Here is an 864345-nt window from a genome sequence, read left to right as displayed (position 1 = left end):
TCGTGGCACTCACCCAAGGCACGCGTATGGTGTGTTCCTCTCTGCCGATTAGATTATGCAAAATCGCCAGAGAGATCGTTACGATCCCTGTATCGATTTGAGTTACCTCTCTGCCGATTCATGTTTACTGGGTAAAAGCCTATACATCAATAGGAGTCAACAACAGGCCCTCCACAGTCGGAATTAGGCCACATAAAACCGAAAATATTCCATTCAAAGTCATAAATAAATCACTCAAAGTCAAGAGAAGACCATTGAAAGCCAACACCAGGAACAGGGCACTCTGAACTAAAAATACGCCTCTTCAAATGAGGGATAATTTACTCAAAGTATCATCACTTATAATCAGACAGAGTAAAGAAAAAGTCACTCAAAACTAAAAATCTACCACTCATAGCCAAAAATAGATTGCTGAAAGTCTGGAGTATGTTATTCAAAGCCAGGATTAGATCACTAAGAGTCAATAATAGTTCCCTCAGAGTAAGAAATAGGTTACTTTGGACCGAAAATAGGTCATTAAAATCCAAAAAAGAACGCCACTCAGAATCAGAAATAAAGCACTCAAAGTCTAGAAGTGATCGCTCAGAGTCAAAACCGGGAATAGGGCACTCAAAGAACCAAATATACGTGACTCATAAACAGGGATAAATCATTTGAAATCAAGAATAAGCCACTCAGAGTGAAGAAAATATCACTCAGAACCAAAAATTGAACACTCAGATAGCATAGAACCGAGAATACACGCTAGTTCTTTAAATCTATTTTTAAGTTTTTTTTTAACATTTTATGTTTTTTTTCGGAATAAGTAAAACGATCTGAAACAAGTTCCGGAACTAAACCCTTTGCAAATGGTGGATTGAAATCTAATTTTAATATTTTTCGAATCCCGGTTTGACTGCGATAGCTCAAGAAGCATGTTTATATTACAAAGTCGAGCATGTTACAGTAGCCCTTCAAGAGAACTGAATTGGAAATTATTCCTGCCAAATAATAGGATCCCCCTGACGAGAGAGTATACAGCATCATGCAATACCTTAACTGCAGTTGTAAACCAGCAATGGATAGAAAAAATAATATTCTGCACAAAAATGTAACTTGTTAATTTGTAACTTGATAATGTTATAGAATCATTTTAATAAAATAAAACAGCAATAAAAAATTAATAATTTTATGCATTTCAGAATATTAAACTTATTTCATAAATCTTCCTTAAATTCTCAAAAGAAAGAATTTCGGTCTATTTTTCCAAAAACGGTTGGTGTTTAACCATAATTCAGATTTGGAAAATGTTTGCAAAATAAGCATAATAAAAGTTCTCTTAAAAATCTAATTTTTAAAGATTTCTCGGAAAAACTCATAGAATGACTTAACCTTTAAACCTCGATTATGATTATTTTCAAAGCATTATTGGTTTAACATGGCCGAGCGTGTAGGTCATTAAAGGCCGAAATACACCACTTTGAACCGGGAATATGACACTCAAAATCAAAAATAGACCACTCATAAAGTGTAATTTTTACCCTGGTGGCAACCCAGTTGTGCACTGAGTGCTGTAAAAGCTTTTTTTGATATGAAGATGACAGCAGTTAGTGAGGTCTAGAGAAGCCACTAAGATGTGTGTTCGGAAAAAATGCCACATTTTTTCTTGTAAATAACTTTTGAATGCATGGATGCAAAATTGATAAAATTTTCAGTGAAGCTACCTAGTAATGTAAAGAATAGGTGTGCTACATTTGGTAACAATCTGTCAAGTGTTTTTTTTTTGCCGAAATTTATCCACACAAATTATTAGGCAAGATCGAAAAAAATCAAGAAAAACAGCAAGTTTACATGGTGAATTGTTTAATGAGAACTCTACTCTCTATGAAGCCTCTAACATTCCTGAACTTCAATCAATCATCTTAAAAATTAAGCTCACTGTTAGATTCGCTCTGTTAGATCGATCTTAAGCTTTCCACTGGTTCGTTCAGCTGATTAGCAAACAGGCCTGATTTTTATTCTAAAAGGTAGAAAAGATGCCTACCGAATAAATAAACAAAATACGGGGGTCAAACCGTGCGCAAAACATTGGGACCGCTAATTGAGAGATACTAAAAAAAATAGTAATGGACAGCCAAACGAACTCTTTAGCGGGCATTTGGCAGGTTTTCAGCAAGAAACTTCTCGTAGACATGTCTCGCCTATATGTTCCGAAGTAAAACAAGGATATAAAAATTATCTCTAGTACTCAAAGAGGCTGACGATCTATGGAAGCTGCCAATCAGTCAATGTTTCATAACGATTCACAAGATGAATGGCTACATTTCCAAAGAAGGATGCCACTTATATTCAAAAAATTAAGAAAATGAACCTACGATATTTAACGCCCTTCTGAAGAAAACACTTCGAAAAGTATCGTTGAGGGTAGGAGGCTTAAAATAACATGAAACTTTAAAGAATTGGCTTTCTTGCCTCCTACATTATAATAAAATTGGATTTTTCTGTAACTGTCGCCAAATTATCAGAATTATGGATGAATCACAAAACATAAAGTGGAAGGTTAACCAAAGTTTATCCCCATCTGAGAAGGGAATTGACACAAGGTTGTGTTTTTTTAATTAGGAACATTTTCATTTTGGAGGACCGTGTTTTTTATTATTATTTGGTTAGATTTTGACTTCTTCAAGTCATTCATCTCTAGCGTGGCGATTGTAACCGCATGGAAAACCATTGGGGAATCTCCCCAAGCAACCAAAAGTCCCATAAAACAGGTACAAAAGCTTACTCAGCCCCATCATTGATATGTAATCCCTTCTATGCAGCTAAAAATTAAAGTTCTTATGGATAATTTCAAGTTTCAAAACAAGTCTTAATGAACTTCTATTCAGCTTCCAGCGGCCTTTTTATTCAGCTTCCTAAAAAATCGTAAAATGAGCAAAAAATCTCTCTCTAACTCAACTGCACCCTTAGCATCGGTTCATATCACCTTCTCTTGATTCCTTACTATGTTCTGCACATGGTGCCGCCATAATGCCACGCACCGGATTTTAAACTCAACTAATTGCTCAATTGCCTACATTTCCTACATATACCGCATCAGAATGGTCACTCAATTGCCAAATTACTTATTGAAAAAAAACTTGCCCAGCTTGGGAATCGAACCCCGACTTCATGGTGACAATCGAATACGCTAGCACTAGACCACGCCTAGATGTTGTTGAAACTGAAACTAAAACTCGATGTGGTGATTTGATTTTGAAAGCACCTCAATGCACTTTTTGTGACTTAGTAAATCCCATTTTGAGCACTTTTGTGTCCTTTAAGTGACTTAAGTCCCATACAACGTATATATAAATCACTTTTGCAGCTTTCAAGTTCATTATTGAGTACATAAAGTTCACTTAAGGGAATTGGGCAGTTGATTATCTTTGTCAGCCAATATGTAACTTTCAAAGCTTTCATTCAATTAAATATGTGGCTTTTGGTTGCTTGGGTCAGCCTTGCTTATTGGTTTTTTAGCACTAACATCAGTTAGACAGTGCTTCCTGTCAGAATTTAAAACGGAAATGTCAATTGAAAAATCGCAAAAAACATTTTAAATTATGAAACGGCTTTCAAATTGATAGTTTTCTAAAGCTGTAGTCTCTTCCAAATCGGAATCGGAACAAGTGTTTTTAATCTCAAAGTCTCATGAAGATTTAAAATTCATAATCATACATAAAAAATCTAGAAAAAAATACAAATTATCTGTACCAAAAACTCATTTCATTCACTTTGAAGATACCAAATCAAAACTCGTGTTTTGAAAGAGGATTCGCGTTCATTGACGAAATCTCTTTCTTGTATAGGTGGCAAGATTCGTCTATCAATGTTTTTCCATGTGAGGAACTGATTTTTGCTATGAATTGAAAAGTTGTTCTATCAAATGTTAAAATTATGGAAATTTTAATTTTTTGGTTTATCGAACTCAAAAGTTTTCCAACCCCGGGTCTGTACGTTTGCGAAATTCAAATTTCTTCCAGCTCCTCTGAAAACAGGTTCAAACTTTTAGATCGATATCTAGCAGCAGCCAACAGCCAGACCGGTGTCTTTAGGGTTTAGGAAGCTTGAGTTGCTTCTCAACGCCGTGGCCGGGCCTCAAGTGCCCTCCCAAGTGGCGGGTAAGTCCCCGTGAACGCAAACGCAAACGCAAGCCAACCCAAGTCAACGAGACGACGTAATAAACCACCTTAGAACGCGAAGATTCACGCTCCGGCGAGCTGAGTTGTAGGCTTAGCTAAGATGAATGAACAGACACAACTCTTGCGTCTGTGTATCCACGTCAAGAAGCTTCTCCGCTGCTCTCCTCAACAAAGTCGTAGAAACTTTCAGGTGCCCGCGCACAGGGCACCTGGTTAAAAATAGACATCTTACATCAACGCGCGCTTCATTCGCATCGGAGGAGGATTGGCAGAACAGATGAAGGAACTGATCGCTCGTAGGTTCGGACGTCATCGATTTTTTTCTCGTTGTCGTTCACCATTTCAATTACGGAATTGTTCCAAGTATGATGCCTCTTAGCTAGCCTAGCGTAAACCTGCGCCAATTGAGTTTAGCGCATTCGATCGACGTTCGACGGCGAAGTCGTGAGAATTCTGAGAAGCTGCTGATCAAATAAGCGCCACCACAACTCAGGGGGACGCTAATCACGACCAAAACGCCACCCGGGCCCCGTACCTGGTACATTTCGGCTCGGAAATTTTTCCACTTCTACTTAAACGGAAACTAAACGTAGGTATAGTAATTTCAAACTGTTGGGTTAACAACTCGGAAGCGAACACTTCTAAACTGGACCTCAGTCAACTTTCGGAAGTTACCTTTATACCTCCTACCTTCTTCGCAGCATTCGCTTCTGAGAAAATGTTTGATGATTGAGGTACATGGACACTTACTTTTAGCAGTTTTACATTCTGATAAGATTGCAACCAATGGAAAAAAATAAACGAAAAAACTTAGGAAAATGTACAATTCTGGCACCACAGACAGAAGGTGCTACATTGTATGAGATAAAAATAAATTCTTGGAAAGGCATCAGAAATCTTGTAGGCTTGATGTTGAAAGCTTGATAAGGTTCCAATCAACTTAACTGAATATCTAACAGGGATTGTATGGTACATTTTTCTCCTTTTTCCACCGTGTTACCAACTGAGTTTTATGTGCAATGACTGATAAAAATCAGTAAAAAGCTCGAAGGATTGTATTAAATAAAAACTGATGAAAAGGTAATTTCGATTGAAGACGATGGATTTCAGATCCAATCCAGATTCTAAACCTACTTCTGATTTTTATCCGAAACTACATCAATATTCTGTCTTATTAACCTTGATATCTTAGATTTGAGATTCTGTTTGTGAAGTTTTATCTTGACCCAAAATCCCGGACCATGATTTCGAATCTTGGCTGTTTCTGAACTAGAGATTCTGATTCAGGTTCAGATCCTGATTTTGGACTTTGCTATTGCAATCCTATCTCTATTCTTATTTCGTATGTTAAAGACTTTATCCTGTTCCTGAATCCTGGGTCCTAAACGTGATTCAGATCTTCAACCTTAATCCTGGATCTAGTTCTCGAATCTGACCCTGATTCGGAATCCCAGATTCTCGATTCTGATCCTAATCCCAGAATCTGAATTCTTCAACCTGCCCTTAAACCTGCCTTTATCTGATCCTGAATCCTTGATCTTGATCCTGGATTTAGATCCAAATCCATGATTCAGGATTCTACTATCGAATGCATGCTGATCCTAATTCGGGATGCTGATCCTGCTCAGCAAAAAAAAAATCTAAAAGTATACAAAAAGTAAAACACGAGTGATCTATTTTTTCACAAGTGTAAAGTATAAAAGATCTAATTTTCCACTACTTTTGATTTTATTTTAGTCTTTTTTTCAAAAAGCTATGAGAAATAAATTTTTTTGCTGTAATTTTACATTCCGTGATGCTAAAATCAAGCGACCCATGAAATTTATATCACAAACAGTGTAAGATTATCCTATTTGTTTGATTTAAAATTGAATGAAACTGTTTGACTTGTGCCATTTATCGTCAGTCGAGTAATTGTTCTAAAACTGAGTATCATCGTTCCAAGACGCAGCTCCAGCATCTTTATAATTTTCTAAAGTGACAAGCAAACAAATTAAATATATTATTGAAATTAATTGGTTTTTTCCACGAGTAAAAACGGTTTAAAAATAGTAACTATAGTGTGTTCTTTTCTTTTTAAAAGGCTAAAATATCTGAATCCTGAATATTCCATAAAAACTGCTAATACTCCGATAAAAAGTCTAAAATTTTACATCGCTGTATATTTTACACGACAATAAGCTGTTATCAATACTGATGTTATGAAATCGCTTGGTACATCTTTGTACCTGAAAATGATCACATTTTCATATGTGATGAAAGAAATTAGAGAAACATGAACTATCAAAGAACGAAAGAACATAAGCCGTAAATATCATGAAAATTTCGAAAAAGATACAACGGCTCACCGACAGGACTTGAACCTGCAATCTCCGCTTCGGTACAACGGCGCGTTAGCCAATTCCACCACGGTGAACGTGATGGAACCGGCGAACACGAGCAATCGAGCTCTGCCGATCAACTGCTGGACCTTCTATCGAACCACCATGTATATCCCGCATGTGATCTTTCTTCTATTGATCTCTCTTGTTTCTCTAACCCCACCCATCGACTCGGGATTTTAGCCGAGCGAGCACATGGTCGATTGCTTCGGGTTTGCCGCAACTTACGGTCAGATGAAGAAGCAATCAGTGCCGCTCAAGGTTCCGAGCAGACCAGTTACACAGGGAGGTGTTGCTCTGTTGAAATCAATACTGATGTTATGAAATCGCTTGGTACATCTTTGTACCTGAAAATGATCACATTTTCATATGTGATGAAAGAAATTAGAGAAACATGAACTATCAAAGAACGAAAGAACATAAGCCGTAAATATCATAAAAATTTCGAAAAAGATACAACGGCTCACCGACAGGACTTGAACCTGCAATCTCCGCTTCGGTACAACGGCGCGTTAGCCAATTCCAACCACGGTGAACGTGATGGAACCGGCGAACACGAGCAATCGAGCTCTGCCGATCAACTGCTGGACCTTCTATCGAACCACCATGTATATCCCGCATGTGATCTTTCTTCTATTGATCTCTCTTGTTTCTCTAACCCCACCCATCGACTCGGGATTTTAGCCGAGCGAGCACATGGTCGATTGCTTCGGGTTTGCCGCAACTTACGGTCAGATGAAGAAGCAATCAGTGCCGCTCAAGGTTCCGAGCAGACCAGTTACACAGGGAGGTGTTGCTCTGTTGAAATCAATACTGATGTTATGAAATCGCTTGGTACATCTTTGTACCTGAAAATGATCACATTTTCATATGTGATGAAAGAAATTAGAGAAACATGAACTATCAAAGAACGAAAGAACATAAGCCGTAAATATCATGAAAATTTCGAAAAAGATACAACGGCTCACCGACAGGACTTGAACCTGCAATCTCCGCTTCGGTACAACGGCGCGTTAGCCAATTCCACCACGGTGAACGTGATGGAACCGGCGAACACGAGCAATCGAGCTCTGCCGATCAACTGCTGGACCTTCTATCGAACCACCATGTATATCCCGCATGTGATCTTTCTTCTATTGATCTCTCTTGTTTCTCTAACCCCACCCATCGACTCGGGATTTTAGCCGAGCGAGCACATGGTCGATTGCTTCGGGTTTGCCGCAACTTACGGTCAGATGAAGAAGCAATCAGTGCCGCTCAAGGTTCCGAGCAGACCAGTTACACAGGGAGGTGTTGCTCTGTTGAAATCAATACTGATGTTATGAAATCGCTTGGTACATCTTTGTACCTGAAAATGATCACATTTTCATATGTGATGAAAGAAATTAGAGAAACATGAACTATCAAAGAACGAAAGAACATAAGCCGTAAATATCATGAAAATTTCGAAAAAGATACAACGGCTCACCGACAGGACTTGAACCTGCAATCTCCGCTTCGGTACAACGGCGCGTTAGCCAATTCCACCACGGTGAACGTGATGGAACCGGCGAACACGAGCAATCGAGCTCTGCCGATCAACTGCTGGACCTTCTATCGAACCACCATGTATATCCCGCATGTGATCTTTCTTCTATTGATCTCTCTTGTTTCTCTAACCCCACCCATCGACTCGGGATTTTAGCCGAGCGAGCACATGGTCGATTGCTTCGGGTCTGACCGTAAGTTGCGGCAAACCCGAAGCAATCGACCATGTGCTCGCTCGGCTAAAATCCCGAGTCGATGGGTGGGGTTAGAGAAACAAGAGAGATCAATAGAAGAAAGATCACATGCGGGATATACATGGTGGTTCGATAGAAGGTCCAGCAGTTGATCGGCAGAGCTCGATTGCTCGTGTTCGCCGGTTCCATCACGTTCACCGTGGTGGAATTGGCTAACGCGCCGTTGTACCGAAGCGGAGATTGCAGGTTCAAGTCCTGTCGGTGAGCCGTTGTATCTTTTTCGAAATTTTCATGATATTTACGGCTTATGTTCTTTCGTTCTTTGATAGTTCATGTTTCTCTAATTTCTTTCATCACATATGAAAATGTGATCATTTTCAGGTACAAAGATGTACCAAGCGATTTCATAACATCAGTATTGATTTCAACAGAGCAACACCTCCCTGTGTAACTGGTCTGCTCGGAACCTTGAGCGGCACTGATTGCTTCTTCATCTGACCGTAAGTTGCGGCAAACCCGAAGCAATCGACCATGTGCTCGCTCGGCTAAAATCCCGAGTCGATGGGTGGGGTTAGAGAAACAAGAGAGATCAATAGAAGAAAGATCACATGCGGGATATACATGGTGGTTCGATAGAAGGTCCAGCAGTTGATCGGCAGAGCTCGATTGCTCGTGTTCGCCGGTTCCATCACGTTCACCGTGGTGGAATTGGCTAACGCGCCGTTGTACCGAAGCGGAGATTGCAGGTTCAAGTCCTGTCGGTGAGCCGTTGTATCTTTTTCGAAATTTTCATGATATTTACGGCTTATGTTCTTTCGTTCTTTGATAGTTCATGTTTCTCTAATTTCTTTCATCACATATGAAAATGTGATCATTTTCAGGTACAAAGATGTACCAAGCGATTTCATAACATCAGTATTGATTTCAACAGAGCAACACCTCCCTGTGTAACTGGTCTGCTCGGAACCTTGAGCGGCACTGATTGCTTCTTCATCTGACCGTAAGTTGCGGCAAACCCGAAGCAATCGACCATGTGCTCGCTCGGCTAAAATCCCGAGTCGATGGGTGGGGTTAGAGAAACAAGAGAGATCAATAGAAGAAAGATCACATGCGGGATATACATGGTGGTTCGATAGAAGGTCCAGCAGTTGATCGGCAGAGCTCGATTGCTCGTGTTCGCCGGTTCCATCACGTTCACCGTGGTGGAATTGGCTAACGCGCCGTTGTACCGAAGCGGAGATTGCAGGTTCAAGTCCTGTCGGTGAGCCGTTGTATCTTTTTCGAAATTTTCATGATATTTACGGCTTATGTTCTTTCGTTCTTTGATAGTTCATGTTTCTCTAATTTCTTTCATCACATATGAAAATAAGCTGTTCCCATTTCGTGCATCGTTTTTGGTCTAAATTTACACGTTTCAATGTAACGGTGATGTAAATTTAGATCAAAAATGTTCCGTTTTCGTGAATCGTTTTCAATCTAAAATTAAACGAACTTTGCTTGCTGTGTGGTTCCTGCTTTTTATCTGGGGCTTGAGTCCATGCTCTTGAATGCTTACCTGGATCCTGATGCCGATCCTTTCTCGGATATGGAAACTGAATCCTAAATTCCGATCCCGAAACCTGTTCCCGGAAACTGATTTTTTCATTTTTTTTGTTTACGTAACAGAAATCTGCAAGAATGATCATCAAAGCACGGAGAAAAAGGCCTACTAGCTATTTCAAAAATATTGACTAGTCATTTCGCTCATCACTGTGTAATTTAATTATTTGCATTCATTTAACTATACCCAGCAAACATTTTTGTAGGTATAATTTTCAACAACTTTTTGTATGTTTCATATACATTATGGAATGATCGTTTAAAACTCGAAAAAATAGCATTTAGCAACCAAAGTGGAGGCAATATACTTACATATTTTTAACTTCAAACTTAAGCGATAAAAATCATACAAATTGTTCGATATTCGATGTTTTATTCGTACACACTGAAAGACCTTTCTCAATGCTGGCTATTAGCCTCTCTCAGAGCTGGCGTTTCTGCCTGTTTCGAAGCTGGCGTTTCCGCCTGTTTCTAAGCCGGCGTTTCCGCCTCTCTCAGCGCTGAGGTTTCCGCCTATCTCAATGCTGGCGTTCCCACCTTTTTCAATGCAGGCGTTTCCGCCTTCCTCAGTGTGCTGGCGTTTCCACCTGTTTTTGGCGGAATTGTAGGCTTAAAAAGTATCGTTAAACAAAACTTGAGCTGGCAGTTTTTCGCCAGATAAAAATAACTTTGGTGCGTTTGTGTCCCACTTTAACTTGACCGTCTGTCTGTCTGCTGGCGCCTCTGCCTAATTCTGTCAATTACACAATCACGCCTATCCGGTCTGAACAAAACCGACTGAACCCCATGAAAAAAGAAAATCCAGCTGTCGACCCAAGCCACACACTGGGTTCTTGTCCAGTTCAAAGGGTCAGCCCGTTCTATCAGGCCCAAAATCGAGCTGGCGTTTCTCACCTAATACTTTTTTTTGGATCACTTCAACAGAATCGACGCCATTTTCTTTGCACTTGATGCAACCCTAGTTCCTTCCCCATCAAAATTTTCAGGGCTCCCGGCAGGATCGCCAATGCAAAATACGGGATCGTCCGCATCGGGAAAATCTACTGATCTATATTTTCCACAACCTTACACTCGAATATCAAACTACCGCTAAACGAAATGCGACGAGTGAACCGAAATGGCCGACACCGACTGAGCGTGTAACTGACAAGCTATGGGAGCGTGAGAAAGATGGAGAACGAGAGCGAACGAGATCAATTCTTTCGTGAATCCGAATGCTTATGAGCAGCTTATAAGTCATAAGCAGGGTTGCCAACATTTTTTTTTCAAAATTCAGGGAACTGGCGAAACAGAAAGCAAGCAAAATCAGGCTACGTTAAAGTAACGGAAATTTAGCTCAAAATGATGACGTTTTTTTGGTCATCACTCCACATTTTCACTCTAATATATGCTGTCAGCCTACTTGGTTGGATAATTCTATTGAATCAAAGCAATCGTACCTAATCCAGTTCCCTACTACCCATTGTTCATCACATTCGCAAAAATCAGGCAAAATCAGGCATATTTTAAAAAATCAGGGTTATTCAATGGCTTACCAGGTTGTCAGGCAGATCCTCGAAAAATCAGGCAAATCCAGAAAAATCAGTCACATTGACATCTCTGGTCATAAGTAATGACAGATTTACGAGGTGTAATCCGATGTAGAAGTCTTATTGCAATATATAATTTATGAGGTGCGAATCCTAACAGAAAGAATAAGGAAGAACGCAAATTTTTGCTCTCTGCGCATTCAAACCGTTGCCAGCGACAATATATTTGCTGCTTCTCTCATTGGTTAATTTGTGCAAATACATCATCTAATTTTTAGTAATCTCGTTGCACTGTTGGTCGCAGAGAGAACAACAAGGCTCGTTTCTCACTTGGCGACTTCGCGGCAGAACAAATTGAGCGAAATCGTCATCAAAATTAGGAAATATGGTGGATGTTTTAACATATCCGATTTAAATCGACTTCAAGTCACCATTTTACGATCTTTTTCTAATTTGGTAGGAAATGCGATTGGCAATAATGTTGTTAACGGCTTGTGCTGTCGTATTATTTTACTGGAAAAATATAATAGATTTTCATATGTGTTGCGAGCCTACTTGGTTGAATGATTCAACAGAATCAAAGCTATCGAAAGATTTCTTTTCACTAAACCACGCTACCGTGGTTGAATTAAAGGGAATCTTTCGATTGCTTTGGTTAAGAATAATGGACTCAATTACAAATTCCTGAAGTCTGTTGGCCAGAGGGAAACGAAAGTTTTGGTAAAAGTTGGGCGTCGATCAAGTCAGAGATAAAATTTCAATTGGCTTTTGTTTAGTTGGTTGGAATAAATAATCAAAAACAATAATTCCTGAAACGGCATGGAACTCATTAAATTTATCAAAAGAACATAATTGAATCTATCATCATTACTTATCATTGAATCTACTATACTTATTGTTGAATGCATTACATCAAACGTGTAATTATAGTTGAATCTACTACATGTATTGATGATTGGACAAAATCAATCAGATAATCTATGCTCAAATTCAAATTTGTCCGAGAATCAATCCGAAATATGATAAAATACAGTAAAACCCATAAAAAATTCGAATATTTTTAAGAAGTCTGTTTTGGGTTGTTTTTGACCATTTTTGAGGATATTTTTTGTGAGTGTATTAGTTCTATCTCTGCTATAACGGCATGATGTACACAAAGTAAATGGTGTCCAGTTTGCTTCTCGCCCACAAATCTCCAAAATAATATAGGCGGCTGTAGCATGCCATCTCTTCTTGATGGACCATGTTCACGAAAGCTCGGTTGTGGAAGGCCACGGTCTGGACGTTCTGTAAAAGTGGTAAAATTAGTCAATACGTAAATAAAGCATAATTCGTATGAGCAATCCAGAGACTGGCTAAGGAAGCGAATATCTCCGATTCTTGCAATCCATGCAACGGTTGAACAAAGATGACTTAAATGCGTCATCAAAGGCAATAGCAAAGTTTCACTTGATAGCAGAAAGAATTAAAGCACTGCAACTTGAGTGCTCGATGCGACTTTGTCTCAGTTAAAGAAGCAGCTGATCGTCGTGTTCTCAAACGAGAAACTTTTTTAAGATTGATCCGGTGTCAAAATCTAGTACGGAACGGTTTAATTCTCCCTGAAGGCTAAAGATGTTCCAAAGAATGTGAAATTCAAGTGTATTTCCAAGTATCCAACCGGAGTCATGGTATTTGAAGCGGTTGCTTCGAATGGCCTGATGATGCCTCCTGTTTCCATTAAAGTTGGTGTAAAAGTTAATATTAAAGGCAACATGGACATTTTGAAGAATCCCATACTTTAGTGAACCCGAGAAAGTTGGTTTTTCTACAAGACTGGACAAAACCTGCCTTGAGGAGAATTTGAAATATTGGTAGAAAGATCTTAGGCCTCCGAGCATTCCGGATTTGAACCCTCTCGACTAGTTGGCGAGAGGGTTCGCGGCGTATGTTCAAGCGAAGGCTTGTGGAACCTCTCACACAAGTCTCGATTCTCTGAAGGCTTGAAATGTGGGCTTCAATGTCAGAGGCTTATAATGCGAAGGTATACTTCCTATTCAGATCTCGCTTGGAGTTTAGTTTTTCGGAAAACTGACAAAGTAACACCAGATCTCGCAGTTTCATGCATTTTCAAGTGATTTGTCTAAAAATATAATTTTGATTTTCCCGATTTCCTTCGGTCCCCCCTTTGGTGATATTTAAAATCCTTAAGTCGTACTAATTCTTCCTGGACCGATAAAAGATTGGATCTTACTCGCCTTTAGACCGTGGATATCCATCCAATCAATCCAATTTCTTTACTCCTAATGGAAGTAAATTTAGACAACGTTCTGTAATAAACCTGCCAATTTATTGCCACCAACCACAGTTGTACACGCACTATCGGCGCTATCATCCCGATAAAGATTCAAGATTTCAAGGGAATTCAACGATTTATCGGTAGCAAATGGATTCCGGGAAAAGCATTGACCCATTTATTTACATCTGGGGCTGACAGCTGCCTGTGAATTCTCTGAAAAGTGGGAAGCGCTTTCTTGTACTAGCTGCTAACTTAAGTGGGCCTACAAGCTGATGCACCGGGCTAAAACAATTCACAAGTACTCGTTACACAACAATGTAATTTTACGCTTTCATTCAAAAATTTCAACTCATTCATAAAATTCACACTGGGCGTGTGCTGTTCTCGTAGCTTCGGGGCCGATTGTTGTTAAAGTTAACAACAAACAAAAATCAATCAAATCGAAGATAAAATCTTCGCTAAAAGCATCCCTCGGTGAATGAGAACGTTCGGTAGCTACATATAATAGAGGTGATGACGTCAATCGAATAATTAGCAGTACATTTACGGGTAATTGTACGGAATTGCTTTGAGCTAAAGTAGTGACGACTGTTACTAGTGAATTGTGACGCTATCTTCGAATTATCGACAGTGACGAACAACTCGAAATATGAACGATTTAATGAACACTTTAATTTGTTTTGACTGTTTTACTGTTATTAGGCTCTCCGTCTTCTGGACCTGCCGATGCTCGGGAGAACTTCTAAAGTAAAGTTGAATCGAAAGGGAACGGCTCAAAGTTGTCCACCTTGAACAACTTCAAGCAGTCGTCGCAAAATCGCAAGACGTGAGCTGCCGATGCTGATCGGAGAGTCCCGATCCCGATGATCGTTTGCTTGCTTGCTTGCTTGCTTGCTTGCTTGCTTGCTTGTTTGCTCGTGTGTGATCTTAATTTATTATTCAAATTCACAAATCGATAGCTCGCGCGGAGCCACAGCAAAATGACTCGGCCAAGAACTTTCGTAGAATTGCTGATGTCTACGACATGGTGATCTGCAGAAATGCTGAAAGCAATGATCTAGATAGAACTGGCAGGAGTTTCTGCTAACATCAATCCCGACTTGAGTGAAGGGAGCTAATTGCGTCGTACTTTAAATGCTGAAGATTGGATTCGCTTCCTCTCTCTCTCATGGAGCTACTCAAGCAATTTGTTTTTGGAGGTGTGCCATCATGAGAAAACATGACTTACAAATAATTTTACTCTTTAAAAAAAATAGCTCTCATCAATACCTAGATTTCAGGATTTAAAGTCCAGCAATACAATTTTGTAGAGTCAAATTTTGATGTTTATTTAAAAATTGAATTCAATAAATAAATTGGAAATAGAGAAATTTTTTCTTCAGAATCATGTGTGATTTACGACATCTGGATGTCAAAATAAATCTTGTTGACCGATAACTGACTGCTTTTCATCTCCAAAAAAGCTATCTCTGTTGATTTTGTCTAATTGTTTTGACATTTAGCCAACTCTTGTGGACGATGATCTCTGCAGCAGAGCTCAACGGGGTACCAGATTGCTTGAACTCTACTGTTTAGCATATTCAAGATGGAATTTTGCAAACAGGTTTATGTTTACAGACTTTTTTAAAATTTGTTATTTTCTACATTACATTTTTGGCTCGGAGAAGTCCCTTGTGCTTTGAGCATAGTTAGCTTAGGCGATTGAAGTTTTCTTTATAAAGGCTTTTGCACAATTCTAAGCATAACATTTCCCTAGTTTTGGGTTACGTTTGGTTTAGTACTCTGCTTAGTACTTTTCTCACTACTTGGTCTAGTCTAGAATTTACCCGGCATATTATTGGTCTAATTTAACCTGGTCCTGCTCTTAGCTGTCCTGACATTTGGCCTCGGTTTGGCCGTATATTGGCCTAGTACTTGGTGTAGTACTTGGAGTAGTACTTGGCGTAGTACTTGGCGTAGTACTTGGCCTAGTACTTGGCCTAGTACTTGGCCTAGTACTTGGCTTAGTACTTGGCCAAGTACTTGGCCTAGTACTTGGTCCTAGTACTTGGTCTAGTACTTGGCCTGGTATTTGGTCTAGTACTTGGCCTAGTACTTGGCCTAGTACTTGGCCTAGTACTTGGCCTAGTACTTGGCCTAGTACTTGGCCTATTACTTGGCTTAGTACTTGGCCTAGTACTTGGCCTAGTACTTGGCCTAGTACTTGGCCAAGTACTTGGCCTAGTACTTGGCCTAGTACTTGGCCTAGTACTTGGCCTAGTACTTGGCCTAGTACTTGGCCTATTACTTGGCCTAGTACTTGGCCTAGTACTTGGCCTATTACTTGGCCTAGTACCTGGCGTCCGACCCCGCGGTTTGAAGTTACAAAGATAAGACAATACCTTCTGCGTAGCGGATGCCGTGGGTGCGCCGCGTTCTTGCGTAGGATGCTCCACCTTCGGGGAGTATCCGAGTAGAGCGGTTCTAAACGACAGAAGCTGCGGGGATAAGACATGGCCTTCTTCGCAGTGGAATTCGTTGGGAAAGGGTTATTCCACGTTCGGGGAATACCCACGGGTAGAGTGGCTCTCGACGCCGGGTGAGCCATTCGAGTCGGAGTAGGATGACGTCTTCGTCGGGAATCATCCGAGTCGTTGCGTTAAGTCCCGCGCGTGTGCCGTGACAGGCGCGAGTCTAGGATAAGCTGCTCTCGATCAGGCACACGACAGGCAAGGTGGCAAACTTCGAACCCTGAAGATAAGAGGTCGGGCCTCGAGTCGTTAGAGGAGAGGTCAGGTTTCAAACCTTCAGGCGGAGAGGTTTGTGTGGTCAACCCCGAGTCTTTATGACAAGGGGTCGGGTCTCGAGTCGTAAGAGGAGAGATCAGGCCCCTTACCAACAAGAGGAGGGGTACAAGTGGTCACCTCGAGTCATTACGAGGAGAGGTCCGATTTCAAGTCGTTAGAGGAGAGAAAGGGCCTTGAATCGTGCAGAGGAGAGGTAAACCTCGAGTCGATGCGAGGAGGGGTCGGATCTCAAGTCGTTAGAGGAGAGATCAGGCCTCAATTCGCGAATAGGAGAGGTTTGTGTGGGAATCTCGAGTCATTGCGAGGAGATGTCGGTTCTCAAGTCGTTAGAGGAGAGTTCAGGCGTCGAGTCGTAAGGATGAGAGGTTTTGCTGAAAGTGGTCTCATTAATGAGTATTACCTTGGAGCGCATTAGCGACCTTCTACTATTGAAGCATAGTGTACTAAACATTTCGAGGTGGGAACCAGGTTTGCGGCCCCAGGTGGAGTTTAGGGGGTAGGGGGTATACACGTAGTATATCATGAGTCTTCCCATTGTACCCATGGACCCAGAGTAGCAAACTGTGGGGACGCGGTGGCTCGCCGTGCATTGGAATACAATCCGTAAACCGGGATTTACCACCTGTGGTTACCAACTAAAAAAAAAAAAGTACTTGGCCTAGTACTTGGCCTAGTACTTGGCCTAGTACTTGGCCTAGTACTTGGCCTAGTACTTGGCCTAGTACTTGGCCTAGTACTTGGCCTAGTACTTGGCCTAGTACTTGGCCTAGTACTTGGCCTAGTACTTGGCCTAGTACTTGGCCTAGTACTTGGCCTAGTACTTGGCCTAGTACTTGGCCTAGTACTTAGCCTAGTACTTGGCCTAGTACTTGGCCTAGTACTTGGCCTAGTACTTAGCCAAGTACTTGGCCTAGTACTTGGCCTAGTACTTGGCCTAGTACATAGCCTAGTACATTGCCTAGTACTAGGTCTAGTACTTGGCACAGTGCTTTTTCTAGTACTTGGCCTGAAACTTGGCCTTGTTCTTGGCACAGTACTTGACCTAGTTCTTGGCCAAGTACTTGGCTTAGTACTTGGCCTAGTATTTTGGCTATAACTTGGCCTAGTACTTGGACGAGTATATGGCCTAGTACTTGGCCTAGTACTTGGCCTAGTACTTGGCCTAGTACTTGGCCTTGTACTTGGCCTAGTACTTGGCCTTGTACTTGGCCTAGTACTTGGCCTAGAATGGGCCTTGTACTTGGCCTAGTACATGGCCTAGTATGTCATAGTATGTCCTAGTACTTGGCCTATTCTTGGACTAGTTTTGGTCTTGTTTTAACCTCTCCTAGTACTTGGCATAGGTTTGGCCTAAAGTTGTCTAGGAACTTATCATAGTACTTAGCTTAGTACTTTACCTAGTATTTGGCCTAGTTTTGATCCAGTACCTTGCCTTTTTCTTGGCTAAAACTGGGCCTAATACTTGGCTTAGTACTTGCGGCAGAACTTGCCCCAGTACTGGGCCTAGTACTCGTTCTAGTACTTGGCCTAGTTTTGGACTAATCTTGGTCTGGTGTTCACCAAATTTTGGCCTGGTCTGTCCTTGTACTTGGTAGAGTATTTGTCCTAATCTTGGGCTAGTGTTGGACTAGTCTTGGGGTATTTTAACATGGGCCACTACTTTGCCCAGAACTTGGCCTAGTTCTCAGCTTAGTACTTGACCTTATACTTGGCATAGTCTTGGTCTAGTCTTGGACAAGTCGTGGTCTGGTTTTAACCAAACCTAATAAGTCCTAGAACTTGGCATAGGTTTTTGCTTCTACTTAGCCAAGTACTTTGCCTAGTTTTTGGCCAAGTTTTGAACCTCTACTATGCCTAATACATGACTTAGTAGTTGACTTGTCTTAAACTAGTTCAAACCAAGTCTGAGGCTTATCTGTTCTAGTACCTAGCCTAGGTTTGGCCTAGTTTTTTTTTTTTTTTGGTTTAGCCTAGACCTTTTTTTGGGTTGGCCTAGATTTGGTTTATTACCCTGTACAAAACCTAGTTCTTGAACTAGTCTTTAGTTAAGTACTTGACCTATCGCTCAGCCTAGAAATTAATCTGATCTTAGTTTTGTACTTTACATAGTTTTTGACCTACGTCTTTTCTCAATTTTGTTCTAGCTTTCAACGTAAATTTTGGCAGAGTCATTTTCAACCTCCAAATCCATTCCAAATGCAATCCATTTTGTCCAAATAGTTTTTTATAGCCTTCGGAATAGTCTTGAACTCAGCTACGGAATTTAGGAATTTGCTTAGCCTTTGAACTAGTATGTGTTATAGTTTATTGCCTTTTTCTGGAGAAATTGATGACCTTGTTCTGATCCTAGTTTTCGGCCTTGTACTTGATCTAGTCCTTGGATTTTTTACCTAGATTTTGTTCACAATTTTGGGCCTTGTCTTAAGCCTAGTTTTCGACATAGTCCTAGGTAAAGTCTTTGCTCTAGTTTTGTCAAAGTCTTCGGATTAATTGATCTACTAATTGCCCTAATCATTGGCTTAGTCTTGGTCAAGTAACTAGGCATACCATTTAGTGCAGTCGTGACATAGATTTGCACCTAAAATCTTGTTTTAATTTTTTAAGACCTAACTTTTCATGCTGGCCTAGAGATTATCAGATTCTGACCTTATCTTTGGCTTTTTCTCGGCCACGTAATAATCTATTCCGTAGCTTAGTTTTCAGCGTAGTCCTTGGCCTAGCTATTATTCTAATTTTTATTCATATCTTTGGCCTTTTCTTGGGCTCAGTCTCTGAACTAGTCTATGGTCTACTGTTTAGTTTCTTGTTTTTTTTTTTTATCACGAGCCTAATTATTAGTACTTATTCTAGGCATTTTTTGTGTCCGATGCTACCCTTCTGATGGAACATTTTCTAGTTTGTGCTCTTATCCTATTTTTTCTGACGATTGAGAATCACAAATGTCGTAAAAAATCTTGTCGTAAAAAACCTCAACAAAAATGCGACCTAAATGTTTACAAAATAGTTGTCACCTCAAACTATTTCACCTCCATCCATTAGAAGCCGATGCCTTCCCAATTGAGAAAACACTTTCATTCATTCATTCATTCACAGCTGACAAAAAAGGTTTTGTTGAGAAATTTTATCAATTGGGAAAATCGATCCCTCTAGCTGCCGCAGACCATCTTTGGGGAAGGGAAAAAGATCCATTCATGAGCATAGATTTCTAAACTGTCTTCCTCAAGGTAACTTTTCCCTGCTGCAAAGCCGCATCTCCAAAGTCAGGCCCAACTTCGGAATTCCGATCGAGATCGAAAGTTAGCATCATCTCATCTCACGGTAAGGTACAGTACCGGCTAGCATAGTTTTCCACCTTTGGCGAAAACCACCTTTCAATTTCTTCCGCACCAATCCTGAAAACGGCTCTCAACTCTCAAGGCTGCTTTTTTAATAAAGGAAAAACTAGTCCACTAATTGACCAATCGACGAAGCCAAGTCTCAAGTCCCCTAGACTTGTTGTCGTTCATAAAACTCTTTGTCGCGCAGCCCTCCCAATCGATCATCGGGACAAGTGTTGAATAAATCTGTCTGGACGTGATCTACGACTTTTTTTTAGAAAACATCAGCCGATGGAGAAAGAAATTTATTCTGAACACGCATCTTTGGGATTGGTTCCATAATTTTTGAGAGACTACAGTTTGAGTATAAGGCACAGAAGAGTTGGTTTTCTAGGAAATTTCACCCAAAGGGATCCCATTAAAATTGTCAGTCATAGCTCTTGTTTCTCTACCTTCATTCAACTCGGTGACAGCTAGACTGTGCCAATTGGACGCAAAGAAATATGGCAACAGCAGACGTAATTCAGGTGTTTCGCAATCGTTTATTAGGGACACGTTCTAGGTAATTCCATCGATAAATTAGGCTTGGAATAGGTCCTCCCTTCTTCATTGTTTGTTGGTTTTTTTTATAAAATAAAACCAACATCGTTTCTTAAATCCTTATGAAAAATTACACACGACAGCGTAACTGTTTATCAAGGGATAATAGTTGTGTACTTTTCCGGCTGGATTTGGAAAAATGTTAAACTGATTACAGTTGTTGATATACTTAGATAACAAGATGTGAGACAGTCTGTTATCTTCATTTCCATGACAATTCATTATCTTTTAATGTAAACCGTTCTATATTCATTTTTGGTTTGAAGACAAAAATGCTTCTCATTCTTTGAGGTTTGTAAACGCTTCTTCAGATTTTTTTCAATAGAGTAAAAACAGATGAAATTTAATCCCAAAAACCGGTAAAACTGCTGCCAACTTCCAAAACCAGTTTCCTCCAAGAAAATTCTTTTGCCAAAAGCTCGTTAACGATCAGAAAGAAACTAAATACTAGTCAAACCCGAAATCCTGAGTCAAAGATGTCAGAACAGTTTCAAATCAAAACTCTCAAATTTGACAAAAAAAGAGAGTTTTTGGGGTGTTTCGAGCTTGTCTCACAGCTGCTGCCGTTGCTTTGCATAATGTCGCCAGATTCCTGCATATGAATAATTCTACGCACGAACGTCGATTCGCCATACGCGCAGCCGAAGACACGCAACGCAACGGCAGATTTTGCCAATCGAAACCCGTCGTTATCGTCCCACGCTAGTTTTGTGGTTTTTTTTTTTCGTTTAAGCGTTGCCAACTTGTGGGAGAAAATCTAAAGTAGGTATAGGAATTTTCTTTTTGCTTGAAAAAATCAAATCACGCACCTTTGTGGCACTTACTTAGGTTGTTTTATGATAAATCGAAATGAAAAGTTTTGCGTGTGATTCAGATGAAACACGTTACTGTTTACTATTCCGTTTGGAGCACTTCTTCGTCAAATTAAATTGTGTAGAAACATTTCTACATGAAGCTGCAGTTAATAAGTTCCAGCTACATGAAAAACATTATGGTAATGTAAGACTGATGAGTTGCGCATCAGCTAAGTAAATTGGACCAATTCGCACCTTGCAAATTTCAAACCAAGTACTTAGTTTTTCCAGCAACGAAAACATTAATGTCATTGGTCCCAATTCAAAAAAAATTTACAAATGTTTGTTAACAAAAACCTAAAAAAATTTTCAAAATTGTCAAAATTGTCAAAATTGTCAAAATTGTCAAAATTGTCAAAATTGTCAAAATTGTCAAAATTCTCAAAATTGTCAAAATTGTCAAAACTGTCAAAATTGTCAAAATTGTCAAAATTGTCAAAATTGTCAAAATTGTCAAAATTGTCAAAATTGTCAAAATTGTCAAAATTGTCAAAATTGTCAAAATTGTCAAAATTGTCAAAATTGTCAAAATTGTCAAAATTGTCAAAATTGTCAAAATTGTCAAAATTGTCAAAATTGTCAAAATTGTCAAAATTGTCAAAATTGTCAAAATTGTCAAAATTGTCAAAATTGTCAAAATTGTCAAAATTGTCAAAATTGTCAAAATTGTCAAAATTGTCAAAATTGTCAAAATTGTCAAAATTGTCAAAATTGTCAAAATTGTCAAAATTGTCAAAATTGTCAAAATTGTCAAAATTGTCAAAATTGTCAAAATTGTCAAAATTGTCAAAATTGTCAAAATTGTCAAAATTGTCAAAATTGTCAAAATTGTCAAAATTGTCAAAATTGTCAAAATTGTCAAAATTGTCAAAATTGTCAAAATTGTCAAAATTGTCAAAATTGTCAAAATTGTCAAAATTGTCAAAATTGTCAAAATTGTCAAAATTGTCAAAATTGTCAAAATTATCAAAATTGTCAAAATTGTCAAAATTGTCAAAATTGTAAAAATTGTCAAAATTGTCAAAATTGTCAAGATTGTCAAAATTGTAAAAATTGTCAAAATTGTCAAAATTGTCAAAATCGTAAAAATTGTCAAAATTGTCAAAATTGTCAAAATTGTCAAAATTGTAAAAATTGTCAAAATTGTCAAAATTGTCAAAATTGTAAAAATTGTCAAAATTGTCAAAATTGTCAAGATTGTCAAAATTGTCAAAATTGTCAAAATTGTCAAAATTGTCAAAATCGTAAAAATTGTCAAAATTGTCAAAATTGTCAAAATTGTCAAAATTGTCAAAATTGTCGAAATTGTCAAAATTGTCAAAATTGTCAAAATTGACAAAATTGTCAAAATTGTCAAAATTGTCAAAATTGTCAAAATTGACCAAATTGACCAAATTGTCAAAATTGTCAAAATTGTGAAAGTGAACATTGTAAAAAACTTGTTTAAAATTGCAAAAAAATTTCAAGAAGGCCAAATTGTCAAAATTGTAGAAAAAAAATTGTTAAAAATAGCCAAAAATGGCCAAAAATTGTCAAAAATTGTCAAAATAGTCAAGAAGGTCAAAATGTATGAAAAAATTAGCAGAGCAGTGATGAGTTGTTGGTTATCCTAAGAGAATATCTGAAATGTGATAAATTAGAACTTAATATCGACATATCGATGAATCAGAATCAGCGTAAAAATACAGTGTTTTAATTGAAAAAAAAAGAACTTTTAAGGTTTGTAACGCCAGTTTCAACAGAACATAACCTCAGTTAGAGCAATCATGATTTGGGTTTTCCCCAGATGCATGAGTAAGTAAACCGAGCATTTATGTCGAAGTCCTTGAGGATTTCATTCAAGCTCAGCGGCTTTCGGTTCAGATCTTCGACGTGCATCGTTCGGCATCTCTCAGCTTAGCTTAATGATAGATTGCTGCTTGAAGCCAGTCCGCTAACCACGTTACATAAGTCTCCTTCCATGCAAAACTTCGAAGCGCGTGGTGCCCAACAGAGAGCGAAAAATATGAACGTGAGCAGAGGAGGTTCGTCGCTTGGCGTTGAAGTCTTTTGTAAACTTATAGCATGAAGATAGAGCGATTGAGCTCACGAAGACTTGGAAAAAGTTTAGCTGGTGTTGTGCAGGTTGGTTTTTTCTTCGCTTTTGGATCAGCCAAGCGTTTGTTGATGTTTTTGTTTTTATATTTCTGAAGTTTACAGACTTCTGCACTTGTATGGTTGCACTATAGTGCTACTGTTAAGCCAAGAAACAGTTTCTGATTCTATGAATCATACTTTTGATTTAGCAATCTTGGGTAAATCCATTTTCGGTGCTTCTACCGGCAGAGTTTGTGGAATGCAGCAGCGGTTTTAGTTAGACGACACGCGCAGACCTTCGTTCCGATGACTGATCTTTATCCTTGGGGGGAGTTAGCAACTATTCGTTTGACGTCACATGCATCCAGTAGCAGTCTGTTGACCCAAGCAATTGACTTTTTCTGATTTCGGAACAAGTTTAGCTGGACCTGACTGACTTACTGTTAAGTATCTCAGAATCACTTTCCCCCGAACGAAGGTCCTTGAGCAGCACAGTTCGATGAGCCAGACGTCGAACATTCTGGTTTCGAATCCGCAAAACGAGGTCAACTATTTGACTCATCTGGATCTCGCATTAGTTAAGAGCTTTAGACTTCAAGCTTCTGGGAACTTGGCAGTTTAGCTCACACAAACATCTTAAATCGTAGCCGTTGTTGTTGTTTATGTAGATTGCGTTCGCTTTCATAATTTGTCGTCTTCGTCGTCGTTCGGCGACTTGGCTTGCTGTCGAATGGCCGTGCGCGATATATTTATTACTTTCTTACGCAACCACCCACTAGTCATTGATGGGGAAAAAGGGAGGGAATGGCTTAACGTCGCTGCACACATCCATATGCTGTAAATGGGGAGCAAGTCAAAAGCAGGTCGCCTGGTTTCACTTTCGTTTAACTGCGCGGCAACCAAATGTATCTTTGAGTTAAGTTTTTTTTTTCCGTTGCTTCTATGTCAATTGACTATGTCATAGCTTAGTACAAGTTGAGCGCAACGAGTTTTGACGTCATCATAACATTTGCAAACTTGAATTGATACCGAACCCAGAGACATGACATCGGAATCCACCAGGAAGTGGAGCAGTTTCTTTGTTCGATTGTTTAGAACAAACTTCGTCGTAGATGTCGGGAGCAAAAAGTGACTGGATGTCATTGAAAAAGACCAGATCCAGATCCAGAGATTTGTATGAAGTTGTCTTAGATTGGCTCAAGCAAGTCGAGCTACATGAGCTAATGTCTGCTACGGGGCTAGATTATGATCTGGGGTTGTTGAACAGATTACGAAGATTAAAAAAAAATGATCCATCAGAAGTTCCCGAACTTTAGCTGAGATGAACGTATAGAAGAACTCCAACTATCCGGGAGCTCCTGACAGATGAAGGATTAATCTTTCAGATCTTCAACGTCAGGATCATGTTGCGCAGCTAATTGGATGTACAGATAAGGAATAAAGTAATCCAAATTCCTTGTGCGGACCTTTTTTGGAGGCATGTTTTGACAAATGAGATCTTCAAGCGATAACAGCTTTGTTGTCTAGGATAGAATTTTAATTTCCAAATTTTTGTTGTGATTAACTGTAAAATCCTGTTTCTAATTCCAAGACGAAGTTTGATTATGAATTCAAACTAATTTAAATGAATTTTAACAAACGTTGTAAATGTTTAAAATTCTGACAATTTTCACAATTTTGACAATTTTAAATTTTTTGACCATTTTTAACAATTTTAACAATGTTGACAATTTTGTCAATTTTGTCAATTTTGACAATTTTGACATTTTTGATAATTTTGACAATTTGGACAATTTTGACAATTTTGAAAATTTTGAAAATTTTGACAATTTTGATAATTTTGACAATTTTGACAATTTTGACAATTTTGACAATTTTGACAATTTTGACAATTTTGACAATTTTGACAATTTTGAAAATTTTAAAAATTTCGAAAATTTTGAAAATTTCAAAAATTTTGAAAATTTTGACAATTTTGACAATTTTGACAATTTTGACAATTTTGACAATTTTGACAATTTTGACAATTTTGATAATTTTGACAATTTTGACAATTTTGACAATTTTGACAATTTTGACAATTTTGAACATATGGACAATTTTCACAATTTCTCAAAAACTTTCCAAGTTTTGTGTCTTATTTTGTCATATCTAGTTTTTTTTTTTCCTTCAAGGCTTACGCTTGAAGCAACATCTCAAAAACCGCTTTTTCAGCAAAAACAGGTGTCTCCTCGCGTCATGGTAATTGACTTTCAACAAACGTCCATCAGCTCAACCGCAGATATTTGAGTTACACCCTCACTCTCTGGGTGAAGAAAGTCACCTCATCAATCGCACGAAATGTGATGCCGTCTTCTGTTGCTGTTTTTTTAGTCTTTTTGTCTTTTTGTCTTTTGCTTTGCTAATTCCAAGAAATCTAACCCATCAAGGAGGTTGCCTTTCCTAAGCTGCGATTTCTTTTTTTTAAGTATTTAAATCTTCATCGGAGACATGCCACTCCCGTGCCTCGAGACAGACGGTGATGAATATTGATTGAGTCTCCTGAGCTTGGTTCGGGTTTGTGGCTTTTCAATATTTATTTGTTTTTTTTTCTCTTGATTGTAGTTTTTTTTCTGTTTTAGTAATTATGTCAACCGTTATGCTGTCAACTCAAGAAAAAACATAGATTTTGGGTCATGACAAGACTTCGTATTGATATTTGAATAATTTTGATAGTTTGATAACTTGCTTGAATTTTTTTTTTAAAAATTGAAAATTTGTTGCAAATTAAAAAAAAAAAGGTTCTCTGGTTATTCCGATTTTAGAAGAAATTTTTCAGCCAAATAAGGCCATAATAAGTATAAAATTCAAATAAATGTATTTAAATTTGTTCTAAGAGTTGACAATTGTTTTTTTTTTTTTTTTTGTTGACAACAAATCATAGCTTTTGGAAAAATTTATAAAAAAAATATTGAAAGATTAAAGAAAAAAAAATAAATAAAAAGTTGTCTGAAAACCTAAAGTTTTTCCTCGATTTTTTTAAGAAGCCGGTAGGTTGCAAATAAGCTTAGAAGCTCTTTGAAACTTCCAAACAGAACCTTTCTGAATGACATTTACAATAGTTTGGAAACTTTGAAAAATGTAAATGTAATTATGAGAAATTCAGAAACCGATAAATTAACTTATCAAGATTGAATCAAAATTTCAATGAATGAAGCTGATTCTTGAATCATTTCAGAAAAAAGTGGCAACTTGAGTATATCACTAAATTCACTCCAAAAACTCGGGCTTGTGATATAGCTCAGTTGGCAAGTCTGTTGTCTCCTGAGCCGATGTCCACGAGTTCGAGCCCAAGAGTAAATATCGAACACAGTTGTACCGGATAGTTTTTCAATAACGATCCGCCAACTGCAACGTTGATAAAGTCGCGAATGCCATAAAGGTGGTAAAACGACTATAATCGAAACAAAAAAAAAAAAAAAAAAAAAAAAAAAAAAAAAAAAAAAAAAAAAAAAAAAAAAAAAAAAAAAAAAAAAACTCAACATGTTTTGCAACGTGTCTCAATTATTTTAGTATTATTCTGCTGTTTTTGATTACAAAATTCTCAAAGAAAACACTGTTAAAAATCAAAAAATTGTAATAAGGTTTTCGAATTAAGGTCAAATGAACAATAGATTTTCAAAAGTTTGATAAATATCACAATTTTAAGAATTTTTTTTAATAATTTATTTTTTTTTCGTTTTGGCATTTTTGTCAATTTAGTCAAGTTTGCAAATTTGTAATTTTTGCAAATTAAGTAATCATAGAAAATTTTATCAATTTAATATTTTTTGTGAAAATTTGACAGATTTGTAAAAATTCAAAACAAAAAAAACAAAAATTTTAAAAAAAATTAAAACAAGCAGAAATTGTAAAAATTTACATAATTGACGAATAAGATAAAAAATTACAAAATAAACATGATTGACAAAATTTAACCAATGCAAAAAATTGACATGAATGACAAAACTGACGAAATTAGCAAAAAAAAACAACATTGACTGTAATTTAAAAAAAATGATAAAATTGACAAGCTTGACAACAATGAGAAAGGGTCAAAATTGACAAAAGGTAAAAAAAATTACCGAAATGACAAAATTTGGATAAAAAATTCACAAAAGGGACAAAATTGACCACATCAATAAAATTAATAAATTTTACAAAACCAAACAAAATTAACGAAATTGCTAAACTTGTTAAAACAGACAAAATAAACAAAGATTGCTGGAGTGACCAAAGGGAATTTTGTCATTTTTGTGATATCTTTGTGTCATTTTTGTGTCTTTTTTGTGTCATTTTTGCGTCATTTTTGTGTCATTTTTGTGTCATTTTTGTGTCATTTTTGTGTCATTTTTGTGTCATTTTTGTGTCATTTTTGTGTCATTTTTGTGTCATTTTTGTGTCATTTTTGTGTCATTTTTGTGTCATTTTTGTGTCATTTTTGTGTCATTTTTGTGTCATTTTTGTGTCATTTTTGTGTCATTTTTGTGTCATTTTTGTGTCATTTTTGTGTCATTTTTGTGTCATTTTTGTGTCATTTTTGTGTCATTTTTGTGTCATTTTTGTGTCATTTTTGTGTCATTTTTGTGTCATTTTTGTGTCATTTTTGTGTCAGTTTTTGTATCATTTTTGTGTCATTTTTGTGTCATTTTTGTGTCATTTTTGTGTCATTTTTGAGTCATTTTTGAGTCATTTTTGAGTCATTTTTGTGTCATTTTTGTGTCATTTTTGTGTCATTTTTGTGTCATTTTTGTGTCATTTTTGTGTCATTTTTGTGTCATTTTTGTGTCATTTTTGTGTCATTTTTGTTTCATTTTTGTGTCATTTTTGTGTCATTTTTGTGTCATTTTTGTGTCATTTTTGTGTAATTTTTGTGTCATTTTTGTGTCATTTTTGTGTCATTTTTGTCATTTTTGTCATTTTTGTCATTTTTGTCATTTTTGTCATTTTTGTCATTTTTGTCATTTTTGTCATTTTTGTCATTTTTGTCATTTTTGTCATTTTTGTCATTTTTGTCATTTTTGTCATTTTTGTCATTTTTGTCATTTTTGTCATTTTTGTCATTTTTGTCATTTTTGTCATTTTTGTCATTTTTGTCATTTTTGTCATTTTTGTCATTTTTGTCATTTTTGTCATTTTTGTCATTTTTGTCATTTTTGTCATTTTTGTCATTTTTGTCATTTTTGTCATTTTTGTCATTTTTGTCATTTTTGTCATTTTTGTCATTTTTGTCATTTTTGTCATTTTTGTCATTTTTGTCATTTTTGTCATTTTTGTCATTTTTGTCATGTTTGTCATTTTTGTCATTTTTGTCATTTTTGTCATTTTTGTCATTTTTGTCATTTTTGTCATTTTTGTCATTTTTGTCATTTTTGTCATTTTTGTCATTTTTGTCATTTTTGTCATTTTTGTCATTTTTGTCATTTTTGTCATTTTTGTCATTTTTGTCATTTTTGTCATTTTTGTCATTTTTGTCATTTTTGTCATTTTTGTCATTTTTGTCATTTTTGTCATTTTTGTCATTTTTGTCATTTTTGTCATTTTTGTCATTTTTGTCATTTTTGTCATTTTTGTCATTTTTGTCATTTTTGTCATTTTTGTCATTTTTGTCATTTTTGTCATTTTTGTCATTTTTGTCATTTTTGTCATTTTTGTCATTTTTGTCATTTTTGTCATTTTTGTCATTTTTGTCATTTTTGTCATTTTTGTCATTTTTGTCATTTTTGTCATTTTTGTCATTTTTGTCATTTTTGTCATTTTTGTCATTTTTGTCATTTTTGTCATTTTTGTCATTTTTGTCATTTTTGTCATTTTTGTCATTTTTGTCATTTTTGTCATTTTTGTCATTTTTGTCATTTTTGTCATTTTTGTCATTTTTGTCATTTTTGTCATTTTTGTCATTTTTGTCATTTTTGTCATTTTTGTCATTTTTGTCATTTTTGTCATTTTTGTCATTTTTGTAATTTTTGTCATTTTTTGTCCTGATAATCTTAGTACAGGAGGTAAAACTTTGATTTCAGTTCTATCGAATGGATTTTGTTATACCTATTTACAAAAATGAAGTTGATGTTAAAAATTTCCAATCGATTAAGACAAAACTAACTCGAAGCACCTCAATTTCAAAGTTATCACATCCAACAGAAGAAGACGATTGTGTGTGCGTGTGAGCAAATGCGCATCAATGATGATGTCATGCGGTTTTGTTAGCGAGTTGTCCATCTGTGCAAAGCTCTTCGCTTGCGAGTGAATAAAACAATATTTGCTAACCTCAAGGTATGATTTATGACTTCGTCTTTTAATGGAGTCGATCCTCGGTTTTGTTTAAGAGCAGCGCCATTTTAGTTTTCTTCGATTCACAACACCTTAGCTATACCAAGTGTCGCCTGCGCGTTTGGTTAACTTGAATAGACGCTTGTAGGTTTTTAAAAAAAAAGTCGGACAATACAATACTTTTCTTCAAATAGTTTTATTTTCCTTGTATTACTGCTAAGCTTTGCTTACAGCTGCAATTTCCTCTATTTCGTTGTGATTGGTCGTGGGGGTGGTCTGAGTGGGATTTTTCATCTAATGGACATTCCGCAAAAACTTTCAAGGGATTAAACTTAAACTTGCAAAATGCCCTACCATTCATACATCTTGGTACCAGCATTTGTCTTTTGACAGACTCCAATGGGGTCTCCAAGAATGACTTGTTCGTCTGGTACATTTTATTTTATTGCTTTACTCCATGTGTCTGGACAAAAACAAGAGCTTACTCGTAAAAGCGGCTCAAATGTTCACCTCTTGTCGTGTAATAACTGGGAATTTTACTTGTCTTAGGAAAAATGTAAAATACCTCAAAACGCTTATGTCATTTGATCGTACGAGCTGTTTACTTCAATGAACAAAGTATGGACCCCCTGAATTATTCCTCAGCCCCAGTCTAGTTAAGTAGTGTGGTTTGAGTCATATTTTGATCGTCAAAGGCACCCCTCCAAGATTGTTCCAAGTTGATGATCAAAGCAGAAATGGCTTTCACTTTCGCTGCTGGTCAGTGAGTTCGGTATCTACCACCTAGTTTGTTGGGCAGGTTGGAGTCCGAGTGAGCAACTAGCTACGGTGTATACATAGCTACAGGACACTACATGAAGTGACTTGTTTTGTGTGGTTGCGGTTTAGCCATTATTTTTATTATTTTTCATTGCTCTCGTTCAATTTCCCTGCCTGGCTGAAGCACTAGAGCTGTCCATTGATTGGAATGCGATCAATGTGAGTGGGCGGTACGTTGTAGTGAGCTCTTGGTCAGATCCGATAATGATTGGCGGTCTGAAGCCTATGCAAAATCGCGAGCATTATCTATTCGGTGAATAAGTTGTGATCTTTTATTACAGATAGATAGTTTAAAATTTTCTTATATCAAAACCTACCTTACAGTAGAGCTAGTTTTTGTATTTTTTGAGAAACAAGATTGTTTTACAATTATTTAAAATCATCTAGTCCTTGATTGAAACCTTTTGCTCAGTTCATAATTAGAACATTTGAAAAAGCTTCTGAAGCATTTAACGTATTACACGTAAAAACCGACAAGCAAATCTCCACTTCTTATGTCAAAAAATTAAAGTGCTTACTGATTAAAATCTATATACTTCTCATGTTTCCCGAGCGATTTATAAAAAAATATATCTTTATGGAAACCTCGTCATGCAACTCGAATATGTTTTTCAGACAATATCTACACACAATACTTCAGTTTTCTGTTATCCAAAGTCGGAAAAAAGACTGTCGACAGCTACGAAATGCTCAAAAAATTCACTTAGTGTCCTAGACAGCTGAAGTTAGAAGCTTCCACCGTGACGTGAAAACGCTTTTCCGGACTTTTTTGAACTGTTATCATTCGAGAAATCAACCAATTTACTTGAAAATGAAAAAAAAAGTAGTGAACGGTCTTCCTTTAAAATGAATATTTTTTGGTCATTAAAAAGTTAAGTTGTTTGTGATTACTTTTGTGACGTGAAATCACGCTAGAATTGATCATTTCTGACTTCAGTACATACCAGTTCAAGAGGATCAAAACAGCTTTCAGAGCATATAAGGTTATAAAATTTTACAATAATAAAACTTTGTGACGTGAATTCACTCATTCGCGCTGTTGTAACTCAGCTGGATTCCAACCGATTTCTATGAAATTTATTGTTTCAGAATCATCTCATCATATGCAAAGATGATAATTTTTTTTTTATGTTCAACAATGTTAAAGTTTTCTCAAAAAATTTAAAAATTTCCTTTTTTGTGACGTTAATTCACTCATTTGCGATTGTTTTCGATCGCTTTTTTAAACAACCCCATTGGAAATTTATTTATATTTTTCGAAATTTTTCCAGATTCCACAAAAATTGTAAAAAAGTTGTGTAAAAACCGTATTTTTCAATAAAATATAAAAAAACCATCAAAAGATTTCCGTAATAAATTTGTATTCATCAGAAAGCCAATTTCGTACTGATTTTAGAGGTGTAATTACATACGCGTCACTTTACATATTTTACATACATAAATATGAAGAATGTGACATCGCAACGCTAATGTAATTACACCACCAGAATCAGTATAAAATTTGCTTTCAAGAGAATATAAATTAATTGCGAAAATATTGCAAAATCCAATGCAAAGTTGACTTGAGGTGCAAAACAGTTTGAGAAATTGCAAATAGACATAAAGTTCGAAAAACTGGTACTTTTGAAAATGCGTTGAAATTTCTGTGTATTGTATTTTGAAAATTCAAAAAGTTGAACATGAGGCAAATAACGTCAATTTCCCAAACCAATTTTCAAAATTTATGTGGAGTGACTTAAACAATTTTGAAGGTTAAGTGATTGAAAGTCAAATTGACACCCCAGGGATAAAATCCGCATAAAAAACTTCTGTGTATGCTGAAAAATTTATCGGATTACATTGTAATAGTAAATAAACCAAATTTGCCTTGAACTTTTGTGTAAAGTATTCTTTTTTATGAAGGACTAGCTTATCCCATACGGACTTCGTTTCGCTTTCAACCTGGAATATATCATGAACAGTTTTTATAAATGTCAATTGCCAAGCATTTTTCAGATGCATTTCCAAATGCGTTGTTTAGCAATAAATGCAAAAATTTTGGACGATCACTTTTTCTGTCGTCTGCTATTAATTTGAAATCAGGAATTAATCAGGAATCCAAAAACCCCGTGCATGAATTTTTGTCTCGATGCGATACAAACACACGATATTATTGGAAAAATAAATTTGACAGACAATATGGATGACCCCTTTTTTGTCGTTTGGTACAAATATTTAAATCAATAATCAATTGACCGTCTCAACCCTCGTGTATAAATTAAGACTCGATCGTTGCAAAACAACGCAATCATTGCCAACACATTAAACCCCTTTCGGTAGCCTCTTTTACAATCTTTGGAATCTGAAATCGATTGCCCTTTCCTCAACTCTCCTGTGTGTAAATTCCAAACACTCCACAGCATAATAACGTCAATATCGCAAAAGCAGTGGAAAATTAATACGGCCGACTCCTTTTGCTGCCCCGATCAAAACTTGAATCCTTAAATAAATAACTCGTCCCTCAAATTTTCCATGTACAATGTATCTTCTCAATCTGATGCACAATCATGACAATATCAAAAAAACAGTGACAAATTATATCGACGACCCCTATTGTCGACCCCTGGCTAACAATTTGACACCTGAAATCTATTGCCCGTCCCTGGAAACTCCTATGTGCAAATTTTCATTCCAATCCGATGTATAATAAAGTAAATATCGCGAACACAGTGAATATTTAATCTAGACGATCCCTTTGGCCAACCCCTGACTCAGATTTGGAGAATTGGAATCATCAGGGCCGTAAGAAGAACTGCCTCGTAGGGGGGGTTTTGGTGACAAAATGTTTCCTAGAACATTGTTGCTTGAAAAATGCATACATGAAGAATAGTGAAAAAAAAGTGATACTTAAAGTATCTCATAATTCGGGTTTAAGATCTTTTATATTAATAGTTGTTCATTTCAAATCATTACTTTCGTAAATAAGTCCTAAAAGTGAAAAGTTTTTTTTTTTAATTTAAAAAAAAATGAATGAGGGATCTTAAAGGCTTTATTTGAAAAAGTAACTTATTAGGGGTTCAAAACAGATTTATTTTTAACTCTTGTGAACTCGATACATTCAGATTTTAGTTCAAATTTGTTTTAGGTATCTACAATATAAATAATGTTGAACAACAAACAAATAAAATATATCTCCTGAACCCTAAGATGAAGTACAAGTTATTTAATCAACATTAAATTTTCATTAAATTTGATTCATTATTGAAATCCTGTGAAAAATTGTAACTTAGATTTTTCAAGGAACGCAATTTCGAAAATGAGTTTAGATCTTATTTTATAAAAGTGGTTTTTACCTGTTTTGTGTTTTGTTTTAGGGAATTTTGAGCTTTAATTCGGAATCTGAATTCTGCATTTTGAACTTGAATACAAATTTTGAAATGCTATCCTGACTGAAAATTCCAAATGATGAAATATTATTCCATTTCTGGATCACCATTATGGAATTTTGAAAGTTTCAATTCGGCAAAAGAATAAAAAGTAAAAATTTCAAATCCAAATTTAAAAATTCGGATTCGGATCATGATTTTGTCCCAATGATGAACCGAACTGAAAAACAAGAACTATAAACTGGATTCAGATTCCACAATCCAATCACGGGCAACACATTTAGATTTATGAAAAAAAAAAATGGTACCGGAGAAGTGAAAATGATTCAAACCTTAGCTCACCAGATATTTTTTCACACTTATCCTGGCAGGGGAAATCTGGGCTATTTTATCTAAAAACCTTGCAAAATTCAGGCACACGATTTCAAAGTTCGATTATATTATTTTAATGGCATTGCGGCGAGATGTACTTCTAAGGTAGAAATGTTTAAGTTATTAGGAAGAATATAGCTGGATAGATGAAGCGGGTGCGCTTCGTAGAGGAAGTGAAAAGGTGGTGAAGAATGTAAGCGGAGGGCAATTTGTGTAGAAAGCTCAAAACTGATCGGGTAAACTTTTGCTAGGCTCACTGACTGACTATGTAGAGGAGGCGAAGCAATCGCAGATCCTCTTCACAGTCAGCCTAGAGTGGCTTAGGTGTATTCTATACACACCTAAGCGAGCAAAAGAATACCCGACAGCCGCTTACAAGAGCAATCTGAAATGCGTGCAGAATCTAGCGATGTATGATTTTTCGGGCTCTCGCTTAGGTAGTTTGCTACTTTTGTTTTTCGCATCTTATCTACCTAGCGTGCCTTACTTTCTGGAAGTGTCGCAAGACATTTTTACTAACCCCATTTTTCCCCCCCTTTTTTGCCAATGAAATCTATGATTAAGATTTTTATCGCCGATATAATTATTGATTATATTATTTTAATGGCATTGCGGCGAGATGTACTTCTAAGGTAGAAATGTTTGCTATTCTTTTGCTCGCTTAGGTGTGTATAGAATACACCTAAGCCACTCTAGGCTGACTGTGAAGAGGATCTGCGATTGCTTCGCCTCCTCTACATAGTCAGTCAGTGAGCCTAGCAAAAGTTTACCCGATCAGTTTTGAGCTTTCTACACAAATTGCCCTCCGCTTACATTCTTCACCACCTTTTCACTTCCTCTACGAAGCGCACCCGCTTCATCTATCCAGCTATATTCTTCCTAATAACTTAAACATTTCTACCTTAGAAGTACATCTCGCCGCAATGCCATTAAAATAATATAATCAATAATTATATCGGCGATAAAAATCTTAATCATAGATTTCAAAGTTCACAACCCAAAATCTGGGCAGTATCTGAACAAATTAAGGAATTCTTCAATTAAAAATAAGAAGAAAAAACTCGAAAAGTAGCTTTTTTCATCGAAACACATCAGCCAGTTTATTTGGATGAACTTTTTTTAAAAAAAATGTTTTGGACGCAAAATACAACATTGATATCACGCAATTTAAATTTTTCTTTGTATTTGCAAATAAGTAAAAACTTTCGGGCAAAATCCGGGCAATCAGGCAATTTTAGGGAGTCTAACCTTATTAAAAATTCGATATTGGAGACTAAGGGCTGTACCCGAAATTCATGCACCAACTTATTATGTGAATAAATTTGGATAGCGGTTTTCGAATACAGTCTTTAAGATTCTATCAACAAGTGAGAAAAGATTTCAAAATCTATAGTAGAATTGTGGACCTGGAATAAGATTTCGAAGATTTGGTCTTAGTTCTGAGTCGAGATTGTTACTCTTGATTAACTTGAGTCGTTCATCGTAATTTTATTATGAATTTAAAATTTCGAGTTTAGAGAAGAACATTTTGCTTGACATTTTTGGACCCTCATGGGGGGGGGGGGGGTTTAATTGTTCATCCTTAATAAATCTTATGTGCAAATTTTCATTTCAATCCGACGTATAATAACGTCGATGTGACAAAAATATTGAAAAAATAATATGGACGACCCCTTTTGCCGGCCCCTTCCCTTAGTAATCAAATGTTCCATAAAACAGGCTCTTAGAAACTTATTCAGCTTTGTTTAAGGAATGAATAGCATTCTATTCAGCTTAAAATTTATGTTCTTAGTGATACTTCCGAGGTCCATATTTCAAGCTGAGAATTCAGCCTCCACATGATACTTCGAATAAAGAAGATTTATAAAAAAGAAACATACTTTTCTCCTCCTTGCCTTTGGATTTATTTACCGTGAAAGCACCGATGGCCGCGCACTTTCAATTTTAACCTACTTATTTTCTCCAAAATTCAGCGACGAAAATTTCTATGTTTCGCATTTTCTGATACATACGACATTTCTTCTGTTGTCCTTAGCAAGTGAGCTAAGCGGGTCTCTTTTTGTAATTCAGTTTTTTGTGTTGAACTTCGAGCACTTCGGTCAAAATTTTCGAGCTTAAGTTATTTGAAGGTTTATAATGAATGATTGTGAAGAAAAGTGAATAGTTCGGAGGTTCTGTTGCGGAAAAAATGACAATATTGGTGTGAGCGGCCATTGGTACACTTGATTTTTGAATGTTTCTATCGCCGAGCACGGAAAGTCTTCTAGTTTTTACCAGCAGTTAAATGTAGATTAGTTTTCCGAGAAGTTCAAAAAGGTTACATAAGATTAACAAGCAGCCTTTCTAATCAATATTTTCCATCATATAACCGACTGAAAAAAAACACCTTTATTAAAAACAATATCACAAGAAACGATTATCTAATGAAAATTGTTACAAAGTTTTGGAAATTTTAGGTAAGATATCAACTCGGATCTGTTTAGTTTTAGTTGGTCAATTTTCTCGTGTATTTTCAGACATCTCGCCGAATGTGTGATGATTTATCGAAATCGGCACCGAAAACATTGTTTCAAAATATCTTCTGGCAAAATAATGCTTTGTAAAAATGGCGTCTGATACTAATTCAGCACCAGACTAGTTACACAAACAATGGAGACAAATCGGTGTTTGATGTGTGAATCATAAAAATCCGTACCTGAGAATATTAACAATGAGCCTGAGAGAAACATTTTAAACTGTTTGGATACCTTATTTACTGTTGAAATCCTTATTATGTTGTGCGCGGCCATTGGTACACCGACACTTTTTACAAATTCGCGTTTTATGTGACGCTGCAATGAAAAATTTCTCGCTTTTAATTTTTTCTCCTAAATTACGTAAGCTTTACTACGTGTCAGTGCTTTTCTTTTCAGAATCGCACTAAAAATGATTTTTGTACGGCGCAGTGAGCATTTATAAGCTTAAAAGCGCGGCCATTGATGCATTTACCCTATTCATTTCAATTCAATGTTTTTTACACTAGTTCAATATCAAACTTTGTCAACTTTTGTCGCAAACAAAGAAAAACGAAAGATTGCTTCAAGGGAAATTCCTCACTAATTTACCTCCCATTCAGAATGAGTGTCAATGAAGGTCCATAAAATTCAACAATGTCAACGCACTTGACTTGCGATTGACAATGATTGATATCAGTTCATAAAAGTTTTCAAATTTTGAATTGAACTTACAGGATTTTCCCTGCCAAACTACACACTTGGCCTGTGAAATTACAGACTTAACGTGTAAAATTAAATAATTTTTCTTTAATGTAGCACACGTAGAGCGTAGAGTGCCAAACAAAACTACATGCATGTTCATTACTATATAAGACTGAGTCGATTTGGGATCATTTATCTATTACTTTAAACCCTGGGATCGTAATTGCTTTGTTTTGGTTCAAAACTCATCCATGATTTTTTGCAATTTTTTTAAGTAACGTTTAAATGAGTAAATGTGAACTTTGAAGTTAGTATGGGAAAATTGAATATTTTGTACTAAAAAATCAACATATTTTTCGATTCATTTGTGCAACCGAAAATGTCAATGTTGTATAAATTCTCTAAAGTAAATTTTCCGCTGAACAACTTTATTGAAGTCCGTAACTTCGTTACTTATTAGATAGAAAAATTATGAGTTGTTGAATGAAGGCATGTCTTTTGGCATTGAAAGACAATAAATTAAATTGATATCACTGTTGCGTGGTATTGTATGACTACTTTTCATGCAAAACTTCGCGAGGCATCAGCAGTGATGTCAATTGAATTTACTGTTTTTTAATGCCTGAAGACAAACCCCTGTTAAACAACAAATAACTTATATGTCTAATAAAATACGATGTTACGGTCTTCGACAAAGTTGTTCAGCGGAAAATTTTCTTAAGATAATTTATAATTGGCGCAAACACCATCATCAGGCTCGGTTGCGTGGAAGAATCAAAATGATGTTGACTTTTTGGAACAAAATATTCAATTTTCCTATACAAATCTAAAAATAAAAATGTACCCATGTAAACGTTACTCAAAAGTTCTGCAAAAAATCCAAGGATGAGTTTTAAACGAAAACGAAGCTTTTTCGATTTCCAGGGTCTGAGAAATTTAAGAATGACCCTAAATCGACTCTGTCTGAATACTACATGCTTTTTCAATAACTTGTTTTGCTCATTTTTACAAAAGAAAAAGTGCCCCGGAATCATCAACTTCAGCACGTTTGGCAAAAGTTCTAATCATTTGATTTAGAAAGAGAGAGAGAGAAACACAGGATTGATAACTACCCGTAAGCTTTCCACCATATCTAATTTCAAATCCCGATTGCAGTCACAGATTTACAATTATCCAAGATTGGGACTGATTTGAAATTTTAATCAGCTACTCGCCATTCTGGCTCAACCAAACAGCAGAACTTAGTAGAGTAGGTGTACATTGATCAGCCATAGAGAGGTATAGAACAAGTTCAAACGGCTGTGAGACCCCAAGTCGTGTGTCGCCAACAAAAACAACAACAACAACAACAAGCTCGGGAACCTACTACCAAATGTAAATTAGTCGATGATATTATCATATAATGGTCAAGCTCCAGCCCAAGCTGACCGTATACTTATACTCAACTGGCCAGATCGCCTGGACTTAACACGGATCGTTTGGTTTGCTAACTTTGATTTTTTCCCCCTGTTTCTCCTGAGAATCGACGAATGGACGATACAAAGTCCTAACTAGTGTTGCTGCTCCATGTGAGAGAGGAGAGGTTGGTTTGGTATAATAATTAGAAATCACATTTTTTTGCCCTTGCTTTCGGGTTTTGTGCGAAACCTGTTTTCTGGAAGTTGTTGTTTGATTACGCCTCGCGAACTTTTTTTTTCGAGCGATTTGTGGGATTTGTGTGTTTTATTATCGTCTATCTAGCTCTTGTCGGGGGGTTCGAAATTGCGTCATAAGAAATATTTGAGATTTCATACGAAAATTTGTTGGACTTTTGAGAAATTGGCTTTTCGGGTTACTTACCGTTTCCTTGGGGTAGAACATCATTTCTTGGGCCATTGTGATTTTTGAGTTTATTTTTACTATCGACTGATCGATAGTTTCCACTTAGTTGGATAAAGTTGACTCGCACTTTCGGAGTCAATAAATTAAGCTAGATGAATAACTAAGTTAGTCCGTTTTTTTTTCGACTTAATTGCGCACTTTCGCTTGCACGCGCACTTAAATTTTTGTATGCACTACTAGCTTGCTTGCTACCGAACTGCCGCTACTGGATTTTTTTTAAAAACACCTCACACTTCTTAACTAGAGGTACGTCCGCAGACAGTAATCAGTTCAAGTCAGTGCTCGAACAGTACAATTTAATATGTTTCTCTTTCCTGCGTTTGCTTAAGTCATTCGCAACTTTGTTTATTTTATCCTCAAAGTCTATCGGGGCGATATTATTCGTGATTTTTAATTCGTCTACCGCTCTGTCTCGAGGTGTAATTTCACTGATTTTGCACACACACACTTTGTGTGTGTACTTTTTTTTTTGCTATTTTTTCTTTTAACGGTCGGAGCGTCCGATTGGATTCATTAGTGTAATTTGCCTGCTAGCTTGCTCGCAACAGATAACTCTTATCAGCGGCCTTAAGTCATCTGTTGTAAACATTCACACTTTTGTTAGACTTTTCTCCCTCGTTTTGCGAGTATCACCTTTGGTAGTAATTAAACACTTTTCACTAGAATCTTCAATAACTTTTACAATCTGTTCTTTTCAACACTTCGCCAAACTAAACTATCTGTTATCGGATTGTGTTCTCCTCTTCAGGTAATAAATAAATAAATTAATTAATCTTCTTGTGAACAGTGGCAGCAGCAATAAATAAAAAAAAAACGAGATAACTTTGCGCGAAAGTGGCAACAATCAGTCCGCTTCGTTCAGCTTGCGACTCGTGAATGAGAATGCCGAAGTCGATCGCGCAAGCCAGCAATCCATACGCCTGAGCGAGCTGGGAGGGAGCTTGCTTACTTGCGATTCAACTCGTCCACCATACGCCAGCCAGCTAGTTGATGTTGGGTGATGGGAGCGGCTCGCAAAAAATGAGAAGTGGTTTATTGGCAAAGCAAAATCTCTCGATCGGGAGCGTACTCCCCGCGGTGTCCAACCTTCCTTCCGTCCGGCGACTTTCCGGCCATCCGCGCCGGGCCGTTCTGTTCCGTCGTAACTACTTGATTGTCGTGGAGCTGTGGTATGGGTTTCGCATTTTACGACTTCTCCCCACGAAGCCGCAAACTGAGCTGGAGCTGGAAAGACTTTTGCCTCACTGAGAAGTATTGAAAAGATTTAAAACCTACACAAAACCTTAATATATATAATAGGCCTCACAGAACTATGGTAAAGTTCAAAAGACGAAAATTTCATCATAACCTTTCACCATGTTTAATATAAATTTAGAACTTTTAGAAAGCAGAATTTGAATTTACGATGGATAATTTAAGTTAAGACGAATAAAGATATGACGGTCATTTTTGACGGTCGCCATTGAAATGGAAGAAAAAATCCTATTTTACTACAATGGCGACCGTCAAAAATAAAGAAAAATGACAAAAATGACAAAAATGACAAAAATGACAAAAATGACAAAAATGACAAAAATGACAAAAATGACAAAAATGACAAAAATGACAAAAATGACAAAAATGACAAAAATGACAAAAATGACAAAAATGACAAAAATGACAAAAATGACAAAAATGACAAAAATGACAAAAATGACAAAAATGACAAAAATGACAAAAATGACAAAAATGACAAAAATGACAAAAATGACAAAAATGACAAAAATGACAAAAATGACAAAAATGACAAAAATGACAAAAATGACAAAAATGACAAAAATGACAAAAATGACAAAAATGACAAAAATGACAAAAATGACAAAAATGACAAAAATGACAAAAATGACAAAAATGACAAAAATGACAAAAATGACAAAAATGACAAAAATGACAAAAATGACAAAAATGACAAAAATGACAAAAATGACAAAAATGACAAAAATGACAAAAATGACAAAAATGACAAAAATGACAAAAATGACAAAAATGACAAAAATGACAAAAATGACAAAAATGACAAAAATGACAAAAATGACAAAAATGACAAAAATGACAAAAATGACAAAAATGACAAAAATGACAAAAATGACAAAAATGACAAAAATGACAAAAATGACAAAAATGACAAAAATGACAAAAATGACAAAAATGACAAAAATGACAAAAATGACAAAAATGACAAAAATGACAAAAATGACAAAAATGACAAAAATGACAAAAATGACAAAAATGACAAAAATGACAAAAATGACAAAAATGACAAAAATGACAAAAATGACAAAAATGACAAAAATGACAAAAATGACAAAAATGACAAAAATGACAAAAATGACAAAAATGACAAAAATGACAAAAATGACAAAAATGACAAAAATGACAAAAATGACAAAAATGACAAAAATGACAAAAATGACAAAAATGACAAAAATGACAAAAATGACAAAAATGACAAAAATGACAAAAATGACAAAAATGACAAAAATGACAAAAATGACAAAAATGACAAAAATGACAAAAATGACAAAAATGACAAAAATGACAAAAATGACAAAAATGACAAAAATGACAAAAATGACAAAAATGACAAAAATGACAAAAATGACAAAAATGACAAAAATGACAAAAATGACAAAAATGACAAAAATGACAAAAATGACAAAAATGACAAAAATGACAAAAATGACAAAAATGACAAAAATGACAAAAATGACAAAAATGACAAAAATGACAAAAATGACAAAAATGACAAAAATGACAAAAATGACAAAAATGACAAAAATGACAAAAATGACAAAAATGACAAAAATGACAAAAATGACAAAAATGACAAAAATGACAAAAATGACAAAAATGACAAAAATGACAAAAATGACAAAAATGACAAAAATGACAAAAATGACAAAAATGACAAAAATGACAAAAATGACAAAAATGACAAAAATGACAAAAATGACAAAAATGACAAAAATGACAAAAATGACAAAAATGACAAAAATGACAAAAATGACAAAAATGACAAAAATGACAAAAATGACAAAAATGACAAAAATGACAAAAATGACAAAAATGACAAAAATGACAAAAATGACAAAAATGACAAAAATGACAAAAATGACAAAAATGACAAAAATGACAAAAATGACAAAAATGACAAAAATGACAAAAATGACAAAAATGACAAAAATGACAAAAATGACAAAAATGACAAAAATGACAAAAATGACAAAAATGACAAAAATGACAAAAATGACAAAAATGACAAAAATGACAAAAATGACAAAAATGACAAAAATGACAAAAATGACAAAAATGACAAAAATGACAAAAATGACAAAAATGACAAAAATGACAAAAATGACAAAAATGACAAAAATGACAAAAATGACAAAAATGACAAAAATGACAAAAATGACAAAAATGACAAAAATGACAAAAATGACAAAAATGACAAAAATGACAAAAATGACAAAAATGACAAAAATGACAAAAATGACAAAAATGACAAAAATGACAAAAATGACAAATATGACAAAAATGACAAAAATGACAAAAATGACAAAAATGACAAAAATGACAAAAATGACAAAAATGACAAAAATGACAAAAATGACAAAAATGACAAAAATGACAAAAATGACAAAAATGACAAAAATGACAAAAATGACAAAAATGACAAAAATGACAAAAATGACAAAAATGACAAAAATGACAAAAATGACAAAAATGACAAAAATGACAAAAATGACAAAAATGACAAAAATGACAAAAATGACAAAAATGACAAAAATGACAAAAATGACAAAAATGACAAAAATGACAAAAATGACAAAAATGACAAAAATGACAAAAATGACAAAAATGACAAAAATGACAAAAATGACAAAAATGACAAAAATGACAAAAATGACAAAAATGACAAAAATGACAAAAATGACAAAAATGACAAAAATGACAAAAATGACAAAAATGACAAAAATGACAAAAATGACAAAAATGACAAAAATGACAAAAATGACAAAAATGACAAAAATGACAAAAATGACAAAAATGACAAAAATGACAAAAATGACAAAAATGACAAAAATGACAAAAATGACAAAAATGACAAAAATGACAAAAATGACAAAAATGACAAAAATGACAAAAATGACAAAATGACAAAATGACAAAAATGACAAAAATGACAAAAATGACAAAAATGACAAAAATGACAAAAATGACAAAAATGACAAAAATGACAAAAATGACAAAAATGACAAAAATGACAAAAATGACAAAAATGACAAAAATGACAAAAATGACAAAAACGACAAAAATGACAAAAATGACAAAAATGACAAAAATGACAAAAATGACAAAAATGACAAAAATGACAAAAATGACAAAAATGACAAAAATGACAAAAATGACAAAAATGACAAAAATGACAAAATTGACAAAAATGACAAAAATGACAAAAATGACAAAAATGACAAAAATGACAAAAATGACAAAAATGACAAAAATGACAAAAATGACAAAAATGACAAAATGACAAAAATGACAAAAATGACAAAAATGACAAAAATGACAAAAATGACAAAAATGACAAAAAATGACAAAAATGACAAAAATGACAAAAATGACAAAAATGACAAAAATGACAAAAAATGACAAAAATGACAAAAATGACAAAAAATGACAAAAATGACAAAAATGACAAAAATGACAAAAATGACAAAAATGACAAAAATGACAAAAATTACAAAAATTACAAAAATTACAAAAATTACAAAAATTACAACATTTACAAAAATGACAAAAATACAAAAATTACAACATTTACAAAAATGACAAAAATTACAAAAATTACATAAATTACATAACGTACAAAAATTACAAAAATTACAAAAATTACAAAACATACAAAAATTACAAAAATTACAAAAATTACAAAAATGACAAAAATTACAAAAATTACAAAAATGACAAAAATTACAAAAATTACAAAAATTACAAAAATTACAAAAATTACAAAAATTACAAAAATTACAAAAATTACAAAAATTACAAAAATTACAAAAATTACAAAAATTACAAAAATTACAAAAATTACAAAAATAAAAAAAAAATTAAAACAATAACAAAAATTACAAAAATTAAAAAAAAATACAAAAATTACAAAAATTACAAATATTATAAAAATGACAAAAATTACAAAAATTACAAAAACTACAAAAAATAAATGACAAAATGACAAAATGACAAAAATGACAAAAAATGACAAAAATGACAAAAACGACAAAAATGACAATCATGGCAAAAATGATAAATATGACAAAAATGACAAAAATTAAGTTTAAAAAATGAGAAAAATAAAAAAAATTTACCAAAATTAAAAATATCACAAAATGACATAAATTAACAATAATGACTCAAATTGTTGAAAATTATGTTTTTGCTGCTTAATCACAAAATTTTGAGTGACTTTTTTATTTGTATTGATCATTATTTAGGATTTTCTTAAAATAGAATTTCCACGAGAACTGTATTTTTCTACTTGAAAAAATATTTAATCGATAATAGAGATGTACCAAATATTCGATTGGCCGAATATTCGGCGCCAAATATCGCCAAAAAACCGTTAAGCCGAATATTCGGCTCACCGAATAGTTGAGCCAAGTATTCGGCCGAATAGGCCGAATACTTATTTTTCAAATTTTAATCACTAACAGACTTGTCTAACTTTTCAACTGATGTTGGATAATTTCTAAATATCCAAAAGTCATGTTGGAAAAGCTACAAAATCATCAAAAACTTATAGTTTTAGTAAAAGATCTAAGGTGTATCCACTGTAGATAGCTTTATACTTTGATTGTCGGCTATTCCATATTTTTTTCATATATACAGGCTTGTCCAATAAAAAAATCGAGACAAGTCAAATCTGACCGGGATGGCCAGATTTTATTTGAAATTTTCCGGATTCTACCCGGGTTTATTCAGATTATTTGCTAAATCTAATAAATACTCAGATTTCTCTATGAAAATTTTTGATTTTGCGTTCCAAAACGATTTGTTAGAGTAAATTTGAATATAAACATCAATTTTTCTTTAACCCTTAAATATGATTTTAACACTGCTGCTGTGATTCGATGAAAACTTTAAATTTTAATTGATTGACTTCCTTTTTTCTTCTTGTATGTTTGAGAATTATGACTAGATTCTGACTAGATATGCTTTTTTTAACAAATTTTTCAAAAAATCGCCCGGACCCGGCCGTGTGGATTCGTTTGGTAGAAAATATGTTATTCTAAAAGTTAAAGATCATCGTTTTTTTTTTGGCAAATATTTTGAAGACAGCTAGCTTAAATTCGACATTCATCTGATTCAATATAAAATAAGCATGTTTTGTCTCAGATTTCACTGAAACCCAATCTCTTTGGGGATAAACGTCCTAGAAGTGACAATCCATCTGATGTTATAACAATTGGTGACATTTTGATTATCAAAGAGACCTCTCATTAAAGAAATAACTGATGCTTTATACATCTGGTTGAAAATAATCGATTAAAAACATAAGGAGTTTTAAGATGGAAGGAGTAGAAGAAACATGAAATTGTAGCTTTTTAATTTCTATGAAAAACTCAACTGAATGTTCGACCAAGTATTCGACCGAATATTCGGCCGAATATTCGTTTGGCCGAATAGTTGAAAAGGTCAATATTCGGTATTCGGCCGTTCGCCGAATACCACTATTCGGTACATCTCTAATCGATAATATTAGTCGTAATTGAATAATTTTGTAATTTTTTGTATTCTTTTTTAAAAAAATTCAACATTTTTTCTTTATTCATCCCGAGATACCATAACTGGCTGTTTGGCGGAGTCAATAATTCGTTCACCGACAAAAATTTATTAGTAGACTTTCGATGAGGTTTGTTTACAAAAAAAAATAACTGAAAATGAGTTTAGCTATTTTGGTTCAAATTTACAGAAGTTGAAAATGAAATCAATAATATCGAATTTTAAATGATAAAATGTATTCTTACAGCTTCGTCGCTAATCTACTGTCATCCAATATGTCAGTAGGGGTGAGTCCCTTTTGTTTGCTCCATAATTTCTTTATTATAAAGATAAAATGAAAAAGCTAAATGGTACGGTTTTTTAACATTTATAACGTATCATTATGCAATTTTTTAAATTTTAAATAAATTAATTTTCCTGAGTTCCGAATGATTCAAAAATAGTTTTTTTTTTGGATTTTGAAGAATGGGGAGAAATTCTGGGCCACCAAATCTAAATTGACCAAATATCGTGCAAAGTTTCTGAGTTGATCCAAAACTGTGATAAAATAATTCATTTTGTTATTTACAAACAATTTCAGGGATGGAAATAAAATATAGGTTAGCAATTTTTTCTACGATATTTTTGCTCAAACAATGGATAGATTAAAAAATTTATTGGATAATATTTCTTAAATTATTTGAATATTATTTTTTGTGTTCGTACGTTTAAAGTTTTTTTTTATAGAATAGAAACTTTTGATAAAAAAAAAATTATCTTTAAAACTAATATTTCTAAGGAATTATTTAGTCTTTAGTTATAAAATAGGATAGTTTCCTTTCATCGGTTAGTTTTTAGGATAGGATACAAGGCCGGATTAAAGGGGGGGCAAAAGGGGCAATTGCCCCGGGCCCCCCGGCTCAAGGGGGCCCCCCGAGGGAAAAACATGACTTTAATCATACTACCTAAATTTCTACAAATAAATGAAAAGTTATCCAATCTAGAAAATCGAAATGAAAACTAGAAATTTAACAACAAAAGGGGACCGTGAATTAATATCTAGAATAGTTTTCCTCTAACATAAATTAAGGGGGTCCTTAGAGTAAGCAATTATGAAGTTCTTTCGCATTTTTCGGGATGAGAACATCAAAATCTTGGTGATGCAATTCAAAATTTTCAACCAAAAATCTGAGAAAAAAATGTAAACCGAATTCGAAAAAAAAAATTAAGAAAAATATGAGGAAAAATACCTCAAATTTTCATTTTTTTACCGAAATCTGTCAGTCAGGATATTTCATTCCATACAAACGTCTTGCACAATTATAATGTTTATTTTTACGTTAACTTTCCAAGTAATGGTTACTGCTCTAGAATAGCAGCTAATTTCATCAAAACTGGCTCACAGTGCTAAGAGAGAACAGAGAAGCTTTATGATAAACATCTCAGAATTTTGCGCGGGCAGTATCCGGGTTTATACCGGGTATTATTAAAACTTATAACTTTTCAATCATTTTTATTGGAATAACCGTTGGTTGATAAATTCTAATTTCCTCCCTATTTTTGTAAAAAATATCTATTAAAAAAACTGTAGTTGAGTAAATTGCACCAATCGACAGTACTGAGTTTCTTTGTTGAATTTCCAATCCAGTTTCAGTCTTGTGATATAGCTCAGTTGGCAAGTCTGTTGTCTCCTGAGCCGATGTCCGTGAGTTCGAGCCCAAGAGTAAATATCGAACACAGTTGTACCGGATAAGTTTTTCAATAACGATCCGTCAACTGTGTAACGTTGATAAAGTCGCGAATGCCATAAATATGGTAAAAACGACTATAATCGAAACAAAAAAAAATTCTGTCTTAGGTTCAAAATTCGTATTGAAACATTTTCAACAGATTTAACCAATATTTTCCCATCCACTGAAGTAAGTATCCTGAATTTAAATGATAAAATTTAATTTTTAAATGATCATTCTCAAATTATCATTAAAACGATCTCATACTTGAGTTGCTAATATCATTGAGTGATTCTTTTAACAAGAATATTTCTATGTTTTTTCCATCTGATATTTTTCCAGATTCAAGTCTTGTGTTGTTTCTTCAGTTATTGGGGTTCAGTTTCATGTTTTTTTCTAAATTTTGAGAACTAAGAATCTTTGTTTAAGGTTCTTAACTCATTTGGATTTCTTATCTGATTTTTTCAATGAGAACTGATTCTGTATTTTAAACATTTAATCTCTATTCTGATACATTTTTCAAACGGTTTTTTTTTCACTTCTAACCTTTTGGCTTTGGAGGCATCGAATGAAACTTTTGTCACATTTAGAATAACAGTTTGATAACATTTTTTTTTTTTTTGAAATACACGTTTGGTGCAATTTCTGCTCAAATTTGATTTGAAATTATGATTTAGATATGAGACACTTATATCTATATCTCTAAAGAGTTTCATTTTAATTATTTTGTTTATTTTTTTTAAATTTTGTGTTCTATGTTTCAAATCTTCATAATACTTTCCATTTGTCAAAAGGTGAAAATTCCTCGACGATCAATGATGAAACGAAAAACATTTAAAATATCTATCCGGTCATTATTCTAAATCAGAGAATTCTAGTTGGTGATAAGAGTATAAAAAAAATGAGAATAAAATTTTGCATTTGGAAGCTCCAATCAGAGCTTTCATTTTTGAGAAATTTCTAAACTCTTCCGCAATGTTCGTACTTGGTAAATTAACAATTTTTATTTAAAGATACCAGAAACAAATTTCTAAAACGAAAGAGAGTATATTGAACTCATCTCCAGTTCTTTTACACATCTAAAATGTTTTGTATTCTCTGGGATAGCATTTGAAAAAAAAAACGAATCATAGGGGCCCCCCGAGAAAAGTTGCCCCGGGCCCCCCGATGGTTTAATCCGGCCCTGATAGGATAGTAACTTTCATCGGTAGTTGTAACTTCACAATTTACTTAACTTTACTTTTCTATTGCTAATAAAACTAATTCAATACTCGAATCGAATAAACTATGTCGATTAAACTTGAAGATTAAAATCACCAATCAAAAAAAAAGTAAAAGTAAAAGTAATAAATTAAAGTTTCGAGGTTTAAATCTGATTCTTGCAAACTCGATCGATATTTTAAATTCAAAATAAAAATACGAAACTCCTTGTCATTTTTCTACGGTAAGATAACATTTTTCTTTATCCGCAAATATTTTCATTAAAAAATCAAAAACCATTTCTATAATTTTAAATCCTGTGTAAGATGAAAAAAATTAAAACCAGTTTTTCCCACTAAACAAAATTTGCAAAATAAACACAATTTCTACTTTACATTTCAACATTTTACAGTGATTTTTAACTGAATTGTGTATAAAAACTGTATTTGATTAAATATTTTAAATCTTGAAATTTAATTCCTTAAAGTCAAAACTAAAAGTCTGAGATTTCATGCAATTTGAAGTTTTCAACGAAATAGTTATCTTGATTATTTTATGTTGATCTTATTTACGAGCTGAATCTGAATCTGATTTTCGAATATCAGTTCTAAATTTGAATTCTGAACCTGAATTTAGAATTTAATTCCCCAAGTTTCAATGAAATGTACATAAAATAATTTCTAGATTTTAGATTTCAGATCGGAATTTAAAATATGAGACAAGAATTGAAATTAGATTCAGAACTCTCAATCAGGAATCTCTTACTGTTATTCTGATGTTCTGGGTTTTCTGAATTATTTTTTTAAAATTATTTATTTTTATCCGATATGCCAAAATGAGTTAAACTTTGAATTTCCAATGATGAATCTGATGAGTTCTAATCCTGGATCGCCATTTTGAAATTTTGTTATGTTTGTATTCCGCATTAGAATAAGTTTTAGAACTTCGAATCTGAATGTAAAACAAAAACTCAAGATGGTTTCTAATATCTTTATCATAATCAAAATAAATTTTTTTATATTGATTTTGATAATAAGGAAACAGAACTTCTAAAATGAGTTTTATTTCGTTTAAAATTTGATACTCAGTACTGAATTTCAATGTTTATCTCATCTATATGCGCCGAACCCTTAGGTTATGTAAGCTATGAATTTTAATCAAAAAGTGAGAAAATTTTGAAAAAAACCATAGCAGAACTCTGAACCTGGGATTAGTTTTCGAGATTTTAGTATCAGATCTGAGTCAAGATTGTTACTCTTGACTCGATTTTCAAAATTTGATGAAGAATTTAAAATTTTGAGTGTAGAGAAGAATACCTCGTTTGCATTCCCTGGACTTCCATGGAGGGGGTTCAAACACTCCCCCCCCCCCCTCCTCTCCGTTCCTACGGTCATGATCCAATCAACCAAATAAACGTATAGGTTCAGTGTAAGAAATTCGATTATGAAATTTTAACTACCGTACTGCCGTGTTCATTGAAAAATGCCCGGATTTTGCACGGATTTAGTCACTTTTTTGGCAAAGTTTGGCTGAGTTTTGGATGAACACGGATGTACCATAAAATCCCAACGATTTCTTTGTAGGGCCTATGTGTTTGATTCTTCAAATTTTGAATCCAGTACGAAGACTTTGAAAATGAAAAAGAGAGCAATCTGTGTTGCTGCAATTGGCCCAGCTCACATGAGCTCGTAACAGAAATGATAAACCAAATCGAATATGAAGACATTTTCAATAATCATCGTAAACACGTTGGTATTGAGTGATTTTCTATTGTTCATTTCCGATAAGCTTTGCCCAAAAAAGGTGAATCTGATAGCAGCTGGGTCAGTTCGTAAACGATTTGAGTTATCTAAAGTGAACTGATTTACGATCAATTGGCGGTCCATCAATTGTCACTCTAACTTGCCTCTGCCTTTCTTCCCTTTACCGGCTCGTAAAAATTTCACCTACAGAGCTATAGCGTGGCACATATCAACTGATGAGTTGGAATTGTGGAAAGGTGTTGGACAGCGAACTCGGAGACTGGAGTTCAGTTCTCGGTCGGTGATTTTTTTTACTCAAATTTCTTATAATTGTTTATTTTGCTTTTTGTGAGGAAATCAAATCGTTGGAATCTTGTCTTTATAGATATATCGCCTCCACTTTTGTAATTTTGTAGAACATCAAAGCTCTGAAGAAGATTCTGAAGTGAAGCAACCCAAATACACTTTAACGGGGTTTGTTCACTGCTAAAATACTCAATTCATCGTTGTATGCTCGCCAAATAATAATGAATCGCAAAAGTTTTATAGGTACCTAGCTAAATGCCGGACCGATACCTAAAGCATCTGAGTGGTTGGCGAGTTAAGTCACAATCTCGCCCAGTCAGAAAACGTCAAAACAAAACTCGTTTCTTAATCCTAGGATGGGTAGGTGTGTGCGAGCGAAGCTCAAACCGGCTGCTGTTTACTCTAGCGATTGCCATTTGGGAGGAGAAAAAATATATATCTGCGGACAGACAGACAGACAGACAAAAAAACAACGAATCACATACCTCCTTACTTATTAAACGAGAAGGTGTAATAATTTAAGTTTGTGGTGAGAAAACTAATAATTACAAATCAAAACCAGTCAAACTTAACAAAGTTACTTATACAATGGTCCTTTCTTGAATAATCAATTCAAATTTTGCCGTCAAAGGTTTTTGAAATAACAATGCTTAACAGAATCCCATTTGCAAAAATTAATTAAAAATTCGAACCTCTCAATTGACGATAACAATTCATCTTCGAAACGAAAAAAATTAATAAATCTTGCTATAGAAAAGTTTTTGTTGGGTGTTTGTTATGACAATATCTTTCGAACAAACCAAACAATCCTTTGAAGGTTAAGTGATTTTTCGATTAAGATCAACACGAATTCAGCATCTCAACAGGGTGACTCTCTCGATTGTGACGCACATAACGATTGCACTATTGATCCAACTCATCGACTCATGGATGGGGGGATTTTTAGAATAAGAATATATTGTATCAGTGACGACATTATTTGACAGTGGAACTGAGAAAGCATCAACAATAATGGGTATCTTTTCAATCGATCATGACAAACTGGATAATCCAATAACGTTGAACAATCTCCGAAAAATTTTAATCATGAATTCATAGTCCTGATTCTATATTTTATTTTTTATTTCTGCATTCTGGTTGTAAAGTTCAGAATCAGAATTTCGAATTCAGAATTCTGAATTCTGAATTCTGAATTCAGAATTCTGAATTCTGAATTCTGAATTCTGAATTCTGAATTCTGAATTCTGAATTCTGAATTCTGAATTCTGAATTCTGAATTCTGAATTCTGAATTCTGAATTCTGAATTCTGAATTCTGAATTCTGAATTCTGAATTCTGAATTCTGAATTCTGAATTCTGAATTCTGAATTCTGAATTCTGAATTCTGAATTCTGAATTCTGAATTCTGAATTCTGAATTCTGAATTCTGAATTCTGAATTCTGAATTCTGAATTCTGAATTCTGAATTCTGAATTCTGAATTCTGAATTCTGAATTCTGAATTCTGAATTCTGAATTCTGAATTCTGAATTCTGAATTCTGAATTCTGAATTCAGATTTTAGAATTCAGAATTCAGAATTAAGAATTCAGAATTCAGGATTCAGAATTCAGAATTCAGAATTCAGAATTCAGAATTCAGAATTCAGAATTCAGAATTCAGAATTCAGAATTCAGAATTCAGAATTCAGAATTCTGAATTTTGAATTTTGAATTTTGAATTCTGAATTCTGAATTCTGAATTCTGAATTCTGAATTCTGAATTCTGAATTCTGAATTCAGAATTCAGAATCCAGAATTCAGAATCCAGAATCCAGAATCCAGAATTCAGAATTCAGAATTCAGAATTCAGAATTCAGAATTCAGAATTCAGAATTCAGAATTCTGAATTCAGAATTCAGAATTCAGAATTCAGAATTCAGAATTCAGAATTCAGAATTCAGAATTCAGAATTCAGAATTCAAAATTCAGAATTCAGAATTCAGATTTCAGATTTCAGATTTCAGAACTCAAAATCCAGAATGCTGGATTCTCAATTTAACATTCAAATGTCAAAACAAAGAGTTTAGATTTTAGAATTCTGAATTCAGACTCCAGAGTTCAGTATTCAGACTTCAAAATTCAGAACTCAGCATCTTGTAAACTTGCCTTAATGCCCCTCTTCTTTTACGAGTCCTAGCAGATCTTTGCAACTTCCCTAAACAGGCAAAATGCACAAATTTTTCACTTTTCTAAGCACTTCATCAAGGTTCTCTTCAGCTGTCTAGCTTGGATCAATCCTCAACTTCTAATGGCCAATTGATAAGAATTTTTTTCTATTTATACGGCAGTGAAATTTTCGGTTCCTAATCGATTGTGTGCTATTAAACAATACTGATTCAAAACCGAGCTTGAAATTTGCGACTATAAATAGCAAAAAATGGTATAAAATTTTCATAGGATCGTATACAACAATTATTTTTGAGCTCGATACAGGCGACTTTTGAAGAACTAACGTTCTATTGAAAACTCATGGCCAGATTTGACGCACGGTCTGTTATCCGTGATGCGTCGACTTCTCCCCGAGGAAACTTTTGATAAGAGTCGTGCTAAATTTTTCTCTTCTCGATTGAACACTTCGGTCCGTTATCTTAGCCGGGAAATGGTTCAGGTAATAAACCTCTTGTTTTAGGCTTTATGATAGTGTTGAAAACGCAGGTTTCAGTGGTGGAATAGAGTTATCTTTATTCATGTTTCGTCTATGAGGTCACTACATTACAACTATATTAATTAGCGATAGCTAATTGTCACTTCCACATCTTATATTCCCTAACCGGGAAAGTACTCATTTCTCAATGAGTACTTTGATATTCTTACCCAGAATATCTGGCAACACTGTTGTGTTACCACGAACCCAATTTGTGTTGTCTCGCTTGACCGTGTGATGATGTAAACATTTATACCGTGTTTACCATCATCAGCTGTCATCTTCAATCATCACCGCTATTGTTTCAATTGCGAATTGACTCAAAGCATGCGGAACCAAAACAAACTGTTTTGGTTTCGCCGACGGAGCGGCAGATTTCCTCTGCCGAAACTGTAAGTATCAACACCTCCCCTCAATTCGCAGATTGAGTATGCTGAACAGCTTCGCGTGCCTCGCCCTTGGTAACGCCTTCGTGAACGCATCAGCTGGCTGATCCTCAGTAGAGATGTGTCGCAAAGATAGCTGACCGCTTCTTATGATGTCTCTGATGAAAGCATACTTCACGTCCAGATGCTTCATCCGCTGATGAGTCCGCGCCTCTTCCAGATACTGGATGCAAGGGATGTTGTCCTCCATTAACTTGAAAGGAGTGCTAACCACACCCAATTCACCAAGGAAGTTTGTTAACCACAAACCTTCCTTGACCGCATGGCAAAGAGCTCCTATCTCAGCTTCGGTCGATGACAGACTGACCGTCTGCTGACGTTTCGTTGACCACGAAATAAGATTTCCGAAGATCATGTAAGCGTAGCCTGATACAGATCTTCGATCATCGGAGTCGTTGGCAAAATCTGCATCAGCATATCCGATGAGTGGTTCCGATTTCGCGTTTCTGCGGAATACCAACGCCGTATCGGTCGTACCTCGAAGGTACCGCAGAATACGCTTCAGGCCTTGCCAGTGCCTATCCGCCGGGCTGGCCTGGTACTTGCTCAGTGCGCTAACCGCAGCACAGATATCTGGTCTCGAAGATGTCGCCAGATATTGTAGACAACCGATCAATTCTTTGAACGGTTGTTCGGTGATAACCTCACCATCGTTCAGCTTCGTCCAGCGAACGTTTGTGTCAAGCGGTGTGCTTACGGGTTTACAATCGGCCATACCGAATCGTTGCAGAACCTTCTCGACGTATCCTGATTGCGATATCTCGATTACGCTATTCGGAAAGTCTCGCTTGATGGTCATTCCCAAGAAAGTCTTGACTTCCAGGAGATCCTTCATCTGGAATAGCCTTCCAAGCTCGGTCTTGATCCAGATAACCTCTGAAACGTCTTTTCCGGCAATCAGGATGTCATCCACGTACAGGATGAGGGTGAGTCCTCGCTTGCAGGATCGGTAAACGCAGCAGTCACTCTTCAACGGATAGAAACCAAGCTTTCTTATCTCGTCGTCGAATCGCTGGTTCCAAGCACGACCCGCTTGCTTCAAGCCGTACAGGCTTTTCTGCAATCGAACGACCTTCGATTTTCCCACGTCATCGTTTGGCAACTGCATGAAGATAACCTCTTCTAAATTTCCATTAAGGAATGCAGTTTTGACGTCCATTTGATGAACGACCATGTCGTATTCGTTCGCCAACGCCAAGACGGTCCGAACGCTCTCCATCTTGGCTACCGGTGCATAGGTTTCCCAGTAGTCCAATCCTGGTCTTTGGGAACACCCTTTCGCGACCAATCGAGCCTTGTAGCGACCATCGTCCTTCACGGTAAACACCCACTTGGACAGGATAGGTTTCCTATGACCCGGGGGCAAACTAACGGCTTCCCAAGTCTTGTTCTCCTTCAGGGCTGTCATCTCCTCGTCGATGGCGACCTTCCAGGAATCCCAATCGTCCCGGCGCTTCAGCTCAGTGATGTTCTGAGGTAGCTCCTCATCAACAACAGCGGCTACGTTAGCCACGTAGCGCTGTGTAGTTCCTCTTGTTCGCTGGCTTCGTCTCAGGGCCGGTTCAGGGGTGACGGAATCTTGGTCATCATCGTCATCGTCCGGAAATTCCTTGCTGCTCTCGTAGTCGCTCTCGCCGTGATCGTCAACAACCACACTGTTAACCACAGTGTGATCGGGATCAGCAGGCACATCGGCTAACCGCTCAGATGTGTTTTCTGTTGTTGGCACATCGGCTGACCGCTCGAATGTGTTTTCAGGTGCACGCACTTCGATGGGCTGCTCGGATGTAGGCTGTTGTTGAGGCTCATACACATCAGCTAACCGCTCAAATGTGATGGTCTCTGGTGGTTCTTCGACAGGCTTCTCAATGTCCTTTTCTGGCGCAGCACCGCCACGCACTGGCTCCAAAACGGTGATTTCGTCGAAGACCACGTTCCGGTGAATCTCGATGGATCGGCTCGAACCATTCCAAAGCCGATATCCGTTATTCGCGTAACCCACGAATACCAGACGTTTCGATTTCGGATCAAGCTTCTGCCGCTTTTCCTTGGGAACCTGTGCGTACGCTGGACAACCGAAAATGCGCAGGTTGCTCAGGTTTGGCCTCCGACCGTACCACATCTCGAAAGGAGTCTTGTTGACCACAAGACCTCTTGTTGGTGATCTGTTTGTGAGGTACGCAGCGCACAAAACAGCTTCGCCCCACATCGTCTTCGACAATCCGCTACCATGGATCATCGCTCTGGCCTTCTCCATCAGTGTACGATTCGCTCGCTCGCTGACTCCGTTCTGCTGCGGAGTATACGGGACCGTGAATATCATCTGAACTCCTTTCTCAGAACAATGTCTTTGAAACTCGTTACTAACGTATTCACGCCCGTTGTCGCATCGCAGCTTGCACAGCTTCTGACCGAAGTGTGCAGTTGCCATAGCCTCGAACTGCTTGAAGCGCTCGAACACCTCGCTCTTGTGCTTGAGCAGATAGACGGTCATGAAGTGGGTGTAGTCGTCAATGAACGTGACGAAATAACGGAATCCGTCAAACGTCGGCACCTCCATATACCCACACACATCCGAGTGCACAAGCTCTAATGGTCTACCCGACCTAGGCAGCTCGACGGTTTGAAATCTGTTGGCTGCTTGTCTACCTGCCATACAGCTTTCGCAGACAGCTTGTTTCTCCACCTTGGCTGGAATATGGCAGATACCCTCTACCATATTGTCACGGACCATTCGCTGCAACGCTCCAACGCCAAGATGTCCGAGTCGCATATGCCATTGTTCGACTGCTGGCTGACTTCCAAGCAGGGCTTTCCGCCTGGTTTTAGGGCTCCAAAACAAATCCAAGCAGTATAAGTCATTCAGGAGTTTTCCTTGGGCGAAAACCTCCCCTGAATACTCAAACTGGACTTGCTTTCCGAGAAAAGTAACCCTTTTCCCGTTCTCGGTGCACTTTCTGACCGAAAGTAGGTTTTCGTCGAGTTCTGGAATCACAAGTACATTGTACAGTATAATTGGAACAATGGACTTTCCAATTACACTGCTCAGATGCATTGTTCCTGTTCGCTTGGCTCTCAAACACTCGCCAGTCTTAGCTGTGTTGATGACATATGGCTCTTCCAGAGTCTTGACATCAACCAACAGGCTCTGATCTCGCACCATGTGTTGAGTGGCACCAGAATCTATGACAAATCGAACTTTACGTTGATTCTGGTGGCTGATAACCTCAGCTTGCGAGCGGTGGGACCTTCTAGCAGGCTGTTTTCTGGTAACCCCAGAAGAACAACCTCTCTTGGCCATCAACGCCGCTTCTCGATGATTTCGAGAAGCCTTAAGATTCAGCAGCATGGGGTGGTTAAAGTCGCTGGCAACTAACCATAGCCCAAACCACCTCCTCCAGGAGTCCAGAAATTGCTTCCAGCTGTGCTCGAGCATGCTAACAGCAGTGCAAAGCCAGAGCACGAGAGTAACCCTCTCGGCTAGCAGCTCCAACCAACTCCTCCAGGGTGTTCCTCCAGGTGGACCTTCGGACTTTCGCGCTGCCCGGTTGCGGATCCAGAGACTCCTCCCGGCCGTCGGACGTGAGCTCACGCATGCTAACCGCAGCGTGGCTCGTGACGGCATCGAGAGTAACCCTCTCGATCCGCGAACCTTCCCGGGCTCGACCGCTGGCGGCTCCTCCTGGCTGGCCTGGGACATCTCGCTGCCTGGTAGTTTTTCCGGCTGGTCCCTCTGGGCTGGGTCGTCTCGGCGCAGGCTGGTCCTTCTGGCTGGTGGCCCTCTTCTTGGTGGTCTTCTGGCTGCTGGCTGCTCCACTTGCTAACCGCAAGTTAAATACTTGAGAGTACCCCTCTCTAACTAACTCGAAAATTTCCAATCCAGACGTATCTGGGCCCATAACCTGTTGAAAACGCAGGTTTCAGTGGTGGAATAGAGTTATCTTTATTCATGTTTCGTCTATGAGGTCACTACATTACAACTATATTAATTAGCGATAGCTAATTGTCACTTCCACATCTTATATTCCCTAACCGGGAAAGTACTCATTTCTCAATGAGTACTTTGATATTCTTACCCAGAATATCTGGCAACACTGTTGTGTTACCACGAACCCAATTTGTGTTGTCTCGCTTGACCGTGTGATGATGTAAACATTTATACCGTGTTTACCATCATCAGCTGTCATCTTCAATCATCACCGCTATTGTTTCAATTGCGAATTGACTCAAAGCATGCGGAACCAAAACAAACTGTTTTGGTTTCGCCGACGGAGCGGCAGATTTCCTCTGCCGAAACTGTAAGTATCAACAGATAGCATTTCCTCCTTCTGGAATTCTGAGAATGATCATAACCTGTATCTTATGATAGCCTTTTGGTTTGTCTGATTATGAACTTACGTCTATGATGAATCAATTGCTTGATTGCTCAAAAATCCGGTGAATTTTTATTTCTTCATTAAACTGTTATAACCACTCAATAGTGTGTTTTTAGGAGAATCCTTTTATCATTTTATCATTATATCACATTACTAAATTTTCATATGATTATATAATCGAACATTTTCGATCGTATAAGTATTGTAGATATTTTTTTTTCGTCAACCCCAATACTTCAACGTGGTCTACGTGCTAAATGCATCCTGTTTTACGTAGACATTTCTTGCCTCAAGTGTGCCACCGATAAGGACAAATTTTATCTTATCGCAGAGACGAGCCCATCGATGGGCTAAAAACCGAATGAAACCAAAAATATGAATGAACGCACTCGGCATTCGATTCGAACCAGTAGCAATGCAATACTTTTATGGTAGCGTAGCCAGATTTGACAGTGTTTGCTTCTTATGTTATCGAATGTAAGAACAATCCATGGCGAATTTGAATTTTGAATCTTTCACTAATAAATATGTGATGTAACTTAGTTATGAAAAAAATGCAATAGAAATTTAACGATCCATGTACCATTTGAATTATTTAAAAAAAAACCCCATTCAATTGATAGATGGTATCGATGATTTATAAATATCATTTGTCTGACGTTTGATCGAACCTAGTATGGCAATGCACGTGATATCGTCTATTTCATCCAGTGAATTCATTCATTCATTCATTCTTTCATTCATTTCGCAAATATGAATGGGCGCACAAAAGTGTCCCATTTGTACACTGGTTCTTGAATGGTTGCAATTTCAAACTTATCTCGTCCGGCGTTGTAGTACCGAGATGCCTCCAGGTATCTTCTGCTGGTGAAGCGTTCCGTTTATTTTTATTTGATTTTATTGACAAGTGTTCTTTATTGTGTACAAACAATGAGATGGGTGCAATTGGCTCTATCCGTTTCAGAATTGTAATCTATTTATACAGTGAGCGAAATAAGAATAGCACCACTATGTGTTTTGCTTGTTAAAATATGAATGTTTGAAAAACACCAAAACTTTGTTCTATGAATTGTTTTGAATTGTTTAACAGATAAATCAAGCATAAGTTTACTTTTTTTGGACGTTGCAATTGGCGTTGAGGACCAAAACTATGGAAAAAGGGTGCGAAATAAGAATAGGACCACTTGTGTTTTTTCAACAAAAACAAGATTTTTTCTAAAAATTTACTGTGTAAAAGTGAATAATAATGCATCTACGAATTATCTGTAATACGAAATACAGTTATCTAGTATTTCAAGGAGTTTTATAGAATTTCAAAGATTTTCAAAGGTTTTAAAAAGGGGTTTTAAGAGATGCTCCTCTAGCGTTTAGGAATTTGATACTTGAGCTATAATACTTTATCAAACGGCTTTATTTCTTCATTATCATTCATAAGTATGATGCAAATTGACGAAACATAGAATTGATGCTGAATTTGAATTAAAAAACAGGCTTCAAATTCAAAAATACTTATGTTTTAAATAGTCAAACGCTATTTCTCTAATTTCAAGTCATAGATGGCAGCACTATATTGCAATTATACCGAATTGATGCCCATTTTCGAATATCTGGGATTAATTTAGGTGTGCTGGATGATTTTGGTCAAGAAATAAGTACTTGGTACCGTGTGACCACCTTAGAAATTCTAAGATCACAATATCAAAAAATAAGAATTTCATCAAGGACCCATAAAAGTGAATTTCTTGGACCAATAAACAGAATAATTTTGTACTTTCCGATGGAGCTTGATGAACCAGATAAGTAGCAGTATTATTGGTATGATTTGAAATTGAATCGGAAGTTAGATGAGCCGGAATTTTGGCGATGTTACATGCTTGTGCTGGTGTTTTTTTTTTGCAAATCCTGAAAAGATTTCTGCAGCGTGAACTCCAACAAAACTGTGTTGGAAAACTACCTCGAAATGATGAATATTGGCCTAAATAAACCTGAAAAATCAATATTGAGACTTAATTTGGTTTTAACGACAAGATAGTGCTGCCATCTATGACTTGAAACTGGAAAAAGTGAAGTTTATTGAAAAAAGTCTAAGTTTATGAATTCCAACCTGTTTTTTTCTGATTTAAAATAAACCGAAAATGTTTGATTTATTATTTCACGTCATTTTAATGAAGAAAGTGAGTAGTTTGGTAAAGAATTACAGCTCAAATATCAAATTCCTTAGTTCTAGAAGAGCATCTATTAAAACACCATTTTGAAACCTTTGAAAATCTTTGGAATTCTAGAAAACTCCTTAAAATGCAGTAAACTATTCAAATAATTCGTAGAAGCATTATTATTCACTTTAACACAGTAAATTTTTAGAAATAATCTTGTTTTTGTTGATAAACACAAGTGGTGCTATTCTTATTTCGCACCCTTTTTTCATAGTTTTGGTCCTCAACGCCAATTGCAACGTCCAAAAAAAGTAAACTTATGCTTGATTTATCCGTTAAACAATTCAAAACAATTTGTAGAAGAAAATTTTGGTGATTTTCAAACATTCATATTTTAACAAGCAAAACACATAGTGGTGCTATTCTTATTTCGCTCACTGTATGTGATAGGAGTGCTTGAAATACGACAAACTTTTTAGAGTTTTGAAGATAACATCCAAACCACTCATACCCTTTATCTTAAATAGTGTTCTGTTGTATTCGGGTTTTGTCGGAATTGAAATCTAGGCTTTTAGATTTAGATTTACAGACGAAACGTTAAAAGAGTATGAACAGTAATGAACCGTATAAACACCATTTAGGAGCAAATTTTGTTTTTCACTTTTATTTTCTCAATAGTTTTTTTTTTCAGATTCCAGTCAATCGTAGGGCAGTGATCGTTTTTTTTTTTATCTTTGTTATCTTTGTTTTACCACTTTGTTTCAGTCTTTTGCGAAATTTTCGTAAGGATCTACAGAATTAAAATGTTATCTCAAATACGATTTGGTAAGGGCCCGAATAGTTCCAATCGGTCTCGCTTAAGGACAATTTGGCGGATTCATCTCTTCTGGTACAATCTGGACTGTGTTGGATTTCCATCGTGTCTTTTATTAGTGAACTGATTCCAAATCCGGAAAAAACATTAGGGTGATCATGCTGGTCACCCGGAAGCGTTTTGTAATCAAACTTGCAATAGGTTTCGTCCTCGCTGATAACGCTTATCGATTTTCTATACAGCAGTTGACCATTTACGAGCTCTTGGCTTGACGGAAGCAGCTTGTTTTCGACTTGGTTTCGGCTTCTTCTGCTTCTTATATTTCTTTAGCCCCAATCTTACCTTGGCACTATGGACGGTGAGAGGATCCCCCTTTTTGGGCCACATCCCAAACTAAGGCAGTCTTCCTACTTGCTAAAGTACGCATGACTTTCCGGTCCAAAGTTTTGTCCACCGGACTCGGTTTCTGCCCAGATTTTTTTTGTCTACGAAGCTCCTTCCTCCATACTTTCGAATCGCATATCGGACCGTTCCGACGCGTACTTGTCCCATTTCCACTAACTGTAATAGTACACCATTTGTGCACGATATTTTTGTGCTTTTCCGGGAAGATGCTTCTCAATCTTATGAAAAGTGGGGCACACCTTATAGAACTTTGACAAAGGGAACTACCAGACCTAATCCAGCCTGATGATTTGATAAGCTTAGCATTCTATACTCTCGAATGGTTCGAATTTTAATCGAAACATCTGGCTTCCAAACATCGAAAACAGTGAATACGGAAAAAGTTTTGCTCCAAAAAAAAATCATTATATTTTTTCAGATGATTCAGCTTTCCTCTCTTCAGAAACCAAAATTCAAACTTCATTTAAGGTCTTGGCCTCAATTTCATTCGCAAAATACAAGAATGAAATTTAGTACATATGAAATTTTAGTACATAATTAACACACAACGTATTAAGGGGAAAGTTCGTGTTATCTGTAACATTTTAAGCTTAAAAAATACTACCAATTTGTTTTTAATGCTATGTTTGTCATGACAAGTATAAATTTTCCTAAAAATGCCCCTGATTTGCAAAAAATCACAATTTAGTACTTTCTTCACATCGATGTATGGTTTAAGACACTTTCAATAAAGTGTCATCTGTTGGTTTTTTCATTTTCAGTCTTTTGTTTGAATTTGTTTCTAAACTTTTTTTATTTTTCATCTTTTTGTCATTTTGAGTACTTTATAATTTTCAAATAAATATTTGTTTTTATTGTTGCAGTTTGTCACTATTTCAGAACATAAAAACGTATTTATGGTGTTTGTCTAAATAAATTTGGTTATATCGGTCCTGTTATATCGAAAACTTAAAGGTAATGTTGTTTCTAAAAACCGTTCGATTTTGGCCAAGTGCCAAGTGGTCTGTATTTTATGATCAGAAAAGGGGTAGGCTTAATAGCGGCACGTTATCCAAACAACCTATGGTTCTAAACCGGGAAAAAACAATTTTGATAAGGTTTTTGAAAATTAAGATTTGAAGCAGTGAAGTGATTTTAAATGAATTCGTCATAGTATTCGTCGAAGGATGGTTCGGAAAAGCGGCGACATAATTGGTGGGTCATATACATAACAAATTCTTAAATGTATTTAAAAAATATAAATGTATGTATACAATAATCAGTAGGAGAGAATGGGGATACTTGATCCCCTTTTCTTATTTTTATCATATCTTTTTAAAAAAATTAGCAACTCGTCGTCTTTTACATTTTCTGACAGCATGTAATTTCAAGTTTACATGTTTCAAAACTTGGAACGATAGATGAACCCGTAGATGAACTAGAAGCATTTTCGTGGAAGTAAAAAAATAGCAATTTTTTGATTTAAGGGAGACTTGATCGATTATTGAAGGAGACTTGATCGTTCATTCCGCGAGCCCTATAGTCCTTGGAAAAAATCAAACAAACTTTCAACAAAGAATGTCAGTTGACTATTTTGGTCATGTTTGTCAATGTCAATAGAAGAAAATTCCAAAACTATGACTCAACCCTAGTGTCATTGCATACTTTAAGGCGCTATTATCTGAATTTAAGAGATAATCAACTTGCTTAGCCCTTCTTCCTAGACTATTATTGTATAAATATCAGTTATTAGATAAATAATCGTTACCTTGTAATCAGCAATGGTCACGATCTATTTAGAAGCAAAATACCTTTTTGAACTCTAGGGATCAATTGAACCCATAATGAACATTTTAGAAAACTTTATCTGAAAAAAGCTGAGAATTTACCATTGATTTGAAAATATGGCATTATGAAGTTCATATTACACTCGAACGATTTATTTATTGGAATATATATTTTTGTTATCATTTTTTCATGTAAGGAAGATCTTCAAGTCGCATTTTGTGATTTTTTTCAAACAAAGTTCAATAACTAAAAAAATTATTTTGTTAAAAATTTTTTAGCTTAAAGCATACATATTTTGCTCCATTTAGCACATTTTTCTAGAACATTTGATCCATGTAAGTCATTCCTGTTTCGAGATATAGCTAAGGAATCAAGTATCCCCAGGGATCAAGTATCCTCATTCTTCCCTACCGTTTACAATTGTATAGAAACGGGAAGAACGCGCACTGTCACTTCGACTTTGTACTTCCATAACTTTTAACTCTGATGATACAAAAAATAGGCTCTCAATAGAATCGGCCGGTTTTCTGAAAAACGTCCTAGAAAATAATTTTTACACAAAAACATAAAAATTCGAGATAACAACGGGTTTTGACGTTTTATGCATACCTAAGTCATTTGGCATTTTTTCGATTTCCTTTGGGTTCCCCCTAAGGCGATTTTCGAAGGTAAAAACTCAAAACTTTGAGCGCTTTTAGGCACCCCTAAATCAAGTCCGATCGAACTGAAATTTAGCACCCTGCAGTTTTTTTTTGCCAATCGGATTTCAAAATTCGATCAGGAATTTTTCCCATACATTCATTGCCACCCTATTAACGTACATTATTACATTCCAAAAAAATGACCTGTGCAAAATTACCGTTCAATCGGACTTGATTTAGGAGTGCCTCAAAGCGCTCGAAGTTTCGGTTTTGGGCCGGAATCGGAAAAATCAATCTGGAGTTGAATAAAAAAAAATGTTGTAGAAAATCGCCTTAAGAATTTAAAATATAACGTAAGGGGGAGACCGAAAGAAATCCGGAAAATCGAAACTTCAATTTTTATGCAATATGATCTCTTCGAGGCCAGATGTTATCTCGAGAAAAAATTGTCAAAATCGACTGTGACTTAGCCAATTTTTGGAAATCCGGCGTTTTATATTTCAGAAAAATGAACTTCCTCAAGTTCTAGAAAGTAAATTTTTGACCAAATTTTTTTTAGATAACAACTGATTTCGACGTTTCATGCATTTCTGAATCATTTGGAGTCCAAATTAAAATTAAGATTTTCCTGATTTCCTAAGGTCCCAACTAACGTGATTTCTGAAATTCTTAAGTCGATTTAAAGAAAAAAATATCTGTGGGTTGAAACTACATTTTGAGCATTTTTAAATCTTTTGGCATCAAAATTAATATCTAGATTTTCCCGATTTCCTTTAGTTCACCCTTTGGAGAGGCTACATAATATAAATATGGACGGTTTGCGAAATTCGACAAGACTCATTAAGTTAAACTGTAACATAAAGAACGGAAATTAAAATTCAGAATATGGGAGTGGAAGAACCACAACTGTCGGAAATTGCAGAGCATCGTCAAAGCACCAAAGATGAGGACCAAAGATAAGAACTTCGAAACAATATCTTGTATCTCGAATTGGAATCTTTTCAAAATTAAGAAAGACAACTTTAATCCAGATTTTTTTTTAATTCCATGCTAACCATGATACTTAAATGTTCTCTTAAATGTTCAAACAATTAAAATAAGTGCAAAAATCAAACAATTAAACCGACCCAAAAAAATACATATTTTCGCTCTAGATTTTACTCCTTGAAAAACAATCGCTTTGAAGTTCTGAATCCCTTGACAAAATTTAACTTTTGAAATTAATTCTTATAACAGTTGAAAATATGAACCAAGAAAGTCAAAACTTAGCACACTTTATAGATATTTACAATTTAAAAAATGATAAAGAATTCACAACGATCCAAATATCCAAATCGATACAACGATAAAGAAATATGTCAATTTTATCATTTTTTGTCCTTTTTCTTAAATTTATCTTTATTTAATTTAAGTAAAAAGAGAGTTTTTTGTAATTTTTGTCATTTTTGTCATTTTTGTCATTTTTGTCATTTTTTCATTTTTGTCATTTTTGTCATTTTTGTCATTTTTGTCATTTTTGTCATTTTTGTCATTTTTGACATTTTTATCATTTTTGTCATTTTTGTCATTTTTGTCATTTTTGTCATTTTTGTCATTTTTGTCATTTTTGTCATTTTTGTCATTTTTGTCATTTTTGTCATTTTTGTCATTTTTGTCATTTTTGTCATTTTTGTCATTTTTGTCATTTTTGTCATTTTTGTCATTTTTGTCATTTTTGTCATTTTTGTCATTTTTGTCATTTTTGTCATTTTTGTCATTTTTGTCATTTCTGTCATTTTTGTCATTTTTGTCATGTTTGTCATTTTTGTCATTTTTGTCATTTTTGTCATTTTTGTCATTTTTGTCATTTTTGTCATTTTTGTCATTTTTGTCATTTTTGTCATTTTTGTCATTTTTGTCATTTTTGTCATTTTTGTCATTTTTGTCATTTTTGTCATTTTTGTCATTTTTGTCATTTTTGTCATTTTTGTCATTTTTGTCATTTTTGTCATTTTTGTCATTTTTGTCATTTTTGTCATTTTTGTCATTTTTGTCATTTTTGTCATTTTTGTCATTTTTGTCATTTTTGTCATTTTTGTCATTTTTGTCATTTTTGTCATTTTTGTCATTTTTGTCATTTTTGTCATTTTTGTCATTTTTGTCATTTTTGTCATTTTTGTCATTTTGGTCATTTTTGTCATTTTTGTCATTTTTGTCATTTTTGTCATTTTTGTCATTTTTGTCATTTTTGTCATTTTTTTCATTTTTGTAATTTTTGTCATTTTTGTCATTTTTGTCATTTTTGTCATTTTTGTCATTTTTGTCATTTTTGTCATTTTTGTCATTTTTGTCATTTTTGTCATTTTTGTCATTTTTGTCATTTTTGTCATTTTTGTCATTTTTGTCATTTTTGTCATTTTTGTCATTTTTGTCATTTTTGTCATTTTTGTCATTTTTGTCATTTTTGTCATTTTTGTCATTTTTGTCATTTTTGTCATTTTTGTCATTTTTGCCATTTTTGTCATTTTCGTCATTTTTGTCATTTTTGTCATTTTTGTCATTTTTGTCATTTTTGTCATTTTTGTCATTTTTGTCATTTTTGTCATTTTTGTCATTTTTGTCATTTTTGTCATTTTTGTCATTTTTGTCATTTTTGTCATTTTTGACATTTTTGTCAATCCTCAGAGCAGCGTTTATAGTATAGCAGCTTGAAGCTAAAGGATTATATTTTAGTTAGTTTTAAACTTTAGACATCATTTAATCAATTCTTACATTTAGTTTTCTTCTGCTCGGGCACTCACTCTAGCTTATGTGGATCGAGAAGGCTTTCTGCACTTTTTTAGTGTTGATTCCTTTAGTTAACAAATTTAGTATGTAGTTAGGCTAATAAATTGACAATTCAAATAGTGATTACTTACGGTACAATAGTTTTCTTTATGAATTTCTAGTTATTTGCTTCGATCAACGGACTTGCAATTACTGTTGCAGGTTAGCTTCAGTCGGGGTGACCTAGTTGGTATTAAATACAATTTTAGGAAACACTTCAGACACAAATCAGCCCCTCACTTACTATTTGCACTGTGCAACCAACTTTTTTATTAAATAAATCACTCCGGTACTACTAATCGGATAAAAAAATACTTTCGGAACTTAACAGTGATCAATATTTCTTCACTACGCAGGCTACGATGATAAACGTTTTTTGCCGGGCTTTTCTGTTTGTTTTTGTTTATGTTTTTTTCCCTCGTTCGTGATGGCCTATCTCGCGCACACTTTCTAACAAGGGCTGCCGAGTCGCGCAGTTTTTACACGCTCAACAGTCCCCCACCCGTAAACCTGGTCCGGATTCACTCTCTGGAGCCACCGGATCAGCGTTACCACCAGTATCAGAAGTTGCATGATGAGCGGCACTCTCTGGACCCACCGTCTGGACTCTGTCAGCAATCTCTAGTACCGCCAGATTCGCCGTTCCACGTCGGAAAACACCACCAGTTGTGCGTACCAAAGCTTGACGGACTCTTCCGTCACCAGAAACGATCGGCTCCTCGATGACTCCTCGAACCCATGCTTTGCGTCGACTGCCTTCGACCACGTATACGAGATCCCCTTTCTTTAGAGGATTTGTTTCGGAGAACCACTTGGACCGTTGGTTGACTGTCGGCACGTACTCTCTAATCCACCGCTTCCATAACTCGTCGGACAGCTGCTGCGATCTCTTGTAAGCATCCCGAAGTGCTTCCGCAGGATGCGTAGGTTGAATGACTTCATGCGGCTCGTTGGGATCTGAACCTCGCAGGATGACATTTGGACAAAGTGCAGCCATCACTGAGTCCGTGGTTACAAGAGTTAGGGGCCGGCTGTTGATCATGTCCTCAGTTTCAGCAAGCGTAGTAAGGAGGATTTCGTCGTTCAATCGACGCCCGTCGTCCAAAGCGGCCATGACTTGCTTCACCGAGCGCACCATCCTTTCCCACGCCCCTCCCATGTGGGGTGTTCCAGGAGGGATGAAGTGCCAACTCGTGATAGCAGTCGTAAATTCATCGGCACAAACAGAATCAATTTCTCGTACCCGTTGGATTATCTCCTTACTCGCACCTCGAAAGTTCGTCCCGTTGTCTGTAAAGTATTCGGAGGCTGGACCTCGGCGACTGATGAAACGGCGGATCGCCATGATGCATGATTGCGCGGTAAGACTGTGGACAACTTCCAAATGCACCGCTCTAACAACCATGCACGTGAACACCGCAACCCAGCGTTTTTCTCTGCGGCGGCCGACGACGACTTCAACAGGACCCAGGTAATCAATGCCCACGAAGTTAAATGGACGTTTAAATGGAGTTAATCTTTGTACAGGAAGTGCAGCCATTCGTGGATTCTTCGGCAGACATTTCCGGACCTTACACCACACGCAGCTTCGTTCGGTTCGTCTTATCAAATTGGTAAGACCGCTAATCAGAAAACGTTGCTTGATTTCATTCTTCACCGTCTCTCGAAATCCATGCCCAAACCTTTCATGGTATTGTTGAATTAAAAGATCCGTAACGTAGTGAGATCTTGGTAGAATTATTGGAAAGCGAAGATCGAAAGGGAGGAACTCTGCCTTTTCAGAACGACCTTCCATCCTCAACACACCATCGGTGTCGATCAAGGGCACAAGCTTGTAGAGAGGGCTGGACTTTTCTAGTGGAAACCAATTTTGAAAAGGTAATTCTGCATTCTTCTTCAATATCTTGATTTCGTCGCTGTACGACTCGCTCTGAGCCAACCTGAAGAGAGTATTTTCGGCACATCGATGCACGTCTTGCCGCAACGGAACCACTACAAAGGGAATTTCAACCTTGATGAGCTTTTTAAGCTTTGGAGTCGAAAGGACTGCTTCGATGGATTTGCCAGCGGCTCGGCGCCGGCAGTTGGAGATGAATCGGAAAATGCACGCCACGGTGCGAACTGCAACATTCCACTTCGAAAATCTAGTCACGTCGATAAAGCAACTTGGAAGCTCAACACCGTGAAAAAGGTGTATTGCCTTGATTTCCGTTCGTGTATTTGCAGCGGGAAGATTCTGTTGAGGCCATTCCGACGGCTGCTGGTACAGGAACTCCGGGCCACGAAACCATGAACCTTCGCTCGAAAGATCCGGAAGACGACCCCATTTGGTGAGCGAATCTGCTACATTTAGCTTGGTCGGAACGTAGCGCCAGTCTGTCAGCTTGGAGAGACTCAGAATTTCTCCGATACGGAAGCCGACGAACGGTTGATAACGACGTTGGTCGGATTGAATCCAGGAGAGAACGGTTCGAGAATCACTCCAGTAGAAGATTTGATGAATAGGAAGGGAATGGTTGCTCTTAACGGTGTGACTCAGGTGTGCTCCCAAGACTGCTGCTTTCAGTTCAAGCCGTGGAATGGAAAGAAGTTTTATCGGTGCTACTTTCGATCGAGCCATCACCAACGAACATTTTACAGTATTTTCAACACAAATCCGTAGATACGCGACGCTTCCGTACGCATTCTCCCCGGCATCACTGAAGATATGTAGCTGTATTTGGCCAAATCGGTCAGAAGGTGTCGATCCAAAGTTGCATCTTGGAATCCGAACACCCTCGACCAGAGAAAACATTGCGACCCACTGTCGCCACTTATCCAGGCACTCTCCGTCGATACGCTGGTCCCAGTCACAACCCGCTCGCTACAGGTCTTGCATGAGCATCTTTCCTAACACCGTAAATGGAGCCAACAGGCCAATTGGATCGAACAGCGACATGACCGTACTCAGGACTCCCCTTTTCTTTGGTGGTTCTGCCTCTGTAGCTGCGTTTGTGGGCACCGCAAAGGAGAACACGTCGTTCTGTGTGTCCCACATGATGCCGAGAACTCGTTCGTAATCCGTCACCTTGTCTTGGTTCAAATGGATTGACTCTCTGGAGCCACCACCCACTCCCAAACTTCGAAGAACAGCTGTAGAGTTAGACGTCCAATTGGTGATCTCGAATCCACCTTTCGAGTGGATCCAACGTACCTCTCTGGTTCGCTCGATGGCTTCCTCTTCGGTGTCGAAGCTGTCGTAGTAGTCATCGACATAATGGCGGTGAACGATGGCCTGTGCTGCTGCTGGATAACGAGTGGAAAACTGCTGGGCATTCAGGTTCTTGACGTATTGCGCCGAGCATGGAGAACTGGCAGCGCCGAAGATGGCCACGTCCATGACGAAAACGGTAGGATGATCGTCTTCCGGGAACCGGAAAAGAAACCTTTGCGCCTGCTTGTCTGCTTCTCTAATCCTGAGCTGATGGTACATCTCTTTGATGTCACCTCCCACTGCAACTCGTCGCTCTCGAAACTTGCTGATGACCGCCGGAAGTGATGCCAATAGATCGGGGCCTTTGAGCAGGTAAGAATTGAGAGAAACACCCTGCGATTTGGCCGCCGCGTCCCACACCAAACGTACCTTATGCGGTTTCTTAGGATTCAGCACGACATTAAGAGGAAGATACCACACGGAAGAAGGATTGGTACTCTTCAGCTCTTCTGCCGTGGCCTTATGACAGTAGCCTTTGGTCAGGTAGTATTCAATCTGCTGGTTCACGTTCTGCTTCATATGCGGCTCTCGTTGAAAACGTCGTTCCAGGCTCTTCAGTCGGTTCAGCGCCATCGGATAACTATCTGGAAAAACAGGCTCCTGCTTCCAAAGTAGCCCCGTTTCGAAGCGGTCTCCTACTCGGATAGTTGTCGATTCAAGCGTGTCACGGGCTCTCTGGATTTCCTCCGATTCTATGGGTTTGCCTTGTGCTACATGAAGCTCCTCCTGAGCGTACTGCTCCGCCATCAGATCGTGAAGCTGGCGATTGTTCAAGCTTTGAACAAGATGATGGTTCAAATAGTGATGCTGCTGCTGCTCAAGTCTCGAATCAGGACCGTAGATTGCCCAACCCAGCGCTGAACGTACGGCTATCGGTTCTCCCGGGGCACCAACCTTGGACTCCAGAGGGGCGAATAGATGTAGGTTGTCGAGGCCTATAAGAACTCTGGGAACTTCCATTTTGGTACTCGACAAAGGAACTCCGTCTAAGTGATGATATTTATCTACGATGCTTCTGTAACAGGTCCTATGTAGAGGCAGCTTCAATTCTCCGACAGTGTGGGCAGACGACATCATAAACTTTCTACGAGAATCCACGGCAGATACCAGCAGGTCGATTTTTCTCGAACTATCTTCATTTCGCTTAACATTTCCTGTCCACACGATGACCAGGGGTTCCGGAGTTCCCTCGACGCCCAACGAATCTGCTAGAGAACTCTCAACAAGTGTTGTTGAAGCTCCCTCGTCCAGGAACGCCAAAGTTTGAACTGCCTTCCCTCCATGATGCAAAGTAATCGGTATCATTCGGAAGATTACTGACCGATCTACACTATGATGTGGGTTGCACTCCGCCACGGTAACGTTAACTGCTTCCTCGTTCCTGTGCAGCAGCGTATGGTGATTTCCTTTGCAGCTCCGTATCTCGCACCGTACTTTGAAGGTGCACTTCATCTTCCCATGGTCACACAGACAAATGTTGCACAGCTTGAGTCTATCGACCAACCTTTGACGCTCCGGTAATGAAATCGACGAAAAATCGTCACAGAACCTTAGTTTGTGGTCTGTGCGATTGCACATCGGGCAGGGTTTTCTCGTTCTCGCCGGCATCGTATTCTGCACGACCGGAAACACTTTAGTGTCGTGGGTATTCACGCGCTCCTTCCTTTTGTACATTCGCCGTCCTTCCGCAACCGCAGTGTTCTGCTCCCCGTTGAAGTTAGCCACCTCAGAAACTTCCGACATGATTCCCTTCATGAAATCGGCAAACATACGAAGAGGAAGATCAGTCCTACCTCTCTTGAAGCGTACCCAATCCAATTGATAATCGGATGGCAGCTTATCGACGAGTTCCGCTACCAGCATGGGGTTGCTCAAGTGGTCGTGTAGCTTGGCCGCAACAAGGTGATCACACAACTGCTTTACCGTGATCCCGAAGTACAGGAACGACTCTAATTTGTCCACTCGAGGGGCTTGTACCTTCCGCACTTTCGCCATCAGTGGCTTCAATAGCTTTTCCGGATTACCGAACAGTTGACGCAGATCTTCGATGACCTCAGGCACCGACTCAGGCATGAGCAATCGGCTTTGAACTGCTTCCTTGGCTAGTCCTTGAAGGCTGTCTTGAAGTCTCTTCAAATTGTCGGTATTTGTGTACCCACACGCCTCCGTGGTGTATTCGAAGCAGCTGATGAATTGGGGCCACACCTCTGGCTCGCCTCGAAAAGTAGGAAGATGTTTGGACGCAGCTTGTCGTGCAGCCAACTGTTCTTTAGTCGGCCCTGAACTTACACTACAAGCTCGTCGTAACGTGTTACGTTCTAACAACTTCCTTATCAAAGCCTGTTCAAGCTTTTCTAGCTCAGACTCTTCTGGTTCGGATGCTTCCGGCTCCTGTTGCGATCCATTTGCCCTCAAATAATGCTCCAACAGCTCTTTGAAACGATGGTCGGTGTCCGCGTTCTTCTTCTTCTCCGCTTGAGCCTCGCCTTTCGATGACGTCGCCAATGGTTCGTGTTTGCGTTGGCGTCCAATCCCGTGTTGTTCCGAATCTGTCTCGGCCTGCCGTTCCTCCAACGCGTTACGCACAGCGAGAGGGAAACTCCTTGGCGCTGCTGCCGGCTTCTTGGGGTAAGCTCCGCGGGGATCTTCTTGCGTCTCTACCCACGCCTTCGTCTTCGCGGAACCAACATCCGGATCGCTGTCCTCTTCGTCGCTCTCAAACTCCTGACTCAGATCGGCTTTCATTTTCCGGAACTGCTCGCGCATCTGCTTCTGCCGGTTCAAGAAGTCCTTGTGGTCCGCCAACTGCTGTTCCAGTTGCAGCTTCTCCTGGCGAAGTTTCTCCTCCTGCATCTTTTGTTGTAGTGCACGCCTTTTCTCGTTCACCGATCTCTCCAATTCCAAGCGTCTGTCGTGCAGCATTTTTTCCTCCTGCAGTTGCTGCTCGATCGCAGCCGATTCTTGTTCGAGAAGACTCAGAGATGTGGATCGAGAAGGCTTTCTGCACTTTTTTAGTGTTGATTCCTTTAGTTAACAAATTTAGTATGTAGTTAGGCTAATAAATTGACAATTCAAATAGTGATTACTTACGGTACAATAGTTTTCTTTATGTGGATCGAGAAGGCTTTCTGCACTTTTTTAGTGTTGATTCCTTTAGTTAACAAATTTAGTATGTAGTTAGGCTAATAAATTGACAATTCAAATAGTGATTATTTACGGTACAATAGTTTTCTTTATGAATTTCTAGTTATTTGCATCGATCAACGGACTTGCAATTACTGTTGCAGGTTAGCTTCAGTCGGGGTGACCTAGTTGGTATTAAATACAATTTTAGGAAACACTTCAGACACAAATCAGCCCCTCACTTACTATTTGCACTGTGCAACTAACTATTTTATTAAATAAATCACTCCGGTACTACTAATCGGATAAAAAAAATACTTTCGGAACTTAACAGTGATCAATATTTCTTCACTACGCAGGCTACGATGATAAACGTTTTTTGCCGGGTTTTTCTGTTTGTTTTTGTTTATGTTTTTTTCACTCGTTCGTGATGGCCTATCTCGCGCACACTTTCTAACAAGGGCTGCCGAGTCGCGCAGTTTTTACACGCTCAACAGTCATTTTTGTCATTTTTGTCATTTTTGTCATTGTTGTCATTTTTGTCATTTTTGTCATTTTTGTCATTTTTGTCATTTTTGTCATTTTTGTCATTTTTGTCATTTTTGTCATTTTTGTCATTTTTGTCATTTTTGTCATTTTTGTCATTTTTGTCATTTTTGTCATTTTTGTCTTTTTTGTCATTTTTGTCATTTTTGTCATTTTTGTCATTTTTGTCATTTTTGTCATTTTTGTCATTTTTGTCATTTTTGTCATTTTTGTCATTTTTGTCATTTTTGTCATTTTTGTCATTTTTGTCATTTTTGTCATTTTTGTCATTTTTGTCATTGTTGTCATTTTTGTCATTTTTGTCATTTTTGTCATTTTTGTCATTTTTGTCATTTTTGTCATTTTTGTCATTTTTGTCATTTTTGTCATTTTTGTCATTTTTGTCATTTTTGTCATTTTTGTCATTTTTGTCATTTTTGTCATTTTTGTCATTTTTGTCATTTTTGTCTTTTTTGTCTTTTTTGTCATTTTTGTCATTTTTGTCATTTTTGTCATTTTTGTCATTTTTGTCATTTTTGTCATTTTTGTCATTTTTGTCATTTTTGTCATTTTTGTCATTTTTGTCATTTTTGTCATTTTTGTCATTTTTGTCATTTTTGTCATTTTTGTCATTTTTGTCATTTTTGTCATTTTTGTCATTTTTGTCATTTTTGTCATTTTTGTCATTTTTGTCATTTTTGTCATTTTTGTCATTTTTGTCATTTTTGTCATTTTTGTCATTTTTGTCATTTTTGTCATTTTTGTCATTTTTGTCATTTTTGTCATTTTTGTCATTTTTGTCATTTTTGTCATTTTTGTCATTTTTGTCATTTTTGTCATTTTTGTCATTTTTGTCTTTTTTGTCATTTTTGTCATTTTTGTCATTTTTGTCATTTTTGTCATTTTTGTCATTTTTGTCATTTTTGTCATTTTTGTCATTTTTGTCATTTTTGTCATTTTTGTCATTTTTGTCATTTTTGTCATTTTTGTCATTTTTGTCATTTTTGTCATTTTTGTCATTTTTGTCATTTTTGTCATTTTTGTCATTTTTGTCATTTTTGTCATTTTTGTCATTTTTGTCATTTTTGTCATTTTTGTCATTTTTGTCATTTTTGTCATTTTTGTCATTTTTGTCATTTTTGTCATTTTTGTCATTTTTGTCATTTTTGTCATTTTTGTCATTTTTGTCATTTTTGTCATTTTTGTCATTTTTGTCATTTTTGTCATTTTTGTCATTTTTGTCATTTTTGTCATTTTTGTCATTTTTGTCATTTTTGTCATTTTTGTCATTTTTGTCATGCACTTTTTATTTCACACGTACTATGCCTGAAACTACACGAGCCGAAAATTATTGCCTTTGTATCGTAATTCTGTTTAAATTATCCAACACGTTTATTCCTAGGTTACATGTGTAATTGATGAGAAAGAATAATACAGCAAACAATGCGGCCCATTAGGCTTTCAGTTTAAGTGCATTTATAAAAATATATTTTTCAATTTACTAGAAAATGGACAAAACAATTTTCCATTAATGCAGAATACAATAACACAAGGCAAATTTGTTCGTTCAGCTCCTTTGAAGTGCGAGGACATGTGTCTATTCTAATGCACCGTCAATGACCTGTGACAATGCGTTCTTGAACATCGCGTCGTCGTTTTTCCCACACTATTCCCAATGCATTGAATCAAAAGATTCGCATCATTACGAATTTTGCTCATACGGAAAAATTGTGAGCACATAAATAAGCAGCCGTTTTCCACAAATCGACTGCAACGTTTGCACATGTTTTCGCACTTTTTCGCCCAACTTGCTCGGATTCGCGTTCGCTCGAAACGAGTTAATTAATCATATTTTTTTTTATTCCAGTTCAGAGCCTGACAAAATCGTCATCTTGTTAGCTATCAAGAAACCGTTCTTAGAACAGTGATGCTGATGCTTTTTTCGAGGCAGGGAAAACTTCAGAGAAATGCGAAGGGTTTCCAAAGAAAATGCAGCTGAATTTTCCCACGCAGTTTAAGAGCAAATGTAAATGTTGCTCAAACATGGTTGTAATAATTTCAACAAGATCACATGAAGAAAAAATACTGCCATCATATCTCTCAAAAACATGTCTCTAATCATCTCTCTAAATACATTATTTCATAATTCCACGGTAGCTACCCACATTTTTTTATTGCAATTACTTTTACAATGATTGCCTTCCAATCATTGTTTTGAAATCATTGCAAAAACCTTAACATAATTCAATTCAATGTTTGAGGTTTGTCAATGATTTCGATCACTTTAAAATCTAATAATCCATTCAAAATTCTCATATTTAATCAGAGTATGATTCGTTTCTTCTGCTCTCTTTTTGCAGAATCACTTTCCTATTTCACTATATTCACTATTTATCCTTCCCTTTTGCAAACATGCTACAAAAAATCTGGTTGAAAATCAGAAATTATTAAAATCTATTTTTCCCAATAACCAAAGAAAATAACACATATCAAAATCAACCATCCAAAAAAATTGAACCCAACGGAAATGTATTCCCCTGCAAAAAATGAACCAACTTTAGTGATGACCTCATGCGCTTGACGTAGGAAAGCTGCGAGCAAAGCTGTGATCAAGCGCTAATATGCCATAAAGCTTGTTTACTGGAACCCAAACATACAAAGCTTTATAGAAAACGACTGGAAAGCTGAACGAACTGAAAACTGCTGTGCCGAAAAATGAAATTAGAATTTCAAAAATAGTGCCTGGTAATGAATTTAAATTATTGTGACAAAGGGTTTTATATTGAATATTGGGTGATCAAACCCTCCCCCCTCCGCCAAGCGGCATAAAACTGTTAGAAAATACACAAGAATGCTCGAACTTCTACAAAAAAACTAACTTTTAATAGTTGGTAAAACTATAAATTTTCTAAATTTTCTCTCCGTAAAAATTTTTATCGAACAAAACAGGTTACATAACTTGCCGTTAAAGCTAGAAATTTAAATTGCAGTCAAATTTTCTATTAGGGTAATCAATTTTCAAATGGCTGCTTCAGAAGCGTAGGTAGGCTAACTTTTTCCTTTTTCTTTTTACTTTAAAACCATTTTTTAATGTAAACCCAAATTGTTGTTCGCTGAAAAATTCACAGAAATTTAGTTTTATATGTGCATACAATTTTAATTGTACGAAACAGTTTATCGCTCAAAAAATTTGTTCTTTAAATTTTTGTCAAAAATTGCATAACGACATGAGCTAAAGAACTCAATTTCAGCACTTCTTTATCGGGTTTCCTTCAAATGTGATCTATATTTCCTCTTTTCTGGTAAATTTTGGACTTACTTTGTTTCTTTGGACCGAAAATGACGTGCACAATAAATATTTCTGACATCAACCAAATTATCTGAAAAATACAGGTCCATTTCTAGAATTCTGCTGAATGAAAACTGCTTGTCAAATAGTTGCAATCAGCATAAATTGTTAATTGTTAAATATGTTATATTTTGAATTATTCTGTGCACAAAGTTATTTATAATAATGATTGGTTTTGATTTTATGCTGATACTAGAAAACCACTTCTTAAGGCGAAGTTGTTTTTGAAGGGCTAACATAAAAAATAGAATGTTGATTTAAAAAACAACAAACACATTTTTTTCGAAGTGCAAAGCTAAGTATGACTAAAAATTTGTGTGCTTCCTAAGCAAAATTGTAGAATATCATAAACGTTCTGAATATGAAGGCTTTAATTCAATGATCAACTTTCTCGAAGATCGTGAGTCATCTTGACTTCTGAGAAAAATATTATAGAAGCTTTCATTTTTTCAAATTCTGCAAAATACGGAAAATATGATGAAATTTTAAGAATATTTTAAATTTAATTGAATCTTAGATTTCATTTAAAACGTAAGTCATCGTTATACAGTCTGCAAAAAAATTGAAACTTTAATGAAATAAAATATTATAAAACCAAAAATCCAAAACTATTGTTTAATGATATTAGTTATAGGTTATTGAAATATTATGTAACCTATGAACTAAATAAGAGATTTTAATATTGTTAAAGCGTTTTATCTCTCTAACTACAAAATCTAGACCACTTCTGAATCCTTCATTAAATGAAATATAATCGATAGATTCAAAATCAGGTTTAATTTATTTAGGTTTGTGATAGCACGATAAGGTATTGATTTTCTAACGACAGCAAAATAAGACATCATAAAGGTTTCATTCAAATTATTATTAGCTTATTTATCATTACTGAGATTTTCTAAAATCAATGAAAAACATCTTTAATTGCTTACATTTTCCGATCGGCCATACAGAAATTCATCATTGAATTTTAATTCCAATTTCTATCTTAAATTAGAAATTCAAATTGAAACATTTTCAACTGAAGTTTTCTACCATTGATTCTGATGTACTTTTATTTTAAAATTTTTCTTACTGATTTATAAACATATTGAATTCAGTTTTTCCGATTGATAATTGTTTTCAAAACAAACAGAGACTCAATTAATTGACTTTTTCAAGTCTTGCGTTGTTTTTGTAAGTTTCATGGTTTTCTAAATTTTGGGAACCCGAGATCTTTATGAAACTTTTAAACTCATCTGATTTTTTAATGATTAAATTCTAATTATGTGTGTTAAACATCTAATCTACTTTCTGAATTAGTGTTTGCAAATTTAGGTTTTGTCACATTATGAATAACTGTTTGGCATTTTTTTTTCTGTTTCTAATATTTTATGTGAAATTTAAGATCCGCATCACATTTTTAAAATAACAACACATTACTTAAAAACAAATTTGTTTGTGTTTATGAATATGAAATTGAAATGAAATTTATATTTTGAATAAAGAATTTAGTAATTCCTTCTTAAGCTTTGATTGTAGCTTTTTTTTCTCAAGTTTGTATATGAATTTCATTTATAATTTGTTTCCCAAATATTGATTTGAGATATTATTTTAATTTGAAACACTGAATTGTGGTTCTGAATAAAATCTGATTGACATTTAGGGTTTGAAATGTATACACTTGAACTCTTAAATCCGTATCTCCATAAAATTTCAATTTACCTACTACTTTTGTTTTTTATTTTAAATTTTGTAAGTCTGAAATCTTCTTAATTGTTATAAGAAGATTATTTATCCTGCTTTCGATGAAGCACATACCAAGCTATCAGCGCACAGTGGTCCGAAAGGGCTAAAAGTGGAACTTTTTTCCTAGCGCCTCTGTCGTCCATATTATCTCTTAAGTGTCTTGAGAACATTTGCACCTTCAAATATGCTCAAATATTCATAACTTGAAACCATCAAGAATTAATCAAATTCTACTATTAAAAATTTGAAAATTCATTTTTTTTTATTTCAATAGATAGAGCTTTGTTTTATACTACAAAGTTGTAGAAAACGTGATAATATGAAACTTTGTTGAAAGCATTAAATCTCTATCTCTTTTCAGAGCAGAGTTATAAAGGTTGTAAAGTTATTTAAAAGTTAGTTTTTTAAACATTATTATAGTTAAATGAGGATTTACATGAATGAAATGTTATAAAAATTTGTAGGGACATTCAAATCACACTTTTTACTGAAAAATAAAGCTCTATCTATTGAAACAAAAAAGTTGGAATTTTCATTTTTTTTATAGTGAACTTGTCTAATTTTTTATACGTTTTGATAGTTATGATATTTAAATTATATTTAAAGGTGCAAATGTTCTGAAGATACTTAAGAGATAAGATGAACGACAGAGGTGCTAGGAAAAAGTTCCAATTTAAGTCCTTTCGGACCACTGTGCAGCGGTGAAATAAAAATAATGTTATATCTATCTTTTACTTTGTCTTGACTAGAAAATGTAAGGTGCTGATAGAGCAATTCGAATCAAATTTCGAAATTACCAGCTCGAACCATTCGTGTGATCGGAACACTTCATATGAAAAAAAATTGAAAAAAATATTTATTGTTTTTCATAAGGAAAAAATTCATTAATTATTGGTATCTCCCATCGGTCGGCGCACACTTTATTCAGCCAAGATATTGATCAGTTTTTCCTACTAATACTTCGCGTTATCTTTATTTTAGGTGGCTGGATCCTCCTCCTTCAATTTTTACTACTTTTCGGTCCAATACCTCTTTCTATGAATCTTAAGGCAATTTAGTGGACAAAGTTGTTTAGAAATTAACAAAACAATTTTAAGCCACTTAACAGCGTTTTTAATGGAATGTCTGCTGGCAAAATTTGACAATAACCAAGTTAAACCATGATGATATTGAGAAGTATTATCGGTTATTGTGGATCGTAGGTTGCGAAAAATAGACACAAGATTTCTCTTTCTAGGCTTTTAAAAACAGCGGAATCCAAAGTTTTCGTATTGAAAATTGTTGTTTTTTTCCCACAGGAGCAAAATATTGGTAAATCATTGATTTTTTTCAAAACAAACTAGCAAATACATACCGTAAACTGGGGGAACTTTGATCAGTGGGGTAATTTTGATCAACATGAAATTTTTGCAGATAATCATCATTAACTAAGTATAAAGTTAAAATATCTGAAAACTGTTAATTACGTTTGAAAGCCTATAAATTGAGTTACAAAAATAATCCAAATTTGGTTTTTATTGGATGGTCTTTTATATAACTTAAAATGTAGTTTTTAAATCTTCAAATATCTGTTTTTTAAGGATTACAAACAAACATCTTTCCTGAACAAATTCAAGCATTTAGAAGCGAATGGGTTGTTTGATGTGAAAGTTAAACTTTTTTCTTAGATTAGGTTTAGTTTAAGGGGGGGGGGGGGGGGGGGTTGGGGGTGTAGTGTCTAACGGGTAAAAAAAACACCATTTTCACGATTTTTTTTCTAGAGCTATTTATACAAAGCATTGTTAAAAGAACAAAAATATTGAAAAATGAGCCGGTGACGAAGCACTTTCGAGGATGCCTTTTAGAAAACAGGATTTGCGGTGGACACTGTATCTCAGCACAGAATCATCTGAAGTCAAAAAATCAGAGCAAAATATTTTTAATAGATGTTTTTCTGGATCCCAACGTTTTTGTTTAACTTTAAAAAAATTTTATGAAATTTTTGTGGCTGTTTGAAGTAAAAACTACGATTTTTCACGAAAAAATCCGTAATTTTTTTTTCTGTAAAATCTCCCCAAAGTAAAAAAAAAGAAAAACGTTGGGGTCTGGTATTTTATCTGTAGAAAATTTGTTCCAAATTTGAAAAGAATCGGATAAGTAGTTTTCAAATGACGATGTCCACGGACTTTAAAAATGTGCTTTCGAGAAAAACGCGTTTGAAGTTTCTGCTCTTGCTTTCTTGCAGTATTAGGTAGGAGGATATAAAGTCCTATAATTTCTACAGTTTTACTTCTATTGACTTGAAAATTTGACACAACATTCTTGAAGTGTTTTACAATAAGAAAATAAAAAAAATAAAAAAAATAATAAATATAATTTGATGATAATTTTTGGATTTTGAAAAAAACGGGCATTCTCCATGAAAAAGCCCGTATAGAAAAAATGGCTAAAAAATTGTCAACATTGTCCATCTTTTAAATATATTTGTTTTTGAAAAAACGTTAAAAAATTCAATCAAGTCTAAACAAAAAATACTGTTATCGATGTTTTGATGCTTCTGTGCAAAACGTCACCATAACAGATGTTTTGAAGATGTTGAGGTACGTAAAAACCATAATGATAAAAGTTTCCCCGAAACTCGAAATCTGGTTGTGTAACAAACATTTAATTATAACCATTGTTTTGGGGCCGGAACACAATTTCGGAACTTGAATTAGAACTCGCGACGTTTGATTTAGTAAAAACTTAAAAACGACAACTCTTTATTTTTCGGTTTGATTGGGGGTTTATTACAGCGATCTTAATAGCACGGCGGATTGGTTTGGACTGTTGTCTCAACTTTGTTGTGTAAAAAGTGGCTTATGGTGGAACAGAATACAAATCAATAAGATTTCACACATCTACATTTTGTGAATATGAAATGAGAAAAGAGCATAATTTTTACTCTGTGTGCATATTTCTCCCTGTACTGAACAGAGCATAAGCTCTTTTAGATTGCTTTCGGGTTGGTCTATATTCCCGTCAAAAGATGTCAATATCTTTCCCTACCACTACTATTGAGCGCACGGTGAGTTTACACTCAAACAACCATCAATGTCGTTTGAACTAACTGCAATCAATTAACATGTTTAATACTCCTCACCTCAGTATGTGTTTTAAAGCTTTGGGCATTACGATAATGCAACCCCTTCCAAAATTTTCAAAAATTAATGAAAAAAGTTATCAAAGTTCCACCAGTTTACGGTACTTTAAAATGCTAGAGACCTTGTCACGAGCAGGCATATTATAGGAGTCAAACGCTGGAAATCGTTTGAAATAGGATTTTTCATAAGTTTTGTCGTCCATCAGAAATCATCTGTCTCATAGCCTCGGTATCGGCTGTCGAAACCGACCATTATAATCGCCATTTTCTTTCGCAATAATTTCAGCTTATCGGAAAAAAAATTGTTTGTCATTTAAGCGATTTACACTTAGTTTTTTTTTGTTTTTCTGCACGTATCCGGGCAGTTTTATATAAAAATATGGCAAAATCTTGAATTCCAAAATTGATGACTGAAAATCCGGGCAAATCTAATCAAAACTCAGAAATTACTCAACAAAATTCAAGAATTTTTTTTTAAATATTTTTTCATCACAACTCTTCGAAATACGATCGTCTTTTAGGGTTTCAAAAAAAGTATCATGATTATTTTAAAAAAAAAACAAGTTCAAAAAATTGTTTGGAGGCAGAAATATAAAAAAAAATACAGTACAATTTGTCTTTTTTTTTGTTGTTTGATTTGCCAAAAAAAAGTGAAAAAATCCGGGCAACCAGGCCGGGCCGGACTGTTCATAAATTTTGTATTGAATATCTGGGCAAACCCGGATAAAACCGGGCAATCTGGCAACCATACCTTAGTTCACAGTAGTTTTTTGAATAATCAACGGTTTTGTCAGCTATCAATTTGATAATGATAGATTATGTAGGAAACGGTTCAAAATTATTATTTTTCCTTTTCTCTTGCATTGCAAATAACTTAAAAACGAGTAAATTTTAAATTTTGAAAAAAATAAGTCGAATAATACTTTTCACAGGCAGCAAAATGCTATCAAAATTTTGAATGTCCAATTACTAGTAAATGAGCTGTCAGCAAAAGAAAGTGTCCCATTTCTAAAAGAACTAAACTTTATAAGAGTTTTCATTGTTGATTATTTGGCAAATTTTAAAAATAATCGTAGGAGGCCTCCGAGAAAAATTGCCCCGGGCTCCTCGATCGCTTTATCCGCCTCTGCTTCCAGCAAAAATATTATATCACGGAAAATAAAAAAAAGGTAAAATTTACCTTTTTGCGAGGTGATTTTTACCGTTTTTCCATTCACTGATTTAAAATGTAAATGCCAGTTTGTTTGATTGATTTCCTCAAAAAAAATAAAACAAAATTCATTCAAAATTTGATATTTATTTTAAATAAATTGGTACCTTCGCCTTATATATATAATATTTGGAACGTATCTTCGTTTTCGTATTCTACGTTTTAAAAAAATTGTTGAGGCAAGTTCTTTCTTTGCCAGGCTCGTGACAATTCGGCTTTCGCGTTCTCCCGAGCCACCATGGCCGCTGAATCCTTCTGCATGCCGTTATCACATTTATGTCCTTCTTCGCTCTGTGAGCCGGTCTGAAACAAAAGCAAAGTTTTCAACGAGAACCATCACAACGAAATGATATCTAAGAAAACACTTACCATTTTGTTTCGATTTTCACATATTTGGCACGAAGCAAAACTTCCTTCCTGAACGACAAAACAGCTTAACCTCAATAAACGGGTTTGGCAAATAGTTACTTTTTTTCGAGATGAATTGTTTTGTTGTGAATTCTTTTTTAACTCAATCCAGGTCAACTTCACCTCGCTACGAGGTAAAATTTATCTTTTTTGGATTCACATTTTTTCTTGGTGAATTGTACCTTTTTCCAACCTCGATTCAGGTAAATTTTACCGCGCTGTGAGGTGAGTTTTACCTCGAAGAGGTATAAGTTACCTTTTTGGCTTTCACGAGCGTTCACCTTGCTATCTCGGTAAATTTTACCTTTTTATTATTTTCCGTGTATTGATTCTTTATTTCTCAAAAACCTAATACCTTCGAATAACTTTGTACAATCAAAACCTGATCATCTAGCTGATAACTCCATTTGTCTACACCGGAAGCATTCGCCCTTTTCAAAATTCATGATCGGGTTAAATTAACCCTCCAAAGCCGTTCGGGTCAATATGACCCGAAGCGCACATTTCAAACATCTTAATCATCATTCCAATATACTGATGAACTGGTAGTTTTGACAGACCAAGTATGTTCTATGGAAATAATGACCAAATTAACGCCAAAAAACTAAAATTTGAGTTTTTAAAATCGGTTCATTGAGAAATGAAATACAGCTAAGCAAAGCAAAAATTGGATGTCGTTTTTTTAAAGTAAGACTTTTTTCTACCGGAAGATCTGTCATAGCGGCAAAAACTTTCATTGGACCCCAACATATTTATACATTGTCGGATAGATGGATTCTTGACAATTTCAAACATCAATGAAATAATTAAGTACAGAAAAGCTGTCAGAAGTTATGAGTATTTTAAAAATAAAATTGATTTTTCGGACTTTTAACTTTTTGAACCAGTTTCTGAAATCCTGGTAATACATATCGACTTTATTTTGAAATGTTGAGTAATTAGAATAAACAATGAATATAATATCATCAAAATCGGTTAACATTTACAGCCAGGAGAACGAAATCAAATTACAACGCATATTTCCAGGAAACGGATATTTAGCGAACGGCTTTGGAAGGTTAATCGTTTTTGTGATTCACTTTGAAACGAAAGTTGCAGCTTTCATTTGAAAAAGGTTGCATCTTAATCAGTTTAAGATTGAATACAAAATAGTGTACACTTAAATGAAAATTTAAATAATAATCATCATTTTCAGCAATTTTAAGAAGGCGTGGCAAAGAACAACAGACCAGCAAGTATGTAATGAAAACCGAGAATCATATTCAAAGTTCAGATGAGAATGTCAACAACAAAATACGAACACCTTAAAAACCTTGACTTTGAAAAGCCCCTCGTTCAAAGTCTCATGTAACCATAGCACGTGTGCTGCCCAAACACACTAGAAGATCTCTCAACGGCGGAATGAGCTCCGGTCTGACTCACCGGTCATCACCAGTTAGCAACGCTCTGTATCTGGAATGTTGTGGCACACCATTCGTTGGTTGGTATCCATCGAAACAACGAAACCGCTTACCGGCAAACGAATGAGTGCGCACCCCAACTTTTTTCGTTTCTCGTTTCTGTATTGCCCCCCTAGCGACTTTTGTGCAACCGCGTCGACGAGAACTCACCGGACGCTTCAGTCGATCGCGAGCTGTGCCAGTGGGTGGAAGCGTTTTTTTCCCCGAACCCGATCTTCGCGTGTGTACGCGCCTTCTGTTTTTAACGACTGCTGGTGTTGTTGTTGTTGTTGAGTTAGTGTGTTCAGTTTTTCCACCTTGTGAAGGTAACCAATCTCTTTCAGTATGTCTAGGCTAGGGGTTGTTATGTTTTGAGTAGCCACCCTGTAACCTACACCCTGCTGGTGCTATTAACGCGTGCACATTCGATGTCACCACACTTCTCGTGACATTCTTTGGGTAATAGACAACAAAAAGTGCACACCTTCTGATGCACCTGGATGGGCGTGTGTGTGAGTGTTTGTTTTTTTTTTTTTTTTGGAGTCTTAAGATGCTACCGAACTTTGGGGATCTGGCTAATGCAGGTGGATGTAACTACCTGATCATTTGATGTAGTTTTTTGGGCTTCCAGCCAATAGTGATGCGAGGGGTGGAAGTGTGTGTTTGTGTATTGCAAAATTTGGCTTCGTCAGTTTTGGTGAGCCCAAGCCAGCAGCCCCCCGAATTGGTCCAAAATAAGAGCCCTGGCATCGAACAACACAACGACGGCCTTCGAGAGATGTAACTTCGAAGATAGGAAACAACAAAGGCACTCCAGAACACGGTGTGGAGTTCAAAAGTTTCGTTACTGTACCCAAAACGAGCTTCGCGGAGTCATTGGAGATGACGCCATGTTTGGCCGTTGTGTTTTGAAGGGTCGGCTCGGTGAAGTGTCATAAACCTAATTAATGCTGCTGTACCGTGTTGATCGATGAGTTATCTCAACTACCTAGTTGATGTATAGCAAAATAACTCAAACCAACGGATGTGAGCTTCATGGGAATGATGTGATCTTGATCAACAACAATTGAGGTCCAATGTATGGCTTCTAGCCACGATCAGTTGAAGGTCGCAGTTTGTTTTGTGATATTCGTTCATTAGAGGTTTTATCTAGAACCAAAACAAGACCATGGGATCGTAAAAAAAATGTTTTAGAGTATGTTAAATTTATTCCTAGAAACTACTTATACAAGATCAATAATTGCTAAACCAACCCAAAATCCGTATCATTCCTGAGGCTGAACCTGAACAGGACTTCAGTAGTAACTCCAGATTGCAAAAAAAAACCATCTCAACTAAGCTGAGATAAATATTAGAAAGGATTTCAAGCATCAACCACGCCCACACAAACTCCTTTTGAAGGATCCGGTTCTACAGAGGGAAAAAAAACTCTCTGAGGAATGTTGTTGTAAAACTTCAAAGTGATTCAACGGCAATAACACTTGCAGAGAGCTAGAGTACCTAGAGCTAGAACAAAATGCTTACAGATATTCGCGAAGGCTAACTCTGTTTGTTGTTATTGTTGTTGCTGTATTCCTCTCCAAAGATGATGATGATGAGCGCGGTAGTTTAATTAATTCCGTTTTTTTTTTCTTACTCCAACCCCCCAACCCTCTTTTGCAGTGATAAAATAGTGTTTGTGTCCCGAAGTGCCTGGTCATTGCAAAAGCTAAGTGATTCGATACCGAGTGACTGACTTGTTGTGGTCGGTTTTTTTTTGTTTTGGCAGTGTTATTGTTGCTGAAAGAGAGCGGAATCGTCGAAGAACTCATACCCGTGAACAGGTTAGTGACGAATATGTTTTAAAAGTATTTTTTCAATCATTCTCAGAAAATGATTGAATTATCAAACAACAAACTTAATTTAAAAACAAAAATAAAAACTTATTTAAGAGGATTAACAAAATTTAATTTACATACATACATACATACATTAAATGGACCCAATTCAAAATGAGCAAATGTCGGAAGTTCTAAATTTAATATCATGTCATGAAAAAAATTTCAAAAATTTCGAAGAATGTTACACCAAAACCTTGTTGTAATAAATTTATAGATAATAATGGTCATGAATTTGATAAAATCCCAAAAGCAGCTTTAAAATTGAACAATTTGAAACTCGATACAAACAGTGGATTGTTGGCTTTTTTACTGTCTGTTAATTATATGTGGATACATACTATACATAATCGTAAACAAATGATAGTTTTCTTAATTCTGAATCATCAATTTATGATAGCAGAATTTTCTAACGTAGAAAATCAAAATTGTATATAGGATAAAGAATATTAGAAAATTATCATTATTTTGATATAAATAAATGGATTTGCATTGGAGATTTTTAAATTACTGCCCAAGTAACATTTAAAGTTTTACAGCAGGATACTGGGCCAAGTTTAGGTTTCATAAGAGATTGAAAGAGGATCTTGGAATTTCCTTGTGATCCCGTTTGTATGCAATTTTATTTTGAATTAGTATAATCTCAAAGAAACTCTTTCTGGAGGTACAGCATATGGTAAAAATTATAATTAAAAAAAAAATGAAAAGGGATACCCAACCATGTATTTCAAATAGTTTAATGTTTGTCCGGATTGACCTCTGAAGTGAAGAGTATGTGAATATTGAAAACGTAATTGTAACGTAACGTAACGTAACGTAACGTAGGGTCCAATGATCGGTCGAACTAACTATTGATTTTTAAAATTTTGATAAGGCCGGAACAAATTTCAAATTCTTCTTTTGTCACTCGGAGTTAGAACATTGCGAGGGGGGGACAATAAAAAATAATGCGAAAAACAAATAAATTGGTATAATTTGCACGGAAGTTTGTATGCAACCAAATTGCATACTATATCGTTGCACACAACTTATAAATCAAGTAATTTTTTTATCAAAAAATTCAATCAAACCAAGAGTACAAAAGCTGAAATAACTTCCATCTTCTTAATTTTGTTTTTTTATCTTGTAATCTTTCAGATATTGGAATTTTTTATCGAAATTTACGTAAATTACTTCAAACTTTATTTATGTCCCCCTTCGGGTTTTTTGGAAATTTCGAAGGGGGGGAGGGGGGGGGGTGTAGGATGACAAAAGAAGAAATTGATATTTGTTCCAGCCTAATTAGGACACATTTGAAAAATTTGTCATGTTGAATCGCCGTTTTGGCATTTTTGTCAGTTTAGTTCAGTTATCAATTTAGTAATTTTTGCCAATTCAGATATTATTGACAATTTTGTCAATTTAAATTTTTTTTTTTCAATTTTATCTTTCATGTAAACTGCATGAAATTTTATTAAAATTGACAGATTTGAGAAAATTTAAAACAAAACAACAAAAGTTAACAAAATAAGCAAAACTGATAAAATTCGAAAACTTTACAAAATTGACAAAAATGATAAAAGCTACAAATTTTACAGAAATGGTAAAATTAATCAAATTGAAAAATTTAACATCAATGACAAAACTGGCGAAATTGACGACATTGACAGAATTAAGCAAATGGACAAAATTGACAACAATAAAAAAAAGCACAAAATTGACAGAATGCAAAAAAATGTTTAACAATTATCCGATTGAAAAAATAACATAATTTTAAAAATAATAATAAAACTGACAAAAATAACGAAAAAGATAAAAATTAGATAATAAATTACAAATTTTAGAAATATGATAAAATTGATCGAAATGAACAAATTGACAAAAAGGAAAAAAAAATAAAAATAACGAATTTTACAGAAATGATAAAATTTAACAAATTGAAAAATTAAACATCAACGGCAAAAATGACGACATTGACAGAATAGAACAAACTGAAAAAAAATTGACAAAATGAAAAATGGACAAATTGACAAAATGCGAAAAAAATATTTAAAATTATCAAATTGAAAAAAATGAAAGTGACTAAAATGACAAAAATGACAAAAAGGATAAAAATAAGATAAAAAATGACAAATTTCACAGAACTGATGAAATTACCAAATTGAAAAAATTAACATCAAAGACAAAAATTACGAAATTGACAAAAAAGACTACATTGACAGAATTGAACAAATTAACAAATTTGACAAAAATGAAAAAGGACCAATAAACAAAATGCAAAACAATGTGTATAGTTGGCAAATTGAAAAAAAATTACAAAATTTGAATAAAAATAATAAAAGTGACAAAAATAACTAAAATGACATAAATGCTAAAAAGAAGATGAAAAATGACAAATTTCACAGAACTGATAACATTTAACAAATTGAAAAATTTAAAATCAATGACAAAAATTACTAAATTGACGTAGAAGACTAAAATGACAGAATTGAACAAATTGAAAAATTGACAAAAAAAAAGACAAATTGACGAAATGCAAAAAAAAAATGTTTAAAACTATCAAACAGAAAACATTAACAATATTAAAAAAAAAGAAGGGACAAAACTGACAAAATTGACAACATTGCTTAAATTAACTAATTTGAAAAAAAAAAAACAACAAAAACAAAAATAGAATTGGCAAAATTGATAAAATAAACATAATAAACATAATTGCAATGACATAAAGTGAATTTTGTCATTTTTGAAATTTTTGTTATTTTTGTAATTTTTGTAATTTTTGTCATTTTTGTAATTTTTGTAATTTTTGTAATTTTTGTAATTTTTGTAATTTTTGTAATTTTTGTAATTTTTGTAATTTTTGTAATTTTTGTAATTTTTGTAATTTTTGTAATTTTTGTAAATTTTGTAATTTTTGTCATTTTTGTCATTTTTGTCATTTTTGTCATTTTTGTCATTTTTGTCATTTTTGTCATTTTTGTCATTTTTGTCATTTTTGTCATTTTAGTCATTTTAGTCATTTTTGTCATTTTTGTCATTTTTGTCATTTTTGTCATTTTTGTCATTTTTGTCATTTTTGTCATTTTTGTCATTTTTGTCATTTTTGTCATTTTTGTAATTTTTGTAATTTTTGTCATTTTTGTAATTTTTGTAATTTTTGTAATTTTTGTAATTTTTGTAATTTTTGTAATTTTTGTAATTTTTGTAATTTTTGTAATTTTTGTAATTTTTGTAATTTTTGTAATTTTTGTAATTTTTGTAAATTTTGTAATTTTTGTCATTTTTGTCATTTTTGTCATTTTTGTCATTTTTGTCATTTTTGTCATTTTTGTCATTTTTGTCATTTTAGTCATTTTTGTCATTTTTGTCATTTTTGTCATTTTTGTCATTTTTGTCATTTTTGTCATTTTTGTCATTTTTGTCATTTTTGTCATTTTTGTCATTTTTGTCATTTTTGTCATTTTTGTCATTTTTGTCATTTTTGTCATTTTTGTCATTTTTGTCATTTTTGTCATTTTTGTCATTTTTGTCATTTTTGTCATTTTTGTCATTTTTGTCATTTTTGTCATTTTTGTCATTTTTGTCATTTTTGTCATTTTTGTCATTTTTGTCATTTTTGTCATTTTTGTCATTTTTGTCATTTTTGTCATTTTTGTCATTTTTGTCATTTTTGTCATTTTTGTCATTTTTGTCATTTTTGTCATTTTTGTCATTTTTGTCATTTTTGTCATTTTTGTCATTTTTGTCATTTTTGTCATTTTTGTCATTTTTGTCATTTTTGTCATTTTTGACATTTTTGTCATTTTTGTCATTTTTGTCATTTTTGTCATTTTTGTCATTTTTGTCATTTTTGTCATTTTTGACCTTTTTGTCATTTTTGTCATTTTTGTCATTTTTGTCATTTTTGTCATTTTTGTCATTTTTGTAATTTTTGTAATTTTTGTTATTTTTGTAATTTTTGTTATTTTTGTAATTTTTGTAATTTTTGTAATTTTTGTAATTTTTGTAATTTTTGTAATTTTTGTAATTTTTGTAATTTTTGTAATTTTTGTAATTTTTGTAATTTTTGTAATTTTTGTAATTTTTGTAATTTTTGTAATTTTTGTAATTTTTGTAATTTTTGTAATTTTTGTAATTTTTGTAATTTTTGTAATTTTTGTAATTTTTGTAATTTTTGTAATTAATGTAATTTTTGTAATTTTTGCAATTTTTGTAATTTTTGTAATTTTTGTAATTTTTGTAATTTTTGTAATTTTTGTAATTTTTGTAATTTTTGTAATTTTTGTAATTTTTGTAATTTTTGTAATTTTTGGTAAATTTTGTAATTTTTAATTTTTGTAATTTTTGTAATTTTTGTAATTTTTGTAATTTTTGTAATTTTTGTAATTTTTTTAATTTTTGTTATTTTTGTAATTTTTGTAATTTTTGTAATTTTTGTAATTTTTGTAATTTTTGTAATTTTTGTATTTTTTGTCATTTTAGTAATTTTTGTAATTTGTGTCGTTTTAGTAAATTTTTGTCATTTTAGTAAATTTTTGTAATTTTTGTAATTTTTGTCATTTTTCTAATTTTTTGTAATTTTTGACATTTTTGCAATTTTTGTAATTTTTGACATTTTGACATTTGACATCAATTTTGTCAATTTTGTGAATTTCGTCAATTATGTCAATTTTGTTTTTTTTTTTAAATTTTCGTGATGTTTGTTATTTTTGACATTCTAATCAAGTTTGTCAATTGTTTCAATTTTGTCAATTTTGTTAATTTTGTCAATTTTGCCAATTTTGTCAATTTTGTCAATTTTGCTTTTTTTTTTTCATTTATGTGATGTTTGTTGTTTTTTATATTTTTATCAAGTTTGTCAAATTTTCATATTGGTATTTTAGTCAATTTTGTCATTATGTCAATTCTGTCAATTCTGTCTATTTTGTCAATTTTGTCAATTTAGTCAATTGTGTCAATTTTGTCAATTTTGTCATTTTTTTTTTATTACATTTTTCTGGTGTTTGTTATTTTTGACATTTTTATCAAGTTTGTCAAATTAGCCATTTTGGTATTTTAGTCAATTTTGTCATTTTGTCAATTTTGTCATTTTGTCAATTTTGTCATTTTGTCAATATTGTCATTTTTATCATTTTTGTCATTTTTGTCATTTTTGTCATTTTTGTCATTTTTGTCATTATTGTCATTTTTGTCAATTTTGCCCAGTTTGAAATATTTATCATTTTTGTAATTTTTATCATTTTTGTGATTTATGACATTTTTATCAAATTTGACAAATTTCTCGTTTTGTCAATTTTGTCGGTTTTGTCATTTTTTTATATTTATGACAATTTTTTAGTCCATTTTGAAATTATTTTTGTTAACACATTGCGGAAGTACGAGATATCTCATGTTTTCGCTTGCCGCCAGAGTGCTTCTCCACGAAGCTTAACTCCAATGTTACGAATCAAATATTTATTTATTTTACAACTGAATTAAACACAATTTTTCAGTAACTCAAAGATACTAAATTTTTGAGATTCGGTCCATTGATCTCTGAGATATAGAATACTGAATATGGGTGTTTCGTGGCTTAGATTTCTTCACGGTCTCTAATGTGTTAATTTCGCCAATTTTGTCCAATTTTACGATTATGTAAATTAGATATGTTTTAACAGTTTTGTCATTTTCGTCAATTGTGTCGTTTAAATTAATGTGAAATCTGTCGATTTTTTTAAAAATATCATTGAATTTTCTAGACTGAGAATTAATTGAATGTTTTGCAATTGAAAGAATTATGCTTGAGCCTAAACATTATCAAATAGGTATTGCTCGATTAGAGATGCCAGAAGAATCTTTAACGTTTTCTTGTAAGAAAAAAAAATGTAAACAAAAAGGTGAAAATTATTGATAAAATCAGAAATCTCTTAAAATGCAACTAGAATCAATTTTCAGGTCTTCCAGTAGAATTTTTAACATTTTTTGATAATAGATTCTATATAACTGGTTAGCGCTGCATTGAGTTCCAAAAACCAGTGTTATTCTTGCCATTGAAAACACGTCTGTTTTCTGTTTACCAAATCAACAAATTTGAAGGTTTAGTATGGAATCAACGGAATGTTTGAGCTGTTTATTGTACTGGAATAAAAATTATAGTTAGTTATATTATTAAAGATTTATTCAATTGCGGTATCCCATTAATGAAAATGCACTTTTTTGTGCTTTTTGTGAACTGCTTTTGTGAGCACTGTTTAAACATTTTTGTAAATATTTGGTCTTGTAATCTTTCGAACATTTGATTTTTTTTTAAATTTACATAAAATACTTCCAATTTTATTTATTCGTCCCTTCGGGTTTTTTGGAAATTTCGAAGGGTGGGGTGACAACGGAAGACAAATTGAATAACTTCGGAGAAGTCAAAAATTTTGTTGTGTAAAAGGTTGTTCCTTAAAAGAAAATGGACAGTCATCAAACTCACTGATAAAAGGATACCTGTCAAAGTTAAAGTCCCACCACTGTTCACTATTTTACTCTAATTTTTGATTTTTTGTAAAGCCAGAATTTCTTTAAGTTTCAAACTCAGGATTAATACGTTAAAAAATCAAGTTTTGGGCTTTCGAATACATACGAATAGTACAGCATTAAAAATAGAAGCGATCTTGTTATAAACGGTAAGACACATCTAGTGTTGTTTAGTAGTAATTGACAATAATTGGCCTCAATTACAGGCACACGCTGCCCATTAATCGGCCAGTCACATGGTAGGTATTTTTCAAGTATCGATAGAGTTCAGAAACCGGCATCGGGGTAGTAGGTATCTAAACAGAAAAGCTCTGGGAACTCTCTAAATGTGAGTACCTCAGGTACATTCTATGAGGTAGCGCAACGTTCTACGCAAACCCGATTCACTCTACGCAGCGCAAGACTGATTGGCCGGATAGACCGGGTCTGTGCAGTAGACACAAGTAGATATTTAGGAAGGTGGAGACGAAGTTGGTAGCGAAGTGGCGTGAATGAGAAGGCAATTGTGTGCGCGTTGAACTTGATAATGACCTTGCAATTGTTAAATGCAGTTACCCGGTCACACAGCGCAGTCTGCCGACAACCGCGACAGTAGCAAATGGTCAACTATTTCCGGGCTGTTGCACCTCTGAACGGGGAACACGATCACCTTTTTTCTGCTCGTTTATTTAATTAAATCCCTTCGCCCGTTTTCGATCAACCAGTCCGGGCGAGCGAGTGATTGTGTCAATGTATGAATATCATTCATAATTAAGTTACTATTTTTCCCTTCAGAACTGTCGAGATAATAATGGTCATGGAAGGCGTTCATGCGAGCAAAATGATCACGTGAGAACGATCTGAAACTTTTTTTTTGCACTTTGCACTATATGTATGTTAACCTGAAATCCAATTCATATTTGATAATGTCATTGTTTTTTTACGATTTGTTATTTTCTTATTAAAGATTCTAGTAAAGGGTGATACGGTCAAAATTTGGTCAAAATCAACTTGACGTATTTCTTTAAATTTTGCACTTAAAAAACTTGAACACCCTCATTTTGAATGTGTGTGTGTGTAGAATGTTGCTCCTATTTTGATTTTGGAATTCACTCTTCAGTTGTCAAAATGCCGTCCAAGGAAGAAGAGCAGCGTATCAGAATTTCGCTCGCGCATCGCGAAAATTCGAGCTACTCGCACGCAAAGCTGGCAAAATCGCTAAAAGTTGCCAAATCAACCGTTACAAATGTAATTAAAGTGTTTGGGGAACGTATGTCGACAGCCAGGAAGTCTGGATCGGGGGGAAATCGAAAACTGGAAGCCGCTGAGACGACAAAGTGAGTTGCCGGTAGTTTCAAGCGAAACCCTAACCTCTTTCCGAGATGCTGCAAACAAGCTGGGTGTATCGTCTACAACCGTGCATCGAGCCAAAAAACGAGCCGGACTATCGACTTACAAGAAGGCAGTGACTCCAAATTGCGATGATAAACTAAATACGACGGCCAAAGCGCGATCCCGGAGGCTGTTTGACTGCGTGGTATTGGACGACGAAACCTACTTCAAAGCCTACAAGCAGCTTCCGGGACAAGAGTTTTATACGGCAAAAGGAAGGGGAAAGGTAGTAGATACTTTCAAGCACATGAAACTGTCAAAGTTCGCGAAGAAATATCTGGTTTGGCAAGCCATCTGTACCTGTGGCTTGAAAAGCAGTATTTTCATAGCTTCCGGGACTGTCAACCAAGAAATTTACGTGAAAGAGTGTTTGAATAATCGTCTGCTGCCTTTCCTGAAGAAACACGGTTGTTCCGTACTGTTTTGGCCGGATTTGGTATCTTTCCATTACGGTAAAAAGGCCATGGAGTGGTACGCCGCCAACAACGTGCAGGTGGTTCACAAGAACAAGAACCCTCCCAACACGCCAGAGCTCCGCCCGATTGAGAAATACTGGGCTATTGTCAAGCGGAGCCTAAAGAAGACCAAAAAAACTGCTGAGGACTACCAGCAGTTCAAGGCAAACTGGCTTTCTACGGCAAAGAAGGTGGACAGAGTGGCTGTACAAAATCTGATGGCAGGGGTTAAGTGTGAGGCCCGGCAATTCGGATTTGGAAAAGCGGAAGCCTAACTGAATATTTTTCCTGAATTTTATACTAATTAAACTTGAAAAAGAAATTTAATTTGATTTTTTAAATAAACGATTTCACCGATTTACACGCGTTTTCCATTGACCAAATTTTGACCGTACTATCGATCATGATAAAAAAAAATCTGTGCGAAAATTCAGCTCAATCTGAATAAAACAGTGAGGAACGCGAAGAAATGTAAGCCTAGAAACATCAAAATTCGGCATTCGATATCTTAAAACTCACTGAACCAAATTTCACAAATTTGTATCATTAAGCTTCCGAAAGCATTGTGTTCATTTTTTCAGAATAGAGTTTTATTATCAAATTTTTAACATTTGAACTGGTTTTTAGAGACGCACATTCGCGAAAAGCTTAAAAACGAGAATTCTCGTATTTAGTCCCCAATTTGTTTCATTAAGGAATGAAAATATGACAAAAATAAAAAAAAAAATCACAAAAATAACGTAAATGAAAGAAAAACTACTAAAATTACAAAAAATAAAATAACAAAGCGAACAAAAATTAGAAAAAAATTTATATAACGCAAATTGCTAAAATTACTGATATGATGAAAATTACAAAATAACAAACATTACAAAATAACAAAATTGCAAAATTAACATATAAGTATTACAAAATGACGAAAATTGCAAAAACTACAAAAATGATGAAAGTAACAAAAATGACTTATAACATGACTTTCCCCATGGATTACTTACAAAATTCGACAAAAACTTGAAGAAAACGGTCCATAAAAAAGTTTGGGCAAACATAAAATGTTCCTATTGAGTTTACAAATTTTTTCAACTAAAAATAAATTTCAATTCGAATTTACCATTTGGAAGAAAAATATCACATCAAAGTATTCAGTAAAAGCAGTTAGATTACAAATGTTTAGTGCTTCTAACGACGACGAAATACATGACTGATGGAATGAATGTGTTCATCCTTTTTTCACAATGCCGTTTCTTCTTTTTTTATAAGAACTCCGTATAAGAATTAGAAGAATTTCATAAGACTCTTATGAAAAACAATTTTAACTCTAAATAGCGGTTCATAAGAAGCATCTTATGAAAATTGTAATAAAAATTTGCCTGAGTGTGTGAGCAATGAGCATGAACATACTTGCTTTGATGATTTTGGTGCTCGCTTCATTTTCTTTCGAAGGGATTTGATTTCCTTCCTACCAAGATTTTGAATAACCGTAAGAGAGTACAAGAAAACGATCACAAGTAAAAAAATCTTCATTTGCAGCCTTGCCCCATATGAGGAAAGATGAATGACCAACATGAATAAACGCTATCGGTAAGGCCTAAGTGACCTCAGAGAAAAATTTTATCTTCAAAAGCTTCTGGCGTCAACTCTTAAGCTCGTTTTCACCGAAGCTTTGTGTTCCGATCTGACACCTTGGGATACCTGGGACTTTTTTTTATTCGGCAGAAAACAACTTAAATTGAAAAAACATAGCAACATACTTTACTTCATAGAGACAAGTTGAAGTAGGGTAGACATCCAGCTTTAAACAGAATTTGATGGTCCTCCTGATACAGATGATGATTTCTACACATTTCAATGCATAAAAAATCCAAAGTTTGCGTGCTTGTGATGGGTCGATTCACGATGACGTATTTCCCTTTTGTGGTAACAGTTCGCAGGTCCTATTAACAAAATTTTACAAACGAGAAATGGGGTGCGGCGACTGACATTGCATATTCTAGAGCAGTTCTTCGACTTGAAATAAAAAATTCAGACGAATGTCCAAATGTAGAAGCTTCTAAAGCAGTTGTTTTCATTTTTTTTTTCATTCCTTGCCTCCTTTGCTGTGTTTCGGAGCTCATCGCCCCGCAAATTTTGTGAGTATTAAAACACCATCGGTTCTTATTTTCGAAAAACAAATGAAAATCCGAAGATTACATTTGTGTTTGTGCAACCAGGCTAAAAATTCACTCAAATTTTATAAACCACCATTCTTCCGATCCAATGAAAATTCCCAAACTGAACCTTCGAAACATTTTTCTTGTTGGTTCTCCTGATTCAACGAAAATACATTAAGTCAACCTTCAGAACACTCTTCATGGTAGTCCTCCCGATCCAACAAAAATTCCTAAAGTGAATCTTTAGAACACTTTTCTTATTGGTTCTCCCGATCCAACGAAAATTCATAAAGTAGACCTCCACAACACTTTTCTTATTGGTTCTCCCGATCCAACAATTTCTTATTGGTCCTCTTGATCCTATGAAAATTCCTAAAGTTAACCGTCGAAACATTTTTCTTGTTGGTTCTTCCAATCCGACGAAAATTCTTCAAGTGAACCTTCAGAACACTTTCTTGTTGGTCCTCCCGATCCAACGAAAATTCCGGAAGTGAACCTTCGAAATATTTTTCTTGTTGGTTCTTCCGATCCACCGAATAACATTAAGTGAACCTTGAGAACACTCTTCATGTTGGTCGTCCCGATCCAACAAAATTCATAAAATGAACCTTCAGAACACTTTTCATGTTGGTCCTCCCGATCCAACAAAATTCATGCAGTGAATTTTCAGAAAACTCTTCTTGTTGGTCTTTCCGATCCAACGAAAATACCTAAAGTGAACCTTCGAAACATTTTTCTTATTGGTTCTTCCGCTCCAAAGAAAATACATTAAGTGAACCTTCAGAACATTTTCTTGTTGGTCCTCCCGATCCAACGAAAATTCCGGAAATGAACCTTCGAAATATTTTTCTTGTTGGTTCTTCCGATTCACCGAAAATACATTAAGTGAAGCTTCAGAACACTCTTGATGTTGGTCCTCCCGATCCAACAAAATTCATAAAATGAACCTTCAAAACACTTTTCATGTTGGTCCTCCCGATCCAACAAAATTCATACAGTGAACTTTCAGAAAACTCTTCTTGTTGGTCTTTCCGATCCAACGAAAATACCTAAAGTGAACCTTCGAAACATTTTTTTTGTTGGTTCTTCCGATCCAACGAAAATACATAAAGTAAACCTTCAGAACACTTTTCTTGTTGGTTCTCCCGATCCAATGAAAATTCATGAAGACATTGTGAAAAGCTTATTTCCGTTCCTATCGACTGAAGGAGAGACATGCACCCACTAGCGCTGAAGATCGTAAGTTGACTGACGACCAGCGTTGTCAGATCTACGGCTTTTGAGCACTTCTATTGATCTATGGATTGATGTTCGAAATGTACGGATTTTTAGCATTTCCTACGGATTTTTTATGGATTATCGAAAATATACGTATAAACGAAAGTACTACCTAACGAACAAAAAAAAAAGTTATCAGTACATTTTTCGTTTTTCGTCAACCTGCTCATTAAAAAAAAAAAGTCAACTTAGACGTCGTGTGTTTGCGTGAAAAGAGGAAAATGGAGGGAGATTACCGATTCTAAAGGGCCTATCGGCCGACAGAAAGTCACAATCTTAATTATCGTAAGCAACTGACTATGGGTCAATTTTCATATGACCATAGCTTTTTCAAAAATCAATGTTTTTTCAACAATACTTTGCACACTTACACTCTTACTATCTGCGAACATTTCTGCATTTTCACTTTTCTTATGTAAGACACGAATGCCGCAAAGATGGTAAAGTGTTTCAAATAAACAAAAAAAAACTTTTCTTATGTGAGTTGAATAACGGGAGTTATTGGAAAAATAATTCAAAAACACCATTATTTGACACATTATCACCCCCATGGCGGTACTATGAACTACAAAAATTTCAATTAAGATAAACATCAAATTTAAAATTACAAATTCTGAAAAAGGACCAGAACGATAATAATCGCAAAAATCACTAAAATAACAAAATAACAAAATGACAAAAGTGATAGAATGTCAGAATAGCAAAATGACAAAAAAAATATAAATGTCAGGATGGCAAAATGACAAATATTTCAAAAAAAAATTAAATAACGAAAATGACAAAAATCGATGTGAGCACCACAATCCGACGACGTTCTCGGATTCCTGCGCAAAACTACAAAATTCTTTATGTTGGCTCTGCTAAATAAATTGTGTGGACCCGGTTTCTGATTTTAATAATTCAAAGATTTTCAAAAGATAATAGGAATGTACTCTTCCCTAACCATTGCATAAAGCAATTTGCCACCGGTAAGCGAATCAAGCCATAAATCGAAAATTGCACTCCCATGTCTTCGGTGGAAATAAAAACTCTCCATAAGAAACGGACTTCAACCCACGATTAACCAACTTGGAGGACCTGAAGGCAAAAGCCGTATAGCTAGTAGAGAGATCCCCATCAAGTGGGTTGTCTATCGGAGAGTGGGTACTGGACGAATAATTTTTATCGACTTCTTTAACACTTTTAGCAACTGCTGCCTGCTGCGTGTAGCTTTTTGTCGCTATTCAGGACTTTAAGTATGCGCAATCCCTCCTCTAGGAATACTTAGCTGAATGTTGCGGTTATTTGTGGCATTGCTGTCTGCCTGCATTGGGCTATTTGTGAGGTTAGGAAAGGTGTGGTCGTCACCAGGTTTTTCTCCGGCATCACGATTATTTATCGCAATTTTGCGCTAGGGTGGTCGGATTTACCGGTTTTTTTCAAATCCGGTATTTCGGTATTTGGAATTTTCAAAACCGATAAAACCGGTAAAACCGGTATTTTTCAAAGTATATCGAATTCATGAAAAGTTTCGTCTAATTTCAGTAGTAATGGCATAAAATACGTAGAATTTATAACGCAATAGATTTTGCAACATTTTCAATTGAAAAGTATTTGCATCACTTTGTAATAAATCTATCATTATCCTCATGATAATCATGATATTTATCATCGTCATTTTATTATTTTAATTTCACATTGAGGATGCAGAAATAATAGGAGTTTCATATAGTTTGCGAAGATTTTTTATCCTAAACTCAGTAGAACAGTATTGAAGAATACATTTTACAGATTTAGTAAAAGTTTTTATAGTCTTTCATGAAAATGATACGAAATTTGATATACAAAAAGATTTTCCGTTGAAAAATGACTTAATCAATTACCAAACAAAACTCAAATACTGTCACAAAGTTTTTGGTTGACTCACAAAATTACAGATTATTGTTGTCTTAAATACGGATGTTTTCCTCGCAACCTAGGTCGTGATAGCATTATGTTTGCCTTTCCAAAATTAAAACAAACAAAACAAAGAAAATAAAATCTTTTAAAAAACCAGTCAAAGTTCAGCAATAAATATATAGTTGTTTGAATCTGATCCATACGCTCTTTGTTGCTATAATACTGTTGCAAATTTAGAACGATTTTGAAAAACTTGGCCTGTTTATAGATAAAACATGTTCGCATCTTTTGACCAAATTCCAGTTTTTCAATGAAAACTACTGTGATATAATATAATCAAGCAATCTTAAATTTCTTGTAGCTGTTTCTTTTTTCAGTCATTGTTCAGTTGTACAGTCTTGAAATGTTGTGAAGCGTTAGTTCAATAGCTGAACTGAAATGTGTAAAGTTTCTTGAAAATATTTCATCTGAGTGAGAGATGGCAGCTTGTCAATGCTTTTTTAAACGCCACTCTAGCTTTAATTCAAAAAGTACATCGGCAAGTTTTAGCAACAATCATATCTCACATACTTAAACCTTGTAGCAAGGTTTATTGAGCTTAGAGTTTGAAACTGATTGAACACAATATAAGTATTTGTACTCATACATATTTGGTAAAAAAAAAAATTTAGCTGTGTCAATTTTGTTACAGTGCCGTTGATGAAAAGATGATGAAAAGTTGATGAAAAATTTACCGGAAATCCCGGTTTTTTACCGTCCCAAAAGTTGGTATTTCCGGTATTGGAAAATGGACGGTTTTACCGGTTTTACCGGTTTCGGTAAAACCGGTTAGACCACCCTATTTTGCGCACATTCGGTCGGGGTTGACTTGTTGAGCACGCGCTCTTCAATCAAGGGGATGACTTCTTTAGGGTTGCAGAAAGAAAAAAAAGGAAAATAAAAAACGAAGCCAAACGTTATGCAATGTGGGGTCTGGCATGTGTTTTTTGCGTTAAAATGTTTCAAATCGTTTCTTGCGCCACACATAAGCGAGATGCGGTGACTTTTGACAAAATAGCGTCCATACGAAGTTAAATGAAGTGGTAATTTAGTTTAACCTTTAACCGGCAGCAAGAGATCGATCGGTGATACGGTTCTGACAAGAGTAATGGGATGTCGTAGTTTAACCTCTGAAGTCGTAAAAACCTAGGATTAGTTTTTTTCCTTAGCACAAGTTTTAACTTTTAAACCACATGTTCAAAACCTACACACAGAGTCCAGCAAAAAAAAAAACCGTCCACAGGCAACCAGCCAAATCTTGAGGTATGGATGAAATTTGCGTCTAGGCGTATATTATCGGTGGCAAATGGGTTACGTGTGAGAAATTGCATAATAATTCACAGCCAGCACCACAATCGTGATTCTGGACGGCGGCGATACGGTCGATTTCGTTGTAGATTCCAGCCGTCTGGAAAGTTTTGAAGCCGGGTCATGACTAATTTGATAGAGTTTGTCACCAGATAAATATTACTTTTCAATAACCTTTCGCTAAAAATGTTTGCAACCAATAGTATTGATTGTAGACAAAATGGACTCAAATGGTCTACTGAACTTAGAATTTACAAATCAAATAAGAGGAAAATAGGCTTTTATTGTCCAACCGGTTTATTAGGAAAGCAAACTTTGCCGTATGAAATATTACCCAATGACCAACGTTCTAGAGCAGGGATGAGCAACGCGCGGCCCGCGGGCCGCATGCGGCCCTCGAGACATATTTGTGCGGCCCGCGAAGCTTATCTCAAATTAAATTGATTTCACGATTTTTTTCTACGATAGTTTGTTAATTATCATAAAATAGAAGTCCCTACTAAAGCAAAAAATTGATTTACAAATAACTTGATATGCACGTCACTTCTTTGCATTTGCATTTATCCCATATTCATAGAGATTGTTGACTTTTTAATAAGATTCAAGCTTTTTATTGAATTCTTTCAAAGGCATAGATGCAATATTATTTGTTGAAAAGGTGTAATATTCAGTTACTTTAGTCATTATTTTTCATTTTAAGCAAAGTTAAAATTGTATGATGAAGTTAAATGTTTGTGTTCTTGATTAATCCCGTAAATAAGAAAAGTTTTATAATAAAGACTGGGTGCACGATTAAAGATTTGTAATCGACATGACTTAGCGAAATTTAATTCCTCAACAAAAACAATACCTATAATTCTTTAATCCACCCCTAAAAGTTTATAACGGGCCTCATTTTTGGTGCCTATGTTTCAATACCTTATTTTACAAGCGCCGATGTGGTCTAGTGGATAGGCTGGCGCGAGTCTGGTATTGGTACGCCAGGCGTACTGGGTTCGATTCCCGGTATCGGCAAGAAAAACTTTTGGGTTCGAATCCCATAAGCGGGCCGACAGGTAAGATGTGTTTCATTATATAACTGACTATATAATTGGAATGTTCAATCAGTTGCCAGCTGGCCAGGTATATATATACACGGATGCCGGAATACCTGTAAGTAAACTAGCCCATCTGATTGATTCGTTCTTCCAAAATATACCTACATCAACACACGCACATTCACCACATAACAGTTCATACGAAGCCATGGGGTCCGGGTATGGTGGCGCGCTGCATTGGAGATTTGTCGAACCTAATAATCTAAGGAATGCATGTGAACCCATACTTTGGCAGAAACTGCGGTGAATCCGTGCACCCATGGTGGATTACCAACATACATACTATGTTTCAATACCTTATTTTACGGTCTTAAATTCAGAACATTTCACAAATTTTGTCTATCACTTCTAGTTTTGATTGATTGGATTGATAAATAAAGTTGCCAGAATTTTTTCAGCACGTACCCGGGCCGGACAAATCCGGGCTATTTTATCTAAAAACTAATTTTAAAATATCGACCAATAATCCGGGCTATATATTCGGGAAAATTTTGTCAAAATCCAGGAATTACTCGACACAAATCAAGAAAAAAAACTTTAAAACAATCTTTTTTTTCAACAGCAGTTTTTAAATCGTATTTAAGTCTTTCAAAAAATTTCTCATTATTATTTTTAAGTTTTATATGTCGTTTTGGATGCAAAAAATAAAAAAAAATTACAACACATTTCTTTTTTTTTGTTTTGGAAAATAAAGTGGATAAATCCGGGTAAGATCCGGGATTTTTTTAATGAAATCCGGGCAAACGCCGGGCCGGACTTTTGTCAAATTTTGTGTTAAATATCCGGGCAAACCTGGATAAAACCGGGCAATCTGGCAACCTTATGATAAATATAAAAACTTACTTAAAAACCAAAAGCTGATTTTGAATCAATTTACTACCCTTCATTCAATCAAGCAAGTCGCGAATTTCATAAAAATGGTAAAACGACTATAATCGAAACAAAAAAAAATCAATCAAGCACACAGATATTGCCAAAGTATTCTAGTATCAGGGATACATCGCTTTCAAAAATTGAATTCTACAATATATAGAATTACTAAAAATAAGATTACAACTTCTTCTGACATCATTAAAGAAAGTTATTGAATATTGAATATTTAATATTTTAACTCATTCAACAACTTTGTTGAAGACTGCGAAATGATTTGACTTTCGGGTTTAAAAATATCCAAAGATTCAATTTAGATTAATTTAGCTTTGAAATCTCATCAAAAATGCCGTTTTTTGCAGGATTGGAAAAAAACAAACAGAAAACTTCCATTACTTTTTTCTCAGAATTAAAATTTACTTGCAGTCTTTGGGAAAGTAGATCATTAACGGCGCGTTCGTAAATTGATTTTTTTTTTGGTGATGCATCAGTCGATCGATTTGTTTGGTAGATGTCAAATCACTTTCCAAATGCTTTTGCATACGTTTGTTTGTAATTTACGAACGCCAGCATCGATAAAAAAATCACTTCGATAGAAAAAATCAATTTACGAACACGCCGTAAGTCAATAAGTATTTGTATTTTAAATTAGTGTTCAAAAAGTACACAAATTGACGACAAATTTTAAATAAATTGTAAAAAAAACATTTCGAAAATGTGCACAGAAAAAACAGCCATGGTTAAGCTTCATGAAACTTTTAAATGGAAGTGATGACAAAAAATACCACCGCATCGTTTCGAACAAAAAAGGGATTTTCTTAGAAAACTGTTCAAGTCTTTTTACGAACCATAGAAAGACTTTCAAAATAATTCGTTATTAATAAGTAAAACGGAAGCAATTGTTTTTTTGTTAAAAAATCATATTCTGTATACTTTTCAAATCAATAAAACAATTAAATCATTGAAGAATAATCAAATTGAGTGATGAACCTATTCAATTTCGATTAGCTTAATCATCTAAAATTTAAAAAAAAATTTATGCAAGTACATGAAATCGTTTTATTTATCCTTTTCCAGTTTTGTTTTTGTCAAAAATTTGTAGTTATAAAAAATTGCGTAAAGCTCTGTAAACTATTATTACCTAATTTTATTATAATGCGGCCCGCGGAAAGAATTTCAAATTCAAAGTGGCCCGTTGCTTCAAAAGGTTGCTCACCCCTGTTCTAGAGCAAATATGCAAAAAGTGCATTCACCCACGTGGCCGCGCTAAGGCATAATAATGCCTCCTAACTTCCAAACCGGAACCCATTCCAAAAACGCTCATCGTACTCCAACACGCAAATGAACCATTAGAACGGTCAACATTTTTCCGGGCCGTTAGGATTCCACTGCACTTTTCCAATTTGACCAATATACAAGTTTGAGCCATATGAATTAGTGATTACTCGAAAGAACCAATAGGGAGGGGCAAAATAATTATGAAAAAAAACTAAATGTAAAGACATCAAAAACTTCCTCATTCATAGTTGTCACTACTGGCTGGCCAGAACGGGAGCCCACCTAGAAGTGTTGGACAGCACAGACAACAATGGGCTGTACCTACAAGTTCAATGAACGCTGAACGATTCATTACTTGATGATACGACGATGGTGCATTTGCATGTTGTACTACAAATGCTACCTGAAGTGTCATTTGAAGTATCACCTGTAGAAAAGTTTAACGACCGTGTCACGTGTGTGTTTTATACAAATCATCAATGAATTTACACAAATCTCAATGTTAAAACTACACAAACAACCAAAAGTTCTACGGAATGAATTTTAAGAGCTAAATATGCGCTGGGTTAAATTCTATGAAAATTTTTGTTAACTAGTAGGTTACAATGCAATGTATAAATAGAATTCACAATCAGAAAAGTTTTAAATGAACGAAAATTTATATTTTATAAACAATAGTTGAAGTCTTCAAATGATAATTTTACAGAGGCATATACACATGTATAGTAATGAGCTACATAGCTTAGCTTAGCTTGGTTGACTACTCATATCCACCTTAAATCATTGAACTCGAAATGCTTCATTTACAATATTTTTTTTAAATTGATTCTAAAGGAACTTCGTGTTTTTTACATTTGTTTTCAAACTATACATTTCGAATTTCATGATCGCTGGCGTGGCTAAGTAGAACAAGTTCCACATCGCCAATGGTTGCTACTCCGTGATTAATCAAGGCCATCAGTTTTGCACAAAGTCCAAAAGAATAGTGCTTGGGATTAGCAGCTGTTCTCATTGTACAAAACTGATGCTCTCCCTTTTTTATATGATTTAAATGATTAATAACGGCGCCGGCCATGTCCTAGTAGTCAATGAGAAAAATGGAAGGATTGTTAGTAAGATACTCTTTAAGTTCAACTAGCAACCTCTCGCTCCTGCATACTCAAAAAAAAAAATTTTTTGAAATAGTCAGAATCAGAGAAAAGTTAGTATTACAAACTATGGAAACCGTCTATACGTCTGCGAATTCATATTCAAGTACCCAAGGAAGGGGTTGTGTTAGTTGGTGAAAGGTAGAGATCAGGATCCGTTTTGGTAAATGGTGCGATCATGATTTTCCTACACCTTCTATGCTCCTAGACATTTCCTAAGGAAACTCCTATTTCTATGAGGCTTTTGATAAAAATCCAATAAAAATGGATCGAGTAGAATATTGAAGGCAAATCAAAACCATCCAAATTTCTTTCTTGATAGCTCTTTTCTCTAACACTGGTCCCTGTTGAAGCCAAGAGTTTTTAAAAAGACTTTAATGGTTGAAGACGGAAAGCAACTTATAATGAATATGAATTATATTGTAATAATTAGACACAAATTTTTCCAAATTGTTTTTCTATCATTATTGTCTTTTTGAAAACTCTTGGATTCTTTTCTTTTTCCTTTGCCTCACATTTGAAAGTCTAATTTTTTTTCAAATCCATAATGAGTTGATAAACTGATTTCAAATATATCAAGGATTTTCAACCATATTGTGTAGCATGAAACAAAACAATTTCGTAATTGTAATTTAATTCAATTCAATACAAGGATCCAACAAAAAAACATATAACAAAATTATTACAATTCACCATCCATACTGAGCGACTATCCCCATTCCTTCAGTTTTATTTTTTGATAATTTAAAAAAAACACACAATTCGTGTATTATTTTCAAAGCTAACTTTTAATCATAAGTATTGTCATTACGTTGTTAAAGTATTGAGAGGTACGAACTTAACCATCAATTTCGCAAACACACTTCCATCGAGAAAAAAAAAATTGAAAACTAAGCGCTCAAAAAAGATAGTCTTAAAGACAATTTATTTAGGAACGCTTTTTGGAAGGAAGATTTTAAAAATTCTGTTCACTTATTTTCCTGGATCGAACCAAAAATAGTTAGAACAAACGATACTTTTAATAAAATTGAAACAAAAACAATCTTAAAAGAAATATTCATGTTAAGACTCGTAAACTCATTTAGAATTTATTTTCAATCATCAAACTGTAAGTTAGTTATGAGTGTCTAGCCATCATCTAAGTTTTATGATCAGAGCTCCAAATTTTTATGTTTTTTTTTTGTATTTTTAACTTTGATCAAAACAAAAAAAAACATTTCAACATTTCATTGAATTTGAAACTTGATGGTTATCACTCGAACATGATCAAAGCAATAAATTGGTGAAAACTAAAATTTTAAAACAATTTTCTATTTGCAAGGTTTAAACTTTTGAATTTTGATCTGTGTTGCAAATGTATTTTTTGCTATTTTTGTTTATTTTTTTTTTTTCCAACTGTAAGCTACATTGTTTAAAAATAAAAATTAAGATGAATAGCAACTGTTTTAAAACAATTTTTTAAAAAGCATGGAAATTCGCTGTCTTTTTAATACTGATTTAAGACTTCCTGGACAACTAAAGCTTTTCAGTATATCAAAAATTAATAAATCAACTTTCCTTGATTCCTCTTCTCAATGGTAAATTTATATCTGAATGTTAATATTGACTAGAAAAAAGTATTAAAACTGATGCTATAGGAAATGGTTGGAATATATTTTTCCAGTGCTGAAATTAAGAAAAAAATCGTTAAAAATGCAACTTGCTGTTTCATCATTAAAAAATAAATTAACTGAAATTGAAATGCAAACTTTATCCTCATTTGACTATCAATCAACTTTTTTTATCTTTAGAATAAAAAGTCCAAATCATTTCAAATCTGTGAAAAAAATTATAAAAAGTTGCTCTGTTAAACACTAAGAATTAAAAATTTCTTAATATTTTCTACCAACCGCCTAGTGAAATAACTAGTCCAATCTCTGGTTATATTCACGATAACCTCTCTTCACTAATCTTTTTTCGAGAAAATATTTAAGTAGCATATTTTTCGAGCAGCATCTTAGAAAGAAAGTCATGTGCCCGAAAAGTAACGCGGAAACGTATGGACTATCCCACCAACCGATAAATATCAAAGTTTTAAGATAAAAAAAAATACTTAGCTCCAGATAAAATAGTTTTTATAGTCGGAAGACTATAGACTCGACGTTTATAGACTCATAAACTACTGAACCAGTTTGAGTAAAACTTGTCAGATGTTGCTCCGAAAGGACAATTCCATCCAAAATAAATATGTTTGCATTACTCGTGGACTGATCAAGCAAATGGCACCAAATTTGGCATGGAGGGGTAGACTAAGTCGCTTTGAAGTCATTTTTGAATTTGTCAATCCCTGGGGTCTAACAAGCTTCGTTTTGGTTTAAAACTCATTCTTGATTTTTTGCAGAGTTTTTAAGCAAAGTTTACATGAGTAAATATGAACTTTTAGGATTGAATGGAAAAATTTAATATTTTGTACTGGAAAATCAACATATTTTTTTTTCTTTTGTGGAACCGAGCCTGCTAATGGTTTTTGTAGAAAGAAGAACCTTTAAAAAATTGTTTCTAAATTCATTTTAGAAATATTTACAAATTGATCTAAATTTTGATAACTTTCACAAATTTCATTGACTTTTGGAAGGTGCAGCAAAGTACACTGGGTCAGCTAGAACTAGATTTTTTAATATAGAGCTGATCTAGTGAAGCAGTAATAGGGTATGCATGTGAAACTTATGTATAACCAAATCAAACAGGGCATATTTCGAAAAGGTGTGATATAACATGAACATTTTCAATTACATATTCATGAAAATTGTAAGAAACGCCTACTTTAATAACCGAATTTATGCTTTGAAATCCATCGTTGTTTCGTAAATATTGTCTCAAGTGACAATGTTTTGCTTTGCCACAATCTATCGATTTGTTCAATTTCTGTCATTTCGTTCGCAAAATTGCATTACTGCTTCAATTGATAGTTCTCCAGTTCCACATTTAAATCTTTATCATTGATCCACAGCTTGCACGATGGAAAAAATTGGACCAAAACTTCAAAGCCGCAGATCTAAGGCCCTGTTTTCTCTTGAGCTCGCGGACATCGACTCAGTAGACAAATGAGCTGCCAACTAAGCTATATCACAAGCCCATTTCATAAAACGAATTTCATAAAACGAACTGACTGAAATGTAAAACACATAAAATCGTTTAAAAGAAACCATTTACAGACGAAAAAATCTCAAAACCCGGTCGGTTTTGCTCCACCTTTACCCCTTTGAAGAATATTCTTATTTTAAAATAATTGCTTTATATCGTACTTGAATATTAATAGCGTTTCACAAAATCTCCTTAGAATGTTGTGCTGAAATTTCTACTGCTTAAATTCCGTTTTGAGAGAAGTTTTGATTGTTTTTTTTTCTAGGTAATAAGGATCGAACAATGCAACAATCATATCTGACAGCAGATTGAAATACCTGGAAAATTTTCACGTACGATTAGTATTATGTCAGTTCCTCAAACATGTGGATTTGGATTTTTTAAGGATTTTGTGACAAATTGTTAAGAGTTGTTGGAGTGTTCGACACTCCAGTTTTAATTGCTGCCTCGTATTTTTGAGCTGATTAAGCCAATGGATTTTTTATATTTGTATGTTATCAAATGTTTGATGCTTTTTTCCTTTATTGACAGCGTATTTTCCGGAGCTTATTTTTCAGGAGTTCAACGCTCTGTGGAATTTTTCCCTTAAAGAAACAAAAATAGCTTTTATTTACTTACTATCTGACCAGCTGCTTTGCTACACCTTTCAAAATGAAATGAAATTTTCAAAAACTATTCAATTTTTTATTGTTTTATTGGCATTATTTTAATTCAAATAACAACATAATTCCCCATCCTATGCCTTTTTCAATGCGGGAAGCGCTTGCTCGCGCTTAAAACAGAGTTTAAGGCAAAAAATACATGCATAGGAAGACCCTGTATGGCTGCTCATTAGTTCGAACCCTCCCCCCCCCCCCTGTATTCAAATACCTTCCCAAGCCATATTTTATTCCGTTTTCCAGTGGAGCAAAAAAATTGAAGCACCCCTCCTTCTTCCCTGTACACCCACTAAACATGAAATCGTATCAGAAATGATAACTTAAGTCGTTTATAATGGTGTTGAAAATCGCAATTCCAACTGCATAGTGAAAAGATCGCATAAAATGTCGTCTGAAGTCAGTTTACATCGGATTTGATAGCCGCCATGTTTGAAAATTTTAAAATGTTTTTTTCCCCCGCACGGGCTTCAAGTGAGAAAATCATCGTCATGTTCTCTTTGCAACCAGCAGTGCATTCAGATGGCTAAAAATCAGTTGGGAGTTGAGTAATATTGACCAATAAGAGAACTGGGAAATATGGTCGATGGCAACGCTATGAGAGCAAAATCTTACTCTCTCTTGCATTCTTCCGATAGGTAATCTAATCTCACCAATAAAGGAGGGTGGAGAACAAAATATCCATAGGAACATTTATCGTACTCAAGTACCCTCCTATGCCAAGTTTGATTTTATTTGGTCGATAAGTTCTCGAGTTCAGCAAAAAAAAAATATAGAAGCTTCCTCCTCCCTTCCTGTCTCTTCTTTGGTTGAAGGGAGCGGTCTCAAATAATCAGAGAAACATTGGTGATATACAAATACTCTCTCATGCCAAATTTGATTTCATTTTCTTGATTAGTTTAAGAGTTATCTCTTAAAATGTAAAAGAGATTCCTCTCCCCTTTTTTCCCTCCACTGGAAGGAGGGAGGGGTATCTAATATTCATAGAAACTTTCCTCGTACCCAAATATCCTCCCATGCCGAATTTTGTACCATTTTCTTGATCGGTTCTTGAGTTGTGCAAACATTGATCTTTTGTTTGGGGAACCCCCCTTCCAGTGAGAGGGAGGGATCTCAAACCATAATAGAAACCTTCCCCGGACATTCAGACAGGCAGACAGACAGGCAGAAATCAATTTTTATATAAGGTACACCGGAGTAAGTGTAGTTCAAATTCAAAAAAAAATCATTTAAAAAATCAGCAGTTGATCAATTTTGATAAAATTACGTTCAATGTAATGCAGAGCATGTTGTTTACAAACGCTGAAGAGATGAGCTTGAAAGAAACAATGCGAGAAAAGTTATCACGTAAATTGTTATGGATTGCTGGTGTCTTCACTTACTCCGCTTAATTAGGTAAATGTGGACGTTAAATTTGCCCTTTGATTTTTCAGAAAATTATCAACAAATTTGTGATTTTTTTTGGTTAAATACGTTACTTTATTGCTCAAACCATCGAAAATTTTAAGAAACGCTCATGGTACTACAAGGCATCTTTCAATGATTATTGTGTGTAATTTATGTTGCAACACACGAGATCCAATTTTATCGAAAATTTATACTTATTCCAGAAAAATAAGTACTTTAGTATTTAATACAGTGGGTAAAATTTGTTTAAACGCATGCTAATTATTCGCCAGAACGAAAAGCAAACCTTTCCTCATAAAAATCTCTTTTTGTCTCTATTTTTGTCACATAAGAACTTAAATTTGAAAGCAATACAGTTATCGACTATTCTTTAGAGTACTCAACATTTGGTACTGCTTTGGTTCAATTATTGTAGGCTGGCTTACCCAAATGCTAAAATATAGCTGTGCGTTTAAACGAATTTTCCTCACTGTATAGCTAAATTGTATTGGATGGAGAAGAGAATATTGAAAAAAAAGTGTAAACATCAAGTCTGTATAAAACGATCAGGCATGGTAGGGTTTGAAGACAAAATTTTAGTCTATAGTAAATAAACACTTTTTTTGGCCGTTTCTTTTCCTAATTGGTTGTTTCGAATGTAAGGATTGTTTCAATGTAGAGTTTTTTTCGTCAAGAGCCAGCTAGTTTACGAGAAATTTGCAATTGAAAAAGATGCACATCAACTCGACATCGTAGTTGAAAATAGAAAATAAACAAAAATTTGCTGTTAACATCCGCTATTGTCGGAACTGTATCTCTTTTACAGTTATTGGATTCAATGTAATGCAGAGCATGTAAATTTATCATTCTGCATTAAAAGTTGGGAAAAATAGTTCACAGTATTTTTGTAATACCCATCGTCCACACTTACCCCGGTGTACCTTATATAGATACTCCTTTGACTCTATGAAGGGTCTAAGTTAGATTTCAAATTTCCTCAAAAATATCCATTTACTTTTATGAAAAATTAAATTACCGTTAGTTATGTTTGTTAATGAATTTATCGGCCTTATCGGTGAAAGTGAATCCTTACTCTTACTCCAATTCTTCTTTTCAAATTACAAATTCATTAGAAAATACTGAAAAAAGGCAATCAGGCTAAACATTTAATTATGAGATGGCTTGTGGTACAGCTAGTTTTGCAAATCAGTTGCTTCCTGAGCTGATGTACGTGAGTTCGAGACCAAGAGAAAACAACGCGTCGAACACAGCTGTTTCGGAAAAGTTTTTAAATAGCTATCCACCAACTGCAACGTTGATTCGAAATCTGGAGTTCCACAAAGATGGTAAAACGATTATTATAGGAAAAAAAATAATGAGGCTCAAATATGAAATTCCAGTTTAAAATAAGGATTTTAACACATCAGTGCATCTTTTTTTGGGTTTTCATTTTCTTCCCGAACAAAATATTTCAAAATCCCATACAAACTTCAGGTTCGTTGGGCGACCCCTTCCCGTGATCAGGCCCAAATTTGGCATGAGATCTTGTACTAGGCCTGGGATCAATTTTAGCCTACAGCGTATAACATTTTACAAGTTTGAAATTTCCTATACAAATTTGGGGCAGTCTAGTGTTTATTGTAAATTGGAATTCTAAATCAATTTTATAAAGCTGTTTCTTGATTTCAAATGAAATACTGTGTCTTGCTCAAAGCATAAAACTAGAATTCCTTGAGTGAATTTTTTACACATTTGCAACACTGAAAATAAGAATCTTTTTATAGTATGCGAGTAGAAAAATATAATTCTTGAATCTAAAATTGAGATATCCACGAACCTCAATAATGTTTTCTTTATTTCAAGGTTCCAGTTTTCATAAGCCCACAGAGAACAGACGTCCAAGCTCGCCAAAAAAATCATCAAAAAAGTGTGTTAAAAATTCAAAAGCTATCATCAGAAAAATACGTTTAAAATTGGCTGGAAGCAGTGCTATCTGGTGCGCCGTTGAAAAGTTACAAAGCAACTTTGAAATCGCTCATTTTTCAAAACGGCGTAATCGTAATGAACTCATGAATAAATTGACCAATATCTCAGTAAAACGAACGGCTTCAATTTATTGCTTGATAGATGCAATTAAATTTTCTTTTAACTTGGCAAAATTATACTTTTTTATTTTAGTACAACTGCGGCAGAGAATATCTGACAACTTTTGGACTAAGCTTTCGCGTTTCTTGAACGGTTATCGAAGTCAGAGGGAGTATCGGCTTTGTCCAGTCAAATATGAACATTCTTGACGATCATTCTCACCCATTCTAGACATCTCAATTGTATCTAATTGCATCTCATTGCTCAAAATTTAGTACATCTTGCAAGTTTGATGAACATAGCGGATAAATTTTTGGATAAAATTTATGTCCAACATGACGAATGTGTTACGAACCTCCGACAGCGATTTTCTTGAAACATATCTAGTAGCTCATACGACCTATTCAAAACTGACTAAAATTTTGTTTTCTTTCTCAGTTTTGTTTTGATAGTTCTCTTTGGTGTGTTTGGAGACATATGATGTACCATCCAAAACAACAAAAATTGGTTCAATAAGAGTTGGAATTTTCACACAAGTTTCGTGGGCTAGCTTGTACGTCTGTTCTCTGTGATAAGCCTTATTTCGTTAAATATTTGCAAAGTTAGTATTAGAATTTTGAACAGAATTGAAATTTTCAAAATTTTAAATCTTGAACGTCATCAACTTCTCTAAAAGATATAAGGAATTCTTTAAGGCTTCCTCTTCAACTAACTTAACCCATACCTCAAACCTTCATAATTTTGGTGTTTTGATGCATTAGCAAATGTCACATTACAAAAAGCTCACAAAAATCAAATCTGTAGAAATACTCATATTTCTAATTATCTCCAGTAAGGTTAAACTTAGGGTGAGATTTAAACCATAAATCTAGATTTAAATTTATATGCAAGCAATCAGCAATGACATTAAACAATACAGATGTCCTTTTTTTCTGAACATGGTAGCAAAAAATCCAGCAATTTTAAAAGGTTGTAAGAAAGCTATTTGCAGGTAAGCTAAGAAAACCAAATGATTTCACAATATTAGGAAACGTTACGTTTTCGTAGTATGTTGGTTGTGTAGAACAAGATGGTTCTCACATTTAGCACAACAGCTCTCTGGAATGCGAACACAAGTTCTGACTAAATGTGATGATATCCTACGTTTTGACTTTAAATTGGATATTTGAATATTTTTCTACCAGGTTGCCAAATTTATGTTTTCTATTTAGTGCTTCGCTCATTTTCGAATTCTAAATTCCCACAGCCGAGAATCAATATCATCAGTAGGCATAATTCATCAGACAAAATAAGTCTCCTTACTACATTAGAGAACGACGTTTATGGGCACGTCTGAAGCAGTTGAAGAGCTTTGCCATAGCATAAAATTAGTTCAACGTCGTCATTCGATCGGACGCGTCGTCGCGTCGAATTACTAACGTCCCGCGACGCATGCATATTTTATTTTATCACCCAATTTTATTCATTCGCGTTGACCCGGGCGAGTTCAGGGCCAGTACCGTTGAGCGACTTCACAGCTTGAGTGGTTCGGAAGACTTAACCCATATTTAACAGGGCGAGCGAGACGTAGTAAAAAAACAAGTTCCGGAGGAACCGCTTCTATTCAAATTAGCATATAGGTATGTTTACAGTGAGGGGCAAAATAAAGTGTCCAAATTATTTTTTTTCAATTTCTTTTATTTTTCTGGTTAAAATTCAACGAAAACACATCGTAATCATTTTTAAAATATTGTTTATTATGTTCTTTTCAATTTTTGTTAATGTTGCGCTGGAAAAAAAAGAAAGTTTTTCTGATAGATAAAAAACAGTTAATATTCCACAAAAAAACAGGGGCAAAATAAAGTGTCCAGATCAGTACAGCTTCAAATAATTCAAACTGAAGGCAAACAAGAACGATTTAATAATGGGTATGGCCTCCTTCAGCCTTCAACACCTCCTGCAAGCGCTTCGGCACACTTTCAACAAGGTTGTGCAAGTGTTGTGGGTCGAGTTCCTCCCACGCATGCTCCATGGCATCAAAATAAGTATTTTTAATTTGTCACACCAGTCTTATCAATCAGAGCATCGAGGATGGCCCACAGATTTTCGATGGGGTTCAGATCAGGACTTTGTGAAGGCCATTCAAGGGGTTTGATGTGGCAGGAACGGGAAAATGACCTCATCAGATTGGCCGTATGCTTCGGATCGTTATTCTGCTGTAAAACGAAGCGCTCTCCGAGGCCCGTCTTGATGAGGGATACCTCGAGGTTTTCCGGCAGGATATTGCAATATGACTCAGCTGTCATGATTCCGTCAATTTTTACCAAATTGCTCACCCCACCCCAAGAAAAGCACCCCCACACCATCACGTTACTTCCTCCGTTGCTCCGTGCTCGATACCAATCGAAAACGCTTACTGAAGAAGATAGTAAGTTGATATCGAAATACCGGTATCTGAACTTTTCATCTACCGTGGTTGAATTTAAAGGAATCTTTCGATTGCTTTGATTCAGAGGAAAACATTGTTGTGGGCCGACGAATCCAAATTTGAGCTATTCAACCGGAAGAAGCGGGATCATATGTGGCGCAAGTCGGGTGAGGAGCTCCAAGACCGCCATATCCAAGGAACAGTCAAGCACGGAGGAAGTAACGTGATGGTGTGGGGGTGCTTTTCTTGGGGTGGGGTGGTAAAAATTTGGTAAAAATTGATGGAATCATGACAGCTGAGTCATATTACAATGTCCTGCCGGAAAACCTCGAGGTATCCCTCATCAAGACGGGCCTCAGAGAGCGCTTCGTTTTACAGCAGAATAACGATCCGAAGCATACGGCCAATCTGATGACGTCATTTTCCCGTTCCTGCCACATCAAACCCCTTGAATGGCCTTCACAAAGTCCTGATCTGAACCCCATCGAAAATCTGTGGGCCATCCTCGATGCTCTGATTGATAAGACTGGTGTGACAAATAAAAGTACTTATTTTGATGCCCTGGAGCATGCGTGGGAGGAACTCGACCAACAACACTTGCACAACCTTGTTGAAAGTGTGCCGAAGCGCTTGCAGGAGGTGTTGAAGGCTGAAGGAGGCCATACCCATTATTAAATCGTTCTTGTTTGCCTTCAGTTTGAATTATTTGAAGCTGTACTGATCTGGACACTTTATTTTGCCCCTGTTTTTTTTGGAATATTAACTGTTTTTTATCTATCAGAAAAACTTTCTTTTTTTTCCAGCGCAACATTAACAAAAATTGAAAAGAACATAATAAACAATATTTTAAAAATGATTACGACGTGTTTTCGTTGAATTTTAACCAGAAAAATAAAAGAAATTGAAAAAAAATAATTTGGACACTTTATTTTGCCCCTCACTGTATGTATGGAGATGGATGCAGGTGTTGAATGATTTCCAGTATAGCGAAGCGGCGCTGATCGTCTAGCGATTGGAGCGCAGTGATCATGCACTTCGGGTTTCGAAACTGGAAGCGAAACGATAGTGAATCATACTGATTTAGGTTTTGAAATCGACAAAAAAGGCTTCGAGAAACAAGTTTAAGTAGAAATTTGAAATTGGGTCTAATAAATTTAAAACACCGAAAAAAATATGACACATCGATCAAAGTTTTATGAGCGCAGTAAATTAGTCGATCGGTCGCTAATAGTGATAACATGACTTTTATCGGTTACAAATCGGATGAATTTGAGTTTCTCTTTAATTTTGAAAGGAATCGATGATCTTCGAAGCTATGCTATGGCAACGACAGGGCCGTATTAAAGGGGTTTAAAGAATAAATCTGTGTTCTCAATTTGACTCTTATGAATACAATTTCGAGTTCTGTACAACACATGACGAATAAAAATTTGCGTTCCAATTTAGTAGTTGGTTTTTTATTTGAAATTGGAATTCTGAATTTAAATTCCATGTTTGAAATTTGTTATCTACACACCTAATCTTTTCATCTGTGGTTGGGATAACTACAGCTGTTGAAAATATATGTTGTTGAAATGTTGAAATTTCAGGACAGGAAAACAGCTTGGGAAAACAATTGCAAATTCACCTGCAGGTTCGAAACGGGTTTTCCCTGTTATTTGCGGGGGATTTTGCAGTAGGCCTATAGGTTTAAATTGGCTTATATCTGAGATTTTCATGGAATTCAGAAATTTGTTACATAGATAATTACAAAAATAGTCTTCTCCAAATTGCAAACATTTATTTATTCTTCATTTCTCTATGCTATACTGCACCAAACATTTAATTAAACTTAAATCGATGACTGATCAGATATTTTAAAACTTGCCATCCATCAGAACGACAACACTCACAATTTCCTAGTGTTGTTCCAATTTGTCCGGTTCCTAAAAAAAGCGGCGAAATGTAAATATTTCACACAATTAAAAATCTATTTCGACGAAACTAACCTGCTCCAGCATGCTGCTATTAAATTAAAATTTATTTCCGATATTTCGCTTGCTTGTTGCCGGTTCATAATAATAAGAGTCACAAACTGAGTCATTAATAACGATGTTCAAAAGCGGCGGTTGATCCGTCTCCGAGTTTCTTCGGAAGCTGCTCCAGAACAAACTACCGCGCGATTTACAGGAAGTTAGGCTGTTTCAGGAGACTGACTACAGTTGCCAGAGGGAAGAACGATTCTGTGGTTCAATTTTCAAAAACAAACTCATGACAGTTACGTCTTAAAGGAGATAGTTGTCCTCAATTTGATTCGATTCCTGAGCATTCAAAAACAAGTTCTTCCGAATTTCAGGTGCAATGAAGTGCTACAAGATTCGGATTGCTATTTCCCTGTACCTCAGAAAAACTTGTTGTTTTTTTTTACATTTCAAGTGTCATTTGAGCTGTTTTCCTGTGGTTCGGAGGATAAAGGTCCCAAGCAGAATAATTGCAATCTTAGTGTGTACACTCTTAATCTTTTCTCCTGTGGTCAGGAAGATTTCGTCCTGTATTTTCAACAGCTGAAATTACAGGAGAATCTCGGGGCAGAAAAAAAAACAATTGTCAAATTCACCTTCAGGTTCCAAATGGGGGTTTCCTGTGTTTCCTTGGAATTTTTCAATGCTCCTGTGAGCTCAAGACTAGTTCTTTCCGAAATTGGTAGAAAAATTTTGATTCTGATAAGGATACCGGAGCCTTTCGATTTTTAGGAATTCTCTAAATTTTAGATAAGACAGCGCTGGCATTGCTGAACGTATGGAGGCGTAGAAACACGGTGAACATTATCAGTACCTTCTTCAAACTTTCACAACTGAGTGTCGAAAATTATCGTTGCAGTATACTCAACACACGATAGAAAAAGACTGTCCCGAGTTTGGAACGATAGTTCGTGCTTCTGAGCTCTAGTAGGAATTTCATTCCGTTATTCAGGAATTGTGATAATTCGTTTAAAATGAGTCACTAACCCGAGTGGAATAAATGCAGTCTTAGTGTGTTTAACTCACATCCAAAAGCGAATTACATATACTGACGAAGCTTCTTTTTTGTATCATGCTTTAGTACATTTGATATTTTATTAATAAGTTCATGATTCCTGAAATATCCTGAATCCTGAATTATGATATACTTTAAACTGCAAGTCTTGTTTTTGACAAAATACTCTTATTTTAAATTAAAATTTGAAAAAATAGTGTATTGCATGAAAAGTAGTCATGCAATACCTCGCTAGGCAGCAGTAATGTCAATTGAATATTTTTTTTAACAATGTCAAAAGACATACCCCCTGTTAAACAGCTAATATCTTTTTTGCCTAATAAAATACCAAATAACGGTCTTCGACAAAGATGTTCAGCGGAAAGTTTACTTAAAAGAATTAATTAATTGGCACAAAAACCATTAGAAGACCAAAAATGATGTTGATTTTTCAGTATAAAATATTCATACAAACCTAAAAGTTCAAATTTACTCATGTAAACGTTACTTAAAAATTCTGCTAAAAATCATTTTGATCTGATTTAGATCAAAATGAAGTTTTTTAGACCCCATGGTTTGAGAAATTAAAAAATGACCTCAAATCACCTCAGTCTAATGAGACAGGTGGCAGTGATAATTGCCAAAAGAATTAGCAAAAAAAAATCTAAAACTTAGTATCGATTACTTTATTGCTAATATTTTTGATTATAAAAAACAATGTGTTTTTCATTGCAAAATTTATGCTACCATGAAATATTCTCCAAGAAAACAATTTCAGTTTCAATCAAGAAACTTTTCTTGTTCTTTTAAATGCTCAACTCCACATTCAGAAGGGTTCCAAAAGTTACACAATGCCACAAAATTCAATTTTTTTCAAGGTGCAAAAAATGATAGAACTTATTATGATTCATTTGGGCGCCCTTAATACAAATAGCAATAAGTATTTTTTTTATCAACCTTTATTTTTAAAATAATATTCAAAAATAAGAAGAAATCATTTGAAAAATTTCTGCATTTTTTCTTATAAACCTTAAAATTCAAAATAAATTTTTCAAACCAATTACCTATCCACTTTCCTCAAGACCGCTAATACTTCCATCTGCGAAAAAAAAGTTATATAAGATTTCAATCTGTAACTTAACCCTATACTGAAAAAAATACGGAAATTTGATTGATACTTAGAAAAAAAAATTACCAAACTGAGTTTTAGTTATTTTACAGCAAACATCAAATCTTTTTTTTGTTTCGATTATAGTCGTTTTACCATCTTTATGGCATTCGCGACTTTATCAACGTTGCAGTTGACGGATCGTTATTGAAAAACTATCCGGTACAACTGTGTTCGATGTTTACTTTTGGGCTCGAACTCGCGGACATCGGCTCAGGAGACAAGACTTGCCAACTGAGCTACATATATCACAAGCCCTAAAAACATCAAATCGCTTTGCAGGTTAACAAAACCTTTTTTCAAACTCTTCATCAATGCCAGCAATACTTATAATGATATGTTTTCAAATTTTTAATAATTGGAATCCAAAATTTTTACATCATTTATCTTTATCTTCATCAAAATATTGTTCTTAAATTTAATGAAGAATTATAAACAAATTCAGAATCAGTTTTTTTTTAAATGTAGCTTTGTAAGTTTATCAGTTATCAATGTTTGATTTCACTCAAAGCTCAACTTAACTTATTTTAAAACTTATAAATATCGTATACCCAAAACTAGAAATAATATACAAAATCTGACCTGATCTGAAGTTTTTAAAACTTAAGCTTCAAAATTATGTTGCCTTGAGTAACCAATTAATTTTTTTTAATAAGTTTTTGATGTGGTAGGATATTTTTATTGAAAAAAAATTGTTTTTATAATGTTCAAAAAAAATTTTAATCTTTATTTTTTTTAATTTTCAAACAAATTTTGGAATATCCTTGGATAATTTTTTTGAGGTGCACCAAATTTTTAAGTCAAACTTTGGAATTTTTTGTAATATTTTTAATAATTTTGTCTTTGTTCTTCAATCCTGAATCTTTTGTTTTGAAAAAATATTTTCTGAAGTAGAAGACTATAAATCCAATTTTTTTTATTAGAAAAACATAGTTCTCTATTTTGTTCTTTCCAGGACCCAATATTCCAGTAGACGGTGACAATATATACAGACATTGAAAAATCAATCTAGAAAACCTGCGCTCGAAAATAAAAAATGTTTCACTTATTTTTATTATATTAAATCATCTCTCTTGAATCGATTATCATTTTTAATTTGATCTATGAAAAGTTCGAAAAATGATTCGAATTAGCAGCTACATGGATCTATTTTAATCGCAATCTATCAATTACTTATCGGAAGTTGCGCTCTCGAGCATGTGTGATGGTCATCATACATGAGTAAGAAAATGGTTTTAGAAATCAATTTGCTTATTTGTTGTGTATATTTTTGGTATTGTTAGGGTAAAATACCTAGAATTCAACAGTTTTTGCTTGTTTTCTCAGAAAAACCATCTAAATAAATTAATTGCTAAAGTTTTTCATTTCAAATATGATTGGTTATACGAATCAGAGTTTTTTCTTCATTCTCTACCTTTTTAATTGATCAAAAGTCCTAAAACAAAGTTTTTATTATATTTTTACTAAAAACTCTCGAGGGTCTAGATTTCGACATTCAGTTTTAGTTTTCGACACAAAAAGTTTAAGTTTTCGACAAGCATATTTCCACCTCCTTTGTTAGCTCAGGAATATGAATATTTGCTTGTCTACTTCACGGCGTTTTTTACACCATGGAAACAGTATAAACATACCCAAGAAGATGGGTGTCGAAAAATAGATTATTAGGTCAGTTTTCAGCGCTAGTTTTCGACAGCTCAAAAAACAGTTGAAATTTCATTAAATGTAAGTAAAAATATAAAATAAATTGCCGAAAAGATTGATTTCAGAACCTTATCCATCCATTGATTCCTTTTACGTTGCATTTAATCGAATAAAATGGGAGTTTTATCGTTATTCAAAATCATTCTTATTTGATCGATGGCATTGAACTTGAACGGTGATTTAGAATGTTACTTTTAAGTTATTAATTTACTACTATTCAACAACTTATTCAGAAGAATTTTTATATTTAACGTATACTAAAGTGGGAGAGCAAAAATAGAAAAATATGAACAAAGATAGCTTGAGCCACCAAATAGAAAGATAAGCCTTTCCTTAAAAAATTGTCGAAAACTAGCTCCTGTCAAAATCTAGAGTATCTACCCTATTGTTTCTAGCCAAATTTAAATCTTGAAAACATATTAAATCGAGTCCTTCGTTATTTTATTTATATGGAGTCTTTGACTACTGCCATACAGACTTAATATTAAAACTAACTTATGAATAAGATTACAATACTATTAAAAATTAGTTAAAAATTAGTTTACATCACGGATTGCACTTTTAAACGTAGATTTAGATAAATGGACCTTCGAAGTAGTCCGAACTCGGTGAATATATCCACTTGAGAATGACTATTAATGTTTAGCATTTTCAAGATATCTCGTTCGAACTTCAAAATTTCTCTACAGTATATTCAACAAACTGCAAATTTACTGTTTCTCAAATTTGCAAGAAAGTTATGGATGAAAAAAAAATTTTTTCAATAGAATATTTTTTTGAATCAAAATCAAATTTGTTTTGGTTCAAATACCAAGTTTTGTCTTAGTGATGATGTATTCCAGGACATTATTTGCTGGATTTAGGTGATTAATTTTTCCGTCCAGGGTCCACGGTAAAAAAAAGTCTTTGGACCGCCATGAGTGCCTAATTCGGCCCTGAAACTATGACAACCCCGTGAAAGCAGGTGTTGAATTTCTTTAGCGCTGTAGTTGATGATAACAGATTAATGGTGGGGAATCCATTTTAGAAACATTTCCATTGTTCCTAATTTGGTTTTGTGGTGACAACCTAGCTCGATAACTAACAATATCGAAACGTGTGTGGGTTTCAATTCTTTGCCCCAAAAAGGTGGCTGGTTTGAAAGCTTTCTTTCAATATTCGACAATCGACCGACTAAAAATCCGGCTGATGCGATGGTGTTGCGGTCCACAAATTGCTTCAATCTGAGCACTTTTTTTTTGGGAACGGGCGAATGGGAACCGGTTTAAGGAATTTCGATCCAGACGACTCCTAAATTATGCGCGGATGTTTGCCATTCGCTTCGCCCGGCCACTCTTGGAAGGGAACTACTTCTCGTAACGGATCCGAGAGGGTTCAGTGAACGAGATCGTTTGGAAAAGATTTTCGGTTTAATTTTCTTTGTCTTTCCAAAGCAAAAGGCGAAACGACTCAGAGAATGTCGCAGCCGAAAATAAATTTAAATCAGTCCATCATCTCGTCGTAAAATCTGCGATACATAAAGACAATCGAATTGATCCAAATACCGAAGGCACTTTGGTACGCATAGTTGAAATCTTTCAAGAGCTAGTTGATCTTCGCGCAACAGGGGCTCCGAAAATTCCTTTCAAAACTCTTCATTTCCATTTGGATAAAAACAAGTTCACGTTATGGTGCGAGATAACCAAACCATGAACCCCTTCGATTCAGCTGAAAAGAACTCCTTATTTTTGGATTACTACACTTCCCCATAAAAGCACTCGAATTTAAAACACAGAAAAAAACAATCGAAGGGGAGCGATCTTTGCCATCTGCCACCCAGCAGCAGCAGCAGCGACTCATTCATAAATATTAATTTTCGATCCACCTTTCGGTGGCTTGTTTCCCATTCATCAGAATCCGATAAACTTCCAGAATATGAGCGCGCGTGGGCCTGAATTACTCCATTAGTGAACCCCAAACGAACGAACGAACGAACGAATGGCTTGAAACATGTAGGCCCGTCAACATCAATAGGTCGTTCTTTTACATATAAATTGGGAAAGCAACTCTTCAACAGTGGGAGGAAAACAACCAAATTTCGTTTTCACGCGCCACTCAAACAGCATAGGAGGATAGTTGTCTCCGTCATCATCGGACAATAATGAAACAAAAAAGTGGCATATTTCACCTGGTGCGGAAAATACCTCCCAAAACCAAAAACAAACAATAAACATGGTTGATGGGGAAATTAGTATTCCGAAGGCCGGCCGGATTCTCCCGACGAAATTAGAATTATTTTTATTGTGAGACAGGAAGAACGACATCAAGTCGTCGACAGACAGCCAGACAAACCAACGGCAACAATCGGTCTAGAGTTGATTAAATAGTAGCTATACTAATTCAGCATGATTAATTACTGGCAATTGTTTAACCCTTCGTTTCATAAAGTTACAAATATGCAACAATTAATTAAAACTGTTCTAAACTTCACATTTAGCTAAAAAGTAAATTTTTTTTTCGATGGGAATAATATTTATAATTTCAAGATCACGTTCAATTAAAAAAAAATATTTTTAGTGTTTATAGGAACCAAAAAAACCCACTTGAATCTGAAAAATATGGAATGTGGAAAAAGCCTAATTTTTCAAATTTTTGGCCTAGTGTAATTCATATTGAGAATTTTTTTTCGACTCAAAAAAAATATTTTCGTATTCCCACTAAAGTAATTTACATAATAAACAAAATTTGAGATTTTGTTTTTGTTTTTTCTCTGATATAATGGGTTTTCAATAACTGTTGCAAATATGCAACACCATGCAACGGTAGTACCCTAGGTAGTTATATGGGTTCCATAGTGTGTTTTCGAAACTTGCATCGTTAAACAGTGTATTTGTTTCCCGATGACAATGTTTTCGTTATAAATGATTTATTATCATGTTCAGGCCGTATTAAGAGGGGGGGGATGAGAAAAATTGCCCCCCCCCCCCCTGAATAAAGAGGGCCCCCGAGGTGAAAAAAATAAAAGTTTTGCTCTAAACCGTTATCAAAACTAGAAAAATATCATAAGAAGTTCAAAATTTATCAAACTTTAAACTAGGACGGGTCCGAATAATTAACTTATTTGGGATTTGTAATTCAGCGTATGTAAAACACATTATTTTGATTTTTTTTCCGCGGCCCATTGGTATAACAAATACATATTTTGAATAAAAAAAAAATGTCGGATGCCTTCACAACTTGCAAAATAAGCATACACCAATTTTCAAAAGTTCTATATTATTCAACGTGATTCAAACTCAAGTACGGGGCTTTATCCAGAGAGTTTAAAAATCTAAAAACAAACAACGAATACGCTTTTTTATTTTTCCACTTGAAAATTCAGTACTATCTGCCAACATTCGATAACCGAGGTTTGAAGTATTGTTTTGCTTTTTTTTTTCTTAGAGATGAAGGAATGATTTGATTGAAATTACAATGCTCATTATTTTTTACTAAAGTATGAGCCGTTCCTTATTATCAATCGACGAAAAATGCTCTTTATTTATACTATTTAACCTTTTCCTGGAAGCTCTGGAAGTTGATTTTAAATTGAAACTTTTTGTTCTCGAATTTAGTTTTATTTTTATTTCTTTTTTATTCTTAAACTGATTTCAAGTTTGAATTCTAATTTTAGAATCATGTTCCAAATTCTAATGCTCATTCCGAAGAAATCTTTATTGTTCTTTTAATTTTGCCAACAAATGATATTTAATAGTTTAATGTAATTTGTAATTGGATCATTCCTTCAAAACTAAATTGAGACTTTGCTCTTCAATATCAAGTTTGTTTATTAAAACTGGCATATAGTTATGGTATGATTTAAGATTAAGAATCTTTATCAGAACCAATTTAAATACGTTTTCGGAATTGATATGTGTTGATTTGTTCAAGGTTATGTTCAGAAAAGTTGTATAGGTAAGAAGCTTTCCATTTTGCCGCCGGTCGTGGCCTAGAGGATAGCGTTCCAGCCATCTAAGCCAGAGTCCATGAGATCGAATCCCGATCACGACACATATAGTGCTCTTTCCGTGGTCTGGTGGTAAGATGCTAGCCATAAAATCCTTGAAAGATGTACGCCTTAGAGTTAAGTAAATTAGATCTCTTCAAAGAAACATGAAGTTTCACTGAGATCCTATATGTGTGTGTTCGTTTTTTTAGCACCTTCAAGCAAACGTAAGAAATAATTTCCTCAGTAGGTGGTATATTATCGCATAACTACTCCTAGCTAATTTCTCGAGAGTATTTGTAGTCTAGTGGATAAGCTGCTGCGAGTCTGGTTCCGATGTGCCAGGCTGGGTTCGATTCCCGTTATCGGCGAGACAACTTTTGGGTTCGAATCCCATAAGAAGCCGACAGGTAAGATGTGTTTCCTCTTATAACTGATTATATGAATGTTTAACCAGCTGCCAGCTGGCCAGGTATTTGCACGGATGCCGGAATACCTCTAAGTAACCTGATTGACTCGTTCTTCCAAAATATACCTACATACGAAGCCATGGGGTCGGTTCCAGAATGCATGAGAGCACATACTTAGGCAGAAACTGCGGTGAATCCGTGCACCCATGGTGGAAAACCAACATACATAACTACTCCCAGATAAATTCTTAACTTTCCGGTGTCCAGAAATCTAGATTTGCGAAGTTCCTGTGCGAAAACTATGATTAGTGCAAAAGAAATTAGGAATAAGCATTTATTTCCAGTTGTCAAGTGTGAAGAAAAAAAGGTGTAACCGTTTCATGTTGTTGCAAATATGCAACAATTAATATTTTTGCTAAATAACCGAATTATGTGAAAATAATATTTTTTCCTTATTTTTCCCTTCATGTATTCATCATTGCGCACTATTGAGAATTTTTTCGAGAAAAAATAAAAAATCATGAAATGAAGGGTTAAAGTTAATCAATGCTCGCACCCATATGAGTATTGTTTTCCCGTGGGCGACCGACAGCTGCTGCTGTTTAATCATAAGGAAATAAAATATGTCGACGTCGTTGTCTATCAAACTCGAGAGGTTAAGAGGGGATTAGGCAGCCAAACTTAGAAGATTGATGGTCGATCGTTGGTTGAACATTTTAATCTCTGACCTCGAATCAAAATCATGGGAAACGATCCGAAGTCATGTCTAAACTTCAGAGGAAACATTACGGTACTTTTGGTTTCTTTGCTGTTATAAACAAATTTGCATACACACCAAAATTCGTTAACATGTTAACATCGCACCTACGCGTGTTCGAAAATCGTTAAGCAAGTTTTGGTAAATCTCGTAGTTTAATTTGTGACGGTCGCCATGGAAGGAGCCCTCCTTCAAGGAGAGGTTCGATATGACCCGAACTGTACCTTCTCAATGCGATATCTCATTAATGGTTACAGCTAAACATGATTTTCTTTATATTTTATTTATGACACAGCATTTAAACATGAAATGATTTGACTTTTCCTGAAATGAGAAGCGAAATTTTTACTCAGAAGGACAGTTAACCCTCCGTTTCATTAAGTAACAAATTTACAACAATTAATGTACGAAAAAATAAAAAAAAGTCGTATTTTATTTTAATTTTTTTTTCGTTGATGTACACATCATTTCCAACTGTTTAAAATAATTTTTAAGAAAAAAATCAAATCATGAAACGAAGGGTTAAGATGGATTATTTACTTAGAAACTGATTATGAGATAGATTATTTACTTCCTAAAGTTGGTATGCTAAAAAAGGTGGTTTTCTTAACACAAAGATAGAACTTTTAGGAACTTTTTTTTAACGGTCGCCATAGAAGAACCCCCAAACATAGTTATTGTGATATTTCAGAAAAACAATTCACCATTTTTACAATAAAACAAGATATATTTCAAGTCTAAAAATGAAGTTTTGAATGTGAACTGATAAAATGAAAAAAACTAAAACTAACATTGAAACGCAATTTACTAATCTAACGGTTTCAGATTTCGACCTGAAAGACGTGAAAAGTGAAAATAAAAAATCTTATTTTGCCGATAACTTAGAAAAAAGCGGTGGAATCGATGAGGAATAGTTAAAAGATTAATTTTGTTTTTTTTTTTTTTTGAAATTTCGGTCTCAGTGTTCAAAACCTCCTAAAAATGATTTAATTTCGATTCCCCCGATTTTCACCGCGGAAATTTGGGGCATATTGAGGGAATCGATATTAAAACTTTTTTTAAACAGTTTGAAACACTAAGACCGGTTGAATATTAAGCTTTGAAATATTCCACCATGTTACAAAGCCAATATGTGTCGCTTTTTTGAGTTATTGACCATTTTTCATTTCAACAAAAATTTTCATTTTCTCCTGTGGTGTACCGCGACCTTTAGTTGAAGCGATTGGTTTGGGATTGTTAAGATCAAATTTGCTGCCAGTAGCCTGTATAATTCTTGATAAACTTGAAACAAATTTATCCCAAAAAATCGAGTTCAATGTTTCATTTTAATGATTTTCTGATGAATTTAATGGAAACTAATAATTTTGACTATCTTTTCCAAACAACATCATAGAATTCTTCCCAGCCAGAAGTATTTATCTAGTAACTAGTGACAGATTAAAACCGTCCATTTTACTGAGTTCAATTACTCACGATTTCAAATATCCTAACGCTTTTTCGAAAACTAAGCATTGATTGATTTCTAACTTTTGAACGGTGCAAATTGATGGCACAAGTCAATTTGAAGCATCTTATTTTGCATTTGCTTTCTGCAATTTGTGGTATGAATATGGATATAAATGTTTTGATGGAACGTTGCATATCTATAAGAGTTTTAAGGTTGCTATAAGTGTCTGAATTATGTCTACATGAAATTTTCCTCATGTCTACAAGATATCAGTTTGTCCATGAAAAAGATGAATCGAACTTTTGTATTCTTTGAAAACAGAACAAAAAATACAAAAACACAAACTTCCACGAACGAAAACTTTTAATTTCTCCCATGTATTTAATTAAAGATATTAAAAAAAAAAGTTTTAACAAATTGCTGTGATAAAACACTAAAATTTTGAATACCAAAGTATCAAAGAAGGAAAATAAATGCAGCTAAATGACTACTAAAATTATCAAATGATCTTTAATTGAATCCGATGGCATGGCCGAGGTTGCTGGAACGAGTTTCCTTTTGAGGGCCAGCGAGGCATTTTACTCTACTTTCAAAGTTTTAAAATCTATATTAAATTTTGATGTTAGAGTAAGGTTGTTCAAGAGTAACAATCTAGACTCAAAATTAATGCAAAAACCTCGAAAATCCATCCCAAGTTCAGAATACTGCTACTGCTATAGTTTGTCTAAATTTTCTCACTATAGTATAGAAATTGTATAGAAATTCAGTATAGAAATTCAGTTCTGAATAACAATGTTTAAACAATTTTCAAATAAACTCATTTCGGAGGTTCTTTCTCATATTCCTGTTACCAAAGTTGTATTTCTATTTTCGTATTTTGGATTCTGTCTCCACTTAATTCATATTGAAACCCAGCACTAAAGAATTCATACTGTGGATTCATGAATGAGGGCTCTAAAACTTGGCTAATGAAATTCTGATCTGGAATAACGATTCAGAAATCGTATTTTTGGCACATTTCCGAAATCGTATTGAAATTCGGAAACAGATTCAAAGTTCAATTTTTCAATTAGGAGTCAGAATTCAAGAGAATAATATCAAAAAGATAATTGCGTTGAGGAATTCAAGAGATCACAAACTTATAAATCTTCATGTCGATTCAATTAAATCAAAGTTAGTTTGTACTGTTAGTTTGTACTGTTAGTTTGTGGCTGAAAATCATAAATATAAAGTAGAATTAGATCTAATTTTTTAAGTTTTGATTTATGAAAAAGACGAAATTTTTGATTAAAAAACTATAGGCTTTTCATTATCGAACCGTATCTTAAGGCATATCCACTCTTGAGTGTCAGTATGACACTTTGCAAGTTTGTAACTTGTTTCGGGTGCATCCAATTAAAAAAAAAATTAAGGATCCTCAATGAATTCTTAAAATCTTTAATTCTGCATCATTACTTTTTTGTGGACGCACCCTGAAAGTCCAGAAAAAAACAAACTCCTCTACTAACTTAGATATGTTTCCAGACCGGTATAAAATTGCCTTTCTGGTAAATATAAATTCGTCAAAAAATCTGTGTTTCGTATTTTGAAAATCTAAAGATGCGAAAATGTGGCAAATTACTTCAACTTTCGAATCCTATTTTCGAAATTTATCTGGTGTGACTTCAACAAAATTGACGGTTTAACAACGGTTTTTACAAGACTTTATTACAAATTTTTGTGGTCATGATCTTGAGGAAATTAAAAAAAAATATCCTTATGCACAACGTAAAGCTTCTAACTTCAGCTTTCTTGGACACTAAATGAATATTTTTTGATCATCCCATCGATGATCTACTGTCTTTTTTCCGAAGCATGGTTTTACAGATTTTTTTCTTGGACTTTGAATAATGGAAAACTGTTGTAGCTGGATATTGTCTGAGAAATATCTGAGTAACATTACGTGGTTTCCAAAACTCTAAATGTTGTCAAATCTGTTGAGAAGCAAGAGAGATACAGACCCCGTTCGATTTTGGCAACACGCTCGAACATTTCGCGTTGCCAAAATCGAACGGTTTTTTTTATCAATTTTTTTTTTCACTTAATGCTTTTGTTGCAATGTAGCAAATGTTATTATCATCATTAACGTAATTTTTACTGCATTTGGCACTTTTCTTGTTTCATTTTTAACGTTTGTTTTTTTGGTTATATTTGCTATTTTGGCATTAGTCATCATTTTATTGTTGTTTTTGTGGTTTTTATTGTTTTGTTTGTAATTTTTTTTTGATTGTATGAAATTTTCATCCTCTTTGTCATTTTTAAGTACTTAATTTATTTAAAAAAAATTGTTGTTGCATTCTATCTCTATTAAAGAACGTAAAAACGTATTAAACGTGTTTGTCAAATTATATTTGTCCGATTATAACAAAAACTATAAGGCAATGTCGTTCCAAAAAACGGTTTGATTTTGACACATGTCAAAAAATCAGTGTCAAATTGACACTCCAGAAACTTCAACGGGTACATATTTCTAGGACGGATGAGTGTGAATACATTTACCTGATCTTCAGTTTGATTATTATTTAGTTTTCAATCGAGTTAAAATTAGTAAATTTTCCAATTTTAAATTCTATCCTAAGTACTATTTTCTTAAATTTCAAGTTTAAATTTGTATTTGAAAAAATTACCACACAACCTAACAAACATTTTGGCTGATTAAAAACGACAACTCGCTGAACGAAAGCTGAGTTAAAGCATGATTGGTTTAATGGCTGAGCAAAATCAAACTGGAGCGCTATTTCAGCTTTTAAAAAAGTTTAAGAGCAGCCAATGGTAGAAGTTGAAGAGTTGTTTTTGTAACACTGTTTCAGCTTTTGTTCAACCATTCCTTCTACAATGTCATGTCAATTTTCTTATAATGTTTAAAATCAAACCAAAATTTAAGGGTAGTTTTAAACAAACATTTGCTTTAAAAATAAAAAAAAACTAGTCGGTGGAGCCTTGAGTGCAAAATTGAACGCATTTTTGCTCGATGTTCTCCATCAAAGTCTTTACAGTACCATCCAGTTATTCAGTTTTTTTTTTTAATTTTGCACAGAATTGGACTCATAACACTCCAGGACAATTTTAGAATAGTGGCATGATGCCAAATCTGGCCAAAATAGCGGAGCTTCGTTGTGCTGCTACAAGAACGGCACTCAAGGCACTCAGATTTGTAGATCTTGCCATTTACTGTGCCCTTTGTCACGAAAGGCTCACTCCTCAGTCCGCAAGAGCAGCTGGCCTGGCAAACGAGATATTTGGAGGCAAACTTCGACATTTTCTTCTTCTTAAATTTGTCGTCCACATCGAACTTGCTCTTGCCGGTGAAAAACTCCAACCCCGGAATTTGCTTAGAATCGGCTTTTATGTACGTTTCGTCGTCCATCACACAGTATCCGTATTTTGTCAGCGTCTTCTCGTAGAGCTTTCGTGCCCGAGATCGCGATTTGGAAAGTTCTCTACCTTGTATGTATGTAGTCATGCTCTCTTTTTTGCATTCTGGACGTAGCTCTGCGACATGCCGATCTTTTTATCCAAATCACTTCGGCTTGAGACGTTGGGATTTGCTTTTATCATCCACTTCACCTTTGCCTCCTTCTTTTTGTTCTCCGGTCCCAGTTTTCTTCCAGCTTCTTTGTCGTGATCCAACGTCAACCGCTCCTGGAACCGCTTCAACACTCTGGAGACAGTTGAATGGTGAATGTTCAACATTTTTCCCAACTGCCAGTGCGACAGGTCAGAAAATTCCAGGTGTTTTTAAAGAATTTTTTTTCTCGACTTGCGTTGGTTCGCCTCCATTATCGTTGAATCGAAAAGCACGACTTCGAGTTTGACAGCATGTAAACAATACACATCAATGATTTATTTATTTACATAGTACACATCAATGAGAAAGTGTGCAAAATTTGGTTGATTTTTACCCAATCGTAAAAAGTTATGCCCTGTTGAATATGTCTCAATAATTTCGAGTTCGCTCTTTACTCCGGTGAACTCTAAATTTATTATAAATTGTTTTTTTTTTTTTTTTCATTTCATTCTGAACTCAAATTTAGAATATGAGTTTGAAATTTGTACTCTGAATCTGAATTCAAAATCTGAGTTTAGAAAAAATGAACATCTCAATTGTCTCTTCGGTTCTTCTATGAGACGTCCTACACCGGAATTCAGATAGTAGAATGATAAGCTTAACCTTTTATGAAGAATTGTGGTTTTCAAGTTCTGATTTTTATATTTTAAATTTCTAAAAATTCAACCCAGTTCCAGTTTCGAAGTTTTTTGTCATTTTTACCCAACTTTTTGTTATATTTTTAACTTTTAATTTCATCATTTTTGTCAGTTTTGTCAATTTTTTGTCTTGAGTAGCAGTTATTTTAATGTATAGATTTAGAGCAACATCAGTGAATTAAATTGTTAATTAATGTCGTTAGAAAAATATATGAAAACAATTTTTCAAGCTTTCGCTAGTAAATTTTCCCTAGAATTTCAAATTTTACATTATTATCAATACATCTAATGAAATTCCTTATAAAATAAAAATTTTGATAAAAATGATTTTAATCAAAAATTTTGAAGAAAATTAGAAAATTAACAATAAAAATTATCTAGAATCCACGTCTTAAAATTAACTGGAAATACTGTTGCAAAAAAGAGCACTTCAGAAAAGGTGTATTATCTATGATCATTTCTGTTGAAGACAGAATGTAGTTTCGAGTTGAGTGATTTGATAATGCATTTTTCCCATACGTTCGTATTTAATCATATTTAACATAGGTAGGGGAGAGTGGGGTATCGTGGGCCATGGGGAAACGTGGGCCACTTTTAATATCTCAGATGTGTGTTGAGATAAAAATCTCAAACCAACTGTCATCGTCGTCGCTTTGCGTGAGCATATATTTCTATATGTTGTTGACTGAAATACGCATCATATGCTTCTTTTATTTATCAAACTAAAAAAAGTTAGAAAAATTTACTTACATAATTAAAAAAACACCCGCTAATTTCATCGATGGGGAACCTGAAGTGCATAACAAAAATATGCTCATACGCTTATGACCTTAGTTTTGTCATGATCTTTCACGTGGAAAAGGAATTTTTGATGAAACATCAATAAGTCACACAAACGCAACCAATTTGCAAATCATAGCTTGTGGGGAATCGTGGGCCACACATCTTGAACTACCTATATTTTTATGTTTTTATACACATTCTGAACTTAAAACACGTTCTTCCTATTTGTAAAGTTTTCTTATGCCAAATGAAGAGTTATGAAAAATATTTTGTCCATCTATATAAGAAGTTTTGCCAAAACGTTCGCGGGCCAGGTTTTGGAATCTATGCGATCATACACAGCTCTCTTTTTTATTTCATCATCTGAAATTGCTTTGAAATAACGAAATGAATTAGGAAATCACAGTTTTGGGTCAACTCATAAACTTGGCATGTTATTTGGTCAATTTGGATTTGGTGGCCCACGATTCCCCACCGTTTTTCAAAATCCAAAAAATATTGCTTTTTTTCAAACAGTCAGAGTTTGGGGAAAATAACTTATTAAAAATTTAAAAAAAATACCTTATGATACCTTGAAAATGTAGAAAACCATACCATTTTATATTTTCATTTTATCTTTTATAATAAAGAAGTTATGGAACAACGAAAAAAAGTGGCCCATGATTCCCCACTCTCCCATATGTATTATTGAGCTTTCATTTTTTCTTTATTTCTGACCATATTAATTTCCTTCAAAACCAAACCTTTAGTAAAACTATAATCTATTTCCAACAGTTGTTGGCTATCATAATGAGTCCTTTACTTATGCAACAACTTATTCAATCGGATTTATTTCCGCCATTAAAATGACAGCGAAATTTGATTAACAAATCTTTCTAGTTAGCAAAATTTCATCATGAACGCCTTCAGCCTGAAAGTCGCGAATAACGTTGCTCCGATATGCAAAACATCTGGGGGCGATTGTTCAGCTGTTGAATGGAGCAAAAACAAATTTAATAAATAGAGGAAAAAAAAAGTTCGCATGTTTCTTCGTTAGCTTTTAAAATAATTAAGCGAGAAGCATGTGTGGTTCCGTATCCGCGGTTAGTAGAAAAAAAAACCACAATCGGGAGAACCCTGCGATATGTAATACGGGTAACGCTTCGCAAATTTAGGCAGAATTCAACCCTCGGAAAAAAATGAACAAAGCTAATAAAAATGGGGAGCTGCAAAAATCATCCATAATTGAATTGAATTTAGTTAATTCACTCATTGTTCACGACACGTGCCCCGAAAAGGTTAATATTTTTTATTAGAACATTGACTTGGCTACCAAATTTCCAACGTTTCTTTTTTGTTCCGGTCGCTTCCTTTCAGTAGTAAGTGGATCTGACTAGATGGTGACTTATGCATGGTTCCCCAAATTTAACGCCAGAACCAGTCAGTGAGTGAACGAATCAATTAATCTAATCTACACATGCTGACATGCTCCGTACTTCTGTTGAATTGAGTCGGGTTTATTAGAATGGGTCGGACACTCCCCGCAGGGAACATTTTTTCCGGCATTCATCTGCTGAAATCATGAATACACGCCCGCACCGCGCCGTGAGAAATTGAAACTATGAAGTCGGGTGGGAGGAAACAAGGCTAAGTTTTCCCAAACTTTGAACACATTTCAGTTTTCGTATTTTTTTTTGTTTTTTTTTCGGGAAACTGACACGAGAAACTAATGAGTTGTGACTGGCGCGCGCGCCAGCAACATCATAAATTCCGGGCTGCATTCGGAACTAACTTCATTATGTAGCGGGTGTCAGACGAATAAGATGTGAATTATTAGTTCGAATTTTGTTTTCGTTTTCACTTTCGTTGAATGATGGTGCGCTGGGATAAAATGCCCTCATGTAGGACAAAAATTGACAAAAATGACAAAAGTTATAATGTTTGGCTTTTTTTTTAAATGATTGATAATAATTTTACAATTTTAATCTTTTTCGAATTCGATTATTTTACATGTGGTTCGATGCGAGTTGTAATTTCTTCTACTAGCCAATTTTTAAACATTGTACACAAAGCCATAAGTTTTCTTAAAAATGACCACAAACATGATTTTCGAATATTTGTTATTTTTTATTTCCCTAAATTCCATTCATTTTTTATCACCGAAGGGTATTCTACAAACATGGTTGAGTGAGCTTCATATGTAAATCTTTTTTTTTACTCCATACTCAACATACACAGCTGTTGCAGTTCCGGATATGGGTTCGCACCATCAATGATACCGGGTGCTAGTACAACATAAACCGATGATGTTTCACGCGTAGATATTGGCGCATAAAACGCACAAGTCACCCCCATTCAAGGCTTCTCGGTTAAAATGATTTTGATAGTCTCCAGTTTTTTTTGTTTGATTTCGCTCGCGTCGCCATTCCAAAGCGGTCATCGCATTGATGTTCGGCAGTGATTTTTTTTCCACTAAGTCAACCATCAACCAGCCCGATGAGTCCTTGGCATTGGCCGCACAACTTCACTGGACGGGGGCTGTCAACTGGAAGTAGTAGTAGTAGGTGGTTTAGTTTAGTAGTTGATCGTTAAACACAATGGCGACCGAGAGCCTCTGATCGTAAGTAAGGCTAGCTGAGTCAGGTAGTTCTGATGAGTATGTAGTTCCCTTCACTTTTGCCCACACGACTTCGAAACCATTCAACAGCTCGAAGATGATTACACTTCCACATAACTAAAGCCTTTATGAGTTTCACTGAATGAGCGATTGACCTCTTTCCGCAGATCAGAATAACGAAAGGCGCGCGCCAGATCAATTAAACGGGGGTTGACAGACAAGTTCATGCTCGGCCGTTTCGAGTTCACGAAAGCGAGAATCCTTCCGTTTCCTTCCGATGACCTGAGTGATTCGCCGCGGGTCGATCGTGACAGAACTCGAAACACGTGTTAGGTTAAACCATTCCAGCTTCGCGAGAGCCTGCAGCGCAATAATGTTGATTGTTTTTGAATTGCGCGGTTATAAATTAAAATATTCTCAATCATTCCGCTCAATGGGGGGGCTCCATATGATGTGGTCACCTTTAAGGCGGAAGTTCGATTAGTCATTGGCTTAGATCAGAATCGCTTATCCAGAATGATGGATTCAATCTGTGGCACAAAGAATTTTGAACACGTTCTAGAAACATTCTTCAGCCCAGAATTAAGAAAACCGGAACATACATTTTTTTTTATTTACCTAGTTACCATGTTTTAAATTAAATCAGGAAATAAGAATATATGTACAGTCCCCCCACAATCATTAGTCACTTAACGTATCATTTAACCACAAAATGTTCGTTCATTCGGGTGTTAGTGGACCAAACATAAAGCTTTGCATGAATTTCAGTCATTAAATATTCCCTCTTCGATTTCAAACATGATTTTGTTTCCAATTTTGTTGATAAATAAAATAATTTACCGAAACAATCAACGTTTTTCAAAACCACAATTATGGGTCAAAATTGAAGCTTGTAACAATAGTCATATTGCCCACAATTATTAGTCACATAGAAGTCCATGGCAACACCCGAATATCAACATGAAAATCAACAAGTTTCTGGCAAACATTCAGGGGCATTCTTCGCTAGTATACGTTCAAGGGGCAATTGGGTTGAGCTAGCAACCAAGAAATGTTTTGTTTTGCTTGCGAAAAAGTGACCCATGATTGTGTGGAACTTGGTGGATTCTGTAACAATTATGGGTCACTTTTATTTTGCTAAATATAATTGAATTTTCGCATTTCATTCGCTTAGTTTTATTTGGAAAATGTAAACTCTTCTTTTGTGCTTATATGGGACCAATTCATTCGGTTGGAATCTATGAAATACCCGCATAAGGGGCTTAACGGTTTAATATGTCAACCTTATAACATTGGATTTTTATGCGATAGTTCCACAGCTAATAGTTCACCTTTGATAAAAAGTATTCAAACAGCAATTTTACTGTTATCAAACGCACAAATAATGTTTTTAATGCATTTTGATGATATTGTCGATTAACTAAAAATAATAATATGATATAATTTCTTTTGGTTTAGTAGATATCAGCAGTTCTAATGATCGGTGACTAATAATTGTGTGTGACCCATGATTGTGGGGGGACTGTACATTAAAAATTGGAACAGATTAAAAATATAAACAATTATACAATATAAAGGGTGCCCAAGATGAAACTGCCATGCACACTATGAAATTGCTGTAACTTTTTAACCGTTGGGCAGAATTTAATGAAAATTTAAGTGGATTTAGTTCATAGTGCATTGTTTATATTATTTTGAAGTCCTGTGATCAAAACTCGCGGAAATGGAGTCGAAAGAGCAGCGTTGGGAATCGCGAATTCCACAGATTAAGCGGTTCCATGAACGATTGACCACCGATCGGAAGTTCAGAAGTGAAGGAAAAAGTATACCGTTCAACACCAAAAATCACAACCTTCAACCGAAACCCGAACGCCTTCGTTCGGGATGTGGCTATGAAGCTGCACCTCAGCCGAAATTTTGTCCAGAAGTCCAAAACTAAGGCTGGGCTTCGAACGTTCAAGGTACAAAAGGCCCCTATTCGCGACGAGAAGCAGAACAAGTCCACCAAAACCCGTGCCAGGAAGTTATACCTCAACATGCTGATGAAAGTTGAATGCTGCATCATGAACGACGAAACATATGTGAAGGTCGACTTCAAACAGATCCCCGGCAACCTGTTTTTCACGGCCAAGGATAAGTTCAGCGTTCCGGAGCATGTCCGCACTAAGAAGATGTCCAAATTTGTGTGAAGGAAGTGGAGGGAAGCGGAGTGCACCTTTCGTGACCCAGGACACGATGAACGGACAGATGACATGAAAGAAGCGGCTGCTTTCTCTCCTGAATGCCCACAACTTCCCAACAATCTTCTGGCCGGATTTGGCCTCATGCCACTACTCCAATGACGTGCTGAAGTGGCATGCGGACAATAAGGTCAATTTCGTGCCGAAAATGTTCAACACTCCGGAGCTCCGCCCCATCGAGAAGTACTGGGCGATTATGAAGCAGCAACTTCTTAAACGACCTGAGGTACTCGAATTTTGCGTTTCAATTTTGTGTGTAGCAATTTCATCGTGGACACCCTTTAACAAACGCTTCATAAAATTAATGAAAATATTATGTTTAAGAATGATTTATTTATTTTTATTCATATTTATTTCGTTCTCCGATTTCTACGTCATCCCACATGCGCCAGATCACGCTCCACTTGGTCTAACCACCTCGCTCGTTGCGCCTCTGTTCGTCTCGTTCCTACCGGATTCAAAGCGAACACAATGTCCTGCCCAGTGTATCCGTCCAGCCTTCGTCACCTTCTGGATACTGGGATCGCCGACCTCGTGGTTCATCCTTCGCTCCCACACTTCGTTCTCTTACACACCATCAAATATGGTTCTTAGCACTCGTCGCTCGAACACTCCGAGTGTACGCAGGTCCTCCTCGAGCAATATCCATGTCTCGTGCCCGTAGAGAACAACCGGTTTAATTAGCGTTATGTTAAGGTAACACTTCATGCAAGGGCTAAGTCTTCTAGACCTGCAACTGCTTGTGGAGTACATAGTTGGCACAACTTCTGCTGATCATTCGCCGTAGGATCTCAAGGCTGCTGGTGTTATTGAGATGGACAAAGTCTTCGACTATCTCCAACTCGGCTCGGAACCGCAGGCCAGCGTATACTTCGTCTTGGACGTATTCATCATCTGATGATCTGCCGACTCTATCAATATCATCGGCAAAGCATATAACTTGACTGGATCTGTTCAAAATTGTACCTCCCCATTTTGCCCACCGCTTATCGAATAACACATTCTAACATCATGCAGAATAGACAATCGCCTTGTCGAAGCCCCTGCGTGATGCGAGAGAACTCGACAATTTTCCCGAAATCCGCACACAGCTCTGCGCTCCATACATCGTCGCCTGGTCATCTTAACGGAAAAGCCGTACTCGTCCATAGCTTGCCACGGTTGATTGTGCTTACGTGCCCGAGTTTAAGCCGTCGATTGTTGCCGCTCATCACGGTTTGGGAAATTCTGTACCTTGTATGTTTGTAGTCCACAGCTCTTTTTTTTGTCAAATCACGGCAAGGAACGTTGGGATTTGATTTTATCATCCGCTTCACCCTTCCCTTCGTCTTTTTGTTCTCCGGTCGATTCAACTATTTTTTAAGCTGGAATAAGGGTTGGTCCAAAACTGAGCAAATTTGGATCCAATTTTTTGCAGCTCTAAACCATTTGGCAGTTAATAGATCACGAATGGGGTTGTCATTTTGTTTTCACTGGATTGGATCTTATATTTTTAGTCCAATTCTGGTTTAAATGAGACCCACTTTGTAGGCTGCATTTATGACAATGATCACAGTCCAATTTATCGCCCTTCTTGTGCTGGTCTTCAGCTGGCGAATGACTTCCTTAACTTCATTCATCGTTCGGAGTGGCTCCATTTCGTCGTTGGCTACGCCGGTTCCTCCACCGACTTGTTGTCCTGCACATGTACGCCGTTCAGGTATTCATCTAAGTGCTGCTTCCACCTTTTGATCATCTCATGATCGTCCTCCGTCCTTATCCCGGCACATTTCGCCTTGCGGCACAAAGCCTTTGCGGGATGCGTTGAGTTTATGAGAGAGCTCCAGGCGGCGCTTTATTTTCCTGGAAAATTTGGACTCGCTGCCGCTTTCGTAATTTTCCACGTACTGTCTCCTGCGCAGCTTTCTCTCCGTCCATCACCCTCCTAAACTCCTCGTTGAACCAATCGTTCCGTCGAGTTCGTTCCACATGCCCGATGACGTTCTCGGCAACGCTGTTGACGATTGTCTTCACATCCCAAAAGTCCTCGAGAGGGGCTTCGTGAAGTTCGCCCTCTGCGGTGCTTCTAACGATTGCGCATAGTCTGCCGCGACCTCAGGTTGCTTTAGTCGTGCGATAATTAACCGATGCAGGTGTCGGTTTCGTATGTTGTTCACTACAGGAGTTTTGAGCGCACCTTCACCTTCACAAGATAGTGGTCCGACTTGATGTTTTTGAGGGATATATAATTTATAAAAGCTTTGAACTCATATGAAGGAAACTTGATGCGGTAATGAGGTATATCGTATACCAATCCCGTACAGCACTCTTGTAGAATCCTATTGAACAGTGACTGCTGCTTTGATTGATTGTTTGATTAGAGAGACTTTTAACTTAAAAGTTCATTCATCCCTGAGCTGCTTTGAGTTCATGAATTCAAAGTGTTTTTACTATTAAGTCTATAAACCTAAACATAATTTTTCGATTAATCTCCTTAATCTAACACATCAAGGAACACGAAGAAATTATAACGGAAAAACATCGAAACGCGTAGAAGCACGAGATATTCACATGTTCGCAAACTTCATAGATGTTTAAATGTTAATATTCTGTCTTTTTCTCTATTCCTTTTTCAGATAACTACCATATCTTGAAGGTCCTCTAAAAAAGCTCGCTAAGATGGGATCAGGCGGCAGAATGGACTGCTGCGGGCAGTGCGTCAAATACAGCATGTTCATATCGAATTTTGTCATTTTTGTACGAATGAAAACCTGCTAACGAAACTTTGAGTAAATATAATAAAGGTTCATATTCACCTTTTAGGTCGGCGGTGCCATCGTGTTCGGACTCGGCGTTTGGACCATGGTCGACAAGAACTTCATCAACGAGCTGCTCGGTACGAATCTGTTCTCGGGTGCCGTTTACGTACTGATCGCGACATCGGCCCTCGTCTGTTTGCTGTCGTTCTTCGGATGCATCGGGGCGGCCAAGGAGTACAAATGCATGCTGCTCACGGTGAGTTTCTTTTGGTAGCAATTTCATAGAACATTTCATGGAATGCAAAAGTGGAGAGTGAAAGCATTTGTCATAAATCACCTAATCCTAACGCATCACATTTATCATTGCACGCATTCTTCATTTGCATTTACTCACTTACTCAGACTTTTACACGCCTTTCCCTGCTGTTTGCTCATAACGCTCGTTCTGTTTTTTGCAGTACTTCATTTTGATTTTCATGATCTTTGTAACGATGCTGATCGGAGGCATCCTGGGGTACGTTTTCCGTGAGAAGGTTTCCCAGACTATGCAGCAGGAGATGCGTTCCTCGATGACGTTCTACGGTGCCTATGGCAAACGATCCATTACCCAGGCTTGGGATGTGACCCAGGAAAGGCTCGAGTGCTGCGGCGTCAAGAACTACCACGACTGGAGTGGAACGATCCCGAAATCCTGCTGCAAGAAGACCTACAATGACTACAAACCGTGCCAGGACAGTCCGATTCCGGAGAACATTCACATCCAGGGTTGCTTGGACATAACCTCCAATGTGATCCGGGACAATGCGGCCGTCATTGGAGGGGCAGGGATCATAGTGGCGATACTGATCATATTCGGGATGATATTCTCTTGTGCCTTGTTCCGTATGATAGAATAGCCTTGTTTTAGTGTACTTTAAGTTGTGCTCTGCTTGTGATTGTGCTTCTCGTAGTTCTTTGTTTGCTGAAGAACTGCCCAAGAAATGCCTCAGTCAGATTATATGTTGTAATCATTTATTTTCTTTCTCGCTTCATCTGCCTAACGTTTGTCTTCTATTACCTGATAAAAAAAATCAAAGAAAGTACAATGATAGGCATCGTATTTTATTTTTTAAATTTTCAATTACGTATCTGCCAATCTGCTTCGTTAGGCCTTTTTTTTTTATTGTGAAACTTGAATTACATTTAATGAAGCTAGATGAGAAATACATCTCTTCAAACGGAAACTGTATCTTGGAATCTCTCAATGTATATAGTAAAATGCACCATGCATTTAAAACAACCATTAAAAGAAACACATACAAAAAAAATGGACAAAAACATTACACCGTAAGTGCTTTGTAACACACACACGAGAAAAAAATCAACGCGCACTGTTTCTAATAAGTATATTTTAAAAAGTTTTAAGCGTAAGGGCAGTGAAGGGCAGAAGCCAACAAATAAGCTGTACTACTAAGCCTAGTTTAAACATATTTTCATTCCATCCAGCCAGCAGTCTCAGAGAAGCTTGAGATTCACATTTTACCAACTCTCATATGTACGTGTCATTGTGAAAGTCCGTAATTTAAATCGACAACTGATAAAATAAAAAAGTATTTAAAAACAGCTTGGTGTATTTTTTTGTTTCGTGGAATTCCTGGTTTGTTGGTTTTTAAAACACATCTGCGCCGCGCGTGAGATGACAATAGTCGAGTCACCTCACCGTCACGGGACTTGATTATATCCCAAAAGCCCGAAAAAAATTACCCAGAATGATTTTTACACAGAATGACAAATACCGGAGATCAAACCCCAGAATGAACCATTCCTCAGAATTTTTTTTCCCAGAATGGATCATTTCCCAGAATTCTTTTCCCCAGAATGGGCCATTTTTAGTAAGGACATCTATTTTAGAAATATACATACCAAATTTATTAATACCAAAAATTTGGTATGTGATGATAATGATTCTATATAAATTCTTCTCGCTCATTTTCACTATCTTATATTTCTTCTAACTTTCTATCCGCCTATAAAAATTTCAGTGAAGACGCTGGCTCCGGATCGCCAGCAGTGGAGATCTTTTATCTCAGCCGCGTCGGTCAATCGGCGCCGGACCCTTAGATTAGATTAGATAGATAAAAATTTCAAAAATCTCAAGGTGTCTTGACTAAAAAGGACACCGATAAGGCCGATTTGATAAAGTAATGAACGAAAAATCAGAGTTCAAATATATTTTTGTTTTCAAGAAGGCAGGATTAATAATAACTAACAACAAAATATAGAATGTATATTTTAATTAAAACTTAGATTCGAATACTAAAATTAAAAGTAAGAGTTGAAAAGTTTGTATTTTGTTAATGCAGGTCGGATTTGAGCACGCTGGTGTAACTCTTTTGTTGTTGTTTTGGTTCTCTGGGTAAATTTTTGAAATTATTATATAGTCTGATTGATGGCCGAAGGAATGAGTGGGGGGGAGTTTCGGGGGTTAACCCTTCGAGGGTTAATCCCCCCCCCCCCTCCCCCCTAATGCGGTTCCTAAAAGCCAATTGAAATGTTCTTCTCTAAATTCAACACTTTAAATTCCTAATCAAATTTTGATGAACGACTAAAATTATTCAAATGTAATAATCTCGACTCAGAAATAAAGCCAAAACCTCGAAATCTTATTCCAGGTCCACAATTCTACTACAGTTTTTCAAAAAATTTCTCACTTGTTGATAGAATTTGAGTTCCAAATATCGAATTTAAATAAGACAAGACTTAGCCTATCAGATTGCCCAGATGTTGCCCGATGTTGTTCATTTATTAGCAAATTCAAACGAATTGAATTGATTCATTAGAAAAGAGTCTGTTTGAAAACCCATTAGAGTCCACAAATATAAAATAAAATTTAGATTTATTTTGAAGATTTCATTCTTTAAAAAATATAGATTTTAATTATTTAAAATATTTCCCAGGATTTTAATTATGAAATAAATATTTTTGAATTTTATTGGTCAAAGAACTTATATTTATCTTCAAGCGAAATTTAGCCAGTTAATATATTTTTTGGTTTTCATATTGCAAATTGAAGCCAAACACCATCTTCGCCGAGTGAGGCCTTACAGACTGAATAATATATTCAAAACTACTTAGTACTTAGTTATTAAAAAATAAAGTTTCAAACTAAAGTTTTAAACTTTACTCGAGTTAAAAACAGTAAAAAATTAATCTGATTTGAACCGCATACATAATCTCTCACTTTTATTTCTTAATATTATGTGGTTGAAAGGAATTACTTGATTATTTGCCTATTTAAGTAGACACAAAAAGTTCTTCTCTAAAATGAAACCTTGAGAATTCATTATTTATTATTTGAATCTCTATTAAAAAAAATGCGGTTCTAGGACTGAATTTCGAAAGTTAGGATTTAAAATAAATACCTAACTGTATAGTAAAATAACTCTAAGCTGAATAATTACACAGAGCCTACACATTTTTATACTCTTTAATTAAGTATGACTTGTTCAAGAAAAACTGATTTGAGAAAATCTTTCAATTTGATGATTGATTGATTGATTGAGTGATTTAAAAGAACCCACTTTCAATGAAGTTCAAATTCAGAACACATATTATTGCCGCAATTTATTGTTTTTGGTTGATTGCAAATGCCTAACTGAATTTGTTATCAAACTGATGCCCATTTCTTACCATTATCCAAAACTTCCGTATACATAAACTTAAATGTGTACTTTTTTAGTTCCATATAAACGCTACAATTTTCACTAATTTAGAGTTTAGAAGAACCAAATAATTGAAGGTTTATATTTGACAAGACTAAGTTCTACTGTCCTGGATATAAAGTTATAAGGTAAGACTTTTTTGTTTTATTCAGAAAAAGGGCTTTCAGAGCTGTTTACTTATACATTATTCATACATAAATAAATCAAATTTTATAAATATAAAATAAAATAATAATTGTATTCGGCAACATCGGGAACCCCGAGGATAAATAAAATAAAATAAGTTTCTATGACAATGTTTGTTATATTGGCATCATAAGGATAAACAAACAAAACAAAATCAGTCATTTATCTATTGTTCTGAGCGATAGACGTGTCTGAGTTAATCTCTGAGTTGAGTTTCATAAGAATCGTAAAAACACGGCAATAGCGTAGTTGGTAAGATGAGCACATGTTTGGAAGGCTGATGCTCAAATTGTTTAGAAATGGTTCCGGCTCCAGTAAATAAAACGGAGATGCTGGAAAAGCGTAGACTGTTAAGGCTGCTGCTTCGATTGGTCGTTCCTCCGATAAATTAGACGCAGATTGTTAAGACTGCTGCTTTGATTGTTTGTTCCTCCGGTAAATAAGACGGAGAGGGTGCAAAAGCGCAGATTGTTAAGGCTGCTGCTATGATTGTTTGTTTTGATTTGGCCTTCTGGTTAAAAAAAGTCCGTTTAGCCTAGGAAGCGCAGATTCTTAAGGCTGCTGCTATGATCGTTTGTGGAAAAACACGGATTTGGCTTAGGAAGCGCAGATTTTTAGGATTGTTGCTGCTGATTGTTTGGTTTTATTGGGCCTTCCGGAGGAAAAAGACAAAATGGCTTAGGAAACGCAGATTTTTAAGGCTGCTGCTGATTGTTTGTGTTGATCAAGCCTTCCGGTCTTGAGGCTGCTGCTAATTGTTTGTTTCGATTTCGCCCTCCGGAGGAAAAGGACGGATTGGCTTAGGAAGCGCAGATTTTTAAGGCAGCTTCTGCTGATTGTTCGTTTTGATTGGGCCTTCTGGTTGGGAAGGCTGTTGCTAAGAATGTTTTCGGATTGTTCCGGCTCTGGGAAACAAAGACAGAGCGACAGGAGAAGCTGTTGCTAAGTATATTTTCGGATTGGATGAAGAAAACGCAGAAAATGAGTAATAGTTTAAGATTTGAAAAGCTTTTGCTGAGATGAATGATCTTAAAAAAAATAAAATTTAGTATAAGAAAACAACTAAAACACGCATCATTATTTCGAGCATTTTGCTTGACTCTCTGCCTAAATCACCTCCTACCGTAGGATACGGAGAGCAAACAAACACGTTCTGCTTGTGATTCTAGACATTCAGGAATGATTTTACGTTTATAATTTTTATATTTTTGTGCAATCTTACAGCGTAAATCGTTGCACCTCATTTGAATGTAAATTAAATTCCCTTTCCAACGGATATTGTTTTAATTGCTTCACGGCGAGAAAAAACTGAAAATCCGGGTGCAACCTAACGCTGAACTAAAAAAGAGATGAAATTTCAATATGTAAAAAAATCGCGTAAAGTAGTCAAATTTGAAAAATTGTAGTAAATTCATTTTTAGTTGTATCAAAAATCCAAATACAACAAAATGTTAGAATTAGAATAAATTTTGTAGTCATATTTTTTTTTAACTTTACCACCCTTCGAACAGTCTTTACTAGCAATCGAATGAAAAGTAGGTTTGTCAGACCACTTTTTTTTAACTTTTTGTGACCATTTTATTAAAAAAAAATTAAAAAAATATTTCTTCACTTCATTAACTTAAGCTTTCATATGCATAAGAGAAATATTTTTTGAGTATGTAATGCATGAGCTGAAATAATTCTTCTGAGGCATGTTTTTTCGGTTTTTTTTTCTTTCCCGCTGAATAACGGGAAAACTAATAGCTTTAGCTGTATATAATGTGCCAAACATATTATACAGACATCACAAGGTTTCTAGTGATATAAGTTTCATATGAAATTCATAATAATTCAAACGACTTAGATAGATTTTACTTTTTTAGTGTCAAATTGCAGGGCTGGTAGCGGTTTGACAATGAAATAGTAGGGACTTTAGTGACCAAAGTTTGAAAAAAAGTGACCAAATAGTGACTTTGAGGACCGAAAAAAGTGACCAAATAGTGACTATGTAGAACGAAAAAATAACTTTGAAGTACAAAAAATGTGACCAGTCTGGCCCGTGCGATGGACCCTTCCGGGGGGGTTTTCAAAATTCAAATTTAGATAAAATTAATAACAATACCAAAAATAAACAATTGAAAAGGAAAGGGTTTTCTTAAACCATATGTCACTCATGTTCAACACAAAAACTAAAAAAATGACTGATAAACAAAATTTGGAAATTTAAAATTAAAAAATATCTGAATTCTAAAATAAATGTCAAATCTTGTACAAAACTTAGCATGAATAGATGTTAGGAAAATCATAATAATTGTTAATTTTTATTCATCTAAATTTGGAATTCTTTTCCTCATTTTTAACTGGAAGTTTAGTGAGAAATTCCGCTGTAGTTTTTAATTTGAACAAAAAATATTTAATTACGATTTAAAATGTAAATTACCGATTACTGAATAAGAAATGAATTTTGAACAGAATTTATTCAATGTTTGATGTTTTAATTTAATTTGATAAAAAGAAGAATATATTTATAATTATTTTAAAAGTGCCAGTTATAGAAGCCAGACATAAAACCTTTAATGAAGTAAAATCCTCCATGTTCAACTACTCTGACAAAGAAATGTTAGAAAATGAGTAATTATGTGAATGATAAAAACTGATAAAAAATAAAAAATAATGATTTCAAAACTTTTGTTATTAATATTCAAAGCACAAATCAAATACAAAGTTAGTTAACACTGCGTATTAAAATTTATTTTTAAAGTTGCTATTTAGAACAATTTTTCAAACTTTTTAGATAATTTTAAAAATCATGATCGATCCAAAAAACATGATTTCATATAAAAAATATTAATAAGAAGTGTTTAAATTTTTAATCGCAGGTTTTTAAGCTTTTAATTACAAGCTCTGAGTATTTTGTTTCTTTTGATTAAAATATTGGGTCCTGAAAGAACAGAAGGTTGAAATTATGTTTTATTATTAAAAATTTGGAGTTAAAGGCTTATGGTTGAAGAACACGAAAATTCAGAATTAAAAAACAAGGAAACAATTGCTAAAAATATGTCTTAAAAATTTAAAAAGTTTGATTGAAAAAAATCCGGCAAGTTGATTAGAAAATTGAAAAAAAAACGTACAATAAAATTCGGTAAATTTATTTGAAAATTGATAAAAACAATATGAAAATAAAAAATATCAGTTTTTAAAAACATTCCAGGAAGAGTTTTTTCAATTAACATGTTTCACCATAACCATTTTGGTGCTTATTTTTTTAATTATTGATTTAGTAAATAGTGTCCTCAACTAGAAATTTCGTCAAATTCGGCCGAACACATTTAGTTTTGGTGATAAAGAGTTTATTACTAGTAAAATTGATAGATAACTGATTATGGAAAAATGTCATTACAAGTATTTTTGACATCACAGCAGAAAGTGTAAAAAAAACTTGATTCTATTTAAAGCTCATTAATTCATATAAAACTTTTATTTCTAAATAATATGTTTTTGATTTGAGTTTTTGTAAAAAGAAAGTGCAGAAACTTCTCTAAAGATTTTAAATTATTTTCAAAGTCGTTTCAATAACAAACCCACCGTACGAGGAAAGGTGTGCTCTATATGTCCAACCTCACTCGAAAAGCGGCGCGTCGAACTGCAGCAAGGTTTTATATTCGACACATTGACCAACCGTATTGACTGTGCTTACATTCTACAACGTGTTAACATTTATGTACCAACGAGAACACTTCGACAACGTCAGTTTATTTCAATTCCTCACCACCGTACTGCCTATGGCCAAAACCACCCTAATGACAAGTGTTGTGAACTTTTTAATTAAGTGTTTAATTAGTTTAATTTTAATATGTGCAAACGTCGTTTTAAAATAGGCTTAAGAAGAATTTCCTAGTTTTTAAGTCATCAGTCTGTACGGTAATTAAACCAAAGACGAAATAAATAATTATAAATATAAAAGCTGATAGAAATATTGCATACATATTTAGATTCGGGGAACTCAAATTAGTTGAAATTACCGTTTAAATTCATTGCACCTAAAAAAAATGTAATTTTTGTGGCCTTGTGTAAATTTTTACAACCCTTTTTTAAAGTATTTAGAAGAACAAAAAACACGAAATAAAATTGAGTCTGAAATTGTTTTTTAAAGAATATTTCATATCATCATAACATTTGTTATGACATAAGAGATTTTTTTTCATAAAAAAAAAATGGTTCGTTTCAATCTCAATCTTAGTTACACTTCTTAATAAAAACCCATTCTAACTAAAGGCGAGATAGGGTTTTTGTATATCAAGTTTTGAGTTCCAATACAAAAGGTTGATTGAACTAAAAACTAGAATCTACAATCAAAGTTAGTTTCAATTCACGAACGTCAAATAATGTCGTAGATCGAAATGTCTCAAGCCAAGGGTGATTCATGCCGAAATTCCGCCGGAGGCGAAAAAAATTTCTGACTGTCTGATCAAGTAATTTACCGTTACTACCGTCAATATTAACACGCGCAATTTAAATTACTTTTTCATTGGTTTATTATCGGTGAAAAAAGTGACTTTTGGTGATAAAAGTGACCATTTTCTGGAAAATAGTGACTTTAGTGACCAAATGATGAAAAAAGTGACTTTTTAGTGACTGACCCAAAAAAAGTGACCAAGTCACTAAAAAGTGACTCGCTACCAGCCCTGCAAATTGACACTCTAAGTCGGAAAAGGGAGTTTTTTTGTCCAGGCTTCCAGGGTTCGTCCATAAAAAAAAGTAAAGATGCAATATTAAAGAACTTTTGAATTCATTTAGGGTCCCCGAATTTTGTTTTGTTTTTTGAAGCTTCTGAAAAAAGTTACAATCATTCAAACTTGCAATAGTGTCAAATTGACACCCTAATGCGGATGAGGGTTAAAAGAGTGTCTTCAAAAGCGTTTGCTGCCTTTACTGAAGAAACATGACTTATGGAAAAAGAAAGGCCATGGAGTGGTATGCCGCAAAAAAACATTCAGGTTGTGCCCAAACATAAGAACCCTCCCAATACACCAGAACGTCGCCCAATCAAAAAATATTGGGCGATAGTTAAGCAAAATTTTAAGAAGACCCAAAAAACTGTTAGCAGCGAAAAGCAGTTCAAAGCAAACTGGCGTTCTGCAGCGAAAAATAGATAAGGTACTGTACAAAATCTGATTGCAGGCAACAAACGTGAGACTGGCCAGTTTGTTAGGTCAACCGGAATCTTAACTGAGTATTGTTTCCGTCTTTTATACATATTGAACTTTGAAAAGAAAGATATCTTACAAATTTTTTCAGACAAGGAAAGGACTGTGTTTAAAGGACATAAGTTTGATGAAATAAGACGAGTTTTCAGCAAGATTTCCTTATTTAGAAAAATCTTACAACTTTTCCAGCTTTTTCAAGGGTCTTCCATGACGAAGAGGTTTTCAGGAAGTTTGTGTGAGTATGCTAAGCATCAGTTAATGTAGGAGTCAATGCTACTTCTGTAAATAACCCATGTTAATATTGCTTCATCTGAGAGATTAGAAGTTTGAAAGTCGTTGAGTTTCTCAACCGAAATCGAGCCACCGGCAACTTTTTGATGATGATCAGATCGGTATTCAGTTTAAATTTTGTTTGAAATGGACTGTATTATTTTCTGAGGTCATAAATCAAAAGCCAGTCTAATAAATATTCTTTCATTGTTACATAACAAAATAAAACCAATTCAAAAAACGTATAAATAAAGCTTGAAATTCACTCACCATTTCGCAGTACTTCCTGATGAGTTTCCTGCTGTTCGTGGTGCTGTTCCTCGGGTGCATCCTGGGATTCGTTTTCCGGGGCCGCATAGTCGAATCGTTGCGGGACTCGATGTACATATCGCTGATGCAGTACGGGAGGCGCCGGATGCTAACCGTCTCCTGGGACATGACCCAGGAAGAGCTGCAGTGTTGCGGTGTCCAGGATTTTGGCGACTGGGGCGAGCACATACCGGACTCCTGCTGTATGGACGATTACGGTGGGCGAAAGCGGCCCTGCCAACAGCTTCAGACATCGCATACTATCTACCGAGAGGGTTGTTTCAGCGCCATCACCAAGGATTTGGTTCAGAGCTCGGCCCTCATGGGAGCCGCCGGCTTGGGACTAGCTTTCAGCATGATACCGGGACTTGTGATGTCGTACTACTTATTAACTGTGGTGTAACAATTTTTTCTTCTTCAATAATCAAGTTTATTTCCCATGGCAGGTTATAACTGGTAGGAAAAACTGTTAGGATTGATCGTACAAGTTTGCAAAGAGATGATTGTAAGATCATTGGTATTGTTTTGTAAATTTGTTGCGCAATGTGGACCATCGTGATTCTATAATTTTATCATGGTTTTTGGTATAATTTGAATTGTTTACATGCTGCAGGCAAAATGTTCCTTACTTAAATAATATTGTGGTAGGTAAATGATGTGGTACCCCTTAAGTTTGTATGCTTATTTAATATTTTCTCATATTACGTGATCTTTTCCAAATTAAATAGCGTCTAACAGAACGAAAGGGCAGTTGGGTTAAACAGGACCTTTCGATATTTAAAGGTTAACATTCTTTGTCGCTTTTTTATGAAAGAAAAGTTCGTACATTTAATTTACAACGTAAGTAAATGATGTGAAATGAATAACTGTAACGTAATATGTGCGTCGATCGTTCCAATCAATGTTGCTTGACATGTTTGAAACTAATAATAAATGAGTGAAATTCGAAATTCATTTACCAACTAGTCGTTTTTTTTGTATCACTTTCCGATTATTTTTTTATTTTAAGTTTATATGTGGTATGATTGATGTACAGATAAATTGTCGATTGAATTAACTTCGTTGAACTTCTAATATGAATTTTCGAACCAAATTGTATATCAAACAATAAGTACTACTACCTGTTATACAAATTTAGATAAACATCACACAATGCGGAATTAATTCGATAGAAAAATTTCGTGTGTAATACTTTTGACTTTTACATTAGAAATTAAAAGATGAACAATGAAAAATCACTGTATTCTATCTACCAAAATGTAAATTTTTGAATTCTGAATTCATTAACAGTTTTTATGAATGAACTGCAGTGAACATATTATCTTAGTTTGATTTAATCCTAAAGCTTAGTTCTTTTAGAAATGGGACACTTTCATTTGCTAATAGCTCGTTAACTAGTTATTGGATATTAAAAATTTTAACAGCATTTTGTTGCCTGTAAAAAGTACTATTCGACCTATTTTTTTCAAAATTTAAAATTTACGCGTTTTTGAGATATGTACGATGCAAGAGAAAAAGAAAAAAATAATTTTGCCCAGTTTCCTATAAAATTCGTCATTATCAAATTGATAGCTGACAAAACCGTTGATTATTCAAAGAATTACTGAGTTTTTGTGGTGGATAAGTATGCAAACACTGTGAATAATGTCCACAAAGTTCAAATCAAGCATTGGAGTGAAGCAGATGATCGGCAACAACGGTTAAGGATCATCAAGGAATGCAAGTCTCATACCAGCATTTTTAATTTTCAATAAACGAAAAACTAAGGGTAGATCGCTGAAATGTCCAAAACAATTTTCTCCGATAAGCTGAAAGTGTTGCCTAATGATGACTCATTGAAATCCAACCTCAAACAACCATTTTTTGATAGTTCCAAAGCTCTTAAGCTGTAAAACCGGTACCGAAAAAAAAAACGTTTAAAAATGTGGTCAAAAATAATCAAATTTGTTCATTTCGAAACAACTGTATCCACTAGAATGCTTCCAGTTTCCAGTTTCCAGGGAAGTATTGGACCAAAAAGTATCAGAAATTGAAGAAGGAAGGTGAAGCCACCTAAAATATAGATTTTAAGAAGTATAAGTTGGAGAAACTGATCAATACCATGACTGAAAAAAGTGTGCGCCGGCCAATGGGAGATACCAAGAATAAAGTAGAAATTTCTTTAACAAAAAACGGTAAATATTTTTTTTCAAATTTTTTCATGAAAGATCATAACATTGCCTTCTTTTTCTTCATAGAAAGTATTTCGTTCAAACGAATGGTTTTTGAGATACAGGCATTCGAAACTGTCCCATTTCTAAAAGAACTAAGCTTTATTTTGATTTTCGGATTGATCTGTTGGATGGATTTGCATATACATAACGCTAACTAAATCCTAGGCTTAGGTTTATAAAAGAGCTAGGTGTATCTTGAAGTGTATAAAAATAACCTACAGAAGTGGGAACATTTCTGGCTGCTGACTTCTCCATTCAAGAGAGCTTTGCGAGACGGATACAGTTAAATTATAATCGCCCCAATCGAGTGCAAAATTTTGTAGGTTTAGATATTCTTTGCCCTTTTCTATCTTCCATTTTATTTCTCGTGGGGTCTCAATTCGTTTGTTCGTTTAAACTTTATGGCACATCGAAAGCTGCAAGAAAACCTCTCTTACCAATCTTTATCCAATCCTGCCGAATATGCTGATTATTTAACAGTTAGTAAAAAGGGGCAGAAGCGTGAAAAATACTGTCTCTTAGTTTTGCATGAAATTTTATTTTGGTAAATTATTGGATTGGTGTCCAAAAATATGCACAGCTGATCAAAATTCAGTGTATTTTTTTATATATTGGCTTGGTGGTTGTGTTACACAGATTTTGTCAAGCCATCAAAAATTGCTGATGTGATTATCTTTTCGTATATATTAATTTGTATAAATATAAAAGCATCATTCTATACGGTGCCATTTTCAAAACTGTGTTTTCTGCAAATCTTTCCATTCTCTCTCCAACCAGCAATCTCACTTCACGTACACTATCCTGTACCCGTGGTTCTCAGTGGTCCATTTGCCCTCACATTTCAAACAGTACATTTAACTGTTATGTCCTTCGGTGGATTGCTATGCTAATGAGGCTCACGCCGCACAGAACCACCGTTATGAATCCCAACGCCATGTAGACAGACGTAATCAACCAGAAAGTGAACAGGTACAAGGACTTATTACAGTATTTACCCAGGGCCGGATCGTAGTTCGGTTCATAAATGCGGTAGATCCAAAATGATCCAATGATGAACCAGCCCAGCATGAAACAGTTGATCAACGTTTGGGTTGGACTTTGGCGCAGCCTTTCCAGTTCCTGATCCTCCCGGCTGCGAACACGTGTCGACAGATGAAGCAACTGTTTTAGCACCCCAAAACCTCCACCCACCAACAGGTACACCGGAATGTATTCTCCCTGCGGACAATCGTAGAGATAGACGAATCCGAACACGATCATACAGACCGGGATCACAATCGTTATTCCGAGAATGATGGTGCAGCCCACTGAAAGAGAGCAGAAATATCTTTGAACAAGTGTAACATGCTTCAGGGTATTTTTAATCTTAAATATTAAATAAACTCTTAACTAGATAAATAACATAAATCCTGGGTAAGGTCCGAAACGTTATCCAATCATGATCAAATATGCATATCAACTTGAATCCGATTTTTAACGATAATATCAAAGCTCAAGAACACAACTCTTGGTCAGAGCATTCGGAATGCAGCATTCATGAAAATAATTGGACCACATAATTCTCAAGAATCACCTCGTCTAATTAGAGCGAATTGAAATAAATGTGATAATTACAAAACACCGACTAAATCAATACTCTAATTAGTAAAGCAAACTCTACAACCTTATGAATAAGTTCGCAGATATACTCACAGGTTCCGAGCAGCAGTATCACCACATTTTTCAGGAAATCCATCATCCCAGTGGACGATTTGTGCGCCTCCCGAACTCTTCCGAACAGCGAATCATACGAGGGTGGAGGCGCCTCCGGATTGATGACTTCATCGTAGCTCGGTGGGTCTCCACGCCTTCCCTGATGTCCGAACCCGGTGCTGGTACTCGGACCACTTTGAACTATAATCACGCTGCTGTGGCCGCCCCCTCGATCCCCCCTCACCACGGTGGGACCGCCCCCTACAGCCGTTAAATTTTGGTTGTTGCTATTGTTGGTACTGCTAACTATGACTATGGTTTGATTTCCGCCGGAACTGACTCTCGATCTCCCTGCGCTGATGATCTCCGTCCCCGGAAGCTGATTGTAGGACGGTGGGGCCGGCGGGTTGCCTGTGCCCGTTGTGATACACATCATTGGTTCCTCTTCTTCTTCTAGCCTATCCAACCCACTGTCGGTGCTCTGGAACATTTGCGAGGAAAAGAAACGAACCATTATTTTTTCTTCTGATGAGTTTTGGCGCTATGCTATTTTATGCAATAATCAAATCCTAGCCGGTGCGAAGTTATCAATCCAAAACGATCGGGATCGGCAACTGAACTGATTATTTTACTGGTTTGCGTGGCGCAAGCGACTTTATTTTTGTACAAACTGCATGGTCTTCACTTTCGAATCAGGGTTACCATCATAACCAGTATCAGGGCGCCAGTATGTCAGGCGCATTGGAAGTTCGAATTTGGCTGAGTAAAAGGTGCTCAAAACAAACCAATGCGGTTTTCCTGTTCTTCATAACGACCTCAAAGCGAACTTCAGTAGTTCAAAAAAGGGTCTAAAATATACAATACCTATGTCCGTGAGTGAACTTGTGTCAATTTTAAAAAAAATCAATGTTTTCTGGTCCATTCAATTCCGAAATTCCTCTCATTCAAGATGCCCCAATCATATATTATCCTCTCATTTTCTCAGGGAGTTATATAGGTATGTCAGTTCATCAGTGGACATCTCATTTGCACACACACTGATCGCAGGTTTCTAATGTTATAACAAATTCAGAATATCGTCATGATACCTAGTTTTGCTATCATATCAAATTTAGCACCAAATTACGCCAAGTTTTTTTAAGGGTCTACATACGTACTGTATGTAGAAAGGGCAAAAAGAATGTGTTACTTTCCTCAAATCATCTCGCTAATTTTAAGCTACTCAGTTCTTAGTTGCCAGTAGCTCGCCAGTGCAAACCATTTACGGATGTAAGAAGTTCCTCGGGAAAATCTTTGTAAATTCTGTTGTTCAAGAGTTTCTTCCAAATAAGCCATAAACAGTTCACAAAGAAACGGAGACAACGGGTTTTCCCATCGGAGCCCCCTTTGTCTGCCTATAGAACAGGTCTCTAAACTTGAAATATGTCTGTCTCATACACAAGTCAACAAGTTTCTTGCGTAGTTTCGCACTTTGAGTCTCCAAGCGCTGTCACTATGTTGTTGAAGCAACCGATCCTTTAACAGATTGAAGCTTCTTTAACTGGGACGCCTGCAAACAGGGCTGAAAAATACAAAGAAACCATACTACCATCCTCACCTATGTTCCCTGAGGCCACGGATATGCAACGTCAGACGATTACTCTATAAAACGCATGACATCTGAAAACTTAACTTAAATCTGACCAAAAAAAAGCTTAAATTAGAGAGTTATTCATCACAGGGGATGTATAACGTTGCATACCCGTGCCTGAGGCTTGAAAGTAGGTTTTGGCATCCTTTTGAACTCTTCTAGTAACCACTATGCCACTTTTTCTGTAGGTGCTCTTATTTTTATCTCCCTCATTTCTGTTGTGAATCGTCGATTACTTCCGCCCTTCGGGTTCCACCTTGAACAGCTGCTCTAGCAGGGCCTTGGTTCGAAGTGTTTCGGATCACTGTTTCCTGCTCCTGGTGTGAATGATACAACTCTTTCCATATATTTTTTTCCATAGAATGCCTTCAGAACTAAATTCTGAACCCTCCGATAATTTCGATATCCGTGATAGAGAGGTGCCAATTAGGCCCACTCTAAAAATCAGTGTTTTTGAAGAAATTGGTCGTAGCAATTTTTTTTTTTTTTTTTGTACGGGATTTTCATCCTCTGGGATGATTCATCCCTAGGTTGGTCGTAGCAATTCAACCTTTTTTATGATAACTAAAAAATTTACGATAAATGTCATAATTTATTATAAATGAGCTTACTACAGATGTTCCACGCAGGTACCGTAGAACGTGTTTCACAGCTTCCCAGTGAGCGCTGCATAGATTTTGGTTGAAACGTATTGACCGCAAAAAGGATGTCGGGTCGGGTACATTGCGCCAAATACATTAAGCAGCCAACCGCCTCTTGATATGGAACCTTATCCATACGCTCGCCATCACGTCAATCGCTCGACATCTGCTTGGTTAGCTTGACATCAGGATTCAACGGAGAAGCTACCGCAATAATGGTGTCCTCCAGTCGGGTGACCCGGATGCCCGAGCAGTTCCGCACTGATCCCAAATCCTTCATTCGGAACGTACTACTTAGCTTCATTTGGATGTCGCCTTTTTCGGTCTTGTCGCTTGCGAAAATCATGACATCGTCAACACAAATGGTAACGAACAGCATTTTGCAACCTTTGCAGCGTCGGTACAAACACGGATTATATTTTGATGGAACCAAGCCGAACTTTTTCAAAGCTGCATCCAATTTTCGGTTCCTACCCGGCTCGATTGCTACAGCGCCTTTTTCAGGTGACAAACTAGATCGTGCTTAGATGCCAGGGCGAAAAGGTATCTCAGGGAACTGTGAAAAACCATGGATGAATAGGTTTCGTCCTAGTCCACCCCCTTTCGCTGAGAGAATCCTTTACTGACCAGACGAGCTTTGTAACGGTCAACGTTTCCTGCAGCGTCATACTTCGTCTTGAAGACTCATTTGCACCGGATGACCTTCCTTCCTTTCGTAAGTTCAGCCATGCGTTGTCGGATCGTCATTAAGCATGACATCCGCGGCCTTTCGGACGATTTTTGCTACAGCACCCAGCTGTGGCTGATTTCCACCTCCAGTAGACGGACCAGCGGTAATGAACGATGATGCTGAAATATTGCGACGCGGTAGACCTTTCTCCGTAATCGAAAAATCATCATACTTGCCTGGAATCTTGTGCAGGGGGAGCACATAGTGATGGGGATCACATCAACAATTGTAGCATCAGATAAGCTACCATTTTCGTCGCTTGATACTTCGGCAACATTTCCGCAATCCAAGAAAAATTCGTCAACTGTCTCCGGAACCTGATTGCTGCCTTCAGATGCTCGTCGATGTGGTGCTGGTTCAGTACGGGGGACCTCTTCGATTTCAAATTGCACCATGGTCGGATTGCGGTCGCTCGGCGTATCGAGGACCACTTTGCCTTTATAGATGTTATCAACCGAAATGCTTTTGGATAGAGGTTTGAATAGACCGGATGGCCCGTATGTCGTACATCCGGTAGCCTTTTGTTTCTTCATCAAATCCGAGAAGCCGAGATTTCGCATCCCACTTCGCTCGCTGTTGCTTCGGAACATGGACCATACCTACGGTCCCAAAAATTCGTACGTTGGAGGGATCAGGTTTCTCACCTGACCAGGCTTCTTCCGAGGTTTACTTTGTGCCCTTGCGAGGGGGAACGTTTAACCAGATAAACCGCCGTCTGCACTGCTTCCGCTCAGAAACGGTTTGCCATACCTGCCCCTTGCACGCTCGACAATCGTTCGATTCGCTCGCTCAGCCATGCCGTTTTGCTCAGGTGTGTAATCATTTGACCTCTGGTGCCGGATGCCGTGTTCTCTCAGGTACGCTTGCATTTGTCCGTTGACGTACTCCTTGCCATTGTCGCTGCGAAGAATCTTGAGCTTTCTTCTCAGAACCTCTTCTGCTGACTTGCTTTGCAGGAAATACATCCACATCTTGCGAGTTTTGTCATCTACAAACCAGCTCCAGGATGTCCGTCGCTTTTGTGCCTGTGTCGTTTGCTGCCCCCACCGTTTCGCTTGAAGGCCTGTGTAGGGTTCTCGTTCCGACCAAACAAGAGCACAACCAGAATGCATCCGCCTCGCATTCTGACTGTCAAACTACTCGCCTTTTTCTCTTCACTCGCTTACTTACACACTCATCTGGCGCAACCCCTTATAGTGTAGTTTTGACCCGTTATCGGAAAAGACTGGGTTAACTCCTTTTTCATGTAAAGACCTTGTACCCTTTATAGTGTACACAGCATGTACGTCAAACATAGGTGAAAATTAGTAATGTAAGCAAGTAAAATCTACACATTATTTTGGAAGCCCGCTCTGCATGGCGATGTCAGCCCTTTGAAGCAGTTTTTTTGTGTTATGAAATGTTGCATGTAAAATAATAAAATTGAGAGCAAGTTCGAAATAATAAATACTTTATTCGATGATCACAAATGTTTTAACACTTTTAATACACTTTAGTTCACATTTAATAGCAGCAAAACGGCTCAGGCAACAGCATGTTGAAATCTGCAAGTAATTAAAACCAATTAGTTGACTCATAGTATTTCAGGAGATATTAAATTGCAAATTTTATTTTCATTGATAATTTGGACGAATAAACTAACCTTAATCATTGGAATGCGGCATTGATTTGTGCTGCATCAATTATTTGCCAACTTTCCTTTCGGCCCATGCATGTTCGCAACATTGCTGGCAAAGAACGTCCTAAAGTTTGTGCCATATCGTCATGTCCGGTCCTGTAAATAGAAACTTATATTAAATCTAAATTTTAGAGAATTCAAAGCATAAGAAAATTAATACTTACTGCAATCCGCTGTTGCTTTTTTTTGTTTCGCCAATCATGTTTGCTTTTCCGGTGACGGCGATATTTTTACAAGATTGAAAACTACCCGTCTTGAAGCGTACTCGGGCTTTTCCAAAAAAAGTGTAAAATTGAACCGACAAAATGACCCGTTATTTGACAGATCCTGGAGGTTCGCAATAATGGGTCAATTTTACAATTGTTCACGTGTTCCCACAAATGAGTGTGTAGTTCTATCTATATTATTCTATGTCCTTAATGGACAAGACAATAGGCGATGGAATCGATGCTGAATTTGGGTGATGGTTTTGCATTGGTGCAAGTGGGATGCAGCTAAAATTTCACCCAACTTTTGACAGATCTTACGGGTATTTCTTAAGGAGAGAAAGAATAACTTTTCGGTTCCATCGCCCATGCTAACGCCGATTATCAAGACACTACAGCCTGATGTTATACAGCAACTCGCGAGTTTTCGTCATATGGATCCCTTTTCACAGCTTGATGCGTAGAGAAACCAGTGAAAAAACGTTGCCGATTTGATGTTCCTACAATCCTTCGCTAAATGTCCGTACTTGCGGCATTTTCGACACTTAGGACCTTTGGAGGGAACCGATTTCGTCTGCTTGCTGCTACCGCTGCCTCGACCACCACCATCGTATCGCTTTTTTGATGAAAGCGCCTCATCAACCGTTGGGATTTGGAGCTCTTGCAGCAACTTTGTCTTGATTGCGTCTCCAGTAATTGAAAGCCCGGAATTCTCCAGGGCCATTATAATGAGACTGTACTCCGACGGAAGTCCTGCCAGGAGCATGGAACCAATCCACTTCTCGAATATTTGGAAACCGATGTTGTTCAGTTGATGACAAGCCGGAAAGATGGTGTTCACGTTGTCGGCCATGGAATCGCAGGCAGCGGTGTGTAGACTCGCTTCGGAAAGACTCATTCGGTTGATTTTTTCCGAGTTTAACTTGTTGTGTGCAGATTGATTTTATCTTCGTTCCAATCATGACGTGATTGCACACAAAACGAAGAGAACAGTTCCGAATTGATGTTTTCCATGCCTCGCAGGAATAAAATCACACCAACAAAACAACAGAACGAAGCTTACCGTACACGAATGCTCACGAGCGATCGTTGCCCGACGGACCGAGTTAACATTCCTCGCACCCTTCTCTCGCTCGTTTCCCGTTCCCTTGTATCTATCAATTTTAGCCACGCCCCCATGCGTTGTCCGATTGATGTGTTCGGCTGCCGAACGAAAACGATTTTTTTTAATTCGCAGAACTGTTCGTTTGCTTCGCTGATATTTCCCCTGATTGCTGTTTACTCCTGCCGAGTTTACCCGAAGCTTACTTCCTGATGCTTTCCGAGTTGAACTTTATGCCATATTCGTTTTCATCCTGGTGGTGCACCGGTAGTGCACCAAGTGCTGTCAAAACGTTTTTTTTATATGAAGATGACAGCAGTTGGTGCACAACTAGGGTGGTCTAACCGGTTTTACCGAAACCGGTAAAACCGGTAAAACCGTCCATTTTCCAATACCGGAAATACCGACTTTTAGGACGGTAAAAAACCGGGATTTCCGGTAAATTTTTCATCAACTTTTCATCATCTTTTCATCATCTTTTCATCAACGGCACTGTAATAAAATTGACACAGCTGTTTTTTTACCAAATATGTAGGTATGAGTACAAATACTTATATTTTGTTCAATCAGTTTCAAACTCTAAGCTCAATAAATCTTGCTACAAGGTTTATGTATGTGAGATATGATTGTTGCTAAAACTTGCCGATGTACTTTTTGAATTAAAGCGTTTAAAAAATCATTCCCAAGCTGCCATCTCTCACTCAGATGAAATATTTTCATGAAACTTTACACATTTCAGTTCAGCTATCGAACTAACGCTTCACAACATTTCAAGACTGTACAAGTGAACAATGACTGAAAAAAGAAACAACTACAAGAAGTTTAAGATTGCTTGATTATTAGTCAGTAGTTTTCATTGAAAAACTGGAATTTGGTCAAAAGATGCGAACATGTTTTATCTATAAACAGGCCAAGTTTTTCAAAATCTTTCTTAACGGTGAAGGGCTTTCAAAAATTAAAAACCAAAAATGTTGATTAGAAACTTCCTACTTTGTTTTAAAAATTAAAATGTTTCAATAGAGCCAGCATTTAAACACATGTTGAAATATTTGTTTGAAATTTCTCTATCAATATTTTCAAGTTAATTGATGAAACTCTGTTGTTTTTATTTTTAATGCTGTTGAAGCATTTTCTTTTTCCGACAAAGCAGTAAAAAAGTTTTTATAAATTTGCAACAGTATTATAGCAACAAAGAGCTTATGGATCAGATCCAAACAACTATATTTATTGCTGAATTTTGACTGATTTTTTAAAAGATTTTCTTTTCTATTTGTTTGTTTAAATTTTGGAAAGGCAAACATAATGCTATCACGACCTAGGTTGCGAGGAAAACATCCGTATTTAAGACAACAATAATCTGTCATTTTGTGAGTCACCCAAAAACTTTGTGACAGTGTTTGAGTTTTGTTTGGTAATTGATTAAGTCATTTTTTAACGGAAGATCTTTTTGTATATCAAATTTCGTATCATTTTCATGAAAGACTATAAAAACTTTTACTAAATCTGTAAAATCTATTCTTCAATACTGTTCTACAGAGGTTAAAACAAAAATTCGTCGCAAACTATATGAAACTTCTATTATTTCTGCATCCTCAATGTGAAATTAAAATGATAAAATGACGATGATAAATATCATGATTATCGTGAGGGTGATGATAGATTTATTACAAAGTGATAATTTAAAGGCTTAATGCAATATTTTTCAATTAAAAATGTTGCAAAATCCATTGCGTTATAAATTCTGCGCATTTTATGCCATTACTACACCTGCAATTAGACGAAACCTTTTCATGAATTCGATATACTTTGAAAAATACCGGTTTTACCGGTTTTATCGGTTTTGAAAATTCCAAATACCGAAATACCGGATTTGAAAAAAACCGGTAAATCCGACCACCCTATGCACAACCATCTTTCCACCAGATGAAAACGAATATGGCATTAGATAGCATCATTGCAGATTAAGTATAACGAAATAAAATCGTTCTGCAAAGAAGGGCAAAGTGCGAGTATGTAGACTCGCGATTTTAACATCTCTGATCGCAGGATGACCGATCGGTTTTCGCGAATCGTTGAAGAAGAAAAACCTTTCTGTTCAGACCACGGGTCTCGAATGCAGATTCCAATTTCTCCCATTGGATCGATCAGCAAAATCACCTTCGCTCGTGCCTTCCTATCCTTTGCTGGAGTCGTTGGATTCCTGGGATGCTTGAAGTGCTAAACCTAATAGCTTTTTCGACATCCAGAACTAAATACCTGCGTACATTCGCGGTTTCCTAGACACCACGTGATTTAACCCTTTGTTGTTTAAATTGGATGTAGCGGAAAGCATTGAAATTTTCAATAAAAATTCAGCCTATCTGTTTAACGGAGACAATGTACCAAATCAAGGTTCAAGTTCTTAGGTAAGAAGAAATATAATTTACCTGACAACGCCCAAAATAGGCTGGGTAACAAAAATAGTCTACCTGTTAACACCCAGAACAATGCCAACGGCACAATTGCCGAGCATTCGAAGGTTATTTTTACCTACAAATGATTCAAAGCCACCTAGCTTGGAAAATTTAAGGGAGGGAAATGATGAGGATGCCAGCAAGTTAGCTAGTGAAATATTAGTTTTAGGTTTTTCGAATTTTGTGGCTGAATTCAAAGGAGTTCATTGACTAATTTGAAATCATATTTCATGCCTCAGATCTCATGACTCATGTCCTCTTCATAAATCTCATGTCTCACGTCATGTAACTAGTTGGTAATGCCTCAATTTGGTCTCGGCTTGCTATTACATGAAAATTATCGAAACCTCAATGATGTCTAGTTTTTATATCGTAAAAAATCAACAGAAAACTTATTTTGGTCAAGATTTGCTATCGATCTATAAATACATCAAAGCCTTTCAAAACTTCAAAATTTAAGAAAAAATGGTTGAATTGTGTAAAAACTACAACCTCAAAAGTATTGTAAGTCAAGTTTATAAGCCCTTGTAGTTATGCCATTTTTGGAAAAATCGTGAATTTTTATTCTTTTCGTAGAACAAAAGTTGTTTGTAATCATAAAACTAAACTTCTGTGAATTTTGTGAAAACAAAAATTGGGTTCTAGAGGGTTTATAAACATTAATGATCGATATTTCCAATTAAATTTAGATAAAAAGTTAAATTAGTGTTAAAATTTGAACTGAATATAATTCCGCTATGGAAAAGACCAAATTTCAAATCTGAACTCTGATTAGATAATATTTAATCCCAAGTAACAATTTTAGTTTTATAAATTTCTGGAAGGATGCTTCTAAACTTCGTTATAAAACAACGTTAAGTTATATAAACTTCATTAAAACAACTATACAACACTTACAAGTGTAAAAAGGCCCACCTACAGGAGGTTCTGAAGAGAAAAATATAAGAACCTTATGCAACCGCAAGGTTTTAAAATGTCTTTGCTTAGAACTGAATTAGGATAATCAATTCTAGTTTCAGAAGACGAATTCTTGCGTGAATAAATTGTTTTTGAGAAACGGTTTTTATGGAAAATAACGGAGAGTAAGTGAAAACACGAGTGGTTTCAACGAGATACTTAACAAGAGTGATTTATTTGCAATTCTTGAACATCGGACTACTATGACCAATTTTAAATATTTCTCGATTACTATGATCAACATCCCCCCTTAATCGAGAATTCTTGAATTCCATGGAAGGACCTGACTTCCTGTAGTTTCTGTACCGGAACCGCTTTGGTGAGAGTTTCCGGCATTCGATTAGTTGACTCGACTTGGTATAGTTCAATGGTTTTCTCCTTGAGCCAATAATATTGTCAAACTCGGACTTGTTGCCGAAAACCGCTTTGTTAACCTCTCCGGATAACGGACCACCCGGATTAACGACCCTTGAATCTGGCTGTACCATTTTGTCTGCCTTCCTCTTTTCGGACCCTTTTTCAATATTCGAATTTTCGGGGAATCGGAAAATTTCCTCGTCGCCTCGCGAGTGAATTCGAAATCCTTTGAAAACAACGTTGCAACTATTTGGCACCTTCTTGGTCCGGGGATTGTGGATGCGACAGCCTTTCGTCCCAGTTGAATGACCGTCGAAAATTCCTGCTTCTGACTTAGCTTCCCACGTCCGACGCTTCACTGTGGGTCTATTCAAATGCCCCATCTTTCTGTGCCAACACGTCAAATCTTCTTTTGGCGTTGCCGCAAATGCAACGTCTTTGCCATACCGACGAAGTTTGTAGAGACCATCTTGCTGATCGCCCATCGCAATCACTTCGTCTTTGGAGTTGTAAACCGTGCACGAATCTCTCGTAAACACAACTCGATGTCCGAAACTACAAATCTGGCTTACGGACAATAAATTCGTCGCCAAATCTGGAATACACATAACTTCTTTTATGTTTAAAGTGCTACACTCACCTAAGACGTCTGCTGTGAGAGTTGCGTTTCCCTTAGCTACAACTGAGCTCTCCATATTGTTAGCCACGACGATGGTTTCTTTCACTGGAAGTGCATCAGCCAGTACCTCTCGATTGTTACACATGTGCGATGAAGAACCGGAATCAAAAATCCAGACATCGTTCGATTTCGCACAACGTTTCCGCACCATGAATGAAGAGTGCCTGTCCGGTTTCTGTGGACACTCGACAGCATAATGCCCCTTCTGGTTGCACCTATAGCACACGATAGCTGACTTGTCTGGCTTCCCGTTCGTAATCTTTTTCGGTTGACTTCGATGATTACCATAAAACGCCCTCTCGCAACTCGTCGCATCATCATCCGGCCACTTGACGTCCTGCAAAATCTTTGCTCGTATAGTGTCCGCCGTCATGTTGATTCCTGACGCCTCGAGACCCATCACCATTGGTTCATACTGCTTCGGAAGTCCCATCAGAAGAATGTTCGACATCCACCGGTCGTTGACTTCGAACCCGATCTCAGCTAGCTTGTGCCTCGTGGTCATCAGCGAATTGACGTACACCTCGACCGATTCACAATCCACTAGCCGTATCCCGGTCATCTGCCGAAGAAGGCCAGATTCCCGAAGATATCCGGTTTCTTGAAACGCTGCTTTCAGGCCATTCCACGCTTCTTTAGCTGTCTGCGCGTTCTGTACCAAGCTGTAATTGATTGGCTCGATACTCAGACAGATGGTTGCCAGAGCCCGTTCCGACAATTGCTGGGATGGTTCTTCCGCCGTAATCGCTGCCCATGTTCCTTCACGGATGAGCACCATTTTCATTGCAAATGACCAAGAGCTGTAATTTTCTTGGCCACGCAATCGCTCCGACAAAGGTAGGGAAATGCTGCCACCTGCAATCTGCGCCCTCGCAATCGTTCCGCTTCCCGCTTGACTGCTTCCTGAGGAATTCGCTTGCTGGCCGTTCCCACTGGACATCGGTGTCCTCGAAAGTGCCCCGCTTCGCGCTTGTTGGCCATTCGATCCGCCTTGTCCAGTCATCCTCTTGCCGAAACAGAAAAATTTTCACCACGTGTGAAAAATTTTCAACTTGGTTATCTCGTCGCTATGACACCCGCTTCTGGGCTCATAACCTTATGGAAAATAACGGAGAGTAAGTGAAAACACGAGTGGTTTCAACGAGATACTTAACAAGAGTGATTTATTTGCAATTCTTGAACATCGGACTACTATGACCAATTTTAAATATTTCTCGATTACTATGATCAACAGGTTTTAAAATTGCATCTAATAAAATAGAAGATTCTGGCTCAACTACAAATAAATTGTATTTTTTTTGTCGTCTAAGACCGAAAATTACTATTATTATCATAATAATCGATTTTTCATGATCTGATTGGATAAGAATGGTGCGCTTCAAATTTTATCGGTCAATTTTTCGGAAAACTGGCATATAAAACGCGCCCCGCTGCAATGTTACGAAATAAAAGAGTTTAATAAATAATTTTTCGAATACCTAACCAAAATATTTCATTTTTACGATAGAATTTCAGTCACGATTGTCAGTATTTAATTTTATTTGTTGTGCAGATAACTCTCTTTTAAGCGAATCAATATAAATAACGATTTAAATTGGAATATTTTGTGCGAAACAGATTGAGAATTGGTCATTATTTCATAAAAGATGGCGATTTGTTCCAAATTTCTATTTGTCTTGAAGACAGCACTTACAAGTCCATCTATTCTGGAAGAATGCCATTACAGGATATTTTTTTCCCTTGGCAATCAGTTTTACTCTTAATAAAACCAAATTATCTTTCTACGGAGCTTCGTAAGAGCTATTGGGTGGTATGAATAAGGTTTAGCAATTGCTACGGTAGCTTTTACTTAGCTCGAAATCAATCAAAGCAAAAGTCCAAAGCATTTGCTTAGTTTGGTATGAATAAACATTTGCTTAGCGGATGCGTACTAAAATCTTAGAACATAGCTTTTGCTTCGAAAAATAGAGCTATCCAACCAGCAGAATATGAAGTTTTCTAAAGTAAAATGAAAGAAGACGATCAAAAATTGAAAAGTACGGCTAAAGTAGCCTTGAAGTCGACGAAGCGGGTGGTGGGTGTAAGAACGACCGGATTTTTTTTGTTAATGCGTGCTCGTATGTTGATGTTTAAAGAAAAATGAATACATATTCGAATATTGTCAAACAAAAAATGGCCTAACTTCAATATTTATCATAAGCTCTCCCACATGTATTCGGATCGGGATAATCCGATGTATAAAAAAAATTAGCAATAGGCGCGCATTTTAATTTAGATTTTTTTTTAAACTTAGGATTATAAAAAATTATTTAAAAATGAGAGATCTGTAAAATGTTTTTAAATTATTACCAATTATTTCTTACTTTGAGCCAATTGGGGCTTCTTCCACTATAGCCGGATTTTTTTAAATTTGAAATATTTACTAATTGATTTGTTTATTGTCATCTTAGACGAATGATTTTATACAACGACAGGAATATGAAAAAAGTTGGGTTATCACTTCGACTTTTCTTTATACATGTTGAAAATACCTTTTTGAATTGTTTTGAAGTGAAATATTGCTAATTTGATAAGTTCATGACGTTATTAAAGAATTTTTCATTGGAAAAGTCTGCTACCGAGCATGCTTAGAAAATAAAGCAATTGCTATGAGATTTATCGAGCAATTGCTTCAGATTTGAGCTTTATTCATATCAAACTAGCTTGTTCTAAAAGTAAAAGCTCCTGACTGAGAAAATAGCTGTCAAAAAAACTTTATTCATAACAACCGAAGCAATTGCTTTAAGCGACTGCTCGACTGCTCGATTCAGTTTAGCAAAAGCAATTACTAAGCTTTTTTCATACCACCCATTAGGTGGTATGAAAAAACCCTAGCAATTGCTTTTGCTAAACTAAATCGAGCATTCGAGCAGTCGCAGAAAGCAATTGCTTCGGTTGATATGAATAAAGTTTTTTCTGACAGCTGTTTTCTCAGTCAGGAGATTTTACTTTTAGAACAAGCTAGTTTGGTATGAATAAAGCCCAAATCTGAAGCAATCGCTCGAGAAATCTCCTAGCAATTACTTTAGTTTCTAAGCATGCTTGGTAGCAGACTTTTCCAATAAACAAATTCTTCAACAACGTCATGAATTTATAAAATTAGCAATATTACACTGCAATACAATTTAAAAAGGCATTTTCAACATAGATAAAGAACAGTCGAAGTGATAACCCAACTTTTTTCATATTCCTGTTGTTGTATGAAATGATTCGTCTAAGATGGAACAAAACAAATCAATTAGTAAATATTTCAAATTAAAAAAATCCGGCTACAGTGGAAGAAGTCCCAATCGGCTTGAAGTTGGAAGAAAGTTGTAATAATTTAAAACATAATTCAGATCTCCCAAATTTATATGATTTTTTATAATTCAATGATTTAAAAAAACATCTTAAGTTAAGATGCACGCCTATTGCCTATTTTTTTTATATATCGGATTATCCCGATCCGAGAACGTGTGGGAGAGCTTATGATAAATGTTAAAAAGCTAGGCCATTTTTTGTTTGACAATATTCAATTTTCTTTAAACATCAACATACGAGCATGTATTGACTTAAATTTTTCCGATCGTTCTTACACCCACCACCCGCACCGTCGATTTCATGGCTATTTTAGTCGTGCTTTTCATTTTTTTTATTGTCTTCTTTCATTTTACTTTAGAAAATTTCAGATTCTGCTGGTTGGATAGCTCTTTTTTTTGAAGCAAAAGCTATGTTCTAAGACTTTAGTACACATCTGCTAAGCAAATGTTTATTCATACCAAACTAAGCAAATGCTTTGGGCTTTTGCTTTGCTTGATTTCGAGCAAAGTAAAAGCTACCGAAGCAATTACTAAACCTTATTCATACCACTAATTGTCTGATTTAGTTCAGTGCAATCTGACAGTGCAATGCAACACCAACAAAAATACAAAATGTAAACAAAGAATTTCGTTCGCGATTCGGAAGTTTGCTTCTCCGGTATCAAGTTCCGCTAATCACTGGTGGCCGCTCCTGAAATCTTTAGTGTATCAGTAACTGGGCTGATTCACTGGTGTTTTCACGCCAGCGGAAGGATTTTTCTCTACTGCTGATAGAAAACCGGAAAATGAAATCCAGCGCTTCAAAGTTATTGGGTAAGTAGGTTGAAATAATATTGATGTGGCATTAAGCAACAGAGTTTATATATTTTCAAGGTTCGTCTGCGATATGCTTCCCGGGATGCTGCTCATTTTCGTTGGTTATGCACGGAAAGGCCTTCCGGAATGGCATCAACTTAACCCGGCTGGGAAGACATTGCGGCAGGAAATTGGTGGTGTGGCAACGTATCCGGGAGAACCGGAACTGTTTGTGGATGGTGGTTAATAGTGTTGAAGAATAGTAAAACAAGTTTGTCATAGTGTTATGTTAGAAATTTTATTGTATATACATTTTGATTTATATTTATGATATGAGCCCTAATAAAAAAAAGTGCATAAGCATCGAAGGAATAAGTTACGTATAGTGATGAAATTTAAAAAGAACTTGTTCACAGCACGATCTCTAAACTGTTTTATTCTTATCCTGTACATTTACAATATTTTCTATTTCTCAATCGCTGGACACTAATCTGCGCAACGATTTAGAAAGATGCAACTCCAATGAAGCCTCCATCGAAACTTTTCGTTCAAAGATTTGTTCGTCCATTTGGTTTGCGTAAAATTGTTGAAGGCGGATTTGAAAATAGCGGATCAGGTGAAATAAACTGTAAAATTCCTTGTTGACTGCTAGGCAATTCTTGTAGGCTGGTTCCTTAGAAAATCGTCGAAGGCATGATTCATATGACAAAATGGTGACGGCCAGGTTAACCAAGGGACACTTTTTCTTCATACTCTATGGGAAATTAATTGTTATGATTTTAAAAGTTAAAAACGTTTAAAATGAGCCAATTCAGGTTGATATTTGGGAATAAAAAAAACCATTTTGTTTCTGAATAATTTTTGACACTTTGATTGGATCTGAAATGTTATTCCGGTATGAGCTTTTTTTAAGACCAAATAGCTTTGTTTGTTTGACGTTTTCAAGTGGTTTTATTTTTGTTGTATAAAAAGGTTCTGTAATTGCTTTATAGCTTTCTTTCGGGCCAAAGTGTTGTCGTAGGGTTGAAATAGTCTTGAATATAATTGGAGTTTTAGAAAAAGGTTGGGTAATGGTTCTGTAGATATCTTGAAGAAAAAATTTATAATGATCTTCTGAAAATACGCTTAACAACTAAAGAAGCTTATTCAATACCATTAAAAAACTTGCGTTCTTTCTTATAAAACCATAAGGAGTTTAAAATGTTACTTGGGAATATCAAGTATAAAAAGCAGAAATAGGAAGACATCTGATGCAGTATTAAGTATAAGTGCTGAAAGTAAGTTAGAATACTTGAGGACCCAAAAAAATTTTAGCTAGGAGATTTAACCGAATTTCATGACCGAAATTCATGTAAACAAAAGCATGAGATGATGCAGTTTATGTCTTTCAATACAATTAGGACTCCTAAGTTAGGAGAACTGGATAGTCCCTGGAAAAAAATATTCAGCCAATATGGAACATATTAATAGCATTTTGTCTTCTAAGCAAATATTCAGCAAGCAAACACAAAGTATCCGTGCCTTACTGTGTTTTCGATGTTAGCGAGTTTAACTTTTCAGGCATTCCTTCCTCAGTCTAAGACAATAATTTCAATTGGATCCCTTTTCGGTTTTCAATGGCATCCGCCGTATTTGGTAACCCTGGGGCCTGTCTTGTGTGCATATAAAGCAGCTCTCGACCGATGTTTTCTTCGCGTCGCAGATCTGTCTTAATTGATCTTTCACCTTGTCGTAGGACTGTGCTAAAAGACAAAGCAAATACAAAAATGCACACCCTCACCCAAACCCGAAGCAGACACAAGAGAGGATAAAGATAGAAAAAAATAACTAAACAAAGATAAAGGAAGGTTCGATTTTCGCATCCAAACGTGGGACACGAACGGAACCGGAAAAGGGAATTGCCATCGTCTCGAATAGGGAACGATAATGTGAGGAATTGTATGCCTTGCTCCCACTTACCTGTTGAACGTCGCTGTAAATGTCGTGATAGTTGATGACGATGCTGTTGTCGGAATAGTCACTGGTACTGTTTGTCCTCATTTGCTTTTTGTGGAGGTTTGTCACCCTACAGATAGAAAAACTGACCAAAAAACCTCTCTACAAAGATTTACTGAACCTTCGGGAGGGCCATCGTGCACTGTGGCTGTGGTACTGATGGATGGGCATTTGACGGGGCTATCCGGCGCGGAGGTTCACAACCGGATGCGGAACACGAAACACAAAAATTTTGTTCAGCTAGAACAACGCACACAATAGCGGACACACGACACTATATGGCAGAAATAACAGTAGACGGGGCAAATAAGCACAATAAATTCTAGATTCTACGGCTGGCGTAAATTCTTTTGCTGCGCTGCTACAATTCTGACTTTTCAGATGATGTCATTTTTTTTGGAAAAAAACAAAAAGCAGCTGCCATAAATTAAGAATCTTTACACTGTCGATGCGTTTGACAGTTTCAATAAAATAATATTCCCCATTATTTTTATTTAATAAATTAATCTATATTTTATATAAATTTTCGATCAATGTTTAATTGACATTTTCATCAACCTAAAAATAGGACTAGATAGAAATCTTAAATAATAATATTTCTAGAGTTTGTTTTGATTAAGTCGTATAAACCAATGTAAACAAAATTGAGTTATTGGCTGCAAACGTTTGGTAAATATGTAATCTATGTTCGGTAAAAACTTGATTTTAATTGATTAATTGATAACTTTAATAAACTGATTTGAATTTTGGACGTATGATAACTTTCACATTTCTGAGTGCATTTTGGTTTTTGAGACTTTTTGCGTCACCCTGCTTTGCCGTGCATGCAAAAGGACACAAAATATTTAACAATTCGGCAGGTTGGTTTTTGCGTCGTTTTGCTTTCGTCGCGAATAGTGCTGTGAAATGTTACGAAAGTTTACGTAAAAAAATGCAATTATTGAGAAGAACTGTCTGCGAGAGTGATTCGAGCCATGCCTTACAGAATTGCTGGCTTGAATTAGTTGTATGGTGAGTACAATAAGCTTTACTTTTGACTGTGCTGGAAAAAGTTTCTGTTTTCATTACAGAATCGACCGGAATATCAGAAAATAATGGATACCGTTCCGACTACCTTGAACAATCACGGGTGGGGGCAAGAAAAACCCTGTGAGTTCCCTAGGTGACAGTCCCATTAAGCGACAATTCCGGATGCCCTGGAGCGGTAACTTCCGCGTACTGTTCAATCAGATTGTGGTGTTTGTACGTTTTTTAAGTACATACCTGCGAACAATTTAGCGAACTTTTATAGTTTTGAGGTAAGTGGAACAAGTTTTTCCAATCAAACTTATCGATGTTTATCGATAGAGTAAAACGCCTTATGCGCCAAATCACAAATGCTTTAGGTCGTAAGTACGTTTTCACTGGTGATGACTTAACTTACGGACAATTTAAGTACATCGGAATGTTCTCGGCCTATTTTTATGTAGGATTTCATTTTCTGAGTCGAATTCGGGAAACACTCACAAAGTGAGAATTTGAAACCTGATTCGAAACTTCAATAGCGATTTTCTCAAAACACGTCAGTTGGCTTATACGACCTAATCAAAACAAACTCTAGATTTGAAAGAATTTTTTTAACAAATGGTTTGACCATGTGCATGCACAAATTGAATTGTGCATCGACAACCGAGGTGCCAGGTGTACTGATTTATCACGATTTGTTCTGATTGTCGAGAGACCGTCCTGATTTTTCAAAAACTCTCGAGTTGTCCTAATATTTCTAGAGTTTGTTTTGATTAGGTCGTATGAACCAATATAAACAAAATTGAGTTATTGGCAGCAAACAGTTCATAAACATGTATTCTATGTTAGCAAAAAACTTGGTCTCAATTGATCAATAAATACACGCAGAAAAAGGATGGGGGGTCGATTCAACAAAACCGTTTTGTTATTTTATTTAGTCTTTTCTATGCATATTTAGCAATTGGTTTTATGAAAAAATTGATTGCAAATAATTACAAAATTTTGTTATTTTTGCACTCTCATTTTTTATCACTAGAAATCAAAGTTTGGTTTTTTTCAAACGTAAAATGAGCTTATTCCAACAATCGTGTATCTTGTTGAGACATGAAAAAAAAAACAAAAAAAAAACAGTAAAAAATCAACTCTTGAAAAAAAGAACATGTTTAATCCGCGAGTGCGAAAATATCCTGGGATGGACAGAGCGGAGCCGGTTTCTGTGATTGTCCTTCGATCAGCATGCCTTCATGGTAAGTTACTTACATATGTTTACCCAAGCGTTTGCCTAGATATTGTATTTTGGTTTCAACAGTTCCAACATATTTTTTCTCTCCCCTCTTTTCCAGCTGCCGCTTCCCAACAGACGGCCCCAGTCAAATTCTGGTTCCAATCATTTGGGGGTGTCAAGGCTTAGATGAAATATCAGAGCAACGCACGCACAAATTCCAGAACGATTGTCCTGGTGCATATGATGACGGGCAACACCGAAAGCAGCCAGGGATCGATGAGGGACGATAATCGTTGCCGCCAAACCTCACTGGCAGAAAAAAAGGGCGGAAGCGTACCGTTGCTGGCCGCAGTTCCTGCTTTCGGCTAAAGTAGATGCGCTGGACAACACCACATACTAGCCATTCTACGGCGCCGAACGGTTTGCATGCAGTAACCAGCAGTGCCAGAAAGAATTAGTTAAATGAATAAATTAAGTTACAAAGTGTTCTATTTAATATTTTTTATAAATTCTGAACATCCTTTGAACAATTTAAAATGCATTTGAAACCAAAATAATCTGCTTTTAATTAAATTTTAAAAAATAAATGTTTGAAACCTTCAAACTGTTATTTTTTTGAACCGGGGTTTTATTCTCTTGATCCCAGGAATTTTAATTCGTTTTACCCAAAAAAAAATTTATTTCGATAGAAATTTGGATTCATTTTTAAAAAGGGTGTATTTTATTTTCATTCAAACGATAAGTTTAAACCAAATCGATATTTTTAATCAGTGTGACCAGAAATATATTTGTGAGAATTTCCCAACCAAAATTTTTATCATTTTTGGCCGAAATCTTATTATTTTTAAAATATATTTTTCTGCGTGTAACTTTAACAAAATGATTTGAATTTAGGACGCATAATGACTTACTCACTTTCGAGTGTAATTTGGTTTTTGCGACTTTTTGCACTGCACTGGATTGGCGTGCAAAACAAAGGTCGCAAAATAACAGTTCGGCATGTTGGTTTTTGCGACCTTGTGCATTTTCTCCAGAAAATGCTCCGCCAAGTGTACCCGCATAGCAAAAAACCATATCTCAAACAGTCAATACGATACGTTTACGGCTCTAGAAATAGTGATTGTATCTGTAAACGTAGCTTTTATTTTGAACTTTTTGTCGACAACGTTAAGAACGATAAATAAACGTATACGTTAAAAGATGAAGGTATCTGAAAAGGTTAATGAATGGTATTACGATTAACTTCAAATTTATCAATTATCGTTAGATTGTTATCGAACAATAACGCATAGCGTCCATGTCTTCTGCCAACTGCCAACAAACTTACGTCAAAATTACCGTGTCAGAGGTGCCAGATCCATCGTTTTGAAAAATTCAGCACTTTATGTCTGTTGTATTGTTTGGAAGTCGCAGTTATATGTTCAAGGTATAACAAAAGCGATTAGTGTGTAGCTAAATGATAGAATTCGCACTGATCTCCCTAAAGAGAAGAATAGAATTCTAGACTCTATGTCTTTAGAATGCTTATTCAAGTCTCTTAAGTTATGAAATGTGCAGTACAGCTAAGCAAACACGGTGTGCTCCAGCTCTAAACTAATCAAAATTAATTAAGGATTAACTTAAATTAATTTAAGATTATTCAGTTGGTAACATTCAGCACAAGAGTTGATGATTTTGAAATGTTAGGTAGAATTTAAAGTTTTTCTTAAGGATGCCTATAAATACATAATATTTTGAAATTCTATTCATAATTATACTCACGCAGTCTACATTAAGCATTAAGTTGAGTTAACAAATTACTCTTTTGTTTATTGATTTAATATGTTCATTAACACGTGTTAATTATAAATCATACTACATTCACAAATTTATTGTTCAACTTTTTCACCGACTAAAGTAAAACGTCGGTTTTGCTCATTTCATGCATGACTTTATTCATGTTAATCAATAAAATGATAAAAAAAAATCTGTATCTATGTACGCTGCTTTCAAGTTTGAGAAACATCATTTCTATTTTCGTTTTATTAGTTTTCAATATTCAGTTATTTAAATTCTGTGTCCTCGAAATTTGTCTGTTTCTAGAAGCCGCAGAGCTATATAAATATCTATATTTTCTATTTAGCTATAAATCACATTTTAATCTCATAATGGTTCAATTTTTTTCAAATCCGTCTAGTCGGCATCACTGCCAAGTGCTGTCAACTGACCGAGAAAATGAATACAAAAAAAAACAACTTTTCGTTTTTCATGTTCCCCATGCACGTCCAAATCCCGCATACCAGCAGCAACAAGTTTTCACCGATTGTGGTCCGACGGACGGATATATTATCAGGACAAACCGGGAGAAGAGCACCAGCGATGTTCGTAACAGGTAAATTCGATTAACAGTAAATAAATATTCAAATCAATAATACGAAGGTTTTCTTTATTTCAGAAAAAGGAGCTAGAGGATCAAGGTCTCGCTGGAAGGTGCAATGTCCCGAACTCTTTTGGATACAGCAGTGATCAGCGGCTAAGCCAGCGTCCCGCCCGTTTTTCCGGAATTATACTTTCTTGTGGAGGAAATTTGTTTTTATACATCGTAGAATTGAAACGAATAAACAATTCGGTATCAAATTTTGAATACGGCGAATGCGCCAAGACCTTTGTTTTGAGAAAAACGCATTCCAAGTTTCAGAAAATAAAATCAATTTCCTATTTAGCTGCGTACAATCATTTTCCTAAAGAAGTCGCTAAAATGCTTTCAAATTGGTTTAATTTCAACACCCGATCGATAAATATAGCTTTTCCGTACTAATTACCACAAAAAATTAATAAATATAACTGTGGGCCCTTTTACCACAGACTGGTGCTCTCATTTTGTTCATTCGCCAAATTGGAGTGCCCTTTTGAATTTCAGAATGACTATTCGCCTTTTGGATCACTCTTGAAAGAAGCAATATTCAAGCAAATTTCGGCTTGAAAGCGGGTCCAAATGATCACGTTAACACATTAGCACACTCAACGATCTTATAAATACTGATTTGTGCATCTCCTCGTCCTGGAAATTTTTTTTTCGAAAACTTCAATGCCCTTTTTCCATCTCGAGATAACTATTGGCCCTTTTGTTCGCGACGAAATTTCGAGGGGAAATGGGCGAATGAACTGTGGGATTACACGCTCATAAAAAAAGCTATTCGCCTTATTTAAAAAATTAAATTTAACTTCACTAAAATAAGAAAAATTGAAAGGAGATCATATTTTCGGATGTAAAATGAATAGTTTAACGCATTTAAGTGATTATCTGGATTTGTTTACAGTTGGCGCATTCGCCGTATTCAAAATTCGATACCGAATTATAAATTTAAAAAATGAGTGTTTTTACAAATAAAGGAAACTTTCTTGTGTGCGTGTGTGCGTGCTGCATTCCCTTACGATTCAGGATAGGGTACGGAAGAACGTAATATCGAATCGTTTTACAACTTTTACTGTAAACGTTCAGATACAAGAGAACTTTAAAAAAAACTGTATCAAAAACAGTTCGATGCTAAAAATACGTTATTCGTTAGTGGTTTTGGTACGTAATCGCAACTGTTCGCAGAACAGTGTCTCCATATAGAAGTTTTAACAGTTTTAAACAGTAACATAACTTAACGCCATATTCAGCAGACCGTCGTTTTGGAATTCAAGATAAGTGCAATGTTTTTTATGGTTTCAGATATCATTTTCTAAACGTTTTTTTACGCTGTTTCTAATCGTTTTATAACTTCAACAGGAACTGTTATGTTACAATATTTTCGTATTCGGGTAGTAAAGTTTGAAACTTTTTTTTAAATTAGTAAGTAAAGGTGGTTGTAGGGTACCATATTACAAGCGCACCTTATAGTACACATATATTGATCAGCAAGTATGTTACCTTGTCATACACTCTAGGCGGATACAACCCAAAACCAAGTTGTAATGCCGCAAAATCGGATGAAACTGGCTCCCGACGAAAATAAGTTTGGAGGGGTTTTCCCAAACTTGAGAATCGAGCTCTTTCTCACACCCCAAAATCGAGAAAGCCATTCTGACGAGAAAACGATATTTATTTGCTGCTCATAGCATATCAAATGGACATATATTCATTCAAAAAAGACAAATGCGTTGCTTGAAACTTTTTTTAATTCTTATTTTATTAAGTTTTTACCACTTTGTGTTTAACTGTGTTATTATAATTCCCATGGTGAAATTTTTCGAGCTCTGTAATGAGAATGGAAAACAAAGAAAAAAGAAAATATTAGAATTAAAAAGATGAATCTATAAAAAAAAATAACATGATTAAGTGCAAAACAAAAGTATGCGATATTTATTGAGTTGTTAATGAAATTGATAATATAAAATATTGATAATAATCTATTATATATTCTTACTTACAAATCTTCTGTTAACAATTTTTTCTAGACTTACCTATCTGTATTTGGGTGATATCCCCGTTCAATTTGTTGGTCCGTTCCTCCAATTTCCTACAATTCTTCCCAAATTTTAACAATTAATGTTGCTGGAAATAGAAAAAAATGGTTTTGAATTACACTTTATAGTAATTAATGACTGTATTCAATGTTTTATAAGTATACTTACGCTTACTACATACTCCTTTTTCAATGGAAAAAAATTTATACAAAAACAAACAGCGCGGCGGCAAGAAACGAAACAAATTCTGAACGATAAGTTTTTGGGGGCTTCAGTTCAAACTGTGAACTTTGATTTTGGGGTGTTGATAGCAGCCCAAAATTAAGAACGGCAGCTAAACTTTGTTTTGATGCCCGGGCATTCTTAATTTTGGGTTGTTTTGATTCTGAGTGTAGATAGAAGAGAAAAGATAGAGAGTAAGAGGAGGAGGAAAGGGAAGAAGAACGGGGAGTTTTAGCTTGGTACGCGGACAGGAAAGACGCGAATAAATCGTTGTGCAATATATCTAATTGCGAAAGTGGAAATTGCATCCGAAACCCCACGAAGTCCTTACATCTGGCGACGAGGATGGCGGAAAACATGGTGAGTTCAGTGGAAAACAGAATTAAAAGTGAAAAATTAGACAATTTGTGTTGGGAAAAAGTCCATCCTAAATGTGGCACGAAAGCCAAAATGGCGTACATTTTGATGGTCGAGACCAAAGAAAAAAAAGGGTGAGAGAATTCCCGAGGGGCACCCGATTATACGTGACTCAATTTCTTGCTCTCTTGGCTCTGAGGAGTGGGAGAGAAGTATGAGTAATTAGATGTTTGTTTTCCTTGTATTGAGGTACATTGTTTGAGAATGTTGGTGATATCCGAACTCTGAGGAGCGAAGGAATGAAAGTGTTGAGCTTTGAGAAGCTAAATGAAATGATGCGCAAGTGTTCTGAGGAACAAACATTGTTTATTATTGAGCTTTGAGAAGCCAAAGAAGAAGATGTTCTAGAGTTCTGAGGAACTAACATTCGAAAACATTGTGCTTTGAGAAGTTTTGACAATGACGTGTGTATTGACATATTAATTAATTGCATTACAGATCAGCGAGTCGCGAGCGATTCCACCATTTCGATGTGAAGAAATAGCCCGAAATCAATTATCCAAAGAATGGAAGAGTTGGAAATCTTCACTGGAAGTATATTTCGAAGCGTTTGATGTAGTTGACCAACGGAAGATGAAAGCACTTCTTTTGCATTTTGGTGGAAGACAGTTACAAAAAGTTTTCGGAAATCTACCTGATGTAGACAAAATTCCTTTGGTTGCGACTAAGGTGAACTGGTACGATTTGGCCATTAGCAAGTTGGACGATTATTTCGAGCCTGGTAGGCAATACATCTTGGAACGCTGTCGACTGCGGAAGATGAAACAGGCGAAAAACGAAAGATTTTCACATTTTATGATGCGCATTCGTCAGCAGCTCGCTGATTGTGGCTTGGAGAAATTTTCCACGGAAGTAAGGGAAATATTGACCGAAATATTCCTTACAGATGCTATAGTCGAGGGATGCGAATCTGAAGAACTCAGACGTCGCATTCTTCAAAAGGATAGATCGCTTGCCGAGCTGGAAGAGCTAGGTGCAATGATGGAGGGCGTAGAACAGCAAATGAAGGACATAAGCTCGTTGAATCCAAATGAAAGCAATATAGAAAAGGTTTTTAAAGTGGAATCTAGATTCGTAAGAAAATCAACAACATCAGGTCGTGCGCAGCGAAAACTGGAAAAGAAACCATATGATGCACGGAAAATGAGATGCTTCAGTTGCGGAATAGATGGTCACATTTCTTCATCATTGCAGTGTAAAGCTCGCGATCAAAAGTGCAGAAAATGTGACAAGAGGGGGCATTTCGAGGCTGTGTGTGGAAAACGATATTTCAACAAGCGGGATGTTAATTTCAAACACCAAGAAGGAAAAATTCGATTGATAACTGAAATTAAAGACGAGTTTGATGATAAAGCAGAAGAAATTGTTGCGGAAGACGCTGAGAATGTTCCAGAGAAAAAGAGCAAAACATATTATTGTTTTTACTCTGGAAACGAAACAAATCTCATTGAATGCGTGGTAGGCGATGTCCCTTTGAAGTTGCTGATTGATTCAGGCTCTGATGCTAATTTGATACCGTTAAAAGTCTGGGAGGAAATTCTCAGCAGGAGTATAAATGAAACGCGTGTTTACAGGTTGGAAACGAACAAAGGATTGAATTTTTATTTGTCAGAATGATACACGCTAATTTATGTTCACTCACGTTTGGGTTACTTCAATTGGTACACTGATATTTTATAACACTGTCAATATCCCGCCTCAATTGATGATCCCCAATTTCTCTCGTAGTTTGCAGAAGCGTGGCGATGGTAGTCCCTTGGTTAAGGCGTCCGCCACTTGCTCCTCGGTTTGCAAATACTGCAGCTCCAGTTGACCTTTCTCCACCAATTCTCTGACGAAGAAGTTCTGGATCTCGATGTGTTTCATACGTTTGTGTTTACGAGGATCCGACGTAACGGCGATACATGGTTGGTTATCCTCGTACACTGTAATCGGTAGCTCGACGTCTTGTCCCACAGACTTCAGGAGGTTCGTCGCCCATACGACCTCGCAGCTAGCCAGACACAACGCCATCAGTTCCGCTTCGGTACTCGACAAGGCAACTGATCCCTGTTTCTTGGTCGCCCACATCACGGTAGAACCATACAACTTGACGACAAATCCGGAAACTGATCTTCTGTCGTTGGGGTCGTTTCCCCAATCCGCATCAGCGTACGCCTCTAGCATTTTCGACGATTCAGTACGCTGGAACACGAGCTTACTATCAACTGTCCCTCTCAGGTATCTCAGGACTCGTTTCAGGTGGACCCAGTGATCATTGGTAGCACAACACTGGAATCCCGCAAAGTAGCTCACAGCTGCCGACAGGTCTGGTCTCGAAGTTACCATTAAGTACATTAGACAACCCACTAGCTCCTTGTACGGTTTGTCTGTGTACTCCATCGGATTCTCTCCTTTCTCCAATCGCAGGCGTGGGTCCATCGGAATAGCGGAAGGTTTACAGTCGCTCATCCCGAATCTCTCGAGCACACTCTTGACGTAAGTGCTCTGGTCGATTTCCATGAGTCCCATCTCACGTTCACGCCTGATGTTCAATCCCAGGAATGACCTTACTTCCTGAAGATCCTTCATCTCGAATTCAGCAGACAGGCTTTTCTTGAGTTTCTTGATCTCCTTCTCCGAGTTGCTAACAAGCAATATGTCGTCCACGTAAATGACAACGTAAACAACAACGCCGTCCTGTCGTCGATAGTACAGACACAGGTCATGCTCGCTTCTCTTGAACCCAAGACTGCTCACAAAAACATGGAAACGCTGATTCCAGCTTCGAGAGGCTTGCTTAAGACCATAAATAGCCTTGTTCAGCTTACACACAAGACCATTCCCCCTCTCAAAGCCAGCTGGTTGGCGCATATAGATATCCTCTTCTAATACGCCGTTCAAAAATGCACACGTTACGTCCATCTGGTGTACGTGCCAGCGTTCTTGGTTCGCCAATGCTAGGAGAATCCGCAGCGTCGACATTCCAGCAACAGGTGAGTAGGTCTCCGAAAAATCAAAACCTGGTCGCTGGGTAAAACCGCGAGCAACCAGCCTGGCTTTGTACCTGTCTACTTCACCATCACACTTGCGTTTAACCTTGAATACCCACTTATTATCGACCAATTTTCTACCAGCAGGTAACTTTGTTAAACGCCACGTGTCGTTCTTATCCAATGAAGCTAGCTCTTCTTCAATTGCACGATTCCACTGCGACCAATCACTTCTCTTCTTGAGAGCCTCGATATCCGACGGAATATCGTCCAAATACTCCTCAGCACTTAACGCAAACATTGTCGCACTCAAGTCATAATCACTATGCCACGCGGGTGGCACCGTAGCACGACCGCTTCGACGCACGTCACCGTTTCCCGAGTGCTCATCACCGACCGACGCTTCGTTTTCACTTTGTTCTTCAGTATCTGTGTAAAACTCATCGTCTGTTTCTTGATGCACCCGCGGCGGGTTCTGATCAACTTCGCGATTGAGCACACGACTTCGTATCACGACCGCTCGACTTTCGTCTTTCCCGTTTTCGATCAACACCGGCGGCGAACAATGTCCCAACTTTTCCTCGTTGAACACAACATCACGAACTGTGAAAACCTTTCTTCCGTTCCACACTCGATAACCGCTCGGACCGTAACCGACAAACCGAACTTTCTCACTCTTCGAATCAAGTTTCTTTCGTTTTATTGTTTTATTGGTACGTGTACGTAACACTCACTCCCGAAAACGCGCAAGTTCGAAACGTTTGGCTTTTTCCCGTGCCAAACCTCATACGGAGTCTTATCACCGGCGACCGCGACGCTTGGGCTTCGATTAAGCACATAATTTGCAGTGTAGACTGCCTCGCCCCACAAGTTCTTCGGCATTTCACTTGCTTCTAGCATAGCCCGCACTTTTTCCACGAGAGTTCTGTTGAGACGTTCACTTACGCCGTTCTGCTCTGGCGTATACGGTACCGTTGTCTCCAGCAGAATACCCAACTTCTTGCACAGACGTCGCATCGACTTACCCGTATATTCACCTCCATTATCGCAAACCAATCGGCTGATCTTGGTTCCGAAATGAGCGGATGCCATTGCCTCATATTCCTCAAGGCACTCCTGCACATCGCTCTTCGACCGAATGAGGTAAACCACGCACATATGGGTAAAATCATCAGTAAACGTGACGAAATAGTTGTTTCCGTCCCACGTTACTGGTGTCACAGGTCCACAAACGTCACTGTGAACGATTTCGAGAGGTCGACTCGCACGCTTTTCGATACGGCTGTGGAATGGCTCACGGGATTGTTTACCAACAATACAGGCTTCACACAACAATTTCACAGAGCCGTCCGCGACGTCCTCTACCGACAAGCCATCCACCATTTTCTTCGAAACTAGTTTCGCTAGATTATCACTACCTAGATGGCCAAACCTTTGGTGCCACAGCTCGAGTTTCTTGCTCACTTTGCCACTTATCATCGCACTTTCACTTGAGTTCACTTGTTTACACTCAAAGTGCATACAGTACAACTTGCCAAACTGGCAACCAGTGGCCACTGTCTCACCATCGGCCTCTACTGTTATACACCCTCTGTAGAAAATCACTTTCTTCCCAGATCTCTCCAATCGCCTGAGCGACAGAAGATTTAACGCCAGATCAGGAATGTACAAAACATCTTCCATGGTGATCACAATCTTTTGGCCATTCACCACTGCTTGTACGACGACACGACCTTTCTTGTGTGCGCGCAACACTACCCCACTTTTCGCGGTCTGAATCACTACCGGCGTGTGGAGAGTTTCCATAACCTCAAACAACGAACTATCGTTGGACATATGCTCAGACGCGCCACTGTCGAGGTACCACTTCGATTGCCTATTCACACTGGCAGCAGCAAATTCCACGTCGGCTGCAACAAAACTCACTGTTTTCGCACTCACATGTGCCTTTTGCACCGAGCTTTTGTTTTCGTGCCTTTTTGCACCACTATTCTTCGGACACTGCGCCCTCTTGTGGCCAAAACCGTGGCAGCCAAAACACTTTATCTTCGGTTTCTGTTTTCCAGAAAACGCGGCCTCTTCTTTTTCCGCTTCCGGCCGTTGGCCTCTTCGCTTGGCCTCCACATCCAGGTACTTTCTTCGCACAAGATCCAGCGTCAAATTGTCAGACACAGCCTCCATGGCCGTCGTCACGGCGTCATATGATTCCGGCATCGTAAGCATGAGGTGACAAATTACATCTTCCTCCTCCATGCATGCGCCAGCACCTTTTATCTCCCGCACCAACTGATCGAAGCGGAGAAAATGGTCCTGCAAACTATCACTCTCACTGTATCGCATAGAGAGCAACTGACGCTTCAGAAGAAACCGGTTCGTCAGACTCTTCCGCTGGAACACACTGTGGAGTCCATCCCAAATCTGTTTCGGGCTATTTTTGTCCTTGACATACTCCAAATGGCTGTCGGCGATAGCCTGAATCAACACGGACCGACACCGATTTTCCTGTTTAACACGTTCCGCGATTTTCACTTCCTTTCGCGTGGCAACTTCCGGACGATCGTCTTCTCGGACATGCCAGAAATCCTCCTCCTCAGCCGCTTTCTCCACGCAATGAAGCACATCCAACTGCTGTAGATATGCCTTCATTCGGAAGCACCAGTTGTTAAACCCGGATCCGTCAAACGGCTTGATCCGGAGCGATCTCGTTTCCTCCTCCATTACGACCGACAAACTTTTTCGATCCGAAAACTTTTCGTTCGCGAAAAACTTAGCACGCGGTTTGGAACTGAGGTTAGGCTGGGCCCATAACCTCTCAGCAGGAGTATAAATGAAACGCGTGTTTACAGGTTGGAAACGAACAAAGGATTGAATTTTTATTTGTCAGAATGATACACGCTAATTTATGTTCACTCACGTTTGGGTTACTTCAATTGGTACACTGATATTTTATAACACTGTCAATAGAAATGAAGCAGGCGCAAGTAAACGTGGCGAACATGATCAAAGGAGGACAACAGACTTTGAGAGGATATGGGAACACGAAGCCTCTTCAAATAGTTGGGACGTTTCAGGCTAACATAACTTGTGGAAATCAAACGGTCTCAGCTAAATTTTTTGTTGTTGGTGAAGGACAATGTTGCTTGTTGGGCGACACAACGGCCAAAGCTCTGGGAGTTTTGAGAGTCGGATTAAACATAAACCAGGTCGAGGATAAGTTTTTACCGTTTGGTAAAATTCGTGACATGCAGGTTCAAATTCATATGAATCCTGAATACAAACCGGTCTTTCAACCTGTACGTAGAGTGCCGATACCATATGAGTCTGCTGTAAATGAGAAGATTGAGCAGTTATTGGCTCGAGATATCATTGAGGTAGGAGGTTTATGTTTTCTTCGAAAGGATTTCCAATAACAGTTTCCAGGCTGGATGTCATAAGATTGATTTATCTTGAAAGCAAATAAATGAATAATAAAAGTAGTAAAATTGTTTAATGTTTTAATGCAATTTATTTCGTAGATTAAAACTGGACCAACATCTTGGGTTTCGCCACTAGTTGTGGTGGGAAAAGCGAATGGTGAGCCAAGGATTTGCCTCGATTTGCGTAGGGTAAATGAGGCTGTGCTTCGTGAACGATATCCTATGCCAATTGTGGAAGAACTATTAGCTAGAATTGGTAAAGGAGCAATCCGTAGTAAGCTAGACATTAAAGATGCTTTCCTGCAAACTGAGTTGGCCCCAGAATCTCGAGACGTCACGACGTTCATAACACACAAAGGGCTGTTTCGGTTTAAAAGACTGCCGATGGGTCTGGTGTCCTCCCCCGAAATTTTCCAAAAAGTTATGGAAGAGATTCTCTCTGGCTGCGAAGGAACGTTCTGTTACATAGACGACATATACATTGAAGGGTCAACTCGTGCAGAACATGATAAACGACTTCAAGTCGTCATGTCGCGCCTGAAAGATCGAGGAGTAGTTCTCAACCATGAAAAATGCCAAATCGGCGTAGCCGAGATTGAGTTTTTGGGACACGTCATTACAGCCCAGGGTATTAAACCTTCTGTTAGTAAAGTGGATGCCATCAAATCTTTCCGCCGGCCAGAGAACGTTTCGGAATTGAAAAGCTTTCTTTTTTTTATAAATTACTTTATTTGAAACGGCTCATACCTTTGAGTTTTAAGGAGCCAAACTCGTTTTTGTGTTTATAACAATTGATTACTTAGGTCTAGCACTTTTTGTTTCAAGAGGAGAAAAAGATAGAAAGGGAAATAGGAAATTGAAAAGAATTATAGACGGAGATCGATAGCTTTTAGAAAAAGATAAATTTCGAACATGTAGTCCAAATCTAGCACAGCTAACACATCCCTCACTGGAACATAGGGTGGTTTTCCTCGGGCCCGAAGGGAGTCTATCAAATTCGTTCTAGCGACAAGATGGACCTCGCACGATCAAACAATATGCTCGATGTCGTGGTAACCTTGGCCACAGCCACACAAATTGCTGCCAGCAATATTTAAACGATAGAGTACCGCATCCATGGAATAATGATTGGACATGAGACGGGAGAATATACGAATAAAATCCCGACTCAGGTCCAATCTATTAAACCAGGGTTTGAGGCTTACCTTTGGAATAATCGAGTGGAGCCACCGACCCATATCATCCTCTTTCCATTTGCGCTGCCAGTTGACAACAGAGTTCCTTCGTGCCAAGAAGTAAAATTCGTCGAAGACGATTTCACGGTGATACGTGTCGCCTTCTGTCGCCCCCACTTTTGCCAGAGAGTCTGCCCTCTCATTACCCATTATCGAGCAATGTGAGGGGACCCAAACAAAGGTGATGGCAAAGCAACGTTTTGATAAAGCACTCAGAATATCTCGTATCTTCTCGAGGAAATACGGCGAGTGCTTTCCCGATCTTATTGAACGGATTGCTTCAACAGAACTAAGACTGTCCGTTACAATATAGTAGTGTTCTGTTGGCCGTGATGCGACGCTTTCCAACGCCCAAAAAATGGCTGCTAACTCTGCAATGTATACAGAACATGGTGACTGGAGATTATATGAGGCGCTAGCTATTTCGTTGAAAACTCCAAATCCCGTTGATTCCTCTATTAGAGACCCATCGGTAAAGTACATTTTATCAGCATCGACGTGTCTATATTTGGCATCGAAAATTCTTGGAATCAAAAGTGGACGATGCGATTCCGGGATTCCACGAATTTCTTGCTGCATAGACAAATCAAACTGGACAGAAGAGGTGTCGTAGTCATGGATGAAAACACGAGTTGGAGAGTACGAAGAAGGATTAAACTGCATGGACATAAAGACATGATATATAGACATAAATCTTATTTGAAGATTTTGCTCAAGTAGCCTTTCAAAATTTACGATCACCAATGGGTTCATGACCTCACACCTGATGAGGAACCGGAGAGATAATAAATTAAATCGATCTTTTAGTGGGAGTATGCCTGCTAAAACTTCAAGACTCATGTTATGCGTTGAGGGCATACAGCCCAACGCTATGCGGAGACAACGATATTGGATACGCTCGAGTTTGATGATGTGAGTTTTAGCAGCTGACTGGAAACAGAAGCTACCATACTCCATCACTGAAAGAATAGTTGTTCGATACAATTTTAAAAGATCTTCTGGATGGGCTCCCCACCAGGTGCCAGTGATTGATCGGAGAAAATTGATTCTTTGTTGGCATTTTCCTTTCAGATACTCAATGTGGGCTCTCCAGGTACACTTGGAATCAAACCAAACCCCAAGATACTTGAAACACCTCGATTGAGTGATCGTTCTGCCTAGGAGTTGAAGCTTAGGTTGAGCAGGTCTATGTTTCTTAGAGAAAACCACCATCTCCGTTTTCTGAGGGGAAAACTCAATCCCAAGCCCTAAAGCCCAGGAAGACAATCTGTCTAAAGTATCTTGTAAAGGTCTGTGCAGATGAGACTCGGAAGATCCTGTGACAGACACCACGCCGTCATCTGCAAGTTGTCTTAGAGTGCAGCCTTCAGAGAGACAACTGTCGATGTCACTTACGTAAAAGTTGTACAAAAGTGGACTTAAACATGAACCCTGCGGGAGGCCCATGTAAGAGGTTCTTCTAATTGCAATATCTCCGTGAGCAAAGTTCAGATGTTTCTCACAAAGCAAGCTGTATAAGATGTTGTTCAAGAGAGGAGGCAGACCCCGGGAGTGCAACTTGTCTGACAACACCTCTATTGAAACTGCATCAAAAGCTCCCTTTATGTCCAGAAACACTGAAGCCATTTGCTCACGTTTTGCGTACGCCATTTGTATCTCTGACGACAGCAAAGCAAGACAATCGTTTGTCCCTCTGCCCCTTCGAAACCCAAATTGAGTATCTGAAAGGAGACCATTTGTTTCAACCCATTTATCCAAACGAAACAAAATCATTTTCTCCATCAATTTGCGTATACAAGACAACATCGCTATTGGACGGTACGAATTCGCATCGGACGCTGGTTTTCCGGGCTTTTGGATAGCGATAACTCTCACTTGTCTCCACTCTTGGGGAACAATGTTATGCTCCAAGAATTGATTAAATAAATTTAACAAGCGAAATTTGGCAGCGTCCGGAAGGTTTTTCAACAAGTTAAATTTGATTTTATCAATACCCGGAGCTGAATTGTTGCAAGAGAGGAGGGCAAGTGAGAATTCGACCATCGAAAAGCTGGAATCCATACCACACCTATCTGGAGGCACATCCCGTATTATTTTTTGTACAGGCGTAGAGTCTGGACAGACTTTCCGTGCGAAGTTAAATATCCATCTATGTGAATATTCCTCACTTTCATTCGTAGATGATCGATTACGCATGCTGCGTGCCACTCTCCACAAGGTACTCAAGGATGTTTCTCGTGATAAGCCACCCACAAAATTCCTCCAGTACGCCTTTTTCTTCCCCTTGATCAATTTTTTAAACTTATTTTCAAGGGAAACATATACTTCAAAAAGGGCGAGAGATCCATATTTCCGAAAATCTTTGAATGCTTTTGATTTGTCCTTATAAAGCTTGGAACACTGCTGGTCCCACCATGGGTTTGGAGGCCTTCGAGGAACTGATGAGTCTGGGATGGGTTTTGTTTGAGCACGAAGTGCACTTTCATGTATTAATCGTGAAAGAAAGTGGTACTCCTCGGTAGGAGGTAAAACATTCGTAGAACCGATAGCTGATGTTATTTCGTCCGTGTACTTTTTCCAGTCGATGTGTCTTGTAAGGTCATATGTCATATTTATTGTGTTTGAAGAGCTGACCCCATTGGTGATTGTAATTTTGATAGGCAAATGATCACTACCATTGGGATCAGGGATTACCTTCCACTGGCAATCCAATGATAGTGAATTTGAGCAGAGTGAGAGGTCAATTGCACTGTGTCTTGCAGGTGGTTTAGGTATTCGTGTTTTTTCTCCCGTGTTCAAAACTGTTAAATTGAAACTATCACAAATGTCATAGATAAGAGTAGAACGACTATCGTCAATTTGTTCTCCCCAGACAGTTCCATGCGAATTGAAATCGCCCAGGATTAACCTTGGCTCAGGGAGCAGGTCCTCTAGGTGATTTTGATCCACTGCAACTCTCTGAGGCCAGTACAAACTGACAACACATAAGTCCTTACCTCTTATAGTTGTATGACACGCAACAGCTTCAATTCCGCCTGATAATGGAAGGTGGATTCTGTAAAAGGAGTGGCGCTTATTGATCCCCAAAAGCACCCCTCCATAAGAATCGTAACGATCCAGACGGATAACATTAAAATCGTGGAATGAAATGTTCGATTGAGAAGAAAGCCAAGTTTCGGACAACGCAAAAATGTCACAATTTATTTCATGAAGAAGATGTTTGAACGGATCCATTTTCGGAATTAGACTACGACAATTCCACTGTAGAACAGTGATATCTCCGACCTCTCGGCGTAAATTAGCCATCGAGAGAGATAAACACTGAAAGAAGGGGCCAGGTTTGCATCAATTGCTTCAAAAATGTCTTTGCCAAGGGGAGCATTGCGAAAACAATAGGTGGTATGAAAAAACCCTAGCAATTACTTTTGCTAAACTAAATCGAGCACTCGAGCAGTCGCAGAAAGCAATTGCTTCGGTTGATATGAATAAAGTTTTTTCTGACAGCTGTTTTCTCAGTCAGGAGCTTTTACTTTTAGAACAAGCTAGTTTGGTATGAAAAAAGCCCAAATCTGAAGCAATCGCTCGAGAAATCTCCTAGTAATTACTTTATTTTCTAAGCATGCTTGGTAGCAGACTTTTCCAATAAACAAATTCTTCAACAACGTCATGAATTTATAAAATTAGCAATATTACACTTCAATACAATTTCAAAAGGCATTTTCAACATAGATAAAGAACAGTCGAAGTGATAACCCAACTTTTTTCATATTCCTTTCGTTGTATGAAATGATTCGTCTAAGATGAAACAAAACAAATCAATTAGTAAATATTTCAAATTAAAAAAATCCGGCTACAGTGGAAGAAGTCCCAATCGGCTTGAAGTTGGAAGAAAGTTGTAATAATTTAAAACATAATTCAGATCTCCCAAATTTATTTGATTTTTTTTATAATTCAAAGATTAAAATAAAAACATCTAAGTTAAGATGCGCGCCTATTGCCTATTTTTTTTATATATCGGATTATCACGATCCGAAAACGTGTGGGAGAGCTTATGATAAATGTTAAAAGGCTAAGCCATTTTTTGTTTAACAATATTCAATTTTCTTTAAACATCAACAGACGAGCATGTATTGACTTAAATTTTTCCGATCGTTCTTACACCCAACACCCGCACAGTCGATTTCATGGCTATTTTAGCCGTACTTTTCAATGTTTTGATCGTCTTCTTTCATTTTACTTTAGAAAATTTCAGATTCTGCTGGTTGGATAGCTCTTTTTTTCGAAGCAAAAGCTTTGTTCTAAGACTTTAGTACACATCTGCTAAGCAAATGTTTATGCATACCAAACTAAGCAAATGCTTTGGGCTTTTGCTTTGCTTGATTTCGAGCAAAGCAAAAGCTACCGAAGCAATTGCTAAACCTTATTCATACCACTAAATGTCTCTTATGGATTCAGATACGTTGAAAAACGATAATATTCCATTTACTATATCAGTTAGCTTGAAAATTCCCGCTTGGGAGGTTTGTTCTCCCGAAACTACGTTGGATATTGGAGACTTCGAAGATCCTGCCACTTCTGGTTTACTCTGGGGTACAAATTTCATGGGGAATCCAGGAGGGCCTGTTTTGGCATTTCTCGAACTTGATGGTTTTTGTCTATTATTTATTGTAGAGCTAACTGAGGGTATTTTTTTCGGAACTTTGGGGGTTTTAGGAGCAGGTTTTGCCCGTTTCCGGGAGTTTCCAACGAAGATAACTGGTCTATCCTGATCAGTGGAATCAGTGTCTTCACTGTCAACTGACAGCACTGAGAAGATGTTACTGCATTGGGGTTGGGTCGGAGGCGCCGCGCTCTTTAAAATTGCGGCATAGGAACGTTTTGACCGTTCCTTCAAAGAGCGCCTTTGTTTATCCCAGCGGCTCTTGAATGCCTCGCACAGGGAGATATCATGGGGTGAGCCCCCGCAATAGACACATTTCTGCTCTATTGCTGAGCACGCTCCTTCCCCATGAGTCTCCCCACAGTTGGGACAACGCGTCTTGTTGTAGCAGTGGGACGCTGTGTGTCCCAATTTTATGCAATTTTTACATTGCATCGGTCGAGGCACAAAGAGCCGCACAGGAAGCCTCAAAACTCCGTCAATCAAGACGTAGTTAGGGAGGGCGGTACCTGCGAAGGTAACACGAAATGAGGCTGAAGGAGTGTACCTTTTATCTCCATTAACGACGGTGGTAGTTCTGAGTTGGCGACAATCCAAGATTTCAACCGAAGTCGAATCAAGGCTCTTGAACTTACCAACGCCGTTGGATTTAATGTACTCCTCCTTGAGACTCATCTCTGTGATCACGCCCTCGATCTCTACGTCTCGAGAGGGGATGTAAACACGGTACTCAAGGTTAATGAAATTGCTGGCTACAATTTCATTTGCGGCTTTCCGGTCAGCCACAACAACGCGCAGCTTGTTCGGACGTACTTTAGTAATACTAGATACAGAGGGCCACCTCGCCAGATCTTTGGTGATCTGTACCACATTTAGTTGCTTACCATTTACTTTGGGCCGGATGAAAACCACCCAAGGTCCAGTGAGAGATGAGCCCTCTGTGTATTTTCGGAGCCGGGTTGTTCCACTCTTAACCGAGGGCGATGAAGAATTACCACCCACCTGAGAATGGATCGCATTTGAGGGACCAGCATCATCTGTATCCTCCAAATGCTCTTCATTCTCGTAGGTTGAATTCTCATCGTCCTCGGTTGAGGCGTTTAACCCCCCGCCTTCGTCCATTTTTATCAACGGAGACACTAGTGTCTTCCGTTTTCAAAATTTGAACGAAGCACTGAAAATTCAAAATATGATAGTGAAAATGATAGGGTAGGAAAAGAGAAAAAAAAAGAAGTTACAAACTTGTTTCTTAATTCGAAAACTACGATTTCCTTCAGTGTCTGCGATGGTCCAAATATCTAACGTCAACAATGGCCGACCGCCACGTGGTTTTCTTTCGATCGGATGTCCGTCCGTCCGTACTGCCTGTCCGCCTTGATCAGGACGTAGATGGTCAACAATTGTGGTCACCAGGATGAGTTGGTTCCCCGACAACGGCAATCAAAGTCCGAATTATTCGGGCTTCCAATAAGATCCAACCGGCGCTGCGGGAGATTTTATTCGGATGTATCCGGCTGCTGGTAAGGAATAATCCTTTTCCAATCGGTGTAATATTGCACCCACGGTTTTATTGTAGTCGCACTTCAAAAATAAACTTTGAAACCACTCTTTCGACGAAATTGTTTTTTTTTTCACTAGCAGCGATAAAAACGCGACCGCCTTCGGCGAGTGATGCCAAACCAATGAAAAAAAAAAAAAAAAAGCTTTCTTGGCCTGGCAAATTATTTGAACAAATTCATTCCAAATCTTGCCAAAATTGATGAACCCCTTCGTCATCTCTTGTTGTCGTCCAGTAAATTTGAATGGAAGGAACCGCAGCAAACTGCATTTGATGCTATCAAAGTTGCCCTGGCAGTTGACACGATTTTGGGACACTTTAATGTTGATGATCAAACGTCAGTCATATCGGATGCTAGCCCATCGGCCCTTGGAGCTATTCTTTTTCAAACGGACACAACCGGAGAGTCTCGAGTAATAAGCTTCGCTTCTAAATCACTAACGACCACTGAGAAGAAGTATTGCCAAACGGAAAAGGAAGCGCTGTCGTTAGTATGGTCGGTCGAAAGATTTCAAATGTATTTGTTGGGCTCAAAATTCGATCTTATCACTGACTGTAAAGCTTTGGTTTATCTTTTCACTCCACGGTCTAGACCCTGCGCTAGAATAGAGCGTTGGGTTCTCCGACTACAGGCTTTTGAGTACACAGTTAAGCACTGGCCTGGTGAGAAAAACATAGCTGATGTATTATCTCGACTCTCAACACTGAAAGCAGAACCGTTTGATATGTCTGAGGAACTGTTTGTAAACGAAATAGCTCTTGCTGCAGCATCGACTGCTGCGATCCGTTGGGAAGAAATTCAAAGGGTTTCTAAGGCAGACAATGAAATTCAAACGGTTATTCAATGTCTACGCAACAACCGTCTCCATGATTTGCCGGTGGTTTATCGCATTGTCGGAAGAGAATTGTGCGCGATTGAACATGTAGTTCTGCGGGGTGACCGTATAGTAGTCCCAGGTAATCTGAGGGAGCAAGTATTATCTTTAGCTCATGAAGGTCATCTCGGTTCACGATTGATGAAAAGCCATCTTCGCACATCAGTATGGTGGCCAAAAATGGACCAAGACGTGGAGACGTTTGTGAAGCGATGTTATGGCTGTACGTTAGTATCTGCTCCAGAAGCTCCAGAGCCTGTGGCGCGTCGAGAGATGCCGAACGGACCGTGGGAAGACGTAGCCATCGATTTTCTGGGTCCGCTCCCAGACGGACAATTTCTGCTAGTAGTGATTGACTATTACAGCAGATATTTTGAGATCTGTGAAATGGATTCTATAACGGCGGTGTTGACGCGGCCCATAGTGGTCAGATGTCAAATCAAATTACTCATACACAGCAAGAGAGAGGAAATTGTTTAGAATAAGGAAAAATAAATAGGAAAAAGGGAAGAAAAGTTGTTGATGGAAAACCACCTGGTTATAAGTTGATTTCCGCGAATAGTTAGCACGAAATAATAGAAATTTAGTGGAGTTAGAGTAGAAGTGCTCGCGTTTATTAAAACTATACCATACAACTTGGGTATGTACTAATAATAAGTTGTAAATGCTAAAAAATCAAGCCAAGTACTGAAAGTACTTCTGCACTTTAGGTTGTCGATCATTGCCACGCTGCTGAGCTGATAGATTCGAAGGAATTGTCGGCTGCCTGTTGGTCCAAAGCTTATCCAGTTACACAGGTCCTTCAGCAGCTGTAAGTAAACGCCGTTAGTTGTACACCTGAAAAAGAAAAGTAATTATTAAATTTATAGATTGCTAGACACCATCAACAGAAAAGGAACTAACCTCAAATACGATCAATCGATCGAACAATTATATTTAGATACAATCGTTGGAAAGGTTGTTTCAAATCGCTGCGCATAATTGGCATAGATTATAAATCAAATCTCGTATGTAAGTTAAATTGAAACTAAACTGGGAAACAAATTCTTATTTAACATTGAAATTATCAATTAGGTCGATTATTAGGCGGCAAAGAAAGTTTCGACTAAACCACAGAATTATAAATAATCCACGGTCAGAAACACGATAGCGAATCGAAGAAGAGAGGTTCTACTAAAAAATTTGTGAGTATTTGATCGAAAATAACAAGTTTATACAAGTTTAGTTTACCTATTCTAATAAATTTACATTTGAGCTGTCTATTATTGTACTGCTGCAAAAAGGTGGATTATCTCCAGGAAGATCCGAAAATCACCGCAATATTTCTCAAAAATTTTTTATCGGATAAACGGATCGAACCTTCGAAATGGCATCGTGTGGAAAACAGGATTTTACATCAACCCCCTGCGAGTCGTGTGGCCAAATATCCACACAAAATGAAGGAATGGTTGGATGCAACGGTTGTGCAGGGTGGTTCCACTACCGTTGCGTTGGAGTCACGGACGAGGTCAAAAAACAGAAGAAGTGGTTCTGTCCGTCCGAAGCGTGCCAGCAGTTGTACGCCAAATATCAGAAGAAGCAAGAAGCCGGTCGCAAAGGTGCTACAAAGAAAACCGATGGCTCAGATAAGTCGAGCACGACATCTGAACAACGGACAAATCTCCTCAGCGATAATAAGGATGAAACAATTGTTACTCGGGACGAAAACCAACAGATTAGAAAAGAGAAACTCGACGTGGAAAGAAGGCAAGCGTTCGAAAAACAAGATTTGGAAATTGAGTCGTTGGCAAAGCAGTATGGAATCGAAACAGAAATACGTGAGAGGCAAATCAAATTGGAACAACAGATGTTTGAAAAGGCTTTAGAAGATAAGCGAATGCATTTACAAAAACTCAAAGCTATGCGCGAATCTTATCAATCTAAAATGGACGCTCTGGATAAAGAATTAGCAGAATTCAGCTTGGAATCCCAAACTGCGCTGCCAAAGGGTTCTCGTGGTAAAACTTCGACTCCTTTACGCCAACTTGATCAACAATGCTGGAAAGTACCTGGTGAGTCAATGAAGAGTAGAAACTACAATAAGAAAACTGCAGTATTAGATTCGGAAGCTGGCTCGACTGATAGTTCCTCGGGTGGCTCTCTCTCTGATTTCACCGATAGTTCATCGTCATGTTCGTCAACTAGTTCAAAGGCTGTTTCACAAGGGAATCGAACTAGACCTTCGAAAGCACAATTGACGGCACGCAATGGAATCAACCGAAGACTTCCGCCTTTCTCAGGAAAGCCGGAAGAATGGCCGCTTTTTGTGAGCAGCTACACATCCTCTACCGAGGCGTGCGGTTACAATAACATCGAAAACTTAGTTCGCCTTCAAGAAAGCCTAACAGGACCGGCCTTGGAAAATGTACGTGGACTCCTGTTGTATCCTAAATCTGTCCCCAAAGTCATAAAAAAATTACGCAAATTATACGGTCGTCCGGAAATCTTATTGCAACACTACATCGACAAAGTACGTAGATTGGAATCTCCAAAAGCAGAAAAGTTAACCACTTATATTCCGTTCGGAAATGCAGTAGAACAGCTCTGCAGTCACTTGGAGGCATCTGGTCTATATGCGCACTTGATAAACCCCACTTTGATTCAAGATCTTGTAAACAAATTACCGGCAATTAACAAACGGGAATGGGTGCGGTATAAAAGGAGAAAATCCACCGTGAATCTACGCACGTTTGCAAAATTCATTTCTAAAATTGTGTCTGAAATTTGCGAAACAAATGTGGACGTTGAATCTGTACTAGATTCTCAAAAACCAAGAATCAAGGAAAGAGTAGTTTTCACTCACAGCGTTGAAGAACGACAAACACTCACAGCACAAAAACCATGTAAAGCATGTGGGCGTACGGATCATCGTCTACGCTTCTGCGATGAATTCAAGAAAATGTCTGAGGAGCAGCGTTTTGACCTAGCGGAGAAGTGGAAACTGTGCCATATTTGCCTGAATGAGCATGGGCGACTGCCCTGCAGATTCCACCGAATAAAATGTGATGTTGCTGGATGTCGAGATCGTCACCATACACTCCTCCACCCTTCAACCTGCCCAACTGTATCTCTAAACACGCACTTCCCTGATTCCTCCAGTATTATGTTTCGCATGATACCTGTCAGTCTATACTTTGCTGATAAAATTGTGAGTACTCTTGCCTTTCTCGACGAAGGCGCATCAGTTACTTTGATCGAAAACTCATTGGCAGCAAAACTGAATCTAGTGGGTGAGTCGGATCCGTTAACCATCAAATGGACAGCAGACGTGTCGCGCACCGAAAAGGACTCCATCAGAGCGGACGTCGAAATATCGTCAGGAACTGACGATCAACGATGGCAGTTAAGGAACGTTCGAACGGTTTCGCAGCTCCTCCTCCCAATGCAAGTGCTAGATACTAAAGAACTTAAACAACAATATCCTTTCCTCGCAGAAGTACCAGTTCAATCTTACAAAGCCGAGCGACCCGGACTTTTAATCGGACTCAATAATTTGGAGACGATAGCGCCATTAGAAACGAAGGTGGGGAATATTGGTGAACCCATAGGCGTACGTTCGAAATTAGGTTGGTCAGTGTATGGTCCAGTTAAGGAGTCACCGTTTACCACCTCGAGTGGATATGTTGGGATTCATGTACAACCTACCAACCAAGAAATCTACGACCTGTTAAAATTCCAATACTCGGTGGAAGAAAACCTTAGTTCGGTTTCGCATGAATCAAAGGAGGAACAAAGAGCACGTCAAATCATGGAAGCAACCACCGTACGAATCGGTAACCGGTTCGAAACAGGTTTAATTTGGAGTACAGATAATCCTTGGTTCCCTGATAGTTATGGAATGGCATTGAGGCGAATGGAAGAACTAGAACGAAGACTGGCAAATAAACCACAATTGTACTCAAATGTTTGCACACAAATTAAGCAATACTTGCAGAAGGGATACGCGCACGTAGCGACAGCGGAGGAACTTTCGGTAGCCAACGCCAGCAAAACGTGGTACTTACCATTAAACGTAGTTTTAAATCGAAATAAGCCCAATAAAGTCCGTCTGGTTTGGGATGCGGCGGCAACCGTTAAAGGAATTTCGCTAAATTCTCAATTGATGAAGGGTCCTGATATGACGGTGTCTCTGCCGTCTGTCATCAGTCGCTTTCGGGAACGACGTTTAGCCTTTGGTGCAGATATTCGGGAGATGTACCATCAAATCCGAATTAGGGCAGAGGACAGACAGGTACAACGGTTTCTTTTCCGGGAAGATTGTTCAAAGCCACCGACGATCTATATCATGGATGTGGCCACGTTTGGGGCAACATGCTCCCCATGCTCTGCCCAGTATATCAAAAACCTGAATGCGCGTGAGTATGCAACGGAATATGCTGAAGCTGCTGCTGCGATAGTAGAAAACCACTACGTTGACGACTATTATGACAGCGTAGATACGCTGGACCAAGCGGTTGTATTAGCCACCCAAGTGCGAGATATTCATGCCAGAGGAGGATTCGAAATTCGAAACTGGGTTTCGAATTCTGAAGAAATGCTTTTGAAATTGGGAGAACCCAGTGAGGAACAGGCTATCAAATTCAACAAGTGTAAAGAAACCGATACTGAACGGGTGTTAGGGATCATTTGGAAACCCCACGATGACGTTTTCTGCTTTTCCACTGCGCATCGAGATGAAGTTCGACAGTATTTATATGGGAATTCACGACCGACAAAACGGATTGTCCTGAGTTGTGTTATGGGTTTCTTCGATCCGCTAGGGCTACTCTCTCCCTTCACAATTCTAGGCAAGATGTTAATTCAGGACTTGTGGCGGACTGGATGTGAGTGGGATGAAGCCATAGATGACAATTCCTTTGCCAAATGGAAAAAATGGACCGAAATAATGTCTCAAGTGGAAAGCCTTCGTATTGATCGATGTTACCTCGGAAATTTACATTCAAAAGAAATTGAATCGCTTGAAATGCATGTATTCACCGATGCCAGTGAGTATGCCTATGGGTGTGCCGTCTACTTCCGCGTAAAATGGGCCGATGGTGTGAAGGTTTCATTGGTGATGTCGAGCGCAAAAGTGGCCCCATTGAAACGAATATCGGTGCCGCGCTTGGAGCTCATGGCAGCAGTTCGCGGAGCAAAGTTAATGAAAACGGTTCAGCAAAATCATCGTCTGAAGGCTGGAAAATGTATCCTGTGGACGGACTCCCGAACCGTGCTCAGCTGGATTCGATCTGAAGCTCGTAACTATCAGCAGTTCGTGTCATTCCGTATCGCTGAAGTACAAGACCTTACGAATATATCAGACTGGCGATGGGTTCCCAGTAAGCAAAACATCGCAGATGTCCTCACTAAATGGGGAATGGGATCTCCGTTAGACATGGACGGTGCTTGGTATCGAGGACCCGCATTCTTGTATGAACCAGAAAGCTGTTGGCCAGAACAAATCAGCTCACCCAGGAACATCTCAGAAGAAATCAAACCATGTTTTTTACTCCATCATGAGGGTGGTCAACGGCTTTCCCTCATTCCCGTGACTAATATGTCATCTTGGAATCGAATCTTACGAGTAACCGCTACAGTTGTCAGGTATGTTGCCAATTTGAGAAGGAAACTAAACGGAGAACCCTTGCTCTGTGCTAAGTTGAAAGAATCGCAAGTACTGAAACTACAAGTCAAATCTAAAAAAATAAAGTGTCCTCTTCAAAGTGAAGAACTTCAAAGAGCTGAATCTATCTTATGGTTGCAAGCTCAAAGTGATGGTTTTCCTGATGAAATATACAGATTATCTAAATTTACGGAGAGTGGTCGCGACGAAGCGGAATGTCGTTTACCAACAAGCAGCAAACTATTTAAGCTGACACCTATCCTAGACGAAAAGGGAGTTCTGCGAGTCAGAGGCCGGATAGAAAAAGCTGAATACCTTCCATTTGACAAGCGTCACCCTATCATACTGCCCCGTGATCACATTTTAACTTTGCGAATTATTCAGCATTATCACGAACTGTTCGGACACGCCAACCGCGAAACGGTGTTCAACGAAGTTCAACAAAAATTTTACATCATAGGATTGCGCGGCGTGATTCGAATGGTCGCCAGAAACTGTGTTTGGTGCAAAGTTCACCGTTGTATTCCACGAGTTCCGATGATGGCACCGCTACCAATACAACGCATAACTCCTCAACTAGGACCGTTTCAAGCCGTAGGTGTTGATTACTTAGGCCCGCTTGAAGTAACAGTGGGTAGGCGCAAGGAGAAAAGATGGGTTGCTGTTTTCACATGTTTATCTATAAGAGCGATACACCTAGAAGTAGTTTACACTTTATCTACACCATCGTGTCTTATGGCGATACGCAGATTCGTATGCAAACAAGGAGCACCAACAGACATTTTCTCCGACAATGGCACGAACTTTACGGGAGCCTGGAATGAAATGCAGAAACAGATTCACTACGAATGCGCAGAAGCTATGACCACTCCTCGAACGAAGTGGCATTTTAACCCTCCAGGAACCCCTCACATGGGTGGCATCTGGGAAAGGATGGTGCGCTCAGTGAAGGAGGCAATGAAAGCATTAGATGATGGAAGGAAACTAACAGATGAGATTCTCTGGACTACTCTATCCGAAGTCCAAGATATGATAAATTTAAGACCACTGACATACAAATCCCAGGAAGTCATGGAGGACGAATCGTTAACCCCAAACCATTTCCTGAGGACCGTTAAAGCGGAAGAATTTCAACCCAAGTCTGAGACGGAACTAGCTGATGCGTTAAGAAACATTTTTCAGAGATCACAGTTTTTAGCTGATAGAGCTTGGGAACGTTGGTTGACAGAATACCTACCATCAATTAATCGGCGTACGAAATGGTTCCAAGAACAACGGAAAATTAAGAAAGACGATCTGGTATTTGTAGTGAATGGAAAGGACCGGAAACAGTGGATTCGAGGAATTGTCGACGAAGTCATCGAAGGACAGGATGGGAAAATTCGACAAGCTTTGATCAGAACTGCCAAAGGAGTAAACCGACGAAGTGTAGTTAACCTTGCGGTATTGGAACTAGGTGTTGAAGAACAGGGTAAAACCGGAAAATCAAGAGATTTACCGGAGTTACGTGTGGGGGGTGTTGACGCGGCCCATAGTGGTCAGATGTCAAATCAAATTACTCATACACAGCAAGAGAGAGGAAATTGTTTAGAATAAGGAAAAATAAATAGGAAAAAGGGAAGAAAAGTTGTTGATGGAAAACCACCTGGTTATAAGTTGATTTCCGCGAATAGTTAGCACGAAATAATAGAAATTTAGTGGAGTTAGAGTAGAAGTGCTCGCGTTTATTAAAACTATACCATACAACTTGGGTATGTACTAATAATAAGTTGTAAATGCTAAAAAATCAAGCCAAGTACTGAAAGTACTTCTGCACTTTAGGTTGTCGATCATTGCCACGCTGCTGAGCTGATAGATTCGAAGGAATTGTCGGCTGCCTGTTGGTCCAAAGCTTATCCAGTTACACAGGTCCTTCAGCAGCTGTAAGTAAACGCCGTTAGTTGTACACCTGAAAAAGAAAAGTAATTATTAAATTTATAGATTGCTAGACACCATCAACAGAAAAGGAACTAACCTCAAATACGATCAATCGATCGAACAATTATATTTAGATACAATCGTTGGAAAGGTTGTTTCAAATCGCTGCGCATAATTGGCATAGATTATAAATCAAATCTCGTATGTAAGTTAAATTGAAACTAAACTGGGAAACAAATTCTTATTTAACATTGAAATTATCAATTAGGTCGATTATTAGGCGGCAAAGAAAGTTTCGACTAAACCACAGAATTATAAATAATCCACGGTCAGAAACACGATAGCGAATCGAAGAAGAGAGGTTCTACTAAAAAATTTGTGAGTATTTGATCGAAAATAACAAGTTTATACAAGTTTAGTTTACCTATTCTAATAAATTTACAGTTGAGCTGTCTATTATTGTACTGCTGCAAAAAGGTGGATTATCTCCAGGAAGATCCGAAAATCACCGCAATAGGCGGAGTGCACAATATTTCAACTGATGCAGATTTTTAGTAGATTTGGAATACCACTCACATTGACCGCTGACAACGCACCACAATTGAGTGAAGATTGTGAGGCGTTTTCAAAGTTTTGTAAAGATCAAGGCATTAAGCTACTTAATACCATTCCATATTGGCCCCAAATGAATGGCGAAGTGGAACGCCAAAACAGGACCATATTGAAACGACTCAAAATTGCGCAGGAGCTGGGCCAAGACTGGAAGATGGAACTGCAGAAATTCTTGTTGGCATACCGTAGTACTCCACACTCGACAACAGGGCGGTCACCTGCTGAATTGTTATTTGGGAGGAAAATAAGATCTAAAATTCCACAATTGATGCCAACATATGTAGGTGACGAAGAAACCAAAGAACGTGATCAAATACAAAAAGAGTTAGGTCGTGAATATGCAGATAAGAAAAGAAGAGCTACTCCGAGTTCAATTGTTGTAGGGGACAAGGTATTGATTAAAAGGCAAAAGAAAGATAATAAACTAAGTGGTGATTTTGTAAACGAAGAATACATAGTACAGGAAAAACATGGAGGGGATGTTATAGTTAAATCGTCAGTTTCTGATAGGATATATCGTAGGAACGTTGCTCACTTGAAAAAACTATGGGCTCCTCAAGAAAATGAAAAGTTAAGTATCTCTTCTGAAGATAGGACAACAGAGCCTACTAATGAGAACTCGAAAAACGATGAAACGGGCACTCATAGAGTAGGTGAGAAACGTATTCGTAAAGAACCTAAATGGCTTGAAAATTATATACCCCATTAGTCAAAGATTTGTCAAGGGGGATGTACACACTTAGATTGCAATTATTCCGCTCGGGATATTGATCTTTTGAACCACAGGGAAATTACTCAATTTTCGCGAAATTCGGACGAAACCCCACTTGAATCGCGTGACACTTCATTTCTCCAGAAATTTAGGATGACGAGCGCACAGGAAATTGAACTATTCCAGTGAATTCGGGACAATGTTGCTCTGTATCACGATAGACACATTCCTTTTCAAATTTTCTTCCTCTTTCTAGCCTCTATCAAAAAACAAAAAATTTTCTGTCTCATTTTCAACAGTGCATAAATTTTTAACCGCCGAACATCTCAACAACTTTTTTGCTTGGACCGTTCGTTGTAATTTTCCGGCCGTTGATGCTCGCGCAGATTATTTTATTATTAAAATTTCAGACAGGCACGAGTGGAGAACGGTAAATATTTAGAAAAGAAAGATCCATGGAATTCAAATTTAATTCCCATAAGCAAACAGCTCATTCAACACAACAGGTAAATATATCTTACATTTCACATGACAAAGATCAATAACCATAATTTAATTTTGAATTTTATTTTTGCTCATTTTCAGGAGACAATTCAATGCACAATGCATCTAAAGGTACTTCCCAACCTAAAGACGGTTGGGAACAAAAAGCTAGGAAAGTTCAACAAAAAAGCCGTAAACCATTATCAGCAGCATACCAACCAAACCGCAGTAGAGTTCGGAGATGCCAGGTGTAATTGTTCCGCCACCACCACCGCCAATGTTCTGGCAATTAGGCCTAACCGAAGTGCTCCTGTTCAAGAATTCCATTACTGGTTAACAGTCAACAGCAACCAACAACAAGGTCGACTTCATCGCCGCTGGTATTCTCGCAGGTTTTCTAGGCAGCATCGTTCCGGAAAATCATTCTGCAGGACAAACCACCTTCCGATTCAGTATTAAGGCAAGTGCAGTAATTTTTAAAGTTCACAAGAGCTGTCTGTGTTGTATGGTACAAACAAATCTTGTAAAATAAATGGTTTATTTTAGGAAAAAAGTATATTTTTTTGTAACACAAACAATAAAAATAAAAATTTGGAACTCCAATCTAGGGGAAAGAAATTCAGAGCTTTCTGCTAACCTCGGTAGGAAACCGTTTCGAACCCACAGGAAAATTTTCAAAACTCCCCTGCAATTTGCGGGAGGGAACTGTTTCGAAGTCACAGCATGTTTTGACAGTTGTTTTCCTGAGCTGTTTTTCTGTCCTGAAATCGTCCTGTAATTTCAGCTGTTGAAAATACAGGACAGAAACGGCCCGACCACAGGAGAAAAGATTAAGTGTGTACACACTAAGATTGCATTTATCCCGCTCGGGACCATGGGTTTCCGTATCACAGGATAACTGCCCAATTCAAACGAAGCTCGAATGAGAACTCACCCGAATCTCGGGACGCTTCATCTTTCCTGAGATCCGAGATAAGTTTTGTACGAGAGCGCAGGAACTTAAAGTGCCCCCGTGATTTCAGGACTTTGTGTTCTCCTGAATCACGGGAGACCCATTTTTTGTCAAATGTTCTTTCTCTTGCTCTCCTGTTTAGAAAAAACAACTTTTTTTTTTCTCTTTTTCACTTGTGCGCATAAAATTTCAAACCGCCAAAGTTTCAACTCGTTATTTTTTGCGGTCATCGTTCGTCCGTTGCAGACGTGCGAGAAAACAATATTTTTTCTGTCTTTTTGTACCGTGTGGTTGGAAACGGCAACAATATTCTCTTTAAGGTTATTTCAATCAGTTGTGAGAGTGTGAAGTGAGGTGCAGATCGCCGAACGACAAAAGCGGAAAAATGATTGTCGTCCCTCCGTCGCTTGGTCTAGGCAAGAGCTTTCCAGGTCGGCGAGATGTTTCCAGTACGTTTGGTTGGCAATTCGCTCTTGAGTTCATGCAAATGTCCATCATCCCGCAGCGGCATCTTCAACGGATCAACAATGCCCGCAAACAGCCGCCTGGTCCAAAGGCAGGAAAAAACGTGTGTAGTGTTTTTAAAATATTATAGTGTTGCATGTCAAAGTACTTAACAAAAATACGAAATAAATTGGTTTTTGTTTGAATAAAAATCTATATTTTCATTCCAAAAGAAAATATTGAGAATTTATTTGTAATTAGAGAAAAAAAAAGAAACTCCTTCAGATCTCCTGCAAATTTCAAAAGAAGCCTGCCATGAGCTCACAGGAGAGTTACAAAACTCCCTGCAATTCACAGGAGAAAAACATTTCGATGCTACAGGTTAATTTGACAGCTGTTTTCCTGAGCTGTTTTTCTGTCCCGAGATTTGTCCTGTAATTTCAGCTGTTGAAAATACAGGACGAAATCGTTCCGACCACAGGAGAAAAGATTAAGTGTGTAGGGTACCATATTACAAGCGCACCTTATAGTACACATATATTGATCAGCAAGTATGTTACCTTGTCATAGATAGAAGAGAAAAGATAGAGAGTAAGAGGAGGAGGAAAGGGAAGAAGAACGGGGAGTTTTAGCTTGGTACGCGGACAGGAAAGACGCGAATAAATCGTTGTGCAATATATCTAATTGCGAAAGTGGAAATTGCATCCGAAACCCCACGAAGTCCTTACAGTGGTAAAGGTGGTTTAAGTCATCCCAGTAGGTTGGATAGTTTCAATTTGTTGCTGGGTAAGTACAAAAAGTGACAACTTTAATGGCTAAACAAACTTTCACTAAGTGTCTTTCAGAATTATGTTACCACAGCATCAGCCAGCTTTGGAAAAGTTTCCACTATGGTTTCTGCAGTCATGGATGTACAGCTATTTCCGGTCGAATAGAAATCTGACGGGCAGTTCCTCGAATCAACGATTCTAGGCTGCAGCAGCGATGGAGAGGGGATTTCTTCACTGGAGCAGAAAAAGAGATTTAGGCATATGGTCTACCACACAAAATTGTCGACCTAGTTATAGAATCCGAAGATTCTGTAGCGCACATATCACCGGCAGAGATCTAAACAACCCTCCAGTGAGAAACGTAAGTCCTTTTTTCTTCAATACTTTTTTTTAAAAGATGCTCGGCATTTTGCCACTTATCAAATTACTTTAAATCACATGTGCTACACAGCGCAAGAGTCTTGTCATATCAAGTCTTAGTTCTTGAAGCTTTTAATCAGGAATCCACGAAGTTTAGGGCCAAATAACTGGAGTTTTGGATAAAATTTGTCAATGCGCAAAACGACGTTCGCACCAAATGCGTAATGCGAAAGGGCACAAGTGCGTGTCCACTCGAACAGCTAAATTTATGCCTGAATCGAATGCATTAGCTTATTTCTCATCTACTTTTGCATCGCATATACAATTTTCAGAATGTTCTGAGCAATATTTTGAATTCTAGAATTAAAAATGGGTTGCAAATCTTTAAAAGCGATTTTCTCAAAACACTTGAGGTGGCTCATACGACCTAATCAAAAAAAACTCTAGATTTGAAAATTGGTCTCTAAAATGTCCAGAATTGTCCTGATTTTCATAAGAACACCTCAAATATAGTCGAATTTCCTGTTAAACTATGAGATAGTCGAAGAAATCTGTATAATAAAATAGTTGATCCCTTTACAGATGATGATCTTATTCGGTTCAAATATGGTTCAAATGATATTTAAATCTAGAGTTTGTTTTGATTAGGTCGTAAGAACCACTTGGCATGTTTGGAGAAACTCGATTATGGTTGGTTGCCTGCAAATGCGTAATTTAAAGTCAAACTGAGCGCAGAACATGATGATGTACTTGAAACTAATCCAGTGCTTATCAATGAAGATGTACTTACGACATATTGCATTTCTTATTTGGCTCAAACGTCCTGCTAAGCAAATATTTCGCCTTCATTTTTGCAAATATAATTCATAGAATCGTTCAAAAACGCATGCATCCGAAATGACCGTTAACTTACCGTTTTTTTACATTTGGCAGTTTCGCCCTTTTGAAATGTTACGCTAGAATTTTAAAAATATTATATGGTTCAAATCAAGGTGTGTATAACCTTGATTTGAACCAAAGAATCATCATACCTTCATTAAAATTATGTTATAAATGTCAAAAACAACTATAAAACGTCTCTAATAAAATAAAAAAAATAAAAAAATAAAAAAAACAACTAAACATCGGCATTGAAATTTGGGAAGTTAGAAATACAATCGAATTCATACATAAATTTCGCCAAAGACGACAAAAAAAGTTGTCTCTCTGTGATTTGTTGAATTTTTCCTAACGTTAGATTTCTCTGAAGAACGTTTTGGATTTTTTTCAGCGTGCTTTGGAAACAAGAAAACGTTAGAACTGGCAAACAAATCATGTAACTTTTGTTCTTAAAATTCGTTCAGTGCAAGGAAAAAATTTTGACAGAAAATCGATAAGTTTATATCAAAAGTTTGGTGATAGTTGGAAAAAATCAAATTCAGAGGAAAATTATTGAAATTGTAGCTTTATTTCTAATTCGTCACCCGTAATTATTTAATTAACAATGAAGTATTTCCTCCTGCTAAGCCTAGCACAGCTCTGGTTAACCATCAATGCGGTATGTATTCAAAAAAGTGTCAACTTGATAAGTTATAACTAAAAATTTCTCGCCCCAGTCACATTTCGACTACGATGGGTGGCTGAACATCGAACTGTACCATGCGCTGGACATGAACGAGCCCCAAAAATTTACGCTCCGGGGCAATGTGACCGTCAGTAGTCTGAATACCGGATCGTCGGCCATATCGCAGGAACCGCTTTCGGTTCAGGAACGGCAACTGCTGGGCAAGCTTGCGGAATCGAACCGGCTCTATCGCTTGCAGGCCCACGTCGTCGAAGCAGACGGGTCCCGATACAGCTTCCTGACCTCCACCAAAGCGGTATTTGGAGTTTGGAAAAGGAGAAGTTCGAATTGATTTTGAATATTTTTATTATTTGGTTTTAGTGTGCCTTGGCTAGGTCTCAGCTGATGGATGCGCTGTGGATTTCTCTGGATCATGCTGGTTCCGTTATCGGAGTAACTCAGTCGGTGAACAGCTTTAATCCCAATAATTGTCGAGATTTGACCAAACGCGATATCGAAGTGCTGGACGAGTTTAATACCGATGTTTATGTTCGGCCAATGGAGAACGCTCCAATTCCGGATACAGCGAGCTTCATCCAGAAATTAGAACGAGAGCGCGAGGCACGGGAAAGGGGAGAAACCAAGGATAATCGAGGGTTCTTCGCTAAATATGTGGGTTTAGAAAGTTGGGAAAACGTGCTTCTGTAATTAATGCATTTTTATTTCCTTCCAGTGGATGTACATTGTCCCGGTTGTTATTCTGGTTCTTATTTCTGGGGCCACCAATCCCGAAGCTGCCGGTGGACAACGTTAAGCAAACCAAAGCAATGCCATGCTGTCAGCAATTTATTTATTCCTAAATAATAAATTTCTCTTCTATCAACAAAATGCTCTCAAGGTATTTAGTACTTCAACAGGTTCCTATATTTCGTTCATTTACTCTCAACTTCCTCTGCCGGAACCGATCCGTCTTCCAGTTCCGCCGTCTTTTTCTTCAGCTTTTCCATCATCTTCTCCTCCTTTTCCTTTCTCTTGGCTTCCTTGACCTTCTTGCGATCTTCCTTCTCCTTCTGGGCCAACATTTCCTGGAATCGTTCATCCCTAGGATCCACCTTGAAGCCAAAGTGCCGCCGAACTTCCTCCACCAGCCGATCTTTCCGTTCCTTAGCTACCCGAGCTTCAGATTCCTTTTTAGCATTGCGTGCGTTCAAATCCGCAATCCAGTGTTCCAGTTTGTCCATTTTCTTTCCGATTTCTTCCTCCCGAGCTCGAATCTTGGCCTGTTTCTCTGTCCGGGCCTTTCGATTCATTTCCATCATTTCTTGTAGTGTATGTGGGAAAGCTACCCGTTCATATTCCACCTTTTCGATCGTTTCTTTTTTGGTCGGGAAGCAGATTCCTAAAAGTATAATCTTCAATAATTCAAACGTCACCCAAACAAACATTCTGCTTACTTGGGTCCACTCGGCTGCCCTCGATTCCGTACCGGCCCAGCATCGTCCGCTTGTACTTGATCGTTTCGTGAATCCAGGACTGGGGTTCCTCGTACGGGAGCCGACTGTGAAGCATGTTCCGATGAGCCGGCGAAAGGCGGGACTTATTTCGGGCCAGTTCGATACGCGCTTCTCGTTCTGCTTGCAGATCCTCGTCCTCAATGAAGGTTACCGGAAGTTCCTCGGCGGCCGCCAGCGGATCATCGAGCTCCTTTTCGGTGCCGACACGGGATCCGTCGCCAGCCGTGGTAGCGGCAACAGTTTTTGACGAATAGCAGCGGGCAAACGCGGACCGGAAGTAGTTCTGTACTATCCGCTGATTGGCGAAGGAATCCAGCAACCGGGATGACATTTTGCTGGATGCAATCGATTGAAGTTAGCTTTTAAAATAGGGAATTTTCAAAATTCACTGCTGCTGAAACAATGTTGTGTAAGCACCTCGCGTTTGATTTTCCCGATTTCACAAAAAAAACATAGGTAAACAAAACGATAAGTTTGATTTTTTTTCATTATTTGCACTGAAATACTTCTTTAGGTGAGATTTCGACAGTTAATCTGAGCAGAAAATAAATAAATCCGTAATTTTTAGGACGTCAGAAAAACTACTGATTTTCGTGTTTTGGATAAATTGGTTGATAAAATAACAATAATGACGTTATTTAATGCACAAGAATAAAATCAATTTGTGTTAGTACAGCATTTTGAACAAATTCAACATTTCAAATCAATAAATCCTTTAAAATTCAGAAGTTTATGTGTCTTTTTCAGATAAAACTTTTCCATAAAATAAACAGATTAAAACTAGTGGATAATCTAAAAAAAAACATTCTTACGTGAATGTTGAACAAATGATTTGATGAAAAAAAAACATATACGATATAATTTTTATAAGAATATGGAGAAAACTCTCAAAAAATGATTACCACAATTCTAGCGTAACATTTCAAAAGGGCGAAACTGCCAAATGTAAACAAATCGAGTTAACGGTCATTCCGGATGCACGCGGTTGCACTCTTTCTAATAAACGCGGTTTCATCTGAAGATCACTTAAAACTTTCAAAATATTGATGAAATTCAATTGGACGAAACCACCTGTTGATGCATTTTTGTTGAAACGTGAAGTTACGCCTATTCAAAATGGGGTTAATTTTTCTATTCGAGTAGGGTCAATAGGCGTAACTGAGTTGGCCGTGTGTGATAAAACGGCCTAACTAGGCCTAACAATTGGGCGAAATATAGGTGAAACTTGCAGGCGTAACTAGAATCGAAAACAAAATAAGGCGAAACTCGAAAATCTTAGAAATTCAGTGAAAAAAGTTGAAGTTCTTAATAACCAACGAACAATAAGTGAATATAATGCACATTTTTTTATTTTGTTGAACAAAAAGTGGTCGATTGTTTTTAATAGGATTTGATTCAGGGAGATGGCATCCCTCCCGCATACTAAAAAACTATATCTCAAACAGTATTTACGATACACCAACGGCTTCAGAAAAAGTGATTGTCTCTATAAACGTAGCTATTATATTGAACTTTAGATCGACAACGATAAGAACGAAACATGAACGTTCATGTGGAAAAGTGACGGTATCTGGTACGGTGGATAAATAATATGAACGATTTACTTCCATTTTTCAATAATGTAAAAATGATCTCGAACCGTTAACCATAGCGTCCATGACTTACGTCAAAAATAGGCCGAAACGCGGATCAGAGCTGCCAGGTGACTTTGCAAAAAATCAGCATACATTTATGAAAATATCTATATAAAACATTTTCATTAAATCAAGAATATTAATACCAAGCAGCATTCAAGTTCAAAACGGTCCAATGAATCCAAATTTTTAAGTTTTCTTTAGAAATCCTGCAAATCATTTTTTTTTTAATTTGGTTCAGCTGACTAAACGTACCTTTGTTGGCCTGCAGTTTACAACTAAAAACACCACTGATACATATGAGTCAAAGTTTATCATCGGTTGAAGTTAAACTATTTTATAATTGATTTTTTTTTTCATGTCCTCATCATTTAAATATAAATTCAGCTATAATTTAAATATTTTTCTGAAAACCAGGACATTTTACAGACCATTTTTCAAAAATCAGCACAACTCAAACGTTTTTGAAAAATCAGGACGGTCTCTCAAAATCAGGACAAATCCTGAAAAATCAGGACACCTGGCACCTCTGACCGAAACGCGTGTCAAGGAACAAGAAAACTTCAAGAAGAAAAATTTTCCTCCTCCGAACCAGACGCTTTTTCTTCCAAAATTTTGGATTTCTTCCGAATCTATTTGGAAGTGCAGCATAACGGACCATAAAATCAAGGTAAGAGAGGGCAATTCATATTATTTAATAACTGAGCATTTACCATTTCTTTTTCCACAGGTACGAACAATGTCAGATGATGAAACATTCAAGGCAACTCCAGCATTTTCGAAGAGAAATAGAATGCTTCTAGCCGAACTACCATCCCTTGCCGATCCTTCCGAGCACCATGCGGGTGCCGGAGGTTGTTCCGGAAACTCTGAACGGCATTCCGTTATGGAGCACATCATACATTCCCGGCTCAAATTTCTTCAGACAGGAACGGTGTGGTCAGTTAGTGCTGAACAGGTTCGGCTTTCACCAAGAAAGGCAATAAAATGCTCATAAAATGTAAGTTAATTTGCAATAAAATGTATAATATTTTGAAGTGATAATTTGAATTTCAATAAAAAATAATCCGAAATTTCCATTGAACTGTCAACATATTATGTATGTGTGCGTATTGCATTCACAAACGTTTCCATAAATCATTTGCTTAGCGTTGGAAGAACGTAATGTAGAATAGTTACAAAACTTTTACCTAAAAAGTTAAGCTACGAGGTTCCTGTAATAAAACTGTAACAGTGATCGTTTCATCCTCAGAAAACGTTTTCTCAAACAATTTTTGAACCTTTAGCAAACTGTTTGTAGAACAGTCCTCCCATACAACGGCTTTAACAGTTTTAAACAGTTACATAACCTAACAACATATTAAAAATACAATCAATTCAGAATTCACGATTCAAGCTATGTATTTTACAATTCGTAAAATCGTTTGCCAAACGTTATTTTACGCTTAATAAAACCGTCGTTAGACTTTTAAAGCAATCGTTTGGTTACAATCCACATTTATGCGGGCTATCTTTTGTCATTGAATTTGACAACCATCAAAATTACGGGCCCACGATTTTGTGGGCCCATAACAAACCTGACATTTTGCTGTCAAGGACCCGAGCTAAATGTCAAATGCTAGAGAAGTATGGTTAATAGTACACTAACACATCAATCATTCTGATTCCTCATTGGTTGAAATTTTGACTTTTGAGACTTCGTACTGCTTTGAGAGGAAAACACCATAGACGTCTCTCCCGATGGATAGAAAAAAAGAAAAAGATTCTTGTTCAAAAGAAGAACTAGATTGCCACCTCCCTGATTTGATTAGATGTTCCGAAATTTCAAACGCGCTTTTCTCGTTTCGAACTAACTATACTAGTTTCGCCCTTATGAAATGTTACGTTAGAAATCATATACAAACGGACGAAACGGACCGTACTGACTTTTTGGAACCAGATTTCAATGGCATTTTGGTATCAAAACATCAATTTCGGAAATTGTCTTCTCTTCCAGCCTCTTGGATTCAGCTTATCATTTTAGTGAAAAAAAAAACATTTTTTGTAAAATACACTAGAATTTATATGTTGAGAAGCGATGCTAAATGTTAATATTCGCCACTTTCAAAACTTACCACGGACGTCAGTTGACATCGCTGTCATTTGACGCGTGTCGTCATTCTCGAAAATTCCGGTTTGTTCGAAAGTTTCGATCTCTCTCCATCTCCGTCTTCCGCGCTTAAAAACGGGCCGCCTGGCAAAAATCGTCTTCTCCGTTGCTCCTTCTGCGTTCAGTTTCATTTTTCCATCGCCAAAAGCAAGATCGGTCGTGCGTTGCCAACGAGCTTTACCAGAACGCGTGTGTTTGAAAATTGCCAGAAAAGTAGTGATTTTCCGTTCAGCTTAACAATTTCCTGCTGGAAACGGTGCCGAAAGGTGTGAAAAACGTATCGAAAGTGGTTCTTCCCCCAAGGAAAACGGTTTTTCTGAGGTGTTTCGCGAGTGTTACTGGGGCTAGGGAGAAAAGCGCTGGAAGCTCTTCTTTTCCTTTTTCGCCTTTGCGTAAAATCGTACCATCCAAAAGGGAACAACGTTCTACTGACGAATAAAAATCGTTCCATTTTTGCTATCCCATAAGCTGGATTTCGACTAGATTGGACTGAAAAATTTGTCGCTAAGATGTCCGTCATTGGAATCGATTTCGGGAACGAGTCCTGCTACGTGGCCGTTGCCAAAGCCGGAGGAATCGAAACCATCGCCAACGATTACAGCCTGCGAGCCACTCCGTAAGTTTCTTTTCCATCTTTTTTTTCTGTCACATCATTCTCACCATTTACAAGAAAAAATTGCGTGAAGATTATGTAAAAAACCTGAATCATCCTACCGTCGAGTGGTTCTGGGGAATGTCGACAAACAGCCAGAAACTCGAGGAAAATCGGTAGATCTTTTCTCTTTCGTTGGCGATATTGATTTTCCGCCGCTCTAGGGATGACATCGGTAGTCGAAAAATTCAGCGATGCACGATTCGTACCGCAACATAACCTAGAAAAAAGCGTAACCCCGCATACACACCTTTCCAGAAGATTCTCGATGCTTATCGATTTTTCCTTTGCCCCCTTTCCCGGTCCCTTTTCCCAGAAATTTTCGAGCTCGGGTGAACCTTGGCGAATGTTCCGGATGGAAAACATCCGGACTGCGGATGTGGTAGTTAAACAGGTGATGTGGTTTTGAGTTAACGATTTACATTTTGGAAATCGTTACTGGACTGATGTAATAAGACTGGCTGGCTTTTGCAATTTGAAAGACCACTCAATTTTCCTTTATCCAGCTGTTAAAATATGGAGTTACGTTTTTCTTGAAGTTCATTTTTTTTTTTTCAATTTTACAACTGAAAGTTTACAACATAGCAAAGATGCAATGCAGATAATAAAAACAGAGGAGAATGCATAACGAAGAAATTATGATAATAAGATTGGGTTTTTTTTTCTAAACCTTCATTTGGATTCCAGTGGAACTCAAATTCATCAACCATTTCACAGTTCGAATGCATATCCAGAAATGGTGATATGAATAATGCACTAACAATTGCTTTTGTTAATTTCGAGCAGTTTCGTGAGCCACATACAGTACTTTAAGCCCATTTCTATCAAAAATCAAATCAAACTTCAATACCTATACTTGTGATTGAACATCAATGTTTTCATTTGTTTAATGCATAGTCTGTATAAGAATTGGCCTTAAAATTGAATCACAAATCGTTAAAACCTCGTGTAACCTATTTGACCCGGAAGAAACGCTCCAATTACTACTGAGTATGCTTTTCCCAGAATCCATTCGAAATGAAGCTCCTCGCAAATCGCACGCAATCTTTACACCGTCAATGGTTAACAGGGCAATCAGTACATTAGAGCCATTCAAAGCTGCTGGTGAAGATGGGATTATAGCAATTCTAGCCCAATTCTGCCTTGGTAGGGATGTTCGTCACCATTATGACACTTTGTCATATTCCCACACAGTGGAAAAGGTGCGCGTGATCCTCATCCCAAAACAAGGGACCTATCAGTCTGACATCCATTACATATTCTAAAAATAATGGAGAAGATACTTGACCAGCAGATTTAATTGAAGTTCCAGGTGGGTAAGTTAAACAATTTTCAGTTCGCTTTCAAAAAAGGGGTTTCGAATGTAGGGCACAAAAACTAGAAAAAAAACTATTGAGGCAAAAGAAATAGCACTTACTTCTTTTCTAAACATTGAAGGGGCATTCGACAACGCATCTCAATCGAATCAGTGATGGAAAAACGAGGGTGCCACAGGGCAATTGACTAAACCAGTGTCATGCCAATAAAAAGGACCATTTATGCAAGCATGGGAGGGCTTACTATCAATACCACCCCAAGATGTCCCCAAGGTGATGTTCTTTAACCGCTGTTGTAATTATTGAGCGTGGACGACCTCGTAAACCAACTTGTATTTATGGGATTCGAAGTTATTGGCTTGGCAGGCGACGTAGTTATAATAGTTCGGGGAAAATATGAAAACGTATTGTCAATAACGGACTGAAAATAAACGCTTCCAAAAACTACTGTGAGAACATTCACTATGAGACAAAAAAACTGCAATGAAACCTGGGGAAATTTTAAACTTCAAATCACTAGTGAAATATCTAGGAATTATATTAGACTCAAAGCTATCATGGAACCCATAGAAAGTTTTCAACCTAAACATATATGTTGAGATTTGTATCATCGTTCACTCTCTGCCTTCGAAACGATCAGTCGCATATTCAAGAGTGTACTTGTTCTGAATTCAAAAGGCAACCGTTTTTTTTTAACTCAATGCGTGAATTAGTAAAGTTATGATGAGTCCTTCACCACCTGCGAGGACGACTTTAATATATGTATTTTCGTGCTAAACCAGGCCACACACTTCCCAAGAACCCTTTCGTTATTGGGAAGTCGGTTGAGGAGTATGCAGGAAAGGTGGAAGGAGGCTACTACGAGAGAAAAAAATCTTGGTATGTCATCAAAATTCGAAGCAAAGATCAAGATAGGAAGCTATTTAGCTTAAATGCTTTGAAATAATGGTCGCCATCCAGAGTTTAATTCGCGGAAATTTTAGTGTTTTGCTATGATGTAGACGAATGGCAGAAAAAAAAAATAGAGGTTGAGGTTGCTCCCCAAACTCACGAATATTCATCGTATCACAAAGAAAAATGCAACTGGTATCGTTAACTCACCAACTCTTGTGTTAACAATCAAGTGTATACCGTCGTTCCGGAATTCATAAATTTCGGAGTCCGAACAAGACCCTACTATCTCCAACCGCTAGTTGTGTCGTCAGTGCTTAACTTACGGCCACCCTAAAGTCAAATGCCAGAATTATCTGCTCATGTAACCACGCAAGTGCGACTTGTACTACCAAAGTTAAGTACACTGAGGTTTTTTTTTACGCGGTATTTTGTCCCGCGTAAAAAAAAACCGCGTAAAAAAAAAACCGCGTTAATTCGAAAATCCGCGTAAAAAAAACCGCGTTAATTCGAAAATCCGCGTAGAAAAAAACCGCGTTAATTCGAAAATCCGCGTAAAAAAAAACCTCGTTAATTCGAAAATCCACGTAAAAAAACCCCGAAATCCGAAAATCCACGTGAAACATCCATTTTAACAAAAAAATTCGCGCAAAAAAGCACGTTACTAAAAAAACGCGTAAGAACCATGATTATTTAAAAATTTGCATACAATGATAGTTTATTTTTAAGATAAAAAACAAAATCAATTAGATTAATAGAATAGTAGAATATAGTGAGGCTTATTTGACAGTGTGGAATTCACATCGTCTGATGTCTCATTTCTCAGGTCTCTGGTTCCATGTCTCAGGTCTTAGGTCTCATGTCTCAGGTCTCATGTCTCAGGTCTCATGTTCCATGTCTCAGGTCTCATGTCTCATGTCTCAGGTCTCATTACTCAGGTCTCAGGTCTCATGTCTCAGGTCTCATGTCTCAGGTCTCATGTCTCATGTCTCATGTCTCATGTCTCATGTCTCAGGTCTCATGGCTCATGGCTCATGTCTCATGGCTCATGTTTCATGTCTCATGTCTAAGGTCTCATGTCTTAGGTCTTATGACTCATGTCTCATGTCTCATGTCTCATGTCTCAGGTCTCGAGTCTCAGGTCTCATGTCTCATGTCTCGTGTCTCAGATATCGAGTCTCATATTTCAGGTCTCAAATCTCAGGTCTCATGTCTCAGGTCTCAGGTCACAGATCTCATGTAGCACGTTCTTAGTCTCAGAGCTAAGATTTTCCCAACTACAAAGTGTTTTCTTTTGAAAAAGTCTTAGAATATTTTCTCTGAAAAACCGCGTTAATTCGAAAATCCGCGTAAAAAAAAACCGCGTTAATTCGAAAATCCGCGTAAAAAAAAAACCGCGTTAATTCGAAAATCCGCGTAAAAAAAGCCGCGTAAAAAAAAACCGTGTAAAAAAAACCGCGTAAAAAAAAACCTCAGTGTACATACAATTATGGCATTGCAAGCAAAATCACTTGTTAACTGATAGATCTTGCCCAATATGGATTTTTGAATCCGCAGCCCTAAAGCTCAAAACTGAACAGGGAATAACACTATAAGCCGCACGTAAAAAATGGGAAGAAAATAGCTATAACTCGACGTATGCCGATGTCGTTAAGCGACCAACCCAGGCGCACAATATGTACCGCACTAACAACCAGATCAGAAGCCGCATCATCAGGAAGAAACGAACCAAAAAGAAGACTGCCAACAGCAGAAGGATACAACTAAACAGTTACCGAAGAGAGATCACGACACTGCAGCAACCACAACGCTAAGTTCCGTATTGAAAGGAGGATGTCGTCGGGCTGGAATTACTGGGAGTCGTCGAGGCGGAAGGCAAGCTTCGAGCCGCAAGAATAAAGTCTGTTTCACATAGAATCTGGTCGCATCTTTTCATTTACTGCAGCGACCCTAGTTGTCACATCGCGAATCTATTGATAGTGTTTTGATCCGGATGGTTTGTTTACTTAGTGGTGAAAATTTCATCAAAATTGAAGCAGTCAGTCAAAAGTTATCACGATGGAACGCGAAAGGCGAGAGAAAATTCTGCACTCACGTAGAGAAACCGACGTGGTCAGGGGTCAGGGGTAAAGATCGCGAAATTCCTGAAATATAGAAAAACAACTGTAAATTCGGTGCTGCAACGTTACCGGGAGACCCTTACGGTGGATCGAGCAAAACAAACCAGGCATGAAAGTGGAACATATGACCGGAAGCTGCGAGCAAAGGTAATTCGATCAGTTCACAATAATCCTGGAATCTCCTTGCGTGATTTGGCGAAAAAGTTCAAGACGAACCACAGTACAGCTCGACGAATTTGTTTGCGAGAAGGCTTGCGGTCGTATCATGCAAGCAAACACCCCAACAGGACGCTGAAACAAAACCTGGCTGCCAAAACCAGGGCAAGGAAGTTGTACGAGAAACTGTTGACCAAGTACAACGGATGCATTTTGATGGACGACGAAACTTACGTTAAAATGGATTTTGGACAAATACCCGGTAACAACTTTTACCACAGATAACAGATAGTGAGCCCCGAACAAAAATGTGTTGAAAACGTGTGTATGAATACTAACCTAAGTTTCAAACCAAATTCGTAAGTGGACTAACATCCATAAGATGTCGCTACCAGTACAACAATTTTTTTTCATTTTTTCGACACGCTTAGAAATAAATACTCATCGCTTATCTTAAAGGGGGCCAGTGCAATATATGACAGTAACACATTTTTTTGTGTAATAAATTTTAAAAACATCATGATTTAAAAATATTCAAATCATATTCTAATCACACTTTAATTGCTGCCATATGCCTTGTTCTATCAATATTGGCGCTGAATTGAAAGTTGAATTCCAAGTTTTGGAGGATAGAAGAGGACTTGTAACTCATGATTAATAATAACTATATTCATTTCTACTGATTACTTATCCTGAGTTACAAGTCCTCATGTATCGATCTCAGGTAACATCAACCGGAATATCGACCCATAATTTACCATTATAAAATTTGTGTTCACATTTTCTGTTTTAGGAAACTGTTTACTGATAGTAAAATCCCAGCCCATACTACAAAACTTGGAATTCAACTTTCAATTCAGCGCCAATATTGATAGAACAATATGGGGCATATGCTGAGAAATATGACAGCAATTAAAGTGTGGTATTTGTGGTATTGTACCGTTTTGTTTAGCTAAATCCAGGTCAACTTCACCTCGCTACGAGGTAAATTTTACCTTATTTGGATTTACCTTTTTTTCTAGGTGAATTATTCTTTTTTATTCAGCTCAATTCAGGTGAACTTCACCTCGCAACGAGGTAAGATTTACCTTTTTTAGATTCACCTTTTTTCTCGATGAATTAAACCTTTTTTTTCAGTTTGATTCAGGTAAACTTTCCCCGCTGTGAGGTGAGTTTCACCTCGAAGAAGAAGAAGTTACCTTTTTGGCTTCCACGAGTGTTCACCTTGCTATCTCGGTAAATTTTACCTTTTTATTATTTTCCGTGTAATGTTTGTTTGACGTTCTGTTTTCCTCGTTGACTGACATCGTAGGCACGTGTTAGTTACAGTGTGGCCATTTCTTCGTTCGCTGCGGCAACAGGTTAGATCGCATAAATAAACGCGAAAACAGGTACTGTAAAAGCCTAAGTTTAGGTAAGCGTGCAGAATCTAAGTTGGCCTGCTGTTTATATCGGAAAACACCATTCAAATATCACCTGAACCGATGTTTATCGCCGATTAAATAAGTTAAGCTAATTTATTACAAATTTGATTGATGTTCGCATCATTTTACTACAGATCAATTATAATTAAGAATAAAAAATCAGGACATTTCGAGCGTTTTTTTTATTAGGACGATCTCTCGAATATTAGAGTTGTTAATATATTTTCGATAGGGAAGTTTTTTTGGCGCCCAGGGAAGGTCAATGTGCTAAACATGACTCCGATCAAATAGAAATTTTTGAGTTAATTTGAAGCACAAGCTGCAGGAAATAGAGAACTTCATCCAACAAACTCTTCACGCAGCGGAAAGTAGTACCATTGAGATAAAAAAAATGCATCTTTGATTCAAAAACCTCATGTACATTGAAACAAAATCCATTTTCCTTAATTCAAGTAAATTTTATATTGTACCGAATTTTTATTTCATTGAACCAATGTTCCAAGTTTTTGAATCAAAACATTTAAATTAAATTCAAGGAATTTTTGTTTTGACTCTGAATCAATGTAAAAATTCATTGATTTAGATGAATTTTCTTTTGAATCAAAGTATTTTCTCGCCAAACAGTCAACACATCTTCTTTAGCTACTGTTGGTGAACGGGTCGGCGAGAAGTTTTTCCGACAACCAGTCAGACCATTCATTTTCTGGGAAATCTTCCTGCCGCGCAACAGTCAGACAGCACCGGAATCACAAGATCCGGCGCAGGAAAGTCTTGACGGCTAGAGGCCAAACGATAGTGGACTAGGTAAGTCTATCGAAATACATTTAATTTCAAATAAACCGTCAACCTAACAAACTTTTTCAGGGCAACCATTCATCTAATTAATCGCTTCCGATCTGGTCCAAGGAGACATCTGGCGTCGAAACCCTTCATAATTGTTCGAAAGGAACTGTCCGCCAACAAAAATCGTTCAGTAAGTACTTTTCATGCAATGTATATAAATTAACTTTAATTTTTTTTATTGTTACATATATGTGTACATTTTGTTCTCCTCTTTATTTACAGATGTGCCGGTTCAAAAGTCTAATTACAGGGAAAATCGATAATGTGAACATGAACTTACAAATGAATAAAATGTTTTAAACCATAAGTGATTTTTTTTTTATTTCCAATTGGACGAAAATTAATATAAAGTACTAGAATTTTTAGAAACAAAACATAGAATTGAAAAACAAATGCTTTAAAATTGAAACCCAAATACCGTTGAAATAAACGCAAATTTCATAAAATTAAACGAAAAGGCTTTTGAATCAAAAGCATTTTGTTATTTGGAACAGAGAAAAAGTTTTGATTCAAAGGAAAGCATTTCTTCGAAACAAAAGAAAATGCATTTGAATCAAAGGAATTTTTATTTGTCCCAAAATCAAAGGAAAATATCCTTTGTTTTTGCGGCACTTTCCTTTGAAACTAATTTCTATTTTTCTGCGTGTTGATTTGAAAAAGGGATGGTTCGTTTTAAAGTCAACGTCGAACCCGCATAATCAATTACAATATATAGAGAATATTCTATATTGTCTCTAAACGTTATCGTTTATTGTAAAGTGAACAGTATATGTACAATAACACAGACCATATTAACAATCTGTATTATGATTATCTGTTAAAGTACCATATGGGGAAAGGGCTGTTAAGCATGTTTACCATTCAAAAAGAGCGATTTTTTCCAACAAATATTTCATGCTACATTATTGGATACGGTTAAAATATCATCCACTTTTGGCGAGCAAAACAATCTACCTGAATGTTCTAGCTACGTTGGAATACAAAATCATAGATTTCATCAACTTCAATGGATATAGTTTGCTTATAGTAGTTTGTAGTAAAAATAACGCTCAATCATACGTTCCGCATATTGTAAAATATTTTTAAAAAGAGCTTCCCTGTACCATAACCAATATAGTTCCAATTCTTTCCCACAAAAAATAAAATAAAATTAAAAAATTTAAATGTTGAGATTTTTATTTTTTATTTCTGATATTATACATGGATTATACAATCTTACCTATTTGTGCAGATCTGCATTGTTCAGCCTTTCAGTAGATTTTTTTTCCGCTCTCCGCTCAGCAGAGATCTTTGTTTCTGTAATTTCATTAGTTTTATTTAATCTCACTAGTTTTTATCGATAATATAATATAGTTTTACTTACTTTTCGCGTTCTGTGTGTTTTTCTCAGCGTGATTCTTTTTTTTCGGAGCCATTTTGAACACAGTTTTCAGTTCCGAACCTGGCGTGGGGTTGCCGACACAAATTTTAACGAAGTGAAGTGAAAATTAGCAGATGCTGAACCCAAGAGCGAAAAAATGCATAAGCTCACAACTACATCTTAAAATAACAATATTAGTTATTATCCGCAAGAGGTGAAATGATAACGACTTGTCTAACTCATACAATGTTGTCAATGTTGTTTTTTTTTTAATTTAATGTCTAATGCTAAGAAAATATAAGGAAACTTTGTCGTACACTGTTAGAGTCCTGGATAAGGTCCAGAGACAATATTCAAAGGTTGCAAATTTTTATTCTCTTATTATACTATACTTACTAAATCATATATCATATTGTCACTGTCACTGATACGATCCTGTCATAATTTATTGAGGTAATAAAATTTTGAACATGTATAATGAAATGATACTTGGAAGATATTTCATACTGGTACTGCTACCAATATATTAAGTTAATAGTTAGTACTATATCCCCAACTGTTTTTAATTATGCGGGAAGCTATATCAATAACCACTTAGTAGATAGTGACATTTTGCCCATGCAAACCACACATTGCTAGGTGGTTTCACTGGAAATTTTAATCAATTTTCATCCATACATTTAAAAGTTATTCACAATACAAAGGGGTGTTTTTTTTTCGAATACTATCTTCAGGTTCAAGTACTTTTTTCTCTTTCCAAAATTTCATATTTTAAGCATAACTGAAAAACTTTTCTTGAGATTTTTTAATTTCAGTTTCGGATTCAGTGGCCGATTTCACATTAGAATTATGGGTCAAACGGAAATTTTACGACTTTTTTAAAAATTTTGTAAGCTCATTGTAAGGTACTTTTAACTTTTTTTTATTTCACTGTTTGAAAAAATCATATCTTTTTTTTTATCTAGATGCATTTTATCAGATTCATTGTGGATTTAGTTCAGAGCTTTACAGCGTTTAAAAACCATCGGTTGGTGATTCTTGAAAAGTGAGATTATCTAAGATTGCTCCAACACATGTCCCAGCACACGATTGGGAAGTTTTGTAATGATTGCCCTTCCGTTATGAGTCAAGATTGTGTCACATTTGCGCTACTAGATAAGGCGTCACTCACACCAGACAACCGGCAATAGGCCTTCATTTGCATTCGAAATCGATTCTCGAGTAATTAAAATTTTAACCTACCTAGTAGGTAATGATAAATGATTCTTCATTTCAAGACTCTAGGTGCTCTGTTAGATTTCAGAGTAACGTTCAACACATGGTGTGTTCCATTCGAATGGTGACGGGAGAACGCCACCGAATTTACGATACATGCATAAGAAAACGGGAAAATAAATTATCTTGTGCACTGCAGCAGAACCCTCTTTTTCGATTGTTGGTTCTGGCGCATCGGTAGGAATTTACATGTTACGCAGGACAAGTAGAGAAGCGGTAAAAAGATCGATAAAATTGTATCACTCACACTCGATTGATTCGTTGTTTGGCGATTGTCGGCGACAAATGAACGGATAGAAATTCATTGGAGGCCACCTGTTGTTATTCGTTTTATAAAAGTCCGTTTTAGGGATGAGCTGTTAGATTGTTTTAGACTAATTTCCGTTCAATACTAGGTAGCTTCGCGTAGCATTCCGATTCGCAGATGACATATTTTGTTCGGCTCGAGACGGCTAGAAATTACAAACAGAAACCTGTCGTCAATCGAGTTGCGACGATTATTATTTCGCACATCGTAAGCCACGCTGAATTTATGGACAAACCAGAACGAGACGGTCGAATGACTAAGATCTTGACCTCATAATCAAAAGGCTGCAAAGTCGAAAAACTACACTACAACACATCGACATGCAGAGTATCGTCTGTTGGTGGCGCCCAAGTGCACCTTGTCAGGGGCTATGCCGTCTTACTTTGTCCTACTCTACGCGACCCTTATAAGGACATCATTCACTCGGACCACGTGAGTGTGAAGTTGAAATTTATCTGCTGGCGGATTTTTTTTTATTGTTGTTTGGGAGCTTTTTTCTCTTCCATCACTGCCCTGCTGCAGTGGGCATTGTTTTGGCATGCAATGAATGTGTCATTTATTGAGCGTTAAATGTGAAAATTTTCATATTTTACAATTTATAATTCTATCAATTTAATTTGATTTGATTTTTCCGGTTACTTCTTGGATATTTTGAAGGCAAATCTAAGTGGGACAAATCAATTCAACAATAGGAACAATAATCATCAACGGTGTAGATTTACCAAATCAGGCACATCGACATTGTCCGAATCAGTTGTGCCATAATTCACATGTCTCGGATGCTCTGATCGGTCGATTCAGATCCAATGCGAATCGAAAATCATTAAAATATTGTACCCCAACTACTATTCCAACTTACCGCACTTGGCCAACTTGTCCCTTCTTCAGTTAGCTGGTGGGTGTACTCCGGGTACTTCTGCCATTTACCCAACGATACAAAACCTGACGATTTATTATTTAAATCGTTTCCATGTAGGTATACGAGTGCGGGAAAAATGGACTGTGTAGAACAGTAATGGGTTTAGATCTCTGCGCGACCCCGTCTCTGTGAGTGAATTTGCTGCTGTGTGACTCACAGATTGAACCGCATCAGAGACGATCGGCAGATCCAAAATCATACGAGGGGGACAATCTATCGGTTTACGGCGTGATGTGATCGCTGCTAGCTTGTTCGGTAGATTAATCATGGAAACCGAGAGATCGCATTTGTAATCTTCACGGATTCGATTTGTTTGAGTTGATGTTCAATGGCGTCTGGAAATTAGCATAGTTGTAAAAACTTAATTTGAGCTGGACAATAAGACCTCCAATAATTACGGCCTTTATAATTCAAATATGTTTAGTTCAATTGTCGGAAAATATTCCCATTTGTATTTTCCTCGAATTTTGAAATTATTGAATTTTCTAAACAACCACTTAACGGCAACTTACTGAGGACTTTCATCTGACGATTCGTTCCATTAGAAAAGAAGACATGTCGCTAGAAAAAAGAACACACATACCAACCATTTCATCATCAGCTAAAATAATCATAAACTGAGTAATTCAAACGATACATTTTTCCTTTCTCTCTCCCTCTTTCTCCTCTCATTAACGCCCACCATTTCTGCGGTCCGGGCTAAATTTAGATCATGCGTTGCATTCGCTGGCCGAAATCGTGTGCTTGGCGTGGCTGCCAAAAACCAGCAGGTGACCAACATGAACAACACAATCGGCGGCTTCAAGCGGCTGCTGGGACGCAAGTACAATGATCCGCACGTGCAAAACGAGTTACGGATGATACCGTACAAGGTGGAACCCCGGTCAGACGGCGGCATAGGCATAAGGGTGCACTACCAGGACGAGGAATGCGTCTTCAGCCCGGAACAGATCACCGCAATGCTGTTCACCAAGCTGAAGGACGACTCGGCCAAAGAGCTGAAGACACAGATCAACGATTGCGTCATCACGGTACCGTCATTCTTCACCAATGCCGAACGGCAATCTCTTCTCGATGCGGCCGGCATTGCCGGTCTCAACGTGCTGCGACTGATGAATGAAACCACGGCCACCGCGCTCAGCTATGGCTTCTACAAGCAGGATCTGCCGGTGCCGGAGGAAAAGGCGCGCAACGTGATCTTCGTCGATTGCGGTCACTCTTCGCTCCAGGTTTCGGCCTGCGCCTTCCACAAGGGCAAGCTGAAGATGCTGGCCAGCTGTGCCGATCAGGTCGGCGGGCGGGACTTCGACTACGCCCTGGCGGATCACTTCAGCAACGAGTTCCAAACCAAGTACAAAATCGACCCGCGCACCAACAAGAGGTGAGTGTTGTTTTTTAATGTTCTTTTTTTTTAGGAAATCGATATCGGAGCACAGTTTTTACAACTAATTCAGTCTCAAACCAGAGTTAGAAGTAGATAGAATCGATCAAAACTTTCAAAAAAAGAGCATCAAAATGCTCTTTTCTTATTTTTAACAATATAACCGTTAAAATGACTGTAGAAGCTCTTAACACATTAAGGACCGCGAAGAATTTTTGGCTAGAAATCACTAAATTCGACATTCTATATCTCAGAATACACTGAGCCAAAGTCAACCAATTTAGTATATTTATTTTAGTTATCCAAAATGTCATGTTCAATTCTTTTAGAGAAAAAAACTTTCATCATTAAATTTATAGCATTTTGGTTATGCTTCGGCAAGCGAAAAAACGAGAAAACTCGTATTCGGTCCGCAATGTGTTAATACTATGAATTGTTGACAAAAATAACACCTTTCATATGATAAATAAAATGAGAAAAGTTGTTGAAAAAAATACTTTGAAATTTACCGAGCAAACCGAAAATAATTTATTTTCTGTTTGACCGAACGCTTAGTATTTATTTATCTGAGAAAAGTGCCAGTAACTAAAACAAAAATTATTGAACTTTAACGAATTTATGGTAAAAACAGAGAGTTACATTATGCCCACATTTAAAAAACAAATCGAAGAGAGAAACAGATGATAGGACGGGAAATTCTAAAGAAATTATAAAAAATTTCTATAGGATTGAGTTTGCCAATATAAAAGACAATAAGAAAGAGAGAAGAGAAGTATGAAAGACAGAGAAAGAATTCTAGAAATAAATAAATGCATGAACGAACAAGGGATAGAGGAACAGTCTCGAAGAGAAAGAGAAAGTGTGAAAGAGAGAAGAGAGAAATGTGAAAGAAAAAAAAGAAAAATAAGAGAAAGTAAAAGAAAGAAAAGTGGAAGAGATAAAGAGAGAAAGTAAGATAGAGAGAGAAACTAAGATAGAGAGAGAAAGTAAGATAGAGAGAGAAAGTAAGAGAGGGAGAGATAGATAGAAAGTATGAAAGAGATAGAGATAGAGAAATTGAGAGAGAGAGAGAAAGTGAGACAGAGAGAGAAAGTGGGACAGAGAGAGATAGAGAAAGTAAGTAAGAGAGGGAGAAAGTAAGTGAGAGAGGGAGAAAGTAAGTGAGAGAGGGAGAAAGTAAATGAGAAAGAGAGAAAGTAAGTGATTGAGAGAGAAAGTAAGTGAGAGAGATAGAAGTAAGTGAGAGAGGGAGAAAGTAAGTAAGAGAGAGAGAGAAAGTAAGTGAGAAAGAAATAGAAAGTAAGTGAGAGAGGGAGAATGTTAGAGAGAGGGAGAATGTTAGAGAGAGGGAGAATGTTAGAGAGAGGGAGAATGTTAGAGAGACAGAGAAAGTAAAAGAGACAGAGAAAGTAAAAGAGACAGAGAAAGTAAGAGAGAGAGAGAGAGAGAAAGTAAGAGAGAGAGAAAGTAAGAGAGAGAGAAAGTAAGAGAGAGAGAAAGTAAGAGAGAGAGAAAGTAAGAGAGAGAGAAAGTAAGAGAGAGAGAAAGTAAGAGAGAGAGAAAGTAAGAGAGAGAGAAAGTAAGAGAGAGAGAAAGTAAGAGAGAGAGAAAGTAAGAGAAAGAAAGTAAGAGAGAGAGAGAAAGTAAGAGAGAGAGAGAGAGAAAGTAAGAGAGAGAAAGAGAGAAAATAAGAGAGAGAGAGAGAGAAAGTAAGAGAGAGAGAGAAAGTAAGAGAGAGAGAGAAAGTAAGAGAGAGAGAGAAAGTAAGAGAGAGAGAGAAAGTAAGAGAGAGAGAGAGAAAGTAGGAGAGAGAGAATGTAAGAGAGAGAAAGAGAAAATAAGAAAGAGAGAAAGAGAAAGAGAAAATGAGAAAGAAAGAGAAAATGAGAAAGAAAGAGAAAATGAGAGAGAAAGAGAACATGAGAGAAAGAGAAAATGAGAGAGAAAGTGAGTGAGAGAGAGAGAGAGAGAAAGTACGAAAGAGAGATAGAAAGTAAAAGATGGAGAGAAATTAAGAGTGAGAAAGAGAAAGTAAGAGAGAAAGAGAAAGTGAGAGAAAAAGTGTGTGTGTGTGTGTGTGAGAGAAAAAGTGTGAGCGAGAGGGAAAAAGTGTGAGAAAGAGAAAATAAGACAAGGGAAGAGAAAGTTAGAAAGTAAGAAAGAAAAAGTAAGAGAGAAAGGAAGAACAGAGAGAGAGAGAATTTGGTAATTATGAGAGAAAAAAGTATGAGAAGAAAAAAATATAAGTGAGAGAAAGTATAAGAGTGAGAGAGAGAGAGGGAAAAAACCGATCAAGAGAAAATATGAGAGAGTAGGAGAGAGTAAGAGAGAAGGAGAGATACATAGAAAAAGTGTGGGGGAGAAAGAAGTAAATAAAATAAGAAAAAGAGATAGAAAAAGTAAGAGAGATATAGAAAGTGAGTGAGAAAGCATCTAAAAACGGAAGAAATGGAAGAATGAAAAAGGAAAAATGAGAGTTTAAAAATCAGAGAGACCTTTGAAGCTCTCAGGGAAAACGAGATAAAAGGGCAACGAGTTTCTAAAGAGAAGCTCAGCGTTTTTACAAACTAGACGGATATATGCCATACATACTGATAACGTTCTTCTTGATATGATTCAGAGGTTTAAGTTAAATTTTTGTATTGTATTACTCAGCAGCGATGGGCTAGAGCTATGTTAGCGTGAAGTATAGTAGATAATTTTTATTTACCCAGCAATGACTACCAAAGTTAATTGCAGGAAGGCTTAGTGATTAATATTGAATCTTGGTTTTTGGGGAAATTATTGATGCCAACTTACTTCTATTCTATTCTATATTGTTTATTTAGAGAGGATGATAAAAAAAAACGTATAGTTCGAGACTAAGCTAGTACCTAATTTGTTAATTTAACAGAATTTGTTTTAGTTAGGTATTTGGGCACATCAAAGCATAAACTTTCAACCTTTAATGATCTGAAAACTAAAATTCTCCTTTCAATTTCCCATCCCACCAGGGCCTTCCTGCGTTTGCTGACCGAGGTCGAGAAGCTGAAAAAGCAGATGTCCGCCAACAGCACCAAGCTGCCGTTGAACATCGAGTGCTTCATGAACGAAATCGACGTGCACTCGACGATGCAACGGTCGATCATGGAGGAAATGTGCGCCCCGTTGTTCCAGCGCATCGAGGCCTGCATGAAGAAGCTGCTGAAGGACTCTAATCTGGGCCCGGAAGACATACATTCCGTTGAAATTGTCGGTGGCAGCAGCCGAATTCCGCAGATCAAGCAGCTGATCGAGAACATCTTCGGCAAAACGGCCAGCACAACGTTGAACCAGGATGAAGCAGTTTCCCGTGGAGGGGCTCTGCAGTGCGCCATTCTGTCGCCGGCTGTCCGAGTCCGTGAATTCGCTTGCTCTGATGTTCAGGCCTATCCGGTACTCATCTCTTGGGAGGATGGAACTCAACGAAATGAGATGAAGGTGTTCGAGCAATACCACACGGCACCCTTCTCCCGCTTGCTGACCGTTCATCGTAGAGAACCGATGACAATCAACGTTCACTACGAGGCAAACTCTGTTCCTTATCCGGATCCGTTTATCGGTTCATTCTTGATCAAAGATATCAAACCCAATGCCAATGGGGACCCTCAGGAAGTGAAGATCAAGGTGCGCATCAATCAGAACGGCATTGTGCTGGTGTCCAGTGCAACGATGGTGGAAAAGCGGGAAACCGAAGAACCAGTGACACCTCCGGCCACGAACAATGGCGAGCAGCCAGCAAATTCGCCGCAAGGAGAAGAGCCGGCTAAAGCCGGTGAACCCATGGACATTCAAGAGGTAATATTTTGCTTTTACTTAGTATCAATAGTATTTACGCTTTAGTTCTTCGTTACTTTTTGAGGTTACTGTTCTGAATCATGAATGCTGCTTGCTAGCCACAATAGAATTAGATTCTAGGAATTCTTGTAGGAGAGTTGCGTAAAGCATCGATTGACTTGCTTTGATCATAAGCGAGAATTTAGGGAAAGGCTAATCTACCCTATCGAACTTCCTCCCCTAACTGTTTGTTTCTTTTGTTTGTGATATTTTGAAATAAGAAAACATAACAATCATAGAAACTTCCCATAAAATAATGTAAAATCAAACCAGATGTGACGATTGTGCTTACTCACCTGGGCATCCTTCTGATTCTCTGTTCTTCTTTTATCTTCTCCCCAAAAAACCACCACCAACACACGACACACACGAACGACTCCACAAAAACCCCTCGTTCTCCGTTATTATTGCCTCTATTCTTCTAGGGTAGCGATGATGATGAGCATACTAGAAATGATCAGTCTAAATCCACCGATGATAACAGTGCAGGTGGAGGGAGTTGGACGCAAAGGGTCAGCAGATGGTTTACCTCTTCGGTACGTGTCTCTCTCATAATCAAAAATCAAATCCAAAAATCATATCAATCGAAAAGAAATTAAAAGTCAAAACCTAAACAAACAGAAAAAACCCGTTTCTTATCCGGTGAAAAAGTTGATTTTGATGGACCTTTAGCTTGCTTATCGAATATGTTTGTTTATTCTTTTTTTATTTTTTACCCTCGGAGATTCACGTCCTTGCTTATTAATTGTTCAAGTGCTTATGTTTGATTTCCTTAGCCATCAGTTTCTGTCAGTTTGTGGTGTTTTTTTCCGAACTTTTTCTTTGAATGTTTGACATCATCAATCACCACCGGTTGTTTTAAAAGATTTGTATAGAATAATAGCTAGGCAATTGCAATATGTTTGTGCACATCCACATACCACATCATCATTATTCCATTTAATTCATGTGTTGTACATATCCAAGACGTATCCAAGAATTGGCCATCTTCAAGCTCTCCAGCGTTCAGTTCACTCTGGAAAAGATTGAACTTTCTGTGTTCGAATCCTTGCGTCTTAGTACATTTAAGATATTAAGCTACTGAAACTAACAATTACATGATCTGATTCATATCTACCTTCTTGTTGAAATTGTCGCAGAAATCGTTTATGATTTGAACATTTAAGCAGCTATAATAAAAGCATAAAAGTCTACATGTAGCAACGAAAAAACCAAGATTGGATTTCTTTTAATAATAAGCAAACACAAATTTCGAGGAAATTATAAAAGCTAATTTAGAAGTGTTTTTGGATTTATGTTTTATTTTGTGTAGTAATGGTTTGAACTTTCTACGGTTCTAATATATTGAACAGATCATGTGTTACGCAAAGATGGCTTCTAATTAATAGCGACAGTCTCCTTATACATTAATTCGGAAGAAGAATCCGGCAGAGATGTATCATTGGTGATTAGAATTTCAGAGATTGAATGATGATCTTCGTTTGGTAGTATCTAACTTGATTTTAACCTATCGTTTGAATTCCTTGCAAACCTTCAATCAATTCCTTTCCGTTCGTCATGCTTGAAATTGAAACCTTTTCCTTATTTTTCATTTAATTATAAGTAATAAAATATTTTAATATTATACGTTAAAGCATTTCTCTAACCTAGAATTAGAACTTTCAATCTCTTCTATTGAATAAAAAATAGAAATTCTTATTTTGTTCTTATAATATTCTGCCATTTTCAAGTTTTCTGAGCTTATAGTGCTTATACGCTCTTAAAAGGCAAATAACGTTCATGTTTTATTGCATTCTCCCGTTTGTTTTTGCAGGACAAAAAGAAGAAGGTTACTACGAAGTCCTTCGATCTGACTATCGATGGCAGAACGCATGGTTTCGCCAGTACTGAGTTGTCCAAGTACTACGAATTGGAGGTAAGTTATCAAATTTGTTCACTATCAGGTTTCGGAAGGTTTTTAATAACTCTTTCCATCCTTCAATAGGTCAAAATGATTGCTAACGATCGGCAAGAAAAGGAACGCGTCGATGCCCGTAACGCTCTCGAGGAGTTCGTGTACGAGATTCGAGGTAAAATTCAGGAGGATGGTGAACTTAGCGCCTACATCGAACCGGATGATGCCTCGAAGCTGGGACTGACCCTGGAGGATTTCGAGAACTGGCTGTATGAGGATGGTGAGAACTGCGAGAAGCAAGTCTACAAAGACAAACTGACACAGTTGAAGCAGCAAACCGATCCGATCAAGATACGTTGCGACGAATACAGCGGACACGAGCAAGCGTTCACCGATATGGGACACACGATCCAGCTGACGAACAAAGCCGTGGAACAGTATCGCAACAAGGATCCCAAGTATGACCATCTGACGGAAACGGAAATCCTCAACATCAGCGAGGCGGCTCAAAAAGCACAAAAGTGGTACGAGGAGGCTCGATCGAAGCTGGTGAGCGTGCGTAAGACGCAGGACCCACCCGTACGTGTTGCTGACATCCGCCACGAAACGCAGACCCTGTACACCTGCACGAATTCGGTACTAAGCCGACCGAAGCCAAAGCCGCCAACTCCCCCAGCAGACACCGGCAAGGAACAGCAGCAGAACGGAAGCGACAAGAGCAAGGACCAGAAACAGGACAGCACCGCGGACGGGAATCCTCCCAAGGACCTGACCGAGGACAAGATGGACGTCGAGTAATCTGTAGTTAATTCTTTGCGTTTGCGTTGAAAAACGACCCACTTATGCATAATAACATAGAAACCACACACACATACATATATATTTTAATTTACAAACTTTTCCTTCTGAATGCGACGATTACATGAATACGTGCGTGATGCGAGAGAGTTAGATTTGTATAAAAGCCAAGCTTGTATTTTTGTTTCACCTATAATAACACTTTCAATAGGCGTTTAATGTTTAAGGCTACATGGAGAAACGAGAAAAACTGATCTGGCAGATAATAGTTTAACTTATCTAATTAATTAAACAAATCATAATTGCTACTAGTTGCACTTGGATAAAATGAGAATGATACAAGCAAACAGCCTAATACCTACACACTGCACTTTTGGACAACAACAAAAACGAAAACAAAAAAAATCAAGCAAATTTCAAACTTCCTTCATTATTTTAGTTGTAACGTTACAGCAAAACAAACAAAAAATCTAGCTAAAAAGAAACCCCGGACCGAATAAAGTCGTTTGATCTGTCAAATAATATTAGTTTTTTTTTCTCTGAGAAACTTCCCTGTGTTGGCTTTAAATTCATATCTCGATAAAATGGTTCAATCATTAAAGGTTTTTAGGATGTAATTATGGAGTGAAATTTTTGTTTCTACATTTGATTTATTTATAAAATTAAACTCCTAATAAACAATATTCTATCGGTGATGACAATCGTTAAACTCCTAAATTGTGGTCAATTTCTCGTTTCTTATTATAAGAGTAGCATTTCGTGGTAGTAAATATTGATAAATCAAGTTTAATCGATCGAGTTGTCTTATAACTGAGACGATAAATAACGTTGAAAGTTGCACGAAGTAATTTTGATGACAAATTTTGATTATTATTGGTTTCTAACGATTGTTTGGTTTCTAATTCAACAGATTTTGTTAAAATAAAATCAACATCAAGTAAAACAAATACGTGCCTACGCTCTTACTCCAAAAAATTCTTAGGTTTTTAGTGTGTGGTACCAATTTGGAACCTTCGATGTACATTGCTTTTTCCGAATTCCCTATTACTTGTTTTTTTTTTACCCGCATGACAGAATGGTTGAACCCTTCATTTCATGATTTTTTATTTTTCCTTAACACTAAACATACCGACACTTTGTATATACCTATTCATACCGCGAGCGGTCAAATGACGGCAAACACCGTTTTCGCTAAAACTCCCTTGTTTCTCAACTGATTTCTACCAAATTTAAAGTTTTGAAAAGCTTATAATTCCACTCAAATATGTTTCTCAGACAATTTTCAGCTACAATCAATAACTTTAAAGTTATTTACAGTACAAGAAAAAATTTATGAAAAAACATGCTTCAGGACAAAGGTTGTAAATCAGTTATTAAGTGCTCGAAAAAAAATTTCACTTAGTTTCTGAGAAAGCTGAAGTTAGAAGCTATATGTTGCACATATGGAAATTTTTTTTAAAATTTTTCTAAGATCATGGCCACAAAAAATGTAAAAAAGTTGTGTAAAACCCGTACTTTTCAATCAATCAACTGCCAAAGCTGTTCCTGTTACAGTAGAGAAAATTTAAAAAGTGAATTGGAAAGGGGACGTAATTTGTCACATTTTGGCATCTTTAGATTTTGTGAAATACGAAATACGACATGCTACAATTTTTTTAAGAATCGAGTCATCCTCGTCAGGCAACAGCAGCAGCGGAATCTCCTTCAAAATCACTGACCAACAGCCCAACCGGTGTTGCTGCTGTTGATAAAAATCCACATTTATGAATGACATGATTCCCGAACCCGAATCATCGCCATCGGCTCCCAAGGATTGCATTCAAGTTCTGCCATTTTCTGAAATTGAATATATGCTGATTAGTAGATAAGCATTAGATTTTCAAGGGTAGAAATAACTTACCTTCCAAACTATTCCTGCCGGTTCCTTCGGAGGTTGAAACTCTCGGGGAATTCTCCTCTACAATTCCACTGTTGCTGCTGGCCTCCTACTCCCTCAATGGCAGTTTCCGTCATGGTGTTTTTTTTCTTCAGATCAATCGCAATTTGCTCGATAATTTTTTTTCTTTTTTTCCATTTTTTCAAACTACACGTTTATTGAAAAAACTAGGTTTTCGTTTTAAAATAAACCAAATTTTGATTTCAGGTAATAATAAACTAGTGTGCAAAAATAACAAAATTTTGTAATTATTTTCAAGCGATTTTTTCATGAAAACAACTGAAAAATATGCATTGAAAAAACAAAATAAAATAAAAATACGTTTTGTTGAACCGACCCCCCTTCTTTTTTCTGCGTGATATAAGGCGTAATAATCGTTTAAAATTCAAAAACCGTCATTTGACCGCCTCCGGTACGTTTAGTGTTAAAAATCATTTTTCACAGTTGGAAATACACAGTTGGGGGCAGTTCAGATACCACGTGGACAGAAAAATTAGATTTTTGACCCCCTTCTCCCCCTCCGTGGACAAGCGTGGACATTTGGCTAACCCCTACCCCCCTCCCCGGATGTCCACGTGGACACATTTGAAAAAGTTTTTATTTTTAATACCTATAATTTGACAGTTAGAAAACACCACTTTCTGTCTTTTTGTAAAGAGACTATAGTAAACAAAGAGGCGCCATCTGATCCCTTTCAAAATAATGAGCTTGCAACCCTGCTGTAGTCTTAAAGGTTTTGCTCGATTGGAATGACGTTGACAGAAAATCAAAAATTCCAATCGTGACATTTCGTCTCTTTGTTTACTATAGGCTCGTTATCTTTTTGTTATAGAAATGGCTGATTTTGTAAAACCGAATAAGAATGTCCTGATATAAAAAAAAAATAAAAATTTTAAATTTCTTTATTATTATATTTATTACTTGCTTTCAAGTAGCTACTTATTGTTTTAACTTCAACTGGGAAGTTATTCCATTTTAAGATTTTGTTTTAAACATCTTAATATTTACTCACCTTTAGAAAATATTTTGAAAGTAAGTTTGTCCACGTGGACATGACCCAAACCCCTACCCCCCTCTCCGTGAACAAGCGTGGACATTTCCATACCCCCCCCCCCCTTAGATGTCTACGTAGTATGTGAACGGCCCCTTGGAGTTCATCAAATTTGTTACTTTATTAAACGAAGGCTTAACTTATGAAAATTTTTAATTTTTTTTTACCTGTTTACACAGGTCCTTCAAAAGTGCTTATTTTTTAGTCTTTAATGGATGAAAGTGATTGATCGTGCATGAATTTGAATCAGCCTGACATTCGTCATAAAAGTTAAGAGACGATTTGTTTCAGTCCAAACTGTTTACTTGTTGGAATTTTTCTCGACATTCACAGCGAGCCAGTCCAGCTAAATTTAAGGTATTTAAGCTTAAATCATTCCTTCTTTCTACAGAAAAATCTGTAAAAATGTAAGCCTCAACGTGTGTTAACGGTTCTTCGAATTTTCCCTACCAAACAGAAGTGGAAAAACGAATTAAAGTTGTATTAAATTTTGCTCTGCTAGACTGAACCCTAACCTCAAAAAACCCTTTTGAGAAAATTCTTATAAGAATCTGTTACCGGAAGATTAGCATCTTGCTTGCACAAGTGGTAGAAAAGACAACAAACAAAGCGAACTTCCGATGAGACTGAAGCAAACCCAGACGCGAACGGGGACGCCCGCAATGCCAGCGCCGGTCAGTGCAAGTCCCATGCCTATTCCCCAGACCCAGTATCTGTTCGAATCCTGCTGCCGTTTGTGTCTGGACGAGGATCGGGACCAGCTTGATATCGATTCCGTTGAGGAACTACCGGAAACACTGATACGGTTGTATGGTTTGAAGGTGAGTTTGGTTGGTTGACAGTTTTCGATATTGGGGTTGTTTGACCTTGAGATTTTTTTTTGCAGGTTGCTGTAACGGATCGGATTAGCCAACGGATTTGTGTCGATTGTTACCAGGATGTGCTGAGTTCGCTGAACTGGGTTAAAATTCATGAGGAACAGAAACAGCAGATTCAGGCCAATAATGCTCGCTTCGAGAACGAACTGTTGCAGCAGCTGGGGCCGGATGAGAGGGAGAATACACCAGTTCCATCAACGCCTGAAGTGCCGGATTCGACAACGACGAATGGCATGGAACCGAAGGATGAGGGAGTTCCGACAACGAGATCCGGAAGGATTCAGAGGCGAGCTGGACGGTTGATCTCCGAGGACGATTCCATCAAAAGAGGGGAATTGAGGAGTAAAAGAAGACGGGAAGAAGCTCACGAAGAGACTGGCGATGATTATTCTGCTTCGAGTTCTTCGGATGGAGATGGATCAGATGTCGAATCGGAAGCATCAGATCCAACAACATCGTCTACGGACGACGATTTGAAATGTCAAAAGTGCGACGCTGTACTGGGGGATCAGGCGGCTGTCGCAAATCACAAGTGCGGCTTTGTGTGTGATATTTGCGGTGCAGCTTTGCGACATGCGACCAGCTTGAGGCGACACTTGGTTTCTGTTCATCAATTATCCAGGCAAAAAACGGATCTCCACTATCAAGCCTGTACCTCTAACGATAAAAATATGTTGAAAAGTATTCTGCAGCCCAAAAAACGCTACCGATACGAGAGTGATTCTCCAACGGATATTGAAGACAGTTCGGATCAAGCGGAAGAACAGTCGGGCACTTTCACATGCGGCAGCTGTGGAGAAACTTTCGCAAGAAGGATTGACTTGAAGGAGCACGATTGCGAGTACGGTTGTCAGATATGTGGCACCAAGTATATCACCCGAAGTGCTGCTGTGCATCATAAAAAGCTGCACGAATCAGGGAAACTAAAGTCGGTGCAGAAAAGAACTCCCCCGAAACCGGCGCGTTCGATCGAAAGCGAAAGAAAATCTACCAGAATTACAACAAGGGCTTCAATTAAAATCGAACCAGGAGAAACAAAGGATAATAAACCTGAGATTTCTTCCGAAAACGTGGAAACCCCAACAGTTGCTAATGATAAACCTCAAATTCCTTCTAGAAGATCTGGAAATTCTTCTACAAAGCCTATTACACCCGAGGCAACTGAAAAAATCGCAAAGGATCGAACAGATCCAAACACAACGGTTGTCGAAGATAAACCACATATTTCTACGAGAAGATCTGGAAACGCGTCTAAAAAGCCTGCTACCCCCGAGGCAACTGAACAAATCGCTAATAATCGAACAGATACATTAAGAAGAAATAACAAAACGCCTACAAGAAAATCAGTCGAACCACCTAAGACTCCGGCAAAATCGGCTACACCCAACTTCGATAGAAAGAAACAAATTCAATGCGAGTATTGCGAATCGATCATGAAAAAACAAAACTACAAGCGGCACTTGAGAAATGTTCATGAATTTTCCGAAGAAGAAGCTGTCAAAGTGTCGAAGGCCGCTTTGCTGGCCATACAAGCCGAAAACGAGGCAGCTAAACGGCAACAATCAGCTCAGAAAAAAGCAGCTGAGCAGCAATCAACTCCTGAACCAAAATCGGCCGCAAAACCGGAAAGTTCATCGGAAGAAGACGAACCGTTGGCTGCTTTAGCAGAACCGGAACAATTCCGATCTAATAAATCGACTAAGTGGCGCTTCTTCTGCAAACATTGTAATTATACTGTCTCGCAGAAGAAAGGAAGAATATATGATCACGTAATGAAAGAACACAACATTAGAAAAACAAACGAGTTAGAATCTGCCTTCTATCGAGAAATAGACGACGGGCGCATGACTCCCTGCAGATCAAAATCACCTGCTCCATCGAAATCGCCTGCTCCATCAAAATCGCCTGCTCCATCGAAATCGCCTGCCCCATCTTTGGGGCGATCTAAGACGCCAGAGGCCAACTTGCAAACAGAAACATCGGCTGGCTCGACTCGACATGAATCGGTCCGGCCCTACCGTTCCCGATCTGTGGTGCGAGATTTTGACACTGACAAAAAACGAAAGCGTTCGCTATCGTCCTGCTCCACAAAATCGGTTCGCCTGGAATCGCGCTCGGGTGGCTCCCAAACATCGGAACGTAAAATATTGATCGCAAAACGACGGGCCTCACATTCGGCCACACTGTCCAAGGTAAATGCCAAGTTCCATACAACCGTACTGGCATTCGACGCTCATCGCTTGCATCTAACCAGGGCACTTGGTTGCGGCGGCGAGTCTACTGGTGTTGAAAAGGATAAGTTCCGTTTGAAGGCGAGCTCCCATGCCTTATACGATCTCTGCCAAACGAAAAAGCTTTTCCGGCTACGAGGTCCTGCAGGAGCCGAAAAGCAACAGGTTCTTCGGCTCCGCAGTTCCTTCATGAAGATGTCAGATCAAGTGAGCAATGTTTCTCGCGCCGGTCCCATCGATGCTTCGCTTCTGGATTCGTTAACCGAACCCGGAAGTGATAACCAAGAAGAGCCATCAAAAAAGAATGAACAAACTTCAAAGGAGGTCCCCGAAAACGGGGAAGATCCAGTTTCTGAAAATGCAGAAAAAACTGATTCAATTGCAAATAATAATCCTATTGCGGAAACTATCGCAGAATGGGATGAAGATGATTCATCAACAGCTCATCAAGATGAGTCGCCACCTGATCGTTCTCAGTCGGCTCAATCAGCTAAAGATCCTCTGGAAGATTCAACAGATTCTTCGATTGAACCGAACCCAAGTAACGAAAACGAACAGCCAACAGCAGAAAAAGAAAATCTTGAAGAAAACGAGGAAAAAGAAAATTCCACATCACCAGCGACGGATCCCGACGACGAATCGACTAATGTCTCGGCACCGGATCCCGAAACGGAAGCCCAAGAACAAACAGTAGATGGCCAGCCATCGCCAGCTCTCATCACCGGAGATGATGCCGAAACCATGGACCAAGCGAGCAGTCCAATTGATAGAGAAGGAGACGAAGATATGGTTGAGATCGCCGTTCCGGATCACGAAGAAGAACAGGACGAAGATATGGAGGAGGTTGTTGTCGATCCCAACCAAGAAGACGGGGAAGACGACGAAGAGCTGGAGCAGATGGCGGAGGAGAGTGTACTTCCAGACCGGGAAGAAAGCCCCGAAGAAGAAGGGCAGGACGCTGGGGTTTCGATTCTATCAGACTAAATCGAATCGAGTTGCTACTTGCAGATCAAGAACAAGTACTATCAAATAGTTCTCCGCTGCATGTGCAGACAAAATTTTGTTTCGAAAAATATTTTATTCAAAAATATGACTCAATATACTTAATATAATTACAAAAAAAAATTAAAAAATCAATATCACATTCCTTGTGAAATATTTATAAAAAGTATAAGAAGGTAATACAATTTTTGAAGAATGTAATGCGTCATGGTTAAATTTGGAAAAACTAACTAGAACGAATTAGAGTTGCCCCTTTTTAAAAGAATGAAATTGGTCGGAAATTTCTCGTATCCAATCATTAAGGAGAATTGAAAACATAAATCGAAGAACTTTTAAAATTATCGGAACAAGTTAACGATCACTTATGAGTTATTTATGACTAATGATACAGTAGTGTTACAAATTTAAATTACAAATATCCGCATCGAACAACACTCATCTTTAAAGTCAATCTTTCTTCATACTTCATTAACCGTTACGGCGGAGTTCAAAACCTCAATTGGTAAGCCCGGGTCAAGCTCAGAAAAATCCAAATAAAAATGAATAGTTAAAAGGCCCAGTTTTGCGATAGTATCGCCAACCCAATTGCTAAATATGTTTATATTATAATCTGCCTTCTTTCATTAGTTACGGCTGAAGCTTAGCAACTGCATCCTTGGTCCGATTATCTGCCTACCCTGATGGTAGTAACTTGGCGTGACCAGGCCCAGACCCATCCATCAGTAAGCCTATACGTGTGGATCGATTGTTACAGTTCTGGTTTTTTTTCTGCTGTTTGCTGTCAGACTCTAGCTACTTACAAATACCTACTGACAGACTGACCGACTAAGTAATGGCGTGAAAATTTCGGCCGATATATTATGCCATCGATGATCGACGCCTAGCGGCCGGCCTCCGCTCCGCTTGTTGTTTGTTGCTGGAAAACACGTGTATATTTCGAAAGGGAAAACGATTCTGCGATGGCTAAGCTCGTATGTATACACACACATGGTACATCAACTCATATCGAATGCCAATAATGTAACACGAAAACAGCCCCTAAACATGTGTCTTTTCGGCTACAATTCTATTCATGCGATGTTTCTTGGTTGACTGGCGAATTTTGATTGTTCGCAGTGCTGTTGGATGATCCTGAAAATCCCATTGACAAATTCCAATTATTGTTTTATTGCTCAATCTCCCCATTTTTTTATTTTCTTTTGCGATTTTTTTTTAATTTTTGGTCATTGTTTTAATGTGTATAAATTTTCATATTCGGTAATTATTGGCAGTTTTTTGTTTTTTTTTAAATAATGTTTTGTAAATTTTTGTCTTTCTGCCATTTTGGCTATTTCGTCATTTTTGGCTTTTTTTTGTAGTTTTTGTCGTTTTTATCATTTTTGAAATTTTCGCAATGTTTGTAGTTTGCCATTTTTTGCAATTTTTGTCATTTTATTTCTTCTGTTATTTTTGTAAGCTCTTGAATTTTTTGTCATTTAGATAGTTTTGATAAAATTTGTAATTTTTGTCAATTTTGCTTAACTATTTATTGGACAATTACATAACCGGCCAAGTGTTGTAAGAAAAAAAGTTTGAAAGACCTATGTTACATGTAGTAATGAAATCAGCTATCACTTTTTTTAATTAAAAATCTTTGTTTTTCAGAATAATTTTAAGATTTTTGTAATTTTCTATAATCTTTGAGTACTTGTTGTTATTTTTTGTATTTCTTTTTAATTTTTTTTTGTCACTTTTGACATTTTTTTACTTTTTTTTTTGGTTATTTTTGTAATTTTCGTAGTTTTGGTAATTTTTTATGTTTTTGACGTTCAGTCATGTTCTTTTTGCTTATGCTTATGCTTATGTTTATGATACATACACAGCCAGATCTTGTCAGCATCCCGGTGAGTAGAAAAAGTACATTTACTACTCATCTTAACATGGCCGGGCCCACTGTGCAGTATTGAACGCAGAGACAACTGGAACGCAGGGAGGAAGAAACGTGGACAACAGTACCATACGTTTCCAATGACGTTCAGTCATGTTCTTTTTTTATGAAAACTTTTGTGTTTGTGAAGTTTTTGTCATTTTTGTGATTTTATTATTTTCAAAATTTTTGTCTTTTCGTAAGCTTTGGTCATTTATATGACTTTTGTTGTTTTTTTTAGTTTTTATCATTTTGTCCTTTCTGTCATTTAGAAAATTTTAGTAAATTTTGATGGTATTGTAATTTTTGTGAATTTTGTAGTAGGTAGTTCTGATTTTTTGTTAAATTTGTTATTTATGTTATTTTGTTTTTTTTTTTTTTTGTTTTCGTCAGCTGTAGTTTTATTATTATTATTTTTTTATTCCAGTCAAGTTATTCATTTTTGTTATTTGTGTCATTTTTCAATATGTGTTACTTTAATTGTGTCGTTTTTGTAATTTTGTCATTGTTTATAAATTTCATAATTTTTATTTTTTTTTTGTCATTTTTATCATATTTCTCATTGTCGTCATTTTTATATTTTTTTGAAAATATTTGTTGTTTTTGTCACATATTTTTGTCAAATTTTCATTTTTGTCATATTCTGATATTTTTGTCATTTGAATTATTTTTATCTGTTTTTTTGTTTTTATTTGAAAATTTTCGCGTTTTTGTGATTTTGGTTTATAATTTATGTAAGTTTGTGTCATTTTCTGTTCATCAGTTTTTGTCATTTTTTGTCAAATTTCTCGTCGTCATTTTTGTTATTTTTTTTTCAAAAATATTTATAATTTTTGACATATTTGTCTTATTTTTCATTTTGTCATCGTGGTAATTTTAGTTATTTTTTTGTTATTTTTGTCAGTTTCCAATTCAATTTTCTCAACCTCTTTTTTGTTTACATTACAACATAATAACTACAAATTAGTAGGTTGGTTTTCAAGAAAAAAAAACTTTTCTTAGAATGTGAATCTGTTTTTTAAATACAATTTTTGGCCTATTTCTCAGAGTAGACGTGTTTTTTCGCTTCGTTGGTAATTTTTTTTAATGCATTGTTTCATCAGTAATTTTATCTTAAAAAATAGTGCCGGATGAGCCAACTTACCAATGATAGTTACTTAATAGGAGCAATGTTGGCTCCCTTGGTGGAATAAATGTATCGATCATTCATGCTCTCGTCAAGTGCTAGAACAAGATTGAAAACCATCCTGGAGAAAACCAATCTGCATTCAGTTATCCTGATGCATTGCTTCTGTTTGGAAACATAGGTAGTGAAAAAAAAGATTTTGAAATCAAATGCGGTTGACGAGGACAACCGCGAAGGAGATCACAATTCGAAGTCCGAACGAAAAAAGCTCGGTGTCCCTGCCTGCAATCTTTGAACTAGAATTAAACCTACAACGCGCGAATCCGAAGATGTGTCCCTTAGACGGCGATTTATTTGGTGGATCCATCTTTTTATATAATTTTTATTTTTTGGCATTTGGTGAAGGCAAGTGTTATTCCAATTACTTTGAATCATGTATCAAAAAACATCCAAATGAGGCGTTTGGCAGGAAATTTTATGCTTCATTCCTCCCTTTGTTCCAGTACTTTTGCGGTATCTACCACATGGTTGGCCTGGCCGTAGTAATCTTTGCAATGCATGTTTACTTGTAACGGAGATTAAGTTGAAATGGAAAATTAAGGACGCAAGTCTTTTATTTTCCAGGAATTTTATACGTTTGGGCAAGTTAGTAAAAGAAGAAGAAGAATACAAATTTACATTGCCATATTTCTCATTGTCGTCATTTTCATTATTTTTTTATGTTTGTCATTTTTGGTAATTTTGTCAGTTTTTTTATTTTTGTCTTTTTTTAGTTTTTGTTATTCTTGTCGTGTATTCTTTTTTGTGATTTTTGTTCATTTTTGCCATTTTTGTATTTTTTGGTATTTTTGTAATTTTTGTTATTTCTTTTTCCATTTTTTTATTATTTTTTGTCAATTGTGCAATCTTTTAATTTTTGTAATATTATTTCGGTAAGTTTTTCCATTATTGGTAATTTGAGCTTCATACATTTTTGTCGATTTTATTATCTTTGTTTTTTTATTGTGTCGCAAATTTGATCATATTCGGTATTTATTTTTAGTTCTATTATTTTTGTCAATTTTGTAAATTTTGTATTATTTATAATTTTTCATGTTATGCCATTTTATTAGTTGTATTTATTTCTGGTACTCTTTTTTTAATTTTTAGTATTTTTACCAATTTTGTTATTACCAAATTTCTGTACTTTTTTTTATTTAAGTTACCGTCAACGTGTCCATCTTGATTTTGATCTTTTCAAGTTCAACGGCTTCTAAAATCTCAAAGTCCACAGATAATCATTCCGCTTGTACATCAAAAGTTTTAAGGTTGTTGGGAAATCAAATTAATGTGGCGGAAAAATTATTGGTTTCACCAGTTTTTTTTAAATTTACAAAAACATGCGATTTTTCCCAACTAAGAAAAAGGGGTAAGTTGCCTAAACATTATTTTCAATGAAAAATCAATGAAAACGTTTGAAAATGTATAATTTTTTATTTATTTGTGATATCATAACGCAAAAAGCACCAATTGCAGTAATTTTGGTTTTGTTTGAATTTAATTTTACATTTTTTCTGTCAAAAATATTTTTAAAGAAAAAGCATAAGGGTGCTGCATACATTTAGGGTTAGAAAAAATACAAAATTCTACTAGGTAGCTGAAATCATAAAAAAATCATGTTTGGATGGAAGAAATTTTAAAATTAACAAACGTGTGATGCAAAACAATCATGTTCCAGCATATGGAAACGTGATTTTAAAGGTGAATATTTATTGATTCACATTTTGATGCATTTTAGCTCAGACTGGTAACTGAACTATGAAAATATTTATTTAAAAAATTTGGCGATTGTCCGAAAAATATTTTTACACCAACAGTGTTGGTATAATAAATGTAATATAATAAGGCAATATAAACTTTTTAGGTGATATCATTAAGCCAATCCGTCATACTGGGTAAAGTTTTTTACGGCATCGGAAAATGTTCGAATTTGTACATCTATTGCTCGATTTTTTTTTTGAATTTTCTATTCGAATCAAAAACTTTTAAAAATCGTCATCATCATTTTGTTATCATTAAATGATAACTGTATGAAATTAACATAAAACAACATAACATAAAAATTGAATAACTGTTGTGGTTTACAAATGTTGCATCTACCCTTGCTGTTGCCCCGTTTGACGGCATTTCTGTTATTTTTCCGTATTTATTTAGTTTTTGCTTTTTTACAATTTGTTTTTGTAAATTTTGTGATTGATTTCCATTTTTATAGTTGTGATTTTGGTAGTTCTGTCACGTCAGTCGTTTTGGGTTCTTTTGTAATTTTTTAATTTATTGTTTTGCTATGATGTGGTTGTTGTCATTTATATTTTGTCATATCAGGCGTTTATTTTGGAAATTTTTGGAATTTTTATTATTTCTGCCTACATTTCAATCTAGGCTTTTTCTAGGACCAGACATTTCAAAAATAGCAAACAAGAGTTCGAAATCTTATTTCAGTTCTGCTTTCCATTTCTATCTTTCTGGTTCCAACCTGGAAACATAGGTATTTTTCAAATATAATTTACTTCAAACGTTAAAGTATATCTGTATTTTTGTTAAACATTGATGAATCTGAACTCTTAACTCCCTCATCGTCTTTTCTTATTTCTACATTTTCAAATTATGGATTTTTTCCCCTCGGCATTTGAAATGGATTTTTGTAGTTTTTTTTTTGGATTTCACCTGCTCTTCAAAGCTTATTTTGCCTCACTCAGAAAATTTCACGTATCTCACTTTTACCATTAATCGCATCGAGAAAAATATTTCACATTGATAATTTTTCGTTTGGAGAGTTTTTCGGTTGTTTTATTTTATCTATCGAATCCAATCGAAGTTCCAGTTATTTCCGCAGAGATTGTACAGTGGAGCTTTTAATCAGGCGTGGACATTTTTTTACAGGCACTCAGTAGTTTGATAAATTACCAAACTGTTTAAACTGCTATCAGCATGTTAAAAATTCGGTCAGAATCTACCGATTTCGGCAATCCACAATAACTGTTCATATCATAATCACAAACTTTTTATTTTAATCTAAGAATTTTTTTTATAATTTCTCAAATCAGCTGATGGAATCCACGCAGAAGTGCGTGTATTGCACAGATCGTCATGAAGACAATAATTATAGTGCTCAAACAAAATCCAACATTTTTCTAAACTCGTCAGACGTTTATGTTTAAGTCTTTGCAAATAGTATATCTATGCTCTATAAGTCTATAGCTACATATGTATGTTGGTTTAAAAGCAACTCAATCGTTCTCGATGCACTCAAGCCCGTGTATGTAGATCGATTTTTCGGTGCCGGAATCGTGTACCAGTGAACTGGATTAGCCATGCCCAAGCTCAGCTCAGCTCGGCTCGGCTCGAATGGCTCTACGGCTATAGAGGTTGGTTTATTATAGGCCAAGCTGCTGATACGGCTAATCAACCGCGCACTAAACTAGTTGCAGCTACTAAGTCGTCGCGCAGAGCCATAATATTTAGTCCTACCTATGGGTTGCTGATTAACCGATGCGATGCAAAAAAAAACCAGTGCGTGTTGCTTGGTCGCCATGCTGCCGAATTCACGCTCCAATGGCGAACGGATTCATGTAATATGTGGCCATTTTTTTTTTCTTCAAACATACATGCATGCATCAGTCAGTCAGGCGGTTAGTTGACTGGTCAGTTAGTCAGTTAGTCAGTCTGCCAGTCAGTTAGTCAGCCAGCCATCGGCATACAGAGGTTCTGATGTGGGCCTGTGATGCAGTTTTATAATTGGTTATAAAATAAAGATTATCGACGTGTGTAGCACCAGTTTTAAATGCACCCAATGCATTGGCGGGAGCTAGCGAAAGGAATTTTTTCTGAAAGGTTCCAACACACGAAAATGCTTGTCAGAACACTCATTGGACGATTTGTGCAACTTTGACGAAATGGGTTTATTTATAAATAATACTTTCAAAACACGTGTCTGCATCTGTTTGAAAAATTTATCGAGCGTTTCAAAAGTATACCATGGTACTGCAGTTTTAAAACATGGATTAACAAAAAAAAAAACAAAATTGATAACAGTTTGAAGATCAAAAATGCTTCAAACATTTTCGAAGGCTGATGTCAACAATCTTTCTACCATCTTGATAAGAGTTTGTTTTGGGAGAAGAAGGTTGAGAGACTTTTGGGAAAAAATCTATAGGCTCTTCAGTCAGTCATCTGAGCTGATTTTCAATAACATCAATATATATTTTTTTCTAATATTGTTGTAATAAATAAGGCCGATGATTTATACAACTTACATATGAAAACTTTATTACACGATTGTTGAAACTAAAAAGAATAAACGGTGTGGTTCTTGATAAGAGTAGTGAATTAGAATGACTTGCAGAATTGATGTTCTTGGGTGGTAGACGTCAGTCGCTCTGACAGAATGTGTCAGACGATGAGCCCACTGATAATGATGATGGTGATAAAGTTGTGTACGGGTGTCCTCCGAACACCTCCCCCTCTTAAAAGAGATGGTAGGTACGGATCATACCTCACGGGTGTTCTTCTTACTCTAGAAGATTGGCGAAGCTGGCTCGGTTGTTGCTGAATAGTAGCTCTTGGGGGCTTGGATGGCGCTCGGCGAGGGACCTCGGTAGGTATTATCTGGTTGAGTAACGGTAACTGCGATGGGCCACCTGTTGCTTGTTCGTCTGGTGCGGCTGATGGCTGACTAAGACCACACGAATCTAATCACGGAAAATAATAAAAAGGTAAAATTTACCGAGTTAGCAAAGGTGAACGCTCGTGAAAGCCAAAAAGGTAACTTCTACCTCTTCGAGGTGAAACTCACCTCACAGTGAGGTAAAATTTACCTGAATCGAGGTTTGAAAAAAGGTACAATTCACCGAGAAAAAAGGTGAATCCAAAAAAGGTAAATCTTACCTCGTAGCGAGGTGAATTGAGCTCGATAAAAAAGTATAATTCACCTAGAAAAAAAGGTAAATCCAAATAAGGTAAAACTTACCTCGTAGCGAGGTGTAATTGACCTGGATTGAGCCAAACAAAACGGTACAATTCTTCTAAAAAAAAAGTAACTATTCGCCGAACCCGTTCATTGAGGTTAAGCTGTTTTGTCATTCTAGGAACAAGTTTTGCTTTGTGTCTAATATGTGAAAATCGGAATAGAATGGTAAATGTTCTTAAATATCATTTAGTTGTGCTGGTTCTCGTCATAATACTATTGATTTTGTTTCAGATCGGCTCATAGAGCTTTGAGGTGTATTCCACGTCATCTTCCAGCCGGAAAAGCCGAACCTGACCGGATTAGTAGAACGGAGGAGGCCATGAATGTACGCAACGCAGGTGGATTCAGCGGCCATAGCGGCTCAGAAGAACGCGAAGCCGAATTACCAGTCCCTAATTATCTCCAATAAATATCATTTTTGAAAGAATTTTGTATTTTTTTTAATTCTTATTGAAGAAAACAATCAAACCAACCAGCATTTACCTTTTAAATCAGTAAATGGGAAAACCGTATTATTTACTATTTTGCTAGGTGAATGCGAAAAAGGTAAAATTTACCTTTTTGCTAGGTAAATTGAAAAAAGGTAAAATTTACCTTTTTGCTAGGTGAATGAAAAAAAGGTAAAATTTACCTCGAAAGAGGGGTGGAAAAAATTCACCTCGCAAAAAGGTAAATTTTACCTTTTTTTTATTTTCCGTGAATAGGATGCTTAGCGGAATTTGCGTCGACTGCTGTTGTACTGCACAGCAAAAAATTTCTAAAAGTATACGGAATCTAAAACACGAGTGATCTATTTTTTTACGAATGTAATTCACAAAAGATGTAATTTTCAACTCCTTTTGATGTAATTTTAGTCTTTAGAATAGAAATAAATTGTTTTGAAATAATTTTACATTCTGTGATGTAAAAACCAAGCGGTCAATGAAATTTATATCACAAACAGTGTAAAATGTTTAAAATTGAATGGAAATTCTCAACTTGTGGCATTTGTGTTTATTTTTGTCCGAGCAGCCATAAAAGTTCCAATCAGTTCGGCAAGAAAATTTACTATGAAAAAAGCCAAGGAAAACAAATAAGCCCACGGAATTCAGATGAAGATAAGGTAAATGACATTATGTAAGTGAAAGATGTGGAACCTAATTATTATTTTTTTTTTCAGCAGATTTACGCAGTGAAGTGGAACCACGATTGGAGAATACTGATGACGACGCTGACCGGTAAAAATAGGCAGTATGAAGTCCATCATCCAAACCTGGCACTGCTCATGATGGTGGGTGAACTTTTTTTTTATTTTTATGCTTCGATTTGAAAATAAATTCCTTCAGTAAAAGATATAAATGTGTTTCAATTATTTATTATTTATACCTTCAAAAGCGGCAAACAATCAAAACAAAATCATAATTTACACCGTTGTGTATTTTTACACGGCAAAAGGCGGTTCCATTGGAGTGCATCGTTATCGATCTAAATTTACACGCCCCAAAAATTACATTCTTGTTAAAAATACACAGTGATAAAATTTTAGATAAAAAACGATGTTCCGATTTCGTGCATCGTTTTCTATCTAATTTTACACGATTTTTTCTTGCTGTGTGGTGATTTTGGTTGTTCGGACTCGTACCGCTTTCTTAGTTGGTTCGTATGGGACCTCACAAGATTTCGCTTTTCTGGTAACCAAACATTGTAGATAATCCGGCCAATACGTTCAAGGATTTGACCAGGCTCCCAGGACCAGGTCTTGTTTCGGTGTACTTTAGTCCAAACCAGATCCTTGACATCGTAGTTCAGCGCTTTCGTGACATGCTTTAGATTGAGCTGGATTTCCTGCTTCCGATTCGGGCTGCTTGTAGAACGAGGTTGGTGGTCTCAATAGGTCCAATGCTGTTCGTAATCGTCAGCCCAATAACAGCTCCGCTGGAGACTTCCATCAAGTGCGCTACGACAAGGAGTGGAGCGGTAGCGCAAAAGGAAAATAACAATTGCTTCAAGGAGAGGCTTGTGCAGACCTGTCCGGAGGTCTGCGCCCCGGAAGCAACACCGGCGAGCCACCCGATCTCGAACTACTGAGGGAACGACGCGCTACCTGGCTAGCTGGCTTGCTAGCCGATTGACTGGCCGACTGGCTCCTGCACGCTTGTGACGAATAACGCGGTATCGGTTTAATCCACTCACACATCCCCCTCCTATTCCAAACAAAATAATTTAATAAAATTGATAAGAAACTGTTATACAATCGTTTCTTTTTATTAGGTTTTCAAAAAAAAAATTGAAATCGACAACAAGTTTGTTTTTGTTTTAGGAAACTCGTCTAGTTGTCTTCTGTCATGCATCCTATCAATGGAATGATGTGAAGTAGGTACAAACAACTTGCGCTACAATGCATGACAAGTTTTTTCTATCTCATTTCCACCTCTCTTTCAATTTCAGTTGAACGAAATCATCCTAAACACTTTGATGAAATTAGATCTCTATTTAATCATCGACTAGCTTTCGACTTGCGAATCATTTCTCAAGCTGTTCTCCCAACCAGCTTGATTTTGAAATTAATTTAAAAAAAAAGTCTTCTCGACCCGATTTTCTCAAATTTCAAGTTGTCCTCTCGACTCGCTTTAAATTTCAATCGTATTTCAATCGATCCTTTAAAGCGGTTTCAAAAATATAAAATTTGTTGCTCCAATTCCTACTTTTCACTTAATGGTAGCGCGTCGATTCGTTGGTTCAATTCACTTGAAATTAAAACATATTTGAGGTTTCATTACGGTGCCCATTATGCATCGTTCTTAGTTGTCCCGCCTATGTTTCAATTATTTTTTTCTTAAGCTGTCCTGCCGACTCGCTTACTTTCTTATTATTATTTTCTCAAGCTGTGCTTCCAACCCGCTTGGTTAACAATCAAATAAAGTACATAACTCGCCTTCTAATATCAAGCTCAACTCGCATGAAATTTCTTATGATGCTTTCATACTCTTCCCTCAACCTGCCATTCAATTTCAAGCTTTCCTCTCAACTCGCTCGAAATTTCTAACGATACGGCTGTCCTCTCAAATCGCCTGTCAATTTCAAGCTGTCCTCTCAACTCGCTAGAAAATTATATCAATACTGTCAGGCTGTCCTCTCAACTCGCCTTTTAATTTCAAGCTGTCCTCTCAAGTCGCTTAAAATTCCTATCGAAAATTTCAGGCTGTCCTCTCAACTCGCCTTTCAATTTCAAGCTGTCCTCTCAACTCGCTTAAAATTTCTATCGATACTTTCAGGCTGTCCTCTCAACTCGCCTCCAAATTTCAAGCTGTCCTATCAACTCGCTTTAAATTTCCATCGATACTTTCAGGCTGTCCTCTCAACTCGCCTTTCAATTTCAAGCTGTCCTCTCAACTCGCTTGAAATTTCTATCGATACTTTCAGGCTGTCCTCTCAACTCGCCTTTCAATTTCAAGCTGTCCTCTCAACTCGCTTGAAATTTCCATCGATACTTTCAGGGTGTCCTCTCAACTCGCCTTCCAATTTCAAGCTGTCCTCTCAACCCGCTTGAAATTGTGAACGTGATCAAGCTGTCCTCGCGACCCGCTTGGAATTTCATTTTTATATCATGTTGTCTTCTCAACATCAATACTGAATTCATCAATTCCAGTTTCGGCATTATTTCACAACCCGCTAACTTGCCAAAACAGATATTTACTAAATTGTTCGTTTTCTCTTTTTTTCCACTTCAATCTTGATAGCCCTCGGAAATCCTCTAACAGCGTTGCTTTTTTTCGAATAACTCATTTTATCACTGTGTTTTTCACTATGGGTAATTCACAAACTTATTGATTATCAAGCAAGTTTGATGAAAATACATTAACCGTGAATCGATGACCACGTTTGTTTACATTTTCGATCCGAATTTCTCAGAATAATGTTCTCGTTTTCAATGCTAAAGAGACATTACCTGCCACGGTCGCCAAATGTGCAGACCTGTCCGGAGGTCTGCGCCCCGGAAGCAACACCGGCGAGCCACCCGATCTCGAACTACTGAGGGAACGACGCGCTACCTGGCTAGCTGGCTCGCTAGCCGATTGACTGGCCGACTGGCTCCTGCACGCTTGTGACGAATAACGCGGTATCGGTTTAATCCACTCACACAAGGCTCTTCCTCCGTCGTTATTTTCCGAAGTCCTCGCTTGAATGTGTCGACAAATCTCTCTGCGAGACCGTTTGACTGCGGATGGTACGGCGGTATTCTTAGATGAAGTATTCCGTGGTTGCTGCAAAACGCTTCAAATTCCTCGCTCGCGAACTGTGTGCCATTGTCGGTAACCAAAGTTTCGGGCATCCCGTTTCTGGCGAAGATCTCGCGGAACATGGCCACCGTTGCAGATGCTGTGATGCGCTTGGTGGAGATGTCTTCTGGCCATTTGCTGAAAGCGTCAACAACAATCAGGTTGCCATGGTTTTTCTGGTACAGGTAAAGATTCCAAATTAGTTTATGTGTTGGTCTTGGCGGCTCTCGAACATTCCAAACACGCTCGGACACGCTGGCTGATTTGCTCGTCGATTCCGGGCCAATAGACATAGCTACGTGCTATGGACCGCATTCTCTCCACTTCAGGGTGGCCCTTGTGTAGAACACGCAGAATCCAATCTCGAAATTTCGCAGAAATGACCAATCGCTCTCCGTAGACAAGACAATCGGACACTATTGATAGATTGTCCCGGCGTTGATAGAACTGCTGCAGCTGGGAGTCGCTGAATTCCGACCGATCGGTTGGCCAAACTGTTTTGACGAACTGCTTAACCTGCTTCAAAATCGCATCCGACTGTGTTCCGGCTTGGATCATCGTGAAAGTGACCGGAAGACCCTCGACAGACTGCTTGACGATGTTTTGCATGGTGTCTTCTAGCTCAATTGATGCGATGACGTACTCTTCGTTGGGGCGGACGTAGGTGTTAATCAATCTCGACAAAATGTCAGCATAACCAAAACTGTTTGTTTTGACATATTTGATGCTGAAGTCATACAGTAGCCGCTGAAGCCTGTTTGCTGTATAAACCGGGATGCCAGTCTTAGACCCGAAAATCACCAGCAACGACTTGTGATCCGTCTACAAAACGAAATTCCGACCAAAAATCATCCTATGGAACCGAGTTACTGCAAATATTAGCGCCAGACCCTCCTTCTCAATCTGGCTGTAGTTCGCCTCGGCTGGCGTCAAGCTTCGTGACGCATAGGATACCGGTTTCACTGACCCATCAGGCAATTTGTGGGCGATTCGCGCGCCGATTCCGTAGTTTGACGCGTCCGCTGATACCATGATTTCCATTTTTGGATTGTAGTGGGTAAACGCCAAGGGTGACTGCAGGATTTCACGGAACCGATGGAACGATCGCTGACACGCTTCTGAACAGTTCCATTTGGCACCAGTTTTCAAAAGCTGGTCCATCGGGTACCGGAGCTTTCGCATTTCGGGAATGTACTTTGCGTAGTAGTTAACAGCTCCTAAATATGACCGTAATGATGAGACGTCCCGAGGTGGTGGCATGGTGGAAATGGTGGAAGTCTTTTCCGGATCGGGTCTAATTCCATCACCATCTAAAACCTGGCCCAAGTATTCCACTTGCTGCATATGGAATTTGCATTTCTCCATCCGAATCGTAAAACCATACTCCTCCAGACGCTGAAGCACATGATACAGGTTGCGGTCATGCTCCTCCTTAGTGTGACCACCCACTAGCATGTCATCCAAAAAACAACAGGCTCTACCGATGCCACTCAGAACTGCATCCATGATCTACTGGAATGAAGCCGGACCTGATTTGATGCCAGGTGTGATGCGAGTGTAACGAAATAAGCCCATGTGGGTGTTGACTGTCAGCAGATGTTGATCTCGGGGGTCCACTTCCACCTGGAGATAGGCATCGGATAGGTCAATATGACTGAAGACCTTACATCCTGCCATCTTTGTAAAGATGTCTTCTGGTCACCACTTCCATCTGTACCGTTGAGCCGTCAACACGTACGCCGGAGCATTGTATCGTTGCTGTGTACCTGCAGGAACATTTTACATTATTTATTTTTTCCTTACCTGTATTTCAATCAGCACTTTTCAGTGCTAAGATTATTTTCATTTTCTTTTATTCATATTTTCTCTTTTCTTTCCAGCATTGGGAAGTCATCGGCTGGCTCAAGGGCCGGTAGGAAACGAATTGCCGAGCCTAATTCAGGTCCATCGCCCAAAAAAGTTGAAATTTCCAACTCATTCGATGTCCTTCATAACATCGGTGATGAGGAAATATTCATATTTAATTCTGATAAGAGTACTAAGAAACCTTCTTCTTCTTATACTCTTAAAAACGAAAAGATTCCACCAATAACGGTCACGATTCCTGACTTCAATGCCTTTCGAAAAGAAATCGTCACTTCCGTCAAGGATGTGAAGATTTCTTTTCAGATCGGTCGAAGGGGAACTGCTCGTATATTGGCGGAATCTTTTAATGATTTTCAAAAAATTTTAAATTATTTGAATAATAAAAAACACCAATTTTTTACGTACGACACTAGAGGTGATCGTCCTTTTAAAGTTGTACTTCGTGGTCTCACCGGCGATCAGACACCGGATGAGATCACAAATGAATCAAATTCTTTGTTAGGTTTTTCTCCAATTCAAGTAATTCAAATGAGGAAAAGAACCAACACGAATAATACCAGTAGTGTTGGTTTTGCTCCTGAGCTTTATTTGATCCATTTTAAAAAGGATCAGGTTAATAATTTGCAAATTCTTGAAAAGGCTCGTCTTATGTTTCATTGTAGAGTCAAATTCGAACCTTTTCGTAAATCTTCTACCAATTTTTTACAAAACATTACGCAATGTCGTCGTTGTCAAGCTTTTTGTCATGGCACTAAAAATTGTAGAATGAATGCCAGATGCATGTTTTGCGGCTCATTCGATCATGAAAAATCTAAATGCCTTTTTGGTGGTGATAAGCCAAAAACAGAATTTTTTAAGTGTGCGAATTGCGCAGGTAATCATTCCTCGAATTCTCTAGACTGTCCCGTTAGGGCAAAAATTGTTGCTTCTAGGAAAAATCCCAAAGTTTCCAGAAAAGTTTCTTCTCCTCCTTCCTCTTTTTCGTCTTCACATGTCAGACCGGCAAACAACCTGCCTGTTCGCAGTCAGCCTCGGCCTACATTGGAATCACGTCTTGGTAATGCTCGAAGTGATTTTAATGTTACCTGGGCTGATTCTGCGCCACAGACTCGTTGTTTATCGTTCTCAGAGGTGGTTGAAAATGGGTTTCCCTCTTCAGGTTTAACTAATAAAAATGGGAAAAAACCAAGTCTCAACGTTCATGCGAAGGCTTGGGAAAATCCCCGAAATTCAAATACTTGTTCTTCTCCTTCATTTTCTGATCCTAACAATTTTGTTGATTTGGGTGAGATTACTGAGGAAAAATTAAAATTTTTGCATCAAAATTTAATGGAAATGATGCAACTTATGTTGAAAGCAAATTCAATGTTTGAAGCTTTCCAAACTTCTTTTAATTATGCTAACAAAATTATTATGACTTTGCGATTCCCTCATGGATCCAAATAGATGTTTAAATATTATGAATTGGAACGCTAGATCTTTGCTGGCTAACCAAGATGAATTCTTTTTATTTTTGAAAACTCAAAACATACATATTGCTGCCATCACTGAAACTTTTTTAAAGCCAGACAATAACTTGAAAAGCAATGCTTTCTTTAAAATTTTGCGAAATGATCGACTTGATCGACAAGGTGGGGGTGTAGCTATTGTCATCAATAGTCGTCTCAAATTTAGACTTCTTCCTTCTTTCAATACAAAAGTTTTAGAAACAATTGGAATTGAATTAGAAACTTCTATGGGGAAAATTATAATTGTTGCCGCATATTTGCCTTTTCAATGTAGCGGTGAACAGAAAAATTTTTTGAAGGGAGATTTACAAAAACTCACCAGAAATAAATCTAAATTTTTTATTATTGGTGACTTTAATGCAAAACACCGATCTTGGAATAATATTTCATCAAATTCAAATGGGAATATTTTGTTTAAAGACTGCTCTGTAGGTTATTATACTGTTGAATATCCTAATGGGCATACTTGTTTTTCTTCAATTAGAAATCCCTCCACAATTGATTTGGTTCTAACCGATTTAGGCGAGCATTGTAGTCAATTAGTTACTCATGCGGACCTCGATTCAGACCACCTTCCAGTAACATTTTCTTTATCCCAAAGTCCCATTGAAAACCCTTTAAAATCAACTTTCAATTTTCAAAAGGCTAACTGGGAGCGATATATGAATTTTATTGAACGTAATTTAGATGTAAACGTTCCATTGAATTCAATAGAAGATATTGATTTGGCTGTAGAAAATTTGACAACTTCAATAGTCAATGCTAAAGCCGCTTCAATACCTAAAGTTAAACATAAATTTAATCAACCTTTAATTGATGATGATCTTCAGTTTTTGATACGACTGAAAAACATTCGTCGACGCCAATATCAACGTACTAGGGATCCTTATTTAAAATTTATTTATTGCGACCTTCAAAAAGAGATCAAACGTCGTTTAAATTTCATTCGTAGTGAAAATTTTGCGTAGAGGACATAAAACCCTACTCAAAGCCATTTTGGAAATTAACAAAAATTCTGAAAAAGCCCCAGAAGCCAATTCCTACTTTGAAAGATGGGGATAAACTTCTTTTAACTAATTCAGAAAAAGCTCAAAAATTAGCCCAACAATTTGAGTCTGCTCATGATTTTAATTTAAACGTTGTTAGTCCTATTGACGCTCAAATTTCCCTAGAATTTAATGATATTCTTTCAAAGCAAAATGTGTTTGAAAGTTCTTGTGAGACAAATATTGATGAACTTAAATTGATTTTCAAAAAATATGAAAGCTCCGGGGGAAGATGGGATTTTTTATATTCTTATTCAAAAGTTGCCTGAAAGCACTTTAAATTTTTTAGTTAAAATCTTCAACAAATGTTTTCACTTGGCTTATTTTCCCAATAAATGGAAAAATGCCAAAGTAACTCCAATTTTGAAACCTGGAAAAAGTGCTTCAGAGCCTTCAAGTTATCGACCAATTAGTTTGCTTCCTTCTTTAAGTAAACTATTTGAGAGAGTTATTTTGAATAGAATGATGATTCACATTAATCAGAACTCTGTTTTTCCTGATGAACAATTTGGTTTTCGTCATGGACATTCTACTACACATCAACTTTTGAGTGTAACTAATATGATTAACGCTAGCAAATCTGAGGGTTATTCAACTGGTGTTGCTCTTCTTGATATTGAAAAAGCTTTTGACAGTGTTTGGCACAAAGGTTTAGTAGCTAAATTAGCTCGATTTGATTTTCCTGTATATCTCACCAAAATTATTCAAAATTATTTGACTAGCCGAACCTTACAAGTAAGCTATCAAAATTCATGCTCTGAAAGGACACCCATTAGAGCTGGTGTCCCTCAGGGTAGTATACTTGGGCCAATCTTATACAATATTTTTACTTCTGATCTTCCTGATGTACCAGAAGGAAAAGGTAGAAGATTATTTGCTGATGATACTTTGCTTTCAGCCAAAGGTCGAAATTTACGGGTGGTACGCAGTAGATTGCAACAAAATTTAAATTCCTTTTTGAATTACTTGAAAATGTGGAAAATTTCTCCTAACGCTTCCAAAACTCAACTTATTTTATTTCCCCATAAGCCAAGAGCAAATTTTTTAAAACCTAATGAAAATCATTCCATAACTTTTAATGGGGTTTCATTAGAATGGTCTGATCACGTGAAGTACTTGGGACTTACACTTGATCGGAATCTTACTTTTAAAAATCACATTGAAGATATTCAATCGAAATGTAATAAATACACTAAATCTCTTTATTCTCTCATCAACAGGAAATCCAGGTTGTGCCTGCGAAATAAGATGTTAATCTACAAACAGGTCTTTCGACCAGCGATAATGTATGCAGTTCCGATTTGGTCTAGCTGCTGCGCGACGAGGAAGAAAGCCATCCAGAGGATTCAGAACAAGGTTCTGATTGAAAATGATTTTGCGGCTTCCACCTTGGCACAGCACCGAAGATCTTCATCGGATTGCAGGCATAGAATCGATCGGAGAGATGGCCAACAACATCATCTCCAACTTCAGAGGCAAATCGATGCAGTCTTCCATCGCAAAGATTCGTTCTCTTTACAATTAAGCTAGTTTTTAGGATTTAGGATTAAGTTTATACATTTTTTTTTTGCTCAACAGGATATTCTCCTATAAATCAAATTATTTATTGCTTAAGCAAATTTAAATCAAATAAACAATGTTTAAAATTAACTGTATCAAAGAGTTGAACTGATCATAATTGATCTGAACACTTTAATTTAACTTTAATAATGTAACTTAAATGTAATGATTAAAAGACTAATAAAGACATATTTAAAAAAAAAAAAATGTCTTCTGGTAGGGGAAGTGAACACTGGTTGGACTCCAACGCCCCATCGAGGCCGGTCGAAAAGTCAGCGCAAATGCGACGCACCACGACGATGGGTGCTGCCCAATCTGAATGATCCACTGGTTCGAGAATGCCCAAATTCTGCAACCGCTGGAGCTCATCTTCTACTGCACCTTGCATGCTGTAGGCCACCGGACGCTTGGGCCGGTAAACTGATTTCGGATCACCTTTGAGTGTTAGACGAACCTTGGTCTTTGAACAGAGACCCATTTCTGACGAAAATACTTTCGGGAACTTAGCTTGCAGGGATGAATCCGGATGAGACGATTGGTTGTTGATTTTGTTGCTGAATGAGCTGATGGGAACGTCCCATAATCCGAAGAGTTCGATGCAGTCAGAGCCTAAGATGTTAAGCTCCAGGTCTGGTGGAGCAACACGACACAATCCACGTTTTGTTTTGAAACCGATCTTCACATCACTCAAAAACTCTCGGGCCAAATGAAGTGATAACCCAGATGCAGGTTTGGCGTTGCAGGAAGGAATTGTTCATTGTGGTTCGCCGATTTTTCGCCAACACTTGTCAGAAATGATAGTGATATCCGACGTTGAATCGATCTGCAATTGTACCGGAACCTGGTTGATTTCGATTTCGGAGTACTTCCTACTCTGGGTAATATTATTCACGGACACTATCTTCACTTCTCTGCTACTCTTCTTTCTTTTTCTTCTTGTTACTGCTGCTGCTACCGCCAGACGTAAAACAGGCGCCATATCCTTCCTTATGGCCTTTCTTTTTACACTCACGACACTGATGTTCACGGTATGTACAGTCCACAGAAAAGTGCATAGCACCGCACGCCCAACACTGAGTTTTTGGTAGATTGGTAGAATTTACTAACTTTCCCGTCCAATGTTTATGATTTATGCCGCTCTTTATGAATGGCATTCACTGCACTGAATGATTGCTGTTCCTCAACAAGACTGTTGTCTTGTTTCAAGTTCAGTAAATTCTTGCAATCTTCCACCCCTTGTTCCAGAGAAACGTCCTTAGTTTCGTTCAACTTTGTTATCAACCTCATACGAATGTCCGAGTCTCGTGTTGACTTGAGACCACTCACGAAAATGAGGCACTTGAACTGTCCCTCTGACATATCTTTTAACTTGAAGTTCACACACGCTTTATTGACTTTGCACGAATAGGACACTAGATCATCGGAATCGTTTTTTGTCGTCTGCAAGCACAGATAACGGCGATGAATACCAGGAGTTGAAAGTACTGCATTGCCCCGGATCATAGACGAATTCGGTAAGGTTGTTGGAAAAGAAGTCCAAAACCGTTTCGTCCCTCGACAGCTTGTGAATGGCCTGCTGGGTAGCTAAGACCTGCTGAGTAAGCTGTGCCATTAGCTATTGCTGCTGTTAAAGGATCTGCATCAGCATCTGGTTGGATGATGGTTGCTGTACCAGTTCACAAGCGATGTTTCGAAATTTTTTATTAAAATTCACAATAAGTAGAGAGATTTATTGTCATTAGGGGGAGTCGTCTAATGCCGGATACCGCCTAAAGCCGGACAACATAGATTTTTAGTAAACACAATATCCTAATAATGTTTCAACCAGTGGTCGGAAAATCGCTCAAGAAAAGCAATCAGGAATGGTTTCTAGCTAGAATGATGCTACCTCCGAGTGCTGTGATACGCACATGGTAAAAGTACCCATTGAATATATGTCGAAAATCAACACTAACTTGATACAAGAAGATATACCATGCCCCACCGGAGGCTACCGTTGCTATTCGTCACGTGGCTAATCGACGGTGATCGACATACTTGGTGATACATTTTGAACGTCGCTCCCTCAATCATTCCCGAACGTCTATCCTCGCATCATTGTTGATAATGCTCGTTATTGATAGACGATCATTAATGTTTCAAAAGGAAAAATCTAAATAAATACCAGGACCACATGTTCAAAAAAGCTGTAACACATGCTGGACAGTTCATTGCGGTTACCTAGTCATGATTTTGTCCTTCTAAATAAAACGAAAAATAAAAAATCATCTGATAGCCTACATAGATCGCTCAGAACTGATACATATCAGTTATGATCCTAAAGGTTGAAAGTCGTTAGGGGAAGGAAATCAGCATCGAGACGTTCGTTTCTGATAGTCTGCGTCCTTTTTTACCTCATCATGTATCGCAAAAGTGTTTCAAATACAGAAGCGTCGTTGTCATGCATGATTGTTTGTATGATTTGGTTGAAGAAGGAAAATTTGACTGCTTTGATTTTTTGGCTCTGAATGTAGTCAAGCATGGCTCAGTGAAAATGATTGATTTTCGGAAGCATGGTTTCAACACCATGAAAATAAAGTAAATAGTAGCCTGATATGGTGTTAGAAATAAAGTAATCCAATCTGAAAAGGTAAACCAATGATAGGCATCCAAAGCTTGAAAGTTGATTGGTTATCTTTCGACTACGTAACAGTAGATATAAGAAAACAATATGAAATTCAAACAAAATATTAGGAAAATTTAAAAAAAAAATCGATTTGTCTATGACCGAACACCAAATTGTTGTTTATGACCGGACAAGAAAATATTCAAAATTATAGATGATTTCAACTTGAAACTTTCATTTTTTCATCTCTGTAGCACCCTCAAATGGTTAGCAGAAGACAAGGATTCAATAACGAAACTATTTTGGTCCTCTGAGACGCTTTAAATTTTGCTGTCCGGTCATAGACAATTTTTCTCTAGTTTTTTCGAAACAAATGTTTCATTCTGGTTTGTCAAAAAAACTTTTATGATTGGCTTAATAGAACGTTCAGTATTAGAAAACACATACTCACAAGACCTATGCAAGTGATTTTAGTCATTTTGCTACGTTTTTGTGCCATTGGTGACAATTTTGGTGAAGTGATTCGTAGTGTCCGGCCATAGACAACACTTTTTAAATGAGTGAAAACTAACATGAAATGATTGCTCTTACCACATGAATATGTTGTAAATATTTTTTTTTTCTAATATGTTTAAGTGATCATAATATTGATACTCTTCAAATCAGTAGAGGAAATAATATTTACAAAAATCTGTTTTTGAAGTTGTTGCTTAAAAACCTTAAGTGTCCGGTAGTAGACAAATTCCCCTATTTCTTTCATATCCCTTAAAGGAGTCATCATAACATCTTTGTGCAGTCTCTCAAAAGTCATGATTTTATTTTAATTCTAATACTGAGTTCTGATCAAATTTTCTGTCATTTGGATACTGATTTATAACTCCGTGCTTGATAAGTTCTGATTGGTGTTTAAATAAAAATACTTTATTTGTTTCTGAAATTATAAACCTGAATTCTAAATCTTAATTTTGAATCTGCATTCTGAATTTAAATATTCATTGTGGTTTCAACCGTTGAAACAAGATACGACACTTACCTTTACCTTTGCTAAAATAACAGAAATAAAAATCAAATTAAATTTTTCCCATGGTTTAAAGTTGTTCAAACTGCAGGTTTCCCGCCTTGCTTGAGTTTAGTCACTCAATTCAGACCTTAAACCACGTGTTTTCGCGGTGCAGTGCAATATGAACGACGACGCCGAAGGTTTCGAGTTATTTGACGCACCCGGCTTTCGAGTGAGTGCTTTAATCACTCCATAGCTTAGGATCACTGATTCTGATCGAAAGCTCCACGCCGTGAGCACCTGGCGGGTGGCGTCGCGTCGCGCTTATTGTTGAGAGAGCACGTGCTTTCATTTTGCTTTTTTCTCGACGTTTGTTTTGATTCTGCCATCCGTTGACGTCGGAACACGTTCGCTTTCAACGGCCTCGATCGATCTAGTGGGTAGATCTGAGAGGCAAATTTGCAGCAGCCACCCAATCAGCTGCAGCGTAAGTCATAAAGCCGGTATTTTGCTTCGCGAATTGCCCGAGGAATGGCGTCGAGATGGGTGAAATGAGCGAGGGGTTGGCGTCCAAGACTTGTTCGTGGTTATGCAGGTCCTTTTTCCATTCACTTTTCGCTCGACGCTTGGGGTTCGCAAATGATCGCGTGTTCCTATAGTTAGCTATCTGTAGGTATGTCACACGGGGGATTGTTTGTCTGGCTGCAGCAAGTCGTCGCCGTCGTCTTTCGTGAGACGTATAGAGATCGAGTGAAGATATGGCTCGCGATTTTGATGTGTGCTTGCTTACTTATGGGTATGCTAATACGAGTCATTTCCATAGCCGGGCAGAGCCGTTACGTGTTTATTAAAAATCGACCTACGGGAATTATCAAACCATATTCAATCAACTTTTGGCTTCTGGACAGTCATCCATGTGAGCTGTTGAGGAGCGATCCATGTGGCTGCTTAGAAATGGATCAACACAGGTAGAGATATTGTAAAGTCCAAGTCATATTTTTAAAGATCGTTAGCGGAGATATTTATAGCAACAATGACTTTTATAGGCCAGTTTAGTATCGATTGGAAGTTCGCAACAATTGGCACTGTGTGCAATAATGAGTCTGAGTTTATTTGTAAACAGTGGTTTTACAGAACCCTAACTGCTCCATTTTAATTTTGCCTGTAGGGTAAGCGCAGGAATATTAGGAGAGAGCTCCAATTAATATTTATAGAATTCATATTTGAACAAACAATAATTTTCTATCGTTTAAAATGCTTCCCTAGCTGTGGTTTATGTTCAGTTCAAATAACCATGCAAATATAAATACTTTAAAACTGTAAAACAATTACTCATCTGATTATTTGGCATCACTGGGTTGCCACTCTTCCCACCACACTTTGTAATACATACTCACTTCACTTCTGATCGTACGCGCATTCACACGTATCTTATCAGTTTAAATCATTCAAAAGTGGCTCACAGTAAACACATAATTATTTACATTAAACACCGCATAAACGACAATTTTGTTTTCAAAATTTTCATGATGTTACAAACAACCCATAAACGACAAAAGAATGCACCACAAAAGTAAGAAAATTTTGCTCATATGATGAGGAAAAAAAGAAAAGCAAATAAAATGTTTTACTTCATTTTTTTTTGGTGTGCATAATAAAATATGGTTTTAAAGATTTTGAAAAGATTTTTAATTACAGAAGTACACGAAGAGAAAATATTTTTATATTTTATGAAGAGATTAATTGAGGCCCTTAGAGCCAAAGGGGTATAAGTGCATAAAACCTGATTTCGAGAAAAAAGCACTTGAACTTCGTTGTGTTCCAGTAAATTCCATGAATATTTTTTATGAATTTTTTTCATGTGAATGATTTTTCTAAATAAAAAAAAGCATTTTACAACATTTTCCCAAAAATCAACGTTTATTTGACGTTTATTGAGGCGATACATATTTTTTAAATTTGGTACTTATACCCCTTTGGCTCCAAACACATGCACTTATACCCCTTTGCCACCAAATAAATTCACTTATACCCCTTTGCCACCAACAAATTTTCACATCCAGGTTTTTTGATTTTATTGATATGGGTAAGAAACCATAAATATTCATTGCTACAAGAGTCAATCAGTTTTCGTATAAATATATTTTTTGTTGTTTTAATGAGAAATATACCCTGGTACAGTAGGTTAAGAGATTTTAAGGCTGAAGATCGACCTGGTCTTGGCAACTTCTACTAAATCTCTCCAAACAACGTTTTTCCATCAAGATTAATTTATAATAATTCGTGAAAGGTATTTTCTACTAGATTCCAATCACCACGTGTTATGCACGTCTTTGCCTAATCAATTGGGTATTGGAATGGGACTTGCGGTCACTCTGAGTTGGTTTTTTTACAGTAAATTAACGATAGGCGCTTCAATATTAACCCAATTATCTCGTACAAATACATTTTTTTTGTACTTTATAAGCCTTTAATCCGTGACACACTTCATATATCCAGAAATCAGGAATTTGTGATCCGCTAATTAACATTACATTCATGAAATCAAGTTAGGGTTGGTGGCAAAGGGGTATAAGTACATCAGTTTAATGGACTTTGGAGGCAAAGGGGTATAAGTGATGCACTTATACCCCTTTGGCTCCAAACAAAAAGGAAATTTCAGTAAGCACGATTTTTTCAATGAGATCTAAACATAACAAAAAAGTGAAATAAAATTATGATTAAAATAGCATATGATGATTGACAGTCAAGGATTCGTTCTAGATGGTTATCTCGATTTTTTCCATTTTGTCACTTATACCCCTTTGGCTCCAAGGGCCTCAATTACCATAATTTATATTTTTTACTTTATTTATCGGTCTTATCGGTGAAAAGTAATATCTTTTTTTAGTAAGGAAAGTTTTCCTAGGCTCAAGAATTTTATTTTTTTTAAGTGTCAAAAATGATAATAATCATAATAATAATTGTTATCATGTATTATAATTTATAACTTTTAAATGAAAAAAAAATGATTGCATTTTTCAATCTTAAATCAAGACAATATCCAGGATAATCTTGGCAACATCAAACTAGTAGTATAACTCAAGGTAAGAGATGAATGAAAGCACTAGTAACAATATTTTTTTTTCGAACACGTTAGAGCAAGTTTACTGGTGTTGGGAGAAAGTGATAGAAATTTTGACAGTTTTAGCACATTTTGAAAACTTTACCATGCGAAAACATTTCAAGATCTGTGACCTTCAAGAGTTTTTACAACACGTGTTGTATATTCGCATGCTGTGATGCAAAAATAGCAATATTTCTATCACATCCGGATGGAACAGAAACAGTGCTGTAAACAAATACAACGCCAAAAGATCTTGAAAACATTTTTGCATGGTTAAATTTTCAAAGTGTGCTACACGTGTCAAAATTTCCACCAACCTCTCCCAACACCAGTGAACTTGCTCTTAGCAGCGTTATAAATAATTGTTTTCAAGACTCCCATGTTTTATTTTTCAATCATTCGTTAGGAGCATTCAGAGTCTCTTAAGTATTCTACTATCTAATTATTTTTACGTTTATTAAACAATAAACCTACCGACACTTTGTATATACCGAATGACGTCGAACACCTTTTCCGCTGAAACTTTCTTGTTTCTCAACCGTGTTCTAAAAACAGCGACATTTGAAAGGTCATCAAAAATGATGAGTTGGATATTTTAAAAATTTAAAGATGCCAAAATGTTACAAATAACGTCAGCTTTCAAATTCAATTTGTTAAATATTTTTACCGTGACTGTAACAGCTTAGTGGTTGATTGATTAAACAGTATACGGTTTTTACACTTCTATTTTACATTTCTTGTGGCCATAATCTTAGGTGTTGTTCGAAAACAACAAATCCTCAAAAATTATGATATTGAAAAAATACTTGCAAATTACTCAATTAATTTAATTAATTTCAATAGTGTTAAACTAAGGTTGCCAGTATTATTTTAACATGTATCCGGGCATTTGATTTCAAAATTGTCAACCATAATCCAGTCAAAATTGGTCTAAACCTAGGAATTACTCATCAAAAATCAAGAAAATAAAACCTAAAAATTTTTGAATCAAAGTTTATCATCAGATTTTAAATCGTATTTTAGGCTTTCAAAAAACACCTTTTATGAGTATTTTTATGAAATTTGCTCAACAAATTTTGTTTTGGACGGTTAACAACATTTTTTGACAACACAATTTTTTTTAGTTTGATTTGAGAATTAGAATGATAATATACTCGGGCAAAACCCGGGCTTTTCTAAAGAAATCCGGGAAACCGGGCCTTTTTGCTATTTTTTCTTATTTCGAAATTCTTGAGACTCATAGTAAATTATCAACTGATGCAAATTCGATATTTTTTAATTTTTATTTTCGCATCTTTGAATAAATGATATGTTTATGTTTATGAATAAGAGTGATCAAATCGAGCGTGAAAAAATCGAACGGCCATAAAATTAAAAAAAAATTAATCAATATAACATAACATAATCTTTTATTACATTGCATTTGTAAAAAAAATCATGCCTTTTGATCTAAGCATAGAACTTTCGAATTGGGATGATTGGATGATTTGATCTATCAGCCATTGCATCAAACGGCTTTACGCGCATACAACCCGATCTGGGCATAGGAACACCGTCACCTACCTACTAAACCCAAATTTTCAGCACTCCTTCTCCATTTTATTTTTTTTTTTAACTTCTTTCTCCATATAGCAGTTTATTATTAATAATATTTATTACTAGCTGACATGGTGTACTTTGCTATACCTTCTCAAATTAAATAAAATTTGAGGAAATTATATTACATGAAATTTCTACATAATTCAGAAGCAACCGCTTAAAATAAGAGCTGGAACTGAAGTTTCAAATTGCACTACAAAACAGATTCAATCAAATTTTTTTGAAATTTTATCTGCAAACTTTACATTGACTCTTTAATTATTCCAAAATGAATGTATTTCTGACATGGATTCCTCACCTCTTCCCCCATCCAATGCAGAAAAAAGATCACATTTTAAGTATCTGAATAACGTCACATTTTGCTCCATTTGTCGGATAAGTTTTTGAGATTAAAGTGAGGGTCCCAAATAATTCGTACTCATACAAAATACAACCTCTGTCATATTATACTGGCTCTATTGCTTGATAAGTACTAGATTTATGCCAGAAATATTTGTGTGGAAGCCCTCCTTTCTCCTTCTGATCTTCAACTGCTGGAAAGAGGCGAGGATACCTTCCCTTTTCTTTTTTGATTTTTTGCTTAATTACTTCTCCAGTTACACCAACAAAATTTTATTTGAGCCCCCTCCTCACATCCTATATACTCCCTGGAAGAAGAGTTGTGTTTCAAATAATCATAGAAACATTTTTTGTATCCAAATGATTTCTCATGTCGTTTTTGGTTCCATTTGTTAGATAAGTTCAGGTTTGTGCAAAACAATGGAGCCTCCTTCTTCCCTAAATTTATCCTCAATTGAAGGAGAAAGGAGTCTCAAATAAGCTGATAACCTTTTCTCTTATCCAAATGCCCTTCCATGCCAAATTTGGTTCCATTTCCTCGATAAGCTCTAAATTTATGCGAAAAATTGTAAAAGAGCCCTCCTCTCTCCTTTCTATCACCCCACCAGTACTAAATATTCATACTAACATTCCTCGTACTCAAATACCCTCTCCAGCCAAATTTGGTTTCAGTTGCTGGATAAATTCTCCAGTAATTTAAAAAAATTGTATAGGAGCATCATCTTCCCTTAAAATTTTTCCACTGGAAAAGAGGGTTCTCAAAATATCATAGAGGCATTTCTCGTACTAAAATACCTTCCCATACCACATTTGGTTCCATTTGATTGATTAGTTTTCCAGTTATGCTGAAAATTGTAAACGAGTCCCCTCCCGCTTTCTATCTCCTCACTGGAAGGAGGGAGGGGCACCAAATATTCATAGAACTATTTCTCATTCTCAAAAACCCTTTCAAGCCAAATTTTGTTCCATTTGCTCAAATTAGCTTCATTAGCTCTCGAGTTATGTAAAAATATGTAATCTAGACCCCATCCTCCCTTCCTATCTCCCACTGGAAGGAGTAAATCCAGGAAAAAATTTTTTCATGATCTAATATTTAAAAAAATGAGTAGGTAATCAAACTGAAAAATTTGAATATTATTTGAACAAGGGTGCATGGAATGGCCGCAAATTTCACGTAGTTAAATAAAGAGTGAAATAATTCTCCGATGCCGACAGAAATACCCTTTTCTCGATATCACGTTATAATTGCTGTTTTATTATATTGAATGATCGCCTGGCAACCTTCCACGTCATCTTAGCCGCCTCCAGGGTTTCTTATTCTAATAGAGGAGAGGCGAGCTAAATGCGCATATTAAAGAAATACTCATTTTCTCCCATATTCCAATAGATAGGAGTCTGAAAACCATATGCTTATGAGCGGGAATCTGTTTTATATACGTCAGAGTAATTTTTCTGTTAAAAGCTTTTATAGTTTTTGTGAAAATGATTTTATAATAAAAGTAGTCAAAATAGCCGATTTCTGAAACCGGCAGGCTAAATGCGCATATTTACATATGTTTTAAGCTATATTTCAGCTCCTCTTGCAATATTTTGGTATATAATTTAACTAAAAATGGTTGAAACTGATGTTTAGCATACGTCAAGGCTGAAATTTTGACGCAAATCAAGATATCACAAGTTTTTTTTTAGCATAAAACATAGTTAGAGATGCCATATGGCCATGGCAAATTTTGTTCATATAATATTATTATCATATCAGTATTACGTTCTTCTATTTCCACTGTAAGATTGTAATTAATGCGTAGAGTTAAAGTTTCATTGATAAAAGGTAAAAAAAATTATAAGGCTGATCTACATTTTCTTGGTATAGGCATTTAACCTGTTTGATATGGGCATTTTCCAATATATTCTAGTCTATAACTTTGATAAAAGCTTCAATTTGTTAAATTTCGGATTTCCAGAAAAACCATTAACATTTTTGTTTGAAGATTCATGACACACGAGCATTGAAGTTCACTATATTTTTACAAAACTGACAAAAATCTTGTTTGAATTTTTAAATTTTGTCATGTGCCATGTGCCATGTGTCAAAAGCGTTTTACTGTCAAACTGCATTGATTAGATATGTTGAGCTATCAGCCATTTCGTTAATCGGATGTATGCGCATATTACCCAATACGCGCATTTAGGAACATTTCCCCCCAGGGTCGTAGGAAGAACCGACTCAACAGGGGGGGGGGGGAGGCGGGAGGGGGAGGCGGGAGGGGGGGGGTATTAATCGTAACTGTAGAAAATTGGTCCATAACCTAAAAGGATGGGTAAATTCGCTGTAATCGATGGTTAAAATCTTTAAATTTTGTTTAATGTCAGGTAGATTAACCTTTGTTGATTTGGGCATAAAATAAGCTTATTTTGAGAGAACCTTACTTTAAAAAAAAGCTCAAGTCAAACACGCCCAATCTTCCAAAATATTTTTCAAATTCAAAGATTTTAACCTTTGATGAAAAAAATCAAATTTAAAAAAAGTAAGAGATAAAAATCAACAGATTTTCGGATCAAATTTTCTTTATGCAAACTTGAAGCAAATAAATGTCTTTAATACGACATTTGGCTTTAAAAAAAACTGCATTATTAATAATACATTGCAGACCAAATATGAGATATCTCGTTCAAAATTAAACACTTCCCGTTACACAAATATCTATATTAAATTAGCGAAATTTTGTTGAAACATAAAATGCCGAGTTTTGGTGTCCTTAATAATTTTAAACAATTTACTGGGAAAATATAAAGTTTTGTGCAGATGTTTTTTTAGCAACAAAATTTTTTCATAAAGAATCAATTCCATAATGAAAATCCTGTGAATGATTTTTTTAACATAAAATTTGGGTTTTTCGGATAACACAAAGAACCCACATTCTACCTTTTATTTGTGATTTTGATTGAATTCTCTTTTAATCTTTATTATATTATAAATCAACGGATCACATATTGATCCAAATGAAAAACTATAGTTTAGGACAATGTACATACAAGCGGTAATCTACGTTAAACTTAAAACTCTAAGAATTTTTCTTCGGAATACATCACGCGAAACGTCAAAGTCGAAGTACCCGGAGTAGCGGTTAAATGTTTTTATAACACCGATTAGAGCTGTGTTGGCCCCATAATTGTTCAGCCGGAGAGGGACGAAGAACTGAAGATCACGACTCCTCAGAACTCGTGGCCGTACGTTGAGTCGAAGTTCCTCTAACAATGCGGGGCAGTCTATTCTCGATGAGAGCAGATCCGCAACGACCGAGGCTCGTGTGGCGGTCCGGCGGGCTTGCAGCGTGTCGATGTCGATTAGACGACAGCGGCTCTCGTAGCTGGGAAGTCGGAACGGGTCGTGCCAGTTGAGTTGTCGGAGAGCGTATCGCAAAAAACGCCGTTGGATGGCCTCAATACGCTCTGAGCCGTTTTGATAATATGGGCACCAAACAGCCGAGGCATATTCAAGGGTCGATCGAACCAAACTACAATAAAGACTCTTCAAGCAGTAGACATCCTTGAAGTCTTTCGTCATGCGGAAAAGAAGACCCAGACATCTGGAGGCTTTGTCGACGATGTAGTTAGTGTGAGTCTTGAAATTCAACTGTGTGTCAAGAATCACGCCAAGATCTTTCACTTGTTCGACGCGAGCGATAGCCTCGTTTCCAAGATGATAAATGGCTGATAATGGGAGCCGCTTGCGGGAAAACGAAATTACTGCACATTTGCTGCGATTCAAGGGAAGGCAATTTACATCACACCAAGAGGCGAAGAGGTTGAACTGACTCTGTAGGAAGTTTACATCCTCGGGACCGTTGATGCGGCGATACAGTTTCAGGTCATCAGCATACGCTAGTTTTGGTCCAGCAAGGAGCAACAGCACGTCGTTGAAGTATATCAGGAATATTATTGGTCCTAGATGACTCCCTTGAGGCACTCCGGATTTGGCGGAGAACTGACTGGAAAATGATTCACCTATTCGAACAATGAGTTTTCGTCCTACCAGGTAGCTGCGGAACCATTCCAGTAGAGACCCGCAGATACCAATACGATCGAGTTTGGCGATGGCTATGGAATGGTTCACCTTGTCGAAAGCAGCTGACAGATCAGTGTAGATGACGTCGGTTTGAGATCCCATGGCAAAACTGTCTTGCACATTAGACGTGAATGTCAACAGGTTTGTAGTCGTAGAGCGCTTGGGCATAAATCCATGTTGTTCATTTGAGAAATAAGGCTTGCAATACGAAAAAATGGGTTACAAAACAACCAGCTCGAACAATTTGGCTATCGCACATAAGGCAGAAATGCCACGATAGTTGTTCACATTTCGTCTGTCCCCTTTTTTGTGCTCCGGAAACATATAGGCCTCTTTCCATAAAGATGGGAACGTAGACTGATCGAGTGAAACTTGGAAGATTATTTTTAGAGGTATCAGCATATGTGATATATATCGCTTCAAGAAGGTAGCTGGTATGCCATCTGGTCCTGCGGAAAGGCTGTGTTTCAGCTTAGCGGTCGCTTTCAAAATAATATCGTCGTCTACAACAATTTGATTCAGCCATGTGTTCAAATGAGGGACGTTACAAGCCGCGCTGGTAACTTGGTCCGAGGATATTGAGTTTGAGTCAAATACACTACGGAATTTGTCAGCGAAGAGGTCACAGATTTCAGGTTCCGAAGTCGCTAAATTATCATCCAGAAACATGGAGGGCGGTAGGCCGGATTCTTTCCGCTGGTCCTTGATGTACTGCCAAAATGATTTGGGTTTTGTTTTGAAACCTCGCTGTATCCGAATTAAGTAGCTCTGGTAGCAGCGTGAGCATAGTTTTTTGTAAGCTGAGTTGAGTTTGCAATACTCATTTTTAGCGCGGAGAGTTTTGTGCCTAGTGTAATAACGGAGAGCTTTATTCTTGAGCGTTTTCATTTGTCGCAGTTCTTTCGTTACCCAAGGAGCTCGTAGGTTAGAAACTGATGAGCGTTTCGGTACGTGACGATCGATGATGTTATTGATTATATGGGAAAATTTCATAGCTGCAGCGTTTGGATCGGAAGATTCCAGTTCAGTTTCCCAGTCGATAGCATCAAGCGTTTGTGAAACAGCGACGAAATCAGCGTTCTTAAAGTCGAGAAAGAATTGAGCAGGTTTTCCGATGTGGGCAAAAGCTCTAGGAATATCAAGTGAAAGCAGCAGAGCAGGGTGATGAGGAACAACCTTGACCAAGGGCGTAGGAGCCTCTTCAATCGTAGCCAATTGGGGTCCGTCGCTGATGAAGCAGAGATCGAGCATGCGACCATTTTCATTCTCTATGCTGTTGATCTCGCGGAGAGTTGCTGTGCTTAGAGAGTCAAGAATCGTATTGGAAGGTGTGCAATCGCTAAACACACGCGGGAAATCACCCGTTTCACGAGTCTTGTTTCACACGTCTTTCCAGCTCGGCTGATGGCACACGAAAAGGGGCTATGTAATCGCACACGGCGAAACGGTACAATCCAAGCCTAGCAGTGTGAGTAACGCTCTCTCTCAGAGGCGGTGTATCATGCAGTATGTTACACCGTATGTATCTCCTTCGTTCTCACACCACACATCTCCCTTTCTCTCTGATGAAAAAAAAAGAGAAGAAATTGAACTTTAAAACGCATCACAGAGAGTTTTATGGGGTTTTATCGTCAAATCGATGTCTCCAGGATAAAATAAGATGTCGGATACGAACACTTGATAAATCCACTTTCAAATTGGCGCAGCGGTGTCAAGCCTTCTTATATTCGCAGTATTTGTTCTTATTTTCAATATTATGTAATGTAATGTGAAGCATGAAGTTCCAACAATCCTTCTTTTCCCGGGTTATTCTTTTACTTCTGGGACTCCCCTCTTGATAACAAATGCTGTAGTTGGTGTGAAAGATTTCCATCTCCAAACTATAAGCAAAGTAACCAGCTTCAGCGACTAATCCACGATACCAGGTAAATGATTGAACTTTTCTATGGAGGACATGGTTTCGCTAGTGTTTGCTTAATAACTTCCATGGTGCGTCCGATGTTGGTCCATCCATGTCGGTCTTAGCATGTTCCTTTTCCACTTCAAACACAATGATGCTATGAAAAACCCTGGCGTCAATTCCAATGTTCATACTCATTTCCCTTTAAAGAAATGTTAACCATTTGTATAGATTGGGAAAACTTATCCTGGAGTTTCCTGCATAACGTGCTGTGCCAATCATATTCCCCAAATTACATATGCAAAAGATCGTTTTGGTGCTAGCTCAATACTTTCAATCAATATGAAGCTAGAGGTGTTAAATAATTGCCCTATATAACCCAGAAATATTTCTTTAATCGACCTGTTAATTTGTGAAACATTCTGCAGTACGTCAATAAGTCGGTTAACATTTTATCGCAAGGACAACACTTTATAACTGTAAACAATATGTCATGACTGTTTCAATCATTAGCAAGAACTACTTTATTCGCTTATATTTCTCAACGAAGTGACGCCTAGCAGGCGATGGGCGCGCTCTCAATCCCGGTATACAATTTATCATGTGTTGAACAGAGAAAGCAATAGCTTTCATTCCAATCTCACTCCGATTAGCTATCATTCTTATTGAAATCTGTGAAAGGGTAAAAAAGCAGGCGTTATTCTTTTTAGCAGGCCCAAGCCCAGATTCGACTTCGTTTTTCCTTCCACTCATGAATCTCTCCAAAAATTCAATAGGAGATCTTTCTCGTTTACCACTCTCAGAGCTAGAGCAGAGTCCTAGGCCTAGGCGCATCGATTGAGCCATGTGCGCGTGTGCGTGTAAGATGTCGATTTGATAATACGGGAACAATTATAAGGGTGGTTCACAAATTATATTTTTTTGTGCTAGAATAGCACTTTCTTTATTGGATTAAATAACCGTTTCTTTTTCTTAGCAGATGTAATCCAATATTATTGCATCATCAATATTCTCTTTAAAATAGATACAACTTCAAAGCAGATGTTTATTTATTTATTGGCGGATACATGGGATGAGCCCGTCATCCCGGCTACCTTAAAATTATCTTACATACAGATGTCTTCTAAATAATAGAACGTAAAGATTTTTGATTATAGATAAGCATAAATTGAAATCAATGACACTGTTAACAATGTTTATTTCCCTCATGAACCTAAGGGCTGGCTCGTTGCTACTGTAGTTTTTTCGGCGATTCTCGGGAGCGACAACTTCCGTATCGGCCAAAATATGGCCATTATTCCAATCTAGTACCATTTTCCCGTCATGTAACGTATCCTCTCTTTTTTTATTTTGTTTTTTCGTCTTTCATGATAATTTGCATTTCACTTTCTTTAATTGAATTAATTCTTCCTTTATAATGGTTTTTTTTGCGCTAATCTTTGTTTGATTTTTTGATACATTTTTGTATGCCACTTTTATTTTTTTCTTGCTTCTCTCTTCATTCTTTTTATGTCACATGAACTTTAAGTATTCCATTGCAGTCTTTTGTTATTTTTTTTATCTTTTTTGGCAATCTTTGAAACATTCCTCCAACTATATCCACTTTTCCATCATTTTCCTTTGCACTCTCTTTGCACTCTTATTAAAGTGTATCTTTTCTTTTTTGAAGTTGGTTTATTCTATTAATTTCATTCGTATTTCTCTGTGGTCTCTCAATATTTATTTGTTTTATTTCTGATTTCTGTTCTTGTTTATTTTAACTTTTTCTCACCTTTTCCCTATGTAGTTTGGTTTGAGTCATTGTTCCCACTGTTATGTTATAGTTTTTTCTTATAATCTTATGCTATAACCGATTCTTCTTTTAACGATCGCTTTTTTCCTTTGACTTTTCCATTTTTTTCTGCTTTCAATTTTGTTTTATTCCTTTTTCTTTCATTTTTTCCAATCTTTCGTTTTTGTCTCTTTTTCAACGAACTCTCTTTTCCATATTGTACTGCCTTTCTTCCTTCTCCTAAATATTTCTTCAACACACCCTCATAATATCCGTTTCTTTTAATCCTCTCATCATAACTATTTTTACTTCTGTTTTTTTTCGACTCCGTTTCCTGTATATTTAATTTAACCTAACTTGTTTTTTTTCGTGGGCATCGTGTGCCTACTTTTTTTATGACAATTTTTATTTTACATAGAGCGTTATCCGTTTTCTTATTCAAAACTGAACACTCATTATTTCTTTTATTTCCTCATTAAATTGTACAGGTTTCATTTCAGCTTCTGGTACTCTTTTTTGTATCACACAACTCTTCATGCTTGTAAGTCATGAAATAGTGATTTAAATCATATCCATCATTACAAATCTGACAAACAAACATTACATGGCAGCCCTTCCTGACAGCGGTCGTACAATATTGCTCATTGATGTCATCCTTGATTATGTTATCCTAACTCGTTTGGCAATTCTTTGGGGCTCGCGATTTTCTCTCAATCACAATAGAAATTAGACATTTTCTAGGAAACGCTGGTTGTAGCATCTGCCATTCCTTGAGCTATTTTGTTAAATATCAATACTCATTTCTTTTAGCTATTTAAAAACGCTACGTCAAATCTATTTAAATTGGCTAAGTCTTAATCCATAGATTTCTAACTCCATCAATTTATGGAATTTATCTTAATAGCCAATGAATAATTATGAACAACCAGTTCAAGCAGTTTTCTGAACTGTGAATTGAATCTCGTTCTTCCGCTGCCTCGAGCGAGAAAAGTTTTCTATTTTCCCATTTGCCGAATCAGTTCTTATCTTCCTTTCAGTATTTATATTAACCTGCGATCACTGTTTTTAACCTTCTGAATAAGCTGTGTTTGACAATTTGGTTAACCCTCATGTGAGTTCGCCTTTTGTTTGGGTGGGTTTGTTTTTTTCGATTTTGCTTTTCTTTGACCCAACAAGCAGGCTTTCCACATGCTCGTTCTCTAATTTTGCTTCATTTATTAGCCAAGCGGACTCTCATCACGCTTTGTTTAATGTTATTGCGTATTCAGAGAAAAATTGGATTCACGCAACGGTAGTTAGACCCGAAATTTGACAACCGTAATTTGACAGCTCGATTGATGGGCTGCATTTTCGTCAGTGTAACCGAGTAACACTGAAGAAAATAATCATCTTATATCTGAGGCTTCTTTTCTGGTGGTGTTTTTTGTTGTCCTTTGATAAAGAGTAGCATATGCGAATAAAAAGGAAAGAAGAAGTGAAATATGATTTTGCAAATTCAAAATCAAAATCGCTTTCAGGTATGGCGCTTTTGAGAGCAGAAATGGAGAAGCATGCGTCTCCTAATAAAATTGCCCATTGTTTGTTTGGGTACTTCAGGACTGGAAAAAGAGCTTGCCAAAATTTAAAACAAAAGCCCAACAACAATCGGAAATTGGGTTTGCAAGTTTGAACTCAACGGAACGGTTAACAGATGCAACAGGGAAAAAATCTTTTTAAAATTTTCCGAAACAGAGCGGAAGTGGATCGTTCAAAAATTCCAACAACAACAACGATTGCTCCATCGGAAATTTCATTTTCATTAGAAGTAGTCAATGAAATTTCCGATTGCACAGATATCGATCACATTTGATTCCATTTTATTATTTTTATATTTTTACTTCCGTTATATGTTGTTCGGTAGAAATTAAGTAGAAAAATGTTTTCAAATTGTTTGTTTAATTAAATAAATGTTTCTAAAATATAAATGGTTTTCTTTAAATAAAAAGCATTGAATAAAAAAAAAAACAGAAAAATGTTTTGGGTTGGTTTAGGCATCCATTTTTTTTTTAAATCAGTGGTTGTTCCAGTTGTTTTATCACGAAAATCAGTAATAAAAAAACATTTAAAATCAATTGTTACAGAGTATACTCTTATAGTTTTAAAACAAAATATATTTCAAAAACTATATAGTTTTTGAAATATATTTTGTTCTAAAACTATAAGAGTTAATATTTTTATAACTCAATTTGCTACGGAATGGTAAATATGTAAGGCTGAAGTCAACTTTTCTACTGCAAATTAATGGAATTTGATTTTTTCTTGAGGCGTCGAAAACATTCCCTACACTATATTTTTTTTGTAATTATGACATGGACTATAAATAATTCTGAACAAAATGATGCTTGTTACGTCGCGTTTCTTGACGTGTTGCTCTTATTATACCATCCGCTTTAAAGTTAGAGAATAAATCCCTTAATACTATAGATTTTTATAAATAAAGAAATAGATTGGTTCCCGTTTTGTTTTTCAAATCAATCATTCGATACATTTCTTTTCTAAATAAATGTGATAAATCATTTAAGAATTGGTAAAATGCATTGAAAACGGATTTAAATGTCACTGCATCAATCATAATTGACTTTTAAACAATGGTTTTTTTTTGCTCGTAAAAACTCATAAATATAATCTGAATTGTTTGTTTCAGTGCAACAGCTTTGACGTCTTGCGGTAGTTTTTCTTCTTCTTTTGGAATAGTTGCAAAAATCCAACTTTTCTCTGTAGGAGCAATAGCAGCGGACTCTCAGCACGCTAAGTTTACAAAAGGTAAGCGGACTCTCTACGCGCTTTCTCTCCACTCTATCATTGTCACTTACAAAAGCGGACTCTCAACGCGCTTTTTCTTTACTTTAAAGAAGCGGACTCCCAACACGCTTTTTCTCTCGGTAGACAAGCGGACTCTCAGCGCGCTTCCGTCTTGTAATTTCCTTATTCAACTAAGCAGGCGGGCTCCCGTCTCGCTCTTACTTGTTTCCAAAGCGGACTCCCAACACGCTTTTTTCCATCGTTTTCTTAAGCGGACTCTCAACTCGCTTTCTTTAAAGAAACGGACTCCCAGCACGTTTCTAGTAAAATGGCTTCTCCTGGAACACACTTGGACACTGGCACTGCTCGTGAACGGGTGATTTCCAATATTTAATTATAAACACTTTCTTTGCCGTTCAATTAAAAAACAAATTCGATCACTGTCGTAGGTCGCCAAATGTGCAATCGCTAAACACACGCGGGAAATCACCCGTTTCACGAGTCTTGTTTCACAAATCTTTCCAGCTCGGCTGATGGCACACGAAAAGGGGCTATGTAATCGCACACGGCGAAACGGTACAATCCAAGCCTAGCAGTGTGAGTAACGCTCTCTCTCTGAGGCGGTGTATCATGCAGTATGTTACACCGTATGTATCTCCTTCGTTCTCACACCACACAGAAGGCACCGTAAACGAAGATCTGGTTGGATCGGCAAACAAAAAATTGCCTTGCGAGGGAATCCACTTGAGTCCTGGTAGGTTGAAGTCCCCGATGATAACGATGTCGTCTTCAGGAAGCGTGAGAGAACACAATTTAGAAAGGCCGCTGGAAAAGGAATCAGCAAAAGATGCATTTCTAGTACGATCAGGAGGCAGATACACAACCCCAACGTAGAGTTTTTTCGTGCCAAGATCGATACGGGTCCATACGAATTCTTGATCGTTCCATGATTGTTGCAATTGAATTTATATTTTTCTTTGATAGTCCCTAAATTGATATGATACGAGCAATTGGCATTATTAACTCAATAAAAACCCATCCCCATGTAGATTTTTGGAAGCGTGCACAAAAATAAAATAAAAACCCCAAAAATAAGTGAAATATACTCCGCGTGTAAAAGGAGTGAGTACATTAAAATCAGCGTGCAGAAACCGAAAAAGAAAACAAAACAAAAACGACCGAAACCGCATTGTCGTTTCCGCAACACACCACACAAGTTCGTGGTGGGAAAAATTGTGTGTGTCGCCCGGGAGAAAACCGCGTGGAAGTGTGCCTCGGGGATCTAAACCAAAGGTACGTTGCACCATCATATTTTTGCGTGCGTGATCTAATAAAGGGCATTATTCCAGCCACTACACGGCGAAAAGCCAGGCCAGACCACGTGCAGCCACTGCGGTCCATTCGAGGACGGAGAAGGCATCAAGCCTAAAAAAGGTAACACCTGCAGCGAGGAACCTAACCCGCATTTGCCTAACCCGACTTTTATCCCCCATAGGGTAGCCCCAGCCGGGAATCCTGATCCGGGAGAAGCCAAGAAAGAACGGCAAAAGGGTCGCACAGGCAGGTAATGTGAATTTGAAACAACGTGGCAAGAAATTAATTTCGGCTTTTCGCAGGCGGCCCTTTTTTCCACATCTGCATTCCCTATCAACCATCACTATCGGAACCTCGGTGGCAAACTCCCAGGGTTGACCAGCGACATCGGTGCTTCAGGAGAAGAGCAACCGAGAAGGAGAATCTGCACCAGCGGTGTTGTTCCTCTTCGGTGCTCCAGGGTGTCGTGACTGACCGGATCCACACAACATAAAGGCGGTCGAATTTTGAAGAAGAGCACCACCAGTGGTTCCCAATCGGTGCTCCCGGTGACAAGCAACGGCAATCGACGAGCAGGAAAAGCTCAACCAGCGCTAGCAGATTGTCGCTCCGTGCGAAGAGCGGCAGGAAAAGGGGAGGAAGCAGCCACTACTGGATCCCAGACGGCGCTGCAGGTAGGAGGGCGTCCGAAAACGGAAGCAGCAGCACCAGCGGTGCTATTCCATCAGTGCGCCAGGTGGCGCAGAGTGGCTATAAGCAAAACAGCACCAGTTGTGCTATTCAGGTGGCGGCGGAGGTGGCCGAAACCGAAACAACCGCCGTGCGTATCCATCGGTGCGCCAGGAGAAGGAGATTCTAAGGAAGAATCGGCATCTGTTGTGCTTCACTGTCGAAGCGCCGGGCGTCAAGCGGTCAAAAGGAGGGCGCAGTACCACTAGTGCCCACAGGTGGCACTCTCGAGCGAAGATCGGAGGAGCCGCTCGCAGGCAATCTTCAGATCCAGTTCCAGCTGGAAAATTGCCGGCGCACATCAGCAAGTGTTCTGGGCGAACATCAAGCGGAAGGGAAGCAGCTACGCGAAGACACATCCGCATCGTTGCAAGGACGACGTGTCGTCGAGCAGGCGTGATCAACACGGGGCGAATGCCCACAGGAGGAGATCCCTCCAGGGACGATGATATGAAAAGCGGTAAGTGCACGCAAAGCGGGGAAAAGTGGGAGAGTTGAAAACAAAATGCCACAATATGACCTAAAATTTAGAGAAAATTCATCTTCTAATTTAAGTGGCGTCGACCACAATTAGCCTCCATTACATGATTCGTCGTAGATGGGGATGGCTGAAAGAGTGGATCGGATAGCAATCAGAACTCCACCACCTGTGGATTTCGTGCTGTTGTTGGGACCTCTGTCACAACGGAACACAGTGTAGTCAGAGCTGAAGACTTGACTAGACAGGGTTCTATCGTTCAGCCAGGTTTCTGTTAAAGCGATAATATCGTAGCAGGAGCATGATGAGGCTAGCAGATAATCGCTAACGCAGGAGTTGATACCACCAACGTTTTGGTAGTAAAGGTTGAGATGATCGCTTTTCCCAGCAGGCAGATCGTGTCGTTTCACACTGGAACGGGAAGATCCATCACAAGAAGGAAGGTCAACTCGATATGGATACTTGCCTGAGAGAACAGGCTGGAGCACCCCGTTGCCACAAACGAACTCAGGGCCGGGCCGGCTGATGACGCTGGCAGGAATCAGCGCGACTGAGTCGAAGGGCTCAGGGGTCTCCGAAGTGCCTTGTTCGGTGCGTCCCTGTGATGGAATCCCGTCAGAAGCGATTGATTTGCACAAATCAGCGTTGATGCAGAGGCTGTTGGAAGGTGAAGTCTGGTCACGCGCAGGTAAAGTTCCCAAAGTTGAAGAATACTTGCCTATGAAAGCAGGCTGGAGAACCTCGTCGCCACAATCGAGCTCAGGGCCGGGACGACTGAAGACGATGGCAGGAATCAGCGCGACTGAGTCGAAGGTAGGGTGGTCTAACCGGTTTTACCGAAACCGGTAAAACCGGTAAAACCATCCATTTTCCAATACTGGAAATACCGCTTTTTGGGACGGTAAAAAACCGGTATTTCCGGTAAATTTTTTATCATTCTTTCGCACTGTAATAAAATTGACACAGCTTGTTTTTTTTACCAAATATGTATGAGTACAAATGCTTATATTATGTTTAATTAGTTTCAAACTCTAAGCTCAACAAACCTTACTACAAGGTTTAGGTGAGATTTGATTATTGCTAAAACTTGCAGATGTAACTTTTGGAATTTTAAGCTAAAGTGGCGTTTAAAAGAGCATTGACAAGCTGCCATATCTCTCTCTCTTAGATGATATTTTTTCATGAAACTTTACACATTTCAGTTCAGCCATCGAACTTACGCTCCACAACATTTAAAGACTATACGTACAAGTGTACAATGACTGACAAAAAAGATACAGCTACTATAAATTTAAGATTGCTTCACAATAATCACTGTAATTTTCATTGAAAACTGGAATTTGGTCAAAAGATTCAAAAATGTTCTATCTATAAACAGGCCAAGTTTATCAAAATCGTTCTAAGCGGTGCCGGGCTTTCAAAAATTTAAAACCGAAAATGTTGAAAACTGATTAGAAACTTCCTACTTTGTTTTAAAACACAAAATGTTGATGAAACTCTTTTGTTTTTTCTTTTTCCAGACAAAGCAGTAACAAAGTTTTTTATAAATTTGCAACAGGATTGTAGCAACAAAGAGCGTATGGATCAGATCCAAACAACTATATTTATTGTTGAATTTTGACTGGTTTTTTAAAAGATTTTTATTTTATTTGTTCTTTTTAATTTTGGAAAGGCAAACTAATTGCGATCACGACCTAGGTTGCGGGGATAACATCCGTATTTTAGACAATAATAATTTGTTATTTTGTGAGTCAACCAAAAACTTTGTGACAGTATTCTGAGTTTTGTTTAATAATTAATTAGGTCATTTTTTAAAGAAAGATCTTTTTGTATATCAAATTTTATATCATTTTCATGAAAGACTATAAAAACTTTTTCTAAATCTGTAAAATCTGCTCTTCAATCTGAATACTGTTCTACAGAATTTAAGACATAAATTCGTCGAAAATTATATAAAACTTCTATAATTTCTGCAACCTCAATGCGAAATTATAATAATAAAATGTCGATGATAAATATGATGATTATCATGAGAGATTAAGACAAAGGGATAATTTAAAGGCACAATACCATGTTTTTCAATTGAAAATGTAGTAAGATCTATCGAGTTATAAATTCTGAGCATTTTATGCCATTACTACTGCAATTAGACGTAACCTTTTAATGAAATCGATATTCTTTGAAAAATACCGGTTTTACCGGTTCTATCGGTTTTATAAATTACAAATATCGAAATACCGGATTTGAAAAAAAAACCGGTAAATCCGACCACCCTAGTCGAAGGGCTCGGAGGTCTCCGTAATGCCTTGTTCGGTGCGTCCCGGTGATGGAATCCCGTCAGAAACGGTTGATTTGCGCAAAGCATCGTTGATACAGAAGCTGTTAGAAGTTGAAGTCTGGTTACGCGCAGGTAATGTTCCCAAATTTGAAAAATACTTGTCTATGAAAGCAGGCTGGAGAACCTCGTCGCCACAATCGAGCTCAGGGCCGGGACGACTGATGACGATGGCTGGAATCAGCGCGACTGAGTCGAAGGGCTCGGAGGTCTCCTTAGTGCTAACTACGTTGCGTCCCGGAGCTGAAACCCATGATGAACTTTGTTCGGACGACGAGAAACTCGAGAGTCTGGTGCGGTTGCGTGATGCCGAGGCTATGGAAGACCCGTTGTCCATATATGATGAACCATCTGTAGTGGTGATCACTGATGCGGGGCCACACGAGGTGTAGAACTGCGGGTTGCCATGAACGACGTCACAGGCTGGGAAGTGACAGCAGGAGTCGGAGGGTTTTTTGATCCAAAATCCTCGAATTCACGGAATAGAATTCCCGATGGCCAAGTCTTCGGGGAAAGGGCAATGTCTTTCAGCTTAGGATCCACCCCGACTTTGAAGGAAATTGACCTGAGCGTGGAGACATCAACATCTTTGCGGACTAGGGCATGAACTTCGGTCGACTCGCATTGTAGACATTCCATAACAAGTTCTTCTATGTCTTTAGCCGTAACACTGTTATCAAGTCGTGCGAGATAAATCCAAAATTTTTTTTCAGGAGGAGCAACTGTCGTAATAGTTTTAACGGTCACTTGTTTAGTACCCACACAAGGAGCGACAGTTGGGTTCTCGACTCGTCGCCTCTTGTTGGTGGGAGTAGCTAGGCTAGGCCATGGAGCAGGGATGCGAGGAGATGGGTTGATGTTGGGACGAACGTTCAAAATTTTGTCCAGCTTCAGGTTGGTCGTCGCAAATTCCGACTTCACTTCTGCGACTAAGGAAGCCTGATTCGTCCGCATGTCCGCGATAATGGATTCGTAGCTGCCCAAACAGCGACGAAAAGCGGCATTTTTAAGAAGTCTGCAACATTCGTCACAGACCCAGAGCAGATTTTTGTTGTCTGCCTTCGACTTAAGGTGCGACGAAAGCAGCCCCGCACACTTTAGGTGAAACACCAGGCTGCACAGGCCTTGACAAAGAATGCTGTCGGAGTCACCCGTAGGTTTTGCGCATTTGTCAATTTAACAGATTTGTAGTGCCTTGTCTGTGCGAAAGAAAATCTGTGTTGCGATGAATTGATTCACGATTGCTCGTCTGTTTGGAACAATATCTGTGCCACGCTCAGAGCGGGATCAGATCAAAACAAACAGCAGTATCAATAGCGAATGCAACGAAACTTTTAGCGAGGTATTCACGGCTCGAAAATCACGGATCAGTAGGGAATTCACTTTGCGCGGCAGCTTCCGGAGTTGAAAAATACAGGGATCGAAAAACGGAACGGACTAAACGGCACGGAACACGTTAAAAATAAGAATAAAAAACGGAGCGATGTAAGTACACACAATAAAAACAATCACCAAGATATTTACATATGTGTGTTTACTAACGAATTATGTCTAAAAAATTGAAATCTGGAAATTGAATTGACAAACCATCTTAACAGATTAAGGACCACAAAAAAAATTATGACGAGAAACACCCAAATTCGGCATCCTTTGTTTCAGAAGGACTAAGTTACGGCAAATGTTGTTCTCAATTTTGTTGAATAAATTTAACACTCAAATTCAGTGCATTTGCGTTATACCAAACATATTATAATCAACATTGGTAACTCTCAGCATGCTTCATATACTTCAGCAAGGACATGTATGTCAGCACCACCTCCAGGAGAAAGTTCTTACTAGATGGAAATTTCAAGCATTGAGGTACTGAGGAAACTCTTAACATTCTTTCCATCAACCGTGGGTTCGCGTCTTAACTACAAAAGTTCGTGTTTGAACTTGCATTTCTATGACCACGCAGAAAATTTTGTTTATGTTTTATTTTAAACATAGGAATTTCAGCCTACTCCAACTTTTCTTCGTGTAGCAAAGTATGTTGCTATGGTTCTCAATTTGTGTTGTTTTCTGCCGAATGGAAAAAAGGTCCCGACTGACGGAGTATGGTAATAAATCTACAATTTGAGATTCTAATGTCATATGAATTGGAACAATCATTGATGGAAATCTCACTGTTTGGACAGCACTGAATATTTCATAAAAGAAATCATAAGAAGGCAACAATTTACTAAGACAATTGATCTTAAAATCTACTTTAAAATATTATTTGAGGTTTATTGATGACCACATCATCATTATTATTATTATTATTATTATTATCTGGAGCACGTTTGGTAAATGGAAATCAGCATTTCTCTAAAATGAATAAATTGGTGAAGGAAAAAATCCTTCGTGTAGAATTAGCTCTTTTCAATACTTTTCATTTAGGCACATCTAATTTTTTGAAAACTCCATAACATGTTGGACCGATGAATAAAAATCATATTTTGAGTATAAAATTTATTAACGAAGTCAACTTACTTATCATGAAAGATATTATGAAAAAAAAGAAGATATACTTGTTTTGAATTTAGTATAATTATCAGATCGGGACACAAAGTTTTGGTGATAATGAGCTTAACAGTTTTCGCCAGAAGCTTTCGAAATTTAGTCTAAGGCAACTTAGGTCTTCTCGATAGCATTTATTCATGTTCGTAAGAACTTTCCTCACATGGAGGCGCGTTTCATGTGTCCTTCAAGTTTCTTAGGAGTGAGGAATATTCCTACTATATTATATTTGGTTATACTTTGAGGTGTAGCACATTGTTAGTACGCGAAAAAACGAGGTATCTCGTATTTGGTCCGCAATGTGTTAAGTTCATGAACTCTTGAATTTTTCAACAATTTATGTTGATTGTAAAATTTATTTACAAGTTAAACCTTTTTCTGAATTCTGAATCTGCATTCTGAATCTGAATTCTGAACCTGAATTAAAAATTTGTTCTTTTAATCTGTATCCAAATTTCTATACGATTTCTGAAATGCACAAAAAAATCGATTTTCGAATCTTATTCCAGATCAGAATTTATGAGTCAAGTTTTAGAGCTCTCATTCATGAGTCTATTATTTAAATTCACTATTTCAATAATTCATTATTAATCAGTATTGTAAATCAGAATTAAAATATGAGTTTTCTAGGAACTGAGTTTGACATTTCAAATTAGGATTTACATTTCGAAGCTATAAATTTTTGAATTTTGTGTAAGAATTAAGTTTAAGAATTTCAAATTTGAATATAAAACAAAATTTCACTTTTTTCGAATTTGGAAAACTAGTATCAAAATATTGAAAATGCATATGATCTTGAAAAACATGATTTGTCATGAAATGCAAAACGAAATTTGAACCAGTATTTCAAAGCAGCTTTTTATTTCTTATTTCTTAAGATTGTTCGAACTGAAAATCAAGAATCCTGAAATGGATACAAAACACGAAAATAGGAATACAATTTTTATTATGAGAAATATGGAATCAGAACCTCCGAAATTTGATTTGAATTTGATTCAAGACTTTATATTCAGACCTGAATTACGATGAACAAATGAGAAAATTTTGAAAAAGTGTAGCAGAATTTCTGACTTGGGATGAATTTTTGAGGTTTAGCATTAGTTTATAGTCTAGAAAGTTAGTTTCGATAAACCTTATTCTATTATCATATTTTGGTTCAGAATTTAAAATTTTGAGTATAGAGTAGAATACATCGCTTGCTGTTTTGGATCCTCATGGGGGGGTTAACCCCCAAAATCCCCCCCGTTCCTACGGTTATGCTTCCCCCTATCACATTACGAATTGTTATTGATTTTTAAATTTTAACCTGAATTTGAAAGAAAATCCACTAACATTTTTGTTAATATTTTAATGAACATGTTAATTGTCTTGAAACCTCAAAACCCCGATCCTTGAATTTTCATTAACATTTTCATAAACAACACAAGGAGACTTCAATAGTACGAAAGCGACGAACCCTCAATCCTCGTGATATGTGATCCCGAAAAGCTACAGTTACACTAAGCATTAGCTATGGATAGATTCCTAGAATAAATTCTGAATTTGAACCATAATCATCAGAGATTCATAAATCGCTAAAAAACGGTCCCACGCGAAATACCGTTGATAAAGAAGGCCCATATCAAATGATCTCTAAGCATTCTCGAATATCGAGTTCGTCGCTGCTGGTCCAGCGCCATTGAAGTCTCCTCGTGATATCCGCAAAGATAAAGTTGATTTGCTCTAAAACGCCATCTCCATTAATTTCATCGTCTCTTATTGTCACTCCGTTGTTGCAGAGCACAGTTCAAACCAGCAGCACCTGTAGAAAAGCTTAAGCTCTAAGTACCGGAAATAATTGGTTTCAATTCACTTAAGTTGAGAGCCCGACAATCGAAAAAGTGCGGGCGTGCGGCGCGCGGAGTTTTATTTGCCTTCTTTATTCAAGCTGTTTGTTCACCAGCCAGAAAGCTTTTAATCCCGGTCGCTGGTCGTAAACCTCTTTGCAACAAAGTTTGACTCCGTGAGTGAGTGAGTGAGTAGTAAGTGAGAAGGTGAATGAGTAGGTGAGCGAGTCAGTGAGTAAGTTAGTGAGTGGCGTGAACGGCGTCGTCGCAATAGTTTAAATTTTTTGCTTCGCAGCTGCTGCTACTAGCAGGAGTTCAACTAGTTTAAGCTTAAGACTTGCGCCTCAGCTCAAGTCGTAACTTGGCGCGCAGTTTGGTTTAGTCCAGCGTTACGCGTACTACCGATTGGACGTTTGCATTTTAGGCTGCTGCTGCGCCTGAGATATTCCGGTTGATGTTTTGGTTTGGTTGTCATTCCGTTGAAATCCGATCGTTTCCAGTGAGATTAATCCAGCATCTAAGAGAAAGGAAAAAAAAGGTGACTAAGCGTGGTCCAGCTAACTCTCCAGGTGGGAAGCTGGCTAAAAGTGATAGAGATCGATTGCTGATGCCAATTGGTTGCGGCAATAGTGTGAAGAAAACACCGACTCGTTCACATCGTTTGGATGTTTTATTTTTAAGTGTTTGAGGCTGATTTCGATCACAAATTGATCGCTTGGATAATTGCAGTAGCCTAAATTCAAATCTTGAGTACAACCAAAAAATTTAGTCAAGATCTATGAAAGTGATTTCATGAGTGAAACTTAAATTGGAAATTGTGTCCCCTCGAAATGAAAACGAATCAAAAGTGAAATTGCAATTGAAGCTGCCCCTGATCTGATCTGGTCATTTGAACTAACGAGGACACCTGATCGTTGATTCCGCAAATTGTATCCAACAGCAACAAAACGTGATCCACTTCGATCCAAACTGCCGGTAAATTGCACAGAAAGTCTCCTAGTGTGATCGAATTTCGAAACAAAATCTTATGCAAAAATAGAGGAAGCATAAAAGAGTGTCGCCAACAATATTGGATCGAATTCAATGGCAAAAAAATCGAAGCGAAACTTAGAAAAAAAAAAATTAAACCACAAGTGACCCCCAACTAATCATCATCCTCTTCAGACCTTCCCGGACTAGAAGAGAAAGGAAAGTGTTTGCGTTTGTGTATGATTCAATACCACTTTTTTACCCTTCCTTCTTCTCTAATTTGTGTGGGAAATCCAATCAGCCGGTGTTTTTGTGATATCACTACCGATATTTCGAACGGAAAATAAAAGAAAAAAAAACCGAAAACATCTTCAGCAAGGTTCGATTGGATTGTGTGCAGCTCTTATATTTTTTTTATAGTGAAGACGACCATAGTTGAGTGATTTTATTTCTGCTTGATTTTGCTCGATTGTGGTGCGAAGGAGTGTGTTGTGTTCATCCGGTTAAGAAAAGTTTGCCAAATTCTCAATCAAGGTCTTCGGTTCAGTCTCCGGTCAACAAACAGTGATAAAGGCGCCCCTCTTAGTCAAGGTGAGTAACGATTGTGCAAGGGTTTATTATTTTGTTGAGTGCAATTGCAGCAGCAGGCTCATGCATCAGCGAACTTTATTGGGAGTAAACGGTGTAAAGGAATTTGTTTATATCGGATATTAACTCGGTTTTAAATTTGGCAAGCCTTGTGAGGATAGGGAATTTATAATCAGTGGATCATAAAAAACAATTAAGTCACAGACGCTAAAAAAGATTTGAAATATCATTTCTTAAATTGTAATCCTGAATTCAAATTCTGAGGCCTGTATTATAAATTCTGAATTTTGAGTTCTAAATTCTGGGTTCTAAATTCTAGAGTCAGAGTACTAAATTATAGATTCTGGATTCTGAATTGTGAATTCTAAAATCTGAGTTCTGAATTTTCATTTCTTGAATTTTCAAAAGTGTTGATTTTTCTTCCTGTTGAAAAATCTTATAAAAATCTTACCGTCTGATTCCACATGTTTCAATCTAAAATGTGGGCAAAATTAGGGTTTTATTGAATACAAAATCAATCAAAAATTTAAATAAAATAGGTACTTGAAATCGGAAGGCCGTTGAAAATTTTATCAAATTAGTACCCCTAGGTTGGGATTTTTATTTGATATTATTAATCCCAGAAAAAGAAAAGAAAAAAAAATTTGATATTAATGGAACTGACTTTAAAAAAAATCTAAACCCAAAAAATAAATAGAAAATTTAGATTTCATTTTTTTATTTTATTTTTTGAAAAAATTTAAGCTAATATTGTCAAATCTGATCTTTTTTGTACAATAGACGGATAACCGAACGGGGAAGTCTAAAAAAATATGAAAGTTTTAGCACAAAAACATAAAGGTAGGAGAAATATGTAGGGATATATTTCATTAGCGAATTTAGAAGTACTGTTTGTCCAGAAAAGCAATATGTACACTGTACTTTGATCTTAAACAGATCCCGATTTAATAAAAAAATTTACTAGGTTTTAACATTTGATTGAATTTAACAGAATCTAATTTTTAACATACCTTCCGCCAACACTCTTTTTTTTTTGTTCACACCAGAAAAATGGAATTAAAATCTATTAAAATATAATCACATGAAAAATTCTCACAATATATCCTTCATGTTTTAACACAACAGCTTTATTTGTGGCATTACTGTCCATACAATTTGATTTTATTTTTCCTGGCCCCGATAATTTATTATTTGTTATGAATTTTCTTTAGACTGAATGTATTATAAACTTTTCAAAATACCATACCCAGTAAAAAACTGACAAAACAACCAAATCATAAAAAAATGATTAGAGAATGATTAGAGTAAACTTTATAAATCTCAGATATGTGTCTGGCACAAAAAGCGAAATATTATTTACAAGAAGTTTTTCAAATTGTTTTACTTAAAAAAATTGTATTTAGAATTAAGGGATGGTTAAATATTACAATGTTTTTTAAATTCTTTATTGAAAACAGCTCATACCTTGAGGTTTTGAGAAGCCATACTCATCTTTTGTAAAGAAAAAATACATCATCGTTCGGAATTGTAATTTACTTACTTCTCTGATGGTTTTTGGGATGGGATTTGAATAAATTTGCCATTCAAATCGTGTTTTAATTATTTTTCCAAAAAAAATCTTTTATGAGGTTACCACTTTTTCATATTTTTAAACAACTTAAATTGCAGTATTAAAAGTTGTGCATTAGACCGCCCCAAATTTGTATGGGAAATTTTAAACTTGGGAAATGTTATGCTGCAGGCTCATGTCAATTTTGGGCCAGATCTCATCACGGGAAGGGGTCGTAAGCCTGAAGTTTGAATGAGATTTTGAGACATTTTATTCGGGAGGAACATGAAAAACCAGTTTTTCATAAATAACTTTGGTCCTCTGTGGCCATTTTTTTTATGACACACATTCTTTTGACTCTTGTACAAAATTGATGGTTTCGGTAAATAACGGATTAGCAACCATTGCACAGTCAATTGGATAGTCATTCAAATTAAGCTAAGCTCAAGGTAGTCGGATAATCGAACGGGAATAAACCTTGCAAAATTCCTATTTTCCGAAATCAAAATGCTTTCAAACTTTTAGAGTTTTTTTTGTGGTTAATGGTGTGTTGAGTACAGATTTTTTTTTAAATTTATACCAGATGGGTTAAAAATGGATGTATGTGAAAAATCTCATGATCAAATTTTGAAAACCGACGATATAGGACATTTTGAAGATGAACTGACCTGTGCAAAATTTCAGCTCAATCGGACTTGATCTAGGGGTTCCTCAAAACGCTCGATATATCGGTTTGATGACCCTCAAAAATCACCAAAAAGGGGACCAATGGAAATCTGAAAAATCGAACATCTAATTTTGAAGCCAAATGATTTAGAAGTGTAGGGAATGTCGAGATCCGGTGTTATCTCGAAAGACAAATTAAGTCCAAAAATCGACTTTCTGGGACGACAGGTGGTTTTATGAAAAACAGTTTAGTTCAAGATAGTTGATTTTTGACCAAGTTATTTTTGGTTGAAGGCCCCGAAAATGAGTGCTTCTTAAAAATTAACATGTAATATGAACAACGGGTTATTTAAAAAAACAATCGATTTGTCAATAACTTTTTCCAGTATAAAACTCCTCAAAAAATTATTATTTTAAGGCCCTAAAGATCAACGATAAGATTCAAGTTCTTTAAGTGACAACAATAATATTTTTTCAACGAATAAATTTGAAAGTTCAGTCAGAAGAGTTCGAGTCATCTGAGCTAATGGACATGAGTTCGAGAACAACAATGTACCAATCCAGAAATTCGATCGTGGTTCATATCGAAGCTGTCACTTATTTAGTTTCACAGAATCACAAGCTTAAATGAAATACTGGAACAACTGAAAACACTTTTTAGATTCTATTTTTTTCGAGCTTAAGGAACGCTCCGCCCTCAGAGCTGTCTTAAAACATAAGGTGAAATTGAAAATATGAAGAATTGTGAATATTTAGTAATTAAAAAAAAAAAATGCTGCAATCTTGCAAATTTATAGCATAACAAACAAGATTAAAACTGAAAGCAATTGATAAAAAAAATTTATGAAAAAAATCTAGTACTATAATCAAAAAGTATTATGTACCTTCTTGTAGGGAAGCAAAATTTGAATAAAAATATTTTTCTTACGATAGAGTGTCATAAGACATGAATCCAGACGCTAGAGGACCTTATCAATCCAAGCAAGAAGTGGATTGAAGGCTGTAAAATATACAACACGCTTTTACACGACTGTTTTAACCCACGGTTTCTCTATACATATAGAAAAAAAATTAGAAAAAAAACCTGTTCAGATTTGAAAATTTTGTACGAATCAAACCTACATATGTTTTGGAAATTTTCTAAGAATCGATTGAAGGCTGTTGGATCAAACGTACGCTTCTGAAAATGGTGATATTGCTGATTTTTCCCAAAATTTCCCTTTATTTTCAATTAATAATTATCAAGAAAATATGTTTTGATGCCAAAAGATTGAAGGCTCTTTTGGCATCAAAACATATGTTTGAATAAAAAAAAAAAGAAAATATGTTCGGACTTATCTTGTGTGATTTTTTCCGCGGACTAAAGTGAATGCTGTTGAAGCCAGTGAAGGCTTCTGAAAATTTAGAAACCCTCCTTTCTGTTTACATATTTCAAAGAATTCAGAAAAAGTGTGTTCGTGCTTGAAATTTTTTATCAAAATTAGACTTATTTTAAGTGAGTTGAATCCACCAATCCCCTACATTTTCTAATATTTCATTCGATTCCTCAGAAATAAAAAATCTAAAAATAGGTATAAGTTTTTTTTTCAAAATTTGAAGTCTTATCATGCCTTTCTAAATTATTTTGAAAATATAGGGAATCGAGGGTAAAATCAGCTATATCATCATTTTTAGAAGCGCGTGGTGGCTCCAACAGCATTCGTTTAACAAATACACAAAATAAGTTACATTTTGTTCAAAATTTTCTAATCTGATTATGGTTTTTTGTGAACAATTCGAAAAATATAGGAGTAGGCTTGGAGCTCCAAAAATTTCAAAGAACATCCAGAAGCTGATGCAATTCAATCCATCATAAAACGTCGAATAGACAAAGTGCCTCTTTATGCTACGTGAAAAAATTGTTAACACGCTAAGTTTTCGTCCTCCCAATGACGAGGAAGAATGACCTTAATGGGTTAAATTCCAATAAAAAAGGAAAAAAAGTTCTCCCAAGCAATGTGAATGTCGCATTAAGATTGACTAACGAATATAGAAAGTAATGGATGAGTCGCCTCTTACGACGTGGGCCTGTATCACACAAATAGATGATTTGAACTATTGATTCTGAACTAAGGGTAGGGGAGAGTGGGGTATCGTGGGCCATGGGGAAACGTGGGCCACTTTTAATATCTCAGATGTGTGTTGAGATAAAAATCTCAAACCAACTGTCATCGTCGTCACTTTGCGTGAGCATGTATTCCTATATGTTGTTGACTGAAATACGCATCATATGCTTCTTTTATTTATCAAGCTAAAAAAAGTTTGAAAAATTTACTTACATAATTAAAAAAACACCCGCTAATTTCATTGATGGGGAACCTAAAGTGCATAACAAAAATATGCTCATACGCTTATGATCTTAGTTTTGTCATGATCTTTCACGTGGAAAAGGAATTTTTGATTAATCATCAATAAGTCACACAAACGCAACCAATTTGCAAATCATAGCTTGTGGGGAATCGTGGGCCACACATCTTGAATCACCTATATGTTTATGTTTTTATACACATTCAGAACTTGAAATACGTTTTACCTATCTGCAAAGTTTTGTTTATGCTAAATGAAGAGTTATGAAAAATATTTTGTCCATCCTATATAAGAAATTTTGCCAAAACGTTCGCGAGCCAGGTTTTGGAATCTATGCGAACATACACAGCTCTCTTTTTATTTCATCATCTGAAATTGCTTTAAAATAACGAAATGAATTAGGAAATCACAGTTTTGGGTCAACTCATAAACTTTGCATGTTATTTTGTCAATTTGGATTTGGTGGCCCACGATTCCCCACCATTTTTTAAAATCCAAAAAATATTACTTTTTTTCAAACAGTCAGAATTTAGGGAAAATAACTTAATAAAAAAATTAAAAAACTACTTTATAATACCTTGAAAATGTAGAAAACCATACCATTTTTTGTTTTTAATTTATCTATTATAATAAATAAGTTATGGAACAACGAAAAAAAGTGGCCCATGATTCTCCACTCTCCCATACTATAAAAAAATTATCCTGTACTAAAGCAAATATCATGAACTCAGTATGTATAAAGTTTTTTCTTGTAATTTGATTCTCGGCATATCGGTGAAAGTGTATATTCTTGGAGAAAGAATATCAGATATGAAAATTTATAAAGATGGATAGAAGAGTTAGGAGAAAATTTACAGATGTTGAAAAGAACGAAAAAACAATTTTGCGAGGAAAACTTATTAACGTACACCATACTTTACCCCGCAACATTTCATTATTTAGGAGAAGGATAAGTTTTCCTCGCAAAATTGCTCTTTCGCTCTTTTCAATATCTGTAAATTTTTTTCTAACTTTTCTATCCATCTTTATCAATTTTCATTTCTGATATTCTTTCTCCAAGAATATACACTTTCAATGACATTCTGAAAAACAATTTACAAAAATCAATTAACGGTGGTTAAATTATCTTAAAAATCAGTGAATAGTTTTCCAAGATTTGTGTGTTTTTGCAAAAGAATTTCCAGATAAAAAAAATTCAATTCATTGAAATTTTAAAGTCTTATTTTGTTTCTTTAGTTCCACGGTTTTATCCGTTTTATAAAAACTTGGGATATTTGTTTGAGGTTCTTAACTCATTTCTGATCAGATATTTTTTAAATAATAACTGAATATAAGTTTGAACATTTAATTTCATTTTACCTTCAATTAATTTAATCGTGAATAATATTTAACTTTATTTACTTGTCTTTACCTTTTTCGCTCAAAACTTAAATGGAGCATTCCAAGTTTTTTACTTTTCAATAAAGAAATCGTTCCGTCGAACGGAGAGTTTTATGCTTCTGATTCAATTTTAATGAAAATCACTTAATATTTTCGTTTTCTATCAATAATGCACATTCAGAAAAGAAAAATTTCACATTTCTATATATTATTTTGTAATGTAAGAAATTGTATGTGTTTCTTCTGTCGTTTTTTCTGTGAATATTTTATGATCATTTGTTTTTAAATCAGCTCAAAATGGTTCGAGTTATATCATATTTCAAATTCGTTTTGTATAGGAGCCCCTCCTCTTATTAGTCGACGATTTTCAAACTGGCCCGAAAAACCCTTCGGTTACAAAATTTCACGTTATTCTGATCTGTATGATGATCTATATGTTCAATATTGATTCTGTATCATGTCCCGATTAAACATTTGCACCTTTGTTTATTTGTCGGTATAGAAACAAAGTTTTGATGATATAAGGTCTAAAAATAGAATATCAAAGTCGAAAGTCTCCTATTTTTGGACCCTTTAAACATTTTCCGGGGTTTCCATTGATTTTCATTTATTCTTGGAAAAATAAGTAGTATGGTTTTTGTTCTTCAAGGTGAATGTAACTTCCCATTTATTTTTTGTTTGAACAATGAAAAAACGTGACTTTTCCTTATCCACTCTAATTTTCCAAAAAGCGCCCCACAAACTGAGTTGTCTGATTTGAAAATGTTAACAGAAAGACTTTTCTCGGAGCTGTATGGTAGGATTCAGGAAGAATAAAAGTTAATTGTGTGCATAGGAGTATTACTCTTTTATGCTAGCAAAATGAATCATTTACAATTTTCGATTTTAGGACTAAAGTAGGCTCTAGGTCCAAAGTAGGAGCATTCGTCCTATTCTAATCTTTTTTGTTTTTTTTTTATTTGATTTTAATCAACTTGGTCATTTGTCCTGTTATTTTGATAGCAACATGGTTGAGTTCGAAATCGCTCAATAACTGTCAAAATTATGTCATATCACACGTTGATTTTATATGGAAGCCCCACCCATGGAAATTGCTATTTTCGAAATTATTAAACGAACCATATCTAAAAACCCTCGAATACCGGATTCACCTCATTCTGAACGCCCGTTTCTACGTGATGATGTAACACAAAAACGCCTCCATTTTTATATATAGTTTAAATATTCATTTTTGTATGGGACCTACATGTTATAAACGATGGAAAGGTAACATATTGAAATAAATTATCTAGTCATGCAAAAAATTGCAAGTGTTCCAAATTTCATGCAAATCGCTTTAAAATAGTTAAAATTTTGATTTTCTTATTAAATGATTTTTCATGGGAGCTCCCGGTTCCAAAGCGATAGTGTCCATTCTAGTAAATCAACTTCTTGTTTCGTGTCGCGCTTGTAAACCAATTTTCATGAATATCGCTTAAAAAACGTTCGAGTTGTTTTCTATTTGAAGTTAATTTTGTGTATGGGAGGCCCCGATCCATAAAATGTTAGAGTCTTACAACCATTATACAAACCTTTGGCCTCGTGTAGCAAATATCACATCATTCTGACCACCCGTTCATAAGTTATGGTGTCAAAATAACGTCTCCATTTTAATAGGGGAGGGTGGGGTAACATGGGCCACTTTTTTTTCTTTGTTTCACAACTTCTTTATTATCATAGATAAAAAGAAAAAAAATAATGGAAATGTTTTCTACATTTTTAAGGTATCATTAGGCTTTTTTATTTATTTCTTCCCAAGCTCTGACATGGTTCCCCATCGGTAGCAAGGTCCTGCCTATGTGTGTGTGGCTTGGTCTTCGAATTTCTTCTTGGGCTTCCACGGCTGATGGATCGTCGAGGGAAGTCATCCAACCTTCAGAGACCTACAATGGTTGGCAATCCACTCCGCTTGCAATAGTCTCTTCAGATTAACCCTAAATGTATTCCCTCTGAAGTATTTATTATATATACCTAGTAATTAATCTTAAATGAAACACATCTTACCTGTCGGCAACTAATGAGATTAGAACCCAAAAGTTTCTTGCCGATACCGGGAATCGAACCCAGTACGCCTGGGTTACCAGACTCGCGCCAGCCTATCCGCTAGACCACATCAGCGCTTTTTTTCCCAAGTTCGGACTGTTTAAAAAAAAATTTCTTTTGGATTTTGAAAAACTGTGGGAAACGTGGGTTACCAAATCCAATTTGACTAGATAACGTCAAAGTTTATGAGTTGACCCAAAACTGAAATTTCATAACTCATTCAGTTATTTTGAAGCAATTTCAGATGAGGAAATAAAAAAGAGAGTTGTGTATGATCGAATAGTTCCTAATTCCTGGTTTGCGAATATTTTGGCAAAATTCATTATATAGGAATTATGTGTGTACTGTGGGTCTCCCACGGATGCAATTTGCGGGAGCTTTAATTATGTAGGTACATATTACTAAGCTAGTTAAATAACATAAGCATATGATACGTACATAAGTCAACAATTTATAGAAAAACATGCTTACGCAAAGCGACGACGATGACAGTTGGATTGGGATTTTTATCTCAATACACAGCTTTGATATTTAGAGTGGCCCACGTTTCTCCATGGCCCATGTTGCTCCACTCTCCCCTATATAAGATTGCGGGTGAAAAGGCATTAAATCTCTAATGTTAAGGTCCTGTGACGTTTGAAGCATGTCCAATAGATTTTAGTGTTATTTTTACTTAAGTACTTTTGTACAATTTTTTTTCCTATAGTAGACCAGAAATATCAAAAAAATCATATTTCTCAAATATTTTTCATCACCTTGAAAATTTGATATTTTTCAGGTACGAAATGAACCAAGACATAATCATAAGGTTTGGTTTTAGCCAGAATAATTACATTTTGCTGTACTTACACTTTTTATCCATTATGCAGCGATTTGAGCTTTGTTGATTCTTTATTATAATTTTGAACTTCGAACAAGTGTTTACAGTTCTAACTTTAAGTTTTGATACCGGATTCAACCTCAGAACATTTATCATTTCTTATTTCCGTTCACTTTTCCGCGTTGCAACTTATCATTTTGGTTTCGAATACTAAATATTGTACTTCGAGTATTAAATTAACAGTAAGAAACCGACAATTTGAATAAAGTCAAAAATAAAATTTCCAAACCTTGATGCTTAGTTCAATGGAATTAAAATATCTCAATTAAAAGGGGTTATGTTCCTATGCCCTCCGGAACAAAAACTGAACGAAAAACCAATCACTGTTGGGAGGGGCGGCGGCACTAATCTTGAATGCCGTGAAAAGTTTGCAAGGCAATCAAAAAAATAGGCAACTTGATGAACTCTCCCCTGAATGTTTGAATTGGTTAGAGCAAGGCGAAGGGAAAATCGGAATGGACGGAAAGCAGCAGCAGTAGCAGATTAGTTAGTTGCCATCCGTTTATCCGCTGCTCAATGGTGCGTGGCTCCGAAAGTCTCAAGCACAGTTTTCTATCACTAGGCTTAAATAGAGACTGCAAATGGTCGCCTCGGAAAAGCTTTCGGAGTTCTGTTGCCATTCCTATTTTTTTCGGTGTTGCCAAAAGAAATCGCTGGTGGCCCCATTCAATGTGTGCCAAATTTGGCACAAAAGTCATGCAACACTGGGAGCTAGGAAAAAACAAGAAAAGGCACGACAAATAAATATACAAAGAATCATGACACCGAATGGCCTCGGCAGTGAAACTCCTCAAATACCTTCTTATGAATGGAACACCAGAAAATGGAAAGCTACACAGGAAAAAGGAAGCGGAAGATGTGTCGCTCGCTGTTTGGTGCTGACTGGAAAAGTGCCTCCAGTCAGCACCCTTCTTGCGATATTTTCCTGTTGCCGAATAGTAGTTACGTTACGAGGGGGTGGGAAATGATGGGTGACTCCAAACTATATCAATAACAACACTCGCAATGCTAATGACAATGGTGATGAAAACTATTAGACTGTTTGGCTCTTTTTGGCTCTACTAGACAAACAAACGCGATTGTTGTTGCTCAATGGTTCAGTAGCAGCTATAGCAAGCAATAGGTGGCGTCAGTTTTGCAAAGGAAAGGGCGTATCAAACTTTTCGTTGAATTGTCGCCGGGCGGGCTGTCTTTGGTTTATGAGTCCCGCTGCTTGCTAGCTGCTCGTTTATCGTAATAACTATAGTCATGGTAGGTTTTTTTTTCTTGCTTCTTCAGGTTGCGCTTGGTTTGGCACCGAATAAAATGTCGGCCAGATCTTTCTGTTTTCCTTACCTATTTTCTAACGTCCAACAACCGGCCGTTGCGCGAGAAATTACGACATTTTTCGCTTATTTTTTATTAGTTCTGCCAGTGAGATTTTAATGTGTTTGATAGTGTTGATAGATTTCGTGAAGTCTTCTTCTATGGTTTTTATTTGTAATTAGCACTCTTAATTGATTTGATTTGTAATTTTTCTCATTATCACTGTATATTGCATTTTTTTTAAAGTTCAGATTTTTAATTAATAAGTCGAATGCAATAAATCTGCATGAACTCATTTTTCTAGTACCGTCAACTGCGGCATCATGCAACACTTTTCAACTTCAATGGCTCCTAAAAACTGAATGTCAACAGATCATCATATCTCTTGTACATCAAAAGTTTAAAGGTTGATTGGACATCAAATTGACGTAATCGGAAAAATTATTGGTTTCATCAGTTACTTTTGAATTTACAAAAACATTTGATCCCACTAAGAAAAAGGGGTAAGAAGCAACAAACTTTGTTTTTAATGAAAAATAAAATGAAATTTTTTGAAAATTTATAATTTCTGATGTATTTGTGTTATCACCATCAAAGCACCAATTGCAGTAATTTTTGGTTTTGTTCGAATTAAATTTTACATTTTTCTGTGAAGAATGTTTTTAAAGAAAAAGCAAAAGGTTGTTGCATACATTTAGGGGTAAAAGAATACTACAAAAATTTCTAAAAGCTGAAATCATAAAAGGTAATGTATGGATGAATGAAATTTTAAAATAACATACGAAATTCCAGCATATGGAAACGAGATTAAAATGTAATCTTTGATTTGCATTTTGATGCATTTTAGCCCAGACTGGTAACTGAATTATAGAATAGTAATTTGAAAAAAATTTGATGATTGTTCGATATCCTAAATAGTTTTGCACCAACAGTGTTGGTATAGGATAATAAAAGCAATATAAAGTTTGAAGGTGATATCATTGAGTCAATCCGTCGTATCAAGCGTGGTCCTATAGGTTGATCGAGGTGTCCGATCCCTCCCCCCACGCGGAAGAAAAACGGTTCAAGAAACCCCAAAACCCTATGTTTTTTTAAATTTTTTTGTGTGTATATGTTTTTAATTTAAGATTTGAAAAGATTTTGGCATAGAAAATTCTAATACTTTTTTCAGATTTTGGTACTAAAAATTCCAAATTACTGAAATTTTTAATGAAATCAGTCATTGGAAGCTGATAAACTCTTTTATGTAAGATTCGATTTTTTTTCTAGATTTTCTAGTTATCGAGATACAATGGTTTAGAAAATTTACTCTCTAGAACTCAATTTGGTTTTTGGCTGGAAAATTCTCAGATGTTGTATTTGGTGATTAGGATTACAACAACGTTTGTTCTACAAAAATATATATTGGTTAACAATATTTGATTTATTAAACAAAATGTTCCAGGCAAGTTTTTTTATTTTATAATTTTTAACCAACATCGGTTATTTCTTTTTTCAAAAAAATCAATCCAGCATCTTTGTTACACTTAAGGCTACATATTTAAAACTTTTATTCACAACAAAAAAAACTGAATCTAAGTTTTCTGAGACTTCGAAACAGCTGATTTTTAGTAAAATGGATCATTTTTAATGGTTTTAAGCTTCACTTTGCAATATCAAATTCCACACGCTTGTCAAACACCTGTCATCATTATGGAATCTGATCACAATATCTTTTTGATCATTTAGTCGAAAAGGTCAAAAAAAACTTTTAGTTCGGTATAATAACAGTTTTAGTAAATTACGCCTAAAAACAGCGTTGGGCACTGGAAAATAGACTGAGTCGATTTGGGGTCATTTTTGAATTTCTCAAACCCTGGGGTCTTAAAAGCTTCTTTTTGGTCCAAAACTCATCCATGATTTTTTGCAGAATTTTTAAGTAACGTTTACATGAGTAAATTTGAACTTTTAGGTTTGTATTCGAAAATTGAATATTTTTTCAAATCAACATCATTTTTCTTTCTTCTGTGGAACCGAGCCTGCTTATGGTTTTTGTGCCAATTTATAAATTTCTTACAGGAAATTTTCCGCTGATCAACTTTGTCGAATATCAGAACTTGGTATCTTTTTAGACAAAAAAGTTATTAGCCCTTTAACAGGTGTATGTCTTTTTGGATTGATAAACCATGAAGGCAATTGACACCACTGCTGGGTGCCTAGCGATGTATTGCAAGACCACTTTTCATACCATACTTCGTGAGGCACAAGCAGTGGTGTCAATTGCATTCATGGTTTATCAATCCAAAAAGACATACACCTGTTAAAGAACTAATAGCTTTTTTGTCGAAGCTTTTAAGACCCCAGGGTTGGAGAAATTCAAAAATGACCCCAAATCGACTCAGTCTACTGGAAAAGAAAACTATTTAGTGTATTTTTTACTCGCAGTCATCCGAAATCGAATCGTTTATTTTCAAAACCTTTGTTATATTTTACAGTTTTTTTTCCAAAAGGAAACAAATTATTTTAATAAATTTATTACCTGTTTTCAAATGTTAGCCTTGAATCTTAGAAACGAGAGTAGAGATAATGAAATATTTGAATTCAGCCGTCCCAAATCAGTCAAAATCAGATCTTCAATTTTATGCACATTGAAGAAATTGGAATTGTTTATGCCTTGTCTAACCAACAATGGATGCTTTATTTTATGGTTTTATAACTTCACAAGGCAACAAAATCCACATGTTTACGATACAAAGAATTTAAGATCATATTTAAGTTTTGGAGCGCTGATTCTATTGATTATCTGATATTTTTGTTTGAAAACAGGTATGTTTAAATCTATAAAACAAATGTGTGCACTGTTTTGGCAAAACTTAAGAATATTACAAATATTTTGAAAATAAAATTTAACCCCCGAATCAACTTTCCCGAAAGCTGCGATAAATTTTTTTTTCTGAAAAAAGTGATTGAAATTTTTTTCTAGTAATTTTTTTTTATTAAGTTACGAAAATTACGAAAATTTTCTTCCACAGTATGTTCTGAATTGCTTAACGGATAAATCAAGTATAAGTTTACTTTTTCGGACGTAGCAATTGGCGTTGAGGACCAAAAATGTGAAAAAAGGGGTGCGAAATAAGAATAGCACCACTTGAGTTTTTCAACAAAAACAAGATTATTTTTAAAAATTTACTGTTTAAAAGAGAATAATAATGATTCCACGAATTATTTGAATAGATAACTGCATTTTAGGAGTTTTCCAGAATTCCAAGGTTTTCAAAGGTTTTAAAAGGGGGTTTTAAGAGATGCTCCTCTAGCGTTAAGGAATTTGATATTTGAGCTATAAAACTTTATCAAACTGCTTGATTTCTTCATTAACATTCATAAGTATGAGTTTGAATCCAAAAAGCAGGTTAGGATTCAAAAATACTAATGTTTTTAAATAGTCAAACACTATTTCTCTAGTTTTAAGCCATAGATGGCAGCACTATCTTGCCATTTAACCAAATTCATGCCCATTTTCGATTATCCGGGACTAATTAGGGAGTGCTGGATGATTTTGTTCAAGAAATAAAAACATGTACCGTGTGAACGCTTTGGAAATTCTAAAATCACTAAATCCAAAAAGAATTAGAATTGCATCAAGGTCACTAAAAGTGATTTTTTTGGATCGATTATCAGAATAAAGTTATATTTTGCGATGGAGCTTAATGGACCAGACCGCTAGCTGTATTATTGGTATTATTGGTTTGCAATTGAATCGGAAGTTGAGATGAGCAGAAATTTTGGCGGTTGTACATTTTTGTGCTGGTGATTCTTTTGCAAATCCGGAAAAGCTTTCTGCAGCGTGAACTTCCACAAAACTGTGATGGGAAAATACCTCAAAATGATGAATATGGGGCTAAATAAATCTGGAAAATCAATATTGAGACTAAATTTGGTTTTAACTGCAAGATAGTGCTGCCATCTACGACTTGAAACTGGAAAAAATGTGGTTCACTGAACAACATCAAAGTTTTTGATTTCCAACCAATTTTTTTATGATTTTTTTCAAAATTAATCCCGAATGTTTGTTTCATCATTTCACGTCATTTTAATGTAGAAAGTAAGTTGTTAGGTAAAGAATTACAGCTCAAATATCAAATTCCTTAGTTTTAGAAGAACATCTTTTAAAACCCCATTTTAAAACCTTTGAAAACCTTTGGAATACTGGAAAACTCCTTAAAATGCAGTTATCTATTCGAATAATGCGTAGAAGCATTATTATTCACATTTTAAACAGTAAACTTTAAAAAATAATCTTGTTTTTATTGAAAATTTTTCTTATTTCTTATTTCGCACCCCTCGTTTTCACATTTTTGGTCCTCAACGCCAATTGCTACGTCCAAAAAAATTAAACTTATGCTTGATTTATCCGTTAAGCAATTCAGAACATACTGTGGAGAAAATTTTCGTAATTTTCAATCATTCATATTCTAACAAGCAAAACACGTAGTGGTGCTATTCTTATTTCACTCACTGTACCAGGGCTTGAAGTTGGTCACTTGTGAGTAACTTTGTCACTTTTTTAAAGCTGGTCACTCACCAGTTACTTTTTTGAAATTTGGTCACTAAAGTCACTAGTTTCAATATTTTACTAACAAATTACTACATATTACCTCCAAAAAATCGCTTCTGCATTTTTGTTTCAATTTAATTTTACAGGTCGGCCTCTATTATTCGTATTCTCTAGTTTTGAAAAATTATGTCGAACTTCTATACCCGAACTTCCTTCAAAACATGCCTGCCATGATGGACTGTCGATTTGGAGCCTTTTTTCTGTTTGAATTATGAATCCGTTGATATTTTTTTCTGTGGTGGAAATTACTTTTTGGATCTCTTACAAAAACAATTTATGCCAATAAATTTTTTTTTTACGTAGGTACTGAATGGAGCTAAAAAATGTTAAAAAAAATATTCCTATCCATATGTTGACTCGTTAGAAAGTTAATTTCTTAGGGCCTGAGGTCCAAACAGTTTTGTTTTAGCTCAAAATGCAATGTAATGTGTAACTAAATGATACGAAGTTAAGGTCTTAGATGAAGTTCTCTATCAGAAAAAAATCTTTTTTATTTTTCATCAATTGGCACAAAAGAGATAAAACTTCTTTTAGAGTAGAAAGAAAAATCATGTTTGTTTTGCAGAGCGAAATTTGCCCAAACATTCCTGAAAATTAAGATTTACTCATAAAAATTTTTCTTTAAAATTTGGCAAAAATTGGATGATGTAGAGCCAAAACGAAAATTTTTAGACCTCAGGCCCTGAGATATTTAAAAAATGACCCAAAATTGACTCAGTTTGATGCCTGCTTTGAGCCATTTGATAAACATTTTTTTTATTTGCAGGAGCTCCTTATAATCCTTATAAAAACTGTATTTAAAATTACATATTGATTATTTAATTAACTGATTGAAATTTTTGATGCCCCTATTGATGAAATTTTTGGCTTAATTTTACCCTAATTTAATTTGAAAGTTACTATTTTCCCCTACTGATATTGATACTCAATTCAAGCATAATTTTAAGCAGCTATTGAGTTCTTATGCTCGCGTAAATTTTGTTATGTCAATTTTAAGATATTTTGACACATGGAAAAGTTATATTTCTAGAGTAACATTTCATAAGGGCGAAACTAGCAGTTAGCTCGAATCGAGAAAAACGCGTTTGAAATTTCGGAATATCTAATCAAATTCTATTTAAAACATCGTCCACTTTTTCTTCAAAAAAATCAAAAAATGTGCATTATATTCACTAATTGTTCGTTGGTTATCAAGAACTTTAACTTTTTTCACTAAATTTCAGATATTTTCGAGTTTCGCCGTTTTTTGTTTTCGATTCCAGTTACGCCTGCAAGTTTCGCCCAATTGATCGGCCGTTTTTGTTTTGGTTTTGAAGTTAGGCCCTTTGGTCCTTCACGCAAAAACTTATTAGGCCATTTTGTCACACACGGTCAACTCAGTTACGCCTATTGGCCCTACACGAATAGATAAATTAACCCCATTTTGAATAGGCGTAACTTCACGTTCCAACGAAAATGCATCAACATGAAGTTTCGCCCGTTTTAATTCTATCAATTTTTTGAAAGTTTTAAGCGATTTTAAGATGAAACCGCGTTTATTAGGTAAAGTGCAACTGCGTAAATCCGGAATGGTCGTTAACTCGATTTGTTTACATTTGGCAGTTTCGCCCTTTTGAAATGTTACGCTAGATTTAATCTAAACTCACGTTAAAAAAAATATATTGATATATCAGTTAAATTACGCGTCTACTGGAACAGAAATATGGTTGCTTGGTTCTGACCCGAAAATTCGATCAACCCAACCATCAGATTTATATCACCACTACATTGAACCATCAGATAATACTTTGCCACGAAGAATAAATGGCTGATAAGCGATCGCATCGATGCTAAAAATCCAACAGCAAATTTGGCTATTTTTACTGTAAATGCGGGGAGCGAACCTGGGACATCGTAGATTCAAAATATTTATAAAATTAATTTGATCAGATAAAATGCATGGCTTTTTTCCTTTTTGTTTTTAATGAAACACATTTCCATTTTTTAATTTAAATATATTAGATCGTGCATGATTTTTCATTGTAACCACTACACTGTTTGTGTTTTGCTGCTGCTGGGTGAGCCACCGCCTTGACCTGAAACAAAACCCTGTTTATTTTTTCTGGTAGAAGTTGAACAGCCGGCGCCTGAAAGAAAATAAAAGCTCTTGGTCAAATATGATTGTGACAATAATTTCCAAGGTTTAAGAATAGCATTTAAGGGGCCATTCAAATATAACGTAACGCGTTTAGGGGTGGGGGAGGGGGTATAGCAGTTTGTTACGGTGAGTGAATTCTGAATTACGTTACGTAATATTTGAACGGCCCCTAACATACGTGTTATTATCTTGTTTTTCCTCGGTTTTTGTTTATTCCACTTTCCGGATCTTCGGGGGTACGCTCTCTCTTAATGATCTGAAGACATTATTTAAATATTGTTTTCGAAAAGGAAATCAACTAAAAAAAAAACAAATCATATTTATCTTTCCACTTTGTGCTGGTCGACTTCTTAAGAGAATTCTCATTATTTAAATAACTTCTGCTGTTTTTTCATCTAAGTCAGACAAATTTCTTGATTGTCGATACGAAATTCGAGGGCTAGTCAAGCATCAATGATATTTGAGAACTGACAATCAGATTATATAATGTAGCCAAATCTACCAGCAGTTGAATTATTTAAACGATAAGCAGTCAAGAAATCCTATAGAGCCAGATCAACTTTACATAAACGCTAGTTTGTTCTTAGTTATCGACGTAGATTAAGCAATATTATGGGTTCAGCTAAAAATCTGTGATATGGAAGAGCCAACCATACAAATGTTGATATCAACCTGTAGAGTTTTTTTTTATCCGTGTTGAGTTAAAACATTTGTGACTATTTTACTGATGATCTATTTATGGGGGTGATTACCACCATAAACCCCATCCCCCTCCCGTAGATCCGCGCATGACAAGTCATTTGTTTGGTTTTGATCACCGCACTTTCTTGTGGTTTTTTTAATTGATATTTTTCGGTTATTTACGACGAAAAATAAAACTGCTGTTTTTTTTTACGTTTCGGTGTCGGCTTGGTTTTCGGTTGGATGGGATCGTTCTCTGGAATTGTGGCGTCCCTCTCAGCTTTTTTTATTAGAGCGTCGTAGAAATTCGAAATATCTATGGCGTCCTTTTGCTGCTCTCTCTCCTCTTAGTTTTATGTGGAGTGTTTCTCCGATTTTTCTTCTACCCTCATCGCTCACTTTTTCCAAGATAAAATTTATATTCTATTGTCTTTTCATTTAAATTTAGTTTTTCTGAGGATCGCTGAAATTCAGTAAGCCGAAACGTAAAAACAGCAGTTTTATTTTTCGTCGTTAATCACCGAAAAATAACAATTAGAGAAAACCGCACGAATCACAATTTAGAAAAATATAACAAAATAGTAAAAACTTAGGCAGGACAAAATTGCGCTGAGAACAAAAATATCAAAGACGGGATCTGTTTGCAAATGTAATCTTTTTAAAATTATCATATTATTAGGGATTCAATTTCTACAATGAATCATGTCTTCTCTTTCGATGGGGATTTGAGGGTCATATACTGAATGTTAATTTTTCATTGATTGTGGGAACTCCTTCTGAGTTAATATGCTCTGTATAATTTTTTATTGGTTTCTTAACTTGGAATTTTGGTTTGTATCCCTTTTGTTAGGTTTTTTGCCTGTTAACTCATCAAGTTCTGCTCTAGATTTTTGATTATGTGTTATTTAAATTCCTTCCTGGTAATCTAATAGGTACTTGACACTTCTCAATCTTGTTTATATAATTCTTGGTTTTCAAATTAGAATCTAGAACTTTCAATCATTTATTTCGAACCATTATGTAATAATATTTTCAATTTGGTAGGGAATATCCTTTTAGTCATTTTGGTTATTTTTTTCATCGTTTACAATATCGCCCTTATGTACTAATACGCAGAAAAAAGCTGGTTGGCTAAAATTGCTCCAAAAACGTTGACTAACCGCATGTTGAGCCAACAGTTTAGTAAAGGTACAGAACTGAGCAGGCTGAAAACTGCATTATATCGAGACGCGATCGCACATGCACTCACTCTGGCTGGTCTCAATGATGCAATCCCCCTTTGCTCGTTCGTTTGGTTTCTGGGGCCTCTGGGCGAACCGAAAATAGTCACTTTATTGGTCGCCCCGGTTTTTCGATCTGGTTTTTCATGGCAATGATAAAAATGGCCAATCATTTACACTTTGTATGTTTGTCGGTTTGGTCAATTGATCGTTTTTGAGCGTAGGTACATATCCAAATCTAGCGCTATAATTATGGTTTGCTCACACTCGGCAGGCAGCGCGGTTCCAAATTGCGCGGAACCCTTTTCCTGAAGCGACAAATCTTCACCGTTGTAACTGCTTGTGGTGGAATCCAAATTGTATAATTATTTCTTAAATAGGGATTACCCAGATCTCAAAGCAATTTGAAGACTTGTAAAATAATCTCATAATATTTCAATGCGGTTCTATGTGTTTCACCTGACGCAGCGCGGCATGTCTGTTTGATCGTAAAAGTCGTTTTCAGTCACAGATATAGATAGTTTCGGTTCTAGCTATCTTTATCATACACCACAGTGAATATTTTTAATATTCTTAAACAAGATTTAGTACTGAATTTTAACTCCTGAAAAAAGTTAAAATTCAAATTTTGAGGTTTTAAGATCGAATAAATTTATCAAAAACTTAAGTTCCGATACGTTTGATTCATACTGCAAAAGCTCCCAAGTAGAAACAAGTTCTAAAATGAAAGGAAAATTGATACCGTATGCTGTATAATGTATGGCGTCTGGTGAAACACGTCACGCGTATCGCTTTCGTAGTGCACCGTGTACAATCATCTTGGGAAACTTCCTAGATACTTAGGCCAAAGACTTGATGCTAAAATTGTAGCAAGTCTGTCTGCTATCCAAGGGCCAGAGATGTTGTTATCTTTTACAACTCAGAGCGTGAAATACCAGATCTTGAGGCAAGATCCACAGAGTGATACAAGAGACACCCTCAATCCGGAAAATCGGAAGCACCGCGAAAGGATTTGAGTTTGTTTTTACCCTCACTCGGTACCTGACAGTCAAATGGGATGCGGTGTCAATATTGGAATTGCATGTTGTAAAAAGTAGTTATTACTATTAAAAAATCAAATTAAGTCTAGTAGTTGCTCGAAAAAGCGGTACACGTTTCCGTGCGACTCGTTGCGGGAACGTGCCATTTATTTGCCCCTCTACTCTATCCAAACCAAACAACCTCACGATTCGCAGTTTAATAAAGTAGACATTTATGTTTGGAACGAAGCATATTGCTACCCGAGGATGATGTCGAGGAGGCTGCCGCAACTTAACCCGAGCATCTCTCGCGCTGGAAAGATATCTCTCTCGTAAATTATTAAAAACATTATTACTAGCATTCAGCAAATAGAGGCGATGTGCGTTTTTGTTTGATTTGTGGATGGTGCCGGATAAAGGAAAAAGATAACGAGTTTTCCGATGCGACCTATGAAGGTGGTATTAGCTAAGAAAGGAGTAAAGAAAAAACAGAGTAAATGAGCTCCGATCCCGGAATTGGGTCTGAAATGGTTAGAAAAAAAGTAGGTATAATTTTCAATTTCTAAACACCAAAGAGTCAAGTTATATATATTTAAAAGTAATAAAAAACGCACTTTATTCGTTATATAACTGAGCTATTTACAGTGTTGTTTATGGTTTTGTAAGAAAATCGTTTGTTTTTTTCCAAATGCATTTTTTCGTGATAACCGATTAACTTAAAAGAAAGCTTTTTTTTTCAACATTTATGCAGGCAGAATTAAGAGTTTTCACTGTATAAAATGGGTAGCATAAAAAGGATAACCCATCGGCAATTGTCACGTTCGATTACGAGTCACCACTGTTGTTAAGATTTAACATAGTCTATAATATAAAATTCTCTTGTAACGGTGTTTGTAGTACTACTCCTCCGAAATGACCCAACCGATTCTAATGAAATTATTTTTAAGAATAATCTTTAGATATGCGAATCGGTTTATATCGAATAAAAATAACACAAAGTCGCATCAATTGTCCGTAATAATTAAATTTGTAATAATTTGAATCAAATAAAAGTCATGGCATCCATTTTTTTCGAGATTTTCTTTGCCTTGGGCGGTTTGTTTTTTGTCTCCATGGTCAAGGCATCGCGAGCAAACGTCGCGAGAGGATAGTAACCATGGCATAGCATACTGATTAGTGGGAACATTTGGGCGCTTTTTTTCAATCAAGCCTATTTTCAATGCATGAAGCCGAGATTCGATTTTTTCATTTATATTCTTATTTCATTTGTACACCACATATTAATGAATGACGCCTAGATGTGACCCAGATTGATATTTTGTCCATCGAATCAAAACCATCTTAAACGATTTAAAATATTAAAACTATTCTGATTTCGTGTTATTTAAAACAGCAACTGAATATTAGACTGGCCCGTAACAAAAAAAATCCTTATATTCCACGCGGCACCCCCTAGGTTGGTGTCTTTAGGTGAAAAAATGACTTTCTTAAAGTTTCAGGTCATTGGGGCAGAGGTACGAGCTGGCGCAAAGGACTTGAAATTTGTATGGAAATTTTCGGCAAAATTTATGAAAAATCGACATACTTTCACTCTTTGTGTTCTAAAATGTGTTTCCAGTATGCTAGAAAGCTCTTAAATTACTGACTTCTCTGTGCTGGATTTGAACTCGCAATCTCCGACTTTATAGGCCAACGCATTATCGACTATGCTACAGTGAATTCGGATAAAATCGTCAATTTTGCCTAGGCTGGGAGAATTGTTTCGTCACCAAGAAAATTTCATTTCTTTTGTCTCCTTTCTGCCGACTTACTTCCCTGATAGAGCTTATGCTTGTATTTTGGGGGCGCGACTCGAATTGCGGATGTTTTGGGTCATTCCCTTTTTTTTTTTTAATATTACAAACGACTTTAACCAAAGTCCTTTTTTCATTTTCTTCAACTTCCTAACCTTTCCTGATAGACTAGGCTTGCCAGATATATACTTTCAGGAAAAAGCGGGACATTTCACGAAAAAAAAGCGGGACATAGCCGAAAAAAGCGGGACATTTTAGAAACTTTTAAAACAGCTTAGTTGTATACATATACCATTAGCCAAAGTTGTTCATAGAAAGTACACTACACTAAGTTTTTTCCTACATGACTTCTATTTGAACGGTTTTCGTCATATGCAACGATATTTTCCACGGTTCATACAAATGAACACGAATTTTGAGGGAAAGTATTTCAAGTCGTGCATGTTAACGGCGGATTTAATACCGCGTAAAAAATTTTTGTTTAATTTGTATGAAATTTTGTTTGTTTTGTTATGTGTTTAAAAAATTTAAAACTCAAGAAAGCTTCCATTTTAATATACTTTGAACAATCGAGTCGAAAAAGATAGTGTATAATATAAGAGAATTTGATTAAGATGCCGGCAAAAACATAATAATAATCTAAAATTATTTGGAAGCAACCTAAACAATATGTTCTTCATACATTGGTTGAACGTGCTCCAAAAAAGCATAACTGAATCGGAATGTTACTGTTATGCTAAGAAATTTAGAGTTATTCAGTATTGTCTTATATAAACAATGAAAAAGACTGCTTATTTTGAGAAAAGACGTATTTGAGAGATTTTCTGTGTTGAACCAATGAAATCAAATTGAGACTAAAGATTAATTTCTTCCAGTTTAAGTTAGTGAACTTTGTATAAATTTCCCAAGAAAAAAAAGCGGGACATTTGGAGGGAAAAGCGGGACATTCAACAAAAAAGCGGGACATGTCCCGCTTTTTCGGGACGGATGGCAACCCTATGATAGACTCATTTTCAATGAAGAAATACTAGGACTTAGATTAAAGTCGTTTAAAATCTAAAAAAATGGAAATTTAGGCGGTGCCTCCCAACGAACTGGTTCTGCTTAAAGTGCGGCTCAAAATTCGACATTTGACTTTGGAAAAAATTGTAATACGTTTGTTCAATGGAAACTAAATCACAAATAACTCCCGCTTTCCCGTCCCTTTTAAAATTAATTGTTCAGCTGCTCTCAAAATATAATTTGCTCAACACGCACTTTCATTCTAAATTTGAAACTTTTCTTCTTTGGACAGTGTCGTTGAATAAATATAGTTGCGATTCAATAAAACGTTTGCATAGAAACTCAACACAAAAATCCTACCTTAAGAATGGGTTTTTAATAAAAAGTGTATTGTGTTGTGAGCCTACTTGGTTGAATGATTCAACTTAATTAAAGCATTCGAAAGATTCAATAAGAAGTGTAATAAAATAAGTTCAGAATATGAAACCAATCGTTATAACTTCAAAATTAATGCATCGAATAAAAATTATATACATCATCATGTTATAAGCCAGGTGTTGAATACTCACAATGGTCAATAGAATTAGCAGAAAAAATCTAAAACGTAGCATCCATAATCTTTTTGATTTTTGTAAAATCGTTTATGTCATAGCAAATTTTATGCTAACATCAAATATTTTTCAGACTCAATTGAATATTTTTTTACTGTTCTTCTCAATTCTCAACTTCACATACAAAGGGGTTTTGATAAATTACACATGGCCACATCTGCATTATCTGGTAAAACCGAATTGAATTTTATATATTTTTCAAAGCAAACATCATATCGTTTTGCAGGATTAAACAATTTTGTTGAATGCAATGAAATCTGTTTTCAAACTTTCTTCGCTGTTTCCTTGAGTAATCAATAAAATTTATTTAAAATGTTTTTAAAATGTCAAGATATTTAAGGAAAAATTTCCTTTTGATTTGTTAAAAAAAAACTTATCTTTTATTCTCATACTTTGTTTGGATTTTTAAATAAATTTACTGAATTTCATAGATTTGTTTTTTCTAGTTTTACCGAATTTTTTAAGTCAATCTTTTTAATTTTTTTCTGTAATATTTTGATCAATTTTGTCTTTATTTTAAGGATTGTTAGTGTTTTGAGAAAATAATCTTCTTGGAAGCCTTTGAATCTAAATTTGTGATCAGAATAACCTTTTTTTTTAATTTTGTCCAAGGACCCAATTTTTCAAAAGACGACGACAAAATATTCTTGCTAAAGAGCTTAAAATTTCAAACTACAAAACTTGCTCTCAAAATTTTTTGTTAAAAAGACATACACCGTCTAAGCCGATTAAGGCTTTACAGACTTAATAAATGACGTGGACAACTTAAGATTACCATTTAACACCCAGTACCGAAATGGGAATCGAACCCATGCCATCAGTGGACCAGCGGTTACCGTCTTACCACGCTAACCACTCGACCACCGAGACGTAAAATTTAAAGTGTTTAACTGTTTTCATTGTTTTGAATCATCTTTCTTGGATCGATTATATTTTTTCAACAATCTATGCTAAGTTCGAAAAATAATTCGGAATAGCAGCTGTAAATTTAAATTTGAATGTGCAAAAAATTTGTACATATATGCTTCATGATTTATATATTTATACCAAAACTGGGAATTCCTTATTTATGTTTGTATCAGTTCCTTATTAATCATTCAAGGAATCACCCACTATCTAATCTGTACAATGTCAATTTATGCTTTCAATTATTAGCTGAAGTCTGAAATTTATTTTAAAATTGGGTTTTGATTTCTTTTTGAATCTTGTGTTATATTTTATATACATTTTCGTGCACTGATTCTTATGTCCGAAGCTTTAAATTCTGGTTTTATTCCAAATTTCAATTCGCACTCTATTTCTGCTGTTTTTTAAAATATTGATTTTAAATTTCTGAACTAGACTGCTTAACATATATTTTCTAGTAAGTTTATAGTTCAGAATAAGGATCATCATTTTGATTAATTTATCAATCATTCATCGGGAATTGCGATAATTTAAAACATTGATTCTGATAGATTTTGCATCGAATCAGTCAAACTAATTATTTTTTCTAGCGAGTAAGAAGATGGTTTTATTTATGAATGGAGCGACTGTTTAGGTTGATTTTTTTGGGGATTTTTAACTACTATCAGTCTCGAATTTTGCAAGTAAAACGACTGTTTTTTACTACAGTCTTTTTTACTTCAAAAATCTGAGAGTGAAAGTCGTAAAAAATCCTTTAAAAGAAAATGGTTTTAGAAATCAATTTGCTTATGTGTTATGCATTTTTGATATTGTTATTATTCCTAGCTCATTTTAAATTTCAAACCCTTACCCCATCCCCCCACCCCCCTCCCGGGTCCTTCGCACGGGCCTATAATATGCTGATATTATAACGTCAAGATAAAATGTTTCTTCATCAGCAAATAATATCCATAAAAATGGATTATTTAATAAAAATTAAAATCAAGTTATTTAAAAAAAAATTAAAACCAAGTTCCTTGATATAACTTTTCCAAGTTTTCTACCAACAACCTTGACTTTACCTTTAAACTAGTTTGGGAAATATTGTCGCTGGAAATGATTTGGAGATTTTGAGAGCAAAATACGAATAAGGTGACGGAAAACTTCCAATAAAAATAAAATAATGAAAAAAAATTTAACGACCAAACGGACAACTGTTTTGAATTAAAAAAAAAAACCTTTCAAGATAACTCCAACTGGTAGTGTATTCCAAATTGAAATTATCTTAGCATCAAACCATATTGCTGGTAGATGCAGCTGCCTGTCTATTTAGCTAGATCCTATAAGCTAGAGCCCGCACATCGAAGTTGGCCTGGAAAATGAATGCAAATTGCACGAAAGGTATACCTTCAATGAAGTTATTCACTTCATTGACATGCAGCGTACGGTCTGGGTTTGAAATTGGTCTAGTTGGAATTATCGAGTGACCCACAGGTCGCCTGTTGGAACCGCTTCTGTTACACTTGCACATATTAGACTGAAAGGAAACCTGCCTCACTCGAGAATCGAAGTTCACAAGATGAGGGAATTCCCCGGTGATGGTTGAGAGGTCTTGCGTAGCTAGAAATTATCCATAGCTTGTTATGGGCTGAAGTGCTTAGTAAAAAAATTAGCATTCGAAACTAGTTCAACCAGTTAGTGAAAGGAACATTCTCGGATGAATCTAAATAAACAGGACTAACTTTCTGTTGATTTGTTGAAGTTATTCAACAAATGTAAAGATGTAATCTAGATTTGTTTTTTTTTTAAGAAATCAGTTTCAGTTGACATTTAGCTGTTTAATTGATTCAATTGCTCGGCCAGGTATGACATTTTACATCCGCTTAACCGACATTAAACAAACCACTACTGGTTTTGGTTGATTCTGTTATGAAGCTCGCTTGAAAATAACTTTGCGATTATTATTCAATCGCGGAGCAAATCTCACACGGAACCTTTTCCCAGACCAGGTTCAAATTTGATTCAACAAAAATTGAATCTGCACTAGCTGACCATTACCGGTACCCTACTAGCATAAGGGAGTTACCGGTCGGTTGAGAAGTTTGAAATTCAATTAGTCGTTTTGATTTTCGTTGGGGAGTGGAAATTTTCCACCTGACAGCGAATTTGTGCCATAAATGGGGGGGAAAGCCAAATGAACCAATCGTCAACACCATCACGACCGGACTCAATCTGCTCTAATTACCTAATGCCGGGTATTGTTTTTGTTCCGCAGTAGAAACGATGACAAATAACTCCAAAAGAAAAAAAGAAAAAAAGTGGACACAAAAATCAAGCCCTATTCTGTACGGGAAATTGAAAAGAAATGGGATGGTGCTGCGCAGAAAAACACGGACGCGACCTACCCTGAAAGTTGTTTTGCTTCGAATAATGGTCATTCAACTTGATCTTGTACCTAGTGTTTTTGTTATTTTTTTTTGGCCGCAGCTGCAAATCATTATGGGCTCTGCGAGGGGTGAGAAGGTTTTTAGGTTTAAGTCAGTTCCTCCATTTTTTCGGGGTTTCCGTGAGAAAATGCGTTTCATGAATTTGCCAAGCATGAATATAGATTAATCTTTCACATTATGAAATGTTATCTAACGACTTGAAGCTTTTCTCAAAAAGACATTTGTAAAGTCAATTGATAGTGTTTATTATCTAACATAAATTTACTTTGTCAAAATGTATATCATTAAAAATAAGTGGTTGCACCTAAACATGTTTGTGTGATCAGTAAGGAGTGAGTTGTGTGATGATAATTTAATTTTAATTTTTCAAATTTTATGATAACCAAATGTCTAAAAATTTCATATACTGAATTTTTGACTGTGTGTTTTACATTATATTTTGTTGAATTCGGACGCAATTTTTAGAAGAAAGATATCAAATAAGGCATCAGAACTAATATTCAGATTTGAATTTTAAGAATAGTTAATAGAAAGGGCTAAAACTCAAATATTTTAGAAATTGACAACATTGATTTAACAAAATAAGCAAAATTTACGAAATCGACAAAGTGACCACATTGACAAAATTGACAAAATTGACAAAATTGACAAAATTGACAAAATTGACAAAATTGACAAAATTGACAAAATTGACAAAATTGACAAAATTGATAAAATTGACAAAATTGTAAAAATTGTAAAAATTGACAAAATTGACAAAATTGACAAAATTGACAAAATTGACAAAATTGACAAAATTGACAAAAATGACAAAATTGACAAAATTGACAAAATTGACAAAAATTACAAAATTGACAAAATTGACAAAATTGACAAAATAGACAAAATTGACAAAATTGACAAAATTGACAAAATTGACAAAATTGACAAAATTGACAAAATTGACAAAGTTGACAAAATTGACAAAATTGACTAAATTGTCAATTTTTCCAATTTTTCCAATTTTGTCAATTTTTCCAATTTTTCCAATTTTGTCAATTTTGTCAATTTTGTCAATTTTGTCAATTTTGTCAATTTTGTCAATTTTGTCAATTTTGTCAATTTTGTCAATTTTTGTCAATTTTGTCAATTTTGTCAATTTTGTCAATTTTGTCAATTTTGTCAATTTTGTCAATTTTGTCAATTTTGTCAATTTTGTCAATTTTGTCAATTTTGTCAATTTTGTCAATTTTGTCAATTTTGTCAATTTTGTCAATTTTGTCAATTTTGTCAATTTTGTCAATTTTGTCAATTTTGTCAATTTTGTCATTTTTGTCAATTTTGTCAATTTTGTCATTTTTGTCATTTTTGTCATTTTTGTCATTTTTGTCATTTTTGTCATTTTTGTCATTTTTGTCATTTTTGTCATTTTTGTCATTTTTGTCATTTTTGTCATTTTTGTCATTTTTGTCATTTTTGTCATTTTTGTCATTTTTGTCATTTTTGTCATTTTTGTCATTTTTGTCATTTTTGTCATTTTTGTCATTTTTGTCATTTTTGTCATTTTTGTCATTTTTGTCATTTTTGTCATTTTTGTCATTTTTGTCATTTTTGTCATTTTTGTCATTTTTGTCATTTTTGTCATTTTTGTCATTTTTGTCATTTTTGTCATTTTTGTCATTTTTGTCATTTTTGTCATTTTTGTCATTTTTGTCATTTTTGTCATTTTTGTCATTTTTGTCATTTTTGTCATTTTTGTCATTTTTGTCATTTTTGTCATTTTTGTCATTTTTGTCATTTTTGTCATTTTTGTCAGAACTAATATTCAGATTTGAATTTTAAGAATAGTTAATAGAAAGGGCTAAAACTCAAATATTTTAGAAATTGACAACATTGATTTAACAAAATAAGCAAAATTTACGAAATCGACAAAGTGACCACATTGACAAAATTGACAAAATTGACAAAATTGACAAAATTGACAAAATTGACAAAATTGACAAAATTGACAAAATTGACAAAATTGACAAAATTGACAAAATTGACAAAATTGATAAAATTGACAAAATTGTAAAAATTGTAAAAATTGACAAAATTGACAAAATTGACAAAATTGACAAAATTGACAAAATTGACAAAAATGACAAAATTGACAAAATTGACAAAAATTACAAAATTGACAAAATTGACAAAATTGACAAAATAGACAAAATTGACAAAATTGACAAAATTGACAAAATTGACAAAATTGACAAAATTGACAAAATTGACAAAATTGACAAAATTGACAAAATTGACAAAATTGACAAAATTGACAAAGTTGACAAAATTGACAAAATTGACTAAATTGTCAATTTTTCCAATTTTTCCAATTTTGTCAATTTTTCCAATTTTTCCAATTTTGTCAATTTTGTCAATTTTGTCAATTTTGTCAATTTTGTCAATTTTGTCAATTTTGTCAATTTTGTCAATTTTTGTCAATTTTGTCATTTTTGTCAATTTTGTCAATTTTGTCAATTTTGTCAATTTTGTCAATTTTGTCAATTTTGTCAATTTTGTCAATTTTGTCAATTTTGTCAATTTTGTCAATTTTGTCAATTTTGTCAATTTTGTCAATTTTGTCAATTTTGTCAATTTTGTCAATTTTGTCAATTTTGTCAATTTTGTCATTTTTGTCAATTTTGTCAATTTTGTCATTTTTGTCATTTTTGTCATTTTTGTCATTTTTGTCATTTTTGTCATTTTTGTCATTTTTGTCATTTTTGTCATTTTTGTCATTTTTGTCATTTTTGTCATTTTTGTCATTTTTGTCATTTTTGTCATTTTTGTCATTTTTGTCATTTTTGTCATTTTTGTCATTTTTGTCATTTTTGTCATTTTTGTCATTTTTGTCATTTTTGTCATTTTTGTCATTTTTGTCATTTTTGTCATTTTTGTCATTTTTGTCATTTTTGTCATTTTTATCATTTTTATCATTTTTATCATTTTTGTCATTTTTGTCATTTTTGTCATTTTTGTCATTTTTGTCATTTTTGTCATTTTTGTCATTTTTGTCATTTTTGTCATTTTTGTCATTTTTGTCATTTTTGTCATTTTTGTCATTTTTGTCATTTTTGTCATTTTTGTCATTTTTGTCATTTTTGTCATTTTTGTCATTTTTGTCATTTTTGTCATTTTTGTCATTTTTGTCATTTTTGTCATTTTTGTCATTTTTGTCATTTTTGTCATTTTTGTCATTTTTGTCATTTTTGTCATTTTTGTCATTTTTGTCATTTTTGTCATTTTTGTCATTTTTGTCATTTTTGTCATTTTTGTCATTTTTGTCATTTTTGTCATTTTTGTCATTTTTGTCATTTTTGTCATTTTTGTCATTTTTGTCATTTTTGTCATTTTTGTCATTTTTGTCATTTTTGTCATTTTTGTCATTTTTGTCATTTTTGTCATTTTTGTCATTTTTGTCATTTTTGTCATTTTTGTCATTTTTGTCATTTTTGTCATTTTTGTCATTTTTGTCATTTTTGTCATTTTTGTCATTTTTGTCATTTTTGTCATTTTTGTCATTTTTGTCATTTTTGTCATTTTTGTAATTTTTGTCATTTTTGTCATTTTTGTCATTTTTGTCATTTTTGTCATTTTTGTCATTTTTGTCATTTTTGTCATTTTTGTCATTTTTGTCATTTTTGTAATTTTTGTCATTTTTGTCATTTTTGTCATTTTTGTCATTTTTGTCACTTTTGTCAATTTCGTCAATTTTGTCAATTTTGTCAATTTTTGTAAATTTTTTCAATTTCGTTTATTTTGTAAATGTTGTTAATTTTTCTTTTTTTTTTAATTTTATGAATTTTGTCAATTTTTTTATTTTTTTAAAATTTTGTCAATTTTGTAATAATTGTGAATTTTGTGTTGTTTTGTGATATTTGTAATTTTTTTTAGCTTTGTTAATTTTGCAATTTCCTTAATTTTTTTTATTTTGCCAATTTTATCAACGTTATTTATTTGACAAAAAATAGTCCATTTTGTCATTTTTTATCATTTATGTCATTTTTTTTCGTTCTGTCAATTCAGTCGTTTTTGTTTATTTTGCCAACTCTGCAAAACTTATCAATTTTTTTAATATGTTTTAATTCAACTTGAAAGGCTCATATACACTTAAAATTGATCGTTTTCAACCTAGTTTTTCATTCTAAAGCGGTCAAGATGAAATCGGGACGCTCAAAGATTGGTTTCGCGTCACTAAACGAACATTTGAAATTTAGTGCAGTTCTCACCGTACAGTTTGAAAAACATAGAATATGATCGATATAAGTAGTCCCCATCAATTTACGGCCCCCTTTGCCCCCCTTAATTATTGTTTTACGCCTGGGCAATATATTTCAAATCCCCATATATTAGACCAGTTCCACCCCTTAAAACGCACATAGTCCAGTTTTGAACCGTAAAATATGCAACAACTTTTCGTCGTTCAACCTTCCTGCATCAACGCGATCTTTCTCGTGGCTTCGAAGGTGCCAACGGACGCATGCATGGTGCAAACTAGTTTAGTGCGAAAAAAATGCGAAACTTAAACAGCCACCGGATGACATTTGGGCTATCTGGTTGGTTGGCTGGTATCGATCCGAAGCTGATCTTTTCAGGGGAAAAGATCACCTTTGAGAAACTGTCCATTCGGCGCGACCGGATTAGCCGTGATCGAAAGGCTCGTTTATCAACTGTTTTGTTTCGTAGTCGTAGATACACATTTAGTGGGTGTCCCACTCATATGGTGACGCGAGTTGCGCCGCTGATCTTGAACTATTCAGAGTTGGTTTGAAAAATTAGCGCCTCATTTGATCCCGAAGAAAATGTCAATCCATATATTCTAAGATAGCAATTTGTAGGTGATTGATTTAGCGTTAGGTTAATGTTGCCCGTGTTTGTCTAATGTTGCTAGTTTTGTACGATTATATTCCGTGTTTTAATACTTATTCGGGGCTTAATAACCAAATTGAACGAAAAGGTTGGTTACAAGAAGTTTTGAATGAGAAATGGGATAAACGATAATAATTCTAATGTTGATATTTTATTAACAGACAGTCATTCTAGCTAAAAGTTAATTCATTTACAAATTTCACAAAAAACACGAGCGTCACAGCTCGAGAAAGTTTGTTTTGCATGTTGACAGCAATCAGTGGATGATGATTATTCAAGCTTCATGAACGACTTTTACCGACTCGTTCAGCGAATATATGCGGACCGAAGTCATAACTCAAGCCGGCCAAATATTTACAGTTTTGGGTGGCGGCAAAAAAAATCAATTCATCACCATAGCCAATATTTGCTTCTGTTTGGAGAGTAGTTTTGTTAGTGGTTTTGTTAATGATCGAAGTCCCCTAGATCAAATTTCTGGTAATAAAAACTATCAACTTTTATTGAACCTTAATTGTTATTTAAGATGTTACGAGAAAGGAAACCAGGACTAGGCAGTCTAGACTAGAAAATCAGAAAAACAAATATTTTAAACAGTAGAGCCTTAGAATAACAGGGTCTGTTTTAAAATTTTCTTGTAAAACTTTGAAAGCTTTTCTAAATCTGTAATATTTGTCTAATGTTCTAAATTGTTTAAGTTTCAAAAAGCCAAACTCGTATTAATTTATTTTTATGCAGAATTGCTAATCGCATTTAAATTTTACGATAACAGGTAATCAGTTGTTATATGAGGCCTGTTCAAAGCCAAGGTGTATTGTAAGTTCATAAACGTTTATTTGAAGAAACACGTTTTGTAATTTCAATAAGCGAACTAATCGATATACTTTTTTATATTTATTAAAACAATACAATTGAAGGAAAAGATATTAAAATCCCAAAATTTTACCATTCGTCAAAGCTGAGTCATTTTTCACATTTGAGTCATTGGTTAAAAATCTGATTTGGCATTAGGATTCAAAAATCGTTTTGAAATTCGGAAACGATTCAAAATGCAATTTTTGAATTCAGGTTTAGAATTCAGATTGAGGATCGATATTCAACATTCAATTTCAGTATCGGATTGGAAATGGAAAATTCAATAATTTGGTGCTAGGAATATGAAATACACTGGCTGTAATCATCTTTTGGAGCCAATAGGAAAAAAATGTCTACAAACCTGCTTTGTATAAACCTTGAATTAAAATTACAAACTTATATTTTAACACTTCCCCCAATTTTTACGACATTTTTAAGTCATTTGGCATCAAAGTAAAATTTAAATTTTTCCGAGTTTTATGTTTGATCCCCTCTTTGGTGATTTTTTAGGGTAAAAAACTAAAGTTTTAGCGCTTTGAGACACCCCTAAATGAAGTCCGATTGAGCTGAAATTTTGCCAGGTCTGTTTTTCGGGGCCAATCTATGAAATATATATGGTCGGTTTTTTAAATTCGATCATGACATTATTCTCATACTTCCATTGCCACCCTAATATTTATACACATCAAGAAAAATTTAAAACTGGAGTATGAGCTTCAGATAGTTATCAAGTGATTGAATAAATTTCAGTGATATTCACAATTTTGTAAAAAAATAAGTACTAGACTGCTGCGATTAGTGATTATTTAATATGTTACTGAAGAACATGCCGACTTTTGCTTTCTGTGCAGATCGCCGAAAAACTGATGAAACCTTTTGATGGCCTCAAGATAAGTATCATTTCATTTCATCAAACGAACATCAAACGAACGGAAAACTGATATACAATGGATTGTGGGTTCAAGCCAGCCGGAGTATCTCGGCAAATTTGGAATCTTGAGTAGGCTACTTAGGTACCTTTTCAGGATTCTTTATTTGTTTCGGACAGTTTGAAGGGAGTGAGATGAGACAAACCTGTCCCAAGCCAGTGCACTGCAGTGGTAACGGACCCTTGGTTGTACTGCAATTATTGTTGGTGAGTTAAGCATGAACAGTATTTGGATGTGCGATCGAGACTTCCTGTACCGACTCGGGTCGAAAGACCTATCAGCCACTGGTGGGTCAAACATACATACATACATACATACATCAAGAAAAATTTAATATTATTTGCAGGTTGATACATGAAAATTTTCGGAACAAGCTTTTTAGTGCTATTATAAATTTCATTCACAGGAAGTTTACATGGCATTGATGTAAAGGTAAAGCTCTGTCTAAATGGTTTTTTCTCCAGAACGGTATCGTATTTCGTAATGCCATGTTATTTTGGAACAGTACTTCAAAAATGATGAAGCGAAAAGTGAAGACTGTTAGAGAACAAATTTAACATAAAATTTAATCTGGATCGGATTTTAGCTTTCCTATAGATTCATGTCATTATTTAGAAGTCTTGAATTTGATACTTACATCAAAGACTTTGGTTCTGAATTTTAGGATAAGGAATAAGGAATTATGCTGAAACGTTCCCGAGTTAGGTTTCAGGAATTATTCGATCATACACAACACTCTTTTTGATTTCCTCATCTTAAATTGCTTCAAAATAATCAAATGAATTATGAAATTTCAGTTTTAGGTCAACCCATAAATTTTTGCACGTTATCTAGTCAATTTGGATTTGGTGGCCCACGATTACCAACAATTTTTCAAAATCCAAAAAATCCTTTTTTAAACAGACAGAACTTGGGGGAAAAACTTATTAAAAATTAAAAAAATTGCCTTATGATGCGTTAGAAATGTTCAAAACCATACTATTTTTTTTTTCTTTTTAGCTTTTATAATTAAAATAAGTGGCCCATGATACTCCACACTCCCCTCTATTACGTAATACTAGCACATTTCAGACCCAAGAAGATACCTTCATTTTCACTTGCCAGAAGTGCAGTAGAATAATTTCAAAAAAAATAAATTTTATAATGAAACTAGCTGACCCGGTGTGCTTTGCTCCACCTTCCAAAATTCAATTAAATTTGTTAAAATAATTATAATTCATTTATTGCCGAGACAGAGCGTTTCAAACCAAATATCAACCATAATTTAAAAGCGAATGCTTTAAAAAAAGAGCAGCACCTGAAGTTTCCATCTACAGTTTAAAGATGTTTTAATAATATTTTCTTAAAATTGATCTCTAGATTTGTTTTTCCAGATCTGAAAATTTTACTCTGTTTTTATAAGCTTCAAAAAGGTCATAACGATGTCAAAATGTATGTTTTAATGATATGAACATCAGTCTTTTCCTTCTTGCAATGCAAGAAGTGCTACTATTAAGTCATTTTTTGTATCTAAATGACGCAACATCGTTTTATTTGTCTCATAAGTTTTCAAATTATGCCAAATATGATATGAATAAAGATCTTCTTTCCTACTCTACCCAGAAATAAAGAAGGGTCTCAAATTATCCGTATGCAAACAACCTCTCTTCCTTTTGCTCGATAAATTCTCGATTCATGCCAACAAACTTATATGGAAGCCCTGATAAGTTTTCAAGCTATTTAACGCAATTCATATGGAACTCCCTTTGTTCCTCCCATCTTAACACTTTGCAGTGTGCAAACAGGTTTGAAACACTCATAAAAAAAACATATCTCTTATCCAAATACCTTTCCATGTTAAAATAATGTTAATAATGTTTTCGCCATATATTAAATTTGTAGACATGGCACATTACAACTTTAAGTAATGCCAAACAGCATCTGGCGACTTTTTTACTGCAAGTTACTATACTTTTAATTGTTCAAGCAAAAAGTGTAAATAAAATTCATATGGATAAGCTGTGACTTGTGACCCAATGAATCAAGAAAAAGAATGGTTTTTAAAAAGTAAAAAAAAAATTATTTTGTTATTCAACTGAATCACAGCTATTTTCTCTCTTGTGTAATGAGGGTCCTTTTAAAGATTTCAACTAACTAACCTTATCTTTTCAGAGTAGACTTTCAAAAATTGAATGGATCGAAAATAAAATCTGTTCATGCTTCGACGGTAGTATGAATATTTTCAGAAATTCAAGCAAAAATCACAAAGAACCTCAAAATGTAGATTTTGGCGCCGAGCAGGTTAATAGTTATCAAAGTTTCTTTTGCTTCTATTTTTTAATTTCAATCTCCATTTCAATTCAGATACCCCGGGCAAAGTGCAAACGGATCTTACCATAGTTGAACTTTTATAAATCTAAAATAGAATTAAAATCCTTAAACAAATCAATTTTCGTTTGTTGCATAACTAAATCAGTTCTCAACAAACTGTTGTTGAACGTTAAATATGCAAACATGTTGACAAAAAGATATTTCTAAGCTAACATTTGTCCCGTTTATTGAGGCAAGTGAAAATACAATGCTTTTTTTGAACTTATTTATAAATGCGAAACATAGTGTAATTGAAATAAATAAAATATTTGCTCCTGATTATTTTATCAAACTTTATTGATAAATCTTAAGTTTTTTTTGCAGTATAAGTCTATGTACACCCAGAAAAATACTATTATGTATGCCATAAGATTCTCTTATGAAGTGGCGCCATAAGAAAAATTAATGAAATTCATAAGATTGTCTTATGACGCGAATGAATTCTGAAGATGAACGCCTACTTCAATGAGAGGTTGTTGCTTTTCATAAGAGATTCTTATGGAAACAGTAAATCACTTTCTAATAAGAAAAATTCTCGATATTTCATGCTGAAAACATTCACTTTATTGTTTTCCAAATTTGTTTAAAATTAAATCCTCCATGGTCACCATCAGCAGTGCATCAACAGACGGCTCCATCAAAGTTTTTTTTTTGCCGCATCTCAATCTTCGACCTTTCGTTTTTGCCGATCAGCTTGCTGAAAAGTAAACAAATAATGTATTTTAGTTTACTAATATATTTAACGTTCACACCAAAAATATCAAATCGAACTTACCATTCCGGAGATAACAATAACATTTAACATTGAAGGAAATCTATAATAACTATGATGACTATGATAACTATGAAAACTATAATAACTGGCGATTGCTTCGTACTGTTAGATGATGAAAAAAAACTGATGCTATGAATGAATGTGTTCATCATTTTTTCACAATGCCGTTTCTTCTATTTTTCATAAGAACATCGTACGAAAATTGAAAGAATTTCATAAGACTCTTATGAAAAATTAGTTTGGACGCAAAAAAGTGGTTCATAAGATGTATCTTATGAAATTTATAATAAGATTTCCTCTGAGTGTATGATTAGCCTAATAATTTATGGATCAAGAAATAATTTATATTTTTTTTGTAAACGTTGAACGTTGTGTACTTCCTTAACTAAAAACTTTTCCGAAAAATGCATATTCTCACCTTTTTTTTTTTTTTTTTTTTGAAAAAGTGGTTTATTTTATTGATAACTTCCACTTATGCTTGCAAAAAAAATCAAAAAGTTCTCTGCATTCGGACTTTGAAAACATCAAACCTCTATTTTAAAGGACAACCTCTTGTTTAGCTCATTGTCTGTTCATTTTCATCGGATTTTGTTGTTGTTCTGAAAATTTATAAGGCGCTTACATATTCACTACATATATCGTAACGTAAGCTTATCCAGCAAACATAAAATCGTATTAGAAATAAAAGCCCATTGTAAGTTTAGAATTGCATTTTAATAAACCGGAATTTGATATCCACGATCAATAAAACTCTTTAAGAAATTTCAGCAATTTTTTGAGAAAACCTTAAATATTTGAAATAAAGGTTTAAAACCAGTTATAAAATTTTGTGAAGACCACAAGTACTTCCAGCTTCTGCGAGAAAAGTTATAGAAGATATATATTTGTTTCCTTTACTTCATTTGGTAATAAACGGGGATTTTAAGGAATTTTTCCAAAATTTCCGAATTGAATTTTAGATATTTTTGAAAGCCAACTTCAAATCGCTTGGCAGGATTTAACAAATTTGATCAATGAGATAAATCCTTTTCATTTCAAACTTTCTTCTGTATTGTCAGTAAACATAGTAATGACATGTTTAAAATTTTTTTAAAACTGTAAAATTTATCTTTTTTAGATCATTTTTCATTATCTTCGTTAAAATGTTACTCCATAATTGAATATAGTTTAATGGACAAATCTAGATTCTTTTTTTTATTTCATGTAGATTTGTTCGTTCATCAGTAATGATTGATTGATTTCACCCAAAACTCAACTCAACTTCATTTTCAAACTCATAAACATCATGTCACCAAAACTAGAGGTGACAGACAAAATCTGACAAAAGATTATAGTACAGGACGCAAAAATCTACCAAATTGTAAAATCATAGGTTCCTAAATGCTGTTTTTGTGAATAATAATAACAATTTTTTTAAAGTAAGTTTTGTATATAGTAAGGTGTTAATATTGTTTTTTTTTTAAATTTTTATAAAACTTATTATGAAAAACATCTTCCTATTTTGTTTTTTAAATTTTCACAGAATTTTTAAGTAAAATTTTTTAATTTTGAATGCTAGGGCTTTCAATAATTTCATGAAATATTTTTGCAAATTTATATAACAATCAACAAACTCATTGGCGATTCATAAAAACGAATGATTTTTATTATTGTCCAATAATATAATTGGACAATAATAAAAATCACTCGTTTTTATTCCCACAATTGACTGACGAAGCCGTTACAATCCACAAAAATTGTCCAAGGTTTTTTTTTTGCTATTTTCAGTAGTCAAAACAACATAAAAAATATGGGAGGTGAAAAATTTTTAAATTTAAAATTTCCATACAAAACATGCAGTGGTCTGATGGTCATGAATGAGCGAGAATGATTAAGCGATCATTTTTTTTTTTTAACAAAAGGGATCATCATTTGCTTCCCTTTTATTCATTAAAAACATAAAATTTCGAAAAAAATTCTATGGTTCGTCAAAAGATTTGAACCGTTTACTGAGAAAAACCTTTTTTTTTTCTAAACCGATGCGATGGTAATTTTCGTCATCACTCCCATTTAAAAGTTTCTTGGAGCTTAACCAAAGCGATTGTTTTCTGTACCCATTTTCGAAAAGTTTTTTTCACAATTTATTCAAATTTTTTGTCGTGAATCTTCCTTTTTTTTCTGTAAACGGCGTTTTTTTTTCAAATTTGAAGTTTCGTATGAAATTATTGCATTCAGATGGTGAGCATGGTAACAAAGTAGTGAATAACTCATAATTTCACAGATTTTCAACCAGATTTGTCAATGTTACAGTTTATAATTTTGATTTTAGAAATATTTTTCTAATTCGTATTTTTTTAAATTTAATTAAGATACCTCTTGGATAGGCTTTCTAAGACTGAATCATAAATTTCTAATAACATTGGTAGTTCGGATTTCTAATTTTTGAGAAAAATGACTCAATTTGATCAATTTTAATCAATCAATAATTGACATGATTTGTCCATAAAATTTCTGAAAATTAGCATAACACAACATCTCTTGTTTTCGAGATAACTTAAAAAATAGGTATAAAATTAGTGATTCAATTTATGTTTTTTTTGACAAAACTGTAAAATGAAAATACTAATTTTGACTGGAAGGTCAACTTTCCCAAAGACCGCCAGTAAATTTAAATTCTGAGAAAAAAGTTATGGAAGTTTGCATTTTGTTTTGTTTTTCCAAACCTGCAAAAAATTTAATTCTTATTATCCAATATTCAATGACTTTCTTTAGTCATGTCAGAAGAAGTTGTAATTTTATTTTTTGGAATTTCTTTAAATTGTAGAATTCATTTTTTTAAAAGCGCTGTATCTCTGATAAAAGAATGTCTAGACAATATCTGAGTCCTTGATTGCATGAAGGGTAGTAAATAGTTGAATATCAGCTTTTTAGGTAATGTAGGAAAGATCGATTTTACATAAAACTGATCAATTTAAAAATTTCCACACGCAAGTGATAGAGAAAATCTGTGAAATGTTTTCAATTTAGGACGCCACAATCTAACAAAATCAATTATTGAATCATATGCACACACCATGCTGTTCCCCTGTGTAATCGTTACAAACTTTTTGGGTTGAATCACAGAATTGCAGATATTCTTTTAGTCAGGAAATCAGAATTTTTCTAAGTCTTGTCGAGAAATCTATAATCGGTCACCCACGGATGCGGCCTGCGGGCCTCGGGTTGTTCATCCCTGTTTTAGATCAAAATTGGCTTATTTGAATTTGGCTTAATTTAAATTTAAAAACCCACTCACCCCCCTCATAGCCGCGGGTTCTTCGCACGGGCATGGCCTTCTCTTTAGCTGGTAAATGCTGTTTTTACGAGTTTTATACGATCATTCATCACATCGATCATCACATATAAAACGTATAACAAAGTTGTTGAGACTTATACCTACAAAAATGTTTGCTGGGAATTTTCATCAGATATTAATTTTTTTTTATTTTACATCGAAATGCTTTTTTCGTTGTTAAAAAAAATTGTTTTTATCATCGTATCGTTGTAATTCTTAAAAAATATCATCTCAATGTTTAGGATTCAACCCATTACTATTTCTTGAACATTCATGTAATTTTTAAAACTAAATTTGTATTTAAACAAAATAGTCCAAAAACTCAAATTCGCTTACATAGACTTTTTACACTTAACTTAACACCCCGTCTTAACGATCGACTGCGCTGTATTTTAACCATAGTTTTCTTTTCTTTCCTTATTTGCACAGCCCTTCGTGGACACTGTTGTGGTGAAGTGAAGAAAATCCGTGAAGTCCCACATAGCTTTATACCAGTGATTAGTGACAGCATCGAGACCAACGTTCCGAGAACTTCCGTGGCCTCCCCGGGGCAGCTACGAGAGGTGGAGGCCTTGAGGGCTTCGGCCCCTCCTCCTATCCTCCAGTCACCAGACTCCGGACAACCGATGCGATGAAGTGTAGCAGACTGCTTCTCGTAACGACCGGCGTGTCGTTATTTGTGATTTTCGGATTAATCGATGCCATTAACGTAAGTAAATCGGTATTTGCATCTTTGGTTGTGGGTTTTCTTTTTCTTTTTAAATCTTAAGAGAATCGGTAAAAGTCAAAAATGCTGCATTGTTCCGACTGTAATCGACATACGACTTAACGTTACGTACTAAATACCGTTATTGTAGAAATAATGACATTGTATCATGAACTTTCAAAAAGGAATCCTTGTATTTTGTAGAGTTATTCAATGTGGTTTTAGCTGAATCAAACTAAAAGAATAATTACTTTCTCGAAAAGTAAAACTTTTCTTCCCACATTCAACCAATTGTAAATAATGCTCACAGAAAAACGCCGTTATGTTCATGTTTCAAGGTGATTGTCAACCGTCTTTACGCAAAGGAAAAAGCGTGTCACATTCGTGAACTTTATTGTTCAACGAATAGCAAACGATGACCATCAAATTGAAAAAATCTACAAAGGCACGCATCATTGTAGGAAAATTAAAGATTTCCAACAGATAACAGGCTTGAAAACAATCGAAATCCCCAGAAGCGCAATCTCGGCGCATATCGCACCTGTATTTACTGAGAGAGTCAAAGAATCATCAACTAATTGCATTCTCCCCGTACTTACTATTGTCTGTTGTGCAAACTTGTCATAACCATCCCCGATCATTATGTACTTGTCTATGTTTCAAAGTTGTCCCATTGCCAAGATTGAGAAGATGCGGAACCTGTCAAAGCCGAACCCGCTTGATTGTCAGGTGTGGCGTGGCGTGGCCGTGGACAACGAGAGCTGGGTGCCGCCGCCAAATTAAATTGTTCCACTCCGCCCTCCACCAGAGTGTCAGTTAATTATGCTAACGCGCTAACTTTCCCTCCCCCTACCGGAATCATCAATGGCAGCATGGCAGCGAGATGTCCCACATTTCCACAAATGCTGAAAAGCACTGCAGCAGCAGCAGCTAATCAAGTTCCCGAAATCTGCGAGAAAATGTTTCCCCCGGTTGATTTCTGTCCCAAGCAGGGCTGAGTCGGTTTTTGGAAACATTTCTCTTCTTCATTTGTTAATGTAGAATTGAATTTTTATCAGTTAATGTTCACAAATATTATTTGAAGCGTTCCAAATCAGAGGGGTGCAAGTGTTCAAATGTTTTCGATAAAATGTGGTTCATTGTTGTCAGGTTGCTCATTTTTCATATGTTTGGATTCGAGCGGTTTAAATTCAATCGAAAAACTAAAAAAAATCTGAATTCACACAGGTGGGGTCCTAGAACTCATTGTTGGGGATAGATTTTTAAAGATTAAAAAAATCAGTCGTTAAAAAAAGAAAGCATATGATTGGTTACAAAACGATCAGAAGAGAAAAGACACACATTGTCTCACATTGCATCCCCGTAGCAATGCACAATTTTATTGTACAAAATCAGAGGGATTTGGGAAAATTTTAAAGTGTTCAATAAAGTCTGTTTCACATACAATCTGGTCGGATAAATTAGATCATTTTCCAAAGAAATAACGTACAACAAAAGTAAAAATGTCATTTTGTAGGGTTTTTTATTACACTTTAAGGAAAAAAAATACATAAAAATCATTCGTCAGCTTTTCGGATGAATTTTCGAACTTTTTTTTTTGTGATACCACCCATCATTTTCTGCGCCAGCAGATCGTGGCCTAGAGGATAGCATACTTGTCTTCTAAGCCAACGTTCATGAGATCGAATCCCGGTCGTGACATAAACTGGCACACATAGTATGATGAAGGTTGGCGGTTTTTAGCATTAGTGAAATGCTAGCCGGGTATATCTTGGAATTGTACGCCTCAATGATGAAGCAAGCACATGCATGTGGATGGATCTTTTCAAGGGAACTTAGATTGCACTTGGAAATCCTACCTAGATATGTGTGTGCTCGTAGTGCTACCGGTAAACAACTGCAACTTCAACCAATAGTGCAGGGGTGTCAAGTAGCATAGCAAAGTAAAAATAATAACGCGGGGTAATACCACAATAGATCAACTTAATGGTCGCAGTGGACTCTCTCCCCAACAGGAAAAAAAAAAATCATTTTCTGCACAGTACTGCTGGTAACCTCATTCGCCATCTTGTTCCACCACTTTTCCATTTGAGCGGGTTTTTTCAAGGTTCTGACACATTTCTTCAGTTTGCCCTTAACTATTGCCCAATATTTCTCGATGGGATGAAAATCCGGAACACTGTATAACAGATTATTTTGATCACTAAAGTTTTTTTAAAGCTTTAATAAAACTTGTTAGAAATATTTGTGTTTTTCGATTCCGTGAGTTCTTTATTGAGTGAGTTTTTATTTTTTTCCATCAACCATGATGGTTGATGAATGATGATTTTATTATTGATATATAATATAGTAAAATAAACAACAATAAAGCAATGTTTCTATCTTAAAATGTGCATCTTTTCTACTGATTTAAGGATATTAGGTAAAATGTGTATGAAATAGTAGCTCTTAAAATAAATGCGCATCGACAAATGTTTAGAATATGGAAATTCTAATAAAATATTTATTTTTATGAGAAAAAAATTACAAATATTTTGTTAAAATTTTTAAAAAAAAATATATTTTTAAAACATGACATGATGACATCACAAACATAATGGAATGGATTGAAAATAGGCCTGAATAATTATTTTCAAATACTGGACAGCGTAAATTCATTAATACGGCTTCATTTTGTGCCCTTCGATTTTGCAGTCAATTCATTGCAAAATAGCATTATTATGTATGTATGTATGTATGTTGTATATTGGTTATCCACCATGGGTCCACGGATTCACCGCAGTTTCTGCCTAAGTATATGTTCACATGCATTCTTTAGATTATAAAAGTTCGACAAATCTTCAATGCAACGCGTACACCGTACCCGGACCCCATGGCTTCGTATGAACTGTTATGGAGTGAATGTATTGTGTGGATGTACGATTATTTTTGAAAAGGTGAGTCAATGAGGTGGGCTAATTTACTTACAGGTATTCCGGCATCCGTGTCTATGCCTGGCCAGCTGGCAACTGACTGAACATTTTTATTATATATATGAGAAAACTCATCTAACCTGTCGGAAACTTATGGGATTCGAACCCAAAAGTTTTCTGGCCGATACTGGGAATCGAACCCAGTACGTCTGGCATATCAAAATCAGACTCGCGCCAGCCTATCCGCTAGACCACATCGGTGCTTTACTATTGCAAAATAGCTTTATTATGGTCATAAAAATGCCATGAAATTCTCAAAATATGGGTATATGGTGAAAGGGCTAAATAAGATGAAGTCGAATTTATCTTTCTGACGCCATCTTGAAGTCCAAGATGGCGGTTTTCGGTTCAGTTAAAAATGCTGATAATCACTGAAAGTTTTTTGAAACATCTGGGTAGTGGAAAAAAGAGCTAAACTAGAAAAAGTCGAATTTCGTTATCTGACGCTATCTTGAAATATAAGATAGCGTCAGATCGCTTCTGCTGATTTTAAAATGCTGTAAATCACTGATAATCGCATAAAAGCCTCATTATATTGGTATCGGGAGAATGGGCAAAACAAAAAAAAAAAAACAAATTTCGCTTTCTGGAGCCTTATTGAAATCCAAAATGGCGGCTTCGATGAACATTAAAATGGTGGAAACGACTTAAAATCACATGCAACCCCCACAGTATGGATATTCGGTGGAAGAGCTAAGCAAGTGGAAGTTAAATTTTCTCTACCAAACGCCACTTAAGATGATGACTTACACTGGTAAATGGTTGAAAATTTCATGTGATTTACAGCATTTTTAAGTTAAGCAGAAATCGCCATATTGGATTTCAAGATGGCGTCAGGAAGAGAAAATTTTACTTCTTCTCGTTTAGACCTTTCACCCAATACGCATATTGTATGAGTTTATGTTTTATTGGAGTTTTAATAGATCATTCAGAACTCTTTCAAATCAACTTAACAGGATATTTAATAAAAGCTTTATTGGCGTTTTCCGAACTACCTGAATCAGGAATTTATCCATTTTCCATGATCATAATAAAACAGTTATAAAACTAGCTGCATATGCAATTCCACTATAAAACCATGATAAAACTTTCTAATGCTATCTGCGTTAAACTGTGTTACTTGGGTCTATTGAACGATTTTGATTTTATAAAGTTTCTTTGTGTAGATGTAGGTAATTTTTTCTAGTTTCTTAAATTTTTTATATCAAATCCGATATGGTTGAGGGAGTTATCTGTAGTTAGGTAGTTCCGAATGAAAAAAGGCCATAAAAACAATCTTATTTTCAAAATGTTTATAACTTCTGATAGCTTTGCTGTATATAAGTGTTTCACTTTTTTATTTTCAAAATAATCAAGAATAAATCTATCCAGCAATTATAAATTCATTGGGGTCCAACGAATGTTTTGACGGTTATTCCGGATTTTCCGGTCAATTTAAAAAAAATCTTAAAAAATCATAAATAGTACATGCAAAAGAACCCAGAAGCATCATAAATGGCCATAAATGTAAACTTTAAACCAGAAGTGAGCAACCCGCGGCCCACGGGCCGCATGTGGCCCGCGAGACCCTTTTGTACGGCCCACGAAGCTTTTTTCTAATTTTAATGCCTTAACTTTTATCTACAATGTATTGTTGGGAAAATTTATATGACTTGATCAAATATGCACTTATCTGCATTTGCCGCACAATCAGTCAGATTGTTAACTTTTTTCTGACATTTCAAGCATTTATTATGTTCAATGCATAAATGCAATATTGTTCATTGGCATAACGTAATATTGGATTTTTTTTATTCAGCATACATTTTTCCTAATTATTTACCACTTTGAAAAGCTAAATCCATCAAAGAGAATCGGAAGAACAGCCAAAAATCGCAAGCTACACATGATCGAAGGAATTGCGAAGTCCGTTGCAGAAGTCGTTATTTTCGTTGGTGAACGATTTTTGATTTTTTATCAACATGAATCAGCCGGCGATTATCTGTGATGCTTATTTCAGTAATTTGAAAGAAAATTTCTAACAAACATTGGAAAAAAGCCGAATTAAATTCAGTTATTTGACTTATAATAAACTCATTCCACATCACCAAAGTAATAATATAGCTTTAGAAACCGGATCCCAATGATATCTTTATAAGATTAAAAATTGTGGTGTTCGCCACGAATACGGTAGGAACAAGACGAGCAGGGGCGCAACGAGCGAGGTGGTTAGACCAAGTGGAGCGTGATCTGGCGAACGTGGGATGCCCGAGAAATTGGAGAACGGTTGCCATGGACCGAGTGAATTTTAGGAATTATGTTCGTCAAGTTATGTCGTAAGACGGAATACTATGTAAATAAAATAAATAAAGATTAAAAATTATAAAAACCTGGATGAAAATTCCAGAATCAAGAATTTAGTTTTGAATATAGTTGCTTAAAAATATGTGAAATTGAACATTTTTCTGTGATTTCGACAATTTTTCTCAAAATATCAATGCAATGATCCGATACAGAACTTCAATTTAAAAACGGGGTTATTTACCGGTTGTAGAGAAAATATCTAGGCTTTGAGGACAAGCGTTAATTGTGGAAAAAAATCACAGAAAGTCAATTAGCGATTCAACTTCCAACGCTAAGAAGACGGTGATTTCTTTGAATTTATATTCTTCAAACGACTAGTTATCACTGTGGTAAGCTCTAGAAAATTTTTAAATGGAAGTGATGACAAATAGTACTATCGGTTTTTACAAGAATGTTGTAAGAACGAATGTTCGCTACTTTTTTAATATGGGGTTTCAAAAAGTCGTGTTGAATTTCTGTTTTTAAACACGTGAATTTCTTTTATCTTTCCTATTTCAGATTTCATTGGGCCACAAATTTGATTTCTAAAATATGACGTGAAGCTCTGCTAATTAATAAAAAAAATTTATGGGCGGCCCGCCGACAAAATTTCAAAATTAAATTGGCCCGTTGGTTCAAAAGGTTGCTCAACAGGATATTTAATAAAAGCTTTAGTGTCGTTTTCCGACCAGCCTGAAACAAGAATCTATCCATTTTCCATGATCAAAATAAAACAGTTATAAAACTAGCTACATATGAAATGCCACTATAAAACCATGATAAAACTTTCTAATGCTATCTGCGTTAAACTGTGTTACTTGGGTCTATTGAACGATTTTGATTTTATAAAGTTTCTTTGTGTAGATGTAGGTAATTTATTCTAGTTTCTTAATTTTTTTTAAATCAAATCCGATATGGTTGAGGGAGTTATCTGTAGTTAGGTAGTTCCGAATGAAAAAAAGGCCACAAAAACAAAAATTTTTTCAAAATGTTTATAACTTCAGATAGCTCTGCTGTACATAAGTGTTTCACTTTTCTTTTTCAAAATAATCTAGAATAAATCTATCCGGCAATTATAAATTTATAGGGGTCCAACGATTGTTTTGATGGTTATCCCGGATTTTTCGGTAAATTTAAAAAAAAACACACCTGTGAATCAACCGTTTTTTGCATGTAAACCAATTTCTTCTGTTCCTCGACTGTCTTCACTACCTTAGGTCGTTTAAGAAGGTGCTGCTTCATAATCGCTCAGTATTTCTCGATGGGGCGGAGCTCCAGAGTGTTGGGAGGGTTGAACATTTTCGGCACGAAATTGACCTTATTGTCCGCATAACACTTCAGCACGTCCTTGGAGTGGTGGCATGAGGCCAAATCCGCCCAGAAGACTGTTGGGACGTTGTGGGTCTTCAGGAGAGGAAGCAGCTGCTTCTGGAGGCACTTATTCATGTACACCTGTCCGTTCATCGTGTCCTGGGCCACGAAACGTGCACTCCGCTTTCCGCACGTGCAGATGGCTTGCCAAACCAGGGATTTATTCGCAAATTTGGACATCTTCGGAGTGCGGACATGCTCCGGAACGCTGAACTTCTCCTTGGCCGTGAAAAACAGGTTACCGGGGATCTGTTTAAAGTCAGCCTTCACATATGTTTCGTCGTTCATGATACAACATTTAACTTTCGTCAGCATGTTGAGGTACTACTTCTTGACACGGGATATGGCGGATTTGTTTTTCTTCTCGTTGCGATTAGGTGCCTTTTGTACCTTGAACGTTCGAAGCCCAGTCATAATTTTGGCCTTCTGGACAAAACTTCGGCTTAGGTGCAGCCTCTTAGCCACATCCTAAACGGCTGTGATTTTTGGTGTTGAACGGAATACTTTTTCCTTCACTTCTAGGCTTCCGGACGGTGGTCAATCGTTCCTCGAACCGCTTAATCACTCGCGACCAGGGTTGCCAACATATTTTTTCAATAATCAGGGAACTGGTGAAATAAAAATCAGGCAAATTCAGGCTACATAAGTAACGGAAATTCCGCTCAAAGTGATGACCTTTCTTTTTTTTTTGGTCATCACTCTACATTTTTACTGTGTTGTGAGTCTACTTGGTTGCATAATTTTACTGAATCAAAGCCGAAAGATTCCTTTTCATTCCCTTTTTTACATATGAATTAAACGGAATCTTTCGATTGCTTTCATTCAGCCACATTTTCGCTTTTTAACTTCAGCAATGGTACCTAATTTAGTTCCGTACTGCCCATTTTTCATTACATTCGCAAAAATCAGGCAAAATCAGGCATATTTATAAAAATCAGGGAAATTCAATGGCATTTCAGGTTGTCAGGCAGAGCCTCGAAAAATCAGGCAATCCCCGAAAAATCAAGCATATTGGCATCTCTGCTCGCGACACCGTGGAATTTGCGATTCTCAACGTTTCGGCGACCCTTGTTCTCGTGATGAATGCGCAAGATTTTATCACGCACGAACTGTTCTTTCGACCCCATTTCCGCAAGTTTTGACCACAGGACTTTTACACTTTCAAGATGTAAACAATGCACTATGAACTAAATCAACCCAAATTTTCATAAAATTCCACCTAACCGTTGGGTTAGAGCAATTTTAAAGTGTAGCAATTTCATCGTGGACACCCTTTAGGGGAACATGCCTTATTATGCGCCACCTAAGCGAATCGCTGATTTTCTTTGTATTCCACGTACAAATTGTGTTAAAAATGGGTGTAATCGTTGAAGAAAAGTGAGCAGCCGAAGACCGAAAACACACCAATACTTACAGACACTTTTACTGAAAAGAAAATCAAAATGGACAAATCAAAATTAAAAAAATTAATGAAAAATAGATGTTTTTGGGCTGAATTTTTTGTTCATTTTCGATGAAAATTGGCCTTTTTGAAAAATTAATGCTATTTTCAGCCTACTACGGTTCGTGCGTTATAACGGCGCATGGGCCGTGATAGAACATACCCATAAAAAGCATACCTTAGCGAGTTCAGTAAGCGATTCGCGCTTTGAGAGTCAAGCTGAACGGACGTTTTTTTTTCGCTACCTGTCGTCGGTCTATTGTATTAAAGTCAAAAGTTTGCTACTAAAAGTGTGTCAATAGTGGACTAGGTTGTTTTTTTTAAGTAGATCATAGAAAGGTTTTCATCGGTTCTGTGAAATAATATGAAACTTTTGATGGATCGAAGTTACTTTTGTGGGAAAAGAGTGATTTGTTTGTATGCCAAATTGGAACATCTTTTAGAATAACGCGGAGTGATAATTGAGTGGAAAGGAAGAATGCTAAACAGAATTTGTTCGAATCATTGACATGTGTTAAAAGGTGATCGAAGTATTGTGAATGTTTTAACATGATTTTGGTGGCAAAAAAAAGAACATCGAGTCGAACCGAAACCAGTCTGAACATGTCCGAACGTTTTTTTCGATCGTAGCAAGCGACGACTTCAGCTGAAAACCCGGTGAGAGAGTTCTGGTTTATCCTTTATTCTCTATTCTCTTTGCTTTATCCTGTTCTTCTCTCCTTCTAATGCACTCCAGCCCAGCCAGGGTTTTAATTTTGTTTTAGCTGTTAGAGTTTAGAATTGAAAAGTGCAAGCGTGTAAAAGTTCAATATTTTGAATTTATTTTTAATTGTAAGAAGCACCATTTTAGTTTCTTCTTATTCCAATTGCTTATTTTTTGCCTGCTTTATTAAATTCAAAATTCACTGTTTATCGACAAATATATGTGAATATATTGCACTCTTTCATAGTAAGTATACTTAAAAAAAAAATTAAAAACAATCAAAATTAGAAAGAAATGAATGCCAAAATTCTGAAGCATTGTCCCGTATAATAACATTGATTCTATTTGTTAGTTTTCATATTTTATTCAATAAATATCATAAAATAGTGCTTAACTTAACATTAATAAAATATTCTTTTCTTCTACTATTTTAACTACTTCTTCTTTTAAAATATCTGCTTTTCCAACCTCAAGTTACCATACTTTTAGTTCAAACTGATTATTTCCACTATAACAAACATTTCTTTCTATTAAGGTATTATTGAACAAACACTTTATTTATATAATAATGTCATTTTGGGGTTTTGGGTTGGGCCATCCGGGCATCTGATTGAAGCGATTCTTGAGGAGAGCATTGGGCTACCTCACCAGCAAGGGATCGTGGATTGAAGACGGGTCCGTCTCCCCACCCAGCTGAGCGCTTTGCATTGTAACGGCTTGACTCAGACGCTCAATAAATTTAAGATGTTCTTTCGATGGAGACCATTCGATCCTATCCCTATGTAGAAATGTAAATGCCTCTGTTTATATTTCTTATCCCTTGAAACAGTCCATTCAAAGACATTTTGTTTTTATCGAGTTGACGAAACTTGAACAAGTTACGGAGTAAAAGTTGCTCGCTGCTACTGGCTGTGCCTTGCTACCTGGGTGGTAGAAATACATACATACATACCTTAGCGAGTTCAGTAAGATTTTTTAGCATTAAATAATAATTTAGATTCTCCTCTATCGATGTATCAGAAAATATTGTCTTATTCGTTTTTCTCTGCTTGGTGACACCTTATTGAAAGTGTTTTAAAATTTAGATCGAAATTAAGAAAACCCTAAATTGTGAATTTATCACGACACAGGGGCATTTTAAGGAAAAATTTATACTTGCCATGACGAATCACAGCATTTAAAACAAACTGGTCATGTTTCGCAGGCTTAAAATGTTTCATTCAGATTCTTCAAAACAAAGGTGACGCGTATTAGCCACATGAGGCGTTATATGAACTTTTCCCCTACACACAAAAATTAACATACTTTTTGTTTCTTCTGCGGAATCGAGCCTGCTAGTGGATTTAGTGCCAATTTATAAATTCTCTGAAGGAAATTTTCCGCTGCTACTTTGCGAGGCGCCAGCAGTGATGCTATTGAGTTAATTGTTTTTCAAAGCCAAAAGACATACTCCTGTTAAACAACTAATAATTTCCTTTAAATAATTTATAAATTGGCACTAAAAACAATATCTTCCACAGAAGATATAAAAATGATTTTTGTTTTTCAGTACACAATATTAAATTTTCCCGCGATCCCGGAGGCTGTACACGACGATGCTGACGAAGTTTGACTGCGTGGTAATGGACGACAAAACCTACGTCAAAGCTGACTATAAGCAGCTTCCGGGACAGGAGTTTTATACGGCAAAAGAAAGGGGAAAGGTAGCAGATATTTTTAAGCACATGAAACTGTCAAAGTTCGCGAAGAAATATCTGGTTTGGCAAGCCATCTGTACCTGTGGCTTGAAAAGCAGCATTTTCATAGCTTCCGGGAATGTCAATCAAGAAATTTACGTGAAAGAGTGTTTGAATAAACGTCTGCTGCCTTTCCTGAAGAAACACGGTTGTTTCGTACTGTTTTGGCCGGATTTGACATCTTGCCATTACGGTAAAAAGGCCATGGAGTGGTACGCCGCCAACAACGTACAGGTGGTTCCCAAAGACAAGAACCCTTCCAACACGCCAGAGTTCCGCCCAATTGAGAAATACTGGGCTATTGTCAAGTGGAACCAAAAGAATACCAAAGAAACTGCTAAGGACGAGCAGCAGTTCAAGGCAAACTGGCTTTCTGCGGCGAAGAAGGTGGACGAAATCTGATGAACAAAATCTAAGAAGGCACAAAATCTGAAGGCAGGGGTTAAGCGTAAGGCCCGGCAATTCGGATTTGGAACAGCGGAAGCCTAACTGAATATTTTTCCTGAATTTTATACTAATTAAACTTTGAAAAAGAAATTTAATTTGATTTTTTAAATAAACGATTTCACCGATTTACACGCGTTTTCCCTTGACCAAATTTTGACCGTATCACCCTTTATTCTAGTTTTGTCGGAATATTCTATGAGGTCGATCCAGCCTTACGCATCTATGACAACCCCGAGATAACAGGTGAATCGAATCTCGCTTCACTTTAGTCAATGGACTCTCTCTTCTTCGTGGGCTGCTGTGAGGCTGCATAGCAACTTTGGCGGGCAGCCAGGTAATCGAAGGTTCTTAATCTAAGTTGAACGGCTTTCTCCTTTGTGAAGGCGATGAAAATCTTTCCCGGCCAGGCCCGGAGTCAACACAAAATGAACACTTGTCTGACTGAGCTGGGTATCTCCTTCTTTGTTGAACACCGCGAGCTTTTGTGCGTTTGGGTTTGAATTGAGTAGTGGAAAGCAAAGACATTTTCCAATGGCTCTCAAGATCCTCTGTTAAACCCTGAGGGTTGACATTGGGTTGGAATGAGCCGGTTGAGGTAAGAGTGTCGCAAATTACACGAGATCATATTGAGCGCCATGGAATCTTTTTCCCTTTATTATGGGTTTTTCGGTCTCTGTTCCCCCAGTAAGCTCAACAAAGTTTAAATGCTGAACGATTCAGAGCAAATCAAAAAAGAAAAGGAGCAACGCTTATACAACCTTTCGATTTGGTTCGGTATGGCGTGTATTATTGGGTGACTGCTACCGAACTCCGGTATAGGAAAGATTGTTGATGGAGTCCAAATTGCAGTCATCAAAAAAGGTACACACCTGATCGTTAACGGTGTCTCATTTGTTTAAGAAAACATCTGAAATTGATCATTAGTTCTCCGGCGAAACTTTTCAAAACAATACGTTAGGAAAATTTCATCTATCGTTTGTTGTGTAACCAAATGTTTTTTTTTTTTTTCGATGTATACTCAAAATTGACACATTTCAATCATATTTGATTGTTTGTCTACTATTGTCATATGTTTGTAAATTTCCTAGTAAAAAAAACATAATTATTTCGACCATCCTGAATACATTGTATCGCATAACTTCTTTTGAATCTAATAATACAATTTGTCAGATGATTTTTTCTGCGATTTGATTTCCAGTTGCCATACCCATTCTCGCAACATAAATCAGACAGAACTCTCGGCAAGGTCGGTCGCAAGCAAATGACACATTTGTAATGAGTTTTCTCTCCTTTTACGAACAAGCCACCCATAGTTCATTCCGAGGAAATTTTCCGCCTTCCACACATTTTGATATGCACGTTCAATATCAGCCAGGCTTCCTACAGGTTTGTACCTTCCTATACATATTTTGCTGCCGATGATTATTCGACTCGGCAATTTGGTACTTGCGATGGAGGATGTCATAGTCTTCGCTATGGTTCATCAACTGCAGCATTATTGAGAAAGTAGCTAACTACCTCATTTAGCTACAGTTCTGCGAGTCGCGGAACATTAGTTTTGCTTCGAACGTATCTGAAAAACCGAAATAATATGGCTTCACAGGTTTCTTTTTTCTGTTGCTTGCGGCAGTCTTACAGATTGGTGTTCTTATACAGTCATTACGGATTCCTCATGTATACTTAGAGTGATGAAAAAGTTGCACGATTCAGCATACACTTCTTACACTGCAAGTTTAAAGTTGTATTTCAATATTATTTCCATAAAAACCTACTTAAATTTTAATAAATTCAACTATCCCACAATTCGAATATTTTTTTCCGACCCACATTATCTGTTTGTGAGCTCAATGCACCTTACAGTAGAAACACTAAAATTTTCTGATCTAAATTGCAAACTGACACGAAGATCGAGATCATGCTGACTTGAATTAGGTGGCAAAATCGTTGCACCGGAGGTTAATGGAAAAAAGTGACTAGTCTACGAAACTCCTGGACCCACCCCCCAGATAAATGGGTCGATATCAGTCAGGAGCGATTCGAAATAAAAATCACACTACATCAGCGGGGCACACATGTGATCATTTGAATCTTACCGAAGTAAAAACGATCGAGTCCAAAAATTGATCCAATTTGCGATAGAAACAGTTCAAAATTACGCGACGGAAAGAAATGGTTTAAGCACAAAGATTTTTTGTTAGCAGCCCTCCCGAGGCGAGTGATTGATTTTTATGCGGCATTGGATTCTTTCCCTCAGTCAACAGCTTCGTGTAGATCGAGATTTCGATTGTTGGATCAATTGAAGGCTGTTGCTTAGTTTCCTTTCACGGTACAAGTGCAGTTTTTTTTAATGCTCTTGATTACTGATAACCGATCGATACACGTTTTTATTACGTTTCTTAAGCTAGTACTAGAAGTATCAAGTTGATTGAGGAAATACCCACCTTTCGATTCGCAGTTGCTTTGCTTTACAAATTTTTCAGTACAACAAAGTTGCATTCTAAATATCCTAGTTTATACAACTCATTGATTGTCATCGTATCAACTTTAACGTATTTTGAATGCAACTTTGTTGCAACAGAGATGCAATAAATTTTACTGTCACTATCCGTTACGGAACGTTTGTACTTAGTTAATACAAAAAAAACAGTGTTTAACGATTTACAGGACGCATCGGTGTATAGGACGCCACTGCATTTTTGAGTAAAATTATTTGAGAAAAAAGTATGAATTGCCCTCAACACTCGCACCGTTGTATATGACGTACCCTCATTGTGGTTGAAAATATTGTCAGAAAGCTGCTTTCTATACACCGTTAAAAATGGTAGATAACTGAAATCAGTATTTTTACTAGATACAAATGTAAAAGGGACGTTTTTTTTAAAAGCATTGGGGATCAAATACGAGTTTTCTCATTTGTTTCGCTTGCCGCAAGTGTGCTACACATGAAAGTATAACTCCCCAGACAACCATTTGGTGGGTATATCAAATTTGAAACACAAATCTACGTGCAAATATACTCGTAAACATATCGTATATAATGCAGCAAAACCAGTATATACGTATAATTTTGGAGGCCATAGAGGTACATTAGCACACATATTCTTGATTTGGATTATTTTGTCGTAATAAAATCATGCAATGTATTTAAATACGATTAAGAATATGCATGGGACATACATTGTAGGTGCAGATATACGAAAATGAGTTTAAATAACATTCATACGATATAATCTGTAAAATAATATACGACTTCTGGTTGTCTGGGTCAAGTGTTAAACATTTTTATAAGAAATATTTTTTCTTCAATATTGAATACAACACTTTGGTTACTCAAAGTTACTCAAATTAACTTAATTATTATCAAGGGTAAAACACTACTGGCAAAGTTTTCGCTCATTCAGATAACTCTAAAGCGACCCTCAAAGACCTTTAAATTTATAATGAATTTAACATTTTCAAAAAAAAAAATATCCCTATTTTATTCTGGCAACACTGTAAAACCACACAGTTTGTCTGTAGGATCTAAGTTCAATAACAACTTTGTAGAACATTTTGAAGCGTGAACGTGAACGTGAACAAAAATTACAGGGATTTTAGGTTTTCTTCTACTTTTTCTTATATTTTCATACTAAATCAATGGAAAGGTAACAGACAAATTTGAATCCCGGGAACTATTTAACCACTTTTCTCAATTGTTTGGTATTTTCGATATTTTATTTCCAATTTAAAACATTGGTAAACCTTTTAAAGTTGAAAACTACACTCATACAAAAATTTTAACTCAAGTTCTTAGTTTTTCATTTTACTACTTATAGGTGATTTTGAAATTGATTCTGAAGATAAATAACAAATTGGGTTTTATACCATAAACAAGGTATTGCTTGTACGTTGCCACAATACTGCTAGATATTAAATATTTCAGTTTAAGTTACAGCTTGAAAAGTAAAGATTTTCATCCAAAAATAAACATGTTTACAATGTTACAGTTTTGGTCAAATCTTAGTACCCATAACATGTGGTAGCTCGAATCACTATAAATAAATTAAAAACTGGCGACCTTGGCAAGGCAAGGCTGTCGAAGTCAGAAACTCTTCAAAGTATGCAAAAAAAACAATAATTCAAGATTTTCATAACCCATATGGTATTTGGCTCCTGACTCTACTGAGACTGTTATTGGATGAAAATGTTGGAATCACAAAAACGGACAGAATAAAACGCCAAATTATGATTTCTAAGCAACAATTGAAGCTACAATTATATTTAATTTAAATTAGTAATGATGAAAGAAGAACCAATAAAAGTAACGACTTTACATCTTGGTAAAGTTACATTTTTTTTAAAAATATATTTCCCATCGGATTTAATTTCTCAATAACATTCCTTAAATATTGAAAATAAAAAAATACAATGGATACATCAATGACAAAACGTATTTGTATAAGACAAAATAACAAAAAAACAGTCCGCAGATTGTGGTGAAAATAGAAAACAAATCTCAACAGAGCAAAACCAATCAACTGAGCTACAGTACAGTTAATATATCAATCTTTCAAAAATAAGATATTTGAAAAAAAGGTCGTTTCCTTTCCATCTTGTAGCAATGATATAATACATAGTATGTACCGTTTTATTGAGCCTTAGTCAACTAATTTATTATACAAGTTTTGTACGGAATTTTCTAGAACGAAGAGATAATTGTTACTAAAATCACTTTAACATTTTTGGAAACACTTGGAAACATACTCATTATTTGAAAGATTTTAAGTTCAGGTGAAAGTACTTCTTTAAAGTACTTTATAGTACCTTTTTAAAGTTAAATTAAGCGAGCAAAGTTGCAGAAACTTTTGTTAAATTACTAATTTCTCATATATCCTCATACAAAATGTAAGCTTAAAATCTTGACTTAAATAAAGCTTTGAAATTTTTACAGTGTTGACAGAATTAATTATGATTTTTTTTATGGTTTTTTTTTACCTTTTTTCAACTTCAAGGCGTTTCAGGGTCGCCTTAGAGTTTTCCAATCAAAGGTGAATTTTGCAAATTTTGTTAACTTGATAATAGCATCACTATTATGTTGAGAACAATTTTGACTTTTAAAACTTCCATATAGCTGAGGGTCATCAAACTGGGCATTAATTTATTTTAGTTTCGATTATAGTCGTTTTACCATCTTTATGGCATTCGCGACTTTATCAACGTTACAGTTGGCGAATTGTTATTGAAAAACTTATCCATTACAACTGTGTTCGATGTTTACTCTTGGGCTCGAACTCGCGGACATCGGCTCAGGAGACAACAGACTTGCCAACTGAGCTATATAACAAGCCCCCAACTGGGCATTTAATTGTTGAGGCTGGGTCATTTGGCCGAAATCCATGAGGCCGAAAGCCATTCGGCCGATGGACGTTAGGCCGAATGTGCTATCTGGCCGAATGGGTTATTCGGCCGACGGTTATCTAGCCGAAGGCTGTAGGCCGAAAGGACACAAGGCCGAATGGTCATAAGGCCGAATGGTTAATTGGCCGAACAGTCATAAGGCCAAATGGTCATTAGGCCGAATGGTACTAAGGCCGAATCGTCGTAAGGCCGAATAGCCATTAGGATGAATGGTCGCAAGGACGAATGGTCGTATGGCCGAAAGGTCGTAAGGCCGAATGGTCGCCAGGCCGAATGGTCGCCAGGCCGAATGGTCGCAAGGCCGAATGGTCGCAAGGCCGGATGGTCGTAAAACCGAATGTTCGTAAGGCCGAATGGATGCTAGGCCGAAAGGTCGTTAGGCCCAATGGTCATTAGGTCGAACGGTCGTCAAGCCAAATGGTCGTAAGGGCGAATGGATACTAGACCGAAAGGTCATATGGCTGAATGATCATCATGAATGATTGCTAGGTCAATAAATTTTTTTTTACACATCTTTGCATGCTAGGCCGAATGGTCGTTAGGCTGAATGACTGTTTGGCCGAATGGACGATAGGCCGAATGTTCATAGCGCCGAATGGTCACTAGACGAAATGTTTGTAAGGCCGAATGGACGCAAAGCCTAATGGTCGAATCCGGCCTTGCATCCATTCGGCCTGATGACAATTCGGCCTGATGACTATTCGGCCTAACGACCATTCGGCCTAACTACTGATCGGTTTAACATGTAAAATAGCGATAATTTGTCCTAGCATAAATTCGGCCCAACGACCTAACAACCATTCGGCCTTGTGGACATTCGGCCTTACGACCATTTGGCCTAATAACCATTCGGCCTAGTGACCAATCGGCCTAATAACCATTCGGCCTAACGACGTTTCGTCCCGTCGACCATTCGGCCTAGCTTCCATTCGGCCTTACGACCATTCGACCTGATGACCGTTCGGCCTAACGACCATTCGGCCTAGTGACCATTCGGCCAAATAATCATTCGGCCTAATGACCATTCGGCCTAACATCCATTCGCCCAAATAAAATTTGGCCAAATGAAATTCGACCAGATAACCTTCGGCCTAACGTCCCGTTCGGCCTATTGTCCTATTCGGCCGAACATCCGTCGGCCTTTAAACCCATTTAGCCTAGCGACCTTCGGCCTAACATCTTTCGGCCGAATTTCCGGCCCCCCTAGTTAATCCGATGTCGCATTAGATATATTTAGAATTTGGACAATATTTCTCTATAAAAGTTTTCAAAACGACCGATGATTTCAGAATTTTCCCTCCAAGAACCGGACATTTGATTTCTAATTTTCCAATAATCAAACCGGAAAATATCCGTCAAAATCAGAAGAAAACCAAATCATTCCAAAACACACAAGAAGAAAAGATAAAAAATACTTAGATTTTAGGTGGCTGCATCCTCCTCCTTCAATTTCTGCTTCTTTTAGTCCAATACTTCCCTTTTAAAAGAAACTGAGGGAAATTTCGTGGATACAGCTGTTTCCAAATAAACGAAACTTGATTATTTTAGAGCCCCTTTAAAGCGTTTTTAATGGAATTTCTGCTGGCAAAATCTGACAATAACGAAGTAAACCATCATGAGAATGAAATTTAAAGTATAATCGGTTTCTAAAGATCAAAGGTTGCGAAGAATTCATACAAAATTACTCTTTTTAGGCTTTAAAACACAGCGAAAACCAAAGTTTTGTTTTGAATGTTTTTGTTTTTTTTTTTTTCCACAGGGGCGGAATCTTGGCAAATCATTATATTTTCCAACTAGCAAATACATACTTTAATATGCTAGGGACCTTGCCACTAGCAGAAATGGTTTAGGATTCAAACGCTGTAATTTGTATGAAAAAGGGTTTTTCATAAAATTTGCCGTTCATCAAAAACATTGCCTTGGTCCCGGCTATACAAATTACGAGCTGTGAAGTTAGGTTTGAATGACTTATAACTAGGCAACCCTTCTAGTTTACCGGAGAAATTTTTTTTGGACATTCCAGCGATCTATACTTAGTTTTTCGCTTTTTCGATATTAAAAATGTTGGTATGAGACTTGATCTCCCTGATAACCCTTAACCGTAGTTGCCGATCATTTGTTTCTTGATTTGAACATTGTGGACATTTTTGACAGTGTTTGCATACTTTTCCACCACTCACACACAGTAATTTTTTGAATAATCAACGGTTTGGTCAGATATCGATTTGATAATGACGGATTTCGGAGGAAACTTTGCCAAACTATTTTTTTCGTTTTCTCTTTCATCGTAAATATCTCCAAAATGCGTGAATTCTTAATTTTGGAAAAAATAAGTCTTAAAGTACTTTTCACAGGCAGCAAAATGCTGTCAAAATTTTGAATTTCCGATTTTTAGTAAACGAGCATTTAGTAAATGGAAGTGTCCCATTTCTAAAAGAACTAAGCTTTACTTTCGAAAATGCTTTTAACAGCATTTTCACTAAGCAATAGCATGCTTTGATCCCGCAACACATTCTATGATCCTTTGAGGCATATCATAACTTCCTTTGGACCAATGTCAAAAAATCACTCCATTTCCATTAATCAACCAGTGTTAATCTGCTAACATTTTGCTGCTACCTCCCCGGTAACAGCCCACTTTCTAGAACAGAACACAATCCAATAAGCGCTGCTCACGAATTTATTTTAATTATAAAAAAACAAACCAGCATTAGTCACAGGCACGAGCCCTCCCTTCATCCGTGGCTTGGTGCTGTCGCAGTGTGATTTTGGTGGTTTGTTATATTGTTAAGTACCCCTCGGCTCATTCAGGCTGGATGGCGGCTTCACGGGCAGGACTCGACCAAATCACTGCTTATACAACCGGGGCCATGTGCAGGGCGATGCGATGCGATGTCGTGTCCGGTTGAAGTTCCCCCCGATTCGTGTTGAGATACCCTTGAGCCGAAAACCAAGTGCTCCAAATGCAGTCCCCATCGCTCGTCGTCAAGCAAGCAGAGACCAGAATCAGGACCAAAAGCCGTCCGTATCTCGGATAAATGGCGTTTTGGCGTGGCCCGATGGTGGTCTCTCGGTAGTCGGTCATGCACTTTCACGTTCACTCAACGACCTTCGCTGCTTGGCTGGGTGGCCGGCTGGCTAGGTTGCACCAAATAATGGCAACGGCATTGCATAGGCTGGGACTCGCGAGTCCTGCCCTACATCTGGTTCTCTCTTCCTCATAGCTTCTCCCAATCGTTCAGTCCCATTCTCTGCATCGAGTGCTTCAGAATCACAAATGCAATGCTGTTTCGGTCAACCCGAATCATTATGGGTTCAAAAGTAGCGGTCAATCGATGCAATGTGATTTTCCGATAAACTGGGGCAGCTCTCAAGCTCACAGAAACCTCTCCGTGTTTATTCGCGGTGTGACCCGAATGAAGGTTTCAGGAGGTAAACTCGTGGAAGGATTTCGGTCACTTAATGTAGAATCGATGCCGGGCTTAAGATCTTGATGAGTGTGTTGATTTGATTGCTGAAAGTACGGATAACAGCATACCTAGTGACATTATTAACCCTCATCCGCATTAGATTTCATTACCCTAATCAGCACTTGTGGTGTCAATTTGACACCACAAGCTCAAATCGTTATAACTTTTGGCGTGTTAGACCGATTTAAACAAAACTTACATCAAAAGAAACCTTGTAATGTCAGTAAAATATGTTTAGAACATTATATACAGCTAAAGCTACAAGTTTTCTCGTTATTCAGCATGAAAGAAAAAAAATCCGAAAAAACATGCCTCACGAAAACTGCTGTAGTTCATATGTTACACGTCCAAAAAAATATATGCCTTATGCATATGAAAGCTGAAGTTAATGCCTACATCATGAAGGCAAGAAATATTTTTTTAAATTTTTTTTTAATGAAATGGTCACAAAAGTTCAAAAAAGTGGTCTAAAAAACCTACTTTTCATTCCATTGCTAGTAAATACTGTTTGAGCGATGGTAGAGTTTTTTGAAAAATATGACTACAAAATGTATTAAAATTCCAACATTTTGCTGTCTTTAGATTTTTAATGCAACAAAAATTGAATTTACTGGAATTTTTCAAAGTTCACTACTTTGCGCGATTTTTTTACAAATTGAAATTTCATCTGTTTTTGTGGTCCACCGTCAGGTTGTACCCGGATTATCAGTGCTTTTACATTGTTTGGACCAACCAAGAGTATATTCATTGGAAAGCACATTTAATCTTCATTCTAGTGAGGTGCTGCAATTCACGCTGTGAGATTTCACAAAAATATGAAAATTATAAACATAAAATCATTCCTGAATTTCTAGAACTACAAGCACCTCGTCCAGCAAAATGTGTTTATTTGCTCTCCGAGTAGGTACGGTGGGTGGTGATTCGGGCAGAGAGCGAAGCCGACAGACGAAATAATGATGCGTGTCGTGACAAGCAAACGTGAACTACTGTCAATAGAAAATTTCCAACCGAGAAACGTACGACACGCATCATTATTTCGTCTGTCGGCTTCGCTCTCTGCCCGAATCACCACCCACCGTACCTACTCGGAGAGCAAATAAACACATTTTGCTGGACGAGGTGCTTGTAGTTCTAGAAATTCAGGAATGATTTTATGTTTATAATTTTCATATTTTTGTGAAATCTCACAGCGTGAATTGCAGCACCTCACTAGAATGAAGATTAAATGTGCTTTCCAATGAATATACTCTTGGTTGGTCCAAACAAAGTAAAAGCACTGATAATCCGGGTACAACCTGACGGTGGACCACAAAATCAGATGAAATTTCAATTTGTAAAAAAATCGCGCAAAGTAGTGAACTTTGAAAAATTCCAGTAAATTCAATTTTTGTTGCATTAAAAATCTAAAGACAGCAAAATGTTGGAATTTTAATACATTTTGTAGTCATATTTTTCAAAAAACTCTACCATCACTCAAACAGTATTTATTAGCAATCGAATGAAAAGTAGGTTTTTTAGACCACTTTTTTGAACTTTTTGTGACCATTTCATTAAAAAAAATTTAAAAAAATATTTCTTGTTTTCATGATGTAGGCATTAACTTCAGCTTTCATATGCATGAGACAAATATTTTTTTGAACGTGTAACATATGAACTACAACAGTTTTCGTGAGGCATGTTTTTTCAGATTTTTTTTCTTTCATGCTGAATAACGAGAAAACTTGTAACTTTAGCTGTATATAATGTTCTAAACATATTTTACTGACATTACAAGGTTTCTATTGATATAAGTTTTATATGAAGTTCATAAAAATTCAAACGACTTAAATAGATTTTACTTTTGTGGTGTCAAAATGACACCAAAAGTCGGAAAAGGGAGTTTTTTTGTCCAGGCTTCCAGGGTTCGTCCATAAAAAAAGTAAAGATGCAATATTGAAGAACTTTTGAATTCATTTAGGGTCCCCGAAGAAATTTTTGTATTTTGAAGCTTCTGAAAAAAGTTACAAGCCTTCAAACTTGCAATGGTGTCAAAATGACACCCTAATGCGGATGAGGGTTAAAACAAGATCAGCATAACTATTGGAAGGGTAAATTCAAACCGAATGAGTCATGCTTAAGATTTTCGCATCAAATGGATATAAATGCACTAAATTGGCAGGCGTTGGATTTAGAGGACGTAAACACAATTTCATCTCGTGTCAATATTATAAACTGTCCCCGATTAGGAGAGCATATAAAAATAATAGCTCAAGCGTATCTCACCAAGATATTTACATCTGATTCAGTTATAATTAAGTACTACAAATTTTCGATTTTAAGTTTCTCCAATCTGAATTATATCTTATTCTGATTGACAGACTTGAGTGGGGCTGAGCTCATTTTCAATGATCAAGATTTTTTTTCGGATAGTCCTGAAATAAAATGATTATATCTTATTTTGATATACATACAACTTTTTCTGAAACACGGACATCGAAGTCAACGGCCCAAACCGTACGTTTATGAGTTTCGCTCAACAGATGCATATAATTAAATCTAAGTTTTGGGAAACCAAAAATGGGGCATGGTTTTAGCAAATAATGTGGTTTATTGACATTCCATTAGAAAATTTCCCGAAGCACTCATATCTTGATAAATTATAATTGTGATAGGTTTTGTTCTGCCTAATATCAAACTATGCTATCTGAACAAGATATAATATTGATAGGAGCATATCTAAAATTAATATAATTTAGCCTATGATCGCATAGATTTTTCAATATAATTTGAGATATTTTAACATCCTACGAGTACTGAATAATAACTCATTTAGATAGGAAAAATATTAGTATCAAAATATCTCATCTTGCTATAATTTAGTTTTTCCCTCCTGATCGGGTTATTATCATTTTCGCTTTGAAATTAAATGAAAGTGCTATTGTAAAAAAGAGCAGTCTTGTAGTTGGATGTTCAAAGCCAGGAACCTGTTAACTTCAATACGGTCGATTTCACGGAAGAATCTTTATTTGATAAATGAAAGCACACAGCTAAGTAAGCCCGTTAGGACAAATGGATAGGAACCCTATCAAATGATTAACTTTGAAGAATAAATAAAAATGGAAATAATGCTAGGGTCTGAGGGAAAGTGTGAAGTCATTTGTATTTTAAAGCTCAAACTATTTGGCAATTGTTATGAGCGCCGATGTGGTCTAGTGGATAGGCTGGCGCGAGTCTGGTTTTGGTATGCCAGGCGTACTGGGTTCGATTCCCGGTATCGGCAAGAAAACTTTTGGGTTCGATTCCCATAAGTGGCCGACAGGTAAGATGTGTACCCTCCTGTAACTGACTATATAATAAGAATGTTTTATCAGTTGCCAGCTGGCCAGGTATATACACGGGTGCCGGAATACCTGTAAGTAAACTAGCCCACCTGATTGACTCGTTCTTCCAAAATATACCTACATCAACACGATACATTCATCCTTAACAGTTCATACGAAGCTATGGGTCCGGGTATGGTGTACGCGTTGCATTGGAGATTTGTCGAACCTAATAATCTAAAAATGCATGTGAGCACATACTTAGGCAGAAACTGCGGTGAATCCGTGCACCCATGGTGGATATCCAACACAAAACTATTTGGCAATTGTTATAATTTTTGCCTCTAAATGTATGTAGCATCATTGTTCTTTTTTGGATTATAATTGTTTTTAAAAGAAAACGTTAAAAAGAAAGCTAAATTGATAAACTAGCGTTTGTAAATATTATGAAGGTGTTTTGTATCCTTCATGATCATGAAAACTCGTTAAAAACGTTGAAATAGAGACTGATCAATGTTACCTCAAAGGATAAAATTCTAAACAGAGACGAAATCGGTTTTTAAATCAAATTTAAAATAGTCTTATTAATTTCAGCAACCAAGTTTTACGTTCATAGGAGTCCAGTACTGGTTTTAAAAATATGAAACATACCACATTCCCCTTAACAGAAAACATAATCGAAAAATATTGAAAAAAGTTATCAATCTTACTCCGGATTACGGTAGTAGAAAATGTGTAAAAATTTTGAAGTTATCCACAATATGTTTCCTGAGATTCTCCATCCCAGCGCTAGACTTACAACAATATATTAATGCTCCTTATAATGCAACTACACATTTAAAAAACCAATCATTTCAGAAAGGTATTTTGTAAAATTGGTTATGAATTCAAAGCTGATTGTAAAATTCTAATATTAAATTATTCTCTGAAGCTTTTTGCTGAATGATGAAATTCGAAAATATAGTATTAATATTATCAACTCTGGTTAATTATAAAATAAGATAGTAAAACTCTGGTTCTGATGTGTACAGCTTTTGAATCTTTATTTTCATTAATTTTATCTTGAATCTCAAATTTTTATTACAGATTTTTTTTACTGTATTTCAACTAAAAAGAATGAAACAGTAACAAATTTGTAACAAATGATTTATGACAAAAATCCGTAATTTCTTTTTCTTTATGTACACATTATTTCCATTTTTTTATATTTTTAAATATAACAAAAAATGAAACTAAGGGTTAGTTTCCGATAGCTAATACTATTCTTTAACGAAAAGTCCTAATTAATTGCGATTTGAAAAATCAAAGTTTAATTTTCAGAATGGGTTTTCTACTTGAAAGGATTTTCTGGGAAAACATAGGCTTCAGCCGCTGCCCGTGGCGTAGAGGATAGCCTTCAAGTCTTCTAAGCCAGCGGGTATGAGATCGAATCCCGGTCACGGCATATATAGTACACTTTCTGTGGGTTGGTGGTTTTTGCATTTGTAAGATGCAAGCCATCATATCCTCGAAAAATGTACGCTTAGGGTTAAGAAATAAGAATCTCTTTGTTCACCACTTCTAGTTTTAGGGATATGGCGCTTAGAAGTTTTAGAATTAATCAAATAATGAAATCAACCAGTGGGTTGTTGCCAGCAATGTTAATCTATTGATCAACTTTGTTGAGGACTGCAGAGCGTTTTGACTTTAGCTTAAAGGTTTTTTTTAAATTCAGAATATTCTTTATTAAGGCCTGTTACTTTTAACAAGTTCTAATGTGTCGAGGATCAATTAGCTTAAAAGATGTACAAGATTAATTTAGGTTCGAAATGATTTCACGATTCCTGTAACGGGGAAAAATAACAAAATTAATACTTCTATAATTTTCTCAGAAGTCGAATTTACATAAGGATTTGGGAGAATTTATCATTAAACTACAGCCTTAATTTCCTAAATCTATGTTATATTTAGTTTTTTCATCAAAAAAGTGCACAAATCGTTGTGATAAATTTTAACCTAAAGCTGAAAAGTAACTAATTACAATTTTGAATTCAGCAGATAATTTAATAAGTAAACCTCGCATCTCGGAAAATTGTGAATTACCCAAGTAACAATTTAGGTTTTATAATGAACTGCATGCCAACTATAAATTAAAACTATAAAACCACGTTCAGATATGTAAGAATCTATAAAACTCCAATACAACGGTTAGTAGCACAAAAAAGCCCTGCTGCAGTAGGTTCTGTAGAGCAAATTATTAAACCTTGACAAGCCAAATCAACTTTAAAAGTTCTGTATGAATTTTGCTTATAAATCCTATTTATTATATTATTTCCGTCTACAAAAAATTTTGCTCCGGCATTTGGTTCTTAATAAAATTTTTTAAAACAAATGAATCTCATTCAAATAAAATATAAAATCGAAAGCACAAAGCTGAAATTTGTTTGTCATCATTCTATTAGGGAATTCAACATGATTTTATCAATCAGAATTTTCGATTCCAACCATTACACAACATGCGCATTCAAGTTTACCACAAATATTTATGAGAAAATTCTAGAAAAATAATGGGCCTGCTGTAAATTGCTCCTTAAAGCAATTGAAATGCAATAAAATAGATATTAAAAATTATGATTTCTTTAACTTGAACTATTTGTGCTCGTTCAAGAATTTGTTTTATACTCTTTCTTCCATAAGGGTGATGGAACCCTCATACATCATGAATAAGATGAGGAATACTTTTTATAATAATGAACAGTCGTTAGTAAATTCATCATTATTGGCCATGAAAATGGCGATATTATAATTTTTTTTAATAGTTGTTATTGGACACTTAAAAAACGATTTTGTTATCTATAAATTGCCAATCAAACTTATTCACTTTTACAAAACTTTTTTGTCTTATAAAAGTGTATTGAGTTGTAAAAGGTAGCTTGAACGGAAATCTTTAAACCAACAAAGCTATGTAGCAATATATAAGTTTATCCTACAAAACCGCTTCAGGCTTGATGAGTTCTTTAAAGTGAATTTTATCCCTTGTTGCTTCTTTCATATGCAAAAAACATTTATTTCTCGTTTTGCCACCGAAATACATACTATTGTTTACATTTTGGTTGTTTCTGCATAATTTTCTATTATAATCCCTTTAGTTGGCCAAATGCCTATTATAAGCTTTATTTGGCCTATAGCGGGATTTGTTTCATATAACCGATTTAAAGAGGCCTCCATCAGTTATTAAGTAACATCTATAAAACCAAAGCTACTTGTGAAGACCATATAAGGACACAAATACTACGAAATAATTTAAAAAGGCTTTTATAAATCAAAACAAGTTTGTAACTAGGTATTTCCTGACTTTTTCAAATTTTTTATGATTTCAGATTTAAAAATGTTTTATAGCATGCACCAAGTGCCAAATAAAAAAGCAATCATAGAAGTTTATTGCTGTTTCAAAACTTGGTTTCAGAGGAGGCTTGTAGCTGTCCTGGAGAGAAGTTGTGAATAGGTTTCCAATAAATACATTTACGGTATTATACATCACTTATAAAACACCTTATAAAAATTATAAAACCTTTTCTATTTTTGTGTGTTACTTGGGTAATTTGCCTTGCATTTGATCGTGAATATGTATTTTTAATTATGGAGATGAATTTAAATGTATATCGCCAAAGCACAAATTCCTTCATATTAAAACAGCATCATTAAATACTTATTATCCCGTCTCGGCTCCGAAAACTTAAAATAAACGCAATATTTAAAAACACACTCAATCCTGTTTTGTTGCTGGAATTTTCATGATTTAACGTTCTGAATTTAGAAATCTTGAGCAATATTTACAGTTTTGCAGTACCTTTATTTTTTTCATTCATAATATGAATATTTATTATGATAGATTTGAAACGAAATAAAATTTAAACGGATTCAAAATCTAAGCAATGGTTTATAAATTTCTTATTGTAATTCTTTTGAATTTCATAATTAATTTCTAGTTATGGTAAATTAAGGGTGACAGAAATTCGTGCATAAGAAACGTTACTTTGATTCAAAACCTCATTTATTATTTTGCAATTCAATTAGGTAGTTAAAATTTTAGTTCGTTTACTCCATAAGAAGTTCATGTTTTTATTTAATTTTCATATAGATATTTTGGTAAGATAAGCTCTTTTTTCTGAAATGATAGATTTATTTAAATTTTTTGAATATGATCCCTTTTTTTGTTTCGATAATAGTCGTTTTAACATTTTCAACAAGAAAAGGAAGAAGAAGAAGCAATATCGTTTCGTGCTGTTTGTTTGCCTACTGTGCGGTAGGAAGAGAAGGAAAAAATTGCACTCCAGTTGTGTAATTCGGGATTTCTCCTTCTCGCACAGTAGCGTTGCTATTGGGGCACTCGTTTTGCTCGGCACTCGGCTTCGGTTGTACTCGGAAACGAGTGTAGAGCATTTCGGAAGGAAGTGTGGTGCTCTACAAATCGTAGAAGATAACGGTGCGATTTACACAGCGCACTGTCTGATTTGAGAAGTGCGGACCAACCATGTTGGGAGGCTTGTGATATAGCTCAGTTGGCAAGTCCGTTGTCTCCTAAACCGATGTCCGCGAGTTCGAGCCCAAGAGTAAACTATCACGTATTTTACAGGCTAAAGTTCCTAATTTGGATTTTTTTTTCTAAAAAAATTGTTTTCCGTCGAATTAGTTATTAATAACGAAGCATGACTTTAAGTTTCAGTAATTTTCTGATCTCACCTCTAGATTTCCATGTCGATCGAAATCATGCTTGATTTTTGATTGGGTGGCAAAACCGTTGCACCGCAGGTCAATTGAAAAAATGGGCAAACCCTCCAATAAATGGGTCGGCCAAAATTAAGAAAAATCACAACACTGGGGCTGTCTACACCTGAAAATTGAAGTCTTGCTAGAAGTCGAACCGTTTGAAAAGTTGATCTAGTTTACGATAAAGATAGTTCACAATTACGGAAGAAATTGTTAAAGTGTTTTGAGCTGTAACCCTCAAGCAGGTGATTGATTTTGATGCGGCATTGGATTTTTCTCCCGTTTGAATCCAATCAATGCAATGGTTGCATGTTGATCGAGGATTTCGATTGTTGAACCAATTGACGGTTGCCGGTTACCTTTCACGGTATGGTTTATTTTTTCTCATTGCTCGATTCAAGATAAGTCTGTCGATACATGATTTTAAAACGTTGCACATTTTACACCAAAAGAAACTAGTTAATTGAGGAAATACGCCTTTCGATTCAAAGTGTTTCCTCATTTGTCAGAACAAAGTTGAATTCTAAACACCTTGGTTTAAAAAATTGAACGATTGTAATCGTAAGTCGTAACATCTCATACATGTAGTAGGTAATTTGAAGTACCTGTTCGGAATGCAAATGTGTTGTGAAAATCATTTCATGTACCTGCATATCGTTTAAAAATTATATTCTCTACTTAAGTATTTTAAAATTTGAACCAATGAAGATTTGTAGAAGATTATGTTTTTAAACATGTTCCAGGAAAAAATAGGTTTGTTATCTGTAGGATGAGAATGGATGCATGGGATAAATTTAACTTTCGAATTTTGAAAATGAACCCTTTTGTCGATTGGCACCAAAAACTTAGCAGTGTGAAATTTCAAATCAATATGAATTGATTTAGGGGTGCGGTAAAGCACTTAAAGTTTCGATTTTATTTATCCTCTAAAACCGTCTAAGTAGAAGGGGATAAAAGACATTTTCAATGTGAAACCGAATGACTTTAAACAGCATAGAACTCCATGATTAGTTATTTTAAAAAATCACACACTCGTGTTTTGGGGATTTTTAAGATGGATTTCTGTTGAATTTTTGAGAACTGAATTATTAAATGGATGAAATCTCACTTTAAACAACATCATAAATAAAACTGACAAAAATGACAAAAATGACAAAAATGACAAAAATGACAAAAATGACAAAAATGACAAAAATGACAAAAATGACAAAAATGACAAAAATGACAAAAATGACAAAAATGACAAAAATGACAAAAATGACAAAAATGACAAAAATGACAAAAATGACAAAAATGACAAAAATGACAAAAATGACAAAAATGACAAAAATGACAAAAATGACAAAAATGACAAAAATGACAAAAATGACAAAAATGACAAAAATGACAAAAATGACAAAAATGACAAAAATGACAAAAATGACAAAAATGACAAAAATGACAAAAATGACAAAAATGACAAAAATGACAAAAATGACAAAAATGACAAAAATGACAAAAATGACAAAAATGACAAAAATGACAAAAATGACAAAAATGACAAAAATGACAAAAATGACAAAAATGACAAAAATGACAAAAATGACAAAAATGACAAAAATGACAAAAATGAAAAAAATGAAAAAAATGAAAAAAATGACAAAAATGACAAAAATGACAAAAATGACAAAAATGACAAAAATGACAAAAAAAAAACAAAAATGACAAAAATGACAAAAATGACAAAAATGACAAAAATGACAAAAATGACAAAAATGACAAAAATGACAAAAATGACAAAAATGACAAAAATGACAAAAATGACAAAAATGACAAAAATGACAAAAATGACAAAAATGATAAAAATGACAAAAATAACAAAAAATGACAAAAATGACAAAAATGACAAAAATGACAAAAATGACAAAAATGACAAAAATGACAAAAATGACAAAAATGACAAAAATGACAAAAATGACAAAAATGACAAAAATGACAAAAATGACAAAAATGACAAAAATGACAAAAATGACAAAAATGACAAAAATGACAAAAATGACAAAAATGATAAAAATGACAAAAATAACAAAAAATGACAAAAATGACAAAAATGACAAAAATGACAAAATTGACAAAAATGACAAAAATGACAAAAATGACAAAAATGAAAAAAATGACAAAAATGAAAAAAATGACAAAGATGATAAAAATGACAAAAATGACAAAAATGACAAAAATGACAAAAATGACAAAAATGACAAAAAAAAACAAAATTGACAAAAATGACAAAAATGACAAAAATGACAATAATGACAAAAATGACAAAAATGACAAAAATGACAAAAATGACAAAAATGACAAAAATGACAAAAATGACAAAAATGACAAAAATGACAAAAATGACAAAAATGACAAAAATGACAAAAATGACAAAAATGATAAAAATGACAAAAATAACAAAAAATGACAAAAATGACAAAAATGACAAAAATGACAATAATGACAAAAATGACAAAAATGACAAAAATGACAAAAATGATAAAAATGACAAAAATGACAAAAAATGACAAAAATGACAAAAATGACAAAAATGACAAAAATGACAAAAATGACAAAAATGACAAAAATGACAAAAATGACAAAAATGACAAAAATGACAAAAATGACAAAAATGACAAAAATGACAAAAATGACAAAAATGACAAAAATGACAAAAATGACAAAAATGACAAAAATGACAAAAATGACAAAAAAAAACAAAAATGACAAAAATGACAAAAATGACAAAAATGACAATAATGACAATAATGACAAAAATGACAAAAATGACAAAAATGACAAAAATGACAAAAATGACAAAAATGACAAAAATGAAAAAAATGACAAAAATGATAAAAATGACAAAAATGACAAAAATGACAAAAACGACAAAAATGACAAAAATGACAAAAAAAAAAAAAACAAAAATGACAAAAATGACAAAAATGACAAAAATGAAAAAAATGACAAAAATGATAAAAATGACAATAATGACAAAAATGACAAAAATGACAAAAATGACAAAAATGACAAAAATGACAAAAACGACAAAAATGACAAAAATGATAAAAATGACAAAAATAACAAAAAATGACAAAAATGACAAAAATGACAAAAAAAAAACAAAAATGACAAAAATGACAAAAATGACAAAAATGATAAAAATGACAAAAATGACAAAAATGACAAAAATGACAAAAATGACAAAAATGACAAAAATGACAAAAATGACAAAAATGACAAAAATGACAAAAATGACAAAAATGACAAAAATGACAAAAATGACAAAAATGACAAAAATGACAAAAATGACAAAAATGACAAAAATGACAAAAATGACAAAAATGACAAAAATGACAAAAATGACAAAAATGACAAAAATGACAAAAATGACAAAAATGACAAAAATGACAAAAATGACAAAAATGACAAAAATGACAAAAAAAAACAAAAATGACAAAAATGACAAAAATGACAATAATGACAAAAATGACAAAAATGACAAAAATGACAAAAATGACAAAAATGACAAAAATGACAAAAATGACAAAAATGACAAAAATGACAAAAATGACAAAAATGACAAAAATGACAAAAATGACAAAAATGACAAAAATGACAAAAATGACAAAAATGACAAAAATGACAAAAATGACAAAAATGACAAAAATGACAAAAATGACAAAAATGACAAAAATGACAAAAATGACAAAAATGACAAAAAATGACAAAAATGACAAAAATGACAAAAATGACAAAAATGACAAAAATGACAAAAATGACAAAAATGACAAAAATGACAAAAATGACAAAAATGACAAAAATGACAAAAATGACAAAAATGACAAAAATGACAAAAATGACAAAAATGACAAAAATGACAAAAATGACAAAAATGACAAAAATGACAAAAATGACAAAAATGACAAAAATGACAAAAATGACAAAAATGACAAAAATGACAAAAATGACAAAAATGACAAAAATGACAAAAATGACAAAAATGACAAAAATGACAAAAATGACAAAAATGACAAAAATGACAAAAATGACAAAAATGACAAAAATGACAAAAATGACATAAATGACATAAATGACATAAATGACAAAAATGATAAAAATGACAAAAATGACAAAAATGACAAAAATGACAAAAATGACAAAAATGACAAAAATGACAAAAATGACAAAAATGACAAAAGTTTAAATCTAAAGAAAAATTCATAAACTGCAAAAATACAATGATTGTAACGTTGTTTTAATTTATTTGAATAGGTTTTACTGAAAACACTTAAGTTATTCATTGTATCTTCTGAGGTTAAAGAAGTTTCTACAAGCTGTAAATACTCGTTCATGCACATATGAACAAGAACGTTAACAACGATATTTTTAGTTTCGGACTTCTTTATTAAACACATCATTACAAAAGCAAACGAAACTAATGTCCTGTCCAACATGATATTAAAAGCTTGTAAATTGCTTCGGGTACAGCAGTTCATTGAAGAAATTAATGTGCTGACTACCCGGCTTTGGTTGATTAAACAAATAAAGCCAAACTAGCAAAACACTTAGTTTAAGACAATAGCGAGGCAGTCTTTCTTTGGACCAATTTTTCAAATTAATTCAGTTTTGTTGCTGTTTGCCATTATTCGCTTCCCCTGTTGGGTGCTGGTACAATTTTATTTCTCAACAATGTTTGTCGTCAACGACAATCGCACCACGTGACAGTTAGGTTATGTTAGGTTATGTTTGCAAAAAAAAAACGAATTTGCGGTCAGCTCTCCTTCTCCATTAACACTTCGATCATCATCAACTTTTTTTCGCCGTCGAATTGCGTTTTTTCTTCAGCGAGCGCATTCAGAAAAATGTTTCGAAGAGATGCAACTGAGAAATGTTGCCATTTGCAAATGGCTCCCCACAGCAAGTAATCCAGCGAATAAAAATGAGTTTTGTGATAGGTTTTATTTCCATTTGTCACCCATTAAGCGAAGAGAAACTGATTTATGGTGAAGTCGTTGGTTTGGTTGGTTGCATTGAATTTGTTTCGGTTTTATCATTCAATCATGCTGCATTTCTTGATGAAATTGTCGAAAAGTACTCTGACTAAAGATTTTTTTTTTAATTTGGATGATTCTTTATCCAAAACAGATCGTTAATTTCACTAGATAAAGATGTCAGCCACAATGGGATCAATTAAAGGCATCAGGAATTATGTAAAAGGTAATGGCAAGTATGACACCAATGAACATATCTGAATTGAATTCAGTCATGACAACTTGACAAATCGTTCTCTGCAGTTGGTGAATGAGGTATCTATTTTTTGCGAATAAAATTCTTAAACAACATTTTTCAAACAACATGCCTTCAAGGAATTTGGATTTGCTGTTTTCCTACTTCTGATCTGAGGAGCTGTATCAAACGAAATGGGTATATTATTTGCGCAGATTGAAGCTTATGAAAAACACCTCAGCGTAAAGCGTTCAATTTGTGAACCACTTTTCTGCGTTGGGACTTACAATTTTCTTACAACCGTTGCTTAGTTGGTCAATTGTTGTGTAACGAGAAGAGCAAGTTGGTAATCACAGCTGCTTTGGCGGGCATCCCGTCTTAATGAGTGTAAGTTAAACTATTAGTCCAGTTAGTGCTAAGCACCTACCCGTATTGAAAGCTCAGCGATGTGTAAACTGAACTAGGGGAGCGCGAAAAAAACACGAACTAGTTGGTAAATGCACTTATGGTTTTCGCAGATTGCAGTGGTTTTTTTTAACACCGGACTGGGTCTAGGGATCCAGGTGTTTCGAGCCCTGTGTGTTACAATTTGTTGTTGGGTTTTTTCACTTTCTATTTCAATTGACGTTCTTGAGAGCGTTTGGGAGTGGCTTAAGTGATTCATCATGTTTTTGTACTGTAATTTTTTTGAACCCAAGATATCAATAAAGAAGAGAATTTACATCGTGTAAATAAGATGATTTTTAAAGGTGTACCGAATATTGACCTTTTCAATTATTCGGTGAATCGAATATTCGGTTGAATATTTGGACAGAGTTTAAAATATAACGTATACGTTTGAATCAATTTCTTTCTACTTTTTTCATCTAAATGCGTCTCGTTAGTGAACCTACATATAAGAGAAGCTACGTTTGAATTACAAAATTCCAATCGATACAAAAGAACTGGCAAAATCGATTACAATCGATTCGTGCTTTTGTCGCAGAATTTTTAGCTTTCTAGTTAAAAACCATGGAGTATTGTGATTGCTGCTGTAGTTCAAGCAAATAATTTTAAAGCTTGACATATAAATGTATAGGGTCCGGCAATTGAAGTGCTACAATGTAACTAACAAATAATTTGATCAAAACAAAAACTTTTTTTTCAAATTTGATTTAATACGATTAACATCAAAACAGATCATATTTTCAAAACCCATTGGCGCCTTTCTATTGTTTTGTCCTTGAGCTTAACCACTCGCTGCAGAAGCTCAAGGCACATAAAGTCTGCTTCATTTAATATTGGAACACAAACAATTGCGTGTAGTTCAGTCATTTATTAACGAATTCATAATTTGTTTTTATACAAATGTAGCATTTTCTTTACTCTTTCATATAAAAAAATTAAAAAAATTATTCATTGCTGTTTCGAATAAATTCTCGTACTTTTCCCGTAATACGGCACATTAGGCGGCGCACACCCTTTTCGTCCACCGTTTTGGCGATTTGATTCCACCAGTTCTTCATTTGAGTCATGTTCCTAACAAGTTTTCCCTTTGCCTTAAGCCTTCGCTTCGTGATTGCCCAGTATTTCTCTATCGGCCGGAACTGGGGGCAGTTTGGGGGGTTGAGGTCCTTCGGTATTACGCTGACCCCGTTCGTTGCGTACCATTCCATAACCGTTTTGCTGTAATGGCAGCTTGCGAGGTCCGGCCAAAACATTACTGGACGGTCGTGGGCACGAATAAACGGCAGAATCCGTTTCTGTAGGCACTCTTTTTTGTAAACTTCTGATGTCATTGTCTTGTCAGTGAGAAAGACTTTGGTTTTCTGTCCACAACTGCATATCCCCTGCCAAATCATGTACTTGCGGGCGAATTTATCTGCAAACACGAACTTAAATTTTGCAGGTACATCCCCCCGAGCCGTCGCCAAATAAAATTTTTGACCTGGGATTTGCCCAAAGTCCGCCTTCACGTAGGTCTCATCGTCCATCAGAATACATCCGTCGAACTTGGTCAGCACTTGGTCGTACAGCTTTCGAGCACGGATTCTGGCCACATTGTTCTGCTTCAGCGTCCGATTTGGCTGTTTGCTGGCTCGGAATGACCTTATTCCTTCCCGGAGACGAATTCGTCGCACTGTACTGTGAGCGGCCTGGAACTTATTGGCCAAATCGCGGTCTGAAAGATTGGGATTCCTCTTGACGGCCTTGATGGCTTTCCCACGCAGTTTCCGGTCGACAGTTCCACTCCGACGCTTCGAATGCGGCTTCCGAGCCGTCGTCAATGTTTCCTTGTACTGCTTGATAACACGCCATACGGTATTTCTGGGCATTTTAAGCTGTTTAGCTAGCTTCGATGCCGACAACAATGGATTTTCAAGAAAAATGTGCACAATTTGATCTCTCCGTTCGGCTTCCATGGCGGTTGTTTACAAAATGCTATCGTTTGGTGTTATGACATTAATCCATGGTGAAAGGTAATGAATTTCCCGACACGTGGGTGAAAAAAGTTTCCAAATCCGTCCACTAGGAGCGCCACAATGAGCAAAAGAATTTGTCCAATATTAAATGAAGCAGACTTTATTCTAAAAAGCCCGCAGGTGGTTTTTGTGGTATTTTATCCCAGGATTCAACTAGATGGCGCTTCAGAACTTCCAACCCGTCATGTTTTGTAGAGTAGACTTCAGGCTTCTGTATACCCTAGACAGTCAAGTCCATAGGGTTCAGGTCCGGCGAACTCCCCGACCACTCCGTACTCGAAATTAACCCTCGAAAAAAACAATTCGCACACAAAAATTGGGACCTTTTTCCTTCGTAAGCCAATGCGAAGTTCTGCTGAAAAACCACCAACCAAAACCAGAATAAGGACGTGTCCACAGTTCGAGGACATGCCGTAGAACTATTTTCGATACGTAAATTGATTGATCTACACCTCTTCAGGGTGTTCGGTTGATCTTCACCAGAACAGTACGGGCGATTCCGACCCAGACTTTTAATAAGACAGATTTCTGTCGTCGTGTGGCCTTTAATGCGTTTGCATAGGTTCGTGATCTTTCTGGCAATCAAAATCTGTAGTTCTGTTTTTTCACGAACCGCTGTACGACGACGAATTCATCGGCAGAAAACACGATATTCTCCAATTTTTTTTATGCGCGGACCGCGTAAGCTGCGCCTTCGCTCTTTCTACCCGCTCTTGCTTCTGTTCAAACGAGAGGTCTTGAAATCTTAGGATCTTGTAAGGATGGGCCTAAAGATCATCTTCCAAGATCCGACGACGATTTTGATCCGGTGTATTAAAATCTATTGCCAATTTAGTGTTACTGCGCCAAGAAATTCTCTCCCCACCAAACTATACTTGGGTACTACTGATCTCCAGGTATCTCCCAAGTGGAAGCCAAAATAAAAAAAATACATAAGCTCATTGGACAACTCACGAAATATGTCTTTCTACCGTTTCACAGCCTGGAACTAGGCAATCAAAGCACTACGTTAAGGTTCGAGGACTATTTTAATAAAAAAACGCTTGATTACAAAATTAACAAAAATATCCTCTGACATCTTAGACATTATGTAAACAAGGTGACAAGGTGTCATCTAACTCGGTTTTGTATACTTCGTAATAATCACTCCTAAAGTTATGTAGCAGTCTAATTTCCGGACCCTGTATGATTAGGAGCAATTTTGATCACTTCTCTGGTGGTTCGTGTTCGTAGTTAGAAAACTATCTCATTGTTAACAAAATTCAAGTAATTCATACCGTTTATCACGATCCACCGGGCATCAAATTCAATGTTGTTTTGTTGGATTTACTGAGCGTTCATTTGAGTTCTTGACCATTGAACCAGAAAACAGCGCTGATGAATTTTTGTCCAAGCTTTTGGCAATGTGGCCAGAAATTGTATTTTTAGAGGGATCACATGTCGCTTCTCTTACATGTAGGTTCACTACGTCTCATGTTATTTTAGATTTAAGTAGGCGTTGCCTTGTAACGATGTACCGTAAAATAAGTGTTTTTACAGAAGTAAATATTTGTTGAAGTAAATACAATTATTCTTACATAGAATCCAGCTGATTATAGCTGCGAATGTGATTATTGTGAACTAATTGTGAAGTGTGCTGTGGATGTTTCATGCACCGGAAAGAAAAGTGGGAAGCGGCAAAACGGTTTCAGAAGTTTCGGTTGCAATAGGTCCCAATATCAAAACATCATCAGCCCTACTTCTGATAACTAAAAATGAACGGATCCGAATAAGTGACGAATGTATCCCTGCGATGGCAACTTATTTGGTGAGATAGAACAACTTATTTTGTGAGTTACACTTCAAGATTTTACTTTTTTTTTACAAAAACCTGTATGAAGCGTTTGGCAGGGAACTCCCTCTGTCTCTGTTGATTATCCACCATGGGTGCACGGATTCACCGCAGTTTCTGCCAAATTATGTGCTCACGTACATTCTTAGATTATGCTATTAGCTTTGAATTGCCGTATATTTTTGATTCGAAATTTTTGATGGCATGTTCTAAGGAATGAGATTCTAGAGAGAATTTTTTTTTATAGAATATGAAAGAAAGGTGGATAGATAGGCATTAGTGCATCGATAGAAGAAAGCTTGATAGGTGTTGAAATTTTAGGCTAGAGGGCATGTTGATTAAAAGCTCCCATGAATTGTATCGCCTTTGTTTACACTAGCTAACTATGCATGAGAAACTGATTTTTTCATTTGATCATAGGGATTTTAACACCAGGATGTCATTCATCCCTCAAGTGAGAAACTGAGAAACAGAATTCCTATTTATAGAGAGCCCAGTGATTTGAGAGCGTGCTGTAACACACACACTTCAAACAAGCAAAAACGTAACAACCCATGGGCCTACTGAGCCTTCCTTATGCGAGAACAGTTTTAGCGACGTTGCCATTTTTTCAGATTCTTTCTGCGAATAGTTGCTACTTGTCGATTTTTCGCTTTTCAAATTTTCTCTATTCCGCGTTCTTACTTTTGGCCAAGTGTCAATTTTTGAACTGCATCATTTCAATGCACTATTTTTTATTGCAAACTTGTGTTTGCTATAAGATTTTAATCGCCATATTTCCCTTCTCTTATCCCCAACCGGAAGGTCGAAAGGGTTTTTTTCAGTAGCCATGGAACCATTTCTTGTACTCTTATACTCTCTCATGTAAAATTGGGTTTGAACTGTTTGATGAGCTCCTGAATTCTTCTAAACAAGCACATGGTACCTCTTCTCTCTTTCCTTTACCATGAAGGAAGCCAAATCATCTTAGAAATGTGTCATGTATTTAAATACTCCTCCGAATTTGTTACCATCTGCTAGATTCGCTCTCGAGTTAATAAAAAAAATGTATGGGAGCTCCCCTTCTCCCTTCCAATCGAATCAGTGAAAGGAGTATAAAAAAAATCTTCTCAAATAACCTTTACTGTGAAATTTGAATAATAAGTTGTCGAGTTTTTGTTTGTTTTTTATTTTGTTTCGAATATAGTCCTTTTAACATATTTATGTCATTGGCGACTTATATCAATGATGAAGTTGGCGGACAACCATTTAAAAACTTATCCGGTATAATTAAGGTTGCCAGAATTTTTTCAGCACGTACCCGGACAGGATAATCCGGGCTGTTTTCATCTAAAAACCTGGTAAAATCCGGGCATTTGATTCCAAAATGTCGATAAAAATCCGGGCAATATCCTTGCAATTTTGGTCCAAATCCAGCAAATACTCAACACAAATCAAGAAAAAAAATATGATTTTTTTTTTATCCGAAGTTTGTAAATCGTATTTTACGCTTTTAAAAAACTTCTTATGGTTATTTATATAAAACTTGTTCAAAGAAAATTCAAAATTTCTACACAATTTTTTTTGATTGTTTTGGCAAATAAAGTTTATAAATCCGGGCAAAATTCGGGCATTTTTAACTGACATCCGGGCAACCGGGCCGGGCCGGACTTTTATTAAATTTTGTGTTGAATATCCGGGCAAACCCGGATAAAACCGGGCAATCTGGCAACCTTAGGTATAACTGTGATCGATGTTTACTCTTGGCCTCGAAGTGATTCAAAAATATTGTATGAAAACCTCTCTACTCCTTCCCCTCTACCCGTTGAAGAGAAGGAGGGGTCTCAAAACATGAAAAAATGATACTTCCATGAGAAATTTGTTTTTTAAGTTCGATTAGTTCTCGAGTAAAGCATAAAACTGTATGAGAAATCACCTCCACCCTTCCTATCCCCCCAGTGGAAGGACAGATGGGTCTCAAACATTGTAGAAACTTGACATTTGCTTTATACCTTCCTAAGTGAAATTTGGATTTTTTTGTATGATAAGTTATCGAATAATGCAATAAATTGTATGGAAGGACCCCTCCCCTCATTTGTATCTCCCTAATCCAAGAGAGTGTGGCTAGTGAACGGTAGACAATGTGCACCTCGAGACCCCATACACCCAACCTTCGGGTAGTGGTCATATCACCTCTTGTCTGCAACTCCGATTCTCTACCTCCCCGTGGTGCTAGCTGGGGTGCGAGCAACCTTAGCGGAGATCGGGTATCCAACCCCGGTGGATGCTTTGGTCGCATGCAGACTGAGTCAGGGGGCTTCGTACGCGTCTGTTCTCCATGTCATGGGCGGCGTGCGGAGTGCAACAGCGTCCTGGTGGTGTTCGGGACCCAAAACAGCAACATCACGACGGTCCTCTTGCGAGATAGTGGGGTTAGCTGCGGGCCTTGCGAGCCTGTGACTACAAAAAAACATAAGCAACGAACAATGAACAACAAATTTCGGATGGAAATCGGCAAAGACCCACGCGACGAAAAGGGACTAGCGATTGGAAACTTGGAACATGGAACTGTCGATCTCTAAATTTTGTGGCCAGTACCCACGTGCTCTCCAACGAATTGAAGAGCCGCAAATTCGACATCGTAGCGCTGCAGGAGGTATGCTGGAAGGGCTCCACAGTACGAACGTATCCAGATGGTCGTGCCATCTACCAGAGCTGCGGAAACACACACGAGCTTGGAACAGCTTTTATAGTGATGGGAAAGATGCAAAAGCGCGTGATCGGGTGGTGGCCGATCAACTCACGAATGTGTCGGTTGAGAATCAAGGGCCGGTTCTTCAACATCAGCATCATCAACGTGCACAGCCCTCACCTCGGAAGTACCGGTGATGACAAAGACGAAATCTACGCGCAGCTGGAGCGTGAATACGACCGTTGCCCAAAACATGATATCAAGATCGTCATCGGGGATTTCAATGCTCAAGTCGGCCAGGAGAAGGAATTCAAACCGACAATTGGAAGGTTCAGTGCGCACCAGCTGACCAACGAAAACGGCCTCAGACTTATTGATTTCGCCGCCTCCAAACGAATGGCCGTACGTAGTACTTTTTTTCAGCACCGCCTCCCACACAAGTACACCTGGAGATCACCGTACCAAACGCAATCACAGATCGACCACGTTTTGATTGACAGCCGGCACTTCTCGGACATCATCGACGTCAGATCCTGTCGGGGCGCCAACATCGAGTCGGACCATTATCTGGTGATGGTGAAGATGCGCCCAAAACTTTCCGTAGTGAACAACACGCGAAACCGGCGCCCGCCTCGGTTAAATATCGCGCGACTGAAGCAACCTGAGGTCGCGGCAGACTACGCGCAATCAGTCGAAGCAGCGCTGCCGGCAGAGGGCGAGCTTGACGAAGCCCCTCTCGAGGACTGTTGGGATACCATCAAAACAGCCATCAACAGTGCTGCGGAGAACGTCATCGGTTATGTGGAGCGATCTCGACGGAACGACTGGTTCGACTAGGAGTGTAGGAGGGTGATGGACGAAGAGAATGCCGCGCGGGCGGCAGTAGTGCAGAGAGGTACCCGTCGAAATGTGGAAAATCACCGACAGCGGAAGAGGCAGCGAGTCCGACTTTTCCAAGAGAAAAAGCGCCGCCTGGAGGGGGAGGAGCTCGAGGAGCTGGAGCAGCTGCATCGTTCCCAAGAAACACGAAAGTTCTATCAGAAACTCAACGCATCCCGCAAAGGCTTCGTGCCGCAAGCCGAAATGTGCCGGGATAAGGACGGGGGTATCCTGACGGACAATCGTGAGGTGATCAAAAGGTGGAAGCAGCACATCGATGAACACCTGAACGGCGCACATGCAGGAGATCAAGACGGTGGGGGAAGGTACATCGCCGGCGTAGCCAACAACGAAGAGGAGCCACTCCCAACGATGAGTGAAGTTAAGGAAGCCATTCGCCAGCTGAATAGAAACAAGTCAGCTGGGAAGGATGGCATCGCAGCTGGACTCATCAAAATGGGCCCAGACAAGTCCTACACCGGTTGATAATCCGGATCTGGGACATAGAACCGCTACCGGAGGAGTGGAAGGAGGGGGTAATATGCCCCATCTACAAGAAGGGCGACAAATTGGACTGTGAGAACTACCGAGCGATCACTGTCCTCAATGCCGCCTACAAAGTGCTGCCCCAAATCCTACTCTGCCGCCTAACGCCACAAGCAAACAGATTCGTGGGAAGTCATCAGGCCGGCTTCATGGAGGGACGGTCAACGACGGACCAGATATTCACATTACGGCAAATCCTCCAAAAATGCCGGGAACACCAAGTCCCCACGCACCATCTATTCATCGACTTTAAAGCCGCATACGACACGATCGACCGTAACGAGCTATGGAAAATCATGGACGAGAACGGCTTTTCTGGGAAGCTGATCAGACTGATCAAGGCGACGATGGATGGAACGCAGTGCTGTGTGCGGATCTCGGGTGAATTGTCGAGTTCATTCGAATCACGCAGGGGATTTCGACAAGGTGATGGTCTATCCTGCATGATGTTCAACGTGGCGCTAGAAGGAGTTATTCTGCTTTGCCGATGACATTGATATATCTGCGGCGGTGGAGGAGATCTACCGCAAACTGAAACGCGAAGCAGGAAGGATTGGGTTGATGATAAATACGTCCAAGACGAAGTATATGCTGGCCTGCGGATCCGAGACCGACCGAACCCGCTTGTCCAGTAATAACAAGGTCACGATCGACGGCGACGAGCTGGAGATAGTCGAAGACTTTGTCTACCTCGGCTCACTGGTGACCGCAGACAATAACACCAGCCGTGAGATCCGGAGGCGAATTATCAGCGGAAGTCGTGCCTACTATGGACTCCACAAGCAACTGCGGTCGAGAAGACTTAGCCCTCGCACGAAGTGTAACCTGTATACGACGCTCAGTAGACCGGTTGTTCTCTACGGGCACGAGACATGGATATTGCTCGAGGAGGACCTGCGTACACTCGGAGTATTTTTAAGCGACGAGTGTTAAGTACCATCTTTGGCGGCGTACAGGAGAACGGAGTGTGGAGGCGAAGGATGAACCACGAGCTCGCGCGACTCTACGGCGACCCCAGTATCCAGAAGGTGGTGAAAGCTGGCCGGATACGCTGGGCGGGACATGTTGCGAGAATGCCGGTTGACTGTCCTGCAAAACAGGTGTTCGCTACGAATCCGGTAGGAACAAGACGAGCGGGGGCGCAACGAGCGATGTGGTTAGACCAAGTGGAGCGTGATCTGGCAATGAATTTTAGAAATTATGTTTGTCAAGTTATGTCGTAAGACGGAATACTATGTAAATAATAATCCAAGAGAGTAGAGTCCCATATAATGATAGAAACATTTCTCGTTCCCAAATAACCGCTTATGTTAAATTTGGTTCCATTTGCTTGATTAATTTTCGAATTCTGCAAAAACTTGTATGGGAGGGCCCTCTACCTTTTCCATTTTCAAACTGAAAGGAGGGAAGAGTCTCAAACTATCTTTATAATATTCTTCCTACCCATATACCCTCGCATGCCAAATTTGGTTCCATTTGCTTGGTTAGTTCTCGAATTGTGCGAAAAAATGTATGGGAGCCCCCCTCCTCACATACTTTTTTCCCATTGGAAGGAGAGAGGGGTACCAAACCATTTGAGGAACATTTCTTGTATCCAAATACACTCTCATACCAAATTTGGTTTCAAATGCATGATCGGTTCTCAAGTTATGCAAAAATTTATCATTTTTTTGGGAGACCCCCTCCCCCTCACTGTGGGAGGGAGGGGTCTCAAACCAAAATAGGAACCTTCCCTGGCCTCCGATACTGTCAAGTTTCCACCTGTCAAGTTTCATACAAATCGGCTCAGTAGTTTCCGAGTCTATAGGGAACAGACAGAGAGACAGAAATTCATTTTTATATATAGAGATTTGTGTAATTTTGAAAAACCTTTTGTATAATAATCCAATCTGTCAAGTAGAATTACCTATAAATAACCCTCCCCTTACCACTCTGGAACAGTATCTATATTTATGGGGTCTTATGAGTTCTCTGCACCTGAAAAGTTAATTTGATTGTTTTAGACCATCCCTATTTGATTACATTGACTAGACACGGTGTGCATTACGGTACCATACTAATCCTCAATAGCAACACTTGAAACGAGTATTGAATCCAGAATCTGAATTCCACATACTCATTTTGACATCTTTTGGCTTGATTATAAGTTGTACCTTGTGTATCAGCCAATTCATGAGGTGTGTAGTCACCCAATTCTATGCTGTGCTAAGCTGCAATTAGAACAAACATTTTCGCTTAAAACATGGCACAAGCAGTGTTACCGGTTAAATTGAATTTTGTACAACACCAAAAGACATATTTCAAATAAACAGCTAAAAAATTCTTTTTTTCTAAAGACATTTGAAGTTGGGGAATTCAGAAAATTCGCTATTATTTTAATTTTTTTATTTTTATTTTTAATGAATTTTAACAAACAGGTATAAGAAAAATCAAATGAGTTCATTTACAGCAAAAATTAGACTCAGTCTAGGAACGCCTTTCTAGAATAATTGTGGATAAGATTTTGAGCCAAAATGTACACGTTAAATAACTTTTTTTTTCAATTGATCATACAGCCCAGCTGTTTCGAGGATTTGACCGTGAACTCTGTCAGGTTTCGACTTCCCTTTGGATCACTAAATCAGATCTTTTACGATTCCGAAATCCAAACAGTGGTGTAGGTAGTAGCACCGCTACATGCAATAAAATAATTGAAATGGGTTAATGTTGATTGCTTCGCTCACTTTTTCACACCTGCCTCGGTCATTCTGCGTCCGTAATAGATCAAATAAAACCTAACATCACTATCAACTTAACACGCTCGGTCGTCATTTATCAAGCTCTTCCCCCGAAAGAGGTTTGGCACTTGCCCAGCGCGTAGAGGTTTTTTTCTCAGCCAATTTTTCGGTCAATTCTTCGTAGGTACGCTTCATACGTTAACCGTCTGACGTGCGACAGATCTGTCATCTCAATATATAGAGGTATAAATATGAATGAATAACCGCATGTTTTAGCATCCATTCGGCAACCGTGCGGTTCAATTTACCTGTTTTTTCTCTCTTCTGTTTGCTTTCTGAGTACCAGAAAATTATGTCACTATGGCGGCGAACATTTATCTGGGCCACTAAATCAATGTATGTACTCGCGTTTTTGGAAGTTGTGTGACCCTTGCGTTTCGGGGAGCCCTAAGCGGTTTACTGGCGGAGATTTTTTCCTTCATCTATTTCCCTCCAGCAGCCAGCCAGTCGAAGGTTGGGAAACATTCGAAATGCATTAGTTTCTGTCCCGGGTACACGCACTGACTGATGCATTGTACCGAGCGATGTGTGACAGGTGACTTTCGTAATGAGCTATTAACTATTTATACTAGTCGATGGAAGAGCCCTCAAGCGCCGTGATAGATGAGGAAAGGTACCCCTTGTTCCTGACATGAAAATTGTACGCAAATTGGCATGTAATCTAATACAGAGGGTGTGTGGGTTAAAAATGCTCTTTTCAATTATGGGGCTTAACGTCAAAGTTCTGTTACTTAGTCCACCGTACTCCAACTCAAGCCGTGAAGTACAAAACAGCTACGATCTGTTATATCCTCTTCAAGATATGATGGATAGTGAAGGGCATTTATGTATGATACTTCTTGTTTCCTTACCAATAGCCCTAACAAACATCAAAGATGTAGCTGCGACCATCCGATGTGAATGCTTGCAAGTTAAGTGTGGCCTATGGATTACTTACTTCGCATCTTCTGATGCCATAAAAAGTAGGTACCATACCGGAGATTCTGTGTTGTGGCTGAGAGAAAGGTCCGAATTTTGCACATCCAAGCTAATCGATTGGAGGCGTGATCAATAGACTGAGTCGATTTGGGGTCATTTTCGAATTTCTCAAACCCTGGGGTCTCAAAAGCTTCGTTTTGGTCCAAAACTCACCCATGATTTTTTGCAGAATTTTTAAGTAATGTTTACATGAGTAAATTTGGACTTTTAGGTTTGTATGGGAAAATTGAATATTTTGTACTGAAAAATCAACATCATTTTTGTTTCTTCTGTGGAACCGAGCCTGCTAATGACTTTTGTGCCAATTTATAAAATTCCTACAGGAAATTTTCCGCTGAACATCTTTGTCGAAGACCATAAATTCGTATCTTATTAGACAAAAAAGTTATTAGCTGTTTAACAGGGGTATGTCTTTTGGCATTGATAAACAATAAATTCAATTGACACCACTGCTTGTGCCCCGCGAAGTATTGCATGAAAAGTAGTCATGCAATACCTCGCAAGGCACACAACAGTGGTGTCTTTTGAATTTATTGTTTATCAATGCCAAAAGACATACCTCTGTTGAACAGCTAATAACTTTTTTGTCTAATAAGATACGAATTTACGGTCTTGGGCAAAGTTGTTCAGCGGGAAATTTCCTTTAGGAATTTTATAAATTGGCACAAAAACTACCAGCTGGCTCGGTTGCACAGAAGAAACAAAAATGATGTTGATTTTTCAGTACAAAATATTCAATTTTCCCATACAAACCTAAAAGTCCAAATTTACTCATGTAAACATTACTTAAAAATTCTGCAAAAAATCATGGATGAGTTTTGAACCAAAACGAAGCTTTTGAGACCCCAGGGTTTGAGAAATTCGAAAATGACCCCAAATCGACTCAGTCTAGTGATCAAGGCATACTGGCAACAAAACCTTTTCCTAGGAATCATCAGCTCATCGTGATGATTACGTATGGATCAAACGAGCCAATCGAGCGATTGCTGCCGCTGAGTTATGAATGCAGAAAAAAATACTTAAGGAAGTTTCAAGGTACATTAGTCGCTGGATAACGTGCCGCTATTAAGCCTATCCCCATTCGGATCAGTTTTATTAGGGAAACAGAATGCCAAATTATACAAATATGTTATACTGACAATATATAAAAGAGTTTTAAATTCATTTGATTTTATAACTTACGTCTACGGAAATTTTTGTCATTTGTTTGTTTCTGGGAAGAATTATCCAATATGACGAAAATCCCATAAAATATTTTTCCTGTTTCGCTTGAATGTTTGTACGTAGTGGTCCTGCACAATTTTGTCTGAGAGCTCGAGCCTTTGTTCCAGTGACTGGAAAGCAAACAAAGCATTGGCGCAATACACATTTCATCGCATTTTCGGCACATAGTTAGCTCCGATCGGCAGTTTAATTTTGTAACCTTTTCTTTGGGTGTATGTATGTACATTAAAGTGGACCTATTGTCTAATTTTCAGGAATCATTTCAATTTGTAGGTATGTTTGGGAAAAGTGTTTTTTTCCGTTTATTTTCAAAAATTTGCGGCTAATCGTGTATCATCAAAATTTAGCTGGAATGTGTGTAGTATTACAGACAACTAAAGGAGTATACGTACGACTTAGGTTTTTAGTGGCAAAATCTTTTGAAGCACCTTATCACGATTTCTTCATAAAGGCGACAATTATTGACCCGTGAGAATATCAACCAAGAAAACTGTACAGATACTGTTAAGATATGTTTAAATCAAGACTTTTGCGTGATTAGATGACAATGCGCAGTGATGCAGAACATCAATCTAGCTATACAAAATTATGAGCGCCCAGGGATGAAGACATAGACGTTTGATGCTTAAGCAACATTGTTCAGTTTTACATGGAGCATATTCTAATGTCAAAATTTTTGCCGAGGGGTTCACCGATAGCGAGATGAAAATGCTAACTTTTTTGTTTTTCAAATTATGGCTTTGATGTCTTCGACAAAGTTTTTTATCTGATCAAAATACATAAGTTTGTTGATTATGTCAAAGTCCTATCAAATCACCCTCAGAAGTAACAGTCAAAGTTAAAAAAAACTCATGAAAAAACGTTTTTTGGAAACTGACACGTTGAAGATTGGATAAAAAGGTTCGCTGTCTTTGAAACAAAGTTGTAATAAGCCACGATCTACAATTGTCTTATTCATTATAACGGGTTTAGAAGTTGCTGAAGCCCTATAGAAAGCATTTAGTGTATTTTATTGTCAATTTTAGAAGAATAAAGAAGATATAAAAAGTGTATTTTCAATCATTCAAATCTCTACTAGTTCCACCGATCTCTCCGCTAATTTAAATGGAAATGGTTCCTATCATCAAAAATAATCACAAATAAGAGGGTGTTGCGAAAATGTGCATTTTTCGATGGACGAACCTTCCAAAATAGACAATAAAATACCCTAAATGTTTTCTATAGGGCTTCAGCAACTTCTAAACCCATTATAATGTATGGTACAGTTGTAGATCGTGGCTTGTTACAACTTTGTTTCAAAGACAGTGAACTATTTTATCCAATTTACAACGTGTCAGGTTAAAAAAAAAGTTTGTTCAAGAGATTTTTTACGTTGACTGTAACTTCTGAGGGTGATGCGATAGGACTTTGACATATTCACAAACTTATGTATTTTGATCAGATAAACAACTTTGTCGAAGACATCAAAGCCATAATTTGAAACAAAAAAATGTTAGCATTTTTATCTCGTTATCGGTGGACCCCTTGGCAAAAATTTTGATATTAGAATATGCTCCATGTAAAACTGAACAATGTTGCTGAAAACATCAAACGTCTATCATTTCATCCCTGGGCGCTATTGATTTTGTACAGCTAGATTGATGTTCTGCACCACTGTACAATGTTCCAAACACTGCACAGTGGTGCAGAACATCAATCTAGCTGTACGAAATTAATAGCGCCCAGGGATGAAGAGATAGATATTTGATGTCTTCAGCAACATTGTTCAGTTTTACCAGGAGCATATTCTAATATCGAAATTTTTTCCGTTTTTTCTATAAGTAAAATAGGTAATTTTTACATAAAATGTGTATGTGTATTTTCAATCATTCAAATCTCTACAAGTTCCACCGATTTCCGCGCTAATTTCAAATGGAACAGGTTCCGCTTATCATCAAAAATAATACCAGAAAAGAAGGTTTTGCGAAAATGTGCACTTTTAGATGGTCGAGCCTTCCAAAATTGCCAATAAAATACACTAAATGCTTTCTATAGAGCTTCAGCAACTTCTAAACCCATCATAATGTATGAGACAAATGTAGATCGTGGTTTGTTACAACTTTGTTTCAAAGACAGCGAACCATTTTATCCAATCTAGAACGTGTCAGGTTAAAAAAACTGTTTTTTCAAGAGATTTTTTTTGCTTTGACTGTAACTCCTGAGCGTGATGTGATAGAACTTTGACATATTCAACACACTTATTTATTTTGATCAGATAAACAACTTTGTCGAAGACATCAAAGCCCTTATTTGAAAAACAAAAAAGTTAGCATTTTTATCTCGGTGAACCCCTCGGCAAAAATTTTGATATTAGAATATGCTCCTTGTAAAACTGAACAATGTTGCTGAAGACATCAAATATCTATCTCTTCATCCCTGGGCGCTATTAATTTCGTACAGCTAGATTGATGTTCTGCACCACCGTGCACTGTTGGAAAACATTATTCGAATAATGCTTAAAAATGTTACAAAGGATGAAGAAATCTACCAAGCAAAAAAGCTATCTGTTGGTGCAAATCGTTCAAAAAATACGAAGGGTGACTTAAACGAGGGGATAGTCGTTAATTCCAACCTATTTAATATAACAATCATGATAATTATATTCTCATTATCAGTCCATCAATAAAAAAAAATCTTCTATCAATAAGGTCGAATGGAACCCAACTTTCGTACACGATTATAGCACTAAATTCGAAGCGCACATGCAAATCATCTTCCTGGGGAATCACAAAAACACAATCTATAGTACCAGGCAACTTTCTGTGACTACCGGATGTGCACCCTAAAAAATCTTGGCCGCAAATACTGCCCGATTCTGATGCCTTTCAATTCATTGTATGGATAAATTATTCTTGTTTTTCAAAATTGAAAAATTAAGTCAAAATGTTTTACCAGATTACTAGGGTAGCTGACTATTGATTGATTATGCTGAAGCTGATACCTCCTTACGCAATAAATGTTTTAATTTTAAAATAGAGAAAGATTATTTTTTATAATTGAAATAAACTGCTTGAACCGTATTAGACATTTTATAATTTTTTCTACCGGAAGTTCTGAGATAGCGGCCAAAACTTCTTTTGGATAGATTTACTCTAGACAATTTCAAATATTATGAAATCAGCGCAATATATGAAACCTATCAGAAGTTATACATACATATTTTAAAAATTGTTCTTTTTCGGGACTTTTTTCATTTTTAAGTAGCTACTGGTAATCCGGTAAAACATTTTGACCTTATTGTTGAACATTCAATATTAAATAAACTATAATAAATTATCTATGCAATGAATAAAAATCATCGAATTCGGTCTATATTTTCGGTCAGGGCAATGCACGAAAACTTCAGATCAAATATTTTTGAAATAGATTTGAATGGATATTTGGCGAACAGCCTTGGAAGGATAACAAATTGTTTATTTTCGTGATCATGTGTCAATGAAAGAATTAGAAGTATTTATGGATAACAAATTTGACCTGTAGCTTGGCATAAAAAGACCATTAGCAAAAAACAATAAAGCGTAATTAATTTCGCCCAACAAAACGTTTGTTTCAACCATATTTGGTTGAAACTGAAAGCTATATTTAAGATAATTGATTAGGTACCTCCTAATTAATTTTTGGGTTCACTCAAACATACTACAGCTGTCCTATGGTGAACTGACCTTTTTCTCGAGCGTCCTTCCCATCTTAAACATAGAGAAAAGATTATATGGGTTCAGTTTCATATGCAGACGGGTTTTCAGAGAGACAGATGATCTACAATTCCTAATTATTGGTCACCTTGGACCATCTACCAGTCTTAGTGTTTTATAGCTACTTTTTGTTTTTTTTTGGGAAATTTTGGGAGGAACCTCTGGATTTATATCCAAACTTCACAAGTGGTCCAGTATTTCCTTGAGAATCATGTCGTGAAATCATTATAAATCGTTTTTTTTAAAGTTATTAACAAGCAAACTCATTCATAAATAGACCCAATCCAAGCACTCCTCAAGTGCAGAACCTATTTTTATTTTCATTATTCAAACATAAATTGCACAGCATAAGAAAGGTTTATTTTAGATTTTCCATTAAAAGATTTTCAGTTACCTTTTTTTCAACAATGAGTATGTTGTCGTTGCATAATTTTAGTATGAAAATAAATTGATTTTAACAATAATTCATTATTTGAAACATAATTTTGTCAAAAATTAATGCAAAATGATGGTAAAAAATCCATTTTTAGCATGATATTAGATAAAGAATAAACACTGAAAATTTACGCTCTAGAATCGGTTTTAAAGGTATCTATTTTTTAGCGTTGTGACGTCACGAAAATTCAACTGTTTTTAAATTCATGATTCCTTAAAAACTGTTTAAACGTCGCATATTGTCGAAAATTTTGGGTTTCTTTCAACATTTTTTGTAAGGAATTTAATGCAATTTTCAGAATGAAATTCGGTTCAGAAAATTGTGAGTTGCACAAGGGTAAAGAATGCGTTGTGACGTCACGAAAATATTTTTTTCAGAATCGTACAAGACTTGTTTCAGCACTTTTATAGTATTTCTTTAATACAAGTTATACATAACAATGCGCTTCAATAAACGAATTCAATTATCAAATTTTTAATGAAACTAAGAAATTTCATTCATTTGCATAAACACGATTGTTTTAAAGTGTCTATAATTAAACATACAAAATCGTGTTTGTTGAACACTTGAATAAAAAAAACCCGCTAAACGCTTTTATTAATTGCTTGCATCATGTTCAAACAAAATAACAGCAATTCACAGTAACATTGTTAACGACTTGAGCTATATTTTCTAAAGCGATTTCAAGTTTGCTGGGTAACTTTTTCTATCAAACAAATTCATAAGACATTAATGGAAAATAAATTTCCAATTAAAAAACCATCCTTCATTGAAATTTCTACCTCACAGAATGTTACTAGAAAATTCATAACGAACCACGTGTACACATTGGGATTTTATGTGTAGAGACTTCTAACTGAATAACGAAATTAATTAAATTAAAATATGTAGGTACAATCACAAAGTCCCATGCGATATTAGGGTCGGATAATACTACGGAAAGGGATCGCGCAACAAACCTGAAGTTTGTATAGAATAACGTGAATGTTTGGTCTTTATCAACCGATTTTTCAATTAATTTGAGCGTTTTAAATCTTCAATTACTTGTGACAAAAACAGGTTTATAAAGTGTCGATGAACGATCATTCATGTATTTTTCGTAATTTACCCTTAGGAAGCATATTTTTGAAACTCTATACTTTTTTTCATAACCCTAATTCTATTCTATTCTAATTTGTTTATTTATAGAGGATTTTAACCAACATGGTCATTCGTCCTCTTAGGAGATTTTTAACGTTTACACTGTTTCTTAAATCTAGATTTTATCTAATATTCTAGCACTTTTCAAAAAAATTATTAGTTTGTCTTCGTTCATTGCGCTTAACGCTGTCGATGGGTCGTAACTAATTCCGCTGTTTTGCCTTTCCTTTGCGTATAATCTGCATTCTCCGATGATGTGGGAAACCGTTTGCGGTTTGTTGCAGGTGATGCATGTTGTTATTCCTCTCGTGAAGAACTCCAGGTGTGTCAACTTCGTATGCCCAATTCGTAGCCTGGTCAAAGCACGTTGTTCTAAAGGACTTCCTCTATCCCTCCAATTCCGAGTGTTACTTTTTATCCTTCTTAAAAAGAGTTCCCGATTATCTATCCATTCTGCTTCCCATTTCGATCTTATCTCTGACCTAACCCATGTGATAATGTCCTGTGCCGGAATCTCAACTGACATCCTCGGGCCACTCCTACCCTTCTCGGCCAATTCATCGGCTTTGCTGTTGCCTTCAATGCCCACATGACCGGGGACCCAACATAAAGTGCTTTTAAGTTGATGCAATTTCTCTTCAATCTCTTGTACCCAAGGATGGAACGATTTTCCCGACTCTACTGCTGCTAAAACGCTGGCTGAATCCGAGAAAACAACTGCAGGATACCTTGATTTCTTCGCTATGTTTTTGAGGGCTAACAAAATGGCCATGGCTTCTGCGGAAAAAATAGTGCATTCCTCTGGTAGTTGGAAGGAGAGCTCTTTGTTTCTGCTTAATATTCCAATGCCAACCTGCCTATTCGCAACTGATCCATCAGTGTAGATCTGCAAAAAATTCGAATATCGTTGTTCCTGGTGATTTTTAAATAGTTGGACGGCCTTTCGGTTACTTTCTCCTACTTTGAACTTGTGTTTTATCGACCAGTCAACGTTGGGCATATTGGAATTCCATGGTCGGGTACAAACCATATTAGAGCGAGCAACTATGGGAACCGCTTTTCCAGTTAACGATTGAAACTCCTGCAATGACCTTTCCGAGGCTGGAGTGGTTGTTCCATGTGGTTTTGCAAGCATGCGAATGGCATTTGTTGTCAAACGCTCGATAAGGCGGTATTTCCATGGAAGTGTTCCACTTTCTGCGTGGATAGACAGGACGGGGCTGCTACGCATGGCTCCGCCAGCGATGCGTATACCAGCATTATAGTTGGGCATGAGTGGTTTGAGTGAGTTGGGACCTTTTCGCCCTATAGTGTTGATCGCATAAAAGATCTTAGATTCACCTATGCTACTGAACATGTTTAGTAGGCATTTCCTTTGACCACCATAAGGTCGACCACCAATTGCACGTAATAGGTTGAGGCGAGATTCTAGCGCTGCCTTAGTTTCGAAAATGTGGGAGGTGAAGTTGAGGGTTTTAGTGAATGTCACTCCAAGGATACGGGCTTTTTTCACTTCTGGAACGTTTTTTCCATCAATCGTGATTGGCGGAATTGCTTTGTGTCGTCTTCTTCTGCAAATGTGGAGAATGTTAGATTTTTCTGACGAAATTGTGAACTTAATTCCATCAGCCCATTTGATCACGTTTGTTACAGCATTTTGTAGTTTTTTCCTGATGCTTTTAACTTGTTTTCCTGACACTAGTAAAACTATGTCATCGGCGTAAACAAAGGTTTGAATTCCACGAGGAATTTTATCGAAAATTGTCTCCATAGCAATGAGGAAAAGTGTCACAGCAAGGACCGATCCTTGAGGTACTCCATTTCTTTGAGATTTTAAATCAGAAAGGGTTCCACCAACTAGTACTTTAAAAGATCTGTGCGTTAAAAATCTTGTATGAACATGTACAGATTTCCGCTAATTCCCCATTTTGCTAGAGTAGCAAGGATAGGTGCTCTTTGAGCAGTATCATACGCTTTGCTAAGGTCGAGCAAAGCCAACTCTGAATGCTGTTTATTTTCGAAGGGGGTGTCTAAGGCGGCTTCCAGTTCTGCAAGGTACTGTTCTACCCCTCTTCCTTTTCTGAACGCGTATTGATTTGGGCTCCACAATTTCCGGTCTTCTATCCACTGAACAAGTCTTCGGTTCACCATGCGCTCCATCGTTTTACCTATACAACTCGTGAGAGATATTGGTCTATGATTTTCGACTTTCTTTGGATCTTTCCCCGGCTTTGCCAATGGTATAATTGTCGCTTCTTTCCAGTTGGATGGAAAAACTCCATTCTCCCATAGCTCATTAAAACAGTCAAGGAGTTGTGTTTTTGTTGCAATCGGAAGGCGTCGTATCATTTCGTTGCTGACGTTGTCTGGCCCGACAGATTTTCCTTTTTTTGATTTGGTTGCAACAAAAAACTCCTGAATTGAGAATTTTCTTTCCATTTCAGAAACGTCTTTCCTATTTCGTCGGTTTGTTCTCGGTGGGAGAGGAAAAGGTAGTTGTGGTTGGTTGGACATTGTTTGGAAGTGGTCACCTAGACATTCCGCAATCTGTTGGTGATCATCGATTATCCCTCCTGGAGTTTCAAGAGCAATTCTCGGTGGTTTCCGTTTCCCCGAAAAGCGACTAAAGTTTTGCCACATCACAGATGTTGGCGTGTCTGGTGAAAAAGAAGCGACAAAATTTTCCCAACTAGTTTTTTTTGCTTTTATGATTCCACTACGTGCAGCGTTGCGAGATGCTTGGAACATTTTGAGGGCATTGGCGTGTTCTTGATCGTCTGGCGTAAGATTACGTAGTCGTCTCAACTTTTTCCGTCGGTCTTCAATCAGCTTTTGTACTTGAATGTTCCACCATGGTACGGCTTTGCGGTGGTAGTTTCCACTAGTACGGGGGATGCTAACCTCAGCCGATTCAACAATCGCCGCAGTGATTGCGTTTAAATTTGGTGCAGAGTTTGGGGGTAGTTTTTCTAGAAGAGTATCTTCAAAAAGCTGCCAATCAGCTTGATCTTCAAGCCAGCGAGGACGACAGTTTTGCTTTTTTGGTGGGTTATTTAAGGTTACTCGAATTGGGAAGTGATCGCTTCCGCAAAGGTCGTTTTCCACTTGCCACGAGAGTCGGTTGCAGATTGATACGGATGCCAAGGATAGGTCAATTGCACTAGTTGTACCATTTGGGAGATGGAAGTAGGTATGTTCTAAGGAATTGAGAATGATGAGCGCATTTTCGGCGCAGAATTCTTCGATAAATTGTCCACGATTATCGGTACGGTTATCACCCCAGGTGGCACTGTGAGCGTTGAAATCTCCGACAATGAGTAGGGGGTGGGATAATGAGTGGATAATATTCTCGAATTCCATTTTAAAAGAGGCAAGTGGTTCACTATTTGGGACGTAGGTAGATAAGATCGTGACTTTAATGGGAGACTCGATAGTAACAGCACAGGCAGGCAAAGTTGTGTTTAGGCTGACTTGAGAGGCTGGGATACCATTCCGAATTCCGAGTCCAGCGCTCGATGTGTGAGGGAATACACTTGGTGTTGAAAACCAGTTAAAGTTTTGTACATACCCGTTTAGGTTTGGTGTGCGCAGTTCTTGGATGGCAATTACTACAGGATCGTACTTGCTGATAAGGCGTTGTAGTTCGGCTCTGCGTGGGCGTGCTCCACATACGTTCCACTGTAACACCAGAGTTTGCTCCCTAGCAGGTACCCGGTCTCTGGTGGTTCGAATGTTGTGGCGGTGAATGTGTAGGGGTGCCTCAGAGTCCGGTCGTCTTGCGGAGGAAGAATGAGTTGGTGCTGAAAGGTACGGTGCATCGGTGTTGTTTTCGGGTTGATTAAAAGTTGTTGTACTTGCCTGTGTGTTACACAGGTGTCTGGTGCCAGCAAACGCCCTGGGTGAACCAGGACTTGGAACAACCAGATTTGCGGCTGGCACCGAACTAAGGCTGTGTAGAAGTGGTACTTCTGAGGATGTTCTGATGGTTTCTTCGTTTGTTGAGGCTCGGTTTCTCGGTGTTGTGGTATTGTTGCTGTGACGACATGTTAGTAACGGTGTGTTACTGCCAGTCCATCGATTGGTGATTGATTGCGCTGGTGCTGAAAGGTACGGTGCATCGGTATTGTTTTCGGGTTGATTAAAAGCTGTTGTACTTGCCTGTGTGTTACACAGATGTCTGGTGCCAGCAAACACCCTGGATGAACCAGGACTTGGAACAACCAGATTTGCGGCTGGCACCGAACTAGAACTGTGTAGAAGTGATACTTCTGAATTTGTGGTTGTTTGACGGGTAGATAAAGTTGATTGCATGTGGGTCATTTTGGTGGTTTAGTTATGGGAAAACATCTCTGGACTACAGCATGCCATTTCCGTTTCAGATCCGATTTCAGTTGAGCTGTCTAATTCTATGCTGGATTTGGTGGTGGCTTGTTTCTTCTGTGGCGGTTGCGTTTGCTTCTGGGAGTCACTTTGGAATCTATTGACTGGGGTCACTGAACGGTTGACTTGGGTTTCGGTGGGTGCCAAGGAGCGACTTGATCGGTTCGTTTGCTGGGTCTTAGCTTCCGTTGCATTATCAGGTTTTGGTTGGTCAACTACGATTTTGATGGGGTTAGTTTTCGAATTTTGATTGTTTTCCTGACTTTTAGAGCGATTCCTCTCAAGGCTTTGAGACCTTTGGATCCAGGTTTTGGCTTTTTGGAAGTTTGATTGAAGGTTTTTACAAGTTGCCTTCAACTCTACGATTTCTCTCTGCAACTGTTGAATTACCTGGTCTTTTTTCTGAATTTCGTCTTGCATGGATGATTTTGATGAGCTAATTTCGGCATACGATGGTTGCTTATTCTTTGATTCGTACAGTCGTCGAGCTTCGGGGAAAGTTATTCTGAGATCCACTTGCATCTTGCAGATTTGGTCTTCCATTATGTATTTTGGGCATTGTCGGTTTAATGCAGAGTGGCCGTTTTTACAATGGTGACAGAATGAGTGATTTTCACATTCACCAACGTGTTCCTGAGAGCAGTTTGAGCACTTTTCGTTTCCTTCACACCTTAGCTTTGTGTGACCGTAGTCTAGGCACTTGAAGCAAAGCATTGGTGTCGGGTAGTACGGTCGTGTAGCAATTCTAAGAAGTCCAAAGTTGATATATTGGGGTCTTTCGGTGCCTGCAACAGTTAGTACAAGTGAGGCGGTATTAACTGTTTCCTTTTGTACTTTTCGCTTGATTCTCCTTACGTTAGTTACGTTTTGTTGTTTCAATTCGGTCAAAAGTTCTGCTTCGCTGAGCTCTAAAGCATCACGACAAGTAACCACGCAACGTACAAAGTTCAGTTGTGGATGAGATGTAACTTGGATTGGAGTTCCGTCGATCAAAGTATCAAGTTTCATGATCTTTTCAGCCAACTTCCGACCCCGAACTTTAATGGAGTACTTAGTTCCTTTAGCTTCGGTTTTAGCATACTCTATTTTCCCACCATCAAGTTGGACTGACTTACTTATAGTGAATGGGTTTTTTGGTAGATTGTTGCCTTCAGTTGGGCTCATCTGAAGGATGATAGTGTCATCTTGAGGACCAAACCATTCGGGTAGAGATCTGCTGTAAATAATATCCGGCGGGGAGCCTCCCCCGGGGGGATTTTCCGAGCTAGCCATTAGGCTAGCGTTGATTGTTGTTACAATTGAATCTTGCTTTCGTCACCAAGCGTCAGGGTAAGAAATTAAGAAAGAAGGAAACTGGATTTCGTATTTGTTGGATCTACAAATACGGTGCGCTTTTTCCTTGTCAGATTCAACGACCAGAGCGCACAAAGGCACTAGCCGTTGTAGCCTTTTAACCTAGCGCCTCAAGTAGTAGCAAGAGGCTAAGGTACCCTACTACGAGCAATCAAATGACCCACTCACTAGAGGAGTAGTACAGCCCTTTACCCTCAGGGTAGAACGAAAACGCGAAGGGCGAAGGTACCACGTTTCGTAAAGTTTTCTTCCGATCAAAAAGGAACCTACAACATGTGATGCGCAAGTCTGCCAGTCGACCTTTATATCGTTCAAAGGGAGGCGGAAGAGACCAACAGCTTTCGAGCAGTTAAACGCCTGGAGTTAGGCACTCAAACGCAAAGTTCCAGGTTAGATTATAGCGGCAGGATAAAAAGACTATAGCAGTCAGATGCAGCCACCGAAACCAAAACAATAACAACACTATTCGGGCGACGTTTTAGTGAGTAGTGTTGCATGTATTTCCACCGTTACTCGAATGTGAAGCATACAACTTCACCACGCTACGCTTCTTCTCACCTCAAGATAACTTTCAGACCGGAAACCACTGTTTCAATAGTCAGATTTCACCGAGAAAAAACGTTTTAAATATTCCGCATAAAAACACGTGCCGTTACGCTCGTACTGATTGACTCGGAATGCATAACCCTAATAAAATGGGACCTTGAGATGAACTATTTGTCATAATTAAAGCTTCGTGAATAACTTTAATTCAAATAAATCGGCCGATAAAGACTAAAAAAAATCGTGCAAGACTGGGTTTTCATGTTCCTTTTAAACAAATTTTCTCATAATTCCATTCAAATTTTAAGCTCATGGCACCATCTATTTCCGTGGTCCGATCTATTCTAGCTAACTAATTATAAGGTTTTCATAAGTTGGCTGATTTGGGAACTCTAGCTTTTGATAGATCGTATGCTTTTGAAATTTTCATTTATTTATCTTTTCCTTTGATATTAAATTTTAAAAGAGATTCAGAAACACATTTCAACGCTTTTACGACTAAGTTTTTTTTTTGAAAATATAACGTGATCGGAAAGATAAATTTCGAATAAAACTGATGTGCGTAGCGATGCAAACCTTATCTGCTTATGTGGGCCTTTTTGGATTCAATTCTTTAATTTGTATTTGAATAATTTGAACTATTTCATCACTAAATCACATTTTTGCATATTTGATAAAATAAGCATTAATATTGAGATTATACTTTGATTTGTTTCATGTAGCTGACCACAGGGCCATAGGAAGAACTGACTCATGGGGGGGTTTGTGACCTTTTTTTCTATGACATTTTTACTCAAATATGGCATTAGTAAAAAAAATTATTAATTTCAAATACTATTTTATTATTCATTTTTCAGTTCCTTTTTCTAATTAAATAGAAACTAGTTTTTCGTGTAAAATAGAAACTTGTGAAAATTCAACCTTTCTAATGATGATAAGGACTTAGCACCAAAATAGGAAACATACTTTCATCGATGGCTAAAAACTTAAATTTGCATCAATATCTGTTGAACTTGATTGCCTAAGATTGCCAAAAGTTTTCCCTATCGTATCCGAGCCGGGGAAATCCAGGCTATTTTATTTAAAACCCGAAAATTATATTCTAAATTATCTAGCCAAAATCCAGTCACTATTTGGGAAAATTTGACAAAAATCCAAGAACTATTCAACGAAAATCAAGCAAAAAAAAAAAGTTGAATAATCGTTTATATTTATTTCAATGAATCTAGTGGGTAAAAGTTCATTTTTAGCGACATAATTTAAAATTGTAGTGATGCAATTTAAGAATGAATTCGGACAAAATCAGGATTTTTTTTCAACAAAATTTGGGCGGCCGAACCTTTTCTCATTTTGAATAAAACATCCGAGCTAGCCCGGGTAAAATCGGGTAATCTGGTCAGCTTTATTTTACTTATTTGATTTGGACTTACAATAAGTTTTTTTTTTCTCAAAAAGCCTTTGATTTGAAAGACAATTCTCAAAAGAAATCCAATTTTCAAAGGTATAAGTAAAAGATTAAAATTTTGCGGCACAAATCAGATCTATGCAAAATCGATCCTAATTAAAGATTTTAGTTTGAAATTCGGTTCATTAAAATACTGCAATATTATTAATGTTGTACAATAAGCCAAAACACATGCGGTTTCCTGTAATTTCTTTAAAAGAAGATACATATTCCTTCATCGTCAATTTATATTCATTAAAAATCAATGCCTGTGAAAGGATTGTTTTTTTTTGTTTATTAAGGACCTTTTAAACATTCGGTCCAATGTGGATGGATTTTTTCTTGCAAAATGAACTCAAAATCTACTCAATTTTTGTCATTTTCAGTTGAATTGTGCAAACGAACTGACTTTGGTAAAATTTTAAAATCGAAGTTACATTCAGAATTATCATACTATGATCTCTTGCATTTCAAACCTTCACCGAAATATTCATTTTGATAATTTTATTTTAATTGTGGAACTCATTTACGAACTGAATCTGAATCTGAATTTTGGAGCTGGATTATAAATTTTTATTTTGAGATAAGAAATATGAGCCAATAATTGAAATCAGTTTCAAAATTCATAATTATTATTCGGATGATTTGAGTTTCGACGTTTATTCTTTATTTCATTTATGAATTTCTTATCTAGCTTGCAAATCTAAGTTACAAATAAAAATTTCGAATGATGAATGAATTCAATGATTTCAATCACAGCTTTTCAATTCAATTTTTAAAGATGATTCGAACCGAAATTCAAGAATCCTAAACTAGATACATAGGAAATGAATTACTATCCATAAGTGAGAAAATTTTGAAAATCTGTTTTGAATTTTTGAAATTAGTTTTCGAGGTTTTGAGTCAAGATTGTTAGTATCGAATAACCTTACACCATCATCAAAATTCTATTAAAAATTTAAAATTTTGAGTGTAGAGTGTAGAATCCCCCCCCCGTTCCTACGGCCATGGCTGACTATAAAATTTCGTAACGTCATAACGCTTTGCAAAACCGTGCTTAGAAAAAGGCGCGCTGTGACTTCACGAAACTGAATCGCTCTAAATAAATTGAATTCAAAATTTGGTTGTAATAAAATGATACTTTTCTGAAATTTTCATAAAATTTGATCAAATAGGAGAGCAGAAAAATACGGTTTTGTAAAAAAAATCAGAATAGATGAAAAAGTGGCACGTTGGAACGTCACGATTTCATTGTATTTTGACTTATATTTTATAACTATTCGATAATAAAAAATTCTTTGCATTTCAAATTGAAATGATATAAATTCTGAACTTAGAGGTATAATTTTTTTAAGTGTGTGATATGAACTGTAAAATTTCAATACAGTATACCAAAAAAATATTTTGCAAACGCGGTGACGTCACGCTGGAATGGGTAAATATCATTCAATATGATTTAACAAAACGCGGTTACTTGCTCCTAATAGCTTACGTACTTCAAGGGAAGTACCCATTAGAAGAGAAAAAAACACCACTTAGTCCCAAATAAAACGCATTCCATTCCACTCCGCTAGGGGGTCCAATTATTATTACTCCGGCGCATGAGATTCGCAATAACAAATTCACTTTTCGCTAAAAAGCAGTAGCAATAATAAATTGTAGTAGTGCGTTTCTCGACCTGCAGCTGAATTGCATGGGGCCGCGCCCTTAGGCGAAAAAAAAATAGCACCATAGTGAAAGTAGCTCCCGAAGATATTCATTCCCATCACGCTTCAGCTACACCTGATGGAGGTTTTTCGAGTGAGAGACATGTCTGCGAAATTCGTTTGTAATGTTCCTCTACAACTATTTTGATTGAGCGACGACTTATATCTTATTTTCCCTTTCTGTGATCCACCATTGTGTCACCCGAGGGTAATCTTCAATCGCTGTCTTTCACTCCAGTGACATGGTTATTTCGGTGACTTTGAGCTTTCAGGGTTAACCCTTAAGGGGGGCACTCGATTAAGTAGGTGGTATCTGTACCGGTAGAACCCGATTTAGATGAGAAATTAAGGGCCATGACGAGCGTAAACTTTGATACACTTTCACGTGGCTGAACTTATTTTTTTCGTTCACGTGGGTTTAAATTTTCCGACGGAAAACCCAAAAACAGTAGAAACCATTAGGTCCAAACAGTAAGGCAGGGTCTGAATGTTGATAAATTTAGGTGTTTCAAGCTTCCCGTCTTAAACCGTTAAACGCTGAAATAATAGAAGGGGAACGACATCGTCGAAGGTAAATGGGTTCAGGCCCAGATCTTGCAGCTATTAGCCTGTTATGATCTATTACTTTCTTTTGAACTGTTGATCGTGGTTTTCGGGGGGAAGTTGCTGAACACTCAGCCACTATAATAGGCATCGGAACATAAATAGCGGTTTGTTTTGCAGCCACAAACTACTTATACCATCGTAGATCATAGCTTGGGGCAAGGTTGATTCATATTCCGGCGATTGAATTGATCCTAAGTTGAACACTTTTGAGCCGCAGATTGGCTGTGTCATTTTAGCATAGCTGCTGCCTTAGTGATTGTTCAGTTCCACTTTTGGAACCACAGGTCGTATATTTTTATTTGCATGTTCATATAGAGCTCTTTCACTGGATCGGAGCAAAAAAAAAATAATAATAAAAAAACGTCTACACCGCCGTCGTTCTCAAACCGGACAGCTTCAACCACAAACTGAACCGATCTGATCTGATTGGGTGTTCGGTGACCGGTAAAAATATTATGCAATCTTACTGGTTTTCCTTTCTGTGTCAAATTGTTTCATAGAGCAAAGCAGGGGCGTTTTCTCGGGCGTTTTCTTTTGGCTCTTGGAGTTGTCGCCTTTTTTTCTTTCTTAGGTCTCACTTTGCAGCCGCCGCCGTAAATTGATCGGCTGTATTAATCTTGGCGATTTTTTTTGTCGACCAATCAAGTTCGTTGACGTTGTGGACCAAAACAGTTGGGTTTTTGGTGAGTAAAAGGGTTTTCGTTCAATCACGTCCAGTCGAAGTTGAGGTGAAGGTCAGCTCATTTGTCAGCTGTTCGTTGAAAATTTGCTACAAAAAGCAGTGAAGGTGCTTGGTTTTTCAGCAGATTTGATTAATGTCAGTTTCATTTTCAAAATGTTTTAAACATTGTAATTATTTGAGGCGAGACATAAATTATAAACTGATTTTTAAGACTTCACCATAATCGAGAATGAGTTGATAGCATCATTCCCAACTATGTCTACAATCAAGAGACAATTAGTGTCATGACATGATTATTCTAAGTCGATAGGTTGAATTCCGAAAGGGACATTCTAGAATGACAATGTACAGAGGTCAGTCGTTGAGCGCTTCCCTGATAAATTCTTGTAATGGTTTGCCTGAGTACACCCAAACCTTTGTTGAAAACAAATTTAAAATTTACCCTGAACCTTGATTAAGAAAAACATGACTATTTTAAGTATTAAGGAATCATCCCATCTAACTCATCTTCAATTCATGATATTGGAACAATTTTGTGTGTACTCAAGTCCTTCTTCGTAGTGACAAACATCGATAAGAGAAGAGCACACTTGACCCGCATCAATGGGTGGAAGCCTGATGACCAAAGGCCTCGGTGTCGAGGTACAAGTCTTACCTTCCCTTCACCCTGCATGTGTGCATCATTTATATCTCGGCTTCTCTAATCAAAGCAATGCTGGTTCATACATAATTAATTGCATCGGCTTTCAATTAGTAAGATGATAAAATGTGGCACGTACACAGATGCTAACTATTTTCTCTTCGGGTGATACGTGGTTATTAAGGAAATTAACATCTTCAAGTTATACTTTTCCTACGTAATTAAGTCGACATTTGTTTGTTTTTGTTTGGTCGGTCATACTACTTTTAATCACTGTGTTCTTATTACATTACATTACATTACATTGACTGTAATGAAAAAAAAAAACTTTAATTTCAAATTTTCATCCTATTTATTAAATGACTGTAAAATTTCATAGAAGTTCAATATCTTTCAAATCATATGAACCTTCAAAGACATCTGTAGCATTTCTTCAAAATAAAGGTGAAAAAATAATATTTTTAATAGTACGTTTCGACAGACGCTCTGATGTACTTTTCCGATATTTTCGTGTGCAATTTGACACAGGAAATGAGGCTGGAACATATTTGAAATTCTTTTTTTGTCACTCAGAGTTGAAACATCTCGAGGTGAACAGTTAACATTAACATAACACCATACATTATGATAAATTAGCTTTGCTTGATAAACTACTCACATACACCCTCAACCGCAAGTCCGGATTAAGGGGGGGGGGGGGGGGGAATGGGGTAAATGCCCCGAGCCCCCCGGCTCAATGTCCTCTCGAGAATGGAACTTTGATCATTACTGCTTTAAGCTTTATCTAGCCAAAAAATAATTGAATTGAGAAAATTGGAATCAAAAACCGAAAAATATGACAAGTATTGGGGCCCCTGTGACATGATATATCTAATAGTTTCACTATAATATAAGTTAAAGGAGGAGCTCTTAGAATAAGAACTGCAGAATCTAGTGATTATTCAAAAAAAAAAAAAAAAAAATTACTAAGTGACCTACACCAAACACCGCAAATTTTCTTTTTTATCGAAACTTGTCAACAGCGTTAGAATCGTTTTTAAAATTACCAAAAAAACAGTTTATATAATGAAAGCTAAAGAAAATTCAGTTTCAGAAATTGAGTTTTCTGTTTGAGTCAGATCATAGTTTGCTTTTTATCCATTTTACGTTGATACCCCATTTATGTGCAAATAGATTCGGGAAACCTGAGATGCTTAAAATACAAAATACATCTTTTTCTCCTCGTTATTAGTAAAGAAAATATTTTAGGAGTTACAAGCAAATGAGGAAAAAAATTACGATTTTGATGCAGCTAGAATCATAGGGTTAGAATAATAATAAAACCGAACAATTTAGAATGCTCACTTTATAAGCATAAGTATTAGTATGAATAAGGTTGCCAGATTGCCCGGTTTTATCCAGGTTTGCCCGGATATTGAACACAAAATTTTACAAAAGGCCGGCTCGGCCCGGTTGCCCGGATTTTGCCCAGATTTATTCACTTTATTTGCCAAAACAAACAAAAAAAAACATATTGTGTTGTTAATTTTTTTTATTTATGCGTCTAAAACGAAATTTTTTGAACAATTTAGACTACATTTGCTCAAATTTATAATTAATTTTATCACGAGAAAACGGTTCATAATTTTTTTTTCGATGAACTGATAAAACGTTTGATGTTATCATCGTCTTTTTTCGCCGAAAAAAGTCGATGATAACATCAAACAATTCATCGCGGCGATTAACCAGTTAATGAACTGATAAAACGCAATTTGTTAGGTCATGAAAGTTCTGATTGGATTAACGCACTCATCATCGTACTTTTCTTCTAGAAAAGTGTAATTTATCTTATTTAAAAATTATTAAAAAGTCTGGGTTCTTGAAGCGAATAGCAATTTAAAAAATTATACTGAATAGATCAATATGAAACCATCGTTTGAACACTTATTTATAATAACAGTACATTGAAAAACGTTATCATTATTACTATAATTAAACAAGTCAATTATTTTTATCCAAGGATGAGTATCGAACCCGTGTTTAACCAGCTAAGGTTCCAGACGATAGAAAATCGTTAAAGGAAGAAAATATTCGTAAAGGAATGAATTTGGAAGGACCATCAACTACAAGATATAGGAATCAGGTTGTCGATCCCAGAGCGGAATGCTAATGCAGTGTAAACACAACTAAAAATTGGTGAGCTCTTTCCATTTTTATTTAATTTTCTATTTGTGTACATTTCAATATTTTTACCCATCAATCCTATCTGCCAAGTGGGATTTCCTATAAACACAATTAATAGTCCTCCCTTTACCTATCTGAAACAGCATCCTCGTATGTAGGGTCGCATGAGTTCTCTTGCACTTGAAAAGTTCATTTCGCTGTTCAGATTATCCCTATATGATTACATTGACTTGTCACGGTGTGCATTATGGTACCACACTGATTCTCAATAACAACACTTGAAATGAGTATTGAACCCAGGTACTCATTTTGGCATCTAGTGTTGGGCTTGATTGTTAGTTGTACCCAGATCCCTGCAACGTTACACGATTTGTCTATGTATCGTGTGACCAACATCTTTTGAATATGTGCTCGTGAATCTCGTTTTGAAGCTTTTTTTCTCAGATTTAAGCTTTTTTTGCCTTGAGAGCATAGGAGACGAAAGCTTAAATCTGAGGAAAAAAGCTTAAATCTGTCAAAACGAGGGGAAAAAAGGGGAAATCTGAGAGATGTGCTCCATACGATTTGAATAGCGTTGCCGCCGCCTGGTTGTACCTCGTGTATCAGCCAATTCAAGATGTGTGTAGTCACCCAATGCTATGCTATGCTATGCTATGCTAAAACGAAATTTTTTGAACAAGTTTAATACAAATAACCATGAGAAGTTTATTTAAAAGCGTAGAATACGATTTAAGAACTGCTGATGAAAAAAAAATTTTTTTTAAAAGCCTTTATTCCTTGATTTGTGTTGAATAATACCTGGATTTGGACCAAATTTGCCCGAATATTGCCCGGATTTTTGGTCGACATTTTAAAATCAAATGCCTGGATTTTGCCAGGTTTTTAGATGAAAATTGCCCGGATTGTCCGGCCCGCGTACGTGCTGAAAAAAAAACTGGCAACCTTAAGTATAAATAATGCAAAACTATTGTTAGCTTTGCAATCATCACTGAAATTTGTGAATCAAACACTCTACACCCTTTTCCCAATATATAATTAATTTTGAAATGAATGAATGAATGATATAAATTAAACTGTTCCAACTAATTAAGCTCAAGTTTTCTACGATTGATTCTAATTCATTTTCATTTTACAATTATCCGCTACTTTAGTAAGTAACCGGTAATCAGCATATTATTTTCTGTTTGACCAATCTTAAATTGATAAAAACACACTCATTGTCGAACTGCGAATTTCAATGAGTTTTTTTGTTTCGATTATAGTCGTTTTACCATCTTAATGGCATTCACGACTTTATCAACGTTGTAGTTGGCGGATCGTTATTGAAAAACTTATCCGATACAACTGTGTTCGATGTTTACTCTTGGGCTCCAAAACGCGGACATCGGCTCAGGAGACAGCAAGCTTGCCAACTGAGCTATATCACAAGCCCAATTTCATTGAGTTGTTCTCTAAGAATGAATATGATTTTAACATTATCTTCTTCCAGAATTATGATTTTGTGTTTAGCACATTTTGTTTGTTTTTTTTTTTTGATTCGAATATAGTCGTTTTAACATCTTTATGTCATTCGCTACTTACATCAACGATGCAGTTGGCAGATAGTTATTAGAAAAACTTATCCAGTACTACTATTATCGATGATTACTCTGGGGCTCAAACTATTGAACATTTTGTCACATTTAGAATAACTATCTGAAAAAAATTTCTATTTTTTTGAATATTTGATTCTATAAGAATCTTATTCTTCATACAAAAATTGTAGAAAATCCGGATTATGTTTTCAGTTTCAAACAAATTGCATGAACATTGTTTTTTTTTGGTTTTTTAAGGATATGAAATTGAAACAAACCATTTCGTTTTAAATTATTAATTTTGCACTTCCTGCTTTGGCTCTGATTGCAACTTTTTTTCTCTCATTTGAATTAGAAATTCATTTGTTATCTGTTACTCAAATCTTGATTAGAAATTATGATTTTAACATAAAACACTGAATTATGGTTCTGGTTGAAATCTGATTTAGGTTTTTAATTCTACTCTTGAACTCTTATATCTGTATCTCTATGGAATTTTTATTTATATCTATATTATTTTTATTTTTTATATTTTTAATTATGAGTTTAAGATCCTGATGTTGTTTCCAAATTGTCATGATGGAAATATTTATTCTGCTTTCGATCTTTATAATCTGCTTTCGATGAGATATTTTCAATATACTAAGCTTGCCAGATTTCCGTTTGACAAAAAAAAACTCAACTCCAGTTTTTATTTGGTTTTGCAGGTAATATGAATAAATTATTCATAAATCCAATGCCTATTTAGCAAATCTCTGTGCTTGAAAGTGTACTGTGCCAAAGATGATATGTTTGAAAAAGCACTACTGGCATAAAGACTCGAGCGCTCAAGTAAAATTATGCATGATTAAGGCGAACCAAGAAAAACATTTTTAAAGATTTCCATCCTATTCGATAATTCATCCCAGAAACAAGAAAATAAACAAAACTACCGTGCCATAGGAAAGTGAGAATCGAACTCAAAACACTCACAACACTGATGCTCACTCTTTGGATATCAATAACGGCGCCGGCCACGTCATAGTAGTCAGTGGATAGATTGGAAGAAAGAGAAAAGGATGAAGGATTTATTTTTTGCTTAAGGATCGAGGTTTCTTCTGCACATGCACCGTAATATGGGGAGGGGGGGAGGCTACGGGTTTAGTTAATCTGTGATCACGCCGCTTCCAAGCGGAGAAAAAAATGGTACAAAATGCAAGAAACGCTAGAACTGTTCCTAGTCTGTATACCCTTTAATTTCAAAAATTTTCCACTCCGTGGGAATTTGTATTCAACAAAATATAGGGTGTTTGGATCAAAAAGTGGTCAACTTATTTCTTTTCAACATAAATGGCAAAAAAGTTGCTCGACAAATTTTCAGTTGAAAGCTATTTTTTTATTTCTATCATCAAAAAGGGTTGTCAGTTCTTTTATTTAAAAACTAGCTCAACTCATTCAAAAAAAAATATTAATAAAAAAGCCGTCATCCATAACGGAGAAAAATCTGGAATCAACAACGGTAGCCTTCTTGATTTGGTCAATTTTGGTCGTTAAAATCTTCACTAAACAATGTTTTTTACCATTTTTTCACTTTTTGTAAATTTGTGATTGCAAAAGGCTCACCCGACATCTCCGAGAACTGTCTATATTTTTTTTAAACAAAAAAGTGTAAGAGAACCGTTTTCAACTAGCCGTGTGTCATCGATTTAATACATAAAAAATCAAAAAATTAAAAAAAATCAATCTGAAATAAAAAATATATTCGGAGATTTTAAAATTTTCTTGTTTGTTTTAAATTTAGAAAAAAAAATTAATTTGTTTTCAACCATACCAAATGTTTATGTTTAAACAACGGAAGCTAGCCAAGACGTGGAGAGTTTTCATATTTCCCAAACCCTTAATGATTAAATTTCCTACTTTCCAGTTTTTCAAGTTTATTTTTCAAACAGTTCAAATTTCTTATTATATATTCTTATTATAAATTTCAAAAATCTACTTCATCAAACTTTAATTTATGTTTTAAAAGATATCCTTATAATCAATGCTCTTGGAATGCCAAATCACCAATTTCCGAACACATTCAATTAAAAAAAAAAAAAAACAAAGCAACAATAACCTACCAGTTGTAGTAAGTAAAAATGTTAAAACATATCCTAGTGGAAGCATTTCAGTGTAGTAGAAAGTTGTTTTACTGGTCTATGTTCGTTTTTATTCTTAAAAAGTTAGACACAAACTTGGTAGAATAATACTATTCGTATTTTAAGCATGTCCAAACTTTAGAATAATTGAGAAAAATGCAAATGACCAAAGTAACTAGGAAAAAAATTATACGCGATCGACTCTGGGGAAAGGTGGCAGACATTTTCAAGCCTATAAATTATCAAAGTTTCCCAAGAAATATCTCGTTTGGCATGTTATCTGTAACAGTTGCTTGAAAAGCTACATTTTTGTTGCAACCGGGACCTTCAATTAAAAAATTTACGTGAAAGAGTGTCTTCGAAAGCGTTAGCTGCCTTTCCTAAAGAAACATAACTTGTCTGTGCTGTTTTGGCCGGATTATTCCTGCCATCATGAAAAAAGGCTTTTGAGTGGTATGCTGCTAACCACATTCAGGTTTTGCCCAAGGATGAGAACCCTCCCAACACACGAAAACTTCGCCCAATTGGGAAATATTGGGCGATAGTTAAGCAGAACCTTAAGAAGACTCTAAAAACTATAAGCAGCGAGAAGCAGTTCAAACAAACTGGCGTTCTGCGGCAAAGAAAGTGGGTTAGGTGACTGTACAAAATCTGATGGCAGGCTTCAAACGAAAAGCTCGCTAATTTGAACTAGGTTAACCGGAATCTTAACTGAGCATTTTCCGTCTTTTTTTACAAATTGAACTTCAAAATGAAAGATACTTTGATTTTTATCAATAAACAAAAAAAAAACGATTTACACGCAATAATAATGGTCTTATCACTTTTTGATCCGAACACCCTTTAAGTTATGTTCCATTGGGGTGATCAATATTCCAACAGGAGCTTCAGAAACATAGGACTTCTATTGGCAGTCCAACTTTTTCATCTCTCTTTTAACATTTTAACTATTATTTAATGTTAAACATTGAATAATCCATTTTTTTTCGCTTATTAATATACAGAAGTTTAGTTTAACGATTGCACACTACTCTAGTTCTACGAAAAACTTTATCGCAAAGGAAACTTTTTTTTACGTTTTTCGAAAATTGCATACCACATGGGCTGAATAACCTAATTTCAATTTTGTTTTCAGTTTCAAATATTGATCATAAGCAAAGAAATCTACGATCTCAAAAAGGTTTTTTTTTTGTCAAAAACATGGGACAAAAATTATACGCCCTAATATCCGAAACTGTATTATTAACGTGCATTGTTTGATAAGTAGCTTTGCTTAAGTCACTTTTTGTCTAAATCTTGTAATTTATGCATGATTATTTTTTTCCCGTTCTGAACCAGTGTGCAATGGAGGTCGCGTAATCATTCTAACACGCCTGCAAACACTGCAGAACCGTTGTTTGAAAACAATATTTAATCTTCCATATCTGTTTCCACCTTATCAGCTTTATTCTTATATACATATTTCACAATATTTTGACCCTTATAGAAATTTGTGACTTACAAACCATTTCGTTTGATGTTTGATAAAGGGTGTTCAAAAAGTGTTCAAACTAAATTGCATGTAAATCAATTATTTGTATATTAAAAACATACAGTAGTTACTTTATTTGTGAAGTTCAATGTAAAAAAAATGAGCCGTGGCACGCCACTCAACAGAACAATGTTTGAAAAACTTAACCGCTGAAAAATGCAAGAGCGGAGAGTGGATAGCCGTCTGTTCTTTCGAATCAAAAGAACCATGGTTAGAGCGAGCCATGGTTCGTTAGTTCTTTCCAAAAAAGAAGGTTGGTCTCCCATCACTAAACACGCAACATAAGCTGAAGAGGGGAGAACAGCAGAAAGCCGTTCGTTTGATCTCTCGAAACATATTACCGTGGTTCAAAAAAGAACCACGGCACGGCTCGAATAAGAACCACGGTTCGAAAAAAACCGAGCAGAGAAGAGGCTGTTTAATCGAATCGAACGGCTCTTCTAACTTTGCTTTTGCCGATTTGAGCGACCAGTCGTGGCGCTTTTTCGAACCGTAGTTCTTTTTGGAGCCATGCCGTGGCTCTTTTATGAACCATGGTTCTTTTGGTTCCAGAGTTCGAACGACCAACTTTCTGCTATTCTTCGCTCTTAAATTTATGTTCTTTATGATCTGATGGGCAGGGTTGCCAATATTTTTTTTCTTCAAAATTCAGAAACATCAGGAGTAAAATCAGGATACATGGTTGAACGGAAATTTCGGCCGAAGTAAGGATCTTTTTTTGGTCGTCAATCCACATTTTGTCCTCCATCAATGTTTTTAACGCAGATTTTTCAGTAGGAGGTACCAAATAATGTTTTAACGCGGATCTTTCAGTAGGAGGTAAATAAAATTATATTACTCCTACTCCGAATTTGATAACGATTACTCCGCTCGATAGTTATAGATCGTCTTCGTAACTTGTAATGTATAAAATCAATCTCATGTAGTTTGAACATTGAGTTGGAGCTCCCGGGGGTTGGATGAAGTCACTGGATTCGAAGCGCAAACTGATTCATAATGAATTTAAAGTTGAATTATCATTTTGCATGATCAGAAAGTTGAAACAAATTTTGATATAAGTCCATTCATGACAAATTTCCGTTTAAATAGTATCAACTTTTCTACCCAGTTGCAAACCAAACTCTTAAGCAAAGCGCTTTTGGAGGAAACGCTTTCGGAGAAGCTTCTTGAATGAAGGTATGTACAACAAGTATGCATTTATTTATTAGCCCACACCTGCCGACAATAAACATACTTAGTTGTTCCAAGTATCTATGTACCCATAAGCAATAGAAACTTCGAAAGGTGGCGGCTGCTCGCCCATGGACCACATCTTTCAATTCTGGAAGACGGGTTTACATCCTCAACAACCGAGAGAGTGTGGTTCCGTTCAGGTAAACCAAACAATCCTAGGAATGAATTAATTTCTTCGCAAACTCTAGCTTCCACTGACTGGAGTGAGGGAGTGTGTCAGTTTGGTTGAAAATTTGCAACTCCATTAGATGGGTCCTAGACTAGACCACACAGAACTTTCAATGTGGGTGGACGAGTGAAATTACCTGATCTATGTTCTAGCTTACAACCCGGCACAAAAGACACAAGCCCGTGTAAGACAACTTTGAAATGCTGATAACTGCGCATAATAGACTTATCTTCTAATGGTAAATTTAGCCTGTCATTCACTTCTGGCTAACTGGTAGGTACTCGGTGATGGTTTTACGTAAGAACAGATAAACTGGTTTTGCTTTGGAAAGCTCGACTCTAGTTTACCTTTATGTTTTTATCAAACTTCGGTGGCAAGAAAGAACATTCATACCTGCATGTATGTATAAGTAGTCCACATTCAGAGGAGACAACTGTTCATAAGAGTTATGCTCTTCTGGTATGTTCGAGAGGCTGACGTAAAATATCCCTGTAGGGCAGGACTGATGAGGTGTAATGACCATCTCAACGTCAGGAGAAAAATATCCTCATTCAATAAGCTTATTAAATGAATGAATGATAATACATTTTCGTGTTCCATGCCTGAAAATGCTCAAACCTTATTTTTAAATTCGAATAATATTGTTGACAATTTTGATAATTTTGACTATTTTGATAATTTTGACAATTTTGACAATTTTGACAATTTTGACAATTTTGACAATTTTGAAAATTTTGAAAATTTTGACACTTTTGACAATTTTGACAATTTTGACAATTTTGACAATTTTGACAATTTTGATAATATTGATAATTTTGACAATTTTGACAATTTTGACAATTTTGACAATTTTGACAATTTTGACAATTTTGACAATTTTGACAATTTTGACAATTTTGACAATTTTGACAATTTTGACAATTTTGACAATTTTGACAATTTTGACAATTTTGACAATTTTGACAATTTTGACAATTTTGACAATTTTGACAATTTTGACAATTTTGACAATTTTGACAATTTTGACAATTTTGACAATTTTGACAATTTTGACAATTTTGACAATTTTGACAATTTTGACAATTTTGACAATTTTGACAATTTTTACAATTTGGACAATTTTGACATTTTTGACAATTTTGACAATTTTGACAATTTTGACAATTTTGACAATTTTGACAATTTTGACAATTTTGACAATTTTGACAATTTTGACAATTTTGACAATTTTGACAATTTTGACAATTTTGACAATTTTGACAATTTTGACAATTTTGACAATTTTGACAACTTTGACAATTTTAACAATTTTGACAATTTTGACAACTTTGACAATTTTAACAATTTTGACAATTTTGACAGGATTTTCTGAAAAATTTTCCATTAAAAATTGAAGCACGAACATCAGAATCACTTGCAATTCTGTTCAAAACTAGCAAAACCTTCGGACTTCGCTGATGCTGCTGCGTGGAAATTGAGCATGCAGCAAAATATCAAGGACAAAGCTTATTCAACCTGTTCGAAGCGTCCGCACAAAAACAGGCGGATCCTGTCAACAACGGGAGCAGTAAAAAAATGCGGAAAATGCCACGAATCATTCGAGAAAATAAAAAAAAGTATATGGTGGTGGAACCGATCGTTGAGTTTGTTGTTGTAATATTTCGACGAGTTCAACTGTTAAGTCTTATTTTGTACAATTTTTAAATGATACCTTTAACCAGTTTTTTTTTTAAATTTTTTTTAATGTTAGTTTAAAAATAAAGTGAAATTTCCACAATAATTCTGAGTCAATTAACGAACAACCTACCCTAATAACATATGTTTCGGATTTAAACCTGTCGAATGGACGGATGGTGGTTGGACAGTAGTTTGTCAGATACCTACCTACTAGCTAGTAATAGTAGCTTTTGAGCCCTGGAGCCGATTCTCTGACTAGTAGAGCACCGCATATTTATATTGCCCATGTGTGCGATAATTTTAACTGGTTTTTGCTGCGTGCATGCAGTGTTTTTTTTTATTACAACTTCCAATTTATTCCACAGTATGTATCAAGTTTTTTCTTATTTTCGCCATAATATGTAACAGGAAATGAATGTGCGTGAATGAGCTAAAGGCTTAACTGGACACATGCGGAAATTTGAAAAGATACAATATGTTAGTTATAAAAAAGGATGCAACGGTGTTGATTTGTTTGTCCCCGTGCACGCAAAATAATCCGCTCGTCGTGGCTACATGAAAAAATACATATTTTTTATTCAATTGAATTTCACGTAGCTTGTACGAGTAAACCATGTGAGCGCATCTCAGCTATAATTTACGTTAATTTCAGGCTTCTATTTATTCATTCAGCTACTGTTTTTATAAGAATTTAATAACACACGCTTGCAAAAAAAAAAAATGCAAGTAGGACTTTACGTGGTATTCATTAGTCAGTTATGTGGAAGTAAAGTAGTTACGAATAAGGCGTCCCTTATGCACTGTGCTTACTACAAGACTCACGTAAAATCTATGTGACGCAAAAAAATCTAAATCTACTTGAAAAATTCAGTAGAAATTATTTCCAAATTATTTTGCGTGTGCTAATGGACGACGAAACCAATGGCAAGGCAGACTTCAGACAGCTCCCTGAACATGAGTTATATACAGCAACCGGAAGGGAAAAGGTGGCAGACATTTCCAAGCATATTAAACTATCAAAGTTTGCCAAGAAATATCTCATTTGGCAAGCTTTTGTTCCTGTGGCTTGAAAAGCGAAATTTTCGTTGCAACCGGGACCATCAATCAGAAAATTTACGTGAAAAAATGTCTTAAAAAGCGTTTACTGTCTTTCCTGAAGAAACATGACTTGTCTGTGCTGTTTTGGCCAGATTTGCCATTTTGACGACATGAAAAAAGATCATGGAATGGTATGCCGCTAACAATGTTCAGATTGTGACCAAGAACCCTTCGAAACACACAAGAACTTTCCCAATCGAAAAATAATGGGCGATAGTTGAGAAGAACCTTAAGACAACCCAAAAAAACTGTTAGCAGCGAGAAGCGGTTCAATGCAAACTGACGTTCTGCGGCGAAAAAAGTTGTTAAGGTGGCTGCACAAAATCTGATGGCAGGAGTCAAACGAAAGGCTTGCCTAACTATTTGTACTAGGTCGCCCAGAACCTTAACTGAGATATTTTTGTGTCTTTTATACATATTGAACTTCAATACGAAAGATACATTATTTTTTTGAGAATTGATTTAGGTAAACGTTCCCTTTTTGACCCGAATACCCTTTAAAAGGTTTTTTTTTGTAATAAGATGTAACATTCACGGGTATTTCTACTTTTAAAATTTTCAGGTTTATTTCTTGGCTACAAGACAGCTCTTCATTAATTTGAAGCTTTTTTTTTGTACATTTTAAATCTTTTGAAAGTTTATTTTAGCATTCCAATATCGGTCGCCTTAAGCTTATCTGTTGGTTTAGGCATGCTAATGTTATATTTTCAGCGGTTTTTTTCTGTTTTCCTGTAAATCACTTTTTAAGTTCTTTGTCATCGCGTAAAAATATAGTCCACTGAGTATGATAATGTTTTGGAATGAGTGATGTTTTTAATTCGACAAAAGAATTCTGATGCTATCGTGAAAGCCGTCAGGAACGATCCTGAACAGGATATTTTAAGCAAACCATATCCAATTTTCGATTCAATATCGCTAGATGCTTGCTTAAAAAAAAATTAAAATAGAATTCCTAATAGAAAGACATGTCAGAATAAATACTTTCAACGAAAATAATTGTTTGATTGATAGATGAATTTTAAAACTGTCGTTTTCAGTTAAGGATATCAGGAAATCTCACGGGAGCTTTCATTACGTCGTATGGAACATCATAAGAATTCATAGAAATCTGCTGCAAAAGTTAACAAAACAACTTTAAAATTTGAATTTCACATATATAATGTGTTGTTCAGGTCACAAACATTTTAAATGAAAAGAAGTTGCGACTAGTTCATGTCAGTTTTAGTATTTTTTTCGTAATAAAACTCTTTGTTTACATGATAAGTAGGCGTTTGCTGGAACGGTGAAGTATAGAAAAATTGGTGCGCCGTTGAAATTTTTCCCGAAAGTTTTGTTTTGCGAGGAAATTTAAATTTGTACATTTATTTGTAAACTTATTTAAACAATGTTGAGTGTCATTGTTACAATCCAACTGAAGAAGTGGTCAGAAATCCTGTATGCTGTTAACATCGGAAAGTTTCGGTGAGATCGATTCATTTTAATTTTTATGTTAAACCCTTTGAACTGTTTTGTGGGGAGGTAGGCGTTGACCAAATGGCATCGCACCCTTTTTTTCGGGTCCGCAAAAATTCTTAATAATTTCATAGTTTTTAGTAATTATTTTGCAAAGAAATGTGTTCAAATGTTATTCTCAAGAAGCTGGATGTGTATAGAAATTATTATTATCAGGAACGGCTCAAAAGGTCTCGTGATTTTGAATAAATTGCTGCAAAAATAAGCTTTGAACGAGTGTATTGGTTTATGTCAGAAAGTATTGTGATTATCTAAAGGTGTTGACTAATGTTTTTGCTTATTTTGTGATTGGCGTTTAATGATTGGATTTATGACTGAAATAAGAAAAATGTCAATTTAAAATACAAAACTGGTGTCGTCAATGAGGTGTTGGAATAACGGTTGTTTCATGGTGGTGTGGAAAAGTTTGTTTTTCGATTTGAGAGATAACCACAACGTTAGTTGTTATAAGTTCAAGGCATGCTATGGCTAAAAAGATAGACTTTTGCTTTCTCTGTGGAATGCCGAAAAACAGCTGAAGCCTTTTAAGGGCTTGAAGATAAGTATCCTTTCAATCAGAAATGTATTAAATTGATTCTATAGTCAAAAAGCTTAACTCTATAAGAGGGGATTAGAGGGGGGTAGGACAGGACCAGACGGCGGCAACGCTATTCAAACCGTATGGAGCACATCTCTCAGATTTCCCCTTTTTTTCCCCTCGTTTTGACAGATTTAAGCTTTTTTCCTCAGATTTAAGGTTTCGTCTCCTATGCTCTCAAGGCAAAAAAAGCTTAAATCTGAGGAAAAAAAGCTTAAAAACGAGATTCACGACCACTTATTTAAAAGATGTTGGTCACACGATACATAGACAAATCGTGTAAAGTTGCCGCCATCTGGACAGGACATCGAGCGATCCGAAAACTGATATACAATGGATTGTGGGTTCTAGCCAGCCGGAGTATCTCGGCAATTTTAGAACCATGACTAGGTTACCTAGGTGCCTTTTCAGAATTCTTTATTTGTTTCGAACAGTTGGAACTGAGTAAGATGATTCAAACCTGTCCCAAGCCAGTGGTAACGGACCCCTTAGTAGTGCTGCAATTATTGTTGATGAGTTAAGCATGATCAATACTTGAATGTACGATTGAGACTTCCCGTACCGCCTCGGGTCGAAAGACCTATCAGCCACTGGTGGGTCAAACATACATACATACATACAGTTGACGAGAAACAAAGATACAGCTTTTCCCGTAAAAAAGGGAAATTTGGAATTGCTTCATTAAATTTGCTGTATCTTTGACAATTTTCATCGAAAAGTCTTGAAATTTGGCTTAAAGATGTAAAAATGTTTCATCTAATATCAGACCAAGTTTCGTCAAAATCAATGAACGTGATCAAAAATGGTGCCGGGTTGAAGATGAGGTTCATTATCGCCCAGCAGACGATTTCATTCTTTTTTGGACGGATGTTTGTATGGAAAACATCTTAATCCATGTATTCTTGGTTTTTTCTTTCACCAAACCAAAAGTTATCACAAAGAATGTTGTAAATTGCTAAAAACTTCATTCGTTCTTTGTTTTGAAAGAGAAAATGTTTCAATAGGGTTCAAAATAAGAAAAACAAAGTTTCAGAAATGACCTGCTAATTAAACCGATAAACAAATTTGATCCACAATTAAAGCGAATATTCTATTCGCTCTTTTGTTTCAATACCAGCTCTGTTGGAATAATTTCTTTTTCTAAACTAAGCAAGGATGAGGTTCCTATCAATTTACAATATTCTTTGTAATAAATGTTGGTTTTGTGGAAGAAAAAACCAAGAATACATGGATTTCGATGCTTTCCATACAAACATCCGTCCAAAAAAGAATGAAATCGTCTGCTGGGCGATAATGAACCTCATCTTCATCCTGGCACCATTTTTGATCACGTTCATCGATTTTGACGAAACTTGGCCTGATATTAGATCAAACATTTTTACATCTTTAGGCCAAATTTCAAGATTTTTCGATGAAAATTGTCAAAGATACAGCAAATTTAGTGAAGCAATTCCAAATTTCCCTTTTTTACGGAAAAAGCTGTATATTTGTTTCTCGTCATTGAAAAGACTTCAAATTTTGTGTTCTGTTAGTTGGATAGTTGAACTAGATTGTGTGAAATTTTCATGAAAAAATATAAACCGAGAGAGAAATGGCAGCTTGTCAAAGTTGGAAGTGGGTGCGCAGCTTCATGTGATTTCATTCTTTTTTGAACGCAACTGTACATACATACATACATACATACATACATACATACATACATACATACATACATAAAACTGTTTGTTTACATTTTGCTTCATACGACGTAATGAAAGCTCACGCGAGAAATAATGGTCACCTTAAAAAGGACGCTCATTTAACCATACAAAACAGCTGTAATATGTCAGTTATATCATTGCAATTGTTTCGTGTTCAATTCAGTAAAAAATTCTACTTCAAAACTGGCTGAAACATGAAAAACTTTCAAAAATGCATTTAAATTTTTTTTTTGCCGAAAGCTGAAATCAGTCACTATAAGGGCATAATGAGAACCCCTTGAGTAGTATAGGCACCATTAATCAGGGCACGATGAGCGTTTTCTGCCGTAGAAACTAGCAGCAAATTCAACTCGATGAAGTCAACTGAATTATAGTTGATTAACTGGTTAATCGCCGCAATGAATTGTTTGATGTTATCATCGACTTTTTTCGGCGAAAATAAAAACGAAATTACTTGCCAGTTGGTCCAAACGTTTCGAGCTACTTTTGGCGTTTCGCTCCTCCTCAGTGGACCTTAAAATTAATTTTATTAATAGTATAATTTTCCATTTTACAAGAACTTATTATCTTACTTTATCTAGCGATCGTCGTACTGTTATTCGCTGTCTGTTGTTTGTTTTTGATGTTATGTTTACATTGATCTGTCAGTGTCTTGATCTTTGGTAAAATGGAGTTGTATGCTGATTTGAAGTTAATTGAATCTTTCTGTTTGTTAACAACGTCGTTGTCGCCCCTAATTTTAATGTGAAACATTTCTGCACAGATTCTGGTGTTGTACTTCGAGACTTTTTCTAAAATTTTGGTATTTTTAAAATCAAAAACATGACCGTGCTCGATACTATGTTATGCAAGTCCGGTTCCTCCTATTTTTTTGTTTTTAACATCGTTTTTATGTTGTTCCAATCTTTTTTGTAAGAATTGACTTGTTTCTCCAATGTAGGATTTTTCACATCCTCCACATTTTATGTTATAAACCACATTTGCTGTTTTATCTTTTGGTATTTTGTCTTTAGTTTTTGTGAAAATAGTGTTCTTAACTTTGTTTAAAGATTGGAAGGCTACATTAATATCGTATTGTTTAAAATATCTGGCTAGTTTCTCACCTAGACCTGCACAGTATGGAATTGTAATAAAATTTTTGGGTTGCTCATTTTTTGTTTCACTCAGACTGTTGTACATTTTGTGGGTTCGTTCTTTTATAATTTTTGTAACAAGTTGTTGAGGATAGTTATTTATCTTTAAAATATTCTGTACTGTTCTTAGTGTTCCTTCTCTATAGTTCACATTAGACAATTTTAAACCTCTATCAACTAATGCTACCACAGTGTTAATTTTGTGTGAAAATGGACTTACAGATCCAAAATCCAAATATCGGCCTTTCTCGTCCTTCGGAAACCACTCTGTTGTAAAACTTTGCTGTTCCCGTCGAACGATCATATCCAGAAATTTGATTCTGCCATCCGTTTCGTGTTCAATCGTAAACTTTAATCGTTGATGCATACTATTGAACACTTCCATTATGGGCTGTTGCTCGTTCACCTTTGCGCACACGAGACAATCATCCACGTATCTCTTGTAGAGTACCGGGGCGATACCTTGTTCGAGTAAGGTGTCTAGCGCAGCATTTTCGATCCTCTCCAGTGCAATTGATGCTATCACCGGACTTAACGGGCTACCCATCGGCACACCGAATTTTTGTGCAAAAATTTTTCCATTGAGTTGAAAAAAGTTTGATTCTAAAACTATTTTCAGCATCTCAATGAAACTCTCCTTCTCGATATCTGTGTGTTCAGCTACCTCTGTCCAACGCAAATCCACCGACTCAATAGCAAAATCCACTGGGACATTTGTGAACAACGACACAACGTCCAGTGAAAACAAAACTGTTTCCAATGGAGGGGCAATTTCGCGTACTTCTTCTGCGAACTGGAAGCTGTTGTTCACATGATATTTCGATTTGCCCACGATTCTGTTCAACGAGTACTGAGTAGTTCGAGTCGTATCACTACAGACACCCACCGGAAAAACAACCCGATCAACAGCGAAAATATGTGTTCTTCCTATTCCATCGGCATCTGAAGAGCAAATTGCATCGAAAATTTCCGAATCACAGTAAGGACTGTGACTTCAACGGTTTCCAACTAGGATCAACCACGTCAGCATCGGATTTCCGCATGGGCGGATCAATCAACGTAGCAGCTTATTTCAAATACAAGGCCCACAAACTGTAGGGTCCAGGTGAGGACCTTTCCAATCTATTTACTCTTTTGAAACCCTCTACCGGGTCTTATATATTCTTTTCATATCGACGAAAACCGCCGGAGATGACATCGAGACGTCAACTGGGTTCAACGCTTCGCTGGTACCATCACCGTCAACGTAGTCAACTCTCCCGGGGACAGCATCATCCAACAACTACTTATGGTCAACGATTCAACGTTCCAGAAATAGTTATTTCTGCGAGGGGCAGGATGTTCGATTCACAATCGGAAATGTTATTTGCATGGAAAAAGTTATTTGCAATTCGCATCGCAAATTCAACCATCTGCGATGAAACACCCAATCGAACCATCATCAACGATCATCAACTCGACCGAGTTTGCAGCGGAACAATTAACGCCGGCCGGCGTGCCGGTGAGATTTGTGGCTTCACACAATAGAGCCATCGAAATTGTGATCGATTGTGTGCTGTTGGTTTCATCACACGCGCTGGGGGAAAAAACAACCAAGAGATAGTCTTCGTTCGTTCGCAGCCGTCGATACTCGCATCAGCACGCGGAACAAGTTTTCCAATTCAACCTGGAACTTGCTTTAAAAACTTTGTAGATTAAGTGCTATTTTATAGGTTCTAAATTTAATTTAATAAGTCGAATAAAATTAAGTCTAAGTTGCATGGTTTCAATACAAACGTCTGTTTAAGGATAACTGGACTGTTTTTTATCGAAAAAGTGAAGAAAATTAAATCGTTTTTCTTGGGTGATATGCATGTGTGCCGGACCTCAACTGCATGCCAGAACTAAGTTCTTCGACTTACCGAATCTTCATCTGAGTGGTTCCAGATTTTGTTCACTGCCCTCCCGGGGCTTCGACACAAGGTATCGCCCCGGTACTCTACAAGAGATACGTGGATGATTGTCTCGTGTGCGCAAAGGTGAACGAGCAACAGCCCATAATGGAAGTGTTCAATAGTATGCATCAACGATTAAAGTTTACGATTGAACACGAAACGGATGGCAGAATCAAATTTCTGGATATGATCGTTCGACGGGAACAGCAAAGTTTTACAACAGAGTGGTTTCCGAAGGACGAGAAAGGCCGATATTTGGATTTTGGATCTGTAAGTCCATTTTCACACAAAATTAACACTGTGGTAGCATTAGTTGATAGAGCTTTAAAATTGTCTAATGTGAACTATAGAGAAGGAACACTAAGAACAGTACAGAATATTTTAAAGATAAATAACTATCCTCAACAACTTGTTACAAAAATTATAAAAGAACGAACCCACAAAATGTACAACAGTCTGAGTGAAACAAAAAATGAGCAACCCAAAAATTTTATTACAATTCCATACTGTGCAGGTCTAGGTGAGAAACTAGCCAGATATTTTAAACAATACGATATTAATGTAGCCTTCCAATCTTTAAACAAAGTTAAGAACACTATTTTCACAAAAACTAAAGACAAAATACCAAAAGATAAAACAGCAAATGTGGTTTATAACATAAAATGTGGAGGATGTGAAAAATCCTACATTGGAGAAACAAGTCAATTCTTACAAAAAAGATTGGAACAACATAAAAACGATGTTAAAAACAAAAAAATAGGAGGAACCGGACTTGCACAACATAGTATCGAGCACGGTCATGTTTTTGATTTTAAAAATACCAAAATTTTAGAAAAATTCTCGAAGTACAACACCAGAATCTGTGCAGAAATGTTTCACATTAAAATTAGGGGCGACAACGACGTTGTTAACAAACAGAAAGATTCAATTAACTTCAAATCAGCATACAACTCCATTTTACCAAAGATCAAGACACTGACAGATCAATGTAAACATAACATCAAAAACAAACAACAGACAGCGAATAACAGTACGACGATCGCTAGATAAAGTAAGATAATAAGTTCTTGTAAAATGGAAAATTATACTATTAATAAAATTAATTTTAAGGTCCACTGAGGAGGAGCGAAACGCCAAAAGTAGCTCGAAACGTTTGGACCAACTGGCAAGTAATTTCGTTTTTATTTTCGCCGAAAAAAGTCGATGATAACATCAAACAACTGAATTATAGAGCTTCAACTTGAAAAGTTCAACTGACTAGTTGGCTTATTGGTAAAGTGTCGGTGGGATAATCAGAGGACTCGAGTTCGATTCCTGGTCATGAGAATTTTTTTTCATTGCCCATCTATGATTGATGGATTTTGCACTAAACGACGAGTCATGGATTTTTGTTTGTTTCGATTATAGTTGTTTTACCTCTTTTATGGCATTCGCGACTTTATCAACGTTGCAGTTGGCGGATCGTTTTTGAAAAACTTATCCGGTACAACTGCGTTCGATGTTTACTCTTGGGCTCGAACTCGCGGACATCGACTCAGGAGACAACAGACTTGCCAACTGAGCTATATCACAAACCCTCACGAGTCATGGATCCATCGAACAAAGCAATAACAAAATGATGTATGTGTGTTTGTAGAATACAATTATTATCTATTTTTTTTATCATTGGGATTTTAACATCTATGGGCTCTAAAAGTAGAATACAAACAATTCACCTTCACTCATACATTATGTTTCTGGTGCTTTGTTAGGCAGATGATACTGGCAGTATAATGCAGTAATCAAAATAATCGATCATGAATGGTAAATTTAAAAAATATCAACTCGACCAAGAATCAAACTCGAGTATGCTCGTCATACCCGATCGATTGTGCTCTGTTCGCTCCGAGTCAACCAGTTAAAGTAAAAACGCGTATTAATTAGAGTAAAAATCAAAAATTTAATAATGGTGAAAATTAAGAAACAGTGTGCAGTGTGCGTTGCAGTGCGAACATTATAGATCAATATGATTTTACGATCATAGGAGCTTATTTTCCGGTGCTAAAAGATTATAAAATTTTCGTCACTTGAGAACCTAGTTGGTTTTTTTTTAAATTTCTGTAAAGATGATAAGAAGATTTTTTTTTGCCTAAAAATTAATACTATAGGAAGTACGAAACTAATATCTCTAGGAAAATTTATTTAAGAAAATAGGAACTATTGTAGAAACGAGGAGTGCATACTTTGCCCTGGGTGCTCGTTATGCCTTTATCTTCCCTTCTAATAAATATGATTGAACAAGTTTTGGGTTGATTTTAAGCATCACATTCACAAAAGAATGCAGCAAAATTTTTTTCCATTTTAGGTCCACCTCAAAATTGTTAGCTTTAAAGTATTTGCGTTAAAACTATATTTTTCTAAAATAATGTTGAAGTAAAAATTCAAATTTATATATTAGGTCAAGCGAACATCCCTCGGTATTGCATAGAAAATAGGCTTTGAAGCTTGATATAAAACCTTTTAAATGAAACAAATTCGAAAATCATTTTATAAGAACTTAAGTGGCACAGTATCCAATTTGTGAGTGTACACTAATTTAAAAAAAAAACATAGTTCAACGTGTACGATTTTTGAATATTTTATTATTATGCCTAAATAAACCATTTTCACACTTTTTCTTTGAAGGTTTTTAAGAAATGGAATTGAAAAGTTTTTTTACGCTTTTTTTTGATTAATATGAAACAAAAAGTAATTCCGTAGTAATCTTCTTTGATTATGTATTAAATTTGCATGTTACATTTGACTTGGTGGCGCTGCTATTTTTCCCGAACAGCACTGTAGGTTTCATCGTCGATGATCAGGTCTTCCTGGTACTTCATTCGTGAAATTGTCATACTATTTTGAGTATTATCTGTTGGAAGTTCTATTATTCTGTTCAAACCGATTTAAGTGTGTTCCAAACTGTACTCGATCACTTACGTATATTCAATTTTGACCGAAATAACCAAAGGAGGCATCAAATTTAAAAGAAATATTGCACATTTTCTGAACTTTATATTATTTTTCTTCTATTTTACCAAAGTTTATTGACTTAATCTTCACAATTCACAATTAATTTGTGTTTCTTTTTTTTTCTTTGCAGGTGAGTTTTCCCTTTAATCAACCTAGAGCAGCTTTGTAAGTTATTTCACCCCGTTTATTTTTTGTCGCCCGACTGAAGCATTTCTACAAGTTCACTCCTACATTGTAGTCTTTCTATTCATTTTGTTAAGTTTAATTCAAATCATCCTCGAACAAAACCCTATAGCAAAATTGTTGCAAAAAAAAATCAATTTCTCGTTACCTACTGATGGACAAAAAAAAAATAAACCCGAGAATCGAAGCCCCCACGCCGATGAAATTTCTCTTCCCAGCTCGATAGCAAAAAAAGCTCGGCGATAAACTCATGCCGCAATGTTCCGCACCGGCTTCGGCGGTGATGAGAATGGAAATGACTCTATTAAATTTTAACAATGAACACCGGCAGGCGAGCTTGATCGAGCAGCACCTGAATGGGTGGCCAGGTGATGAAAGAGGTGCTGATGATGATGATGCCGACGAAGATAACCAGAAAGGAAGTGCGACGGGATACGAACGCATTGCAAAGTTCATCGATGAAGCTCAACACAGAATTTTTCGTCCTCCCGCGGGTTCCATTCCGGGTAATAAATAAATGAACAATTCAGAAAAGTCATCAGTGAGAAGCAGCGCCGGAAAAAATAACAAATTTCAGAACTTGTGTGTGCTCGCATTCGGACAAAAGCTCTTCATCATGGACTGTGACACAATTCCACGTATTTGAGCGTGAAATTGAGCTATAATTTCATTATTTACTCCAGTGATGACAGGTATTCATTTTATACTATGTAGTAGTGAAATGGAAGATAGAAAATAATGCCAAAAACATCTTCATTTAATTTCACTTTCTTGTTGATTTAAAAATGAATTTCTTTAAGTTTATTCAATTGACAAACAATTTTTTTTAAATTTCATAAAAAAAAACAAAAAATCCCACTGTTTGATCGAATGACCAATTTTTACAATGTTGAATATTTATGCGCTCAATTGTGAAAATTTGTCCCCTCGAATTGGTGACTTTTGTTGGTTTTCCGAAAATTCATCCCAAAAGATGAAATAGGACTATAATAGCTCAAAGTTTTTTCGATGAATGATCCCAAAAAAAAGGGAACACAGCGAAATTGGGGAAAGGTTAAATTCAATTTGATTGAATCAATTCTCGATTGTTGATGTTTGGTGTTATTGCTGATGCCGAAAAAGGTGATGGATGATATCAAAATCAACTCGAACATTTGTCGCTTGTGTGCTTATAGAATTTTTAATGTTTGCTTTTTCCCATCTATTGATCTTGAATTAATAATTTTTTTTTCTCTTGGTTGGGGCAATAAGATAAAATTTTTTAGAGGTATCTTTTTCTTATAATTAAATTTACATTGTTAAAATATTGTTTTTCTTTAAATTGTTTCCTTTTATCCCACTATGGTTTGCGTCCGTGGGGTAGACGATAGCGTTCAAGTCTTCCAAGCCGACAGTCATGAGATCGAATCCCGGTCACGGCGTACATGTTGGATTGAACATCCCTAAAATATAATTTGATCATTATTCCTCCGTTGAATAAGAACTCGACCGACAGTGTTCTCTAGCTTGTCATCGGGATCGGTCCTACAGTTGCGTTTGATGGAATAAAGTGAATTCCCAGTAAATCGCGTTTAGTAGTCTTTTTTATCCGAAAAGTGATCTCGGAATCTACATACATAATACTCTTGAGTTTGAGTTTATGGAATCTCTTCTAGGAAACATCAAGTTTTAATTATCTTATGTATGTGTTTGTGTTAGATTTTTAATGTACAAATAATTGATTCCTTCAAGAATTTTAAAGTCGCACAGAGCAGCGCACAAACTTTCAACTTTCACTGGATGCCATTTCTCTATCTCTCAGTTATTATTTTTCATAAATCTTTCACACAAGATAGGTACAGCTATTTAAGTAAACGTTGGGAAAATTGAGATGGCCTCAACAAATGGGCTGTATCTTTGTCAAGTTTATTGTTTTGGTGAGATCATGAAAAAAGTACATTCTAGTATCTGGCCAGTTTTATTATTCTCAAACTCTCAATTTACTTTTACTTAAATAGCTGTATCTGTCCTTCTAGGGCACACAAATTATTCAAAACCAATTAAAAAAAAGTTTAGCTAATATTTAAGGGGTTTTTATGAGAAAATAACAACTGTGGAAGAAATGGCAGATTGTTAAAGTTGGAAGTAAATACGCTGATCAGCTCGATTTCTTTATTTTTTTTTAAAGAAACTGAAAATATAAAAATTTTGATTTTTGGGAATTCTTTTGAATTCTTTGAATTTTAATGTATATTATAAACTGATGTTGTTAAAATTTTTTTGTGTTGTTTTCGACGGTTTAAGTCTGATAATAATTAAAAAAACGATTTTTATCACAATATCCAACGTTTTTGCTTATATTTAGCCTTTAGCAAGGAATCTAGCAAGTTTGTCCTTGATAAAGGCTAAATTTAAGCCTAAACGTTGGATGTTGCAATAAAAATCGTTTTTAATCACTTAACAGACTGGAACCGCCTGAAACATGAAATATTTGATTTCAAAGTAGTCGAAGATTCTTTGAATTCAGCTACAGTATTTGAAAGACCCAAATACTAGTATTTCACTAGCTACTTGGTGGGTTATCGACTCGATAACCCACTGAGGATGCTAGCAAGTGGCTAGTGAAATACTAGTATTTGGGTCTTTCAAATACTGTAGCTGAATTCAAAGGAATCTTCGACTACTTTGATATCATAGTTTCATTCAGCTAAGAGGTTCTTCAAACCTTTGATTATTAATGAAATATTTGTTCCGGCATTATCAATTTCTTCTTTTGACACCCCCCCGCCCCCTTCGAAATTTTAAAATAACCCGAAGGGAGGAACAAATAAAGTTTGAATTATTTTAAGGAAATTTTGGAAAAGTTTTCAAATACCCTAACAATTTAAAGAGCAAAAAACAAATTTTGGAAGATGGGAGTTTTATCGCCCTCTGTATGCTTGATTTTATTGAAATTTTCTTATATAGACCTTTTAAGTTTTTCCCATTTGTCATAGTTAATTGGAACTCAGTTAGCTTATGTCAATACATTTCCAATTTATTTTCGTTCATTAAATTCATATTTTAATAGATTCCAACTATCATTTTAGTTCTACTTCTTGCAAGAATCATAGTTTTATATATAGAGACACTATAATTTCATATAGTCTGGCAAAGAGAATGACGGGAGCCAATCGAACTGTGATTCGCGCGGAGCCAATCGAGCATTCTATGATAATGTTCAAGCTCTTCATAACTCTTTCCAGTTGCAAAATAAAAAATAGTTTATTAGATTGGTAAATTACATGCTATTTTTGTCAGTTCAACTCCAAATGGCTTTTAAAAAATATAATTTAATCTGTAGGTATAAAACTAGTGGAGATTATGCTAAATAAGTTTAGTTAATGTTACCAAAAAAGGATTGTGAATCACAATACTTCAACCATGATTTTCCAATATTTAGAATGTTGCTCGATTGGCTCCCGCGAATGACAGTTCGATTGGCTCCCGTCATTCTCTTTGCCAGACTATATGAAATTATAGTGTCTATAGTTTTATATATCAAAGAGGAGTAGGCGTATGCCAAACAGTCATCATGCGTATTTTTTGGCGTGGAAACTTTTGAAGAAGTTCGTGATACAGTGAAAGCTCAGAAAAACATTAAGCTTGAATTTAGAAAAGCTGGCAAAGGAGTTTTGTGTAGGCAATTGAATTGCCGCAATTTTGAATTGGATTCGGTGGAAAAAATCTACTAATATCACCACGGAGAAGCCATAAGCAACAAAAATCTGAAGTTTACTGAAGTCCACAAGAAATGTCATCGTAGCTAGAAAAAGCTCCCAGATGGCATCAATTGAACATCATATTTTTATCTGCGTCTAGTTTTGATAGCTGTTGGTAAGATCAATCCATTATTTTTGTTCTTTCTTTAATTTTACCTTTTTAAAAACCTACTGTATAATCAAGAATGAATCAAAAAATCATTTGAAGCATTTGGCAGGAAACTCCAAGCTACATTCCTACCCTTGATGCTGTATCTTCCGCGGTGTTCATCACATGGTTGGCCTGGCCGTAGTTGTATCTGCAATGCATTAAATATGTAATTAGAAAAAACAAACAATTTATTATCATTTTGCTGGATGCTAACAAGTTTTGGCCATGTTGATGATAGGAAAAAAGAAGATAAAGAAGAAGAAGAAGTAGAATAGTTTGACATATTATAAATTTGGAAAGCTAAAAAAAATTTAATCAAAATTTCGGAAAAACTTCGATGAAAATTCAGGCTTCATTTCAAAAATAATCAGCTTTAAACCCTGATTTCAGAAGTCACTCTAAACTGCAATCATTCGTTATTTAATTTCAGGTCCAGAAAACTTCATCATTTGTTCCAAATACAGAGGTGAATTTTCTTTTTTAAGTTTCGAGGGTCGGTATAAAAAATCTTAATAGTTATCGGAACGTAGAACAAGCTACAATATTTTGAAGGGAGGAGTTTGAGACAATCAATAATTTAAATTTTGAGATAATCAACAGTTGAATCTATATTTAGGTAACTGGACCCACGGAAACAACAAAAATTTTGAACATTTTTGAGAAAATTTTCGTTACAGAATGCTTATCACAAATCACAGATTTTCGAAATGATTTGTGCAACGAGAGAATAGAATACGCTGCTAGTTTTTAAAAAACTAAGCTACTCGTTCATGATCGTGATTCCAAAATATCAAACAAATGAAAAGGTATATTAAGTTTATAGAGACATGAATGAAATGTGCATGGTAAAGTGTCTTAAATAAAAATAATAATAATAATAATAATAACAATAATAATAATAATTAAGTTTAAGATGTTGTATTTAAGATTTATTAGAATGGACTTACTTTAAACTGAAGAGTCCAGTTCGGAATATAAGTTTTTTTTGTTTCGATTTTAGTCGTTTTACCATCTTTATGGCATTCGCAACTTTATCAACGTTGCAGTTGGCGGATCGTTATTGAAAAAACTTATCCGGTACAACTGTGTTCGATGTTTACTTTTGGGCTCGAACTCGCGGACATCGGCTCAGGAGACAACAGACTTGTCAACTGAGCTGTATCATAAGCCCTATATAAGTTTTGATTTTAGAATTTTATTCTATACTCGTATGAATGATTGTTATTTATGTTTTATCATTAAAATTCTGTGATTTTCAGATGAATTTAGTAACGTTATCTGTAGGCATGGCCGTATGAACGGGGGTTTGGGGGTTTGAAGGTTAACCCTCCCCCTCCCATGATGGTCCAAAATTACCAAGCGAATTGTTCTTCTCGAAACTCATAATTATATCCTTATCAAATTTTTAGTAACGACTAAAGTGATTTAAGAGTAACAATCTCGACTCAGATCTAAAGACAAACCTTCGAAATCTTCTCCCAACTCCAGTTTTTCAAAAAAAAATCTCACTTGTTGATAAAAATTTAGTTCCGAATATCAAAATTTAATGAAATTTTTTTTTCCTTTATTTTCATAACTAAACAAAAATTTTATTTTAGTGTTCATATTTATGAGTTTTTAAAAAAAAAATGTAATTTTTGCATGATTTTTTGGAAAAATTTCAAAATTTTCCTCAATATTTTCAGGATTTTAGGAAAATATGATTTTGTACTACAAATTTAAATTATTTGTAATTTCCTCATTCGAACTCATCATTCGGAGTACGAAAAGAAAATATTCATAATTACCAACTATTTTTAATAATCTTTTGGATTTAGATTTGAAACTTATACTTTTATTTCATATTTAAAATTGGAACCAATTAAGTTTCATAATGGTGAAACAGTTTCGCCATTTTCTTTCAGAATCTGAATCTGAATCACGCTGAATAATTACGAATTAAAAATTGAAGAAGGCTATACATATATGAAACAAAAAATTCTGAATAAGAGATTTCTGGTTGAGGGTTTCGATACTAATTCAGCTTTTTGATTCATAATTCAAATTAGTTTTTATCTATAATTCGATTGAAAAATTGTCCCCAAATTCGGTATTCAGTTTTTGAACTCATGTTTGAAAATGCACGATTCAGATTTGGAATTAACATTAAAAATTCAGTTGTAGCTCGAAGGTTAAGGTTTTAAATATCAATGTGAGAACTTCATTACGGAATCAATTTGTAGCAGATCGCAGATTCATTATTTTTATTCTTGATTCAAAATTTAAATTTAATACTATTTCAGAGTCAATTTGGCAACACAAATAAGAATAACTTAGAAAAATAAAATAAAATGTGGATTTATTTTGAGAATTTCGTTCGATGAAAATACTAGATTTTAATTTGAAAAAAAATTTCCCTGGCATCTTATTATGAACTTAAATAAAAATGAATATTTTTTATGATTAAAGAACTTGTACTTAATTTCCAAGTGAAAATTCAGCTGGAAATATATTTTATTTGATTGTTAATTAATATTATTTAAATCGTAGGCTTTTCAAGAACAAAATTCCTAACTCAAATTTGAGATTCGAATCGAGTTTACAAGAGCAGATTAAAAATATGGTTTGAGCTGCAAACTTTATCTAGAACTGTTATTTCAAAACACTTATTTAATACATTTTCACTAATGTTTAAAATGGTTTCGCGTGTGGTTAAAAAAAATTAGCTTATGATTTACTTACTTAATTAAATAGAAAATTAATTCTTTGAAATGCAGCCTTCTAAATCCCTTTTCCATTTTTAACATTAAGAAAAATGGGAAAAATGGGTAGATTCTAGGACTTATAACACTTCCCCCCCTCCAGGAGTAGGTTCTTCCTACTGCCCTGTCTCTAGGTAATTCTATACAACACTCAATTAAAATAAATGATTCCTTTAAATTCCTTTAAATTCAATCATAGCAAAGAAAAGTTCAGATACCGGTATTTCGATAGTAACTTACTATCTTCTTCAGCGAGCGTTTTCGATTGAGGAAGATAGTTAGTTGCCATATTGTAAATTGATCTCTTAATTAGTTTTCATAGATCTGCAATTATCTCCCCACTGGAAGGAGTGAGGGATATCAAGTATTCTTAGAAACATTCCCTGTACCAAAATATCCTCCTATGTCATAATTCTTTTGATTAGCTTGATCAGTTCTCGAGCTATGCAAACATTTGTCTTTTCTTTGAGAGACCCCCTCCCTTTTACAGTGAGAAGGAGGGGTATCAATCCATAATGGGAACCTTTCGAGGTCTCAAAAGCACCCACCTGCACAAGTTTAGGGTTAATCAGTTCAGTAGTTTCAGAGTCTATAGGGAACATTTTTATATATAGGGGATATATATAGGGGAGAAAGGGGATACTTGTTCCCTTTTTCTTATTTTCATCATTTCTTTTTAGAAAAAAATTACAGATCACCGTCTTTTGCACTTTCTGACAGCGTGTAATTTCTAGTTTTCATGCTGCAAAAGTTAGATCGATACATAAACCCGTAGATGAACTAGAAGCGTTTTCGTGAGATTTGAAATATTGTGAAATTTTGAAAGTTTAAGAAAACTTGATCCTTTACTATAGAAGACTTGATCCTTTAATCAAGCTGACCTAAGCTTTGGCAAAAATCATGCAAAATCTATACATTTAAAAATGGTTTTCTATCTGTTCCCTGTACACTCCGAAACTACTTATCCGATTTGCCTAAAACTTGACAGATGGGTGCTTTTGAGGCTCGAAAAAGTTTCTATGACAGTTCGAGATCCCTCCCTCTTACTTGAAGAGGGGAGAGGGATTCCCAAGAAAAAGAGAAATGTTTGGATAACTTGAGAACCATTCAAGCTAATATGTAGTGCCAAATTTTGCATGGGAGGGTATTTGGCTACGAGAAATATATTTATGAATATGTGTGACCCCTCCCATTTTCCAGACGGGAAATAGTAAGAGGAGGGGGGGGCTCTCTAAGAACTTTTTACATAACTCGAGAATTAGTCAAGCAAATGGAACCATATTTGGCATGGGAGGGTATTTGGATACAAAAAATGTTTCAATGATTATTTGAAACCCTTAATTCTTCCAGTGGGGAGAAAGAAAGGGGGAGAAGGGCTTCCTTACAACTTTTACTGCATAATTCGATAACTATTCGAGCAAATGGAAACTAATTTACATGGGAGGATATTTGGAAGAAGGAGGATGAAGAGGGAAGGTAGCCCATACAATTTTTTGCAATACTCCATTACTTATCAAACGAGGGGAATCAAATTTGACATGTGAGGGTATTTGGGTGAATGAAATGTTCCCAACATGGTTAGGAACTCTTAACATCTTGCATTAGAGGAACAGGGGGGAGGAGGCTCCCATACATGTTTTTGAATATCTGGAAAAATAATCGAGCAAATGAAACTAAATTTGGCATGGGAGGATATTTTGATTAATCTCTATGGTTGTTTGAGACCTCCTCTGATCCCAGCAGAAAAATAGGAAGAGAGAAGGAAGCATTTTTGTTGCATATCTGTAGAAACCAACTTTAGAAGGGTACTTGGGATGGAGAAATGTTTCTATGCCTATTTTTAACACTCCTGTGGAGTGGAGGGATGAATTGGGAAGAGGGAGGGAGAGGTCTCGTACAAATTTTCGCATAACATTTTAAGTGAATTTGTCATAGTAAAGCATATGTTATTATATTTTTAGACTGCTTCTTTCATTCATATTTTTTTTAATAACCCGAGAAATGATCAAGGAGATTTTGCATAGAAGGGATAGAGGTACGAGAAATGTTTTCCTGATTATTTATCAGAGGGACTCTCATTATTTTATTTTATATGACTTGGAAACTGGTCAAGCAAATGGAACCGAATTTTGCTCGGGAGAAGAGTTTTATACAAGTAAAACATTTATTTTGACAGAATTTAGAATCTTTAATAAGAATAAATAAATACAGAGTCTTAATTTAACATACAAAATAATGCTTGGAAAACTAATATTCAGGTCTGGTCAGGTATTATGCACAGGGAAGGGTATTTGAGAAAACAAAAAAAATAATTTATTTTGTACTGCAATTCAAAACTCAAGTTAAACCGTTCATTAAAGGGGTTAATTTATAATGATGTCGAGATTCAAATATTTGATAACGCACTGGCAAATTTCAATTTTTATTTTTATTAAAATTTTATAACCATTTCAGAAGGTGTAGCAAAGCACTCCGTGTCAGCTAGTCTAAATATAAAAATTCCATGGACTTTTTGGCCATATTAGCTTTTATTTCACAGTTTATAAGTGGCAGACAGATTTTTTTTTAAAGTTTTCTACTCTTTATTCGTTGCATACTTAAAGGCGTAATTTTTTAATATTTTTTAAAAGGACTTTCTTGAGTTGTTTTTATCAGGAAATTATTGGATTTATATTAGTCATTGGATTAATGTTAATAATTTCGAGCTCAGCAATGATCAACATCCATTAAGAAGAAAAGTTTATAATTAAAGACAGGAAAGATGAAGTGAATCCGTAAAGTTCATTTTGGAAAACTTTTTCTTTTAATAAGGAGAGTTTACTATTGCTTTGAAAATATAGCTTATGGTAGTTCACTTTATACTTTAAAGATTGACATGTTGCAATAAACAATTTTAATTATAATTTTTTCGTGTGGGAAAAATATCTTCAGATCACATTTGTTAGATTTTCAAAACAAAGTACAATAATTCAAAAAATAAAATTTTTGGAAATTTTCGCCATGATTGGTTGGTTGTTTTGTTCTATTTGGCATTTCTTCTACAACATTTGATTTATGCAAGACATTCCCGTCTCGAGATATAGCTTAGGAATCATGAATCCCCAGGGATCAAGAGTGGATTAAGTACCTTCATTCTCCCTTATAGATTACAGGGAAAAATTGAAATAAAAATTGAGTTGTTTTAAGAAACGTTAATTGCCCGGTTTTATCCAGGTTTGCCCGGATATTTGATACAAATATTAGGGAACAGTCAGGCCCGGCCCGATTGCCCGAATTAAATTGAAAAAAAGCCCGGAGTTTGCCCTGATTTTTTCATTTTAACTATTTGGTAAATCGTACAAAAAGCACTAAAAAAACCAATTGTCTTGTAAATTTTTTTTATTTATGCCTTCAAAACGATTTTTTTGACCAGGCCTTGCAAAAACAAACCATGAAAGGTTTTTTGGAAGTCGGAAATACGATTTAAATACGATTTCAATTTTTTTTATCTTGATTTGTGTTGAGTAATTTCTGGGTTTTGACAAAATTTGCTCGGATATTGACCGGACTCTAAGTAGTCAATTTAGAAATAAACCGCCTGGATTTTTCCAGGTTTTTATATAAAATATCTCGTTTTTTTCGGCCCGGATACGTGCTGAAAAAATTCTGGCAACTTTAAGGTATCCTGAATCCAGGCTGTTCAAATTTGAAAACATACCAAAAATAACTTGCAATTGATCTTCAAAACTCAAGCTGATTTTTAAGATTTCTTATTGTTTTAAACAATAAATGGAAACTCGATTTACTTCATTAAAACTCTTGCTTAATCACAATGAAAAAATTAGCATCAGATTAACCGTTTAACAATAACGCTTAGATATACGATAATCTTTATTCAAGTTAATCGGTTTTGAGCTTCCTTTGATTCATTTTTTTGGCTGCCTCATGATCATGATCAGCAACCTCCCCCTCAGGCTACGAAAGTCACTCCGTTCATTCCGCTATTTTGTTTTCATTTTTTTTAAAATCGTTCCCCTTTGAACTCAGTTTTTTTTTCATCAAGCCAGCTAATAGCTGTAAAATTTACCACCAACTCGGTGCGCATAAATAAAGTCACTACTGGATATCTATGTTTTTGTGATGGCTAAATGATCTTCACAACGGGCGATTGAGAGATTCTTCGATGCCATCTTAATTGCTAAACGGTTGAAACATAATGGAATGGAATGACTTTCTTCAAAAGTGATTAGTCTAAAGACCTCAATACCTCTCTCAGCTTCTTAAATAAGCTTGAATTTATTTTAGAACTTAATTTTTCTGTAATTTTATTTCGAACAAACAATTTAAATTGACAGTTTTATTGATGCGAGAAATTCGAATTTGGGCAATTTAAACTAAGGCCTAAAAGTTGGGTTACACAAAGACACGCAAAATAAAATAAACACAAAGTCAACGCAATAATTATCAATCAAAAGGCACCCAGCATGAAAAGACAAACCCCTTCGAGGGTCGAGTTGGTACCAAAACCATGACATGACATAACCCAGTTAAGCAAATTCCAATTAAATTTCGGCGAGAAAAGGAAAAACAAACCTCATGCAGACACATTCACAAATCGATCAAGTCGAGCTCAGAAAACGAGAAGCGAAATGGAAGAAACTGGAAAAAATAGGCTTGAACGAAAACAATAAAAGTAATAAGGCAAGGTCACCGTTTTATTTTTATTTTAATTTTTTAGTTCGATGCTGTGAATCGATCCAGTTCGGAAAGAGCGAAATTGAGACTTTTCGAGACATGCTGGGTGTGTGTCAGTGATCTCATTTACCCATTAAGGAGGTTTATAATCAGTTTAAGGGTCGCTGTTTCGTTTGGGTTGATGAAAGCCCTTCCCCACGGAAACAAGAAATTAATTTCAGGTCACTCGTTCGAAAGACTTTTGACCTTTAATTATGGTGCCAATTTTTAGATTGGTTCCACTTAATCAGTCCAGGGTTAGGAAATATTGCACACTTCAACTATATTAACTTGCACAAATCCTGGATTTGTCTGCTAATTGAGTTTTATCAGCTCTGGAAAATTTGAAAGTAAAATAAGACTTGAATTGTTTTAAACATTTTGATTCATTTCCTCAGAATCTTAAAAATAAAAAAAGAGCTGTACCGAAAAATGGAATTCGGCCAGCAATAATTTATTAAACACTGCTGCCCATAAATATCGGATCACCCCCTCAAAAATCTCGTGAAGTATTCTTATTAATATTTGTTGGATCCAAACTCAAATCAATTCTATAAGTACGTATAACATTTTTTTTAATTTGTTTGTTGCTCTCAGAATGATCAAGCAAAATGCACGCATTGTTAAAATTTGACCAAGGCTTTAGAAGAAGATTTGTTGGTATTTAAATATCAAATCATGCAATTGGTATTAATAATTCCAAATCACCACCCTCAACGACACGAATAAATTCTGGAAAAAATTTATTGTTCCGGTTTTTTTTTCTCTGTAGATCAGCTTTAATGAGATAAATACCGTGCCAGGGAATTGACCTTTAGTGGAATTTAAGAACTGATTTCACACAGGGGCGTCCGTTAATGGCCTCTGCTGGTGCAAAGACAAGTTTGCAAAGAGACCTTGATATTTACCGGAGACCAATCCCGATAAACAAAGCCCATCGTATAGTTCCATTCCCTTTTCGATGAAATGACTCGCATACGGATTCCCGTAAAATCAGAAGACCGGTTGCAGATTCGCATTGGTTCGTTCATCCCTGTTCGTTGAACGATCCGGAAGAGGAATTACTGACTGACGAAAAACATACCTTCTGGAAAACAAGTCTAGTTAGTTAGTTTGGGGAGTTGTTTGCTCTTAACGGATTACACCCCAGAAGTCACGGCGAGTGATGATTGATTGGTTCTCTACAGCTCTGAAAGATCCGTTTCTGATGTGGATTGACCAAACCGGGTTGACTTCTGAATGTCATTTGATAGTAAGTGAACAGTCATGTCCTCGTATGAAACGTTAAACAGAGCTTTTAGAACTGAACGATCTTTTGAGAATCCATTAATGCACGGCTGATTATGTTATTTATCTTGATAACATTTGCTATTTAACTTCAAGTCATTATTACCTTTAAGCGAAAAAAATAGCTGTACCTAGAAGGATTATCCTCAAATGTTTTTTTTTCTTTATTTTTTTTGTTGAAATTTTAGTGATTGATAAGAGTACTTTATATTTCAAGAATATGGACATTCAAATTTCAATTGGACATTACACAAATATTTATCAAAATACCTCTCTGATTTTTGCTCCAGTTATCGTTTATAATATCCTTTAAAAGTTCAAATGGTTTCAGCTGCCGTAAATAGCCCGTTTTACAGATATTTACGTTTTTCTAGATGGTGTTTTGACTGTTGAAAATGCCCTTTATTTTGAGCAATGGCATTCAGCAGATCCATCGAAGCAAAAAGAACATTTGTACACCTTTCTTTCCAGTCTCTATGACATGGATGGAATCCTGGAGGAGTTTGAAGCAGAGCTTTTGAAATTCAGAAATTTCTATTGCTTGAAACTTGACAAAAATGGCTAAAATCCCATAGAACATACAAAAGGTTCAAGAAAACTCTGATTGGTTGTCTATGTCAGTGTAGCTTCCGTATATTTCAAAGCCGATAGTCGACGATGTATCACAGCCAGTTTCGGAAGCGTTTACAGGAAGACCTTTGAAACCATTTGCTGAATGTTCTAAAAAGACAAAACAAAACGGCGTGTTGAAAATCTTGTCAATACAAACACTCCCGAGGAATTGGCGTTCGCGGCAAATCTATTAAATAACTCGACTGACCAAGAAGAGAAAGTGATGGCAGCGGTGCAAACACTAGCTTTATACATCGATTTGGATCTTTCAGATAGAAAGTATAATATGCTTCGGAGTACTTTGAATGAAATACATCCAAATATGTTTCCAAGTCTCTGCGCGTTGAAACAGGAGAAAAAAGAAATCATCCCGAAACGTATTGCTGCAACCAAAACATCTGCTGAAGTTGACTTGCAAGATCTCATGAACTGTACCTCGGCTAGCATAGCAAACGATCTTACTTTAGAGGCTTAAACTTCAATTAAACTAGGATGTAAATGGGGTTTTGATGGCAGCTCGGGCCATAGTGGCTTTAAGCAAAAGTTTTCGGATGCTGGACACTCAGATGAAAGTTTATTGGTTGTGGCCCTGGTCCCTTTGAAAATGGTGGATACCAACACCAATGATATCTTTGGCTGAATCGCCGACCGGGATCAACATCTTTCTGTAGGCCAGTCAAATTCGTCCTCACGAAAGAAGATTCCCAAACCATTCTGGATATTTAGTCGGAAATAAAGGAGAATTTTACACTTCTAAGCTTGAAAAAATCCTGAATATGCTTTACTATTTCAAAATTGAGAAAACAAATTCTAATTAGAAATAAGCTTTAACCATATGATTTTAAAGACACTTTTGTGATTACGTATAAACTTATGGTGTGAACAATAGATTTTATCTCCAGATGCCCTTGTTTGCCCATTAAGCAGGCATAAATTGATTCTTATATAGGAGTCTTAGAAAACTTCGACCGTTATTTAGGTACATTAACATTAAATTATCAGATAAATTTTTCACTAGTTTTGTTTGAAAGGGTGGTACAGACTGGCCGTTCCAAGCAAAAAGGTTGACTATTCAGTATTTTTTCACCTCAGATATTGGAAAAGGAGAGCAAAAATACTGCATTGGAAGAAATATTTTAATTTGCGCAAAAATCGTCATGAAACATGTGTTTTTCATGGTTTCTTTTTCATGGTATTTCAGGTAAAAATGGCGTTTCAGCTACTTTTGCGATTACGAAAAACAATGTTTTCGGAATAAATTCCTATTCTGATCTAAATGAGATATTGTTCGGATGGTAAAAAAAATTTGTACGATTTTTTATGCATACATGTATATGAGTCACTTTTGTGAACATTGTTTAAACATATGCCATTCATGCAGGCCCGTGCGAAGGACCCGTTCATGGGGGGTTTTCGAAATTCAAATTTAGCTTAAAATAATAAAATTATCAAAAATACACAATAAACAAGGAAATTAATTTCTTAAATCATTTTCTTACTCATGATTATCACACAAACTTAAAAAAATAAATTTTACCTAGAAAATAAACCAAAATTTTAAAAACAAATCACAATGAAAGTTTCAAACCAACAAAATTTTCGGTAAGTCATTGATAAGTTTTCAAAATCTTGTTCCTTATCTTGAACTAGAAATTTGCTTCAAAATTATTTCTAAGCAGTCTAGTTTTCAAATTTGATTATTTATTTCACGGATTTAAAAAAATATGAATTTTAAAATAAACATCAGATTAGGTAGAAAATTAACCATGATAAATTTTTAATGAAATGATAATAATTGTTGTTTGTTATTCATCTAACATTTACATTTCTCTTCTTCATTTTCAACTGAAGGGTTGATTGAAAAATCCCGCTGTAGTGTTTAGAATTTGTAAAAAAAAAGTCGCGATTTGAATTTGAATTTTTGATAAGGGCAAAAAATTATAAGTTTATATTTTAAGAACACAAAAACAAACAATTGGAAAACATAGACAAACTTATCATCAAAATTAAACATGAAGATGAAAAAGATAAGTTTTATAACATTTCAGAAGGATTTTTTTTTCAATAAACACGTCTTACCATTATAAACGCTTATTTATAGAATTTAATTAATAACTCTAAGAAACAGCATTTTGAAGCTTATGTTCGAATAGTTGATTCGGTAGATTTAAGCATCCTGAACTCGAATCTTTTGTCAAACTATAGTTCAAGTTTAAGACATTTAGTTTTGATTATATGGAGTATTAAAATGTGTCAGTTTTAAGTGAAATCGGTCATTGATAACTGATTATCTAACAAACTTACATTTAAGACGAAATCTGATTATTGTTTCGTTATTTAGTGTACTTCATTCAATTCGGGGATAATATTTTGATGATGATGATGCATGGTCTAATAAAGAAACATACAACAGTTTTCAAAAATTTGGATGGATATCATTACAAGTATTTTTGACATAACTTAAAAAAAATAAACTTGATTCCATTCACAATTTTGAAACCCGTTAAACGATTAGATTCATGCTTTAAAAGTATTTTAAATTTGATTTGGTTAAAAACTTCTTTAAAAATTTGTTCAATGAGAAAAAGTAAACAAATAGAAAATTTAAATAACTTTTATCGCAGAACTCACAATTATTTGAAGTCTTAAGGAATGTTGAGAAATGACTCAAATCTTTTACTTTAAAATGTAATTTTTTTATTTTCAAGTTTTGTCAAAAAAGCGCAGAGCTTCCTGAAATAATTTTGACCTTTTTTGAAAAGTTATTTCAATAAAAAAAAAAGCTGATAGAAAAATGGCATATTTAGATTTAGGGCACTTGAATTAGTCAAAATAACGTTTTGAATTCATTGCACCTCAGAAAATGTAAATTTTGTGGCCTTGTGTAATTTGTTAAAACCTTTTCAAATGTGATGTAAAGCATTCTGAAAAAAACCCGATTTAATACACTTAACAGTGGATTGGAGCCTTTCTAACAGAGTTTAAATTATATTTGGAAATATATAAAATAATATAGAATATACATGATAGATTCCTTCCCTCTGAATCATATAAGTATGATTTCAGATATTCAAACACGAAAAATTCCAATCTCAATATAAAAAAATGATGCCTGATACGTTTTTTTGGGGAAAAGCGAACTGGTATGTAAGGAGCTCATTTTATGTATGGAAAGAATGGTATTTAAACAGTAGAATTTCCAAGATTTATAACACGCTGAAATGGTGCCGTGGTAGCAACCAGAACTTTCACGTTGCTGGTCACGGTTCGAATCTTACTGTTTTTTTATGCTTTTTTTTTACTGAATAAGTAAAACCAACTACAATATTGATGGATAGCCGTGACGCGTGCCCTAGCATGATACCTTTTTTAGAGCTCAACCATGCATAGAGGAAAAATTCCCACAAAAGGAGGGGAAAGTAATATGACTATTAAATGATTAATCTCATTCTGTAAACTAAATCTGAAATCTTATTCTGATTCTAAAGTTTGAATTTTGAGTTACAACACTTAGTCTAATATTTGAATATAAGTTCCAATTTCAAATTCCAGGTTGATCTTTAATCCAAATTCTTAATCAGAATTCTAAATCTGAATTCTCAATCTGAATTCTGAATCTGAACTCTGAATTTGAATTCTAAATCTGTATTCTGAATCTGAATTCTGAATCTGAATTCTGAATCTGAATTCTGAATCTGAATTCTGAATCTGAATTCTGAATCTGAGTTCTGAATCTGAATTCTGAATCTGAATTCTGAATCTGAATTCTGAATTCTGAATCTGAATTCTGAATCTTAATTCTGAATCTGAATTCTGAATCTGAATTCTGAATCTGAATTCTGAATCTGAATTCTGAATCTGAATTCTGAATCTGAATTCTGAATCTAAATTCTGAATCTGAATTCTGAATCTGAATTCTGAATCTGAATTCTGAATCTGAATTCTGAATCTGAATTCTGAATCTGAATTCTGAATCTGAATTCTGAATCTGAATTCTGAATCTGAATTCTGAATCGGAATTCTGAATCTGAATTCTGAATCTGAATTCTGAATATGAATTCTGAATCTGAATTCTGGATCTGAATTCTGAATCTGAATTCTGAATCTGAATTCTGAATCTGAATTCTGAATCTGAATTCTGAATCTGAATTCTGAATCTGAATTCTGAATCTGAATTCTGAATCTGAATTCTGAATCTGAATTCAAGGTGATTTTTCGGCTTTCAGTCTATTCAAATAGCAAAAACGACTATTTATTTAACGTTCCAACGTTTCAATCCATATAGGATCGTCATCAGGGACTGTAATGTTTATTGTGTGTTAACAAAATATCAAAAAATCTTCACGAAATTAACTGATTCTTACCTAAAATGTGTCGTATTTCTTGTCAGGTTTGATTCGGCTGATCGGGTAAAGCTGTCATTTGTGTCTGTTACAATATTTTGTGATTAATTTGTGATTCTAGTGTTTTGTAGTGCTGTCTGACTTACTGTGAAAAAATCCGTACTTCCTCCTTTTTTTCTGTATTAAATTTCCGCAGTATCGATTTTCCACAGTCACTACTTTTCACTTTTTGTTTTGCTTTGATCTGTTATTACTAGTCCGTGCTATTGTTTTCTGAATGTTGTTGGATTTGTGTTTCTGTGTTGGTAGTTTTATGTTTTTGGTTTATTTTTCGTATGTGTTGGATGGTTTTAAAAATGTTTGCGTATGATGTATGTATGTTTTCGGTGTCTTTTTTTAGGTTTATTGCATGTTTTGTTGTTTTAATGTGGCAACTCTCCAGTATTAACAATTTGTTTTCGTTGTCACATCTGTCGATGATATCCGCTTTATCGATGTCGAACAGATGATCCATAGCTATTTCATGTTCCAGTAAGGCTGTTTGTTGGCGAAGTTGTTGAATTGCATAATCCTGTTTCGTGTATCCGATGTTCCATAATCGCTTGAGTTCATTTGTTTGGGTCCTGTGCTGTGAAATCCGTTGTTTTAGTTTCCTCGTAGTGCATCCAATGTAGCATGCTTCGCAGTTTTCCGTTTCTTGTGTTTCCTCCTCTTTCCAATGTCCTTTGCAATTTATCCTGTAAATTACATTTGTTTGTTCGTCCCGTGGTGTTTTGTCTTTTATTATCGGGAAAAGGCATCCAATAGTCTTTGCTTGTTTACTTGCTGTTCGTATATCTGCGTATTCCGAACGCAATGTTTTTGTTATGTTTGCGCTTAGACCATCAATATTTGTGAGCGAGCGTGAAATTTTATTTTCTTCTGCTACCATAGCTGTTTGGATGTCACTTTTTTCGTTGAGACGATTGATAATCCCATTGATTAAACCGATTGGGTAATCATTCAGTCTCAAGTTGGTGCGAATAATTTCGTGGATTTCATTGTTGTTTGCTCGGGATGAAAACAATGAAACACGTTTTGCAAAGGCGGTTGCGACGTTTAACTTTTGATGGAGTGGATGGAAAGAGTAGAAATTCAAAAAGCGGCCAGACGCGATCGGTTTCATGTACCAATCGGTGGTGATTTTTCCTTCTTCATTTCGGTGCAACATCATGTCTAAAAATGGCAAACTTCTGTCTTTTTCAACCTCAACGGTGAATTGTATGTTTCTATGTTGTGAGTTGAAAACGCTTTGGACATATTCCACAGAGTCTTCGGGAAGAATCAGGAATAAATCGTCCACATATTTTCTTATATGTGGGAGCGGGATGGAACTTTGTGTGGCTGCTGAATCGAGCAAATCGTCAACCACAATCTCTGCGATGGGAGAAGCAATGGGGCTTCCCATAGCCAGGCCTGTTTTTTGCTTGTAGTAAGTCTGGTTGAAGCAGAAGAAACTACTGTTCACACAGAACTCGATAGTTTCTAAAAATAGATCGAGGCAAATGGGAGTATGAGCGGTGATGCGATCCCAATTGGCAATCACGCTTTTGCGTACAAGCTCTATTGGTATAGATGTAAACAGAGCCACGACATCGAATGAAACCATCAAGTGTCCGTCGGGCACAGTGATAGTTTTAACAAATTCGCAAAACTCGAACGAGTTCTTAATTGTGTATTTGGATGTGATTGATTGCTGTAAAATGTTTCCTACGAATTTAGATAACCCGTAGGTGGGAGCTGTCATACATGGGACGACTGGGCGCAGGGGGAGTCCTGCGCATTACAAAAATATCAGCAACCACAAACGCAAAATTACACCGATTAATGTTGCGATCATTCAATGAAAACAAACATCATATGCCTACGGCAAATGAAAAGGCACTTCATAATGCATCAAATGCAACATTGCCAAAAGAAGTTGAACTTTTCCTAAGCTTGGGACCAAAATTTGCACTACCATACACTTCACTAGCAGAAACCCCGTTTTTCCACCTGATAGCCGACGTAGAACAAATCATCCGAACAAACAGCAACACCGACGTACAAGAAAGCACTCGCTGCAAAGTCGTTAATAACATCCAAAACTTTATTAACAAACAACAAAACAACGGATATGATGATCACCGACTTAAACTTTTCAAAACAGCAGAAACCAAAACTAAACAGTTCTTTAAAACTAATAACACACTGTTAGCTCTCAAAGCTGATAAAGGGAACAAAACTGTACTAATGGAACGAGAAATGTACGACACAAAAATGAAACAACTGCTTAGCGACGAAACAACTTATCAAATAATAAAAAGAGATCCAACCTCAGGCTTCCAAACGAAGAACAACGACCTTGTAAAACGTTTGGAACAGCTGACCCTCTTGGACAAAAAAAGAGCAGTTAAACTTCGTACATACAAAGCTGTGTGCCCTAAAATATACGGCCAACCTAAAGCCCACAAAGCAGGACTCCCCCTGCGCCCAGTCGTCCCATGTATGACAGCTCCCACCTACGGGTTATCTAAATTCGTAGGAAACATTTTACAGCAATCAATCACATCCAAATACACAATTAAGAACTCGTTCGAGTTTTGCGAATTTGTTAAAACTATCACTGTGCCCGACGGACACTTGATGGTTTCATTCGATGTCGTGGCTCTGTTTACATCTATAGGGGAGAATGAGGATACTTGATCCCTGGGGATACTTGATTCCTTAGCTATATCTCGAAACTGGAATGTCTTACAAAGATCAAATGTTCTAGAACAATGTGCCAAAATGAGCAAAATACCAATACTTGTAGTTTAAAAAATTTTAACAAAATAATTGTTTGAGTAATTGAACTTTGTTTGAAAAATTTCACAAAATGTAACTTGAAGATCTTTTTTCATCACTTTAAAATGTTCCTTACATGGGAAAATTATGAAAAAAATATTTGTTCCAATGTATCAAACGTTCGAGCGTAAAATGAACTTCATAATGCCATATTTTCAAAGCAATGGAAAACTCTCAACTTTTTTCAGAAAAAGTTTTCTAAAATGTTGATTATGGGTACAATTGATCCCCTAGAGTTGGGTACAATTGATCCCCCTTCCAAACGGCTTATTCTTCTTCTGAATTGATAGTTATGATTGCTGATTACGAAATTACTAATATTTATCCAAAAACTAATATTTATCAAACAATTGTCTGAAGAAAAGAGCAAAAATAATTAATTTTCTCTTAATTATAAAAAATAGCGCCTTTAAGTATGCAATGTAATTAGCGTTGAGACAAAGTTATAGAATTTTCTTCTTATGTCTGCTATACATTGTGAAATGAGAACAAACATGACCAAAATAGTCAATTAACATTCTATCTTGGGGTTTTGTTTGATTTTTATACAAGGATTAGGGCTTCCTGAATAAAAGATCAAGTCTCCTTCAATAGGGGATCAAGTCTCCCCTAACTTAAGAAAAATCGCAATTTTTTTACTCCCACGAAAATGCTTCTCGTTCATCAACGGGTTCAAGTATCGTTCTAATTTTTGGAGCACAGAAACTTGAAGTTACAAGCTGTCAGAAAATGTCAAAGACGGCGAGTTGCTAAACTATTTCAAAAAGATATGATGAAAATAAGAAAAGGGGATCAAGTATCCCCACTCTCCCCTACCAATAGAGCTTGTACGCAAAAGCGTGATTGCCAATTGGGATCGCATCACCGCTCATACTCCCATTTGCCTCGATCTATTTTTAGAAACTATCGAGTTCTGTGTGAACAGTAGTTTCTTCTGCTTCAACCAGACTTACTACAAGCAAAAAACAGGCCTGGCTATGGGAAGCCCCATTGCTTCTCCCATCGCAGAGATTGTGGTTGACGATTTGCTCGATTCAGCAGCCACACAAAGTTCCATCCCGCTCCCACATATAAGAAAATATATGGACGATTTATTCCTGATTCTTCCCGAAGACTCTGTGGAATATGTCCAAAGCGTTTTCAACTCACAACATAGAAACATACAATTCACCGTTGAGGTTGAAAAAGACAGAAGTTTGCCATTTTTAGACATGATGTTGCACCGAAATGAAGAAGGAAAAATCACCACCGATTGGTACATGAAACCGATCGCGTCTGGCCGCTTTTTGAATTTCTACTCTTTCCATCCACTCCATCAAAAGTTAAACGTCGCAACCGCCTTTGCAAAACGTGTTTCATTGTTTTCATCCCGAGCAAACAACAATGAAATCCACGAAATTATTCGCACCAACTTGAGACTGAATGATTACCCAATCGGTTTAATCAATGGGATTATCAATCGTCTCAACGAAAAAAGTGACATCCAAACAGCTATGGTAGCAGAAGAAAATAAAATTTCACGCTCGCTCACAAATATTGATGGTCTAAGCGCAAACATAACAAAAACATTGCGTTCGGAATACGCAGATATACGAACAGCAAGTAAACAAGCAAAGACTATTGGATGCCTTTTCCCGATAATAAAAGACAAAACACCACGGGACGAACAAACAAATGTAATTTACAGGATAAATTGCAAAGGACATTGGAAAGAGGAGGAAACACAAGAAACGGAAAACTGCGAAGCATGCTACATTGGATGCACTACGAGGAAACTAAAACAACGGATTTCACAGCACAGGACCCAAACAAATGAACTCAAGCGATTATGGAACATCGGATACACGAAACAGGATTATGCAATTCAACAACTTCGCCAACAAACAGCCTTACTGGAACATGAAATAGCTATGGATCATCTGTTCGACATCGATAAAGCGGATATCATCGACAGATGTGACAACGAAAACAAATTGTTAATACTGGAGAGTTGCCACATTAAAACAACAAAACATGCAATAAACCTAAAAAAAGACACCGAAAACATACATACATCATACGCAAACATTTTTAAAACCATCCAACACATACGAAAAATAAACCAAAAACATAAAACTACCAACACAGAAACACAAATCCAACAACATTCAGAAAACAATAGCACGGACTAGTAATAACAGATCAAAGCAAAACAAAAAGTGAAAAGTAGTGACTGTGGAAAATCGATACTGCGGAAATTTAATACAGGAAAAAAAGGAGGAAGTACGGATTTTTTCACAGTAAGTCAGACAGCACTACAAAACACTAGAATCACAAATTAATCACAAAATATTGTAACAGACACAAATGACAGCTTTACCCGATCAGCCGAATCAAACCTGACAAGAAATACGACACATTTTAGGTAAGAATCAGTTAATTTCGTGAAGATTTTTTGATATTTTGTTAACACACAATAAACATTACAGTCCCTGATGACGATCCTATATGGATTGAAACGTTGGAACGTTAAATAAATAGTCGTTTTTGCTATTTGAATAGACTGAAAGCCGAAAAATCACCTTAAATTAAAGTAACAGTCGTCAAAAAACATCGTGAATCTGAATTCTGAATCTGAATTCTGAATCTGAATTCTGAATCTGAATTCTGAATCTGAATTCTGAATCTGAATTCTGAATCTGAATTCTTAATCTTGTAAATCTCATTTTGATTGTTTTGCATCACACGGTTTTCAACATTGAAATTTCTTTCATCCAAATTTTTTTTTATGATTTCGGATTTTACAACTTTTAATAGTATGGTTTTACCCCTAAAAGTATGCAGCAAACTTAATTTCAGAAAAATTGTGAAAAAAAGTTTTCACAAAACAAAATCGTGTTTTCATGCGTAATGATCTTTAAGTCATCGCAAATTTATCAAAAACTGTGCAAATTGGTATTCTTGGAGAAACAATTCCAGAATTGAAAATTGATAAAGTGAGGAGAAATTTTACGGATGATGAAAAGAGCGAAAGAACATTTTTGCAAGGAAAATTTATTAACGTACACCATACTTTACCTCGCAACATCCAGCTTCATCAATTTTTAATTCTGATATTCTTTCTCCATGAATCTAAATTTTTCACCGATATGCCGAAAATAAATTTACAAAAATTCTGAATCTGAATTCTGAATCTGAATTCTGATTCTGAATTCTGAATCTGAATTCTGAATCTGAATTCTGAATCTGAATTCTGATTCTGAATTCTGAATCTGAATTCTGAATCTGAATTCTGAATCTGAATTCTGAATCTGAATTCTGAATCTGAATTCTGAATCTGAATTCTGAATCTGAATTCTGAATCTGAATTCTGAATCTGAATTCTGAATCTGAATCTGAATTCTGAATCTGAATTCTGAATCTGAATTCTGAATCTGAATTCTGAATCTGAATTCTGAATCTGAATTCTGAATCTGAATTCTGAATCTGAATTCTGAATCTGAATTCTGAATCTGAATTCTGAATCTGAATTCTGAATCTGAATTCTGAATCTGAATTCTGAATCTGAATTCTGAATCTGAATTCTGAATCTGAATTCTGAATCTGAATTCTGAATCTGAATTCTGAATCTGAATTCTGAATCTGAATTCTGAATCTGAATTTTGAATCTGAATTCTGAATCTGAATTCTGAATCTGAATTCTGAATCTGAATTCTGAATCTGAATTCTGAATCTGAATTCTGAATCTGAATTCTGAATCTGAATTCTGAATCTGAATTCTGAATCTGAATTCTGAATCTGAATTCTGAATCTGAATTCTGAATCTGAATTCTGAATCTGAATTCTGAATGTGAATTCTTAATCTGAATTCTGAATCTGAATTCTGAATCTAAATTCTGAATCTGAATATGAGTTCTGAATCTGAATTTTGAATTCTGAATTTTGAATCCTGAATTCTGATTCCTAAACCTGTATCCTGAATTTGAAAACTGAATCTGAATTCTGCATCTGAAATTGAATCTAAATTATGTATGAGTATGTAGAAATGAAAAAAAAAACATAAATTCATTCTTCAACACGAGTAAAAAAAACGAGGGTCATAAGATCTTCATATAAATTCCCCCCCAACGCAGTTTCCTGTACGGCTCTGCATTTTGTTGACACCCGGCATGGCTTTAGACACTATAATTTCATAAATGAAATTATAATGTCTATAGGCATGGCGGACTCTGAAGGAAACGCCCATCCGCCATTTGCTGCATTGAAAAGCAAGAAGTGTAAGATATAAACACTGTTGCCGTATTTGCCCCAGCAGACTGAGAAACTGCCCAGACCACGGTGCGTCTTAGTAATGCCTTTTACCTATTTGAGTTTGAGCCGCTTTCAATCAAGCGTGCCGATGGTTTATTGGATAGCGCAACTTGGGATCTGAAGGGTTTTGGTTCAATTCTCGAGTTAATAAAAATATTATTTTTTTATTTTGATTATCTTCAATTTATAAATGATTGCTGGTGCTGCTGCTTCGAGGCGCCACTAGCAACTTTTTTTTATGCCATAATAAGTATGATATGTATTTGGTAAAGAAAACGGTTTCAACTATTTTGTTTTTTTCCCGTTTTTGAAAGGGTTGTGTAGAAAAAAAAATGCATTCTTTTGAGACTAAAATCATTTTAATTGTGCAGCCCAGTTTCGCAAAAACGTTCTAGACATTTTTAAAATGGCACATACAAATCCACGGACATCAACAGAACTCGTCGAGCTGAGTCGATAGGTACCTATAAAGGTATGTCTAAGACCCATAATTAATGATCTCTCAAATCGACCGATAACCAAACCTTTCTGTTAGAAAGGCAACAAGAAACACAAAATGAAATTGAGCCAGAATTTTTTTTTTAAGAATATTTCTTATCAACATAAAATTTTTTATCACATAAATAATTTTTTTAACAAAAACTTTTAGTAATAGGATAGAGGATATTAGATTTTAGATTTGTATTGATAATTCTGTTGAGCATTGTGAAAGGTAAACGCCTGTTACATGGTTTTCGACTCGTTGATGTATAAAATTAGTATTCGATTAATTGATTTTGAAGTTAAAATAGTTCGTTTCAAACTCTGTTCTTGTTTAGTAACACTTCTAATAAAAACCTTTTCTAAAGACGAGGAAGGATTTTGTATGTCTTATTTAGAGTTTCAATACAAAAGGTCAATTGATTGCAATTTAAAATTTACAATTAAAAATTAGTCTAAATTTGTGAACGTCATAAAGTGTCGTAAAATCAAATGTCTCAAGCCAAGGGTTATTTAAGAGTAAATGCCAAATTTCTGCCTTGCTAGCTAACACTTATTTTTAAACACCTTTTAAGATCAAGTAATTTTCCGATACTCCGCGAAAATTTTACTTGGAAAAATCTCCATGGGGGGGGGGGGTTAAACCCCTAAACCCCCCCCCCCCCCCCGTTCGCACGGCCTTGCATTCATGCCAATAATAGCTCACATCATTTCCAACAACTTTCTATATAATGCTGATTTGGGAGTCCACATAGTGTCACATGGACGGTCCATATTTAATCATCTCGTTGGCTTTCTGAAGACACATATGTAGCTTGTCTTATGTCCCGAAAAACTTCAATTTATTTGAAATTTAGAATAAACTGGCCTGCGTTCCCGACTTGAAAATACTTTTATTTTTTTGATTAAGAATCGTTGAAAATCGCATTTTGATAATAATAAAATATTTCTGACATCCATGTTATTCCCATACAACTTCTTTATTTGGCGTTACTTTTCTATTCTCTGAGTTGGTGAATAAAACAAAATTGAGATTTAAACATCAAAAGCTCACATGAAGTTTTATTGAATTTTTTCAAATCTTTTTCACTTGTAAGGAGTTGCGAAAATAAACAGTAACTGTTATTAAAGTTTATGTGCGACAGAAGACTGAGTCGATTTGGGTGTAATTTTTGAATTTCTCAAACCCTGGGGTCCAAAAAGTTTCGTTTTGGTTTAAAACTCATCCATGTCTTTTTTTTTGTAGAATTTTGATGTAACATTTCCATGAGTAAATTTGAGCTTTTATGTTTGTATGACTTGACTGATGAAAGGCAACCATTTTAATTCAGTTCACATGATGAGATGCTAATTTTAGATTTTTTTTTTTGTGTTTTTAACACCTTCAATGTAGCACAGATTATAGTACATAAGTAACGTAATCAGATACCATCTGAAAGGGTCAAGTTCAATACTTAAATCATCCAAATTTTTCAAGTATAATTTTCATTAAAAATAGAGGAAATATTGAAGTATTAATTTGAGGAATTTAATAATTAATTAAAATAAAGGTATAGCAACTAAAACCTTGAGCTGAGTGAAATGCTATAGATGCTTAATTCAAGGCTGAGTAAACTTTCAAGTGATCGTTCTATCGAACTCTCGAATACTTGAGCGTTAGCTAACAGTTTAGAGTTTCCCCAAAAGTATAGAGGAAAAAAAACGCTTAGAAAGCATCTCAAAATCTCTGGAATAATTAGACAAAAAAAAATTTGAAAAGATCGAAAGATCGGATCGGAAATAAACCGGTTTGATCGATTTTTCCAAGGCTAAAGAATCGATCCAAAAATCGGAAATTTATGTTCAAAAGATCGATCCAAGATAGACCAATCCTAATATAGGGGAAATAAGTGCATTTCGGGCACTTTAAAGAAAACGCTTATTTAACCTACAACTTAAATTATTACATTACAATTTTCTTGCTCATATTCACACATATTTAGCTATATGCATGGAAGTAAAAAAAAGCGAAAGGTTCCTCCATTCCATCTTTTTCTCATGTCCCTCTTCAAATTTATTCAAAACTAATTGTATGAATTAAGAGCAATTGTAAGACGATAGATGCGAGTAATTTAACATTATTTTTAGATTATCTTTGAAAAACCTAAACCTTGATCTTACAGATGTCTTTCGACGGTCCTCTTTAAGAAGGTTTTTCCAATGCAAAATCTCACTTGCAAGATTCAATAACCATTCATTTTTTTTTTCAATGGTGGAAAAATTAATCTTCTTTTGAAACTTTATTTAGTCTTACCTATTCCGACTCGAACGTGATCAAAGTTTAAAAAAACAAACGAAAAACTTTTAAATTTTTTAAAATTTCCTAAACTTAAATTTAAAATTAAAAAAAAAAAAATACAGTAGGTTAATTAAAATTACAGGTGTACCGAATAGTGGTATTCGGCCAATATTGACTTTATCAACTGTTCGACCAATCGATTATTCGGCCGAATATTCGTTCGAATATACTATCGATTTTATCAACAAAGAGAATCTAAGACTTTACATGTCGAATCGGGTGCCAAGCAATTTTAAATTGCTTATTTGAATATCTTCAAAAAGTTAAAAAAGATGATCTTTAACATTAAGCATACCATACTTTCTACTACATGGTCGGGCAATTCAGGGGGGCGGTTTTCGATGCCGAATATTTGGCTGACCGAATACGGTACATCTCTTATTGAAAATTAAAAAAAAAAATCAAAAATACCATATTGAAAAATATTTTCACTTAAATTCTCGGGCTTGCGATATAGCTCATTTGGCAAGTCTGTTGCTTCCTAAGCCGATGTCCGCGAGTTCGAGCCCAAGAGTAAATATCGAACACAGTTGTACCGGATAAGTTTTTCAATATTTGTCCGCCAACTGGAACGTTGATAAAGTCGCGAAAGCCATAAACATGGTGAAACGACTATAATCGAAACAACAACAACAAACTTAAATTCTTTTGAATTTCAGAGTTTTGAACTCATTATTAACTTTTATTTAAAATTTTGAGATTGCAATGGTATAAGATAAAAACAATTTGAATTACAAATTCTTCTATCTTACTTTTATGAAATTCACGAATTTTAGTTTAACGCAGCAATATATTTCCATCGTGTTTGATCGACGATTTTCACAACAACATCTTGCATTGGACATCTATGGAAGTTTTCATCCGACTTTTTTTTGCTGTTTTCGCAATGTTCAAACGCCAAGTAACAAAAGAACAATTTGATATTTGTTATCCTCCTATTTAAGAAATTAAAGCAATAAAGCTTGATTTTTGTCGACACTCATTATAAGTATTTAATATAATATCATGCCAATCAGAACATGGTGCTCGACATCCTAATATGTTTTTAATTTTTCCCTTTATCGGTAAATTTCCCGCTCCCCAAGCTCATCAGGAAAAAACTAAAACAAACAACTTTCGCTATATCCCTAATGAACGTTCAAGAAGAATAACTCTGTAAAGTACGTGATTTTCTAGCCAAGTACCTATCATTTAAGCGTGTTTGTTGAACTTCTCGCCATTAGCCAGCCCCGAAACCACCACAATAGTTAGCGTGTGTTCTCAGCGATAGTTTTTCTCAATGGTCTCTCGAAGGCAAGTTCGCACTATCCATCTGACTCCTCCGCCCGCTCATGTTTATGCTCATTCTCCTTTCGGTCGAGGAAAGCAGCAGCACAGCAACTAATCATACGATACATAAATCGTACTAATGTGGCAATTATTTGGCACCTTACAGTACAATTTTCCCCGGCAGCATGCTGTTGTAGTTGTTCCCCGAATATTGTTGTTGAGCTACTTGCTATGATGGCTACTTCAAACTTAGCGTTGAGCTATTTTCCGCGAAAGGTCGTGTTTCGCGGGGAAATTGAACGGACATCGCGGATAGACAGTTTGATACGAGGAGTTTGAGGAATACCGTGAAAGTGAAAATAATAGGTCCTCCGGGAGAGGTGCTGGTGGGTGGGTGTTTGTAATGGTGCTGATTTGAGGCGATTGCCGGGTTTTTGTCTGTCAGCAATGGCGTGTCGGTTGGGTGAAATGGGATAACTCGTGATCAAAGCTTAGAGCATCCGCACTCACGATAAGGATGCTTAAAGACCACACGCTAGTTTTTGGCTACCCCTTAACGAATACTTTTGAGCCTTTCTCAATAAAACTGGAAGAACTCCTTTTTACGGATAAAGTCCTTTTACCATTTAAGGGGTACTCAGCTTGATAATGCTTGTAGCAGATTAAAATTATCCCTTATTTCAATAGCTTGTAGAGGATTAAAATTACCCCATATTTGAAATGCTTGCGCTTGGTAGAGGAGCGTTTTTTTTATTACAAATTAGTTTGCTGGGAAATAAATGAAATCAAAATGTTATTGTTCTATTTTGTTTATTTGAATATGTACAAATTATTTGTAATCATTTTGCTTTAAAATAAAAAGATTGTTTCCTTCACACTTTTAGTTTCGTGTTTCTGTTCATCATTTGTATTACACGTCCCACGTTTTTTGGAGTGCATCCTGAAACAAGATTGGAGATTAAGTTTGCAATAAAAAACTAATATCACAACTTACGAGTAACTTTTTCATCAACAACGATTTTGGCTTCAAATCGATTCCTCCGTGATTTTGTTTGTATTTGGAGGCTCGTCTGGGATTGAGCACTGCTGGTGTCAAGCTAGTATGTATGAATATATTCCTGATTAATTTCAAAAAATATAATTTATAACTCAAAAACTTACCATGCAATCTCTCTCTACATGATAAATTCACCGGACAAAAAATAAAGCTTTGGATTTGACAACATTTAAAACCACCTTTTTTTTTTTAAGGGAATCGAGCTTTTCAAAATTAGGGGTAACATTGATCCGATAAAATGACCTGTTCTTTGACAGATCGTGGAGGTTTTCAATAATGGGTCAATTTTTCGCCTTTAAGGGGAAGCCAAAAGTTAGCGTGCAATTCTAGTATTTTTTAAATTGCTTGATAATCTATAATAATTGCTTCTAGGGTGTTTATCACCAAAGAGATTCCTTCGAAATCTGGGACAAAACATATCGGAACAGGTGCCAAGCAGTTTGAAATTGCTTATAGGATATTGAATTACCGAATGGAAATTTTGATGGATATTAATAAGTTTTGTTTAGAGCAGCTGCCAGTGTAGTTAGAAGAAGAAGAATGCTAGTAGCTCTCTTATGGGAATGATGATGAATATTATTTGAATTTGTAGGTTTAAGAAATGCGAGCCCTCACTGTCGGCGACATTTGAGCGGGATCTTTTTGAACAAAAAATAAAGCGAAAGCAACGAAAAACTTTTAACAAAACAACATTTGATGAAAATCGAATTTGAGCAAAATATCTTCAAAATAGTTGTTAAAAAGAAGATCCGTAACCTAATGCATAAGCACACATGGGAGGGTAGGACAATTTAAGACGATTTTTGAAACATTTGTAAAAAGTAAAAACAAAGAGAAAATCTGACAAAAAACCAAGGTATTATTTTGAAACATACAAGAGAAATAAGAAAGAAAAGTACTAGAAATTTTAAGTTTTCATTGAATCACAGCAGCTGTGAAATTGCATCAAAGAATTAAACAAAATTTAAAGTTTATTTTGAAATTTTTATAAAATCGTTTTCGAAAACAAAATCTAAAAATTGTGATACAGAAATTTAAGTTTTTTATTTGATTTAAAAAAAATAATTCGGATAAACCTGGGCAAAATCCGGAAAGTTTAAAACATTATCTGGGCACCCCGGCCAGATTTGACTCAATCTGAAATTTGTTTGGTTTCATTAAACAATAATCAAAGTATAAAGCGATTCTTGTCAGCATTTTCATTTACGATCTACAGTGAAGGATACACAAAGACAAACCATTAGATTTTATGATTGTGTAGTTTTTTCAACATTTCTTTTAGATATTTTATAAACTATCCGAAATCATTTGAAAATTTTGACAAATCCGCTATTTCATAAGTTTCAAAAATAAATATTCGGCCTATTCGGCCGAATGCTTAATTCAACTATTCGGTGAGACGAATATTCGGCTTAACGGTTTTTGGGAGGTATTCGGCATCGAATATTTGGTACAACTTTACTTGCTAGTGAAGTTTCGAAAATTAATTTTTTCTTCCAAAATTTTTTCTTCTGAATTTTATCATGCACAGAATCATAATACAATGAGAAATCAATTCTGCTCAATTTTACGAATTCAGATTTCGAAAAACAAATGAATTCATGAAAAAATTACACTCATTTGACCAATAAATTCTTGAATCTCCAAAAATCTTTCCATATAAACGGAGTTTGAAGCATTTTTTGATTCTTCTACAATGTGTTTCAAATCGGGATTAAAATAGTGATGAATTCAACAAGTTGCAAAAATAGATTTTTATCAATCACGAATACGTTCTATAAAATTCACTTTTGAGCCTAAAGTACTTACATGTAAAGTTTCTTAATGCTTAGGTAGGTTTTCATGCCTGCTAAAATGTCATGAAATTATATCAATTATTTATTTTATTTGAAAATAAGAGAAGCATTTATGAGAGAGGTAGACGGTAGAAGAGACTTCAATGCAAAACGACGAACCTGATATTCACCCGAGGGTAAATCGTAAACAAACACTTTTCAGTTTGTTTACGATTTTGAGGAAATAATTAGATTCATAAATAAATCAGGAAGCTATTTTTTTTAAAGTGAATACCACATTTAAAAAAATGACATTTCCAGAGCGATTTTTTTAGCAAGAAAGTTGGTTTAAATGCCATGACAATTGATTCCCAATAAGAATTATGATTTTATAAATGTTAAGTCTTCAGATATGTTGTTTTTATTTTATAACATCTTGTGTATTTTGGTAATATGAACTTATTATTAAACCACCGAAGCCTTAAAAATTTCATTCATTCAATTTTAAGACACAAGATTATTAAAGTGGTCTCTACCATTCCCAGGAGGGAGGGCGTCGACAGGGCTCCGTGGGGCGGACGGTTAATTTGAATTAACTTACATATGCATCTTACCTGAATTACATTTAACTATGTTAAAGGGTTATACGTAAATATTTATTTTTATTCTTGAAATTCAAATGACAATTTAAAGTTCTAAAAGTGATTTTTGCAAAACTAACTAAACGTAGAATTTAGACTCCATTCAAGAATGAATACCAAAAGTTTTCGTCTTTTTTATATACATCGTTGAAAAATAATAGACTTTTTTTTTGCTTTTTTCGAAAATTCCTTTTTTGAAACGGCTTATAACTGAAACCCTTAAGAAGTCAAACATTTTTTTCTGAATCAATAAGAAAAAGAGGTATGAGGTATAAGAAAAGTTAAGATACCGATATTTCTATAGCAACTTACTATCTTCCTCAGTGAGCGTTTTCGATTGATGAATTTGTATCGTACCTCCGAATGCTCGGCAGTTGTGCCGTTTTCTGGTTTTAGGTCTACTAACCCTATTTTTGGTTTTATGTGGTAGTGCTCCATTATTTTTTACCTGATCCTGGGTATTGTCAAGTAAATTATTGTATTTCTTTTTTTATAATTTTTTTTTTCTAAATTTAACACTTTTATTTTCAGAGCCGAATGACCTCTGAAGTTAAAAGGACTGAAATAAATATCATCATTAACACTTTTATTTTGGAAAGAAAGAAGTATAGAAAGGGAATCTTGAAAATTAATAGAATTATAGACGAAGATCGATAATTTTGGGGAAAAGGCATAATTCAGACATTTATTACAAGTCAAGCTCAGCCAGCACATCCCTCACTGGAACTTTGGGTATTTTTTCTCGTGCCCAATGTTTTTTGCTTCACAAACAAAATTGAAGAAATTACAAAAATCAAATGACAGTTTTTTGAAGTTTTTTTTTTCTTCACCTAATAAAGGATTGTTTTTCATCATTTATCTATACAGTGCCGGCCAAATGTTTGGGATCACCCCTTTAAAAACATAAAAAATTTTATCGACCATATTTCAGCAATCCTATGACAGATTCCAATTCTTTTGTTCTCTTTCAAAAGATCGTGAGGAAAACCTTATTTTAATGCTTTTGACAAAATATTTATATTTAGTTTACATGACTTAAACTTAGCTAAGCTTTTGTGCAAAAAAAAGCAATGTAGGTAGGTTGCCCTACTTTGGACCTTTTAAGCGGTGGTTTTTAAATACTCTCATTTTTCTCAAAAATGAACTGGAGGTTTATGTCTATCAAGAAAATTATTTAGGGGAGAGTGGGGATACTTGATCCCCTTTTCTTATGTTCACCATATCTTTTAGGAAAAATTTAGCAACTCGCCATCTTTGACATTTTCTGACAGCTTGTTACTTCAAGTTTCTATGCTCCAAAAATTAGAACGATACTTAAACCCGTTGATGAACTAGAAGCATTTTCGTGGGAGTAAAAAATTGCGATTTTTCTGAAGTTAGGGGAGACTTGATCCCCTATTCAGGAAGCCCTAATCCTTGTATAAAAATCAAACAAAACCCCAAGATGGAATGTTAATTTACTATTTTGGTCATGTTTGTTCTCATTTCACAATTTATAGCAGACATAAGAAGAAAATTCTATAACTTTTTCTCAACGCTAATAATATTGCATACTTAAAGGCGCTATTTTTTTTTATAATTGAGAGAAAATTAATTATTTTTGGTCTTTTCTTCAGACAATTGTTTGATAAATATTAGTTTTTGGATAAATATTAGTAATTTCGTGATCAGCAATCATAACGATCAATTCAGAAGAAGAATATGCCGTTTGGAAGGGGGATCAATTGTTCCCAACTCTAGGGGATCAATTATACACAGCAAAAAATAATGTAACGATGGACGATGTAATTTCTGGGGATTACAGTTTTCTGTTACAATAATACATCTAATTGATGTACACAACTCGAATACGTCGTGAAGTGTAATATCACAACCTTCTATGTGATATCGCATCAAGTAGTCAATGTTTTCCTTTGTTGACGTTCAAATTTCATTTCATTTCAAAAACTAAGAAACGTATAACGGATCTCAGCTGTATTTGTTTGGCTTGTAAGTACTACCAAAATTAATTTAAAACATAAGCAAACCCACAGCTTCAAAAACAAACTTTATTATATTTAATTTTTTAGGAAATTTGGCCCATATGGATCAGCGGTACAAAACATAGTCTTTGACTCCAACCAGCCGGGTACATCAAAACAATGTAAAATTAGGTACCATTTGCGACTCAAGTTATGTGCAGGTATTTGATGTAATATCGCATTACTTTTTTTGCTGTGTACCCATAATGAACATTTTAGAAAACTTTTTCTGAAAAAAGTTGAGAGTTTTCCATTGCTTTGAAAATATGGCATTATGAAGTTCATTTTACGCTCGAATGATTGATACATTGGAACAAATATTTTTTTTCATAATTTTCCCATGTAAGGAACATTTTACAGTGATGAAAAAAGATCTTCAAGTTACATTTTGTGAAATTTTTCAAACAAAGTTCAATTACTCAAACAATTATTTTGTTAAAATTTTTTAAACTACAAGCATTGTTATTTTGCTCATTTTGGCACATTTTTCTAGAACATTTGATCTTTGTAAGACATTCCAGTTTCGAGATATAGCTAAGGAATCAAGTATCCCCAGGGATCAAGTATCCTCATTCTCCCCTATAGTTGTTGATCTTATCAACAAGTTTCAATGACAATTTGCAACATAGGTTTCGCCGTTATTGAAAGATTTGCAAAGATAAGGATGATCCAAATTTCCATCTTTGAACCTACTGTTCCTATTTTGGTACTGAACTGGTATCTTTCATTGGACCTATAACTGAAATTCCTATAAAAATTATGATTTTTCGAAAATAAATAAACAAATTAATTCAAAATGTAATCTCCAATCAAATATTTTCATAAAAAAGTATTACAGGTTTTTAAAGATTAAAAACACTTAAATTTTTCTTATGAATATTTTTACTACTTTCACTCCCCGTCAGCTCTATCAGCTGAACAATAGTTGAAATTTTTCTGTGTTTACTTATTTGTAATTTATTTGGGTTATACTTACAATAAATGTTAGAAATGTTTGATTATGGTTTGAATTATGCCCTAATTAAAAATTGGCACCTTTTTTGATTTGTTGGTATTGAAACAAAGTTACGAAGATGTTAGGTCAAATAATGGAACACTATTATTTGATTTATTTTAGGAAAAATAGGAAGTATTGTTAAGGTTGCCAGACTTCCCGGTTTTATCCGGGGTTGCCCGGGTATTTGATACGAAATTTGGGAACAGTCCGGTCTAATAATTTTCTCCACTTGTCCGGCCGTTAAAAAAATATGCAATTTTGTTTTTACCCATTGAATATTTTTGGCTTTTTAGGTCTTTTTAGTGCATTAAACAACTTTGTTTTGAAATACCCGACGTTTCGACCAGATTTGGTGGTCTTTTTCAAGGGAATTATCAGTCTGTGGTTTTTGTCATTGATTTTTTTATCCAACGGTTAGGAGTCCTGAATTCGCTGCTTCTATTTTTGCACGGATAAAAAGGAATAATTATCATTTGTTTTTCTACGGTTTCACTGCACATCAACGTTAGAATAAAAAAATGTGTTTTACCCTAACTTAATTACCTCACAAGTTATTGCAGATCGGTTGGCCTTCTTCCAAACAGGTGGAGGTATAGGAGGTGCGGATGGTTTAAGACCCCTCCCTTTCACAGACTCACAAAAGACTAATGTTTCCATAACTCGACAACCGATCAAGCAAATGTTACCAAATTTGGCAAAGGGTGGTATTTGGGTTCGAGAAATATTTCTATGAATATTTGAGACCCCTCCTTTTCTCTAGTAGGGCGATAAGAAGGAGGAAGGGGGCCTTTCTTACAATTTTTTACCTAATTCAAAAACTTATCAAACAAATGGAACCATATTTGGCATGGGATAGTATGAGGATACGTCAAATTTTTCAATTGAAGTTTAGTACCCATCTTTCCTTGCAGTATGAAGATATATAGAGGGGAGGGTGGCTCCCATACAGTTTTTACATAACTGGAAAACTGATCGAACAATTGGAACCAAATTTGGCATGGGAGGGAATGAGAAATGTTTTTATGAGTATTTGAGAACCCTCTCTCCTTTCAATGGGGAAATAGGAGAGTAAGAGGGGTCCTTTCTTACGATTTTTTACATAACTGCAGAACAAATCAAGCAAATGGAACCAAATTAAGTTCGCTAGTAAATCTACAAAACAAACTAATTGTTGCCGGGGACTACAATTTACTGAATTTGAGATGGCAATTTGATGAAGATGTATGCGCTTACTTACCCGTGAATGCTTCTAGTGAGCAAGAGCTTATTCTAGTCGAATCTGTGCTATTGGTAGGATTACAACAAATTAATCATATCACGAATAATAACATGAGTATGCTTGATCTGGTTTTTATGAATGATCCCGTCAACATAGATATCTCCGTTCCTCCGAGGCCTCTACTCGATGTCGACTTACATCCTCCTCCTGTTTCTATGATGTTTATGTTTGAAGATGTATTGCAACCACCAATGCTGGACGAATTGGTTTTCGACTTCAGACGATGCGATTTCGACTCTCTGAATGAGTCTTTAGCTGCTATTGATTGGCCAAGTGTTTTATATGGTTCAATCGATCATGTGGTAGAAGCTTTTTATGGCGTTCACGTATTGGAGTAAGTCAACCTTGGCTAAACCCCGAACTTCGTAACCTTCGCAATCGTTTGAGGAAAGCGAGAAAAAGGTTCCGCCACGGCCATGATATGACCGTGTCTCTTGAGGTAGGGGAAAACTGTACAAAACGCACCAGCGGGGTAAGATGGCCCATGTCATTCTTTCTCAAATATACACTAACCTACGGCTTCCAATGATGTTTTTCTTCATTTTTATTGCAGCAAACAAGCTTTTTCATCATTCAATAGATGAAAAGTTCACAAAATCTACTTTAGTTCTTAGAAACAGAGGAATTAATGGAATCAGCGTGAAACTTGTAATTTATCATAAGTAACAAATAAGGTTTTATGGTAAAACAGCCTGCGCAATATGACCAAACTACAGCTTATCGTTTTATCACTCATGTGTACTTTCGGAAGACTATAAATATTTTGTTGTATTTTATTAACTTCCTACAAATTTTATCAAAAATCAATCATATGAAAATTGAGGCAGAATGCCCACAAGACCACGTGTTTTACGCTCAAATTTTGAATGCTGTTAACTTTTGAGAAACCCCGAATATCAAAACAAAATGCCATTCTTTTTATTTGCTGACTCTCAAATTACGATAACAATGCATAATTATAACAAATTTCGTCCTTGTTCGAATGAAAACGGTGCACCAATATTCGATTCGAAAAAATAATCGGCCGCCATGTTTGCCGCGACATTACTATATCAGTCAAAAAAATTGAATTTCGTTGCCTACTTGAAGGCGTTTTAAATATAAGGATATAAAGAAGTGTATTTTGAAAAGCGAAATTTTCGATGAGTTTAGCAATACTAAATGATTTTCAGCCAAAGAATGGTAGTTCACAAAAATACGATGGACATGTAATTAAACATTTGGTGTTTCAATAACTACATTCCGTATAATCATTGTTCTAGTTCTTACCACCCGACCCGTTTGGTGCGTTCTGTCCACTAGTTTTGGCGTTCTACCCCGCAGTTTGTTTTCAGGCTGTTTTAGTTTTTTTACAAAAATATGGTCAAAATCGAGTTTTTATCATATTTTTTCTTTACGATAATACGTAAATTTCATCCTTGAATCGTCGTCAACTTTCAATTTGGTTCTTAAATTATTGGTATCGCTGTAAATAGCAATTATGCTTAGCTGGTGCGTCTTGTACAGTTTTACCCTACGTGACTTAGAGAGCGCTTACAACACAATACACGTGACAAGCTTTTGTGACTACATCAATCGCATTCAGGATAACGCTCGCACCGACCCCTTATCTTTTTGGTCATACGTTCGACAAAGAAAGTGTACTCGGAGTTTACCTCAAGTGACCACATACAACGATGAAACTGCCGAAACGCCAAATGCTGTTGCAATGCAATTCTCGACATTCTTTCAGAGTGTTCTTAGCACTAACACACCACCTTTATGCGAATCATACCTAAGTAGCTTGCCGAATCGTGACTTCAACCTTCCTCTGCTGAATTTCTCCTCGAACGACGTCTTCCGGAAGCTGTCTACGTTAGATGAAACAAAAGGACCTGGACCAGATGGCGTTTCTCCAATTCTGGTTAAGAAATGCGCCGATTCGTTATCCGTACCAATTTCGATCATCTTTCACCAATCGTTAACGGAAGGTACTTTTCCCACCGCATGGGAAATCGCATCGATCATTCCAATCCTCAAATCCGGCGACGCGCGTCGAGTGGAAAACTACCGAGGGATTTCGATTCTAAGCCGTTTGCCTAAGGTATTCGAGAGCCTCGTTTCTGACGTACTTTATCAATCGGTGCACCACTGTATTTCTGAAGATCAACATGGATTCATGAAACGTAGATCTACGACCACCAATCTTATGACGTACGTTTCGAAATTGGTTACTAGGCTGGATAAACGTCAACAAGTCGATGCAGTTTATGTAGACTTGAGCAAGGCTTTTGATAGAGTACTGCAAAAATTTGTCATCGAAAAAATGCGGCGGATAGGACTACCTGATTGGCTTTGCAAATAGACAAACTCTTTTCTCGTAGACCGGACTGCTTACATACGACTAAACAACGTGAACTCGACGCCTTTTCGAATCACTTCTGGAGTTCCACAAGGAAGTCATCTGGGACCTTTGATCTTCGTTCTTTTTATCAACGATTTATGCGCTATCATTGAATCGGAGAAGTTGTTGTACGCCGACGATCTAAAAAAATTTCGTACCATAGCTTCACTAGTTGACTGCTGTGCTCTCCAAAAAGACATCGATTCAATTCTAACGTGGTGTCATCAGAATGGTATGGCTAGTGTCATATCTTTCACTCGTAAACGTGAACCTTTGAACTTCGAGTACAAAATGTCATCGACTACTTTAAGCCGCAATTCCATCTTCAAGGACCTTGGCATAATTTTAGACACCAAGCTCACTTTCTCGCAGCATATCTCGACTAAGGGCTAAGGGCTTTGCGGTTCTTGGCTTCATACGACGAAACACGCAATTCTTCAATGACTACTACAGCTTAAAAGCACTTTATTGTGCTCTTGTACGCAGCATTGTCGGATACGGAGTACAAATCTGGGCTCCATACCAGGTTGTACAGGCAAACCGGATCGAAAGAGTACAGCGATGCTTCCTCAGATACGCTCTGCGCCAGATACCATGGAACGACGCCTTGAACCTCCCGCCCTACGAACAGCGCTGTTTGTTGCTGAGTCTACCAACGCTGGCATCAAGGCACATTCCCCTACAACGGCTCTTTGTCTTTGATATTCTAGAGAATAATGTGGACTGCCCAGAATTGTTGTCGTTACTTCCGTTCAACGCTCCTGTAAGATCTACTCGGACGCAGGAGTTCCTCAGACTTACTACTAGCCGAACCCGATACGGACAAAACAACCCTTTGGATACATGTTGTGCTCGTTTCAATGAAATAGTTAGAAACTTTGATTTTAATATTTCTAAGGCTGTGTTTAAAAGTAGAATAAGATAGTATCTTTTTGTAATGTGTAAATATCTAAGACTAAATAAATAAATAAATAATTGGAACCAAATTTGACAAAGAAGAGTATTCGAGAACAAAAAAAGTTTTATCTACATTTGGTACCACTACTCCCTCCTTCAGGTAAGGAGATAGGAAATGGGCTCCTTTACAATTTTTTGCATAGCTTGAGAATTTTCCAAGCAAATTTTACTAAATTTAGCGTGGATGAGCATATGATACGAGAATTGGTAATATGATTATTTGAAACCCCTCATTCATTTGTTGGGGATATTGGAAGGGAGTAGGAAGTTCCCATACCAAATTTTTAGGGTGGTCGGATTTACCGGTTTTTTTTCAAATCCGGTATTTCGGTATTTGTAATTTATAAAACCGATAATACCGGTAAAACCGGTATTTTTCAAAGTATATTGAATTCATGAAATGGTTTCGTCTAATTACAGTAGTAATGGCATAAAATGCTTAGAAATTTTTAACGCAATAGAATTAGCAACATTTCCAATGGAAAAAAATGGTGTTGTGCCTTTAAATTATTCCTTTGTCATAAATCTATCGTCATCCTCATGATAATCATAATATTTATCATCTTCATTTTATTATAATAATTTCACTGTGAGGTTGCGGGAATTCTTGAAGTTTCATATTATTTTCAACAAATTTTTGTCCTATACTCTGTAAAACAGCATTGAAATTTAAGAACAGATTTTACAGATTTATTAAAAGTTTATAAAGCCTTTCATGAAAATGATATGAACTTCACAGCAAAAAATAGTTAAATTCACACGACATTCAATTCTTTAAACGATGTAAAAATTAGCAATGTGATTTGAAAATCAACATAATTTTACATCGAAAACCATTTAATTCTTTGCGAATAATGAAGCACGCAATTTTATATCATATACAGGCCTTTTTTGAGGGTCGCAATACGAAATTTATATGAAGATGGAAAAAATCACATCGACTAGATGTAAATTCAAACTTTGGGTACAGTTTATACAGAGTAACAGTTGCCTTTTATTGCGCGTCAGTTTAGCAATAATTTTAGGCGAACCGGTTGGAGGAAATGTGAAATTTGTTCAAGAAAACGCTGAAATGTGTACCTCAATTATATTCAGGAAGGATTGATTGTAAGTTAAAAGAAGGAAGGATTGTAAGTTAAACCAGTGGAAATACAAAGCCGATGGTGGTGTATGAAGCAACTTAAATGACACATTGTGGATTTTTTGAAAATACTCGGATTGCTACTGCGTGATAAGTTCAGATTGAATTCTTTAAGTGCAAATGAGAATGTGTTGTAACTAACATCGGTTGCTTTTATTTCTACGCAATAAAAATTCCGGATGAGCTTGTAAAAGAGGTGACCTATAAAGAGAACCTGATCTATTCAACGCAACTGAACAGCAAGTGTATTCGTAGAATTTGACGATACTAGAAAACGCCATAAAATTCAATCATTCCAAATAGTTCAGGTTCATCTGTTCATCGACAATTTATCATCCACAAAAAACTAGAGTAACTTTCCAATAAGATCAATGGATGTTTTAAGATATTTGAAAATTTGGATTTCTTGAAATGACGACATATGTATATGTCTAACTCATTACTCAACCCTCTTGAAGAGCTTGAAGACGATAAGCTTCGATAAAATTCGAACTTCGAGCGAGACACTTCAGAAAGATGTAACCTGTAAAAATAAATATTTTGCGAATTTAAAAACGTTGAAAACTGTATAAAAATTACGTCCAATATTGCACGATTTCAAAGTTAGATTGGAATTTGTGAACTCGTTTTTAGTTTTTCTCATTTGAAATATTTGGAAAGTTAATTCGTACTTATGTCGTTATGTAATATTATGCTAGAATTGAAAGCAAAAACAAAAACATTGGTAGACAAAAACAAATCGCGAAATTGAGCTCCGTTTTTTTGGTTTTTAGTTTCCTGGGTTTAACTCTAAATCGTTATTAAAATCTACTGGTGTCTGAAAAGTTCGACCTGATGCTGATTATCTAAGTCTGAATACCTCCAAGTTACGAAAATACGGTAAGTTTGCAATGGAATTTTCAATGGATTCTTTAATTTGTTGCTCTTTTTTATTGTGTTTCAGACTAATGATGGGAAACAGCTGTATTGGATCGATGCAAGAACTGCTTTAGTTTGCTGGAACATTGTCAAGAAAAGGACAAATGACGAAATCATTGTGACAACAGGATATGAATATGATTCTTCAATAATTGTGGCTGGATTCCGTAAGAATTATGCGTCACTATGCTGCTTACCAAACATCGAGAACAATCGGAACAGTAGACCAGACTCACCCAGCTGGAATAGTGATGTTTTTAAGGAACGAATAAACTTTGGGTCCTAAGATGTTTGATCACAGTTAACCGTAAGTTGCTATCAGTGTTATCTGTAACTACTTTAAAATTAGCACGAAAAAGCTGTTGAGCTTAACCATACAATTGGTCAAATCAAGTACCACTTCACTCACTTCCATCTGTACCGTTGAGCCGTCAACACGTACGCCGGAGCATCGTATCGTTGCTGTGTACCTGCAGGAACATTTTAAATTATTTATTTTTTTTCCTTACCTGTTTTTCAATCAGCACTTTTCAGTGCTAAAATTATTTTCATTTTCTTTTATTCATATTTTCTCTTTTCTTTCCAGCATGGGGAAGTCATCGGCTGGGTCAAAGGCTGGTAGAAAGCGAATTGCCGAAACTAATTCAGGTCCATCGCCCAAAAAAGTTGAAATTTCCAATTCATTCGATGTCCTTCATAACATCGGTGATGAGGAAATATTCATATTTAATTCTGATAAGAGTACTAAGAAACCTTCTTCTTCTTATACTCTTAAAAACGAAAAGATTCCACCAATAACGGTCACGATTCCTGACTTCAATGCCTTTCGAAAAGAAATCGTCACTTCCGTTAAGGATGTGAAGATTTCTTTTCAGATCGGTCGAAGGGGAACTGCTCGTATATTGGCGGAATCTTTTAATGATTTTCAAAAAATTTTAAATTATTTGAATAATAAAAAACATCAATTTTTTACTTACGACACTAGAAGTGATCGTCCATTTAAAGTTGTACTTCGTGGTTTCACCGGCGATCAGACACCGGATGAGATCACAGCTGAATTAAATTCTTTGTTAGGTTTTTCTCCAATTCAAGTAATTCAAATGAGGAAAAGAACCAACACGAATAATACCAGTAGTGTTGGTTTTGCTCCTGAACTTTATTTGATCCATTTTAAAAAGGATCAGGTTAATAATTTGAAAATTTTGGAAAAGGCTCGTCTTATGTTTCATTGTCGAGTAAAATTTGAACCTTTTCGTAAATCTACTACCAATTTTTTACAAAATATTACGCAATGCCGTCGTTGTCAAGCTTTTTGTCATGGCACTAAAAATTGTAGAATGAATGCCAGATGCATGTTTTGCGGCTCATTCGATCATGAAAAATCTAAATGCCTTTTTGGTGGTGATAAGCCAAAAACAGAATTTTTTAAGTGTGCGAATTGCGCAGGTAATCATTCCTCGAATTCTCTAGAATGTCCCGTTAGGGCAAAAATTGTTGCTTCTAGGAAAAATCCCAAAGTTTCCAGAAAAGTTTCTTCTCCTCCTTCCTCTTTTTCGTCTTCACACGTCAGACCGGCAAACAACCTGCCTGTTCGCGGTCAGCCTCGGCCTACATTGGAATCACGGCTGGGTAATACCCGAAGTGAATTTAATGTTACCTGGGCTGATTCTGCGCCACAAACTCGTTGTTTATCGTTCTCAGAGGTGGTTGAAAATGGGTTGCCCTCTTCAGGTTTAACTAATAAAAATGGGAAAAAACCAAGTCTCAACGTTCACGCGAAGGCTTGGGAAAATCCCCGAAATTCAAATACTTTTTCTTCTCCTTCATTTTCTGATCCTAACAATTTTGTTGATTTGGGTGAGATTACTGAGGAAAAATTAAAATTTTTGCATCAAAATTTAATGGAAATGATGCAACTTATGTTGAAAGCAAATTCAATGTTTGAAGCTTTCCAAACTTCTTTTAATTATGCTAACAAAATTATTATGACTTTACGATTCCCTCATGGATCCAAATAGATGTTTAAATATTATGAATTGGAACGCTAGATCTTTGCTGGCTAACCAAGATGAATTCTTTTTATTTTTGAAAACTCAAAACATACATATTGCTGCCATCACTGAAACTTTTTTAAAGCCAGACAATAACTTGAAAAGCAATGCTTTCTTTAAAATTTTACGAAATGATCGACTTGATCGACAAGGTGGGGGTGTAGCTATTGTCATCAATAGTCGTCTCAAATTTAGACTTCTTCCTTCTTTCAATACAAAAGTCTTAGAAACAATTGGAATTGAATTAGAAACTTCTATGGGGAAAATTATAATTGTTGCCGCATATTTGCCTTTTCAATGCAGCGGCGAACAGAAAAATTTTTTGAAGGGAGATTTGCAAAAACTCACCAGAAATAAATCTAAATTTTTTATTATTGGTGACTTTAATGCAAAACACCGATCTTGGAATAATATTTCATCAAATTCAAATGGGAATATTTTGGTTAATGACTGCTCTGCAGGTTATTATACTGTTGAATATCCTAATGGGCATACTTGTTTTTCTTCAATTAGAAATCCCTCCACAATTGATTTGGTTCTAACGGATTTAGGCGAGCATTGTAGTCAATTAGTTACTCATGCAAACCTCGATTCAGACCACCTTCCAGTAACATTTTCTTTATCCCAAAGTCCCATTGAAAACCCTTTAAAATAAACTTTTAATTTTCAAAAGGCTAACTGGGAGCGATATATGAATTTTATTGAACGTAATTTAGATGTAAACGTTCCACTGAATTCAATAGAAGATATTGATTTGGCTGTAGAAAATTTGACAACTGCAATAGTCAATGCTAAAGTCGCTTCAATACCTAAAGTTAAACATAAATTCAATCAACCTTTGATCGATGATGATCTTCAGTTTTTGATACGACTGAAAAACATTCGTCGACGCCAATATCAACGTACTAGAGATCCTTATTTGAAATTAATTTATTGCGACCTTCAAAAAGAGATCAAACGTCGTTTAAATTTCATTCGTAATGAAAATTTTGCTAAAGCAGTAGAGGATATAAAACCTTACTCAAAGCCATTTTGGAAATTAACTAAAATTTTGAAAAAGCCCCAGAAGCCAATTCCTACTTTGAAAGATGGGGATAAACTTCTTTTAACTAATTCAGAAAAGGCTCAAAAATTAGCCCAACAATTTGAGTCTGCTCATGATTTTAATTTAAACGTTGTAAGTCCAATTGATGCTCAAATTTCCCTAGAATTTGATGATATTCTTTCTAAGCAAAATGTGTTTGAAAGTTCTTGTGAGACAAATATTGATGAACTTAAATTGATTTTCAAAAAATTTAAAAATATGAAAGCTCCAGGGGAAGATGGGATTTTCTATATTCTTCTTAAAAAGTTGCCTGAAAGCATTTTAAATTTTTTAGTTAAAATTTTCAACAAATGTTTTCACTTGGCCTATTTTCCCAATAAATGGAAAAATGCCAAAGTAACTCCAATTTTGAAACCTGGAAAAAGTGCTTCAGAGCCTTCAAGTTATCGACCAATTAGTTTGCTTCCATCTTTAAGTAAACTATTTGAGAGAGTTATTTTGAATAGAATGATGATTCACATTAATCAGAATTCTATTTTCCCTGATGAACAATTTGGTTTTCGTTATGGACATTCTACTACACATCAACTTTTGAGTGTAACTAATATGATTAACGCTAGCAAATCTGAAGGTTATTCAACTGGTGTTGCTCTTCTTGATATTGAAAAAGCTTTTGACAGTGTTTGGCACAAAGGTTTAGTAGCTAAATTAGCTCGATTTGATTTTCCTGTATATCTCACCAAAATTATTCAAAATTATTTGACTAGCCGAACCTTACAAGTAAGCTATCAAAATTCATGCTCTGAAAGGACACCCATTAGAGCTGGTGTCCCTCAAGGCAGTATACTTGGGCCAATTTTATACAATATTTTTACTTCTGATCTTCCTGATGTCCCAGAAGGAAAAGGTAGAAGATTATTTGCTGACGATACTTTGCTTTCAGCCAAAGGTCGAAATTTACGGGTGGTACGCAGTAGATTGCAACAAAATTTAAATTCCTTTTTGAATTACTTGAAAATGTGGAAAATTTCTCCTAACGCTTCCAAAACTCAACTTATTTTATTTCCCCATAAGCCAAGAGCAAATTTTTTAAAACCTAATGAAAATCATTCCATAACTTTTAATGGGGTTTCATTAGAATGGTCTGATCACGTGAAGTACTTGGGACTCACACTTGATCGGAATCTTACTTTTAAAAATCACATTGAAGATATTCAATCTAAATGTAATAAATACACTAAATCTCTTTATTCTCTCATCAACAGGAAATCCCGGTTGTGTCTGCGAAATAAGATGCTCATCTACAAACAAGTTTTCCGACCAGCGATCATGTATGCAGTTCCGATTTGGTCTAGCTGCTGCGCGACGAGGAAGAAAGCCATCCAGAGGATTCAGAACAAAGTTCTGAAAATGATTTTGCGGCTTCCACCTTGGCACAGCACCGAAGATCTTCATCGGATTGCAGGCATTGAATCTATCGAAGAGATGGCCAACAACATCATCTCCAACTTCAGAGGCAAATCGATGCAGTCTTCCATCGCAGAGATTCGTTCTCTTTATGTTTAGTTTAATTTTAAGATAGTGTTTAGTTTTAAGTATAAAATATTTTTGCTATTACAGGATGTTCTCCTACATTAAAAACTTGATTGCGCTCAGCAAATTTAAATCTTATAAATAAATTTTTATAATCTAGTTACTTATAGGGCTATGAACAGTTCATTATTGAGCTGAGCACCTAGTTTAATGCAACAATGTAATATAAGTGTAATCATGATTTGATACAAATAAAGACATATTTAAAAAAAAAAAAAAAAAAAAAAAAGTACCACTTCACTGAATGATCAGTGTAAACGAATGGCTGCTCTCCAGATCCAGATGATTTGATCTTTCTGTGACAGGTATACGTTACTGCGTTCAAAGGCAAAGTTGATTTAGTTTGTTATTATCATTTTGTGTAAGATTTTCTTTATGATTTTTTAGTTTAAATTGAACTGAGTTTCCTGAACTTAGAAAGAACCCATATCGAGTGTTTCTCGATGGATTTTACGTATGAGGCAAGTTTTCAGAGAACGCTAAATGATTATACGAATCTATCATGTATTGACTATTAATCTTAAGACGATTTATTGCTTTATAATGTGGATTTTTCTCCTGCCTAGATAGGATCGTGAACCGATAGATACCATTTTTTAAGAAAGTATTTCAGATGATTTAAAATCAACAGCACAGATTGTGAATAATAGAAAAAAAACGGTTGAATACATGTACTTTTGATTTTGATTAATGTAAACAATAATTTAATTCAATTATTAAACTTATGGGACTTAAGAACCAGAAAGTATTGTATAAAAAATTGAACAAGAGACAGTACTTTAGAAGTCACCGTTGTTTTTCGATTTTGTTTTAAATCAAATGATAGCAATTTATAGATTTCTCTAATTTTTTTTTGCTCTTCACTGTCTTAACATTTACGTTTAACTTTAAAAATGCAAAACCTTTTAAGCAAAAGGCAAGAAAAAATAAAGTTAGGATAACTTATCATCGATAACATATTCACCAAGATTTCAAAATGTAACGTGTCAGTTTAAATCGAGTTTAATATGTATATATAGACTATGTAAATTTTGTTTTTCAAAATAGCTAAAATAAGAGATGCTGGATAAGAAAAATTAAAATAATCTTTTCAATAAGTTTACAATGTAATTCGCATCAGATCCTCATGGTTTTACTTTGTCAAATTCGAGCTCCGAACACATATTAAAACAATTATCATGGAATAGATTTTTATGAGCAAAAAAAAAAAAATATAAACAAATATATCTATATTTTTTACAATTAATATCATACGGCTAGTTTTTGAAATATGTTCATATCCTGAAGGTTGTTAAATCTTCCTATGTTTTTGATTGATTCAAACTAAAAATGATCATAATTTCCAAAACGTTGCTATTGAAATTGTCGACTTTTTGAGAATTTTTCGAATAACGTACATCAGCAAAGTGCCTTGATATTCATCTTAAAATAATAAATTGGGCACAGCATTTGTTTATTGTTATCAATTTATAGAATGTGAGTAAATATAAAAGCGCTTCCTAAAGAGATTAAATTTAAATTGATAACGATGTAAAATTAAAATTCGAATAATACGTCGAGTGATGTAAATTCCGTACCCTAGGCTGTAATGGGTCACGGCGACGGCGTGCATTACTGTGTTTATGGAAGTTGACGGTTTGGAAACAGACTCTATACTAACATAAACCTGAAAGGGCGGTTGCACGTAGCCTTATTCGATATGAGATCATAGAAAGTAAATTAAAAGGTGCTTCAATATCGTATAGTTTTTCTTTGATGATCCATGTTGATAAGGTGAATGGGAGTTGAAACACTTGCCCTCCCTTCCGTTGGACAACAACAGCATTGCGCAGTGGAAATATCACAATTAGCAGTTTAAATGTTGATATTTCCACTTTTCCACCATGCGCAAGTTAGATTAGAATAGACAGTATTGTAAATGAATGATAACTGCCAAAATTAGAAAGGCAATTTAATTGTACAAGAATAAGTGGATGAAGATGTTAACAATTGGCTAACACATGGTTAGGTATTCAATGTTCAATGTGCTACTAGGCAAGGTAAAGTAACAGTATTCTTCTCCCCAATGCTCTAGTAAGTGTGCATTTGCGGTTTATGAATTTCGATGGCTTATTCTTAAATCAAGCATTTTACAAGAACTAGAGGCTAATTGGATCAAGATGCTGTTTAGACAGTTTCCTGTCAAGAATATTTCCTTTTCGTTTCAATACTTTTTGATAGATTTGTCAGTTTTTTGGTGTGAAATTGAAATAATGAAGTAAAAGATAGATGATAGTCCAGGAAAATAATATTGGAGATTTATAAATAGGAGTGATTGAGAGTGATTGAGGAAACTTGCTCTAAGAAGTTGTTAAGCGTTCGAAATTTTAGAAGAATAGCATTGTCATTAGCAGTATGGTCCGATTATTAATTCAATCATGCTATTTATTTTATTGTTTGTATAACGTAAAATTAATACAAAAGTTGGGGGGTAGACAATTAAAAATTCTGTTTTATGGTGTCCAAGTTGTTAATATAATTACAGAGCAGCCGCGTATTTATTTTGAATTCCTAAGGAATCACACATTGGGAAACATCTTTAATTACCCAATCCATCTGAATCTAGTTCTTTCTTGTTTTATTACTTTTTTTTGTAGTTCCATCTATAGCTCGGTTGAAATTCAAATAAGGATGTAGAAGATCGAAGATATGATTTTGATAAACAAGAACCTTTTTAACCAAACCAAAGATCAAGGAAGGTTATTTTGAAAAGTTGTTCAAAATTAGCAATGAGGTTTTAGAAGAACAGAATCGCCATTTGCATTATGGTTTATATCCTGTTGTTTTGATAAGTCAATGATAGTACAAAAGATATTGATCATGCAATTCATAATTGTATCTCTATTTTATTTTTAATTTTCCAAAAAATTTGGTACAATTAATATTTGTGTTAAGCGAAATTTAATAATTGCAGCATTGAGAGATAGCTTCTTATCTAGATGTTTTGTTCTGAATACGGGAAATATGTTTTATTAGTCAATCTATATTAATCTCGAGTAAAAACGATCATAAATTCAAAGTTTTTGAATCGAGTAAGGTTAGATGACAGGTAGGGATAACTCAACTACGGTAAGATAGTGAACCCTTCTGACAATGATATCGAGACGTTAGCATATGATAACTTTTGCTACCATACTGTTACTGCTCGGTTGAATTGGAGGTTGGGTTAACTCGAAGCTCATGTAGGGCCCAATTGTCCCAGTCCGTCGAGCACTATCTTAACGCTTCCCTAAACTGGTGCTTCAGAACCCTCGGACTCTGTTGCCGCTATCCTTCTCTAAGCTATTCTACTCTCATGTAAATTTTCCTCTTCTGTCCCCTGATCTGTTTTTCCTTTCCGGGTCAGCCAGGTAGCTCATAAACCCATACAAAAAAAAAAAAAAAAAAAAAAAAATAATACGTCGAGTGATGTAAATTCACGTTCTACGACATTTACGTCGTTTGTCGTTTTACAAGCCATGATGTATTTTTAGATTCAAACACAAATTTGTGGCTAAAGCGATGGTCCAATAATTTGCATCGTTTTCGATGTGAAATTGATTGATTTGATTTTTGCTGTGTTAGTATACAAAGAGACTTTTCGTTAAAACGATTGCCTAACTAATCAAAAAACATTTTCACAAAGTTTTTGGTTGACTCACAGAATTACAGATTATTGTTATCTATAATACGGATGTTTTCCTCGCAACCTTGATCGTGATCGCATCAAGTTTGCCTTCCCAAAAATAAAACGAAGAAATAGAAATAAAAGTCTATTAAAAACCAATCAAAATTTATCAAAAAATATAGTTGTTTGGAACTGTACATACTTTTTGTTGCTATAAAACTGTTGCAAATTTATAAAAAGTTTGTCAATGCCTTGTCTAGAAAAAGAGAATGCTTCAACAGAGTTAAAAATAAAAACAACAAAGTTCCATTAATTAATACGTCGAAAATATTGATAAAAAAATCATACAAACAGTCTAACATTTGTTTAAATGCTGACTCTGTTAAAAATTTCGTTTGAACTGAACTTGGAATTGATGTAAACATGTGTTTAAATGCTGACTTGTTGAAACATTTTATGTTTTGAAACAAACTAGGATGTTTCTAATCAGTTTTCATTTTTTTTTCGTGATAAATTTCAAGCTTGTGAGAGTCCGGCACCGCTTAGAACGATTTTGATAAACTTGGCCTGTTTATAGATAAAACATTTTTGCAAATTTTACTAAATTCCAGCTTAAATTTAGTGATTATTGTGAAGCAATCTTAAATTTCTTGTAGCTGTATCTTTTTTCAGTAATAGTCTTCAAATGTTGAGGAGCGTTGATTCGATAGCTGAACTGAAATGTGTAAAGTTTCATGAAAAAAGCCAGACAAGTTTTAGCAATAATCAAATCTCATATAAACCTTGCTGTAAGGTTTATTGAGCTTGGACTTTGAAGCTGATTGAACAAAATTTGAGTATTTGTACTCATAAATATTTGTTGAAAAAAAAACATTTAGCTGTGTCAATTTTAGAAAAAAATGCCAAATAATGATGAAAAATTTACCGGAAATACCGGTTTTTTACCGTCCCAAAAGTCGGTATTCCGGTATTGAGAAAATGGACGGCTTTACCGGTTTTACCGGTTTCGGTAAAACCGGTTAGACCACCCTACAAATTTTACATGAAACAGGATTAGAGCGCGAGAAATGGTTCTTTTAGAATTTGAGACACCATTTTTTTCCAATAAATTTATAGGAAGGGAGAGGGACCCTAATATATTTTTGCTGGCATACATTGAACCTTAATCAAGAGAATGGAATGAAATTTGGCATGGGAAAATATTTGAGTGAGAAATATGTTTATAAGATTGTTATAAGTAAACCATTCCGCCTTGCATGGAGAAGAGGGGAGTATCGCTTAAGAACTCATTAACCAATGGAGCCAAATTTGATATAACAGGGTTTTGGGTACAAAAAATGGCTATGATTATTAGACTCACTACACCAACCTCTTTCAAGTAGTGGTGGATGGGAATGGGAAAAGGGGGTCTCATATAAAGCATATAAAGCAATTAAACGAGACCATCTTTTTTTCCAGGTGGAGTAGTAAAGGAGACAAGTTTTTTTTCATATTTTATTCGGCATAAGTTGAAAATTCATCAAACAAATGGAGTCAAATGTTGCATGTAACGTTTTTTGATACAAAAACGATTTTTATGAAAGTTCGTGAGCCCTCCTACTTTGGAAGAGGGAGAGGGTGAAGAATCCATACGAATAAAACTACATTTTGGTATAATTAAAGAACACATGAAACTTGCAAAAACACAGGAAAGATTTCAGATCTTGAAAAACCAATTCAAAGATCAAGTTTAAGGGGGGAGTAGGGTCTAACGGGTAAAAAAACACCATTTTCACGAACGAAAGCTATCGTTCAAACAAATGTATTAAAAATTTTTGCGTTATACAAAGCATTGTTAAAAGAACATTAAGTAATTTTTTCGTAGAAAAATATTGAAAAATGAGCCGGTGACGGAGCACTTTCGAGGATGCCTTTTAGAAAACAGGATTTGCGGTGGACACTGTATCTCAGCACAGAATCATCTGAAGTAAAAAAAATCAGGGCAAAATATTTTTAGTAGATGTTTTTCTGGACCCCAACGATTTTATTTAACTTAAAAATTTTTTAATGAAATTTTTTTGGCTGTTTGAAGTAAAAATTACGATTTTTCACGAAAAAATCCGCCATTTTTATCTGTGAAATCTCCCAAAAAAAAAAAAAAGAAAATCGTTGTGGTTTGGTATTTTATATGTAGAAAACATGTTCCAAATTTGAAAAGAATCGGTGAAGTAGTTTTCAAATGACGATGTCCACAGACTTTGAAAATGTGCTTTCGAGAAAAACGCGTTTGACGTTTCTGCGCTCTCTCTCTCTCTTGCAGTATTAGATAAGATGAGATAAAGGCCTATAATTTCTACAGTCTTGCTTCGATTGTCTTGAAAATTTGACACAACATTCTTGAAATGTTTTACAATAAGAAAAAAAAATAAAAAAATCGATTTTTTGAAAGTGTTAGACCCTACTCCCCCCTTAACTTAATAAGAAGAAATCATCTTTAATTTAAAATTATACCTACTTACTTTCTTCCTTACTCAATGGTCCCACGTCGATTCTCCGGCTCATAGGGCAGTAGTAAAAGACCTCCACTGTTGACGATCCGGAGCCAGTGTCCTCACTTAGTCCCAAGCAAGACTTTCGTCGTCAGTTCGTATTCCGGCAGCTAGGCTTCGCCGTCACAAGTTAATGGGTCTGCCTCTTCTTCGATGTCCTTCTGAATTCCATTCAAGCGCCTCTCTGCAAATCTCGTTCTCATCTTTTCGTAGCGTGTGCCCAATCCATCTCCACTTACGTTCCCGAATCTCGATTTCTAGCGCCCTTTTGATGACACCGACCATGCAGTTCCTCATTTGAGATCCAGTTGCCAGGCCACCAAGCGCAGATGATATTCCGCAGGCAGCGGTTTACAAATATAATAGCGACAGCACTAAATTTTACTTCGGAAGTCCGGACAAAGAAAGTGAAGTTGTCGGAAGTCTGTATTTTGTTGCCAGTTCACCAGCGACGTTTCTAAAATTTTTATTTAAATTCACAATACCTGCACTTGTTATAAATTATCACAGGCGCTATCGGCTTCCACGGAATTCTGGCGAAAAAACACTAGCGCCAAATTAGGGTTGACGGGTTGAGATCGAAGCTCGAGTTTGAACTTTTTTCACGCACACACATGCACCAGTGCAAATAGCATTGTTGGAATCAATATAAACATAAGCATTGTGTGAGTGAAGTTACGCTTGATTTTCAAAGTATTAGTGTGATGATGGGCTTCCATTCAAAGCTTGAACGCAAAGCTGCAAAGCTTGGATCCCATCTCGCAGGGCGCCAGCACCATAAACATTGTGTAGGTGACGCCAACGATTTGTTCGAAAAAAAAAACAACAGCCCGACTATCTTTATACTGGGAGATTTTTGATTATACCTACATTTACAAAAAAAAATAACACAGGGTCGGTCAGCTAGTTGCAATGTTTAGGACTTAAAAAGTCCTATAAACATTGATTAAGCATTTGTCAAATCTCTACAAAAACGGGTAATTCAGGTTGTAGTCCAGTAAAGTTCTAATGAAAAATTTAATTCCTTAAACCCGGTTGCGATGCTCTAACGCGGAAGAAAAGTCCACTACCGAAAGCTACAGTCAGCGACTTCAACCGGGCCGGGAAGCTGTTGTTTGTTTGTTGCATAGGAAAACTATCGCGGACTCTTGTCTAGAGAGAGAGAGTTTGCCACCCACCAGCCCCATTGGCAGCTAAAGGGGCAACAATCTTGGGGCAACAGCAAACAGCAGACTGATTGGGGGTAAAGTTGAAAATTTGCAAGTGCTCATTATCGTCTCGTGAGCAGAGGGGAAGGCCAAATGGGCGGACCCCAAAGAAATATTGTAATGACGGTAATAGCTCATTTGGGATATTATGAATCAGATGACGATAACGTTTTGAAAACGGTTTGGTTGATGAATTGGGACTTTAGTTATATTGTCTCCATAGTTTGGAATTAAGAAATTTGAAAATTTTTAAGTCTTCGGAGGTCTTTCAAAGACAAAAACGATTTGGCCCAAGGGCCACAAGAAAATGAATTTGGCTGTCAGCTAGCTTCAAAATAAGGCAATTTTTGTAAAAAAAAATCTTGGCCACCCATGCTCTAAATCAAGGCAGCTAGCTCAATAGTTCACCCTTACTAAACTTTTGCATGAATAACCAACTACAAAGTTCTAGAAATGAGTCCAAGTTCTGAAGGATTAAAGTTAAAAACTGAAGGAAATATGCATTTCAACCTCCTCTGATGCCATCGGTTTAAATAGTAATTCCATCGGCAGCCGCAAAGAAAATGCTGTTCAATTTTCAGCAGCGCGGTTAGCCTTTTGATATGAATTGTTTGATCGAACCAAAAATATGGCAACAGCCAGCTTGCAGCAACACAAAAGCCACATCAAAGCCCCATAAAACGAATATAATCCATGCCAATTACGAAATTGTGGTTGATGAGCTGTTGAGTTTTGTTTTCGGTACGCCTAAAAGGGGCTTTAATTGATAGCGTCGTATATCATACGAGCGTATTTATAGAGATAGACATGCTGCCGTTCGATATAATCATATTTGGCAAACCAAGCAGAAAGTGGGATTTAAAATTTAAAAGCCACCATTCGGATAGTCGAAGCCTAGAAGCGAACTGTTCAATTGATAGCAATTCGAACATTAGCAAATCCAGCCCAACTTTTCAATATACATTAGGTTCGTATGCAGATGATATGTTTTCGGAGCTGAACGCAACAGAAGGGTCCCCCTTTATTATTTGCTGCCATTTCAGAGATTCGGATGGCCGAATGCAAACCAAAACTGAATGCACAAACACAAACAATAGGACAACCCAGACTGACAATGCAATATGATATGTCAAAATTCAGCCCGACCAGATGGTTGCTATTGAAGGAAGTCATTTCTATGTTTACATGCAATATTAGGATGGTTCTCACAAATCAGTTGAATTATTCCAAAAAAAAATCATATTAAGATTCTAAACATCGATTAGTTTTCTTTCCTTAATAATTTTACGTTTGAGTATAGATAGATATGATTATCTCTAATTGAAACTGTCTTATTTAGTCATGAATTAGTCTAATGACATAAAAGATACATTAGAACTGATTCCGTTGAAATAGGTACACAGCATATGTATGAATGAATGTATCCTATTCCTACTAGTGTCTAGTACCAGCTTGATTACAATTCGATGTGGATCAGCTGGTTAACACAAATGCTCATTTTACCGGCTTGAGGACTATAGGAGCTAGTCGCATGTCAAACATGCAGCCCTAGCTAGCTGGTGGCAGCGAAATAAATGTTTATGTTTATGATTATGGTGTTTGAATGCATTTCATGGCTCGATAAGCAACCGCCTCGTTCGTCGTTGGCTAGGCACCCGCTTTTTTCGATATCGATGTTTAATTTAATAAAGAGTAACTTAAAAAACACTTGCAAATTGTTGCTTCTGAGGGTGGGTGTTGTTTGACAATGTGAAATGTAGTTATAGATATTAACATATTACAAAAAAAGCTATGCCTAAGCTGAACTTGATTATTATTTTAACAATATTTGATCGAAAACTATATTATGGATACAGTTTGGATTTGATTATCCGTGAATTTGAACTCTATTATCCGTCCTTTGAAAACGTTGAAAACTATTAGGCAAACGATAGCTTTGCTCTAATTCTGGAGAAAAATTCATTGCAAATAAAAAAAGAAACATTATTCTACAAAATCATGTATTTAAGCACTATAATTCATGAAATTAAACATCATCATCATCATAGAATGGAGAATCATTACTGGGATTCAAAACACTGTTCACAATTCCTTTACCATCCAAGACTTCAAACATAACGTTTCTTCTAAAACAGCGTCTCCCTGCTCCATCAAATTCTGTTGAGTTGATATCAATCGCTCTCTGATAACAACCAGCTGAGTATCGTCCTCGTCGTCGAAATCTGTCTGTCTGAAAAGCAATTTCCAGGATTTTTCGATGGAAGATGCCGGAACTGCAGTCCATGCCTCAGCTAAATATCAGAAACATTACATATTTAATGTCAATACGCTTAACTTGTCGGCAAATTCTTCAAAACGAGTAAAACATTTTTCATCAGCTTCTGTCGATAACTTGATTTGATCATCTGGATAATGTTCTGAGCCATCAGCTTAAGCAATGCTGTGGAATTCGGAGGCAAAAAAGGTTGTTGAAATTGAACCTTCGACAGTTTTAAGTTTTTCAGCATTGCCGTGTGCTGAACATTTGTCCAATGCTAGGACAGATTTTACTGGAACCCTAGCGTTTTCCAGGAAAGCCGTGACCTCGGGAACAAACACCTTAAAAAACCATTTGTTTTTTTTTGTAAAAACACGTAGTACACGGGCGCTCTAGAATGTTTTTTAAAGGTTCGTGGACGTTTTGGTTTGCCGATCATCATAAACGTACACAGTAAACGAAAATTACCGAGTTCGGTTTTTTTTTTACCGAAATCCTAACATGTGTAAATCGTTAAACTGTTCGGTATTTTTTTCGGTAAAAAATATACGAACATCGGTAAATCGATTCTTTATTTACCGATGTTCGTTTATTTTTTACCGAAAAAATTACCGAACAGTTTAACGATTTACACATGTTAGAATTTCGGTAAAAAAAACTACCGAACTCGGTAATTTTCGTTTACTGTGTAGATTTAATCACAAAATCGTTCAAGCGCAAGCTCACTCCACGTCACGTCAGGGAACTTACAATCAGACAAGTTTTGGAATAGAGTTGTTTTTGAAATTTCTCATACTCAATATGGTCGTGTTTGAGGTTGTTGTTCCCAAAACTGAAAAGTTTTAGCGCAACACGCAGGATTTGTCACGAACACTACCAGCGGAAAGTAGGACTTTATTGTAGGCTTACCGGATACATCTTTCGATATGTCACATGATTTGCAAAAGTTATTTAATTTTTATGGATAAACGAAGGTTTTGACATAGAATATCAAAAGTTACGGATGGTTGAAGTGGTTGTGAAAGTATAATTTCAAGTATGACGTTGATATGGTTCGGTGATTTTTTTTTAAACTTCAAACGATATTGATAGGGTCTTACTATCTTTCTGAGGCCAACCAAAACCTCAATATTTAAACCAAGTCCGCTTGAACGCTTTCATACCAATGATATGTAAGTAGAGATGAGATGAAGGATATACAGAAATTAAATATCTCTACAATGTAGTCACCAAATCCCAATCGGAAAACATTTGAAAATATGTGATGGAATTTACAGATAATTAGTCAAATACCGTACAATTTTGATGATTTACAAATTGTAATTGTAATTTTTATTCAGTGACGCTAGCCATTTTTGTAAAATTATATGAGGCCCTTAGAGCTAAAGGAGTATAAATGCAAAATTTATCGATTTTGAGTAAATAATGCAAAATGATTCTTCATGTTTAAAATTATATTTGATGATTTTTCTGATCTTTTCAAATTATATTCGGATAGGCTTTAAATAGGGAAGGGAATATCGTTTTTTATTTTAATTTTTTTTTTCTTGATGTACTCATCATTTCCAACTGCTAAAAATGATTTTTAAGGGAAAATAAAAATTCATGAAATGAAGGGTTAAATTCGACAGAAAATTGAAAATGTTCGAAAAATTTATGGTAAATGGCTAAACACAACAATTTAAAAGCGTTTTTTCTCGAAATTAGTTTTTATACACTTTTATTCGTTTGGCTTGAACATCATTTAGAAGAAATTATCAGATAATTGTTTTGAATTTAGTTAGTTTCGATGCAGATATATTTTTTCAAAGGATATATGAAGAATAAGAAAAAACGCTCAGTTCTTAGAACATAGCTTTTCCAAAAAGCGCTTCGCGGGCCACAAAAAGTTGGTCGCGAGCCACATGTGGCCCGCGGGCCATGATTTGGCCACCCATGCTTTAAAGCGATGTTTCTCTGAATCTAGAATATCTAGACAAAATCGGAATCCTTTTTTGGATGGAGGATAGTAAATAGATTCAAAATCAGTGTTTGTTTTTTTAAGTAGGTTTGTTGGTTCATCAGTTATTAATGATCGATTTTACCCAAAATTGGTCAACTTCAAAATTTTTATACGCCATATCACTAAAACAAGAGCTAATAGTCAAAATCTCACAAATGATTAGAATTCAGGACGCCAAAATCATCCAAAAACAATTATTGATACATAGGCACCAAAAATACTGTTCCCTATTGTAACCGTTTGGAAGCAACTGAAACAAAATTTTCTCCATACCAAATGTTATTTATTCTGCATGGTTGAACGTGGCCCAAGAACGCTTAAGAATCTTACTGTAACTTTAGAGTTATTCAGTATTGTCTTATATAAGCTATGAAAAAATCTACTTATTTTGAGAAAAATGACGTATTGAAAAGATTTTCCTTGTTGTACCAATGAATTGTAATTGAAACAAAAGTTTGATTTTTTTAGGTGTAAGTCAGTAAACTTTGTAAAAGTTATCCAAGAAAAAAGCGGGACATTTTGAGGAAAAAGCGGGACGAATAGCAACCCTACTATATTGGCTTCAAGAAAGTACCTTTTCATTAATTTATTTTTTCCAAAGTTATTCTTCAAAAACAATGTTGGACAGTTTTTAAACATAGAGAAATAGTAAAACATATTTGAAGTATTCGTTAGTTTATTTTTGTGACTCGATTATCCCTGGAATTTGATTATAAGTTTCTAAAAAAAAGGGAACGTTGAATCGAATCCGGCTTGTACTATACTATTCATTTCAAAGCTGTTACGAATAAAGATTCTTCTATGATATTTTATAGATTATCGTATGATCCAAAGTGTCATTCATGAACCATAAAAAAGTATAATCTAAATATAGATTTTCCATTCAATATCTCACTTTCAAATCATTAAAGGTGCTGTATCTAACCTGTTCATAATTAATAAATTAGACAAAACATGTATAGGGTTGGGGAATAAGTAACTATTGATTTTTTATAATGTTTTGTTTACTTTTTGGCAAAGCAAAATCATTCGTTTAAAAGATTTCAATCTGCACTACAAAACTATGCAAATTGGATTAAAAAAATATTCAATTTAGCGCTAGTGAAGAGAGGAGGAGAAAAGGTAACCTTTGTCTGGTTTGGTTCAATTCGCTTCCACAAATGAAATTTTATCCTGCAGTTCGTGCTCAGGAAAAAGCTTTGTGGACAGGGTTGCCAATGTGCCTGATTTTTGGAGGCCTATCCTGTTTACCTGTAAAACTTCCGTTTTTCTGATGTTTGGAAATAAGCCTGATTTTCCTCGATTTCTGCATTTGATCAGAAATAATATGTTTCAATATCTGAATGAAGTACGTATGTTGAAAAACAAAAACGTTATTAGAAATCAGTACTAATGTTATGAAATCGTTTGGTACATTTTTGTACCTGAAAATATTCAATTTTCGAAGGTGATGGAAAGTATTAGAGAAACATGAGGAATCAAAGAATAAAAGAACATAAGTCGTAAATATTATGAATTTTTCGAAAAAGATGCAAAGGCCTACCGGCAGAACTTGAACCCGCAATCTCCGCTTCAGTACAACGGCGCGTTAGCCAATTTCGCCACGGTGAACGTGATGGAATCGACCGAGGCGCCGTTGTACTGAAGCGGAGATTGCAGGATCATGTCCTGCCGGTGAGCCGTTGTATCTTTTACGAAAAATTCATAATATTTACGACTTATGTTCTTTCGTTTTTGATTCCTCATGTTTCTCTAATACTTTCCATCACCTTCGAAAATTGAACGTAATTAGGAAATCTGAAATTTAGTAATGAGATATATTTTCAGCTTATTTGTTTTTATATATTCTAAATCGCCTCAAGTTGTACATTTCTGCTTGAACCTAAAGTATCAAAGGAGTTGGAGGGCAGACTCAATTGCATATATCGAATATAAGGAGTGTTCACAATAGAAAGTTGACACCTTTTATTTATGGCAAAACTAAGTTTTTGAATAAAATCGTAGAAAAGTGTGCATTTCAAGAGATCCCAACGCCTCGTCTTTAGATCGTTCGTGAATATTTTTTTTATTGAAAATAGATTTGAAACTTTTTACACAACTTTGATTGTGACCTTAAATGCCAATTTTAACAAAGTTTATTCAAATTTTCCATGGTGTTGACTTCTGAACCATGTTTCTAAATTGGTATACCGATCATAAGCCAGTGCTTTTCAATGTGCCACAATTTGAGATATTTCAATGAATTTCGGTATTACTCGAAAAAATTTACTTTTTCTTGGTTCAGCTGATAAACGGTTTAACTAGTAATGTGATTAGACCATATATCGGGCAAATGCAATAAAAGATTCCTCAGTTAACAAAATTGAACCAGAAATAATATGTTATGTTAAATTTTCCAACAAGTCTTTTCATTAAAAAATGCAAAGCGCTTTTAGCCGTAAATAAAATTTTTGAATCCATTCACATTAAGTTTTATTTATCAAATGCATTGAAGATTATCAGGAATGTCTTGTTTTAAAACAACATAAAAATTGCTAACTAAAACGCCAACTCATGTCAAATTTGGTAAATGTTTAATTGTCCTCCAGAAGCCACAATTTTTTTGTCACATAAAAAAGAGCCCATATAAATATTATCATTTTTCATATATTCTTGAGAATAAACATTAACAATATTTCTTTAAAATCAAATTGTTTTATTTATTATTCTAGCCTTTTATTTCTAGCTTTTAATTTTTCTGGTAATTTCTTAAAAAAAACTCTTTTTTCTAGAATTTAAGAAACGAGCGGTAGCTTCCTTTCTATTCCGGTTTCCTGGTCTCTCTCTTCATCCCGATTTCGGTAATTTTTTCAAGGAGATGAGTTTCTCCAAACACTTAATTTATTTTAAACAACGAAAACTTCGCATCTTTCTAATTTCTCTCCATAATTCTCTCGGACAACTCCCGTGATCACAAATCGTATCAGCGCAAATGGCATTCACATCAACGTTGAAATATCGAGAGCACATGATAGGAATCAAGGCTGAATTTGGGATGTGGAATAATATCTTTTTCGCACATCATTTGTGCAGAATTGATTTGCTCAACGATGAGTTAACTTCACCTTTGCCAGCATCCAACGTTTTTACAAGTTTTTCACAAGTATTGCTTAAAGCAGAGTTTGATAAATAATTTCACATAATATTTACAATTTTAGCTACTTTTACTACAATTTTACTTAACCTTTTTTGACGAATACTTAAGACCATTTGTCCTTATGTATGTTGCCTATGCACAACTTTATGTGAGAGTATAAAATTAATTCGATTTGTTAAGAGATTTTGTATTTAAAAATCGGTTCTGCTTTCCAGCTTTTCGAGCTTTTGAAAATGATTTCTAACTCGGAAATCTTGATGTTTATCGGAATCTTAATCCCTATCTCAAATTTGGAGTTTGAACCTATTACCGAATACTAATATCTTTTACATGCATTTTTTACCAATTATTTGGGTCTTAATCTGCCGATTACTTTTGATTATGCTTTTTTAAAAAAATCTTATTTTTGACGAATATCTCATCCGAAGACCACATTTTATTGTTTTGATAACAAAAGTTATAAGGCCTCCGAAACGAATTTCTTAAGGGTTCGGGAATTTATGTCCCTTCAAAGCTCATTGTAATGCTAAATTATTATTTTTCATGCTTCTTATCTAATTGCTGTATTCGGATGCAATATTGGTCAAAATTTAAACTATGTTAATAACTAGATTAAAAAGAATTTATCAGATAAAGACCAACGTTATTGGTAAAAACAATTAGTTTTTCATGTTGCTCCCCAACGAATTTTTAGACTTCTGGCATGACGGGGTGGTCTAATCTGGCCCAAATTTTAAATGAGACTGTGCTAGGTCAAGGACAATTGCAACTTGCTACGTGTTAGATCTATGAGAAAATAGGTACCGATAGGTACCGTAAACTGGGGGAACTTTGATCACCGGGGTAACTTTGATCAACATGAAATTTTTGCAGATAATCATCATTAACTAAGTATAAAGTTAAAATATCTGAAAACTGCTCACTACGTTTAAAAGCCTGTAAATTGAGTTACAAATAAGCTTTTTTTTTTTTTTTGTACGTTTTATTTAATGAGGGATTAACCTTCTGTTTTCACCCTCTAAAAGTTTTGTTTTTACACTTTAGATCTCACTAAAAAGGTTACACTGTTTTAAAAATTGTATCACTTTCTTCTCCTTGGAACGAACATTTTCAAGTTTTTCCGCCAGGCTGCCTTCCGGTAGTACTTGTCTTCTGTCGTTGTATTTCAAGCACTCCATAATTATGTGCTTTACCGTCAGTTGAACACCACATGCATCGCACACTGGTGTTTCCGTTCCCTCCATCAGATGTTTGTGGGTCATCCTGGTGTGACCGTTCCCAAACCTGGTAAGGACCTTCTGCTCTTTCTTGTTGTTCATATCCTTCCATTTATCCGTTGTCGATTTTATTTCGCGCAGTTTTATATTAAGCTGATTGTTCCAGTTTCGTTCGTGTTGCAGTTTCAACATTCTCTAGATCCACTTTAGCGCGTCCGCTTTTGGAATATTTATAGCGTATCTACCTTCATTTCTTCCTAAGTTCGCAAGTCGATCAGCCTCTTCGTTGCCCTGAATACCAACGTGACTTGGAATCCAGACCATCGTAACGTTTTTCAGATTTTTTTGATAGATGATGTTTTGGATCATCGGATGCTTGGTTCCAGATTCTAAAGCCGTTAGCACACTTGCCGAGTCGGTATAGATCACAGTTGGTTCATTAGCTCTTTTGACCGCTACATCAATAGCGAGAGCTTCTGCCGAGAAAATTGAGAGATGTTCTGAAAAAATAAGCTGAATTTGGTTTGTATTAGGAGATTTTTTTATATTTCTTAAAATATAATTTTAAAATCTTAAAATATCTGGTTTTTTGAAGGCTCACAAACAAACATCTCTCCTGATCAAACTTTAGCATTTAGGAGCAAATGGGTTGTTTAATGTGAAAGTTCAACTTTTTTCATGGTTCAGGTTAAGTTCAAGTGTTGTTTTTATGGTCATTTGATAATAATTTTTGGATATTGAAAAAAACGGCCATTTTCCATGAAAAAGCCCGTATAGAAAAAATGGCTTAAACCCCTATCAAATGATTAAGTTTGAAGAAAAAAAAACATGGGAACAAAGCGAGAACCTAGGGAATTGCGTGAAGGATAAATTTTATTTGTTTTTGAGGCCAAAAAATATTGAGAAATGTTTATAATTTTTGTTCCTAAATGTATGCCGCAACATTATCCATCTATCAAGTTTATTTGTTTTTGAAAGAAAACGTTGAAAAATTCAATTGAGTCCAAACAAAAAATACTGTTATCGATTTTTTTAGCCTTTTGTGCTTAATGCCATCAAAACAATAAATTTGAAGATGTTGAGCTTCGTAAAAACCGTAGTGATCAAAGTTACCCCGAAACTCGAAATCTGGTTTTGTAACAAACATTTAATTATAATTATTATTACCACCAATGTCGTTTGAATTTCCTGCAATCGATGATCATGTTCAATACTCCTCACCTCAGTAAGGGTTTTAAAGTTTTAAGATATTACGAAAAAGCAACCGCTTCCAAAATATTGAAAAATGAATGAAAAAAGTGATCAAAGTTCCCCCAATTTACGGTACCTTATGTTAGCCTCATTTATCCTAATTTTTTTTAACGAAGCTCCCTGAATTTCATAAAAAAAAAACTGTGGCAACCCTGTTCCTGAGCAAGAACGGCATGTGAGAAGATGAGAAGATGTGTATCATCCGCGTCCATGAGTCGTTTTCCCCTTGTCTAAGCAATCTGTGCTTACGATTATACCGTTGTGCGAAGGATGGTACTTACAATCGCTATCGTAGCATACGATGTGAGAATCAAGTCCCTATGTTTAGTGATTTAACTTCGGGGTAGTACCGCTTGATGCATAATGAACTGTCTGAATTAGGCCTTGAGCTCAAATTCTTAAAACCGTTTTGGTTGAAAGCTGAACTGAGAATCGAAACATACTTCAATTTTGCAGTTTGCAATTTTGTCGTCTTATTTAGTCAATTTTTTATTTTTGTAATTATGGTTATGATAATCATTTTATCGAAAACGCCTCACACTTTCACTCATAGGAAATTGTATACCATGATAGCGAGAGCGCCCTGCGCCTATCTTGTCTATGACGTCATAAAAAATACAACGTTATAGTTTTGAATTTTGATAATCTTGATTAGTAATTGCTAGATGCGAGCAAACCACTATTGTGTTTTTCCTATTTTTTTAGATTTTAGAGGAAAAAAGCATTTATTAACTTAAGACAAAAATCATTTTAATTGTGCAGCCCAGTTTCGCAAAATTGTCGATAACAAAGGGTTCAATTATTCATACTTATACACACAAATACACAGACATCGTCAGAATTCGTCGAGCTGATTCGATACCTAAAAAGGTATGTCTAAGACCCATAATTAATTATCTCCTCAGTCAACCAGTGACTATACTTTTTCGTAAGAAAGGCAAAACGAAAATTATTGAAATTATCAGCAATGCGATTTTTTTCTGGAATTTTCATCCTATTGAATGATTTATCCTTATGCCCTCAGTAAAGTGAAAAAAAAACGCGTGCGATGTTAATCAGTCATCGTCTACTGTCTGTTTTTCAGTAAAAATTATAACTTAATGTTTTTAAATCTTTCAAATCCTTTATTATAAATTTTCAATTGAAGAATTTTTTTTCCTTTCTAATTTGTTTTCCTTGCGTAATTTGTTTCTAATTTGAATTTAAAAATAACTCGTCTTGATTACAATATTTGCATCATTTAAGAAATGCATTATCAAACCCAAATGTAGAACACAGCTGTTCTTCTATAAGAGAAGTTGCAGTTCAATGTTTCTACTAATGGAACATAGTTGCTGGAGAAGATTAAAAATAGGCCTCTTCCAAGTCAAGCCGCTAATTGGACCTATCTGTCATACAAGAGCAACTTCGAGTTTGTCTTAAGTTTTTATGCCAGGCAGGAGTACCTATCTTGGTCCCATGGATGTTTATGAACTCAATCATCATTACTAATGACTCGATATCAGCAGACAGATCTCGGCGATGCGAAATGCCCTCCGATTTCAATTTACGCTCGACATATGCTGTTATAGCCGACATTTCGCTGCAGGCCAACACGGTAGTTCTGCTGTCTATCTGATGTAAGTGCAGCTCATTTCGCACCATTATTGATGCTGGAGGTCATCGTTCACCTTCACTTTACCCTTTCGAGAAGATCGAGGGGCCCCTCATAATTTGTGAAGTGATTCGAGAGCACCAAAGAAGATCCAACTGAACGGGTAAGGTAATCCAAACCTTTAGTTTTAGCTGGCGCCCAGTCTATGAGTGGTTGAAATTTGAATATCAGACATTGCTCTCGTGAAGATGACTGCGACGATGAAGATGGTGATGGGCACCTGTGAAAAAGTGAATTGCTGTACAGCCAAAAAAAGATAATTTGTAAGCTAACAAACCGTGTTCCGAAGGAGTTGAAAGTAAGCTGGATTGAATTTCGGGGAACGTCTCATAACGTCGTCGTGTGATAGCTCTTGGCGAATGTTGATGTTGAGCTGATGATCCGTAAATAAAACTGTTCATGCGTCTGATCAATAGACGTCGATATTTTATGCTGGTGCTGCTGCTGAAAAGCGTGAGATTTCATAAAATATCGACTACAGCTTCTTCAAGTCTTGCGATAAGTAAAACTCCGGTTTAGAGAACGATGCAGATGAGTTCCTTTCGAATTTTTTACCCTCATTGATGAACCGAAACGAATGCGATAATGAATCTCGTTTGGTCGTGATCTTTAAAAATAAATTATATTTTGTACTACCAGCGAGTGCGATCAAAGCTTCTACTGATATTCAGATGAATTTTTACCTTAGTTAAATACGATAGCTAAGCTTTTTTTTGTTTCGTTTCATCAACAAAAAAAAAACAAAGATAACAATTCTTAATCTGAACATAAGAATCAAGGAAAAAACTTCTGTTGTACATATGACATCCGAATTTTGTTAATCGACTTCACAAATATAGTATTTGACGTCATGTACAGGCAAGGGCTCAGTCTTCTCGACCGCAGTTGCTTGTGGAGTCCATAGTAGGACCGACTTCCGCTGATCATTCGCCACCGGATTAATATTTGAATATGGATGGTAATTGACGAAATATTCAGCAAAACTGCCTGACAATGTAATGTTTACATGTTCAAATTTTTGTGATGATTTCTCAAGTGGTTTTTGAAATAGCGTCCAGAGACGAAGTTTTTTTTACTTTAGTTTTGGGGAAAAACGTGCGCTATGGTAATGTATGCTATCAAACACCCTTTTTCAAATCAATGCTTTTTTGATTAAGTTTTCTATTTCTGAAGTTTGTCCTTCAAAATAACTCAAAATTGTTAATTTGGTCGAAGTTATGACAAATATAGCCGATTGTCCTCCTGAGGCACAAAAACAACTATTTGACTTTTTATCACTCCACCACAGTTTTCGCGCAATGGCATGATTCCAGATCCAACCAAAACAGATTATAAACTTGGTGGGAGTTATTGAAATGCTGTGCAGGGAGAACAGTTGCATTTGGAGGCTATCTTTTTTGCATATTCAGTCATTCATCGTGTCAACCGTTATGAAACACTTACTGATTTGCAGTTTCCACAGATCGTCAGTACTAGACATCAAATCTTAAGTTTTTTCTCCTTGTTTACCTCCGGAAACCTTCCAAGTGCCACTAAAGAGTTCGTTTCGCTGGCCATTAACAAATTTTTCAAAATATCTCCCTGCTAGCGGTGCAAACATTTTGCGCACGATTTGACCACCGTATATTGTTTATTTTACCGGTGGGCAGCTTTTTTATCTTGGAGCAATGAAGTCAGGCCTGTTTTTCAGTCAGCTAGAGAACCAGTCAGAAATACTTATGTTTCTTATCACTTCCCCTATTGAAATTTCCAGATTGTGCTTGATAAAACCTCTCACATTTCTTAACTTCATGGAATCTATCATCATCACTTTGATTCAATTTTAAGCTCACTATTAGACCCTCTAAGACTCCTTTAAAGATTTACCATATGAATTTTGGTCAAGTAGTTGAATTCCAGCTGTTTTTGAGTCTCCCACTTGGACTTTTCTGATTTTTTTTCGATCCTGCCCGAGAAATTTTGTCAATGAGCTTCTGTATGCTTGACACTACCTCAATAACCACTTAGCAGATTGTCACAAAAATTTGTGCATGTTTACATTTCATTACCAGGTAGCTTCACCAAAAAATTTCATCAGTTTCCATCTATGCATTCATAAGTTATACACAAAAAAAAGTGTTGTTTTTTTTCGAATACACTCCTTATGTTGAAAAAGACAATTTCCTTAAGTTAAAAATGACAATGACTGGTGTAGGACAGCGATAGGATTTATTTGTTTTGTTAGCTTCACATAAGAAAAAGTAAAACGGATGAATCGCGTCAGTTTTTGGACTAAAATTTGCTTCACTTTGGTTTTTTGACCTTGTAAAGTAGCTTTGAGCAAATAAAAAAAAAATGCATGCATTCAAGCTTCCACCGTTTTAAATGTTAATCGTTCTTTCTTGCTTAGCAGATATCATCTGCTTTTTTCCAATTTTCATAAATAATTTTTTTTTCAAACGCTTATAGACAATTACGTACTTTTTGAATTGGGGATACCTTTAAATGGGGATGTTCTTTTTCAAAGAGTCTTTAACAAATGTGTGAATTTGTATTGAAAATTGACAAAATTGGAGTATTTTTTTTTCAAGTTTAAAAAATAACATATCTTCCATCATTTAAAAACGACATATTTGATATTTGAACTAAGCAATGCCGTTATAAAATGATTTTTTGTCATCACCGAACCGAAATATGACAGTACAAGTTTTTGCAAAAAAATCCCATATAACAATCAAACACTTCCAGATATGTATAAAGTAAACTCTCTAAGGAAAAAATGTGCAAATTTTGATATGATGCTAAGAAGACATATTTCTCGTATTAATCTCTCGGGACAAATTACGTATCTATGAATCAAAGGTAACTCAAAGTTTAGATTCTTAATTCTAATTTAAATTCACACGTATCCGGACAGGAATAGGTGGGCAAGCCATGATATCTTAAAACTTAGCAAAATCCAGACATTTGATCTCAAATTTTTTAAACTAAAATTGGACGAAATTGGGTTAAACTAAAGTTGCCCGGTTTTATCCTGGTTTGCCCTGATATTTAATATAAAATTTTGAAAAGTTCTGTCCGGCCCGGTTGCCCGGATTTTGCCCAGGTTTATTCTTATTTTCAACCTCAAATCAAACTAAAAAAACAAATTTTGTTGTAATATTTTTTGTTATTAATGCCTCTAGAACGAAATTTTTTGAGCAAGTTTCATAAAAATTATTATAAGGCTGGAACAAATAACAATTTTTTTTTCTGGGGGGAAAAATAAAGTTTTAAGTTTAAGTTTTAAGTGTAAATTTCGATAAAAAAAAAATGCAAATATCTAAAAATTTAGAAGACCACAGAAAATATGTGTTTTTCATCCGAATATAAGAGTTTGAAAATAAATTTCCTTAAATCTGGAAAAAATCATCAAATATAGTTCAAACGATGTATTTTTTAGCATGATTAACTTATAATCGATCATTTTTCAACTTTTACCCTTTTGGCTCTGAGCGCCTCATATGAGATAAGTTCTTCGCGCTTATTGCGCATGTCATTGATTAGATTTTGTACAGCCACCTTGTCCACCTTCTTCGCCGCAGAAAGCCAGTTTGCCCTGAACTGCTGCTCGTCTTTAGCAGTTTTTTTGGTCTTCTTTAGGTTTACATAGTATTCCGTCTCACGACATAACTTGACGAACATAATTCCTAAAATTCACTCAGTCCATGGCAACCGTTCTCCAATTCCTCGGGCACCCCACGTTCGCTAGGTCACGCTCCACTTGGTCTAACCACCTCGCTCGTTGCGCCCCCGCTCGTCTAGTTCCTACCGGATTCGTAGCGAACACCTGTTTTGCAGGACAGTCGTCGGGCATTCTCGCAATATGTCCCGCCCAGCGTATCCGGCCAGCCTTAACCACCTTCTGGATACTGGGTTCGTCGTAGAGTCGCGCGAGCTCGTGGTTCATCCTTAGCCTCCACACTCCGTTCTCCTGTACGCCGCCAAAGATGGTTCTTAACACTCGTCGCTCGAATACTCCGAGTGTACGCAGGTCCTCCTCGAGCAATATCCATGTCTCGTGCCCGAAGAGAACAACCGGTCTAATAAGCGTCATATACAGGTTACACTTCGTGCTAGGGCTAAGTCTTCTCGACCGCAGTTGCTTGTGGAGTCCGTAGTAGGCACGACTTCCGCTGATAATTCGCCTGCGGATCTCACGGCTGGTGCCATTGTCTGCGGTCACCAGTGAGCCGAGGTAGACAAAGTCTTCGACTATCTCCAGCTCGTCGCCGTCGATCGTTACCTTGTTATTACTGGACAAGCGGGTTCGGTCGGTCTCGGATCCGCAGGCCAGCATGTACTTCGTCTTGGACGTATTAATCATCAACCCAATCCTTCCTGCTTCGCGTTTCAGTTTGCGGTAGATCTCCTCCACCGCCGCAGATGATCTGCCGACTATATCAATGTCATCGGCAAAGCAAATAAGTTGACTGGATCTGTTGAAAATCGTGCCCCGCATTTCGCCCACCGCTCGTCGAATAACACCTTCTAGCGCCACGTTGAACATCATGCAGGATAGACCATCACCTTGTCGAAGCCCCCTGCGCGATTCGAATGAACTCGACAATTCACCCGAAATCCGCACACAGCACTGCGTTCCATCCATCGTCGCCTTGATCAGTCTGATCAGCTTCCCAGAAAAGCCGTTCTCGTCCATGATTTTCCATAGCTCGTTACGGTCGATCGTGTCGTATGCGGCTTTGAAGTCGATGAATAGATGGTGCGTAGGGACTTGGTGTTCCCGGCATTTTTGGAGGATTTGCCGTAATGTGAATATCTGGTCCGTCGAAGACCGTCCTTCCATGAAGCCGGCCTGATGACTTTTTTTTTTTTTTAACGAACACAAACACATACAGGATCTCAATGAAACATGATGTTTCCTCGAAGAGATTCCTTTTTTCTTAACTCTAAGCGTACATCTTTCGAGGATATGATGGCATGCATCCTACAAATGCTAAAACCACCAACCCAACGAAAGTGTACTATGTATGCCGTGACCGGGATTCGATCTCATACCCCCTGGCTTAGAAGACTCGAAGGCTATCTTCTACGCCACGGGCGGCGGCACTTCCCACGAATCTGTTTGCTTGTGGTGTTATGCGGCGGAGTAGGATTCGGGACAGCACTTTGTAGGCGGCATTGAGGACAGTGATCGCTCGGTAGTTCTCACAGTCCAATTTGTCGCCCTTCTTGTAGATGGGGCATATTACCCCCTTCTTCCACTCCTCTGGTAGCTGTTCTATGTCCCAGATCCGGACTATCAACCGATGTAGGCAATCGACCAACTTGTCCGGGCCCATTTTGATGAATTCAGCTGCGATACCATCCTTCCCAACCGACTTGTTTCTATTCAGCTGGCGAATGGCTTCCTTAACTTCACTCATCTTTGGGTGTGGCTCCTCTACGTCGCGACGCGTCGTTGATTACGCCGGCGATGTACCTTCCCCCACCGTCTTGATCTCCTGCATGTGCGCCGTTCAGGTATTCATCGAAGTGCTGCTTCCACCTTTTGATCACCTCACGATTGTCCGTCAGGATACCCCCGTCCTTATTCCGGCACATTTCGGCTTGCGGCACGAAGTTTTTGCGGGATGCGTTAAGTTTCTGATAGAACTTTCGTGTTTCTTGGGAACGATGCAGCTGCTCCAGCTCCTCGAGCTCCTCCTCCTCCAGGCGGATCTTTTTCTCCTGGAAAATTCGGACTCGCTGCCTCTTCCGCTGTCGGTGATTTTCCACATTTCGACGGGTGCCTCTTTGCACTACTGCCGCCCGCGTGGCGTTCTTTTCGTCCATCACCCTCCTACACTCTTCGTCGAAAAAGTCGTTTCGTCGAGTTCGCTCTACATAACCGATGACGTTCTCCGCAGCACTGTTGATAGCTGTCTTGATGGTATCCCAACAGTCCTCGAGAGGGCTTCATCAAGCTCGCCCTCTGCCGGCAGCGCTGCTTCGACCGATTGCGCGTAGTCTGCCGCGACCTCAGGTTGCTTCAGTCGCGCAATATTTAACCGAGGCGGGCGCCGGTTTCGCGTGTTGTTCACTACGGAGAGTTTTGGGCGCATCTTCACCATCACCAGATAATGGTCCGACTCGATGTTGGCGCCCGACAGGATCTGACGTCGATGATGTCCGAGAAGTGCCGGCTGTCGATCAAAACGTGGTCGATCTGTGATTGAGTTTGGTACGGTGATCTCCAGGTGTACTTGTGTGGGAGGCGGTGCTGGAAAAAGGTACTACGTACGGCCATTCGTTTGGAGGCGGCGAAATCAATAAGTCTGAGGCCGTTTTCGTTGGTCAGCTGGTGTGCACTGAACCTTCCAATTGTCGGTTTGAATTCCTCCTCCTGGCCGACCTGAGCATTGAAATCCCCGATGACGATCTTGATATCATGTTTTGGGCAACGGTCGTATTCACGCTCCAGCTGCGCGTAGAATTCGTCTTTGTCGTCACCGGTACTTCCGAGGTGAGGGCTGTGCACGTTGATGATGCTGATGTTGAAGAACCGGCCCTTGATTCTCAACTGGCACATTCGTGAGATGATCGGCCAGCACCCGATCACGCGCTTTTGCATCTTTCCCATCACTATGAAAGCTGTTCCAAGCTCATGTGTGTTGCCGCAGCTCTGGTAGATGGCACGACCATCTGGGTACGTTCGTACCGTGGAGCCCTTCCAGCATACCTCCTGCAGCGCTACGATGTCGAATTTGCGGCTCTTCAATTCGTTGGAGAGCACGTGGGTACTGCCCACAAAATTTAGAGATCGGCAGTTCCATGTTCTAAGTTTCCAATCGCTAGTCCCTTTTCGTCGCGTGGGTCTTTGCCGATTTCCATTCGAAATTGGTTATTCGTTGCTTATGTTTTTTGTAGTCACGGGCTTGCAAGGCCCGCAGTTAACCCCACTATCTCGCAGGAGGACCGTCGTGATGTTGCTGTTTTGGGTCCCGAACACCACCAGGACGTTGTTGCACTCCGCACGTCGCCCCTGACATGGAGAACAGACGCGTACGAAGCCCCCTGACTTAGTCTGCATGCGACCAAAACATCCACCGGGGTTGGGTACCCGATCTCCGCTAAGGTTGCTCGCACCCCAGCTAGCCCCACGGGGAGGTAGAGAATCGGAGTTGCAGACAAGAGGTGATATGACCACTACCCGAATGTTGGGTGTATGGGGTCCCGAGTTGCACATTGTCTACCGTTAGCTAGCCGCATTTTTAGATATGTCGTACAAACCAGAAAGTTTGGATTTAATGCAAATTGTTTTTCAATGTTGTATTATTGAAATGAAAACTTGAAGTATGGTTATGATTAAAATGTGTACTAGGGTGGTCCTTACTTCCCAGCTTAGTTGAAACCTAGCTCCAATCCTCCAATCTTGATCCAATCAATAATTAAACAAAACTGGCAAAGTTTTAGTGTATTCGGATAACTCTAAGGCAACCCTCAAAGACCTTCAAATTTGTATTGATTTTTTTATGGAAAATATATCATAATATATTCTGGCAAAATTGCGGAACAACACAACCTTTGTGACGTAAAAATTTTAATGTGAGGAACAATTTTGTAGATCACCCCAAATCATTTTGATGCTCGTAAAAAAGTTATAAGGATTTCAAATTAGCTTTCAGTTTTTCATATATAACAGCAAAATCATAACACTGGGAACTTTTTAACCACTTTCATCAATTATTTGTTGTCTTTAAAAATTTTCAAAAATTTTATTATATTGGTTTTCCTTTTTAAATTCAAAACTACAGATCTTCAGTGGTGCCAGATATTCAATATTTTTGTTTAAGTTACAATTTGAAAGTGAAGATTTATATCAAAATATAAATATGTTATAAGGTAATTTGCCAATCGTTGTCCAGCCCCATTGTCGCACAGGATGACTTAAATTAACAATATTTCAGCACTGCAGCAAAATAACACTGTTTTTCCAAAAATATCACAGAATCAAGTTAATTGGAATGCTTATTGATAGAAAAAGGCTTGGAGTCGTATTTTCTGCTGTTAAATATGTATCAAATGACCGTTTTACATTTTCTTGTTTTTTCCGCGCGGTTTTTGTGCTAATTGTTAACCAAAATTTTAAGAATCCTTCATCGGCAAATAAGGTTTTACGTCAGAACAAAACATTTTTGGTATAGATTTTCCTAATGAAATCTTCGTAGGAGTAAAAAAGAACTGTACGGAACGAGAGAAAATATCTGATCGTGCAACAATTAGTACGCTCAATCTCCTCTTGTCCTATTGTTGTACATCCATTTATTCTCTACCTAGCTGAGCGAAATAAGAATAGCACCACTATGTGTTTTGCTTGTTAAAATATGAATGATTGAAAATCACCAACATTTTGTTCTTTAAATTGTTTTTAATTGTTTAACGGATAAATCAAGCATAAGTTTACTGTTTTTGGAGGTTGCAATTGGCGTTGAGGACCAAAACTATGGAAAAAGGGTGCGAAATAAGAATAGCACCAATTGTGTTTTTTCAACAAAATCAAGATTATTTCTAAAAATTTACTGTGTAAAAGTGAAAAATAATGCTTCTACGAATTATTTGAATAGATAACAGCATTTTAAGGAGTTTTCTAGAATTTCAAAGATTTTCAAAGGTTTTTAAAGGGGGTTTTAAGAAATGCTCCTCTATCGTTTAGGAATTTGATACTTGAGCTATAATACTTTATCAAACTGCTTTATTTCTTCATTATCATTCATAAGTAAGATGCAAATTGACGAAACATAGATTTGATGCTGAATTTGAATAAAAAACAGGCTTCAAATTAAAAAAAAATACTAATGTTTTTTAATATTCAAACGCTATTCCTCTAGTTTCAAGTCATAGATGACAGCACTATCTTGCAATTAAACCGAATTGATGCCCATTTTCGAATATCTGAGATTAATTCAGATATGCTGGATGATTTTGGTCAAGAAATAAGTACTTGGTACCGTGTGACCGCCTTGGAAATTCTAAGATCACAATAGAAAAAAATAAGAATTTCATCAAGGACCCATAAAAGTGAATTTCTTGGACCGATAATCAGAATAATTTTGTACTTTACGATGGAGCTTGATGAACCAGATAACTACCAGTATCATTGGTATGATTCGGAAGTTGAGATGAGCAGGAATTTTGGCGGTGTTTTATTCTTGTGCTGGTGTTTTTTTTTTTTGTAAATCTGCAACGTGAACTCCAACAAAACTCTGTTAGAGAACTACCTTGAAATGATGACCATGGGCCTAAATAAATCTGAAAAATCAATATTGAGACTTAATTTGGTTTTAACGGCAAGATAGTGCTGTCATCTATGACTTGAAACTGGAAAAAGTGATGTTTATTGAAAAAAAAAACCAAGTTTATGAATTCCAACCTGTTTTTTTCTGATTTAAAATAAACCGAAAATGTTTGATTTATCATTTCACGTCATTTTAATGGAGAAAGTAAGTTGTTTGGTAAAAAATTACATCTCAAATATCAAATACCTTAGTTCTAGAAGAACATCTCTTAAAACACCCTTTTAAAACCTTTGAAAATCTTTGGAATTCTAGAAAACTCCTTAAAATGCAGTTAACTATTCAAATAATTCGTAGAAGCATTATTATTAACTTTTACACAGTAAATTTTAAGAAATAATCTTGTTTTTGTTGAAAAAACACAAGTGGTGCTATTCTTATTGCGCACCCTTTTTCCATAGTTTTGGTCCTCAACGCCAATTGCAACGTCCAAAAAAAAGTAAACTCATGCTTGATTTATCCGTTAAACAATTAAAAACAATTTATAGAACAAAATTTTGGTGATTTTCAATCATTCATATTATGACAAGCAAAACACATAGTGGTGCTATTCTTATTTCGCTCACTGTAATATGCTTGATAAAATATTATAATTCATTGATTACATGCAACTAATAATGACTCGAATAGCCTTTTAACATGACATGTTTTTTCTTCTAAATAAGTGAGTAACTAAATACGTTAAACTAGTAATTTGAGTAATTTCTGTCTTTAGTTGATTGATTTCCGCTCAGATTTTTTTTCACTTTGGTACTCAATGTTGATTTTCAATAATTGAACGTTTATTAAAGACATATTAAATGTAATTTGAAAAAAAAATCATATTTGTTGATGTTTGATGTTCTAAAAGTCTTCCTTTTAAATTTTATTGATTTTAAGTTAGTGATTTTACCGTCATATCTTCAAATTGAAGTTTTGAATTTATTCACATACTTGAAAAATACATTTTTGTACCTATGGAAAGTCGGACAACTTACAATGTTTGAGGAGTGTCAAGGTAGTTTTAAGGCACATAAACAGCTTTGGCTTATCAGATTTATTTTGAAGTCCTTCATCACGACCATAAACTGAACATTTTAGGCTTCTCACATTTCGAGATGATCTATTACATCTTTATGACGAATCTCCAAGAATGGTTTTTCATGTCCACAGCCAACCCTCTGATTTTGATGAAAATATTTTACAGTTGGAAAATTTGGACCCACAATCCCAAAAAAATTGGAGCCGCAGGTTTGAAAGTCTGAAATACTACTTCTTCTATTTTTTTTAGAAATACAAATTTGCCATCGTTTTAGACTGGAGAGATTTGAGCGAAGTGTTATTTGTCACTTATTACCCAGTAAAAATAAGTCATATCTCTGTATAAATTAATTTGATCAAAAAGTTTTTTAACTAATATGTTGTTGGTTAACATTTCAATGTGATGTAAATGTTCCATGAAGATCAATGAAATTCATCCTTTTCAGATTATCCCACTCACTTGTTAAATGCAATCTTAAGTTTCAAATGGATATGCATCATGTAAAAATTGTTCAACATCCAAGTGAGGTAAAAAGCAATTAAATAATGAAATGACATTTTCTTCACAGGGGTATAGGGAAGCATCCTTTTATATTTTTATATGTAAATAGTCCTTTTTATGTGTTGAAAAACCTTATAGTTCGTTTTTTTGGATTTTCAATGACTTCAAATTTTATTTTACTGGGACATTTGTGAAAAAGCTCGTTTCTGGGTTCAAATAACAGTCCACACAGAAGCTTCCGGTCAAATATGACGGCAGATTTTAATGTCTTGGAAAATTTCACGTAATAATAAGTATTATTCAAGTCTCTTAAGCCGGCTGCTCCGAAGTTTTTAGGATTTTGGGTCCAATTTTGCATTGAACGGTTTATATGGACCCTTCAAAAGGGTCCATTTCCAAATTGCATTGCATCGCATTTGCTTGGCGCTAAGTGGAGTAGTTAACTGAAATTAACCCCCACGTTGGGCGCCAAATGTAACAGGCTACGAATAGGGGGTTCAGTTAACTACTCCACTTAGCGCCAAGCAAATGCGAGAACACAGTTGCATGTGGAGAAGCGTGTGGTGTTGTGCCCGGCAGGACTCCTCAAGGCGAGTCACTGAATTTAGAAAATTAATCCACCGATCGCTCCACGACACATCTAAATGTTTTTCTGTTCACCCAACCCGAAACCAAAGAACCAATGGGGCTTAAAAGTTACCTACGAATCAGAACCCAAACTCAAACCCCTAACTCGCGTCTCACGGCGGCCAAGGATCGCCAGACGTCGTAGTTAGTATTCTGCAGTTACGTCCAAAAAACGGCTCTTACTGGTGCCTAAATATATGCTTCCCATCGGGTATAATCGATTCAGAAAGATGTTAGTTGTTCTGACCTACTTGTTTTTTTTCTGCTGCACTGAAGTGATGCTCCCACGGCGGCTGCTGTTGATAGTTGCGTTCGATGGCACGCTGGGTGTCTCGGCTACGTTGGTGCACTTGACGGCGGGTCAGCTTGGACTTAGCTTGATATATGGGCGGCTGAAACAGGACTTAGCCAAATTGATGGGTGGCTGAATAGAACTTAGCCTGTGGCTCGCGCGAGACTTGTTGGGTTCCGAAAATGGTCCACGTCCGGCAATTGACAACCGGCTCGGTAAACCGGGAGGCTGCGGATTAACCTTCTTGGCCCGTAGGTGCTTTTGGTCCAAGGGACTCTCTTGATAAGGCGGCGCAGACGTGCGCGGCCCCGTTCACCTACCCCGAACAGACACCTTCACTTGAAGGATTTGTTCTTCAAGTGAAAAAAAAAAACATTATTATCCAAAATTATCTCCAAATTAAGTTTATCAGAACATTCTTTCTTTACCTGAACCCGGAATGTATCTTTCAAACGGTGCTTTGATATGTAGCGTAAGCACTAAGTTTTCCTTTTGCTCACTGCAAGAATTCAGAGGATTTTCATATTTATAAAAGTTTTTCTTTCTTGGTTTCTCAAACTTACGGAGAAAACTTTAAAACTCCCGCACCGGGCCTAACTTGACGTACCAAAAACTTATAACTTAACTTTGTTATAATCTGACCGCATCTAATCTCAAACAACGTGTTAATGGGTTCTTTGAACCTTGTGCGCTGCACTACAGATATGACTGCCTTATTCACCGATCAACTTGAGAAAGGAAGTCCGAGACTTGGGTCAAAGCTATCTATCGTCCAATATCTTAACCCGATCATGCCCCTGCACTTACACAAGTATATCTCTTCGAATAAATGAAAATGAAATTATCGTACATGTGTACTGTTTCACGATCGTTCAGAAATGGTCAGTTCCACCACCGACCGCTAGGTGCGCTGGTGCGCTTAAAAAGTTGTAACCCCAAAGTTCTCCCCAATTAATTGAGTTCCTCTCATTTACTTGATCCCGAGAGTTAAGGCTGAAATTGCTTCCATATTGTAACACCGTTACACACTAGAAGTTCTCATAATATTTGGGCTTCTGTAACAAATATCAGCTTCTTAGACCAAATGGTGGCTGAGCCTTTAGAAGCCTTTTAAGATGTTCAAGAATTGGAAAAAATCGGACAACATTAGGCACGAAATCAGGTTTGCCTGTGCAACTATTGGGCACAGACAACCTACATTAAATCATTTTTTTAATTTCGATGTCACTTTTTTCGAACCATTGAACTTTTGGATCTTGTTGAACAAACCCATATGAGTACAATCGACAGAAAAATTGAGAGAATTCGGTCGAAATGAATAAAATACTGCATAAAAACCAAAATCATGTGCTTTGCTGTTCAACGATTGGCAAATCACACTAACTGACTGATGTGAATAAATGCAGTCGAAAGCGTATTTCAGATCCTTCTCCTACCCTTTATTTTCGATCTCCAGATGAACGAATTAAGCTGTTATGGTTAGCTTGGTACATATATATCAAATTATAATTTCTTTCTGTACATGACAGATGGACTCAAATACAAAGCATTCCTTCTAAATTTCAAACCATATGAATGGTTTAAAAATTGACACAAAATCTTCAAATCAAGATTGCGAAAATAAATTTTTGAAATTGGTTATTAAATTAAATCTCTACGATATAGAAATGTGATCGGCTATATCCAATTTATGAGTCCGCCAATTATGTCAGCAGGTGATTTATTCCCGGTGGTATTACATAATTTATTCAGAAGCTAACAAAAACAAATTCCGCTTGGCAGTGCTCATTCATCGGGTTACTGTGCCAGCCAGCGCAAGGCAGGACCGGATTCCTTTCTCCTGATGCTTGACGCGGCACGGTAACATTATGTCAGGAAAAGGCTGCCTTGCGTATCTATCAATAAACGGCCCATCAGTCAGTGAGTAGGTATGCCAGTGAGCAACGTTCAGATTGGCAATGAAAACGAAAGTAAACCAACCTGTTTCCTTCCAACGGATTTTTTTTTCCACAGGAATAAACCCACTATTGCTACTGGGCTGGAACAGCAGAGGCTGAGTGAATCACCACGTGAGTGAAGCCACCACGCCACGTGTGGTTCGGCTCGGTTAAGCAGAAAAGGCGAGCTTTTGCTTCCTTGTGCTCTGGCTGGTTGGCGGTTTGCAGATTTATTTGGCTGCAAGACCTGTGCCACCGGGATGTGTTCCTCCTAAGAGTCTATCTATCTAATGAGTTTCGGTGGCTGCAGTCAGTTTATCTCTTCTCTTTTCTACGGCATGGATTCTCCTATATGAAGGTGCAAGCACCATGACCTGCCAACCCGGAGGAGGTTCACTGTCCGAGAAATTGTGATACGTGGCGAAAAATGCGCCCATGCAGAAAGGCCAACCCTTCCTTTGGACGTGAATTTTACTGCAGGGAAGTCGTCCAGAGCTTCAGTGTTCATTATTTATTGATCGTACTGCCGCTAGCAATTTCCGTTTCCGAAAACCTACCAAGAGAGAGAAGCTCACTCCGTATAACGTCTGGTCAGACTCACCCGTAGCAAATAGGTTTACATAGAAGGAGTAGCAATATTGAAATTAGTGCATGTGCAATGAGGTGACGTCATTCCTCTTTTCGGCACAATCGGGAAATTTGCTCGGCCATTTGGCAGTTCATGAAAGGAACGGGCTTTTTGTGTACTTTTTGCATCCACAATCGAGTGCAAATTCACCGGAGTCATGTAGGTTGTGAGAGTACGGTGAGTTTGATGCGGGTTTGTCGTTCTAACGACACTTCCGAGATGGCTGAAAGGCACGCAAACAAGCCGCTCTTGGTGGAGCATAACGGATGAGTACCTGCATCTGTTACTGGTTGTGGCTGCTTCTGGTGCTGTTGCAAAACAAGACGAAGACGACGCTCGCTCAACTTTGTAAGAGTCGGTGGCCACTTGATGGGCAACAACATCGCGTGGTCTCCGATCCGACGTGTTTGCAGATTAATCCCATGTCAAATGGAGTCTTCTATCCTTGCAGTAAGCTCAAACAGAATGGAAACAGTGAGATTACTGAGGCTTACAGATTTTTTGATAACAAAAACTACCAAAATAACATAATTTAGAAAAAATTTAAAAATTACAAAAAATTCAAAAATGACAAAATATTTAAAAATGACAAAATAATACAAAAATTTCAAAAATTATAAAAACTATAAAAATTACAAAAAATACAAAAATCAAAACAATTATAAAATTTACAAAAATTACAAAAATAACAAAATTTACAAAAATTACAAAAATAACAAAAATTACAAAAATTACAAAAATTACAAAAATTACAAAAATTACAAAAATTACAAAAATTACAAAAATTACAAAAATTACAAAAATTACAAAAATTACAAAAATTACAAAAATTACAAAAATTACAAAAATTACAAAAATTACAAAAATTACAAAAATTACAAAAATTACAAAAATTACAAAAATTACAAAAATTACAAAAATTACAAAAATTACAAAAATTACAAAAATTACAAAAATTACAAAAATTACAAAAATTACAAAAATTACAAAAATTACAAAAATTACAAAAATTACAAAAATTACAAAAATTACAAAAATTACAAAAATTACAAAAATTACAAAAATTACAAAAATTACAAAAATTACAAAAATTACAAAAATTACAAAAATTACAAAAATTACAAAAATTACAAAAATTACAAAAATTACAAAAATTACAAAAATTACAAAAAATACAAAAATTACAAAAATTACAAAAATTACAAAAATTACAAAAATTACAAAAATTACAAAAATTACAAAAATTACAAAAATTACAAAAATTACAAAAATTACAAAAATAACAAAAATTACAAAAATTACAAAAATTACAAAAATTACAAAAATAACAAAAATTACAAAAATTACAAAAATAACAAAAATTACAAAAATTACAAAATTACAAAAATTGCAAAAATTACAAAAATTACAAAAATTACAAAAATTACAAAAATTACAAAAATTACAAAAATTACAAAAATTACAAAAATAACATAAATTACAAAAATTTCAAAAATTACAAAAATTACAAAATTTACAAAAATTACAAAAATTACAAAAATTACAAAAATTACAAAAATTACAAAAATTACAAAAATTACAAAAATTACAAAAATGACAAAAATTACAAAAATTACAAAAATTACAAAAATTACAAAAATTACAAAAATTACAAAAATTACAAAAATTACAAAAATTACAAAAATTACAAAAATTACAAAAATTACAAAAATTACAAAAATTACAAAAATTACAAAAATTACAAAAATTACAAAACTTTCAAAAATTACAAAAATTGCAAAAATTACAAAAATTACAAAAATTACAAAAATTACAAAAATTACAAAAATTACAAAAATTACAAAAATTACAAAAATTACAAAAATTACAAAAATTACAAAAATTACAAAAATTACAAAAATTACAAAAATTACAAAAATTACAAAAATTACAAAAATTACAAAAATTACAAAAATTACAAAAATTACAAAAATTACAAAAATTACAAAAATTACAAAAATTACAAAAATTACAAAAATTACAAAAATTACAAAAATGACAAAAATTACAAAAATTACAAAAATTACAAAAATTACAAAAATTACAAAAATTACAAAAATTACAAAAATTACAAAAATTACAAAAATTACAAAAATTACAAAAATTACAAAAATTACAAAAATTACAAAAATTACAAAAATTACAAAAATTACAAAAATTACAAAAATTACAAAAATTACAAAAATTACAAAAATTACAAAAATTACAAAAATTACAAAAATTACAAAAATTACAAAAATTACAAAAATTACAAAAATTACAAAAATTACAAAAATTACAAAAATTACAAAAATTACAAAAATTACAAAAATTACAAAAATTACAAAAATTACAAAAATTACAAAAATTACAAAAATTACAAAAATTACAAAAATTACAAAAATTACAAAAATTACAAAAATGACAAAAATTACAAAAATTACAAAAATTACAAAAATTACAAAAATTACAAAAATTACAAAAATTACAAAAATTACAAAAATTACAAAAATTACAAAAATTACAAAAATTACAAAAATTACAAAAATTACAAAAATTACAAAAAATACAAAAATTACAAAAATTTACAAATATTACAAAAATTTAAAAATATCACAAAAATTACAAAAATTACAAAAATTGCAAAAATAACAAAAATTACCGAAATTACAAAAATTACAAAAATAGCAAGAAAAACCAAAATCATAAAAATTACAAAAGTTTCTTATATTTCTCAAGTTTTGTAAATGACAAAAAAACTAACACAAGATAAAAAAAATTATATATTTTTTTTAAACTTCATAATTGACAAAAATAACATTTTTTCCTTATACTTATACTTATACTTATACTTATACTTATACTTATACTTATACTTATACTTATACTTATACTTATACTTATACTTATACTTATACTTATACTTATACTTATACTTATACTTATACTTATACTTATACTTATACTTATACTTATACTTATACTTATACTTATACTTATACTTATACTTATACTTATACTTATACTTATACTTATACTTATACTTATACTTATACTTATACTTATACTTATACTTATACTTATACTCCACCGGACCCGGTTTCCGCCCAGCTTTTTTTTTGTCCACAAAGCTGCTTTCTTCTTTATACTTTCGAATCGAATTTCAGACTGCAATGTTTACTTTTTCCATTTTTGCCAATTGACTCAGTGGAATGCACACTTTTTTGTTTATGCGTTTTCCAGGAAAATGCATCTCTTTTTCAAGAAAATTATGAAAAGTGGAGTCCACGATACACTGAGTTTTTAGTTAAACTGTAAACAACAACTCCCAACAGAAATCAGCTGTTTCAACGTCATCCTAAAGTTTCTTCTAAGAAATGATTAAAAAACACTCTTTTACAGTTGTGAAAAATATTTGTGATACAAACACATAACCAAAATGGTTCTTTAAGACGATGCAATTCATCCAGACTTTTTGAATAATTCACGGTTGAATATTTCAAGAAGTTGTTAAAAGCCATCTATGGTGCTCACAGGTGCTCTTAAGTTAACGGTAGCCATTTGAGGATATAAAGCTTAGTTCTTTTAGAAATGGGACAGTTACGAATGCCTGTATCTAAAAAACCATTCGTTTGAACGAAATACTTTCTATGAAGAAAAAGAAGGCAATGTTATTATCTTTCATGAAAAAATTTGAAAAAAAATATTTACCGTTTTTTGTTAAAGAAATTTCTACTTTACTCTTGGTATATCCCATTGGCCGGCGCACACTTTTTTCAGTCATGGTATTGATCAGTTTCTCCAACTTATACTTCGTAAAATCTATATTTTAGGTAGCTTCACCCTCCTTCTTCAATTTCTGATACTTTTTGGTCCAATACTTCTCTGGAAACTGGAAACTGGAAGCATTTTAGTGGATAGAGTGGTTTCGAAATGATCAAATTTTATTATTTTTGACCACATTTTTGAACGTTTTTTCTTCGGTACCTGTTTTTCAGCTTAAGAGTTTTGGAACTATCAAAAAATGGTTGTTTGAGGTTGGATTTCAATGAGTCATCACTAGGCAACACTTTCAGCTTATCGGAGAAAATTGTTTTGGACATTTCAGCGATCTACCCTTAGTTTTTCGTTTATTGAAAATTAAAAATGCTGATATGAGACTTGACTTCCTTGATGATCCTTAACCGTTGTTGCCGATCATGTGCTTCTCTCCAATGCTTGATTTTAACTTTGTGGACATTATTGATAGTGTTTGCATACTTATCCACCACAAAAACTCAGTAATTCTTTGAATAATCAACGGTGTTGTCAGCTATCAATTTGATAATGACGTATTTTCAAGGAAACTGTGCAAAATTATTTTTTTCTTTTTTTCTTGCATCGTACATATCTCAAAAACACGTAAATTTTAAATTTTGAAAAAAATAGGGCGAATAGTACTTTTTACAGGCAACAAAATGCTGTCAAAATTTTCAATATCCAATAACTAGTTAACGAGCTATTAGCAAATGAAAGTGTCCCATTTCTAAAAGAACTAAGCTTTAGTAGGCGTTGGTTGAATATGACAGACGTGTTTTTTCGAAGCTAAAAATTTTATATTATTTAAATTTAAACAAATTATTGTGAATTTCAATTCAATTGTTAATAATTCGTGCTGTTCAACCGGGAATACCAATAGTGATAACGTGGTGGATAGTTTTATCTGTTTGGCGCTGTTTTGTCGAACTGTCTAGTCTTGTGAAAATTTTCATCATAAAAGAAAGTTGAGGATTCAAGGAGGAATAAAATAATTTGAGAAATTGTGGCTTCTGGAATAAGTGAATTTTGGCGGGTACGAGAATTGTTAGCTAAGCAGCGGCTGGGAATTGTTAACAAAGTTGTCGACTTGAGGAACACCACTTTAAACAGTTTTGCTTATGTTATCTGTATCGCATACTGGATGGTAGTCATCATTCATATGGTGGAAATGCAGGGGATGGATAACGGTGGATGTTGTGGTTGGTGAAAATATGAGAAAACCCACAAATTGTGGCGTATACCAAGATCCGGAAAATTCAGTCAAGTACCTTCTTGTTTGACATTTTATCTCTTTCAAAATTTTTATTTGGTTGAAATAGTTACAAGGTAAGATTATGAGTATAAATGTATAATGGATGTAGAATGGATTGTGGCTTCAAGCCAGCTGGAGTATCTCGGCAAAATACGAATTATGCGAAAAGAAGAAATCTTATACAACAAAAATAGTTTTTGAACAGATGTTCTACAAACGTGGGTTTCAAATCCAGTATGTCACCTACATTTTTGCATTAATGTACTGGTCTAATGCCCAATTTTGTTTGAATGATAGGGTAACTTTTTTAATATTTAATTGAAGTAGACATTTGTTGAACCATTCGAAGAAAACATTGATTCCGTTTTGAAATGTTTCAACATCCTTTATTTTTATTTTCAAAAATAGTTTCATATCATTAGTGTATGTTAGGTATTTAATCCGTTTTAGAATAAAAGAAATGTCATTTACGAACAGTATGAAAAGGAGAGATCCTAAACTAGACCCCTGAGGCACACCAGATGTTACAACTAAAGATTTGGATAATACATTTTGGAAGCGAACAAACACAAATCGATTAAGTATGATTGTAACCAGGAGAGAAGATTTGGATGAAAGGTTTTTTTTTACTTGTTTCACTTGAATTTAGTGGTCATGCATTACTTTGCTTGGTAGCTCGAGTCTTTATGCCAGTAGTGCTTTTCCATGCATAACATCTTTGGTTAAGGTTGCCAGAATCTTTTCAGCATAAATCCGAGCCGGACAAATCCGGGCAAATTGATTTAAAAACCTGGCAAAATCCGCACTCAGAGAAATCTTCGTGTTTGACCCAAAAAAAAATTGAGTTTGATTCAAAAATTTCACAACAAAATCAAGAGATAGATTGATTTTTTTTTAACAAAACTGATCGACAGATTTTAAATCGCATTTTAGGCTTCCAAAAAACCTTCTATAATTATTTTTATAAAACTTTCTCAGAAAATTTTCTTTTGTAGGCAAAAATGAAAAATTTTGCTATACAATTTGTATTTAATTTGTTTGATTTGTCAAATAAATCCGGGCATTTTTCAATGAAATCCCTGTAATCGGCCAGGCCGGACTGTTCTCTAATTTGAATTGAATATCCGGGCAAACCCGGATAAAACCGGGCAATCTGGCAAACCTTATATTTGGTACAGCTCACTTTTCAGAGCATTTTTGGCGCACAGATTTGCTAAAAAGGCATTCGATTTTTGAAACCTCTTTTTTGGTGTATCCATGTCGAAAAAAAGTGCATTATTGAACTAAAATTCACAAAAAAAATCCCGGACGTTTTGGTCCACTATCCAACGGACCCTCAAAGAATCTTCCATGCAGAAGAAACATTCCGCAGCCCGATGGGTTCTTACATATTAAGACATTCACCCTCGTCCTGGAGGTTCGGTTGCGTTTTCGTAGCGTAGGACGAGAGATTCGACCGAACATAGAAAAGCTCGGAACACTTTGTTGTGGGTCGATTGTTGGTAAAACCAACAGGATTCGTGGTGTTGTGCTCATGTTTGTGTTCCGTTTTGTAGATCTCCCTCCAGCCGAGGATAACAAACTAACACGAGGATCCAGCTGGGAGTGAAAGGAGTTTGCTCCAGGAAACATCGGCGTTTATTCCTTGGCAAGTGGTCAACGCAGCGAACTAATTCAATAATGCATCCCATCCATCGGCATTGGCTTGTTCCGACTGAGTAATCAACAATTTATACCAGTGTGATGCTGTTTAGTCTGCCTTCGGTCGTCTGGAGAATGCATGGCCACAGACATGTGACAGGCGTTTATCGAGCATCAATTGTAGCCATCCGCCCAGTTGAGAAAACAATAATGTTTGGGGACGAGAAACATGTGTGCGGTCAATGTATAATGGATTGATGCTGTTCAGTTGACGTGATAGTTGATGGATGTTTTGGTTTAAGAATGTATTTAGAGTTATATTGATTGGAGCTCAGATTTTCAATCAATTCAAGTTTAAATGTTATTGTTATTACATTCAATTTATTATGTAGTATTACAACAGAAATAGGTTTAAAGAAGCTCTTTGCTGAAAAAGAATTATAAATATTTTACAAGAAATCGCAATAGAAAATGCATTTCCGCCTTTACTTTAATAAAACTTGACAGGAAAATTTTCCTCCCGTGAGCCAGTTATTTCTTCGATCTTGTCCTACACCATGAAAATATTGAAACTGTTATTTCTATGAGTGGATACATTTTTTAATATTATTTATGATTAATTGAACTCGGTTGAAATGATAATAAAACTTAAATTTAATCTTATCTCTACTCTCTCTTTTTGCTTGCAGGCCCAGCGTGGTACTGCCCGGTTCAGCCAACGGGGTGGCAGTCGATCATGGACTTCTCCGGAAGACCCAGCAAGTCAGCTAGTCAGCGCTGAAAGCATGGGTAGCCGCAGCAGTAGCAGCAGCAGCGAGACACCAACTTTCCGGAGAAGGACACCTCCAACGGGGGCTGCTGTCGGGAGTAGAGCTGCACCTCAGGTGCAAACCTCTGCTCAACCTCGCACCCGTAGTCGCAGTCGAACCCCTCCAACGGCCCAGAGTCGATCGATTGAGGTTAGTAGGCATGATGAAGAGATTAGCTCTAGGAGGGTGAGTAGGGAGCGATTTACTGCTCAGTCGAGGAGTGATAAGGTGTTTCGGAGTGAGTCACTGAGAGAAGAGAGTGAAGGATTGTCGGAGGAAGAGAAGGTTCCTAGTAAGCGGAAATCTCGAGGAAGAAATTTTGGAACGGAACGCTCGACTACCGTTGCAGCTGCCGAGAGAGTAGGTAGGAGACTGAATAAGCTATCAAAGGTAGAGTTGAAGCAGCTGGACAATGTTGTTAGCAGGGAAGAATCGAAGGTTGCTTTGCGATCTGACGTTCAATCGAGGGGAAAGGCTAAGGCCGCTCCAGTGGAATCACAATCAGAGGAACTTACTTCGGAGGAGAACTATCCGGAAGAGTTTAAGCAACTGTTGAAGTCGAAGCACCAGGAAGATAAGTTACGGAATTTATACGTCAATAAGCTGGATGCATCCACCGAGAAGAGTTACCGTAAGGATGAGACCCCACGGTTTAAAGTTAAGACTTTGAGTACAACTACGCCTGGTCCGACGACAACCGTGAAGGTCATAACTCCTCGACCTGTAAGGACAACTGTTGCTACGACTACAGTAAGAGAGCCTTTGTCCACGAAAAGACCCGAAGTGTTGCGTTCTAGAGCTACTAGTGCTCCAGTAACGGCTGCTAAGGTGACCAGGAAGCCTGTGGCTTCAAGATCACGGAGCTTACCCTTTTCTTCGTCAGAATCTCCCACAACAGAAGACGTTACATCCGTACGACCTACTAAAGCCTACTCACGAAAACCGAGCGTAGTAAGTCTGCTAACATCAACAACAACTTCGACTACAACCACTACCAGAAAGCCCTACTCTCCGGCTCCTCGCAATGCAAGCCCAAACAAGCGAGTGTTCTCAACGTCCACTACCCTATCGCCCAACATCGGAATCAGTGTAGGATCTTCTAAACGAGACAATCAGTTCGTTATCAGCACTCTACGTAATCCAGCCCCATTCCGGGCGCCATCCAGTCAGAAGAAATTCCGTAAGCCGACAGCCTCTGACTATAACAACGACGTCAAACCGGTGGCAATATCCGCCCGCTCCAAACCACCCTCGCCACCTCAAAGTGTCGTAAGTAGTCGTTCGGAGCAATCCGTGTATCAAAATGCGCAGATAATCCAATATCCGTTCCACAGAGCCAATGTTATAGTTTTGATTATTTCCTTTGCACACATTGTATCTCTAATCTTTTGAATATCGTTTCGTTTATCCCAATCACTTCCCCCGCGCCTGTATGTATGTACAAAATTTGTAACCACCAAACCTCTCCCCAACGCTTATTTGAATCCCACCACCCAATCACCAAAACCAACCGCTTGTATACTGTGTGGGTGTAGTTGAAACGCTCCCAATCGTCTGCGTCCGCCTCCAGGGTGTCGGCCCGGTTCGAGTCCAGTCTGAAGAAGACGCCGGTTTACACTCCGACCATTCCGGCGTTCACCTCGCCGTCTCCGACCACGGTAAGTTTTTCCGGGACCGGATTTATCCCCTTCTTTCTCCCGTCTCTGGTTTTCTTCGTCATCTGCCCTAGTTGTAGATTTTTGTTTCTGTACAATCGATGCATCGAGCTGTTGCACACGTTGTGTGACTGTAGTTAAAATAATCAATAATTAGAATGTTTAGTACGATTGGGAGGTAATTTTTTTCCATTAAGTGGAAGCAAAAACGGGTCTGCTGAGTCTAGCTCGTTGATATTTGTTTTTTATTGGGACATTGCATTGATAGAAACACTCGTTAATCAACTTGATGCGTTAATGATAATGCAGTTGAATTAAAGTTAAACCGTTTTGTCTTCACGGGCTTGTGATGTAGTTCAGTTGGCAAGTCTGTTGTCTCCTGAGCCGATGTCCGTGAGTTCGAGCCCAAGAGTAAACATCGAACACAGTTGTACCGGATAAGTTTTTCAATAACTATCCGCCAACTGTAACGTTGATAAAGTCGCGAATCCATAAAAATGGTAAAACGATTATAAACGAAACAAAAAAAAAAGTTTTGTCTTCACAGATTTTTTTTCTGCAATTAACAAATTTTCAGGGTTATTGAATTCTCTGAAGTCGGAAGTCATCAAGGGCTTTCTCGCATGTGTACATGTGAGCACTGTTATTTTTCCTTAATTTAAATTTTTTTTTGTAAAATAATTTTCGAGCAATTGAAATTTAATTTTTTGCTTGTTAAGAACTAAATAAGATGGAAAAAGGACATACAGTAGTGAAAAACTAGAAAATTGTTTGAGCGTTTAATATGAGAGTACCTTTTAGGGGAACTAGGAGACAACAGAAAACAAACACAAACAGAAGACTATAATCAATAATACACATTTGAGTAGTTTAATTTTGAAAGACTTTCGTATGTATGATTTCCGTTTCGTTTAGGGCAAAGTGCGCTATGTGTGTACCCAATCCACCAGTTTGACACTTTGGACGTGTTTTATTGATTAAGGAGACTCCGAGAGTGTATGCCAGAATAAAACAGATAAATTTGACTTCACAGATGGGAGAATGTATTGCTACGCGTAATGCTGCCAGATATTCAGACATTCTTGTGAATCGGAGAATGGTGTTAAATTCTGAAATCGGGATATTGATACTTTTTAAATTAAAATTTTCTGATGATCACTAAACATAAATTTCAACAACACTGAAACAAGTTTTCAAATATACGAACATGGCACATTTCACCCCGTCTCAAAATATTTAGCTTAGATTGTGTTACCAACAGAAAAAGTCATAATTTAATTATGTTATTTTATCGATATAAAGTTGAATCAATAGAACAGAGGATGAGAAAATTGTTTAGCTTTCAGATGCACAGATTTGAAGATGCACAAATTTCATTATTTTTCAATTAACCTACACACTTACCAAGAAACTTCCACAATAGGTCACAAAACGTTGGTCGTATTGGTCTTCTCTAACAACAAAAAATTAATCTACAAGCTGGGAAATAAATTTTATCGACCAGTTAATTACCGAACTTCTACAATTTGTTTGATAAAAATTGTCAGTTTGTTCGACTGAAATTACCGAATTTTGTTGAAATCCAATTTTTAACTTTTCACAGATTTCCCGGAAAGCATTCTAGTATCTTGGTAAAAATTACTAATTTCCAGTTACCTTTGTTAATAAAGATTGTTCAGTAAACCAAGTCAACGATTGTCATTTTGCAAAACCCCTCAAATTTATTTTCTAGCTCGCTTTCTATAAATTACAAAAATGTTACATGATACTGGCCTATAGTGGCCAATATTTTTTTTCAGATTCCTGGAAATAAATTCTGGTCCTGAAAAGATAGAGTGCGTTTTCAATTGGAAAACCGTATAAACTAAAAATATACAGAAACTTTATTTATAAGTTGTTGCGGAAGTTTATCCAACACGTTGTAAAAATCTACGATTGTTCAGAATGTTAAAAACATTCCAATAAATACGTGATTGGTTGCCATGGGTTGAATGGCTCCTTCCAAACAACAAAGAGCAATGAGTAAACAGTTCGACTTTCGAATGCAATCTTTTTATGCTGAACATGCTCCACTCGTTATCCGAGTAAAACACGAGTTGTGAGCAGAGATGCCAATGTGCCTGTTTTTTTCAGGATTTGCCTGATTTTTCAAGGCCATAAATACATAAATATTACTCGAGCGATAAGCAGCATACAAACAATCTGCGCAACTTTTACGTGGTGGCCTAAAAAATATAAGGTATTTCTACAATGTTCGCTGTCCAGACTTTTCCCAACTTTTTATTGAATTTTCCAAACTTAAAAAAACAGTTGGCATCTCTGGACGTAAATGATCTCGCTCACTCTCGTGTACTGAAAATCTCACTCTTAAAAGTGCTGTTAGCAGCATGATGAATTTAGTATGGTGGTCTCACATGCTAAATCGCAAGTTCAGCCATATTGAAAAAGGTTTTGACAGCGGGCTGAAGTGTTTACGAAAAAGGGGGTCAAAAGATGCCAGGTGTTTGAGATACAAAATCAAAGAAAAAATGTCTCTGTATGTCTGTGCATGTCGTAGACCAAAGATCAAAAGATTTAAAATATAATTGGGTTTTAGTTTATTTCCTTAATTACTATACACATCGCACTTTTCGGATGCTCCGAAATAGCTGTGATTAACCGTGATAAAAGGAAGGATCTTTTAAGGGTGATAATAGGAAGGATCTTTTAAGGGTGCACCAAACAACCATTATCCTAAACCGGATGTTGCTTGTCCGATCGATGGAATCAAGGTCGGACTCAGGGTGTTCACCATCGAAGCGGCAGTCGAGGCTACATCATGCACCACGACACTGCCACCGGTTCCCTCGTTCAAAAGGGTCAAAAACTCCATGTGGTTTTCCCAAATGATTCCATCAGATCCGGATTACTCGATTGGATCTTCTGGAGCAGCGATGGCAATAGTCGGGGGTCCTCCTGAAGCAGCTGTTTCATTTCGATGAAGATCAGATGTTCCTGCAGGATGGTGGAATGTCATACCTCGCCATGTTACCATCCAATTCGATGACTTTCTGCTGCTTCCAGACAGCTCTTGGAAGAAAATAGTGTTGAATATAAGCATAAATTTGTAAAAGTAATGGATAATTATTGTTGCTCACTGCTACCGAAAAAACTGGCACCGTCGTCTAGCTTTGCTTACTAGCCCGGAACTCAGCCGGAAGAATTTTTTCGCTTCTATGGATTATATTTGCAAAAATCATGGCGAAATCTTTATTTGAGCAATATATTGATGATTGGCAAAATTCCGTGTTTCACAAAAATCATAGCACCTGGCATCCCAGCCAGCCAGCAGCTCAGTCAACAGCAAGCTGTCAAATTTCGGCTGCGTTTCGCCCCCACCGCCGCATCCAACCCTCGTCTACTTTTTGCCAAAGTGAGACCACCATATCTAGATTCATCATGGTTAGCAGGGCGATTTATCTCTTTCTGCACAACTTGGGGGAAACAGGGCTCTAAAAATAATTTTCACTTAAAATGTTAGTGACCTCTAGAGTTAGTTTTGGCCACACCATTCATGCGAAATTTAAGTGACCGTCAACTGAAAATCCACTCAAGTGAGCCTTCAAGTGAATAAAAAGTGATCGAGCAAGTGGATTGTACACTTAGGTCATTCAAATTCATCTATAAACTCGATTTTAGTCATATTTTATCAATACTCGATCAGAAAAGAATGAATTTTATTTTTGGAATTGTTTTTATTTATCAGACATTAGAAAAAAAATAAATAATTTCATTTATTTTTTTTCTCCAACAAGTCTGACGTAGAAAAAATGATCCGATTTCGAGAAGCAACGATCGTCGCGAAAAATGTCTCCGGAACTAAATTTGTAACTGAATCTGGAAAATCTAATAAAATTGAAAAAATAATACCATTGGTTGATTTTTATATCAATTTACTCCAATAAATTAATATTTAGTTCAACTGACATGCTCCGTTGCGTTCAGTGGAAACCAATATAAAAACAATGATCCTCAGTGCAGTTTAAATACGATAGAATTCCCTCAAAACTTAAACCAGTCTCTCAAAACTCAAGTGATGAATGAGTAGATATTTGACCGTTCACTTAAAACTTAAGTTAGGGGCAAGTGAAATGGACAAAAGCCATTTTAAAAGAAGAAAATCACTTGTCCCTGGCTTTTAAGTAAGTTCTAAAGTGTATTTTAAGCGTGAATTTGGGTTCATTGTAGCACAAAATTGTTCTCTGTTTCACTGGTCACGCCGAACTGAAGTGAAATGCCAACCATGATGGTTACACTGATATGGTGATAAAAGTGAAGGTAATATGTTTCAAGAAAATATAACAGAATAACTTCTTGCTTTAATAATAAAAAGCTTTTTTTTCAAGCAAAGAATTCAATAATTACCAAAAACAATTGTTTTAAGCAATGGAGATCTGTTTTTATCTGCCCCATATTTCGTCAGCTCATCTAAGCTTACTGGTGTTCTCCCTTTGATAAAGATCAATAACGACGCCGGCCACGTCCTAGTAGTTAATGAGGAAGAACATAAGATTATATTTCTAGATTTTTCAATGTCTTTTTGATGTCAAGAATTGAATTTTTCCTTTAACCAGAAACCTGATATCTACAATAACTGTCTCCGGTTACATGAACATTTAAAGTGATGTTGCATTAATTGTTGTTTGTTGATGTTAATTAAAAAAATGTTTTTTTTAGGTGTTTTAAGAATTTTGAAAACAAAATGGAATAATATATTAAATATATAATATAATATATTAATATATGTGATTTTCCACATGGATTTGTAATTTTTTTTATCTTAAAACCTCCCTACGCTAATTCAAATAAAAAAAACTGGAATAAAGAGAGGAATAAAGCGTAGAGTTCCCTACCAAACTCTTCATATGTCTTTAATTAAAACGATTTATCTATGGATCGAAATTTTTTGACGTACGTGAGAGTCAACGCCTATTCCAAGTCCCCAAGAACGCGATAATTTTCTCCGTCAGTATGAAGAGTGTTCGGATCAAAAAGTGGTCAAACGAAATTGCGTATAATCGATTAACTTTTCATTTAAAAAGTCAAAGTTTCTTCCTTTTTTAAGTTCAATATGTATGAAAAACAGAAAAATACTCAGCTTAGATTCCGGTCGATCAAGTCAAAATTGGCGCGCTTTGCGTTTGAAGCCTGCCATCAGATTTTAAACAGTCACCTTATCCACTTTTTTCACCCAGGACGCCAGTTAACATTGAACTGCTTCTCGTTGCTTTTTGGGTCTTCTTAAGGTTCTTCATAACTGTCGCCCAATAAGTTCTGGTGTTTTGGCAGAGTTCTTATCCTTAGGCACAACCTGCATGTTGTTAGCTGCATACTTTTCCATGACTTTTTTCCATAATGGTTCCATAATGGCAGGCAAATCCGGTTAAAACAGCACAGATAAGTCATGTTTCTTCAGGAAAGGCAGCAAACGCTTTTGAAATAACGAACATAAACACAAACAGGGTCTCAATAAAACTTGATGTTTCCTCAAAGAGAATTATCTTCCTAAACTCTAAGTGTACATTTTTCGAGGATATGATGGCTAGCATCTTACAAATGCTAATACCATCAACCCACAGAAAGTGTACTATGTATGCCGTGACCGGGATTCGATCTCATGCCCGCTGGCTTAGAAGACTTGAAAGCTATCCTCTACGCCACGGGCTGCGGCAGAAGACACTCTTCACGTAAATTTTCTAGATGACGATCCCGGTTGCAACGAATATTTCGCTTTTCAAGCAACAGGGACAGAGAGCTTTCTAATCGAGATTTTTCTTGGCAAACTTTGAACGTTACACTTTCTTAAAAATGTCTTTCCCCTTTCGGTTGCTGTATACCTACCCAATACTCTTGCCCAAGAAGCAGTCTGACTGAAGTCTGCCTTGGCGTAGATTTCCGCTTCCATTATCACGCAATCAAATTTTTGCCGTAAGGTTTTCCTTATCGTTGCAGTTTGGACTCACTATCTTCTTATTGCTCGAAAGTCCGGATCGCTTCATGCACGACTGTAGACGATATTCCCAACTTATTTGCCACATCTCGAACAAAGTGGTTGGGGTTGCTCTTGAAAGATATAGCCACACTTCTGTTGGTCACAGCGGCTCCAGGCTTTCGATTTTCAACAGATCAAGGCTTCCGAGTTCTCTACAAACGTTCCCCGAACTCCTTTATTACTTTGGTGACGTTTAATTTGGTCACATCCTACGATTTTACAATTTCTTCGTGCGTGTTGTTTGGATTTTCACGACGCATTTACAGAATTTTGATTCGTAGCACATATCTACACCTACAAAATGAGGTGTGTTCAGTGTGGTAGAGAAAGGCTGAAACATAGAAAAATGGTAAGGTAATCGAAGAAATATCAAACCTTGTTGAAAAAAATCAATCCACTTTCCCGAATCAGTGTTCAGTGCTGATTGACGTTTGTGTTGATTCTTGGGTGGCGAGATGGTCCATTCCGGTATGCGAATCGAATAGTCCTATTTGCCGCTGGTAGTGTTCGTGATCAGTGATGTCAACTGTTTGTCAGATATGTCTGGAAAATTTTGAAAAAATGTCTGGAAATGTCTGGAAGGTCTGGATGGCTGTGATGGGGATGATGACCTTTTTTTTTTGGTCGCCAGATCGCAATATTGCAGCCTAGGGAATAACACTCATTACTTCATAATAATCATTCATTCTATACACTATCACTGCCTGAGACTATTGTGGTGATGTCGGCGGTACTACATTTATGCTTAACTTCCTGTTTTACTACCTTCTTCGTGGCTTTCCTCACTCTTCAATTACATTTTCATTTCCTGCCATTTTGCAACGAAAATTTTTAATTTTGATTGTTTTGTCAGAAAACTCAAGTTGTCTCAAAAGTCTGGAAATGTCTGGAAGAAATAACAAAAGTCTGGCAGTCTGGAAACCTAAAAAAAATGTCTGGCAAAAGTCCAAAAAGTCTGGAGGATGCAGAAAAAATCTGGAAGGTTGACAACACTGTTCGTGATATTATGCTGATTGTTTCACCAACACTTATCAGTTTTGGGACAATCAACCTCAAAAACGACCATGCGTGTCGACCGGCTGCCCGTTTTTTGTACCGAGAGTTTTTGAGGTTAATTGTCCCGTTTCATCGGAACACGCTCGGCAAGTGCGCGTAAGAAATGTCAAAAACAACTTTGAATAGGGCCTGCTAAAAAGAATAAAGCTTGTTCATTATTTTTACACAAATTTCCATAAGAATGACAACTAATCGGAGTGAAATTGGAGTGAAGGCTATTGCTTTCTCTGTTTAATACACGAGAAATCCTATACCGGGTTTGCGAGCGCACCCATCGCCCATCGAAAAACTGGTCTAAGGGAATGACTGAAGTAAAGTGTAATGTTGTTTTTAGCTGATGTCTGCAGTAGGAATTAATTACGGCACTAATACTTTCACAATGAAAGCTTTTCGTTAAATTGGTAAAAATTGAATTCAGTCTAATAACCAGTCTTGGAAACGAAAGTCGTACTTCGCGTGAGCGGTTCGATTAGGACTAAAAAAATTTAAAACTACGACATTCAGGGTTTTTATATGCATGATTAGAAAACATGCGGTGAACTTAAGTTGACCACTTTTTTATCCGAACACCCTTTACGCTTGAAAGATAAGAGTCTCCTCTATATTCCGACAAATACCAGAAATACCGGCTAGTTTCAAAAAGACATCGTGACCTTATCACATTGAAATGTTCCCGAGGAGATAGGTTTGCCCCCAGCCCCCTTCCGAAGTTTTTATACGTCACTTATCGATGCAAAATGAGAACATCATTAAAGTTTAGAGTTTAAAAATGATCCAAATTAAATTATAGTAAAAAATCGTTAAAAGAAATTTGAAAACTGTACCGAATGCTAACTTGAGTTTTATTTTTCTTCAGCAAGACACGAAAAATCATTTCCTTCTCACAAAAAAACGGCTTTCATCTACATTAACTGACTTCGAAACGTAAAAGCTTTAAATCAATAGGCTTAGGTATTTCTAAGGATTTTTTGGAAAGGTTTCATTCAAGCAAACATTGAAATTCTGTTTTCGTTTGAATACGGAACCTGGGATATCCTATTTCCACGTATCGTTGAAATCCAAAGAACCGTAATTGCTTTTCGAATGCCAGCTCTAAAAACTCATTTGTGTAATTTGGATTTCTTTTCGGCAATTTAAAAACCCAACCATACGTTCATTCCCGATAAACTAACAACCAGCAATTCCTTGATGCCACTTCCACCTTAACCATTTCCTCGAAAGCCTCCGAAGAGGTTGAGAGGCTGTTGTAAAAAGCTATTGAGGCAAATTTCTTCCTCAAACATTGCATTGTGTAAGGATGACGTTCAGCAAACTGGACTTCCTCCGAATGCTGATGTGCACATCTCACTTCCCTACTAGAGAATCTGTACGTGTGTCCAGTAGATAGTCTAATCAATGGCAGCACGTGTGCGTATGTTGTATGTGTGTCTAACTGACCGTACTCTAGATCAATGGCAGCACGTTTACGCACAGCAGATGCAGATGAAGTAATCGCAGTTGCTAGGTATCATCCTCTCATGAAGGATGCTATTCATGTATTTTCTTTCCTCTTTATAACCGTTCTTTGCAATAACTTTTTCCGGCCAAGATTCCACCAGGGAACGTCATCGACTGCCATGAGAACTGGCCGTTTCCAGGTCCAGCATCTTTTGGAAAATTCTCAAACCATCGTCATCGTCCTTATGGGTTGCAAACCGAAGAAGGAGAGCAGCGAACTGCATTTCATCTAAATGGCCATCACTATTCCATGAGACCTTCATCGCTTCGTCTTCTGCATCCGGTTTTGACTCCAGGCAACAGACCAGACAACGACGACGATGCCACTCGTTACTTTCAACAAGGATCGACGCATCCTTCTTGGCAGGATTCAGCCTATCCTGGAGCGATGGCCAATCGGGCAGATGTGGGTTCTATATCGAAAAAAATGAGACCCATTACTTTCGACGATGGCCAAAAGCCTCCTCACCTCAATCGGAACCGCAAAAGAGGCAGAAAACAAGCCAAGAAACATGATGGCCAAGTTTTTGTTGCCCACTTTGAGAATGCCTTCTTCGAAGATTCGACCACACGTGGAAGAAATTGCCTGAGCCTGCAGCAAAATGAAGACGAAGACGACCCAAACGACCGGATCCGGTTTCTGCTTTCTGCCCTCAATGATGACGAAGAGAATGACGATGATGAGGATGCCATTTTCGGTCATAACAATAACCAAAAAAACAACGGCAAGAATGGGGGGCAACCGCCTCTGGCCAATCGCTTGGGACCGGCTCCGTACTTCCGGGGGCAGGAACATTTGTGGGTCCCCAAGGGGAGACGTCGTCGTAGTCGTCATCGTCGCTTCAGGGAGGGTGACCGGAAGTTTACCATCAGCAATGCCAATGGAATAAGGAATGATTTGGATTAGGATGTTGTCTAGTTAGTAGCAAAAAAAAAAAACACGGAAGCTCGTTCGATAGATTTTGTTGTGGTCGATCGGGTAAAGTGATATTGTTTGAGAACTTATCACTCCGGTTCTTTGGTATCGATTTGAACAGGGAGGCAGTGATGTCAGATTTGGTGTAAATTTTCATTTTACAACTTGAAATAAATTAAAATGTATCATAGGTACAAACATATAAGATTTTTTATTCATTTTTATTTAAAATACAGTGAGCGAAAAACAAATATCACTACTATGTGTTTTGCGGGTTTAAATCTGAATGATTGAAAATCGTCAAAAACTTCTTCAACAATTTGCTTTAACTTATTCAACGGACAAATCAAGCATTAGTTTACTTTTTTGGATGCAGCAGTTGACGTTGAGCATAAAAAAAAAGAAGAAAGGGTGCGAAATATGAATAGTATTACTAATGGTTTCTCCTAAATCAAATAATTTCTTAAAATTTACTATGGAAAAGTGAAAATATAGAACACTAGCTGACCCGGTGTGCTTTGCTACACCTTCCAAAAATTATTAAAATTTGTGATACCTAGTTATATAACTTTTCATTTATTTGCACAACATTCTTATTTCAATTTCAAAATCATTTGAATGTTTTTTTCAAAATGAAATGAAACTTTTTTAATTTTTGAAATCTTAATTAACTTTTTTTAATCAGTGTTTTATTCTTTTCTATGACTCTGGATTTCTTTGCCTCATAAGTTTATAACTTATGTCAACAAAATTTTTATATATGGAATCTCCGCTGTCCCTTTTTAAATTTGTAGAGGGTATCAAACTGTCCTAGAAACATTTTTTGTAACAAAATAATGTCACGGAACACTAATTTTACCTGAGAGACCTTCTCCCCCATTTCTTTTTCCTAGGTAATGGAAGGAAGGCAGGTCTCTTAACATCAGAAAAACACTTCTTGTATACAAATACGATCGCATGTCATATATGGCTCCATTTCGGATAATTTTTTGAGTTTTTCAAAAAATGGTTGACCCTCTCTTCACTTTATATCTCTCCCTTCATAATTTTTTGTTCCATTTTCTCGATAAGTTATAAAAATATTAAAAAAAAATCCCACTTTTTATCGTTCCACTGAATGGAGGAAGGGGTGCTGAACCACCGTAAAAACATTTCTTGTGCTTGAATACCCTCTCCTGCAAATTTTATTTCGTTTACGTTATTAGTTGTTAAGATATGCTATAAAATTTGTATCGGAGCCCCTCTTCCTACCTACCCCCTACCTGGTAGGAGGAAGTCAAGATCACACATTCCGTATATTCAAATACACTCCCATGCCCAATTCTGTTCCATTTGCTCGATTGTATGATTGATCCCATGACATCCCATGATTTATGCAAAATAGTGGTATGTGACCTCCCGTCTTCCCTAACTGTATCCCCAATTGCAGGAGAAAAAAGTCTCAAATAAGCAAATAACTATGCTACGTATCCAAATACTTTTCCAAGCCAAAATGGCTTCCATTTGCTCGATTGGTTCTTGAGTTATACGAAAAATTGTAAAGGAGCCCCCCCTCTCCTTCCTATCCGCAACTGGAAGTAGGCAGTAGTACCAAATATTCACAGAAACATTCCTGGTGCCCAAATACCATCCTGAGTCAAATTTCGTTCCATTTTCTGGGTAAGTTCCCGAGTGATGTAAAAAATTGTTTGTGAGCACACTCCTCCCTTAAGATTTTCCGACTTGAAGAAGGGAGGTTTCTCGAAACATCATTGAATCATTTCTCGTAATGAAATACCTTCCCACGCCAAATTTTGTTCCATTCGCTCGTTTATTTTTCCAGTTATGCTTAAAATTGTAAAGGATCCCCCTTCCTCCCCCCTTCTTTCTCCTCACTGGTAGGAGAGAGGAGTACCAAATATTCATAGAACTACTTATTTTACCCGAATATCCTTCCAAGCCAAATAAGGTTTAATTTGCTTGAATAGTTTTCAAGTTATGCAATAAATAAGGGGTTAAAGCCCCCCCCCCCTCTTTCCTGTATCTTCAATAGAAAAAGGGAGGGGTCTGAAATAATTATAGAACTATTTCTCGTATTTCACTACCCTCCCATGCCAAATTTGGTTTCATTAGCTTGATTAGTTCTCTAATTATGTAAAAAATTGTAAGGTAGGCCCTCTCCCCCCTTCCTATCTCCCCACTGGAAGGAGAAAGGATACCAAATATTCATGGAACTATTTACCGTATCCAAATACCTTTCCAAGCCAAATTTGTTTTCATTTGCTCGAAAAGTTTTTAATTTATGCATTAAAAAAGGGTAAAAGGTCCCCCCCCCTTCCTTCCTGTTTCTTCACTGAAAGGAAGGAGGGGTCTGAAATAATCATAGAACCTTTTCTCGTATTCCACTACCCTCCCATGTCAAATTTGGTTCCATTAGCTTGATTAGTTCTTCAGTTCTGTAAAAAATTGTAAGGTAGACCCCCTCCCCCCTTCCTATCTCCCCACTGGAAAAAGGGAGGGGTACCAAATATTTTTAGAAACATTCCTCGTCCCCAAGTACCCAATCATGCCAAGTTTGGTATGATTTGCTTAATCAGTTCTCGAGTTACGAAGACTTATAACTTTTAAATGAAAGACCCCCTCCCCCCTTCCAGGAATAGGGAGGGGTCCCAAACTATTATAGGAACCTTCCCTGGTCTCCAATACCTTTATATGCCAAGTTTCATGCAAATCGGTTCAGTAGTTTTTGAGTCTATAGGGAACAGACAGACAGACAGACAGACAGACAGACAGACAGACAGACAGACAGACAGACAGACAGAAATTCATTTTTATATATATAGATAGATCTACGAACTACTTGAATTAATAACTGCATTTTTAGGCGTTTTCTAGTATTTCAAAAATTTTAAAGGGGTTTTTGAGAATTTTTTCTCTAGTACTAAGGAATGTGACATTTGAGCTATAATTCTTTATCAAACTATATCCAAAAACAGTCTACTTATTCAAAAATACTTATTTTTCTGATCAATCAAAAACTATTTTTTCAGTTTTAAGTTGTAGATGGCAGCACTATCTTAATTTTAAATGGAACTGAGACCTATTTTCGACTATCTGAGATTAGTTAAGGTGTGCTGGGTGATTTTGAATTGAAATTTTTATTCAAAACCCGTTTTTCTGATTCAACATTAACCCAGAATGTTTTTTTCGTCCTTTCACGTCTTGTTAATGAAGTTATTAGACAGTTTGATAAAGAATTATAGCTCAAGTGTCAAATTCTTTAGTGGTAATTAGAGGAAAATTTCTTGAACCCCCTTTAAAACCTTTGGAATATTAGAAAACGACCTAAAATACAGTTATCTATTCACGGAGTTTGTAGAAGCTCTATATTATCACTTTTAAACAGCCTTTTTTGTAAAATAATGTAGATTTTTGTAGAAAAACATAAGAAGTACTATTGTTTTTTGCACCCTTCTATCGTATGTATTTTTGATCCTTAACGCCAATTGCTTCGTCTTAAAAAGAGTAAACTTATGCTTGATTTATCCGATGATTAATTTAAAATAAATTTTAGGAAAAATTCTGATTAATTTAAATAATTACAAGCAAAACACCTAGTGATACTGTTTTTGTTTCGCTCACTGAAGTTTGGGATGTATAACTTTTTTCTCCCTACTCCTACTGCATAGCTGTCCATGGAAAAGAATGTAGCCAAAAAATTTTCCAGTAAGCTCCATATATTGGAATTTCGTTTGCATCGCGTAGAAACAAAATGTTCAAGAAAAACCGAAAAAATGACATTCTTTGAATAAATTCTTGAGTTTTTTTTCATACAAATTTCCAAATAAAACCTTGAGTACCAAAATCTCATTTTAAAAATTTAAAAAAAATGCTATCATTCATCGTTTTACAATTTTTCAAAAAATCGACCAGTTAAATAAACATTAATACCTAGCTTAGTGAAGTTTATTTTATAAATTTCAAATTTCAAAATAAGATTAATTTTCTATTTGAACTCTATATTCTTTGAAACAACTTCAGTCTGCGAATCAATAATTCTCCTTGTGAGAAAATTTTGAAAAATAGTATTTTTAGTGTAACTACCAGGAAGTTAAAAAAAGACTTAAGAGTTCGTTAAGGAATCTCTCATTATAAATGTCATTTGATAATCGAAAAAATACACTTTCCGTTGAATAAGAGAAACTTTTAAGAATTTTTTCAATTATTTTTTACTGAGCTTGTTTATATAAGTGCAAGGTTATCTCAAAGAAATTTTGATTATTCTATTTTTGAAACTATACTTCCAAAAAACACACATTTGAGATCATTTTTTGATTATTTAAATGGTTTGAACTTTAATCTGCTTTTAAAACTCAGATATATTTTTATTAATCTGATATTTTTTCCAGAATAGTGATTCGAAAATATTGTGTTTTTGTCAATTCCTAAATAAATTATACATCGTTAATTGTGGTCCATAAATTTTGTTTCTAAATCTAAACTAAATTCTGAAAAAAAAAAAATTGAGTTTTAGAACGCTTTTCAATCTGAAACGAATGAAATGAAATTTACTTAGAAAAGTAATAAATTTGCAACAAAGAGTGTTTGAATAAAAATTATAAAGTTTTTTTTATTCCTTGAAAGACACAGTTTTCCTTATATTTTGAAACGATTTTAGAGGAACAATGAAAAAAATATGAAATGAAGGATCAATTTCTGATAAATAGCATAAAGCAACAAAAATCGCATTGGTGCAACAAATTTAAGAAATAATTCAAGGATTCATTTTCTCGATGGCTGCGAGTAATTCTGACTTCTGAGAAAAAGTTACAAAAGTTTTTTTTTTTTTGAATTTATTAAACAGTTCTACGGAAATAGAGTAATTTGAAAAAAAAAAAATTCCTAAAAATTTTGAAACCAAAATGAATCTTAGAAATTTTTGAAAATAAAACGTATTGTAGTTTTCTACCGAGTTGTTTAATAAATTAAAATCTTAAATGTACAACATTTGAAACGCCTTTTTGTGACGCCAGAAATGGTTAGGTCATTTTCAATTGAATTTTCTAAAAACTGTCGAATTATTTTTTTTTTCTTTACCAACCTTGTCAGATTGTCTGATTTTATCCGGACTCGCTCGGCGCGGTTGCCCGGATTTTGTTGAAAACTGTTCGGATTTTTTCTGGATTTTTCACTATATATTCGCAAAAACGAACAAAAAACTCAATATGAGTAACTTACGGTTTCCAGAATTTTTTTAAAACGTATTCGGACCAGACAAACTGGGCGAATTTTATAGAATCCTGGCAGAATCCAGGTATTTGATTTCAAAAGTGACGACCGTAGATCCGGGCAATATCCGGGCAAATTTTCTCAAACCCCAAAAATATTTAACAAAAAATCAAAGAATCAAATTAAAAAAATTCATCAAAACTCATCGACAAATTCTTAATTGTATTTTAGGCTTCCAAAAACCTTTCATTAATTTTTTTTTATTAAACCACAAAAAAAAATAGTTTTGGAGGCATTCGCTGTTTTTTTTTTTTTGTTAATGTTGCCAAATAAAGTTAATAAATCCGGGCATTTTTTTCATTTAAATCCGGGCAAACGGACTGTTCCCAAGTTTTGTATTGAATATCCTGGCAAACTCGGATAAAACCGGACAATCTGGCAAGTTTGGAGTAACTATAATGTTTTTTGGCTTTCTTACAGAAAGGCATAGCTAATGGTCAGTTGGGGATATCATTAATTAAGGGTCCAAGACCCCACTTTATATATACCAATCGATTCAGCTCGACGAGTTACGATGGTGTCCGTGAATTTATATGTTCCATTGAAACGTTCTTACCACATTAACTTCTATTCTAGGTTTCACGATTTTTATGAATTTAGTACCTATAAAAAAATTGGATTATCTCAAAAACAAAAAAAAAAAAACAAAATTATTTAAAAATTTTCTATTCCATAGTAATTATCATGCTTATGTCGGCTCCAAAAAGGTAGCCACTTGCTCAGCAGCAGCAGTAGCCAGCAATTGCTAAATTAATTACGTAGGCGATCAAAAATTTCATCAAACAGCCAAGAATCGATCCCACGCCTTCTAACATGAGAGTTTGTGAGGCTAACCCCTAGAACACTAGTGAGCGTCGAGAAATGTGGCTCTCAAACTTGAACAGTTTGAAATATTTTGAGAGTAAATGAATTCGTTGATTATCAGTTCGCTTATCCCCCAAAAACGTACTGGCCACCTTTTTATAATATTGAGTTTAGTAATTTTTGCTTTCGAATTTCTTTAATCATTATCTTTTTTATAGATAAGTCATATATAATTTAGAAATAAGAAATCCATCATTGTGTCATATGTTTTCAAAGATAATTTACACTCTGTAAGAAAGCCTTCAATCCACTGTTAAGTGTATTAAATCGGGTTTTTATTTTTGTGATCAAAAATGAAATTTTTTCGAAACAGTTAAAAAAATATATGTACCTATTCTCCTATTTAATCTTTGGAATTTCGAAAAATTATGAAACTCACGATAAAATTATTAGACATTGTTAGGTGAAAACATCAAAGCTAGAGCGTTTTGGGTAGGAGAAATCGAACAGTTGTCAAAAAATGTAAGCTAGAGCTTTTGTGCTGAGGACATTTATACTACTGCTGTCTAAATTGTCAAACTAGATTATCTTTTATTTAGAAAAAGAAGTTTTAAGTTGCTAAGGACTTTTAATTACAAGTGCATAAAGAAATTTAGAATTGATATTCATCTAAAGATTCATTTCAAAGTTTCTTATTTTCTATTAAAATCCTATTTAACTGGCAATGATATACTTTTACGTGAAAAAAAAAATCTGTTGCTTTCTCATTTAAATGTGTTTTTTTTAAATATGTTATCCTCTTAAAACCAACCCCGGTTTTGTATGGGGCTTTCTGAAATGAGCATAAAATCAAAACCAATCAACTTACTTTTTGCCCAAAATGTTTCTTAACATGTTAATCTATCATTCCGTATGAATGGCAATTGTTTGACAATGAGTTGTCAAAGGCTACATCTAAGAAATTCTTAAAAACATATTGGAAATGGAGATATTTTTTGAAAAATTTTCCATTTGGTCACGTCAGAGATTCTTGGCCCATGTGTTTTTCGATCTAAAACAACCATTGGCAATTAGGTCTTAACCTTACCATCATTCTGCTTTTTTTCTTTTTGAACATAAAATTATTCTTCTTATTATATGTTTGGTAGAAGAGAAGAGAAATAAATCACGTCTTAAGGCGGGATTTGGAAAAATGAAAAAAAAAAAAAATCAACAAAAATGTAAAATGGTTCCAACCGAAATATTTTTCATATTAAGTTATTAAGCTCATAATGTTAGGCGGATTTTGGATAAAAATTGTTACCTAAACGACAAAGTTGTTCGTAGAACTAAAGTAATAACACTAAACTTCTGTGTATTTTTCTGAAAAAAAAGGGTTATAGAAGTTGAACATTACATTATCAGAATGGGGGAAGGCTCAATAGCGGCACGTTATCCAAACAGACGAGAAACTGGGCCCATGGCTAATTGATCACCACTATGAAACATTGACTCCAGTTTGATTGGGGAACATTCCCAGGAGGTGAAGAATTTTAAAAATTCAAGGGTGTACCGACTAGAAAAAGATCAAATTTTTTAGTGAGCTCAAGCGTTTTCGTGTTATTTTTAACAGATTTCTTCCACTTGGAGGGGGGCAACCGCGCATGATCACTAAATATCTCATTTGTGTAAATATTGCCGATATAGCGTATACTGTACACTAGACCGCAGCAAAAAATGACTTTTTGTTTCCATATGTTTTTTCGATGCCTTTTGGATCACCAAGCATCAGTATTTAAAAATTGCGTATTTTGCTTGCTAGAGCTGTTAATGGTAGGAGGAAATAAATTCTCTGGCAATGCAAAGAAGTTTTTTGAGATTTTTTATTTCCATCCAACAGCTACACAGCTTGGGAATAAGTAGAAAAAAAACGCAAAAATTAAAAAAAAAATACTTTGAAAATTTTTTTTTTTTCATAACATTGAATAACTTTTTTGGGGTATAAGTTAGGTTTTTGCTTTGTTCACATGAATAGTACTGCAAGAAACAAGGAATATTTTCATCAAAAGTTACTCTCAGTACATCTCTGGCTATTTTGAAAGAATGATTTTGTTTTTCCATACAAATTTCCATACAAAATTAAAACTCGTTGCGCTTATTCAGGACTGAATCGCTTCTAAAATTTTAATTGCTTTTCCTGGCAGAAAAAACAACCAAAAAAAGTTATGGGAGGTGTAAAATTTAAGAATTTGAAATTTCCATACAAAGCTTGCAGCGGTCTACTGTACACTGCATTGTATACGTTAATTGACAGATGACGGTTAGAGCTAATACACCCATAAAAAATATCCTCAAAAATCGCCAAAAACAACCCAAAACAGACTCCTTTAAAATTTTCGCATTTCTTTATGGGTCATACTGTATTATGGAGACCTCTGCACTTTCGATGGCTCAGAATTCAAAAAAGCTTATTGATATGTTGTACAGTGTGTCATTTTTTTTAAAATACGCATATTAAACTCATCCTAATCAATTCACCTCAAAGTGAGATAATTATTATATTTTTTCAAAGCTTTTCATCAAATCACAATATTGACTTCATTAAAATTGTAGATCATTCAATTTAAAAAACTTTGTCGAAGACGACAAAGCTCTATCATTTGGAACAACATGATATTTTATAATAACTAACCTAAAAAACGATAAAGTTTTAAAACTTTTTTTAGAGCGAGTTTTGAGACCCACTTTGTATCAGAGAGTGGATCATATAAACTCATTTTTTTCATACAGCTACGAGTGTTTTGTGCTTTTAATAAAACCTATTTTAAGTAAATGGTGTTATCTGCAAGTTTCAATGAGAATTTTCATCCTTGTTTTTGTCGTTTTTGATAGATTGGTATTAGGCTTGTACCCTTTATTGGACCTAGATCCAAAATTCCAGTATGGAGTTAGATTTCTCGAAAAACATAAAAAATCTGATTAAATATTTTAATTTAATAAAAAATTCCATGAACTAATATAAGGGATTTTTAGCGATACCAATAAACTTCTTCATTTCAGTTATAAATATCTCAAGCTTTTTCCACATTAGAACATGTCCTAGCAGAATAAAAGTTAGAAGATTTTTTGTGTTTACTTGTAGCTTATTTACCTGAAGCTGATAAAAAATGTTTGAAATGCTCAATACAGGTTCGTAATTTTGCCCTTATGAAAATTAGCACCTTAATTGATGGGTTAGTAATGAACAAATGTATGTCAGGTCTTAAAATGGAACCTTTTTTTTTTCTATTACCTATTTTGGACCCTTTACCTATTTTCCAGGGTTTCCAATCATTTTCTATTATTTCAGGAAAAATAGACAGAGTAGATCATATTCATCATAGCAATACAAGTTTTCCTTGAAAATAAGGCTTGGCCTGTTAAATAATGTGACTTATTCTTAATCTCTCTGATTTCTCAAAATGCTTCCCATTGATTGTCTGTTCTACCACTAAATAGAAACAATTTTTTTTAAACGTTGAAAATGTTATTAGGATCACATAATATAGCGAATAGTCCTATAAAAGGATAAAGAAAGAATAAGAGTTTATTATTTGCATAGGAGTTACTTGAATATTGCAAACGAAATGAGTTATTTCCGATTTTCGGCATTTAAGGACTAATGAAGGCTCTAGGTTCAAAGAAGGAGAACTCACACTTTTAAATTTCCTCCTTCAAATCGACAGGAATAGCTCATTTTGCTCTGGTCTTAGAAATCATTCGGAGTATACATTGATCTTGTTTGAAAATGGTGGCTCGGATAACAAAAATTATATGCTCCTGAAAGTTGATATGTTGCCCGTTCAAATGCAAATGTTTTTGTTTACAAATATTTGCAACCTTCAGAGATATTGAAGATTCAGGACATGCTCAAATTTTCACATTAAAAAACAAAAGATTTGAATACATGCTATTTTAAAATAAAATCACCCAAAAAGTATCATTATACTTCAAAATAGTGACTTGATTACTTAAATGAAGTTGTGCAATTTTACAATTGTCACAACACTTACAACTCTTTCATACAAAGTAGGCCACAAAACTCGCTATGTTAAAAAGTTAAACAAACTTTTGATTTCTTAAGGTTATTTTTAAAATGTCTTTTAACCTTCCAAAGCCGTTCGCAAAATTTCCGTACAAATCTATTTTTGATAAATTTGACCTGCAGTTTACGTACGTTCTCCTGGCCGCAAATATTGACCGATTTCAATGAATTTTAATTCATTGTATAGATAATTTATTCTAGTTTCTCAATATTGAAAAATAAAGTCGAAATATTTTACGAAATCACCAGTAGCTGATTCCGAATGAAAAAAGTCCCGAAAAAGAGCTCTTTTTAGAATGCCTATAACTTAAGACAGGTTCCAAATATTGCGCTGATTTTATAATATTTGGAATTGTCAAGAATAAATCTATCCATGGATGTATAAATTTTTGGTGGTCCAAAGGAAGTTTTGGCCGCTATCCCGGAACTTCCGGTAGAAAAAATTCTTACTTAAAAAAAGTCACCCAATTTTGGCTTTGCATTGCTGTATCTCGGTTACCAATGGATCGATTCTCTAAATTCAAATTTTAGTTTTTTTTTCGTTAACTTTATTTTTATTTTTGTAGAACATAGTTGGTTCCTCAAAAATCTCAGTTGTTAAGTATATGGTAATGAATGTCACATCTTTTTTGTCATTTTTCAAACTCCCCCTCGTGTCGGTGGGTTTACGCGATTTTGTTAGCATGATTTCTCTAAAATTTGAACTTAAATTGGTCACTTTTTATATACCTAGAGATTCATTAGAATCTCCTCTTATGATTGACATACATTTTGTGTGGTGTTTTGAAAATTTGTAGCAACGTTTTTCGAATTTACTGAAAGCTGTCAGATTTCAACCAGTTTGGTCCACGTTTTCAACAGGTTGGTGTACAAATCTCGCACCCCTCACGTAGCTGCGGGAGAAACAAATCCTGTAGCTCTCTTTTTGTCGCTCACCAAATCTACCACCCAACCCAGCAGCAGGAGGAACTGCTGTCTCGCCGAGTGATTTGTTGATGGATTGTGCTGATGCTGATGCCTCTTTGCGTACTAATTGTTTTGATTTTAAAATAGACAAAGATTATTTTTCCAAATTGAAATAAGCTTCTTGAATCTTTTTAGATATTTTATCATTGGAATTCTTCAGTGATTCATTTGTTTTGAATGTTATCATGATTCTTTTCTGAATTTTCAGAATTTTAGAATTCTTCAGTGGTACATTTGTTTTGAATGTTATCATGATTCTTTTCTTTTATTTCAAGCAGTGTCTACTGCAGGAGACACAAAATCTATGATGCAAGTAACAAATATTCTGAAATTTCAATCAGAAACTTTAATCAGAAATCGGAATTTGAATCGGAATCTGAAATTAGAATCTGAAATTTGAAATTGAATCTGAATCTGAAATCCAAATCTGACTCTGAAATCTGAATCTGAAATCTTAATCTGAAACCTGAATCTGAAATCTGAATCTGAAATCTGAATCTGAAATCTGAATCTGAAATCTGAATCTGAAATCTGAATCTGAAATCTGAATCTGAAATCTGAAATCTGAATCTGAAATCTGAATCTGAAATCTGAATCTGAAATCTGAATCTGAAATCGGAACTTGAAATTTAAATCTGATATCTGAATCTGAAATCGGAAATATGCAATCTGAAATCTGTAATCTGAATCTGAAATCATGGACGTGAACTTTAAAAATGTTGCCCATCCATTAAAATATTATATCAAAAAAGATTCAAGCAATTCCTACAACAATAAAGCATTCATTTCGTTATCAGCATCAGCACAATCAATCAACAAACCACGCGGCGAGACGGCAGTTCCTCCTGCTGCTGGGTTGGGTGGTAGATTTGGTGAGCGACAAAAAGAGAGCTACAGGATTTGTTTCTCCCGCAGCTACGTGAGGGGTGCGAGATTTGTACACCAACCTGTTGAAAACATGGACCAAACTGGTTGAAATCTGGCAGCTTTCAGTAAATTCGAAAAACGTTGCTACAAATTTTCAAAACACCACACAAAATGTATGTCAATCATAAGAGGAGATTCTAATGAATCTCTAGGTATATAAAAAGTGACCAATTTAAGTTCAAATTTTAGAGAAATCATGCTAACAAAATCGCGTAAACCCACCGACACGAGGGGGAGTTTAAAAAATGACAAAAAAGATGTGACTTTCATTACCATATACTTAACAACTGAGATTTTTGAGGAACCAACTATGTTCTACAAAAATAATAATAAAGTTAACGAAAAAAAAACTAAAATTTGAATTTAGAGAATCGATCCATTGGTAACCGAGATACAGCAATGCAAAGCCAAAATTGGGTGACTTTTTTGAAGTAAGAATTTTTTCTACCGGAAGTTCCGGGATAGCGGCCAAAACTTCCTTTGGACCACCAAAAATTTATACATCCATGGATAGATTTATTCTTGACAATTCCAAATATTATAAAATCAGCGCAATATTTGGAACCTGTCTTAAGTTATAGGCATTCTAAAAAGAGCTCTTTTTCGGGACTTTTTTCATTCGGAATCAGCTACTGGTGATTTCGTAAAATATTTCGACTTTATTTTTCAATATTGAGCAACTAGAATAAATTATCTGTACAATGAATTAAAATTCATCGAAATCGGTCAATATTTGCGGCCAGGGGAACTTACGCAAACTCTCGGGTCATATAGACCCGAACAGCCTAATTACGGATTTTTTTGAGGGAGCACTTCCGGTGGTCACAGAAAGTTGCCTGGTACTACAGATTGTGTATTTCGTGATTCCCCAGGGAGGTTTTTAAAATCAAATTTTTGCAATTTTTTCTCGAAGAGTTATGATGATTTGAATGTTAAACATGTTGTATCAAAAGATAAAGTTTTGTAGTCTTCAACAATGTTTTTTAAATTTAGTGATCTACAACTGTAAGGAAGACAATATTGTGATTAGATGATAAATACAAAACATTGAAAAAAATCCCACTTTAAGGTTAATTGATCTAAATAAATGAAACAGCAAAACATGCTAAATTTAAAATAATGACACATTGTAGAACATTTCATGAAGTTATTTTGACATTTAAGCCTTCAAAAAGCCCATGATCACGTTTTTCGCGTTTCAAACCACTGAGTCCTGCATTCTTCTTCCAGAAGTTAGAGGATCTGTATATATTTATAAATATAAACCGAGAATTACACTAATAACTTAAAAAAAATAACTTAAAAAAATTAAAGGAGGGTATTTGGGCAAGAGAAATGATTTTCTAATTCAAAAATTCTGTGTCTTTTTATCAAGAAATATCAATACAGCTTACAAATGTAGCTTTCAAATTATAAATTCCAAAATATCACCGCATATTTTGGTAGCACAGTCACCAGCCATCCATCAACCGGAAGTCCTCCCGATAAGTGATAAATTGAGTTTCATTGTTTCTTCATCACACAATACAAATCACCCTACATTCCGTCGCCATTCAGAACTTTCACTTCTCCCTTCTCAAACAATCGATAGATGGGAGGAAGTCGTATTTCCGATTCGGTCGAAAAAGTTGTAGGTACGATTGCATTTTGGTGATGAAGGATTTCGTTCAATGTAGTAGAACCAGGGAACATGATTCAGCCAATTGTATATGCTATGAATGTTTGTCAAAATATTTAGTCAACACTATCGAATTGAATGTTGTTTCTTGTCGATTGCATTTCGTATTGACATGGGTATATATACCTACTCTTGCCAAATTGGGTTACGTTAAAGGAATGACGATCGATGAAATATTTCCGATCCAAATTGTTATTAAAGCTTTGGTCCTTTGGATTTGAACTTGTTACGATTATTAAAAGCAAATATGATCTATTTGACATTGTCACTTATGACGACTTTGTGATTAAGCTTTACTTCCATGTTTTATTATTTGAATTCTCAAAATTTTTTATCTTTTCTCAAAAAATTTCAAAGTTTTAAAAGTTTACTCATAAAGAATAAAATATTTTCTATGATCACATTTTATGCAACTACACTAATCATGTTACCTTTTACAGCATCAGCAAACAGGAATCAATATTTTTAGTCCTGCTTAAGGCAGTTATCAGTATTTATAGCGTTGTAACAATTTCACTGCGAGTATTTGACTTACCCACCCATTTTCGTTTGTACTCTGTGTGATAACTGTTTGTCTATGATTTGTGTGATTTCAGAGCACAACTCAGCACTTTTGGCTAGCTCTATCCTCCTCCGTCTGTTCTTTCTTGACTTTCCTGGTTGGAAAAATAGCCTATTTGTCTCAACTTTAACTTTGCCTGTCTCTTATACTCTTTGCTTTCAATGTGCTTTCACTGCTAACTGCCACTTTTTCCCTACAAATGAAATTAAGGTCTTGTTTCTAAATTTTAAAAGAAAACTCTTGAATATTTTATTTCTGAACAAATTTCAATTCCGTTGACAGACTTGTGCCAACATTTTTTTCAACTACACCTACAAAACAAAACATTTTCATCGCTTGCATTCGACACCTCCACATATCCTTGAACATTCTGCACCCACAATCAGTCATTCCAACACAAACACGCGAGTTATGATTTTTTTTTGTCACACAAAACACATAAGTTTCCTCATGAATTGAGGATTTGCACCCGCGAAAGTACACCAGAAATGCATGAATCACCATTTGATTTTTTTGTGAGGGATGAATCATCATTTGATTTTTTTTGTGAGGGAGCCAACTGCCAATATGGACTCTAAGAGATCGAGGTGAATATTGATTAGAAGTCGATTTTCAAAAATTTATGTCCTCCAACAGTGTTCTGAATAAATTTTTGAAATAACCTTCTCTGAAAAAAATATAAGCTATAAAAGATCGTATCAATACTGGAAAAAAATCCAACGATTTGTCAGGTTCCGTTTACAAATTTCAGATACGATTTCAGATGCAGATTTCTATTCAGATTTAAATTTGAATTAACGATGAGGACTTAAGATTCAGATTTAGTATATTCAATTTCATCATTTTCCTTTAACTGTTTTTGCTTGTCCAAGGATCAGTATTTCGTAACGATAAACACTCCTTAGTAAGTTAATTATTTGTTATCAATCACATAAATTTCTTCACTAAATTGTTTGATAAATTTGCAGAGTTAGATTTGGTTTGACTTATTGCTTTTGTTAGAGATTTTTATCCCTTAGTTCAAAGGTCCTGTGAGAGAATTTAGTAAAGGAATAATTTTTGCTGACAACAACTGAAGCGATTAGTGTTGTAATGTCAGAAACTGACAGATTAAGCAAAAAGAAAAATTGGGGCTGTCAGTTTTTCATTGCAATCAATTTTTTCACCTCGATCCTAGTGGGCCTAGGTTCTGTCTATGGTTTGTTCATAAATTTGTTACTGGAAATTTGTCAGGGCCTACTACCAGGCCAAATTGCACTTGTTGATTCGAGCGTAGTACCGTTTTTGGGGTGGGTGTTTATCTTTAAGTTAAATCTATTTTTTTTATTCCTATACTATAACCTCAGTTTATCCAGAGTTAAACCAAACCAACCGACTTACCTGCATTCCTTTCAGGCGAAGGTTAGACTTGATGGCCACTCTTTGCTAACGACTGCTAACGCTTCCACCGCCATTTCCACCAAAACTACCACCACCAATAGCACCAACTTCCCTTCCAGTGCGAACGCAAGACTCGCCAACGAGATAGACGTAGATGATGATGATCTGGAGCTTCACCAGAGCCGACCTCGGGGCCTCAAGGTGCAACCGGACCCAGGCCCGGGGGCAACGAAGCAGGGTCAAGTTGAGCCAGTGGCCGCCGGTTTGACCCAGAGCCGCATGGACGTCGACGCACCGGGTCACAAATCGTCCGATACGGTGTCGATCTTCGGTGCCCTGTCCGAGATACTCTCGCAGCCAACAGAAAGTTTACCATTTTTGTCTTCTAGCACCGATGCACCGTCTTCTTCTAGCTCTTCTAGCACGTCTACGACGACAACTACTACGACTACAACAACCACCACTACTACAACCACAACCACAACCACCACCACCACTCCTAAGCCTAGCACTTTGCGAAAGCCCCAGGCCAAGGTACCCAAGGATATTGGTAGCACCACTGATAGTTCTAATGGCTTGGGCACAGTGTTTGTAAATAATGATGACCCAACTACCACCACTACTGTTGTAAATAATATTCCCACCGAAAGCGACACTGCTGGCATCCAATCGAATACGGCGGTGGTGGACAGCGCAAACCCCGAACTAAGCATGATACCCCAGTTGGATGATGATTCAATTAACCTAACCGATGTTGAGAACGATATTAGCGCGCGAATTTTGGATATTGACGAAGTTCCCTTTCCCCCAACAACAACAGCAACAACCAGTTTTCCAACGCTAACAAACTCCTATGATCCAATATTGTCCGCCGAGGACACGTCTACTCCTTTCTCTCAGACCCCTAAACCTCCAACTACTCACGCTACCACAACGGTCATTGTTGAGGAACCATCTACTACGACTACAGCCATCGCCATCACCTCGAATACTGAGAGCATGCTAACGTTGTCATCGCCATATTTTAATACGCCACTAACCGACATGGCTGATGATTTTTCTACGACCTATCCAATGACAACAACCGCGAATCCCATAACCATCACCACAACAAACGATCCATCCGATTTCGTCTTGGACGTCCGTAGTTCGGTAGCGAGAGCGCGATCGGAGCTTGAATCCATCTCCACCACATCTACTACAACCATGTCAGCGGAGCTTGAAATCACTACTATTTTCCCTAGCTCTAGCAGCAGCTCTACTACTACAACTCCATCTAGCATGCTTCCAAGCTCATCGCCTGCTGTGACCAGTGGTTTCGATTTGCTCGCTTCTACTAATGTTACTAAGCCATCACTGACCACAACAACCCATTTCACCGAACCTCCACCACCTCCACCTCCATCAACCAGTAGTCCTAGTCCTCCGACAGCGACGACGCTCACTGCTACAACTACTACCACCACAACCTCATCGGAATCACCGACGACCTTCACCGCAATCGTAACGTCGGCACCAATGACCGTAAGTAGGACCACCACCTCTCTTCCAAATTTGTCCGATGCCAAGTCCGATTCCCCCTTTATTGTAACCCCTCGGGTACGATTATCTGAGCATGAACCTCCTTCGGAGTACAAACCAAGATTTAAAGATCGTCCTCCTATCTTCGGGGTTGCACAGACTTCCACCGCCAGCACCAGCACCACGACTGCACCCGTTTCAGCTACCAGCACCTCAAGTAGCACGCCACTCACCACACCACTAACAACTACCACAACCACAACGACAACTGCAAAACCGCGATCGCGTGGCATCGTCGTGTACGGAATTCTACCGAACAACACCGTCATCAGGCGCATCATCGGTGAAGACGACGAACCCTCTACTACCACCACCGAGAACCCGCTGGTAGTCTTCGGAATCTACCCGAACGGAACCATAGTCCGGAAGTACCCCAACGGAACGATCGTCCCGGATCGCCCAGCCAAACCACGAGGAGGTCGCATCGAGATCACCGACATCGATCCACGGGACTTACGTAACCCCAACAGTGCCATCTACCGGGAAACTACCACCTTCAGGCCCACGGTCACCTTAGCAACAAGCTCGTCGTCAACAAGCTTACTCTCAACAACTAGTACCACCACCATTGTTAGCACTACTACCATTCCGAACGAAGTCACGGTACTTTGAGATAAACCCCCCTTCCCTCTTAGAACAACCATCATCCTGCGCTGCTTGCCCACGTAGAATATCCACAGAACATTCGCATCGCTGAAGCCTTCGTCCTCAAAACAACAGATCTCCCCACGAGAGAGATATCTCGTGTAGAAACCCCTGAACCATCCGATTCGATCGATAGCATGAATCAAAATTTGGCCCCGTTTCCACATCTCTCTGTCTCAATACACGACGATATCCTTTGTTATCTATCGCTAATGGCTTTCGAACTTTAAAAAAGCAAATCAACAAAAACAACCAAATTATGCATGATCGTTATTTTGTTACTTGTTTCGAAACGTTAAACTACTACTTTTAACCGCATCCCGCTTCGTTTTGCACTACTGACCACACACATCTTTCATGCCGCTAATCTTAGCTTTGTCACCCATCTTTATAGTAGTTTTAATCACCGAAAATTTTCAAACCAATTATAACACGTTTGTTTCTTGTTTTTTTTTTGTTTTTCGTGTGCAATTGTTATCTAATTTTTGTCTTCAAAACCGAAAAAAAATCCGAAAACTACCGGTTCAAAAACAATAGGGAACAACGGCTATTATCGATTTGCTGCGTAGGTACAATGAGGAGAACTTGCTAGACACCAAGGTCAAATCGGATGCGGTTTTCAGTTTGGCCATGAGTCGTTCCAAGACCGGTGTACCGATGGAAGGTGGAAGCACTCGGAGACCGGACCCACTCGGTCCCACTCGGATATCGTTGGACTTTGATTCTACGGTTTGTTTTCACTTTTCTTTAACTATATTTTTGTTATATCGAAATTTTCAACTTTTTTTTTCAGACCAAAAATGCTCCAGAGGATGTTCGAGTATCTCGTCCAAATGCTCCGGATTTGATTCTTAGATGGAAGCCGCCAATGTCGTCGTCGTCTTCAACTGACATGCCAGCGATGCGATCCACCACAGAGGAGGAAGTTGCTGACAACACCGTTCCGGACAACATCGTTGAGCTGAAGAGCATTCCCAAGCAGAACACGGAATCAATCCTGAATGAAATCCAATCCGATACGTCCCCGGGCTCATCGGATCAGGAATCGTTCGACGAGTTTGATTTGCGCATTTTCTCGGATCTCAATCCGGATAACACATCTTCAACTACAGCTAGCAAGGCCGAAGTTTCCGAAGTTAACACCTATCTAACTTCTACGTTACTTCCCGTCACTGAACTGTCTACGACGACTAGTACAAAACCAACTACTACTACGTCTAGCTCAACTAGTACCACAACTACTACAACAACCACGCCACGGCCAACGACAAGAACAACCACAACGACTCCTCGTCCTGCACCCACAACAACACAACCACCGGTAACCACTTTCCGAAGTTCCTCATTCGTTACAACCTCAATCAGAAACCTAGACTTGGAAACGAATCTCAAACTGCTCCAGCAGTATCTTGAAGCCAATCAAAAGGATATCGCGGCTACCAAAGCGATTACAACGTCAACGACGGCTGCAGCACCTTCGACTACCACAACCAAAAGACCACCTACAACCACCAGCACTACAACAACAACGACGACGACGACAACGCCAAAGCCAACTACGACCACAACAACCAGAAGAACTACCGCACCTACTACCACAACAAGTGCACCGAAGCCGAAGTCTATCAACACTAATGGTGGACAGAACTCGAACGGGCTGTTTACGCCGACGACGCAGCGGACTAGAACCACCACATACTCGGATACGGAGGATCTAGCTTTCTTGGTAAGTATAGAGTTTTGAATCCTACAGACAAAAACTAGGCGCTCCTTTTATGTTGGAATATCATTGTAAGGCAGAAGTTTTGTTCATCTACATTGCAGTGGTGTGCGAAAAAATAACAGCGCCACTTAACTTCAACGATGATATTATAAAAAAATTAAAAAAATAATAATATCCGGTTCATTTGATAAGCTTTCATTCTGCGCTGCTATTATTTCGCAACACTTTTTGAACACACACGCAGATATTCCATCTTGCACTTCACTTCAAATTTTTAATAGCCTCGAAAACCATTCCCTCGCTAACAACAAACACGTCGAGATTTAACACATCGATGGGTAATCGTGTGACGGCTGCGCTAATTTCATCTAAAGTTGATGACTGAATTGAAAATACACTAGGGAAATGTTTGCAAAAAGAATACATTTTTCAGCAGGTGATTTAGCAATTCTGTCATCTAAATGTACCTCCGCAGGTAGACCTGATTCCTTTCGTTAGTTATTCACGAAATTCCAAAACTTTTTCGTGTACCGACGAAGTTCGCTTTGAGTACGATTCACATTACGGCGATAGCATAATCGATTGTAAACTCGATATTGTCTGTTAGAATTGTTGAATTTTATTTTAATAAAATGGCATCTACATAGAATTAGTAAACGTTCGTAGCAATTTTGAGCGCAGCTGTTCCAATCGTTTTAAACGAGATTAGTACAAGAAGGTCGGAGTGGAGGTCGAGCCACAGGCACAGATTTGTCAAAAACGTCGTCCATAGTTGTGCGGAATGAATTCAAATTCTAGGCTACATCTACACCAGTACACCTTTGGAGATTTGTCCAGTGCACTTCATATAGACCTAGGTTCATGAGATCAAAATCAGTACTACGGAAGCTACGTGCAGATGGGTCGAAAGCCTCTACAAAGGCGACTGGACTTGAAAATGAAATGATTAACCCAAGCGGAGGATGGTACCCGTCAATTGGTACAACGGCATCACTTGCTTCAATAACTGGGCTGTTCAATATTGAGTCGTCCGTGAAAACCAAATCCAACGTCCGATTTTGAAGGTTTTGTACACCATTCCGTTGATGAAGTCTGTTCAATGCAGTACCATCCAAAAAAGTAGCACTTGCTGTGACTAGGAACCCTCAATAATTGAGGGTAATTGAGGTTTATTTAAATCACTGAGGAAAATAATACCACATGGTGGCTGTTTCAATCTATCTTCGGATAAAGAATCATCATGCAAATTAAACATTTCTTCAGGTGGGATAGACGGTAAATTGATTAAAAGTTAACTTTATTCATAGGACTTTTGTCCACGAATTTTCTGTACTACTGCTATTTAAAAGTGACTATGGACGAGCCAAACTTACTTGATACGGCTATAAGCAGTCCACCCGACTACGATAGCTTTAGAGCCATTTCTATCGTATCAAATCACACTGTAATCCGGGCAGAGTAGTTGACTGGGTGGTACTGTTGCGTCAATTCAGGTTTCGGTGAAAGCATAGATGTCATAACCGAGGTCTGATGGGGAGACTAAACATTCAAAGATTTTCGATTTTAAGCCACAAACGTTCTGATAGTAGAGGTGTACACTGCCAGCAAAGTTTCCATGATCAATGCGGTGATTAATGTTCAAGAAGGCTTAATACGTTCGTGAGTAGGATGATTCCACCATCGAGGAGTGTTTGAGAAGTGCGTTTTCCAAAGATCCATCGTTACTCTACATCGACAAACGATGGGCTAAAGGTGTTGAATCTCGAATCCTGGTGATGAGAAACCGGACTTCAAGTTGTTAGAGGACTTAAGAGGAGAGGGCAGTTTTTCGAATCTTCAAGAAGACTCTGTGTTTTTTTAATGATGAGAGTCGCAAGGGTTGAAATCAGGTCCTCAGGTAACAAGAGGGGGCTATGTGTGTTAGCCTCGACTCGTTACGAGGATAGGTCAAATTTGGGGTCTTTCAAGGAGAGATCAAGCCTTGAATCATGCAAGATTATCTCGAGACTGTGTGATATGCGCAAGTCTAATGAATAATTGTATAACATGCAACAGTCTATTGTGTGAGTGATATAGCTCCCTCCTCTCTCCTGATCTCTGTTGTGTTATTGTGAATGGTATTGCTTGCCTCTCTTGATAAACCACTCAGTAGTCGACCACGCTAGAGGTGAAGCATGGATCATCAGAAATCTGGACGCACTGTTTATTTTACCATAGTGCTCCTAGTTGTCGGATCTGGAATTTTTGGACAGTTCTTTGTTTGGAAATGTTGTCTCTATCAGTGCTGAAAATTTCATTACGATTCGTTTTGTTCCAAAAAAGTTACACGTGATAGAAGCCGCGAGACGAAAATTAATTTTGAACACCCACGTTAAAAAACCCGATGTGGTCTGGTTCAAAAATCGCGAAATCTGATTTTGGGAGGCTTCCTGACCAAAAATTTTACAAAGTCACTGGTCGGAGTGATGTCCTCATCAAGTTCAAATTCGATTTTGCCAATAACTTTGCAGAAAAGTGTTTGATCTGGCAAGATATTTGGAGCTGCGGCCGAAAAACCCCGTTTTTTTTGTGAAAAACAAGACCATGGACTCCGAAATGTACTAGGAGGAGTGCCTGAAAAATGTTTTTTTCCTTTTATTAGATCTTACAAAGAACCAGTAAAGTTTTCGACAGATTTGGCAAGCTGCCACTACAGCAAAGAGGTACTACAGTGATATCGGGCCAAAGGGTGGATTTTGTAAAAAAGGACATCAAACCACCCAACTCCCCTCAATTCCGCCCTATCGAAAAATTTTGGGCAATTGTTAATCAGAAGATGAAGAAGAATGGTAGGACGACTCGGGATGCAACAGAGATGAAGAGATTGTGAAACAAAATGGCCGCTGAGGGCAGTGAATGGCCGCTGAGGTCATTGAATAGGGTGTTCAAACTTAGATGAGTGGTTCTCGACGAAAAGTACGAAATTTCATCAAAACAACATCGGAATATTTTTTTTATTATTTCTCCTTAAAAGTCCAGTAAAAACCCTACAATTTGAGCACAAAACATTTTTATTTTGTTAATATAGCTCCGAGATAGACCCTTTTAAATGCGTCCAGATTTGTAGTGATCCATGCTTTAAGCCGTTAGTAGGAAAAATTGCATGTTGGGGATTCCTTGGAATTGGCTATATCACTTAGAGACATTTCGCGGAGGGGCTGGATCTCAAATCCTTAAAAGTAAAGGTTTGTGGGGAGACCTCAAGTTATTACGAGGAGATGTCAGTTATCACGTTGTTAGATTAGAGTTCAGTCTTCCAGTTGTAATAAGGAGAGGTATTGTGGTTTCGACTATGGTTATGCCGTGGAGCGCACTAGCGATAGTTTCACCTCTCACCACGCACTATATGATAGTTTAACCACATTTCGAGTGGGAACCAATGCCAGAGGCTCAGCTGAAACTTCATGGAGTAGGAGGTATGTGAGGAGTATATCATGAACAGCAAACTGAAAAGACGAGGTTGTTTCACCGTGCAATCCACAAACGTGGATTTACCACCTGTCTAACCAACTAATAAAAAAAACACATTTGATAACCTCTTGTTTCAACGACTTAAAGCCAATCTCTCAAATAGCGACTTTGGTTTCGATCACTTCTCGTGAAAGATTAAAGATTATTTCTAGCGATGACATTATTTTACACCGACCAGAGTGGGTCAACCGGAGCCGAGGGCCTCTCTGCCCCGAGGGGTCCCTCCTATATCCCCGGAAGTGGAGTTGTATTACCCTCGAACCTACCCCCTATGCATTATGTAGTATCTCAACTTCAAAGCTTCAACCGTGGTATCGGATGTACAAATGAGATGACTCCCGGTGCCGGCGTTTTGATGATCCAGGTGAACTTAACGATGACTATCTACCAATTGTAGCTGTCCTCACACATCCTCTGTATCACGATGTCTGCTGTCGCATCGGGTTTGCAATAGTCAATTATGTTGCCACTCCTTCCTTCGAAGCTTTACCAATTGAATTGGATGGCTCCTACTTCTGATAACTGGAAGCTACCTCACCGAAGAGTTTGAAATCAAATCCTCCTTTGAGTTTCTTTCACGTTGGGCCATGCTTCACTACAGAGCAATTATTTTAAGTACTTCCTTAGCAGGACCGCGATGAGAGAATTCCGCCACAAAGTTGGCTTACTTCAAAGTTACGGCCAAATATCCGCAGGTTCAACAGCCTCGGCACACTATGGAGTCTTCACATGTTTTACTGCTTTAGTGCTACTGATGAGCTCACGCTTGACTAGACACTCCGTTTGCTGCTTCGGATTACCGAGCTAGCGACGCAAACAGACATTCTAGAAGTGACGGTCCCGCCCTTTTTGGTCAGCCTTGCTCAGTCCCCTTTCTCAATGACAAAGTAGATAACCCGAATTGTGCTGTGACCTGGCTATCCCGCGAATAAGTTTTCTAGGTACCTTATTTCCACATTTCCACAAATTTGTTTTGGAGGGATATATTTACAATCCTACGTAGTAGCAAAAGCAAACCGCAAAGTGACAGTATCTTTGAAATACTAATTTACCTCCCATTCGCATGTTGAACCGGAAGTTTGTGAAGGCTAGAAGGGATTTACGCCACTCTCAGTTAAGCGTCCTTTTAGTGCCTTTATATACCAAAAAACACGCGTTCTAGTAAGCTTTGTCCTCTGCTTCACCGAGCTTTTTGCTAGTCGTCGACTTCATTATCCTTAAAAACCTCAATCATTTGAAGAACTACCTTGAAGTAGCATTTACGTTGAGGTTATTCTCCGGAATTGAAAATCCCGCTTTTTTAGATCCGCTGGATGAAAGGTAAAGTTTAAAGTTAGTAAAATAAACTCTCACAAATTTGAAGCGCAAATGAAATGCAGATGAGACTCAACTCAACTCATAGCTCCATTTGATTCTTCCATAGTTGAAGCGTAAACCATGGTTCATCGGTTCGAATTTAAGCCAAGATTTTATTAAAATATCACCCGATTCATGTCCAATCACTGTTCCTTAAACGAGAAAATGTATCGTGTGGATCTGTCTAGCGCCATTATCTTTACATGTGTTCATGGTTATCAGGACATTGAACACTTTGTTGGTGCGAAATCCGTTTAGTCGCAAGTACGCAATTGATAGATGATTGGCCCGAGGGAAGCATGCTTATGTATGTACCCGTAAAACTTTTAAGAACTCTACTAGTTCTTCGAAACTATTTATTTAATTTTCTAATCTTTTTCTCGATCTTTTACTAACCATAATTTAGTCAAAGAAATGTAAACCATACAGGAAAAAATCAACCATGGATCCTTAAACTACAGGATTACGCCGTGTCAAATAAACGAATAAAAAAAATCACATTTGGTTTCGATGCTTTTCAGCACTAGAGTCATCCTAAATTGCTGAGCTAGGTCTGAGCTGGAATTACCCGTATTACCCGTTCTTCCTTGGTGAAGATCAACCGAACCCCCAGTAGAGGTGTAGATCAACTATAATTTACGTTTCGGAACCAGGGAAGCAAATCGAGTAGAACTGATAGTGATAACTAGTTTATCACTTTTTTAACACCTAGCGATACAAATGAGAATGCGAAGACTTCTCATCAATGACGATCAAGATAACTCGCTCGAGATTATTTTCTCTCAGTCAGTTCTAGTTCTGAGAACATTCTCCGACAAAACTGGAATCGAGCTATGAACAAACGCACTGAGAGAGCTTTTTCCAGCTATTTGCGTCCATTCTTACTTTCCGCGCGCTTAGCTTCATGCAAACTTGTGAGAAATTTTTTCTTGTCCGCAAGCGAAAACTTATCCTTACTTTGTTAAAAGAGAAGACAAATTTAAATAGGAATGCACAACTTCTCGAGAGCAAAATTAAAACTGATAAGTGCTAGTATAGTGTGCTTGCGGATGAAAATCTCTCTCACGGGTGTTTCGATCGACAAATTCTATCGGAGGATAACAATTTATGGATTCCCTGATCAGAGCTAGTTCCGCGACATATCGTCGAGCAGTTTGATAAGTCCCCATTTCGTTTCAGCAGGACATCGTATCCGCATTGATTTTTTTTTTTATTTTTATTTCTGGAATTTGAATACTTTCGCGTTATTCATTCCCTTTAATGGCTCACGAAAATAAAAAAAAATCTTACTTTTGATACCAAAATATTTTTTGAGGATTCATTTTGAGCTCCGAGTGGCTGGTGAGTTCGCGTGACCTGAATCCAATGGATTTAGTTGTTTAGAGTATATTGAAGGTCGAAGTTCACTCTAAAAAGAGAATTTAACTTGTGTGCAGATTGAATTTATCTTCGTTCCAATCATTACATCAATGCAAACAAAACGAAGAGAACAGTTCTGCATCGATGTTTTCCATACCTCACAGGAATTGGGCTTGGGCCTGCTAAAAAGAATAAAGCTTGCTCTTTACTCTTACGCAGATTTCCATAAGAATGACAGCTAATCGGAGTGAAATTGGAGTGAAGGCTATTGCTTTCTCTGTTCTGTTTTACGCATGAGAAATCGTGTGCCGAGATAGTGAGCGCGCCCATCGCCTATGAAATCACACAACGAAACAACAGAACGAAGCTATACGGTTTGCGGTAGTATGAATGTACACGAGCGATCGTTGCCCGACGGATCGAGTTAACATTGCCTCGCACCCTTCTCTCGCTTGTTTCCACGTTCCTTTGTATCTACCACTTTTAGCCAAGCCCGGATCGTTATCCGATTGATGTGTTCGGCTGCCGAACGAAAACGATTTGAAGTTTGAGTTCGCAGAACTGTACTTTCGCTCAGCCCGATGTTCTCCCGATTGCTGTTTACTCCTGCAGAGTTAACTCGAAGCTTGCTTTCTGATGCTTTCCGAGTTGAACTATCGATAGCAAGGGATTGCAGTGGAGAGAGAATTCTTTGCATTTGGAATGGTAATGCTCAAAATTCCACAACTGCTTAACAAATTGCAACAATTTGCAACAACTAGCACATTTTCACTCTCTCTGAGCACCGGTTTCTCTCATTGAACTTAAACCTTCTGATTCTCTCTATCAAATTGCAACAAATAACCACAAATTCAATCTTTGGCTGCAAAATTTGTTTGATCATTAACGATGATTCTCCGTTTATCTCAGTCCCCTGATCGATAGCATCATTGCAGTTTGAGTTTAACGAAATTAAATCTTTCTGCAAAGAAGGGCTAAGTGCGAGTATATAGACTCGCGATTTTAACATCTCTGTCTCCCTCTACACTCCCCTTTCGGCCCCTACCTAATTCTAGTGAGTATAGTATAGGCTTGACTTACAAGCCTCACAGTACAGTTAAACCAAGTCATCAATCTTATCTCCACATGATCCGACTGGGTCTCGCTCGGATCAACGTATCGTTTGAAATGATATATTTAAACATATTGTTATCAATTTATCTAAAATTTCGAAACAAAAGGAGTCAAGCTTGAGAGATGTTCACATTTATTATTCATTTCTTTACTCTTCCAGCGTCAACTTGCAAAGTTCCTGAATCTACAGCAACCTACCAGGGCAACAACCAAAAAGCCAAAAACCACTACGAAACCCACGACTACGACAACAACAACGACCACAACAACGACACCGAGGACGACTCCGACAACTACCACAACCACCACAACAACTTCTACTACCACTCGTAGACCAACGACAACCTTGCCCTTGAGTACCGTCATCGTCTCCAAGGATGATCCCGATTTTCTGAATGATGTGGTGAGTTTCTTATAGTTTATTTCAATGTATATAAGAGACTGTTAAACACTTGCTTTCAGCGCAAACTTCCGGACTTCGCCAAGCCAAACCCGTTGCTCGACAGCTCTCTCGCCAACCGAATTCTTCAGCTAGCCATCAACCGGGATCCGAAGAGTATTCCTGTTGGGAATCAACAAAACGTTCTTTCTTCAACACCTAGAGTCACAACATTATCTCCGATTGAAGTTGAGCAAACCAAGAAACAACTGGACAGAGAACTTCAATCCTACAACAATGACATCAAGTTGCTGTCAACATTGTTGGGTCGTCCCGTTACCGGAAAAGACATTCCCGGTCTTACCAATCAACTAATTCCTTCAACAAGTCGAACCACCACTAGGACCACAACAACTCGAACGACATCCACCACATCGGCTACAACCCCAAGGAAGCCCGCAATCGATCCCATCCTTCTTCAGGATCTCCTGCAAAGGCAAAAACAGCAGCACAACTCAAGTCCCGCAGTCTTGGCCAACCCGGAACTGTTCGGAACCACAAATGAAGCCATCCTGGCGACGGTTCTCAAACAACGAGGCATCGGCCCAGCCAACACCAATGCCAACATCGAAGAGATCCTGGCAAAGATTTCACCTCGCAACAGTGCTACGGCCACGGTTCAACCAATCATCACCACAACAAGGGTAAGGCCGAGGCCTGTTCCACGACCGGAGCCTCCACCACTACAGTCTTCAAGGCCTATTTTAGACGGCCTCTCGTGGCTGTGGCGAGAATGGCAAGCGACAGCCCCGCGGCCATCACGCCAAAGGTTACCAGGGTCCTCCCTGATTGCTTCACCTCCACCGGCCGAAAGTTTCGGCCTGAGTGGTGGTTTTGGAGGTGCCGGTGCCGGTCGCTCGCCTCAGTCCCAGGCTTACCGGGACAATGGTGGGCTGGACCCCGATGCGGTTAGTATCTCTTCAGATAACTTTTTCTTTGGGTAATTGCTGAATTTTTGCTTTCAGAAGCCGATTAATCCGAGCGTTACGGAGCCACCGCCGTCGCTGTTCAGTGGATTTGGAGGGATCAACCCGGGAGGACAGCTGTTAAATGCAGCCATCGGTGTCACCCGGGCGGTCACCCAGTTCCTTGGAGTGGCACTGCAGGTGAGTTGAGTAATACTGTTTCTCTAGAAACATTGACCAAATCGACCAATAAAACCAACTTTAATATGTAAAAAGGTTCTCGTCGTAAGGGGGAGGACTACACACTGCCCCTTCTCCTCCGATTTGATCTCATTGAACTAAATCAGAGGTATTTTGAAAAATTTCAAAATCAAAAAAGAAATCTAATCTTTTCAACTCATTTTCGAAATAAACTAATCTCGATAACTTTTGATAAAACTTCAATCTGCGAATCTATAATTTTCCATGCGTCAAATTTTTGATTTAAACATGATTTTTCTTATTTTGTATACCAAAGAGTCAAAAAAATATCACCTTACGAGTTCATTAAGGAACCTCTCATAATAAATGTATTAAATGAAAGTAAATAATACACTTTATGCTGAAAAGAAGAGTATTTTGAGATATCTTTCAACTATCTATTTTTCCTGAGCTTCTTCATATCATGGTTAGAAACACTCTATCCCCCTTATTCTGCGCCGCGCGTGAGGTGACGATAGTCGAGTCACCCGATTCCAGTAGTCGCTTTAGGTGAGAAACGTCTTTTAGAATGAACTTTTTGAGTTCTTATCCTAATCTAGTAGTCACCGTGAAGTACAAATCATATGCTCTGTCACATCGGCTTCGAGAATAAAGTGACAAGACACGCGTGACTCCGACTCGATTCGACTATCGTCACCTCACGCGCGGCGCAGAATATGGGGGTATGACATTTTTATTATTCTAATTTGCATTTTTACGTTCGAAAAAGCAAATAGGTATATGAGTTAAGTTTTTTAATTCATTGCCTTGAATTTTATGATAATTCAAAAACTTTGATTCTGATATATTTTTCTGAATAATTACCAGAAATACCGTTGTTTTTTTTTCAATTCTGATGTTTATTTTTCATTTTGAATTTGGTTCGAAGATTTTTTTTCTTAATTTAAATTTAAAATATCGATTTGTGATTCTGATGTCTAGAGCTTTAGAAACTCTACTTTCATCGATTTGCTCATGAATCACAAGCGTTCATCCAAGATTTTAAACTTCATTTAATCTGGAATGAATTGAATGAAATTTTAATTTTAATCCTTCGTTTCGAATAGCTAGAAATTTACAATACAGAATGTTTGTTCGTTGTTGAATTATAGAGACTTTAAACTAAAAGTTCATTCATCTCTAATACAGAATGTATGAATATAGTGAAAACCTTTTTTATATTTCTTGATGGATTTCCAATTTTTCCAAAATTTATATTTATGATATAATTTGAATAACCGGGAAAGGAATGACCAATTTCTGATAGCACAAGGCAATAATATTCTCATTTTTTCGAGAATCCAAAAAAAAAATGAAAACTGGTTATGAATGGTTTGAGGTTGTTGAAGTCAAATATGCATTTTATTTCACTCTACAAGCTCTCATTTCTGAGATTCAAGCTAACATTTTCAAAAAGGTATAGGTGGTTTTTCCAATTTTACGAAAATTCAGAAATTTGAAAAAAAATCAAACCTATTTGTTTTAAAGGTTTGCAGTCTATAAAATAAAATCTTTAATATTCAAATCTATCAGATTCTCTTAAATGATGTCAGAAATAAATGTATTTTATCAATTAAATTTTCGAAAAATTGTAGATTTTTTTTTCTAATGCATTGTGCATCTGATACTAGAAAACCTCGGCAAAATATGGATCCGTTATTGAATAAAGGTTAGTGAAAACTCAATATTTTTTATATTATTTATGAAGAGATTAATCCCTGCAATTTTATGTTTATTCGTTTTATTTATCGGCCTTATCGGTGAAAAGTGATGTCCTTTTTAGTAGGAACATCTAAGATTATGAACTTTTTGCGCAGAATATTTCAAAATTGTTTTCTTACTATGTCTACCAGGGGTGAGCAACAAGCAATATTGTTTCTTGGCATAACGAAATATTTTAATTTTTGATATTATTCAGGATACATTTTTTATTATTATTTAACGCCAAATCCGTTAAAAGTGAGTCGGAAGAGCAGCCAAAACTCGGAAGCTACACATGATCAAAGAAATTTCGAAATCCGACAGTGAAGTCTTTATTTTCGTTTCAACGAAAATAAAATTGTAGGATAAGAAATATGCTCAGCAGATTTTTTTACATAATTTAAAATTAAACCAAAACGTTGTGAAGTATTTTTTATTTCTGAATATTGACGAAAATTAGGAGAATTTAAAAATAAAGCCTGGGTGAACGATTTTGGATTTTTTATTATCATGAATCACGAAGCATTTGACAAAAAATTGTAGTTCTTTATAAAAACAATCGATATCTGAAATTCTGTGATTCGACCCAAAAGGTCTTTGACGATTATCTGTAATGCTTTTTTCAGAAATTTGATTGAAAATTTATAACTAGCATCGATAAATTGAGTTATTTTACTTATAATTCGCATTGCACATTACCAAAGTCATAATATAGCTTAAAAAATCAAATCCCAATGATATCTAAATAACTAGTGAAACGAAAACACTCGGCACATTGAAACTTTGTAAAATTAAAAGGCCTTTAATAAAATAGTTTTAAATAAAAAAAAAGATATCTAAATAAGATAAAAAATTATAAAAATCGAGAAAAAAGTTCTAGAATCAAGAATGTAGTTTTGAAGATAGTTTCTTAAAAATATGCGAAATCGAACATTTTTCTGTAATTTCGACAAACAAACAAACGACTCAACATTTCAATTTAATGTTCCAATACAGAGTTTAAATTAAGAAAAGTGGTTTTTACCGTTTGTAGGGAGCGAAATCTAGGCTTGGAGGACAAGTTTTAATTGTGGAAAAAAATCACAGGAAGTCAATTAGCGATTCAACGTCCAACTCTAAGAAGACGGTGATTTATTTGTTGGTATATTTTTCGCATTTTTTCAAGTTATTACTGTGGTAAGCTGCAGAAGATTTTTAAATGGAAGTGTTGAGGAATTGTATCATCGGTTTTAACGAGAATGTTATAAGAACGAATGTTCGCCAAGAACCACTTTTAAAAAATTAGAGAATTTTAAAATGACAAATGATTGAGTGATGTACTTTTTCAATATCGGGTATTTAAAAGTCGTGCTAAATTTAAATTGGCCCATTGATTCAAAAGGTTACTCACCCCTGTTCTATACTAATGGAAACAAACGGAAAAATATTTCGACTTTTTCAGTCAATTTACGGATCCAAACTACCCACAATTTAATTGTTATTGATCCTCCAGATTACAAAACACAATTTTCTGTAAGTTTTTTTAGCGACTGTTTTATGTTGTCAATTAGATCATTTAGAGATTGTAATGTTTTTTGTAGATTCTTGTGAAAAAGTTCAAATAAACAACGAATCGTCGGAATAAGAAGAGGAGGTGTTTTGGATCCGTCAATTGACGAAAAAAGTCGGAATATTTTTCCGTTGTACAGTTTCACCAGAGGAAAGCAATAACCCACTCATGGAAAATGTTTGAAAATCAATTGCCAAAAACAAAAACAGAAGAAAACAGGAAAAGGACCTAAATATATTTCGATAAACTATAATTTTGTAAGCGTAAAAATCTCTGGTCCATCTGGACTTGGTAGGCTGTGGCCGTCGATGACGGTTGTGTTTTTTTCGGCTGGAAGATTTTCAAGAATCTTGAACCATAGATTCAAAAGTTCAATTTGTGTCTTATGAAATGTGAAGATGCCGGGGATAAGAAGTGTGAGAATTCAGTGCCACCTGACGATGAATTGTGGTGAGATTTTTTTAATGTTGAAACTTTTCAATCCTATCTGCCAAGTAGGACTTCTTATATTGTATCTTTCCAGATCCCTTCTGAAACAGCTTTTTAGGCCGTATGAGTTCTCTGCACTTCAAGAGTTTGTTTTGCTGTTTCAGATTTTCCCTACCATGGTATGGTATGGTATGGTATGGTATGATTTTCAAGAGAGATACTTGAAATAAGAACTGAATCCAGGTACTTATTTTGGTATTGATTATCAGTTGAACCTCTTGTATCAGTCAATGCTAGAAGTGTGTAGTCACCCCATGAATTATCTGGTCCATGAGTTTTCAATCTCAAATATCTTAAATCTGAAGTTCTAAAATTTACCATCATTCTGGATTTTTTTTTTTTGAAAAAAAATATATATATATTTTAGCCAGAAAAGAAGAAATACAAACCTCGTCTAAAGTAAGCATTTACGATTGTCCGGTTTTATCCGGGCTTGTTCGGATATTCCAATAAAATCTTAAAAAATCAAGTCTGGTCTGGCCCTGATTCCCGAATTCTATAAATAAAAACTGCACGGTTTTCGTCCGGATTTAATAATTTACCAAAAAAAAAAGTCGAATTGGGCAATGATAAACTTTAATTTGCGTATCCGAAAACTAAACTTGATGAGCTTCGAAGAACAGTTAAAACCACAAGTGATTTTAACCTATCTTTCTCTTATTTTATTCAAATAATGGATAAATATTGCCTAGGCCCGGACACGGGCTCGAAAAATTTTGGAATAATTAATCTAATGTAGGGCAGTGTCCGGCACAAAAACGCTAATCCGCTAATCGCTAATTAGTCCGCTAACTTTCGGTTAGCGAATTAATTTTCTCGCTATATTTTTCTTCCGCTAGCGGATAACGAAGTTCCGCTAATTTTTAGTTCCGCTAACTGAAGAACGCTAACTCTTTGAAGTGTTAATTTGGCCATAGACTTATAGATCATAAACTCGGCATCATTCTGATTTAAAATTTTGAACTCGATCAGGTATTTAAATTTTCGTTAAAGATTTATTTCAGAACCTATTCGATCTCGATGTTGACTGGAATCATAGAAATGAGCGTCTTTTTTAATTGTCTTTACTTGAATTTATGTCTTAAGCATAAGCCTTCTTTGAATATAAAAGAAATAAAAAAGTTGTGAAAAATTGAAATTTTCAGAACATAATTAGTGTATTAATGTCAAAAAAGATGAAAAACTATTTCGGATAGAAACAAAACATTAATCTAAAGAGAATCTTTGCATTACCTGAAGTGAAAAAATTAATAAACGGGTGAATATTTTGGAAAATTTCATTTTCGTAGGTGATGGAATGAATTAGAGAAACATGAGGTATCAAAGAACAAAAAAACATAAGCAGTAAATATCATGAATTTATCGAAAAAGATACAACGGTTCACCGGCAGGACTTGAAGCGGAGATTGCAGGTTCAAGTCCTGCCGGTGTGCCGTTGTATCTTTTTCGAAAAATTTATGATATTTACGGCTTATGTTCCTTCGTTCTTTGAGACCTCGTGTTTCTATAATTCTTTCCATCACCTACGAAAAAGTGATTATTAGGTACAAAGCTGTACCAAGCGATTTCATAACATCAGTATTGATTGAAAAATTTGATTCCAATTTTTTTCCTTTTACTTTCCACCAAATACGCTAACTAAAACTAAAAGTGGACTGACGCAACTGATATATACAGAAATATTTATTACAAAACAAGTTCGAAAACTGCCCCTATTGATATCATTTAACAACTTTTCTAATCAATATTATAATTAAAAATGGCTGCAAAATTTGTGTTTTGCTTATCTTTTCCAAAACTTTCTACTATTGTTCAGGATCGCCCCTGATGGCTGGATCGATAGCATCAGAATTTCTTTACCGAATAAAAAAAACGCACTCATTCTCAAAACATTACAACAACTTTAGTGGACTGTATTTTACTCCGATAGACTTAAACTACTAACAATTATAGACCGACAAACAAGCAAAACTCTGGCCGCTTTGGGCTTCCGACTCTGGCCATTCAGGCCTCTGACTCTGGCCACAAGGGCCTCTAACTTGTTACCGTGATCTGTCTTCGCTGGTGGTTGGTCGAGAAAAGAGACCGATTCAAAGATCGACGGTGGCTCGATCCTTCGGAAAAACCTCTTCGTGTCCGAGGAAAACCGATGATTTTGGCGCGCATTACTGCCGTTAATGCGCGCAGCATCGCCATGTTGCTACTGGGTCATTTCGCTTCTTAGGGTGGTTCATGTTGACCCGTTCGTTCCAGAACATGCCGCCCGCCTTGAAAGGCGACGGAACGTAGGCATTTCAAAATTCCCGTTGTTGTATTTCTCGCTGTTGGCACATCGACGACCTGCGCTCGTTGCTTGCCGCCCGCCGTTGACCCACGTCGCTCTCGACCTCGCCTATGCCGTTGCCTTTTGCCCTTTTTGATTGCAACCTCTCTGGTTGTCCGCCTTCGTCCGATAGTAGTCCTGGTAGGTGCCTGATAGCTTGGGAAAGGAAGTATCACTCTTCTAATTTTGCCTGATATTTCAGTATACTTAACTTTCTGAGCGTGCGCTGGCCTTTGCCACGACCAGCGTTGTGATTCCAACTCATGCTCTGACTTGATTCCGAATGCCTTTCTGACTGTTCAACCTTTGAGCTGTCCAAGCTCTCTGACTTTCAAAAAACTGACATGAGCCGAACAACCAAGTTCCCAAGCTCTTCTGACACATATTCAGACTTTATAACCAACATACAACTAACATGAAAGCTGACTCAACATACATTTCTTTCCGACTCATTTCTGACAGGTTTTCTGAATGAATTGCTGACCCTTTCTCAAAATGTTTATCCAACAACCAATTCTGAATGATTTTCCAACAATATTCTCAGACTGTTTTTCTGTCCAATTTTTCTTAATGTTTTTCTGAACGTGTTTCTGAATGGATTTCTGACAATTTTCACAGACCATTTTTCTTTATGGGTAGCTGAATGGCTTTCTGACTGAATAACTGAATGGATTTCCGACAAAATACCAAATGTTCTCTGACAAAGTCAGACTCAAAAAAAACAGACACATGTCCAAGTGACTTCTGTCCAAAAGTCAAACCGTATCATCACTGACTCATACTCCGCTAGCTTCATTCCTATTGATTGATTGTATGTGTGAGTGTTTGTGTGTATGTGTGATGCAGAGTTGCGTTAGAGAGTCCTGGTACTTAATCCAGGATGATGCTTGATGAAAAACCGCCAAATGCTAGTCCTGATCCCGTCGATCAGACTATCCGTAAACCGAAATCCAACGTAACTCTGAAATGTACCGAATGATATAACCGACTGATACCGAATTATTGAATCCCTTTGATTCCCGATAACTCCTGATGGCGGAGTGACTGCACAAAAAAACTTTCGAAAGTTTTTTGTGTGTTCGGAGGCGCGCTGGAAAGCCCTGTTATTGCCATGCCCGATTGTAGCAGAAAAGACACAGCAGAAAAAAAAAACCGTCACATAAATGTCCTGATCCCGCGATCAGGTTAACCGAAAAACGAATTCCAACGCCTACTCCGAACATAAATGCGGATAATACCGAACCAAATTGCTGACCGAATGATGCCGGCCTGAATGACAACCGAATGGAACCCCGCTTGGTTCCCTTTGTTTTGTAAAGTGTATTGTTAAGTGTTCTGAAGTAAATCTGAATGATTTGCTGACCAATTTCCTGAAAACTGGTGGACTGACTGTGTCCTCGAATGATTTTTCTGACTGATTTGAATCCAACTGATTCCCGAAATAATTGCTTAAATGTTTTTTCTAAAGTGAAATGTTTTTTCTAAAGTGAATGATTGTCTGAATGAAACCGATTTGAATCTTATTTATTCCAGAATAAAAAAAACTGAATGAGTTGCTGACATATTCGAGGCGAACCTGATTCGCTGTGCTCAGGCCCCTCTATACTGAATGGTGCTCTGACATAGTCTGAATGGTTTACTGACCGTTTCCCAGAGAAAAAACAAGCTGACCAATTATCGACTGACTTTGTTTCAATATTGTCCCAAGATAAAATCCGACTTCAGTGAATCGAACTTGAGTGTGAAAAAAACTGAACATTTGATTTTGGTTCTCGATTGATTTATAAAAATAAGTGAATGATTTCTGATTAAATGTTGCCATGAATGAGTTCCACTTGAATGATTTCCAGTGATTCCGACTGCCGATTGTGAATGATAAAAGATTACAAGTGAATGTGATTATGATTGATCGATGAATTCCGATTGATTATGAAAACCTTCAAAATGAAACTAATATTTTGTCTCAAGTGAATAATTCGAATCTTTTAATTGCCGAACATTGACAAAGTATCTCTCTCTTGTGTTTGTCTCCAACCCCAACTCAATACATTTCATCCTTTTATTCACTGACGCAGAAAAAAACTCAACTTGACTCATTACAACCCAACCAAGTGTAATCGATTGTGTCCTTGGTGGGTGTTGATGAAAGATGACCACACTTACTTTTTTGGCAATCAATGAAAAGATTGACTGCTTGATGAATCATTCAATTGCTTGCTCCAAGCCCAAAAATATCTTGCATCACTCATTAAGTAAGAGCATCCTCAAAAAAATTGTGAATTAATAATCGCATGTCATGAATCTTTACCAAGTTTCCCGTTCACTGTGCAGCAGAGTATTTGAAATGATTTTCTCGATAGAAATATAACCAGTTAAAAAATTGTAAAGTCACTTGTAGATATGCAGATTGACAAAAGTAGGTAGCCTACCTTAATGTTCCACATGAGCGAAAGATACCATCGACCAGTAGTAACATTGCCGCCTACACTATCCAACAGAACTTTGACGCACATATCCACTCCGATTAACTATCTTTCAGTTATGATTATGTGAAATTTCTTTTGAACTTCATTTTGAATTTTGGCACCGACGTGATAACACAGACGACCTTTACAGGAAATCAAATTCTGCGACTCTAACTGAATGTTGATGCAAATGATGAACAGCACACGATTTAAACCGACACGTAAATTCCAAATTTTGCCAACCACACGGCAGCGAATCAAACCCGACAACTCCATTGGTTTGTTTTGATTATTTTTCCTTCGATTCTATTATTCAACCTTTCCAAACTTTTTATATCAGCGGAGATGGATTCTGCGATGGATTCGTAGTGTTGAGTTTATAAAAGATGGTGGATTGGAAAGATTGGGCTTCAAAACCATTTTCACACATTTCACTTGGAGGATGGCATTTAATCCGGATGTAATTTTTCATGTTTGACCGTTGACATCGATTTCTGTAGCTTAACATATGTTTCACACACGAAATTTTTCGTATATGGGACAATAAACAATGTGGGGCACAGAAATAATTATTGAAAACAAAATATATTATGGCAGACGTTGTATTCACATCAAGGATTATTTTAAATGGACTAACCATGGTACTTGGATGTTTCTGTATTATGGCGAAAGGTGGTGAATTGTGGAGTTGTCAACCATTTAACACTTTGTTGTTATTTGAAACATAATTGATGCTTGGTGGAGTTAACTTATCACTCATTGCAGAATTTTTCATTTGAAATAAAACTGAGTTTCGACTAAAAGCAAGATATATCGAGAGTAGTAATGTTTAACGAAAAGGTACAGTATACATTCATATTACATTGGACAAGTGAAATTCAAGCGACGACTTAGTTCTGATGTTGATAATGGTAGACGTACTCACATCATAGGTGTCAGAAGTTTCTTATATGTTGGTCGAATGCAACTATAGGTTTGAGATGTTTTTGGGCACATTTACGGTGGATGAGTTGTTCATATGTAACTTTCAATTGGAAGGCACTCACACGCCATTTTTTGGACAAGTATGATTTTGGAAACAGCACAGGCACATGATTCGATTCTTATAGGCGATAATATGACTTACAAGAACTCTTGATCAATGGATGGGTTGACTCAATTGAAAACTGCTCTCACACGCTCGCTCACACACAATTTGTAGGTTGTAAGAAGATTTTCACACACGCTCATACATACCATCTGATGCTATCTGCTGATTGATGATCTGGCTCGATAGGACCATGTTCAGGATCGCCCCTGATGGCTGGATCGATAGCATCAGAATTTCTTTACCGAATAAAAAAAACGCACTCATTCTCAAAACATTACAACAACTTTAGTGGACTGTATTTTACTCCGATAGACTTAAACTACTAACAATTATAGACCGACAAACAAGCAAAACTCTGGCCGCTTTGGGCTTCCGACTCTGGCCATTCAGGCCTCTGACTCTGGCCACAAGGGCCTCTAACTTGTTACCGTGATCTGTCTTCGCTGGTGGTTGGTCGAGAAAAGAGACCGATTCAAGGATCGACGGTGGCTCGATCCTTCGGAAAAACCTCTTCGTGTCCGAGGAAAACCGATGATTTTGGCGCGCATTACTGCCGTTAATGCGCGCAGCATCGCCATGTTGCTACTGGGTCATTTCGCTTCTTAGGGTGGTTCATGTTGACCCGTTCGTTCCAGAACAACTATCGATTAGCGATTAGCGCTTTATTATAGATCGATAACTTTTACGCAACATTTAGCGGCTTTAATTAGCGATCGCTAACTTTGACCGAGATAGCGATCTAATTAGCGCCGCTAACTTTTCAGTTAGCGATGCCGAACACTGATGTAGGGTTACCATATCCTGCAATGCCAAAAAGAGTACATTGAGAAATATTTTCAAAATTGTAAAAACAAACGCCATTTATTCAAAACCATGATATTTGAAGTAATTTTTTGCAAGATATGTGACTTAATGGATGTGGTTATTAAAGCTGGATTATTCATAGTTTTCGTGGTGTGGAAGCACACCAAAATTGATAAAAAAAACTGCATTTTCAAAAGACTTTTTCAGAGGCGTATTTTTTCAATCTTGAAAAACGTGATTGCAGATTCAATCGCTTTTGATGTGTGCCCTATGCTAAGTAAGTTGTTGTTATGCATATTGCCTACTGTTCAGGAGTTCATTGCATACTCAAAGGCGCTAGTTTTAAACGAAAAATCCAGATTGAAATCGTGAATGTACTCGTTATTCCTTCTATAAGAAGCCATCATTTAAAACATTAAACAAAAGAAGCAAAACTGAAGTGTTGTGCAACGAAAGCATAAAAAGTTAGATTTTTTGTAGTTATATGAATACAATCTTCATGAATCTTCATGTACTCTTAAAGAGTACGTACGGTATCCCAAATCTAATGTATTAGGAAAAACGACAATAACTCGACAAATATGGTCTACTTTTGCAATCTAGAATACTGAAATGAAGTTCTTTGCCTCTTAACCCCATGGGATTTTTCAACTTTTGAAAAAAATGAACGATAGTTTTTTGTATAATTAAAGTTGTATGTGATTTTTTAAGCGAAAAAATAATGGGTTCTAGTGGGTTAACATTCAATAGTTTTCACAATATTAAACGAAAGATATGAAAGTTAGACGTGGTAAGACTTCCAGTAGAAGGCTCACGCTTCTGGAGCGATTATTGGAAAATTTTACTGCAATTTAAACTTCTTACCCTAAAGGCAATTTAAAAAAACTTCTTATATTTGGTAAAAATTCCTACGGAGTGGAAAAGTTCAAAGTTTCTAAAGAAGCTCGAGCATTTTCGTGTATTTTTTAACGAGGTTTTTGTTGTACAATATAAGGCTTCAAGCCTTAAATTGTACAACAAATTCTGAATGTTATCTTTCAATTTACATAACGAATAATATTAAAATGGAAGCAAAGTTGTTAATGGTAAATTAAAGGACCATTAAGTGTGTGTCAAAGAGAGGTAAAAATCGATTTCATACTTTAAATCCATTCTATCAAATTTTGACTTTACACCGGACTTTCGATTCAAGTGGTAGAATTTTGAGTTGTAAAATGTATGAAAAAAAGAATATCGTTCAACGCTGTGAGGTAGGATGAAATATATTTGAAAAAATATCTCAAATTATACATTACGCATTTTTAGTAAGTTCTCTTTGTAGTATCGAAGGGCTACAAAGGGTATACTTTACGAGATACAATTTTTTCTTTGTAAGTAATTACTCTCAACCTAATAATTCAATCTGGTTTATCCATCTTGATGTTTACTGAGTATTGGTATCTTGGATTTCCATTAGATTTATTAAAAATTCAAAATCTAATGCATTTGTTGATTACTGAATACTTCAGAAACAAATTTCACTTTTCTTTACGAGGTGTTAAGAATTTGAGAACCAATTTTTACGTATTTTGACCGCCCGTGGAATCCAAGTATGTTTTTTTGTATCAGCTCATTTTTCAAACTGATCGTAAAAAAAGGTAAAAACTTATTCATAATAAATTGGCCACTTTTTTGTAAGAACTGTAGAATATTACGTAGGCAATTGAGTTAAAGGTTTCAAGTCGATGCTTACCTTTCTCGAAGACCGTGATTTATTTGAGTTTTGCGTAAAAAAAGGAATAGAAATATTCTTTCTATTTAATTTGTTGAAAAAAAAAATCAAAACGTGTTACCCTCTTGAACAAAAGTGTTGAACTAGTTAAATTTCTTCAAATTTAAAGTTTTGAAACGCCTCTTAGTAACGTCAAAAATAGTAATTTTTTTTTCTAGTGAGTTTTAAATAAATTTCAATTTTTTATCTCATCTTTTAAATCTGAATTCTTTTAAGGATAGAAAATAGATGCATATATCTTTTTTGGTTTTTAAAGAGCTTCCTTCATCAGTCATCTAATATGAATTTTTCTCGTAATTGATACATTTTCAAATTACCATCAAAACAAGATGTATCAAATATTAAAATTCTATTTTTTTTTAGAGATGATCCTATATGTATTTTTTACCCAAATAAATGATCCAACTTTAAAACCTCAGCTGATTTGAACGATCCAAATTTTTGTGAGCATGATATGAATTTAAATTTTTTTTTTAAATTCAACAATCGAAATCACTGATATGAACGAAATTTGCAACAGTGAGATTACCAATCGTTCGAAAAACTTGGTCTCTGAGCCTTGATGGGGTAGACTGAGCCGATTTAGGGTCATTTTTGAACTTCTCAAATCCTGGGGTCCAAAAATTTTCGTCTTCGTTCAAAAACCATCCATGATCTTTACATGAATTCTCAAGTAAGGTTTACATGAGTAAATTTGAGCTTTTAGGTTTGTACGGTAAAATAGAATATTTTGTACTGAAAAATCAACATCATATTTGTTTCTTCTTTGGAACCGAACCAGCTCATGGTTTTTGTGCCAATTTATAAATTCTCTTAAGGAGGGGTATTTAACGGGTAAAAAAAAACACCATTTTCACGATTTTTTTCTAAAGCTATAGTTCAAACAAATGTATTCAAATTTTTTGCATTATACAAAGCATTGTTAAAAGAACATTTAGTATTTTTTTCGTAGAAAAATATTGGAAAATGAGCCGGTGACGGAGCACTTTCGAGGATGCCTTTTAGAAAACAGGATTTGCGGTGGACACTGTATCTTAGCACAGAATCATTTGAAGTCAAAAAATCAGAGCAAAATATTTTAAATAGATGTTTTTCTGGACCCCAACGTTTTTATTTAAGCTAAAAAAATTTTTTATGAAATTTTTGTGGCTGTTTGAAGTAAAAACTATGATTTTTCACGAAAAAATCCGCCATTTTTTATCTGTAAAATCTCCTCAAAGTAAAAAAAAAGAAAAACGTTGGGGTCTAGTATTTTATATGTAGAAAATATGTTCCAAATTTGAAAAGAATCGGATAAGTAGTTTTCAAATGACGATGTTCACGGACTTTACAAATGTGCTTTCGAGAAAAACGCGTTTGAAGTTTCTGCTCTTGCTTTCTTGCAGTATTAGATAGGAGGAGATAAAGGCCTATAATTTCTACAGTTTTGCTTCAATTGACTTGAAAATTTGACACAACATTCTTGAAATGTTTTACAATAAGGAAATAAAAAAATAAAAAAATCGATTTTTTGAAAGTGTTAGACCCTACCCCCTAATTTTCTGCCTAACAACTTTGTCGAAGACCATAGCTTCATATAGCATTTGGCAAAAATGTTAGTAGCACTTTAACAGGGGTATGTTTTTTGGCATTGAAAAATAATAAATTTGACTGACATCACTCTTGGGTGCTTGGCGAAGTGTTGTATGAGTACTTTCCATGCAAAACTTCGCGTAGCATCAGCTGTGATGTCAATTGAATTTACATTTAGACATTCCCCTGTTAAAGAGCTAATAGCTTTTTGACTTAGTTATAATATATGAAGTTACGGTCTTCGACAAAGTTGTTAATCATTGATTTTTTTTAACAATTTTTAATCATTGATTTTTCATTTTATTTGATCATTGGGATTTTAACAAAATAAACATGGGGTCATTTATCCCTCTTTAATTACTACCATAATTGATTGCCTTTATTCCTCAACAGGGTGCCGCTAAAAGTTTCACCGGAGCCTTCCAAGCACCACCGGCCAATGAACCGGACGATCTGGCCTATTACCGATTTAGCGGACGGTGAAAACTGAAAACCATAGGATGAACCAGAGGAACCTTAAAGTTATGGGAATAAGAGCGGATAAAAAAACACACAAACTAAAGTCTGCTGCTAAGTACTGCTGTAAAATACGAGTTATGATTACAAAAAAAGTGGCGTAGTTAGGACCGAAACAACAATAATAGCTGTGTTACAATTCTAGATTCCTTGAGTTTTTGCTCAACCTGAGTGAGTGAATGGTTAGATCTTCCTGTTGATGTAGATGAAAATAAAATATCGATAAATCCAGGAAGAATGTTCGATAAAAAATGTCGTTTGAACCGGAATGCTCGCGAAAACTGATCCATATAGTAGGTGTTTACTGATAAGACTGTGAAACTAAATGTTTAATGGTTAAGTATTTATTTTTGAACGTGATCACAAAATAAATTGCTTCTTGTATTTAGCTAGAAAACGCACGAAGATACATAGTAAGATAGTGATTGGCCCAGCTGTTGCTCAACGGATGTCCAGGGAATATGTGATGGCTTCGAAGATATGTTTACCTTAGCTTTCCAATTTCATTACTATTTTAATCTACTGCTATAAATTTTAATGTTTTGAGCTCAAAGTAGAGTGCCATTTCCCTTGCCAGCAATGGGATGGTTTTATGGTTTGCAAAACTTTTTAGAAAAAAATCTACATCCGGCAAATCTAGGTTTTAAATAAAAAGGAAAAGTCAACCTGATGGTAGAATTTTACTTACAGCTTTTTGAGGAAGATAGTCATTAGATATGATGTATGTAGAAATATTTGTATACCATCAAAAACAGGTTTGTAAATATTATCCAAATAAAATGAGATTAATTTTGAAACGTGGCGAGGAGCTTACTTTTCACAAGAAAGAAAATCCAAACTGCGTAATTTTATGTTGAAGAATATGTTCGTTTCTTTCAAGAATAAATCTTTTATCAATGAAAATTGATTCCGTTTAATTAATTTTGGTTTATACACTTACAATCAGTTATTGACAGGCTTATAATACATTTTGTTCTTGTTCCATTTTTGACACTGATTTTTTTTTCAATTTTTCCTTTAATTCCCTGCTTTCTATAAATATAGGAATAGTTAACATTTTCGTATCACTTACACAATCTAACTGAGATAAAATTCTTCCATTGAGTAACAAGTATAGTAACTGTTAGTAGCTTATTTAAGAATCTGTACAATATGCAGTAATTAAGTTATGGCTCCATTTACAAGTCCCTATCGCCTAAGATCTTTGACTCGATCGAAAGCTGCAGCAAACCCTGCTGCAGTTTTCGATTTCCATTTTTTTTTCGTTCATTCCATTCCATTCAAATCGTTTGGTCGTCGTAGCCGTAAATGAGACTGATATTGTCCGGCAGCGGATCCATTAGTTCGACTATCGGATCCGCTGGCTTATGTCAGTCGAGCACGTTGCGCAGCTTCACGTACAGGCAGCAGGACAGGATCATGCCGAAGATCTGGATCACGCAGATACCGAGACCGATGGCCCCGAGCAGGATCAGGTGGTGCCGCAGGTCGTCTGCCATCCGGTAGATGCAACCCTGCGTTTGAAAAGAAAAAAAAGGGTTAGTATAGATACTAGGGAATTTTTTTAACAACTATTTTTAATGTTTTCACGGTTTTATTGGAATTAACACGTTTTGTACGCGATTTTTTGCAATTAATAACCGATCTTCTGAGTCCTTTTCATTGTAATGTTCTGAGATTGATTATTAATGACCAGTGTGGCTTGAAACCTTCACAATATGGGAATGGGGTGTAGGATTATTCGATCTTAAGGAAAAGATCGATCTCCAAAATTTTTTAATTTGGACTGTCGTAGAATCGCCACCTGAAAAATCGGGGTTTAAGGATCGATTTCCGATAGATTTATCTTTACCATTTTCGACTAGAAAAAGAAACATTTTGTTAGAAAAAGATATAAGATACGAAATGTTAGCAATACGTTAACCTTCTAGTTATCGATAAAAAGAATGCTTCCAATCGCTATAAATTAGATCATTAACAATTCCTCAAAGCAAATCTTATTTGGAAGTCCAATAGATGGCACTTATTGAAAATTAAATGGATAATCAAAACTTCTTCTCTTCGAGATGCCAGACTTTGACTTTTAATTTTTTGTTTGATTCTTTTTTCTCAGGGAACTTTGACTTTAAGTAATTTTGAAAAAATGTAATCATTTTAACGAATAGTAACCGTTGATTATTATTTTATGCTAGTTTTAATGGCATTGCGGTGAACGTTACGACGAAAATTCTTGATAGAAGAATTACAGATTGAAAATTGAATGACGAATAGATAAAGCAGATGCTCAGTAGGAGAAAATTTACAGATGTTGAAAATGAGCCAAGAGCATATTTTATGGAAAGCTTCAAAGGTGAGTTCTAGACCCTTTGTCCCTCATCAATTGAATGGCGATTGGGAAGCACGTGCTTTACCAATCCATTGGGTTGGATGTATGGGGGCACCTTTGAAGCTTTCCTTAAAATATGCTCCTAGCTCACTTTCAACATCTGTAAATTTTCTCCTACTAAGCATCTGCTTTATCTATTCGTCATTCAATTTTCAATCTGTAATTCTTCTATCAAGAATTTTCGTCGTTATGCTCACCGCAACGCCAATGCCACACCTAAGTATTTTTGTAGTTTTTGAATGGAAAAGTAATATTTTCACAAAAACTGACATTCAAAATAAAAGTTGAAGATCTGTGTAAGCAAAATTGATGAAAGTTCTGTTTCGGAAAGCATTCTAACAACGACGAAATCTGGTTTACAATCTCAATCTGAAATTCAATTCTGTTTTCCGTTAACCATAGTAACAAATTTGAAGGTTTTGTCTGGAATCAAAGGAGTGTTTAAGGGGGGGGTAGGGTCTAACACTTTCAAAAAATCGATTTTTTTTATTTTTTTATTTTCTTATTGTAAAACATTTCAAGAATGTTGTGTCACATTTTCAAGTCAATTGAAGCAAAACTGTAGAAGTTATAGGCCTTTATCTCCTCCTATCTAATACTGCAAGAAAGCAAGAGCAGAAACTTCAAACGCGTTTTTCTCGAAAGCACATTTTTAAAGTCCGTGGACATCGTCATTTGAAAACTACTTATCCGATTCTTTTCAAATTTGGAACATATTTTCTACATATAAAATACCAGACCCCAACGTTTTTCTTTTTTGATTTTTTTACTTTGGGGAGATTTTAGAGGTGAAAAATGGCGGATTTTTAAGTGAAAAATCGTAGTTTTTACTTCAAACAGCCACAAAAATTTCATAAAAATATTTTTAAGTTAAATAAAAACGTTGGGGTCCAGAAAAACATCTATTAAAAATATTTTGCTCTGAATTTTTGACTTCAGATGATTCTGTGCTGAGATACAGTGTCCACCGCAAATCCTGTTTTCTAAAAGGCATCCTCGAAAGTGCTCCGTCACCGGCTCATTTTTCAATATTTTTCTACGAAAAAATTACTAAATGTTCTTTTAACAATGCTTTGTATAATGCAAAAAATTTGAATACATTTGTTTGAACGATAGTTCTAGCAAAAAATCGTGAAAATGGTGTTTTTATATACCCGTTAGACCCTACCCCCCCCTTAAGATGTTAATTGTACTGGAAGATTTAAATTTTTTAGAGTATTTTTTTATAGATTTATTCAAGTATTGTATTTCAATAATGGAAATACACTTCGGAAATGTCTGCTCTTATTTGAGAGCTGTTTTTTTTCCTCGTAAAAGTTTTGTAAAAACCTTAAATGTTTTTTCTTGCAAGTACCTTCTCTTAACAAAATTTTGCCTAATCATTTAAAAAAAAACATGAGGAGCTGATTTCCTTATCCCTTTAGAAACCAATTTCTTTTCGCTGAAAAATTCACATAAGCTTCATTTCATAATTACAAGCAAGCTTTGAAGATGAGAAAAATATTTAGACGATTTTTTCAAAAATTGCATAACCACAGGGGCTATCAGGACTTTTTCGGTTGAAGTTTTTACTAACTTTGACCTATTTCTCCTAAATTTTGAAACATATATACACTGAACCATAGCTATATTTTTATGAAGTTTTTGATTCATTGATTCACGAAAAACTGATACTTTTTTTTTTAAATAGGTTTTTCAGTTTTCTCGTGTTTTTAAGCTTCCCTTAGCTTTTGCTTTTTACAACTGCTTGTCTAACTATTTTTAGCATATTAAGAGCAAACGCACCAATAAGTGAGTATACCCGGCCCGGTTTTGCTCATTTCAGCGGCCCGGTTTTAGGATACACACTCTTTCGCGCACCAGTTGGGTGAGCATCGCGGGCGAGTCTTAACTGTTACACTGAAAAAGGGAATTGAAAAAATCGTTCCTATTAACTAATTCAAAGCGGCAGTTATTTATTCACTCGAAAATAAATAATTTTTTCAATTGTATTCAAATATTGCACTGTGTTACAGTTAAAAAGTTACATTGAATGCTATGCATTGAATTTTTTTTTATAGTCTTAAATTTTTTTAAAACAGTTGCCTGATAAATTCTTAAATTAGATTCTGACGAACTCGTTCTGTTTATTTTTAGAAATTGTACAATATCGTACGATACTCCCTTCGGGCCCTAGAAAAAACCACCCTATGTTTCAGTGAGAGATGTGCTGGCCGTGATAGACTTGGGCCCCATTGTGGAAATATACCTTTTCCTCTTCTAAAAAAAGTGATGAATAATGAAGTTCCAAAAAACCTTATATCGATATACGTTTACAAATGGTTATAGCATTTTATAAACTGTTTAGGAAATCTTAACTGTTCTAAACTGTTAAGAGATCTTTAGAGAAATAATTCGCACATGGTGCAACAGCCAGTCATCAAAAATCCCAAAGTACATTTCCTGTTAAGGTACCATGCATTCATTACTATTTTGTTATTGTAAATTGAATTTATCATGCATTTTATTCAACATTTTGTTAAATAAAGAATATCATCAATAAACATTTAGTTGTCTATAATATTTCAGTGCATGTTTGCTCTCGCCCCTTTCTTGTGAGCAAATTTGGTGACTTTGTCGGTCCCGACGGCAACGGCCCTATTTTGCTCACCTATATACTAACCCCCGGTGCGGTATCAGAGTGATGGTGGCGAGTTAGCATTTTCACTTTGCTTCCGATTGCTGCGGATGCTCTAAGCATGGGAAAATGATTTTATTCAAGTTTTATGTGGATATTTTAACAAGTTCTGAAGAGATTAGGGTTTTTTTTAGATTTGCACCATGGTCAGTTTTGGACCTCCCTTTATAAAAGATAAATAGGGTAAGAACACTATATATTGAACACCATCCTTGGGATTCAACGCATTTGCGGCCAATGAATAATTACGAAAGGTTTTTCGGATAAATTTTTGATAGTGTAGCTTGAGCATGTTTCTCGGCTTCGAATCGATATATTTTTTTCGCGGAAATATGTTTTGAAATTATCATTTAAGCCATTTAATTCAAAATTACTTTTGTCCCAATGATTGAACACAATGATTCAAATATTGAACAGGCAATGTTCTAATTATTGAACACGTAAACATTGAATATCATTGTATATTTTAAGGGATATTTCGCTTGGTAGTAGGCCTTGCAGGGGCGATTTTGATTGAGCTAGCAACCAAGAAATAGTTTGTTTATGTTTCCAAACACCAACCGCTGTTTGTTCAATAACTGGTGCATGCATTTCTTTACGAAACGAGTATTGCAAGATTGAACTTCAATAATTGAAACATTGGCGTTTCCTGAGATCCAATGATTGAACATTTAATTTGTTAAATTTTGAGAAAATAGGTATAATAAAGACTGCCACTTTTCCTGAAATCATTCAAAAATACTCAGTTGAAAACAATAATATTATTATTTGAGACGTTTACTCGTCTTTAATCCAATTTTCTCCCAATCAAAAATAGGCTGTTTTCTTTATCCAGCCGAAAAACCAAGCTAAAATTTGATAACCTATTTTAGTTTTGAAGATTGTGGCTTTAAGAGTTCTTGATAAAAAATTGAACAGAGGCAGAAAATGCTTCAATGGTGGCTCAACAATTTTTAATTAATTTTTCTACTGTATATTATTGTTTTAATTGATTAGTGTTTTACTAATGTTCAATATCTGGTACCTGTTCAATAACTAGTGCTTCTACCCTACAAAACGAGCAGATCGGCTTTCAGATCTCCCTATTTTGAAACTAGGTACCCTAATGGGCTACCTTTATCAGTCTAACTTTTCAACCGTGATTTTTCACAAATAAAAGCTGGCTAGAAGAAGTGTTTAAGAATTGAAAAGGCAGCCACTAAAAGCATAAGGGCCTGAGTTCCGCACAAATACATGTAACAAAAATAAATGGCAGATGAAATGTTGAAAATATTTTGAAAAATTTTGTCCGCTAGCTTGTATGATAATGTTCCATAGTGCGTCACAGTAGTTACCATAGCTACATCAGGAATTATTTATTTTTTATAAAAAATAACAAGAATGAGCGCAAAGGATAGGCATGAAGTAAACATGAAAGGATAGGCTCGCAGATTTAATATGGTTTTATATCAACAAAATAGAAATTATCTGAACGAGCGTTTCTTTACGCGTGCTCGTCTGAGTGAATCGAGTACTAGCGATGCCAAAAATGTTGTGATTCTGTACTTGTTACAAAAATTATAAAAGAACGAACCCACAAAATGTACAACAGTCTGAGTGAAACAAAAATGAGCAACCCAAAAATTTTATTACAATTCCAAATTGTACAGGTCTAGATGAGAAACTAGCCAGATATTTCAAACAATACGATATTAATGTAGCCTTCCTATCTTTAAACAAAGTTAAGAACACTATTTTCACAAAAACTCAAGACAAAATACCAAATGATAAAACAGCAAATTTGGTTTATAACATATAATGTGGAGGATGTGAAAAATCCTACATTGGAGAAACAAGTCAATTCTTATAAAAAATATTGGAACAACATAAAAACGATGTTAAAAACAAAAAAAATAGGATGAACCGGACTTGCACAACATAGTATCGAGTACGGTCATGTTTTTGATTTTAAAAATACCAAAATTTTAGAAAAAGTCTCGAAGTACAACACCAGAATCTGTGCAGAAATTTTTCACATTAAAATTAGGGGCGACAACGACGTTGTTAACAAACAGAAAGATTCAATTAACTTTAAATCAGCATACAACTCTATTTTACCAAAGTTCAAGACACTGACAGATCAATGTAATAAACATAACATCAAAAACAAAAAACAGACAGCGGATAACAGTACGACGATCGCGAGATAAAGTAAGATAATTAGTTCTTGTTAAATGGAAAATTATACTATTAATAAAATTAATTTAAGGGTCCACTGAGGAGGAGCGAAACGCCAAAAGTAGCTCGAAACGTTTGGACCAACTGGCAAGTAATTTCGTTTTTATTTTCGCCGAAAAAAGTCGATGATAACATCAAACAATTCATCGCGGCGATTAACCAGTTAATCAACGATTCTGTACTAAGCATTCCAGAAATTTCCGGGCCCGGAAATTCCGACAGACCTGGCAAAATCCAGGCATTCAATTTCAAATATTCAAATACAAGAAACCAGGCAAAATCCGGACACATCTGAGCAAATTTATTCATTATTCAAGGAAAATCAAGAAAAAGATAGGGTAAAATCAATTGAAGTTTTTTTTTCGACGAAGCACATAAAAGTGTGTTATAATTTTATAATTAATATTGATAAAAATAATTTCTGAAAAACAGTTTTCGAACAACATAATCATAACCGGCATCCAGGCCGATACGGAGATATTTTACTCAAATAACCGGGAACGCCCGGATAAAACCTGGAAACCGGAAATGCTTATTTTAATTATGAAATTTATTGATAAAACAAAAACAAAAATTCAATTTCAAATCAAAATCATTGCTTCGAAGGTAAAGGTATAATGTGTGTTAAAAAAAAGAATATTCTTTTCAATAGCTGAATGGCAGTTTTAACTTTTCGATTTTTTATTTTATATTATTGAAAAAAATCTTTTTCATTCCATTGAAGTAATTTAATTTTTTTTCAACAGGTAATTTTTCTGAAATCTAAATGATTTCATGTCTCCCTAACCTGATTTCGCTATACCGTCATCTGATAAAAATAAAAAGGTTTTATACAAATGTGGCAGGTGGCAGATTTTTACTTCTCTAGCGAAACACTGATCAGGAGGTGCATAAATTGATCCATTAGAGCAAGTTCACTGGTGTTGGGAGAACATTTTTGCGTGGTAAAATTTTCAAAATGTGCTACAAGTGTCAAAATTTCTACCACTTTTCCCCCAACACGAGTAAACTTGCTCTTACATCAAGATGGCGTTTAACACTGAATTTCGACTATAACTTGTTGAACCTTGTTAGCGTTAGCTGACACCCGTATTGTGTGGGTTTCATAGGATTTTCAATCATTTACAGCATTTTATTCCGGAAGCCACCATCTTGATTTTCAAGATGGCATCATAAATCTAGAAGATTTTTAGGTTTTATTTTATAATGAGCGAAGATTTTTTTAAACGCGGTTTTTTGTTACGCGATTCTAGAAAAAGACCGTAGTGTAAATAGTTCTTAAATGAAAGTATGTACAATGAGTTTGAGAGACAGCAAAAAAAAAAATTGTAAACTATGTATAAATGTATATTTCATTCGATTTATATCTTAGATATAACCTTTTTCAAAAACTAAATGATGTAAAGAAATGTACTAATTGGAACAATGCTATTAGGACGCAAAAATTAAAAAAAATGTTTTAGGTTATTCAATTGGGGTTTCAAAAATTACAAAACGTGATTTGAAGAATTTTAATCGACTTTTTCAAATTTTTCCATCGTGAAAAAATATAACAAAATTATCAAATCAATATTTATATCGTTGAAAAATCATATAACCTTCAAAATCCCATATTTTCAAAACATTGACTTAACCAAAATGTCCAAATTTGATGAAGTTTTTTAAAATACGACCTATGGATTCAATTGAACAATCGAATTTAAACAGACACATTTTGCCTCTGAATCTAATCTATGATTATTGCTTTGCACGTTATAACGAATAACCGTCCAGAACAAATATTCAAATAGATATCTAATTCTTGTAAGAAAGACTTGGACAGTTGATATTAATTTTTTAGCTTTTATGTAGGGATCGTTGGTTTGTAAGCAAACCTTTAAAATACACTTTTTGTTTCAGGCTTTTTAACTGTGACATGAGAAGCAGAATGGCCTTAAAATTGATTTGGTTCTTTTATCTATCGATTTAAAATTTTCTTTATTTTGCAGCAGTTATGGTGTTCTAAATAGGATCCAGATTTCTTGATTAAAGGATTCCTTTAATATGAGAAATGAAGAAAAATCGCTTCACGAAAATTCTTTGATATTATTTATGAGATCACACACCGTCCGAATTTTTAAAGCAGAATTACACGCTGCCACATACCGTAAGGACTATTTTTGCTTTTTTATTTTTCGAAAAAATATGATGAAAACAAAAAAACGCGAACAAGACAACACACTCTCCCTTACTGTTAACATAATTACCACGTAGAGTTAAAACGTGTGTTACATGATTTTTTGAAACTATTCTTAAAATTGTTAGAACATTCTTCAATTTTTGCTTTTTTTGATGAATTCTAGAATAAAGTTTTTTTTTTCAACTAACCAAAAATTGGAAGTTCATTTCCTGGTGTAAAAGATTTTATCTAGTTAAATTGAGTGCCTAATATGGTCTCAATTTCAGCCATTTGAAAAGATCAAAACAGGGATTATTTTCCTACCGTGTACGGAATATTGCTGGGCCCATCACTCAGCCCACACTTTGGTGCCATACTGATGCAGCACGAATCGGGAACGCGTCGCCCTTCGGTAGGTCGGATCAAATCTTTCCTCCGGGATCTCAACCATACGCTGTAGCGCCAATCCTCGAACCGAACGGCACCGCAACAACCAAACTGCAATGAAGAAAGGACACCAAAAACGTCAGATGAGCTGTCGTTGACCACGTGGTAGCAGATGAGGATTAACCGTATGAATGAATCTTACCTCTTGCTGCATCCGATCGATGGCATCGGTTTGTCGTTCGCTGACGCCGTACTGCTCCATGAAGGTACTGTTGAGGCTATGCTGCAGTTCCAGCTCAATCTGGGTCTCGTACAGATAGGCCAAACTTCCAACGGTTGCTTCCAACAGAAACACGAACAGCAGTATGAAGGTGTACTGCGAAGAATGAGGAAAAGGTTAAATGAATCTAGTTAGCTCGACCAGTGAGAGTTTAATTCGAGGGTTTCGTCTGGTGCTAAAGCGCCCGATAGGTATGCAATGAGAGTAGAATCGCAGATATTCGTTTGAATTTCGGTTGAGACAAATTTGGAATGAAGGAGAACATTTAGAGACAAATAATCATTAAAACATGTAGCATGATCCAGTAAAATACAAGAAACTTCATGTTTTAAGCTTTTCTGATAATTACTCGAAAGTTTTCACGATTTAAAATTTGTAGGCTTCATGTTTCAATAATGTGTTAAGAGAATATTTTAAAAACTTTTAAATTTTTTTTTAAATTTAATGTTTTGATTCAGCGCCCGATTTCATCTAAAACTATAGATCGGTCAATAAATTTTCAATGCTTACGATGACCCTAAATAGGGATCTGATTCATTCATGACGAGAACTCTTGATTCCCGTCACAGACTTTCGATGCAAAGGGCCTTACATTGGGGAGCCCTTCCAGTTCCTCGATCTGAGACGATGCAAAGTAAGGTAAGCAAATCAATAACGAGGCACATAAACCACTTAGGCATCTGCCGCCACATCCAATAATGTATGTATGTAACTTATTATGCAGTGCACACTAATAATCACCCTCCGGCTTTGTCCGATGGTAAGTATTTATTGCTTGATTATGTGGTTAAATTTCCAAGGGACGCTGCCCGAGGCAGCTCAAGGAGCGAATCAACGTAGGTGATTGCGAATAAAAATTCATAAAAAAATGAGGGTTTCAATTTTGCACTTTCCCCCCATCTCTTCAGGTGTAAACTGAGGGTTCAAGCTGTTCGTATTTCAAGCTTTCTTCGATGAAATTTTGACATTGAACCCACAGTGCGACACTCTTGATGAAGTAGTCAAAGTGAAATAATTAAATTCACACCCTTATTGGTTGACTCCCACCTGCTCGATGTGAAGCTCGTACGGCCCAAAGCTTCAAGGGGTCACATTCTAGAGGTGAGAGAAGCTTGTAACAACACGCCCCCATTCAGATCTGGACAAGACTGATTAGGGTGCCAAAAGCCAAATGTAGGTTAAAGGCTTTTTCACACGTCACCGGGCGAGCGGCCGAATGAAAGACCGATCGACCGTCGAGACGGACATGAGGGAAAATTTCAACTCCGCCCCCTCACGCCCAAAGGTCAACCCTTCGGCGAGCATTATTAACTTCGTCATCCTTTCATCTGACATCCGCCTTTGCCTTCTTCCCCCTCGGGGCAATAATTCACCTTTTGTTTCATACACGGCGGCGGCGTGTCATTAAATTTCGCCCGCTCGTGACGAGATATTCGTACACGTCTCGTCTTAGTAGGTAAGTGGGCAAGGTCGTGTCGAAGTGATATGCGCGAAAACCGGAGACTGAAACATGTACGTTATTAGATGACATAAATCATCATTACTGACAGCATGCATCGTGGAGCAAATGGAGACGGTTCTTGGATACTCTTACATATATACATTTATGCATATGTTGGGCATACATCAGCTTATTCAGTACCGACGTCGATACATTTAGGGCTGGAATTTGGTGTATGTCGCAGAGCCAAAAAAAGGAACCGTATGGGACAGATGCTTAGTTTTCATTTGATTGTGACAGGGCGAATTTGTATAGCGATCTGTTGAATTTACTCAGTGTTGCCCTCGGAGTAAGATATTATGCGTCAGATGCAGTAAAAGTGAATACGCTCGTATTAATAAAAAAATAGAACTTGATTGAAGTTAGGATTTGATGGTAGCAATTGTTCAAATTGATTTATCATTCAAGCTTGATAACATTTAATGACAAAAATGACAAAAATGACAAAAATGACAAAAATGACAAAAATGACAAAAATGACAAAAATGACAAAAATGACAAAAATGACAAAAATGACAAAAATGACAAAAATGACAAAAATGACAAAAATGACAAAAATGACAAAAATGATAAAAATGACAAAAATGACAAAAATGGCAAAAATGGCAAAAATGACAAAAAAATGATAAAAATCATTAAAATGACAAAAATTACAAAAGGGCACACAACAATTTTAAAAATGAGTAATGTATTTTTGTTTAATTTTCGTTTGCACATGCAAAATCATGCTTTAAATATCATTTGAATTCATGAGGTATTTTCACCCTGTAAATAACATTTTTACAAAGATTTTCTCAAAATTTGCTGGTGAATAAAGCACGGCTTAAAAGTTTAAACTGAAGAGCGGAAACTGATTTTCACTTCCCAACCCCAACCGTTTGAGTTGATGTACCTCTTTAAACTTTTGTAGATTTACGTTCAGAGTCAGTTCATTCATACTATATACAGGGTGAGTGCTCCTACTTTGGACCTAGAGCCTACTTTAGTATTAAACTGTCAAAAAATGTAAATAATTAAATTCACTAGCATAGGATTAGGATACTTCTATGCACACAATAAGCTCTTATTCTTCATGAAACCTAACATACTGCTTTTTCCATATAAAATCTTTCTGATAATACTTTCAACATAGTTAACCCTCCAAAGTTGTTCGCAAAATATCCGTTTTGGTAAAATTCGACCTGTACTTTGTTGGTGTACTCGAGGCCACACATGTTAACCTATTTTGGTGATATTATATTCATTGTGTAGGTAATTTTCTTTAGTATCTCAATATTTCAAAATTTAGTTGATATGTTTTACCGAGATACCTGTATTTGAATCCGAAAGAAAAAAAAAGTCACGAAAATAATTTTATTTTTAAATTATATATAACTTATGACAGCTTTGTAGTATTCGAGTGTTTCATTGATATTTGGAAATGCCAAAAATAAATCAATCTGAAGATGTATATTTTGAGGTTGGATGAAAATTACTTAGAAAAATGACATCCAATTAAGGTTTTGCATCGCTTTATCTAATTTCACAATCAACCGATTTATTAGAACCAAATTTTAGTATTTTTCCTTGTATTTGATTATCATTTTCATAGAACATACTTGGTCTCCAAAAAAATCTCAATTCTTTAGAATATTAGAATGAAAATAAAGATGATTTGAATGTGCGTTCCGGGTCTTGGAATTTTGAAAGGTTAAAAATGTACCTCTTCATCAGTGCTAATTCAGACAACTCAATTAATAAGGCGTATTATGAAAAATTTGAGTGAATAAGGAAAAATCACGTTTTTTCTGTCCAAGCCAAAGTTTTAAGGGAAAATACTTTCACTGTGAAGAATAGGTACTTATTTTCCCTAAAATAATAGAAAATCAATGGAAAACCTGGAAAATTTTAAGAGGGTCCAAAACTAGGAGACTTTGGACTTCGATGTTCCATTTTTAGACCTGACATCACCAAAACTTTGTTTCAATACCAACAAATTAACAAAGTTGCAAATTTTTAGTTGGGGCTGGATTCAGAACCAATATTGTACCTTTCCAAAATTTTTCGACAGCTTTACGCAAATAAACTACAAGTAAGTAGTCACAAACAAGTTTCAGCTTTTGTGCTGCTGATAGGGCTGACGGGGAGTGAAAGTTTTTGAGACATTCATAACTGAAATTTAAGTGTTTTATTTATTAAAAGGTGTCATATTTTTTTTTTTTGATAATATTGGATTTTAGATTATATATTTATTGAATTTGTTCATTTATTTTCGAAAAATCATACTCTTTATAGGAATTTACCCAAGCAACCAAAAGTCCCATAAAACAGGTACAAAAACGCTTACTCAGCCCCATCATTGATATGAAGTACGTTCTATGCAGCTCAAAATTTAAGTTCTTATTGATACTTTCAAGTTCCAAAACAAGTCATAATTGTCTTCTATTCAGCTTCCAGCGGCCTCTTAATTCAGCTTCCAAAAAATCGAAAAATGAGCAAAAAATCTCTATCTATCTCAACTGAACCCTTGGCTTCGGTTCATATCACCGTCTCTTGATTATTTACTGTGTTCTGTACCGGTGCCGCCATGATGCCACGCGCCGGATTCCAAACTCGACAAATTGCTCAATTGCTTCTTTCGTACATTTCCTATGTATATCGCCTCAGAATGGTCACTCAATTACTAAATTACTTATTGAAAAAAAAAATTGCCCGGCTTGGGGATCGAACCCCAACCTTTGTGGTGAGAATCGAACACGCTACTACAAGACCACGCCTAGATGTTGTTCTAACTGAAACCAAAACTCGAAATGGTGCTTTGATTTTGAAAGCACATCAATGCACTTTTTGTGACTTGCCTAATCCCGTTTTGAGCACTTCTGTGCCCTTTATGTGACTTAAGTCCCGTATAACGTACGTATAGATCCCTTTTGCAACTTTCAAGTACGTTAATGAGTACATATAGTTCACTCATGGGAATTGGGCAAAACAAGTCACATACAACGTACATATTAATCACTTTTGCAACTTTCAAGTTCATTAATGAGTACATAAAGTTCACTAAAGGGAAATGGGCAGTTGATTCTCTTTGTCAGCCAATATGTAACTTTCTTTCCCTTCGTTCAAGTAAATATGTGACTTTTGGTTGCTTGGGTAAGTTCTAAGTTCAATGAAGATACCAGTTCAATACCAAAATAGGAACAGTAGATTAAAATCTGGAAATTTCGATCATCCATATTTTTGCAAATCTTTCAAAAACTGTGAAACTTATTTTCAAAATTTTAATTGAAACTTGCAGATAAGATCATGAACTGTAAATAAATTTTCTGAAAGTTATAAAACTCCCATCTATTTATGAGAAAAGCATGTTTTCTTTAAAACCGCCGCATAAAGGGTCCAAAGTAGGGCAACTAAGCCTGCTCCTGAATCTAAGGATTATACATTTGAATATCAAATTATATTATCTTTTTTTCATAACAAATTATCCAAATTACAAAACATATTCCATCGCTGTTGCAAATTTTGCAGTACGATATAATTGCGAAAATCGAGTTTTAAACCCTTTACCCATCAAACGGATCGCACTAGCTAAATCGATTATCAACTTGTCACCAGACTGTTTAATAGAGCATTTATCATAATGATTAATTACTGCGATTGAGCTGCTAGTAAGTGCTGCGTGCTTAGATGTTGTCATATCATCAAGAGCGAGCGCCAGACGACAAGCATCGTGGAATTTCTTCCTTCAGACCCGGTCCGGGGGAATGTTTGTTTAGCAAAACATACGCATCAACACAGGTTGCTAGCTGGTCTGGTACATGAATGCTCGCCTAATTAAGGCTTGCGTGATTTCTCTCGATCCATTCATTCTCTACAACTGCCGATTGGTGATGGTAAGGTTGGAAGCTTGTAGTCACAAATTTTCTCTTTTTTATTTTGTACATATCTGATGTTTAGGAACAAATATTTGATTTTTTTCTAACAAAAAGACTCAATCCACAAGTGCACTTAAAAATGTTTTGAATATTTAAAACAATATTTTTTAAATCATAATTTAGGAACGATGATGTCCGTTATCGATACAGGTACCCTAGCTAGTAAGTTGGGGATTAATAAGTGTACGAATCTCTACAGCTAAATAGCTAGCAACCAACAACCCACTACACCACTAAAATTGATGGTATCTATGCTGATGGAGTGGCGCCAGCAACTTTGTCCTAAGCATTTATAGCGATGACTTTCGTTTGGCTTCTGCTGCTGCTGCTGCTTCAGGGCACTTGCTTCGGTATGGTAGTGACCAACCATCGATCATGGTAAACACACCGTAATTACGGATTAACGACTAACGACAACTATTGGCTGGCTGGCATAGCAATGGATGACAGTTTTTACCAAGTCCGGCGATGATGAGCAACGAGCTGTGGAATTACCATGCCATTTTTAGGCAATTTTTTTCATATTAATGACGACCAAAATCAACAACTAAGCACAAGCTCAAAATTACAGATAACGTCTTAAATATTGTCAATTATCAAACATTACAAGCAAACCCGGTAAACTTCGTCTTAGAATGATGAACATGTCGTCCATTTTATATTTTTCTTCGCTGATCAACTATGAAAAAGCAATGAATGTTGAGTTGTCAATCGTCTCGCTTTGTGAACATGTTCTAGTTTTTTTTTGTACATTTCTTTCCTTATATGTTTTTATTATCGACTTTTTTCGGCGAATAAATAACTACAAAATTACTTGCCAGTTGGTCCGGACGTTTCGAGCTACTTTTGGCTTTTCACTCCTCTTCAGCGGACCTTAAATTAAATTTATTTTTCTATAATATACATTGTTATAATATTATTTTAAACTTACTTAATCTAGCGATCGTCTACACTACTGTTTGTAGTTATTTGTTTACTTTTGATGTTATGTTTACATTTGTCTGTCAGTGTTTTGATCTTAGGTAGAATGGAATTGTAGGCTGACTTAAAATTTATAGAGTCCTTCTGTTTATTAACAACGTCGTTGTCACCCCTAATTTTGATGTGGAACATTTCTGCACAAATTCTTGTGTTATATTTTGAAACTTTTTCAAGAATATTCGTGTTTTTAAAGTCAAAAATATGACCATATTCTATGCTATGTTGGGCTAGTCCTGATCCTCCAACCTTTTTGTTTTTAACATCGTTTTTATGTTGATCTAATCTTTTATGCAAAAACTGACTTGTTTCGCCAATATAAGATTTTTTACATTCTCCACATTTTATGTCATAAACAACATTTGCTGTTTTTTCCTTTGGAATTTTATCTTTAGTTTTTGTAAAAATTGTGTTTTTAACTTTGTCTAAGGACTTAAAGGCAACGTTGATGTCATATTGTTTAAAATATCGAGCTAGCTTTTCCCCTAGACCTGCGCAATACGGTATTGTTATAAAGTTTTTGGCTTGTTCGATTTTTTCCTCACTTAAACTGTTGTACATTTTATGCGTTCTCTCTTTTACTATTTTTGCAACTAGTTGCTCGGGATAGTTATTTATGTTTAGAATATTTTTAACAGTTTTAAGTGTTCTTTCCCTATATTTTACATTTGTCAGTTTCAACGCCCTATCGACTAATGCAACTATAGTGTTTACTTTGTGTGAAAAAGGGCTCACCGATCCAAAGTCCAGGTATCGTCCGTTCTCATCCTTCGGAAACCACTCTGTCGTCAAGCCGTCCTCTTCACGTCGTATGATCATGTCTAAAAACTTGATTTTGCCATCCACTTCTTGCTCGATTGTGAACTTCAGCCGTTGATGCATGCCATTGAACATATCCATAATAGATTGCTGTTCATTCAGTTTGGCACAAACCAGGCAGTCGTCCACGTACCGTTTGTAAAAAACAGGAATAATGTCTCGTTCCGATAACGCTTCAAATGTACAACAGTTTAAGTGAGGAAAAAATCGAACAAGCCAAAAACTTTATAACAATACCGTATTGCGCAGGTCTAGGGGAAAAGCTAGCTCGATATTTTAAACAATATGACATCAACGTTGCCTTTAAGTCCTTAGACAAAGTTAAAAACACAATTTTTACAAAAACTAAAGATAAAATTCCAAAGGAAAAAACAGCAAATGTTGTTTATGACATAAAATGTGGAGAATGTAAAAAATCTTATATTGGCGAAACAAGTCAGTTTTTGCATAAAAGATTAGATCAACATAAAAACGATGTTAAAAACAAAAAGGTTGGAGGATCAGGACTAGCCCAACATAGCATAGAATATGGTCATATTTTTGACTTTAAAAACACGAATATTCTTGAAAAAGTTTCAAAATATAACACAAGAATTTGTGCAGAAATGTTCCACATCAAAATTAGGGGTGACAACGACGTTTTTTTTTTTTTTTTTAACAATTCTTTATTTGAAACGGACAACGACGTTGTTAATAAACAGAAGGACTCTATAAATTTTAAGTCAGCCTACAATTCCATTCTACCTAAGATCAAAACACTGACAGACAAATGTAAACATAACATCAAAAGTAAACAAATAACTACAAACAGTAGTGTAGACGATCGCTAGATTAAGTAAGTTTAAAATAGTATTATAACAATGTATATTATAGAAAAATAAATTTAATTTAAGGTCCGCTGAAAAGGAGTGAAAAGCCAAAAGTAGCTCGAAACGTCCGGACCAACTGGCAAGTAATTTTGTAGTTATTTATTCGCCGAAAAAAGTCGATAATAAAAACATACAACTTATCGCGGCGATTAGCTAATTCAACAATTCTTTTCTTACCGTTTACTCGAAATTTCCCGTTTTTTTAAGGAGTGTATTCGAAAAAAAATAAACACTTTGTTTTGTGAATAACTTTTGAAGCATGAATGGAAGTTATTAAAATTTTCAGAAAAGCTACCTAGTAATTAAATTCATAAGTGTAAAAAATTGGGTGACAATCTGTCCAGTGTTTTTTAAGATAGCGTTGAATATAGAAACTCATTGGCTAATGTTTTTGGGCAGGATCGAGAAAAATCCAACTAAGTCCCAGTAATAGACTCAAAAACAGCCAGAAATCCCCTATTCGATCATAGTTCGTTTAAAGTGTCCTAGAGGATCTTACAGTAAGCTAAAGCTTGTATACTAGTGTAGATGATTGATTCCATTCAGGAATGTAATGAAATTGAGAAAAGCGAGAGGTTTTATCGAGCGCAATTCGCAAATTTTAATAGGGGAATTGATGATTTTAATGAATTAACTTCTACAAGGTTTAAAAGCTGTTCACCAGTAATAAACAAAATACGGGGGTCTAATCGTGCTCAAAATATTAAGACGCTAGTAGGGAGAAATTTAAAAAAAAAAATCGTAATGGACAGCAAAACGAACTTTTGAACAAGCACCAGGCAGGTTTCCAGCCAAAAACATTTCGTAGACAAGTCTCGCCTGTATTTTGAACGAGGAGAAAAAATTGAAAAAATGGATGGACTTGAAAAGGCTAACGATCTGTGGAAGTTGCAAATCAGTCAATGTTTCACAATGATAGCGAATGGCTAAATATAAAAAAAAGAATGCCTCAAAATGCAACCCTGCATAGCTCTTTAATAAGCTCCATAAAGTTTAAACTCTGATTTGGAATCGAGCCATTACCCAAAAACTGTGGTGTAGTGATAAAAAGTCAAATATGTTGTTTCTGTGCCAAAAGAGGACACTCGGCTCAATTTGTCATAACTTCGACCAAATCAAAAATATTGATAAATTTCAATGGGCAAGCTTCAAGCAATAGAACACGTAATCAAAAATAGCCTTGGTTTGGATAAAGGAAGGTTATCAGTATACGTTATAGATGTTGCGAGTGGTGCGCAAAAAAAGACGAAAAACTTCTTCTTAGGACGCTATCTCAAAAACCACCAGACAGCACGTCACAAAAATTATTACATGTAAACATTACATTACTAAGAAGCTTCGCTGAAAATTTCATTAATTTCTATCTGTGCATTCAAAAGTTTTTCACAAACAAAATGTGGCATTTTTTTTAAAACACTCCTTATCAATACTCCGAAAGGAATTTTAACGTCATTCTACGGGTCTTTACTAAAATTTTCAAAAAAATAACCTAATTAAATTTTACATGCATTTTACATGAACACTTTTTTTTATTAACTTTTCTTTATTTTGATTTTTTTGTTTATCACTGCGACTATATTAATAAATTAATCGTCATTTTTTCGACGAGTTTTTGATTGATTTAAATTTTTTACCAGTTTACCAGTTTCAACACTTTGTTTTGTGAATAACTTTTGAAGCATGAATGGAAGCTGCTATGGCATTCGCTCCTCTTCAATGGACACTAAATCCAGCAGGCAGAGTTTATAAACAATCAATTTGACAATATCTATACGTTACGTTTACGTTTTCAAAGACTTTTCATCCTGATAGGAAACATTAAAATCACCATTTAAAAGTGTCACAGTACAGATTTTTTGTAATTTTTTTTTAAATTTTTGATAAAAATCACACTTGCGTAAGAAAAACGACTCAAAATTAAGGGAAACATGAAACTGCAAGAATTTGATCGGAGAATATAATAAAGCAAAAAGCTGGATAGTTATGCTGAATTTTATCTTTATATTTTGTTAACAAGTTTTCGATTTTGTCTTGATTTTCTCAAAATGATTAAAAATTCATTTTTTTGGTATTGGAAAGCCTGACGTATGGGTTATTTCTAGAGTACGGAATTATAGCGAGTATTTTTCCAACTTATTGACCGTAATTTTTTATTCATGATTTTTTAATCTCTGGTAAAATTTTTCCTGCTGATTTGAATTTTGTTATATGAAAATCTTAAATGTCTCACTTATTTTGCTGTATCCTGCTTTTTTTTTAAAAAAAATCTACTTTTTTAAACTATGCGGCATTACTCATTATATGTTTCATATTGTGAAATTTATGAAAACTCTGTATTATACACCAGTAGCGTTCTACTGAACGGATCATTCTTACAAAGAATTTAAAAACTTGTCATTTTTCTGGACGGACGTGCTTTGAATTTTTTAACTGTCGACCTGTAGAATAAAATCTGTGTCCATTTAGTGTACTTTCAAATAAACAAAGTAGTGTATTGATCGAGAATTGCTAATGAGTATCTTTTTCGAGTATTTGCTGGTTAAAAGAAAAAAGAATAATTTCTATCTGAAGTATCTATACATATAAATTGTGTAAATATCAACTCGTATTGTTAAAATTTGTAGAAATTTAAGATTTGATCAAAACTTTTTTTTATATTCTTTAATGTAATTTGTTATTTCTCGTAATATTTCAGTTTTAATGAACATCAGATTAAATTTGTACGCAGCTTTTTTTTCTGTTGATGAAAATTTCTCCAATGTTGCTGTGATTTTGCCGTATTTTTTATTGATTTTGTTTAAAAATTTCTCGTATTGATTAAAGTAAGAGGGCTTGTGATATAGCTCAGATGACAAGTCAGTTGCTTCCTGAGCCGATGTCCGTGAGTTTGTGCATTTTACAGTACATCGATCACACTTACTTACTTTACATCGATCACAGATATATCGGATAAGTTTTTCAATGACTGTCCGTCAACTGCATCGTTGATATAAGTCACGAATGACAAAAAGATGTTAAAATGACAAACAAAAGGTAAGCGCATCAAACCACATAAATCGCATAGTATTGACGTTTTATCAAAACTAACTTGTGAAACAATTTTCATAGAAATCGGTTAAAATCCCACATTTGAACATACAATTTGACTCAACATCTGTAAAATTGTTGTGATTCTAGAACAACTAATAACTAATTAACAATCTTAATATAAATCTATCTGCCTCATTTTTGTCGATTTTGTCATTTTTGTCATTTTTGTCATTTTTGTCATTTTTGTCATTTTTGTCATTTTTGTCATTTTTGTCATTTTTGTCATTTTTGTCATTTTTGTCATTTTTGTCATTTTTGTCATTTTTGTCATTTTTGTCATTTTTGTCATTTTTGTCATTTTTGACATTTTTGTCATTTTTGTCATTTTTGTCATTTTTGTCATTTTTGTCATTTTTGTCATTTTTGTCATTTTTGTCATTTTTGTCATTTTTGTCATTTTTGTCATTTTTGTCATTTTTGTCATTTTTGTCATTTTTGTCATTTTTGTCATTTTTGTCATTTTTGTCATTTTTGTCATTTTTGTCATTTTTGTCATTTTTGTCATTTTTGTCATTTTTGTCATTTTTGTCATTTTTGTCATTTTTGTCATTTTTGTCATTTTTGTCATTTTTGTCATTTTTGTCATTTTTGTCATTTTTGTCATTTTTGTCATTTTTGTCATTTTTGTCATTTTTGTCATTTTTGTCATTTTTGTCATTTTTGTCATTTTTGTCATTTTTGTCATTTTTGTCATTTTTGTCATTTTTGTCATTTTTGTCATTTTTGTCATTTTTGTCATTTTTTTTAATTTTTGTTATTTTTTCTCATTTTTGTCATTTTTGTCATTTTTTTCATTTTTGTATTTTTTTTATTTTTGTTATTTTTTCTCATTTTTTTTCATTTTTTTAAATATTTTTTAAATTTTTTTCACGTTTTTTTTTTAAATTATATTATTTTTTTTAATTTTTTTTTCATTTTTGAAATTTCTTAAATCTTTTTCATTTTTTAAATTTTTTAAATTTTTTTTAATTTCTTTCAATTTTTCCATTTTTTTAAATTTTTTTTCAAATTTTTTTCTTTTTTTGCATTTTTTTTTATTTTTTTACTTTTTTTTCATTATTTTTATTTTTTTCTTTTTTTGCCATTTTTTCTTTTTTTTCATTTTTGTCATTTTTGTTATTCGTGTAAATTTTTGCCATTTTTGTCATCGTCATTACTGGAGAATCATATGGTCTTGTGTCATAAATTATGTGTGATCATAAATTACATGCTTAGCCAAAAATCTCCACCAGATGCGATTCCGCCTCCGAAAATATTTCTTGAATGTTTTGATTCTTATCGGAATGAAACAACAACTAAAATAACATATTTTTCTGGTAGTTGACGCCAAATCTGAAGCAAGCCGAAAAAGAACAAGAAAAGTCTATGTCGAATACGCGCCTGTTGATGACGATCGAATGACCCCATTAGTCATTCTCCGGAGGCAATTTCCTCCACTTGTGAACTTTATGCTGCCCACTCACCACCTCAAATGCTTGAATTCCGCAGACATCTTATCCGCATTGCGCGCGCGTCTTTCTTTCAGAAGAGTTTTCAAGTACCTTCCATAGTATGGAGCAGGAAAAAAAAACTTAAAATTCTGATCAAGCCAGGGCGATATTTTTCAACCAGTGATGCGGCCATCTACGAGCAACAGGCCAAACCAAGCCGAGGAAAACTTATAATGCGATATAATAATGGTCTATTCGCTCGCCATCGAACGCGCGTCTAATAGCGAAACGATAAACAGAACGTGATGAAATGCTTACGCCAAGCGCCTCAAATGAAAGGAGGAACCAACTAAAACGTTCGTCCAACGTAAGATATATGTATGAAGTGGGTATGTTAAATCTTGAACCTCAGCCAAGAAATAAATCCGTGGTTCCAGATCCCAGAGGAATGGGGAATGGAACACTGAAAAACGGCAGTAGCTGAGAAATTTTATTTCTCTTAATTACTGCTCACGTACAGCCGATCGATTCGGATCCGTTGCATTAACGTCATGATAGCTTCAAAGCTGGGTCAGTAAAATGTTTATTGCGCCTTCAGCTGCCGACCAATTGCAGTAATTCCCTTCGACACTTAATTCAATCGGAAAGGGTGTTTTGACTGAGGCACTTAAAAGAGAATAAAATATGGAATATATTGAAATGGACGATCCTTGCTAGCAGCTTTTGTTTGTTTAAAGTCTTTCATTTCCCTCATTTATCTCACTTCAAGTTAGCAGTCCCAGATTAAATAGAAACACTTTCAATACAAAGTTAAAAGTTGACTTTTCAAAAGATAATTACTTCTGACAATTTGGACAATTTGGACAATTTTGACAATTTTGACAATTTTGACAATTTTGACAATTTTGACAATTTTGACAATTTTGACAATTTTGACAATTTTGACAATTTTGACAACTTTGACAATTTTGACAATTTTGATAATTTTGACAATTTTGACAATTTTGACAATTTTGACAATTTTGACAATTTTGACAATTTTGACAATTCTGACAATTTTGACAATTTTGACAATTTTGACAATTTTGACAATTTTGACAATTTTGACAATTTTGACAATTTTGACAATTTTGACAATTTTGACAATTTTGACAATTTTGACAGTTTTGATAATTTTGACAATTTTGACAATTTTGACAATTTTGACAATTTTGACAATTTTGACAATTTTGATAATTTTGACAATTTTGACAATTTTGACAATTTTGACAATTTTGACAATTTTGACAATTTTGACAATTTTGACAATTTTGACAATTTTGACAATTTTGACAATTTTGACAATTTTGACAATTTTGACAATTTTGACAATTTTGACAATTTTGACAATTTTGACAATTTTGACAATTTTGACAATTTTGACAATTTTGACAATTTTGACAATTTTGACAATTTTGACAATTTTGACAATTTTGACAATTTTGACAATTTTGACAATTTTGACAATTTTGACAATTTTTACAATTTTGACAATTTTGACAATTTTGACAATTTTGACAATTTTGACAATTTTGACAATTTTGACAATTTTGGCAATTTTGACAATTTTGACAATTTTGACAATTTTGACAATTTTGACAATTTTGACAATTTTGGCAATTTTGACAATTTTGACAATGTGGACAATTTTGTCCATTCTGACAATTTTGACAATGTTGACAATTTTGACAATTTTGACAATTTTGACAATTTTGACAATTTTGACAATTTTGACAATTTTGACAATTTTGACAATTTTGACAATTTTGACAATTTTGACAATTTTGACAATTTTGACAATTTTGACAATTTTGACAATTTTGACAATTTTGACAATTTTGACAATTTTGACAATTTTGACAATTTTGACAATTTTGACAATTTTGACAATTTTGACAATTTTGACAATTTTGACAATTTTGACAATTTTGACAATTTTGACAATTTGGACAATTTTGACAATTTTGACAATTTTGACAATTTTGACAATTTTGACAATTTTGACAATTTTGACAATTTTGACAATTTTGACAATTTTGACAATTTTGACAATTTTGACAATTTTGACAATTTTGACAATTTTGACAATTTTTTCAATTTTGACAATTTTAACCATTTTGACAATTTTAACCATTTTGACAATTTTGACAATTTTGACAATTTTGACAATTTTGACAATTTTGACAATTTTGACAATTTTGACAATTTTGACAATTTTGACAATTTTGACAATTTTGACAATTTTGACAATTTTGACAATTTTGACAATTTTGACAATTTTGACAATTTTGACAATTTTGACAAATTTGACAATTTCTTAAAATTTTACAGTTTTAACAATTTTAACAATTTTGACAATTTTTACAATTTTGACAATTTTGACAAATTTGATAATTTTACCAATTTTGTCTATTTTCAATTTTGAGAATTTTGAAAAATTTGGTAATTTTAACAATTTTAACAATTTTGACAATTTTGACAATTTTGACAATTGTGACAATTTTGACAATTTTGACAATTTTGACAATTTTGACAATTTTGACAATTTTGACAATTTTGACAATTGACAATTTTGACAATTTTGACAATTTTGACAATTTTGACAATTTTGACAATTTTGACAATTTTGACAATTTTGACAATTTTGACAATTTTGACAATTTTGACAATTTTGACAATTTTGACAATTTTGACAATTTTGACAATTTTGACAATTTTGACAATTTTGACAATTTTGACAATTTTGACAATTTTGACAATTTTGACAATTTTGACAATTTTGACAATTTTGACAATTTTGACAATTTTGACAATTTTGACAATTTTGACAATTTTGACAATTTTGACAATTTTGACAATTTTGACAATTTTGTTAATTTTAACAATTTTGACAATTTTGACAATTTTGACAATTTTGACAATTTTGACAATTTTGACAATTTTGACAATTTTGACAATTCTGACAATTTTGACAACTTTGACAATTTTGACAATTTTGACAATTTTGACAATTTTGACAATTTTGACAATTTTGACAATTTTGACAATTTTGACAATTTTGACAATTTTGACAATTTTGACAATTTTGACAATTTTGACAATTTTGACAATTTTGACAATTTTGACAATTTTGACAATTTTGACAATTTTGACAATTTTGACAATTTTGACAATTTTGACAATTTTGACAATTTTGACAATTTTGACAATTTTGACAATTTTGACAATTTTGACAATTTTGACAATTTTGACAATTTTGACAATTTTGACAATTTTGACAATTTTGACAATTTTGACAATTTTGACAATTTTGACAATTTTGACAATTTTGACAATTTTGACAATTTTGACAATTTTGACAATTTTGACAATTTTGACAATTTTGACAATTTTGACAATTTTGACAATTTTGACAATTTTGACAATTTTGACAATTTTGACAATTTTGACAATTTTGACAATTTTGACAATTTTGACAATTTTGACAATTTTGACAATTTTGACAATTTTGACAATTTTGACAATTTTGACAATTTTGACAATTTTGACAATTTTGACAATTTTGACAATTTTGACAATTTTGGTAATTTTGACAATTTTGACAATTTTGACAATTTTGACAATTTTGACAATTTTGGCAATTTTGACAATTTTGACAATTTGGACAATTTTGTCCATTCTGACAATTTTGACAATTTTGACAATTTTGACAATTTTGACAATTTTGACAATTTTGACAATTTTGACAATTTTGACAATTTTGACAATTTTGACAATTTTGACAATTTTGACAATTTTGACAATTTTGACAATTTTGACAATTTTGACAATTTTGACAATTTTGACAATTTTGACAATTTTGACAATTTTGACAATTTTGACAATTTTGACAATTTTGACAATTTTGACAATTTTGACAATTTTGACAATTTTGACAATTTTGACAATTTTCACAATTTTGACAATCTTGACAGCTGTGACAGTTTCGACAATCCATTCATTTATGACAATTTTAAGAGATTTTGAAAATTTAGTATTTTTTTGGAAAATTTTATATGACACTCTCAAAGCCAGAGGGGTATAAGTGACAAATTTTTCGATTTCAAGTTAATAATGCCAAACGATTCTCGATATTTCAAACTATATTTTCTGATTAACTCGGATTTTCAGAATTTTATTCACATAGTTTACATTCGAAAGAAAAAAACACATATATGACAAATATATGGCAAATGACCAAACACAAGCGTGTTTTCTCGAAATAAGCTTTTATGCACTTAAACCCCTTTGGCTCCAAGGGCCTCATACATATGTTATCTTCAGATTCAATTATAATTTTATTTCATTCATCCCTCAAAAAAATGTGAGATTCTTGAAAAGTTTGAATTGATAAACTGCTTATAACCAAATTTCATTGCTGAGTTTGGAACCAAAACGAAGCTTCTTAGACCCAAGGGTTTGAGGAACTCAAAAATGACTCTGAATCAACTCAGTTTAACACCACCAACAAAACTTAGAAAAAATATAATAATGAAAAAATGCTACTATTTTGACAACCAAAATAGCGTGTAGTTAAATTTGCGCATTAAAATTGTACTAGGCGTAATCATCATTTAACCTTCCAAAGCCGTTCGCAAAAAAATCGTTTCGGGGAAATTTGAGTTGTTGTTTGATTTTGTTCTCCTGGCTGTAAATGTTAACCGATTTTAATGATATTATATTCATTGAGTAGGTAATTTAGTCTTCTTACTCAACATTTAAAAATAAAGTCGAAAACTATTACCAGGTTATCAGAAACTGGTTCAGAAAGTAAAAAGTCCGGAAAATCAATTTTATTTTTAAAATACTCATAACTCTTGATAGCTTCTCTGTATTTAAGTGTTTCTTTCATGTTTGAAATCGTGAAGAATCCATCTATCCGACAATGTATAGATATGTTGGGGTCCAATGAAAGTTTTGACCGTTATCTCAGATCCTCCGGTAGAAAAAAATCTAACTTTAAAAAAACGACATTTAGTTTTGGCTTTGCTTAGCTGTATTTCACTTACCAATGAATCGATTTTCAAAACTCAAATTTTAATTTCTTGTCGTTAATTTGATCATTATTTTCATAGAACATACTTGGTTTGTCAAAAATCCCAGTTCTTCAGTATATTGGAATGATGATAAAGAGGTTTGAAATGTGCGCTTCGGGTCATATTGACCCGAACAGCTTTGGAGGGTTAAAATCGTCATTTGACCACTTCATGTTCGTTTAGTGTTAAAGATACAGATATTAAAGGAATTCTGCCCATAGTTGTTGAAAACTTTATATTGCAGGATGACGATTAAATAAAAAAAATGTTCTTAACTTATTGACTTTATTATTGGACGTCTCGGGTGAATCTGAAATTATTGGGATACCCTCCTGACATAAGCCATCAAGATTCTTGCAATAAATAAGTTTGTAGTAGAAGGATCTTATTTTACATTGGGTGCAATTTTTAAGGTGTAAACCATCAAGTTACTATTTTACGCCCAGTTTTGTGGTTTTTCAACTTCAAACATGTGTAAAAAAACGATTACAAATTTTCATTCACTTTCTTTTCTAATACATCTCAAAATTGTTCTAAAAAATTAAGTTGAATGCGAAAAGTGTACCCTTTTTACTTTAACTACCTTAACGTTCGGATGTTTACCGCCCACTCAACTTTTTCCAGTTACGATAATGTTTTCTAAGGGAAAACCATCTCACGAGAAGGCAACGATTATCGTTATCGAACTGATGAATGTCGCTCTAGACATCGGAGAAATGTCAAATGGTCATTTTGACAGTTATCATCTCTGGTTCCCATCACGCTCAAAAAACAAAAAAATATTAAAAAAAACCGAAAATTTTCCAATGCAAATCTATCTAACAAAAATAAAACTATAGTGTCAAGCCGATTTTAGGTCAAATATGTGATATCTAGTTAACAAAAACCCTTTATGCATTAGATGAACAGGAATGCCAACTTGCTAACAGGCGTGCGTCGAATTTGAAAATGCGCCCGAAAACGAAAAACAAATTATTGAGTAAAACGGTAGAAGTTTGTTAGCAACACAGAATAGTGGTCAGATTTTTGGGGGACGTATCCAGTTAAAAAAAAATACATCAGAGATGTACCGAAAAGGGGTTTTCGGCGAACGGCCGAACACCGGATATTGACCTTTCCAACTATTCTGCCAAACGAATATTAGGTCAAATATTCGATTGAATATTCGGTCGAATATTCGGTCGAATATTCTGTCAACTGTTTTCAACCTTATGTGTAACCCATAAGATATTCCACAATAATGAGTATCTCGTCTATTAAAGACTTCAAGAGCTCAATTACCTTTTGATGCGCTCTATTGAAAAATTGGAAGATTTTTGATAGTATTACCACTTACGAAAAGTATGAATTAAATTTCAGTAAAATTTAGGACAAACGTGGCGGAACAAGTGCCAAGCCAATTGAAATTGCTTATTTGATATTGAATTAGATGAAGTTCGAATTTGAGTGTTCGATCTCAGTGAAACTTCATGTTTCTTTTAAGAGAGTACATCTTTCAAAAATATGATGGTTGGCATTTTAAAAATGCTAAAACCTCCAGTCCATAGAAAGAGTACTCTGTATACCGTTACCGAGTTTCGATCTCATGACCTCTGGCTTAGAAAACTTGATGGCTATCCTCTAAAAAAACAATGATCCTTAACCTCAGCAGGGAAGCAAATCGAGCAGATCTGATAATGCTAACTGGTTTATCACTTGTGTAGCACTTAGCGATAAAAATGAGAACGCAATGACTTCTCATCTTTTACCAATGCCGATCAAAATAACTCGTCCGAAATTATTTTCTCTCGGTCAGTCCTAGTTCTGAGAATATTCTCCGACAAAACTGGAAGCGATCGAAAAAACAGCCGCACAGAAAGAGCTTATTCCCAGTAAGCGCGTCCTCTCAAAAATCGACAGAGAATGCAAAAAATTGAGAGTTGAGTCACCGAACTTAAAATAAAACGGTTAATTTCGGCGACACTCCAAGAACACAAGAATTCTCATTCGGTTTGTCCTGCCGAGATACCTAGAGACTACGAATACGAATGCGTACATGCGAAATCAGTTTGAATCGTACTCTCGTACGGTGAGGGTCGCATTTATCTCCGTGTTTTTTTATATGCGTGCTTTCAATTGTAACAGTCGACTTCGCTCGCAGGCAGGCAAACACGCATCTCGAAGAGAAACATACAAACATGATTCGGGTTGTTTTCGTGTGTTTCTCTGGAGGGCGTGTCTTTGATTATTTCGTGTCAGTCACCCAAGGCACGCGTATGGTGTATTCCTCTCTGCCGATTAGATGATGCAAAATCGCAAGAGAGATCGATGCGATCCCTCTGTCGATTTGAGTTACCTCTCTGCCGATTCATGTTTACTGGGTTCTAGCTATTTACGTCCATTTTGACTCTCCGCACCCCTAACTCCATGAAAAATAGTAAGAAATTTTCTCTCGTCCGAGAGCGAGAACTTCCCAGTAAACATGAATCGGCAGAGAGGTAACTCAAATCGACAGAGGGATCGTAACAATCTCTCTTGCGATTTTGCATCATCTAATCGGCAGAGAGGAATACACCATACGCGTGCCTTGAGTGAGTACCACGAAATAATCTAAGACACGCCCTCCAGAGAAACACACGAAAACAATCCGAATCGTGTTTGTATGTTTCCCTTCGAGACGCGTGTTTGCCTGCCCGAGAAGTCGACTGCACCGTACGAGTGTACGATTCAAACTGATTTCGATGTATGCATTCGTATTCGTTGCCTCTAGGTATCTCGGCAGGACAAACCGAATTAGAATATACCCGGTAAATTTGAATCGGCAGAGAGGTAACTCAAATCGCCAGAGGGATCGTAACGATCTCTCTGGCGATTTTGCATCATCACATCGTTAGAGAGGAACACACCATACGCGTGCCTTGGGTGAGTGCCACGAATTAAGCTAAGACACGCCCTCCAGAGAAACACACGAAAACAACCCGAATCGTGTTTGTATGTTTCTCTTCGAGACGCGTGTTTGTCTGCCTGCGAAGTCGACTGCTACGATTGAAAGCACGCACATAAAAAACGCGGAGATAAATGCGACCACATCGTACGAGAGTACAATTCAAACTGATTTCGCATGTACGCATTCGTATTCGTTGCCTCTTGGTATCTCGGCAGGACAAATCGAATGAGAATTCTTGCGTTCTTGGAGTGTCGCCGAAATTAACCGTTTTATTCTAAGTTCGGTGACTCAACTCTCAATTTTTTGCATGCTCTGTCGATTTCTGAGAGGACGCGCTTACTGGGTACTTGCGTTCTTTAAGTGTCGCCGAAATTAACCGTTTTATTTTAAGTTCGGAGACTCAACTCTCAATTTTTTGCATGCTCTGCCGATTCCTGAGAGGATGCGCTTACTGGGTTATCCTCAACGTTACAAGAGACGATAAATTTGAATAGGAATGCACCACTTATGGAGAGCAAAATTGAAGTTTATAGGCGCTAGTATAGTTTTCTTGCGGATAAAAATCTCTCTCACGGGTGTTTTGATCGGCAAATTCTAACGGATGATAACGATTTTTGGATTCCCTGAACCTTAAGCACTCCAGCAGATCGTGGCCTAGAAGATAGCATCCTTGTCTTCTAAGCCAACGATCATGAGATCGAATAACGGTCGTGGAAAAACGTGGCACACATAGTACGACGAAGATTGGCGGTTTTAGTATTAGCTAAATGTTAGCCTTGCTACCTTGAAATTGTACGCCTCAATGATGCAGCACATGCATGTGGGTGGATTTTTTCAAGGGAACTTGGATTGCACTTGGAGATCCTACTTAGATATGTATGTTCTCGTAGTGCTACCGGTAAACAACTGCAACTTCAACCAATAGTGCAGGGGTGTAAAGTAGCATAGCAAAGTAAAAAAAAATAACACGGGGTAATACCACAATAGATCAACTTTATGGTCGCAGTGGACTCTTTGCAACATTACTTTTTAATGGTTTCATGAATTTTTGAAAATAAATATTCGGCCTTCTTGATGATAGTTCAAAGCCGGAACTATGAAGAGCTTCATAATCGGCTTCTAGTCTCGATAAGAAGGCTTTGATTTGGTCTACTCTTGAATGTAACGTTGGCGAGCTCTACGAACGAATGTAACGAATCTAACGTTTGCGGCTTCTTCTTAGTTCAGATTGGAGTTCCACTAAGGGAGCTTGTAAGGCGGACGACGTTTTAATCTTCTAGGGAGAGTGTGTCAATCAATCTGTTCTTGGCTTTCCGTTGGATTTCTATTTTCTTTGAAAACTCAACATTAAAAACAAAGGTTTGGACAAATAAAGGATGATACGGTCAAAATTTGGTCAATATCAACTTCACGTATTTCTTTCAATTTTGCATTTAAAAAACCTGAACACCCCTCATTTTGAAGGTGTGTGTGTAGAATGTTGCTCCTATTTTGATATTGGAATTCAATGTTCAGTTGTCAAAGTGCCGTCCAAGGAAGAGGAGCAGCGTATCAAAATTTTGCTCGCGCATCCCGAAAATCCGAGCTACTCGCACGCAAAGCTGACAAAATCACTAAAAGTTGCCAAATCAACCGTTATAAATGTAATCAAAGTGTTTGGGGAACGTTTGTCGACAGCCAGGAAGTCTGGATCAGGGGGAAATTGAAAACCGGAAGCTGCTAAGACGACAAAGAGAGTTGCTTGCGGTAGTTTCAAGCGAAACCCTAACCTCTCTCTCCGAGATGCCGCAAATAAGCTGGGTGTATCGACTACAACCGATGATAAACAAAATAAGACGGCCAAAGCGCGATCCCGGAGGCTGTACAAGACTATGCTGACGAAGTTTGACTGCGACTGGACGACGAAACCTACGTCAAAGCCGACTACAAGCAGCTTCCGGGACAGGTGTTTTATACGGCAAAAGGAAGGGGAAAGGTAGCAGATATTTTCAAGCACATGAAACTGTCAAAGTTCGCGAAGAAATATCTGGTTTGGCAAGCCATCTGTACCTGTGGCTTGAAAAGCAGCATTTTCATAGCTTCCGGGACTGTCAACCAAGAAATTTACGTGAAAGAGTGTTTGAATAAACGTCTGCTGCCTTTCCTGAAGAAACACGGTTGTTCCGTACTGTTTTGGCCGGAATTGGCATCTTGCCATTACGGTAAAAAGGCCATGGCCGCCAACAACGTGCAGGTGGTTCCCAAGGACAAGAACCCTCCCAACACAACAGAGCTTCGTCCAATTGAGAAATACTGGGCTATTCTCAAGCGGAACCTAACGAAGACCAAAAAAACTGCTAAGGACGAGCAGCAGTTCAAGGCAAACTGGCTTTCTGCGGCGAAGAAGGTAGACAAGGTGGCTGTACAAAATCCGATGGCAGGGGTTAAGCGTAAGGCCCGGCCATTCGGATTTGGAAAAGCGGAAGCCTAACTGAATATTTTTCCTTAATTTTATACTAATTAAACTTGAAAAGGAAATTTAATTTGATTTTTTAAATAAACGATTTCACCGATTTACACGAGTTTTCCCTTGACCAAATTTTGACCGTATCACTTTTATGGGCTTTAGCCATTATGAAATACATTAGCAAATCTTGAGAAAATACCCATAAAATCAGACCTTATTTTGCAATAAACTAAAAAACTAGGAATACTCAAGAATTCATACCACCATTTTTCAATTACAAAAAACAACTTACGCCCAACAGCAACGCTCGGTTTTCCCGCCAAACTCCGCAGCATCCCAGTACGCCACCTAAAAGCGCGAGCAGCCCAGCGGCCAGCAAAGAGTAGGTCCCGATGGCGTAGTTGGTCGTCGAGAGCAGCGATATGTACTGATGCTTCCAAAGCACGGTCCAAAGTGTGACACCGATTATCACCAGTCCGGACATCTGGAAAAAGGGAAACAGCAAGCAGAGAGTAAGAACAGTCAGTCGGTGACAATTTGTAAGCTTACGACACGAGGATTAACGTGTTGACAAAACCACTGACAGGCAGAGGGACGTTTTCTGTTTCTGTCCAGTGTTTAGGAGGGGCCATTAATCTTGGATTTTATCACTAGCTGAAATAAAGCTGTCTCGAGTGAAAAATTTTAGAAGCGAGATCTGTGATTGACGGTTGATGAACATGCCAAATGGTTTATTGTTTGAGATGACAGGTCCTCGGTACAAATCATCTTAGTCCGTTATTTGGACTAGAAGCTTAATTTTGAAACACTCAATCGTTCACGAGCGTTGATGAATCCATCTGGCTGCATCAGTTAAAAGTGGAACAAAAAATAAACCAAAACTCACCCACTTCACCCTTTTCAATCAATTGGAAGCTTTTAGCTCCTACAGAATCCAAATATTTGAACAGTTCCATCATCGTTACTTTAAGATAATGCCCGCAGCAACCAGACGTTCCCTAAAATGTATTCTTAAAATCATCTCCGATCGAAAGATATCAATCGAATTTCGTCAAAGGCAGGGGTCGGCAATCTTTTGTGTCAGAATGGATGACAAAAGTGACAAAAATGACAAAAATGACAAAAATGACAAAAATGACAAAAATGACAAAAACGACAAAAATGACAAAAATGACAAAAATGACAAAAATGACAAAAATGACAAAAATGACAAAAATGACAAAAATGACAAAAATGACAAAAATGACAAAAATGACAAAAATGACAAAAATGACAAAAATGACAAAAATGACAAAAATGACAAAAATGACAAAAACGACAAAAATGACAAAAATGACAAAAACGACAAAAATGACAAAAATGACAAAAATGACAAAAATGACAAAAATGACAAAAATGACAAAAATGACAAAAATGACAAAAATGACAAAAATGACAAAAATGACAAAAATGACAAAAATGACAAAAATGACAAAAATGACAAAAATGACAAAAATGACAAAAATGACAAAAATGACAAAAATGACAAAAATGACAAAAATGACAAAAATGACAAAAATGACAAAAATGACAAAAATGACAAAAATGACAATAATGACAAAAATGACAAAAATGACAAAAATGACAAAAATGACAAAAATGACAAAAATGACAAAAATGACCAAAATGACAAAAATGACAAAAATGACAAAAATGACAAAAATGACAAAAATGACAAAAATGACAAAAATGACAAAAATGACAAAAATGACAAAAATGACAAAAATGACAAAAATGACAAAAATGACAAAAATGACAAAAATGACAAAAATGACAAAAATGACAAAAATGACAAAAATGACAAAAATGACAAAAATGACAAAAATGACAAAAATGACAAAAATGACAAAAATGACAAAAATGACAAAAATGACAAAAATGACAAAAATGACAAAAATGACAAAAATGACAAAAATGACAAAAATTACAAAAATTACAAAAATGACAAAAATGACAAAAATGACAAAAATGACAAAAATGACAGAAATGACAAAAATGACAAAAATGACAAATATGACAAAAATTACAAAAATTAGAATTAAACATAAAGCGATTTAAAATTATGGAATTAAAAAAAATCAATATGAAAATAAATTACAAAATGATAGAGAACCAAAAAAAAAAACTTTTCCATAAAAAGCTACAAACAGGACATGTTTAGTCTATCTTGGCCTGACTTTAATTATAATTTTAACAATTAAAGGATCTAGTGTCTTGTCTCTTCAAAATTCTGCTGGTTGCCGAACTGGTCTGAAATAAAATAAAAAATGAACCATCTACATTGTCGCACCAATTTATTCATAGATCTCCCACCCTTCAGAAAATCATTAAAAAAAATCCAGAAGCAAATCTCTCAACCATTAAGTTCCGCTGCTCGAAAAAAAATGCACCCGCAGATGAAGTGGAACGATATCGAAATCGAATGAAAACGAAAACAATAAAAGCAACATCGGAAAAATGATGAATAAAATAATACTTGACTCTCGTCCTCTCTTGAGCTCTCTCACAGCTCTTTCGTCATCATTCATCCGCCAGAGCTTGCCGCCAACGACGATGAAAATCTCTGGAATAACATATCTCAAACAATTCAATTAAAATACAATTCCTCATTGGGACCCCTTTCAAAACGGGATTCAGATGGCTCCCCGGTTTGAAATCAATGGATGACTGGAAGCTGCCCGGGCCACTTTTCGATTCACGAGTTCTGATTTTGAACCAGACCCACCCGATGACACAGAAATCGGGTCGACCCGTAGCCGTTTCAGCCGTTTTCGATTTTGTTGAATTTTAATTCCTCAATTCCGGGCGTTTGGAGTATACAAACATTTATTCTTCTTTTCGCGTTTCCATTCTCAACTTTTTGATTGGATATTAATTGCTTTTGCTTTGTCCGTTTAGTTCGGCGCGCGGAGATGATGCATCTTTTTTTTCCATTCCATGGTGGATCTTTTCCGATTTTATTATACTTTGCTTTGAATCTCAATATCTATATGTGGATGTATATATTCTATCCGACCACTTGACTGCGTGCTGGGCCATCTGGGAGCTTGACTTCTGATGGAGATTTGCCATCAATGGGTTTGAGATTGAAGCGGCGCAGTCAAGGGCTTGCTCTAGATTGGTTCTTCATTGACCAATATCTCGAGTTTTGATGGGTTGGGTTGGGTATCTTGAATGAACCAGCTGAGAAATTGTGTCGAAAAAATGATTCATAATTTCTTTTTTCTCTGCAGCCGATCAATACATTTATGTAATTTGAATTATGAAAAGCTTGAAACGATAGAACAAATTTGCATTACAATTGCCCTTAAATAATAAAAAAGATTGTTTTGAAAAATTTTCAAGCTGTAATTTTTCTGAATAAATCTACAATCAGCAATTGCATTCGGGAATTGGCTCTCGTCGCGTGAGGTCGTGTTTTGTTTGGGCACAAGTTTGGGTTCTTTAGATTGTGTACCTCGAAAAAAGATAGATTTGGCTTCGAAGTAGTTTTGTGGTTTTATGTGCTTTTATCATCCCATTCCGATAAATATTTTCATTGAAATTGTGGTTCCAGTAAGAAAAAAAACAGATTTCCCTAGAAATCCTCTAAAAAAAAGTGCTCAATAGAATTCGTGCAGTTTTCTGTTGTTGGGTTTATAAAGAGGGGCATTGGGGATGTGAAAATCGGGGTGAAATTTGAAGAGGCTCTAATGGTGAAGAATTGAATTGTTGTTGAGTGCTTATAGTTTTGCCCCAGGGATTTAGTTCAAATTTATGCAAAGTTCTGCTCTTGAAAAAATAATTACAGTGGACGCGTCAGGTTGATGGTGAAGAAAAATCAGCTCCCCCTTTCGTGTGGTTGCCATAGAGACGGCAGTGGATGTTTGGCTTGCTGCGATCAAATATGTTGGTCGCTTTCCGATTTGTGGTATTATTGAAAATTTCATTGATGATACTGGCGGAACGAGAAGTTTCTTCAATTCAATTTTGCTAGTCCATACGTAGCATAATCATGTGCATATTTTTAACACGAAGGGAGGATTATATTCAGGAGTGAATTTGAAATCGGTGAAGAAAGAAACAGCTATAAATTTAAAAAGAAAAGGGAAAGGAAATGCATTGGACGCTATCTCAAAGGGAAAAAAGTGAATAATGCAATGATGGGGTAGGAGGAGGGGAGGAAAAAAGAGTGGATGTGAAAGCTAGAGGGAAGAAGCGGGAGTATCCGAGAAAAAATCTGGCTGAAAGGAAAGGTAGGAAAAGCAATGTTATGGTGAATAAAAATACAGCCGGGAGAAAATCCACCGTGGTGTTGGGTAGAAAAATGGCATGAGGGTTTTTTTTTCTCTCAAATAGCCTTGATACCCAGAATTATGGAAAAAAATGAGAATTAAAATGACATTGAAAGAATTAAAATCGATCGTACATCTGAGCCAATAATATAATGCTGAGTCGCAGATGTCATTTCATGACATTTGAGGGAAGTGCTCCTCTTTGGAAAAGTTCAGATGATCTGTGGCGTTCATTTTAGGCGGTTTAAATGATTTTAAGAAGAGTTAAACGATGGCTTCTCAGCAAAACAAGTGATTGTGAAGGGGAGTCTCAAATAGCAAAGAAATAAAGACGGTGAATAAAATAATTTGAAGTGTAATGGAAAATTCTTAGAAAAGTGATCTATGGTTAGGGTGCAGTTAGTTGGTGGAGCAGAAGGGCAGTAAAAAAATTGAAGAGAAGAAAAAAGCATAGAATTCTATTTTGAAAACAAGTGTATAATTTAGGTAATGGGGCAGTAGTGAAGAGAGAAAAAAAAGATACGCAAAATATCCTGAGAAAAGTGTCCAGAGCCTAAAAACTTAATAGTTTTTAATCTTTGGGTTCGAAATGGAGCGCTGAAAATTGGCCAGCTAGTGAGGGGTGCTGGTGCTGGTTTAAAATGCCAGACAGATTTGTATTTGAATTTCAGTATCGGCAGTAAGGTTTGGGTTTAGGTCCCTTTACTAGCCGATGGGTAAGATGTTTGTTCATATTTATTTGCATAAAATGGAACTTTCAATCAGCTGCCAGCTGGCCAGGTATATACACGGATGCCGGAATACCTGTAGTGAATATATAGCACTAAAATGTTATAAATCTTCAACTGGTTGTGTATCTGATTGATTTGTTCTCCAAAAATATACTTTCATGTACACTTAATACATTCACTTCATAACAATTCACACGAAATCATGGTGTCGGGTATAGTGCATTCAAGATTTTATGATTAATTGATGTTATCTAAAAAGCATGTGAGCACTTACTTTGATAAAACTGCGGTGAATCCGTGCACCCATGATGGATTATCTACATACATACATACATAAATCTACAATCAGCAATTGCTTTTTCAAAGCATAGAGGAGACAGGGAGACTTGATCCCATTTTCTAATTCTCCTCATATCTTTTTGCACAAAAAAACTCGAACAAAACTTGTTCCCGTATATAAAATAGAAGCTACATGAAGACAAAAAATAGTAATTTTTTCAAGTTACACCTATAACGAAGAGGTTGCAAAAATGTACTGTACCAAAGATGGTTTGTTTGGAAAAGCAATACTGGCATAAAAACTCGAGCTCCCAAGCTAAATAATGCATGACCACTACATTCAAGCGAAACAAGAAAAACATTTTTACGAGATTTTTTTCATATGGGATAATTCATCCCTGTAAAAAATATAGTGAGAATCGAACTCACTGCAACATCTAATCTCGGCTTGCCAGTCCTATATTTTACCTAGTGCACAATCTGAGACGATTAGCAAACACAGGTTTATTGTCAAAGTCATTTTGCCAACGCAGATTAGCAAGAAGCAAAGAACAAGGAAGCTTTGGCCGTCTACCGTTTGGCCAGTATTTATTCATCCTTCTTTGCCTTTCATATGGAAGGGATGAGAGTGGGATGAGAATGAGGTGAGAATGAGATGAGATAGAGTCACGGTGCCTCTGATGGAACCATTTTATTTATAAAAAATAAGCATTGCTTATTTTTGCACCATTCGAAAGCTGGGACTCCTCTCTTTCATTTTAGCCCAAATTTGAAATAGTTGATCAAGAGGTCTAGAACAATTTATTTTTTTGGAGATTTTTTTTTCCTTTTTAATGGTTTTTTCAAAGACATAATCATTCTAAATAAGGTTAAAACGATTGTCATACCTTTAGCGTAAATCCAACTCTATATTTAAATAAAATGAACTAATAGGAAATACATGGCTTCAACTTCATAGAAGACATCAAAGTGAGACAAGGTGAGAGAAAAGAGTTGTAATGTGACAAACAGAGTGATTATTATTTCATTTGGAAAATCTAATAAAACTTAACATCATTAACCTTCCAAAGCCGTTCGCTAAATATCCGTTTCGGGAAAATATGCGTTGTAATTTGATTTCGTTCTCCTGGCTGTAAATGTTAACCGATTTTGATGATATTATATTCATTGTGTAGGTAATTTATTCTAATTACTCAACATTTCAAAATAAAGTCGATATGTATTACCAGGTTTTCAGATACTGGTTCAGAAAGTTAAAAGTCCGAAAAATCAATTTTATTTTTAAAATACTCATAATTTCTGACAGCTTTTCTGTATTTAAATATTTCATCGATGTTTAAAATTGACAAGAATCCATCTATCCGACAATGTATAGATATGTTGGGGTCCAATGAAAGTTTTTACCGCTATGACAGATCTTCCGGTAGAAAAAAGTCTTACTTTAAAAAAACGACATCCAGTTTTGGCTTTGCTTAGCTGTATTTCATTTCTCAATGAACCGATTTTAAAAACTCAAATTTTAGTTTGTTGGCGTTAATTTGATCATTATTTTCATAGAACATACTTGGTCTGTCAAAACTACCAGTTCATCAGTATATTGGAATGATGATAAAGATGTTTGAAATGTGCGCTTCGGGTCATATTGACCCGAACGGCTTTGGAGGGTTAATAGCACCGTGTCCAGATCAGTGCTGCAAATTTTCAGTGTCAGTGAGAAATTAACAGCTGACTTTATTGCAGTGTATCGGTCAGTTCAATTCCAACTAGATTCATACGAGAATGAACAGAAAGCTCAGTCTTGAAAGCTCTCTGCACACTCATTCACCAATCGGCAACATCGGTGCTTAGTATACATTCAGGCTCTTTGCAGGTTCATGAGGTTATCCAATCTTCATTTTCAGTTTCAAGCGAACATTGCTGAAAGTGAAAAAAGCTTCCTTCTATTATCATTAAGTTTAGTTGAATGGTGACAAAGATTGTTCGACTCGCTAGACATGCGCAAATTTCAGAATTACTGCTGAGATCGCTATTTTTGAAGGATTCTGATAAAAAATACGTCTTTTTCAAATGGTGTGAAGAAGTGGGAAGGTTTAGAAATGAGTGTTCGAGTTGGCGAGACGAACGCTGGCGAGGGAGCGTGTAGACGAATCTGGGGGGGGGGGACAAAATTATGACAAAAAGTTGGCAATAAAATGACAAAACATGACAAATGTGGTCAAAGTATGACCAAATTATGACAAAAAAAAATTTGACAAATAGGACTAAAATTTACAATACAATGGAAAAAAATTTACTAACACAACTCTGTGGAAAATATGTTAAATCTGATTAAAATATGACAATATTTTAACAAAAATATGACAAAAAAGACAAAATCATGGCATAAAAAATGACAAATGTCGTTAACAATTGACAAAAATATGACAAATATAACAAAATTATGACAAGCGTGGTAAAAATATGATAATAAATTGACAAAATCATGACATGAAATTGTGATAAAATCAGACAAATTTATATATTTGAAAATTTGATATCAAAAGAACAAAAATACGACTATGTCGTCAAACTATCAAAAAATTTGACAAAATGATTAAATATTACAAATGTGGTATCTTCCAGATTGTTGTCATTCTTTAACCACATATATCATTTTATTGTCATTTTTTTGTGATAATTTTGTTTTAATAATAAGATTTATGTCATAATGTTGTCTTATTTTCATCACATAAGACATGTTTTAGACAAAGGTTTCTCGAAGTTTAATCATCTTATTGTTAAATTTATGTCATATTTGTCAGACTTTGTCATAATTTTGTAATTTTGTTGTCATGTTTTGTCATTGTATTGTAAATGATTTGTTTCATTTTTGTGTTATTTTTCATATTATTATCACATTTGTCAAATGTTTGTCTCATTTGTCGAATATGTGTCTTATTTTTGTTATGTTTTGTCATTTTATTGTCAATTTTTTGTCATATTTATGACATAATTGTTTGATTGATGTCATTTTATTGTCAAATTTTAGTCATAATTGTCAGATTTTTCTCATACTTTTGTCAAAATTTTATCATGTTTTCAACATATTTATCACATTGTGTAATGGGATTGACACGAATGCCAAAGCGTTGGTAAAGTGTCACAAATAAACAAAAAAAAAACATTGTGTGGTTATTTTGTCATTTTTTGACCACATTTTGTCATATTTTTGTCATTATTAATTACCATAAATTCAATTCTCATGAATTTTATATTCATCCATCCTCTTGTCCCCCCTTCAAATAATCGTATAGTCTCAGCGATTTTCAATTCGCGTTTTCTTTTTGAATCCCAATTCATAATTTGCAAAAATGGCAAAAACAAATGCTTACTGAAATTATCAGCAACTTTCGCTGACACTGATTGAATGCTCAAGCTGCAGTCACTGATCAAAAACAGTGAGCGACAGAAACGCCTAAGCGAAAGACGCTTTCGTAGCTTTCGAGTGAAACAAGTTAGTTCGGGTTTACGAGTGAGCTTTCTACTGACTGATAGACACACTCACATAGCTTTCTGTAGGCACGAGGATGACCGAGCCGATCAGAAGCTTTTATATTTGTTGACTTTTCAATTCCGTTCATTTCAGTTGAAGCTTTTTACACTGATAGAAAATCACAGTCAGTATCATTTGTGCTTTAAGAAAATTTGCAGCACTGGTCCAGATACAGTATTCTACCAACTTTGAAATTGATTGCAGAGTATTTAAATGATCAGGATGGTTAATTTACAATTGAAAATCTATCTTTTTCATAAATTTGATTAGGATAATCTGAAGTAAAGAGCATTTATGGTGTTCTTTTTAATTCCAGAACAAAAATCAAATTCTTTTTATATCACTTCGATTTGTCCTAAAATCCTTAATGGGAAATAAATAAAGTTTAAGATATTAAAAAAATTGATAAACTCTTCGAAAACTTAAACAGTTGAATGAACAAACGCCAAACTGTGGAAGATGGGAATTATATCACTTGTTGTTTACGAATTTGTTTCAAATTTTCGATCTAAATTACCAGGATTTTTAAATTTTGTGCAATGTAGATTGTTTACAAGTTTGTTGCATGTTGAATTAAGTTTTAAATTAATTTGTTCCAACTTCAAAAAAAGATTTCAAATTTGTTTCGGCCTTTAGAAATCGAAATAAAAAATTCGCATCAAAAAATTTTTCGAAATTAATTTTTCAGATCTAAAATCATCAAATTTTTTATGCGAATTTTATTTATTTCGTTTTCCTAAAATTTTTGCACTTTATTTTGTCAGATCTAAAATTATCAATTTTTTGAGATTTCTCCATTTCTCCATTCGAAGCCGGTCCTATTTCCAATATTGATAAAATTTACACAATGGACAAAATTAACAAAATTAACAAAATTGACAAAATTGACAAAATTGACAAAATTGACAAAATTGACAAAATTGACAAAATTGACAAAATTGACAAAATTGACAAAATTGACAAAATTGACAAAATTGACAAAATTGACAAAATTGACAAAATTGACAAAATTGACAAAATTGACAAAATTGACAAAATTGACAAAATTGACAAAATTGACAAAATTGACAAAATTGACAAAATTGACAAAATTGACAAAATTGACAAAATTGACAAAATTGACAAAATTGACAAAATTGACAAAATTGACAAAATTGACAAAATTGACAAAATTGACAAAATTGACAAAATTGACAAAATTGACAAAATTGACAAAATTGACAAAATTGACAAAATTGACAAAATTGACAAAATTGACAAAATTGACAAAATTGACAAAATTGACAAAATTGACAAAATTGACAAAATTGACAAAATTGACAAAATTGACAAAATTGACAAAATTGACAAAATTGACAAAATTGACAAAATTGACAAAATTGACAAAATTGACAAAATTGACAAAATTGACAAAATTGACAAAAATGACAAAATTGACAAAATTGACAAAATTGACAAAATTGACAAAATTGACAAAATTGACAAAATTGACAAAATTGACAAAATTGACAAAATTGACAAAATTGACAAAATTGACAAAATTGACAAAATTGACAAAATTGACAAAATTGACAAAATTGACAAAATTGACAAAATGGACAAAATGGACAAAATGGACAAAATTGACAAAATTGACAAAATTGACAAAATTGACAAAATTGACAAAATTGACAAAATTGACAAAATTGACAAAATGGACAAAATTGACAAAATTGACAAAAATGACAAAATTGACAAAATTGACAAAATTGGCAAAATTAACCAAATTGACAAAATTGACAAACTGACAAAATTTACAATCAAAATTTTCAAAAATTTTCATATCTTTAGATTATTTGATCGATAATCGTACCCTACGTTGCCGCATTGTGTTTTAGTCTAGCAGTTGTAATTTTACCCAATTTTTTTCAATATTTTCGTCTTCACATGAGCGGTTGAGTTATTCAATATACATTGTTAAGCAACTTTTTTAAAATTGTTTTCTTAATTTTTTAACTTCTTTCATTACAAAGTTACCCTATGCTGTGACTCAAAAAAAAAAAAATAAATAAATAAATTGAATGGGATTATAATGTCAAAAAACGGGATCATACAAGATATTCCAGTATCCAGTCTTTCAAAACTCTCCCATAAGTTGCAAATTTTGTTATTTATATGAAAATTATGGTTATTTCAAAATATTTTTATTCTATAAACAATTTTGAATCTCAATTTGTTAAAATAATTTTGAATTTACTGCGATCGAAATTCTTCAATTACTATTTAGAAGTTATAAATCTATCATTTGTTTACTTTGTGTCACATGTATCCAAATATAATTTACAGGCGGTAAGAAAGGCAACAATCCACTGTTAAGTGTGTTGAATTGGGTTTTTATATTTTCTTACAAGATATTGAATAGAACATCTCGAAGTGCACTATGGATCATAAAAACCCCGAGATTTATATGTAACCATCCGCTTTTATTATTTCAGATTAAATTAAATTATATATTTGAGATGAATTGCGTTTACGAGAGAAGACAACAAATTCAGTTTTGTTTACTAATAGTTCTTAATAAATTTCTGTAGCCCAAAAACCCAGATTATCTAAATCAACGATTGTTGTCTACTTGATTGATTGCAGGGAAATATGAAAACCAGTTATCCGTCTGTAACTTTAGTCCCTTTGAACCGATTTCTTTTGAATTTGTATTTTCTTAAAGTTCAAAACATGACAAATATTTCACCCAAAGACTGCATTTCGATTAAAGTTAAGATCAGAAAGTTATTAAGCTTCGAAAATTGTATGACATTTTTTAAGGATGAAATTCATCACTGTCGATGAGGCGTCAAAATGAACGACCGGAACACTCATTGCGTTAAATAATGGCCAATCTTGAGATTTTTTTCAAATATTTGATTGCCAATAATATTAACATGATGGTTTGGAGCGTAGTCCAGACGAAACTGTTCGGGAGGTTTGGATAACTGATCTCATTTTTCTGTTTTTCATGTCTTTTAGGGAAAATTAACCAAAAAAAAACTAAAATTTTTCAGGTCCTTGTGATTCAATTTTGACAAAAATTTTATTACAATACTGCATTGAGACGTGTTGAAGTGTATAAAACCTACAACCGAAAAAGTAGAGGAGAATAAGTATTCTTGTTCCCCTTTTCTTATGATTTTTTGGAAAAACGCTGTAGATCACTGTCCTCAACATTTTCTGATAGCGTTTTATTTCAAGTTTATATGCTGCAAAAGTCAGATCGATACATAAACTCGTAGATGATTTGAAAGCGTTTTCATGGGACTAAAAAAATGTGATATTTTGAAAGTTAAAGGAGATTTGATCCTTTATTAAAGGAGACTCGATCCTTAAATCAGGGTGCTCTAAGCTTTGACAAAAATCTAAAGATAAATGTTAATCGACTTTCTGGCCTTCTAAATTTTAACTTCACTGTTTATAAGAGTCAGACAAAAACATTCTAAAAGTTGATTAACTATCCTATGTTCATTGCATACTTAAAGGCGCAATTTTCAAATTTTTAGACAAAAGCACGGTTTAGGTTTAGAGTAAGTTTTTCATCCCCTTTGATTATGCAATTCATAAAAAAATTCCAATTTAATTTTCTCTACGAAATAATTTTCCGTTGGACAAGAGTCGCTTATAATCCAAAAACTATACTTCTAAAATTTTTCAGCGAAAAAAATCGGTTTTAGTTGGTTAATCAACTCTGAAAAATACGAAAAAAGCAGAAAAAAGAGATCGATAATCCAAATCTCTCCCACTATTTCGCCTGGACTTCTCTTCAAACTATCACTTGTACAAGGTTCAGGATCAATTTTAGCGCATAACTTTTACAAAAGTCGGATCATTTGGGTCACTCTAATGAATACCTTATCTGGCATCTGAATTGGATCCCTTAAGATTTCTTAAATCGGCATATCTTCATATATTCTGCACTCTACATATTCTTTTATGGTTTTTGATTTAGGCTCTCAACATTTGAAGGGCTTTCATTTAGTCGAAAATTCCAAATTAAATCAGATGATCATCAATTAGGTGTAACATGAAATTTGGCATTGGGCTCCTTATCTCAAGTCGTAATTTTCAAAAATTGGAAACTGATTGATGTTTTAAAAATCACTCATATTAAATTTGTTTTTTTGAGAGTATTCTTCTTGAAATGTATCCAATGACACTGAATCAAACAATTCACGGCTCAGGTACCCGAAAACATCAACCTTCAAAAGAGCTAAGACGCCAATTCATCCGACGCATCATTATCCGCACTTACTTTTCTTTGGCTGGTGGTTAACTGAATGGCACTCGATAAGCATTATTTACTCTCTTTGGTTTGGTACAAAAACATTGCCGCCACAGGCATCGGCCATCCAAATGTGTGGGCGGTAGACGTGATATCGAAACCCTACCCTTAAGCACTCACGTGAGCATCGTCTGTAGGTGGGATCAGGTAAGAGCATCAACGAAAACATCACCGTCATCATCATCATCATCATCATCAGCTCATCGTCTTCATCGATTCCTCCCCAAAAGCCCCAACCAAACCCATTGTCGATATTTAATTTGGCATATTTTTCCCTCTCAATATGACTTTGTCTCGGAAATCCCGAAAATATATTTATAGGAAGCTGCCAAGCCTTCCCGGCTTAAGCATTATAAGCAACTTCCTTCTCACGCAGCTTTACCCCGGAAAGAAGAAAAAATCTCTAGAGAAAGATATAGGAAGGTACCTTACCGGTGACACAATTCCAGCTTTCGAAGATTTTATCCCCGGGAGGACACATTATGGCGTGAAGCTACGTGAAGCGGCAGGGAAAAAAGCTCATTATTTGGGATTGAGCCGCGAAAATCGTTCCTCCTCCGTCGTGAACGTGTGGTTTTGGGGAAGCAATTCGGGCCTTACATTTTTTTTCTTACATGTTCTCTACACCTCCACCTCTTGAAAGAACATCATAAGATCCGTTAAAATCCATGAGAGCATAAGAAATCACAGCATATGGATTGGCGGCGATAAGCTTGTCGTTCCCGACTTTCCCGTCTGGCAACCCCGATTTCATGTGTCTGAGTTGCCCATAATTCGGTGGGCTTATGAAATAATAATTACGTGTATGGGGATAATTTTTCGGTTCATTGAAGACATAAAAGTCTGTTATTGATGAGAGTCGCATCGGAAAACGATTGATTGAATAGAATAAAAACTTTCCATCTTAATAACTCAAAAATTATGGAACACAACTTGAAGAAAAAAAAAGTTAAAAGACGCGAAGTTAAAAGTAAAATTTAACATAAACTATCTTTATGGGACATCAATGAAAAAAGTGACAAAAATAACAAAAATGACAAAAATGACAAAAAGACAAAAATGACAAAAAGACAAAAATGACAAAAATGACAAAAATGACAAAAATGACAAAAATGACAAAAATGACAAAAATGACAAAAATGACAAAAAGACAAAAATGACAAAAATGACAAAAATGACAAAAATGACAAAAATGACAAAAATGACAAAAATGACAAAAATGACAAAAATGACAAAAATGACAAAAATGACAAAAATGACAAAAATGACAAAAATGACAAAAATGACAAAAATAACAAAAATGACAAAAATGACAAAAATGACAAAAATGACAAAAATGACAAAAATGACAAAAATGACAAAAATGACAAAAATGACAAAAATGACAAAAATGACAAAAATGACAAAAATGACAAAAATGACAAAAATGACAAAAATGACAAAAATGACAAAAATGACAAAAATGACAAAAATGACAAAAATGACAAAAATGACAAAAATGACAAAAATGACAAAAATGACAAAAATGACAAAAATGACAAAAATGACAAAAATGACAAAAATGACAAAAATGACAAAAATGACAAAATTGTCAAAAATGACAAAAATTACAAAAATGACAAAAATGACAAAAATGACAAAAATGACAAAAATGATAAAAATGACAAAAATGATAAAAATGACAAAAATGACAAAAATGACAAAAATGACAAAAATGACAAAAATGACAAAAATGACAAAAATGACAAAAATGACAAAAATGACAAAAATGACAAAAATGACAAAAATGACAAAAATGACAAAAATGACAAAAATGACAAAAATGACAAAAATGACAAAAATGACAAAAATGTAAAATGACAAAAATGACAAAAATGACAAAAATGACAAAAATGACAAAAATGACAAAAAATGACAAAAATGACAAAAATGACAAAAATGACAAAATGACAAAAATGACAAAAAATGACAAAAATGACAAAAATGACAAAAATGACAAAAATGAAAAAAATGACAAAAATGACAAAAATGACAAAAATGACAAAAATGACAAAAATGACAAAAATGACAAAAATGACAAAATGACAAAAATGACAAAAATGACAAAAATGACAAAAATGACAAAAATGACAAAAATGACAAAAATGACAAAAAATGACAAAAATGACAAAAATGACAAAAATGACAAAAATGACAAAATGACAAAATGACAAAAATGACAAAAATGACAAAAATGACAAAAATGACAAAAATGACAAAAATGACAAAAATGACAAAAATGACAAAAATGACAAAAATGACAAAAATGACAAAAATGACAAAAATGACAAAAATGACAAAAATGACAAAAATGACAAAAATGACAAAAATGGCAAAAATGACAAAAATGACAAAAAATGACAAAAATGACAAAAATGACAAAAATGACAAAAATGACAAAAATGACAAAAATGACAAAAATGACAAAAATGACAAAAATGACAAAAATGACAAAAAATGACAAAAATTGACAAAAATGACAAAAATGACAAAAATGACAAAAATGACAAAAATGACAAAAATGACAAAAATGACAAAAATGACAAAAATGACAAAAATGACAAAAATGACAAAAATGACAAAAATGACAAAAATGACAAAAATGACAAAAATGACAAAAATGACAAAAATGACAAAAATGACAAAAATGACAAAAATGACAAAAATGACAAAAATGACAAAAATGACAAAAATGACAAAAATGACAAAAATGACAAAAATGACAAAAATGACAAAAATGACAAAAATGACAAAAATGACAAAAATGACAAAAATGACAAAAATGACAAAAATGACAAAAATGACAAAAATGACAAAAATGACAAAAATGACAAAAATGACAAAAATGACAAAAATGACAAAAATGACAAAAATGACAAAAATGACAAAAATGACAAAAATGACAAAAATGACAAAAATGACAAAAATGACAAAAATGACAAAAATGACAAAAATGACAAAAATGACAAAAATGACAAAAATGACAAAAATGACAAAAATGACAAAAATGACAAAAATGACAAAGATGACAAAGATGACAACAATGACAAAAATGACAAAAATGACAAAAATGACAAAAATGACAAAAATGACAAAAATGACAAAAATGACAAAAATGACAAAAATGACAAAAATGACAAAAATGACAAAAATGACAAAAATGACAAAAATGACAAAAACGAAAAAAATGAAAAAAATGACAAAAATGAAAAAAATGAAAAAAATGACAAAAATGACAAAAATGAGAAAAATGACAAAAATGACAAAAATGAAAAAAATGACAAAAATGACAAAAATGACAAAATGACAACAAATGACAAAAATGACAAAAATGACAAAAATGACAAAAATGATAAAAATGACAAAAATGACAAAAAGACAAAAATTTCATAAAGTACAAAAATGACAAAATTGACAAAAATGACAAAAATTTCATAAATTACAAAAATTTTGAAAATCACAAAAATCATTAAAATTATAAAATTCACAAAAATGCAAAACTGAAAAAAGGCAAATATGTCAAAAATATCAAAATGACAAAATTGAAAAAAAAACTAACGATTGATTTTTTTTCACTTTCCTCTTTACCACTCTCCTTCTCAAGAGCGTCTACAAACTTTGAACTGATTATTTTTTTAAAGACACGCATTGAAATCAGTGCATTATTTTCAAACCGGCTTCTAGGAAAATGGCTTAAAGTTATCTCGAAAAATGATAGTATCAGCCAATGAACCAATACCCTGATGGGTATCAATTGATAGTCAAAGCCCAGTCATTCTGGTAGCAGGAAAAAAAAACAATCTCATTAATCAAACTGAAACTACGCTAATCCGTCACTGAAACAAACACGAACCGATAAAAGGTTTTCCCCTGGCCCTAGCACCCACATCGATCCGCTGGGACTAGATGATTTGAGCAACGAAGAAGGGCAGCTACCGAAATTGTTTATTAGATGTTAGTCGGATACCGCAAATAAACCACTCATCCACCTTTTTCAAGCGAGGAACCGCAATCAAAAAACCGTAAAGCGGCAGCGGCAAGACCGCACATCATCGATCTCGGCACAAGTGGCAAAACACCACAAAACATATTTACAATCGTCATCATCATCATCATCGGCATCGGCATCCCCATCATAAGTATCATGTTTTTGTTTGAGGTTGAGACACCCCCACTAAATATGCAAAGTCACCCCCGAGACGTGCCGTGTAGCTAGTTTGTAACGAAACTATTGCGGGCAACTAAGGTTCAATCGATATCGGTGATGAATATCTTGGGTCCTAGATGAGGGCACACGGGAGCTAGTCTGGCTGCCACGCATCAACGATGGATGAATGAATGAGTGAATGACTAAGCGAGAGCCAATTTCCGAGAGGGGGAGGTCCGGGTTTGGAATCGGTTTCTTAAAGAGCGAACCCCAGCTCACTTTCGGAAGCTTTAACGAAACCCACAACTATGTGGTCACCCGCCGGGCATTCAAGTGGCTGACTTGCTGTGGAATGTATGAAATGAGCCACCAGACCTTCTTAATCTTGCATCGGAATCTCCCACTCATTTCTACCCGGAGCCGCCTAAATAATGGGCTTCATAATTAGGACTTCTCCATTTTTCTTTCGAATATAGCCAGGCGTGATTATCATTATGTCCCGAGTTATGGGAGAAAATCAAATCGACACATGAAATCGATTGTTATCACTGTGCTAACAGGTCCGAGGCTTTCTAGAGGACCGAACTTTACGACCTCACGACTTGCGCCACAGCTCGCGTGACGGGACTCCCAACCCCATTTCATTGAGGAGCCGAATAAAAATATCGAAAAAAAAAACACGCCAAACTAACACACGGAAGCGTGTCCAAAGATAAAAGAATCAGTTTTTTATTAACATATTAAATTAAATTAGGACTTCATCGGTTCCACCTTTCTGGTCCACTACATCTCAATTTGGAGGGCTTTATCGTGTCATAAGATAAAAACACACGGCCTTCCTTGGCTCATCAAAGTCCCATCACATAGATTTTGCCCCGATATGGAAAGACTGAGACGAGATTTCAGCGGATAGCTGAGGGAAAGGAAAAAATTTCATAAATTGAATATCACTGAAATAACATGAAAAAATTTGAATGAATCACCCAATTGCTAGAAGCTAATTTTACTCGTGTACCAATTTCGGCTCATCATTTCTTTTCTAAGCGTATTGGCACTGTCAAAAATTGACTTGAAAAAGGTAACCTCCTCAAAGTAATACGAATTACAAATTTAATTCCCACGAAAAAAAAAACAAACTCAAAAACAGTGATCAAAGGCGCATCACCGAATTGAAAATAAACTGGTTATGCCTGATATGGTTTGCATGCCCCGGTGAAATTAAGAGAGGCATGCTCTCGCCGGGGATTTGGTTGATTGAAGCAAGATTAAATATAAATAATTTGGCGTCACGCATTTGCCATTTCCTCTGACATCAAAGTTCGTTTCACTCGAAAAGCTATTAAACGACGCATTGAAATTTGACAAACCGTGTTCCATGATTCGAATGCTTGCTTGGAGAAATAGAATCCGATTGAATTCCTAAAAACAAAATAGATGAATCTTTGCAAGATTGGCAAAAAAAGTGCAATTGTTTCTCGTTGGAAGAGTAGCAAACCGACAACATCGGTTTTGCTTTCGCTGTCGGAATCGTTTCAGGGTCGCTTATGAGAATTAAGTTATTTTCAGAACAATGCCTCCCGATGACAATCTTTATATTATTTTTTGGGCAGCGGTCATATTCTTGCTCCAGCTACGCGTAGAATTAGTCTTTGTCGTCACCGGTACTCCCTAGGGGAGAGCTGTGCACGTTGATCATGCCGATGTTGATGAACCGGCCTTTGATCCTCAACAGGCACATTCGTGTATTGATCGATGCCCGATCACGCGCTTCTGCATTTCCCCATCCCCGCTCTTGTTTTTTATATTAGTTGATTACCCAGGTGGTAAATCCCGGATATCGGATTGTATTCCAAGACACGGTGAGCCACCGCTTCCCCTTAGTTTGCTACTCTGGTTCCATGGGTACAATGGGACGACTCATGATATGTTCCGTGAATATCTTCTACCCCATAAACTGCACCTGGGGACACAGACCTGGTTCCAATCTCGAACTGTTCGTTTCACTATGATCAAACCTCGAGACCACTTTCAGCAAAACCTCTCATTCTTACGATGCGACGTCTGAACTCTTCTCCAACGACTTTAGAGCCGACATTTTCTCGCCATGACTCGAGATTCTCACATAAACCTCTCCGCTTCGTAATTTGAGACCTGATCTCTCATCTTACGAGTAGAGATCCGACCACCCCTCGTTATGACTCGAGGTAACCACTTATACCTCTCCTCTTGTTGATTAAAGGCCTGATCACTACTCTTGCGAATCGAAAGCCAACCTCTTGTCGTAAAGACTCGGGGTTGACCTCACAAACCGCTCCTCCTGAAGATTCGAAGCTTGACCTCCCCTCTAACGACTCGAAGCCCGACCTCTTATCTCCAGGATTCAAGGTTTGCCACCTTCATGCCCGTCGTGTGCCAATCGAAAACAGCTTCTCTAAACTCGTGCCTGTCACAGCACATGCGTGGTACTCAACTCATCGACTCAAATGGCTCAACAGACGTCGAGAGTCACTTTACACGTGGGTATTCCCCGATCGTGGAATAACCCTTTCCCAACGATTTCCACTGCGCAAAAGGTCAAGCCTTATACCTGCAGCTTCGGTCGGATACTTCGCGAAGGTGGAGCATCCTACACACGAAGTCGGCGTATCCACGGCATCCGCTACGCAGAAGATGTTGCCTTATCTCTGTAGCTTCAGGACGCATATTTACTACTCGAAAGCCCCTCGTCGATGGGGTCAGTCTACTCCGATCGGTTTTCGGTCTTCTTTTATCCCTTTGGCTGGCAACCCTAGCATTTTCAGCCCGCGCCTTTTTCTGCCCAATGTGTGCCAGATCGAGAGCAGCTTATCCTGGACTCGCGCCTGTCACGGCACACATTCGGGACTTTGAACGCTACGACTCGGATGTTTCCCGACAGTGACGACATCCTACACCGACTCCCGAGCCTAGCATCGAAAAGCTCTATATCCGTGGGTATCCCCAGAGAGTGGTTGAACCTCTTCCTGTGAGGTCCATTACGAGGAAGGTATTGTCTTATCCCCGCAGTTTCCTTATTGAGAGCGGCACTACTTTGATACTCCCCGGCATTGGGGTATCCTATACACGTTCGCGGCACACCCATGTTAGAATATGTTACCAGAATATGTTACCTTATTGATCAAGGGACCGCGGACGAACACTACTCAGATGCTCTCCGGCAATTGAGTCAACCTACACCGTTCACGGACTGCCGTTGACTCCAGCTCCTCTGCAAGGCAGTAATGATCCGGTAGGCAATCTGGGCAATATGGCGAAGTCACATGTCCAAACCGGTAGTGGTACTTCATGAAGCATCCATGACCACTCAGAAATTACGCCATATGAAAGTCCACTTCACTGTGTCTTCTTCGGATCCAGCTCCCGATGTGCGGGATCAGACGATGGGTCCACCTTCCTCTCGCTAAACTGCCCCACAGCTACTGCCAGTTGAACATCGAGTCCTCATTGGCAAGATTCCGTACTTTGGGCGTGTCTGTATTGTCGTAGCAAAGGACACCCTGCTCTAGCAAAACCGAGATGGGAATGACGCCTGTCACTATGCAGGCGGCTTCGGACGGACGGATCTCCAGGCAGCTGCTCCGTACCGCAAGATTGACGTGGTCACGCTTGACAAAATCCTCCATCCCATTGCTCCTGCCGCTTGAGCATTGACGCTGCTCGTTGAATTTTACGCACTCCTCTAACAGCTCATGCTTTGTAACACTCCATATCCTCCGCCAGAGTTATGTCGATGGGAATCATACCCGCAATGACAAATGCTGCATCTGCTGATATGGTCCTGTATGCGCAGGAAACCCGCATCGCTACCATCCGATGTGTGCTCTGTCATTTGGATCTGTTGCGATCTACCTCTATCGCGGAGCTCCAGGCCGCTCCTCCATATCGTAGTTTTGACAGTGCTACGCTCGCAAGGAGACGTCTCTTTCTACTCTTTGTACCATGGCAGTTCGGAATAATCCAGGCCAATGAATCTATGACTTTCGATGCACTTTTACAACAGTATTTGACATGCGCACCAAAACTAAAGCGATTGTCGACCATTACTACAAGGTATTTCAACTGCTGTTTTGAAGATGTCGTGTGTCCTCCAACAGTAATCTCCATGTGCGGCACAATTCTTCTATTGATCATGAGCAGAACTTCGGTTTTATGGTGAGCTATCTGAAGCTTAACTCCCTCCATCCAGATGCCAACCCTTTTTACGGACACCGTTGCAAGGTCTTCTACCTCCTCGATTGTTTCCCCAGTGATCATGAGCACGATATCGTCAGCAAATCCGACTATCTGCATGCCTGATGGTAATTTCAGCGTTAATGCCACATTATACATGGTATTCCAAAGCACAGGTCCGAGTATGGCACCCTGTGGAACACCCGCTGTTAGGGCAGTAGATCGTATCCTAGTTTCGGTTTCGTACGTCAGGATTCGATTTTTGAAGAAGCTTCCTATTATCCTGCAGAGGGTATTGGGAACACGCATCCTGTGAAGCGCTTTGGCAACCGCTTCCCAACTGGCATTGTTGAAGGATTGTATCCCATTTACCCGAAAACCATTGCCCAGAATGAATTTTTCCCAGAATGACAAATACCCGAAATCAAACCCCAGAATGAACCATTTCCCAGAAAAAAATTCCCCAGAATGCACCATTTACCAGAATTTTTTTTTCCCAGAATGGACCATTTCCCAGATTTTTTTTCCCCAGAATGGAACATTTACCAGAATGGCACAAATCCCAGATTTTTTCCCCTAGTATTATTTGTTTTTTTTTTTCTAATGAATTCTTGAATATTTCATATGATTCGAAATTAATTTTTTCAAAATGATGTTTTAAATGAAACTACGACTTTGAAATTTTCCAACTAAATTTATTTTAGAACCTGCTTTGTTTATGGTTTGGGTACTTTAATTGATTCAATGCTTACCATGGTTCTTTAAAAAACCGTTTTGGTATCCGACTCCTCACGCTGCGCGTTCGAACTTGAAAGACGTTTTGTTCTTCACGCTGTCGCGTGGCGGACGGGGCTAAGGGATCACCCCTAGCTTTCACGCAGACCTAGGAAGCCCCGGCAGACCTAGACCAATGTCTTAGGGCCGCCGCTTCCGACGGCGGGTCGGCGGCCACCTCGGATTTGGGAGCCTCGGCGGCTTTGTGCCGCCTCAGCCCCTTCATCCTCGTTGGTTGCGGCCTTGCCGCAAAAGAATAAAGTTATGAAACCCAATTTTTTTTGTAACAATTCCTTTTTTTTAAATAATTTCTAGTAAGGATAAATGATTTCAATTTTCTGGGAAATGGTCCTTCTGGCTAAAAAATTTCTGGTACATGGTTTTTTCTGGTGAAAAAATTTTTGGGAAATGGTACATTCTGGCGAAAATTTTTCTGGGGAATGGTTCGTCTGGGGAAAAAAATTCTGGAGAATGGTTCTTTCTGGCGATTGGAATTCTGGGAATTTTTCATTCTGGGCAATGGTTTTCGGGTAAATGGAGTACAACCTTGTTGAAGGCATTCTTAACGTCGATTGTAACAGTGACGAACACCCGTCCGCTTCTTTTTATATGCGCGCTACGCGTACTCTGTCACCATTCGGATGGCGTCCACCGTAGATCTCCTTTTCCGAAAACCGAACTGTCTGTCCGACAGTTCACTTTCGCCTTCTGTGTTGATAGTAAGTCTGTTGAATATTATCCTCTCCAGTAGCTTACCAAGGGTGTCCAGCAGACAAATGGGTCTGTATGATGATGGATGCCCTGGGGGTTTCCCAGATTCGGTAGTAGCACCAACTTCGCCGTTTTCCACGAATTGGGAAACGATCCCTCGTCGAGACACTTTTGTAGCACCACTCTGAAAGTATCCGGAATGGTCTGTACCGCCACCTTCAGCACTGTATCTGGGATTCCGTCTTTACCAGGGGCCTTATTCACCGCAAGTTTCTTAGCGATAGCCACAAGTTCTTCATTCGTTACTGGCTCGATGTCGAGAGAATCCGCGTCATACGGGGTAAGTGGCCACTGCGTCGGACCATGCTGCAGGAAAAGATATGCAACGATCTCTCTCAGTTTTTCCGAACACTTTTCGGTCGAAGACCTTGGGCAAGCGAATTTCGCCAGTGCAACTTTATAGGCTTGGCCCCATGGGTTATCATCTACGCTCTGTAGCAGTTCTCTTTGCTTGCTTTAATCGCTCGCTTAAGTGCCACCCTGGCTGCTCGGTAAACGGCACCTCTCGTTTCTCTATCGGCTTCGTTTCTCGCCCGTTGAGCCCGTCGTCTGGCTTTTAGACAGCTAGTACGAAGCTCAGCTATTTCTGAGGTCCACCAGTAAGCTGGTCGTCGCCACCACTTCGATGTATTCCTTCTGGGCATGGTCATGCCGCACACCGCTGCCATCATTTTCGTCAGCTGCTCAGCATTATGGACCTGTGATGCTTCCTGCATGTATATAGCTTCAGTGCACACTTCCTTATCGAAAACTTTAGTCTTCCACCTTCGCTCATGCACTGGCAATTGCCTTACTGTCACCGGATTTCGGTCTACTACACTATAGCGCATCGCTTGGTGATCGCTGTGTGTATAGTCGTCACACACTCTCCAATTCATGTCAGTTTTTACTGATGGACTCGCAAAGGTGATATCAATCACTGACGTTCTGTCTGGTATTCCATGCTTGCGATAGGTGCTGATGGATCCGGTGTTGCACAGTCAACCTCCAGTCTTGCGAAGGACTCTAGTAGACTGTGGCCCCTATGGTTGTTGCACCTACTACCCCAGTTTACCGCCCAGGCGTTAAAGTCTCCTCCAATTACTACAGGGGCCTTTCCTGTCAGTTCGTGAGTAAGTTCATCCAACATTGTGTTGAACTCCCCGATCGTCCATCTTGGTGGAGCGTAGCAGCTGCAGAAAAAGATGTCGTTAATTTTAGCAATCACGAATCCGTCCCGAGAATCTACCACTATCTTCTGGATAAGAAAACGTCCCGTGGCGTAGGCAGCAGCTAAGCCAGACCTGTCCGCTGCTCAACTACTGTTTCCAGACGGGATTCTGTATGGTTCTGATAAAAGCGCCGCATCACACTTCTTTTCGCCTACCGTTTGCTCCAGCAGAAGTTGTGCAATCTCGCTATGGTTGAGGATTAGCTGGATATGGAAGTATTGACCACTGTGGCACACCCTTACCGGTCATATACTGTAGTTGGTGATGTACCTACAGATATTCCGGGACCCTCATTTGGACGAGCGACGAAGCAATCGCTGTTCAACCGACGCTGCCGAAGGCTTTCTTCACGTCCAGAGTGACCACCGTGCAAAAACGAAGCCCTCTCCTCTTCGTTAGCCTGTCTCTGTCCGCTATCTCAATGACAAAGCTGATGGCATCTACGGTGCTAGGTCCTCTACGAAAACCAAACTGTTTCCCCGAGAGTCCGCCCTTTCTTTCAGTGTACCTTTGGAGTCGGTTCTGAATCACCTTCTTCAGGACCTTATCCGCTATGTCCAGTAAACAGATCGGCCTGTTGAGTGTGTGTGAAGCTAATCCAGCATATCTCCTCCAGCGTTACGATGTCGGACTTGCAGCTCTTCAATTCGTAGGAGTGCAAGCGTGTACTGCCCACGAAATTTAGAGATCGGCAGTTCCAAGTTGTAAGTTTCCAATCGCTGGTCGTTTTTCGTTGCGTGGATCTTCGCCGATTTTCATCCGAAATTTCTTGTGCATATTTCGATGCTAGATGTTTTCTTGCAGTCATTGTTAGGCCCACAGGTAATTCCACTACCTCCCTGATGAACCATCGTGATATTGCTGATTTGGGTCCCGAACAGTACTAGAACTTTGTTGCACTTGGCAAGCCGCCCTTGACAAGGAGAACAGACGCGTGCGGATTTCCTTATCTCAGTTTGCATGCGACCAAAGCATCCAAGATGGTTGGGTATCCGATTTCCGCTAAGGTTGCTCGCACCCCAAATGGAGTCTCGAGTTGCACATTACCGTATGTCAGAAGTCTGACTTCCAAAGTTAAATTTGGAACAGATAGATCAGCACTGCTTAATCGAAGCTAGTTTTTTCAACTACCAAAACCCTTTGCCATCTAGTTACAGACGTGACACGCATGACTCAACCAACAGCAATTTGACAGCAGCAGCAGCAGCATCACTTTGTTCCCATCTCGGTTCTCACGATACCCTGAACACTGGACAGTCAGGGTGGTCACCTGACAACTAATCTATCATCCACCGTCGACCGCCACGCGTATGTGTTGACCATTTTTGGCTTGCTTTTTTCGACTAGTAGTGGCCTGAAATTTCGCAATTCCCCGGCAAGTTCCCCCTTTTTTGTTCAACGAAATCATCCGTTTTGGTTTTTCCTCCTTCACCGTTCAAGAAGCAAAAAAAATGGACAAATAGTAAAAAGGTTTCCTAAAAAAAATTGCCGGTATCGTGCTCGGCAGATCGGGAGGTGTATTATTTCGGTAAGTTCATTGGTCGAGCAGCGGCAGCAGCAACGAAAAAGTGGTCTTTCTCCTTTGATGGGTACATACTACACAGGATGAGATTCCCATAGGGAGGGGCTCATGATTTATCGCCCGGAGTGACCATGTTTGGATCGCCCCAATAGACCCAACAAACAAACCGGAGACGGGCTTTGTGATGATGGTGGTTTTTTTTTTCAAACCTTTTTGGAGATTCTATTCCGGCGACTTGACACTTAATCACAAAAGCTCTAGGAGTTTATTTTGTATGCATTAAATGTCTGTACCGCCGATTGTTGCGGGACAGTTTGGACGTTACTGATTTGGAGATATAGTATCAAGCCCTTTCTGAGGGTAACCTTTAAATGTTGCGGAGCTTTTCAAAATCATATTTATCGAAAACCGGGGGAATTTGGATCATCTTTTAATTAATTTTCAAGTATAGTGAAAGGGAATCGGTCTCGTGTCACGTAAATACCTATGTTAACTGTTAATTAGAATTTTCCGAACTTTTTGAGTAGTTTCCACGACTTTTTCACCTCTGAAGATTTTATTTTTAGAAGCAGTTCTCAAAACTGTTCGCATGCTAGCATGAATGTGAAATATTTTTTGCTGGACAACCGTTGAAACATTATTTAGTTCTGATTTTGAATCAGCTATCTTGCTGAAAGAAGGCAACCAAAACTCAGGAAGAAGCTGCTGTTCAGCCCTTAAACATCGAGATTTGGAAAAATTAATCAGCAAAGATGCCATGAAACGTCAATTGACGGATCATCAAAAAAAAAAAGGATGATGACCGATGTCTGTCCGATTAGACTGAGTCGATTTGGGGTCATTTTTGAATTTCTCAAATCCTGGGGTCTTAAATGCTTCGTTTTGGTCCAAAACTCATCCATGATATTTTGCAGAATTTTTAAGTAACGTTTACATGAGTATATTTCAACTTTTAGGTTTGTATGAGAAAATTGAATGTTTTGTACTGAAAAATCAACGTCATTTTTTATTCTTCTGTCGAACCGAGCCTGCTTATGGTTTTTGTGTCAATTTATAAATTTCTCCAAGGAAATTTTCCGCTGAACAACTTTGTCGAAAATCATTACTTCGTATCTTTTTTAGACAAAAAAGTTATTAGCTGTTGACAAGTGTATGTCTTTTTGGATTGATAAACCATGAATTCAATTGACACCACTGCTTGTGCGCCACGGAGTATGGCATGAAAAGTGGGCTTGCAATAGTTTGCTAGGCACCCAACAGTGGTGTCAATTGAATTTATCGTTTATCAATGCCAAAAGACCTACACCTGTTAAAGAGCTAATAACTTTTTCGTTTAAAAAGATACGAAGTTATGATATTCGACAAATTTGTTCAGCGGAAAATTTCCTGTAAAAAATTTATAAATTAGCACAAAAACCATTAGTAGGCTTGGTTCCACAGAAGAAACATACATATTGTTGATTTTTCAGTACAAAATATTCAATTTTCCCATACAAACCTAAAAGTTGAAATTTACTCATGTAAACGTTACTTAAAAATTCTGCAAAAAATCATGGATGAGTTTTGGACCAAAACGAAGTTTTTAAGACCCCAGGGTTTGAGAAATTAAAAAATGACCCCAAATCGACTCAGTCTATTGTCCGATGTCTGCCATAGCTAATTTTCCCCTCTCGTGTTATTTGTGTCTTCATTTTAACTTGTCTCGAACTTTGAACCTACGACTTGTTGGTCTCATGCCTCAGAACGCAGAACCAACCATGAATTCTGCGAAGGATAACAAAAGTGTCGTTCTAGTTCTTAAGCGACCGAAATATCCCCCAACCAAGGTCAATTTCATATGAAGAAAATGAAGTTGAAATGTTCAGAAGATAAAAAAATTCTTATTTCGATCCATTTGCTATCATGCATGCATTAATGCATTTGGTTGATCAGTAGAAGTTTGATATAGCTGAAAGACGCTTTCGAAGTTATACTCTTGTACAGCTGACATCTGTCAAATTTGAATAGTGTCAAAAATGGTTAGACAAAGGCTGAACCAGTTATTCTTCAACCAATTTCCCCCTACTTTCAATTGGCTGAAATAAAACTTCCTTACACGATGAAACAGCGCTGAAATATTTCTTTCTTCAGCCTGCAAGCTGAAACAGCAATCAGCCAGCACCTCAACACAGCACTTTAAGTATGCTGTTGGCATTTTTGATCAGCAAAAATGTTTGTTGGGTATACATTTTACTTTGAACCTTGTTTCCTCTGATCATACACAAAACAATCTTTGACTGATGGTCGGTCAAAAGTCATTTCATTTCCAAATTCGTGACCGTGATCCTTCAAAAATTTCAGTCATTAAAATGCTGAGGTCAGTGAAGTTAGGATAGTTTGCTGTTGTTTAAAGCATTGGCTGAAATAAATTTACTTTGCTGTTTATATTCCAACTTTAAACAAAAGTTGTTCCAGGCAAAAAACAGACTTCGAACTTAGAAATGAATACATGGAATTTTGAATATTATAGGGCTTTTGCACAGTGCCTCAGTATTAGTAAGCCGTTGGGCAAACAAAAGTGATAGCTTAATGCAAAATGAATATGATTCGAATGAAAAAAGGCTAGTTTTCGAATTTATTTAAGAAAACTATCGAAAGTTTCACAATATGCAGAACATTTTTTAGAAGCCAGTGCCTTTGTTTATGTGTTCACACATTTGTTTTCTGATTTCGAGTGAGGTTTTTTGAAAAAATCAAGATTCTGTGTAGGATACGACTGTTTCCTGAGGATGCAGAGGAAATATTGCTAAAGATCTTTATAAATTCCACAACGAAAACACTTAGCTTCATCTTCCGGGTTCAAAATTCTAAATCAGTGGTTTTCAAACTTTTTTCACCCACCACCCCCTTTTGCTAAATTTTCGAGCGCAACGCCCGCCTGGGCAAATTAAAAAAAAAACTTGAGGAAAATGGATGAGCTGTATCGTTGAAAACCCATTAGCTTTTGGCTTTATGTTGTTGTAAGACTCAACTCAAAATTCATTGAAATTTATATGATGCCCTAACAGTCAAAGAGGTAGGGGGTATTATAAGTGTGAAAATGGTCGATTTTGATTTAAATGATTGTATCCCATTTACCCGAAAACCATTGCCCAGAATGAATTTTTCCCAGAATGACAAAAAACCTGAAATCAAACCCCAGAATGAACCATTTCCCAGAAAAAAATTACCCAGAATACACCATTTTCCAGAAATTTTTTTCCCAGAATGGACCCTTTCCCAGAATTTCTTTCCCCAGAATGGAACATTTCCCAGAATGGCACATAACCCTGATTTTTTCCTCTTGTATTTTTATTTGTTTTTTTTTTCTAATGAATTCTTGTAAATTTCATATGATTCGAAATTCATTTTTTCAAAATGATTTTTTTAAATGAAACTACAACTTTGAAATTTTCCAACTAAATTTATTATAGAACCAATATTGTGCTTTGTTTATGGTTTATGGTACTTTAATGATTCAATGCTTACCATGGTCCTTTAAAAAACCGTTTTGGTATCCGACTCCTCACGCTGCGCGTTCGAAATTGAAAGACGTTTTGTCCTTCATGCTGGCGCGTGGCGGACGGGGCTAAGGGATCACCCCTAGCTTTCACGCAGACCTAGGAAGCCCCGGCAGACCTAGACCAATGTCTTAGGGCCGCCGCTTCCGACGGCGGGTCGGCGGCCTCCTCGGATTTGGGAGCTTCGGCGGCTTTGTGCCGCCTCAGCCCCTTCATCCTCGTTGGTTGCGGCCTTGCCGCAAAAGAATAAACTTATGAAACCCCCTTTTTTGTAACAATTCCTTTTTTTTAAATAATTTCTAGTAAGGATAAATGTTTTCAATTTTCTGGTACATGGTTCATACTGGTGAAAAAATTTCTGGGAAATGGTACATTCTGGCGAAAAATTTTCTGGGGAATGGTTCGTCTGGGGAAAAAAAATCTGGGGAATGGTTCTTTCTGGCGATTGGAATTCTGGTGATTTTTCATTCTGGGCAATGATTTTCGGGTAAATGGAGTACAACCATTTAAATAGGTCATACGGTTCTTCATGTTTCAAACTATATCTCGTGTTCTTTTAGATTTTTAGGATTCTATTCACATATTGTTTCGTTTGAAAGCTAAATGCAAATTTTCGGAAAATATATGGAAAATAACCGAACATAACATAAGCGTGTTTTCACAGAATTTGCTTTTATGCACTTGAACCGTTTTGGCTCCAAGGGCCTAATATTGCTTCAAACCTCCAGTTAACACTTAATTCTATTAAAAGTTTCCTAGACAATTACCTAAACTGATTGTTTAGTTTGTTTTGAAATAAAATCATAAATCATCAATTTTGGTAAACAAAATTCTATATTAATCATGCATTATTGCATTATTGGTAAAAACTAATTACTGTCAAGGCAGAGAAAAAACGTGAAAAATAGTATTATTTCTTTACATCTGTATTTGAGTTCTGTTCAAAGCTATGAAGCATTCATGAAACTTACAGTTTTAAAAGTTTATCCATGGCAAATAAATAAAAACTTAAAATAAAAATTCTCTTATCTAAAAAATGTCTCATTTCCTTTAAAAAAAAATCTTCCACAAAATCACAAAAAACGTCATTTTACACATCTGTATTTTTTTTTTTGGAAGGTTTTTTCTTCCAAGCAGATTTTTTGAGACAATAAATTTTAAAGGTAAGCAAGCATTCTAAAAGCTGTTTAAAATCAAGCGATCTAAAATTATTCCTTTTAAGTATAACCCTAATAGTCTTACAGAACAAGATCAACATGTAAAGCGTACACAAAATTTGTGACAATTTAAAAAAAATCTTAAAGATACATTAAAAAAATGAGATACTGGAACAAAAATTTGCTTACAGCTCTGTGAAATTATGAATATTTTAGTCTTGAACCTGATGTTTACCTCTGTAACGTAATTTCACTGTTATGCATCAAACTTACTCGTTGTTATTTCAAATCTACGTTGTTTCGTGGTTTGTGAAAATGTATTTACGACCACACCGCCCCCCTGAGCCCTTCCAACGCCCCCCAAATTTCGAAATTGACCTCACCGCCCCTAGATGCCCTACCGCCCCCAAGGGACTACTTTGAAAACCACTGTTCTAAAAGATATACCCGAATCAGGCCTGTGCGAAGGACTCGTCAATGCAGGGGGTTTTAGAAATTCAAATTTAGCTAGAAATAATAACTATACCAAAAATGCACAATAAACAAGGAAATTGATTTCTAGCACCTTTTTCTTACTCATGACCATCTCTCGAAAACATAATAAATTTTACTGATCAGATGCAAAATCACAGTATAAAACTTTTTTTTTCAAATCAATTCCTTATTCCGGTAGGTAATCGATCAATTATTCAAAATGAAGATCTTTACTTTGTACTATAAATTCTATGTCAATATTTTCAACACACCAGAAAACGAATGCGAATTATAAATTCGAATAGTATGAGAATTTAAAACTTTGGAAATAAGAATCAGTACTCAGATAATAGAGAATTCATAAAATGTAACATCAGATTTAAAGAATAATAATCTGAATTCAAAAATTATGTTAAGATCAGGTCAGAAATTATCCATTATTAAAAATTGTTAAATAATTTACATTTCTTTTCTTTATTTGCAATCCAAGAAAGATAGAAAAAAATCTTCTGTAACATCTTAAATTTGAAATTATACATTCAATTAAAATATGCACGTGAATTTTAAGTAAGGAAACAATATCCATTTGAACTAAGGAGAATTCATTCAAAAAATGATGATTGAATTCAATTTGATAAAAAAAATCTTTATTTTCCTTAAGTGCCAGTAATCAAAGTCAAAGATATAAAAATTATCTCTGCTTTGAATGACACTTCTGAAAAAAAAAAATAATAAAAGGATTTATTCCTTTTTTATTATCAAGTTTTTCCAGGTACCAAAATAAAAGGCTCAAAAAAGTTTATATTTGATTGAAGTTTACAAAAATTTTTTCTAAATTTTAATAACGACATATTTTTTTATCACCACTGACAAAAAAACAGGTTTGAAAATGGGTCACCGATAAGATCTAAAAATTAAATGAACAAACATAACTAATGGTGGTTAAACTAATCATAAATTCAAATATAATATGATGATGAAAAAGATAAGTTTCTAACACTTAAAATATTAAAAAAAAAAAACAATTCAAAGGCCTAACCATTTAACAAACTTATCAATAGAATTTAACTGATTTTTCAACAGACGGAATTTTGATTCCTGTATGTTTGATGATGGATTTTGGCGTTCTGAGTTCGAATCATTTGTCAGACTTTGTCTATCATCTCTCGTTTTGAGGATATGGAGTTGATAAGTTTAAAAAATAATTTGTTTTGAGTGAAATCAATCATTGCTAACTGATGAACTAAAAAATCTACAAAAAAAAACTGAAGCTGAATATGTTTATTTTACTCTATTCAATTAAGGAATAATATTCTGAATTGTTTTAACAAGTAATATGATCTTAACCAGTAAAATTCTGAAGTTTTTGAAAATATATAACTGATATAACTGATATAACTGAGGTAAGTGAAAAAAATGATTCAATTCAATGAACAAATTTTTTTATATCTGCACAACTATTTGATTTCCACAAATATCTAAAATTCAATTTAATTAAAATTAAAACAAAAAAACGTTGAAAATCTATTATCTCACAGAATTAAGATAAATTAACACTTGAAAAACTTCTTTAGCTTTTTTCGCAGAAGTCAAAACCACTTGAGGTTTTGGAGAAAGTTGATATAAACTATTATGTTTAACAGAAAAGTGCAAAACTTTCATTTTAAATGTTCACCTTTTTTCTAAAGTTTCATGGCACCAACATTAATCAGAATTCTTTAATGTCAATAATGCGGTCTTGTGTAAACAAGTCAAATCATCTTTCCATTTAGAATATTTGTAGCCTGGACAACATATTCTGTATATGTAAAATACAAATTTTAAAATTGTTTTAAAAACCTTTGCAGCAGTTTTCTGTGAATTTTTAAGATTTTTTATACGACGTTATGAAAGCTCACGCGAGAAATAGAGACTGAAATTGGTTTTTTGAAGAATATTTCATATAGTGATGAAAGGTTTTTTTTTATTACAGAATTCATTATTAATGTACTTCTTAATAAGAAGCAATTATAAAGACGACGTGAGGTTTTTGGTTTATTTGATGTTCAATACAAAAGGTGAACGTCATAGAGTGTTGTAGAATGAAATGTCTTTGGCCTTTAATGATATAGGTTCAAATACCGCCGGAGGCGAGCAAAATTTTCTGACATGTTTGTTAACACTTATTTTTAAACATCTTTTGGTGTCAAGAAATTTCACGATACTACAGTAAATTTATTTCTTGATGTGAAAATTTTACTTTGGAAAAATCTCCATGGGGGGGGGGGGGTTAAACCCCTAAAACCCCCCCCCGTTCGCACGGCCTTGACCCGAATACTTTTACAAAAGGTCTGGAAGAACCATTGAATGTACCTTCCAAACATAACAGTCATGTTTTTCATTATTGTTCTTCTTGTTTCTGCACTGCTACTCAATCAAATATTCTCCTTATTGTTTCCACATGTTAGCCAATGATTCGAAATATACTATTCGGTAGCACCTCCTTTATGTACACACCTTGGTCTAAGCAATCGTGATATTTTTTCGCTTTCTGTCTAAATAGGTGAGGAAGAAGGCATGTTCGTCTCATTCAGTTTGTATTGAGGTAATTGAATTTGAATTTTTGAGCACTGTTTGGAAGTGGTTTTGGCTACTACCGTCAAATATGGCATCATGCAAAAGCAGGGTTAGATGCAACATTTGTATACCACAACACTCATTCAATTTTTATTTTAATATACTGTAACAAAGTTATCATTGAATGATATCAAATTCATGATGACATAGTTTTTAACATCGCGAAAGAGTTTTTTAAAGTTTTTGATTCTCATAAAAAATTTAAAAAATCGAGCAATAGATGTACAAACTTTTACAGTTTTTGATGCCGTAAAAAACTTTACCTAGTATGACGGATTGGCTTAATGATATCACCTACAAACTTTATATTGCTTTCATTATCCTATACCAACACTGTTGGTGTATAAATATTTTACGGACTAACATTTAATTTTTTTTTAATAAATATTTTTATAATTCAGTTAGCCGTCTGGGGCAAAATGCAACAAAATGCAAATCAGAACTAAATCTCATAAATCGCATTTCTTTGTGCTGGGATATGATTGTTTTGCATTATGCGTTTGTTAAGATTAAAATTCCATCCATTCTAAGATTTCTTTACATGATTTAAGATAATATAATATTTTGTAGTATTTTTTACCCCTAAATGTATGCAGCAGATTAACGCACTTTTCTAAAAAACATTTTTGACAGAAAAAAGGTAAAATTTAATTTGAACAAAACCAAAAATTCCTGCAATTGATGCTTTATGCGTCATGACATCAAAAATGTATCAAAAACTATAAATTTTCAAACGTTTTCATTTGATTGTTCATTAATTACAGAGTTTGTTGCAACCTACCCCTTTTTCTTAGAAGGGTGAAAATCACATGTTTTTGTTAATTTAAAAATAACTGGTTCAACCAGTAATTTTTCTGACTACGTCAATTTGGTGTCCCACAACCTTAAAACTTTTGATGTACAAGAGGTATGATTATCTGTAAGCATTAAGATTTTAGAAGCCATTGAAGTTGAAAATTGTTGCATGTTCCCAGTTGACGGTATTTCAAATCCCAATCTGTCTTAAGTTATTATGATTTTTTTCTAATCCAAATTCCACATCATCTCTTTCTTTTATTCAGGCCAAGTTAACTATCAATTACAAGAATAAATATAAATATAAATATCTCAGATATAAGTTATGTTGGATTCATCTCAAGTTTTCAAATTGAGCAAAATTAGTCATATTTATTTTAGGAAATTGAAGGTTCGTTAACTAATACATAGTCTTTTTGACGATAACAATGAGGTTTTTGTAATTTTGTAATTTTACAAAAACTTCGATGAATGCAAAATTACCAATTTTCTTTGAGGCAATTTTGAGAAGACGAAATGCTCGTAAGTTTGTTTTAAGATTTACCATCTGCAACACCGTTCATCACTAAATTCAAACACCGACTGGTGGCTCACCTAATCATGATCTACCGCAAATAGCACTGCTTGACTGGTTGGCGAAAATCAACATTTACGAGACCATAAACCCTAATTAGGCGCAATTATAATTTTCCCCAAAGTAGACAATTTAAAGGACGTCCCATCATGGGACCTCTTGCATCACCCCCGAAAATGGGGTTGGGAGTTCAAAATGTAAAGTTTGATTCCTATATAAGGCATCTCGTCTCGATCATAATGATGGCGAGCGAGTGAGACCAAGCCAAAAGAAGGGAACGAGTTACCCCAAACCTAATTAGAAATTACGACCCACCCGCCACATACATACGCATAACCTACGGGGCCCCAAACGGTTGTTGATGAGTTCAAGTTTTATTTTACACACCCGCCCAATTTCTATCTTTGGAAGATCATTATGATTTTGACACCCCACACGAGCGATTCTGCTATAGATAGCCGCCAAATGCGAGGGAGGAACGCGGCCACGCGAGCGCTTTTTTTTCATCTAATATATGAACTAGGCGCGGAAGCGCAGAAAAAAGTTTCATTCGCACCATAAACATGTCTTTTCTTGGGGCATGGGTAAGGGACTGAAGCCGCCAAATTTATGGCGTTCGCACATGAATTACTTTTTATGGGAAAACGTAACCTTTCGAGGATTGGGGAACGATGGGGTTCTGTGTTTTTAACGGTGTGTTCAATAAGATAAGGCCAAATGTCTTAAATTAAACTAGAGCAGGGAATTCACCCACTCTTAAAGACCTTGAGCCTACCTCAACAATATGGTGGATAATAAAACAAAAAACAAATATAATGGAATGAATGATTTAGTTTTAAGTTTAAGGATGAGTTTAGAATGCGATACGCGATCGAAAGCTTTTTCAAAATCAATCAAAAGCAAAGCTGCAATACCTTTTCCATCCAAGGTGAGCATTATATCGTTATGCACTTTCATAAGAACAGTTTCAGTACTGTAGGAAGGACGAAAACCAGACTGAAATTGTAATAGTATGTTATTTTGATTCAGGTAATCTGTTATCTGATTTCTTTCATCAATTTTTCGAAAATTTTAGAAGTTGCGCTTAATATGCTGATAGGTATAATTTTGACAGGTCGTGCGATTCAGCCTTTTTTTGAATGGGGATAACTTTAGATTTTTTTCATTAATATGGAAATTTGGAAGTTTTTAAAATTACGTCGAAAATGTGACTAATAGCAGGTAATATGTAGGGCAGTAATAGCATCCATTCCTATCGCATTTGATTTAATTGAATTAATCGCATTTATAATTCATAATCTTCGAATGCTTTAAACTTGAAACCGTTCAAATTATTTGGATAATGCAATTGTTCAGTGATATTTCTTGAAAAATTCGAAGTCAAATAGTCATTAATCTCAGTAGCAGAAAAATTGGTTGCATCAGTGTTCCCTTGTGATTTACTTAGTTCAATTTTCTTAAAGTTGTTCCAGAATGTCTTTGCTGGACTATCCAGGTTAAATCGTTTTTTATCAAGCGTCATTTTTGCTTTTATAATAAGATTATAAACATTATTTTGCAATATTTTATATTTATTTTTATCTTCAACTGACTTTGAATGTTTCCAAGTATTGTAAGCCAAGTCCCTGTTTATCATTGCATGATTTATCTCATAAGAGAACCAAACATTCTTACGATGTTTTGTGAATTTGAGAGGAAATATAGTTTCATGAATATTCAGCAGAAATCTATTAAACAACTCAACAAGCATATCAGAATTTTCAATACTTAGAAAGGTATTCCAGTCAACATTAGAGAGAGAGAGTTATGAAAAGAGCACTTTCATCAAAGTTTTTATAATCGCGAAACCAGTAACCGTCTGGTTCATTAGCTTTTGGAAAATTCAATGAAGAAAAGATTAAATCGCGCTGAGAATTGTCTGGTAAAGAAATTTGGCTATAAAGATGCATGCTATTAGGTGTATCTGATATTTAAGTAAATCTAGTAGAGAGCAGCCGGTACAATGGAAGAAGGTGGGTTCGCTATTAATGCAGCTGAAGTTGGTTGAAATCATGAAGTCTTTGAATCGGTGTTTTCTCAAACAATGTTCTGAAAGGTCCACATTAAAATCACCAATGAAATAAGAGGCGTTATATGTTAAAGCAAACTGTTGTACATGATTAAGAAGAAGCGTTCTGGAGGTTTATAATAAACACAAAACAAGAGTTTAGTATCGTTCAAGAACAGTTCCATGATAATAAACTCGGTACAATTACCTTCATTACTATCTGATTTCAGTAGACTTTTACATTTCAGATTATTTCTGAAGTAAATGCAAATACCTCATCCATGCCTGTTTGGATCATTTCTTATCAAGTTGTAGTGGTAAAATTATTTCTAGTTCATTTTCTAGTTTTCTATTGCTTAGTATTGTATCATATTGTTCTTTTTTCACTATTTTTCATTTTGTTTTATCTGGCTTTGTCTTTTTTACTTTGTTTTATTAAATATTGATTCTGGTTTTTTTTCTGGTAAGTCTTTCAAAATTCAATTTCATTTTCTTTTATTATGTTTTAACTGCTTCACCTTTTTGTCTTGATTAATCTGATTTAATTTTTTTTTTTCAAATAACTCGATAATGACTTATCTAGTTTTGGTTTCATTTATCATGATGAACGGTGTTTTAACCAGTATCATCCGCATCTTAATCTTACTAACTTTGTTTTGTCTTATTTTTAATTATTTGATTTTGTTTTTTTTTCATTCAACACCTTTGATTTTTGTTATTAGTTGTCCCTCGTTGTTTCCAATCTTGTTTAGTTAGATTTTTTTTCTCTTTTATTTTTTGATTATATTTTTTTCTTGTTTTACTTTGTTTAGCATTTTTCTGATTAGTTTATTTGATTTAAACGAGATATTAGACCATTTACAGCGTGTTAAAGATCAACGAAAGTCATCATCTAGCGAAATTTGAATTCTATTCGTTTAGCTCTTTCACCCATTACCCATATTTCATGCAATTTTCAGTGATGTTTAACGTTTTCAAGCTAAGTGTCTTGGATTTCAATATGGTCTCGTTTAGTTAAATTCGTTTTCTTCTAGTTTAGCCCTTTTAACCCAATGCCAATATTGTAGGGTATTCGGGCGATTTTTTAAAATTTACAAGATGGCGTCAGAAAGAGGGATTCAACTTCTACTGGTTTTGCCCGTAATAATAATATTGTGGGAGTTTCAGCGATTTTAGTGATTACAGCATTTTTAAGTACAGCGGAAGTCGTCATCTTGGTTTTCAAGATGGCGTCTGATAGCTAAATTCGGTTTCTCTTAGTTTAGCCCTTTACCCAATACCCATATCGTGGAGATTTTTTGCGATTTTAAGTCATCTACAGTATTTTAAAGTTCAGCGGAAGCCGCCATCTTTGATTTCAAGATGGCTTTTTTTTTTATTGAACTAAAAATCTAAAAAATACATGTTCACACTCTTATTTCCTAGCACTACAATATCAGATTCAAATATTTCCCGAAAATTTCTTGTGTTCGTTTTCTGTACTTTCATTTCCATTCTAACAATCCTTTCTTCAGTTCGTACAAATTTGCATGAGGGAATTTCGAAAGCAGGAAGCTCATAGTATGAATTACCAGCCACTGTCCTGTTTTTAAACATTTCTCTCTGGTTCCAATATTTAAACTCAGTAGGTCTTCAGGTTTCTTGCAATTTATTTTCAATTTTGTTATCAAGGCATCAATCAGCCAATCCCAGACTATTTTGGATGATGGACAAAATTTCATCCTATGCTCGTTATCGTCATTGCTGATTCCACAATCATTACATAAGCTGTTTTGAAGCCCTCCGATGATGTACAGTTTTAACTTTCCTTTGTTGGGGATCAAATCGTTTAAAAGCATAAACATATTTGAACGATCAGCACTTGGGAGCCATTTCCAATTTACATTCGACCAAATAAGTTTCCAGTCCATCAGTGGATGTTGTTCTTCTACCAACGGCTTGACTCCACGTACATTGATGAAATGCCAATAAATTTTCTTTGCCGAATCTAAATGCTGCAACCATTTTATTTGGTTTCCTTCTTCAATCCATTCTCTCATGTTTCTTCCAAGAAATTCAGAATGTAGAAAATTCATTAAATAAAGTTCTTCTTCTTCGATTACCTCCTCACTTTCTCTTAGTAAAAGATTTCGGATGAACAACGCTTTTGTTTTTATTCCAGGATCCACTAAATTTAAACCACCTTCATCACACGGTAATGACAGCTGATCTCTCCCTGTTTTGAAAATCATGTCACGCCAGATGAAGTACCCTATTACAGTTTTCAGTTCTGCTATATTCCGATTTGTCGGTGGAATAATTTGAGCTATGTACCATAGTTTCGAAAGCACAAATGTGTTTAAAAACCAAGACCTTTCAAACAAATTCATTGATCTGCTTCCATTGACACTTATTCGGTATTTAATGCTCGAGATCAACTTGTCATAGTTAGAATTTATCATTTCTGTCCATTTTTGACTGATAATCATACCGAGGATAGTTATCTGCACTTTCTCTTCCAGTTGCATTGGGGCTTCAGATAGCGAAACTCGAGTTCTACACGTTCGTCGCCACGGCACCCATATTCGGGTGACGGGTGTATTTCCTGGGGGGCTCCGTCATATCAAAAAGTGTGTGACGCTCTCTTACTTGAGTTTACCGCTCAGCTTCGCCACACGTTTCAAATATGGGAGTTCTCCCTCTTTTCATTCTTTGGGCCCGGCTAGTAAAACTACCAAAATGAGCATGGCGACGAATGTGTTGACTAATACCCATTATGGGGGGGTTTTATGCGATTAACAATCATTATCAGTATTTTCAAGTTGTGTAGGGTCGCGCCCCTCGGCGACCGCCTCACCTGTGAATGTGATAACCTTGGTTCATGAGAGTGTGGGAAGTCGATGAGCGAATGAGACGGCAGAGACTGTATGGTAGCCGAGTAGTGCAGACGTGGCTGTGACTTGTGGAGGAATAAATTATAATAAATATTATCAGTGCGAGTTAATCAAAGTGTTTTAATATTTATCCGAAGGATATCGTCTCAACAACCTGGCGACGAGGATTAAAAGGTGAGTCTTGATAATAAGTTAAAATAAGTGAAGATACATTTTCGGAACGGAAAACAAATGAGGAGGAAGCTAAGATGGCTGCCTGAAGGTGATTTTTTTTGCAAGCTGGGGCTGCCTCCCGCACTCGAGACACATTACCCAGAATAAAGCTGTGTTAGTGAGATCGAGCGGATGGAGTGTGCGAGTGATTTATGTTGATGATGTTTTCTCTCACGTCAACTGCTTTTGTTGTTTACCTGTGCATAATTATTATGGTTTTTTTTTTAATTTTCGAAGCGATATTGCTGAATTGTTGGATGCAGATGGTGGTTTATTTTTTTTCAAATTGACATAGAAGGGCACCGGTCGTAATTTGGGTCATCGATTTGTTTAATAAATTAATTCAAATATTTAAGTATATTGTTGATATCCGGAGTGGATGCGACAAAATTTTAAATTTAGCGAAGCAGAAGGTTAATGATGACGTTTTATATTTGTTTACAATCTGAGTGTTGAGGGACAGGGACTGCGATAATAAAGAGCTAAAATTATTTGTAATGGGTCACAAGTGAGTAAGACAGCTGATGCAGGATGTACCAGTAGCGTACATTATTGGACGGAAAATGTACCAGGAGCGTACGAAGAAAAAAAAAAGGGTTAAGAGTTGTGCCAGTAGCGTACATAGGCGATGAAGGTTCAAGAGGTGTACCAGTAGCGTACAAAAGAAAAATTTATACGTGTGAACAGGAGTTGAGGATGTACCAGAAGCGTACAGAAAAAAAGGGGAAGAAAAAACGTACCAGAAGCGTACAAATGATGGGCGATGATAACAGCCATGTACCAGTAGTGTATAGTAGGAGTCTAAGGAAAACGTACCAGTATGCGTACAGGAGTTTTTCGAGAGGTACCAGTAGCGTACCTAGGTATGTTCTAATATAAAAAATATACGGTAATGTATAAAGTTATGGACCAATTGTATCAGTAGCGTACAAAATTATATCTGTAAATGTACCAGGAGCGTACAGGATTTATTTGAAAGATTATCAAGGATTCTTAAGAGATTGTTTATGTGATTGGTTGAAGAAATGTATATTTATTATTAATACGGTTACACAATAAGATGAAATAAATACAAAACAATGAAAATCCTTTAATGGACTAATGCGTTGAGTTTTATTGATTAAATAAAATATTTGGTTCTATAACTATTATTTTTCCACAATACGGTCATGACTTTTTACTTGGGGGATTAATCAAAAAAAAAAAACCAAAACAGTATTGTTTATTGAAATCTCGTACTTTTGAAACCTCCATCCGATCAAATTTATTGTAAATTATTCCTTTCCATATGTTTATTAGTGTAAAATAAACACAACAATATTTGACTATGAAGATTATTTACGGTGCAAAATTTGGCATCTTATTTACAGATGGAGGAAGCACGTCAAATCCCTTGTTTCCGATGTGAAACAATCGAAAAACAGAAGTTGTCTCAGGAATGGGACACTTGGAAAGTTTCTCTTGAGTGTTATTTCGAAGCATATGGAATAACGGATCAGAGGATGATGAAGGCTAAATTGTTGCATCTTGGAGGCGTTGAACTTCAACGTGTATTCCGAAGTTTGCCTGGTCACGATAAAGTACCTTTGGTCGCTGTAGACCCGCGAGTGTACGACTTGGCGGTCGAACTACTTGATGGCTATTTTCAAGCAGGCCGTCAATTCGTGATTGAAAGAAGGAAACTACGACAGATCAAACAAAGGGAAGGAGAAAAGTTTTCGCATTTCGTTCTGCGGCTTCGGCAGCAAGCTAGGTGTTGTGGATTTGAGAAACATTCCGGTGAAGTCAGCGAGATATTGAAGGAAATATATTTGATAGATGTGGTGGTAGAGAACTGTAGGTCGGATGAGCTAAGGAGAAGTATACTGAAGAAGGACCGCTCGTTGAGTGAGATAGAGGAGATAGCCGCGAGTATCGAAGACACGGAGATACAAATGTTGAATTTGAAGGGACCAGCTGTTGTGCAGGAACGAGCTGCTTATGAGATTGGAAATGTGCAAAGTGGGAAGAGATCGTTTCAACACACGGTTTACAGAAGAGGAGATGCTAGGAACAACCCACTGAAAAGGCAATCCGCTGTTGACAATTTCGCTAATCAGAACAATCAGTCATGTTTCGCATGCGGTGAGCAAGGCCATTTTGCTAAGTCTACCAATTGCCCCGCGCGAGGTCGTCCATGTCGCCGATGTAAACAGCTGGGTCATTATGAGAAAATGTGTCGCAAGCGGAAGAATGACATGAAAGTGATGACCAAGTCGAAAAGGATCTACAATGTCAAAAATGTACCAACGGAGGAGGTGGGCTCTCGTTCCGCATCAGCGGAGAAGGATACCCAAGAGGAGAAAGTTTATTACACGTTCTATGGAGGAAATCAGACAAATGTAGTACCAGGGAGAATTGGAGGCATACCCGTTCAACTGTTGATCGACTCAGGTGCTGATGCGAATTTGATCAAACCGGAAACATGGGAAATGCTCAAGAGTCGGAAAGTTCACGTGAGGAGTTCTGTTAGAGGATCCTCCAAAGTCTTGAAAGGATATGGTAGTGACAAGCCGCTCACGATTGTTGGTTCATTTGTAGCCGAGATAGTTGTGGGAATGAAGAAGACAGAAGCGGAGTTTTTCGTTGTCAAGGGTGGTCAGCGAGACATCTTGGGTGATAGTACAGCAAAACAGCTTGGCGTTCTGAAGGTTAGTTGAATGAGAAAAGTTCAAGTTGTTATTTTTACGGAATTGTGTATTATTATTTTCCATGTTATTTTGTTTGATTTAGGTGGGTCTACATGTGAACGAAGTAAGTACCCAGAAAAAGTCATTCAGCAAGATTAAAGGCGTACATGCTGAGATCCACATGAAAGATCATGTCAAGCCAGTCTTTCAACCATTACGCCGTGTTCCGATTCCTATTGAGGAGGCGGTTAACAGAAAGTTAGACGAACTCCTTGATCGAGACATTATTGAAGTGAAACAGGGACCAACCACATGGGTTTCGCCTCTTGTAGTGGTAGGCAAAGCATCTGGGGAGCCACGAATTTGTTTGGATCTTAGACGAGTGAACGAGGCGATCGTGCGTGAACGTTTCCCCATGCCTGTTGTGGAGGAGTACTTGGCTCGATTGTGTCACGGAAAGGTGTGGAGCAAATTGGACATAAAAGAGGCGTTCCACCAAGTTGAACTGGCTGAGGAGTCGAGAGATGTTACAACATTTATAACAAACCGGGGTCTGTTTCGGTTTAAGAGGTTGCCGTTCGGGTTGGTGACCGCTCCCGAGATTTTTCAGCGTATTATGGAGGAGATTTTGGCGGGGTGTCAGGGTACTTACTGGTATCTTGATGATATCATTGTCAAAGGAGAAACTCAAGAGATACATGATACGAACCTGGAAAAGGTAATCTAATCTGATTTTTGTATTTAATTTTTTTCTTGTCATGGTCAGAGCTAAACTCAAACTTGAAATAAAGAATAAATTCGATAAAAAAAGCAATTTTAATGTTTATAGGTGATGGATAAACTCAAAGCCAGAGGAGTAGAACTAAACTGGCAAAAATGTGTCTTTGGTGTTACGGAGTTAGAATTCTTAGGTCATCGGATATCAGTAGAAGGAATCAAGCCGTCACATACAAAAGTTTCTGCTGTTTTATCATTTCGTCCTCCAATATCAGAATCTGAGATCAGAAGCTTCTTGGGTTTGGCAAGTTATTTAAACAAATTTATCCCTAACCTAGCCACAATTGCTCAACCACTTCGTGAATTAACAAGAAAAGGAACTAAATTCGAATGGGAAGTTTCCCAAAAGAATGCGTTTGAGGAAATTAAAAAATCATTGGCAGCAGCTTCAACCCTAGGATTCTTCGATCCCTTAGACAAAACAGCAGTAGTTGCGGATGCTAGCCCCACCGGATTGGGAGCTGCTTTGGTTCAAACTGATTCGCAAGGGCAATCGCGCATTATCTCTTTTGCATCGAAAGCCTTGACAGACACAGAGCGCAGGTACTGTCAAACCGAAAAAGAAGCACTTGCTTTAGTTTGGAGTGTAGAAAGGTTTCGGATGTACCTATATGGCAGAAATTTTGACCTGGTGACTGACTGCAAGGTACTCGAATTCTTGTTTACGTCTCGATCTAAGCCTTGTGCGCGTATTGAAAGGTGGGTGCTGCGTTTACAGTCTTTTGACTATCAGATCGTACACATTCCTGGAGATAGGAACATTGCTGACGCGCTTTCACGTCTATCTATGTCAAAGGCTGTTCCGTTTGATCCTAATGAAGAAATTTTCATTTGGGAAGTCGCTGTTTACGCTGCTACTGCTTCTGCTCTTAAATGGGATGAAATTGAAGAAGCTAGTAAGCAAGATGAAGAGTTGCGCGAAGTAGTACGGTTGATTCAAAACGATAACCAACGGAGTTTACCTTTGGCATTCAAGGTAGTAGCGAATGAACTTTGCATCGTAAATAATGTTTTGATGAGAGTGGATCGTATAATCATTCCTACTAAACTACGGGAGAGGGTGCTATGTCTCGCTCATGAAGGTCATCCAGGGATGAGATTGATGAAAAGTCATCTTAGGTCAAATGTATGGTGGCCAAATATGGACCAGCAGGTCGAGAAATTCGTGAAGCAATGCAAAGGCTGTACACTAGTGGCAGCACCAAGTGTCCCTGAACCGATGATCCGGAAAGAACTCCCTACTCAGCCTTGGGTAGATGTTGCAGCGGATTTTCTGGGTCCATTGCCGGACGGTCAATATCTGTTGGTCGTAATCGACTACTATAGCCGCTTCATGGAGGTTGTAGAAATGAATTCCATCACAGCAGCGGACACTGTTGCGGAGCTGGCCATTATTTTCAGCCGGTATGGTATCCCAGTCACCTTACGAGTAGACAATGGGCCACAATTCAGTGAAAAATGCGAAGAATTCCGGAGTTTTTGTGAGTCTAGTGGAATACAAATTGTCAACACCATACCATTGTGGCCTGCAATGAACGGCGAAGTGGAGCGACAGAATCGGTCCCTGCTTAAGAGGCTAAGGATAGCGCAAGAGCTGGGGAAAGATTGGAGAGCTGAAATGCGGCGCTACTTATTGACGTATCATTCTACAAATCACACAACAACAGGCAAATCTCCAGGAGAACTGATGTTTGGTAGAAAAATTCGCAGCAAACTGCCTCAAGTTCCACTTACAAGGGTAGAAGATGGAGAAGTTCGGGGTAGAGACAAGATCATGAAGGAAAAAGGGAAAGTCTATGCAGATAGCAAAAGGAAAGCTCGAGTTAGCGACATTGCCGTTGGGGACAGTGTGTTGGTGAAGAGAACGAAAAAGGATAACAAACTGGACACAACATTCGGTCCGGAGGAATACGCAGTGGTGAAGAAACAGGGCAGTGATACAACAGTTAAATCTCAGGCAACTGGCAAGGAGCTCCGAAGAAACGTTGCGCACTTGAAGAAGCTAGAACGTCCGGATAGGATGGATACTCAACCTAAAAGGATGAGGGTTGAACCGACACGTTTCAAGGATTTTATCCCACACTAAATATGTAAAGTTAGGGGGGGGGTTGTAGGGTCGCGCCCCTCGGCGACCGCCTCACCTGTGAATGTGATAACCTTGGTTCATGAGAGTGTGGGAAGTCGATGAGCGAATGAGACGGCAGAGACTGTATGGTAGCCGAGTAGTGCAGACGTGGCTGTGACTTGTGGAGGAATAAATTATAATAAATATTATCAGTGCGAGTTAATCAAAGTGTTTTAATATTTATCCGAAGGATATCGTCTCAACAAGTTGAGCGGAAGCCGCCATCTTGATTTAGAGAGCGCCTACAACTCTATGCATGTGAGGAGTTTTGGCGAATAAATGAATCGTATTCAGGACCATGCACGTTCTGATCCTGCATCATTTTGGTCTTACATCAGAAAACGGAAGGGTACTCAGGGTGTACCACAAGTCATCGAATACAACGAAACCACCGCCGAGACACCGTATGCTGCTGCAAATCTATTCTCGTTATTCTTTCAGAGTGTGTTAAGTAATAACTCACCACCTTTGTCAGAATCATACTTGAGTAGTTTGCAGAATCGAGATTTCAACCTAAGTATGCTGAACTTTTCTCCTAATGATGTGTTTCACAAGTTGGCTTCATTGGACGAAACGAAAGGTCCAGGCCCGGATTGCATCCCACCGCTCGTGGTAAAAAAATGCGCTGAGTCTTTGTCCATCCCTCTCTCGATAATATTCAACAAACCGCTAGAGGAGGCTGTATTTCCCCGGATCTGGAAGACTGCTTCAATTACTCCAATTCATAAAGCTGGGAACATACACCAAGCAGAAAATTATCGCGGAATATCGATTCTCAGGTGTTTTCCGAAAATTTTTGAGTGTCTCGTTTATGATGTGCTGTACCAAACTGTGCGACATACAATCTCTGAAGATCAACATGGGTTCATGAAAAGAAGATCAACGACCACCAACCTCATGACGTACGTATCGAAATTAGTTGACAGGCTTGATAAACGTAAACAAGTTGACGCCGTGTACGTAGACCTGAGTAAGGCTTTCGACAAGGTACCGCATGATTTGGCTGTTGAAAAATTGCGGCGATTGGGGTTTCCTGATTGGCTCTGCAACTGGATAACCTCGTATCTTGTAGGCCGAACTGCTTTCGTAAGACTGGGCTCTGTTTACTCGACACCTTTCAAAATTACCTCGGGAGTGCCTCAGGGAAGTCACCTGGGACCTCTGATATTCCTTCTCTTTATCAACGATTTGACTGCTACTCTTGAGTCAGAAAAACTGCTGTACGCCGACGACCTCAAAATTTTCCGAACTATTTCTTCGTTAGTCGACTGCTGCGCTCTCCAAAAGGACATTGACAGTCTGCAAGATTGGTGCCATCAAAACGGCATGACTCCGAATATTACCAAATGTACTACCATCACGTTCACTCGACAACGAAGTCCCATCACTTTCGAGTACAAAATGTCAACGACTAACTTGAATCGCACATCGGTCGTCAAAGACCTTGGCATCACTTTAGACAACAAGCTCAACTTCTCCCAGCATATTTCCACGACAGTAGCTAAAGGCTTCATACGACGGAACACGCAGTTTTTTAGTGACTTCTACAGTCTGAAATCACTGTATTGTGCTCTTGTGCAATTTGGAGTGCAAATTTGGGCACCATATCAGGCGGTGCAATCGAAAAAAAAATAGAGAGAGTGCAACGATGCTTCGTCAGATACGCTCTACGCCAGCTACCTTGGAACGACGCCCTTGAACTTCCGCCTTACGAACAACGTTGCTTGCTACTTAATCTACCGACGCTGGCATCAAGGCGCGTATTCTTACAACGACTCTTCATTTTCGACATCTTGCAGAATAACGTGGATTGTCCAGAACTGTTATCACTTCTACCGTTCAATGCTCCTCTGAGGACTACCCGATCCCAGGAATTGCTAAGACTCTCTCATCGTCGAACTCAATACGGTCAAAACAACCCTTTAGATGTATGTTGTGTTACTTAGATTTAATGAAGTTGCTAGTGAATTTGATTTTAATATTTCGAAATCTGTTTTCAAATCTAGAATAGGATAGTTAAATTTCTGTAAATAATTGGAAGCATCTGCAAAGATTGTTAAATAAAATAAAAATAAAGCTTGGATTTCAAGTTGAGCGGAAGCCGCCATCTAGGATTTCAAGTTGGCGTCGGACAGCAAAATTCGTTTTCTAATCGTGTAGCCCTTTTACCGTATACCCCGGATTGTTGATGTATCATGAAATTTTGTGTTATTTACAGCTTTGAAGAGAATAGCAAAAGCCGTTTACTTGGACTAATGATGGCATCAGATGGCAAAATTCGATTTCTTCTAGTTTAGTCTTTTCACACAATACCCATATTGTGAGAATTTCATGCAATTTTCTGTGATTAAAATCAATTGAATGTTTAGCGTAGGGATACCATACGTACTCTTTATGGGGTATCTGCACACTTTTTCGATAGAGAAATGGGCGTACTCTTCTTTTTAAGAAATTTTTCGAAATATACTCTTTTTTGGTTGAAAAACATCTTTTCAAAAAAAAAAAAGAGTAATAATTTCTTCCTATAGATGAAGTATGTGTGCCATATTTTATACAAGAATTACGAAAGAAATACCACTTTCTTAAATGTCCTGTTTTAAAAAGGCATCTTTTAGTCTCAATTGACAGTGAGCGGGATAAACACCTTTGAGTGTGCAAGAAACTCCACAACAGTAAACTGTAATGCAGTTTTTTATCATATTTGGCGTGACAAACCACGCCAAACATCAAACGGCCGTGAATCGACCAAACTGAACTGAGCACCATGCGAAAGTTTTAAAACAACTTTAATTGAATCACGTTTTATTAATATTGTAGATCTAAAAAGCGAATGTTAATGACTGATACGAAGTCCTGAAATTATATACTATCCATTTTGGTTCATATAGTTCATATATTACATGCATATAAACTTCAACTGTCTCGAAAAAACACTGATGGCGTTCAGTTCGGTCTTGTCGAATATTGATCAAATAATACTATCCTTTTGAAAAAAAAACAAGTAGGAATATTCAGTCACTGACTTTGCACGTTTCTTCTGATAAAGAATATTTGTAATGAAAATATATAATTTTCATGTAAGCAATATATCCAAATACTTGGCGGTATTTGAAAGACTTAAAATATCTGGGTATTTGATAGTATATCGTTCCTCATTATCCTATTGAAAAAAAAAAAATGATTTCAATGGACTCTTTTTGGCGATGCGAGGTATGGTAACCCTAGTTTAGCGGAAGTCGCCATCATAGATTTCAAGATGGCGGTTGATAGCGGAATTCGACTTCAACGGGTCAATTACAACCAATCCCTTTTCATTTAAAAAGCCTGTCCTCATTTTCTGTATAAATGGTAAACAACTTAGAAATAAGAAACTCATCCTTAGCGTGAAATTCGTAGGCTTGCGAGAGAAACGTCAAATTTTAGATTTTTATATGGCTCTCATAAAACTATTATAAAAATAATCAAACATGTTTTATAAAAGCTTTATAAAATTTTAAAGCATCATGATTTTATCGAAGTTTAGAAAATCGCTCATGATGACGTTTCTAGGATAGCTTTATTAGAGCTCTGGTGTTGTATAGAATGCGCTTTTGCTTTTTATGAAGATAAATACGATAGTACTAACGAAGTTTTGCTGACCATAAAAAAGCTAAAATTGTTAATTGGATTTAGACTCAAGTACTTTTATGCAAGGTTTTATTGTCTTCTGCTTCGCACTCAAACTTTCATGTTTTGTTCCAAATCGGACAACTCTTTGAATGAGAGCTTTAGAATTCTAATAAAACTTTCAGGATTCAGGAAAATTTACTGTTTGTATTAATATAATGCGTATAATTATTTTATTTTCGAAACGACAATACATAACTAAAATTTTGATATCAAAGTTATATCTGAATAAGAGATGGGTTTGAGTAGTAGTTTTGATCGGGTAGAAATAATAAAGGTGAGAAAATTTTGCGCCCACTGGAGAAGGAGCTCAAAGGAAGTACACTCTTGTGGAAGCAGCTCATTGTAATGTAAAAAAAATCTGTGATAGTGTTTTTATGATTAAGTATTCTAATTTGAGATGATTTCATAATTGTATTTTCTGGACTGGAAAATGTAAGAAAATTTTCCTGAAAATATTTTTTTTTTTGCAATTCCGAGCCTGCACCTGGATTGCATATCTAAATTAAACTTCTATTATCTATTAAGAATCTCAAAACTTTGTTTTAATGATTGATTGATTGAAGTGCGTTTATTTGGGAGGGTGCCGTGCGCTAAGCGATTAAGCACCCTTTTGTTTTAATGATAATTATTCGCTTTCAATTCAGCAATTAAAAAAATTAAAATTCACCAACTGAAAGTATAAATGCTAGAAGCTGAATGCAGTAAATGAATATCAGTCTGAATTCTGATGCGAAAATTTAAATTGTGCAACAGATACTGCTAGATGTTTTCAATTCTGTAAGTTCTCCTTATTATGCTAATGATTAACAAAGTTTTAAAAAACTTAACTTATGAAGATAAAGATCAATTCACACCCAAAACATGTATATAAATTTTCAATAATTTTTTCCCCCATCTTCAGTTAAATGCCAACTCATCTTTGTCAACTCATCATATGGGAGCTGCAATTTTCTCAACGACACTTATCTCGATTGCCCGATCAATTTACTTCTCGAAAGATTTATTCCGCTGCGATAAGCTCGCTCAATAAAATTGGCTTCGATTTTACGAGACACTAACTAATTAGCATGTCTCGATTTGATTACATCTTAAATCATTTCGAGCGAGCATAACGCCAAACAGACAGACCCGGTTCCAGTACTTCCTGCAGTGTCTGACAGGCTTCGATTCTTCGATATCGAGTCCTCGAGAAGATGCAACTAGACGTTTATTTTGTAAATCGTCTGTATGAAGGCAACAATATATGTATAAACGGGAAGGATAGCAACAATTGCACAAACAAACATCTTCCGGCACTTACTTCATAAAGTATCTTGTTGGGTGGCTTTGCACCAATCGGTTTGTGTTGCTTTTCTTACGGTTCAACAGCTAAAGTTTAGCACCCTAGTCTGGGCATGAGGATTACATCTTTCGAAAGACATTTATCCCTGGTTGGCTAGGACTAGGACGCCTGCTGAAGTCTGACTGGAGCTGTAGAAAAGGATTACTTGACAGTTTTGCTAAGCCGGTGAGCTGCAATTTCTCATCCGCTCAACTTGCCAAATGAGCTTAGTCAAAGTAAACCGAATTCAATCGTAAGTCTGTTTAAAGTGTGTGGATTTGCATTCGGTTGTGTCATCGCCAAGAATTTTACTGTAGCTTCCCTATCTCTACTCTTGAGTACCGCAGTCAGTTCTCGACTGCTCCCATTTTGTGGCATTTCCGAAATATTCAAATCAGTTCACGCTGCCTGGATTTCTGCCAAAAAACTCGGTAGGTAATCGGCGGCCTCAGAAAACTGCTGAGAAGTTGGTTACGTCGACGACGATGATCTAACATCATGCAAATCGTCACATCGCCAACCAAGCGGGGAAACGTGTCTTGATGACTATTCAAGCGATTCCGACCTGGGAAGGTGGTACGCAAGCAAAAAAAAAACCATATCAAACATACCTATTTAGATGATGATTTTTCTTCTGGCTCACTTACGGTATCTCAAAGGCACCCCCAACTTCGATATGTAAACACCCACCCACATTTTGCTGCGGCCAGGATCGGGATGTTTAAAAGTGCTTTGATTTGCTGCGTCTAAGTGAGTATATTCCGTCATCCGAGCGTCAGCCGCTGATTTGAATAATGAGGCAAGTGAGTCAACCTTTCGATGAATCCATCTATGAACGTGGATGCTTTGAATTTTATTTGCTTGATATCAAAGGTGTTTTTTCCGAGAAAAAGCAGAAGTGAAACAATTTTAACCTCGTATTTATCCTCTTTGAACTTGTTTTTAGATCTCGAAAAGGGGAGCTATTTAACAGCTGATGGTTTTCAAATACGTTTACATTAGGGTGGTCGGATTTACCGGTTTTTTTCAAATCCGGTATTTCGGTATTTGTTATTTATGAAACCGATATAACCGGTAAAACCGGTATTTTTTAAAGTATATCGAATTCATGAAAAGGTTTCGTCTTATTGCAGTAGTAATGGTATAATATGCTCAGAATTTATAACGCTATAGATTTAGCAACGTTTTCAATGGAAAAACATGGTATTATGCCTTAAATTATTCCTTTGTCATAAATCTATCATCATCCTCATGATAATCATAATATTTATCATCTTCATTTTATTATTATTATTTCGATGTAAGGTTGCGGCAGTTCTAAAAGTTTCATATTATTTCCAACGAACTATTGTCCTATACTCTGTAAAACAGTATTCAAATTTAAGAACAGATTTTACAGGTATAGTAGAAGTTAATATAGTCTTTCATGAAAATAATATGAAATTGGTATACAAAAATATTTTTTGTTAAAACAATGACTTAACTAGTCAATGAACAAAACTCAAAACATTGTCACAAAGTTTTTAGTTGACTCACAGAATTACAGATTATTGTTGTCTAAATACGGATGTTTTCCCCGCAACCTAGGTCGTGATCGCATTAAGTTTGCCTTCCCAAAAATAAAACGAACAAATGGAAATAAAAATCTATTAAAAACTAGTCAAAATTTAGTAAAAAAATACAGTTGTTTGGATCTGTACCATACGCTTTTTGTTGCTATAATACTGTTGCAAATTTATAAAAACTTTGTTACTGCTTTGTCTGGAAAAAGAAAATGCTTCAACAGCGTTAAAAATAAAATCAACAAAGTTCCATAAATTACTTTGAAAGTATTGATAAAAAAAATCATATCAATAGTCTAACATTTGTTTAAATGCTGACTCTGTTGAAAGTTTCGTTATAACTGAACTTAGAATTGATGTAAACATGTGTTTAAATCCTGACTTGTTGAAACATTTTATGTTTCTAACCAGTTTACAATGATTTTCGTTTAAAATTTCAAGTTTGTGAAAGCCCGGTACCGCTTAGAACGATGTTGATAAACTTGACTTGTTTATAGATATAACATTTTTGCAAATTTTACCAAATTCCAGCTTATCAATGAAAAATTCAGTGATTATTGTGTGAGCAATTTAAAATTTCTTGAAGCTATATCTGTTTTTCAGTCATTGTACACTTGTACAGTCTTTAAATGTTGTGGGTTTGTTTGATAGCTGAACTGAAATGTGTAACTTCACTTACTTACTTAATGATCCCGCGCCGATCCTCCGGTGCATAGGGCCGTGGTAAAAGACCTCCACTGTTGACGATCCGGAGCCAGCGTCTTCACCTGGTCCCAGTCAAGATTCTCGTCGACAGTTCGGATTTCAGCGGCTAGGCTTCGCCGCCACGAGTTTCTGGGCCTGCCTCTTCTTCGATGACCTTCTGGATTCCAGTCAAGCGCCTCTCTGCAAATCTCGTTTTCATCTTTTCGCAGCGTGTGCCCAATCCATCTCCACTTACGTTCCCGAATCTCGATTTCTAGCGCCCTTTGATGACACCGGCGATGTAGTTCCTCATTCGAGATTCAGTTGCCAGGCCACCAAGCGCGGATGATATTCCGCAGGCAGCGGTTTACAAATACTTGCAGTTTTCGCGTCGTCACCGCATATGTGCACCAAGTTTCGCACCCGTACAGCAATACGGATTTGACGTTTGAGTTGAAGATTCGGATTTTTGTTCGTAGAGAGATCTGACGTGACCGCCAGATGTTTCGGAGACTCGCAAACGCAAATCTGGCCTTTCTGATCCGGGTTTCGATGTCTTTCCTGGTACCACCATCAGGCGTTATCTGGCTACCAAGATACTGGAAGCACTCCACTTTCTCAACTTGTTGCCCAGCTACCATGAAACTGGAGGGATTTCCTGTGTTGATCTCCATCGACTTGGTCTTTCCGACATTGACTTTGAGACCTGCTGCATTGGAACTTTCGGTGAGGTCGTCGAGTTTGCTCTGCATGTCCGGTTGTGTTTGGGCGAGCAAAACAATATCGTCTGCCAGGTCAAGGTCGTTCAGTTGCTCCATTGTCGAAGGATTCCACGGCAATCCTCGGTTCGGTGCACAGTCAATCGATCCAGTCAGAATCTCATCCATTACGATGAGGAAAAGTAGCGGTGATAAGATACATCCTTGTCTCACTCCAGCAGTTAAAGGGATTGGTTCGGACAAGACACCATCGTGCAAGACCTTGCACGAAAATGCCTCGTATTGTGCTTCGATGAGATGGACTAGTTTCACTGGGACCCCTCGTCGCCTTAGAGCCGCCCAGATGTTTTCATGATTAAGTCGGTCGAATGCTTTTTCGAAATCAACGAACACCAGCAGAAGAGAGTCCTGGAATTCGTTGATTTGTTCCAGTATGATTCGTAGCGTTGTGATGCCATGTGTTCGTAGCGTTGTGTTGTCATGTGATCCACACATGATCGTCCGGATCGGAATCCAGCTTGTTGCCGTCGGAGTGTAGCGTCGATTTTCTCCTGGATCCTGTTCAGGATCACTTTGCAGAGTACTTTAAGGGTTGTACAGATCAACGTTATGCCTCGCCAGTTACCGCACTCTGTCAGGTCTCCTTTCTTTGGGACCTTTACGAGGATACCCTGCATCCAGTCGGCCGGGAATGTTGCAGTATCCCAGATGTCAGCGAAAAGACGGTGCAACATTTGTGCTGACAGGGCAGGGTCGGCTTTCAGCATTTCAGCAGGGATGCAATCGATCCCAGGTGCTTTGTTGGATTTCATGTTTTTGATTGCCGCTTCTATTTCAGCCAGCGAGGGCGCTTCCGAGTTGACGCCATTTATGCGACTTACTGTTGGCGCTTCAAGCTGCGAGTTCTGTTGGCCATCGCTATTCGTGACTCGGAAGAGTTGTTCGAAGTGCTCAGTCCATCGTTTGAGCTGATCTGTTCGATCGGTCAATAAAGTCTGCTTCATTTAATATTGGAACAAATTATTTTGCTCATTGTGGCGCTCTTAGTGGACGGATTTGAAAATTTTTTTCACCCACGTGTCGGGAAATTCATTACCTTTCACCATGTATTTATGTCATAACACCAAACGATAGCATTTTGTAAACAACCGCCATGGAAGCCGAACGGAGAGATCAAATTGTGCACAGTTTTCTTGAAAATCCATTGTTGTCGGCATCGAAGCTAGCTAAACAGCTTAAAATGCCCAGAAATACCGTATGGCGTGTTATCAAGCAGTACAAGGAAACATTGACGACGGCTCGGAAGCCGCATTCGAAGCGTCGGAGTGGAACTGTCGACCGGAAACTGCGTGGGAAACTCATCAAGGCCGTCAAGAGGAATCCCAATCTTTCAGACCGCGATTTGGCCAATAAGTTCCAGGCCGCTCACAGTACGGTGCGACGAATTCGTCTCCGGGAAGGAATAAGGTCATTCCGAGCCAGCAAACAGCCAAATCGGACGCTGAAGCAGAACAATGTGGCCAGAATCCGTGCTCGAAAGCTGTACGACCAAGTGCTGACCAAGTTCGACGGATGTATTCTGATAGACGATGAGACCTACGTGAAGGCGGACTTTGGGCAAATCCCAGGTCAAAAATTTTATTTGGCGACGGCTCGGGGGGATGTACCTGCAAAATTTAAGTTCGTGTTTGCGGATAAATTCGCCCGCAAGTACATGATTTGGCAGGGGATATGCAGTTGTGGACAGAAAACCAAAGTATTTCTCACTGACAAGACAATGACATCAGAAGTCTACAAAAAAGAGTGCCTACAGAAACGGATTCTGCCGTTTATTCGTGCCCACGACCGTCCAGTAATGTTTTGGCCGGACCTCGCAAGCTGCCATTGCAGCAAAACGGTTATGGAATGGTACGCAACGAACGGGGTCAGCGTAATACCGAAGGACCTCAACCCCCCAAACTGCCCCCAGTACCGGCCGATAGAGAAATACTGGGCAATCACGAAGCGGAGGCTTAAGGCAAAGCGAAAACTTGTTAGAAACATGACTCAAATGAAGAACTGGTGGAATCAAATCGCCAAAACGGTGGACGAAAAGGGTGTGCGCCGCCTAATGTGCCGTATTACGGGAAAAGTACGAGAATTTCTTCGAAACAGCAATGAATAATTTTTTTAATTTTTTTTTATGAAAGAGTAAAGAAAATGCTACATTTGTATGAAAAACAAATTATGAATTCGTTAATAAATGACTGAACTACACGAAATTGTTTGTGTTCCAATATTAAATGAAGCAGACTTTAACTGACCTGCTCGGTCTTTTAGCGGCATTCTTGCATTAGTCCTTGCACCACTGAGGCGGCGAGAAATGTCATAAAGTAATCGGATATCTCCATTGGCGGCGGCTCTTTCTCCCTCTTCGGCTAGGGAGTTTGTCCAGGCTCTCTTGTCTCGTCTACAAGCTCGTTTAACTGCCTTTTCCAGCTCCGCATATCGTAAGCGGGCGGCTGCTTTGGCTGACCCGGTACATGCCTGCTCAATTCCGACTTTCGCCTTTCTCCGATCATCGACCATCCTCCAAGTTTCATCCGACATCCATTCACTTCTTCTTCCACAAACTTTACCGAGAGTACCATGGCTCGTCGTGATAAAGGCATTCTTGATTCCACACCACTGTTCTTCGACTGTTCCGTCTGTCGGCAGCTCCGAGGCTCGGGATTCTAGCTGTTCAACGTATGCCCTTTTCACCTCTGGATTCTCCAACCGGCGGACGTCGTATCGACACCCGACTTTCTCCTCGCGCCGTTGGACACGCGCAACTCTCAGTCGTATCTCGCCAAGGACGAGGTGATGGTTATAACGCGTGACCCGACACACTTCCCTTTTGTTAGTGGATGACTTAAGCGCCACTTCCTTTCGGAAGACCACCCACCTAGTTTTGATTTGCCCAGCTAGATGAGACTCGGTCGCGAGTTCCTTTTTGAATCCCTATTTTGGGAAAGAAGCAGAAGGGTCTCCGAACAGGGGTCCGTACTTCGGCTTCGATTCCGAATCCGCCCCGAAGACGAGAATAGCCCGCAAATACGCGGAAAGGGGAGCTAATCGTTGTTCGACAAAAAGCGGAACTAGAGCAGCCTAAAACTAACGAACGAATTCCCATCCACTTACCTTGCTCAGGAATGGGAAAAGATCGTGGTTGGATTCGCGGCCAACCTCCACAGTAAATCGGAACCAAAATACACAACGATTACCTGCAACCCCTTTCCCAGATGCCCCAATTATGTCATCAACCCGGTACTATCTATCAGCTCGATTAGCATTCATAATGACGGAATTGCTTACAACGATAACATAGTTTTATTGTGCTCCACTGCTGTTGGTGTACATTTCCATGCGTGTTTTAAATTCTAACCGCTAGCGCATGCGATGGGGCAGCTTGGTCGTTTGTCAATATCCGGATAGATCGGTTTTATCGGGTTTCCCACATTCACTGGATTCCCCATGTGGGGGATGGAATCGGCTACTTTGCGGCTCGCCAGTCCAAGAAATAATAAATTGTCCGCCCGATTAATGTAACGGATAAATGTTCATCAATGCAACATAAGCGGCTATAGTTGCGTGCCGTACCAAATGTCATGTACATGAACAATCACTAGTATAGAAAGTTGGCCATATTCGAGTACTCACGTTTGTCGCTAATTTCAGATGGGGGTTTTGGGAATATCTACTCCCCCATTTTTGATTCTACCTGCGACAACTGCTGTCGAGACTTCCTAGCGATGCGCTGGTCGATGGTTCACGATGGTGTTACTGCAACATGCAGGTGGCTCTGTCGCTGCTCGATGATGAAATCACTTCGTCGCTCGGCCAATACCTCCCTCCGGATTCCCCGACTATAGGATAGCACGCCGGCAGAGCTTACGAGCCGGCGGATTAATTTGGTCGAATGGTAGTAAGTTTCGCTGGCCAGCGTTGCCGGATTCGGCGGAAGCGTAGACAACCCGGGTACGATGTTCCGACCGTGGTGCAGTCGTGCAGGGTGCAGTCGATGCCGAAGGCTCTTTGTGAAGGCTTGCGTGGGCGTCTTAAATCTTGGAGTGCGCAACTCAAGTTGTTACGCGCTAATCTTCTTCACTTTCCTAGCCTTATCGTAAGCGATCTTATCCCAACTGATCTTCAGAAGTAAGTCAATTGGGTGGTCGCATCAGTTATCAGCTCACTTGAAGCTAGTTCCACTTCGTACCGGAACTACCCGATCCGAAAGTCTGATCGGGCCGTTTAACAAATGTTTCCCTTTTCCATGTATTTACGAAGGGACCTCGTCTTCCCCTTCCAAACCCTAATTCGAAGACCAACCCTTTTTTCTCCCAAACCTAAGTATATAAAGGACTCCCGAAAGAGGTCATTCACCTGGCACACAGCAATTTTGCAGCTGGTGGTCTTCTGGAAGATGCCTCTTAAGCCATGCTTTCTACTCAGGAAATGTGTCGGTTGATCGAATACATTCAAATGCGCGCGAGTATCTTTATAATCATCAAAGTTACTGATGGATATGGAGTTAGGGTGGCACTTTGTAGAACAATAATTGGATTTCGCTATAATTTATTAATTTTAGACTTATTTTAAGTCAATTTTATTCCGGTTGTCTAGATTCGTTCTTTCAATGTTTACGAATGTTTGTTTAATCTATTTTATTATTCTGTTGTTTGATCTAAAGATTATCTTGTGTATATATACTCGTTACAACATTCCGTGCTAAAGTTACGAAAAATTTGATTGGCCTGAATCGAAGGTTCAAAGTCAATCAAATTTTTCGTAGGTTCGTTTTTGTCAATTCGAACTAAGCTATTGATTTTTGGGGTCATATGGATTCAACGTTAATTTAATAACTCCTCGCTATTTACAGGAGCTCCTAACAAGGGCCTGCCACTGACCATCAACGACGTGAGTCTCCGGTCTCCAGCAAAAATCGCAAAATTAGTTCGAAAAGTGAAAACTGAAACCCACAAACTTATCTATCGCAGATGTAAAACTAATAAAAAAAACAACGGAAACAAATGACTAAATGGAAGATGAAATACGAAAAGAAAAATATTTACAACTACGGTATGAAAACCCGATTTAAATAAGCAAAAGAAATAGAACATGTTAACAACTACTTGCTACAAAAAAAAAATACTAGCTTCAAACTAAATAAATAGAATACTAACTAGCAAAAATAAAGTTAAAAAAAAAAAATTAGACACTAAAAATGAACTAATAAAAAAAAAATTCCTAAGCGAAAAGAACTTGAGAAAAAATGCAAAATACAACGCAAAATTAGAGAAAAAAAAACTGAAAAAATAGAAGATATAAGATTCTCTCAATGATGGCGAAGAAGAGATTGAACTATAAAAAGATTTAAAAAAAAAAAACCAAAAAAAGAGAAATAAGGTCGCGAAGGAAGTTGTTAAAACAATTACAACAATTAAATTGAGGAAATATGGATTGCTTGGCTTAATATGATTTTCTTAGGTTGTTTTGGTCTGCGTCTGACGTTCTGTGGTTGCGGTTACCCCATTCATACAAAAAAAAGAAACCTAAAACTACTTAACCTAAGAGTTTCACCACTGCTGGATTGAAAAGTCTCCTCCATTACGCCCAAGTTTCACCACTGCTGGAATGAAAACGTCGTATGGAGCCATTCTCTCCACCACCTGGATGTACCGATTCCAGAGTTCATGGTCCATCGACTCATCACGTACTGAGGTTTAAGCGACATACCCTTCCCCTGCGTCTGGCGAGATTATGGGTATTCGCTCATCCCTACGAAATATACTAGTTTTGCTCCCGGTTCGTGCCGATAAACTTAAATTACCCTTTTACTCACAGGGAGCCAAAACCTTAAAGTCAGATTCTTATAAATAAGAATCTGATGTACCACCTTAACATAAAACTAACTCATTCACAAAAAAAACCTCATTCAACGTAAATTCTTATACCAGAATCTATCTCCGTGCACTCCGACGGCAATTCCGACAAAATTCAGACATACTGGCAACCACAACCTGAAACGTCAAAGCACATCAAAACAATCTAAAAAAAAACTTCAACGTGTGAGCTTGCGAATTCCGAAAACGTTTCGTTTCGGAAAGTATCTGATGGGATTCGGTTTGGTGGCGGCCTTTCGACGATCGGAACGTAGGCCGGGTGTGTGCATCTTCGAGTGTTCCGCTGACGCCCAGGAAAAGGACCGTGAAATTGGCTATATCGTTCCAAATCAGGTGTAAGTTGTTTCGTTTTGTTTTCTTTCAGGGAACATTTGTACCGCTCCTTGATGTCTGCCAGAATTGGTAACGAGAACACCGTTCATCCTGGCCGGACATTGGAGCTTCGACATGCTGGACTCAGTCAGGATCCTGTTATCGTTGGTATTGAGTTTCAGAGCAACCATAAAAGTATCGCCCAAATGGTAAGTATTTGATAAAAAAAACAATGTAAATAAAACCTATCTTTCCTTTCAGCTGATTGCGGCGGTGATCGTAGGTGTTCCGGAAAAAACCGTAGAGATCTTCGAAATAATATCGAGAATGGGGGAAAATTTCGCTCCGGGTGACCAGAAACGCCATGACAGATGTGACGTCGTAGGAAGTTGGCTGACTCGAAGACCATTTCCTCCCAATAGTGAATCGGCAGGACATCGAGGAAATTCCCGACGCGTGGTTTCCGGAAACAGGATGCTCCGTATCTGCGAGTGGCCGGAAAAATTCCTGGTGATCCATTTGGTCCATCTTAGAGGCGAATCTACCAAGCAAGCCTCTCTAATAAAATAAATTAAATTAAATTAAATTGGTCCATCTACTTGAAGTCTGGAAATCCTCGAAAAAGATCTAGAGTTTAGTTCGTAGTTTTAATCTAGCTTAACTACTAAACTTATGTTGAGGCTTAGAACTAGGGATTAACTACTTACGACTAGGCTATGTACAAATGCGCGTCTAACTGCATTCCGGTTTCCCGTGTAAATTGTTTTCGGGCCCCTCTTTCTGCACTCAAAAGTGGCCCTTGTTTTCGCGTTGTTTATGATTTTCGGTACCCTCTGCTAGGATAAGACGGTGTCCTTCCTCGCGAGTCCTTCGATGTCGTGATTTGTTCCCTGTAGTGTTGGTGTTTTATCAGAAGATGGTCCCTTTTGAGATGCATTGCTGTAGGTCGAGTTTAGCTTTCCGCTTTTCTCTACATGAGACAGACTCCTTGCGGTATTCCTCGTGCGTTCGTCGAAACCTGCAGCTGTTCCATATCGTTTTATTTTTATCTCGTCGCGTAGCGGAAAACTATGGAAATTACCATATAGAAGATGCCAGTACAACATGTTTAGAGCTGGAGGTCCTGGAATGCCGTGTAATGGCCAAGGAAATTTGGTGGAATATGTTCCATAAATTTGCCTTACCACGTTTGTCGGGTTTCGATTCGGGTACGTAGGCCATCGGTTTTGTCGTTGAGCATCCGTCACGTCCGTCCGGTGGTCATTTACTGGATGTTGACTTCCCTCTTGGACCGGGTTGGATGTGCGTAGCTTAGCCTTCTTTGCTCCGAACTTTGAATATCGACAAGTTGCCTTAAGTCCGCTAAAGAGTTTCGAATTTTTTTCTACGTTATCATTCCCAGGAGTCGGCGCTGAATTCATCGGCACTGAGTTTCGTTTTTTCTCCAGTGAGCTAGTTTTTAGATCTACGTTCAGATTTTGAAAATGGTTAGTAATTGACGGTGGTAAGGCGTCTGAGCGTAGTTCGTGTGATCCTATGAAGGCCCCTTCTTCCTCTCGATCCGCGAGTTTGTCACCGTCCCCTCTGCAATCTTCGAGCGGTAATGTTGTTGGCTTCTCGTTCGCTACCACGCCTTGAGCTTGGTCCTGTTTGCAGTGTTTGTTAAGACGAATGGCTGGATCTAAAGTCACCGTAATCGGATAGTCTTGGTGGTTCGGAAGTTGGGTTAGTGTTGCGAGTTTATTTCTGTTTAACGATAGCTCTTGAGGGTCCACCGCGTTACTTGAATGATAATGAAAGTTATGATGGCCCTTGCAAGAATTTGTCTCGCGTCGGGGCTTTCGTGTTGTTTCCTCCACCTCAGTTTCCAATAGATGAGCAATTATCTCGTCCCGTTCTGTCATCATTTTCCTCAACCGTTCTTTTTCTTGTTCGAAAGCTTGTTTCATTTTGCGAGTCTGCTCTTGTAATAGGAATTCGATTTCTTCTCTAGTTATAAATTCAATTTCTGATTGCTCCATTTTGTTAAAAATTAAACCACCGAAATGCGAACCGTAGAAACTCAATTTATTTAAGGAAAGGTTAGAAATTGTTTTCAAAGCTAAAAAAATTTACTGTGACGACAGAAAACTCGATATGTGTAATTATTGAAAGAATTACAACAATGAATGCAAATTATGTACAATTATTAAAAAATACCTATATTTCAGAAAGAACAAAAATAAAGGAGGAAAAAAATAGCCTACGAAATTTATGAGAAAAAAAACTACTAGCATTTAACTACATAATTGAAAATGAATGACAAAAAAAATAGAAGCAAAATAGTTGTAATCGTAAGATGAAATGTGAATCAACCAAAGCTAGGACTAAAACTAAGAATTATTAACTCGAAATATTGTTGTTTCGAACCAATTTATTCAAAAAAAAAAATGCTCTGATATGTAAACGAAATCCGATAACGAGCGAAGTTTTTGCCGAAAATAAATGTTAATTATCTCAACTATGTGTAAGTTTTTTTTTGTTGCCTTGTAAAATTATCCAATCGAGAAAATTCGCAAGAAAAATAATTAAGTAAATGTATCCATCAAATTAAGCCCTTAAAAAAAACTTCAAATAACTGTCGTGTAGAAAAAGCCTTGTATTGTTGGGCGCCAAATATAACGCGTGACCCGACACACTTCCCTTTTGTTAGTGGATGACTTAAGCGCCACTTCCTTTCGGAAGACCACCCACCTAGTTTTGATTTGCCCAGCTAGATGAGACTCGGTCGCGAGTTCCTTTTTGAATCCCTATTTTGGGAAAGAAGCAGAAGGGTCTCCGAACAGGGGTCCGTACTTCGGCTTCGATTCCGAATCCGCCCCGAAGACGAGAATAGCCCGCAAATACGCGGAAAGGGGAGCTAATCGTTGTTCGACAAAAAGCGGAACTAGAGCAGCCTAAAACTAACGAACGAATTCCCATCCACTTACCTTGCTCAGGAATGGGAAAAGATCGTGGTTGGATTCGCGGCCAACCTCCACAGTAAATCGGAACCAAAATACACAACGATTACCTGCAACCCCTTTCCCAGATGCCCCAATTATGTCATCAACCCGGTACTATCTATCAGCTCGATTAGCATTCATAATGACGGAATTGCTTACAACGATAACATAGTTTTATTGTGCTCCACTGCTGTTGGTGTACATTTCCATGCGTGTTTTAAATTCTAACCGCTAGCGCATGCGATGGGGCAGCTTGGTCGTTTGTCAATATCCGGATAGATCGGTTTTATCGGGTTTCCCACATTCACTGGATTCCCCATGTGGGGGATGGAATCGGCTACTTTGCGGCTCGCCAGTCCAAGAAATAATAAATTGTCCGCCCGATTAATGTAACGGATAAATGTTCATCAATGCAACATAAGCGGCTATAGTTGCGTGCCGTACCAAATGTCATGTACATGAACAATCACTAGTATAGAAAGTTGGCCATATTCGAGTACTCACGTTTGTCGCTAATTTCAGATGGGGGTTTTGGGAATATCTACTCCCCCATTTTTGATTCTACCTGCGACAACTGCTGTCGAGACTTCCTAGCGATGCGCTGGTCGATGGTTCACGATGGTGTTACTGCAACATGCAGGTGGCTCTGTCGCTGCTCGATGATGAAATCACTTCGTCGCTCGGCCAATACCTCCCTCCGGATTCCCCGACTATAGGATAGCACGCCGGCAGAGCTTACGAGCCGGCGGATTAATTTGGTCGAATGGTAGTAAGTTTCGCTGGCCAGCGTTGCCGGATTCGGCGGAAGCGTAGACAACCCGGGTACGATGTTCCGACCGTGGTGCAGTCGTGCAGGGTGCAGTCGATGCCGAAGGCTCTTTGTGAAGGCTTGCGTGGGCGTCTTAAATCTTGGAGTGCGCAACTCAAGTTGTTACGCGCTAATCTTCTTCACTTTCCTAGCCTTATCGTAAGCGATCTTATCCCAACTGATCTTCAGAAGTAAGTCAATTGGGTGGTCGCATCAGTTATCAGCTCACTTGAAGCTAGTTCCACTTCGTACCGGAACTACCCGATCCGAAAGTCTGATCGGGCCGTTTAACAAATGTTTCCCTTTTCCATGTATTTACGAAGGGACCTCGTCTTCCCCTTCCAAACCCTAATTCGAAGACCAACCCTTTTTTCTCCCAAACCTAAGTATATAAAGGACTCCCGAAAGAGGTCATTCACCTGGCACACAGCAATTTTGCAGCTGGTGGTCTTCTGGAAGATGCCTCTTAAGCCATGCTTTCTACTCAGGAAATGTGTCGGTTGATCGAATACATTCAAATGCGCGCGAGTATCTTTATAATCATCAAAGTTACTGATGGATATGGAGTTAGGGTGGCACTTTGTAGAACAATAATTGGATTTCGCTATAATTTATTAATTTTAGACTTATTTTAAGTCAATTTTATTCCGGTTGTCTAGATTCGTTCTTTCAATGTTTACGAATGTTTGTTTAATCTATTTTATTATTCTGTTGTTTGATCTAAAGATTATCTTGTGTATATATACTCGTTACATGGTCAGTTGCAATGTCTGCGCTTCGCTTGTTGCGGACATCAAGAAGACTCCTTCTCCATTTTCAGCTGATGCTGATGTGGTCAATTTGATTTTCTGTTCGGCCATCTCGGGATACCCAAGTGACCTTATGTGCTGGTCGATGGGGGAAGAGCGATCCACCGATCACCATGTTGTTATTGCCACAAAATTCTACAAACAGCTCTCCGTTTTCGCTCATCTGTCCTAGGCCATGGCGCCCCATGATGCGCTCAAGGTCTTGATTGTCGGAGCCAATCTTTGCGTTGAAGTCGCCCAAATGGATTTGGATGTCACATTTCGGAATTCTCTCTACCACGCTGTTCAGTTGACTGTAAAACTGCTCTTTCTCCTGCAAATCGGCAACGTCAGTTGGCGCATAACACTGGACCATTGTAAGGTTTCAAACCCGTGTTCTAAATCTGGCTACGATTATTCTTTCGTTTATCGGTTCCCATCTAATGAGGGCCGCGTAGGCCTGCAGGCTTAACAGGAAACCAACTCCTCGTTCCCGAGTAGCATGTTCTCCTCGTATGCCAGAGTAAAGCAGGACTTGCCCGGATTGTGTCTTGTGTTCTCCAGTATTAGGCCAACGGACTTCGCTCAGTCCCAGAATTTCAAGCTTGAGGCGGCTAGCCTCTCTAGCAAGTTGTTCCAGTTTGCCTTGTTGGGCAAGGGTTAAAACATTCCAAGTTCCAATTCGTGTCCGTGTTTTCATGCTAAAAGTCATCGCCAAAGTTCCAGATCGGTCATTTCTTTCGGATTCCGTAACAAGTTATGAATCGGGAGCAGTACGTTGTTAGCCTAAAGTCCCTATCCCGCGATGGGGCTGCCATCTTGGACTTAGCTGGCGGGAGCCGCATTTCATAAATTCAGCCGCTTCCTGCAAGACAGACGCTGTTTGAGCCGCCCCTGACCTGGAGAACAGACGCTCGGTTGTTGTTGCACGCCGCCCCTGACCTGGGGAACAGACGCGTGCTGCCACCTTCTCAGTCTGCATGCGACCAAAGCATCCACCGGGGTTGGGTACCCGATCTCCGCTTAGGTTACTCGCACCCCAGCCGGCACCGCGGGGAGGTAGAGATAGGAGTTGTGAATAAGAGGTGATATGACCACTATGGGGTCTCGTGTTGCACATTATCCACCGTTTACCAGCCAAATGAAATGTGTAAAGTTTCATGAAAAAAGCTTTAATTCAAAAAGCTATATCGACAATTTTTAGCAATAATCAAATCTCACTTACACCTTGCAGTAAGGTTTATTGACCTTGGACTTTGAAGCTGATTGAACAAAATTTGAATATTTGTACTTAAAAATATTTGGTAAAAAAAACATTTAGCTGTGTCGATTTAAAAAAAAAGCCAAATAATGATGAAAAATTTACCGGAAATACCGGTTTTTTACCGTCCCAAAAGTCGGTATTCCGGTAATGAGAAAATGGACGGTTTTACCGGTTTTGGTAAAACCGGTTAGACCACCCTAGTTTACATTCATAAAAGCACAAACGTTAAGAATTATTTCTTACTGTTATATTTTAATCCTCTCGCATGAAATATAGTTGAATGGCTGTTGATGTCAAGATCACTGTGTGCGATTCATGATTCGCATTGGGTTTTGATAACATTTGAACTAATTTGAAACAAATTCTTAACGGTTGCCATGACAGAAAAAATCCATTTTTAACAGCATTTGGGATTTTTTTTTATTATTCTGTTTTGTAGAATAAGTCAATACGTCAACGGGAACACAACCTAAGTGAACACTTACGATCCGAATTCGAAAGACTTTTAAACAAAAGCCATTCTACCGCCGCATGCTTTTAATGGAAACTAAAATTTATAATTTTAACAGCTTCGATAACAGCTTTTCATTGTTTTTGCCAATGAATTTTGATTCTTATTTCGAAATGGTTATAACTTTTTTCCTGAAATACTAAGCTTTTTCTCATGTTAGCCAAAAATCATATATGAGAAAACGCGAAAACAATATAAAAGACAAACTTAATTTCAAGCTTATTTGAATTTCCTGAATGATTATTAAAAAAAAAAATCCTTCATTTAAAATTTCCCCATAAAATTGACACGCTACTACGCTAAAATCAAAATTTATATTCCTATCCAATGTCTTTCCTATCAAACATTTTTAATCAACTTCGTTCTTGGATCGATTTCTGGAAAATCGATTTTTTCAACACCGATTTTCAATTTCTTGGATCGATCAAGTAAATTTTTGGAACCTCTTCCATTGGTGTATGATGGGAGTTGATTTTTTCCGTCTATCGGCTTTGCCTGGATTATTTTGAAAGGAAAAATGGGACGATTCGATTACAAAACGTTGAGGGGGATAAAAAAAAACACTATTAATTACATGGCCGTAGAAACAGGGGGAGGGGAGGGGTAGGGGGTTTGGGAGTTGACCCTCCCCCCCCCCCCCTGTTCCTACGGCCATGTAATCAATAGTGTTTTTTTCATCCCCCTCAACGTTTTGTAATCGAATCGTCCCATTTTTCCTTTCAAAGTAATCCAGGCAGAGTCGATAGACGAAAAAAAACAACCCTCCCCCCCCCTTTCATGATGGTCCAGGAAAAGCAAGCGAGGTATTCCACTCTACAATATAAGTTTTAAATTCGCAATTCAGTGTTTATGATTTAATATGATTATTCAAGAGTTACAACCTTTACTCAGAACTGATACCTAAACCTCAAAAACAAATCCTAGGTTTAAATTCTGCTACAGTTTTTTGACATTTTTTCACTTCTCGATTGAAATGCTGGTTCCATGTTATTAAACTCAAAATTGTATTTCATTTAGGATTCTTGAATTACAATTTGAATCATACATTGAAACTAAGTGTAAAAAGCTATTTTGATACCTTGTTCATATTTGGTTTTGCATTTCATAATAAATTTTATTCATGGTTTTCGAAACTTATATGCATTTTTTTTATAAATGCTTTCACATAAAGCAAAAAAGGAAATTAGATACCATCCTGAGTTTTTATTTCATGATATTCGAGATTGAAAGTTCTTGAATTCAATTTCTATGCAGAATTCAAACATCAAAGTTTCAGAATGGCGATCCTAAACTGAAAACTCAGAACCAGATTCATTAATTGATATTTATATTAAAATTCGGTTCTACAAGTCGGATTGAAAAAAAAATTGAATAATTAATTCAGATTGAAAACCAAAACTTCAAAAATTTAAATTACAAATTACTGATTGAGGAGACTTTACATCTTGGAAAACAAATTCAGAAATCGTATTAAAATTCGGAAACGGATTTCCGATTCAAATTTTGAATGCCGGTTCAATATCAATATGCCGAATTCAAGTTCAGATTCAGTTCGTGAATAAGTTGGACATTCAAGAAAAAAATATCAACATTATTATTCTGTTAAGGAACTCAAATAGCAAATGATCGCAGACGCTGAATTGCTATCAAAATACAAATTCAATTTACAACTTGGGGTGGTCGTTTAGCCTAATGGCCTAATGGGATTGATTTCTCCAACCCTTGAATCTAGGTTAAGGAAACTTTGTGAGTCTTCGGAAGTAAAATGTACACAAATATATCGAAATAAAACACTGTAACAAAAAACGAAAATTGTAATCTCTACGGAGTATAAAAAAGATCGAAGATACGAACCAGCCAAAGGCCTACAATCTCTATAAGAAAGAAAAACATAATTGCCACTTTCAGATGAAACTAACAAATAAAAAGGATGATTTAAGTTTATTTTGGCAGTTTTGTCTTATGAAAAATCCTGATTTTGAACTTGAAAGAAAAATTATGCAAGGAATTCTACATTTTCTTGGTGTATTGTTTAACATTTTTCATATTGCAGTTAATTCAAAGGTCAAATTTCAAACTAAAATCTTGAATAAAGATCGGATTTGCAAAACACACAGAAATTTGATCACTTTTTTCATTTTTGAAAATTGGATATATTTTCATCGATTGTTGATATCTTAGAATTTGGTGAAGAGCTTGGAAGATTAAGCTCATTTAAATTAAGCATAGAATAAGGTTTTTTTTTTAAAGAAATTGAAGGCTTGCTTAATTAACGTTCAAATCAAATAACCTTAATCTACCAGACTCTTGAGCAAAAATGTATTTGAAATTTTATCATCAATGAACCTAATTTCTATTTTGTTACTTAAGGCTTTGTTATACAAATTTAGCCTACTATTATTGAGATTATAGTACATATCTTTATATGTTGTGTTTTAAAACTAGAAACTACAAATGTAATAGAACTTTAAAATGAATAATCCGAAAATTACAAAACATTTTTTTTTTTCAAATGTTTTTCTATTCAAGCATTTGTTGAGCAAAAATATCATAGAAAAAAATCAGTCACCAAACCAATTGAAGGGTTTTTTCCTACGGCCCTGATGATTTTTATTTTATGGTAAAGTCAAACCAATAGAAAAATTAAAATGATCCTAAAAATTTACGATCTCGTGTTTTTTTTTAATTTTCGTGATTTTTTCCTTATAGCAAGAAAAAAATCATATCCCAAGTAACACCGATTGTTTTGTAACACCCTTTAAGCCTTTTAATAAACCTAAACTTGATCTAGAAGCCTGCTTTAAAAGTTTCTTGGGATGTTGTGCTGCTTTAAGTGCTTGGTACGACCTTTGATAAAGTATTTTTAAAATATTTGCTTAGTAAATTTATTTGAAACCCAAAATTTTTATTTCTTTTGAAAATTCTTCAATGCTGAACCAGCGAAGGTAATTAACTTAGCTTAACTAAGCTTGATTGACTATTCACATATGTACATCTGGAGTCATTGAACCCGAATGCATCACCTAGTTAACAAATGATAGATTTAAAAAGAAAGAAAGGGATGAAAAAACAATTTTGTGCTTTAGAACCGAGGTTAACTCTGCATCCTAGTAAATAAACTGGTTGCTGGAATGAGGATAAATTAGGAGGGATTCGATCAGGATGCACTTTTGATTAGTGTTATGAAATTAAAATAAAAACCAAATTTTGTTAGCATACTCTTCTGATTTTTCCTTATGAAGCGCAATAACTGGATGAAAAATTTTCGTATGATGGTTCTATTATGTGAAAAGTAAAAGTAATTACCCAAATTCTCAGAGAACTAGATTAGTATATTGCAATGTTTAAAATTAGGATGCAATATATTACAGCAATTTTTTATTTAAATTATCCTTAGCATTGAAACTCCTCAAAAATTTTATTTGGGTACCCTTATTATTCTTTCTTCTATTTAACCATATTGCTTTTTTTTTTAAAAAATTTGGCTTTTGACATTGTTCAGTACATATATTTCAACATATTAAGAAACAGCAGGATTTAACGATTTCTGATCTTCAAAAGATCGAAGTTTAAGCAGAACTTTTAAATTTTGCCGATTTTAAATTTGGTAAAATACACATAAATGTCCAATGATTGAATATTTAGTTCAAAAACTGACGTAAAAATTATTTTATTGAATTTTAAAATTATTTAGAGAAAGGTTTCATCTAGGGTTATTCGATCTTCAAAATATCGATTCCCAATGGTTCCAGGATCGATCCACCTAAAAAATCGAAACAAAAGGATCAATCTCTGCAAATCGAATTTTGAATTTTTATTTAAGAGGGGTGCTGTCTGGGGCTACTTTATGCTCAAATCAGGGCCGTAGGAAGAGCTGACTCATGGAGGGTGGAGGGGGGAGGGTTCTGGTGACAAATTTTGTTTATGACATTTGTGCTCAAACAATGCATGAATTAAAAAAAATGAAAAATACTTATTATTTTTGAATACTATTTAACTATGTATTTTCAGTTCGTTTTTCAAGTTAAATAGAAACTAGTTTTTCATATTCAATAGAAACTTTTGAAAATAAATACATCCTAAAATCTTTAAAATGATGACTAGAATATGTAAAAAAAATAGTAAACTTCATCGATGCAAATCTTAAGTTTGCTACAAATTCTGGTGAACTTAGCTTATGATTGTCAAAAGTTCTTTCGCACATATCCGGCCGGGCAAATCCAGGCTATTTGATACATGGCAAAACTCGGACATTCTATTTCAAAATCCAAAAAAAAATCCGGTCAATAATCGGACAAATTTGACAAAAATCCAAAAACTAATCAACAAAAATCGAGGAAAAAACACACAAACAAGTTTCAGTCTCCCAAAAACCCGTTTATGTTTATTTTAATAAATCTTTTTTGTAAATTTTTTTAAGGTTGACAAAATTTAAAATTGAAATGATGCAATTATTTTATTTTATTTTTCAATTAAAAGTTAATAAATCCAAACAAAATCAGGTTTTTTTTCAACAAAATTTGGGCGGTCGAAACATTCCCTCTTTCTTAAAATCAAATATCCGGGCAAGTCCGGGTAAAACCGAGTAATTTGGCCAGCTTAATTTTGCTCATTTGATTTGAATTTAAAATAAGTTTTTTTTTCAATTCTAGAAATAATTCAATTCTTAAAGGTGAAAGTAAAAAAATTTATAGTACAAATCGGATTTATGCAAACTAGATTTTTGGAAAAGATTTTAGTTTGAAATTCGGTTCTTGAAAATACTGCAATATTAACAATGTTGAACAATACGCCAAAACAATTGGAATTCCTTGAAATTTCTTGAAGAGAATATACATGTTTCTTTATCATCAATTAATGCAATCGATCCAAAAAATTGGAAATATGAGTTTAAAAGATCGATTTAATATCGATCTAGTTCCATCGATGCTCCTCACATAACTAACTTGCAAATCACGGCGTAAAACTCATTAAAAATTTCTCACTTATCCACTAAAGATTCTTTCGAAAAATTGACCGTATTAAAGATAACCTGTTCCTGCTTTTGAACATCTAAATACAAGACTGCTCTCAACTCACTTACAACTTATAATTTTGACACGAGCTGAAATTTTTAACGTTTTTCCAATCCAACGCTTACATATCATTGAAGCCAGCTAAGGTAATTTTAAGAAAATAGGAGAATGTTTGAGAAGATTATAGAAAATTTTTAATATTCTTGATGATTTATTTTTTTATATTTGGGGATTTGAAACCTTTATGGGCTCATTTATTTACTCCATAATCTCGAGGTCCAGAGTAGGCTTGCCAGCCATTTTCTCGCACGTTTTCTGGGCCAGTAAGTCCTGGATATTTTATCTTTAAACTCTAAATCTGTTCAATATCTTAGCAAATTGAATAAAAATTTGAAATCATACATGGGCTCGTATGCAGTAGATGGTTTATCAAATAGTCTTCCTGCATTAGACAAAACTCTGACAGACCTTTTATCCTTTCTTGGTTACCTTTCTTGTTTAAATTTTTAATGAGATCTCCTGGAAGTCTTGACCTTAAAAGTTTAACATTTATCAACATTATACACTCTTTATCATGAAGGACCTCTTTGGTGATTGAAACTATGATTTCAAGGATAGTCGATGAATTCAAAGGAACTCATCAACTAAATATTTTTTAAATCAAAGTTTTAATACATACTTTCATTCAAATTTTAATACCTTCTATGTGCAAATTGTACTAGTATATATTTGCATTAGGTAAATATACGGGTCGCTTCAGTAATGTTTGAAATTTTCCTGAATTTCTATTCCAAGGCTTGGAATAGTAGCTCAAAATTATTTATTGACACCAACTAATGTCTATCAAAACTAAAAAAAAAACTTACTCAACTGCCTTCACAAACACAACATAGACAAAGTTTGCCAGTAGGGAACATCTTACTTAATATCATTAACTCCACAAGCGATATTAGGTAGCACCCTTTATCATTAAACATTCATCCATGTAGAGGCACCCACTTAATCCCATAAATCTAGGGACCTTCCCTTTCTCGACTTCATCACAGAAGCGCCACTTCCGCCATTCAAACCAACCCAAAGAAACAACAATAACAAGAAAAGGGGAAAGGAGTGATCCAAACCAAAAACCGAAGACCTCGAAACGATAAAACCTCCGCCGCCAGGGGATTCATTTCCCTTCAAGGAAAGAGGGTAGGTGTGGCGTCGTGGTGTCCATTGATGATAACTTTTTTCCCACCATTATTACCGTTTAGGGAGTTTTCTCGTTCACCGCGGGGCAGCCCAAGCGAGTGCTGCCAATAAACACATAAAACATAAAACAGCATAAACTTGGCACCGCCGCGCCGCTGCGCTCTCCACAGGGCCAATCATGAGGGCGCGCTTCGGTTGCTGTCGCTAGTAGTTAGTGTTTCGGTACTAAAAATCTACACCTCCATCTTACAAGAAGCTTGACTATGAGAACACACTGTCAGGGAAAGTTAGTTTGAACTTTTCTTCATTTTAATTATGAATATTTTCCCTATTTTTTTTTCGATATCCACAACGAAACAGTGTCGAAAAAAATATCTTGATCTTCTATAGGTCAAATTCTATTTATTGCATTTCTCAGAGTTCCAGTTCTACAAATCGAAATTACGACACTTAACAGTAGTCTGAACTTTGCTCAAGTAACTTGGATGGTCTAAATAGTTTGGAATTTGGTTATTGTTTTCCGCGATGATCGCTCTACTTTTTCTTCTACCATAAAATTTTCGGAAGAGTTTTGAACTTGGTACTCACAAAAAAGATTCCAGCAAAGTAGCACGAACTACAAAAATTTGCTTTTGTTCTTTAGAAAAAATAAGAAAAAAAAAGAATTTTAAGAAGTAAAACAGTTATACAATTTGGAATAAGTATCATGTTTTCATTTATATTTTAGTTTTGAAGACTGGATAATGATTTCATCAACAGAAATTAGTTAATAGAAAAAAGCCATCAAAAGTCCAAATCTAAAATGCCGTAGACACCCAATTTGATGGCAATATGATTTTCTTCCACCCAATTATAGATTTATCATAGAAAGAAAGTGAGCAATCTTCTGTGCTTCGTTTGGTATAGCCATTTTTGGGTCCTGATTGGATTTTGCCTTATCCGTCAAACACACCAACCTACGATGAATGGAATCCTAATTGTTCTCGAATTGTTGTGTCATTTCAGTCCAACCTCGACGGCCTCAGAAAATATGCCTAGGATATTCCAAAAAAAATAAAATCAAATTTAAAGAACTGATTTTAAATGGTTTAACATATACCGTGCATAACATTTTTTGAATCAAAATTTGTATTGAATTTTTTGGTTAGGAAATATTTAACGTTTTTGAAATTATAAATTTCCAAATCTTTTTATCTGACACGCTTCGCATTCGCATTTTGTTCGAATTCAATATGGTTTCATGAAAATATTGTGTTCATTCAATCCTAGGCAAAGATTCATTTGATTTTGGAAGCTTTACTTTGAATTTTATTTAATTTCCTGCGGTAGTTTATAATCTAGAATTCAAATCTTCAAATAAGAGATAACTCAACAACATGAAAAGATTGAACCGAATAGGTATAGATTTAATCGCCTTTTATTTTTATCTCATTTATTAATTCAAGTTGCCATATTTTTGGTTTCACGAAAAATCATAAATTTCACAAAATTGTTCAATAATCGAACAAGTTGACTAGAGCGCTGGCAGAGAAACAAGGTGAAAATTTAGTTTTCTAACCCAGAACTTGAATTTAGTTCATCTTTTAGGTCGGATCAGATATCACTTATTTATAAAGTCAGCCCCCTCCTACAGTTTTTTTGAAAATTCGGAAGAAAGTAATTAATAAAGTTAAAGGTTTCTAATGATAAATTTAAAAAAAAAGTACAAAAGTTCCAACAATTGAAAATGCCAAAGTCCAACTGTTAAAAAGGGAATGTTGTTCTTTTTTGAATTTTTTGAGATTTTTTCAAATTTTCCAATTTAAAAACTTGATTGCTTGGCTACACCTTCCAAAAATGCATGAAATTTTGGAGAATCTATTATATTTTGATATTATCATGTTGTCTATATCAATTTTGAAATAAATTTACCATTGTGCATTGCGATCCTAGAGTGTTATTTCAAATTATTATTTTCTGAAATATCTTATTTTAAAACTTTATTGAATCCGAAACGAATGAAATAAATTTTTGTCGTTTGTTGAGAGTAGATACAAAATTGGCAACACAGAGGGATATTAATAAAATAGAAATTGTTTTTTTATTCTTCGGAAGGCACATTATTCACAATTTTTTCAACGGTTTTCTAGAAATAATTTAAAAAATATGAAAAGCAGGATCAATTTCTGATAGGGCAACAAAAATCACATCGGTGCAAAAAATTTAAGAGCTGATTTTAACTGATTTGGGAACGTTGAAAAATTTGTGCATTAAAAAAACGGTAAAATGTAGCAAAGACATTGAAAAGTTTAGATTAAATGATGAATTTTCTCGATAATTGCAAGTAATTTTGGCATCTGAGAAAATGTTACATAAGTTATCTCTTTGGTTTTATACAGTTCTTCGGAAATACAGGAATTTGACCAAATTTCAATAAAATTTAAAACAAAAATGAATCAGAGATATTTTCGAAGTATTAACAATAAACAAAAAAAATTGCTTAATTTCAAAGTTTTGCGAGCCATGGCACCAAAACAAGGGGTGATGAACAAAACCTGATGGAATATTCAAACGCAGGACGCCAAAATCTTTTGGAATAGTTATTAAAGCATATCCATCAAAACAGCTGTTTTCTTATGTTTGTAGTTGATCATATTTTTTTAATGTAGAGTTTCAATCAATTGCAGCTGCAAAATTAAATCTTTTCGTCAAATTTGAAACTGGATTATAACTTTTAATTTAAATTATCATTGTGTGAATGATCTGAAAGCAATATTGACGATATAATTGGTGTGAATCTCAAAACTCAGCCGAGTTCGGAAACATAATTCAAAATATAATTTTTTATATTATAATGAATGGCATTGTGAGATTCAAATTCAACACCTAACACACAAATAAATTTCATGATATTATTCATTTTATTTCAATCTTCAAAGAAGATAGTAAGTTGCTATGGAAATAAGGCTATCTGAACATTCCATTTACCGTGGTTGAATTAATGGGAATCTTTCAATTGCTTTGATTCAAAGAAAAATTGAATGGAAATTTTTGGTTGGCTTTCTATGTCCGTTATCAATTTGTTACCTAATGAATAAAAATAATCAAAAATTTTATTTAATTTACCCACTAAAACCCGCTTTAAGACGGGGTTTGCTACATAAAACCTAAGCCAATCCTTATTTTATCTTACTTTTTAAGCAGAATGATCAGAGATATGAGATATGGAAGTCTAACAATCCATACTAATGGCAACTATTTGACAAGCAATTGTCAAATGCTTAATCTAAGAAAATCATAACATGAGAAAACTGGAAACCCAAGCAACCAAAAGTCCCATGAAACAGGTACAAAAACGCTTACTCAGCCCCACCATTGACATGAAGTACGTTCTATGCAGCTTAAAATTTAAGTTCTTATTGATACTTTCAAGTTCCAAAACAAGTCTTAATGATCTTCTATTCAGCTTCCAGTGGCCTCTTAATTCAGCTTCAAAAAATCGCAAAGTGAGCAAAAAATCTCTCTCTTTCTAAACTGAACCCTTACCTTCGGTTCATATCACCTTTTCTTGATTGTTTATTGTGTTCTGCCACCATGATGCCACGCGCCGGATTCCAAACTCGACAAATTGCTCAATTGCTTCTTTCCTACATTTCTTACATGTATCGCATTAGAATGGTCAATCAATTACTAAATTACTTGTTGAAAAAAAAAACTTGGCCGACTTGGGGATCGAACCCCGACCTTCGTGGTGAGAATCGAACACGCTGTCATAAGACCACGCCTAGTTGTTGTTCAAACTAAAACTAAAACTCGTAGTGGTCATTAGATTTTGAAAGCACATCAATGCCCTTTATGTGACTTATCAAATCCCACACTTTTGTGCCCTTTATGTGACTTAAGTCCCGTATAATGTACGTATAGATCACTTTCGCAACTTTTAAGTTCGTTAATGAGTACATATAGTTTACTCATAGGAATGGGGAAAAACAAGTCACATACAACGTACATATTAATCACTTTTGCAACTTTCAAGTTCATTAATGATTACAAAAAGTTCACTAAAGGGATTTGGGTAGTTGATTCTCTTTGTCAGCTAATATGTAACTTTCAATGCCTTCATTCATGTAAATATGTGTCTTTCGGTTGTTTGGGAATAAACCTATTTTTTTTAATGTCTAAAATCGATCACATATAGAAAACTTTTCTTTTTAGCCAATCAAGGCGATTTTGATTTTGACAAATGAAACCAGAGGAGTAGAGATTGAAACAAAAGAAAAAAATTTTAAGAAACTTTGTCTACTAAAGCCGAAGAATAAGAAATTATTTTGGGAGAAGTTCTATGACAAAAAGTTTTGTAGAAGTTTTAATTTTATTTTTATAATATTCTTACTAAATAATAATATTTGAATTTATAAAACTTCTTCTCATTTTTGAAACTGGATTTTTTTTCTTCCCCGGAAAACAAGAAATCGTATCAGAAATGGTACCTAAAATCGTTTACAATGGTGTTGTGGATCGCAATTAAAAAACAACTTTAAAATTACTAACTTCAAATCAAACAGGTTCTACAACTTCATTGTTTGAGATCTGCCTTTTTCTGAGGAAGGGGGAAGATTTCTCTATTTTATTTTAAACAGATTGTCATGTTTAAATATGTTTTTTTTTTCAAATTTAAGGAATGTCGCTTAAAAATTATGCGGGATATTAAAATTTCTCTGTATCACTTTCAAAAACGCGTGGATTAATTTTTCTCAAAAACTGTTTTTTTCCTCAATTTATTGAAAGCGTTTGAAAGCTCATAGGAAAACGCACAAAATAGCGTCAATAAGTCAAAATCGAAAACAATGGATAAACGTCACTTCATCAGGTCACGGCAGTAAAGGCGGGTTTTAGAAAAACGACTACAAATTGACAAAAAGGTGACATGGTTGCAACCAAAATGTACTGAAAATAAGTTATTTAACTCATATGGATTTGAAATTTTTGGAGAAAATATATGAAAAAATTGTTTACCAAACCATTAAGTTATTCGAAGAACTTAAGTTAAATGAAATCATAAGACTAAATCTCTGTGACTTTTTCAGCGATAAAAATGGATTTGAGAGGTTAAACATTAAATAATAGTTATAATGTTAAAAGTAAAATAAGAAAATAAGATTACCAGTAGAAGTTCTACGCTTTTAAAGCGCCTATTGATAATCTTCCCAATGGGAAACTTAATTGATTATTTCCACGACGTGGGAAACTTCGAAAATCAAGGGTATACCGACTAGGAAAATTACTTTCGAGCGTTTTTGTATAGTTTTAACCTTTTGAGGAGGTAAAAATTGCACCCCAATCAGCCCCCCGCCACTGGGATTGCACAATGCACATGCCTTCAAGGGATGTACATTAGACTGGCCCAAATTTGTATGGGATGATTTTTACAACATTTTTTTTCAACGTGGCACCCCCTAGATTGATGCATTTAGGTGAAAAAATGACTATTTGAAGGTTTCAGGTCATTTGGCAGAAGAACGAGCTGGCACAAAGGACTTGAAATTTGTATGAAGATGTATACGGTGTATAGGTGGATTAGGTGTATAGGTGGATTATTGGTACTAACTTGATCGCATTGTCACGTCACACAATGAGAATAACAGATAGAAGGTTTGTATCCTCGGCAAAGTTGAAGCTTATTTTTTAACAAATAGCTTTGCAAAAAGTGAAAAAAAAGGTTCGAAAAACAATGAACTTCTGCATTGTGTGACGATGCGATCAAATTAGTGCGATTATTAGTCCATACATCGTCCATGATTACGAAAAATATCACACATTGAATTGCGGATAACTCATCACAGTCAACTCGTATCGCTTCACAATCCTCTACAAACTTGTTTCTCGTTGTTTGAACTACAATTCCAAAAATTCTGAGCTTTCTAGCATACTGGAAACATATTACAGAAAGCAAAGAGTGAAAGTATGTCGATTTTTCATACATGTTGCCGAAAATCTCCATACAAATTTCAAGTCCTTTGCGCCAGCTCGTACTTCTGCCAAATGATCTGAAACTTTCAGTTATTCATTTTTTCACCTAAAGGCACCGACCTAGGGGGTTCCGCGTGGAAAATAAGGATTTTTTTGTTATGGACCAGTGTGAGTGAGAGTCTAAACAAAAAAACGCCCCAAACGACATAATCTACGCAAACGAAAATCGCAAAAAAAGCTAGAAAACACGCCGTTGTTTTATCTCATTCATTCACGTTAAACGTAACTGCAATGGGCTGGCTGCTGCAGTAATGACAACAGACGCGACAACGAACGACGACGAAGACTACTTCAATTTCATCTGCCCGGCTGGACGACCCCGGAACAAAATCTAGATATCGTCTATGAACGTAATGGCTCGACCAAGTCAGACCATCTCCTCCGGCTGCTGCGCGTTAGTAAGATGATGCTGATGATAGTCTATTAGCACCGTTTACTGGCTGTTTAATAGCTCGGTCACGAGGGTGCAACAATAATACATGGCGAAAGCAGCAGCAAGAAAAGTATCTGTCTGCCTCAATTAAATCTGGAAAGATTGTTTGGAGCAGTGTCATTTCACAGTGCAGAACGAACCCCACGAATCATTGATGCTGTAATAGATGGAAATTCAAAAATTTAGCAAACACAATTTGATTTTTATAATGTAAGTAATCATTTAAATCATTTAAAAACATTATCTTGGATTGCTTGGAATGCAAAAATATGACACATTTCAAACCTTGAAAATTGTCTGTAAAGTCAATCATTAGAACAAGCATTCCGATTCATTCGAAACTTATGAATTGGTCGCATAATGTATTCCTGCTTGGAAGCTTCGTCTGACGATTCATGCAAAATAATGCTTCTCATTTCACCATCTGCCTTGAGCTGACAGTTGCAGTTCGCGTTGCCACAGCTTACAATTGACTTAATTGAGAAGAAATCCGAAGGCCGATGTATAGTCCAATAGTCACCGACGTAAAGTTTCTCCTCTGACTGAAGACGGTGACGGCTTCCTCAAACATAAGTTTTAATGTAAACAACAGCACGCGCCTCCATCATCGTCGGGTGTTGCATAGATATTGGCGTATATTCAAAACAAATTAATGCAGTCGCCGACGGAGACGACAGTGATGAATTTGTCAACAGACAGCCCCCGGTTTCTTGTCAATTGTCAACCAACATATTTTGCTGATGAAGATGAAAGTGAATGCATCACAACATTGCTTCATGAAAATATATTTGGTAGCACCTTTATGCAAAATTATAAACAAAATCTTGTATCAAATAGGAATAACTTTTTTAAACTGATAAATTTTTTAAATGGTTTACATTGACATCGCTCCATAACATATTTCAAGAAATATAATTTATTCGTCTTGAAAAACAATTGACCTAATCAAACGTCAATGTTTCAATCTTTATTTCTTGCTTGCGATGATTGAGGGGGAATTAAAAGTGCAAACTGGAAGCGGGTGCCCATCAAAACCATGTCTTGTATCGTTAATGTTAACAGAACAAACAACCCGCGGCTGCCTGGCATGCGTATTTTCAATCAACCGACTGCCAACGGGCGTGATTGAAATGTTGTCTCGCATCGATGTTGATGGGAGCCAATTGGCCGATGCGTTGTCACATCGATCGTCGCGACAACGACGACGACGACGACGTTTCAAAACATTTATTGATACTGTCAATTAGCGGGTGATGTGACATTTACAGATAACCCAATCCAACAACGGCTGGGTTTGACGGGTGAGTAGAATGAGGAACGACATACAGCTTCCTGACGACAGGTGTTTCATGTCATTATGAGGACTCGGATCATAAGTGCTTACATTCTCAAGTCTAACGATTTAGATGTAATTTTTTCAGTGGGGAAGGTGAAGGCGAATTCGTCTGAAATAAATTTAGATGTATAATTCGGTATAAAACATAACTAACTATCTCAGAGAAGTTCAAATTTACGGCTCTTGGAATTAAACTCGATCATTCTGTGCTTAATATAATTTGATTTCAGCAAACATATGATAAAAGTATTAAGAGAGAATTTTGACTTTAAATTGTTAGAAGAAAAAAAATAAGAAAAATTTTCCGTATAAGGTAAGATATCCATATTATTCAAACTGTTCCTCACATCATGAATATTGTTCTCGGTTTTATTTATTTTACTTTATATGAATTTCATCTAGAGCAAACTTCTAACCAACCAATAACAGATCACTTGAAAGTTTTACTTCTTAAATTGAAAGGCCCAATGACCTTTTCACTTTTAGGAGGCAAAGCGAAGATGTATCTCGCTTGGATACACGCGATTTCATAGACAAAATCTTGAATATGAATTAACATATAGTGTCCACGATGAAATGGCCACACACAAAATTGATTCGTAATATTCGAGTTTTCATCCGATTACCATCAAATTTTCAGGGATTAAAAAAAACTATTAAACTTCATTCTACCATTTTACTCGTATTTTATTTACAGTCCAGATTCTGCACAACTTGTGAATCAACCGTTTTTTGCATGTAAACCCATACTTTCTTCAGTTCCTCGACTGTCTTCACTACCTTAGGTCGTTTAAGAAGGTGCTGCTTCATAATCACCTAGTAGGGCTTGTGATATAGCTCAGTTGGCAAGTCTGTTGTCTCCTGAGCCGATGTCCGCGAGTTCGAGCCCTAGAGTAAGCATCGAACACAGTTGTACCGGATAATTTTTCAATAACGATCCGCCAACTGCAACGTTGATAAAGTCGCGAATGGTAAAACAACTAATCGAAACAAAAAAAAAATCGCCCAGTACATCTCGATGGGGCTGAGCTCCGGAGTAATATCCGTATACCACTTCAGCACGTCCTTGGAGAAGTGGCATAATGCCAAATCCAACCAGAATATTGTTGGGGAACCATCGCCGCCCCCCCCCCCCCCCCCCCCACTTTGCTACTCTGGGTCCAGGGGTGCAATGGGAAGACTCATGATGAAATCTGTGTATATCGCCTACTCGCTAAACTCCACCTAGGGCCGCAGACCTGGTTCCCGCCTCGAACTGTTTAGCCAACTATACTTCAATAGTGGAAGGTCTTTTCGCGCTAGTGCGCTCCAAGGCTATACTTATCAACGAGACCACTTTCAGCAAAACCTCTCATCCTTACAACTCGACGCCTGAACTCTCCTCTAACGACTTGAGAACCGGCATCTCCTCGCAATGACTCGAGGTTCCCACTCAAACCTCTTCTCTTCGCGACTTGAGGCCTGACCTCTCCTCTAACGATTCGAGATCCGACCCCTCCGCGCATCGACTCGAGGTTGACCTCTCCTCTGCACAGTTCAAGGCCCAATCTTTCCTCTGACGAATTGAGATCTGACCTCTCCTCGTTATGACTCGAGGTGACCACTAGTACCCCTCCTCTTACGACTTGAGACTTGACCCCTTATCATAAAGACTCGGGGTTGACCACACAAACCTCTCCGCATGGAGGTTTGAGGCCTGACCTGTCCTCTAACGACTCGAAGCCCGACCTTTTATCTCCAGGATTCGAGGTTTGTCACCTTGCCCGTCAAGTGCCAGATCGAGACCAGCTTATCCTAGACTCGCGCCTGTCACAGCACACGCGCGGGACTTAACGCAACGACTCGGATGATTCCCGACGAAGACGTCATCCTACTCCGACTCGAATGGCTCACCCGGCGTCGGGAGCCACTCTACCCATGGGTATTCTCCGAACGTGGAATAATTCTTTCCCAACGATTTCCACTGCGAAGAAGGTATAGTCTTATCCCCGCAGCTTCTGTCGATGAGAACCGCCCTACTCGGATACTCCCCGAAGGTGGAGCATCTTACGCACAATCGCGGCGCACCCCCGACATCCGCTACGCAGAAGGTGTTGCCTTATCTTTTTAGCTTCAAAACGTGGGGTCGGACGTACTCTACTCGACAGCCCCTCGTCGATAAGGTTAGTCTACTCCGACCGTGCGTTGTCCGGTCTTCTTTATCCCCCTTGGCTGTCAACCCTAGGATTTTTTGCCCGCGGATTTCCTGGACTCACGCCTGTCACGGCACACGTTCGGGACTTTGAACGCTATAACTCGGATGTTACCCGACGGTGACGACATCCTACTTCGAATCGAGAGGCTCGCCCGGCATCGAGAGCCCCTCTCTCCGTGGGTATCCCGCGACGGTGGTTAACCCTCTTATCCGGGTGAACCCATCGCTGACCGCATGCCAAGAGTTGGAATCCGCACACATCATCTGTAGGGGAGGAGCGGGCTATATGCGCCTATTAAGCAGAACACTGATTTAATCAAATATCATATCGAATATGTGTACAAAAACTATATACACGTGTGCAGGCATCTGTTTTCTACACCCATAGAAGAGGTTGCAAAAATCCAATGCCTATTTAGCACATCTCTGTGCCGATAATGCGCTGAAATGTGCACTGTGCCGAAGATGATATCTTTGAAAACCCGTAACTGGCATAAGGACTCGGCTCCCAACTAAAATGATGCATGACCACTACATTCAAGCAAAACAAGAAAAACATTTTATGGGATTTCGTTCCTATTGGATAATTCATCCCAGAAACAAGAAAATAATTATATAAACCACAGCACCCGTAGGGAGAATCGAACTCAAATCACTAACTAAATGGTCTTGCCAGACCGACATTTTAACCAGTGTACTATTTGAGCTTCATGCAGGAAGAGGGATATTTGTCATAGGCATTCTGCCACCGATCAATCACAAAAGAAACGCACGACAGTGGCTTCCCGGCGTTTGGCCTCCTTTCAAGGTATTCATTTGTCTTGCGATGGAAACGGGAAAGGGAACGGGAGTGGAGGAAACGGGAAACCCATTGAATGAGAACTGTGCTTTGCTTACTGCCTGCTATTACATACACACGCTACATATACACAGCTGCTAAAGCCGGGCAGCTTGGCCGGTGCTTGTTTGCCGGTAAATTGAAGGAATATATTCTTGTTGCTTTTGCTACATACACACGCACAGCTTAGCCGTGGTTGTTTGCCGGCGAATTGAATTGAAGGAATGTTTTTTTTGTTGTTGCTTTTACTGCATACACACGCACAGCTCGGCCGTGGTTGTTGGATTGAAGGGATTGAATTAGAAGGATGTTTTTGTTGTTGCTTTTGCTACATTCACACGCACAGTGCTCGGTTCGCTGGCTGCCTGGTGTTGGCCGGTATTTATTTCCATCCTTCTTCGTCTTGTGATGCGATAGGGAGGGACGTGAAAGCGTTTTTATTTTGTTTCTTTCAGACATACGCAATTCGGTTAACTTGGGAGATTAATGCCGGTGGGAGCAAATCGAATCAGCACCGATCGCGTTATCTTCTTGTACCAATGATGCTATGTAATTGACTACACGCCATTGGCACAGAGGCTGAATTTTGGGTGTATACATTGGAGTAATTTTTATGTAAAAATTTTCTTCTGTTTCCAAGAAAACGATTTTATTGTAAGTGTTGTCTAAAATGCCGAACCTCAAACCGTGCGGGCTAAATGCGCCTATTTATGGTTTGAACAAAATTTTTGTTTTTTGGGCAATAATTCTGTATAATTTTATTGAAACTGTTAGAAAGTAATAATTTCCGTACGACAAAGCTGAAGTTTTATAAAAATCTATGTGTATTATAATTTTATGGAAAAAAACAAAAGTTAGGGTTGCTATATTATGGAGGCAGTTCATCCATGAGAAAACTTTATCAAATCTGTTTTAAGATCTTCAATTCTCTTTTAAGATGTTATTCAGAGCTTAGATTTGAAGGTTCAGTGATAAAAATCATTTATTTATTCTATTTAACATGTTATTTTAGGATGGAGGCATTTTACAAACATGATGGGGGCATACAAAAACACTCTATTATTCCACTATATAATCATTATTAAATGTCCACAAAAGCTGAAATATGTACGTTTAATTTCTTAAATTCATTTGAGTAAGAAACAAAAACCATCCTAGTTTTTGTTTTAAACTTCTTCACGTATAATTTTTAAAAGTCGAAATATTACATCAAAATGTATCAAAACCTTGTATGATTTTTAAAATTTTTTCAGTTTGTAAATCCATAAAATTCTTTCTTGCCTTATGTTCTAAGCGTATCACCCTCAAAATGCATTGGTCACATAAGCTGTCTAGTCAGCCATTTCATCAAACAGCCGTAGGGTCATTTAACCCGATAGGCCCATTTAGGAAACCTTTCCTCTACCGCTTCTGGAGGCCCTCTTTCATGTTCACCTGTCCGTTCATCGTGTCCTGGGTCATGAAAGAGGCCTTTTGTACCTTGGACGTTCGAAGCCCAGCCTTAGTTTTGGCCTTCTGGACAAAACTTCGGCTTAAGTGCAGCTTCTTAGACATACTTTTTCTTTCACTTCTGGGCTTCCGATCGCTGGTTAATCGTTCCTCGAACCGCTTAATCGCGATTCTCAACGTTTTAACGATGAAACGATGGAGAGATCCTTGTTCTGGTGATGAATGCGCAAGATTTTATCACGCACGAGCTGTTCTTTCGACTCCATTTCCTTGAGTTTTAATCACAGGACTCTAAAACTTGCAGAATGTAAACAATGCACTATGAACTAAATCATTTCAAATTTTCATTTATTTCTACCCAAGGGTTAAGAATTTAAAGCAATTTCATAGTGTGGCAATTTCATCGTGGACACCCTTTAAAATTGAAGTAGCACTATTTTTATGCATTTTCTTTTTCTTTGTTTACTTGAACAACTTAGTTGAATGTTGTGAAGATTTAAAAACTTCCAGAAAAAAGTTATGATAAAAAAACTTATTTTTAAAGGTTATTTTCATATTTTACACTGTAACTCAAAAGATGAATATTTAAGAAGCTCAACGTTCAAGACGAAGTTTCAAAAATTTTAATATTTAATAAGTTTGTTAAAGACAGCAAAGAGATTTGACATTTCTTCATTTCAAATATAGGGGGATAAATAAAAAAAATCATATCATTTTTTAAAAGGGCTCATTCTACTGTTAAACTGTTTTAAATACATCTAACGGATAAAATGTAAAACAAAAATAAATTATAATCAACGATCCATTTTTCTTATTTTTGACCACAGTGGGGCAAAATAGCACTATCGGTTATTGCTGTGACATTGTTAACAAAATAAGAAGGATCAAAGTGCATCAAGCGCTAGAATTATGAAAAAAAAAACAAATTTGTTATGAGAGAATTTTGTTGGAATTAGTTTAATACAAACAGCGCTGATTGATCCCTAACATTAGGTATTTTATTCAATTGAAATTCGACTTCAAATCGGAGAAGCAAAAAGCTAGGCCGCTAGGCCGAAAGGGTTAAAAGGCCGACGGATTTTCAGTCGAATAGGACAAAAGGCCGAATGGCACATTAGGCCGAAGGTTTTTCAGCCGAATATTATTTGGCCGAATGGATGTTGGGCCGAATGGTTATAAGGCCGATTGAATGCTAGGTCGGAAGGTCGTTAGGCCAATGGTTATTTGGCCAAATGGTCATTAGGCAAATTGGTCAAAAGGCCGAATCGTCGTAAGGCCGAATCGTCGTAAAGCCGAATGGTCGTCGGGCCAAACGGTTGTAAGGGCGAATGGATGCTAGAAGGCCGTAAGGTCGAATAGCCACTTAGCCGAATGGTTGTAAGGCTGAATTGTTGGGCCGAATTTATGCTAGGCCTATAAGAAATATTATCGCTTTCTTGCATGTCAAACCGATCAGTAGTTAGACCAAATGGCCGTTAGGTCGTGATCAAGCCGAATGGTCATCAGGCCTAATGGATGCAAAGCCGGATTTGTCCATTCGGCTTTGCGACCATTCGGCCTGTCGTCCATTCGGCTTTACGACCATTCTGTCTAATAACCATTCGGCTTTGTGATCATTCGACCTAATGACCATTCGGCCTTATAAACATTCAGCCTAACAGCCATTCGGCCAAACGACCTTTCGGCCTAGCATGCAGACAAGTCTAAAAGATTTCTTATTGACCTAGCAACCATTCATGACGATCATTCAGCCTTATGGCCATTCGGCCCAACGACCATTCGGCCTAACGACCTCTCGGCCTAGCATTCATTCGCCCTTACGACCATTCGGACTTACGACCTTTCGGTCTAGCATCCATTAGGCCTTACGAACATTCGGCCTTGCGACCATTCGGCCTTACGACCATTCGGCCTAGTGACCATTCGGCCTAATGACCATTCGGCCTAGTAACCATTCGGCCTTATGACCTTTCGGCCTAGTGATCATTCGGCCGAACATCCTTTCGGCCTTGCGTTCTTTCGGCCTAACAGCATTCGGCTGGATAAACGTCGGCCGAATAACCCATTCGGCCTAGTGGCCTGTTCGGCCAAATAGCCCATTCGGCTCAGCGTCCATCGGCTGAATGACTTTCGGCCGAATGGCTTTCGGCCTCATGACTTTCGGCCGAATGACCCAGCCTCTTTTTAAACATCAACAAAGCTAGTTTATATGCTTTCATAAAACGTGCCTTTTGTTATGGGTGTTTATAAATCCTCCGAGTTAATTTAGAACTACGTAACTAACTGTGAAAGTAAGTTCATTTTTACCATTTGGATTAGTAATATTGTTCCCAAGGAAATGTTGATCCTTTATAAGTGCATCGAGATGTTTGATAAATAAACTGAAAAAACCTTCTCTATTTTCAGATCTGATCCATCTCATCTCCTGCCACGATATTTTTGGTGAAGTATGTATAAAATAATACAAGAAAGTGATTCTCTAGAAAAATCAAAACAAACTAAATCAGGGCATGAATTGTCCATTAATATTTTTAACATTGTTTGGCAACGTTTCCATGGATAAAAAAAAACAGTAATTTTTTTTTAAGGCTTCGGTTTTTTGAAAAAAAAAAAACATGAAACTCCTCTATGGCGACTGTCTTAAATAGTAGCTTACTTCTCAAAATGTGGGATAGCATTCATTAAAAAAAATCTTCCAGGTATCCAAATGAAATCTCATCTCGCCATAACCGGTTCCAGAAAACGACCTTCACCTGTTGAATCTGCCACTTGGGTCCAACAAAATTCCATCAGATTTACTGCCATTACAAACGCACGCCATAAACATGAAGGTACTTCGGACAAACAGCGCCAGTTCCTTGACTTGAATGGAATTGATAAACTCCAGGTGAAAACAAAATTACGATGATAGAGTACAAGGTGAAAATTATCCTCGCATTTCTTTTCTTTCATTCGGTTCTTCGAATCAGATTTTTTGCAAGGTAGCATGTGTGAAAAATGCAACCCGAAAGTGCATTCCATCGGATGGCCTCCGGGTCCTGATTTTGCTTTTCGAAGATTTTTTTTTTGGTTTTTATTTTTCGCAATAACCTTTCCAACTCGACACTGAAGATTGCCGGCTACAATCCCACGCTCAACTCGAATGATGAATCATGCTTGTTTTTGGTGTCTTTTAGAAGTCATATTTTTGCATGGGAAACGAAAAATTACTAGGTACCTTTAGTACGTTTACCTTGACCAGAAAAGTGTTTTCGATCGTCAATTAGTAAAAATACCATTTGGCTTTTTTGTTGATACCCTGTTGCAGATGTCAAGCTGCTTTTATCAATAAAAACAAGAGGAAAAGAGACAATCAATGACATAGCCAGACTCGAAAGTTGGCTCCTATAAAGTTATTAACCATCAGCAGCTCTTTAAGTGCCCTCAAGTGGGATTGGCCCGGTGCGTTGGCAGATCGCCGCCTCTGCAAGCAGAGCTTCGTTAATTGCAAAATTGTGCCTTTTATCGGCGATATTTGGAGAAATCGGTTGCGAATTAACGCATTATCGATGATGAAAAAATCATTTTTCCTCTCTCAATGAAAACTTTGATGCTTCGGTATGAAATTTTCAATTACCAGAAGGCGATAAAAAGTCCTCTTATAGAACTCCTAAGCGTCGAACCCCAAAATTACCAAACAGAAGAATCAATGAATCAGACCGAGAGCGAAAAAAATTGCACATCATGGGTGGGCGATCGTCAAGAGAGAAAAAACTCTCATAAATACTATTTGAGTTTCCTCGCATAAACTTTTGCTTACCGCGAACACACCGAAAAACTTTATCATTCGATTTCTCCCATCCCCAAATAATGTATTCTAATATTCAAAAGACCACCGTGTTGTTGAATTAGGGGACGGCCACCCAAAAATGAAAGAAAAAACTCATTCTCGAAAAACTGAAAAAAAAACAGAAAATCACCGTTTTCACACCCTAAAAAATAACTGATCAAACAATCGAGATAGATTCATCAGCCATCAACCATTGAGTGAGGTTATACGGAAGAATTGAATTAAAAAAAAAGTGAGGCGAAGGAAGAAAAAATCTGTTGAATGAAGAAATACGGGCAAAAACTTTGGCGGCGTAAAATGAATTGAGTAATTTAATTTATTGGCCTTTGATAGTCGGTTATTAGGCGGGAGGGTGGGCATCTTCGGCTCCGAGTTTTGGCTGGTCGCTCACTCCCTTGCTTTCAGCTAGTTAGAAATCTCGGAATCCTCGAGACTCTGAAGAAACGGTCATGAAACAAGATACGCCCTTTTCCGGAAGACAGCTTTAGTTGGACGAAATTTAGTGGGTGCAAGAAGAGATAAGGGTTAAATAATTTCTTAGTGAGTCCACCAATGACAAGCTATGGCCAACTTACACAAAGCTATTCTTTGGCAAAATATTCAATGAGATAGTCATTTTTGTATTATTTTTTATTTTGTTATTTTTGTGTCATTTTTGTATCATTTTTGTATCATTTTTGTCATTTTTGTCATTTTTGTCATTTTTGTAATTTTTGTGTCATTTTTGTGTCATTTTTGTGTCATTTTTGTGTCATTTTTGTATCATTTTTGTATCATTTTTGTATCATTTTTGTATCACTTTGGTCATTTTTGTCATTTCTGACATTTTTGTCATTTTTGTCATTTTTGTCATTTTTGTCATTTTTGTAATTTTTGTCATTTTTGTCATTTTTGTCATTTTTGTCATTTTTGTCATTTTTGTCATTTTTGTCATTTTTGTCATTTTTGTCATTTTTGTCATTTTTGTCATTTTTGTCATTTTTGTCATTTTTGTCATTTTTGTCATTTTTGTCATTTTTGTCATTTTTGTCATTTTTGTCATTTTTGTCATTTTTGTCATTTTTGTCATTTTTGTCATTTTTGTCATTTTTGTCATTTTTGTCATTTTTGTCATTTTTGTCATTTTTGTCATTTTTGTCATTTTTGTCATTTTTGTCATTTTTGTCATTTTTGTCATTTTTGTCATTTTTGTCATTTTTGTCATTTTTGTCATTTTTGTCATTTTTGTCATTTTTGTCATTTTTGTCATTTTTGTCATTTTTGTCATTTTTGTCATTTTTGTCATTTTTGTCATTTTTGTCATTTTTGTCATTTTTGTCATTTTTGTCATTTTTGTCATTTTTGTCATTTTTGTCATTTTTGTCATTTTTGTCATTTTTGTCATTTTTGTCATTTTTGTCATTTTTGTCATTTTTGTCATTTTTGTCATTTTTGTCATTTTTGTCATTTTTGTCATTTATGTCATTTTTGTCATTTTTGTCATTTTTGTCATTTTTGTCATTTTTGTCATTTTTGTCATTTTTGTCATTTTTGTCATTTTTGTCATTTTTGTCATTTTTGTCATTTTTGTCATTTTTGTCATTTTTGTCATTTTTGTCATTTTTGTCATTTTTGTCATTTTTGTCATTTTTGTCATTTTTGTCATTTTTGTCATTTTTGTCATTTATGTCATTTTTGTCATTTTTGTCATTTTTGTCATTTTTGTCATTTTTGTCATTTTTGTCATTTTTGTCATTTTTGTCATTTTTGTCATTTTTGTCATTTTTGTCATTTTTGTCATTTTTGTCATTTTTGTCATTTTTGTCATTTTTGTCATTTTTGTCATTTTTGTCATTTTTGTCATTTTTGTCATTTTTGTCATTTTTGTCATTTTTGTCATTTTTGTCATTTTTGTCATTTTTGTCATTTTTGTCATTTTTGTCATTTTTGTCATTTTTGTCATTTTTGTCATTTTTGTCATTTTTGTCATTTTTGTCATTTTTGTCATTTTTGTCATTTTTGTCATTTTTGTCATTTTTGTCATTTTTGTCATTTTTGTCATTTTTGTCATTTTTGTCATTTTTGTCATTTTTGTCATTTTTGTCATTTTTGTCATTTTTGTCATTTATGTCATTTTTGTCATTTTTGTCATTTTTGTCATTTTTGTCATTTTTGTCATTTTTGTCATTTTTGTCATTTTTGTCATTTTTGTCATTTTTGTCATTTTTGTCATTTTTGTCATTTTTGTCATTTTTGTCATTTTTGTCATTTTTGTCATTTTTGTCATTTTTGTCATTTTTGTCATTTTTGTCATTTTTGTCATTTTTGTCATTTTTGTCATTTTTGTCATTTATGTCATTTTTGTCATTTTTGTCATTTTTGTCATTTTTGTCATTTTTGTCATTTTTGTCATTTTTGTCATTTTTGTCATTTTTGTCATTTTTGTCATTTTTGTCATTTTTGTCATTTTTGTCATTTTTGTCATTTTTGTCATTTTTGTCATTTTTGTCATTTTTGTCATTTTTGTCATTTTTGTCATTTTTGTCATTTTTGTCATTTTTGTCATTTTTGTCATTTTTGTCATTTTTGTCATTTTTGTCATTTTTGTCATTTTTGTCATTTTTGTCATTTTTGTCATTTTTGTCATTTTTGTCATTTTTGTCAACTTTCACTTAAATGGAATTACAGATTGAGTATTTTGGCATTAAAAGATAATGAAAAATATTGAAGAAATAGAACCAGACCAAACATGAACATTCTCAAGAGATGTTCATGAATATTCTTGATAAAACATTAGTTAACGAAAAAAATTAACCACCCATTCAACTCGACCGGGAACAGAAGTTTTTGCACTGATATCCATCGCCTTTGACCATCATTCAGACGTCTCGTGAAATAGGACTATCGTCGACAATTTTACACAATCTTTTAGATTATGATTCCAGCCCATAAGTCGAGGCCAGCCTTCAATAAGAAGGCAAGAAAAAACTGTGCCGCCAGATTCTCTGGAATGCCGCAACGGACACGAAACTTGGAGCCGTCCGTCAGTCACGGCTGGAAGATTCCGCCGGGATTCAATTAGGTGGAAAAGTTTTTCCTCCCGCACCTACCCAATCTAAGGGGGGCTCATTGACCGAGAAGGTTAGACCTCTTCGGTTCAGAATGGAATTATCTATGATATGGAACGCGCGTTCCACTGCTGCAAATGTTACGCAAAGCCGGTGCTCTGATTTTGTTGAAGGAACGGAATTTAGTTTTTATTTTATGTCTTTGCCTGGGTCGAAAAAGTTGTTGTTTTGTAAGTTGGTTTAGCGCTCTTTTTGGTCTTACATTGAAGACGCGTGTCTTGGGATTGAAGAAACAACTAGCTGCGAGGTGTCATTGTACGATAACCGATTCTTATGGATGTTGAACTTGTTCCTCGCTATCTGTTGGTTTTCCGCAGCTTTGTATGAAATGTTTAATGCAATAGTTAGGGTTTCCAGTCATGGTTATAACGAAGCAGTTTGGTTATATGACAAAAATTGAGATGTGGTTTATCTTCACTTATTTCGTGTATTTCTTAGCATATAAAATTGTTTAAAACATAAAATTATTTAGAATCCTCAAAGCTATAAAAAGCTATAATTTTAGGATTTTTTTTTAAATAATTAAAGGCAAAGATTTATAGCATTGACCCAGTTAAAATAATACCTTGAGAAAAAAACACTGGTTCATTGGGCCCAGATAAAAACATTACTTTCGTTCAGTTTACGTACTAACTGTTATATCGGAATCTCTCATCCTCTAGAATCCAAATTTATTTTCGCTAAATAAAATCATATAAGCTGTATTTTGTGATAACAAAAAACTTGTGTTCTACGAAATACCATACTGATGGAAAATATTTGATTTATCAAAACCAAATGTTTGTTGACAAGTTCTTATTTTATCATTTTTACCCAACTTCGGTTGTTTTTTTTTGTTGTCTTCGCTTTCTAGTAGAATCTCTTTAGAATTTACTTTATTTCAAACTAGTTGCCCTAGTGTGCCATGCTATATGTTCCATAATTTTTTATAAGTTTGTTGCAATAATTTTAATCTAATTTAATTTAAATATAATTTCAACATTATTCCAAAGGGAAAAAATTTTCAAGGCACCTGAGCTTCTAGATTGTCTTGAGACGAAAGGAAGCCACAAAAGAAGGGATCATCGACACAATAAATAGTCCCGATATTAATCCCTGCATTTTTTTTACAAACTACACTTTACCATCCTTTTTTCATTCGTGTCTGCTTAATATCATGTTATGTTATATTTCTTGAATATGAGAATCTTCATTCAATAAAATAGGGAGCGTCTATCAATACAATACTATACATTTTGATCAGTTCAGTAGTTTCCGGAAATTGATCGAATTGTGTTATAATTTTATTAATTTTGTATGAGAGCCCCCCCTTTCTTGATTTAAAGGGGTAAAAAAGGATTATAGAAACTATTTCCGGTCTTGAAAACGCAACACACCAAATTTCACGTTGTTCCGTTCAGTAGTTTCCGGAAATTCTCGAATTGTGTCATGTTTTCAATGGTTTTGTTAGAGCTTACCTTTAGTCGGACCGGTTTTAAAGTATTTTAATAATCAGCTCCGACCCCAAAAACTCTTTACATTCCCAATTTCAGATTAATTGGCTCAGTAGTTTAAAAGTGTTTAGGGAACAGACAGACAGACAAAAAATTTTTTTTTTAATAGATATAGATGAGTGCCCTCATTTTTTAAATGAAAAAGTCTTTCAATACAACATATCATATATTTAGATCAAAACCTGTCTGCTGAATAAATTAATCATCTCATCATATTAATACAATAATATTTATCAACTTTTGATACAATTTATTAGAAAACTGTTCGAATTTTATAATATTTTTGAAAATTTTGCATAGGAGCCCTCTTACAGAAACAGAAAACATTCAGAAATCTATAAATAACTCGTGACATCAAGAATTTTAATAAGTGCGAACTTGATCAAAATCGTTTGGAAAATTGTTCGAGTTCTGATATATTTTACAATTAATATGTAAGAACTCCCCTCCTCTTTTCTACAAAATATTTGTAATTACAATTATTGGTCCAAAAACATCAAAACCTGTCCATCACCATAATAAATCATTCAATTATGTCAAAACACGTTTGTGGGGGAAGTTTGATGAAAATTATTCAGAAACTGTATGGATTGTGTCATATTTTATGAAAATTTTGTATGGGAGCCTTCCCTATCTTGAGCCTGAGGAGTTTGTAACTATTATAGAAACCAGCTCTGGCCCCAAAAACTCACAGATGCCAACTTTTCCGATGATCGGTTTAGTTGTTTCAAGTCTTCAGGGAATCAACAGACAAACAGACAAATATTCATTTTTATATAGATAAAAAAGGGTTTGGATCTGAAAGATAGAATTATTTACACATTTTTGTCAATAAAAAATTATTTGCAATGCATTTGAAGTTTTGAATGATTCTTTGAAATTTTTTCTTCTTAATTCAAACGTGAAATTTCAAAATTGTTTATTGCTAGTCGTGTGCTCAATTCAAATTTATTGTTTTATTAAATCCCATACATTTCCAAATAAAAATGTGCTTCTTTTATCTTTCGACAGTTTAACAAATACAATTTCTGGAATTTTGTTTTCTAATTGAGACATTTAAAATTTGTATTCTAGTGCTAACTGTTTTCTAAGTACCTACCTAAAAAAATTTGATTTTGTATTCGGATTCAGACCTCAGCTACACATTATCATCAGAACTTATATTTCGACTTCCAATTTGAATTTTGCTTTTAACTTCTTCGCATGCTAACCTCTCCTGATAGAATTATTTTCAATTAAAAAAACTAGAACTTAAGCTACTTTCACTTATATAATGTATATAAGTAAATAAAAAGTCTAAGGAAAAAAAAAACAAAAAAACACGATTTTGAAGAAAGACTCTAGATCAGCTACATAATGCTTAAAAAATTAACTTATTGTCCAAGAAAGCTTAAGTAAGAAGCTATATTATGTGCATAAGAATTTTTTTTAATATCATGGAAATTAGACGAAATTTTAAGCATTTTGGCGTCTTCAGAGGGGGTTTTTCGAATTTTCTGTCAATTTGCAATTTCTCAGATGTTTTCAACTTTACACAAATCGGTTGAGAAACAAGAGAGAAATAAAAGTTTCAAGCGAGAGTGTCATATTGACACTCAAGAGTGATTTAAGGTCTGATTAGGAAGTTTTTTTTTGTCTGGGCTTTAAGGGTGCGTCCATAAAGAAGTACTGATGCAAAAGTTCGAAAAATAGTTCGAAGTAGCAACCTTAAAGCTCAACTCAACTCAACTCAACAGCGTAATGTTAATTAGATAACTATTTGCTTTGTGTTTTTGATATTTACAATAATACTTGGAAATCCTTATTTTTTTAAAAGTTTCTTATTGATCAATCAAGAAATCACTCTTCTCCCAACCTCTGCTTAGTCTGTATAAGCTTTTTATGGTGAAGTGAACATGTTGAATTATTAATATATAGTATGGGAGAGTGGGGAATCATGGGCCACTTTTTTTCGTTGTTCCATAACTTCGTTATTATAAATGATAGAATAAAAATAAAAAATGGTATGGTTTTCTACATTTTCAAGGTATCATAAGGTATTTTTTTCAAAATTTTTAATAAGTTATTTTCCCCAAATTCTGACTGTTTGAAAAAAAGCAATATTTTTTGGATTTTGAAAAATGGTGGGGAATCGTGGGCCACCAAATCCAAATTGACCAAAAAACATGCAAAGTTTATGAGTTGACCCAAACTGTGATTTCCTAATTCAAACGTTTTGGCAAAATTTCTTTTATAGGATGGACAAAATATTTTTCATAACTCTTCATTTGGCATAAGGAAACTCTACAGATAGGTAAAACGAATTTTTAGTTCTGAATGTGTATAAAAACGTAAAAATATAGGTAATTCAGATGTGTGGCCCACGATTCCTCACAAGCTATGATTTGCAAATTGGTTGCGTTTGTGTGACTTATTGATGTTTCATCAAAAATTCCTTTTCCACGTGAAAGATCATGACAAAACTAAGATCATAAGCGCATGAGCATATTTTTGTTATGCACTTTAGGTTGCCCATCGATGAAATTAGCGGGTGTTTTTTTAATTATGTTAGTAAATTTTTCTATCTTTTTTAGCTTGATAAATAAAAGAAGCATATGATGCGTATTTCAGTCAACAACATATAGGAATATATGCTCACGCAAAGCGACGACGATGACAGTTGGTTTGAGATTTTTATCTAAACACACATCTGAGATATTAAAAGTGGCTCACGTTTCCCCATGGCCCACGATATCCCACTTTCCCCTATTATTATAGTGATTTTCAAAATGAATTTTTTAGCCTTATGTTTTGATAACCGGCAGAATTTGAATATAAAAATGATTTTTATCTTAACTCGTTGGAACTCTTCTTTTTATGAAATTAAAATCAATCATTAACTGATGAAATTTTTTATCGCCGCGCTCTAATGTGATTTTAATTCATAAATGGTTTTTGGCGGATTTTAGAATTGAAAATGTTTTTACCAGTTGTCCAGACATTTCAAACTATTCTGGCTTTCGCTCCTCTTCAGTGAACTCTAAATATGTTTGAACAATGAATATAAGTTAGATGAAAACTCGATGCTCAAAATATAAATTTTCTTAAGATCAAAATGTTTTTTTCCACTAATCGAGAATTCAAATTTCAAATCGTGATTGAATATTTTTTCAATTTCAGGATATTACTGCGGAATTTTTCTATCAAGCCTTTCATTGAAAAAGAAGAAAATAAATGTAAATTAAGGTGAAAAATAATTACCTTTCCTTGTCGTTTGCGTAAACCATTTTTTTTTAGTGGTCAATTTCTTACCTGATCTGAAATTTCATTTTTGAATTTGAATTTAATTTCTTTTTTAATCTGGTGATTTATTTTATGAATTTAATTTTTGTGCACTGACTCTTATGTACGAAGCTTTAAATCTGTTTTTTTTTTCGAAACTTTAATTTGCATTCATTATAAGGTGTGTCGGAAATATTTATCTCCGACACATCTTAAAATGAATGGTTTTTAAACCAGATCGCTAAAAATTCATTTTTATGCAAATTTAGGGTTCAGAATGAGGAAAATAAATTTGAAAAATTTATTAATATCTTGCTGGAAAAAGCATTATTGATTTTTTAAAGGAATAAAAATCTTGACACACTTAAACCTGAGCTCTCTTTAGAGTGGGTTTTTTTTAATAAGTGTAATTGAACAAGTTCAGAATTTGAAGCCAGCCATTTTGACTTCAAATTTATGCATCGAATACTAATTTTACACATCAACAAATTGATAGCCATGTGACGAGATGCTTAATCCAATAGTCAATAGAATAAGCAAAAGAAATCTGAAACCTAGTACCTATCCATTATTTTATTTTTAATCGCTTTGATGGTAAAAAAAAAGTTTAATTCATTGCAAATTGTATGCTGAAGTGAAAAATTTTTCAAAAAATTTATTCCAGTCTCATTTTTATTTCGTGTATGTTTTTCTTCTAATGTTTAACTCCACTCTCGAAATGGTTTTGATAGATGAGAGAAAGCCAAAAAATTCACATCTTCCCAGGTGCAAAAAATTTTGAAGCTAATTTTAATTTATTTGGGTGCCCTGATTCAAAAAATGTGATCATTCCATCCATTTGTTTTTAAATAACTTTTGAAAAAGAGTAAACTCGATTTCAGGAATTATTACATATCGATCGAAGAGATGGCCAACAAAATCATCTCTAACTACAGAGGAAAATCGATGCAGTCTTCCATCGCAGAGATTCGTTCTCTTTACAATTAAGTTAGTTTTTAGGATATATTTTAGGTTTAAGTTTATTCATATATTTTTTTCTCTACAGAATTTTCTCCTATAAATCAAATAATTTATTGCTCTAGCAAATGTAAATCGAATAAAAAATGTTTAAAATTAAATTAATCAAAGAGTTTAACTGATCATAATTGATCTAAACACTTTATAAACTGTAATAATTTAACTTGAATGTAATGATTAAAAGGCTAATAAAGACTTATTTTAAAAAAAATTAAAAAAAAGGAATTTTTACATTTTTTTGACACAAACATATCACAAAAATTTGAAATAAAGGTTTAAAATCAACTATCAACTTTCTCCAGAACCAAATGTTTTTACGAAAAAAACTTATTTACAGGTTTCTTTTTGTTTGCTTTTTCATATTCTGTAGAACACGGGAGTTTTAACGAGTTTTGAAAAAAAGGTTCAAACCAAATTAAATAAAGGATATTTTTCGAAGCAAAAATTAAACCTTTTGACAGACTGGCATTTTTTTAACTTATAAACTCCAAATCAACAAAACAAGAGGTAATAGATAAAATCCGATCCCAAATTCGAGTTCAGAACGCAAATATCTACCAAATTCAAATCCCGTATGCTGATCCCCAGAAATATCAATTCATCTGTATAAATAAGTTTTTAAAATGTTAACATTTTTTCATTGAACAAATTTCCTTCTTTAATAAATTTCATCTTGATATTTTGTTTTTATAAAAAAATATTTATATGTTTATAAATTTTATTGTCAAGTTTTTAATTTTGTTTAAATACTATTGATAATTTTGTTGTTGTTATTCGCTTAATAAGTTTTGTGCTTTGACACATAATTTTTTCTAGGAAGTCTATAAATCTAAAATTTCAAATCCAAAACCAAAGTTTCTACCGTTCGTCTTTTCCAGGAACCAATATTTAAATTGACGGCCAAAAATATTCACAGCTTACAAATTTGAATTATAAAACCTTTGCTTGAAAATTTATAAATGTGAAAGAAATTTTAATTTTTTTGAAACAACTTTTTTTGAATCGATCATGATGAAAAGTACGAAAAATAATTTGAACTAACAACTTTTAAGCTAAATTTGTATGCGCAATGTAAACTTTATTAGTATTTGCTTTGTTTTTTTAATATTAAAACAAAACTTGGAACTACTTATATTTATTAGTTTATCAGAATGATCTTATTGATCGTTGAAACAATCACTCATTTTCTATCTTGATATTTGTCATTTTAAGATTTCAATGATGAATTGAATATGTTGTATTAAAAATATATTAAGTTATTTTTGTATATCAAAAAACAGGTAGGCTTAATAGCGGCACGTTGTCCAAATATATGGGAAAATAAAATTTTTCTAGGCTTTAATAACGATAACTGGTAGAATTTGAGTATAATATAATTTTTTATGTTTGACTTTGATAACTGGCACTCTTGATATAATATAAAATAGTTTTTTCTTTTTATCAAATTCGTGTTTTGAATAATTTCTTTCAAAATCAATATTGACTTTTTGTTTTGTTTTAATCGAGAATTCAAATTTCAAATAGCGATTAAAATCTTTTTGAAATTCAACATATAACAGCGAAGATTTTTAATCGACCTCTCCATTGAAAATTAAGAAAGAAATGTGAATTGTGATGAACTAAAACTGAAAAATTATTATCATTGCGCAGAGCAATTTTCAAAAAAGGGCAATGTTTGACCTGGTCTGAAATTTATTTTAGAATTCGGATTTAATTTCTTTTTAAATCTGGTGTTTATTTTATGTTTATTTCTATGCACAGATTCAGATGTTCGCAGCTTTAATTCCTTGTTTTTTCTTGAAATTTGTATCCGCATTTATTTTTGGTCTTTTGGAAGTATTGTTTTCAGATTTGTTAACTTGACTTATTCTTACTCATATTGAATCGTATCAGAAAAAAATTTTTTTTTTCATGTTAGAGTTATAGCTATGAGTATTTAAATAGTTTTAGAAATCAATTTCCTTATTAATTGTGCATTTGTATTTGAGATCGATTTTTCTGTTTAAAGATATATGTTTTCATTATTTCTAATAGGAGGATTTCTGTTTTGCATCGAAATTACTTGAAATTACTTAAAGGTGCAGCCAAAGAGCTGAAAATGCAAAAAAAAACTAAAAATAAATATTTGGTTCAGGAAGAGTTATGCATAATTTTTAACAACGATGGACAGATTTTCAACCGTTTTACAGCGAAAAACAAGATATGGCCAACAACTCTCAAAATTTTTTTTTCTGAATTTATTTGCCAACCCTATAGGAATATTACTAAAAGCTGGTTGACTAGCCGAGAGCTCTTCATCTATACGGCAACGTCCGGTTCCCTGGAACTGTTAAAAATTCTCTGTCTCTGTTCGTTCATCCATCACGCTGATGATGGCATCACGCCCGAAAGAACGAACGTCGTCAAGTGACGACGTCAATGTTTGTCTGTTTGCCCAGAGCTTGTCTATCGATTGAAACCTCAACATGTAGTTTTTTTCTTCATTCTGTATTTGTCTGGTTTTGAGCTTTTTTCCACTTGCTCCGTGTCTATCTTGTTTCTACCTTTTTAATTTAGTGGGGGTCTTCACCGGTTAAAGGAATGAGACTAAATCAAATAGGAAAAGCATAACTAGATGAGCCATTTACATAGTGGATCCCTGGCTTTATGGGACCTGATAAATGTTTGCTCATTCCCACTGGGTGTGGATTTTCGTTTTTTTTTCTCACTCGTCAACTGGAAACGGGAACAAATTGAGGCGAGCTTGAGATGGTGTCAATATTTGTACTTGACGGCTTTTTATGACTTTTCTCAGCACTTGCATCGGAATGTGCTTTTAAAACCGAGCAATTTGTTCGTTTGTTGAACTTTAAACGACTCATTTTTGAAAAAGGTGTCACTGAGAGTTTATTGAAAATTAAATTGAAATAAGTATACTGACCAGCCAAAAGTCTCATAAATTCCCGAACAGTCATACATTGTCTGACCAATAACAATTCTGCTGGCGATGAAAATAATAAAATTTCAATCTCAATTCCGCCTCCCATATTGCTTATTACATTTTCTCAACTACGACGACGTAGACAAAATAGTGCGAAGGAGAGGAAATAAGTGGGAATTGTATGAAGCAGGAGCCAACAAGCCATAAGAATGAAGACATTATCGTCTTGTTATTGGATCGGTTTACTCATCCAGCGGAGACGATAAACCGATGGACATGGGTCTGCTTCTGGATCTGGCTCGGGCCACAGGCCCCGATATTGGACCATCTATTTTTGCTGGCTTCGAGCTGTGAACGTTAGCAGTCCAACCGAGGGATCTTCTGAGGGCTCATTCTCTGAGAAAATTTAAGCTCCAAGTCGTTGAAGGTAACTAGCTCCATTCAGAGGAGTAACTGATAGTTGTAATCCAGGATTAATTAGTTGAAAAATTCAAATACATTTGAAATTCGTTATTTAGTATTCTTTAAAAAAAATATAACTTTATTTTGAACATTAATTCGAGTATTTTGAAACTTACGCCACTGTCCTAAATCAGCGGTACATTTTATGCACTAGATACCTTCCTACTAGTTGTAGCGCCATCTCATTGATCGTTTGCAACAACTTATCGGGAAACTTGAAAGCATACTGCTGAAACAGCATCAGTGGCACTGATAGTTTGTTCTTCTCGAACAAGGATGACGACAAACAAAGCAATTTCCAGATCGAACGAAGATGCTGGTGCTCGTTTACGGTGAATAGGGTTCTGTAAGAATTTGAATATCTTTCAGTCGCAGCGTTCGCGAACATTTTTTGAGAATATCAGATTTTCGTTATTATTTTTTAGGATCTAAGCCAAAGTAAATTTTCCGCTAAACGACTTTGTCGAAGACTGTAACTGCACATCCTTTTTGGCAAAAAAGTTAAAAGCTGTTGAATATGGGTATGCCATCTGGCATTGAAAAACAATCAATTAAACTGACATCACTGCCAAGGTTGCCGAAAAAATTGGTGTTTTTATGAAATAATGTTCTGACTTTCTGTTATTATACCGAAAATTTCAGTAATGGTTTTCCGTGATGCTTTTTCCATGAATTACAGTGGAAAGTCATACAAATTTGGTTTTTTACATCTAACTTCAGAAAATCTATTTTATCATATTTTTAAAACTAAAAAGTAGTAATACAAAAATTTTAAAGACCTAGAACGTACTATTTTGGAAAAACATACCAAATTTCAGAAAATCTATCTTCTGTGACACAAATCCTGTGATGAAAATTTGCTCAAAATTCTGTAAAATTTAAGATTTTTCTGTGATTTCGGCAACCTCGATCACTACTGGTGCCTAGCGAAGTATTGCTTTGAAAGAAGTGATGCAATACCTCGGGTCAATTAATAAACTTTGCATGTTATTTGGTCATTTAAGGTTTGGTGGCCCACAATTTCTCACAAATTCGCTAAATTCAGAATAAAATACTTTTTGAAACAGTTCAGACTCGGGAAAACAAATAAAACAACTAAAAAAAATTAATGGGGGAGAATGAGGATACTTGATGCCTGGGGATACTTGATTCCTTAGCTTTATTTCGAAACTGGAATGTCTCACAAAGATCAAATGTTCTAGCAGAATATGCCAAAAAGAGCAATATAACGATGCTTGCAGTTTAAATTTTTTTAACAAAATAATTGTTTGAGTAATTGAACTTAGTTTGAAAAATTTTACAAAATGTAACTTGAAGATCTTTTTCATCACTTTAAAATGTTCCTTACATGGTAAAATTTTAGCCATAATATTTGTTCTAATATATCAATCGTTCGAGCGTTATATGAACTTCATAATGCCATATTTTCAAAGCAATCGAAAACTCCCAACTTTTTTCTGAAAAATTTTCTAAAATGTTGATTATGGGTCTAATTGATCCCAAGAGTTAAAAACGGCACATTCTTCTTCTGAATTGATCGTTATCATTGCTGATCACGAGATAACTAAGGTTTATCCAAAAACTAATATTTATCCAACCATTGTCTGAAGAAAAGGGCTTAAATAATTAATTTTCTATTAATTATAAAAAAAGCGCCTTTAAGTATGCAATGTCATTAGCGTTGAGACAAAGTTATAGAATTTTCTTCTTCTGCCATAAATTGTGAAATGAGGACAAACATGACCAAAATAGTCAAATGACATTCTATCTTGGGGTTTTGTTTGATTTTTATACAAGGATTAGGGCTTCCTGAATAAAAGAACAAGCCTCCTTTAATACGGGATCAAGTTTTCCCTAACTTCAAAAAAATCGGAATTTATTTACTCTTAGAAAATGCTTCTAGTTCATCTACGGGTTCAAGTATCGTTCTAACTTTTGGAGCATAGAAATTTGAAGTTACAAGCTGTCAGAAAATGTAAAAGACGGCGAGTAGCTAAATTTTTTCAAAAAAGATATAAGTATCCCCACTTTCCCCTATAGTTCACAAATGATACGCTTGAAATGTAGAAAAGCATAGCATTAATCTTTTTCATTTTATCTTCGTAAAATTACAGAAACGTGTCTCTAGGATTTATAATTTGTATTTTTTATTTGAAAGTAACTTATTTTATAAGTTTTATTTAGGGTGATATTGCCTGTTTGATATAATGAGTGCTTTTCGACCGACGATTGTTCTATGAGTAGGCATGCTTTTTTCTATACATTGGAGATTTTTTTTATATTGAAATCTCCTTCAGTTTTACAGAAAACGATTATTTTATAACTGTCGTCTAAAATACTGAACCTCAAACCGTGCGGGCTAAAAGGGCAAAATTTCTGTTTCTCTGGCAACATTTTCGTACTAATTCATTGATAATGCTAAAAACTGATAACTTTCATACAACAAAGCTTAAGTTTTATAAAATTCTATTACCATATTATCCATACCATATACTTGAACCGATAAACACCACTTAACGAGAAAACGGGAGACACTAATAGCGCTATCTGGAAACAGAAATGGAAGTATTACACTGTGAATTTTTTGGAGCTTTGTCAGAGATGCCAGGTGTCCTGATTTTTCAATTGATATTCGCAAAAAGTGTGGCGTAGCATTTAGAAAAGGGGGAAGTAAAATGAGTACTTTTTGAATAAATATAAATTATTTACAGCGCAAATTATTACAATTAAATATCGTGATTGTAATATTACTATCGATTTAACGCAAAGTTTTGAAAAAAGTAAGAATGGAAAGGAAATGTTATTAGACTCAAATACGGTAAGGCATTTGTAATAAATGACTAATTTATTATGACTTCATAAATAACTAGAAATACGACATTCACGATAAAATCTGCCAGCACAGATTTTAGACTTTTGCATTGAGAATTTTCGCCAGCACTTAACGAGTAAACAAACAAATTACATATTCTTTATCCAACATTTGCGCCTTTTAGTTTCTTTAAATCGAATTCCATAAAATTAATTTTATCTCCGTCTTCATTTCGAGTTTAGGACGAAGATTCGTTACCTACATTATATCATACAAAACGGCAAATCAAAATTAACGGAAGCTTAATAAAAATTAAAAAAATTAGCTAAGAGACGAAAATTAATGATAAATAAAGTAATACAAAACGGAAATTCAAAAATGATTAATTATATTATTTATTATTCCTAGTTCCACAGTACCGTTCATAGTTGTATAGAAGTAGGAAGTAGGCTCGCTTCGACTTTGAACTTCCATAACTTTTTACTCTGATAATGTTTTTGATCAAATTTTCTGCAGAAGATAGATCAACAATCTCACTATTACATCACAAAATTTGAGCTTTCTAAAGTTTTGATAGCCAGAGATACAGTAATTCTACGAAAATCCAACGTTTTCGACTTTTACCATTTCAACTGCAATATCTCAGAAACTACGTTACGCTTTTTATTGAAATTTTTCAGAGTTGAAATATAAAGCTAGCATGTCTGATGTTTTTGAAAAGTTCTATCGATGGGATCAAAAGTTACGCGAGGTACAATATTTCAGGCATGAACTTAAAAATACGTTTTCTATAGAACTTTGAACCAATGTTTCCATAGAAAAATCATATTTTACGGAACCTGAGATGAATTTTTACTTAATTTCGTCACATTCCATGGCAGGAACAGAATTTTTTCCTTCTTGCTAATGACAAATCACATGATGCTTAATGTGCACTCAATTTTTGTTTTTTTTCGAGCACTGGCACTTCGGAAACAATTTGTAAGCTTTGATTTTTTTAATCATTTCACTAATTATAAACATTTAAAAAGAGATTTTTGTCATGTCATTGCTGGATGAATGATGATGGTAATGATAAACCAATTTGTTTGAAATTTGTTAAATACTAATAAGAAACATCTAGCATAAAATAATAACGTTACCATCTTTTAATACAAATCGTCGAAAAATCCTATATTTTGCCAAATTGAAAAGCGAAACCCGTCATCCAGTATAGAAAAAATAACGATATTTCTTCGGATTTTTTTTTCCTTAACTTTTAGTTAGCAAAAATGTTATTAACAGGTAAAAAGTTTTTTTCTATTCTGACCGATTGAATTTAAAATCTTTTTCTTAAAGACACTTTATGCCGATCCAAATCTATCCTATGGAATAATCAAATAGGAAGGTAATTGAAAGTAATTACTCCGCTCCATATTTTGTTCAGAAATATTTACAAGTATGGAAAGGAGATATTTTCTTAGGCGGCGTCCATAAAATACGTAACGCAAAAATGCACTTTTTTGACCCTCTCCCCCCCGTATGTCACAAATCGTGACGCTTTGACGTACCCCCCTATGAAAATTACGTAACGCTGATAATTACCCCCCCCCCCCTATCTTTCATGTTTTTGAATAATTTTCGATGGTAAGAAAAGACTTTAACATAAATTTTTTTAACGTTCTTCGAAACGGAATTAATTTCTATCCAAATCGCTTGTTAGTACTCATTGATGATAACTCTCTGATAGAATAATATGATTGTCTTATTATTAGTTGTTCAGTGCTTGTTATCTGATGATCTACCTTCTTTAATTTATTTTGTTCAAGGAGCATAACTTGTTATTCAAAATATACTCCACTTAGTAATATTCGTGGGAATAACCGAAATTGCTTTTTTGCAAATTGAGAAAAATAGTAAAATTTCCGTCTTAAGGATGAATTGATTTCTTGTACATTGTACACATTTTCTAGCGATTATTACTTGGATATCCCATGTTTAAAGAGTCTATATCAGAATCGTTAAAGAGGAAAGGTTACAAACCAGTTTTATCATGTTGAAGCTTACAAATTTTTAGCTGATTTTGAGTTGCTTATCATTCTGCAAAAATTGCATGACATCAAAATAGCTGCGATTAAACTGAAATTTTTAAGGAAAAAATCGTTACGTAACCAGGAGCATACCTCCCCTCCTCCCCTATGTCACAATTCGTAACGCTCGCGCTTACACCTTCTCCCCCCTAGGAGCGTTACGTAATTAATGAATGCCCCCTTAGACCATTTTTTGTTTTTTTGTTGATTCACTAAAATTTTTATGGTGCAAGAATAGAGATAAATTATTTCAATTATTATAACTGGCACCCCTGATTAAGTCGAGTCCAAAATACACGCTATTCACAAATTAGACAAATTTCTAGAATTATACTTCCATTTTGTCTACTAGAGGATGCTGATGGTATCGCCTTCTGATTCTAAGAAGAAAATAAGTGTGATGAATATTGGTTTCAGTTATATTTGATATTATGGAGGCAGTTCATCTATAAGAAAAAGTTTATCAAATCTGTTTTAAGATGTTCAGTTCTCCCTCAAGATATAGGGGAAAAGTTCATATAACGCCCCATGTGGCTAATACGCGCCACCCTTGTTTTGAAGAATCTGAAACATTTTAAGCCTGCAAAATATTACCAATTTGTTTTAAATGCTGTGATTGGTTATGGCAAGTATGAATTTTTCCTTAAAATGCCCCTGTGTCGTGATAATTTCCCAATTAAGGTTTTTCTTCATTTCGATCTAAATTTTAAAACAATTTCAATAAGGTGTCACCAAGCAGGGAAAAACGAATAAGGCAATATTTTCTGACACATCGATAGAGCAAAATCTATACTTTGATTTTATGCTAAAAAATCAAACTGAACTCGCTAAGGTATGCTTTTTATGGGTATGTTCTATCACGGCCCATGCGCTCGTTATAACGCGCCAATCGTAGTAGGCTGAAAATAGCATTAATTTTTCAAAAAGGACAATTTTCATTAAAAATGAACAAAAAGTCTAAAACCATATTCTGAGCGTTAATTCAGCCCAAAAAATCTACTTTTCTTTTTTTTTAAATTTTGAATAGTCCATTTTGATTTTCTTTTCAGTCAAAGTGTCTGTAAGTATTGGTGTGTTTTCGGTCTTCGGCTGCTTTCGGATGCGTTCGGCTGCTAGGCGCGTATTGAATACACAGCGGCGCGTATTTGCAACACAGTTTTGTTCTGTGGCTTTTAAAATGCTGTTTAAAAATCAGGTTTTTGAAGCAACTATAGCAATTTGAGTAACAAAAAATCATAGGCATTTGTAGAAAACACTTTTCTTCAACAATTACACCCATTTTTACCACAATTTGTACGTGGAGTACATGGGAAATCAGCAATTCGCTTAGGTGGCGCATAATAGGGCATGTTCCCCTAAATTAGAGTTTAGATTCAAATATTACATCGAAGGGTATCAAAAACTTCTATGAATTTTTGATTTTTTTGAGTTGGTTAATTCATATAATTCTTTGTTGCCATATCAAAATGCACTGATTAGATATGTTGTCTTGTCAACCATTTTTTTTTTAAAACGGCTGTAGGCGCATTTAACCCGACACCCCCATTTAGGAACAATTTCTCCTACGTATGATAGAAAAGTTGTAGAAAAAATGATTTGACTATGGTATTCCCTGCATGATTTTTAAATGTTCTCTTAGAAATGGCGACAGCTATGATTTTGTTTTTAAAATGAATCAGTTTTGATGCAGCATTTAAATTTATGACCCACTTAAATGTTAAATGGATTTAAAAAAATTGGTTCCTTTTTATAAAAAAAATGGAGTCTTCAATGTCATCTCGTTAAAGCATTTTAGGTTGTCCGGGCTTGTTCGAATGTTCAATTTAAAAAATTAGGAAAAATGCAGTCCTGTCCGGTTAGCCGGAAAGCGTAGAAGACTCTCGGTTTAGTTGGATTTATTCAAATTGTTTGCAAAAGCAAACGAAAAACTGAACATGAGTTATAACGATTTTTGGGGTTTTTCGTTAATCAGCCATCAGGAATGCTAAAGTTATATTAATACTTTCTTTATAACTTTTTGAAACTGAGAAGAGTCTTTAAATCATATTTTAATATCAAATCTAGTTAGTGAACCAATGTTGTTGAAAAATCTTAGAAATTGTTTTTAAAATCGACAAATGCAGTCAAGTTTTGATATTATAAGTTTTTATGGGTATTGTAAGTAGAATCCTGCCAATTTTACGAAAGGCTCAAAAAGAACAATGTCTAAGTATTTTTCAACAACATTGGTTCACTAACTAGATTTGACATATATAGATGATTAATTACATTTAAAGACTCCTCTCACTTTCAAAAAGTTATGAAGATAGTATTGATATAACTTTATCATTCCAGATGGCTGATATACGAAAAAACCCAAAAATCGTTATAACTCATTTTTATTTCATTTTCATTTTCATCTCATCTCATAATATGTTTGTCTCAGTGTATCAGTATTTTCGAGATCTTTTATTGATTCACAGCAAACAAGGTGTCATATAATGTAACATTGCATTATACAACTGTAATAAGAGTGCGCTCGACATGTTTTAATAAAATCATATGACCCATTCCAGGCACGCCTGAACTCGAGAACCGATTGTTATTTTTTGGTATTTCAAAATTTTATGCACACTGTCATAATGGTTGTTTTCTTGTTTCATTTTACCTCAAAACTTAATCAGAAACCATTTTTAGAATTGAATATGTTATTTTCAAATTTTAAAATTTTTGGGATGCAATTAAATGGATTTACCAATTTTTTTTACTTGTAGCACAACTTTGTCAAATCTATAGCTTAGTCTTAACAATTTTTCGCAAAATAATGCTCAAATACCATCTTTTAAATTTAATATGAATTAAAATATAATGACTGTTTGTATCCAGGATTCGAATATTATACTTTTTTAATATAACGATTTTTCAAACAGTCACATACATATTCTCCAAAAATGAATGATGAAATGAACTTTTTACGAGATATTTAAAACAGTTGAAACCGAATAAGAGTTTCAGAATTACACTATGGAAATGATCGCGTTGTGACGTCACAAAAATTTATATGTTTTTCATAGAAGACGTTCAAGAGTTCAAGAGTTCAAGAGACGTGTCAAAGTTTTTGACAGGTTTTTTTGCACAAATTGTAAATTTTCTAATATTCCAGTCGAAGACGAACTCTTGAAGACTTTTAAATCACCTATCCATGAGCCTTAAATTTGTCTTTTTTCCGACTATGTGAGCAAATGAATTTTCTTATATAGCTTTCTTGAAAGAAAACTTGTTTGAAAACGTGACGTGATGATGCAGGAATCTATGAAGCTCGGCATTCAAAAGCAAAAAAAAAAATAGCTTAAAATTTTTAAGATTATGAATTACCATTTAAAGTTCTAAGCACGTTCGCGTTTTCAAAAGTTCTTCTGCATAACATGTTAAAATCAGAAAATATACACTAAAGAGTTGGACCCTAGCTCTATGGTATCTGAGAGAATGGCTTAGGAATTCATATATTTTTCCATTAAAATCGATATGTATTATTCAGAAAAGTAGTGGTAAACGTTAGATGTTTCAATCCTTAAAAAGAAAATTCTTAAATCATGAATTTTTGACAACCCACTTTAACTCTTTGAAGAACATATGCAATTTTTCAAAAAATTAAATTTGAGGGTGTATGACAAATACTACAATTCAACAGAATTTTTTGAGTTGATATTTTGAATGTGACAACAGCTACAGAGAATTGAAAATTTTGATAGCGAGTGCTAAATCTTTTTTTTCCAGTACTGTATAACTAAAACTACAAAAAAATACAATAAATTAAAAATAGTTAGCTAGTGCAGAGCAAAGGCGGGAGCAATTCATGGGAGCTTTTCATCAACATGCCCTCTAGCCTAAAATTTCAACACCTATCAAGCTTTCTCCTATTGGCGCACTAATGCCTGTCTATCCACCTTTCTTTCAAATTTCTATTAAATAAACTCTCTCTAGTTTTCATTCCGCCGCACATGCCTTAAAATTATAATCATAATAAATTAAAAAATACCAAATAATGAAAGTTACCAAAACGAAAAGGAACAAAAACAAATATAAAAATTGTAAACGTTCGTTTGCATGTTATTTTGTAACTTTTGAGTTTTCCTTATCATTTTAGTTTTTATTTTTTTTTGCATTTTAAGTCCTTTTTGTCATTTTTGAATTTTTGTCATTTGATTCGCTTTGAATTAAAAATCATGTTTTTATTCTTACTATAGGAGTTAGTTAATTATCTCTTGTGGAACTCTTGAGACAAATTAAATTCAGGATAGCTACATTTGGTTTGGAGTGTCATTTTAAAGGCAATTCTTGCGTATTCCGTTTTAGTCCATTGGAGAACAGAAAATCGACTTCCTATGCAATTTTAAGTCTTCTTGCATCTAATTAAAATTCCCCGATTTTTCCGATATTCTTCAATCCTCTTTTCGTTTATTTTCGAGGATAAGAAATAAGAGCCGATTAAAAAAATGTTTGTTGTTGATTTTGACTTATGGCAGGGCTATTGTGGCTGCACCCTTAAAGACGAGGTAATAAATCAATATTTGTATTCTGTTCGAATTCAAAATGGTTGCCTAAATGTTGAAATTTATGTTTTTTTTTTATAAAAAAAAACGAAAATAAATGCAATGATTCCGATCCATCTAATTACGGTTAGCTAGCAAGAAAAAAATTTTCATTTGAAGAAAAATTTAACAATCGAATTTCTATTTTTTATGACAAGAAAAAATTCTTTTGAAATTCTTTCCAAAAGTTTTGCTTCTTTGTTTCTTTTCTTAACTTCAAGATGATATTTTAGAAAATTGTGAAGTGTCCAACGCTAACATAGATTGGATTTTTTTATAAACATTTTCACAGAAAATAATACTATACAAAATCATTGATATTCAAAACCTAAATTTGAAAAAATATAAGTAAATTTTCCGTGCAATAATCCACCCTATTGAGTTTGCCATCCGTATAATTGTGCTAGAAATTATGATCCTATCGATAAACTTAATTAAAAATTAACGACCAGCCGCAAAACTAGGTACGGCAACTAGAACTAAGTAGAATCTAGCTAGAGATGGCGCTCCACCCATAGAGTATGTATGGCAGGAAAGCCAATAGGCCGAAGCCGGGCAATGGGATACTTACGAAGAAAATGATGTTGAATATATGAAGCACGTATTTCACAAAATTGATGCTGCAGCAGTCTGAATCTCGGGTCTTCTGGTTCTGGTGCAGCTTCTTGGTCGAAGATTTCTTGCTGCCGCCCTTCTTCTTTCCATTCACGTTGCCGGTGCCATTATTATTCTGATGGCCACCATTGTGATGAACTCCTTCCAGGGCACCGTTATTGATCGAATAGCTGGTCGTCGCCGCCGCCGGCAGGATTGTTGGGAGTGGCGTTTTTTTCTTTTTTCCGGGTGCCATGTTTGTTTTGATTGGCTTTTTTTTCTCCTGGTGATCTAATTTTCTTCCTTATTTGTTATCACTGAACTGGAAGCGAGCACACTTGTTTATGATATTGCTTCATTGAAAAAGAAAAACTCACAAATGTCACCCGCCCGCGTATGGCACAGTAGCACTGTTTTTTTTTTAATCAAATAAACAATCCGCAAAGGGTCCCTCCTTTTTGGACGAGATTCATGACTCTTTGTTTTCGGAATGCGATTTGTGGAGAGGGTCCAGGACCGGTCAATTAGTGTTGCATCGTCGTCGCTTGAATGGTCTCATCATCATAATGTTCCCGAATGGCCTGAAACTCGCGACTAACTTTAGTAGGAACAATGCCGGTCCTTGTGCCGAAGTAAATTATGTACGTGCGTTTTTCAATCGGCTGCAGCCTACGGTAAAGTTTGAGAAATGCTATTGATTGGATGCTGCTGCTGGGAACAACCGGGCAAGACGAATCATGTCACATAGCTCGGGAACCCAAGGCATCAAATTCAAAACCGAAACGGCAGAAGAAAAAACAGGCCAAAACGTTGACTCCAGTCACATCTCTTCTCTGCGTGCCGTTGCATGCCATGGCATAATTCAATCTTCTTTGGCTGGACGATTCTTGGACTTAGAGTAGTTTGTGACTGAGAGAGAAGAAAAAAAAAACCAAAACAAAACACAATCCTCAGTCGTCGTTTCGAAGTAAGGTTTTCGGTTCGTTTGGTCACCGGAGAAGCATGACCGGAGCAAGTTTCGATTCATGCAGGTTCCGTTGTTGTTGCTGCCTGTTGGTTGGCGGCGTCGAATCCGGAGCACGTTCTCGACGTTGGACAATGGAAAAGCCTGGAATGATGCCTTGTTTCTGGTACGGTATTTAGGACGTCGAACGAGCGTCAATTTCTTTTCTCGGCGCAGCACAGAAAGGATTCGAAATCTGTGGAGAGGTAGAGAAAAAGAGAAAATTCAAATTGAGTGTTATTGCAAAATTGATTTACGGAAACTGTAACGTATTGTGAAACATGATGTTTTGAGAAAATTTAAGAAAATTTAGATCTTTTACGAATTTTGATGGATACTCGATCCAACTGGAGTGAACAACATTGAAAAATGAACAAAAACCTTAAATACATATGAACCATCCCAAGTTATGATATTAGTTCTAAAAAAAACAGTTAGAGTGCATTCAAATTTCGGTATTAACCCACAACAAAGTTTGTAGACTCTGAAAAAAAAATTTAATACATGTACGGAGAAAAACAATATTAAATATCGAAAGAACTTAAAACTGTTGAAAGACTTTGTAAGAAGTAATTGAAAATTTACTCATATTCATGGAAAATCTCATTCAAAGTTGCTGTCGACATGGAGACTTCAGATACCGCAGATTCTCACCGTGGAAGGCGATGCATTGAAGAAAAGCGCAGTATCTCAATTTGTTTTACGAGAACGAAAATGAAGCAAATGAAAGTGTATAAAATTAGGATAAGTTCGAAGTCGTGTTCTTTATCAATATCGTCTACGGAACAAATGAGGTTAAGAAAATATTTTGTGAATGGTAGTCTTAAAACTGATTTAAAAATATAAACAATCAAGACCGTTCAAATGAATGGTTTAGGTGTTAAACCCCCCCCCTCCCCCCCCCATGACGATCCAAAACAGCAAGCGAGAGATTCTACTCTACACTCAAAATTTTAAATTTTGAACGAACCAAATTATGATAATAGAGTAACGTTAATCAACAGTAACAATCTAGATTAAAAACTAATGCCAAAACTTCAAAACCCGAACCCAAGTCAAAAATTCTGCAACATTTTTTCATAATTTTCTCACTTTTTATCGAAATTCAGGTCTGAATATTGAATTCCTAATTAAATCAAACCCATTTTGGAGGTTCTGATTCTATAATTCCCATAACCAAAAGTGTATTTATCGTAAAATATCGAATTTTGGATTCTGTATCCAGTTCAGGATTGTTGATTTTCATTACGAATAATCATAAAAATTAGAAATAAAAAGCTGCTTTGAAATCCTGGTTCAAATTTGATTTTACATTTCATTTAAAATTTGAATCATGTTTTTCGAGATGATATGCATTTTCAATATTTTGATAATAGATTTCCAAATATGAAAAAAAGAGAAATTTTGTTTTATATTCAAATTTGAAATTCTTGAAAACAGTTTTTACACAAAATTAAAAAATTCAAAGCTTCAAAATGGCAATCCAAAATTTAAATTAAGATTCAGATCTTTGTAAATTCATATTTGAATTCGAATTCTCAATGCAGATTAAAAATAAATAATAGATTAAACCTGAACTAAAGAATTTAAATAAAAGATTCATGAATAACGGCTCTATAACTTGGCTCATAAAATTCTAATCTTTAATAAGATTCAAAAATCGTATTTTTTGCACATTTCAGAAATCATATGGAAATTCGAATACATATTCAAAGCGCAATTTTTTAATTCAGGTTCAGAATTCAGATTCAGAATGCAGATTAAAAAAAACAGAATAAAAAAAAAACAGAAAAGTTTAGATTGTAAAAAGAATTTTGCAATCTAAACTGCAATGCAAGAGATCATGAACATAACATATTGCAGACCAAAAGAAAAGTATCGTTTTTTCACTTGCCTACAGTGCGCTACACTTCGAAGTATAACTCGAATTGACTGAATTCAAGTGTTAAACTTTATTGGACAAAATTGAACAAAACGTTTGCCGTTACTTGAAAATGCTAAATTTGTAAAACTTAGTTCAGAGGTTTCTAAGATACTGAATGCCGAATATCGCTGTTTCTCGTCAAAGATTTATTTGCGGTCCTTAATGTGTTAAAATTGCTTGTCAATTCAAATTCCAGATTTCAATTTTTTTTATACAACATTAGTTCGTAAGCACAATTCAGCTGAAAATTCAAAATAAAAGTAAAATAAGAGTTTTTTGTTTTATCCTCAAAACCTAAATTTAAAAAAAAATCATCAACAGGATTTTCATTATGGAATGGATTCTTTATGAAAAATATTTACTGTTAAAGAAAAAATCTTCACCTAAAAAATCTGCCAAAAATTCTATATTTTTCTAGTGTATTGATCAACATTATGAACACATTAAAGACACCAAAATTTGTCATTTAATGTTTAAAAAACCAATGAATAAAATACTGTGTTGTGTTACATTTTGTAGAATGGGGGTTCGTTATTCGATTCATAACATTTGAATTATGTTAGCATACTAGTGGCAAGCGAAAAAACGATATATCTCGTATATGGTCCGCGATGTATTGCAGTTTTTTTCAGCCAAATTTCATACTAAAATCATTGATTTGGTTCAAGTTTGCATCAGGAAAATTTGATACGACAATCTGATGATTTTTATCGCTCGCATGTTTTGAAAATTTGATTTATTTTCATAAAAGGTTAAAATCTTTAAATTTGAAAAATAGTTTGGAAGATTGGCCTTTTTTGATTTGAGTATAGAATAAGTTTTTTTAGAAATAAAAGACTCAACTAAAAAAACTTATTTTATGCCGAAATCAACTGATCTACCACTCTTAAACAAATTCAAATATTTCAACCATCAATGAAAGCAAATTTAGCTCACCTTTTAGGTATAGGACCAATTTTCTGAAGTTACAATTTAATACGAAAACTTTTAAGTTACTTAAAAATGAATAACCATACAGTTACAAACATATTTGTTTAAATTTTTTTTTGTTGTAAACAAAATCATATAAAAAATCAGTCACCAAAACCCCCCCCCCCCATGAGTCGGTTCTTCCAAGGGCCCTGGCAAGGGCTTATCTAGACTAGCCCACGTTTTTAACGTAGAGTTTAAAAAAAGTTGATGTGGTCCAGCTGCCAGGATATTGAGGCAAAATATCCGTATCTGGCCCCGATTGATTCACATTCCTCGAAATTTTTTAAAGAGATTTTACAGTTCATCATTTTTGCAAAGTTTTTTGAGACAATTTGAAATGAATACAAATCGATGAAAGAAAGATACTTTTCGAAGAATTTATGAGAACTATTGAAAAGTTTTTTGTGTACGAAACATTTTTCAAAAGCTATAGAACATTTTTTTTTCTTGTTTGTGATTTTATTTCTGATTTCGAGTGAGGTTCTTTGCAAACAATTTAGATTTTGTACAGGGAACGAGCGTTCATAGTGCAAGTAGGATAAATATTGCTGAAGTTTCCTTATCAATTTCGTGACGAAAACTCTTAACTTCAGCTTCCTGGTTCAAAATTTTATAATATATACCCAAATACGTGATTTAAGGATCTGGGGGAACCGTTTAATGTACTTTACAATGATTGTTGGCTTATTTTTTATTTTGTTTTGCTTAATTCCGCACTGATATTTAATCAAATATTTAGAAAATTGTGTCCACTTGCTAGCAAATGATTCGAAGTATACTTTTTGAGTGTTCTTGAGAGAAATTGAATATCAATTTAAGGGAAAATCATAATTTAAGTTTAATTTTGCTCTGTTCGCATATAAAAATCTCTGATGTGTGCCCAACAGACCTCTTGTATGTGTGTGTAGCAAAAGCGCAATATTCCGATTTGACCTTTTTAAACTAAATTCTTATTCAGAAAGTGACCTGGCGAATGTGGGATGCCCGAGAAATTGAATTATTTCCGCATGTAGCCGTGCCGTAAAGTTTCGAGTTAAAAAAAAATCCTGGAACAAATCGGGTAAGTGATTTTAATTTTTTCATTCCAAACCGCGAATAATAACCGGACAAATATGAGCAAATTCCAAGCAATAAAAAATTTATGAGTTTAATTTATTTACCGATACAACGCTCAAACAAACATTAAAAAAAAGATTTTGGACGTAAAAATCAGAACACAATTTGAGATTTTTGTTTAATTCATCAAATAATGTGAATAAAACTGCATTTCGGGGCATTCGGGACGGGACAGACCAGGTATATGTCGAAAATTTAATTGATAACCGGTTTATTATGTGTTGTGAGCCTACTTGATTGAATAATTCTACTGAATTAATGCAATCGAAAGATCCCCTTTAATTCAACCACGGTATGAGAAAAGATCAGATACCGGTATTTCAAAAGCAACTTCCTATCGTCTTCAGTGAGCATTTTCGATTGATCAGTATCTGATCTTTTCTCATACCGTGGTTGAACTGAAGGGAATCATTCGATTGCTTTGATTCAGCGAAAAACCGAGAAAGCCCTGAAAAAATGGGAAATTTTAGAATGCTGATTCATAGTTGAGTCCTCGAATTGGAAAACAAATTTCACTTCTTGGTTCAATTTAAAAAATGCTAACTGGAACTAAATTTAGAAATAATACTGAAATTCTAAAAGTACCTTAATTTAAACCTGGATACAGGTTCAAATTCAGATAATGATTTAATATTTAAAACTCAGAATCATATAAGCTCATGAATTAGTTACATAATCAAGATAAAGATATCAAAATGTCTAGTTCATTGAGCAATTCATATCGCAAGAGATAGCAGGTTAATAACTATGATTGTTAATTCAATTTTGAAATTTCAAATTTTAAACTAAAATCAGTTTGTATACACAACTTAGCTGAGAGTGTTTTGTAGAAAAACCTGGCTTTTATTTTTTTAAATTACCCATTACAGAATTGAATATTAAAATGTATCTGATACTAAAACATGTAATTTTCACGTAAAAAATCTGCAGGGAAAGCCGTATTTCCTCGGTGTATTGCTGGACTTTATAAATATTGCAGTTTTTTAAATGACCAAATTCCTGCCACTATCCTTATCAATCCTAACTTTTGTAGCAAAATAGTCATGTGAAGTTTACCAGCCGGGAACCCTAAGCGTCTACCTCCAATGAGGGCAACGAAGTAACGTGCTCATCAAATTTGTAAATTCTCTTGCTGGAGCAGTTGACAAGTTGACAACAGTCTTCAGACTAATCCAACTGCAAATAAAATCTAGAGTTTGATTTGATTAGGTCGTATGAGCCACTTAATGAATTTTGAGAAAATCGCTTTGGAAGTTTTGAAACATTGTTCAAGCTCTAGTTTTGAAACCATCGTTCAGATTTCTGAAAACTTGGTATTCAATCTTAAAATAGATTAAGAATATGCCTGCGTATTGGATATGGGCATTAACTTCTTAATTTAATATGTTCATTGAAATTAATTTTGATCTTAAAAGTCAAAGTGTACTTACAACCTTTTGCATTGAATTTTGGCGCTAACGTCTTTTTGTAAATTGATGAATCTCATTTGATAATTGATTTCATTTGTCCAATACTTCGATCTATTCCGTTGTAATTTGAATGAAGTAAAGTTCCAAACACTCGGAACCGTAAACATAACACGGAAGTGCCCGCTTGAAGGCTCCGTAATCTCCATCGCAGGAATGTTTTATCGGACTATATGGACACTGCTAACTACCATCTATGACTCTGTTGATCTATCAAATTAAGCGTAAACAGATGCATCTATTGTAGTTAAAAAAATCTCAATGTCTCGGGTAGTATAATTTAACACTAATTTTACTTACCCTGCACCAAATTTGACCCGGTCTTTCTTCTAAGTTAGCTTAAAACACTTGCACAGTCGATTTTCATTAGATTTATTAACATTTTTCACAAAAAAACAATTTCTTGCATGCACGGCAATTCAGAGTAACGCAAATGGTCATTAAAACCAATTTGTACTCGAAAATGATAAAGTACGTGATTATACGTCTTAAATTAAAATCATTTTGTAGGAGTTATCAATAAACTAAATAAGACCAAATTATTATCTAATATAGAATAAAGGTTAACCAATCGTTTGCAGCTCGTAAAGGTCCCGAAGAAAGGATACCTGACAGAGTGCGGTAACTGGCGAGGCATAACGTTGATCTGTACAACCCTCAAAGTACTCTGCAAAGTGATTCTGAACAGGATCCAGGAGAAAATAGACGCTACACTCCGACGGCAACAAGCTGGATTCCGATCTCGACGATCATGTGTGGACCACATCACAACGCTACGAATCATACTGGAACAAATCAACGAATTCCAGGACTCTCTTCTGCTGGTGTTCGTTGATTTCGAAAAAGCATTCGACCGACTTAACCATGAAAACATCTGGGCGGCTCTAAGGCCCATCTCATCGAAGCACAGGCATTTTCGTGCAAGGTCTTGCACGACGGTGTCTTGTCCGAACCAATCCCGGTAACTGCTGGAGTGAGACAAGGATGTATTCTATCACCGCTACTTTTTCTAATCGTAATGGATGAGATTCTGATTGGATCGATTGACTGTGCACCGAACCGAGGATTGCCGTGGAATTCTTCAACAATGGAGCAACTGAACGACCTTGACCTGGCTGACGATATTGTTTTGCTCGCCCAAACACAACCAGATATGCAGAGCAAACTCGACGACCTCACCGAAAGTTCCAAGGCAGCAGGTCTCAAAATCAATGTCGGAAAGACCAAGTCGATGGAGATCAACACAGGAAATCCCTCCAGTTTCATGGTAGCTGGGCAACAAGTTGAGAAAGTGGAGTGCTTCCAGTATCTTGGTAGCCAGATTACGCCTGATGGTGGTACCAGAAAAGACATCGAAACACGGATCAGAAAGGCCCGATTTGCGTTTGCGAGTCTCCGAAACATCTGGCGGTCACGCCAGATCTCTCTACGAACAAAAATCCGAATCTTCAACTCAAACGTCAAATCCGTATTGCTGTACGGGTGCGAAACTTGGTGCACATATGCGGTAACGACGCGAAAACTGCAAGTATTTGTAAACCGCTGCCTGCGGAATATCATCCGCGCTTGGTGGCCTGGCAACTGGATCTCGAATGAGGAAGTACATCGCCGGTGTCATCAAAAGGCGCTAGAAATCGAGATTCGGGAACGTAAGTGGAGATGGATTGGGCACACGCTGCGAAGAGATGAAAACGAGATTTGCAGAGAGGCGCTAGATTGGAATCCAGAAGGTCATCGAAGAAGAGGCAGACCCAGAAATTCGTGGCGGCGAAGCCTAGCCGCTGAAATCCGAACTGTCGACGAGAATCTTGACTGGGACCAGGTGAAGACGCTGGCTCCGGATCGTCAACAGTGGAGGTCTTTTACCACGGCCGTATGCACCGGAGGATCGGCGCGGGATCATTAAGTAAGTAAGTAAAAATCGTTTGCAGCCAATAACTCATTTTTTTTTCATAAAAATACGACCTAATCAAAACAAACTCTAGAAATGTTAATAAATAAAAAAATAAAATCAAAATTTTGAATTGACAGAATCAATTTTGAACCTCAAAATAATCCGCTCACTATATCTATTTGAAAATTAATTTGTTTTCGTAGAAAATATGTTGAAATGATGAAATGTTTAAATTTGTCCTTACATTGTGGGATAAGAATGACTTTTTTATCAAGAAAATTGAAGGTTTTCTTAAAAAAAAAAACTTTCTTTTTGCTCAAATCAACCAGATTCTTGAGCAAATTCAAAGCCTATATCCATCGTTGAATGTTGATTTCCTTTTCTGTTACTTATTGCTTCATCAGACAAATTTAGCTCATCATTTTGGAGATTCTAGGACGTATTTTCACAAGTGACGATGTGATTCGAAAAATGTAAATAATGAAAAAAATAATCCAAAAGAATTGAAAGATAAATAATCAAGCATGTGCCAAGAATGGAATTCTTTTTGCTTTTTTTTGCTAATTTTGTGATCCAACTTGTCAATTTATAAAAAAAATGATTCGATGAATTAAAGTTAAAATGGTATCTTCAGTTTTCACGGAGAAGAGATGTGACGTGACATCGATTCATGTTAGACAAAAAAGCTATAAAGTTCAGTCTAACAATTCTAGCACAATCACTTCTGAATTTTCTTAAGTAGATTTATTTGTTACCAAAGATCATAAATGTATTTTTTTTTAATGTTTCGGAACAATATATCTTCAAAAGATCAAAAAACTTGTTCTGATAAATAATTTCTTCATAAAAGTTCAGATAAAACGTTAAGGTACCGTAATCCGGGGTAAGATTGATCACCTTTTTCAATATTTCTCGATTATTTTTTCTGTTATATGGAATGTGGCATGTTTCATATTTTGAAAACTAGTATCAGACTCCTATAAACGTAAAACATGGATGCAGAAATTCATAAGACTATTTTATATAATTTGATTTCAAAATCGATTTCGTCTTTGTTCAGAATATAATGCTTTGGGGTAACATTGATCAGTCTCTATTTTGACGGTTTTAGCAAGTTTTATTGATCATAAAGGATACAAATCATCTTCATAATATTCACAAATGCTAGTTTAAAAATTGTAATGGCGGTTCGGAACAAACTCGAATGATTTAAAGTAAATTATGAAACTCTTCGGTGGCTCAAAGATACTAGATTTGTAACTTTTAGTCCAGAAAATTCTGAGAAATACAATGCTGAATTCCAGCGTATCTTGGTTAAGATTTCTTCACGTTAAAAAACAATATCGCGGTCCTTAATGTGTTAAGGCCAAACATCAATTTAAATCGAAAGATTGAGAATGATGCTGCATAAATTAAGGGGCTAAATTCTTTAACATTACATTAAAAAAAATTATCTACCAAAAAGGTGATTTTACCATCATTCAATTCCTTAGGCACTCGCACTATTCCCTTCTATTTGTTTTTCCTTTGAACTTTACCATTTGATAGGGTTTCTAGCCTTTTGTCCTAGACTAGCTTACTATTGGATAATGTCCCTATTTTTAAAATTTCAAAAAATTACCTCAAAGTACAACAAAAAGTACACCAAAACTATACATTTACTAAGGAAAACAGTTGATCTGTCAGGTAAATCAACCTGCTGCTTTTAAACGCATTGCCTTCGAAAAAAATAGTTATATCAAGATTTTAAATTACATTTTTACTTAAATTTTAAATTTTCAAAAACAATGCCAGTTTTTTCGATTTGAAACTCAGCTTTTAAGTTTTTAAACGTAGAAAAAAAATTTTGAGACATTTCAACTTTAGACTTAGTGATTGGTGATTATGTAGAAAAAATTCATGTTGATCAAATTTACCCTGTTAATCAATGCTACCTCGTTTTACGGTACTTTTCTGTCTTTTATCTGGAATGAAACTGAAGCATAAGCTTGACAGATTGCCCGGATTCAGCCGGACTTGCCCGGAAATTTGGTACAAAATTTTAAAAATATCTGGTCCGGCCCGGTTGCCAGATTTTGTAAGAAAATGCCTGGATTTTCCCGGATTTATTCGCAAAATTAAACGAGAAACTCACACAGGCATATTATTTATAAGTTTAATCATTAGAAGCATGTTCAGTTTTTTTAACGCCTTAAAAACGAAATGAAATCTGAGAGTGTATTTTGATTTGAAATCGAGTGTATTTCTTCATTTTTTTGTATAACTACCTTTTTCTGAAATTAGACAAAATTTTCCCGGATATTTCCCGGTTTTTGAGTTGAACATTTTAAAATCTTAAGGCCGGATATTGCCAGATTTTTGGAAAAAAAAAATTCTAGATTTGCCCAGTCCGGAAACGTGCGTGAAAAATTCTGGCAACCCTCAGGTATCATGTCATGTGCTACTCCAAAGGGCTAATGAAGCACTCTAATCTAATGTATTGGTACATATCAACGCCAGATCAAAACTGACAGCCACTCCATGTGGCCAACACCACCGCAGTGGGCAACTACCAGTATGGTGTTTATTGTGTGGGTTGCAATCAGATTAAAGTCTTCCAGTCTCGGTTAGATTATCACTCACTCATTCACTCACTCAGCCTGTCTAGACCCATGAATGAAAGTACCTCATCATCACATTCAAGCAAGCCCTAAAGCCCAGCAAAAGACTGTGAAGTGGAGGCGTTTGAATGAAAGCTTGGAACCAAACGAAGAGTGGCTTTAATTTGCAAATCCTAATGATGTGCTCGACGACAACCGGTGTTGCAGCACTTTTCTGACAAGGGTTCATCCGGTGTGGGTTCCTTGCTAGGGGGATGTTTTCAGGTTGACAGTTTGCCACCACGTCGCTTGACAGTCAACTGCCGACGACTTAACGCCACTTCTGGTGCCAAGTTGCATTCTGTGTCCGCTAGAATCTTCACCCTGAAGTTCAAGAAGATCTTCATAAACGAAGCGTCTAGCCTAATCCACTTCTGATCTTAACTTTTTATAATCATCTTTACCACCCAGCCGATTTTAATAGAGGTGATACTCGCTCACTAAAAAAAGGAGCTGTTATTTGTTACTAGTTTCGGAATAGAAATTGCAATAATCATCAAAAGCACTGTGATATGATTTTTGTAGAATAAATACCCGAATTTCAAATTATTTTTTCTACAGTGTAACAGATTAAAACTAATTTCAATTAACGCCTCGAAAGGATTCAAAAATGGCAATTTGAACATTGTTTTCAAAAAGATGTCTAGCACCCCTATACTGACATCACTGAAACTAAACGACATGTAAAAAAGCGGTCTCCTTTCCGATGGCTTCTTTTGAACCACTTAAAAGCGCTGCAGCTGAGAAAAAATACACACGCTCATCCACCGAACGCATCCCCCCATACTAGGGGTAGTAAAATCTAGAGAAAACAATGTTCATTGAAAAAAATCCTCACTCGAGACAGCAAAAAAAAACGGGGAGCTAATATGCAACACTTTAGCCCCCCAAAAAGCGAGCATTCGTGTTCAACATACGTTGTAAGGGTTATATTCTCGTTAGGTTGAATTGGATGTGCTTTCGTGTGTTTTTTTCCCACTCTTCTTGACTGCACTTATTCCTGCTTCTCTCATGTGCTGCACACTTTTTATTCACCGTTTTGTTGGGGAATTACATCAAACGAGTATGGGGGAAGATTGCATGCAGAAAATTACTACTTGTAACCCTTCCCCAGTTTGGTTGATTCATGGAACACAACGTGGGGTAGAGCTTATAATTACTGGTTTGGTTGAGTGGATATTTGTTCTTGATTGTTAAGTTGATGAACTTTTCGTTACACTTGAGTGCATGATTAAAATTTGGATACGCTGTATGCCAGAGAGCGTTCGGGTTATATGCAGATTTGTGCAATAAATAATTTTCTAAACAAAACCAAGCTTTCGCTAGAAGCACATATCACTCCAACCAAGTGCGAAAATTCCCAAAGTTTCCCACCCGGGAGCAGAATTTTGAAACTTTAGAATGATGTTTTGTTCAATCATCCCCCCTTTCCGTGAGGGGGCGGAACACCCCCCAGTAGACAACACCCATCGTTCTTTGATCTGAACCGATGTTTTGGAGGTGGAATAGCTACTGATCATGAAATGAAGGTGCCAATTCGGAACCTCAGTCATGGGGTGGTCGGTCTTTTCGCACATTTTCATCTCATTTGTGTTGTTTGGGCGCCCGCCGTTGTTTCGATTTTGGAGGAGCGGCGTTGCGCTGCTGGCTGGTGAGATGCGGAGAATGCTGTCGAACTTGTATAATGGATGGAATATGGATCCCATTAGCATTCCGGAGTATATCTCGTAAAAGTTTTGGCTAACCACCAAACCCGATCGTTCGCATTCGTTCCCGAATGCCTGAGTCCTGGCAGCACGTGTCGATAAGACTTGATTCTTCATCAGTGACAAAAAATTGTGCTTCTAGCGTCAGGATGTGATCCTTTATTTTTAGAAAAATAGGATCAAATCATTCTGTATCAAAATATTGATCTTAGTATTCTTAAATAACAAAAACAAAGTATGAATTTGGTTATAACTGTCAGTGTTTGATTGATATCTTACCATATTTTTAGTTTAGAATACTTGCATATGCCAACAAAGAACAGCACGTTTATTGCCTATGATTTAAAAACTTATTTTGGAAGATTTTGGCATCCTAAATCCAGGTCCAGTTCTAATGCTCAAATCTCTGACTTTGATCATTTTTTATTTGATTCTTCCAGTTATCAAAATGAAAAGTTATGTCTTAGCAGTTAACAATAATGGCTCTACATGTTTAAAATGAATCATGTTCAATTTAACACTGAAAACTTATATGTACTGACAAAGTCCAAGTTTGGGATTGATTTCTTGAACAGGAAACTGATTAAAACAAAAATATGGAACTATGAATACTTGAAGCAAATGCTGCAAACACAAAACAAATATTCTACAGACATGAATGCCATGTGAATGGTAAAGTGTCTTTAATAAAAAAAAAAAAAAATTTGAAATTTTTTTCAACATAATGTAGATGGAGAACATTCATTTTCAGAAAGGATTTTTTTTAATAAAAACGTCTTTTTAATTATGAGCCGTTTTAAATAAACAAATTATAATAAAAATATTAATTATAAAATTTCAGAGAATTTCATGTGCCTATGTTTAAATGATTGTCATTTGAAAAATATTAGCTTTCTGAACTCGAAGCTTTTGTCAGATTTTGTTTTTCAAATCTAGTTTCGGTAGTATGTATTTATTAGTTCAAAAATAAATCAGATCTGAATGAAATCAATCATTGATAATAATAATGTCTTGAAAACCTTCAGAGAAAAAATTGATTTAATTAGTTAAATTCCACGATTTTTAGAAATTCGAAAAGATTTCATTACAAGTTTTTTGATTAGATATATACCAAATTTAATTTTATTTAAAATTTGAAAAATCATTAATTTTTTCGTCTCGTACAAGGTACGTAAAGAAATCTAATTATTGCTTCATTTCTTTTTTCGCTGAAGTCCAAATTTCTAGTGGGCTTCAAGAAAAGTTATCATTATTTACTATCTTTATTTTTAAAATTTTGCGACGTTATTTAGTTTTGGCAGAAAAATACAGACATATTTTTTAATGATATCTACCTATTTTCAAAAGTTATTTAAAAAACAAAATCTGATAGAGAATAAAAACTGATAATTGTGATTTGGATTCGATTGGATTCAAAGCACCCAAATTCATCAAAAACTAGCTCTTAAATTCTGTGCACCTCGGAAAATGTTAATTTTGTGGCCTTGTGTAATGAAACCCCTTTCGAATGTGGAATTGAACTTTGGGGGGGGGGGCAGGTGGGCAAGTAACACAAAACAAAAATTTTTGGAGAAGATTTCATAAAAGCATAAAATTTGTAATGACATACATTTTTTTATAATCAAATTGATACGTAATAAACAAATGGATAATACGTTTAACTGTTTTTTTTTTACAAAATCTGTGTGGTGAGCATCTGAAATTTGACTACCAGCTTGTTAATGTGTTAAATTAGTATTTGACGAATGAAATTTTATGTTAAAATGGTTGGTTTTAAATTCTCAAATGGTTAAGTTGTTAAGTTCTTAATGAAACTGCATTTTAAAGAAAGGGTAGTGTTTTTGAGTTTCAAGATTTATGTTTCAATACATAGGGTTTGTGGAATTGCAATTCGAAATTTACAATTTAAAATTAGTTTCAATTCGTGAACTCACATGTCGTGAACTAGTGCCGTAAAATGAAATATCATAGTCTTAAAATGATGTAGGATGCGATGTGGTATAGAATTCCGCTGGAAAAGAGACAATTTTCTGAAATGTTTGATAACAGTTATTTTTAAAAACCTTTTGGAAACAAGTAGTTTTCCGTAACAAAGATAACAAAAAAACTTAGAAAATTCTTCATTTGCGGGAGGAGGTAAAACTAGAGTTGCCATCCGTCCCGCAAAAGCGCAGCATGTTCATACCATGTTTCAGGTTCAAATCTTCAAGCAAGACAAAAATTCTAGCCAGTAAAACATTCATTCACAATTAATAACTTAGAAAAATTTACGAGTATCAAATTTCATAGTAAGATAAAGTTTGATTCTTATTAAAAAAATCTTATTTATTCAAGGATTTCTACTCAGCTTCTATTTTGGACTTTGAAAGTATCGATATGAACTTGAATTGAATGCTGAGTAGAATGCTACCCGAGCAGGCGTTTATGGCAAAATTATAGCAAATTTTGCTATCACGCCTTGAAAGGAAAATTTGCTCTCATTTTGCTTGACATAAGGTGGTACACAGCAAAAATGAGAGCAGAAATTTCCATACTTGGTTAGCAAAATGATGCCAAATTTTGCTAAAACTGAGACCCCAACTACACCTCGTTCTCTGAGAGCATGGAGAGCATAATGATGCCAATATAGGGCATCAAAATATTTTCTTTGAAAGCAAAATGTGAGATCAATATGCCCTCAAAACTTGTTGTCAAAAAAGGCAAAAGCTGTATACCACCTTAAGTAATTCAAACAAATAGCAAATTCTGCTTTCATGGCGTGATAGCCAAATTTGATTTTAAATTGCTGTAAAAGTTTACTCTGGAAGTTGAATTTCAATTTGCCGTCATCATTTTTTTTGTGTATGGTTTTTGAAGAAATCTTCAATTGAAAAAAAGATTATAGGATCATTCGCTACAAGTATAATATACTTTTATGGATAGCATACATTAAGGCGTTTTACCATGCACGGTATACGTGCATACGAAGATAAGCACTTTTATGACCTTGCAAAGTAACGAGAATATTGCTTCGACATTTCGCATGCTTCCGTAGAATTTTGAACTAAGTACAACAGAAAAAGTTTTAGTTTCCATATGAATGTTAAGAAATTCGGAAAAAAATCTAGTGTTACTCATTCATAAAAATGTAGCTTTATTAGAGAACCTTTCAAATTGTAATTATGAAAAAGATTTGAAAAACCGCAAGCCGAATTCTACTAAAACAGGAATAACAAGAATTCTAACAATACATGATAGCTAAATTTGTTTTAATTTTATCGCATACATAGAAAAAAAGAGAAAAAGTTAAACTTTCACACTCGATTTTAGTTGCTATATATCTTAGCACATTATTCCATCCAGCTAAACGCCTGAATTTATGTTAGAAAAATGTGCAAAAAATGCGCATGAAGCACAGAATCTTTTAAGAAACACCGGGGCAAATTGAGACTTTCGATCGTATAGTTCAACTTTGAAAAATCATTAAAATAATCAGTGTTGGATAAATTCTGATAAAACAAGACTCAATTTTACGCAGAATATGGTTTTAACAATGCTGTAGAAAGAAGCTTAAAATATGCAAATGATACCATATGATTTGTTATGCATTGCTTTTTTCTCCACTCACCTTACTTCATGGGGTAAGCGAATACAACAATTTTCTCTTCGAAATAATGTGTAAACAAGCCGTCTCTGCTTACATCAATTGAAGTCTGAAATCATAATTGAAGTTTGTTTGAGTTATAGAACTTTTTTCCTCAGTATATAATGCCATTTTTTTCCCCTAACAACAAAAATAAAAAAAAACGGCAAAAATGTCGCTATGTACAACTACATAGGTATAGGTTCGATTACTATTAAATTTAACGTTTTGAATAAGACTAAACAAAAATTAAAATTTTTGTTGAAACAGTCAGTCTCCACTTATCCCGGTGTACCCTAACACTAGCGCCTTTATGTTAATAACGCATTGATAAAGAATAAAAAAAAACAATTTGTTTCCTAATCCACATTCCAGGCGTTGTCTTTACCAAACTAGTGATTAATCTTCCTAAGAAATGGAAGTATCGGAAAAATTACCAAGGCGTTTAAACTATTCAATAGACCATTCTGCGAAATCTGCTATAAAACGATTCCAGCAGTGGAATTTTTCGTTTTAAACTTTTGCTCGCTTATAGGTCCTGTGTTGCAGAGTTAACAATGCTTCTAATAACAATGTAACTCCTATTCTGCACTGTGCAGTAATGTTTTCGAAAACAAATTACAAAAAAATTGAGTTCACCTTTTTCTTACCTGGACCTCCTTTTGTGCTCACCAGAGAAATGGGTTTTGGAGATTCCAATAGAATCATTGTGGTGCTGCTTCCCTCTAATCAACAGGAAACTGCTGGAGATATCAATGCGCTGGTCACTAGACTTCTTTGGCCAGATGTTGCCTTTTTGTCGACAACCTTGTCTTCCTCCACCGGATAAATCGTACTGGCCCGTGATATGTGTCTACGGTTATTTCTTGCTGGTACTTCTGCTTATAGAACGGGAATCTCATATTGCCGGTGATTTTAAACGCAACTTCTCCAAATTCCAACATATTTCACTACAGTCTACTGCTACCCTAAGGAGAAACAAATTATTAAACCGATGCTTGTATCGGTTAAAATTTCGGACATCGTTGTTACTTACAAGTATTCCGATCGGCCAATTTGATACCGGAACAACTATTTTTTCTTCCTGTTTGCCACCGACAAAAATAGTGAAATTTTGTTTACATTCGTCTCGGTTAGTCCAGGGCGAGTACAGCTACGGGTGGGTTAATATACCAAAACACGGAATCGACCATCTCTCGACTACTCTCCACCACTGAGAAACTTTTGGTACCCCTTGCCTACTTTTCTTCAAAATGTTTATACCCTAGCTGTAAGCACCCTGGGTTAGTCCATGCACGATTGGTTCAGAGAATTGACTATATGCCTATATGTTTTACAATATATGCGTTTTCAATTTCCTTGCTTGGAACTTTAAAAAGTTAATTATACATATTAATATATAAAAAAATTGAATACATTATACGGAATAGGGTATGCAAGGGCACTAGCATACAGTTGCGCTTTGTTCTTGTTGAAACAAATTTATTTCTCCTATATGTTTTCGGGAGAATCGAAAGTTGTTAAAAGTTGATCAAATATACATTTTTAAAAATTTTGAGTCGAGTCACCTTACCGTCACGGGACTCTAGTAACCTTATTCCGAAAGTCTGTGTAAGTGAAGTGACGGAGGTTCATTCCAAAAGCTCATCCGAAGTAACGTTCCTCATACCTAAAGCGATTCCTGGAATCGAGTGACTCAGGTAACTCGACTATCGTCAACTCAAGTGCGGCACGGAATAAGGGCTGATATGAAGTTATTTAAAATTGAACATCGAGATGAACTGCATAAACTTTGGTAAAAGGAAAAGTACATATAATGGAGTCGTTGCCATATAAATTATTATTTTTTTAGGTTTTATTTTTGACACTTTACCAGCATTATGGCATTCGTGTCTAATATAAATTATTATGATAATCCTCATTCGTTATTTCAGAAAATTGCAGTCCATTTCGGTGATTCACATTTCTTATTTACTCTCGGTATGTTTAGGAGTGGTTTAATTTCGGTCTATTTTGGATGTTTTGTAAAATAAACATCATTTACAAATTCGTAATTTTGAATTCGGGATTCATGATTTTTCTCTGCTTATTTGAATTTCAAACTTGGTGCTTTTTAACCAAATTCATTTGTTAAAGTTTTAAAGTTGCCAATGACACTTAATAAAAATGTTTAAAAAAATCGTTTTCATACAAAACCGTGAATTTTGTTTATAAAATAATAGAAAAAAATCATATTAAATTAATTTTGATTAATTTTAAGAGACTCTCCAAAACAATTTACAAAATACTTCGATTAAGCAATATTTCCAATAAAATTATTTTTAACACAACAGTCTTCTCCCTGTGTAAAGGTGATTTTAATTATATTCATTAACGTTAGAACCAAACTATGTTATTCTTTAAGCGACATCCAGCTTTCTGATTAAATAAAGAAATTCGAAGAATTTATTTATATTTCTTTTTCAAATCTTAAATGCAATTCAGATTTTTACTATTGGTTTAAAAAAACGATGTCACTTTGTTATTCTCAAGAAAAATAAAGATGCCAAAATTTTACATCAAAGGATGGTATCATTTAAGTCTCAGATATGTACTTAAAAAAACTGAAAGTCAAATGCAAATGTTGCTCTCATTTTGCTGTTGACAGCTCATTTTGGTCTCAGCATGCTGTTGAATAATAATCTTTGATGCCTTAATAATGCCTTTTTTGCTATCGTACAAAAGCCAACAGCAAATATAGCTCTCATTTTGCTGTTGAAAGCTCATTTTGGCATCAGTTTGTTATCGTTTCGGGCATCAAAGTCTGCTCGGGTATATAACCAAAGAGCAGAGCTGAACAAGCTTTTAAGAACCCGTCCTTTGGAACTATTGGTTACTTGGGAAGCTTAGCTATGCTTATAAGTGTTTAACATCATCTACACGTTGTTAACTTCTTCGCTAGCTTTTTCGAGCTCGTAAACCAAATTTTAATGAAAATCGCCTTGAAATTGTTCCAAATGTGTCCTATCTCAAGTTTATATTGTATGAGAGCCCCTCTTCCTAAAAAATTGATATTTGATACTAGAGATGTACCGAATATTCGGCGTCGAATATCGCCAAAAAGCCGTTAAGCCTAATATTCGGCTCACCGAATAGGTCGAATATTTATTTTTTCCAATTTATACAAAAACATATTTCTCAATTTTTTCAACTGATGTTGGATAATACATAAAATATCCAAAAGTTATGATGAAAAACCTTCAAAATCATCAAAAACTTTTGGTCCAGTGAAACATTTTATATGTATCCGTGTATTTTTTACTGTAGATAGCTTTATACTTTGATTTACATTTATTCCAAATTTAGGTTTGTTCAGAAACCAAATAAAGAATTCGAGAAAAGTTAAATCTGACCGGAATGGCCACAAAATTTTTTAAACTTTCTGCATTTTACCCGGTTTTATTCAGATTTTTTAGCTAAATCAATAAAAGAAAATTAAATGTATTTTTGAAAAATTTTAAATTTTCAGTTATAAAACGATTTTTAGAGTAAATTTATTCGTTAGATTCGATTTTAACACTGCTGTTGTAATTCGATAAAGCTTTTGAGTTGAAGAAATTTTATTCCTTTTTCCTCTTGTATGTTTGAGATTAATGCCTAGTTTCTGTTCAGATTTTCCCTATTATTTAACAAGTTTTTCATATTATCGTTCTGACCCGGAAGTGTAGATAAGTGTCGACTTGAAAACATGAGGGACATCGAGATGGCAGAAATAGAAGAATTCAATTTGAAATAGCAGTAGAAATAGATATATTTCTATTGAAAACTCAACAGAATACTCGACCGAATATTCGGCCGAATGTTGAAATGGTCAATATTGGATAGGTATTCAGCCGTAAGCCGAATCCCACTATTCGGTACATCTCTATTTGATACTATCACAAACCATCTCTGACCCGAAAAACTATCGTTTACCAAAATTAACTTCATTTCGACCGTCCGCTTATACGTGATGGTTTACAAATGAAACGCTTCCATTATATTAAATAAGATTAAGTTGATTTATGCGATTCCCCCTGCAATAAAAAGTCAAATTCTTGAAACTATTATACAAACCATCTCCGACCCGAAAAAACCCTCGAATACCAAATGCCACTTCTTTCTGACTGTCTGATGTTACAAAGAAAACGCCTCTATTTTTATTTATAATATGATGAACTGCTTAACGAATTAACTTATGCGTTAAGAAGTATCAAAGATTCCATTATCTTAGAATTATTTTTAGATTATTCAACTGCGACCCATTGGTGGGTTTTGACTCAGTCAGCAAAACTATTTTGTAGAGAAATGAATCCAACTGTGTAAGTTGAAATTTCAGGGACTAGACATGATGAAAAATGATGTTGAAAAAAATCACATGGGGAGAACAATTTCCTTCATTCCGATAAACTTCGACACTCGACCAGTACAACTTCATACACCAGGTTGTCTTCAGTAGTAGAATGTTAATACATGGGCCCCGGAGAGGCGCAAGATGTGGGTTCAAGTCCTACCGGGAGACAAGGCGAATTTTTGTCGCATGTTTTTCAACATCAATTTTCATCTCATCTAGTCCCTGAAATTTTAACATACACAGTTGTACTCATTTCGCTAAAAAAAAAAATATTTTTAGAGTTTCTTTAAAATTCTCAAATTTGGCAGAGATGAGAAATGTCCGAAAAAAAACACCTGTAGCCGTTTTCTCAGAATTTTAAACAATAGATCCCGACGATGGAGGTGGAGATGGAGAAAAGGAAAGCAAGAATAAACCGTTTATAAGTTTAAGAAACAATTCGGTCATACCCATCTCCCCCTTTTACGTCCTCATTAGAATTTGCTTTAGAATAACTAAATGACTGATTAAACAACTGTTTTGAGGCAACTCATAAATTTTGAATGTTTAGTGGTCATTTTGGGGTAGGTGGTGAACAGTTCCCAAAAATTTTTCAAAATAAAAAAAAACTCTTTTTTAGCAATCAGAACTCGGGTAAAAAATATTTTTAATTATTAAAAAAATAATTTTTAATTCCAAATTATAAATAGTCAAGCAAACCATTTATCTTTTTAATTTTTGTCTTATAATGTGGAATGAAAAAATGCCCCAAAATACCCCACTTTTCTCTATCTATTCAACTTACTACCATCGAAATTTTTAAGTTTTGTTTCAATGTTTGTCAAAGAATTCTCACAAAACATAACTTTTATCTCTACCCAATCTTTGCTAAAAATAACACTTGATTACAAAACTATAAAAAATGTGATCTTTATTGACCAACCTTCATTTTCTAAGTAAAATTTGCGCTGAGTCCGAAAATAAAATTGAAATTTTTTTTAGCAGAATAAATTTTACGCTACGCTCAAAATATAAAATTTCGTGAAAACAAAAAAGTACTTGTACTAAGATAAGCACTGTATGACTAAAATTAGAAATATCTTTTTTGATTGTTGAAGGTGAATTCCCTTTCAATGTGACAAGGACCTATATATAGTCTCATGCCATATTTGTTTGATAAGATTTTTCGAGTTATGAGGGTATTTAAGAACGAGAGAAACTTTTATGAATATTCTATCTCTCACTTCACTTCAATTGAGTTGGTGGGAAGAGAAGAGGAGGGCTCCCTCAAAATTTGTAAATAACATAGGAGGGGGCTTCAACACAATTTTGTTAGCATAAATGGAAAAACCAATAAAGTAAATGGAGTCAAGAATGGCTGGGAAGGTATTTGGGTAGGGAAACATGCCCTATTAAATATGCGCCATCTAAGCGAATCGCTGATTTTCTATGTATTCCACGTACAAAATGTGTTAAAAATGGATGAAATCGTTGAAGAAAAATATTTTCTACAAATGCCTATGATTTTTTATTACTTAAATTGCTATAGTTTCTTCAAAACTTGATTTTTAAAACCATATTCAAAGCCACAGAACCAAACTGTGTTGCAAATACACGCCTAGCTGCCGAACACACCCGAAAGCAGCCGAAGACCGAAATCACACCAATACTTACGGACACTTTGACTGAAAAGAAAATCAAAATGGACTAATCAAAATTAAAAAAAAATGCAAAATAGATTTTTTGGGCTGAATTAACGCTTAAAATACGGTTTTAGACTTTTTGTTCATTTTCAATGAAAATTATCCTTTTTGAAAAATTCATGGTATTTTCAGCCTACTACGATTGGCGCGTTATAACGAGCGTATGGGCCGTGCATACCTTAGCTAGTTCAGTATGATTTTTTAACATTCTCCTCTATCGATGTGTCATAAAATATTGTCTTATTCGTTTTTCTCTTCTTGGTGCCACCTCATTAAAAAAATTTTAAAATTTAGATCGAAATGAAGAAAAACCTAAATTGTTGAATTATCACGACACAGGGTCATTTTAAGGAAAAAATCATGCTTGCCATGACCAATCATAGCATTTAAAACAAATTGGTAATATTTTGCAGGCTTAAAATGTTTCAGATTCTTCAAAACAAGGGTGGTGCGTATAAGCCACATGGGGCGTTATATGAACTTTTCCCCTACAAAATATATTTCTATGGTTCTTATAGACCCTTTTGCTTTGCAGTTTGGAGAGAGGAGGATAGGACAGCGTTCGATATTTTTTTTTTGTTTAAATGAAGAACTTCAACCAATAGAACTGAATTTGATATTAGAGGGTTTCTGGGTACGTAATAATGGGTTTTATAATTAGAGACCCCGACTTACTTTCAGCAGTGGGTGACAAGAAATACAAGAATGATCGGTTGTTTGTGTAGAATAATTTGAGACCATAACTTTCAAGAGCGGTGTTGAAAAGAAAGAGGCAGATATCATACTTACCATGTCAAGTTTGCTGGCATTTGTTCGAACAGCTTTCAAGTTATGAAATTAGGAACTTTATTAACTTCATTTTTTATCGCTGGAAGAATTTTTCGTATTCAAATTTCCTTCCATGCCAAAATTGGTTCCATTTGCTTGATTAGTTCTCGAGTTAAGTAAAAAATTGCAAGAGAGCCTCCCTTCTTTCTTCCTATCTCCCCGCTGGAAGGAGGGAGGGGTACTTAATATTCAAAAACAAATTCTCGTACGATCCAAATTCCACCCCAATCCAAATTTGGTTCTATTTTCTTGCATTATTAGTTCTCGAGTTATTCAAACGTGCTACTTTTGTTTTGAAGACTCCCTTCCCCCTTCCTGAAAGGGGGAGGGGTCACGAACCGTCATAGGAACCTTCCCCGGATTCAAATATTTCAACCTTGCTAATCGTCTTCAAATTTTCAAAAAGTTCTGGAAGTTTTGGCGTAGTAGTTAGAGTTTGAGTCATTCACGCCAATGTTCACAAGATCGAATCCCGGTCATAGCATACATATGAAGTGCACTTTCTGAGGTTTACTGGCTTTAGTATTAGTAAGTTACTGGCCTCCATTCTTAATTTTGAAAGATGTATGCTTAGTTATCAGAAAAAAATGCCTCTTTAAAAAAAATATAAAGTGTCTTTAGCTGGTCCGTTCTTTGCGCGGATAGTAAAAGTCTGGGAATGAATTGGGACTTTTTTGAAAGGTTAGATTATGGTCTTAAAATGGTTGCATAACAATTGTATTTTTTTTTACACTTATTTAGGAAAGCTTTGATGGAAGGCATGTTGAATTCTTAGGAAAATTATTAATAGTTTTGCTATTTTTGCTAGTAAAACAATTATTTCTTATCCTGTTGTGTCATCAATGATTATCAATCAATAATAAACTTATCTTTCGACACCACCCGATCTGAGCCAAGAGAGATACACTCAGTAGGGGTAGCCAAATTTCACGCATTTCGCTGAAATTGGGGAAAGACCAGGAGCCCCAGTAACGTCGGAGCAAGAGCTGGGAGCCTGGCTATTTTTCAATGATGGTCCCAATGAATGGCCTGTAGTTGTCGGGATGTTGGTCTGTCGGCATCGGCATATCGGTTTGGTTTGGTTCGGTACGGTTTTGTGTCGATGTTGCAGTTGAGGTTTGTTTTCGGTGAACGCGAGAACGTATTTAATTTTAATTAAATGTTATGTTTGCAAATAACGACGCTTGCCCCCTTTCTCGTGGAATAAATACGCTCCCCCGCAAAACTATTTCTCTTTGGATTGAACGGTTTGGTGGCAGGCACCGAACAATTTAACACACATCCAATGTTTGGGCAACGTTTTACACTCGTACATTCCAACGATTCTCCTCCCGAGAGCTCCTTCCACCAACTTTTGGTGTGTCTGTCCGTCCAGCCCATTCAGAAGCTTAGCACGAATCGGTGTTTCGTAATTCGTAAACATATTGAATTAGAGCACCGTATTTGGCATTAGACTAGTTAGTTAGGCAGGTTGTTCCCACCTTATGTATGAGGGCTAAAAACAGGGGAACGGAGGACGGATTGAGGGCCCAAAAGTATGCGAAAATTGGACGACCCACCTCTTGGGTCACATATTGGGTGCGTAATTAGATAATTTTTGGGGCAGCCCTATTGAGAGATTCCAATTCCTGCAGCCCGCCGCAATTGATAGTTTGGTGCGATGTATCGACGAATGAAATATTGAAGTGACACACATTCTGAAAATCTAATTAATTTCGAGGAAACAAAGAGGTAATTAATTTCCTCTACCAGCAATGCGGTGTAACTTTCTGGGAAAAATAATGTCCCGAAAACAACTAAATAAACCATCAAGCTACTGCAAAAATTTAAGTTAAAGTTAAAGAGAAGCTTGAAGTTAATTTAAGTTGATAGGATCTGCTTTGCGCAAGAATGTTTAAAGCTAACAGTTTCGATTATCTGCAGCCTAAAAGCTCCCGTGGGTGTAATCAATTCAATAAGCTATGCAAATTATGCGCATAACTTCGTTAAACCGATGGGATTATCATGGCCCATAAAAAATGAGAGACATAATTGAAAATCCAATCAATCATGGTGAAGTTTATTCCTGATGAGAAAAATTGTTGAAAGATTTACTAAGAGAAATAAAAATTAATCTCACAAACAATTTGAAGCTATTTTTGAAATTTTGACAATTTTGACGATTTTCACAATTTCAACAATTTTGACAATTTTGACAATTTCGACAATTTCAACAAATTTGAGGATTTTAACAATTTTGACAATTTTGATAATTTTGACAATTTTGACAATTTTGACAATTTTGACAATTTTGACAATTTTGACAATTTTGACAATTTTGACAATTTTGACAATTTTGACAATTTTGACAATTTTGACAATTTTGACAATTTTGACAATTTTGACAATTTTGACAATTTTGACAATTTTGACAATTTTGACAATTTTGACAATTTTGACAATTTTGACAATTTTGACAATTTTGACAATTTTGACAATTTTGACAATTTTGACAATTTTGACAATTTTGACAATTTTGACAATTTTGACAATTTTGACAATTTTGACAATTTTGACAATTTTGAAAATTTTGACAATTTTGACAATTTTGTAATTTTGCAATCAATTTTGTCAATTTTGTCAATTTTGTCAAATTTATCCCTTTTGTCATTTTTGTTGATTTTGTCAATTTTGTCAATTTTGTCAATTTTGTCAATTTTGTCAATTTTGTCAATTTTGTCAATTTTGTCAATTTTGTCAATTTTGTCAATTTTGTCAATTTTGTCAATTTTGTCAATTTTGTCAATTTTGTCAATTTTGTCAATTTTGTCAATTTTGTCAATTTTGTCAATTTTGTCAATTTTGTCAATTTTGTCAATTTTGTCAATTTTGTCAATTTTGTCAATTTTGTCAATTTTGTCAATTTTGTCAATTTTGTCAATTTTGTCAATTTTGTCAATTTTGTCAATTTTGTCAATTTGGTCAATTTTGTCAGTTTTATCAATTTTGTCAATTTTATCAACTTTGTCAATTTTGTCAATTTTGTCAATTTTGTCAATTTTGTCAATTTTGTCAATTTTATCAATTTGGTCAATTTTGTTAATTTTGTCAATTTTGTCAATTTTGTCATTTTTGTCATTTTTGTCATTTTTGTCATTTTTGTCAATTTTGTCAATTTTGTCAATTTTGTCAATTTTGTCAATTTTGTCAATTTTGTCAATTTTGTCAATTTTGTCAATTTTGTCAATTTTGTCAATTTTGTCAATTTTGTCAATTTTGTCAATTTTGTCAATTTTGTCAATTTTGTCAATTTTGTCAATTTTGTCAATTTTGTCAATTTTGTCAATTTTGTCAATTTTGTCAATTTTGTCAATTTTGTCAATTTTGTCAATTTTGTCAATTTTGTCAATTTTGTCAATTTTGTCAATTTTGTCAATTTTGTCAATTTTGTCAATTTTGTCAATTTTGTCAATTTTGTCTATTTTGTCAATTTTGTCAATTTTGTCAATTTTGTCAATTTTGTCAATTTTTTAAATTTTTGTCAATTTTGACAATTTTGTCAATTTTGTAAGTTTTATCAATTTTGACAATTTTGTCAATTTTGTGAATTTTTTCCAATTTTGACAATTTTGTCCATTTTGTCAATTTTGTCAATTTTGTTCATTTTTTCAATTTTGTCAATTTTGTCAAAATTATAACTATTGTCAATTTTGTCAATTTTGTCAATTTTGTCAATTTTGTCAATTTTGTCAATTTTGTCAATTTTGTCAATTTTGTCAATTTTGACAATTTTGTCAATTTTGTCAATTTTGTCAATTTTGTCAATTTTGTCAATTTTGTCAATTTTGTCAATTTTGTCAATTTTGTCAATTTTGTCAATTTTGTCAATTTTGTCAATTTTGTCAATTTTGTCAATTTTGTCAATTTTGTCAATTTTGTCAATTTTGTCAATTTTGTCAATTTTGTCAATTTTGTCAATTTTGTCAATTTTGTCAATTTTGTCAATTTTGTCAATTTTGTCAATTTTGTCAATTTTGTCAATTTTGTCAATTTTGTCAATTTTGTCAATTTTGTCAATTTTGTCAATTTTGTCAATTTTGTCAATTTGTCAATTTTGTCAATTTTGTCAATTTTGTCAATTTTGTCAATTTTGTCAATTTTGTCAATTTTGTCAATTTTGTCAATTTTGTCAATTTTGTCAATTTTGTCAATTTTGTCAATTTTGTCAATTTTGTCAATTTTGTCAATTTTGTCAATTTTGTCAATTTTGTCAATTTTGTCAATTTTGTCAATTTTGTCAATTTTGTCAATTTTGTCAATTTTGTCAATTTTGTCAATTTTGTCAATTTTGTCAATTTTGTCAATTTTGTCAATTTTGTCAATTTTGTCAATTTTGTCAATTTTGTCAATTTTGTCAATTTTGTCATTTTTGTCAATTTTGTCAATTTTGTCAATTTTGTCAATTTTGTCAATTTTGTTAATTTTGTCAATTTTGTCAATTTTGTCAATTTTGTCAATTTTGTCAATTTTGTCAAATTTGTCAATTTTGTCAATTTTGTCAATTTTTTCAATTTTGCAAATTTTGTCAATTTTGTCAATTTTGTCAATTTTGTCAATTTTGTCAATTTTGTCAATTTTGTCAATTTTGTCAATTTTGTCAATTTTGTCAATTTTGTCAATTTTGTCAATTTTGTCAATTTTGTTAATTTTGTCAATTTTTTCAATTTTTTCAATTTTGTCAAATTTTTCAATTTTGTCAATTTTGTCAATTTTGTCAATTTTATCAATTTTGTAAATTTTGTCAATTTTGTAAATTTTGTCAATTTTGTCATTTTTGTCAATTTTGTCAATTTCGTCAGTTTTGTCAATTTTGTCAATTTTGTCAATTTTTAAATTTTTGTCAATTTTGACAATTTTGTCAATTTTGTAAGTTTTATCAATTTTGACAATTTTGTCAATTTTGTAATTTTTTTCCAATTTTGTCAATTTTGTCAATTTTGTCAATTTTGTCAATTTTGTCAATTTTGTCAATTTTGTCAATTTGGTCAATTTTGTTCATTTTTTCAATTTTGTCAATTTTGTCAAATTTATAACTATGGTCAATTTTGTCAATTTTGTCAATTTTGTCAATTTTGTCAATTTTGTCAATTTTGTCAATTTTGTCAATTTTGTCAATTTTGTCAATTTTGTCAATTTTGTCAATTTTGTCAATTTTGTCAATTTTGTCAATTTTGTCAATTTTGTCAATTTTGTCAATTTTGTCAATTTTGTCAATTTTGTCAATTTTGTCAATTTTGTCAATTTTGTCAATTTTGTCATTTTTGTCAATTTTGTCAATTTTGTCAATTTTGTCAATTTTGTTAATTTTGTCAATTTTGTCAATTTTGTAAATTTTGTCAATTTTGTCAATTTTGTCAATTTAGTCAATTTTGTCAATTTTTTCAATTTTGCAAATTTTGTCAATTTTGTCAATTTTGTCAATTTTGTCAATTTTGTCAATTTTGTCAATTTTGTCAATTTTGTCAATTTTGTCAATTTTGTCAATTTTGTCAATTTTGTCAATTTTGTCAATTTTGTAAATTTTGTCAATTTTTTCAATTTTGTCAATTTTGTCAAATTTTTCAATTTTGTCAATTTTGTCAATTTTGTCAATTTTATCAATTTTGTAAATTTTGTCAATTTTGTAAATTTTGTCAATTTTGTCAATTTTGTCAATTTTGTCAATTTCGTCAGTTTTGTCAATTTTGTCAATTTTGTCAATTTTTAAATTTTTGTCAATTTTGACAATTTTGTCAATTTTGTAAGTTTTATCAATTTTGACAATTTTGTCAATTTTGTAAATTTTTTCCAATTTTGTCAATTTTGTCAATTTTGTCAATTTTGTCAATTTTGTCAATTTTGTCAATTTTGTCAATTTTGTCAATTTTGTCAATTTTGTCAATTTTGTCAATTTTGTCAATTTTGTTCATTTTTTCAATTTTGTCAATTTTGTCAAATTTATAACTATGGTCAATTTTGTCAATTTTGTCAATTTTGTCAATTTTGTCAATTTTGTCAATTTTGTCAATTTTGTCAATTTTGTCAATTTTGTCAATTTTGTCAATTTTGTCAATTTTGTCAATTTTGTCAATTTTGTCAATTTTGTCAATTTTGTCAATTTTGTCAATTTTGTCAATTTTGTCAATTTTGTCAATTTTGTCAATTTTGTCAATTTTGTCAATTTTGTCAATTTTGTCAATTTTGTCAATTTTGTCAATTTTGTCAATTTTGTCAATTTTTTCAATTTTGAAAATTTTTATATTTTTGACAATTTTGACCATTTCGACAATTTTGACAATTTTGACTTTTTTGACAATTTTGACAATTTTGACAATTTTTACAATTTCGACAATTTTGACAAGTTTGACAATTTTGACAATTTTGACAATTTTGACAATTTTGACAATTTTGACAATTTTGACAATTTTGACAATTTTGACAATTTTGACAATTTTGACAATTTTGACAATTTTGACAATTTTGACAATTTTGACAATTTTGACAATTTTGACAATTTTGACAATTTTGACAATTTTGACAACTTTTAAGAAATTGAAAATTTTAGAATTTTTTGACATTTTGAAAATAATCTGTCTATTGTCAAAATTGTCAAAATTGTCAAAATTGTCAAAATTGTCAAAATTGTCAAAATGGTCAAAATTGTCAAAATTGTCAAAATTGTTAAAATTGTCATGATTGTCAAAATTTTCAAAATTGTCAAAATTTTCAAAATCGTCGAAATTGTCAAAATTGTCAAAATTTTCAAAATTGTCTTAATTGTTTTTAGTAACGAAAGTGTCAAAATTGTCAAATTTTTCAAGATTTTTAAAATTTTGACTTATATTTTGAAAACTGGAAAATTTTAAAATGTTAAAAACTTTTTAAATTTTGAAAGTTTTGATATTTTTGACATTTTTTTGCATTTTCGTTTGAGGTTTTTTTTTTGAATTTTGTTATTTGGACCTTCGACTTTCTATTTTGGCAACATGTTCGAAACTCCACACATATGAAAAAGGCAAAAAGGTTAAACATTCTTTTCATTGAGAATCTGTTAAGTTTAAAATAAATGACTCAACCGCCCAGCTAACACCTTAAGAACTGCGTTAAATTCGATATTGCAAACATTAAGCTGAAACCGTAATTATATCACGGCTCATTTTGCCACTCGCTTAATTCCACATTTTAATACACCGGAATCTCGATAATCCGTTGTAAACTCGATACGCCGACGACATTAATGAGTGAGTGGCTGCTGTAGTAATGCTATCGAGAAAATCTGACACATTTTACAAATGGTTCCAACCTTGCCCTCCCTTAGAGCTTCTTAGAGCAGAAGCCGTCTGTGGGTGAACTGACAAGACTAGCCAGCCATCGACAGCCCGCTGATTCAGTCAATTACAGTCATCAGTTCTGGTCCCTCTCGGCTCGGATGAGAAGAAACTGGTCTCCTGTCCTTATTAAGTGCTGCCACTTATTTTGAAACTTAAACCGGCAGGCAGCTTCCATATCTTCAACACGGTAGCACTTTACTTACTTTATAAATGGATTGCAGAAAGCTACCATTATTATTGTGGGTTTTGTATTTCGGCGAGGTATTAATCCAACAATTTTCACCACCCATCAACGCGTTGTCTGACTATTTTTTTAAAATTTGTTTAGGTTTTTATTTGAATGAAAAAGTTTTGTGAATAACATTTAGAAAGTTTTAACCAGTAACTAGAAACAAATTCTTCTTTAGTACCACGACTTTCAATCATTTTGAGACCCCTTTGTGGAACCTTCATTCATGACAAGAAACCTAACTCGCTACTCTTGATGAACACGTTAGCTTTAGCTTTGCTTCGGAATAACTCGACACTTAATCAACGGAGCACGCTTCCACCCACGACTTTTGCCACCTTCTTGTCGAGCCCCCGCCAAACAACAACAAAAACAGTAATAGCGACAAAAGTCAACAAAGCCTCCGACTTGACTTATGTAGGCTTACAAGTGAAAATGGTTTGGTATCTAGTTAGTTAACCCACAACTTGACAGACAAGCCGCCCCGGATAAGGCTTGTTTGCTTTTATAAATCTTTTTGCGCACTCATGGGTCTCTCTTACCTGATAGATGTGTCCGGCATCTTGTGCAACTTAAGTAGAAATTGTAAGTGTGCCTGAGTGCGTACGTGTTGAAGAGAAAAACCAAAAGTAACAACAGTAGAGAAGCTTGCCTCCTATTTAAGGGGTTGGACCCCTTCAAAAAGTGGCCACCGAAAGCCCTCGTCTTCAGACCAGCAACAGGCTTAACATCTCTAGGCACCCAAGAAACTTTGATTGATGCAGATAGGAATCTGTCACGCCATTGATGTGTTTTCTTACCTCGTTCAGCCTTTCGAAGTTGTTTATGTTCCCTCACCGGTGTGATGACTGATGGCTATCGCGAATGGTTGACGCCAAACGGGCGAACACGTTTCAGGTTGATGATTGAAACCTTACGACGATGTTATCAATACATCAAGCAATCTGGACTACGAGATCCAAATAGAATACATTTGGTTGAAATGCCAAGTAAGCCATCTGGTATTTTTAAGCTGGGTATTTATTTTAATTTGACCAAAGCTACTACATCTATTACTCGCCAATGAAACTTCAAGAAAACTTCTAATATCGATCTAGACGAAACAAACTGTAAAAAATACAGAATTTCAAAAAAAAACAATATAATGTACGTATTTTGGGTACCGCTGCAAATTTTGTGAAATGGCTCCCACATGTTTTAGTTTGTTCATCAACAGAGCACATATTGATCCAATCCAAATGATAGGTTAAAAATTGAAGACAAACTACAATTACTTGGAATTTACCCTAAACTATACTTAAAGCACAGATCGGCGACAATACATGCCCGTGTTGCGGTCCGGCGGGCCTGCAGCGTGTCGGTAAGGCGGCAGCGGTTTCCGTAGCGGGGAAGTCGGAACGGATCTTGCCAATTCCGGTTCCAGAGAACGAAACGCAAAAACGCCTCTGGATGGCCTCGATACGCTTCGAGCCATTTTGGTAGTAAGAGCACCATACATCCGAGGCATATTCGAGGGACGATCGAACCAAGCTGCAGTCAAGAGTCAAGAAACTTGAAACAATAAATATCCTTAAAGTCTTTTGTCATGCGAAATAAAAGACCCAAGCATCTGGAGACTTCATCGACGATGTAGTTTGTGTGGATCTTGAAATCCAGCCGTTTGTCCAGGATCATACCAAGGTCTTTCACATGCTCCCCTCGTGCAACTGTCTCATGTCCAAGAAAACAATCAGGCGATAGCAGAAACCGCTTGCGTGAAAACGAAATTACCGTGCATTTGTTGCGATTCCGATTCAAGGGAAGGCAATTGACATCACACCAGGCGGTGAAGATTTTAAACTGGCTCTGCAAGGCGTTGACATCTTCAAGCGGTTGATGGTATTGTTTCATCGAGAAGCAGCAGCACGTCGTTGAAGTAGATCAGGAATATTATGGGTCGTAGGTAGCTCCCTTGAGGTACTCCAGAAGAGGCAGGGAATTGATTGGAAAATGGTTCACCTGTTCGTACAATAAGTCCTATCAGTACCTAAAAGTACCGGATTTACTCCAGCTTCCGTATATGAATGTATAGTATTTTGTTTGTATTTGTTTGTAACTTCTTGGATCCAAGGGTAGATCGATCGTCGGGGACGATCGAAATATCAAAGGAGGCAAAAATTCTTTTGCATCGAGGGCAAATTTAGAGTATTGTTCGGAGGTCATTGACTTCCGTTTCGTGTAACACAAGAGGATATGCGCGAACTGAGGAATCCGCGATCTCCGTTGTTTCATTTTGACCCCGACCGTGATATCAGCAGCAGCGAGAGTCCTTTGACATTGTGCCGTGCTGTTTTTAATGTGAAAATGAACGAAGTGCTCTTTAATATTTAAGTTCTAAATGTTTTCTGTTCCTCACGTAAATAGGCTATCAGTAGTTTGCTAGCTAGGTTGTGTGGGTGGAAATTTGTGTGCGAAGCAGCAAAATACAAAAAGGTATGATGTGAAAAAACGTGTGTGTTATGTGTGGTAAGATTCTTGAAACGTGATCGACGTTTATTTTATTTACATAAAATAAAATAAACGTCGATCACGTTTCAACGTGATCGACGTGTTCTACTTAAATAGCAATCACCGACCACCGCACTTCTGGCGACGCCCAAACGGCAGCCAGAAATCCTGGTCCAGGATCTCGTCGATCGCCGGTCCTCAATGCAAATTCCGGCAGCCCGGTAGGAGTTCAAAGTTTTGGTTCCCGACTCGAACCCAAGTGGGAAAAGGAACTGGACACGACCGTCAATTCGTCGCTCCCGGAACGTGAGCCTTCAACCAACGCGTTCCGAAAAGGAAGTACTCTACTTTACCGATCAACAAAAGGAGTGAGTACCCATGAAGACATGCGCGTGTAAAAACATATACAAATGATCATTTGATAAAATTTAAACCCACACACGAAACGTTTCCGGACCATGATCGCAAATCGCATGACTCCGTGATTGAATAATCTGGACTGAAATTATCAATTTGAAAACCACACACAGTTATTCCGCACGTTCTATTCGTTAATTGTTTAGTTGATTTTTTTAGTCTGGAATAGACTGCTCGAGAAAACAATCTCCTCAGTTTTGTTCCTATTACGTGTTTGGTGAAATTTGAATGACCGCTTTTCGACCAGTGATGAGAAGTGCAGTTGAGCGTTTTTGAAACGGATACAACGACGATATTTTGAATTTGTGTCTAACCGATCGATTCGTATCCACTTTCGGATCTTAATAGGAAAACTCGCCCTGTGGTCGGGATTCTCGCCGGGAAATCTCAACACGACGAGAGTTCCTCAATAGAGGTGGCGCTTAAGCCACTTGTTTTACGACGCGATGACTGATCAGTGAGACGAATTACGCTGCTACAAATTCCACCCATTATATTTGGCGCCCAACGTATGAACCCAACTGCCAAAACAATTTGGGTCTAGTTTTCAAACCACGCTGTATCCGGATAAGGTAGCCCTGGTAACAACGCGTGCATACTTTTTTATAAGCTGAGTTAAGTTTGCGATATTGGTTTTTAGCGTGAAGAGACTTGTGCCCAGACTTGTAAACCATCGACATTTTCTCTGACCGTCGCACAGCCTGCTTTAATCAGTTTCATTGTTCGTGCCATCAAACGAATGCGACCAAACACTTGCCGAACCGTCGACTACCATCAAACGAAACGACATTCATTCTTCTTTGTGTGATTGTCGAACGAAATTTCGTGTCTTGGTACACAAGAGCGATAATTTGATTGTCTAACGACCATAATTCCCGACAGTTTACGACATCGCCTATCTCTTTCACGCAGCAGAACTTACAGACTCAATAAGCAAATTCAATCTTTTCTATTCACTCCCTCCTGTTGAAAAAAAAATTCGCCACTCTGCAGCGCCGGGTGATGTTTGGATGTGTTGGTCGAACAATGTGGAATGATTATTTACGCAAGAGGGATGAAAGTCAAACGACTAACCACAACAAAAATCAAAATTTCATTTGACATTTTTTTTTGCTCTCCGATCAAACGATTGCGCTCTCCATGATTGTCACGAACGATGTGTTGTGGATTTCTCCGAAAAAAATCAAACGATGGTGACCACTTACAAGCCTGAGTATTTTCATTTGTCGCTACTCTTTCGTGATCCAGGGAGCACGTAGTGGCTTTTGGCAGAGCGTTTTGGTACGTGAAGATCGATGATGTAGTTGATCTCTAGCACGAAGGAATTTAACACTTGAGATATACTTTAAAAAACTGCTCTATTTTTATAATTGAACATAGATTCTAGACTGAACTTGAACAAAAAACTGGCTTTTTATTTAAAAATATTGACTGATTAATCAGTCAAAATTGGCCAAAGAAGAGGATGAGAGCGTCGGAGCGGTACGGACCGCTTTTAAAAAATATGGTAAACATTGTACATTTATTACAATTGTCGACAAAGGACCCATGTTCGCGTGACGGGTGTATTTCCTGGGAGGCCCCGTCACATCAAAAACGTGTGACGCTCTCTTACTCAAGTTTTCCGCTCATTTTAGCCACTCCTCAGGAAACATGAATCGATAGAGAGGTAACTCAAATCGACAGAGGGATCGTAACGATCTCTCTGGCAATTTTGCATCATTTATTCGTCAGATTGGAACACATCATACGCGTGCCTTGGGTGAGTGCCCAAGACACGCCCTTCAGAGAAACACACGAACACAATCCGAAACGTGTGTGTATGTTTCCCTTCGAGACGCGGGTTTGCCTGTCTGAGAAATCGACTGCTAAGAATGAAAGCACACATATAAAGAACACGGGAATAAAATGCGAGCACACCGTACAAATGTACGATTCAAACTGATTTCGCATGTATGCATTCGTATTCGTTGCCTCTAGGTATCTCGATTCCTTTGATTCAGTAGAATTATTCAACCAAGTAGACTCACAACATATACAGTGTCGGACAATAGAATAGGACCGCTCTTATGCAAAATACTCAAATCACCTTTAAACTGCCAATTCAAATATAATAATATGCGACACCTAACGGCAAGCACTTATTGTAGTATGCCAACTTTGTATACTGCACGTTTGTTGCAATCAAAGCAACCCGTTTGTTCTACTCGACCAGAAAGCTGTCAGAGGGTGAAAAAAGTCGCGTCATAAAATAAGACCAGCTCATCGGTTCGGCTGTTCCGGCATTTTCAGCGCTCTAGATTTGAAGAAAAGGTGTTGTTTTCGGTGTTGTTTGTCCATTTTCATAAATCATAAAAACAAACAAAATAAAAGATTTCCTTCCTCCTACTCTATTTTCAGCGAAAAAGCGATGAGTCAGGCACAGCACTGCACGGAGGTCCAGCGAGCGATCATCCGTAATCTGTACAAGGCTGGCAAAAGCCAACGCGAGATTGCCGACTACTTAGGAAGGTCGATAACTTTCGTTTTCAACGCGCATCACGCATCGCGCATCGGCAATCAAACGGGCCTCGCAAAAGGACCCTTTCAAAGCGTCCAAGCAGATCAGAGACGAGCTGAACTTATCTGTGAGTTCCCGGACGGTTCAGCGACGGTTGGCGGAGAAGGGACTAGGAGGAAAAAAAGTCCCCGGAAGGTGCCGATGCTGACGCCGAAACACTTGAAGGCGCGGATGAAGTATGCAAAGGACCACTTCGATTGGGTCGGTCCGGAAAAGGAGAAACTATGGAGAAATGTGCTGTGGTCGGATGAGCCAAAGTAAACCTCATCGGCTCGGACAGAAAGAGTTGGGTCCATTGCCCATTCGGCTGTGCGTATATGCCCCAGTATACAAATAAAACATTCAAACATGGAGGAGGTAGCATCATGGTGTACGAGGTGGGTCCCTTGTACTGGACACTGGATCGACCGGATTATGGACCAGCATCTCTACGCCCAGTTACTTCGGGAAGTAATGCTGCCACACGCCGACTGGGAGATGCCCCCAAAGTGGCAGTTCCAGTAGGACAACTACCCCAAACATACCGCTAAAACGGTTAAAAAGTGGTTTCAGGATAATAAGGTAGACGTTATGGCCAGCACAGTCCCCTGATCTCAATCCCATAGAGAACCTATGGGAAATAGTTAAACGTAAGGTGTACACCGAAAAATAAAAAAAAAACAAGCAGCAGCTGTGGGAGAGAATCCAGGCGGTATGGTACGCTATCCCGGTGAGAACGTGCCAAAAGCTGGTAAAGTCGATGCCGAACCGGGTGCAAGAAGTGATGCGTAATAAGGGTTATACCACCAAGTACTAACCCTGCAAATCGATCACGGTATGAATTTCTTTTTTTTTTTTACCATGAATTCTAAAGCGGTCCTATTTTATGTCGCGTTATTTTAATCAGTAAGTATGTGTTTGGGCAGACCTTCGGAATGGTTTAAGAAAACACATCTTATCTTGATCGCGACAAACTTGAGAAGGGCAGTTTATTTTCTTAACATTCATTATTACAATTTTTCCCTCCAAAACTTTGAACATGGATACAAAACGAAACAATGACGAACTGGCAACATTTAAGATTCAAATTATAGTAAACAATTCAAGGGGCTTTGTTATAATTAGTAATACACTGCAATTAGGGTAACCAATAATGATCGAGATCCATCAGTATGCTTAAAACGCATTTTTAAATAAAGGACAATTGTTTTAACTACGGATGATTTGAGTTTCTTCGAAGAATGGAAATTACTATTTGTAAATGGTTTGATGCACTTGTGGCGACGTAAACCATCTTACCCTCACATCATCATTCCATCACTATCATTACCATTCCATCATCATTCACCGTCATTCATCATCATCAGGCAATCACCACTAACAATACAAACTAGTTCCCGAACATTCCATCAGTCAGTCCACTCGAGAACCTTCTCGAACCTAACACACACATGCAGTCACAACAATAACAACATCTATGCAATTGACGCCAGCAGATAATAGCCGGCAAACCAACAATAGCAACAACAAACGATAGCACCGGCAAACAACCAATAGCGTTCTCGCGTTCATACACTCACACACTCACATCAATAACTATAAATATCCGATCATTGTAAATAGTTAGTTAGTAATAAAATGACCATTATATAGTGAACACGTATCTTTTCTATCCCGTGAAACCGAATCCTTCTTCGGGCGGAAACCCCCATACACTTAAATGGAAATTTTTTTCTCAAAGTTTTGTCACTTTCTGTTTTGGATTTTTAAAAAATAATTTGGCAACCCTTCCTGTTAGTCCTGCTATTGACAAAATGGTCAGGGATGCCTACAAAAAGAAACCATTGGTTTCCATTCTGGATGTGGCGAGAAAAATCGGGGCCTCGACGTCTAACGTGATGCATGCTAAAGAGCGACTTAAGTTCCTCTTCAGCCTCGAACAAGACCGGTCGCTTTTTGTGTTCGGTCCTTTTCCCGATCGTTCTGGGTGCATTATCATGGACGATGAAACGTACGTTAAGTTGGACTACAAACCTCTTCCTGGGCCACAATACTTCACTGTATACAAAGACAAGTTGATCCCCGAAACTGAGAAGACCATTTTCACCGAATAATTTGGCAAGAAGGTGATGGTGTGGCAGGCAATTTTCGAGTGCGACAAAATATCTAGCCCGTACGTCACATCGGAAACAATAAACACCCAGAAATATATTAAGGAATGCCTCCAGAAGCGTTTATTGCCGATGATCAAGCAGCATGATGGACCCGTCATATTTGGAATCATGTCATTACGCCATAGACACACCTACATTGGTACAAAAGCCAAAACGTCTTTTTTGTGTCAAAAAACATGAATCTGCCAAACTGCCCCGAGGCACGGCCAATCGAGACTTTTTAGGCTTTGACCAAAGTAAAGCTACAAAAATACATGACATCGGGAAATTTAAAAGGATTGGTCAAAAGTGGTGAAAATGGTGTGTGATGCAACTTTGCAGAAGCTTCTGAGTCACATTCGTGGAAAAGTGCGATGTCTTTCTTATGATTAAAGATTTTCATCAAATAAGAGTAGGGTAAAACTGTACAAAACGCACTAGCTAAGCATAATTGCTATTTATAGCGATACCAATCATTTATGAACCAAATTGAAAGTTGACGACGATTCAAGGATGAAATTAACGTATTTTCGAAAAGAAAAAATATGATATAAACTCGATTTTGACTATATTTTTGTAAAAAAACTAAAACAGCCAGAAAACAAACCGCGGGGTAGAATGCCAAAACTAGTGGACAGAACGCACCAAAAAGGAAGGGTGGTAAGAAATAGAACAATGATTATACGGAATATAATTATTGAAACACCAAATGTTTAATTACACGTTTATCGTATTTTTGTAAACTACCATTCTTTGGCTAAAAATCATTTAGTATTGCTACACTCATCGAGAATTTCGCTTTTCAAAATACACTTTTTAATATCCTTATATTTAAAACGCCTTCAAGTAGGCAACGAAATTTAATTTTTTTTGACTGATATAGTGATATCGCGGCAAACATGGCGGCCGATTATTTTTTCGAATCGAATATTGGTGCACCGTTTTAACTCGAACAATGACGAAATTTGTTATAATTATGCATTGTTATCGTAATTTGGGAGTCAGCAAATAAAAAGAACGGCATTTTGTTTTGATATTCGGGTTTTTTCAAAAGTTAACAGCATTCAAAATTTGAGCGTAAAACACGTGGTCTTGTGGGCATTCTGCCCCAATTTTCATATGATTGACTTTTGATCAAATTTGTAGGAAGTTAATAAAATACAACAAAATATTTATAGTCTTCCGAAAGTGCACATGAGTGGTAAAACGATAAGCTGTAGTTTAGTCAGATTGCGCAGGCTGTTTTACCATAAAACCTTATATGTTACTAATGAAAAATTACAAGTTTCACGCTGATTCCATTAATTCCTCTGTTTCTAAGAACTATAGTAGATTTTGAGAACTTTTCATCTATTGAATGATGAAAAAGCTTGTTTGCTACAATAAAAACGAAGAAAAACATCATTGGAAGCCTTAGGTTAGTGTATATTTGAGAAAGAATGACATGGGCCATCTTACCCCGCTGGTGCGTCTTGTACAGTTTTCCCCTACAGTGTTGGGTAAGACACAAATGATGATATAGTGTGCCAAATAAAAAAAAATTAAATAAAATATTTTTTTATTATTTTGAAAGTGTGCTTATGATTTCTGAAACATTCTATAGCATCTCATTCCAGGAGAAAAATATAAACCCACGAAATTGTTCAGATCTCCGACCGATTGAACGATTCTGGGCGATTGTGAAGAACCCTACACACATTTCCAACACTTTTCATCTTATTCTATTCTTCTATCTGTCTATAGTCTGTAATGCTTGATACTTTTTTTTCTGGAAAAAAATAACATTCACTAATAAGGCAGATAAAATTACTTCCAATTATAAACCGATTTAACTTTTAACAAGCATTTGGCAATTATTCAGATAAAAACTCTAAATGTTTCGTATAGTATCAGTAAGATATTAATCCAACCAATTCCAACAGTCTTTCAAATCGGCTGTTTTCCAAACCAGAAATCTAAAACTTTAAATTTTTCATAAAACCTGATTATTCACCACTATTGAACCCGATATCGAATCAGTAACGATATATTAAATGATTCCTTCATTGGAAATGGATTAAGGTAAGGCTATGATCATTTAGTATCCGGACAGTTACAAACGTGTGTATTTTAAAAACCAATCATTTGATCGAAAAACTTTCTATGGACGAAATGAAGGTATTACAAATACTTGCCGTGACATGGCAATCGGAAGCCTCTCCCTTGACCACCTGACCAAAAGACGGGACGACTTAAAGCAGGAACAAATGATCGTTGGTGGTCAGGTAAGAGAGCTTCCAAATTGGCATGAGAGATGCGTCCCGGTATCCAATGATGTTCACTATTAGGCCCTAAACGGTTGTCGAATTTGGTAGTTTCTATAGCGGTCCGCGAAATTGTCGAGAGCTATAGTCCATAAATTCCCTGAAGAATAATCCCTTTGGCCAAGACTGTGGGTCCATTGCTTTATTTTTCAACTCCGGAGAAATTCCAACCTTGAATGAAATGAAGCGGAACGACGTGGTGTCACTTCCTCTGGGGACTAGTTTCACTACGTTGACATCGTCCACACCAAGGTTGGCTTTAACCATGTCTTTAACTGCTTCTTCGGAAACATCGGGTTTGATGCGAGACAGGTATATCCAAAATAATTTTGAATTCTCGTCGTCGCACAACGGAATTGAAACAATATTCCCTCCAGATGCTTGTTTCGAACCAAGTTGGCAAGGTTCAGCAGAAACAGCATCAGGAACTCGAGTCCGCTTCAATGGACGCCTGAACCCAGACGTGGGTGTTGATTTTGTCTACACAGGGGTTTGAACAGGTTTCGGTGCAATCTTTTGAATGTCGGAACGCAATTCAGAAATTGCGCTCGTTAGCTGTGTTATCACGTTGTTCTCAGGTAGAGCATTGAAAGCCATTGAGCGAAAACTAGCATTCGAGAATAGTCCAGCACAGTCATCGCAAAACCAGAAGACGTTTTTTGCGAGCGTTTCTATCTGTCGTGCCAAACTTTTCGACAAACCCGTACATTGAGTGTGGAATCTTTTGCCGCAGAATCCTTTGCAATGTATTTGCTCGATTCCCGAGATGGCTTCATTGCAATTCGAGCAGCTGTGATCCATAACGCCGGAAAGTATGCAGAGTGTTTTCCTTCACTGGAACTATTTGTGCTACTCACAACCAGATGTCGCTTTAGTCAAAAAAAATCGAGTAGGATTGTTTACAAAACAGTCTCGATAGTAAACAAATCAGTGAGAAAAACCCGGAACTTCGGCGCAGGTTTATCACTTCCTCGCGCAACTTTACTTTTTTTTTTTTTTTTTTTTTTTTTAAGGATTTTCATCCGTTTAGGATGATTCATCCCTCAACGCGCAACTTTACGACACAAATCGATAGTTTACGCGTTTAAAACGGACTTCTTACGAGGCAGACAACACAAAAATAAATTTAAAGGTATGTTAACACGTTAAAAACTGTAGCTTTAAGAACCGTCTAGCAGAACCGTCAGATGCAATGATGAATATTATTCTATCTTATCAATGATTTCAAGAAATACTCTAACTTTTTCAAAAAATCTCTTTTTAATCTTTGCACACTTTTTTCAGTCATGTATTTATCTATTATTTTTACCACAGAAGCAAAACCTTTGCAAAATCATGATATTTTACTTAAACTCACCTGGAAAAACCAATTGGAATCTGGTAAGAACCTTTTTTATGAGTAGGCATCTCGAAGAATTTGACCTCTTTAATCCGATTTTAACATAAATTTTTTTGTCCATCTGAACACATCTGTCATATTACGTGAAAACCGGATGCACAGATTGCAATCTTTAGAACTGACCATTATTAGTTATTTACTTGGTGTCTACTAGTCGGGCAATACTTTTTGCCTGCCGGAAATGGATTTTTTGCATTATTTACGGAGTCTGCATTCAGTTATCCCCAATAACCAAAGACTTTTTACCATATTTAAGATCAAGGGTTGCACTCCGATGGTTGGTTTGAACTTCGTGTGGACTTTAGAGTGGTTTCTTATACTTTTTAACCATTTGGTCCGAAAACAATCAGAAAAAATCAACAGTTTATGAGCTTTCAAGTCAACAATGAAGAATTTTCGAGGCGCAAAATGCGTAAAAGGAGCGAATTTGTGCAAAATTATTTTTACCATGTATTTTTGCATCGTAAATATCTCAAACACACATTAACTTAAAAATCTATCAAAAATAGGGAAGATAGTCCTTTTCATAACCAACACAACGCTACTAAAGTTTTGCATATCCAAGCTTTAGTAACATAGCTATCACCGAAATAAAGTGCCCGGATACTAAATGATCATAGCCTTAACCATTGAAAATGGATTAAATATAACTTGATTTATTCACCACCACTCTCCGGTTGAAACGTAAATCACAAATAAATTATATCTCGGCTCCCCGTTTGCATAGAGTTCAGCAAAGTGTTTCGATTTCGGTTTTACAGCACCACCAAACAGCGGCGTCAACGATATCAGCAAAGCGCCTGCGGGGGCGGACTTTGTAACTGCTATTCGATAAGCGTTCTATTTCTTTTTCTCGCTCTCTCTCTCTCTATCTATCTTAGACCACACGATTTCTTTCTTGATCAGCGAGCTGAGATGAATTTTTATTACCATTTGCATGAAATAAACTTTGCCATTCTATCGCAAGGTGGCCTTTTTTAGATGGACCTACAGATTGCTCATATCAATAAAACAAACCGGCACTGCCAATCGGAATCGGATACGCCGGGCAGCCAGCCTCGAGAAAAAAAGCGTTACGCCAATCGATCGAAGCGCCGCGTCGTGCGCTGTTTCTTATTTTGGGGACAAGCATACAGTTCCGAAACAGTCAAGTTGTTGTCCATTTTTGGATATCTGAAATTGTTTTTTTTACTTTATTTTATTTGAAGAAATATCAAGTGGGTTTGTGTTTTTGGTCGAGCGATGTGCGACTGCTGATTAGCATGTTATGGCTGTTGGCGAATTTATTATAATGGTTGCGATTGTGTTGGCTGATTTTATGCTGATTTCCAAACTAAATGGGCCTCTGGTTTTTTTAACGTTTTTTCAGTTACGGTAACTGTGTTTTAATTTGATACGGGATCCAAGATTTAGTGTGTATGTCGATGAAATCACCTTTTTTTTTAAAAGGGGCAATTTAGAGTTTTGTTGAACAGAAATAAAGAAAAACTGTCAACATAATGACGATAACAGTTCTGGATATTTCTGTTTGCATTTACTCGTTCGTGAAAACATCTTTTGGCTCGAACCTTTCCAAGTTTTGAAGTAAATATCCTTAATTCAGCGTTTCATTTTCCGATCAACAAATCTTATATAAAAAGTATTTCATCACAAAAAGAATCTCATAATTGGGCTGCGGATTTTATTGAGTGGTTCTCTGAAAATAAATATTCCTCTTCTCCAGATTTTAAAAATTCATCTTCCAGTTTTTCACAATAAAGATTCAATTCACTGATACGTTTACTGATTCTGTGTTAGATTTGTAAATTAAATCAACATTTTGAATTCACGTTTCCAAAAGAAGTTTGACAAAAGTTTCTGTTTTCAATATTCGATTTGATAGGAATCTTATTCTCAGATTGAAATTTCAATTTTAACAGATTTATAATTTTTAACATGATACGTTTTTTATGTGTTTTGAAGGTATAAAATTAAATTGAACATTTGACTTATCTATAAATATAAAAATGAATGTTTATCTGTCTGCCTGTTCCCTATAGACTCGAAAACTACTGAACCGATCAATGTGAAATTTTAATGTAAGAGTTTTTGGGGTCGGAAATGGTTTCTAAAATACTTTCAAACCACTCCTACTTAAATAAGGGGGGGGGGGGTGCACCATCATCGCACCAACAGTTGCTAACTTGATTCGAGAAATAGCATTCGAGCAGTAGGTTGTTACAGGATGCGTTTATGTAGCAGTAGCAACCCGGTAGCAACGCAGCCGGTCGTCGCTATCAGAAAATAAACAAACAACAAATACCAACCTGGATCGCAACAATGGATGCGAAAATCAGTAAGTAGATAAAAACGCAACCAATCAAAACATCTAAAATACCGACCGAAATAGCAACTTGCGGTGGGCTTGGTCTAACAGTTTGAGACGTGAGATAAACGATAACAATAATCATCATTTGTGTAATCATTTGTGTAAACCTAAAATACTTTTTAAAATCTGATGATAACTTTTGATGGACTTTTTTTTTCAGGACCTTTTTGCTATTAATATTGCCTGAAGTTTTGGTCGACAATTTTGAAATCCAATTCCCGGATATTGCCAGGATTTAAAAAGAAAATGGTCCGGATTTTTCCAGCCCGGATATATTCTGAAAAAACTCTGACAACTTTAGTATAGACTCATCTTATTTAGTCGTTATTGTTACTTGCATATTTTTACAAATTTGGCTCCATTTGAAAAATATTATATTATTCCTCCCAACTTATGTATAGAGTGTCCATTTCCCGGCCATTTTCTCATTCCCGGGAATCGGGAAATCTGGTGGCTTATTTCCCGGGAATTCCCGGAATCCCGGGAAATATTCAAAATCATGTATAATATATGCACTTCGATTCAAATATACATAGCTTATCGAACCTGTCATACATACGAGCCCATAATTTGTTCAAAAGGTACACTTTACAATGTTTTTTTAACTTATTTTTAATCAAATTGATCAAACTGTTTTCAACAAAGATAAATTAAAAACAGTCTAACGAACTATAAAATAATCTGTATAAGTCAAATGAAGAATTCATCCATGCAACTAGGTGTTGAAAGAAAAATTATTTTTATTTGTTTGATTATACCAACAATTTTTCGTTTTTCTGAGAACTTTAAATATTTGCTCTTCATATGAAAAAAAAAAACGATGTATTCTCCATTTTGTGGTTTTGAAGTTAATCTAGCTTTCAAAACCAAAAGGAAACAAGTGCATGAATGTTACTTTCGAGAAAACACAATCTTTCAACCTGCTGCGCGATTTTTCATATATTTTTCGAACTATTGTTGGTTTTCGTTCAATGAATACGGCGTGGCGATATCTAATGTTTTTAAACTAATCTATTTGAATAAAATAATTGTACCAAATGTTTGCAAAATGTCTACTGCCACAGGAATCGGCATATTCTCAATGAATTTTGTATGACTACATTTTCAAAAAAAAAAGCAATAAGAATGATTATGGAGACTTTCAGGCTTTTCCAGAGAAATAATTTCATACATGTCGGAAATTCCCGGGAATGAAACTACGATTCCCGGGAATCGGGAATTCCCGAATTTTTAAATTTCCCGGGAAATTCCGGGACGGACACTCTATTTATGTACATCAATATTTTCAAGGCATTTCAATTCTCATCGGTATATTCTTCCCAGAAATGTCAAATGGCGTGACTACAATGGACATTAAGTCAATTTTATGGTTTCTAAATATATAGGGGAGAGTTGGGTATCTAGGCCACTTTTTTTCTTTGCTTCATAACTTCTTTATTATAAAAGACTAGCTGATCCCATACGAACTCCGTTTCGCTTTCAATTTAGAATACGTCATGAATAGTTTGAATGAATGTCAATTGTCAGGCATTTTCCAGACGCATTCTCGAATGACTTGTTAAGCAATCATTGCAAAAATGTGGAACACGTTATATGTATGTGCGATCACTTTTTATGTCGTTTAGTTAGTACCACAGTAGTTTGAAATCAGGAATCAATTGACCGTTCCAAAAAAACCCCGTATATGAATTTTCGTCTTGATGCGATACAAACTCACGTAATTGTTGCAGAAACAAAGTTAACAAAGTTTTTTCCCTTTGATAAAAATATTGAAATCAGAACTCAATTGATCGTCCGAACCCCCGTGTATAAATTTCGACTCGATCATTGCAGAGCGGTGGCCTCTTTTACAAACTTTGATTTCTGAAATCTATTGCCCTTCTCTCAAAACTCCCGTGTGCAAATTTTCAAACCAATACATTGCATAATAACGTCAAAATCGCAAAAAAAAAAAACACAGTGAAAAGTTAATATGGACGACCCCTTCGGCCGACCCCTGATCCAAAATTGAAAAATTGGAATAATTGTTAGTCCTTAATAATTCCTATGTACAAATTTTCACCTCAATCCAGGGGCGGTCCTAGAGTTGGCTCTTGGGGGGGGGGGGGGGGGGGGTGATTCAAAAATCAGTCCATATGAAGGAACGTAATATCTGGTGAAAAAACGATCATTTTGAAAAAGCAAAAAAATTGGGAGGGTGGCTTTGGGAGGGGGGGGGGGAGGGGGTTTCCACTTTCAAATGAGAACAATTTTCACAGAACAAAATCAGATGTATTTCGAAAAATATGAAATAAGAGAAGAATAATGATATCTTTTAACAAACTTTTTCAATATTTATAGAACAACCAGAAATTCTTTACTATTCACTGCAAAAAAAAAATTAATAAAAAGAAAATTGTCAAAACTTGTTTATCTGGTAGTTTGAAATTGTCGCTTTCAAAGATCTTTAAAGAATTTCGTGTTATAAATGTCATTTTAAAAATGAAAATTATACACACGTTCATGAGCTTCTGAATATTTTTTAATGCTAGACCAACCAAAATAGTTTTGAGATAAGTTTTAGTTAATTATTGCTATGAACTACACACTGATTAACGGTTATTAAATTTTTCATTGGAGCAATTTACTGAATAGAGATTTGGAAATTTCGTAATATTATTTTCAATTTGAAAACTCAATCCTCGTTCAAACATCTGGTTTCGATTTTTCAAATTCTCAATATAAAAAATCAACACTCTAATTATCAACTTTGTTGAAAATAAGATTATTAAAATCAGATACTGAAGTATGAAGCTTCTTGAATTCAATTTTTATTGATTGCTCTTCAATTTAAGGTAATAATACAAAATTTCAATTTTAATTGTACTGAAACAAATGAAACAGCTACAAATAAATTATAAAGAAAGTGAAAAATCGTTGTTTTTTCTTCATGTAGGTACCTATTCATTATTCCAAACTCTTAAAGTAATATTGATTTATAATAAAAACAACATGGAATGAAGCCATGAAAGGTTAATTTAGTGAAGAGTATTTATCAATTGCAATTGAAATAACCAAGCTTTCAGATGTAGAGTTTCAAACCTTCAACTGGATTTTAACTTAAAATTTAAAAATAATTATGTAGATGAGATAAGATTTCGGCGATATAATTGGTATAGATCTTGAAATCCAGCAGTATAAGTCAAAAGTCAGAAAAAGCACTTTCGGATGTTAGCTTGATGGATTGCCTTGTTGCCGAAAAAATAATCGACTGATAACGGGAAAGTTTTAATCCACAAGGGAAAAAATAAAACATAGGCAAACTGATTTTAGAAATATTTTGCGTCCTTGACTCGATTTTTTTGTCAGATTTTTTGTCAGAAAACTAATTAGTTTAGAGTTCCATCGATCAATGATAACTGATGAAGCAACTGACCTACATGAACAAAAATAATTATTTTGAATCTATATATTATTTTTTATTCATTCATCGATGCAGATTTTAAGAAAGAATGCCACTTAATGGTTAATTCCCAAAAAAAACGATACAGATTTTGTTCTTAAAAAACAACGATTTGAAAAAAATATATTTATTTTTTTTAATTCTTTAATTATGTCGTCCAGAAGTCACGGTAAATTACTCAGTCTTGAGAAAAATTTGTCATGAAGTTAGAACCTTTTTTCAAAATCTTTTTGATACTGTACACTTTTGCTAGAAAGTGCATAAATTTGAATTTTCAAAAATTATACCGAAAAACAGAGCAGATAGAAAAAATACAAATTTGCATTCAGTACCCTTAAATAAGTCAAAGTCAGTTTTCAAAATCTTTGCATTGCATGCGCTTTGAAAATGTGAATTTAGTTTCCTTGTGTTTTAATTGTGAATGTAGATTTTGAGTTTTGAAGATGAATTTGAATCTCTTTCTCAAAACACCAATTCCTTCATATTGAAACAACCGCAAAACGATTCACTACCAAAAAGAAATTGAATATGAAAATTTTAAATTTTAATAGAAGAAATTGTGGGCTGTGTTTGTAATTCCGTTTCCTATGAGTTTTTAGAGCCAAAAAGGAATAAAAACTATTTATAAAAGTATAAATAGTTTTTATTCCTTTTTGGCTCTAAAAACTCATAGGAAACGGAATTACAAACACAGCCCACAATTTTTTCTATTAAAATTTAAAATTTTCATATTCAATTTCTTTTTGGTAGTGAATCGTTTTGCGGTCATCCATTATATGAATGTTTGATGTGATAGATTTTAAACCAAATTAAATTAAATTGGATCTTTTTTTTTAATTTCTTAATGTAGGTAGTTTGAAGTTTCATAATTCATATTTGAATGATGTCAAATCGAGGGGAAAATGAATTCGTGCAAGAGAATCTTGACTGTGATTCAAAAATTGTCAATAATCCAAATGTAAACAAAAAAAAAATTATTATTTAATTTCAGATTCGTCTTAGCCTTTTATCTTGAAGTAGTGTTTTATTATAATATTTTGTACCAATTCCTTCAGTTTTTAAGATATTTTGAACTACAAAGAAAAATCGTAGTGAGGAACTTTCCGTTGCTGAATCTTCCTTAAAAATGGATTTAATGAGGCCTTAACATGTTGTGTATTACGATTGAATTTATTTTGTGAAATATTGGTGTCGAGCAGAAAGATTAGAAGGTACCAAAGACGGTCAATTGAAGGCACACGTTTCTTAAGCGTCTACTGGAAAACTGATCACTCCAATTGAGGATTTGACTACAATTTAAATTTCTTACTGAAAGACAATTTGATTTCGGAAAATTAAAGGAAATTGCCAATCTAAAGGCAATCAATGTATGACTTTAGAAGAAAAAATATTCAAGTATTTCAGTGTTATAACAATTTGCTCATGTAAATTAAGGCATATGAGGGATATTATTGATAATGAAATTAAATTTCCCTACATTTCATTACCTTACTAAAATATTGAATAGATAAAAGGTTAGCTATTTTAAAGTCAATACTCTAAGTAATTCAACAGAAGTTGATTTGTATAATCCGGTCCAGAGAATTGCAAATAACAGCTGCTTGAGTTTGGTAGACCGACATTTCTTCAATTTTGAGCTTTTAAGTTATAAGCAAACTTTTTCGTTGATTGAACACTCCCACGGAGTGGAAAATTTTTGAAAATTCAAAAGCGCATCTACTAGGGGAAATTCAAAGTTTTTGAAAAAATTCAAGCATTTACGGGTATTTTGTAACGGTTTTTTGCCGCTTGGGGTGGGTGATCACCCCGATCACCCCCCCCATAGGACCGCGCCTGCCTCAATCCGATGTATAACGTCAATATCACAAAAAATTGAAAAGGTAATACGGATGACCCCGTTTGCCGGTGCCTTACACTTAATTTGATACTTGAAATCGTGTGCACGTCATTAAAAATTGCACGTTATTCGATTCATCTGAATCCGATGTATAATAACGTCCATATCGCAAAAAAAAACGAACAGTTAATATGAACGACCCCTTTGGGTGGTTCCTTACACAACACTCGATACCAGCAATCAAGTGCATGTCCCTAAAAATATCCAAGCGCAAATTTTCTTCTCAGTCCGATGAATAATAACGTAAATATCACAAAAATATTGAAAAGTTATTATGAACGACCACTTTTGCCGACCCCTTACACTAAATTCGATACCTGAAATCGATTGCTTGTCATTCGATACTCTTGTGTACCAATTTTCATCTGAATCCGATGTAAAATAACGTCAATATCGCAAAAATAGCGAACAGAAAATACGGACGACCCCTTTAGCTGACCCTTTACACAAAATTTGATACCGGCAATCGATTGCCCGTCCCTGAAAACATCCGAGCGCAAATTTTCATCTCATTCCGATGTACACTAACGTCAATATCACAAAAATATATAAAAGTTAATATGGACGACCCCCACGATCCGACGAAAAACATCGTCAATAACGCGAAAACAATATTTGTCTTGTATGGATGACCCCCTTCAACCCGCGGTGAAGCCCGCAGGCCATGGTTTGGCCACCCATGATCTAGAAGCTCAGATCCCAAGTAAAACAGATTAAGTCAACTAGCAATAAGAAGTTTTATTCTTGTCATTTTCTATAAGATATGAGTATTGAGTGAAAGAGCCCAGCTAGTAGGAAACAAAATTTAAAATTTGTCGCCATCATTAATCCAAGATGGCGGCTTCTGCTTTAATATAAAGCTGTAAATTACTGAAAATTTCATGAAACATCCACAATATGGGTATTTGGTGGCGTGAAAGGGCTAAAGTAGAAGTCGAGTTTCGCTGTCCGACGCCATCTTAAATTTTAAGATGGCGGCTACCACTCAACTTAAAAATTCTATAAAGGACTGAAAATCACAAAAAATTCTTAGAATATGGGTATAAGTTGAAATAGATCAACGAGTAGAAGTCAAATTGCGCTGCCTGATGCCATCTTGGATTTCAGGATGGCATCATATAGCGAAATTCGACTTCTTCTAGTTAATTCCTTCCACCCAATACCCTTATTGTGGGAAATTCATGAGACTTTGAGTGATAAAAATCATTTCATTGTTCAGTGGAAGCCTTCATCTTGAATTTCAAGATGGCATTTGATAGAAAAATTCAAGTCCTACTCGTGTAGCCCTTTCACCCAATACCCCTATTGTGGGGCTTTCATACGATTTTCAGTGATTAACAGCATTTTAAAGTTCAGTGAAAGCATCCGATAGTGATATTCGACTTTTTCTAGTTTGGCCCTTTCACCCAATACCAATATAGTGGGGGTTCATGCGATTTTTAGTAATTTACATCATTTTAAATTTTAGCGAAAGCCAATATCTTGGATAACAAGATGGCGTCTGATAGCGAAATTCGGCTTGAACTTATTTAACCATTTCCTCAGAAACCCATAATGTGATAATTTCATGCGACTTTCAGTGAAAAACAGCATTTTAAAGTTCAGTGGAAGCCGCCATCTTGGGTTTCAATATGGCGTCCGATAACGAAATTCAACTCCTTCTAGTTTAGCCCTTTCACCCAATACCCATATTGTGAGGGTTCATGCGAATTTAAGTCATTTTCGGCATTTTAAAGTTTAGCGAAAGCCACCATCTTGGATTTCGAGATGGCGTCAGACAACGAAATTCAACTTCAACTCAAGGTTTATTCCACGGGTCATTCACAGCCAATCCCTTTTCATTTAAATAGTTTATCCTTAATTACTGTCCTAATGATTAACAACACAGAAATATGGTACTCATCCTAAGCGTGTAATTGTTTGGCTTGCGAGAGAAAAGTAAAATTTTAGCATTTAAAATGGCTTTCATAAAACCATTATAAAAATCATTAGTCATTTATTTGACCATAATAAAGCTATTAAGCATTAAATTCAATAACACCATGCTGGTTGCAAAATCGAAGTTTACAAAAAGACACCATTGTCGAACCAGTTAATTCCTTTTTCTAAGCAGCACACAATACTTTCAATTCAGCACAGCTGTATTCTCCAATAGCCAAAAAAACAACTAACTCTTCTCTTTCCACGCTCTTTCTCTCTCAAATTCTGAGTATACACGCTAATACTCAAATCCCAATCTTACGTTTGTTGCTAACCATTCTAAGCTTAAATAGTATGATATTTTTAAACTGCGGCCCAGAGATGGGTCTTGACTCAAACATTCAGTCAGCGAAACTTGTTTTTGTAGAGAAATCTAGTCCCTGAAATTTCATCGAAGTTGGATTCATTTCTCTACAAAAAAAATAGTATGATATTTTAGATTTTATATAAGTAGGTTTTTTTTAAACCTTATTTCATCTTTTCTCTGCAACCATGTTGTTGGATTCACAATGTCAAGTATTTGAAAATATTTTTTCAGGCCTATTTTCCGTCAATTCCATCATGATTGACCATCAGATTTGACGAGGCGTATTTATTTCATGATACGTGTTTTAAAGCATAATGATTTTCTCGAAGCATAAAAAATTAGTCATGATGACGTTTCTATAACAGCGCCAAATAGTCAGATCTTAGCTTTGTTAGAGTTCTGGTGAATTAATTAGAATGAATTAATGAATTAAAAGAATGAATTAATGAATGAAGCTTTTAATGAAGATTAATACTATAGTCCTAACGATGTTTTGCTAACCATAATAAAGCTTGTTACTTGGGTGCCTTGAAAAATAGTTAGGTTTTGAATAACGTTGAAATTTTATTAAAGAGTAAGATTATTTTAACTTGAATAATTTTAACAAACTTAATTTTTTGCAAGGAAGGGGTAACAAAGCACACCGGGTCAGCTAGTTGGTAATTAAATTAACATCAGTTTCAACTTCAGGCTCGCGCAGAGTAGGTGGTAACATAGCTGGTTAAATGAGTAAGAATTGTTGAAATATGAAGTCGATTTACATTCTCCCGACGATAGTTCTTTCCTGTTTTCGCTTAAATGTTTGTATGCGAAATACTTAACGTTTTTTTTATTGAGAAGAAGCCTTTACTCACTGCATATTTGAAATTGCACTGTAGTTGACATAGAGTGATGCAAATTTTCTTTGGATTCATTAAAAAATATGATGCAAAAAATTAGTTGAAAATTCGCATATATAACTAAAATTTCAGACATTAAATTTCATATGAAAAAAATTTAATTAATAAAAAAAATCTATTGTTAGCAGATCAAATTAAGTCTAACTAAAATGTTTGCTATATGCTAAACTAAAAATGATTGATATATGCTTCTATATTATATATCACTGTTAACTGAGACTGTTAACTGTTAACTACCTGTATCATCTTCCAGTTATGTTTTCCTAAGTATTTCTTCGAAACACTCTAAAACGTATCTATTTGTCGTCATTGTTTATAGTTTGATTATCGCCCCAGCAAAAACAAACGATTCTTCCGGGTTAATTCGGGAAAAGCACTTGGGTTCCAGCAGCGATTAGACTTGCACGACATTCTACTCATGATCCCATGGTCTGTAGGTACAAGTTTTAGTATTGTCCGCATAAATTATGCCTCGAGAACCTTTGACTGCACTCTGACAACATATTCACTTACCAAGTTTCACAGCTGAGTAGGTATTGGAAAAACACCCGACAAGCAGCAGCAATTTCAGACGTTCATCACGTCGTCAAAACAAGAACCATAACCGAGCATAAATTACTTGTACAAGCGTTTTAACGCGCCACCGACTGGCTAAGTAATGAAGATAGGCAGCCCAAACGTCCCTTACGCCTCACGCTCTACGCCTCAACAAGCAAAGCCTACGCATGAAAGAAGTTTGTTGCATGCACTTTATGCTTTCTCCCATTCCACGCACGGACGACGGATTTTCGTCCAGACGGTCCCTCGGGGGAGTCTCCGAAAAGGAATGGAGCTGACTCAGGAAATCCGAAACTTCCTCCCCCGCTTTTCCATCACTTTCGTTGGTATGGAACCAAACTTCTCTGCGTGACGCTTGATTGAAGAACAATGGATTGATTTTATCGCCTCCACCAACTCCACGTCGTCATTAGGAGACGAAGTTGTCGTATCGTGTCGTGTCGTGTCGTTAGAGGTCCCGCAATCGGGTGTAAGTGCCTAATGGTGCGATACCTATTATACATCGAACTTGCAGCATGTTGTCGGACATATCCATATATTACTGTACATCGTAGGACATTCACCAGCCCTAATCGGTGAGTTGTGTTTGTCGCCTTAATGACTTGCTATCAGTCGTAGGTTAATAGCTTTTGTCGTGTAAGAACATAAATAGGAAAAACCTTTGTCGGGTGGGATATCTTAAACTATTGTCAACGTTTAACGCTTAAGTTATTAATGAATAATATTTGAACACAAAAAAAACACCAAGTTTTTCAGGATTTCAATGGCATGGTAAAAATAGCAAGCTTCAAATGAAAATTATCACCTGTTACTTCCCAACGAAGCTTTACCAGTGAATTTAATAAGACTCATTCACATGTTCATTGTATCCGAATTGATAGCCACCTGGGTCAGAAGCTATCGGAAAATTATTATTACCACCAGTTTTTCCGGTCCGGTGTCGTTGTCGGGCTCCATCGTTTCAATGTCGATGGGTGGAAAGTCTGAACAGGAGATCATTCTCGATGCAGGGCTCCGGTGTTGTTCTGGAGTGACACCAAAAATGACCTTAACCTGAATAATTAAATGTACAAAAAACTGTCCAATAATTTTGGTCATGGTTAAGCATACCAGAATTCTTGGCGCAATTATTCAGGTCGGGAAAATCTGATTTTTTTTATTTGAAAACCTGAGAAAATCCAGGCATTGTTCCACCCATAATCCGATAGTATCCGGAATAATTTGAGCAAACACAGGATTTTTTTTTCAAAAATCAATGAGAGAGAAATTTGAAAAAAAAAAAAAATTTAAAAGTACGTCATCAGATTTTGAATCATAATCAGGTCTCTCAAAACATCGTTCAGGTATAAACTGTTCCAGAAATTATAAGCATTCTTTCAAAATCTATTATATAAAATTCTCTTGTAACGGTGTTTGTAGTACTACTCCTCCGAAATGACCAAAACCATTCAAGTGAAATTATTTTTAGAATATTCTGTAGGCATGCGAATCGGTTTATATTGAACAAAAATAACAGAAAGTCGCATCAATTGTCCGTAATAATTAAATCTGTAGTTTTTTTTTAATCAAATTAAAGTCATGGCGTCCATTTTTCAGAGATTTTCTTTCCTTTGGGCGTCGGGCGGTTTGTTTTTCGTCTCCATGGTCGAGGCGTCGCGAACAAACGTCGCGGGAAAATAGTAACCATGGCATAGCATACTGATTATTGGGAACATTTGGGCGCGTATTTCTCAACCAGACATACTGTCAATGCACGTGGTGGCGCTATGACGCCTAGATGTGATTTTTATTTTCTTGCCTCTGCTTCCTAGCTCATTTGTTCACCACATGGTAATGAATGATGCCTAGATGTGACCCAAATTGATATTTTGCCGATCGAATAAAAACCTTATGAAAGATTAAAAAATTTAAAACTATTTTTTATTTAGTGTTAATTACAGCACCAATTGTTGTCTTAAAAAAATTATTTAATAATGATGCATATGATATAATGGTATGACTCTTAGCGGACGTTTGAAAAAAGAAAGTGGGAGGATTTACATATAATTTTTTTATCCAATACGCCTAGAAGGGGAGTTTTGATTCATATTGATAACAGAATCAATAAGATGTTTTCGACAGAAATAGATCGAAAACATTTTTTGAACATGTATAAATGTACTTAACTGAAGAGGCGCCTTTTATTTTTTAGAACAACAACATCATCCGATGAAAATGAAAAGACACATGAGCTGAAAAAGAGCCAGTCTTTTGAAATGGATTGAAATGGAAATCATTATAAATCATTATCATTGATGTATCTGAAGATCGAATTCAAAGAACTTTTGGTTTTACTGCAACCATGAGTGAAAGTTATCTTTTAAAAATTAAACACAATTTCATAACAAAAATTGCATTTTCTGGAAGATTTTTCAATTTAAAAGGTATACTAGAGTAAGTGGAAACGTTAAACATTTACAAAAAATGTATAAATTATTCTTCATTTATAAATAGTTAAGCCCAATTAAACAATCTGACTAAATCAATTCAGCACTTTTTTTTAAATCATTCGCCATGGAACACTGTACTGTTTGTTAAAGGCAGAAACACAATACAGCGTCGGTCGTCGCGTCGCGTCACATCTTAGATGTCTCTTGACGCTGAATTGTGATGCAAAAATCGTCGGGTGCGTCGCGTCCGCGTTTTAGTACTTATCGACAGCGTTGACCGCTGACGTGACGCGACGACCGACGCTGTATTGTGTTTCTGCCTTTAACACACAATCCACATAAACTACATAGGCTACATAAACGAGACTTGATCCTTTTTTTTGTTGAAATATTTTTTATGATTGATATTCCAGTGGAAGCAGAATTTTTTTTGATGAATTTCTAATATAATCTGGAAGTGATGAATATAATATTTACTCCTGTCATTTCACACGGTGAAACAAATTAAAAACACTTTTTAGCCATGAAACATCTATCTTTTAAGAATTTTCTCCCCAAAATCATTGTGTGAGAAAGGTCAGAAAGGGATATCCCGTGTGTAGAATCTGAAGTGGATATTCAAAATTATTAGACGTCTTTGTAAATGAAGGCCTTTTGTAGAACACTATGTTCACGCATATATGATAGATTCAGAAAAAGCTTTGTGTTTCCACTCGCCCTAAAAAAACGGAGCACATGTTGAATTATAAATTTCTTTTCCTTGATTCATTGGGTAACAGCTTATCCATATGAATCGAATTTGCAGTTTTTCCCTTAACAAATAAATATATAGTAATTTGCAGTATAAAAAGTTGCTACCATAACAGGTGCTGTTTGGCATCGCTTCAAGTTGTAATGTGTCATGTCTCCATGTTTTTTATATGGCGAACAAAAAAAAATAAACATGATTTTAACATGGGAAGGTATTCGAGTACGAGATATGTTCCTATGATTGTTTCAAACTTTTAAACTGTGAAGAAGTTCGTGAGCACTTCTTGCATTGTAAGAGGGAAAGGGCTACAAGTCTATGTCATGAAAATATAGATTTTGAAATCATTATAAACTCTATGAGTCTTATAAAAACAGAGATAAAGTTTCAGATACTAAAAAAAAAATTATCTAATTAAATCATCTTTGTACTGAAATTCGAAATTCCAGATTTAGTTCTCTTTTTAAAGCGTTCACTTCTAAACTACATATGTTGAAATTTGATTGGAAATGCTATCTGCAAAATAGAACTTTATTCAAATCATTGAAACAAATTTAATTTATTTTTGGAAGGTGTTGCAAAGCACACCGAGTCAGCTAGTAATAATATAAATATTGTTTTAATAAATTTTATTTATTTTACTTGGCACACTGTATCATTATTTCCTACCCAACACTGTACTGATATTTGATTAAAATCTTTAATCATAAGCCAGATTTCGCACTTTCCTCGAACATGACCCTGGTTCTGCACAGTTGCACTACCCACCATTTTCATCACTTTTGGCCAATCCTTTTTAAATTTTCCTATGTCATCAGCTGGTTGTATGTATTTCCGTAGCTTTGCTTTGTCAACGCCCAAAAAGTCTCGATAGGTCGTGCCTCGGGGTAATTTGCCTTTTTTTCTCAGGGATTTTAAACCAAGTAGGTTTATTCATCCCGAATAGGGGGAATTTGGCAGATTCCTGTTTCTAGGCACAAAACAGATGTTTTGGCTTCTGTACCACCCTAGTGTGTCTTTGGCGTAATGACATGATGCCAAGTCAGGCCAAAATATGACGGGTCCATTATGCTGCTTGATCATTGACAATAAACGCTTCTGGAGGCATTCCTTGATACAGTTCTGAGTGTTGCTTGTTTCCGCCGATTTTTTGACGCACTCGCAAACTGCCTGCCACAAATTCACCTTCTTGCCAAACTTTTCGGTGAAAATTGTCTTCTCCTTTTCAGGGATATCTTTCTCCTTGCGTATAGTGAAGTATTGCGGCCCAGGAAGGGTTTTCTAGCACAATTTCACAAACAATTCATCGTCCATGATAATGCACTCAGAACTTTTGCAAAATATTGAATCATACAGTTTCCGGGCACTTTGTTTGACAGAAGCGGCTTGATATGTGTTTTTTTGTAGCGGCCCACCGCACTCCACGGTTTTCTTTCAGGGTTTTCCTGCTTCCGATACGTTTTGAGCCCAAGTCGCTCTTTAGCACGCATCACGATAGACATGAAGGTCCCGACATCTCTCGCCACATCCCAAACGGAAGCCGATTGTTCCTGTGTGTAGGCATCCCTGACCTTTTTGTCGATAGCAGGACTCACAGGACCAGATTTTCGTCCAATCCTAGGTTCTTCTTTTAATGTACAATGTTCACCATATCTTTTAATAGCTGTCCGTAAAAAATGCTTCAACAGCAGTTCTTAAACATTGATGTTATTTATTATTATTATTATTATTTTTTAATTAGTACATTTTGAGTTCTATGATCGCTGGCTTGGTTCAGTAAAACAATTTTGTGCAAGGCCCAATAGAGTGCAGTTTGGGATAAGCAATTCATTCTCAACTCACACATCTTTCTCCCTTTGGATGGCCTTGCTGCCAATCCGTCAGGCCAACCTGGTATTTACTAAGTGCGCTAACCGCAGCAGTGATATTCGATCTTGAAGATTGCTGCAAACAATCGATTAAATCGTTGAATGGCTGCTCAGCGTTAACCTCATCATCGCACAGCTTCGTCCAGACCAAGTTTCGTTCTCTTCGGGACTGCCACTTCCTTGTTGGTATTCCAGAAAACCAATTGGTGCCGGCGCCTAAGCTTGCTGTTTATTTGAAGTAGCATTAGTATCCGTATCTCTGTAGCGATGAGAAGCTTCTCTGATTCGTCGTCTGCGGCTCTTAGCCGGTCTCGGTTTGACGGAGCCTTGACTACCACCATCATCGTCGTCATCGCTATTCCTGCAGTCGCTCTCGTCTCGCACCATTTGCTGACAGGCACTTGAATCGATTACGAATCGAATCTTTCGTTGATTCTGATGGCCGATAACTTCAGCATGCAAACGCAAAGCATATCTGGAAACTACCCGTCGTTGTCCAAAACATCTCCTCTAAAGCCACAGAAAAATCATACAGTAGCCTTAGATGGGCTCACACGCACTGATCGCAGCATTCTGGAGCATTCAAACCTGGCAAATCCTGGTTACAGATCCCGAAAGTCCTCCTCCCAGCCATCAGAAATAAACTCACGCTGCTAACTGTAGTGTGACCCGTGACAAAGTACGAGAGTAACCCTATCAGCTATCAGATCCACCCAATTGTTTCGGGGTGGACCTACCGACCTTTGCGCTGAACCATCCCTGTTTTGGATCCTGGGACTCCTCCCATGCGTTAGTCGTGAGCTCATGCTTGTTAACCACAACGTGGCTCGTGACGGCACCGAGCGTAGCCCTATCGATCTACGAACCACCTCGAATTATGGTTATGCCTCCTGCCTGGCCGTGGATTGTTCGCGACCTGGCCTCTGCCCTGGCTGCCCCCCCTCCCCCCCCCCCCTAGGTTGGCTCGTCTTAGCTCGGAACACGGCCGGTGGACCCATCGCTTGATCTCTAACGTCGAATTTGGGATGGATCAGAGACATGGAGAGATGGATTTCTGCAAAGCGCAGTTCTTGACTGGTCACGGATGCTTCATGCAGTACCACCATCGATTTGGACACGTGGACTCGCAATTCCACCCAACTTGCGGTGACACAGTTGAGACATCAGAGCACATAGTATTCAACTGCCTGAGGTTGCCGCCTGCGGACCAGACACGACAGCCGACAACATCGTGAGGAGGATGTGTGAGGATGCCAATACTTGGCGCGTGGTCAGCCTTGCAGAGAAGTTGGAATCAGCACCAGTCCGTGGCCGGTGTAGGGTGACTCCTTCATCGGGGAGCATCTGAGTTGTGTGCGTCCGAACCTAACAGTAAAGCACCTTTTGAGTATGCCGAGCTGTTAGATACATTCGGAACGTTGTGCAGGATACCTCCACCGCCTCGGAGTATCCGAGTAGAACCTGCGGGGATAAGACTTTACCTTCTTAGCAGTCGAACTCGCAGGGTAAAGAGTATTCACGCCGCGGAATACTCTCGGGTAGAGTGACTTCACGTCGTCGGCGGGTGATTCACTCGAGTCGGTGCAGGATGACGTCTTTGCCGAGAATCATCCGAATAGTTTCGTAAAGCCCTTGACATGTGCTGTGACAGACGCGTGTCCAGGATAAGCTGCTCTCGACCGGCACTCGGACGGGCAAAAAGAAAGAGCCTCGAGCCAAACCAAGCGGAGCCAGGATCTAAAGTCGTTAGAGGAGAGGCCATTGGTCTCTAGCAGTGGTCTCGAACCGGGGTGGAGCGCACGATAGTCTTGAAAACCAAGCGAGCGTCGAGTTAAGAGTAAAGGCCGGACTTCGAGTCGTCAGAAGAGAGGTCCTTAGTCTTGAATTGTAACTGGATGTTGTTGGAGTTTTGACTTGAAATTGAGTTAGCCGATGAGCGCTTAAGTGCGGACTTGGTCTCTCATCACGGGTATAGCCTTCGTTGAAAGTCCAGATGGGAATTATGACCAGAGACCCCAGGTGGACTTTATGGCGCAGGGGTACATAGTATCTAGAGTCGACCAGTTGCGCCCATGGACAAATATCAACTTCTTCTTTTGTCACCCCACCTTCGAAATTATCAAAAATCCAGAAGGGGGAAATAAATAAAATTATTTTATCGGCTATATCGGTGAAATTTGATATTCTTTGAGAAAGAATATTTAAAAATTGAAAGAATATAGACGGATAGAAGATAAGAATAAGGTGAAAGATGTTGAAAACTAGCCGAAGGGTAATTTTAATTTGAAAAACTTTTCATCACATTTCATCGTTTTGTTCCTCAGTGGTATCTAAATACCTTGCAGTGGTATCTAAATACCACCACACAGCTATAAATCTATCCCGTATCTGATGTACACTGTGATAAATTCACATCTCACAGGACTATCCTACACGTCGCAGCTTTTCAACACATCTAAAATTTATATATACCCCAGTCTACCCCTCTCACATACTCGTTTTACCAAAATCCTGAGTCAGGATTCCTGACGTATCTGGACGCATAAACTGTTGAAATCGCAGGTTTCAGTGGTAGAAAAGAGATAATCTTTATTTCCTTTCTTCGACTAGTCGTTAACATATAATCTATTACACTAGCAATTGCTTTTTGTCGATGACCACTTCTCATTTCTAATTCTGAATTCAATCAGTTTTCGGGATCAAAGTATGTTTTAAATCTTGCCCAACCAGTTTTTTTTTTTCGAAATTTAGAGTCCAAATACATTTTTTAGATTGGCCCAAAAATCTGACCTATGCAAAATTTTCGCTCAATCGGACTTGATTAAGAGGTGCGTCCAAGCGCACAAAGTTTCGATTTTTTACCCTATAAAATCACGTAATTTGGGACCGAAGGAAATCCGAAAAATCGAAATTTCAATTTTGATGCCGAATAACTCAAAAAGCATAAAACGTTGAAATCTTGTGCTGACCTAGATAACAAAAATCGACATTAGGATTTCAAAAATCACCAAAGGTAATCCGCGTTAGTTGAGTTACCCCTACCGCTCTGGCCCATATTTGGTATGAGATCTTTTACTGCGCCAAGGATCAATTTTAGCCTGCAGCACATAACTTTTTTAACAGTCGGGTCATTTGGGGCACTTAACTCGACATTATGGAACTTATTTTCCCGAAGTCGGTTTCCCAAAAAACGGTCGGTCTTGTCGGTTTTCTAAATTCAATAATGAAATCTTTCCCATTCATCCATTGCTTTCTTTATCTGAGCCCATAATATGTTAAATTCAAAGATAGGAAAAAAAGGAACATTCAAAGTCAGAAAATGTACTCAACAGTGTGTTTCAACAAAAAAACAAATATTCTAAAAAAATGTAAGTTTTCTAAAAAAAAAAACTAACAAATTTTAATCACAACTTCGCTCGGGTTCCCTCCCGTCATCTGACACATGAGCTGTACTTTCTCATCGGATGGTTTGGGACAAAATTATGAACACCGGGACCGGGAAGTTCTGGTTGCTGTTGTTTGGCACTGGAACAACATCATTCCGATACTCAGGAGAGCCATTATTTCCGAAACCTGCCAAGGACGACGACGATCACATTCGTAAAGGGGTCTGAAGCGTATAGGTATCACGTAAAACCGATCCATCAAATTGGAAAACGCGATACGCCAAAGGGGGGGACGCACATCGTTGTAATTACTCTGTGCGCTCAACCTGGGCGGTAATCGATCAGCCAGTTTTGGGATGCGGCAAAAATATACGAAGTTATCTGAAGAATTAAACAAGATTCGCCCTGTGGGAGGAAACCTGAGGGATGGCGCTTGTTGATGCACCCTCTCGATGAGAAATTTATGATGGGGCCTTTCGCTGTGGCCAAGTCCAACGATAGTGTTTTTGATGGCGATACATTAACTGCTCCCCAATATTCCGCATTATGCTACTGTATTGATGAAAGGATGTTCTCAACAGTTTATGGAAGGAGAAGCGAGGCGCAAATGAAGTAATGGACTAATGTTCCTACCATTAAACAGTATAGATTGAAAATATGGATCGGCTTCGTTGAAATAAATAATTATGTTCAAATAAATTATTTCTACGAAAAAATGACATACTTCTTGAATTCCATCTGCCATCTAAAAAATCAAAACTGCCAAAACTGGCGAAATTGTCAATACTGTCAAAATTGTCAAAATTGTCAAAATTGTCAAAATTGTCAAAATTGTCAAAATTGTAAAAATTGTCAAAATTGTCAAAATTGTAAAAATTGTCAAAATTGTCAAAATTGTCAAAATTGTCAAAATTGTCAAAATTGTCAAAATTGTCAAAATTGTCAAAATTGTCAAAATTGTCAAAATTGTCAAAATTGTCAAAATTGTCAAAATTGTCAAAATTGTCAAAATTGTCAAAATTGTCAAAATTGTCAAAATTGTCAAAATTGTCAAAATTGTCAAAATTGTCAAAATTGTCAAACTTGTCAAAATTGTCAAAATGGTCAAAATTGCCAAAATTATCAAAATTGTCAAAATTGTCAAAATTGTCAAAATTGTCAAAATTGTCAAATTGTCAAAATTGTCAAAATTGTCAAACTTGTTAAAATTGTAAAAATTGTCAAAATTGTCAAAATTGTCAAAATTGTCAAAATTGTCAATATTGTCAAAATTGTCAAAACTTTCAAAAGTTTCGAAATTGTCAAAACTTTTATAATTGTCAAAGTTTAAAAAATCATCAAAATGGTTCAACATTAATGAATCAAGAATTGCACAGGTTTATCCCAAAAATTTCATGAATATGATTTAAAAAGATTCAAAAATATCACCATCATGGCACGAAATGTTGTCTCAAATAACACAGAAATCCCTTATAAAATTTGATATGAACCTATCCAATTCCAAATTAAATCAAAATCGAACGTAACAATTTCATGCCGGTTCATTTCACTTTTCACCATCATCGTGTCGCAAATTGAAGTTACCTACTTAACAGAAATGGATTGCCAACATAATGTGCAACCGGTGAAAAGTTGAATGAAACTGTTCGGACAAGTTTGATTTATGGCGATAGCGCGGTGCATTGATACCCGGTTTCCCAAATTGAGTACTTTATACCAGTTGGTAAACGAGCAGGGAGGGAACGAAGCGAAGAAAAAGTGTAAAAACCAGCCGGAAATGATTCTCCCCTAAAAAGGTTAAGCCTTTCCTTTCGCTGTCTCGCGGTCTGCCGGCAAACTGCTGCGGAAGAACTTTTGACTGCAGCGGCTGCTTCTGGCTGCTGGTTGGTGAAACTTATTTTTCCATATTTTCCCCCCGAGTCCACGGAACTTGTTCTGAAAGTAAAAAGCAAATAGTGCCGTAACACTTGAGCCTTTCTTGTTTCCTGGGAAAAATACGATCAACTTGTTCAGGAGTTTTGGTCGTTTTTCAGGTGTTGACTGGCAACTGATTGTTGAATTGATTTTGCACTTATTTTGTGGAAAACATTATTGATTCTAAGAGAAGTAACATAAAATTTTATTTGAAAATAACTTTAAATTGATAAACCATTCAGGGTTTCATTAACCTTGAACACGCCAGCTTACATTATACTTTACCATTATGATCTTAGTCTAGACAACCAATTCACTTTATTTATGTATTCAAATTTCAATTTATTTATTAATATTTACTTATTCAAGATATTGACTGCTGTCATTCAGACCGATTATTTAAATTAACTTATGTGTAAATGAGAATTATTGTTAGCTAAGGAACGTATGATTCAATATTTTGCAAAACGCAGCCCGTGGTGTAGAGGATAGCCTTCAAGTCTTCTAAGCCAGCGGTCATGAGATCAAATCCCGCAATTTCTGTGGGTTGGTGGTTTTAGCATTTGTAAGATGCTAGTCTTCATATTCTCGAAAGATGTACGATTAGTGTTGAAAAGTAGTCTCATACAGGAAACATCAAGGGAGATCCTGTATGGGTTTGTGTTCGTTAAAAAAAAATAAATTGGACTATAAAACCCTTCCTGGGCCACATTACTTCACTTTACGCAAGGACAAGGAAATCTCCAAAACGGAGAAGGCCATTTCCACCGAAAAATTTGACAATAAGGTGATGGTTTAGCAGGCAATTTGCGAGTGCGGCTAAATTTCTAGCCCGTACGTCACATCGGAAACAAGTAACACCCAGAACTATATCAAGAAATTCCTCCAGAAGCGTTTATTGCCGATGATTAAGCAGCATGATGGATCCGCCATATTTTGTCCCGATTTGGCATTATGTCATTACGCCAAAGACACACTAGGGTGGTACAATAGCCAAAACGTCTGTTTTGTGAAAAAAACATGAATACGTCAAATTGCCTCAAGGCACGGCTAATCGAAACTTATTGGGCTTAAACCAAATCAAAGCTACGAAAATACATAAAACCAGCTGATGACATCGGAAAATTTACAAAGGATTGGTCAAAAGTGGTGAAAATGGTAGTACTGAAACTGTGCAGAATCATATGAGGAAAAAGGTTCTGGCTTATTATCAAAGATTTTTATCAAATAAGAGTACAGTGTTGGGTAGGACACAAATAATGATACAGTGTGCCAAATAAAATAAATAAAATTTGATAAAACAACTTTTTTTTATTATTTTGAAAGTGTGCTTAAAATTTCTGAAACAGTCTATATTTCATCTTAGGAATCCAAACGAGGCGAAGGCTTTTGCAGTTTTTGTCGTGATTTTCCGATGAAACGAGAGGTTTTGATGAAGTGTTACTCCTAGATCCATATTTATCGATCCTATACTTATGAAAGTTTATTAATTGTGACAAATCTTCCAAGCGAAGTGCAATCCAAAGCGTGAAAGACCAATTACGTTCTGGTTCTCAAAAAGCTAAAACACTTGCACTTATCGGCGTTTTCTTCCATCCCGTTTTTTCCACTCCATGCGAGCAGTCTATTTATTGATTGCTTCTAGAAGCACAGTTTACGCTCGAGTCAACGATCCGGTAGATTTTCAAATCATCTGCAAACTGTAGTTTTGGCGGATGAAGAAAAGTTGCTACGTTGTTTATAAAAATCATGAAGATAAGCTGTCCTAAGTGATTTCCCAATGAAACACAAGACGGCATATAAAACATAGTAGAATGAAATCCACGAATGTTTATGACGATTGAACCATCTAATTGCCATTCTGGAAAACTATAGCGCTTAAGTTTTTCGATCTCGACCATATGAGGCACTTTATCGAAGGCTTTAAGAAAGTTGAGTCAACCTGTAGTTTTTTTTATCGGTTGCAGCATGCGTTGATCTTTTCTGTGCTGGACATTGGCAAATATTATAGTAGCTGCTGAATAGAGCACTTTCAAAAAACAGCAGAGAATTGAGATTGGCCGGTAATTCTCCACAGGATGAGTTTGAAATCACCTTCTGAGATCGATCTGTTGAAAATATGAAAAAGCAGCAAAACAGCTATTACCTTGCTAGTCCTAAATTTCACTTTGGAGGCCCGGACTTCCGACTTCTGACGTTCTACCGACAAAGAAAGGTTAAGTACTAGATTCTAAGAAGTCTGTATTTTGCTGCCAGTTCACCAATATTCTCGAAATGATGAATCCGAGCATATTGAGAACGTTTACAACCTGATCTGATATAAACCCCTAAGCAAATTAAAGAAAATTTAATCACCCAGAGCTTTGGGCGACATCTAGCTCATCATTCCCGAGCCATAGGCTCCCGTGTGAGAATATTCTATTCCACTAGCGCTATTACTATCAACGGTATAATCACTAACTATTGAGATGGAGGCTAATGGAAGGAAAGCCCAGTGTTGCCCAGTGCCCAGTTCATCAGTGGTCTGACGTCATAGTTTGGTGGGTTTCCAAAATATAAGTATCAGCGCGGTCAGGAGATAAGGAACTATAAACATTGCTGAAGAGTTCAGCAAATTAATCAGCTGAATCACTGATATTAATCGGAATCGTCCATGGAACGATACAGAAGATGGAACCGATGCAACCGGCGCACTGTGGGGCAGAACGGGGCAGAAACGAGATTGATAGCCCATCTCTAACCTATCAAATCTATCAAATCTAACAAAAATTTGATTATTTGAGTAATTTACTTAGTAGGGGAAGTTAGGGTAATTAATTTTTGAAAAATGAGGAAATAATAAGAGAGATCTTAATCGCTCTGTAGAAAATAATCTGTTCAAGATAAACGTTAACCAAATACATCATTATTATTTTATTTAAATTGCATCATTTTTTTTTTATCTTTGAACATATTCAATTTACAAAATCTATTGTCCTAGTTATAGCAAGAAAAATTTGACATTAAAAATCACAGATTTTCAGCAATTTCAAACATCTTTAAGTAAAGTTTTTTAGCAAAATTACGCGTCGAGCTACATATTGAAATAAAGAACTAAGTTTCAACTTTTGAGAAAAACAAAAAGTATTTGCTTATAATTTCTAATGATGAAGTTTATCAACTTTTTGTGAGGCATGGTTTTTGTGTTTATCATGAAATTAAACTTTTTTTCAGTTACTCGTTCTACTAATGGAAGCCTACTGTTAAATGTGGGATCTGCATTTATTTTTTTTAAACAATTTGTTCAAATAAAACCACTAAATTTTTAATTTCATTACTAAAAAATCAATTTCCTTATATAATTGAATTTCTTTGATGCGTCAATATAGGGTATTATTTTTGAGCTAATGTGATCATTTCAATTTTTTATCTTAACTATTCCAGAGCAATACACAATAACATACGTCAATTGCAATCAGGTTTATGAACAGCTTTATTATTCATCTTTATCTCTATTTATGTATTTTTCTTATTTTTGAATTTTTACTTTTTTGCAGAAATCGAGATAAACTATTATACCCCAAAGGTGGTTGGCAAACAAATCTATCACACGATCGGTATCACAGGTGTAAGAGCGTCTGTTGGTTCGGTTTGAAAACGAGTCGTGCCTTTTTCAGATGTGCCACAAATCTCGTAGTGCTTTCAACGAGTTTTGAAAACCCTCGGAATTAATTTAATTTTTTTAAAATGAAAATGGTTATAAATTTAAAAGAAAATTGAAACCTCTGAAATACTTTCAATTTAAAAAAAAACCTGTATAAAAAGTACTTTTCAGACATTGAAAAAAAACTTAAAAACAATTTCAATTTCTTTTGAAAGCAACAAACAATCAACCCCAAAAAGATCCTTACTGAAAATACTTGAAATAAAAAAAAATAAAAGGTCTTTCCATTCAATAGGTCTTGTAGAAAAAATTGAAAATGTCTATTAAATACAATATTAAAAAACTAAATAAATGTTTTGTAAATAAGTTAGTTTCTATTGTTTCCCGATCAGTGGTATTAAGTTTTTTTTAAATATCTGGAGTATTAAGATTGAGTAGAAAAATACGGTTCAGTTAAAATGTACATCGAAAAAAGTCTATCGAAGGGTATAAATGCATAGATTATAATTCCCATAATGTCTTTCCCTAAGTTATGATAAAAAAAAATTCTCAAGGTCTTGATTAGTTAATCCTTTAAATTTTAAAGATTTAAGCCAGATTCAAAAAGTCAATTATTTTTAAATATTTTGTAAAGTTTGAAACCATTTTGTATTGTCAACATCTTCAATAGCTCTCATAGCTATTCTTTGTGTAACTTTGTTAAGTTAAATAAATTTTATCTGTAAAGATTTTCAAGTTAAAAAATTAATGTTTTATGAAAACAACAGAAATTTAGCCTTCCAAAGTAGTTCGCAAAATATTCGCTCAATTATATTTCATACTTTAAAAGAGATATCCAATTATCACTTTGATTCGCTGTATCTTATTTTTAAAGAATCGATTCTCTAAACTCAAATTTTTGTTTTTATTATCTAAAAAATTCAATTCTTCAGTATACTTGAATGATTATTCAAATTAACGCATTTAGGGTCATATTGCCCCGAATAACTTTTGAAGGCAACGACCAAGACAGTAATACAAAAGTATTCCTTTAATTACAGATTTTGCACAAAAAACTGTACATTGCTCTAAATCAAGATGAATTTGATAATAAAAATCCGATTTTTTGTGATTTTATCCAAACATTCTGTGATATTTTTCTGTATTGCAATTTGCTTTAATTTTAGAAAATTCATGATAAATTGGGTTTTTTATATATTTAAGTAGGGAAAAATCTGTTAATGTTAAAAATTTTATCATACTTTTCTAATTCTTTCATTTCTAAATATAAATTTTATATAAGCAAAAAAAATTAAAATTTTGGAAATCCGTTCAAAATTAAAAATAATCGGTGAAACCTATGACACAGAATCTGTGATAACAATTTGCTCAAAATTCTGTCAAATTACAGATTTTCTTTGATTTCGGCAACCTTGCTCTAAACAACTCATTTAAAGAATAATGTTTTTTATATAACTTCCAGTTTCTTATGAATCATGCTTATATTTTTTATATTGAAAAATTTTGTAAACACGAGGTATTTAGCTCAATTGATAAAACAATCACTTCCAAACAGATTTCCATGAGTTCGAGCTCAAATGCAAACATCAAACGCAAGGGAATCGGATAGGTTTTCAAAACCAGGCCACCAGTTGTATCGTTATGTATTAAAATGTATTATTACTTTTGTATAATTGAAGGAATTGGTGTGGAAAATAATTTTTATTTTTGTTTATTAATATATCGTACTGATACCATAAGAAAATACAAAGGTGAAGCATACATTCAGGGGTAAAACTGCGTGTGAGATAAAAGGCGTAAGGCAGCACAAATAGCGGTTTATTTTAAAAGCTAGTAGTTCCGCTCAAGATCATATTTTACCTTTAAAAACTCAAGATCAGATTTCGACTAGTTCCGTTCAAGATCATTCATCCTACTTACTTTATTTTGCGAGGTCTAGTTATTCGATGTGAAAGCTTCTTAAAGGAAGTGTTGATATAATTTTTGAATAAATTAATGAAGTTCTGGGCAACCCCTGGTGAAATTTATGGAAAAATTTTAATTAATTTTTTGAACGAATTAAACAAAAAATCAATTGTTTTTTTTTTACTGTTATTCAATTCTAAGGAACAAGTTTTTTCAAGCTGTTGTAATTGTCTTTTTGTTACATTTGTCAAATTTTTAAACATAATATGATTTCTATCTCAAAGTTCCAATTAAAATATGTACAATTACCATATCAAGCGCTTATTTTCATCATTTCTCAAAAGAGTGCAGAACAGCAAGTAGTATAAAATAAAATCAGTGGGTATTAAAAAACGTTTATTATTCACTAAAACACGATACCACTGTGCGAGCTGACAAGCTGAAATTTGAACGGTAGCTTATTAAGAGAACTTGTATTTAAAATACAATCCAATTTGGAGACGATCCCTTTTGAAGGGGGTCCTATATCATTTGTATCTTTGTCTATTATTTGGCTCGAGGTAATCGATTTTACAGCTAAAGAATTTTATTAAAATTAATTTTCCAATGCATTTACAAAATTCGAGAATTGAATCAAAAGTTCCCATCTTTTCAAAGGAAAAGTAATTTTTCGATGAGAGTCAAATTTTGATATGTCTCTTTTTTTTTGTCTCGATTATAACCATTTTAACATCTTTATGTCATTCACGACTTATTCCAACCATGCAGTTGGCGGACAGTCATTGAATAACTTATCCGGTACAACTGTGATCGATCTTGGGCTCGAACTAACGAACATCGGCTCAGGAAGTAACTGGCTTGCCAATTGAGCGATATCATAAGCCCAGATATGTCTCTTAATTTTTTATGCTCAGTTGATTCAATACAGATTTAAACCTAAAAGTGAACGAATAAATAAAATAATAACCATTTTTTAAAGAATTTTAAAGAGCCCGTGATATAACTCTGTTGGCAAGTCAGTTGCTTCCTGAGCCGATGTACGTGAGATCGAGCTCGAGCGTAAAGATCAAACACAGTTGTACAGGATAAGTTTTTTAATAGCAGTTTACCTACTGCAACGATGATATAAGCTCGCGGTCGCGAATGCCATAATGATGCTAAAAAGATGAAAAAATCGGAAAAAATGTGATGGGATAACCTTCATTTCAAGTTTAAAAAAAATCTACAATTTTACTGTTTCTGATCTACAAAAACAGATATTCAGCTTGAAAAAATATCGACGAATCGCAAATCATCCAACGCATGGAAAGGAACCAGATGGTAACTTCAAAGGCAGAAGACAATTGAGTTTCTGTTTGCGATAAATCGTCTTGAAACGCATGAGTAAAACACACATTTCACCACTCTTGGTTGGATGAAAACCGATACATTTTCCATAAACTTCGACAGCAGCCGCCACCGACGCAAGACGGCGAAGACGCGTTTGTATGTTGCAATAATCTGCAATATGCTCCAGGCCATGAAAATCAAATGAGCTAAAGGAAGGCACAACGCGAAACAGTTCTCCCAGTTCGCCAAGCAGCATAAAATGAGGAACATAGTTTGGGGAACGTATTTTGTGTGTGTGTTTAAGATTTTTGGCGTTTAAGACACAAGCGGGGTGAGTCGAGACGTTTATTTACTTATTCGCTCCGAGGCACGTGTTCAAATCTTTGAAGGTGCGGAACTCCGCAATGGATTGGATTTTGCCGTCGACAATTTGAAACCAGTTATTCGGTTCAATCGGCATAGTTTATCGCAGCGCTGCATTGATGAGTGGGCGTATTTCACACACCACTTCAGACGAATGATGAATGGATTTGTATCTTGTTGCAGTTATTTCCAATGGAACCGGTTGAAGGTCCAATCGATAATTGAAAATCAATAAATCGAAAATTCTTCAAAATTTCGTTAACATTTGAATTCAGGATGAATGTGTAAAAACATAGATTAACATTATTTTTTTTTTTTTATTTATTTAAAGACCCTTTGTTTTACATTCGGGTCTGGAAAAAAAATGATAAAATAATAAGAAATTAACATGACTTAAACATATGCCTTAAATGCTAATACATATTAAATTTTGTCAAATATTCCTATCCTTTTGAGAAAATCTAGCATTTTTAGCGCCCTATCCTTATCATCTGCAAAAGCTTCTCTTAGGTTCGGTGATACTCCTATATCCATCCGATCTTGGTTTAGTACTTCACAATTTTCAATTATATGTTTAACAGTTAAGGTTGCATTGCATCTCTCACAAATAGGCCTCTCTGTACGGTCCAGCAGATATCGATGTGTCAAAAGTGTATGTCCAATCCGAAGTCGAGCAAGAACAACATCTTCTCGCCGATTGCCTAAGAATACTGATTTGAACGGTGTTACAACATTCTTAATTTCTCGCAGTTTGTTATTCGAAGTGTTATGCCATTCAGCTTGCCATTTATAGAGTACCTGCATTTTGATTACTTTCACGAATTCTTTATATTCAACTATTCCCTGATGTTCTTCGGGCAATTCCAATGCATTTCGCGCTTCCTGGTCAGCTCTTTCATTGCCAACTATTCCTGAGTGACTAGGGATCCAGCAGAAACAAACTTGATTACCAGCTCTAGAGTATTCATAGCACATCCTCTGAATCTTGTCTTTCCATTTGGACTTGATTTTATATTTTTCTAGACTATTTATAACACTCATCGAGTCTGTACAAATCACATAAGCGCCTACACTATTTTGTTCCCCAATCCACTCAAGAGCACATTCTACCGCTCTGCTCTCCGCTGCGAATATACTAGAAGTGTTGTTTATTCGCTTTTTTATCACAATTTGATCACATACTACACTGAAACCACATCTGGAATCCTGTTTTGAGCCATCTGTATATATGGCTTTATGAATTCTGAATGAAGTATTTTTCAGCTGCGTGAAAAGTTGTCGAATTTCATTGACACTTTTCCCTTTCTTGATGTGCAAGTGCAAACTTTTATCTATATGTATTTTTGTACGTTTCCATGGACAGCTTTCAGGTCTTATAAAGATTGACATTTCTGGTACTGCAATCCGGAGATCATTCATAAATTCTGTACCTCTAGAAAGGATAGAATTAACATTTTGGCGTTCTTGTTGACCCCAACATTCTCCGGAACTTTCATTTGCTTCTGATGAACTACTACTCCACAAATCGGTTGAGATTTCACTACTTTCATCTGATTCGTTGTCATGCTCCTTCATAGCAACTATGCGGGCTACAAACATTGCTGTTCTTTGTTTGATAAGAGTTTTCAAGCTAGGAATACCGGTTTCCGCGTGAAGACTGGCAATTGGACTTGTCCTAAAAGCACCAATTATCTGTCGGAGTCCTGAGTTATGTGTCGTTTCCAACACTTTGAGATTTTTGTTATCCAGGTCTGATAACAGTGGTGCAGCATATAACATTTTTTCTAGAATAGTTGCTTTGTATAACTTGATCAGGGTATTCCGATCTCCTCCCCAATTCGTCGATGAAATGCTTCGTAAAAACTTTATTCGCTGCTCACAAGAAGCTTTGATTTCTTGTACATGCATACGAAATTTGAGATGCTGATCTAAGACAACTCCCAAGCATCGATGGCTGGTTTTTCGAGGGATGACAACTCCATTCAAATTTAACGTATTCTGGTTGCATTGTTTTCTTGAGCGAGGTTTTCTGAAAATTACTGAGGCACTTTTAGCAGCTGATATTTTAAAACCAGTTTTCTTCTCCCAGTTTGTAATGCTATCCATAGCTATTTGTAGTTGAATTTCGGTTTCCTTTGCATTTTCACCAGTAACCAATAAACTAACGTCATCAGCATAGATCAAACTCTTGACATTGGCAGGCAAAAAATCCATAAGGGAATTTATTGCTACAAGAAATAACGTGACACTAAGTACGGATCCCTGACACAAACCAGTCTCCATTTCTTTTTCACTAGAACATGCCCCGTTAGCCATCACTCTGAAGGTTTTTCTTTTCAGCATTTCTTGCAAAAATTTAATCATCCTTCCTTGTATATTCCACCTTTTCAATGTGTCTAAGCAAAGTCTTCGCCAGGTAGTATCATATGCTTTACTGATATCTAGGAATACCACTTGTGCTATATGATTTTTTTGGAATGCTTCTCGGATGTCAGCTTCTAGGTGATAAAGATGATCCATAGTGCTTTTTCCTTTCCGGAACGCATATTGGTGCTCATGTAGAAAATTGTTTTGTTCTATTACGTGCATTAATCTGTTGTTGATCATTCTTTCTAGAATTTTCCCCAGGCAACTATTAAGATAGATAGGACGATAATTCAGGGGATCTGTTCTTTGTCCTTTTCCTTTGAATATGGGAATCACTAAAGCTTTCGTCCATTCTTCAGGATAAACCGATTTAGACCATAATTGGTTATATGCATCAAGTAGTAAGGTTCTGCCATCCAGCGGTAGGTTCGAAATCATAGAGTAGTGGATATCATCAGGGCCAGGTGATGATCCTTTGAGTCCTTCTAATGCTTCCATCAGCTCGTACATACTAAAAGGTATGTTATATTCGGCAATCTGCTCATCTTCTATATCAAATGAAGTTTGTTCGGTGTCGTTTTTGTAATTTTTAAATTCTTGATCATACGAATCATTGCTTGACACTTTTTTGAATGCGTCTCCTAGGTGCTCAGCAATGTTTCGAGGGTCTTTCACTGTTCGGTTGTCATAAGTTATTGCATTTATTCTTGCATTTCTAGTTTTTCCCTGAATTTGCCTGTATTTGTTCCACATTTCTTTTAAAGGGGTCTCAATAGAAAATGTATTTGCTAGCTTTACCCAACTTGCTCTTTTGGCCTCTACAACTATTCGTTTTGATTCAATGTGTGCTGTTTTAAAAGATTCTTTCAGGAGCTCATGCGTTTCAATTGATTTGTTCGATTTCAACTTTCTCAAAGCTTTTCTCCGTTTTTTAACAGCTTCTGCCACTTGATCATTCCACCATGGAACACATTTTTTATTTCGCACTTTTCCTGTCCTAGGTATTGAAGTTTGAGCGGCTTCTAGTATAGACTGAGAAATGATTTTTATTTGCTCCAGGGCATCTTCAACTCGTGAAAAATTAAGTGACAATTGATACTGTTGCCAATCTGCTTCATCAATCTTCCACCTAGATAGATTAACATTAAGAAACTCCATTGTTTTTGTTAATTTTCCAAAACAATATACAATCATTTATTCTGAAGTTGTCGATAAAAAATCATTTAACAAAAATAAAAAATGACAAAAATACAAAAAAAAATGATGAAAATGACAAAAATGACAAAAAACAAAAAAAAAACGACAAAAATGACAAAAATGAAAAAAAAAATAAGAAAATGACAAAAATGACAAAAATTACAAAAATGACAAAATGACAAAAATGACAAAAAACAAAAAAAAAACGACAAAAATGACAAAAATGAAAAAAAATAAGAAAATGACAAAAATGACAAAAATTACAAAAATGACAAAATGACAAAAATGACAAAAATGACAAAAATGACAAAAATGACAAAAATGACAAAAATGACAAAAATGACAAAAATGACAAAAATGACAAAAATGACAAAAATGACAAAAATGACAAAAATGACAAAAATGACAAAAATGACAAAAATGACAAAAATGACAAAAATGACAAAAATGACAAAAATGACAAAAATGACAAAAATGACAAAAATGACAAAAAGACAAAAATGACAAAAATGACAAAAATGACAAAAATGACAAAAATGACAAAAATGACAAAAATGACAAAAATGACAAAAATGACAAAAATGACAAAAATGACAAAAATGACAAAAATGACAAAAATGACAAAAATGACAAAAATGATAAAAATGACAAAAATGACAAAAATGACAAAAATGACAAAAATGACAAAAATGACAAAAATGACAAAAATGACAAAAATGACAAAAATGACAAAAATGACAAAAATGACAAAAATGACAAAAATGACAAAAATGACAAAAATGACAAAAATGACAAAAATGACAAAAATGACAAAAATGACAAAAATGACAAAAATGACAAAAATGACAAAAATGACAAAAATGACAAAAATGACAAAAATGACAAAAATGACAAAAATGACAAAAATGACAAAAATGACAAAAATGACAAAAATGACAAAAATGACAAAAATGACAAAAATGACAAAAATGACAAAAATGACAAAAATGACAAAAATGACAAAAATGACAAAAATGACAAAAATGACAAAAATGACAAAAATGACAAAAATGACAAAAATGACAAAAATGACAAAAATGACAAAAATGACAAAAATGACAAAAATGACAAAAATGACAAAAATGACAAAAATGACAAAAATGACAAAAATGACAAAAATGACAAAAATGACAAAAATGACAAAAATGACAAAAATGACAAAAATGACAAAAATGACAAAAATGACAAAAATGACAAAAATGACAAAAATGACAAAAATGACAAAAATGACAAAAATGACAAAAATGACAAAAATGACAAAAATGACAAAAATTACAAAAATGACAAAAATGACAAATAATGACAAAAATGACAAAAATGACAAAAAAAAAAAAACAAAATTTACAAAAATTACAAAATTTACAAAAATTACAAAAATTACAAAAATTACAAAAATTACAAAAATTACAAAAATTACAAAAATTACAAAAATTACAAAAATTACAAAAATTACAAAAATTACAAAAATTACCAACATTACAAAAATTTCAAAAATCACAAAAATGACAAAAATAAGAAAAATTACAAAAATTGCAAAAATTACAAAAATTACAAAAATTACAAAAATTTCAAAAATTACAAAAATTACAAAAATTACAAAAATTACAAAAATTACAAAAATTACAAAAATTACAAAAATTACAAAAATTACAAAAATTACAAAAATTACAAAAATTACAAAAATTACAAAAATTACAAAAATTACAAAAATTACAAAAAATTACAAAAATTACAAAAATTACAAAAATTACAAAAATTACAAAAATTACAAAAATTACAAAAATTACAAAAATTACAAAAATTACAAAAATTACAAAAATTACAAAAATTACAAAAATTACAAAAATTACAAAAATTACAAAAATTACAAAAATTACAAAAATTACAAAAATTACCAAAATTACAAAAATTACAAAAATGACAAAAATGACAAAAATGACAAAAATTACAAAAATTACAAAAATTACAAAAATTACAAAAATTACAAAAATTACAAAAATTACAAAAATTACAAAAATTATAAAAATTACAAAAATTACAAAAATTACAAAAATTACAAAAATTACAAAAATGACAAAAATTACAAAAATTACAAAAATTACAGATATTACAAAAATAACAAAAATTACAAAAATTACAAAAATTACAAAAATTACAAAATTTACAAAAATTACAAAAATTACAAAAATTACGAAAATTACAAAAATTATAAAAATTACAGAAATTACAAAAATTAAAAGAAATTCAAAATTTCAAAAGTGATGGGTTTCAATCTCTTGTTTTCTAATAAATTTCTTTTTTCATTGAACTTGGTGCAATCATTTGAAAATATTCAACTGAATTTCCCTTCAAATATCTCTTAAATTGATTTCTATTCCCATTGCAAATATTCCATCCAACACCACTAATTAACGCCTAGTCAGCTTATTACTCACCTATAATTATCGGGGTATCACGATATCCTTAATCGATTTTTCAATATCCAACAATAGGCTGCATCCCACTTAATTTAGGTTCTGCATTAAATTTCATTGAATTCGGTTTGTTTTTTCATCATTTTCCCACCAACAACATTGATGAACCTCATTAAGGCTGGCTGGCTGGCACACATTATTCACACTCACAACACTATTCAGTATCAACAAATCGAATTTTCAACTTTCGCTAACATCCTGGGCGATAAACCCCAACACGATAACACTAATCGAAATAGGCAGTAATTTTCAGGATTCAAAACTGCACGCAGGGCTGTACAAAATCAACAAATTGCATAAATTAAGCACTTTGATGAACAGAATCTCACACAACCCCTCCTGCATCAAATATCGATTTAAGGCAAGCGTCAATTAAAAGCGGCAATAATTTGCACCAATTTATGATTTTCCTCCCTTTTTTCACCCAAAGTATGACGGGAGATCGATTCAGAACGATTTTTCACCAATGAATATGAGCACTACGAACATCAAACGTTAGCCCAAATTTTTCTTCTTGCACCTGATGATTGATGAAATTTTGCGGCAGTTGGGTGAGGTGGTGATTGGATTCATTCACGTAGAGATCTCGGTTCTCGGATTGATTTCACTCAATTATTCACATCGATTCGGGGAGTGATATGAACATGTTTGGTTTTAAATTCTCAGGGTTGTTGCGGCGAGGTTTCTAGTTCTCTTCACAATCTGCTATCAACTCATTTTTCATTTGATTTATGATCATGTTCTGATACTTATTTACATTTTTGAGCGTGCAACATTTTTTTTTTTGGATCGGACACTTAAACACCTTCCTATTAATTTAAAAAAAATAGCTTCAAAAGTTTATTCCCGTTAAAATTAGCAAACACTAACTCCCATTTTCTGCACAATCGTAGCCGAGATTAAAATTCCAAACTATTAAGACACAGTGTTTAGAACTCATTGCAAGTTGCATATTAGAATGGCTAGAATTAGAACTTTAGAAATATCCATATGTTTGTAATTCATCTTAAAGCTATTCTATTATCGAATACAGTGTTGCTAGAAATTTTAAGTATTTTTCTCATTTTCTTATTGATAAATTTTCATACAACTAGTTTCTAAACAAAACGGTCAACAATCAATAGCTCCAATCTTTACTAAAGTACCAACACCACTAGCTTCAGCCTTGCTGATATTCAATTGGCAAATATTTAAACAATGACTGGGCTGCGGAATTTGTCGAGCGAGTGGTGGCGAGATGACGTTATGACTGGGCCGTGTATTTGCATTCATTTAAGCCAGGCAACTAGAGTGTTATCCAGAGTCAACAATGAATTCGCAATGTTTGGATAGCTAGCTGAGCTTTCAAGTAGGTACCTACTCATTTTCACTTTTCGGTTTGCGTGTGCATGAATTTTCAGAAGAAAGTTATTCAAATTCACATAAATTAAAGCTTCTGATCAATTTTTGCTCATTGAACTGAAAAATCGAACGGTTTTTTTTTTTTTGGAATTCAGAATCGACACTTTTTTGTTGTTGAAAATTTCCTTACTGTGCTTAGGTTTATTGAAAAGGCGAGGACAAAATTGCTATGTGACCTGATACGCAATCACGCAATCCTTTCGAAGTATTACTTTATGATTTAAATCAACTCATGATTTAAATAAACTTCAAACCGTTTAATTTTTAGTTTAATGAGCAAAAATTGATCAGAAGCAGAGGTGCAAAGAGATCCCATCATGAAACATGCAGTGCCGATTCTAACAGCCCGACGTCAGCTCCGAAAAAATCATCTTGCAAAGTTGCAGACTGATTCTATTTCCCTTACGTGCAGAGCGTCGAACGTGTCTGCAAGTAAAAGTCGCGATGACTGCACGTTACGAAAATTTCAAACTTGCAAGCCCGAAGATAAAATCCCTTGAGCCGAACAGAAAGAATCATTTCCGAAGATAGCTACAGTCTGCAAGTTGCTTGCATGCAGCGCGATGATGCGATGTACGTTTGCAAATTTGCAAGTTGCAACTTACAAGTTACAGGACGTGGACTCGTTCTTGTGCGGTTGGATTCGTTCCACTAACCTAGGACCGACCGAACCGAGTTCATGGAGAAAGAAAGTGATAGGCCGAAGAGCCACAGCCACCGACCATCAATTCAGTTGCCGTTCAGCCATCGAAGCGTGCGTGTGTAGCGTATGTACATGGCTGTCTGCAAAACACTCGGCGCGCCGCCGTACTACAGAAGTAAGGACATGTTGGAGTTGTTGTTGTTGTTGGTGCCTTCGTGCTCGTTTCGTTTCCTTCTAAGACGGATTCGAAAGGAAGTGGTGCCCAAATTTTATTTGAGTTTTCAATGATCATTCTAGGGTGTTTAAGATAAATCATCAAAGCAAATAAAAACTAGTTTGTTTTGATTATAACTTTGTCATCTTACAAGTTATTTATGAATACAAAAGTGTTAATAAAAGCTTATCTTAAAAATGTTGGAAAATCATCTTTATTGTTTTATAACACAGCTGCGGCCCGAAAAATTCAATCCATTCTCCATGGATAGGATCACTTGATAAAATAGAATCACATATTAAAGATTCAGTATTGAGAGCAGGGTTGCCAACATTCACAAATTCAAGGAGCTTGAAAAGAAAAATCAAAGAAAATCAGGTTAACATAAAATGATCGAGCTGAGTGCCTTTTTTGGTCACCGTTGTAAAATGAAATGGAGTTGATACACATTACCGTTCATAGTTCTATTAAATAAGCTAAGTGCTCACTGTCACTTCAACCTTTAAACGCGATGTTATTTGATTTCATGCCATTAATTCATATTTCGTATCAAAGCGTTTTTTTAATGTGATTCAGCGTTTTTCAAATATGTGATTCAGCAGTTGTTTGAAAATCTACTTTTTTGGACTTGTTTTATTTAAATTTTGATATTTGAGATACTTATCAAAGCCTTTTGCAAAAATTCTTCATAGTAGTTCTCGCGAAGTTAAACTTAAAAGTGGCAGATTTCAAAAGTTCGTTACGAAAGATACGCAAACAGTTTAAAAAACTTGAATAAAAAATTCCGATTTGTATGAAAATGTTCATTCATGTTAATCCTTTAGTCAATTTATTTTGATAAAAAGTACAAAAGTTGCTGACTTTGAAACATAAATCAATAATTTATTCAGTTTCCATACTTCTTATTTTGAAGATTATGCAATTGACTGATTGATGGGCGAAAGCGTGATATGTTTAACCGTGAAACGTCCAGCTTTTTATAAGCAGTTTCGTAATATCTGAGATAAATAGCAACCGTTGAGTAAGATTTTTAAAATTTAAGTTTCTACGAAGACTGCAAGTAATTTTGGCTTTGAAGTAAAAGAAATTTTTTCTTCCATCTGTTGAGACGAAATTCTGATGAAATTTTATACCAAAATGAATTATAGATATTTTTCAAAGTATAACTTAAAACGCTTTACAGTCTTCAGCAAAGAAGTAAAAAATAATATATAGACAGTTATTGATTTATCATAGCACTGATTTTTAAAAGCCTTATCAGTAATACTGGATGCGATAGACAAAATCTGACCAAAAATTCGAGTTCAGGACGCGAAATTAATTAAAACCAAGTTATAAAACTTTGACAGAAGATTCGAATCAAACAGTGTGTGAAGTTTTTGAGTTCAAGGTTGGAATGACGACGAGCAAGCACTGAATTTCTATTGAGTTTTGTACCGATCTGTAAAAACTTTCTGTAAAAACTGTAGATAACTTGGTAAAGATGACGTGATTCTTATACATGTCTAAGCAAATGAAACTGAATTCTAAAATTGAAATTCACACAATTTAATCTGTGATCCTACTAATCAAGTGATCCTGCCTTTGGAGAATCGATTGAATTTTTCGGAACGAAACTTTAAAGAATTTTAAGGCAGCTCTGCTCACTTCCATCTGTACCGTTGAGCCGTCAACACGTACGCCGGAGCATCGTATCGTTGCTGTGTACCTGCAGGAACATTTTTCATTATTTATTTTTTCCTTACCTGTTTTTCAAACAGCACTTTTCAGTGCTAAAATTAAATTATTTTCATTTTCTTTTATTCATATTTTCTCTTTTCTTTCCAGCATGGGGAAGTCATCGGCCGGCTCAAGGGCCGGGAGAAAACGGATTGCCGAACCTAATTCAGGTCCATCGCCCAAAAAAGTTGAAATTTCCAATTCATTCGATGTCCTTCATAACATCGGTGATGAGGAAATATTCATATTTAATTCTGATAAGAGTACTAAGAAACCTTCTTCTTCTTATACTCTTAAAAACGAAAAGATTCCACCAATAACGGTCACGATTCCTGACTTCAATGCCTTTCGAAAAGAAATCGTCACTTCCGTCAAGGATGTGAAGATTTCTTTTCAGATCGGTCGAAGGGGAACTGCTCGTATATTGGCGGAATCTTTTAATGATTTTCAAAAGGTTTTAAATTATTTGAATAATAAAAAACACCAATTTTTTACGTACGACACTAGAAGTGATCGTCCATTTAAAGTTGTACTTCGTGGTCTCACTGGCGATCAGACACCGGATGAGATCACAGCTGAATTAAATTCTTTGTTAGGTTTTTCTCCAATTCAAGTAATTCAAATGAGGAAAAGAACCAACACGAATAATACCAGTAGTGTTGGTTTTGCTCCTGAACTTTATTTGATCCATTTTAAAAAGGATCAGGTTAATAATTTGCAAATTCTTGAAAAGGCTCGTCTTATGTTTCATTGTCGAGTCAAATTCGAACCTTTTCGTAAATCTTCTACCAATTTTCTTCAAAATATTACGCAATGTCGTCGTTGTCAAGCTTTTTGTCATGGCACTAAAAATTGTAGAATGAATGCCAGATGCATGTTTTGCGGCTCATTCGATCATGAAAAATCTAAATGCCTTTTTGGTGGTGATAAGCCAAAAACAGATTTTTTTAAGTGTGCGAATTGCGCAGGTAATCATTCCTCGAATTCTCTAGATTGTCCCGTTAGGGCAAAAATTGTTGCTTCTAGGAAAAACCCCAAAGTTTCCAGAAAAGTTTCTTCTCCTCCTTCCTCTTTTTCGTCTTCACACGTCGGGCCGGCAAACAACCTGCCTGTTCGCAGTCAGCCTCGGTCGACATTGGAATCACGGCTGGGTAATACCCGAAGTGATTTTAATGTTACCTGGGCTGATTCTGCGCCCCAGACTCGTTGTTTATCGTTCTCAGAGGTGGTTGAAAATGGGTTGCCTTCTTCAGGTTTAACTAATAAAAATGGGAAAAAACCAAGTCTCAACGTTCATGCGAAGGCTTGGGAAAATCCCCGAAATTCAAATACTTTCTCTTCTCCTTCCTTTTCTGATCCTAACAATTTTGTTGATTTGGGTGAGATTACTGAGGAAAAATTAAAATTTTTGCATCAAAATTTAATGGAAATGATGCAACTTATGTTGAAAGCAAATTCAATGTTTGAAGCTTTCCAAACTTCTTTTAATTATGCTAACAAAATTATTATGACTTTGCGATTCCCTCATGGATCCAAATAGATGTTTAAATATTATGAATTGGAACGCTAGATCTTTGCTGGCTAACCAAGATGAATTCTTTTTATTTTTGAAAACTCAAAACATACATATTGCTGCCATCACTGAAACTTTTTTAAAGCCAGACAATAACTTGAAAAGCAATGCTTTCTTTAAAATTTTACGAAATGATCGACTTGATCGACAAGGTGGGGGTGTAGCTATTGTCATCAATAGTCGTCTCAAATTTAGACTTCTTCCTTCTTTCAATACAAAAGTCTTAGAAACAATTGGAATTGAATTAGAAACTTCTATGGGGAAAATTATAATTGTTGCCGCATATTTGCCTTTTCAATGTAGCGGTGAACAGAAAAATTTTTTGAAGGGAGATTTACAAAAACTCACCAGAAATAAATCTAAATTTTTTATTATTGGTGACTTAAATGCAAAACACCGATCTTGGAATAATATTTCATCAAATTCAAATGGGAATATTTTGTTTAATGACTGCTCTGCAGGTTATTATACTGTTGAATATCCTAATGGGCATACTTGTTTTTCTTCAATTAGAAATCCCTCCACAATTGATTTGGTTCTAACGGATTTAGGCGAGCATTGTAGTCAATTAGTTACTCATGCGGACCTCGATTCAGACCACCTTCCAGTAACATTTTCTTTATCTCAAAGTCCCATTGAAAACCCTTTAAAATCAACTTTTAATTTTCAAAAGGCTAACTGGGAGCGATATATGAATTTTATTGAACGTAATTTAGATGTAAACGTTCCATTGAATTCAATAGAAGATATTGATTTGGCTGTAGAAAATTTGACAACTTCAATAGTCAATGCTAAAGCCTCTTCAATACCCAAAGTTAAACATAAATTTAATCAACCTTTAATTGATGATGATCTTCAGTTTTTGATACGACTGAAAAACATTCGTCGACGCCAATATCAACGTACTAGGGATCCTTATTTAAAATTTATTTATTGCGACCTTCAAAAAGAGATCAAACGTCGTTTAAATTTCATTCGTAATGAAAATTTTGCTAAAGCAGTAGAGGACATAAAACCCTACTCAAAGCCATTTTGGAAATTAACAAAAATTCTGAAAAAGCCCCAGAAGCCAATTCATACTTTGAAAGACGGGGATAAGCTTCTTTTAACGAATGCAGAAAAAGCTCAAAAATTAGCCCAACAATTTGAGTCTGCTCATGATTTTAATTTAAACGTTGTAAGTCCAATTGATGCTCAAATTTCCCTTGAATTTGATGATATTCTATCTAAACAAAATGTATTTGAAAGTTCTTATGAGACAAATATTGATGAACTTAAATTGATTTGCAAAAAATTTAAAAATATGAAAGCCCCAGGGGAAGATGGGATTTTCTATATTCTTATTAAAAAGTTGCCTGAAAGCACTTTAAATTTTTTAGTTAAAATCTTCAATAAATGTTTTCACTTGGCTTATTTTCCCAATAAATGGAAAAATGCCAAAGTAACTCCAATTTTGAAACCTGGAAAAAGTGCTTCAGAGCCTTCAAGTTATCGACCAATTAGTTTGCTCCCTTCTTTAAGTAAACTATTTGAGAGAGTTATTTTGAATAGAATGATGATTCACATTAATCAGAATTCTATTTTCCCTGATGAACAATTTGGTTTTCGTCATGGACACTCTACTACACATCAACTTTTGAGTGTAACTAATATGATTAACGCTAGCAAATCTGAAGGATATTCAACTGGTGTTGCTCTTCTTGATATTGAAAAAGCTTTTGACAGTGTTTGGCACAAAGGTTTAGTAGCTAAATTAGCTCGATTTGATTTTCCTGTATATCTCACCAAAATTATTCAAAATTATTTGACTAGCCGAACCTTACAAGTAAGCTATCAAAATTCATGCTCTGAAAGGATACCCGTTAGAGCTGGTGTCCCTCAGGGTAGTATACTTGGGCCTATTTTATACAATATTTTTACTTCTGATCTTCCTGATGTCCCAGAAGGAAAAGGTAGAAGATTATTTGCTGACGATACTTTGCTTTCAGCCAAAGGTCGAAATTTACGGGTGGTACGCAGTAGATTGCAACAAAATTTAAATTCCTTTTTGAATTACTTGAAAATGTGGAAAATTTCTCCTAACGCTTCCAAAACTCAACTTATTTTATTTCCCCATAAGCCAAGAGCTCAATTTTTAAAACCTAATGAAAATCATTCCATAACTTTTAATGGGGTTTCATTAGAATGGTCTGATCACGTGAAGTACCTGGGACTTACACTTGATCGGAATCTTACTTTTAAAAATCACATTGAAGATATTCAATCTAAATGTAATAAATACACTAAATCTCTTTATTCTCTCATCAACAGGAAATCCCGGTTGTGTCTGCGAAATAAGATGCTCATCTACAAACAGGTATTCCGACCAGCGATAATGTATGCAGTTCCGATTTGGTCTAGCTGCTGCGCGACGAGGAAGAAAGCCATCCAGAGGATTCAGAACAAGGTTCTGAAAATGATTTTGCGGCTTCCACCTTGGCACAGCACCGAAGATCTTCACCGGATTGCAGGCATTGAATCGATCGAAGAGATGGCCAACAAAATCATCTCCAACTTCAGAGGCAAATCGATGCAGTCTTCCATCGCAGAGATTCGTTCTCTCTATAATTAGTTTTAATTTAGGATAGTTTTAGTTTTTAGTAGTAAGTTTAAAATATTTTTTGACATTACAGGATGTTCTCCTACATAAAAATACTTGATTGCACTCAGCAAAATTAATTCAAATAAATAAATTATAGTGATTAATAAACTATAGGGCTCTGGACAGTTCATCATTGAACTGAACACCTAATTTAATGTAATAATGTAATATAAATGTAATGATGAATTGGTACAAATAAAGACATATTTAAAAAAAAAAAAAAAGGCAGCTCTGTTATAAAACAATATAGATGATTTTCCAACAGTGTTTGGATCAGTTTTAATTAACAACTTTGTGTTTATAAATAACTTGTAAAATGACAAAGTTATAATCAAAACAAATTTGCTTGTATTTGCTTTGATGATTTATATCAATCACCCTGGTATGATAATTGAAAATTCAAATAAAATTTGGGCACCACTTCCTTTCGAATCCGTCTTAGAAGAAAACGAAACGAACACGAAGGCACCAACAACAACAACTTCAACATATCCTTGCTCTTGTCGTACGGCATGCCGCTTCGCTGGCTGAACGGCAACTGAATGGATAGTCGACGGCACCTCGGCCTATCATTTTCTTACACCATGCCATGGATTCGGTTCGGTTTTAGGTTGGGTTGGGATGGATCAAATCGAACCGCACAAGAACGGGTCTACGGTTCTGCCTGTAACTTGCAAGTTTGCAAACGTACATCGCATCATCGCGCTGCATGCAAGCAACTTGCAGACTGTAGCTATCTTCGGAAATGATTCTTTCTGTTCGGCTCAAGGGATTTTATCTTCGGGCTTGCAAGTTTGCAACTGTTCCTAACTTCGGAGAATCGTTTGTAATTTTCGGAACGTGCAGTCAAAGGATTTTACCGCGCGGTTGGCTTTTACTTGCAGACACGTTCGACGTTCTGCACATAAGGGAGAAAGAATCAGTCTGCAACTTTGCAAGACGATTCTTTCGTGGCTGACGTCGGTCTGTTAGAATCGGCTAAAAGTCGTGCGCTGCATGCTACATGTAGGGATCTCTTTGCACCTCTGATCAGAAGCTTTAGTTTATGTAAATTTTTATAACTTTCTTCTGAAAATTCAAGCAAATGAAAACCGAAAAAAGTAGATATTTTTCAAAAGAGCAATAGAAGGCAACAGATTTTTGAACGTCCTTGATGCAAATCTAACTCATATTCAATCTCTTTGTTTAAAGTCTTAAAGAGCTTCATCTGATTCCTGGAACAAATGTCATTACAATTTTTTTTTGGTTTTCAAGAAAAATTTGCTTGCTAGGGAAGGGAGGGGATGTCAAAGATGCATATTTTGAATCGAGTTGATTCTTATAGGATAACCATTTTTTTCAAAGTCATGATTTCCAAAAGTTTGCTCATGACCAGTGATTTGGTGGAATTGGAACAACCTTGGATCGACTTAAATTTCAAATTTTTACGATTTTAGCCTTCAACTCGTTGATTCAATTCGTTGATTTTATTGAATATCAATTATTATTTGAATAATGAATTAAAAAAAAAATATGTTTTTGTGATTGTCATCATTTTATTTCTAGTTCAACCAACAAACAGGGCCTAAGTGTGTAATTTGAGGACCAAAGGAAATTTTTCATGATTTTTAAGGCTATCTCCAAGGGTTTGGTCAGTATCTAACTAAGCTTTATATTCTTTGAAACATTAAAAAAATATATGTTTCGCTGGATAAAAAAGGCATATAAAGGACTCTCTTGATTTAGGCACAGTTTTACCCCTCAAGCTTTTCTGAAATTTTTACCCGCTACACTGCTGTTCTAAGCAAGAATGCCCCATGTGACTTTCGGGTCATTTTCACTTTTTGCTGGAAACGATCTCTTTTAGTGTCAACTTTCGAATAAAAACACAAACAAGTATACTTTGTTATGAACTTATACGAAATTTTCATCAATGTGGTTGTCTCTATGTTGATAGTTCTACGCAAAAATGTCACACTAGAGAAAATTCTATGAAAAATGCAAATTTTATCAAAAAATTGTCTCAAGATGAGTTCAAACTGTTGAATATAATGTTACTCATTGAAAAGAACACTAAAATATAGGGCAGAGGAGGAGCGAGAAGCCTTGAGTGTTTTATTCAGAAAAATTTTCACTAAACACTTTTCGGTAGGCAGTACTTACAGTATCTACTATACATTTTTATAAACAAAAATGAACGTATTTTTTTCAAATTACGGTTTAGCATGAGTTTTTGGGAAAAAAACTACGCAAGGTTTTAAAATGATAGAAGAATTTTAGCCGTGTGAAAGTTTTTCGTAGAACTAGCATCGGCATGCGTTCTGATTCTACGCAAAAGTGTCACACGGAGCATTTTTAACTCTAATTTGCTGTTTTTTTTAGGAAATGTAATTTTTTTGGCAGAAAACATTGTAAAATGATTAACTTGAACTGTTCACTAGGAAAAAACTGTCGGTGAATTTTAAGTTTGAGAGAAGAATTGGAAATATAGCTGATATTTCAATCGCGTTTCTTCGTTTGCACGTTTTTCCACATGGGACAATCTTGCTTAGAACGGCAGTACAGTTCCCCGGACATCACGTCGGAACAAATATCTTAAGAATTCGCAGAAAAGTGCTGCAAAAGTTATCATAACAACTTTTAAATTTGTATTTCACATACATAATATGTTGTCTGGACTACAAATATTCAAAATAGAAAAAAGTTGGGACTAGTTTATTCCGTTTTTTGCAATTTTATTAAAAAACTTTTTTTTACATTTTGTTTCAATAATGATGATAATGAATGATGAAAGCTCGTACGATATATCTCTCTTGTTTCCAAACCGATTTTTGCAAAATTCGAAGTTTTGGAAACCTCGTAATGTAACTCAAATATGTTTTTCAGAAAATATTCAGTGACAACACTTCAGTTTTCCGTTATTCAAAGTCTAAGAAAAAGAAATCTTATGGAACATGCTTCGGAAAAAAGACCGTAGATCGGTTACGGAATGCTTAAAAAAATGGTCCAAGAAAGCTGAAGTTTGAAGCCATACGTTGCACATAAGGATGTATTTTTGAAATTTTTCAAAATATGTAAAAAAAGTGGTTTAAAATCCGAAAAATTTTTTGGGGTCATACCAGTTAAACTTTGAAAAGAGGATTGAAAAGTTGACGTAATATGGCACATTTTTTATTTAAAGATTCCTAAAATAAAAAACACAAAGTTTAGAAAAATTTCACAGGCAGATGTTTTTTTCTATTTTTTGTTAATTTGGCAGTTTTTCAGATTTTTTAAGATTAAAATTTAAATTTGCACTGGATTTTTAGTTGATTAGCTCAGGATTTCCATCATAAATTTATATTCACCAGAACGATAATTTAGTGTAGTGCATTGAGATGTTTTCAGAACTATAAGTTCTGTAAAAATCGGTTGAGAAACAAGAGAGATATAGCGAGGAGTGTAAAATTAACACTCAAGGTCTGATAAGGTATTTTTCTTGGGTTTTCAGTGCGCTTGCATAAAAAAAATGATGTGAAATTCAAGATTTTAAGAATATATTTAGAGTCTCTGAAGATTTTTTTTATTTGGATGCACCCGAACAAAGTTTTAAGCCTCCAAACTTCCCGTAGTTTCTAATTGACACTCAAGAGCGGATTAGGGTTTATCGTTTAGGTAGCATGAGACATTCAAGCTGTTTTTGGCTTTCCGTTGGTAATTACATTTCTTTGTATAGACAACATTAAAACTAAGATTTGGACAATCATGTGTTTTAGCCGTTATGATTTGTTTTGCAGAAAAAAAATTGTGTGTGAAAATACCCATGAAATCAGAGCTCATTTTGTAACAAACCCAAGAACTAAAAATGCCAAAGAATTGTTTAAAATCATATTCATACCACCATTTTTCAATTACACAAAATTAACTCATCCCCAACAGCAACGGCCAGTTTTCCCGCAAAACTCCGAAGCATCATCTGAGTATTCGATTTCCAAATTTTCAACTAAATATCCAGGCAAAATTGGGTTAAGCCAAGAATTTTTCAACAAAAATGAGAAAAATAAACTAGTATTTTTTTTTGTCGAAATAAATTAGTCAATTTAAATCGTATGTTTGGGATCCATAGAACCGTTCTAAGTTATTTTGATGAAACTTGCACAAAATAGTCAATTTTGGGCAAAAAAATCGAAAATTAGCATGTCTCAGTTTGAGTTATTCGTTTGATATAACAGATAGCGTGAATAAATCCGGGCATCCAAGTTGGCCCCAAAATTTTTCAAAATATTGTATTAAATATCCGGGCAAGTCCGGGTAAATCAGGAAATGTGGCAAGCTTAATTTATGTATTTTGAATATCCGCTTTAGATTTAAAATTCGGGATATCCTTTCAAACCTTTCTTTCATAATACTGAATCATTTGAGAGATGAAATTGTTTAAAGGTCGGTGGTTTATGGCTAAATGGCGCGTTTGCACTTGCTCCACCGTATAAGTTTACAGGAAGGGTGTATTGAAAATTTCTCAAAAAAAATCTGCTTCTAGTTGAATATCAGTTCCAGAAACTCATTTTCAACAAAAAAAACGGATCAAATGTTTCTTACAGTTAAAATGTAAAACCAATACAAATGTTCAGTACGCTCTTATATGAGTATGTAAGCAAACAGAACAGTGTTTTTTTTTGTGAATTACTTCAAATACAAAATTATGTATTGGAGCCTTAACAACATTAATTTAAACACTTTTTGTTACAGAGTACAGTTGAACGTTTGCACTTGCCCTCAATCTGCTCAGTTAGTATACTGGTATAGGTGTCGGATTGACAAGATGGTACAAAAATGGTGTTGTGAGTTCGATTCTCACTTCCCCACTGTGGTTTTCTTTTTTTTTTATTGTTTCTGGGATGAATTATCCAAAAGGAAGAAAAGCTCATAAAATGTTTTCTTGTTTCGTTTGAATGTAGGGGTCATGCATCATTTTGGTTGGGAGCTCGAGTCCTTATGTCAGTATTACTTTTTCAAACATATCATCTTTGGCACAGGGCACTTTTCAGCGCATTTTCGGGAGATTTTCTTGGGTTTTGGATTTTTGCAACCCCTGGTATGGGTGTTAGACCGCTGCAAAAAATGACTTTTTGCTCCCATAGGTTTTTTCGATGCCTTTTGGGTCACCAAGCATCAGTGTAAAATTTGAGATGATTTAGTTGATTCCTGAGTTAGCGCAACGCGTTTCAATTTTGTATGGAAATTTGTATGGAAAAAGAAATTTTTGTACATTAAATCATCCAGAAAATTCAAATAAGCTTGAACTGAAATCGGTCTTCAAATTTTAGTTTCGACTATTCTTAAGCTTCATTTTTTGCTTGCATGACAAACAGCTAAGAATTTCATGAAAATAGTTATAACCATATAAAAATAAAAAAATCTAAATCCATTGAAAAGTCTTCAAAAATAGCAGACTTTACTTGCTAGCGCTGTGAATAATTGCATGAAATGTTTTTGCAAAGGCTTTATAATTCAATTAATTCTCTGGCAATGCAAAACAGTTTTTTGAGATTTTTTATTTCCATCCTACTGTTACACTGCTTTCAAACAAGCAGCCAAAAATGATATAATTAAATAAATGAATTTTGAAAACAAAAATTTTATATAACATTGAATATCTTTTCTGGGATACAATTAAGGATCGTGCTTTGTTCACATAAAATTGATGCAAGAATCAAGGAACATTTTACATCCAAAGTTATATTTTTTGGTACTTTCAGAACATCTCTGGCGATTTTCGAATGAAAAAATTTGTTTTCCCATACAAATTTCCATACAAAATTGAAATTCGTTGCGCTAATTCAGGACTGGATGGAACGCTTCCAAAATTTTTATTGCTATTTCTGGCAGCAAAACCAACCAAAAAAAGTTATGGGAGGAGTAAAAATTTAAGAATTTGAAATTTTCATACAAAGCTTGCAGCGGTCTAATGGGTGTAATTTATGTGATTTTTAGTCGAATTTAAAATTAAAGTGAAACCCGAAGAAACAATTTGGAATATAAAATTTGATCAAAATTTCTAAGTAGATACAGAATAACGGTAAAACTTATATGCAAAGTTGGTTTTAATGGCCTATTTTTTCATTACCGAATACCAGTTATTTAAACATTATTCTGGAATGTATATTGAGAGATTACATGTTAACAAAACAAATTTTACGTTCAGCTGCAGTTTAACCATCCCGGAAACTTACAGTAACTAAATTAGAAAAAAATGGGTCAGATTCAGCAAGGACAATGATCATGGCCATAGGAACGCCAACCCCCCATTCCTCCCCATGAGGTTTTGAAACCCAAGCAAAATGTTTTTTTCAAAACTAAAAATTTCAAATTCTTAATAAAATTTTGATTAACATTAAAAATGATTCAAGAGTAATAATCTCGACTCAGAACTAAAGAACTTACTCTAGGTCCACAATTCTACTATATTTTTTCAAAAAAAAATTTCACTTGTTGATAGAAATTGAGTGCCGAGTTTCAAATTTCAATTCGATAAGACTAAGCTTGCCAGATGTTGCCTGGTTTTGTTCTCATAAATTGCAAAACCAAACGAAAATTTGAATTGATTCAATAAAAAGTAATAGATATTTGCGAATAATTTTTTTGAGCAAATTTCACCAAAATTTACATGAGTGATTTTTAGAAATTGAAAATTTGATTTAAAATTGACTGATGTGTTTTTATTTACAAAAAGGTTTTTAAGAGTTTTGGGACGGAAATGGGGGAAAGTAACCCAAAATTGCACGGCCCGGGTATAAGCGGAAAAATATCTGGTAAGCTTAGGTTAGTATAATTCTGGATTTTGTGGATTTAAATGACTGTGATCAGATTATGGATTCTTAAATCAGTGTTTTTGTTATCGTAATCCATATTGATTATAATTCGGGAAAAAAACCTGATTCATATCTTGGTTTTGCATTTGAAACCTCAGCTAGATGCAATTTTCATATTTAATACTTATCATTTCGGAATATGAAAAAAATATAATTAAAACTACTACAACATTTCAGCTTTTAAATCTTTTGCAGGATTGTAACTCACGAAAGTTTCATGAAAGTGATCAAGAATCGAAAAATTCAAAACAGTTTCATCATTCATTCAGATGTACAAACTTAATTTGAAATAAATAATTGAAGAATGAATTCATATTAAAAAATGGAAATCCAGAATTCAATTAATAAATTTCTGGCTGAGGGTTTTGATACAAATATCGTATCTCAGGTTCAAAAGGCAGGATTCAGATCCGGAATTGAAATTAAAAAAATCAGATTCAGGTTCAGCTCGAAGTTAGGTTTAATAATCAAGATAAAAAAATCAGTGTGAAAATTTCATTAAGGATTCAAATTACAGAAGATCGCAGTTTCATAGTTTTAGTTCTAGAATCAAAAATTTAAGTTTTATATTTATTCAGAGTCAGTTTGGAAACACAAACGGGCAGAATCCACAAATATAAGAAAAAAAAACAAATATTAAGTTATATTTTGATTTTTTTTAAGGTTTCGTTCTTTGTAAATAAAGATTTAATTTGGTCAAGGTCTTGTTATCATAATCGAATGTTGTCAAAATCAAACGGTTTTTCGTCACTTTTTAATATTTAATTTTTATTTCAAATAACTAAAACTAGAGTTAAACATAAAAGCAAAAAAAATTTTAATAAAGCTCAATTTCATTTGCTTTTAGCAGTAAAATATGGAAAAAAAAAGATTTTTAACTGCTTTAAACTGATATAATTAGACCACATAAAAAAATATCATGCTAATTTTACATCAATTTCAATAAATTGGAAATAAAAGTTAAAAAATAAAAAGGCAAAAAAATTGTCTTTTCTGGATATTGCCAAAATCGAACGGGGCTCTAAACTTTATCTTCAATCGAAAATAAAGCTGTAAGTATATTTTATTGGTTTTCATATTTTGAACTAAATACATACACCGACTTAGCCGATTACTGACTGAATAAATTATTTTTTTTATTCAAAAACAATGTTTTTTTTCCAAAAAAAATCTGCAGAATGTATTTTCTACTGCTTATAGCTGATTAGGGATTGAAGACATATTCGGTCTTAAATGTTCAAGCTAGAGCAGGAAAGACTATTTTTACAAATTAACTAGTACAAATCAATGCAAATTCCCAAATGAATTTTAGAGTCGTTGAGCAACCCCTGCAAGTTGATCGACTGAGCTAAAAATTGATAGTAGTCCTTCTGCCGGGTCGAGGAACAGGAAGAAGAAGTCTCCAAAGTTTGAAATCGTAAAGTAATTTATTCTTTTTTGGACCACCCTAACATACAGATTACACACTCATATCTTTCTGATCCTTCTTTTGAAGGCTATTCTCATCAACGATTCAAATTTAAGTAGCATTGATTTGCTTACCCGTTATATTTGGGCAACAAAGCTCCATAATGCTGAAGTTTACTGTAATTTTTAAACATTGTTTACGAATATCCATCCTACCTTTTCAAATCTTGTTTCATAATAGGTATCCATTAATCGTTTTTTTTTTTTTTAATTCTCTCTGCCAGTCATGTATTACCAATTTCAGTTTTGTTAAAAAAATTGAATTCTTTTCCGAAACTCGCAATCATAAAAGCTTAAAAAAGATGGGATTATTAAACCTTTTGCAAGCCAGTAGTTTTCACGTTAAGCAAAGAATCAAATGCGTAGTTTTCGGGCAGCTGTTAGACATTTCACGTGTATCTACCCAAATCGATTTCAATTAGCATTGGACATGTTGCTAAAAATAAAATCGAGGAAATCTGTAAGTGAATCTTTGCCAATTCGAAACATGGAGTACCTTCATGTATGGCAGATGAATTAGTATTTATGTTTTCAAAAGCAAACTGGCTCAATTGCGTGAAGGAATATGGTTTGTTTGGCAAATGATCAAAAAAAAAAAATCATCTTCACGATGCAAAAAATGAAAAACATAAAAAATATATTAAAAATATTTTTTGCTGACCAGCTGCCATAAGGAGTTGAAAATTTAATTGAATGTAAAATTGGAAGTCCACCAAATTTTACATGTTATGGAAATCCAAATTTTTTTTAAAAGTTCTCAGAATTATGTCCTTAAAAATGAGTGTTGATTGTGTCCTCGCTTCTTCATGTTTGTAATGGTATTTTACGCCGAAGATCACTCGTTAATGACAAATCACTAGTTTTGCTAATGAAGTGCTGGCAGAATTTCTGAGATAAGATTTTAACCAAGTGACAAATGACATCTGTCGAATGTTCAAATCCGACGACACCATACAACAAAATCCACAGCTGATATTTCTTTCACCACCTCAACACAGTTTTCACGCTTTAGACATTTGCAAGTCATAACTCATAAATAAAAACAAGTGAATGAACACAACCCCAACCATTCACACGACGCAAAAAGAAAACCTCTTGAACCCGATCACTCACATCTGCTCACTTGTTTGATCACTAGCGTCGAACAAACTGTTATCAAAACACACTGAATGCCAACACTTTAAAGCAGTATTTAAATTAACTAAACACTGTCTCAATTTCCTTGCCGTTTCCAAATAGTGTTAAAGCAATTTGTTTCAGGTTTGGCTGTTAACAGTTAACAGTAACACCGAAAAAAAACGACAACTTGTTATCACGAATTTCGGGCGCGCGTTTTCTTCCCGCGTTTGTTTTTCCCACTTCCGATTGTTTGATAACAATCCAAAACAAACCGGCTCAACGAAGACGACGACGACAACGATCGTTCAACTCGCGTGATAACCGAACGACGACGACGACGATCGGCTTCCCACCCGATGAGAAACTTGCGCACCAAATCACGACCCGAGTGCGACTGACGAAGTGACTCAAAACAAAACGGATAGGCGATCGTTTGGTTCAGTTGAGAGTTTTTGGGTTTGCTCGCTCAAAAGTTTTTCTCCACCCTCGAATTGCTCAACTCTCCGAAGTTCTTCTTTCTTTCCCCAACCTTAAATAGAGACTGACAACAACAACGATAGTGAAATTTTAGCCAGGGTTTAAACCTGAAAAGGAAGGCGTTTTCCTACATTTTCCTGATGGTATATCACGATTCGTGACTGCCGTTATTTTATGAAAGCTTTTTCCGTCTAGGAGAGGTGTGTCCAGTTTCAAGTTTGATGTTGATGTGAATTCCTGCTGTGAACATGCACACGATAAGCGTGCCATAAAAATGTTTCCGCCTGAAGTTTTCCCTGCTCCATAAGGGAAACTTTCGTTAATGAATGAAACAAACTAAAACGTGAAGCACGAAAAAGTAATCCCCCGAAAGAAGGAAAAAAGATTATTCTTTAAAAACTATGAAATAAATGATAGAAATAAGAAAAACGCAAAAGAAAAAAACAATTAAATAATGAAAAATAATTAAACTTTAAAAACAAACAAATGATTGAAAAAAAAATCAATATCTAAAATCATAAAATTAAAAAAAAATTGCAAAACTTACCAAACTACAAAATTCAAAAAATTGACAAAATTGACAAAATTGTCAAATTGACAAAATTTACGAAATGGTTGAAATTGACAAAATTGACCACATTGACAAAGTTGACAAAATTGGCAAAATTGACAAAATTGACAAAATAAACAAAATTGACAAAATTGACAAAATTGACAAAATTGACTAAATTGACAAAATTGACAAAATTGACAAAATTGACAAAATTGACAAAATTGACAAAATTGACAAAATTGACAAAATTGACAAAATTGACAAAATTGACAAAATTGACAAAATTGACAAAATTGACAAAATTGACAAAATTGACAAAATTTACGAAATGGTCGAAATTAACAAAATTGACAAAATTGACCACATTGACAAAGTTGACAAAATTGGCAAAATTGACAAAATTGACAAAAATGACAAAATCGACAAAATTGACAAAATTGACAAAATTGACAAAATTGACAAAATTGACAAAATTGACAAAATTGACAAAATTGACAAAATTGACAAAATTGACAAAATTGACAAAATTGACAAAATTGACAAAATTGACAAAATTGACAAAATTGACAAAATTGACAAAATTGACAAAATTGACAAAATTGACAAAATTGACAAAATTGACAAAATTGACAAAATTGACAAAATTGACAAAATTGACAAAATTGACAAAATTGACAAAATTGACAAAATTGACAAAATTGACAAAATTGACAAAATTGACAAAATTGACAAAATTGACAAAATTGACAAAATTGACAAAATTGACAAAATTGACAAAATTGACAAAATTGACAAAATTGACAAAATTGACAAAATTGACAAAATTGACAAAATTGACAAAATTGACAAAATTGACAAAATTGACAAAATTGACAAAATTGACAAAATTGACAAAATTGACAACATTGACAAAATTGACAAAATTGACAAAATTGACAAAATTTACGAAATGGTCGAAATTGACAAAATTGACCACATTGACAAAGTTGACAAAATTGGCAAAATTGACAAAATTGACAAAAATGACAAAATCGACAAAATTGACAAAATTGACAAAATTGACAAAATTGACAAAATTGACAAAATTGACAAAATTGACAAAATTGACAAAATTGACAAAATTGACAAAATTGACAAAATTGACAAAATTGACAAAATTGACAAAATTGACAAAATTGACAAAATTGACAAAATTGACAAAATTGACAAAATTGACAAAATTGACAAAATTGACAAAATTGACAAAATTGACAAAATTGACAAAATTGACAAAATTGACAAAATTGACAAAATTGACAAAATTGACAAAATTGACAAAATTGACAAAATTGACAAAATTGACAAAATTGACAAAATTGACAAAATTGACAAAATTGACAAAATTGACAAAATTGACAAAATTGACAAAATTGACAAAATTGACAAAATTGACAAAATTGACAAAATTGACAAAATTGACAAAATTGACAAAATTGACAAAATTGACAAAATTGACAATATTGACAAAATTGACAAAATTGACAAAATTGACAAAATTGACAAAATTGACAAAATTGACAAAATTGATAAAATTGATAAAATTGACAAAATTGACAAAATTGACAAAATTGATAAAATTGATAAAACTTACAAAATTGGAAAAAATTGACAAAATTGACAAAATTGACAACATTGACAACATTGACAAAATTGACAAAACTGACAAAATTGACAAAATTAGAAAAATTAACAAAATTCAAAAAATTGACAAAAATGACAGAATTGACAAAATTGACAAAATTGACAAAATTGACAAAATTGACAAAATTGACAAAACTGACAAAATTGACCAAATTGACAAAATTGTCAAAAACATTGACAAATAACAAAAAATTGTAAAAATTTTACAATCCTTGCAATTTTGATAATTTTCAACTTTAAAACGGACAAAATCGACAAAACTGCTAGATTTATAAATTCACAAATTTGGCAATGTTTCTTTTTAGTATACATATTCGGAATCTGCAACGTGCATAAATATTTATTTTCATTAATTCGACTTATGCGACAATACAGATACATTGAAAAAATTAAATTGACAATGTTATCATATTTATTCAAAAGTATATTTTGAAAAATGCTTTTGACACTCAAACTGGAAAAAATTCATTTAATTTTCTTGCCCAGTTTATATGAATTTCTCCACAAAAAACTATTTCAGTTCAAAGTTGTATAGAAAGAATTTGATTGGTTTTAAAAAGTTTTCATTTCGGAATGTTTGATTTTTTTTGTTTTTCGGATTTTTAAGAGAAATGTTTTTCTCATTTTTTATGAAAAAGGATTTGCTCTGTTAAATCTTCGTATGAGAAATTTTCAATACAGATTTTGCTTAAAAATGATTTTCCCCTTTTTTTTTAATTTTTTTGTGCATATAAGAATGTTTTGAATTACCATTATTAAAATTAAATAGTTTGAATTCTCCTTCGCAGATTATGTTATAGAATGGTGGATAAAGACTTTGAAAAATTTGAAGATTTGAAGATATTTTCAGATAGTTTTTTAACCTGCGATGTTGGGTATCAAATAAGACTGATTTTTTTCAAAATTGATTAAAAACATCATTTTTGGAAAAATGGGGACTTATGCAAAATCTTGTGTAAGATTTGAACTCAAATTGGTCTCATTTATCTACATTCAGATTTAAAACTTCCGCTTTAAGAGAATTTCCTCATACAATTTGAAAGTTTGTAGTCTTATTTTTCTGTTTCAATTAAATTAATTCAACAGTTTAAAATTAACTAATAAAGTTTTATACAAGTCTTGGAAATTGACTTCTTTCGTGTAACAAAGCATTTCAGAGCTTATTTAAATCCATAAAGATAATTATTGGTCACACAATTAGCCTTTTGATATCTTTTGTTTGTCAATTTAAAAAACATTCAAATCAATCAGAAACTATTATTATGGATTTTTTTAAATTTGATTAATAGAGAGAGAAGTTTCTGTTGTTTGCTGTTCATTCTCATTTCAAGAGAGAAGCAAAGCAAACGAATAATACAACAAAATATAACGAACGATAAATGAGTGATCAAAACATCAAAAGAGAAGAAGTAAAAAGCGAACATGAGAGCATTGGAATGAGTTGAAATGGAGAGAGCAATTGATCTCGATCGGAAGAAATGAAAAAGATAAATAATTTGAGCAATTCTTCTATCGAAGACACATGATGTTCATATTTTCTGGTTTTGTGCTGGAGGAGAAAAATTCGTCTGATTCGAAGGGCAAGCTCCAGAAAAAGAAAAGATCTTCAAAAATCACCAGGAATTTAGAAATACACCAACCGATCATTAATGTTTCCATATTAGATTAAATGACAAATAAATTGAACTGTCATTTCATTTTAAGAAATTAAGGGATCTATTATTCCCAGAAATGATCCAAATTTGAGATTCTCCGAATTAAAATTCTTTTAAAGTATCAATTTCATTGAAACCATCTATTTTCCGTTTAAATGGCTATAGCAAAACATCTCGTTTCCCTTAGTTTATGTGAATATTTTCATCCCATCATCCGTCAGTTCCAGTTCCAGGAAGCAGTTGGAACAGAAACTACCAGATTGTAGTTCCAAAACAGTCAGAAAAGAGAAAATGAAAACACAAACAATTTCCACAAAACTATTCCATCAAGCTCAGAGCCGAGAAGCTCGAATTGCAGGCGGAGGTGTTTCGGTAGAATTTGCAAATGGGCAACCTGTTGCCGGGACGAAAATTCCAGCAATGCGATGCACTTTCCGAACAGATTGAATGATTACTTTCAGTTCCGGATTTTCCGGAACAACTTTATTAGAGGCGAAAGCTATTTTTCGAGTAGTTGAAAGTTTTTCTAGGGAATGGCCCACTTTTGAATTGATGGATTGTTGCAATTTATTCTGGTAAATGATTTTCAATAAAATTATCATCATTGAAATAACATGTAAAAGCGCTTAAAAAACATTAAAATGTTTAACCTCAGTTCCCAACAGAGTCTAACTGAGCCCACCATTTGGAGATTATTTTTATGGTTGTTTGGTCCAAGTTTTCCCTCTTTCATAAATCAGAGCAGCAAAAGGTAGAATGAAGAAAAACTTACCTCCCACCCATAGGTTAAAGTAGAAGTTTTCAAGGACCCTTTTGTCATGTAATGCAGCTCCCTATTTATGCTATCTAGTATCTTGCTCTTCTCAATTTTTGTAAGGTGAATGCTGATTACTTCTTACATTTTTTTTTCCATTTTGTATATAATAGTCGTTAGATGTTTTTCAAATGATGAAGCTTACGGTATTTTTATCAAAGCTAAGTTGAAAACAGGTTCCACTACTCCTAGAAAAACCCCAAAGTAGCATTTTAAAGTTTAAAGATGCAAGCAACAGCTAGCCAAATCTACATATACTCATAGTTTAGGAAGCAATTTGCATACACATTGGGGCCGTTTTCGTTTTGGAGAGACGGTTACGATTCTTCGGGAGCGAAATGTGATGCCGATTGCCGTACATTTTCTGGACCAAGTTTGGCAATGAATAGATTCAATTTTAATTAACTTTATCAAAATCAAATTATTCATGTTTTATAGGGACGATCTATGAAGGGTGTGCCTTGACATATAGCAAATATTACAAATGCTCATATCAAAAAGTGTTCTTTTATTCTTCACTTTGATCAGTTTATAGTTATTTTATGAACAAATTAATAACCGCAATTTATGTGTGTAATTTTTTTTATCTGACTTATTAGTAATGTCTTTTTTGTAAGAACATCTTAGGATAATTAAATTTTTTTAGAAGAATAGAAATGAAAGATGGTGAAAATGAGCGGGTAGAAAACAACTAGAAACATTATAATCACATATCAAATTTTTGTTCGCCACGGGCTCACTACTATGAAGTAGTAGATACAGATAGAATTGCATCTACTACAACACATTAGCAGGACAAGCGTGGTTCGTCCTTCAAGTAGACTTTTGAACACAAATAGTTTCGAGTTAACCCAAGATCTCGACGTTTCATGCATTTCTAAATTATTTGGCATAAAAATTTAAATTTGGATCTTCCGAATTTCCTTTGGTCCCTCTTGAAGTGATTTTTCAAATCCTATTGTAATTTTTTTTATTGAATTTCTTCGAGAAAACACAAAATTCAAAACGCTCTATGCATGATTGAGTCATTTGGCATCAAAAGTAAAATTTCGATTTTTTCGATGTTATTTGGTCCCCCCTTTGCTAATTTTTTAGAGTCTAAAACCCGAAACTTTGAGCGCTTAGAGTAAGGTTGCCAGATTGCCCGGTTTTATCCGTGTTTGCCCGGATATTTAATACTAAATTTAAAAATAATCTGGCCCGGCCCGGTTGCTCAGTTTTCGTTGAAAAATGCCCGGATTTTGCCCGGATTTTTCACTTTATTTGGCAAATTAAACAAAAAAAAAACAACAAACACCTAAAAAACGAAATTTTTTGAGCAAGTTATATAAAAATAATCATGAAAGTTTTTTTGGAAGCTCAAATACGGTTAAAAATCAATCGATGAGTTTTGATGAAAAAAAAATTTTAAATTTTTTTTTCTTGATTTTTGTTGAAGAATTTCTTAGATTTGACAAAATTTGCTCGGATATTGCCCGGATTTATGGTCGTCAATTTTAAATCGAATGCCCGGATTCTACCAGGTTTTTAAATAAAAATTTCCCGGTTTGTCCGGTCTAGAAACCAGCTAAAAAAATTCTGCCAACCTGAGCTTAGAGGTTTATCAAATACGATTGAGTTGAAATTTTACACAGGTCACATCAACCTTATATTCGTGTCTAAACTGCTTAGTTAGTGGCCATCAGTAGGCCATTTATCTCGGATATTTTTAAGATAAAACGACTGTTTTTGCTGTAGTGGTTTTTGCTTGATAAAACCGAGACCTATAGCCGTTAAAAGCCTTAAAACATCAATTCAAATCAAATTCATAAATAGAATCATTTTCCTATATGAGTAAGAAAATGGTTCTATTTATGGATTTGATTTGAATTGATTTTTTTAACATTTTAAACGGCTATCTGTCTTGGATTTCTTTAAGTAAATGGCCGACACACATAGTCAGTAAAAATAAGTTTTACCGATACAATTCAAAATCAATCAAATCAATGTTTTAATTAATGTGATTCTTGGTAAGTCATTGATAAATTATTCAAAGTGATGATCCTTATTCTGAACAAGAAATTTGCTAGAATATAAATTTTATGCAGTCTAGTCTGGCAATGTTATGGTTGAATGGTGGGGATAAGGAACTGATAGAAACAAAAATAAGGAATTCCCAGTTTGGTATTAATATTGAAAGCACGAATCATATACTTATTTGCTTGACATTGAACATGAAACATGCTTCTTCAAATCATTTTTTGAACTTTTCATAGATTATAAAAATAAATTATGATCGATTCAAGAGAGATGAATTAAAATAATAAACAGTGTCAAACATTGTTTTTTCTTAAGCGCGAAATTAGTAGTAGAAAATTTTGAGCTCTTGTATTGGGGCCTGGATAGGAAAAAATGTAGAAATTATGTTTTCTCAAAAAAAAATTAGATTCATAGGCTTCCAAAAAGATATTTTTTTCAAAACACAGAAATTGAGGATTGAAAAACCAAAGACAAATTTATTAACAATATTACAAAAAACTTAAAAAAGTTTCACTTATAAAATTCAATAAAACTAAATAATCGGTTCATTAAATTTATTTGGAAATCAATACAGAATATGATAATGAAAAAGATAAGTTTTTTAACAATTCAGAAAGAACTAAATAGGAAAAGGAATAAATAGAAATTCCATAACTTTTTTCGCAGAAGTTGCAAGTACTCGCGGTCTTTAGGAAAATTGATTATTAGTTTCATTTTTTAAATGGTCAAGATACTTCCATAAATCGCAGAAAACTTTTAAATCAATTTAACCTATTCTCAAACGTGATTTCAAAAATGAAAAATGATAGAAAAAAATTCAGTGATTATTTGAATTTAGGGCACCCAAAACAAACAGAATAAATTTCTCAATTCTTGACACCTTGGAAAAAGGTGAATTTTGTGGCCTTGTGAAATTTATCTTAACCCTTTTGAATGTGAAGTTGAGCATTGGGAAGAACAGGAAAAAAATATTCAAGTCTGAAATAAATTGGTTTTTTGAAGAATATTTAATTTTAGCATCAATGTTTTAATGACATATTGAAACGATTTTTTTAATTATCAAAAAGATTAGTAATAAAGTAATTGAAACCAGGTTTTAAATTTTTATTTTGCAAATTCTATTGACTGAACACTTATATTACGGCTTATAACTTGTTGATGTGTAAAATTATTATTAGATGCATGAATTTGAAGTTTAGATGGTTGGTTTCGAATTCTGAACTCATTTTGTTACACTTCTCAATAAAACCCCATTCAAAAGGTAGGGTTTTTGTGTGTCATGATTTGAGTTTCAATACAAAAGTTTTATTAAATTGCAACTCTAAACATACAATAAAAAATAAGTTCCAACTCTTGAAGGCCAAATAATGTAGTCAAATGAAATGTCTTTGGCCTAGAGTAATTTGAGAAAATAAAATACGCCGGAGGCGAGCCAAATTTCTGACATATTTCTTTAAACTAATTTTTGAACACCATTTGGGATGAAAACATTTTCGGTTACAAAAGTAAATTCAATGCTTGATCTGAAAATTTTACTTGGAAAAAATCTTCATCGGGGGGGGGGGGGGAGGGTGGGTTAAACCCCTGAAACCCCCCCACGTACGCACGGCCTTTGTTAAAGTACTAAGTAGAAGTCCAAAGCCATCTTGAACTCCAACATGGCGGTTTCCACTTAACTTATAAAATGCTATAAATAATTGGAAATCGCATCAACTCCCTTCAATATAGGTTTTGAGTGAAAGGGATCAAAAAGTTCATGAAGAAAGACAAAAATTTAACAAAAAAATATCAAAAATCTGAAAAAAGCACTGAAAAAAATTTACAAAATTATAATCGACGTTATAAAAATAACACAAAAAATAACAAAACTGTGGCAAAGATATGAAAAAACTATGACCAAAAATTTGACAATCAAATGACAAAAATAAGACAAACGGAAAAAGAACAAATGCCAGAACATTGAATAAAATGCAGTTACATGTAGTAAAAAGATATTCCAAAAATATAGCAAACGTTACAATACAACATTATAAAAAATGACAAGAATGACTAGACTATGACAACTGTGATAAAAAGATGACAACATTTTGACAAAAATGCAAAATACTAACAGATTTAAAATAAGGACAAAAATTTGACAAAATCAAATCACAAAAATATGACAAATGTGATTGAATATGACAAAATTCTGACAAAACTATCACAAAAATATGACAAAATAATGATAAAAACTGACAAAAATCTGACCAAATTATGCAGAATGGGATAAAAAATAGAGTGTCTTACCCGGGATTTACCGATCGGGAATTCCCGAGAATAAAAAAAATATGAAACTTTCAAATTTCGGGAAAATGCAAAAATGTCCGGAGAATTTCCTAAGCCAATAAAAATAGCTTAATTACTAAAATTTTATACGATCCCAATTGAAAAAATGGATCAGATTGAGCAAGAAAATGATAAATGTACCTTGATGTTTGGCTAAAACTTAAACATTTTTTTTTTAACTAAAAAGCTGTTAATACATTGAATAAATAATTCATAAAACGAAATAATCCCAATAAAGAAACGCTACGAAAAGAATCTAAATGTGCTATTTATTTTGCAACAATCAACATTTAGAGCTTCCGTATCTGTATCAAATTGTTGACAGTAGCAAACTCATCGGTAAAAAATGACTTTTTTTTTAACATATGAGTTGTTATTTGAAAATTTACGAGATTTCATGAAAACCCTGAAGTCTAGCTAACGAACTTCTATCGATATTGAAAAATCTTTCTCAATTTTTACAGCGAAAGAATTAGTTAAGTTCGTCGGTTGAAGAACTTAGTTTTTGGGTCTTAGATTTTATTATTGCTCATTGAATTTATGAGACATTAAAAAAGTTTAAAATGTTTTCCAATGCTACTAGCTAAAAATACCATAAATAAAGATAAAATTTCGTATGTAGCAAAGTGATAAAATATTAATTTTCAATGTTTCCCGGGATCCTGAGAATTCCCGGGAAATGATCGTCAGCTTTTTCCGATTCCAAGGAACGCTAAAATGGCCGAGAAAAGGACACTCTTGATAAAAATACAAAATACTCTAACAATAATATGTCAAAAAATTACAAAATGATGACTAATATGACAGGTAGGTAAATGAATATTTGTCAACAAAATATAATAAAATCCGAAAAAAAAATTCAATTCTATTTTACAAAAATAAGACAAATGTGATAAAAATTTGACAAAACAATGAAAAAATATGACAAAACTAAGACAAACTATGGGCACTAAGACAAAATAAAGCTCAGTTGGTAAATCAGTTGCCTCCTGAGACGATTTCTGTTAGTTCGAATCAGAAAAAGTTATTTTTGAGCACAGTTGTACCGAACAAGTTTGTCATTAATTTTCTTTAAATGCATAATTGATATAAGTCGTGAATGACATAAAGATTTTTTTTCTTTTTTAATAGGAGTTAAACCCGTTAGAGTCATTCTTCCTCGTGACATGACATAAAGATGTTAAAACAACAATAATCTAAACAAAAAAAAGACGTAACTATGATTTTTTTTGAGAATCATATGAAGAAAATACGACAGATTGAAGACAAAAATACGAAAAATGACAAAATTATGACAAAAGTTAATTTAAAAAAAGACAAAAATCTGACAGAATAAAACAGAATTTTGTCAATTTTTTTTTCTTAAGGTTTTTTATTTTTGTCATAGTTTTGTCATAGATTTATCATATATTTTAATTATTTTGTCATATTTTAGTCATTTTTGTCAAATTATTTTCACATATGAAATATTATTTTAATATTGTCAAATATTTGTGATTTTATTGCAAAATTTTGTCATATTTTTAATTTCCTCAATTATAAGACTTGTAATTTTTGTTAATCACCTTTGCCATTTTTCATAATGTTGTCTAAGTTTTTTTAAGAGTTTTGTCAGTATTCAAAATTGTTTGTCAATTTTTTCATGGTACTGTTTTTGTTTTTCAGTGATTTTTTGTCTTTTTTCTGCTATTTGTCAAGGATAATTTAATTAAGATAGTGTCGAGAGCCATATTTGATTTTTTTTGTAACATCACAAAAACGATTGTATCGAAAATTTATATGAGACTGGTAGGAATTTCAAAGAAAAACACGTTCTAGAACGAAAATGAATTCCAATACAATTTTAATTATGTTGTAAGGCCTCTATTTAACTATGATATGAAGTTTTTTGGTTTTTTGAAGATAGCATTTTTTTTTTTTTTCTTAATTTATCAATGAATGCAATGTCGGCTTGAAGCTAAAACGTGCAATAATGAAGAAAAATCAGCTCTAAAAAGGCCTAGCTGATAGACATTGCGTGTTCAACTGATTGTCATGATTTAAATCCAACCGGTTTACCATGTAGAATTTTTATGTAGAATAATTAACATCAACATTAACATTTTTTGTAATTTTTGTAATTTTTGTCATTTTTGTCATTTTTGTCATTTTTGTCATTTTTGTCATTTTTGTCATTTTTGCCATTTTTGTCATTTTTGTCATTTTTGTCATTTTTGTCATTTTTGTCATGTTTGTCATTTTTGTCATTTTTGTCATTTTTGTCATTTTTGTCATTTTTGTCATTTTTGTCATTTTTGTCATTTTTGTCATTTTTGTCATTTTTTTCATTTTTGTCATTTTTGTCATTTAAATTTCACGTCATATTCAAGTGTGGTGCAAATTTGTTTCGACTTGAATTTTTATTATCAGATGCATAAGGAATTTCCTGGTTTTGGCATGATGTTTAAAAATGAATTGGATTGATTGACATTCAAATTATGATTTGACATTACTGATGAATCGCGATGATAATTCAATTAACTGTCATAAAACTGTGTCACTGACATCTTTCTTATCTCATCAGTTTTTGTTGGTTTGATATGAAGCGCATACCTGTTTGCTTAAATGATTGTTATTTTGAATCGCGAAAATTTTGTTTGAATGTTACTTGAAAATTTCATTGAAAATTGAGAAATCCTTAGAATATTTCTGCATACCCCATTCTGTTCATTTCTCTTTCTAGGGTCAAAACGTATAAAGAATGGAAAAATAAACACATTTAAATTGTTTCAATTGTTTGAATTTGCAGGTTTCCCTGTTTGCACATACCTGCTCGACGATCCCTCCATTGAGCAATAAACATCTAGCACCAGCAGCACATTCCCTCCAATTCTTCCCATTCCGAATGGAACGACGAAACGGGGCACACGACGACTCCGGAATTGAATGCATCCGAGATGGCTCCTGAGTCCCATCTCTCAAAAGTTCAACCTCGTTCGAGCTTCCCAGGTTCCCGTGATCCCGACTCCTGAAGGCTGAATGAAAGAAGAAGCAGGAGGTGAATCGAATCAGGGCAGAAATTCAATTTGCATATAATTTGAATAAAACAATTGCTTGTGAGTGTGTGTGTGTACGAAAATTGTGCCTGTAATCTGACTAACGTATGAAGGCTTCCTTGCCAAGAGAGCAGAGGGAGTCGATTGCTGTTTGCTACTACTAGCTGGTGGTAACAACACACTTAGGCCAGGCAACTGAGGGCTGTTTCCGCCTAACGATATTTCCTCAGTTTTAGAAGCTTTTCGTGTGTGTGGCTCCAGGGATTTCGGTGAAGGAAGCTGCCCTCCAGTGCCGGAGACCGGAAGAGGAAGGCGCTTCATGTAAGCCATAGATGTGTGTGTGTGTGGACACCGCACTTTGGTGGTTTTTGTCCTCCGATCCGGGTCCGACAGTTCCGTTCGTCGTTAACAGGCCCGCCCCACAGCCGTTAACGGGTTATTGTTGTTGCTGTTGTTGTTGTTGCTGCTGCATCCGGTAGCCAAGCAGAACCACTTCCCGCAATAATTTAAGTGTTTGTGGCCATTTGTTGGTTTTTCGTTTTTCATTCGGACTGCGACTGGCTGCCAACAGTTGAATAGAAAGATTTGATGGGACTTCCTGTAGCTTGTTTTGTAGTTTGTCTTTTTTCATTATTCATATGAATATTTCATGTATCCATTTTTTCTATCAAATAAAACCCAGGTTTTATTTTCGTTTTCAACAGAGGAAGTTTGTTGCCTTGAACTCGAAGAAATGCACCAAACCTGCTGGTAACGTATCTGACCCAGAGGACCACTTATCTTTTCGAGCTTCTTTCTCTGAGGGGTCGTTTCAAGATATTCGTCCTTTACAAACTATCTCATAATTCATCCTCGATTTTAAATTTTAGTACCACCCTTTTTTAGATGGATTTCTAGTGAGATCTTTCCTTTCTCCAATATTGAAACTATTCAATTTCAACTATTTGAACTTAAGTGATGTTTTTTTTTTGCACGGGATTTCCATCCTCTGGGATAATTCATCCCTAACAAACATAAGCGAAAAGCGAAAAAGAAGCTTGTAGGCTTGATAGGTACTTCTACAACTCTATTAACTATTCAACTAATAATTTCAGATGTTTCAGGAATTAGTTTACGCACATAAATAATAAATAACAACATTAACATTAATAATTATGAATAAGAATTTTTTAAATGGTTTATTAGGCACACTTGAATTAAAACTTTGACAAAGAGCTTTTAAAGATATAATCTTATTCAAAGTTGCTTTATGAATGGATTTTTAACATTTTGAATGGATTCTAAACATTCCGGGAGTAGCGAACTTAAAAGAGTTCCAAAAAACTTTTTTCATAATTTCTCGATTTTTTTTTGTTAAGAGGAATGTGGAATGTCTCATATTTTTAAAACCAGTATGTACTGGAATCCTATGAACGTAAAACATGGCTGCAGAAATTTATTAGACTACTTTAAATTTGATTTAAAAACCGATGTCGTCTTTGTTTAGAATTTGATACTTTGGGGTTACATAAATCAGTCTCTATTTTGGTAGTTATAACGAGTTTTCTTCATGACAAAGGATACAAAACAGCTTCACAATATTTACAAATGCTAGTAATTGATAAACTAAAGCAGTTCGGAACAAAATGAAATAATATAAAAAAAAATTATTAAACTCTACAGAATGGAACACAACACTTTTGGTGGCTCAAAGATACTAAATTTGTTACTTTTGGCTCAGTGAATTCTGATATATAGAATGCTAAATTTCTGTGTTTCTAGGTTCACGGTTATAAAAACAACATCGCGGTACTTAATGTGTTGAGGCCGGACAACAATTAAAAATGAAAGATGGACAATTATACTGCATAAATTAAGGGGCTAATTTTGTTAACATCTATAGGGGAAAGTGGGGATACTTGATCCCCTTTTCTTATTTTCACCATATCTTTTTGGAAAAATTTAGGAACTCGCTGTCTTTGAAATTTTCTGACAGCTTGTAACTTCAAGTTTCTATGCTCCAAAAATTAGAACGATACTTGAACCCGTTGATGAACTAGAAACATTTTCGTGGGAGTAAAAAAATTGCGATTTTTCTGAAGTTATGGGAGACTTGATCCCCTATTGAAGGAGACTGGATCTTTTATTCAGGAAGCCCTAATCCTTGTATAAAAATCAAACAAAACCCCAAAATAGAATGTTAATTGACTATTTTGGTCATGTTTGTTCTCATTTCACAATTTATAGCGGACATATGAAGAAAATTCTATAACTTTGTCTCAACGCAAATAAAATTGCATACTTAAAGGCGGTATTTTTTATAGTTAAGAGGAAATTAATTATTTTTGCTCTCTTCTTCAGACAATTGTTTGATAAATATTAGTTTTTGTATAAATATTAGTAATTTCGTAATCAGCAATCATAACGATCAATTCAGAAGAAGAATATGCTGTTTGGAAGGGGGATCAATTATACCCAACTCTAGGGGATCAATTATACCCATAATCAACATTTTAGAAAACTTTTTCTGAAAAAAGTTGAGAGTTTTCCATTACTTTGAAAATATGGCATTATGAAGTTCATTTTACGCTCGAACGATTGAGACATTGGAACAAATATTTTTTTCATAATTTTCCCATGTAAGGAACATTTTAAAGTGATGAAAAAAGATCTTCAAGTTACATTTTGTGAAATTTTTCAAACAAAGTTCAATTACTCAAACAATTATTTTGTTAAGATTTTTTGAGCTTAAAGCATTGTTATTTTGCTCATTTTGGCACATTTTCCTAGTACATTTGATCTTTGTAAGACATTCCAGTTTCGAGATATAGCTAAGGAATCAAGTATCCCCAGGGATCAAGTATCCTCATTCTCCCCTATATATAAAAAGCAATTTCTGTATGTTTGTTTGTTAGTTTGTTTGTTTGTTTGTTTGTTTGTTTGTTTGTTTGTTTGTTTGTTTGTTTGTTTGTCCTCTATAGACTCAGCCGTCTTAAGAGCTAGAGAGCTGAAATTTGGCATGGATACTCATTAGGACTAGGAAGGATGAAAAATGTTTTCAGATTTTTGGGTGACCCCTTCTGAAGGGGGTCGTCCATACAAGACAAATATTGTTTTCACGATATTGACGTTACTTTTGGTCGGATTGTGTTGAAAATTTGCACATGAGTGTGTTGAAAGACGAGCAATCGATTTCAGGTGTCAAATTTTGTGTAAGGGGTCAGACAAAGGGGTCGTCCATTTTAACTGTTCGCTGTTTTTGCGATATTGACGTTATTATACATCGTATTCAGATGAAAATTGGTTCACGATAGTTTTGAGTGACGTGCAATCGATTTAAGGTATCCTTTTAAGTGTAAGGGGCCGGCAAAAGGGGTCGTCCATATTAAATTTTCAGTTTCTTAGTGATATTGTCGTTTTTATACATCGGATTGGGATGAAAATTTGCACATATGTGTTATTAGGGACAAATAACTGATTTCACTTATCCAAACTAAAATCAGGGGTCGGCCAAAGGGGTCTATTCACTGTTGATGCAACATTGTCGTTATTATACATCGAATTCAGACGAAAATTGGTACACGAGGGTTTTGAGAGATGAGCAATGGATTTCAGGTATTCAATTCAGTTTGAGGGGCCGGCAAAGGGGGTCGTCCATATAAACCTTTCAATATTTTTGCAATATCGACGTTATTATACATCGCATTGGGATGAAAATTTCCACACGGTAGTATTCAGGGACAGACAATCGATCTCGGATGTCAAATATTTTGCCAGGGGTCGACGAAAAGGGTCGTCCATATACATTAAATTTTCACTATTTTTAGCAATATTGACTTTATTATACAATGGATTGCTTTGAAAATTTGCACACGGGAGTTTTTAGGGAAGGGCAATCGATTTCAGATATCAAAGTTTATATAAGAGCTCCCGAAAGGGGTTTAGCTTTTTGGCATAGTTGCGTTGTTATGCAATGATTTAGTCGAAATTTATACACGTGGTTTTTAATTCCTGCTTACATATTTAGAGCACCTGCAACGGTTCAGGCGTAAATATTGGTTTTAAGTATACCAGTTTTAGCCAAATTTGAAATTTTAGAATCGGCTAAAACACCCACTCCCCACCGGTGTAGGAGCAAATTTAAAACGGAAACACTTTCATTGCAGACACTCAATAATTGAGAAGAAAAAACCCATTTTATTAGAAAAATTTAATAAGTTTTGAGTTTCACGGTTAATTGTCTTAAAATTAATTCTACGAATATTCTTTTTGACAGAACAATGATTTAAACTATTCTACCAGGATTTCAATAATTTAAAAGCAAAAATGACTACACAACGAGGAAAAAAGGTCAATTGAAAAAATTCTTCAATTAATTCAATCAAATTGCTTTGAATCAATGGAATAAGGTTTCGTTGAAATGAAATGAAAAAGCAATTTTTTTTCAAGTTATTGCTGACATTGATAAAGGAAACGAGAAATGTTCATCATAAGTCAAAGGAAATTTTCCTTTGATTTGTCGACATTTTTGTTTGACAAAAACTTGTTTCACTATTTGTAAATTTATGTATGGATACAGAAAAATATGCTGATATTGACGAAAACTCCGAGCAATCCATACGAAACTAAAAATCTCTCAATATCTCAAATAAAACAAAATGTATAGAACAAACAATAAACTTTTTTTTTTACCTCATCGAAAAAGTATTAAAATTTTCTTTTCGTTTATTTTTTTTCAAATTTGAGAACGCTGACAGGATTCACTAATTCTTTGAACCCAAATGAAAAGCTTTTTATTTAATTATATTAAATCGAGAATAATGTGACATCTATTATTTATACTTGATATGGTTTTTATTTACATCTATTCTCAATTTATGTTACGTATAGGGTGGTTGAAGCGAAAAAAAAACATTCAAATAATATCTCAAAAAGAAACTATTATAGAAACTATCACACCCAATGTTACCCAAACATGTGTGAAAGAAATCATTGTTGGCTAAAATTTTCTCACCGTGAACTAAATCGGTCTGTCGTATATTTTGAAATCCTGTTCCAAATTTGCATGAATTTGGAACAAAGGCGTATAACTGTTGGGAATTTTGAAAACGATAACTGTGCTAAAACAGCAATATACGCCACCGGTGCCAGCCGAAATGTTTTAGCGTGGTCGAAAACCGTGTTTTGCATCTACCGTTGGGACAGCCCTTAGTAACAGACGACAGACGAAGTGATTATCCAATATTTTTGCAATTAGGCCGGAACAAATATCAATTTCTTTTTTTGTGCTTGGTAATGGACTTTCATACAAACTGCTCATGACATATTCCAAGTTGAAAGCGAAACGGAGTTCGTATGGGATCAGCTAGTTACTTATAAAATTTTAACTACAAAAAAAAAATGAAATTTTGCCTTCATTCAATTGTCTAGGCCCTCGCACTATTTCCCTTTAGTTTTTTTTCTTAAAACTTTACCATTTGAGAGGGTTTTAAGCCTTTTGTCCTGTCCTAGACTGGCTTAACGCAAGCAACCAAAAGTCTCATATCTACTTAAACTCGTGCCACAGAAGTTCGAATTTCGCTGAACAAAGGTTCCAAAAAGATTTGGTACCGAATTTTCTAGAATGTGAGCATAAAAGTTTCAAAAGGTTCCTCAAAAAGCCTTCTATGGACTCGAAGTTTCAAAAAGTTCCTCAAATAGCCTTTTTTGAGACATGTCCGCCATTTCATGAATATGAAACGTGAACGAACATCACAAAAGGGCATATAATAAATAAATCATGTTTTGGAGCTTGGAAATTGTAGAAATGTACATATAATTTATATTTGAACTTCAACTCAGAACAACTTAAAGCTAACTCGCAAATGATTGTTTATGAAAAGAGTAAATATTTTGACTTTAAAAAATTTCGTCTTGGCTGGCTGCCCTTGCGGGTATTCTAGGAAGCTAATAACCACTTCAAATTTTAGCTGCCGGTAAGGCAACATCTAGGCGTGGCGTCATGGCAGCGTGTTTGGCTATCATTTCGGAGGATCTGGTTCAAATCTGGTACCAGGACTAATTTTTTCCAATAGGTTGTTTGATTACTTGAGTAAGCAAATCAAATAATTGTGTAGCAGAACTGGCGTGCGTGCTGGCATGTATCGAAGAAAGTTAAAAACAAAGCAATTGAGTAAGATGATGGGGAGGTGATGGGAGGAATAAAGATGGATGCCGAGAAACCGGCACTACCACATGGGCTTGTGGTGACCAAAAAGTCCTAAGAGAGGAGAGGAGAATTTTTTTGTTTTTGCTGATTAAACGTTTACTTGTGGGCTGAATAGAAAGACGTTCAAATCTGTAATGGAACTTCAAAGTTTCAATAGGAACTTAAATTTTGGGCTGAATAAAACGAACTTCAGCACATTGATTATGCTGATTAAGCTGTGTTCGACCTTTTGAACGAAACTTTTGGTTGCATGGGTTATTCTTAGAAAATGTCCTTATTTTTTAACTATCAAAAATTTGCCTCAAAGTATAATTAATTGTACACTAAAACTGTACAATTACTGAGAAAAAATGTGAACTCTCACATAAATCAACCTGTATGCTTCTAATCGCTTTCGTTTCATCGGGAAGGGCGTTTGTTTGCGAGCCTTTGAAAAACTTGATGTTTCAAGATTTTAAAATTACTTATTTACTTATATTTGATATTTTCAAAAACAAGTCAAGTTTTTTCCCAATTCAAAACTCAACATGTAGGTTTTAAAACGTAGAAAAAAGTTTTGAGATATTTTAACTTAAGACTTAGATATTGATGATAATGTGGAAAAATCCACGTTGATCAAAGCTACCCCGGTGATCAATGTTACGTCGTTTTACGGTACCATTCATATTTCTTGAGAAATCAAAAGCACGCGCACTGTCACTTCGACTTGCATAACTTTTGAATAAATTCTCTATGTAAGATAGACCAACTACCAAACTTTCATTTCACAAAATTTTATCATTCTAAGATAAGTATGACCTGAGATACCATAATTCTACGAAAGTTTGTTAGAAATTGTTGAAAAGAAAACTAGCTTGTCTTGGCTAGTGAAGTAGACAATGTGCAACTCGAGACCCCATACACCCAACCTTCGGGTAGTGGTCATATCACCTCTTGTCTGCAACTCCGATTCTCTACCTCCCCGTGGTGCTAGCTGGGGTGCGAGCAACCTTAGCGGAGATCGGGTACCCAACCCCGGTGGATGCTTTGGTCGCATGCAGACTGAGTCAGGGGGCTTCGTACGCGTCTGTTCTCCATGTCAGGGGCGGCGTGCGGAGTGCAACAACGTCCTGGTGGTGTTCGGGACCCAAAACAGCAACATCACGACGGTCCTCCTGCGAGATAGTGGGGTTAGCTGCGGGCCTTGCGAGCCTGTGACTACAAAAAACATAAGCAACGAACAACGAACAACAAATTTCGGATGGAAATCGGCAAAGACCCACGCGACGAAAAGGGACTAGCGATTGGAAACTTGGAACATGGAACTGCCGATCTCTAAATTTTGTGGGCAGTACCCACGTGCTCTCCAACGAATTGAAGAGCCGCAAATTCGACATCGTAGCGCTGCAGGAGGTATGCTGGAAAGGCTCCACGGTACGAACGTACCCAGATGGTCGTGCCATCTACCAGAGCTGCGGCAACACACACGAGCTTGGAACAGCTTTTATAGTGATGGGAAAGATGCAAAAGCGCGTGATCGGGTGGTGGCCGATCAACTCACGAATGTGCCGGTTGAGAATCAAGGGCCGGTTCTTCAACATCAGCATCATCAACGTGCACAGCCCTCACCTCGGAAGTATCGGTGACGACAAAGACGAATTCTACGCGCAGCTGGAGCGTGAATACGACCGTTGCCCAAAACATGATATCAAGATCGTCATCGGGGATTTCAATGCTTAGGTCGGCCAGGAGGAGGAATTCAAACCGACAATTGGAAGGTTCAGTGCACACCAGCTGATCAACGAAAACGGCCTCAGACTTATTGATTTCGCCGCCTCCAAACGAATGGCCGTACGTAGTACCTTTTTCCAGCACCGCCTCCCACACAAGTACACCTGGAGATCACCGTACCAAACTCAATCACAGATCGACCACGTTTTGATCGACAGCCGGTACTTCTCGGACATCATCGACGTCAGATCCTGTCGGGGCGCCAACATCGAGTCGGACCATTATCTGGTGATGGTGAAGATGCGCCCAAAACTCTCCGTAGTGAACAACACGCGAAACCGGGGCCCGCCTCGGTTAAATATCGCGCGACTGAAGCAACCTGAGGTCGCGGCAGACTACGCGCAATCGATCGAAGCAGCGCTGCCGGCAGAGGGCGAGCTTAACGAAGCCCCTCTCGAGGACTGTTGGAATACCATCAAAACAGCCATCAACAGTGCTGCGGAGAACGTCATCGGTTATGTGGAGCGATCTCAACGGAACGACTGGTTCGACGAGGAGTGTAGGAGGGTGATGGACGAAGAGAATGCCGCGCCCACCCGTCGAAATGTGGAAAATCACCGACAGCGGAAGAGGCAGCGAGTCCAACTTTTCCAGGAGAAAAAGCGCCGCCTGGAGGAGGAGGAGCTCGAGGAGCTGGAGCAGCTGCATCGTTCCCAAGAAACACGAAAGTTCTATCAGAAACTCAACGCATCCCGCAAAGGCTTCGTGCCGCAAGCCGAAATGTGCCGAGATAAGGACGGGGGTATCCTGACGGACAATCGTGAGGTGATGAAAAGGTGGAAGCAGCACTTCGATGAACACCTGAACGGCGCACATGCAGGAGATCAAGACCTTGGGGGAAGGTACATCGCCGGCGTAGCCAACGACGAAGACGAGCCACTCCCAACGATGAGTGAAGTTAAGGAAGCCATTCGCCAGCTGAATAGAAACAAGTCGGCTGGGAAGGATGGCATCGCAGCTGAACTCATCAAAATGGGCCCGGACAGGTTGGCCGATTGCCTACACCGGTTGATAATCCGGATCTGGGACATAGAACAGCTACCGGAGGAGTGGAAGGAGGGGGTAATATGCCCCATCTACAAGAAGGGCGACAAATTGGACTGTGAGAACTACCGAGCGATCACTGTCCTCAATGCCGCCTACAAAGTGCTGTCCCGAATCCTATTCCGCCGCCTAACGCCACAAGCAGATTCGTGGGAAGTCATCAGGCCGGCTTCATGGAGGGACGGTCAACGACGGATCAGATATTCACACTACGGCAAATCCTCCAAAAATGTCGGGAACACCAAGTCCCTACGCACCATCTATTCATCGACTTCAAAGCCGCATACGACACGATCGACCTTTTCCGGGAAGCTGATCAGACTGATCAAGACGACGATGGATGGAACGCAGTGCTGTGTGCGGATTTCGGGTGAATTGTCGTGTTCATTCTAATCGCGCAGGGGTCTTCGACAAAGTGATGGTCTATCCTGCATGATGTTCATCGTGGCACTAGAAGGTGTTATTCGACAAGCGGTGGGCGAAATGCGGGGAACGATTTTCAACAGATCCAGTCAACTTATCTGCTTTGCCGATGACATTGATATAGTCGGCAGATCATCTGCGGCGGTGGAGGGGATCTACCGCAAACTGAAACGCGAAGCAGGAAGGATTGGGTTGATGATTAATACGTCCAAGACGAAGTACATGCTGGCCTGCGGATCCCAGACCGACCGAACCCGCTTGTCCAGTAATAACAAGGTCACGATCGACGGCGACGAGCTGGAGATAGTCGAAGACTTTGTCTATCTCGGCTCACTGGTGACCGCAGACAATGACACCAGCCGTGAGATCCGGAGGCGAATTATCAGCGGAAGTCGTGCCTACTATGGACTCCACAAGCAACTGCGGTCGAGAAGACTTAGCCCTCGCACGAAGTGTAACCTGTATATGACGTTCATTAGACCGGTTTTTCTCTACGGGCACGAGACATGGATTTTGCTCGAGGAGGACCTGCGTACACTCGGAGTATTCGAGCGACGAGTGTTAAGAACCATCTTTGGCGGCGTACAGGAGAACGGAGTGTGGAGGCGAAGGATGAACCACGAGCTCGCGCGACTCTACGGCGAACCCAGTATCCAGAAGGTGGTGAAGGCTGGCCGGATACGCTGGGCGGGTCATGTTGCGAGAATGCCGTACGACTGTCCTGCAAAACAGGTGTTAGCTACGAATCCGGTAGGAACAAGACGAGTGGGGGCGCAACGAGCGAGGTGGTTAGACCAAGTGGAGCGTGATCTGGCGAACGTGGGATGCCCGAGAAATTGGAGAACGGTTGCCATGGGCCGAGTGAATTTTAGGAATTATGTTTGTCAAGTTATGTCGTGAGACGGAACACTATGTAAATAATAAATAAATAATTCCATGTATAGATTCGTTAGAACATCAATAGTTGATTTCACTTGAAATTGCTTCACTCTTAATTTTATAAACTCCATTCTACCAATATTAAAAATGTATCTTTTAAATCTTCTCATTTCGTTTTTATGTTCATTTAAATTTACCGAATTTTTTAGTTTTTTTTTAATTTTAAATAAATTTAAACGTTTAATTTTTTTTATTTCTTTTAATAATATTTTTTGAATTGTTCATTTCTTTTATTTATGAAAAGTTCGTACTAGCAATTGTTAGCTGAATTTTCATGCACAACGTAAGTTAAATTTGTATTTGCTTTGAACAACAAATCTTAGAATTTCTTAATTTTATTTTTATTAGTTTCTTACTGATCATTCAAGAAATCATCAATTTACCATCCTGTACTTTGTCAGTATAAGCTGTCAATGATGAATTGAAAATTTTATTAAGATATTTGAAGTTTTTATTTTGAAATGAAATTTTTTAGCCATTTTTTTGACAACATTGAAAATTTGAATATAAAAATGATTTTATCTTTGATTTTGATCACTGGCACTCTTGAAACAAAATTGATTGTTATTTTTTGTACAAAATGAAATTTTATCTTCAAATCATAAAGTTGGTTGGAAAGGTCGATGGTGAAGTAAAACACGAATTTTGATAGCGGTAGCTTCAAACTGAAATTCATATTTAGTTCGTTTTTGATGAAACATGTTAATGAATTCATTAACTTACTTTTTAAGTGATTTAATGGTTATGCTGTGTCACTCTTCTCCAATTTTAATTGGCTACTACTATCCACACTTATTTCTGTTGGTTTTGTTTATTATTAATTATTGATTGTTAAGATATTTAGGATTGATTTTACCAATACTAATCTTCTCAAACGTGTTGAGTAACTTCTAAGGAGCTGAATGATATCGATCTGCTATAAACAATCGGTTTTATAATTATACATATTAAGTTGAAAAATATATATTTACGATAAATGTATGAAAATATCTCAATACTTAAAAAGCAGATACGAAGGATACTTATAATTTTTGTGGAAAATAAACGAAACCAACTGAATAACTACTACTGGTGTCCTCAATGCTTACGAGAAGTAAAACGTGGATTGGCAACATATTTGTTTAGCATATATTCTCTCAAGTTCCAAATGGAGTTTTTTTCTAATTAGGAATTGAAAAATCCGATCGTGTTTAAATATTTTTTTATAATTAAAAAAACTACTGCAGAATTTTTCAATCACCTCTACAATTTAAAATGAAGGAAAAGAATGTAAATTATAAAGATTATCAAACGATTACAATCTTCATCATAATCGAAGCAGTATAACTAATAAAAAAAACAAATACGAATACTTCTATTTTCAATAAATTCATTCTTTTTTTGGTAATTTTTAACGACTGATATTGTTTGATTCTTTATTTTCTAATTGGCATTTCAGTCTTAAGGAAGCAAATTACAGAATTTTACAATTTGCCCGACGTTTCGGCCTTTGATCTTGGCCTTCTTCAAGGGATAACTAAAATATTTTATTTTTGATAATTTCTGTTTTATAAACTTTACAAATATTTTTCTTGTGTTGTACTTACTTTGCATTATACTGTATATGTTCCTGAGTGTATACTGTGTGAAGAGAATTTCTGTCGGATTTTAACCTGTTATGATGATAGTTCCATGTTGTAGTTTTTTGTTGGATTATTAATTTTTGTGTACTTTACCTATTTCAATGAATTTTCACAATTGTAGAGGTCGTAATTGGGTAAAAACACTTGAATTTTATGTGGACACATTTCTCGTAAATTACTTGTAAAGATGATCTGGGTTTGTTTATATTAGATGTTGGATTGTGGTTTTGTATGTGTGAACGATTTACATTTTGATACTAAACTACATATAAGTGTGTGGATGTTTTTTGAAAATTTTGCTCTTTTTTATCTAGTGTGCGTATACTTATCATTTAAGACATCAGTCTGGCGGTTTCTCCAAATGGGTTGATTCCAATGGGGCCGTCGGTTCGGGAGCACTGAGTGTTGGATCTGTTGAGTTCTTTCTTGTGTTTCTTCTCTTTCGTTCTGTACCGACCGTGTGAAGTATCTCAGAGTATACGGGAGACATGTTCTCTACGTCTGATCGGTAGTTTACTGCGTGCTGGGAGGATTTTATGTGGAATGTCTCAAGAGTGTTTAGGCGTGAGTGCTGGTAGGTACGATCGAGCACGCTTGCCTTTGCTAGATCGAAACGATGTTGATGGGTCACGCAATGCTTGATGAGAGCTGTCGTGCTATCAGCCAATGCTTTAATCTGCTCGCTTGAATACTCGCATCCTGTGCTCAGTAGCGTATCTAGTTTGGTTATGCTAGACTTGTGCGCCGATATACGTTTTTTGAACAGTTGTTGTGTTTGACCAACGTACTGTCCTGGGCAAGATATGCAAGGGATCTGATAAATGATGTTGTGCTGAAGCATAATATCTAGTGGATCCTTTACTTTTGTGTAGAAGTTTTTTATCGTGTTGTTTGATTTTGTAGCAATTCTCCAGGTTGGGTAGTCGTTTTTGAATATATTAGCGAGCTGTTCACTTAATTAATAATCCAACAAAAAACTACAACATGGAACTATCATCATAACAGGTTAAAATCCGACAGAAATTCTCTTCACACAGTATACACTCAGGAACATATACAGTATAATGCAAAGTAAGTACAACACAAGAAAAATATTTGTAAAGTTTATAAAACAGAAATTATCAAAAATAAAATATTTTAGTTATCCCTTGAAGAAGGCCAAGATCAAAGGCCGAAACGTCGGGCAAATTGTAAAATTCTGTAATTTGCTTCCTTAAGACTGAAATGCCAATTAGAAAATAAAGAATAAATTCATTCAAAATTCTAACAGACCTTCCAACATTTTCGCAGCTACTACCTAAATGTTTGTTCAAAATCACCTCCCAATGCTTCGACCGCAATGATGACGGTAGGAATCCGTTTCCTCATCCCCAAAAGGCAATCAAGTTCCCCAAAAACAACTAATAAACTAGCCCATCGTAGGTTTCTTAGACGGCAACGTTGGGCGATTTCATATAGCTATCCCTTCTATCCCGGTTACAGTTTCAAGCCTTTTTGCAGTCAATCGCTTGGTTTCATTCGGAGTCTTTTATGAATAGCCATCACCATTAACAACAACAACAACAGTTCAGCAGCACCAGCAAAAGGAGCCCTCCCGCAGCCCATCATTATTATTATTCTCCGGGGCAAATGAGTGGGTGCTTCCGAATGATGGCGCTGCCCATCAGCCTAAAGATCCGTCCGTTCGTCGTCCGGTCGTCCTTCCTTGTTCGAAGAAAGGATTGCGGAAATGGGCTCCAAGTGGCCATTACGGTGAGCGAAATCACCACAGGACGGTGGGGCTGACTTGTGTATGAATTTCGAGGCCCTTTTGGTTCTTAATGTTGTGGTCAGTCCTGTTTTCAGATCATCTGTGGACGAACAAACTATAAACGTTGGCATTGTGAAAACATTTTTTTATAAAAATCTTTTGATACTTCATGTTAAATTTGGAAATCTCTAGTTTACTTCGAGTGTGGATAAAACTTCGGATGAACAGTCTAATATGTAGTGGCATCTCTCAATCAGAACCCCTCCGAGCCTCCGCAAATGATGCAATCTTTTCCCGCAGGTGGTCGACCCAAGAAACGGATGTCCATAATGACAGTTTTCCCTAGGGGACGTAAAAGGAGCACATTTTTATTACTTGGAAGGCTCACTGAAGCAATGAATGGGGAAAGTCCATTGTTGTTGTCAATGGCAGATTTTTCCAGAAGATGCTACAAATTGCTACTATTCCATCAAAGGGTTTTAGTCGGTTTGTTGAGCAAGGAGGAATCCAAAAGATATATAATCCGCATACAATCTACCTGTGGCCTGAGGAAATGAAAACTTTTACCCAAGCATATCTTTTCAGGTTCCTAACAGTGGTTTCAATAATCTGAATGGGTTCCGGGATTTTTTCCCTGAGCTCACCAGAGGGGTTGAGGTTGGAAAGCCACTGGAGATTTGAAACAATATAAAACGAATATGGCACCGGAACGGCAATCCGATTTGGTTCCGTCATCAGTTCGAGCTGCTGCGGTCAGCTCCACTAGCAATAAAGGAATAATCATTTTCTCGATTTGATCACGTTTGAAACAAAATGGGAATTAATCTGATTGAGAAGTTGTCCATTCGAGCACGAACTGGGTGGAGCTGCCAGTTGCTTACTACATCGCTCAGCTTCAGTTGTGTGATGTAAAAAAATTGATTTCAAATATTTTATTTTTGTTGATGGAATAGTTTTCAATGTTTATGAATTTTTGAGAAATATTTGTTCAAATTTAAACTTTAAGTATTCCCAATCTTGGCATTTTCTTAGTTTTGAAAGTTGGTCTTCGGAAAAATCGCTTGCCTTAGTTATAGTCAAAGTTGGCAGTACATATTTTTCAACACTTATCTGAGCCAGACAAATCCGTTTGATGCTCAGCGATATTTCGTGACATTCACGGATGACTACTGATTTTTCACATTAATCGATGGCAATGGTGCATGCTAATCAAAAATTGGCTAACCTTATATGCGATAATGGTCGGGACTCACTGATCGTGAGTAGGTCAGACGAGATTTTCAAGAATTTTGCCGGACAAAAGGTGTCCAATTGGTTCTAACAGTTCCGGATAATCCTCAGGAGAATGGAGTGAGCGAAAGAATCAACAGAGAAAGTACGAGCAATGCTCTACGAATGCGATCTTCCAAAATCGTTATGGGGAGAAGCTGTGTTCTGCGCAGCTTATCTCACAAATCGATCGCCTAAACGAGCTCTTGTGGATAACAAAACGCCGTTCAAAATGTGGTATGGCAAGAAGCCTGACTTGAGCAACATACTCATTTTTGACTGCAATGCGTTTGGTATATTAACTAAAGAGAAAAGGTAGAAATTGGATCCGAAGACAATGAAACTTATCTTTGAGGGTTACGCAAACTACGGCTAAAGGATATACAACAAGTCCTAACGTACACTAGAGATACACCGTAGCATAGTCTTTGATGAACAAGAATCATTTGTCGAACTTTTAGTTAAACTTATCGGAATTTTGGATACCTCCTGAAAGTTTTTCTCAATACAAAATAACACATCTTTTCGTCACAAGTTTCGAAGCCAACTAAAAAAATCACGTTTAGAGGTTTCGTAAACGCAATAGTTGAAAAACGTTCAGTTTTTTAAAGATTTGATATTGAAAAAAAAATTTGGTTACTTAAATTTTCACTTAGTTGCTATATATATTTTGATTTTGTTTGGATTAAAGACTATACCTAAAAAATAAAAAAATAATCAAATTTGTATCAAAATTTAAAATCAGCAAGTTATTTTCTAGAAAAAAAAATTTTTCGTCCAAAAATATTTTTTTCAACTCACCACCCAGCAAACATATAATCGCATTAGAAATGATAGCTCAACTCGTTAACAATGATATTGCATCTCGCAATTCTTACCAATTAAGTAAACAATCGTAAAAATTGTTACTTAAAGTCTACCGACTCGGATATGATAAAAAGTCCACCATGTTTGCAAACTTGTTCTCCTGCGCGAGATTCGAGTTAGAAAACAACCATGTTGTTCTCTTTGCGATAAGCAGTGCAACCAGATTTCTAAAAATCAGAGGGTTCATTTGGTAAATTTGTCCAATGAGAGAAGCAGCAAATATTGTCGCTGGCAACGGTTTGCATGCAAAACTTGCGAGCAAAACTTGCGCTCTCTCGCGTACTGTCAGGATGTACGGTATAAGGTGTTTGCTATCGCCCAATTTGTACAATACTTATGACTTAAGCCAGCGATTAAAAATATGTATGTACATTGCCTCCACTTTGGTAGGTAAATGCTGTTTTTCGCGTTTCATGCGATGATTCTATAATGTATATGAAACGTATAAGAAAGTTTGTTGAGAAATATATCTTCAAAAATGTTTGCTGGGCAACATGTGTACCTAGCGTAAAATTTTTTTGATACTAATGCCATCAAAAGATACGGATTTCGGTGCACTGTACTTTCTTTTTACTAGTTGATCACCCAGGTGGTAAATCCATGGCTACTCTGGGTCCATGGGTGCAATTGGACGACTCATGAAACTATGTACCCCTACGCCATAAAGTCCACCTGGGGCCTCTAGCCATAATTCCCATCCAGACCTGCATCGAAGGCTATACCCGAGATGGGAGATCAAGTCCGCGCTTAAGCGCTCATCGGCAAACTCCAGTTCGAGTCAAAACTCCAGCATACCCTGCCTCTTGCTACGGTTCAAGACTAAGGACCTCTCCTCTGACCACTCGAGGTCCGGCCTTTACTCGCAACTCGAGGCTCGCTTGGTTTCCACGACTATCGTGCGCTCCGCCTCTGATCGAGACCACTGCAAGAGACCAATGACCTCTTCTTTGACGACTCGAGATCTTGGCTCCAGTTGGTTTGGCTCGAGTAAATACTCTTCCCCCTGCGAGTTCGACTGCGGAGAAGGTCTAGTCTTATCCCCACAGCCTCCGTCGCAGAAAGCGCGTTTGACTCAGATACTCCACGACGGTAACGTTGGAGGTATCCTACACACAGACGCGCGACGTACCTAGCAGTTTGGCATACGCTGAAGAAAAAGTCTTATCTTTGTATGCTTTACCGCCAGGATCGGACGCACACTACTCAGGTGCTCCCCGACGTAGGAGTCACCCTACACTGGTCGCGGACTGGTGCTGGTTCCAACTCCCCTGCAGGGCAGTCATGATCCGGGTGAACCCATCGCGGACCACGCACCAAGCATTGGCATCCTCACACATCCTCCGCACGATGCTATCGGCTGTCGTGTCTGATCCGCAGGTGGCAAGCATGTTAGCACGTACCCCTTCGAACCTCGGACAGTTGAACACTACGTGCTCTGGTGTCTCTATTGTGTCACCGCAAGTTGGACAGGATGGCGAGGCCACGTGTCCAAACCGATGGTGGTACTGCATGAATCGTCCGTGACCAGTCAAGAACTGTGTCATGCAGAAATCCACCTCTCCATGTCTCCGGTCCATCCAGGATCCGATGTTAGGGATCTAGCGATGGGTCCACCGGTCACGTTCCGAGCTGTCTCCCCATTGGACAGTGAGACCTCTTTGGCATGTTCTCACACGTTGGGCATGTGCCTGTTCTCGTAGCAGAAGATACCTTCCTCTAACAACACCGAGATGGGCATGACCCTCGCCACAACATCAGAAGCTACCGAGGACACCGTTCGGTATGCGCTGATTACTCGCAGGATCATCAGCCGCTGTACTCTGCAGAGCTTTTGCAGGTTACACTGCCTACTCAAGGCTGCCTTCCAGGCTGCCGCTCCGTACCGCAGAATGGACAAGGTCACGCTTGCCAGGATCCTCCTTCTGCTGCAGCGGATCGCCGAGTTATCCGACATGGCCCGTGAGAGGGCTGCTGTCGCCATTGCCGCTCTTTTACAGGCGTAGTCGACGTGGGCCGTGAAGCTCAGCCGGTCGCCGATCATCCCCCCAGGTATTTGATCGCACGCTTGGACTCAATTGCGCACGGTCCAGCTGCAATCGTCCCTGATTGTGCTGAGATCAGGTTGGTGATCAGCACCATCTCGGCCTTGTGGTGAGCCAGTCGCAAGCTCTTGGAGCGCATCCAACGTTCCACCTTCTTAATAGCTACTGTGGCGAGTAGCTGGACCTTTTCGGTTGATGGGGGCCCATGCCAGGAGAACCACGTCGTCGGCGAATCCCACAAGTCTCATTCCCGTGGGGAGACGCAGTCTCAGCAGTTCGTCGTTGACAGTGTTCCGCAATACCGGGCCAAGAATCGATCCTTGATTAACCCCTGCCGAGACTCTCACTGTTTCCAGTCTCTCGCTGGTCATATACTGGGGTTGGCGGTTACGGAAGTAACACTCCACCATCCGACAGATATATGCCGTAATCCTCATGTTGATGAGTGACGACGCAATCGCTGCCCAACTGACGCTGTTGAAGGCGTTCTTCACGTCAAGGGTGACCACTGCGCAAAACCGGTCTCCTCTCGTTTTCTTCATTCTGGCTTCGTCTGCCCCTTAGATGACTCGTCGAATGGCATCCACCGTACTGCGACCTTTCCGAAAACCGAACTGTTTGTAGAGCTGGACCCTACTCTGTACCACCTTCTCTAACACCTTGCCAGCAGTATCCAGGAGACATATCGGGTGATATGCTGATGGGTCACATAATGGCTTGCCTGGTTTTGGCAGGAGCATCAATCGCTGCCGCTTCTACACGTCTGGGAAAACCCTATCATCCACGTACTGTTGCAGTGATGACTGGAACATTTAGGGATTAGGCCACATTAGGGATGCCATCCGGAGCTTTGTCCAGCTGAAGGGACTTAGCGATGTCGCGTAGTTCCTCCAACGAAATCCTCTCCTCCTCACTCGTATCCCAGTCGTATGGGACCCTCGGCCATGACACTTCCTCGTGCTGTAGGAACAGCTCGTTGACGATCTCACGCAGTTTTATCAGACACTACTCCTGCGGCGCACCTCTGCTCCGCGCTTTGGCCATGACATTCCTGTAAGCGTCGCCCCAGGGGTTGTCATTGGGGTCCTCGCAGAGTTACCTGAATCGTGCCTTTTTGCTCGCCTTAATTGCCCTGCAAAGGGCAGACCTCGCAATTGCGTAGGGTACTCTTCGCTTTGCTCTCGCTGACGGGGACCTCGCTCTCTGCATATGTCGCCTAGCCCGTACGCAGGTCCGCGATTCCCGCCGTCCACCAGTAGACGGGTTGTCGAATGTCCTTCCGCTTGGCCCTCCTCGTCATCGTAGCGTCGCATGCACGTGCGAGTACCCTCGCCAGGTTTTCCGCGGACAGGTTTTCCAAGGTCCGCTCCCAGTTTAACACTTCGACAAAGACGTTCCGGTCGAATTGTGTTTTCTTCCAGAGACGTGCTCCTGTTGTCGTACCTCTTCTACCTGCCCGCGTGCTTGTGCCCGCCCGATAACGAATCGCGAAGTGATCGCTATCGATGAACACTTCGCTTACCCTCCAGTCGCTCGTCCAGCCCAGACTGCTGAAGGTGGTTTGTAAGGCGACTACCCCATACTACGGCCCACGCGTTGAAGTCCTCGCCTATGACAACGGGGCTCCTACCCGTGAGACCTTCAACGATTCTGTCTATCACGCCGCCGAACCTTTCCAGAGACCACCTCGGGGGGGCGTAGCAGCTACAGACGAGATCCCGATGACTTTGGCTATCACGAAGCCTTCCTCACCAGCGGACACCACCTCTTGTATGGGGTATCTTCCTGTAACCCATATCGCGACCAGTTTGGCTTTATCGGTTACCCAATTACCGCCATCCGAGGTCTTGCGATACGGGTCTGCTACTAACGCCACGTCCAGCTTTTCCTCAAATGCCAACTGCCGCAACAGCTGGTGTTCTGAGCGGCAGTGGTTGAGGTTGAGCTGGACCGCTTCTAGCCCCGTGAAGGTGCAGCCGACGCCTTTTGAAAGGCGGGGCACCTAGGGTTGCCAACCCTGTGTCCTCCACCGCAGTGGAGACACTTTGCGTCTTTGGTGCAGCTAGCCGCCTGATCACCGCACCTCCAACACAACCCGCTCCTGTCAGTGCCCTTGCACGCGAAAGATTTGTACCCAAATTCCACGCACCGGAAGTACCTTTCCGGTTGCTAAGGGATGGATATCTGACAGATAGACCAACCCACTTTTAGCCGCCCTTGAGTGCGGCGTTTGCTGCCGCAACCGGAAGCTTCACAAATGCTACCTGTGTCCCGGATTTGGGAGGGCCCTCTCGCCTCCCGCATCCAGACCGAAATCTGGTCAGTCCCGATCTGGCACAGATCTTTAAGCGCATCCTGTACCTCAGCATCCGTGGCTATCTCGTCAAGGTTTTTTACCCTGACGGTAACCGTGGTGCTGAGGGCACGGATTTCCGCAGCTTCGCCTACGATCTCCTGCGAAAGCGCACTTTATTCCGCGCTTTTTACCTGCGAACCACGTCGGAGCTCGAGGATCATCTCGCCGGAACGTGTTCGGCGGATTCTCCTCACAACCCCTCCTAGGCCCACCAGCCTATCGTTTGACGTCATTTGGCGGAGGACATCAGCGTAGGTGCCATCTGGTGCCTTTACCGCCAAAGCCTCCCCCTTGTCCCTGACCCAGTTGGGTTTGAGCTTGGGCTTGAGTTTGGCCTTCGTGGCCTTTTTTCTTTTGCGCTCAACCGTCTGCCACCCGGTTGGCGCCTCAGGAACTTGGCCTTTCACTTTCCCTGCATCTTCATTTCCATTCCCGCCCGGATCCTGCCGGACCGTAGGATACCGGGCCCGCTTTTCGGTCGGGTTGTATCCGCCCGAAGAAGGGTCGCAGCATCCTCACGTGCCTTCGTCCGGCATTCCCATTGGCGAGCTTCTCGCGCACTTCCTTGTGGATGTTAGACTTCTTCCTAACACAATCCTCAAGGTCCTGCATACCCGCCAACAGATAGCTCGGCAGGGGTCGCAGAGTCCTGAAGCTCCGGGGAGCTTAGGAGTTCCTCGACTGCCTGCTGAACCTGAGCGAAAGAGTCTCCGCTTTCGACAGCGCCTTAGCCCACTCCTGCTGAACGGATCAGGACAAGCGTCCCTCTCCGCCACACTCACGCCCCACTGTGGGGTGTGTCCCGGTGCCCCACAGGCAACCGTAAGAGATTGATGTGACTTAAAGACCCGCCAGCCTTCCAGGTACATCTGCACGGTTAAGGTCTCGGCCGTACATCTGCATAAAGCAGACAAGTTTCCACTCTGCACCACGATGAGGTGGAACTACTTTGCAGAGCAGAATTGGGGCCAGTTGAACAGACTGGAAATCATAAGTGAAATGTTGCCAATATCACGGATGGAGAATCCAAGCATATATCAATTACTATTGTAGCCTGACCTTTAAACATGACTTGACAAGAATATGAAATAATTATCAGTTTCCGATATAAATGGTATTATTTACTCTGTATATCACAATAAAATATCCGGTTAGGTAGGAGAGATGAAACATAAACGATGATAATATTTCGAAAAACATGTACAATATTCACTTTTCATACAAGTTGAAATATCTCAGTTATTTGTGGAAAAAATTAAGGAAAAATTATATAAAAATATGGTTATAAAAATATGGTTATGCTAACAAGTTTCAAACCACAACACTTTTTTTTTGCTGTGTATGCTTATGTAATTTTATAAAAAATTGTCGAAAGAGTTTTCACATCTTTAAATTTTTCGTAGAACAAAGGTTGCCTGTAAGCATCAAACCGAGCCCCTGTGATTTTTTCAGCAAAACAAATATTGGGTTCTAGAGGGTTAATTTGAAAATTGTTGAAAATCCCTCAAATCCGAGAGGTTCGTATTTAAATGTTTTGAGAAAATTATTCTACTTCTTTTTAAACGGTTGAATATATGAGATTTAGACGAGAGAGATGGTAGAGAAGACTGAGTCGATTTGGGTCACAAATTTCTCAAACCCTGGGGTCTTAAGGGTACAAACACAGTGAGCGCGAAGCGAACTGCGAAGCGAAATATTCATTCACCGGATGAATTTCGCAAGTTCGTTTTTGAAGGCCGGCCACAGTGCACGCGAATTGCGATGCGGTTCAACACTGAAAAAAACCTTCGGTGTTTTGCAAAAATTAATCACGCGTGAAAAAATCTTTGTACATTAATTTGCAGAATCAAAACTGTGATCGAGATGTACCGCGCAAACAAAACTAATCCGCGTTAGTTCCGAAAAACCACGTTAATTCGGGAAAACCTCGGAAAAAAACCTTGCGCGTTCTAGGACCGCAGGGATTATGAAAAAATATCTTAAGGACAAGAATACTAGGTGCCTGGACTTTATGAGGACGTCGGAGAATAGATTTTTGACGCCCAAATCCAAGATGGCGGTTTCAGCCTAATATCAAAATGCTTTAAATGACTGAAAATCGCATAAAACACCCAAAATTTGGGTATTAGGTGAAAGGAATCAGTAACAGTCGAATTTTGCAGTCTGACGCTATGAAACGCCATCTTAAAATTCAATACGGCGGCTTCCGCTTAACTTTAAAATATTTTAAATGACTGTAAATTGCAAAAAAAAATCTACTAAAACTATGACAGAAACATAACAAAATTATGGAAAAAAATACAATATTATAACAACAAAAAATACAAAACGCTGAAAAAACTTTGATAAAAATATGCAAAGGTGATAAAAATTACAATATTATAACAACAAAAATTACGAAACGCTGACAAAACTTTGATAAAAATATGGCAAAGGTGACAAAAATCTTACAAATGTGATAAAAATATATGTTACAAAGCTATGAAAAAAATGTAACAATACTATGTTAAAAAAAAAAAAACAAAATTGGCAAAGGTTGTTATAGTACTGTAAGATTTTTGTCATTTTCTTTAATTTTTATCATATTTTTGCCATGTTTTCATTTGTCGTATTTTTGCCAGAGTTCTGTCAGATTTTTTGTTCATTTGATTTTTTTTATAGTTACTATAGTTATAGTTGATTACTCTTGTATTTGAACTCACGGACATTGGCTTAGGAGGGAACTAACTTGCCAGCTGAGTTACACATATCGCAAGCAGATTTTGTCATTTTTTCGTCATATTTGCCAAATATTTGAAACATATTCATCATTATATGTTCGCATTTGTCATTTTTTTGTTAATATTTTGTAATTTTAATGTCGTATTTGTCATCATTTATTTATTTTCCTTATATATATTTGAAAGTATTTTGTTATATTTTTATCTCATTCTTCATAATTTTGTCAGATTTTTATCATAATTTTATCAAATTTTTGTCAGATTTTTTTCAGAACTTTGTCATATTCTAGCCCATTTGTCTTATTTTTTCATTTTAATGTCAAATTTTTGCCATATTTTTTCTACCTTTGTAATATTTTTTTTATAGTTTTAAATATGTTTGAGTTTGACAGATTTTTGTGATTTTATTGTAAATTTTTTGTTATTATTTTGTCATTTTTGTAAATTTGTTGTCAAATATTTGTCCTTATATAAGTTCTGTCAGGTCATTTTATTGTCAAATTTTGATTATAATTTTGTCATATATTTTTTTCTCATTTTTCATAGTTTTGCAATTTTTGTGAATTTTTTCTCATATTTTTGTCTGATTTTGTAATATTTGTCATATTTTTGGCATAATTTTTTAACTACATTCGTCGTGTTTTATTCAAAGTTTTGTCATTTGTCTCTTTTTTGTTTGTCATATTTTTGTCATATTTTAAATTTTAGAAATAGTTTTAATATTTTTCCACAGTTTTGTTATTTTTTTGTCAATATTACTTTATTTTTATAACACTTGTCATATTTTTGTTTATTTCTTTCAGTGCTTTTTTGCAGTTTTCTTTAAATTTTTGTTAAATTTTTGTCAGTCATTTTTTATCTTCTTTTTGAGCCCTTTTACTCATTTCTCATATTGTGGATGGATCATGCGATTTTCAGTTATTTACTGCATTTTGAATAGAGCGGAAACCGCCATCTTTTATTTCAAAATGGCGTCGGACAGCCAAATTCGACTTCTACTTATTGAGCACTTTCATCCAATACCCATATTGTGGGAGTTTCATGTGCTTTTCAGTCACTTCCAGCATTTTAAAGTTGAGTGGAAGGGGCCATATTGGATTTCAAGATGGCGTCGGGAAACGAATTCCAACTTCTATCCGTTCAGCCCCTTCACCCTATCTATACACATATTGTGGGGCTTCCATGCCACCGGTCGTTTATTTCCAGTTAGAATTTGTTTCAATTGAAAAAGACTGAAACTGCGTTTTTTTCGAAAATCCGCGTTAAAAAACCGTGCATTTTTCATTACCAACACAGAAACGGCAATAAATAAATAAAGTTTTGAAAAAGATTTTTTGATAAATAATTATTTGCGATAAAAAAATAGCCGAGAGAATATTTTCAGTGTATGTCCGGATGAACAGGATGAATTCGCGCGATCGAGCCGGGTCTTCGCACGAAAATTCGCTTGCACTGTGGCCGGTCGATATTTTTTTCAACGTGTTTCAATGAGAAGCGGTTTTTCGCGCGAATTAGAAATTCGCTTCGCACTTCGCTTCGCGCGCACTGTGAATTCGACCTAAGAGCTTTGTTTTGATTCAAAACTCGTCCATGACTTTTTGCAGAATTTAAAAGTAACGTTCACATGAGATAATTTTAACATCTGGGTTAGTATGGAAAAATTGAATATTTGTACCGAAAAATAAACATAATTTTTTATTCTTCTGTGGAATCGAGTTTTTTTCTCAAATTTATTCGTTCTTTGAAGGGAATGTTCCACTGAACAACTTTGTAGAGAATCGAAACATCGTTTCTTATCGGGCAAAAAAGTTCTTAGCTGTTTAACAGAGGTTTGGTTTTTGACACCACTGCTGGTTCCTCCAGAAGTATTGTATGAAAAGTAGACATGCAATACCTCGCTAGGAACTAAGCAGTGATGTCAATCGGATTGACTGTTTTTCAATGCTAAAAGACATACCTCTGTTTAACAGATTAGAACGTTTTTGGCTTGTTAGATACGAAGTAACGTTTTCGACAAAGTTGTTCTGTAAAAAATTTTCTTTAGAGAATTAATAAATTGGCATAAAAACCATTAGCATGCTCGGTTTCACCGAAAAATAAAAAAATATGGAGATTTTTCAGTACAAAATATTGCGTTTTTTAATACAAACCCAAACGTTCAAATTTACTCATGAAAATGTTACTGAAAAAATCTTCAAAAAATCATTGATGAGTTTTTAAACCATAACGAAGCTTTTAAGACCCCAGGGTTTAAGAAATTCAAAAATGACCCCAAATCGACTCAGTCTATTGGTAAAGGCCTAATATCCCGATCATTTTAATCATTCTTCCAAATGACAGAGAGGCAAATTATAGTGGCGAAATCAACTATCCATAGAAACATCTCACATACCTGCACCTAATTAAAGCATTTAAAACCCATCGGTTTGCGCCTTATAAGGCATTCGATTAAATGTGGTTAGCGAGTAGCATATGTTTGGAAAAAAAAACGTAAAATTTCACCCACGTTTACCGGGGCACATTCCTCTGACTGTCCGATAATGGTACCAACATGCATCCGGACATATAAATTCAAAAGAAAAATATGTAAAACGGAAACTCAAAAGCTGAAAAATTCCTGGTAGGAAACGTGATTTTTGTTGCTAGTTGCCATTTACCCTGCCCGGTTGCACTCCTTCTTTCTGGTAAAACTGTGTAGGTTTGTGTTTTTTTTTATTCGCTCGTTCAAATCCATTCTCCCATATGGATAAGGTTGCCAGAATTTTTTCCACTCCCATCCGGGCCTAGCAATTCCGGGCATTTTTTCAAAAAAACCTGGCAAAATCCGGGCATGGATTTCAATTTTTCAAATCCAATAACCGGGCAAAAACCGGGCAAAATTTAGGTGTTATTATATATAAAAGCAAAGAAAAAATGCAAAAAAAAAAATGAAATTAATATTTTATTAATGTAATTGCAGACTTCCAAAAACTTTTTGGAACACTTAAACATTTAAAGGTTTATAAAAGTAAATCAGGAAATTATTTGAAACAACCGTTGAAAATGTCCATACCGTTAATCGATTTTGCCGAAACTTGCTCAAAAACTTTGATTTTTTTTTATGTCTTTGTGAAAATTGTGAAAAAATCCGGGCAATATCCGGACTTTTTTCACGATATCCGGGCAACCGGGCCGGACCGGACTTTCTCGAAATTTTGCATCAAATATCCGGGCAAACCCGGATAAAACCGGGCAATCTGGCAAGCTTACATATGGACAGACAAACACACACGGTTTTTCCCCTTTTCCCCGGTATGTGACACCAGAAATAGCAAAATTTTGGAGCCGAGCAAAAAAAAAATTGTTATAAAAACGATCCCACGTTGGTGGTTAAATTATACGTTTTTACTGCACGATCCTTGTTGAAAGAGTAAAATAAACAGACCAGCAGTCACACAACTTTCCTGTTGGTTCCAATTTTTGTCGACTTCGGTTTTGAAAAGGCACCCAAAATGTGGGCAAACGTTGTTTTTCCCAGAGTTTATTTTTCTTTAGAAACATCAAAATCTTAAGGCCACTATCATTTTAAGATGGTTTTTTTTTTTTAATCATGATACATTGACAAGAAATTGTCCTTTTCTTTAAGAATAAATTCCAGTACTGTGGGTGTAGTTCTGAATTCTAACTTCAGCATTAACCACAAATTCAGTGACGAAGCTGCAGAAAAAGGGGGCAAAAGAAGGATGAGATAGCGATGGCAAGCAAGAGGTGCCGCGAAAACGGAATAAAATGCTATCAGAATGTTGGTGAAAAACTGGCGCTACATCGAGAGCGTGCCACTTACACGATTTTACGTCGAGTGCATAAATGTTGATTTTTACGAGTGCTCTCGTACTTCTACTTATGTTGTTGCTATCTTGAAGCTCTGGCATTCGAAACTATTTGTTGCACTTTATGCTACATGCTAGCTGAAGAAATATTCACGCGATGCCCTTAGAACATGGGAAAAACATGACAAGATTTGTAGATGCGATAACGTGGAAGAGTCATGATCTAACAAGCATTAACACAGTAATGGCATTAACAAAAAATTCATACGAACAAAACACAAAAATAATCATTCCGAAATCAACTAAATTGGAAGTAAAAATTAACAAAAGCCAAGCACAAAAACAATTAAAATTATCAAAATCATTAAAATTGTCAAAATTTAAAAAATCATTAAAAATTTCAAAATTGTCAAAATTGTCAAAATTGTCAAAATTGTCAAAATTGTCAAAATTGTCAAAATTGTCAAAATTGTCAAAATTGTCAAAATTGTCAAAATTGTCAAAATTGTCAAAATTGTCAAAATTGTCAAAATTGTCAAAATTGTCAAAATTGTCAAAATTGTCAAAATTGTCAAAATTGTCAAAATTGTCAAAATTGTCAAAATTGTCAAAATTGTCAAAATTGTCAAAATTGTCAAAATTGTCAAAATTGTCAAAATTGTCAAAATTGTCAAAATTGTCAAAATTGTCAAAATTGTCAAAATAGTCAAAATAGTCAAAATTGTCAAAATTGTCAAAATTGTCAAAATTGTCAAAATTGTCAAAATTGACAAATTGACAAAATTGACAAAATTTTCAAATTTACAAATTGACAAAATTGACAAAATTGACAAAATTGACAAAATTGACAAAATTGACAAAATTGACAAAATTGACAAAATTGACAAAATTGACAAAATTGACAAAATTGACAAAATTGACAAAATTGACAAAATTGACAAAATTGACAAAATTGACAAAATTGACAAAATTGACAAAATTGACAAAATTGACAAAATTGACAAAAGTGACAAAATTGACAAAATTGACAAAATTGACAAAATTGACAAAATTGACAAAATTGACAAAATTGACAAAATTGACAAAATTGACAAAATTGACAAAATTGACAAAATTGACAAAATTGACAAAATTGACAAAATTGACAAAATTGACAAAATTGACAAAATTGACAAAATTGACAAAATTGACAAAATTGACAAAATTGACAAAATTGACAAAATTGACAAAATTGACAAAATTGACAAAATTGACAAAATTAACAAAATTGACAAAATTGACAAAATTGACAAAATTGACAAAATTGACAAAATTGACAAAATTGACAAAATTGACAAAATTGACAAAATTGACAAAATTGACAAAATTGACAAAATTGACAAAATTGACAAAATTGACAAAATTGACAAAATTGACAAAATTGACAAAATTGACAAAATTGACAAAATTGACAAAATTGACAAAATTGACAAAATTGACAAAATTGACAAAATTGACAAAATTGACAAAATTGACAAAATTGACAAAATTGACAAAATTGACAAAATTGACAAAATTGACAAAATTGACAAAATTGACAAAATTGACAAAATTGACAAAATTGACAAAATTGACAAAATTGACAAAATTGACAAAATTGACAAAATTGACAAAATTGACAAAATTGACAAAATTGACAAAATTGACAAAATTGACAAAATTGACAAAATTGACAAAATTGACAAAATTGACAAAATTGACAAAATTGACAAAATTGACAAAATTGACAAAATTGACAAAATTGACAAAATTGACAAAATTGACAAAATTGACAAAATTGACAAAATTGACAAAATTGACAAAATTGACAAAATTGACAAAATTGACAAAACTGACAAAATTGACAAAATTGACAAAATATACAAAATTGACAAAATTGACAAAATTGACAAAATTGACAAAATTGACTAAATTGACAAAATTGACAAAATTGACAAAATTGACAAAATTGACAAAATTGACAAAATTGACAAAATTGATAAAATTGACAAAATTGACAAAATTGACAAAATTGACAAAATTGACAAAATTGACAAAATTGACAAAATTGACAAAATTGACAAAATTGACAAAATTGACAAAATTGACAAAATTGACAAAATTGACAAAATTGACAAAATTGACAAAATTGACTAAATTGACAAATTGACAAAATTGACAAAATTGACAAAATTGACAAAATTGACAAAATTGACAAAATTGACAAAATTGACAAAATTGACAAAATTGACAAAATTGACAAAATTGACAAAATTGACAAAATTGACAAAATTGACAAAATTGACAAAATTGACAAAATTGACAAAATTGACAAAATTGACAAAATATACAAAATTGACAAAATTGACAAAATTGACAAAATATACAAAATTGACAAAATTGACAAAATTGACAAAATTGACAAAATTGACAAAATTGACAAAATTGACAAAATTGACAAAATTGACAAAATTGACAAAATTGACAAAATTGACAAAATTGACAAAATATACAAAATTGACAAAATTGACAAAATTGACAAAATTGACAAAATTGACAAAATTGACAAAATTGACAAAATTGACAAAATTGACAAAATTGACAAAATTGACAAAATTGACAAAATTGACAAAATTGACAAAATTGACAAAATTGACAAAATTGACAAAATTGACAAAATTGACAAAATTGACAAAATTGACAAAATTGACAAAATTGACAAAATTGACAAAATTGACAAAATTGACAAAATTGACAAAATTGACAAAATTGACAAAATTGACAAAATTGACAAAATTGACAAAATTGACAAAATTGACAAAATTGACAAAATTGACAAAATTGACAAAATTGACAAAATTGACAAAATTGACAAAATTGACAAAATTGACAAAATTGACAAAATTGACAAAATTGACAAAATTGACAAAATTGACAAAATTGACAAAATTGACAAAATTGACAAAATTGACAAAATTGACAAAATTGACAAAATTGACAAAATATACAAAATTGACAAAATTGACAAAATTGACAAAATTGACAAAATTGACAAAATTGACAAAATTGACAAAATTGACAAAATTGACAAAATTGACAAAATTGACAAAATTGACAAAATTGACAAAATTGACAAAATTGACAAAATTGACAAAATTGACAAAATTGACAAAATTGACAAAAGTGACAAAATTGACAAAATTGACAAAATTGACAAAATTGACAAAATTGACAAAATTGACAAAATTGACAAAATTGACAAAATTGACAAAATTGACAAAATTGACAAAATTGACAAAATTGACAAAATTGACAAAATTGACAAAATTGACAAAATTGACAAAATTGACAAAATTGACAAAATTGACAAAATTGACAAAATTGACAAAATTGACAAAATTGACAAAATTGACAAAATTGACAAAATTGACAAAATTGACAAAATTGACAAAATTGACAAAATTGACAAAATTGACAAAATTGACAAAATTGACAAAATTGACAAAATTGACAAAATTGACAAAATTGACAAAATTGACAAAATTGACAAAATTGACAAAATTGACAAAATTCACAAAATTGACAAAATTAACAAAATTGACAAAATTGACAAAATTGACAAAATTGACAAAATTGACAAAATTGACAAAATTGACAAAATTGACAAAATTGACAAAATTGACAAAATTGACAAAATTGACAAAATTGACAAAATTGACAAAATTGACAAAATTGACAAAATTGACAAAATTGACAAAATTGACAAAATTGACAAAATTGACAAAATTGACAAAATTGACAAAATTGACAAAATTGACAAAATTGACAAAATTGACAAAATTGACAAAATTGACAAAATTGACAAAATTGACAAAATTGACAAAATTGACAAAATTGACAAAATTGACAAAATTGACAAAATTGACAAAATTGACAAAATTGACAAAATTGACAAAATTGACAAAATTGACAAAATTGACAAAATTGACAAAATTGACAAAATTGACAAAATTGACAAAATTGACAAAATTGACAAAATTGACAAAACTGACAAAATTGACAAAATTGACAAAATATACAAAATTGACAAAATTGACAAAATTGACAAAATTGACAAAATTGACAAAATTGACAAAATTGACAAAATTGACTAAATTGACAAAATTGACAAAATTGACAAAATTGACAAAATTGACAAAATTGACAAAATTGACAAAATTGACAAAATTGATAAAATTGACAAAATTGACAAAATTGACAAAATTGACAAAATTGACAAAATTGACAAAATTGACAAAATTGACAAAATTGACAAAATTGACAAAATTGACAAAATTGACAAATTGACAAAATTGACAAAATTGACAAAATTGACAAAATTGACAAAATTGACAAAATTGACAAAATTGACAAAATTGACAAAATTGACAAAATTGACAAAATTGACAAAATTGACAAAATTGACAAAATTGACAAAATTGACAAAATTGACAAAATTGACAAAATTGACAAAATTGACAAAATTGACAAAATTGACAAAATTGACAAAATATACAAAATTGACAAAATTGACACAATTGACAAAATATACAAAATTGACAAAATTGACAAAATTGACAAAATTGACAAAATTGACAAAATTGACAAAATTGACAAAATTGACAAAATTGACAAAATTGACAAAATTGACAAAATTGACAAAATTGACAAAATATACAAAATTGACAAAATTGACAAAATTGACAAAATTGACAAAATTGACAAAATTGACAAAATTGACAAAATTGACAAAATTGACAAAATTGACAAAATTGACAAAATTGACAAAATTGACAAAATTGACAAAATTGACAAAATTGACAAAATTGACAAAATTGACAAAAGTGACAAAATTGACAAAATTGACAAAATTGACAAAATTGACAAAATTGACAAAATTGACAAAATTGACAAAATTGACAAAATTGACAAAATTGACAAAATTGACAAAATTGACAAAATTGACAAAATTGACAAAATTGACAAAATTGACAAAATTGACAAAATTGACAAAATTGACAAAATTGACAAAATTGACAAAATTGACAAAATTGACAAAATTGACAAAATTGACAAAATTGACAAAATTGACAAAATTGACAAAATTGACAAAATTGACAAAATTGACAAAATTGACAAAATTGACAAAATTGACAAAATTGACAAAATTGACAAAATTGACAAAATTGACAAAATTGACAAAATTAACAAAATTGACAAAATTGACAAAATTGACAAAATTGACAAAATTGACAAAATTGACAAAATTGACAAAATTGACAAAATTGACAAAATTGACAAAATTGACAAAATTGACAAAATTGACAAAATTGACAAAATTGACAAAATTGACAAAATTGACAAAATTGACAAAATTGACAAAATTGACAAAATTGACAAAATTGACAAAATTGACAAAATTGACAAAATTGACAAAATTGACAAAATTGACAAAATTGACAAAATTGACAAAATTGACAAAATTGACAAAATTGACAAAATTGACAAAATTGACAAAATTGACAAAATTGACAAAATTGACAAAATTGACAAAATTGACAAAATTGACAAAATTGACAAAATTGACAAAATTGACAAAATTGACAAAATTGACTAAATTGACAAAATTGACAAAATTGACAAAATTGACAAAATTGACAAAATTGACAAAATTGACAAAATTGACAAAATTGACAAAATTGACAAAATTGACAAAATTGACAAAATTGACAAAATTGACAAAATTGACAAAATTGACAAAATTGACAAAATTGACAAAATTGACAAAACTGACAAAATTGACAAAATTGACAAAATATACAAAATTGACAAAATTGACAAAATTGACAAAATTGACAAAATTGACAAAATTGACTAAATTGACAAAATTGACAAAATTGACAAAATTGACAAAATTGACAAAATTGACAAAATTGACAAAATTGACAAAATTGACAAAATTGACAAAATTGATAAAATTGACAAAATTGACAAAATTGACAAAATTGACAAAATTGACAAAATTGACAAAATTGACAAAATTGACAAAATTGACAAAATTGACAAAATTGACAAAATTGACAAAATTGACAAAATTGACAAAATTGACAAAATTCACAAAATTGACAAAATTGACAAAATTGACAAAATTGACAAAATTGACAAAATTGACAAAATTGACAAAATTGACAAAATTGACAAAATTGACAAAATTGACAAAATTGACAAAATTGACAAAATTGACAAAATTGACAAAATTGACAAAATTGACAAAATTGACAAAATTGACAAAATTGACAAAATTGACAAAATATACAAAATTGACAAAATTGACAAAATTGACAAAATTGACAAAATTGACAAAATTGACAAAATTGACAAAATTGACAAAATTGACAAAATTGACAAAATTGACAAAATTGACAAAATTGACAAAATTGACAAAATTGACAAAATTGACAAAATTGACAAAATTGACAAAATTGACAAAATTGACAAAATTGACAAAATTGACAAAATTGACAAAATTGACAAAATTGACAAAATTGACAAAATTGACAAAATTGACAAAATTGACAAAATTGACAAAATTGACAAAATTGACAAAATTGACAAAATTGACAAAATTGACAAAATTGACAAAATTGACAAAATTGACAAAATTGACAAAATTGACAAAATTGACAAAATTGACAAAATTGACAAAATTGACAAAATTGACAAAATTGACAAAATTGACAAAATTGACAAAATTGACAAAATTGACAAAATTGACAAAATTGACAAAATTGACAAAATTGACAAAATTGACAAAATTGACAAAATTGACAAAATTGACAAAATTGACAAAATTGACAAAATTGACAAAATTGATAAAATTGACAAAATTGACAAAATTGACAAAATTGACAAAATTGACAAAATTGACAAAATTGACAAAATTGACAAAATTGACAAAATTGACAAAATTGACAAAATTGACAAAATTGACAAAATTGACAAAATTGACAAAATTGACAAAATTGACAAAATTGACAAAATTGACAAAATTGACAAAATTGACAAAACTGACAAAATTGACAAAATTGACAAAATTGACAAAATTGACAAAATTGACAAAATTGACAAAATTGACAAAATTGACAAAATTGACAAAATTGACAAAATTGACAAATTTGACAAAATTGACAAAATTGACAAAATTGACAAAATTGACAAAATTGACAAAATTGACAAAATTGACAAAATTGACAAAATTGACAAAATTGACAAAATTGACAAAATTGACAAAATTGACAAAATTGACAAAATTGACAAAATTGACAAAATTGACAAAATTGACAAAATTGACAAAATTGACAAAATTGACAAAATTGACAAAATTGACAAAATTGACAAAATTGTCAAAATTGTCAAAATTGTCAAAATTGTCAAAATTGTCAAAATTGTCAAAATTGTCAAAATTGTCAAAATTGTCAAAATTGTCAAAATTGTCAAAATTGTCAAAATTGTCAAAATTGTCAAAATTGTCAAAATTGTCAAAATTGTCAAAATTGTCAAAATTGTCAAAATTGTCAAAATTGTCAAAATTGTCAAAATTGTCAAAATTGTCAAAATTGTCAAAATTGTCAAAATTGTCAAAATTGTCAAAATTGTCAAAATTGTCAAAATTGTCAAAATTGTCAAAATTGTCAAAATTGTCAAAATTGTCAAAATTGTCAAAATTGTCAAAATGGTCAAAATTGACAAAATTTTCAAAATTGTCAAAATTGTCAAAATTGCCAAAATTGTCAAAATTGTCAAAATTGTTAAAATGGTTATTTATTTATTTTTATGGTCTTGAATTGACTTCATAATAATGTTAATTTGTGTGTTAATGTGTTTTCTTTGAATGATTTTTTTTTATTTATCTTGAATTTGCCTCAAAATTTTCTCAAATGGGTTAAAAATTCATACTTTATTTTTTTTTTGTATCACAGTTGTTTGAAACTTGTAATGAAGTTGTTGATCTCAAATTTGTTTTTAATTTTTTTTAAATTTTTCTTCAAAAATGTTCATAAGTTATCTAAAAACCTTGTCAAAACTGCCAGAATATTGGCTACAACATGGCTCAATTGTTGTGGAGGCGTCCAAAACTTGAAAACAGTCATGCTGTTCCCATTCAAGTACGAAAGTGGTTTGAATGAATCTTTTGTTCTTCAACAATAGTGGCAGGATGCACTTTTCATGAGCATTTGAATGTGTGCGCCTATGTGTGTCAATGTGTGACTCGAATTGTATGCCTCTTATGTGAGACCAAACTTGAATGAACGACAACAGCAAAAAAAAAACCGACGGCATGCCACTCTGATGATCTGATGACAATGAAAACTTAAGCCTGGTAAATCCGAGCTACTGCACAACCCTACAACTCCCCTTCTCATTCCAAACCCCATTCAGTCTCTTCTCCTAGCCTGATCTCATAATCACTTGAACCAACAAGTTGACGTCACATAAGCGGATTAAAAGTGGTGGCACCACACTCTAAAGTTCCGCCGGGTGTTTGTGTGTCTGAAGCAGCCAGAAGCTGTTGCGTTCCCCATTCATAAAATCGCTGATGGATGAATTCTTGTGGCCCCCTTTCAGTAGTCGACTTCTTCCTTTTTTGATGGGAAAACTAGCTTCAATGAGTGGATGTGTGTGTGCTATGGGGTGGTTAAATTTTCTTGATTTTCAAGTGGAAAACTTCGGGAAATCGGAACAATCGCGATGACGCTAGCACAAAAGAGTGAATGAAGGAGACGTCCGTCTTACCGATTTTAGCCAGAACGAACGTCGTTGCGGTTTCAGGCCTCGAATGATTGAGTTATAGGAATAGAGGTAGAAGCCTTTTTGAGAGGTCTTTATCGTCGCACGCTTCCAACGACAATGTCTCGGGGTGCCCAGAGCAGTATGAACTTCATTATGCCGCTAGTCGCATCTTTTATTCAGCTAACTTGAGATTTCAAGCGAACGGTTTGGTCGGTCTAAAGGCGAATGCGAGGAAAGTCGATTCCGTGGTGTTTGTAGCTGAAAATTCACCTCGACCGGCTGACGTTTTGAATGGAACCGTTCTATGAATAAGAGATGCGGTTTCATGTGAGAGAGACTGCAATAATCAGGACATTGTTAAAGATGTCAGTTCTCTGACTTTGTGTTTTATTCTAACTGTTTTTTTTATATCGGATTCAATAATTTTTTCTGCTAGCTGGAAATGTTAATCATATTAATTACATAAATTTAGCACAAAAATATGCGAAAGATGAAATTTCCGGAGCGATCGACTTTTATAATTAAGAGAAAGTTAATTATATTACTTGGATTTGTCATCTTTTGTTGGCACGGTATCAAACTTGCGCTGACTAGATACATACCTACCGAAAACTACCTACTTTTTCTGCCATCACATTACCAAACTTGTTACAGAGCTATTTAACTAAGGTTATCAGAATTTACCCAAAAATATTGTTTAAGAAGTATAAATAAAAAAATTTTCAACTCAATTTGTTGTTTTTGTTTGTTTCTGCAAATAAAGTGAATAAAAACGTGATTATTTTCAATGAAATCTGGGCAACCGGACCGGACTGGACTTACGTCAAATTTTGTACATATAACTATCCGAAAAAAACCTGGATAAAACCGCAAATCTGGCAACCTGATATTAGACTGGTGCATAACATTAAAAATCCTTATAAGATATTTTTACTCAAAACAATATCCAAATTTGTAATGATCGAAGCAAACTTACGTTTATAACGACTCACAGACAAAAAGTCATGACTACTGGGACCAGAACACCAGAACTAAAAATAACTCCAATCTGGTTATCTGGCCCTTGACTAAAACGTCATCATGGCTAATTTTTTAATCTTCGATAAAATCATTATGCTGGAAAAGCTTTTATAAAACATTCCAAACAAATATTTTGTGGATTTTTTTAAAATAAAGTTGTAATACATGACATAATGACATCGTAAACATAATGTAATGGATTGAAAATAGGTCTAGAAAATATTTCTAAATACTTGAAATTGTAAATCCATCAAAATGGCGTCATTTTGTTCGCTTCGAATTTGCAACGATAATGGCGTTAGTGAAGTCAATGCTTAGTAGCTTAGTTATGGTCATAAAAATTACTGTTTAGTTCATAATGAATTTAATGAAATAAATTAGGGATTTGTTGTGAGTCATTGGTGGATTGAAACCATGAGTTAAAGTCGAATTTCGTTGTCTGACGCCATCTTACAATCCATGATGGCGCCTTCCACTAAACTTAATAACGTTGTAAGTTCCTGAACATCTCTTGAAACCCTCACAATATTGGGTGAATAGTTTTAACTAGTAAAAGTCACATTTTGCTTTCTGACGCCACCCAAGATGGTGACTTCCGTTGATCTTTAAAATGGTATTAAGAAACCTAACTTAATAAAATTGGGAAAATTGAGAAACAACCGATTTGAAAAAAAAAAGAAAACGATAAACATAAAGATAAAAAAAATCAAAATGTATAAAAAAAAAAGACAAAACAAGATAAAACAAGTAAGATTGAGATGCGTTTGAATATAACTGGATAAAATGAGATCCATTATGAAAAATTCAAACAAGACAAATCAAACTCAAAAATATTGCAAAAATATAAAAATATCCAAAACTAAACGTATTTGAATGAAATAAGGTTGATAAAATTAAATATTAAAGACACCAAATAAAACAAAACTCAATCAGATAAACTAAGGTTGCCAGAATTTTATCCACTCCCATCCGGGCCTAGCAATTCCGGGCATTTTTTCAAAAAAACCTGACAAAATCCGGGCATGGATTTCAATTTTTCAAATCCAAAAACCGGGCAAAAACCGGGCAAAATAAAGATGTTATTATATATAAAAGCAAAGAAAAAATGCAAAAAAATGAAATTAATATTTTATTAATGTAATTACAGACTTCCAAAAACTTTTTGGAACACTTAAATATTTAAAAGTTTATAAAAGTAAATCAGCGAAATTATTTGAAACAACCGTTAAAAATTTCCAAACCGTTAATCGATTTTGCTGAAACTTACTCAAAAACTTTGATATTTTTTTGGTTTCTTTGTGAAAATTGTGAAAAAATCCGGGCAAAATCCGGACTTTTTTAACGATATCCGGGCAACCGAGCCGGACTGAACTTTCTCGAAATTTTGCACCAAATATCCGGGCAAACCCGGATAAAACCGGGCAATCTGGCAAGCTTAAGATAAACTAAGGCAGAAATGTTAAAGAAGGTCAAACAAGACAAACGTTACAAAATCTAATTTTGAAAGACTTACCAGAAAAAACAAGATTTAATATTCTAGATTCAGGTCAAACAAATCGAAACCAGTTAAAACCAATTGAAACAAAATGGAAAAAATAGAACATTTAAAAAAACAATACAAAACAATTAAAATAGAGGCAAAGGGACAAACGATTGTCTTGCTTTGCTGTCTTCAGAGATACAAATGGCGTACGCAAAACGTAAGCAAATGGCTTCAGTGTTTCTAGACATAAAGGGAGCTTTTGATTCAGTTTCAATAGAGGTTTTGTCAGACAAGTTAAATTCCCGAGGTCTGCCTCCTCTATTGAACAACATCTTATACAGCTTGCTTTGTGAGAAACATCTGAACTTTGCTCACGGAGATATTGCAGTGAAAAGGATCTCTTACATGGGCCTCCCGCAGGGTTCATGTTTGAGTCCACTTTTGTACAACTTTTACGTAAGTGATATCGACAGTTGTCTCTCTGAAGGCTGCACTTTAAGACAATTCGCAGATGACGGCGTAGTATCTGTAACAGGATATACTGAGTCACATCTGTACAGGCCTCTACAAGATACTTTAGACAGATTGTCTTCCTGGGCTTTGGGGCTTGGGATTGAGTTCTCTCCACAGAAAACTGAGATGGTTGTTTTCTCTAAGAAACATAGACCTGCTCAACCTAAGCTTCAACTCCTAGGCAGAGCGATCACTCAATCGAGGTGTTTCAAGTATCTTGGGGTTTGGTTTGATTCCAAGTGTACCTGGAGAGCCCACATTGAGTATCTGAAAGGAAAATGCCAGAAAAGGATAAATTTTCTCCGATCAATTACCGGCACCTGGTGGGGAGCCCACCCTGAAGATCTTATCAAATTGTACCGAACAACTATTCTTTCAGTGATAGAGTATGGCAGTTTATGTTTCCAATCAGCTGCCAAAACACATCTAATTAAACTCGAGCGTATCCAATATCGTTGTCTCCGAATAGCGCTGGGTTGTATGCCCTCAACACACACCATGAGTCTCGAGGTTTTGGCAGGTGTACTCCCACTAAGAGATAGGTTTTATTCATTATCTCTCCGGTTCCTCATCAGGTGTGCGGTCATGAACCCATTGGTGATTGCAAATTTTGAAAAGCTACTAGAGCAAAATTTTCAAACGAGATATATGACTATATATCATGAATTCATGTCTATGCAGGTTAATCCTTCATCGTTCTCTTCCATTCGTGTTTTTCACCCTGATTACGACACTTCTTCTGTCCAGTTTGATTTGTCCATGCAGCTTGAAATCCGTAGGATTCCGGAACACCATCGTTCTCTTATTGTTCCTAGGATTTTTGAAGCTAAGTATGGACACGTCAATGCTGAAAAAATGTACTTTACTGATGGTTCTTTAATTGACGAATGCTCTGGGTTTGGCGTTTTCAACCAAAGTACTAGCGCTTCCTACAAACTTCAGTATCCATGCTCAGTGTATATCGCTGAGTTAGCAGCTATACATTGGGCACTTGACAGTATAGCAGCACGACCTATTGGACACTACATCATTGTTACAGATAGCCTTAGCTCTGTTCAGGCTATTCGCTCATTAAGGCTCGGAAAACACTCGCCGTACTTCCTTGAGAAAATACGGGTATCATTGAGTACTTTATCTAGGCTCTTCTTTTCCATCACCTTTGTTTGGGTGCCGTCACATTGCTCAATAGTGGGCAACGAGAAGGCCGACTCGTTAGCAAAGGTGGGTGCAGTGGAAGGTGTTATTTATCAGCGTCAAATCGCCTTCAGCGAATTTTACTTTTTGGTCCGTAAAAATGCACTCGTCAACTGGCAGCGCAAATGGAACGAGGATGAGTTGGGTCGGTGGCTTCACTCGATTATCCCAAGGGTAAGCCTTAAACCATGGTTCAATAGATTGGACCTGAGTCGTGATTTTATTAAAACATTTTCCCGTCTCATGTCCAATCATTATTCCTTGAATGCGGTACTCTATCGTGTGAATCTCGCTAGCAGCAATTTGTGTGGTTGTGGCCAGGGTTACCATGACATCGAGCATATTGTTTGGTCGTGTGAGGACCATCTTATCGCCAGAGCGAATTTGATTGATTCCCTTCGGGCCCGAGGTAAACCACCTAATGTTCCAGTAAGGGATGTGTTGGCTGTGATAGACCTAGACTATATGTGCGAATTATACCTTTTTCTTAAATCTATCGATCTCCGCGTTTAAGTATCCCTTTCTTCTTTTTCCTTTTTCTTTTTTGTCTATCGTAGTTTTGAATAATGAACGATGAACTCAATACTTGAATCCTTAAAAAAGAAAAATGGACAACATTGTGAAAAAAGCCATGTGAAAAAAGCTATGTAAATTAAAATAAGGGTCTCCCGGCTCCGTTAAACTAATTTGTATGAGCCGTTTCAAATAAACGAATTGTAAAAAAAAAAAAAAAACAATTAAAAAAATGTAAAACAGAACATCATGAAACAATATAAATCAGGATTTAACAATTTCAAACAAGACGAAACAGGATTAAATAACCAAAATAAAATAAAAAAAGCGATGTGAAAATTAAACAAGAAACAAGACGAGATAGATCAATATAAATTTTGATAAAATAATATCAAAGTAGACGGAACAAGATTAAAGACAGTAAAATACGAAAGAAAATAAAAAAAATGTTAACCCTAATTTAACAACATTATCAAGACTAATCTTGGAAAAACCAAAAATAAATGATAAGAAAATTTAAATAAAATAAAACATGATAATAAAAAAACATATTAAACAAAATGATAAAAAACAGGTGAAAATCGAGGTTTTCCGTTTACTTCTAAATATTAATTTTGCCAATAAAATTTTCTACCTTTTTTTATTTTTGTGTCGTTGAATGTTGTATTAGACATATCTTATTTTAACTATTTTATTTTTGTTCAGTTACTCATTTTTGTTTTGTAATAATTTTGCCTTATTTACCTTTTTATTCTATTTTGTCTAATTTTTATGTTGGCTTATCTTGTTCAATACTGCAGTTTTTGTTTTGTCATGTATGTGTTCCTTTTGGTTTGACCGTTCTTATGTTTCTCTATTACATCCAACATGGTTATCGAACACAACGAATTTTAAAATTTTTATTATATTTTTTTATGGATAGCAAAACGAAGAATTCTCGACGATGGAAATCAATAACAGTATAAAATATGAAGGTTTATTTGCCTAAAATATGAGGAAACTAATTTCAAACTGACGATATGTAGCCCGAAATATTTGGATTTGTGTACTATTAACTTTTTTGTTTAGCAAAATTTCATATTAAGAGCCCAACACGAAGCCTGTTCTACTCAGACTTTTTAAAGTTTCATTTTTGAATACAGTTCCTTATTTTAACTTACAAACATGGGTCAGTCTATGAATTAGAGATTTTTTAAAATTTGATTTTTCATAAATTTTGCCGAAAATGTCCGTTCAAGTTTGAAGTCGATTGCGCCAGCACGTGCTTCTTGAGCTGAAACTTTCTGAAAGTAATTTTTTCTCCTCATGCTTCAAATCTGGGGGGTACTGCGTTGAAAAAATGTTAAAAAATCATTCCTTACAAATATAGACCAGTCTAATGCTATTATTTCTATAGCTATAACTACATATATACAGACTAGAAAATTGCGCTTTAAAGTATGCAATGGCTCAAGGGTAGAAGACAAACTCTTATAATTCTCTTTGTTTGATAATTACAAACTGTGAAATGGGAACTAATATGTCAAGATATAGTCAGGATTTTATGAGATTTTTGCCTAGGGTCAGGGCACACTGAATGCTCCTGTTACTTAAAAAATATCACAATTTTTTTAATGTCACGAAAATGCTTCTTGCTCATCTACGAGTTCATATATCGTTCTAACTTTTGGAGCATATTAACTTGAAATTACACGTGCTGTTAGAAAATGCAAAAGACGGCGAGTTGCTACATTTTTTCAAAAAGATATGATGAAAATAAGCAAAAGGGATCAAGTAAACCTATCCTCCCTTATCATTTTATTGCAATTGTGCAAATCTGCATCAAATGATAACAGACTTAGAAAAAAAACTTCAAAATCTGTTTGTTAATTACTTTCTTAAGTGCTTTGTTACAGCTTATGGCTGACTTGATTTCTCGAGAAAATTTAACACTACCTTCGACGATTGGATCGTTTTCGAGTAGCATTTTCATAAACCGGTTGAAATTGGAACTTGGAACTTGCAGAAGACCACACACCTCTTAAAGGGATGAAACAAAAGATATGACGATTTCAAAATCAGTTAATATTGCCAAATATTAATAAAATTGACGTAAAATATGACACAAATCGATCATTTTATGTCGATTTCATATTCTCAATTAAACAAGAAAATAAAAAATTTGAAAATATCGTATTTGGCACGTATGAGGCCATCTGGAGCAGACTTTTATGGCAAAAAAAAATGCGCAATTTTCCTATCACGACTTGAAAGAAAAGTTTGCTTTATTTTTTCCCTTAAAATGGAAATGCAATGCCGAAATTTGGGCCTCAATACTCCAGTGTAGCTTACACTGAAATCATTATGATAAATACCTAGTTTTAACACCATTTAAAAATGAATTTCGAGAGCATGGCGTTGCCATTTTTTGGTGTCGAGTTGTTTGGCGCATGGCGCTATCCCAGAAAAAATATATTTATAGGCTTTGTAATTAAATGACGGTGTTAGTTTTTATGATTTCATAAAGTATTTTTATCCTGGTTTGGAAGACCTGCTGAGGGTGGGCCTTTCTGTATTAATTAAATTTTTTTTTAACTTCATTTAAGTAAGTTGAAAACTTTGGTATATGTAAAAACGAAGTATTACATCTCGCTTGAAGCTTCTTATAGATCTAAACTTGTTACTTGGAGAGGATCAAAGGAGGCCAAAAGCGTTTTGACTATTTTGACGGAAGGCGCTTCAAAGTTCCTTAAAGAATAGATTCTTCATACCTTTTGCGAATTTTTGTAGATATAAATTTTATTCCGAAGTATGATTCACGCCCGTGCAAAGGACCTGCCCATAGGGGGGGTTTTCGAAATTCAAATTTAGCTAATAATGATAACAATACAAAAAACAAACAATAAAAAAAGGAATTTGAAACACCATTTCTCACTCATAATAATCACACAAACTTAAAAAAAAATGACTGATACAAAAAGCTAAATTTTCAAAACATATCACAATGAAAGTTTAAAATTTTCGGCGAGTCTTTGATAATGGTTTCAAGAATGATGTTCTTTATTCTCAAGTAGAAATTTGTTTCCAAAGAATTCCTAAGCAAATTTTAAAATAAAAATTTCCAAAACACAGGGTTTAAAACAAATCTGAATTCTAAAATAAATGTCGTCTCAGATACGTTGTTAGGAAAATGATAAAAATTGTAAATTTTAAGTCATCTTAATTCAAATTCTTTTCTTTATTTTCAACTGAAGGGTTGATTGAAAAATTTCGCTGCAGTATTTTGAACTTCAGCAAAAAATATTTAATTGCGATTTAAAATGTGAATTTTTGATAACTAGAAAAAATTATTTTGAACATAGTAGACTTTGTTCAATGGTTGATGGTTTAATTTAATTTGATAAAAAGAAGAATATATTTTTTATTATTATTATAAAATAAATCCTCCAGTTATTAAAATAAACGACTTAGAAAGTTCATTTTTGAAATTACAAGCTCTGAGTATTTTGTCACTTTCGATTTAAATACTAAGTCCTGAAAGAACTGAAGGTTAAAACTATTGTATTCCTATTTAAAATTTCTATTTAAAGTCTTACGTGTCAAGTGTTTTGAAAATTTAGAATTAAAAAACAAAGACGAATTTGTTAGAATATTTCTTAAATTTAAATGGTTTGACTATAAAATTCGACAAGTTAATTAGATAATAGATAAAAGCTGTACGTAATAATTCGGTAAATTTATTCGTAAATTAAAACATAATATGGAAACGAAAAAAAAAGTTTTTTGAAACATTTCAGAAGGTTTTTTTTTAATGTATCAGTTTTAAGTGAAATCAAACATTGATAACTGATTAACTAACAAACCTACATTTCTGAAAAAAACCTGATTCTAAGTTTGTCATCCAATTAAGGAATAATATTATGATGAAAATTATGCATGATCAAAAACAGTTAAATTCAGCAGTTAAAAAATTGGAAAGATATCATAACAAGTATTTTTGACATTCCTGCAGAAAATTTAAAAAAACTAAATTTCATTTAACATACGTGTCGAATCCTGCAAAAAGATTACATGTATGCTTTAAAAATATTAAAAATACAATTTGGTTCAAAACTTCTAAAAAATTTGGTGAATGAAAAAATGTAAAAAAAAATAAACCTTCTATAACTTTTAACGCATAATTCAAAATTACTTGAAGTCTTGTAGAAAATTGATAATTCTTTCAAAACTTTTATTTTTAAATGATATGTTTTTAATTTGAGTTTCTGTAAAAAAAGTGAAGAAATTTCTCAAATGCTTTTTATTTATTTTCAAAAGTCATTTCCATAACAAAAGCTGATAGAAAAATTGCATATTAAGATTCAGGGTACCTATCCTAAATTAGTCGAAATTACCTTCTAAATTCATTGCCCCTCTGAAAAATGTAAATTTTGTTGCCTTGTGTAAATTATGTGTTGAGTTCAGCATTTTGAAGAACAAAAAACACGAAATAATATTTGGTCTGAAATTGGTTTCTTGAATAATATTTCATATCAGCATTTGTAAAGAAATAAACTTTCTTTTTTTTTATTTAAAAATGAATCGTTTTCAACTCGGTTCTCATTTATTTATACTTCTTAATAAAAACCGATTCTGAAGATGAATTTAAGTTTAGAGTTCCTATACATAAGATTAATTGAATTGCAGATTGAAATCTAGAATTTGGTTTCAATTCGTAAACGTCGAATAGTGTCATAGATCGAGATGTCTTCTTAAATGTTACTTAACCTTCCCGCGCCGTTCGGGTCAATATGACCCGAAGCGTACATTCAATTCATCATAACTCGTGACAAAAAAATCGGAAAAATCTGAAATTTGGAACAATTATGCAAAGCTGCAGAAGACACAATCTGTAGTACCAGATAACTTCCGGTGACCACCGGAAATGGCCCCATGAAAAAAAAACAATAATATGCCGTTCGGGTCATATTGACCCGAGCTCTTGCGCTCGTTCCCCTGGCCACAAATAATAACCGATTTTGATGATATTATCTTCGTTGTTTAGGTAATTTAATCTAGTTTCTCAACATTATGAAATAAAGTCAATATGTTCTAGGAAATTACCAGTAATCGTTTCCGAATGAAAAAAGTCCAAAAAAGAAGCTCTTTTTGAAATGCTTATAACTTCTGAATGATCTATTGTTTTGATCTAACTTAACAATTTTCGAAATTTTTAAGAATTTACCTTTCTATAGATGTACAAATATGTAGGGGTCCAGTGGAAAGTTTGGTCGCTATCCCGGAACTTCCGGTAGAAAAAATTCTTACTTCAAAAAAGTCACCCAATTTTGGCTTTGCATTGCTGTATCTCGGTTACCAATGGATCGATTCTCTAAATTCAAATTTTAGTTTTTTTTCGTTAACTATATTATTATTTTCGTAGAACATAGTTGGTTTCTCAAAAATCTAAGTTGTTCAGTATATGGTCATGAAACTCACATCTTTTTTGTCATTTTTCAAACTCCCCCTCGTGTCGGTGGGTTAACGGGATTTTGTTAGCGTGATTTCTCTAAAATTTGAACTCAAAGTGGTCACTTTTTATATACCTTGAGATTCATTAAAATCTCCTCTTTCGATGGACATACTTTTTGTGTGGTGTTTTGAAAATTTGTAACAAAGTTTTTCGAATTTACTGAAAGCTGCCAGATTTCAACCAGTTTGGCCCACATTTTCAGCAGGTTGGTGTACAAATCTCGCACCCCTCACGTAGCCACGGGAGAAACAAATCCTTTAGCTCTCTTTTTGTCGCTCACCAAATCTACCACCCAACCCAGCAGCAGGAGGAACTTCCGTCTCGCCGCGTGGTTTGTTGTTTGATTGTGCTGATGCTGTTGACGAAATGAATGCTTTATTGTTGTAGGTATTGCTTGAATCTTTTTTGATAGATTATATTATAAATATTTTAATGGAAGGGCAACATTTCTGAAGTTCTCGTCCATGATTTCAGATTCAGATTGCAGATTTGAGATTTCAGATTTCAGATTCAGATTTAAGATTTCAGATTCAGATTCAAATTCAGATTTCAGATTCAGGTTTCAGATTAAGATTTCAGATTCAGATTTCAGATTCAGATTTCAGATTCAGATTTCAGATTCAGATTTCAGATTCAGATTTCAGATTCAGATTTCAGATTCAGATTTCAGATTCAGATTTCAGATTCAGATTTCAGATTCAGATTTCAGATTCAGATTTCAGATTCAGATTTCAGATTCAGATTTCAGATTCAGATTTCAGATTCAGATTTCAGATTCAGATTTCAGATTCAGATTCAGATTTCAGATTCAGATTTAAGATTCAGATTTCAGATTCAGATTTCAGATTTCAGATTCATATTTCAGATTCAGATTCCAGATTCAGGTTTCAGATTCAGACTTCCTATTCAGATTTCAGATTCAGATTTCAGTTTAAAATTTGAGATTCAGATTTCAGATTTTTGATTTCGGATTCAGATTTTAGATTCAGATTTCAAATTCAGATCTTTGATTAGGGTTTCTGATTAAGGTTTATTTTAGAATTCGTATTTAGAACTTTGAGCTAAAAATTTAGAATACAGAAATGAAATTTTGAAATGTCAAATTGAGAATTTAAAATTTAGAATTTAGAAACTTTTGAATGAAAATACAGAACTTTTACAAAAATTGTCAAAAATCGTAGAAATTTCATTTTTTTTTCCTCATAATGTTTTGTTCTAAACGCTTTATTTCTCAATTAAATTCTTTATTATGAACTAAAAACTTTCAATCATTAATTTCACATTTTGAGTTTTAAAATTTGAGTTCTAAATTCTAAATTCAAGATTCTGAATTATTAAGCTCAATTCATTTTGATTGAGATTTCAGATTCAGAATTTTGGAATTCGGAATGCTGAATTCTGCATTTTGATTTCTGATACAGAATTCAGAAACATATGAATGTATAATATAATACGAAATTTTCAGTTCTGAATTGTGAACCAAGGATTATGTATTCTGGACTTTGAATTATGAGTTCAGAGTTCTAAATTCTAAAAAAATATATATAATATAAGATATGATCTTCCCTAATTTTCAAGTTTCAATTGTATTTTAGATTTTAGAGGAATTGAATGAAATAAATAAAACTTTTCAAAAATATTCGAATATGACAAGTAGATGATACAACTGAAAGAAAGATTAAAGCACTTCATTAGTTATGATAAATATTTATTAGCAAATCATTGACCTTCCAACAATAAAACATTCATTACGTAAGTATCAGCATGAGCAAATTCAATCTACAAACCACGCGGCACGGCGATTCCTCCTGTTTGCTGCTGGGAGATAGGTTTGGTAAGCGACAGGAGAGCTAAAGGATTTCGTTTCTCTTGAAACTACACGGAGGGGTACTAATTTAGAACGCCAACCGTTTGAAAATGTGTGCTGGACTGGTTGAAATCTGACAGCTTTCAGTATATTGGAAAAACGTTGTTACAAATTTTTGAAAAACTTCACAAAAAGTATACCAATCGAAAGGGCAGATTTCAATGAATCTCTGGGTATATAAAAAGTGGACAGTTTTAGTGAAAATATCCGAGAAATCACGATGGCAAAACCCCGAGAACCCATCAACCCAAGGGAGAAAAATGTCAAAAAAGTTGTAAGTTTCATTCAGAGATACTGAAAAACTTAATTGATTTAGAAACAAAGTTTGTTCTATGAATATAATAAAAAAGTATCGGAAAAAATTTGAATTTAGAAATCGGTCCATTGGTAAGCGAGATACAGCAATGCAAAGCCAAAATTGGGTGACTTTTTTGAAGTAAGAATTTTTTCTACCGGAAGTTCCGGGATAGCGACCAAACTTTCCACTGGACCCCTACATATTTGTACATCTATAGAAAGGTAAATTCTTAACAATTTCGAAAATTGTTAAGTTAGATCAAAACAATAGATCATTCAGAAGTTATAAGCATTTCAAAAAGAGCTCTTTTTTTGGACTTTTTTCATTCGGAATCGATTACCGGTAATTTCTTAAAACATATTGACTTTATTTCATAATGTTAAGAAACTAGATTAAATTACCTAAACAACGAATATAATATCATCAAAATCGGTTATTATTTATGGCCAGGGGAACGATAACAAACTGCAGGTTAAATAGACCCAAAAAATTTTAACAGATATTTTGCGAACGGCATGGGAAGGTTAAGACTATATTCTGACTTGCTTGTTAACACATATTTTCAAAGACATTTTATGATCAAGTAATTTTTCGTTACTTCGGTAAAAATTTTACTTGGAAAAAACAAACTTAATGTGGGGGGGGGTTAAACCCCTAACCCCTCCTCCCGTTCGCACGGCCTTGGTATGATCCCTCCCTATGTGGAATTGAATGATTCGAAAAAGTATTAAACAACAACATTTGGATCTCTTTAAAGGAAATCTGTTTTCCATTGAGATCCATGTAGTATTTAATTTATTATTATCATTACATTTCCTCGCACTATAATTGAAACATTTGAGCTCTCAGCATGAGTAAAATTTTGCTCGTGTTTTTTTATTTGATATTTTTTGTTGCTGCCAGACGTGCTGAGAACAGTAGCGTCCATTACCAGGGGGCTCAAATGAACTTTTTGGTGTGGGGGAGAGTGGTGGGCCGCTACAAAAAAAAAACATTTATACAAATCTTAAATTTTCACTAGATAAAGAACTGTTTGTTTTCAATACTTTTATCGAGAAACATCTTTATTAACCTTTTTTATTCCCGTGGATGCAAGAGATTTTATCAGATAAGTTTATTTTACATGTGATGAAAAAACATTCTTATTTTGAATTAACTAGAAATAAACTTTGAAATTTCTTAAGAATGTTTACGAATTGTATATGCTGCATTGCTTTTCACCCATTACACACCTTATGCTGAAAGCCTTGAAAGATGAAATTGACACTTTTTAGCAAAAGATATACTAATAATTTGGAGAACCACAGGGACAAAATTACCTCGTACGTCGGAAAACCAACGGATTTGTAAAAGATGACTTAATTCTAATTTTTAGTTGATTGACCTCGTTCTCTTACATCAATAAGCATAGGCAAAATCCGGGCATTTTTCAATAAAATCCGGGCAATCGGGCCGGGCCGGACTGTTCCCAAATTTTGTACTTACTAAATATCCAGGCAAACCCGGATAAAACCTGGCAATCTGACAACTTTACTTTAGCCGTATACTAATCAAAATTTAGAGTTTTAACCTAATTTTTCTGCCTGAACCACGTATACCTGAGCTTAGAGTGCTTTAAGTGAGAATGCTCTTTATTCTCCTTCAAACACACATACCAAGAATGAATAAAATGAATTCAACGCTTTTGTAATTAGTTTTTCTAAATGTAACGACATTGTCTATGCAGAACTAACAAGTAGAAAAAATCGATCTGCTGTTAAAATTGGAAAATAAAACCAAAATCTCAATTCCATGAAGCAATTTTCCTAGAAATATCCCCTCAAAGCCAATATTCAAATTAAGTCACACTATCGGTGGCAAAATTTTACGTTCCAATTAACAAAAAACAGTGACACTTCTCAGACAGAAATGTGGGTCGAAATTGGCGTGGGTGGGACTCCCACTTCACGCAACATCTCTACTGCTGATAAGAATCTTTATGTACCGTTTGATAGTCTTGCTTATATTATTATAGGTTTGCTGCCATTCATGCCAACAAAACGTCCACGTTCCGTTTTCTGTTAGATGTTGATGATTTTTCCATCCGTGTCTTCTTCTGAATTATCTCCCGGATCTCGGGCCAAAGGCGCTGAGCGAATTTGTTACCATGGTGAGGTTTCTCGAGATTATGACGATGAAACGTGGCTACGTTTCATGTGGTTTTAGTGTGACGTTAATCGCTTTATCGAAACGATAGCAACACGGGCTGGATATCAAAAGCCACGTGGAGCTCTGGGGTCTATTAAATTCATTAACTGATTTATTTCATTCTCTGTAGCTCCGAAAAAGCTTCATTCTTGAGCTCCATTCAGAGGTATTAGGTTATATTTTTCATAAAACGACGTTCTGCTGAATGATAACGCCAACATCACAATTTCGGTTGAACGTGACTGCTGTTTTTGGAATATGCAAGTGAGAAAAAACTCCGAATGAAATAATGGCCAACAACCGGTACCTACAAGCGAACGTTTAGCATTTTTTTCTTTTTGCTCAATCGTCCACTTCCCTCCCGGAAAAAAAGTAATTCACCGACTAGCAACCTACCAGATGTAATTGACCTCAAGTCCATACATTTTCGCAAACCAGGCCAACCTCCGACCGAAGTGGTGGTTCTGTGTTTACTTTTTTTCCTACTTCCACGAACTGTTTCGGTGCGGTCCAAGAATCAAGAAACGAGTTTCTTAGTAGCCAGTAGAGTTTGGGATTCTTTTTTCCTGTTATTGCCCCCGGTCACGTCATGAATGAATGTTATTTGGCTCTGTTGGTTTTTAGCATGATTTTGCTTGATGCTTCGGATGTGCACGTAAAATGTTCCCATTAGCTAGGGGAGGCAAAATTCGTTTTTGACAGATTAAGATTGGGCACTAATTCACCGCAAGGCTATTTTTCCTTAGATTTAAGCCAGGAGGTATGTAGTATCAATGAATTTTGAAGAATTTTTTCAACAATATGAATCTCTTGTTGAAGAGTTAAGAAAATTTTTTACTCTTTGCAACTTCATGGGAAGAATCATGATTTTGAATCAAGATATGAATTATTTGAATTAGTTACCTCAAAAAAGTTCGAAACAATGGATATCACGTACGGAATTTCGGAAAAATTTCAAATTTTACACAAAACAAAACTTAAGCTGCAGAATTCACTCTTGGTGGGGTTTAGGTGATTATTATTTTTCATAACATTATACAGTGGTGCAGAACATCAATCTAGCTATAAAGTAGGGATGTAGGGATGTATGGATGAAAAGATAGTATTTTGATGTTTACAACAAAATTGTTCAGTTTCGTATGGAGCATATTTTGGTACAAAAATTTCTGCCAAGGTGTCTACCGATAACGATATAAAAATGCTTACTTTTTCGTAATTCGAATTAGAGCTTCGATGTCTTCGACATAATTGTTTTTTCGATTAAAATACGTGAATTTGTTGAAAAGTACTATTACATCACCCTCAGAAAATACAGTTAAAATGAAAAATTACCCTGAAAAACAGTTTTTTGAATCTGACACGTTGAAGATTGGAAAAAAATGGATAAATGACTTCAAGCTAAAATCAACAATTGTCTCATACGTTAAGATAGTTTAAGAAATTGCTGAAGCTCCACCACAAAAAAGGTGGTGTTGCCAAAATGTGCACTTTTAGATGGACGAGCCTTCAAAAATTGCCAATAAATTATACTAAATGCTTTCTATAGAGCTTCAACAGCTTCTTAAACCATCATAATTTTTGAGCTTGGCTTGTTACAACTTTGTTTCGAAGACAGCAAACTATTTCATCCCATTTCTTGCGTGCAGATTAAAAAAAAATTGTTTTTTAATGCATTTCTTTTCTTTGACTGTATTTCCTGAGGGTTATGTAAAACGACTTTGACATATTCGACAAATTTATCTTATATGATACTTAAATTATCGTAAGGTTGTTAGATTGCCGGGCCGGGAAAATCCCGGCAATTTTATATAAACACCTGGCAAAATCCAGCCATTTGTTCTCAAAATTGACGACTAAAAATCCGACCAAGAATTTTGTCGAAACCCAAAAATTACTCAACAAAACCAAGAAAAAAAATGAGGAATAAATTTTTCATCAAAATTTATCGACAGATTAAAAATCGTATTTTAGTCTTAAAAAAACATTTTATAAATTTTTTTGTAAAACTTACTCAAAAAACTTTTGTTTTGGACGTATTCATCGAAAAAGTTAAATCGCATTTTTTTTTGATTTGGTAAATAAAGTTAATAAATCAGGCAAAATCCAGACGATTTTTAATGAAAACCAGGCACCAGGGCCGGGCCGGACTGTTCCCAAATTTTGAATTAAATATCTGTGCAAACCCGGATAGAACCGGGCAATCGGCCTTATCAGTGTTGAAATCATCAAAGCCCTTATTTTAATAACAAAAAAGTTTGCAATTTTATCTCGCTATCAGTGGACCCTTTGGAAGAAATTTTTAAATCAAAATATGCTCCATGTAAAACTGAACAATTTGGATCAAATCATCAAATGTCCATCTCTTCATCCCTGGGCTCATGATTTGAATTGATGATGCATTAATTTCATGAAAGTTTTTAAAACTTAAACTACAAAAATATCGAGCAAAATGTTCCTGCCAAAATCAAGTTCTTATTTGAGAGAAAATAAATAACATTTTGTGGAACTGTTTCACCGAAAATAGGTTCGCATTTACAAACGACAAACACGATACGCGACAAACACGTAAAAAAATATCGTTTTTACACTTTACAAAAAATATCCATACGATTTCAAAAAAGAGAATGGAATGAATATTGAAGTAAAAGTTTTTTTTATTAATAGTCAAATGTGAAATTCACATTAGCTAAAGAGTAGAATATATTTTTTCAGGTTGAAATTTTGCTTTGAAATGTATAAAAAAAACTTATCAAAATTAGTTTAAAGTATATTAAAACTTGATAGCAACTTATTTGTAATCTAAAATATTATTATAGTATTAAATTCATTTTGAAAAATAGTAGGGATTGTAAATTTTTAATCTTGATATAAAAAAATAGTCTCAAATACTAGTGAACAGCGCTGCAGATAATTTTCTAGTGATATATGGCATTTCAACTTTAAAGAAAATAAAATGGATGCCTATTTTCCTCTCATCAAATCCATTTTGTTTTTCAATACTAAATCTGCACTGAAAAATTAAAAAAATATTTTAAAGCTTTTTTTTTTTTAAGTCGAGACTTTAACAGCCAAAGGATTTTTTCCATGATAAAAATTCTTCGATAATAACACTAGGGATCAGCTTTTTTGGTGCCTTTGTTTTATCAACTTATTTTGGAAGCTTGTTCGTCCTGAATTCGAATCATTTGTAAGGTTTTGTCTATCAGCTCTTGATTCAGTGATATGACTTGTGGAAATTTAGAAATTGATCTTTTTTAAGTAAAATAAAAACTGATTTGGCCGGATGCCGGAGTTTTTTCAGCACAAATCTGGGCTTATCTAAAATGCTGACAAAAACCGGCAATTGATTTCAAAATTATTTCCAAAAGTCCAGGCAATATCTTTTCAAATTTAATCAAAACCCAGAAATTACTCAACACGAATAAAAAAAACTTAAAAAAAAATTAAATCGTGCTTTAGACTTTCAAAAAACCATTTTTTTTTTTGAAAATTTGCTCAAAAACCTTTGGTTTGGACACATAAATAAATAAAAAATTGTACAGCACAATTTGTATATTTTGTTTTCATCCGGGAAAAATCCAAACTTTATTCAATGAAACTCGGGCACCCGGGCCGGACTGGAATTTTGTCGAATTTTGTATGAAGTATCCGGGCAAACTCGGATAAAACTGTGCAATCTGGCAAGCTTAGCCAAGATATTCAGAATTGTATCGCTCAAAGAAACTAAATTTCTACAATTAATTTCTGACACCGCTGAAGAAAGTCTTTGAGTATTTGATATAAAAGATTTTTAATCAACTTTGTTGAAGACTGCAAATCGATAGAACTTTTTGTTTAAGACTCTGAGTCTAAGATTCAATTTGATTCAAAATGAATGATTAGAAAACTTCTAAAACTTTTCGCTAACAAGCCAAAATAACTTCCAATATTCGGAAATTTGATCATTGAATTAATACCTTTAATTTTAAAATCATTGTTTCCTCTACAGATTTGCCAAAAATTTACACAAATTAACAAAATGATTTTTTCCCTTTATTTCAAAAAATTACTTAAAAGGGATCAGTGACTTAGAATAAGTCTAAGTCAGTCTAAGTTTCGTATTTGCACCTTGAAAAATATAAATTTTGTTGCCTTGTGTAATAATTTAAAGTTTTCTATTTTTTTTCGGCTATTGAAAGGCAGCATGTCTCAAAGTCAATGTCGGCAAGACCAAGTCGATGGAGATCAACACAGGAAATCCCTCCAGTTTCATGGTAGCTGGGCAACAAGTTGAGAAAGTGGAGTGCTGCCAGTATCTTGGTAGTCAGATTACGCCTGATGGTGGTACCAGAAAAGACATCGAAACACGGATCAGAAAGGCCCGATTTGCGTTTGCGAGTATCCGAAACATCTTGCGGTCACGCCAGATCTCTCTACGAACAAAAATCCGAATCTTCAACTCAAACGTCAAATCCGTATTGCTGTACGGGTGCGAAACTTGGTGCACATATGCGGTGACGACGCGAAAACTGCAAGTATTTGTAAACCGCTGCCAGCGGAACATCATCCGCGCTTGGTGGCCTGGCAACTGGATCTCGAATGAGGAACTACATCGCCGGTGTCATCAAAGGGCGCTAGAAATCGAGATTCGGAAACGTAAGTGGAGATGGATTGGGCACACGCTGCGAAAAGATGAAAACGAGATTTGCAGAGAGGCGCTTGACTGGAATCCAGAAGGTCATCGAAGAAGAGGCAGGCCCAGAAACTCGTGGCGGCGAAGCCTAGCCGCTGAAATCCGAACTGTCGACGAGAATCTTGACTGGGACCAGGTGAAGACGCTGGCTCCGGATCGTCAAAAGTAGAGGTCTTTTACCACAGCCCTATGCACCGGAGGATCGGCGCGAGATCATTAAATAAATAATAAATATTGAAACAAACTATCTGAAGTTTTAAAAAAACGTTGAACAGTGTTATGGATTGAAAAATATTATGTTGGAAGCATGGCTATAGGAACTGAAGGAATTTTTGAGATTAAACCCCCTCCATGAAAGTCCAACAATGTCAAGATGAATGTTCTTCTCTAAACTCAAAATTTTAAATCTTTATCAAATTTTGATGAACTACTAAAGTGAATCAAGAGTAGCAATCTCGAAGCCGAACTAAGGCCAAAATCTCGAGATCTCATTCCAGGTCCACAATTCTACCACAGATTTTTTTTTTAATTTTCTGTCTTGTTGATAGTCAGATTGGAGAACAGTATCACAAGTTATTCACAATAGAAGTTGGTGCATGAATTTTGGATGCAGCCCTTAGTCCCGAATATCGATTTATTCGAATAACTAGACGAGACTCGCTAAGTTGCCTGATTGCCTACTTCAAAGAAAAATTAAAATTGCGTAATCACAATTATGTATTTTGCGTTCAAAACTATTTATTAGCGTATTTTATCCAAATAAACGGGCTGATGTGCTTCGATAAAAAAAACAATGTTTCGAGTTTTCTTCTGCATGATTTTCATTGAAGAACTCCTAAATTTGTCTGAATATTGCCCTGATTTTGGTTTGATCACTTTGACGAATTTGCCCTGCCTGGATAAATGCGGAAAATATCTGGTAAGCTTAGGTTTGAATCTTTTCCGATGTTCTGGTTCAAAATAAAAATATCACAATATGTTACCTGTAATCGGATTCCAGAATCTATACCAAGTTTATTATTATTGATTTTCAGTTCGGTTCATCATTGGCACAAAACCGTGATTCTAATCTTGGGTTTGCGTTTGAAACTGAAATTTCATTTATTTTTCTAATCACGAAACTCATCATACCAGAATATTGAATGAAAATATTTAAAATTACTAAACATTTTTACGATTCGAAATTGTAATTTTTACTCTGAATTCGTATGAATCTTAAAAAGTTTCATAATGGTGATTCTAGAAATATCAGAGTTTTAACATTTGGAATTTTTAATCAGACTTGTTGAATTACGAATGAATGATTCAAAAAAGAAATCATATAGAAAATCAAAAATTTATAATTCAAATAAGAGATATCTGGTTAAGGATTCTATTTTAAAATTCCCTTTTCGGTTCATGATTATTGGGAATTTTTGTTTAGAATTAAGATTCAGAAATCGATTTCAGATAAGGAAATCTTGAATTTTTATTCAGGTTCAAAATGCAGAACTCAGATTCGGAATGAAAATTCAAAATTGTCCAAAAAAAAAAAACACAGAACAGGTGAAAACCTCCTTTATAAAATTAGATGTGAAATCATTTTCAAGATTGCGTTTTTTTTTAAATAAAATTTAATTTTTTTTCACAGGATTTCAATAATGAAATTAATGTTTAATAATATTTTAATGTTAGTAAAATAATTCAGCTGGACTTTGGCGAAACTTAAAATTAATATGGAAAAATGCATTTTTATCGTCATAAATGTGATTAATTAATTTAATATTGAATATTTTAATCTTCATACCTTTGATTAACTGTAAAATTAACCTTTTTGAAAATAATTTGAGTTTTACTCAACTAATACTTTTATAGTGTGTTTCTCGAAATTTACTTTATGGCAGATAATCCTTTCTTTGTCAAATTTTGCATTAAAATAATCTGAGTCCTTTTTACATATTTTACGGTAAAGCTAAAAGAATTTCAACCTCAATAAAAAAAATCTATTTAAACAACACTAAGAGTGCCAAATAGGGATTGCACATGGCTCCCGCTCAAATGCACGAATTTAAAAAAAAAAAAAAAACAAGATAACACTAATCTCTTTTCAAGAACGTTTACATTCACTCACATCTTTATATGATTCGCATAACCAACAAAATATACAATTGAGAGCGGATAACCAAGCACAAATAGCAACACTAGCAACAGCTTGACGTTGGAATAGTTATGTCAATTATTACAAACATTTTAAATTCCAAATGACGATTTTAAACACTATAAAGCTAAAGTAAGCAGTTCAATGACATTTTCGTATAATTGAATGGTTATATACCATACCACAAACCGAAAAAATACCATGAACAAAGTCGCTCTACATTTTTGAATGAATATTTAGGGCCTGCAAATGGATTCTGAATAATTTTCGATCGAACAGTGATAAAGTCGAAAAACTACTGTCCTTCGAAAACAAAGATTAAACTACAAACTGAATTTTTCGAATTTACAAGAGTAAAAAAATAAACTGATTTGATCCTTAAACCTAATTTTTTACGTTTACTCCTCATTTGATAAATTTACTTAAAAGTTTTTCTTTGAAATCAAGCCTTTATGATCCCTCACTTATCTTTAAAAGCTTTGGAACAAACTGGAAACATTAAGGACTCATTTTCGAAAGAAATTGTTTAAAATGAATTAGTTTTCATTTAAATAACTTAAACCGGATAATCAGAAACTCTTAGTATCACTTTTTTACTATTCTTTATGTTTGCATTTAAAAAAAATAAAAACAAAAAATAAAATTTTGTTGTTGAAAATAGTTAGAAAATTAAGAAAACGTTGAAATAAATAGAAAAGAAAAAATAAGATACCAAAAAGTGCAACAGAACGGAAAAAGATTTTACCTTATAAAACAATATAAAGTATGACAACAAAAAAAAATCAAAATAGGAAGAGGTTAAACATGACCACAATCTAAGGGAAAAATAATATCCAGGAAGCGAAATGTGAAAGAAAATATAAGAATGTACCGTAAACTGGGGGAACTTTGATCACTTTTTTCATTCAGTTTTGAATATTTTGGAAGGGGTTGGTTTTCCGTAATACCTTAAAGTTTTCAAATACTTACTGAGGTGAGGAGTATAAAACATGATCATTTACTTACTTACTTAATGATCCCGCGCCGATCCACCGGTGCATAGGGCCGTGGTAAAAGACCTCCACTGTTGACGATCCGGAGCCAGCGTCTTCACCTGGTCCCAGTCAAGATTCTCGTCGACAGTTCGGATTTCAGCGGCTAGGCTTCGCCGCCACGAGTTTCTGGGCCTGCCTCTTCTTCGATGACCTTCTGGATTCCAGTCAAGCGCCTCTCTGCAAATCTCGTTTTCATCTTTTCGCAGCGTGTGCCCAATCCATCTCCACTTACGTTTCCGAATCTCGATTTCTAGCGCCCTTTGATGACACCGGCGATGTAGTTCCTCATTCGAGATCCAGTTGCCAGGCCACCAAGCGCGGATGATGTTCCGCAGGCAGCGGTTTACAAATACTTGCAGTTTTCGCGTCGTCACCGCATATGTGCACCAAGTTTCGCACCCGTACAGCAATACGGATTTGACGTTTGAGTTGAAGATTCGGATTTTTGTTCGTAGAGAGATCTGGCGTGACCGCCAGATGTTTCGGAGACTCGCAAACGCAAATCGGGCCTTTCTGATCCGGGTTTCGATGTCTTTCCTGGTACCACCATCAGGCGTTATCTGGCTACCAAGATACTGGCAGCACTCCACTTTCTCAACTTGTTGCCCAGCTACCATGAAACTGGAGGGATTTCCTGTGTTGATCTCCATCGACTTGGTCTTTCCGACATTGACTTTGAGACCTGCTGCCTTGGAACTTTCGGTGAGGTCGTCGAGTTTTTTCCTTGTAGGGGAGAGCCCACTGCGACCAGTAATTGATCTATTGTGGTAATTACCCCGCGTTACTGTATGCTATCAGGCTCACCTGCACTATGGGTTGAAAAGACAGTTGATTGCTGATTAAGCATTTTATCCCAATCGGGTATGATATCAAAGATGTATGATATAACCTTCTTAGGGCTGATATGCAACCATATGTCTTGTGCGCTTATTAACTTTGCCCCAAGTACACGCTCTCTCCTATTTAGGAGGGCGCAGCAGTTGCATAGAAGATGCTCTGCAGTTTCTTTTTCGAACCCGCAGAACCGACAGTCATCGTATTGAATAATGTTTATCCGTTTTAGATGTTGTTTTGATGGACAATGTCCGGTCAAGAGACCTGTGTAAGTACTTAACTCGTGCTTACTTATGGCGTATTTTTTTTTGATTCCGGATTTGGCTCTGGAACCGTCAGAATAAAAAAGCAAGTTTCGGGTTTCGAGTTATTCCATACGTAGGTGTGCGTGAGAACGAGCGCAATGTTTACATGCAGCTGTCATTTTCCCTTCTGGATTTCTTCATTCGGTTCTTCACATCCGGATTGCCGTTTTTCGTGTCCGGATTGCACTGGACTGCAGATAGTACAATTTTGCTTGGCTGAGAGGTTCAAAATCGCGGCAATAATCATTTGCCCGTTCATTATTTCAACTGTTTTGTTTTCAGCCAAAAACAGCTGTTTAATGTTTTGACAACAACGTTGGAAGTATTGGTGAACTTCTCGCAAAACTGACTTTTTTCTCAGGGTGACTCCGTCCCTTTTTCGAGCGAACCTAGGTTGCCTCTCGAGCAATAAATGAGCACGATGACAGCAGTTAGAGCGAACCTAGGTTGCCTCTAGTTTGCCTCCAGGAGTAAAAAAATACGGTATTAGTTTCAACATGTTTTTGGAGAGTCGTGCGCGTGGTTCAATGAATCTTTTCGCCTGAGCTGCTCCCTCTGCTGTTCTCCAGTTTGAGACAATAGTGGTGCTTTCCCAGTTCTTGAGTTCCATATTCAAGGCACTCCT

General features: G+C 35.5%; 15 protein-coding genes and 3 long non-coding RNA genes across 36 annotated transcripts in view; 10 read left to right on the top strand and 8 right to left on the bottom strand.

The window, feature by feature from the left end:
* Positions 1 to 40084, bottom strand: part of LOC129745857 (DNA-binding protein D-ETS-4-like) — a 53666-nt gene extending 13582 nt beyond the window's left edge. The window contains exon 1 of the mRNA XM_055739218.1: positions 39182 to 40084. Within this exon, the coding sequence (XP_055595193.1) occupies positions 39182 to 39217 (36 nt within the window). The 5' untranslated portion in view covers positions 39218 to 40084. The remainder of the gene's footprint in view (positions 1 to 39181) is intronic.
* A 27495-nt stretch (positions 40085 to 67579) lies between these two features.
* On the bottom strand, positions 67580 to 69886 carry LOC129743230 (uncharacterized). Its single transcript, XM_055735208.1, has one exon. The coding sequence runs from the start codon at positions 69884 to 69886 to the stop codon at positions 67580 to 67582; it is 2307 nt and encodes a 768-aa protein (XP_055591183.1).
* A 69-nt stretch (positions 69887 to 69955) lies between these two features.
* Positions 69956 to 85235, bottom strand: LOC129743229 (uncharacterized). Its single transcript, XM_055735207.1, has 2 exons — positions 85229 to 85235; positions 69956 to 73305 (listed from the first exon to the last, which is right to left on the bottom strand). The coding sequence occupies exons 1-2, from the start codon at positions 85233 to 85235 to the stop codon at positions 69956 to 69958; spliced, it is 3357 nt and encodes a 1118-aa protein (XP_055591182.1).
* A 179-nt stretch (positions 85236 to 85414) lies between these two features.
* On the top strand, positions 85415 to 142776 carry LOC129748696 (tetraspanin-11-like). Of its 4 annotated transcripts, none has more exons than XM_055743375.1 (5): positions 85415 to 85571; positions 86908 to 87068; positions 141052 to 141172; positions 141239 to 141430; positions 141633 to 142776. In XM_055743375.1, the coding sequence occupies exons 3-5, from the start codon at positions 141095 to 141097 to the stop codon at positions 142068 to 142070; spliced, it is 708 nt and encodes a 235-aa protein (XP_055599350.1). In that variant the 5' UTR covers positions 85415 to 85571; positions 86908 to 87068; positions 141052 to 141094; the 3' UTR covers positions 142071 to 142776. The 4 variants fall into 4 exon arrangements, with proteins under 4 accessions (XP_055599350.1, XP_055599353.1, XP_055599352.1 ...); XM_055743377.1 differs by lacking the exon at positions 85415 to 85571 and adding an exon at positions 85739 to 85757; XM_055743376.1 differs by lacking the exon at positions 85415 to 85571 and adding an exon at positions 86421 to 86440.
* Positions 142777 to 145360: 2584 nt separating this feature from the next.
* LOC129743228 (tetraspanin-9-like) lies at positions 145361 to 151759 on the top strand. Its single transcript, XM_055735206.1, has 2 exons — positions 145361 to 145375; positions 150801 to 151759. The coding sequence occupies exons 1-2, from the start codon at positions 145361 to 145363 to the stop codon at positions 151230 to 151232; spliced, it is 447 nt and encodes a 148-aa protein (XP_055591181.1). The 3' UTR covers positions 151233 to 151759.
* On the bottom strand, positions 151242 to 171684 carry LOC129745842 (uncharacterized). Its single transcript, XM_055739201.1, has 3 exons — positions 171260 to 171684; positions 154735 to 155215; positions 151242 to 154349 (listed from the first exon to the last, which is right to left on the bottom strand). Exons 1-3 carry the CDS (start codon positions 171338 to 171340, stop codon positions 153904 to 153906), a joined length of 1008 nt encoding a protein of 335 aa, XP_055595176.1. The 5' UTR covers positions 171341 to 171684; the 3' UTR covers positions 151242 to 153903.
* Positions 171685 to 175713: 4029 nt separating this feature from the next.
* On the top strand, positions 175714 to 176226 carry LOC129748291 (uncharacterized). Its single transcript, XR_008737704.1, has 2 exons — positions 175714 to 175896; positions 175960 to 176226. It is a non-coding gene; the product is annotated as an uncharacterized LOC129748291 (long non-coding RNA).
* A 1467-nt stretch (positions 176227 to 177693) lies between these two features.
* LOC129745131 (uncharacterized) lies at positions 177694 to 178340 on the bottom strand. Its single transcript, XR_008737085.1, has 3 exons — positions 178125 to 178340; positions 177954 to 178044; positions 177694 to 177746 (listed from the first exon to the last, which is right to left on the bottom strand). It is a non-coding gene; the product is annotated as an uncharacterized LOC129745131 (long non-coding RNA).
* Positions 178341 to 178429: 89 nt separating this feature from the next.
* On the top strand, positions 178430 to 180212 carry LOC129743226 (uncharacterized). Its single transcript, XM_055735205.1, has 2 exons — positions 178430 to 178538; positions 179034 to 180212. The coding sequence occupies exons 1-2, from the start codon at positions 178524 to 178526 to the stop codon at positions 180210 to 180212; spliced, it is 1194 nt and encodes a 397-aa protein (XP_055591180.1). The 5' UTR covers positions 178430 to 178523.
* A 14465-nt stretch (positions 180213 to 194677) lies between these two features.
* Positions 194678 to 200548, top strand: LOC129743225 (uncharacterized). The gene has a single exon (XM_055735204.1). It carries the CDS (start codon positions 194678 to 194680, stop codon positions 200546 to 200548), a length of 5871 nt encoding a protein of 1956 aa, XP_055591179.1.
* A 6025-nt stretch (positions 200549 to 206573) lies between these two features.
* On the top strand, positions 206574 to 207633 carry LOC129745767 (ER membrane protein complex subunit 10). Its single transcript, XM_055739104.1, has 4 exons — positions 206574 to 206739; positions 206798 to 207061; positions 207127 to 207417; positions 207479 to 207633. Exons 1-4 carry the CDS (start codon positions 206686 to 206688, stop codon positions 207557 to 207559), a joined length of 690 nt encoding a protein of 229 aa, XP_055595079.1. The 5' UTR covers positions 206574 to 206685; the 3' UTR covers positions 207560 to 207633.
* Positions 207634 to 207646: 13 nt separating this feature from the next.
* LOC129745766 (growth arrest and DNA damage-inducible proteins-interacting protein 1) lies at positions 207647 to 208712 on the bottom strand. The gene is made up of 2 exons (XM_055739103.1): positions 208200 to 208712; positions 207647 to 208144 (listed from the first exon to the last, which is right to left on the bottom strand). Exons 1-2 carry the CDS (start codon positions 208588 to 208590, stop codon positions 207678 to 207680), a joined length of 858 nt encoding a protein of 285 aa, XP_055595078.1. The 5' UTR covers positions 208591 to 208712; the 3' UTR covers positions 207647 to 207677.
* A 986-nt stretch (positions 208713 to 209698) lies between these two features.
* On the top strand, positions 209699 to 210937 carry LOC129749963 (uncharacterized). The gene is made up of 3 exons (XM_055745118.1): positions 209699 to 209832; positions 210311 to 210563; positions 210624 to 210937. Exons 1-3 carry the CDS (start codon positions 209810 to 209812, stop codon positions 210888 to 210890), a joined length of 543 nt encoding a protein of 180 aa, XP_055601093.1. The 5' UTR covers positions 209699 to 209809; the 3' UTR covers positions 210891 to 210937.
* A 1223-nt stretch (positions 210938 to 212160) lies between these two features.
* Positions 212161 to 231755, top strand: LOC129744435 (heat shock 70 kDa protein 4L). 2 transcript variants are annotated; one of them, XM_055736949.1, is made up of 6 exons: positions 212161 to 212658; positions 224015 to 224686; positions 227680 to 228502; positions 228967 to 229077; positions 230355 to 230456; positions 230526 to 231755. In XM_055736949.1, exons 1-6 carry the CDS (start codon positions 212552 to 212554, stop codon positions 231231 to 231233), a joined length of 2523 nt encoding a protein of 840 aa, XP_055592924.1. In that variant the 5' UTR covers positions 212161 to 212551; the 3' UTR covers positions 231234 to 231755. The 2 variants fall into 2 exon arrangements, with proteins under 2 accessions (XP_055592924.1, XP_055592925.1); XM_055736950.1 differs by lacking the exon at positions 228967 to 229077.
* A 108-nt stretch (positions 231756 to 231863) lies between these two features.
* Positions 231864 to 233307, bottom strand: LOC129744436 (uncharacterized). The gene is made up of 2 exons (XR_008736911.1): positions 233134 to 233307; positions 231864 to 233069 (listed from the first exon to the last, which is right to left on the bottom strand). It is a non-coding gene; the product is annotated as an uncharacterized LOC129744436 (long non-coding RNA).
* A 1182-nt stretch (positions 233308 to 234489) lies between these two features.
* On the top strand, positions 234490 to 238444 carry LOC129744422 (serine/arginine repetitive matrix protein 2-like). 2 transcript variants are annotated; one of them, XM_055736935.1, is made up of 3 exons: positions 234490 to 234577; positions 234723 to 235041; positions 235107 to 238444. In XM_055736935.1, exons 2-3 carry the CDS (start codon positions 234841 to 234843, stop codon positions 238311 to 238313), a joined length of 3408 nt encoding a protein of 1135 aa, XP_055592910.1. In that variant the 5' UTR covers positions 234490 to 234577; positions 234723 to 234840; the 3' UTR covers positions 238314 to 238444. The 2 variants fall into 2 exon arrangements, with proteins under 2 accessions (XP_055592910.1, XP_055592908.1); XM_055736933.1 differs by having other exon boundaries at positions 234520 to 234577; positions 234678 to 235041.
* A 46949-nt stretch (positions 238445 to 285393) lies between these two features.
* Positions 285394 to 553894, top strand: LOC129743252 (mucin-2-like). 9 transcript variants are annotated; one of them, XM_055735230.1, is made up of 12 exons: positions 285394 to 285535; positions 286268 to 286557; positions 326686 to 326965; positions 499042 to 500430; positions 500697 to 500819; positions 525980 to 528148; positions 528728 to 528919; positions 528984 to 529916; positions 537412 to 537654; positions 537714 to 538598; positions 538656 to 538796; positions 552993 to 553894. In XM_055735230.1, exons 3-12 carry the CDS (start codon positions 326888 to 326890, stop codon positions 553080 to 553082), a joined length of 6243 nt encoding a protein of 2080 aa, XP_055591205.1. In that variant the 5' UTR covers positions 285394 to 285535; positions 286268 to 286557; positions 326686 to 326887; the 3' UTR covers positions 553083 to 553894. The 9 variants fall into 9 exon arrangements, with proteins under 9 accessions (XP_055591205.1, XP_055591206.1, XP_055591208.1 ...); XM_055735231.1 differs by having other exon boundaries at positions 285394 to 285972; positions 286387 to 286557; XM_055735233.1 differs by having other exon boundaries at positions 285394 to 286557; positions 525980 to 527488; positions 527645 to 528148.
* Positions 553895 to 554012: 118 nt separating this feature from the next.
* Positions 554013 to 792352, bottom strand: LOC129746765 (CD151 antigen-like). Of its 6 annotated transcripts, none has more exons than XM_055740639.1 (7): positions 791964 to 792352; positions 774324 to 774636; positions 697127 to 698348; positions 586600 to 586791; positions 563143 to 563316; positions 562878 to 563051; positions 554013 to 554629 (listed from the first exon to the last, which is right to left on the bottom strand). In XM_055740639.1, the coding sequence occupies exons 3-7, from the start codon at positions 697403 to 697405 to the stop codon at positions 554486 to 554488; spliced, it is 963 nt and encodes a 320-aa protein (XP_055596614.1). In that variant the 5' UTR covers positions 697406 to 698348; positions 774324 to 774636; positions 791964 to 792352; the 3' UTR covers positions 554013 to 554485. The 6 variants fall into 6 exon arrangements, with proteins under 6 accessions (XP_055596614.1, XP_055596617.1, XP_055596616.1 ...); XM_055740642.1 differs by having other exon boundaries at positions 774324 to 774588; XM_055740641.1 differs by having other exon boundaries at positions 791974 to 792352.
* Between the last annotated feature and the right edge of the window lie 71993 nt (positions 792353 to 864345).

Source organism: Uranotaenia lowii, chromosome 2 (assembly GCF_029784155.1).
Source record: "Uranotaenia lowii strain MFRU-FL chromosome 2, ASM2978415v1, whole genome shotgun sequence".
In the NCBI taxonomy this organism is placed as follows: Eukaryota; Metazoa; Arthropoda; class Insecta; order Diptera; family Culicidae; genus Uranotaenia; species Uranotaenia lowii.
This window is presented reverse-complemented; position numbering and strand designations above follow the sequence as displayed.

Excerpts from the sequence above, each read along its gene's own strand:
- LOC129743230 (XM_055735208.1), bottom strand. The coding sequence starts at position 69,886 with ATGTTTTCTCTGGTCGAGGGTGTTCGGATTCCAAGATGCAACTTTGGA.
- LOC129748696 (XM_055743375.1), top strand. The coding sequence starts at position 141,095 with ATGGGATCAGGCGGCAGAATGGACTGCTGCGGGCAGTGCGTCAAATAC. Across the intron at positions 141,173-141,238 it reads TATCGAATTTTGTCATTTTT|GTCGGCGGTGCCATCGTGTT; the intron begins GTACGAATGAAA and ends TTCACCTTTTAG. Across the intron at positions 141,431-141,632 it reads ACAAATGCATGCTGCTCACG|TACTTCATTTTGATTTTCAT; the intron begins GTGAGTTTCTTT and ends TGTTTTTTGCAG.
- LOC129745842 (XM_055739201.1), bottom strand. The coding sequence starts at position 171,340 with ATGAGGACAAACAGTACCAGTGACTATTCCGACAACAGCATCGTCATC. Across the intron at positions 155,216-171,259 it reads TTTACAGCGACGTTCAACAG|AGCACCGACAGTGGGTTGGA; the intron begins GTAAGTGGGAGC and ends CAAATGTTCCAG. Across the intron at positions 154,350-154,734 it reads GATACTGCTGCTCGGAACCT|TGGGCTGCACCATCATTCTC; the intron begins GTGAGTATATCT and ends GCTCTCTTTCAG.
- LOC129743225 (XM_055735204.1), top strand. The coding sequence starts at position 194,678 with ATGGCATCGTGTGGAAAACAGGATTTTACATCAACCCCCTGCGAGTCG.
- LOC129745767 (XM_055739104.1), top strand. The coding sequence starts at position 206,686 with ATGAAGTATTTCCTCCTGCTAAGCCTAGCACAGCTCTGGTTAACCATC. Across the intron at positions 206,740-206,797 it reads TCTGGTTAACCATCAATGCG|TCACATTTCGACTACGATGG; the intron begins GTATGTATTCAA and ends TTCTCGCCCCAG. Across the intron at positions 207,418-207,478 it reads GAGGGTTCTTCGCTAAATAT|TGGATGTACATTGTCCCGGT; the intron begins GTGGGTTTAGAA and ends ATTTCCTTCCAG.
- LOC129745766 (XM_055739103.1), bottom strand. The coding sequence starts at position 208,590 with ATGTCATCCCGGTTGCTGGATTCCTTCGCCAATCAGCGGATAGTACAG. Across the intron at positions 208,145-208,199 it reads GGGCAGCCGAGTGGACCCAA|GAATCTGCTTCCCGACCAAA; the intron begins GTAAGCAGAATG and ends TTATACTTTTAG.
- LOC129749963 (XM_055745118.1), top strand. The coding sequence starts at position 209,810 with ATGTGGAAAAGTGACGGTATCTG. Across the intron at positions 209,833-210,310 it reads TGGAAAAGTGACGGTATCTG|GACATTTTACAGACCATTTT; the intron begins GTACGGTGGATA and ends TCTGAAAACCAG. Across the intron at positions 210,564-210,623 it reads TAACGGACCATAAAATCAAG|GTACGAACAATGTCAGATGA; the intron begins GTAAGAGAGGGC and ends CTTTTTCCACAG.
- LOC129744435 (XM_055736949.1), top strand. The coding sequence starts at position 212,552 with ATGTCCGTCATTGGAATCGATTTCGGGAACGAGTCCTGCTACGTGGCC. Across the intron at positions 229,078-230,354 it reads GCAGATGGTTTACCTCTTCG|GACAAAAAGAAGAAGGTTAC; the intron begins GTACGTGTCTCT and ends TTGTTTTTGCAG. Across the intron at positions 230,457-230,525 it reads CCAAGTACTACGAATTGGAG|GTCAAAATGATTGCTAACGA; the intron begins GTAAGTTATCAA and ends ATCCTTCAATAG.
- LOC129744422 (XM_055736935.1), top strand. The coding sequence starts at position 234,841 with ATGAGACTGAAGCAAACCCAGACGCGAACGGGGACGCCCGCAATGCCA. Across the intron at positions 235,042-235,106 it reads TACGGTTGTATGGTTTGAAG|GTTGCTGTAACGGATCGGAT; the intron begins GTGAGTTTGGTT and ends TTTTTTTTGCAG.
- LOC129743252 (XM_055735230.1), top strand. The coding sequence starts at position 326,888 with ATGAAGTGTAGCAGACTGCTTCTCGTAACGACCGGCGTGTCGTTATTT. Across the intron at positions 537,655-537,713 it reads CCGATTTTCTGAATGATGTG|CGCAAACTTCCGGACTTCGC; the intron begins GTGAGTTTCTTA and ends ACTTGCTTTCAG. Across the intron at positions 538,599-538,655 it reads GTGGGCTGGACCCCGATGCG|AAGCCGATTAATCCGAGCGT; the intron begins GTTAGTATCTCT and ends TTTTGCTTTCAG.
- LOC129746765 (XM_055740639.1), bottom strand. The coding sequence starts at position 697,405 with ATGGCACCCGGAAAAAAGAAAAAAACGCCACTCCCAACAATCCTGCCG. Across the intron at positions 563,052-563,142 it reads TCGATCGGATGCAGCAAGAG|TTTGGTTGTTGCGGTGCCGT; the intron begins GTAAGATTCATT and ends TCTTCATTGCAG. Across the intron at positions 554,630-562,877 it reads CCAGCAATATTCCGTACACG|GGTTGCATCTACCGGATGGC; the intron begins GTAGGAAAATAA and ends TTTCAAACGCAG.